Here is a 976,745-nt window from a genome sequence, read left to right as displayed (position 1 = left end):
CAAATACTTTTTGACCACGCCCATAAAATAACATAGTTTTAACTGTGTCACACTCGAAACAGGGTGGGGAAATCGGGCAGAATAATAGTTATTTAAAAATATATATAATAATATATGGTGAATTTAAAATTTGAATATAAAAATATATAGTGAATTTGAGCATATTTATTAGAAAACGTAATTGCAACATTTACTTTAGAAGAACTATAAGAACAATGCTTGACGAAAGCATGATGATTAAGGCAAAAATATTAAAATCTGCATCAGCCGCATACAAACTGCTTATGATGAGGATCTCCAGCGCTATCTTCGTGGGTACGGTTCTTTATCCTTCGCTTGGCATCGAATACAGTTGTTCAAAATTTTTGTCATCAGAATATTTTAGAAAACAAGAGCCACCCATCTCATAATTGACAGGTACAATGAAACGTCTTTCTCAATTGTAGACAAATGAGACCAGAATTCTACTTTTCCATTCTAAAAGAGCACGAGACAGTTCGCTCATTAGCAGAGTTGGTAGAATCTCTGTCCTTCCAACACGGGGTGGAAAGAAGTTGAGTTGGAGTGCTGTCGATGAGGTGAAGAATTTTTTTGGGCCTTTTTCACAACGTGGCAAGGTTTTTAAGCAAGGTTTTTTTCTCCCGGAAACTTGGGTTTTTTCGTCCAGCAAACATAAAATCGACCACAAACACAATTTACCGAGCAATATGGCCTTACTGGCTGATGCTCCTAAATTCCTATTAGAACAACAAGAAAATGTATCGCCACCTGTCGGCCAATTGTAAAAAATATAAAATATGTACTTTTTCTAGAATGTATTTTATTCTCTTTCTCTCTGTCTCTAATACAGTTGCGATTAAAGTGAAAGTGGAGGTTTTTTGCCCATAGTTATCTTCCTGTTGCAATGTTTGTCACGTGTTAATAATACTCCAAAAGTCCAACATTATTTCAAAGAATACTTTATGCACAGAACTTGACATCTCAGTATCATTTCAATTATCTTTCTAAAACAAATGACTTATGCAACACAAGTAAAATACGAAAAGAATCACACTTAATAGTACAAAGCACAGGTGGCTGTTGTTTAGAAATTAAAAGAACTACTTCAGTAAATTAGCTGTAATATTTTAAATTAACTCTAACTTTCTTTTGCTTATTTATTTTTACAAGAAATAAGAAGTCAATGAAATTAGATTTAAAAAAAGAAAACATATATCAACCAAAAATAAAACCCTACACCAGTCTCTAGAGTTACATTCAATACAGTGACTAGTTGAGTCATATTGCAGATATATACATTTAACAGGCACGATTGGTAGGGACAAAGATAGCTCATCTTCTTCTTTTTTCTTTTTAATCTGAGCACAAAGTCCGAATAAAAATAGAAGTGTACATAAGTGTGACTAGATGGAGCTAAAGTCATATAGAACGAATTCATAAACTTGGATAAAGTACATTATGTATATAAATAAGCATAAATAAATGAAATAAATAAAATATAAACTCTAAAGAATTCTTTCAAGGTATATTGGCCGGTACTTTGTGCTCGCAGAATCGTGATCATACCATCAAAGCCGTAAATAAGAAGGAAAGACCAAATTGTTTTCCCTTCCCCCTTCTAATAAATTCAGTCTTTTTCCCCACCCCTTCCATCTTTTAGAACTCCTTATTTATTCACTAACTTGTAGGGTACATAAATTTATTAATCTTTAAAGTCCTTAAACATATGTGAGATCTTAAACTCCTCTTTCTTATCTGTTGATTATTAATAAGCAAAACACTGCTTAAAGTGTAATGTAGAAGGCAGCTTAGCAGCAATAAAGTGAGTATTTCTTTGTTTTTCTTTTGTCTTTACATTACACTTAGTTGCACGGATCCACCACACAGTTATTGTGCACCGAAACCCAATGCCAAACTTTGGCAATCTTTTTCAAAAAAATACCAGCCTAATCGAGGTAATTGATGCTCTGGACATTAATTTTGTGAGGCAGAAATTGTGAGAATAGCAAAATAAGGACAGAATCGATCCAAGATTGTAGCAATGGACTGTCTCTTTCATGTGGATGGTTGGTAAGCTATTAACTTCACTGTCATTTTAGCAATATTGGGTTACTGATAATGTTGATAACTTTGTAAAATATTTGTTGATAGAAAATTCTAGAATCATTACAGAATATTAGATGCAGTCCGGTAACTCTATGTTATTGAACTGATTTATGCAACAGATTCAAGAGAACTTCCGCGATGGTTGATTGGTTGTTGTAGGGTTTTAAGCGCATCAGCAACATTGCAAAAAAGACCCATAAAAATTCCTCGCGTCATTGATGGGATATGAACTCAAAGTCTTTTCTACCCGGTGGGGGAAGGTGATTATGCCAATTGTGACTTCCGCGATACGTTTTATCCCAGGAGGAACCGGATCCATTAAAATTAAGATGTACGGCACTTTTTAAACAAAGCTGGATGGCTCAGCAAAACTTCCAAGGTGAGTTGATCGTACTCCACTAGACTTCTATTTGTAGTAAAAGACTTTTAACAAGGGTTGTGAATGAACTCAAAAAATCCTTTATGTCATATCATTCGCAACAGGCTTGTGGTTACTTTGTTTAGTATAAGTATCAAGGCAGTACTTTAATACAGTCTAAAAATTACTTCCATATATGGTCTGTTTTCGTGCTTCAGGATGAAAAACCCAGAGTTCCGCGAGAGAAAAAAAATGCGCAATATTTGACAAACTGACACATTTGAATTTGACACACCACTAGCTGATGTCAAACTTGAAAAGAAAATGGGAGGACCCAGGGCATTGTGTACAAGACCGTAAGATTTTTTAATTTTGTTTTTATTTTTAGGGAACTTAAAAATAAACTTTGATCATGCTATCCATGTAGGCTCTAACCATAGAATGCCCTCGTGGGTAGGAGTTGGTGGAAAAGACCTGAGTTCGAATCCCGTTAATTACGAGAGGAAATTTTATGGGCATTTTTTCACAACGTAGCTGAGCTAGTCGGTCTCAAGCAAGGGTAGCACGTTTTTTTCCCCAGAAACTCGGATTTTCCTTCTGGCAAAGAGCAAATCGATCACAAAACACATGCAATTTAAACCCTACAATCACAAATCATAGTCATACACCGTTTTTTTTTTTTTTACCTAACAATTACCATGGACCAATACCTATTAGAATATATAAATTGAGGTTTCGAACATATGCATGATCTGGGGACAGTTAATCGGGAGTGAAAAAAAAATTGAGATATATAATGAGAGATTTAGAACAGAAAAGAAAGAAAGAAAGAAAGAAACTTAAAGAGAATATTAGATAACATGGATAGAAATAAATACATTTATTTTTATACTTTGTACAAAAAAAAAACTGTCATATTAGAGCTACCCGAGAACAAACTCATCTGCCCATGTGTATTTTGTCCATAAATTGTGTGAATTCTCTGGTCGGTTTGCCTACTGTACCCATGTTTTGCTGGACAAAAAAGCCGACTTTCGTGGGGCGGGGATCTTGCTATTCATGCCTGAGACCGACTAAACTCCACGGAGTGAAAAAAGCCCATAAAAGTTCTTGCGTTATTAATGGGATTCGAACTCGGGCCCCGTCCATCTGGTATGAGGAGGACGGCGATTTTTACCACTGCGCTACCGAGCCGAATTTATACTTGGTACAGCCACCAATTGGGTAGAACAGCTGCACGGTTAACAAAGGGTCGGGCAATTTTTTAGGGGTGTACGGATTCGATTTGACAGCCTGCACAACTATGACCACGTACGCTACTCCAGAGTCCAGCCCAGGCTCCTGAAAATTGAGATTCTGACGTATATACAACAGCTTTCGAGCATGTAAAGACGGTTGTCCAAAATTCGCAATCATCCACATGAATGAGACAAACAGGTAATATTTACATCGAAGAGTCAAAAGAAGAAACGCGCTGTATTTCGTGCCAGTATAAATAAAGTGCTGAAGTGTGATTGGGGATTATATTTCTCCCCGTCTTCTCTCGTACTCTCGACGCCACCTCGTTCTTAAAAGATTTATTTATTTTTTTTTTTTCGACGTAGTCCTCCGTAATCACAGTTCTGAGTCAGTGAAGGAGAAAGGAGGAGGAAGCAAATGCGAGCACACAAAACACACACAGACATGACACTGCTAGTTCAGTCGACGGTGGACTAGAGGATGGCGAGGTGGGGCTAGTGCTGCTGCTGTTTTTTTTTTTTTTCCTTTTTTTTTTAAACCTTCTGACGGACGATCATCACAATGATGTGCGGAACAACATTGCTTTTCGCGTATTTGTTCATTTTTTTTTTAAACCTCGTTGATTTCTGCTTGACTCTGGATTTTGATGGCACTTTATTCTGTGGCGGAATGACTTCACTTACCCCTCAAACGTCACCAGTGGATTTTAAGGAGTGGAAGAGTATAAATCCGCCACGATCAGTCGGCCTGAAATAAAAAGAAAAAGATATCAGATGCTGTAATTCGGAGGAATTTACACATGAAACCATTTGTGGCTATTTGAGGATCTGTTCGAACACGTCTGAACATGTTTACAACTCATGACGTAATATTACGCGCATGCGCATGCTTGTTTACGCCATGTTTTTCGAACAAATCTCCTATTCACTCACTTATTAGAACATTAAAAAGCTAATAAAGGTTTTATGAGCTAAATAGAGCCAAATAAAAAGCTAAATAAAGCTGGAATGAAAGTTTACCTGCGGCCACTACCAAAACAAGGGCAGGAAGAATGCGGTTAGTATCACTAGTGACGTCATTGGCAGCAGAAAGGTGGCAGCATCTTTGTCATCATCTCTCTGAACTAAAATGAGAAATGGGGGTTATAGTAAATCGAATATTTAACAGAATTTAACAGTCAAATATCTACGGTAGTGTAACAAGAGTTCTGTACGCTCTTATTTCAAAAACAAAATCCGCAACAGCTGTTTGATATCAGTATCGATGAAAGTTAAGAAAGATCCTTCGAGCAAGAAATACATTTACTTCTGGCATGAAAAATTTACAAACTTCGACGTCTGTGTGAAGATAGGAGATCCACGCAAGTGGAAAAGTCCAAAAGGGACTTCAGAAGACTCATTTCTCACAAAAAAATATATTAATATATTTTTATTTTCACAAGACTTGCTAACAGTAATCCACCAAAATTTCTAATCTTGCTGGCATAAAAAATATCTGATTATTTAACTCCAACACACAAAAGGAATCTAAAACCCAATTAAAATAAACCTAAAGTTGACTTTATTCTACGTTATACGGGTTTTGTTTCAAATCTATAATCTGGTTTGAAGTCAAACCAACTTCAATAAAATATTCATTGGATTTAAAAATACTGGATACGAATTTGTTTGCCATCTTAATAAAATCTAGATAATCCAAAAGGTGATGATGCCGGTTAATTTTGTGTTTGTACAGTTTAATAACTTTGTAAGAAATAATATTGTTCTTTCATCTGAGATAGTGTGCCCAAATTCTTTTTAAAAATCCACGACTCTTTTCAAACGGGATCTCAAGTTAATCAATGACCCTCCCCCTCATAAATTCTCTCTACTACCTAGCTCATAGACTTTCATTTTCTTCATTTCTTTCCTAGATACCATTCTTCCGCCATTCCGCTCCATGGATACCATTTTTCCGAAATGGCATCTGTATTATTGGATCTAGAGATGACAATACCTGTCCTCACACAGCTCTTCCAATACTTTTAGAGGAAGAGAACAGCTTGTATGGAATGGTCAGCTAGATCTCCAGATCTCAGTTCAATAGAGCAGTGGTTCCCTAACTACTGAGATCTACGGACCCAAAAATCAAAACAAGTTCACGGACCTCTTCAAATAAGTATAAGTATTTAAGATAGTTGTTGGGGGCTCCAGGGTTCCCCCCATTAGCCGCTTTTATACTTCTCGGGGTGAGGCTTGCGCCATAACCGGTAACATACGTGTGTAATTTTGTGCTCTGTTCTGCTGTTAAGTTGTGTGACTGGCGCCTGGCATTTTACCAAAAGTTGAACAGCTGCACAGTTAACAATTTTTGAGGGGTGAACGGATTCGATTTGACAACCTGCACACCTATGACCACGTACGCTACTCCAGAGTCCAGCCCAGGCCCCTATTCGTAGCAAGTACTAGCATAAAAGTAAGAAAGTCAGTGAGTAAGGGAAATAATCATGAAAAAAAATTGAGATTCTGACGTATATACAGAAGAAGAAGAAGAACTCTTTATTATATACAGAAAACACATCGCTGTATAACTCCCTTCACGGCTACAAGCCAGGGGTTTACATAAAAGAAATCACACAACATAATAAACAAAAAATATAAAAAAAAGCATTATGAAAGGTTTGAACACTGGGATGATGGATTCAAGGCAGTGATGAATAGGTCTCCGGGAGCAGGTTCTAATGTCCTCTGACGTGGTCCTGGGAAGGAAGTCGACCGAGTATTTTCTGCCTATATTCCTTGTCGACTGCGAGTTTGTAGAGGTCGCCATCCAAGGACTATATGTCTTGCAGCATTTGCACGGGTAGGAACCGATCAGTTAGCTTTAACCGGTTTGGAATGGCCTGTAGGATTGGATTAGTCCTAAAGCTTGGGACCGGGATCCTCCATCCGCAGTTAGCCCAGAAATCTGGTACCGAAATAATGCCGACCATCATTTTGATGGCAAAGACGGGTCTTCTCTCGTCAATGATGGCAGGAAGACGTCTCATGTTGAGAACTGCCGCCATCTGGGTGGTCCTTGGTGTAGGGGAAAGCCGACATGTCCGTAAGGCCCACTTCAGTAGCCAGAATTCCCTCGCGAAAATCCGTCTAAGACGGGTCGTAGCAGTTAAAATACAGACTTCAGCGCCATAGAGTATGACCGGATAAACACATGTCTTAATATATCTGCACCCAACAGCCTGGTCATGGACGTGCATTAGTTGTTGTTTAATCATCCACCGGAGTCGATAGAACTTTATTTGCAAGTGGTCTATATGTGGTAGAAAGGAGAGCTTTTGATCAAAACTAACGCCCAGATCTGTATGTTGTTGCACGGCAGAAATCGCGCATCCTCTTAAAATGGGTTGTACTATTGTTGGGCTCCGTTTGAGAGAGAAAGTCAACTGTTTGAATTTCTCAGGATTGATTTAAAGTCCGAAACCGGAGTGGAAGGCCTTAAGGTTCCGGATGTTCTGAAGGATTAAGGTATTGATGTATTCAGCAGTATCTCCAGGGCTGATGGGAGTAGACAGTTTTATGTCATCGGCAAAGGTGAGGATGTCAGTTTGGCCTGTCACAAATGGCACGAGAACAGCTGAGAACAAGATTCCGGACAGGACCCCGCCTTGTGGGACTCCAGCTGTAATAATCCTGGTATAGCGCAGATTGCCATCGCGAACAATAATGGTCCTGTTCTCCAGCATTGTCTGAATAAACCAGAGCATTTCTCCACCAATGAGGTAATACTCACGTAGTTGCCTTGCCAATGTGTGAACGGATACGGAATCAAATGCTGCCTGGACGTCGATATACGTAAGGGTGATTTCCTAACGGTGCTCAAATACCTCGAGGATCTTGGTAGTGGTGGTGACTAGATTTGTAGCAGTGGATCTTGACCGGATAGCATAGTGAGTGAATCAATGGCGTCCTCTGATTGGATTCTATGGAAGGGCTTCCCCTTATTTATGGTATCCTCTAGGTGAAGTTTTATGACCTCCCTCTTGTTCCGAATAAAAAGCGCCCTAGCTCGGGAATACGCAGTTCTGTCCGAGGGTGAGCCGGAGTTTTTCCACTTTTTGTGCAAATTCTGTTTAACGTAGAAACTTTCAGAGACTTTTGGATTCCACCAGGCCTTTGAATGCTCTGTGATGGTTAGTTTCTTCGTTGCAGCATAGAGAGAAACAGGGGTTGTCCATCTTGTCATCAGGTCAATCCCGAGTTCAGGATCGCATTCCTCAAGGACATCCCATGGGATTGCTTGAGCCGCATAAACACACTTTTCAGGATTAAGGTATTTGGGCGCTGTAATTTTTTTGGTTGTGACTTTCCTTTTTCCAGAAGTGTTGGGCATTTCTATTTGCACAGAGAGAATGATGAGGTTATGATCAGACTGTATGTTGCTTGTAGGGTTTTGATTAGCCACACTATATACGTATATAGTGTTTATATAATATTAGCCACACTATATACGTAGATACTATATCCGTATGACGTATATAGTAACAGGATCAGCAAACAGAAGAAGCGCCTCAAGGACCTTCCTGTCTTGTTTGAAGAAAGAGTCCAAATATCATGGACCAAATTTCACCCCATTAAACTCCATTAATAGGGAAAGATACTTCATTAACAAATACACTGAGTGATCACTGAATTATGACCACCCCTATGAAAACTGAATGCGACCAGTTGACTACGTGAGGTACGAGAATGCGGAGTTAGTCGACCTACGTAGCATAGATAAAATGTCAGTGGCTCAGAAAGTAGTACAATTCCGAGCGTGATGGGTAAAAGGAAGGATTTATCGGACTTTGATAAAGGACAGAATGTGAGTGCTCGACGAGCTGGTGCCTCGATTTCCCAAACGGCTGAACTGGCGGGGTGTTCGAGAGCCGCCGTAGTTAAAGTGTACCAGGACTGGGGTCAAAATGGTCAAACAACGACCCGATGGCAAATCTACAAAGGTCAGCGAATGATAAGGTCATCAGCATATGCAATCATGGTGATTGCTTCAAATCTTCTGTTAAGCCAAGAGTCAAAATCAGGATTCCAACACAGGGACCCAATATTGACCCCTGTGGACATCCTCATGAAACATTCCTGGAGACTTGTAAAGATCCACTCTTGATGTTTATGGAACGATGTGAGAAATAGCTTGATTATATAAAGATTATATATTGCTCTTGAAGCTTCTGCCTCCCGGAACCTCTCCACGGCACTTTGCCACCAAAGGGTGTCAAAGGCCTCTTTGAAGTACACAAAGAGGCCAAGCAAATATTTAGTTGTAGTCTCCGCCTGTCTTGCTAGAAGAGAAGTAATTGCATCCTCCGTACCCTTCCCACGTGTAAATCCATATTGCACCGGAGAGAGAAGCCTTTTATTGGTGTAAGCAATCAAATCACTTCCAGCAATAACCTCAAATGCCTTGCCCAGAACGGGGAGCAAGGCAATAGGCCTGCAAGAGGACGGATCAGACTCTGGCTTCTCTGGTTTTTTTAGCAAGATCTTCAAATTAGCAATCTTCCATGCCCTAGAAAAACGCCCTGCAAAAGACAAGAGTTAAACAAAGCAAAGATAACAGCAGGAATAATCTTCCAAACTCGTTTAATCACACTTGACCCCTTAAAATATCAAAAAAACTTTACGAACCCCTATATATAATTTATGCATATGTTATATGCATGTATATGTATATATGGTCGACCACCATTTCGCGAACCCCCCTGGAACTGATCCGCGGACCCCAGTTTGGGAAAACTCTACCATAGAGACTGCAAGGCACATTTTCGTTTTCAGCAAGAGGAATCGATCTCATGCCTGAACCGCTTCCAATGGAAATGACATGCCTCTTTAGGATATGTTTTCATGGATTATGGCGGACCATTTCTGGCTAGTCATCAACTCACTTGCATAATTCTCAAATTCCAGGTCGAAATTTGTTCAGTTTTTTGTACACTGCAATCTTTGAAATTTCTCCACCCAAATGCAGTGAACGCATACTTTGAGGTCGAAATAAAGTGTTAATATTGCAGATCCTAAGGAGACTCTGAAATATCCCCGAGTACAAGGGATTACAAGCCATCGGGGAAGTTCTGTTAAAGTCAGACGTAGGAGTGTGTGATGGAGAAAAGCGACATTCGCATGTTTTTGGATTAAAAGCAACTCCCAGTAATTTAACTTTTTTCAGGGACTTTTTATTTCTTCACAATTTTCTGTTTCTGATTGAGTGTGACCATGTTGTATCCATGAGTGTGTAAATAGTACTGTTGTGGTGTGAGGTGTATGACACGATCTATAATTATTATACTGGACTGCGCAATATCGGTTTACGATATACGGAAATTGTTAAGCGCGAGACTGTCCTCTTTACCATTAAAGATTTGCATAAGGAAGGGCACGGCATGGTCATTCTCAGTCTCTATTGTAAATTGTAGAAAATTGGAACGTCCTTTGAGATAAACTAAAAATGCTGTTTCGTTCCTCTAGGAGAGAATGGTGAATATAATTTATGTATCTCTTCCATAGGAAACGAAGAATTAGGGGAGGGGATGTCAAGTTCAAAAGTTTCCAAGACTAAATTGTCACTCTCTGGACTAGCTGGCAAATCGACATCTAATCCACAGATTTGATTATAATTAATGTCTTCGTAAATAAAAATAGAATTAAACTTAATCCTTCACATATATCTCTTATTGTAAATTTTGTTTTTTAATTAAAGTAGCGTCCATTTCGGAACGTTGTTTTATGCAATCAGTTACGTGGCCGATAGATTACAACTGCTCAACAAAATGAACAGAACAAAATGTTTTTCATGACTATTTTATTGTGAACAGTGTCGACAAAGGCGAATATTTGATAAAATAGACATTCAGGCATGCAAATTCCAAGTATCCAATAGAAATAAATCTACCACATTACACAACGCACATTATGCAAATTATTCATGCCTATAAAAACACGGATTGTTCCACATGTGGTTATACTTATAATGTATACGCTAATTGATCATTGAATTATGACCACCCCTATGAAAACTGGATGAGGCCCGTTGACCACGTGAGGTACGAGAGTGCGCAGTTAGTCGACCTACGTAGCATAGATAAAGTGTCAGTGGCTCAGTAAGTAGTAAAATTCCGAGCATGATGGATAAAAGGAAGGATTTATCGGACTTTGATAAAGGACAGATTGTGGGTGCTCTACGAGCTGGTACCTCGATTTCCCAAACGGCTGAACTGGTGGGGTGTTCGGGAGCCGGCGTAGTTAATGTGTATCTGGACTGGCGTCAAAATGGTCAAACAACGACCCGATGGCAAAACTGCAAATGTTAGTGAAAGGTTGATGTTAGAGGTCAGCGCCGGGTCGGAAGACTCGTACATGGGAACAGGCGTAGCACTGTTGAAGACTTGACTACTCAACACAACATGGGCCAACCCGGAACAATATCTGATATGACCATGCATCGCACGCTCGTATGTATGGGCTATACCAGCAGACAACGCCTACGGTATCCTCTCCTAACCAAGGTTCATCGGCGTAAAATACTCGCCTGGTGCAATGAGCATGCAAGTTGTACGTTAGAAGACTGGAAGAGGGTGTTCTGGTTGGATGAGTCACGTTATTTACTTCACAACGTGGATGGTCGTGTATGAATTTGGCTTCAACAACATGAGGCCCTTGATCCATCATGCATGGTATCAAAAGTGCAGTCCGGTGAAGGCAGTTATATGGTATGGGGCATGTTTCATTGGCAGGAACTTGGACCCCTGGTGCATGTGGAAAAACGTATCTGTGGTCTCCGCTATCGTCAACTGCTTGCTGACTGTGTACATCCCGCTATGTTACACTTTTTCCTGAATGGCGATGGTGTTTTCCAAGATGACAATGGGCCGAACCATCGGGCACTTTTTGTGCAGGAATGGTTTGAGGACACAGTTCTAACTTCCAACATATCGATTGGCCTCCGAACTCCCCCGATATCAATCCCATAGAGCACCTTGTGGAACACTGTGGAAAGGCAAATCAGGTGTATGGATACACTAATCACCTCCATACCTGCATTGTTGACCTACGAAGCATTAGGTAGGTGGTCATAATTCAATGATCACTCAGTGTATAAATACATATAATTAAATATATTAATGTATAGTAGAAATTGTATGTATTAGTTATATATATATAACTAAGTGCACCCGGCGTAACATACGCCATCTTTCTGACACAATTCTTGTTTATATAATTGTACAGCAGTCACCTGTGGGATACATGCGTATGTCTCTATTTGCAGGCGGTTCCCTGTCTTCTCCAACAAATATTGTGGCAATACATCGGTAGCTTTCAGGTGTATGTTGCTTTTCTTCGGTCCAAAAACGTTAATACAAAAATTAATAAAGAATGCCCGGTATGGTGGTCATCGAAGTGAATCGCGTCAAAAGGTGCTGGCAACAATTAGGAGTTGTTGGAAAATTTGAGCAGCATACCTGAGCGTTTTATATATATAGATTGGTTTCGATGTAAAGTCCGATAATTTTGTATATTTATCAATCACTAGATGGCAGCACTAGGTTTCCAAACTAGTCAAGAGAATCGCAGCCGTTTTGTACTTCAATTGTAATCATCCCATTCTCAAGGCTTGGTGGAACATTTATAAAAACATTGTAGGTAAAAGACTACTTTAAAATACTACGCCTACAGAACTGTACTTCGCTTAAAGTGGGGGCAAGGGGGTAAAATGTTTAATACATAAAATTTCTTCAAAAATAATTTTAAGTGTACAAGAACGATCAAATTGAATATTTCGAATAAAGAGTTGAACTAGAAGTTCGAGAAATGGTTCTTATTTAGTATTTTTCTGATCTCTCTCTCGTTACTTGAAACCATGTCGAATGGAAGAAAAGACATACCCCTAAGTGCGTTTATTTACTTCGAAAAAAAAAAAGTGGAAAAACTGTAGCGCAAAAAGCTGTACTCTTTCCGAACCTTAGGGGAATGTTAGAATTCCGTGGTGATCAGACGCGCCTCTTCGGGGACCACACCTGACGGCTGCCGATTACCCTCCATTATCTTGGCAGTGCAGTTTCCCCTCCCAGAACGTCCGCAAGTTGATGTTATTTATGGAATATCCAAAGTTATAGAAAAAAAAAAGAAAAAAAGACGAAGCTGTCATTCCCGGACCGTAGCTTCGGCTCGGTTGTCATGGTTACCGCTCTCTCCCTATATTCTCGAGCCTTTATTAAATTTCGGCACGTGGGTTTTGAATTTCGAGTTTGCCTTTCTCACTCCGAGACATAATAATAATATTCTGGGAATATTCCCACGGAAGGAACATCTGAGATTGCTTCATTTTCGGGCCAATGTGTTCGGGCCGGAATAGTTGTTTGTGCACTTCTTTCCGCTATATTTCGACCTTTGATACGAAAATGCTTCGTAGCTGTTTTACCATCCGATATATATCGGAATTCGGCACCAACCCCTTTAAAAAAAGCAATATTCTCCACCAAGTATTTCGTGTGATCGGTTGTAGTACACAATCGCGTTTATTTGACATCGAATATCGCTTTGGATTTTACTTATCTGACAAACGCTAGTCCCAAGATTAGTGGATTTAGAAAGAGAAGCGATGTCTCTGCATGTTTCTGTTTTTTTTTTTTTTAAGTTGCGCAGTCGTTCAGATAAAAAAAAATATTGAGGTCACTTAGCTATAGTCCCCAATTCATTTCATGTTTTTCTTATTTTAATTCTTTATTTATGTACGTAAATTGAATAGAAAAAACCAGCATGTGTACCCTGTACACACGCTGTTTTATTTTATGTGAAAACATCCTTAGGAAACGCACAATTCCATAGTAGACGACGAAAGAAAATCAAAACCGTTTAAAATTTTAAAATCGAATAATTAGAACCAAAGATATGACGATGTAACGTTTTATGCTCACGCCCGTTATTTACGCTACCGAAACAACGTTAGTGACTGAGTTAGCGTCATCTAGGAAGTGACGTCATTTGCGTATTTTCCGTATCGCATTTTCGTTACCAATCGGTTTTACATCCGTCAAAATTTAGCGGGTGCCTCCAAAGATGTTTTCACATAAAAAAAAATGCTAAAATACTTTTAAAAATTCACCAATGTGTACATTTCAAAAAAACAATTGGTGTACATATTGCGAAAAAAATAGTGTGTATTTGTCTTCAGTATTTTATCATTTTTATGAAAAAAAGATTTAACGCCTTATTAATTATGATTAATAAAACTTCATTATATTCAATTATTTAATTTTTTAGTAGAAAACTTAAATTTCTTCAGACACTTATATAATTTAAGCGAACATCACAGAAAAATAACTTTTTCCTCGTAAAAGGAAATTTCCTCACCAGGGTACATTTTCTAGCATTTATTAAATTATGTAATTAATTTAAAAAAAATACCCAAAGAAACGAATAATTATATACTTATATTTTACAAGAAAGTTATTCAATTAAGTGTTTTAACGATATTAAACAGTTTTTAATTTTTAAAAAAATATATATTTATTTTTTATTTTTATTGAGTATTGGCATACAGTAAATTATGAGGGGTGGTTATTTAATTCACAGACTGGTGCAAGATTTTATGTTCACCGCATGAAGTTTCCATAACTGCCTTGGAGATGCTCTCTCTGATCACTACTAAGCAGATTCTGTGTGGGCATGCCAGTACTTGTTGAGTTAGTGTTGCGTGAAGAGTTTTTTAGTCGCGTGTCACTGACAATCGTTTTGAAGCAAGTATCATGTTGGACATACAGACTGAATAGCGATATGTGATTCGTTATTGTGTCAGATGGGGCTTGAATGCACTGGAAATAGTTAAAGAGATGAATGAAGCATATGGTAAGGAGTGTCTTGGTAGGACGGCCATATTCCGGCGTGAAGAAGTTTCTCCATCAAAACAATGGTGGGCCCATACGGCTAATATTGTGCTGGCAGTGATAACCGCCATAGGCGTCGACGTTCTGCCACATCCCCCCTTATTCTCCGGACTTATCCCCATGTGATTTCTTTCTGTTTCCACGTCTGAAGAAAGCTCTGAAAGGCAAGCGTTTCGCGTCCAACACAACGATGTTCGCTGAGCCACAACGGAAGCACTTCGCAGTCTTTCGAAAAATGGCTTGCAAGAAATATTTAATGCGTGGATAAGGACGGTAGCGAAAGTGTGTAAAGTTCAAGGGAGAGTATTTCGAGAAGCAAAAATTCACAGAAGATTCAGATGATGACAATTAAGATAAAATCTTGCACCAGTTCGCGATTTAAATGATCACCCCTCGTACAATAATAATAATATAATGTATATCATTATTATTTACTTCGATATCTATGCAAATGCATAAACTCTAAATACACATGGGGTGAACTCCACTACTGTTCATAACGCTGTAGCGAAGTTTATCCGTGTAAAGTTATGGATTTATTTTTATATTTTTTTATTATTTATAGCCAGCAGGATTTAAACAAGTCCAAAGTCAACTCTAACAGAGTCTTCTTTAGTTTAAAAAAATATAATAGATGCAATTGTGTAGATACTCAGAGCTGAAATCGCTTTACTACAAGTTACCTCGGTATTGCACTATTTTTAGATAAATGGGAGATTGATTTTTTTTCCGCAAATTTGTTTAAAAGTAGTACAATACCTACGTAACTCGTGATAAAAGCGAAGCTTTTAAATAAATATTCTGTGTATATTCCGGAGCAACCAATACAGGAGTTTATAAGATACAATACCTTATGTAGTAGTCACGTGGGTTTGAACCACGGTTATTCCAAGTACGTGTACTTATGCACCCTAGCGCCTAACCGAGCAATGGTTTATTGTTCTGCAAAAGTGTTCTGCCTTTAGCGTTAAGACCGTTGCATTTTCTTGGAATTTTAAATCCTTCCCATCCACAACAAAGAATATCGTGGTTTATTTCTAAAAGTTACGATCAGGACAGTCAACCGAAAATTTGGGATTTTCGCATTTGCAGCAATAAAACGTAATGCGGAATAGCAGAAGTCACTCTCAATGACAGTCTCAAAGGTCGCTGACGAAATTATCTCATTAATCATTTTCTCTATCGCTCCTTCTTCTTCCTCCGCATAATCGCCAATACTTTATGCCACTAATGGGTGCCTTGGCGAAAGTTGGTCCCATTTACTGAACTCTGCCTAACTTCGATAAGACCTTATGGTCGTTCTTATCCTTCAAAGGAGATGCACCTTGAACCTTGACGCTTAACACTGTCCATTACAGACACTCTGATAGCTCTTGAACACACACCAACAGCGAAATTTCCTTCTATAGACGATAAAGCATCCAACTTCTCTACAGGAAACATTTAGAAGACGAAATATCAGCCTCTCTCTCTCTCTCTCTCATCAGCTCTAACCAGTGACCTAAAACATATGCTCGGATAGTGCACGCACGCATTCAATCCCCGACTACTAGTGCGACATGACGGTGCCTTTTCGCCTGAAAATATTGAACTTCGAACCATTCTCGAAAACTTTTAGTGGCTCGTGAAGAACATCGCTAACACGCCCGCTTTCACTTTGCGACGCCGAACACGGCCGTTGCAGCATAGCACGTACCTCTTGATGGCAAACAGAATAACCCCCGGTATCTGCCATTTGCACATGTGCCGTACTTTGACCCTCGATGAATCGCGCTCCTAGAGAGAGAGAGAGAGAGAGAGAGAGAGAGAGAGAATTTCGTTCCGGCATTTTGGTTATAAATCGAGATGACGTCACCGAAGTCGGGTTAATTCGCGCCCGAGAAGTCGATCCGAAAGCTGGCGAGGGTGAAGGACGGGAGGAGGGGTTGCCGGTATTAAAGAAGAAGGCGATACTGCATCTGGTTTTTCCGTACCGCACTTTCGCTTCCGCCAGACCCTCCGATAAAGTGAAGACGTTACGGTCGACCGTGTGGAAAATCAGTTGAAGTCGAAAGCAAAGGCAGTACTTAGATCCGGGCTTTCGGTGTAAAGTACGTTAAAGTGCACGCGCCCGCGAGTCCCAGCGTTTCTTTTAGCTCGCAATCCAATTGACGACCACCGTTTAGCGGTGGCAGGTCTCCAGTGTTTTAGCTTCTGCGATCGACAGACGTCCGCTTCGGTGCGTCTCGCTGCAATATTCTCCTCGCCAATGTTAGCTTCATCTACCCTCCCCCCACTGTCCTCCTTCCCCTGACTTCGCTACACCGATGTCGTTCCAACGCGGGGTGGTTGCGTTGATATGATAGCGGTGGTTTTTCCCTCGAGGTGTGCCGAAAATGAACGCATCAAACGAAGGAATGTTGTCTTCCGGACTCCGGTGGTTTGGATGTGTCGTTATCGTCATCCATCTTCGCCTCAACGCTCTTATCAGTCCTTCGCCGGAAAGGGGTTATTGGGTCAATATTAGTGTCGATGTCGACGTGTGCTTTAAATCACAAATAATTCGACGATTTGCAGAGCAATCGGAAATTGAACTTAAACTCTTCGCACGGGGTAGCTCGTGCCAGGGTTTCAGGATTTCAGTGTCTCTCTCTCTCTCTCTCTCCTTTTTATTTGTCTATTTTGCTCTTCGTTTCTTAATTTTTTCAAGGGATCACCTGGAGTGAGGAGTGGTTGCTGGGCTAAGTCCCTCCTAAAGAGATTCGATCAAACCAAAAGCTCAATAATTATTTGTTGTTACACCCAAAGAAAAAGCCTGTGTGTGTACATGACATATTTTTCCATTTCTCATTCGCTGAGATCTTTTTCTTCATCTCTTTCTTTCTATTTGTGTTTCTTCTCCAGCCCTTTTCCCTCTCTCTTCCCCCCCCCCCGTTGATTCCTTTTTTCTTCGTCTTTTATTTCGTTCTCTCATTTCTCCATATTCTCTTTTTCTTTCTTCAATAATAATCTTCCCTTCCCATCTGTCTTTCTCCCTATTTCTTAATATTTCTTTCTCTCTTTTCATATCGAATAACCAAAATTATAGGAGAAACAATACACCGATATTAAAACAACAGCATCCTTTAGCGAAACCTTACAAAAAAGGAAGGCCCCGGGTACTAAGCGATTACAAGCGACCTCTATATTGTGTGTGCAAAGCAAATACAGTAGTTTTATTTTAGTTTTAAATATAGTTTCTTCATTTAGTTGTATGGCGTAACTTATTGCACTACAAGAGGTAGGCAGAGTTCCAGAAGGGAAATTCAGCTTTCTTTTTGTTGTGAATAGTACTAACCAAGTTAATTGAGCCGCTTGGTTACCCTTGTGGCACTGCTTCTGCCTCCCCGTGGCGCGACCAGAAACCTGGAAAGAAAAGTTCTTTCTAGGAACAAAAGAAGTAAAATGATCTCCCTTATAGGACTTAGGATCCTAACATGACTATTCATGAGATAGAACACTAACTCATGCGGTGCTAAAAGCCAAAAATTGACACTGTTAAAAGAAGAGCTGCAATGCGCCATGTATTGCACTCTACTCAAGAACAGTCTCTAGGTAGTCTCTCGCCTTTTAAAATTCAGAAATACCTAGAAAATCTAATAGAATCGCCAAAACAACCCAGCGTCTTAGATCTGGCGACTCAGGTCTCAGGCGAACGGTAATCACAACGGCTCCAAAACAAAAGTCACATCCTTTGGTGGATTATCCATCACTGTTTCCCCCTTATGCTACTCTAAACACCTCTATGGGTGTGACAGCTGAGTGCGATCTCATAAATCTCTCAGAAGAAGAGTTGAAAAATAAATTACAAGACCAGGGAATTGTGCATGTAAAGCGCATATATACTAAATTATATAGCTTTAGTTGCTTTAGTTCCAACTCGGAACATAATCCTGATATTTGACAGCCTCAAATCTCCAACATCCATCAAAGCAGGGTATCTCAATTGTCAAATAAAACTGTACATTCCTTATCCAACACGCTGTTTTAAATGCTAAAAATTTGACCATTCCCAAAACGTATGCTTAGGTTTAGCTATTTGTTCTGATTACAGTTCACGCGAGCACATTCACTCGGACTGTAAAGCAAAGCAGCTCAAATTGCAAATGCCCACACACTGTCTACTCCAGAAATTGTCCCCTCTGGAAAAAGGAAAAATAAAAAAAAAAAAAAAAAACCATTCAACAGATCAAAGCCATCACATACTAAGAAGCCAAAAATCGGTACAGGCTCAATTTAACATCCCAACCCACTTTCCCTCAAGTAATTCAAAAGCCAGCTCCAGTAACCACTACACTGCAAAGAACAATAACGACTGGTACTCAAACAGAAGTAACATTTCCTCCCAAACAGATTCATGTCAGACTGGGCTCGGTCAATTTTGGAAAGTGTGTCCTTACCTTGTAAAACATCTAAGACAAACAAGGCCGTTAACACACCAATCACTGTTCCGTATACTGATAATTACCCAAAATACTGAAAGTGATGATGCTACTAAAACTGACTGAACAGGCATGGAAATGGAAGGAAACACTGCACCTCTTCCCAGAGGAAGAGATGGAGACAGGAAGAACTTCCCAAACTTCCCGAAAAGAAACTCTGCTCACCAAAGCCAACAGCCCATCGGACAGATCTGACATTAATGCAATTTTCGATTTTCTAAAACAGATAAAATTCTATGACAGAGAATAATGCTTTAATCCGCCATATCTCACTTTCAATAACACCTGTTATCTCCTACCATTGTTTGGTGCATAATGGCCTTCACCTGCCATTGCGCAGTAAAACCTCCAACAACAACATTAAAAAACTGAAAAATCCGAAAACTGTCTATAGTTATTGCATAATCATAACAGGTCTCGCCAGTTGCAGTCTCCTACAACACTCCGTTCATTGTTTTAAACGGCCAGTTGAACCAGAACAGAAGAGCAGATTCCGAAGATTGTAGAGACAACAAATAAAGAGTGTTTATCACCCCTTTACACTCTCGCAATCCCATTCAAGTGTCAGTAAAGCGGACATTCTACGGCACATTCGGCTAATGCAGGTCTGATGACCACCGCCGTAATGTTCACTTGCCCGTATTGCTGAGAATCTGCACGCGTTCTCCTACCTACGCCAGTGACAGATTCACACAGTGTCCGCTGATTATCCCCACGCGTGTCTTACACTCAGAATCTTTGAAAGTCTGCAAGACATTGCGCAACATCGATCTCCCCGGGGACCACCCACCGCACATTACCAGAAGTGGCAAAACCTTAAAAAATACGGCAGCCGATGAGTGAGAGGAGCAATCCCATCCTCCCACGGGTATCAGGAAAATATTATACATCATCCGACTGCCCTCTGCAAATAACATGGCGAATACGTGTAGAAAGGCATTGTTGGTGGTCGTTTTAAGATATTGAAAATTAATGGGTCAATGAATTCCACCATGTTCAGATATCTAAATATGTGCTCTAAAGATGAAACAGAAACATTTATAAAACAAAAAATTTGATAGATTTTTCTCAAATATAAGAATTTAGTACCGGTGCGGTGGACCAATTATAATAGTTGAATAATGAATCCCAACTTTCCGAAAATATTCTTTCAGTGTTTCCAGTTGGAATGGCAAACAAAAGAACCAGATAACTATTCAACTCCGCTGTTAAAATACAAATTTGTTTGGAAGTGGTGGCGGGGAATGATCACAGACCATAAAAAGATCTCTTAAACCACCATTATTCCTCTCTTTTAAAATTAAAATAATTCTTCTAAAATTTAATTTTTAAGCAAAGAAATCTGGTTCTCGTGACATTGAGAGCTCTGGTATAACCAAAAAGTATGTAATTAAAATATTTGTTTGTAAATAGTGCAATTACAGGGAAATTTGTTCTATTTCTATTTTATTTCTCTTTGCTGTTTGCACATATGTTGTTGTTACATCTACCAGATGCCTTTTTTTGAGATTGGGCGTTTTCATCCTAAAATTAAAACTGTTGTGCCTCTCAGCTTTTAAATAAATGACATAATTATCTTTTAGATGACGCCGTTTGTTTTAAATTAGTGCAACACTATGGCAGCATTGTGAAGGCAAAGTTTGAACTGTGGTAAGTGATAATACATTTGCATTAACATTTCGTGGGATCACACAAATAGTACAGTAAACTATTTAATATAGATTGAGAAATGCCAGATTTTAAACTTTTCTGGATTTCAGAGAGATATCACCTTCCTGGGCGGCACAGTTGGTAGAATCGCCGTACTCCTCATATTGGATGGAAAAAGGTTGAGTTCGAGTCCCATCGATGATGGGAGGAATTTTAATGGATCTTTTTCACAACGTTGTTGAGTTAGTCGGTCTCAGGCGAGGGTAGCATGGTCTCTTCTCCCAGAAACTCGAGTTTTTCGTCCAGCAAACAGAAAATCGACCTCAGAACACAAGCAATTTACAGACAATATACACCGAGCAATATGGCCTTAGCCGCTGATGCTCCTAAAACCCTACAACAACATACTTCAACTTCGAAAACTGATTTCGTATACCGCATGGAAGCAAGCTTACATTTTACAACTGTTTTGTCTGCATGCTCTCCTGGAAACTACTTGCAATCTAATGAGAGAACATTTAGTCCTGAAACAAGCTGTCATAACAATCTCATCTTTTAAACAAATAGACAAAATCTTTGGAGATGCTATCTGTTTGAAAGCAGTGCAATATCGGGACAACTGGAATAAACTTACAGATAAACAGATTTTGTATCTCTCAAGATTGAAAGATAAATATGAGATAGATAAAATAATAAAAACATAAAGATATCTGAGTGAATGACAGAAGATTGGACAGAGAGAGAATATCGAATCCACCGAATATTTATTTAAAGCTTCCTTCGCAGAACAGAAAAGAAAACTCGAGCACGAAGATGGTAAGAAAATTGTAAAAGACAGTAAGAAAAGCAATGAGTTTGTACGTGTTGCTGGAAGTGGGAATGCGGGGAAAGCTGTGAGCCGCTGCAAGTAGAAATATCAGAGAAAAATCGATGCCAAGAGTAGTTGGAGAGGGAAAGACAGAAATTAAAGTTGCTCTATTATTAGCAATAAAAGAAGATGAGGATAACAACGGTGATCCCATTAACAGAGGGACACCAATAAAAACGGTCGAAAGATAGGTACGTCTAGTCGTAAAGCGCATCGGAACAAAGCGTGACACCCCAGACAGTTGCCATTCGAACATAACAGTTTACTGAAGTCCGTCTTAGTTATTTCCATCACAAGTTTCCATATGAAGTAAGCCTGGAAGTTTGTTTCCTACAAGACATCCGTAAGAAGTTCACAATGAATTTTGTTTTTGTGTTGCTGTAAGTATACGTGTCCGCACACTCTGATTTTTCTTCGTGAGTTTTTGAACTTCTTCCAGAAGATCAATGAATGAATCCGGATCGAAGTTTTATAAAATAAACTAATTATTTCTGTATAACTACTTTTCTGTCTTCAACAAATAATTTGGACAGCTTATTAAATGAATTACAGAGATTTATATACTATTAGAAAACTCAGATTTCAATTTATTCCTTAAAATGAATTTCAAAAGATAAAAACTAATTATTTCAACAATAGAATACTAGATGGCGCTTGCAATTAGTTCAACAAAAGAATATTAGATGGCGTTTGCAATTAGTTCATCGAAAGAATACTAGATGGCGGTTGTCATCAAAATGGCTGAGTTTTTTTGCTTCTTCTCTTTGTTCAGTACTTTTATCTCTAAAATGAAGGTGTTTAAAATATCTTTTAAGTATTTTTCTTCGTTATTTTCACAATTTGCATATATTATCACTAACTTTCTGAAGCTTTTTTTCCTTTAAATATTTTCTGGCAACATATTTAATTTTCTATTTATGACAACATTAATAGTGAGCAGCAGTAATTCAAAGTACAAGGGACCATTTCTTTCTATTAATTATAGGCACTACTTTAGGAGAAAGAAAAAAGAATGTTGTATAACATTAGCGCCTGTTCGAGGCTGGCAAATTTAATTATCATAATTTACAATTAATTTAAGTTTTATTACTTAATAATTAATAAAAAAAGGACTTCGTGCCCGACATTGTATTTACAACTATTTAATGGACGTCTAGGCAAACATTTTTATTAAAATAAAAGGATAAATATGGGAATTTTCAACTATTTTATTAAAATCACAACTGCAACTTTCGAAATGGAAAACTAGATTTCAATTTTTAAGGATAAAATATTTAAATTGTACTCACCCGTGGATGCAGTGTGTACATCTGTAAAAGATAAAAACAAATTTCAGTTACGTGTGTTAAAAGAACTTTTTAATTCTAAGAAAAGTTTCTGCAAAGTTTTATTTTCTTCTAGAATAAGTATTATGCAATTTCCAGTAACCCCCTTCAAGTCTCTTCTTCCCCACCCCCTGCTTTGCATGAGCTGATCAGTTTTTTGCGCGAAAGGTTCATCGTTTCACTTGGCCGGCTCGAGAACTGAGTGTCACGAGGTCTCAATGCTCGCCCAAGTTCGTACTCACAAAGAAGTTTTGTGCCGATTTCGGTAATGATAGTCTTTGGTTTTTAGCATACAATCTCCAACTCGTTCTGCTTCACTTCTTTCCGTTATTACTGTCTGGCGAATTCCTTTTTTTTTTTTTTTTTTTTTAAATAGAAACCTCAACAGTGATTTCTCTTGAAAACTGGATGCGTTATCCGAAAAAACTGATGGTATTATCAAAAGCTTCCTGCTAGAAAGGTATGTTATGTTATGCAAGGCGCATGGGATCTAAACGTTTTCCCCATTGGCTGAACTGTCGACATTACTTGAAGAACACCAGGCCTTGGATTGTTAAACAAGGACGCCATTTGCATCTCAATGAAGGAAAAAAAGAAAAGGAAAACCGAAAGAAAATCGTCTGTTTACATAGAAAATTCGTCTAGGATGCATTTGTCCCTGTTGAAAGTGGGTTTCAATGATTTAAACAGCATTTAAATCACTAGCATCGATTATTTATTAAAAAAATGTTTATTTATTCAATTCTGTATTGTTTACAAGTATTATTTATTATAATAAAATAAAAAATTATAAATAATAATAAAATAAATAGGAATAATAAATAAACAAAGTCCTTCCCATTTCATCCATCCATTCACTCCTAAAGTCTGTCCAGTTCTTCCTTGAATTTATTTAAGCTATCCACTTCCACAACAACAGATGGAAGTCTGTTAAAAAAATCAACTAACCGCTGACAAAAGCAAATTTCCGCACATCTATTCTACAACTGTCTTTCCTCAACTTGAATTTATTAATGATAAATCTGATCAAGACGAAGAATGCCATTAGCATTAAGCATGCTCACACTATTCAAGGCCTTATACATCTCAATTAGATCACCTCACAGGTGCCTAGTCTCCAAACATTGCAATTTGCAGAACTTAAGCCTTTCTTCCTAAAAATAACTCTTTGTTCCATTTGCCGATCTTGTTGCCCTTCTCTGCACTCGTTCTAGCAACTCTACATCCTTAAAATGAGGCCTCCAGACCTGTACGCAGTACTCAAGGCGTGGCCTGACTACCAGAAATTACAATCGATCGCTATGCTGTTTGTGAAACGATCTTTAAATTTACTTTGTTCAATTCATTATGTTAAAAATACGCAATGTTAAATGACTGAAAATTTAAAGGCGTATTTTTGAAACTATTAGATAGAAGGTATGGCAGTCCATTAATAAATCTAGTTCGTATAATCGAAAACAGGAAAAATATATTCGCTATTTTTCGTTTCCATTTGTAGAGATTTGTAAATTGGATCTCTTCTTCGCAGCTTCGTTTCACCGTACTGAAGACGTCTTCAAGATACCGACCGGCGGCAGAATGCGACATTCCTCACACAAAAACAAATACAGAAAGAACTACCATGTTTAACCAATCTCCCACTGACAGGGCGGATGAGAAATGATGCTAGTAGGACCATTTGTTAAACCCTCTGGCTGTGAAAGGAATCAACAACACAACGAAAAAAAAACAGCCGTCTGGCACCTGCCATGGACATTTTGGGTCCCAATGCGCTTTCCTTGCTGGATTCGTTCTTTCCTGCGCGAGATTTGATCCCATGCGTATCTCGAAAGAGATTACTCTATCATTAAGCACTAAATGATCTGCTTTTTTTTCTTTTTTGAATTTTCTTTCCTCGAGTTCTAAATACTGGTTAGCCTTTTCCTCGTGAGACAATTCAAGTTACGAGAAGATCGCTAATATATCCATGGGGGATTCGATTCGGGGATCCATGGATATACTGGATTTAGTATACGATTTTTTAAGGAATATTAGACACGTAGTAAATTGGTTTTTTAACACAAAAAAACAGACTATTTTTTTTTTCAGCATTTAAATCATTTTGTACAAAATGTACAAAAACATATCAGAAATGGAAATTATTAAATAAGAAACAAAGCAGATAACTTCGGCTTTATTACAATATTGCTCTAAAGAAAAGGGCGTACACTTTTAGTTTTTGAACTTTTCTTTACGAAGTTTTATTTTCTCAAATTAAAAATCTAAAAAATAAGCATAATAATAGCTCGTTTATTATTCTCGTTTTAATTTCCGGCCGCCATCTTGAAACAAAATGGCGTCACTCCAATTATGTATCATCCCTCTTCCTTACAAACTCATGTTTGAAGTCCGTTAAAACCCAAATGAGCAACACATATGAGGGGGCAACTAGGGGCAAAAATATAAACAGTTCTTAAATACAATAATTCTCGTTAAAATCAAACTTATAAAGAACAAAAAGTGTTAACTGAATGTTAACTACAGCAGAACTCCATTCGGTTCTCTTAATACTACAATTAACTATTTTCATTTATTTTTTTACACTTAACTGCAAAAAAATGTCATTAATCAAGCGTATTTTAATGATTATAAAGTCTTTAAATATAATATTCTTCCTTGTTAAACTTTGTTTTCATTATCGATCGTTGTTTAATAAGGGCCATAGGTGAAAATTGTGAAAAAAATATATTTTTTGGTCGAGAGAGGCTGCTCTGAATTAGTTAGTATGGTATTTTTTGTAATAGGGTTTCTTATTTATCCACTTCGGGGAATTAGAAAGCCAATTGCTTTACTTTAACAGAGAATCGTTTCTTTCCAAAAAGACTCGCAGCAATAATTAAGAGCTCTCGCTAGTGTATGCAGATTCCTTTATTTTGAAGAGGGCTTCATTATTTCATTGGCTAATTAGAATTAACCGGTGGCATTAAGACAGTTTTATAGGTAAACTGTCCGTACAGCTAAGTCGATTCTCATTGTGGCCTCCGCGACCCATTTATTAAGCGATCAATGGAAAATAACTGTTAGCTCATTGTGTTGGCAGAAAAGGTTGCAAGCATTTGAGTGGAGACCGCATTTTATCAGTTTAAATTAGTGGCACGTAAATATTGCTCTTGTCAAAATGGAAGCAAAAACACAGAAATTCTTTTACAAAGAGACGGCCAAATTGCTATTTTCAGTGGTCAAAAGGCAAAAGGCTGTTATTTTTATGTGTCATTCCAAACAAAGGCGCATCTCTACCAGAAGAAAGACCCACCCAAGGCTGCTTTTTTCCCCCTTTCTATTTGTTGGCAAGGAAATAAGTCAAATCACTTTTTGTGTGCCTTGCAAGAGATATTCTCAAGGAAATGACTTCCTTTCTTTCTTTTATGGCTATTATTAGATCGATTTTGATTTTTGCGAAGTAGTCAAGCAAGTCGGTAGCATTTCTTGTAAAGCTTATCGACCATGCAAAATGATAAGGACCCACAGTCTATCGTGTACATAGATAAAGGTCGGATACAGCTAAAATGGAGGCTTTGGATCGTCTCTGTTCATTATGGAAAATGGAGAGAGAGAGAGAGAGAGAGAGAGAGAGAGAGAGAGAGAGAGATAGCGGAGGCTGTTTGAAATCAACAGTCATATCCATTTAAGGATGTAAGCATCCACACTTACTTGAAGAATCAATGGAAAGGGCAGATGAACTATTCTTTCTGTCAGATGATTTGGAAATTAAGTACGGATTTTGGATTTTTGAAAAATTCTTTTAAAATTGGAGAGTTTCGTTTCAGCTATCTTCATAAATAAGATAGCTGATTGAAGGAATGAATATATTTTTCAAGATACACAAAGAGGGTGGGGGTTGACGTACAACTATTCTCACAACACGAACAATGTCTGCTGATGAAAAGCAGCGGTGAAATCTGATTCGTCAGGTATAAATCACTTCATACTCTTCATCGATGTTTTCCATTTTGGGAGGATGGAAATTTGAAGCGTGAAGATCATCCCAAAAAATCTTGGAATCTATCGATTTACTAACTTATCGAAATACTTGATAGATGGAGCTATCGCTCAAAAATTATTTTCTTACGATAATATTATTAAATCGAATTAGTGCTTTGATCCTAAAATGCTCAAACCCGCCCCTCATTAGGTGGCGTTAAACGACTATGTGGATGCAGAGAAGTGATACAAGTGGGGTAGATTTGCGTGATCGCGGGTCCAAAATCCGACCACGTTTATGCCAGATAAGTAAAAAAGCTGCAAACTTTACCCTTCTTTTAAATACCGAGATAAACCTCTCAAGAAATCCGTGATTCTGAGGGTGGTGGATCCTCTGGAGAGCTGAATCAGCAGGTCGTATAGTTACGGTCCAGCTGAGTCATTTTCCCCGCATCACGCTCTTCAAATCAGTTGTGTGTTTACTTCAAACTTTCTTCCCGTTGCTTGTCACCATGGTAACGGCAGCCTCACAAATTGACATTGAGGAAGAACAGAAAAGCCTGCAGAAACTTCGTGTCCGGGAGGAGCATTAGGGAATTTTAAACAGATTTTATTTTAGAGGCTTCGTTCTTAAGTGCGAAGAGATGCCGAAGCCGGTTTCTGAGCACCAACTCGAGTGGAAAAAAAATCGTAATTTATTTATTGCCAGACTTAAAAGTTTGGAACTTTGTATTAACTTGAAACACCACTAGCAATTAGTAATGCCTTGGATTTTGTGTTAACAGACCTTCTTACGGCCATTGGATTTATTTCTGCTCCTTTAAGATTCGGGTATGGAATTTTAAATGTCTGGAATTCGCGAATACATGCAAAGCAATACAAAAGAATTCGATATTTCAGGTTATCTTTCCTTCTGGAAACACATTCTAATAAGCTAAAACTGATAATCAGCAAAGCTGCTCAATTTGCCTTGTAACTTCCAAACCCAGAGATTTCAAGGGCCAGGAAATTCTGCTAGAGTTGTACTGTTAATTTCTTTTAGACTTAACTTTATAAAGTTTGAGAAGTTGTAAGATTTTGATAGCAGTCTCTGATATAATTGAAATTGTGCTATAACGTACGAATGCCTTCATCATCATTTCCTTCTTCTTCATAATATCCTTCATAAATTCTCCTGAATTTTCATCGTCATCAATTATCATTATTGTAAATAATTTTTACTACCTTCTCTTCATCATCAGCTTCAACTTCTTCATTATATTTATCATCCTCCTTCTCATTTATCCTCTTCATTACATCCAAAATTCTGCTCTTCATCATCATTATATACAGCGTCATTCTTCTCTTTATCATCAGCTTCAACTTCTTCATGATATTTAGCAGCCTTCGTTCTCATTCCTCTTCATTATATTCAGCGTCCTCTTCTTCATCGTCATATTCAGCAACTTCTCTTATCCATTCTCTTCATCATATTCAGCATTCTTCTCTTCATTTTCATGTTGAGATCCTACCTTCATCATATTCAGCATTCTTCTCTTCATTTTCATGTTGAGATCCTCTCTTCATCTTCATAATCAGAATCTTCTCTTCATATTCACATTCAGCATCTTCTTTTCATCTTCATATAACTGGATCGCCGTGATCTTAATCACATTTAGGATATCCTACGTCGTGGCATAGACTTATATTCCAAGTGTAGTGCCGAAAGAGTGTCACAGGGATGCTGGTCCAATTTAACTTGTTTCCCACAGTGTTTGGAAATTGGAGCTGCAGATCTCTACTCCGAAGATGTCCATACACAACGTCCCACAGTTGAATAGGATTGGTAACTGAAGTGGCGAACAGTAGGCAGAACTCATGTTCCTGGAACCTGTTCTATACAGTTCCGGCCTTTTGACGTGACGATCCTGTTGGAAGAAGCTATTCGTAGAAGTGCATACTGCAGCCATGAAAGGATGAGTCTGGTCGGAAACAATCTTCCCAATTCTCCATGGTATCAAGGGACCTAGTGGGCACCACGAAAACACTCTCCACACCATTAAACGGCCATCAACAGCCTGTATTGTTGACTTCTGGCAGGACGGACCCATGGACTCATGCGATTTTCATTACATGTCAACGAGCTGTGTCAACCACAGGATTGCCGTTGGCTCTATGCTATTTGGTTATAGGACCACTCTCGATGCACCAGAGAAAATGTGAAAACTCTGACAAGGTTACAGTATCCGAACTACTCATGCCAGTGCGTCTTGCGCTGACTAACCTGCCACGTTCAGAGTCACTTAAATCTTTCGCGTTGCTTATTCTCGCATCGAATTGCACACATTCAGCATCTGCCCACTTGCTTTATATCGCAAGGTATGAACACGCGATGCTATTACTGAAAGAGAGAGCTCTATTTCAGGAAAAGAGTAGGTGTTTCTAATAAGGTGTCCCCTCAGTGTATTAACCAGTGGCGAGGATCCTTCAGTTCCAGTTCAAGCGACTTGTTCTTTGCGTTAGGATTAAAGAAACACAAATTAATTGCAGAAGAGGCCCTACACAAATTCCATCCCTCTTTTAAACAATTTCTTGTAAAGCAATCTACTTCGAAACAACCCTTCACGTCATTTGTGAATTCTACACCAAGTTGACGTGTACTAGAATCTATCTATATATGCACGTCTAGAAATAGAGAGAGAGTCTTGTGGAATGTGATGAGGAAGCAAAGACAACTCGCTCGTTAAACTCTTATACTTTAGAAGATCGTTGTGTGAGCTTATGAAAGTATTGGCGTCAGAAGACAAAGGAATCGGAGTGGCTTATTCAAAGCAGCAGACAAACGACTCTACGAAATCTACGGCTTTACGAAGAGGGATTTCTTTAGGAGGACTGAATCAGCAAATCGGATACTTTCTTCGCTAACCGAGTCATTTTCCTTACATCACACTCTTCAAGGAAGTGAGGTGGTTTGTGTTTACTCCAGAGTTCTTCTCCGCTCCGTTACCATGGTGACTCGCGGAAATTGACGTGCGGTAAGAGCGTGGCCACCACAGACGGAGTTCCACATTTGTAGAGAAAATATGCCGTAGGACTCTGCTGCACGCATTCTGTCCAACTTTATTTAATCGTGCGATTTCTACAATATAGACATGAGTTGCATAGTTTCGTTTCTGTAGTTGGACCAGCCAAACGAGGCCTCGCAGAACGAGAATGTATTTTATTCGCGATTTTCGAACTCCCATTTTGAATTGAATCGAGATATAAATTCATTCTACTGATAGCACCATCCGAGGACGAATTTTAAAATTACGGATTGGATCCTCTAAAAATGGAATGGACTTAGTGGTTATTTTAAACCGCTCGAAAAGATCTTTGGACTACCATGGCCGACTCCAGTGATCCAACGTGAGCGACATCCAATATCCAATAGAAGGTAGATTTATTGTCCTGCATCGACAAAGAAAAGTAATGCAACTTGTCAGAAACACATAAAAGAGATTTGCAATAGTCTTATTAAACTAGCGGCAAAGACTGACTCAGGGAAGGAGATGAGGTTATCTTCTTCTTTTTTTTTTTCTTTTGGTAAGTGAAAATCTTCAGAGAACAAAATTTTAAAGTGAGCTTGATCGATTATCGAACAGAAGGGAAACTGCACACCGAGTTAGATATTCTGTCAGCGCAAAAGTCGGCTGCTAGCCCTGGTGCATTAATATATCTGCCAAGAAGGTATCACTTCTGAATGATGGGAAATCACCATAAACAACAAAAAGGTTCTTTGACAGTAAAATTTTCAGATAAGTGTGAAAATATCGCAGTAAAAATATCGCTGGGGCCTAAGAAAATGAAATCCGTTTAGCATAAATACATAGCATCGTATTAATATGATAAAAGCCAAAAGAAGATGAAACATATTCAACGATGAAACATTGATTGGTTAGCGCATGCGCATTTCATGATTCGCTGTCCATTGTTGGATGTCCATTGCTGGCTGTTTAATGTCCGTTGCTAGCTGTGTAATGTCCATTGTTGGCTATTTAATGTCTATTGTTGGATATTTAATGTCCACTGTTGGATGTCCATTGTTGGCTATTTAATGTTCATTGTTGGATGTCCATTGATGGCTATTTAATGTTCATTGTTGGATGTTTAATGTCCACTGTTGGATGTCCATTGTTGGATGTTTAATGTCCACTGTTGGATGTCCATTGTTGGATGTTTAATGTCTACTGTTGGGTGTTTAATGTTCATTATTGGATGTTTAATACCCATTTTCGGCTATTTAATGCCTACAGTTGGATGTTTAATGTTCGTTGTTAGCTATTTAATGTCCATTGTTGGATTTTTAATGTCTATTGTTGGATGACCATCGTTGAATTATTTAATAAGTATTGTTGAGACATTCAGTTTCATTTGCTTCTGAGATAAACACTGCCCACGTAACAATAGACACTGCGATTAATTTTGCGCAGTCATGTAATGACATTTTAGACTTAATGTAACAAGATGATAAACAAATTTCGAAAGATTAATGTTCATTTAATAGAGCAGGTTAAGTAGACGCGTTGTAAACAATAAGCTGGCGGTCACTTTGAAAAGAAGTTTGTCTTCTGACATTTCCAGCACAACGAGCAACAGTTTGTGCGGGGATTTTGTCATTTAATGGGATTAAAATAGACTATGCCACTAAGTAGAACTCGCAGACCCTTGTGTAAATAAAAGAGAAAAATGAAAGAAATTGAACAAAGATGAAAGCGCTCGATACGTCACTGGATGAACATGGGTATGCAATAAATGCGAGGGAATAATCGGACAAAAGGAGATAGAAAATGCATGCGGTAAGAAAGAAAGAAGAGCAGAAATGTAAAACTGACTGAAGCCTCCCACAGAGACTGGCTCAAGGTGACTCCAAGGGTTAATGAAACGCTGTTAATCCCTGGAGGTAGGAATCCGCTATTAAAGGAGCGACCCTCATTAGGTACTCCATCTGCTTTTGAAATCGGAAGATGTAAAAACGCGCTGCAGTTTGTTCGTCGACTCTTTATTTGCTCAATGATGCGCTGTTTGTGTATTACCACTTTGATTAGCTGTTCTGCGAGTCACGTGACACTAGTTGGGGTTCTTCGACGAAGCAGATTGTAATTGCTGAGCCATGCTGTAAGGTTGCTTTTGCCATTGCAAAACTACTTTGATTGAGGTTGAAAAGAAACAGACGGTATAACAGAGAGAGAGAGAGAGAGAGAGAGAGAGAGAGAGAGAGAGACGGAGGTGGAAAGAGAGATGAACGGAAATACTGAATAATAGAGAGAAATCAATGAAGAAAATTACGAAGAAAGAAAATAAGAAAGAAAATTACGAAGAAAGAAAATAAGAAAGAAAATTACGAAGAAAGAAAGAAGCAAAAAAGTCAAAAAGAAAGAACCAAGAAAGTCAGAAGAACGATAAACTGAAACAGCGAGAGAGAGAGAGAGGAATAATAATAATAAAGAAGAAAGAAAGAGAAAAAAATAAAGTAGAATAAGAGAGAAGAAATAATAAAATATCATAGAAAGAGAAACAAGAAAAATGAGAGAGAGAAGAAAGAAATAAAGTTGGAAAGTGAGAAAAAAATCAGAAAGAACTATAAACTGAAACAAAGAGATTGAATAACAGAGGAGGGAAAGAGAAAGAGAATATAACAGAAGAACAAAGAGAGAAAAAATGATAGAATATCAGGGAAAGAGAAACAAGAAAATTTGAGAGAGAGCGAGAGAGAGATTAGACTAATAAAGACAGCAGAAATGAACAAATGGAGTGAGTGAAAGTAAAAGAGAGAGGGAGGGGAAGAAATAAAGAAAGTCAGAAAGTGAGAAAGAATTGAAGAAGTGAAGGAAGACAGTGAGGAAAAAAGAAAGGAAGAAAATCAGAAAGGGAAAGAAGGGAAGAAATAAAGGAAGAAAATGAGAAAGAACGATAAACTAAAGAAAGAGATAGAATAACAAAGGAGGGAGGAGAGAGAGAGAGAGAGAATGAACGAAAATGAGCAGGAAAGGAGAGATAATAGAATGTTATCTATAGAATTATAGAATTAGAGATATTATAGAATATATTATAAAATAGGAGAGGAGAGATAATAGAATATCAGAAAAAAAGAGGGAAAAAAAAGAAAGAAACAAATAAAATGAGTGAAAGTACAAGAGAGAGAGAGAGAATTATAGAGGCAAATTAAAGAAATAGAGACAGAATAACAGAGTGAAAAAGAATAACACACCAAAGATGATGATGATGAGAGAGAGAGAGAGAGAGAGAGAGAGAGAGAGAAGAAAGTAAGAGAAGGAATGTGTGTGTGGGTGATATTAAGAATTAAACGGACGACTGAGAGTAGCAGATAGGTTGAGAGAAGTAGCCAACAGCGGAATGAAAGCGAATTAATGTGTAAAAACTTTGAGGAGTTGGGCGCAAAAAACCCGCTCATGAAATCGCAGACACGAATGTATTCGAGCTTAATGCGCCCCTAAAATTTCACGATTGGCTGTAATTGGAGCCGAGTTCGCCTCACGGCCTAATCCCGCTGTTCAGTGTAAAATTTCGGCCAGTAAACGCGCGGTCGTTGCATCGCTGATTTGCATGAATGGCATTCTCGTATTCAAATTGACTGGCAAGTCGCCTCCGTCTCCTCAAGTGCGTGCGAAATAAGGAGCAATCAACCGTGAAACTTAGAAGGCTCCACTAAGTGACCCACAAATGAATGCCCCACTTGGGCAGGCCCTTCGAGCGTGCAATATGCAAAAACACACTGCGCCGAAGTGCGAAGAGGAAATGGGCAAAGATGCTGCCTTTCTCACGCCAAAATGCCAATAATACACGCAACAAATTCTCGGGAGCCCCGCGTGTCTCTTTTTCACCTTCTTTGCTTCGAATTTGCATTTCTTAGGACGTGTAAGTCTATAGCTATGCCTTTTAAACTAATGCTACTGACTGGGTAAACAGCGTTTAATGTCCACTCAGCGACAGCAGCGCCCTCTAGATTAAACAACGAAATAAAAATGACAAATATTAAAAATGCGCTGTAAGAAGTGGGACGAAGCGCCCTCTAGATTACAGAACGAAATAAAAATGACAAACATTAAAATGCCTTGTAAGAACTGGAATGAAGCGCCATCTAGATTACAAAAGGGAAAAAAAAATTGACAAATATTAAAAATGCGTTGTAAGAACTGGAACGAAGCGCCCTCTAGATTACAAAAGAAAAGAGAAATTCACAAATATAAAAAATGGATTGTAAGAACTGGAAACTGAAACAAAGCGCCCTCTAAATTACAAAAGGAAATAAAAATTGACAAATATGAAGAATGCGTGGTAAGAACTGGAACGAAAGCAATTATTTTTTACTGTTTGTTTTAATTATAATTAAATCGATCGAATGGATACGGATAACTTAAATTATATCCAAATAATTACATAAAATGGGATTATACGATTATACATTATTCTGTAGGAGTTACGTGTATAAGTCGGGGAAATTTTCACGTGACGGTATCATGGTAATGATATTCGCTTCGTGGTAATGGAAATAAGCAGAAACTGGAGAATTTGGAGGCTGCAAAAACCTTTTCTATGTACCAATCTACTCGATTTCCAGAGAAAACAAATGTACCAATTTCTCTAAGCCAAGTAGCGCCCCCTATCGCGATCGATAGCACATTAAACGTTAACAAGAAAAGAAAGGAAAAATGAGTAAGGACAAGAATGGTAGGGGGCACGACAAAAGGGGGAATGAAACGATGGTTAGCGTGCTCATAACACTGGTGAATAGCTCAGGGAACAAAGGGAAAACTTTGCAGGTATTTTCCTCATCAATTTTCAGCTTTATTGAACTTCCCTTGACATTTGCCGAGCGAATGATCCAAAAAATAATGTCTGGCATGTGTGTTGTTCGTCTTTACCACTTGTAAACCCTCTCCCCCTCCTCCCCCTACCATCCAACGGTCTCCCGTCGACCTCGTGATGCGCAGAAGTGTCACTGATGCAAAAAAAAGAAAAAAAAGAAAGAAGGAGAAAGGGAGAAAGATTTTCTGGCAGACGGAGAAGACCTCTTATTGTCTCTGGCTGTAAGATTCCTCCAAAGATTTCAGTTATTCCTGATCCGAGCTGCCAAAATGGAAGACAAACAGCAGAGCATCGAGGGGTTTAGGGTTCTTTAATAGCGGCCGTAAGTGGCATCGGCGTTGTTGTAAATGTCGCCTTTATGTAGCTCCGGCGCCGTAGATGGCTACGAAACCAGTGGCTTCAGCTAAGATCTATGACTATGAGGTGCGGCAAAGGTCGTCCGAGCGCTACCCTCCGGCATCTTTCTTTCTTTCCCCCCTCCCCACCTCATCCAAGAGTGGTGTTCGCTGTGGAGTCTCGCAAGCTAAAAAAAAAAGAACGAATGGGGTAGGGAGGTTGCTTTTGCCGGGCACTTCGGCTTTGTCATTAGATACAATTTTCTCTCGAACACACCGGCGAGGTTCGTACGCTAAGCAGGACGGAGGAAATAAATGATGTCGCTTCGCGCGCTGCTTTATGGCTCTCTGGGCCAAATTCGGTTACAGGTGAAGTAATGGCGGCCCTGCCACGAAACTCCGATTTTTTATGAGGAACTTCTATTGGAAGCATGAAATTCAAATGGTTAAGACAAAGGATTTTTAATTTTTATCTCTCTCTCTCTCCTTTCCGCCCCTATAGCATAGTGGCTGGTTGTTTTGACTGAAGTATCTGAAGAGAAGGCTCTTCACACTCTTGATTTGGATTTTAGAAAGACATTTGACCCAATCCCCACCCTACTCTGAAAGGTTACTGTATAAAGTTGGAACACGTTGGGGAATTGCTGAAAGGATTCTAAGATGAATCGCAGGATGGCTACAAGGCAGAGGGTTGTTATTAATGGATATTCTTGAGATGCAGGTAACGTTCAGAAGTGGAATTCCCCAAGGATCGGTTCTGGGACAAATGCTGTTTCTGAATTTTCTTAAATAACATCGAGGAAAGGATAAAGGGCGTGATGGCAAAATTTTCTGATGATATGCAAGAACCGGTCTTTCAGAAAAACTTAGACATCTTCAAGGACGGTGAGAAAGTTGCGGTTATGTTTTAATGCAGCAAAATATAAGACCTTACGCCTGAGTAATAATAACTACAAAATAATTTATACGCTTACCTGGATTCATTTAAAAACAGCAAAGGAAGAAAGGGATTTAGGGATTACAATACAGTCAGACAGGAAATTCTCCGAGCAGTGTAAGACAGACAGAAAGGAAGGCCCATGGCGTTCTATCGATGATTTATCGGACAATATCCTTGTAGAGATAGGGGGGGGGGGGGTCATAATACCACTGTATAATTCTGAGACCACATTTGAATACTGTGCCCAGGTATGGAGACCGCAACTAAAAAAGAAATCGAGTTTCTTGAAGGGGGATATAATGCTAATAACAGTGTATAATGTCGCATAATTGTTGTTTCCTTCATGTCTGTTCTTCAATTCATTTCCCTCTATCCCCTACAGAAAAATTCTCATATCCGAATTCCGTCAACGTCTTATTCCTGACAAACTTCTTCTAACTTCACAATTTTCCTTCTACCACTCGCATTGTGGGCTGTTTTGTAGAAATCCTTTAATCCCACTAAACTCTCTTAATGTCGCTGATGGCGTTGCTAAGTAAAAGTTTCACCAGTAGTGCGTGGTTTTTTTAATCACACTGCCAACGTAATTTCGCAGAATCTTTCACAAATTTCGATCAACAGTACGTACACCCAGCGTTTATTTATGGAACAAATATTTACATAATTCTCGTCTGCATCGTCAACATTCGGGTATTTTTCTCTGCAGAGGCGTCTGGGTTCCAGTTTTAATTGTAGCCATCCTAACTCCCTTTTTATTTATCCCTTCTCTCTTTCTCTATTCGCTTTCTTTTCTCATTCTCTTTCCCCTCCTTATCTGTTCCTCTCTCTTGATCGTATTGCTTCCTTTAGTTCCTGCAGGCATGGACGGCATCCCTAATAGCCAGAGCGCAAATAAACACCAACGTTAATTGCGCTCCTAAATTAGAAAGATTAACGTTTCGTATTCATCCCTTCTCGTGCCTTTGCCTATTCCACTACAAAACACCAGACCCGAAGATAACATTTACAGATTTGCTCGGTTCTTACCATCCTGGCCATATTGCCATAATTACGGTATTTTGCTGAAGGTGATGCCGGTAATTAAATGAAGTCTGCCTCCTTGTCTGTTTCCTCTCACCGCTGAAACGCATCACCACACCCCATCTACGAGGAACTCGATACTGTTCTTAGTGGGCAGAACATCCACGAGGCTCTAGCGTGAGTTTATTGTTTGAATTTTGCCAAGTAGATTACAAAACAGAGAAATTTAATTAAACTCAGAGTCAGAATCACGCTCCTGCCAAAAAAAAAAAAAAAAGTGTTTACGATGCGCATCCGAAAGATTAAAAAATAATAAACAGTCCAGTAACGCATCATTACGATGTTAAATAATTATCGACATGGTGTATAAACATAAGCTGACCAGAAACTCAAGATTGGCTATAAAATCCAGGAATGGTTTGATAGTCGTTGGTATGGTAACATAGTGGAATATCTTCGTTTGTAAGTTTATTTGTCAAATATCTTTACTTACAGTGGCTTTCAAGAAGGTAGATGCTCTGAAAACGCTGTTTATATTGACAGAGTTAACTTTGTAAACGGCGTCATTAAGTTTGGGAGTATATAAACGGATTACAAAATTCACTGAATGCTTCAGTGACATTAATATGAACCAAATAAGACGAACCGTCGGTAGCAGTCTCCCTCTCTATTGGAGTCAAAGACACATGTTGTCTCTCAATAGGGAGGAAATAAACAAGGTTGTTTACCGAAAACAGGCAACTTTAGAATCAGTTACGTAATACGAGGTAGCAAATTATTGCTGAATCTTTTCTAAGCGAAGAGCAGAAAAAGCAGAAATTCTACAGCGAATTGTGTGAAAAGCGAAGATCTAACTTTCCCCCCACCCCCACTGGATTTCACACTTCGCAATAAACACAACCAAAGAGTCGCAAGAGAACAGAACTCCGAAACAAATCGGTCACTTTATTATTCTCTCACTATCTCTACGAGAGCTGTTCAAAAAGTATTGGTAACGTGACCGTCTGTAGGCGTTCGTGAACAGGAATCATGTTCACGCTGCACATAAAAGAAGACAGGATGGATGCGCAGAAAGAGTTTCAAAAGGGCAAGAGAGTTTTAGTGTTTCTTAGGAGCATCAGACTATGGCCCAATTGCTTTGTACATTCTATCTGTAAAATGAGTGTGTTATGTGATCGATTTTCTGTTTGCTGGATGAAAAACCCGAGTTTCCGGATATTTCGTCCAGCAAACAGAAAATCGACCACAGAAAAATCCATGCTACCCTCGCCTGAGACCGACTAACTCAGCCAAGTTATGAAAAAAGTCCATAAAAATTCCTAACATCATCGACGAGACTCTAACTCAGGTCTTTTCCACCCGGTGTGGGGAGGATGACGATTGTATCAACTCATGAAGGGCACGAGAATTGGGAAAGTTGTTTCACTGGACAGAGAAGTGTAAGTGCGTAATGCAGGTGCTCTGGGCTACGATTCTTAAGCATGATTAACATCCTTGGATGGAAACTGAAATCATACGGAACTGCAGATAGAAAAGTGTCTCCGTTTTCTCAATATAGCGCCAGCCATGTTATATGATATGCACTGTGAAGGCATTACTACAGTAGTGATAATGAAAAATACTGAAGCACACCCATGGCAGGATTCCTTGAGACTTTTATTTGTTCCATAAGATAAATGAGTTCGATTAAGATATGAAATAGGAAATAAATTGCAAAAGTCGCAGAAAAGGCATCAGATATTCTGGTGAGGCAGTGTACGTTTATAAAGTAATCCCGCTCTCTGTTGAGCAGATCGTGCAACACCACACCGCGAATAAACGCAAGGTAGAGTTAGGCAAGTGTTTACTAAACAGCAAAATATATACTAAGCTAAACAGTATTTAAAACTGTAGAATGTTCCCTGTGTGTATTTCTACCTGCAGGTGCAGTAGGGGCAGGTCTTTCTAAAACTCACTTGATGTCCCGAAGAAACTAAGTGATCGGATACCCGAGATGGTAGAGTCGGAGAGGGACAGTCCAAGATGTAAGCAAACAAGATATCTGTCCAAAGTGCTTTATCTCCCTCGGGGGAAACTCTATCCAAGATTGGGCTCAACGGAAGCATGTATGTGATCGTAGGAGAGCACCAAGTGTAATTCTGAAAGGGGCTTCTCCAAGGCATCTATTTCAATATCAGCTCTCTGCCCCTGTATTACGGCGTTCTCCACATTACTTAGACGTAATGCGGATAATTGGAAATTTCTATGACTTATCCCTTAGATAGATAGAAAGTTTTATTAACGTCTATAATTTGCTGTTTGTAATTGTACATCTTAATCGAGGGATATTCGAAAATCTTTAATTTTTGTCAATTTTTCTAACGAAATTATGTGGGCAAATGTGAAAATCGATACGGCGTTCTGTTATACAATATGAGCCAGATGACAGAAGGTATACACTTACTAGCCGTCGTCAAGTTCATTCCGCAGATGAGAGTGAATCTTCGTCCCCGACATTAATATACCCTTTCATTATGGGAAGTTGTCACGCGATCGCAACCGTAATGCTTGTCGGTCAGGAAATGCTCGAGAACTGTCTGTATATTATAAGATGGCCCCCGGGAGATGCTTAATGATAATCTTGCGTTTAGTTGATGACCTGTTTGTGGCCATTTCGGCAGAGACCATCGCAGAGAACTTGTTTATTTGTGTGTTCCGAATATCCTCGCTCTCGGGAATGCTAAAAATGAATAAGAGAGAGAGAGAGAGAGAGAGAGAGAGAGAGAGAGAGAGAGAGAGAGAGAGAGAGAGAGAGAGAAGAGAATAAACAGAACATGAATTCAGATTGTGATAAAAGCATAGATGGAGAAAAAGTTGTAAAGAGAAATGAATGTATAGGTAAAAGTGAAGAAAATATAGAATGATATCATGAAAAATAGGAGAGATGAGAGAGGGAGAAAGAGGTAGATTGATAAAACGATAAAAGAACAGAAAATTACAGTCGTATTATCAGACAGATAGATAGAGAGAGAAAGATGAATGCACGGAGAATTATCAAAAGAAAGAATTAGTGACTTAATTCTGCCTTTATATATATGCTGGGTGTCTCAAAAATATTGGTACAAACGTTTAAGAGAGGTAGGTAACATCTAAAGGAATGTAAATCGTATAGGATCCTATAACCGAAAACGTCACCGTAAGTCGGTACACGGCGCTGTTCATCAGTTTGCGAGAGGGAAAATTTCTGGTTTACTCATTCAAGCAGTAGTCGCCGCACGAAGAGCATGCATCGATATACGAACTGTGAGCTGGGACATGCACCTAGTGTATGGATTAGCAGAGGGCCCACACGGTGTGCACTCTCATGCGGCACAACATCGCTTCGCAATAAATGTGTGGGCAGGTATGGTCGGTGACTGCTTAGTCGGCCCATACCTGTTACCATCCCGCATGAACTCCACTAAATATCGGATCTTTCTTGAACAAGTTCTACCAGGGTTACTTGACGATGTTCCAGCAAATGTGAGATGCAACATTTGGTTTCAACATGACGGGGCGCCTGCCCATTATGGAAGGTGTGTTCGTGACCATTTGAACAGGCGTTTTGGGCGTCGATGGGTTGGCCGTGGTGGACCTGTTGCCTGGCAACCACGCTCACCTGATTTATCGAGACTTGATTTATTTCTGTGGGGGGGCCCTCAAATCTATCGTGTGAGGTATGAGGTATATTGAGGGTCTAGCGGCTCCTGGGATTTCTCCCATCTCCGCGAATGTTCTATGTATCAGTGACAGTACCCTGTCAAAGCCAGAGATTTAGAAGTGTGTGGGTCACGAGTAGTGTTATATGTTGTGCCCATTGTTTATCCGGCTTATTGGCCGCCAGGCCCCTAATGGGACCCGACGTTGCCCATACCTCGCCACGTGGAGGCTAGCCGGGTGTTACCATTGAGTCAATTGTACTCTGGCAGGTCCTGCCACTTACTTTCCTGGGATTTTAGTGGCTAGGACCTAAAATAAAATTGGAACGACCGCGGTTGATTTTAATTCACTTACATTAAAGAGCTAATATGGGGTTTGACGCTGAAGGCCTGTTTCTGAAGTGCCTAAAAGGTTGGCCGAAATTTTTTTGGTGTATTTTAAATTTGGACGTGTAGGGCTATACACTGTGCAAGAGAAAGTGCTGGGAGGGGAGAGTGAAGGCTGGGGGCTGAAATAGGAAGAAGAGGGTCGATAGGGTAGGTGACCCCCAATTATTCAGTGAGGCATGCCCATGCCCCACCAGAGGGAAGGAATGGTGTGGCAGGGAAGAGAGGAGACAGCAAGCCGTCACCTCCCTCCCCTGCCGGGTGTGGGAGTAAAAGAATTGCACTGCACAAGAGAGTGCAGAGCCTTGAGCCAATATGGCTCCGCTGAGGCAGCAACTTGGAGTTTCTCTGTCTTCGTCGGTCTTCTCTGTCATTGGTAGCGTTTGGTATCCAGATTTGTCCTCAGCTATGAACACTGGTCAGGTCCGTTTTTAGTCTGTTATCAATGGCTGTGGTTCTCTTCATCATGGGAAGATCCGCATCTCCATGGGGTTATTCTTGCGATCGCTGGTTTTAGATGATTAGTAGTGAGCAGGTTCCTGAGGGAGGTTCTCCTTGAATCCTCTCCACGCGTGTTCTGTGTCTCTTTTTATTTATTTATTTATTTTATTTTATTATTTTTTATTTTTATCTTCTGTAGATGGCTATCAGTGTTTTACGCCTACCAAATAGTTTTTGGGCATATTCCTTTAGCTCCCTGTATTCCTCTAGTGAGTCCAATAGATGTGATTCCAAGTTCTTGGGGAGGTAGTGTATTGCAGTGATCAGTCTGCACCTGAGGTCCTCATAATGGGTGCAATCATACATAATGTGCTCCCAGCACTCAAGCTCCCCACAGGCACAGCTCGGATCCACCTCAATCCCCAGCGCTGCCAGCTTGGCTTTAAAGGACCCGTGACCAGTCAATAAATAGGTGGTGTATAAGCCAGGTTGAAACCAAGTTGGGGGACTGGGGTACATCCTGTCGATGTTCGGAATGAATTTCCTGGTGATATTTCCCTTATTTGAGTTGGCCCAGCGCTCCTGCCAAACTTGCATCAGGTGTTTTTGCAGTCTTGTCTTTTCATTTTTTTGTGGTGCATTAACGTCCACAGTATAGCCATGGTATGTACAAGGTATTCCTTTCTCTATGTGGTAGTTCATTCCCCTACGCGTGATCTCTAAGTCAAGGGGGAGAGCTCCGGCTAAGACCTGCAGTGCGTGGGTACTGGTTGTCCTACAAGCACGTGTAACTGTCAGTAGGATGGTTCTTTGCGTTGCATCAAGGATGCGTCGGTTTCCTACAGTTGCTGTTTTGGGAAACCATATTGCTGAGGCGTAAGTGATGATGGGTAGGAAGGTTGTTTTATAAAACAATGACAGGGTGCGTTGGTTTAACCCCCAGTCCCGCCTGGCGATCCTAGCCACCAATCCAGAGTATCTTTTAATTTTGGCTCTGATATACGTTAGATGGTGTTTAAAGGTAAGATTACCATCCAGTATAACCCCTAAATATTTTAACTGGGTCACTAATTTTATTGTGGTAGGACCCACCTTTATTTGTGGCGGTCTACGTATATCAAGCTTGCCTTTTAGCAGGATGGAGGACGTCTTTGTTGTTGATATCGTCAATCGCCTGTGGAGACGGAAATGGATCTCATCTGCGCTGCTGCTACTGTCAAAGAAACTCCAGGTGCGTTCGACCGTGTCCGCCAATCCATGCTGCGTCGGTGTCACGTATGCATCGCGTCTCATGGTGGAACCTTCGAGCATCTGTTGTAACATCATGAAATGCATCCATCTCGTACTCAATTGTTAATATTATGTCAAATAAATGTTTGCCACTAATTACTGTGTTGTGTCATTTCTGCTTCTTGTGCCTTTGCTACTACTTTCCCGTGACGTTTCCGGTTATGGGTTCCTATGCGATTCACATTCCTTTAGATGTTACCTACCCCTCCCTAAACGTTTGTACCAATATTTTTGAGACACCCTGTATATATATATATATATATATATATATATAGAGAGAGAGAGAGAGAGAGAGAGAGATAATGAACAAATAGGGAGAGAGAGAGAGAGAGAGAGAGAAAGATAATGAACAAACAGGGAGAGAGAAAGTAGAGGCCCAGAGAAACATAGAAAAAACAAGAGAAAGAGGGGGAGAAAAGAAAGCGAGAGAGAAAAACAAATCTAGATAGAGGAAGAGAGAGAGACAGAGGGTTGTTATTTGTTATTTAGGAGCATTAGCAACTAAGGCCATATTGCTCCGGGATATGCGGTGGTCGTTCCCTGACCTTTCCGCGTCCTCCGTATTTGGTGGTGATGGGCTCGAACCACGGTCTAATCAAGAAGCGTGTGCTACGCACTGCTGCTCCTTCCCACCTGGCTACGGAGGCGCCTGAGACAGAGGGAGAAAAAAGTCAGACAGAAGGAGAGAGAGAGAGTGACACACCACACACAGATGGAAAGAAAGAGAAAGATGGAGTGATATTGAAAAAGAGAGAAACTGAAAAAGAAAGATAGTGTTAGATTTAAAAAGAGAGAAACAGAAAGAACAAATAAATATATATATATATATATATATATATATATATATATATAGAGAGAGAGAGAGAGAGAGAGAGAGAGAGAGAGAGAGAAATAGAAGACAACAAAGAGGGAAAAAAGAAATATAAAAATAAAAAATAGAGATGAACAAAACAAAGAAATAGAAATAAAGAGCAACAAAAAAAGACAGTAAGAAAAAATGGAAGAAATAGAAAGATATGGAGAGGCAAAGAGATTGACTGATTGAAAGCGATAAAAGGGAAAAGCAAACTTAGCAAGTTAAGAAGGAGAGAAAAACAGAGAGAGAGAGAGAGAGGGACAAATACAGAAGATGAAAAGAATGCAAAATAGATGGGAAGAAAGAGGAAAAGAAAGGTTGAAAGAGGAGGGAGAGGAGTACGATAGGAGAAGAAAGAAGGTGGAAGTAGAGAGAGAGAGAGAGAGAGAGAGAGAGAGAGAGAGAGAGGAACGACAGAATGTGAGAGGGATAAAGAGGGAGAGAAAGACAAAGAGAACAGACAGGATATCGATAATGAATACAGACACGAAAAAGATTAGACTGAGGGAATTGATCAAGAAAACAGAAGAAGAGGAGAGAGAGAGAGAGAGAGAGAGAGAGAGAGAGAGAGAGAGAGAGAGAGAGAGAGAGAGAGGATTAATAAAGGTAAACAGAGAATGCGAGCAGCGCACTTCTTCAGTTATTCCAATCAGGTATCTGTATTGGAATTGCGCTTATGTTAGGCAGTTCCGTATGTTTGCGAGGTTCGAATGAGCAGCCGGATAGACAGACAGGCAGATTTAGTGAACGCCGGGGCTCGCGTGCAAGATTTACCGCAGTAGGCAGATTTAGTGAATAGTTAGGGCCCAACTTCGGCAGCGAACTTACTCCGAACACACGGCGTATCTCACTTTCTTCTTCTCTGAGCCATCAAAAAAAAAAAAGGAGTTGGGGGGGGGGAAGGACCGGCGCACGTAGAACGTCATTGCTTTAGGCTCGCACGTGGAAGGTTTCGTTCGGTCCAGATTTACGTGTGCCGCTCACGAAAGCAAAGCGGGGGAAGTCAGAGAAAGTTAAAATTTCATTCGACAAGCGACGGAAGGTTCTTAACCGTATAAAAACACGAAGAAGTGCGTTCGGGTTTCTTCGAAAGACAGAAGAAAAAATTGCCGCCGCACACAACCAACCGGCAACGAGAAGAAGTTACTGTTTTCTTTACGTGTATTCACTAAGAAAACCGATAGAAAGATGGCCCTCTCGGTTAAAAGAAAGCGTCTCGCAACGTCGGAATGACTCCGGATTTATTACGCATGTATGGGGGCGCCGCACTCAAGAAAGACAGTGAAAGGAACCAGGAACGCATTCTCCCGCTCCGCATGCAAACATTCAGCCCCGAACACATTTCCGAATCACGATTTCAAATGAACTGATGCACTTTCCCCGGCGCACTCATTTCTTTATTCTGTCTTTCCTTGGTTACTCCCCATTCGAAATATACAAATGCTGGACTATTTTTCTTGGCGGAAGCTCCTGGTTTTCCATTTCTCCAATTAATATCCTATTACAAAGCGATTTGTTCAACGATTTTTGTTTCTTACGATGTAAATCAATATTTCTCCGATAGATGGCAGCACCACTTCAACTATTTCTACCAATGAATGCGTACGAAGTCATTCAAAAAAAGTTTATACAATGTACGGATGATTACACTCACTAGCAAAAAAATTAGATACCTTTTGCAATTGGCTTCAGGATGATTAAACGTGTGGTATGCAAATGCAAGTTGTCGCATGGTATCAAGTAAATACTGTACGCTTGCATGGACTTATTAGTCGGGTCATGGAGTAGATAAGGGACCTTTCTGATTTTCAGGAACCACGAGAAAGTTCAGCTGGAGCCATAACTGCGAAAACCAAAGAAATCACTGGCATATCGAAAGGAACCATCTCAAAAGATGGTTGCTAGCAACATCTCTCAATGAGTGGAAGCCAAAGGAGAGTGAAGAAATGCGGAAGAAAGTTGGTAATCCAAGAATGAGACCATGGGAATTTAAAGACAATTGTGGGCAGAATAGAAGGTCCAATGTGCAGAATGTGACTAGCTTAGTATGATGAGTATTGACATTTTTTGACACCCATGGTAAGTTGAAAGTATAGTCGAAACCTGATGAAGCCAAGCATCCAGACTATCTCCTGTCCGCCACTCAAACGGCAGGTGGTGGTCTCACGGTATGGAGTATGTTCTGTTGGTATGGACTGGTCCGCTCGTACCTTTAAAAGGTCTTATGATCTTCAATGAATATCCTTCTGTCATATTGGATCAACTTCACCCTGCAATGCGTCATTTTTGTCCGAATTGCGATGGATTCTTTAGACAACAACGCAACTATTCACCGTGCAAAAATTTCATCTGAATGGTTCGAGGAACATTCCCAAGTTCTCAAGCATCTATCCTGGTCGCGCTACCCTCCAGCTCTGAATCCAATTGAAAATGTCTGGGATATGGTCGAAAAGGAAGTTAAGCTTCGCAGTTCTCTACCGATCGCAATGGAGCAGCTGACAAATGTCTTGATGGAAGATGGTCAATTGTAGAGGTAGACCTCTTCAAACACCTAGTGGAATCCATCCCACGATATCTTCTCTAATTCAGGCAAAAGGTGGCCCCGCAAATTGATAAGCGTTTCTAAATTATTGGCCAGTGAGTGTACATTTTATATGACATTTCTTTTTATTAATTTAAAAGAATAAATTCAAATAAAAAAATACAAATACAAAATAATTAAAATACAAATTCAAAATAATAAATAAAATAAAAATAAAACTAATGTTAAACCAATGACAAACACTACAAAGGCGTAACTGCGTTTATTCTTACCTCTATTCCAAATATACAGGGTTTCCCAAAAAGACTCTCCAGTTTTCGAGACATATATGGTGCGCCATGCTGAAAGTGCCTCACCTAAAAGGAGTGCATGCTTTCAGCTCAAAATAAGTGGAGTGACAGATAGTGTAGACAAGAAATTATCAGGTTTTGGTATTAGTTCAGCAGCGTTTACTTAAGAAAATGCGGGGCACATCAATACGAAATATGGTCTCTGCGAGCAGAGATACAGAAGACAAAGGTAGTGGTGGGAATTCTAGAAGATGGCGAAAATCATCTTGGTGGACATTGAGCTATGCTTCCACTCGTGCTGTGAGTTGAGAAACGGTGGTAAGGGTCTTAGAGGTGGAGGTCAGCGAACCTGCAGATAAAGGAATTACATCAATGTCATGGTGTTGCTTGTGGACCCAGAGGTTCCCCTCGTGTCCAATATGAGATGCTTTGTGCAGGTCCATCGATCCCCCTGTTCTTCGATACTAAAACCCAGCAACGTGTCGAAGTATCTTTCTGTAACCGTTGTTGCCAACAATACCCAACCATTCGGGCGTTATCACCCACAAAGTGGCAATATGCCGTGTTGATCATCTATCTTCTGACAACTCAATGATCCCCCTTGAAAATCCGTTAGCTGTGCACATCATTTTATACGCATTAATGACATTGCACACTGTTAGACTGTCACTCGCTCACCGTTTTGTTTTCCTGCTAACGTTTACATTATTGGACGGTCTACTATGGGGATTAGGTTGACGTACTAATCATTTACGTCCATATACATCACAGCCATTTACGTCCATATACATCACAGTTATAAACCCAAATTTTCAGTTAAAATCCGTCCATTTTTTAGGTGGGGCAATTACAGTGACAAGCAGTGTATTTTCCAAAATACATATATCAGATTTCTCTCATTTAGTAGGCCTGAGCGACTGTACTACCCCCTGGTGGCATCTTCATGAAAACCCTACTGACCTACACAGCAGAATAGCGTGCTTCTTACTGAAACAATTTTACCAAACTGTTAGCACTCTTCCAGTTCAGAATGAATTTCAAATAAAATCCAAGTTCAGAATGAATTTCAAATAAAATCCAAGTTCAGAAACTTGCACGCAGTTCTGCAATAAATGAACCAATTAACAAGTTGGGTCTGTCCAACGAGACAAAAAAAGCTAAATTACATTACGTAATTTGTGAACAGCCCCTAATATATAAATTAACTGTAAAAAGATATATTATACGGTGTCATTAACGTTATATCACCAATTTAGTTATACAAAATAATATAAAATTATATAATTAATTATTTATAAATACACAATTAATTATTTATAAATAAGGAACATATTTTAATTTATAAACAACCAGAATATAAACAGAAAAAAAAACAAAAAACGCTCATCATTTTTATCTTCACCGAGAGATGGTGCTAGTGTCTCTAATACAGCAAAGGCTGCCACACTACCAGCAAGGAATATAAAATCCGAATGAATTTAGCTTTAAAGGCGTGGATGAAGACAGTGGATCCGACATTAAAATTCTCAGGAAAGTCGAAGACAGGATGGAAAGAGATGTTGGAAGAACTGACGACATATCCGAGCTTTCGAGAGAGCTATTACGTTCGAAAGGGCGAACGGAACACGTGTTTCTAACGACGACTCTCCACACGTTTACGATTTTGTCCGAGTTCTGAGTGCTTTATACATACTCATTACGCGTATTAGGCACCACTTTATGGGGGAACCACGTGTACAGGATGGCCACCGAGGACCTTCATAAACATAAACCTACTGTCGCTAAGTGATCCATAAATAAACATCCAAATATGTCCTTGTAATCTCGTTAAACTGCTTTTTTCGAGATTAAGTTTATTATTGGTGATATTTGAAACTAATCCTGCATTCTTACCTTATCCTTCAGAAATATCAGTTGGTGGGTTTAGTGAAAAAAATATTATTAGGTGTATTTATTGCCCACTTTATTAGGACCATGGAGATTTGGAAAGGAAGTTATATGCAAGCTATAAAAAATAGGAATCTAATAAAGTGGCCAGGCAGTGTACGTCCCTAAACACACATGACTTTTGGATTGGACCTTATAAGAGGGGGGCAGTCGGCAAGTATTTAGAAAGTAGCTACATAGAGACGATGAAATTTCCAGCAAAGTTTCAAATCCTTAACTCAAATATTTATAGGTGGTGGTGAGTACTTATCGGCCCCTCGTATAGCGAGACTGCTTCTGTGGGCACATTTAAAGATACACACACACCGGCCAAAAAAAAAAAAAAAGAATTGAAGGAAGAGGACCTTGTTGCCAAATAGTTCTCTCCAGCATATCCCGCCCACATTCTCAATAGGAATGAGATTAGGAGAATGTGGAGGCCAGGGAAGATGGTAGAAATTCTTGTCATGTTCTCATAACCATTCTTGCACGATGCGCTGTTGTACAGCCATCCACAAAGTATCCATCACCTTCGGGATAAAGGTGTAACATTGCAGGGATCAGTATATTTTATAAACAATTCAGGTACTCCCTGGATGACATTGAACTTTCCACCGGTATCAACAGACCCAATCCATGCCAACGAAACATTCTCCATTCTACAGATGCCTGGGTTGTCTTAACAAGGCAAGCAGGGACCATCGCTTCTTGAGGTTTTAGCCACAATCTCTACTACCATCAGCGCAAAACAAAATGTATTGTGATTCGTCTGATCACATGGCTTTCTTCTACTGTAGAGCCTGTCTTTCACTTTCCAATCACGACGTTCTCAGCACTACTGCAAGCAGATTTTTCTGTTTCTCTTTGAAACAAGTGGCTTCCAAATAGTGAATTCCCGAGCATGGTAGGTTGAAATGGGACAGTTCTGGATTTGGTTGAATTCAGATGTTATTTGCTGCACATTGGATGTCCTATTTTTCCTACGGTACTCCTTAGGTACAATGGCTTCGCTGTTGAAGTATTTTTTTCTGCCACATTTATGCCTTTGAGATGTGGAACAACCGCCTTCTTTCCAGCCATTAAAAACCTTTGAGATGATGCTTTTAAGAAACCAGATATGCCTTTCGTTTCTTGAATTGTGACTACTGCTAAAAGTGCACCTACAATTAGACCTTTTTGAAAGTTTGATAAATCAAGTGTTTCCCGTTCTAGCTTCAGATTACTGTAATCGAACAGCCTATGAAGTCTTTAAACTCAACGAGACAATACCCTCTATCAAAGTTTTCCCTGTATCTATTCGGGTTCCCTCGTAGGTAGCACAGTTGGTAGGACCTGGTGGTAAAGACCTGAGTTCGAGTCCCTTCGATGAAATGAGGAATTTTTATGGGCCTTTTTCACTACTTGGCTGAGTTACTCGGTCTCAGGCGAGGGTAGCATGGTTTTTTTCCCTCCTGGCAACTCGAGTTTTTCATCCAGCAAACAGAAAATCGACCTCAGCACACAATGTGCACGAAGCAATATGGACATAGTCGCTGATGCTCCTAAAACCCTACAACAACATCTATTCACATTTCGTCTGTCTGTGACTATCTTAATACAAAGGCTCGTCTTTTTTTGGCCAGTGTGTGTAAATGTCGTGTGAATACAATGAAGTGCACCGGTCAGTCAAAATTTAAAGACCGGTCAGTCAGGTTTTCACCTTTTCACCTGTAGCTTCTCATACGAGTGGCCTGGATATGGGAAAAGCATACCAAAGGAACCTCGTGAGGTACAGAAATGATGAAGGAAACAACGGAAACAAAACGGTACAGAGGGACTTTATTCAAAAATGGCAACATAGCACTGGCTGCCATGATACAGATGCATCACTGCCAAAGATGGAACAAAGGGAAGAGGTGGTCCTCAGTAGGAGATATGGCCAACCCTAATGTCGATACAGGCTTTGAACCGCCTGTCCATACTTAGAACAATATTGTTGATGAGTTCTTGCGGTGACATCGTCCATTCCTCTGTCAGCTCCATCTTCAGCTGGTGAACATTTTCTGGTGGGTGTGAACGTGCCGCTATGCTTCTCCCCACATGTGTTCGATGGGATTTAGATCGGTAGAACTGGCAGGCCAATCCATATAAACAACGTATTCACTTTCCAAAAGCATATCAATAGCTGCAGTGCGATGGGGTGTGGCGTTATCATCCATAAACACGAACTCGGGGCCAATGGCACCTCGGAGCAGACACACATGGGGAAGGATTACCTCAGTACAGTAGCGTGCACCGGTTACAGTACTGCCTTCCAGTATCTGGAGTTGTGTACGTCCATCCAAGATAACGCCTCCCCAGACGAGAACACCTCTACCGCCATATCGATCCCTTTCAGTGATGTTTGCGGGGTGATACCGTGTGCCAACCTCTCACCAGGTTAGCTGACATCCAAAATCGCTGCTCAGACTGAATCTACTCTCATCAATAAAGAGTACCTTAAGTAAAGATTTTGTTGTTGTAACCTTTAGAAATAGTGTTGGTTCTTAAGTTTTGCACACCAGTGTATTATCAATTCGTTGAATAATTCGTTCTTTTATTAATAACAATAGAACTTTATTAATAAAACTGCAGTAGCACTGGATCCAGGAGATATTCAACAAATGAAAACCAAAGTACCATTCCGAGTTCACTTTTAAAGATCTAATATCAAGAAAAATCAATCGTTTCTCTCAGATGCTCACCCATTATGCGGCTAAAGTCCAATCGTTTCTTTCGGCTGTAAATTTACTCCAGCCGACTGCGTACAAGAAAGAAGAAAGAAAGAAAGATCGAGACTCTAAGCTATCATTACAATTTTTATATGCTTAAAATTACAGCATCGAAAATGGTTTCTAAGAAAACGAATTGTCTAAAGCAGTTAAAGAAAGGATCGACGAGTCTTTGATAATTTGTTGGCTCTCTAATAAACTATTTTATGTGCCTCTTCCAAGCGCAACTTCTTGAGCTTTTAAAGTCTAAGGGATTGTGTTTAAGTACTTCTCCGATAAGATACTAAAATACGATCAGAGTATGAAAGAAAACTTAATAAACCAGCGCCATCTGGCGTTCCGCGCTGTTGAAAATTAATATGCCTTTTATGAAATAACTGTAAATGTTCAGCTCCACGGAAATTTTTGTGGCAAAAACCTGACATATACGCTCGATTAACAAACACGATATGTTCATAACACATTAAACTGTTACTGGGTTTACAAGTAATCTATGATGGCCTCTTATCTCCTCCATCTTCCAAACAGCCCACGAGAAAAACATGACCATAAAACTAATGTAATACTCGGGTTACGGCAGAGCGCATTTATCGCCGAAACAAATCTATTTTAATTGCCTACTCAAAACCCCCTTTATTACCACCAGGGGGCGCATTTGTAACCCTTCTGCCTTGCCCGGTACACATAAAAGACGTTACATAAAAGAACGATACGTCAAAATCCTTCTTAGTATTTATGTGGAAAAGTAAATGAGGGCACAGTGGAGGGGAAAAAAAGTTTAAGTTATATTCCGGTAGATGGCACTGTGCATTGACTTCAAATACGCATTAGTGTTGTTCCCACAAATGTACTAGTTAGCATTTCTGCTCAGTTTGGCAGATTTTGGGTCTGAATAAAATTACTTTTTTTTTTTTTTTTTTTGTTTTTGTATGTGTGTGTTGGAATAAAATTACTCTTTCGGTTTTCAGTGTGTTTTTATTTTTTTTTTCTTTGCTATTTCTTTAAATGATGTGTATGTTGACGTCAGCGTCTTTCGAACAGCAGCCAGCCATACCACATTAACCGTCCCAGCTAATGTCGACAGAGTTTAAGTAGAAATAGATATACTCTTTTTATCTGCTTCAGAAAGTAATTTTCCTCGAAATGGCTAGCGTTGAAGAAGTAAGAGAACTGTAGAGAAATTAGAAGTAAGTTAGGAAATCGTGTAGACTACACTGGATAGAAAAAAATATAAGAACATTACCGATAATATTTTGTCAGCAAAAATTCTCTTTTTTTCCATTTTATTCACAAACATAGATTATATTTGAAACAACGAAGCTTTCGTTTATATAAAATTTAACAGGATTCAAACTTATTTTGAATTAAAATCATTCAAATGTGACTTTATAATAATTTCTTTTAATTTCCAATAATTTCTTTCTAATAATTTCTTTTTAATAAATTTTATTCGCAATTTACTCATAGTCATAGCATTTATGTGAGTATTTAAATATTAAGATTGAAAATTACGCTTTATTTTTGCAGAAACTGTTTATAAGTATAATGTATGCACTACCTAGCCATTTTATTAGGACCCCGATGATTTGGGCTATATGCAGCAATCTATGCAAATATACTGCTCGTCGTTGAAATTTCTCCATCTATAAAGAATGGACAGCTTATCTGAAAATTTTAATGTTGAGTTGTGACATATATGGACGTAAACTGTTAGTATGTCAAGCTGATTGGAGCAGTAGGACGTCCACGAAAGTTGTGTCTGTAATATATCAACGTAAGTACTGTCAATGAAAGTCAGTAATGATATGTAATTGTAACTGCACAATAGGCACTCAGATATGTCGCTAGGAATCTTATAGCATCAGAAGGGGTCAGAAGAAGAGGATCGACAGCTCTACTGATGAGTAACAGGAGGCTCTTGCGGTAGCACAGTTGTTGGACTCACCGTTCTCTCCCCCACCTGGTGAAAGAGGCCTCTGTTCGAATCATGTCGGTGTTGTGAGGAATTCTTTTCGGTCTTTCACAACGTGGCCGAGTTAGTCGGTCTCAGACGAGGTCAGCATTATTTCCCAATCGCGAACATTCGTGTTTTTTATCTAGTAAACTAGCAAACCGACCACAGAACACAGGCAATTTACAGAAATAATATAGCCTAAGTCGGTGATGCTCCTAAAATCCTACAACAACAACGTAGTGACAGGAAGTAGACGTCATAATCTGGTCGATTATGATTTCAACATTCAGCATTCCTTAACGCCATTCCTGTCTGCACCTCTAACGCTATTTCATCATCATCAGTCTTTGCAGTAAGACAGCTGCTTGGAGACACTAATGTCTGTCACTCCAATTATTTTGAACTCAAAGTATGTGCTCCTTTTAGTTGGGACAATTTAAATGACAAACAATGTTTATGTAAATCGAAGAGGTCGCATGGTGTGTAGTGTGTACAGGAAAGTAATACAAAGCTGTGTTACCCGACTAATACGTAAATCAGTTTATCAGCAATGGGGAACGAACAGGATCCCGGGAACTTACAAGAGATGCGATTGATCTGCTTACGCCACTCCATGAATTGACGACAATCTTCTACATAAATTGCCCAATATACCTCTTGTTACTTTTCAATACTTTGTTCACTTCATGCCACATCGTGTCAGAGCAGTGATACAGACCAACGATGGTCCAACACTCCATTAGCTCATCATGGTCCTAAGCATCTCCCACTGTATTCTGCCATTCTAGCTATTTATGTATCCACAAAGATAAAACTGAGCAATGCATTTGAATAAAAATCGCATCCAGTATGTTTTTAATTACATTTTAATTGCAATATAATCACTGAGGTGACAGATCACTAATTTAGTCGAAGAAAGAAAGTCGGAGAAATAATAATCCAGAAGGCTGTATAGATAAGAAAATCAACAAATGACCATACACAGCCCTACCATTAATATCCGGGCACCCCTTCATGCATGGGGAAACAGGTCCGATGCATGCAGCACATCACAGAACCTCTATTAATATGCACACTGGGCTTCGAACAGATAATTGCATAAGTGGGCATGCAAGATGACACGTTCAACAGAATTACGTCAACAGTTCAACAGAATTGATCACCTCAACAAATACTAAACACCGACTAACATGGTGTAAGGAGTGCGAATCGTGGACCGTAGAGCAGTGGAAAACAGTCCTATGGACAGACGAGTCGAGGTTCGCACTCTACCAATCTGATGGCTGTTCCTGGATATGGCGAATGCCAGGGGAACAGTTCCTTCCTGATTGTATCTTCCCAACAATGAAGTTTGGTGGAGGCAGTGTCATGGTATGGGGCTCCTTTCATGGCTTGGCTTGGGCCCATTAGTCGTTATCGACGAAACTATGAACGCAGTGCAATACCAGGACAGCCTGGACAATTATGCACTTCCAACATTACGGCAATACTTCGATTATCAGCAAGACAACGTGGCCTTGCCATACTGCTCGGGTCGTAACAGAGTGATATGAGGACATGGGTATGGAAAAGTTGGATTGGCCAGTCCAGAGTGGTAATCTGAACCCTATCAAGCATCTTTGGGATGTATTGGATCGTCGGGTAAGTGCACGTCGAGATCGCCCAAAGAACAAGGCCGAACTGGTGGGTGCGTTAAAGGCCGAGTGGAGGAACATATCACCTGACATTTATAAAAAGCTGGTTGAAAGCATGGGGCGAAGATGGAAGGCCTTCATAAAAGCAAAAGGTTTCAGCACAAAATATTATATGACACAATAAAAGCTCTTTTTTTTGGTCCAAAGGAAGGTTTTCGGATATTAATGATAGGGCAGTGTAGATTCAGTATAAGATTATACACCTACACGTTTTCTTATCAAAATAAAATAATTTCAGACGTTGAGAGCCTGATTAACCTTATTAACACTTGAGAAGGAAAATCTCTCTCCAAGACACTCTTTATTAATTACATTTTGTTTACGTTTCTCTGCTGTCAACAACCTCAGAGTTCAAATATCGCACGTCACATTCCAAAACTCTGTTTGACAAAAGCTCCGCCCTCCAATCTTATGAGACTCCATCCACGTTCTACGCGAGCTCTTTATATTCTCTGGCGTCCGTCAGCATCTTGATGATTCTTTTTATTCCTGCCACCGTTTCGTTCACCTATAATAAGGACCGGAGTATAGCGCTTGTGACAGCAGAAAGAAACAGCCCTGTTTTTTTTATCCTTTTGATAGACAAGCACAAAATATGCAAAATAATACACAGAAATCCCCAGTTTTGTATTTCAGTAATAAGGTTTGGTTTCCGCTTCACGACAAAACAATTTCGGTAAGCTACGACCAGAAGGGCGATTCCGTAAACCGAACCCCGATGCAGTGATTTCCTGTTGAAGCTGAATTTGCGTTTTCGCTAATCCCATCTTCCAAGCCAGATGATTAGAAATATGGCAATTTCTTTAAAAGTGCTCCTATTTTATTTAAACTCTGTACACACTGCATCCTAAAGGGATCACTGTTTATTTTGGACAATCCAGTGGAAAATTGAAATCGATTCGACTAGAGGGTTGGCTTTTATAAAGAAGTCTTTGATCTCCGAATCCAGAAGAAATAATACAAGGGCAAGTCAAAGTGGGCCGGGACGAATGGTTGGGAAAACTATTACATTTATTTAACAAGAATTTCTAAGGAAGGATAATGGAGCCAATTTTCCGCTTCTTTTGACATGGCGAATAATGGAGCCTATTTAAATCTAACTTCAAGCTAGTGGATTGAGGGGATGATGGATAGAAAACTGTCCCCATCCCACTGTATCACCGCGCTGCTCTTGTTAGCTTGCGCCTGTTAACTGAGTTATACGTCTTTCAATTTTCGAAGTTCTCCAAACGCTTGGGAGTTGCTAGGCGACTGAAGAGTATGATGATTATTCAACGCTTCGCATCTGAATCTGTTTGAATCTCACTGGTCTTTAGTACAATATGAGACATCGCAATATTTTGAAGAATTATCCCCTTCAATACCCGAACTGCATGCTTTCGACAATGGTCTTGTCCAAATTAATTACCATCTGATCGTAATAGTAATGACGATCTGCAAATTCAACAAGAAGGATCCTTTGTGGTCAAAGATTAGCATCAGCGAAACTTTAAGCTACCAGTGCAAACCTCATCTTTTCTAGTGACGGAGAAAGTACATCAACCCACATCTTGGCACTCGGATTTGATGCGTATAATCATTGGTGACACCACTGGACATCATGAAGTCACCACTGTTTATACCTATCAAATGTTAACCATATTTCTTGTAATGGCGTTGGTCTATGACAAGAAACTCGATTGACCCACGACTAGACAAAGGTGGTTTACGAAATCGACGAGGAAATATCTGATATAAAAAAAAAACGGCCCTCTTATGGAATCTCCCTATTCTCCTTATTTGGCTCAATCTGACTTCTTTCTATTGCTACCAATTCCTACTAAAAGTTTACCAAAACAAACATTTCGCATCTCTAAGAAGACGCTCAGAAGTGTAAGAAGAGGATAACTGAGCTCTTTTAATTTTTATTATTTTAAAAGGAAATCCAAACTTATTCGCCACATGCACTCTCTCTAAAAAGACATAACACAGACATAAAAAAACAGGTCGCAATACCCGAAGCTAACAGACATTTAAGGGTTAAATTTAGTTCAACCCCAGTCTGAAGAGGCGACACCATTTATGACAAACTTCCGGTAAATGAACGCTTGCCAAAAAAGAAGTTTGGGTAGAAATAAAAATAAGTCTTTTTACTTAAAATATTAACAACATTTTCAATTTGTACGCAAAGATGTTTACACATAAAATAAAAAGATAAACGCAATTTATTGCTTCTCATCTCAAGCATGACTGACTCCAAGAGGGAATTAGGTTGGAACAGTTTTAAACCGTGAATACTTAAAGAAATTAAAGAAAAGAAAAACTATCTTTTATCATTCTCTATTTTCTAAAATCTGATTAAGTTTTTACAACATCAATCAGAGGAGTAAACAACATATTTTATTTAATATGCCTTCTGAGTGGAAGTAAACGCATATTGATAATTTAGAAAGGAAAATACTTTTTTTGAATAAGAAATAACTGGAATATTGTGATCTCTGTATTAATAAATAAAGATAAATTATCAATTTATCTTTTTAAAAGTCTGGGAGACCAATCAGGAATGTGGCTTGTTAAAAAAACAAGACTGGTAGTATTTAAATGTCGATAAAGAGTTGGAAATCTGTCTTCACTTACCATGCAGACTTTAATCAATTTTTTCCTAAATCTTCGAGATTTCGAGATGATGCAAACCGCATAATCGACCACAGAACCGCTAGAAAATCAAACTGCGCCAAATAACGTACAGTTGATGGCGTTGCGATATGAAAAAGATGTAAATAAAAGAATGTCCAGAGGCAACCTGTTGCTTACAAGTTTCCATTTACAAATCTCCCCTTACGAAGGCTTATTTACATCCCTTTCGGCTCATATTTGCATAAATATTTGCATTTAATCGGGTATCTATAGTTGGATGATATATAGGCAGGCATATGAATGCCACAGATGTCGATAACGTGGAAGTTATACTGCCACAGTTTTTCCTCTCATTGATTGCTTTGATTCATGGCTGTCACATGACCGCAGTCAGCTGCTATCGGAAGAGGCTGACTTTTCTTTTTTCTTTCGGAAAACAAACAAACTATCTAATTAAATCCGGATACTTAGCTTTTTTTTATTGCAAAGATAAATTATCCAACCGAGACAAATTTTCCTTATTTTTTCTTTGGATTTCAGTTTGTATACATTAGCTTATCAAAAGGTAAGGGAGCGTGCTTTTGTGGAGATCACGCTTGCGTATTATACACTAAGGTAATGAATGCATCCTTTAGGTTGCTGTATCTTTAATGTGTCTCGTGCCGGTTTGGCTTGAAAGGACTATAACTCCTCCATGTCTCTCAAGCATTCCAGGGAGGTTTGACTTCATGAGTAGGTGGAAAAGTTTAAAAGTGGTAGAACAGGAATAGTCGACGGAAACCGATGGGGTCATCCAACACGTTCTGAACCACGTTTGATCAGTTCATTCACTCGTATTTTGAGCGATTTCTTTCCAACTTGATGTTCTTTGCCAACGTTTTACTGGCTGGCAAAGATAGAAAAGTTTTACTGGGTTTCCTTCAGCTCAACCCTTTCCCTTTTCTCCTTTTCAATCAATACTTACACAGTCACTTGCGTAGTTTCAGACTCTCTCTCTCTCTCTCTCTCTCGGTCTGTCTGTCTCGCTATCTTTCTCACCTTTCCTCTTCAATCAGAAAGGAAACACCATTATTTTGATTCTCTTTCTTAGCAGTTTTTTTTTTTTTTCATTTCTAATCTGTCTGCCGTTTTTTCTCATTATATTCCCTTTCTCTCTCGCATTATTTCTTTGTCAGTCTTTCTGCACCTTTTTCTCTCTCTCTCTCTCTGAATATGGCAACCTTTTATCTCCTGTTTTTTCTCTCTCTCTCTCTCGTTCTCTTTCTCTCTCTCTTCCTCTCTATTTGATTTTCTATCCCCCATCTCTCTCTGCATATGGCAGCCTTTTCTCTTCTTGTTTTTCTGTCTCTTCCACTCTATTTGTTTTTCTTACTTTCTCTCTCTCTCTCTCTCTCTCTCTCTGAATATGGCAACCTGTTATCTCCTTGTTTCTCTCTCTCTCTTTCTATCTATTTGTTTTTCTATTCCCCATCTCTCTCTCTCTCTGAATATGGCAACATTTTCTCTGCTTGTTTTTCTCTCTCTTCCACTCTATTTGTTTTTTTTCTTCCTTTCTCTCTCGCTCATGTGTCTGTCTTTCTTTCTACCTCTCTTAGTTTGTCTATATTGCTCTGTCCGCGTATCTATCTACTTCTATCTCTGCAGACCTATCCGATCTAATTCTCTTTCTATTTAATTCTTTAATCCACGTAATTCTATCTCTATCTAATTTTATTAATCTAGGTAATTCTATCTCTATCTGTAATTTTGTTCCTGTATAATATTTCTTTCTTTCTCTCTCTTACTGTCTATCCGTATTCCTCTTTCTCCTTCTGAGACTATCTTTGTTTATATCTCTCTCTCTCTCTCTCTCTCTCTCTCTCTCTCTCTCTCTCTCTCTCTCTCTCTCTCTCTAAAGATTGATAACGCCTAATTGCTCACTTCACAGATTACGAACTGTGGTGGTAGAAGGTTAGGTCATGACTAAATCAGCTTTAAGCAATGGACTTTGGTCCCTTCTTTAAAATTTCAATACTTTTAATTGGCAATTAAATCTCCAAGATCACTTAAAGACGATTGGATGAGCATCTGATACTTCACGCTGCGATTCCCATTCAGAATAATAATAAACCAGTAATAGGGGATTTCTTCCACCCTTTTTTTTACTTTTGATTTTCTGTGTGCATCTTCGATTTACAAGTGGATTACAAAGAATAAAGAAACATCGCTGGGTGAAAAATAGAAAATTTCTTGAGTAAAATTAACTCACTACAAGTGGGAAGCTGAAAACAGAATTTGCAGTGAAAATAACTCAGAAAAAGGAAAGAAAAAATTGTAACAGGTAGCTGACGAAAAGGTGACAGCTCTATAGCTTACATTTTCATCTCGCAAAATATTTATGCTTTTTAGATAGAATGGAATCGGCCTGCGTGTATAGAAACTGTCTAGATAAGCAAGAAAAAGATGTAGAAGGAAAGCAACAGAAGAGAGAAGATTGAGAACCAGATCGGACCAGGTGGCGCCTTTCAATGTTGACTATGATAAAGCTTCTGAACTTTTTTTAATATAAAAGGGGATCCCTGTTGTAGGAAGTATAACGCGAGGGTAGGGACAGTGTCAGGTTTTCTAAGCATGAGTTTATCAAACACGAACAGATATATAGATAGCGAGAGAGAGAGAAAGATTCTAAACGAAATAATTTTGAAATGAGAAAGGTTCCATCTTACTGTTTCCCTTTGTTAGCACCAGGTGGAGCTTTCTCTTTCACACTGTACATTGATACGCAGTATGGGCCCTAACTGTACAATCTGTAACTCGTTTTTTTTTTTTAAAAAAGACTACATGATAATAAAAGAATGGATAGAGAATGAAAGACCGGTAAAGATGCAAGGCAGATAGAATGAAAGATGAATATAAGACAGAAAGAAAGAGAGAGGGAATGCTTGCTTGTATAGTATGTATGTCGCACACAAGTCATTTTCCCTTCTTTGGATTTACACACGAAGATCAGATGGAATACGAAGAAAGCATCTCGCCACCAATAGGTCCGGGTTCAGAGAGAGAGAGGAAGATTGAATTTCTTTCCTCTTTCATTTCTTTATTCCAACAGAAGACGCAATAAATCTCCGGCGGCGAGGTTCAGAGTTTTTTGGTGAGGAATTCGTAGGACTGTGTGCGTAGAGAAGTGGAATTTGTAATAGTGCTGTCTGTCTCCCTGCAGAGAAAAACCCCCCTCACAAACGTTGCCCCCACACACGACTTCCCCCTCCAGAAGTCATTGGGCATCTTATGGTTTCAACGTGGAGAGTTATTGCGCCGAAGGAATGAGAGATAGAGAGAAGGAGGGAGAAAAGAAAATAAAAGAATTGGCTGGCGTAGCCTTGACGCTTTATCGTACCTCTAACACCAATCTAAGCTGCTCTTGGTCCCTCCAGGGAAGCGAGATTCTGATTACGGCCCGCACTGAATAACAGGACCAAATCTTCCAAAGGATAGCCTGTTGGCCCGTTCCGCATATAATCAAAGCCAGAGAATAGGACATAAACATTAATATCGATCGGGGATGTGTATATCCGGGAGGTGGAGTACGGACTGAATTCAAATAGTACATTATGGATTTCGTGAGGGATTTACCACGAGAAGTAAGAGAGTGTTTTGTTTCACTTTGAGTTTTTTTTTACTTGTTGAAAAGCCTTGACGTTATGGACGAGAGAAGGAAGACGGATAGTAGAAGCATGATCGAGTTTTTTTTTTTTTTTTTTTCATTTATTATTCTTGCGATGCAAAACCAGACTCGAAAGAGAAAATGTATGTCCCTTTAAAAAGAAAAGTGCGCTGTATTTACCATTCTTTTCTGTGTCCATTGGGCGCTCGCGCGGCTTTGTATTCAAAGGAAACGCGCACATATTCAGGTGAACGCAGGTATCGATGGTCACCAGTGAATAAAATGAACGGCAGATTTGTCGGAAATTTTATGCATCCGAAACCGTAGATGAGATGCGGAGGTTGTGAAATTTGCGCAAAAACAAAACGCGACCAGCTTAAAGAAAAATTTGTTAGTAAGCAGATTTCGACCAGGCTGCTAAAGTTTGTGAAAAAAAAAAAAAAAAGAGGGAGTGAAGTAAAGAAGAAAATAGCGGGCGGTGAAAACGAATCACTGCGTGAGATGAATTAAGGATGGAAGTAAAAAGGGAGAAAGGAAACGGATGGAAAAAACTGCAAATAGTTAATTGAGTGAGTTGGAAATAGTTTCGGTTGTTCAAAGAGAACGAAACTATAAACATTAAATAATTTCTGAGAGAGAGTCGGATGCAAAGAGACAGAGGTACATAGACAGACCAGAAAGAAGAGAGAAAGATGGAAAAAAGGAAAAAAATTAAAAGAAATGAAACGAGAGAGAAAAAATAGAAAGAGAGAAAAAGAGAAATTAAAGAGAGAAAAAAGACATGCATATAAACGGAGAAACAGAAAAAAAGAGAAGGAAAAGTGAAAAATGTGAAGTCCATTGTATTTGGCCCAGGGCCAGTAAGCTGGGCAGAGTTGGATAGTAAAAAACAAAAAGACCTTTTTCTTTTCTTCTTCTTTTTGCGAATACAGCAAAATTCAAAGTTTCCATACATCATCTGGTCATTCAATAATACTTAAAAAGGAAAAAGAAGGAAAACAATATTAAAATGCTGTTTTCAGGTAGTAGTATTTCATCAGTCTATCATCCGAAACTATTTTAACTGAATAACATTCGAGAAGGCCAGTTCCTCATCGTTATCGATAATAGACAAACAACTATTTGAACCTTCCATTAAAATAGTTCTTTGGTTGGTTGATTGAGGCTCTTCATTTGTTTGTTTATAAGTCGATTTGCTTGCTGTTGCGCGGTCTGAAAATAACGTAATAACTAAAGGAAAAAACCATACAACCTTCAATCAGCCTACAACAGCTCCGGTTGAAGAGGCGTTTAATAATTCCTCTAGCCTCTGACGGGATTCGAACCCAGATGAATCCTGTACCGTCACGAACTTAGGGAACAGAGGAGAATATTACTCGTTATAAAATGAGGACGGATGAAATGAGATGGTAATCCTCGTAGACAATCACTCGGAGAAACAGAAGGAAACAGGCAACGTTTGCAAAACATAAAATGCCATCATTATAAGAAAGGCCAACTTTTTTTTTGTCAGCCGTGTCCATAAATTTCGTAGTTGTCATTCTTTTCAAGTGACTCTCAACGACCCTCAGGTTAACTCTGCGTCGGAATGCTGCACCATCTGTTGCCTGGACATCCTCGCTCTCCTGCCCTCCCCGAATCTCGACCTCTACTTTCTTTTTTTTTCCTTCAAAAAGGGGATGGAAGAGACAATAATACCGCCAGTAATGCGTTGTCTTTAGCAGTAGATGTCGGCTTCTGTTGCAGACGAGCTCGGCATCTGCCCGGTGTGCCCGGAATTTTTTGAAGATGCGGCGAAAAATACTTTATTGGAGTCGATATCCAGCTGTTCGGAGCTGAGTGAGATGGTTGATGGCCGCTCAAGTCGTTATGCAGAGATTATTTTAATAGCCCATTTCACAAAGTAATCATTTTCGGCAGATATTAAAAATGTGTTTTTGAACTCGCTGCCAGGAGGGAGGCGACACGACAAATGGAAAGGAAGCGCATCTATCACAAATCTCTGCAGAAAAGAAGAAGAAAAACTGGAACGGAATAAAAGAACGATATCAGTTCTTTTTCGAATCGAAAAGCGATTTTAACTCACCTACAAATGTGAGTTGGAATATTTTTCCTGCGAGCCTCAATTAATAAACCTACACTGAGTGGCCACTTTATTAGGTAGACTCACCCGTTCCTTAAAATGAAGTGATCATTCTCTAACAGCGTCATGCTCTGGGGATGCTGTACGTGTGCAATTCAGTGCGAAAATGGACAAGGCGAAAGATTTAATTGACTTTCAAAGTAGCATGGTAGTCGGAGCCAGAGGTGCAGGTATATTATCTCGGAAACTGCAACCCTTCTGGGGGTTTCATGTACATGCTGAGTCTCGCATGTATCGAGATTGGTTCGATAACCAAATGCAACCAGCCAGCTAGATCTTGTGATCAGAAACAGCTCGTTGACGCAAGAGGCCAACGGAGGCTGGCATGGCTTGTGCAGGATATCAGAAAGACTAGAGTCAGTCAGATAACAATCCACTACAATATCGGTAACTAAAGAGGCCTTCAGAACGCGCGCAACTCGCCATGGATGGAGTATTAGAGTTGATTGCCATGGATGGAGTATTAGAGTTGATGACAGAACCAGGTTCTGCTTTTGTCAGCAAAAAAACAAGAAGGTATGGTTACAGTTGGCTCAACAGTAAAGCATCAGAAATCGTTGCTTGGTTCTCAGGAATCCATGTTACTGCCGCATCACGATGATGCGAAGACCAGAATATGGAAACAGCATGAATCAAAGACTCATCCTGTCAGTGTTCAACAATGTAGGCTAGTAATGGTAGTGTAGGGATGTGGGGAATGTTTTTGTGATGAACGATGGACTCTTTGATACCAGTGAAGTAACATTTGGATGCCATAACTTATTTGGAAATTATTTTCGACCAGGCGCATGCTTTCACGGCTTAAGTGAATCTATTTATGAATTGATTCTTCCAACTGGCTCTTCAACCATCTCACAAGGCAAGAATTGTATAGAACTGATTCTAGAACATGTGAGCGAATTCAGCCTTCTGCAGTGGCTTCCCCAGTCACCGGATCACAATCCAGCTTATTGGACGAGGTGGAACGACCTCTTAGACGAGAGGATATGTAACCATGCAACTCACAAGAACTGTGAGTTGAGTCAATATGAGTCAATATGGACCAGCACACACTTTCGACACCTCGTTAATTCCATGTCACGAAGAATCCAGTCCGTTATTATGACAAAACAGATACCTACTCGCTTTTAGGTAGGTGTATCTAACAGCGTCCGCAGCCTAGTGGTCAAGAGCGGGAGTTCAGTAGCACACACTCTTTGAATAGATCGGGGTTCAAGCACCTCACTGCTAAATGTGGTCGATCTGTCAACCCACCCTGGACCAGCATGGTAGATTATGGTCCATTTCCCTCAAATGAATCGTTGAGGGGGCTTTCATCCTATAGTGAATTGAATGGCTGCAATTTACCTTTTTACCTTTATTTAATAAAGTTTCCACTTTGTGTGTAAGTCGAGATAGATAACATCGGTGAAGTAACTGATTCTTTCCCATGGTTTCCTGGGTGAGGTTCCTACCCGTGCAGTAGGGCAACAGTGGGGGTGACCCTTGTATCAAAGCACACGGTGTCAAGAGTCTATAATCACTGAATTCCAGTCATAACAAAGTAAACCGAGACAAGTTACGAAACGATTAGGATGATGAGCTGCCCTCCCAGAATAAGGGAATTCTTTTTCAAGGGAATCAGTTACCAATAATCAGAAACGGAATACTTGTTTCCCTCTCAAATAACATTAAGAAATTGCAATTTCCCAACCATCTGCAAACAGAAAACGGTCTCCAAGCTGTGGACAAACAAACACTTGGATTTATAACGACATCCAACTACATTATGTACATCACAATGCATTGTAGTACATCTTCGAGGAAAAAATGCCTCAAGAGGGCATTTTACGTGATGGTCAGTTGGTACGTTAATACCAACCATCGTGCGTAGGAGCATGCAACTCTTGCACAATAAAAAGCAACCAATTGGAGATTCACGTCTTACCTCAAATAGTCCTAGTAAATAACATATTTAAGCTTTCGTGTGTATAAATATTTAAATGATGCAGCGATTTTTAAAATATTCACGCACTTTGCCCATTTGGCTAATTTAATACTCAGAAACAACTACGTAATACTAAAAGTAAACAATACATCATGTTGCTTTAACGACACTATTTTAATAAGTTATGAACACAAAAGCGTTGAAACATGCTCATCTTCCTTTATTTAAACGTAGCCACTTTAATAAAAGAGTACCTCAGTTGTCTCACAACTCCAGGGGTAAATAGTGCTCCAGTATCTAGAAATTAATGTTGACTATGAGCATAAGCATTTTTATATTTGCTAACTGTTCAATATTATTCTTATTATTTCTTCCTTTTTTTTTAATTACTGCACAAAAATGCTGTTGGGGTAGGTCATTGTCTTTCATATTAACGAGCTGTGCGTGCGTGCGTGTGTGTTTTACGTTATTTTTACTCTTCGTAAACAGCTGGAGTTGTCTTTGCCAACTTTTCTGGGAAGTGATTTGTAGAGCACTTCCGTATTTTGAACTTCTGAGATGGTTTCGACTTATTTTTCTTCTTTCTTTTTGTCCCTTTCGCGTGTCTATATGTGCGGTTGACACCTGATATTCTCAGTTTGCTTTCATTTTCACTGTGTATTCGATTTATATCGAATCCCTTGAAAAGAAGAGTGTGCCACGAATTTCCGTCATTGAGTTTGGAATTTCCTTCTCCTCTGTATACAACCAAATATATCTGCTTATTATTTTTCAACAATTATTTACCTACAAGATTCAAGGTTTGAAACAGGTTCCAGTTGATGGAAAAATCAATAATCTAAGACTTCACTTTTGAGTCAGGTTGCACTGTTGTTTCCAGCAATGGCTACATCAGAGATACTGAAAAATGTGGAACACCAGGAGGTGGATAGAGCTCTTACACATACGATACGACTTTCACTATACAGTGAAATGTACAGTTTCCCTATATATTCCTTGTTTAGAAACATCAAAGAAATTTCTTGTAAAATAATTACTTGGAAGATCCTTGAGACCGGCTATAAAGAAGAAAAAAAAAAAAATCCCCGAGTGTGATAAATATCACTACTATTTTAACATTAAATAATGATACCAAAACTATATATACTTATAGTATAATTTTAAATATAATTATATGTATACGTAAGCTTATAAAGTTACACTATATACCCAAGATTATATAGTATAATATATATTAATAATAATTAATAATAATAATAATAAACATAAACTTAGACGGTATACCTAAAAGAATAGGTATAAAATTATACTACAGTTTATACGTAATTATACTAAGAATAATTGTGGTATTCCTATTCTTGGTACAATTAATAATTCTACTAGGAATAATTACGAAGATTTAAACTGTTAAATGTTGTTTAATGTATTAATAAAATAATAAAATTTAATAAGTAATCGTGTTTGAGTATTCAGAAGATCATACTTTTCCATAGTAACAAATATTACAGTATAATACTGATTTTATTTTAGTATTATATTGTTATTATCATTTAAAGCATTTACGATTTATTGTTATTATTACCTCTGAAAATGTTCATGCATGCATAATTTTATTAAATAAACAATATTTTTTAAATAAATCCATAGTTTTCAAATTTCTCTTACTTTTATTTCTACGCCGAATAAAAATCCCTTTGAAAAACTGAATAAAAATTTTCACTAAACATTTTTTTAAATTAAAAATTCTTATTTTCTCAATTTTAAATTAATAAATTATATCGTATTACAGCTATATGTTACGTTTAGTAAAAAAATGTAACAGAATAAATATATCATGAAATAAATAATGAAAACAGTCGGTTAATTAAAAATTAAAAAGTAGTAAGTTCCCTAATTAAAAATTAAAAAGTTCCCTAATTTTTTTTGGGTTCCCTAATTTTTAATCTACGTTTAACTATAAAGATAATCCGTTAATTTTAAAATTATTTTTTCTTTCAGAACCTATAGACATTCAAATACACCAGTATATTTAAAGCAGTTAACTCTTTAATAAAAAAACACGAATAAAAAAATATATAACTTTTGTTGTTTCTGTGAAATGGTTCATTCACGTTGATTTATTAAGCAAATTTATTTTGAGTTTATTTTTTCCTGTACTCCATTTTTCGTGAATAAAGTACTGTTTACAACTTATAATGGGGGATCTCTCATAAAAAATAACGTCTTCCGGATACAGCTTATCTGTAGAGTGCTATTAATAATACTTAAACGAGGTCCTTCCAAGTTACACTGTTTATTTGGGTTCCCTATTTTTTTTTTTTTTTTAATTCCTTATTACTACCCTTCGAGCCCCAAGATCGGCCATTGTATATTATAGTTTGTTTTACACAAATTAATTTACTTCTCTCTCTAATGCCTAAAATATACAGCCATAAATAACCTCAATAGTTAAGTACTGATCACCTAGCAACCCGCGTGCTCAGGAGTACGTTAACACTTTCCACCGCCCGGAAATAAAAAAGAATTGCGCCCGTTAGTTAAATTTAGTTGTTTGCTCAGAGTCATTTAGATAATGCTAGCAAAAACCTATACAGCCAAAGCTGCTACAAACAACACGGTTAATTCTTTTAACTTTAGAGAAATTTTAATTACAGTTTTGCAAGCTAGATGTATTGCTCCCGAGGTTATAGGATACTAGAAAAAAACGATAAAAAAGATGCATGAAGGGAGTATGTTTAAATAAAAAAATATATTCATTAATTAAGCATTTTTTCTATGTTATGTTACACCAACAATCTTGTGCTCTTAATTATTCAGAGATAAATAACCAAATTACAGAAGATTATACACTTCGTTTTTTGTTTGAAAACAAAAACTAGTCTCGAACAACTAAATTGAAAGGGTTTTCGCATAAAAATACGCAAAACATACATTAATCCAGTCTGTTTATTTATTTTTGCCCAAACATACATTAATCCAATCTGTTTATTTAATTTTGCGCAATAATCCAATCTGTTTATTTATGCGCAAACGTTCTGTTTATATTTACTTATTTCTATTTCTATTGTGTTTATGCACTTACCCTTCTTGTTTTCCTACTTACCGAACTCAAAACAACTACTCTTTTGAATGACTATTGTGCTTAATTTTAATAATGTTAATAGGTATTTTAAAAAGAGAAAGGTGGCTTAAAACACTAGTTATATTTAATAAGAAATTTTAAATTTAGTTCCAATTTCTTAATATTTATTTATTATTTAATAAATGCTTATTAACTATATAAGAATATTCATATTTAATATTTAATTTTAACGAGGTAACTGAAAGTATTGGTGCCCTGTTTGACTTACAATTTGTTTTAGCATTTAAACTTCGGCCAATTGACTTAACAAAATTAGATTTTTGCAAGTTATTCTCCTGAGGCTATGGGATACTAGGAAAGAAAAGGATGCATGCAGGGAGTGTATTTTTTAAAAACAGTATTTATTAATTAAGCATTTTTTTCTATAATTTCTGTCATATTACACCGATAATATTGTGCTCTAAGTTATTCAGGGTTAAATAACTAAATTACAAAAGATTATACAATTCATTTTTTCAATAAAAACAAAAACTAGGTCTCATAAGCTAAATTGAAATGGCTTTTATATAAAAATGTGCAAAATATAGCAACCGGTTTTAAGTATATAAAAAGCAAAAAGGTGGTTTAAATCACTAGTCATATTTAATAAGTAAATTTGAAATTTCCTTTAAATTTCTTACTATTTATTTATTATTTAATAAATGCTTACTAACTGTATAAAATATTTATATTTAATATTTTAATTTTAACTATAACTGAAAGTAATTGCGCAGTTTGACTTATAATTTGTTTTAACAATTAAACTTCGGTCAAGTGAATTATTAATTCAATCAACAAAATTGCGCGCATTTTATTCAAACTAATAACGCGTTCAATAAATTTCGAAGTACAGTACGTCACTAGTCAATCGCTGTTAAAAGTTTGCACTTCTGATTTTGCTAACCATTGTCGAAGAGAATTTTTCCAGCACATTGAAAGAGCTGAAAGTTGTCTCTACCTAAGGTACACTGGTGTAACTGTGTGACCTTTCTGGTACTTTACTCTGCACGGAGAAACACGGGACAGGAAATTAATTGAGCAACTGTACTGAACTGACTGGAAGAATTAGATTTGCCGCCTCATTTTTCTACACCTAGTGTAATGGCTTGCTAGACAATGTGGAAATTTTGTTAGCAAGTGAGTAAATGTTTTGGGCCGTTCATCGAGGCTTTCTCGCCATCCCCTTATTTCTTCCCCCCTTTTCATTGCTTTTCTTTTCAGCAGAGTACAATAAATCAAATTATTTCTTGTTTAAGTGGTGTTAGTTGCAATAAAAACTTTGTTTCTAGCTACTTCCTTATATACAGAATGATTAAAAGAAGAACGGTGGTTTCAAATTGACTTCAAAGAGAGAAAAAGATCGAAATCATTATCCACACTAGTTAACAATCTTGTTCGGTGTAACAGAAATGAAATTTAATTTCAAACTCTTTTAATAACATTATTTGATAGAAAGCCCAGTTGCTTCCGAGCTCCATCTAGCGGATGTTCGGAACTCTGTAGAGTTCAGAACATCCGCTTTTGGTAGAGCGGATTGCATTTTAAAGCAGAGGATTTTTTGTTATATTAAAATCGAAATTAAAATAAATATTAATTTTTTTGGAATTCTGCTCTTTTATTACAATTAAAAAAAAAGAACTTCAAATGAATGTGTTTGTTAAGGTTATAAAGAACGTTTTCATGGCTATGCATCCGTAATTAGTAACCTGTATTTTTGCAATATTAGCTAGTGCATACTTCCAAAGATTGCTAAAGTAACTTCAAAATGCCTTCATTGGACTCTACTTTATAGTTGTCAAATCAATTTATGCCCAAGGAAATATCTCACAAGGGACCGTAAAAGAGAGCAAGAAATTAAAATTAGATTGTTGCTAGTTTTAAAATAACGCTGCATCCTTAGGAAAATGTAATCATCTTTGGAGTTAAATCGATATTCTTCACAATGAACTCGGGCTCTTATTTTTATTTACACCCCACACATCGGTTATAGAGGACTCAAGGGAACCTCATAACTTATGGCTTTTGAGGATCAACCGGAGCTTTCTCTATTCATCTCATTACTGTGGTTAAGAGTTTGTAGCCTCTGGTAAGTATATTCCCTCTCCTGAGGGCCAGGGCAGTCCTTCAGTAATGTGCAGAGAAAAGGTGGCTGCTAAGATTAGTCTTGTCTGCATTCTTCACCCCCCTCTAATCTTTGCGTCCATGGAAACCCCAATTCTTACCGCTTCTTAGGTTTCTAGATCCAACTTGCACACATAATGGATGATAAAGTGGTACCTTTTTTTTTTTATATAATTTCACAACGCTTCGGTGCCTCATCGTTAGGTACACCAAAGGAGAACGCCGGGCGCACGTGTTTAGAAATAACTGGTGATTGCAGGGAAGGAGAGTGAATAGAAAATGAGGTGATGCTATCGTTTGAGACAGTCATCAGATTATAGAGGGCAGAAAGCACAATAATTGGATGGCTTTCGCTAACTACCGTCGAAGGAACTGGTCAAGGAAGAGGCGTGTCTTATTTTCTGTCAAGTCGAGGCTGATATCAAGTCTCTACATATCCCCCGAACTCATCAGCCAACCACCCACACATGGTACTTTATTTTAAATTACTTCGAATTGTGCTCCTTTCGATGTTTTTCAAAGATCATCGAAATTACTAGTGCATTTACTGTAACCATGACAGTAAACGAGCGAGATTGGTAAATAACATTTTTATGAAACAATAATTATATGATTTAAATATAATTTATTAATCTTACATAATACTATATTTTTCTTCTCAAATATCGTCTTTTCTTGTTATAAATGTTTTCTCGATTTTTATTTGTACACCATACCGAATAAATTATTCATTTTTTTATTAAAAGAGGCCGATTTCTAATAAATGGCTTCATAATTTATAGCAAATTTTATTTGTTTTTATAAGAATTTTTAAGTGTTTAATAATAAACATCAGCGTACCAAAAGTATTTGAACACCATCATGTGTGTAAAACGACAGAAAATTAATAAGCTGTTCGCCTAAATTTGGTCCCAGTGACAGTTCATCGTGGAATAATTTGCACCAGTTCCGTGTAATAATACGTTCCCCCATAAAACATTCAGGAATTTGCGTGCATTCTTCCTCCAGAGCATGCTAGTTGAACGGTAGAAGAGGGGCGGCGTAGAAGAGTCGTGATGTAAAATTTCAGTGGAACCCAAAGAGGTATTCATTCGGATTCAGGTCTGGATATTAGGCCAGCCAAGAAAATCGTTAGAATTCGTTTCTCCTCAAACCGGGTATTTATATTGCTCGCTGTTATATGGAATGGAGCGTTGTCGTGATGGAACATGAAAGGATCCATCTCCACAGAACTGCTAGAGTGTGGTGCCAATTGTCCAATTCAGTATTGATAATTTTTATACTATAACTAATGATTCGAGTCTAAACCATGAGAAGCTACCAATCCAGCCTAACCTCGCTTCCTCCTTCTTTTCTCCAGAATTCATTTCTCCAGACCCACACGCAACCTGAGGACTGTGAAAGCAAATTGAATGATTTGAGGAGAAATGAATTCTAACGATTCTTGGTTAGCCTAATATCCGGACCTGAATCCGAAGAATTCAGGTCCGGATACCTTTTTGGGTTCCACTGAAATTTTACATCACGAATCGGAAAGTATCTATTTCCGCTGTTCATGGTCCAAAAATATGGGACTGATACCATTGCGAACGACATCTGGCTTTCGTTGATGTGGTGTGGGGTTTGTGAACAGCAGCTCAGCGATAAAAACCCATGCCATTCAACTCCTTGATCAAAGACGCACTTTAAGGACATCTGGGGCTGCAAAGTGACTCTTTCCAAGGATGGCACTCGGCTCGGTTTCACCACTTTCTCTCTCTCTCTCTCTTTTTTTTTTTTTTTTTTTTTTTTTTTTTTTTCTACCCGAACGTTTGTACACACCCACATCGTCTTCATTCTTCCATCTTTCAAGTGTTATCACTGTGTGATGAGAAACACGTTTGTTGTGAAATTATAGGGAAATGTGGCAAGTTGTATGTTGTTACAGTATATTGCCAGCCATCAGAAGGAATGGAACAACATATAAAGTATTTAGATAAATTATATGAATTAGTTGGCTCTTGTAATGTAGTGGTTGCCTTGGATTCTAATGCTTGTTCTCCATTGTGGGGTAGTGATGTATCCAATGAAAGAGGAGTGATGCTGGAGGAATTCATTGCTGCCTCAGGTATGGAGGTGTTAAATGTGACAGGACATGCTCCTACTTATTCCACGGTACATGGACAGTCATATATTGATTTAACTTTGGCGTCTACCTCTATTGTGGATAATATTAGAAATTGGAAAGTGATAGAACATCATACTACTAGTGATCATAATAGCATCTCTTTCTCCTGTGTTATAAATGATTCAGTGAGAATATTGAATGATATTGATAGATTTATGGATAAAACTGCAAGGTGGCCCAAGTTTGAGCAGGTGTTTTTGAGTAGAATTAATGAAATAAATTGGGTGGGCCTGACATCAAATGATTATGTTAAACAATTAACTGTTATTTTAAATGATGCATGTTCTAGTAGTATGAAGAAAAGGTATAAGGTTAATAGGCCAGTATTCTGGTGGAGTACTGAATTATCTGAAAAAAGGAGAGAGACTTTTCGTTTAAGAAGAAAGTTCCAGGCTGTAAGAAGAATTGGAGATTTAGATTTGTGTGAGGTGTATAAAAATATGTATAAAGCTTGTCGTAAAGAATATGTTACAGCTATCTGTAAAGCTAAACAGAATAAGTGGAGGGAATATGTGAGCAAACAAGGATCTAGGGATCCATGGAATTCTATTTTTAAATTATTAACTAATAAAAGAAGCCTATCGGAAATAATGAGCACTATTGGCAATGAAAATAGTCAAACTTTAACTTGGGAAGAATCAGTGAACAGGATATTGGACGATCTCTTTCCAGATGAAAATGAAGAAGTCAGTGAATTAGAAATAGATGGTCAAAATATTGTTGTGACACCAGAAGAACAGTTTACGTTAGAAGAGTTGACAACGGCCATGGGCCAGGCGAAGGATGGTAAATCGCCGGGCCTAGATAAAATAGAAGTTTTGGTTATGAAAAGATCTTTTCAAATGGCTCCAGAATTATATTTAAATCTGTATAATCGATGCTTAGAAGAGGGTGCCTTTCCGGATGAGTGGAAGAAAGCACAGATAAAATTACTTATAAAAGGAATAGATCGTATGCTTAATGAAACTAGTACATATCGTCCAATTGCCCTCCTCTCTGTTTTGGGCAAGATATATGAAAGACTATGTATGAACCGTCTTATGATGAGGTATGATTCAAGAAATATGTCATCACAAAACCAATATGGTTTTAAGAAAGACTCATCAACTGAAGATGCGGTATATAGATTGCTTCAAGCGGTGGAGGACAGTGAGGAACGGTATTGTTTGGGTGTATTTATTGATTTTAAGGGTGCTTTTGACCACTTATGCTGGGGAGGCATCATGTCTAGAATTAAAGAAGTATGTACAACAAAATTATATAATGTATTTAGAAGCTACTTTTCCAATAGGGAAGTAGTAGTTAAAACAAGATATACAGAGATAACTAGGAAAGTTAATAAAGGATGTCCACAAGGCTCGGTGATTGGCCCCTTTGCGTGGAACATGGTCTTTGATGAATATTTAAATGAAGAAATGCCTGGTGTCACAAAGATAGCTTATGCTGACGATCTGGTAGTGATGGTTCAGGGAAATTCCAGATCTTCCATAGAAAGCAAAGCAGAAGAAGCTTTGAGAACATTAGAAATATGGACAAGGAAACATAAATTGCAGGTCTCAAAGGAAAAGACGGTTCAGATGTTGCTCAAGGGAAGACTAAGCATGAATAGAGCTCCTACTGTACGGCTGATGGGGAGTGCCGTTCGATATGCACAAGTAACAAAATATTTAGGCTTAATGATTGAAGAACGTTTGTTCTTTACAGAACACGTTAAGTATTTAAAAGTTAAAATTAAAACCTTATATGCCAAGCTCCGGAGGGTGATTAGAAGAGATTGGGGTATAAAAGGTAGAGGCCTCAATCTGTTATATGATTGTTTATTTTCACCTATAATGTGTTATGCTGCCGGGGCTTGGGTTCATAGGATTGGGAATAAGGTTATTCAAAAACACCTAGTACAAGCACAAAGATTTGCATTACTAGGGATTACTCGGGCATGTCGGACGGTGTCCACAGAGGCCTTGCAGGTAATATCAGGTAGGTTGCCAGTCCAGTATGTAGTATTAATAGCTGGAGTTGGATATCTTACTAAGCGAAACATCAGGAAGACAATAGTAAGAATAAGAACTTGTCCAGAACCAGGAAAAATTTATACAAGAGCAGATGTTAAAAATGAAAAGAACAGAGTTTTAGAAGAAGTTAAAATTAGATGGCAAATGGAATGGGAAACATCTGAAAAAGGACGACAGACCTTTATGTTTTTGCCGAGAATTAATATAATTGATGTTAAAAGAAAGTTGTGGCAACAGTTTGGTCTTTGTTCTACGTTTTTGTTAACTGGACATGGATTGGCATTAAGACTCTTTCAGCTTGGACTTAAAGAAAATGGGTTGTGTAAATGTGGAGAGCTTGAAACATCTGAGCATGTTATGCTTGACTGCAATTATTATGTTGACTTGAGAATGGAATTGGAACTATCAATTGGCTATCTGGAGAAAGAGAGACTCCATGTTATGTTCACTGATAAAAGGTTATTTACTTATTTTAATAAGTACGTTTCGGAAGTCTTTAAAAGAAGATTTAGATTGCTGGGTAGTAGAGGCACGCCTCCAAGTGGCAGGGATGTCAACTCATCCAATTAGGATCAATGGATAGAAAATCAAAGTTGATTATCCTTGCATGAGGCTAAGTGGCCAGATAGGAATTGTTTATTGTTCGGTTATTATTTATTTATTTATTAACAAAATTGAATTCTAAAAGTTAGGAAAAATCCCATTCTCTGACATTACCGCGGATAGGCTACGGCCTCGGTAGCGGATTCGGCGAATGGAGGTTAAAATGTATTCTTCCATCTTTTCACCACATCGGCCATGGTCCAATTTGGAGATTGAATGATTATTATGATGGCATCCATCGATTAAACCTCTTTATAATCCATAAGGGCCTTCCCACGACTTATTAAATCAGACGGATTTCGAACTTTACGAGTTCTTTTCTTTCGAGCTCTAACTACAACGATAAATCCGGCATTTGCATAACGCGACTTATCTTGTACCTAACTACAAGTACCACTACGGGAGAATTCTCTTTCTAACTGTAGAGGGGTTGTAAAGGTCTTAAATGTTTAAAATAAGTACAGAGCAGTTAATTCCAATGCATATTTTTCTTCATAAATGATGTCCGACAGGGTTGTGGCCCAGATCGGTAATTCAGAAACGCGTTGTTTTTGCGAGATAGTAGAGGTTGGTTAATTTTCGTTTCCAACCTCGTTCCATTTTAACATTACGATCATTTCTTTGAATCTGACAGCAGGGATAACCACCGAATGGAAATTGGACTGTTAAGAGAAGCAAATGACCCAGATGGCAATTTGTCTCCCGTTATTTGGAGAATTTGTAAAAGTGTCAGCCGCTGTTTCTCCTTCCGCGTGTGGTGTTATACTTAGGGCGTATCCGTTTTTATGGTAAGCCATTATTTTGTGGTTTCCTCTAGAGGTACTACCTCATTATATTGTGGTCGAATTAGTGTAGAGAAAGGTGAGATAATCCTGTAAAAGCAGGCAATGAGGGCTCATGAATTTGGCTTTCCCAAGTAATGATAGGTTAATGCTCTGATGGTACTTTTACTCTCTCTCTATCGAAATTACTTTCCTTTATTAGTAGTACATAGCGATTCAAAATACACGCAGAAATAGAATAAAATTAAAATACATTTTTCCACTTCGTACAGTCCGACTTATCCAGTTTACTTCGGATTATCGAGACTTCTCTGTACTGTGTATGCGTATTCTTGTTAAATTTGTAAGCTGAGTTGGCCTTTCATTAGCACACCTACCTAATACTTCGCGGGGCGCGTCTTTTTCTTGGCATGGACTTTACAAGGTGCTGCAGGGTGTCTTGTGATAGTACCATCCATGAGTTGCACAATGTGTCCAGAAATGCCTTCACATTGTCAGATTGGTGGTCGTGACATTGAATGTCCTTTTCCAGTAAGTTCTAAACATTTTTAATTGAGTTGAGTTTGGATGATTTGGGCGGCCATGTGAGGACGGAGAATTCATTTAAGAATTTATTTCAGGATTCGTTTATTGTCAGAATTCATTTCAGGAACATTATGAAACTAGTAAACAAACTGCCGGACCTTGTGGAATGTCGCGTTGTCTTCTTGACAGATGCCACGGTTGTCTAGATATACTGTCATAATTAAGCGGTGTAGTTGGTCGGCGACGATAGAAAGTAGGCGTTCCTATTGAACTGTTGATTAACGAAGGTCAGAGGACCTAGGGATGCCACGAAAACAGTCCTCAAACCATAACACCACCTTCTACAGCCTGCCGAACGACAATGGTGCATCCAGGTGCTATGGCCTCATTTTTCTTTCTCCAAACGCAGATGCGTCCATCATCGTGAAAGAGTTGTAAAGGATCCATCAGACCAGGCGACAGATTTCTGCATATCGGTGGTTCAATGTTGGGCTGACGTGTCCATGCAAGGGGCAGTTTCTTTTGTCTGTCTCTCAGTGAGCATGGGTACCCCTGACGGCCATCGACTACTATAGCCTACAGGAGCTAATGTTCGGCGCATAGTCTACGTGGATATTAGTGTTGCTACTCCTACATTGTATTGGGTGGTTAGCTGGCCACTGTGCTGCGTCGCTGATGCATTACAAGATGAGACACACAGCACTCACTACCGGCGTCGATCAGAAATGGCTGTCCAACGTGTGACCTCTGCTTGTGTTGTTCGTTGAACCAGTCATAGTAGACCCACCACAGAACGAGACCACTTAACCAAGTTGGTTGTTATCGAGATACTGGCACCTGCTTGTGTTACTTCTACAATCATTCTTCCTCGCAGGCAGTCAAAAACTGATCGCCACGTGTGTGCGAACTACAATATTATATCAGTCGTTCCTGACTTGGGGCCTTCACCAGCATTACGGACCAGTGCTAATTCAAAGCCAACTCAGTGTATATGTGTGTGAAACAGCAATCAGTGCCATCTGACGACCGGTGATTAAAAGAATTGAGGCATCCTTCGAATGTCGGTACTCACTTAACACCATAATAATAGAAGACTAAAATAGAGTTCAACTATTTTAGGATTGTCGAAATAAATGTTTTTATATTTGGATGCAATTGTATATTTGCATCAGAAAAAATTATCAAATGTTATGAAACTTCTCTCATTTCGCAAAGCTTAGAAAACCTCAGTATAGTAAAAGACAGAGTGAAATACAGACAGACAGAAATGAGATTCGGCACGAATATAACGAAAAGATAAAAAGAAAAATAAAAGCGTGTAAAATGACAGATTCACGTGCGATACATTAGCACAGAAAGGAAATGGGGACACATAAAGTAGAGATTTAGTAGTCACAGGAGGAAAGATAAAAATGTGATTCCCATGTTCGTCCTCGTTTCTGAGACACGTCTCCACTTTTATGAACTTGTCTGAATTAAAAATACCCAAATTCCAAATTAACGCGCTAAGTTTATTCGCTTAACAAGCCTGTAAGGTAATTTTATAATACTCCATACCTGCATTATCAAATCCCCAAATACCCTCTCCTTCCCTGTACATTAATAAGCCAGACTGACTATAAAACGATATAGCCACACCCATCTCTCTCTCCCTCTGTCTCTCTCCATTCGGCTTCCTGCCAAGGGTACCTTATCTTTGTTGCTGTAGCTAGAAATAGCTGCGGGGGTGTTGAGAACAGCGTGTGCGTGTTTAAGCAAAACTTTCAAGTTCTCGATCTCTTGCCGTCCCTTCTTAAACCAGCGGGGGTGGAGAATTTCAACCTTCCCAGAGTTAATGTATCCGATTAAAGAAATTGCACTTTATGAGAGTGTGGGTCTGTCCATGATGATCGGATAAAAATGAATTATCTGCGTGGAAAGGAGCTTATCACTTTGTGGCATCTTTGGTATTAAGCGATGTCTAAGGTGAGGTAAATATTAGGGCCAAGGTGGATATTAAAGAATACGTAGAGGTTCGCTTTCGGGAAAAGGAGTGACCTAACTAACCGAGTGACACATTTTACGAGTCCAGTCACAAACCAGGTCTGAGTTTAAGTCTGACATTAATTTGTATAGCGTATTATGGATGACAATCTGCTTTTGAGTTGCCTAGTTTGGCACATTTCCAGTTTACAAACCAACACAGTCTCGTCCATAGATATTCTTCTATTGACGAGGTTCCTGACTCTTTGTGCTTTTTTTATTTTAATTTTTAAAGCTTGTTAGTTGTGTTTTTCATTTATTAGAATATTCGAGGGTTATGAGGTGTTCGTTTTATCCTTTTCATTTTTCGTGTTACTTGGCTTTGTGCAAATTTAAATTCAGGTTAATTTTTTTGTTTCATCTTTTATTGAAATCAATAGTTCTTTTGTTAAAAAATAGAACATATAGTTCTTATACATTTAATATATATAATAAATATACATTTAATTAAGCATCGAATCATCTCATTGGTTGATTTTGCTATTGTTCAAAATCCATCTCCCAAACAAAAAATGAAAGGCTAAATTATTTTGCGAGATTTATAGAGCCAGAAATCGGTTTGTTCAAAGACTAAAATTCAATATGGTGTGTCGACGTTTTCATGGCAGTAAATAAAAAGGCGTACCATTCTTTATAGGATTTAGTAAAATAGTTTAAATGAGATTTATTAGAAAATAAATCTGGGAAAATTGGACCGCATACTTTCTGACTTTAATGTGACTAATGCAGTAAGGAGACCAAACTTGAATAGGATATATAGCAAGACGATGACGAAATAATAATAAAACCTAAGTCACTAATTTCTAAGGTTCTTTTAAGAGGACCAGTCCCTGTAAGAATTCGCAGGCAAACTTAAGGTCCATGCACTCAGAAATTGTCGATCCAGGAGGGTAAATTTTGACTAATAATTAGCGAGAACTACAGAGCCCACCCAGGAACTGTCAGGTGGACATGTGTAGTCTTATGTAGGGCAGCCCTTAAACGTTAGTTCAACACCACCATGGTGCCCTGTGATGATACAGAACTCTGAGTTCTGTAAAATGTTGTTTCTGGCTACTTTGCTATCAGCGAACTAAGGAAGTGTCATTTAAAATATGCCAAACAACAGCGGGCCCAAGGAATAGCCCCTGAGGAACACCTCTATTTAATTGAAAGGGGTAGGGAGCAACGCTACTCATACAGCTACGAATGGTTTTAGGCAGCACAAATGCCTTTCCAGTTTAATGTTTATTAGGATTCATGCAACTGCTTGACCTCCCACTGATGTGGTGCCAATTAGCACTCCATATGGTAAGTAGAATAATTTACATATTTGGTAAATATTCATCTTGTAATAATCTGGATAATCACTTGCTGTTTATAATAAAGATTTTTTTCGGACACCCTGTACTTTTACCCTCAAAGATATAAAAACAATTAGTTAATGAGCATTTAAACAAACACTTCGTTGTGGTTGTGAATATTCATTATTAAATTAGAAATTGTTTGAAGATATTTATTATTAAAGATGTGCTGCTGCTGTTATTAAATTCCTAAACCAACTTATTCGGTATTTGCATATCATTACAGATTCTAACAAGTCTCAGATGGATGTCTTCCGTTCCTTGCATCCTTATGCCTATAATAAGTTTCTAAAGACTTAAAACTCTCATAATAAAAGATTTATTCCATGCCGCTTTGAACTTTGTGTTACCATTGTGTTTATAATTTGAAATATAACTCTACCGTTTTTTATTTTTCCTTTTGGACTTAGTGTACATAATGTCACGAGTCTCTCTTTCTCCCAATCCCATGTTTCAAAGTTAAGCCATTCGCGAGCAAGTCAGACTGGCGTTATTCCGTTCTGATGATGCAACCACTTTATTTCATCTCCCTCTAATTCGCTTAAGATTCAGCACGGTTTGGTCATGATTGAAGTACGCTGAGGGCCCACAGTGAGCTTAATCGCATTACAGAAGATTAAGATGAAAATCTCGAACATGCAGGGTGGTGGAAAGATCCGCTACTCATATGCAAAATAGCTCAGTTACATATTACTTGCCTCCTGCTGCATCGCCTCTCGGTTCCTATAATTAAATGTTCGTTTAGATATTCTTGGGTTAATTACTGTATCTAAGTAGGTGTGAAACTATAGACTAGCTACAACGTGGTCCAAATAATTATCCTCATAAGACCGTTATAGAAACTCATGGCTCAAAGAACAGAAGCAATTTGGAGAAATTACGCAGAGACCAAAGTCACATATCACAATCTACAGAAAATCAAAGAGGAACAATACTCTCGTTGCCAAGACAACCAAACTAAGTCAAGAGAAGAGTAGTTGGGAACGGATTTTGACAAGAAAGATGTAGAATGGAATAAGCAACATTTAAGCGCATTGAACTCAATAGTTTAAATCCCTAGCGAATAAATATCCGCAATACCGGTAGTTTATAAACGCTAAGGATATCCGAAGCGTTTATAAATTACCAAATTATATAAAACTTATGTATTTCACGTCACTTCATGGTTCTGCATTTATGTTGATAGAAGAAGTTATAGAAGTTCATTTTATTTCATTTTTTAAAGAGGAAATGTGATTGGGATGTCCAAGTTAATTTCATAGTTTTAATGACATATTGAAATAATACATTTAAAAAATAATAATAAATACAAAATGCAAATACAAATTTGCATCTGATCAAATCAGAGTGATAAAATAGCAACTATGGGACGTAGTAAAGATATCAAATGGGAATGATTTGTAGGAGATCGTGCGTTGGGTGCTTCCCTATCGGAAATTACACATCTTTTCGGTTGTTCACGTCCTACTGTGGTTAAGATGTACAAATAATGGTGTCGAACAGGTCACACCACCTCCTGCTGACAGACCTCTAAAAGATTACTCAAGATGGATGTTCGTGGTAAGGAAGGGTGCAGCGCATGGTACAGGTTCAAACGTCAGGTCACTGTGCGACAGTTGACATCGCAATACAATATGGATAATGTAAGAACAAGTCCCAAATGACGATGTGCCACTCACTCAGACGTAGTATGGGGTTCTATAGCAGACGACCCAAGAGACACCCTCTCTTCATCGCTGATCGTCGTCGACGGCGAATGCTGCGCTGTTAACAACGCGCTGGTTGGATACTGGAGGACTGGAAACGAGTGTACTGGTCGGATGAGCCCAAATACCTGATGCAACACGCCGATGGAAGCCATCTTGTGTGGTGCAAGCAACAAGAGTCCATGGACCCATCGTGCACGGTGCCCACATCCAGGATGGTAGCGGTAGTACGTGGCATGTTTTGCTTGCAATAAGTAGAACCACTGGTGCATATGGACCAACGTTTCACTGGTGAGATCTACCGTCAGCTCTTAGGAGACCATGTGGGCTCTGCTGCCATGTTGCATTGTTTTCTTGGATCTTCCAGAAACGGGACCTTCCAAGATGATAATGCGCCGTGTCATCGGGCCTGCACTGTGCACTAGTGGTTCGAGGAAGACTGAAGATATCGCCCATCTTGATTGGCCTCCAAATTCGCCTGATCTAAAGCCAAGCGAGCAACTGCGGGATGTTTTGGAAGGAGAAGTGAAGCGTATGGACAAGTAGCCTTCATCAATTCCGACACTATGGAAAACCTTACATGCAGCATGGCTGCAGATTCCTACGGACTCTAGATGTCTCCACTAGATGCCTGAAGCCATCTAGTGGAGTCAGTGCCTAGGCGAACAGCGGCTGTTATCCGTGCGAATGGTGGTGGTATTAGTAAGTTGGTCATAATTCAGTGATCAATGAATGTATATTATAATTTTAAATTTCTTTCTTTAGAGAGCGATCTGTTCTTGCAAACTTCAATGGTTATACAATGGTTACGCTATAGCACTTTCTTGAGCTGGTGACCACTATAACGTCAATTAAGAACACTTCAAAGAGAGATTGAAAGTGCCCAACATGAAGAAATGTATGCTTAAAATCTATGGTTAATCTCTATCATAAATAGCGACTTACTAAGCGACACAAACAACAGATTAATATCTCATTGCATTCTCCTTTTTAAAAAATACTTTAATATGTAGAATGTTCTCAATAAATCTTAAAATATTTATTTGCATATTTTATTTTACAAATATACCTGAATTAAGTTGATGATGTTTTTATATGCAGTGAACTCGTTAAAATCCAGTACCTCAGGGACTGGGAGGAGTCAGATTTTAAAGAGGTATACCTGGTGCTTGAGCAGTTCTTGAGCAGCTCATTTCAATGAATATTAAGCACTAACAACTGAACTTATTTACATCTGTAAACATTCAAATGCATGCCTAATATTAGTATCAGAGAAAATATCAACGAATTTTGTATTGGAGTTTAAAAAATGAACTGTTCTTCTTAAGGAATAATTAGGTCGCTGCAATTTTTAACAATTTAAGAGGCTTTCTGATTTTATTATTGCAGAAATTCAATCAGTTTCTCATGCAAATATCGGAAAGCTTTATTTTGGTCCCCATAATGACTATAGCAGAGAGAAAAACAACAGGCATTTCAAGGTCGCTCGCTAAACTTTCTGTTCCATAGCGATAGTCCTGAATGTTTAACTCTTCTTCTAATAATCGAGAACTCTTATACCACGAATTGCAGAGATACTTTGAAACTAAATGATATCAGTAAAACTACTGACTCCCAAATTTCCAGGGGCAGTCTATGGATTTGGCTCTCAGTCTGGGAAACTTTTTGTCCCCAATTATTAGATTGTGGTCCTGGAAAGGCGACTCATTAAAAACCAAATCATCACCTACTTGATATTACTCTCTTTCCAGTTCGGTGCTCTGCACGTTACAAGGGGTTCTCTCCAAATGATTAACGATGGCATTTGCTTTAGAGCCAGCTGGATTTAAACCTTCATTAATGCAATAGTCTTAATGCTCACAGCAGAACAAACTGCCTTCATAACGAGTTACACTGGTATGGCACATTTACATTTACCTCTAATGTCGCTAAAGGTTAATAGGCCATTTAGCCACTGCATCATCTTTTAAAGAAATGGCATATTAATCTTTAGAGATGTTATTTATTCGGAAGCAGTACAGTATTATGGCAACTCGTTGTGAGGACAAAGTTTGCTGTACTGCGAGAATTACAACCATTTAAATTCTATTAAGAGCTTCTAACTCCATTTAATTTTATAATTTAATTAATATTATTATAATATGACTAAATTTTTACTTTTGGGGCAAATAGCACGAACTTTCTTCATGCCCCATTGAGCTAAGGAGACCGGATTAAAACTGCACTAGAAGGAGCATTCTTTGTAAAAATAAAAGAAAAATATTATTTACTTTTCACCAGTGCCTTTGTCTCTTCAAATATTTTTTTCTCTCATATACAATTCTTTTGCAATTTCAATAAATCTTCCCCCACTGCCTCTCTGTGACTCTCTCTGCTCGAATCTCCCTCTTTTATCCACCTCTTACTAAACTCGGTCCATTAAAGCATCACTAACCGGTTCTTGCTGGTCCGTAAATCAGGGCGCGCGACATTTCTGAAGTGATTTTCGGGAAACTCCCCAACTTTCAGGGTTAAGCCTGCTGTGCATAACACGAGCCATTTCACCAAATGTCCTATCGGGTTTATATGATCATCTGGGGTGGCAGATGTGACAGGCTGAGCATATAACTGTCAGCTAGTGGTGATGGTATGTCATAGAACTGGCTTTACTCCTTGAGATATGGGCCATATATGACAGGAGAGTGGTGCTATCGAAGTCTTTTGTACCTAACTTCTGACCTAACGTAGAGGGTAAAAAAAAAAAAAAAAAGGACAAAGATGGAAATGGGTGATAGAAGAAAAATTGGATTAACTGTTTTGGTATTTTTAAAGGAAGTGGGACTAAAAAAAAAAGGGGGGGAGGAGTCGCAATTTATTTTATTTGTTTAACTTATGCGCGTCTGTAGGTTATGAAGCTCGTGCGAGTAGTTTCCCTAATACACAGACCCATCAGGAATGAACGGTGCCATCGCTACTCAAGATGTAAAGTGACCATACGGCTGGAAAAGAGTGTTCACAATAAAACTGAAGGGCGAAAACAAAATCTCCAAGAAATGATAGTTTATAGTCGTTTTTCTAAATGGGACTATTTTTAACACGACATAAATCCAAGGGAACTTTGCTGGAAAGTCTACTTAGAATTGCCTTAGATAAATTCAACTTTTAACTTTTCGAATAAACTTTGAACTCATTTCCAGCGACATCTTCATCCCCATAAGTCTCTAGGATGCTGCATCTGCTGCTGCACGAATAAAAGAGTACTTTATTCCCGAACCACCAAGAAAGAGTAAAGAGTAAATACTGGATTTTTCTTCAAAAAATCCAGTAGTTTTATTAATTTTACAGGTTGTTGAAATAAATACAAACAAGCCTTCGTCAATTATTTACAACTTTTTATCCCAAAATGAGACGAATGATTTATTTGTCTATAAAAATCGACTGGATTTTTAAAGAAAAATAATTAGGTGAAAAAGAAATCATAGAGGCAAGAAAATACGATGAATTTATTTTTTTTTAAAAAGCAACGTAGATTTATTCCATCGCTATACCAGATGCATTGAATTACAAATTTGTCCAACCATATTCAAGTTATCTTTCTTTACTTATCCAAAATTTCTTTCACATTCGCTGCCGTCTATCGTTTCAGTATTTGGCGAGAGAAAATCTTCTCGCTTCTCTCTCTCAGAGGATCCATTAGTCGTGGTATGGCCAAAAACACAGAGCAGAAATAAGCGTGAATGAAAGTTTCGTCTATAATTAAGTCTCCGTGAAAATTAAACGAATTATTTTTTTTTCCCCTCCCGGGTCTTTTGTCTTCTTTTTCTACGCTCTGAAATGCACGCGTCTCATGCATGTAAGGGTACGTGGGTGGCATCGCAAATACCCTTTGAGCCAGCAAAGATTTTTCGAAGGAAATGGGAAAAGAGCAACGCAGACAAGGGTGAGAAGTATTAATTAGGAAATTTGCAGAATTAGAAGGCGTCTCGAAGCGACGCGGTTTTTTCACCAGGGAGACTTAATACGTCCATGGGTGTAGTCAGAATCAAGTGTTCGTAATGACATCGAGAATGGCCTCATTATAATGGTCCATTTACTCGAAGCACATTATGATGCGCGCATATCATAACTCTACTCGTTTCATTATTATACACAAAAAAAAAGCTGGGTTCCAAAGCTGGTTTTTCTCTCAAGTACATTGTTTGTTCGGTTACTCTATTGTAAAGCAATCATTGGAATGAATTATGAGATTTTAAATATACGAGATCTGATAAAATCATCTTTTACTACTCTACAGCTGTACTCACACTGAGCATTTTCTATCTCTCTCAACTATTATAAAGTGACGTCAAACTGGTCACCAGCTCAAGCAAGCGCTGCATGACTAGCCACATAGCTGTGATTTTTTAAGAGCACTTCGCGCTAAATAAATAAGAGATACATAAGAAAGAATTTAAAAAGTATATAGCCTCAGGAAATTAAAAGATATCTGCAAGACTATCTTGTAATTTCATCGAAGTTGATAATGAAGTGCTCTTTAATTCTCACTCAGAACAAATTTACCATTAAAAAAGGGTTGCCTCGGTATTGCACTACTTTCAAACATTCGTCAAAAAAGCTGTTCGATTTACTAAATAAAGATACGTTTTTATATTATTTATACCTTTTAAAATATATTTTTTATTTTTTCACTTACTATCTGTTACAATTATATAATTAATTTTCTCAAGTTCGGGTATTTAAGCAATCGAAAACACATATTCGATTTCAATTCTCTAGAAGGTATTTAAGACATTACAAGTAACATTAGATGCTATCAACAATGTCTTTTCTCCTTCTCAAATGATGATTGGAATGAGAAGATTAGTCTTGGCACCTTACATCAGATACTATCAGTGATTCTTAAGAAATGCTACAAAGGATATTATGAGTTATTACCTTAAAATAACAGCGTAACATTAGCCATTAAGAATAATAATCTACCATATCAGCTTCGCGTTCGGAAATGTCGATATGATTGCCAATATTAAGCGAATGCGTTGTGATAAGAACACTGGAATAAGTTATAATGGCGTCTTAATGTGATGGAACCCTCTTTTTCTTCACTCATAAAACACATTTCATAGATTCTAATCTTCATTTTATATAATTATATTCTTAATTAAAGCAAAACTTCCATTCTGTGAATGTCTCTGCTTGAATAATATCCCGAGCTCGCTTAATTAACTATAAATGTCGGCTTTTAGAAGCAAGAAGGAAAAAAATATCAGATTTGCGTTGTCTTATCTTATTTATAAGTGATTTCAATGAAATCTTGTAATCGTTGATTATATTATACACCATCTAGAAGGAAGAAAAACCAAAACAAACCAATAAAATGAAAAAAATAAATAAAATCATTAAAATAAAGTTATTGTAATAAATATAGTTTTTAGGGAGAGAAGAGAGTATAAATCCAATCTACAGATCTCAGTCTCATTAAAAATATAGTATGGTATGCAGTGCTCAGTGCGCTACCTCATCACTAGAAGTTATGCAATAGTCTTACCACTCATAGAAAAGTTGGGCAGATGAGCTGAGAAGTGGCAACTGAAGTTTAACATTGACAAATGCAAAGTACTGCATATAGGTAGAAGAGGAACGTACCAACTGTCTGGTACTACATTTAGGATGGTAAAAAATGAAAAAGATCTGGGAGTGATTGTGCAGTCAGATATGAAGTTTTCTGAGCAATGCAGACAGGCTGCAAGAGCTGGTTTTTTTTTTGATTTGGTAGTTGTTGGCGCATCGGCTTCTGTGGCCATATTGCACCTCCCAAGGTTTTTTCAGTACTTTGATCCAAGCCCGAGGCGGGAATCGAACCCGCGACCTTTGGGTTGCCGGGCAGGTACTTTACCCACTCGGCTAGCTCGGTCGGCTGCAAGAGCTGGTCATGGGGTTTTGTCAATGATATACGGGAATTTTTCTAGCAGGGAAAAAGGAAGTGATTATCCCTTTGTATAAGGCAATTGTCAGGCCAGGCCTTGAGTACTGCGTACAGGTCTGGAGGTTTCATTTTAGGAATGATGTAGAGATGATGGAACGAGTATAGAGAAGGGCAACAAGATTGGCGAAGGGAAAACGAAGGGGTCCTCTTACTAAGAAAGGCTTAAGTTCTGAAAATTGCAGCGTCTGGAGACTAAGCATCTGCGAGGTGATCTGATTGAGGTGTACAAGGCCTTGAATGGGTTGAGCAGGTTCAGTTCTGATGGGATTCTTCTTCTTGATCAGATTACGAACCTCAGGGACATAAATTCAAATTGAGGAAAGACACTTGTAGATTAGATGTGCTCAAGTTTGCCTTTAGCCAGCGGGTGGTTAATTGCTGGAACAAACTTCCATCTGTCGTTGTAGAAGTTGATAGCTTAAATGAATTTAAGGAGGAACTGGACAAACGTTTAGAGGAAATGGTTGTGTGAAATGTTTTTTTTTTTTTTTGGATCACATGCCTCTAATGCTACAGCAGAACAAACTTTGCCTTCGTAACGCGTTCCCTTGGTTTTGCACCACGTTCAATAAATGGCATCGCCGAAATGCCCTCTGAACGAAAGTAGAAAAAGAGGGGAAAAAAAAAAAAAACAGACAGATCTTTTTTTTTTTAAATGAAAGAAAGTAGTAGTAGAAAGAGCGCATTTGAAAATAATGCAATACCAAGGCAACTCGTGAAAGCAGGGTTTGTTCTGTTTGAGCACATTAACTTGACAGTTAAAAAACCTAAAACGAATTTTCTTCAGAAATCATTAATATTTTTCTCTGTACAGACAAAAAAGATAGAAGAAAAAATATATATAACCATCTTTTCTTCCTTAGTTACTTACAGATGTAAAATGTGAAAACACTATATAAAAGAGAAGAGTCACAAGTGGTTGTTTATTGAAAACAAGGTATTTTAGAGGGATCGTTGGCCTCATAATCTAGCTGAGTCATAAGATACAGTAGATAAGAAAGATATAAGAATCAGAATAAGAATTTCAATAGGAGGAGAACAACAAAGTCATAAAAACAGTAATAGAAAAGAGAAGGATAGAATATTAAAATACGTGGAATTTTCGTAATGGGGAAAGGTATCGCAAAGGACAAAGTCAAGTGGAAATAATGCTATTTTATGGTAGTGTGAGTGTTCAGAGAAACAGAAATCGAAAAAAAAAAAAATTGAAAGAAACCAATCGAAAGAATTCAAACTTTTCTGCATCTGTAAATAGGTACGGTAGCTATACCGATTCTGCAAATGTTTCTTTCTCTTCAGCGTAATGACGTTGGTATTGAATTTTTGGGGTGCTGTGAAGGCTGTTTCTAATAAGGTATCTAAAGCGAATAATTGGATTCGCTAAAAATGTCAAAGCGACTCGTCAAAAGTTGATCACGGAATCTTAATTTTGGAAAATTTCGAGCCATTAATGAAATTAAAAAAAGAAAACAGCGAAGTATTACAGTTAGAAAGCTTCTATTTTAGAAACGTACGAAAAACATTAAAATGACTTAAGCAAATCGACTTTTGTTTTTGACCCCCCCCTCCTCCTTCACTTTTGCCTTCTTCCGCATTCGCCCTTGCGCTTTAATCAAAGATTTAAAAAAAAAAAAAAAAAGAAACAAAACAACGGACGCTCATTTCAGACGCGATCTAATTAAATGTCCTCTCTTTGAACGTAAGAAAAACTTCTACCGGCGAAGCAAAGGGCAGTCACAGAGCGAATTAGGTAAGAAAACAAAACAAAAAAGAAAAAAATTTCTAATTAATGCCGCCATATAAAGACTCAGTCGTTAGAGCATTACATCTGTAGAGACCTTAGGAGGTTAATAAGAGAAAAGGGAAGGAAAGTAGCCTGGTGCCGTTAAACATTAGCTGCCACTCTTATGAACAACACGTATTTAAGGTTAAAGTCTAGAAGAATAATTCCATCCCTTATTAATATACCGTACAAAACACTAATGATATTAAAGATTTTGTAAAGTAGCCGGCCCGAGATAGCGACATCTAACTGAAAATATTTGCACTAGATGAGTTTTAGGGAATAAATCTTCGAACAACCGGTACTTTCCACTTTAGTGGTTAAGGATTAAGTCGGATTTAGAGCTACGATTACTATTATTATTTTGTAAAGGGAAAAATCCTGTCGATGCTGTCACTTCTAAATCGCCTCGTAATGGATGGACTGTAAGTCATCGTATCATTTATCACCTTCTTCATCATTATTCTGTAACATCCGACCATCCAGTAGTTTTATGACATCATCACCGGCATTTCTTATACCCTTTGCTTGAGGGTAACGTATCCTTTCGAAGCACGTATCGGCCACTCTCTGTCCATTCATTTTTCTCGTACGTGGGGCTTCATATTTCTTAGCTTTTATACTCTTCTCCAATCAGTCTACCATGTAACGCAAGTTCCTTATTCTTTGTACAAACAGCTGCTACCTCATCATCCCACCAAGGCATGTCCTAGCTAACTTTCGGCACAAATTTACACTCTCCTCCACACATCTAAAACATATGTCTTGAAGAAAATTGCTCACTTATCTTTGAACGTTAGTTCGAGCTCAGTAAACGCTTAAGCCTGCGATTTTATAAATACGAACTTGTTCTGGTTTCCAGCTAAAAAATAACGTTTACTCTCGATATATCAGATAAAGTTCTATTGGTTGAAATATATCACATTATAAATACACTAACCTACCAGAAGTCGTGGATACCCTTTAAAGTAGTGTAATATAAAAAAATGGCATCGATAAAAGGTTAATCTGCCATTAACCTAAAAGATGTATTTGAAAGTAGTGCAATACCGAGGAAACTCGTTGTGAAGACATTTTTTTATGCACTGAGAGAGCACACACCATTACTTTATGGCACTTTTAGATTATTTATAGCTTGCTGATGATGTGTCCAGATTTCCTGGACGTTATTAACCTCTTCTATACATTATTCATACTTTCTCGTTAGAACTGTATCCTGGTCCATTTATGAATGATTGTATTCACCAACCAGTAAGCAGCTGACAGTTCCGACATAGAAAATCAGGACATTACACGCATTACGAGGAAGACAAAGTGTTTTGTTACCATAACAACAACAACGCGTAGCAATCAAGGTCTACAAAGAAAAAGTGGGAAAAAATCCGATAGACCAAAGGAAGGAGAAATGGGAAGAAAATGTCTCATACGTAAAGGCATGATTGAAAGGATCTAGTAAGTGCAGAAACTGAGGCACCCGCACTAATGAAGTCAATAAAACAGCGTTCTCTGCTTGAGCATATTACTTGCGAAAACCAAAACGTCAAATCGATTCTAACAACCCCAAACACACACAAAAATTTCCCGTCGGGATGGAAGCAGTTAGGCAATGCACCCTAAACAGTAAGAGGGCAACAGGCAGCCGATTCAGCTAAAACATTCGCCCTTTCCTTCTTTTTATATCCCCTAAAGGAACATTGTTTCGAAAAGCCACATATGAATAAAAAAAATATAAATAAAAAAAGGAAAATTCGCAGCTAATTAACATACCTAATCATTACTGCTCATTTTTACTTCAAGATGGAAAACAATAAAATTTTTTAATCTCAAGCTTTTTTCTTTTAGAATCGGAGAAATTCGTGCTTGTTCTTTTCAAAGCAGTCCATTTTTTTTAATCATGCAGTAAAAAAATAAAATAAAAATTATTCTCGTGAGCTATGAATGATTTCATCAAGTTCCCACGCCTTCCAGCAAAAATCACCTCGAGATCCGGAAGTGAGTATCAGCGCATGCGCCAAAAAAAATGCTAATTTTCAAATACGAAACACAGTGAACTGTACCATTAAATCTGACGTTCTTAATATAGAAAAATAAATATATTTTTATATTAAAATGTATTGAAAAATTAATATCTAGTTGCCCTATCTTTCCATCCCATTTAAAATACTATTCAAACATTACTAATTCCATTAAAATGATGAATATGGCTGGTGCATTCTTCCTTTATTTCTTATTAAAGATAAGGAAAAAACTCCTTCACTCTGAAATTTAGAGAATGTTCTTGTTCTCGTAAAAGTTCTCTGTGACCCATTAATTTTCTAGAACAGTCTTGAGAAAGAATTCACAAGCGCTAAAACCATCTTCGCTAGAAAAAAAAGGCAAAAACCAGTTTCTTTTTTAATGTACGACTGCAATCTTAAAAATAAAGAAGTCGTAATATTTCTATACAGGTAACATCATTCATCACTTTTCAGTGAAAGGTATAAAGTCCCGGATTCTTTTCCCTCACAACGCCCAATAATATTTTTTCTCTCTTTCTTTGGGAAAATCCGATAAATGGGGTTATATTCATGTGGATTTTCCTTTTGTTCAATCATTCAATTGTGGAGGTTTCAGTTTTTTTTACTATCCATAAAACATTCTTCGACAGAAAGTTCAGATACAGTATCGTTGTTAAAGAGGATGTGGGTAGAATTATTTTTATATGATTTAATAAATATACAGAAGGAAATAATAATAATAATATTGATTTACACTTGAAAATATCGACTTTTTTCGATCATCGAAAAGAGAAAACTTCAAAAAATGCATTTTTCTGATTCGTTGGTCATAACAACAAAAGTACACTGGTCAAAACAATTAATGGATCACTGCACAATCGATCGTATCGATAATCGATATTCATGGTGGGTCTAATGAGCACAATTCATGAATTGACGTGCAGATGTAAATTACGAAGTCCTCCAACAAATATAGACCTACAATACGAAAAGTGAGGCGTGGATGGTTTCAAATACTTGGCCATGCCACCGATTTTTGAACTAATTTTTCCGGGTGGGTGGGATTTGCTGATACCTCGTAAGGAGGTTCTTATGTTTTCTTTACTTTATGGTCAGTTCTTTCTCATTTTTTTTTTTTTTTTTTTTTGTTTACGGCTAAAGCGAGTGATTTTCAGAACCAGAGGTGGAATTTGAGGTTCCATCAGACTGTGTGATAAGAAATATTACTCATGGTATGATGAGGAGAATGGCAATTGATGATATTCAGGGCATAACCCCGATGGGAAGGGAAAAGTATGTGGTTTTAATTGCAACATTAAAACTAGTGATATGTTTCTAAAGGGTTTTCTACTTCAGGATAAAACTGGACGTGAGCATGGTTGAGAATGCTTGGAAAGTTTTAGCGATCGAAAGATATCCGTTAGAGAGTCCAGGTGTTTTTCGAAGCAGAAAATGTGGGGGTGCGCCATTCCCAATGTGAGGATAGCTGTCAATGTCTTAATATTTTCTAGGACGTTTAAGATACAATCTAGTCAAGTGATCAGCAGCTTGATTAGGTATTTTATAAGTGGACGACTTCGGTTTTTTGGGATTAATTTTGCTAGCCCACAAGCAGAACAAGTACCCAAGTCAGTTACTATTTCACGCGAGTCGTAGGATCTTGGGGGCTGGTCATTTACATAAGTTGGTCAAATATGGTCAGCAGTTGTACTGGGTTCTTCTAAATTATTTGCAAGGGATACAACTTTGACTGCCAAGATGGAATGGGTGTACCATTGCTTTTTAAAATGTGTTTGCTAATAGCAACACCTAGGCAGGAAACTACTGAGGTGGGGCTGCCTTCGTACACATTCTTCACTGGTTTAGTGGACGTATTTGTTTGTACGTGTGTTCGTCATGTTTAACCACCTCATGGTAGGAACCTGATGTAGTATTACAGTTTGAACTGTGTGTTGCATTTTTTGTTTCTTTCGTTCAAGCAGAGAAGCTTTCCCCTCAGGTAAGTTTAAAATCATAGGTTAAATTTAATTCACGGCGAGAAAGTTAAATTGATTAATTATTTAATATTAAAATTTAAAAATAGTAAATCTGTCGTGAAGGAACGTTGAACCTTGTAATGAAAGATTTAGTAACTTGTAAATCTTGTTCTACGCAAATGATTTGACTTGTGTTTTTTGCGTGGGGTGTTCTGCTTCTTCCCATGGAGTTCGGTGAAAAATTCGAAGAAATCAAATTATTATCTAGGAAGGTTTGGTGGATGTCGTGCTTGCAAAAACTCATAAACAACCCCGATCTCTCCTGCTTTGGATGATATAGTACCTTCCAACTGGAAGGAGGTAATTTGAATAAATTCAAGTAAAACTAGACAAACCAGTATCGAGGGGTGGACAGGTGATATGGGAGTTACTGATTTTTTTTTTCTTTTTGTCTGATGATTTATAAGCTTGCTTTCTTGCATCATTTCGCCTTACTAATACTAAATTATCAAGCAAAAGCGCAGATAATTCTACACAACAACCATTACTGCGATTATTTCAGTAAAGAAACTGAAAATGTCATCTCAGAGTGGATTTTTCTGTTACTTGCAGAGTCATCAGGAGATTGTAGGCGCGACAGTCACAACGCCAAGTTTCGGTATAGCTTGGTGTGTCAGTCTGATTAGCAGGTTGGGGAATCTGCATCAAGAAACCCAGGCCACGCTGCTGCGAAGTGTTGAACCTTGTAATGAAAGATTTAGTAACTTGTAAATCTTGTTCTACGCAAATGATTTGACTTGTGTTTTTTGCGTGGGGTGTTCTGCTTCTTCCCATTATACACCGCCCGCATAGACACGAACTTTATTCCAGATCTACGATGTGTGTTCCCATGAATATCCGACATCATAGAGCTGGGTCCAACTGCACCCAGATAAAGAGATGACATACTGCTAACATCATGGTCTTCCCTGGGCTGGTAGCATAGGCGAAGAGTTCGTTTGATGGACGATAAGGCTCAACCTTCATAGGGCATAACTGCTCAACAGTTGGTGGAAGATAAAAAGTCGTCCATAGAATTGACATACCTACACCCCGGGCGCTTCCGTAGCCAGGTGGGCAGGAGCAGCAGTGCGTAGCACACGCTTCTTGATTAGACCGGGGTTCGAGCCCGTGACCACCAAATACGGAGGATGCGGAAAGGTCATTTATCCGGAGTAATATGGCCTTAGTTGCTAATGCTCCTAAAAACCAAATAACAACAACCTACACCCAGACCTGAATCACATCTAGCGCGTCTGAGATACCCTAGAAAGACGAATTAAGATGGAAATAGCAGTTATACAAGAGTGGCGATTGATTTTACAGTTTGATACCTTCATTTCATCAATGAATCTGAGATGCAAAACATGTCAGCTTAAATTAATTAATTCCAGAATAAATTCTTGAATTTATTCTGGCGGTTTAAAGTTGCAATTCGTGCATATGCTGCCCACAACGGTGTTCCTGAAAGCTTACAGTACTTTGATTCTGATGTTATATTAAAGCTGCGATTGTTATTAGCTCTGAGTAGCTTTGAACGGTTTCGACACCTGATCGGAAATTAGCTTCAACAACACCGTAATGCATGTACACTGAAAGGACAGAATTCATGGGATACCTGGTTCCTGGGCAACTCGGTGCTGTCACCCCTCTCGCTAGTGGACGGACCCACAGCTTGGCAGGTATATAAGTACACTTCATTCACGTAGACGGTAATTCGATGTCGTAAAGATAAACGTCGTGAATTAACCGACTTTGAATGAGGGATGACCCGATGCATGGGTCATTCTATCGAGGAGGTGGTGCAGAAATTGCACTATCCGCGGTGGATAGTATCAAGAGTGTATCGGGAATACGCCATTTCCGGAATAACAACTTATCGTGGATACCCCTGTGGTGGGGAGAATGCTGGTGGATGAACGTGGCCGTCGACGTCTGTCTCGCATTGTTTCAGCCAACCTGTGGCACAAATTTGTGATTTGTGCCGACAGTGGCACAAATCACAAATCAAGGAGGGAGGTGCTAGAAACGTCTCCACCAAGACCATCAGATGATCATTAGCCGCACTAGATTATGGGAGCCGCCGACCCACACGAGTCCCATTGCTAACACAACGATACAGGACTATACGCCTCGGGCGAAAGAACATCGGCACTGGACCTTGGATGTTTGGAGACGGGTCGCCTGGTCTGATGAGTCCCGTTTCCAGTTATTTCAAATGGACAGGAGGGTGCGTATCTGGCAGAAACCGCACGAAGCTATGCACCCGTGATGTCAACAAGGAACTATTCAAGCAGGTGGACGGTCGGTAATGGTCTGGGACGTGTTCAACTGGCACACATTGGGACCTCTGACACGTCTAGATGCATCTCTGAACCGTCCAGATTACGTGTCCATCCTTGTAGACCATCTGCATCCTTTCATGGCCATCGTGCACCCACAGGGCAGAGGACTCTTCCAGCAGGACAATGCGCTTCCCCAGAGAGCCGTAATGATAGGACATGGTTCGAAGAGCATCCTGCAGGTTTTACCACCATGAAATGGCCTCCCCGTTTACCGGACATGAACCCTATGGAGCGTGTTTGGGGTGCTATGAATCCTCCACCCAGGAATGCTACGGAATTATGGACAGCGGTGCAGCAAGCATGGATGGAAATACCTGTGGAACGCTTTCGTGAACTACTGGACTCAATGCCTCGATATGTGACTGCCTTAATCCGGGCAAAATGTGGGCCTACCGGTTACTGTGTAGGTATCCCATGATTTCTGTTCACTCAGTGTACGTTTACATGTTGTGATCCACTGTTTTGACCAATTTATAAGTGAATCTTTAGTTTCGCAATATTTATCGTTAAAACATCTTTTCTTTGAGTTTTATTAGAATGTTTTCAGTTAGAACAGTGAAGAGAAATATTGAAATGTCTAAGAGTGGAGATAATTTTATACAGTAAAAGAAAGTTTGCATTATTTCTGTTTCTGATTGCATTTCGTAACTCTTTGTTTAACATAAGTGCTATTTACTTAGGAACAACAACACCTATCTTTCTTTCCGTTAAGGAAGCAAACTATTCTTTGCATAATTGCCAGGGGTTCCCACCTTCTGTGAATCTCCTGACACCATTCCTTTATAGAATTTGAGCCAACAACTTAATGATCAGTAATCTTTGGCATCACACGGCTAATTATATCCAGAGGAGTTCATTATTTGCGAACAGTCCGTCCCCTATTGTCCAACCAAATTAGATCTATTAGTAGTTAACTTGCAGAGACAGTGTGGGCCGACAACACCGAACGAATCAATTACATGGCGACAGCATTCCTGTTGTGGATAGTAGAAAGCATTGATTCTTTCTTTTTTTCCCTTTATCTTAGAATTTTGGAAGTTCGAAGAAAATAGGTTGATCAACAAAGAAACCAGTATTTTCTTATTGACACTGATCGAATAACTGCCATTGCAATTTAATCGGAAGAGCGCAAAGATTGACTCTTATAGGCGAACATCTTGAAGGAGAGCATTTTAAACTCTATTTGACAACAGTTGCGAATAGCGCAGTCTAGTGAGCAAATGCGTAACTATTTTTCTCCATTTTTCGACCATTGGTATTGTACTCTCTGCTTTTAATGATATTCATTATAAAAGTGGTGTCTGGAGGGGAAGAGAGATGCTCTCTTTCCAGACAACCTCACACTCTTGGAGAATTCAGGATTTCTATTCTACTAGTTGTCAATAATTCACGTGGTCATCGATATACGTCACCTGTCTGTAGCGGAAGTATCAACACCGTTCCTCACCCCATGTTTTCATTTATGATGGATTCTAGACTCTTCTCAATGAATGCTTTTCGTTGATCTGCAGTATAAGATCAAGATATATCATTCCTTCACATTTCATGATAACACAGCTTTTCGTAAACTCCCGATTTGGGTCTGAAAGCATTTTCGATCTTATTTCAAACCAATGCAGGGATAAACGTGTGTGTATTTCTCGAACAAATGTTCTACTATCGATATGTCTTTTAGATGGCAAACAATTACTAAGTTTCACTTTCATCCGGTAGGCGTCGCTGTTAGGGACAAATCGATTTCCGGTAGGATGGCTTTCAAGAGTCTTAAAAATCGACGGTTAAGTGGATGATAAAATACTATCTTCTATTCTCTAAATTATCTTATCTATCTGTATTAAGAATGGGATATTCATGTATACGCTGAGACCATTTTTATTTCGTGGTTTGAAAAGAAATATGGCATTTTAAAGTTCTTAAAAACTACGCAACTAAAATATAGAGGAATAAAGTCAGCAAAAGGGCATCTTTTAAAAGCAAAGTTTGTGACTGGCGAGTAGCCAGAGAGAGAGAAAAGCAAACTACATAAACCTAAGTTTCTATTAAGTTTCCTACAGTGTAGACATCCATTATAAGGCTGTTATTTTTCTTAAAGCTAAGAAAAAGAAAGATCTCCATCATATAACACGAAAGAGAAACAGCAAACATTAGCTTTTAGAGCTATCAGCATTGTTCAAACAATACCTTCTGAGAGGGCTGGTAATTCTATTTTTTTTCTATTTGTTTTTGAACACCAGGTCTCCGAAACATTACAAGGGTCATCAACGTTTGTATGTAGAACATCCCATTTATTATTTTTTTACTGTTCGTTGACTTTTCTTATTATTCTCTAAGCAAAGGCTTTAACCAAGTTGCAATAACAGGACTAAAATAATTATTTAAGTGAAAAGGAATACAATAACATGTCATGTAACAGCTATAAAACACTGACGCTTCATGGCCATAGATGCCTTGGCGCTTAACATATAAACACAACCAACCAACAACATCCATTTTGAAGATGAGGAGGTGTACTAGCCACCTTCACCACGAATTGCCTTGGCATTGCACTAATTCAAATATCACTCAAGATGGAAGGGTCAACTTCTGGAATTGATCTATTCGAATCCCGTGTACCATGATCGAGGGAAAAAGAAAAACAAACAGGAAATGACAGCTAATGGGGAGTCACACCAATGAAAAACTTTCTAACTTTATTTAAAGAAAAATAACAATAAAAAAATGAATTGAGCAAAAGTCAACATCATTGGGATCTGTAATTAATCCGAACTCTTTTTCCTCTTTATTGACAAGGACAGTTATACCATCGTTGAGGAATGCTAATTAATGAGACCAGGAGACAATATTGAACAATAAACAGACACCGGGATTGAGATGCTTGATATCAGTGAGACGGGATCATAGGACAACTGATTTCTAATTATACAAGTCATTATATCAAGCGGCAATTAGAGGATTCAATTATTGAACAGCGTATTCCGTGTTTCGTAACACCTTCCTGCGTTGATCACCTTATCACTTCGCTGACGCTTTAATTAGCTGCTGTCATCTTTGATCTCGACATTTTCAGAACGTAACTGAGCATCTGGTTGATGACGTCAGTCATCTCCTCTACAAGCCGACTCCTGCAGGCCTCCTTTCTCCAGGAAATTTCTTATTGTTGAAACAGCACTGTGCTAATTAGGAGCCGTTTGTTGTCTTAATAGATTATGAATAAATGTTTTTAAAATTCCAATCTCTCTCTCTGACGTAACATCTTCCTGTCTTCTGTGTCGATTTATTTTTTAGCTTAATACTAGCTTCTCTTGTATGTGGATATGTATATACACATGTATGTTTTGATTAAATTCCCATATCACAGCTTGGGCCATCTGTGGGCCATATTCATTATTTCGAATATTTTCATTTCGTGTTAGTTTTAATTTAATAAACAATTGTGCTGAAGATAAAACAATCAGATATTGTTTAAATTTATTAATTAAATTAAATTATTGAATAAATTTAATTAAAAAAATTAATTTTAACAATTTTTATATTCAAGCACAACCCAATAAATGTGGTTCATTGGAGTTTTATATTAACTTTAATTTTTAAGATGAAGTTTAAATGAGTTATATTTTACTTCTAATTGAATTTATTTCCACTGTATTTCCTCCTTTCTGTACATTCTCTTTATTCTCGCTTTATGCAGTGTCCTTTTCTCTGAATGATAGTTTATTTCTCTCCTCCCCCTCCTTTCTCTCGCTGTTCACGCATTTTACTTATATCTTTGGAATTAACGTATTATTTTCAGCGATTTTTTCCCCTGAATTCTGAAGTGTATAACATAAGAAGAGAAGCATTTCTAAAGTTCAAATATTTATTGCCTCTTTTGTTCCTTGAGATGGCATAAAAAAGAGAGCAACACAAATATTACTCAAAATAACGAGCTGATGGAATTTTAAGCGAATAATAACAAATGAAAAAAAAAATAAATAAATAAAACTTTGATAGGCTTGGACAGAAGAAATTCCATAAATTTTGTGAAAGAAAGTTTACAAATTTCAATTTTATCTCTCTCTTTCTCCCCCCCCCCCCCCTTTACTTCTCTCTCTTTTTCCTTTCCTTCCTCTCTGTTCCTCTGTCTTCCTCTCTTTGACTCCCATCGTGTTTTGTTTTCTTTTTTTCTCTTTCTCTCTCACTTCCCTCTAGTCTTTGCCTGGGTCTCTATCGGGAATTTTTTTCCCCTTAAATTTGACCACACTGAATTTACCAAATATTACCAAACTTCGACATTCCAGGGAGGCAGTTTATTTCGGTCATCGACAAAAAGCGGACCAAATTAAAAAATCTTTTGGTCTACTTTTTGCTAATGGTTTGAATCGAACAAATACAAACCATTAACAAAAAGTAGACCACAATATTTTTTTGATATTTGGTCTGCTTTTCGTGTTTTATTTTTTTTCTGTTCCATTTACATGTGAAAATTACACCATCGTTACTTTCGTTTCCTCCCTCAGTGTCTCATGTACCGCAAACAGATAACCTCAGAAAAAAGAAATTTCCCTTTATTTTTCTGTATTTCTTCATTCTTTCTGTCTGCCTCTCCCCCCTCCCCTTCGCCAACTTTCATTTTTCGCTGTCTCCTCTCTCTTTCGTTCTCACTATTTCTCTCTTTTCTTTCCTCTTCTCGCTCTCTTCCTTCTTTTATTTCTTGTCTATTTATTCCTCTCTTCTTTATCACTCTTTTCCTTTTCTTTCTTCTGCTCTTTCTTTCCTCCTTTTCTTTCTCTCTTCCTTCTTTCTTCTCTTTCTCTCCCACTGCCCCTTCTTTCCTTTCTTTTTCGACTGCCCTCTTTCTCTCTCTTTTCTTTCCTTCCTCCCTTCACTCGCCTTTTCTTTCTCTTTCATCCCTTTTCGCCCTCTGCTCTCTATTTCGTTACTTTTTTTTCCTCTCTTCCCTCTTTTCTTCTCGCACACTTCCTTCTTTTCTATTCCTCTTTCTTCTCTGTTCCTCTTTCTTTTCTTTCTTCTCTCTCTCTCTCTCTTTCTCCCATTGCCCCTTCCTTCTTTCGATTACTATCTTTTCCTTCATTTCTCACTCTTTTTCGCTCTCCTTCTCCATTCTTTCTCTCCTCTTCCTTCTCTCTTTTTGTTTATCTCCCTTTCACTCTTTTCCCGCCAGTTTTTGTCCCTTTCTCGTTCGCTCTTCATCACCATATTTCTACCTCTTCTCTCTTGTATTTGCGTTCTCTCCTCTCTTGTTTTCCTTTATTTTATACCTTTCTTCCGTTTGTTTTATTTTGAATTTTGGTTGTATTCTCACTCTTTTCGCTTTCATATTTTTCTTTCCTTGTTTCGTTTCATTCCATCTTTTTATCTGCATATGCGCTCTTTCCGTTTTGCTGCCCACGCATTTATCCCCCTCCCCCACCTTTCTAAATTGCTTACGTTTCAGAGATGTACAATCTACTTCTGGCTTTCATTGATTACGCCTGGAAAATTTCTTTCTATTTGGTTTGTTGGTGTAAGGATTGTTTACATGTTTCATCATCAATAGTCCGTAGCTGAAGAAAGCGCAATGATATCTTGCGCGTGGCAATCATCGCCGTTCTCTGTCTGATCCTCCTCAACAACTATCTCAGCCATCCTCTTTCTCTGTTCGTGGCTGGATTAGAGGAGGCTTCGCACGAAAAGGTTGCTTCATCGAAGGATCTACAGAAACACGCAGACTTCTGGACAGAAGCAGCACGTATAAAACTATTTTGCCGCTCTTTTCTCTCTACTGTTCTTTCCTTCTTCAATAGCATTCCTTCGCTCTAAGGTACGGTAAACAGTTAGAAAGTAGTCAAGAAAAAGATTACGTGCTGTATAATCTGCTACGATTTGAACTTGGCGAGTTTTCTATTATGTGCGACTCGTGCTGAGGAAAGTTGGATGACGAAGAGATTTTCGTTTAATTCCGGGAGGTTTACAAGGCGATGTCAATCTAGTTGCGCCGGGAGCCGCTAGAAGTTAAAAAAAAAAAAAAAATCCTCTTTTATTCAGTTTGGAAGTGCTGGAGGAATATTGGATCTATAAAAACGAAGTGATCTGTATTTCCTGTTGGGATTTGAAGATCAAATTTGTGAAAATTTTAGAATTTAGTAGCAGACGAGATGGGTAATTGCGTCTTGAGGGAAAAAATTGCGCATGCGCATTCAACAACAACAAAAGAATTCAACAAAAAATTATTTTGTGTCCACTTCACAATTAGTTTTCGAAAGTCCCCAAAAAATTGACGTCATTTCCTATATTCAGAAGTTTTATGATGATGACGTCATTTTTTACATTCAGCTTTTATGATGAGAACTTTATGATGATGCCATTCAGAAGCTTTTACGATGATAAGCTTTACAATGATATCATTTCGTACAATCCGAAGCTTTTATGATGATAAGTAGTTGTTTTTCTATACGTAATTTCCTACATTTAGAAGCTTTTATGACGATAACTTTACAATGATGTCATTTCCTACATTCAGAAACCTCACGATGACGTAATTTCCTGCAATCAAGAGCTTTTATGATAAGCTTTACGATGACGTCATTTCATACATTCAGTAGCATTTAGTTGTTTTTCTATACATTTAGAAGCTTTATGACAATAAGCTTTACAATGATGTCATTTCCTACATTCAGAAGCTTTACGATGACGTAATTTCCTGCATTCAGAAGGTTTTATGATGATAAGCTTTATTATGACGTCATTTCCTACACTCAGAAGCTTTACGATTACATCATTTCATACATTCAGTAGTAGTTGTTTTTCTATACGTAATTTTCTACTTTTAGAAGCTTTTATGACGATAGCTTTACAATGATGTCATTTCCTACGTTCAGAAGCCTTACGATGACGTAATTTCCTGCATTCAGAGGATTTTATGATGATAAGCTTTACGATGACGTAATTTCCTACATTCAGAAGCTTTACGATGACGTAATTTCCTGCATTCAGAAGGCTTTATGATGACGTCATTTCCTACATTTAGAAGCTTTTATGATGATAAGCTATACAATGATGTCATTTCCTACATTTAGAAGATTTACCACGACGCCATTTCCTACACCGTATCATCAACAACGGAAATACAATATCATTTCCGCAATATGACATCACCTGAAGATCGCTGATACAGATACGTAGTGTGCTAGAATCGCATAATTTAAATTGATGAAATTTCATATAAGGTGTTTCTAATTAAGTTTAATTTATTAATGAACAATGCTAATAAATATTTTTTATTGGAATAATTGGAATAATAATTATAAATAAAAGTTGTTGTATTAGGAATTTTTCTCATCTACTTAACGTATTAATAAAGTTTGAAACACATCAGGATATTGGTAGAACTTGGTTGTGATTTTTCCGCTTTCACGTTATCAGATTTTTTAATCTTGTTAGATGCTGTTAAAATATGGACTTTTATTCTAATAATTATATATTTATTTATCCTTCTTAATTACATCCTTTATCCTTAGAATACTGGACGGGCAACAAATTTAGAGTTTTTCTAAGTTTTTAACTCACGAAATGTAGTACATTTTGATGACTGAATCCAAATGCGAAGTCAGATGATTGACTAGAATCCACAGAATTAGACAGAAATGGAGGATGCGCTTATTGCAATTTTTAATGAAATTATTACAAAGGTGTTCATCACTAACATGTGGGAAGAAGTCTAAACAGGAAAGATTAAGTAGATATGTTTCCAGTTCCAAAGGATTTAACACTCTTTCAAAATGTTCATCTTTCAGTAACTTTCTGAGTTGAGAACCGACGGATACATCTTTTGGTTTTAAATCACCAATGCGTGGAAACCTCAGTTTTAAATATTGAAAATTATCTCCATTTCTGTACATAGCTTTTAGGAAATTCTTCATTAGACTTAAATTTATGTAAAGGGGTGGTAAAAATATTGTTCGATCAACTATTGGCTTATATATGACATTCTTCTTTCCAGGGAATTCATGGGAAGAGTGGATAATCTTAGTTTCATAATGAAACTAGTCTCACAAAAAAAGCAATAATATTACAGACCTAACAGAATCTCGATAACCTTGAAATTCTCCGCAGATGTGCCACTTGTGTTCATTGTACTGTACTTTTCTCAAGAGAAGTTCCATGTTCTCATAGAATTCTTTCATGTGGACAGCATGACCGATTGGTGTATATAGATGTATGTTTCCATTGTAGAGCAGCACAGCTTTTAGACTTATTTCGAAGAGACGATGAAAAGCCTCCATTCTTTTGGTTTGTGCTCTCTTCCAAGAGCATTAAGCAATCCATCAACATCATAATAGTAGTAAAGTGAGTCTTCCATAGCAAAATATGAAGACAGCTCTCTTTTGTCCTTTACAAAATACAGATATAGTTGTATCTTTTTGCAGTAAATTCCATTCCTTCAACCTAATTCTCAAAAGCTCTGCTTGTACCTTATACTTAAATCACGCAAAATATCGTTTAATTCACTTTGAGTTATAAAAGATGAGGGTTGTTTGGGCCTGGCATTCGTATTCTGATTCAAAACCAGCGTGGACTGTTCCCATAAGGACATCTGTGTTTCCCCCTTATAATGACCAAGATACTGAAGAGATGAACAGCGATCTAGAAAATTCCTGACTCCAGAACTTTCCAAACAGCAGTCCATGTGCATATACTGTATATCTGAATAAATGTCTCACGCATGTATATACTACTTTTCAACTGTATGTAGATCCTGTAGTAATTTCAAATTCATTTAAGTTTGAAAATTACAGAATAGTTGAAATTATAGTAGATTTTTGGTAAAATATTTTATTACATGGATGTGAGATTTGGACCTTAATTGAAAGATAAAAAATAAACTACTGGCCTTTGAGATGGATTTTTGGCGAAAGTCGGCAAGGAAGACTAGGACTGAAAAAGTTAGAAATGACGTGATAAGGAACATAATGAATGTCCAAAAAACCATCATTAATAAAAAAAGAGGAGAAAAGATTCGAGTGGCGCGGTAAGGAAAATTAAAGTATGAAATGCCTTGCGAAATGAGGGGGGCCATACATTAGAAATCGGCTGTAAAATACACCAGTTCCACTATATTTGTACCGAAAAAAATTTTGTTTCACTGTAATTCAGCGTAATTGAAGTTTGTAATATCAACATTTAACTGCATACCTCATCTAAAATCATTCATAAATTTATTTTAATGAAGAAACTCGGCCATCTCTAAAATCAGCATCACGTAGATGTTGCAGCGCATTCAGTGTCCTCCTAAAAAGCAACAGGTTTTTCGGCAAGGTGGGTAATAATTCGCTAAACGGAAACCAATATCCTTATAGGTATTGAAAAAATAACTTAGGGCTTAATTCTCATAAAAAAACATTGACCAAATTCGAAAAAAAAACCAAGGGAGACCAGTGGAAGGTTCATAAAGCACAAGCCAAAAGAAGAAAAGAGGAAAAGAAATAAGGAACGAAAGAAAAAAAGAAGTATTTTATGGTTCCAAAGTAAGGCGAGTGCGTCATTAATCTCTACCTATCAATTGGTCATGAGTCATAAAAAAGCTATCACTTGGAATTCTTAATCGAAGTTCCATCACCAGAGCGAAAAGAGGAACTTAAGTAAGAAAAAGATGGAGAGAGAGAGAGAGAGAGAGAGAGAGATCGTTATTGAACCATCCCTATTTTCAGGGGAGTGTTTTCGCTGCAAATTCACGAGCTCTGCACACAAATAACATCCAATAACAAGCAATTTTTAAGGAGAACTTATTCATGGTTAAAGTGGATGCGGTGCGTTCAAATATTTGTTAACATAATACAATCATCTATCACTGCCCGGCCCTAACTTCACGATGTTCCGCAAAAGGCAAATTACTGATAATTAATTACCCTACAAAATCTAGTGGGTGATAGGCCGGAAGTTGATCTTCAAGAAGCGTTCTTAAACGAAGCGAGGATCAAACACTGGGAAGACATATTAATACAGGTTTTCTAATGAATTCCAATCGTTTTGGGTGAAAAATGACACCAGTTTCAGCCCCAGTTTCTACACACACAGAAGCACCACCACGATCATTATTCGGAGTTATCGGGGGGGGGGGGGTAAGGGGATGGACGTTACCATAGCAACGTGATTGATAGTTCCGGTATCATCAGAAAGTTGTCTTCTATGCAGACAACTCATATACATAATGGTGGACAGAGACAAATGTTCGCGACTTTTACCGTTAACATCAACTCTTGGTCAGTTCCTTTCTTAGTCATATTTCTCCCTTTGTCTGTCTTTCTGGAGAATCTATTTTGTTCTTTGTTCAATTATTTTTCATACAATTCCTGAAAATTGTTTATTTATCCCTGATAAACAAGTAAACATAGTTAAATTCTTACTAAGGTACACCGAGGGGGAAAAATATTAGCAGTTCGCACAGCACGCATGCGCTTTCAGGCACTATTAGTCTCGTTTAGCAGCGAGAATAAGAAAAAGTTGCACAGGGAGTACCCAGCATGTGTTAAACCTAATTTATTTTGTATTAATGATTCATATTCTGTTATTACAGTTATATTTATTTCGTTGTACGTCTACGTTGCATTTTTAGCCACCACGAAGGAAATTAACGTTCACTCGTTGCTCTTCCATTCTCTGACATCTATTGGCTTTAACGAGGTGATGCGCAGTCGCGCAAATGACGCTGCCTGTCCCTTCTAAAAATAGAAGGTGAAGCAGTCGCGTCTAATTGCTTTTTTCCTGACGGACCATCGTATTTTTTGTTTTAAATTTACTTAAGACACGTTAAAGACTAATGTTGCGTTGGACTTCAGGAAGAAATTATGGTAGTTAGACTGCGACACTGTGATCAAGGAAGGTATTTATTTATCGCTGATCGAGATGTTTTTCCAGGATTATTAGCATAACCCTAGATGACGTAGCCATCGATCAACAAGATCTAAGAAGTGCGGCAGTTAATATTGATGACCAAAGTCGCAAAACTTCGACAGTTTATGTCTGAAGGAACTCCAAAAACTGGAGATGGCAAGTAGTTCCTTAATCCTTTATCTCTACGGGGTGTCGTGCAAAATGCCTTCAATGACGCGAACCAGCCAAACGACGCGTGAGACGGTGCGGAACATCCAGAAATGATTTCCGGCAATTATAAGACGATCACAATGACGGAAGAACGAGAATAGAAACAGAGGAGGAGAGAGAGAAGGATAACAAATAGGAGAGAATGTCTGTGAGAGTCAGATTGGATTGTTTTGTCCATCGCGATGGCCACTGAGGCCGAGAGGCATCAGTTTTATATTGTAACTGTGTTGTCTTGCTGGATGAAATCTCACCAAAAAAACTTACACTCCTGCTTGAAACTGATTACGTCATCAGCACAAACTATCTTAATAATTACCTCGCGTTCTTTGTAGGATTCGAACTGGGATCGTTTTTGAGAGGAAAGTTCCATAGCCACTATACTGCCACAGAGTGCTCTGTACATTGATGTACATAAGCGGGTGTGTGTGTGCTTGAGAGAGAGAAGAAAATAAAAAAAAAGAGAGAAAAACTGCAGAAATTTACAAAGGGAAAATAAATAGAGAGGGAGAACAAATAGAAAAAACACGAAGAAATAGGATAGGGAAAAAATAAATTGAGAAGAAGATAGAAAGGATGAGAGAGAGAGAGAGAGAGAGAGAGAGAGAGAGAGAGAGAGAGAGAGAGTAGGGGAAGTGAGTCACAAAGATGAAGAAAGAGTGGAAGAAAGAGATACAGGCAAAAAGAGAGAGAGAGAGAGAGAGAGAGAGAGAGTAGGGGAAGTGAGTCACAAAGATGAAGAAAGAGTGGAAGAAAGAGATACAGGCAAAAAGAGAGAGAGAGAGAGAGAGAGAGAGAGAGAGAGAGAGAGAGAGAGAGAGAGAGAGGGTGTGATAGAGATCAAGAGAAAACAACTGAAAGAGGAGAAGTAGAGAAAGAGAAGAAAGAAAGGGGAATGATATAGAGAAAAGAATAAACTGAAAGAAAGAGAAATTGACAGAGAGAAAGAATTAGGGATTAGGAGAAAGAGAGGGAGGAAGAAAAATTGAAACAACACAAGCAGAGAGGGATAAGAAAGAAAGAGCAAAAGTAAAGAAAAAAGAATAAACAGAAAGAAAGAAAGAGGGGAAGTTAGATAGAAAAGAATAAACAAAGGAGTAGGAGGGAGAGAGACACACACAAAGAGCGAAAGATAGAATAAGAGAGAGAAACAGGCAAAGCGGGAAAGCGAAAGAATAAATTGAAGCAGAGAGAGAGAGAGAGAGAGAGAGAGAGCCAAAAAGCGAAAGATAGAATAAGAGAGAAATACAGTACAGACAAAGTGAGAGAGAGGAAGACATTGAAGAACGAGAGAGAGAGAGAGAGAGAGAGAGAGAGAGAGAGAGAGAGAGAGAGCAGAAAATAATAAACAGAAAGAGAAAATGAGGGGGAAAAGAATAAACAGAAAGGAAGAGAAATCGAGAGAGAGAGAGAGAGATATTAAAGTGAAAATGTGAGAGGCGTAGAAATGACAAACAAAAAAGGCAAATAAAACAAAGCTTATCTATTATTCTGTTATGAAATATTATAAAGAGACACTTTATTTGCCCACTACTGTACATAATCGTTGGCTACCACGCGCTGTCCAGTTATTTGTTCTCGTATATCTACTTCGACCCGACCACCCTCTAAACGGTTATTAATGCCGCCAATTTCCATTAATCACCCGTTCGTCATCCGGAATTCGTTACAAGGAACACTACTCCGGCCCTGACACTGATATGAGTGGCTGCCTTCGAATGATGTATTTCGAAGCGCATTTATAATCATTATTGAAATTATACGATGCCGTGGCATAAAGAAAGCGCAATTATTGAAACGGTCATTAATAATTGCGAATTCCAGCTATCGCTCTCTCGCTCTCTCTCTCTCTCTCTCTCTCTCTCTCTCTCTCTGAGCCACCATTTTCCTACAAATTATTGTATACCTTGACCAAAATAAGCTCCAAATTCGTATATTTAGACACGCGAACTTCAGTTTTCCTGATGCATTTTCAATTTTCTTTCGAAAGACATTTTGATAGATGAAGGCAGGGGGTGACACCAGGCATATTTACTCAAGAAAACAAAAACCGCCACGTTGACTTCAGAAATGAAGTCGAAGTGCCGAAATACTAATGAACAGCGAAGCATCTTTGCGGCCTCCATTGGATGATGTTTGGAGGTGTCAAAGAATCCAAATTCCTACTGGAGGTATCTCGAAATATATAAAAGATATTTGTTTTGGGTAGTTAAGGATTTCACTTTCCACATTATTTATTTTGCGCGCTACTTTAGTTCCATCACTGTCCGAGTTGCAAATGATATTTTCCACTTCGATTCCCAGCTCTAATCTTCAGGTTCGAAACTCCCAATTAATTTCTGTCCATTTGCATGTTATCTATTCGTTTTATTATTAAATTGTGGATAGCAGCTTCAAGCGAATTACTATCATCTTACAATACAGTTTGCCATATTTCAAGATGGAATCTACTACAGTTTAATGTAACAAAAACAGCTCCCAAATTTCCACAGGTCTATAAACCATAGGTTGATCCCTACTGATGGAGAGAGAGAGAGAGAGAGAGAGAGAGAGAGAGAGAGAGAGAGAGAGAGAGAGAGAGAGAGAGAGAGAGAGAGAGAGAGAGAAGGATGGTTCCTAAACCTTTGTTTTCGATGCAAAGGAAGCAATATTTGTATCCCTAATACTACGTCAAGATGAATTAGAAATGGTGGTTAATTCACTAAAGAGGATGCTCTTTAGTGAATTAACCATGACAGAATGCTTTAGAAATATCCAGAGAAATTGTTTCAAGACTTTCCACGAAATCTATCCACAGATTATTAACATATGTCAAGATACTAGTTGATCGGTAGTGATGGAATCCGTATGGTCCAATGAATCCGTAATGATCATTGACCAGATGGAAGGTGTAGAGATAGAGTTGGCGATTGATAAATTTCTCCATTACTTTGGAAGAGTAGAGGCAAATACAATTGGAAGGTTGGAATTTGTCACCCTTTTAAAGAATTTACTGGATAAAAACGAAGTTCCAAGCAGAAGGATAAACACCAGTAGAATAAAAGGAGTTAATTCTGAAGCATATATCAAGGAGTTAAGAAAAAATGAGAAATAACATTAGTGTTGAAATACAGAGAGAGAGAAACGAACGATGGAGTCAAGACTGAAAACCATTGATATTGAATAAAGATAAAATATCCAGAATGACAGAAGTAGAAATGCAAAAGATAAACAGATAAAAAGAAAATTCTAGAGAGAGAGAGAGAGAGAGAGAGAGAGAGAGAGAGAGAGAGAGAGAGAGAGAGAGAGAGAGAGGTGGTAAGACATAATAGCCTAATCAATCACTTCAAAATACACCTGGAGGGCGAATGACTTTCCAAAGCACGTGATAGTAGAAATAAGGAAGGCTGAATCTGGTCACATATTTCAGGATCGTCATTTCCGGCTCCGGACATGGAAGGGGCCACCCGGCGCATGTTCGTAGCATTCGTAGTCATATATATTCGAAACGCTATAAAAGTCACAGCGTGCGACGTTCCTCCCTTGTGATTTACGACCGCAATCTATGGTCACAAGCATAATGTCCAAGGCAAGCCATCTCTGGCCATTACACTTACAAAGGTGGTTTAAAAAAAAGTTGCCTTTGCACCTCAGAGTGGCGCACCCTGGATAGCAACCATACTTTCGATGCTGCGCTGTAATGAGGCATAATCAAACATGGGTTTATTGGGTGCTTCGTATACCGCTTCGTCTCCATTACAGTAATGGCGTTTGGGTGCCAGAGCACACGATGAAGAATAACATTCTGCAAACTCCTCTTTCTCTTATTACGATTAGGTCAAAGGTTCGAGAATAGTTCTTTGATTAACAATGATATGGTGTGAGTTTATTTTTATATTAATGAAGTCCAGAATTTCAATATTCAACGAAATCTCAAAAACTTCCTTTTTAATGGGATTTGGCGAGAATTTATCATCAATAATAAGATTTCAAACATTGAATGTTGGAATGTAGATCAATCAAGAGAATATAAAATGCATCCTCCTTAATTGCTAGATCTCAGTAGTACTTACGACTCAATTCTAGTTTCCATCGGTGTTGAACTCGGACTAGAGCCCACCATAAATAGCAGCCATTAGCAATCCACTGCAGGATGGAAGCCTCCTCAGCGATTCAAGTTGAGGGAAAATGGACCATAATCTGCCAAGCTGGTCCAGTGCGGGTTAGCAGATCGACCATATTTAGCACTGAGGGGCTTGAACCCCGGTCTATTCAAAGAGCGTGTGCAACTGCACTCCCGCTCCTGACCACGCCGCTATGGAGGCCTTCATAACCATTTTAAACTCCATCACAAGATTTCCCTCCCATTATTTAGAATTATTAAATAAGAAATCTCAGTTAAAAATGATTACTATATTTAGCTAGCTTGTTTTTATCTTTGTTACTATTTTATGTTAAAAAAATTTAAAATTGAAAAGATCGTTCCTAAACCACCCACCAATAAAGCATCCCTGAAATACAAATCCGCAGATGTCCTCTTTTTTTCCAGCATTAATCACACGTGACAAACTATCAATAAAGCTATTGATCTTACCAGAAAATACGACATTGTACTTTAAGTCACTTGCTTGAAAAATGCGTGAAATTTGCCATAACTTTTTCCTTCATTCTATTTATCTTCTCTTTTCTCAATTTTATCTTTTGAATATGTAATGAAATAGCATCGCTACCCACGGGAGGCTGGCAGGAAATTGGAAAAGCCAGGGATGCTAGAGGCAGTCGGGATAGGAGAGAGAGAGAAGCGTTTGTTTTGAAGCTCCCCATTATTGATGGCTGTATGAAGTTATTGATTATGTTCACCCTTCTTGCATACATACTTCACATCGTACATTAAACAAGGCAGGGGGGGGGCAAACTCGAGAATAGGAAAGAGTCAGTCATGGAGAAGCAAATGATAACAAAAAGTATAAAACGAGATTTAAATATTTTATTAACTCATTCATGTGGGTATTTATAACCTACAAAGATTCCATGTGATATTAAGAACTATAAAAGAAATTGATAAGTTTATTTTCCATTATTGTCTACAAGCTAGGGAACTCTTTTCTTTTAATAAAAACTTGGAGAAAATGTTACTATCTTTATCTTCTCTAAAGCTCAACCGAAACATGATACAAATGAAAGAATGAAAAATGAACGGTTGTGAAGTCAGACTTTTAAATGCATTTCCTTCGAGTTAAAGAAAAAACGAACATCTTGGTGATACAAAGCTCCCTCCAGAGATGTGAACTTTCCAAATCCAAACTGAGTAACTTTAATAGTGGCAACGGGATCAGCTTAGACTTTTATCCGGATGGTGATGAATTAAGAGAGCTTTTCCCTGTGGCATCGGGTCTACACTGACCACCGAACACCTGCATCTGCTTCCAGACCAAGCAGTTAGCATGAAGCAATTGCATCTTCCTCACGGTTGCTGTTTCTGGTAGCCTTGTTTTGAAGAATTGAGCGACTATTGCATCAATCATAGCTGAAGAGAAACGTCTGCAGCGAGCTGTACAAGGTGCAGCCATGGAGACCCCCCTCCAAAATGCTTCTGTCTTCTTGACAAATTCATTCATCAGGGACTCGCAACCAGCTGGCACATGCGCTTTTCTTCGCACAGACGTCACTGCGAGTGCCCACCGCTTTCGAGAAACCAGATAAGAAAATGGATTTTTAAAAAAGGATGCCACAATTCTAAAAACACATTAAACACCACGCGATACTCGTGATGGATGATAGAGGGATGGGAAGAGCGAGAGAGAGAGAATGGTCACTCCCTTATAGGCGAACAGACCGATACAGAGAGGTGCGCATACTTAGATATCCATCGATGCCTGCCTACGAAAGATAACAGGATACTCTAGACAGATAGATTATCTCTCTCTGTCTATCCATCTGTCTATGTATTCGAAACTGATAGTCATGCTTGTTGGGTAAAAGGAATACTATTTCTTTTTATTAACTGCGTAATTTCAAATAAGATAACTGTCGAGATTTAGATCATCGTATTATTTTCTCAAGGTCTATCCATCAATGGATTTGTCGAAACCATAAGCAATAGTTCCAAATTAGGACTATTTTATATCGAACAAAACTGCCTCAGAACTCATTGCAAGAAAGAGAACATACAGTATTCACGAAGTAATGGATTATTGGCCCTTGATTTCTGAAAAATACTCTTTGCTACATTGCTGAAGGTCCTTAAAGCAACTGTGGAAAGCAAATTTGGAGAGGATAATTTGATGAATACAGAGCATCTTATAAAACACTGATTTATTTTATTATTTATGCCATTAACTGCAATGACAAAGATCTCTTAGAGCACTCCACCTTCACAACGCGTTATCTTGAACCTGCATTACTTCAAACAGCACTTCTCCGTTAAAATAACGGTTATTTGAGGTAGTGCAATACCTGAGGTCCTCTAAAAACTCCTAGAAGTACTCGCAACCTTTTAACTGTAAAACAGATAAAAAAAATACACGTGATTGCCGCAATTATCACGTACCAATATCAACCAACAGCGCCACCTACCGGGCATTTTCTTAAGCTTAAGTTTTCAGTGGAGATAAGAATGCTTAATTACAATGAAGTCAAATAAGCCTATTTTTCCCCGCGCAATTTTAGCAGACTGCACTCATGCGTGTTTAGCAGAGTCGCGAGTTTTCAGAACTGTACGCTTTACAACCAGATACTTACCGGTAATCTCCAACTCGGTAGAACTCCGAGAGAGAGAGAGAGAGATGCGGAATTCACTTGGTGTGCTTCATGAATCGTATGAAAGATGGCGCTGAAATGCGTAAATAATTAACACCATTAGCGGTCGTAATGTGGGTTGGTAATTAGCGGATGCTGAAGCTATAGCAGAGCGAGTAATTAGACATGCATTATGAATACGAGGTGCTTGGGGTACAGGAAGTCATAGGGAGCTTGCACGATTGTATTGGCAGCCTCTGTAACCCCCTACTCTCAGTGGATTACTGAAATGAATAGGATTAAAGACTTAGGATAACTCAGTTCGCAATAAAGACTTTTTTTTTCTTTTTCTTTTTTCCTCTCTTAGAGAATTAACAACTCCCATTGATCAACAACAAAACATTTGACAACCGTAGCCAACATCCGAACTCTGCCTGGATTAACTATCATCAGGGTTTTAATATCGGCGCACAGATTATATCCAATTAAGATGCATTTATTGAAATCTGGATTTGATCTTCAGGAACAGTAAGAGAACTTTAATTAAAACAGTTATTGGAAGGTGTTGAGGCTTGAACATCTCTTAGAGTTTCCATCGAATAAGCACTCGCGAATTTGGACTTTATATGTTCAGTTTTGCAAGCTGCTTTGTTTAACGATGAGCTACAATTATCGTACTATTTTCTGCAGTATATTAATAGTCTGAGGAGTTTGCTAGTTAAATCCTTGAGAAAATGAAGAGAAGTACATTACCCATTATGTACTTTTATGGTGGCTGTTCCGTGCCTCAGTTTACAAAATGCACAGGGAGAAGGCAGTGTGGGTTTTATTGCTGCAATAGAAAATTTTATAGAGGGAAAAATCGCTTGTCGAGTGTGTAGTTTGGAGCATTAAATAAATAGGATGATGGCGCAATGAAAGTTGTATGGAGGGCAAGTTTTGGTGCGAGACAGGGAGAATGTGAAAAAGAAATAAAGAAACGTAGAAGATAGAAAAAAAATCAAGGTAGAAAAATAATAGAAAGGAAAACAATGTGTTGGAATGAGGACGTTAGAAATTTCTGTTTAATAGATGATTAAAGATAATATGAAATGGAAAGTTAAGATGAAAAAAGTAAAGTAAGAGAAACAAATAACATAGAATGATAGAAAAGAGAATTCCTTCTCTTTTAAAAATACATTAATAGAAGACAGAATAAAAATAATGAAAGGAGTGTGAGAAAGTAAAGATAAAGGAGACAAAGGATGAGAGATATAGGAAAGAAGAAGATGGAAAATAACGTAGGGAGAGTGACATTGGGACGGGATGAAAATAAAAGAAAAAGGAGGAAAATGCAAAGTGAATGACATAGAAACAAGGAGAAAGAAAAGAGAGAGGAAAGAAGAGAAGAAAAAGAGATAGGATAAGAGAAACAGCGAGAGAAGATGGAAAATAACGTAGTGTGATCGAGAAACGTGATAGAAAAAGACTAAGAGAAAGAGAGATTGAAAATAACGCTGAGTGACATAGATGAGAAGAGAACAAAAAAGAGAAAGAGAGAGAAAAGAAAAGTAGAAATAGCAGAAAGAAAGACAAAGAGCAAGAGAAAGAGTTGGAAATGCAGAATAAGAGAGAAAGAAAAGCAACAGAGAGGTAAAATATAGAGGGAGGGGGTAAGAATATAGAGCTAAATGCTCAGTGAATATGGCAGAGTAATAAAGAAAAAGATAAAATAAATAATAAAAACAAAACATGGAGAAAACCATTAAATATATCAAAAGAACAGAAAGGAGAAGGGGGGTGAAATACGGAGATTGGGAAAGTGTGCGTGAATTTTTTAAATAAGTTCAAAGGAAGAATACACCTCGTATTAAGTACCCTTTGCCTTTATCTGAGCTAGTACATGCTAAATAGATTACTACAAGCTCTTAAAATTCAGTAGATGCTATTTTAGTGTACACTGCAGCTATTAATAATTATAAACGCGAGTAGATAGGAGACTTCAATAAAACAACGTCATATTTTATATTCGTAAGCGATATTTATGGCCGCGAGCTTATTCCCCGGTGTCCTAAGTGCACCACCTCTGTTAACATTGTAAAAGCCATGAAAAGTTTATCAGCTTTATGGACTATAAGAGGAGAGAACTGAGAATGTCTTCGGAGTGTTCACTTCCTCGACGTTTGTTTATTACAAGCCAGCAACCCAAATGTATCCATTAGAGGTTCTCATAATGGTCTTTGGCCACGAATCCCTGAGACGCACGAAAATGATCATTTATTCCCATAAGGAAGTGACATGCCGCAAGGGGGCAGTAACGGCAATAAGCGGTTTCCTATGGCTTCGTTCGCTACCAGTCACTACACGCTGAACATATCTGGGAGCATCTTAGACCATATCTACAGCAGAGCCGCAAAGCTGGACCAGATTTTTCAACCGTATGGTCCAGTGGCTTGGAAGTGGCTCTTTGGGATGATTGTATCTGCGCAACTAACGGCATAATGAAACAAAAAAGGCCGCAAAAACTTGCGATGGCATTGCTGGTCATTCTCATCTCTCTCGCTACGTCACACATCATCAGCTTCCCTCCAAGCGGCCGGCTATAACGGCGGAAGCATTGTCAGCACACTAAATTACGCGCATCAAGAATTTGCTGATCAAAATGTCAAGAAAGACCTCTACAGTCCCTCTTTTCTTGCTTTTAACTTTGTGTGCACCTTTTTTCCTTTAGAAAGAAAATGTGGTTGTTAGTTTTGGCGATAATTTCGAACCTGAAATTACTGTTGAGCGGAGTAAGATAGAATTGTCTGGAGGGTCATTAGTCACTGAAGAGTATTGTAAGACACTCTTCTTAGAATACTCTTCAGCGTGAAGCTATATAAGCAACCAAGTATGAATTGACACGAATGATTAAACAGAAATGTGATAAATACCAACTCGGAAAATTACATCTCCAGAAATAGAAGAAACCATGGTAACGAACTCCACATCCATGGTAACGAACTATTTCCCTTAAAAAACAAGCGGAGAGTGAGAGAAACAGTTCCACGACTTAAGACAATGAACAACATTGAACAACACAGCCTTGAACAAATGCAGAAAACAGCCAGCTTGAACAACACAAAAATTTGAACACCACTACACGCGAGCGACTTAGGATGCGCAGTGACACTGTAGAGTGAAGTAGTCGTGCAGGCCAACTTCCACGTGATCCCTTGCTCTCCTCTCTCTCTCTAACTTAATTATCAAACATTGTAAATAAACCTTTAGGCTTATCAAACGATGAACAACACTCATCGATCGAAGATTACAAAATAACATCATGCATTCTAAAGGACCATAGACGCCCATTGACACCAATCTCCCATCAGAGGATTCATTAGTGTCATATTAAAGAGAAAAGAACAAAAGAATGCAAAGCAATTCCCTCTTTCCAACGTCAATTACAAACTATTCAAACTCTATGGAGATTTCCTTCTCATACATATTACAACATCACTTCTAAACAAAAATGAGCCTTCTCTATCTTCACTAATTACAAAAGGTGTTAAATAGTAGCTTACTTATATTACCTTTCGCTCTATTTCTCCACGTGCACCTTGCCTTTCACGGCAGCAGCGTCTCATAATAGACAGACCGCCGAGCAATATTAGCCGGCACAGCGACAATTTGATTGTCATGATTACGTCAAACATACAGCAGGTTACGCCCCGGTGGTTTATTAGAAACACAGTGTTCGTGCGAAGACCACCGTCAAATGGACGCACAGAAAACTATATTTACTCGTCATTAACGCTCTTAATAACGACAGCGCGCGCGGATATGTGACGAGCGACCGATTAGAAAGGGTTGTAGATAACAAATGACCCCCTTTGTTACCGCAAAGAGGCAACATTGTGCGTTTCCACTTACAGCCTGGAGTGTAGATAGAAAGCGAAAACAAACGCTGAACAGCGAATTAAGTTTAGAAAATCACAATGCGAGCGTCGGTAGCGAACGAGGTTTAAGGATGTCGCCATTGGGAATCGGGATGGAATAGTGGCTATCCGGCCGTGTTCTGAAGCTCGACAGAGAAGCCAATCTCCAGGGGATAAGCATCTCGTAGTGTTATAATGAGAAACAAACCCAACTTTGCACGCTGTTACGCAGAAGAGAAAATGAGTAGAAATGGTAGAACGTTGGACGCACATTTGTCATTTGAGATAATACGCAGTTATCAGATGCTTCCAGGTGAGCAAATTTAATTGGTAGTTTAGAAATTATAATCCTATCTGTTCTCTCAGTTCACGGTGAACAATACGTAGATTTAAAGGGCTTATTGGCAATTTGTAGGTTTCGTTACAAGGGATGACAAGGATACAGTTGGAAATCTCCTTTGCTGTTGAGAATATCGTATAGTGGAGTGTTCTGCTGGATGGCCATTTTATCAGTACGAGCATTCTATTGATGCAGAATGGCTTCTCGTCTTCCACTGGAATGCATCCTTGGCTAAAGCTTTTAAGGAGAAAAAATGAATTAATGAGAGGAATTGGTTGGCATTGTAGAATTTTCCATGTGGAGAGTCTCGAATGGTATTTTTAGATAGGAGAGAAAGACAGAAAGATAGCAGACTTAGAACAGTATTTCATACGAAATGATAAAGAATGAAAAAGATCAGGTTTTTTTCTCGTCTTTTACAAGAAAGCTTATTTTAAAAGAGAGTGGTATTAAATCTTTACGATCATCACTGGTTTCTGCTAACGTTCACATCCTGCTAAAACCATTGACATGCATCAGAAGTGAGAGTGGAGCATAGTCGTTTTCCCCTACCGTGATGCCATTAATCTTTCCTCTTCTCTCTCTTGTCAAATACATTAGTCTTTCTGATCGATAAACTATAGGAAATCTCCCCATTTTACACACACACACACACACACACACACACACACACACACACACACACACACACACACACACACACACACACACACACACACACACACACACACACACTCTCTCTCTCTCTCTCTCTGGCTACCCTTAGTTTCTATCCTTTATACTGATTTTCACTTTAGCTTAGAGTTTGCGTAATTTCATGCATGATTTGGCTTGAAAAAGATTCCTGTATTTGGGCATCGGCTATTTACTTTTACTACATGCCGGTAATTTAGATTCTCGTCCATTAAATAAAAATAAACCACGTGTGTACCCTGTACTCACAAAAGATGTTTTATTTTATGTGAAAACATCTTTGACGAAAATCAAAACCATTAAAATTTTTAAAATCGATCAGCCAGAATCGAAGTTATGAACGATGTAACGTTCTTGCTCACGCCCGCTACTTACTCTACCGAGTCAACGTTAATGACTGAGTTAACGTCATTTAGAGCAATCACACTTTTTCTAATCACTCAGAATTTCTCCCATATATGTATTATGTCTGTAAATTTCGTGTGCTCTCTGGTCGATTTGCCTATTTTGCTGGACAAAAAAGAGGAAAGCCTTGCCATCTACGCCTGAGAGCGACTAACTCAGCCACGGAGTGAAAAAAGCCCATAAAAGTTCCTCGCGTCATCAGTGGGATTCGAACCCGGGCCGTTTCCATCCGGTGTGGGGAGAACGGTGAGGATACCACTGTGCTACCAACGCAGACAGTTAGCGTCATTTGCTTCAATTCCGTCTCGCGTTTTCGTTACCAATCGGTTTTACTTCAGTACGAAATATTTAGTAGGTACAGCCAAAGATGTTTTCACATCAAATCTCTCTCTCTCGTTCAAATGCACCATCTTCTGTTCAGATTATTTCTTTAATACGCAATAAATACTTCCTCTTTTTTAATCTCTTGAAAATACTGAGGATATAAATTACAGACTGCATCTAATGTCTATCGTATGCTTGGATATCTTTAGAAGCATCATTATCATCATCATCAGCCATTTTAAATCCACTGCAGGATGAAGGCCTCTCCAGCGATTTTCCGGTTCCTTCTGTTTTGAGCACTGGCCATCCATTTACTACCCACAAACTCATGAATTTCATCTATCCATCTCGGCCTTTGTCTTCCAGGTTTTCTTCTAACTCCTCTTGGATACCATTCTGTTATTTTCTTAGTCCATCTGTCATCATGTCTTCGAGCTATGTGTCCTGCCCAAGACCATTTTAGTTCTTTAGTTTTGATAAGAATGTCCTTTACTTGAGTTGCAACTCTTCAATGATTCTAGGCTTTCTTCGGAGCACAGTTGTCAAAAGACTTGCAACTCTTCAATGATTCTAGGCCTTCTTCGGAGCACAGCTGTCTTGATGTCACGCATGTAAAGTTGTGTTACATCCAAACTTGTAAATCTACTTGACTGGAAGTTGGAAGTCCAATCATTCTGTAACAATTGTTGTAGTAGGGTTTTTAGTGGCATCAGCGACTAAAGCCATATTGCTCCTTGTATATAGTCTATAAATTATGTATGTTCTGTGGTGGATTTTCTGCTTGCTGGACGAAAAACGCGAGTTTCTGGGAGGAAAAACCAACCATGCTGTCCTCGCCTGAGACCAACTACTCAGCAACTGAAAAAGGCCCATAAAAATTTATCACATCATCGACGGGACTCGAACTCAAGTCTTTTCCACCCGGTGTGGGGAGGACGGTGATTCTACCAACTATGATACCCATGAGGGCGTAATTGATTAAGCGACAAAACATAATTCAATGTAACGTTCCTTTGTTCTCATGAAGAGTGCTCTGGTCGCTGATCTTTGTCGAGCAGGTTGAATTCTTGAATTTTGAGATTATCTATGGAAGATGATTGGCTACTAGTATACTATTCGTTAAACATCAATGAAAATGCCAAATTTTTTCGATCAATTTGTTTACACTATGTGAACTTCGCCATTCATCTTTCCGATGGGTTACTATAGCGTAGAACACGGCTCAAAGAGAATTGGTTGGATCCCTTCGATAGAAAACCTGTACAACAACAACGAGTCACATAAATCCACGAAAATGCTGAATCAAATGAACAGGAAGAAGTTGTTTGAAAGTGAAAGCAGAGAATCGGATGGCTGTGGTCGATAAAGAAACTGAGAGAGAGAGAGAGAGAGAGAGAGAGAAAACGTGGCCTATATATAGCCCCGAAATGAAATGAGTATAATCTACTTTTTCCGCCAAGACATAAACCCATTAATATATTAATGTCCTTGAAGCAGCGAAGAAAACAGTAGTCAGTGAGGCATGGAGTGTAGATGGCGCAACGATCCTTGCCAGAGAGTGTCATTTAAAGATGATGTATTATATTTGCAGCTTCCCAACAATACACAAGATAGATGATAGAGGAAAAGCAGATACTGATATCAATATCGATTACCGTGGCTTGCATTCTTGTCTGCGACATTTTACCGCTAGATGGCACCTTCATCACCACCGCGATCAATCAACCGCCGTAATATTCGATTTATGAACGTTGATTCCGAGCTTCGCTTTTCTTCGCCAGATAAAACGACGATCGATAAGAAAATCACCTGTTCGGAGTGGGTGGATCGGACATTATAGGTGCCCGAGGGCTTTCCCTCTCGGGAGATTTCTTTCTCTTAAGTGGGAAGGGAGGCGGGGCCCCCTTTCTGCAGATAAGCAAATATTTCTTCGTTTCTTTTCAGTTAAAATTTAAGGAGATACTTCGCCAAATGAACTTCGCCTATCTTCGCTCAGTATGTTCGCAACTTCTCGGAGCAGCCATAAAAATTGTCACTTTTTTCTCAATGCGTTTCCGCTGTACATATTCAGTGTTTTATCTGTTTTTCCTCTTCGTATGTTTTTCAGGCAAAACTGACGACTCACTCACTCACTTTATCTGTCACTCACGATGCTCTCGGTTGTTCTCTCTCTCTCCTTACAATCTTTGCCACTCTTTCTTCCCCTCCCTCCTTTCCTCTCTCTATTCGTATTTTGCTTTTCTGCCTTCCTGTTTTTGTTTTCCAGGTTCCTGTTTCTTCTCTCTCTCCATCTATCTACCAGTTTTTCTTTCTTTCTTTATCTACCAGTTTTTTTGCTCTATCTTTTTCTCATGTTTTTCTTTTGTTTCCTCTCTTTCTCTCAAGTATCCACCTATTTACTCTATATATCTATCAGTTCCTCCTTTCTCTCCATCAGTTCTCCCCCTCTCTCTCTCTCTCTCTACCAGTTTTTCTTTCTTTCTTTATCTACCAGTTTTTCTTTCTTTCTTTATCTACCAGTTTTTTTCGCTCTATCTTTTTCTCATGTTTTTCTTTTGTTTCCTCTCTTTTTCTCAAGTATCCACCTGTTTATTCTACCTATCTATCAGTTCCTCCTTTCTCTCTATCAGTTCCCCCTCTCTGTTCACCTTCATGTTTATTTCCCCCTCTCTCTCTGTATAACTTCCTGTTTATTCTCCTCTCTCTGTATAACTTCCTGTTTATTCTCCTCTCTCTAGAACTTCCTTTTTATCCTCCACTCTATATATAACTTCCTTTTTATCCTCTCTCTAGAATTTCCTGTTTATCCTCAACTTTAATATATAACTTCCTTTTATCTTCTCTCTATAATTTCCTGTTTATCCTTAACTTTAATATATATAACTTCCTTTTATCCTCTCTCTAGAACTTCCTGTATATCTCCCCTCGCTCCCTGTAACTTCCCGTTTATTCTCCTTTTTATATAACTTCCTGTTTGTCCTCTCTCCAACTTCCTGTTTATCTTCTCTCTGTGTATCCACCAGTCAGTTTCTCTTGGCTCTCTCTCTCTATTGTTGTTTCCTCTCTCTTTCATTCCCTCTGTTTCTTCCTATCATCTAACGCTCTCTATTTTCTTTTCCATATTCGCTCTCTCCATCTTCCTTTCATCTTGTCTTTTCTTTATCTAGCTTCCATATATCCTTTCTCTCTTTTTTTTACCACTGTCCTCCAATGAGTGAGGGTGATAAGAGAAGAAAGAGTGAGAGAAAAGAGGAAAACAGACACAGAGAGAAAGAGAATCGGTAAACTAGCAAATTCGCATAATCCTTGTTAATTCAACTGAGTTGTTAGGTTTAGTACCAAGACAGCTGAGTCGATGAGGCTAATTAGGATTGTTCTTTTGTTGAATGGAACTACTGGTTAGGAACTGCACGTGTCTACTCAGCTTGAAAAATTCCTCAATGTTCAAGTATGGAGACTTCATCTAAAAAAAAAAAAAGACATTGGGCTTCTTGAACGGGTCCAAAGACGGGCAACTCGAATGGTGAGATCGTCAGAAGGACGACCATATTAGGAAAGACTCCGACTATGTGGGCTACAGACCTTGGCAACCAGGGACCTTAGAGGTAACCTGGTTGAGGTTTGTAAGGGAAAGAGGTTTAAAGTAGATTGTAGGACGTTTTCTTTTAGCCAACGAGTCGTTGGTCGCTGGAACAAGTTCCCCTTGCAGGTAGTTGAGGCTGACAGTTTGAAGAAACTCAAAGGTCAACTGGATAGTTATCTATGTGAAGAGGGAAACAAATAATTTGCATTTTCTTATCTGCTTGGTTTTTTTTCAGTCTGAAATACATTCTATCTATCTCTCTTCATAACATCAAATAGCAAATTCGGGGGAAAAAATCCCATCTTATATTAGCAAATAAAATTCGCAATTTTGCTTTCTAATATACATACTGTGTTCCCAAAAGTATGGGGGACATTAATGAATGCGTTCATTACGAAATGTGGAAAAAATCTCGATAGTCCTGCAAAAATAAATTGAAAATTTCCTTTGTACCAAACTCTTCTAAAAATAACTGCAAAGAAATGGCGAAACCAAACTTACCATTCTCAAGAAGCACATAAAACTCCACGCGGACCAAATGCGGACTTCATTTTCTTTTATGCTTCGAGTGATGGATATGTCTCCTTTGTCGCTGTAGCCCAGGAGAGTATTTGAATTTATGTAAATGAAAAATTTGCTCAATGGACCATTAAAAGGAATACGGCAAGGCAAGCCACTAGCAAATCATTACAAAGCCGGCAGCAGACGAAATGCTCATTGCGGAAGCTTATTTTTATTGGTCGACGACCTATTCGTGTACAACCGGCAATCACCGATGTGTTTGGTAGGTTATTAGTGCGGTATCTAAATTCCACGCACACAACTTTCCTCTCGAGTCTCGCGTCCTGATTTCAACGCCTGTTATGCATGCCTTCCATTGTTAGCGTGCGCCGGTCCTGGCCGTTCACGCGATCAGCGAACTATTTTTGAATGAAACATACAATTCTAATAGCTTTCTAACCAATCGGCGCATGTGCTTGAAAGGAATCCATTCGATTTGTCCATCAGCGCGTATTTGGATTTTTTTCCCTTTTTTCCATTTATCGCAGTTGAATGCAATCGGATGGCTTAAATATAACCCAATTTGACTTTCTAATATCCTCTATCGCTCTTGTACCAAAGAACCCATTAACATACTTTGTTCTAAATTTAGGGTCAGCAGGTAGACTCTTAGACACCAAAAAAAAAAAAAAGAAAGATGCAGAATTTAAAATTCTTTTCTATCGATAAGATATTGTATACACAATAATGTTTGTTAATAATTAACAAAATTTTCAAATAAAAGGTCCCAAGGATGAACCGTGTGGGACATCCTGCTTGAAAGAGGACAACGTTTTAATATTAACAAAACATTCTATTAATATATATATATATATCGACGTTTCGGGCACTGGAAAGACAAAGCATAGATAGCCCATATATGATGATTTTGAAGAAAATATATGAGAGCGCTACCTCCTTTATTAGACTAGACAAAGACAGTAGCCAATTTAAAATTGAGGAGTTCGACAAGGAGACATAATGTCTCCGAAGTTATTTACTGTTGCTCTTGAAGAAGCTTTCAGAAGATTGGACTGGTCCCAGAAAGGAGTCAATGGGAATGGACAATACCTAAACCATTTACGATTTGCAGATGCCATTGTGATCATAAGCCATGATCCCTAAGAATTAGAGGAAAATCTTAACCAGTTATGCAGACTTAGTAAGGATTTCGGATTAAAGATGAATCGGGTTAAAACAGAGTAAGGATGAACAAGTATGCCACAGAAAGAGATATAATCATTGAAGGAGCAGAAAAAAGGTGGATTCATGTACTTATCTGGGAAGTCAGGAGAATAATAAATTTCGATGGATAGCTTTCAGGAAATATAGTCACATATTGGGGAGCAATATCCCAATTTTTCTGAAATGTAAAATAATGAACCAATGTATACTTTCCAACATGACTTATGGAAGTGAAACTTGGGCACTCACCAAAAGAATAGAAGAGAAGCTAAAAACTACAAATGAAGAATGGAAAGAGGATAAAAAGAGAAACACATGGATCAGGCAGCAAACTCAAGTAAAAGACATTCTTATCAAAACTAAAGAACTGAAATGGACTTGAGCAGGACACATAGCTCGAAGAGACTGACAGATGGACTAAGAAAATAACAGAATGGTACCCAAGAGGAGCTAAAAGAAAACCTGAAGGACAACAACGGAGATAGACAGATGAAATTCATGAGTTTGTGGGTAGTAAATGGATGGCCATTGCACAAAACAGAAGGGCAGGAAAGTTGCTGAAGAGGCCTTCATCCTGCAGCATATTGAAAACAGCTGATGATACTGAAAACAAGATGCAAAATTATTTCCAGAAGCATTGAATTCCTTGATAAATTTTAAATCTGAAGGTTGAAGAAAGTGTATTTTGAAGGGCCTGTGAAGAACCAGGATGCTTTCAAAAGGATGACCATATTTAGTTACTCTACTTTTCACTTTAGTATCGCTTTTTGAAGTTTTTATATTGTATTTCTGCATTTTAAATTCTTGTTAACCTGAAGAAGGAATATATTACTCCCGATACGTAGTCTGACATGAATAGGGATGAGATTTACGGACTAACTACGTTATTGAAAAGGGAAATATCATGTTTATTCATGTTTTATGTTCTGTGTATTGTTCCTTACAAGGACATCCGTATATTGAATAAGCTGATGTAAAGAAAAATAGCACAGGTTGATCCACTGGTGATAACTACCCCATTATCCAGGATCGGTCGACCTTAATTACCCAAAGTAAGGCTGCCTCTAAAATCCACAATGAATATCCTGTTGATAACGAAGGTATGCAAATTCGCACTCGTAAAATGCCGAAGTCTTCATTCTTTCGCTGTGTCACAGTTAACGTGCACTGACAAAAGGGACTTCCTTTTCGGAAATGAAGGTAAAAGCGAATCCGCTATTGCTCGAGCACTCGCACAAACTCATATTCACGAGGGTATTGTAGCGTTGATAAAGTTCCCCGAAAACTCTTCTGTGGTCCGCTGATTTTCGTTAAGTGCGGTCCGAAAGATGCATTCAGAGGGGGCCCATGAATAATTCATAAACACACTATGACAAAGTATGAAGTTAGTCCGAGTTGATGTTACCCTTCGACACCGATGATGTAACGGATAAGCTCATGAATATTGAATTGGTTCCTGCGCGGATGTTTCCTAACCCACGTGCGTTTTCTTTTCTTCCTGTTGCCATCTTCAGTTTCCGTTATTCCTGACACCGTGAGTCGTTGCAAACCTCACTTTGATCGTTACTTGGGAAATATGCCTAAGGAGGCGTTTCCAAAGACGTGAAAAGATGGAATGTGTTAACTGAAGTGAGAGAAAACGATGAACACAAAGCGGCAAAGTTGCCTTTAGGTGGGGTGTAATCGTGTAAGAATACGGTGGTAACAGGGCGGTAAGTGAGGTTACGAAATTCGCGAGGAGTTCATATTTTAATACATGAACAACGCCACTGTTCTATTTGGTCTGAGACCTGTGATTTATCCAAGAAAGTTTCTCGGGACCTAATGGATAATTGTGTTCCTGATTTTGATTAGTGAACGACGCAAACTGCTTTCTCAGAAGCTTAACAACAAATTACCTATGACTTGCTCGTTAAGAAACCTCTGTTTTTCTTAAACTTTTAAAAGAAAACTTAATCTAAAAGTTTTATATTAAATTTTGCTCATTTGGTATCCTAAATTCAAAACGATTGTTTAAAATCCATTCACAGAGACCTGGAATTACAAGTACGCTTTAATACAAAGATTTTTCATAGTAAAAAGTGCAGTTACTCTATAACTTCTCCACAGATCAAATAATATTCTGAACCAGTAAGACGGCCTATTGAAAAGAATGGTAATAAATAGCTAAAAATAAGTTCCTTTTTTAAATGATTCTTGTTTCAGTTCTTTTGAGAAATTCCTCTTGAATCGATGGTAAGACCCTTATAAATTTCATCTTGGTGATAACCTCCATCAAAAAATGTATTGATTCCAAATGTCCAAAGGAGGAACCATGGAGGATATCACACAGATGTAGAATAACAGTTAAAAAAAAGCAACTGTTATTAAAAATGCACTGTGTTTTCCTGTCCACAATATGGATATAGAAATATTTTATTGACAGAAATTCCAGGATCTGTGGAACATTGTGGAAAACCACCGATGACACCTTTATTATGATGTTTGGCTAACAGTTGGATCCTCTTTGGCAATAACGACACGTTCCTCTTTTCAGCGAACTACTGTAAATTACATTCCATCAATAACTTGTCATTCATCACTCAAAGAAGCACCTAATTAATAAAGATCTTGTGATAGTTACCAAGCTTTCCAAGTTCCAAAATATCCCAAAATGGTTCTGCAATACTGAGGTCGGTACTTTGAGCCAAAGTTGAAGAGCAGAAACATTTTTACCAAGGGCTACTCTACCTCGATGTCTGCGGTACAGCAAGGAGCCACTAACATTATACGTTAATTTAAATACAATTATTTTGGAGCTGCTACCGATTCTTAATTTTTTTATAAATAATTAACCAAGATCCTTCGCCAATTACTGAGATTCGCAAAACAGAATCCAGACACTGGTACGAGGCGTATAAAGTCCATAAAAATGCAATATAAGAACCAGCTGGAGCGACCAATATAAAATAAAATCCCCACATTCATAAGAAGACCATCTCCTTCTATTTCTCGCTTGATCCTTACAACAGAGCGAGCCTAAGATAAGGTTAATCTTAGGTCGTAATATCCCTAAAATATTTTATGGCCATATTTATATCCTAAAGCGTTTTCGTTTTATGGAAAATTTAATATCTTTTATGACTCTTATCAAATATTTCTGGACTATCCAAACACGTTCCGAGCCCAAACGGTAGCACGAGTATTAATAGAGTTATTTATAAACTCGCGCTATCCTGTGTGGTGACGTCACTTCCTGAAAATCGAGTGGCAGGATTTGGTCTCTTTCACTAGCTCGGGCATCTCTTTTCATTGTTCCCATAAATAGGGTGAGGCGCAACTGGATGGTATCCATGGAAACGCACGCGCGTGGTGGATGTTGTTTGTGTCTTTCTCGAGCACATAATTGTCCTCTTATACATTTTATTTCTTTTCTTTTGAGAAGTGTGTAGTTATTTCCATTGGGTTTTCCATTCTTTTACTTCTTTTCAAAGACATTCACTCCACTGCTTGTTGATGTTTCTCTTTCACTCTTAGCCTATTGAAGTGCTTTGAGTTTGTGTGGTTATAGAAACAGAATACGTTACACGTACTTGATTCCCTATCTAATTAGTGCGTGCAGTATCCTCAGTTCAGTACCTCAGTTCAGTACCAGTGAATGGCGTATTTCGTATAGTTTACAGAACAACACCCAATAGGTAAATCTATTTCTGTGAGGTTGTTGGAGTATAAAACTGTGCCCACCATCTTTTCTATGTATCCTATGAAGCGACTTCAAATGATGAATTCAAAAGCTTTTTTCCAGAAAAGGAGGTGGGAGATCAATGGTTTGATATACATATTTATGGTGTCCTATCAATGATTTATCTAGAAATATCCTGTACAGATAGGGTGGTCATAATCCCACTGTATAATGCAATTATAAGACCACACTTGGAATACGGTGTCCAAGTATGGAGACCTAATCTGAAAAAGACATTATGCTTCTTGAAAGGGTCCAAAGACGGACAACTGGAATGATGAGATCGGCAAAAGAGGATTTGTACGAGGAAAGATTTCGATTATATGGACTAGAGAGCTTGGCTACCAAACACCTTAGAGGGACCTGCATGAGGTTTATAAGGCTCTGATAGAGAGAGAGAGAGATTAATAAAATGGATGAAGGCAGAATTGTCATTGTTATAAAGAATTCCAGAACTAGGAACATAAATTCAAATCACAGGATAAGAGATTTAGATTGGATTGCAGGAAGTTTTCTTTTAGACAGCGAGTCGTTGATCGCTGGACCAGGTTTACCTTCACGGGTAATTGAGACTTACATTTGAAGAAATTCACAGGTCAACTGGATAGTTACCTACGTGAGGAGGGAAACGCATAATTTATATTTGCTTATCTATTTGTTTTTTGGCGGGTGAGGCAAAAGCCTGTGGCTTCATTCCATTTGATGAACAATGACTTCATATCAGTTTTATATATACCCCCCCCCCCATACATCGTTTCACAATTCACCACTAGAAACACTGACTGTTTGGTTGGTTACTAGGTAACGCAAACATAGAGACATAGATGCGCCTTAGCATTCTATGTATAACAACCGGTAGATGTACAAAAACATAGATATTAGTTTATGTTTCGAAGAGACAGCCCAGAAAGTTTATTACAAACTATCTGGTGCGAGTATGTCATGTTTTTGCCATCTGATGCAATTAATGATTCATTCTCTCGCAACTTCCTCTCCCAATCATCGCAGCAACGAGGCAAATGGAAAACAACTTTTTCGAACGACAAACATTTAACTTAAGCAATACCTGTCACCCATCTATCGCTTATTTTTCTGCAACCACTCGCTAACGGCATATCATATTAAATGGATTAATTAAGATACCTTACTTCATTTTGTTTGATAGAGACAAGAAGAAGGCGAGTGTAGATGTCAACATGATTTGTACGCTTTATTATTTATCTCTGCCGAGGGAAAGCGAGATCTCCAAACAAGGAACAACCAGCAGCGTCCATAATTTACGAGGGAAGTACGAGAAACGCTGAATCCCGAGCAGATTGCCAGTAATCAACTTATTAAAAGTGATGTTTGGTATTTAATAGATGAGGTACATAAGAGAGAGACGCCAATAGTAATAAATAAGGGATGATAAAGAACATCGGACGAAAATAAGTCAAGATGGGCACTAATTATTAACGAGGGAACATTTGGATAATTGACAAAGATTATAAATAACGAGCGCCTATAGGAAAACAACCAGCAAGTGATCGCTAATTAACTGAGAAAATTTTGGATAAAGATTTTATTGACTCCTGCTTATAAGTGAATATCGTACATCTGAGAAAACAGAATGATTGATCTCTAATGCCAAACCCTTCCTATTATTCAAATAACTATCATATGTTGGTCAAAGTACTCAAAATCCATTACACATGACCATAAAAATCGTCAGTTTAAACTAATGTAACTTCTTCAGCTATCCTTCCAATTGTTTGGTCCCTACTCCACCCCCTTCCTGAAAAGAAGGTTATACGTATTCGTCTTGACATTGCCGATTGACTATTTGCTTATTTATTTTGGTAAACCTCGATTATCAAGGTCTAGCCTATTCCAGCTCTAGTTGGAAGTGGCTAGAACCCAACATGCTGTAGATACCTTCAAAAAATGCCAAATTGGATCATATTAGGCCCAACACGTTAGAAGATGTTCGGAGAGTTGGTTCTCCTTTATTTTTTTACTAGCCATTTATATGGCTAGTAAAAAAATAAAAGAAATCTGTTTATTCGACAAGAAGGGCACAGAGAGAGAATACCAGAACACCATCGTACAGTCACACGAGCTTGAACCACAGCCAACTGAAACGCGTGTACCACTGTACCCTCGTGCTTGAACACTTGGTTATGACGGTCATTAGCACGATGAGTGCCAAGATTTCAGTAAGGTTCACGACAAAAAGACCACTGTGAAGTCATCGGGTGGTGGGAAGTGTCATACCCACGAGATCCAAGGACGTCGACAAAGAGTGCTAGCCTCTTCTCGTCGCTATGGTAATATAAGGAATGTTTTTTTAGAACATGAGTTTTTCCATTATATCAATTCAAGTAATTTATTTTAAGTTGCGCATTTGTTTGTTCTTAACCGACTGAAAACAAACTTATAAACCGATTCAATCAACAAAAGACTTAAAAAAAACCCCGATTTATACAAAATTCGTGCGCCAAAGTAATTTTACATAAAAGGGTCTTTCGGAATAAATTGATTCGGGAAATGTTTGTCTTTTTTACGGGTTTTTTTTTTTTTTGCCCACTGCACCACAAACAAATATCAAAAAACTTCCGATGCATCCCTCTACATAGTCAGGTCTTCAGTCAAAAGATAGATGTAGAAGAAAATCTCGAAGTTGCGCATTTTATGACATGCTTTAATATCTCCCAGAACAAATGCCAAAGAAAAATTGCTGGGCTTATCAAAATTTGAAAGTTTTGGCAACGTTCAGAGAAACCATAAAAGTGGTTATACTTCACTACGTTCGATGGAATTTCTTGCCAATGAAGTATTGTAGGTGGGCTGGTTTTATAGGATGCGAACAAGATTAATACAAATAGTAATCAAATAGGTAATCTTTCAAATGGATGCACTAGGGGGATGGAATCCACTCATAAATCAACCGATTACCAACTCCCTCAAGTTAAGCAGTCCTGGCTCTTTTAAAAAAGAAAAAAAAATATTATTCTATTGGAAGTTAGAAGTAAGATTATGTTTATGATAAAAAAAAAAAAACGCAATGGGTCCCCTCTCTCATCTGTTACAATTAGGGAAGTATTCTCCAGAGGATTATTGATGTCTTTATAGCCCATAGGATCACATACACTGAGTCAAAACATTATGACCACTCCTGTCTCCACAAGTAAAAGGATCCCACAGAGCCTATGAGTGACGTCACCGACTGACACATCGTGTATAGTGATGGCACGGGTAGAGCCTATCAGTTAGTCAATACGAAGCCCGTGCAATGGGGAAAGGAAAAGACTTGATGGAGTTTAAACGGGGAATGACTTGCGGTGCTAGAAAGGCAGGGTCAGCATCTTTAGCAACCGCAGGATTTGGTCTGAAGAGGGACACACAACTACCCAATGTGCTGGGATGGGCAGACTGTCACTGGTTGACAGTCGAAGTGAACTGCGGTTGGCACGTGCTGTGCTAGTTAACAGATGATTCATGATCACTCAATTAACGGAAGAATACAACCAGGGCATACAGAGGAACTTTTCCGAGCACACCATCCAGCGAACGCTCTTGGGAATAGAAATTCAGAGTAGACGAACTGTTCATGTACCCATGTTGACCGACCATTACCAATGCTGCCTGCAGTGGGCACGGGAGCATTGGACCAATCGGCTCTCTTTCGACTGGAAGAGAGCCGATTGGTCCGATGAATCAAGGTTCCAACGCCATCAGGCCAATGGATGGGTGCGTATTCGACGGCGAGCAGCTGCAACTAGTGGCACCGATTTCATGGTTTTGAGGATGTTTTCATTGGATATCACTGGGTCCCTCATCCCCACCTCATCATCGCCAGATCCAAACGGGGCATTGTTTCGGACCAAGTGCTCTACGTGGTAACTGTTTATCTAGATGGCACGGGACTCTTTCAACAAGGTAACGCCCTGTGTCACAAAGCCAGCATTGTGTGCTTCCATGGCCGCCTTTCGCGTGCTTCCATGGCCGCCTGTGCCTCACCCCGTTGACGAATTCCAGGACATCCTTCTCTCCAGCTGGTCCAGGATACTTGAAGACATATTCCACGGTCTTATGGAACCAATTCTACTTCGGATGCAAAGTGGTTATCTCGGCGAAAGGCCGTCTAACAGGCTATTAGCTAGGTGGTCATAATGTTTTCAACCATGAGTGTATCACACTCGACACATGCCGAAGGACAGTATGTACACTATATGCTCAAAAGTATTCGGGTCCTTCTCCAACTGTGAATGTACAGATGATATATCACTAGTGTTGGAGGGTTGTACATGGTCTTGATCTAACGACACCTTAGATCATTAGCTCAGATACAAAAAACAATTTTGGGACTCATTCTTAGCGAAAAATAATCTCTTTTTCTTAATGGAAAAAAAAAATGAATTCATCAAACTCGTATTAGAAAACCCAGAAAAGAACTCAATGCATCCATTTACATTCTCTTCAACAAGATCCAAGTATTAACATTTAATCTCTATCTTCCACCAATAGGCATACAAACATACAGTCTTATTTACCCCATTACTCTCTCTCTCTCTCTCTCTCTCTCTGCCATTCGGTTCTAAAACACAAACTTGACGAGAGAGTGAAAGGGACAAGAAAACAGATCAGCGAGGTCGCCAAAGAACGCTGTCACATGGCACAGCTAGTCCCATTGTTGATAAAGTGGTCTTCGCTTGAGACGGTAAAGTGTTGGTGTAGTAGTTAGCATCGATTTTTCCTTCGGTACGCACGCACACACACACGCACAAGACTGGTTGGTGGAGATAAGTGAATTAAAATACATCACAAATTCTGTGTTCTTTCATTCCGCTGCCAGTCTATGGTAAAATGTGATCCGTTCGTTCTAATTTTGAGGCTAAAAGCGTTACGGGGTGGTTTGGTAATCTTGCGATGTTGACAGAAATGACAACGCAAGAAAAAAAAATCGAGAGAGACAGACAGACCTTAACCCCTTGTTGCAAAATATAATAATGCGCTCTGTTTAGAATGCGACATCTTCGCTCATTTTTTTCCCCCTCAACCCTTTTTCTCTTCCATGATTACATTTTTCCGAGCTGCCACACAAGATAGGAAAGCCAAGGAAAAATAATTTATCCTAATGATCCAGTGAAAAATTCTGTTAGAATAAGAATTAAGAATCATCCAAAACAGGAATTCTTATTGTGATTAACTTGTTTCCACATAAGAAAAACGAAGCAATTTTAATGTTGATGTTTCCAAAGATTCTCACCAGATGTCCTCCTCAGATTAATGCAAATAATATATTTAAAAATAGCACCAATTTATTACAAAGTAATTTGTATTTCAGCGGCTAAATCGAGCAGCTTACTTCGTATTTCCAAAGTATTGTTAATGGTTTATTATTACGCACGAAAAAGTAATCCCTTAGATGACAATAGCAAAACAAACACAATGACGTCATCGCATTGATCTGACACACCACTGAACTGAAGTATTTAAGCCGATAAGATGAAACGTCCGATTTAATAACTCTTTAAAGAGAATTCTTTTTTATTTATATATATATATATATATATTTACCTACTTATATCGCTTTTGCGTATAAATATTCTTAGATAAGAGTCTCAGAATTTCTTATCGGGGAAAACGATAGTTTAATCTCTTAAAATGGTTAGGAATGCATTAGGGAAAGAAAAGCAATCTCCAGAGAGACAATAATCCGATCTGTAGAAAATAACGAAGGATTTTTCATTACTTCTTTAAAACTCTTCAAGATGGATTAAAAAGCAACTGATATTGCTCCTAAATACAAGTAAATATCTGTTAAATAAGGTCTTATTTGTGAAGATATATTCGTATAAATAAATTATATACGGATGAGAAATTTGGCTATTTTTAAGAGTTTATTACTATCTTACAATTTTTTTGTCTTTAATATGAATGTCTCTTGATGTCCCAATACTTTTGGAAACATAGTGTATATGTATATTTATATACTCACAGACTGGGGACTTTATTAGGACAATGGAAGTTTGGGCTAGATGCAACAATCTATACAAAAATATGATCATGCCAAGAATTCTGCAAATAATACACCCTGGATATGGGACACGTTAAGGAAGACAGAAATCCCGTGCCCTCAACAGAAAAATATTGCTGCATTGGTTCCAGGAAAGCAGAGAATGGACTCAGGACTAGAAGCATGTCATGGCTTCCTTGCACCATATAGCTAATAATAATAATGTGATTCAGTAGGTCTCGATTTATGCTTTTCAGAACTGAGAAGAGTGAACGTATGGAAGAAATATATGAAAGAAAGGCTTGAGGAACACGAGGTAGACTTCAAGCCCCTTCACCTGTACAGCTCAATAAGCGGATCTCAATCTTACTGAGCACCTATTGAGATCCAAAAATTGAATACAGTTTTGTGACACGAATGATCCAATATGCAACGTATCACTTTTTGACACCATGTTGATTCCACAGCATGCTATTAGCTCAGTGTCCTAATAAAATAGTCAGGTTTTATTTTATTTTGCTCCCCTTTAAATTTTATTTGAGTTACAAACGTTCGCATCCTTTATTTTCAACTTTCTCCATCATTTGTACTAATCTAATTCCTAAAGCGCAGACAGACAGAAAAATCATTTCTCCTCGCTGAACTTCCACGTACTTTGTTAAACTTATTAACTCATATTAGAATCCCAAAGCGGACATATATGCGTGGCTGGTGATGTTTATCTTCAAGTACCATTTTTATGGTATTTAAGGAAGTAAAGAGTTGTAGTTACTATATATATTGATTAGCGAAGCTTTACTTCTCTAGCAGAAGCAGAAACGTTAGAAAAATCACCGCTGTGTGGCATTTGCAGAAGCTGCAACGATTTGTTGGTTGCAAGAGGGTAGCTGCTGTTGGCCTGTTGTTATTGAGAAAACGCCCTCTGGGGAGATTTTCAACGGAACACGTTTTAAATCTCTGAACTGTCGTAGAGAAACTGAGTGGGGCTCTTGTGGCCTGAGGGAAAGAAATCACTTTTAATAAGATTTTGTGAGACTTGCTTCCTCGACTTTTCAAGGGTGACATTGTCTTAAATTGCTTCTTCTTTTCTTTTCGACTTAACTTGCATTTCACAAAGAATGATTACACCAATAGAATTATTAGTTCCAAAAGGAGTAAAACCAAAAAATTCAGCATTTTGTTGCTTTCATTAGATTGCTTGATTTATTCATCGGGTAAACAATATTGAGTTAATTTTAAAATCAGCAAATTCATTGCAATGGAAATAGCAAACTAAATATTTTAAGCATATGATTACAAAATTGAATTCACTGGCGAATAAAAAGGAAATTAATATCAGTACAAGTGAATGGTTAGAAATGAAATTAGGGTAGATGCATATGCACAATTACTGACTGTAAATAATTTGAAATATTAATGCACGAGAACGATTGTTGGCAAAAAAGCGAAAAAAAAATTGATGCACGAGCGTGAGTATTGTCAAAAAAAAAAAAAAAAGAGAAAAGAAATATACCTCTATGCACGAGCACGATTGTTGGCAAAAACAAGTGAAATGAACCTTGATGCACGAGCACGATTGTTGGCAAAAACAAGTGAAATGAACCTTAATGCACGAGCACGATTGTTGGCAAAAAAAAGTTAAATGAACCTTGATGCACGAGCACGATTGTTGGCAAAAAAAAAGTAAAATGTACCTCGATGCACGAGCACGTTTGTTGGCAAAAACAAGTGAAATGTACCTTGAAGAACAAGCACGATTGTTGGCAAAAAAAAATATGTAAATGTAATAAGAATACTGAAACTCACTTGTCAAATTCTTTTATTAAGATATCGACTTTATTCTTTTCGCAAACACAAAGGGCTACCAATAGATAATGTACCTTTTATTAAAACTGAAAACCGAGACGTTTAAAAATATCAAAAAAAAAAAAATTCTGAAAAGGATTTTAAACATCTATTCTTTGAAATTGGCCAACAAATTAGTGTTTTTTTCTTGAACTCCTTCCTTTCACTATTTTCTATTGGATAGAAAATTATGAACTGTACATTTATACCAGTATTAACTAACCGAAAGTCATTCTTAAACTGCCAGTAAATCAAAATTTTTCCATCTTTTTAGATTTTTAATCACTTCTACTGAGTTCTTAATATATTTTCCAAATTGCATAATTAGAAAGGTATTATACGCGAATGACATTGTAAAAATGAGAAATAAGTTCGTAATTCATCTCGGTGTTGGAAAATAAGTCAAAGTAACTGTTATGCAACTCTATTCACTTTAAAATAAGGACGTTTAAGTTGGAGGAAAGCAATTAGCAAACTGCGACATTCCTTTTAAGAAACATTAAAAAACTTAATCCCTAATTAGCGAGAACATTAGTATGTAAAGAGAAATGGAAGCTAATATTTAAAAGGTGACTAAAGAAAAGAAAAATAGACAAACCCTATTATTCATCTTCGCAGAGCTCTTTGGCAGGAAAGAATGACAATTACAGCGAAAGCTCTCTCTCTCTCTCTCTCTCTCTCTCTCTTATTCGTGAGCTGTTTATTATTGCACCTTTATAAATGGGAGTACCGCTACCAACATTTCAATCATTCATATATAATAACGAGTTTCGGTGGTCCCTTCAATCATTCCTATTTAATGAACCACTTGACATGATTGATTGGAAATGGGATATTAGGATGGCGATAGGCTGTTCTATATAATCTATATCCTAGAAAGGTGGAGCCTTACTCTCCCGTAGCAGTACAAACTATAACAGGAAGTATAAAGAGGGAACTATAACCCCCTCATAAATACAAATTTATGTAAATTCTGAGATCGAACGATGTTTAAAGTTAATTATCCCTTCTATGCGCCTCTTAGTTTAATATTATTAAATATTTTAAATCAAAATAAATTAATTTACATTTAATTCACCGAAATTATTTAATATTTGCAATAGATTGGCAATTTGGATCCTTCGAAAATCATCGGCCTGGTACTCAGTACATTTCTACAATACAGTATGATTTCACCAGTAGATGTGCTGGAGTCTGTGATCGACCTGTCTTTGATATTTTGTGATTAACTGATTAAAAATCAGTTAATTTAAGATGAGTTGATTTAAAAATTAAATCTAAAAAAAGTTTATGATATTATTATATTTAAAAATTAAATACCATAAACTCAAGATTTTTAAAAAAGTTTATGAAAGTTTATGATTTAAAAATTGTTTATGAACAGTTTGATTTTAGAAATTAAATTTAAAAAATGTTTATGACATTAACCAGATAAGTTAATTTGAAAATGAATTCATTCTGATCATGATTTGCGTACATGATTTATCTTTGCAGACGCAAAACTCGAAGCCAATATATCCTGATCAAACGATATATTGGTTTCTCATCTCTTTTCTCTGCTATAATATATTATTTTTCAAAAATAAATGTTTCCTTCGTTTTTATTACCCGTTATGGCAAATTTATACACCACTTTAAAAATTACAGTGGACTAAAGAACATTAATCCTTGCGCCCTAAACCGAATCGGATTGCAGTTGGTTGGATAGGCGCCAACCAATTCTCTTCAAAGTACTCAAATTCAGATTATTATGAATTAACAACAACAAAAAATCATTTTATGTGCTTTTATCAACGCTTGGTGTAAGATAGACGTGTTCCCATTTTTCTCTACTGATAATGTGGATAAAGTATTTAAGATTTAAGAAGTTAGATTTATGGTCAGTGAGATTAAAGAAATCTTAAATTCTTATTTAATAAATTTAATAGTAACTAAACTGCAAAATTGAATTAATACTGGATTTTATATCTATTTTCGCGTTATGAATCTCGATACACAATATTTATCATTTTTGTACAGTTATTTCTATGGCGAAATATGGACCATTTGCACAGTTTCGATAATCATCAGAAAAAATTCAAAAATTATGTCTATGAGGGATGATCAAAAAGTTCTGAAAACAAGGCACATAAAATATATTGAAAAATATTTTGAGAGCTTTATGTCCTATAAAATAACATAAAAATTGTATGTCAATGTCCTGTGAGAGTTTCTAAAACTGAATTTTTTATGCTGGTAGGCGGAAGAAGAATTGAATATCCAGCAATTTGGGCATCGTTCACTAATCAAATTTTTGGCCAAAGAGGGCAGAAATGCTAAATAAATGCATGAAAGAATGATGGGGTAATATTATCCAGTTATGTTACAGTTGCAAGATGATCAGGAGAGATCAAAAGAGGATGCGGGTCGGCTGAAGATGGTCCAAGTTCTGCTCGACCATCGGAAGAAATCAAATCTGAGAAAGTTGTCATCGTTGAAGAAAAAGTAATTTAGAAAACAGAAGAAATAGTGTCTGAACTTGAAAAAGCACTTAACATTTTCCATGGAAGCATTTTAATAATAATACATGATCATTTGGGAATGTCTATGTACAAGATGGGTTCCCAGAAACCTTTCCATTCACGACAAACATCAGGATTGGAATCATCAAAAGAAAATTTTAAATTAATTCTTGCTAATCCACATTGATTTTTGTCCCGTTTGGTGACTGGTGAGGAAACTTAGCTACATTTTTATGATCCAAATTAGAAAGCATGCAGCAGAAGCACAAGGGATTTCCAACCCTGAAAAAAGTATCGAACCCAACCATCAGTTGGAAAAGTGTTGGCCTCAGTTTTCTGAGACCCGAAAGGATTGTTGTTAATTCATTACTTCGCACCTGGAACTACAATAACAGAGAAATATTATGCCAGCCTTATGCCAAAGTTAAAAGCGTTGAGAGAAAAAAAAAGAGGAAAGTTGGGTCATCGGGCAGTTTAGTTTCTCCATGACAATACAACAAGCCCGGGTTGCATAGGCTAAATTCAAGAATGTGGATTGAAACAATTAAACTAGCCCCCGTACAGCTATATCTGGTCATAAGTGACTGTTATTTGTTCATAACTTTCATCTTCACCCGGACTTGATGAAGATGAGACGTGACTTAAGGAATCAAACCAGACTTCCACAGCTGCTATTAGATCTTTGTGGAAGTCTGGTTTGATGCACAACCGGAAAATTTTGACATTGAAAAAACAATAATTTTTTACGAATGCCTTTTAAATTTCGTTCTCATAAACTTTTGACCACCCCCTCGTATTTTGACGTATAATGCTATAAAAAGAGGGTAAAGTTGGTTAACTTACCCGGTATGTAGGCAATTCGTTCGTGCATTTTGTACTTCGTTCCAGGCAGTGAAATAACGCAATCAAAGAATGTTAGTCCTTCGTCTTCCAGTTCTTTTATCAGTACATTAGCTGTCACCAGCACCCTATAGACCTTATCATCATCATCGTTGTCATCATCATCACCATCGTCATCATCCTTTTTAGTATTTCCCCCATTGTCACTATTGTTTCCATTTTCCCCATTACCATTGTTCTTTCCATTGTCATCACCATTTTCATCCTCATCATCATCATCATCATCATTGCTATTCTGACCATTGTCTTGGGCATTCTTGGAGGATTTTTTATTATTTTTCTCTTCATTATTTCCATTACCATCATCATCATCCTCTTCTTCATCATCGTCGTCATTATTATTGTCTTCTTCATCTTTGTCCTCGTCGTCATCATCATCATCATCATCATCATCAAAAGTGATCACCTCGACCTCTTTAATTAAGCTCGGGTCAACCTCACTTGGGCCCATTCGATAGAGTTCCATCTGTGGATGGGGATAGATACCATCCGCTTCGCAGGATAAATTTAAGACGTTTTCGTTCTCTTTTGTGAAGGAGAAGGAAATACTTCGGGCAGGAGCTGAAAAAGAAATTTCGTTATAGTTAATTATAAATTTATGATAAATATTAAAAAAATCTAAACTCCTACGTAGAGAGTAAAGCCTGAAAACACATAGTAACTTATATTCTTCCTGTTTCGTGATAATTGTTACTGGAAAAATTTTTTAATATATATTTAAAAGATTTTTAAGAAAATTTTTCAATTTTTCTAGCCAATTAATTTTTTCTAAGCATTGACTCAAACACCAAGAAGTTAAATGTATTTTAAAATTATAGTTGAAACCACAACGATCTTAGGGATCTTCTAAGAACCACATGTTTCCCAGCAGATCAATAAAGGTCAGGGTTGGGAATGACTGTCATGCGCAGTGAAGCCCTCGCTGTAATGCAATCGAAAAATGTCGATTTCAGAACTAATATTATTCTTGATCGTATGCGTGTCAAAATCCCATAATTCCTTTCGTTCCATTTGTAGAATTCGTGTTAGATTCAAATCTCCAGCACGATCGCAGTAAAAGAAAAAAAACGTTTCTTTTTAATTTCATTCTGTAAGCGGGAAAATATTATTTTTTTTTTTTTCGCTGCATTCCTTAAACCTCGAGCTTGGGTAAAGGAAAGCGATCACGTGCTTCGCGCCTGTAAAACATGCCCTTTCGTTGTCAGTCAAGCTGCAACAGCTGGTATATTGGCAGAGGGATATCTTCCTTCTGGTATGCGAGTCCCCCCCCTCCCACACCTCCCGAAATACCCCTTCCTTCCGTTATTTTACAGTCCCATACCTTTTAGAGTACAGACGGCGCCACTGTTTGCTCTGATGGCAACTTCAGGCCGGGAGAGCTTTAAGTGGATGGAATCTAATTAGCAGTACTTCAATAATAGAGGACGGGGTGTTTATTCAGGGTTCATTTCACCCTCGGTGACATGGGATTTGTGTCAATTTTCGGCCTGTTTGCACGGAAATATGGGCAATTAATAAAGTTCGGCAAGTCTAAAATTAAATTTATAAATATTAATCGAAAACTCGTAAAATTTTGGCCTCGAAAATAATTTAGTTAAGAGAAATGTCGACAGATGGCGCGGTGTTTGCAATCATTAATTAGTAGTGGGAAATGTGCGAGAAAAAAAGCTTATATGGCAAAAAAAAAAACAGTTCAACTCCAAGAATTTCAACAGATGATAAAAATGCGAATTATCAGTTAATACTGAGGGTGAATAATATTGGGGGCGAATGGGGGGGTTTAGAATACCCTCCCTCCAAAGAAATGTTTTAATCAAAAGGCCTGAAGCGACAAATATGTCGTGCGTAGATTAGAGCTGATTGCCCTTTTCTCTGGCACTCACTTAAAAAGTGAAAGTCACTCAGATCCCAAAGCAATTAAAGAATATGCTACATTGCTCTCTCTCTCTCTCTCTCTCGTGACTGAATATATAAAACCCTCCGCAACACGCAATTGGGGAAATGCTTTACTCTCTAACAGGTATCTACTTGAGATAGTAAAGTGGGCAATAGCCTGTCTTATGTAAAGAAGTCTCGTTTGCATACACGCAAGGGTGCTTTGCAGTTGAACAAAAGAAAAGTAAAGGTCAGTGGAGAAAGATTAAGAAAAGAGACGGAATGCGTAGAGAAAGAAACAATAATAGGTTGTCTAGAAATATATGGGGAGAGAGAGAGAGAGAGAGAGAGAGAGAGAGAGAGAGAGAGAGAGAGAACAAGTGGGATAAAGAATTCTGTGAATAAAGAATTTTATTATTATAAGAAGTTAGGGATAGAATTAAAAACGAGAAAGAGGGAAAGCAGTACAAAAATGGGAGGAAGAGTGAAAGAAAAAAAAAAGGTAGAAAAATAAGCGAACGAAGGAAAGGGAGAGAATGAGCCAAGGTAACGGGAGAGAGAGAATGAAAGAGACAAGTGGGATAAGGAGGAAGGGATAGAATTAAAGACGGAAAGACAGAGAGAAAGATGCACAAGAGCGACAGTAACAGTAAAAAAAAGATGTAGAATGAATGAGCGAATGGAGAGAGAAAAAACAAACAAACGAAGGAAACAGAGAGAGAGAGAGAGAGAGAGAGAGAGAGAGAGAGAGAGAGAGAGAGAGAGAGAGAGATAATTAATGATAACGAATGGAGGAATGAGAGAAAGACAGAAATGATCAACGAAGGAAGGAAAGAAAAGATAAAGGGAGGGAATTGGGTCAGAGGAAGGAAAGTAAAGAAGAAAAGGCAGAGAGAGAGTGAAAGTGGGATAAGAAGTAGGAGGTAGAATTTAAGACAGAAGGAAAGAGAGAAAACAATGGGAGTGACAAAAGAAATATGCAGATGAAAAATAAATTAAAGAAAGAATGGACGAAGTAAAGATAAACGAATAAAAGAAACTGGGATGGGAATGAAAGAGAGAATGAACGATGAAAAGTGAGAGATAGAGAATGATAGAAAGATAGAGATAGGAAATGAACGTAAGATTCAGAGAGAGAGAGAGAGGAAATGAATGAGAGAGAAAGAGAGCAAATGAACGTAAGAGAGAGAGAGAGAGGAAACGAACGTAGGGATGAAAGAGAGAGGAAATGAACGTAGGAGTAAGAGAGAGAGAGAGAGAGAGAGAGAGAGAGAGAGAGAGAAAGAGAGGAAACAAACGTAGGAATGAGAGAGAGAAATAGGAAATGTAGGAATGAGAAAGAGAAATAGGAAATGTAAGGAGGTAGTAGTAGTAGTGGCATGTAATGCAAGAAAGCAAGTGTATGAGCTTATGCAGCATCAGCCAAAAAAAAAAAAAAAAAAAAAAAAAAAATCACACCATTCCCTCCAAATGCCTGTCCAGTTCCTCCTTAAATTTATTTAACCTATTAACTTCCACAACGACAGATGGAAGTTTGTTCCAGCAATTAACCACCCGCTGGCTAAAGGCAAATTTCCGCACATCTATTCTACATCTGTCTTTTCTTAATTTGAATTTATGCCCCCTTAGGTTCGTAATCTGAACAAGTGGAAGGATCCCATCAGAATTCAGCGTGCTCAACCCATTCAAGGCCTTATACACCTCAATCAGATCATCGCGCAGGTGCCTAGTCTCCAGCCACTGCAATTTGCAGAACTTAAGCCTCTCTTGGTAAGAGGATCCCTTCATTCTCCTCACCAATCTTGTTGCCCTTCTCTGTACACGCTCAAGTAAATCTACATCCTTCCTAAAATGAGCCCTCCAGACCTGTACGCAGTACTCAAGGCGCGGTCTGACCATTGCCTTATACAGAGGGACAATCAACAAACTTCCTGTATATCATTAACAACACCCCATGCCTTGGCAGCCTGTCTGCATTGCTCAGAAAACTTCATATCTGCCTGCACAATTACTCCCAGGTCTTTTTCATTTTCTACCACCTTAAGTGTAGTACCACACAGTTTATTTATTTATTTATTTATTTATTTATTAAATCTGTTTATTGATCTGCCGTAGAGCCACCCCCTGGACAGCAGGAAGCTAGGGGGGGGTGATATTTACATACAAAGGTTAAGACAGGCACATGTGTCCGGCGGTTACATGGGGCACATGTATGTTTAACCCGAAAGGTATAGAACTTAGTGTTTATTATTTTACATAATTGAAAGAATTAAAGGATATTATTTTCTCAAAAGTGCTATAAATTACAAAAACATGAGAGAAATGTACAAAATATAGTGAAAGTTGGTACGTTTCTCTGGGGTTACTTCTACTCATATGCAGTACTTTGCATTTGTCAAGATTAAACTTCAGTTGCCGCTTCTTAGCCCATCTCCCCAAATTATCTAGATCCTGTTGCAGTAGCACACTGCCATTACTGTCATTAACAACCCTGCCAACCTTTGTATCATTTGCAAACTTCGACACTAAGCCTGATATACCTTCATCAATATCATTGATAAATATACAAAACAACAGTGGACCCAACACCGAACCCTGTGGGACTCCATTAATAACATTAGGTGAGAGAGAGATGGAAATAATGAAAGAATGAAAGAAAGGTAGAGGAAGGAAGGAAGACAGATAATGAAGAGAAAAATGAAAGAAAGGGTGAGTGACTGAGTTAGTAGAGAGAATGAAGAAAAAAACGAGAGTGACCGAGTCAGAGAGAGAGAATGAAAATGAACAACGGAAACTGAGGAAATGAACGAAGGAAAAGAGAGTTGAGGCAGAAGAAAAGCGCTAGATGCTATCGGGGTTTGTTCTTCTCCTTTGCAGTCCCAAATGCACTATTTGGAACAATAACTTTTGATAAAAATATTTGCCCCTGCATGTCGTTAAGCGGTACAGGCTAATCCACACAACGTATCGTTTTGGCAATTCTTCTGCGAGCAGAATAAAAGAGAGAGAGAGAGAGAGAGAGAGAGAGAGAGAGAGAGAGAAGAAAAAAGGAATGAACAATCATATCGAAATAAAGTGCAGTAACAGAAAGAGCAAATGTTACCATTTGGCGGAAGCATGTCTAAACGTGGCCACTACATATTTTTATTAGGGCCGCATGATGTGATAGCGGAGCTGGGCGCCCCATCGGAAAAGCAATAAAAAGCGCGCTTTAAATTCTGTTGCCGCTCCGCCGTTGTTTCCGTATTCGCGTCAGGGAACAGACACACTCCGAACTTTTTCTCTTCGTCCGCCATTTGAGGCTACACGCAACAACGAATGTCATGCCACTGTTTTACGCTCGCTTCCTACGCTTATCTTATTATCACTATTTTCCAATCCAACCACGTCACGTCTGCCCTATCCAACTCCCCCACCAGAGTTTCAGGCCCTTCTTTAAACCATCTTGTTTCTGTAACAATTTTTTCACCGAAAATTTTCTACTTTTTGTCCATATTTGCTTTAATTAATTTCTCTTTTGAAAGAATTCGAGATTAGGCTTAACTAAGCCTAAAAAAATGTTCTGTTTATCTTCTTATGATTTATTTCGTTATCACAACGGTTATCCTCAACCTAACACCAAAAAGCCATTCCTTTATTCTTTTTTTCGACTCTCTTCCATTTTCCCAATATCCGTTCATCAGTCCTCTTCGGTTCATAGCTGTTCTCACACCCTCTATCCACATCCTTCTTGGTCTCCTTTCTTTTTCCTTCTCCGTGGTCTATTTATACGAGGGGATGATCATTTAATTCGCGGTCTGGTGCAGATCTTATCTTGATTGTCATCATCTGAATCTTCTGTGGATTTCTCCTTCTCGAAATACTCTCCCTTGAACTTCATACACTATCGCCACTGTCCTACTAGCGCAATAAATGCTTTCTGCAAGCGATTTTTCGAAAGACTAAGAAGTGCTTCTGTTGTGGCTCTGCGAGCATTGTTGTGTCGGACGCGAAACGCTTGCCTTTCAGAGCTTTCTTCAGACGTGGAAACAGGAAGAAATCACACGGGGATAAGTCCGGTGAATAAGGGGGATGTGGAAAGAACTCGGCATCTATGGCAGTGATCATTACCTGCACAATATTAGTCGTATGGGGCCTGGCATTGTCTTCATGGAGAAACCACTTCACACTGGAAAGTTCAGTCACACCGGAATATGGCTGTCCTGGCAGGACACATCACCACAACTTCATTAATCTCTTTAACTGATTCCGATGCATTTAAGCCCCGTCTGACACAATAACGAATCACATATCGCTGTTCAATCTGTACGTCCGACATGATATTTGCTCCAAAACGATTGTCAGTGACACGGGGCCAAAAACTCTCCATGCAACACTGGTTTGACAAGTACGGACAGGCACACAAAGTCTGTTCAATAGCGATCAGGGAGAGCGCCTCTAGCGGCAGTTATGGAAAGTTCGCGAGCATAAAATCCGCAAATTAAATGATCATCCCTTGTACAAAAATGCAATCATTAATCGCGAGTCACGTTGACATGAACAAGTCAACTCAAATGCGTGTGCTACTGCTCTCACTCGGCTATGGCAGGCTTATTTACAGATTCCAACTTTTAAAATTAAGCTTAAACAAATTTAATAAATTCACACGTTCAAAATGAGGCGTCACTAGATCTATTGAATAACCCTTATGGCTAGCACAATGATTAAGATCATTGTTTTACCTTCGATACAAGTCCAATTGACGTGAAGGAAGTTTTATTGCCTTTTTTTTACACCACAACTCAATAAGTCAGTCTGGGACAAGCGTTGCATGTTTTTTTGATCCTGCAAAAGAGACAAACTAACCGCAGAACACGCAATTTGCAGTTATTGGCACCTTATTGCCTTAATTTGCAATACAAATGCTAAGCTTACGTGATGGAGTTTCGCTTTCAAAGTGAACAAAGCCTTTTGATAGATTGCTGCTTTCAAAATTAGCCTACAGAATTGATTCTCACTTGAACACCACGTGAGATGGCCTGAGTTCAGGTCCCGTTGACACAGAAGGAAGTTTTATCGGGTTTTATTACTTGAATTTTCGAGAAACTCAAGTTTTTTTTTTTTTTTTTTCATTCCAAAACAAACTGACCACAGAATACATACAATTTTTAAACATACACCGATGAGCCAAAACATTGACCAGGAAGTCGTTATGCAAATCAAAGCAACTGCAGGTGAACTATGGCGCGTGCGCGGGTCGGGACACGGTATAAAACACCTGATACTGAGCTCCGTTAATCAGTGCTACTCTTGTTCTTCAAATGGGAAAGGCAGCGGACTTAAGCGAGTTTGACAAAGCCAACATTGTACTCATCGATGTTCGAGGTGAGCGAAAGCTCTCCCGGATGGTACGTGGCAACAGACGGGCGACTGTGGAGAAACTTGCCGACCAGGCTAGCTAGGTGGCTAAAGTGCCGGCCTGACAACCCAAAGGTCGTGGATTCGAATCCTGCCTGATCAAAGTAAAATGTAAAAATTTTAGGAAGTGCATATGGCTACAGAAGCCCATGCGCCGAAAACTAAAAAAAAAAAAAAAAAAAAAACTCGTTGATGGTAATTGGAATGCTGGTGACGGGAGTCATAATGTGTCATAACACAGTACATCGAACCCTGCTGAATGTGGGGCTGCGTAGCCGCAGGCCGCTTCGAGTGGCCGGTTCGAGCCAGTTACCACCAAATACTGAGGATGCGGAAAGGTCAGGGAATGACCACCGCATATCCTGGAGCAATATGGCCTTAGTTGCTAATGCTGCTAAAAACCAAATAATAACAAGCTTCGAGTGGCTATGCTAACCACAGTTTACCGGCGACAGCGCCTACAATGGGCACGCAAGAATGGAAACTGGACCTTGATTGATTGTAAGAAGGTTGTCTGGGCCGATGAATCACATTTCCTGTTACACCATGTGGACGGCCGGGTACGTGTGCGTCGTTTACCTGGGGAAGCGATAGCGCCTGGATGCACCATGGGACGAAAACAGCCGGTCGTGGCTGTGTCATGCTTTGGGCAATGTTCTGCTGGGATACCCTGGGTCCAGTCATCCACTCTGACGTCTACCACCCACCTAAACATCATTGCTGACCAGGTACACCCTTTCATGGCAACAGTCTTCCTCTCTGGCGATGCGTCTTTCAGCAGGATAATGCGCCATGCCACACTGCCCGGACTGTTCGAGACTGGTTCGCGGAAAAATAGGAAGACTTCCAGGTATTGCCCTGGCCTCCAAATTCCCCAGACATCAATCCCATCGAGCATCTGTGGTTTGTGTTGGAACAGCAACTCCGATCTGCGGCATATCACAGCTCTACAAATCTTGTAGAGCGTTTTGGCTGCACGTGGAGGACCAATATCATATTAGGTAAGTGGTCATAATATTTTGGCTCATCGGTGTATAATATATTGACATCTCACCTTAGTTGCCTCATTCAAATTCTTAAATAGTCCAAGATTAATTGCGATTGAATAGTAGGCTTAACTAAGCCTAATTAATCACAGAATTCTCTTTAACAAGCAATAAAATGTCCTACTACTAAAGAATTGAACATCTCGATACGTTGTAAGTAAAGAGAAAGAGCAAACTCAATTTCCTGTCCATATTTTTCTTGAAAATATCTAATTAATTCGCCAACTTTGTTATTTTACAATTAAGGGTGATATCCATCGCATTTAAAATTCCCCAAAGATTTCCAAGTAGCCTGAAGAATATTCGCAGCTCTTTAGTCAAAGCCAGTGTTTATAGAACAGAATCGTGTGTGGAGTTTAGAAAAGAACTTGCAGACTACACGGAATCAAGAGCGATGATTTTCATGGCAAGACAAACATTTACAGTTGATTCTGGCTGTCATCAATATTGTATGCGTAGCCTGTTGCATTGTTGTAAACTTCTCTTGGAAGTTACAAGAGCGCTTTTCCCCTCCTCAGATTCTTGTCATTCTGTCATATCTATAAAGGATGCTGGAGGTTAATTAATGTTGAAAGCAACTAGCCCGCAGAAACTCGTGGGAAAATCTAATTGAATACAGTAGAAGAGCAATTGCGCGACAGGCTCATTATTTCTGTTAATTAAACCATGTCAAGAAGAAGTTTCCAAAATATCCTCCGCGATGTTCGTTTGTTTGTTCAGTCCATACACTCTTAATGCAAGATTCGCTCCGAGTTGACAAGACACAATGGTTTGCACGACGAGATTGAAAAGGCTGATATCAGCCAGGGAAATTGAGAATATAATAGACAGTGATAATAGGGCTCATCTGAAGAACGGGGGCTCTTTATTTAGGTGAAAAGCACGCTTTTCCTTCCATATTTTTTTTCACAACAGTCCACTCCAACGAAAATATATAACTTTTTTGTGGACATTATCGATATGGAAGAATTTCGAGGAGGCTCTTACAACCAGGATCTCTTCAGGCCCATGGTCGGTTGACCAATTTTTTTTCTACTTATTTTGGGATTAGAGATACCCAAAATGCGTAGATGCATTTGAAGATTTAGGGATTTATCTCCGAGCTGGCTTGCATGCTTTCCCGCTCAGAACCTCAAACATACGTACACTGTTATAAAAAGTATCAGGACACCAAGAGATATTCGTAAAATTTAAAAACAAACTATACTCTATCCTTTAATATATGGGGCTGAGAGTTGTCCACTACCAGAAGAAACTCTTCGCCTACACTGCCAGCATATAGTGGACATAGCGTTATTATTATGCGGTTCCCGTGGTTTCCCACAAATCCGCGTTAAGTACTCTGTGATGCTGCACAACATTGCAAAGTCAGTCCATGTGAATAACATGGATTGTGTGAGTAGTGTTGTTTGACTGGCCTCTTCTTTACTGGGAGACAATATCACCAGGAAGGAGCCTCCCAGCATCTGTCCACTGGCACGAGGAGACGGGTCAGGGAGTAGAAAAACATCTAATGGGACGTCCCCGCTCTTCTAGGAGTGAGAGTGGAGAGGGGCCAAGAAAAAGCAGAGAAGAGACAGGAAAGTGGGAGATAGGGAAGACAGTAGGGGACAGCAGAGTGTAAGGCATCCCTCAGGCGAAAGGAGAGTGCTAGATGCAGTTGGGGGGGAGGTCTGGAAAAGGTCTGTGGGTAGGGAGAAGAGAACAGGTAAAGTTCAAATTAAAGAGTCAGAGATCGCCACAATGGCTATCTGACAGCTCCAGCATAACAATTGTTCATAAGTTGCAGAATCTTATCTCTATACCAGCATGTAGTCAGAGATCTGTTTCTTACGATGTGGAGGTCATGAGTCGTCATCCCCATACCAGCAACCTGCCTGCATCGAATTGACGGTGTGTCTGTGCGTACACAGGATTGTTTCGGGTTCCTCTTTTGCGCCATCCGACAAGAATTCGATCGCAGGCTGATTGTACCATTCCTTGTCAGTCCAATCACGACGTTCAAGAGTCCAGATTCTTCTGGCCTTATAATGTCGAGGACTTAATAGAACATGTACCATAAGTCTTCTCACATAAAGTCTATCTGCGCAAAATACTTCTCAAATTGGGTTGGCAGCCATGTTGCCATCGCTTCTGCAAAGCGTCAGTGTAGCTGGAGTACAGTTCAGGCGTCGAGAAAGAGATAGGTAAAGAGAAAAATTTATTTATATCTGATGATGAATGAAATAATTTGTTCAAAAACTGTTTTTTGAAAGAAGGCGAACTTTGTCACTTACCGTACACAGTCATGATATCTTCCGCATAATCTTGACCTTCCAAAGATGCCACCTGACACGTGTACTTCCCGCTGAGCTTCGTAGTTGGGCGGAGAATATTCAGGGCACGAAATCTGGTGTAGTTGTCCGATGGGGTGACTGAAAAGTTCCAGTCGATGCGCCCTTCAAGTTTTTGGGACACATGTCGAACGTTGACTTCTGTTATCCACTGATAGATGGGTTTGGGATCGTCATCAAGAAACCACTTTACTACTAATCGATCGTCTTTGTCCGAATATTCGTATTCACAGTCCAACACTACCGAATCCACTGTTCCATTTTCCACCCACCTAGGCACTGTGAGACGGGTTATTTCGATAGCTTCGTATCCTATGAAAGAAAGAAGATAAAAATCCATTTATTATTCTTTTAAAACATCTGGAAGTTCTAATTGATGTTTTTATGGATTCATTAGGATGATTTTGCATCGGGTATTAAGCAGATGTAAACGCGTAATGTATCATCATCTGCTAAGTACATAGATTAGTACATTTGAAGTATGAATATGTATAAGGGCGAATATTTTTTGTTTTCTTTTTAAACCTCCTATCAAAAAAGAAGATGGCGCTCGTTACGATCTAGTATCCACGCCAGCTGCAGCTTGACATAACTAATCAGAAAACATGGGTTTTCTTTCACTTCATATCATTAATCTTTGGATAATCTTTAAGTTTTAAAAAAAGATAATTGCAGCACACTTGTAAGAGAAATTGTTTAAATTGCCTAGATGGGAAGAAAGTATTAGTTGTACGAAGACAATGCAGATAATGACTTAGGCGTTTCTTCATTTTTGGAATAGCAAAGTACACTAATTGGATAAAAGTTATCATTAAACATCACTTTGGAAAACAAGAGATCATTTGATGAAGAAAGAAACAAACGGAAGTCATTCTGAGGGATGTCCCTTATACTTTTCAGAGGGTAGTGTACTTTGAATGTTCTCGTTGTGTTTTCTCTTTCATTCATTCGACAGATTTATTTATTTGGATGGTGGACAGATTAACGAGCTGTGAATTTTTTTAAATCTTTCCATAAAAACCCAGTAGATAATATATTACGATTCTGGTAATAAAATTATAGCATTTCTGAAGGCACCACGCTTAATTTATTCCCAAATTTTCCACTAGGGGCGCTGGAAAGTTAAAAGTCTGCAATAATTTGGAAATAAATTAACTACGATGATTGGAAATTTTGATATTCAGCCTTTCATCTGACTTGGGAACTTGGCTAGACTCATTACCAGCTTTTACAAGAGTTTCTCCAAGGGGACACCTTGAGCGCTCTCTATTCTAACATTACAGCTACTGCGGCAGAGGGGTGGCGTGAATGGGAGTGGGAAATCATTCCCGAATATTACGGACGATAAGAAGATTCTTTTATGAGGTCTTCTGCGTTATGCAACAGCGGTAAGAAAGATTTAGATCATCGAGAAAGACGTAACTTTGCTGTTCGCAGATAGCATGTAGTGATAAAGTATTCCTACGCGATAGTTTTATTTCGTGGTTTACAGAACTTTTTTTTTTTTTAAGACAGAAATATAAAATTCGCGACCATAAGGAAAAAATTAAAGAGTAGAAATAATTAAAAGTTTAAATTACTTAAAATAGTATTCTATTTTAAGTCAAATATTATTTAAGTGAAAAATAGAATGCGTTGCTAAAAGAGTCTGGGAACCCCTGGAATTTTGAAAAAGTGAACCATGAAGGACACCTACGTGTCACCAATAGGTGTAAGAGCGAGTAAAATAAGAAGTTATTGAAATATAGGAGATGGGTCGAGACTTTGAGTCTGGTGATTTCCATTGGGTAGTGACAATGAGATTCTATATTAACAATCAATCAATTAATGCCACTTCAAAAAAAAAAGGATTGTGAACACACTGAAGAAAAGAACGAATCAGATCGGACCCTTGCAGAATGGGTGTGCAAAAGTCTTAGCAACACAGATTCTGCGGATGAATTGAACAGGTACTTCACCTTCGATATTTACATCGAAAGACTTTTGATGGTAAGCAGAAACTACGCAGGTGAATTTGGGAAGCATAAAATTAGCGATATTGAAATTACAGAAGATTGTTTATTAGAAAACCTTTTGAGGATAATTCTAAGTTGTTGTTGTAGGGTTTTAGGAGCATCAGTGACTAAGGCCGTATTGCTCCGTGTATACTGTCTGTAAGTTGTGTGTGTTCTATGTCAATTTTTTTTGATGGACAAAAATCCCGAGGGAAGAACTATGCTACCTTCGCCTCAGACCGACTAACTCAGCCACGTTGTGAAAAAAGGCAATAAAAAATCCTCACGTCATCGACCGGTTTTGAACTCTGGTCTTTTCCACCACCCGGTGTGGGGAGGACGGCAATTCTAACAACTGTGCTACCCACAAGAGCGTTTCAGCATGACAGTGCACCATACCTTACTGCAGAGCCTATAGTAGGTTGGTGTAAAGGAACTGGCATGCAAAAACTGTGTCAACCTACCTAAAGCTCTGACCTTAACTCCCATTGGAACAGCTTTTGGATGAGCTTCAGTGTCTGTTTCGGACCATATCAACACCCGCAATCATTATCTGAATAGACAGATGTGTTGAAGGAGGAATAGACCAAACAAAATACCGTTATCAAAAATGAACTCTTAGAAGGGGACACAGTTTCCAAATCCATGGTAACGGATCATTTCATTTTCTGCCCAGAAAGGCAACGTTGGTTGATTGAAGAGATCTGCGAATCGTAAATTTTCTCATTCTAATGAGAATAGTCAGATTTACATTGAACAGCTTCTCTTTGACTTTGCCCACAATAGAAGAAATGGATGGTGGAATAAATCGTATCATTATTCAAAAAGGATGCATATACGTAGTTGGATCCTTCTCAATAAATTACATTATATTGATATAAACTAATAGCAGCGGATTTCTACCGAATCCTCTATTTTCCGTACCATTACTCCTCAAAAGAGTATTTAGTATCTGAAATAAATTTTCCAGTATTCTGTGTGGAGACCAGTGGGAATCAGAGAAGATTTGAGAAATGTTCTTTTGGTACCAACAAAGCTCAAATATCATCCTTTATGTATCGGAATGTTTGAAACATAGCTTGGAAGAGTCTGCTTCTGTTGATGTAGGTATTATAGATTTTTGAGTTCAAAATATTTTGGCGCACGTTTTCTGTATTCATTGGTGATGGGGGAAAGTTAAGACGGGACGGTTTAAAAAAATTTCCAAAGATCACATAGCATGGTATCATAGGTAAAATGAGGCACGCGCATCTTATAACAACAAAAAAAACGTACATCTCCAATAACAGGAAAATCAGTAAGCTGTAACTTAACCGGCGAAAGCTGTGTGGTGTAGCAAAGAAATTGGAGACTAACTGGGGGATGGTGGAGGGGGATTGAGAGGGAAAGTAGCTCTTTCGAAGGATAGTTGGTTGAATAAATGTTTGGCTGATATCGCAAACAAGGTCAGACAGCGGAAGAGTGATTTGAACTGCATGAAATATTCCGTGTGTCTGGGGAATGGGCAGATGATTGACACAAGAGCCCGCTGAAATTTGATCATTGAAAAGTAGCGAAGCCTTTAAAGGAGGAGGAGGAGGAGGAGGAGGGGAGGAAATCGAGTAGAGATCAAACGATATTCTTCGGTTGAAATTTTACGTTTGAAAAATCATCAATAATAATCATTTGACATTAAAGCGGATTTCGAAGTAGAGGAATCTTAGAGACCGCGCTTCTGAGCAGACATTGCCAGAATATGCCATTTCTAACTGCTTTTATTTAACAACTGTCTGAGATTTATTTTAGCCATTCTTTCTTTTTTTTGTTTTGTTTTTTCGTATTCGAAAAGAAGTTTAGACATTTGATTTTTTTAACAGAAATGACAATTGCCTGTTCTTTGTTAACCTACGTTTATAAACGTATCGGCTAGTTTCTCCTTGAAGCGGAAAATGATGTATCTATCACAAAATATGGCAACCAATCCATTTCCGGAAATATATTTTTTCTCTCTTCTGATGCGTCACTTCGTCCCCCTCCCCCGCTTTTCGTAATCGCAACGCAGGCGAACTGGTCCCACGCAAGGGGTCGATCAGCTGCCCCACAAGACACACGTGTGCGCGCGTTTCTCCCAATAGATTTTTTTTCCCCGATCATTGGAGGCAGTAAAAGTCTGAGAGAACTAAATCAATGGTTTAAGTTTTTTGCTCTCTTTTGTTTTTTATTTTATTTTATTTCTTGTTTATCGTTATTTTTCCATAAGAAATTTATCTGCTGGGAAACCTCCAACTATTAAACGCTAGAGATATCGATTAAAACTCATGCGCGAATACCCCGTACTCATACATCACCGATATTTTGAATTTTCCCATGTTCAATGAGACCCCATGGGTGCAATTTCTTTAGGGAAGAAAAGAAGTGGATTTTTCTAAGAAAATAGAGTAATGCGCGTACTTTCTAAGTTTCTGAAGTTTCTTTTTACTAGCGGGATTTCACGGAAGATTTTCCACACGCCTGTTTTGACCATATTCTAAAATGCAGGCAAGTGAGTCAATATACACCAAGTGGCCACTTTATTAGATACATTTACCTAACCTCGAGCGGATCTTCCCCCTCCACCAGCTCTCAGAACAGCTTGGATTCACCATTGTATGAATTCAACGAAGTGGTTTAAGTTGACTCAAATGCTTCCCATAATTGTTGCAAATTGGATAGCTGCGGATCTTTTCCGAATTCGTTCCACTTCATCTCACGGGTGCTCAATTGCATTGAGATCTGGTAATTGAGGAAGATACCGCAGTAGGCTGAATTCATTCTCATTTTCCTGGAATCAATTGCGACTGTTGTACGGGATTGTTGTTATTTGTCCGACTGCAGCCTTTCTGTTACTCTAAGCTTTGTCAATCTCTGTTGTTCTCTGTCATCAATGAGCTGTTTTCATACACAAAATCGCCGTTGGCTGGATGTTATTTGGCTACTGGACCAATCTCGATGCACCCGAGACACATTCTTCTGTGAAAACTCCAGCAGGATTGCATTGTCCGAGATACTCATGACAGCGCTTCTGGGGGTTAACTGCTGTGCCACATTCAAACTCACCTATGCTTTCGCCTTGTTCCCCACTCACTTGCCCACCTGCTTTATATCGCATGGTACGAAACGTAATGCTGTTACCAAAGAAGTTCTCTATTTCATGAAGCATTATGACCTATGTCCACCACTACCGTCGCAAAACCTCGAGGCATGGACTCTAACGTTTCTGAATCTTGCAGGAAGTATGTTGTACTACGTCGCCTGGATTGTGTATAGATCTGCGATAGTTGGTGGTGGAGGATGCAAACGCCGCATCTGTAAATCAACATCATCCCGGTGATGTTCTCTGTGGATTCATATCCGGCGAATTTGGGGCCAAGGTGACACCTGAAAGACACTTTCACGTTCAGCGACCACTTTCAAACAATACCGGGGACGTGGCAGGCGCATAATCTTGTTGGAAAAAACTTGTGCTATCCGGGAAGATAACCGCAATGAAGGAGTATACCTGATCAGCCACAATGGATAAAAACCAAACTATTATATTAGACAACCCGAATATTTAAATTCATGTGCCCTGCTGCGTGTCTTACATCTGTTAGACACGCAGCACGGCACATGCGTGTCTTACATATGTTAATTGAGTGTGTTCTATGGTCGATTTGTCTGTTTTGCTGGAAGAAAATCCCCAGTTTGTTGGGGGACCTTGATATCTACGCCTGAGACCGACTAACTCAGCCACAGAGTGAAAAAAGCCCATTATCGAACTCGGGCCTTTTCCACCCGGTGTGAGGAGGACAGTGACAATACTACTTTGCTATCTGCGCAGAGCAGCCACAATGGATAAATAATTTTAGACATTCAGAATTCAATGTAAATGCTGAGGGCTCCAAGCGATTCCCAGAAAAACAGTCTCCTATTAAGACTCTTCCGCCAACTGACGGTTTCTGTTGGACCAGGACATCGGAGTGTTTCTTCTCCACAGTTTGTCTTCATACCCCGCGTCTACCATCCAAACTACATAGCAGTAAATATGATTCATGGAACAGGAAATTTTTTTACAGTCGTCCAATGATGCTGTTCAGATGCAAATTTTAGGCATCGTTGACGATGGGTAACCCTAAGCAAGGGTACCTTGACCGGGAGGAGGGTTTCTTTGGATCGTGGCTTTGGAAACACCGCTGGTTGTCCTCTGGTTAAAGTCCATGGTCATAGTGGGTGGGTGGGTGTGTTTGTTAGGCAGTGCTGATGGTTTCCATTAAACTGCACTTACTGCCACTGTGGAGATGCGAGACTCAGCAAAGCCAGATGAGTGCTAGTTGTATTGGATGAAGTCCATGGTCACACGTTTCGTTGTTTTCCGCCTATCGGCTCGCACAAGGCGGAACAGCCTATATTCATCGCAACCATCGATGAGGCGGTAGGCGTCTGCTGTTTTTGGTCACTGGTATGGTATTAGGACAATACCATTGACCCTCAATCGAAGGTATCTGCATTATCTTTCTTGGAATATCCGAATAGCAACAATCATGGACCATCCTCTATTGAAGTTGCTGAGATCTCATGGCAAATTAATGAGTACATTTGTGTAGATTGCACAAAACCTTCTAAGACAGTGTTTATAGTTCATTCATCTACGTGCAATGCAATGTAACAAAAATTGAGAATATTTACTAACTTCAGAATTAGAAGATTCGCCTCCACAAAAAGTGTCTGCCATCTGTCCGTGTATCCGAGAAAGGTATCGTAGTTTTAACTTTAATCTTTGAACTGCTGGCGGTTGTCATCGTATCAGAAAATTGTCACTCCAGGCGCATAAATTCTCTTTGATTAACTTCCTACACCGACAAACAGTAGTCAGTCTCTTACAACAAGCGTAGGAACCAATTTTAGAAAGCTAGTTACAATTAACTTTAACAAAAGAACGCCTCCCACCTTTGGCCAACCCCTCTAAAAGGTGATAGAAACTGCATCTTAATGAAGTTAGAGTTATTCACTAGGAAAATGAGCTTTTCTAATCAATCCTCCTTTCATCCATAGACCAACCCCTCACGGTAACACCATCTGTCATTAAACCGAAAGTGTCCACCGACCAGGGGACTTGGCAGTGACTGAGTGCGCAGTGAAATGATAATTACCTGTGTTAAAGTAGCCGACGACATCGCCTCCATGTGTCATAACCACCTCAAGGGTGAAGCGAAGATAACTAAGAGAAAATAGACGCCGAAGGATTGCAGCCCTCGTGATGGAAACCGTGTCGAAATCGGATTATAAAGCGACACCTTCTCGTAGTTCAAACGTCCGACGTAGGCTTACGGAATATGCGATTGCGCGGAGAATCGGATTCTTCAACTCCCAGAGGACACGTCCCAATCTGGACTCAATTAACAGAGATTCCGAATTGGCTGTGGTGACCTGTTACCCACAATGCTCTACGCAGGCATCTTTCTAAGCCTTGAACAGCAGGAATATTCCTTCGGAATATCTTCGTTCCCAACGTTTTAAGTTAATTAGATTCTCAAGACAAACCCCGATGCGAAATTAAGGTCACACGTCTCAACCGAAAAGATTACGCCTATGTCTTCGAGAACAAAAAAAAATTGGCTGCACTTTTTATTAAGCTTCTCCAAGAAGAAAAAAGTTAAGATTTATGTTTCTCCATTGTAAGAGAATGTTTAAAGGGAGGTTTTAAGTGAAGCTATCTTGTAAAATTCTCCTCCTTACCCGTGTTTTTCTCCTAGAGAACAAGTCGAAAGTCGGCCGGCATGTTCTATTACCTCCCCTTATTCTACCTTCTCGTCGCAAGAAGTGTAATAGGATTGGCCGATTTTTTTTCCCCTTCTTTCATCTCTCTTCCGGCTTTCATTCTTTGATATATTTTTTTTGGACTTACTACATTATTGCTGGCGTTGTCATCAATATCCCCCTGGTGGGGCTACCCTGGTTAAACTGTGAGGTTATGCTAAGAATCAATAGCCAACAGAAATTTCTCCTTCAATCCTAGCAAATCAATAATGTGATTGGGCCAAATCGATACAAGACGTTTAGGAGAAATGACGGCTTATGGTTGCTATGTTATATCACCATCGCACAGACCGCGAGAAGCTCAAGATAAAAAAAAAAAAAGGTATAGTAAGAGGGAGAAAAAATTCATCGGCCGACTAGAAGCTCTACCTAGGGAGGGATTTCCGAATTACATTCTTACTCTTTGACGTGTAAAAAAATAGAAAAAGAAACTCACCTCATTTCAGATGCGCACAATTGACATTTTTAAGGTTTAGTGGAGCATAATTGCTTTCGTGTGTCGCCATCTCACGGTCAGGAGTGGAAGTTATAAGGGTTGTAAATAAACAGAGGGTAATTGATGTTAATTAGATAATAATTAGGTCGTTAGAGAGTGTGCAAATTAAATTACACCTTCAGGAGAGGATTAAAAAACCCTGATGTACGAGAATGTGTCAATAAACGGGGAAATTTTGAATAAAGTTTCAAAGTTATATCCAATGGAGATTGCAGGACTTTCAAATGGTTCTCTGGCCAGTAGGATTTAAAGTGCTTACATCAGGAGTTCTTAACCCTGGTCCTTAACCCTTAGGGTGTCCATGGATAGCTTCAGGTACGTAAACCAAGCAGAAAAAAATTAAATAATTGTAAAATTTATGGTTAATTGGTTAAATTACAATTAACCATAATTTAATGGTTAATTGATCAGTGGCAGATCTTCAGGTTTAATGAAAACTGTGCCTCGGATATTTTTTTAATATGTTCTAAGTATATTAATTTTATTTCTATGCACCAGCTACTTCTTTTTTGGTATAAATTACATCACAGTGCACGTTCTGTGATGTAATCCAGAATTGAAATATCCTCAAGTCTTCCAAATGGTGAAAAGTTTCTTTCCCAAGCAGAACTTCGACTGGAGGCCATCAAGGTACCCTGTGCACAGATTGAGCCCTTGTGATGCTTGGTAGGACATCTGGTTTTGCTGCTTTAGTGAAGAAGCTCCACACGAAATCGTGAGTCATTGCTTGTACATACACATGAACTGCCACCAAAAACACTGGCATCAACAATCCCGAAAGAGCCATGTCTATTGCCGTGAGCCTTCGACTTTGTTAGAGCCAGGGTCTTGAATCATCGCTTTTTCCAAGAGATTTTGTCAAGAAATGGAAGCAGAATGTAAAGTTCTTTTCGACTATACTGAAATTCGCTGGCTTTTCTAAGGACAAGATTTGAGTCTGAGTATTGTCACTGGAGACAACCAACTTAGGCCATATTACGCTGTATTTAATATCTGTAAATTGTGTGTATTCTGTGGTCAGTTTGCTGGACAAAAAACGTGAGTTTCCGGGATCAAAAATCATGGTACCCTCCCCTGATCATAAAGTGTTTCATCTTTTAAAAAGATGTCCAATAACCTTACACCAAGTCCATCTGTTTGAAAGAAGCGTTATACCGGAGAAATTTGTTGCAGTCACAGCGTTCTGCTGTGAGAACTAAGAGCATTGCATTATGGGAGCTGTTTAAATTCTGTTGACCGTAGAAAAAAAGGACAACACAGCCATGCAAACTTCTTATAAATGAATAAATCTTATCTTTATTCGAGAACCACTAGATTACTCTGTTTCTGATCAGCTTAGAAGCTTTTTAATTCCATCAAAATAAAAATAGCAATGGTAGAAAGACATTTCGGTTCCCCTGACTGGTGTTTCACTAATATCGCCGACTCTCTGGATTCTAAACAACGGAAACGATCAGCATATGGTTTTCACATCTTAATGGAGGTGCCGGCCTCGTTTTCTCCACAGAAATGCCTAAGGATAGTGCAAGAAATCGAATCCAACAAGGCAAGGCGCTCTACCTGCTAAGAAATATCACATTGTCATCGAAAGTAATAATAAAGTTACAAATAGCCACGTCAAGTTGTAACTCACAACTGCAAGCATCTATCCTATACTCGACAATTCATTTTCCCCCTTTCTAGCTACCATTTAGGACATACCTCTATTGCACGTGCCATCTATCAGCCAGTAGGAGTCGGCAGTAGCGTTATCTGACTATGTCACTATCATTAAGGACTTCTATGGCTATGAAGTTCGGCAGTTTGAGAAGTTTACGGGTGGAATTTACGACTCTAACCCACCCTACAGTGATAATAAATACATTGACGGGACTCCAATAAATCAACACCGATAACCCAGCAGATCTTAAAGAATGCCGCCGCATCAAACCTACCTTCGTGATCACTTCCCATCTGTCTTTGCTGCTATTGGAAAATGCTCGAGAGTTTTGTAATTAAAGGCAGTAGCAGGTCCAGAAGGGTTTAATAGAAAGGGTGTTTTTGCAAAGAAGACAGAGTCCAATAATTTAATAGAGCCATATTGCTGGTCGCAACATAGACTATAACATTGACTTCGATATTTATTGCATTGCTCATGTTTAACGACCAATCTGGTGGTTTTGATATTATCACGATCCTTGTATTCTCCACCCTCCATTTTCCAATAGCTTGTATGGAACCAATGTACAAGGAGTGGAAAAATAATGGTACCACGTGATATGAGGTATTTATGAACATGCAGTGATGATAAATTGTTGGTGCACTTTTAGCAGGAGCATCGGTGACTAAGTCTGCTGATTTGTTTAATGTATCCAGAGTAACTGTCTGCATTCACCAAATATGGAAACACAAAGTCCAATTGGACGAATTATGGCAGAAAATCGAAGCTGACTGAAACAGACCGCCGGAGGATTGCAGCCCGAAAACATTAAAACTACTGTCTGAAAAATAACTGCAGAACTCAATGTGTCTCATCAAGACAGTTTCTAGCAAAACAGTTTGGGTAGAACTTCATTAAGCTGAATTTATGGCAGGCCAGCTACTGCCAAGCCACTCTTACTAATGGTAATGTTAGAAAGGGGGCGCAGTGGTGTAGGGAGTACAAAAACAGAACACTTGATGATTGGAAACATGATATTATCAGGCAAATCATCATTCAGACGTTTTCCACCAGCAGGGAGAGTTTACGCTTGGCGAATGCCAAAGGAATTGCATCATCCTGACTGTCTTGTTCCAACCGTAAAAATATAGAGGAGGATCAACAATGGTTTGGGCATCAATATCTTGGTATTCTTTAGATGCTATCATCATCCTGAACTGGCGAATGACTGTCACTAATTACTTTGATATTCTAAATGACCAGATCAACCCATGGTGAGAACATTATTTCCCACAAACGATGCCATGTTCCAAAATGATAATCCTCCAATACACACACAGCCAGACGTATCCAATCTTGGTTTGAGGAGCAGGAAACTGAGGCTAAGCATCTCTCGGGAGAGACTTAAACGTTACTGAGCCGCTGTGGGCATATTTGGGAGAAGCAGATTTCCTCTATCTTCATCACTCAAGGAGGTTCAAACGTTCCACCATGAAGAATGGTCCAATGTTCTTCTTAAGACAGTTCAAGATTTGTTTGAATCTATTCACGTAGAATATAAACTGCTTTAAGCGCAAAGGGTGTGGCCCAGCACCATTAGTGCATATCTGTAACTCTTATTCACATTATTTTTATAATCATTTCAACTTGCATGCAATTGCTCATTAATTTTAAAATTAAGAGGAATATTTTATATTTTATTACCGCTTAACACTAAAAATAACATTTCCAAATTATCGATAATAAATACAAGGAACTTAAACACACATGTCCTAAATTTTTGTCAGAAAATGAGACGAACTTTATGCACACTGCCCTATTAATATCTAGACACCCATCCTCTGAGAGTTAATCACGTCCTACCCAAACACAAGATGCCAATTAGGACACATGTGTCAGCACTAGTACAGAGGTGTGCAGGACGCTGTATGATATGGGTTACCACGGTCGTGCAGTCGTCCAAGCCATTAATCACTTCAACAAATGGTAGAAGCCGTCTAGCTTGGTGTTAGGCAGCCGTTCTTGGACTATAAACCAATGGAAATCTGTAGTTTGGAGTGACATGACACGCTACTTGGTCTACCAGTCTGACGCTTGTGCCAATATGTGGCTAATGCCTGGAGTAAGCTACTTGTCGGACTGTATCGTCACGACAGTGAAGTTTCCCGGAGGCAGCGTGGTCTGGGGCTATATTTCTTGGATTAGCCTGGGACCATGGGTTGTTTTGCAGGTCGAGGAAGGCGCATATCTGCATCAGCAGGATATTAATTAATCAATCTTAAAAAGCCATATTTAAAAATTTGACCTATTGGCGACATACACTCTCTATCAGTTACATACCTCAATTCCTTCCATGATATTGATATTATATGGTAGTGCGCTCCCCTAGCAGCACTTATTATCCAACTGTATTTCAAAAGTTAGATATTTTAATGTGAAAACTCTTTCAGTTGTGAAAACGTTTTGAGATTACATATTCAGAATTGATGCTGCCCTCTACCATTGCATCACTGAAATAATAATAAAAAAAAGGTATTAAATAATCATAATTCTCCTGGATCAGAGCAATTGAGAACAGATTTATAGGCGAACTTTTTAGTAGTTATAAGAGGAATGTGGCTAGGCAGTCCTCAACTCGCGTGATCCAACGTTAGCAGCTGATCTTGTAGAGCTCTTTTGATATCTCCACCTCCACAGCTTCTTGATATCCGAAAAGGGAAAAGAAGAAGAAGAAGAAAAAAACACATTTGACAGATGTTTGACGGAGCAAGTTCTGTTCGAGAGCCAGTAAGTTATCGATCTTAGTGGCAGCTCGGTGTCACGAGGTATGTACACCCTTCACCCACCAATGACATCAGTTGTTCAGCGTGTGGCGGCCTGTCCCTTTCTTGGAAATGAAAAGAACGACATTCTTGACATTGGTCAGATGGAAAGCATCGTTTGATTCCTTAGCAACGACACAGTGACCTGGCTGGACGGCTATTGCATGGAAATTAGAGGTCTCGAAAGAAAGAAAGAAGAAGAGAGAGAAAGTCAGACAGAAAGAAGTAGATAGATAGCCAAGTGAGCTTACAGATTAAGAAAGAAAAAAAGGGAACGAAATGTGGATAGAGAGAATAAGAAAGAAACAAAGATAAAAATACAGACAAGTGGAGATGTAGAGAGAGAGAGTGAAACAACGCGAAAAATAAAATAAAATAGAATTGACAGGATAAGAAAGAAAGAAAATGATAGATACAGAATAAGAAAAAAAATATAGATAATCGGATAAAGAGAAAAAGATGGATTAATCGGATTGGGGAACAAATAAAGACAAATTTTTAAAAAAATTGAAAGGATAGATGGGTAGACAAAATAAAAAAAGCAGGTAGAGAATGATTGAATAAAAAGAAAAAAAGAAGACACGAGTGGAAATAGAAAGAAATAAAGACAGACAAATCTAATGGTTGCGTGAAAAGTAGTGGACACGTAGTAGTTATAGGAAAAACAATTCATTGAAATATCTTTGATACTAATAATTGAAAGCTATCTGCAGATTGGTGCTGGATATCCGCAACTGACCTCCCCATGACTCGAAAGACATTGGGGAGAGCATCCGCCCTTGAAGGGTTTCTCTGCTTTGGGAAAGAGATTCAAGTCGCAGGGATTCATGTCGAGGGATTGCGAATGCTGGAATGCTTCCCAAATGTACCAATAGAGAAGGTCCCGTGTAATTTGGCCATTGGAGATGTAAGGTATAGTGTCTCCTTTCTCAGTGGCTATTCCATCATTGCAAGTTCATAAAGATTTTTTTTATGAAACCCCAAACACGAAACTAATTAGAACCTATAATACTTCTTACTGTGAAGGTTTAGAAAACTGAAGATACTTTTTGACATTGAAGTTCTATATTTTCTTGAAGTTGGACGATAAATGGATGCTGACTGACTGTGGAACGTGTTCGCGCTAGTCTGGAAGCGAGGGTGGGAGATTATAGAAGCCAATTCAGAAGAACAGTGCCCATGGAATTATCTGTAGAAAAGATATGTCTCTGAGACAGAGTGGAGACTTTGTAAGAGATGGATCATTAGTTAATCTGACTACCCTCTTTGGAATGAGGTAGTATCTTTTTCACTTCAAGGGCACCACCCCAGATGTGGGAGCAATGTTCCATGGTAGGGAAAAATTTAGATTTGTACAGAGCTGTTTAGAAAAAAAGTGACGCCCAGAGTGAAAAAGAAATCGCAGTTTTTTCTTATGCAAAGGAAGCAACACTTGTGATGTGCTTATGCCAAGAGCGATTAGAAGTCAGGGTAATCCCTAATAGAGATGCATGATCTTGTCTATAGATCTGAGTCATTGAATATAAGCATAGGGACAGCAGACTCCTTTTTGCGAGATATAAGACAGGACTGAGTTTTAGAAAGATTGAAATTAACTAAGTTATCTTTGACCCACTGGAGTACCTGGAGATCGGAATTTAAAGAGTTAATGGTGGATATTCGAGAAGATGAAGCTAATTATGAGAAACCACGAGCTTGCGATCATGAGCACCACTAAGGTGTCCTTGAACATGCAAGTTGCTTCTGGATCAGCCCGAGCCTAGCGTACCAATATAATAAAGTCTCCATTACTTTACGCACAGTCCTCGCAGAGAAAAGACAGATTAAGAAAAGAAAAAATGTGACGAGGAAAGTTAATCGGTATAAGAAAATGAGCGAGAGAGAGAAAGGAGGGTGGTAGTACTTTGCCAGGTGCACGAAACTGCTCATTTTTCAAAAACCACTGGTGTCCTTGCAATGGTCTACCAGATGGCTCCATTTATTACAATGTAACAGACGTGTTGGTGTCAACACAGAGATTCTCGCTTAGTTGATCGTTCGGACAACTCGCCAGATTGTGTCTTTGCTGCCGCAATATCTTTTTAAAACGGAATTTCGTCGTTAGTTCCTTAAGCGACTGGAAGAGAGCCAACCTGTGTACATTCCTCCCGAGTACATTCTTGTAACATAGTTTTACCTGCAGTACTTTAACACATCCTTAATGATACTGTAGTAACAATTCTGCTCAAAAATCCAAGTATAAGTACGTGTTCTGAAGTACTGATTTTAGAACACGTCCTTATACTGGAAGTAGAAAAAAAATCCGAAGACATCCTGAATGGTAAAATCGAATCTCAAATCTACTGTTGCAGCAGTGTACTACTTTAAAACCTTAACAAACATCGGAAGTCTCAATCAAAGTCTCATCAATTTGACTCTACCGAGTAAATAACGCCCTTATGTCCATTAAGATTCTCCCCCTTCCCCACCATCTTAAGGGTACTGCACGATTCATCCATCCTTGTCTTCCTTCCTTCGACAGTGAAGCCTCATCCTACCGTAATTGTTCATGAATACCACGTAAAAGGTGAAATTTTAACGTCAAGCTTCTCCTCGGTCCCCCTTCGACCCTCCCTCTGAACATTACCGTCGAACGAAGGGCACTTAGATAATGAAAGTACAAGGGCGAGATAAAGATGGGAGTTGAGAGAAGTACGGAGTTACAAATAGGCGGAGAGAACGTTGGGCGAGGTAGTTATAAAGCCTTCGAAGAAGGGGGGAGGGGGGTTGATAGATGGGAGGCGGTACGACGTCCAGCGGAGCGGGAAGGCGCCAAACTACGTAAATTCCAGCACACCTCGTCCATCGGGTCACATCACCTGATTCTTCTCGTAGAATTCGCAATTAAATTTATTTTAACGAGTTGAGGAGGTATGGAAGAGGGGGGGGGCGGATGCTGACTTAATGGATCGGCAATCAGCGTAGTGTGGAGGGGGGGAGTCATGTTCCCCTATTTGTATTAAAAGCTTTCTTGGAAACCATCTTTTCCCTTTTTTTTTTTTTTAAAGAAATTTGCTGTTTTTTTTAACCCCGACACCAGTTTGTGGATTAAAGATGATAGAACGTGCTCGTGCTACTAGTTTCGGCTTGACACGGAAGAAATAAATAAATAAAAAAAAAAAAGACAAAGCGACTGTCGGCAGAAGTTGGTCGGAAGAGATTTTTCATGGAGATTGGTGGCAGCCTATCGGAGGACACTACCTATTGGCTAACTGGGATGACCTACATCAGTCCACAGGATTACAGGGATGTTACATTCCAGCTACTAAGGTGGGTATTGATAGGGTGCGTTCTGCTGTTAATGCGGTGTGCCCACTTATTTATTTCCCACTGGACATTATTGTCGTGTATGGATGAGACTCATTTCGCGCGTGCCTTACGTCTGCATCTTTCTCCTCTCATCTTTCTCTACTACGAGTTATAACACCGTTTTTAATCTATTATAATTTCTTTTTTCATTCTTTGCAGTTTTCTATTGATCTCTCTCTCTAGACATGGTATATATTGGACATACACTGCTCATCAGAATATTAGACTAGGTCCACTGCATGCATATTATCGTACCCAGCATAGAATCTGTGTTGGTTTCATTCGGCGCTGTTTGAGTGATGAACAAAAGCTGCTCAGATTGTAAGCGAGCAAAGAGCTGATTTAGCTGTTGTAGATGATCTCCATTTGCTTAATTCGATCATAAACAGATGACAAGTCGTGGTGTTTCGAATATGATCCATAAACAAAGAGACGAAGCATGGAATGACGATCAACATGCTCTCTAACAAACAAAAAACTTCGTTTTCAAAAATCAGAAACCAGGGTGATGTTCACATTACTTAATAGCAAGGGAATCCTCTCTTGTCCATTTGGACAAGAGAGGATTGCGGAGTGTCGTGAAGCCTTAGATTGCAACTTAAATACGTACATGGGTACCTCTCAACCAGCATTAAAGATGTCCGTGATTTTACGCAGTCTTTCCCTCTGACCTATTTACTTAGATTCAGAAAAATAAATCCATTTAATGTCTTCTTCCTACGTACGTTCTGCTTGTCTGCCTCTGTTTTGCCAGTCGATATCTATTCGCAACGTTCCCTTGCCTTTGTGTGCACTAATGCACGGGCAAATATTGAACACAGAAATTGATTATGAAGCTAAATTTCTATATCCCCAACGTGTTGTGTTCGCATAAATAACGGTTCACCATTATAGCCGGCTTCTATTGTCGCACATACTCTGTAGCGACATTAGGCCAACCTGCTAACCCTCCCACCGCGGAAGTAGGAGGAACAACGTCAGTCATTCCTTTTCTATTTAAGGGTGTTACCTGTCTGCACGCGAGCATTCACAATGGCTGTTGAAACTTTTCCTTTCACGGAAGCAAGATGTGGCATGTTGGCTTCCATTTGGATATATCTTTTATTTTTTTGTTCACTAGATCCTACTTTAATGAGACTCGCTGGCAGACAATAGATTTACTGTACCGTTATCTGTTCGCCTCATTCTCTTAATCCAATAATCCCTTTCAGCCACCTTTAATCTTCTCTGAAGTGAATTATCCCGATTCTAACTAATCTTCCGTCACAGTTTTGATCCACGTGATTTAATTATTTTATCTTACATTGGTTTAAGGCAATTCTTCTTAATTAGAAGATATGAAATCATCGGTTTTAATTACCGATCTGTTAAAAATTTTTAATCTATTAATTACCAGTCTTTAAAAATATAAATTTCTATTAACAGTGGGGATTAACGTTAAAAAAAATCAGCTTGTGTAGCCTGTACGCACGAAAGATGTTTTATTTTATGTGAAAACATCCTTGGGTTGGACGATGTTAAAAAATTTTAGGGATGAAAAGAATTATTACCGATTGGTAACGAAATTGAGAGACGGAAATGACGCAAATGACGTCACTTTCTTTAGGAAACTAATGAATGAAGCTAATGAAAATCAAAATCGGTTAAATTTTTAACTTCGAACAGCTAGAACCGAAGTTATGAACGATGTAACGCTACTTACACTACCGAATCAACGTTAGTGACTGAGTTAGCGTCATTTAGGATGTGACGTCATTTCCGTCTCGCATTTTCGTTACCAATCAGTTTTACTTCAGTCCCAAAAATTTAGTATGTGGGTGAGTCATAATTATGTATACATACTTTAACAATTCATAATTCATGAATTAATGAACAATTTGCATTATTTATTCATTTATTTATTTATTATTTTTTTTTTTACAGATTAAACCCATAGAAATGACCGAGATTAAGTTTTGATAAGAGAAAGGCTCCCGAAGTTTTACAGTATAGTTTTGAACCACCCTGCATATTTAAGCGAAATAAATGTAACGGGTTGCGTACTGCGCCCCCTGGCGTTACTCGCAAACAGAAATATCACGGGCGCTCGCATCCCTTTCATGATATGGGCACAAGCGTAGAAAAATGAAACATATATCAGCACAGATTCTAATATTTTCTATTCCTCCATACAAATGGATATTTGATGCTACCAGCTCACAGCGCGTTGTTTGTAAAACAGACCCGTAATTTCGTTTTCATTGCGCTGTCTGGCGATCACTAGTGTACCTTAAGATACGTCTGTATAGGGCAGAGTTTCTTCGGGATACATTTCGATAAAGGAGCTGACATTGGAAGGAGAGAGAGAGAGAGGGGGAGGCGGCTTTCGCATTCTTCCTTATAGAAGAAGCTTTTGATGCGACACCCTTGCCTCGTGCCTTTGCTACACTTAAATATTAATGCACGCGGATTGGAGGATTGCATACAAATAAAGGCCAGAGTGTACCAACAATTTCCCCAAGTTCTGTATAATTCTTAATTCAGTTCAATGGCGTACCTGGGAAGGGCTTGGACAGAAAAGAAAACACGACTCTCTTGCTGTATCAGCGACATATTATTTATAACAGACTAAACAATGTATCAGGGACAGGTTAGGATAACAAAATATTAAAGAAACTTAAAATATACAGAAAGTGAACAACAGCGCCATCTGCCATGAATCAGTCCCTCAGAGGCAACGTTGCGTGGGTAGTTTGAAAAATAAATGGACGTTATGTCTCTTAGCTATTTTCGGAAGATATATATTCGCTCGGGAAGTACTTCGGCGTCCACTGGTGTACAAAATATGAACTAATAATGATATTTATATCATTATTTTTCGTCATTTTTTTTTTTTTTTTAACTTAAAGCTCTTCTCGTTTTCATTTAAATTATCGATTCATATTAATATCGAAAAATACATTAATAGTGTAAACTGATTTTCTGAAAATTTGTCTGAGTAGCTTTGAAGTGAATGGAAAAATCAGAGACATTAAGCAAAAATATAATTTATTTTGTCCTTTTTTTTTTTTTTTAAATATACAAATAAACATTCCTTGTATATTATACAAGTTAAGAAATGAGTGCATCACATCAAAGCTGACTCTATTATTTTTTGGTCTCACATTTGTAAAAACAAAGGCGCCCCAGACAACCTCCTACCCTGTTCCTTGTACAGGTATTTCTAAAAAAATTATAAACATCAGTCAGATTTTCAACAGATTTTTCTCGGCGATTCTATAGATAACTAAAATTTAGAACGATGGAACTATTCTGGTTGGATTTGTTGTTCTTCTTCTGACTGGTTTTATCCCACAGTAGCCAATGATCCTAGATAGCATCTGCGTCGATACATGGGTGAACTCCAATACTAATAACTGCGGCCTTACCATGGAATAATGACCTCACTGAAACTTTTCTTATGGATCTTTTGTACCACATGACCCAGCACTTATGAACTCTTTCCATTTTCCTAAGACGGAAGGCATGCAGCGTTGGAGCACTCTATTCTCAAATAAATTAGTAGGGTAGCTGACTGTATAAGACTTTATTAGCGAATTGAGTCCATCTTGCAAATCAGTTATATCATGCGTTTTTCTCGTATATTTCGATTTTAGTTATTGACATGCTGGCAGTAATTATGGAATCAAGGTTGACATGTAACCATGTCATGTGATTCTCTGACTTAAATGTATATTGCCTTTGCACAGTCTCAATGTAAATGAAGGTAGTGTTTCTAATATTTTGGCCGGGCAGTGTACTACTAAATTTTTAGATTTATGTTACATGCCATGGGGAAGAATGAAAGTTTTTAAAATTACCGGAATTGTGATCCTAGCGTCAACAAATCATCTTATCTCTTTCATATTAGGCAGTCTGCTCCAAGTGTTCTCCCATTACATTGAAAATCCTGGAGCCTGCGTCAATATATGGTGAACTCTACTATAGTTATCTCTAAAGACATTCCACGATCACATACGACTCTGACTATGGGAGTGCTACAGGAGGAGATGGAAATCTAAAGGAGACATGTCTGGATTCTATGGCATGTTCCAGGGTTTCTCACCACGGAGTATAATATGAAATGATATCCCACAAATGAAACTGATTCACAGCGTTTAGGTGAAACTAAAAACTCGGTGTTGCATTTGAAATACCCCTCACTTCGCCTTTAATTAAATTAGAATTATTTTAATATATAATCAGATAATAAAAATATAGAGATAATTAAACAATTTATTTAGATAGACTGGTATATAGAAACCGAAGACAGGCGGAAGCCATCTATCTATTTTCTTTAGTCAGCCCATCTGTGTATAAATAGTAAAGAGATATTTTTTGTGTATTTTATTTATTTTTTCTCCCCTCTCCCATGACTGTCTCCAGTCTGTCTGTCTATCTGTCTGCATCTCCTTTTTTTTTTTATTTCGTCCACGAAAACCAACACTTCATTTGTCACCCAGACTTAGCAAAAAGGAACCTGCAATCACTCAGTCGCTAACTCAGTCAGAGCAAATGAAGTTATCAAACAGGCATAAGACTACCATTCACTTGGAGGAATTCTTTCCGTTTGATGTAACCCCATCTTCGACGCTATTTTGCACCCACCAGCTTTCTTCTGTCGACATAAAACGTGTGTGTCTGTGCTCAGGTGCCTGCAGACTTATGGCACGTATAAAAACACCTCCAAGACCACCCCATTCTTGTCTGGAGTACCGTAAATCACGAGCAGACGGTTAATGGGCCCGCGCTTCAACAACACACACACCTCGTTTTCAACAACTGGATAAAGAGGCTGTGGAACGGGTCGGTACAAAGCTCATCTGTATAATTTCTGAGACTACCCCATAAAGAAGGAAGAAACGACTTGCATTCTCTAACTATCATTGTGTACAACAGCGATGGTCAAACACACACAGACACAAAGCAAGAAAATTAAGAGGCAAAACCTGCATTAAATACCTTTACAATAAATAAAATTGCGTAAAGTTAGCTGCTGTCATCTGGTATGATAGTCTAATGATTAAAAATCTGCTCTTCATTTTTATATTAAAGCCTTTTTTATGAATAGGTGTATAAGTGAAGTCTTCTTACGGATATTAATAAATGAAATTTCTAAAATAAACGAAATAAAATTATTTTATTTAGTTTTCACCTTTACTGTATATAAATTATTAGTAATTATATTAATTTCTAATAAACACAGGTAAAATAATATTAATAAATTAACGTCATATATGTGTTCCTGCAATTATTTATATTTTTAAAAATAAATAAACGTGGGTTAATCTATTAACTTTGAGTTTTCTTTATCAAAATTTTAAAGAACACATTTATTTAAATTTATTTTTAAACAGTGCATTTGAATTAAGATTTTTTTTTTTAAATATACGTACTTGGACCACTCCTTTAAATAAACATATGTAAAATACATTAATTAAACACTCTCTAACGCCATTTACTAAAAAAAAAATCTTTTCAAAACAACTAGATTTATTCTTTTACAGTATGCGAATTCGATATTCTTTCAATAAATGTAGATATATTTCCAGCGTCTTCAACTGCACAGTTAAAGTAAATGCTATCGCAACGCCATCTACATTTTTTGTTGATAATTTTTTTTTAAAATTAAATATATTAATCCTGTGGTTAAATTAAAATTTGATCTACAACTTACGAAATACTTAATTTTATAATTAAAAATTTATTTTTATTATCAATTTAAGTATTTCTTTTACAGTATACAAATTCGATATTTTTTCAATTAATGTAGAAATTATATTTCTAAAGTCCTCAACCGCACAGTTAAAGCAAATGCTATCGCAACGCCATCTGCATTTGTTTATAAAATATATTTCATTAAATAAATACATTAACCTTTTGCTATAAATTAAACTTGATCTACAAATTATGAAATACTTAAATTTGATAATAAAAATTTGTATTTTTATTATCGAATTATATATATATTTTTTGCAGTATGAGAATTTGATATTCTTGCAATAAATAACACACATATAGAAATTATATTTCTAAGATCTAGTTAAAGCAAATGCTATCGCAGCGCCATCTTCATTTTTGTTGATAAAATAATTTTTAATAAATAAATATATTAATTCTGCTACAAATTAAAATTTGATCTCCAAATTACGAAATACTTAATTTGAAAATAAAAAAATTGTATTTTTATTATCAAATTAATTTTTTTACAGTATGCGAATTTGATCTTCTTTCAATAAATAAGGCACATGTAGAATAGAAATTGTATTTTCAACATCTTCAACCGCACGGTTAAAGCAAATGCTATCGCAGCGCCATCTGCATTTTTTGTTGATAAAATAATTTTCATTAAATAAATATATTAACCCTCTGGTATAAATTTAAATTTGATCTACTAATTACAAAACACTAAATTCGATAATAAAAATTTTATTAAATAAAATTTATTATCGAAAACAAATACACGAGTTTCTTTGAAAAATAAAATTCCATTAAATAAATTCACTATCGACGCTTGCGCATTCTTTTCAATAAATGATCCCAAACTTATTTCCATAAAATAAATACACTAACGCCATCTGAGTGTTAGTAATCGAACTTCTTTATGTGTGTTCGTGTGGCGAGGTTAAGCTATCTTTAACTTGGTGAAATTCTTCAAAGCTTTGAAAAATAAACAAGAAACGACACTGAGCACGTACATCAATATTTCATGCGCTGGGTTATGCTTCGATTTTTATGATCCGCTCATACGAAACGAGACTGCAAGTGGGTTTCACTTTCGTCGTGACGTGTCAAAATTAATTTAACAGCCAAGTAAATTCAATATGTGTCCTATCTGTTGACACGGTCACAGAGTCAGTAATATTATTAGGAGGAAAAGCGGGCGTGTTCGCAAGGTCATATCTATGGCTGAAGAGAGAGAGAGAGATGAAAGTCACATGACGCTGCTGTAGATTCAGTCTAGAGACAGGAAATGACGTGTCCCAGCTACAGGAGATACGCTCTACTGATAGACTATCTGAAGTAATTAATTTGGCCAACGGAAAAAGCTGCTCCAATGGATATGGAGTAGCGACGAGCAGAAAGAAAACCCCTAACCGTCAATTCTTTGAGATAAAATACTTGAACTTGACATTACTCCTGAGGAAATCTTTCTCCAGCCTTCTTCCACATCAGCGCTCCTGCGGTGATATAGAACATTTGAATTTGTTCATGGCAGATACTAATGTACATGGTATTCCGAATAAATCTTATTTATTTAAATAATGTATAACTTTTGAATGGATATGGGAAACTATTCGATGGTTTTCGCCATCATAAAGATTAATTCTGAAAGTTTGTTTTACTGTTTCGTATTGCATACAGTAAAAGGACGAGGACCATGATGGCTGTTAACCAAAATGGCGACAAGAAAAAACGCAGCATGTTTTAGAACATAATGTATTTTCTCTTGTGCTAGACTCACAGTTGCTAGGACTTTGGAGATTCTAGACACAGCTTCTGGGATAGAGATATCCCAATGATAGAGATATTTTTTTGAACACCCTGTATATATTTTTAATATTTTCTGCTTATTTTATGAATTATGAATGGTTTTTTAAAGAAACAGCCTTTAATTAACAACAAAATTAAACAATCCTAGCCTTCGGTAGTTTAAACTTCAACGTCTAACTTCTAGAAGTAAGATTGCTATAAAGATGTTCTAACGCTCCCTACTGTTAAATGAAATTTGAAGAATAGTAACCGGGCCGGGGATAGGCAAGAGTGAATTCCAGGCGAAAGGCTTTCTTTAACGAGTTACTTAACAACTACTAGCGGCAGTTGTTTGTTACTGTTGTCTGCTCTAAGTGGCCACTCAATCAACGCGAACAACATAATACGACATTACACAACGGTACATAGACACCACTTCACTGACTGTCATTATCTTGTAGCCAAGTGGTCAAATGCGAGGGTACAGCAACACACGCGTTCGATTTAGCCTCGATCATAGCCCACGTGACTGTTAAATATGGTGATTTTCTTGTATTCTCTCCATATTGTAACCTGGAGGAACCTTGCTATCCGCACCAGAGACAGACTAATCCAGCCACGTTGGTGGGAGGACATAAAAGTTCCTCCCGTCATTAACAGGAATCGAATTCACGTTTGCTTATCCGAATTATAAATAAATAAATGCCCACGTTGCATTAGTGCATTGTTGTCAGCAAATTAACATTTAGTTAGTGGATTCAGATGACGTTTTGACTGTTTACGCATCGAGGATATTGCTTACGTCATATATGACGTAAATATGTCACCATCAGCTTATCAGCGCAGACTAAATACAGAAATTTCAGTTAATAATAGTCAAAGATTTACGCATCATTGAAAAATAGAAAGCTTTTAGACATAAGCATTAAGCCTAACTCGTGACAGTCTTACTTATTTTTTTCTTTTTTGGCTGTTTACTATTTCAGAGAAATACGGCGCAATTTCCTGTTCTGCGTTCGAACCCCCACTGAGTAATGCAAACTTTGGAGGCCACATTTGGTGTAATAAATCGATGAATCTCACCGCAGTGATTTAATTCTAGTTATGCGGACATTCGCACACAACCCCAAATCCCAAGCATGCAGTTCAACGAGCAACTATTGGATAATTGCCACATTCTTATTCAATTAACACAGCTCTAAATCACAATAACGAACAATGGCAAACGCCACGACAGTCCAAGCTCCCTTCTGATTTCGTTCTGTCGTTTCTCCCTGGAATTGGTCGTCTGCAAGAATTCGACAAGTCTCCGGGTGTTGCAACGAGAATGGCTTAATGCATGCCTCGTGTCACTCTTATTCCCCTGCCCTCGAGACGCTTTAATTATTAACAATTACCGATCTTTAGTAGCTAACAAGCTCGGCAACACAAAGGAATCGTGGGTCACCTTTAGAAAGAGAGATTGCTGCGCATGCGTGCAGGTTGACACTCGCTTAATAGACGAAATCTACATTTAAATGCGAAAAAAGTTGGCAAATGTCGTCCAGCAAATGGCGTCCAAATTAAAAAAAAACAACAACAAAAAACTAACCGAAAACAGACACGCACTTCCGGTATATCCAATTTTCGTGTTATAAGGGTTAAACTGAAGAAAACAAACTTAATTTTGTAAAATAAAGTCTGGAAATTTAGCGGCTTCATTTAATGAGATGATAAACGAAGGAAGAATGGAAGAGGGGACGTCCAGAAAAGATGCATTAGCAGCAAGAGAAAGCATCCAACATTAATGCATTCCATTTGTCTGCATCACCACCTCATGTCTACAGCTCGTAACTCTGTTTCCCCCCACAGCAAGCTACTAGTTCCTCCTTTACGGCTTCCTCAATCACCATCCTTCCTCCATTCTCCTTCCCCCATCCCTGTTTCCGGCAATGTTCAGCAACGAGCTGAAAGTGTAATGTTGTTAGTCGACAGATGTTTTTCGGAAAACCTTTTTTGGCGACCAACTTAACTGAGATACGCAAGCGGTCTGTTGGAAGACAAGATCAATTTCCTTTACGAATTGGTGAGATGCAAAGAGGATTGTGAAGATGGAGATGCAGGAGCGTGCGACGCTGACACCTGGCTAAAAGAGAGGAATTACCGGCAGAAGCTACTTTCATCGTTGGGGATGTTTGCCCTGACATTTCGGATAGCGACATGCTCCGATTGTGGAGGGCTTACAGTTGTGGCTGTCACAGGATTTCGAGCGGTATCTCGTCTGGGAGAAACTATATTTGACGTCGAGTGCACCGCTTGCACTGAGAGCAGAGGATTAACTTAGCAAAGTAGGCTGCTACTTAGCCACTTTAGAATGCACGAAAGTAGGTTAAGAGTATGCGAAACCCTCAGCACTCTCGTTAGATTTTATTTTGTCTGTTAACATCTCTTTAGCGACCACTCATTTCTTTTTCATCTTTGCCTTCATCCGAAATTTTTTCCCTTTCAAATATTTTCAGATCTCTTTAGGATTTTGAACTACATCGGTATTGACGTAGCAAGTTCGGTATGTTGTTGCATCCCTCTGTGCAGATTTCGAAATCACGTGACCAGGCTGTTAAAATGAGGTCTGTGGATAAGTGAAGAGTCAGCAAACCTTTGTATAATTGTCACACACGGGCTTATCGTGGGTTTGCTGTCTGTTGGCTAACTCTGTATTCAAAATACCTGTTTATTTCTTGGACTCTTAAGATCGTTGGAATAGTCTCCCCAACAGGTCCAGTTTTTCTGTGTGGATGTACAGAAAAAATCGTAACTATCTCTGGGTTAAAATACTGTATATATAGAAAACGCTGAACATATTTCACACTGTGTGACAAGCTTCCAAATGGTAAGAGATGGCTTAAAAGTGTTCCTCGCAACCAATTTCCAAACATTCCTTTACTCAAGGCTCCAAATTTTCCGACTTGCAGCCAGGAAATACCCCCAAATGTTCTCCTTCAGACACGATATCGTAAGGACTGAAAAGTTCGATAGCACTTTCTGTTTCAGTAGAATACGTTTAGGAATAACTCCTAGAGTGATGCAGTGAATTGAACAGACAGTAGTATAGGGTCACAGTGCGGATTCTCCAGGATTTGGAGAATTTGCAGTGTAGAATTGGAGCAGATGTATTTGCATACTATAAGAAAATAATGTTAGCATCTTTCGAACAAAAAAACCATGTTACAATTGAGAACCATAGTAACAATTGAGAACCACAGCATCTTTTGAACCAAAGAACCAGGATAAACTAAACCATGTTAAAATTACAATAAATTCCTTCCATCTTTTTAAGGCTAAATTTGATCTATATTATCATAATCTGCTCGAGAAATTTCCATAATAAGTTTACGTTTTCCTTTGAAAGTTTTATCGTGACAAATAGTTCACTATAACGGAACCAGATCTCTACCTAGAAACGGTGTCATGAACTATTGACAAAGAAAGGGGAGAGGGAGCGGATATCCTTATTTTCCAATACTAACAATGCACGACGTACAAGTAGAATTCCAAAGAAAGAAGGGCCACAGCTTAAGGATCAGTTCCTGATTAGAAAATATTTGATCTCATTGTTCGACCAACATCCCATCAATAACGAGCAGTCATTAAATGGATCTTGGCAGGACGAGGCCAACCTTGCAAGCAAAAATATTTCATAGCGGATGGCAAGCGGTATATTGTGTTACATCATTCAGCCGATACGGCCCCAATCGCCGCAAATTGAGTGGTCCACCGATCATTTTAATCGGTCTTTCAATAGCACACGGTCTACGCCTTGTTGCACACCACGAGATTCAACTCGTGCCTCCCTCTAGTGAGCAAATGATTGAATGAATGATGGGTGCTGGGGAGAAGGGAAAAAGCTGGGCTGGCAAAAGAGTTGACCGGTGATGGATTGAGCGGCCACGTGTTTCGGACTGTCATCTGTCATCGCCACTGTCATTTTGACCGAGGATCTCAATACGTCACGTGACAGGCGTATACTAAACGAAAATAACGTGCTTCTATTCGATTCACTCAACCATTCCGTTTTCTCTCGTTAAGTTTTCCTCCTCCCCTTTTTTATTTTGTCTAGTTTGAACATGACTTTTACAGCTGTTAGATAATCAGGGAATTTATAATAATTCCGCTTCGGCAATCTTAAATTCTGTCCTTTTATTTGAGACATGCGCAAACTTATATTCATCTCAGATAATGCGCTTTTTTTAATAAAAAAAAAACAAAACAAAACAAAAAAAAAAAAAAAAACAGTTTCAATTTTAGGCTTAACTAAGCCTAAATGTCTTTTACACGTATTAAACGAGCAGATTTTTTTTTGTTTAAAAACGAACAAACGAGAATGAGCTTATGCATATAATTGGATTATGTTAATGAATTAATAGACAGTACACTCTTATACCACGCGATGGATCAAGTAATTTATTACCGAAATGATACAATTTTAAAAGAATTGAACCACCTCAATGTTTGACACAAACTATTATGACTACGTTTCGGGAATTCATTGCTTCCCGTCTTCATGCCTTATAGGGGATAAAATATTGTTTGAGGAGTGGTACTACAAATTTGGTACTTTTCCACCCTACCCCTTAACCGGACCAAGAGACTCCACGCCCAGATTACGTTAATAAGCTCTTCCAACGAATTTAGAGAGTACCTCTAGGGATTTTTCATAAATTAAGGTTCATTTATGTATTAATTAATGAGTTAATTAAATTATAAACAAAAGCGCAATAATTATACGACAATTGTACATGTAAAGGAGTATAGTATAATTAGAATACATTATATTGCAAATAAATCAAATATACTTATCAAATTGAAAACTTAAGTACCACTCCTCAAACAATGTTTTATCCCCCCCATGGGTATGAACACGGGAAATAGTGAATTCCCAAAACTTAGCCATAATGATTTGTTTGATATTGAAGTGGTTCAATTCCTTTAAAATTGTATAATAAATTAATTAATCTACCACGTGATATTATAGTGTAGTGTCTGTACTATTCATTAACATAATAATGCACAATCACATAGACTCCCTCTTTTACCCTTGATATATCTTTGGAATATTTCAAAACTTCATTCATTCTAAAATCTCAATTGTAGGCTTAGCTATGCCTAAATGTCTTTTTATTATATTCAACACATACAAAGTAATATTTTTTTATTGAAAAGGGAATAAACACGAGCAGGTAGCGCCACATTATATAAAAATATCTTAATTTACCTTTTTTGCATATTATTTTCCGTGTTCAGAGTTCAAAGACTGAACTGTACAAATTGTTTTGAATATTCTTCAAATATTAGATTTGTTAATCCTTTCTGGTTTCGTGGATATTAGGAAAGTGAAGCAGCCGTTGTTATGGCAGCCATTCTAAACTTTCTCAGATCAGCTTATGTTATTATTTTAATTTTCGTTTTTATTTAATTTTGTTAACTTTATTATTTTCCTTTCAGATACCCACCAAGACTTTATTAAAATTCTCGAGATTCCATTCAGTCTATTAGAATTTCCTTTGGATGAAAAACATAAAAGTTTTCTTAAGAGTAGCGAAGGATAACAGCAAAGGTGTTGTGTGCAATACAGAAAGAAGAAATAATGAAAAAAAAAAAAAAAAAAACAGGTGCGTATTCATTTTAATTAAGATTCTCAGTAGTAATGCGAAACTTAGTACAAATCACCATACATCATTTAATAAAGAAGAATCTGGTTGAATTATATTATTATTTCTAGTGTTGTTCATTAAGGACCGGTCACCAAGATATCCGAATCTCCAGTCAAGCACTGTTAGCGCCACCTGGATAATAAGGGCTATTGTTGACATTATCAAAAGTAGTCCATGAAAGAACTAAGTGAAAATAAGAGTTAAAATGAACGTAAACTTATTTTTTTATTTCTTAAAAGGAAAATTAATTTATAAATTGCGGACAAAACAACAAAAAAAAAAAAAAAAAAGTCTTGGCCTCCATATATATTTTATTCCATTATATTGTTTTAAACAGGTTAGTTTATGCATGTAGTGCGGTAGATTTTTTTAAACTAATTGAATTTTCTTTTTCTGTGATTAAGAGAATCAAAAAGTAAATCACTAATTATCTTGCTACTAATTAATTATTAACTGACTAATATATAAAAAATAATTGTTTTTCACTTCACTGAAAATATCTAACTCCATTCCTGTTCGAGCTGTTGATTATAATTTATAATCGATAGAGCGTGAAATGCAAGACATAGTTCAAGCTTTGGGAGTTGATAAATTAAACAATCGTTGTACACCTCCAACACTTTCCTAATGCAGTTTATTTATTTCTTCCTGGATTTTTAATAACAATTTAAATATAACACGTGTTTTACATTTATGATGTGATTAATATAATTAGCAAATAGTAATAATTCATGATTTATGTATTTAGTAAGATATGCGCGAACCAGAACATTTCGTTTCTGGGCATCTGCCATATTGTCCATTCGAATTTTGACTACCTCAGCAAACATAATTCAAACAATAATAATAACTATAGAAAATACATCCCCAAGGAGCCCTGAGTGTCCTTGACCACATGTCAATGATGCCACCCGGCCTCAGAAACGATCTAACACATCACCGCGGGATGCAAGGTGATCACCCAGACTGAGTACACTCATAGACGCATCAGGTAGCCAGAATAATACATCAGAAGCTAGCAAGGAAATACCAGTTGGTCGAAGAAAGTGTACTGTACTACAAGTACGAACCCCAGGCAGTACTAGAGACCCCAACCCACAAGCTGTACTGGAACCGCGCCATAATAACGGATAGGACAATCTCGCCCAACAGACCGGACATAACCCTTGTGGACAAGAAGGAAAGGCTACCTATCTGATTGACGTAGCGGTACACAACACCGGCAACCTACAGAAAACCCAAGGGGAAAAAATCAGGAAGTACATCAACCTAAGACAGGAGATCAAAGAGATGTGGTATATGCAACAAGTAACGACCATCCCGATTATCGTGTCAACCACAGGTATGGTGTCAAAGACCCTACATAACAGCCTAGCAGCAATAGGCCTGCCAGAGAACACGTACGCGGAACTCCAGAAAGTCGCAATCCTGAACACCTGTAGGGTAGTCAGAGAGTTCCTCGATCAACAGTAACGCTAGACATAACAACAACCAACCTGTGTACATGGTAGTAATACCCGTCACGAGGTGGAAACCCCAATAAGGGAGAAATAATATAATAATAATGGGCGCGATTAGCCCTGTGGCTATGACGCCCGACCGACAATATCACGGACTCGGGTTCAAATCCCACCGTGAAGAAAAAAAAAAAAAAATTTCAGTTTGTGGAAAAATTGCAAAAGTCGCTTCACCAGACATACCTTCTCCAAGGTCGAAGTGATAGGTAAGGAAGAGAGTGGTGTCATCTGGTGTCGTTCCCATAACTACCACCTCCAGCGAATACCAAACTAAAGATAAAACAGGTTCACCTCCATATCTAGATGAAGATTGGAAGTAGAAATATTGAACATACTGCATCGAGTGTGGCGCAGGATAAAGCCATTCGCGTTCAGTCCTTAGGCAGAGGAGTGGGCTCGAAAAGTGGGTAGCACAGTTGGTAGAATTGTTATCCTCCCCACACTGGGTGGAAAAGACCTGAGTTCGAGTCCCATCGATGGCAGGAGGAATTTTTATGGGCTTTTTCAAAACATGGCCAAGTTAGTCGGCCTCAGTCGAGGGTAGCATGTTTTTTTTCTTCAGAAACTAGGGTTTTTCGTCCAGCAAACCGAAAATCGACATCGGAACACATGCACTTTACAAATACTATATAGGGAGCAATATGGCCATAGTTGATGATGCTCCTAAAACCCTACTATAACAACAATCAACCACCCATGAACTTGGTACTTGTCACGGGGTAGAAAAATCCCCACAAAGGAGAAAACGTTTGTATAATAAACTTTGACGTTAAATTTCCTTTTAGCGACATGGTGCGCAGGTATATCAAGAATTGGGAATTGGTGAAATGACCTCTGATTGATGAAATAATAACTCTGACATTAATTAGTGATAGAAAATCAAAGATAGCAGTAATCAAATTAAACCTACTCACTCCCATAGGAAGCTAGAATGACTTGGAAGTTATAAGTTATTAATTGCAGCACTCTGAACAAATAATAACATTATTAAAGTCTTAATTAATTGCAAATGAATAGACAATGAAATGTTCTGGTTTAAATATTAAATCTAAAAACATAATGCAATGAATAATTTCAATATTTGGAAATAAATTTCCAGCATTTAGGAAGTGTGTACAAATTTAGTATAGTACTACTAACACACAATGGTTATAAATTCACGAAGCTTTTCATAATCACGTTTACTTCCATTGCTATTTTCCAGAGCATTCTCAATTTTTTTCTTCTGATCATTCCCCCCTCACACCACCCTTTACTGGGCTATCTCTTGTAAATGTCTGTGATGATGAATAAGTTGGACAGTTTGGAAATGTGATGGAACGGCTCCTTAAATTAATTAATTTTGGATTCTTGTGCTGTACGACGATCCTTTTTTTTCTTTTCCACGTTTAATTCGGGTGTCATTGGAACCAAATTTTGTTAGAATTGCTATTATTATTAGTGAACAAAGCCTGCTCACTAATAATAATAGCGATATTTTCATTATATTGTATTTTGTTTTTATAATTTATTAAAATTCAATCTTTTGAACAGTTATGAAAAATAATCTTGACCACAAGATTTAATTTCTTAAATTTCCTCTGTAAGATGTTATCCAACTGTTGCATTAACATAATGGTGTCGGAGTTCACAGAAGAACAACCTTTGCCTTTATAACGAGTTGCCAATGGTATTGTACTACTCTTAAACAAATCTTTAAAATTAATTTGGGTACCCAAAAGTTTTTTTTATTACCAGAATGTCTCCGATTTTTAAAAAGGTGTCCACGAAATGATCACTCGTAAGGACTGATGTATGTATGTGTACTTGAGACTTTTCTTTTTTTTTCATAGAGTCGATAGGAACAGGCAATCAACTTCTCCAAAAGCGTTCGCTGCGCCACCCTTGCCAACCGGAAAGAAATTATTTCTTTTGTGGTTCAGATGGTAAACAACTTCGGCCATCAAGAGCAGAAAAAACTTTGCGTTCAGAACGAGTTGCAGCGGTTTTGTACTATTTTTAAACGTATGTTTCTTCAACTAGTGGACAGATTAGCATTTTTGATATTATTCTCCAAAAGGTTTTTTCCTGTTTTTTTAGCCAGTATTGTTTAATAGAAGTGCAATATCGCTGCAACTCGTTGTGGAGACTTAAGTTTGTTATGCTGGAGCATTGAATAAACTAAGCAGGCATGGCATATGTTTATTTTTCATATTCTTTACGTTGAAGTCATTTTGTCCACAGGTTGACAGTCAAAATGGTAACCCCTGGCTGCTATTTATTGGTGTTACACTACTTTCAAACAAATGGCTTCGTCAAAAGGTTAACTTGTCATTTACTTAAAATATTTATAACATTCTCTTGTCTCTCTTTCTCTCTTTCTTGCCTGCAAATTTACTTTCTTGGACTTCTTCAGATTTTGAGCATTTTTATCCCTAAATTAAAACAGGCATAGCAGTGCCTCTTATTTTAAACAGTAATTTAACCTTTTGATGATTCCATTTGTGGAAGGTAATGCAATTCCAAGGAAACTCTAGAAGCAAAGTTTTTGCTATGGAAAAAAAACGTACCATTTAATTAACTACGAAGACCATTTTACCATTCTATTAACTACGAAAGTTTGAGTTGTGTTGGCTACAAAATACAAGGACTAGGGGTCATTTGTCCTAATTTCACAAGTATTTAGAAGAGCTTAAATCATTTATTCACTTATAAGGAATACACATACTGTATGTTTTCAGACTTTAAAGTAAAATATATTGAAAAAAATTCTTTTTTTTTTTTCTCAGATTCAAATGTATTTTAGTATTTTCAGTACTATATTTTACAAAATACTAAGAAAGAGAGCTAATTTAAAGCGGGTAAAATGCACTTGTTTCTAAAGAGCTGAATTCCAAGCGCTCACACCATCACTGGGGGACAACATTATCTCTAGATTTCTTGATAAACAACGCAAAGAAGGCGTTATTGATGAGGCTATTTCAAATGACATATTTTACTTTAAAATCTGAAAATATACCATGTGTGTTCATCATAAATGAATATACGATGTAATTCTTTTTAAAATGTTTTAATTTATGGTTATTTTCAGTGTATTAAAGGAACTAAAATTTAAAAAACAAACATCCACTGATTTTTTTACAGGATTTTACTGTACACAAATAAAAAATAAGAAGTGTTCGTCCATGAATACTTTCAGCGCATTGCATAATGTAGATTTTTTGTACTACGGCTGGCAAAATTTTCAAGCAGACACTATTAAGTTAATTACAAAACGAATCAGCCTCACTAGAATTACCAACTCATAACTAAAAATACACCAGACAATGGTTATAACATACCACAATATTTTAATTTTTTTTCAAATGTAAAACAAACACAAATAAATAAACAATGTTAATCATCATCATCGTCAGGGGTTTTCAATCCACCGCAGGATGAAGACCTCTCCTGCAACTTTCGAGTTTCTTCTGTTTTGTGCAATGGCCATCCATTTACAACCCATGAACTGGTGAATTTCATCTGTCCATCTCCGTTGTTGTCTTCCAGGTTTTCCTTTAGCTCCTCTTGGGTATCATTCTATTATTTTCTTAGTCCATCTGTCGTCATGTCTTCGAGCTATGTGTTCTGACCAAGACCATTTCAGTTCTTTATTTTTGATAAGAATGTCCTTTACTTGAGTTTGCCGCCTAATCCATGTGTTTCTCTTCTTATCTAACAGTCTGATTCCCAATATAATTAGTTCCATTCTTCGCTGTGTAGTTCTCAGCTTCTCTTCCCTTCTTTTGGTGAGTGCCCAAGTTTCACTTCCATGACTCATGGTGGTTAGTATACATTGGTTGATTATTTTACATTTCAGACAAATTGGGATATTGCTCTTCAGTATGTGACTATATTTCCTGAATGCTGTCCAACCGAAATTTATTCTTCTCTTGACTTCCAGCTATTTATCATTATTACAGCTGATGACTTGTCCCAGATAAGTATATGAATCCACCTTTTAAATTACTGCTCCTTCACTGATTATATCACTTTCTATGGCATACTTGTTCATCATTACTTTTGTTTTAGCCATATTCATCTTTAGTCCGAAATCCTTGCTAGCTGTGCATAACTGATTCAGATTTTCCTCTAATTCTTTGGGATCGTGGCTTATGACCACAATGTCATCTGCAAATCGTAAATGGTTTAGGTACTCTCCATTCACATTGACTCCTTTCTGCGACCAGTCTAATCTTCTGAAAGCTTCCTCAAGGGCAACAGTAAACAACTTCGGAGATATTGTCTCTCCTTGTCGAACTCTCAATTTTAAATTCGCTACTGTCTTTGTCTAGTCTAATAAAGGAGGTAGCACTCTCATATATTTTCTTCAAAATCATAATATATGGGGTATCTATGCCTTGTCTTTCCAGTGCTCGAAACATTGCCTTATGCTGTATGGAGTCAAATGCCTTTTCATAATCCACAAATGCCAGGCATAATGGTGTTTTATATTCATTTGCTTTCTCCATTAGCTGTGATATTACGTGAAGGTGATCCATAGTTGAGAATCCTGTCCTAAAGCCAGCTTGCTCTTTCGGTTGATTCTCATCAAGTATTCTTTCTAATCTGTTAGTAATGACCCTTGTAAACAACTTGTAGATGTGAGACAACCAGCTAATTGGTCTATAATTTTCAATTTCGGATTTATCTCCTTCCTTGTGCAGCAAAATTATGATTGCATTATTCCACTCCTTAGGTGACACGCCTTTCCTAATGTATTTTGTGAAGGACCTTGCCAGTTTCTGTGTCATGTGGCTTCCTCCCAATTTTAACAACTCTAGAGTAACTTCATCTTCAGCCGGAGCGTTCTAATTTTTCATTTTCTTCAACGCATATTGGGTGTGTGTTGCTGATTTGTAATACATCTTCCCCACTGCTGGCTTTTTGTTAATATAAAGCTTTTTCCATTATTTTTCAAAATTTTGAATATTTCATTAATTTTTCAAATGTTTTATAATTGATTTATTAAAATTTGCAGAAATTAGAGCTAAGCAATATTGCGTCTAGAAAAAAAAAACCGAACATTGATTTTACTTCAATTAGTTTGGTTTGATTTCGGTTTTTATGGCGCAAGGGCAACTAAAGCGATGATGCGCCAAGTCCACTTCAATTAGTAATACTATTAGTTAATTATTAACCAATCAAATTAAAAATTCCACGTACATGTTTTAGACTTTCTTTGAAATCATTATTTATTACACTTTTTATATGATAATTAACCACAAAAATCGTGATGATCAAGAGCTAATTTAAATCATCTTTTCTTTCAATAGAACTCATTGTAATATTCTGTTAATACTATTATATATTTTATGCAAATTTCTCTACTCCGTTCATTCTTTTTTATACTCTACTAGAAGTATAGTTTTTGTCTCGTTTAGCCTGCCTGCCTGCTTCCAATTTTACGCCATCCATTTGTTTTTCTTGTTCTCGATTATCGTAATGTTATTGATGAAAGTTTTGATAAAAATACTAATTTTCCATGCATCGGTGAAATTATCGTGTCCTTGGAAAGAGAGAGAGAGAGAGAGAGAAGCAAAGAGAAAAAAAAAGACATACAATGAGACGGGTCTTTATTGGTATTATGAATAATCTCCAGCTATTGATGTGCAACGCATCTGAAAGACACCATCCTAATTATGTTATTCTTAACGTGTAACAATAACAAAATTCTTTGTGCATTAGATTTAATTAATGTTCATATTCATCATTTCTTCTTCGAGCTGCAAAACGTTTTCTTTTTTCTTTTTTTTTTTAATTCATGAAAATATTCTTTGTGTATATTTATGGAAATTTCAGGTTTTATATGATTATATTAACACAGTTTCTCAGGAGAAATCCAAATTTCTTTTAATGGGATTTCTGTAGAGGTTTCGTGTTAAAAATAACAATAGCAGGACAGCCAAGAAAAGTGCACTACTCTGTCAAAATATTAGCGATTGTAACTAATAGATCCACTATCCTGGGCAGCATAATTTTGATATTCAAAAATGACCCATCATTACATACGCGAGATTTATGATAATGTTTTCTTTCTATACATTAAAATAATTTTCCTCCTAGTGAGTTTTATTCAGGATAAACCTTTGCGGTAAAACAAGCTTCTGATTTAGCGTGGTCATGCTAGAAAAACCTCGTGCACGTGCTTTGTTTATCTAGCATGACCATCCGGTACCATTATTGATTTCCATATGTAACGTATATATGTATTCATAACTGAGAAAGAGACGCACACAGTGTTGAAAAATTCTGTATTTTCTTTTATCAAAAGAAGAGAGCGCAGCGTTAATTGCATTGCATTAAGAAAGCCAGTTGCAAAAATTGCAACTGGCTTTCTTAATGCAATGGCCTAATGCTGTCAGCAGTACAAACTTTGCCTTTGCAATGAGTTGCACTGCTATTGTACAACTTAAAGATCTTAATCTGCCACTGCCACTTATTTGAAGGATGAGGCAATGACCAAATAGCAGATTAACCTTTTGGCGATGTAAGACCATCTCTAAAAGGTTCATCTGCCTATAGCGCTATCCATTACTAGTTTCAAAGAAATCTGTTTAAAAGCAGTGCAATACCAGGGGCAACTCATCGTGTAGGCAAAGACTTTTCTGATTAGCATTAACTCAGCAATTTCAATCCTGCTGGTTGCAAATAAAATATGAGAGAACTGGATAGTCCTAATTTCATGTAATTTCAAAAATGTCGAATAGTATTGGCTATATTAATTTATAATTATTAAATTATTATCCAAATATCTGTAGCTTTTCTACAAAAGCTATACCTTATTCAAAAAGAAGAGATAGTACGAATAAACAAAAACACAAAACAATTCTGTCTATAATCCGACAACACCACATATGTCAGAGATATTTATTACTAGATATTTGAACATAACTATTATCATTAACCGGAATCAGCAGTCACGTGATTCGAACAATGGTCAACTCAAATGTGCATACTAGTGTTTATTTATTTATTATTATTTATTTTTTTTTCGAAGGGTATTAAGAAGCACCATAGCGCGGACCTGGTGGTATAGTACTTTGCCACTGTACAAAACTATAATGAATTATTATTAAAAATATAAAAAATACAAAATATTTTTAAAAAATGATTTTTTTTTCGTTATATTGTTTTTCCACAATCAGGTAGAAGTCTCTTTAAATTTAATTTATAATTTATCGAAGTATGATAAACTGGAAACTAAGCGACGAAAAGGATTTACATTTTAAAAAAAATTAATTATTTCGCAAATAAATACTAACACAATCATGCCAGACTAGAAACTTTCGATTTTCTGTGGCTCGTCCTAGCTATCCAGCAGACAAGATCTCCAAAGTATCGCTGTGCGCATGAGTGGATTATTTGCTGTAGGAATACAATGGGAGCCAATTTTAAAGTGGCACGTCGATTCTTCCTTCTTTACAAATACGCCTGTATAACATTTAATCATGTATAATGTCGGTTATAAATACGCAACAAATTCCATTCAATAATTAAAGAAAATAAATAAACAAACAGAAATAAAGAAACAAACAGTAATAAAGAAAATAAATATAAATCAGTAATAAATAAAGCGTTGCTTTTATTTGGTTTTTAGGCGCATTAGCAACTAAGGCTATATTGCTCCGGGGATATGCGGTGGTCATTCCCTGACCTTTCCGCATCCTCTGTGTTTGGTGGTGACGGGATCGAACCCCGGTCTAATCAAGAAGCGTGTGTTACGCACTGCTGCTCCTTCCCACCTGGCCACGGAGGCGCCGAAACGCTGATTAGCTTATGGTTGAAAATACAATAATTCCAAATTTAAAAATTCTAAATAAAGGCTCTAATTTTCGAAACTCTACAGCCGGCCCTGGTTATATCTGCGGCCGTTAGAACGCTCATTGTCCACAGTCAAAGATCATTTCACCTAAACTGCATCAGCCGGTAACGCGAAAAAATATACTGAATGCGAGTTTCAACTCAGTGCGAAAATTCGAACTATTTGCTTCCTCCAAAACACTACAAAAGAGTCATTTTGATCAATCAGTTCCAGGTAACAGGCACATACAAAAGGCCCGTTCTATTTCCTGTTTTACTCTGAACCTTGCCTTCCTGCCAATCGAATGTTTTCCGACAATAGCATTTTAAGTAGCTGAAACGTATATCTGACATCGACTTCAGATCTTCCGTTAGAGGTCATTTCCAAAGGCAAGTCTAGTCCACAATCGTATTGAGCTTTCAATGGACAGTCCAGTTGATTTTATAATACTTGGCAGCGAATTCATTGCCATAGATACTTTGATACTTTTAGAAAACATCAAAATACTCATTAGCTAGAAAAAAAGATATCAGACTAAGATGATACAGAATAGATGGGAGGATCAAACATCGGTGTATTTCTGAAAAGAACGTTTCAGAAGTACACCAATGAAGATTCTGAAGGAAATCCACATTTGAATTTCCCATTCTCCGATAGATAGCATTGTATATCCTCACTACCAATAACGAATGTAAGCCAAGTTTATTAAAAGGGGAGAAATGAAAGAAACAGTAGTTGTATGGGATGTTCGCTCTTCAGTACACGTGTTTACCTGTGCAGGCTGTACGATTGCTGCTGTGTCGCGTCTTCTCCCCCTACAATCGTTGAGTTATTATTTATTTTTCTTTAGATAAAATCGGTTTATGTTTCAGAAGTACACCGATGACATTTTTAGACTAAACCGAGGACGGGGAACAACTTTCCCATTGAGAAAAAAGTGGTTGATTAGGCATATTTCAATTTTAGAAATTGTAAAATGTAAACGAGACACCCCTTGCCTTTAAATTTTAAACTATTGATATGTAAAATATATAAGTTTTTTTGTTTTTTTTTTATAATATAAACATATTATCTCACTCTTTGTGGGATTACATGGAACTAAATCTCAAGACCACTCTTCATCTGGATATTCTTGTTTTGATAAAAATATATCTTTTGGACAACACAATTTTAATTCAATTGTTTTATCCGTTAATAATTCTTAAGATTTCTTTGCACCTCGTAGACAATCTTTGACTCATTTATCGTATAAAAATGCCTTTTGTAATAGAACAATAATAGAGTTACGTTGATCATGTTGCAACAAGAAGGATATCCGCATTTGAATTTCCCATTCTCCAATAGATAGCATTGTATATCCCCACCACCAACAACAACAAACTTTTTTTTGTTTCTTTTTTGGCAGTGGACTGCACACATCCTTTTCACTACAACCAGAACCGTAACTTTGCATGTCGACGGAGGTTGGGGAAGAGATTAGGCGTTGTTCACGAACGCTACTTTCTATGTGGTGACCTTACTTGACCGCCATTCGCCGATGACCACATACAAAAGATTTATCGAGTGTGTCCACGCTGGAATGTGTAGAGTTCTCGTAAATCCACGCCTGGGACTTTTATCACCTGAAGCGGAACGCACTGATCGCAACGCAACCTGGCGGTGGTTCGGTTAACCAGAGGAGAAACACTGTCGTCGTTGTAGTCATTTAAAAGAAGGGGGGACGAGTTCCTGTTTATCGTGCCCCCTAACAAATCAAGGGCGTTAAGTGTGGAGAATCCGAGTGGGAAGGCAAACAGACAACTTAACGAATGGCAGGTCCCTGATGCGACGACACAGATGACGCGTAATTTCCTTAACGAGTTAAGAAGGGGTGCTGTGAACAGCATTTGACCCCCGTCGCTTACTTGAACAAAGAAGGTCAGCAGATGGGGTAATTTCACAGAAGGCGATGCTTGGAGAAAGTCACGTGTCTTAAGAACAATCGATGTGTCAAGAGCACTTTAGCCGTTGGCTAGTCCGGACCAGTAATTTGAGTGGAACGCCAAGCGGTAATATGCTGCAGTCAGCAACCATGCGGAGCACGTAGTCTCACTCGAAATCAGAACGATGCAACCGCGGGTGAGAGAGAGAAAGAGGGAGAGAGAGAGAGGGATGCAAGCAAAATCATGCGACCAAGGTAAACGCTGCAGTTTTTTTTTTTGTAAACCATTTGATGACGAATTACACTCAAAACCAAATCACGTGATTCGGTTCTGCAGAGAGGTCCCATTTTGTGAGCTTTCTCCCCCTATCTGCAGTATTATAACCCGTGTGACCCCGCTGTGCTACAATTATACACTTCAGAACTGAGCATGCGTAATTCTAGAGAGTGTAGTATTGAGCACACGCTCTAGACATACGCATCGACTTGCCAACTTCAAAGAGGATCTGCAAGCATCGGATGACTGTTGCCTCAGTGTAAACAGATCCCCGGAGAGAAAGAGAAGAGCTGTCAGAAGGGCTGATAAACGAAAATGTCGACCAAGAGTGCACCCGGATGTCATTGTATGTGAGTTTGTTCTGTTCAAGAGAAAATCCATCGCTCTTACTCACGCATACAAACTATTGCTGAACTTCACTTCACTAATAATATCTTCAATAAATAATATTTAGATGCGACTTCAGCAATGCTTTGATTTTCAGAGCAGGAAGGTCTCGATTGACATCCCTACATTCGTGGTAAACATCGACGTTAATAGAAATATATATTCCTATATATGAATTGTTATAAACTGCAGTTTCGTTCTAGGACAACTGATCAGTGTTTCTTGAATAAAAATCTCGAAAACCTCCCCGAATAACGTCCTAAAACTGATAATTATACGAACGCGCTTAAATTTACTATAAACATATTCTCATGCTTTTCAACAGGAGCTGTAATAATTATCAGCATTGAAGCCTAAATGCGCTGTGAACCTCGATCCCCCTATGTCACTGTTTTTACACTGGAAACTGTGATGGTTATCTATTTCGGTTCCTTTATATAAAAACTTGTAAATAAAAATCAATCCAAAACATCCTTTTAATAAAAAAGAAACGGTTTTTTTAAAACGAAAACTATTCGGTCTCTTTAAAATAATAAGAAGAAAGATAAGCGAAGAAGGCACTCTATGGCAGACACTGCAATGACCTCCAAGGCTACATAAATAAGATGGCTTCCAATGCTTGGCTCACGAACGGGAAGCTCTTCCCCTAGACCGAAGGATTCATGCTCGCAATTCAAGACCAGGAACTACAGGAAATACATCGTCAAGGACCCCGGAGTGACAGATGACACATGTGTCATCTGTGCGCCTCCGTAGCCAGGTGGGAAGGAGCAGCAGTGCATAGCACACGCTTCTTGATTAGACCGGGGTTCGAGCCCGTCACCACCAAATACGGAGAATGCGGAAAGGTCAGGGAATGACCACCGCATATCCCGGAGCAATATGGCCTTAGTTGCTAATGCTCCTAAAAACCAAATAACAAACATAACAATGTGTCATCTGTCACTTTTCTGGGCCACCTCTCCGCCCGAAAGAATCCAGCATCTCATCGCGGGATGCAGGGTGATCACTCAGAGAAGAATACACTTATAGATATGACTAAGCTCGTCAAGATAACTTGACTAAGCTCGTCAACATCAGAAGCGCGCAAAATTACTAGATGATCAAAGAAAGTCAACCGTATTACAAGTATGGCCCCAGCCCGTACTAGAAGCCCCTACTCGCAAACTAAACTGGAACCATGCCATCATAATGGACAAGACAGTCCCGCACAACAGACCACAAATAATCCTCATCAACAAGAAGGAAAAGACTACCTCCCTGATCAACATGACGTTGCCCAATATCAGCAACCTCCAGAAGACATGCGAGGAAAAGATCAGGAAGTCAAGGAAATGGAAAGGAAGTACTCCAGACAGGAAGTCTACGCTCATCGTGTTAACCACCGGCATGGTTCCAAAGAGCCTCCATAAGAACCTAGCAGCAATAGGCCTTCAACAGAACACTTACGTGGATCTCCAGAAAACCGCAGTCCTTGAAAAACTGTATGATAGTGAGTTCCTTGACCAACAATAATAGTAATAATAGTCAACGAACTATCACATGAACTTAGTACCAGTACCCGTCATGGGGGGGGGGGTGAAAAAAAACCCTAAAAAAAAAAAAGAAAAGTTTTATAATAATAAAAGTAATGGACCAAACTGTTTTTGTAAGAATTTGGGGTTTTTGTTATAGGATAAAATTTGCGCGCTTGGCAATTTCAACAATACGTCAGTTCTCCAATTGTTACCCGGGCCATTAGAACGCGGCACGTGTCCTCAGCACACAAAATGTCAGTTTCCTTGTTACCATTTTGTTTGGGTTTTTTTTTTTATTTCTTTTTGTTATAACGAAGTTTCGTCTGGAGTCTGGTTGTTATCTTTAATTTAAACTAGTCTAGGAAGACTAATTTACTCATCATGCAATACGTATATACACTAGTGTTCCAAAAGTTAAGTTACAACCACATTATTATATAAGACTAAAATATGTTGTATCTTATAGGCTAAAATGTGCCTTAGAAGATTTTTCCTTAAATTTACTTGAGATTCCGGGCCAAGAGGAATCAGACTGAAGATATAGATAAATGAAGTCTTTTTTCTCTCCATTACATAAAGAGCATTAATGGTTAATATTAAAAAAGTACGTCATTGAAATACAGGTATATATTTTCCATGCATTACTGTGACGTATATGGACGTAAACGACCATATACAACCGGATATCTAGTTTATAAGCTAATTTTAAATTATCGTTTAATTATGTTTTATTTTTCAAGGCAAAGTGAATGTTAACGTTCAAAAGATCATTGCCCTAATTTTATCTGGTGAAGTCTTGAAAGAAAACGGCCAGCCATTAAAGAGGTTCCCGTTTTTGACATCTTCCAACCGAGCCAAAATTATACGCATATTTTCCCGTCAACTTTACATAGTTTTCACACAACTGGGATCTACCTTTTGAACTCCTTCCACTTTTGGCCATTCGTCTATGTCATTTTGAAGCATTATAGTTTCCCCTAACTCGCAATAGGCGGAGCTGTTCGATTGTTGTACCCTTCAAAGTGAAACACGTTCATTACGCGTGCTGAAATCGACAAGCATGGCTTGTTACGTCAAAGTGCGTGCCATTGCGAGCCCAAACGACAAATGAACAATCTTTTGCTCCTTATGGCAGAAGACAGAGAGAGAGAAAATAAGGAAAAAAATTGCGGGGTTATTTATCACAATTACACTTTAGGAGGGGTTTGTCACGTTCGCCATCCTGAAGTTATGGGACGCGAAATGCCTTAATTGCGGTCAAGAGGTGGTCACACGGGCAGAAAGAAAAGTCGACAAAAAATTATTTATGGAAAAAGGTGGCCAATTATTTTCTTAAACTTTTTTAAAGAAACTGAAAAAGGGGATGCTTGACGTTCAATGAGAAATTGTTAAACGCCATCTTCTGAAGATGACTTCGGTACAAACAAAAAAAAAAAAAAAAATTTAAACGTGCCAAACGATGTAAGAAAGAAATGCGAAGGAGTGAAGAACAGCAGCGCCATCTTTTGGGAAAAGAGAACAAAAGTTCTCTTCGCTTGAAAAGTCTACGAATGGCTTTGACACACACAGTTGGAAAAGTCCGCAAATGGCTGTGACATAAACAGTCTCAGTAACTGAATAACAAACATTAGTCACTCCAATCTCTCGCTCTCTCTCTCTCTCTTGGAATGTGTTCTGAACCCATGCTGCGTGACAGTAGGTTCCCCATTCAATAAATACAGCAGATGAGTGCATTCCAGAGTGCTTACAGCAAGCAGAACTGCTGTTCAACTCATTAATAGCGCAAGTGTTGTTACAAAAGGTACATTTGTAAGGCCATGTTACAAGAATGGATACATAATCCCTCCCCTGGCTGCAATCGTTCTATCCGTGGCATGCAGGGATGCCACTGGACACTGCTGATGCCATATACAGCTCAAAGACAGATGGTAAAAGAAGGAATTCAAACGTTTAAGTCAAATAATTGATCATTTGCAAGATCCATTGACTTTTAAATCAACACGACTTAAGAATTAAAATTTTTTAACTAAATTAAACGATTAAAATAAATTTAGATTTTGAAGTTTATAACATTTAAATTTTAGTATCTGTTTTTATTTTTATATTTGTTTTAATTCTTGCAATTTTCAAGTATAGTTTTTTAAAATCGGTACTCCGTTTTTTTTTCTATTCAAAGATTAGCTCTCTTTATTGTTAGAGGAAAAAAACATTATCCTTATTATTTAAAAAATAGCACCATGATTGTTTAGAAAAATCTCACTCTTGATTATTTAAAGAATAGAGCTCTTGATTGTTTAAAAAAATCGGTATTACTTAAAGATTTGCATACTTGAATATTTAAATTGTATCCGTTAAAAAGTATCCGTTTTTATTTATTTGTTATTTTAATCCTTGAAATTTTAAAGATAATTTTTAAAAATCTTTATTGTTTAAAAACGCAGCATTTTAAAATCATTTTAGATTTTAAATAAAAACAGTTATAATTTTAAGATTTTGAACCGCCCTTAATATGATACAAAATTGCAAATATTCAAATCATGACTTTATCCGTTAAAAAAGTATCCCTTTATATTTTTAATTTTTTTTTTTCTTGCAATTGTCCAGTATAATTTTGTTTAAAAATCGGTACTCTTTATTATTCAAAGATTAGCTCTCTTTATGTTTGAAAAAAAATTCTGATTAGTTTTTTTAGAAAATAATCAGATAACTTTGATTGTTTAGAAAAATCACAATCTTGATTATTTAAAGAAAAGAAAAATCGCAATCTTAATTATTTAAAAAATCGCCACCTTGATTAATTTATAGAATAGAGCTCTTTATTGTTTTAAAAAACGGTATTAAAGACTTGCATCCTTGGTTATTTAAAAAATTCTGTACTCGTTATTTTTTAAAAAATGTATACTCTATGATGATTTAAAAATCTTTATTGTTTAAAAATACAGTATCTTAAAATCATTTAGATTTTAAATAAAAACAGTTATAATTTTGAAGAGACCTTAATAAAATTTAAAATATTAAAATCATGAGTTTAAATCAAAAATTATCCGAGAAAGATTTTTTATGAGAATTTTAAAAAAATTAAATTATAAAAAATATTTTGTCTTAAGCCTTTTGTAAAATGCAGACAACGTCGAGTTTTTAATAATTCAAAGTTGAACTTAAAATCAAAAACAGTTTTGCAAATTCAAAAATATTGTTTTTTTGGTGCAAAAAAAAGTGTAAATCGAGACTCTTCAGGCCACATGATCTTTTTCCGCTGTTGTACAGTCCAGCCTAGGCATTGGTGATACCACTTCAGTTGAATCTTCGATTTTTTTACAGAAAGTATTGGCTCCATATAGACACACAACCACCAAATTCGAGATTCTTCAACTCCGATCTCATGGTTCGTTGAAAATGAGTCTTTATTTGCCTAAATTGAATTTTTCAATCATTTGTTGTACGATGGACCTTCTATTCTGACGTACAATTCGCTATAATTCCTGCGATCTCATGCCTGGAGTATTGACTTCCTGTCGCATTTCTTCCTTTTAGAGCTGCATTCTCCTTTAGTCTTCCACTCACTGTGTACTTTTGAGATGGTTGCTTCCGACACACCAATGATTTTCTTTGTTTTCTCAATTATGGCTCCTGCTAAACGTGCTCCAACAATAACATCTTTGTGAAAACCGAAAACATCACCTGTCTTCCCTATGATCGAATCGACCCAAGAAGCACCAGGAAAGCCTACTGCATTTATTTGATTCCAAGGAATTATGATCATACCATGTGGTAACTTATATTTACATACCGTATGTTTAATTATCTTTGACTCCAATTGCAAAATGTTTCAAATATTTTACCTAGTGGATGTAGCTTCTTGAAGAGCTTCAACAAATGTAAGAATTCAATTTTAAATTAAAGTTCATTCATTTATGGAATGAATGTACCATTTCCATCCTCATTTTCTGAGTATTTATCTAATAAAACCATTGACTTTATCATATTGGATCACCATTTCTGTTTTGTGCACATGGGAAACAGCCAAAGAAAAAGGTCTATATTCAAATAACCAATTTACCAAAGATTTTCTATCTCTAAGGCACGTGAACCGCATTCGAATGAGGGTTGCCAATGCTTATTCTTCCTCATGCACTCATCGTACAATCCTGTGTGGCGATGAACAGGCTCTAGTCCCATCACACGCGAATTCAAATGGCAGGATAAGAGATGGCAGCGTATGATCGGATATACAGGAACACATTTGAATACATTAACCCATCAAACAAAAGCCAAGCTATTCACTCCAGAGAATTTTTGGCCGGATGTGGAGAACGTTTAGAGTTTCACTGGGTTCCAAATAATCACGAGCGTTATCAAGATGAAAGCTTGGGATTTTTATAAACGACATTTGTGAACTTTATCATAATTTTCAGCTAAACTTAAAGTGACAGAACGTCAAAATATATCTGCAAATTATTCATCAAGGGAATATTCGTTCTGTATATGCATAATCACTGGTGAAGGGGGACGTATCATATTTTATTCGAATTCCTTTTTTTGCCATTTCCCATCCCATTCAATAGAATTATCTTAATGTTCTCATCTTCCGTTATGGGAATTAAGGAAAATATGTGCGTTAGCAAATCATTGAGAAAAAACAAAAAGCTGTTTGTATCAGATTTATTCGGTCTTTGTTCCCAAACTACACAAATGCCTCGATAAACAGATTTCAAATTTATATATAAAAAAAAATGGTTGACTTTTCTAGCTCTATCTTTTTGTTTCTGTGACTGGAAAAATTTAAACCGCGTAGTAAATACAATAGCCAGAATGCTGAGAGCATTCTGACTATTGTATTCACAGACTTTTCCTTAACTGCAAGTTGTCTTGATATTGCATTACTTCCAGATAAATGGCATTGCTAAAAAGTTAATTCCATGTATTTAAATGACTTCACCCTATGATGCAATTCCCTGCCTAAACATTGGCAAAGAAATTTTTTCATCTTGGAATAAAACAAGTTGGTTAATGTATGTAGGCACTACATTTCAGGCGCATTAAACTCATCTAGGTGGTAGATGAGAGTCATCTACCACCTAGTGTTGCCGAAGACACTGTTCGCAATAAAATAGGAGTCCCGTCTTAGCCTACAAACAGATTCTAGACGTTATTTCAACTGGAGGCAACTAGGAATACGGTACCATCCCTCCAACATCAGAGAAAGGGACACACGGTGGAGGAGGTGTTCTCATATGGGGCGGAATAATGATCAACGGCCGCATCCCTCTTCGTATTTTTGATAAGGGTATTGTGATTGCGCAGAGATACCGAGAACAGATCCTGGAACCCTATGTGCCACGTTTGGCCCAGATTTTCTTTTCATGCACGACAACGCCACTGTACGTAGAACTCAAATGGTGGAGGAACATCTTGAAACTGAAGATATTCAACGACTGCCGCGGCCAGCACGATCACCAGACTTAAATCTGTTCGAACATGTGTGGGATGCGCCTTTGGACGTCGCATTGCACACTGGCAGACAACTTCTCGGTCACTTGTGAGCTAAGGTGTGCGGTGGTGGAAGAATGGGATTTGTTGACACAGGTCTTATAGACAAGCACACATATCGAGAATGGTTCACCGCTCTCAGTGCTGTTTAGCCGTTGGAGGGGGGTCATACGTCGTATTGATGTCATGTGATTATATTTTTGAGCATCTTGTATCCCTTTTGTAACGTGATTTTTTTTTGGTAATTCTTATACAACTCCTACAAATGTCTCTTATATTTGTCTTGAAGTTTCTTACTGTCTCTTCATTTCATCGTTATTCTATGGTATGCCACCAGACCAAATTTTGGATATGGCGTACACATTGTAAGAATATACCCAGATCCTTGATATAACGTGGCCTTGACGATGCCTTTCCCCCATATACGCTAGTCGGACTCCCTCCAGTCACTATCTGACCGAGTAGAGCCAGCGAGATTATATACTAGCTGATCCGGAAGCCTACTACAGAGTTACCAATAGGTTCAGTCCCGTGGACTATCTAGTGGCCAGCCTGCGAACACCATTTTAGAACTGTACCCTCGAAATGTAAGGAACATTGGATCTCACCATGATGATGTCCATCATAACTTCAAAAGACATCAATCTTACGGTATGATGTAAAAGATGGGATGGGGGGGGGGTTCGTTTGCCGGAGCTTTTCTCTGGTGACTAAAAATGGATTCCACCACTTCAAACCTCCAGTAAGTAATGTGATGGAATTGCACCAGTTGATGAGCGTCATCTATCACCTAGTATTGCCTGGTAACATAGAGGGGTGGCATTCCTCCGTGTGGTGTGGGCGCCACACCTCGACGCTTGCTGACGTTGGTTTACACATGGGTAGTCACCTCCAGTATGCTAGGTGTTGTATTTGAGGACTTGCACATGGGAATTATACTCAGAGCTACTAACAGCCCTACCATCATGAAGGTGAAAGCAGTGGATTTGGCTGTCACAGAACGATCCGACTTCGCCGAAAATTGGTCAATTTGACTTGAATGTCGCTTGAATACAATTCGATCAGCGTTCTAGACTCCCAGATAGCAAGTCCAGCTTGACATATCTGAGAGATTGTCTGTAACAGCCTCAAGGATCAAGTAACACTTCAAGAGCGAAGCGCTCGTACTGTAAGGAGGACTGTACGGAAAAATGGGCCACCCAGTGTCAGCAAATAACGTTATAATTCGACCAAACCCAGAATTGACCTATTTCAAGCCGCACCATGAGCAGGGAATTGAAGAAATTGTGTGCTGCCAGTCGCTTCCTATTCGGAAGCCACTTGTTTCAGAGAAAAACAGAAAAATCCGCTTTGAATGGTGCCGAGAATGCCGTTATTGGACAGTGGAACAATAGCTGAAAGTCATCTAGTCAGACGAATCACAATACATTTGGTTTTGCACTGATGGTAGGCAGAGAGTGGGGCAAGAACCTAACCAAGCGATGAACTTTGTTAACACAACCCAAACATCAGGAGATGGTATCATGGTATGGGTAATTGTTTGTTGCCACAGACTGGGTCAGTTGTTACCAGTGGAAGGTTGACTGTCATCCAGGGAGTACCTGAATCCCGAAGATGATGGCTACTGTATGAATAACAGTGCAACAGCGCATCGTGCCAGAATCGAGAAGAATGGTTATGAGAACATGACACGGATTTTCCCTGGTTCTCCTGATCACAATCCTATTGAAAATTTGTAAGATATGCAAGAGAGAGAGAGAGAGAGAGAGAGAGAGAGAGAGAGAGAGAGAGAGAGAGAGAGAGCTATTTGGCAACGAAGTCGTGATAATTTATTGGAAGAACGGTTATGAATTAGGCCAAACTCACTAAAACACATTGTAGTATCCATGCCGCTCCGCACACTTTTTGTTATTCATAGGTGGCCAGATTCGATACTGAATAATGTTTGCATTTTTTTTGGCCAGTGTGTGTAGAAGGCTTTGTTCTGATCTCTTAGAAAGCTATTTACATTTCATTCTTTGTTCCTCTATAGCCCCCAAATTTCAGAATGACAATTAATGAATATCCAGTGATTTGTTTTCATATGTAGTCTATCAAAAGAGTTCCTTTGTATTCCAAAATATGAAGGCCATAATCTTCCCGACGGAGAGACAAGTCCTGAATTGTTTAGGTGGTAACCGTGGTATTTCCATTGCATCGATTTCTGTTTTGTTTCTGCATTCCAGTGATGAATTCACTTTTCATCACTGGATGCATCGTGCATCCATAAAACTAAATTTTCCTTGGAAATTTGAGCCCTGCACTGAAGAAGTGTGAGAATCCTTCACACTCAGCTGGAACTGACCTGTGATATGTCTAAGAATGTTGACATTTCTTCAGAAACGGTGCAGGGCTCAGATTGGTCAGTAAAAAATTTACGCATGTTGCAGATCCACGGGGTTTCTTTCAAGAATTTTAACTGGTAACATCACTCCAATATTAAATCTCTTCTATTCTTTTGCACTTTACTGTATTGAGCTGGACCTGCCCAAATAAGATACTGATTTATGAGAGTATGATGAAACTACATTTTTAGTATTTTGTTTCTGCATTATACAGAAACATTGATTTTTTTTTTCTCAATACTTAATCGTATACTCCTGATGACGTCCACAATTATTTTTTTTGATATCGAGCTGGAGAATTTTGTCTTCAGTTAATAAATCATCAGTTTCTGAGAAATAAGGTTCAAATAAACATTTTGATATATATTTTCTCTGAAATGCGAATAATAAATCTCTCTTTCTATTTTGTTATTTATATGCAAAACCTCTTTCCTGAAATGTTTTAAACAAGAAGATAAATGGCTAAGTGAAGGATAAGTCTGGTTACGATCTATCGTAGAATATAAATATAGCATTTCTTAAACTTTACCCTCCCTAGGAAAAGTTTCTTCTTTTTTCCTCCAAGAGGCATTTCTTGATAGATGTAATAAACCAAATTCTCTTTGTAGGAACAAAATGCATTCTAATATATTCCACTGTATGATTATTGAAGAATTTGAGTATTAAAATAGCTAAAAAAAACATAAAACATTGACGCATGCGCCTTGAAGGCATACACTCCATTATATTACTGAAGGAAGATCCTCCATGAGCTAAAAATTCTATTAACATCAAACTTTGCTCTTTTCAGATGCTCTATAAGAAGAGGGTCGAAAAAAATGGTTTTTCTCCAAGAAAATGGAAGCAATAAAGAAAATATATGGAACCCTGCTGGCAACTTTCAAAATGCAATATAACACAATAGTCGCTTAGCACGCAAGTTGGATTTTTAAAGAAAGAGGCAGAAAGATGTAGAATCGGAAAATATTCCACACTCTTCTTTTTTATTTATTTTTATTCTTGATTTTGCACCTTTTCTTGAACTGCGAATATCTTACAAAGTGGCAGAGCGAGATTTAATTCAGATATTTTGGGGACTGACTTACTTTTCCAAGGGATTCCGTAAAAATCAATTTTATTCTCCCCCGGGACTTGTTAAAAGGCCCGAGAAAAGTGAGAAAAAATGACCCAACATTGATCATTAATGATAGTTTCAGATACAACCACACACACACATATACACTTCCTTCCCAAAAGTATCCGGACAGACCTGCTTTCTTAGTTCCGTTGGATCGTTTTGGATAAACTAGTAACTCAGACCAGTATATAAGGAAGGGGTACGAGCCCCACAAGTCAGTCCTTGTCATTGCACGTAGGACCAAATTCGCCAATTTCTCATGATATTGCCAGGACCTTTGGTGGTTGTTTTCGTGGAATCATGACTCCAATGTGTGCCTTAACATTTTGAACAAGTCTATGCACCCCCTTTATGTGGCAGTACTTTGGTACAGACCCAAGTCTGTTTCTACAGGATAATGCCACGTTCTATTCCAGAATGGTTCACGGACATGGATGCAAGAGTGTTAGAACTGTCTTGCGAAAACAAGTTTTGAGAATAAATCCACAAACCATCAGCGACTGAAACCATCCATGATAGCATATGCCAATGTCGACAGGATATTTGAAAGGGTGCTGTAATCCCTCAAGAACAGTATCGTATACAACTTCAACGAACGTTGTTATAAGATGGAACTACACTTCAAGTAAGACCTGGAGTCCCAATGCTCTTGTAAGAACTGTTTCCTGGTCTCGTGGCTTCAAGGATTAGTAAGTTTCCATGCCCTGCAAGCAGTACTAATCTGTCCTTGCTTGATAAATGGGAGCTCCAGAAAGGAATATGTTTCACACATGGTCCTCAATGATATTCGTGAGACCATTCAGCAGTCCTAGAGTGCCGAATAAGGTCATTCGCATGGAATGTGTTTTTAAATACTAAAGAGGTCACATGGAACACGCTGTTAGTCGTGGACATCAATGAGCTGTACACAAAGGCAGCATGGACGGTAATGCTAAATAATATGTCCACTACTGTACATAACTACGGTCTACTATTAGTCACCCCTGTCTCTCTCTGTCGCCTGTCCATTTGATAGATGCCAGAAGGTTGCAAGGTTAGGTTAGCGTGCCATTACTAATTTTATATTAATGATGGAGACTGTTTCGACTGCGTGTGAGTCTTTCTGTGTACACACACTTCTGGAGAGTTTCAGTGAACGCATTCCTTAATCTTATATCGATCGCTCTATAAAATTCTTGTCCAACTCACTAAAGAAATCTTGTAGAAAATGCAGCAATTTGGAAGACGGAGCTTCTTAAACAGAACTCATTGATTATATGAGTAAATCCTCCCCTTCTCCAAGGAAATATCTTTGAAACTTTACCCCGAAGGAAAATATACACACTGAATTTTTAATGGCACACGCGCTGAAAGATTGTAAGGATCTGTAATTTCATCGGAGTGGAATGATTTCATTTTCATTCCAACAAGGTCTTGTGTAAACACAGCGTTGGCATAATTTTCGAATATCACGTAGATTTACGTTTTCTTAGTTACCTTAAAGACACCAAGAGAAAAGTTTTCGCAGAATCTGACAGATGCCTGTATACCTTCTATGCTGTAGTGAGAACTGGGCTCTATTTTTCTGTCTATAAGAGTATTGACATAACCATAGAAAGATTTTGAAACTGAAGTATACATTTTATTAAAAATAAAAATTTCCCAGTTATCCAACTCTCTGAGAAGCCATTAAAATTTTGTTACATTTCTAAAAGGGCTTTTCAGTAGCAACATGAAGCTTATTTTTACAACAGTATGGCAGTTACAGTCCCTAAAAATAATCTCTGATCCACTGTACCACTCGATCTCAAACATGCATGGGGGGAGCCATCTTTCATTTCAATGGAAGTTCTTTCATCATATTACTATGCTCAAATGCTTTTTAGGAACTATAAAAACATTTTTGTGACCAGTCTTTTTCCAGAAAACGCTTTTTTCCCTAAATACATCTCTCAGAGCATCCGCAGCACGCACCTATACTTCTCTCTATCCAAAGCAACAACTTTCCCATTTATATACGCTTAAGAATCAGCTGCACAACTCTCCTGTCTCCTTTTGTATGAGACACATTCTGAGTAATTTCGGCTAATGAGTGCATGTAGATGATGTTGCCATTACTTTGTGAACAACCCCTTTTTAAATTTCCATCTATACAGTATGAGAATAAACGGAAATGAAACAAAAGGATATATAGTTACAATTAGGATCTATTTGCTGGAAAAACTAGCTGAACACATGCCACATAAGGTAGGGAGTGTCTGAATACGTATCGAATTGTAAAATAAGGCAATTACAATGGAAGTAAATTAACAAAGGGTTAGAGAGCAGTTTATCTACAGGATTGAATAAATAGGAGCAATTGTAGAAACAAATGTCTGAAAATAAAAGAAGCAAATTAACGGAAAGATGTATATCGTGGAAATTATTATGGAGAGAGGTATGGTAGCTTTCTTGAGCAGTGTCGTCTACTTTGATAATTAATTCCATTGAAGGTGATTACGTGCAGCTTTGGAGGCGAGAAGTAGGCAGCGATGAGATGTGAAAGAAAATCCAATTAAAATATATTATAAGGATTTAACGTAGACAGCCTTTGATAAAATCTGCGATGCTACAGTAAACAGCGTCTTTCCCTCCTCTCCACGATTGATCCTAAATATGGAAACACTTCGTTATTAATTTCAAAGAAAACCCTCGCATGCAATAATAGTTGGTTCGAAGTAAACGCAATATATTTTATAATATTCGCGAGATTCTCTTTTGATGCGCTACGCGTAGGAACAGAGAGAGTATGAGTGGGTCCATACATCATCGAGGATGGTGGCTACCAAGGCACACGCAATCACATCATACGCTGTGTCAACAGTTGCACAATAATATTTTAAACTCACGCAACAATTTTCCCCGGGCGAACATTATGATGCCACTTGAGCGCAGCCACAATAATTCTAACAGCCACCGCGGTAATTATCTGTTGCGGGCGCGTTGTTGTGGTAACGCACGTGGAAAATATATGTCGATTTAACAATTGAAAAATAAATTAAAAAAAAAAAATACTAAAACAGCCTTTTAACTTATGATTTAATGAGATTTCGGTGCCAGATAAATGGATTCGGCAGACCGTTTGTGGTAATGAGATGATCAAGAATTATTTCAGAGATGCGTATTGACAGGAAGGAACGATGGAATGCTTGAGAGATATGAAACAGAAAAATAGGTAATGCTGTTGCTAGTTGTTGTTCTACTGTTACTTACTCTTAAGATCCATTGTTATTGCTTTTATTTTTAAAATGGATATTGTTGATGTTCTGTTGTTGCGATGTTTATTATTTTCTTCCTATTATTATGGCAGTTTCCAATTATTAGGGCGATTGTGTTGTTTTTTTGTTGCTGTGACGATTTTAGTATTTTTTTTTTTTTTTTAATTGTTACGTCGCTTATGTTTTTCTATTGTTATGAAGAGTTTGTTGCTTCATATTAACGATTTTACTGTTTTTCTGTTGCTATGGTGATTTCATTCTCCTCAGTCATATAATTGTTGATGCGTAATTGTCATTACTTTTATTGTTATAACAGATGTTACTGTTGTTCAGTTGTTTATTAATTTGCTCCTATTATTGATAGTTTATTGTTGGTTTTTTTTTTTTTTTTTTTGATATTAGTACGATTTCGTTGTTCTATTGTTATGGCGATTTTATTCTTTATATATAAATATATATTATTACGTAATACTTGTGAACGTGCTGTCCTTGTGAAGAGATGTGTGTGTGTGTGTGTGTGTGTGTGTGTGTGTGTGTGTGTGTGTGTGTGTATATATATATATATATATATATATAATTCAATTACAGAAAAAAAAAAATGGAAAGCGCCTGAAATATAAGGCACTGAGTACATTATTAACTCAATTGTTATGACGATTTCATTGTTTCGTTTTTAGACATTTTTTTTAATTGTTAGGATTCTTTTGTTGTTTTTTAATTGTTAGTACTCCTTTTTCAACTGTTAGGCGTCTTTTGTTGGTTTTTTCAATTGTTAAGATTATTTTGTTTATTTAATTGTTAGTACTCTTTTTTCAATTGTTAGGACCCTTTTTGTTTTTTTCAACTGTTAGGCATCTTTTGTTGGTTTTATTCAATTGTTTGGATTCTTTTGTTGGTTGCTTCAATTGTTAGGACTCTTTTGTTATTTTTTTTTCAATCGTTAGGACTCTTTTTTAATTGTAAGTTCTTTTTTCAATTGTTAGGACCTTTTTTGTTGTTTTTCAGTTGTTAGAACTCGTTTTTGTTTTTTCAATTGTTAGGATTCTTTTGTTGTTTTTTAATTGTTACGACTCTTTTGTTGTTTTTTAATTGTTACGACTCTTGTTATTTTTTTTTTCAAAAGGACCCTTTTTTGTTGTTTTTCGACTGTTAGAACTGTTTTTTTTTTTTCAATTGTTAGGATTCTTTTGTTGTTTCTTCAATTATTAGAATTCTATTGTTGCTTTTTCAATTGTAGTACTCCTTTTTGTTTTTACAATTTGTTAATTGTAAAAACAAAAAGGACTTGTAAAATTGTAAAAACTTTCCTGTTATTAGGTTTCGGTATGTTAACAGCCCTCTTCTATTGTTTTTCGACTGTTAGGACTTTTTTTTGTTTTTACATTGTTAATACTTTTTTTTATTTTTAGAACTGTTTTGTTGTTTTTTCAATTGTTAGGACTCTTCTATTGTTTTTCTATGAAGATTTTGTTGCGACTCTTTAGTTGTTTATCTATGACGATTTTGACCAGCATTTTGTTTTATATTGTAAGGATTTTTATCATTTTTTCTGTTGTTACAATAGAAAATTGATTTAATTAATTTTCAATTGTTATCGTTCTGTGTACATTTTAAAAACAACAGAATACAAGTTAAGGGCAAAGGCTTCTTATATTTCGGTCTGGTGTTTCATGCCTTATTTAAAGCGGTTTTAATTGTGTAATAATACACAATTTAAACAAATAGCGATTGGCTTTCCCATGGGATCAGTGTCTTTCCTTTAGCATAATGCAATTCTGAGGCAAGTTGTGGCGAAAAGTCTCAATAATATGACACGGATACACTGAGTAGAAATATAGTTTGCCCACTGCTATACACAAAATATTTTTTAAATCTACATAGTTCCGGAACATTGTTTTATGACAGTGCACCTGTAAAGGATACTTCCCTGCATATGTGCTCAATAAATATAATGTTCATAACCTCTCTTTCAGCCGTATATGAATAAAAAGCCCGAAGTCCGACTTTTGTAACTCTGTCTTTTATGTCATCCATAAAAGTGACTTTTAATACTTTAATTAATTAGAATATAGAGTTTTCTTTTTTCCTTTTTTTTTTTTTTTTGCTATATCCATTAATCTTCTTTAGATGGAAAAGTTTAATCCTCCAGTACAGTAATTGGAGACGTTAGAAGCAATTCTATCCCTCATGCGTACTTTTAAGCCCTTTTTTTTATCTTTGATTTCTATTCGATCATGTGTTTGCTGAATTCTTTTACGCAGCTGGAAAACTTAAGTAGAGAAGATGATTATAAATTCCGAAGTTGCTAGGCAGGAAATTTAAATTTTTAATAGCTCACTGCGCTGTTAACGATCTACTTCTTTTTTTTTTACATCCGTTAAACAGTAATTTTTCTAACTATTTTTCAAAAAGCCTGAATTTTTCGGATATTCAGTCAACTGAGTGTGTTGGAAGCCATCAGAAAAAAAAAAAATAAATGAAAAAAAAAAAAAAAAAAGGAACTTGCAAATGGTTTCAGGTTTCTCCTTAAGCAAAAATGAAAATCGAGCTCCCAGAATACTGAAGACAAAGCGACCTCTAGTGATTAAATCAAGTAACATTATCAATCAATTCCATCTCTATATTTTGGGGTCTTCAGCGAAAACTTTCGGGCCAAATTCGGCCCACATTTTCTTCAGAATACAAAATAAACAAGAAGAGCCACAGCTGGCCCGGAAGTCGTGGTTTTAATGTTCTTTTTTTAACGGTTAAGAATGATGAATGAACGATAGAGCCATAGACAAGGCGTACTCTCGTTCATCCGCAGCACTCTAGAGACTCCTCGAAACATTATTCACTCGTGCTAATGGAATACCCTTACTAAGACAGTTCTGAGTAAATCTAGGTTACAGTCTACCTAACTACATGACAATCATCGGTGAGGGAATTTAAAAAAAAATAAAAAAAAACACCGTAAGCTATTTTTGATTCACTCTAAGTAAGTTAAATAGAGTCTTTCCCACAGAGGTCTAATTCGCAATCTAATTTAAGTATATAATTAGGAAACCAAATTTTGCGAGTCTGGTGAAAGTCAAATGGCTAGTAATTAATAAAAATCAAGTTTCTTTTGTTGGCTTTTCCTTGTAAATGATTTAAGGTGAAAAGCAATTAATTACGCGAAGCGTCAAGTGAAAGAATATATGGAGAAGTGCTAATGGATCTGGCAATTCAAACACGGATACAGTTGTCGACGTTGAAGGTGTGGCCTCGTACATTGTACGGAGGGGAACTTGAGTGAGTGAAAAGAAAATATATTTTAAATTTCCGATAATCAATTTCGCTTTCCTGTTATTAGGTTTCGGCATGTTAACAGCCCTCTTTTTTGTGGTAATTAATGAATAATCGAAGACGTTTTATGATGCTTGAAAAATCTAGCAAAGAAAATACAGAATCTCCTTGCAAGAAGAAAAAAAAAATGGACGCAAAAAGCCAAAAAGGTTTTTAAAATAGAACGTGAATATGAAATAAAACATTAAAAAATTACAACAGTTTAAATGTGAATTGAGTTTTATCACTTAGATTAGAAGGATCGATGGGTCGGGCATATGAAAGATAGCTTATCTGTCCAGCATGCCTAAAATATACGCTATCCTACCAAAAGTATTCGCGCACCTCTTCCATTGATCTTTGGACTTGTGGTAGATTCCTTTGGATTGGAGAAGTGCCAATGCGTAAAAGCGGTTCTAAGGGCGAAGCTGGTAACTACAGATCCTCTTAGAGGCAGTGATTAAGAGTGCAGTCCAGGGACATTTAGATAAACCTGGCATTCTGAATAGCACACAGCACGGTTTTGTTAAGGGAAATCATGCTTAACTAGCTTAGCAGGCTATTTTGATATAATTACGCATGAGCTGGATGTAGGGAGCAATTTCGACATAGTTTATTTGGATTTTAGCAAAGCATTTTACTCGGTCCCTCATGAGAGGTTACTTTATAAGCTTGAGCAGGTTGGGATTACTGGTAAGATTCTAAGATGGATTGTTTGGTGGCTGTAGAGCAGAAGGTAGAGGGTTGGGATTAATGGATATTCTTCAGATTGGTGTAACGTCAGGAGTGGAGTTCCCCAAGGATCGGTTCTTGGACGCCTGTTGTTTCTTATTTTCATAAATGAAATCGACAATGGATAGAAGGTGTGGTGTCAAAATTTGCAGACGATGTAAAGATTGGTAGAGTTGTTAATGATCAGTGCCCCTTCAGAATGATTTGAAAAGACTTCAGAGATGGTCAGAGAAGTGGCAGCTATGTTTTAATGTAGCTAAATACACTTGGAGAATAGTAACCCACAAATAAATTATACCCTTGGTGAGGTTGAATTAAAGACAATGGAGGAGAAAAGAGATCTGTCAGTTAGAATATGGACAGACATGAAGTTTTCTGAACAGTGTATACATGCAGCCAGGAAAGTCCACGTTGTCCTGTAGAGATAGGAATGTCATAATTTCACTGTATAAGGCGACTGTAAGACCAGATTTACAATACTGTGTTCAAGTATGCAGAAGTCATCTGAAAAAAGACATCGAGCTACTTGAAATGGTCCAAAGATGGCCAATTGGAATGGTGAGATCAGTAAAAGGATGACTATATGAGGAAAGAATCCAATTATGTGGGCTACAGAGCTTGGCAACCAGACACTTCAGAGGTGGCCTGATTGTGGTTTACAACGCTCTTGAGAGATTAGTAAAATGAATGAAGGTGGGATATTCACTGTTATCGAGAATTCCAGAACTAGGAATGCGCGTAGAATAAAAGGTGTTTTATGTTTCGTCGCATTTTAAAACAAGTGATTTTATTGAGTAGTGAATTTATATCGAATTTTGTTTCGGAGTAGGGGAAAGTGCAACAGAAATACAAGAAATGTTAAAAAGAACTTTCGGAGAAGTTGATATGTGTCGTTCAAAAACTTTTCAGTGATTCGCGAAGTTTAAAGAGGAGTGGATTATCTGTTGAAGGAGATCCATGCTCTGGCTACACCTTGAACCTCTGAAACAAATTACTCGTGTTGGTGGGGCGCCTCCGTAGCCAGGTGGGAAGGAGCAGCAGTGCGTAGCACACGCTTCTTGATTAGACCGGGGTTCGAGCCCGTCACCACCAAATACGGAGGATGCGGAAAGGTCAGGGAATGACCACCGCACCGGAGCAATATGGCCTTAGTTGCTAATGCTCCTAAAAACCAAATAACAACAACAACTCGTGTTGGTGATCTGATCAGTAGTGATTGATGTTTAGCTATCTACAAAGTTACACTTTATTTCTTCGGTCATTACTGATGACGAATCGTGGGTGTACTCATAGCCATACTCCACGAAAATGGCTATGACCAGGAAATAAAGGCCCAGTGCTCTCAATAGAAGACTCCATCTTATCCAGGGCCCAGAAAAGCAATTGCGTCTCCAGAATAGAGTGCATCCCAAGAAATTCTTGAATGGACAGCGTCCAATGAATAGGGGCGTTGTCATGATGTAGATGCCAATTCCTGTAGCTCAACTTTCCAGCCGTATTCTCTGAACAGCATTACGCAATTCCCATAGAACTGTTTTGTAGTATTTCTGGTTTACTGTTCGACCATGTGGACCAAATTGATAATGAACAATTTCCTGTAAGTCAAAAAATACGATAAGCATGATCGAGATTGTCTTGCTTTTTTCTGGCCTTGAGAAAAAAAAAAGAAGCCTTCCATTGTTGCCGGTCATAGTCATATGATTCCCCATAAGAAATCCGAATACAATTATGTCCAATACAAATGTGTCTCATAAGAAAGACATATCCCATAAGAAATACCAATTTTACTTTAAAATTTGCTGACAATTAAGACATCGGTCATTCCTGTGTCAGATCACGAACACGAGTGATTGAGTTATTGGTTTTTGAAGTTGAAAGGAAACCAGAGCCAGGATCATCTTCAATAGATAAGTGGCCATCTTTAAACTTTGCGAATCACCAAAAAATTTTCCAACGCACACACAACCTTTTCGAAAGTTGCTGCGCTGAACAGAATCGTTGCTCAGTAAAATCAGTCATTTTAAAATACGACGAAATATAATACGCCCGCTAATTCTAAATGACTGTAGGTAAATGGGTGGTTCATGCAGTCTATATTTAGACTAATCACCGAACACGCTGTGACAAGTTGTAACTCGCCAAAGCGCCTCAATTTCAAGTTACAAAGTGGGTCTCCGAAATCCTGGAAAGTCGGGTGTTTCATCCAGCAAACAGAAAAATCGACCTCAGAACACACACAATTTACAGACAATATACACGGAGCAATATGGCCTTAGTTGCTAATGCTCCTACAACAACAATATCCGTCTCTGAACTTTTTAAACTACACCCAGTATAATTTCAACTGGTGTTAGAATTTGAACTACAACTTGAATCTTCGAAATTCTGGGCGGAGGGTTCTGTGTCCCAGATCCCTTGTAATTAAAGTATCTCAAGCAAATAGATATGTGTTGCTCTTTCGACAGATATTTATTTCATCTTTCTTTTCATTCAATGGTGTCATCTGTATCATCGACAAACTCAAAAACAAACAAACAAAAAAATTACTTCTAAAACAGACTATCTTCTTATCTGTACAAGCAGGCTGGTATCAATAGTAAACACTACATCGATTACTCACTACCATTTTCAGCTGCTGCAATGCACCATTAATCTTTAAATAGGGTTTATCTACTTTGCTTCCTGAAAACGATCCTAAAATTAGAAACTGCGGAAAACATCGCTCAAAAAGAATAAAGCGGAAAGTTAAGCAATAAAAACGAGGAGTTGGGTCGGGCAGAAGAGATGGTAATCTATTTGATGTCAGATTTATCTTAGAATTGAATTTTTTATTCATTCTGTTGTCGACATCTTTTTACTCGGTATTAAATTTATAGGGAAGATGAGATCCAATTGCTTATTTAAGTAAGGATCAATGGCAGGAAACGAAATATATCCGGAAAGATGGGTTTCGAACAAAAACAACATTTTTCCATGGAAAAGAAGAAGGTTTAAGAGAGTCCTTTTCGTATTCCATGTAAGGTTTGGAGTGGCATATCAGTCTTCGGCATTCTCTCGAAGAAATAAAGACATCGTTCCTTTGTGTGCAACAGTTAGCGATAAAAATTAAATCTGTTTTTCATCCCGAAAAGCCACGTCATTCCCAATGGACTCGTGTCCGTTAATATCTTCATTTTACCGCGTATTCGTCTGAATGTTTAATGAAAAGATTCTTATCGAATGAATTAAGCAAGCGTGTAGTTGCATGTTTATTAAGGCATAATCCTTCTCGGATACTGTGACTTGACTCGCTAATTTATTCTGTTATTGGAGAAAGGCCAGTATTTTGCCACCCTAACAAAAGTAACTGCACTTAAAAATTCTGGCGCATTTCCAAGTAAACGCTAATAACTTCTTTTTTTTTTATGATTAGACCAACATACCCACATTATGACAACGGATAATTAATGAGGGGCTTTTTTGTCGATTTTTCGATTGCCGAATATTTTGAGTGCAGTAAATGGAGCGGGTTTAATACAAAATGGTTAGGCACTAATGGTTTTAGAACATTCAGATTAGTTGACTTGTGTACACATACCTTGTCTTATCCCTTTTATTCCTACGTCAATGTCTTGTGGAGTTTCTGAAATTTAATTTTTGTGTTGGTGGATGGAAGAATATTCAGCAAATCTAGTATCCATTAGTAATCAAATTTTGTGCCAAAGAGGACAGAAATCCATGAAAGAATGACTGCGGAAGTATCATCCAGTTATGCCACTGTTGCAAAGAGAGTCGGAAGAGTTCCCAAGAGGCCGGGAGGCAACTGAGGGTGATCCAAAGTTTGGTCAGCCATCTGAAGCAATCAATTTTGAAAAAAAATGCAACCGTTGAAGGAAAGTTTTAGGAAACTGAAGAATTAAAGTGTCTAATCTTGAAAAAAGGACATTTTCTATGGAATTATTTTAATAATAATACACTACCATTTGGGAATGTTCGAAAATTGTGCAAGATGGGTTCCCAGAAACCTTTCCATTCAACAACAAACATCAGAGGATGAAATCATCAAAAGAGAATTTAAAATTGATTCTTGCTGTTACAGGTGGATTTTTATCCCTTCCAGTTTGGTGACTGGTGATGGAACTTGGCAGCATTTTTAGGATCCAAATTACAAAGCATGCAGCGGACGTACAAGGGATCTCCAACCCCCAAAAAAGTTTTTAACCTAACCATCCGCTGGAAAAGTGTTGGCCACAGTTTTCTGGGACACAAAAGGTTTGTTGTTCAATGATTACCCTGCACCTAAAACTACAGTAAGAGGAGAATAAATGCCCAACCCGAAGATTTTTTGAAGGACTAAAATCTTTGCAGATTAAATATAATAAGTGTTGAATATAGTATTATTTTCAAAACTTGCTATATTAAATATAGTACATGTTGAAAAGGTGGTGAGTGTGCTTTTGTACACTTGGGAAACAATCATAGGGGGTGAGAGATAACGCGTCAAATCCGAAATGTGTTCGATGTGCAACACGTACAGACCACGTAGGCAATGTCTGCGAGGTGGCACAGTGGTTACAATCACAGTCTTTCCTATACCAGATTGGAAAACGCTCGGGTTCGAATCTTGTCAATGACGTGAGGAAGCTTTATAAACTTTACATTCAGTAGCTGAGTTAGTCGGTCCCGGGGGAAGATACCAAGGTTCGCCCCTCCTCCGGAAATTCGGGGTTTCCGTCCAGCAAACCAACTAGAGAACACACGCAATTCCTGAACATAATACACTTGGATTAATGATGTTATTCTGAATACAAAAGCTATATGTGGGCGGGCATTATATTGCTAAAGCACAACATTTTGGGTGGAGCGTAAAAAGGACATAAGCCCTGGTCTTAGGATAGTCGCAACATAATGTCTTGCCCTCAATGTGTCACCATAATCATCAGAGGAGAACCGCTACTTCTCTCCCTCTCTCTCTGCACCACTTCAGACACTGTCATAAGTCAGGGTTCTTGTAAAATCTCTCTACAAGAAGATTTTATAAGATAACGATGTTTAGTTTCTAATATTTTTGTCAGGCAATGTAGAAGAAAGTATTTGGCAAAGAGTAGGCAGTCATGAACCGTTACTTTGGAATTTTCGCATCATTTTTTTGAACTTCGTCTGTCAAATAACGTCTAGGAGGTCCAAACATGTAAAAATCAGAATATCGTGGTGTCATCATTAATAAAGCGTCCCCTGCAAAGTAAATTCGTTATTGTTTATTGCGTACAATATTATCAATGGCGACAATCAACAGTAGTGTCCCTAACGAGGCGAGGTTTGGATTTCTTTTTGTTATCTCTGTTCAGATGGCTTCGAATTAATGTTCCTTGAAGTGTTTGGAATTCTTTTTCGCCTTTCTTTAGAACAATTTTCGAAATCGGAGCAACACTTCAACACAAATCATGATTAATGATGGCTTTCAATTGCACCTTACACCAGACCATTGATTAGGGTCTTTGCACAGTTATTCGGGGTATTCACCAAAAAACAACTCCGAAAAGGATTTTATTAATGGGCGAAATGATCAACAGAAATACATTAAAGGCGATTCTACTAATTAATTCCATCACGGTTGTATTTATTTGTCCAAATTATCGAGAATTCTATGAAATGGGATGACGTAAGATGGAGTTTAGAGGCAGGGTTCTCTCTCTCTCTCTCGCTCGGCACGTGGCTGCTACTCAATTTTTGAATGTTTGATAGACTGCCGGAAATTAAATTCTACGGCTAGTGTCAAACAAATCAATAGAGCGGACGGTTTTATATAGTAAGGTGTCATGTAAATTACTATGATCCTGTTATAGCTCAGTAATGGAAAACTCAGATTCATACATTTGGTAGCGCGATTTTCTGACATCCGAGCCAAGTGGAATGGAAGTCTTACCGAATCAACCCGACAGATGAAATTTTTCTTTGACAGGCTATATCAAAAATCTTTTAAAGCATTAACTCAAATCCTTCAACACTCTCTTATCCAACAGCGACATCTGTTGGCAACGTCTTAACTCGTATATAATACAATGGAAATCAACTTTTTGCCCGTGAGTTTTCATCCCGGTTTTTACATATCATGGAATGGTGTCATTAAACATTATTGAGAAGGAATTTTAAGTGATATGGCTTTGTGGTGACACGTTTTGGATGAAAATAAATCAAGGCTGCTGAACTGAGTAATATTAGTCTGTTATTGAGCAAAGACTTGTTGATTGGTGGGTTGTGGACATCCTTCAACTCCATCCACGAATTATTTAATAGCCAGAGAGATAACAGACGAGGAGATAGAAAGAGAAGGAGAGAAACAGATATATCGATTAATTGATGCACATAAATGCACAATAAAAATCAGATGTACATTTGTTGTTTACCCTTCGTGTTCAACAACAAATAACGCATTTAAAAGTATTTTGGTATTATAAAGGCAAAAGGCGCGCACGGCAGGGATGTTTCCACACTGTTAATGGGTTTGCATATGGAACTGGGGGGTGTTCAGACAAAAGTAATTAATAAGTTCAACGACTTTGTTTGCGATCAGCATCACGTTAACTACCGTAACTCCTCACCTACTTTGCGGCCACCAACACGCAACGTATGATTATTATTGGTTCCATGATTGGATAATTAATCAGATTACGGCATGCTTGATATCTTTACGGAATACGCTCGGGTTCAGCAGCGGCGCACTCACGGATGAATAGGAATTTATAAATATCTACTGCTCGACTCACCGCAGCTTGGAGGGGGTTGTTCCCGTTGGTGGAAGAGACCTGCTCTGATTGTTTGGGTTGCTTTCCCGGTAGACCTTTGCGGTCACCCACTGGCAAAGACTGTTTATTGCTTTTTATATCTTCGAGATTTCGCGGTGGGAGTTGAAGGAATTCGGGAGCGAGAAGAAACATTCAACAGGTAAGGTAATTTGTTTGATTAGTATAGTTTATGGGTGTATATGAGATATGGGTAGATGAAATCTCTTTCCTTTGATGGTAGTTTTCAGCTTGAGAAAGAGGGAAGAAGTCTTTTGGTGCTAGATCTGGAGAGTAGGATGGATGGTTGATCTGTATAGTGTCATGTTTCTTCAGAAATATCTTCCCAACAAGTGCACAATATGGGACATTGTCGTGCAACAACCAGCTGCCTTTCTCTCGAAACTGCGGCTTCACTTGGGAAGTGCGCAACAATAGTCTTTGAAGCACCTGCACATAGAACCCGGCATTTATTCTCTTTCCTTCAGGTAAAATTCCTTGTGGATCACACCCTGTTTATCAAAAAACGTAATCAGCATCGTCTTAATCCTGGACTTCAGCAAACGAAACTTTTTGGGCCTCGGTGAAGACTTTGAAGTCCACTGCATGCTCTGATGCTTCGTTTCTGTGTCGTACTGAAACACCCACCACTCCTCCAATGACAATACAGTCGAGGGAATTAGGATTGTCCTCACAAGTCTGGATAAAGTCTTTGTATGATAACACCCTTCGTTGCCTCAGCTCATCCGTGAGGCTGTGCGGCACAAATTTTGCACAGACCTTCCTTTTCCCCAAATTTCCATGCAAAATTTGATAAATCGTCTCCTTATTCATATTCAACTCACCAGCCCTCATTCTGAGGGCCAAAAGACGATCTCTTGCCACATTTTCCCGAACTTTTGCAACTCTCTTCTCATTTTAAGAGGTTGGCAGACACCTCTTTCTTGGATCATCACGAAAATCCTCATGTCTGTCTTTTAACAGCTTATGCCATTCAAATACATCTGGTACGATTTAAAGGTTCAAGGAAATAAAGATGAAAAACAGAAACTTGGATGGGAAGAAAGGATAATTTTCGAATTGAATCTGAAAAATAAACAAAGAGAGAATGGGGAGCACGCATTGAATTAATTCTTACAAACTGATATATTTAAAAGCTCATAATCCATTGGTTTGTACCCCTCATCTTAAAGGCTAGTCAGTAGTCATGACAACGGCACGAAACACTTCTCGAAGTTCAACGCAAACTTAAGAACATTTATGATTCTTTGAATTAAACTTTTCAGTTTCACTCGCAATTCAGGTAAGTTTTAAATGGCAAAGGAACCAGTGACGTTGAGAGTAAGTGGAGCCATCTAGAGAATGTTCATCATGGCCGCATTACAAACAACACAGTTTCAGGGACACTCCAGTTATACAACTCCCTGGAAATGCAACTAAGGATTATATGGCACTATGGAGCGGAAACTTTCCAAACAATTTCTCTATGAAAATCGAAACTAGCATGGGCCTTCTCTTTCCTTGTTTACTGCCATGGAATCGGAAGAACCAACCAACCAACCAACCAACCAAAGAAATATATTTATCGATTAGTTTAAAAAAGCAAAAATCGTTATTCGGAGAAGACCAAAGTTAATTGTGATCCACAAAACCCCAACCCAAAGACCCAAAGAGCCCGGGACTTGTTAACTTCCACTAAGACCACTTCAAGATACCCGGTTGTCATAACAACCGCACGGGAGCTTTGATGTTGAATTCGATAGATGGAAATTTGCTTTGAGATATGCACCAGCAGAGAAGCGCTGGAATGGTACTTAATCTCTATAACCTTTGGAGGATCAAAAGTTATTACTTCACCTTCGAACAGGCAGAATAAAAGGCATCGATCTTAAAAAAAAAAAACAGGTGGTTTAATGAGAATAGGGAAAATACCATATGGTGTTTGTTCACAGCCCCTTTTTTTTTTTTTTTTTTTTAACTTGGGCGAGCATCGTTACCTGTGGTAGATAATTTGGTAAGGGCAGGCATGCGCCATTCTACGTTATTACAGGAAGTGAAGTTGGGGGTGTTAGTCGTGAACAATAAAGCTCACGGACCGCTGTTCGCTGACCGTGAAAAACGAACATCTGGTTTTAAAGCCAATTCTTCGACCACCTGGCTGTATTGCGTGATGAAGCGAAAAAGAGAGAAAGAAATATTTCGTTAAGGCGATAGACTGCTCTTATACTAAAGCAATTATACGCATTTAGATTTCCCCAATGATTCCAACCGTCAAAAATAATTTCTGTTTGTACGCAACCGTTCGAAATAAAAATTTAAGTTTCTATAAGAACACGCATAAACCTTCGTAGTGTAATGCAAGCCCCAGAAAGAGGCTTTAGAACTGGTGGTCGAAGTGAACAATACGTGCCATTTATGGCACGCCAAGCTGTTGTTTATGGTACAGCGGACCTTGCGAAGTGTTTTTTGGATTTTAAAAAACTTGTTTACATTTTTAATAATTCTGCTAAAAGTATATTTAATTGTTTTCTAGGATAAAATTATGTTAAGTCTCTTAACAAAGCTACTCATTAGCATTTTAGACAGCTTTGTCTTTTTTAAAAATGCAAATGAAAGGAAACAGTTTCTTTTCATCTTTATCTGTACAATTACACACAGAGGGCCATTTTCATTAAAGTTTTAAATCATGTAGTATACGTAAGTACAAACACTCTAAAATCTTTTTAGATTTTAGAGTTTTAAAAAAATCTTTTCTTATGTAGTCTTCGCAGGCAGAATTAAAATTCGGCCCACGAAACTATATGAAACCTGAAATATTGGTTCACTTCTAAGCCAGGTTGTTTCTTGCATAATGTCAGCTGCAAACCCTAAAAAGAATACATGTATTATTTTTCATGGTTCCTACTTTTGTATTCTATGCTTTTTTTCAGCTATGTCAGGTAGTGTACTCTTTTTCCATCTTTGAATTAAATTAAAATCGCTAATTCTCCTGAAAATTTCAAGATGAATCTTTTACAATGAGTGGCGGATCTTCCCACTTTGAGGGGGAAATAAAATAACATAAAACCGATTATAATATAAAGATTTATAAATGATTATTGTAGTAGAGCATTCGGGTGGGTTGGTATCCTTTGCCTTCCTCTCTAATTCCGCTGCTACTTCCACTATTTTTAAGTTTTCTCGAAGGATTTTCCTAGTTCCCAACATGGACACGAAGGCACCTTTCTTTATTTTAATAAGTGACAGTGCAACATTTCCAAAGCATTAAAAGATTTTGAGAAACTTTTAAGACAACACTTGTAATATCGTGTTCAAGTGTGGAAAATTTCTAGATCGGGCTTTAAAAAAAAGACATTGAACTTCTTGAAAGGGCAGCGCTTTGTATCCTTTCACATGAGCAAAAATATCAAATCTCTGGTGCCAGTATGCTGGCACCAGAGCTTGAAAAGTTGGCACCTTAGAGGGGATTTCATTGGGGGTGCATAAGGCTCTGAGAGCTGAAAGTAAAACGAATGAAGGCGGAATTTTCACTGTTTTAAATTGTTTCCTTTGTTAAATTATATTTAAAGCAACCAAACCATCCATGAATAGCATTAAAGGCTTTTTTTTTTCGTTCACACTTTCGCCAAATACTTTTGCATTTATAACTTCATTAATAATAGTGATGAGTTCATTAAATCATCAAAACATTTTTGGTATTTTTTAAATTGTTTTTGAATATATTTGATTGAAATTAACATTATTTATAACATTTATTTATGACAATTTTGAGAAATTCTCAATAAATATACAAATAATAGTAATTTAGCAGCAATATGATTCGATGTGTGCTATCACGGATCGTGCTGTTCACGTGATAGACGAGTGGCAGAACAACTTTTGTACTCTCTTCTTTATTCTGTAGATCAAGTATCCCTATACTGGTCCATACATTACATTTAATATCATCCTGTTTACGTGCATCTGTTTTTAAAATATTAATCAGATGATTAATTTTTTTTTACATTAATACCAAAAAAACTTTGAATTTTAGAACGAGTACTACACAAAAAATATTATTCGTATATAAATTATTATATGTTTTTAGGCAATTTTTTTTTGTAATAAAATTAATAAACAGCGTCTTTGCTATTTAAAAACAAAAATTCTGTTCATGAAATCTTCCAAAAGCGCATGGCTAGACACGTCACGCACAGCAAAAAAAATTCAAAACACTTTTTTTGTAATAAAAATAATAAACAGCAGCTTTACTAGTGAAAAACAAAAAATCTGTTCATGAAATCTCCCAGAAGCACGCAGATAGTGACGTCACTCACAACAAAAAAAAAAAAATTCAAAACACTTTTTTTTGTAATTTGCTAAACAGCAGCTTTGCTAGTGAAAGACAAAAAATCGTTCATGAAGCATACACAGGCACAACAACAAAAAAAAAAAAAAATTCAAAACACTAGGAATCTACATCCGGTATATGGAATTTTACTGGTAAAAATCATATATGAAAAATAAAGGTGTTTTTCTATTATTTTAAAATAAAATTGTTTTATCGAAAATATTTTTAGATTTAGTTGTTTAAATAACAGACTTGTTTAAATAACAAACTTTTTTAGATAAATAATAACACTAGATTGTGAACTTCAATATTTTTAATTCTTCGACAACGCTATTTTATCCAGCCATTGAGTTTTTCTGTTAACTGTCCATCACTTTTTACTAAGCGCAATATCTTTTTTCTATATTTCATTTTTTATTAGGAAAACTTTAACAAAGTCATACCAAGCCGACATTGAGATCGAAACCCAGAAGGGCTCTGGAGGTAATGAGATAGAGCTATAAATAACACACCAAAAAAAATTATAATTCCACATCTTGACATATTATTAATCATATTTTCTAAATGACAGATTTAATCGACTCGAAGGCATAGCCATGCATTTACGTTTTTGAAACTTTCGCTGCGAAGGGCTGAATTATTATTCTCTCAATACCTTCCCCCGTACCCTTGGGGGGTCTGGTTTCATAGCGTTGCGCTGACACGAACAGTATCCCGGCTCTCACATCTATTACACGCTATAAATAAGATCTTGATATACTTTCCTGCATAAATTACCCGCGTGTATATGCTTATGAAAGGCCCGGGCACTCTCCAAGAAGGCTGTTCATCCGGGGAATTGCTTTTTCGTCCGACAATAAAAGGAATCGCTAACAGCACTTGAATATCTCCCACGCTGTCGAAGTTCCAAAGAGGGCAGAACAAGAGGGGGTAGTTCGTCATCCGGTCTAACGTTGATAAATAACCAGACGAAAAAATATTTTATCCAAAATGTGCTTAGACATTGGACGTTTTTGTAGGGGCAATCGGTGAAGTGCGCAGAAATTTGATTGGGCACGGAGTAATTTAATTAAGGTAAAGTTCCCTTAAATGAAAAAATCCCCACCAGATTTCAGGAGTAGGGGGTATAACACCCCCCGATAACCTGCTGACTTCTGAAAGCAAGCATGTTCTCTATATACAAGTATATTCAAATACCATGCGATTTTTTTGTCATATTTGGGCTGAAATTTCTGAATTTGACGTTAAAATTGGGCGAGGTATTACCTTTCAGTAAATTTAAAACGTCATCGGTGTACTTCTTAAATTTTAGAAACTTCTGAAATTCCAGAAACGTCATCGGTGTGCTTCTGAAATTTTAGAAACTTCTGAAATTCCAGAAACGTCATCGGTGTACTTCTGCAACGAACTAAACAGATTTTATTTATTTAGTTCGTTGTAGAAGTACGCGCAGTTGGTTTGCTTATTTATTTTTCTTGAAATAAAAAAAAATAATAATAAATATCGCCTACTTACATCTTTCGGATTACATATACATGTACCGCCAACCAGTCTGAAGCATAATCTACTTATTCATTGCCTACAATGCATACTGGATAAAAATACAAGCATTTATAATGGTTGAATTCCGCGCGCATATAATTAAACACCTAAAATATAAACTTATTATATTATACTAAAGATAAAAGTAAGCAATACTTGAAATTTTAAAATAAATAAAATTAGAATAAAGCAGACGATTTATGTCTCGAGCATCATACAAATTGCAATAATGCGTCTTAAGCGTTCAAGCATGAAAATGATCAAAATCATTTCCAACAATAAAGATGGAGATGAACTGAAAAGCAAACGTGAGCTTAACAATGGATACGCAGCAGAAGAAACAAAATGTCACTTTCTAAAAACAATTGAGAGATGAACGCGAGCATCTGATAACAATGGAAAATGGCAGACGAAAAATAATGAGCGTGAAAACCGAAACAATTAAAACGTGTTAGAAATTTATGTGCAGTATTTAAAAAGGCTACTTTTATGGTGCTACTTTATTTGAATGATGTACAAACTTTAAGTGCAAATAAACCAGGAAAAATTTACAACAAACAAAAATTATACAAGAATATATTTAATGCGAATCGTCTGAATTACTTATTTTAAAGAAAAAAAAAATGATTGACTAAAGCTTCTAGATATTGAATTGTTTTAATTCAGTGAAATCATGGTTCAAGCATACATTCAGACTTACAGTTAGGTGTGTTTTGCAACCCGCCTCCATTGCTAGGACTGTTATTGTGAAGTTTTTATCTGGGAACTCCAATCTTATCTACAAATGTAGACTTACTTAAGCTCAAATTTAAAATCTGTCTAATGAAACTGCTTTTTTCTCAATGGAAAAGTTTCTCCCCGTCCTCGGTTTAGTCTAGAAAAGTCATCCATTTTGAAAATATTAATTTTCAAAATTTAAAAATATTAATTTTTATTAATGTCAATTTTCATAAAATTTGCAATAGAAAAACAAAAAAAATTCCTATTAATTCAGAAGTGTTTCTCATATCTCTTCAGAATATTGACCACCGTGTAGCGTGTGCTCTCTCGAATAATAATTTTGTCAGACCTCTTTCCAACTTGGTTTGTTGAGATGCTTTGAGTAGTTCCAGTTTGTATAACAGCGCTCATTGATTTCGGAAGCAGAAATATTGGCAAAACACTCCAATTTGATGCGTAGAAATTGTTGTCCCATGGAAAAACAAATTGTGAATTTACGTGTCACATAGACGAGAGATGAGTTCATAAATCCAAGTACGTTGTGCCTCGTCAAAGCCAAGGTACTTCTGAATTCACGAGGACTTATGTCAGGGTACCCGAGGACCCTAGAAAATGAACATATTTTGGCATACGCACTCATTATAAGAACATTTGTTTTTGCTACTCGTTTCTAGCTGATCATTGACTTTCCTACACAGAAAACTTTAAGATTCTTTGGACCGCTTCTTCCTTCTCACTATTTGGGATGATAGCGTATTTTAATGAACAAATAGCAAATTTTAAGCTTACAACTCCTTCAATGGTAATTTCGATGGCGGAACAAGTCAGCCAGCTGTCTCTTTGTGTAGTTAATAAATCAGACAAGATTCCTTTCGTCTGTGCTTCAATAATAAATTATACTATAATCTCAAAAGTATTGGGGGCACTACTGCTAATAGCAGTATGCAAATGTCCTTGGCATTTTCATTAAGAATTTTTAATGATCCCCGAAGTGTTTCTATAATCTAGGACATTAGTCAGTTTCTTACGATCTGGCTGCTCAAGGATGGAGGGAGAGTTTCTTAATTTTCGTATCAACGACTATAAACAGAATCGATTAGCTGTTGCTTAGAAATTAAGTAAACACATCTGGAAGCAGATGTTGACATCGGCTTCAAGAAAAACCGATTTTTTCTGTTGTTTGTTTTAAGATTTACTAGCGACTTCAGTAATGTTGTCATTGATGCAGAGATTCTGAGCACATAATCAGCACTCCAAACAGTGGATCCCTCGGCAACCCGTGTGGCGCTATGGGAACGGCACGAGGTCTCTTGAGTGACAGTCAATAGACGGCTGGATTTAATTAATCAAGTTTGCTTTTCAAATAAGACAACACGCGGAAAAGGAAAAATAAAAAGAGCTGGTATTTGTTGTGATGGGCATCCAGCAGATTCATACCCTGCTAGATCTCAAGTGATTCCGATAACCTCATTTTTTTTCTCTTTGTATTAAGCTTAATGCCAGAAACTGCATAGCCCATGTAAATATACACACACTGGCCAAAAAAATACGAACCTTTATTCAGTATCAAATCGAGCTGCCTTTGTTTCGAATAATAGCAAGTGTCCGACATGATGGATTCAATAAGGTGTTTTAGTCTAAATATCGCGCAGCTACGACAAAGTTGGACATCGCTGCCGAATAGCTCTCTCCAGAATATCCCACACATTCTCAATAGGGTTAAGATCAGATGAATGTGAAGGCCAAGGAAGATGGTGGAAATTCTTATCATGTTCTCTGATCCATTCTTGCACGATTCTTCCACGATGTGCTGTTGCATTGTCATATAGATAACTTTAGATAACTAGAATTTTAGATAACTTAATCACTGTATGCAATACAAGATTTGCACTGCCTGGTCACTTTATTAGGATCATGTAGGGTTAGAGTATGCTCAATAGTCTATGCCAAAATATATAAATGAAGACGGTCACGTGGTGTGTGATGTGTTCACGAAAGCGCCATAAAGTCGTGTGACCCAACTAGTGTCCAAATAAATTCACCTTTGGAAGTCTGTACGATGTACAGACTTCCAAAGAGGTGATATCGTTGGTGAGCGTTTAACAGATACTACATTTTTAATCTATTAGCTTCTAATCTAGTTCACCTTAAAGAAGCCATTATGGCTTCATTAATGTTAACCATGCAAAAGAACGTGATATTACCGACCCCTTAAATGGCATGATGACAGATGCCTAGTGCAGTGAAATTATCTTTAGCGGCAGTAGCGGAGTGCACTCGTGTATCGATGCAGACAGTGTCCAAGGTCTTCAGTCAATGGCTACTGTGAAACAAAATCAAAACTAGAAAAATAAATCCAGCCAGCAAAAGTTAATCTGAGACTACAGAATTTTTCTCTAACATTTTTACAGGGTAGTGTATATCCTTTTATGTCTCTTCTAGAAAAGATGTAAACCAATTTTCTCTGCCCAAAACAAAGCTTTAGTAAGCGGTAAATTCTTTGTTTCAAATACATGAGAAAAAAAAAAAAAAAAGGAAAGAAGAGAGACTTAACTTCTCCGAAACTATTTAGGACAGCGAAGTTTGTACAAATGTGATAAAGCGTGGTACCCGAAGAGGAGATAACACAAGTAGTCATTGAGGGAAAAGGGAAAGAAACAAGTCAATGTCAGGCTTTAGCAGATACGAAGAAAGTAGGGTACTGCTGCAGCGATAACCTTGGACTGCTCATTTTTTGTTAGACATCGATAGCTTGGCAATTACTACAATATGTCTTCGAGAAATTGTTTATTGGTGTGTGAGAGTAAATGTTTTTTTTAACGCAGAAAGCAATAAAGTCCCAATAAGGTTTTTTCTATTTTGATAACTCCAACAGTACAAAACTTCTTAGCAAAGGCAGATAATACAAGATTTAGGACACGTAATGTATACCATTGGCAAAATTTATTTGAATGTCTGAAAGCTGATAAAATTGAAACAAATAAACATTGAAATAAACACATAATGAAATAAACAAACATTGAAACAACCAAACATTGAAATAAACATACAATGAAGCAAACCAGCATTTAAATAAACAAACATTGAAACAATCAAACATTGAAATAAACACACAATGAAACAAACAAACATAATAAACAAACAAACATTGAAATAAACACACAATGAAACAAACATTTAAATAAACAAACATGAAACAACCAAACATTTAAAAAACCAAAGAAACATTGCAACTAACAAACAATCGAAACAAAGTTTAAAATTGGAATACACATTTTGAATGAAATAAACCAAACCTCTTCTTACAATACCCAATTAAGATAAAGTTTATTAAACTAACAATCGGTTTATTAAACTAAATGTAATTATTTTATTAATAAAAGAAAAAATGAAAAAGTTTTTAAGTAAAGTATAATTTTAATTATTATTACAAGGTAGTTATTTAGAACATATTTATATATAAATGAACAAGAAACAAAAGTTCAATGAAATATCTAAAATTGTATTTTCTTTTTAAAACTATCTTGTTCCTCGAAACTAATGTTTCCATTATCTTTTGTTCACCCATCTAGTTTATAATAAAACAAACATAGCTTATGTGCGTGTCTGAAGATCATTAATTCATGGTTTTATGGCAAGAGAAGGTGTTTACTGGATACATAGAATTTTTAATGGGCTTAGCATACAATAAATATAAAGGATACAGAAATAATAATAAAGATATATGATTAGACTAGAGATGAAGCTACTGGATGGAGTTTGTTTCAATAATTATAATATGTCCGTTAGATTCAAAGAAACGCAAAACTGTCTTGTCTATCTCTACAGTGACGTGATGCACGTCTTTGTATTCTTCACACCACTTGTAAACTGGAGTTTGCTCCAAGAATGTATTTCCTTTAACTTTGCGTGAGATGAAAACTCTGGCAGAACACTCCGTTGATATGGGAGTATTTATCGTGCGCACTCACGTTTACCATACACTTTACATAATCTGCTTTGTACGAGATCGAGTACGTATACTATATTGGCAAAAATAACTGGAGACCTGCATGTTTCAACGACAGCTTTCCAACGTTGGTTCCATGAACTAATTACGATGGATTGTGCTCCAGGCAAGTCGATGCTGGGCATTGCGTGCTTTTTTCAGTGTGCTGCAGGTTCTTCTGCAAAATTTGATGCCATGCAGTTTACTACGTATCGTTCTTATACTGATACCAGTTCCAGTGGCCTCCTTGATCTCCTGGTTGGCAGTACTCAAAAAAGTTTCTCCAAGTTTCTGTGGCTTTTCTAGGTTGTATTTGTACCATGACGTTTCCATTTGGCGATTACATCAGCCACTGTTGATCTAGGGTGTGCAGCTTCCTAATCAAAATTTATTAATTAAAATAAATTCAATTATTTTATTAATTAAATGAAAATATTTAAAATTTATAAATAAAACGGTGTCTTAATTATAATTACAGCTTTATGAGTAAATATTTTTTGCTTAAGATATCCACTAAAATTAATAAAAAGAGAGGGGAGACGGGTGGAAGTTATATTGTCTTTCACTTCAACTCATCACTCCTTTCTCATCCTTTCAGTTAATGTTTCCAGATACGGTAAGGTTGAACAGTTTTCTGTATTTACTTATGTACTTCGAAAAAAAATATATCAATAATGAATTTAGAATCCCATTTAATACCATAATATGGATTATCTAAAATAAAGAGGACTTTAAAGGCAGGGTAAAATGCTACAGGTTTCTGTGCATTCTTCAAGTCAGTAACATCTTTAATTGCGTTGTTTACCTAACATTAACCAGTTTAATGAGATGTTTGAAGTGGCAAGAGAACACTCAACCTATTAAGTCGACTTTTCATTGACAGAGACTGATCCATTTAATAGGTAAAAACCATCAGGAAATATGCACGTCAAATGCAAACGTAATTGCTGATTAAGTTTCCTTTTGGAGTACTGCATCCAGATCAACTAATTAATAGCGGTTGTCAAGGCAACTGGAAACATATTCAGAAAGTTTGGATAGGATGTAACTTGGCAAACTAAAAGACCAATGTTTTAATTGATTTGCAGAATGACAGTAGCATCTTTCGTAGCATTTTATCTGACAGCAGCTACTGCTATTAAAGTATAAATGAAGACAGCTTCTTAAACTCCAGTCTGGAAAATCGTAAGAAATCTTTCTTCTCGACAGCTCCATGATTTTGACTCTCCTTCGTTAAGATGTGTAAGTTAATATATTAAGGCTATCCCAATGGATTTTATTTTCTCAGTTTTGTTTACTATATTTCTTTTATGCTACTGTTTTTTAAATACATTTTTATACGAAGATTCTTCCCTATTCAAAAGATAGTTTTTGTCGATTATAACCTGGATTAAGAGCTTTGAATAAAGATTCATGGAAGACTGAAAGTGTGCATCTACGGAAGTTGCTTCGCTACTGAATGAACAGGTGTTTTACTACACCTGCTAAACTGCCTCGAGGCGTTGGATACCCCCTTCCGTGTACAACCTCCATAAAAAAACCGGAACACTCGACTTCTCTCAGCGTTCTATGGAATTCTAACAAGGCTTGCGTGTGTTGTTGTTAAAGGAATTAATGCGATCTCTCTCTAATTAAGATCCCAATTAGCATGCTAATCACTTAATTTGCTTAAACGGCCATTTTTTGTAGAGGAAATGGCGTGTTCGTGTTCTGATCGCAAATAATAATTCTCGAAGATCCAACAGATACAACTTGCTCGTTGAGTCCTGTGGTCATTAATACGATAATCTTGCCCGTAATCCGATTACTAACAGACAAATTCTGTTTGCTTACAAAGAAAAACTGTCGAGTTTTAGGGGATACTGATCAATTTTTGAAGTCAAATCGTAGTTGGAAAGAGTGAAATTTTTCTACATTTAAGAAATTCCTTAAATTTAATTACATAAGTTTTAAATGTTGCTGTGAGGTGAGGCTGTCTAAAGAAATGTGGAAGAAAGAAAAATAAATCAGAATTACTTTACTCAGGGTCTTTTATTTATGTTTCCTTGTAAATTACCCCTTCATTCAAGCCACACAATGCAAGTGATCCAATTCATCCACTGTTATATAGTGAAGTGGATCAGTGATATATTACATTTAAGCTTTTTTCCCTTTCTCGCAGCAGAATATATGAGGTGTACATGTGTTCAGTTATTTGGCGTACAACAATGTACATTTTTGTATTTTTTTTTTTATAATTTATAGCTTAGATAATCTAATACGTTTCTTCCCTTCTATCCATTTGGCATTATATTCTGTTTGTTTTGTCTATTGTATTCTGTTTCCATTTAAAGTTGAATCTTTATATCCATAAATGAAAATAGAAGTGAAGAGATAAAGAGGGAAGAAAAGAGACATTAAAAGAAGAGGAGAAGAAATGGAAGAAAGGACAGCAGCACTCCAGCCTATAGGGAGCTATTGTAGTTTAGCATAATGGGGTTGATCAATAACTCTATAACGCACCTACTGCCATCAAAAGAACGAATTTTGGATTAGAAGTAGATGTCATTCGAAAAGTAAAATATGGAGAATTTTATTCACATTTCTATCCATTTATTGAGAACAGTTAGATATATATACTTAGAAGTTTTGGAATGCGGTTGGCTGCATGGAGGTTGATTCACCATAAAGACTGCTTTAAAAGTGTGTTTCGGTGGATATTAATGGATGGATGCTTACAAAGCAATGAACGGATGTTTGCAATATAGTATGCCATCGTTAGGGGCTTAGAGGGGAACAGGTATCCTGTGTGTTATCAGACACTCAGCCTAAAACACTGATGGATCCAATATCTCTCTATTACAGAAGATTTAGGAGAAGTCCGGTTGGCCTGCCTCCCTAAAATCCACTCATGCACACCTTCTCGATGGTAAGCCCTGTTACGTCACTTAGGTGGCAACGAACGTGTAGAGTGGTTCTCTTCAAGACGCCTGGTCAGCGTGAAGAGGAAAAGACCAAACCCTCCAGCAATGAGAGCACAACAATACAAATGGCCCTCAGTCCCCAGCAGCTTTCACTCTCCCTCTTACGGCAGCGAGAGGATCAGAGTGGAAGCAGAGGGTGCTAAGAATCTCTGGGTACGACTAGGCTGCCATGCACGGAAATTGAACTTGGCCTGTTATAACGTACGATCACTCATCGGTGAAGACAGGATATTAGAGCTGGAAAAGGAATTAGAAAATGTGAATTGGAATATCATCGGTTTGGCTGAAACAAGAAGAAGAAATGAATCACTTATAAGTTTATCAAGTGGAAATCTGCTGTACACCAATGGAAACAGTGAAAGGAGTGAAGGTGGAGTTGGGTTTCTGGTCCATAAAGATTTTAAAAACAACATTTTGGAATTCAAAAGTACATCACCAAGGGTGTCAAGACTAACTCAAGATTTCTAAGAGGTACAAGCTAAAGATTATAATGATTTATGCACCAACACCGAGCCATGATGATGAAGAGGTTGAAGAAATGTACACTGAAATTGAGAGTCTTCTAGATGAGCAGAAAACCCACTACACTATTATTATGGGGGACTTCAATGCTAAGGTTGGAAAAAGGCAAAACAGCGCAGAAAGAGGAACTATAGGAAATTTTGGAATTGGTGAAAGAAATGAAAGAGGTGAAAAAAGAGGTGAAAGACTTGTGGAATTTGCAGAATCTCAAGGAATGTCAGTAATGAACACTTTTTTCAAGAAAAGGGTGAACAGAAAGTGGACATGGAAGAGTCCAAATGGATTAACAACTAATGAAATCGACTTCATCCTCACTAACAGAAGATATATTGTGACTGATGTTACCGTCCTGAATAAGGTAAATGTTGGAAGTGATCACAGAATGGTAAGATGTACATTTGATATAGATGTAGGAAAGGAAAGGAAAAAACTGACTCGAGTAAATAATACAAAGGTCTTTGAGATAACAGAAGAGGAGAAAAAGCAGTATGTACTGGAACTTAAGAACAAGTATGAGCTTCTGCAGACTGCTGAGGACCAAGATATCGACGAGAAATATTACAACTTTTTGAAAGTGATAAAGCCCAAGAAACCTATAGGGAAACAGAAATCCAAAGAAGAAAAAATTAGTCAAGAAACACTTGTCATGATGAACCAAAGACGACAAATGAAGAGCAAGAAAAACACTGACAGGGAGAAAATTGAGTATACTGAGTTATGCAAAGCCATTAGAAAGAGACTCAGAGAGGACATAAGAAGATTTAACACAAGAAAAGTAGAACAAGCGTTAAGGGAAAACAAAGGATTTAAATCAGCAGCCATGAGCAGTAATACAGAAAGACAAATGATACTGAAACTGAAGAATAGCGATGGTGTACTTATAAACAGCAGAGAAGGCATAATTCAAATAGCAGAAGACTACTATAGAGAATTATACAAGGAGCGAGGGAATGATGCCAGCAGTGGGGAAGATGGATTGCAAATTAGCAACACATACGACATACCCGATATTCTTCCTGATGAGGTAGAACATGCATTGAAGAAAATGAAGAATCGGAAAGCCCCGGGGAAGATTAAGTTACTGTAGAGTTGTTAAAATTGGGAGGAAGACACATAACACAAAAACTGGCAAGGCTCTTCACAAAGTGCATTAGAAAAGGTGCGATGCCTAAGCAGTGGAATAATGCAATCATAGTTTTGCTGTATAAGAAAGGAGATAAATCAGAAATTGGAAATTATAGACCAGTTAGCTTGTTATCCCACATCTACAAGTTGTTCACAAGGGTCATTACTAACAGATTAGAAAGAATACTTGATGAGAATCAACCGAAAGAGCAAGCTGGCTTTAGGACAGGATTCTCAACTATGGATCACCTTCACGTAATATCACAGCTAATGGAGAAAGCAAATGAATATAAAACACCATTATGCCTGGCATTTGTGGATTATGAAAAGGCATTTGACTCCATACAGCATAAGGCAATGTTTCGGGCACTGGAAAGACAAGGCATAGATACTCCATATATTATGATTTTGAAGAAAATATATGAGAGTGCTACATCCTTTATTAGACTAGACAAAGACAGTAGCAAATTTAAAATCGAGAAAGGAGTTCGACAAGGAGACACAATATCTCCGAAGCTGTTTACTGCTGCCCTTGAGGAAGCTTTCAGAAGATTAGACTGGTCGCAGAAAGGAGTCAATGTGAACGGAGAGTACCTAAACCATTTACGATTTGCAGATGATATTGTGGTCATAAGCCACGATCCCAAAGAATTAGAGGAAAATCTTAATCAGTTATGCACAGTTAGTAAGGATTTTGGACTAAAGATGAATATGGCTAAAACAAAAGTAATGATGAACAAGTATGCCACGGAAAGGGAAATAATGATTGAAGGAGCAGTAATTGAAAAGGTGGAGTCATATACATATCTGGGACAAGTTATTAGCTGTAATAATGATAAATGGCTGGAAGTCAAGAGAAGAATAAATTTTGGATGGATAGCATTCAAGAAATATAGTCACATACTGAAGAGCAATATCCCAGTTTGTCTGAAACGTAAAATAATGAATCAATGTATACTCCCCACCATGACTTATGGAAGTGAAACTTGGGCACTCACCAAAAGAATGGAAGAGAAGCTAAGAACTACACAGCGAAGAATGGAACGAATTATATTAGGAATCGGACTGTTAGATAAGAAGAGAAACACATGGATTAGGCAGCAAACTCAAGTAAAGGACATTCTTATCAAAACTAAAGAACTAAAATGGTCTTGGGCAGGACACATAGCTCGAAGACATGATGACAGATGGACTAAGAAAATAACAGAATGGTACCCAAGAGGAGCTAGAAGAAAACCTGGAAGACAAAGGCGGAGATGGATAGATGAAATTCATGAGTTTTTGAGTAGTAAATGGATGGCCAGTGCTCAAAACAGAAGGAACTGGAAAGTTGCTGGAGAGGCCTTCATCCTGCAGTGGATTGAAAATGGCTGATGATGATGATGATGATGCCATCGTTTATTATAACATAAATATTTTAAAAAGTCATTGTCATATTATAACGCTTGAATGATTTATATTTTCATAAATTTAAAATGGACAACGATGTACGATCATTTTATATAAAAAAAACTTAATTTCGTACAAAGTTTTTCTTTCATTATCCAATGAAGCGATCTTTAACTGCTTGCAAAAATCGATTTTTGTAACTCCCTGTGGTCGCTTCTTACTTGATGTTTTCAAAATCCATTAAATAGATGGGGGGGGGGTGAAGTGGGGTCCTTAAAGCGACCATTTATAAACAAGCTGACGATTAACGTAGTTGTAATGTTATTTGCTTATAAATGTTATCTTAAACAAAATGTCTAAAACAAATTTTCATTTAATTATAACAATTTTTTCTACTTTCAAAAAATAACAATTATATTTTTATTATTACATAATAAAAACTTACAGAAAACAATCTTTCTTATATAAGAACTATCAAAAAACAAGGTACAAAGTGATTTAAAATGTTCATGATATTAAAAAAACTGAACAACAGTTATAAACATTTATTACTTGGCTAAACATTGAAAATATAGAAGAACGAAAGCTGGCATATGTGAATTCACTAGAGAATGTAAGAAGGTCAAGGATTAAATTTTACAAGAACCCACCTGCTGTTTTATTTTCTTTTTTGTTATTCAACCTTATTTTCAACCAAGGACTTCGATATACCCAGTAGTAAACAACATTAAGCCGCCTTTATACTAAAAAAAAAAAAAAGAAACAAAAGTCTACAGGGTAAAATAAAAATCGAACGGATGCAGAAGAAAAAAAAATGTGGAAAAATCTCCCAATGTACTTTTGACATCAGTATTATTTCGGAACCACTTTTTTCCTCTTATTTCTTAAAGCTTCGCTGTGATCCTCATATCTCCAGCACACAAGGGACAAAGTGCTGTGGATAGAAAAAAGAAGGGAATGTGGAAAGACTCACTTTATTATAGCTCTTGAAACTTCCATTGCGTTTCTTATTGTGGAATACTTTGGGGAGAATGTCTTAAAGAAAAAAGATAAAAAAATTCTGTAGTGGTAGTTTAAAGAATATGAAGAAGAAATAATATCTCGTGTAGATATTTAATTACTGCGCAAAACACATTTCTCATTTTTTTAAAAACCAAAAATAGCAGCCCAAATTCCCTCTTGAGCGATGAAAAAATCATTTAGAGACAGCATTATTTTAAAGTCATAAATATTATTAAATACGCTTATCTTTCAAGTCAAATACTCAAATAATCATAATAATAAATAAATAAGTGTGGATGTACTTAAACGGTAAAACAAAACTATACTTGCATGTTTAGATATCTAGCAATTTATTATTTAATACACATGATGCTTAAAAAGCGCATTAAATGTGAAACATCTTTCGGGGGAAAAAAGTCACGAGAGAGAAATCGACTGCGCGCGAGCTCATTGTTGTTCATTTCATCTTTGAAATGCGCACTATCAGACATGCGCAGTGTTGTATATTGTCGTTTCTTTTTCATCAAATTTTCGCTTCATTTCCATTCACTTAGATGTTTTAAATTTATCAAATAATGCACTTTGGGCGGGCAATTTGCTCTAAGATTGTATAAATCTTGTATTAAAATATTCTGCTGCTTAAAACCGCGGGAGATGTGTTTATTGATTGTGGGAATGGGCAATAAATCATGCTGACACACGTCATGCGTCAACCGCAGAAGAGAAAAATAATTTCTACTTATAGCCACAAATGAATAAAGAAGAAACATTTAAGTGGGAGGGGGTGAAGGAGGAAGTAGAGTTGAAGTTTCTTTTTCTGTAATATATTATACGAAACTAAACTTGAATTCGGAGTAACTGCTAAAAAAAATATATATGTATGTCTAGACTAGAAAGTTCTGGTTATTCTTTATTGAATTATGCGTTAAGATACTATTCGATAAAAATCCGATTAACTGGATTCGATAAAAATCACAGTGTGATTTTTATCGGAGTTTTATCGAATGAGAAAAACGGATGATTGAAATAGCTTGATGGTACATCTTTTGCCTTTTTAGTTATTTCAAATCCTAATAATATAAAACGTATATCTTCTTCAAATGTATTTAGGTCTGTATATAAAGAAAATTATATATATATATATATATATATATAGAAAAATAGGAACTGCTAATTTCTACAAAAATCGTAGAAATTATCAGGGAAGGCAGAGAAGATTCTGGGAGGAAAATCTGCTCCCCCCCTCCTGGTTAAATATCGTTATTGGGGCAAGGAGGTAAAAACAGCACAAAGCATTATCAAGATCAGTTCAAAGGGCTGTAAAGAATGTCATACATTGAATGCTTTTGCATGCGCGTGCACTCCCCTTATAGTTCTAAACAGGTTCTTAGATTAAAAAGCAAACTAACCATTTACAACATCCCTTATCAACTCGCTGAAATGGTGTATGGTTTTCAACACGGCCACGATCTGATAAAAGAATTGCTTCCAGCTAAAAGCTGTCGACTCAGTGTGTGTTATGTCTGTGTGCTCCTTGTCCTTGGCATATGTTTGTCGTGTGTCTGTTGCTCTTCATGGCACCCCTCTTCCAAAAAAAAGACTTTTTCGTTTCATGTTGTCTTTAATTAGATGGAAATACACTGTGAATTACATCTTCTAAAGCATGCAACGCAAGAGGTGTTTTCTTTTTATTATGAAATCTTTCATTTATGGGTTCACCTTTGATAGGATATTTTAAGAATTGAGCTTTTCTTTTTTGCAGTTTTAAGCTGCAAAAGAAATAATTTTTAATTAAGCCTGAGAAGGACATTGTGAAGGACGTGGGTGTATTACTACATACGATTTAATAAAACACACTTTACCACTTGATATATTTAATTAGTTTATTAGCGTGCAAGGATAAATTAATATAATTAGACCCAGACAAGATACAGAAATCCGCCTTTGGGATTTTGGGTTTAGAAGAAGATTATCACTTGATCATAAGAGGAAAACGTACAGGAGAGTGTCACTACCCATAGGAAAGAGAGAGTATACCGAGAGAAATTTTTAGATTTCAATAATCCCAAAAATATATATATTTTTTTAATTTTTTATTATTTAAGAATATTATTTTTATTTATTTGTTTTTCAAATATATGTAGGCTGAAATATTTAAGGATAATTTTTGGAATTTAAAGAGTTTCTAATAAGAGAGAGAAAAAAAAACTCAAATTAGATATTAGTCTTGATATCTACTCGAATCCATGAGGTTATTATATAAGGATGACTTCCTTTTTTGGAAGGTAATTCGGATTAAGCAGAACTGGGATTATGGTGACTGTTGTTCTTTTGAATAAATAAATGTTTTCATCCCGAAAAGAGACAAACTGATCACATATGTGATCGATTTACAGAGAGGATATATTGATACCGGAATGAGTTGCTTTGAATGGTCTGGAGGTTAACCCTAGGAAATGCAGCTCTATTTCCTTTGCAGCTTCGAGGAAAACTAAGGCTTTAGTTAATCAATTTTACATCAAGGTGATGCCGATTTACAGAGTTGACGAAGTTAAAGATCTGAGAGTTACTTTTACTGCTGGACGTGGGTTTGACAAACATGTTAGAAATATATTAAACCAAGCGAAAAAAAACAAATTGGCTTCATTAAACGACAGACGTAAAGATTTCAAGATCCTGAGTTCTCTGTGCTCCTATTCAAAACAACTGTACCCCTATACTGGAGTTTGCTTCTCCTATATGGAACCCACACTATGCATACTTGATACAGCAAATAGAATCGCTCCAGATGAAATTTATCCACTGTCTTTCCAGACGTAACCCCATGTTTTACCACAGAATCTTCTACCGGAATCTCTGTTCCTACTTCAATCTTCAGTCTTTGGAAACTCGGAGAACTGTTCTTGATCTCAAACTGTTGTACCATATCTTCGCTGGTTCAACCTACCTGCTGGATCCTCTATGCCATATTGATCTTCACGCTCCAGCGGTGGCTACTAGACAGAAGACCACATTCAACATCAGGAACTCCTTCTTCAAAAGAGCATTGGCACTCCTAAACAAGTTTGACTTGGATATGTCTGTGAACAAGAAACAGTTTCGCAGAACTATTTGCAGTAGGTTGATTGGTTGACGGATGAGTTCTAGGTTAATGATGTCCTCATTAATTCTTGTGTATGTGATGATGTCTCCTGCAGCTACCTACTCCTTGCGATTTTCTTAATGGCACTGGACTTGACGTCATAAATACCTTTTTCATTTCCATGAATTAGACTTTTCCCGTTTTAAGAACTCTCATTGCACAAAGTGTGTTTATTTTTATGTTTTGTACAATCTTTGTTTTGTTATATCTTTCTCGCCCTGTTATACACTTTAACTGGGCGCATGCCTGTTGTGTATATTACATGTTAAAAAATAAACGAAAAGAAAATGGCCTTAGTTGCCTTGGGGCTTATCTGAAAACAATCTAACTCAAAAAAGTTACTGAAAAACAGTTTATGCCAACCAAAGTTTTTTTAAAGGTTTTTCTTAATTAATTTTCTAGTTTCAAAAGTAGAAAGTTTCAATTTTCGATTTTACTCAAAACCGGATCCAAAAAAATTGAAAAAATATTTTTAAAAAAATTATTGAACTCACTCATCCTAATTCTGCATTTTGTAACAATTTTAAACAATGAGGGGAAAACATAAATTTAAGGAGAAAAATGAACTAACATATTCTTTTAAGTTATTGATATTAAAAACTCACAAACCGTTTTAGAAAATGGAAACTGCTCCATGTGTCCTGGATGTCAAAAAAGAAAAAAAAATCATTAAAGCAAAAATTTCTCATTTTTCATTACTTTGAAAGCGTTCAATTTTTCCTTGCTGAACTTAACAATTTTCTCAATTTGTCTTAATAAAAAAATATATAAAAAAAAAAATATTTCACATAAGAAAAGAACATTCTAGTCATCTAGATTACGAAAGCCTGATGGTTGGGAGAAAGCCAAAACGAAGATCACTGAAATAGTTGTAAGGTGAAGCATGGCCAGACGACCCTGCCTAAAAATAGGTGAACAGATAAACAGATTAAACGAGGATGAACTCTCTCGGGAATGAAGGCGTCAGCTAGCGGCAAAATGCGAGGCTTCGCCCCCATTAGATGAGCAGTTCCGAATCTTTGATGGACGCAAAAAAAGAAATAAATAAGCAAAAAATACTTCCGCGTGTCGTTACGTTTCATAAAGTACGACAGAGACGCTTGTGTTTCGCTACAGTCGCAAGATCCGCATACACGGGGCCGACACAAAATGAAAGGTTTGTTTGGAGATCGATCGTTCCTTGCTCTTAGGATTTCCATTAGTTTGTTTATTTTAGGAAAGTGTTTTAAGCTCTCCTGATAATACGAAAAGCATGCGGAAAGGTGCGCTGTTTACAAACAGTATCCCCCATGCTCTTATTGGAACCGACGACTTGCATATTTTTCATATTTTACATTCCCACTTCTTTCAATTTCATCAGCACTTTTTCTTTTATAAAAAACTGCTGATGAAACTGGAAAAAAATAGTCACTTCGTTATATATATAAATATATATACACTATTGCACAAAAATTAAGGTATGACTGACAAAAGTGCCTCTGAAGATTGGAATGAATTCTTATAGTGATCTTAGGCGAAGGGAGTACACCCCACCACCCATTCCATTTTTTTGACCAGAATATCGAAATCAGCCTGAGTCTGATGATTTGGTATTTGTACGGCGACAGGTCAGGAGTGCAGGCTGGGTGTTGCAGCGCCCTCCGTCCATATTGTGCTATTTGAGCTTGAATGTCAAAGGTTGTGCGGGGCAATCCCATATTATATATTAAGCTATTCGGGTATTTTGTGTAAGATGTGTTAGTTTCCCACGGATATCTATTCAATTTATTTTCCAGATATCCTTGGGAAACTAAAGCATCTTCAAAATTTGACCGAGAGCACTATGCTTCATTGTTTTGTTCTAAAGATGGACATTGAGTGCGCTACCATGGAAAATCCAGGCTCAGTATAGGTCTGCTTCCTTAAAAGAAGAATGTTACCATCATCTTCCTTGCGAATATTTTTGTTGTTGAAGTTCTTTCATTTCTGAATCCATTTGGTGCTATCGCTATGATCCAGAAAATGTTCCTGTCATCCACTTTCCAATAATGAAATCATTTCTGAAATGTAGTGTGGATTATAAAAACACTTAAGTAAGCTTAATGATCCGTCGCAACTCCTGAATGGGCCATCTTTCAAATATTCCGTCTCATATGGAGATATTAAATGACAAATGTTCTCTGGCTGATCGACTCCTGTACTAAAAATTTGAATCACTGCACGCTGGGTACATTTAGACGTGTCCACATTGTTAACAGCACACAAACGACAGCTACCATTTTCGATTCGCATTGAGTATCCAACGCCTAAACTTATGTATGCACATATATAAGCTTATACACGCATTATACGTAATTAAATTTATATACATCGTAAATATATTGACTTATACACACTATACAAAAATAATTAATTTTATATATTCCGCCATAAATATATTTCTATTCGATCAAAGGTCTTAACAGTCTACCCTTCGCTGCAGCAATAAGCTTCTGTGCGCATTAATACACTTGGGACTAGGTGAATAGCATGCTTCCATAGATTCAACATAGTCTTCCGTGCGCATTAATACATTTTGAACTGGGTAAGTAGCATGCTTCCATAGACTCAACATAAATAGTCTTCTGGGCGCATTAATACAATTGGGACTACGTGAATCTGTGCGCATTAATACAATTGGGCTAGGCCATGCGCATTAAAACATTTCGAAACAGAACTCTTCTATAGATTCAATGCTCACCCAACATACTATCGTGATGTTAAGCTCAAGTTATAAAAAAAAAGAGGTGGATATTTAAATAAATTAAAATCCATTTATAAAATATTAAAAAAAAAATAAAATCCATAAAATAATAAAATATATATTAATTTTCAAGCTATTTTATATAAATAATTTAAAATATAGTTTTCTATAAAATTTTACAAACGTTTCATACGTGTTCACTCTTAGAAATAAAATTATTTCTAATTTTTTTAGATTCTGAATTGATTCTCCTAAAAAAAATCTAGATTTTTTTAGGGGAATCATTTACCAAATTATTTTAATCAATTTCGAATTTCCGGAAGGAAAACTCCACAAGTGAAACTAAAATTAATTCTGCGAGCAATCTGTTGAGTTACACTGTTGTTGAAGTGAATTATTATCTATAATCGTTATTGTTCTCTTATCGTTAAAAAAAAGAAAGAAAAAACATTAAAACTTCGCTAGTTTCCTTTCCATCGTTGAAAGAAATAGGAATGAAGGCGCAATAAACGTTATTCTTTGTGTAGTATCTGGGGGATCGGAGTTTTTATCCTTCATTTATGAAGAATGGACACTGATAGCAGGAGTCATCAATATCTTTCATCAATCCCCCCTTCTCTCTTCCCCCACCGCCTTGGTTCTTCCTCTGTGAACACAATTCGTCGCTCTCGATCAGTGCTCGAAGCTGTAATTAAATTATTTCTTCACACCGGAATAAACGGATTTTCCCTTCCCAATTCATCTTTGCTTCGTTCGTTCGTTCTATCGGTCCAGGCATGCATGCTCGCACAACATCGTTAATAACTTATTAGCAATGTTGTTTGCTTTTTATGTAGATAAAACTCAGTCACACTGCGAATACACGAATTTCAAATTATGAAGAATTATTTTAACTCCCCCTTCCCCCAAGTCAGTAGCGCTGGAATTTTCATCTCTTCTCGGATATAAATTCTTTTTTTTTTTTTTTTTTAATTCGGCTTATTTTTAGTTGCCGGTCCCTGTGTTCCTAAAAATGCGATAGTAGTAGCTTGATAAAAGAATTTGTACAATTCGTTTATTGGGGCATGCGCGAGAGAGATTGTCATTAATTCTTTTTGTTAGTCCTCCCTCCCCCCGGTATTCTTATCTATCGCCCACATAACGGTCGATTATTAAATTTGTGCTTTGTTTAATTTCGTTGCGTTATTATTTACAAGTGATTACTTAGTAGCAAGTGGAATTGTGTCCAAAATGCCTCTTCCTGTTCTTCTCTTCTCTTGCGACAACAGTGCTTGTGCAAGGTGGAATTTGCCTCGCGCAAATTAATTACAGCACGGTTTATCGATCATTTGTAGGGTGTTCAACTCGGTAATTGGTTTGCAGGCATCATTATGGCTTTTTCTTCGCTTCTTTCCTCTATCTTCCTCGCTTATCTTTCTTGCCTCCTTCTATTCCTTCAAAAAATTCGTATATTCATATAATCCCCCCCCCTCACATCATCTTTATTTGTTTCATCTTCTCTGATTTTTGCTCACTATCCGTTTCTAAAATGCATCCGTTCCCTTTCTTTTTTTTTCTTTTACTCGCTTTCCCTATGCACTCTTTCTTCATCATCTTTTGACTGCTCCGTTTTCTTTCATTCTTCTTTTCCACTTTTTTTTCGATATCATCTCTCCCCCCCACATTGTTTTAGAGATACTTTTGGTTCATCAACTGCTTTGACAAAAGTTCAACTCTCTCTGTTTTTCGAACCCTTTTTTTTTTCTTTCGTTCTCTCTCTTTCTCTCCCGCTCCCTCTCTCTCCCCCTCCTTTTATCTCTGTTTATCTGTCTCAGTTTCTCGCTCCTCACTCGCTGGTCTTTCTTGCTGTATTTCTCTAGTTAGCTAGTTCGTTGTATTAGGGACTTTTGGCTCATCAACTGTTTTAGCAATAGTTAATTCTCTCACTTTGTTTTCTCTCTTTCTTTTCGTCCTTTTTCACTCTCTTTCTATCTCCCTATCTATTTCTCTCTTCGATCTTTTTCTCTTTTTTCTCACTTTCATCTTTCGTTTTCTCTCTCTTCGATTTATTCTCTCTCTTTCATCTTTCGTTTTCTTTCTCCTTTTTCTTTCCGTCCTTTTCACTCTCTCTCTCTCTCTCTCTCTCTCTCTCTCTCTCTCTCTCTCTCTCTCTCTCTCTCTCTCTCTCTCTCCCCTCCTTTCATCTCTGTCTGTCTCAGTTTCTCATCCCTCACTCGCTGTTCTTCCTGTTTTTCCTCTGATTGGATAGTTCATATGTTCTGGAGAGTTTTGGCTCATCGACTGTTTTAGCAATGTTCATTCTCTTTCATCTTTCGTTTTCTCTCTCTCTTTCTTTCCGTCCTTTATCACTCTCTTTCCATCTATCTCTCTGTCCATCTTTTTCTCTCTTTGTTTTTCGATATTTTTCTCTCTCTTTCGTTCAGTCTCGGCGTCTCTCTCTCTTCCCTCCTTTATCTCTTTCTCTTTTTTCTTTCTCTCGCTTTTTATTGTATCCTCTGTCTTCGATATTTCTTTCTGTTTCTCCACCTCCCCCTCTAGCGCACAAATTCTTTGCAGCAGTGTTCATAAAACTGAATTGGTTTCGAATAGAGTCCTTTCCAGCGACTCCGTTCGAAACCAGAAAGCAGCCACTCACGATGACACTTCCTCCCTCAACCCTCATTTTTGTCACAGTACTTTGCAATAAGCAGCATTCTTCGGACAATCGGTAAACACACTGGTCGCAGTTTGGCCTGACAAGTCCATAGTTTGATCCATCGTTCTATAAGAACTCTTTCCATGATCCACGACAGGTCACCACCTCAAGCGATGTTTGTTATTCCTTATGAACTACAGCTCTTAATTAATAGAAGCCATGACTGCAATTCTTCCTCAACACTTTTAAAACTGCTAAGTATGGGGAAAAAAAATTTATAAAAAAGGAGATACAATTCACTTTAATCATAACTGATAAACACCAAAGGAAAGTATTCAACTTTTTATATCAGGAAGTCGACAGGAACCAAGATCTTTTTTTTTTAAGAAATTCACGACATGCCTCATCCAATGTAAACAGAAGTTGTTCGAACATTCTGAACACTCCGTTGCAATTTTTCAATTGAGACGTAGCCAGTCAACACCAGACAAGTTCCAGAAACCTGTAACTAATGAGCCGAGGGCCCTTTTAAATATAAACACTAAAAACATGCAAATTTCTCTGCGCAGTTTCCTAATTACTCCCGACTAAAAATAGCAGATTCTGAAAGTGGAGGATGGGTTATAGGTATGTAGCAGAGACAATACTTGCAATGGAGGGAGAGATATTTTGAAAAAATGCCACGCCATTACAAGCCCACTTCATAGATGCCACATGGAAAGTTCAACCGAGACAAACGAGAAAGTAATTAGGTAATGATATTGCAATTTTTGGTGAGCGCATGCGTCAAATTTGATGTGCGCATGCGTAATAAACTCTCGTCGGTTCCCTTATTTGAAGAATGCAAGCAAAGCTATTTCGGTTCCTCATTTAGCGATTCTTGAAAAAAAGAAGAAAAAAAAAAAGTCAAAACAGTTTACAAAACTTCCTTTGCAGCTAAAAGTGTTTTTAAGAAATTTTTGAGAAGTCAATTAAGTACGCGTAGCCTTGAAACGCTTCAGAAGCGATAAGTAGTTTCGGAGAGGTTTAGTAGAGATGTTAAGTGCTGGATTAAAGTGACCTTCTCTTCATTCTCTCTCTCTCTCTCTCTCTCTCTCTTGTGGCAGCGGGGAAATTTATTTAACCTTGAGTCCGTAGCTACACTATTAACTTCCACCTCAGCTGTAAACAAAACGTTGCATTAATTGTGTACAGTGAACTTAACAGCTGTGCCATTTTTTATCTTCTTCTTTATAATTAGCAAGATTGTTTATTACTGCTTTATTTAGGATTTTTAAAAACTATACTTGACGTTTTAAGTATGTCCTTTCACTCTTCTATATTTCTCCACTTTATAAACGTCAGAAAGAGTTATTCTACAGTGTCTTTGGAATAGTTTCTCTGCTCAAAATGGAGTCTGCAGAAGTACAGTACTCCAAGAAATGGAGATTAGAGAGTTATTTAGAAAATTATTTGGAACACAGCATAAAAACATAACTGGTTGCTCAAAAATCCTTGCCATCCAATTAGCTCAAAAATTGTGCAATATCAAAATTACAAGTATCTTAAATTACTAAAATTTTTCGATACTATGTATATCAAACTGTGGTGTCTTAACTAACAGTTAGAAATTTTAGTTAAATTAATAACAATGTTAATAATTTCTATTGAAAAAATGTTAAATTTTAACTTCCAGTGATAACTTTAATTTTAATTTTTTTTACTCAAAAATATAATTCGAAAAAGCGTACGCCGAGCGAATTAATTTTTTATTAACTTGATTTCAAAATACTTGGCGCATGCGCCGCATCCATTGATCTTAACATTGTACGCTAATATACACTTTATGGCGCACTTTTATTATTTATTTGTACATCTGATTTATTTTCGAAATGTTAACTAAGCAACTTTTAATTAAGTTATGATAATCATAAATGCTATTCTCCTCCAATTGTCAACCCCCCCCTCCTGCCCCAATAAAACGATGGAACCGCTCAAAAATTCCAGCTGCTGTAAATTCGGACTAGACTACATTGTTTTTGTTTGTGTATTGATTAAAGGCTTTGCTTTCTAAGATCTTATAAATAAATAAATACTCTTCTCGTCTTGCAACCATTCAAAAATATTTCTAGATCCCTAGGGATTTTCTAATCCCAAGTTTCACTCTAACTCAGATACCATCTTTTGTTTTATTATTATTTTTTTTCAGTACTGTGTTTTGATAATTGTTAAAAAATCAAATTAAATAGATAAATAAAAATAAATGGAAATAAAAGGTATATAAAATTTATGTATATTTAATTTAGTTTGATAAGCTCAAGAATTTGTTTTTAAAATTCTTAATAAAAATGAAAACGAATATAAGAAACAAATCTTAGGCTTAGGTACTATATTTTATTCCTTTTCATTTTCATGTGTTTTGGTAAGTGTTATAAAATCAAACTAAATTAATTAATAAATAAAACCAAAGTAAGGTGTATATTTAAAAATGCTTAAATTGATAAGCTCCAGAAATATTTTTAAAATTCTTAAGAAAAATTAAAAAGAATATAAAAAACCAAATTTCACCCTAAACGTTAGGTACTATCTTTTATTTATTTATTAATTTTCAGTAATGTGTTTTGGTAATTGTTATAAAATCAAAATAAATAAAACGAAAATAGAAATGAAAGGTATATAAAATTTATGTTTATTAAAAAATGCTTTATTTAAATTGATAATCTCAAGAAATATTTTAAAAATTCTTAAGAAAAATTAAAAGGAATATAAGAAACCAATTTCACCCTTGGTTTCACCCTAAATCTTAGGTACCATCTTTTATTTTATTTTATTTTTTTTTCAGTAGTGTGTTTGTAAGTCTTATAAAATCAAAATAAATAAAAAAATAAAACAAAAATCGAAATAAAAGGTATATAAAATTTATCTATATTTTAAAAATACTTAATTTAGTTAGTTAAGCTTAAGAAATTTTTAAAAAAATTCTTTAAAAAAAAGAAATGGAATATAAGAAATCAAATTTTAATAATTCTTATATTAGGGTTGACCAAAATGGACATTGTTTTGTTTCCTATTTAGCATAAAAATTTACATTGATAGAACGAAAAAGAATGTAGCTATTAGTGCTGAACTCTTTGAATGGAACAGTCTGAAACGTACGTCACATCAACGCAGGTGTATTCAGGAATGTCATCATCGTAGACAACAAATCATTTCTCAACAGGACGATCTTTAGGGGGAGCTCTTCTTTATCCATGGGCGCTTGCATCAGGGATGCTAGCCTGCTAATGTACAAGAAAGATGGGGAAAACGTAGATGGGGGGGGGGGGTTGGCAAATGGGTCATTATTTAAACTGTTCTTTCCGCTAGCGTAGCCGAGGCTGATAAATGTTCTTGTAACTTGGATGTTGGGTACTTTTCTTTGCCTTTTGGATTTGGGCATTAGTCACTGCGAATTTTTTCCCTTTTATTTATTTTTTTTTTATCTTTTCAGTTACTTTCTTTCTAGCAAGTGGCGCTTCTGATTCTACCATATTAAATAACGGCTACGCTAGCCTTTGATGGTAAATGATAGGAGTATTTTATTTCATTATTCCTACTACATAATTTAGCCGTTAGAGAGAGTGAGGGAAAATTAAATAAATGAACAGGGAGACATGAACCATATGTTGTTTTTGTTGGCACTACTTTGCGTATAGATAAAAGGGAAGAACAAAAGAGGTAAAGTGAAAAATGGATGAGTGATAGGGTACCACGAACACGCACTTTAAAATGACTCTATATATTATATTAATGGCAGGGAAAGGTTATCCTAATGGGAGAAAGAGAAATTGAAACCGAGGCGATATCCGTGTCTCCCATATTTATTGCACGAAACAAAAGGAGAAAAATGAAACGTATAGACCAGACGGACAGACAGAAACGAATAAAAAAAAAAAAAAAAGATTGTAAGATATGTGCCGATAGGCGGAACTAGATCAAAGATAGATAGAGAGAATAGAAATATGATAAGCACGACACGTTAAACAGATTAGTAGGAGAGAAAACAGGTAGATAGAATAACAATGGAAAGAAAGAAACAAAGAGATAACTGGTAATGATAAATAAGAGCGAGAGATTCTTCATGAACAGAACATTCAGAGGAGATGGGGTGGAGTTGGGTGAGATACCGTAAGATGTAACCCGAACGACGAGGGATAATTGTATGCCAGAATTCTGATTCGTTCATTCCATTCTTCAGTATACTAATAGTGTTTTATTTTATTATATTTAATATGGAATGTGGAAAAGTTGATAGTATAAATATCATGCAGATCTTCTGAATGGAAGCGTTTTTCCATGGGATAATTGGCTCTTAAGTGCCAACTTGGATACGGCTGTTAGTTTATTGCCATCATCCTCTAAGGAATATTATATTGAATTATGCTTTAATTAATATAATTAATGCGATTTAATAAAGTGTTCTAGGAATAAAATGACTATTAATTGAATAAAACGTTCCTTTATTTGCACTTTTATATTTTTATCAGTACAATATCACACTTTCTGTTGTTATTTAAGCTTTTTGAAATAATAATTATATTCGTTAAATGTGTGAGAACAGTGGATACGTGGTTCTACAGTTTGGAAGAAGTCCATAAAGTTCGATTGCCAACGCAGATCGGGAGAATTCCCTTAAAAAGATTATATTTTAACTTGTGGCTTTAGTTATCCGAACTGAAGTGGAGGTGTAGGATCTTTTCCCCCCATAAAAAATTTTCAAATAACGTACCTAAAGGAAGTGTTTTCCAAATCCTCACCACCTGCAATGTATTGGACATCCGTCAGGTAAGCTTTGTGAGACTGGGACATGCCTATCATTTGGGAGAGGGGAGGGGAGGGGTTAGGGACGGGACTGCTGTACAGTAATATGGGTTAACCTACTGACACAATATTTGGTTTAAAGGACTAGAAGACTGTTCTAAAAACAGTTCTGAAATTTTGAAAAGGATTGATAAGGCTGTAGAGGGAGACTAGATGACTGCCAAATCTGAACTGATTCTTAAACTGTCTCAGGGACAAACAAAACATACCCTGAAACTTTGGTGTCGATCTGACTTTTCCTCAAAATTTTACGGAAATGAATTGACGAATTCTATTCGTTCGATTTGAATGGAAAATTGGATGGTAAGATCCAAAAGATCCAAATATAAGATTTCACAAAAATCTGTCCATCGTGAGTCCAGTTGTTATTACAGCCATACCAAAAAAAAAAAAAAAAAAAAAAAAAAACTGATTGCCACTGCATAATGTTTAAAAAACTTCATATGACATTGTAGATAGGCTGAAAGTTATTTACACCACATATAAGGATGATATCAGAGAGGAGCATGAATATTGCAGAGGACTTATGAAGACAATATAAAACAGAAGAATTTGTATGAATTGTATGATTTGTATTGAATGATTTTCCACAAAATCTTTTTCTATACCGCAAATACCTAAAAAGAAATCAGAAACCTGCTCTGTTATAAGACGGTACTGGAAGATTCACTCTGACATCAATATTGAGAACATGGACGTACAATCCAAACTTTAAAATGCATTAAATCTCACACACCGATAGTATTCATAGACTGTGTTGTCTGAATATAACTAGAGAGAGAGAGAGAGAGAGAGAGAGAGAGAGAGCAAAAAAAAAAAATTAAGCTCCCAGTCCAATGGTAAAAATCCATCTGCTGCTCTTCTTGCAAAGGATACTGTCCTTTCTAATGTGGGCAGAATTGTAAATAAATCAACTGGTATCTTTTGGAGTGATGACAAAGAAAATATTTCGTTATCAATAGCCAATCTCGATTACCATCCAAAAAAGTTCTATTGTTCTAGAGCTGTTAAGCAATGCCACTAAGATATCACCAAACTTAGGACATTTAGTAAAGACTAGTATGCTAAAATGGAAGCAATTGTCCGAAAATATTTATGAGCTTAAGCAGCAAGAAGTGCAAAAAGGAGTCTTTCTCTTTTCTATGATATTCTTGCAGATTTATGCTCTTATACCAGCGAATAGCTATCTAGATGTGAAAAAAGCAGTTATAGATTTTTAGTAAGAGGAATTTTTGTACAGGCCATTCATGCAAAACAGGAACAAAAAGAATATCGACCAACTAAGAATAAAAGGGAAAAAAATAATGTATTATCTTATAAGAGTGCCTTCATTTACCGTTAGGGGGCGCTATGGTGAATGTGAATATTATTTACGTTTTCGACATTGCTGCATTGCAGCATTTGCGTTTTGCATACAGATGGCTATTTTTAATAATTTCAAATTTTACCATCCCTCAATATGAAAGGAAACACGCTCACTGGCCAAAGAATTAGAAACATTTATTCAATGTGTAGTAGGGCCACCCTTTGCCTGAATTAAGCCCAGTGATGTCGTGTATTGGATTGCACTAGGTGTCTGAGGGAGTCAAGTCCCAGATTTGACCATTATTCCATCAGGATAATTGTCAGCTACTTTATTGTTTTCAATAGAGAGCTGAGAAGCCGAGCTGGTCTTTCCAGCATATCCCAGGCATTCTCAATTGGTGTCAGATCTGGGGAATTAGGCTGGCAGGGTAGATGTTGGAAATCCTGGAAGTGATCCTCGAATTATTCAGATGATTTTTACACGGTAGATCGTTTTGAAAGACTCCATTGCAATGAGCGTAAAAATGAAGTACTGCAGGGCTAATTTGGTTCACTAAGACAGAAAGATGTTCTTTGGAGGTAACACGACCTTCTAACGGTATGAACGGAACCAGTCTCTACCAAAGTAACATACCCAATATCATGATATAGCTCCAGCTGCTTGAGGGTGGTGGATATGAACGCCACACATTCACCTTACAATTGGTGCAGAAGAGTGTAAATCGAGACTCGTCTGACCATATGATTTTTTTTTTTCACTGTTCCACAGTCCAGCTTGGCGTTGAAGGCACCACTCCATTCCGAATTTTTCAATTTTTAACAGAAAGAAGTGAACTTTGTATATGCACACGACTGCCAAATTCCAGATTATTCAACTTCCACCACACAGTTCTATCGGGGGTGAATCTTTCTTTGTCTAAATTGAATTTTTGAAACTCGATTGATTTTAAACGGAGCTTCTATTCTGACACATTCGCTTTCAACTCCTGTGGTCTCATTCATGGAATTTCGACTTTGTGCTGAATCTCTTCGTTTCAAGGCTCAATTCTCCTTTTGTCTTCCACTCAGTTGTGGCTCCTGCTAAACGTGCTCTAACAATAACACTTTATGAAGATCGGAAAGATCCCCATGATCGATCAACTAAAAAGACACAGGAAAGCGTACAGTATTTATCTATCCCAAAGAACTTTTGATCCTCCCATGTGACAAATTACATTTGCATACCGTAAGTTTAATTATCTGTTGACACCAATTGCAAAATGTTTCTAATTTTTTGGTCAGTGAGTGGACATGTGGTGTTTCTTATGTAGCCTTACGTATTTGCCCAGTGAGTGTAAATAGCAAATAAATATTAAATCTACCAATAATAGCAGCTTAATTGAGTCACCTTATACAGGATTATCCAATTAAAATGCAACGCAGCTTGTAATACAACAAAATTTCATTAAAAAACGAATATAGAATGTGATGGAAACTTTTTAGTGAGCGAAGAATGTGCCTATCAGTAGGACGAAGTCTCAATATTTTGGATCAATTCTCTTGGCGTTTCAAAAACGATTTGGTTGCAAATTAATAAACACATTCTTGGAGAAAAACCCATTTAACGCACCGCACTAATAAATGCTGTGTTGTTCCCTCAACTACAACTTTTATCGCAATGAAACTGTCTTCTGCTACTTGTCAGAAACTATCTGCCACCCTATCCGCGCACTCTGTTGCCATAGTACCTCGGTGTAAACTTGGAAAAGAAAAAGAAAGTGCTGTCGAATGACTTTTGCCCCTCTATAGGTAAAATTAGGAAATAAAATCACACTTTAATCAACTATCAAACCATTTGTTAGATTTTTGATCGACAAAAAATAACCAGGATGTATCTCCTGGCAAATACAGGCTGTAATCCCCATAAATTTTTGAAAGCTGGGGAAATGTATTTCGGAGGAGGAAGAGGAGCATTTTTTAAATTTTCATCATTGTATGTCTGACTTGTTCGCACTTACCACAGAGAGAGAGAGAGAGAGAGAGAGAGAGAGAGAGAGAGAGCTGAATAAAACGAAGATGTCTCAATGCTAGCCATATAATTGCTTTGCATTCTCACGCTGTGTTCAATCTCCCCAGACGTTTCTTCGCGAGGCTTTTCTGTTTCTGACGTATAGTTCAGGGTAGCGTTCGCTAATTAAGAAAATCCTTAGAAGACCCGATAAAAAGCTGAAATTTTCTAAGACGTCAAGCCACTTACAGAAGTCGCAAGGAAACGCTCTTAATTTTTCTCCTCTAAAATAATTAGCCGGCATTAAGAGTGCGAGTTACACGTAGTTAAAATTCATTGATTCTTCGGCACGCTTCGCTGCGTGCCACTATCATGTGAGAATAATTAACATATCATGAAGGTCTGTCTGCCACGTGCCACCGATGAAGAACAAAACGATTTCAACTCTCTCTGAAGTTACTTTTTCCTGATAATTCCAGTTCCCCAGAAAGTAACAAGTCGTTGACCGATAAAAAAAAAGTCTCCATTGCAACTTGAGCTTAGAAATTAAGTTCAGAACCTAATCAATCGTCCCGAATCCTTGATGGAGTTAAGGCCAAGAAGCTGCGAACTGTGTCTTCTGGCAAGATTTCCGCTTTCAGCACTTAATGACATCGATTTGGAGGTATTAAGAGCTGGGAAAAACTCTAAATTTTCTAAATATCGAAGGAAATTTGCATAAAACTGGTGATGAGTTTCTATGGAAACTAAAAGCACACGTTATTAGTTTTCCTGTAAACAAAGTTTATTTATAGATATGCAGATGTCAATATTAATGGTAGAACGGTATTCAGAATTCAACCCTGATCTTGCACCTTCTGATTTTCACATGTCCCTATCGATCCGCACTTAAATGCTAACCTTCACCAATTTGTTAATAATCCTACCAAGTACTGTACTTGCCTATAGCATGTTATAAAGATATTGGCTAAAAGGGATTATCGGGATAACGGGTTAAACATCTTTTGGACAAGACACGGTGTATGAAAAAGTGCTTTTACTGGGCCATGGCTGTTTATGGACCACTCCATACGAATATCTACGAATTTCTCTGAGGAGGGTCTCGTAGTCTATAGACAAGTGGACTGTGAACAATCGTACAAGAAATTGCACAGACGTTAATTACGTCACGAGCTGTAGAAGTAGACCGTAAAGCGCTTATTATGTATTTTGGCTGGTACGATTATCTCAATGTCTCGTTCTTGTATCGTAGAGTCACGCAATCTCCCAATAAAGTGATATCCGGATGACAAGTGTAAACACTGCCTTATTGCATCAAGAAGCATTTGCATCCAAAGAAATCCTTCGAAGGATAAAGAAAAATGGTGTTCTGTCACGCTACATCTTTGTTATTATGGGGCACAGACAAGTGCGAGCATTTTTGCAACAGTTAGAAGGTAAGCTTGCATGTTCGTAATAATCCGGAGTGTTGCGATTTCCTGGTGATTGTGTGGGATGGTGGACGAGCGCGATTAGAGAAGGGGTGGCTTATTGTGAAGACATCCACGAGGGAAATGATAATAGGGTTGCTTTTCAATGAGGAAGCGGATAGATGATATGAAACAATGGAAAAATAGGTTAGCGACACGTTGGTGTAGCTTTGTAGGTGGAATACACACACACAGACGAAGGGAAATGATCGGGCTTAATGCTGTTGTGTGTGATTTGAATAGGACAAGGGGGGCCTATTGTTTGCGTTTAATCAATGTGATACAACGCCCCTTGAACAACGTAGTGGTACAGTTATAGGTGTGGTCTACTAAACTTTATAAGGTGTAGAGGGAAAAGAACAAGAAACAGGAGATGGCAAATTAAGAGTTTAATTATATTAATTAATTAGTGATTTCCAACGTCATTAATGTGGAAGAGGGATGGCCGAGTTTGGTGAACCACAGGGTCAGAAGATAGACTTCGAGGGTTGGGAACCTCATTTTTTGTTAAGAGAAATTTACTTATTTTGATAATGTATTTTGCAAATTTAGGAATTTTAATCTCAAAGATTAAAACGATCATGTTAATACGATCAAAACAAAATCAGTAGTTTTGTTTTGATCGTATTAACATGATTGAGAGACAGAGAAACAATATGTATGGGAGAGAGGGTGACAAAGAAAGAAAGTAGAAGGAAAAAGAGAGAGGAGATGGCAGACAGGTTGAGAAAGAAAGAGAAAGAGATAAAAAAAGAAAGAGGGAGAGATAAATAGTGGAAGAAAGAAACCGAGAGAGAGAGACAGCTGGAGAAAGAAGGAGAGGGAGGGAAGGGAAAGATAGCAAAAGAAAGATAAAGGGAGGAGAGATACACAGAGAAAGAGAGAGCGAAAGAGAGGGAGAGATAGATAGATAGAGAAAGAAAGAGAAGGGGAGGGAGAGGTAGACAAAGAAAGGTAGAAAGAAAGAGATAGAGGGAGAAATATATGGAAAGAGATAGTAGGAAGAAATGGATAAAAAAAGAAAGAAAGAGGAATGGAGGGTGAGATAAATAGTGTGAAAAAGAAAGCGAGAGAGGGAGAGACAGATGGAGAAAAGAGGATAGAAGGGGAAGATAGCAAAAGAAAGAGAGGAAGAAAAGATAGACAGAAAAAGAGTGCAAAAGGAGAGGAACAGGAGATACGCAGAGAAAGAGTGCAAAAGAAAGAAAGAAAAGAGGAGAGAGAGAGAGAGAGAGAGAGAGACAGAGAGAAACGATAGACAGAGAAAGAAAGACAGTTGGGGAAGAAGAAGTAGATAAAGAAAGAAAGAGATAGAGGGAGGGAAAGATAGACAATGGAAGAAAGAAATAAAGAGAGACAGAGAAACAAAAAATGAAAGATAAAAAAGAGAGGGAGGGAGAGATAGATAATGAAAGAAAGAAATAGACAGAGAAAGAAAGATATGAATAGAAACAGAGAGAGAAGAAAGGGGAGGAAAGATAGTGAAAGAAAGAGGAGAAAGAAGTAAAGAAAGAAAGAGAGAGAGAGAGGGAGAGAAGAAAAAACATAGAAAAAAAAAAAAGAAAGGAGGAAGTGAAATGGCCGCACCACACACATTCAGCCACAGTCCATTCCGTGCTAATTTTTCTCTTCCTCTTTCTTACTTGTTAGCAGCCGCTAAACAACGCACGTGAAGGCCAGTGTGCGTTGCCGTGTTAGGGGGTGTAAATTATTCACTCGCTTTGCGCTTCATGCGGCGACAGTGTCGCCTGTCAGCGACTGAAGAAATGCCGTCACCCGTCCGTCTGTTGGAATTAGTCGATAACGTCGCAATAACGACATGCGCGTCACGTGGGTCCACCACCGGCAACACCGCTTATCAACACTGCCTTACACGAGATCGTGAACTTGCGCGGTGGTCACGCGGTTACGCATTCAACGCGCGCCATCCATTCACGGACACGTGAACGGGGTGCATGGCTGAGGCGGTAATGACACTTCGCTAACTACCGCTTCGGCTGCAGTCGGGAGCAGACGACGTCAACTGAAAGGATCACTCATTTATACACCCATCCACGCGTTTTCCCAATTCCTCACCCACTCCCCCGCTTTTACACACTTTTTTGCATAATTTGCGTTATTGGACGCTCACTTCTTCCATCAACCTCCTTGCATTGTGAAAAAAACTTGCTCTTCCCTTTAAACCTGGTTTAACATTCCAGTTTCCTCGTGTGCGGATTTCCCCATCTTCACCTTAAACCTGCAATTCTTTCTGTCATGAATAATAATCTAGGATGGGATGTAACGTGTCAGGACATGTTTCATCAGGCTATAACCAGTGACTATAGAAGCCATGTAATGGAATCAATCCATTGCCTTCTCCCATACTTGGTATCTGATAAGTTCCTCAATTTCATATACACAGCAGAGATTTCCCCAATTTCCATATAGTGCACATGATGGTTTCACCAATGGCTACCCGAGAGAGAGAGAGAGAGAGAGAGAGAGAGAGATTTCGCTAATCTCTGTTAGCCTACATGAGACATTTTTTCCCGAATTCTAAATGTGATTTATGGCGGATTTCTCAAATTCTACTTGATATATTTCCTCAGTTCTGTGCAGGCTATATTATAAATTTCCTCAATTCTGTGTAGGCTATATAGATTTCTAGGTGTTGTTCTCACTGAGGAGACAAACTGTATCAAAAACGTGACACTGGGAGAACCAATAGCTGGCCACAATACCAGAAAATGAACCCGCATCTAAATAAACTTGTATAGTTAAAAGTAAAGGCGATAGATTCAAGTTTAAGAGATGGTGGGGGGGGGGAGTATTAACTGGAGCAACTACTACTCCCAGTATGATGCAGTGCATAAATACGTTGTGGGAATTATTCAAGGGATTTATCTTCGCAGCTAGAAATGTATTCATACCAGTGGCCAGATGCCAAAATGGATGAGAGGCGTGAGTTTGACTGAGCATGGAAACAAAGAACAGAAGCAGAGAAACATGATTGATTTGATTTGGTAGTTGTTGGCGCATCGGCTTCTGTGGCCATATTGCACCTCCCAAGGTTTTTTTTTGCAGTACTTTGATCCAAGCCCGAGGCGAGAATCGAACCCGCGACCTTTGGGTTGCGGGGTAGGTACTTTACCCACTTGGCTAGCCCGGTCGGCCCCACAGAGAAACGAAGGAACCATGAGCATTATAAGAGAAGGTGTAACAAATCCACCTACTGGATAATAAAAGGGGCCAAATCTGAATTCTAGAACGAAGAAAGAGAAAATCCAATAGATCCCTTAATTGGATGCAGTGGAAGGTCCATAGAAAACTTATCAGTAATGGCTGATGAGTTGAACAGATACTTCTTAACGATATTTGCAGTCGAAAGCAAGCTCGAATCTCTAAGGAGTGTTAAGGATTGCTGTAAAATGAGTGATAATGATCTCAGACAAGCTTCTCTTACTACTGAGATTAAAGCAGGACAAGGCGCCAAGCGAAGATGCCATATGTTGAGTAGTAACTAAAGAGGCTGCATATGAGTGGATAAAACTATTGGGAATGTTGATGAGAGAGTCGATAAATTCTGGAAAGAATCCCTTGGACTGAAGAGTCCAAGGGCTAATGTCTCCCTTAGGATTTTTCTTTGGCCCGTGGTGCCAAAGAGGAGGTCGGTAACTATAGGTCATTGAGTTTGACTTCTGTGGTAGGGAAGATCATGGAGCCTATGTTTAAGGATGTCCTTCAGGACCATCTCGACAAGAATGGCATCTTGAACCTTGAAGAGATTCCAGCATGGTTCATTAAGGTCGTGCCTGAAGAATGTGATAAATTGCTTTAATGTAGTCATTAAGTATTTGGGTGTAGGTAACGATTTTGAAAAAATATAGATATAGACTTTAGTAAAGCTGTTGATACTGTCCCTCATGGATGGCTTCAATTTAACTAGAAGTAGTTGGAGTTAAGGGTAATATTCTGCAGTGGATTGCAGGCCGGCTAAAAAACAAGAGATAGAGGGTTGTCATAAATGTTCAGTCCTCAGGGTGAAAAGTATGACAAGTGGAGTCCCTTAGGGATCATTGTTGGGTCCTTCTATTTCTAATTTTCATAAATCAGTTTGACGAGGATATCCAAGAAAAGTTGTTAAAGTTTTCTGATGATTAGTTAACTATCCAAGCTAGGTCTTGTTGCTTCAAAAAGACTTGGACTTCAAAAAGGCTTTGGGGATCACAAATTCTGGAGTCACGTAAATGCTAGGGGTGGGGGGGCGGAGGCTGAAGCTAAAAGTGGTTTAAGATTAAAAATAGACTTAGGTCTATTTTTAGTCTTAAACCACTAATTCAATCTGACAGAAAAGTTCCATGCAAGGTAGAAAGAAAACAAGGTACTTCACTAAGTATTTTTAGAGCTCTCCCTCCCTCCCTGTAAAACCCCTTAATGAAGCTAAGAAAAAACTTATTTCAAGCAATCAAATGAATTTTTTGACCTTTCAGTAACCTGCCTGCGAATCAACGTCAGTCCAATATCGTATGATAAATAGTGGATGCCGTATTCGATTGACAAATACAAGTCAGAATCTTTCTTTTTCTTTCTCTCCATTTCCTGTCACACACGGATAATCCAGAGGAAGTCTTGGCTGAAAATAATTTCCGACATGCTATGTATTATTCAGAGGCTGAACAGGAGCTGCTTGATGTAGCGCTGCCAATGAAAGGAAGATAGATCACTACAAACATGTAAAGATAAGGTAGAAGAGACAGAAAAAAGAAAAACTTTTTTTTTCTGCTTCTTAACACTATAATTATGGCAGAGCATTGGTAAACACAAGAAAAATCTTAAATGCGATGCTCTTTTGTCATAGGAATAAAAAAAATGCATCGCTAAAACAGCACCTATTTTTAACGCATGCGCAGTAAAAGGATCATTTGAAACGTGTGAAAATTGGACAATTTTCATGTTAATGCGCTGCAAGACTGGAGTTGGTTAAAATTAAAGGTAAAGTACGATGGGTTTATGAATAAGTGAAAACTCTCGACCCAGTTGGTGGATGGGAAGAACTGGGGTGTTTGTGCTCTGTAGAAGTTTGCTGAATTCTCTCAAGTACTCTTGGCAGATGCTCAAACTTGCGGTTCACCAGCACATCGATCAACCCCTGGAAGAGCCATCTAATGTAAAAATCTCATTCCCCCCCCTCCCCCAGATGTTTTGCTGCACAAGAAACTCAGAGTGTTTCAACGGATATTTGTTTATTCGCTCTCTAGCTTTTACTTCTTCCATGGCAAATTATATCTGGTAAAACGAGATTAAAATACACAGAGGGTAGACAAGTTGCGTAGGGGGAAAAAATCTACATTTATAGATTTTCCCCAGTTAAAGGCAGGCGGATTTTAATCTTGCATAGGGACGAGATTAAATGGATGACAAAAGAACATCGTCCACCAGACTTCCCCCTTTTATTTCCTAACAAACTAATCAAGAAGAGCATCTTATTGACCCGGATAGAAGAAGGAGAATAATAAAGGCAAAATATTTTTAAGGAAATAGAAAGGGTAGAGTGGACATAATGGGGTTGTTCTCATGCAAAAGGATTCCTATTTACAAAGAATTTCGCTTCACTGCATCTCTAGTAGGGTCTGTTTTGTCATTCTATTTGAACTGTGGAATACCATTGGTGCGTAGGAATGAGCAGCTTTTGTGCAACTCCATTGAGCAAGAGTGAGTGAGCCCTTACAGATTTGAATAAGGACACCATGCTTAATGCTGAATTTTTATAGTAATTTTAAGGAATCTCTTGCATTTGAGCTTTATTATTCGTTCTGATCTTATTTTCAGGTACGTTATCATATACATACAATAAGCGCCTTTGTCTTCACTCTCCGTATGTCCGTCCGCATGTAACAACACGACTTCAAGGACATAGATTTTCATGAAATTTTATATTTCGCTATTTTAGAAATGTTTGTTAAGCTTTTCTAAATGTCAGTAAAATCGGACAAAAAATCTTGAAATTATTATTTATTTTTTCATACATTATGCTTAAGCTATCCATGTACCGTATATTGTAGCTGGAGCACTGGATGTTACGTTTGTTGCCTTGCGCTGATTGGAGGAATGAAATGGAAAATATTGTTGGTTTACGCAAATAAAGTCGTTACTTTTTTTTGGAAGCGCTCTTTTGTTTTCAGTTTACTAAATATATAAATCATGAGTTACTACTGTTTCTTATTATAGTAATCATAGCAGGAAAGTGAAATGCGTGTTTCTATTATTATTTAAACCAAGGTAGAAATAAGTAAAGCACATTACGAAAGTGTTGACAACCTACTACAATCTGAGGTATATGTTAGTATTTGTTTAATTTATTAAATCATAGAATGCGTTGCATTAACACGTGCTGTGATCACAAAGTAAAGTATTACAAAAAAATATTAAAGATGTGTAAACAATTAAGCCTTTTATATAGTATTATTTAATCAAACAGTAATTAATTAGTAGGAAAGTAATTAGTTTACTTTTCGCTTCTGTTAATCACAATAAAAGAAAAAAAAATGATTTAATGAAAAAGTATCAAACGCGCCTGAAATGCAACGCACTGCATACATTACCCAACTTGTTAATGACTATGAACCGGATAGTATTAGGTCTTCCTTGAATTTATTGAAACTATCAACATCCACAATGATATATGGAAGTTTGTTCCAACAATCAACTACCCTTTGGCTAAAGGCAAATTTCCGCACATCCATTCTGCAACCGCCTTTCCTCAATTTTAATTTGTCTCCTCAGGCGAGTAATCTCAGCAAGAGGAAGAATTCCATCAGCATTGAGCTTGCTGAAACCATTCAAGGCCTTGTACACCTCAGTCATAGCACCTCGCAGGTGCCTCGTTTCCAGACTTGTGCAATTTGCAGAACTTAAGCCTTTCTTAACACCAACCCTTTGTTCCTCACCAATCTTGTTGCCCTTCTCTGCACTCGTCCCAACAATTCTACATTATTTCTAAAATGAGGTTCCAGACCTGTACGCAGTACTCAAGTTGTGGCCTGACCATTATTGTCATTAACAACCCTGCCAACATTTGTACCATCTGCAAACTTGAGCATTAAGTCTGATATACTTTCATCAATATTATTGATAAATACAGAAAAAAAAAAAAAAAAAGACAATGGGCCCAACAGCGAACCCTGGGGGACTCCACTTATAAAATTTGTTCACGAAGAGCAGTGTCCATTGATTACCACTCTTTATCCTCCCGCTCAACCATCCTTTTATCCATTACACAATCTTGAATTTTAAATGTCCTTTTTTTATTCTATTACTGATATAAACCCATGAAATTATAATTTTACATATATTTAAAGCACCTGCTTTACGCAGACGCACGTCCGTTCGTCTGTCCGTCCTCATGTAACAACGTCACTGTCAGTGGACGGATTTTCAAGCGTATTTTATATTTGGATGCTTTAGAAAATTTGATGAGCTAGCAGAATTTTCTTAAAATTGGACCAATAGAAATTCATTTTTTTTCCATAAAATTTCGTTTTCTCACTCAATATGAATGGAAGTAGCTTAGTGATATTTTGGCAACATTTCGTTCGAAGGGGTTAGGATGAATTCTGATTCTCTACCACCCCCTCCTCCTCCTTCCCTACAGAAATCTATATTACTTTCAGAATACGAGAAGGGCTCTAATGAAACTCCAAGCCAGTACTGAAGCCATAATGAAAAATCCTTTATCTGAGCGCTGTTATATTGGCTGCCATTAGTTGTCTATAACGTAGTATAAAAAAAAAAATAAATAAAATAAAATAAAGGTAGAAAGAAAGAAATTTTTAAGCTTTAAAATCTCAACTTTAGAGACTTTTAGCTTTAATTTTATTAAAAATATTTAAAAAAAAATCTCTTGGAAAATAGAATTGTTCTCCACTGAAGAAGAAGAAGAGAAAGGGGGGGGGGAGAACAAAACTAACTTTCTCGAAGTATTTTCGAACTTAATGACACACGTGAAGTAAAACTCTCGACCCCAGACGCCCTGCGAGGAAGTGGCAGCGTATTCCGGAGTTAGCCCCGAAGTTGCGCAGCGTCTGAAATCCCTTTTGAAGTCCGTTTAAATTCAAATAGAATTGTTCCGTAATAACGAACGAAGAATTGTGTTCCGCCAATTATTTACGGTTAGTGCAAAAGAGTGTTCCGGAATCTCAATGAGTTTCCAAGTCTCGGAGCAAAAAGAAAGAGAGAAAGAAGCGGCAACATCGCGCGCGCACAAAAAGAAAGAGCCGAATCCGATGGCGTCCTAAACTTTCGCGAAAGTAATTTGTTCTCCGTAATGTCGCCAGTTTCATGGTTCAATCGTGACAGGAAAGCGCATTTCCTCTCGGTTAATCTGAGCCCCCCCCTCCCCTGTCCTCGTCCCTTCTCGGCGGTATATTCCCTCCCCCCTCCCTCCCTCTTCCCTGGGAGAATTTCCGTCGACTTTTCACCAAACAGACCGTAATGATTTTTGCGGCTATTGTCCCACCTGGGTTCGGACGGGATGCCCTACACGGAGGAGAACGCAAGCCGGAAACGACATCAGTGGACTAGGAGGGATGCGGTGCATGACGAATGGACTCGCGTGAGGGTCGTGGAATTGGCCGTAGCCGCGATGCCGATCTTGGGAAGAGAGAAAGAAAAAGTTAAGCGAACGCCTCCGTTTTAAAGTTGGTCTGAAATTGAGCGGAGCCCCGAGTTTATGTTGTTGTTGGCCGACACTCGAATTCGTTACTGTCGCCCCCGCTGATTAACCCGGAAGGGATTTGGTGGCAGCAATCGACAGCCGGATGAATGGCGCTCTTTAATCATCCAAACAAACTCGCTTCACCCCGGTTTCTTTGTGTGCGTTTCCTCTTTTGGAGTTTGCAATTGGATCTTTATAAACAAAAAGGGACTCCCCCCCCTGTCTTCGGGCCACCACCTCCTCTCACCCATCAAAAATCTATTTCACCCGATTTTTTTCCTTTTGTGTTTCTCAGTTTGTACATCTTTCCACCTCTTTCTAGTTTCATTTTCTCATTCTAAACACACGCACATTTGGTCTCTCTCTCTCTCTTTTATTTTTCTCTATTCTCTGCTTTCTGTCTCTCCCGCTTCACTTCCCACTCTTTCACTGTAATCTGGCTTTCATTCTATTCTGTCTTTCTTTCCATTCTCTCTCTCTCTCTCACTATGTTCCTATTCTCTCTCTCTCTGTGCATTTCTCACTATTTCGATTCTTTCTCTCTCTCTCTCATTATGATCTATCTTTCTTCTCTCTTTCTATTTGCATTCTCCCTCAATCTGTCAGCCTTTCCTTCTTCCCTCCGCTCTCTCTCTCTCTCTCTTTGTTTCGCGTTTTTTCCATTCCCTCATTTCGGTTCTGTCTTTATTTACATTCTCTCTCATTTCGTTCTGTTTTTCTCTCTTTTTCCCTTTCTATTTCTCTCTTTTCCCTTTCTATTTCTCTCATTTGTTCAGAATTTCTCTCTCTATTAATCTCTCTTTTTTTCTCTATTAATTTGTTTCTTTCTCTCTTTCTCTCTCTATTAATCTGTTTCTCTCTCTCTCTCTCTCTCTATTAATCTGTTTCTCTCTCTCTCTCTATTAATCTTTCTTTCTCTCTCTCTATTAATCTGTTTTTCTCTATTAATTTCTCTCTCTCTCTCTCTATTAATTTCTCTTTCTCTCTCTCTCTCTCTATTAATCTGTTTTTCTCTCTATTAATTTCCCTTCTCTCTCTCTCTCTCTCTCTCTCTCTCTCTCTCTCTCTCTCTCTCTATTAATCTGTTTTTCTCTCTATTAATTTCCCTCTCTCTCTCTCTCTCTATTAATTTCTCTTTCTCTCTCTCTATTAATCTGTTTCTCTCTATTAATTTCTCTTTCTCTCTCTCACTATTAATCTGTTTCTCTCTATTAATTTCGCTTTCTCTCTCTCTATTAATCTGTTTTTCTCTATTAATTTCTCTCTCTCTCTCTCTATTAATTTCTCTTTCTCTCTCTCTATTAATTTCTCTCTCTCTCTCTCTATTAATTTCTCTTTCTCTCTCTCTCTCTCTATTAATCTGTTTTTCTCTCTATTAATTTCCCTTTCTCTCTCTCTCTCTCTCTCTCTCTCTCTCTCTCTCTCTCTCTATTAATCTGTTTTTCTCTCTATTAATTTCCCTCTCTCTCTCTCTCTCTATTAATTTCTCTTTCTCTCTCTCTATTAATCTGTTTCTCTCTATTAATTTCTCTTTCTCTCTCTCTCTCTCTCTCTCTCTATTAATCTGTTTTTCTCTCTATTAATTTCCCTTTCTCTCTCTCTCTCTCTCTCTCTCTATTAATCTGTTTTTCTCTCTTTCTATTAATCTCTCTTTCTCTCTCTATTAATTTGTTTCTCTCTCTCTCTCTCTCTCTTAATCTGTTTCTCTCTATTAATTTCTCTTTCTCTCTCTCACTATTAATCTGTTTCTCTCTATTAATTTCGCTTTCTCTCTCTCTATTAATCTGTTTTTCTCTATTAATTTCTCTCTCTCTCTCTCTATTAATTTCTCTTTCTCTCTCTCTATTAATCTGTTTTTCTCTATTAATTTCTCTCTCTCTCTCTCTATTAATTTCTCTTTCTCTCTCTCTCTCTCTATTAATCTGTTTTTCTCTCTATTAATTTCCCTTTCTCTCTCTCTCTCTCTCTCTCTCTCTCTCTCTCTCTCTCTCTATTAATCTGTTTTTCTCTCTATTAATTTCCCTCTCTCTCTCTCTCTCTATTAATTTCTCTTTCTCTCTCTCTATTAATCTGTTTCTCTCTATTAATTTCTCTTTCTCTCTCTCTCTCTCTCTCTCTCTATTAATCTGTTTTTCTCTCTATTAATTTCCCTTTCTCTCTCTCTCTCTCTCTCTCTCTATTAATCTGTTTTTCTCTCTATTAATTTCCCTTTCTCTCTCTCTCTCTCTCTCTCTATTAATCTGTTTTTCTCTCTATTAATTTCCCTTTCTCTCTCTCTCTCTCTCTCTCTCTCTCTCTATTAATCTGTTTTTCTCTCTATTAATTTCCCTCTCTCTCTCTCTCTCTATTAATTTCTCTTTCTCTCTCTCTATTAATCTGTTTCTCTCTATTAATTTCTCTTTCTCTCTCTCTCTCTCTATTAATCTGTTTTTCTCTCTATTAATTTCCCTTTCTCTCTCTCTCTCTCTCTCTCTCTCTCTATTAATCTGTTTTTCTTTCTCTCTCTCTCTCTCTATTAATCTGTTTCGTTATCTCTTTCTCTCTCTATTAATCTGTTTCTCTCTCTATATATATATATTAATCTGTTTCTCTCTCTCTATTAATCTCCCTCTCTATTAATCTGTTTCACCCTCTCTCTCAATTAATGTTTCCCCTCCTTTCTCTCACTCTCGATCTCTATCAATCTGTTTCACCTCCCCCCCCCTCTCTCTCTCTCTCTCTCTCTCTCTCTCTATTAATCTGTTTCGCCCTCTTTCTATCTATTAATCCGTTTCGCTCTCTCTCTCTCTATCTATTAATCTGTTTTGCCCTTTTTCTCTCTCTCTCTCGATCTCTATTAATCTGTTTCGCCCTCTTTTTCTCTCTATCACTCTCTCTCTCTATTAATCTGTTTCGCTCTCTGTCTCTCTCTATCTATTAATCTGTTTCGCCCCCCCATTCTCCCTTCTCTCTATTATGTGTTTCTCTCTCTCTGTATATTTTGTATGCAATAAAGAGTTCTTCTAATCTGTTTCGTCCTCTCTCGCTCTCTCTCTCATTGTATTCTAGCTTTCTCTCTATCCTCTCGCTCTTTCTCTCTTTTTCTAGTGGCCATCTCATTTTGTGGGACAAAATGTTGGAAATATCTGATGCAATTGTATATATTTGTTTCTGATTGGGTCAAAGCATATCTTCTGTGGCAGCGATTTGAAAGCAGACAAGCAGCACCACGTTCACGAGTCCTGTATAAGAATACTTGCTGAGCATACACGGACTGTTTAAAGCTAACAATTCTGCATTAAAACTACATTTATTCTATGAATTTCTTTTTTACCAAACAAACTGAATGGAAAACAGAAATAACAATTGCCCAATTTCTATTTGTTCTATTTTAATGAAATTTGGGATGACTACAAATCCTTCTAAATGAGCCAAATTTAAAATTTCACGAAAAGCCGTCAGCTAAGAGTCGTATTGTATGTTGTTACATGCGGACGGACAGACAGACAGACCGACATTGTGAATACAATAGGCATATACGCTAACTGAATTGAAGACTTAAGAAGACTTTTTACCAAACAAATTGTATGTAAAACAGAAATGGCAATTGCCCAATTTCTATTTGTCCTATTTTAATGAAATTTGAGATGACTACAAATCCTTCTAAATGAGCCAAATTTAAAATTTCACGAAAAGCCGTATCTCTAAGAGTCGAATTGTTACATGCGGACGGACAGACAGACAGACCGACATTGTGAATACAATAGGCATATACGCTAACTGAATTGAAGACTTAGGTAATCGGTGTTTGCACAATCAAAGTTCTTTCTTTCGTGAAAAAAAATAAAGAAAATAGAAAAGGAAAGAAACTTGAGAATGACGTAGGCCTCAGTATTGAATAAAACGATGAGAAAAACGCGAATAATAATGTAAAGCGTTTCTGTATTGCTGGCAACGTTCTGGCAAAGATTCTTGCATCGCTTATATTTAGAGATGTTCCAGCTGTCATCGGATGACACGTTGCTTTTGGAAACTTTAAAAATGTGACTCTTGTATTACACACGAAGAGCGTTGGCAGCATTCTTACTACAGCATTACAGGCAGAGATGAAAGGGAAGATAAGGGAAGAGAATAATAGAACAGGGAGAAATAATAGACAGAAGAAAAGAGAAACATGTAAAGAGATAAAGACGGTCTTTATGTCTGTTACAATCATTTTGTTACGAGCTCTTTATATGGGGGTAAAAAATCACAGAGAGGAAGACAGTTCTACATACCTATAAAGAGAGAAAGAGAAATGAAAATATAAGAAGATTAAAAGACAGGCTGAAAGAAAGAGAGCGAGACAGAAAAAGGAGGAGGAGGAGGAGTAGAGGGAAATAAAGAAGGGCAGAGAGAAAGAAAGGAAAGCACAAAGTGGGAAAAACAATGTGAAAGAAAAAGGCTGGGGAGAGAAAGAGAGAGATACACAAGAGGAAGGGAGCTAGAGACTCAGAGAGACAGATGAAACGAGAGATTGAGGGAAAGAAAGGAAGAAATTGAGGCATAAAAAGAAAAACGAAGAAATAAAAATGGAAAGTGGAGAGAGAGAGAGAGAGAGAGAGAGAGAGAGAGAGAGAGAGAGAGAGAGAGAGAGAGAGAGAAATGCTAATATAAAGAGAAGCAGAGAAAAAGAAAGTGCACAAGTAGAAAAAAAGGAGAGAGAAAATAGAAGAAAAGAGGAAGATACAAGAATCCTTAGATGGATTGCAGAATAGCTGCAGGGAAGGAAGCAGAGGGTTATGATTAATGGATATTATCCAGATTGGGCTAATGCAAGAAGCGGAGTCCCCCAAGGATCGGTTCTTGGACCACTGTTGTTTTTGATTTTCTTCAATGACATCCACGAAGGGATAGAGGGCGTTATGTCAAAATTTTCAGATGATGCAATGTTTGGTAGAGTCGTTAATGATTAGCCCCAAATCGCTCCTTCAGGATGATTTGAACAGACTTCAGAGATGGTCAGAGAAGTTGTACCTGTGTTTTTAATGCTGTTAAATGCAAGATCTTACACTTGGGGAATAGCAACCCCAAAATAACTTATACACTTGGTGGGGTTCAATTAAAAACAGTAGAGGAAGAAAGATCTGCGAGTAACGATACCAGCAGATATGAAGTTTACTGAGCAGTGTACACAGATGCCCAGGAAAGCCCATGGTGTCCTATTGATGATTTACACAATATCTTACAGAAATAAGGAGGTCATAATCCTTCAGTACAAGGCAATTGTATTTGGAATGCTGTGTACAAATATGGAGAATTCGTCTGAAAAAAAGACATTGAGCTTCTTAAAAGGGTCCGAAGACAGGCAACTGGGATAGTAAGATCGGCAAAATGGCACCTGGATTGCGAGAAATGTTTAAACAGCGAGTTGTTAATTATCGTAATGAGTTACCTCCATGGGAAGTTGAACTGACAGCTTGGGCAAATTCGAAACCCAAATAGGTGCTTCGCTAATTGTTTTGTTTGATTGTTTGGCCAATTATTATTTGGGCTTTGAGAAAAGAAAAGAAACGTAAGAAAGAAAGAAAAATAAGGAGAAAGAAGCATGTAATTATACAGAGAGGAGGCAAACGAGAAGGAAAAGGATGAAAGCGAGAGATTTAGTGAGCCTGAAATAAGGTTAAAAACTGACATAGTTGAGAAGCTCTCCAAATCCAGCAATTCCCAAAGCGACCAGTTGTGACGTCACTTCCTATTCTGTGCATGCCTTCCTTCGTCCGAACTGTGGCGAGCAAAAAGGTACAAATGCGACGATTATACCGCGTGAAGGCCACCACAGGTTTACCTTCTGTCGTTCTCGCTTCCAAACGGCGTTTGAACCCTGGAGAGTTACTGTTCGAGTCGCGAGGTTTTCTTAAATATTACTTTCGTGATAAGACTGTCTTCTCCCTCACCCCCACCCCCCTTGTCGCTGCTTGAATATGAACGGATCACGTTTGGCTGAATAAACAACAAATTCACCTTTCCACACGACGGCCAATTGTTCGCTACTATTCCTGGAAGTAGGTTTATGAAACAAGAATATCTTCGTTGCTATGGTTACTGCATCATCACTGTCCTCAGGAAATTACTTCTTTTGCGTGACCAAGCGCTTGCGGCTTTTTTAATACACTTTTTTCGAGCAAAAACCAGCGTTGTGCAGCATCTTAATATGTTTCTGTTTTCTCCTCTGAAGAAAACGTATTGCATTTGTAGAAACCGTGGATGAATCATGTCTTTATTCAGAGGAAGTTTTAAAAAAAACACACCGGAAACCTTTTGCCAAATTACCACTTCGAAATTGTTTCTAAATTTAATAATAATAAAAAAAAGAAGTCTTTTTTCGACACCAGATGGCAGTTCGTTCTAAGCTCCTTTTTTTCGCGTACTTAAATTTAACTTTACCATTTTCATTGTATTTTTTAATAGATAGGTCCTAATTTTTTTTAAAAATAGATAGGGCCTAGTTTTTTTTAAATAGATAGGGCCTAATTAAAAAGTGTATTAAGGGTGAGTTTGAAATAATCTTCGATTACTCTTACGCCCTCTTGCGTGACGAGTACCCCAAAAAATGTTCACATCTGGCATGGTGGAACCGTGCCAGATAACCTCGACACCAGCGTGACCAGATGAATTGGGATCCGACTACAGAAGGGTGGGACACAAATTTGCAACCTATTATTTAATGATTAGAGGTCCTCTGACGAGTGTACACTCCTCAAAAAACAAATCCGTCTTCGTTATATTTTCAGCCAATTACAGTCATTTAGCGATGTCTGCTTTAGAGCATGCGTGTGACGTCATCGCTGCCAAAGTAATATCCGGACTGTTATTTTAGTTTATTTAAAGTGCTTGTTTTTGTTGTGCCTCTTTATAAATGTATATTTTATACGTTCCACGAAACGTACACTAATTATGCAAAATATTAGACAACTGACGATGTCATATATCACCGAATGAATGTAATATAGTGTTTTAAGAAGGCCGCGAGGTGGCGCAACATTACTGTGATTTAATGCACGTGAAAGTGTAAGCGAAAACTAGTGATTTAGGTTTATCACTATAGTGTTTTTGATATACGAGGATCAAAAATGAAATCACTGAAATTTATATCCGACAATAGAAATATCCAAGATATTGAAGTTGGTAAATCTTCCTGTGTTTTGTAATATTGCTGTAGTCGCTGCAAGGGAGAGGCTAATATGAAACAAAAATCATAAATCATTGAATAAAGTATTAACTTTTGTGTTTCTCATCTTTTGTTTTTTTCTCTTTTTGTCACTTAAGTATTATTAATGCTCTTTTGCGTTCTTCGGAAATTAAATCGTACGTTTTCTTTTGTAAAGTAAAAACATATTTTAGAAGATCAAGATGAATCCCATTCAGAAGATTTTATTTGAGGTTATAAAAACGTATTTCTGACACAAATTGTCTAAAAAGATGGCGTTTTCTCAAACTTATTCTTAGTAAATAAATTAAAAGTATATTTAGTATTATCGCGTAGTGTTATTTATCTTGTATTATGTTTAGTTTTATTAGAACTCAGAGTCCTGGGAAAGTAAAAGATGCAATACAGTTTCTGGTATGAATTATTTACTTTAGTAAACAATCAGTTATTGGATTAATTGAAAACAATCCAATAACGGATTGTCCTACTGAAAGATACCATCGCTATTTGGAATCAACAGAGTCATTGATGGATGTTCTCAATCCACAGTAGCGATTACATAGTTCACAGCTATTCGAGGGCCCAGAGACTTCCAACGAAGCATTTCCAAAATTATGACTTCGCCGACATGCTGAACCATGCATGTCGTGTTCTTTTGTGGCTCCAAACGAAAAAGGTATTAACCACGAAGCTTTCTGGAAACGGGGTTTTCCTTTCTTCAGCGTTTGTCTGAAGAAGGGATAGTGCTGTTTCCCAAAAGTTTTGGATTCATTAGTTCTCTTTTAATATTATTACCAGCCATAGTGGGCCTTTTGCGGATGCCTTCTCTTGTCTTTTCCGTACCCAGTGTCTACCGTCAACATGATACAAAAGGAAACAAAAGGCCAGTAAACCTGACCTGATGAATGGTTGAACTGTTAGGAACTTCCTGAAGAATTGCAGTTATCGCTGATGTCGAGTTAGACTGGGGGGGGGGACAAGGGATGTCGGCCTGGCTAGATTCTAACAATTGTGGTATATCCGTTTCATTGGCCAACAAAAAAATCGTGTGAACTGTCTAGAATTGTGTTCTCAGATGGGCTCTTCCATCATTGGCCTATTGGATGCAGCAAGCATTCTTAGCTATAGATTATAAGTCCTTCTTTATACACTCACTGGCGAAAGAATTAGAAATGTCTATTCACTGTCTAATAGGACGCCTTTTGCCCGAATAACAGTACGTACACGTCATGACACGGATTCCACTACGTATATGAGGGAGTCTAACTCTAGATTTGACCATTCCTTCATCAGGATATTTGTCAGCTGCTGAACTGTCTTCGGTAGAGAGCTGCGAAGCCGAACAGTTCTGTCCAACGTATCTCAGGCATTCTCTGTTCCATTCAGAATTGAAGAAGTAGGCAGCCAGACTAGATATGGGAAATCTTGAGAATGTTCTCGAATTGTTCAGATAATATTCTTGCATGGTGGATAGGTTCATTGTCGTCTTGAAATAATCCATCGTAATCCGGTTAAAAAATTGAATAGAGCGAAGTTGGTCCGAAACGATAATAAACATATTCATTGGACCCAATCCGTACCAACAGAACATACTCCACGCGATTATACTATCTCCAGCCGCTTGAGAAGTGGACACGAGATAGTCTGGATGCACGGGAGATTGAGATCGTGTAAATCGAGACTCCTCAGACCTCATGATTTTTTCCCATAGTCCAGTCTTGGCGTTAGCGGCTCCACTCGAATGGAATCTTTCGATTTTTTACAGAAAGAAGTGGCTTTCGCATAGGTACACGATTACCAAATCCCAGATTATCAAACTCTCGTTGCGTAGTTCGGTTGGAAATGGGTCTTTCTTTGCCTAAATTGAATTTTCCAGTGATTTGCTGAATGGACCTTCTGTTGTAACGCACAATTTGCTTTAAATTACCGCTGGCTCATTCTTGGAGTACTGAATTTCTTCCTCAATACTTTTCTCAGTTAGACTCCTGCAAAACATGCTCCAATAATAACACCATTCTGAAAATTGGAAAGATCATCTGTGTTCTCCATGTCCGGATCAACTAAAACACCCTCAGGAAAACGTACAGTATTTATCTGTACGCTTTCCTGGGGCTTTTTATCAAGGAGCTTATGATCATACCATGTGAAAACTCAAATTTGCATACTGTACGTTTAATTATCTGTTGACGTAAATTGCAAACGTCCATAATTTTTGGTCAGTGAGTGTTCTTGTACTATAGTTCATGAAAGTGTAAGCACTGTACATATTTGTACAAACTCTTTATTGTCAACAGGGAGGTTTTAAAACTTCAGAAGTATTTATAAAAGTGGTATTCCGTGGAAGACTTTTTATCCTAAATTTTCTATGCCCTTCCCAGCCTAACAAATGAAAGAAGTCGCTGGTCGTAAGCCAACTCACGTGCAGCCAGTGAGTGAGGTCGAGAGTGCTGTATATATTTAGAACTGTCTACGTCTGCAGCAAACTCCAAGTCTGTATTGGAGTCTGAAGTCATCTCATCTTGAGTACATCAGAATTCCTTCAAGTTGATTTTCCTCGTTGCGAATAGAAAACCAAATATTGTAAAAAACAGCATTTAATTTAGCTGAGGAGAATAAGATAATGGAAGTCAAGCAAAAAATGTAGGACAGGATAAAAATATTGAGTATTAAGCGGAATTCATAACAAGGACAATTTATCTCTCAACCCAACTAGTGTAACTCCTATCACTTTGGAATTATTGCGCAAACTTTATCGCTGTATTCCCCTAAGATGCGATGATAATTTAGTTTGCTTTTAATCCGAATATGTCGGTTGACCTACTTATCAAGGCAACTGGGACAGACCATTCGAGGGAGTGAAAGAAAAATAAAAATTTAATGCTGCTATGACTAAAGATAGTAAGCAACCTAAAAGTTTAGTTTATCGGCAATAAATACAGAATTTTACTAAGCTAGAATATTTCTATAATTCTCTCTCTCTCTCCCTCCCCCAAGCCATTATTTAAAGAGTAGAAATATCTCGATATTATAGATAAAAGTTCACTTCCAGTAGCCAAACAAAATTCCATCTAACCAAATTTAACCACTCTTCAAGCCTAACTGATCTTACGAGATTAGTGCAATGAAATGCGTTCTGATAATTAAATCTATGACTTTTTTTTTTCTTTCTGGATAAAAGAGTTTCACTAAAAGGATGTGCTCACATACAACATAACCTTTTAAACACACACACACACACATACATACACACACACACACAAAAAATCGCCTGTTTGGGAAGGAAGCCAAACATAAGTATAGATAAGTTGCAATTACCTTTTTTTTTATTTTGTGTTTTTGCTTGCATTATAATAGCTATTATTTAATGTCAGCAACGGTTAAGAAGACAGGTTCTATCGTAGCGACATCTAGGGAGATCTTCTGATGGAAGATCTTCTGATAAAATGTGCTTTGGTGCGGTTGTGGTATGTAGGAGTAAAGGCAGCTAAATATACATGAATGCTATTGAGACCTTGATGTTGATACTTTTAAGAAGCATAATTAGCAATAGCATCAATTTTTTTTAAAATATATTTGATAATTATGTTAAAAACTACAAGGTTTAACAAATTAAGTTCCAGGACTGAATCATTGCATGTCCAAGTATGTAAGACCACGAGGGACAATAGAGGTATCTCTTATTCCGGGAGTAACTGAAGCTATGAGGGTCAATAAAAACAGTTATGATGTCAAATATTTTTAATACCATATTATTAATCAAATTGACAACACTATAACTTGTAAGTGGCCATCTGTAAAAATAGGGTTACTGATGCTTATCAACTTCCGCTGTTTCTACATAGAAACTTAATGAGCAAATTCAACTCCTATTATATATTTAACAAACCCAGTACCACTACACTTCTCAAGTGTAGTGGTACTGATCTTATTTAGATCTGCAAAGTTTTGTCTTCGTATTGTCCCTAGAGATCATCCACTATCTGATGAAAGAGCCCCGAAACAGGCTGTCATAGCAGTCTCATCTTTTAAAGAAATGGAAATGGCCAGATAACCTTTTGTAGAAGCCATCTTTTTGAAAATGGGGAGTTTGTTCAAAGATCCGACAGATTATAATAATAATATGCAAAAGTAAGCGTAATGTGGTATGATATACATAGGCGAGACGAGCAGAAGATTCGAAACGCGCATAGATAAATACAACAAATTCTTTGGTGTTCAACCAAAGAATCCGAATTGGCAGAGTACACGCTGGAGTTTGCTCAGGCATATAGGGATAATCTTTGCATGGATGAGGAAGAGAACTGAAAAAGACAAATAAAAGAAGCTTTTAACATCAAGAAATTTAGCCATTTTCTTTAGACAGAAAAAAGGAGAAAAACATAGGGGGAATTACGAAATGAGCTTTTCAACAGTAAAATCAGTGAGGGTTTAATGGACAGTAGAGGAGTACCAGAGAATGCTAGACGCTAGATTGAAAACCATTTGTGCAACTGATTTGGTTCTTTTGAAGCCAAAAATGGTCTGTTCTGATCGTTAACCTCTTCCTTTCCTACCTTTAAATCAACAGCAAATTTTGGAAAATTCCCTATGCTCCCTCATACATGTCATTAAAGAAATAAGAAATGGAAGTGGCCCCAACACTGATCCTGGTGGATCTCATTTTGTACACTGATCCACTCCGAAATAAGTCCATTTATGGTTTCTTTTGTAACAGTATCCTTGGTAATTAATCAGTCCAACGTACAATAAGTGATCACTTTATTTGATATACCTACCTAATAGCGATACGAGTGGGATCAGAAACAATTAGGCCAGATGAGAAAGATCAGAAACACTGAAAAATTGTAGATATTAATGATTTAAGTATCCTGTGAATAATTTTTAATGTTTATTTTAATTTTTGTACCTGTGCAGGATTATAGTGGTCTTGTCACTCGGTTGGAGAAATCTGAGTTCGAGCCCATCGATGAATTTTTAAAGCATCTTCAATTAGAGCTGTAGTTAGCCTATCTCAAGTGAAAGGAGCAAGGGTGCCCAGTGAGTTATTCCAGGGTTTTTTTAACCGGCACAAATCGGTTGAACAAGTTGCTGATGCTCAATGATATTAAAATTGTTAATTAAGACCTTTGTAATTGCAAAATATATATATATATATATATATATTTACAAATACTTTTAGGGATCATGTCAAAATCTCTTTTCGATAAATAAAGGTTCCGCAAAAGTCATTCTATGCTTTTCAAAAATACTGATTTGCCTCCAGAACTGCTTTATAACTTCATTATCTCCTACTTCAGTTCTTCTTTAAAGAGCAGTGTAAAGAAATTTGAGGGTATCAGTCGCCTGACACCCTCAAAATTCTTATACACATACCTTCGTTAATTTTATTAACTGCTTCACGCATATCAACCTCAGGCCAAGCCTCAAGGTCAGGCCAATCTTTCTAATATCATTTTTACCATCTTTAATCTGTAAATAAAACACTACGTTAGGCCAAATCTAAATTAGAATTTAAATTTGCAAACTTACATAGATATTGAGGCTGCGTTTGATTCTGTGAATGTCCCTTCTCTTTTGTGGCTTTGAAAATCATACTATAGCAAGAGGTTTTTGCGACTTGACACCGGAGGAAGAAGCTATTGGAGGGCTGTTACCGCTGAAGTACCACAGGGAGGGGTATCCTCTCTCTGGATTGTTGTTCACGGTAATTATTGCCCCACTTGTGCGAAATAACCAAAAAATCATCTACGCAGATGAACTTAAGATTCTTACCCCAATCGGGACTCATTCCCAACCTCATCACGATCACTAACCGCATTAATAATAGTCTTCCTACAGCACTTTGGCTTGACGATCAATCCCGGGAAGACCAAGATAATGATGTTCTCTCTGAAGACTAATCCTTCTGTGATTGCTCCCACTTTTGGAAACACTCAAATCCCTGTTGTTACTTCACATTCTGACTTAGGCGTAATCTTTGACCTTAAACTCCGTTTCAATACGCAGCTAGATAAACTCGCCTCACGGGCTTCGAGTCTTCGTTGGATAATAAAACAAAATCTGTTGCACATTAAAGATCCCAAAATAATCAGGAAATACATCAGAACGATTATCTATCCACCATTACTGTACGCATCCAAAGTCTGGGCCTCAGCCACCCAAACGACTAAAAAGCCTCTCATTGCATCTGAATATTGGGTACTCAAATGGGCCAATTGGAAATCCAATTGGCCTATTTGAGTAGACTAGCTAGAACAAGAGCATTAACAAATGCAATGGGGATTCCCTGTCTCTCCGAGATTATTGATTCCCGGAGGTTGGTCATCACAGTGAAAATGGTTGCTGGACTTATCTCCGAGCCATCCGTTTGGGATACATGCTGCTGGAGAATCCCTATCTCTGCCTTGCGGACTGCTCCTAGACTGGCTGCCCGGAATTCGAGACTCTTCCTGACAGATGGATTCTTCCCTTTTCAGATGCTCTCCAAGGTCTACAAACTTGATGCTGATCTCAACAAATTCGCATGTGATAAAAGATATAGAAAGAAGGTGCTTTCCATGCAATGACATCAGTTGACTGAGGTTTTTTTTTTTTTTTCCTACTTCACTTTGTATGTCTTGGCATTGTTGACCCCTGGCCTGTGTGCCGTGACGGGTCGGTTGAAACATTAAGTTCTCTGTAACCATCTTTTCTTTTTCTTTTCTTAAGTTGCAATAAAGATTTTCTCTTTCAAAAGATATCTGTCTCTCAAGAAAGACCCGAGTTCGGATACCGTGAATGACGCGAGTGATTTTTATGGGTCTATTTTACAATGTGGCTGAGTTAGTCGGTCTCAGGCGAGGGTAGTATAGTCTTTTTCCCGAAACTTGGGATTTTCGTCCAGAAAACAGCAATTCGACCACAGAATACACGCAAATTGCAGACACATAATATCTAGAGCAATATGGCCTAAGTTGCTGATGCGCCTATAACAACCAACCACCCATCATCAAGTGCAATACCTTACATTTAGAAGCATTAAAAATTGTAATTTTCGTTTCTCAAACCATATGTTCAACTGATCTAAATCATTTCAAAGCAAAATATCCTGGTTCCAGCAGTTAACCACCTTTTCTAAATTTAAATGATCAGTAAACTTTGATATCTTCCTCTGCACTCCATTTTCAATATCATTAAATAAGATGAGAAACAGAAGTGACCCATATTGATCCTTTTTATCCATTTGCTTCGATACCCCACCCTAAGGAGTTCATTTATGAATTCTCTGGCATCTTTTACACTGCCCTTAATCCAAAGAAGGATTCTTTCCAGTACTACTAATATATTTCTAGTACAGTTTTGCGGGAAACCGTATCAAAAGCTTTATTGGAGTCAGTCATGGTAAATAATGTCAGAATTGTTTCTTGCATCCAAATGTTTTTTGACTTCGTCATAATAATTAACTAGATTGGTCAGGCAAGACGAATCCATGCTATGATCCTTTAAGAACACCATTCCTGTCGAGATGGTTTCTGTATTGTATCAGAGACTCCATCGTGTGTTTTGTAGCTCCTTTGTGAATCGGGGAGGCTAACGTTTCTCCAGTTAAGAGGGTGGGATCTTCTCGGAGTCTAATGATGATCTCATTAAAATCCTCAATGTAATAGTTGATAACACCTTGCATTTTCCTGTTATTCCTGTTATATATTTTTTAATATAACAGGAATATTACTCTTCATCTTTATCAATGCTCTTGATCGCTTTTCAAATAAGCAAACATTCGTATTTCGTCAATCATACGAAAGATTTTGGAATTACCTTTCTGTGCAATTTTAATAATAAACATCTGGTTAAAACTTTATAAATGGCATCGAAACTAATAAATAATGGAAACTTAACCAGTGCGTTCTGGATATTCTGACAATAGATTGACAGAATATCCAGAATGAATGGTACTGAATTAGTAGAAATAGATGGAAGGTGGAGACACACATAGAGGAAATGAGTATTGCAAGACAAAAAGGGGAAAGAGCGATAGCTTAGAACAACATATAGTCGTCCTCAAATTGAAAACATAATAGACCTGGTGGACGCAAGGCGAAAAGAGACCGGGACTGCTTCTAGTTGGCTATTACTTAGTATTGCTTAAGAGAGGAGTATTTCTTATCGAGTGTGGTCGCTGCTTGCCAAGGCCATCAGAGTGATGAGTCTGGACGTTAAATACTTTCGCAACTGCCCCACCATTACTAATCTTACTGTGTTATTGGTTTTATGAAGGGAGAAGTGGTAATTATGGCTGGAAAGACCTCCGAGACTTGTGAGCAACGATCACTGGCTCAGTACACCTCTCCGAAGAAAACTTTTGTTCACTGCGTGCAGTTTACGAACCCATAGTGCTATTAGGGAAGGATACGGATGGGGGGGGGGACAGGAAAAGACAGGAAGAAAGAAAAAATGGAAAAGAGAGATAAGGCAGAAAAAGAATACAAAGACTAGGAGAAGTAAGGAGGAAAGAAACAGATAAAAAGAAAGGGGAAACAGGAGAATATGAATATCAGTAATTTCGTTTTGTATCAGAGTTTTTTCCCAAAGATTTCTACTTGCCTCACGTTGTAGATTTATTGAGGAAGCTAACAAAACACGGATTTGGAGGTTTCTTTTACAAATTATTGAACTTGCTGAACTCGTAGAATCTTACATCAGTTAATGGTTGTGCGCAGATCAAGTATGTTCTACCTTTTGCTATGTACAAATTGGCAGAGGTCAGCGTACAAGGGTTCGAATCCCGTCAGTGACTCGAGGAATTTTTTTTGGACTTTTATCACAACATGGCTAAGTTAGTCGGTTTCATGTGAGGGTTGCATGCCTTTTATCTCCCTGACACTTGGATTTTGGTCCAACAAAGAGGCAAATCGACCATAGAATACACAAAATTTACAGACACAATATACTGTCGCCTTATTTTTCATAGCTGTCTGTTGTACATAACTGGTCCCTCATCAGATAGCAGATGGTTTCTAGTGACAACACGCATAAACAACTGTTCTGTATTTCGCCTATATACGAGAACGGTTTTCAAAATTGTAATACAGCTAAATCTACCTGTTGAAAGTTGTGCAATATCAGAGCAACTCTTTACAAAGGCAAGTTTGTTCTACGAATTAAGACCATTGCATTATCCATGCAGTTTAAATCCTGTTTCTGGCAAAAACAAACGAAAGAATATTTGCTTTATTTAAAACAATTGTTTCGAATGAGATAAAACGTTACACATGGTGTAATAATAAGTTCTGAAACACGGAAAATTCTGAAAAAAAAAGCAGGGAGAAGGCGCGAATGATTAGTGCATTTTGTAAGCACGTCTCTACCTCCCTCTTTCTCTCTCTTCAGATATTATGCCTACAATATGGTACTTAATCAAATTTCTATTGCTACATTTACCGTGGCCAAAACTGAATGGAGGCTTTACAGTTTAATTAGTTACAACTTAATTTACACAACATAGTGGAGCAGCTCGGTTGCTCTGTTTAGGAACAACAGCTGAGTACGCGCCTAACAAAAGCCATGCTGAGATTGTAGCAGTAAATAGAACATAGGATGGGAATCTCTACTGGCTAACGTAATTAACAATCTGTATTATTTCCCGAGGCACTGAAGTTCATAATCAATATCCACTACCTGCTGAGCATGGCCGTGTTTATAACACATACATCACTTTAAACATAAGTTTTTATTTCTCCGGATTTTCAGAGTAATGCAAATTGTACAGCAGCGCAAAACTCGCATAAAAATCAACCTGGGTGGGTGGGGGGAGGGGGTGCTTTGGACTTTGGCATCGAGCAACTTTTGGCACCGGTTCAACTAGGTGATTGTAATACAATCTTCTCAGCAAGTCTACCATGGTACTTTGTCCTCTTTTTGAATAAGTAGGGTTGATTTTTTATTCGTTTTCTCTAGAAGTAAAAATCTTACATATTCTCTTTACAGTTCTTGTTTTGTAGGTATGTAAACATAGATTTACAACGCTCTATCCGGCCACATTTCTTATTGGAAATTCAAATCAAGCGTGCTCTGCTGATTCGGAAACTTCTTTAAAACTGGTTGGAATATTTGGATCGACGTAATAAATCCTGCGTTTTGTATAAAATTTTATAAAGTCAGTCTTTATTAACAGACTCGAAGTTGTTTTTAATGTCATAATAAGACGTAGGCACAGAAAGAAAGAAAATAAAAGAATATGATTATAGACGAACACAAACTGGATCCTTGTTTTCTCATATACGATCTCCCATATGGATAATTATCCATCGTAAAGATATTGTCTGTCTATCGCACTATTTCGACACATAACTGGATTGAAATATTTGAATAATAAATTGTCAGAGTAAAAAAAAAAAATAAATTTTTGATTAATAAAGAAAAAAAATTATGTACTTTATAAGTACACCTTTCAGGATCTAATAAGGTTTGATGGTAATGCTGGCAGTGTTAATCACACGGATAGCATTACCAACAAGCATTGTGCGTCTACTCTTTTTAAGTAGTTCAATACCGAGACAATTAGTTATGAATGCGGGGAAGTTTCTGTATGGAAAGTTTCTTGGTATCCTTAGAGGCATCCATCTAACCTTCCAAGTCTAGGGGTTAGGAGTTCCTTGTGTGAACGTTTACATAATCTGTCCTGCATTTCGGAGGGGGGATGGAGGATTTAAATAAGTTTTATTCCATTGAGGTAAAGTATTTAAATGGTAATTATCCGATTGAAGTTTAATATGTAAACAAAAGTAATGCAGAGAAGCATCCTCTACAGGGAATGTTATTCCTCTAAAAAAATTTTCTACCTATGACATTTTAATATTCTAATGTTTTCATTACGAGATTTGTAAAATTCTTTGTTATTAATATAAAACAGACACGTACAAATGTTATTTCGAAATTTGTATTAGTTTATAGTAATATACAAAAACGGCAGTTCACAGATCATGCCATTACTCCACTTTACGTTATTATTATATGATTTGCAAGCATCCGATCATCTAAGCTCTTATTACGATATATTTTAAATGTAATAAAAGAGAAAATAATATTTTTAAACGTTTTTTATTTAATTACATTTTGAGAGTGTCAAATTTATGTCATACAAAGGGTTAGATTTAAGCTTAACTCATATTAAACGTAAAATTATTGCAAAAAATATTTTTTCCCTTTATTTAAGTCTGAGAGTCAGCAGCAAAAAAAAAAAAAAAAAAAAAGGAAAAAAACGCGAAGATGCAGCAACGCGCCACTTCTAAGAAATAAAGCATCTCGGCTTGATTATATACATTAAAATAGTGATGAATGCCAGATGCCAAGCTACCCTTAAATTTCCGTAAACTGGGCTTGAAAAAATATAGGAAAGCACGGATGGTGAATTCTCACAGTCAACTTGTTTTTGTAGCTGTGGGTACACAATTAAAGAAATAAACCGTCCTTTTTTGTTTGTTTTTGTTGTAATTACATCGGATTGCAGTGGCAAACCTTCTTTAGGAATTCTGCTTTAATGCATAAAAAATTGAGTTTCCTCTCTCCTTTTCACTTTTGTAAATTAAATTGGAAAGACAGAAGAAACATAAGAAAATCCAGTGGAACAGCAAATTATTCATACAATCCAGCGCTTCTACAAATGTTAGTTCCAGAAAAAAGACTTTGGTTAGCACAAAGTATTATTTTCTGAAACAAATCTGAATATTATAAGTCAGTGATGAACTTCCAATCAGATATATCTCAATTATTAATAACATTTCGCTTGAGTTTCACGCTCTACTTCGAACTCACTTTTCAGGCGTTATTTTTGATCAAGCAAAGGCCACCAATTTGGTTCATCCACTTGACCGTAACTTTCGTTGTCATAGCAACTATTTTGAATAGGCAATTGCATATTAACTGGTTTCAATCATTGAATGAAAGTGGTATGCATATCTCAATGCTTCCAACTACTCTTTGGATTAAACTATATTGATGCTTTTTGCAGATGCATCTGCAATGTTTTCAATTAATTTGCTTAAAATTTAAGGTTCTCTTAGAAGCAGAAGTTGAGATTCTTTGAAAAAAAACTTTGTAAGTAGAAATAGCCAGAAATCGCCATCGGTATAAATTGCACGGAAGGTTTGGGCACCTCATTAAAAACAAAAATGATTTTTATATCCGTTATTACTTCGAAGGCATCTAAGAAACTTCAGTTGTTCACTGCCATTACCCTCCAGACAGCCACGTTTCTTCCTCCACCTTCTGGTTTCAAAAAATATTCGCTTTATCTCTGCCTTTATTTGTACCAGTCAGCTTGGTGGAATCCTATTGGTCGCCCATAAGATAACGTTAGCATTACAGATCTAATGCTTCTGTTCCTTATAGGAACGCAATTTTAAAGTAGCGAAATCTTCGAAAAGTCCATTCATCCGAATAAGAACAATTGTGATTTGTCCAGACGCGAGAAGTGACTATGAGATACCGTAGAATAATCAGGACTGTCAGAGAACAGCATTACGAGATCCATTATCATTGTCTAAATTGATGCAATATATTTTTGCACTTCACAGAATAGAAGAGTCGATAGTAATGGGTAAGAGTTGTGACGTCAACTTTTTTCTTAATCTTCTCTTAGAAAATGTGTTGATCTCGAGATGAGATGGGGAGATAAGTGTGGCTCTTTGTTTGCAGTGTTATTTCTCTTCTATTTTCGAAATCCCCCGATGCTCTCAACACTTTCAGCAAGTTAAGCCATCTCTCTTGCACTCTCCAAGCTTCACTAATCTCTAAAAAAGATATTTTAGACAGAATAATCCCGGAAAAACTGGATTCCACTGATAGAACGTGTGAGACATTAAACGACAAAGATGTGGATAAGCAGATAGAGATGTCCTTGTCACACAGAGAAAGGGCTCTCTTGAATTGGAACAGTGAATACCATATTGCAACTTGAAGAAGAGCCCGATAGAGACCAAATACGGATTAGTTTATATTGATTATTTAAGACCTGAACTGTTTGAGGTCACAGCTTATCTTTAATTGGTATGTCTGTGCTCCCATATCTGAAACCTTTTATTCTTTTCCCTGTTTTAAAATACAAGTGTGCAATTTTGTTAAACTTTACAGTTTTGGACTCCTTAATATAATTCAGTAAATGATTTTATTAAAAAAACAAAACAAAAACAGGATTAGTGTTATTTAATTTCTCCTTAGGATGCTGTTCTAAAAAATAAGTGGCCGAAGTAAAATAAGTTGAATTTGTAAAACAAATAAAACCTGTTTTTCCTATGATTTTCTTCTTTCGTACGTTTTCATTATTCTTGATAAAATAATTTAATTATTTATGAAAAAATTAACTAGGTATATTAAAATTTAATCTTAATTAACAGCAAATAAAAATAGAAGTGCCTATGGAACATTATTTATATATCAATTTTATTTAATATTTATAAGTGATTTTTATTTTTTTAAATTTAATTCTGATGAATGAAAGTTAAAAACAAGTTATAATAAAATTGCTTTTTATTATACAATAAATAAAATAAAATATAATATAATACATTTTTTATTATAAGAAGCAGTTTATTGTAGTTCCATGATTATTGTAACTAGTAATTAAAAATTAATATAAAAACAAGATCATTGAAACGATAGTTATAAATTTTGGTGGTTCTTTGTATTTTATGAAACTTAAGGTGTCTTAAAAATTTTTGTTGAATTTTATCTTTTATTTCAAAAAAAATTTGTATGTACACTAAAATACTATAGTGCTTTTTCTTCTTTATATTTTTTTTAAAAAAGAGAAGTGTTTTTTTTTAAATTGCGGAAAAAGACGAGCACAAAAAAAAAGAGTCAAGTTTTCAAATTTCTAACTCTGTAAATAGCTTATAAACGAGAAAGAAAAGAAATGACTGTACCACGTGATAAAGGCGCGCGCTGAGTCAAGAATGGTAGCACGCGATCACGCATTTCAGAAACAAGTCAATTTTGGTAATAGGAAGCCGATATAAATAAATAAAAAAAAAATGGAAGAAATAAACATGCTATTTTACCAAAATAAAATTTTAAAAAATTGGAAGAAACGAACATGTTATTTCACAATAAAAGAGAGGAAGAAATAAACATGTTATTTTACCAAAAATAAAATAAAAAAGGAAGAAATAAACATTTTTTTTTTACCAAAAAAAATTGGAAGATAAATAAACATTATTTTACCAAAAAAATGAAGAAATAAAAATATCATTTTACCAATAAATGGTGGAAAAAATAAATTGACCATTTAAAAAATGTTACATCACCAGTTACATCATACGTAGAGGGAGAATAAAATGGTGAACGAATAATTAAGAAGAGGAGAATTAAAATTGACGTGAAGGCCTAATCATTCCCATTCATCACTGCATAATGACGGCCTACTTAATTCTCGGGACTCATTTCCTCTTTACTATAATTAGACCGGTTCATAAATGGTTATACCTACATCTTAGGATCCATCGCCTCACTTTTTCTACATTTTGTTGCTGGCCCGAAATATGGTATTAGAAAGATGGTGATTTGTCTTGTTATACAAACCGATAAAAAATAAATGAGCTAGATAAGAAAAGCGGAAGACACACCTTAAAGCTGCCTAACTGTGTGGGAAAAATAAAAAAAAAGAACAGATTGTGGCAAACTTTATTAAAATCGTAAAAGTTTAGCAACGGATTAAGAGGACAGATTACTGACACAAAGTTTTTCTTTTCTTGCTACTTTAGGGCATTACAACTAACATTAAGGCCACTTTTATCAGTCTGAAAGTTTTTTTTTTTTTTCTGTTTAACGAATTTCTAAAAGATTAATTGATTTGGTAATTATGACGTAGCAAATATTAGGAATTAAGATAAATTGAAGAGTTTTTTTGTGTTAAGAGCATTAAATTGTTTTTTTTTTACCTTTCAGTGACCTCTGTAAGAAAATCAAGTACAACTTTTAAATGCCATTAAGGAATTAACAGAAGGATGGTGTTTTTAGTGTCTCTACCCATGATCCTTTGCGAACGAAAACCATATTCGTGATCAACGAGATGTGACAATCGGACCAAATAGTTTACTTCATCGGATGATAATAATTAAAGGGTCAGCTTAAAGCACGTGCAAAAATAAAAGGAAAAAAAAAAGAAGAAAAAATAAAGCAACAATCAAAAGTCAGGTTTGTAAGTTCGTCAAGAGGCTTACGGATAAAGACATGCACTTACTTTCCAGTGTAACGAGTAGGAGAAGGACCCAGGACGCCCACATGGTGAGTGCCATCTTGCTCTGGCCTATCCTATACATAACAGAACAGGGATTCGACAGAGAGCGTGCCACGTTATCTCCCTAGGCGAGCACTAACTCTACCACGCTGCTAAGCAGGTCTCTTGGTCACAAACTGACGGCCTCAGTACTCCGCCTTCCCACCTGGCCTTGTGACAAACGCTGAGTGGCGCGCCTGTGCAGACACCTGCGCTCCCAGCATCCTATGCGTACCACCCCGTCACTCCAGCTGGCGATCAGCAACACACGTGCACCAACGCCCTCCGTGCGGATACTCCACCGGCTCGCGCGCAGACGACGATACCTTTCTCACTCCAGATGGGAAGCCGGAAGACGACTCTGCAATCGCTGACCTGTTGAATTTTTTTTTCGTTTTTCTTTTTCTTTCCGCGAAATCCTCTTCACCTCACTTCCGGATTTAAGAGGCTGCACCGACTCGACTTTCTTAGTCTCACCCCAACGAACGCCAGCGTTTCACTGTACGCTCCAGTTGTAAGACTATTTTCGTGGTCGTGGAAAATTGGTGGTTGGGGACTCGCAGCGACCTCTAGTGGATATTCGTGTCGTGCTCGTCTTTTTCTCCGAAGCAAGACTTCAAATGGCCAACAGATGACGCTTATTGGCGTGCCCTCCTGCACGCACGTGACCACAGCAACTCTCTCCGTACAACTTCCGCTCGCGTCTTCCTCTTTGCATCAGCCGCGACTCCAATTCAGTGGCAATCGACGGCCGTTGCTACGAAAGCCCCACCTAGCGGAGGACGAAAGAGACAGGAGTACTTGGCGACCGTGGCTTGCATTTGCTAAGCGACTGTGGTACGGGGTGGACGGCTGCCTCTATTCCTGCATAACGTCAGACGCGCAGCCGATTCGCACACATCTTTCATCCTCCTGTATGTCCTGGCTTCGTGTATAGTACTATGTCACCTGACAACGCATTGATATAGGATATTAGCACCACCTGTGTGATCGAGTGAAAATCGTATGCAAAAATTCGTCTTTCCCTCTCCGTGTGAACTTATATTTTGTGGTTTTTACTATGTCCCAGTGAACCCTTGGCAATCATGATACCTGAAGGCCATAAGCGATCAAATAACCTTGCTATCACCACAAGAGTCAGCCAGATGATGGGCAGGACCCACTATTTTTGGCTATCGTCGAATCTTTCTAGAGTTACAAGTGTTATAGCGTTCCTTTTATTCAGTTTGACACCTGGAGTGAAAGGTAAGCCCTGTTATTTTTCTCATCTAACGACGAAAATATTAACCAAACGAAACCTTTTCATTGTTATAAAAATGCAGACGTAAAATTATTTTCGTACGACGAATTATTAAAGCTTTGGATCGTGACGCAACAATGCACATTTCTCGTGAGGCCAGATAATCTTGCACGTGTCAATAATGCAATAAACATTAATATTGACAGAGGCGCGAGATCCACGATGAAATTCCAATGGCAACAATAGAGCGCGTGAAATCTACATTCAACTTTTCAACGTGTCGATGACGTCACAGGTGATTGTACGTAGTGCTGTGGCTGAGGTTATGGAACATTAGGTTGCATAACTCATCTCTGATTAAGAGAAAAGAAATTCTAGTTGAAATAAGAGAAACACTGATAGTGTCTTTTTTTTTTCTTTTTTAATTTTAATGCTTTTATTTTCGGAAAATTTCTACAGATTTTTGTGCCTTTATTTAGTAATTATTCTGCTGTTTTTTCTAATCTCATTTGAAGGAATAATGACAACCAAAAAAAAATTAATAAAAATAGATAATCTCCTTGATTAAAAAAAAAATATTTTCCGCACGCATTCTCCAATGCGTGCTGTATTTAAAGTTTATTAATCTTCTCTTCCCCCACCTCCTCCCAGAGTAGAATCTCACTTTGCAAACACGACCAACCCGGAATATTCCGTGTTGCAAAGAATCATAAAGTGGTCGTTTATTTATTTTTTTTTCTCCTTTTTTTTTTCCGGAAGTCGCCTATCAGCTGTTTTGTTTCCAAAACCGTACTCCGTAGTGGTTATTTGCAGACAGAGAAACATCACTTTCCCAGCGTTCTATAAATACTCGTGCTCACGCAGTGGTATAGCAAAGAGCATTCGTGGCTTAGTCTTAAAACGTGGAGTGGAGAGGTAGCTAAGAAAAAAAAAATCATAAGTGATGGCATAAATGGCTGTATCGCGGGCTTAATTCAATGACGTAATTGCACGTGACTGGTTCTGTATAAAAGCTAAAATTGTCCATTTTTTTCTTCGGGTTTTTATAGATCTTTAATTACTCTTTTTTTAATTTCATATTTTTTGGGCAATGTGGGGTTAATTTGGTTGGGTTTAGGGCTCTAACTGTTTCATCATCTCCATAAAAGCCTGAAGGAGAGAGGAGAAAAAGAAAATGTGGGAAAAATCGCTCTTTTTATGCATATTTTAGCTTTTCTTTTGCTGTGTGTGGATAAGTGTACATTTGGGCATTTTTTTTATTGGTTTTTACATCTTCTGGCGCCCGGTTTTGATGAGGTTTACTCTGTACCATAATATTTCCATCTGTTCTTTTTATATGCTGAAGAAAAGTCGACAAAAGAGAATGCATAAGACAGAATTCAATGGTTAAAAAAGGAAACGTGAGAATTTTTTTTCAGAAGTTAATTTACGGAAGCCGTAAAGCGACATCCTGTTTACCACAAAATTCTAGATTAAATGGTGCGAATCACTCCGACTACATCTTCTCGAGAGAGATTGTTACAAGTCTCCAATGCTATCGGTTTCTGTGATCTAGAAATCTCTGGACAATGTAGGCTATTGAAGACGTCAGAAAAGCTATCAAAGTACATCCGAATCAGTTTAAAGAGAGTAAAGTAAAATCTCCCATTTTCCATCACCAACACTATCTCTGGGACCATTAGAAACTCAAGAGATTTGCTTTTGTTCAAATTCTCTCTATCAACACATCCTTTTCTGTTTCATCCAATAGCTTTTTATCGCACGGACAGACAGACTATTGGAAAAAGGGTGAAGAGTTTCCAGTGGTAATCAACCGATGGAAAAAAAAAATCGTCCCCTTTTTGGTGATTAGTAAAATCGGCAAGGTCATCAAAAAACAATTGAAGGGCAACCTCTCCCCCTTCGTCCCCCTTTTACAGAGCATCTTAATGTATCCGGTATTGATCATAACGCAGTTTTCATGAGCCAAATAACAACCCTTTGTGACAAAATCGCCTTAATTAAACGTGGCGAGCTACTTCAAGAACCCGCAAATCGATAGCGCAAGCATTTGGGTGCAATTAGGGAAAGTTTCTGCATGCCTCTGTAATAGGGGGTTCGTCTCAGGAGCATGAGGCTGTTTCTTCTATCTGGGTACTTAGATACTGATATAGTCTGTAACAAGTATAATTTACCATTGATACGCGTATCTTTCGCTTTCAAGAAGCATCCGGATGGATGCTGATCTAGTTCATCTTCAACTTCCGGCAATATGGATTTGGAAACAGAAGAAAAACGTCACGAGTGGAAAATTAATGTTGTTTTAGAATATGGGCTGGGAGAAAAAAAGTTAAGATGAAAGAGCTTTAGATGAATATAATATTTGTACATAAAAATATTCGGATAGATAATCAGCATCTAGATGCCATATACTTAAAGATGCGCAAAGACCATCAAATCAAAAATAAAAAGAAAAGAAAAATTAGTTTCATTGACTCATTAAAAGTCAATAAAACTAATAGCAAAAAGATCGTTATGTGTATATAAACGCACGCACATGTACACTGCTCTATGAAACTTTATAGGACACTTTTAATTATGAAAAAAAACATTCATTTAAAGAAATTAACAGCCTGTTGACCACAATTGACTTTCTATTAATTGTTGGTAGAACGCTAATGGTATTGTGCTCCACCCCTTTAAGTCATCCATGAGCTCCACTAATGAAGAGGACCATCTTGGCCTTTCCTTAATTCGAATTCTTCCCAGAAATGGTCAATTGGGTTGCGATTGGTTTTCCCTGCTGGCCGCTGCAATGTTCCGATATTATTCTCTTTGTGGCATTCGGCAATTACTTTTCGTCTGCTCATCTTCGCATTTGAAATGAATGCCGGGAGATCCACTGATTATCTTTTATAGACGAAAAGATTCCTAGTCATGCACAATTTTCTGCAATCAGTGGGTTGTCCCATAACTTTTGGTTAAAACGGTGATTGAAAAATCGAAATTTAATTACACAAATTGGTTATAAACAGATCAATACTTTTTACCAATATAATGCAATATATGCATTTATATAAATTAATTTGGAAATGTAATTATCGATGCATTTGAATATATAATCAAATAGATCAATAGAAACCTAATTATGTACACAGAAAGAAATATAGCAGACAAAAATTGAACTTGATAAACGAATTCGTATTTACTAGTTAATGGAGATAAGAGGATGGTTGATAATTTCCAAAACTAATCTTTTTAGATAAATAACCACTAAACTGTTATTCCCGCGATACATACTAATCTATAATAAAAATTCGACCGATATATCATTGCAATGAATCTATTCCAACAACAATGGTTTGGACATCTTTTTCTCGATCTGAGAGCGTACAAAACCAATAATGGTAAGCCTTAGTGGTTTACAAAACATTAGTTCGATATTATCGATTGTTTCTTCTTTATCTTTAAAAAGAAACCGAAGACAACGCAGATCTCAATGAACAAATAACGACTGAAATACTTAAAAGGGAAAATAAAAAATAACAGGTAACAAATCACAGTTCCTTAGTGATAATATTCACATGTGGCTCTTGATACCAACTCGCGAGTACTATTGAGCTTATTTGCAACATTTTATCAACTTCTGGGGATAACTGAAAGAAGAGGGTGGGGGAGGATCTGTTGAGGGAAGCTGAGTTGAGTCAAACAGGCAGTTAAAATGCAATCTGCGCAGTCCGTAGAAGGAAAGATGGAGCGAGATGAGCTCGACCACCTCCGTCCTTCCCATTTCATCCACCGGCAACTGCTAACTGTGGCTTTGGCATTCAGGCGCGTTCTTTTGGACTGGCGGACGTGCAGCGGTCGCTCCGATAGTGGGCCGTTACACGTTTTCCCCCAAGGGCCGTACTTTCTCTCGTCTGTCCCGTAACGGCACACAAAAAGAAAAAAACTCTCCCGTTTTCATCGTCTTATCTAGAGAACGGCTTGGGGGAAACCCCAGCGCCTCTCCCCGTCGGCCCTTATTCCATTTTCAGATCAGTTGACGAGGTCATTTGGTGTCACGTGTTTCCTCTTTGTCGAGGACGTCGGTGAGCGATATTGGCTGCAAGTGCGGCTCTTGGCACCCGCAGATGGACGAGTAAATGCATTAAGTTGACCCATCAGAGGTCGTCATGCAACAGTCCACGTTCAATCGCGTTAAATAAGAAGCAAGTAAATGGAAAGTTCCAATTGGCTGATGCCTCCACGATGTTAACGCTCGCAATTGAAATTGGTGTTAGCGCTCAATGGGCGGCCTGTTTCTGTGCCGTGAATCATCCGAGTAACGTAATAAGCGAACAATTAACTAAGACTGGGTCACCATCCTTGACTTATTGAGTCAGTGTCTTCGAAGAAGTAAGACGTTAAAAAATAATAAGGAGGTCTCCGTTTGAGACTAATTTCGAAACTACTAAGAATAAAGAAGTCTTGTATAATTTCTCTGTCTTCTTCACAATACGGACGACTCCATTACTTCAACTTTCTCTTTTACGTTTCATTCGTTCTCTTCTTTCTTTCCTTCGTCTGTTTTAATTTCTTCTATTTTTACTTCTGATTTTCATCTATTCCTTTCTTTCTGTTACTTTCCTTCCGTTTATTCTTTTCTTTCAACCTTCTGCTTTTAGTTTAATCTGTCTGTCTTTCAGTTTTATTCCTATTTTCCTTTCTTTCTTTCTTTCAGCTTTATTTATTATTTATTTGTACAACTTTCTTCCTTTATTTACAACTTTATTTCTATTTTATTCCTTTTTTTTTTCTTTTCCTATCTGCTACGCTGTATTTTATAATCACCTCTTAGATACTACTGTACAATTAACATCCTAAAAAACCACTTTTCTATTTCAATTTTACTCATTCTTTCTTTCAAGACACTTTCTATTGCTCTGTTACTCTTTCTTTCTTCCTTTCTGACACTTTCTGCTACTATATCACTCATTCTTTCTTTCACGACACTTTCAGTTGCTCTGTTACTCATTCTTTCTGACACTTTCTGTTACTCTATCACTCATTCTTTCTTCATGGCTCTTTCTCTGTTTCCCTTTCTTTCTGATACTTTCTACTGATATATTATTCTATCTTTCTTTTCTAAAACTTTCGTTTTGTTTTGGACTTTTTGTTGCTTTTTATTTTACCATTTTTCAGTATTTTCTCTTTTATCCTTTTCTTTCTATCTGACACTTTCTATGTATTTTGCTTTCTCACATTCCGCTGCTTTATATTTTGTTTTGCGTAGCTCTTTCTATCTTGCTGTTTAACTTTATACCTTTCTCTTTTAATCCTCTCTGCTGCTCACTATTCCTTTTTATATCTGTTTTACTATTCTTTTCTCTTATAATTTTTTTCCTCTCTTCTTTCTCTTCCTTTTTTTCGCACGGCTTTCGTTTCTACTTTGAGATATCTTTATCACATTTTTGCTTCACCTCTTCCTTTCTCTTTAGCCCCTTTTTTTCCTCTTCACTCCACTTGAGTTATCTTATTCTTCTTCAGTCATTTTTCCTCTTGCATCCTCATCACACTTCCTACAAAATTTCTACTGGGATTACTTTATGCCTCGTTCTATTTTACCACTTGAACGTATCCTAATGGATGACTGCGTGCTCTTACGCATAACACAGTCTTAAAGTATTTGCAAATTTAATTTATCAAAGAAATAGAAACTCATCTATTTGCTTTCGCTGACATCAAATAGTTATTACAGGACATATACAACAGAGAAGTTCGTTTATTAGTGTCCTGGAAGGAATATCCAAACCACTCTTCTCTAAAATACCACAAATCATATTGCTGCACTAACAATTGCAATTAATTCAGTTTCCTTAGCATTGCTGGACTGGAGATAGATATATTCTCGTTCCGAGACACCAGAAACTGTCCTCTCGAGCCATGGAAGGACAGTAAAGTCATTAATGAAATCTTCTAACAACACTCTGGGTTACAAATCTCATGAACTGCTATTTAGAGGTCTTATTGCACATAATCTTGCGTTAAGCTGTTTTCCTTCAGGGCCTTAAAGGGAAAACGCAGTAGAGGTATGTCCATATGTGCCAGCGTTGGTGTCATCCATCTTTAGAAAAGACTGTCGGTTGTTTTCCACTCACGTGCCCCACGCTTCGATTTATTTAGCACTTATTTGGGCATCCGGTCCGTAAATAGAAGAAAATCGTGACCATCTTCAATTATGTTGGGGGAGTAAGTGAAAAAGTTGATGATAAACAGAGCGAGCGAAAAGAAATTAGTTTTGGAAGGCGAAGGATTTTGAATGAAATATCACAAAATGCGATAATCGTGACGTTGATAAATAGACAGAAGGACAGACGGATGCGCAGGATTGACAGAGAAAATAAAAGTCGCGAATGATGGAAAATTAAATTAATAAGATGGCTGGTGGACAACTTTCTTAATACAAGCCATAACATGCAAAAGCTCCATATAAAACTGTCATATTGTGTACTTGGATTGACAACGAGACCTATATGGACCGCTTATAGAACCACTTATTATTAAAAGCTTATTTTTATAACAAAATAGAAAGAAAAAGTCAAAAAAACATAACAGAAGGAATTAGGGTGGTCACACCGTGAAAGACAATATAACTTTGTAATGGTAGGTGCCCTTTATTATTGGTACAATACCGAGACAACTCGTGGGAAAAGGGAGAGCATTTGGAGGATGTAGAGGAAGGCATCCCCCAATAAACAGTGGAGGCGCGAACGGTCCACCAGGCGAAGGATAGGAGGACCCCAGGAGAGAACCCCCAGGGATGGGGATGCGAAATTACCAAAGCGTTTAAGGCGAATGGGGAACCATCTAAGAACGTATTCCTTCACTGTTTTTACGTACACTTTCTTTCTTTCTTCTAATGTCTATCGTTTTATTTTGCACTTTTTAAAAATTTTTCTTTCTGTTTTTTTCTCTTTATGCTATTTTTTTGCTTTTCCTTTCTATTATTCGATTTTTTTATATACTTTTGTTTACTTAGCAACAAGACTCATTCCAGAGTTTTCTTTATTTCTTCAATGGTACTTTCTGTCTTTATATTTTATTATTTCTTCCTACTACTTTTCTTTTTATATTTCAATCTTTTTTCTGCTGGTTTCTATATTTTTACTTCAATCTTTCCTTCTTTCTGCTATTGTCTGCCTTTCTATTTTATCCTTCTTTCGTTCTACTGTTTTCTGTTTTACTTTCGGCTTCTATTTTATTTTTGGCAACAAGAATCACACCTCAGAAAGAAAGAAAAATGTAGTGAACTACGTTTTTTTTCTTTCTGAGGTGTGATAAAAGCCAATATAAGAAAAAAAAAAAGTGAGCTACAGTTTATTTTCTTTCTTTCCTTCTTCTACTTTGTTCTTTCTTTCTGACACGTTCAAATTTACTCTTTCTTTCTTTCTATTTTATTCCTTCTTTGTTCTACTTTCTGTTTTGTTATTCCATTCAACTTTTTATATATTTTTTCTACTTTTAATCTATATCCCTGTCTTTCTATCTTTCTCTTTTTCGAGTTTGTTTTGTTGGAAAGGTAATCTTACTGGTTTTTACCACCTCTTTCTTTCTTTCTGCTACTTTCTATTTTTAGAACTTCTAAAGAAACTTATACATACCAGCGAATTGCCCTAGGATGAATTTCCTTTAAAAACTTCACCAATTGGAAGAGAAATAATATTAATACTTCAAGAAAACTGTGGTAAACAGAAAACAATAGGAGAAAAGTAAATAAAAGACAGATAGAAGCACAATTCATTTGAAATCTGGTTCGTCGAAAGAAAAGGATCATTGAAGGCTACTTTCAGCACTATTCACTTCAAATAAATGTAAAGTGCTCTGCACATATTACTATAAACAAAATATTGAGTGTATATCGTTTCGGTTATTTTAATATACATACGTGCACCCCTTTTTGAATTCCCCTTTATGATATAAAAATAACACATCTTATGGGTCTAACATAAAATGGCGTTGGTGGACAAAATACGTTTCTTGCAGAGTAAAACTCCTAAGATGTTAGTTTATACATATTTAAGAACAATTTTGGAGTGTATAGACGAAAAAAAAATAGAAAACATGTAAGAGAAAATACGTATGAGAGAAATCCTTTGAGGAAAAGCATATAAAATAATACTCGAACAATAAGAGATCAAAAGAACACGTGAAAGAAGATTTGGAAATGAAATAAAAGTACGAAGAGCATCATATAAGGACCCTCCCCCATCAAAAAAAAAAAAAAAAGTGAAGAGAATGGAGTAGAGGGAAAACTTGGAAGGTAAACAAAAACTATCTTAAGAAAGAGATTTAACAAAAATAGGGCTTGTATAAAATAGAGAAAAAGTCATCGCACGTCGACTAAGGTGATAGATGAATTGGCGGTTTGGGAAGGAGAAAGGCGTATCCCTTATCCTAATGCACAGGGGACACATCTACAAAAAGAGGTGATTTACTTTTGATGCAAAAGATACCCAGATGATCTACATGTTATTTATTATGGAGAATGTGAAAGCTATATATTCACATTGCACGTGATCTAAATAAACATTTTATAACTAAAACCGGCGATATTTTGTCACTCTGTGGGCGGAACACTCTCCAAGAAATTCTACACCAGATTGCACGCGCTTATAAAGCACCTTTTGGATCCATTCTACGCATATTGTTATTAGTATTGCGCGGTGTATATCAATAGTGTTCACGTAACTCGCACGTTTTCGCCTGAAAGCGGGGCTGCTTAAGATTGACCGATTGCACGGCCCTTGCAGAACACTGTAAGAATAAGATAATGGTGGTACACAAAATATACTGTTTTTTTAGCTGACTTTTTTTTGCTACTCCAAAGCATCAACTCCCAGATTTTTCTGAAATTCGCGCAGAGTCCTCTGAGATTAAAAAATTGATAAGCAAAATTTGAATTTAGCATTTTGGATGCTTTTTCTTAAATACGAAATTGTATTAAAACAAAATAATGGTGATTTTTAAAATACAAAGAAATGTATTTATTTATTTTTTTTTAATTAAAAATAAAATATGGTTTTTATACCGTTTTCATTTTGCTACTCCAAAAAGCATAAATTTCCAGATTTTTCTTTAATTCCATTAGCAAATTGACAAGCAAAATTCGAAATTAGCATTTCGAACGCTTTTTCTTAAATATAGAATTATATTAAAACAAAATAACAGTGTTTTCTAAAATATAAAGTAATTTATTAATTTTTTTAATTAAAAATAAAATATAGTTTTTATACTGTTTCTTTCTTTCCTTTTTTTTTTCGAAATATACTGTTTTTTTTCGTTTGTAGAATTTTTTTCTACTCCAAATCATAAACTCCCAGACTTTTCTGGGAGTTTATGATTTGGAGTAGAACAAAATTTTAAATTAGCATTTCGACTGCTTTTTCTTAAATATAGAATTGTATTAAAACAAAATAATTGTTTTTTTTTATATAAAGAAATTCCTTTATTTTTTAATTAAAAATAAAACATGGTTTTATACTGTTTTTTTTGTCTCGAAATATACTGTTTTTTGTTGACTTTTTTGCTACTCCAAAGGACCTTCCAGACTTTTCAGGAATTCTCCAGCGCTCTCTGAGATTAACAAATTAATAAAACAAAATTTTAAACTAGTATTTCGACTGCTTTTCTGAAATATGAAATAGAATTAAAACAAAATAATGGTATTTCTTTTAAATATAAATAAATTTATTTTTTAATTAAAAATAAAATATGGTTTTTATACTGTTTTTTTCGGTGACTTTTTTTGCTACTACAAAGCATCAACTCACAGATTTTCCCCTAATTCCTCAACGCCCCCTGAGATTAACAAATTGATAAACAAAATTAAATGCTTTTTTTTAAATACAGGATTATATTTAAAAAAAAAAATGGTTCTTTTTTTTAATATAAAGAAATTTATTTAATTTTTTTTAGAAAATTAAAAATATGGTTTTTATTATACCTAAAACTCTGAAGATGAATGGTTAATCACGTGATAATCATGCGACTGCCTAAGTGGAGAGATTTATAGTACTGCACAAATTATATAACTTGAAACGTTTTTATTTGAATATGTGTGACATAGTTTGCGTAATTCTAAAAATTCTTTGAAATTTAAAGTATTTTGGTGAGGGGCACATCACAGGCTTTTTGTTTCGTTTATAAAATTTAATGAAACTCCATCTAGTAGGAGTCTAGTAATTATATGCTGACGGACATGATGAAGACAATAGGCGCTTTATGCAAATATGTCTAAATACAAGTGGGTCATCGTTAAAAAAAAGTCAATTTGACAAAATGGTTTTCTGATGAATATCGTTAAAACAATTAGTGATGGAAACTATAAACTCTGGAATGTTTTTCACTTATTGTAAATCGCCGAGTCCCTTCCACCACTTTGTTGCAATACATGCAAGATCCCAAAATATATTTCTTACGATGAATAATACAGATTTCAGCAGTTTAGTTTTGAAGTACACTATCTTTAAACTTCGCATTGTGTTCCAAAATAAATACCGAATAAAGAAATAGTTTTTATTCTCAATATATATATATATCTTTGCAGTTTTTTTTATGCCTTATGCCATCATTTCTACAGCTCACGTGAGCGGAAAGATTCTATTAACTTTACAAAACTTACCCGTGCAGATGTAGCCATTATGTGGAAAAACTCTAGTGCTTCAATATCTTAACCAATTGTTATTCTGGAGATTGGTTACTCCAAGCCATTTATTTCAAGAAGTTTTTTCTCGAAATGTGCCTCATAAGAACACTGGATCCATCACCTAAATTTTAGCTTTTATATATACGGCTCGTATCAAAAAAATATAATATTAACTTGGGTCAGCTAAGAGCAACTGTTGATAACCTCACAAGGATGGATATAGGAGCAGATAGCGACATATGACCACTGTATGTAGCAAATATCAGTATTCTTTGTGTGAGCTAACAGATGCTCTTCTTCCACAGTTAATGCCCAAAGTGGCTGAAATAGCTGTTTCATATTTTATATCCTACAAATTAAATTTCCCCTCAAGTATCTTTTTCTCTCTGCCTTTACTATGAGAATAAATCCCAGAGAGAATAATGCAGTTGCGAGGCTCGGTTTATTAAACTCATTCCCCCACCCACCCACCCACTTCCAAACTAGTTCACGATGCTGGAATGAGCTTATGCCTTTCGGGATTTTGTACTTTGTAAATATAATTACGAAACACAAACAAGAATAATTATATCAGATGAGTAGTTTTTTAATTCACAAAAAGGAGTCTAATGCGAACAATAAACTTCTTTAAATATGGAAACCATTGTGTCGAAAAACGTAGTTTTAAATAGAAAATCGAATTTTATTTCGATAGTAGTTTAAGGTGTTCGGATGCCAATGTTTCTCTCTTTATTATTTCTGTCTGATATATTTCTATTTATTTCCGAAATATCTAAAGCACAAAATAAGTGTGGAAGAAATGGTATGGGATACGGTCTGTTCGCATGGACTGAGTCCGCTCATACCATTAAAGGTCGTGTTACCTTCTATGGATATCATTCCATCGTATCGGACCAACTCATCCTGAAATGTTTCATTTTCACTCAGACTGCGATGGATTCTTTCAAGACGACAACGCAGTTATCTACCTTGCAAAGCTTGTATCTGTATGGTTCGAAGATCATTCCCAAGGTTTCCAATTATATATACCCTGGCCACCTAATTCTCCAGATCTGAATTCAACTGAGAATGTGTAGGATATGTTGGAAAGGGTAGTTCTGCTTCGGAGTTCTCTACTGATCACAATAAAGATAAATATCCTGATGGAAGAATGGTTAAATGTTGAGCTAGACTTCCTCACGCGCCTAGTGGAATCCAGACCATTGCTAATTCAGGCAAAACGTGGCCCTACTAGATATATAATAAAGGTTTGTAAATTTTTAGCCACTGAATGTACCACTATGTAGCAGTGCTTGAGTAGAAAGAGAAAATTTATTCATTTATTCAAGAATTTCCATCTAGTAAACCTTTCATTTCAGTACACTGCTGTACCATAGTATCTCTGATTCAGTTTGATTTTCTTTTATTGCTTTGCTTTTTTTTTTTTTTGTAGATACAGATAGATGTTGAAAATGGGATACGATTAACAGTTACTATCTTGCGGTCGCCTAATTTTCATTTACTTTGTGTGTAGGATAATGAGCACAACCAATGCCAATCTGGCCTCTAATTACCAATTAGGTAATTAGAGCCCAGAGTGGGAAGGAACGCGCTTTATCTCTTATCCTTAAATAGAAATAAATAAATAAATACGCCCATTATGTGTTCTGTGGTATGCCAACTATGCCGAAGAGCTCCAAATATGTATCTTAAAATGTTAATATGCTATTTAGAAATAAATTATGGAAATTGCATTAAACAGAAGAAGAATTCTTCGGTGCGAAAGATATTACATTAGACATCAGTGTTTATTATTTTTATTGTAGAACTTATATTCAGCGAATTATTAAATCGCAGGTGAGGGTGGCAAGGTTTTTATAGACATACAGCGCAATATGGCATAAGTTTTTGTACTCTTGGAACGTTGCAACAACCAACCAGGAGAGAAATTGATAAATATCGATAGGAATCATAATCGAAATGAAAGTAATTTCTATGGAAGCTGTCCCTGGAAATGCCTTTTTGTTCCCCTCAGTAACTGGCCAAGAATTACGAAAAGATTCACGCCACACTGATAATAATTTAGAAATGACTTGAAGTGTTAATAAGTCGACGTTCATATCAACTTCTCTTAAATCTAAATTATAACAAATATAGCCCATGATGACAGACACACGGAAACGGTTTTTAGAATATCAGCTTGTCTATTTGGAAACGATTTTCTGTTTGGTATCATCATATGTGACACCGTTTTCCTCAGGCAAATTTAAATAGCAACATTGAGTATAGAGAACATGCATTTTTTGCTCCTTCATCTTTTTATTCTTCTCCTTAGAGAGCTGAAAGAACAATAAACAATAAGAAGGCAATCATAACAGATGGCAAACATTGATCGCTCGCCACCGTGGTTTGGTAACTTCAGCTATTCTAAATCACTGGCTTACTGAGGGTAAATGTTCTTAGTGGGAACAGTTCGTAATTTACTTGAGGTTTTGTTTGTTAAAGGTTTATGCACGGCTTTGAGCGACTGTTCGGAACGGACGAATGTAATACCGAATAACTTCTCACGAGAAGAAAAATGCATCTTGACAATGAAAATGATTTCCTCTCTCCTCACTATGTAGAAGACTTTTCATTACTGATGCAATGTAAGTCAATCGCCGATTAGAGTAATGTAGAGAAATTAGACAGTTATTTCTATATTTATTTCCATTGTATTTCTTGGTTGATCTCCTTCTTGAAATAGTGTAGAATAAAAATAGGAGCTGCCTTTTGCTATTTAAAAGAGTTTAAAGAATTCCGACAATCACTGAGAAAAATAGGGGACTGTATGATTATTCTGTGTTGGACTCATACAGTACACCAATAAGAAGTTACACCTGGGGAACAGCAACCCCAAACTAACTTATACACTTGGTGGAGTTGAACTAAAGCTGGTAGTGGAGGAAAGGGACTTGGGTGTTAGGATACGATCAGATATGAAGTTCTCCTAGCATTGTAGACAGGTTGCAAGGAAGGCCCATGGTGTCCTATCGATGATTTATCGAACATTTGCTAGTAGAGATAAGGATGTCATAATCCCATAATCCCTGGACCATCGTGGCCGATTATGGTCCATTTCCCTCAGCATGAATTGTTGAGGAGGCTTCCGTCCTGCAGTGGGTTGATAATGACTGCAGTTTATCTTATTTTATTTAATCCCATTAAGGCCACACTTGGAATTCTGTGTTCAGGTATGGAGACCCCACCTAAAGAAAGACATTGTGCTTCTTGAAAGGGTCCAGAGACGGGTAACTCGCATGGTGAGGTTGTCAAAAGGGCGTCCATATGAGGAAAGACTTTGAATATGTGGGTTGCAGAGCTTGGAAACTAGACACCTTAGAGGAGACTTGATTGAGGTGTTTAAGGCTCTGAGAGGCATCAATAAAATGAACGAGGACGAAATTTTCAAGATTATAAATGATGCTAAAACTAGGAGACATAAATTCAAGTTATGGGGGGGAGACGTTTAGACTGGATTACATGAAGTTTTATTTTAGCTAGCGAGTTATAAATTGCTGGAATAAGTTATCTACGTGAGTGGGTGAGGCTGACAGTTTGGGGAAACTGAAAGGTCAGCTGGATAGTTACCTACGGGAGGAGGGAAACACATAGGTTGTCTATTTCCTTTTCTTTTATTATTTATTGATTATTTATTTTATTTAATTTTCTAAATTATTATTTATTATTATTTTTTTGGCTGGTGCAGCATAAGCCTTGGGCTTCCTTGCACCATTACTAATGCTACTTCAGCTTTCAGGTGAATTATCAAGATCCAGCCTGGGAAACCCAGATCGACCAACAGTCCCTCCTTAGAAGTAAGAATTTTTAGAGGGCTGAACGAGAAAAGCAAAATTTTGTTTTAAATCATAAGGCAAATTGTTCATTTGCCTTATGATTTTCTGAATTCCTGAAGTAGAAATTACACAAAATATTTAAACCAATTTCCCACCAAAGACATAGGTTTAAGTCTCTCATCTAATTTCTACTTCAGGGACTCAACCCCTCATTTAAAATTGCTGAAATATAAAGCAGAGTTAAGTGCATAATTTTTGAAAATAAATGAGTATTCGTACCATGTAATGTCCTTCATAGACTATATTCTCAATGTTTACTTCATAATAATAATTAAAAAAAATACTCTTTCGTTTTGGTAAAGCAACTAAGGCTGTGAGGCATCAGAGTGACTGCGTGTATTCTATTGATCCGTTTTACTGGATCGAAAACCTCAATTTGAACCCACACTATGCGGGTGGTTAATGAAAAAGATAAATAACCATGATTTGTCAATGTTTAATTCTTCTAACTGTCTCTCTCTCTCATCTCCAAGGTGGAGAGAGAGAGACCACTGTTTACAGATCCGAATATGTGCAATTTATCTTTACGTTTGTAGAGCTATAACTATTACATTTCGAAAGCTCTATAAATAATAATTCTTTCTGGATGGTAAAAACTTCTAAGAAAGATCTTGTGAGTCTCTGAAAGAGAGAAAGAGAACATTATACGACTAGTCTTCTGATCTACAACGCAAAAACATTGAAGAATACACAATACTGGTAGCTTTTGTCAGCTTACAGGATTACGGCGAAAATTTTTCAGTCTCTCTTTCTGCTATGAAATCCTATCATTGTCTTCTAAGAGATGCGACCTTTTCCAGCAACTTTAGGAGATCAAGAACTGGTCCATTTTGCAACACTTTTAGTAATTCGCGTAGGAATTTTGAAAATACCAAAATCGTGTTGTTGTTTTATATCAGTTCGCTTCAGCTGCGAAGACTTAGAGAAGTTTTCTGTTTGATACGAAGTTATTTACAGCTTGTAAGCCTGACAACAGTGGTATATTTTCCCATGTTACCCGCTTGTATGGTTTGGTGCTTTTGCGAGTGTAGAGGATTGGATGAAAAATAAGTTGCTCCTTCTTTATGGAATATTGAGATGAAGTTTATATCATGCCATTTAAGCGAATATTGAATATTTCACGAATCCCACTTTAACTCAAAGTGTTATATTTCTTCGTAATGGCATTCGACTGTGCTGCGAGTTTTTATAAAGTAGAATATATTTAAGAAAGAAATTTAAAAAAATAATACATATTTGTTAGTATAGTTACCTAGTGAAAGAAAGCCATGGAGCTTTGCTGCACTGCTCCCCCCAACCGCCAAAGAGCAAGTATATAAGAAAATATACATTATACACTTCCCTTCCTCGTGTAGGTAACTGTTCAGTTGACCTTTGAAGTTCTTCAAACTGTCAGCTCCAACAACTTGGGAAGGCAACTTGTTCCAGCAATCAACGACTCGATGGCTAAAAGAAAACTTCCTACAATCTAATCTAAACATCTTCCCCTGGAATTTGAACTTATGGCCCCTATTTTTAGAATCCCTTATAGCAGTGAAAATTTCGCCTTCATTCATTTTACTAACCCCTCTTAGAGCTTTATAAACCTCAATCAGGTCTCCACTGAGGTGTTGGGTTGCCAAGCTCTGTAGTCCACATAATCGAAATATTTCCTCCTACTGTTGCTCCTTTGTGGACCTCACCATGCGAATTGCCCATCTTTGGATCCTTACAAGAAGCTTTAGATCCTTACAAGATGAGTTATCCATACCCAGACACAGTATTCCAAATGTAGTCTTAAAATTGCCTTATACAGTGATATTATGACCTCCCTATCTCTATCCTCTACAGGATAATGTTCGATAAAACATCAATAGAACACCATGAGCTTCATATCTGCCCTTATCGGAACTCCCAGAACCTTTTCTTCCTTTACTATTTTTAATTGAACCCCGCCAAATGTGTAATATATTTTTTGGGTGCTCTTCCTCAAATGCAAGACCTTGCATGTTACTTTTCTAACCATTCCTGAAGGAGCGCTGCTTGGCACTGATCATTTACGACTTTCCCAATCCTTACGCCCTCTGCAAATTTTGACATCATCCCTTCAACGATGTCGTTTATGAAAATCAGAAACAACAGTGGTCCAAGAACTGATCCTTAGGAGGCGGGTTACACTTCTGATGTTACATCAATCGGATGAATATTCATTAATCACAACCCTCTACCTTATGCCCTGCTGCCATCCTGCAATCCACCTTAGATTCTTTCCAGTTAATCCCAACATTTTCCAACTTATACAGTAACCTCTGATGAAAGAAATTTTAAAAGAAAAAAAAAATTGCCAATTGTAATTTGTTAACTTTTTAATCATCTACATCTTCCACTATCTTTTCCATTAAGATGACATCCTTCGGCCTAGTTCCATCTATAAGATGAAGATCTATGCTTAGAAAGAGAAAAAAAAAAGATCAGTATCTGGAAAGCATCGCTCCCCTAACTTTCTTAATAATGTCTTGTCTTATAGCATATCCTTACTGAACTGAGAAGATGTTTATAGTCATCTTACCCGCTGCCAGCTCACTAAAAGAGCAATTCTTTAGAGGAATCTGCTTCTAAATGGGTCTGCGTCTAAACGCACGTCACTCTGGGCTTCGTGGAGAAGAGTAAATGTGAGATTAAGGTGAACTGAGTAAGAGCCAGACAGCAAAACGGTTATGGATTAATAAATGTGGCTTCCATGCACTTCTGTCATAACGGTGGGATTTGATAGTTCAGAGATCATCTGGCTTTTCTGTTGTTTATGTTTGTTTCGCAACAAACTACTTTGTCTTTTAATCACACAAGACAAGGGGCTTTTTAGGTAACCCATTAAAAGCGTACAGCTTCTACGATGGGGTAGTACTTTTCTTTCCAAAATGGACGTTATTTTTGTATGAATTCTCTCTTTTTATCTTTGATATTAACAAATGTATTTGGGCGATGAAAGAACATCTTACTACATTTAGTTTTATTAGGATGTTTCATCTAAATGCTCAGATCCTTCTTCAGATAACTGATGGCATAAATTTCATTTACTATTAAAGTTTTATTAGTTTGATCTTGCTTAAAGGGAGAATATAAACACACTTCAGCAACGCCATCTTCCTAAACTATCTGAATTTCTCTTAAAGAATGGGATAAACCACGTTTCTTTCATTCAGTTGTTTAAATTAGCAAAGAATTTAATACGATAAATCTATTCATATTTTTTTTCCGTTTCGTTTATGACTTATTCTATCGTTTTTTCATGTGATGTGCTTGTTTTGATCGCGTTTGGAATTGTACAGACCTGTCTGCAGACCTTCAAGCTAAATAGAATCCGATCAGCAGGGGTTGGCATTATTCCAAGCTTTCCTTCGCGTTACGTTGTACTAAAAACAAATTCTAGACATTACGAAGACGTTGCATAACAAAAGGTGGAATTCTACTGAATTAAAATAGGTGTATAGACGTAACCGTACTTTGCAAGTCTTTAAACAGTGGCAGACACCGTCTTGCCAGAATCTTCTGGAAACACCGATACGTGAATAGTTTGTCCTTGCCCAATGATTTTTCCTGAATATTCAATAAACACAGGCATTTTTATTTAATTTTAATTTTGTATTTAGATTAGGTGTTTTAAACTCAAGTGTATTTTGGAAGCTCTAATATTTCATTCTGTTCTGCAGACCGCTTCCATTCTACAAGCTAACTAACTGCTATTGCTATTACATTACACTGTCCTACCAAAAATATTCGGACACCCCCTCCAGTTAGTGTCAATGGTATACAGAAACTTTGCTAGCAGGGATAAGTTGATCATCCCTTTGTATAAGATCGTGGTTAGGCCGCATCTTGAGTATGTATACAAGTCTGGAGGTCTCACTTTAGGAAGGATGTAGATCTGCTGGAATTGGTGCAGAGAAGAGCATCCAGACTGATGAAGGGAACAAAAGGGTGCTTTTACCTATAAAGGCAAAATATTACCACTCGATAAATGAAAAGGGAGTAATATTGTCTTTCAGGCTTAGTAGAGTAGCAACCTTTTAAATTTTAGAAACCGCTGTGGTTCTAATATTTTTGAAAAGGAAGTTTACATGGAACAGAATAATCACTATTATATAACTAAGTCAAACAATTACTTTCGGTGATCCCTTCTTAAGTGACTAAGATATTTGCATACAGACATCTGTGGCATTATTTCAACCTTCCCTTACAAACTCCTCTCAAAATACGATACTCACTGTATGTGTGTGTGTGACAGGAGAATGGAATTAAATTCCAGAGCTTTCCTCTTATTTTTATTTTTATCTATTTATCCTAGGGCCCTGTACCCGCTTTATGTTCATGTATATTTGTACTCTTACCACATTTTAGAGATGCCTTCTCTATTTCTTTCGACTAGTCTTTCAGCGGGGTTAATGTCATTTGCAGAGTTCCTGCGACTTATCTTTCTCCTTTTAATGGATTGATCCCTTCACTTCCATCCACTGGTGCTGACAGCATCTTTTCTAAGACAAACGTCAAAGATTTGTTGCGGCTCCATTTTTAACCGAACAGAACTTCGAAGGAAAGTTAGTCCATTAAAATCTTTACCTGTTGCTGACTAGAAATTGTGGAGAAATAAAATGATATACAGAAAAGTAAATTATCATCTTACGCTCTCGGCTACCATTAATAAATGAATAATGAAAAGCATGTAAGTACTTTATTAATAATTATAAACTGCTTTAAAGTAAAAAAAATAAAAGATGTCTGTATATATTTGCGTGTTTTTTATTTATTTTTTTTAAAGCTATATATTTCTACTCCGGTTTTTCAATTAATATTAATCAGTCTATTTTTTTAATAATAGTAATCTTAGAATTAATAAAAAATATTATTAAATTAGAAATCCAACTGTCTTACAAATAAGAAGTAGACGAATACATTTACATTTTATAATTATAAAAAACAAAATCTTTTAATTACATATTCCAATAATAATTAAATATTCAAATTAAGAAATTTCAAACTTTTTTTATATGAAATAATCGCTTTGGAATAAAATTATAATTTGCGCTTTAAGTAAATGTTGTTTATCATCTAAGATTAATTTACAAATATCTAATGTGCAAAATGAAATAATATTACAGGAATGAAAAAAATAATTCTATTTACGATAATTAGGATTATCTTTATTTTAGGATACTAGGATTATCATTTTTTCCTCTTCAAATCCGGAGACAACGTTTAATATCCTGTATTTGAAAAACGAAAAAGAAACCTCGATATAACTGTGCAGTTAGATAGGAAATTTTCTGAGCAATGTCATCTTTAAAATGTTAATCTATCCACTAGCTTAAAAACAAGCGTATTTGAAAGCAGTGCAATACCAGGGTAACTCGATGACGCATTATAAAAATCGAGAATATTCCGAGGACAGATATTAACGCTTTATTATGATAATTCTAAAAATTTAGCAATCTTTAGCTTATCGAATGGAAAAATATATTCATTTTCTTCTCAGAGAAATAGTGATAGGAAATAGTCCATTCAATTTCGGAAACAGAGAGACATAAGAAGTAGAAATGATTAAAATATAGGAAATAGAAATCCCTTAATGAATCCAATAGATACGACAAAGATTCTTCAAAAAAATTTATGGTATACCCTAAAAGAATAAAAACAAATAGTGTTGTTAGGAAAATACATTTTCAAATGATCTGCAGAAATGTTTTCATGTTACTCTAAAGCAATCTAAGAAAGTGGTTTCCGAATTGACAGTACTTTAAGACACATCTGTGGAAATGATTATAGAGGAAGATATAAAATGCTTTCCTGTTTCCAAATATTCCTGGTAAATATCTGTCTTTCGTGAGAGTTATATGAGCGTCTAGTTTAAACAATAATTTGAGAACGAATAAGATAAGACACTTTCAGAAATGGTTGAATATTCTCCTGTATTAGTGATTCCCAGCGTAAGTGCCATAACACCTTGGTTACCTAAAGCCTGTCACAGTTATAAGTGAGATCGATTAGCAAAGAATAAAATAAAATAAATAAATTCCGTTTGTACATCGTAAATCGGTATTACTACTCATTAGCAGTTCAAATTGAACATATTTTGAATATATGCCTGACTTTATTGAACAGCCCTCGTGGATAGCGCAGTTGGTTGGATCACCGTCCTCCACAGCGGGTGGAAAGGACGTCAGTTCGAATCCTGTCGAATACGTGAGGAATTTTATGGGCCACTTTTCACAACGTGGCTGAGTTAGTCTGTCTCAGGCGATAGTAGCATGGTTTTTACTCCCGGAAACTCGAGTTTTTCGTCCAGAAAACAGAAAATCTACCTCAGAACACACGCAATTTACAGACAAACACCAAGCAATATGGCCTTAGTCGCTGATGCTCCTAAAACCCATCTGCCACAACGACCTTGAATATGGATAATAAAGAGCTAAAGTGGAAGTAACTCGATCTATTGCAGCCTCTAAATTTAGAATTATGGAAAGAATTTCCAGTTAATTGAATTTAGTCTTTTTTTTTTTTTTCATTCTTTTACCGAATACTTTCTGTATAAGATGGTCAGATGGTCAGTGACCTCGTCTTTCAGGCATTCGTTTATTTGTGCAATATTTTTCTAAATGGACTTCTGATGATCTCTGCTTTTCAAAGGTATACGAGATCACCATTGTTCGCTTAATCATCTCTTATGATATATGATTCTGTTTTCCTCCCTATTCAATATTTTTAGGGCGTATTTTTGGTGTCTATTTACTCCAGGCTATGGTATAATGGACTTAGAACATCTTTCGGTGTTTATAACGGTCGGACCTGAAACTAAATCAATACTATAAATATTTGAGCGCTCAGCTATCAGCTATCAAGCGATGTTTGTTGAAATTTTTAGCAGCCTGGGATCAATGACTCAGTGAATGTTTTAACGTGGAGCGATCAAATGATACCCGATGAATAGTTTAACACTTTGGGGTGATGCGAAACAACATTTGCATATTAAAGGATTTACTAATCGAACAGAACTCATCCAGTATGCGTGCTAATCATGATTATATAGTGCTGATTGCAATACTCTTTGATTGACCTCTTCAGTGTCTTCTTATTAATTCTCAACACTTCTTTGGGAATTAAAACTGGTGTCAGTAATACTAATAACATTAAAGTTGTCCTGAATTATATTTATTACCATATAGTTTGACGTACTGACATCTTAACTTTAAATCCTGATATATATTTTTAATTTAAAAATATTTTAACTATTCTTTTAAATTAAAAATTGATATTTACGTGTTTATCATTTTGAAATGTCAGTTTATTTATAAATGAAAACTATTTTCTAATTGAATTTTTCTATGGGATATTTCTATGAGAAAAAGCTCTCTTGTCTACGTATGAGAATACCGAATTCCTGAACTAGTGTTCTGTTTCTTTCCTTCGCTTTCCAAGGATGCTTGGATTAGTTAATTGCAATAACCAGTCTTGTTTCATGTGAGAAAAACCTAAGTTAATAGCAGATGTTTTCTTTAATGAAGTGTGCTTCAAACGCCAATATTCAGTACGTTCTTATTCCTTTAAGTGGTAAGAATATGAAGAAATTTCATTAGGAAATGTAAGAGTTTAGTGAATTCTCAGGAGGCTGGAATTATTCTTAGAAGGTTGCAGTTATTTGCACAATTCCTGCGTAATTAAAAGAAGCCATAAGCCATCATTACCCTCAGTAGACCTAGACAACTATAAACTTAAACTTTTGCAATTTGATCACTATAAAAATCAATTTATAAATAATTCACCCATTGCCTGAGACCGACTAACTCGGCCACGTTGTGAAAAAACCCATAAAAATTCCTGGAGTTATAGACGGAATTCGAACCCGAGCCTTTCCACTCGGCTTGGGGTGGACGGTGTTTATACGCACTGTGGGCTACAAAGTATTTTAAGATTTTTTTTTATTAAGTATTGGAAAATTTAGAGCAAAAATATAGAATTTATTAACACTAACAACTATACTGATTTTTCATTAGAATGTCCTCCACAAGATTTTATCACTGCCTTACATAAAAGCTCTATCGGATTTAAGTTAAGCGATTGGGCTGGCCACAACATAATTTGCAACACCCCTGTTGTTATTTGCTAGAAAGTGTCCCTCCACAGCTTAGACCTGTGCTTCGAGTAGTTGTTTTTTAATATAAAATTTCTTCCAGAGTCCAGAGGATATTGCTTTATGTTCAAGAATGTTTTTATAGCTTCTTTTCTTAAAATTCCTTCAATTCTGATGATATCACCCACTCCAGAAAAACAGAAACAACCCAGATCATGATGGAACCATCACCGTGCTTTACTGTAGACACTACAAGAATGGCACCATTTCTTCTCCAGTTGATCGTCTCACATAAACTCTTCGCTTGCATCCAAATATTTCAAATTTGGTTTATCCGTCCATAGTACGTTTTTCTACTCTTCAGATGTCCAATGTTGATGGCTCTTAATCCAAGCCAACCGTTTCTTTAGACTTTCTGGCTTTAACAAAGGTTCCAGACCGGTACACGACCACGAAATCCATCTTGTTTAAGACAAAGTTTTACAGCGGATGTTGACATGGGAGTTTCTCTGTTCCTATTGAACTCAGCTCGATTTCAGGTGCAGTAAGTCGTCGACTGCGTTTAGAAATCAGTGTTATGGTCTTATCTTGAGCTTCTTTCCGCTGTTACGCGCGGTTGTCCTGATAATGGTTTCTCCTTTAAACTTCCAGTCTCCATGAAACATCAAATGGTAGTTTGTACTCTTTTAAATGAAACAGCTAGTTTTCTGCCAATACTTCTCATGGAATAACTTTCTTTGTACAGAGTTATAATAGGGCTTCTTTTTTTTAATAACCCAGTTCCTTATTTCTTGCCATGTTTATCACGAAACTGAAAATTAATAAAAATGCAATGCGATTCCAACCTTTTAGGCTGGAGCGTATCTTTATTACGGTTATAATTTTTTCCCAAAAGGATGGTTTAATTGACGAAAATAGATTTATCTTAATTTTCGTTTCAAGATCTCGCCTTATTCCAGACAATAGACTAATCAGACACAGCAAATTTAGCTCATATTAAGAACGGTTTCCAAAACCGAGTTAAAATAATAGTGGCAGCTGTACTTCGATACTTTAATTTTATCTTTGGAAAGGAATACAGCAACACTTGTAATTGCTTATCAGATAATTCCGTGATAAAGTAATTAGAGTTATTTTGAGAGACTAATCAAAAGTTTGTAAAGCCATTTCAATTAATACTAGAGCCATTGTTTTACTTCTTACTGCGTGTGATTAATAATTTGGAGCTACAGTATTTTGTAACATATTAATTCCCTGGTCTTACCTGAGGAAAGTCGTTAAATGAAAGGCAAGATGGTCTCGAATCATTATTATTAAAATCGCTGCATCCGGTAGAAAGAAGATTGAGGTTATATACTGCTACTCGAGAGTTGAAACGTTCGTTTCTCGACATTTTATATAGGATTAGATTACGTTGGATTGTTTTAAGATTACATATCAGGTTCTGCTTATTGCATAACTGTTATTTAGACACTTCTGTCAGTTCTTTTCTTTTATATATGTTATTTTTGGTTTAGAGTTTTAGGAGCATCAGTGACTAAGTCCATCTTGCGTATGTTCTGAGGTCGATTTTCTGGATGAAAAATCAGAGTTTCCGGGAGAAAAAACCATGCTATCCTCGCCTGAGACAGACTAACTCAGCCACTTTGTGAAAAAGACTCATAAAAATACCTCCCATCCTCAACAAAATTCGAACTGAGGTCTTTTCAAGTTCCTCTCCAGGTGTTTCCTAACATGTGGGCCCTACTTTCAAGGATCGATTCAGTATCAGAAAAACAATGAAAAAAGTTTATATAAACATATACCCGAAATCACTTTGTTTTTGAGTTACAGCCCTTTTTGTGTTCCAAACATTATCCGGTAAAAAACACCTGTTGTTCTTGTGCTAGTCAAACCACATTACAACAGCGTAGATTGGTAGGCAAGCATAAAAGTTGATTATATTCCAGTGTGCATAGTCTGAATTTATTTTGAAACGGCATGTTACTGATCCTAATCGGATTTTGTTACCGTCAGAGCGGTTTCTTATTCAAACCGATAAATGACAGACACGCATCTAATATATGGACTTCCCAAGGGTAACGCGCTCACTTCGTTCCATATTTAAAGATTACAAGACCTTACCGAAGATGATTTCCCACTACGAGAAGTTTTTTGTACTTTGTTCCTACAACAGTGTGCTCAAGATTCTCTTTCTAGTCTTCGTATTATTTTCTGATGAGGCTGGCTTCACAAGAAAGGCGATATCAATTTTCACAGCACTAATGACTTAGGCAGATGAGAATCAGCAAGCCATCGTCCAGTCAAGGAACCAACGCGTAACTACTAAATATAGTAATGTCCTTGATCTTATCTTTGTCTTCTGACCTTATGTGGTTATCCAGGAGTATAAACAGAAAATTTATTATTTATGCTATGAAATTATGGCCCGCATCGTATGAAACACCTCGCTGGCCATACTTTGTTCTATTATGCATGTCATTTCCTGAAAAATAAGATCTACAGAAATTAAGTCCATTTAACAAGTCTCTTCTCACCGTTTAGCTCTCAACTCAACAACGCTTGGGCTAATAAAAAAAACCCACGTAGTTCATGCATGGTGCTCTCCCCCCACCCTACAACTTCAGTTGCCAGGTGTGCACATCCCTTGATCAAACCTTCCGCACCGGTGTACTGGACCTGCAAGAGGCGGGGGAAGCTTAGCACGAACAACACATTCACTAGACCTTAACCTCTATTAACTTTGCCATGCATGTATACATTTCCATGGTGTCTACTTGTGGGGCCACTTGAAGGGCACATTGAAGTGTACTTTGCGATGACGCCGATGTTTACTTATCTAGCGAAGCAAATTTAGATAAAATGTGGTATTGTACATTCCACCACATGTATTCTGATTCCAAGGTCATAAACTTTGTACCGCCATAGAGGAAAAACGAGTTTGATGATCTATATTAGACTTTTGTGTTATCAGCTGTAATTCCTTTATGAAGTTTTTTTATGGAGTTATTCCATAATAACTTCTTTCTAAATCATAAGGAAGATTATGGTTTTAAAATCGATTCTCATTCATCATCAGCTGCATCAATTTCACCTGCAATCAAAACATCCATCTCCAGTGTACCCTGTCGAGAAGCAAACCGTCTTTTGTGTAGAAGAAGAAAGAAGCTAAGTAAAATGTTTTGACTTTCGGTCGGTTGAGAAATCCATCAATCAGTCACTTTTCTTCAAATGCCTATCAATGTTACAGCCCAGCAACTGCGCCAACCCGACCCCAAGTTGCGGTCTATAGTGATCGAGTCACTAAAGATTCGTAAAGAACGCTATTTCCATGTCTCGCACCCCCTCCGTCATGATATTAGCGTTGCATGGATGATTTATGGACTTATGAACAAGAAGGAAAAAAGATGGAAAAAGGGAGGAAACCCTGAAGCCACTTCAGTTCCACAGCTGATGAACTTCGCATTCCAACTTCTGCCTGCTTCCTAGTAAACCTCTTATAATCCCTCGTTTGCTGGCTCTTTATGTTCGATAAAAAAAGCGCCTTCCTATATCTGATTAAAGAAAGGAATTGGAGGAGAAAGTTTTCTTGAGAGACAGAATTTTGCGATGTCACTAGATCGCATAAGCTATAAACTCCTCTGCACACATACAAAGCTATAATGTCACTTTGTTGGACATCTATAAAATATGGAGACTCACGCACTTCCTCACGTTTTCCCTCACTAAAAGAGTAGTTTACTCACTTATGATTTGTTTACTCTGTAGTCTTTACGATGTACGAGCATCTGAGATATGCCATCAAGGAGGAGGGGACTCAATTAAGGTGAAAATTGCGTTCAGTGGAACTTTTATGTATGACATTACGCGTAATGCCAAATTTCATGGGTCTTTGTTGCATTACGTCTTAGGATGACTTAGAAATTCATGCAAGTTAACAAAATCAAATACGAAAACGATCTTTCTTTACAGTTTTCATAAGTCAGCAGTATTTTGGTAGCATCCGAATAAAATAGTTTGTTTTGTTGGACTTTATGCTCAAATTAGAAAATTATGAAGTCTTTATTACTTTTGATATTAAAAGTTTTCATTTAAAAGTATTTTAAAACATTTTTAATACTTATTTTCATCCTTACAATATAGCTAGTGTCCAGGCCCGGGTTCGAATCCCATCAATGACACTAGCTATGAACTTTTATGGGATTTTTCCACTAGGTGGGTGAGTTAGTCGGTCTGAGGCGAGGTTTCTTTCCTCCGGAAACTCAGGTTTTTCGTGCAGCAAAACAATTAAACCGACCAGAGAACACACGCACGCAATTTACAGACATACAAGTAGATTCAGTAATTCTCAGCTGGCCCAAATATGAGGGTTGCAGATAGTTTTTCTCTTTTTTGATTACCTTATAATTAAGTTAGATAAAAAATTATAAAAAAGAATCGAGTAGGATATGATGAATTTAATCTAAGATTCCCCTTTCATAAACTTATTTCGCAGTCTATCACACATACTTTGAATTTTTCTTACATGCCTTTCTGACAGATATTTTTTCCATATGAAAATTATTTTAAAGATGTATTTTTATGGTGTTATCAAACGTTTTAAAAACAGTTGCCAAGTTTCCTCTAACTTCGCAATATTCAATCCATCTAGATTGCTATAATTTTCAAAGAAATTTCATGAATTGCCAACAGCTTAAAAACACAACTTTAAAACGGAAATCAGAAGAAAAGGTTAAAGTTTAGAACATGACCCTTACCCATGGAGCTTTGCGACAGCAAATGATGAATACCGTTTTACAAGTGAATAGAGCAGGCAGGAATACAATAGACAGACCGGGACTTAGTTTCATTTATAGTAAGAGTTTGCTTAACAGACTTTCATTTCTATTAGTGAAAAAAACGTCAGGGTAGTTACGCCACAAAATTCTGGACGTATTTTGTGGCGAAAGTAACCTGACTGAAGTAAAATCGATTGGTAACGAAAATGCGAGACGGAAATTATGTCACTTCCTAAATGACGCTAACTCAGTCACTAACGTTGATTCGGTAGAGTAAATAGCAGGCGTGAGCATGAAACGTTACATCGTTTATACTAAATGTTTCCGAATGAAGTAAAACCGATTGGGGACGGAAATGACGTCACTTCCTTAATGACGCTAACTCAGTCACTAACGTTGATTCGGTAAAGTAAGTAGCAGGCGTGACCATAAAACGTTACAACCTTCATAACTTCGGTTCTAGCTGTCTGATTTTAAAAATTTAAACTGTTTTGATTTTCGTCAAAAATGTTTTCACATAAAATAAAACACCTTTCGTGCATACAGGGGGTACACGCGGTTTTTTTTTGAATTTTTTTATTTATGTCATTCAAATAATCGATTATATTATTTGAATGATATAATCGAAGCCGGTGCATAAACCTATCGCGTTCGTGCTGTCTTAGGCTCATTTTCTAATGAATTTTCATGAGGGTTTTCCACTTAAATGAATTCCTAGCAGGGAGAGAGAAAATTAACGACGTTGCGCAAGTGCTACCGGCTTGTTTTTGACTTTCCACATTGACTCGAGTGAGGTCTCTTACTTTAACCAGGTCTTTACTTAGGACGTCTGCCACTAAACAAAGAAGTAATAATGGTGTTCATCAACTGTTTTTACCGCTCCCTTGCAAGTTGATTGTGAAAATCACTGAGCCATGTATCTAGTCGCGACGAACACCCATAGGAAGGTCATTGTTGGCTGTCCTCGTGATCTGCTTCGCACCATTACTTCTAAACGACCTCCTGCACCTCTCTAATTGCTCCTTTTGTTACCAGTTACAAAACACCTGTGCGCTTTGTAACCAAGTCTGCTAACAAGACGGTTAAGCTACATTCGTAAAGTGCAACGCAATTAGTCGGTGCAAGGTGGACACACAACGGTCATTGCATTTATTTAATGAATGCAAACGAAGGGATTGCCAAATATTGAGAATTACAGCAATAAGCAAAAGCTTGTCGCGCGTTGAATAGTCAAAAGTGATCAACCTCTTTCTCTCTCTCTCTCTCTTATGTACTTTCGAGGCTGAAGAGTCCTCAGGAAAGCGGACAGAATTTCTGTAAAAATCTGCCTTTAGTACAACCTGCTAGTTAATTTAATTACTTTGATTTTAAAGGTTCATGCATCAGTAAGTTTACAGCGTAAGATAATGATGTTTGCACCACGGTATCGGTTACCTTGTATTTAATGTCGATGAAACACGTACAGGTGGCGCTGTTTTTCTTTCATGCCATTCCTTTTCATCCAGTTCCATTGACTTTACAGTAAGTTTAAAGGGTGTTTTTTTTATTATTTATTAATTTATTTTCGTGTCTTAATGACAATAGAAATTTTAGGTTAAAAAATACTTTTAATTTACTTACTTTTTTTCTTCTTTTAATTCCCTGTAGTCATTAAACGGCTAAAGATGGTATTTCCATTCTGGACAGAAATGAATATCTCCCGGAAGTAGTATTTCACTTCCGGAAACATAAGAATAAATTGAATATTGAAAATCACGTGTCTATTTAGGTCATATTGCTCCGTGTATATTGTCTGTGAATACGTTCTGTGGTCGATTTTCAGTTTGCTGGACCAAAAATCAGAGTTTCCGGGAGAAAAAACCATGCTATCCTCGCCTGAGACCGCCTAACTCAGTCACGTTGTGAAAAAGGCCATAAAAATTCCTCGCCTCATCGATGGGACTCGAATTCAGTTCTTTTTCCAGCAGTGATGGCATTTGTTGGGTGCAGGCAGGCAGGCAGGCAGGAGAGGAGGTGCTGCAACTCCCATTATTGCTACATCTTCAGTCTCCCGAAGAAACAATGTTGATGACCTGCGTTTATCGTCATCTCAAGAAGGAGACTGTAGGGTGTAATCAATCATGCTCAATAAATACAGCGAAAACCCGACTGCTTTGTTTGACAGCTTCCATAGGGCTTCCATTGAGAGATTTCTTCACCCAGAAGAATTGCATTTCGGTAATTCTGGAAAAGATTAAGTCTGCTAACGTCAAGGACAACACAACAATTATAATGAAATCGGAGGTGGAATGGAAGGGTACATTTCTTTTTGGATCTAAGCGAATAAGGCTATCAACAACAATTTCAAAAGATGAATAATATACACTCAGTATATTATCCTACACTCAGTATATTATCCAAGGAAGTGGGACGCTGTATTGGAAAAATAGTAAAAACGAGATGAAAGGGACAGAGAAATTCCGGATCATAACGCGAAAAACTCTATTACACCAGGAGAGAGTGGAAATCTGGTAGATGGAGAGGTCTCCATTGGGGAACCTTTGTTCTGGAGTTGTGGGAGGACAGTAGTGGCGTGTCGAAATGGTGGATGGAAGGTGCCGTTGACGAGTTCCCCCAACAGATGGCAAAAACAGAAACACTCGGTATTTCCGTGGGAAAAGGGTCCCAGAAAGAGAGGATAATGTGCGAATTGAGAAAATAGAGCTAGAAAATGAAAGGAAAGAAAAGTAAAAATTAAATAAATTATAAGAAGGTTTTGTTGGCCAAGATGTTGCAGAAGGAGGAGTTATAGAAAGGAACAGAGTTTCAGGGAAAAAAAACAGAAAAAAAAGAGAAGTGATTTGAGGATCGGGGGTCGAGAGAGTCCAGGTGTGCAGTATAGAGTGGTGGAGACAAGATAAAGAGTAAAGCTTTAGTGAAAAATCGCACAAGCCGCGAATGCGCGCTGTGCCCGGAAGAAGGGAAAAGTAAAGTTCACCAAGAAAACTTGTCACATGATCGACGATGTCCAAATGTATCCATCGTGCTAAGAGAGAAAGAAAGAAGATTTTCTACAATGAGGAGGAACAGAAAGAGATACTTTTGGCGAAATCAGTTATACCTTTTGACTGGACAAAAGTAAGTCTCTAAGTAGAGATGCTGATTAAGTTATCATCCCTAATGGTTCATACAAGTCTATAGAGTAGGGTTGTCCATTAGAAGTAAGGGGTGATTGATTTAGCTGACGTGAAGTTAGGGTTAATTTTACTTGCGAGAGAATGTGAAAGATGAAAGAGTAGAAAGAGAGCAAACAGAGTTTCTGTGAGATACAGGCATTAGTATTATATTTGTGCATATACTGTAATGATTAACTGTAATTCTGATGTGCTAAACAAAAATAATAAACTTATTGTAATTGGGAAAGGGAATTTTTTTCTAGGTGTCAGTTGCAGATACTGAGATTCTTTAAATCTAGTCATGTATAAATAAAAAGTATGATGATTTATATAATTTCTCCGGAAAGGAGAGATTAGAGGATGGTTCTGGTTGTTAACTACGCTTCCTACTTTTAAATCATCAGCAAACTTTTACAACTTCTTCTGCACTCTCTCATCAATGTCATTAAGGAAAATAAAAAAAAAAAAAAAAACAGAAGTGGCCACCACTGATCCCTGAAAGGACTCCACTTGCTATACTGGGCCACACTGAGGTATGCCATTTATGACTACTCTCTGTCTGAATCTTTTGCCCATTTCTTGATCCAACGAAGGATCTTGCCATTAATCGCAATTTGTTCCAGTTTATATAATAGCCCTTTCGTGGCGAACCATATAAAAAGCTTTACTGAAGTCAAGGTAAATAATCTAAAAGTTGTTTCCAACGGTTTTATAACGTTCTCGTAATAATTAATTAGATTAGTTAGACAAGACTCCTTAACCGTATTGCATTTTTAACCACAAAGTCCATGATGTTTCCCATTAAAGTCAAACTCACAGGTCTGTAGTTGTCCATCGTATATTGCGCATCCCCCTTTGTGGATTGGAGGAGACGTTAGCCCTTCTCCTGTCCAGATGGATCTGCTGGAAGTATTATCATGATCTCATTAACATCCCCAACAGGATGATGCATCCACAGGCACCTTTTGTTTTGTATAATAGTGTATATACTACCCTTCGAACCTTACTTTCGCTCAGATTCAGTAGTTTTCCCATAGATTCTTCTCCGAGATTGATATACCATTTAATTTCCAGCAGTCCAAGTCCTTGTCTCTATTCCCCTGTGGTTTAAACAACCGTTCAACCGTAAAGATCGCTGCAAAGTACCTATTAAACTCGTCAGTCACTTCTGTTGGGCTTTCTATAACTTTCTACTTCGATCAAGTAAGGAGGCCAATTTGATTCCCTCTCTTTGTTTTCGTGTTCGAGTAGGAAAAGAACTCCTTGTCTCCATTTTTTCCCTCTTTTATAGCGATTTCTCGAATCCAGCTTTGGCCTATCCTACCCCATCAGAGAATTTGCTACATGTACATTTATAATATTCTTATAAACCATCATTTCATATTACCAATGACATTGATATCAGTGATTCACCTTATTGCCGATTATTGATATCTGTTCTGAGTTATCGGTAATATTATTAAAACTGTTCACGTTATAGGAAGTCAGGTGACTTAACTTCTCTAAATTATTAAGTTTAGCTTGCTAAAAGATTTGATGTTGTCGCTATTTGTCCACAATGCTGAAATTATTAATGTTACCAATCTGAACAAACAGCGACTTCAAATCTTCAAGATTCGGGCACTCTGTTAGTTGTGCGAGCGTATGAATCCACGAGCTTTTCCATGATTATGTTTACTTTTAATTCTGCTTTCTAGAGATTTCACAAAATGTTTTTCATCTTACCTTCGTTCTTTTTCATTTCTTGATTATCTCTTGTAAATGCCTGTGATGATAAGTAGTTTTTTGGACTGTTGAGATATTGTAATGGAACCGTTCCTAGAATTAATTTTGAATGCTTATAATATACGACGATTCTTTTTTTTTGTTTTCTTTTTTCAATCAAATTCAGGCGTCCTTCGCGCTATTTGAGATGGCCAAAAATGATTTTCACCCAACTGTGACAATGTGATATTTATAAATAAAATGGTAACCTATCTTGCTAGGACCATTCCAGAATTTTATTTCATCGTTATCAGAATGGCAGTGATGATTTTATGGCAGTGGTGATTTGTATACAGGATTTGTTTGGATTAGAAGTGTCAGTAAATATATTTTTAAATCATTTATTATTTTAAATGCAACAATTTCTTTATATATCCCCTTCAAAGTACTCTCCAGCCGCTCCTATGTAGCGCTCCATTCACTATTTCCACAATCTAAAGCAGCAGTAGAATCTTCAGAAGATAGCGCCTTTAATTGCTGCATTTTGTTCTTCAGAAATTCTGCTAAGTCCTCAAATTGTTTTCCTCTGAGGTGGATTTTAATTTTCGGGAACAGAAAAAAAGTGCACGGCGCCAGATCTGAAGAATAAAGCTGGTACTCCAATGTTGTGATTTTGTTTTTCGTTAAAATTGTTGTTACTCTTTCTTTGTATCTGGAAAATGTATTCCTCCTTGCGGCCTCCGCAGAGATTTGATCATTTTGCCGTTCACGGGACAAGTAAGTGTATTCCAGGGTTCCCAGGGTTGTTCAAAAGAGGCAGGCGTTTGATGTACGTAGTACAAACTTGGGTAGTACTACTGAGGTTGAAAGGATGTTGTGTCACAGTTTCCATTGAATGTCCACATCGGATTTGGAATATTTTGTCCTGTACGGAAAGTTCCACTGGAAATTTTATAGCTGCCCTTGGTGTGTGGAGAAGGGTATAGGACTAACGTGGCAGATGGATGATGAAAATATTGTGATTGCGTGGTGTAATATAATAAGCTGATATATGTTTCTGCAATGCACAGGCCGCAAAGGTGCTGTAGCTTCAATGATGCGAATGCGAAGGCTGGTACATAAGATGGTGCGGTAATATTTTTAATTCCTTTTGCTGTTGTGATTATCTGTAGGTGATTGTGCGATGGCCAGTTTCGGAAGTTGGTGTCGTGGTTATTCATGGCTTTCATGGCCACGTCTTCTGAGTATTTTCATTTCAGATTTGTCAGGATATCGCCAATGTTCTTTATTCCTGCGCAATTCCAGGCGGGGAAAAGGAGATGGCGATTGGTTGCTGGATCCGTCATCTTATTATATAGCAGTGGCGCAAGACCATAACAAGAAGTGATGTTCCATTAAGCATATGATAGGATTAGCATTCTGGTGGCTACTGAAAGATAATCCATGGTGGTAGAATACAATCGCTTCATTTGTAGTGTCTTCAAAAGGTAATCGGTACTGTAATTTTGTCCTTAAGGGAGACCTGCTGCCAACCCCCGTGAGCGAGCAGTTGCCAGAGTTTGGAATTCTAGTCGGTTTTGTTCTAAGAAAAGCTCGGAAGATTCTTGTATTTGATGCAGGAAATGTGTGAGTGGGATTAATATTTTGAGGTTCTTAGCCGCACTGGATTAGATCTTAGCCTTTACCCCTTGGCCCACTTAGAAGGACATGTAACCTACCGATGACGTAGTGAATATGTTTTGTTATATATATTCAGTGATCACTGAATTGTGACCATTCTATTCATAATGGCCTATCAGCACAGCTCGCAGAACAAAAAGCCGAACAGCTTCATATAGAGCAGTAGTAATTTTTATCTGGTCGTGCAAGTCGAAGTGATAAAGTAGGAGTTATGGGCGATACTTAACAAAGATATCACGGAGTTTCAAAAGGGCATCATTTGTGGGAGCTCGTGCGTCGGGTGCTTTCATATCGGAAACGGCACATCTTGTCGGTTGCTCACGGCCCATTGCAGTTAAAGTGTAAAAAGAATGGTGTCAAATGGTTCAAACCACATCCCGCTAACAGAACTGAAAAAGGATTACGCAAGGTGGATGTTCATGGTGAGCAAAAGGTGCAATGCGTTGTTCCGGCTAAACGGCAGTTAACTGAGTGACAGTTCACTTCACAATAAAATACAGAGAATGCAAGAACAGTATCCGAAATGAAAATGCGCCACACAATCAAGCGTATGGGGTTCCATAGCAGACAATCTAAGAGATACCCACTCTCCACCGCGGATCATTGTCGACGGTGAATCCTTTGCTGTCAACAACACGCTGGTTGAACGCTAGTGGACTAAAACGAGTGTGCTGGTCGAACAAGTCCAAATACCTGGTGCAACGAGCCGGTGGACGCTTTCGTCTGTGGCTCAAGCAACACGAGTCCATGGCTCCACTATCCAGGAGGTGGATGCCTAATATGTTGCATGTTTTTTTGGCGAGACTAGGACTCCTGGTGCGTATGGACCAATTTTTCACTCGCCAGGTCTACTCGCAGCTCTTAAGAGACCGTGTGCACTCTGCTATATAGCATTTTTTTTACCGGAGAGTAACAGGATCTTCCAAGACGATAAAGCGCCGTGTCATCGGGCCCGCACTGCGCACAAGTGGTTCGAAGAACACAGTGAAGATATCATCCATCTTGATTGGCTTCCAAATTCACCTGCAATCCAACTGAATACCTGTGGGATGTTTTTTAACGGAAGTGAGCCGTCAGGACACGCAACCGTCATCTATTCTGACACTGTGAAAAGCCTTGCAGGCAGCATGTCTGCAGTTCCCTACGGACGCCTTCAGACATCCAGTGGAGCCTAGGTGAATGGCAGCTGTTATCCGAGCGAATGGTGGCCCAACACGATATTAGGTAGGTGGCCCAATTCAGTGATTACTGAACTCAGGTGAAGTTGCACCACATAATAGCATTTTTTGCTTCTCCAACTAATCCATAGCAAACATCACTTGCTGATCTTTGCAGCAAAGCAAACTTTCAAGGTTTCAACCCTTTAGGTTGGTAAACCAGTTTTATGCACTAATTAATGTGACATCAACTAATCTAGATGTAAAATAAGAGCACGTGAGTTATGTGAGTACATCTATTACCAGATGGTACTACACAGGTCATAAAAGTAGATTTTAGAACAGACATCCACCAACCAAACAATATACCCTTAAAGAAGTACCATTAAATCTGGATCTATATAAATCATTTGCTCTCAAGTGAACAGCGAAAATCAGTTCCGAGATGCTGATTTATTTTTAACTTTTACTCTTTATTTGCACAGCAGAAAAAATGTACTCAGAATACGAAACGTTCTCCAATGCATGTCCGTTTGTATTTCTATGCATGTCTGTTTGTATCTGCACGCCACATATATATCTTTCCCTACTTTATATGTATTTTTGAAAATGTTTATTGCATGCTGAATATTTGTCATTTTTTCCCCTGTAATGCCTTGTACCAGTTCAGTGTATCAACTGAGGAAAAAACACACAACAAATCTTGCGTGTTATGTCATTTTGATTCTATTTCTTACGCCTTTTGACCATATATTCTTGACGCCTATTTCCGTTCAAGAAGTAATAACGAAACCAGAAACAACAAACATCTTTTGTGTCCTGTCACTATTTACAAACTGGAGATACAGTAAGACAGCTAATGTTAAGAAGATTTATCATTCAAATGAAAGTTAAAAAAGTTCTACGACAAGCTAGCGTGACATGCCCTTACTTTATTCTTCCCTTTGGGCGTGTTTTGGTTGCTTAGTAACAAATACTCAAATAAGCTAAGGGAAAACGATAATGAAACAGTTTTTCCTCTACCATGTAGCGAGCGAAGAGCTCTTACTTCACCCTTGTTTGTAAAATACAACATCGGTATTCTAACAGTTAATGAATAATTAATTATACGACTTTATTATTAGTTGGTGGTTATTTTGTCACCAGATGTCACTTACGACGAGACGCTATGCTTATGAAAAATGATAACAGCTCAAAAGAGCTACGTAATCATATAACGAGTAAAAATACAAACAAAAAAGGAAAAAATCAACATTCAGAAAGAAAAAATGTATCATCAAAACTGACATATGTAGAAGAAAAAAAATTGGTTTATAACTGAAATCCAGGAGAGATTAAGCGATTATATCACTAGTCGCATGTATTAAACACTGGTTATATACGTCTCTTAGATTAAAAGGTGTCTAAATAAATTTGCATTTAATTACAACAATTTAAAATTGTTAATTTATAATTTATAATAATATTTAATAAATAAATGTTTACATCGAATTCCTTAATTGAATTTAAGGATGCACATATTTTTATTAAAATAATCACATAATAAAGCAGTATGGGTAATTAAAAAAGTTATTTAAATTTCAGTACGTTCAACGTTTCGGTCGTCTTCAATTTTTTCTTAAATTACTTAATTTTTTTCATTTTAGGTAATCATTAGAAGTTAAACATAAATAAATAGTTAATTTTTATTAATTAACTACTAATTAATTCACTAATAATATATAAAAGTAATTATTCAATGCACACACCTCGCAACATAATATTCACTCACTTTTTGTTAATTTTTTTTTGTCTTAAGAGATACATAAATAAGTAAAGTATGAGTGATTGAAAAAATAAACAAATCGTAATAATAATTTATTTATTTTTTTTAATGAAAACCCCAAACACAACGTGTTAGAACCTGTAATACTTAGTACCGCATGTGAGTTGAAGATTGAGAAGATGAGAGAAGATAAAGAAGATACTTGTTGACTTGAACTTCTGTAGATTGTAAGGTTCAGGAAATACGCATGAAGGAAGGTGCCAGAAAACGGAAGTTCATGGAATAAATGAGGAAGAAGGGAAGTTGGTTGGTGAGTAAAAGGGTGAAGAGTGAAGGAAATGAAGAGTGGAGATAATTTGCCAGAGACGGATCGGATCATTGATTAACCTTTTGAATGGAACCTTGAAGCCTGATAGAGGTTTTGGAGGCACATCCCCAGATGTGGGAACAATATTCCATGGTAGAGCGGGCACCTCTTTTGAAGAAAATTAACGCCGAGAGTGAAAGGGAATACCCACTTTTTTTTTAGAAAAAGCAACATTTGTGATGTGCTTATGCCAAGAGAGAGAGAGAGAGAGTATCATCCAAGATGAGCATAGGAGCAGAAGAATCCTTTTTGCAAGATATAAGACAGGACTGAGTTTTAGAAGGATTGAAATCAACTAAGTTATCTTTGCCCTCCCTGGAGAATTACCTGGAGATCGGCGTTTAAGGAATTGGTAGCTGATATTCGAGAAGTTTAAGCTGTTTGAGCAGGGCGAGGTTTTTCAAACTAGAAGGTGGAATGCAATGTGGTATCATCAGCAAAACTATGGATAGGATTTCCGGTCAATGGAAGAAGGTCATTAATATACAAGAGTAAAAGAGTGGGAGAAAGAAATGAACCTTGGGGGACATCAGCATTAGTGGAGAAGTTAGAAGACAGAGCCATCCACTATCACCCTCAGCAGAGCGATCAGAGAGAAAACTCGATATCCAATTCAAAACTTAGTCTCCAATCCATATGCTAGAACCTTATTTAGGAGACTTTTATGCCAAACACGATCAAAAGACGTTGAAGTATCATGCGCAACTGCTTGAGTTTCACAAAACTTTTCCATCGAATTTTTCCATAGATGGGCATAAGACAGTATGTCATCGGTGGATCGAAACTGGTGGAATCAGTATTGGTGATCATTGATCAGATGGAAGTTTTCAAGATAGTTTATGGGATGGCTGTTAGTGGATTTCTCCATTACTTGAGAGAGAGAGAGAGAGAGAGAGAGAGAGAGAGAGAGAGAGAGAGAGAGAGAGAGAGAGAGAGAGAGGTATGTGGAATGGGACAATAATTGGATCGGAGAACTTTGTCATCCTCTTTAGGAACTGGCTGGATATGAAGCAAATTTCCAAGCAGAAGAAAAATCATCAGTGGAATAAAAAAGTATAAAAAAGACGACACAGAACAGGAGTAAGCTCAGGAGCACAGGCTTTCAGAAAAAGTTGGCATCAGGACTGTAAAAATTCTTCTGACACCCTTTTGACAGAAGGAAGGCATTGAGTGGAGTGTGATTGAGTGGAATGTTAATACAAGAGTTAGAAGAAAAGTAGGATATCAGCAGGTGGGCTTTATTTTTAGCTGGACAGGATCATACTCAGCTACAGTTGCGAGCAAAGGATTTGGCTGTTACAGAATGAATGGGATTCATTGAATTCGGCCACTTGACTCAAGATCTACCTGAATATCAGTTCCATAAGCGTTTTAGAATCGCAGGTAGGCTAAGCCAGCTCTATTCTCCCATACGTGAGAGAATGTCTGCAATGAGTGTCAAGGACCAAATTAGTAAACTGATAACAAAAAGGAGCTCTTCAAAAAAGAAACCAGTTTTGAGTGCACAGTGAACTGAGAAATTTTATTTTCTGCGCATCCATCTGGATTATGCCACACATTTGTGACATGATCAGACTTTGAGAGTTAGAATAATAAAATAGATTAAAAGATTTTTATTGGTAGCTTTCCTTTTTTCGATGTAACCAAACAGTGAGTTCTAAAAATTAAACATGAAGAAACTTTATTAAGTTACAAAGGTATCTCTGCAGCCACGAAGCATACTTGGGAGAGAAAGAGAGAATCTCTAAGAGATGAGCTTTATTAAGGTAAGAAAGTATTGATTTACGAGATGCTTTGTTATCAGAAACGAGATTAACTGATAAATAGAAAATATCGTTATCTTATAAGTAGTTTATTAACACCTGATTACAAATTATCTGTTAAGTCGTTTCATTTTCGGATAAAAAACAGGCAGAAAAAGGAAAGTAGACGTACAGAACCTGGATAAGATGGTAGACTTCAATTTTATTTTCTTATCTTGATTAGATTATGAAATAATGATTTATTTTTCTGTCTAAAATGTTTCGAAAGAAAGAAATTTGCTTCAGAAGTTGAAATCGGTCGCATTTTCTTTATTTCATAGATGTGTAATACAATAAACTAATTACACTTTAATAGTTTTTCTCCATAAATTATGCATAATCGAACTTACCTTAAAAGAGAGAGAGAGATGCGCTAAAGAATTCCTTCAGTAACCCAAATTACATCTGCCAGAATAATTGCCTTCAGTGTTATTCATTTGTAAATATTTACAGTCGCATCACTATGGCAACGAGTCTTTCTGTCTTTCTCTCTCTAACTTAATGAACCCATTCCGCTAGAAGAGAATCTACAGAATTGGATACATTAGCTAAATCAAGTAAATAACCATCAGTTTGGACGCATTAGGAAAACGCTCAGTGTAATATTAACTAACTAATAGATTCAAATGAAGATTAATAAAAACAAAGTCGGCTTCCCGGTGCCACTGGTGTAACCAAATAATAAACCCCGCTATTTCCATTTAACGAATGAAATTGCTTTAGTTGGTAATGCTGTCCCCTAGTTACCACCAGTGTGCGGAATTATTGGCATTCACGTGACAGATTTATCGAGATTTTATAACAACGGGCTTTCGAACTGTGTATGTGTCGCTACAATCCTGTTAAGAATTTCTTTATCAGTTTTGTGTAACAGCTTTTTATCGCGAGATATTATTTCTTTATAGATGTTAAAGAATAAAATGTTTTTTCCTTTTTTTTTTTTGTTAAGAAACTTCGGTCTTTTTTTTTTTTTTTTTACCTTCTGTGGGGTGTTTTTGCTCGCTACTTATTTCTTTAACTTTCGGTACAAGTGTCGTATCTTCACCTCCAGCTATCTCTCCACTTCCTTATTCCGGTTGGCAGAGAATAGGAAGGGTGTCAGGGAAGGAATCAGTGAGCAAAGTTTTGTCTTCGTGTCATCCGATAGAGCCTTAAGAATTGTGTTGAATTTCTCAGATTTCCCACTATTTAGCTACGAGATGTCTCCCAGCCACTGCCAACATTCCTTAAGGATTTCGTTACCTTTAACTCAACCCAAATAGAAAGAGAGAGAGAGAGAGAGAGAAGAATGTAATAAAAAAACGACAGATGTAAGAGAACGACACAAGGGACTCTCGGGATAATGTTTCTTTTTGGAGTATCTTACTACTTCTTATATTGAGTGTTCTTTTGGAATCTAACTGAACAAATTACCACCAATACCATCATGGATGTATCAATATTCTTTCTAAATTTTAGTTTGATGAAGAGTCGTGTAGAAGTGGACAGATGGGTAAAATCAGGAAGAGAGATTAAACAAGATACATAATTATGAACCCATATCCAGTCCAATTCTGATGCATTCTCCATAGAGATCCATCCACAATTTCAGCCAGTTATTATTCACGAGAATTCTCACAGAGTCATCTGCATATTTCGAAAAATCCACCTCCTCCGAAGATGCCTGAATCGGACACTGAATTCCTTTAGGAGCATCGTCTCTTAGCAAGAAAGAAGAAGAAGAAAAAATATCTGTCATCCATAAGTCTGTTTTTTTTCCATTCGCCTGTTTTTAGCTCCCTCGCGGACATGCAAGAACCACATGCTAAACGCTACGTACCGCACACTGTGTCAGCAAGGATCTTCTCCGTGGATGCGATCCGTCTTTTACAGTAATGGATTCAGAATTCGCTGTGACTTAGGACTTCCGTTCGCTCTATCACTTGTGCACTCGTCCCTTTAGTTTGTCGATCGAAAACTGCTCACAAATAGCTCGCGAAACGACCTACGCTGTGGAGAGAGAGAGAGACAGAGAGAGAGAGTTTTTCGTGAATCTGCAGAGCTTCACTAGGAGGCTGTTTAACCAAGTGAAAACGCATCTCTTTCCGATGATACGAAGTGACGTTCTCCAACCGGCAATGCGGCTCGACATATTACCACACACCATGCGAGACTCCTCTTGGAGGAAAAGCCAAAAATGAGAGATTAATATTAGAATTAGCTTTGCAAACCGAACCATTGTCTCTTGGAATTGTTTCCGGTTGGATTGAGAAGATGGCGCATTACCAACGAAATACCCATCACACAAGTAGCGCTAATAAAGGGGTAAAAAGGGAAAAATTTTGTCTTCAACTGTATCGAAGACATCCGTTTGAATAGGGTGCTCTACGGTTGTCAATAGCGACAGCTTAAATTCTCTCTTAAAGGGAAAGAATTGTCGATATCTTAGGTGTGAAGAAGTTTGCCTTATTTCCATTGCTGCTTTGATTTCTTTTTCGATTATTTATCCACTTTAGCGGGTTCGTTGAAATTGGTGACCTCTGGCAGAATCACAAATAAACCTGCCAAGTATTTAGCGAGCTATTCCCCCCCCCCCCTAAAGGGTGGAAGGGGAAGGGGGTAGACGAAGCAACACGCACTGTCAGAGCGTTTTCCAAACGACTTACCTAAATCCATACGAAATCACTCCATTTGAAGTTTTGATTTTTGTGTAGAAGCTGAAGATCGCTTCTGGGTGGAGTGTGGTTAGCACTCTGCCATCATTCTTCCTCTTTCTTTCTTTTCAATTTTCTTATCGATATTATCTTACTTTTGGGTTCTTTCAAAAAACAATTTAGTTTTTTCTTCCTAGATCTCGTAGAAGAGCGCAGATAGACGCAATGACTCTTCGGAGAACTCCCCATTACCATCTTCCCTCCCTTCCTCCCCCTCTCGGTTTCCTAATAAGATTATTAAATTGCTATTTTGTCGTGGGGTTTCTTGTAATTTTCGAGCGGTAACACTTCACCGGCTTCGCGATATTTTTGCTTATTCAGCAGCCAATGCCACCGAACTTAGCCACTAATGCTCTTGTGGTCACATGACACCCCGTTGATACCCCGCATGCAGTGCGACCAATGAACGGAGTGCAAAGCTAATAAGCCACGGGCGTAAATTGCAAATAATGACGAAAAATATTCGTAAACCGAAAGGTATTGCAATTGGGGATCTCTGGACGATATTTGAAGTTATATCGCACCGAGGTTTTTGAATTAGAAATTATTAAGCGAAGAAGTCGTTTGAGTTTTTGAGCTAATTTTGCAATCTGAGCGCTTATCGCGTTCTAATTTATTGCTAAAATATTTTAACTAATTCGCTTATGGAAGAAATTTGTAAACTGCAAAGTTAAAGTAGAAAATAATTTCGAATTTTAATTTTCTGGTGTCGCTTTCCACGAAGTTTCTCGGGGCTTATTTAACTTTGGAGAAAAAGAAAGCGCGTCGAGTTTTAATGCGTCTCACGAGAAATATTGTACATTAAAATTGTCGCTTATTTTATTCTCTCTCTTATCTCGTGCTTCTCTTCTGTTTTCTTTCATTCGTGTACGTTCATTTTTTTTCTATCCCTCGCAGTGTTTCTTTAATTCCTGGATTGCACGAAGTTGCATCAATCTGGTGTATATGAATTCCTGCTATTGCAAACCTTTAGTGTATCATACTGTAAATGGTAAATTTAGTGAATTTGGTGGTTCTTGATGAACCTTGTCGAACAGACCATCCTCCATTCATTTTGCAGTTGATATTCTACTTTTTCGTGATGATGCCTCCTAAAAAGCACTAATTGGATTGAAGATTGGGAAAGACATCTTGTTCACATTGGATTTAAGTTTTTGTAGATGGTAATTTTAGGAAAATGCAGATGGAGATGGGTTGTTTAAGCTGTTAAAGCTAGTGATACATTTGTACCATCGATGGGTTTCTGGAGAAACTGCACGTAAATTCGGCCTGGATAGTAAGGAAGTTGGTTTGAAAAACAAAGATGAAATGCTTGATCAACCATCTGATCTCTGTATAATATGGGCTTCATATAATTACTGAAATAATTTTCAAAATAGCCTTGGAACAAATAATGGCTCTTCCGTATAGCAAAGCCTAGTTTTATTAAAACATGCTGTCTTCAAGCGTAAAGAGAAAAAAAAAATTAAGTGGATGGATAAGTTACGAGAGCAGCTTTCTTGGAATACTCTAGAGTGAAGAATGGAGGTCATGTGATTAAGAAAGAATGGAGTAGAAAACCTACATTTGAAAAGTTTTCTACGAACTTAATGAAAGAGAATAAAAATTAAAAAAAAAAACTAAAATTATGTAGCCGAACAAACCCAACAGACCCACAAACAACTTCTTTGTGAAGAAGTGGCGAACTTCGTATCGTTAACTTGATAAAGAAACTGGCGGAACGCAGTCTCAAAAGACGCCATTTTTCTCTAAGTCGTGTGACTTCCGGTGCTGTGATTTTGCTATTGTGGAAATGTTCGGATGCAAAAGTCCTTCATCATCTTATTGTTTCATAATTTTTTGCTGTTCATTGTTAGCAAGTTAGGAACGAAAAGGGGGAATACTTGGTACTCACCAAACACGAAACCACTGAAAAAAGAGGAATTCAGCATCTCCAAGGCGTAATGGACCCACCTTTTGCGGTGTCTCCGTTATAATGGTACAGAATAGCTGGAAAGGAAACAAAGGACTCATTACTCCCATTCACCTTCCCTCCTCCTCCCCCCCTTTCTCAATCCCCTCACGCCAACCTCCTGGCCATTAGCACCGGTCGGCAGATGACGTCGGCTCTTGGATGCCGTTTCATTTTGTTCTATGACAAGAAGCGGTAATCATGTCTTACCCACAAACAATGATAGATAGATGGACAGATAGTGAGATAGGCGTAGAAGAAAACTGCTAATATCATCAACGCATAATAAGGTCCTTATTGGCTAACCAGATGCTTTCACCATCGGTGAATGGATGTGCCTAATATTGTCTATGCAATTTTTCTCTTTTCTATCCATCGAAGGCCAGCGCTATGAAATTCCAGAGTTGCTGAAGAGAAAGAGTTCTCTCCAACCTAAAAAAAAAAAGAAAAAACCTCGAGCTTAATATTAAATTCGGCACAACAAAGGAGACGCGTTTGGCCGCCACTTATTTACGAGGACAAAATACCTCCCTACATATAGACCCTCTCTTCTATCTTCTTACAGTAATAATAAAGAGTTCATTATCTTCTGCGCTTCAAGATATTTGGGTGGTAATACCGCACGCCATTTGCATGCGCAAATATTTATTCATAAATACTGCAGTCAACGCTGGATCATGCACATGAGTAACCTTTGAAGTTATCAAGTGTGGTCATTCTTAATATTATAGCCAGCATTTCATCCCGTTTTCAAAGGCCACGTAATTTTTTTTCTTATCTTTAATGAGCAGACCGATTTCTTTAAAAGTTTATGTATAATATAACTGTAAAAGTGAATCTTCGTTAAATCTAAAGGAGTTATGCATACCCTACCTAGGAAAAATATTCGGACAAGCACCAAAAGATATAAGAGGATGTTTAATGGTTTCCTTTTATTATTAACTCTCCTGATATCATTTCCATGGACTAACTCCTCCTATTGGACTTAGTATAATATAATGTCTTAGATTATACTAAGTGCAGATAGAAGAAGGAACTCCGATGATAAATGCATTCTTAAAAATGGACTTGAGAAGCAAGAAGAGTCCCTCAGCAGGAATCAGTGCTCGGATCTCTTTTTTTCCAAAGTTTAGAGCTACCAAATTTCAAGGTGTTGAGGAACAGAAACCCACTAGTAGTTTATAGACTGTGGGGAGGGAATTAAAGGATGTTCAGGATGACAAAGAGTGGAAGATTGAACAGAGAAAGACATGAAGTATAAACAGGCAACGAGAAGATCTTGTGCGTTAAGCGCCAAAGCAACTAAGGCTATGATGCCTCAGTATCTGTAAATTGCATTTATTCTGTGGTCGATTTGTTTGGTCAATAAACAATTCGTTCTCTATGAGGAATTCGAACTCTGGCCTTTTCCGTTAGGGAGAAGTCGGTGAATATATTCACTGTGTTGTCCGCGAGGGTCATCAAGAAGAGCACTTGGTGCTCTTCTTGATGACCAAGATGATTGATGATTTTTCTTGAAATTCCTCCATATCAAACGATGGTGAGACCACACTTGGAGTATTATTGCAAGTCTGAAGGCCGCATCTGAAGAAAGATATAGAACTTCTAGATAACGTGCGAAGAAAGGTCACTAGGTTGATGAAGAGCGTTAAGCATTACCCTTATGAGGAACGGCTTCAAAGATGCATTCTTCAGAGTTTAAGGGGATGGGGCGGATTTGATTGAAGTGTATAAGATCCTGAGAAGGATCTTAAATTTTACTGACAGGTAGGCAAAATTTAAGGAAGAATTGGATAGGCACTAAGGAGGATGGCTGAATTGCGCGATCTTTTCTTTTTATACGTATTACGTCTGTTTGTGACCACAGTCATCTTAACGCCGGCATCAACGCCACATAATACCCCCTGGTGGTGACTTTGAAGACTCTTTTGTTGCATAACTGTCTCTGCATCGCCTCCATCTGCGAAATACGAGGACGTTGGAGTAAGAACTTTAATCGCAGCCATTTTTTACAGAGTGATAGGAAAATGAATATTTAGTACATTTACGGTTGTGAAAGTGTTCATTGCTGTACCACGTGGTTCATTTAACTGAACAAATGCAAAAGCATCAGGAGGAGACGAAATGTTTGGATACTTAAGTGTAATGAGTTTTATCTGCAGCTCTCCTTCATCTTCAGCATTTACGTTTTTCCTTCGAGGCTCGATGCAATAACTGCCATAAGCTGAAACCACGCATTGAGATAACGGAGACCTTTAAAAAGGTAAGTTCGTCCCCACGAGGGATTCCTAACCATTATATCCACGCGGTCGAAGAGAATGCACACCAGGTGTGACCATACACACCTAATCATTCTCTGTCAGATCAAATGGCAGCCCCGCCCCTTCCGTGATAAAGGTATTGTCTCTTTGCCAAAAAAAAAAAACAGAAAACAAAAACGTTTCAAAATGTGCAAAATGTGACAGAGAAAGACAGATGGAGGAAGAAACGGGAATACTATTGAGCATTATAATTGGTGCTTGGGGAGACATGAGGTGTCTCCGAGAAGATAATACGTCTCAAGTAAACGTAGAAGTGTCTTTGGGAATTGAGATAACATTTTTTCAGATTTTTGCTGTCGTTCCTACTGGGACGCGGAGCACAGATAAGAATTGCGCCATTTCTTCTCGTGTGTGTATACTGCCGGTCATAAATTTTGTTGGCCTACCTTGTAGCAAAAGAAGATTCAACAATAATTTTAACTTTAATTACACCGCATGCGAACTGTACCTTAAATTATCCCAGATAGCGTGCCCTAAAAGAGAGCCCAGGCCAATAACTTAACTTAGTTGTTATTATTTCCTTACGATTGTTTTCCTCCATAATCGGAAAACAATCAATCTGTAAACAGCCGATTATTAAACAATCAATATAAAAATACTAATTATATAAATAATCAATCAATGTATAAACAATTATTCTATAATTAATCAGTCAGTATATAAGCAATTATTCTATAAACAAAAAATCTAGAAAAATTTACAAACAATTATTCTATAAACAATCATTCTGTTAACAATCATTCTGTTAACAACATACAGTATAAACAATCATTCTGTTAACAACATACAGTATAAACAATCATTCTGTTAACAATATATAAACAATAAATCTATACCCAATGTAGTCTGAGCTTGCTCTGGTTCTGTGTCGCCTTTTTATACTTTATATCCCGCTTAAGTTTTTCCTTCGACTTGGAAATTTGCTCATATTCAGCTAGTTCATAAAAAGAGTGGCCAACCCATTCCAATTATTACTCAATTGCGCCTGCCGTTACTCCTTTCAAAATAATGGAGCAATCCTTCAACAACTAACTCTTAAACTATCTCGAAACTTTCCATCTGATCTGTGATCACCAATATGGATTCAGGTGGTGTCAGTCCAATGGGTTTATGTTACTCGTCTTTGGACAAATTCGATGGAAAAGTTTGGTGAAACTCAAGTTGTTGAGTTTCACCAAATTCTCAATCTCAAGTTGTTAAGGAGTCCAGCTTTACCAAACTCAACTACTTGACATTCCTAAGGATTTTGATGGAGTTTAGTATAAAGGTCTTGTGAACAGGTTCCCTCCCATCTTATGGATTTCCTGCTGTTTTTTTTTTTTTTTTTTTTGCAGTTGAGTACCCCACTCTCTCTCTCTCTCTCCCTCTCTCTCTCTGACCGCTCACTGAGGTCAAACGAAGGGAATGGTAGATGGGTCTCTAATGCTGATGTTCCCCAAGATTCAGTTCTTCTGTCAGGGAAAATTTTCAGGCTTCAGAAGAGCAGTGCCCATGGAACTGTTCTTCTGAATTGAGTCCTGTCTTATTTCTTACAAAAAAGAGTCCATCTTCAACGACACTGAGATTTCTAGACAAGGTCACATTCTCTACTACCAATTACCCTAACATCCAGTCTTTTTTGGAATCTGTCTGACTGCTTCACAAATATTGCTTAATCCTCATCCAGGAACCTGGGTTTTCGCTTTCGTTCTGGGCGTTACTTTTCTTCTAAACAGCCACTCACTTTGTACAAATCTCAAATACGCCTTACAATGGAATATTGTTCACATATCTGGGGTAGTATCCTCCAAACCTCTCTGTTTTCTTGACCTTTGTAAGAGATTTTCTCTTACAAAGATATTTCCTATAGATACTTCCACGGGCACTGTTCTTCTGAATTGGAATCTGAACTTCCCTCACTCTTTTTCTAAACGAGTAGGAACATTTGTCTCGATCAGTCAGCACCCAGCCAGAGAAAATGCCTGAGTTCGAATACCATAAATAGAACTTATTCTATGGGTCTATTTTACGATGTGGCTGAGTTGGTCGGTCTCAGGAGAGGGTTGTCGGTTTTTTCTGCTTAATTATTGTATAGAAACTAATAACAGACAATGCAGCGAAGAATTATGAATTTTTTAACTCATTTATAAGAGAAGGTTTGACAACATCCATTGGGCAGCATCCATTGATCATCTGACTGGACCACATTTTTTAATGAATCTCCAGAGTCCATCTTCAGATTTTCCAATCCTTTCTTTTGCAGATGTTGAAGACTGAGGTTTAAAACAGAGGAATGGCCCCACACAGGTGTCGCTTATGCGTATTCTGTCAGTTCAATCAATGACGTCATTCCAGTTCGGAACTTATTCTGGAACAATCCAACGTAGCCTATTAGATTTAATAATAAGACTTTGAAGGACCACCTGGTACATTTATAACTGTACCGTGGGTTGCCACAAATACCGGTATTATGTAAATAAACGGGTGACGCAAGAAATAGTTTTATGAAGTCCACCGGGACCCATCAATTCGTAATGTAATCTCTTAAATTATATTTAAATGGATCGAAGCAATTAAATTGTTCCGCCAACGAGAATCTACGAGCCATTTTAATAGAGGCCCGTGTTGAGCGTAAGGCGTTTTAAATTATTGAAAGGGAAATGGTCTGAGCGCGGCGCGAATGGACAGAAAATGAAACAACTGACAAAGAAATGATAGATGTGTTGTGCAGTGGTTGTGTGATTGCAATCTCACGTACGCAAAATTAGGTGCTCAACGCAGGAAAATATGATGTATGCGTCTCACCTCGCGGGTTTCCAGAAATTATCCATTCCGTTACATCTCTTCCTCATTCGCAATATGAAAAACTATTTCCATATTGCTTCTACTTTTACTTATTAAAGGATTACTCGTATCCATTTTCTGCTGATTGCCAATCTTACTGATCGAGTAGATGTCGCTTTTCACACGTCACGCTCCATGCGCGCGCGCACGCGCTGTAACAATGAAAAAAAAAAAAAACACGATTGCGTGCAAACAATGTTGATTTCATACGAAGCCATCTTTTGTAATCTTGTAATTTTTGCACGTATCACATTTTCGTCTGCTGAGCCGCCATTTTTTTTTTTTTTTTAAGGTTAAGTTCGAGTAACTCATTCCGACTTGTCACACGTAAAAGTTCTCGTTCACTTCTCTTCCCCTTCCTACACCACCCTCCTCAAAAGTTGTGCGACATTTTTTTTTATTTTAAAATATTCTTCACTCATTTTTTTTTTAAGTTTTTCTATTTTCCCAAACGAGCTTTTCGTTTTATTTATTTTTTAAGTAATTCGATAATAAAGGGAAGGTTTAATGATCTTCTGGATATAAGAACAAAAAACTTTTGCAATTTGTAGTGCAACATCGATGATTCACACCTTAATCACTGTTTCCATTTATACTCAATGTTGGCTGATGGTATGTCATTTCCCTTTGAAAATTGGAAAATTCTAAGACTGCTTTTTTGGCAACTAGTAACGTCCCAGATACCATCCACTACTCTATAAATAAGTGTCTGGAAGTTTGGTTCGCGATGTCTTCGCACTACGTCTGTAAGAAAAGCCTACGGATTGTCAGGTGTGCACCAACGCAAAATGTAAAAAAAAAATTGTAAATACGCATGTCTTGATAAAATAAGAAGGGCCAGGTGAAAATCTAAATCGAATGTGTCCAATATCGTTGTAAAATTGGCCATTTATAACTTATAAAAATGGCTATACCAATCTTTGAAATTGATTGTTCTTAATCGATAAAAACTGCTAACTGCAATCTCTAAAAAATGGGATACCCTAAATATTGACTCACCAAAATCTTGGAGAAATTGGCTATTCTAAACTATTAAACAATTAGTTAATGTACGCAGCGCGTTAAGTATCAGGTGCCCGATCTCCTCTTCTTAAATTAACTGATTTGTTTCTTTTTTCATTTTCTGTGATTAATAGAAGTTAAAAGTAACTTTCTATCAATCAATTACTAAGATTAGAACTTTATAGCACACTTTATAAAATTATAGGCTCATGTTCTCTAAACTTAGCTGTTCAGTTTAATTACAATTGTATAATATTTATTACTCTCCTCCCGTATACTATTTTTTAAGTCTCTTATATATATATATATATATATAACTATCTTAAAAAGTGACACGTCTGTGAATTTCTTTCTTACGTACAAATTGTGTCGAAAAAAAGAAAGAAATAATAATTGCCGAATTTTTATTTGTCCGATTTTTAATTAAATTTGGAAAGGTTTGACAAATATTTTTAAAGGCCCGAATATAATATTTCCCGAAAATCCGTCTACTGGGAGTCGAGTTGTTACATGTGGACGGACAGAAGGACATGGTGAAGATAATAAGCGCGTATGTATACGAGGTGTAGCAACAAAGTTTCCGGATTGAAGCAGTAAAAAGAACAGAAAGTGGAGGAGACCAAAAATCGTTTTATTTTTAGTCAAAGTAACCACCACCACCTGATTGAATGCGCTTATTACATCGTTCTAAAAGTTTCTGAAAAGTTTTAGAGACGTCCAAAGTGATGATGGTCAGTTCGGCGGTTACGTTTTTCTTTATGTCATCAATGTCCTGAAATCTCTTTCCTTTGAGGGCAGTTTTCACTTTTGGAAAGAGGAAGAAGTTGGTTGGTGCTAGATCGGGAGAGTAGGGTAGATGGTTAAAGGACCATGTTTCGTCAGGTCTTTACAACAAGTGCGGAATGGGCGGAGACATTGCCGTGCAACAAGAACCAGCTGCCTTTCTCTCGAAATTTCGAAGTCTTTGAAATCTTTGAAGCACCTGTACATAGAATGCAGCATTGAGTCTCTCCCCTCATTTCGCGTGCAAATTCCTTGGGAATCACTCCCTGTTTGTGTCGAAAAACATGATTAGCATTGTCTTGATCCTGGACTTTTGTACACAAAACGTTTTGGGCTTCGGTGATGACTTTGATGTGCATACTCTTACGCTTCGTCTCTGAGTCATACTGAAACACTCAACACTCATCGTCAATGACAATACAGTCGAGGAAATTACAATTGTCTTGACAAGTCTGAATGAAGTTTTTGCATGATGGTACTTTTCTTTACTTCTTCTGCCCATCCGGGCAGCTGTGCGACACAAATTTTGCACACATCTTCCTTTTCCCCAAATCTTCATGCAGATTTTGACGAATCGTCTGGTTATTCATATCAACCATCATTCTGAAGGTCAAACGACGATCTCTTGTCACAGTATCCTGAACAATTGGAACTCTGTCATCATATCGAGAGGTTGGCGAACACCCACTTCTTGGGTCATCACGAACATCCTCACATCCGTCTCTGAACCTCTTATACCATTCAAAAAACACTGAATACAACTTAATGTTATCACCATAAACAGTTTTTTACACTTCAAGCGTGTATTTTGCAGTTTATGCCAGTTTAAAGCAAAATTTGACACTCGTTCGTTGCTCCCTTGCAAAATTCTGATACGAATCGTTAACGCTACTAACCAAACTGGTTATTACTTGCAACCTTTCAACCTACTGGACAATCTCTTTACCACCACCATATTGGAGAAACTTTGAATTAAATCATACCACTTCCGTTTATTTTCAAAGTCATCGAACACGACCTCAACAGCATAATTTTGGGAACTTTATTGCCACACCTCGTATACATGTATAAAAATACACAGAATATAGCACCTTATCAAAAGTATCAGGCAACGTATTTTTATTTCTAACGTAATAGTACAGAAATTGCTGATGAATATGAATCCAGACTTAAAAAAAAACTGTTGGTGACAATTCATTCTAATTACCGATATAAAAACTTTGACGAGGCACTCAAGGATGTAATTACTGATTTAAGGATACTAAGAGAAGAAGAGAGAAACAGTTTTGTTAAAAATATTTTTAGAAGAATGTTAAGAAGGAAAAATAAAAGCGAACAATTTGTTTATGCGTCTTTTCCCCCTCAAATGTTTGCTTAAGGAAACAAACACCATTCTTAATTCTACAGAGGAGACAGGTGCTTGCGTTCTCTCTATTCCATCTTTCTCAGGAATAAGTAGGATGTTTAATAAAATGTCTTAGCTATAATAAATGTTTGTTCTGGAAAAATAACAATACGTCATCTCGGGGTAAATATGATATTAGACACAGATGGTTAGATCGTATTGCTGGCTCGCTGTGAACTGGGCTCGTGCTTCTCTTCTGCACAAGAAATTGTGAGGTGATATTCGAAGATGAGAATTCTCTGGGAAAATGCGATCGATTGGAGTATCTTTAATGACAAGGAGGTCATGTTATTATCTTTGTTTTCTGAATGTTAGAAGGCTTGCAAAGAGCGCTGTAGGCAAAAGTAATTAAAAGTTAGCAGAATATCAAATGTATAATATTCGTCATTCTCAATGAGAAACGCCAGATAGCGATGATTGGATGGAATTTTCTTTGAAAAGATTCTACTTAAGAAAACTTTTCTGTTTACTAATGATTATCCGGTTTATGTGTGCTGCTTTTGAAAGAAAAGAAGGAAGCAGAGAGGAGAAATTAATAGTCCTATTAATTTATTAAATTGATTTTAAGAAAATCGATGAAATACCGGAAAAAAATTTAAATTTAATTAATATTTCATTTATTAAGTGTCTATAGAAATCGTTTAAATTATAGCTTTGTGTTTTTTTAATTAATTTTATATTTGTAATAAGTTATACTAGTTTTTTTTTATGAAGCAAACCGAACTGTGATTTAAACGATTTTTATTGAACCGTGTCTTTTCAATCGAAGGATAAACTGAACCTAAGAAAGCGAAGAAGGGAAAAAAAATGTTTTTATAGCAACCACCTGGTGACCTTGACCTCCTTTCTTCTCAGCATAAAGCACATCTGTTGTCTGAGGGGTGTTCCCCCTTTTCCCAAGACAACGTGAACTGCCAGCACACAGAGGGGAGTTGAACTCTGGATTTAGTGTTATTAGTGTGCCAAGTACGTTTAGAGAAGAGATGAAAAATCAGGACAGCGAATGTACGGTTCTTATATTAAATTGCGTATAAATCTTACATTTGAGCGAGTTTGTTTCAAAAGAGATTCTGTCTAAAAAGAAGACATTTTATGGTAAGTTCTTAGAAAAAAAAGGTTCGTTATATGTAAAGTTCATTGTAAGAGAATTTCTTTCTAAAGGCATCCACTAAATTTTATCTGTACAGGTGATCAAAAATCAAGAGGAGACAGGAGACAAAAGAAATAAAATACCCAACAGACAGATCAAGAGAAGCACAAGATAAAAATAAAGAGAAGATGGATAAAGAGAGGAACGAGATAAAAATCAGAAGAAGAGAAAAAGAGAGAGGATGAATAAGAAAAGTCGAGATGGAAAGATATGATAAAAAATCAAGAGAAGTGTAAAGGGAAGGAGTGCGATAGAAACTCACAATGCTCTTGAAGAAGACAAGCGAAATAAACTATCAAGAGAATGATAAAATGAAATAAAAATAAAGAGAAGAGAATAGGAGACTCTCGAGATTAAAATTATGAGAATTAAAAATCGAAATATGATGAAACAATCTAGAGGAGAAAATGTGGTGGAAAAATCAAAAGGAGATAAATTAAATTAAAGAAAAAGGATGAAAAATCGAGATAAACATTAAGAGAAGGAAAAGAAGTAGTTAAAAATTAAGAGGAGACAACGGAGATAAAATACCAAAAGGATAAAAGTGATATGAAATATCAAGAGATCTGCAAAAATAAAATAAAAAAAAATAGAAGGAAGAAAAGAGAAACGAGAAAAAAATTTTAAGAATCAAAAATCAAAGTATGAAGAAAAATCAAGAAAAGGACACGAATGAGGTACTACTAATAGCAGTAGTAATGGATATGATGCAAGAAAGCAAGCTTATAAGGCATCAGCCGAATAATAAAAAAATTCCCAACATCACCTGTCCATGCCCTCCAATAATTTATCTAATTCTCCCTTAAATTTATTCAAACTACCCGCTTTCACAACAACAGATGCAATTTTGTGCCAAAGATCCGGTGGCTGGCTGAAGAGAAATTTCCGCACATCTACCCTGCAACCATTCTTCTTCAGTTTGCATTTATGCCCACTCGTGTGTGTAATCTCAATAAGAGGAAGAATGCTATCAGCATTTAACTTACTCAATCCATTCAAAGCCTTAAACATCTCAATTGGATCACCTCACTGGTGACTAGTCTTCACACGCTGCAATTAGCAGAACTGAAGCCTTTCTTACTAAGAGCACTCCTTCGTACACTTCGCCAATCTGGTTACCCTTCTCTGCACCCGTTCCAGTAGAACTCCATGAGTTGTCCTGACAGCATCTCTACGCTGCTCAGAGAATTTAATGTTTGACTGTACAGTTACTGTACTACAAGGTCTTTTTTCGTTTTCCACTATTTTGAGCGTAGTACCAAACAGTTGACAAGTCACTCTAGGATTACTGGTACCCAAGTTCAGTATCTTTGCATTTGTCATTGTTAAACTTCAACTGCCATTTCTCAGACCATCCGCCTAATTTTTTTTAGATCTTGCTGCAGTACCTTACCCTGATTACCGTCATTAACCACCCTACCAACTATCATCTGCAAACTTGGACATTAAACCTGATATAACTTCATCAATATTATCGATAAATACTGAAAACAACAATGGGATCAGAACCGAACCCTTGAGACCCCACTAATAGCATTAGTCCACGAAGAGCAATGTCTATCGATTACCACTATCTGTCTATTCCCAATGAACCATCCCAACTTGCCCTTAGTGCCATACCACTCCAATTTGTACAGCAGTCTTTCATATACAACAGTATCTAAAAATTTGCTGAAATCTAAGTATACGATATCAAAATTATTTTTACATCAAGTTCCTTTGTTACCGCATCATGGTATCCAGTCAGTTTGGTTAGACAAGATTGCCCCTTAACAAATCCATGCTGTGACTGCAGTATAATTGCATTCCTGTCCAGATGGTCCTACCTTACTTCTTTAACCATTGACTCCATTATGTTCCCCTGGACCAGACTGTCTGTAATTATTCACGCCATCTTTTGTGTTCCCCTTTGCGAATCGGGGTAAATCAGAGAAGAAATCAGGAAGGAAATAAACAAACTAAGAGAAGTGAAAATCTCGCTTAAATGAAAATTTAAATTTAATAAATATTAAGGTAGAGAATTTGTCTTCAGTGGAGAAATGCAATTGAGATAAACCAATTCCTTTTCATATTCATAAAATGCAACATTGGGCGATGGCAGAAATTTCTTGGATATTATATCGTGCAAAATGGCATAGAATATTAATAATTTTAATGAATGCCCTACTTACTGTGATGTTTGCATAAGAGACTAATGCGCAACACCCCAGAACGCAGTGGTAGAAACATTGAGGGATATAAATTATTAATGAGCCCAGCACTAAATCTTTGAATATACATTATCGAAAAACTATTGCAATCAAGATAATAAACTAGTTTCCCCTTTAGGTTATAAATTATTCAAGGAATGTTTTAATGGTAAAGAATACAAAAAAAAAAAAGAACTGTTGGTCAAAAACTGTAAGATGCAGACTTGATTTAATTTCATGGAATATGTTCATAAAAAAATTATTAATGTTGCTTAGCATCTTTTTTATTTGGTTTCGCAAAATGACAGAGAAAGGCAATTTCTTTCTCTGATTATGCTAAAATATTCAACAGAAAACCTGTTTATGTATAAAAATAATCAGTGGAAATTATTAGCCAAATTTTAATTCGTATTCCAGATCATTTTGGATTGAAAAGTAACGCGATTGCGCAGATACATATTTAGGGTTAGTTCAGAGAAGTTCACAAGATAAAGAGAATACTAAGAAATACCGTATTTAGCAAACTCTATCACTCAAAGCACGTGTATTTATGCACCCTCTAGCTTGACCACTCGGCTACAACGGCCTAAAATTCTATAGAAACAGTACGCCACAACAAACTTGCATCTTTAGCGAGGTGAATCCACTTTGTTCATCGGTGAGGTAGACGATCAATCGGTACTTCTTCACTCGATAGGAAATAATGTGGGTCTGTCAGCACCTCTCAATCCCAGGTCTTTAGCTATTGTTTAACATTCCGATATGGGACATTTTCTTAAAATACGTGACTTGACCACTATCAGAATCGATTTATAGATAACGACCACTGAACAGACCCACACTTTTCACGTGATTTATATACAGTGGACATATAGTATTGATTGTCAAGTGGCACTGGGTGCCACTTGACAATCAATTCCCCCCCTAACTCTGTGTAGAATCACAAATTCTGTAAACACTAGTGTTTTAGTGTTAGGTTGTATTGGTGTATTTTTCCTCCGGCATTTAATCGCGTGGCCTACAGTGGACACCACTTGGCCGTCCACCTTAGTGACTGAGTTAGCGTCAATTAGGAAGTGACTCAAATGCCGTTATTTCCGTCTCGCATTTTCGTTACCAATAGGTTTTACTCAGTCCGAAAATTTATTAGATGCAGCCAAAGATATTTTTCCATCAAAAATGATGGAATTTTTTTATTGAAAGAGTCGCGCAGGACGATAATTAAAGTGTTGGAGAGAGAAAGGGGGGGTAAAGATAAAAAGGGCGGATGACAGGAAGGTTATCCTGGAAATTCGAAGTTAAAAGAATAGAGGGGCATATGTGTGGAGGGTAGCTTCCACAGGGCAAGAGCAGTAATATACAATGGTTAGTCTAACAATGAATAGTCTATACTACAGCCGCACATAACGGGAGTTCATTCGCGCAACCATACAGGGAATTTCTGAAATGATCTTTATATCAGAAGTTCTCTATTATTTAATCTGATTTATATTTGTTTAAAATAGCTACCAGATATAATAACAAACTTCACTTATATTAAATCTCATTTATAAGAAACTTGTTATGATTAAAAGAAATCTAACCCCCTAAAGATCTTTAAGCCGATTATTTGTAACCTCTTCATTCAAGCTACACATAAAAATTGCTCCAGTACGTATCCTACTGGATACCATGGCAACGAGATGCAAATTATGCCATACGCACAATTATTTAGAATAACAAGAGATGGAAACTTAACCTTTTGTTTTTTTTTTTTGGCATTTTGGTGTTTGTTTGGTGCAGCTTCCCAGGTGGAAAGAAGAAAGTTATGCACAGTTCACGATTTTAACTAATGATTCCAAACAATTAAGAAAATTATCTTTCCGCAATTCTGATTGGCACTTAACTCAGTAAATTGCACATCCTTAGGATGCAGATATGTCCGGTAGTAGAATCAAAGTGCTGTTTCAGTAGTCAAATTATGTGAAGCGAATAATTGAATTTTAACGTTAGCCTACAGAGCAAAAGATATTGTAATGATGCATAAATTATCAGCATTGGTGCGAGAGAAATGGGATGATGAACTTTAATATAAGAAGAAGAGAAAAGAAATCAAAATAAGAATTGTCATTTTAAAGATTAGGGACGATTACAAACACCATCCAGCTGAGATATAATCAACTCAGCCATGCAAAAAACAGACATCGAAATAATAGAGAACTGTCTCTCTTCAAAAGGGATAATTATTTTTGCAAGTAGATATTGCATAAAGAATTATATCAGAAAAAATTAGAAATTGGCTTCGCTGAACTGTCGATGTACTTTGGAAGTTTAAAAAAAGAAAATAATTTTTTTTCCTGCTTATATACACTTCCTATAATTGCTATATATAACTGCTAAGTAGCACTTATAAGAGGTAGTAAAGATATTACAGGGTTTCAAAAGGGGTGTGATTGTGGAAACTCGTACGTTGGGTGCTCCCATGTCAGAAAGGCACGTCTTGTCAATTGCTACGGCCCATTGTGGTTAAGGTGATCAAAGAATGGTATCGAACAGATCAAACCACTTCCTGCCGACAGAACTGTCAAGGAATACGCGAGGTGGATGTTCATAGTAAGCGAAGGGTGCAGCGTGTTGCACGAGCTCTATGGTAGGTCACTGTGCGCCAGTGGACATCGCAATACAATAGTGAACAAGAACAATATCCCAAATGACGACACTGCCATACTCAGACGCATGGGATTCCACAACGGACGAACCAAGGAACACCCTCTCCTCACCGTTGATCGTCGACAGCGAATGCTGCTGTGTCAACAACTCAGGTTGTACACTGGAGGACTGCAAACGAGTTTGCTGGTCGGATCAGTCCAAATACATGGTGAAACTCTCCGATGAATGCCTTCCTGTGTGACGCAAGCAACAAGAGTCCATAGAGCCATCGTGCATGATGTTCACTAGGTCTACTAGGTAGCATCGGATGCTTAATATGAGTCATGTTTTGCTGATAAGGACTAGAATCCCTGGTGCGTATGAACCAACGTTTCACTGGCGAAGTCATACCTGCAGTTCTTAGGAGACTATATGTACCGTACCATATTGCAGTTTTTCCTGGAGGGGAAGGGATCTTCGAAGACGATAGACGGCCCTCGCTGTGCAGAAGTGGTTCGAGGAACGCGATGAAGATATCACCCATCTTGATTGGTCTCCAAATTTGCCTGACCTCAGTACAACTGAACACTTGTGGGATGTTTTGGAACTGGAAGTGAGGCGTATGAAGACGCAACCCGTCATCTATTCCGACATTGTGGAAAGCCCTCCAGGCAGCATGGCTGCAGATCCCTACGGACATCTTCAGACATCTAGTGGAGTGAATACCTAGGTGAATAGAAGCTGTTATCCGTGCGATCATAGGCGGTCATAATTTAGTGATCACTCAGTGTATAATATTCCTTATATTTCAAGTGGTGGAATAGTAGTAGCAGTGGCATATGATGCAAGAAAGCAAGTGTATGAGCTTATGCAGCATCAGCCAAAAAAAAAAAAAAAAAAAAATCACACCATTCTCTCCAAATGCCTGTCCAGTTCCTCCTTAAATTTATTCAACCTATCAACTTCCACAACGACAGATGGAAGTTTGTTCCAGCAATTAACCATCAGCTGGCTAAAGGCAAATTTCCGCACACCTATTCTACATCTGTCCTTTCTTAATTTGAATTTATGCCCCCTTAGGTTCGTAATCTGAACAAGTGGAAGGATCCCATCAGAATTCAGCGTGCTCAACCCATTCAAGGCCTTATACACCTCAATCAGATCACCGCGCAGGTGCCTAGTCTCCAGCCACTGCAATTTGCAGAACTTAAGCCTCTCTTGGTAAGAGGATCCCTTCATTCCCCTCACCAATCTTGTTGCCCTTCTCTGTACACGCTCAAGTAAATCTACATCCTTCCTAAAATGAGGCCTCCAGACCTGTACGCAGTACTCAAGGCGTGGCCTGACCATTGCCTTATACAGAGGGACAATCACCTCCTTCTCCCTGCTAGCAAAATTCCTATATATCATTGACAAAACCCCATGACCTGCCCTGGCAGCCTGTCTGCATTGCTCATTTTTTACTCAGCATCCCTAGTTGGGATGCTGAGTACAAAAGTCTGGAGTCAGAAATTTTCGAAATCTTATTGTGGTTAATTTTCTGCCTATTCTACCTACACTATGAATACAGCAAAACAGAATATATAAAGCAAACCTCCGAGGACAGGTCAGTAAGTCGGAGTTATAAAAGGTGTATCAACGTAGTAGTTGTTACATTTTACACTTAATAGCCAAAATATTAGGAACAACTATCTAGTAAGGCCAACTTCTGCTCGAATTTGAGACCATGCAATTGTGGAATGGATTCCGTTAGGTGTCTGAGGGAATCTAGCTTCAGATTTGACCGTTCTTCTATCAGGATATTTGTTAACTGCTGTATTGTGATCGGTAGAGAACTATGATGTCGAACTGCTCTTTCCAACATATCCAAGATATTCTCAATTTGAGTCAGATCTGAAGAGTTTGGCGTAAAGGTAGAAGCTGGAAATCTTCGGAACGTTCCTAGAACCTGGAAATTGATCGTGGTAACTGGCTAGATGTGATTTATACGGACCTGTCTAGAGCGTTTGACATAGTTTATCAAAATCTGTTAAAACTTAAATGACTACGGCATTTGTAGTCACTTTTGGATTGGTTATATGGTTGTGTTACAGATCGTTTATATCAGATAATTTTTAATGGAAATACATCGCGCGAATTATCCTTTCCTACAGGCGTTGCCCAAGAATCATCTTTAGGGCATCTTCTTTTCAACGTGTATGTCAACGATCTGACAAATATCCCTAGAACAGAAGGTATAAATCTTTTATTATTTGCTGATGACATTAAACTTTATAAATCTTTAAACTTACTTGCTGACTGCATTAAACTCCAGGCCTTTCTGGAATCCTTTTATCGTTGGACTACACTTAACAATCTACGAATAAATATCGATAAATGCAAACTTGCCCTTACAAACATTCTTTCAAGAAAGTCATTCAGTTTGGTTACAGCGTAGAACTTTAAGGGTTATTAATCACCAGTGAAATATGTGATCTAAGTGTTATATTTTCGAAAACTATTCCTTCTCATCTCACATAGACTACAGTTTCCAAACAGGTTAACATGAGACTTGGTTTCATAAAGCGTTATTCTTTCTCTTTCGGCAATACTGATTTTATCAGAACTTTATACACCACTCTGGTGCTTCCTATTCGAATTTCTGCAAGGTGGATAGTCTTGAAAAAATCCGCCGCAATCCGGGTAAAAATGGAAGTTATAGAGTGAAGTTGGTCCGATACGACAAAAAGGTATTCCTTGCAGGTAACACGACCCTATAACAGTATGATCGGAACCAGTCCGTACCAACAGAACATATTCCGTACCATAATAACATTAGTCCACAAAGAGCAGTGCCCATTGATAACTACTCTTTGTCTTCTTCCACTTAACCATCCCTTTTTCCATAGCAGTAACTTACCCTTAGTGCCATACTGCTCCAGTTTGTACATCAGTCTATTATGTGCAATATTATCAAAAGCTTTCCTGAAATCCAATTGTATGATATCAAAATTGTTTTTTTTTTTTTTTTTTTGCATCCAGTTCCTTGATACTGCATCATAGTAAACTACCATATTGGCTGTACAAGACCGCGCCTTAATAAATCCATGCTGTGACTGCAGTATAATTTGCATTCCTGTCCAGATGGTCCTGCATTACTTCTTTAACCAGTGACTCCATTATTTTCCCTGGAACAGATGTTTATTTCGCCAGTCTGTAATCACTCATGTTGCCTTTTGATCCCCATTTTATGAATTTGGAATACATTCGTACATTTCCAGTGCATAGGGACCTCCCCTGAATCCAAGGATGCTCTTGTAATTATGGCTAAGGGTTTGCTTGCCTCCTTTGCTGCCTCCCTTAATATAATTAGATAGATTCCATCCACCCCAGGTGCCCTTTTTTATGGCCATCCTCAACATTCTCTATTTCTGGCATTTCCTTCCTTGAAGAATTCTTCATATATGAATGTAGATGCAAAATACCTATTCAATTTGTTAGAAACCTGAGCAGGGTCATCAATAGTTAACTCATAGGCATCAAGTGGCCCAATGCGATTCAAACCCTTCTTCTACTGTTAATGTAAATATAAAAGTATTTGCTGTTTTGTCTTTGCATTTTTTTCCAGAGACTTCTCATAATCTGCCTTAGCTTGCCTAACCTCCTTTATTACAGACTAATTTATATCTACCATAGGCTTGTGTATCACCTGATAATTTATATGCATCCCTGCTCTTTTTTTCTCTGCCACGTGTCTCAATAACTCATCTGACATCCATTTAGGTCTAAGCCTTAAACAGTATTTCTTTGTTGGTATGAAAAGCCTAGTAGCTTCTTTGATTACTTCCTTTGAATACTTCCCATTTAGAATTTGCTGTTGGTAACGTCATGAGTTGGTCCCACTGCACACAATTTAAAATCTGTCTGAGACTTTTGTAGCCATCGTTACGAAAGCAAAAGCCTTCCCCTTTACCTTTGACAGTAGATATGTCTTTAATTAAATTCCATATTAGTACACTGTGATCGCTGCCACCCAGTGGGAAATAAATATAACTTAATTAGATATAATAGCATAACTTAATAGATATTATATATATAATATAACTTAATAGATATTATATATATAACTTAAAATTATGAAAAGTAGAGGACTTTTCTCCTTCTGTTTTTTGATTGAAACCATTTAATCTTCGTAGTAAATGGAACAGTCTGAAAGCTCACAGCATAACGAAGAGCGTTTCTCAAAGCAGAATTAAAAATGCAATAATCGCCAGTTTATTCATATCATTTATGGCAGTTATTTCGTGATTTAAATTAATTTCAGCATTTAAGAAAAACTAAATGATGCTTTCTTGCTGGCTCATTCCAATAACAAAATTTACATATTTCAACTTTTTATCCTTTTTTTTGGCAAGTTTCGTAATGGTTTTCCAGCTACTTGTTTTTAAAATTAAATTAAATATTTCTTACTTTAGTTTTATTTTCACCAAAACGAAATAACGTCCTTGCTATAATATTAAAACTTATTTCTATGCTCACGTAATAAGTATAAAACAACCTTAAGATTAAGTTTCACGAAATGGACACTACATGGCGCTGTCAACAGGAAGTATTGAAATGGATATACTGTTCGGATTTTATTAAACCTGTTCTTTTTACGATGCTCCTTTGTTTTCTTCATTATAGAGAAACTCAAGCGCCCCCTGTGGTTATGTAATTCCACCTATAAATAGTCTTGGTATTAAGGTTGATGCTTCAATCCTATTGTAAAATATGAATATCACAGAACTAAGCTGTTATTAAAGAATAAAAAGAACTCTGTAATAATCTTCTCTATTCTTATTTACTTCGTGCATTAAACTGAACTTTTTTTAACTTAAAACACAAAAAAAAAATAACCTTAAAAGATCACCATTCATTTTCACAGCTCATGAATAAGCAATAATACCAGAAAGACGAAAAGTCTTTGGAGGAATAAACGAACAAAGCAGTCAAAAAGAAGTGCGAATAATCTTGCGGAAAAGCATAGACCATTTCCTTCTTCCCACTTTCTTTTTTTTTTTTTTTTTTTCCTTGCTGGCTCTGTACTGTATTAAGTCGTGCGCCTGTTATGAATCCTTTATAATTTGAACCTCTTTTGTTACTCTTTGGAAATATGGATTTTGAGTTTACTTTTGCCACCATTTTTGATTAAGTTTGTTTTCATTGACCATTTTGCATTCAAAATTTATGAAATAAAAAAAAAAATCCCTTTCACGTTTAATTTTCATAGATTTTATAAAAACGATTTTATGGTTTACAATTAATTTTAATTAAAAAAATATTTCTTATTATTTTACTTTGATATCTAGTAAACCAAAGTATAATAATACACCTTTTTCTTGGTTTTATAAATGAGTGAACAGTGTTTAGCTAATTCAACTGATCACATGATTGTTACGTCATATGACATTTGTGACTTAATATAAACACCGGAACTTCCTTAATTTTATCATTTCTTTTTAAAAGATACAGAAAAATGCAAATTTTTCTACAAAAATCGCGCAGTTCACCATTTTGAACGAAATTGTAGGGAAAGTTACGTTTAATGACCTCTAGACTTCATCTTTCAAGAAAGTTTTATTACAACGGCTGGTTAAACAATGTTTTAATTAAATTTATAATTAAACTCTTGTTGCAGTTAACGCCATCCTTCTTGCTATTTTCCACATTACACTTCGTTGTCTTCCCTATTAGTGAGACATTTTATTATTTTCTTCCTTCTGTAATTTAATCAATGTAATAAAAGCGAGTGGAAATGTGATTTTAAAAAAATGTTATCAAATTAAATTATTTATTTGTTCAATATTTATGTGTTTGTCTAGCCATTCAGTATTTGTCTGTCTAGCAATCTATCCATGCTGTTCAAAGCAATTAGGAAATATCTTTATTATTCCTTCTAATTTTAATTTGATGTTCATTAAGTGGAAGTATAATTATACACCTTTTTCGTGACTTTTGCTGCAGAATGAAGATTCTGCAGCAAGAGTGATGGTTTTTTTTTTATTAGAATATCTGAAATTAGTCAGGGTAAGTTGATTTAGCATTATGACAATGCTCCTTCCCACACAACTACTTCGGCTAGAAAATTTTGAGATTTAATTTTGGGAAGGAAGAGTATTTATCCAACTTATATTATCATTCTCTCTCTCTTTCTCCACGCACACACGATTTATGGGCATGAAAACAATTAAGGAAACCGCAGAGCATGAATTATTGTCTGAGAAAGAAGTTACTCTATCCCAGTCATTCTCTGATAGTGTAGGTAAACACTGTTTGTCCATATTTCTGTGGTGTGTCCAAGTCCATGTCTATTTTTTCTTTCTTCTTCTTCTTCTTCTTATAGCTGTGTACACAACTGCGCTGCCAACCAAAGGGGTTTTCCCCCATTTTATCCATCTTGCAGATCCCTTTTTACTGGGTGTACACACACACATATATGTACTTTTTTGTGTGTGTGTGTGCATGCACTCAGTCGCAAATTCAGTTCCATTTGTTGCAGCCATATTTCTCTTAGAAACGGAAGCAAACACATTACTGCCAAATCCGGCCATTATGTTAACAACGGCTCTCTTCATGACGACACTCATATTTATTTTTACAGACAAGACGAACGGGGGGAGGGTAGTGGAATAGGTTTATAAAGTGCACGTTCGTCACTTGGATCTAGTCCATAAAGAGTGCACGAGGACGAAATCGACACAATCAAAGATGTGTTCTGGCACTGTCTGTGGCCCACATACCAAATGGCAGCCCTATAAATAAGACATTGTGTCTAGTGTCAAGGCTTTGTAAACAGGCAGCTCTACTACGATAGTTAATGGAAGCTCATAGGGATAGTTTATCTATTGGTAGAGTTTTCCCTTTGCCTTTGCCATTTTTGCGGTTTAAGTTTTACGTTAAAAAAAAAAAAAACTTTCAGTTTTTTTTTCGCTCTTCTTTGAACTATTTTCCCCATGAATGCCAACTTCAGTTTTCTTCTCTATTTTTTTCCACCTTTATTAACTAAACGAAAATTCTTTTTAGGATATTTCTAACTGAAAAAGTTTGACTTAAACTTCACCCCTATATGCCTTGGTATTGAACTACTTTTAAAATGACGTCAAAGGAGTTGTGCCATTTATTAAAAGATGGATCAGGGATGAGGTAATTTGAGTAATTAACAGGGTCGCTCAGGGTAATTACCCTGAGCGACCCTGAAGTAACTTGAGTCATCGAGTCACTTCAGGGCCGCACCCAGGCAGGCTTTATATAATACAGTACATATATTAGATTGTAAAATAATCACTTTGTCGGCCTGCAAATTATAAATGAGTGAGCATTTATTTTATTAATACAATGCCAGAAAAATCCCAATATATGTTTTGTTTTCTTCATTCGAATTAAGAAACAATTTTATATCTTTGCACTTCTACTCTCACTTGGATTGAAGTTGCAACTATCAAAATAAATAAATTTTTCTTTTTTATATTGTGGGACGACCACGTAAAGTCAGAGGATGGAGAGGATCAGGAATTCTGTATTACTATATATAGACTACTGTATTCTGCTTAGGACTACATTTGAAAATCCTCAGGATAAATCATATTCAAAATTCGATCCTAGCCAAATTGAGTTTGATTTTTTTCGTAGATTTTGACACGTGGGAAGATTTATGTAATTTTCTCTAGTTATTATTTTGTTATAACTATATTATAATATTTGTTATAATATAACAAATTTATAATATTTATAATATTTGTTTTGATTGTAACGCATATATCGGTTGATATCAGTACAAAGACATTTAAGTGGCTACAGATCTGCTCAATGACTCGAGTCATTATATTTTTTATAACTAGAATCAGTCATTCAAAGATTCGATCTTTTGTTTGCATATGCCCTTACTCCTCCCCCCCCATTCTCCTAAAAATGACAGCGGAGAAAGGGGAGCTTAATAAATGGCAGCTTAATCTTTTGCCGAATTAATTTGCTTAAAAGTAATTCAATACTAAGACAACTCGTTGTGAAGGCAAAATTCTGCTGTATGCATTAAGATCATTTCATTATTAGACAGATTAAATAAATAAATATCATAATAATAAAATAAATAACAATAGTGCATTTTCTTTTCATAGCCTGGGTTGGCCACATAGGGTCAGAGGAGTTTTAAGATAAAAAAAAAAAAATACTGCCGTATTTTAAGCTGACGTGGACTCGGACTACGTTTACTGAAACGCGTGTGCTACTGTACTTGCGTGTTTAACTCGGTCCTCTTAACAATTTTGAAAAGACTAAAATAGCATTGGCTATTTTACAATTTCGAAGACCAGTTTTCAGTTTCTTTCTTTCTTTTTTTTTTATACATATTTTTGTGTTAATGAATTTTTTGTCCTTTTAAGCTTTCAGTTTTCCACATACTACCATACGAAAAATATTAGAGACACAGTTAACAGTCCTCAGTTAGTGGCTAAGGCACTACCATTCCTCTTTGGTATTGACTTAAATAGTCCAGTGTGCCGAGCGATCTCTCTAGTGCAATTTTCTTCTAAGGGCGAGTGCTAGCACCGCAGCAACGTCGCTGCTACCTCTGCCAGCGACGTACTGCTCTCCTCTTCTAATCGCTTGGTCACTAGTTGACACCCGGTCGGCCTCCCAGTGGCTGGGTATGGTAACGTCGGGTCCCACCAGGGGCCCGGCGGCTAACAGACCTGATAAACGATGGGCACAACACACTACATATTGCGTGATCCATACACTTTTAAAATCTCTGGCTTTGACAGGGTACTGTCGCTCGATACACAGAACAAACGCGGAGATGGGAGACCCTCAACATACCTATACCGCTCCTGCCTCAAAGTGGCGGGGTCAGTAACCTGAGAGAACCAAGTCCCTTTTCCAGGGTTAAAAGGAGCAACCATGGATTGCGATACATATCCACCACTAGAGCCAACAGGCTCTCAAACAATAGAGCATGACCTCTCTCCACCCAAAAGAATGAAAACGGATTTGAACATATCAGAACTACCACCCTTTCTGATAAATCATTCCTTGTCATTGTACCTTCCACCTAACAATATCTGCAAGAATCAGAACAAATACCACCACTACCCTTCTGTCTCCTTGGCAACTTTAATGCACCTCATCCACCACGGGATTCTGCCCACCTAGATAATAGGTGACCTTGATAGAAAAGCTACCTATTAGACCAGCTAAACCTAACTTTACTAAACATTGGGGATAATACTTGTACCCAACTTCCTACGGGAACTCTGTCAGCGATTGACTTATCAATCTGTTTCCCCCATATTGTTTCCTTTTATGGAGTGGGCAGTTTTAAATGATCCGCACAATAGTGATCATTTTCCGATTATATGTGGCATTCAAGCGCTACAAACCCCGTACCCTGATCATCGGGTAAAATGGAGATTCTCCAAAGCAAATTGTGTAAAGTATTCAGCCTACATTTCCATTGATAGCCAAGTGATTAGACTATGTCCCATTGATGACATCACTGAGCACACCACCGAGCAAATACTGGCAGCGGCTTTCGAAGCAACACCACAGTTATCTGCATTTAAATACAAAAACCTTAAACACTGGTGGAGCGAAGCTTGTACCAAAGCCAAAAAGGAGAAAAATAAAGCCTGGAACCTGATCTGTAAGTGTCCAACTGCCAACAACCTAATTCTACATAAAAGGTTTAAAGCAAAAGCACGAAAAATTAGAAGAAAAGCCAGAAAACATCAATGGATACAATTCGCCTCCATTAACACAAAAGAAACTAGCAGCCGACTAATTTGAAAAAAAAAAAAAAATAATAATAATAAATAAACAACAACTAAATGGTAATTATCTATCGATTTCTGCCCCAATCTTAACTAGGAATGGACAAGAAATATCTTCTCCTCAAGAAATAGTTATCGTCCATGTAGAGACTTTCTCTCAAACATCTGCCACCTCAGCTTATGACACTTCTTTTCTACAAATCAAAGCCTTAACAGAAAGATGCAAGGTAAACTTCCAAACTGCCCAATCTATTGCCCTAAAATGAACCATTTAATCTATTTGAACTCCAAATAGCATTAAACAGATCACCTAACAGCGCTACTGGACCCGATGGAATCTTTAATGTAAGGTTCAAACATCTGAACAGTACAGCTTTGAATTTACTGTTAATATTCTTTAACCGGACCTTTCTTGAAGATACATAATCCTCTTCCTGGCACCACTCCATTATTTTAGCCTTTTCCAAACTAGGAAAGGACCAATCTTCCTCACTAGCTGCCTAAATAAAATTGTAGAAAGAATGATACACAAGCCACTTACCTGGGTTCTTGAAAGTAAAACACTGATGAACATTTGGATTTCGACCAAATAGATCCATTTTGGATCTCATGGCATGGTGAAAACAGAGATTAACATCTGTAATGCTTAGAACAAAAATGAACACCTTGTAACGGTTAGTCTTGTATTGAAAAGGCTTTTGACAATACCTGTAGATATGGCATTTTGCGAAAACTTTATTCCCTAGATTTACCAAAATTTGTTCAAAAGTTTCTTCAACACAAAACCTTTCAAGTCCGTTGCCAACTTTCTCGCTTTTGTACTCAGGAAGAAGGTTTTTTTGACAATCTACTTCAAGAGGCCAATGTAGATGAGCCACCCTGGTCCGTAAATCCCCCTCTCTGTGATACCTATTTTCAGAATGAGGAAAGAAATCCCTCGCAGATGAGGTATTAAGCAATTGCATATTTACTGCATAGATTGCTCATAATCAAGTAGGAACCATCATTATGGAATTCTAGCTTCAGCAAACAGAGAAAAGAAGTTGTTCTAGGAAAATTAAGCAGAGAACATATCCACTCAACCCATAGTTTTCTTCTCATGGCAGGACAACCCACCTATGCATGCATTGTCCATCACTATTTGCTCATTTACATGAACTGTTTACGTTCCTTAAGCAAATATGCGTATATAAATTCCTCTGATAGATCAAATAGAATTGCAGTATAGGAACAGGCACATTTTGGCCTCATTTGCTCTTGTGACCTTAAACATTCATACATTAATCATATTTAAGTATGGATGTGGTAATTCATAACTTAAACACTCCAAAGATCTCAGAGATCCCCCAAAATCTAGTCATCAAAAAATTATTCGGAGTAGCTTTTGCCATACTAAAATTACGTTGCTTGCATACACAGGATGCCCAATCCTATAAAATTACGAAAACATTGGACATTTTTAAATAATTTTTAAAATTAATTTTACAACATTTTCTTCACGAAAATAATTTTAATTTTAAACCGTTTTCTTCTATCTTTTCTGCCCTTTTCAATGCGTCTGTCAACGGATTTGCTTGTCTTATATTACAGCTGTCAAGGGACCTTCTACTGAAATACTTTACTCTCCGGCCCAATCTTACCAACAACAATGAGCACGCGCGAATTAAAATCCCCTATGTTTCTGTGCGGCTAAGTCACACCCTTTCGATTAACATAAGCGGAATATTGATGAGCCTTGCGACTAACCTGGGTAGTAAATTTAGCAACATTTTTGTAAAACAATGCGTGAGCTTTAGACAAAAGATTATGGGAAAGGGTTTTGTTAGACAGAACAGGGCGTCGAGGTATTAAATCCTGATTGATTCCCTCAGAACGCAGCTGGGAGTTATTTCTTAAGATATTCTCTCGAAGATGTCCTTGGTTTCTGGGATGTGTTGGAGGCAACGAGTATCTCCAGAGAACCAATGTTGCCTTTAACATGCATTTCTAAATTGATGACATTTGCTTAAAATTACATTTATTGTTTACTTCTAGATGAAAGTGGGTTACAGTTTCGCACGAAAGTGTAACCCAATTTACATATACTTAAATTTCGAAGTTAACGGTAAAAAAAACAAGGAGATTGGAGTATTAAACGATGGTTCCGATAATGACCACTAGACAACGCCACTGAACTGAGTCTGACGTCATCGGACTGTGATTTCTATAGATTTGTGTAGAGGGCGTGGACTAATAATTGTCCATAGAGTTTCTACCTCAAAAAAGAAGAAAATGTTAGCTGAAGTGGGAAAACCAATCCGCTGCTAAACTAAAAAATACTTTAGCTATCACGGTACCAACTTCATTACACGAGAAACGTGGCCTCTTTCGAAAAACAAAGTGGGGGGAACTCAGTTTGTGGTGCATTGCGATATTCCAATGGTAGCTTTGATAGCCGATGTCGTAGGACCGCTCGTAATTAACCCACTTTCTAAATTAGTGCTGGGTTCAATGAACAGTCATATACCGTGGAGGGTAAAGGGCTCCCTTACAAACAATACTGTTAACGGCCAGAGTTGAAAATAGTTGGCATAGGTACAAAAATGTTCCAAGTGTCGAACACCGCGCACCTTTAACTCGAAGCCAAAATTTGAAGGTCGCGAGTTTTTAATTCTTATATTTATGAATGTCTTCCTTGTCTTCCTGGTATTTGGGCATCCATATACAGGAGGGAACAAAAAAAGAAAAAAAAATGGCAAATATTTGGTTTAGTTAACAAAACTTTGAATAATTTTTTGCCCTCTACTTAAATACAGAATTTTAGATACATAGAGAAATGAAGTGACAGACGCTAGAGGACGCTGAAGTCCATAATGGAATGCTTAGATAAAACTTAGAAAACTTTACCCTAGACTTGACTAATGGAAAACTTGGACTTCGAAGAATTTATGACAATCATGACCAGATGTCGCTATTGCGCAATTTATCTTGTAAATGGCGCGAATCCTTTGAAGAATTCTATTGTTGACAAGTCCCCATAGCAACCGTCATAAGTGTCGCGATATAATTGTAGAATTCACGGAACCGTTGAAGCGAAGTGGAACAACCTCAGACGGCAAAGAAAGAATATTTATTCGGAAACAATATTATGGACTGTCGTGGTCAAACAGAGCGTGTTGGTTTGTCAGACCAAGTGCGGCACGGGGCTCCCCTCTGTATAGTTTCCACTTGCTCGCTTCACACGACAGTGTATCAAATCGATCAAGTTATCCAACAGTTCCTTTGGGATCTGTCGCCATTCTGTTTGCAGAGTGTGTTCCAGCTGCTGGACAAGTTGCAGTGGAATCATGGCACCAAGTCCTGACTTTTTCTGATGGCTGTATCCTAAGCAAATAATGTTATTGGCATTTATGGCTTCCTATGGCGCTAACAATCGTACATACAACTAACAACTTGAATGCAATGGACTCGATGAAAATGAGGAATTGTTTATTTCCAACCTCGAATATCTATTAAATATTCTGAAGGTAAAAACTGGTTCTGGTCGGGTTTGTTGTTTCAGCTATTCAAACATTTTGTTAATAAATCAACAAAGCAAAGATTTATATTGTAAATTTAAGTAATTTCTAAGTACTGTAATTTCTTCAAGATCACCCTCAATTGCAGCTACAGAAATCTCTCTGTCCTTCTCTAAAGATAAAAATTCAGAAATAAAATTAAAGAAACACGTAAAAACTTTAAGGTGGCGCTGGTACACTGATGAGGGATACGTCACATACATGTGACACTTGCTATCCAATGATAGATAATTAATAAATACATCACGATGATAGATTACTCTAGCCAGGATTACGTATAGTCTACTCTTAACTTTAACAATATTTAAATTGAACAAACTTTCGCAACGAGTTGCCCTGGTATTGCATCACTTTCAAACACATATCTCTAAAAAGGAGATATCTGCCATTTATTTAAAAGATGAGAGAGCGATTAAATGGCAGATTAATGCTTTGGGGATATATTTCCATCGAGTCTACATATAGAATATTTGATGTTTACTGTCTTTTTATGAATTATATTAATTGCGATGGACTCATTGACTAAATTGTCAATGTGCATTGAAATGATAGACACAGAACTGATATTCTTTATTTATGTCAATCTTTCATTATTGTTTTAATTTTCTTTGCTCATAACAACAGATTCTGTAATAAAAAAAAATATTAACTCTAATAACCCCTGAGGGGAGGATACTGGATATCCTGATGCCAACTTCCTCCTCGCTAATAATTTATCTAATATTTTAACACCTCAGCCATATTCCTGACCGTGCAGAGAACTCTGCTTACTTATATATACTTTACAATGTGTATATCTTTGAAAATAAATATTTATTTATTTCTAAACAAATATGTTTAAAAGTAGTGCAATACCAGGGCAACTTGTTATGAATGAAATGTTTTTTCTACTATGAACCACTGGGTGGCAATAAAAAAATATATTATTAACAGAGAGGATGGGTTCTCTTAGCTACATCTAATTTTAACAAGGCCATAATTAACTATTTTGTTTTATAAATTTTATAATTAATAATTACTGTCCAAAAGTCTAGCTTTTATATAAAAGCTGAAAACTTTTGGACAATACTTTTCCTGATTTTTTTTTTAATATATAAAAATAGCTAAGCTATAGTGGTTTATAATAAATCAGTCGCTTAATGTTTATTTGATTTTATAAACTAAAAGATAAGCGCACTCCTTATATGAAATATTGATATCCTGCTCTCCTTTGGCTAAAATACGTATAAGGATACCAGTACAGATTAGAGACAACGATACATTGAACACCTCACAGCCCGAGATAACTTGATGCTGATCCAAAGCCAACCCAATGGAGATTCTTCTTCTTCTTCTTCCAGTCACATAGCTCCCTGAGGAGCTGTTGTGGCCTCCAACTGCATCGATCATGTGTTCTACGAGCGGCATCGCAAAGTGTCATGCCAAGAAGTTCACTGATCCCATCCTTCCACCTAGTTGCAGGTCTTCCTCTGCACCTCTTCCCCTCGATTTTTCCTTCCATTATATTCTTCAACAAAAAGTTTTCCCTTCTTACTATATGACCAAAAAACTTGAGTTTTCTTTTTGTTGATGCTATGAAGAAGAATTTTAGGCCTGCCAATTTTATTCAATACCCACTCATTTGTTCTTCGATCCAAGTAAAAAATACGCAGTATTCTCCTGTAACACCACATTTCAAATGCCTCAATTTTCTTCGTGTCAATTCTTTTCAGATTCCATCCTTCACATCCATAAGCGGCAACTGGAAAAAAATAACGAATCAATGATTCTCAGTTTCGTCTTTAGGGGCAGATCATGATTCCTCCATAGTTTTATCAGATCAGCGACCAACGTTTTAGCAATTGCCTATTGTCTCTTTACATCGTTTGAGCGGTCGCTATTTTTATTTATTCTTGACCCTAAGTAATCAAATTCATCAACTTCTTCGATATCTTGCCCATTAACCTTTACTTTAGTGGAACCGAGATTATCACCAATCACCATAATTTTAGTTTTACACACACATTCAGAAACAATCCTTTTTTCTTACTTGCTTCACATACTCTCCTAAAAGTTTCTTTAAGATGGTCCTTAGAATTACAAATTAGCGCAATATCATCTGCATAACGAAGGTTGTTTATCTTCAGTCCTCCAATCTTTATTCCAGTCTCTAAATCTTCTAAAGCTTCACGCATTATATCTTCGGCACAAAGATTAAAAAGGGGAGGTGACAAAATACAGCCCTGCCTGACACCGTTACCTATTGTGAAAAAGTCCGTGTTTCCCTTGTTCGTTCCACGGCTCCTTCCTGTTCCTGGTACAGTAGCTTAATCGGCTGAATTATGTTGATTGGGAAACCTATAATAGTCATCGTTTCCATAGTTTTTTTTATGTTGAACACAATCAAATGCTTTTGTATAATCTATAAAACACAAAACGATTGGAACATTGAATTCATTGCATTTTTCAATAATCAGTCGTAGGCTTAAGATCTGATCTCTGGTTCCTCTACCCCTTCTGAAACCTACTTACTCTTCTGGCATTTATTCTTCAAGTTTTCTTGAGGTTCTGTTCAATATGATTTTAAGAAGAATCTTGCTAGCGTGAGAAATTAGGCTAATAGTCCTGCAATTTGAGCAAATTTTCAGATCTTTTTTGATAAGGGGATGAAAATTAATTTCTTCCATCTGATGGCCACCGTCCCGTTTCCCAAATTTGTACAATCATTTTATGAAAAAACTCGGCGCCCTTCACACTCGTAGCTTTAATCGCTGAAGATGATATTATGTAATATGTTCACTGATAAACCTGCTTTCTCAACCTTTTTTTTATAAAGCGTTCATCTGTGATTCATTCAATAGAGCTGTATTTACAAGATGTGCGATTGACCATTTTACAGAAATGCTTGAGTATGTAAGATTCGTTATGAAGGATGTTTCGTTAGCCTGATTACATTTTGATTAACTCTTTCACTAGACTTAAGCAGCTTAAATATCTAACAATTCGCATCTCTTCCTGCTTCCACACTGTTCCTTACTTCCGTCATTTAAAAACGTTGTCAAACCCATTACCGGAACTTTATCCGTGCTGAAAAAATTGACAGTAGGTGCTGAAACACGTTCAGAGCTTCCTGGTTCTTAGTATTTATGAAATAAGATTACATTGAAATGCTTATTGATTCTGCTTTGTTACGTTTTTGTTGTGCTGGAACTGTTAAACAGAGAGAAAGAGAAGATAAGACTGAGAAGAGATAAGATAATGGGAGAAGAACGTGTTGTCTCTGTGTCTGTGACTAAAGGGCAACATTCGCAGGAGCAAACGCTAAAGTGACCTCTGTCGCCTTTCCGCATGACACGAATAAAGATTGCAAAAGGCAGGGGAAGTCGTGTCATTTCGACGTTTGACGGAAGCAAGCGGTACTCCTAGCGGTTTCTTTTCGTGGTTACTGACGGAAGAGTGGCCGTAGGACAATGCCCCTTATCCGACGGTAAACGCGGCACACTCCTCACTTAATGGGTGCCTCTTATTGCTGCCTCCCTCGTAAAACACGTCCGTTACTAAGCAATCGCTTTTTCTGCCTCCCACTGGGAATCTCCTCAAGAAAGGCGAGTTCGCTCTGAAGGCTGCGGAACACTTATTAATGGATCGATGATGTCTTATCTTCTTGGAAACCCCCTCCTTTTGAGCATCCTCTGCCATTTTGCACCCTCTCATCAGACCCACTTTGCCTGCACGTGGAAAGATGGCTTCTGGAAACCACAGTTCGCTTTTGACCTCAATGTCCATAGTTCTAACTCAGATGGATGTAGGAAGAATTTTCTTAACTCCCAAGCGCATTTACAATCCATTTAAGATCTTTACAAGTCTGCTTCGTTTAAAGATAACCCGTATCTATTAATAAACAGACAAAGTTTGAATTTATTTAATCGGCAAACTGTTTGGATAAAGTACACATTCGATAAATGTATCCGAATAGGAAACTTTGTTGTCAAGCAGGTGATATCCATGGCCTTGTGCAAATAGAAATGTTTTACTTTGACAAATGTCTCGTGCGCGAACTTTGAAAGTGGACCACCTCATCCAACGAACGGCATGAATCAAAGCAACGAATGTCGATATGGCAGTCCCTAGGTGATCTTAAGCCTGTGATCACAGTTTGTATATTTGAGACAGTTTCACCTCTTGGGAACACACCAGCAGCATCTTACGTCTGCATTGCAGTAGAATAACGGTGTTACAGTTTACTTAAAATTCTCTCTCTCTCTCTCTCTCTCTGTTTATCTATTCCTCTCTCTTTATTTCTCTACCTCTTATCTCTCTTCCTTGGTTATCTATTTCTCCTTATTTTTCTTAAGATCTATCCGTGTATTAAAAATCATTCTGTGTTCTGACGGATAAACATAGACTAAGCGGCCAATTTATTAGGTGCACCTACCCTTTTAATGAAATGGAATGCTCTTTGTAACAGCATCAGGTGTAGGTACACCATGCGATATAAAGGTGGGTAGATAAGCAGGGATATAGGATATGTGTAGTTCAGTGTAAGAATAGACAGGACGAAAGATTTAGGAATTTTCGTGCAGTCGCATCCCTTCGTAGCTACAGTGTATCCATCTACTAATAGGATTTTCCAACAGGATCCTCGCATCACAAGGCTGGAATTGTACATGGTTCCAGGAACATAGAATGAGTTCTGTGCACTGAACATTGGATTGAGATCTGGTAACTAGATCTCAATCCAATTGAACTTGTATGAGATAAAGGGAAAAAAAAAGAACTGTTCGTAGTGATTTTAAACTGTTTAATTTTCAGAAAAGTGATTAAAGCAACATGGAACAGCATTCCTGTGACATGCTTTGGACATCTTGTTGGGTCCATGCCACGAATCCAGGCTATTTTGAGGGCTAAAGGGAGAATTACTCACTATCAGGTAGGTGCACCTAACCAAGTGGTCACTAAATGCACGGTACACCATGCGATATAAAGGAAATGAGATAGAGGCAAAAATCTTTTTTTTATTTTTCAATTTCATTCCCCTGAACTTCAAAACACTTGTTCCATTTCCTTGGCAACGAGGAAATAACAAACAAATAAAATTCTTTGTCCTGTCCATCAAAGAACGCAGAAACAGACTTTAGTTCATTATCATCAGGATGTCCATGTAGGTTTTTTTTGGGGGTGTCGAAACAGGAAATAGTCCTTGGGGATCAGATCCGGACCTGTAAGGTGGATTGGTAAGTTGTGTAAAGTCAGTCTCTCAAAGCAGCAGTAACAGCAAGTGACCTGTGCACTGGCGCGTTGTCCGAAGAAGCAGCATAGCACACCTCTGGAAAGTTTTTCACGGCGTTTTTCTTTTATGACATCCCTTAAGTTGTACAGTAGGGATGCATATGATTCCCCAGTGACTGTGCTTGTGTTCCAAGTAGTGAATGTACAAAATTCCCTCAGCATACCAAAAAATGGTGACCATAATCTTTCCAGCTGAAGGTTATCCGAAATTTTTTGGGTGGTAGAAACCTTGTGCTTCCATTGCATCGATTCTTACTTGGTTTCAGGATCGCAGTGATGAACCCATATTTCATCACCCGTAACAATTCTGGCGATGAAAGTTTCAGGATCCCTTCCATAAAGCTCTAAATTCTCCTCACAACACGTTACTCTGAATTGCTTCTGCACAGGTGTCAGAAATCTAGGGACCCACATTGCCCTGATTTTAGTCATCCCTAAATGTTCATGGAAGATGGTTATAACTGTTCCCTCAGATGTCACATTCCCTAGAGATTGGGACACGTTTAAACGTCTGCCATTCAGCACAAAGGTTTCCACAGTTTGATGCATTTCTCGAGTGATCCCTGTAACAGGCCTTCCTGGACGTGGATCATTTTCGATGGACTCTCTATCCCACTTGAATTGTTTTGACCAAAATTTCACCCGGTACTCTGAAGGTGCACTGTTGCCACACGCCATTCTGTTAACCTGAAGAAGGAAAGATAGTATTCATTTCAATAAAGATGCTCATTTACATGCAATTTATCCATCTATATCTCTGTTAATCTAATCTCTCTCTCTCTTGCTCATTCACTCACTTTCTCATCATAGTTTTGCGTCATATTTATAAAATGTGATATTCACAAAAGTGAAAACATAAAATCGTTAAAAAACTGTTCTGTTGTCATCAGAGATTTAAATTTTCATTAGAAATACAAGAATAGGTGAAAGCTGAAATTAATTTATCTTTCTGAGTATTCGAGGGACCAGTGGCATTCCATTCTCTTTGCATCCCAAGAAATTTTGATTCTAAATCTTAAGAGTGAAGCTAATGACTGCTGGCGGTTTTTGCAATCTTACTTTGGTAACTATGGGAACAATAACGTTCGAGAGGGGGAAAAAATTGCGTTCTTTCTGCTCTCCTTTTCAAACAAAAAAGAAAAACTGTTTGGGTATGAAAGTGGGGAAGGAGACGAGAGAATTAAATTGCACCAAGAGATTATGAAGATTATCAATGAGGTGCGTGTTTTTGCACGCGGTACAGCCCTCAGCTTGTCATCTTGACACCTTCCCAAAAGACAAAAAAGCAAAGATCGTTAAAAAGTCCACCCGGAGACTTTAAAATACTCGCAACGTGTTCATTTTTCTCGCTGCCAAAGAATTTTAGAGTTTTAACGAGATGGAGACAAAATAAATGGGAGAAAAAGAAAGTGTTGGGTGTCGATAATGTATTGAAACGGTAATACAATCAGAATAAACACGTAGTTTTTAGGCGAAATGATGACTGGACAGAAATAGGAAGCAAAAATCCCTACAACACAACCCGCTAAGCAAAGTGACGTTCATTATATACACTTTGACAGTTTAAAATTTCCAATGACAGTGCACTGAAAGGATGGTTCACATTGGGGAAGGCTTACAGAAGTCGTAAGAGAATATCGGAAGCGCAAGATCCCAATGAGAAGAGGAAGAACAAAAGAGATGTCTGCGCCAGTTATGGCAGGAATAGAAAAAAGGATAGGAAGATGCAGACAGTAGAAGAAAGAGTAAAAGAAACAAGAAAAATCAAACCAAAGAAGAGCGCGAAATGCAAACAGGGTGATATTGTTTATTGTTGTTGATTTTTCAACAAGGGGATGATTCTTCGGTATATCGTGTACTACAGTTTGTATTCGCATATTTGTCAAGCTTTTGGCCATGAAGTAGTACACTGTGGTAGGAAAAATATGGACGACTTGGCCCCGATGGACTGCCATCTGAGGCCTCGATTTGAACCCAGTAAAAGCATTGTGAAATAAATAAAAGACAAGAAAGCAAGAAGCGTAGAAGAGCTCATCAATGGAAGCTAGCATCACTTTTTTCAAAGGAAAACCATTCTCTTGGAAGAATGGAATGATATATTCAGGTATATAGAGGTTTGAAAATGTTCTCAACGGCTACATCATTATGATTGGGGCTCTAACTCCGTAACGGATACTGGTACCAAGTGCAAAAGGTGGTCAATTTATTGTTATTATATACCATCATGCTCTTTTTCTGTACAGTCTCACTGGTTAAAAAAAAAATTATAAACCTTTTATTCAATATCTAGCAGGACTACTTCTTGCCCAAATTACAGCCGGTATACGTCCTGGCATGGATTACAGGTCTCTGAGGGAGTCTGGCTGAAAATATGAGCATTTTTCCATGAGGAAATTTGTCTCCTGGTGTATAGTGATCAGCAAAGAACTGCGGGGCCGAACTGCCCTTTCAGCATATCTCAGGCATTCGCAATTGGGTTCAGATATGGAGGGTTCGGCGGTCGGAGTAGATGTTTGAAATCTTGAGAACGTTCCTCGGACCATTCAGATACAATTTCTACATGGCGGTATAGTTGCGTTATCGTCTTAAAAGGATCCATTGCAATCCGGGTAAAAATGAAGCAATACAAGGAAAAGTTGGTCCAATACGACAGAACAAAATTCATCGGAGGTGTAGGATAATATGTTCCGTTGATACCTCCAACGGCCGTTTGAGTGGTGGATAGGAGACAGTACAGGGGTTCATGAGATTCATGAAACTTCCACCCTACCATTTTTGCAAAAAAAGGACCACGTGATCTTTCTCTTTCACAGTCCAGCGTTGGAGGGACCACTCCAGTCGAATATTTCGATGTTATTCAGAAAGACGTGACTTTCTTATATGTATACGACTCCAAAATCCCAGATTCTTCAACTTCTGCCGGATGGTTCAGTTGGAAATGGGTCTTTCTTTGTCTAACTTGAATCTTTCGGTAATTTTCTACACATTAGACCTATTGCGAAGCACAATTCACTTTGAATTTCTTCGGTCTCGTTCTTCGGGTACCGATTTTCTGCCACATTTTGTCTTCACTCATTTTATACATTTGAGATTGTTGGTTTGACACGTCAGTGAATTCCTTTGTTTTTCCAATTGCGTCTCCGGCTAAATGTGTCCAAAGAATAACACCTTCCTGAAAATCGGAAAGATCACTTATCTTCTATAACTAGATCGGCTAAGAAGCCCATGAAATCATACGGTATTTATCGGACCAAGGAACCTGTAATCATAGCATGTTCCAATTATGTTTGCGTACCTCATCTTTAATTATCTGTTGATAACAATTCCAAAACGTTTCTAATTTTCTGGCCAGTGAGTGTGTATATATAATGTGAACCCGATATGTGCGATCTTTGCATAACTTTCCTATCGATTCAGTTCATTTCACATGGGTGGAAGGGGTGGTAGTCTGCGCATAGCGTTGCCGTCCAAACCGTAGGAGAGAGGGATCAGAGGAATCAGTTGTTTGTCAACAGCTAATGCCGTGTTTCAAACCAAAGGAGATAACCAATTTCAGCTGTTATGTTTTCTTTTTATCCTAACACTTTTGGCAACGCAGTGTATATGACACAATCCTTCTTTGAATCGGCAGAATCCCTCTTCTCAATTTCAACTTACCTTTACGTCTTTATCAGCAGTGACTAGACTTACAGAATATACGTTTCATCCAGGAGGGTGCATCTAATACACGATGTGTGTATATTCTCACACTGTAGTTAAATTAATTTTGGATTGCACCTTTTTCTTCTTTTAGTAAGGCAAGAAGCCCAATCTTCAAATTTAACAGCATTGCCATCTCTGGAGAAAGTGGATTTCTTTGAGGTGCTTCTGAGCGCGTGGCCAGAATTTCTTTTTAATTAAGTATGACTAAAATCAGTGAACATTTTCGAGGGATCGGGAAGAACAGACGCGGCGTTGTTTACGTTTTTAAATACCGATTTATTATTCATTTATTTTGTCGAGGATTTTTTCCTCTTCCTTGTTTATTCTTGTCCATCACAGCAATGATCACAGGAATTTTAGATTGTTAGCAACCATCCCTTTTCTTATTTGCTTCTTTTCTTTTCGCTTGTCTGCTCTGTAGTGAAGTTCTTCCTTCGCTTAAATAATGCATCTTCTATCGAGTTCTATCTCCGAGTAAGATTCGTCTTATGAAGACGGATTTGGTCGTTGCTATGGATATTTTATGGAGCTGCGTGCACTCTTCCAGGCGTGAAAAAAATTCGGCGTGGCGCATATGTTAGTTAAGAAGTTGGACTTTTTTTTTCTTTCTCTGAGTAAGATTCACCGTTGCCAGAAAACATCATTTCTTCTTTCGTTTTCTCTCTTTCTGGGCCCATTTCTGCCCTTTAACTTTCCATCTTTCTTTCTCTCTTTCGTCTGTTTGTTTCTCTCTCTCTCTTTTTCAAGCTTGTTTTCAGATTTAATTTTTCTCCCTTTTCCTTATTCTGTTGATTTTTCTCTTTTGATTATTTCAAGTTCCTTTCCTTTTTTTTTCTATTTCTATTTCGTCTCGCTTTCGTTTTTTTTTGGAAGTTATTTCCATTTTAAACTCTCTTTTTCTTCTTGTTAGTAAAAAGAGGAAACAAAGCACAACCTGCCTTCCCTCTACATTCGAAGTAACAGGACGGTACCGAAGTCTGCCTACCGAAGGTTCGAGCATGCAGTACGTCATAAACACACAACTTGGGCTTTCATCCAGCTGGCCCTTATAAGAGTGATTATAGAGTGTTTAAATGTACGTAGCATTCTGGGAAGTCATTCTGAATATATAAAAAAGCAAGGCCTGACCCTTTCTGTGATCACGATCTCGTTGCCTGCTCCTTGAGCAATATAAAATTTCGCTTATAAATAACACAGCAGCAAAACTTAAAGAAACCTTCTCTTTCCTTTTAATTTACCTTTTCCCTTTTTTCGCTTGCATTCCGTATTTCGATTTTACCTTGTTTTCTCCAGATATTTTTTTTCTCTTCCCATTTCTCTTTCTTTCTCACTTTACACTTCTGTTATCTCTGGAAAGGTTCTAAGATGGATTTCTGGGTGATTGCAGGGCAGAAGAAAGAGGGTTGTGATTAATGAATATTCTTCACATTGGTGTAACATCAGGAGTGGAGTCCCCCAAATATTCGGTTCTTGGACCACTGCTGTTTCTGATTTTCATAAATGACATTGACGAAGAGATAGAAGGCGCGATGTCAAAATTTGCAGAAGACGTAAAGATTGGTAGAGTCGTTATTGATCATTGCCAAGCAAGGCTCTTTCAGGATGACTTGAACAGACTTCAGAAAAGTGACGCTGTATTTTAATGCAAGAAAAATGCAAGATCTTATACTTGTGAAATAGCAATCCCAAAAGAAATTATCCACTTGGTGGGGTTGAATTAAAAACAGTGCTGGCAGATATGAAGTTTTGTGGACAGTGTAAACAGGCAGCCAAGAAAACTGATGGTGTCCTATCGATGATTTATCAAACGCTATCCTGTAGAGATAGTGGAGGTCATAGTCCAACTGTACACGACAATTGTAAGACCACGTTTGGAATGCTGTGTTCAAGTATGGAAACCTCATCCGACAAATTGGAGCAGAATGGTATTAAGGGTAAGTTGCTACAATGGATAAAAGGATGGTTAAGTGCCAGAAGACAGAGGGTGGTAATCAATGGGTGCTGCTCTTCTTGGACTAATGTTATTAGTCGAGTCCCACAGGGTTCGGTGTTAGGTCCACTGTTGTTTTGTAATTGATGAAGGTATATCAGGCTTAATGTCGAAGTTTGCAGATGATACAAAGGTTGGCAGGGTTGTTAATGACAGTAATGGCAGTGTGCTACTGCAACAGGATCTAGATAATTTGGGCAGATGGGCTAAGAAGTGGCAACTGAAGTTTAACCTTGACAAATGCAAAGTACTATTACTTTTACTTTTAAGCTCATATGGGTAAAAGTAACCCCAGAGAAACGTACCAACTGTGTGGTACTACATTTAAGGTGGTAGAAAATGAAAAAGACCTGGGAGTAATTGTGCAGGCAGATATGAAGTTTTCTGAGCAATGCAGAAGTTCTCTGAGCAATGCAGACAGGCTGCCAGGGCAGGTCATGGGGTTTTGTCAATGATATATAGGAATTTTGCTAGCAGGGAAAAGGAGGTGATTATCCCTCTGTATAAGGCAATGGTCAGGCCACGGCTTAAGTACTGCGTACAGGTCTGGAGGCCTCATTTTAGGAAGGATGTAGATTTACTTGAGCGTGTACAGAGAAGGGCAACAAGATTGGTGAGGGGAATGAAGGGATCCTCTTACCAAGAGAGGCTTAAGTTCTGCAAATTGCAGTGGCTGGAGACTAGGCACCTGCGCGGTGATCTGATTGAGGTGTATAAGGCCTTGAATGGGTTGAGCACGCTGAATTCTGATGGGATCCTTCCACTTGTTCAGATTACGAATCTAAGGGGGCATAAATTCAAATTAAGAAAAGACAGATGTAGAATAGATGTGCGGAAAGTTGCCTTTAGCCAGCGGGTGGTTAATTGCTGGAACAAACTTCCATCTGTCGTTGTGGAAGTTGATAGGTTGAATAAATTTAAGGAGGAACTGGACAGGCATTTGGAGGGAATGGTGTGATTTTTTTTTTTTTTTTTGTTTTGGCTGATGCTGCATAAGCTCATACATTTTCTTTCTTGCATCACATGCCACTACTACTACTACTACTACTACTACTACTACTACTAAAACACATTGAGCTTCTTGAAATGGTCCAAAGATGGGCATTCCCATGTTGATTTCGGAAAAAGGGCGACCATATTAGGAAAGATTCAGTATATGGGGGCAGCAGGCTTGGCAACCAGGCGCTTCAGAGAGGGGGTTAATAAAATGAATGAAGACGGAATTTGCACTTTTAAACAATTCCAGAAGTAGGGACCATGAATTCAAATTACGGAGGAAGAGGTTTACACTAGATTTCAGGAAGTCTTCTTTTAGCCAGCGAGTTGTTGATCGCTGGAACAAGTTTCCTTCGCAGGTCGTTGAGGCTGGCGGTTCAGAGGTCAACTGGATAGTTGCCTATGTGAAAAAGGAAGTAAATAATTTGTATTTTCTTATTTGCTCGTTTTTTTTTTTTTCGACCAGTGCATCAAAAGTCTGTGGCTTCTTTGCACAATATACTACATATATTCATTATATTAGATACAAGCTCAATATCTACACAGTAGACTGTTAGCTGTATTTTCCTGTTTTATCTCTCTCTCTCTCTCTCTCTCTCTCTCTCTCTCTCTCTCTCTCTCTCTCTCTCTCTCTCTCTCTCTATCCATTCACTTTTTGCCATATTTTTTTTCCTGTTTTCTGATAAATTTCGTCTATATATATCTCTCTATTCCTTTATCCTATACTCTCCGGATTTTCCCCCTCCTTTCATCTCCTCTTTCCTCCTTCATTCTCTTTCTCTTCATCCTCTCCTGCCTTTAATTTACAATCGTATATTTCTTTCCGTTTCCGAGAGAAGCTGTTTAGCAACAGGTTGGTAGCCATAGAGAGATTCATCGAGTCCTCAGTTACCTGTTGAATTGCGCTTAGAGTACAATAAAAACGTTTATGGACCCTAACGTGGACAAACGCTTCAATTTCTCGACGAGAATGGCTTTTTCCTCTTGACCCATAATCTAATACAGCGCTTCGGGCATCCCACACTCGTTAACCATTTAAAGTTTGTAACGACTGTGTCTATTAACTTCGGAGCGCCCAACTGACAACAGTTCCGTTACACAGTTCCGATGTATCGTGACTGAAATTCTTAACGTTAGTGGATTGCCCTTCGAGGGTGTCGTGTTATTGGGGTTCCCACTGCATTATGCGAATGTCGAATGCGTTGTTTGTGTCCCCCTTCCCTTAGATATTGCCTCGTTAAGTGAGCAAAAGGAGCACGTGGCTGCGATCGATAAGGCGCGCATTGTCACTGGATTCCTTAGCTTGAACCGAAGCCAAATTCGTTTTATTCGAAGTCCAACTTTTCTTTTTTTTTTCGTTAGCAATTTTAATTTTCAATGCCTGTCTCAGCCAAAATTGATTATTCTTTAAATTGTCATCGCAAAAAGCGCTTCCATTAGCTTTTATTATAAAACTGGCCCAAGAAACACTTCGCCTTCATTAACGGTGTATTCTAAGAAGTTACTTTTAACAGTTCGGCCGATAAACCCCTAAAAATAACGAAGACTACTTAAGCCAGGACATTGTTATGCACTTATTTCGAAAGTCAGCTGACCTTATGTGTGTGCGTGTGTGTTGGCGCATTTTTGTCGGCGAACAATCGGAGGTTGTGTACGAGGTAAGTGCATTATGCTGTTGTAGTTCGTTTTTGCGAAGACGTTTTCCGTATTTCGATAAGTGTATGTTTGCTTATCGGATGCTGCATATTAACCCCACCCGAGAGCAACTAAATCTCCTGTTTGTTCTTCGGATAAAAGAAGAGTGTAATTAATATCATCTTAAGATATTCGTCATTTCATTCCTCGATTTATTTCAAGGTTCAAATTTCCAAAAGTAAGCGTCTCCAAGAGCAGGTCCTGTCTTGGAGACGCATTAGTTCACATCCCATTCTGGTGAAGTTCTTTGCTGGACGACAGAGGGCGCTCACTCTTCAGTAATCATCAGTCGTGTGTGGTTATTATTATTATTATTATTATTATTATTATTATTATTTATTTTTTATTTTTATTTTGGCATATTAAGCCAATCACTGATCAGCTTCCTTGGGACACTTTTATAAAACAGACTTATTTCCCAAGTAAATGTATAGGAATGGAGAGAGAGAGAGAGAGAGAGAGAGAGAGAGAGAGAGAGAGAGAGAGAGAGAGAGAGAGAGAGGTTAAAACTAAAGGAAACTGACCTTTCTGTGTTTGCTTCTTTTATAGAATGATGTTTTGTTTACTTCTTCAGAGACAAAGCAAAAGAAAAGGGAGGAAGGGAAAGGAGGAGAGGAGAGGAGAAGACAGAAAGAGAGAGAGAGAGAGGAGGGGGGATGATGGTAGAGAGATAATGAAGTAGCAAAGTGTAAGAGTAACAAGAATAAAAATAAAATGAGAGAGATAAAGAAAGACAAAGGAGAAGGGAGAGAAGAAGATCGAAGAGAGAGAGAGAGAGAGTGGAGGAGATGAGAAATAATGCAGAAGGAGGAGAAACAGAGGATATCAGAAGAAGGTGGTGGTGGTGGTGTAGAGGTTTAGGCACAAGGGCAACTGAGGCCAAAATGTATCTATCAGAAGAAGGAGAAACAAAGGATATCAGAAGAGAAAAAGGAGGAGAGGAAGAAAAAGGAGAAGACAGGAAGAGAGGAAAGGGATGTTAGAGAGATAATGAAGTGGCAGTCGCATAAATAAAACGAGACAGAGAGAGAGAGAGAGACAATGGAGGAGATGAGAAATAGATAGAGGAGGAGAAAAAGAGGGTATCAGAAGAGAAAAAAGAAAAGGGAGGAAGGGAAAGGAAGAGAGAAGATAGAAAGAGAGAGAGAGGAAGGGGATGATGGTAGAGAGATAATGAAGTGGCAAAGTGTAATAAGAGTAACAAGAACAAAAATGAAACTAGAGAGACAGAGACGAAGAGAAACATAAAGACAAAGGAGAAGGGAGAGAAGAAGATCCAAGAAAAGACACAGCAGAAGGGAGGGAAGAAGATCGAAGAGAGAGAGAGAGTGGAGGAAATGAGAAATAGATACAGAAGGAGGAGAAACAGGGGATATCAGAGGAGAAAAAAGTAAAGGGAGGAAGGAAAATGAGGAGAATAGAAGAGAGAATAGAGAGAGAGAGAGAAAAAGAGGGATGATAGAGAAATAATGAAGTGGCAAAGTGCAAGGGTAACAGGAACAAAAATAAAACGAGAGAGAGGGACGAAAAGAGATAGAGAAAAGGAGAAGGTCGAAGGAGAGAGAGGGAGACAATGGAGGAGAAATAAATACAGGAGAAGAAACAGTGGGTATTATTGGAGAAAAATAAAAGGGAGGAAGGAAAAAGGAGGAGAAAACATAAAGAGAGAAATGCAGAGGAGAAGGGAAAGAAGAAGATCGGAGGAGAGAGAGAGAGAGAATGGAGAAGATGAGAAATAAATGTAGAAGGAGGAGAAACAGTGGGTAATAGAGAAGAAAAAAGAAATGGGAGGAAGGGAAAGAAGGAGAGGAGAAGATAGATAAAGAGAGGAGGGATGATTAGACTGGAAATTTTCTCCTTCGTCAGCCACTGTGTTACGTTTTTAACAAAAAATATTTCCTTCTTCTTCCGCTGATATTTTTTCTTACGTTCCCTCGCTCAGGAAATTCTTCTAATACCCACGATCGTCTTCCACGAATTTCCTGATCCTCCTTCGCATTGGCACGAGAGAGGAGAATCCCTCCTCGCAACTTCGGCCTACTTTTAAGTCTTTGTTAGCGTGGACGTCTCGAGATTGTAACCGAATATACTTATGCGCTTCATCGAACCGCCAGAGGGCGCACCTAATGCGCCAATATGCCCAATATGGAAATTAGAACGAGACGCGATGTCAACTTTTGACAGCTCCGCGGCCACTTTGTAGCGGTCGTCTAATAACCCGCACTGCATTTAGTGCGAGTGCGAGTGGGGGGAGAGGGGAGGAGAGGAGAGGGGGGAAGGGGTTTGTTTGTATTTCCGCTCGTTTTGTTGCGTGTTTTCTCGTAATATCGCGGCGAGGGATTCTCGTTTCTGCTCTCCCCTTTGTCTGGGGAAGGGGTTTAATATTTTGAAGAAAGCCGTCCCCGTAACAGGGGGATCCGATCGAGGGAAGATGGATGGCGGCATCGCACTGTTTGCCGTAAACTTCTTAACGGCGAGATGTCATCGAGATAAGGCGAATGAAACTAAAGCCGATCTGAAGAAAGTTTGGCGTGCAAAGAGAATGGGTTGAAAGTAGAAGTAGGGGACGTGCACTCGGCAGAGGGTGAACCCAACTGGACGGACACGTGCTCGCCGTTTATGCCAACCCTCGCAGTTATTTTTAGCGGCAAAGGCATTGTCGTGGATCGTAGAAAAATGATTTGAAATAAATGCCTCCCCTCACACTGCACACAGAGATGGTGAAACGAGAATGTCTTCTCATTCCTTCCTTGTATCACCTCTCTCTCTCTCTCTCTCTCTCTCTCTCTCCCCCTCCCCCCCCCCCCTCCTTCCGTACAATAGCCATGACAAAAGTTGAAACGTTAAACCTAGGGAACAAGGAAACGACAGCAACGCTCTCCCTATTTCTTTCGCTCTATCACTTCTGAATCATTCTTTCTTTCTCATGAACTTTATAATTTTCGTTCTTATTCTCTCTACTTCATCTTTTACCCTTCCCATTCCGTCTCTCACTTTCCCATTAATAAATTCATTCTCTGTCCTTTCTCAATTGCCTCTCTCTCTTTTTCATTTTTGAATGAGAAAGAGAGAAAATTAAAGAATTTTCTCTCTTTCTCATTCTCTCTCTCTCTCTCTCTCCTTTATCAATTGTCTCTCTTTCTCATTTATTCATTCTCCCCTCTCTCTCTCTCTCTCTCTCTCCTTTATCAATTGTCTCTCTTTCTCATTCATTCATTCTCCCCTCTCTCTCTCTCTCTCTCTCTCTCTCTGTCTCTGTCATATTTCAATTGTCTTTCTTTCTCATTCATTCATTCTCTCTCTCTCTCTCTCCGTTCTTAACTGTCTCTCTCTTTCCCATTCATTCGTTCTCTTTCCTTTCCCAATTGTTTCTCTTCCTCATTCATCCATTCTCTCTTTCTCATTTATCCATTCTCTGTTTTTCGCATTAATTCACTCTCTCTCCTTTCTCAATTCTCTCTTTCTCATTCATTCATTCTCTCTCTACCATTGTTTCTCTCCTTTATCTTCTCTCTCTCTGTGTCTTTAGGCTCTCCTTTATACTCTCTCTTTCATCCTCTTTCACTTTTTTCCTTCTCTCTCTCTCTCTTCCTGTCACTCCTATAGCCTTTGCTTCATTCCGTCCCTATTTTTCTCTATTTGCTTTTTTTCCCCATCCTCCTTTCTTTCTTGTTTTTCTTCCTCATTATCCCCTCTTTCTCCGTGTTCATTTATTAATCTCTCCATTGTTGGCTCGTTCTTTCTCTCTATCTTTCATTCATTCTCATTTCTCCCACTCATCTTTCGTTCTTTATTTTCGCTTTCGTTCCCTGTCTCTCTTCCTCACTCCATCCTTCATTGTCTCTTTTTCTCCCTCATTCTCTCTCTCTCTCTCTGCTATGAGGATGTGCTAATCTGTAGTAAGTGCCACACGAGACAATTCTGCCCCTCTTTTTAACGACTACACCTGTCATGTGACTTTCATGTGTGCGCGCGCGTGTCTTCCATCCCATAGGTATCTGAGACAGCTTTGATTAATGGGACCAACGAGTGTAACTCTGTGGTAAGTCCATTGGCAAAGTACTTACAAGAAACGTTCGCCAGATCAATAGATAAGATAGACACATCGAAGAAGTTACAAGAACACTGAGGGAAGACAAGATGAGGTCGTGTTGAAACACCTTTTTTCACTTTATCACTTTAATATGATCCCTACAAACATCGTTATACAGGTGGCGCTTCGGTTGAAGATTACGAGCGAGACCCACAGAAAATTGCCTCGAAAAGGGGATTAACGGCAGAAAAACCCCGAAAGTCCGAGCTCTGTTTTTTTAAAATAATTAATTAAAATCAACAACCCCCAAGAAATTTTAAATTATAACAGAATTAAGCATTCATAATTTATACAAAGGGACAGGGCATGCGCAGTACCTACTTTGAAATGCCCAACTACCTATTTCCCTCTTCCATTGATCGCAAAAGTACTCTACGCAACCCCCCCCCAACTTTCTCCCTGGCACTCATTCATCGACAGGTGGTGTTGGTGTTTCCCACACGATCGGCTACCCCGTGGAGTGTACCCTGAACAGTGTGCGTGAGAACCCCACTACAAACACGTCCATAATTAGCGCTACCTTAGGGGTGTGCTCTTCCTGTTTACGCTCTACTGAGAAGAGGTAAGTTCGGGGAGCAGCTGCGAGCTTTGACCTCACAAGGGTACACACCGACTTCAGAATAGCGATACAAGCGACTGGGGGATGCCGTTTGCACGTGGTCGGGGTTCCCCAGACTGGAACGGCGATGGCCTCAATTCCTTTTTTTAGCCCCTTTATTTTCTTTAGGGACCGTAAAACCAAATGCAGCTGAATGAGAGAGGGGGGGGGGGTTAGTGATAATCAGGTTGGTCACTTAATTATGATCGCGTAGAAAGGTTAGAGATCAAATGCGCAATATGCTTGCGCAGGAACAATAACAGGGGGGGCTTGACCCAAAAGTCTTTCAACACGGTGCACGCGCAAATTTTCCTGGTTCTCGTACTCTCCAGCTTTCCACTCCACTACAAAAAAAAAACCTCGTTCCCAATGCCTTAAGATTAATCACTTTGAGTGTGTGGCTCGCATTTTCCTCCCGCTAAGCCTTTATCTACATCGTTTGGTTTTGCGTTTACGTTTGGAATATAATCGCGCTTTGTATGTTTTATCTTCTGTCGGCTGAAACGTGTCGTGAGGATCCCATCAACAGAAGAGAGAGAGAGAAAAAATTCACAAGAAAAGTATTTAAGATCAAGCGAAAATTAAATTAAGAAGGAGGAATTATATACTTTAATCTTTGTTTTACTTTCGTCTGCCACCTTCATTACAGATGAAATCTGTGGTATATGCGCAGATAATTAGCTCTTTCTCTCATTCCCTCTCTGTTTGCTTTAAGTTAATAGATTTTTATAATTATTACAAGCGCTGCTTTGGACCGAGTTAAAGAAAATGATTTCTCTTCCTTTTAACATTAGCGGCTTTTTATTGGCCGCGAGTCCGTTACCAAAGTGGGTACACGGCGATATTTTTTCCCCAACCCCATTATACGGCTATGGAATGTGTCGGTACTTTCATTTTTATAATGTGCCACGTTCACAGCTTGCGTGTTTTTAATTTTTCCCTATTAATAAACCGTCATTCCCAAGAGGGGGCCCCCAAATGAAAGAATCAACGCATCTTTCAGCGCACAAACTCATTCTATTTATCACTTGAAATATTGCCAAAATACAGAAATCTTTTATCCTAACCGAGGCTTAAACAAACTTCAAACAATCCTCTGTCTATCGCTTTTCTACACTGCGTTGGAAAAAGTATAGGGCTATTTTCATAATAAAATCCTTCCGTTTTATCTACGGATGCCTGGAGACTAAGGGATGTTTGAAAACAGAGATCATGCGGAAGTGAGCGCCTCCTGAGCAACTCCTATATATAAAAAGACGTATGACGTCTCTTCCTACACAAGAAATCCGTCATGTGTGCGTCTCCGAGAAGGGGACAAGTTCAGAGCAAGTAGTAAAACCCACTAGAATGGGACTTCGATGTCGGTGGAAGGAAGTGTTGGATGGGAGCCAAATACTGTCTGGGGCCGCTGACTTGGCGCGTGTTTCGCAAGAGTATACCACTCCAGTCGGATCCTCATCACCTCCATAAAAGCAGAAGGCCTTGCTGCTGCGACCAAAAATTACTCTTCTCTTCGGCAGTTTCTTTGAAGTGAGCGAAAGCTGATTCAGTGTTATCCAGGGGCTTTTTATACGCTCGTGGATCATAGGGGGGTACGAATAGAGATTTAAAAGAGTGATGTCACGTTCCTCGGACTTCAAAAACTGGAGAAGCGTTTGTAGGAGTGCGAAAAGCTACTCTCCTGAGAGAGGAGAGTGTGTGTGCACCAGCGAGATTCATTCTCTGCTACTTTACTCTGAGTTTTAAAATACTGTTAGTGACTTTTCTCTTCTGTGTTCTTAGAAACCCGATTCTGTAGACCCCCCCCTTCCTCCTATGTAAACACGACCATCCCCGTGCGTTAATTTGTTCAACTTTACTGTTGCCAATTCTATGAGAGCACATATTGCTGTCTCAGAGAGACTCCTAAAGACTCCTAAAGTTGTAGTTAATATTGTCAAGCAATTTCCTGCTGTCTGCTCTTATTACACGTATTAACATAATGCATTCTGGTCCAAGCTTCACGTTAAGCAGTGGTAAAAAAAAAAAGAAAGAAAGAAAGAATAAAAAAACAGACAAAAATGTTTCAGTTCATTATTTGCTCTGCGGGAAATTCTACCTGATTTTATGGAATATTTAATGGACTTTTTATTAGTTTGTTTGCATAATTACCAAACTTCTTTTCGCATTCTGGAAAAAGGAAAGGTACGATCATTTTATCATGTGGAAATTTGTTTTTCTTTATTTCAGTTCTAGTCGTTCTTTCTTTACTAATGTTTACATATTTATGGGCATCATTTTTCTTTCGACATCTTCTAATTGTACTTTGTTTTTCTCTTATTCACTATTCGATAAAATTATTAGATTCTTTCTCTGTATCCTCTGGATGCTTGGTGACTTAATGTTTTTATCTGTGCTACCGTCAAATTTAATTACATTCGCACAAACCTATCTCTGTCTCTCTTTCTTTCATTCTATTTCAAGCAGCCCTCCATTTCTACACAGATGATGGGTGAGTTGCACACATAGAATAAATAAAATAAAAAAAAAATAAGAGGAGGAGAGGAAGAAGATAAATAAGCTGGGTAGAGGAGGAATACGAATTAGATAGGAAGGAGAAATGGGAATAAGACGAGGGAAGAAAGAGGAGAAATATGATAAGATGGGGAGAGGGAGAAGTGGAATAAGATGAGGAGGAGAAATTGGAATAAGATGGGGAGAAAGAGAGGGGAGGGAAGGTGAAAAGACGGAAGGAGGAGAGAGAGGCTGGACAGATAACATATTTAAATTGTTCTACACTCATTGACGTGCATATTACTCAAATGGATCCATTTTAAGTCACAATTTTCTTTACGCTATCTCAGCGACTTTTCTGTCAATTCGTTGTAAAAACATTCGCGATGTTACTCCACTACAGTTAATATTTTCTACAGTTCGCTTTCTTGTAGTAGGAAAAGTAGTTCTCTCGTACTTTCGTTTGATTTTGTTCACTTCACGTTTGTATTTGACAGCCCATCTGTCTTGTTGTTCACAGCACGAATATCGCAATCTCATCAAGTTGTTTTCACTATGCCAAATGCTCTTTACTTTTTAATGTCTGGACCATGGCTAAACAGAGAATCCGAGGCATTCGGAGACCATTCTCGATGGCCTCAGTTTAATTCCAGGAAGTCATTATTAAATCAGAACCGTTAGAATCCTTAATGAATAATATATTTTTTTTCACATAAAACCTTGATGGAAAGAGAGAATTAGGCCCTAAACTATATACTTTCAATGTGCTGGCAGATCTGTAATAAAACCAAACAAGCCAACCTTCATAGCGAAACCCGAAGACCCTTTTACCAGTCAATGTGTCCTCCATGTTTATCAATAGTGTTGCAGTCGGTGTGTGAAGTTGCGAAGAAAATGCTCCAGTATTTCCTCCGGGTTTCTTTGAGTTAACACCAGAGATAAAAATCACGTGAAGGCAGGTAGCAATGGAAGCCACGCCTGTCCTTTGCTGTACATCTCAGAGTAGCAGTTAGAAACCACCCTGTTGTCAAGCATTTCATCCAGCAATTCCAGGATCACTTCCGCGGTATTCGATTACCAAAATATTCTGCAAACCTTTCTCTACAGAATGACAATATTGTTGGTACGGAAAATTCGAAGCTTGAGAAGCTGCAAAGGAAAGAAATAGTACGATGTTCCGAATATAGGATATATAATTCGGATTGGCTTCTGAATCCTTAGGCTGTTTCGGGTGGACGAGACCCTGAGTCCGAGTCCTGTTGATGAAAGGAGGAATTTCATGGTCCTTTTTCACAACGTGGCCGAGTTAGTCGGTCTCAGGCGAGGATAGCATGGTTTTTCTCCAGGAAATAAGGTTTTTCATCCTGCTAAACAGAAAATCAACCTCAGAACACACGCAATGTGGATATAATGCACATGGATAAATAAGACAGCCATTGGGTGTCCCTAATTATGACAGTTTTGTAAAAGATGTGGAAAATTTAGGAGGGGAAGGAAATTTGATGCTCAAACTTTTCCTTTCTGCTTAACCAGAAATGTTTCTCAGCTATTAATCTTTAACAAACACTGAAATATATGAAATATATCGGTGTTGATAGCAATTTCATCTAGCTATCACGGATGAAGAAATAAAGAGGAATTTTTGCGTGTGAGGGTAAATAAAAAGATGAAATATGTTCTCACGTTTCGTAGTATGATAAACATACCTCACGCTTTCCACTCTACATCACATTAGGGAAGGTCATTAAGAATTACTTGCATGTATATTAGAATTTGCCCAACCTGATTCTTGTATCGGCATCTCGTGGAGTAAAGCTTGGAAGCTGTTTTTATTTACTTTTTGTGGTTCTTTCTGATAGTATAAATCAAACTCGCTGGCTTTTCAGAACGCCTCATTCGATGAGTGATTTCGGTAATTTTATCGACCATCTGGTTAATCATGTCGTTGGCTGAGTGATTAATGTTACGGCTGAAGAACTTTTTTTTTTCTTAATGGATAGGTGGGTGAGGGGCGGAAGTTGCTGCCAAATAAGAAACTTTATAAACATAGTTTACGCATCTCTTGCCTTACTGATTTTGCACTAAATCCTTGCAAAGACGTACGTACCTGGAAATGGGACTGAACGGAGAATTACTTTCTATTCAGGATCACGATAATAAATTTGTTCGTAAGTAGCCTGTTTCAGTCCCAGGATCAATAAGATGAATTTGGAAAGCATCTGAGTAGTTTTATAAGCTTTGGGTGAACAGGTTTTATAAAATCAAATGAAGGTGTACGATGAAGAAAAGATGTGACATGTAAGCCATTGTTCGGTCCCCTAATCCGCGTGTAGTTTATATACTAATTAATCCTATGAGGATTACAAATGTTCACCAAATCCCGGCGTAACAGCAATGTTTTTTAATAAACTTTCCTAGAAAGTTTCATAATGGACATTTTTTTGTTCATTTGATCCCTTATACATCCTATAAGTAACACCTGCTTGTACAGAATACCTCTTTGTATAGAAGTGAACAACAAAAATGATCGCAACAATTAACTATTTTGAAAGTCCTCATTTAAAAAAGAAAAAAATATATATATAATAATTTTTACATAATTTTATAACATAATTTATAATAAGCAGTCTCTTTTCACACGCATCCGACGATTCGTCCCAAGAGATTCTCCCTGGATCCTGTTGCAGCAGCATACTATCATTACTGTCATTAACAACCCTGCCAACCTTTGCATCATCTGCAAACTTGGAGATATACCTTCATCAATATCATTGATAAATAGAGAAAACAACCATGGGCCCAGCACCGAACCCTGGGGGACTTTGCTAATGACAATTAGTCCACGAAGAGCCGTATCCATTGATTACCACTTTCTGCAATCTCCCACACAACCATCCATTTATCCATTGTAGCAACTTGCCCTTAATGTCACACTGCACCAATTTGTACAGTAGTCTTCCATGTGCAACAGTATCAAAGCTTTCCTGAAATCCAAGTACATGATATCAAAATTATTTTTTTGCATCCAGTTCCTTTATATTTAATAAGATTGGTCAGACAAGACTTCCCACTTAATAAACCCAGGAACAGAAGTTAAACTGACAGTTCTGTATTTAGTTGTGTCACCCTTTGTGAATTGGGGATACATTTGCACATCTGCAGTCCGTGGGAACCTCCCCTGAGCCCAAGGATGCTCTCATAATTATGGCTATGCAATATATACAAAACCCAGTACATGCAAGTATATCGGGGTCTTGCTTTCGTGGTTTTATTAGTGACATCCATTAAGCAGAAAATTTAATTTTAGATTAAAAATTCATAAGACTTTATTTAAATGGCTTTTTCCATTGCATCACTGTGTAAGTGATGCAATGGAAAAAGCATGGATGTAAGTGCTATGGCAAAAGTAAATTTTTTTCTCATTTAGTATGTTAGTTTGTATTTCTCTTTTTCTTTTCTTTTTTTTTACTGGCTATTCCTTTTGATATATACCCAACATACATCATCTCATTTTGATAAAGTAGAAAAGAAATGAGGAAAAGAAAAATGAAGCCTACAAATAAAGTCAAATGAGCATTGTGGGAATAATCATGCAATGTAGAAGAAATTTTGGATGCAGAGGCTGAAATTGATCTTGCCCAGAAATACGTGACAGTACTGTGTAAATATATTAAGGATGCTGACTTGAATTTTATTGATGTCAAAAAAGAATGTGAGGGGCACCTACCTGTGTAAAAGAGAGAGAGAAAGAATAAAAAAAAAAAAAAGGAAAAAGAGATGTTGCTATTGCATAACAAAGATCTTTCAAAGACATTATTGGAATTAAAATATTACGTTTTTTTTCCAATGGAATAAACAAAAGAAAATTAATAGACCTTTTAGTTCAGAAACTAAACTAAAAATATTGTTAAGTTTTACTTTATTTATTATTTTTGCATATTAATAGAAAGCTAGGATAGTTTATACGTATTATGCTGATTTTGAGAAAGAAGAGTTGCACAGTTTTGCTGTAACGCCATTCTATTTAGAACTTGATGAGTCAAAGGACAAATTCGCTAATGATGCTATCCATGTCACGTGACTAGACGTCATGATGTTAACGCGACGCATGACATCATACGGAAAGGTTCAAAGTATTTACAAACGGAAGTAAGGGGGGGTGAACGAGTTGATAAAATAAATAGAAAACAGGGACCCAGATTCTTAGATAACGATGACATAAAATAACGAATTTTGAGAGAGATTTATTTTAATACTATTATTATGACAATTATCAATTTTATTTATAAATACTATTATATTATGGGATCAAAAATTAAACACCAATCGTTTTCTTATATATTTTTCAACAATGGCGCCTGCGCTGTGAGTGGATAATACGTCATAATTCACTGACATTTAATATTTTTCTGACATTTCGATTTTACTAAGTTTCTGGTCACTTCTGGTTTCCTTTCTTTATATCAACTCTCTATGATCAGGTATCACAGGGAAGCCCTTCTTTTTTAATGAGTGTGTCTTAACATGGAAGAAAATACGTTTTTATTGGAGACGCGAGTCTAAAGGAAAGAGAGTGCAGATAATTTTTTTTAATTTATCCAAAATCATTTATGCATTATGTAATCCAGACGTACACCTTTTCAAAGACTGTCAATAAACTGGCGTCAAGTTTCGTCTTCCAGATTTCTTCTTTCCATCTTCTTTATATCTTCGTGGAATCGCTTACTCTTTTCCTTACTGACGAAACCAAGATTATAAGAATAAAGAAGAGCATATTAGCAAAGATTCTTTCATAATTGGCATCTTTCTTGTTCCCTAAAGAAATTGTGAATCCAATTTTGGCTTTTGGAAACGAATCAAATCTTAGTTTTTATCATTCCTTCAAATTTATCTTTTGAAGACAACTTTCTTATCTGTGGCTCAACGAGTATACTTTCTTAACTGTGCGTTTTGCTATCCCATTTACTTATGTCTCAACTATATCTTTCTTTTTATTTTATCAATAAGTTTAAAATCTTCATATGTTTCTGTACTGTGGTTATTATACATAATAAGATATTAATATACACTCACTAAGCAAATAATTAGAAAACTTTATATTCAGTAGAACACCTTTTGCCCAAATTACAGCATGCATACTTCGTGGCATGGATTCTACTAAGTGTCTGAGGAATTCTATCTCCAGATTTGACCATTCTTCCATCAAGATATTTGTCGGCTGCTGTATTTGTGGTCAGTAGAGAAGTGCGAAGCAGAACTGCCCTTTCTAACGTATCCTACACATTCTCAAGTGCATTAAGAAACTAGGTGTTGGAAATCTTTGGGATGTTTCTTGAACCAGTCAGATACAATTTTTGTACAGTGGATAACTGCTTTGTCGTTGTGAAAGAATCCATTGCAATCCGGGTGAAAATGAAGAATTTCAGGATGAGTTGGTTCGATACGAAATAAAGATAATACGACCTTCTAACGGTATCAGCGGACTCAGTCCGTGCTAACATGGACTGCCGCATTTCTTTCTTTTAGAGCTGGATTCTCATTTTATCTTCAACTCAGACTATATTTTTTATCTGATGCCAAGGAACTTGTAATCGTACCGAGTAAAAATTGCATTCTGTACATTTAATTATCTGTTAAGGCTAATTACAAAAAAAGGTTCTAATTTTGTGACCAGTGAGTGTATATTATATTGCTAATACTAATTATTACTAAATTAATAATTAATTAATTATTATAAATAATACAAAGATTTTCTGTAGCCCATGTTCAAGGCTATTAACAGGCTGGCTTAAATGTAATCATAAATCGATGCATTTTTAAAGTAGAGTATCTGGTTTTTCTGGGAAACCATGTATGAAGTAGAGTATCCCAACATAACATATCTTCTGCTCTAAGGCCGATTTATAATGATAACACAATTCCAGTGCCAAAGCCACCAGAAACTTATGGACTTGACTCTGATTCAGGATCGGAAAAGGAATCTCCAGAAGATGCAGAACCCAGAACCAGTACAGATACAGATTTTTCAACTCTTGATGCTGCAAAGCCTCATCAAATTACTCGGGCAGAATTTAACGATTTATACAGAGATTTGGACCTCTCCAAAATCAAGGTTCTATTTCTAGTATCACGGCTTCAGCAGTGGAATCACGGAAACTTTATACTAGGACATGTTGGGCAGACAAATTGTATAATAGAAAACCCCTAATATTCGTAAAATCGTACAAATGATAAGTTATTGCGATTTCCTCTTGTAGAGGATCAGGGGCTCATATTTGGTGAGTGGAATAAGGAGTGGAATAATGCAATCATAGTTTTGCTGTATAAGAAAGGAGATAAATCAGAAATTGGAAATTATATACCAATTAGCTTGTTATCCCACATCTACAAGTTGTTCACAAGGGTCATTACTAGCAGATTAGAAAGAATACTTGATGAGAATCAACCGAAAGAGTAAGCTGGCTTTGGGACAGGATTCTCAACTATGGATTACCTTCACGTAATATCGCGGCTAATGGAGAAAGAAAATTAATATAAAACACCATTTTGAAAAGGCATTTGACTCCATACAGCATAAGGCAATGTCCGTGCACTGGAAAGACAAGGCATAGATACCCCATATATTATGATTTTGAAGAAAATATATGAGAACGCTACCTCCTTTATTAGACTAGACAAAGACAGTAGGAAATTTAAAATTGAGAAAGGAGTTCGACAAGGAGACACAATATCTCCGAAGTTGTTTACTGCTGCCCTTGAGGAAGCTTTCCGAAGATTGGACTGGTCGCAGAAAGAAGTCAATGTGAATGGAGTGTACCTAAACCATTTACGATTTGCAGATGACATTGTGGTCATAAGCCACGATCCCAAAGAATTAGAGGAAAATCTTAATCAGTTATGCACAGCTAGTAAGGATTTTGGACTAAAGATGAATATGGCTAAAACAAAAGTAATGATGAACAAGTATGCCACGGAAAGGGACATAACAAGTTATTAGCTGTAATAATGATAATGGCTGGAAGTCAAGAGAAGAATAAATTTTGGATGGATAGGATTCAGGAAATATAGTCACATACTGAGGAGCAATATCCCAATTTGTCTGAAACGTAAAATAATGAACCAATGTATACTCACCACCATGACTTATGGAAGTGAAACTTGGGCACTCACCAAAAGAATGGAAGAGAAGCTGAGAATTACACAGCGAAGAATGGAACGAATTATATTGGGAATCAGACTGTTAGATAAGAAGAGAAACACATGGATTAATCAACAAACTCAAGTAAAGGACATTCTTATCAAAACTAAAGAACTAAAATGGTGTTGAGCAGGACACATAGCTCGAAGACATGATGACAGATGGATTAAGGAAATAACAGAATGGTACCCAAGAGGAGCTAGAAGAAAACCTGGAAGACAACGGCGGAGATGGATAGGTGAAATTGATGAGTTTGTGGGTTGTAAATGGATGGCCCTTGCACAAAATAGAAGGAACTGGAAAGTTGCTGGAGAGGACTTCATCCTTCAGTGGGTTGAAAATGGCTGATGGTGATGATTTGGTGAGTATGGGCTTGGCGCACCCAGGATCCTGAGCTGGATATCATCATTCTTCTCTTTCTTGATGATTCCCTTCCAGTTCTGACTCTTGTTTCTCTCTCAGGGGTAATTCAAATTTTTGTGGCTGGTGCAGCAAAAGCCTCGGGCTTCCTTGCACCATATGGCTAATAATAATAATAATAATAATCTGCGACCACATTTTGAATTAAATTTTTTTAATCAAAAGATTTGATTTTTAATGAAATAAAAAATAAAATATTAAATAAAATATATAGGATATTAAGAAATGTTATTGAAATATTATATTTTATTTTTTTATATTTCAGAATTTAATTAGAAAAAATTAATTCAAAATGAGGACAGATCCTCTACAAGAGAAAATCTCAATAACTTATCATTTGTCCGATTTTACGAATATTAGCGGGTCTCGATTACGCAAGTTGTCTGTCCAATATGTCGCAGCCCAATCATTTGAAAAGACTGTTAAGCTATCTTTTTATAGGAAGAGGCAAACTAATATAACAACCTATTACTCCATGGATGGTGCTTAGGTTTATTGTAACGATGTCTGAAATTAATGAAAGAGTTACAACTGGAGCACGTCCTCGAGCAGTGGACGCTTTTCGTTGATTCATCCAAGGTCAGTTCGAATGCAGTTTTACTGCACAATGGAAATATGTATCCATCTATACCATTGGCACATGCAGTTCACATGAACGAAACGTACGAGAACGTACAGGTTCTTTTGCAAAAAAAAATATGCTATCAAGAATACAAATGGAATATCTGTAGTGATCTAAAAGTGGTAGCTTTGCTAACTGGGTTGCAAAGGTGGATATACTAAATACTGCTGCTTTTTATGCGAGTGGGACAACCGAGCGAAGGATTGCCACTACATGGTAAAAAAATGGCCAGACCGTTCAAAAACTACACCAGGCCAGAAAAATGTAGCACATCCTCCTTTGGGGGATAAGTCAAAAATCGATTTACCTCCATTGCACATCAAGCCAGGTTTAATAAAAAAAATATTAGTGAAGGCAATGGACAAAAAAGGAGAAGGATTTTCCTGTTTGATGCAAAAGTTTCCTCTAATCAGCGAAGCCAAGATAAATTTTTGTACTTCCTTTTGAATTTTGTACGTCCTCAAACCAAACTACTATTCCTAGATGAGCAATTCACTTAAAAAAATTAAATGCTCAGAAATAAAAGCCTGGAAGGCTAAAAAGTTCCGTCTGCCGGAACTTTTTAGGCAATAAGAAATCACAAGATTACAGTGAAATTGTGGATGAGCTAATTTTAGCGTACAGAGAGTTGGGATGCAACATGTCATTAAAGCTTAATTTCCGACATTCCCATTTAGACTTTTTTCCTGAAAACTTGGGAGCGGTCTCCAGTGAACACGGTGAAAGTCTTCACCAAGATATTTCTCAAATGGAAAAAAAAAAAAAATACCAGAGAAAATGGAGTCCAAATATGTTAGCAGACTAGGGTTGGAATCTCGTACGGGAGACACCAATGGACGACTATAAAAGGCAAAATAGGACAAAATAAGTGTTTTGTTATCAGATAAACATTTTTGTAAATAGAATAAAATTAATAGACCCATTGTTCAATATTTAATACTGTATGTAGCATTTTATTAAAATATATTAAATCTTTTTTTTTTACTAGAAACTTAATTTTTGACTTTAATCCCTTCTCCCTTAAAATTGATGGGTGTTACAGCAATATAGTTGCCATATTTGAATCCAGCAACGTCAAATCTACCATTACACACACTGTTTTATTATTTGATAATATTAAAAAGAAATTCTAGGTTTTTTTGAAGCCACTGTTATGCCAAGGTTGGTACTCGTCGTTGCTCGTTACTCAAATATGAAAAATTTAAAGCTGAACAAAAAAGATTCTACAGCAGTTGTATTCCCACCACTGATTAAAAAATAACTACAAGAGTTCTGAATTATTCCAGTAGGATGAACAACCTTTGTGCACCAAAATAAACATCGCCATAGTGCTATACATTGGCTAGCAGACATCATCACATAGGAAATCTATAAATTAGAACAAAACCAATCTGTACATGGCATCACAGTTGGCTTTAGTTCCTCAAAGAGAAAGATTAGAATTAGTTCGGTTCTCTGCAACGGGTGTCTCCAACAAAATCGATAAACCATTTGGAGCATTGCTTGTATTTATAGACTAACGTTTCCAAATATGTAGCATAAACAAAGTACTCCTTTATCAAGCTACATTCGAAGCATTGCTATCGATAGCAGTTCCTATTTATTAGCCAAAGGTAACAAACGTGTTTTTCTTTCTGCAAGCTCCATTTACCAGGTCAATGCAATGTAATGGAAAGATAACTTTTAAAGCACATGTTTCTACTAGAAAGGAAGCCATGTGAAAGTCAGCATTGCCGGATAATCAATTACTGTCGCGAAAGTTCGCTTTCTCTAAACTTAAAATGTATTTCTTACTCTTGTGCTACTATTTTAAGAATTATCAATTTTATATATAAATAGTATTATATTATGGGATAAAAAATTATACACCAATCGTTTTCTTATATAAAAGTAATTCTATAAATTGTTGGACAATAGCGCATGCGCTATAATTAGATAATACGTCATAATTCATTGAAAGTTAGCATTGCATATGCGCAGTGAGTTAATAATACGTCATTCAGTGAAGGTTAATACCGCAGAAAACGGATTTATTATTTTATTTTAAAATTTTAAGTTTAAAAGCACACAAAAACATGCATAATGAAAAATGGTTTCTAATGAAAAAACTAAAATAAAATAATTTTTTTTTTTTTTTTTTTGTTACTATGTGACTTTATGAATTCATTGCACATGTTTAATTTCACATTTGTGATTTCGTATTCCTCACTTGTATTTTTAAAGACGGCAGTATTTAAACTCTCTGGCGAACACAATAATTATAATCCTCAGAGAATTAACTCAGAAAATTTAATTCTCAGAATGAATTTCGCCCTTACCTTGGTATTGCACAACTTTTAAATAAATAGCAGGTGCGGCAATGAGTTATGTATAAGAGCACTAGAATCCCCAAAAAGTGAAATAATCCTTTCAGAAGTTTATTAACACATTGCCATCAATAGAGAACTAAAAATTCCATAGTGCGCCTTAGTGTCCTAAATCCCCAACTGATCGAAACGCGACACTGAGCAGGTGATCTCCAGACCACCTGCTGACAGAGCGATAATCCAAGAAGGCAAGACATGGTCTTGCCTTCTTGAGTTATCTTCACATGGTCAGAGCTTTTAAATATATGACAAATTAAATTTTTGGAGACGTTATTTATTTAAAAGTAGAGCAATACCAAGGCAACTCTTGGACAGTTCAAATCCTACTGCCCTGAAAGAACAAGAAAGTCCTTCTTGTTCAATGGAATTAGCTGTTATGTAGTTTTAGAATACACGTAAATTTCAAAATTTTAAGCTCGAATTAACGAGGCACGGATTATCGGGACACTGCTGCGCTAATGTTTTTATTTGAAATACTTAAACGAAATGCTCAGTTTGATTTAAAAAAAAAAATCATGGTGGTTATTAGACTTACACGAGAACGAGTGACGAGTGCTTGAGTTGACCATGGTACAAGCCCGCGTGACTGCTAAATACAGTGCCGTTCTTGTATTATCTCTTTATTGTAAACTTCCCTGAGCTTATGTGGCCACCTGGGAGTATAAAAAGATTTATTATTATTTTTTTATCATTTGTAATAGTAAGAAGAAAGAAAATATTGAGTTTACAAAGCGACTTTAAAGCTCTTAATCTTCCTATAAGTTCCGGACCTGACGTTTGTTTAGTAATATGTGAAGCAATTATAATTAAAGTGTATCTTCCGTCGCATTGTGCTGTCTTCCTGTTTCTTTATTGCCGCTCTCGACAATACCCAAATAGACCAGGTGGGAGGGTGGTAACGGAAGAAGGTCTGCCGTGCACGCGCTGCTTCTCTAACAGTCCGGATCGGCTGGATGATACTCCAGCCACCCCCATATTCGACGGAAATAGAGTTTTGCCTGCACCACCACCACCCAGTTTCAGCGGGACGGAAAAGTGAAGGTCGAGTGTAGCTAACGGTAAACAGACAGAGAGACAGAGAGCGAGAGAGAGAGAGAGAGAGGATGACATTGTTATGGCAAGCAGCCAACCATGGTTTGTGCATCGGGACCCTCCCTGTGGTAATTAGCCATGCTATAACAAGACCGTGGTTCCTGTGTAGTGTAGATTTTTTCTCCATCTTTTTTTTTCCCTTCTTTCTTCTTATTTTGTGATTTTTTCTTATATTTCTATTTCTTTTTTTTTTTTTTTTTTTTTTCAAAAGTTGAATGTTGGCAGCAACACAGGCGCTCACACTGGTGGTCTGCTAGTTGTCATGAGGGTGCTTTGGTGGATGTTGGCATAATGTGTACCGGTTGCCAGGGGTAACGGGCCGCTTGCCAAACACGTGTCTTTTGGGAGCGGCTGATAACTGTTACACAAGAGAGGTATTATATGGGGATAGTTTACTGCCTCCAAGTCACCGTGATTTAGATAATCGGTGCTTCGTAATAAGTTTATTGTAGAAAGAAAGAAGAAAGAAAAGAAAATCACAAAAAAACGATGCATTATTCATGAATTTGGGGTTTCCCACTTATATAGAAGCAGTAATAAGAGAGAAGTGTTCCTTGCATATTTATTCGACCCTAAAAAAAAACATAGTTGGTCAGCAGATAGATAGATGGTATCAGAGACCTTTGTTGTACGCAAATGCAGTTTACTTTAATCACGGCCAAATACCAATATCTTCACACATAGTACAATGCAATAAAAAAAAATATATTTTTATACTCCAGTATAGTGCCTCACCGGTGCTAGAAGCATTTACAATTTGATCGTGACTTTTAGACATAAAAATAAAACTTCTGGGGCAGCGTAGTGTGCGGACAAGAGCTCACAGGGATGGCGCAAGGATAGCCCTCCTATTTGTTCTCTTTCACAAAGCGTTTCAGATCGGCATCTAGGTCTTCCGCTTCCTGAGGCATTTGAGCAGGCAGGAATTTGTCTACAATATGGAGGCGATCTAGATTTGACATAAGGGACGTCGAGGCCCTTAGGGTGTAAAATGGATCCTCCAGTGGCATAAATCCCAGATGTCTGGGAACTAATATGTTTACTGTGATGTAAGTCTTTTCCTGTATATTTTATGGTGTATCCTGGTACACTGTAGGTTCTGACTTGAGGTGGCAGTTGGTGCTTGAAGTTCAGCCATTTCAGAATCCAGTGTTCATCTACAAAGAGAGATCGTAGGGTTGTAGGGGCAGCAGAAGCCCAAATTTTCCAGGCATGCAACAGTACTGGGTGAATCATCCTGTAAATATATTTGAGTGTCGTTTCCCGATCTCTGACATGAAGCAGATGTTGCTTTGCAGTCCATTTCAGCTGACTAAATCTTCGATGAATGAACTGCAATTGGGCAACAAGTTAAATTGAGGATCAAATATTATTCCCAGTTCCTTGTATTCAGTCACTTGAGGAATGCCAACGCTGTTAAGAGATGGTTGTATCTGTGAAGGTTGTTTTTTGAGGGAGTAAACTATTACGGCAGATTTGGCATGATTGATAGTCAGAAACTTCTCTGATTACCTCTCACAGTTCTGGAGAATTGCGCCAGGTAACCAGAGAAGCTGCTGAGAACTTTGTTTATTATTATTATTAGCGCAGTGAACAGATGTCCAGAGACAACCCCTCCCTGGGGAACGCCAGCAGTGACACGGCAAAAGAATGACTGGCATTTAGCAGAGAGGTGTATAACTCTGGAGGTCAGGATCACTCCTGACCTCCAGTCACTTTTAGAAGTGACTGGAGGAATTTCAGAAAATTTCCTTTAACCTGAAATGAAATAGGAGGTTTATACTTAACACTGATTTAAAGCAAAATAAAAATATATAATAAATATTAACTGCTAGTTAACAATGGGTCTTGCATTTTTTGTAGTAGCGTACAGATTTGATTGAGTAGCCAATGCACGCTACCTCAGGATCTCTTTCTCCATGTAGAGCTCCCGAATAAAGTTAATAAAACTTTATTTAGACGTTGAACCATTATACTTGTGGTGTACAGTAAATTTCTTTATGTAGTACATGGTATAAAATATCTCTGTTCCTTATTTACAGTTCTCTCGTGAAGTGGTACCTTATAAAGTTCGCATCGATTAAAGTCCTTATAAATAGACTGCAGTTTGTAGCAGACTGAGATGATACCAAACATGTCCGCTGAATCAAAGTCATAGTTATAGATTGGTAAATAAATTACCCTCGATCTGTATGGATCAGCTTCTTAATCCGCTTGTACGTAACTGGAGATTAATTATGAATGTTTGACTTTTCTTCGTCATTGTCATTATTCACGAACTTCGAGAGAGAGAGAGAGAGAGAGAGAGAGAGAGAGAGAGAGAGAGAGAGAGAGAGAGAGAGACGCGCACTTTTAGAAGATGCCTTGTATAATAAATGAATCTAAGAGAAATTCCTATCGACTATCGGATTTCTTCTTCGATTACTACCGGAGATTTTGGTAATTGGGTTTGTGGAGGGATGAGGATGGAGATCAAAGATCGAAGAGGATGAAAACATTACGAGTGTAACTAATATCTTACCATTTCTTTCCGCTGGGCGAGTGTATTTTGTATACATTTTATCCTTTGCTTCTTTAGCGAGTGGATTTTTACTTATTTAAGTTCTACTTTTCTTATCCCTTCCAAGTTCCACTCTATTAGCACAACACAAAGGTCATTTTCGTAGCGCGTGCAATTGCCGGTATAGCGCTTGAACGGGAAAACGCTACCTATCCTCATGACCTCCAGGCTAGGAATTGTTCTGACCTCGAGTATCTGAAAGCTGCATGCCCGCCAATGTTTGTCGAAGTGCGGAGAGTGGAATGAAACTATTGTACTGTTTCCGTTCTCTGAAACCACCAAGCTATGAATAGGAATAAGCGCTGCTAGCTTTCGCTTACAGTTATAGGGCGTACGTGCCATCATCCATATTATTTATTGACGACTACGTTTGCCTGTATCGCCTTTAAAATAACAAACACATGTGCAAGTACATTCACACGCGCATAAGCCTATTCAATAATTGGCGAAGGGCAAAAAAACATTCTTTCAGTCTGCTTTTACGATTTTAATTCTTAGGATGACTGGTAACGTAGCAAGCACAAATACCCCAAAAGCCTGAGTATCCTTATGTCAAGCAACTTATTCACAATAATTTAATCTACTTAATGGTGTATTTGGTTAGTTTAAATTTATCGAGAAATTCAAGAAGAAAATAGATTATGGAGAAAAATTTAGTTATAATTGTTTGATGCGGTTTTTATTCAATTGGCTATAATTCATATTCACTGCAATAGCAATCACGTGATTTGGTAACTGCTATGATCACGTGACTATCGTGGAATGGATTGATACGTCATAATTAATTTAAGCCTTCTCTAGTGAGTTCCTAAAACAAGCTAAGTTTCCATAAGTGCTTAATTAAGATATTTCTCGAACGTAAAACCTGAATATCACAAGCTGAAATTTATTTAAGTAGTATGCGTAACTATTCATTGCATTTCTGTAATTTCTTAACCTTTAATAATATTTTTAATGGAATCCTACGTAGCCACTCTATTTGATCTACTGATTAATTGCAAAGGTGTTCTCTTTTAATCCCTTGATGCTTGATGTACTGCATTCACTGTAAAATTATTTTTTTTAATTTTATTTTACAAAAGTGTGCATCCTCTTTCCTGTCAGTACTCTGACAATAAATACTGATCGGCATATTGCAAACTGTTCGTTTTTAAGGATGCATTGAAACTGTTTACCAGAAAAATTTGCATTTAGCAGTTTATTAAAACTAAGATATAGCTGGCACCAACATTACATATTTGTTTACAGGTGTTATTCATCTGCTGTATATGCGCATGCGCGGAACATATCGACTCCTGGTGAGGAAAAGGAAAAAAATATTTTAAAAACAAAATTTAAAAAATAATAATAATACTAAAATATGCTTGAGGAATTTTTATAAAATTATAACTAACGAAAATAATTTATTTTAAAATAAATATTTTTTATTTACAGAGTCGTTGCCTTACAAAAGCAAAAATATTAAAATATTTTTAAAATAATCCGCAATGAAATTATCCACATTTCAAAGACGCGTACCTAAATTTATTTTCCATCGACTTTTTTTTAAAAAAGTAAAATTATTTAAATATATAAAAAGTAAATTACTTCAGTAGTTAACATTCAATGAACTAAGTACTTAAATAAGTGAAAGTTTCAAATACTTGTAGTCGTAACTATGATGGAATTTTAACGGTTTACTAAAATTTAAAAATAGCAATGTTAAATTGTTTAATTTTATTTTAAAAATTCGATAAAGTGATTAAATTATAATTTTTCGAAACGTAAATTCTACGATTAGGTCTTATTTTTAATTATTAAATATAATTTTAATACCGGAAACGTGAACAGAATTTAGATTATTAAATTGTACGAAAATTTTTTAACTGTATAAATGGATGCCGAGGAATTTACATAGGTTATAAAGTTCCTAGTTATTTTTTAAATAAAAACCGTTAAACGAAACATCAGAAATAAGAAATTTTTACAGAGTCAGCCATATGATGTTCAAGTAGCTTTTTTTAGGACAAAAAAGGAAATAAAGGATATAGATGGTGGTGAACATTAATTAGAATCTCTGGTTCACCATCTAGAAAATAAGTCCATTTTTCAGGCTTCGTTTTACGGTTATTTTAAATAGCTGTGGTGGACCTGATAACCCTCTACTTCCTGTGATATAACATTTTACATCTTAGTGTATACATTAAAGAAAAACTTCTGCTTACAAATTTATCCTTATTCTTATCCTCGAGCGTTCAGACCTTCAAATATTAGAGCATGAAGATACAGTAATGGCCAGGGTTATTTAGAAGGAGACTTAATAGAGATTATAAAGATTAAGGAGCAGTAGTTTTAATTGAGATTATGAAGATAATAAGCGTTTTTGTTTATCGCTATCTCTGGTAAATTCCGTCTTTTAATGTATTCGATTTGACCCCATTTCCCGTCGGAGGTAACGTAGAATGGATTTTTAATAATTCCCGAAAATTATGATTTTGGTGTTCACCGTAGCGTAAAGTTGTACTTGGTTATAAAAGCAGGGGACGGAATGTATTAAATGACGGAAATGAACTTTAGAGGATTAAACTCCAACATTTCTTCCCTGGCTGTCGCTTTGATGTTCGCGTAGGACCCTTTTGTCGTTGCAAAAGGCGTCGCGTTCAAACACCGTGAATGAAAAGTCTCATTAGCAGCTCTGATATCCATTACTGGCTATTGATTAGCCATTTTTCTTGGAAATAGTTTAAACCCGTCTTAGCGTTTTCTTCTATAGGATTACGCCGAAGCCCAACTGTGTGATGATAATGGCAACTTTGGCTAGAAGCTTGTACGATTTTAATTGCTGTATTGGTTTAAGCGCCAAGTTTTTAATAATACCCTTAATTTGTAACCCTTTGGATGGATATTCTCAGCATGCATTTGACACCTCTATTCCCCATTGTTGTCTTCCTCCTTTTCAAAGTCGATGGTCGGTTCGACAAGTCAGATGGAGCGTGACGATGAGACAACCGAATAGTGTTGGGATTAAAATGGCTTAATGATTTAGGGAAGCAAACTTATTCTGCATTTGACAAAAAATAAAGAAGTAAAAAACTCTCACATTATTCTCATCTTTAAAAAAGTGCCTATTCTGTTCTTCCTTGAATTTTGCCTAACTCTCCGCCTCTGCTACGCTCTTGTAGGCAGCTTATTGTAATAGTCCACAACACAACATGCCTTACCTGTCGCCAAAAAGTAGCTATCCAATTTTGCTTTGTATTTTACCAAACCCTCTCACCTCAATTACCGTGGCTGGCAATTTATTCCAATGATCAATTCCAATTTATTCCAATAACGTGTGCTAGGGTAAACTTAATGAGATCTAGCTTTTTGTTTCTCTCAAAAATTTTATATTTTGGATTCCAAATCCTTCTTTCTCCTATTAGTGAAAATATACCTCCGTCTTCATTTTACCGATTCCATTCAGGGCCTTATATATGCTATGAAGTCCCCCTAAGATGTATAGCTACCATGCTTTGCAGTCCGCACCGTCCAAGGCATTGGTGATCAATTGATTGTTGATCGACGTCCATTCTCTATGCGGACATTGATCACCATCTGGTTGCTCTTGTTTGAATCTTTTTTTTGAAGCGCTACGTATTTTTACAAGTGTACTCTCTAGACCTGTTCATTATCCTAAATGCGATCTTACCAGCAGTTTATACGAAGGGATGATGATATCCTTTTTCTCTACTTACGAAAGTCCAATATATCATAGGCAGGACACCATGCGAATTCCTCCACCTGTTTACATTGCATGGAAAGTTTTATGGCTGACTGAATAGTAACCCTAAATTTATCTCATCCTGAACCACTTTTAACGGTTCAACCATTTGTGCAACCGATCTAAGTCATTTTGAAGCAAAATTATCTGGTTAACCATTGACTCTATGATTTGAGATCTGAGTTAGGATTATCGTATCGTTTGGTTATTTTATAATTATTTTCACAACGAGTCGCCTTGATATTGTACTACATTACTTTCAAACAAATAAGATTACCAAAATATTAATCTGCGATTTATTTAAAATCTCATCTCAGATAATGGCTAAATAGCAGATTAACCTTTCGGTGATATAATGACATCAACAAAAGGTGATTTTCTGCCAGTTATTGCCATTTGAAACAAATCTGTTTGAAAGTAATGTTATATCTGGGTAATGGTTAGAAACGACAATTTGGCATTTAGATTAATGCATTAACTAAAAATAAATGTGTTGCATTTTTAAATAGTTAAAATTTAATTATTAACTACTCAGTCTAGTTAATAATTAACTAGACTGGTCAGGCAAACTTCCCCATCACGAACTCGAGCTGTGATCTATTAAGGATAGCTTTCCTGTCGTGGAATGCTGTTCTTAGTCAGAGACTCCATGATTTTACCCGCCTCTGAAATTAAACTCACTGGCCTATAGTTACCCATCATATCTTTCGTTTGTGGACTGGGTAGATATTTGTGCTTATCCAGTTCAAGGGAACTGCTTGGAGTCTAATGACGATCCCATAACTCCACTCCTGGAGCCTTACCTTTGCTCAGCATCAGAGTTTCCCCATAGATCCTTCTCCAATTGATATATCACTTAATTTACACCAGTCTGAGTCCTTGTCTCTATTCCCTCTTGGTTCAAACGGTCTTTAAATTTTCTGCCATTTCTGCTGGTCTTTAACATTCCCGACTTCCTTAATATCTTTTTCAATTGTACACAATTAGCATCACTGAACAGACGAACTTTCATTAAAAATACTGGACTCAAGAGTGTCTCGTTCGACTTTTGATTAATCATTGCAATTCTCTTCAGAAATCATTGCGTTTTAAGCTATCACGATAATTTTCATTATCGTAAAGATATAGCCAGTAACTTTGCAATAAACACTCTAACAATTCTGGAAAGAAAGTGCTACTTTTTTAATCCCTCAAGCCTTTGCATTTTCTCTACTCTCGTAACAAGAATAAAAAAAAATATATATATATGCAGCAGTAAACTGCGCGAGAGAAAAATCCAACTCTATCATTTTTCATCATTAATGTACATCTTGGTAACCTGTGTAAATGCTCTTGCCAGCTCTGAGCGTGCCTTCGAGCAACATGGTACCTCCTCTGAATCACTTTGGATTAATAGAAGATGGCAGGCTGTCATGTCGCTGTGTCGTACGCTGTCTTCTTCCTCCACTTAACAACCCAACGCGAAATGGCATTTGGGAAACCGAAGATTCTGCCAAGAAACAATTATTCATATTAGACCTTATCCAGGATGGTAATGAGCGTCTTTTGTATTTGCATATTGCCTGTTTATTCGAGTTGAAAGCGAACGATAATTTTTATAATACGCTATTTTTAGCGTTTCTTATTAAGGGGGCGAATCGGTGCTGATGGAAATTATGGATGTTTCCCTCCTTTTTAGTTTACCTTTTTCACTTACAGAATAACAAACGACAAAGAAAGAAAGAAAAAAAAAAAGAATAGAAATAAGAAAGGAATGCAAGATGGGTATTTAAGTAAATTAAACACCAATCAGTAAATGGCAACTTTAGTTTTCTGAGCCTGAAGATATAATTATAAGTGGTTATTGTCATCAATTTTAAATTATTGGCTCATTAAAGACAGCTGTACTAGAAGCTAGAGGTTCCGGAATTTAATCCTTAGGCCTGCAACTCGTTAAACCGTAGTCATCATTGGAGCTGACTGATGTGACTTCTTTTATTATCCTAGGGCCCAACTCAGTTGTTTAATCTCAGGTTTCACTTTTGGTTTTACGGAACTTCGCTCTCTCTCTCTCTCTCTCTCTCTCTCTCTCTCTCTCTCTCTCTCTCTCTCTCTCGATTGTCCACCTATCCAAAGATTTAATTAGGTAGATGATAAAAAAAAGAAGATTGAGACTAACTTTACTAGACAAAATGTAAAATAGTTAAGGGTATATATTAAATACCTATCTCGATTGGGTATTTTTTCATCTGCAGGTCCACAATAATTTCTGAAAAACAGCATACTCGAACAAGGATAATAAATTCACAAGGAAAATAATGAACGAACAGTGAGGCAACATGAAATTCTTTGTTTTACTGAACACAATTCTAACTATAAATAGAATTTTTTCAAAAAGCCTGTTGGAAACCTGCTGTCCCTAGATCGGTTGTAATTTAGGTGGCATAACAGGTTCAAAGATAGAGAAACCAACAAAGAACATGATCCGATCCCAGGACGTTCTCCAGCATCAATTATTGATAGGACTATTGATGCAGCATCTTTCGTTTTATTCATCAAAGATAGGTCTTAAGTATTCGTATTGGGGGCGCACAAACCATTGAAAGAATATTGAGGAATGGCATGTGTTTGTTACCGTTGGTACCTTCGACTCCTTACAGTTCTGGTATTACAATTATTGAATTGCAATCCTGAATCCAAACAACAAATTTCGCGGTGGAAGCATAGCACATCTCCACTTCTAAAGAAGGCAGTTCGTGAAATCTGTGGAAGTCTGTCGAGCTGAAAGTCGTTGACTTCTGTGAAGTACAGTAGGTGGAAAAAAGGGGCAAGTTTAGTGAAACTGTATGGGGGCTATGGAATGACCACAGAATCTCAATCAAACAACCTTTTATATTTTTAAATTTAGTTTCAATCTTTCTTCGATTATAAAACTTTTTATTCACTAACACAATGAGAAGTAATCATTGGCTGCAACATTTGCCAAGAAGGACCAGATGACATTACAAATCTTTACGCTCCATCGTGGTAATAGGTTAATCTGACTCTCACAACCATCTTGAACTAATCTACGAAAATAAAGCAAAAACAAAAAGGCCGACAAGCACATCTAGTAGATGAGAACTTTTCAGATAGTAGACTGAGCAGATTACACCATGGGCGTGCAATTATAGACGCCTACAGAGATAGAAAGTGGAAATTTATGCGGTGGTTACTATCTTCTTTCTACAGTGGCGAGACGAACGAGGAACATATTTTAAGCCCCGACTACCTCAACACTCCATGTCTACACTAATGAATGCAACGGATCACGTTTAAAATCGCCTAACACGACATCAAAGTGCACTGTTTGGCAATTCCAGCCATCATCATGTACGCTCCTACGATCTCCACTATACATTTTAATTACCACTCTAACCGTTATGTGTAGCACAGTCGCGCAATGATCATGAGGCTTCAAATTACCCGAAACTGCAATTAGCGAACGTGTTGAATGGCTGAATATATTCCTTTCGTTGTTAATTATCACCGGGCTCCATATTTCTCCAAGGAAAGTCCACTTTTATTTCAATAATTATCTCACGACACATTGCAAAAGTCTCACAATTGTAATCCTGTCAGATGGATGGATATCCGTTGAAATGTGGGGTTGGAATGTCGATTATGGCTGTTCCTGCCACATCTGGCATAAAAGTTTGCAATCCTCATTTAACTTTCCTATTGCGTGCATTGTATGAATGTGTACGTATAGAACACAAAACATGTATGAATACACAGTAGGTACATGACATAAAATATGTTAATTTGTAAAATTATTTGCATAATCAAATTTCTGAAAAATTTATATACATTCAGAAAATGTATTTATTGCGTTTACCGTATTTTTAAATTAATGACATCTACACTAAAATTTATTTAAGAGGGCTGTTTGAAAAGTAAGGTTCCGACGTTTTTATGAATAACCATTTAATAAAGGATTAATGAAACGACAATATAAATGAAGGCAAGTTAGTGAACTGCTTTTCCACATAGTCATCCATCACATTCAGGTCCCTTCTCAGGCGTAGTCTCCCCTACAAAACATCACTTAATAGTATGAAAATATGTGGTACTGTCTTATATTTCTGAATGGAGACGCTGTGTTACCTTGGTTAATAGTGACAAGGCTTAGTTTTATGCTCATTTGATCCGCTACCTTACTTTTCGAACAGCCCTGATATTAAATTGAAGATGAAAAGTAAGCAAAGTTTTGGTTGTACAAATAATGACTTATATAGAGTTGTTGGCATATTTTTTCAACTCTCAGTGAAGGCAAACGATGCGCTACTGACTGTACATCGAATGAGAATTGAAGACATTTTGTGAAAATGACCCATAAAAATTCCTCTCGTCATCGATGGGACTCGAACTTAGGTCTTTTCTACCTGGTGTGGGGTTACTAAAGGAACTTGAAGCTGACATAATCATGTGACGTCACAGGGTTATGCGTGCTGTTATGAGGGATTTTGAATCTGTTCGAGACATGGCAAGGGAAGGACCAGGTCTTCGGGTTGTCCATCGTCTATACAATACTATAAATTCATCCCCCCCCACAAGATTTTCTAACGGACATCACGTGATATTTAACAGCCATGGCAATAGCATGTGCCACACTGCCCACTCCAGTTTCTCAGTATTCCAATGTCATTATTAAATAATGAGTTTCCAAAAAAAAAAAAAAAACTTTGGGGAACTTATACAGGACTAACTTATGGTAACCCAGTTGCTTATAGGCACTCGGTGGTTCACCTAACGTCTTGCAGAGAAAATCCACTTTATTTTTCCTCGTTATACCGAAATTTAGAAATTTTAAAAAACTATTTCTTCTTCTAATCTATACTTCAGGCGTTGATGTACGTTGGGGAAGATCAAAATTCAACCTTTTATCTAGGAGTTCTAATTGTGAATTTGATAACTGGTGAGAAGATGGATCGATGACGTTAGGATACGAATTACTTTGTATACAATTTATCGATTGTCCTGATACGGAACGCGAATGGGGTTGGACACCATGCATGTTACCATTTTGTCTATAGACCTGGAATTTTTGATAATACTGTACTTTATATCACGTGGTACGAACATATGATTCTGTTACAGAAGGTTCCATTTCATGGAAAGGTGGGTGTATCTAATAAAGTGGCCACTTACTGTAGCATACAATCACCATGATAACATTTGTGCTTATAAAATACGTTTCTATACATCACACAACAATAAATATCCGGACGCCCTTCCGCTTTGATAGTTGACCACGTCCCACCCAAGCACTACGTGTCAGAAATAATTCTGAATATGCTCGTAGGCCTTCGAAGAGTACGATTATGAATTCAAGATGCCGTAATCGACGGAGTTAACGGACTTCTGGTACGGAATGATAATAAGGTCCAACATAAGCAATCGATCTGTATGCAATGTTTCAACGGCACTGAAGAGCGATAGGTCGACGATTGATGATGAGATCTGCGAATGGAAACGGACTGGTGTTGAAACTCTCACGAAATGATCCAGGAAATCTCTAAAGATGACAGAGCGTGACAGGAGAGACTTGCAAAGATTCATCCGCTCAGAACGCAGGTCGACGTTGTCGCAGCACTCACAGGCCCTGAGTGAGACGATTGGGACACATGCCAGAACCAGTACAGTGGTGCCCATAAATATGTATAATGTGGATTGCCACGGCCTGCAGTCGTCTACAGGTCTTGCTGGAGTGTGGTGGATACCTGAAGAAAGCTATTTGCCGGACTGTATCTTTCTGACAATAAAGTTTAGCGGAGGTAGTGTGATGGATGGTGCTGGTTTTTAATGGTTTGGCCTGAGACTATTGGTTGTTTAGGACAAAACCATGAATCCTGAGGTCTATCTAGAGGTATTGGACACTACATTAATATTGCTTAGTGCGAGTTATACTAATGTTTCGATATAGCGACATTTTTAAATATGTGGTTAAGGATAAAATAAACTAAATAATTTTCTCCCTTCGTTGCGCAGTAATAAATCAAAAATATCAAATCGTGCTGCGTTTTATTCCATATTTATCTGCATATAATAATTAACTTAAGCAATAACTTCAGTGTTAACGGCGCCAATTTGCATATAACCATATACCTAACTATCTACTCAAACCGCAATTTGGGGGAAATTATCCGAAAATCTAATTAACTGCCTTAGTAAATGCTCATTAAATACAGGTCCATAATGTATTTCATCACTCTAATTCATCTCTGGACAATAATAGAGACTTGGTGTGGTGAATTTTGGGTATAATTGTTGTCATAAAAGACCCTCTGTTTGTTTTTCCCCAGTTTAATGTAAAATAAAGGCCTCATCCGCAATAAAAGAGGGAACAATGATTCCCTCTTGTGGCCCTCATAGCTGACACCCGAATGTGGTTGAATTCAGATTCCTGATTATACCTTTTGTTATTTTTCCCATCCCATCGATGGTGATAACTTATTGAATCCTAGTATTTATTAATTTCAACTTTGCATTTTTATTTCGATAGGAAACAACACCAAATGGCAGATCACACCATGAATATAACTGGATCCAGTGAACGTTTATTTCATAACTTCCGCGACCAAAAATGTTGGACATCAGTGTATCCATGGTTTTTCTTTACCGTTTCACATCGTCGTACATAGCAGCGTCAAGTCGAGGGGAAGGGGGTTGCGTGCATCAGTCTTTCACAATTAATCCCATCCCAATCATTTGCCAATTACCATTAATCCGTCCATTGACCCTGGAGACATGCCGAATCACGTGACATAGATTACGAGAAGTACGACAAAGCTTCGAGACCATCACTAACGTTCTTTTCAGAAAGGGGTCCCGTGACATTCCAGCGACAACCTAAGTCGCGTGCTGTCTTCCCGAAATTGACCGACTGGACACTTTCATCGTATAGCGGCGAGAGAAGACTGTCAGGGCACTTGTCAACAAACCTGCCCTAATGCTTCCCCCTCTACCCTTAATCACATGGCCATTTGTACATCCAGATCTTCCTCCCTGTCGTCTACCTATCAATTCACTTTCCCATCTTTATCCTTTCATTCATTCGTCCCCCCTTCTTTGAGGTGTCAACGAGACTTCAAGCCGCGAGAACATACGTCTGTTATCTGCGAGACAGCACTTGAGTAAACTGAATGAACGAATGTGAAGGAAGAGAAAGAAATATTTGAAAAGGGGGTGAAAGGAGAGAACGAGTGATGTAACACATTATTATTGAAATAAGTTCTTATTCGAGTTAAATGTGTTCTGATTTACGTCGCTTGTGTGGCAGAGATCAAAACATATACTGAACTTTTTCCGAAACTTCGAAGGACACAATTTTTATAATTTCAAGTCACCACCTACTTTTGTATTACTCCCCCCACCCCTTATATATAGCTTTTTAATTAATGATTATTAATTAAATGCACTTTGAAAAGTGCAACGTAACTGTAGTGGGACGTCGATTTTCTGAACTGTACATTGACAAGTTCCAATAAATATTCATTTGTTCAGAAGCAGATTTTTAAATTAACCCCCTCTTTTTCTTTTAATTTTAAATAACAAACAGTGTTCGCATTATCGTGATAAGCATAATCGATTGATTGGTAGTTACCAACTGCTAATCATTCGAATGATATAATGGAATGAAATAATTTGATTTTATCATTCGATTAAAATAATGTAATGATTTTTCATAATCGAATGAAATAATCGAGCGATTTGATATAACCTCTCGATTGTGCTCATCACTACTAAATACAATCGAATGATTTTCTATAATCGAATGAATTGTCATAATCAAATCATCCCCATAATGAAATGAATTGTCACAATCGAATGGTTTCCATAATTGAATGATTCCTTCGAATGATATGAGTATAATCGAAGTAATTAAAATATTTAATGATTTTTATAATCTAAATCAGGGGTGGGCAACCTTTATAAATTGAGGGTCAAATAAAATGCCCGTGAGGTACACGCGAGCCAAATTTATTATTATTCTTTATTTTTTATTTTTGGCCGTCTACGATTTTTAGGATTATTTTTGAGATTATTAAAATGTTGAAATAATTGTCATAAACAGTTTTATTGTTTATTTTAATATTGATATACACTATTTATAATTAATTTTATTAATAAGAAAATCTAAATACGAATTCAAGATAAAATTATAAAAAAAAAGAATTATAGAAACAAAATACAATTACAATTCCAGTAATAAAAAGTGAAATATGTATCTTATTTTCAAATATTTAATGACAGATTTGATACTGTTTATTTTTATCAGTGATTCGTTATTTGTTAAGGTAATGGGCAGAGTATTTTCTAAATTTATGTCAGAAATTCTCATATATATATATATACACTGAGTGATCACTGAATTATGACCACATACCTATAGTCATAATTCCTCCTTTTGCCTGAGGGCAAAGGTATTCCTTTTGCCCTCAGCACAGTAGCTATCCGACGTGGCATTGATTCAACAAGCTGTGTGTAATGCGGTCAGCAATGCAGGTATGGAGGTGATTGGTGTATCCAGACGCCTGATATGCCTTTCCATAGTGTCCCACAAGTGCTCTATGGGATTGATATCGAGGGATTTCGGAGGTCAGTCGATATGCTGGAAGTCAGAACTGTGTTCCTCAAACCATTCCTGAACAATACGTGCCCGATGGCTCGGCGCAATGTCGTCTTCGAATATACTATCGCCATTCGGAAAAAAGTGTAACATAGCGGCGTGTACACAGTCAGCAAGCAGTTGACGATAGAGGAGACCAGTGATACGTTGTTCCACATGCACCAGGGGTCCAGGTTCCTGCCATTGAAACATGCCCCACACCATACAACCGCCTCCACCGGCCTGCACTTTTGATACCATGCATAATGGATGAAGAGCCTCATGTTGTTCACGCCAAATCCGTACACGACCATCCAAGGTGTGGAGTAAATAATGTGACTCATCCGACCAGCACACCTTCTTCCAGTCTTCTAACGTCCAACTTCCATACGCTTTGTACCAAGCTAGTCTTTTACGCCGATGAACCTTGGTTAGGAGAGGATGCCGTAGGGGTCATCTGCTGGTATAGCCCATGCGTGGGACATATGGTCGTGCCAGATATTGTTCCAGGTTGGCGCACGTTGTATTGAGTAGTCAACTCTTCAACAGTGCTGCGCCTGTACGAGTCGTCGGACCCGGCGCTCACCTCTAACATCAACCTTTCGCTAACCTTTGCAGTTTTGCCGTCGGGTCGTTATTTGACTATTTTGACGCCAGTCATGGTACACTTTAACAACGGTGGCTATCGAACACCCCACTAGTTCAGCCGTTTGGGTAATCGAGGCACCAGCTCGTCAAGCACCCACAATCTGCCCTTTATCGAAGTCCTATAAATCCTTCCTTTTATCCATCACGCTCGGAATTTTACCACCACTGAATCCCCTCACACCTTATTTGTGCTACGTAGGTCGAATAACTCCGTACTCTTTTACCTCACGTGGTCACCGGGTGGCATTCAGTTTTCATAGAACTGGTCATAATTCACTGATCACTCAGTGTATATTGAAAACGACCGCGGGCCAGAGTTGACCCGCGAGCTGGAGTTGCCCACCCCAACATTTCCATTTATGTTTAGCGCAATCAGAATTCTGAACATCAGCGAACTTGTACGTCATCAGTATCACAGTACTACATTAAACGCCTTTTTGTTAACTTTAAATATGGAAACGAGACGTGTAAAGAGAAAAAGACAGAACGAGGAAGAATATTAAAGAGGAATCAGAAAGAAAAAAAATTAAGAAGTAGCAGAAAATATAATTTAAGAGGGAACAGAAAAAAAAATAATAAAAAATAAAATAAAACGAACAGAGAGAGAGAGAGAGAGAGAGAGAGAGAGAGAGAGAATGAGAATGATTCTAATCAAGTCCAGAGACATTCATTGCCGTGGGCAGATTGATGTTGGAGGGAAACGTATTACGACAAAAGCCCATTCACGGGACAGCGAGCATGCAACTCACACACTTTGTTTCTCTGCACATTCGTATGCCTTCGACTCTGGGCGCAGTGATTTGCGAACGTCTGTTTACGTTTGTTCTTACGTACACCAAATTAGAAGCATTAGTCCCAGGCTGATGGCAGCCAATCGCATTGCAAACATGAATTTAACTGCATGTGAGAATTCCGTGCTCAGCTAACAGCCCGAACCCCCCTTGATGATCGACATGCAGTTAAACTAACGATTGTCATTTCTAGTTAAATACTTGTCTTGTTTGCTTGTCAGTCAAAGCATCCATCAATTCTAAGCCCCTCCGTGTACATGCCAGCATTCCTTTAAAACGTGGAACAGTCCACTTGCCATAATATTACGTCATTTTTGACGTATTGGAATATTGCACTTTAATAGTCCTGAATACTGAATTCTCTATTCGTATTATTAAAAAGAAATTTAAATTGTTCCCTACCAAAATAATTTTTGGATATTATATATAATATAATCCTGCCTTTTTAAATTGAAGTGTTTATTAAAAAAAAAAAATATATATATATATATATATATATGTTTTGTTTTCTAAGATGGAGCATATGACGAAATATAACATTGTGCTGTCATGTTTTAGACGAATTTTTGGGAACTTACTTTTCCTTTTTTTTTTTTTTTTTAATTATTGAAAACAGGGAAGTTTAAAGAAATTAATAAAGGTTGTCATGCATAATGAAAATAATAATAAAATGAAAAACAAATAAATAAACAAACAAATAAAAGCAACTGGCATTAAGAGCAAGTTGCTGCTATGGATAAAAGGTTGGTTGAGTGGGAGACGGCAGACAGTGCATATCAATGGACACTGCTCTTCGTGGGCTGTTATTGGTGGAGTCCTCCAGGGTTCGGTGTTGGGCCCATTATTGCTTTCTGTATTTATTAATGATATTGACGAAGGTATATCTGGCTTAATGTCCAAGGTTGGAAGGGTTGTTAATGGTAGTTGATTGCTGGAGCAGATTTCCATCTGTTTTTGTGGAAGTTGATAGCTTAAATAAATTCAAGGAGGAACTGGACAAAGTATTGGACGGAATAGATAGGTGAAATGGAAAGGGTTTTTTTTTTTTTTTTGTGGTTGACAAGTTTGTATAAACTTGCTTATCTTGCATTATATGCCTCTGCTAATGTGAAAAAAAAAAGGTAAAAAACAAACTTTTCATTATAAAGCGATTAATTATAATATTTTTTATAAAAACATTTGAAAAATGATAAATTCATTTAATTTCCCACTTATGAAATGCATAGCTATTTTACCACCTTTTAATTTTCTCAAAGATAGCCATAGAAATGATTTTGTTAGCTAAAATGGAAAAGAAAAGCGTTAATTGCAAAGAAGAGTCAGAAAGAAAGAGAAAATATAGAAAGAAGAGAAGAAAATGGTAGAACGAAGAAGAACATTAAACAGACAAGGGAAGCAAAACAGAAAGAAAAAAGAACAGCGAAATGTCTTCCAGGGGCAGATTTAAATGATGTCCCAGGATAGCAACTATCTTTTAACATTATTGTTAAACGCATAATATCCAGGCTTGCTGCTAATACAAAAGAACTAGATCGTGTGACTGAGAAGTGATATTTGAGGTTCAATATCGATAAATGCAGCGTACTGAATTTGGGCAGCAATAATCCCAGAATAATACCAACTGTGTGGTGCAACACTGAGGGTAGTGTAGAACGAAAGAGACCTGGGGATAATTGCAGTCGGGTATGAAGTTCTGGGAGCATGCAAATCACTGTTAGGACCTCCCATGGGATTTTTAGCCAATGTAATTTTGTCAGCAGGGATAAGGAGGTGATTGTCCCGTTCTATAAGGCAATGGTTAGGCTACGTCTTGAGTACTGCATACAGGTCTGGAAGTTTCATTTTAGGAAGGACGTGGATCTGTTAGAACTAAATGCAGAGAAAGGTAACGAGATTGGTAAGGGGAACCAAAGGGTACCCCTACGAGAAAAGACTTAAATTCTGCAAATTGAGGCGTATGGAGATTGGGCTCCTGCAAAGGTTGATGATTGTTGTAGGGTTTTAGACGCATCAGCAACTTAAAGTCATATTGGGCCGTATACAATATGTTTGTAAATTGCACGTGTTCTATTATTATTATTATTATTAAAAAAAAATTAATAATAATAATAAAATAAACCATAAAAATTCGTCGCGTTGTTGACGGAATTTGAACTCAAGTCTTTTCCATCTGGTGTGGGATGGACGGTGATTATATCACCTGTGCTATCTCCGAGGGGCCAAGAGTTCCGTGGCGAAGCGATCTAAGTGCGTTTTCCAAAGAGTTAAACAAACTAAATTAAACAAACTTCAGCTTTACAAGCAGAAAGTGAAGTCAGGAAAGAAAGTCACCTCATTTTTATTTTCGTTTTCACTAACCCAAATAACCTGACACACCTTGGCCACGTGGCATTACTCCTGCCTTCCTACTCAGGTTACCGCGGAGCCGGTAACCTGAGTAGAAAAATCAACCCTCAGGGCCAAAAGGAGTATAAAATGGACTTCATAACATTTCCACCAAAATATTAGAGCCAGCACCTCTAATCTGGAAACCAAAGACAAAAAAGACTATGAGACTTCTCAACCGAAAAGGATAAAAAAGGAGTCTCTTTCATCAGATGTTCCATCCTTCTTGATAATTCATTCGCTGGGAACTCAACTTTTAAGTAAACTTTCACCATTTCTCATACAGAAAAGTATAGAGGTAATTGCTGTCTTGCCAAAATGGTTAAAAGACTAGGCTCTAGGGACTTTCGCAGAAACATCTAATTCAAGACATTCAGAACAGTTATTAAAAGACAACATTTTCTGGACTTTCTGTTACATCACTCTTCAAGCCACCCTAAACATTTCCAAGGGAGTGATAACGGAATGGGGTTCAACTCTCTCAGACAGAGAAATGGTACAAGAGCTGAGAGACCAACCAGTTGTACAGGCATAATGCATTATGACCAAAAAATATGACAATCTTATTCCTACGGATCATCGTACTCACTTTCTGCACCCCATTTCTACCATAAATAGTTAAAACAGATGTAGAGGATGTTTGTTATGCCGAATCAGCCCGCATATACCATATCCAATCAGGTGTTATAAATTCTAAAAATATGGCCATTCGCAAGTAACATGTGCCGAAGTGGCGCCATTTGTCTCCACTGTGGATCCAAAGAACATAACCAAACAGACTGTACCGTTAAGTCCACTGTCTGTCCAAATTTCAAAGGAAATCATCTGGCCTTCTCTTAAGGCGTGTGAATTATGGAAACTTGGTACAAAATACAAAGTAGAAAACAAAGTAACATATCCTGAAGCGTGTGTGTGTGTGTGGTATGGGTGTTTAATTGCGCAAAAGCTGCTGAGGCTATAGTGCGCCTATATCCTGAAGCAAGGAAAAAAAATCCTCCGAAGCATGCCTGCACGATCGTATGCAGCTACTCAAAAGCTATAGAATAGCCTGTAGCCAAACAGATGTCTCAGTTTCCCCGAATGTTTCTATTGCTACGTGGCCAGATCGATACTCTCTTCCACTAAGCCAGTTATTTCTCAAACACAGTTCATGAGAAAACAAACACCCCGATAACTATAGCACCAGACAAAGAGCCGTATTACAAGAACCGACTAAAACAAAGCACAGCACACTGTCATAATCACATTCCACTAATATGGAAATAGACGATCAAAAATGGTACAATACTGATGTTCCACGCAGAAGATGACATAGATGATGTCCACCCGTCTTCACAAAAAAAGAACAAACAAAAACATAACCCGATATACAGTAACTTCCTCTAAAAAATAATCTGATCAAACAAAAACACCAGCCACAACTAAGTAATGCAGACAACGGAACTTCTGAGGATTGTGCAGCAACAGAGACAAACTAGAAGATTTAATAAAACAATTTCATCCTGTAGATGTATGCCTTCAAGAAGCTTATCTAAACACCCAAGTATTTACCACGTTTCTGAATTACACCATTCATAGACACGCAGAAATACAGAGTTACCATTTCGGAGAGATGCTATTCGATTAGATGAATAACCGTTCCAGACCTGTACCTCTTTGGACTTAAAGTGATCACAATAACAATGCGTATTGGCACTACCATAGAGGTAGTGCCAGTACGCATTGTTATTGTGATCACTTTAACCCTGGTTTCTATATATATTCCACCAAATTTTTCATGACCAAGTGCTGATCTTGATCATATAGTAGCTCAACTTAGACCACCACTTTGTATCTTGGGAGGTCTGATTGGCCATTATCTGTTATGGGGACCTCCTTATATAAATACGTGGTCGTTTAAGAGAATCATTGCTGGATGGTTACCAATTTACACTGCTAAACACAGGATCACGTACCTACATCCATTACCCAACAGGTATTACCTTTTCTCTGGACCTGTCAATATGCTCTCACTCTATCTTACCCAGTATTGAGTGATCCACACAACAGTGATCACTTCCCTATTATCTGTAAATTCCAAACGCAATTAACCTCACAAGTCGCATTATCTGGAACTTTCGAAAGCAGGTTGGAGTAATTACAAAAAATTTGTCCAATTTGATGATCAGTTAATTTTGTCCAAATCCATTGATCAAGGAAAAGATCCCTCTTTGCCAAATAAGTATAGGCCAATCTCGCTTACTAGCTGCTTAGGCAAGACTAGAAAAAATGCTACATCGAAGGCTCATATAGATTTTAGAATCACAAAACATCATGAGTAATCATCAGTATTGTTTCAGAAAGAAGAGATCGCTTTAAATGTCTACATTAGAGCTGAAGCCAACATTCGAAGTGCGTTGGTAAATAGCAACCAACAAACAGAAGAGTATAGGAATGCACTATCCGATAGATAGGGTACTCCTACTTATTATTCTTTGTCTGGCTTACCTAGCATGATAAAAGAGAGACAGGTGCTGGATTTAAGATGTCCACGCCCGACCTCGGACTCAAAAATAGACGTCAAAATGAACGATATCACGAATTCACATTGGACACCTGAGATGACTTCTCTTCCAGTCTGTTTTGCAGTAGGGAAACTAGTGGATAGTTCCTGAGGCAGTTTTATTTTATTTATTTTTTGATAACGAATAAGAACTATGTATATACTGTACAAACGATGTATTCTTAAGAGGGTCATTGACGAAAATTGGATGGATGGAACAGCCAGTCATGACTTTTGCAACTTCATATATGCAAGTACGCCTCTATTTTTCGAGCGTAATATTCCTTCTTAAATTAATGTCAAGACGAGAAAGTTTTATGGCCTACGTTCGAGCAGGTAGCGTGTTTATTTTGAAAAGCGTTTTCCAAAGTTAGAAAGTTTGAAAACTTGCATACGGCAGTATACTGTGCGTGTGTGAGGTATCCGTGGTTTCTATATATATCTTGTGCTGTCCAATCTCTCGACTGAAGTGTAAACAAGAATCATTAATGATTATTTTATGTTGGGTGGATGGAAACATTTACAGGGAGAAGGCAAAACTGTCGCAATCGGGAGGTTTATACATCTCATAGATTCTAGTCCCCTCATATATCACACTTCGACGACTTCCAGAAATCCAAGATGATAGCTTTGAGAATTACCCGCAGTTGGTGATCTAGGTTTTCGCTTATTATTTGGTAAACTAGAAACCACTAAAGAAGATCACAAACTGTTCGCGAAATTAGCAATGCTTATTACTAAACAGAGAGACAGAGAGAGAGATCATGGAAAAAGAAACATAAAAAAATATTAAAGAAAAGTGGTTCTCAGCCTGTCATAACATAGCACTCAGAATCAACACAGTTGATATCTGTCTAATGCGATATGGTATTTGTTTAAAGGACAAGATAATACGATTCTTGGACCATAAAAATGGAATTTTTTTCCAGTTTTACCTTCATAATACACTGCCCTACCATTAATATCCGGACACCTGCTTTTAGACAAAAAAAGAGCTTTTATTGTGTCATTTAATATTTTGTGTTGAAACGTTTTGCTTTTATGACGGCCTTCAATCTTCGCGGTATGCTCTCAACCAGTTTTTATAACTGTCAGGTGATTGTTCCTCCACTCGGCCTTTAACGCAGCCACCAGTTCGGTTTTGTTCTTTGGGCGATCTCGACGTGCACGTACCCGTCGATGCAATAGATCCCAAAGATGCTCGATAAGGTTCAGATCATTACTTTGGGCTGACCAATCCAACTTTTCCACACCCATGTCCTCAATCCACTCTGTTTCGACCCGAGCAATATGGCATGCGCGTTGTCTTGCTGATACAGGTATGGCATTGCCATAATGCTGGAAGTGTATAATTGTCCACGGTTTTCCTGGTATTGCACAGCATTCATGGTTTTAATGATAACGACTAATAGGACCAAGCCAAACCATGAAAGCAGCCCCATACCATGACACTGCCTCCACCGAACTTCATTGTTGGGAGGATACAACCAGGAAGGAACTGTTCCCCTGGCATTCGCCACCCCCAGGAACGGCCATCAGACTGGTAGAGTGCGAACCTCGACTCGTCTGCCCATAGGACTGTTTTCCACTACTCTACAGTCCAGGATTCGCGCTACTTACAACATATTAATTGGCGTCTAGCATTTGTTGAGGTGATCAATTCTGTTGAACTTGTCATCTTGCATGCCCACTTTTGAAATAGTCTGTTCGAAGCCCAGTGTGCATTTTTATAGCAGGTTCTGTGACGTGTTGCATGCATAGGACCTATTTTTCCCTCCATAGAGCGGTGTCCGGACATTAATGGTAGGGCAGTGTATATCCAAACTATTTATATCTTCTATCCAAAGAAACATAGTTAGGTGCATTATTGACATTCTATTAATTAAAAATATCAGAGCGTTTTAAAGACATTTTTGCTCCACTACCTTTTAAAACACGTTTTAAAAGCGATTTTACTACATCCCGAACAGATCAAAAAGTGAGCATCGCAAATAAAAGCTTTTAACAAAGATTATCTTCGCAACCCCGTATAGGTTTATCAGTCTCAGTTCTAGTAAAATAAAATAAATAAATAAATGCATTCTCTGTGCTGATCACGCTGTAAGAGGGCACTACGGTTATTAAGAAATTGAAAACACTTTAAAACAAATTTCCTTTTTAACAAAGGAAATTTTTCCCCCTCGCAATGCTATCAGTCTCATGGAGGGCACTTCCACTTTCACAACGTGTTTCCATGGTATTGAACTATGTCACCTAAACAACTGAAGTCTCTAAAAATACATATTGGAAAGCTACGAGGGGTGATCGTTTAATTCGCAGACTGGTGCAAGATCTTATCTTAATTGTCATCATCTGAATCTTCTGTGAATTTCTCCTTCTTCAAATACTCTCCTTTGAACTTTACACACTTTGACACCGTCCTACCCACTCATTAAATGCTTCTTGCAAATCATTTTTCGAAAGACTACGAAGTGCTTTCGTTGAGGTTCTGCAAGCATCGTTCTGTTGAATGCTAAACGCTTGCCTTTCGGAGCTTTCTTCAGACTTGGAAAGAGGAAGAAATCACAAGGGGGCTAAGTCAGGTGAATAAGAGGGATATGGCAGAACCTCGGCTCCTATGACAGTTATCACTGCCAGCACAATATTAACCTGGCATTGATCTGATGGAGAAACCATTCACACCGGAATATGTGAACGAACGTTCCTTCCAGAGCCGGGGGTGGCTCCGTTTTGGACTGGCTGTCTGTTGTGTCCTGTCTAGACATGGCTTGCGGTCACGGCTGTTCCAGTTGGGGTTAGCGACCTCAGACCCCTGCTCATGCGGAGAGTCAGAAACAGGCCTTCATATTGTGCTTGAGTGTCCAAACTATGCAGACCTCCCAGTGAGGCTAGAGGCAGGGATGCTCGTCCTCTCATAGTTCACGGTAGTGGAGTTGTGTTCAGACCTAGTTATATTTGACAGATTTGTCAAATTTGTTAAAACTGTCTTTGGGGTAGATAATCGCTGGATAGGGCGACCTACCTCCTCGTTGTTGGGACGGTAACTCGTGGTGGGGGTGGGGACGCCGTCTTCACCGCGAGGCCGTTCTCTCTAATACTGTCTTTGTGATTTAGAGAACTTGTGTTTCACTAACTTTGTTATAAGAATTATACAACTAACCTATTAAGCAGAGTGTGGATTCAAGTCAAGAGTTGAAAACTAGATGCATATGTGTGGGAGTCCAGGTGGCATCTAGGATAGAGGCTCCTTCAGATGACACCGGAATATTCTCAAGACACTCATTACCATCCGCTTCATTCATCTCTTTAACTGTTTCCGATACATTTAAGCCCCCTCTGGCACAATAACGAATCACATATAGCTGTTCAGTCTGTATGTCCGACATGCTACTTGCTTCAAAACGATCGTCAGTGACACGCGGCTAAAATCTCTTCACGCAATACTATCTCGACAAGTACTGGAATGCGCACACAGAGTCTCACTAGCGATCAGGGAGAGCGCCTCTACTGGCAGTTATGGAAAGTTCCAGGGGTAACTTTGCACCAGTAAGCGAATTAAACGATCACCCTTCTTATATATATAAGTAACAGCAAGGGAAAACCCCTACATTCATAACGAGTTGCCTCAGTATTGCACTATTAGAAATGAACTCAATAACAGATGTAATGAAACGTATTTTCGTAACATTTAATGCAATCTGAAGTGCATTATTACGAAACGTTTGACTACTTTTTCAATAATTTTTAAATTAATTAAACAAGACAAAATTAATTAATTAAAATGTATTTAAAGTTCAACGAAATAATTTTTCTTGTTTTGTAGAAGTTTATTTTTGAACTTAAAACACGCACACTTTGAGACAACCTAATACTTTTAATTTATTAAAAATTAATATCGCAATCAGTAACTGTTAAACTATCCACTAAATCGATCCTCGATGTTTGGTCTTTATGAACCTCTTTCAGTTAAGAAAATTTACCTTAACCTTCACGAAAAAAAAAGGAGAAAAAAAAAAGGAAAAAAAAAAAAACCCTCTTTTTTTTTTCTTCTTCTTTTTCTTCCTTATTCTACGAGATTAGAGAGAAAGTAAGTTAATAACACAAAAAGACGATCGGAACTGCATCGCCCCATACACAAATCTGTTGCCGGAAGGGCCAAGTGTAAGGAGGGATTAGTGGGTGGCACGTGAAGCAACAAAACCTTGCATCTAGCTGTCTGTCGATGTATCCTGCGGGAAATCAGCGCTTTCGGGTTATTGATTCCGAGCAACTGCGTGCTGTCATTACGTCAGCTGCTTCGGATACCCGGGAAAACGAACGGGTGTGGTGTCTTCCTCCTCTATGTCTTACATTTGCTGCACTCTCTCTAATAGAGTCTTGAGGAAGTGACGTCATCGCATTTGGATGTAAGAAGAACACCGAATTATGATCATGAAACACATCTGAAGAAGGTTATTTAGGATACGCTCGAAACTTCGGAAGAAGTTATCAAATTTGACCAACGTTTGAATTGGTCTTTCGCTTTCTCTTTCCCCCATCCCCCTTTTACTTCCGTTAGCTTAATTTACTCATTCCTGTTGTTACTCTGCTAATTAACTCTTCATCCCTTGAGGATGTGGACCTTTCTCTGGAGATCGAAACTTAGGAACGAAGGTGGAGTTGCAAAGCTATCCTGTCATTATCTCTTACCCATTGGCCTATCGACCAATGCATTGTAGCTATTGGTAGATGTATCAGTTGAACTAGCACTGGATTATCTGATCGGTACCTGGCAAAACGAAATCGTTTTCTGAAGAACACTAAACCTCTACTTTATGGAGTGTCTGTGGCTCTTACAAGAAAACATTCATTAATCGGCTAATGAAGAGATTCGTTTATTTGCCATTAAGTTATTACTTGAGGTCTAGCGATTAGCAGTTATCGGCTGGCAAAGGAGCATTGGAGAATGGAAGGTGACACCCATCGGTGGCCATGTAACATTTGACTGCAGTAACTAAGATCAGTCAAATGTACACTGGAGAAAAAAAGTTAGGTGTAATCGAGTTTTTACGCACTTAGCTTTTGTAAATCGAACTAACATTCTGCATATATAACAACTGATTCAAATGACAAGAAGTACATATGTTGATGTCGTTCTGATATATGCAAATACAAATTTGTATGTATGGTAAAAAACCTCAGCGAACGGCAGCCATTTCGAGAGTGCGCGAGTACTCAGCACTATAAGAGTAACATTTCATGGTTCGGTGTCACAGAGATCTGTATGAGTGACTCGTTGTGGTAGAGAGAAAGGGAGGAGGGTAATTTATGGCTTCAGTTCCAGAGGGGTATATAACAATAGACATATTCCGAAGAATGAGGGCGACTGTGGATTACAAAAGAGATGACACATATCCAGCTCTAACTACTAAAAGACTAAGGAGGATAGCAGGACAGCAACATCTCAAACTCGTAAATTTCGCGTCCCAGTTAAGGAATGTTTCTCTAGAAGAGTGTTCTTCAATACCAACAAACGACTGTGATAACTCATTAACAGTGTGAAAATCCCTTTTGAGTATTTCTTGGCTCTCAGGAAGGTTTAGTGGTTTCTCCATTTGTCACGCGTTTGAAGGAATTTCTAAAGGTCTCTTCAATCGGGCTCCAGTTAGCCGATCTCAGGTAGAGGGAGTAGGTTTATCCCATAATTTATCCCTAGTTTTTCAGCTCGAACAACATGCAAGGCCAGTGAACTTGCACCTGTACAGACAATATACACTATCGAAATATGGTCTAAGTTGCTGATGCTCTTAAAAACTACCACCACCACCAAGTAATTATGAGTTAATTTACATATGAGGTGTGGCTACAAGGCTCCATGAATGATAGCAGCACCTTATCGTGGTCATTCCTGGAACTCTCTATCCACATCTTGTATTTCAGGAATGAAATGCTTTACCATTTGTTAACACATGCTATAGTTCACTCTAAAATCTCAAAGATAGCAGAAGCAAGGAATCAAACCATATATTCATCTACTAATACTTGTGATGCTATCCTTTTATAGCTGATTCACCTTTGAATTGCGTGGATTAGATTTCCAGCTCCTGCTAAAATCGAAAACCACTTTCCGTAGGGATGGAAGGAATTTTATGGGGTACTTTTCACAACGTGATCAAGTTGGTAATCTCGAGGGATAGTTCCGCAATTCCTCAGTTTCTTTTAGCTGTTTCTCCAGTGAGTTCGTCAAGGGTAATTTTGCGATTTACTCTCATTGTCCGTTTCGACTCTCGACATGCTATGAGGGCATTAATGGTTACCTGGTTTAGAATCAATGTTCATTTGTTTATTTATTTAGATGGTAGCAGTTCCATTCTTTATGCAAAAGTATTAATTGCAGTACTCAAAAGACATTGAAGGGATCCAGATAAAATATTAATTAAGGAGGAGTTGTTTATAGAAGAAGCGCACCACTTGATGAATCCTATCTTTCTGTATGCTCGAAGCGTGATATTATTTACGTGTGTTTGAAAAAGCAATTGTAGGTGAAGGTTACACCCAACTCTTTGGTTTGCGTAACTCCATTTAATGGGACATAATTAATATTATAATTAAAGTAACTGATGGCCTTCCTAGGGTTGGAAAAGGTCAGAGTTTTAAAACTGTTTTTGACCGTCCAATTACTACAAAGCTGTGAAGTATTTTGAAGCAAGTGGCATTGATCCTGGTTATGATAGTACTTTACCATTGATCCTGGTAATGACAGGATCAATATCTTTATATTATCGGCTTAAAATAAGGTTCAAATACCGTACGGGAAAGTAATTTTGGCGAGGTTGTTGACGTATATATTAAATAAAAAGGGTCCCAGCACGATCCTTGAGGAATACCTGTAATGGATGTAAATTCTTTTGAGCAGTGGTCTGTAATCTTTATTTGGTAGTTTCTTCTAGAGTTAACCAGTCAATTTGTCTGAAACATAAAATAATGAACCAATGTATACTAATCACCATGACGTATGGAAGTGAAACTTGACACTCACCAAAATAATGGAAGAGAAGCTGAAATCCACACAGCGAAGAACATAACGAATTATATCAGGAATTAGACTGTTGGATAAAAAGAGAAACACATGGATTAGGCAGCAAACTCAAGTAAAGGACGTTCTTATGAAAACTAAAGAACTGAAATGGACTTGGACAGGACACATAACTCTAAGACATGACGACAGATGGACTAAGAAAATAACAGAATGGTTCCCAAGAGGAGCTAAAAGAAAACCTGGAAGACAACAACGGAGATGGACAGATGAAATTCAAGAGTTCGTGGACAGTAAATGGATGGTCATTGCACAAAACAGAAGGAACCGAAAAGTTGCTGGAGAGGCCTTCATCCTGCAGTGGATTGAGAATGACTGGTGATGATGATGAACCAGTCTAATAAGGGAGATGTAATTCCGTATTATTGTAATTTGTGCCTTAGTAGCGTATGATCAATGAAATCGAAAGCCCATGAAAGATCGATGTAAATGACATCAACGCAGTTCCCCTTCAACCTCTGTGGTAACGAACTGCCAGAAAGAAACCAAGTTGGTCACCACCAAGTGAAAACCGTGCAGATCTGGTGATAGAATGGGGTTAATATACAACGATAATTTTGTTTTGAACGATGGACTCAAATATCTTAGTTATAATGTTTATAAGCGTGATAGGATTCTAGTTTGAAACTTGAAACTTAGAACCTTTTTTTATAGATGGGGTAACAAATGCCCTTAAGATGACTGGAATATTTAGCTTCCTTTAATGATTTATTGAAAAAAATAAGCCAAAGTTGAGCTAAGGGAGCAGAAACATCTCTTCCAAAAGATACAAAGGATTTGGTCTGGACCCCCTGGAATGATCATTTTTTAAATTCGATAATACGTTTGAAATGTCGCGTTGTTGATGTAACCACTGGCTACTTGAGAACAGGTCGAGAATGTGATGTCCTCTGGTGGGCAAATACACCTATTGGACTAGCGCGTTACTGTTCTTAATTTCCATCATCAGATTCAAATTTGTATCTTTGTGTAACACTGGGTGAGCTAATTCCGGGACATTAAAATCTCCCAGTAATGTGATGGCGTCCGAAGACTTTAATGTAGAATTTAATTGATCTAGGTTTTTACCCAACTCCCTCAATAAATTAGTATTTACCAGGTAGGAAGGTAAATCAAAATGAACAGAATGATGCATCTTTTTAATTTAACTTCGATCTATGAACCTTCGAAATTATCGAATAGGCCATAGTTAACTGCACGAATGACATTATGCCAGATAACGGTGATACCACCTCCCCTGCCTATACGATTCTTACTAAGGGTGCAAAAGTAGGGAACTGCTCCATCGCATGTTCCTCTTGATCTGGTGAAGTTGAGATTTCGTTATCTGATGAAGAATCTCTCCAATCTGGTAAGTTTTAATCCACACCCTGCGGGTTCGAGTCATTATATCGGCAGTCAGGGTATTTATATCTGAGTTTCGCTGATTCTGAGAGTTTTCTGAAATGTTTTATCTGACTACAAGATTCGCAGATTATGGCATAGCATTGAGAACAAATTATCGTGTAGTCTGATTCTTTCAAGCAAACTGCATGTGTTTTAGATGGGGCCATTGCAAGTCAGAAACAAAAGTGAACCGAGATCTAAGTGGAATTGGAAGAAAAGAAAAGTCTTCAAATCAAATCAAAATTGATCTTAAAAATCAAACAAAATAGGTACATTCTTCTAGGAACATAAGGTTACGGTCCATAGTAATGTTGGACTTCACAGCTAGTAGAGAAAGGTGCCAATCTGATGATATCATAAACATTGAAAACCTAATAGAACAAAATAACTATGCAAGTTAACTTATCTGAGCTGATGGACAGAGGATCGCCAAGATCAAACACGAAAACTGTAATAAAGCAAGTAGATCACAATTAGTACAAAACTTAAGAAAAAGATGGCGAACATTCGCAGGCAAAAACATTACTTTGGCAGTTCAAGGTAGCAAAGACGAAGCGATCAAACTCAGAGCCACCTCAGGTTTCGATGAATTCGCGTTACCTTCTGCCTTCCACTGGCATATAGTATTTCCACCAGTTGGTTTTGGGCTTTATCCTTTCTATCTGGCGAGTAGATCAAGGTCCTTTTCTCACCCATTCTGTTCTATCTATTTGTCACTGAGTGCACATGCTTTTTGTATTCTACTTGCATCTGCCATTAACCATTACTTAACGTGGATGAGACTTCTCGAAATATGTTGAGGGTAGTGTACATGGTTGTTGCATTCGTCCATTATACATTACCCTCCAACATGTTTTGGGACGTCTCACCCATTTCACTAAAATCTACATGTTTGCCCAGTTAAAGTGTTCTCGTACTAAACAGAAACGGAATATAGATTGCTCTTTTGTCAGCGGTACCACAGTGGTTGTACTCCATGGAAGTTGAGGGGAAATTCTCGTCGTTTTTCGTCCATCAACACGCAAACCGACTGTGGAATAGACCATAGACAAGGCGTACGCTTTCGTGAGATGCAAGCTGGACCCAGTTGTGATTCGAGTGAAAGGAGATTCGCCTCTCTTCCCTCAGATCCATCAATCTATTCAAGTTTCTCATCTCAGTTATAATTAGCGCTGTGTAATTACATTTCTGATGATATCAAAAATACATTGCATGCCTGAAGTTCGTGACCCAGAGTAATAGCTGTAATCTGGCGAAAGTGTTGAGTAGTGTCAGTAAGTGGGCGGGTGGCACGCATCGTTTTATCCTGAGGAACATTCTAATGCAAATATTGTCCAGTTAATATTTCTAAATGTTAGCGGCACGCATATTCTGCGAAAAAAGGATATTTTAAATTTCGCCTCTCATAATTTTCCCAGTCAGTGCATTTTGTATTAATGCATATCGCATCAGCTAAATGGAACTTGACGTAATTATTGCATAATGATCTAATTAAAGCCGCTTCAAGAGCAATAAGTCTTAAGAGTGTTATTAACCGTAATGATGGTATTCCAGGAAATAATTTCATAGAATGTTTTCCTAATGTGCGTACTACATTCTTGCTGCATCTAAAATTACAGGATGCCTTAGCGAGCATTTTCTCACACACTCCAACTTCTCTGAGTGTGCAGATTTAAATACTCGATCTCTCCCTCCCTCCCTCCCTCCATTCCTGTATGTAAATGATGTTTGGTTATGAACCCGAAGAAATTAATATTCAGAAATCCGGCTCTCTTTCTGCCTCTAATTAGACTCCTATATTTTCCTTTTAGAATTTTCTGTTTTCGCCTTCTTAGTTTTTATCTTTCTCTTTTCTTCTCCTATTACCTGATGCTTTCTTTGTTTATTTTTGTGGTTTTCTCATTCAGTGAATTTTCTTTTTCAAATTTTTACTGCATGCTCGGATATTTTCATCCCAAAATATCTGCCTCATGGTCTTAGTTACCCAGTCCAATGCAACCCTATTTGTTATTTTATTTTTGTCTCTGTAGCTCGTACTGAAGCTGCTCCTCTCCTTTTGGCCATCTAATTTTCTTCCGAGTGCAAAACCTACTTTACCACGATAATTTATATGCATCAGTGAGAAAACGTTATTTAATATTTAAACACTGTCATGTATAAACGGAAATCACAGAAACATTTCTTAAACTACTTTGAGATTCTTTTGAATATAAACAAAATATAATTCAAAAACCTTCTTCCTTGCATATTATATGGACTGAATTCGTTCTCTTCTAGCTGAGCTTGAAGAATCAGTTAATCCTTGGCTAGGAGAGATTCAAAATACCCATGAATACACGAAAAGGCTTGCAACTTTACACAAAATACGCACAATCACGGTATACTAAACAATATGGCGAACTGTGGCCACAGATGCCGATGCGCCTAATAAATCCCCAAACAAACCAACCACTCCCCTTAACATAGACTTTCTCAGATTACTTTTATCACGAGCATAATAAATACAGAGTGGTGGCGGTCAGCTAGATTTGCATCTAGCATCCCATACAATAATATAAAAAAAATTTATTTTATTATTGGTTTATGAAAATGTAAGGTTTTGTTCCTAGACAGCCTACAGGTAATGAAGGTATAATACAAATTAAGAAGAATTACACATCCATTCCAGTTTGAAGCCATATATATACTGAGTTGCCACTATATTACACCAACCTGAAAACAAGATGTCCTTCCTCTTTAGCTCAAAACAGCCTGGCTTTTTTGGAGCATGGATTCGACAAGGTGTGGGAAGCGTGCCACAGGAATAATGGTTCATGATGACTCAGTTGCTTCTTCCCACATTTGTTGTTAATTGGTAATAGTATTCGCCATATAATGCAAGAAAGCCACAGATTTTACTGCACTAGCAAAAAAAAAAAAAATAAATAAAAAAAGTAGATAAGAAAATACAGTACAAATAATATGGTTCCTTCCTCACAAAGGTCCAGTCCACCTATCCAGTCGACCTTTTAATTTATTCAAACTGTCAGCCTCAACTACCTGCGAGGGTGACTTGGGCCAGTAATCAACGACTCGCTTATGGTCCTAGCTCTGGAATTATTTATAACACTGAAAATCCCACCTTCATTAATTTTCCTAATCTTTCTCAGAGCCTTATAAACCTCAATAAAGTCACCTCTGAGGTTGCCAAGATCTGTAGCCCACATAATAGGAGTCTTTCCTCGTAAGGTCGTCCTTTTGCCGATCTCACCATGCAAGTCATCCGACTTTGGACCCTATCAAGAAGCTCAATTTCTTTTTTTTCAGATGAGGTCTTCGTACTTGATCACAGTGTTCCAATATGGTTCTTACAATCGCCTTATACAATGGGATTATGGCCTCCATATCTCTACAGGATAACGTTCGATAAATCATCAATAGGGCATCATCGGTTTTCCTGGCTGCTTCTTTACACTGCTCAGAAAACTTCCTATCTGCCCGTATCGTAACTCACAGATCTCTTTCTTCGTCCACTATTTTTAATTCAACCCCACCAAGTGTATAATTTATTTCGGAGCCTTTCCCAAGTGTAAGACCTTGCATTTTGCTGCCACTTTTTTGTCCATCATTTGAAGCCTATAGAAGTTATTCTAAAAGCGCGCTAATGGCACTGATCCTCAACCACTCTCCCAAATCTTCATATCATCACGCCTTCAATCTCTTCGTCGAAACCAGTTATGAAAATTAGAAATAACAGCGGTTCCAGAACCGATGCTTGGAAACCACACTTCTAACGTTAGACCAACAGAAAAGTAGCTTTTATTCAGAGCCCTCTGTCTCCTGCCCCATAGCCAGCCAACCTCTCATAAGGGACTGAGTCAAATGCTTTGCTAAAATCCAAATAAAAATGTCAAAATTATTTCCTGCATCCAGCTCAAGAGTCAAAACAGCTAACCAAGTTAGTTAAACATTATTTTCCGTTGGCAAAACAGTGCTGTGCATCCAGATAGAAATATGCAGAATGATATTTCTTTCTAAATAATGTTTTATGCTCTTCATCATTACCTCCGTGAATTTCCCCTACCACTGAAGGCAGAGTGACCTGTCTGTTATTACCTGCTTCACTCGTAGAGACAGCTTTATGTACTGGCGATACATTGGCAATTCTCGATCCAAAGAAATCTTTCCAACGATGCCCTTATAACTAACTTTAATGCACTCTTGCCTCCTTCAAGATTATTGAGTACATGCCATCAACCATGGAAGCCTTACTTGCCCTTAGTCTCGAAAATTCTAATAAATTGTTAGAATCTGTATTAATTTCAATATCGCTAATTATACGGGTAGGACATTTGGTAGAATCATCTCCCTGACCACACCGGGTGGAAAAGATTGAGTGTTTCGAATCCCATCGATAGCATGAAGAATTTGGGCTTTTTTCTGAAATTAGCCGAGTTAGTCGGTCTCAGGCGAGGGTAGGGTAGTTTTTTCATCCAGACAATCGACCACAGAAGACATGCAATTCACAGACAATATATACTACGCAACATCGCCTTAGTCGCTGTTGCACCTAAAACCCTATAGCAAACAAGCTAATTTCATAGTGCCTGGCCTCAGTTGCCCAACCTCTCCTCGCTATGAAGGGTCTTTCATTTGTAAAGATAGATTCGAAGTATCTGTTTAATTCATCTGGATCATTCAAGGACCACACCCATTATGCAAGAGTCCGATCTGATTAGTTTTCTTTTCCTTTGTATTCAAATAGATAAAAAACTCAGCCCTTGCCAACCTAACCTTTTTCGATTACTGATAAACTTGTAGCTATTAAGGACTCACTACTTTTCATTGCTCTGCATACTTTCCATGCCATCTCTTTGGGATGCCTATTGAAATCTAATCGAATCCATATCATGCAAGACTGCTGCTATCATTTCCCAGCAAAAGATAAGATAAAAATTATGTCTGGTAATCCAGAAGGAACTGGGTTCCTTCCCCCAAAAGAAAGTTCCAAAGAAAATTTTCCCCTAAAAAAAATTTCGACGGACGACATTATGTTGGCTTCAATAATTTAGAATAATTTAGTTTCAGGACGGATAGAACTGGATACAAAAAATTTAATTTCAGTAGGATCATTCTGTGGGAAGGTCATTGTGTCCCCTACCCCCACCTTGTACTATAGTAGCAGGCAGACAAAGAGTTACACACAAGAAGGCTTTTTCAAAATTCCATTACAAATGGTTTCGAGCCGTAGGGTTAAATAAAAAAAACAAAACAATGGAAGTTAATGTAAATCTAATTAAGCTTTTTCTTATTATCTGTCTCTCTTTCTCTGTCGTTCTTGTCTTTCTGATTTCGATTTATTTGGAGGGGAAGTCAGCATCCTGAAAAAATGGGTATCTTTTAGCAAGATGGAGTCAGTGAACTTGTGCTAAAATCATATCAATTAAAAGTGCTTAAGATAAAAATATAAGACAAAAAATGAGGATTCCAAATGAATAATTCATCGCCATATAACGGGATCTAACAATGCATGCCATTTTTTTTTTTTTTTTGTTAATTTTTAAATCTATCTTTCTTTCTCTCTCTCCTTACAATGACTGTAAATTTAATTTCGCTTTACTTTTGCTTTCTGATCATTAATAAATAATTATGAATGTAGTGCCAGGAATTAAATTTGATGAATTAAACGAAAAACGACACTGATAGATGGAAGGAATAAAATTAACAGTCTTTAATAAGCTTTCCCAGTGACTAAAAGAATACAAGCAACAAGACCCTAACGATAAATTGGATGAGGGTAATAAATGATAAATGGAGAAATGGAAGGCAAAAGAGACCCAAAAATGGATCGAAAATAATATGATGATGAATTTTTCTTGTTCGCAGTCTCTTGGGGCAGACAATTTTCGTATATTAGTTCGACCTCGGGGAATTAAGCACAATCACTTGTTAAAGGAACACTCTTAGCCTTTCTACTAAAAAGCTGCGTACATTTTACCTTATATCCATGAAAATCTTAGCAACCTTTGTAGGAAGAAATTAGTTGAATCCAGCTAATTTCCATGACAAACTATGTACAAAATTAAATTACGTCATAGATGACGTCTTTGCCAATTTCTGCTTATTAACATTCGATCATTCAATTTTAATCAGAAATTGTAATTAGAATAAACAAAAGCAGTAATTACTAAAAAATGCAGAAAAATAAGAATTTAAATTATAATAAATACGTTAATAAATAAATCATAGCGATCTTTATAGGAAATAATTAGTTGAATCCATAAATTATCTATGGAATTCAATACATTATAGTGACGTCTTTGACAATTTCACGCATGCTTATTAACATTCGATCATTCGATTTTAATCAGAAATTGTAATTAGAATAAACAAAAGCAATAATTGCTTAAAAATACAAAAGTAAGAATTTAAATGATAATAAATACAGTAATAAATAAATCTTAGCGACCTCTATAGGAAGAAATTAGCTGAATCCATAACAAATTATATACAGAATTCAATACGTCATAGCGACGTGTTTGCCAATTTCACACACGCGCATTACATGTTTATGTCGATTTTTATCAGATATTGTAATTAGAATAAACAAAACCAGTAATTACTAAAAAATGCAAAAGTAAGAATTTAAATGGTAATAAATAAATCTTATTGACCTCAAAAGGAAGAAATTATCTGAATCCATAAGAAATTATCTACAGAATTCAATACGTCATAGTGACGTCTTTGGAAATTTCACGCATGCGCATGCTTATTAGATGTTTATTCACGCATACTTATTAACATTCGATCATTCGATTTTAATCAGATATTGTAATTAGAATAAACAAAAGCAATAATTACTTAAAAATGCAAAAGTAAATGGTAATAAATGTGGTAATAAATAAATCTTAGCGACCTCTATAGGAAGAAATCTGCTGAATCAATATAACAAATTAACTGATTACGTCATAGTGACGTATTTGGTAATTTCATGCATGCGCTTGCATATTACACGTTTAAGTCGATTTCATTCATTTGATTTTAATCAGAAATTGTAATTAGAATAAAAAAAAAAGCAAAAATACAAAAGTATGAATTTAAATGGTAATAAATGCGATAGTAAATAAATCTTAGCGACCTCTAAAGACAGAAATTAGCTGAATCCATAAAAAATTATCCACAGAATTCAATACGTCATAGTGACGTGTTTGCCAATTTCAGGCAGCGCATTACACGTTTATGTCGATTCGATTCATTTGATTTTAACCAGAAATTGTAATTAGAATAAAGAAAAGCAGTAATTACTTTAAAATGCAAAAGTAAGAATTTAAATGGTAATAAATGCGACTTACATTTCCGGTTTAGAAAATAACTGTACCATTTATTCTATCGCATCGGATTTAATTCGCTAAAAGCGTCTTTTCCCTGGACACCAAAGAAAAATTTTCTCTCTCTTGAATCTTTAAACATAGCTTTTATTTTAATTTAAATGGTTTCTTTTGTGTCTCGTTGGAACTTTGCAGTTAAAAGGGAGGGGCAGACACGCACCAGTAATGCCTTAGGTAAGAAAATGTTTTTAATGTGGAAAACTTTCTGACGAAACAATAAAAATGTTAAATTGTGAAACGAAAGTTTTAATAATTCATTTAAGTCGTGTTTATAATTTGCAATGGGATTCAAATTGCTTTCAAAAAATTGATGACGCAATAGAATCGACGCATCAGTTTGCACGCAGGTCTGCTTAAGGTTTAAATGCCCAATGGTAATAATGTCATTGTCATGATCATATATAAACATTCTTTTCATATTCCTGTATCAAAAATACCGTCTTCGACTTGACCTACGTATATCCGGCTACCAACGTCACCATCTTGGAAAAAAACTGAACACCCACCTGATTATATTCGATATAAAGAAGCCAGAGCGCGGTTCATTCGATTGAAACGTCAAGCTCACTATGACATGGTGCGATCACATTTAAAGAAAGGAAGCAGAATATATAACAAGAAAAGGCGTACGGATATAATGCCCGAGTACATCTTCTCAGAATGGACCCAAGCCACCTTTGGAACTCCTCTGGCAGAAAATCAAGTTGAAAGTGAAGTCAACACAGAGAAAATCCGCGAAGCAATTAGCAAACTGAAGACAGAGGTCTATGCTGAACTGTCTCAAATCAGTATCACTAGAGATGACATTAAAGCCGCTGTGAATAGCCTCAAGAATAAAGCCACAATTGGGCCTGATAAATTCCCGCTCTTCATGATTAAGATCAGCAGTGTATACATCATAGATCTGCTCCTTCACATTTTCCACAAAATTTTAAGTGAAAACCACTTTCCGAAGATATGGAATACATATTTCGTTAAACCTGTTCCCAAAAATAACAATCCTAAGTCCGCCAAAGACTACAGGCCTATTGCAATTGGATGTTCGTTTCAAAAAATATTTGAGAAATCCATTTTAAATACCATCAACCATCACTGCTTCGGGCATAGACCGGAGTACCTTCATTCAGTGATCCCACAAAGATCTACTACCACCAATCTCATGGAGACTCTATTCCGAATCCAACACTCCCTTAACTTCAGACAGCAATTAGACATTGTCTTCTTAGACGTTGCATCCGCTTTCGACAGTATATCCGTCTCGGCTATTACTATCATCTTGGAGGAATATTTCCATATAACTGGGCACGTATTAGCTATAATAACGAGTTCTTTGAGGGAGAGACACATCACTGCCATAAATGGAACTTCCAAAGAGACCTTCCAAGTCAACAGGGGAGTCCCACAAGGTGGTGTCCTCTCTGCTACTCTCTTCGCAACAGCACTGCATCCCTTCCTGACCCAAAATCAAAAGCAATTTGTCGTATATGCAGACGACTTGAAATATTTCGTCACTTCGAATGACCAAAACACATCTTTACAATGCAACAACGAAGCAAACTCCAAAATCGCCGAGTTGCAAGAATACCTTAATTGCATGGGGCTCCGACTAAATGAACACAAGACAGCACAAATGGTTTTCACCAACAAGGTATTTAAAAACCACATATCAATACGCGTAAATGGCAGTGTGGTCAAAAAGGTCAGGACACATATTGATCTTGGTCTGAAATGGGACGAAAACCTAAACTTCACACCCCATTTCAGACATGTAAAGAAGAAAACTTACGCAGCGCTATGGACCTCCAGACAAGAACTAGTAGGTATCAGGAACCCTGACCTTGTTAAACAATATATTTTAAGATGCGTCATTCCCATCCCTCTCTACGCATCTCAGATTTGGTCTTCTGCCCCAGATGCTACCATCAAGGCTTTCCTCGGTTTAGAGTACTGGATGCTGAGATGGTTAAACAGGATCACTACGCAGCCATTTACAATCTCAAGAACCATTTTATATGCCAACTTGGATGTCACGCCTTGGTCTCACATTATTGTCACCAAGAACATCCTCACTCTTGCAAAACTACTGACCGGGAGAGTCGACTCGCCGAAAACTGACCACCTGCTGACTCGGCTCCGCATGACGCAAAGGTTGGAGAATAGAACAACATCCCTTCCAATCAGTAGCGCGCTCACACAGCTGGAAAGCCTTCGGCGATTTTTTCCTTTGAACACCATTAAGATGTTCAACGATCTACAAGCAGACCCAGAAAGGCTTTGCGCAGAGAAGAGGTACAGGACCGAAGTGTTTCAAAAGGCATTACTCCATCTATAAATGTTGAGTGATGCCGACTGAGGGAAACAAAAGAGAATGCAGGAAATGAAGAACGAACTGGTCGGGACTGTTTTTGCTCCTGATATGTTTATATTGGACGTCTTCTCTTTCTGTGAACTCGATGTAAATAGTGCTGTAGATGTGAACATTCTCTAATTCCTTGAAAAATTGTAAATTATGCTTGTGCTCTCTTTCTATCTGCCTGTCATGTAAAATAAGCCAATGATGTATAAAATATAATTAATTAGACAATGTATGATTTAGAAAATGTATAATTTAGACATTGTATAATTTATAAAGACTGATTTGTATAAATTATAAATAGATAATTATGTATATAACGTATATTTGTATATATGAATGTGCACCCCCTGGTTAATAGCTGTAAGCGGGTGTCTCTTAGGAGAAAATAAAGATAATAATAATAATAATAATAATAAAATCTTCCTGCACAGCTACGGGAAAGGTCATCACCTCTATACCGACAAGCACGGATGACGATTTCATCTGTTTTTTTCCGCGCCTTTCCTCTGAATCTACCAAAATTTACTCTTCACTTCATCTCTGTGTGTAAGGCGGCTCTTTGAGACCCAACTTCGCTTCTTTGCGTGCACCACGCTGCCGAGATTCTACTACCGCGTTCGGGTCGAATGCTGTCCGCATGTACGGTCCGCTTGCTAAGGAAACAAACTCGCCCACGGGCGTGAAACGAAAATGCAACGGAAACGACTGCTGTAGACCCCTTTCCCCCCACCTCTCTTTCTCATACACCTTCGTCCCGACTGGGGTAGGGGTTAATGTGACACGCTAGTTTAGCAGGCCATGCTTTTGACGGCAGCGTTGGCAGGTGTTAGCGCGTCATTTCTGAACACACGACGGAAAGGGGAGGGGGAGGGTGGATAGTGGGGATGAGGAAATGTCTCGTGCTGAAATACGGAAGCTTAGGCAATAAGTACAAACCGCTAAAGACTGCCTTGTTGGGAGGAAAGGAAAGGATAAGAAGAAAAAGAGGAAATTATCCCATTAGCAATCACCTCCCCTCATTTTGAAAAGTGAAGAGGGGATATGAAAGGAAGGAAAATGAAGGTCGTTTTGTTTGATGCAATTTAAAATGTAAAACGAGTTGCCTTGAAGACTGGTTCTGGGTGGAAAAACAATCTTTCAATTTTCACCTCATGGGACTCGAATAGTAACAGCAATTACGTGCCACATTACTTTCGGTTTTCTTAATAGCGTTATTAGAAGAAGGAAATGGTGTTTAAGTAAATTTTTGTTTTATAGTTAAATAAATAAGGAATATAAGATAAGAAATTAAAATAGTTAACTTAAAGAATATAAATAATTATTTATTAAATAATAAAAAGGTAGTAGTAATATCCATTCTTAAAATTAATTCTTGTTTACAACCATGTTCAAGACAACATGAGTGGGAATATATATTATATAACCAAAAGTAATTGGACACTTCCCTCCGAGAATATTGTGAATAGAAGTTTCTTACGAATGCCTCACGCATACCGATATAAATTCCGTGGAGGCAGCGCAAATGTAGCCAGTGTAAATCTTGGATGGTAACTTACGGATTTCTTGTATTTGTTTGCCACATCAATAACCTTTTCGTGTACGCACAGTTGAATCATCTGAAATTTAGTGTGGTGAACATCATTCAAAGTTGGAGAACTGTAGGTGATCCCTCATCAAAAAAATCACCTGGTCAGTCCTCTACAGAAAGCATTACCGAGGGAATCGAAGACCTACATAATTTTGAGTTCAGTGATAAGGCAACTGTGCATAAGCTCGATATTAAGTTCACCAATTCAATACAGCGTTTAGAGTGGTATCGCATTCTCGTTCATGGACTGGACAACAGAAAGCAGGTGCTGTGGAGTTTAGTTATACTCTGTTTCGTTCTGATGGACGTGTTTGGATGCGAAGAATTAGTATTAGTATTAGCCATACAGTGCAAGAAAGCTACAGCCTCAACTACCTGCAGAGGCAACTTCTACCAGTAATCAGCGGCTCGCTGGCTAAAAGAAAACTTCCTATAACCTATAATACAATCTATCCTGTCAGATTGTATCATTTAGTCCATGAAGGTTGGTGCAGGACATCTAATGGTATAGGAATTTTACATATGCTTCGGACTTGATTCGTTGGTGGTGCTGTAGTGCCTGAAACCATGAAGTCCATGGCCTACTACGACGTTTTGGACATTCATGCGCTACTCATACTGAGGCAATACTACGGAAATGGGCTTTGTCGGTATAAACACGAGACCACTACATATAATACGTCGAGGATCACACATGATTGCTTTATGGACAATGACATCGAAAAGTGGACTGGCCGTATCAAAGCTTTGACCACAACCACATCAAACACCTATAAGACAAACTGGAATGCTCGATTAGACTATGCCCAAAACAGCTTTCTTCCAAACTTGCTCACTGCCTTTGCAGGAGCAATAGCAAATTCCGGGCAACACCTACCAAAGTTGGTAGGAAGTATGCCGAGAAGAGTTGGCTGTCATAGAAGCCAAAGGTGGCCGGACTATGTATTAGGTTTTTGAATTAAAAGATCTTTTTTTTTGCAACTACTGGTGTGCTCGAATAAGTTTGGTCATATAGCGTATGTAAACAAACAGAATTTTCAGTGAAACACGTACTGTATTTACCTTTCCCATTAGCTCAATGACAAGAATCAATATACAATATTCTTGATACATTGTGCTTGACTTTGGCCGCTTTATAGGAGATATGCCGAATATTTTGGGAATGGACGGAGAGAGAGAGAAAAATGCCTTTAATGTTTAGAACTCAAATACCGCCCTCGTTTGCGTTCTAAACACTAAATGCATTTAAAATCAAGGTCCTTGCTTTACAATTATGATTTCTACTTTAACACCGATTTATTAATGTCCTGCAGTCATTAATAAAATAACACTTGGTCATAAGATGGCTTTTTTCTCTTCTGTTTTTCTTTGATATCTATGTATGCTGCCTTCAGCTAAAGGAACTATAATTACAGCCATAGCGTGTTCACCTCTCATTCCGAAAGGTTCCTTTGCTTCGATTTCCGTTACCAAAATTGCTACCCTCTCGCTGTTCAGACCAGACTAATACTCTAATAGAGTTCACGGTGAAGGGTACATGCTCTGATGTAGAGTTGAAATAATGAAGCAGAATTGCAGTTGGCATTAATCTACAGATGGCTTACCCCGTATTATTCCTTGTTTAGGATTCTTCACCAGGAACACAAGCCATTAAACGTAGAAACCTTTCTCCCGTGAAGAAGCCCTGGTAACGAACTTTTTTTTTATTCTTCAGGCGCCTGTTATTTATCCACTTCCTTCTTTTCATTTTATGCTAACGTCTTATTTTGCTAATTTCCTCTTCGTATTTGAGATTTTGTTTTTATTTTTACCTCCAGGATCTCCGGAATTTTTCCCTCTTTCCGAACAACTACTTAGAGGCGAGATTAAGATGAAACTTATTTTAACAAAACCCTTGGAGAAGCAATTTTTTTTAAATTTAAAGTGCGTAGTACAATGTCGCATCAACTCTTGGTGAAGAGTTGCTGCGGATATTGCAGAAAAAGCATGCCACTGATCTAGATCAAGGGTTACGGTCATAATCACCAGGTGATTATACTATGATTCTACTACTGCTGGAAAACGTTCGAGTAGACTTTAGAAGAATGGTACTTAGTTCTCTCATCGAATGCTATCAACCAGGTGTTCAGAGAGATCTCACGAACACTGGTATTAGTACAAGGATGATAAGCAGGGAGCTGCACTGTGTCTGTTTTTATGATTGTGATGTCTGATTTTTGAAATCAAACATCGGAAACAATGAACAACGTCCTCTTGTTGGTGTACAACCCATTTGTCCCTGGAAGACGTTCAATAGCTGCGTTATGGAGTAACGAGTCAAGGAACAATGTCTTCTGATGGAATAGCCATATCGGTGTCTGGCGGATGGCAGGAGAACGCTATTCACCAGAGTGTGCCATCCTAGCTATGAAGTTTGGCTGAGGTGCTGTCAAGGTCTTGTGTTGTTCCTCGTGGTTTGGACTTAGACCATTGGTCGTCGATCCTCGAAAAATGAATTTCATGCTGTACATGAAAAATTCTACTCTTGTTACACTCTGGCAGTAATATGGGGAGGACCTTTTTCTGCTTTGGTTCGAGAATGTACTGTCATACTTTACTGTCTGTAATGACCTGATTTGAAAACAGCTTTGTGAAAGCTTCATTTGCCTCTCCAGAGCACCGAATTTGACCTCTACATTCCTTGGATGGAGTGCAAAGTCAGCTTAGGACCGCAACACGCTCACAAACAGCAGCAGAATTGATCTCTTTGTGGAAGAAACAACGGACCTAAAGTCACTTCCAGTTATCAAAAATTGGTTTGCATCTAACGACAAGACTACAGAGGGTAGTTAAAGCTAAATAGAATAAAATAGAATCTTTAATTACAGCATGATATACATAAAATTAGTCCCGTCACGGCATGGTGGTGCCAGGAGTTTACAAAACATATTTACAAAAGAGATACACATGAGAAAAAACACAAAGTCACATCAGATTACTGGAAGGCAACAAAGCACAGTTTTACATTTTCAGTTCGACGAGGATTCCCTTCCTGTCTAGGAGGTCCCCGTCGATGGCTTGCAGTGAGGGCAGCATTTGCTTTGGCAGGAATCTGCCGGTTAGGGTTTGCTAGCAGCTGTGCTGAAGACCGGAGATAAGGGGGAGGAATGCGCCAAGAGCAGTGATCCCAGAAGTTCGGCTCTGTAATTTTACCGGTGGCCATCTTGATGGTGAACAGCAGCCTTCTTTCTCAGATGTAGGATCGGAGCCTGCGTAGTTGAAGGGCTTCTGCTAACTGCATTGATTTGAGAGCTGAGAGAAGGTGGAGTTTGCTGTTAGCCCATTTTAGAAGCCAGAATTCGGCAGAGAATATTCTTTTAACGTTGGATTCGGCAGCCGAGGCCCATATCTCTGAAGCATACAGTATTGTGGGATAAAGGATTGATACGATGTATCTTTTTACCAGTTGTGGAGCGGCTGTTGTTTGGCGACCCAGCGTAGTGAATTCAGCCTCGACTGTATGAGGCTTACGTGATCATTGAAAGATAGTTTGGAGTCGAAAATGACCTCCAGATCTTTGTGCGTTTGAACACTTGGAACTGAGGAGCCGTTAAGCACAGGCTCCAACGTTGATGGGCTGCCCTTTAGTGAATAAATTATTTGTGCCGATGTGGTCCAACGTTATTAAATATTGCATCAATAAAAGATTCTTTGAAACACGCAGGTGTACAGATGCTTTTGGTGATGTAGTGTACGTCATTCGCTTGTATAAGCTGACGTAATAAGCAATTGCAAAACGGTGACTCTGAAAATCATTATAGGAGTTACTGTTGATCAACTGGTTAATTGAAAATACGCTGTGAACTTTTTTTATCCTTTAAGGAAAGGCTGAAAATGTTAAATTTAAATACGCTCTTCGATTATGCAAATGTACCAAGCCAAGCGACGTTTGTTGATATGTGAAAAAATTAGGATATCAGTGGGAAAAAACACATAAGAGTATGACAGAATTTATAACGCTTCATCTCTAACATCCGAGCAAAATTTCCAGCTTCCACACACCAACCATTAGCATTCCTCTTCCATTTGTCGACAGCGGGAGCAGAGGGAGAAATGGGAAATAGTTTGGATAGATGTGAAAATGCTGTCACCACGACTTCAATCAAAATATTGCTCCGCTATCCCAAGTGCGCGTTCAAGCGTCCTCATTTCGCAGTACGGCTGTTTTACCGTATATCCAGATCACATAAGACAGGAGCTCCCCCATTCTGGGGTCATTTGTTGCTTTGCAGTTCGCTCCACAAGGGAGGGAAAAAAATTCTCATGATGCGTAAGGAAAGGGATGTTTCTCCATCCTCATCACTTTACTCCCGGAAGACGAATTTCTCTTTTGAGAAATGGAAAACGGTCTTCTACGCTTCCTGGATTAGTTGCCTTAACTCAAAGCAGGTAGGGTAAAAAAAAAAAAAAAAAGGAGAGAGGGAGGTGTTAGCGAGTACCGTATCTCGACATCACCGGACGCAGGCTTTCCGTCAAATTTTCTCGGCGCTATATCGTCTTCTGATCGCTGTGGTTCTATCGCTGGTAGCTCGCTTTTGTCTTACGTTGAGGAGCTTCGCTAAACATTAGCTCTCGATCTTCAGCTTCACTTTGTTGCCTAGTGATGTAGCGAGGATTTTCATAGTAACGAAGGAGGAATCAGAAGAGCCCTGCTTTTCTAGATCCCTCGGAATATTGGCATATTTCTCTCCTCGCGTTGGGAATTTAGCGGTTAGAGTGGAGCTTTTGCTGTGGATATCACATCCATATACAACAGGTTCCGCAAAGAAAAGAAGAAGAAAAAAATAGGCACTAGTCTAACAGTTTGGAAAAAAAGCGTTTTTTTTTTTTCACCGGCCCTTTTTTTTCCCCTTTACTTCCAGTTCGCTCTCTGTGATGAAATGATCTTGTAGGCGACTTTTAGAATTCAGTAGATGGATTCATTGCTTCTGCTAGCCGGGGTTAACAACGGGCGGAAATCTTAGTTGAAAGCAAGAGATATTCTACGGAAGCCGATATGTGCAAAACTGTATTTACAACTAGAGTGTTCTTTTCAAAATACCCGGATAAAATCTGAAGTAGTAATAAAGGTTAGTTACAGATTCAGCTCAACACGTGATATATATTTTATTTCCTTGTCTGCGATCCCTACTTCTTCTAAAATTCAGTTCAAATGTATCTTGGTAGGTGTAATTTGCTCGCGCGTGTAAAAGGGGAATTGATTGCGATTAAAAAAAAAAAAAAAACATTGGGAGTCAGCAGTGTTAAAAATATACGGCGAGGAAGACATTATTGGAGAGTGGAAAGCGAGTTCTTTGACCTAACTGTGCAATGAAACATTTGGGAAAAATCGGTAGACGGATAAAGCGAGTCAAAAGTCACCAGTGGTATTAGCCGTTGATTAAAACCTATCCAGTTTTCGAATTTTGTCTCTCCTTTTCACTCAAATTGTTTACTTCTTTATTATAACAAATAAAATTATTAGAAAAGGCGATCCCAGATTGAGAGGGGCTAAAAAATAATAATAAATAGTCAGCTAAGCTCTAAAAACAAAAATCCTCAAGCAACCAGCTCCCTCTGTTGACAACATCGTGTGTTCAAACACAACGGCAAATTTGAAGTTAAAAAGAAAAATGTTTTTAAATTTCCTACTTCTCATTGAGGATTAAAAAAGTATTGTCTTTAATCCTAAGACTCGTAGCATTCTATTATCTGTTATGCCTTTGATGTATTTATGTCATTTAGTGTATTATAGACCTTGTTTGTCTCTGAGCACATCGTAAGAGATTACTTTTTTTTTTCGTGTCATTCGGGTCAAAAAACAACAAAAAAAAAAAAAAGGAAGTGAAACCCATTTGCCAATGAAAAAGCAAAATGATCATCCTGTGTAGTTCTAGCTGGCAACAGCGTCTAGAATATATAAAAAAAAGCTATCGTTTGAATTCAGCTATCAATTAATGGGGTCTCGCTAATCACATTTTGGAAAAATCTGTTAAAACATTCTCTGAAAGTTGAGAACCATCTCTGCCATTTTTTTTAATACTCTTTATAAAAACTTCGAAAAAGGGATAATTACCTTGTTTTTCGAGTCTAAATGGTTTCTAGATTGAAAACTAAAAATTAAAATCTAAACTGATGTATGAGGTAACTGTAGAATGGCTAGAATGATTTTTTTTTTTTTAATGATTGTCGGACACTGATAATTATTGAAGCAGCTGTTTCACCTAGAAAAGAAGAGAGAATGAATAATGAACGATGTAGAATATTAGGATATAATTTTCTGCGTTCAGTTTGGCCTATTAGTGAGATAGAATTAAATATCGTACCATCACACCAACTTGAACAAGTTTTTAAAATGGGTAATGTAAAAGTGAACGAAAACATTTTCTTCCACACGATTTAAATTGTTTAATAAATCCTTTCTCTTCAACTGAGTTAATTATAGTACTAATATTAATACTGTTAATGATTCTAGGCAGTGAAAATAAAACCAAATTATATATGATATTTATTACGAGGGTTTTATTTAAATTAGATTTCTTTGCACGAAGCGCTGCCATGATTATAATAAATAAACCACCAGCTTAATGATCTGATACAATTTATGGGTTGTTATTTCTGGAAAGAATTCTTTAAATTGCTCTGAGATAAACGTTAAAATTATTCTTTTACGTGTAAGCAAAAAAAAAATGAGGTAGAGAAAATAAATATCGAGTGTTTAAAGTGTTCATTTCAAATTCTACTGCACGCGCTCGAGTTGTTTTGCACGTGCAAAACACGTTTTCATAAATGAAGTGTTTCTGGTCTCCATAGTGACACGAGCCAAGTCCTTCCTACCTCATTGCGTCATCATTACGTGTTTGAAGAATAAAAGACCGTGACCAATCTTAATAGAGTGAAATCGACCTGAACTAATATAGGTAGAGTCTTTCGAAATTATTATTTTATTTTTTGAGTCATTAGTGAAGTGCTCGTTTATTGACTTTTTATTTTTATTTTTGTCAAGCTCCTGGAGCTTGACAAGAAAACAGCTTGACTTATTATTTTTTTTTTATTAATTACTTTTGTTAATTACTTGTTTATCTGCAGTCAGTCCGAATTAGAGTGCGTTTAATCAAGGTTTTTGATGTGAAAATATCTTTGGGGCACTTACAAAATTTTTCGGACTTAAGTAATACCAATTGGTAACTAAAATGCCAGACGGAAATGACGCAAAAGGCGTCACTTCCTAAATGACGCTAATTCAGTCACTAACGTTGATTCGGTAGAGTAAGTAGCGGGCGTGAGTATAAAACGTTACATCGTTCATAATTTCGGTTTTAGCTGTTCGATTTTAAAAATTTAAACGGTTTTGATTTTCGTCACAGGTGTTTTCACATAAAATTAAATATCTTTCACGCGCACAGAATGCGCACGCGGTTTTTTTTTTTTCTCGGAAAAAAAAACACTCATTTTAAAATGCAACGAAACATCGTTGCACAGATGCTATGTGTCGTTCAAAGACTTTTCAGAAGATTTAAACGATTTTTCGTGCTCGTGATCTGGTTAGGTTGATGGACATTTAACTATCAGCAAAGTTGCTAGTGATTTGACATTTCTTAAGGAATACATCACTCAATTTTAGCACATGATTTGGGAATGCGACGCATTTCAACCAATTTTGTGTCTGGCATCAGCACGGAGGGTCACACTGAGGAACCGTTCAGAGATGTATCTAGACGTACCACAGGTCCCAGCGAGTTCTTTAAATCAGGATTTTCATCAGGTTAGGTTCTTACATCATTACTAGTGAAGAATAGCGGGTATGACCATACCGCGAAAACAAAGGCCCATTCCTCTTAGAGGAGGACTCCGTCCTCTCCAAGCCATAAAAATGAAAAGAAAATCTCGATCAGATATGAACACCATGCTTATCGTATTTTTTAAACTCATTAGATATTGTTCATTATGAATTTGTTTCCATGGTCAAAACATGAACCAGTTTTGATATTCCTGGACTGTTTCATGTTTTGAAACAGTCCAGGAATATTAAAAAATAATTCTACGGCAATTGCGCAAAGCTGTTCAAAGAAAACGCCGGAAAGTGGGTTTCAGGGAACTGGCCCATGCATCATGACAACGCCCATTCACGCTAGGTGCTTTCCATTTCAGAATATCTTGCAAAGCACTCCATCACTGTGGCCTCTCATCCGCCATACTCACTTGATTTATCTCCCTGCGATTTTTTTTTTTTTTTGGTACCCAAGTTCCCCCAGATGACGTGAGGAATTTCTATGTTCCTTTTTCACAACGTGGCTGAGGTAGTCGATCTCACGCATGGTTTTTTCCTCCGGGAAACTCGGGCTTTTCATCCAGCAAACAGAAACTGATGCTCCTAAAAAAAAAAACAAACTCAACAACATCCACATCTCACATGATTTCCATCCCCATATCACTATGTGTTAAAGACATGACTGAACTAGTAACAGTTTCATCTTTTTATTAAATAAATAAATGTATAATATATACTTTTTCTAATTATTTCATAGTGACAGCCAATTTACTAACTATAAATTGTGCTTCTCTACTTCCAGTACATGAAAATACTTCCATACATCTTTTACAAAATGTTTTTATTAATGCAAGTTAATTTGCACAAAACTCATCGACTTGTTCCTTATTTGCATATTTTCCTTAGAAGTTCTGCAATGAAACTTGGTTATTACGTTTTTTTATCCTCGAAAAAACGTAAAAATATTTGTATATTTTACATTAAGTTATTTTACGGTTAGCGTTACTCGGCGAACTGAGGTAAAATGTGATGTGATGTAATTAAAAACAGTCTTCAAATGATAACATCCTCTTATGGAAATATTCGCATCGATTTGTCAACTTAAAAAATAAATAAATAAAAATTTAAAGACTAAAACGAATATCATGAAGTCTCAGCTTGCTAGTATAAAAGGCTGATTATTTCCCCCTAGCGGAAATTTACTGAACTATTATGTTAAAAGCTGATTATTTCCCCCTAGCGGAAATTTACTGAACTATTATGCTAAAAGCTGATTATTGCCACCTGGTGGTAATTTACAGAACTATTTTATCTGATTCTTCAAAACATTGAAAAGTAGCCGGTTTTCTTGAAAAATGTAAATAACTTTATAAATAAATAAATAAAAAAAAAACATTAGTTTATGGTAACACTAAAGACTTTTTCAACTGGAGTTGTAGTTAGTCGATCTTATTACCAACTTGATGGTAAAAGATCGGCTGATGAATAATATTTATGTTATTCACTGATATTTGGCAGTAGTTAACATCATTATTAGCAGTTAGTAGATGAATAATTATTTTCAAATATAAATATGTTTAATTTCAACAAACGCAAATTGCTTGTTCAATAAATCTCTTAGTTTACGTTTTTTTTAAATGTATTTTAAGCACAGATTGAACTGCACTCATTCCTAAGCTTAATCCTAGTTCTGACAGATAAGTTAGTAATTTCTAAGGCTTATCTCTTGATCCCATAAGCAAATACTTAACTAGTTCCTGTATTTCCACAGAAGTCCTATATTCACCATTTAAATCTTAATCAATTGTCAGCTACATGTTCGGAAGCTGTCAAAGGGCACATTAATCCTTTGATTACGAAATCAAGTTTTGCAATAGCAACGCTCAAAGTTAGAGGAGAATGCAAAACTCTGATGAGATATTTGTATGTAGAATATTAGACGAAATTAGCACTTACGATTGTAATCTGCAGAAGAGAAGTTTTGTAGCTATGGCGGTTAATACACGCAGAGCAGTTATATGTTACTTTCCATCAAATGTAATTTCCCCAGAGAAGTTGTTATTGGGCTTTAATTTGCACATCTGTGTGCATGTTCCAGTTATTAGAGATACAAAATGTTGGATGTATAGTTGAGTTGCGCATCAGTCCCTGCAAATTGCGAACAGTTCTAATTTTCATACGACACTTATCTGTTTATGGTATTGCTGATAGAAACTGCACTGGATGAAGGATACGGTAAGATATGGTTAACCATATCGAGATGCTCTATATATCCACAATGCTCAGTTTGTAAATAGAGGGAAATTTTTAAGGGACTCTGTTCAGTTAAAACAAACAATTTATTCTTTAACTACTGGTGGCTAAAGAGGCTTTACATCCCATCATTACCTTGCTAAGACTTCCTATATAAATGTGAGTTAAGACAAGGCCATATTCATCCCTAGTTAATTTCCGGTGTGGATTGGCTTCCAAACTATCTGGTCGATTGTGATGAGCTGCAACGTCAACAACATTAAATATTCACAGATAGGGGTTGTGTTCTCGTCTCCCGAGTTCTTTAATACACTGTGGATAATTGATAAGAGTTAGTCTCGAAATCGGGATGAAATGCCGTATAAAACATATCCACGCCTGTTGGGTATTGTATCGATATTTGTTTTTGTGTGGGGGTGAACACAACATGCAAAATGAGGACCCTGAAAAACCAAAATATCTACATATAGACTTCACAAATTTAGTGAGCATTTTCGCATTCTGTTTGGTACGATTATCAAACTACAAATATTTATCTTCGTGTATTTACATGGTTACCATGGGCTTAAAGTGTTTATGGACTGGTCCTGAATGCTTAAAAATATTTTCCCAACTGACATAGTGCTTGCTTAGATTGTATTCAGTCTCAGCGAAGAAATAGCACATTAATTTTCTCTTTTAAAGGTAGATTATTTTGTCTAACTAATTATTATAATTATTTTTGAAATAATATAGTTAGGGAAGGAGGCTTCGTGGTTGTTTTCCATTAAGGTTATTATTATAGTGAAACCACTTACACCACGTGAAAATTAATAATATAGTTTATTCGGCTCTTCGCCTACATTTACTGTACATTAAGGTGACGTTTCGGGTATCTTACCGATACCCAACATCAGACCAAGCTGTAGGGGGGACCTATAAATTAACTGCTGGTAGTACTTCTTGCCTGTATGAGCATCTGATTCTGTCAGCAGGTAAGAATTTAATCTCGTTGTAATTATCTTAGATTTCCTGTTTTCTATTGCATTTCCAAACTTAAAATTTAATACTTTAGAACCATAATTTGTAGATTGTAATTGTAATATTCTAAAATATTCAAATTTGTTACTCTTTCTATTTTTCTGTCCCCCACAACGGTTTGTTCTTGATGATGGGTATCGGTAAGATACCCGAAACGTCACCTTAATGTACAGTAATGTAGGCGAACTGCCTAATAAATTATATTATTAATTTCACGTGGTTTAAGAGTGGTTTTAATATAATAATAACCTTATTTTTGGAGGATTAAGCTATTTTCAGATTAAATATACTAATTTTACTGAATAAAACAACAAAACAGAATTTTGTAGCTATCAAAATTAATTAAGGTGTATTTTAGAAATTTCAATTTTAAAATAAATTACAGAATTAAGAATAGTTTTTTTATTTAATATATTACTAAAATAAAATTATTTATAAATAGACAATGTTTAAAAAAATATATAAATGGGGATAACAGGATGTTTTATAATCTTTATTTGCGTACTCCTCTATATGGAATATTTGAAATCTTTAAATCTAAACCAAAGTTTATGCTTCTTTAGCGGTAATACGATATCCATTAAACTAATGAGATTCGGAAATTTTAACTGTCTCTAGGAGTGACAGAACCCATATTTATTATTTCTGGAGGTAACATGAAGAAATCACTTTGTGGGAAGCCCATTTCGACTTATGACAGTTAACTTTTGACTTATTTTCATAAATATATCGTTCGCATAATATCCAAGAAACAAATTAATTTTTCAATGGAAACTCCACATTGTTCTGAAGTTAAAAACAAAATCATTTCTCCTATAGTTTTAAACCATGAAACAATTCTTTTCATTTTTAAAAACTCGCAATTATTATTTCACAAAGGAGATATATCGTCCAATTTATTATGTCCTAAGAGAAGAGTTGCGTTCAATTTATTATGAATTTTGAGGCTTCTTTTTGTTGCGCTTTAAAAAAATATTGGAGATTATAACGAAAAAAGCATTTTTATGTTCTTGAAAAATCTTTACTTGTTTCCTTAATAATTTAGCAATAGTCTCAACTTCCAAGATTACTGTTTGTCTTTCTGAGTATTGGAATACCTTTATCGCTAGAGAGAGAGAGAGAGAGAGAGAGAAATTTTTATTGTGCCGTGAAATATTTCATCTCTAACTGTTTTCAAAACTCCATCGCTCTTGTCCTGGGTTCAACAGAAGCTCCTTCATTGTTGAAGGAGTGTGTTACGTTTAATTAGTTTGTGAAGCTAAGAAAACAGGAAAGAAAAGCCATTATGACTTAGATATTAAAGGCGATACTTTTTTTTTTTTCTCTTCTCCCTCTGGCTGGAACATTATATGTCATTTAAAAGGAATCCTATCAATGTCATACTCTCAAGAAGCTTATTGACATTTAATATCCAGGTCGTTGTAATTGTGAATATAATTTTTGAGATTTTTTTAAAAATCTTGTCATTTATTAATTAAAACGGCTGATCATTTGAAATCTCATAATTTAAAGAAGGGTTTGAATTATAAAATCGATATTAATGTATATTAAAAATTACGAATAGGCGTAGATAAATACTGAATAAACTAATCGTTTAAAAGTTTAATTAGAAAATATAGGTCTTCTTTTATTAAAGAGAATTTACGTTTATTCCATCAAATTTCCTTCATTATTTGAAATATATGATATTTAAGTTAAAAATTTGTTTTTTTTTTAAACAAACCTTGGAATTTTTATTGAGTAGTGCGATGCTGAGGAAACTCGTCGTGAAGGCGAAATGTGTTTCTTATAGGAGATTCATGCTGTTTACTGAAAATACATTTATTTTTGTTGCTTTTCGAATGAAATTCGCGGTTTGCATTGATACTGTCATTGTGGACGAGGAAAGGAAGGGGAGGGTTGCCAATCATCCTGATTTACAGATGTAAATTCGTCCTTGCTTCAATGGTTAATATAAAATAAACAATAAACAGTCAATTGAGCAAGTGTTTACAATTTTTTTTTAGAATTCTTCTAGATTGAGCTCATTCCAAATGTGTTTATTCTAAGATTCGTTCTCATCCAACTCTTGAGTGCCTCAACTTTGAGTTGACGCATGCGTTTGAATGTCGTAAGCTTTATTTCTGTAGTTCTCAGAATGGTTTTCTTGTGGGGATCCCAGCAATCTAGTAAGTGTGTTAAGTGTATTGATAGTAAGTTATACAGTGGGCGTACTTTTTGGGCGCGTTAACATATATGCATCAAGTGCCAACTATCCTTTCTTTCCTTCTCTTCTGAACAATCAATATACCTGTAGAAGCTTTTATTATTATACTAAAATTTTACTATTTTTATTACTGATATAAGCTGTTAATTTTGCATTTTACCGATTCTTAGAGATAACTTTAATGCTTAGTATCTTATTATAACTCCCATAATAAGATCCCATTCTTCCACCAGCGTAGGAACCAAGGATCCTCTGCGCATTACATACTCCTATCAAAAGCATGAAGAGGGGTATGGCCATTGATCATTATTTTACTCCACACGAGAACACCCCTCCCCCTTCTGTGCCAATTTCTCTGATCTTGGAGGGATGGTACCTCATTTCTCGTTCTGTTTGTGGACTAAAACGGGACTCCTATTTTATTGTGAACAGTGTTCGCAATAAAATATTTATGAAAAACATTTTGTTCTGTTAATTTTGTTGAGCAGTGTATTTATCAATGATAACAAACTCCTGTTGCACTCAATTTATTGTAGGTAGGGGGATAAAAAAAAGGAAGAATCAGTCTTTGTCTAAAATAAAAAAAAAAAGGTGGCTCGAAATCATTATCGTATAAAAGTCAAATATTCGAAAAGAACAGAAAGAAAGAAACAAGATTGAATGGTTATTTTTTATTGAATCTGTCTACATGCGTAAAAAGCGCTTATTCAGTCTTCCTTAGAGGAAATATGAAATGTTCTCTGTAATGGAAACATTCGCTATAAATAAAAAAAAAATCATTAGCCAATAAAAAACATGCTTCCGATCACAGATGATTCCAATTGAAACAGTTGTAGAACCAATTAGAGGAGACATCTAGCCAATGATCGCTTTCTCCATGCTGTTTCATCTCTTGTTTAGTGCGAGACATGATATATCACTCCGCGCCCAAGTCATGTCACGAGAAATGGTACTCTATTTCTCTGTTGATCAAATCTCACGTTAGTGGTGAAATAACAAAACATCTGAACGCCATACGTAATTGGGTATTTGTGTAAGTGCTCCGTTCTCTTAGTAGCAGCGTTCCTTTATTATTTGTAACAGCATCACGAGCCGGAGGAATTTACCCTGGAAAAGAAACGGTACTATTTGATCTCTCATGAAGAAAGAACTAACGCCGAGTTACTGGCCTACTACCAATATCCGTAGTTTTAGGGTAACACGAGTGCAAAGGTCATTATTGTCGAACTTTGAAGCTCTAAATTAGCCGAAGATTGATTGTTAGAAGCTGGTTAACACGGTTTTTGTAATCCAATATGCTGGGGTTACCATGGTTACTGCTCATAGTATGGAGCATGATTTCTAGATTCCTGAACTTTCAATTAGCCCATGACTGATTTCGAAGAAGCAACGTAATAGTAGCTAAACAACACTCGACAAATTATCGATCTATATTTCTCAAGCTTTTGCCATTTTAAATTATAAATAATCATATTCAAAAATAAGAAAGGTTTCTAAATAAATTTTATAATTACAATTTATTTTTAAAATTTTTAAATAGTTTTAAGAATTTTTAAATGATTTTATAATAAAAATTAACGTTATTATTATATTAATGCCACTCTTATGCCACGTGAAATTAATATTTGGCAATTCACCTAAATTACGATACATTAAGGTGACGTTTCGGGTATCTTGCCGATGCCCGTCATCAGATCATGCTATTAGGGAACAGAAAATAGCGGGTCAGCAGGTAAGAACTTAATCTCTTTGTATTTACCTTAGATTTCCTGTTGCAACCGCAATTCAAAACTTCAAAATTTTAGAAAGGCCGTTTTGGTGGTATCGACTGAGATATGTAACAAGTAGTCTTCTCTATTGAAGAAGCATTACTTATTCGAGATATAAATGAGTGTGAGTAAAATGGATATGGCTCCTTTTTCTTTCTTTTGGCAAAAAATTTGGTCACCAATTATCCTTCTTTTCGCTAACGCTTAAGCTTTTTTCCAATTTTTAGGATCCTGTAAGTTAATGAGCATCATATCCCTACATATATATATATATAATGGCCTAAAACGGCCGTATCTGGTTTTTCTGGCTGCCCACACAGGGATGTATGCGTGGGCATCCAGATCTGACCTGGAACTGACCATGATTATGAGTAATGAATGTGGTTCACCTCAAAAAAAAAAAAAAAAAAAAAAAGAAATGGTTCTTCGATTTCCTTTCTTTTGAGGTAAACTTTGGTCTCCTACTATCCTTCTTCTTTCGGATAACTTTTAAAGCTTTTCTCTAATTTTTAGGAGGAAATGATGCTGATGCATTAACTTATACACCGATGAACCAAAACATTATGACCACCTACCTAATATGATGTTGGTCCTCCATGTGCAGCCGAAACAGCTCGTACCCTGCGAGGCATGGACGTTACAAGATTCTTAAATGTGTCTTGTGGTATCTGGTACCAACACGTAACCAGCAGATCCTTTAACGCCTGTAAGGTCCGTGGTTAAGACGCAGCAAATAGGAATTCCTGTTCCACCACAAACCACAGATGCTCGATGGGATTGATGTCTGGGGAATTTGGAGGCCAGGGCAATACCTGGAAGTCTTCTTCATGTTCTGCGAACCAGTCTCGAACAATCCGAGCGGTGTGGCATGGCGCATTATCCTGCTGAACGATGGCACCGCCAGAGGGGAAGACCGTTGCCATGAAAGGGTGTACCTGGTCAGCAATGATGTTAAAAAAAAACAAACTATTATTTTTGGCCACCCGAATAATTAAATTCATCTGCCGTGCACATTGTGTATTATGTCCGTAAATTGCGTGTGTTCTCTGGTCGATTTGCCTGTTTTGCTGGACGAAAAACCCGAGTTGCCGGGGGGGGGGAGACCTTGTTATCTACGCATGAGGCCGACTAATTCAGCCACGGAGTGAAAAAAGCCCATTAAAGTTCCTCGCGTTACCGACGGGATTCGAACCCGGGCCTTTTCCACCCGGTGTGGGGATGACGGTGACGCTGCCATTGTGCTACCTGGACAGATTGCAGTAATGTTTAGGTAGTGTACAGTGTATTTAGTGTCAAGCGGCACCAGGGGTTCCCCCCATCTCAGCGTTATTTTCATTGTAGGTGTGCCAGTTCACTGGAAAGGCCAGAGGTTTAAAAGTGTACGGATATTGTATACGTATAGTGTTATGTACTATTGTTCTTCTGGCTGTTTAGCCGCTGGACTCTTGCTGAGGACCAACGTTGTCCGCCCTCAGCTCCGTGGAGGCAGGCCAGGTATGCCAGCATTATAATTATGTACTCTGGCGGGTCCTGCCACCTAATTTCCAGAGATTTCAGTGGCTAGGCTTAAAAAAAAAATGATGTTTAGGTAGGTGGTAGACGTCAGAGTGCCTGGCACATGGATGACTGGACCCAGGGTATCCCAGCAGAACATCGCCCAAAGCATGACGCCACCGGCTTATTTTTGCCCTATGGTGCATCCAGGCGCTATCACCTCCCCAGATAAACAACGCACGTATCCGCCCGTCCACATGGTGCAACAGGAAACGTGATTCATCGGACCAGACGACCTTCTTCCAATCACTCAAGGTCCAGTTTCGATGCTCGCCTGCCCGTTGTAGGGTCTGCGCGGTAGCACAGTGGTGTCGTCACCGTCCTCCCCACACCGGGTGGAAAAGGCTCGGGTTCGAATCCCGTCGATGACACGAGGAACTTTAGTGGGCTTTTTTCACTCCGTGGCTGAGTTTGTCGGTCTCAGGCGTAGATAGCGGGGTTTTTTCGTCCAGCAAAACAGGCAAATCGACCAGAGAACACACGCAATTTACAGACAAAAGTACATATGTGGGCATATATTAGAAATAATGGGTGGCCCTAATATAATAGTTTGAGTTTTTTGCCCATTGTAGGCACTGTTACCAGTGAACCGTGGTTAGCATGGGCACTCGCTGCGACTTGTGGCTACGCAGCCCCATTTTCAGCAGGGTTCGATGTACTGTATGTTGTCACACATTACTCCCGTCATCAGCATTCCAATTACCGGCGAGTTGCGCCATAGTCGCCCTTCTGTTGCCACGTACCATCTGGGAGAGCCTTCGTGGACCTCGAGCATCGATGAACCGTGATCGTCGAACACCTCGCAGGCGGTTTGTGGTTTTTCCCTCCTCGGACCACTTTCGGTAGGCACTAACCACGGCTGACCGTGAGCATCACACTAGCCGTGCCGTTTCGAATATGCTCTGACCCAGTCGTCTCGCCATTACAATTTGGCCTTTGTCAAACTCAAGTCAGCTGCCTTTCCCATCTGAAGAACAAGAGTAACACTGATTAACGGAGCTCAGTATCAGGCGTGTTTTTTATGCCGTGTCCCGACTCGCGCACGCCCTGTAGTTCACCTGCAGTTTCTTCGATTTGCATAACCACTCTCTGGTCATGTTGTTTTGGCTCATCTGTGTATGACATTAAATTCTTCAGAAGTCTGAGGCTTTTTAGCACTAAATCCTACACGTATAAAATCAGATATTAATTAAAATCACTTTGAGAATATTTTAATTTCCCACATGACACATAAGACTGAAATTTTTTGATTAAGCTTAAAGATTAAGATTAAGGATGTACTGATTAAGATTCCAGAATTAATATTTAAGATTATGTCTTATAGGTTTGCCAGAAGGGCATGCGTCGTTGAATAGACATTACTGAAATTAAATTGAAGAGGACACTTGTTATGTCTCTTTACATTGTTACAATAAATGATTGAACAATCCTGACTTGATGCTACCTCAAGAACTATAGAACCATAGAACTTCCTCGCCTTGCGACTTCCTTGGTTTTTGCGAAGCTTAGAAGTGATCTGGCAGGAATCGAATCCAGCCAGACCTTAACCCGAAGGTAGCAGCTATCTTAGAATGGAGCCAGCAGCAATCCAAATACTTTTGTCTTTGGATTGCTGCTGGCTTCATTCTAAGACAGACGTTATGAGACAAACAGGGATAAAACAAAAATGTGTACAAGGATCCAAACAGTTGCTGATTAACTTGAGAACTAAAGCAAACGAATTTGAATTGTATTCCGTGGTAATCGACCACAGGAAATATCCTGCTCCCTCGAAAGATCCATGTGAAGTACTACGCGCTAAGTCTTGTTCTTAAGTCCAACTCAGAGATATACCGTTAAACACATTTCTAACGAAGTTGTAGTCCTTTTACTATCTTAGTTGCTGTCTTATCATCAAGTAAACAGACGAATCCTGTAATCCTATAACATTATATTGCATATGGTTAACGTAATCCATTTTAATATTTAAGATTACTTGTCTATTCACTTAGAATACATTAGTCACTCAGTTCGGTATACATTCTCTAATAAAGGCCAACCGCTGGTTGAGGAGAAGATGGACTTTGGCTTCTGTTTCTCGTCTTATCTCTTGTTTCGTTTACCATCTATCAGAGGCCTTTTTGATATCTTCTGGTACATTAGGAGAATGACTGTTGCGAGCGTGAGAATAAATTTCTTCCCCCTCCATACCCTCTATTCTGAAAAAAAAAAAGAGGAAAAGATTCTTCTTCAATTGATTCCAAATACGGGTATTGTCTGCATTCGAAAATGGCTTGGGTATTCTACATTAGAATGGGTTCGAATTTTCGTCATTGGATCCTATAACAACTGCTTGGCTTCGTAGCGATTTGATGGTGGTGAATTAATGATTTCCTCTCTCTCTCTCTCTCTCTCTCTCTCTCTCTCTCTCTCTCTCTCTCTCTCTCTTTTCTAGCCGCAAGGTTCGTACGTAAAGTGTGAATCGCAGGCAATTAATCTTTGGGTTCATTAAGACAGTTTACGACGAGGGATGCCCACGATTCGTGTCTTTTCTGACGGCAAGATGCAAGAAACCCTCTTCCTAATGAGCGCGTTCATGTTTTGCCACTAAAAAGAAGAGAAGGAAAAAAAGTAAATAAACGAAAGAGAAAGGAGTTTTGTTGTTGAGGATTTTTTATCGTAAATATAGTTTTGTTTTTTTTTAATTATTTGTATTCTTTGGGAATATTTTACAAACAGATATTGTTTCCAATATATGTAAGTTAACCACAAACTTACCTAAGACATTTCTTTCTTTGTGCTCTCTAGTTTTTATAAAAAAGAGAAAAGGTTTTTCGGATTATTTTATTTTGGAAAATTATTCTGAAAAAACATTTTGCAAACATACTTTTTTTTTACTTCTGCGTATACTGATTACAGATTATTAGTTGGAGTTTTGGACCTTTTGAATAAAAATCGAAAGTTTCAATAAAAATAGGAATTCATTTAAATTAAATTATAATAATTATAATATTAATATAAAATTACAATTATCTATTATCTAAAATATGAAATTAATATAATGATAAATAAATCTTGTATTTATTGTACGATTATTATTGATTTTATTATTATTTTTTTTTTTAATTTTAGAGGATTAAATTTTAATTTCACATAACTTAAAATGTCAGTTAAACTATTTTAAATTTTTTTATTGTAAATACCGTTTAATACTATAGGATTGCAGGAGCAATTTCATCCAAAGAGAATGACTGTTACATTGTGAAAAAATCTCCTTCACTGTTTAGAGTCCTTAGTCTTTGAACTAAAAACTCTAAATCCATTCCAGTCCCATAAAACCAGTAAAGAAAACCTAACATTCCATAAAATCGCTAAAAAATAAAACTAATATAACTTAATCCATTATAAATTAATCGCCATTGAAATCTAATTAACAAGATCACCATTCGATACCCAACCTGACCCAAATAGGCGGAACTTCGGGGTGCCTATTCCTTCCACCCATAAAGAACAACTGGACAGAGAATAAAGTGGACTACACTATACACTCAGAAACCTCCCAATCTGATCCTCAGGACGTCTGCAAACATTCCAGATATGATCTTTAAGCACTCCTATTATAAACAACAATAACTGTTCTTCCTCCTAAATGGAAATGGAAACTAAAAAGAAAAAAAAAAGGTACCTGGGTCAAGGTATTCTTAGAGATTCTCGTACTGCTTGTTGAGTATCTTATTAATGGCTTGCATACAACCTTAAACTGCCCAGTCTTCTAAACCGAAACATCCCAATGTAGTTAGGTTCCTGCTTACTCTAAAAAATGAAGATTACATGATTGGCCTTTCCAGCAGCAATGGTACTGAAGAAAGTAGAGGTTAAAGAAATCCATCTTAAATGGAGAATTCAACTCCTCCTAAATAAGTTAATTAGCATCTTGATCTCTTGGTATACCAACCTAAAATTGGCTGAACAGTTATTTTAACAGTGCCATAAATACACCTTAATTTCAAACCAAAATAAAATTTGGTTTTAATGATTTCCTTCTTCCAACTGAGCATCAGATAATGCACAGCAAGCATCTTCCATCCTCCCTTTTCTCCTTTGATATGTCTGCAAGTTTGCAATAAGGACACCTATTAACCCCTTTGTCTACCATTGAATAATGGTGTCAGCTGACCTCAGATTCCCTTGCTTAATTTCAATTTTGACATCCTCTGCCATTCCGACAGATCTCCACTTTGCTACTCTTCATAGATTGCGAAGCGAGTTCAAAGTTCATCCGTTTTATAATCATGGGCTTCGTCTAACTGTGCGCTACTGTCTAGAGTGGTGGTTCCCTAAATTGCGTACTGTGGCCTATTTAGAATGCCACAAGCGTCTTAAATGGTTGCCACGAGATTAGGAAAACGTCGAGGTATGAGGGGAATCTACAAATCCAATTTGAAGAGCAGACTTGGCTTAAAATACTGGCGTACTTTGATGTCACTTAAGAGTTCGATATTACTAGATTGTTTTGTTTTTTCTTCAAATTAATATTAGTTATGTTTATTAAAGACTTTTTGCACTGTTCAAGTTCTCGCACGTGTCTCTCAGAGACATTTTGATTAAACTCGTAAGAATTACTAAAATTAATCAGAGGTTAAGTCCAAAAATACGCGAAGAAATTCTTTAGGGATTAGGAAATTATATAGAATAGATTAAACTCACAGATAAATAGAATGAATAGAAAGAGAATTACTTTTAGGAGAAATTTTAACGCTTCCAGCAGTTGAAAATTAAAGTAATGGTGCCTCAGTGTGAGGATTTTTTTATTAAAGTAAATACCTGCGAGATTCCTCTGAATTTTGAACAACAACAGATGGATTAACTGCTTAAGATGAGCAGGAACTGCCCTAACGGATCGCAGAAAACTAGACAAAGAATTTAAGTGTAGAATTAATATACCAGTCCACTCTTCGTTCATTTATTTAGACGTAGGCTTAAACACTGCCACATTCTGTTTTTAAACTACACCTTCGCAGCTGACAACTTTAAAAAAAAAATAAATAAATAAGGTCATTTTGTTGAAGGAATTACAACAAGATTTATGATGGGTGACTCAGCCACTTTTAAAACAGCAATTTGTTTCCAGAAATATTTTAAGTTAGAAAAAAAGTTAAAATTAATTTTTTTTTTTTTTGGAAATGTGTCGGAGGATATTTTTTGTCACCGTGTGTATCTTCGGTGAAAAATGACCCGTACTAAGGCCCCGGCTTCGTAAAACACGAACTCTACTATTCGGAATCGGAAACTCATTTTGTTTCTCGTCAGGAACGCCATAGGGATGAGTTTTTAGTGCATCATCTGCGACTATGAAAGCTAAAGTTTAAATTGAATTCATAAGACAGGCGGATGGACTTGGAAATATTATATTCGCTTAGTAATTACATTTAGCTCTACCAAGACACACACACGTGCTTGGGTATTGGAAACGAAATTAGAAGTAAGAGGAATAACGTTTTCTTAAAAGAAATCCTTAGCCAAGGGAAGCTGCAAAGCGTCTCTTATGATATTTATTGTATTTGCGAAAATATGATTCGATAAGGCATGTTTAAGAGTATTGAGTTTAAGAAGTCCCAGACGGCTATTCGTAAAAGAAGGATGTATCATCTCAGAAGATTCTATAAAGATCTTTGCTAAAGATGTCTTATGGAAATATTAAATTTCACGCGTTCGCTGCAGGACTTTTCGTATTGGGGAAGGAATTACTTAAGAAAATATGGCAACGTTATCTGTTGGGGGTGCTGACTTTCCGAAAATAATGATGAAGAAATAGAAAATTAGAATCAAAGAAGAGGGAAAAAAATTACGACGCAAGGATGGGCAACTTAGTAGGGAGAAAGAGAGAGAGAGAGAGAGAATTAAAAGAAGAAAAGGTACATAACTGTTTTCTCAAAGAAAAAAATAGCGTGGAAAGAAGCAGACTGAACAGAGTGAAAGATAGTGCGAGAAAGGGAAAGAAAATGAATGAGAGAAAGAGAGAAACAAAAAAGAAGGAAAGAGCGACAATGAGAGAAAGTGAAAGAACGGAAGCGAAGCAAGAGGGTTCTATAAAAACAGAGGGAAAAGGAGATAAGGGAAAGAGGATAAAATAAAATGTAGCAAAAAAGGAAAAAAGAATTTAAATGCCCAAACCGAATTTTGAGGAACCAATTAAAAGAATTTAAACATTATATGAAGACTGAATTTAATAAATCGCGTTGTTCCTCAATTGAAGCAAAAGTGGAAGTGGGCAAAATATTTGTGGAAGATATTCCACTTTTAGTATTTGACAATTAGCAACTCGAGATATGGCAGAAGCAAAGAAAGATTACAATTTTTCGAATAAATGTCCTCCTACTTCTCTTAACATTTTTTACCAAGTTATTATAAATACGCTTCAGACGTTGCCAACGTAATCTCGTGTCCCACTTTAATAAAGCTAATTTAAGATTCTACACTTTTCTTTATTTTGCGCACTGACTCATCTGAGCTCAGCTAACGCATTTTTATTTTTCAATTAATGGCAGGCCGGAATAACCTGAAAGTTAATAAAAACATCTTACCAGTGAAGCTTCTTTTTGTTTCAAAATTTAAATGAAATAAAAAAAAAATCAAATAAAAGATGAGGGAGAAACGTAAATAAAGAAAGAACCTAACAGATTAAGTGAGACATCTCCTGAATGGAAACATTCCATTCCTTTAGAATCAATCCTGTTTGTGCATTGTCACTTCTGCCTGCCAGCAGTTGACCACGTTTTAGAGAAACTCCATAAATTCGAAAAGAGTGTTCAGGCTGGCCAGATCGTTCGTTCTCTCCACACGCACACATCCGGGGATGTCCAAAACAGCAATGCGCTCCCTCATCAACCGTAAACCTTCCTTTGGCACTTTCCATTTGGTGGAGGAAGAGGTCCAGAAATAAATGTTGGCCTTATCATGTAGCGAGCCAGAGACGGAGATTCAGTACAAAGTGACCTCCGTGAGCCCGAGTGATCAGGGTCTCGGCGGTTCGCTAAAGAGGACGCATGATTGGCAAGACTTGTCGTGCTCGGCTGAAATATGACTGTGTCTGCACCAATGCTTTCTTCTTGCTGCTGCTCTGGTAACCGTTGCTAGGGATGCGTGAAAGACGGGGGATCCACGTGGCAACAGATGCATTGTGTTTTCTTCTGAATACGTTTGTGTGTATGTCCGAAGCCTTGTTAGGGTCCATGAAGGTAATAGAGTGAAGCAGTCTCCTCCCACGTTTCATGTTGTGTTCTGCTTGTGTGTGTGTGTGTGTGTGTGTGTGTGCGTGGACTGTTGAAAAACACGGGGGCCATATATTCTTTTACTAGATTTCGTTCTCTTGGCGCGTGCTATTGTGCATCACTGAACGTTGGACTAGCGTTTTTACTTCCTGTTTGTTACCGGAAAGGCAGTGACGGAGGGAAAGGGTGGTGATGGTGTTGGGGGTGGGGGGAGAATGTCTTGCATGTGTGTATTTTACAGCTGCGTAAATGACGGACAGAGAACTTCTAGCAAAGTTTCAAAACAGCTGATAAGAATTGGTTGTTTAAGAGATGTGATTTATGTTTGTGAGTTTGGAAGGTGTCTCTAGAAACTTTGGAGGGAAAGAGGAAATGAAGAGTGGAAGAATAAGAATGGACCAACAAAAACAAAATTCTTCTGCGTACACCAATCGTGCATTCTCTTTGTACATGGAGTTCCTTTCATCTGTCGCTTTATTCATTCATAGGATTTAGAGAGGAAGAATTGTATTAATTGAGAGCCCTGATGGGCAATTTGACCGTTTTTCAAGATAAAAATAACTGTAAAACTGAGAAAAAAATGATAATCATGTCTGTACACACTGAGCGTTCTAAAGCTCGATTTGGCTGTTTTGTGGAGAGAGCATCGAAGACCTTACAAGCTCCGTCTGGGGCAGATCAATAATAATATATTCTCTTTATTAAACTAAAAAAAATAAACAGAAATTTAGGTAAATCTAAACAAAGAAGTTTAGAATTGCTTTCAAAAATATCTTTTAATACCTTTAACGGGTGTTCCATGCTGTCAAAACGAAGTAGAAATTTCCCCTCAAAATTTGATACAGCGAGTCCACTGCCATTGTTGGAAGCACTCCTGGATCATCCCTCCTCACTATTTTTTTTTTTTTTTCTGATGCTTTTCAGCAGGTACTGCGACATCCCAAAACTTTGATTTATAATAGCTAAAACTGTATCACGCTTCCAACTATTTAAAGCTTCCAATATACAAAGTCTTCCATTTCCAAACTATATGAAGTTTCCAAGTTCCAACCCACTTAAATTTCCAAACTTTCTTCCAGTTATATAAGCTTTTAACCTTCCTGCCACATTAAGCTTCCATACTTTCAACTATATAAACGGCTTCTAGTCTAAGCTTCTGATTTTCCTACTGAATTATACCTCAAGGAAACTACTTCGAGATGACAGCAATAAGCAACTGAATTTTTAAAACTTTTCTCCTGAACCTTTGCGGTTTAGAAAAAAAAAAAAAAAAAAAGACAAAAGAAAAGGCACATAAGTAAATTCGAAATAAAGAAACAAATAATAGGGAAGAGAGATTCGCCATTGTCGAAAAATTGAGAAAAAACTGGGCGAATCGTATCTGTAAAATTACCTGCGTTCTGAAGGTCGGTTTGACCATTCTAAAGAATGCAAAACCATCGTTTTGCGGGTTACTTACCGAGAAACCTTCATATGGGGCCAAGTAATTCACTACCCAGGGTAGGTAGGTGCACGAAAAAATAAAACAAAATAAGAAAAAAATTAAAAGGATGAAGAATAAAACAATTGGTAGACGAAAGAATGGTGTAAGAAAGAAGAGAGGATCCATACACGTGCATCTTTGCCATTAGAATGCATATTACAAGTGGTAGATACGATAAAAGTTTGTAGTGTGTTATTTTGTTGTTCTGCCTTCAACAACACTCACTCCTGTTCTGCGAGTAATCAGACTGTTCAGTGCTTACTCGCATTTGCCACCGAATTAGTTTCTGCCGACACCTAATCAATTGCTTTCAATGTTTTGTATAAACGTTTTTATTTTTCGCAGCCTCTCTCCTTATTTTTCCCTTTGGGCAAGTGACCTAAGAGTGGTTTTTGTTTGTTTAAGATGTGAGAATGAAGAGGGGGAAGAGTGAAACAAAAAAAAATGTCTTCAGAAACTTTTTGTCTTCCCCCTTTACTTCGTAACATGGTTCGCAGATAGCCTAATTACTATGGCAAAAATATCGACCCTTGATCATTTGGTTTTTCCTTCGTTGTTGATGAGACACTCAGGACAGTGAATCATACATTATAAATGTGGGGGGAAAAATTAAAAGGCTAATATTTATACCCAATAGAAGTGTCCATTGCGCATATGTATATTTTTTATTGAAGTTAATTACATCGCCCGAAACCTGAATAAAATAATAAAAAATCATCTTAAAGAATCATCTGTTATTCATTCTTCAGGTAACATCCGGTAAAGGTCATATATATGACATTTAATGAGCTTAAATGGACAATCACTAATGTGCTTATCGGTTGAAGGTCATATATATGACCTTTAATGATCTTACCTGGACAACTACTGATGTGCTGATCATTTGAAGGTCATCTATATGACCATTAAATACCTGAATAATGATTGATGTGCTGATCGTTTGAAGGTCATATATATGACGTTTAATGACCTTATCTGGATAACTACTGATGTGCTGATCGTTTGAAGGGCATATATATGACCTTACTGGAAAATGACTGATGTGCTGATCATTTTAAGGTCATATATAATGGAGGCCTCCGTAGCCGAGTGGGCAGGAGCGGGAGTGCAGTAGCACACGCTCTTTGAGTAGACCGGGGTTCAAGCCCCTGACTGCTGAATACGGTCGATCTGCCAACCCGCACTGGACCAGCGTGGCAGATTATGGTCCATTTCCCTCAGCATGAATTGTTGAGGAGGCTTCCACCCTGCAGTGGGTTGATAATGGCTGCACTTTACTTTTTTTTTTTTATATGACCTTACTGGATGTACTGATCGTTTGAAGGTCATATATATGACCTTACTGGATAATGACTGATATTCTGTTCGTTTGAAGGTCATAAATATGACCTTACTGGATAATGACTGATATTCTGTTCGTTTGAAGGTCATATATAGGATCTTATCTGGATAACTACTGATGTGCTGATCGTTTGAAGGGCATATATATGACCTTACTGGACAATGGCTGATTTGCTGATCGCTTGAAGGTCATATATATGACCTTACTGGATAATGACTGATATTCTGTTCGTTTGAAGGTCGTACATATGACCCTACTGGATAATGACTATATTCTGTTCGTTTGAAGGTCATATATATGATCTTATCTGGATAACTACTGATATTCTGTTCATTTGAAGGATATATATATATGATCTTATCTGGATAACTACTGATGTGCTGATCGTTTGAAGGGAATATATATGACCTTACTGGACAATGACTGATGTGCTGATCGTTTGAAGAGAATATATATGACCTTACTGGACAATGACTGATGTGCTGTTCATTTGAAGGTCATATATATCACCTTACTGGACAGTGACTGGTGTGCTGACAGTATGACGGTCATATCTGGATAACTACTGATATTCTGTTCGTTTGAAGGTTATATATGATCTTATCTGGATACTTACTGATGTGTTGATCGTTTGAAGAGAATATATATGACCTTACTGGACAATGACTGATGTGCTGTTCATTTGAAAGTCATATACTGGACAGTATCATCTTACTGGACAGTGACTGGTTTGCTGACAGTATGAAGGTCATATATATGACCTTACTGGACAATTACTGATGTGCTGATCGTTTGATGGTCATCCACATGACTTAATTGACCTTACGCGGACAATGAATAATGCGCTTGTCATTTGAAGGTCATCAGTGAGTATGGTTTTTATTAGTACAACATGAAATTAGGTCAGTAATCACACTTGTACGGATATAATATAAAACGGCGCTATGGACTAAGTTGCTGATGTCCGGGCAATGAATAAATGATTTACTGCTCATTTTAAAGTAATCAAAGTGACCTTCAAATGCCCTTTTCGGGACAACTAATTAATGTAATGTAAAAAATAAATATCCTTCATCTTAAGCAATTTATAGGCGCCTGAAATTTGTATAAATAACAAAATTTTGAAGAACGTTCTCTTAAAAGAATGCAAAAGAAGCCGAAGGTACCTCTTTTAATGCTCAATTCATTCTCGTGCCGGTAATCCATTTTCCCTCTCCTAAGGATCTAACGTTCGATGTTGGAATGAGTAATCCTAAGTGAAAAATCATCAGTTGAAATATCGGTTCGTATTGAAAAGGACACGCAGTATAAAAGAAAAACCTATTTCCTCATACGTTAGGTCTGCCAAGAGTTTCCGTCATCTTGCTATTGATTGAAAGTAGAGAAGCATATATGGTAATGGCTAGTCTATGTAGTGTTAGGAAGGACGGGGCCCTGCGTCGGCAATGAAAAGGTATTTCTTGAAAAGTAGTGAATTTTTGATATGACAGCCAACATCAGAAAAAGAGTAGCACTGGCAGCTTTATTGCAAGCATTCTACGTGCGCTTTCCACCCGAAAGATTTGGCATTTTCTTCTCCTTTCTATTCTTTTACAGCTGCTCCAGACCTGGCGAAGTCGACTTTTGTTGCTTTCGTTCGATATTTTTATTTATTTATTTATTTTCATCGGTAGCTGTCTCCTTCTATTAATTATGCTTCAGAGTCAATCAACGTTTTAATAAATATTTAAGAGCGCTCCTGTAAAATAGCACTCTGCAACCACATCAATTTTGCTCACGGTAAATTGAACACAACTGGAACGAAGAGTACATCTCACAGTCAATTAGATAGGCCTAATGATATTAGAATAAGCCTGGCATTAGCTATCGGGGACTACAATGGATTCTTATCATCTGCGCGAGCACTCACGCGATTTCGTATTTGGCAGAGAGTAAAATTAACAACACTGCGTACTCCCGAACCATTCATTTTGCAAAAGGGTATGGTAAAAGGGCATCGGTTCGCGACTTCTGCTCTGAAAGGTAGGCGATGAACTGCATCCTCTCTTTTAAATCACCGCGTGGGATTGCAGAGGGTATTTAATTTCTCATTGAGTTCGGGAAGATGCGTGGTAACAGCTGGCCCACACCACTTATCTATTAAGGTGACGAGGCTAGATCTTCCGGTTAGATACTTCAAGCGCGATGTTTAGTGAAGATGATCAGCCGAGGCTGTTATTATATTTAATGGGTGCTTTCTAAATTGACTCGACACAATCCAAATTCAATGGCGGGGAGGAAAACTTTTACTCTTGTACGTTGCTTATTAATTTTTCATAATCGTGTCTTCTTATACTGCACTAATGTCGACGTTTCGGATCAACTTTTGGATGTCTTTTATCAAGACGGAGGATAAGTAAAAAAGAATACATAAATAGTGGAATATATAATTATGAATGTGTCTTAAAAATACATTATTCATTAAAGGATAAATGCGTAATCTTTTTTTATGTAATATTTATCTTTTCTTTTATTTTCTTTTCCTTAGTTTTATCTTGATAACGTATTCACCAAGTCGGATACGAAACGTTGGTATTAGAACAATATTATTTCGTATACTGAACTGAGTTTTGATTTTCTTAAAAGACATCGATGAAGGGATGGAGGGGGTGATTTCTAAATTTGCAGATGATGCAAAGATTGGTAGAATAGTTAATGATCACCTCCAAAGTGAGCTTCTTCACAGTGACCTAGTTACACTTCGGGTATGGTAAGAAAAGTGGCAGCCATGCTTTAATTCATCAAAGTGTAAGGTATTGCACCTGGGGAATAGTGACCCCAAAATAATTTAAAAACTTGGTGTCGGTGGAGTTGAACTAAAGCCAGTAGTGGAGGAAAGGGAAGATTTGAATGTTACAATACGGTCAGACATGAAATTCTCTGAACATTGTAAACAGGTTGCAAGGAAGGCCCATGGTGTCCTATCGATGATCTATCGAACATTTGCTAGTAGAGATAAGGACGTCATAATTCCATCATATAAGGCTATTGTTAGACCACACTTGGAATACTGTATTCAAGTATGGAGACTACACCTAAAAAGAGACATCGATCTTCTTGAAAGGGTCTAGGGACGGGTAACTCACCTGGTGAGATCGGCAAAAGGGCGTCCTTATGAAGAAAGACTTCGAATATGTGGGTTGCAGAGCTTGGAAACTAGGCACCTTGGAGGATACTTAATTGAGGTGTTTAAGGCTCTGAGAGGCAAAAGTAAAATGAATGAGGACGAAATTTTCAAGATTATAAATGATTCTAAAACAAGGGACCATAATTTCAAGTTGCGGGGGGGAAGATGTTTAGACAGGATTGCAGGAAGTTTTATTTTAGTCAGCGAGTTATAAATTACTGGAATAAGTTGCCTACATGGGTGGATACTTAATTGAGAAAATTCAAAGGTCAGCTGGAGAATTACCTATGGTAGGAGGGAAACGCATAAGTTGTCTATTTCCATTTCAATTATTAATTATGTATTGTATTTAAATAAATAAATAATTTTTTTCTGTTTATACTCCGGGACGACCAAACGGTCAGAGGAGTTTACAAGATACACAGAATACAAGAAGCAGTACCGTATTCAGCAGTCACGGGCTTGAACCCCGGTCACTCAAGGCACGTGTACTTATGCACCCGCGCGACTGACCACTTGGCTACGGCGGCCTTATTATTCTTATTTTACTCTTTCTTCCTTTTTATTTATTTATTTATTTTTTTTTTTTTTGGCTATTCCAGCATAAGCCTTAGGCTTCCTTACAACATGTGCCCAGTCTGCATGTGTAGCACAGTGGTATCGTCACCGTCCTGCCCACACCGGGTGGAAAAGGCCCAGGTTCGAATCCCGTCGATGACGCGAAGAATTTTAGTGGGCTTTTTTCACTCCGTGGCTGAGTTAGTCGGTCTCAGGCGTAGATAGCAAGGGTTTTTCCCTCAGAAACTGAGGCTTTTTCGTCCAGCAAAACAGGCAAATCGACCAGAGAACACACGCAATTTACAGACACGAATACGGGTTAATGTAATCATTTACGGGTAACCCTAATATAGTCATTTGATTTTTTTTTTTTTACAACATATGCCCATTACTAATACTTCCTAGATTATCTAGGACTTAGTTGATGTGGGAGTGTAAAAATGTACCTTGACGCTGATGTTGCAACCCAGCTCCTTGAAGTTTCACAATATATTTTCAACTATTTTCTTGTAGTCTGGATCCTTGCTGTTCCCTAAAAGGTTCTCAACAACAGACCTGAACCCAATCTATGAGCCGACCGGGCTAGCCGAGTGGGTAAAGTACCTGCCCAGCAACCCAAAGGTCGCGGGTTCGATTCTCGCCTCGGGCTTGGATCAAAGTACTGCAAAAACCTTGGGAGGTGCAATATGGCCACAGAAGCCGATGCGCCAACAACTAAAAAATAAAAATCAAAAAAACCCAATCTATGCATGCGTTTCATAGCTCCTTTAAAATCTCGGTCCCTCATCAGTTTGTGAATTTGAGGTCCAAAGCATTTTTTTCACAAATCCTCTAATATTTTGTCTTTGCTTGAAGACTATGTAACTTCCACAAATATATATATATATAAAATAAGTTCGGATTGTTAAAACACTTGCGTGAAGGCATTTCACGCATTTTTAAGCACGTTTGATAAGATAACCTCAAAAATAAACAGCTTAAACTGATAAACAGTGCTCCATGGAGCTCATTGGTTAAGAAACGAATGACTAAAGGCAGTGTTATCAACATGTGAAGATTTAGTTTACAAATTCCCAGCATTTGCTCCTAACTTAATGCATTCAATAATACAACTCACGACATCAACTTAAGTGATTTTTGAATAAAACAGCACGTGGCAAAAAAAAAAAAAATAAATAAATAAAAGAATAACATTTCTGAAATCAGAGTATTAACAGAAAATGAAACAATGCGTGACCTTCAAATAACCTTACCGAACTCATTGTTTAAGGCGATTTAAAAACAGCTATTAGTTTACAAACATCGAAAACCGTGCAGAGTGGTGTATTATTGTTTTTAAAAGCATTAGGATTCCACAGATGAAATAATGTTGCATCTACTCATTAAGTTTTAATTGAGTGGACTGAGGTTCGAGTACACGTGACTGCTGCGTACGGGGATCCTATGTTGCCATCCCGGACTATAAACAGAACATTTATTTATTTAAAAAAATAATTTAATTTAAAAAAAAAGTGTAGTCCATTTTATTTATTTAAATAGATGAACTACGAAACGATATTTTGTGGTCCAAATCATTTGAAGGTCATTTATTGTCTATTTCAATCATTCATTGTTTAAGGTGGGTCATCTGAAGGTCATCATTGTTTTCATTTCATCCATATTTAGAGGGAATGGTTGTGTGAATTTTTTTGGCTGATGCTTCATAAGCTCATACGCTTGCTTTCTTGCATCATATGCCTCTATTACTATTACATTCATTGTGTAAGGTTATTTGAAGGTCACACATTGTTTCATTTTCTGTTAATATTCTAACGCTGCCAATTACCACTGCTTGGAACGTGTCTATTTCAGCATTCATTGTTTAAGGTTGGTCATCTGAAGATCATTTTATTTCATCCATTCATTGTGTAAGGTCATTTGAAGGTCAAACATTGTTCCATTTTCTGTTAATGTTCTAACACTGCCAGTTTCCTGGGCCTAACGTTTGCTAGCGCAGTGTACGTTAATTCTCACTAAATCAAGCTGATTTTTTGCCAGTCCTGACACTTCGCAATTACAAAATATATTTAATTCATCCATCTTAACAGGATGCAGGACGATCGAAAGAACAGCAGAAGCAAAGGAAATACATGGTGGCTGATAAACCTCACGTTCAAAATCACACCCTCCAAGCACGCAACAAAGTGCGCTGACTTAATAGCACGATCGTATACTAGACACTCCGTGTCAGCTTCAAAACACGCAGCCCATCTTAGCTTGTGTGAGTTAACCTGCGAGTGACCGGTTGGGAGGTGATTGTTTGTAGGGAGGGAGGGGTGGATGAGCGAAGAGGGAGTTGTTCTTGATCTCGCAGAGACGGGCAAAAGTTGTTGATTGGGTGTTGCAGCGGAGACCAGGTAATTAAAAGGATGAATGAAAAGCTCGAAGTAGGATCAAAAGGATCAGTGATATAATGACTTTTTCCTAGTTGTGAAGTAAAGTTCTGGACAGATATAATTGAGGCTCAAAACAGGCACCCACCTTTTCATTGATTGTTGGTTTCATTGTACTCAGCAAAGTACGAAATCGATCCCGATAGGCTGTTTGTCTTAATGATCTTTTGATAAGGTGATGGTGCTGGGTGGTATTGGGATTTGTTCTTTGTGTTTCGAGACTACTTGCCAAGCTGTTCACGTCTGCGTTTTTTTCTTTTTTTGCCCTCTTCTGTCTTTTCATCATTTTATTGTTATAGACACACACAAATCGATCTTTTCGTTATTTGCAGTTCCCCCAAGATCTCTCTACCTTCAATTTGAGTGCTAGACAGTCAATCAATAAAATATTATTCTTTCTTTCTATTTCGGAGTGCACTGAATTACAGTTATTTGAAGGTAACTGTACCATATTTATACTGTAATACGGACTTTCCTCTGTCGGTTTTTGTTATTTGGATTCAATAAAATAAAGACAGATCCGATGATAAATTCACTGACAACAAATTGTAAGCTAAATGTACGCCAATAATGTTTTTTTTTGCTGTTTTAGCGGGCTTCAAGAGAAATGGTAAATCAAAAATAGCTGTAGAGTACCTTATAGTAGGCATCTGAACGTGTAATTGCTATTGTTTTTATTTAGGTGATCCGAGTATAAGGACTGCATTATTTATCGACCTTATCCTCTTACTCTAATACTTCCTATAAAAATGTTAAAAATCTATTGCGAAAGACTGAAAATCCATAGCTTAAGCTTTATTCGGTTTTTTTAATGTACTGCTCTCTCTCTCTCTCTCTCTCTCTCTCTTTCTGCAAATAACCTCATTAACTGCAGTGTTCTCAAGACTGCCTGCAGCTCATTTTGTACGAAAAAAAATTATGAATAATTAAGAAAAAATAAATGAAAATTTCAAGTTGTTTACTAATCAATGAAGTTAATTTTTGTTAACTACGTTTGATTACTAAAGTATAAAAAAATGGAATGCTGTTTATTATAGTCAGAAAGCTTTTTATTTTAAATATAATGCAACAGCGTAAAATGAAACTGGCATCGTTGCAAATTATCTGCTCGATCTCTCAGTGCTTTTATTCCATTCCCCTCCCCTTCCCCCTTGTTTTTTTAAATAAATAAATCTATCGGTAATGCCGCTTTTTCTAAAATAACTGAGAGTTTTTATACTCTGATTCAGTGCGATCATTTGAAATGAGAACGGATAATTTAGAGAAAAAAGAGTGCTAGAGACAAGAAATTTACAAGAAACATTTGTTATTCTGGGAATGGTGTTGCCATCTGTCGACAACCGATAAAAACTACATTACCAGTATCGTTTAAAGATACTCAACTTGATTTTTGAAAATAATTTCGAACAAATATGTGATATGGAAGCTGGTGAAAATGTTCGGGCAATGTGAATGTTGTGAGTCGTGTTCGCATTTAGACCGTTGTGACTGAGGAAGGTTTAGCACAGATCAGGGTGAGCTTGGCAACAAATCCACATAAGTCACTATGAAGGCTTACACAACAAAACGGAATATCATTCGCCAGTTGTCATACAGCAATGAGGAAATTAAAACTTTTGCCAACGGGCTGTGAAGAACAAAGCCATTGGTGTGGACTGGACGAAGACCCCAAGATGATACCACTGGACTTTCTTCTCCGAGAAAGCTAGATTTCAAGCTTTCTCGGAGAAACTCTCTGTGAAGATTAGAGCTTGGCAATGACCCCCACGGGTGGGGATGGTTGAACACACCGTTTGGTCATTGACCGCGATCGCTTTCTATGTCCGTAGTGTTTACAGCTCAAGAATTGCCGACGATGTAAAACAAGACAAACCTTCCTCCTGATCTTTAAAAATTACTGAATTTTCAAAATCTCCAGAGATATTGCAGTTTAGCGTAGCCCAAATGGGATCTCTTCATTGGTATATGGTTCACATGGAACTTTCTGTAGAATTATTCCAACTTACGAAAGCCATTGTGTTTGATAACTTATGTCAGTGTAGTGTATACTCACAAAAAGTATACGTAACATAGATTATATTTGCTCAGAGCAGTCGTTTCTTATTGGAAGTAAAGAATATTTTATAAGAAACGAGTCTCGTAAACCTCTTTGTTGTCACAAGGGCAGAATTATCCACGTAGAAAATCTGCCCATGGGAATCGTCTAGGCGTTGTTCGGGTGTCATAAACAAGATCTGGGTCAAACATGTTCTTGAAATAGGCGATTACCACACCGAGACATAAACAACTAGGGAGGATAAATAAAAATAAGATGCTTCTCTTGTAGAGTAAGTGGTAATCCTCAGCAAGGAAAAGAGGTAGGGAAGGGGAGACTGCTGAATAAGTTGTGAAAGAAGTGGAGAGTTACAGAACACAACGTGGGTCTTTACTGTCCTTTGCCGTTAGAAGACAGCCTATGGAAAACCTATCAAGTATTCGAATTAAAAGCTAATTCGAATATTTCATGAAGTGGGCAACTGTACTCACAAGTTCACACGCTGGTGCAAAATCTTCTACCCCAACACTGACCTCATTCAAACTATAATCTGTATAGGAATAGATAGAAGTATCTGTTCCCATTTCATAAACGGCCTTGGTAGCATATAAAGGATCGCAGCGCCCTCACAGGCATCAGGCGGAACTAGTCTCTTCCAGTTGATTGTCTCGATCTCAAACACTTAAAAGTACGGTCTGTTTATATACTCGTATCATCTATTTATACACTGCCCTGCCAAAATATTAGAGAACTGGCTGTGTACTGAAAAATAGCCAGATTATATCCAGTATCTTTTATAGTCCCCTCGGCACAGTCCTCAGATTTAAATCCAGTGGAGACTAGCAACACCTTGTGGCATCATGCCAAAGAGGACGTCTGCTTACGAAGTCATCGTTAACTGGATGTTCTGATTTTATGGCAAGTTACCAATGAAATAAATCTATTAAGTGACCTTCACAAACAACAGTTTTTAAGCATTTTTTAGTTCCGCGTAACATTGTCATCTCATCCATCTCTTTCTTTGAGCTCTTTTTTATTAGGAGATATTCTTATTATCCCGTGAAGGATTTATACTCAATAAAAACCCGTTTCTTTGTATTAATGGAGTTAGGCTTAATGCACTTCTATCTATCATGGGCTTAAAGAACGTCAAAGCAGAATCCAGTAATCATTTCTAATAGTAAGTGGGCTATCGTGTCTACTACATCTTCCAAAAATAAATGTTCCAAGCGATATGTCTAATGGCTCCTTTAACCAAACATTCTAAACTTGAAGAGTCTCCTACAGTTATCGTAATTCCTTTCTAATCAGCGTGAAACTGAAAAGCAGAGAGCATCTGTTATTCCCTCATAGGAAGTTTCTGTTTAGACAGAGAGATCTGCATGCATATTGGACATTTTCGCTTTCATCCATGATCGCTCGGACTTGTGGCAGACAAATATTTACTTGTCTTGGACAACTTCACGCTCTTGTTCTCATTCCCAAAGTGCAGAAAGATAGGAGTTCAATTCTTCCGCGTGAAAAATATAGTTTATTGGGAATTCTACCAATCCAGTAGATTGGTGATACCTCGGGAAGTTCTGTATATTGAATATTCCATTAGTTGAAAGGTTTCTCTAAGCGCCCAAGGTATCAATTCTATTGTATATACACTATGTTACCAAAAGTATTGGTTTGTGTAGAGGATTTGGAAGTTAGGGATGTCATTTACATTTAGAATTCTCCCGAAATCGATTTTTGATTTTTTTTTAACACAAGGAGGTGGGACATCCATTTCTCATAAAGTATAAAGACACCCTCATTCATCTAACAGACTGTCTGTTCTCAGTAAGCGCCAGAACACTTTTCCTGGCCATCACTATAAGCTACAAAGACTCAATGACAACAAAACTTTTGTCAGTTCTTAACGTAATGGGGAGTTCGTCTTTAACCTGACCACGACCGCTTTTAGGTATCTCCGAGGTCGAACAAGAGTGGCGAGAGATTGTTACTAGTCTTCCTGGTAATGGAGGTTTGCCGCAGAACCCGACAGAGTGCGTGTCTTTTAGACCCTTCGAATGAACGCTAGATTAAGTTTCGATTGGTGCTAAACCTTCCCCACAGTCCGCAGAATGTAACGGTTGGGGATAATGCAATTTTGCACCAACAGCGCTCATCCACGCTCTGCACCGTTGTCAAAAAGTTTTCTTAAGGTCTAGACAGGCGATATGTAAGATCAAAGAATTGGATTAAGTAAAAGGATTTGGATGTCCATTCTTATGTACTCGGAGATACTCTTCTGGCAGGTGTACGTGTGTGATTCATGGCGATTTTACGAGGGTATGGGATTAGCAGAAAACGGATTTGATAATCAGTAGAAGTCTATGATTAATATTTCTCTTATGTGTTTGCAAGTGCAGAATTAAAACAGTGATATTTTAATATTAAAGCAGGGTTATAATACAAATATTTTACCACTCGAGACTAGCGACACCAATCTGTACTTATTGGTACACAGGCGTGGCTACACGACAGCACAAATGCAATTTTACACTAAATAAACACGTAGAGTAAATAGTCGACAAATGCCAAACCAACTCTGCCCTTTGGTGATGTTGGATTGATCCACAGTATCGCAAGGCCTTACCTCTATTATTTAGAAATAAAATAGAAATTTTTATTTTGTAAATACACTTATGAGTCACAATACTATGACCACCCCTGTTTCCAAGAGTGGACGCATCCCACATTTCTTAGGAGTCAAGTCACCGACCGGCGCAGCATATATAGCGAAGATGCAGCTAGTGCCTGCCAGTTCATCAGTACGAAGACGGTGCAATGGTGAAAGGAAATGACTAATTGGGAATGATTTGCTGTACTAGGAAGGCCGGGGGTTAGCATCTCAGCAACTACAGGCGTCATCGGCTCTTCGAAGACCGTCGTAGCGAAGGTGTGGCGGGAATGGTTCGAAGACACACACACAACCACCTAAAGTGTTGGAACAGGGAGGCCACTGCTGGTTGACAATCTAGGTGAACGGCGGTTGGCATGTGCCTGTCCGGAACAACAGATGACTGACGATCCCACATTTAATGGCAGACTACAACCAGGAAGCACAGAAAAACGTTTCCGATCACATCATCCAGCGGACGGGCTTGTGGATAGGCCTATGGAGTAAGTGACCTGTTCATGTGCTTATGTTGACCGACTTTTGGGAGCACTGTTTCTGGACATTGGATGACTGGAAAAGAGTCGCCTGGTTCGATGAATCAAGGTTTCATCTCCATCATTCCGTGGAACGGATGCACATTCGAAGGCAAGCAGGTGAGCAGATGCAACCAGATTGCACAGATTGACGAAAATAGGCCAGAGGCGGCGGTGGTATCATCATCCATGGTTTGGATGATGTTTTCATGGACATCACTGGGTCCCCTAATTCCTAGCCTCACCACGAGAGCCTACTTCGGCATTATTTCAGACAAAGTTTTGCCCTAAATGGTGACCATGTATCCAGATGACGCTGGACTCTTTCAACAAGATAACGCCCCGTATTACAAGGTACACATTATGCACGAATAGTTCGAGGATCATGTTCAAGAATTTCGTGTGACCCCTGGCCATCAAATTGCCCCAATATCCCATCGAACATTTGTAGGATGCGATGGATCGCAGCATTCGCCGGTGCCTTTGCTTCGTTGCCGAAATCGGGACGTCCTTCTCTTCAGCCAGTCTAGGATACGTGGGGACACCTTCCACGGTCTCGTGGAGAAAGCTGGGTGAAAGCGGTTATCACGACGAAAGGCAGATCATAATGTTTTGACTAATGAGTCTATATAATATATATTTTTTGTATTTATTTATTAGGCAAATCGGAAACCTTTAAGCAAACAGAGGTTTGAGCTATAAACAACAAACAATGTTTCCAATCACTAAATTCGCGTAATCCGACTAACGCTGAAATCGGTTCAGTGGGGCTCACTCAGGTCTTCCAAAGAGGTAAAATTATCGGTGTCCTTTTACACTTGTCGAGTGCCCCCAAGACTAAATTCACAAATTCTTTGAAAGAAAGAAAGAATTCTCTAATTTATGGATCAATTGGAAAATCTAATTTCTACTAGGGCCATTACACCCTCCAGTCGAACCAGGAATCTTTGCCCTTCACAATGCCTTTAGAAGCAATTTTTAAAACAGTTTGGAGATCTCAATACATTTTATTTAACCGCGTATCACTCCACTTGACATTGAATACATTGTCCGAATACTTTTGATCGGGTAGTGCATACATTCGCCTCGTTTATAAATGCATTTGTATTCGTTTTGTTTTCCTCCTTACCGAGAAGTAATTAGAAACGGAAACCGAGCATTTGTAGTGATAACCACTACAGTGAATATTCCGAATTTCTTTCCAAAGAGTGGGAACAAACCATCCTGGTAATGTTTGCCTTTCTCTATAATTAGCATACAGCTAACCGCAGAAAGCTAAGTAAATTCTGCGTTCTTTAATGTTCCGAATCTGCGTCAGGCGATTCCGAACCGAGCAAAGATATACGGAATTACTCGATCGATCTTAAAAGCTAAAGTACCATTTTCTAAGTTTTCTCTTTTCTTTTCTTTCTTGGAATATTTTTGTGATTAAAAGAGACAAATTCCAGCATGCATAGATCATCACCATTGCGTAGAATTACTGGACTAATCCCCGAGTGTATTTGAGGGCAACTGAATCTTTAAAATAAAGGGTGCACCGAGTAAATGAACTCATGCACACAGGTCGTTATTCTTCATTATTGGATTAAAGCCTCTTTGGATGTCACGCAGGTGTAAACCTCTTTTCTCTCTTTCACTGTCCGCTGCCTCCCCGTCATCCATCGTGCAATTACAGGGGCCGCACTGATAGCGACGAACAAGTCGGGATTAGCAACTATTACAACCGATTTTTACTACACTTCATTTTTTCATTTGTTGAAAATCATAAAGCGTTAATAAGAGGTGGTATTCTTTGGAACGACGATTCTTTTAAGCCTTTGTTTCGATTACTTTTCGAAATCCCTTAAGGTCCTCACCCCCCTGCCCACCCCAATCCTTTCTTTCGTCGCTTAGCTCGCTCTACTAAAGAAATTATGGCATTGGTAAGGTGACAACAACAACAACACTTGCTAGTAAAGATCCTTCTGTTGCCACAACAAACTTTTCAAAGTGGCTCATTTGAATTACTCTCGAAGCCAAAAATGAACTAAAAGCAACCTTTCTAAGGATTAATATCTGTTAAAAAGCGGTGTTTAATTTCATCAACAGAAAATTATGTTTTTTTTTTAAATTGAAAAATAATTAAAATAATAAAAACAACAACACTTGCTAGTAAAGATCCTTCATTTGCCATGGTTACCACAACAAACTTTTAAAAGTGGCCCATTTGAATCTCTAGAAGCCAAAAATGAATGAAAAGCAACTGTTTGAAGGATTAATATCTGTTAAAAAGTGGTGTTTAATTTCAGAAACAGAAAATTATATTTTTTTAATTGAAAAATAATTAAAATTCTTAAAATAATTAAAAACTCCACCCACCCCATCCTTTCTTTCGTCGTTTAGCTCGCTCTGCTAAAGAAATTATGGCATTGGTAAGATGACAACAACAACAACACTGGTTAGTCAAGACCTGTTGCTATGGTTACCACAACAAACTTTACAAATTGGCTCACTCGAATTACTCTCGAAGCCAAAAATGAACGAAAAGCAACATTTCGAAGGCAATCTCAGTTCAAAACTGGTGTTTGATTTCATCAACAGGAAATTATAATTTTTTCAAAATTAAAAAATAATTAAGATTTTTATTATGAATATTATAAAACATTCAAGTATATTATATAATAATTTTAAATTTATCTCTTTTAATAATACGCTATTAAATTTTATTGTCTTCAAAGCGCTGTTTCTTTTACATCGCATGCTGATTCGTTGGTTACTCACTAGATGGCAGTTTAGTGGAATGCAATCTCAGGTTTCTTCCTAACAAAAAATACAATTGCGAAACAAGAGTCCATAAAAATGATTCTCCTTATAAAGAAAAACGTAGAAAAATAATCCGATTTGGTCACTAGAGAGAGAGGGGGAATTATTTTGAAGAACATTTTTATAGTCGGTAGGAACAAAGAAAAAAGTACACCGAAATGTGTTCGTTGATACAAACCTCAAAAACACATGAAAATCCTTTCAAGCCCTATTTCCTTAACATATTCAAAAACCAAGAGGTCACTGAAAAGTTTATAGCTTTCAGTTTCTTTCATCTTCTCGTCGATGTGTTTGCATACCTTTCATTTCAGCGTGCACAACTGTAAACAGCTTTGGCTATTTCCAACGCCAAATGTGACTGCCTTTGATAGAAAACAAGGCCGGTTCATCCCATCAAGATTTCTTTACAAAGCAAGAAAGGTAGAAGTGCCTACAAAACAAAGGATTTTTATAACAAGTACTTTAGATTTTTTGTGGCATAGTGCATTGTTTTATTGCTGGTTGTTAGAAAAGAGATTCTTAATTGCCTTTCTTTCTCAACTTTTTCAGATGGACGGAGGAGAGGTTTTTCTTAGATACTTTATCAAATAAAAAAAAACATAAATAGTAAAATAAAATGAAATTTGAATAAATGATAATGGAATAGTCTGTAGTATATGAGTCAGAGTTCAATTATAGGTTCGAATTTTGGGGTTGTAGCGGGAGATGCCTTTTCGATTCACTTTGGCAAAGTTATTTACCATTAAAACTGAGCTTTGAGAAGTAAAGTTGGCCTTTAGCAGTGTGCACTGATTCACTTCAAATAAAACATAACCTTTTCTGTATAAAAAGCGCTTTTGGAGAGTTGGTAATAGGAGTTCCTTAGGATCCAACCAATGTCTGTTCCGAATGATGTTTACATACAACACCTACTTCTCCTCCCAAATCGTAATACGTTCTAGAAACAGCGAATGAGTTTACAATGCCTTGAATGACGAACAGATGGAGATTCGTTTTCCAGTTTGTTATTTGTAAATTCATATGGAACCCAAAAAGCTTCTTGGTTGATTTCAAGTGTAGAAACCCAGGTTTTTCATCCAGCAAAACAACAACTTTTTGTATTCACCTAAGTTCGGTTGCATTTCACTTTTTAATCCGCTCGTGTTGTGTCTAAACAATCCAGTGTCCTGCATCGTGCATGTATCTACCTAACCAAACCTGGAAAATAATAAAAAAAAATTCTCGAACCTTCCACTAATGGAACTAGATACGTTTAAGTATTTAGGAAGCATGCGTGGCGATGCTATTTTCGTAGTCTAATATTGTACATATATTTTATTAATATTGACTCTCCAAAGTCTCCATAGTTGCTGCCTATGGCGATGCCAGTAAATATTGAAAGAGCAAGTGTTTTCAACCGCACCACTAAACGTCTATCCCAACCTCATATTTCATCCAGAAGAGATGTACTTACAACTCATACAGCCCATAGATGTCTTTGGAAAAGGTTATTTTAGGAGAATATCGGCAAAAATATACCCAATACGAAAACACGAATCTTGCTTTTCCCTGTTTATGAATAACAATTGATTGCTAACAGAATTTTTTTTTTGTTTGTTTGAAATAACAGAATTGTCTTATTGACAATTTTGTTAGCAGCAAAAACTCAGCAGAACAGGCAGTACAAAATACAGAAAAATTTACGTACAATATAAAATAACGGAATGAAAAAAAATTAGCACGAAATATCATTTCATAACTTAAACCAAAATTGGTGATATTTCTCTATCAAGGTGTAATTTGGATTTAAAAAAAAATATATATAAATGAAATGGCCAGTTTTCTTGGAAATCTAAAAATGTTTGTCTCTGAGCAATTTTTTTTGTTAGTTGTTGACGCATCGACTTCTGTGGCTATAATGCACCTTCCAAAGTTTTTGCATTTTACTCCGATCCAAACCCGAGGCGGGATTCGAACCCGCGACCTGGTATGCACTTTACCTACCTGGTTAGCCCGGTCGGCAACTCTGAACAATGGCCAGTTTTTTGGAAATCTAATATGTTTGTCTCTGAAAAATGACCAGTTCTCTTGGCTATCTAAAAATGATTGTATCTTAACAATGGCCAGTTTTCTTGGCAATCTAAAATGTTTGTCCCTGATCAATGACCAGTTCTCTTGGCAATCTAAGAATTTTTGTCTCTTAACAATGGCCAGTTCTTTTGGCAATCTAAAAATGATTGTCTCTTAGAAATGGCAGTTCTCTTGGCAATCTAAAAATTATTGTCTCTGAACAATGGCCAGTTCTCTTGACAATCTAAAAATGATTGTATCTTAACAATGGCCAGTTTTCTTTGCAATCCAAAATGTTTGTCCCTGAACAATGACCAGTTCTTTTGGCAATCTAAGAATGTTTGTCTCTTAACAATGGCCAGTTCCTTTGGAAATCTGAAAATTATTGTCTCTTAGCAATGGCCAGTTCTCTTGGCAATCAAAATATGATTGTATCTTAACAATGACCAGTTCTCTTGGCAATGTAAGAATGCTTGTCTCTCAACAATGGCCAGTTTTCTTGGCAATCTAAAATGTTTGTCCCTGAAAAATGACCAGTTCTCTTGGCAATCTAAGAATGTTTGTCTCTTAGCAATGGCCAGTCTCTTGGCAGTTCAAAAATTATTGCCTCTTAACAGCGGCTCCTTCCTCGTCTCTTAAATTTTCTTGATTTTTTCTTGATAATTCTTCTTTCGACACAACAGACATCAATACCACTGGGAGTAGTTTATTCTATTGATCATGAGACAGCTTTAGATAATTGCTTAGGACATTGGCCAGTTCTCTATTTATTCCAACTTTCTCAATAGTCACGCTTAAAAATCGAATCTCTTGACATAAAAATTTCAGTTCTCCATACAGTGTTCTTGATAATGATCAATTTCGCTCCACGTTCTACTAGCAGAACCAATTATTTTGACAATTTCTCTTGAATTTTGCAGTTCTACTGACTCTTAACAGAAAATAACAAGAATTCTCTACTTTTTTTGTCAATTAACAAGGGAACGGATTTGAATTTTCCTATATTATACATCAGAGTTTATTCTCTGCTGAATATCTGAAACACTTCAACAGTGTTAAGAATTCTTTAAGAAATTCTTAAGTTGTTTGTTTCTGCCTTGATTCGAATTTTTTTTCCCCATCTGTTCACATTAGGATGTAACCTTATCCGGCGTGTCTTAATTGTGTTCGGAATTTTTAACTTTGAAAAAGACGCAGAGCCCTCTATCGTTAGAAGTGGGCGTACTTAATCATGATCGACAACAAGTTAGTTTTACAGAGAGAAGAAAAATCAGAGAATTTCTTGCAAAACTCCTCCATCTCCGCTCGCATCGCCGTTGTAATTAGAAGCACGTCCGCCGCAACGAACGGCACAGTATTCAACTCAGACGCGCCATTTTTCTAGCTTTATTATTGGCTTCTTAGTAGTCTAACCCATCCACCGAGGTAGTGCATTATCAACCTTTTGTAATTGCAGTTACTCAGAGGGTCTCTGACACATGCTTAACGCGCTGGTCGGGTGTTTGTTCTGCCACTCGTAATGCGCACCTGTCAGGATCTGCGTAACGTCGAACTCCCTCCCCGTCTACCCCGAATTATTGGCGTTTTATGTATGCTAAGTCTTCCAGTGGAGTACCACGATATTTGCAACATTATCAGCCCAGTCACGACTCAACGTTCACCATTAGCGTATATCGTTCACCCCCCCCTCACACTGAGTACCAAAGAAAAAAAAAAACATTCGAACTACTGTACTTCAACATCTTTGATTGCCTTAAGTCTCCGAAGACATTTGTTTCAAGAAAAGCTTAAGTCAAAGAATGGTGGAAGAAGAACCTTAAGAATTAGACATTGTGAATATCATCACTGCAGCTATTAAATACCCTCAAGTTAAAAAAATAAAATGAAGGATCATTTAGAAGCGGTATTTTTTTTTTTTTAATTTTTTGTTGATGTTTGATGTTCATTACTGAGGCTCGCTTCTGGTGAGGCTCTCGAGCCGATGAAATCGGCCAGCACGAAGTGTGCTATCCATTGTTCGTTGTTACACTCGGAGGTAATATTCCTCGGGCCTCGATTATCACTCTTTACAGCACTGCCTTAACAGCAATCGACGGGTGGGTTTTAATGGTTGGCAGGAGAGAGCAGGAAGTGTGGTTGGGACTCCAGTTCTCCGAGGAACGATTAGAGCCCGTTGCTAAGGCCGTCATATGAACCGTTACGTGTTGCTCTAGTGATGCATTTCTGATAGGGGTGTGGTTTATTGCCGCGCTCTCCATCGTGGCTTGTTCCTTGCATTTTTCTTAGGCGGAGATGGGAGTTTTTTTTTTTGTTTTGTTTTTTGGTTGCTTCGATGAAAAACATCCTCTCCGACACGCAAAAGACAAAGGCAGGTGTTGGGTAATACACTAAAACTGCTTTTTCTATGGGCATCGAGTAATTTCTACAGGCTGGTCGATATTTTAGAGAAAAAGAAACTGCTTTCTAGAAAAAAATAAATAAATGCAGCTGGCTCTTCGCGACTTAAATATTGGTTTCATTGAAATTGGTAGGAATCTGGATTCTCTCGCTGTCCCCCTCTTGAAAAAGACAGGGCTGTGCTCAAAGTAGTGGCACCACTACTATGCGCACAACAAAGGTGACTACAACGCTTGCCTTTCGCAGATGTTTCTCAACTTAGCCTTAAAGACACCTTAGGGATGGTCAAGATTGCCAAAATTACATCGCACTAAGTTCCTTAACGATTGGAGTTTGTTAGTATTGTGTAAGTTTGCTATCTTAAGAAAAAGAAGCCATAGAAACTTCCTTAGGACGATCCACCCACTTATGGATCAGGTATGTTGATAACTGGAGCTCAAATATGCGATTTTAGGGTCATTTAAGGATGGGTCCCAAAATTGTGGGTGCTGCGGCTCTTCTGCTTTGCCACTCTAAACGGTAACTTGCGACGGTAAAAATGGACAAGCGACGTTACCTAATCGATTTTTTAAGGTAATATGATAGTTATCTTGAAGTCTTGCACAAAGCAGGATGCTGTTTCTTGTAATCCAGTTTGATCTGTCCTTCGCTAAGCTTCGAAAGCTTGCAGTGTGTGTTCGTTTTTTAATCAGACAATGGAAAGCACATGCTTTGTTTTAAATGCGAATTTGAAAGAAAACTTCACACCCTCGCTGTTGACTTTCCCTTGAGTACAACGCAAATGACATACTGGTACACACCAGACCAATTAACACTTGCTTCGGTTAAGATGCTGTTACCATCACATTACTGGAAGACAAAATCGAATTTTTATGCAACCAAAGAAAAGCTTTCATTAGCATCAGTTGAGCGGCATTGAAACCACGCGCGTATTTTAGTCGCACTTCGTGGACACAAAGGATCTTACAAAATGGAACTGACATCTGTCCGTATCACTTAGGGGCAACCACCTTGGCACCGACAAATTTAACCCCATCGCATTTACACCTGAGAATTCTCATCAGTTTCTTAAAGGAGTTCATGAAAAGTGTGGATTAATGAGCAAAGAAGTTCGAATTTTTTGTAAAATGGGTCCTGCAGAATTTCTAATCAAAGTTGTATAACTCCATATTCATTAAAAGTGCCAACAGACGTCTTGTTTACAGGAAACTCTATAGAAATACAGGTTTTCATTTGATCCTATTTGTTCTTAACGCTACATCCACCTCTAAGAAATGTCCAGGTAGCTGGATCTCTGGTTGTTGACATAAAAGTCCTTTTCAATTATACATCAATGATAAAAAAGATTGCTCGCTTTGAAGGTGTTCCTTCTTTTTTCATTTCGAAAGGAATTGAAGCGGAAATACACCCACGACGTACTTTCATTTCGATAAATAAACAGAGACCATCCACCTTATTAAAAGGATAACGCGGGGGGGGGGAATGTCACAGCTAATTCAATCGTAGCATCAACTACGAAACGTGTAACGTAGTTCATAATTATTGAGGCAAGAGCACCCTCCGATATCTTTCTAATAATTTGCATTACTCGATTATGGCGCCCCCTAGACGATGTTTGACAACTAAATTCCGGGGCAGAAACTCCAAATGATAGACGATCAACAAGTTAAAAGATTCTGCCGGGAGTATAACCGTCATTTGGTCAATTAATCCCCAACTTCTTAACTTGTCGTCACCTACACGTGCCAGCGTCTGTTCTTCCGTTTAGAACCCGCTGTTTGTTGCCGGTGTACATGGCGAGGGGATATTTATGAGGCGGTGGAATATGCGTACCACATTTGCTTTCGCGTTCGGCTTTGCGAAATTCTCGTCCATCGTGGTATAAAGAGACCACACACTGCGCGTGTTCTATTGAGCGATGGACAGTTAGCTTCTGCTACACAGCCTTAGACAAGTGCACACCATCCCCTGATGATTACAACACTAGACTCCTTCGATGACATTCAGCTATGTCCTTATTCTCTCCCTGTCACTAACAGGCCTCATATCCCTACTTGGAAGTCAATTATTACGTAGTTTCACAGGAAACAGGACGCTGATTGATGAGGGGGGGGCCTCGGCCATCTTTTCTTATTTTATATTATTTTATTTTTTTTATTTTTATAAACGACAGGAAGTCTACTAGTTCTAGAGAAAATTGTTTCAACATGCTAGAGGTGTTGAAATTTATTTTTTTCTTAATAAAAGCTCTAATGACTCTTTATGTGCATACAGCGGAAGATTAAAGCAGCTACGTCACTCCTAGGCCACTTTAGGGAAGATTATTTTACTTTTTTTTATTTATCTTTTTATGCCATTTTACCATGCTATACAGTCGTCTGTATTATGTAAGTTATATTTGCTGTATATTCGATTAAATAAGGAGCATTTTTAGAATTTTTTTCTTAATATCGTAATGAGAGGTTAATGTAAGTTTATTCTGTCTAAACGTTTTTTTTTTTAATCTGTTCTATTATGTATAGCTCTCTGATCCATTGTTAAAAAGTAACGAATTACATCAAAAACACTTTGCTTAAAAGTGATGGATTCCATTAAAAGCATTTTCATTGTTGAACAGAAATCGATATATTAGGGAGATTATTGTTGTAAACATTGTCTTCTGTGGAATTTTCTTTAGAAAATTCAGAAGACATTAGAAGTGCAGTAACACGTGAAAGAGTTCAGTATTGAAAACATATTGATTTTAAGTGATGTTTAAAAATTGATGTTTCAAATTTTTTCAACATTGAAAAGAAATTTATACGCGAAAGAATTTTCTAAAGAAATTTATACGCGAAAGAATTTTCATTGTTGAAAAGAAATTCAAAACGCGAAAGAATTTTCATTGTTGAAAACAAATTGACAACCGAGACTTTTCATTGTTGATAAGAAATTCACAACGCAAAAGAATTTTTATTGTTGGAGAGAAATAGACAACACAAAAGAAGTTTCTTTGTTGAAACGAAATTTAAAACGCGAAAGAATTTTCATTGTTGAAGAGAAATCGACAACGCGTAAGAACATTGTTGAAGAGAAATTCACGACGCGAAAGAATTTTCATTTTCATTTTGAAGAGAAATCGACTACGCGAAAGGATTTTCATTGTTGAAAACAAATTCAAAACGAGAGACTTTTCATTGTTGATAAGAAATTGACAACGCGAAAGAATTTTCATTGTTGAAGAGAAATTGACAACGCGAAAGAATTTTTATTGTTGAAGAGAAATTGAAAATGCGAAAGAATTTTCATTGTTGAAGAGATTGACAATGTGAAAGAATTTTCATTGTTGAAGATTGAACAATGAAAATTCTCTCACAACGCGAGAGAATTTTCATTGTTGAAGAGAATCACAACGCGAAAGAATTTTAGAATTTTCATTTTCATTGTTGAAGGAATCACAACGCGAACGAATTTTAGAATTTTCATTGTTGAAGAGAAATTGACTACGCGAAAAGATTTTCATCGTTGAAAACAAATTCACAACGCGAAAAAATTTCATTGTCGCAGATCTTTCGCGTATCAATTTGAAAGAAATTCACACGCGGAAAAAATTTCACTTCTGAAGGTAAAATTTAAGTCATGGACAAAGCAATAATTTTTCTAAGGGTGGGTAAAGAAGATTGAGGGGATACCTACGTTATGGAAGCGAATGTCTGGCTGCTCGATAATCTATTAAAATGTATAATGCACCGTAAAAAGTGATGTTTCTAAAATGGAGGACTATGAACGTCTGTTTATGCCGAAATTTTGTTTCCGAAAAGAACACAACTTATCAATATTTTTAATTGTCGAAAAGAAATGACTACCTTTCGAAGGTTGTCCATTGTTGAAAGGGAACTGTTCGTCTGCGTTCGAATTTTCATGGTTGATAAGAGACTGACACATGAGGGAATTCTCACTGCCGACAACAAAGTGACAGTCGGAAGAATTTTCATTGTTTAGAAGAACGTGACAGCGTACAATGAATTTCCATTGTTGAAAAGAAATTGTCACTTATGATGAATTTGTGTTGTCGAAAAGAAAACCAACAACTTCTGAAGAATTTTCATTGTTGAAAAGAAATCGATCAACTTCACCAGATGAATTTCCATTGTCGAAAAAAGAAACCCACACGGGCCGGCGTTGAAAAGAAATGAAGACAATACGAAAAATCGGAGTGTTCTAACGAAATCGACACCATTTGATGAATTCTTTGTTGCAAGGATCAATATATGCTCCTAACGGTCAAATAAGAGCCAAAGGATTTCATAGCGCAGTAAAAATCAATTAGCAGGGTATTATCGTTCAAAAAGAAGAAATTTAAAGAACTTTCCTTTTTATACAAACCAATTTCCGCAGAAGAAATATCGTAAACTTCTGTAATCGAATGAGTCGTCTGCTGCTAATTTCCATTATTTTCTTTTTTATTTTTTCCCCCACTGCGGATTTATATTCGGTTTCTAATCGGTTATTCGGCTAAATGGGTGGGTGTAAATGGTAGGATCTTTCGCGAAACTTACTCAATATTATTTGGTGTCTATTTTGGTTGACGCGAGCGCCCCCTGCCTTTTCCTACTCTAACCATAACAACAATCTTAAAAAGGAATGTACAAGTTTATCCAGAGTGTGAAATATAAAAGGAAAAAAACCTCAAATTTCTAGGCTCCCTATCAGTGTCGACAGGGTTGCCAAGATATCTAATTCTAACCAATCATAAATAAGTATGAGAATCATTTTTCAGAGTATATAGAGAGTCATTCTCCGGGGAACGCAGTGCACGACTTGATAGGACTATTTGTCAAAACCTGTTAACTTTAACAATGACTTCCACCGCAGACTTCCCCTGCATCACTGCTTCGGACTTAAACAGAGAACAGGGACTAAGTTGGAACGCTATATTTCTACGTTTGCCTCTTTTCTTTTCTTTTTCTTTTTCTTCAAGAAAAAGACAAGAAGTTCGAAGATGACACTATCTGTTACCATTGTCACTTCCAATGTTGGACACACTCCACTCTCTTGGTGTGTGTGTACTCTGGAGATTTCCTAACAGATTACGGTTGTCGCTGTGGATCGAAAAGGGGTTACAAATAGGGTTTGCTATAACACAGTTGAATGGGAGCTACACAAGTCGCGTCTTAGAGCAGATATTATCGTCTGTGATTTTTTGTTATGCGGATTTAGATGAAGTGGGATGTTGGATAACAGCTAGTTCTTAGCTTCGTGAACACCCCCTGCTCAAGCGCCATTAATTTTTTTATTTGTTGTTATTTTTTCGTAAATCCGTTCATTTTTCACTCGCTCAGCATCTATGTACACTACGCTGACAAAAGTTACTGACGCCTCATGTCCTTAATAGTCTCTACACCTATTCTATTCAGCTAAACCAAACGTTTTTATGTGTTCCGAGATAGATTTTCTGTTGTTGGATGAAAAACCCATGCTGCCCTCGCCTGAGACCGACTAACTCAGCCATGTTGTGATAAAGGCCCATAAAAATTCCTTCCGTCATTAGTAAGGGATGACAGAAACTAGTTAGTTTGGCTCGTCAAAGAGGAGTGATGGTCTTTCTCTTGGAACTAGCAAAGGGTTGAGTGAAGGTTAGCTGATCATCCCAAACCATCCCAAAATCTTCATGATGTTGAACTCTGTTAATGGGGTGGTCATCCAGGAGGAAAGTGACATTGATCTTCTGTCTTTTTTTTGTTTTTAATGTTTTTTTTACGCCGACTTGGTCAATTGAGTTCCAAGCCAATGGTTTTGTGATATGCATTCAGGTTCGAGATCTATACAGAAACATTCTTGGAGGATTCCAAAGTACTTCGAACATCTCGTGTTGTGGCAAACGTCTTCAGGTCATCTGCATAGGAAATGAAGTCCTTATGCGGAAATAGGAAAGGATAATGAATCATGGGCGGCTGCAGAAAGAACCAAATGTTTTTTTTTTTTTACCATGCATCATCTCGCCAAAAATCATCCATTTGCTGTTCAAAGTTGATGTGTAATTAGAGAGATGATGCATGATATTGTAAACATCGGGCAACTCTTCATGATTGAGTTACTCTGACCTGATCATTAATTTGGCCAACTATTGTTGACCGTGGCGAACTCCAAGACATAAACTCCTTTTACAAGAGTTTATGGAACACTGCACACTGTGTGACCAAAAGTATTTGAACACTTCTCCACAAATATTGTTTGCTATAACAAAAGAGTAGTGCGCATGAGTATCGGTTGATGCATATAAATTTTATGGGTCTACCTATGCTGAAGCAGTACGTTAGAAGCAGAGGTGGGTTGTGGATTGTGATTTTCAATATGGTTTGGAGCTTAAGTGCCACATCTGTAATCTGTGTGATGGTATGAAACTGTTTCACCAGGTTCGAACGTGATCTCTTGGTGGCAGTAGTTTAAACCATGAAGTCCATGGATGTTCCTTGGACTTTTTGGACTAGTATGCGCCACCTACGATACTATGGTAGCTAGACCTGTCTGTATCAGGATGACAGCAATGCTCCATGTCATGCAGAGAGGGTCATACAGGGTTTGAGCACAATGACGTCAAAAAATGGAATCGGCCACGTCGATTGACTGCTTAGTAGAAAGTACGCCGAGGAAGGTTGGGCTATTGGATAGCCACAGGTAGCTCTTCTATATTTAGGAGTTTTAGCTAAAAGCTGGTTTGTTTATTTTTTGCAACGGTCTCTGTGTGTGTACTGTTACTTTTGGTCATGTGGTGTATATTAAACTTAATTTTCTTATTGTATGTTGATTAATATTGCGTGCAAATAAAAGAAGTATAAGAGGGTACGATCTATTATTTCTATCAATGTGTACAATACATTTTTGCGTATTGAATAGTACACATCTCTGCGCATGCGCGCAGGACTTTCAGCAAAATACAATCAAAAATCGTTGGAATTTCCATCGTTCAAATCAATATTAATACAACGCGGCCATTCTTTATTCGTGCTAACAAATAATCGGTAATGGCTCGGAATTTATTGGGAAATTAACCAAAACGAATTTAAGAAAATTAATGAGTCATAGCTGGGAAATATTTTACTGCGAAATAAGAGAAGATTTAAAGAAAAGAAAATGCGGCGGGCCATTATCGTGTGGCCATTACTAATGCGAACTGAAATCGGGTACGAACTAAGTGGGTAGGCAATGACCATTTATCGAGACGATAAAGTGTCGCTACGACTCATCTGTTCGTTGTATTATGATCACGCCATAACTATCTAAAACGCATTAAATTTTCTCCTTCAGTTACGCCTTTTGGAAAATGGCGCTCGGATTTTCTCCTTTGCTGTCGATGAAATGTTAACATTTTTGACTTTTATGCAGCAGAAACGAATTCTTCGAGGTTATTTATACAAATTAAACAAACCCGGGTTTGCATTATTATTTTTATAAAGCAAAGTTAACAATCTATTTATTCTCTCTCTCTCTCTCTTTTAAATTCCGTTTTTATATTTTTCAACATTAATCATAGAAGATTTGAAAATTTGAATGCCATCCGAGTGTTTTAATATAAAGGATTTGTAAAGAGGATAAATAATTCTAATAAATGTCCATTAAATACTTTTAATCCTTACAGAAAGAAAACAAACATAGTCTTTACAACGAGTTGCCTCGGCATTACACTATTTTTTTAGTTATCAAGTTTCTCAACAAAGAAGGAAATGGGCCAAAATCCATTCACGAAAGGATGGTGGCTGTGTAGCAACGGTGCATCTTCAGAGTACCAAATGAAATTCTGGTGAAAACAGTCCATCGAAGGTGACCCACTTCAAAGAAGGCCTCTGACTGTGACCACTCCAGAAATGTGCCAAGCTGTGGAAACCCTTGCGCTGAATGACAGTCGTTTAAAGGTGTCTCATATCTGAGAGAACATATATAACCATCCTCCATGAACATTTAGGGATGACTAAGGTCGGTGCATGGTGGGTCCCAAGATTTCTGGCCCCTGTGCAGAAGCAATTCAGAGTATGTTGCTGTGAGGCGAATTTAGAGCTTTATGGAAGGGATCCTCAAACTTTCATCCCAAGTATTATTAAGGGTGATGAAAGATGGGTTCATCACTGGGATCTTGAGACTAAGCAAGAATCAATGCAATGGAAGCACAAGGGTTGTCTCCCACCCAAAAATTTCGGACACAACCTTCAGCTGGTAAGATTATGGCCACTATTTTTTGGGATGCTGAGGGAATTTTGTATATTCACTACTTGAAACCCAAGCAGACACCCACTGGGGAGCCATATGGATCCCTACTGTCTAACCCAAGGGATCTCATAAAGGAAAAACGCCGTGGAACTTTCCAGAGGTGTGTTGTTTCTTTAGGACAGCTCACCAATGCACAAGTCACATGCTGTTGCTGCTGCTGCTTTGAGATACTGTGACTTGACAGAACTTGCCCACCCACCAGTGACTATTTCCTGTTTCGACATCTCAAGAAAAATGTACGTGAACGTCTTTGCTGATGATAATGAACTGAAGTCTGCTGTTTCTGCATTCTTTGAGAGACAGGACAAAGAATTTTATTTGTCTGGTATTTCCTCATTGCCAACAAAATGGATGAAGTGTATTGAAGTTCAGTGGAATTACACTGAAAAATATAAATAAGATTTTTGCTTCTATCTTATTTGTTCGCTGTTGTCCCTCTAGTTACAGTGGCAACGCTTGGGCTTAAGCTCTTTAGAAACAATTACATATGTCACAGCAATGGTTCGAGTTTTTACTTAAAAAAATAGAAGAATAAAACCCCCGTTTTCTTTATTATTATGGAAAGGAAACACAGTTCTTGAAGGAAATTGGCCTTCCATAGCCTTTTCTCCACTGTGGATGGCCAAGCAATCGACTAATAACAGAAAGAGTCCATTTTAATGCCAATTCGAAAACTGTATTTAAAATTAAAGCATGGTCCATTTATCTTTTTTTTTACCATCCTACGAAGAAGTTAAATTGCAAAATAGAAAATAAAATAATAGAATAAACAGAAGTAATCGTATAACAATTAAAGATATTAGTACGAAGATTAAAATCACTTTGTTTCTAATCCTGGGAAATATTTCTGCCATTATCACTTAGATTTAAAAGGATAACAAAAAAAAAGAGATGTAGCAATCTTCGTATACATAAAAAAAGTAAGCACGCAAACCCTCTCTTGAAGAGATAACTAATTAATTATCGGCGTACACGTTACGCTAATTGAAGTATTAAATGTGTGGCATCTAGAAACGCTCAATGAATCTCTTTAATGTTCAACGCGCCGATTTTTATCTCCCAAAATTTCTTTAGAAAACAAACAAAAAAAAAAAAAAAGATCTTCTTCCAGCACATCATCGTTGCTAATATTCATCAGTGAGAGAGTCTTCCTCTTTAGTTTTCTTTCTTAAGATTTCAACGACTCTCCCAGGGCTAATTTCTTTTGATTCGTATGCCGGCGCTGCTTCTTTGCAGTCATAGCAACAAAGAAAAAGGCGGAGTGAAGGGGAGCAGATCCGAAAGATCTTATGATTAAAGGGCGAGCGCTAAATGATTATTATATTAATTTATTGGTCACGCTGATGGTTATTAGCGTCGTGTTCTTAGCCATTTTCTTTGAAGAAAACAACTTAAGGAACTTCTGCTGGTCGCGCGACCCGACACTTATATCCAATAAGAAAACGGATATTTCAGTGCGCGCGCTCCGAAAACCTCCGTGACATATCTTCTAACGCCTCTTCCGTAATGGAGACACCTCCAACGAGATTAGAGTACACAGAGTAGTCAACGTTATTGCAGTACATAATTAGGGGAATGCAGCTCGAGTTAAACAACCCGGTAACTGGGCAACGAGTATGGAACAGTCCAGAGATTAAATAAGGGATGCAACATCCGATCGACTTTCATATTTTTAGATACTAAATCCCCCAATCAGTGTTGCCATAGAGTTCACTCTTTAACGATTATAAATATCTTGGCAACAGCTGTTTTTCTTTCGTAACAAATCGAGATTCTTATTTTTTAATACACTAATTGGGCACTTTATTGGGGACACCTGATTTCTCTGAAAAGGAGCGCTTGTTCAATAAAATAATCACGCGTTCGTACTATGAGATATAAAGTATGTACCGAAGTCTTAAGAACTTTGAGGGTTGCATGGTAGTTCTCCATAAGAGTAGAGTGGTTTCGAGACTTGTCACACGTTTGGAAAGGTTTGGGTATTGAGGCCTGTTGATGATTAGAGAATTTTTGAAGGTCTCTTCAATCGGGATTGTAGTCAGCCAGTTTAAGGCAGAGGGAATAAGGTTTCTCCCATGAGCCATTTCGAAATTTTCAACTCTCACAACATGCAAATCCACCACTTGAAAGTACACTTCCATAGACATAATACACCACTTAGCGATATGATCTTTGTCACTGATATCGTTGAAAACGAGTTTTCACGTATCTCGTGTCTCGCGTGTACGAGGTCCAATAACCAAATAATATTCAACCAACAGTGACTCTCTTTGTTGAAAACATCTCATTGATGTGAAAGGCCAAAGGAGGCTGATAAAGACTTGGGAAGGGTAACAGAAAGTTTACAGTTAGTCCAATAATAACCTGTACAACAGTGGTAACCAAAGAGTTTCAGAAGGCGTAACTCGTCTTACCTTTCAGGATCGCAATCGAAGTCAGTTGCGCTGTTCCATCCTGGTCATCGAAAACAAGAAGGTATAATTACAGTGGGCTCACGAATGCAGCACTGGGGGAAATTAGAAAAATGTTGCTTGCTCTGTCCATGAGTCTGTGGGAGCCCATCCTGATATACATCAACAACACAAGTTGGTAGTGGCAGTGTAATGATGTTGGGAGTATTTTCGTGTTGCATATTGGGCCTCTTGATACTAGTGAAGAAACATTTGGATACCAAAGTTTATCTGGAAATTGCTTTCGACTATCTCTTTCCCTTCATGGATGCAATGCATCCATCTGGGGTTCTTCTAACAGGATAATGAACTATACAGAACTGTCCATCAACAGTGAATTTAGCCTGCTGCGATAGCTTCTCCAATCATCAAATCCCAATTCAGCTGAGCACCAATGGATGACGTAAATGAGCTCTTCAGAGTAGAGAACTTTAGCCATCCAATTGCAACAACTGTTGGAATCCTTTGAGTCAACACTAATTGCTCATGCCTTTCGAAGGTGATTAGCACCAGAGGAGGTGCCAATCTGCAAAAGCATCGTTTTAGACTTTTTGAAAAATTTCTGAATTTAAAGCCTTTTCAGAAAATGTCCTCACAAACACGTTCATGAAACCTGTACAAAGGCATCTCAAACATAAAATGCGCTCTCATCTCTTTAACCATCCTGACGCCGATGTCTCCACTTATGTAAATGAATTTCCTTTTACGACCCTTCATTTTCCACCCGAACGCTGTTAGAAGACCTACGCGTCTTTATAAAAGAAGCCAATGAAAAGTTGAGGCATTTCTAACTCGTTTGTAAGTCACGACATCAAGGTCGTGAGAAATGCTCCCGTTCATTTCCAGCGACCACTGGGGGACACTGGAGGGAAAGGACAAGGAAAAACCATAACGGGGATACTTAATGTAGTTCATCGGCTTGATAACAAAATATCAGCTGCTGTCTGTGATCTGAATTCCCCCGCGAGAACTTGATGGACGTTCATTACGAGAACAAGCTACTGACACCGCAGCGCGTCGCCATAGAAACGAATAGGGGGGGGGGGGAAGCTTGGAAGATAAAAAATAATAGACAGAGAGGGAGAGTACGAGTTTGACTAGCGACCATTTTATCTGTATCATAGATCCAAAAGGATGGTGACACTAGATGGCACTGATAGTAGCGATTCTGGTAGCCGTGACAAATAAGGCATCTGGGACACCCCGGTGGTCCCATCAGTATATATCATACCTGGTCGTTACTCTTGATGTCTCCTCGTTCTTTCTTGTGCACGACGAGAGAGGGAGAGAGAGAGAGAAAGTCGCCGATTTCTGTCAGCCTTTTGCACTTCGCTATCTGAGTGGGATTTGATGTTCAATTCCTCAACATGGTTTAACATCAGCTGAATTTTATGGGTCCATTTTCAACTCCTTCTGTTTCACTTCTCTGAAATGTGTTTGTGGGATTCTCCTTGCGATTTCTGTTGCATGTATAATTGACAACTCCTCTTGTAGGGCACTTTCTTCGAGACTTTTGCAAGAGAGCGCACTTTTATCCGATTTATTTCCCTGCATTAGGGTTACTCAATAAAGAACGAATTTCTCCAACTAATTCATTTCATTATTTTCTGTAATTAAAATTTATTGCGATAAAAAAGGTGTATTTGAATAAACTTTTTAAAAATAAAGGAAGTTTTTATTTCGTTTTTTCAGATTCTTTAATGTAACGGCAAATATTATTTCAGGTTAATGAAATAAGGTAATGTTTATTTCTCTGGAGGCCCCGAGGACAGCAATTTGTTACATTTCTGAGTTGGTAGGGTGGCTAATTCCGTTAAGCAGCTGTTCTCGTTCAAAGGAGATTAGATAATTAAGGTAACTTACTGGCTGATGTGCGGCCAAACAACCTGCGTCTTTCATAATAAAGGTCTGGACCTTAGAGGGGCTTAGACTGGGTTGGAATATTTATAATATAGTTTAATGGGTGATGACTTAATCTGAAGGATCGGTTCTGCACGTAGGAGATTAGGGATGAGGAACAGAGTGCTGTGAAGGAGTTTGAGGCCCTTCCCAAGAAAATGGTAGGAATGTTGGGTTGGATTGGAGGCAGGTGATAACCCAGTCAATGGTTCCAGTTTTGTCCTCTGTCGTTTATTCTGAAGGAAGGTAGGTAGGTCATGAAGACCTGAATTCTAGCATCATAAAGATTAATAATTACATGAGTGGCTTTAAAGGTTTCAGTATCATATCATATCAGTGGGTCGTGTGTCGAGAAAAGGGGTTTATAAAGATGGGTGCTACCCTTCCTCCACACGGAATTATACCATTAGATTTAGAAGTGTAGCTCACAGGGTTTCAATGGACGTCGATGAATCTCTTATGTTTGAGCCAAGTTTCTGTTAAGCAGATGATCTCATACTCTGCATCAAGAATAATAGAATGAAGTGTATGGAGTTCGCTATTTATGCTCAAGCTCAATTAATGTGCTTTTTTTGCGTTTAATCCCACAAAAGTTTATGGATCTATCATTTTTATTGAAACAGTGCATGGATTTGGTGCGAAACGTTTTCATATTTGAAATTGCAGATGATGGCATTCATGGAGTTTACATGTTTTAGTTGTTGTTATTGGGTTTTAAGAGCACCGGCGACTAAGGCCATGTTGCTCCGTTTATAAATTGCTGTGTTCTGAGGTCGATTTTCTGTTTGCTGACGAAAACCCCGAATTTCCTGGAGAAAAAACCATGCTACCCTCGTCTGAGACCGACTAATTTAGCCAGGTTACGCAAAAGCCATTAAAAATTCCTCCCATCATCGACGGGACTCGAACACAGGTCTTTTCCATTCGGTGTGGGGGAGGACAGCTATCCTACCAACTGTGCTACCCACGAGGGCTACTTGTTTTAGTAAAGTGATGTGTCCTCTCATTCTTACGGACGGTCAAATGTTTTCAACAGTTTCCAGATTGGTGAGTTTCAGATTAGTAATAGCACGGTCACCTATTTGCCAGACACCTTCTCCCGATTTATTTTTTATAGGATTTGGCAAAATATCTATTCCACCGTCTGTATCTATTCTATCATCAATGAATTGAAACGAACAATTGGGGCCTTGGGTCCTCGCATGTAGAACAATGGTTATAACGGCCCCTCCCACACCACATGGATATTTAATTTGTTTTTTAAGTTTAACACACCTTGAGACCATGAGTCAGGTTACGTCTTCTCTTTGAAGATGTTGAGATAGATTGTACCTTCAGGAGTTGGTCTGCTGCTATCAGTAGTTCCAGCGTACCTTGCAGGATACAAATTACAACATAACATTCCTTCCACCCTCCTGAAATGTCACTCCAATGCATGGGGAGTTAGCAGCTTATTTTTTATTATCAGATTCTCGATTTGACATCTATATGACGCTAGAATAGTTATTAGTCAGACTATATGATTCTTTTCCATCTCCCAGTGTCAATCCTGGTGAGCGTTGGCCAATTAAGACTAGCGTTATTAACTTATAATCGTAAACATACGATACAAAAGACTATTTTATCTAAGTTCTCTCAAAAACAGATGCAATGCCACATCGCACGATGGTATGCTTGGATTAATAATAACTATTTTGTTGATCTAACGATCAGCTTTCTTATTTTAAGGTAACAGATGAGAAAACAGCGCTTCTAAAGTTCTCCTTCAGAAGAAACTTTTACGTATCTGTTAGTCTGTTGTTGATAGAAATAATAAGCATTCCTTTTCTCTCTGAGAGTTTTTATTTACTTCTTAACAAGAACTCTCTTTATATTTGTAGATGTTTGAATTGTCTCTCTCTGTCTTTTTTTTTTTTCGAAGTTCGCATTTGGAGAAGATTCTGAAAAGCGGAAAATCAAAAACTTCCCCCTTTTTTTTACCCTGATGAGTTGTAACAACGAACCTCTTCTGTCACCTGCTATTAAGATCGACCACAGGGTCCTCTAGTAGAAAGAAACTGGCTGCTGGGGTGAAATTCATTCACCATTTAAGTCGGTAGAGAATTCGCTGATGAGATGCCGCTCTTTAACAAGAAAACCTTCTGCTTGGCTGCCATCTACGATTTGCATCTTATTCAAGCTTTTTGTGTAACGGCCGTAAGCAGTACTGCATCCAAAGAAAATCCTTCCCTCAACGTGTTTCACAAGCCTTCCCCCTCTTCTGTTCCATCCCCGCATCCTAGTTTATTCTCAAGAAATGATTTTGTGTTTCTTGTGACTCACTTTGCTCTCATAATCGAGCTTCACCTTCTTTTTCTCAGCAAAGGCTAATTTCTCGCAACACGACATTAACGAGGTTCGTTGAACGTTTGACACTTTTTGAATACCCCAGGGTGCTTTTTATGGTATGGCGAAGAGCGCTGTTTCTTTTGGATAAATGTTATAGCAAAATCTTCCATGATGTAAAAGATGGTTGAAAAAAAACGCTATTTTATTATTTTGATATTTCCCTACCTTCGTACTTAAACTATTAGTGATAATCTTAGAAAAAAACGTCATAATAAATTTAAAATTACTAACTATTAATTGTAATATCTGGCGCAACCCCGATATCAATAATTCAGTAAGCAGGGAAATAAATGGTGTATTAAATCCCGGTATACATTTCCAACTGCGTTCTTGAAGAAGAGAGGGCCAATCAGTTGATTGGTGAAACTCCCCATACGATTTTGAAAGTATTGTTCAGAAATGGTGGATGGTTTTTGTAGGCGTTGCCATCTACACTCAGGAAAGATTCCGTTGGATTGGAAAAGTGCCAATGTATCGCCAATACATAAAGGCGGTTCTAACAGTGAAGTGGGAAATTACCGGCCGGTCAGACTAACTTAAGTAGTAGGGAAAATCATGGAGGCAATGATCAAGTGTAGAATTCAGGATCATTTAGATAGAAATGGAATTGTGAAGGATATTTACAAAACCATGCTGTGTTATCCTTCACAATGGAATTGTGAAGGATAACACAGCATGGTTTTGTAAAGGGAAAATCATGTTTAACAAATCTGGTTAGTTATTGTAACAGGGTCACTCGTCAGCTGGATTTAGAGAATCATTTCGACGTTGTTTATTTGGATTTCAGCAAAGCATTTGACTCAGTCCCGCATGAGCGGTTGCTTTATAAGCTGGAACAGGTTGGAATCGTTAGATGGTAGCAGGAAGGCTTTAGGACAGGAGGTAGAGGGTTGTGATAAATGGTTATTCTTTAGATTGGGTTATTGTAAAAAGTGAAATTCCCCAAGGATCAATATTGGGACCATTCTTCTTGATTTTCTTAAATGACATCGATGAAGGGATGGAGGGCGTGATGTCTAAATTTGCAGATAACGTAAAGATCACCCCTTATACACAGCCGACCTGCTAGAAGGCCGACTGGCCTTCTAGCCGGTCGGCTGTGTATTAAGGGATGAAAGAAAACACTTGCTACTTCAATAAACGGATTTAATAAAGATCAATAGAGTAGTTAATGATCACCGCTAAGTAGAGCTTCTTCAGAGTGACCTAGATAGACTTCAAGGATGGTCAGAAAAATGGCAGATATGCTTTAATCCAGCAAAGTGCAAGGTTTTACCCTTGGGGAACAGCACCCCCAAAATAACTTATACACTTGGTGGAGTTGAACTAAAGCCGGTTGCGGAGGAAAGGGACTTGAGAGTTAGGATACGGTCAAACATGAAGTTCTCCGAGCATTGTAGACACGTTGCAAGGAAGGCTCATGGTGTCCTATTGATGATTTATCAAACATTTTCTAGTAGAAATAAGGACCTCAAAATCCCATTATAAACTGAGTGCTGAATTATGACCACCTACCTAATACTTCGTAGGTCCTCCTTTTCCCCTCAGTACAGCAGCTATCCGACGTGACATTGATTCAACAAGATGTCGGAAGCGTTTGGGAGGTAAGACCAACCAAGCTGTGTGTAATGCGGCAAACAATGCAGGTATGGAGGTGATTGGTGTATCCAGGCGCCTTTCCATAGTGTCACATAAGGGCTTTATGGGATTGATATCGAGGGAATTCGGAGGCCAATCGATATGCTGGAAGTCAGAACTGTGTTCCTCAAACCATTCTTGCACAACAAGTACCCGATGGCTCGGCGCATTGTCCTCTTGGAAGACATCTTTGCCATTCGAAAAAGTGTAATATAGCGGTGTGTACACAGTCAGCAAGCAGTTGACGTTAGCGGAGACCACTGATACGTTGTTCCACATGCACTAGAGATCCAAGTTCCTGTCAGTGAAACATGCCCTACACCATACAACCAGTCTGCACTTTTGATACCCTGCATGATGGATCAAGAGACTCATGTTGTTGACGCCAAATCCGTACACCACCATCCACGGTGTGGAGTAAATAACGTGACTCATCCGATCAGCACACCTTCTTCCAGTCTTCTAACGTCCAATTGCATGCTCTTTGCACCTAGCGAGCCTTTTACGCCGATGAACCTTGGTTAGAGGAGGATGCCGTAGGGGTCGTCTGCTGGTTTTTTTTTTTTTTTTTTTTTTGATTTGGTAGTTGTTGGCGCATCGGCTTCTGTGGCCATATTGCACCTCTCAAGGTTTTTGCAGTACTTTGATCCAAGCCCGAGGCGGGAATCGAACCCGCGACCTTTGGGTTGCCGGGCAGGTACTTTACCCACTCGGCTAGCCCGGTCGGCTTCGTCTGCTGGTATAGCCCATATGCGCGAGCGTGCGACGCATGGTCATGCCAGATAGTGTTCCGGGTTGGCCCATGTTGTATTGGGTAGTCAACTCTTGAACAGTGCTGCGCCTATTCGCCTGTATGAGTCGTCGGACCCGGCGCTCACCTCTAACATCAACCTTTCACTGACCTTTGCCGCTTTGCCGTCGGGTCGTTGTTTGACCATTTTGAAGCCAGTCTTAGTACACTTTAACTATGGCGGCTCTTGAACACCCCACCAGTTCAGCCGTTCGGGAAATCGAGGCACAAGCTCGTCTCGCACCCACAATCTGTCCTTTATCAAAGTCCGATAAATCCTTCCTTTTACCCATCACGCTCGGAATTTTACTGCCTACTGAACCACTGGCACCTTATCTATGCTACGTAGCTCGGCTAACTGCGCACCCTCGTACCTCACTTGGTCAACGGGCCGCATTAACCTTTCATAAGGGTGGTCATAATTCAGTGATCACTCAGTGTATAAGATATTGTTAGACCACACTTGGAATACTGTGTTCTAGTGCGAAGATCGCACCTAAAAAAGACACCGAACTTTTTGAAAGGGTCCAAAGACGGGTCACTCGCCTGGTGAGTTCGGCAAAAGGGCGTTCGTATGAGGAAAGACTTCAAATATGTGGGTTGCAGAGATTGGAAACTAGACACCTTAGAGGAGATTTGATTGAGGTGTTTAAGGCTCTGAGAGACAATAGTAAAATGAACTAGGGGCCATAATTTAAAGTTAAGGGGAGATATTTTGACTGGATTGCAGGAAGTTTTATTCTAGCCAGCGAGTTATAAATTACTGGAATAAGTTACCGACATGGGTGGTTGAGGCTGACAGTTTGGGGAAATTCAAAGGTCAGCTGGATAGTTAACTACGGGAAGAGCGAAATTCATAGTTTCGTATTTCCTTTTCTTTTATTATTTATGAATTATTTATTTTATTTGATTTTTTATATTATTATTATTTTTTCGCTGGTGCAGCATAAGCCTTAGGCTTCCTTGCACCATATGGCCATTACTAATATTAATCTATGTGGTTTTGTAAAAATTAAACACGGGGTATTAATATAAAAGAAATGAGCGCTTTTATTTTGGGTTGCCCGTATTTTGAAGATTCACTACATTCAAAGGTTATCACGATGCTTTTGAAAGGTTAGTGCATTTTAACTTAATGAATCGTTTAAATATCGGTTGAGAAATTTGAAGATAATAACTTTTAAACTTTATTACATAACTTCGATAAAGAGAAATTGCAGAAAAAAAATTGTTTTTCAAAAACTACTTATTTTTAACAGGAAAGGATTAGAATTTCGGCTGTAAACTAAACTTATAATTAGACTTCTGTTTTATTTAATATAGTACAAATTCCTACTCGTCATTTTGTCAGGTATTTACACCATATGGATATAAACAAACTATCGCAATCTCTCTTTCTCTTTTAAAGACGAGCAATTTATTTTCTCTCGAAATTAAAGTTTTCACGAATTGGTCTACGAGAAATGGAATATAGATCGAAAATTCCTCAAATTTATTCGAGCATAAAATCAATAACATTCCAGGTTTATATGAAAGCTGTAATAGGTATATCGAGGATGTTTGCGTAGATGTGACCTTTAACCACCCCCGGTCTATCATCCTGATGAAATGAAAACATCCATCGATTGCACTGTTTGTTGGTCCCCTTTGAAAATCTGACGTTAATTAGTCATAGAAAGGTTGGATTGTAGAGAGATACGCGAGGAATTTTATTTCGGATACGATAAACATTTTCCTGATGGCTCTGTGGGATTTAACCATCAACAGAGCCATTAAATTGATATCTTGTAGATGATAGAATTATTTATTTTTGTTCAAAACATATCATGGTTTCACGTGATAAGAACAATAGTGTGTGACACAATATAAGGGTCCCAAGACATTTCGAATGGTGAGACACGAAAGGTGGGTCTCAAGTCACTTCGAATATCAGAGCTCACAGATGTCAGGAATCTTTTTTCACGAGTCTACAGCAGTAAGCCGGGCCAAATATTTCAACAACATAAATCCAAAGCTTGAATTTATGCAGCTTAGTTCGATTGAGGGTAGAAGCGCCCAGTTGCGTCCGCGAGAGGGTGCTTGTCTCCCTCAAGAGCTTTTTTTCTGAGTGAGCATGGAAGAACATTTATTAGTCCTTTTAGATAATCCGATTCAGATAGATTTCACATCTGTAGCCTATTCCCCCCAACCTTTTCTATAGAACCTTGCCAAAAGTATACGAAACTCTTTAGGGGTGTTCATTTATTTTGCCAAGGCACTGTATAAAACACCATTCTCACCTTTATTAAAAGCCATCCATCTCGAAAGATTTTCGAAGGGAGTTTAATTTACTTCGAGAATAAATATTCTTGAAGTTTTCAACAGGGTCGTAAGATTTGCAAAGACCATAAAGAATTCATTATCATAAAACATCCCTCCCCCCTCCTTTACTATGTTAAGACGGTAAGGAATGTTTACATTTATTAGTAATGCATATTTATTAAACAAAGGGATATTAGAATTGTAATTTTCTATGTCTCTTTATTACCTCTTCTTGGTTATGGCCCGCCGTTTATTTCATAGCCAGATCTCATCATTTATTAATAATCATACAGGCCATATGAAGCTAATTTACCCGAAGCACTAGTAATCTCATTATCAGGTAATTTCATAACTAATTAAAAATATGTTACTGTTTTGAACATTTAGCTCCAGTTCAATCTCACTGGCGTAGGAGGGTACGCTTTGGCTCCACTGCTCTGAAATTGATGCCATAAATTCTAGTGCAGCATCTGATTCACAAGAGCATCTTTCGGAAGCGCGCGTGCCAACATTATTTATTTATCTTTCTCTCGAAAAATTCATTTAGTAATAAATAACTCACCAAGATTCTGTTTAAGTATATTTGGGAAGCTAAATACAGAGAGGTTATTCATAAACTCCGATCTTTCTTGCCACTCTTATAAAAAGTGTTATGGATAGTTTTTCACTAATTAATCTTTGCTTCTAATGGTTACCTTAGTCAATGAACTCGGGTATAAATGAAGTTTTAATAAGATGGTAAAAAAAGGAAGACATGCTGCGGGTGTTTACTCTTTAGGATTTATTCCACTTTGATCATTACCCTACGGTATTTTTCCAGAGATGATGAAAGTCTGCAGATAAATATTAAAAATCCTTTGATTGCTTACTTCGTTGTTTTTGTATAATTAAAACTTAATATATCTTAAATTATATTAGGTTTTAATTATATGTACACTAATGTGCAAAACTTAAGGACCAGTCAGGTTTTAACCTGTAGTTTCTCATAGGAGTGGCCTGGATATGGAAAAAGCATACCGAAGGAACCTCGTGAGGTACAGAAATGATTAAGGAAACAACAACGGAAACAAAACAGTACAGAGGGACTTTATTCAAAAATGGCAACATAGCACCGGCTGCCATGATACAGATGCATCACTGCCAAAGATGGAACAAAGGGAAGAGGTGATCATCAGTAGGAGATATGGCCATCCCTAATGTCGATGCAGGCTTTGCACCGCCTCTCCATACTTACAACAATGTTGTTAAGTTCTTCCGGTAACATCGTCCATTCTCTGTCAGCGCCATCTTCAGCTGGTGAACATTTTCTGGTGAGTGTGAACGTGCCGCTAGGCGTCTCCACAGAGCGTCCCATATGTGTTCGATGGGATTTAGATCGGTGGAACGGCCAGGCCAATCCATACGAACAATGTCTTCACTTTCCAAAAGCATATCAGCAGCAACAGTGCGATGGTATGTGGCGTTATCATCCACAAACACGAACTCGGGGCCAAGGCAGCTGGGAATAGACGCACATGGGGAAGGATTACCTCAGTACAGTAGCATGCACCGGTTACAGTACCGCCTTCCAGTATCTGATGTGTACGTCCATCCAAGATAACGCCACCCCAGACGAGAACACCCGACCGCCATATCGATCCCTTTCACTGATGTTTGCGGAGTGATACCGTGTGCCAACTTCTCGCCAGATTGATTGACGCCCAGAATCACTGCTGAGAGTGAATCTACTCTCATCAGTAAAGAGTACCTTACCCCATTGCGCTGCTGTCCAGCCCTTGTGTTCGATGCACCACTATAAACGGTGTCTCCGATGGGCAGGTGTTAAGGGGACACAGCGTACTGGCCGTCGGGCAAACAGTCCACCTTTGTGGAGTCACCTGGCCACAGTAAACTGCGATATCCTGCGTCCTGTGCAATTGGTTTGCAATGGAACCCGCTGTCTGCTATCGGTCCCTCTTGGCCTGTAGGAGTATATAGCGGTCATCATTGGGCGTTGGTTTTCGTGGACGACCACAACAGGACTGGTCCTTTGTATAGCTGTCGTTCTGAAGGCCTACCACGCACGAGAGACGATGCTATGGGCGGTACCGAACTCTTAAGTCACACTACTCGCACTTCGACCTTCGTCGAGCTGCCCAATTATTGGACCCCGGGTAAAGTCATCCAAATGTTGTCTACTGGCCATTTCGTTGTCTGTAGCACTGTATGAAACCAATCGAACGTCTGTAACAATCGTGCTCACCATTCGGTAATTTGCACATAACTGCTGAACTGTTGATTTTATCTGCTTATGTGAGCCCTCTCATCACGATTCAAATTTTTGAATTTGCATGCAACCAGTTTTCTACTGAACGGCCTCAGTTATGCAAATCTCCACAGGCTGTTTCGTTTGAATTTGTGGTTGTAACCTTTAGAAATATTGTTGGTGCTTAAGTTTTGCACACCAGTGTAGGAAGTGGAGGCCCTCAAGGATCAGCGCTCAGACAGCTTCTGTTTCGTGTATTAATTACATTGATCAGGGAGTGCAAACGAAATTGTCAAAGTTGATGGTTGATTTAAAGGTTGGAAGGGTGGTTAACGACTAGAACTAGTCGTTAAGGTTATTTTGCTTCAGAATGACTTGGAATTAGTTGTACAAATGGTCTGAAAAATGGCAGCTGAAGTTTAATGTTCCTAAATGTAAAGGTTTGCAACTGGGGGACAGAATTTCAAGAGTTACTTACATGTAGGGGGAGGCATGGAATTAAAAGTTGTCTAGTAGGAGTAAACAGGCAGCTAGGAAGGCAGATGGTGAATACACCATGTGCCTTCCTACAACTAACACCAGCACATTGTAAGTGGAATCTTTTAGGTTATGTTTCAGCAGGATAATACTTCTCGTGAAGCCTGGTTTGAGTGGAATATGAGGTTTCAGAATTGACCTCTCTGTCCAGTTTCTTAAGAAAAATCCAAAGCTTTAAGGATGAGCTGAAACACTGGAGCAAGTTCATTACAACCTAGATTAGCTTCTGCGAAAGCAACAGCATTGAAGGAGGAATGGCTGCGAAGTGATTCCAAGTCTTCCATAAAATATCATTGCAAGGACTTGTGCTTAACTGTATGGGGATGAAAAATTACCTTTTGTTATAAAATTTCTATTTGGAAAATAAAGGAAGGATAATAGAGGGATTTGCAGAAGTTCGCCCTTGTCCCCAAGTCTGTTACCCCTCGCTATGCCACTGAATGTCGTCATTTAAAGAAAAAGTGGACAATCACCACAGTGGATCGTCCTTCCCACAACGTGTGGAAAAGTCATGGGTTCGAATCGCTTTGATTAGTATTGGAGTTAATTATAGAATAAGTTAGTCGCCGATGCTCCTAAAACCCAAAACAACAATGCTAACTAGTCTGTGCTTTCAGGTTAGCTGTTGGAGTAACAGTAGTATTAGGATTCGATCTTTTAGGCGGAAGGGGGAGCTGATGCTCAGATTTCGGTGGCATTGAGAATCATGAGATGAATCTGGGATTTAACTAGAATAATAGGTCACGAATGTGAAGGTATTGCGGATAGTTCATTTCAGGTGGCGCATCTTGTGCTATGAATCCAGTGGCAGATATTTTCAGAAAAAACTGACAGCATTGGCATTTTCGAAGTGCTAAGATAAGATTAGGTCGATGATTTAAGGAAATAGGAGTTGACTTCGTTAGATGAACGTGTGTCCGAATGTGGCAAGTTAGTTTGCTAGTTCAGGTAATTGATAGTCAGAGAAATACCGTTACGGTTGTTGGATGGCTTATTTGGAGTTTGGATTGCACCATCATCGATACGCCAGAGTACGTTTTTCCTATTTTCTGTAATTAGAACCATCAGGGGTATAAAAAGACTGGGGGGGGGGGACCCTCTCTGTGCCGAAACTAGGAAAGAAAGAGTGAAAGGTAAGATGAGAACGAAAGTTAGAGAGTGAAGCAGATTGAAAGAGAAAGTGAAGAAGACTGAGAGAGAATAAGAATTAAAGAAAAATCAGAGAGAGAGAGAAAATGTGGTTATGGGTTAAATGCTAGAACAGTATTCACAATGTTTTCTTCATTTCAGGCGGATCATTGATTTCTGAACATGAACTTGAGGTCGTTCGCTGTACTTTTGAAAATTTCAGTTTGTTGACGTTCTTTATTTATCCGATTGTTTACTTCTCAGAGAATTTAAGAAGTTTCTTCGTTTCGCCACTAGCCTACTCGAGGAACAAGGCTTTCCACTTCGCATCTTCTCACCATCGGCCGTGTAGAGACTCCCCCCTCATGACAAGCCAGAGAGAGACAAGAAATAAAAGGAGGGTTGTTAACATAGTTCTTCATTTACAGCGTGGTTTAAGTTCCTTCCACACACCCAGGACTGCTGCGTTTCACTCTGCCGAAGTGCGCAGCTCTAAGTGGACGTTACTGTAGCTTAATTAAATTCTCGAGAAGGATGGAATTTCGTCTCAGTTTCATGGCGGCATCTATCTTTTTAGGATGTTTGGCGCGATGTAAAGATACTGATTCAGAACGAATTTGTTGCCTGTTTCTTCGCTAAAACACCTCATAATAAAACTCACTTAAATTCGCAGTTGTTCTTTGAAGTCCATTAAAACAGTGCATCCTGCTGAACCCGTGGCCATTCTAGATAACTAATCTGCCCGTGTACTAGAGACGAGGATTAGCTGCATTCTCCTGTAAATGTCGCTACCCTGCACTGCTGCGCTGCCATACCTAAACGGCGTTAATGGGTTTATATAGCGGTTGAACCCAAGAACAGTGCGAAAGGCGAAACTTCATTATCAGCATGCGCCACACAAAGTTTGTGGCTGAATCCGCCCATCGAAAGTAATATTTTCAAATTGCATTTTCTTAGATTTTCGGAAGTTTTAGATGGATCCATTAATTCTGTTCAAAAGTAAACAGCGATGCCCTTTAGGAGCTGGAAGCGAGAAGATATCTCCTTGTTTTTAGCAAAGACCATTTATCCGCACTGTATATTTTTATGCCTTCGCTAGACTTTGAAAGGATTATAGAAAACATGTAAATGTGGATATCATAAAATGCGCAAAATACATTGGTGGAGATTAATTTATTTAGATATTCAAGTGCGTGTTTACAAACTTTGTCTCCAAAGGGCTGCTTTCTTAAGTGGAAACAGAGAAAATCTTCTATTCATTAATAGGGAAATAAACTACAAATTTTTACTCCTTCACTAATTCATTACTCTTTCTGGAAGGTGGGATACGCATCACCGATTTCGGGTTTGCATCGCTTGATCCAGATCAAAGGATTCGGACCCAGACCTGTCTAAAGGAACTGGTTTGCAGCGAAAGCACTTTACTGTATCAAGCTATGGGTCTTTCTCACAACGTTGAGATCGCCTGAGACCGACTAACTCGCCTGAGTTAATCGGTCTCAAGCGAGGGCAGCATGGTTTTTGATCCAGAAAACTCGGGTATTTCATCCAGCAAACAGATAATTACCTGTAGAACACACGCAATTTAAAGACAGTATACACGGAGCAACATGGCCTTAGTCGCCGATGCTCCTAAAACCCAAAACAACAACTGCTAGACGAAAAAACATGGGATTCCTGGAGAAAAACCTTGCTGTCCTCTCCTGAGACCGACTAACTCAAAGGACGATAAAAATTCCCGTTATTGATGCGATTCGAAGCCAGACCTTTACTCCATAATGTGGAGTTGGAAGTGATTTTAACCTGTGTGTGCTATCTTACCTTATCTATCTTCCATGCGAGGACGTGAAAATGCTGATGGGACCAGAAAAAAAGGCCCTCGTCGGTAGTAAAGTTGGTAAAAACGCCCTCCTCCCCTCATTGGGTGGAAAAGACCTGAGTTCAAATCCCGTTGATTGGAGGAATTTTTATGGGCCTTTTACACAAACGTGGTTGAGTTGGTCGGTCTCGGGCGAGGATAACATTGTTTTTCATCCTGCAAACAGAAATCTACCTCAGAACACACACACAGTTTACAGACAAAATACATGGAGCAAAATGGCCTTGGTTGCCATTGCCCCTGAAAAATCCAACAACAACCAACTAAAAGAAAGTTCGACTATATCGTGGATACCAGGAAATCAAAAGCAGTTCCTCCGCCTCATGAAAGGCGTATATCCAGACGTTTTTTTAAATACCGAAGTCATTGGTCCTGGTCATTCAAGGGATTAAAATGTCTATAATAGACTCCTCACGAGTATTCCAGAAATTATTTTCCAGAGATGCTCTAATGACTTTCAGCAACGCTGACTATATTGCATTAATGCAAAAGGACACTATCTTGAAAGATAAAAATCCCAATTCGTAATTTTTTGGTATCCTAACCTGCAACAAGCGTATGTCATTTTGTTTGGCTGTATAGGTAGCTAAACCACTCTTCTTTAAGGGGCAGGAGTCTTGTCCCTTTTTTCATTCGTATTCGTAGAGATCAAGTAGCCTGTCCATGATGTTTGGCGATAGGTCTTTTGCATTGTGTAGCTAGAAGTTGCTGTCTCAAACATTTCTAATACCATGTGACAATTTCTAGTCTGAACCTTGACATTGGGTCATTAATAATACTTAATGGAGGATTAGACGAAGCTGTAGAATGTTGGTCAACGATTGGGTAGTTTTATAAACCGTTTTGTACTGGGTGTAGCTATTACGATAGCTTCTTACTAACTCCTCGATCTATGTTTAGTTTCAAAGGATCAGAGCAGACGTTAAGTTTCAGTTCATCCATCATATCCCGTTGCATCTTTGATTTTTTTTTCTTATTTTCCTGACAACAACATCCTCACTAACGTACACTCGTATTCGCAGTGCACACGTAACCCACTGCGTACTAATTACAACCCTGGTCGTGGGCCGACATGAGAATCAGGCAGACGGTTTACATACTAATAGAGCGAAACGAGCGATGGGTGTTTGTACGAAGCGCTTGCCAACTCTCTTCCACAAGATGGGAACTCGTGACGGTATTTCAAAGTTAGGTTAATATCGCGTCCTTTATAATCATCCCTTTGATTCTCTCCACCAGTTTGCAACCTAAGAACGTATTTCGAGTAGTTACCCGGTGGCTCCGTCTGTTGTTATTGCCATAGTTTAAATTACATGCACAGACGGACGTTGGCTAATGAACTAAACTTGGCCTTAAATGCTTTTCTGCTCTCTGAAGACTGCTTCCAACTACTGTTCAGACTGTTGCTTAATAATTTTCTTCAAAAGGAAAAGTAGAAGACGCCTCCCTTCAATTAAGTTCGCAACTATCTTTGCCGAAGTCGTTTTTAACCTTTTTTTTTTCCTTTCTAGCGTGGCTTCTGTTTCAGCAGTGAATGGTCTTTTCAATTTCCTTGCATTCTTTGTTCTTTTACTTTCCTTAATTTCTCCTTTTATATTCTTGATTTTCTTGCTCCTCGTGTTATCTTTTTCCCTCTCATTACGTAATACAGCTCAATACGGTCTCTCCCATACTCTTTATTAAACAGTTAACATCAGCCGATATAAAAATAATTGCTCCTGTGAGTAGCACAGTTAGTAGGATTTTCCTTGTGGAAAAGACCTCAGTTCGAATCCAGTCAATGATGAGAGGAAGGTTTATGGGTATTTTTCACAATGTAGGTGAGGTAGTCGGTCTTACGAGAGAGTAGTATGGTTTTTCCTCCCAGAAACTGGGGTTTTTCATCCAGCAAACATAAAATCCACCTCAGAACACACACAATTTACAAACAATATACATGGAGCAATATGGCCTTAGTCGCTGATGGTCCTAAAACTTTACTACAACCAACCTATAAAAGTAATCAATGTACAAAACACCCGAGTTTTCGGGAGTAAAAAACCATGCTACCTTCATTTGAGACCGACTAACTCAGTCACGTTGTGAAAAGGCCCGTAAAATTCCTCACTTCATCGTCGGGACTCCAACTCAGGTCTTGTTCAACCGAAGTGGGGACGACGGTGAACCTACCAACTGTGTCACCCACGAGGGCACAACAAAACGCTGTATCATCAGTTGAAACCATTAACGAAAAACCCAAGATTAATAAGATTGCACCACAAACTGTTTTTTGAGATCACAGTTATACACATTATTAAAATCTTATTTATATTTAATTAATTTATTGTATTTGTATTTAAACTTTTATGTCCTACTTCTTTTAATGCGTCAAATTTCTTAATTCATATTTTCACCTTAATCTTAATAGAGCAGAAGTATATAACACACTTTATTACTGATTTTATCATTTATTTTATTATATATTATTTTATGTAATATGTTTATTGCATCACTTGTTGCTCTGTAAGAAGTGGTGCAACAACATCGGCAATTTATGGGCATCCTCTGGTGAAAGCTATTTCACTAGTAAGGGAAACAATAAATTTATTTAATAATAATAGCCTAAAATCAAAATCGACCATCATTCAAGATCAAAATTAATAAAATTTCGCCAAAATATTTATTAACACAACAATTAGATATTAAAAGATCTTATTTGTATTTAAATAATTAATTTTTTTTATATTTAAATTTACGTTTTACTTATTTTAATTATTAATTTCATTATATTGAATTCATAACAAATAACACACGTTATTTGCGATAATTCAAACTGAGGCGAAACTCAAGATCAAAGAATCAAAACCATCAAAATGTGGGGTCAAAATTATTAATGGATTTCTCCGAAAATGTTCTAAACGACAATTATGTATAAGCAGTCTTGTTTGCATTTAAATAATCAATTTTATTTATGTTTAAACTTATATTTTGCCCTCGTGGTAGCACAGTTGGTAGGATCGCCGTCCTCCTCACATTGGGTGGAAAACACCTGAGTTCGAATTCCCTCGATGACGTGAGGCATTCTTATGGGCCTTTTTCACAACATGGCTGAGTTAGTCAGTCTGGGGCGAGGGTAGCATGGTTTTTTCTCCCGGAAACTCGGGTGTTTCGTCTATCAACCGGGAAATCGACCTCAGTACACACTCCATTTACAGACAATATACATTGAATAACATGGCCTTAGACCCCCAATAACTTATGTTTTACTTTTCAAATATCAAATTATGTTATATTAATATATATTAATGATAATGAATCAAAATTTTAGCAGAGTACACGCAACCAACACAAGTTACTGATCTTGTCATTAATTTATTTAATTAAAGTATTCACTTCTCATGAAAACACAACTGCGAAAATAAAGCATCGAAAGTGGGCGCTAGTTGATTTCCTTCAAAAACCTATTACAATATTCAGCTGAGTCCCTTTCCCATTCACCTTATTAAAACCATTAACATCGCCCAAATCAAAATTATTAACAATAATCAAAATCATCAACCAAAAAAAAAAAATCCTGAAATCATTCGTCAACCAAAAGGTAATGTCAAAATGGTCACCCAAAATGTAAAACGAAAAATCAAAAGCCTCAACCTAAACCTAAAATCCTGAAATCAGTCTTCAACCAAAGCCGAAAATCATGAAATCAGTCATCGACAAAGGGCAAAAATCAAAATTGTCAACCAAAACCTACAATCCTGAATCAGTTTTCAACCAAAACCTAGTCCTGAAAACAGTCATCAACAAAACCCTAAAATCCTGAAATCATTTGTCAACCCAAACCTAAAGGTCAAAATCGTCAACCAAAACCAAAAGTCAAAATCGGCAACCAAAATTCAAAATTGTCAACCGAAACCTAAAATTATGAAATCAGTCGTAAACCAAAACCTAAAATCCTGAAGTCAGTCGTGAACCAAAACTTAAAATCCTGAAATTAGTCGTCAACCAAAACGTAAAGTCAAAATCGTCAAACAAAATCCTGAAATCAGTTGTCAACCAAAACCCAAAATCCTGAAATCAGTCGTCAACCAAAACCAAAAATAAACATCTTAAACTAAAAATCAAAATCGCCAACCAAAACCTAAAATCCTGAAATCATTTGTCAACCCAAACCTAAAGGTCAAAATCGTCAACCAAAACCAAAAGTCAAAATCGGCAACCAAAATTCAAAATTGTCAACCGAAACCTAAAATTATGAAATCAGTCGTAAACCAAAACCTAAAATCCTGAAGTCAGTCGTGAACCAAAACTTAAAATCCTGAAGTCAACCAAAACGTAAAGTCAAAATCGTCAAACAAAATCCTGAAATCAGTTGTCAACCAAAACCCAAAATCCTGAAATCAGTCGTCAACCAAAACCAAAAATAAACATCTTAAACTAAAAATCAAAATCGCCAACCAAAACCTAAAATCCTGAAATCATTTGTCAACCCAAACCTAAAAGTCAAAATCTTCAACCAAAACCAAAGGCCAAAATCTTCAACCAAAACCAAAAGTAAAAATCGGCAACCGAAACCTAAAATTATGAAGTCAGTCGTCAACCAAAACGTAAATCAAAATCGTCAACCAAAACGTTACGTCCTAAAATCAGTCGTCAACCAAAACCTATAGTCAAAATCTTCAACAAAAACCAAAAATCAACATCTTAAACCAAAACTAAAAATCAAAATCGCTAACCAAACCTAAAATCAAAATTGTCAACCAAATGAATTAAAATCAATAATCAAAATTAATAAAGATTTTCATTAAAAAACTACTCACTGGAATGACAAATATATGAAAAAAAAACATCCTATTTATATTTAAATAATTAATTATATTTAAACTTGTATTTTATATATTTTAACAAATTCATTTTATTATCTTTAATTTATCTTTCAAATCATAACACACCCAAAATTATTTCATCATTCGGGTATTTAATAAAATCGGACAGTTTGAACTTCGGAACAAAATTCGAAGTGAAAATAAATGTTGGAAACGTGTTCTTGAGAAAAGTGTAAATAATAGCAAAATGGTTGAAGTGTGTTACTTTGATGCGTGTCGTATTGAAGAGAAGTGAATGACCCTCGCATTTAGTAACCAAGAAAAACTCCAGAGAAGTTAGCGTATGAAAGAATGAGTCTTCGATATTCTGGAGAGCCACGTACCGTTAAAACTAAGACGAAATATGTCGACGAGCATTTTGCCGTAATGCGGGGCCCTCTTAACACGAAGAAATCCTTCGAGTTATTTCGGTGGCAATGTCATTATGCGATGGCCTTTATCAAAGCTGAGAACTGAAGAAAAATGAGGTTGATAATTTATTCCACACCGGTTCTCACAAAAGTAAATTATTTCTGCACTCCGCAAGTTTATTGATGACTCCGATCGCTTGTACGACTTTCCTTTGATGTAATCGGCTGACTTTTAATGGGCCCCTTTCATTCGGTCCCAGGTCGTAGTATTGCCGCTTTTGCTAGTTCATTATCTGCGATTAAAATGAGTCTAACGAAGCTCCATTAGTTTGTTACGTACGCTCGGGTGTTCTAATGCCGTCTTTGTTCGCTCCCCTCGCAAACTGCTGTCAAGTGTTAAGTACGGCATTCCTTTTGCGTTCAAAGAAAACCATGTGGCCCCCATTAAGGTGCTCCAAAACTCCAATGTTTCTCCAGGTTAACGTAGTAGAGCAGCAATTGGAGTGAATGAGAACGCTTGATGTTGAATTCCACAACCATTCCCCCACTTTTCGACAGTTCTCATGTATTTGGCTTTTCTTAGATTTCTGTTTTGTTTTTGTTTTTTTTTATGTAGTATGCATCATGCCTGTACTTATGATGCTCATCAACTCAAGGCAGCTACATTTCCGCTTTCATTATTAATAATAGTAATATTTCTTAAATATTTTCAGAATATACCGTATTTTTTAGACCATAAGACGCACTTTTTTGCAGATCAGACTATGTTATTGTTTAGCATACCCGATGCAGCCCTTCGCTTTTATATGGCTCACTAGAGCTTATCTGTTATTGCCAAGTAGAAGCTCTATAAAATCTTACTTCTAGAAACTTTAACTCTTTAAGAAATACTGAATTAGCAACGCTCTTGATGGCACTGAAAACGATGAACTATTTGAAGAAAACGAAAAGTTCAGACCATAACATCGGCAATGACATGTGTCACTATACCGATATTTTTAAACTGAACGAATTTTGGGAAAAATAAAATATTTTTTCCCTAAAATTCGCCTTTTAAACCCTGGCTACGTCTTATAGTTAGTTAAATACGGTATATGTTTTTTATTTTATTTTAATGAAAGTAAAATTGCCAGTGAACACATTCCAATTAATAGATTAATAGACAACATTTATTTAAAATGTAGTGGTAAGTTAATATTTTAAAATTGTTTTATTAAACTTAGTAAAAATCAATAACAGTCTATTAAATATTAACTTCCGTTTAATTTTAATATGATATTTTATGAATAATTAAAAGTACACATAAATTATGATAATTATTTATGACGTTATTAAGTACACCTTTAATTTGCTTATATATTTATCATTTTAATTGGTTGTCGAGAGTATTGTGCTTTGGTTTCGAGAGTATGATGCCTTTGGTTTCGAGAGTATGATGCCTTTGGTTTCGAGAATACAAGAGTATTTAGTGTTTTCAGTAAAAGATGAAAGATGTGTAATAAGCTCGCATTTGCAAAACAAATTGAAAACATTTCCAATCGGTTTTATACTTTTTAAAAATCAAGAAAATTGTATACTTCATAATAAAGAAGCATATTCATAATAAAGTAACAAAACATAATAAAGTTAATTTTATTTTGAATTTCTGCAAATTTCAGAGCTAAATACCACTAGACGACATAAACCTGTACAGATAAGCTTTTTTTTTTTTTTTTTTTTTTTGTACATGGAAGATAAAATTTTTGATGGAATCGTAATCTTTAAGTTAGGGGAAGAAGTTATTTATAGTTGACACATTATCCAGAGACTACCACAAAAAAAAAAAAGACATTCCTATTTTGTGTTTTGTATGAAGTCCTATCAGCTATCACGATGTTCCCATATATATTCTACTCACTGCAGCAACTTGTAGTTGCTTCCAGTAAAACGTCTTTAAAATTGGCGTCAATACATCTCCCCTAAAATCCTCCAACCAAAAGTGATGTATCGAACAACGCAGTCTATTTCTAAAATCCCTCAGTGATAGATAGAGTATATTGCCCGGTGGCTAACACAGTCCAGATTTCGATAAATGATTGTCCATCACAGTTTCTAAGTCAGGTGCGAAAGCTCTCACACCGTGACCTAGATTTGTTTTAGTGGAAATTCTTCTAGAAGGCAAAATAAAAGTGACCGGAATGCAAGAGATAGCTCAGTCGTGCAGAACATAATATTTGTACTTCAAGAAGGTTTACAGTTATACTCGAAACGTTAACTGATGATGACAGTTCGGATGTTTTGTAAATCCATTTGGTTCGTGAGAAGAGACTTAATCAGCCATGCAGTGAATACTGGATGGTTAGAATTAAAGATAAGTTAGCTTTTTCGAAGGTGCAGAGCAAATCGTTTATTGGAAAAATAAAATATTTGAAGGGGAATTTTTTTATTTTACAAAGGTTTTCCCTTCAAAGCTTGTCCCCTGATGATGTGAGAGTGTCCTGATGTTTCCACCACTTCTAGAAGCATGTACCAGGGCCGAGTTCCACTGTCAGATTCTGTTAGACGGTTGAACTGCCACCAAATCTTCGTACTTGCAGCTTCATTTTGAGTTTGGGGAAGATAGCAAAAGAAAAAACTCATTTGGAGCAAGGTCAGATGAACCTGGGGCTGAGGTACTGCAGGAATATATTTTAAGCTGAAAATTTTAGAATGGAGAGTGCGGTATTTGCAAGGACATTGTCATGGTGGAGAAACTATTCACTATTTTCAAAGAGCTGGTGTGGTTTTCTCCTAAGTTCTTTCTCTCAGGTCTGAAAATTCATATTGAATGACAAGCAGAAGGTCGAAATTCTAGCAACATTGTTTTCGCTTTTCTCCGAACCCATTGCTCTTATTTTAGAAGGGGCGAGTTTGATGACCTCCACTGGTGAGACTGGAATTTCGTTTCAGGTCGTAGCCGCACATTTATGTTTTCTCATCAGTACCAATGCAGTTCATGAAATAGGATCCACTTCCAGTCTTCTTATTTAGCTGTTGCCCAATTCTTGATAGTCAACTTTTCTGTTAACACTCAATGTACGTCAAGGTTTTATATCAAAATTGCCTGCATGACGCAAAGGAGATCAGTAATTTTTCGGACAGTTAGGCTCCAATCAGAAGGAATATTTCACTACACTTGAGCAAACATTCTACCGTTGCCTTAAAACCTTGCCCTGGACTTCTCGAATATCCCCCATGAATTCGTTTAATGTCGATCTCTAGGCAATTCTCCAATGGAGCGAAGACAACAGCAAACACCAATCCTTCTGAAACTCAGTTCTCATTTCTCACAGAAAGGAGTCCACTGCTCCAATGTCCACCTTAAAACCTAGATTTCTAGATAACATCATTTAACTTCTAATGTGTCTTGGCATAAACACATCACAAATTAATCATAAACACATCACACATCGACGTTACTTTTCTAGACAGCTACCCACTCTACAAACCTCAAAATCTGCACCATGAAATAACGTTCCAACATTTGCGGCTATTCCCCAAAAATCGCTTTCAACTACTAAGACTTTTAAAAAGAGGGTTGTCAAGTTAATTAATGACCAATCTCTTACAAAATCTCTCCACCCTCTGTCTCATAGATGTTCTGTTTCTGCTGATGCATTTTCTGTAGATACTTCCATGGGCACTGTTCTTCTGAAATGACTGCTGTAATTCTCCCAATCTCTTCCAAACCAGTCAGCATCCATTCAATGTCCAACTCTAAACTCACAGAACCAACTTTTTCACTACTTTGTTTGTCATTTTTACTCCTGTTTTCTGGAAAATCCTTCCTTCACACTGGTTTTAGGACTAATCAAGCAACTGATAAGAGTTCGCCAATAGGTATATGGATCACGCTACAGATTTCCAGAATTTGAAGTCGCGGCAACACTTTTAGCATCCTTTATGAGCTTTATGTTTGTTTTTTTATGTATTTTCAAGAATTTATTAAGAAGCTACTAGTCATTTCGTAGATATTCTGCCTAGTAATGATTAAAACAGTAGCAAAAGAGAATCTCTAAATTACTTTCAACTTTAAGTATTACGAGAGTGGTCTGCTCTTTCCTAATGGTCTACACAGTTTGATGGTTGAGAGGCCACTGGAGGTTCGAGTTAAACTTGGAGGAAAGTGGTTTCCAAAGCCATTATTGAAGAAATCACAGTAGCAGAAGAGAAGCCAGCGGTAATGCGCATGTCAGCTACAGTTGTGGGAGGGGGGAAGATTCCTTTCATGCTAAGACCACCACGAAGCCTTGGTGCACTGTCTGTATGATGCAGTGTAGTGCAGCAGTTGACTGGGTAATTTCTGAGTGAACGCCGCCTTGTGGCGAGTTTTTGAACTTTTTTTTTTACAATTTCCTTTGATGCAGTTCGGAATTAAACCTCTCTCCACATATTTTGTTTCTCCAACAGAACACACTTTTATTTTTATCAATCACGAGTGTGGGTTCTTAAAGTACAGCATTATTAATTAAGACGATTTATGTTTTAAGTTTATCTTCTAATTAAGATAAACCCTTTGGTCACTTGAATTGGTGGTTGGTTTCTTTCCATTTTTAAGGAAGTGATTCGAAAGAAACCATAAAGACCGCCACAAGCTACAAAGGTCATTAAAGATTCCATTTAAAAGCGAGCAAAAAAAAAAAAATGATGATTACTCGTCTTCTCTGGAAAACGTAAGACTGGAGAAGTGGGAATCGCTCTTCTTAATCTTTTCTTGCAGCCTAGGATTAGTGGAGTAGTTCTGTCTGCTTGCTCAATAATGAAACTGGATCCATATAACAAGCAGCACACCGCATTCTCTTCCACCCACCCTCCGTCTTTCTCTCTCTTTCTCAACACTTTGCGAGCCAGTAGCTCGCCCCGTTTCTTCTACCTGATAATTGCCTGGCGCTAGCGATCGTCCTATGGGAAGTGCACTACAATAATTCAAGGCAGACCAAGCGAACAGTGCTGGAGCCACATATATACGTCGTGTAGGGGAAAACAAAGGCGCGCTCCAAGTTGGACATCTCTTCGGACGAACAATCAAATCTCTTTGTTGTAGGCTGGCCGCATTTGAACGTAAAATTCCCTTTGCTGGGAGTCTATGCGAAATTTCGGGGTATCTTTATTAACCAGGCAAAAAGATCTTTTGATTTTTTTTCTTTTGTTTCCTTTTTAGAGACTCGATTTATCGATCTGATTTCGTAAATTGGCACCTGTTATTATCTTCAATCTTGGCAGACACGCGCAGTTTCGTATTTTATATTGTCCATTAACAACTCCCTAGGAACTTTTAAAAATAAATAAACAATAATTTTATTTCTGGCTGGTTGGGATGAATTTAGACTTTTATTTCCTTTCGTTTATTACAATAGGGAAGAAACTGCTATTGAGAGCTACTGAGGTTAGTCAATTCCGAAGTGGTTTGCAAGTTGAAGAACAGTCTGTCCATCTGGAAGAGCCTTATGGGGTTCTTTGGAGTAAACGGACTTTGATACATCGATTGAATGTAAGATGAGTTTAGATAGCAAGGTGATGTTAGTCTTCTCTTTTAGTCAAAATTACACTGGTTTGATTTTGAGATTCACTCCGATGATTGAGAATGGGACTCCGAGCTTGTGCTTTTCAGACCATCTTAAAATCTAATATTCTGTGGTAGAGAACTAGATTTTGAAGCAGATTTCTGGTTTATTTATTTTTAGTTACGTAAAAGTAGCTTTATATCTGAAGAGGTCAAATCGAAATGGGTTCCAGAAACCAAATAACATACCGCTTGAGAAAACAGGACGCCCAGCCCAAAACCAAAGCTCAAGGATGTACTAGATAAGAATTAACCATAACTTTCAGCTCCCAGGAAGCCACATTTCATGCTAAAGGTGTGTCGTTAACAAACAAAGGGGTTAAATGAATGGGTTAGCAACATGAGGTATTGATAACCTCAGTAATAAATTATCAATCCCTCCTAAAGATCTGCAGATTCCTTATTAACAAATGTACCTATTTGGTATCAATTGACATCTTTCCAGTCCTTCGATATAAACTATCTTTACACACTCAGTGGATACATTATTAGAAACAGCGCATTAATATTGTGTATGATCTTCATGAATGTTATGTTAGGTCACGATACAGGGTCTGCATGGATCAAGGAAATAGGAAAAGGTCACCATCATGCTCCTAAAGTATGACCTTTATGATGCTGCCTCTGTGCAGACACTATCTCTCTCTCTCTAGAAGTGGTCATCACTGGAGGTGACTTAGTGAAGAAAGTCACCACGAAAAGATGCATGTGATCAGCAACTATGCATATGTACGTTCTACCATCCAAAGCGTTCCCCCCCCCCTAAAATTTAGTCACTGATGGATGAGAATTCACTTTGATAACACTCTTCTTTCCATTAACCCCAGACTCTTAATAAAGTGATTCATTCCGAAGTATAGTTCCGTATTATGGTGAATATGAACTATAACTCGATATATATAATTTAGACAAAAATCTGGAACTATAACTCGCTATATCGAAATCTGGAACTGCAATTTGATATATCGAAATCTAGACAAAAATCTGGAACTATAACTCGATATATTGAAATCTGGAACTACGACTGTATATATCGAAATCTGGAACTACAACTCGATATATTAAAATCTGGAACTCGATATCTCGGAATCTGGAACTCGATATCTCGGAATCTGGAACTAAACTCGATACGTCGAAATCCGAAACTATAACTGGGATATATCGAAATCTGGAACTACAACTCTATATATCGGAATCTATACAAAAATCTGGAACTATAACTCGATATATCGAAATCTAGGACTAAAAATCTGATAATGTAAATCGATATATCGCAATTTAGGACTAAAAATCTGGAACTATAACTCGATATATCGAAATCTGGAACTATAACTCGATACATTGAAATCTGGAACTATAACTCGATACATTGAAATCTGGAACTATAACTCGATACATTGAAATCTGGAACTATAACTGCGATATATCGAAATCTGGAACTATAACTCGATACTCGTCCTAACTGCAACTCGATATATCGGAATCTATACAAAAATCTGGAAATATAACTCGATATATCAAAATTTAGGACAAAAAATCTGGAACTATAACTCGATATATCGAAATTTAGGACAAAAAATCTGGACCTATAACTCGATATATCGAAACCTGGAACTATAACTGCGATATATCGAAATATGGAACTATAACTCGATATTATTATTTTTATAATAATAATAATAATAATAATAATAATAATATCGAGTTGTAGTCATTTGTTTATTATTATTATTATTATTATTATTATTAGCTATATGGTGCATATCGGAATCTATACAAAAATCTGGAACTATAACACGATATATCGAAATCTAGGACTAAAAATATGGTACTATAAATCGATATATCGAAATTTAGGACTAAAAATCTGGAACTATAACTCGATATATCGAAATCTGGAACTACAACTCGATATATTGAAATCTGGAACTACAACTCGATAATCTGGATAATCTCGAAATCTGTAACAAAAAATCTGGAACGATAACTTTATATATCGAAATCGGAACTATAATTCGACTATGTACCTCTAGGAAAATCGTTCCTTAGCGTGTATTTCGAACTTACAGATGAACTTCTTGTGCGTAAGTTATCATTCTTAACTTTTGTACGAGTTTCAAGTTTCGTTGGTTTTTACAGATAAAAACTGAAACTCTTTCTTTCTTTCAAACGTCAAATGAAGCTCAGCAAAACTTACTTCCTTACAGATTAAAAGATATTACGAATATTTTATTAATCGCTTTTCTATTTAAAAAAAAAGAACATTTGGAATATAAAATTTTCATGTCTGAACTCACATTGAGTAGCAGTATATTCAGAAGCACGGTATTATAATTGAAACATCAGCAATAAATCATTCACTGCTCGACTCTATTTAAATACCCATTCAGATCCCTCATAGAACATATATTTTCCAATATCTAAGTCGTTATGGAACGGTTTTATTGCTATAGTACATTAAAACGCACTCACCGAACGAATCCAAAGCTTATCAACAGTAAAGCAAACCACATTCATCAAATTGTGACTCGCGTTGATAAAAGACTGGAGGAGCTAATTATTGTAAATCCCCCTCCAATGAGTTTTACACTATTTTGCACCCCGTCGCCCATTGTAACAAACGCTTAACTTATAACAATGACATCGACAGTTAGATTAATTACAACGGACTGTGACGTCACAATTGGGGGAAATTCGAAGCCATTTATTTTTGCCGATTAGGGCCACAATGCGTACTTTCCCCCTCATGAAATATCATAAGGGTATCTAATTTTGCCGATTTCATTTATAACCCTTTATCTCGCTGCCTCTTTCTTCTCAGAACATTGTTTGTCGGACCATTAGGAGAGAAAGATTAAGTTTAAGGAAGACATAAACGAGCCTAGGCTTATTCAACAGAAGATGAGAAGAGATTTATCTTTCCAAACTGTTCTTGTGCGCGTAATAAACAAAGCCATTGAAAAGCGAAACTAGAAGCCCACAGTTTATGCGCATATATTAAAGATCAGTCACTTATCATACGAGTGGACTTCGATAATTTGATGATCGTTCATTCTTTCCATCTTTGTTTCTTATCTGAAATTTTATTCCCGTGTATTTATAATGGCCGGTTTATTTATTTATTTTTATTTTCTTTGGCTTTCTTCTTACTTTAATTAATTTTGAATTATTAGTTCCTGATGAGGATATTCCTTTTGCTGTGCATAGAGCAAAACAACTCTTTGATCGCATAATCAGACCACGTTTAAAGTCCACACAGTTTTTACCTTACATTCTGAGCTAGAAAGTACTATCGTATTATATGCTCATCATGGATTTATTCCACCCTAGATAGAATATAGATTTACCTAAAAATTTGCAACATAAGTGTAATGTATATGGACGTAAACGATTATCATGTTACGCGGAATTATATATAGCTGACGAAGTTTGAAAGCTGTCGGATCATCAGAAGCCCGATGGTCAACGCTATTGGCAGCAATGGATATAAGAAGGTACTCGGACACGTTATCAGGGCTTTAGTGGTACTAGCAGAACATAAGGATGGCAGGATTGACATATCAACCGACTAGTTTCAGATCTGGCAATCCACCAGATTTCCCATATTGTAATATCATTCATGTCTGCTCCCGAGTGGTAAACGTGGTTAGGAGATAGCCGACTGCGTGAAGTGGGATTGCATTCTTTCTGCTCGTTGCCTCCTCTGCCTCTGACGCCATCTCATCGTCGTCAGCGTTTTCAGCAGTGCAGGAGAGAGCTACTTAGGGACAAGAATGGTATCGTGTTGTCTTTAGTGAACGAATCACATTTCTGTAAGGGATCCAGTGACGCGGCGCCTTTGGAGAAAGGCCAAGGATTCAGAAAACGCAGCCAGTATCAGGGCGCTGTACAACGGACCAAAATCTGGAATCTTTGTGCTCAGAAACATTATAGAATGTTTCAATGAGAGGCTCTTTTTTTGCGATAATACCACCCGAACCTATTCGAAACTCTTCTTTTGGAATTGACTTCAACATCTGCTTCACATTATTTTCAGTGTCTTTAGTAGGGACAAATATTTGTCCGTTGACGATTGATTTGCTTTTGCTTTTTAAAACAAAAGATCATTCGGAGCCTAATCTGCATTGTATGAAGTCAGGAATTACCGCTTTTGATTAAAAGCTAGCCTACAAAAAGCGGGTTTGAGCTGGAGTATTGTAATGGTGAAGAATCAATAATTAGGTGACATAACAATTGGTTCCAGAGAAATAAATGATAATTGTCTTCGCTTTAAATAGGGTGGGATTGGTGCCTCACAATAACATTACTCTTCTAATTAGAGTATGGTAACTTCTCTTAATTCTGGAGGAGAATATTTCACCCTACATCACTTCCTACTGGCGTTCTTTTCTTCCAAAACCAACAACCTGTTCTCCAGTCTTCTCAATAGGCAGATGATAAACACATTATGAGAACATCAAACTTCTCCCACAGTTTTATGACGCCAGAAAAAAAGTATTCCCGAGTCCATAGAGAAAAGTGATAAATGTTTCTATCTGTTTTCGCTAAAACTGTATTCTCCAGAGAAGGATTTTATGAGATAATGCACTGCGCATGCTCAATTTGTTTGAGAAAAGTTAGCTAAGAAAAACGAGAGAGATTGCTTCTTTCTCATGAGCTTATATTAGTTTGTGTACCCGGGTTTATGATCCTCTCTTTTGGAACATAATGTCTCTTTGCGTTGCCATGGTGCTGAAGTGGGATCTGGGGTGTTAGCAACAGTGTAAGAAATGACTGCAGGTTTTAGCTCATCATGGGTACGCGTTTTTTCTTTTGATGTCTTAGAAAACATGTTAGGCAAAATGTATACTCCAATAATGGGGTTAATCTAAGGCTAACAAGTAAGATTACAATAGGTGACTTCATAAATACGTTGTCAATAGACTTCTTTTGTGCACCTAACAAGCTTTACACGTTTTCCATCTGAAAAGAGCTGTTGTCTCCCTCATAAAAAGAAATTTTAAGCACTAAACTTTGATTAAATAATAAAAACAAACAAGAGTGGGTAGTCAGGGAAACAAACCCATCTGATTGTGTTTCGACTTGTTATTTTATAAATTTGATTTATTGTAAGTTTGATCTAATCTTTCTCGAGGCTGGTGAACTTTGAATCTTTGCAAATAATGAATAAAATTAATGTTAATATTTCCTTGGGATTTCTCTATGGCTTTCAAAGAGGAAACTCATTTGCAATTAAATATTTTTATACTCGAAGTTCTTTTTATTCATCGCTTGTGAGATGCAACTCGTGAGCTGGTCTAGCTAAACTCCGCGTCTCCAGAGACGATGCGTTCTTTCTGTAAATCCCAGGAGTAAATTCTGGTGATTTCTAGATTGGGTATCCTTGTACCAAGGAAAATGCCATCTCTTGAGAGATGGGTTTTCATTAACACATCTTGTGATCAAGGAATTGCATTAGAGAGATGTTTACTACACTGGGATAAAGAAAGGAACTGAAGATTGTCTTGATCTTAAGGTGTTAGCGTTCTTAATACTGTCTTAAATGCTGCCTTTCTGCGTTATCATCTGTAGACAAGTTATTGTAAACAATTAGAAATAGTTCCAAAACGTGCCACCATGGGGCTGTATAAAACAAGAAGAAATAGTTCCAAAACGCAACATTATGGTAAAATTGGCGCTGTTCTCGACTATACAGCGATTAAAGATGTTGACTATACCGGTATAAAGAAAGGAACCGAAGATTATCCTGATCTTAAGATATTAGCGTTCTTAACAGTTCTTAAATTCTTTTAAATGCTGTATATTTTCTGCGTTTCATCTGAAGACAAATTATTGTAAACAATTAGAAATAGTTCCAAAATGTGACACCATGGCGCTGTACAAAGCAAGAAGAAATAGTTTCAAAAAGTGACACGATGGCGCTGTATAAAACAAGAAGAAATACTTCCAAAAAGTGACACCATGGCGCTGTATAAAACAAGAAGAAATAGTTACAAAAAACGACACCATGGCGCTTTATAAAACAAGAAGAAATAGTTCCAAAAAGTGACACCATGGCGCTTTATAAAACAAGAAGAAATAGTTCCAAAAATCGACACCATGATGAAATTGGCATTGTTCTCGGCTGTACAGCGTTTATTGAGATTACAACTGTTATATATGTCTATTCGGATTACAATCTGAATGGAGATTGGTTCATTCAAAATTTCATCTCTGCTCCTACTGTTTCCCATCTACTGCTGTCCAAGTGTCCCGGTTTAATTATAACCACCCTGAATATAATGCCCTAAGATGTACGTTTCTGTGTCGTTGCCAAGCAACTGGCGGGCAGCATTGTTTACTTATTGGAAACGTAATAATAGTATGCTACCTAATTAATTCCAATACAAATGCTTATAGTACGCCTGGTGAAAGGTGACGTCAGTATTCCTTATGTGGTCAAAGTTGATCACTTACAATTGGTTGGGAAGGGCGCGTTGCTTATGGTCAAAAATGTGTACAATCAAAATGCATTCAATAAACAGAATCATTTAAAAATAGATAAAAAATATTGTTTAATTTAGAAAATAAAATTATTTTAAATCCTTTTAACTGTTTGAACTATATGAGATCTGTCCTTATTGCGAACTACTCGCTGTTGGGTAGGTGTACCTAATAAAGTGGTCACTCAGTGTATAAGATCAAGTGTCTGTCTTCCCTTCTTAGATGGGGGATTGCAAATACAGAAAGCTGAATTTGAATAAATCGATAACTATTACTAAATATGCATCGAAATAATTCTCTGTTTATGAAGCTAATATTTTCATATTTTGATTTGTTTCAGGGAGTGAAGCCACGGTGATCGGAATTGTAGGGGAGGCTGCCGAACTTCCCTGTAATGTCGACGTATCGTCGTGTGGTGATGTGTATTTCCTTTCGTGGACGAAAAACATGTCGAGCGAATTTAAGCGATTGTACCTGTACAGTGATACCGTAGAGCGACCTCTGCAGGAGTTAGCCAATCCAGACAGAGCCGATTTCATCATCAAAGAGTCGTCAGCGTACCTGCGTATTTCACCGCTTAGGATGGAAGACGAAGGCGATTACAAGTGTGACGTCACGTACTTGCATGGAAGGTGTCCTTCTCTGTCTTACGCGACATTAATCACTCACGGTGAGTTTCTTTTTTTTTTTTCTCTTTCTCTCTCTCTCTCTCTCTCCCTTATTTCATCTTTCGTTATTTTGCTTTCTTAGTAGTATTATCACACGAAGTTCCGTTATGACGTAAAAGATATTCCGACCGCCTACGACAAAAGTCAAGCTTCTCGGCTAAATGGGAAATATGAGAAACTTTGCTAGATTTTTCTGCGTACTTTCTTATGAAAAATGAGGTTAGAGGATTTGGATCTACACATTCTGGAAATTCATTCCGATGACGTTACACTCAGATAAAGAGAGGGTATTAGACAATCTAGTTTAATCGATCAGAGATTGGCCAATGGGAAAGTGGAAAATTCTTTCACATGAGTGGCTGCTATTACTGATATGACAACCAATCACCCGATTATTGTCGATTGACTGGCTCACCCATATAAAAGTACTAACATCGCTCGATGCGTTCCTGTAGAACCTGGGGGGGAGGGTCGTACTACATACTAGTTCACTTTTCCTCTGGAAATCTTTCTCTCTTCCATGTATGACCATTTCTTCTACGAATGGTATCGATCTGTTCGACACACTTAACTATAATCGATTGAGGATTGTTTAATATCTTGGGTATACCTTTAAGTGTCGACGTCCATCTTGTAGGAAAGAGCCTACTAGAAGCCATTCAATGCCATGATTCGATCTATTTGGCTCAACTACAATAAAAAGTAAATAAAACTATTATTTTATATAAAATATGAAACTAATTTTATAAAACGATTTGAAAATTGAAATATTGATCTATTTTAACTACGTTTTCCACATATTTTTTCAAATATAATTATAAAAATAGAAAATTATCAAGACACCTGTTTTTGTTATATAAGTTTAAATAGACTGAAGTGGTGTATTAATAGCTTTTATGTCCGATTGTTGCCATGGAAATGAAACTTTTCTCTCCAAAAAAGAGGAAACTTTTGAAAGGTCTACGAGCAATCTTCCAGTGAATAAATATATTACAATCTTTTAAAAGTATGCTAAAATTTCTTAACTTTCATTTTTTTTTTTTTTTTTACCATTCAAAACTGCCTTTAAATATCTGTCTCGCCTTTAATATTCCATCTTCTTCCATTTAGCAGTTGAGCTATCGGGATCATATCCGGCATCCTCTAACATGATAAGAGCGGGGTGTGTGCTAATTCATTCACAATGCATAATAACCTTTTCGCCAGTGCTGCCTATAACTTGACTAGAGCGAAGGCAGAGAGAAATATAAAGGGAATCGATACGAATTCTCCACTTGGCGATAAGAAAGTCGAAGGAGAAATGGGGGACCAGATTATTGACTGCTGTATTGGCAGAAGAAGGAAAAAAAAAACCAAGCATCTATTGTGTTTAGCATTTTGCTAATGGTTCCCATGTCTCTGCTTTTCTTTTTCTCTTACGTCGGAATCTAACATGTTGCAAATCGAAGTTACAGAGAAATCTGTTGCGACAGCAGCGACACCTCTGTTCTTTGTAGAACTATTCTGGATTTTCTACGATTAGAATAATTTAGAGTCTGAAAACAAAGCTAAAGGAACAAACATTAAATTTGTTGTTGTGTAAGCTGTTTTACTTTTTTTTTAAATAAAGAATTTCAAATTACAATCTGGTACGGCGTGGAAAAATCTAATTCAATCACAAATACTTTCTCAACGTTAAAAAAATCAATCCAATTATTTGGTTTGATTTTTTTAATATAATTTTTAAACAAACGATTTTAAATAGAATTAGTTAAACCTATATTTGTTTTCGGAACTCTAAATTAAAAAAAAAAAAGATATCACTGTTTACCCCTGTCATTTATTGGTATAAAATGCCGGGGTTATTCTACTGCAGTAGTTGTGACCGGTATTGAATGTTTTGTCTTGATGTTCTGAAAGTTTCTTTTCGGGATGCATAATTGGAAGGTTTACCGAAATTTTAAACGTAATGGGCTGAGCAGCAGTTTTTATGACCTCCAACTGAAGGAATTCATTTTAATTCTCAAACTAGATCTACCAAAAACTCTTCTTTTTTTTGTCCAGACAACAGAAAGTCGACCACAGAACACACACACAGTTTACAGACAGTATTCCTAAAACCCCACTACAACAACTACAACGAAGCGTACTTTTATATTACGCATAGTGTGCGTGGTATTATGAGCATGTCACCTGAAATTGGGAATCCAACTGAACCTGGACTCCCAGTTTTAGGTAACTTGGCTCCATGGTTCAGACATAGCTTCCAGTTCGGGACATGAGGATATCTTGGGGTTTCTTCAGGTGCTAGAATATCATGGAGGTACCAACCGTACATCAAAAATGTCTGTGAGGTGTTCCCTTTACTGTTAACTGCTGTACTGTGGAACTGTTCAGGTTTAAGAAAAAGTTAACTTCTCATTTTGAATCTTTATTGTGGACAAACACGTGTCAATTGGATCTTTGGAGATCATCGCAACCTTATGCTGGGACTTTATAGTGTCAGATACGTTCGTGGCATTGCATTTATGGACATTACACTGAGAACAAATTGGCCATCTACAAGGGAATCCCAGATAATTCTACATCAACATTGTTCAATGGTACAGCATTGTCAATATGTTGCGGGGTTGCCGGGACAGCTAGCTGGGACCGCTTAGTACAATAAATAAATAATAAAATAAAATAATAATGTCAGTGAGTCTCAGGCAAGCAGAATCATGTTAAAGTTAGAGAGCAAGGTTTATGCACTCGATACCTTTCATAAACAAGATGAATCTTTCGGTCTAATTTCGCTCCTGTAGAAGGACCATTGATGTTAGGATTTCAAGCTATACTTCTGAACTCTAAGATGCCTCTGACCGTCGGTCTCTTCTCACCAAACTGATGCACTTTCTACACAACAGATGTCAAGAGTTCCAAGTTCGCCCTATATAAGGAATCTTCAAGAATTAGGTCTGAAGGCTGAACCTGGACTCCAGTTTCGGGTAACTTGGCTGTGTGTTTTAAACACAGCCTCCATTTCAGGACGTACTCTGTCAAAAACTGATATCAGTGGACTGTAGATATCAATCAAAAGGTTGAACAGTGCCAATGAGTTGAAGGCGCATCAGCGATTTTGGGTGCATTTCACTACTGTGCATTGTCTGTAGAAGTCAGTGTGTTCACAGGCTGATTTACCTGTGGCGAGGGCCCAAAGTCGCGGAATAACTCATAGGGAGAAAACCTTCTTTCTCCCCATGAGATCAACTTCGGTAACTACAGCCGATTGAAAAACGCTTTAGAAATTTTTCCAAGTCAGCGACGGGGCTCAAACTCAGCCCTTTCCAAACTAGTGGCAAGTGGTGAAACCACTACACCGTCACTTTAATTGTGAGTCCAGGTTTATCAATAAAGGTTTTGTTAAGACAACGGAAAAATTTAATGCTGAAATTCGAAAGAAAATTTTCTCTTAAGATTTTTATTTTATTTTAGGGAGACATAAGTTTTTACAGGCAGGTGAACTTGAACAAATTAAACGTTAACTTGAAATTTAACTTCTTCTTCTAGCAAAAAGGGAGTTCAAAGAGAGACATTCATTCTATTTATCTAATATTCAGTATAGCCAAATTAACCCAACGAAACAAGAATGGAAACGATGGAGAAGGCAGAAGCATCCTTCTGATGACGGGGCAACAAACTCTAAATAGAACGAATCCGTGACTCGAAAAACAACATCCTGATAACAATGTTGCATAGAGCACCAAGAACACTATTGCTACTCCTTCCATTGACTACGCTCGTTCGTTTAGCTAGCATCTACAGACATGTGGCAGCCAATTGATCGGTTCCATGTGCGCATGCCATGCCGAGACATCAGTAAATGACAGGGTAAATTGGATCTGTTGTTTTCCGACATTGATGATTGCAAGCGTTACAAGAGTTTAATTTCTCAAAATGAATCGTGCATCGATACATAAAGAGTTAAGGTATCAATCACCGTTTCCGCTGATCTGAACCATTCGTTATAATGCGGACGGTAAGCGGAAATGGGAAAGAGACGGGTTGCTCTCTCTTTGCTTAGCTGATAATCAATTCGTTTTGCTATGAGCGAGCTGCTCGCAGAGTCTAGGATTTACTAACTAGAGAACAGATATCGCGAGCCATTTCTCACTGAAGTTTACTTTGCACGAGATCTCGGAGTTCACCTGTTTCGATTGAATGCACCGGAATGCAGATGTCCGTTAAATTTCTATGAAGATTCTATGCAAATTTCGACCTTTTGTTAAACCTTTGGCACGAATGAACGTTAAAATTTAAACACTTTCTTGGCATATTTCAGGAATAATAACAACACGCCCAAACTAAGTTCAAGCATGAATATTAAGAATTGGAATGTGTAAGCTGCAAAGACCATTTCAGGTGGATTTTCATTGAGTTTAATTAAAGTCAAAAGCATGATGTAAAGAGAATACGTATTTCAATTAAAACAGCTGTCCTCGTACGCATGATATTTCTCCTTGGTGGTGTCTCTTAGCAGCAGAGTGGTAAGATATCGCAGAGAGAGAGAGAGAGATTGAGGATAAAAGCATTTATTCCGTATGGATAAAGTAAAAGAAAAATATCCAAAACGAAATGCGATTTCACTGTAGCGAAAACGAACAGCTGGACTTTAAGAGAGGCATGATTGTTAACGCTGTTGCTATTTATACTTCATCTATTTATTTTTCAACGTTATTTTTACAATCGTTGTTTCATTGGTAATCTTAGACTATGTAGAGATTATGATTTACGCGAGAATGTTTCTTATAAAGGTATTATTGACTTCCAAGCATTAATCTTATGCATGAAAAGAAAAAAAAAAAAAAAATACGGCCTACTTCTAATCTTAATGGGTCGGTTGTTATAGCTACTACATTAATTTCCTAGGAATATTGGTGCGCCTAAACGTATTGAAGGAGAAAAAAGTTAAAATATGACCACACTTATATATGACACTTTCTCACGACACCTGCCTACCACCAACGGCTGTAAGACACTCCAATCTCGTTATCCTTTTTTCTAGTTACGTGTCGTGTGCATAAGACAGGTGTGTCACATATCATCGCTACAGGAATGGCTAGATCAGTCATGTGTTAAGGCGGATGTCGTAAAAAGAAAGGTGACAGGAAGTATAACCGTATGGCAGGGAAAGGGAAGGTTGATTGGTTATTTATGAGAGTGATAACGAATACAGATACACGCATTTTTGAAAATTGAGCTTCTTATAAATGGTGACCAGGTGATGCTTACAACGGTTTCTTAAAGTATTCTTGTTTGTTTAGTTTTTTTTCTTAAATTACAAAAGTTATGGCGAAATTGAGCACAATTAACGATAATCAAAGGGGTTTTTGCACAAAATATTCACCTGTTTAAGTAGTTTAACCGAATTTACTTAAGTTATCTGCATTGAAGGATTTAATTCTATTAACAATTTTAAGGTTCTTAAATAAATTCTTAAATATTATAAAACAACAAATACATTTAAAAATGTATTTCTAATATAAAAATATATATCAGTCAAACATAACATTTATATATAGTATTCTAATATTTTTTTACAATGCATATATGTTCATAATATTTTATTTATTAAGGGAAAAAGTTGTTTATTTTTCAAAGTTTTTTTTTTTAATTATCAAAAGAAACTTCAGAATATTATCAGTGTACAAACTTATTTCTAACTCGAGAGCTCCGCTTATATAAAAGAATTTTTTTTTTTTTTTTTGAAAAATTAACTTTTAGAGAGAATTCTCGTTGACCGAGATTATGGGAGGTGGCTGTACAATGAAATAGCACTGATAAGCAAATAAGATAATATGAAAAAGGCAACAACACTTACCAGCTACTCCACAATTGAATTACAAAGTGTCGCTTTAATTAGAATCCGAATTGAGCGCCGGAAGTGGCTATTAGGAGCTTTTAAACTTTTTTTTAAAAAATCTGTTATTTGGTTAATTAACAGCATTACTTGAAATTTTGGCTTGATCCTTAGTAGTTAGGTATGTAAAGCACGCATGAATTTAATAAGGGCTTATCTGGCCTTTAGTTAATTAAGAACTCAAGTGTCCGGGAATGTTTTTTTTTTTTTTTTTCCCCTCTGACTTGTTGCCATGGTTACGATGCTGGTTGTTTTACATTTTAGAAACAATCTCGGGATTAAGGCCTTTCGCTAAGAAATTTAACTTAACACAATAATAAAAAAAAATGGTATTCGATACGAGTGTAGTCTTTCTCTCTCTCTTACACAATATTCAAAAATAGAAAGGTGATTCAAAACGCTACATGTGACTAACATCCTTTCATACGTTTTTTGTCCAAAAATGACAAAAAAATCTATCAATTTTTTGTTTATTTTTGGACAAAAGAAAAACAAAAACTCCTTTTTTGTAATGCATTTCGTCTTATTATATTCTGTGCTCTGCACATAATCAACCATTTTCTTAAGAATTTTTACGCATATTTATTTAATGGTATTCATAAAATATCAATTTTCATTTAACTTGCAAGCATTTTTTAATATCAAAATTTTAAAAGACGTTGTAATGTTTGCAATAGTAATAAATACGTATTTAAAAGCATTATTCCTTTTATTATATACATTTCACGGGTTTTTAAAATTCCTTTCTATCGTTCTATTATATTTTACACTTACTGGTTACACCATTCACTTCTTTCGTTATTTATATACAATATTGCGAGTTTCTGGTGCCTTGGAGATTTTCCATGTTGGTTTAATCTTGTAAACAATACGCCATCTTTAATAGATAGATTATCAGCGCCACTTGCGGACAGTTTTGAAACCTTCTAAATAATAAATGTTTCTATATTAAAATTAAAATAAAATAACCATTTTTAAACACCATAAATGTGTGTGAAACAAAAGAAAAATACTTTATTAAAAATCTTTAGTATACCTATTTGTATTATTAGTTTCTGGTAATTTCAGATGCTTCTCATCTAATTTTTTAAAATTCTTTTCGTATATCATTTTGTAATAAGAATCATCCAAAGATTTTCTGAAAATGTAGTTTCCAAGTAACTCCAAGGATTATAATTCCAACTGTTTCGTAATTCTTGGGCTTCCATCTCGGCCACTCCTGCAATCATCCCTTCTAGAAAACTTTTAAAAACTTCGTCAATCCCCTTATAACAAGACCGATTAATAACGCGCTGGGATAGAAAGGGGAAAATCCTCAGCTCACCTCATCTCCGAAGCGCTATCGTGTGTGTGTGTGTCTCACAATCCAAACTCTCTTCGCGTCGTGTTGGCAGTCAATTATTGGCTATTGATTACTTCCCACACACATAAAGGCTTAAGCGTGTGTGTGTTTCCAAGTTGCAACAATATTTCCTGCATCCCGAGGAATTATGATAGTGAAGTTCAACACTACCCCGTTTAATTTTCAACCCACTGAAAAAAACAATGGAGGGATAAAATAGAGGGAGTAGATGGTCTCGCACCACTGATCTTCAGTAATTTCTCGTTTGTCTTCTCTGCTTTAACGTCATTTAAAAGCAATATAGGGAAAGGGAAAAGTGATGGATAGCATTCCTTAGTGGATATGGTGTAATCAATCAATCATCTCGCAGATACCTGTTTCACCCACGAACAATGGCTAGCACCTTATGGAAGTTAAGGGAAAATTCTTCGCAAGTCGAAGGGCTTGAAAATTTAATTAGATTTAGCCACAAGAAAAAGGAAATGATGGGAAATGAAGGCCCCTGCTGTATTTTGGAGTGAGAGATTAACCTCACAATAGGCGATGTCTGGCATAGATTCACAAAGAAACAGTCTTTAATGCAGTGATGTATACGGGAAGATATCTTCATGAAAAAACTGTGTCACTATTAATTATCTCAATCTTTGGTTGAATTTTTTGAGATATCCACTGGCCTAAACAACTTAGTGTCGCTTAAAGTTTGAACTTCTTTTGTCCAAAAACTGATAACACGTCATATATGTAGTGTCATCCAAAAGGATGATCTATATACCGCACACCACATAAGTTTGAGGACTTTTCAGACTTGCGCAGTGAAACAGTTGATCACCAATCAGTTCTGGGATCAGCAGGAATACCCATGATGCATGAATCTCGATGAAGTTGTAGGAAATGGCGTCCACAAACAAGAACGAGTTGTACTTGTCAGATATTGTGCCTTGGTTAGACCTACGTTTGTTAAGGCAGAAACATCGGTAAAGTTGCTGTAAGTGGTTTACATAATTTCAATTTGTCGTTAATACTGTTATCAATCTCAGGGCTATTTCAAAATGGCCAATATTCAACAATCGCAGAAATGTTTAAATTGGTTAAAGGACAAAATTATTCAGCTAGGTAGCAATGCAATTCCACTTCATCGCATTTTGAACCAATCAGCTGAACTTCCATCATGAAATTTCATAATCGGAAATTTTACTGAAATATAGGATGGTATTGCTTATTTTCATCATTATTAAGGCAGATACGTGGTTTTATAGATCAATCAAGAAATTTCGTTTACGTTGATGAAACCTGGATCGATGAAAATGATGGAAAATTTATACAGAGGCATGTTGATAATAGTGTACACCTACGCAGTAGAAAATATCGATAGGAATAGGCTGTTTGATTTTATATCCGAAGGAAGTGAAGATTGTTGAAATAAATCTCTATATTTTACAATCCTCACTATATTCATCCTTTAACTCATTGTAAGTTAACAATCTTTGTAACCCATCACGTTGCAATGATAATAATAAATCATTAAATATTATAATATGTAGAATGCTATAGAATATTTATAATTCTGTATTTCCTGTTTCTTTATTCTATAACTGATAGACTGCTGTTCAGGAGCGAAGTTTTTAAATAATTGTAAATAGGTCCTTTGTAAATATAAGGAAGGGGGACCATGTAAATAGGGCTCACCTTTAGCTCTCAAAACAGACTGGATTTTATTTTTTTTTTTTGGCACGGACGTAGCGTAGTGTTTCTATTTCTATTATTTTCTGGTAATTTCAAATTCTTGTCATCTAAAACATTTTTAGATGCCAAGAATTTGACGTCAAAATAGCATCCGTATAGATGATTCTGGTCTATGTTTACCCAATTATTCGTGCAGTTTTTGCAAATTGGATTGTTGAGGACATCTGTTCTGAAGAGAGGTTGCCGTAGAGGCTGAATTCGTTCTTCTGTTCCTGAACTAGTTGTGACCTTCTGACATGGCCATTATCCTGTTGGAAGAATCCATTCGTAGAGAGATGCACTGCAGATATAAAGGGATGCTCTTGGTCGGAATAAATTTCCAAATAACCTGTGGCGTCGCAATGTTGCTACACTTGCATCAAGGACCTAATGGACACCATTAAAACACTCCCCACACCTTTACACCGCCATCACCATCCTACATTGTTGACAGCTGACAGGATGGGTCCACGGACTCATGTTGTTTTCGCCATACTACTCTGGTCCTCTATCGGTGTGAAAGAGTAGGAATCAGGATTCACTAGACAGGTATCATTTTATGAACACTGCAGTTTCCAGTGTTAGTGTTACTGATCCCACTGTAACCACGCCACTAGTGAAGAAATCTTAGCCCACACAACAGGAGAGTAACCTCCACCACTGACTGGTGGAGGTTTACCCCGGTGTGGGCTAAGGTCTTATAAATTTGTTATGTATTAAATAGTGATGGGTCTTGTATGTATATAGGACTCAGTGAAAATTGTACTGTAGATGAGTTAAACAGAAGTCAACCAGAATGGTAACTATGGACTAAACTAGATAGCGCTGACTAGAGTCGTATGATATGATTGTTTCTTTTCTTTTTTTTTATAACACCTGATTGGTTGTTGCTGATGTTTTAATGTTGTATGACTTTATGTTATGTGAAGAGCAATAGATAGTAGTGGCGAAACTCCTCGTGATGGGGACGATAACTCATGGTGGGGTTCCACAGTGCCGAGACGACACCGCGTGACATATTAAGCCAACGTGCCAACTTCCCCTGCGACTGGCCGACTTCAAGTTGTCCAATGGCCAGCCATTTCAAGGAATCATCTGAACGGCGATAACTTGCCATTCTGAGTACTGGAGATGTGGCTGTCCCACTGAACAAGCCAAAAAACGGGAATGAAGTGATATGGTCTCAATCCGTACTTTTATATGCATGAATAATTTGCATATTGTGCTGCTCTGTAAGATGGTAAATCTATTTCTATCGTATACTCGGGATTTGCATTCTAGGAAGCCTATTATATTAAATATTCGTCTTCGGCGATACTTCACAATAAAATATTCAGGAAAAACATTTTGTCCACCAGTGTACTTATTATAAACTCTAGCTTAATCAGCGGTTATTTTGGCTTAGACTGGGAAATAATTCCTTTATTTCCCTGCCTGCGTTTGATATCTAAAGTGCCTATTAAAGTTTAACTTCGCACCAAAAGTACTCCTAAAGATTATTTTCTGATATAAAGGCTAATTGAAAGAATTTATGATCAATTTAGTAAAACGCGTGATGTTTTATTAAGCCGAAACTATAAAAATAAATAAATAAAAACAGTTATCTAGCTTTTAGTGGAATTCTAAGTAACTAAGTAACGAAATAACTAAGCGAGTTTCTTCCTGTTAATATTTATTGGCTGGAGGTAGTTTGAATTTATTTTAGATATTCCCAGAGAGGGTGGGTACATTGGTATATTTCCACCCCTCAAGAAATTAATATATTTTACTATTATCATTTCAGATTATTACAGACACCCTACTTTAATGTTATCCACTTTAAGATACCCTCAAAGAATAAAAGGGCATGAGACTTTGTTCTGTAATATAAAATAGTCCATTTTTGTATGTATGTGCAATAATAAATACATTATTATAGCAGCGTATTAATATGTTATAATAAATAAATTAATATAGAATGATCAGTACCTTTTCATAACACGCAGTCTGACGAAAACGCATTGGGCTTTCAAATTGCAAGACAACCACAACGAGTTGCCTTACACTGCATAATAATAAGTATAACTTCTCCAAAAAGAAAAATATAATGCTAATTATTAATTACATTACACTTCTACGCCAATTAGCCAAAAAGTTGAAACCTTTATTCAGTATCCAGTTGATTTAGAATGATTAAAGATGGGCGTGATTCAATCACAAAATCGGAGGTCCTGGAGCTCCAACCAGTGTGTGACCTCAGAAGCCATAAAAACTGCTTCTGTAATCGTGCGAGAAGATCATCGTAATAACAGTAATTCAACTGGCAGAGGTATTGTAAACATCAGTAGGAAGCAGGCACGGTATTCTCCATGACCATTTGCGTATGGCAATTTCGTGCACGCTGGATTCCAAGCCTACTCACAACTGAGCAACAGCAAGTTCGCATGGAGGCTACTGTTTAAAATAATTATCAGGTTTTCTGCTTGAAAGTTGTCAGTCTTTTTCAGCTGAAAAATTCTATAATTTCTTCAAATGCAGTAATTATTTCGCGTCCAGTTATTTTTGTGGTACCCACCATCTAATAAAGAATTGTAGTGCATTAATCACTTTACTTGCTTTTGGTTATCGTGGTATATATTCATCAGTAAGTCATTTTCAATTTCTCTTTAATTCGGATTTAGTATTTGCAGTAATTTATCTAATGGCGAAATTGTTGTTTGTTTTATTTTTTAAAAGTATAAATTTGAATTTATGCCCCCTTAGTTTGTAATTTGAGCAAGCGGAAGAATCCCATCAGAATTCATTGTGCTCAACCTATTTAAGGCCTTGTACACCTCAATCACATCACATCGCAGGTGCCAGTCTCCAGCCGCTGCAATTTGCAGAACTTAATCATTTCTTGGTAAGAGGACCCCTTCGTTCCCCTCACCAATCTTCTTGCTCTTCTCAGTACGATTATGAATTCAAGATACTGAGATTGATGGAGTTAACAGACTAGCGTGGAACGATAATTGGGTGCCACATAAGCAATCGGTCTGTACGTTACACTTCAACGGCACTGAGAAACCTTGGATCGAGAGGACTGTTTCTGAAACCGTCACGAAATGACACGGAAAACTTCCGAAGCTGACAAAATGTGACAGATAAGCCCGGCAAAGAATCATCCGCTTGATCGCAGGTCAATGTTGTCGCAGCGCACACAGATTCTCAGTGAGACAATTGGTACACATGTCAGCATCAATACAGTGCGCAGGACACTGAATTATATCGGTTACCACGGTCGTTCAAAAGCCACTAATCATCCCGACTAATTCCAGACTCCATTTAAATTGATATAAGTCCAGCCGTTCTTGGACTAGAACAATGGAAAGCTGTGCTTTGGAACGAAGAGTCACGGTAGATGGTTTGTCAGTCTGACGGTCATACCTAGAGTAAAATACTTGCCAGACTGCAACGTCTGACGGAGTAATCTTGATGGTCTTGGTCTGTTTTTAATGGTTTGGCCTGTGACCATTGGTTAATTTGGACAAAACCACGAATTCTGAGGTCTATCTGGACATTCTGGACAGTAATTAGTTGCCCACATTGTAATCGCGGAAGGTCCAAACGTGTAAAGAAAACGCTCCATGTCATACGTCTAACTTTGTGACGGACTGGTTTCAGATTATGAGAGTCAAAAAGTTGGGTTAACGAGCCCAAAGTCGCCTGACTTCACTCGTATCGAGAACCTTTGAGATAAATAAGATCATCGGGTGCGTCTGAAGAGAGACTGCTCAAAACACAAAATGGCTAAAGGTATCAGCAGACAATATTAGTTTTCCTGTAAATAAAGGTTTCTTGTAGATATGCAGGTGACCGGATATTAATAGTACGACAGTGTATTTGGAATTAGGCAAGACCGAAGTTTATTTTTTTTTGCTTCATTCATAATGCTTTATATGAGTGGAATCAGGGTGTATAATATTATTCATGTGATAGTTTGTAAATTGTTGAATAATGTTATAAACTGTATATTGAATTGCACTGCACATAATCAGCGCGCAAGTTTATATTGTTTTATCCAACTACATAAAACCAAATAATGTTATTCGATTATCATCTCTAACGTCTCTAAACTTTCTGGAATACGTAACTAGCATTCCTCAAGTAATTTATCATTGGTACTTCCTTATATGATCCGTTAATCCTGCTTATTAAATTACGATGAAACGTATTCTATGCGTTCTCATTTGAGAAAGCACCTTATAATTCATCATTAAGATTAATAAGAGTAAATATTGCCATTCCTTTTTTTTAATAACTTCCACGCTATCAGATACATTCTCTCTCTAAACTATTTATCATCCACCAATTCCTCATTCGTCCCCATCTTTGAGTAGTCTAAAAATACAAGACTTAACACCCGAAATTTATCATTCTTAAGGACATTTTTCTTCTTTTAAAGAGACGCAGTTTTCCTGGGGTCATGACAAAGAAACGAAGCCTTTACTGCGTCCCTATCAACCCCCACCCGTGTCCGCCCCAAGGCGAAACAAAGATTAGGTACTTCCATATGTATATCTATCTGAATTCGATCCATCATGTCGGCCCTGTTGTTTCGTCATGATTTCTCTTTACTAACAAAATTCGCTCGCGACATGTATAACGCGTAATTCGCCGGCCCCGAAATATTACAAGCGACTGTCTACTGATAGGAAATATTACAAATCGATGGTAGCCCCTAAACAAAAAGATTATTTTTATTTTTCCCATTTTTTTTTTCCCTCTTGCATCCAGTTTGCACTAAGGCTTTATCAGACAGGGTCGAAACAAAGCTATGATCGATCTGCTAAAATAATTCAGGTGAACCTTTTATTCGCTTCAGACGCTTGTCATTTTGGTCCCAGATAAATTATGTTATTCCTTATTATTTTTGACGGTACTGATAACGAAGTTTTTAGGATTTCACAGAATGCGATTATTATTTTTTTTTAGGGAGGAGAAGTGTTGGTAGTATGGTTGGAATATTGGTTTAATGCTTTGCGAAAATATTTCAAATGAAAATACCAGAGGGGAAAAAAAAAGAGAGTTGGTGTTGAACTAAAGAGAGGAATTGGGAGTAGGAAGATGGTGGTCCGTTTGTTATCCACGGATAATCCAAATGTTCAAAGAAACCATCGAAAATTTTCAAGCTGGAAAGAATGTAGATTGCATCGCTTTGTTATTGGAAAATGTTTGGTGTGAGGTGTTCTCTGACAAGGAGGACATGGAATTATAATAAATGGTATATTTGAATGATTACGCTTTTCAGAATATCCTACCAGGAAACCGTCATGAGAGTGGAAGATTATAGAACAGGAGGAGTCTTTGCATGACGTGCAGTTGGTGATAGACAGTGGTAACGTGTAGCGAGACATTCCTTTCCCATATTGTGCCAGACCAAGGTGTTCCAGGTGTGGGAGTTATCGAAAATAGCTTAACAGGCACAAGCAGCGTGAATTGAGTTTAGGTCCAGAGAATGACAGAGAGAGAGAGAGAGAGAGAGAGAGAGAGAGAGAGAGAGAGAGAGAGAGAGAGAGAGAGAGAGAGAGATCGATAGGTGGATAAGCTGACAGATACTCACAAAGGAAGAAACAAAGAGAATTGAACAAATGAAGGAAAATCCAATAACTATTTAGAAAGATATATGTATAGGTAGAAGGGAAATGCACAAAAGCATAATTAAATAAAACCGAATTAGAAATGCAGAAAGAGAGGGAAGAAGAAGAAGAAGACAAAGCGATATTGATAACAGCTGATTTCTTAGCAACCATTGTCTAGATTTCTCACGTGAAAGTCTTCACCACGTTAATAATAAGTTGCCTCATTGTTACACCACTCTACGTGAAAAAGGTAGAACCAGTCTGACAACTGTTTCAATTGTATCGCTGTCTTGATGTTTCGTACAAATTTTTAAAACAAAATACAACTATGAGACTAATCAGCTGTTTCCTACTTTTGCACTTACGCAAGCTAGAAGACTGAATAATTAATACAGTTGGTTACAAAGGGAAGAGAAGAAAATGAAACATATTTCTGGATGAACAGAAAAGAGATGTGGAGTAGTAGTAGTAGTTAATCGTACGTACACTGTGCTGCCACTTTTTAGGTACACCTACCTAGTAGCGTGTTGAGCCACCTTTAGCCTTCAAAACAGCCTGAATTCGTCCCTGTGTGGATTGAACAAGATGCTGAAAACGTTGTGCAGGAATGGAGTACCATGCAGACATGAGTGTGTCACGCAGTTCTTTAAGATTCGACGGAGGTGTAGGCCTGCAGCGAACAGCCCTTTCCAGCTCATCCCAAAGATGTTCAATAGAATTGAGAATTGCGGACTGTGCGAGCCAGTGCAGCAAAGAAAAGTCAAGTTATTGTCATGTTCCTGGAACCATTCCATAGGGATTCGGGCTTTGTGCACCGGGGCATTATCCTGCTGGAAGTAACCATCTGACCGAGGATAAACTGCCAACGTGAACGGATGCACTTGGTCAGCAACGATGTTTAGCTACGATGTAGCATTCAGACGTGAATCTATGGGTATCAATGGACCCAACGTGTGCCAAGAAAACATTCCCTATACCATAACACTGCCCCCACCACCTTACATAGTAGTCGTCAGATATGACGGGTCCATGGATTTATGTTGTTTTCGCCAAATTCTGAGCCTTCCATCAACATGATGCACCAGGAACTTCGACTCGTCAGACCAAGCAACTGTTTTCCAATCCTCGATAGTCCAGTTCCGGTGTTGCTGTGCCCACAGGAGGCGTTCTCTCTTGTTCTTCATTGATAACAAAGGTACGCGATGTGGCCATCGAATGCTGTAGACCATTGTGCGACTTGTGGTCCGTTTCGATATTTTGTTCTGCGCACGAAGGTTGTATTCGGACGTGATGCGCGACATTGTGGCCAGTCTGTTTGCTTGCACAATTGTAGCCATCCTCCTCTGACCTCTCTCATCAACAAGCGATTTTCTTCCACAGGAGTTCCGTCGAGAGGATGTTTTCTGTTGGTTGCACCATTCTCGATACACCCTTGAAACTGTGGTGAGTGAAAAGTTCAGGAGAACTGCCGTTTCAGAGATGCTTTGTCCAGCACGTCTTGCACCTACTACCATGCCACGTTCAAAGTCCGTTGGATCACTACTTTTCCCCATTCTTGCTACGGTTTGTACGCTTAACTGATACTAGAACGGTTGTTCTGCTGCATTTATATCCACAACAGTGGTCATGGGACTTGCAACGTTGTGGGACAAACCAGAAACATCTTAACTCTGGCAAAGCTACTAACGGAGAGAATAGATTCGCCGAAAGTGAGAAACGTGATCACTCGCCCCCGGATGATACGACCGAGAATAAAGAGGGAAGAACCAAGTCTCAAGTGCCAACTGACTCAATTGGACTCTCTGGGGAGATTTTTCCCAGCAAATACTGTGAATTATTTCAATAATTTAAATATTGATGCAGAGAAACTATGTACAGACAAAATGTATAGGACAGAAATCTTTGGTAATGTGTATCGGCAAGTATAAATATAATAAGACTAATTTAATAATTTATATAATAATATTTAGCATTTAACAACCATTTGCAATTAATTAAACCAACTTAACAATTAATTCATTAACCACATATTCTGTGTTTTTGCATATCCAAATTTTGTAAATAAGTTCATGTAAACATGCTTGTAAATACTATAATGTAACCACACCCTCTAGCCACGTGCTGTCTATGGGTGTCTCGTAAGAGAAATAAACAGATATTAATAATAATAAAATTTGTGTGCACAGCAGGGGTTCGAGCCCGTCACCACCAAATACGGAGGATGCGGAAAAGTCAAGGGAATGACCACCGCATATTCCCGGAGCAATATGGCCTTAGTTGCTAATTCTCCTAAAAACAAAAACAACAACAGCACAGCAGGGGTGTACCTAATAAAGTGGCAGCACAGTGTACATCTACACATTTACTACTTAATCGAAGTTAACCTGCCAGTAATGAAGGATTATAATATTGCTAGCATCATAACATTGCCGAGAGCAGTGAGGTTATTTGTGAATTTTTGGTTGAGGTAGGATATTTGCTCAGTCTTTTATAATGGTGAATAAATCCTTCACTCTTCACTGGATCATTTACTGTGCAACGAAAACTGAGCAGGGTTCTTCCTTTTAACTTCTTGTAGAAGCCCCACTAGATTACCTGGTATGTTTGATGGATAACACATGTGCCATGTTTCTTCTGTCTGACATGTAGAAGTTATAAATGGCGTGATGGTAATCTTCCAGCAATCCTCTTGAAAACAAGCTTAATCGCATCACAAGAGCAGTTCCATTATGTATCTTAAATTAGTTTCCTAAACAAAGAGAAAAACTGATCCAGGCATAGACTTAGAGGGACATTGAAATCTGTTGATCGAATGTCCAGAGTGAAGGGATTAACGCGAACCAGAATGCTACTGAATGCTTTGACATTCAACAAGGGTTATCATATCCAGTGTTGCAAGTCCCAACTGAAAAAAAAAAAAAAAAAAAAAAAGAGGTTCAAGATGCTTGAACCTCACTAGATATAACTTCTGTCCAAAATTTTCGTTGGCGCATAGTTTCTTAATTTTATTAGTTACTAAGCTTTGAAGCACATAACTTCAGTTTGTCGGTAGTTGCTAGAACACAGAAATTCTTTATAAGCTAACCGAAAAATACTAAACAGATATCTTGATTTTTCCATTAATAGAAACGAATTTTTATTAAAATATTTTATACTGAAACAAAGCGGCATCATTTATTATATATTTCTGCCATAATTTCTGTTATCAAGAAGATTTTTTGTGCATTTATACCTATCTTATCTCTCCGAGTTAAAACTAAAACAAGCCACGTCTTTGTTCACAAAAACTCCCCCTAGCGACATTAAAAAATATATATGCATTTGGTATGACGTCACAGTCTTGGTAACACGTCACAGACAAGTTCGTGACAAGTTTGAAAATGTAGGATTATTCTTAGAGCATCTAATGTTTACTTTATATTTTATTGTTTTTTTTTTTTTTTTTAATAATTAAAACCTCCCCGCTGTGGTTTTAATGCGGAGGTACGCTTACATTTCCTTTAAATAATGAAATATAATAAATAAAAGATTAAATAAACGAAGTAGTGAATAATGTAATTTTAATGATATCTTAATTGGTTCTTGCTCATCCGTGTTTAAAAGTATTATTTTTTTTTTTTATAAATTAAGCAACATCACATAACGCTGAGACAAAAAAAAAGATAATTTAGATCATCTAAAACACTATTTCATAAAAAAAATGTTAATTTAATATTTAAATTAGAGTTCGAGAAAATAAACAGGGAAAGGTGTCTTAATAAATTATTTGCATTACTAATAAGTTTTCAAAAAAAAAATTTCGAGCAAATTTAGTAAATTAAAAAGTTAATTTATGAAACATTTTAAAAATTTACAAAGCGTGTGTCTTTAGAAATAACGTTTTTATCATTTTTTTGCGTATATTTCTAGAGCAAAAGAACTCTCATGATATGTAAATAATTGTATACAAACTTCCTTTGATCTATTCTGTATTTAACGTAGTGAATGCTTCTAGGCTTCAGAAAGATCAACAAACAGCATTTTTCAAAAGTCGCATCTAGGCAGAGAGTGTTGAGTGTGATGCCATGTTAAGTACCCTGCCCCATCATTGATACCTGAATATCTACAAATAATTTTTATTTACAGGAAAAATAATAAGTCTGCTTGGAACATTCTACACCATTTTTTTTTTTTGTAAATATCTACAGATATTCTCCATTTGACCTTTAGAGTAGCAATCAGTTCACTTCTGTTTTTGCGATCTCTTCTCACACGCACCCGACCATTCAGTTCATCCCAGAGATTCTCTGTAGGACTGAGGTCAGAGTTCTGAACTGGGCAGTCCAACTTCTCGACTCTCATAACGTCAAACCAGTCCTTCACTGAGCGAGCAGTATGACATGGAGCATTGTTCCGCTGATACATGTATGGGCCTTCCCCAACATGCTGCCACAACGTAGTTAACTTATTGTCCAGGATATTTAGATAGACCTCAGCATTCATGGATTTGTAAAATAACCAATGGTCCCTGGTCAAATCATGAAAAATAGCCCCAGACCATCAAACTGACTCTACTAGACTTCATTGTCGAGACGATGCACTCCGACGATGCACGATCTTAAGACTGGCAGTCCATGTACCATGACTCTTCATTCCAATGAGAAGCTTTCCATTGGTCTACTCCAAGAACGGTGGGCCTTACGCCAACCTAAACGGCGCCTAGGAATAGTCGGGATGATTAATGACTTGTGGACTGCAGCACGATCGTGATGACCTTATGATGTAGCATCCTGTGCACTATACTGGTGCTGAAATGTGTTTCAGTCATCTCATTGACGCCCTCGTGGGTAGAGCAGATCGTATAATCGCCATTCTCCTCACACGGGCTGATAAAATCTGAGTTCGAATTTTCGTAAATGACATGAGGAATTTTTATGAGCCTTTTCACACTGTAGCTGAGTTAATCGGTCTTAGGAGAGAGTCGCATATTTCTTTTTTTGTTTCCGGAAACTCGGATTTTTCTTTCAGTAAACAGAAAATCGACCACAGAACACACGCAATTTTTGGACATATCATATACGGCGCAATATGGCCTGAGTTGCTGATGTGCCTAAAACTGAACAACCGGAATTCCCCCTAGTTTTTCCAGTGGGTAAAACCTTGCTAGCATCTACGCCTGAGACTGACTAACTCAGCCAGGGAATGAAAAAAGCCCATAAAAATTCCTTGCGTCATCGATGGGATTCGAACTCCAGCCTTTTCTACCCGGCGTGGAAAGGATGGTGACGATACCACAGTGGTATCGCCACCATCTGGTTGAGGGTTCGAGCTTCAACACACCACTTTGGCCACACTTCGACAAGATGGGTGCTACTGGGTCGCTCGGCTAGGATCAACCCATAAGAAGTTTTTTGAACAACAACCATCACTAACATTTTTGCAGATCCTTGGAGAAGATCCTAATGAGAAAGGACTGTTTACCTCCCCAAATCGTATAGGAATATATCATAACATAAAATAGTTATTACACTAAAGTTAGTATTTCATATTAACCACGAGAAAGACACAATATGGCCCTAGCAGCCGTTGTGTCGTTAAATTCTACAACAATAACTAGACTGCTCTGATCCCTGATGAGATACCATGAAAAACATAAGATCTGCCTGTAATAGACTACTCTGTCCTATCAAAAGTAATGGGACATATGTAGTTCCGACCACAGCATGGCATTTATTCAGGAACTCAATTATAAATTTAAACTGCTAAAATATTAATAATAAAATTAGAACACAACACGCATTTATTCTCAGGAGAGAAAGATAAGTTGCTTGCTGGTAGCGTTTTACGAGCTGAAAGAGATATTCATTGGTGCATTGCAAAGGCTGATGTTTGCCACTGTAGAGATTTTACTGCTGTTTATTGCTAGTGGTGGACTGATATTCAGAAGTCTCGAGCTGGATACATTGAAGTTTATATCCGAGTTATTAGACGATGAAGTGTTTATCTAAGCTTTTTTGAAGATTGTGTTTCTGACAGTGGTTTTGAAGTGCCGTACCATTCTGTCGCGGATTATGCTATCTTTTTTGATAGATGAGTGGTCTCTATTGGCGCAATCTTTTGAAAAAAATCACTGCTCTTCAAAGAAAATTATTATTAAAAAATCTAACAGGCGTCTTCAGGCAGTCGGAGGATTGGGTAGTGAAAATAATAATTTGGTAAACGTGCGGTCATAGCTATGAGCTCAGAAGGGAGCTTTATCTCTCTCTCTCTCTCTCTCTCTCTAAAGACCAGAACTGTAGTTATCTAAATCGATCCGAAACAGGTCAAACAACGTTGTACTAGAAGTTTTCCAAGTAAAAGATGTTTAGATACTGGCACCTGAAAGCTCTAGTCAATTCGGTACCGTTCTCTAAATCCAGAAGTTAATGGGATAGAACCGATGGCATTCCTCGCGAGTTAACTGCTTTTCGAAGGGTCCGAATCGCAATTAAATTCATCTACTAGAATTAGGTATTCAAAGCAATGACAATAAAACCGATACTCGCTGGAAATCGATAATTTCACAGGTCCAATAGTCATTTTAAGTGCTCAAAGTTAAACGAATATACGTAGTCCTCCAAAATGCATTGGGACACAGTAATGAATGCTGATTTACAGTTTAAGAAAAGCAAAGTTGATATACTCGAATTTTATGACTCTCATATTTCAAGGAAGGGGCAACTTCGTATCCAGAAGTAACCAGGTATGCCATATTCTCCTCCAACCTCTGTGTTATTGAAAGCTGTGTAGCACGAGGCAGTCACAGTGAAATTGTGACTTCACTGTGGCTGCAATGAAGTCCTCAGGAAACCATTCCTAGAGTTACGCTACCCATATGAGTAGCACAGTGAATATAAACACCGTCTTTCCGGGTGGAAAAGGCCTAGTTCGAATCCCATCAATTTCGGGAGGAATTTTTATGGGAATCTTTTTTTCCTCCAGCGTGGCCGAATTAGTAGGTCTCATTTAATTTGGCATTTAACAAACACCTAACCTTACCTCGAGGTACGTCCCTCTGACATGTGGACTACGTAGCAAGATTCATCACTCCACATTACCCTCTGCCAATTCTGAAAAGGCCTTAGGACCTCGGCAATAACAAACACCAGTAACCCTTTTAATAATATGTACACTATGTCACCAAAAGTAAAAAAACCCGCACACGTTTTTAGTTCGTTTCACAGTAATTTAAATGAATTCAATGTTCATCAATGACAAAATATTCTCTAAATTTCTGAGCTATAAAATTCTATTAGTGTTGGGAAGAACACAGTTATTGAGGATGTTAAATTATCCCTTCTTTTTCAAGGTTCCATTCACAAACACGATCACTCCAACGCCATATACTACTAAGAGCAGAACCGAACTATCAATCTGATTGTTCGGTGCAAGACAACATTGCACCCTTCACTGTGCATTAACTTTCGTGTTGAAAGAGTTAGAGGTGGTCTGTAAAGAGTATGCGCAGAGACTACTGCTCCTGTATCTTTTGAACATTGTTTTTCCACCAGAAACAGACCAGCTGTTCGGAGATCTCTTGCCACAATAAGCAATGTCTGTGTTCTGTGTCTTTTGGCATGGTCATTTGTCTTACACTTGTATATTCGCGCAAGTGGAAGGCTAAGGCCTTCGGAATATTGAGGAATTCAGAAGTCCCTTATATGATAAACTATTCTGTGACATTCCATTAGCTATCTATCCAAATTCTCTGTTTTTTCATGGGTGGTTCAGCAACCATTACTATACACTGCAGTGATTTGTAAGCTGGGCAATGATGTCTTTGCAAGTTCTATCACCATATATTTCAACCATCAATACTTTCTAGGAGTCATTAACAGTTTTCTTCGAATTTTGGAAAAAATTCCAGAAAAATAAAATTAGATTCTGTAAATATTCAAATTTAGATTCTGTAAAATGTTATTTCATTCTGACTAGTTGACATAATGGTAATTCCGTTCAACATTCAAATGACTAATTGACCGATATTTGGTTTCCTTAAAATAAAAGAGATGGTAGCGAATAAAATGAAGACAAATTATCTAATAAATTACATTGGTACTTAACAGCGCATTTGCTGTTAGAAGCCAATAGCGATATGCTGGAATTGAGGTACAATTTGTTCCATTTATGAATACACACTCTCGCTTCCATCAATAAGTGTTTACTATAAGCGACTTATCTGAAGGCACCCCTTTCCGACAGGTCGTATCTAATTTAGTCTGATTGTATGGCATTCTGAACCTCCGATTATCCACCTTCACGTAACCTTCCATGCTCGGATGAATCCCGAATAGCTTTCCACTTCCTTCCTTTACAACAAGCAGTTTCTGAATTCCATTAACGACATGGTTATTAAATTGTCTTATTGCATAAATTTCATCCTCCTTAGCGTCTTGCGGTGTGACGTCATTGGTTCGCAACCTGGACTGTTCGATAGAATTGCAGCTCCTGGCTTACAGGAATTTCTGAAGGATTTTAATGAATGTAAGCGATTTGAATCAGTTTGGGGACTGTAATAATAGAACACTGAAAGCGGACGTTTCGATTTGGGTCGCATAGTCCTAGTTATGAGAAAATCCAATATAAGCTGTCAAAGGAATCCTTATATTACAATCGTGGACGATCAGAAAACGAAAATAACAAAAATGAAAACAAAAATATTTTCATCCCGCAAGAGGACAAATCGAATATGGAGCGAACACGGACTTATAAACAAAAATATATTTTGTTTATCGCCATAATTTAAATAATTGTAACTAATTATTAACTTGGCATAAACAATTTGGTGGTCTATACTGAGGTTCCATGGTGGCAAATGTGCACTAAATGGAGGATGTTTCTGTGTCTTCCCAGACATCTTTTTAACTGACCTTAATCAGATTGGCCTGTGTAAAATTCTTACCATGAAGCTGGGTGTTCCTTATGTCAGTTTTCTCGGTCAACTTGCACTTGTTGCTGAGGCGCAAGCGATTCTAAGTTTCAGCATGCAGTTCCGAGTAAATATTGACATCAAGTTCTTTAAAGTTTAATAGTAAAAGACTACGATGGTCGAAGAAAACGGTTACCATAACTTGTTCTCGTGAAATCTAGGGTGATATTGTTTTACTCTTGGAGACCAGGAAACTTTCCGCTGCAATCTTGAAAGATGAGGATTCGTATATTTTCAGGATTTAGGATTTTCAGGAAATTCAGGATTTTATATGTGAGAGTGGATACCATCATACTGTGGCAAACTATGGTTTCCATTTCAGACAGAATGGAAGAGAGGACTTTTATGGAAAGGGCCCATGAAAAATTACACGACTGTAACAAAGAGCAAACCAAAGGAAGGTCTGTTTTAAAGACTTACTTTTATGGACTATTTGTTACAACATGGTCCATTAGTCGCTCTCGAGCTAGGATTCTATGGTTTTTCTTAGTGAAAATCAAGATTTTTCATCCCATAAAATAAGCAACCCGAGCTTAAGAGAGAAAATAGTTTACACACACGAGCTGCTTGTCTTACTCCTCATTAAAATCATGACAACCTTTAAAAATAACAGGTAAACAACGGAAACAAGGAATAATTCAAGAAAGAAAGAAAGATAGACAGAAAGATCGACAAAGAAATTGCTCAAAATGCAGAGGCATAGAAAGAAAAATTACAAAGTCAGAGATAGAAAGAGACGGAAGAAAACCTCAAATTTATGGGCAGCTTTGCATATATTCATTGCAGCAGCAGTAGACCGTTTTCTTTTCTATTTTATTCTTATCTCTCTCTCTCTCTCTCTGGTTTTCAATATTTATTAGATAAATCAAACATCGGTCTAACGAAAAATGTGATGAATATGACTGCGAAAGTATATACATTTTTTTTTGCTCTTTTTTAAACTCGTAAATTGAATCTCACGCTTTACAAATTCGTATTGCTATCGACGAAAAATTCGTACCCCTCCGTGTCTGTCTGTCTGTACAGGAATTCCGACTTTTTCCGCTTCGTGTACGATCAAAGAAGCTTATCAAATAGTTTTACTAAAGATGCGATCACGAGTTTGCCGATGGCGATGAATCCGGAAGAGACCTGGTACATTTTTTTTTTCTCCACTGTCATCAGTGTCATAAAAGAAAGCTAGAGAGAGAGAGAGAGAGAGAGAGAGAGAGAGGCAAGTAGGAATATGCTGGTGCCGATATCACAACACCTATCAAATGATAGCGCCATTAATATGTGGTTCTGAGGGAAGCTGATAGTAAATGGATTTCTAGAGCTGTCTGAATCATAAGACTTCTCAACCTAGAGGGGAAATTCGATGTTTATAACCTTGAATTTTCTATTGCTTGGCTTTAGAGTTAACGCATTTTTATACGAAAAAAAAAAAAAGAATAAATAATAATAAATAAAAAATCACTTGCCAGATAGCGAATATTTCCAAATATAGATTTTCATGAAGTTTAATGTTCATTACTGCTTTTTCATTGCTTAAATAGTCCAACCTTTCATTTAAGTTTTATTATTTTAACTTTTATTATTTTCAGATCTTTTTAAGATTGAAAAAAATAATAATGGTGAAATTTAATACTAAGATATTAAATTCATTATTACTCTGGATTTTTAATAAATTAAGGCGGTCTACAAATTCTAAGGTTTAGACATCAATTACGCATTAACTGGAATCGAATGACAGTTAAAAGAATTCTGAATTTTATACGCATGCGCATTTACTAGTTTTATGTTAAACATTAATAGTGAAAAATTTAAATCGCACAAATTTTGAAATATTATAAAAAGGCTATAAAAACTAAATATATTAAGTATTATTTTTTAAATTTTATATAATTGAATTTTAAAAAAAATAATGCGGATTTCATTTAAGAGATTTTTATAGGGGCTTAGGCAAATATGCCACTCAGTAGTTATGATAATGGTTATATTTAAAATTTTCAAGCAAATAGTAATTTATTTTTTTTTTTTGTTTCAAAATTGGTATCAAAATTTTAAAATAAAAAAATTATGAAAACTTAAAAATAAAAATAAAAATCTATAAAAAATTCAAAATATAAAAATTCTATAAAATTCGAAAAAAAATTAAAAATATGAAACTTGGAATATAAAAAAAAATTAAATAGTATAAAAATCTAAAAAATTTAGAAATACGAAACTTAAAAATATAAAAAAATCTATAAAATTTTAAAAATATCAAAATTTGAAAATCTAAAAAGAAAAACAATAGAAATTTAAAGAATATCAAAATCTATAAAAATTTAAAATATATCAAAATATTTCAAGAATGAAACCGTCTGAAATGTAGAAAACGTCTTAGAAATAAGAGGTGGACCTGGGTTCTTTTCAGTTGGACACCATTAGCATTAGCATCAGTAGAAGCATTTGATGCAAGAAAGCAAGCTTATGCAGCATCAGCCAAAAAAAAAAAAAAAAAAAACCCACTTTCACTTCACCCCTCTGTTCGTTCAAAATACCTGTCCAGCTGAGCCTTAAACTTATTTAGGCTATCAACCTCCACCACAAGGGATGGCAGTCTGTTCCACCAACCAACCACCCGCTGGCTAAAGGCAAATTTCCGCACGTCTATCCTACATCTGTCTTTCCTCAATTTGAATTTATGCCCTCTCAGGTGATTTTTCTGAGCTAGAGGAAGAATCCCATCAGCATTGAGCATGCTTAAACCATTCAAGGCTTTATACACCTCTATCAGATCACCTCGCTGGTGCCTAGTCTCCAGACACTGTAATTTGCAAAACTTAAGCCTTTCTTCGTAAGAGTACCCCTTTGTTCCATTCACTAATCTTGTTGCCCTTCTCTGTACTCATTCCAGCAGCTCTACATCCTTCTTGAAATGAGGCCTCCAGACCTGTATACAGTACTCTAGGTGTGGCCTGACCATTGCCTTATACAATGGAATAATCACCTCCTTATCCCTGCTGGAAAAATTCCTGTATATCATTGACAATACTCCATGAGCTACTCTTGCAGCCCGTCTGCACTACTCAGAGAACTTCATATCTGCCTGCACAATCACCCCCAAGTCCCTTTCATTCTCTACCACTGTCAGTGTAGTACGACAGAGTTGATACGTTGCTCTGGGGTTGCTGTTTCCCATGTGTAGTACTTTACATTTGTCAATGTTAAACTTCATTTGCCACCTCTCAGCCCATCTGCTCAACCTTTCCAGATCCTGTTGCAGCAGCATAGTGTCAGTAGTGTCCTTGACAACCCTGCCAACCTTTGTATCATCTGCAAACTTGGACATTAAGCTTGATATACCATCATCAATATCATTTATAAATACAGAAAACAACAATGGACCCAACGCTGAGCCCTGAGGGACTCCACTAATAACATCAGTCCACGATGAGCAGTGTCCATTGATTACCACTCTCTGTCTTCTCCCCCTCAACCACCCCTTTATCCATAGCAGCAATTTGCCTCCAATGTCACACTGCTCCAATTTGTGTAGCAGTCTTCCATGTGCAACAGTATCAAAAGCCTTTCTAAGATCCAAGTATATAATATCAAAGTTATTCCCTGCATCCAGTTCTTTTGTGACTGCATCATAGTATCCAATCAAGTTGGTCAGGCAAGACTTCCCCTTAACAAAACCATGCTGTGTCTGAGCTATAACTGAAGTCTTGTCTAAATGATCCTGCAGTGCTTCTTTAACCAGTGCCTCCATTACTTTTCCTGGAACAGAAGTTAAGCTCACAGGTCTATAATTACTTGTTTCAGCCTTTGATCCTCCTTTGTGAATTGGGGTCACATTTGCACATTTCCAGTCCATGGGTACCTCCCCTGAGTCCAAGGAAGCTCTCATAACTATGGCTAAGGGTTTGCTTACTTCCTTTGCTGCCTCCTTTAATATAACTGGAGAGATCCCATCCACCCCGGGTGCCTTTCTTGTGTTTATCTTCAACAGTTTCTCCTCCACTTTACTCCCAGTTATTTCAAGATTCTGTAGCTTACTGCTAGAGTTGAATACACCTCTGGCATTCCCCTTGCTGAATAACTCCTCATGTGTGAATGTCGATGCAAAATATTCATTTAGTTTGTTAGCTACCTGAGCAGGATCATCAACAGTTGACCCATCAATATCAAGTGGACCAATCTGATTCATCTCCTTCCTTCTAGAGTTTACATAAGTAAAGAACTCTTTGCTGTTTTTCTTTGCATCCCTTGCCAAGGATTTCTCGTAATCTGCCTTCGCCTGCCTAACCTCCTTTGTAACTTGGTTGCATATCAACTTGTATCTATCATAGGCTTCTGTGTCACGTGATAATTTGTATGTATCCCATGCATTTTTCTTCTCTGCCATATGCCTCATTAGTTCATCTGACATCCATTTTGGCCTAAACCTTGAAAAATATTTCTTAGTTGGTATGTAAAGCCTAGTAGATTCCAAGATAAGTTCTTTGAATGCTTCCCATTTTGAATTTGCTGTTGGTAACAGCAAATTCAAAATCATCAAATTCAAACATCATCAGTTGGTCCCACTGTATAGAATTTAAATACTGTCTCAGTCCATCGTAGTCGCCTTTACGGAAGCAATAACCCTTCCCTTTACCCCTAATGGTAGTTACCTCTTTCAGTAAATCCCACTTCAGCACACTGTGATCACTGCCACCTAGTGGTTCATTGTAGTATAAATACGAAGCATGTAGTATAAATACGAAGCATGTAGTATAAATACGAATCTTTATATATACAGTGAAACTTCCCTTTAACGGACAGCCATGGGGAACGAAAATGTGTCCGTTAGAGAGAAGTGTCCGCTAACAAGAAGTCTGAGGGAGAAAAAAAAAAAGAAAGAAAGAAAAATCGTTAAACGTTTAATGTAAAAATAAATTAAAATATATACAGATTTTGAACAATATTTTTGTAAATAATATACAATTACATACACAAGAGATAAAGAAAAATCGTTAAACGTTTAATGTAAAATTAAATTAAATTATATACAGATTTTGCACAATATTGTAGTAAATAATATACATACAATTGTGCTATGCATATTATGACTTTATCTTAAGAAAAATACATACAGTAATCACTTATTTTCTTCTGCACCTTCTTCCGGCTGATAATTTTGTTTTCAACATTTGTTTGGAGTGAAGAAACCATCGAAAGTCCTTCAGTATCTTCTTCAGCGGCGAAAAAAACATTTTTAAACGATTGATTTGTATGAGCGCTTCTTCTATTTTCATCGGTGGTTCGTCGTTAATATGATCTTCGACAGAATGATCCTCTTCCATTTCTTCATCCTCATGAGGAACTTCTTGAAAAATATCGATGATAATGTCGTTGATATTTAGAGCACCATCTTCTGTAGTGAGGTTTGAGTCTATATCTTTGTAGCCAGGTCACTTGTAGCGGAAGTATCGTACATTATCAATAGATGTTGAAGTTCTTGTTCTTCTTGGTGCTCCACATTGCTGTTCACAACTTCAATTTTTGCGTTTTAGAAGCCAGTCTTTACAAAACAATTCACGACAGTTTGTTTTCTAATTGCGTTTACTGAAGAGGAAATCCATTGAATCGCATCTAGGATGCTGATTTTCTTTGCAAGGTCACCCGCACATGTTACATCGTTCGTGTTTGCAATGAGATGTCTTAAAACACGTTTTCTGTAGTGAAGTTTAAAATTTTTTATTATCCCTTGATCCAAGGGCTGACACTCTGCAGATGTGTTTGGTGGCAGAAAAACGATTTGAATGATGGACAATTCAATGTGCGGGTGAGATGCAGCATTATCCATGAAAAGAATAATTTTTCTGTTTTGACGAATCATGTTTTGGTTAAAGTGACTTATCCATTCGCTCATGATATCTCGTGTCATCCACGCTTTTTTATTAGACTTCCAGTCAACATCCAAAAGATTCAACTTTATGCCCTTGAAACAACGAGGATTTTGTGGGTTTCCTATAACAAGAGGTTGTTCAAAGTCTCCCAGCATATTTGTACACAATAGTACAGTGAAGCGTTCCTTAGAAATTTTTCCGCCCTGGCACTTTTCGTTTTTTAGACTCATTGTTTTTTCTGGAAGAGCTTTAAAAAACAACCCGGTTTCGTCACAGTTGTAAATATCCTTAGCTTAAAAATCACGACATAAATCTTCCAATTTGACGGTTCACTCTGTCACAACCCCAATATCAACAGATCCACCTTCACCACTTACGGTTTTCCAAGAAATTTTATGCCGAGTTTTGAACTTGTCTAGCCATCCCACAGAAGCTTTGAACTCATTTACTCCCATGGATTTCGCAACCTCCAAAGCCTTTTCCCTAATAATAGGGCCATTAATGGGAATTTTTTTAGCACGTGCGCGACAAATTTGAAGTCCAACAGTTTTCGGGAATTAATTTTGAACCTGATCATTTACGTGTTGCCAAAATTGTTTGAGCAGTTCATTTTTTTTCTTTAGGATGTCGCTTACCTGCGTCTTGCCGATTTTGAATTTTACAGCGAGATTGCGAACACTATTTTTTTGCCGATCATACGCATTAATGAGTTCGACTATCTTTTAAAGTTAAATGTTTACGAGAAGACATTGTGCACTTCATACGACACTGAACAAAACTGAAAACTGAAACTGAAAAGACGAAAGGCCGACAAAATCCCCCCCTCCCTGCATACACCGAATTCATCAGAAGTTTTACACGTGCCTTAAAATTCTTGAAAAAGGGTTTAGAACCGCGACGTAAACCTTGATAAAATTCAGAGAATCGGAAATAGAAAATAAACACACGATTGAGGCCGATATTTAAACAATTTATCATTTAGGTGTAACATTTACTAAAAATATTTTTGACTATAATCGGCTTAACTCACAAACAGGGTCACCAGTCGTCGCCGAGTGGTCACTCTAGGGTGCATAAATACGCATGCCTTGCGAAACCGGGGTTCAAGCCCTTTAAACACGGTGCTGTTTCTTGTATTCTTGTGAACTCCTCTTCGGTTGTCCCGAAGTATAAACAGAAAATTAATTTTTATTTAAATACTCTGACACGTCAGAGGGTGCAGTATGCAGAATTAACCCTTAAGGGGTCTGTACGTCCGATTTCCCACACTTCTGTCACGGTAGATCTCATTAGTAAAATTTTTATAAAATATTTACAATAAAATTAAGATTAATTGTTTATTATATTATTCTTAATAAAAAAATCGAAAGTAGCTTTGGTTAGATGAACTAGGTTCCAGACAGAGGAACTAAAATTGGAACTGACTCCTCAATTGGAGCTGGTAGTTTCGGAACTACACATTTCTGATGGGTTTTATTTGTGTTTTCAGATCGGGATGCTGAAATATTGAACAAATATTTTTTATACTGTATCTGAGTTAGTCGATATCGGCCGAAATGATAGGTTATTATCTTACAAAACTCGAATTGTTTTTCTTTACCAAAATTTAAAAAAAAAACGCGTGTTTAGTGTAGTTGTCTCTCTAACGAAGAATCATTTTAATTATTATCATTATTATCTTATTAAAGCAGTTATAATGTAAACAAATTAAGAAAAAGAATTTTTTATCACCCACTTTTTATGAGCACATATAATTGCGATTCGTTAAGGTTTTTACGGGCATCACGCGAGTCTAAACAACACGCAAATGCAAAGCCACGCAAGTCCGAAATGTATGCATAAAGGGATGGGAAAATTATTTAAAAAAGATACACACGTAAAATTCAAATAAGCAAAAAAAAAAATTAAAATGTAACACACCAAAACGGATTAATCTGTTCCACCAGTAATTCAAGTTTTGAATAAGAGTTCAAAGGTCACACGAGATTCTTAACTTTCTCGAGATCAATTTCTTTGTGGATGGCTCTGTCAGACGTGTACGTCTTTGTAAAATCTTTAGCATGCAAGTTCACTTCATGAGCTTTTATTCTGCTCTTTCTTAGACGTAGGTAAGTCAAAAGGTAGCGAAGAAATGAGGGGGGGAAAACCAGAAGTTCCAGGAACCACTAAATAATGCACGAATATCCATTTTATTTATATTTCCTTGAAGGAATGCCTCACGCAAAGTAAAGCAGCGTGTGTAGTCACCATTAAGAAAGATAGATAGAGAAAGTGAACCGAGCCCGTGCACACGAATGCCTTTGTTCATAGGGCTGTTACAACCGATATAAAAGGCTATTTATTTATTTATTTTTTACTGTATATAATGAAACGTTTCAGGTCAATTAGGGATGATTTCTGTTATGAGTGGAAAAGTAATCACGTGTCTAATATTTTATGATTCGTAGGATTACAAATGTAGAAATATTGTTATTGTGAAGGAGAAAAAAATCAAATAAAACAGTCCATTTTTGTTTGCACGCTTTAATACACAGAACACATAAACACGAAAGATAGCGTAGAGGGCAGCACTGTCGAATGTGGTACACAATTGCTGCAATCAATCTACTTCGTGCCAGAATAATCACAACATGATACATTAGTTCGTTATCGCTTACAGAACAACGGAAGTTCTCCATAGGAGAAGGTCATTAGTTAATGGCGAAAACTGTGGCAATGTGGTAATGATCTAGAGGGACAGAAAGAATAAAAAAAAAGGCTACGGAACTTTATAGAAATTTTTGCATTGTTTATCGAAAACTCAAACCGAAATGATTGTTTTGAAGGAAAGAAAGAGCAAAGATCCGCTCGCTAGTTTTACCTTTATGGAAAGACCAAAAGGAAGTAGAATAAAGCTGAGATGGTTTGTGTGTGTGTGTGTGTGTGCGGGGGGGGATAGAATAGGAGAATACAAAGATGAGAACTAACAGTTATGTGGCTATTCATAGGTCAATTGAATTTTCCCCTAGGGGGAACTTTATTCCCTCTCTTTGAAACCCGAAGTGGAAGCTAAACAATTGATTCAACTTCTCCAAAAAAGGACTAGAATTATACGATGGCAACCATTAATGCCAAAGGATCGTCTATGGTATGTGGACAACGTACCCGATCAGTTTCTATTCATAATAACACTTTACTTTGCTGACTACGAGCGTGTTGCCTTGAGATTTTTAATAAATGAATGTCAAAGTAGTGAATTATGTCTTTATAGGTACTGTGGATGCATTTTAGGCTTCATAAAAACGGTTCAGTAAGCCTCATTGTAGGCTGCCGGATGCATATCGAGGAGGCAGGAGCGGGCTTTCTAAATGTACTGCCACTAAATTAATTCTAGCTTTTGAAGTTTACCGCCTCTTCCATCTCTTTCGTATTAAGTCTATACGAATATCTTTATTACGTTTTTTATTTTTTTTTTCTTATTAATCTTGGCTGTCTCAGCAGCTGAAGTAATCACAAGTACAAAACGAAGTCATTTTAATGTAGATAGAACTAATCTAAACTCATTAAAATAACGTTTAGATAAACGTACAATTTAAAGGAAGCTGACATAAATTCATAAAAATAAAAATTCATAATTTTCGAAGGCAGACCGGTCATTTCAGCTAATCAAACTTTTACACTACGTTTCGAGTTCTCTGTGAGACTCGCTTCGGGCAAATGGGGAACTTAATTAAGCAAAATAAAATTATATAACTATGTTTATTTCTTTCAAATTATTCCCTCATTAGCTCTAAGAGTAGTCCCACAAAGGATCTTAAACGTACCTTAAAAAATTAAAATCTCTATTTAATCCAAAGCTTTTGTAATCACAGAAGAATTTAAAAGTACCAAAATTACTTTATGAAGGGGAAATTCGAAAAATTATAGACATAAAAAATGGTTAGAATAAAAATTAATCACTCAAGTCAGTTGTAATATTCGAAATACGTGTCTTAGCTCTCCCCATTTTCACATTTGATCATAGAACCCTTTTGAAGGATAAGAGGATGGTTCTAGTAGTTTCCAACAATATTCTTAACTTTATTCCTTAGTTTATACGTACAGAGGTAGAAAAAATAATAGAAACACCTGATATAAGTTACAGGTATGCATTAATATGACGTTCGGCCACCCTTTTCTTTTAAAACAGCTTGTATTTTTCGTGGAATAGATTCAGATAAATCTTGAATTGCTTAAGAGGAATATTGGACCATTCTTCATGGAGGAACCTTTCAAGATCCTTGAGTAAGGAAGATGGAGGGAAATCAGCGTCTCTGCTCTCTCCTCTCCAATATGCCCACAATGTTTGTACCATAGGACGAACCCAGTCACTCAGAATATCAAGGTAATTGTGACAGTAATTCGCCCGTTTAGCGTGATGATCACATGACCTAAAGAATACTAAGATATTGTCTCCCAGCCATTGCTGATCCTCCTCCATGTTTGACGGTTGGCACAAGAGAGTAGGAATGATGCGCTTCCTTTGGCATTCGCCGAAGGTAAACTCTTCCTGATGTTGAAAAAAGTGTGAACGATGATTCATCTTATGGTATCTTTCTAAATAACCATCAACTTTTAGCGTCTGTCCTTTCCAGTGCTACTTCCACTTTCACATCAGGTGCTTCCATTATTCTGTCCACCTCCTCTATGTATACCTTCAACCGGTGTTACTGGATCAAGGTGTACCCTGAAAGCATTGTCATAGCAGTCTTTTCGGATGTGAAGCAAAGTCGTCGCAGGTCACTCGTTATGTTTCCATATGGAAACATAAACGCAAAGGCAGACATTGACAACAGATGGCGGGCTTTGTTGTAAGTGTAAGTAATTAGTTATTTAAAAGGACCACAGTCGCACCTTTGCAATGGGCTTTTGTAACAAATGGAATCGCCACACTTGAGAACTCAAAAGCTAACACAGTTAAGTATAACATACCTTCGCGTTACACAACAGCGTTCTACATCCATCTGTTATGATTAATTCAGTTTTAATCAAACCTTACTTGCGTCGGTTGTTAGCAGGAATTTCAGTGTTCACTTTACAAGCAGTTCGTTTGGACAGATAACAACCACCATGTGCCTTTGTCACGTGACTGTTATCGTCCCCACTGCTGTACTACGGTCATTCTTTGTTGTAATGAATCGATACGACATTAGACAACATGTTTTCTCCCTTGTTTTGCTTTACTTTATATTTAATTTGAGCTTCCCTACGCTGCCTTGCCAAAAGTTTAGGTACCTCGTGCAATTATTGGTGAATTTCATCGCTTGGTTCCACACATGCGTGAACAGTGTTACGTGATCAGGTAGTTTAATGTACACCTAAATGGAAAGGGAATAATTAAACATTTTCTATAAATGGTATCAGCTCTCTTTCAACTTCAGGTAGAAGAAAAACCAAAATTTCTATTAGATAACAAAAAAGGAGTTATATTACTCATTAGCTTCACAGTTAGTTGTCTTGGCCTTGCACTACTTCAAACAGCACTTCCCTATTCAGCAGGAAAGTAGTGCTATTCGAAGAAAAGGCCAAGACAACTCGTTGTGAGGAAGTGAGCAGTTCATTTCAATAGGAAATTCTAAAGTAGTGCAATACCAAGGCAACTTGTGATTACTGTTATTGTAGGATTTTAAGCACATCAGCAACTTAGGCCATATTTTGCTGCATATACGAGCAATATGTCTGTAAATTGCGCTTGTTTTCTGTTTTTTTTTCAGTTTTCCATCCATCAAACAGCAAAAAAGGCTCATAAAAATGTTTGTTTCGTTAGCAGTTTTCTCCACAAAGCCAAGGAGATTTGTTGTTGTTATTAACACTGCTAAAGTATAACTCTATTAACTGTAAGATACGTTGTATAATATTTCAGCTTATTTTAGCGAGCATGCGTAGTTCGTATTTCACTTCCATTCAACGGGATCTTCATCAAGCGCGAGAGAATTTTCAAAATCATTCCTTCCTGTATTATTAAATAATCCAGCGCAGAGTTCATCCCTTCGTGAGGAAGAATTTGCGAGACTTGAGGGGAGAAGTACAAGCTCCAGATGATTCTTGAAATCAACCAGAAGTTTCGCATTACGTGAATTGGAGCGTCCTATTTAACAGGGCCGGGCTTTGCCGTAGATCTTAATGTTGGCTGTCTTTGTTGTACGTCACGTGCGCGCGCCGATGCCTTCTTAGTTAAATTCTCCCACGAGGCAAAAGAGCTACCTGAAAATTCCAACACTGCGAAGCAGAAAATAGTGAAGGTCGAAAAGTAATTTTAAGAGACAAATTCTTGAGAAACTTTTTCATGTAAAAGTCTGGTTCGAGTTTATCGCTTTTAGAATTATTATTCGCAAGGAAATCTGAGATTTCTCACGATTTCCGAAATCTTAAATGATAAATACCTTATTTCTTAGTGTACTTTTGATGTTTCCGGGTATTAGAACGAAGTACATAAAAAGATTTCGATGGAAATCGAAAAGTTCAAAAGTTTGGAGGAAATAAACTGGGAACTTGCCAGATGAAGAAAATAAAATACAACCATCGCTACATCATCAATCTATCTGCTTTTATTTCGAACCTCATTTGGCTTTTCTGCTTTAAAATTTGCTTTCTTGGAACAATCCCATTTTTTAAATTCTGTTCTGTCATTTATTTTGAGTAGTGATGCATCCGGTCAGATGTCAGGACCTAGGATTCTTTGAAATTGATACAAAAAAAAGTAATATAATTGATTATTAAAGTTAAATACATAAAAAAGTTGTCTACTTATTGAATTTGCCGAGGAACAAAATTGTTCATCGTGAACTCATTCTTCAAGACAAAGTCTCAACGAAAATGGACGTGGAAGAGTCCTCTTGGAAATACTAGCGAAATTGATTTCATACTGAAAAACTAAAACGATATTCACTGACTGCTCAGTCTTGAACCATTTTAATATTCGAAGCGACGACCATCGGTTATTGAGAGTACAAATCAAAATTGATTGCAAAAAATAACGAAATTGGTCAAGTCAACTGGAGAAGATCGACGCTTACCAACTATTGCCAGTTGCCTACAAGATTTTCACAACGATAATTTCAATAAGAATAAGCACAACCCAAGGAAAAAGTAGGTTTCAGAAGCGGCTTTAGTTCGATGGATCACATCCAAAGAGTGCAGTAAGTTATAGACCGGCACAATGAATACAACCTTCCATTATGTATAGTCTTCATCGACTATGAAAAAGCATTCGACTCGGTCACAAAACAAGCATTAATCAATGTCTTAATCATCCAAGGTGTAAACAGAGCTTACATCAATATTCTCCAATATGAAACTGCGATTGCATTAATAAAAAAAAAAAGGTAAACTGCAGCCATTATCAACCCACTGCAGGATGGAAACCTCCTCAACAATTCATGTTGAGGGAAATGGACCATAATCTGCCGCGCTGATCCAGTGCGGGTTGACAGATCGACCGACCGTATTTAGCAGTCAGGGGCTTGAACGTGACATCATGATGGAAATTGGACGGCGCATAAAATTGGGATGGCAAGCATTTTGTAAGATTGACATAGTCTTCAAGACAAATGTCCTAACATATGGTTGTTAAACATGAATACTGTATGCCAAAGGTTTACAAAGACTGAGGGTCACATAAAGAAGTATGGAGCGCCGAATTTTAAACAATCAAAAGAGACCTAAAAAAATGTGCATGGATTCGCCAACAAACCAAGGTGTGTGCCATCATTGAAAGAACAAAGCGCTTAAAATGGAAATGGGCAGGTCACATATCAAGAAGAACTGACGATAGATGGTCCAAACGAATTTTGGAATGGATACCGCTTGACTCAAACGCCCAATAAAAAAGACCAAAGATGAGGTGAATCGACGAAATTGTGAAATTCGCTGGTGTATAATGGTAACAGAAAGCACAAGACCGCAGTTGCTGGAAAGGTGTTTAGGAGGCCTTTATCCTGCAGTGGATCAACTTTTCGTATATATTTATAAGGTGTTACCTGATCAGATAGTTATGATCTGAACTTCCAATAAACAATGTGGTATTGCTTATTGAAAATCGCCTCAGCAGATACCAAAGCTCTTCGAACTATATCTTTTAGCATAACTACACAACCGAACTTCACCACTCAAGTAACTAAGTTTATTAATTCGTTTAGGCCAAATTGTATCAGTTTATCTTTCAAATGGATTAATATTTCAAGTGGTAAAATGTTCATTGAATATTATTATTTAATTAGAAAAAAAATTAGATTAAAAAATCGGACTTCAAACAATTAAAAATATTTTTACAATTTTTTTTGCAAATTTTCTAAAATAACTAGAACGTTCGAATTACAGTATTTTTTATATTAATTTTAATATAATAATTCGCTTAAGGAAAATTAATAAATTTAATTTTTTAAAATTAAACAGCAAAAATGCTACGTAACAAAAAAACATTAATAGAACGCAATTTATGTATTTTTAAAATGAATCAGTTTATGTTAGTATCCAATTTAAAAAAAGTTCTACAATCACACTTTGTTTTTTTGAATTCTACCCCTGAGATTGTTTCTAAAATTTTCTTCAAACATTAATGCGATTTGTTTGCAACTTTTGTTTAAAAAATCCGAGCATGGGATAAGAAATAGCTTTGGAGAAACTGAAGGTAGCATCTGCGTGTACAATATGGAATGGGTATCTTCATAATACATTACAATGTCCAAGTACAATTCACCTGTATCAAGAGGAGCAATACTGTAAGCTTCAATGCTGACAGTATCCATTATCTCCTTACGTGAAACGCGAATAGCAGCGTCTTGTGCATAATTCTACTCATCCTCTGTTAGCCCATCTTCGGAATCCTTGTTATTTATCTAGCTCGTAAGCATATGCACGTGATAAATCAATATTTCAACTGCTCCAACTTATTGTATTTAATATTCGGACTGCTACCGCAGCGAACACAACCCCATAAGAAATATCTGGTGAGTGCTGAGTTTTTCATAAATTGAAAAAAAAAACAAACACAACGATAGGGCTCTTCACATCACTACATTTCGTGTGTTTTCAGTTTCTTATTTATTTAGGATAGAAGTTTCGAAAGAAATGAAAGCTCATTGGACAGAGAATACTCTGCATTGTAAGATTGTATAGACCATTCCCTGTTTTTTTTCTAAAGCACGTTTTCGCTAGCAGCTCTTGTAGATGGAAAAGAAGGAACAAGCACTCTTTCTGACTAGTTGAAATACAGAAAAAACATCAAGAAGCAAAGAAGGGGGGGGATTGGGTTCATTTAAAAGAATCTCGGTATCTTTGTTACTTTAAGAAGAGTGAAACACATTTGTATTGCTTTTAAAATCCATCCCATCGGATCTTTTTTTGTGTTTATTAGGGACAGAAGGTGTCCATATTAAGTGAAATAATGAAAATAAGAATTTAGCTGGGCTAAGATACAAGCGTCTAAGAAAAATGTATTTTCACAGTTCTAATTATGAAGGTAAATAAATAAATTATGACCACATGGTCACATGAATATTCCTTATTAGGAATAAATTGGCAGATATGTAGAAGCAGATCCATATTGGAGGTGCTAAAGAGGTGACACGAATCACCTCTTTGGCATTAAGAGATGAGGACAAGTTTAATTTCTGTGGTTAAGAGGTGAGAACATGGTTTCTTGAAGGACAACCCTTACGTTATCAATCTTGTTAATCACTGCGTCAAGGCTAGAAAGCGGTTGAATGTAAGGACGAACCTAGGCATCATACATTTAGACTTTAGTCAAGCCTTTGATATACCTTGGTGGGAGGTTATTATAAACTGGATCAATTAGGATTATAGGGGAAGACCATGGGCTTGCTGAAGGACAGAAGACAGATTGTAGCACAATCGAATACATTGCCATGCAGTATAAACAGGCGGCTAGGCAGGCATATGGTACCCTTTCTATGATTTATAAGATCTTTGTATGTAGGAAGAAGGACGTCATTGTCCTGTATAGGACAATATTGAGACCACATTTAGAATATTGTGTTCATGTCAGGAAACTGCTCCTAATATAGAGCAACCAAGATCGTAAGGAGCTCTTATCAATGTCCGACGAGATTCGAATCCAGGTCTCTCCAGATGAGTGAGAAGTGGTAAAACCATTATACGATTGTTATCTAATATTCGATATAAGAGCCCTTTGATGAATCAGTGACGAATAACTTTTGGGAAATTGAAATATAGATATTTTTAAGGCGAAATAGAACCAAATTTCTGAAGAGAATGTTTCATTCGGAGAATTTCAACAATATTTAAAACTCGGCATTCATCTGAGAGTTTCCATCAATAGGATAGACAGGGAAGGGGCCGGAAATATTGGCTTTCTACGATGTTAAGGAATTTTATCGAGTACAGAAATATGCGGCTGTAATTCAAGCCATGTTTGAAATGTTTTTATAAAAGACAAGGAGTATGACACTATTAAAATTATGAAATTGTGTAGATATGTAATGACAAATTCCTTTAGTTCAATTGTACAGGGATTGAGTTTTGGTGAGGCGAAATTTACCTTCGCTTCATTTGAAATACTCCTAGAATCAATGCCTTCTAAAAATAACGCTATTTGGGCATCATCTATCGATGAAATACTTTATCTCATTTGATTATTAATGCCCAGTTTTCTCTTATTTATATCTTATTTACTTTTGAGTCCGTGTACTTAAAACTTTTCAATAGAAGAGTCTTTTCATTCCAATTTTATTTAAGGCTAAAACTTTTCAATAGAAGAGTCGTTTCATTCCAATTTTATTTAAGGTTAAAGCTTTGTCGGCATTTGCGGGCGATTTCAACTCTAGACATGTCCCTTTGTTTCTGCGAAGCCATCGCAGAAATCACGAGATTATTTAATATCCTGGAAAGGTTCTTCTCCTTGCTCTCTTTTTTTTTCGAAATAAATATTTAAGCGATTCATTTTGGAAACATGATACATTTATCAAGAAATTTGCTTACAGATGCTCATTACAAGAGATTTGTTCCGCTACTTACAGATGAAGCTATTCCGACTAACCCCTCTTACTACGTACAGCTGCTAACGGCTTTGTAATTCGAGCTTGGCAACCCGTTCTATTTCTCGAGAGACAGACTACTGCTGATTAACTTTTACATCTTAAGTAAAATAAGTCGTTTATATTGTTTTCCAAATGCACAGCAATAGCGAGTTCTAGGTAAGCAGTTCAGTTACAAACATGTGCTCAGGTATTGGACTTTGTCTTGGAGCGTATCTATTGTTTAAATGGAGGAAAATGGAGAGAAAAGGCAAAATGATCAGCCTGCAATGTAGAAATGGATGAGAGAGAGAGAGAGAGAGAGAGAGAGAGAGAGAGAGAGAGAGAGAGAGAGAGAGAGAGAGAGAGAGAGAGAGACCCTACTGGGGCGTTTCTCTTTGTATCCGTCAGGCCCACTGGTTGAAGTCCATGGAACCTTCAATGTGTGTACCCTGCATTGTGGTTATGGAATTGCCCCTTGCACCTTCCAACAGGGAAACTCTTCATATCACAATGTAAGGAATGTGATCGAATGGTTTGACAAGAACAACATCAGACTATTGCAGTGGCCAGCACAAGGCATCTAACTCAACCTAAGTGAATGGCTTTGAAATTAAATGAAACCGGAGAAGTGGAGTAAGACACCTTACTTTGCTCCACTTCTGCGGTTGGAGCTCACGGATGGTTGAGAACGAGGAATGTACAATTCCACCATCTTTTATGAGACTGAACTTTTATATAACTTGAATCTTTTACCATGTATAAATTTGGATAAAAAGTTTTTCCTCCTGTCATACTGAAAACAAATTATAAAAATTCCCCGTTGTATTTATTTAACTGGTAATTCCATTTTATGGGAGAATTTCAAGGTCCTTACCCACTCCTCTTTCGCACCACCTTTGTGGAAAATAATATATCTGTAGTTCTTACAGCACGCCTAATACTGTGCAATTTTGGGATGTTTTTATGCAATCAAAACTTTATTTAGTTCTGAATATTGGGAGAAACGGCGCTGATGCACAAAGTGACGTCACTGAGACATATGGTTCATAACAAATTTACAGCGGAGGTTAAGTGTACAATGTGTCAACAACCGCATTCCAGTACTAGGCGTGGGCGTGGTATTACCCTTCTTAAGGTGAAAAATATGTTGGAAATGTTGTAACTTCCTGTCGTCTGGCAGATATGGGCGAAATTAGTTCTGTATATACGAGATTTAACGTATCACCATTACCAAAAATTGGTTGTTGTTAACCGTTCCTTTCTTAAAGGATACGATGGTTTAGGATAAAAGGTTTACATACCTCTGATCTGCAGTAGCTCTCAAAACAGTGACAAACGCTCCTCCGAGAAAAATGCTTCCTTGACGTAGTAAAGCATATTACACCGTTGTCTTTGGTGCCTTGCTGAGCAGATGCTATGGAGAACGAGGGTTGCCTGTTACCTAAATGCGTGAGTTGTAAGCGTTCACTTCCTTATTTAGTGATAAATGGACTTATATCGTCCAAAACACGTTAAGCAATCGGTTCCCGTTCTGCTCAATGTTCTGAAAGGTCCACCCAGTGAATGCCTCCTTACTTCGGTAACTTTTTAATTCTAAGATTAAAAAAAACTATTGCATTACTGTCACCCGGAAAGTTATTTCATCAATCCATGTGTATCGCTTTAAATTCCTGGGGGTCTTGTTCTTGAGGTTCTTACTTTTTGACGCATATCTTCCTTTTAGAGCTTTGTTCTCCTTTCTTCTTCCACTCACTGGACACACCAATGCCTTGGACACAAGGATTTTCATTACGTGCTCCAATGATAACACTTTCTAAATATGGAAAGATCACCTATCTTCCCCGTGACCGATAGACTAAGAAGCCCCAACAAGAAAGCATACAGTATTTATCTGATACCCAGGAACTTGTGATCATACCTTATGACAACGTAGATTGGCGGACAAAAAAACTGCATCACCTTAAAAAAGGAACGTTTGTAGTGAAACGTATAAGATATTGTTTGATTACAGTCATTTTGTTTGTCACAAAAGCAAATATATTACGTCAGATAACGCTTATATTGCATCAGACAGTAATTGCAAGGTATTGCATCAGCCATTCAATAAATAAGGCGTTGGAAGGATATACACGCTCATTAGCATCCTGTTTTGCAGTGGTGTAAGCATGGCTCCATATGTTCAGTTGGCACCAAGAAAAAAAGTGTAGCTCTTGCTCTATCCCCAGGAAGGGCTTTCTACGCGTGCTATCACTGATAAAAATAGGCTGCCCCAAATCAAGTATCCCGGGTGCTGAAATTAAAGCGTGAAACCGGTGATGTGAAGAGAAGACCTGGATTGGGCAATAAGAGAGTGACTAGGCCTTCCTAAAATCGATATTTGAAAGTGCTATGCCTTCGTAATTGCCATGCTAGTGTTCTGATCTAAAACTGGACTTTGAGATGGCCTCTAGTGTTGAAACAAGTGCACAAACCATCCAAAGGCGGCATATAGTCTGCATGCCTTATCGGGCCCAAAAAGAAGCCTTTGTTGACCCAACAAATGAGGAAGAAGCGACTTTCTTGGGCTAACAGGCATGTTTCATGGACAAAAGAGCAATGGGACACCGTCATCTTTTCTGACGAATCGAAATTCAACCTGCATGTAGACATGTATGTAGACATGTATAGTATCTTATGTAGGACGGCACCTGAACGAAAGTTCAACTCCGTCTTTGTACACTGTGATGGTTACAGAGCACTGAAACAGGCCAGAAATGTGTGTAACGTTATGTTCGTGCAGTGTGTGTGTTGTTGTGTTGTTTCTGGCCGTTTTGTCACCAGGCAGGCGATCACCTGGAAAGCCTGCCCAGTGTCCGTCTACACCACGGGGAGGTAGGCCACAACTGCGCATGTACCATGGCCAACCTCAACAATCACGTACTGAATGTCCAAAGAGGGTTTGGAGCCATTCAAAAGAACCCCGTGCCAGCAAGCCGGCAACAGCGCACACACACACACACACACACACACACACACACACACACACACACACACACACACACACACACACACACACACACACACACACACACACACACACACACACACACACACACACATTCCCAGGAGACAGGACAGCAGAAGACGAAGAAATAAGGATGAGAATAGCATAAAGTAAAAAAAATAAATAAATAAAATAAAAAAAAATAAAAATAATAATAATAATAAAAAAAATATATATATATATATAGAAAATATATGTATTAAAAAAAAAAAAAGTAAAATAAAATCTTTATCCATTTCTTGCCCACATCTGTATGCAGTGCTGCCCAAAGTGGTCCACAAAGAGAAAGGGTGTATTGTCAAACAGAAGTAGTAATGTCATTCAATCATGATCGGCAGGAACAAATTCTAGATATAATTCTGAATTCTGTTAAACTGGAGTGGTGTCAGAAGTCTCTGGTAGATGACGGTATCACTGAGCAGAGGTTTAGTTGAAGAGAGTCTTGATAAAGGATGACTCAGAGAAGTGCAGCATCTGTTAAAATCTTTGCGTGTTCTTGAAAGCCACAGCAATTCTGTATATGACGTCATCAGGACGATGAGGCAGCGCACAGTTGTAGTATGATTTATGATGTGTTTTCAGTTTAATTTCATAAATTAACATTGAAGTTGAGAGCCTTCCTGCGATTAAAAGCAGCATTGCAGAAAGTTTGAAGGGCCTGGAAATTGTTGACAGAAATGAGTATCTTCTCACCTCCGGGACACAAGTTTGGTACTGTTGCCTTAAGAGCCGATCTTAGATCCTCGTAAATGGAGCATTCAAAAAGTACGTGAGGAGAATCTTCCGGTAGCCCACATCGACAGGAGACTGTATTGGAAAGTCTGAATTGGTAGAGTTTTGCGTTAAGCGAACCATGCCCAGTTAGTATGTAGGAGGTAAACAGTGAGGGTGAAAACCATTTTCTGGTTGCTGATGATGAGAGTAGTGCAGTTACGTTGGGAACGAAGTTTTTGGTGATAGCTCCTTTTTCGGCAGAATTCCATCTATTCTGCAGGTGTTCACTAACAAATTCCAGCATCTGGTTCGCTCAGTTTTGGGATCAGTCTGACGGTTAACAATGATTCCCTGAAATTCCGTAGAAATACCTTTGCGGATGTAAAAGCAAAGCCCTCTAAACACAACATGCAAGTCAAGTGGTATGGTGCCTGCAAGAGTCTGTAAAGCTGGAGTTGATACTGTTCGGCAAACGTGAAGTAGGCTGAGGAGAAAGCAACGTTGAATAGTGGATAACTTGGTTTGTACTGTTTTGAGTGCAGTACGTCTAAACCAAAGGCTGGCAGCGTAGGTTGTAATTGGAATTATGGCAGCATTATAAAATAGATGTAGGGTTTTAGTGTTCAGTCCCCAGTCTTGTCTAGTAATTTGGAGCAGCATTGCGGTAAAACTCTTAACTTTGACGGACAGATGTTGAATATGCTCAGTAAAGGAAAAGCGGTCGTCGATGATGACTCCTAAAAATTTGGTGCTTCGGACAAGTGGAAGTGATTTCTTGTCAAGTTTTACAACTGGTGGTCTGCAATAGTCTAATTTGTGTTTAAAAATCATGATCTTCGATTTTGTTGGGGATAATTTTAATTTGTTCTTAGAGGACCAGGACGATAGTTCAAAGAGTACTTTATTGGCATAGAGTTCTAATTCAGATCTTGAGTTTCCATTCACTAAAATGATAATGTCATCTGCATACGCAAGTTGTTGCACATTTTGAAATTCAGTCATCCTAAGCAGCCAATCATCGAGAAATAGGTTCCAAATCAAGGGACCCAAAATTGATCCTTGGGGGCAACCACGGGAGACAGATCTGTTAATCTTCGTGCTTTTAGTGATGACGGTGACGGTGCGATCAGCAAAGTAGTTTCTAACAAGTTTATAAAGCTGAAGAGAGCAGTGATTGGAACGGAGTCTACTATGCACTTTCCCACCATAAAGTATCAAAAGCGCCCTCAAAATCGATAAAGATTGCTATAACGTACTTGGAAGTGGAGCAGTCAATGAGGTGGTGGAGTTCTAATAAGGCGTCTTCGCATCCAAGCCCTTGCCTAAATCCGTATTGAAGAGAGGATGTGGAGCTTGTGGCTCCCTGCAGTGTGGTTATTTTATTGGCAATTAATCTCTCTAACACTTTTCCCAGGTGAGAGAGCAAGGCTATGGGTCGGTAGGATCTGGCATTATCTAGTGGCTTACCAGGTTTATGTAAAATCTTAAGAATGGCGTGTTTCCATGGTTTGGGAAACGTTCCAGTATTTAAGCAGTTGTTGAATAATTTAAGCAGAACTTTGGGCCTTAGGTCATAAGAGTGTTTGATATTGTCAATCAGGTCATCGCCAGGACATTTGTTTGACTGAATTTTATTCAAGATTGAAGTAAGTTCTTCTGCAGTGAATGGACTTGTTTCTTCTAAAGGAAGGTATTTTTGGTTTAAATCACGAATAGATAGATGGTGTGAAGTGTCAATAGTGAGATCATCGTTAGACAGCAGTTGATCCAAGATGGCATTTATGGAGTCTGTTAGTGTAATAGTTTCCATACTGTTGGAGGTAATGGAGTTAAAAATGTCACCCAAGATCATTTTATTTTTAGCAATTTTATAGATGACGCCCCAAGGATTATTATTCCCAGACGTACCGACAAAATTGTGCCAGGATTGCAATTTGCTTTCATAAATCAATTTTACGTATTTTCATTTGAGAGTTTTGTATTCTTCATGTAATCTGTTGACTTCTTCTTGAGGCCAAGTACGCCGTTTACGCTGAAAATTTCTTCTGGCTTTATGTTCAAGTTTCCGAGTAGAGGATAGTTCGTTATTCCACCAAGGTGTGCAGTTAGTTTTTAGTTTCTTTTTATGCGTAGATTTCTGAATTGCAGTGATGATAATGTTTTGAATCTGCAGTGCTAGTTGTTCGGTGGTAAGAGATTTATGGCTCGGATGGGAAGCGATATGTCAGAAGACGAAAATCGGAGGCATACCATCTTGACTGTATAACACCGACTATAAAGTTCCCCGCCGATCAGATGGTCTGGGGATGCATACCAAGCAAAGGGGTAGGACGAATTAAGTTTATTAACAGAACGGTGAATGCAGAAACCTTCACTGCTATCTTGGAGGTGTGCCTGAAACCCGTTATTAGGGATCACCACACAGATGTCCAAAACTACATTGTTCAACAGGACTTGCCACACAGCAAAATTGGTAATTTTATGCTATTTAGATTTAATGATGAGTTCGTCGAGATGATGTTGCTGAGTTAGATTTAATGACGATTTTTAAGCCTTGTCTCATATGGCTTAAATAATACTTACACCAATGTTTTCCCTCGTTTTCCTCCCTTAAGGTGCAATAATACCTTAGAAATGCCGGCATTACAGTGTTGGACTGGCCCGGATTTGAACTCTATTGAAAATTGCTAGTACATAATGTCGTCTAAAATTGCTCAGAAGAAGCCAACAAGTAAGATTCAGCTGCAGGAGAGCATTATAAAGGTGTGGTACCACGAAATTCGGCAACCGTTTATCCAGAAGTTGATTAACTCTATGCCAGATCGTTGCAAGGTTGTAATTGCAGCTCGAGGAGGAACAACAAAATATTGAGGATTTACTTTGCTGATTTACAGTACATGACGTTACGCTAACTTGTCGACAAGTTAACATTACGTTAACTTATCATTTCAGTTTGCAAACGTAAATTAAATAAAATGTATGTTTGGTTGTCATGATTGCCATTTGCATGATTTCTCATATCGCCATTAATTAGGCAATTTCCATTTGGGAAGATATTTAAGGCAATTAGGTATATCAGGTGGAGTGTTTTTATTGGATTTCATTCACAGGGATATATATCCCATCTAACATTTCTGCAACACACAATGCAGCGCAAAACACATTATTTGCAAAATTCACAAGTGATGCACTCTTTTTTGCCTGCCACTGTAGTAGTAGTAGTAGTAGCAGTGGCATTTGATGCAAGAAAGCAAGTGTATGAGCTTATGCAGCATCAGCCAAAAAAAAAAAAAAAAAAATCACACCATTCCCTCCAAATGCCTGTCCAGTTCCTCCTTAAATTTATTCAACCTATCAACTTCCACAACGACAGATGGAAGTTTGTTCCAGCAATTAACCACCCGCTGGCTAAAGGCAAATTTCCGCACATCTATTCTACATCTGCCCTTTCTTAATTTGAATTTATGCCCCCTTAGGTTCGTAATCTGAACAAGTGGAAGGATCCCATCAGAATTCAGCGTGCTCAACCCATTCAAGGCCTTATACACCTCAATCAGATCACCGCGCAGGTGCCTAGTCTCAAACCACTGCAATTTGTAGAACTTAAGCCTCTCTTGGTAAGAGGATCCCTTCATTCCCCTCACCAATCTTGTTGCCCTTCTCTGTACACGCTCAAGTAAATCTACATCCTTCCTAAAATGAGGCCTCCAGACCTGTACGCAGTACTCAAGGCGTGGCCTGACCATTGCCTTATACAGAAGGATAATCACCTCCTTTTCCCTGCTTGCAAAATTCCTATATATCATTGACAAAACCCCATGACCTGCCCTGGCAGCCTGTCTGCATTGCTCAGAAAACTTCATATCTGACTGCACAATTACTCCCAGGTCTTTTTCATTTTCTACCACCTTAAGTGTAGTACCACACAGTTGGTACGTTTCTCTGGGGTTACTTCTACCCATATGCAGTACTTTGCATTTGTCAAGGTTAAACTTCAGTTGCCACTTCTTAGCCCATCTGCCCAAATTATCTAGATCCTGTTGCAGTAGCACACTGCCATTACTGTCATTAACAACCCTGCCAACTTTGTATCATCTGTATAATTCCATGATGTACATTTAATTATCGGTTAACGACAGTTGCATAAAGTTTCTAATTTTTTGACCAGTGAGTATAGACGCGTCCAGTTCACCAATCTGCTCTTTAACAGCAAGCAAAACTGCGGTAGATGTCCATGGTTTGTCGAGCATCCTGTTTCATCGAGCGCATTAACTAGTCGGAGTAATCCAGACGCTGATGTAAAGCAACTGTCACAGACTCAAAATTCTTGTAGTACGAGTTAGATGTAATGGAAGACTTAACAAAACTCTTACGGTACAGTTACTTATGAGCACAAACGGTCCCTTATAATAACGAAATCCTAGGTTTATGTTGCAACTAACTTGGGCTTCAAACGTCAGTCATCAAGTTTCCCAAATCTTATACCATTAATAAAAATTGCTTCTTAGGAAATTTTAAGTGTAATAACCTCAGAGATTATCCATATATAATTTACAAAAGTACGCAATGTATGGTAAAAGAGAACTCTACAGTTCACCGGTATCGTATCAACTCCATTTTATGCAGCAAAGAGGAAAAAATAAATAAAACTTCACCTTATTTGGAAAACAATAAAAAGATTTTCAGATAAAAAGGAATTGTTGAAAGCATACCAAGAATAAAGATTCTTATGAATAGCTGTGACAGTTGATGGGGGGATATTAAAGGGAGGGAACCGCTGATGGTTTGAAGGATCGCTGCCATACAAAAGAGCAAGCTTTCAAAGGCAGCTTTTACCTTTCCCACGATTTCGTACAATGTGGCTTTTCACTTAGTTCCAATATTCGTTATTTGAAGAAAGAAACGAGTAGTGGAGACACGCGATCCCCCTCCATCGTCGATTCTTCGGATGTCATCACAAATACATTGTTTTCCAAATGTCACAAATGCATCCTGAATTCAATTTTTTATTTGTGAGCAGCGTACAAATATTTATGGACAATTTATTATAAGATCGTAAAACACAAAGACTATGGAGCTGTACACATACTAAAATTGTGAAGACATCGGAAGACGATTTTTGGTGATTGAACTAATTACTGAGATTGTGACGTCGTTAAATAATAAAAAAATTTTAATTCAGTCTTGTTATTGAAATTTTCAAGGTTTCTTTTCTTATGTGGCATTTTTTTTATTTTATTTTATTTTTTATTCTGAAGCTTTTCAAGGAGTAAAACAGAAACGCTGAAATATTAGCAAAAATGTTTGGTTATAGATAAAGTAGTGGTAATTATTTGAAGCAAATGAACTAAATTTCAGCCATGCCACTTCTGTGTAATGCACTACTCAACAAAATTAACAGAACACGTAGAAAACGTGGAGTAACTGGTGTTGCTTGCGATGAAGCCGTACAAACTTTGGTATGGTGGTGTACATTAGAATAAAGATTTTTGGAAAGATACAACTTTTTTGGGAGGATACAAACAAGAAGGAACTATTCCCCTGACATTCGCCACACCCAGGAACGGCCATCAGACTGGTAAAGTGTGAACCTTGACTCGTCTGTCCATTGGACTGTTTCCCACTGCTCTACAGTCCAGGATTCGCACTGCTTACACCATGTTAATTGGCGTCTAACATTTGTTGAGGTGATCAATTCTGTTGAAATGTGTCTAATTACTTGTCCCAGTCCTCCGCAACCGGACCGAGAAACTCCACTCCAGTATCAAGAACAGGCATGAAGACCCTCGTGGGTAGCAAAGTTCGTAGAATTGCCTCCTCCTCACCGGGTGGAAAAGACCCGTCTTCGATGACATGAGGAATTTTTACGGCCTTTTTTCACAACGTGGTTGAGTTAGTCGGTCTCGAGCGAGAGCAGCATAGTTTTTCCTCCTGTAAACTGGAGTTTTTCATCCAGCAAACAGAAAATCGACCTCAGAATACACGCTTACAGACAATATAGGCCTTAATTACTCATGCTTCAAGGCTCTACTACAACAACAACAAACCTGAAGAGGGGAAACAGTGAGTTCTCTAAACGTAGCTATAAATTGCTTAAGTGGTTGGCACTGAGGTGGTTGAATCATTTAAATGGTTGAAATCATAGCATAATAGTGTTGTACATCATTATGTGTTAACTTAAGCTTCAGTGCATGCAAATAAATAAAAGGCGTATTTATTTTTATTCAGATATTTAAATTGCTAAACTTATTTAATAAATAATTAGCATACATTCAAGTTTATTTAATCATATAGCATATCACTGAAGATATATTAATGAACGAAATGGAATAAATCTTACGAAAACTCCAATTGCAGTTTGTTAATTACCAAACTGCAATCATTTCAACTCATCGAAAGGGGGATTTTACTCAGTGGTCTAGGAACTCATTGCTTTCAACGCCCGAAATGTTTCTTTTTTATTTAATATTCTGCCAATTGAAGATAATGGAAGGCGAAGAAAGTACAATTGAACGCAGCCATCATTGAGGCAACAGCTGAGAAGCGAGGTAATAAGAATTGATAAAAATCATTATTTCAAAAGAATGAAATCACAATAAGACTGATGGTTGTGAAAAGGAATCAATAGTTGAAGTAGCGTATTTAATGAAAACCTTTGGAAATATCACATAATTAATTCAGCCCCTGGCAACTGTATATCTTTTGCAATAGCACAAAGCGACATTGGCTAAAGAAAAAGTAATTGATCATCTTAATGCCCACTCTTTGGCATCATTCTTTTAAACATTTTTTCGATAAGAATTTTCCATTAAGAGCAAAACCTTAACTGTGAGGAAACATTTTGTGAAAATTAGTTTCACAGAGTGCACGAGGCCACATTATCGCTACCACTCTACCTTTTTTTGTAGTGGTGTATTCGTTTGAAGTTTTGTGAGTCATGAAATTAACCGGTGGAATTCCACTTTTCTTTCTTGTTTTTCGATGAAATGGACGAACCTTTTGGACAAATTTTATCTATTGGCCTTCTCTCTTGGGTGGTTGATGTTCTGGTTTTCTTAATAGCAGGAATTAAAAACATTATCCTCAGAAGAATCCATGATGGCAGATAACGTTAGCAATTTCAGCGCTTAGACTAAATGCCGAAGGTTCTTTTGTTTTTCCTCCGTCGGCAGGTAGCGTTCCATGAGTGCACGAGAGGCGCAACCTTATTTCCAGACCAATTATGACATACCAAAGTGGGACAACTATTTCACTTATGACTTAGTACCGCGTGGTGCTGTAAGATGCCGTAAATAGTTGCCTTTGTGTGTGTGTGTGTGTGTGTGTGTGTGTGTGTGGTGTACGTATGTGTGTGGGTGGGGGGAGAGAGAGAGAGAGAGGTGGTGTGTGAAAGAGCGAGAGCGAAAGAGAGAGAGAAGGACACACAATACAATTTATTAATAGTTTGCTATTATTTCTGCTTCATCATTACCTTGCTGTTTTGCATGGCTTCGGATTATAAACAAACGAGTTTTATCATTCAAATCTTTTATTTACCACGAGTCTGTACCAAGGACATAAAGAAAGTTTACTTAACATAGAGAAGAGTAATTTTACATTACAAATTTAACGAGCATTTTGTTGGATTCTAACGTTTTGATAAAGTTCATATTGGTCCCATTAGAGTAGGGACCCAATCCAACCCAGTTAATCTGACCAGCAATAAAAGTATTTTCTAAATTAGAAATCTGGTGAGCGTGGTGTATAAAAATACACTACGCTCACCAGAGAAGAACTAATACCATCATATCTCAAGGACTCTATTTTTATTGCAGATTATTTGATCAGGACAAAAAGCATTTTAACGAACTAGAAGTTTGAAAATCCTTCACGAAAGTTTGTAAACATTTTTTGGATAAACAACTATAAACTCTTGATTATTACAAAGCTGCCAAAATCTCTATTGAGAAATATCTCTAAAAATACTCTTCCTTCATTTTCTATTTATACTTTTATCCGTATAGCTTTGGACCCGTTAGTGATGGACGTATTCAAGATATTTCTACCATGGAGAAACGTTACCAAAGAAAGTGGATGTCCAGTATGCTGGCAGATTATTGCTGGACGTTGATCAGAGAGGCTATATCTTTACACCATTTATTGTAATCCTTGCTAAAAGTTTCATTAAAAATTCCAACAAGCGTAACCTGCATTCCTCTCTAAATCCGTGGATGCTGGGCAGTATCTGAATTAAAATTGGATCCAGTTCGGGATCTAAAAATCTTAAACTCGTGGCTTTCTTTTCGATACAAAGATCTGATCTAATTTCAGAAACAGATTAAAAAAAATGCCCCTGTGCAGGTATAGGAGGCAATATTTATTGGCAGTAGGAGAGCGTGAAACATATTTATTTGCAGTGTATTGTGACCCGCAACTCCTGCGATTAATAGAAAACAAGTTAGACGTGCCCGAATAGAAATAATGTGTAATATTGTTGCTTTCGAGAAATTCTCATTTAAAGTGCGTATAAAACATTAGGAGTTTGGAGATTGCTTGCGGCGTTTTAGCAGCGTCTTATAACTCATCCGCCGACCGGGATGTTCGTCTCACGTGAGGAGCCCATCTGTTTGTTCCTGATAAAAAGTGCGCGTGCGGAGTGTGGTGGGCTGATGATACGGAGAAATATTTCGCGTTGCGTCGGGTCTCCCCCCCCCCAACCGCTAACAATCATTATCCGGCCAATGTTCGGTTATGTGCGAAAACCCTTCAATTGGCACCCCGGCGGTTGCGTGTTGTTGTTGTGAGCCGGTTATAGGGGGGGAGGGGTTGTTCGTTTTGAAAACACGCCACCGCTGCCGCTCTCTATTAACTGACGTAAGAAGGGTTTTACGAACAAAAGGCAAAATCGCACAAAACAAAGTTCGGGGATCTCGTGCGTCCGTGTGTTTTCACTGAACGTACGCCTTAAAGTGAGTTGGTGCGCGCATGCATTATTTTATTGGTCGATGCAATTACATTGCTCAATTGAATCCCCACACGTGTACTCACTCATACGTTGCACTGGGCCAAATTGAGAGAACGGCCACTTCTCTCTCTCTCTCTCTCTCTCTCTCTCTACTTCTGTGTTTGACGCTCTATCTCTATATCTCATTCTCTGTGTCTATCTGTGTATCTCAGTCTCTCTATCTACTAGTTTATATAGTCTCCTTTTCTTGTCTACATATCATTATTTCTCTTTGTCTCCTTCTCTGTTTCTTCCTCTCTTTTCTTCTTTTCTCTTTCTCTCCTTATTCTCTGTTCTCTCTTTCTTCTTTTCTCCTCTGTTTCCTTCCCTTTTTCCTCTCTTTTGTTCTCTTTCTCTCCTCTTTCTCATCTTTATTCTATTTCTCTCTGTTCTTCTCTTTATATTCTTTCTCCTTTCTCTTCTTTCTCCTCTCTTTTCTCTCACCCTGTATATGAATCTCTTCCTCCTCTTTCTCTCTCTCATCTTACTCTGTCTTTCCCTTTTTTCTCTTTCTCTCTCTTTCTATCTTATTCTCTTTCTCCCTCTTTCCGCCTTATTTTCTTTCTCCCTTCTTATTTTGTCCCTTCACTCTGTTTTCTTCTTACTCTATGTCTCTCTCTCTCTCTACTTGTTCTCTCTCTCTCTTTATTTCCTCTCTCCTTACTTTCTTTCTTCTGTCTGTTTTCTTCTTTTTTTCTTTCTCTCTCTCTCTCTCTCTCTCTCTCTCTCTCTCTCTCTCTCTCTCTCTCTCTCGCTCTCTCTCTCTCTCTGTTTCTGTTTCGTTCTCGCTTTTCTTCTATCTCTATCCCATTCTCTTTTTCTTTTCTCTCTCTATCTCATTATCTATTTCTTTTCTCTTTCTATCACATTTTCTTTTTCTTCTCTCACTCTATCGTTTTCTTTTTCTTCTATCATCTCTCCCATTCTTTTTTTCTTCTATCATCTCTCTCATTCTCTTTATCTTTCTCTCCTATTCTCTTTCTCTTTAGGTCTCGTTCTTTCTTTTCTTCTATCTTTCTCTTTATCGTACTCGTTTTTTCTTCTATCTCTGTCATTCTCTCTCTCTGTATTTTTTCTCTTCTCTCTGTTTTCTTCCTTTTCTTTCTCTTTCTGTATATATATCCCCCTCTCTTTCTCTTCCCCCATCTGTGTATCTCTCTCCTCCCTTCCTTTTCTCTCTCTTTCTGTATATATATATAAGGTGATATGTAATAGAGCCACAGAAAAGGTTCGACAGGCAAAGGCAGTTTATGAGAAATCACTAGCAAACAGAGCAAAGAGGGGGGATAAAGAATTCTTCACATATATAAATGCCAAGAAGAGCAGGACAAACCAGATCGGACCTTTACGTAAGGGAAAGGGGATAGTATTAAATACACCAGCTGCCGTTGCAGATGAACTCAACAGTTATTTTGCATCGATATTTACAAATGAAAAGCCTTTTGTGGCAATGGGAAATTGTGGGAGCGAAGTTAAAAAATATGTAATTAATGATATTGAAATTTCGCAAGATTATTTAATGAAAAAACTTTCGAGCCTACAGACCAGTAAGGCTCCTGGAGTTGATGGAATATACCCCATAATCTTAAGAGAGGCGGCAAGCGAGTGCATTGAACCATTGAGGCTAATTATGCGAGCATCACTAGACTCTGGGGAGATTCCCTTGAATTGGAAAAGTGCAAATGTATCTCCCATACATAAGGGTGGCTCTAAAAGTGAAGTTGGAAATTATCGACCTGTCAGTCTGACTTCAGTAGTAGGGAAAATCATGGAGGCAATGATCAAGGGTGGAATTCAGGATCATTTGGATCGAATTGAAATTCTCAATGATACTCAGCATGGTTTTGTAAATGGAAAATCATGTTTAACAAATCTGGTTCGCTATTTCGAAAGGGTCACTCACGAGCTGGATTTAGGGAATAATTTCGACATTGTTTATTTAGATTTCAGCAAAGCTTTTGACTCAGTCCCACATGAGCGGTTGCTTTATAAGCTGGAACAGGTTGGAATCACTGGGAAAATCCTTAGATGGATAGAAGGATGGCTTCAGGGCAGGAGGCAGAGGGTTGTGATAAATGGCTATTCCTCAGATTGGGTTGGTGTAAGAAGTGGGGTTCCCCAAGGATCAGTATCAGGACCACTGTTGTTTTTAATTTTCATAAACGACATTGATGAAGGGATAGAGGGCGTGATGTCTAAATTTGCAGATGATGTTAAAATTGGTAGAGTAGTTAATGATCATTGTCAAGCTGAGCTTCTTCAGAGAGACCTAGATAGACTGCAGGAATGGTCAGAAAAATGGCAGCTATGCTTTAATCCAACAAAGTGTAAGGTATTACACCTGGGAAACAGTAATCCCAAAAAAACTTATTCACTTGGTGGAGTTGAACTAAACCCAGTACTGGAGGAAAGGGACTTGGGTGTTACGATACGGTCAGACATGAAATTCTCTGAGCATTGTAAACAGGTTGCAAGGAAGGCCCATGGTGTCCTATGGTTGATCTATCGAACTTTTGCAAGTAGAGATAGGGACGTGATAATCCCATTATATAAGGCTTATGTTAGACCACACTTGGAATACTGTGTTCAAGTATGGAGACCGCACCTAAAGAAAGACATCGAGCTTCTTGAAAGGGTGCAAAGACGGGTAACTCGCCTGGTGAGATCGGCAAAAGGGCGTCCTTATGAAGAAAGACTTCGAATATGTGGGTTGCAGAGTTTGGAAACTAGAAACCTTAGAGGAGATTTGATTGAGGTGTTTAAGGCTCTGAGAGGCATCAGTAAAATGAATGAGGATGAAATTTTCAAGATTATAAATGATGCTAGAACTAGGGGACATAAATTCAAGTTACGCGGGGAAATGTTTAGATTGGACTGCAGGAAGTTTTATTTTAGCCAGCGAGTTATAAATTACTGGAATAAGTTGCCTTCATGGGTGGTAGAGGCCGACAGTTTGGGGAAATTCAAAGGTCATCTGGATAGTACTTTCGGGTAAGGGAAGCGCATAGGATGATAGGTTTAATTTCCTTTTTTTTATTAATTATTATTATTTAGTTATTTATTTTATTTTATTTATTTTTTGTTTTTATCATTGTTTTGTTCGGATATTTTTTTTTATTGGCTGGTGCAGCATAAGCCATAGGCTTTCTTGCACCATGAGGCCGTTACTAATACTAATGCTAATAGTAATCCCCCCTCTTTCTCTTTCCCCATCTCTGTATCTCTCTCCTCTCATCCTCTCTTCTCTGTGTATTTTATCTATCCTCTCTTTTCTTCCTTTTCTCTCTCTTTCTGTATATATATATATATATATATATATATATATATATATATATATATCGCTTCACTTTCTCTTCTTTCCATCTCTCTCTCTCTCTCTCTCTCTCTCTCTCTCTCTCTCTCTCTCTCTCTCCCCGGTTATTAGCATTCACCTTTGGTCCCCAGCAGCGATGCCTCCTTTTATCATTAGGATGATGTGACAAATTGGTGCGTGCATAATTATCGTGTAGCGGCACAATTAGTGTTCAGAAAATCTCCTGCTAAGAAACAAATCGCGAACATTCTTACAAAAACACCTCGAAAATGTTGGATCCGTTGTAAGAAAACGAAGCGGGGTTGGTTGGTTGTAAGCATCGGTCGGAAGTTTGATCTGCGGGAAATAAAGATGCCATTTCCGCCATCTAATAAGGTTTGACGCGTTACATTTAAGAAAGTGGAAATGAGGAGAAAATGTGACGTGTAAGCTGAACACTCAACAAATTGAAAAAACGACTGGAACTTAATTGAAAAGAAACACTATCGCTTTGGAGATGGAACGGTTCTTAGTAATTTCGGACAAAAAACAGCAGCCCCATCTGGTGTCCTAATTGAAATTAATCGCTAACTGAAGGTTAAAATCATCATTGCGGTTGCATATTTGACCTCTGTCTTCGATTATCGCGCGCACAAAAGATTCTGTTCGTGTCGGACACATTTATGTTCAAGCCAGCGCCACCTGGTATCACAAGCGACTAACTGTTTTATCATAAAATAAAAATAATAAAAAAATAGGCCAATATTACTGAAATATTTGCGATGCTCAATCTTTTTATAAAAAAAAAAAAAAACTAAACAAACCAGAAGTATTCGCTACCAAACAACATCATCATTTATTTTATATTTTTGCGTCACGAGCTTTTTTTTTGACGAACTTTTTCGAGACTATTTATTTATGCAATTACATGTTTGTAATTTTGGAAAACAAAAAATCTTTTCTTTAAGATCCAAAAGACAGAGAGACTTCGAAAAAAAAAAAAAAAGAATTCTTCTTGAGAGATTAAACAAACATTGTTTATTCTTAATTTGTCCTTAATAACATAAAAAAACAAACAAACATAAAGAATGAAATGATCGCGTTACAATTATATGTTTTTCAGCTGACAAAGGAGCTAATTAACATCCTGATCACATTCGAAAAGATGCACAATCCATAACGAATGCCTGGTAATTACCATTTCAAATCCTCCAAATTACCACCATCCAAATGCCAATAGTATTACCCCACTAGGTTTCTGGATTTAATAATCTTTAGAAATAGATTAAAGATGGGATTTTATTAATCCCTTATTACAAACCTTCGATCATTCTTAACAAGAAATTGCAGTTTCACTTGGCTACAAACAAAATCAGAAAACATCTTTTCGTGCTCTAAAATGTAAACAGAGCCCCAAAATAAGATATTCGAAACTGTTTTAGCTTCATGAAGGGTAGACAACACGCGCGAGACAGGCATATCGGGGTAAACTGTACGAGACAAGCTTGCAGCTTACTCTTGCTGTTCAAGTTCTTAATAAAACTGTCACAGCCATGCGGATACTACCCTATCACTTGCCCGGATGTATATATATTCTTTTTATATACTTTTTTTTTTTTTCTCCTGGAGAGAAACGAATTTAACATACAGGCTTACCTAGCATTTTATTAAACATTCCAAACACACTCTTAACCATAAATGAGATTTCGCGTTCGCCTTTTGTTCATTTTCCATCGCGACGCTTGTAGGAGACAGAGAAGAGAAAAGTGTTAACAGTGTATGTTAACAGAATTTAATCCGGATAGCAACTGGAATTTTATAAGTTATTTATTTTGTAAACACAGTTATTAATAAATAAAATTTGAACGAACAAATGGCGTTATACTACGTGAAAGAAATGTTAGATGGATTCAAAAGAAAATGTTTATTCACTATTTCAGATACCCTTAAGAGAATATTAGAAGTAAAGAGTTGAAATGCGAGTAAGTGAGTTGTTGTAGAGTACATTTGAGCTTCTTTAATATATTTATACCTTCTTTTTATCTTGAAAGAGAGAGTATATTGGCTTTTACATATGTATCTATTTTTTTTTGTTTTTCGAGTCTTGCAAACTCAACAAATACTGTCATTTTAGTAATAAATAATAATTGTCGCATTTCTATTGGTCTGATTTTAATGAAATTTGGAATAGCTCAACAAATACATTTAAAAGGTCCATATATAAAATTTTATGAAATTCCGCCTATTTTGAGTTGTTACATGCGGACGGACGGACAGGGTTAAAAAAAAATAGGCGCATTATACATATATGCTAATGCGTCTAAAACATTAAAATCCTTGCCTGACAACCATACATGGACATCAGTTTTTGTACTATGATGGGAAAATCTCTACAACACACATCGGACTGCCAACAGACCTTTTGGTATTCGAATCCAAGGGCGACTAACTTGCTAAGTGAACTGAACATGACAGTAGACAATGTTGCCCAGTCACCAAAGCAACTCCTTCCATCCTGGCATGTCCATCTTCCAACTTGTGACTTTTCCTCCAAGATGTGGGCGAAAGCTAACAGACCAACAGCAGCTATTTGCGCCACATCAAGCACAGGATGGTTGCACCTTCACTAAAGCGGCTAAAAAATTGGACTGATAAATTTACAGCATCGCTGGAAAAAGTACTTTGAGTTACAAGGAGTTCACTTAACATCGTGCAGAACCTCTAGGTTAGGCTAGAAACTTAACCAACCTTCATGTTTTAAAATTGCAAGAATTTTGAGATTAAAATTTTGTGATGCAGAAAGATATTTGCGCAAACTTATCAATTATAATCGTGTAAAAGATTCTAAAATATTCTATAGAAACATCTGAGTAACCCCAGCAATGTGCAGGGAATGATTACTTGTATACAAACAGTTTCCCACAAGGGGTTTAGCGATCTTCTATGGCTTCCTTATAGTTTCTTCCCTGAAGAAAGTAGTCGCATTCCGAATGAAGAAATTATAACATCCCTTAACGAGACACGTTGATTCAACAGCGTATACATTAGAGAAACTTTCCGAAATCAGTTAAGACATGCCATCGGGATTCTACCAAGAATTCCTCATGGTTTACATTCACTATTGTTAAGATTAAATGGTTTCAGAGTGGATACGCCGATATATCACTCACCGTGTGAAGACAACACTTATCTTCAAGCTGTCTTGAAGAATTCCCTAGATGCGTCGATTTTTGTAAGATAACTTTCTTGTCTGAGTACCAGACTCGCCTTGCCACGATGCTAATTCAACATGCTAGAATCTCATTAATAGCTATGTATACAACGAAATAGGCTCAGCTTACTTTCTCGGAAAATGGTTTACGCATGGCTTGTCAGATAACAGACCTGTACCCCGGAGTATTTAACCACTTGGGATCCGACATGTTCCTCGGATAGCGTAACAATATGACAACTCTATCGACCATCTTTTAGCGAAAGATTCACTTACTAAGAATGCTCCAATGACCGTATTTTAACAAACATTTCTAAATACTCTATTTTCTTATCAACAAAGAATAATTTCTTGATGTTCATTTCCCTTAGTTTTTTTTTTCTTTTTCTAAGATGTCTTTGAAGAAACTTAACACAAGGTGATGTTAATGGGTGTCAACATATGAGCCCCTTCTTGTTTGGTACGCTATGCTTCATTTCTCCTGTCATTTACAATTAATGACAGCTATCATTACTCTTGTTGTAGGGTTGTAGCGAGTTTTTTTTTTTTAGGTCTTAATTCTGACTTCGATTACTCCAGGCAAGGCAGAGAATCTCTGGGTGTAGTAAAGTATTCGTGGATGTTGTAACACTGCCCAAATAAATAATGGAATAAAAGTTAATCACCTGAGGATGTTGTATCTTTTTGCTGTATCCATTTATGGTCTAAGAGTTAACGATTAGCCAAGTTTACTCTATTGAATATTGCCATGTTACGGTTAGTTTTTTTTTTTTTAGTCCCCTGATTTCCATTAAACAACAAAAAAGGCAGTTTTTATCTCGCTTTTTCTAAACCTTAATTGATCAGTAGACAGTTTTGCTTTGGTTACATGTTTTTTAGATGTAATTAGCCTACCATAATAGTCCTAAATTGCAACTGCATGTAGAAAATGACTACCTTAATGATTTGACATTAAAAACGACTTACACTTTAACACGTTTTTTGTCTCTTTTCTTTTAGCTCGACCAAATGCTCCTGTGATTGAGAAAGACGGAAAACCAGTTCATAATGGTTCCGTAGTTGGTCCCTTCTATGAAGGAACTACTCTTACTTTAGATTGCGAATCATCGGGAGGGAAGCCCGCTCCAGAAGTAACGTGGTGGAAGAATGCTAAAAATTTACCATCGGATTCGGAAGCGACCCCCGAAAAGAATGGAGCATCAACTGTAACATCCACTTTGAGTGTGGAGCTGGACAGAGATGATCTCGGAGCAACAATAGAGTGTCATGCTGACAACGATGCCATAGACGACCCCTATGTGTCCTGGGTAGAATTAGATCTGCACGGTAAGTTAATAGATTACTTTGCGACATTGTAAATAGTTTATTTTTATACGCTCTTCTAGCAGATTTCTCAATGATGATAGACTAGAGAATTCCTGGACAGTGGTAGATCAATGAATACTATTATCCTAGCCTGAGGCAGACTAACTCAGCCACGTTGTGAAAAAGGCCCATAAAAATTCCTCTCGTCATCGACAGGACTCGAACTCAGGTCTTTTCCAACTAGATGTGGAGAGGACGGCGATTCTACCAATTGTGCTACTCTCGAGGCGTACAGGAGGTGCTCACATCCTGGAATAACCAATTCTCTAATATTTTAGAGGGTATTATATTAGAATTACTTACAACTTGGGTATCTCTCATACCTACAATAATTAACTGATGATAGTAGAGAGCTTAAAGAAACGTTTTATCTGAAATATAACAAATAAAGAGAATGTCATTTGCGTAATGTAACATCCAATTTCTAACAGCCTTAACATAATTAAGAGAAAGTGGATTATTTACAGAAGCAACAAAAGGCGCTAGCGATATTATAAACATCTGCAATATTTAAGCGTCGAATTGAGTTTAAGTTTATTTCATTTCGCTCTCTTGCAATTGCACGACAGTTGTGTTTTGGGTTTCGAGTCATTATAATAGCCCACTTGCATCGAAGCACTTATAAACTAGGCAGCACCGACCTCGTACTTCCTATTGAGTGACTTAGTGTGTAATTAATGTTATTATATTTCGATTTGGAGTACAAACACTGCAGCCAGGCTCATTAGTCTCAACTGCACCATTGCTTTCCACAATTAAATGAAGATATTTTACTTTAATGGACGATACACAACCGGCGAAATGAAATGATTAACTTCCAGTCCAAAGGTTCGCCTTGCAAGCGATCGCCACACCGTTTTCAACTGACTTAAATGATGTCCACCGAAATTACTATCGCTTGGGTATGTTCGTAGAAAAGAAAACAAGTGAGAGAGAGGGGAAAAAGTTAGTGATTTTTCCAGAAAGTGCATTTTAGTGACAGCCAATATCATAAATTAGAACCTCGAAGCGAATTAGAATAATATGAGCGAATAATCGGTCACTTCCATGTATCGCACGAAACATGTATTAACCTCTGGTTGCATGCTGTGATAGCAACATCTGTTGCCTCTTTTTCGATGCAAACTGATAACTGCCCCTGTTCAATATAATTGTTTTTCTCCACTTTAGTGTGCAAGAGAGAGAGGGGATTTTTGTTTCGAAGCAAACACGAAATTTGCGAATATAAAATTATGTTCGTTACTTTCTGAAAATAAAAGTTGTTTATTATTTTTTTTTTAATTTCTAACTTAATCCTAGGCAAACAGCGTTGTTATTCAGGCTTGCGAAAAGGAAAATATCTTTAAAGTAATGGAAAAGTTGAGCTGAACGATGTGATTATAAATGGAGGAAGTAAAGTGTATTAAAAACTTAACTGACAGGAATTATAGCAGATAAGTACAGCAGTGGGCAAAAAATTGTGAGAGCAACAAAACTTTAAAGGTATGTTATTCAGACCAACGGCGATATACACACACGATCATTAATTGCTCTACCGACCTTGATATCATCATCCAATTTTGAAATCACGTCCACTATCCCTTCATCGATGCGAGAATAATATCACTTAAAGAGAATAGTTATTCCAAGAAATTGAATTGATTAAACATTTGAGTTTATTTTTAAACTTACGCTTAATCAAGAAACTGGCATTTTGAAATTTACATTTTGAACCAAGAGAAAACATGTTATTCAAGTTACATTTAGAATCAAGAAAAAAGACGTTATTCGACTTACATTTTGACTCAGGAAACTGAAATTTTGAAACTTATATTTTGAAACAAGAAATTGAAATTTTGAAACTTCATCTTGAATAAATGAGACTTAAATTTTGAAACTCACACTTTTATACTCACATTTTGAATCAAGAAAAAACACAAACTGTGAATCAAACGGACAGATCAGGAAAGTTATATTTTGAATCAGAAAAGAAATTAAATTATGTTTTGAATCTTATATTTCGAATCAAGAAAGCGACTTATTTAGAAACATTTTAAATAAACCTTATATATCAAGAAAACTACTTTTGAATCAAGAAAAAAATATATTCTTAAACTTACATTTTATAAAATGTACAGATCAATAAAGTTATATTTTGAATTAGGAAAGAAACATATTTTCCATTAAAAATACAAATCACGTAACTTATATCTTAGATCTTACAATCTTAATTGAAAAAGAAATATTTCGAAACATCTTGAATCAACCTTATAAATTAAGAAACTTTCATTCTGAATCAGAAAAGAAACAAATTTAAAATTTATCTTGTCTGTAATTTTTTTTTCTTCTTCTTAGTTCATATATTTCTAAAGAAACCTAGTATTTTTAATGCAGCCTGAGTTTGTTCTGTTCAAGTATTTCTATTTAACGCACTTGAACTGGTAGCTGTCTAAAGTTTCCACAATATGGGCTGATTGACTGAAGAATAAGAGAAGTTGGAGTGAGCAAACACCGTTACTGGCAAGGCATGTTGATTTGATTCTTTGTGTAGCGTCTCTGTTCAAAGGGAGTATCGGTGGGACTTTATCTGTATTAGGGCTTATTGTTTCTGTTCTTAGTTTACTGCATGCAATTCGCTCTTGGCTCAGTAGTTCGTTGTATTCCATCGTTTAAATCTGTGAAAGTTCAACGAACAACGCAACACAAGTTTTATTAAAGGTTTTGAAAAGTTCAACAACAAAAAAAAAATAGTATCTTAGCCTTTTTACTTGTAGTCTGCAGTAGGTGGCCCATGACTGCTATTGAGTCACAAACACTGTAATGCATACTGGATTGTGAGATACCGAGCTTGCATCAGAAAGACAGAGCTCTGAGTGAGCCCTGTTGGAATCATCTGCTTGGAGATTTTCTTTAAAAGATATTTTGCAGAAATTAAGTACGGCGTCTTCTGCTCTCAACAATCTCTCCAAAGCTAGATGTTAGTCAAACGTTGTTCTCTTCTGAATGTAGAATTTCCATGCGTGTTGAAGGTGAAGTTATTCTACACTCTCCCACAAAATATTAGAGAACGTATCTAATACTGCAGCATGTAGTTTCCTCTCAAGAAGCATGATAATTTGAAGATTAAATGCCTCGCGCCCATTTAATCTTCGAATGATAATAGGTATATACAGGGTGTTTTAAAAGTGATGGTCAATAATTTAAAGGTGAACTGTACAGACTACAATATGCAAAAAAAATAAAGCCTAGTAAACATGGGTCGTTAAGTGAATCGTTTTCGAGCTATTGCACATTTCTAGTTGGGATCCACCACTGACAAGGTGGACTGTACAGAGTTGGAATCCATCACTGACTTGTTTGTTTAAGTTAGGTTAGTTTATGCTCATTCTCTCTCCCTTTCCCCTTTCTCAATGCTCTGAGTCGTAGCAGGCATACTTGTACTTGTCAAAGGATAGTCAACATGGAAAGAGGTTACAGCAACGAAGAGTATACGGACATGCACTTCATGTATGGTAAAGCCAACGGAAGTGCCCTTGAGGCTGCAAGTTTGTACCAAGAAGCATTTCCCTGCTGAAGGCAGCCCAACAGGCGCACATTCATCAGGGTACATCAACGCTTTAGAGAACATGGGCGCTTCGCACATGGAGTACGAGCAGGTAGGCCCAGAAGCATAACACCCGACGTTGAGGAAAGGGTGTTAGAAAATAGAGCCAAATCCAGGAATTTCGACAATGAGGGTTGCTCTGCAAGAGCGTGTACTGAATCATAGCAGTGTGTGGCGAATTTTACATCGCCAGTTACTGTACCCCTACCATATCCAACGTGTACAAGGTCTCAACAATACAGACTACCTTCCTAGAGTGCTCCCATAGCCAGTGGCGGATCTTAACAGAAAATGTGCATTATCTCCAAAACGGTTCATTTGAGGCCCAATGTTCACTTGGACTTTTTTTGCCTATTTTAGTTTTACTTTTCACCTTTAAATTATTGACCATCATTTTTGAAACACCCTGCATGTAGCAGACCAAGAGATTCCTACCCTTCAAATAAAGTAATCACTGATACCTAAAATCCTATTGTAACAACGCTAATCCTTTTGCAACGTATACCGTCTTTCGTTGGGTACAAGCTGAATCCAGAAAAGTTGATATATATCGTCTTCTGGCCTAGAGCACAATCCGATGTCAGCCCAGCATATTCTCTGTTCCAAGGATATTTATTATATTAGGGTCTTCCGTAAATGATTACATATACGTATTATGTCTGTAAATTGCGTGTGTTCTCTGGTCGATTTGCCTGTTTGTTGAACGAAAAATTCCCAATTTCTGGGGAAGGGGGAACCTTTCTATCTACGCCTGATCACGAAATCAGCCACGGAGTAAAAAAAGCCCATTAAAGTTCCTTGGGTCATCGACGGGATTCGAACTCTGGCCTTTCCCACCCTGTGTGGAGCGGATGGTGACGATACCATTGTGCTACCCGCACAGACAGTAAAAGCCGGATACCTAGGAACGTATCCATACTGATTGCAATGCCGAATCATCACGATGTCCAAACTGTAATTGCAACCAGTCTTTTCTAAATCCTGTGAGCGATGGAAGTTGGAGAAAAAAAATCCAGAAATACAAAGTAGAGAACAAAGTCTCATACCCCAAAGCGAGAAAACATCTGCTACAAAACATGCCTAAATGTACATATGCTGAAGCATCTCAAATATACCCTGCAGGTTCATCTCAATATTAGCTTATACAGAATTATTCAAAAAAACTTCCCATTTCATCCACCCATTCGCTACATCAATTTCCCCAAAAGTGTCAGTTTCCGAATGGGCTCCATCACTGCTATCATTTGCATCTCAATCAACAAAACAACAAACTGTAGACTGGACGAACAGTATTCCAATCTCCATACTGCCACCTACTGCTCAATCAGCTGCAATCACATCATATCAATCGGAAAATCCAGTTTATGTTAAAAAGAAATCATCTGATACCAGAGTGAAGGATATTGCAGAGAATAATACTTATGGTGAACCCATTGTCCATGTGTCCATGTCATTCTTATGCAGAAGATGACATGGACACATATCCATTCTTCCCAAAAAAAGGACAAAATAAGAATTGTCCGTCACAAGCAGAGCATCTCTGAAAAACAGACAGATTGGCCTTCTAATTCTAAACTACACACTGAACAACATAGTTCAACGGAATTGCAGAGGCTTTCGCAGCAACGTACACTGGTGTGCAAAATTTAAGGACCAGTCAGGTTTTCACCTGTAGCTTCTCATAGGAGTGGCCTGGATATGGGTGCAAACCAAAAAAAAAAAAAACCTCGTGAGGTACAGAAATGATGAAGGAAACAACACCGACACAACAACGGAAACAAAACGGTACAGACGGACTTTATTCAAAAATGGCAACATAGCACTGGCTGCCATGATACAGATGCATCACTGCCAAAGATGGAACAAAGGGAAGAGGTGGTCCTCAGTAGAAGATATGGCCACCCCTAATGTCGATGCAGGCTTTGCACCGCCTGTCCATACTTAGAACAATGTTGTTGATAAGTTCTTGCGGTAACATCGTCCATTCCTCTGTCAGCGCCATCTTCAGCTGGTGAACATTTTCTGGTGGGTGTGGACGTGCCTCTAGGCGTCTCCCCAGAGCGTCCCATACGTGTTCGATTGGATTTATATCTGTGAAACGGACAGGCCAATCCATACGAACAATGTCCTCACTTTCCAAAAGCATATCTACAGCTGCAGTGCGATGGGGTGTGGCGTTATCATCCATAAACACGAACTCGGGGCCAATGGCACCTGGGAACAGACGAACATGGGGAAGAATTACCTCAGTACAGTAACGTGCACCGGTTACAGTACCGCTTTACAGTATCTGGAGTTGTGTACGTTATCTTGCCATCCAAGATAACGCCCTCCCAGACACCTCGACCGCCATATCGATCTCTTTTATTGACGTTTGCGGGGGGGGGGGGATACCGTGTCCCAACCTTTGGCCAGATTAGCTGACGTCCAGAATTGATGCTGAGAGTGAATCTACTCTCATCAGTAAAGAGTACCATAAGTAAAGATTTTGTGATTGTGACCTTTAGAAATAGTGTTGGTCCTTAAGTTTTGCACACCAGTGTAGATGTGCAAAACGCCACGGCTTCTAAGGAGGTCTCTTACAAAACGTGCTCATGGAGGAGTGGACATAATCATTGACTCAAGTGTTCCTTGTAAGAAAATTGCTCTCCAGACCTCCTTAGAAGCCGTGGTGGCTCAAATGACTCGCATTGCTTTAACGCTTGTTTCGATTTATCTTCTACCCATATATGATTCAGGAACTGGAAAAGCTTGTTTTGCAATTACCGTCTCCCGTCTGCTTATTAGGTGTCCTAAATGGACACCATCCATTACGAGGATCTCCCTTCTCAGATAGACGTGGTGAGCTCATTGAAATGTTACTAGACAGACAGACAGAATTTAATGTTATTGAACACTGGCTTATCCACTTTATCATTTATTTTTCCTACCGGATCAATCTCTGCAATAGATCTCTCGATATGCTCTCCTATCCTTTTCCCAAGTGTCGAATGGGCAACACTTGACAATCCTTTCAATAGCGATACTATCTAGTAATATGCAGAATTCAATCCACCCATTCCAAAACAGCTGATACACAAACGGAATGGAAATTTTCAAAAAAGACTGGACAAAATATAAAAAGCATGTCTCTTTTGGTGATCACATCATTGAGTCTTCTTTTATCGATACCGTATATAACAGCACAGATGCAACAACCACATCCCACAGTCTCACCTAAGAAACTGCCGGCATATCAATCGCTGGTGGAACAAAGATTATAACGTGTAAAGAGAAAAAATACAGCATGGAACCTATTCAGCAAATACCCCATCACTCTAACTTTATTAATTATAAGAGACTTATTGCCAAAGCATGATGCATCTGGCCAAAGGCTAAAACAGGACTCTTGGATAAATTTCGCTTCATCAATCAACAAAGATGAAGCGAATTTTATCCAAGAGTCTTTTTTAGCCTTTCGCCAGATGTATCAGACGTTCCGAGAGGCGTTTTCAATTTCCAGCAGAGATTACAAAAGCCTTAGTAACTGTGTTCTTGAATTGTTCTTCTCATATCACATATCAACAATCATTCCACAAAATTAAAGCCGAAGCTGAGAAATCCAAATTAAGCTCCATCGCCACCTGCCCTTTACCTTGTATCCAATCATTCACACTACCTGAACTGAAAGAATCCAAAAATGCCTCCAGAAACAGCGCCCCTGGCCCTGATGGAATTTACTATATAATGCTTAAACATCTAGATGAGTTATCTTTATCCTCACTACTAAACTTTTACAATCGGATCTTTTCCGAACATACATTCTCCAGTTCCTAGCAACATTACCATATAACAGCTATACCTAAACCAGGAAAGGATCATTCGACTCCTGTAGACCGATATCGCTAACCAGCTGCTTGAGTAAAATTTTGTAAAAAAAATGGTGCACCATCGATTAACATTGTATCTTGAGTCCAGAAACATAATCAACAATAATCAGTTCAGCTTTCAGAAGAACAGATCATCGTTAGATCTCATGATAAAGGCAGAATCAAACATAAGAAGCTCATTTATCAGAAATCAACATTTCGTTATGGTATGTCTTGATAAAGAGAAAGCTTTGGCGCTATGGAATCCTAAGGGATCTCCGTTCTATTGATATGAGATACCATTTACCATATTTTATTCAAAACTTCCTTCGGAAGAGATCTTTCCAAGTTTAATACCGGCAGGATCATTCATAATATCATCAGAGATCTTAGATATTCGGATCCTCACCATACAATCCTTTGTTAAAGCTCATAAGACATGCTCTGATACGTATTCATAAGAATCAACCAACTGTTGTCTTCATTAAATCCCAGTTGTATTCCAGGAAATGAGTGCGCTACTAAACCATGGCAGTGAATTACTTTTTAGGTTTAAGGGAATGGGAGGGGTTGTCTGAAGAGCTGCTAATAACGCAATGAATAGATGGAGACAACGAATACTTTACTGAGCTCGTAAAGGAGAAGTTACTGAAGGAACTTTGTCGCTATGGGCAATAATATAAAAGAGGTTACGTTGCTGATAGGCTTAATGAACAATCATGGATGTGGACGATGACCTCACTAAGAAATTATATGAAAGAAATGTCACCAAAACAACTAATAAAGAGCCAACCAACGTATGGGAGAACACAATGGAGTTAGGCAACGAAAACATTAATTTATTTATGGAAATATTAATTTTTGTTTATCGAAAACCACTACAAAAATCTGATCCTCTGTTTCTTTGATGTGATGACAATTTCAATGTTCCAGATTGCGGATAAATACAGCAGTGGACAAAAAATTGCAACACTATCAAAACTTTGACCAACGGTTTCTTTAATAGAAGCCTATTTATTCGACATCACTGGTGTCTAAATTTCAGATGATAATTATCCGCATGCGATAAAGATCATGATAAAAAAGGATCGTTGTCCCAAGAAAATGATTTAACAACTGAGTTTATTTTTAAACCATATTTAATAAGGAAACTTACATTTAGAATCGAGAAATAAACTTACATTTTGAAACTTACCTTTTTAATCAAAAAAGACCATTTTGAATCAGACTTACAAATCGTAAAACTCACAATTTAAGATAAAAAAAATTCAATTAAATTCATTGCATTTCTAGAAGTTGTTACTTCAGATCTTTCCAAAGAAATTAATGCTACTTGAGTGTGTCCTTTGAATGAATTCTGTTAAACACTTGACCTGGTGGCTGCCTAAAGTTTCCACAATGCCGACTGATTGGCTAGGAATAAGTGAATTTGCAGTGTTGATTTGATCCTTTGTGCACCATCTCTGTTAAAGGTGAGGAGGGGTAGACAGTTATCGGAGGGACTTTATTTGCATTACGGTTTATTGTTTCTATTTTTAGCTTGGTGCATGCACTTCACTCTTGGCTTTTGTTGATAATTTATTGTCTTATATGTATTTCATAACAGTTAAATCGCTGAAAGGCTGACGACTGGTTTTATTAAAGGTTTAGAAAACTTATTTTTAGTCTGCACCAGGTCAATCACTCATTGCTGATAATGTGTCCTACAAAAAGTGTATAGTGGATTGTGAACTACTGAGATGGACTTGAGAGAAGCAGAATCTCTCTCTCTCTTCCCTGTGGTATCCCTTTAATGACTCTACTGTAGATCGTCTTAGAGACCTCTGGTAGCACATGAGAACGCGTCACAGGCTATTGAATTTGCCTAAGATATACAGCTGTCGAAATGATCGTTTTTCCAATACATTGCTAGATTAGTGTACATTGTGTACATTGAAAAGCGGCCAAGCGTTTGCCATACATTTCGTTTTTGAAGCAGATCATCCCATCGGATGAAACGTGTCCAGCTTCTGCAGCTTCAAGACTACAGGGATCCATCAAATAGATGACTTACAGGCCCACAACCACTGGTTTCCTTCCGATCTGAGGTGGATGCCTCACAATCCACGAAATGACTGAAAAAATATAAATTTGTTTACTCTATTGTTATTCAACATATTATTTTCTCAATGTTCTTTGATTTATTTACTTCTCACAGAAGTTACTGATAAAGTGTGTTGCTTAAATTTTAGATTCAGTTGTGGCCGAAGAACTTGCTGATACAGCGACTGCTCTCGAACCCAGACAGTCCTAATAAGTTAAAACATGGCAATGACGCGCTGTTCAAGTTTAAAGATGTCTGGATAGTAGGAAATAATGGAATGAATGGGCGGAGACAGCGGATACTTTACAGAGCTCGTAAAGGAAGAGTTACCGAAGAATCAGTGTCGCTGTGGATGACAGTATGAAGGGTTTCAGTCATTGATAGACTTAATGAACAATTACGAATGCGGACGAAGAGCTTCCTAAGAAATTATATGAAAGAAATGTCACCAAAACCACTAATAAAGATGGTTAGCTTATTGTAGAAATAACAAATGGACTTTGAAAGAATACAGAAAGCTTGGAGAAACAGGAATAGTTCCTGACAAAACTAATGATCTTCGCTACCAAATGGCTCTATTTTTATGTACAAGGAGCGTAATTTACTTCCTTTTGAGGAAAAGCAAAATTCTGTTTTATTCTTCAACCAACTCTTAATCTGCCAATGGATCTTTCCTATTTGTTGCTCTCTCTCATGAATATTTTATTAATTCATACTCTAATTGGGCAATCTGTATATCGTATGGTAAAATTCCGCTAGAGGGAGCCGTAATTCTCTATTCAAGAATTAGTAAAATCTCTTTCAGGAAATGCTTTAATATGCAACTGCATAAATGGATACAGTAATAAGGTAAGCTGTAAGAAGATCGATTTTCTTCCAAATGTAATATGACCATCTTTTCAAACAGCATATTAGATCAACTAATGAGTTTTTTCCTTATGGAGTAGTTCTATATTCCTGTAAATCCCCTAATTTTTATCCCCTCTTCCTTCCCGATATTACCTAAGTACCATTTTGACAAAAACAAATAAACATTGCGAATGCTTGTACTAAGACTCTTTTTGGTGTTTTTATTTCAAATAGGTAATGAGGCTCACGCAAAAGCGCGTACTCCAGACATGTTGATATTAAATGAAACAGATGAAATCACTTTGTAATGCGCTGTTAGGTGTTTAGTCCAAGCACGAACATTGGTCTTGGGAAAACGGTGGCAATTATGTAGATTTTATGAAAACAAAAACGCAAAAGAAAAACAGTAAATGTGTATAGAAAAGCATAATTGTAAGCAGCTGAGTTTGGAATATGTCTAGCCAGCCTACGAACAAGATATTTATGAAACTAAGATCCCCCATTCCATTTCTTTAAAATTAATGTGCGAAACCACCACCTGAATTTATTTTCTGAGATTTTTCCATTATGAACAAAAGTCAGGTAGAATGAGAATACTTTTAAAAGTTATAGAATTAATTTCCAAGTTCTTTTTATACTTCTTTTCAGTTTATCACTCAAGCATCTCTATTTATAGAAATTTTTTTAAAAAAATCTTACAGTGGGACCTTCGAATCTTCAGGTAAAGGGACCAACAACTCCAGTGATAGCGGGAGATCCAGTTTACCTAACCTGCATCATAGATGGTGCTAAACCAGCCGCGAATGCCACCTGGTACAATAGATCAGAAGTTCTACAAATCGAGCCTCACATCCACATAGAATTAGCAAAAGATGGTACTTATCGAACAGTTAACGAAGTTGAAGTCATCGTTTCGCGTCATGACCACCAAGGGACGTACTTCTGCAAGGGAACCAATCCCGTCCTCCAAAATAAAGGAGATGCTCCACTCCTAAAGTCCATTGACCTTCACGTCCAATGTAAGTTTAACATTAGTGAGTCAACTTCTTTAATGTATTTTAATAAATTAATTTAATTATAAAAAGAATTTAACCAGTTGATTTTAAATACTTTTTACTTTGTTTTTGATTGATAAAATTAAGCTTTATATTTATTTTTAATTACTAGTTATATAATTTAATAATTTTATTAATTTTAATTAAAAGTAACCAAATTGCCGAATCTTTTAAAATGAAAAAAACAAAAAATTTTTAAATGCACTGAAATTTAAAGTACAACACATTTATAGTCTCAATATCTGAATAATTATTGCATATCTTAATTAATTCTGATGTTCTAGTTTCTTGTTAAAATGTTTAAAAGAAATATATACTTCTTAAATATTTTTATTTATTATTTCTTTAATTTTTTGACATTTCTGTATTTTGTTTTATTATTGAGACCCTACTAAACAATATAACAATATTATAATTTCAAAAATAATACGAAGTCAAGTATTTTTTCCACTGTTTGTCTGTTTTCTACTTGTGTGCATTTGGGTGATTTAGAATCCGAGATAGAAGACAGGAAAAGTGAATCTGCCGCCATCTAATTGATTGTGCGCGAGGATTTCCGAGACATTTGTATGTGTTTCGCTATTTGGAATGTTAATGGATCAGGTAACGGGTCTGCGACTTAATGAGAAGATGTCAATAAGAATTGAGAAGGTGATACATTAAGAGAGCCAAGATTAGGCTTAGGATAGCTGTTACCGTCACTGGACAGTTATCGTGGAAATAGATCTGCACTGCAAAATTCCAGCATGCTTTTAGGCCATTTGCAATATATCAGACAAGCTTTCATCCTTGAAGGATCCTAGAATAGAACCAAAGCCGAGAGAGTAAATACTTTTGCTCATTACAAACAGCTATCAACTACCGTTTTATTATGGCAGAAGTAGCTCATACATATAGTATTTGGAAAGAGGACGTACGCACATCAATTTTGGTGTTTTTTAATAGCAGATTTGCTTTTTGATTTATCCTGTGAATTCTGCAGCTTCCACGAGGCCGAAAGTAACATTGCAGGTCTTCAATTCGTTCTTGTTTCTGAGAACATCATTTGTTTACCATTTTTACCTTTACTCAGATCAGCAGAATAACTCGTGGCAGGCCATTTGTCTGGATGAAATGTTACCACTAATGGCTTAGCCTCTACTTAATTCTTTGTCCTTTTTCCGTAATTCTGAGTGCTCTTTTATTCAATTACTGAATATAGTGAACAGTCTTTTGGAAACTGTTGTTGAGGTTTCTTAATGTTAGGCTTAACCACTTGATGTTTACGTCAAAGCATCCATTACATTAAAACTATATTCTTTCTTCTTATTTATGACTAGATGGTGTTTATGTAACTTCACAGAAGAGAAGAAAAAGAATTTTCTGTCTTAATAAAATTTCACAATAAAGAAACTGAAACCCAAAACCACTTAGGCTTAGTTAAGCCTAACTGCAGAGTCAGACAACACTTCAGTTTGCGTTGTTATTGACCTAACGATGAAATTTCTCACGATTTTTTGAAAAAAATAGAATTTTTCTAACTGCTTTAAAAACACAACTATCCAATACGATATTTAAATACACTAAACGTCAACAGTATATGCGAGCAAAACGACACATAAGCAGAACACAGTTATTATGTTTATTGCTTAGTTTCATGGTTTGATGAGTGTACTTGTAAAGTTCCACAGAACATGGACTTCTCTGGGCAAATAGCCACAAAGTACAAAGGCAGCTGCACACAGCAGGATAAGCATAATTACAACAATTGCTAAGGAGTCTGCAATAATCCCAGCGCTTCGCAGGTATCTATAGATAGCCGCAGCCCTTTCTGATTGTGTAATCAGTGATCTCGTTCCCTTGAGTGTATTGTCCACGTATGGGAATTAATTTCCAAGTTGATGCCAACTACTTAAGGGTTCATCTTATAGTGATACTTTGTCCCTTTCGAAATTAGTGAATGGAAGAAGATTGATTTCCCCTCTTTCTCTCTCTCTCTCGCTCTTTCTCTCTCTCACTTTCGTTTTGATGTTTTCCATGCTTTGTCACCATGGAAACATGTGAGACTACCACATTCTGCGCGTGCCTGTCTCAATTATATATTGCGTATAGCAAATATTTGTATTGGCATCAATGGAATTCCATCTCATATATATTTGCGGCTTAATAAGCCAGATATCCCATTGTAATGGCCGATTTGCCTTGCTGCCAGAGGCAGGTCGATATACGTAACAAAGCCAAGTCCATATCGGCAACTCATCGTCTAAGTTTAAGACTGAAATAACCTGGCGCTATTACCCCGCTGTTCCTTTATTCATCCCAATTATCTGGCCCGTGATGCCATAACTTTTGTCGATAGCTATCAATGTAAGTACTCAAGAACGATATTGAAGTTTCTTTACAAGCGTTTTTCTAATCCTTCCATGACTAAATTAATTAAGTATCCAACAGCGCAGATAAAACCCCGGAATTATTGCCTAGTAAATCTTCCGTAAGAAGTGATGTTTTTTTTTTTTTTAACTCTTTCTTATCTTAAAGCCTTTTCTTTTTCTTCGAGTTCTGATCTTTTTCTATTCTCGTTCAAACAACATTAAAATAAGAAGGAAAAAAGAAATAAGATGAACGATTATTTTTATTACGCTAAGAAATCTTCATTATTGATGCTTATTATTAACCGTGTTGAGGTGTTTTCAACACTAATAGGGTCGCTTTGTTACCTTTAGCATAGCGTCTTCAAAAAATACCACGGATTCTTTTATTTTTTTATCGTTTTACCATTTCTTTTTAATCTCAAAAATAATGACAGGCCTTAAAAGTAACAAAAAGGAAGAAAGAAAAAAAAGTTTACTCTACTTTATCTGCGCATCACTAGATAATGGGGGTCGTCCTAAGAAGACACCTCGCGAAGATGTAATTTTTAAGACATCTGCGATGGATGGATTGTCTTGTATTTCAAGTTGTCCAGAGCTCATAGATTCGAAGATGGTCTGGGATGTCTGCGAAGGTTTCCTTTGAAAAATTGTGTGCTGACATGCGATATCGCTTCAGCTCGCGAGCCCATTAAAGCAGTATTTGCAACTCGATTCTGACAGCGCGTTTAATTCTTGCCTCGCCTTTCTCCATTTCCGATTCATTGATACAACTTCAATAAATACTTTCAAAGGCTCCCCACAATTAAAATCCGCAGGCATGTTCCGTTTCCCAGCTGGGGGCTTCATTGTACAGCAAATTAGACTATTTACTTGCTAAAGAGGCCAAAAGCTTACAAAAACCTCTTTTTATCATGCAAATAGTCTTAATTTGATAGCGATGAAGTTCCCACCGGGGGATTAAAATGCATACATTGTTTTAATTACACCGGTCTTAATGGTATTTCTAAGGCGCACAAACGCTTCTAAAAAGGTCGACGAGCCTCCTTGTTATGGCTTTAACGTTGCAAACCCAACACATACGAACTGCAGTCGAGAATAAAATAACGCTGAAAGAAATTGGTCTCTATGGGAACGGGATGCTGTAGAGCTCCGGTGCAGTAAGAGGCAGAAGAAGCAAAAAAATTGAGTTCAATTGCTATTGTTGGGTTATCGAGAAACTTACTGATTGCTCTAATTTATTGATTATGCAGTATATCTAATCAATCATCATCCGATGTATATATTTATAACTTCATGCAGTACGGGTTATCCAATAAAAAATTAAATCAGAGCACCCAAAATGGGGGGGGGAGGACTTAATATATATTTATAACGTTCACTGGACATAATAATGCTAATAAATATAATTAAGTTAAGTAATTTCAACTGTAGTGTTCTGTTAAACTTATAACTTAAAAGTTAAGTAAATAATATATATTTAAAATTTTATACATATACATTATACATTTTAAATATATATTTAAAATAATATACTTTATATATACTGTATTTATTAAAACAAAAACAAATTATTATATAAAACATTTTATTTAATTTTTCAATATACTTGGATTATTATTTGTGAAAATAATCGCATATAACTGATAAAACTTAAATTTCACCTTATTAAATTTAATTTTAAAACTGCTTGTAACGTAAAGTAGCTTAAAATCTTAAAAAAAATGTAAAAAGTTAGTAAATTGATGGACATAATCGGGAGGATTATAGAAAATCATTCGATTATTTCAAATATACAAATCATTCGATCATTTCAAATATACAAATCATTCGATTATTTCAATTATAGTTAATTATTCGATTATTTCAATTATAGATTCAATTATTCGATTATTTCAATTATAGGTTCAATTGTAGATTTAGTTATTGAAATAATTATTTAAATTATTCGTTCAATTGTAGATTTAGTTATTGAAATAATTATTTAAATTATTCGTTCAATTGTAGATTTAGTTATTGAAATAATTATTTAAATTATTCGTTCAATTATTGAAATAATTATTCGATTATTTCAATTATGCCCATATCATTCGAATGCTTCATTCTATTATGAAAAAGCATTCGATTTTTCATAATCAGAATTATTCGATTATGAAAATCATTCGAATCTGACAAATTTATTGGATTATGGGAACTCATTGAATTATTTCATTCGATTTTCGACCATTTTATTCGATTATGGGAATCACTGGATTGTGAAGAATAATTCGAATATAAAAATCATTCGATTATGAAAATCATTCTACTTATAGAAACCATTCTATTGTGAAAAATCATTCTATTATGGAAATTATTCAATTTTCACAAATCATTCTACTTATAGAAATCATTCGATTGTGACAAATAATTCGATTATATCATTCGAATGATTACTAATCCTTCGATTTTGTCCATCACTATTAATAAGAAGGATTATTACACCCGCCGTTTGTATTTATGAACTGCAATATAGCGCAAAAAAAAAAAAAAAAGGTAAAACAATAACACGTGAAATGGAGTACACTGTTTTGAACATAACTGGGAATGTTATTAATTCAGTTTTTGCGAGGGTACTGTTCTTGATATGTTCGGAAACCGATTCTGCACACGGTTCACTCGGCCGAAACGTACAATTAATAAAATACTTTTTTAGTTCATTACCATGTCACCGAAAGTACACACACACGATTGTAGCGTGTCTTCTTACTTCTTGGTTACTAACTCTAGAAAATAAAGTAGATGTAAGAATTTTTTTAAGAATAAATGGTTCGTTAAAATCATTTCCGGTTTGTTTGAGAAAGAAGAATTTCGGGAAACGTTCTTAAATTAAGCCGGCGACATCGTGACACATGCGAAATGACTGTCAAGAAAACGAGAGTATACGATTTCGCTTCGTTTGAGAATTTTTTTTCGCTCGAAAAGAGGACCAAATTGACTATTTTACTTTAATAATTGCAAATTGATTGTTTGTAGCCATGCGCGAGACAGCAGCGCGATGTCACGTGAATTGAAGTGAAAGAAACGCAGTTGCACGTGACAATTTATTGTTATTATCGTCTATTTATTGTTAATAATTTTTTTAGGCAGGGGAGATGACGTCATTGACTGCCTAATATCGCTTAATTGCCAGTTTATTGTTTGCACGCGCGGATGGTGTTAAAGTGTTTCGCGCCAATTATTCAAGTGCGCGAAAGCATTTTCAGTCAGTTTCACTTCGCACGTGACCAGTCTAGCATCAGTTACTATTTCATTAACCGCGCCATGTTGGCGCAATTTTACTATTAAAGATTAATGGGTTCGAAATGGAAAGTTCGTTGTGGAAGAAGGAAATTTTATAACATTTTGAGAATTTTGGCATTTTTAAGGTTCTAGAGAAGGTTAAGATAATAAGGAATGGGAAGGAAGAAGCCATTGTTCACGATAAATATGACTGCCTCTCTTCTTTTTATAGGTTAGGACCATAAACGGATGGGAGTTAGTCCAATATTTAAAAGTAAAATGTAAATCCAGTTTTGTTTGCGTAATTTTAATTAATTATATGCACTAACACGTATGACTGCTTCTCTGAGCAAAGCTTTGATAATAACAATAAAAAAGGTATCTTCACTTATTCGTTCGCTTGTAAATTTTCTTGAAAGATTTTGCTGTAGCGTGCAGCTCGCACTGATATTAAGCCCCATGTGGAAATATAGTTATTGGATTCTTTTAGCATTCCCGTTCTTTCATTGACACCTGCTTACTAAAACAGCATTGGGAATCGATGGGTTGTTGTTCGCGCCAACTCTATGCATGTAACATCGACGCACCTGCGCAGTTCGTCCCTACAAAAGGGCATGGTGCCCAAGTAATTATTCAAATGATCTATTTCGATATCTTGCGTTGAATAGATCAATCATTCCACTGCAAAATAGGGGAAAGAAACGCTGTACGTCGAAGTGTCTTTGTGAAATATTTTCTGTTGAAAGATGCGGTTAGGAGCAGTTTGTAATGTTTCTGCTGCTCCAAAACTACTAAAATATTGACCCATTTAAAGCATTGCATTAAAATTTTTTTTCGTTAGGTACCTCAACGAATTCTTTGCATTAAACATTTGCACGACAAGAATTCAATGTCGTAGATATTGCTTCGGTTATAACGAACTTCGGGTATTAATGTATAGATTTTGAGCTCTTATGATCCTTTTTGAGCTCTTCCTATAGTGTTTCCCACTATAAATTGCGATATAGCAGGAAAAACTCATACGTCTAAGTGTTCAAATAGATGTGACATCCGTCTGTCTGCAATTCTAGAAATGTGTTGGGTACACTGAGATTATACAGATCTTACCATCTTTAATTCATTTGTAGAAGATTTCTCTAAGCGCTTTATGCCTTCAGTTCTGGTAGACAGTTCACATTATAAAACTTTCTTTATTTAGTCACGTGTTCCCAAAGGCTCATCTTTGGGCCCTTTTATGAATATTTATGAATAACCAGTGTCATTTTTTGATTCTTTCAATAATGTGTCCATTTGGTTTATATTTTTAAAAGTCAGAAGTTTTTAGCAAACGAATAAAGTTCCTATTGTTTTTATCATGTGTGCCCTTCCGTCCGCATGTATTAGTTTGACTCCCAGTGGATGGATTTTCACGAAATCTTACATTTGGGTATCTTAGAACGATTTTTCGAGCTTGCCAAATTTGATTAAAATTTAACCAATAGAAATCCCGTAATTATTGTAGCTGAAACATTGGATGCGTTGTGTATATTACCGTTAGCTGATTGGAGGAATGAACGGGCAAAATGGCGGATGCGCAGAAACGAAATGTTCCGGTTCTCGTTGGCGCATGAAAATCGGTTTTTTTTTGTTATCAGTTTACTAAATGCATAAATAGTGAATAATTACTATTTGCTTATTATATTAATCACAGAATAACTGAAATACATGTTATAATTCAATTTTTATTAAAATTGAAGAAGAAATAAGTAAAGTACATGACAAAAATGCTGACAGTATACTACGATCTGAGGTACTGTTGGCATTTGGTTAATCATTATTATTTTTTAAAATTTTTAAATCGCAGAGCGTGAAATATGTGTTTCATTTCGCATTCTGTGAAATAAAATACATATTTCCTCTTTTGTTATCCGTTAAGCGAAGCTTCAAGTTATTCAAAATTTTAAGAACCCATTCATTAAATCTTAATTGAATATATTGCTTTCTTTTCTAGATCCACCTGTTGTGATTGTCCAACCTGCCGGAGGTATAATTGTTAATGAATCTGATAATGCCATCATCTATTGTACTTATGAAGCGAATCCATTCAACATCACCCAGGTTCGGTGGTTTAGTGGAGATGAGGAGTTGGAAGTGCCAACAGAAGGTAAATACGAACAAAGCAATCAAGGATATCCTACCCTAACCATCAAAAGTATTAATAGAGAGGATAGAGGGATGTACTCCTGCGCCCTGAAGAATGCTATTGAATGGGGAAATGCAACGAACGAAGTCGAAATTAACGTTTTATGTAAGTATAAAATGTTCTTAATTGTAAATAGGAATATTTAAATTAGCGACACGGATTTTAGACTTAGTTTTTTAACCAGACAACAGATGGCGCAACTAACTCAACAAGTAAAATGCCGCTGTATAAATTACAATATTTTAAAAATACTTCACGAGGTGTTTGAAATGTTCTTTAAAAAAATCTAAATTATATAGAGATATAAAATATATTTTTTTAAAAAATGTAATTCGATATGCTTCAGCCAGTTTTTATATACGTTATATCTTATAGTAAAACCGCATTTTTTTAATCTTTGAATTCTGCGTTTATTCTTTTAAACTCCACTTTTATTTCTTTTTTTTTTTTCGAAGATAGAATTATATTTCTCATTTCAAAATCTGTCAGAGAGATATTTAAAAACGATAAGTCTCTTCTTGTCAAAAACCAAATGATAAATATTAATGAAAAGAGAAAAAAAATGTTAAAAATGCACCCAGGTTTTACAATCTTTGCCTTTCTGCTAATGAGGTTTCCTGCAAAAGCCCAAAAACATGTTTTATTTTCTGAGATAAATTTTGCAGGTATGTAGATTTGCAGTAACACACATTAAGGTTTTGATAATTATATTCATGCGAGAGTAACAAAATAAAGAAATAGTAGGAAAGAGAGAGTCCATATTGTACATCCAATTCCTATATGTAATTGGAAAGCTACAAAATCGATTTTTTGGGAAGACCCATTTGGATTGCTGAAGTGTTTATGCATTTTAGAGTTTTAGTTAAAGAAGTGGAATAATATTTCCATATATTTTTCTCTCTTTCTCTCTCTAGCTCGTTATTTTATTTTTTCTTTCTCTCGCAAAGAACACACCGCCTTGGCGAATTACATTGAAACCAGCTAGCTAGATGCCTGGCAAGAAGCGCCATTAACTCTATCTCTTGTAATGAATTCGGCTTGTTTGCCATGAAAAATGACCCCGTCTCCTGAAGTTCTGTTTCCCTTAGCAACCATCGTGAACGTAGTTATGGACTACATTTTTCGTGGAAGTTGTTTATTGGGAAACCAACGCTAAAGACAAAATAATAACAGTTATAGAGAGGTTTTCCTCAGCTGAGAAATAGCTAATTTTCTCAGACTCTGCAAGAATGACTGATAGTATTCCATCCAGTGTTGAGTTAGCATGGTAGTAGTTAAGAAAATTTGGCCTTTGGAAAGTTGCGTGCAATTTTATTTTTATATCTTTGTTAAAGTAACTGTGTATGTTTAAGTGAATGTCAAATCTAGATGGGCAAATAACCGAAGTGGTTAAATTACATCTTCAAAAAAAAAATAAAAAGGTACACCGGTTGTAATAAATATTTCTAACATACTCGGCGAATATCTCATTTCGAAAACTACCTGATTTATTGCAAAATTATCTCAAAATATTCTTTCTTCAGCACCAGTTGAAAATTGAACTTGCAAATTAGGTACGTGGAAGGAAATGTTTGCCTCAGGGACATTGATTTGTGTTTTGCTTTTGCTTGAAAGAATGCGTTTCGATCACATTCCAAGTATTAATAGAGAGAGAGTATTTCATATTTACTTCGTTGCAATCATGTAGCTTTAGCATAGGGGTGGAACAATAAAATGCACAAAACAGTTCTCAGCCACTTGCTAATATAACAAGGGAAGTGTGCCTAAATTAGGCATATGGTGCCATGAGTAATAAGTTTTAGTGTTCGATTTATTTATTAATTTATTAGGCACATTAATAGCGAGCAGAACTCCCTTTAACCTTCATAACAGCCTAGGTTCGTACTCTGTTGTTATTTGGCTGGCCGCAGCCTTTTGCACAAGTCTTGCCATGTTCTATTAGCCTCTCTCATCAACGAACTGTTTCAAACCACAGGATTGCCATTGTCTAGATGTTATTTGATTAGTGGCATAGTATAGTATTTAGGCTCAGGCGCCACCGGTGGTTTCCTACATCTTGATTATCGGACCAATCTCGATACACCCAAGACACAGTCATACGCGAAAACCCCAATAGCAATGCAGGTTTCGAGATATTCATGTTGGCGCCAGACATATCAACGTCTAGAGCAACTACCATGCCGCGGGCAATGTTTCGTCTTGTCCATTCCCGGGCTGACCTGCACACATACAGCATTCATCTGTTTGCCGACCAGCTTGATGAATGTATAAATGTACCTAATAAAAAGTTACCACTGAGTGTATAACACTTACTAGGACGAAATGATCGTTATTTTTAAGATCAGAATTGCCGTTCAAGGATGAATGTAGTCAGTGGAGACTTCTTGTCTAGCGAGAGCTTCAGAGATATTATTCTATATCTGTCCACTGTGCGAACAAGTCCTGGGTTCGATTCCCATCTAAATTCGAGAAAGTTTAATGGACTGTTTCACTGTGGGCCAGTTCGTTGCTCTCAAAACAACAAGGCCACTGACTGGATGTGTCACTTCTGGTCATTGGTTCAAAATTAAGAATGGCAAAGTCATCAAGACTTGGCTTGCAATTATTCACCCCAGTGTTCTGAATATGTTTCATTCATCTGACGATAGACGGCACTAGTAAGACAACGAGAATTTTACGGACTGCATCGCTATAATGAAATAGACCAAATAGTACTCCAAGTCGATCGCGGCACATCTTTATATTCTCTGACTCAACTTGCTTGACACTATCACTAGAATCCCATTTTCTTTTCTGTTTTATCTGCAATTTGGAATGTAGGTCATCTCTCTTCTACATAGCTTTTATCCCTCAGGTCGTCAGAAAATCGGCTCATTGTCTTTCTCCTCTTTACAAAGAAGCTCTTTTTTCCCTTTTCCCCCTTCTAAATAAATGAGGTTATGGTACGGATAGAAGAAGGCAGAATTCAGCACCATACTTGGAGGTTTTCTACAGGCCAATACCGTCGAGATGAATATAATAGTGCTGAAAGCCAGCAGATATTCAAAGCAGGCCATTATTATACATTATAAAGGCAGGAGAAAGTGCCTTTTGATGTATCTTCACACCGTAACTATAGATGTTGTTATGGAAACGCCTGAGTGTTGTAACAATGACTGTCTACAACGAGGGTAGCTGTTGAAGTATTGGTGTGACACAGGTAATGTGCGAATATAATAAATGCTGCCCATTATGGAGACCCCAAAGGTTGCCACAAGGAGGAATCAGTGCAAACATCCGATATTTAGTAAGGACGAGTAACTAATCAAATAAAACGTCCATTAAAATGTACCAACAACACCGCGCCAGAAGTAATTGTCTCGAAGCTAGCTTAAAATGGAGATGTTGAAGTTTAACGCACGAAATCTTTATTTCTTTTTACATGAAAACCTCTAAAGAGATTCTACATTTCACGCAGTTCTATTCTGAACACGGGCAACCGTTTATCATCAACAGATTTATATGACTGATTGCGATCCACAGCCTCTTCCTCCAGCTTACGACTATCATCAGAGAGGAAACATCTGAGACGATTGTTGGATAATAGTACACTTCCAGGTCACTTTATTTGGACCGTTGGTTAAAACCCGAGTCGCAATGATAAAGTTTTAATTTAGGGGTCACACTTTTGCCTCAAGTGGGCCAGTGGTATTATTCCACAGGATGGTTCTAGTATCTCATCTGGTTTAATCCAGATTTTCTCTCTCTCATCGGCGCCGAAAAGAGTAAATCGATACTTATCGAACCACATGGCTTTCCATGAGTCCTCCTGTTGACAGAGGAGAACAGATCTCAATGGCACGTCTTCATTGGAATTGGATAAGTTGAAATGTTTGTGACAAGGCTTGAGATCCGTATTTCGTACTGTGCAATGTTTCCTTCTTTCTCCATGAGGGTCTGTCAGAACTCCTGTCTGGAGATATCAGGCGTATCATTCCCCCTCGTTATGAGTTGGGACAAGGGTAGTGAGGTTCCTAGAGCTGTGATTAATTTTGAGGCCGATTGAGTTTAATTAGGCTTAAAATTTGGCTAATAGTTGAGTATTCTGTCCAGTTTTTGTGGGAAGTTGCTTTATACAGTTCTTCTCATGGTTTGGGTACTGATATTTTGTAATGCTCCCGCGTTAAATTACAAGTGCCATCGTTTGACGATGATGATAGTCCTTGAACAGCGTACTGAAAATCATGCCATTTTGAAAGAACATGAGATCCACTTCCTTTTCCCTTGAATTGATATGGACCTTGGCCTGGTCAAACAACTTTATACCTTTTTCCTGTGCACATTACACACAGTATAACGTCTTCCATTTGTATATTTTTACAATGATTGTTGCATACAGCACAGACCATCACGGTCCTAACAAAGTGGTCTGTGTGCTTTGCTCACCGTACAGGTTGATCTGTAACTATTCTTTTCTTTTTAAATGTACACGCTGCCTAAAAGTTTGGAATCGCAGCATATAACAACAGTTTTCGTTTATTTATTTATTTTTTAAATTAGTTATGATAACTTAATGTAAACAAAAAGATACAGAAAAAATATTGAAATTATCAATAAACAACTTGAAATGATTAATATTGACAACACTATTGATTCTTCATTAAAATATCCTCCCTCCACGAGATTTTATCACTGCTTTACACAGACGTGGCATTCTGGCTATTAATTTTATAATATTGTCTTGACTAACATTACAAGCGATCTGCAAGGCTTCCCATAAATTTTGTGAAGACTTCGCGGACTTGACGGTCTAGATGATCCCATAAAAGCTCTTTTGTGTTTAAGTCAGGCGATTGGTGTGATTTTCAATATCCTCCTTTTGTTTAGTTGCTAGACAGTCCCTGTACAGCTTCGAGTCATTGTCTTGTTGTAATGTAAACTTTCTCCACAAGGTCGAAGTCCAGAGGATATTGTATCATGTTCAAGAATGTTTTTATAACCTTATTTTCTTACATCCACCAATTCTGACGATGTCACTCACTCCAGAAAAACAGAAGCAATCCCAGTTCATGATGGAACCACCACGGTGCTTGACTGTAGGCATTAAACAATGTGGCACCATTTTTTCTTCAGTTGTTCGTCTCATATAAACTCTACGTTTGGATCGAAAAATTTAAAATTTAAATTCATCCGTCCACAGTATATTTTGCAGCTCTTCAATTGTACAATGTTGGTGACTCTCAGTCCACCAACATTGTACACCGTTCCTTTCGATTTTCTAGTTTTATTAAGAGTTTTCGAACCGCAACACAACCACAACCACGAAGCTCTGCTTATTTAAGACGAAGTTTTACAGTGGATGTTGACACGGGAGTTTCTCCATTCCTAGTGAACTCAGCTCGGATTTCAGCTGCAGTAAGTCATCGATTGCGTTTAGAAGTCAGTAGTCTTATCAAAAGGTCTTATCTTGTGCTTTCGTTGTTACGTGCGGTAGTCCTGATCGTGGTTTGTCCTTTAAAATGCTGGTCTCCTTAAATCGTCGAGTGGTAATCTGTACTCCTTTAAATGAAACACCTAGTTTTTTTACCAATACTTCTCATCGAATAACTTTCTTTATACAGAGTTATAATTCTTTTCAGCACTCCGTTCCTGGTTTCTTGCTATTATTATCACCAAACACACAAAACTTACACCAAACATTCTTTCTGAATGACTGGTGTTCGATTTTTGAGTTACAGCCCTTACTCCTCAATTTATATTATTGAAAAACACTCTAGAATAATCTACAATCTTCTACAATATGATCATCTTCAATATTGCAACAGTAATCCCAATTTCTAGAATATTCTGGAATCATCTACAAAATTCAAGAATCTTCTACAATGTTCTATTCTAGATATATTTTAAATATTATTTAAGTATTTGGTTTTTATACTTAATAGAAAATATTTTGATAAATATTGGTAACCAAGCTAGTCTTATTTTAATAAAAACTTAGAAAAATGAAACGTGATTCCAAACTTTTAGGGGAGTATACACATACCATGTTGTTAATGTAAACGAAAACACCAGCATTTTTTTTAATTTCAAAAATCCATTTCTTACCGCTTTGATCTGATAACATCTTTTCCACTAGACCCTCTGGCAAAAACATTATAGATAGAAAGTTCTAATTCTTCACCCTCCCCGTACAAACTAGCATAGATTCGATCATCAACCTCTAAGATGCCATTCTATTAGTTCTCATTACCGGACCCATCTGCATGGAAAGTGTGTATCCAACCAAATGCGAACCTCAATAGAATATTTTAGCGAGTAGTCATATGTTTTCCCTTGCTGAATATACACTTGCATTCGTTGTATTGTGGAAGATGTAGAATCCAATTAGATATATTAACAGCAATCCGCTTTTACCTTATTGTGGCGATATTTCCAGTGGTTTGGTCATGTCGTGGAAGATGTTCCATATTCAACAAAATCAGTTAATCACAAATATCTTTCAAAGCTAAACAATACCAATCTAATATATGCTCTCAAACCATATAATATCGTAAAACCATCACTTGATCTTAACAAAGAATGTGCAATCATATTAGCCACGTTTAACGATTTCAGTTTTGTTTTTAACAATTACAATTTCATCCGAAAATGTCAAAACATCTTTACATTTGACTACAATTGCAACTGGCGAAGGATAAGAGCCCACGCTGTTCATGTATGAATATAATTTTAGTCGTACAATCAGCGCTCTGTTCTTTCACAAACTTCCATTCATATTCTTGTTAATCATCAGAGCCAAAGAGCTCTCTGAGATGATTAAATAGAAATCTGAAAGCATTGTGATTGTGGCACGGAGTTAGATTCCATAAATCTTTCAAATAAATATTAAATGTTCTGGCAATAAAATTAGTCTTCTACCCGGATGGTTCTTGGCATTATAATCACACCAGTATTGTAAAGGTAGGAGAAAAATCAATTACGTTTATGACGGAAGTTAAAAATTCATGAGATACGCAAAATTGAGAAATGACTTAAAAAAAACATTGAAGTAGTGTTATAACATCTAAATCAACACAATATATTAACATTTAATGTATTTAACTTTAATTAAATAATTATAATAAAGAAACTGCTTTAAAAATTAAAAAAAATTCTAATAATAATAATGTTAGTATAATTCTATTTTTATACACCAATTAAAGATTCATTTGTAACTAGTATTCCCTTTTATAGAAAGGTCATGTGGCATCTGAAGGTCGTCAGAGTTTGGTACAATCTGAATACTTTTATAGAAAGGTCATGTGGTATCTGAAGGTCGTAAGAATTTGGTACATAATTGGTACATTCTGAATAGTGCGATGTAAGTGCCGCATGGTGGCAAAAATGTGAACTATATTATGCCACACAATGAACCAGATATTTATCGTAGTATTCAGCAGAATAGAATCTAGGTTTGCTAATATTAATTATTTATTTTATTTCAAATATATAAGAATTATTTTGATTATAATGAATTGAAGAGTTTTGATTATGTTGTAAATATAAATGTTTAAGAGGAGCGTGCTTGTCGTTGTAATGATGTAAGGATGAAAGAAAAAAATCTCATAATGTCTCGGGAGATGTACCAAAAAATAACTACAGGTTGTCTCATCTAAAGAACCATGCTATTATGTAAGAAGATATATCAGACTAATGACTTAGCTCAAATTACTTTGTCTAGTACCGCTGCTAAGGTTCTTAATATAAATTTAATGCTACTTGCAAAAAATATTTGATCATAAATGCAATAACACTTTAGTTCACAATGGAGTAGTGGAAGAGAAAGGACGAACATAAAGGGACCGCCATTGTAAGCAGGTTCCTTCTCTCTAATCACCGTTTTCATAGCAAGCGGCATGTGGCAAGTGAAATTAAGTGAGCTAACGTAATATAATTTATTAAATGTGCATTCTTACCCCTCTCGGACCCTGCACCAAACAAACGAATCCCATAAACAGAGTAATTAATCCGCCAAGAAAACTTGTTCAACATGTACCTTCTATTTTCATTTCTTCATATGGTTTGATGGCTTTTTGTGACACGCTCTTCTATAACACCTTCGTAACGATAATTATAATTACATCTAAATGCGTTTTAATGGCTAACAGACGCACATTTGGTAACGGTAATACTTTTTCGCTGTTTTTGTTTGTTTAACTTTGATGAAGATGCGACAACGCGTGTAATTAAGAGTTAAGCAATTTTTAATCCAGTTTTACCATTCATAGGGAGTGCAGGGATTGTTGAGGCTTATCCTAGACTTAAAGTCATTAAACAGAGTCGGATTAATTCTTTTTTTTTTCCTGGAATTCAAATGACTTTACTTAGTCTTAAAAGAAAAATCCAAAAAAAAAAAAAAAAAAGACGTTAGTCAGTGAAGGGAATGCATAACAATCAGGGAAAATGAATGTCGCTTACGTTGGAGAATGTCTCCTACGTAAGCGACATTCTTTTTCCACGTAATATCTTCAAAAAAATATGATACTCTTACAGGATATATGGAAAGATTCTGCGAAAATAACTGACAAAGACGTACGTGTACCTCTATTCTACACAGACAGACTGACTGCACATTATCAAATTTATTTATCGTATGGCTGCGCATGCGGAGATGTACAGATGTGCTATGTACCAGCGAAAGACCTCATTCCTTTATGCTCACGAAATCGTTGCCATCTAAAATATACTGTTTCCTTTTATATACCCATGTCATGTGGTTAATATCAGAAGCGTATTTATGCCAGTTCTGCCACTACTTTTTAAACAGCCCTCGTACTAACTATAGATGCACAGTGTATAAATCCTTTTGATAAAGCAGGTCTAGAAATCTCTGCTACAATCGAAGTTAATATACTCTGTTCTTCATTAAAATTGATCCACATAAAGGAGTGCACGATCTAAGCTGAAAGTAAGTGAGGTGACAGATATTAGCATAGCCAAGAAATGATTAAGTTTGGTATTTACTCATGAAAACTCGACACACGTAGTATGAAGTATGGCTTCCACGATCAGCAAAACAAGCCGCCACACGTCGGAGTAAAGAGTCTAGAAGGTAACAAATGTCACCTTGGTGAACATTAAACCATAATTCTTCTGAGTGGGAGCTGAGAGGCAGCGATCAATGAATGCCTATATGATGCGAACATGCTAATTTGGTCTTCATGGTCACCAAATTGGTCGCCGATCGAACACATTTGAGATACAATGAGATGTTTGGGATGGAGCACAGAAAGCAGAAGCATTGGTCTTAGAACTGTTTCAACATAATGTTTTACTGTCCACATGCCATCAATAACGACCAAAGGTGAACGGCCATTGTAAGTAATGGCATCCTATATCATTATTCTCGGCGTGGGCTCAATATGGTGCTGATGCATGCTGGATTACATCTCTCCCGGTGTGTTTCCAGCCCATATGGTCCTTCACTGGGTCCTAAACAGAAACGTTGCTTGTCACTGAAGCCGAATGATATTGATATTGTCCCTAAGCAGCCCTCTCCCTGCATCAGGAGAGATGATGGCGACGATATTATGGCGTCAGGAGCAGATGAAGAGAATGTAGCCCCACTTTTCGCAGTCCTCCTAATCGTGCTCCCCGACATAGAGAGGAACGGTGTTGTGAAGTCTATCAGAGATCTGTATCCTGTCGCTAGTCAGCATATCCGTCGATCCTGCCATTCTAACTTCCTTCTGATGCCACCACGTATCTTCTTTTCATGGATTCTGAGATATGGCAACGTATCTCAATATCTTCTCGTACCCATTATTGCTAACGCTATTCAACCGTTAGAGCATCACACCCAATTGATCCGACTCCTTTTTTAAGACAATAAGTTGTTTATGAAGTCGCTTTACGTGTAGGAAACGCCTTGCATTCTTTTAGACGATCATTCCACTCTCAGTTTTATTTGCCTGCTATCATTTTTATAGTGCCTTCAGATTCTTAAGCCAGATCGGTAAGACACGCGTAATCGGACGTTTACTGCTCAGATCATCTTGATGTGCTAATCGTTTACGTCCATATATGTTTACAGCCATGCATGTGAACTTTTCAGCAAATCTATCCTTTCTTTCTAAGTGAGGCTGTTACAATTACGAGAGATGTACTTCAGTTTAGAATACTGGATACTGAAATGATTTAAAAAGATGTATGTTGAGTTTGCTTTCAAGATTTAACAAATCATCTGTTTTTTTTTTTTTTTTTTTTCCAACAGCAGAAGATATATTAATCTCGAAGGAAACCTAAGTGGCGACTAGTTATTGAATGCCAAAGACACGAGTTCGAATTCCATCAATGATACAAGAGGAAATTTTATGGGTCCTTTGCACAAGATGACTAAGTTAGTTGGTCTCAGCAAGGGCCGCATGGTTTTTTCTCCCATATACTCGGGTTTTTCGTCTAGCAAACCTTAAATCGACCACATAACACACGCAACATACTGAAAATATACACGGAGCAATATGGTCTAAGCTGCTGATGTGCTTAACACCCTACAACAATCAACCAAAAATCCAACCAACCAGGGCAAATTATGATGACGCTTGCAAGACATCTTATAGCCAATATTATGGCTTAAAATTTACGAATTCTAGTTTCCTATTGAGGATGGTAGACAGTAAAGCTGGCTGGATCCTACCTCAACTTTCAAGTGTATAAAGGGATCATTTGTATTCTCACATTGCCTGCATTATTGCAACACTTTTACAGACAAAGGAATAAATAATAATAATCATAATTATTATTCAATAAGCCAGTTAGCTTTTATGAAGATGTATAATTTTGTAAATGGGCTGAAAAAAATAATTGGGAACATATAATTAATCGACATATAAACAGAGAAAAAAAATCAAGTAATAAGATGCTTTTAAATAATAAAAAAAGAAAAAAAAAAATCCCTCCACTCTTGGCACGATAGATTTACGAAGTTAAGAATACCTCTATCTCTACCTATCTATCTTTCTTTCTTTCCCCCAAGCAACAAAAAATCCATTTAGAAATGAGATGCAACTGGTGTAAACATACTTCTCATCCTCCCAGGAGATCACGAGCAGGGATGAATAAAAAAAAAGCGTGCAATACCATTTTCACTGTGTGAAAGTGTAAATGTTTTTTTGTATAAATTTGAAGATTAGCGCCATCTCTCACTGATAAAAACATCAAAGAATAGTAATTTTCTTATTTAAATAAATCTAATGCCTTCTAATCGATTAAAATCAAATAAGAAAAACAGCCTTTGAAGTATTGTAATATGGTAGATTGAGGCGATACAGCACAAAGAGAATCTTCAACACGAGAGAGAGAGAGAGAGAGAGAGAGAGAGAGAGAGAGAGAGAGACGAACAAAAACAAATGAGGCTCCACATTTCGTGTGATCTATAGTGTAGTTTGACTAGCAGCACCGGGAGTTCCTCCCAACTCCGCGATTGGTATTTTGATATACAGTACTCTTCAAAGAAGGGAAATCTTGTTTTGCATCGAGAACGGCCAGAGGCCATCCAGAATACGACTTTGAATGCTATCAAATGTGGCCTTTATTCAATATTTAACTAGGTAAATGCGGCCTTTATTCAATATTTAACTAGTGATCAACTTCTGCCGAATTATAGACCATGCACATCATGGCATGGACCCCCCCCCCCTCTAGGTGTCTGAATGATCTACCTCCCGAATTGACCATTTTCCCATCAGGGTATTTGTCAACTGCTGTATTGTGGTGGTAGAGTACTGCGACATTGAACTTTCCTTTCCAACATATTCCAGACATTCTCTTGGATTCAGATCTGGAGAATTAGGCTGCCAGAATAAATGTTGGAAATCTTGAGAATGTTCCTCGAACCATTCAGATAAAATTTTTGCACGGTGGACAGCTGCGTTATCGTCTTGAAAGAATCCATCGAAATGCGGTAAAAATGAAGCACTTAAGGTGGAGTTGTTCCAGTACGACAGAAAGATATTCATTGAAGGTAAAACGACCATCTAGCGTATGAATTGATCCATTTCGTACCAATAGAAAAACACCTTTCTGAAAATCGGAGACCGCATCGGACCCATATTGCAACTTATATTTGCATAGCGTAAGTTTAAATATCGGTCGAAGCCAATTGTAAAGGTTTTTCATTTTTCTGCTAGTGACTTACATTCACAGGAGGATTACGTTGAAGGCAACCATTAAACGTTATTGGTAAATTTACAATAACCTTTTTTGTCGATGTAATGGACATTCAATCTCAGATCTGGAAAATCTCTTCACGATTTTGTTTGTGTTGAAGAATAATGGCCGTAGTCACTCTACTAGCCTAGAAAGCATCTTGTTGATGAACAACAAACGATACAATAACAAAAAAAAAAAAATATGATTCACCGTTGACAATGTCCTGCTTCTTGATTCTCAGTTTTAAAATATTAATTATTAGCCACATTTCTCGTTCCCATAAGGGTGAGGTTAATTCTTAGCTTTAACTTGGATATATCAGAGGATTTAAGCCCTCTAAAAATAAAACACAATAAGGACTCAAGGACTTCGCGCTTAGCACAGTACTTACAGTCGTTGTTCTTTCCTTCCATCTCCTGTGTCCTTCGAGCTCCACTCCGGTCCCCTATCGGCAGATACTATTCTATTTAGTAGTTTCCATATCTGGTGGGAAAATCATGATGCCCATTTCAGAAGAAATATGCGATGCTGTAAACATTACAGGCTTAATTATTCTCACAATTAAGTTATGCACTCAGTGATCACTGAATCATGACCACCCTCAGATGCATGGGGTTTCCACAGCAGTCGACCTAAGAGACACCCTCTCCTCACCGCACATCGTCGTCTACAGCGAATGCCGTGGTGTCAGCAACACGCTGGTTGGACACTGGAAGACTGGAAACGAGTTTGCTCGTCGAATGTGTCCAAATACCTGGTGTAACACCCCGAAGGACTCCTTGGTGCATAGTGCTCACTGCCCAAGCAGGCGGCGGTGGTTGCTTAATATGGGGCTTGTTTTTCTGATAAGACATAGCGGTGTTACCCATGTGAACGGTGACCCCAACACAGTATTAGGTAGGTGGTCATAATTCAGTGATCACTCAGTGTAAATTTCTTGAGCAATTTCGAGAGATTGTCTTTTCGGTCACAAAGCATTTAGTATGAGTTTCCCTTAATTTAAGTTAAGGTTAAGTTTTCTGTACCTTTTTTCACAACGTGCAAAAGGCCCATAACAACTTATTGAGTTAGTAGTCAGTCTCGGTCGAGGACAGCATGATTTTCTCTCTCGAAAACTCGGAATTTTTGTTCAGATGCTCCTAAAACCCTACAGCAACAACAACAACCTTATTTTAATATGATACTTTTTTTTTTAAATTTATTCTATTAATTTAATAATTGTTGTAGTGTTTATGAACAAGTTGGTTTTTCTTTAATTGTTTTTAATTTTCACAAATATACGTTCACTGGTCACTTTATTAGATTCACCTACTTTTTCACGAAATGGAGCATTTCTTCTGTAGTAGTATCACGCATATTTGTGTTATTCAATACAAAGAAGGTAAGCAGATGCATAAGGATTATGTTGATGGTTGATTGTGAGAACGGACAAGACAAAGATTTAAGTTGCTTGAATGTCTAATAGCAGTCGCGACATTATGCACTGGCATGAATATTGTTGTTGCTTTTGTTTAGGAGCATCAGCGATTAAGACCATGTTGCTCTGTGTTCATTGTCTGTAGATTGCGTGTGTTTTGAGGTCGAATTTCTGTTTGCTGGAAGAAAAACCTGAGTTTCCGGGAGGGAAAAACTACGATACCCTTGCCCGAGACCGACTAACTCTGCCTTGTTGTGAAAAAGGTCCATAAAAATTCCTCTCCTCATCGACAGGACTCGAAATCAGCTCTTTTCCATCCGGTGTGGTGTGGACGGAGATCCTACCAACTGTGCTACCCACGAGGGCCATGAGTATTGTCTGAAACAATTTGTTGTTGAGAGAGGACAATGGAGGCTAACAAGACGTGTGCAGGGTAACAGAAATGCTACAGTCAGTCAAATAACACCCCGGTACAAGAGTGGTAACGAAAGGGAAATTTCAGAAGGTACAACTCGTCATATCTTTTCACGGATGGATCAAACCGGATTCCACTCCCGGTTTGATAGTCAAAATATATGACAGTACAGTTACAAGGGCTCAGGAATATCAACGTTGGACAGTAGAGGATTTGAAAAACGTTGCATAGTCTGAGGAATATGGGTTATTTCTGTTTTATGTTGGTGGGAGGAGCAGAAATGGAGAAACTTGCATGAATCCATGTCGCAACCCACCGGGAGTCATCAGTGCAGGATGATGGTGGCCGTGTAATTGTGTGGGAATGCTTTTATTCTGCACATGGGTCACTTGATGCCAGTGGAGCAACATTTGAGGGCTATTATCCGGAAATTATTTCTAACAAGACACATGCCTTCATGGCGTCAATGTATGCATCTGCGAATGGGATCTTCCAACAGATTATTATGCCACATCACAAGGCCAGAAGTGAACAACCTGTTCCTCCACATTCACTAAAGTTCAAAATAGTTGAGAACTTAGAGAATGGGATGGAAGGAGCTGATCGTAGTAGAGATCCCAACCATCCAATTCTTAAAAATTGTAGGAGACAGCTGAGTCAGGATGGACCATCATCCGTAGGACACTTTTCCATACTTCGTTGAGTACATTTCAGGAAGAATACAGGCTCTTCTGAGGACTAAAGCGGGTCCTATTGGCTACTAGGTAGGTGTACCTAATAAAGTGGCCAATTGATATACTGAAAGAGTGTGCTTTCAAGAATTGGTTTTCTTGTAAAAAATAAAGAACAACTTATTAATAATTAATGTTATTATATTTAAATAGTTTTTAATTTTAGTTAACCTAAATATTTATGAGACTAAATTAACCGCTTGACTTTTAACCACAGTCTCTCTTTTCCTTTGTAGATCCGCCTACAGTGAAAGCGACAATTTCTCCTGTGCCAGTGGAAGAAGGGAACAGCGTGTCGCTCTTCTGTGACATCGACGAAGGCAATCCTCAGAACCTACTGAGGGTTCGGTGGTTTCAAGACGACGATCTAATGAACGAAACTACGGAGAAGGAGATCGTGTGGCTCGATGTGACCAGAAACATCACCGGAAACTATTCCTGCGAGGGAGAGAACGCAGCAGGATGGGGAGAACGGTCGGAGCTTAAGAAACTGATTGTTAATTGTAAGTGGAAGCTCTCTTGACAGCACTCAAGAGTTTTCTGTCGTTTAAACACTTGGGATGGTAAGATGGGAAACACGAAATGAGGAACAGAAAGTGAGAGGAATAATTACATGGGGACAGAAGGAAGAATGATACACGTAAAGCGACAGCGAATGAATAAACACCAACTAAAAACAGATTCAATTAGAGAGAGAAAGAGACTAAACCGATATATAGATAGAGCGAGAGACTAGATAAACAGATGCATAGATGTGGAGAGAGAGAAACAGACAATCAACCAATATAAAAACATAGCGATAGAGAGAGAGAGAGAGAGAGAGAGAGAGAGAGAGAGAGAGAGCAAGGAAGATAGGGTAAATAAATTGATACATAGATATGGAGAATGAAAATGAGAGATAATAAACTGATACATAGAGAGAGAGAAAAAGAGATTAAACCAATACATAGACAGAGAGAGAAAGAGAGAATAAATCGATACATAGACAGAAATAGAGAGAAAGAGAGAATACATCGATACATAGACAGAAATAGAGCGAAAGAGTAAAACGATACATAGACATAGAAAGACAGATAGAAAGAGAGAATATAGTGATACGTAGACAGATAGAGAGAGAGAAAGAGAGATTAAACCGATACACAAACAGACAGACAAAGAGAGAGTGCGAGAGAGAGAGAGAGATTAAACCGATACAGAGAGAGAGAGAGAGATTAAACGAATACATGGACAGACATGCAGAGAGAGAGAGAGAGAGAGAAAGAGAGATTAAACCGATACGTAGACTGAGAGAGAGAGAGAGAGAGAGAGAGAGAGAGAGAGAGAGAGAGAGAGAGAGAGAGAGAGATTAAATCGATACAGAGAGAGAGAGAGAGATTAAACGAATACATGGACAGACATGCAGAGAGAGAGAGAGAGAGAGAGAGATAATAAACTGATACATAGAGAGAGAAATAAAGAGAGATTAAACCGATACATAGAGAGACAGACGACAGACAGAGAGAAAGAGAGACAGAGAATAAACTGATAAATAGAGAGAGAGAAAGAGAGAATAAATCGATACATAGACAAAGAGAGAAAGAAAGAGACTAAATAAACCGATGGAGAGAGAGAATAAACATACATAGACAGAAAGAGAGAGAGAGAGAGAATAAAGTGATATGTAGTTTAAATTGTTACTTAGACGAGAGAGAGAGAAAGAGACAGAAAAACTGAATAAACCGATACATAGAAAGAGAGAATGTACATAGACATAGAGAGCAAGAGGGTAGAATCAAATTAGAATCTTGATGAAGGTATACAAAAAGGGTTTACTCAATGTAGCCAACTAAATGGACTCCCCAGACAACGAACGCATTATCAATCCTACAAAGAAAAAAAAATTAAAGTTCGCCTTCAGCTTTTCACTCGCTTTCGCGCATAGCGCCCTCTGGCCCTTTTCCACTCTTTAATGAAACCGCATTAATGAAATAGAAGTTCCCAAAAAGCTCGAGGCGTCATATGGTACACGAGTTGTTGGCTAACTCCATGATTGTTCCATTGAAACTAAGGACTTATTTTGTGGCAGGCAAGCGAGTCGATATCTTATCTTTTATACTTCCACTTTCATTCGCTCCACTTCAGTTTCTACTGAATATCAATAGAAACAAGTCCCGGGATAATTTCTGCGAACAAAAGCTTCATTTTAGCTTAAAAAAAAGAAAGAAAAAAAAAAAAACATTCCCCAAAAGGCTTACATCAAAAAAAGTACACGTGGAACGGTACAAAGCACCGAGTATGGTAAATTTGTTCAAGAGATGCTATGGTTCAATCGATGCCGAGTCAGCTGTTTGGTATTTAGATCAAAGCGATTGACGAATAGCCCGAAAAACATTGAACACCCTTCCGAAACACCCAACGCAAAAGCAATTCATCGTCTGCGTTATCGTACCTCAGCACCACCTATCGGTAGCTTTAGGCAAATAATAAATGCGAGAAAATAATGAACATTTCAGTTTTTAAATTTTTCTTGCTTTCTTTTAACCCTGGAAGCAAGGTTTGTTTACGACACTTCCTCCCAGAATCCTTAGGTGGGTCTATTACCTTAGGGGAAGGTGTTTTTGTTTTGCTTGTTAGCATGATTTATTATCCACGTTTGGGCGCACAACGCGGGCATTTTCATAAATATCGTGGAGTAGAAGTAGACAGTTTTATATTCTTCCCAGGGAGAAGTGCTAAAATATGGATATGAGAACTCTGTGCGATAGGGCCGGCTTCAATTATCTTGAGGATTAAGTAGGCGAGCGTTAACGGCAGTGGAAAAACAAAGGAACGAAACGCATTAGACAGAGAGTGAGCGGGAGAAAAATGGGTGGAAAAAATATTAATTCCTCCAGTAGATATTACAAAGAGATTAAAGAGTGGTTGAGAAAGTATTGAGTTATTTGAAACCCTTACTCAATTACGCTGGACATTGGCTAAGAGAGAAAAATTAATGATCGCAGCAAGAGCTTTTACTAATAGTAGTTAGATCTGGTTAGTATTCTGATATCGTAGTGGATTTATGGCTTTTTGTACTTTGGCAAATTTGTACAAGTGGCATCTACCACTTGGATGCTTGCCATCTCGCTCATTATTGGTCACCCTCTCCCTCATAACTGCAAGAATGGAAATCTGAACAGATGTCCGACCACTCTGATATTTTTCTAATCTAATAGCGAGAATCAACTATTAAAATTATTGCTTTGTATGTAAATTCAGTCAGTAATCCACAGCTTTAAATGTACACTGTGTCATCAAAAGTGTTGGGACACCATTCACATTCTTTGATATTTCAGCGAGCGAAATGAAATGTCAAAGGATCCGAAGTTCCACGGATCCTTTGGCATTGGATCAAAATTTTTTGGACTTCATATTTGCAAACTCTGACGTCGTGGTACAATTTACTATTATAAACCTATTAAATTTGTGTTACCAGTTATAAATAGTTAATGAAGACGCTATTATAACACCACAGAATTTTGTGTTTATTGAAATGGGGAAGCCTAGGGGTTGCACCAATTGGGGATGATGATATAAACTTGATCCTGGAAATTTCTCAAATTACGCTATTTCGATGAGTTCCCATGACTTACAAATGAATCAAATGACTGTATTTTAAATTATTAATAATTTTATTTCATCCCGATTTTATTTCACTTTTAATAAATTTTATTTAATTTAAAAAATTATAAATTTTATAATTTATCTATATTAACTCAATTTATATTAATACATTTATGAATTTTAATTAATTATTAATAATGCTTTTAATTAATATAAATTTCATGAATATTAAATTTATAATTTTTATAATTTAAGAAAAAAATATATATTTTATTTTTAATAAATTTTCTATGCTATTATATCCAGTGATAACCACATTCTCTTGGTTGTCTAAAAATTATGAAATATAAATGAATACGTTACTAAAATGATTTTCATTTCATTGGACTTAAAGAAGTTTAAAATTAATTCAGTTAAAAGTATTAATTCTGTGAAGCAATAAATTGCAGATAATATAAATACTATATATATATATTTTTTTTAATTCGGTTTCATTTAGAGAATTAAATTCGAGCTTTCTTTAAATGACCGAAGTTCTGTTTCAGTTGAATGAAAATTTCGTAGCCGAAATTATGTCGATAAAAGAAATTCAACTCATAAATAAAATTAATTCATAAATAATACAATATAATAAAAAAACGGTTCACAGTGGTGAACCATGCTCGATATAAGGGTGTCTATAAAATTCTGTGGCAACAAATCTCATTATTTCACCAGCGCAGACCTGAACTCACCAAGTGATTGAGGATTTGGCTGCCGGCATGCAATGCGACGTCCAAGGGCGTCCCTCACATGTTCGAGAGGATATAAGTCTGGCGATTGTGCTTGCCATGGCAGTCGTTGGATATCTTCAGTTTCAAGATATTCCTCCACCACTTCAGCTCTATGTGCAGTGGCGTTGTCGTGGATGAAAAGAAAGTCTGGGCCAACCGCACTCCTAAAAAGTCGCACATACGGTTCGAAGATCTGTTCTCGGTAATTCTGCGCAGTTACAGTATCCCTATCCCAAATACGAAGAGGAACGGCAGTTGATCATTATTCCGATCCACACGAGAACACCGCAAGTGTCCCTTTCTCTGATGTTGGAGAGTGATGGTACTGGATTCCTGCAGAAGAAATAATGACTTGAATCTGTTTGTAGGCTAAAACGGGACTCATCAGAGAAATGGCACTGTACCCTATTTGTCAGGGCTCCAAGTCACTACTCAAGGCACTAGTTTCGACGAGCTCTGTGGTGGTTTCGGGTTAATGCGATACAAACCACTGGCTTCCTTGCGTAGACACTACTTGAATTGAGCCTTCTTAACACAATCCGGTTGGAAATATTTCTGCCCATGGCCGCAGCAACCTCAAGAGACAGCTCATGACAGGCTATCTTAGATATCTTGCTGTGAGAGCTAGATAGCGGTTTGTTCTGGTTGACGTAGCCCTCGGGCGACCTTGGCCAGCTTTTCTTATAATGGTTCCTGTCTCCTGACACCTAGTGACACATTAAGCCAACCTGCCACATCAGCCTGCGCCTGGCCGGCTTCAAGTCGTCCAATGGCCTGCCATCTCAAAGAATCATCTAAACAACGATGAGTTGCCATCCTGAGTACTGGAAATGTGGCTATACCACTGAACAAGCCAAAGAAGGGGAATGAAGTGATATGGTCGCAACCCGTTTTTATAGGTATGAATAATTTGCATAATGTGGGACTCTGTAAGGTGGTAGAACGATTTCTATTGGACACTGGGAATTTGCATGCCAGGATGCCTATTATATCAAATATTCGCCTTCGGTGACATTATTCGCAATAAAATCATCAAAAACATTTTTTTATGTTAATTTTGTCGAGCAGTGTATTTGTAGGTCAGCCAATATTTTCTGTGATTATTTTCTATAGAAAGCAACTGCTTAAAGTTTCAAGAAATGCAATTAAATTTTCAGTATTTCCAATGTAGAAGTGTTGTTTCTTGAAGCACTTGAACATTAAAGCGAAATCCTTGTATGTATTAACCTATAATAACTTTTTTCTTTAGATTAATTGTCATGTAAGACCAGTGTTGATTCTCTTCTATAGAAACACTACTGAACACAACTTAACTTGCATATAAGATGACAATTTATTTATTTGTTTTTCAATCTCTAGTTCTTCCTGGGCCTGCTGAAGTTATTCTACTCAGCGACTTACCGGAGAAAGGAGAGGAAACAGTTTTGCACTGTGATGTCGATGATCTTGGCCAACCTCCAGCAGAAAGTTACAGGTGGGAACAAGACGGAGAAACCCAGTTCATAGGGGGCGATAATTATACCACAGAACCTGTAAGACTGTCCACTAAAGGGAACTACTCCTGTGCAGCTTTCAATAGTGTCGGCATGGGCCCCAGAGGGTATTTTTATCTTTCTCCAAGAGGTGAGTAAAATAGAGACTTATTTTCCTAACAAAGTTTCTAAAAGTTAATGATCTGTAAATAGTTGAAGAAGATGGAACTCTTGAGATGAAACTGATTTTGTTACCGTACACTTTTTACCATATTTAGTACGTGTACAACAACGATCGTTTTCCTTGTTGCCACTCAGTCATCCACCCACAAGCACTCTAATCAAAGTCTAACTCCCCTCAACTGCTCCTCCAAAATCCCAAGAGCTTTGAACCATCACTAAATTAACAATCTCCTGACTACGAAGACTTCATTTTTTTTCTGTTTGCCCAACGAAACAAAAGCCATCGTACTATAAGGAAAATGTCATCGACCCATCATCCAGGGCCCAATACAATCTCTCTAGGGATCATCCCCGTGTGTAACGCTGTGGTCTTTAGCTGCTAAGCAACAGTATAAACAACTTCTGCAAACTTCAGTCCCTAACCACAGGGCGAAGTGTGTTTAAAGTCCCCGAAGGTACACGAGAAAGTGATATAGGTATAATGGCAGGGAAGAGAGCTTTAATGTTAGGCCTTTAGCTACTGTTGATTGAAAAAGAGTGTAAATGTGTCCACCATCCTCATGCTGTCTCCGGATAAGTACGAAAGGTGTGGTGACAAACAGCTCGCGAGTACGACTGGCGCTATAAATTGTCGATCTGTTGTGCACATCACGTTGTACCTCTCCCTCGGATGCAGTGAACGTTTCAGTGTAGATGGCAATTCTTCGTTCTCTCTTTGGATGAGATAAACACACACACATACCCATGTGGAATTAAGCTACACAGTATGCTGGACGGCAGTTTCGTTTTGTGCACCAGAAATATAAAACTGATAAAAAATTTTCATATTTTGAACATCAATAAAAGAAGTTTTCTGAGCTTTTCGGTTTATTTCAAAATTTTCATCCCGATGTGCTTTATCTTAAAATGTATTGTACACGTTTTACCGTGGAAAATAAATTCTATAGAGCTTTAAACAAATACCATGATTTTTTGAAGTGCACAGTTCTCTCTGCAGATTGTCCACATTAAAGTCAAATGGTGGATATCGAGAGGTGTCAAATTAAAATGCTTCAATCGTGCTTTTCCATGCTCCAGTCACTTAGATTTGTTTGCATAACTTTAGAAAATACTCATATGAACTTTTTTTGTATTACTTTCATAATTGGAACTACTCCCAAGTGGTAACTTTCTCATTCGTCTTGTATGAATCCCTTGTGACATTTGCTTATGGGATTATATGAAGAAGCGTCTCTACAAGTTGTTTTTTTTTTACCTGTTTTTTGCATAATTACATTCGGAAGAGAATCAGTGCCATTTCAAATGACTTAGCAAGAGCGAGAGATGTTATGTATGAGGAAACATCAACGCCTAACTACATTTCGCAGCCCAAATACATCTTCGTCTTATCTTCTCATCACGTGAGGCCTTTGTGTGTGTGGCTGTTAATTGGTGGAGGTAAAGTTAGCTTATTGCTATATTCTACTTCTCATAATTAGATCCTGTTCTAATCGACAAAGTCAGTTAAAAAGTAGATTAGCAGAAATTCGCCAGGGAAATTACTAATGGAACAGGACTGGCCATTTTCTATTCTAGGTCATTGGACACGCAGATTATCTACCGTCATACCACTCTTGCGACACGCGAATAACTGTGGAACCAAAACTGAAACTGATGCATTTTTTTTTCTCCATTATTACTATCAACACACTCTTTCCCCTTGTGGATAACACAGTTGGTATAATCAAGGTCCTTCCCACACCAGGTGGAAAAGACACTAGTTTGAATCCAGTCAAGGACGAAAGGAATTTTTATGGACCATTTTCACAACGTGGCTGATTTAGTCGATCTCAGGTGAGGCTGAACAGTTTCTTTAATGACCAGCTATTTCTTTGATGGTACTTGTAAGACCACACGATCATTTTTTATTCTGTTTCTTATATTCTGTACATTGCATAAGAGTAAACAAATAGTTTTATTGGCATTTTAAGTCGTCCTGATTTTTGAATCACAATGTATAATCGAGGTTCTGTATAAATGCTGTTCCAGTGAAGTAAGAGTGTCTGTCTATAGCGTAGGAGTCGAGAGCCCAAAGATTGAGGAACATTTCAAGCGTCTAGGATTTTGAGAATTTGGCATCCGTACGTGGTTGGATCAGTCATCAGGATTCAGGGCCATCTCTAGAAGAACAGTATCTTCAATAGATCCCAGCATGGATTCGTGAAGGAAGCTCATGCCTCACCAGTCTGGTTTATTATTATTATTATTTTTTGTTCATATCCTACAGTTTCATAATGATAGACATTACTAATTTGAATTCTGTGGCTGATTGTGTCCTTGCACCAATCTCTCATCTAAGAGCACAGAAGATCTTTGTAGGAGCAACTGAAGCCTTTTTAATATTAATCTTCATTTGTTTTAAAACTGGACACATATCTTCTCTCCGAATGCATTAAAATAATAGTAATTACATAAGTTAACGAGTGTGATTATATTAGAACACGACTTTAAACATCAACCATCTCTGTTCACTCTCCCCATTATAACCATGCGCATTTCCTCAATAAAGTCGGCTTCATTAAAACTCCTTAATGATTTTTTTCGCAGTTTAGTAATTATTGATTATCATAACACAAAATTTTAATAATGGAAAACGGCCCCTATTTGAACAAAGGCTCAAAATAATCTTATTATTAGAGATCGAGCCCTTTTTCTTGTGTCCTCTGATTTCGACTATAGTAAGGGCTAGTTGTGATAAAATATTGCTTTGCTATCTCCACCCCCTCAATTTTTACGCTCTACTAAACTCACTCCGTTATCGTGGAGCCATCAGCAAAGCATCTAATGTCACATCCAGATGCTATTGGTGGTTAATCATCTTGGTTACTTCTCTAGCGCGTTGCGAGTTCATTAGAGGGACAACATTAATATCCTAATTTGTTGTGATTCTAAGGCAGTATACAAGGTAAATAAGCATGCTTCTCATTAACGGGCTCTGCCGACTTTGTGGCATCGTCAACATTTTACTGTTATTGGCTACACACTCTCATGCCTTATTGAGATGAGATGAGAGAGAGAGAGAGAGAGAGAGAGAGAGAGAGAAAGAGAGAGAGAGAGAGAGAGAGAGAGAGAGAGAGAGAGAAGGAAGAGGATAATGTATGTGACGACCAACGTTCGCTCCCTTTCGCCCTACATCACCTAAACTGAGAGAAATCACCATTCTGGAGAGTGCAGTGAAAGTAATTCTTGAGAGGAGGCTGGAAAGATACTGCATTGATTAATCTACTTGTTTATTTTAAATTAGTTTGGAATAATGATTTCGTTGGTATGCCATCATATTACTGATCCGATAGAATAATTGAAGGATATTATGTAGAAAATTATGAAAATTGGAAAGCAGTTCACCATTGCCTTGTAATTTGAATCTCTAAAATATTTCGAAGCCTCCAATATACGGGAAATCAGAACAGAAGATGGAGCAATGCTTGATACTATAATACGATGTCATGAACACAAGAGTGTGCACGATGAACCACTTCGTGGTCGACCTGCTATCGATGGACAATAAATGCAATTTCTGGCTTATAAGTTCGAGTGAGGGCCAGACTTAGCCTCACATATTGTTGAAGCACGTAGATTGAACGCCAGACTTACTTTAAAATTCTAAAAGAGCAATTCATTGAGTGAATAAAAAATTATTTGGAGGAGGAAGAGGAGGGATTCACTCTACACGGAAGAATTCCGAATTCTTCCTGTTATCAAAAATTGGTTCACTCCCAGCCAAGGACAACATGTTATTAAACATTGTGTCAATAAAAGTTTCTTTGAAACGTTCTGGTGTCCTCTTACTTTTATCAATATACTGCATATGGAATTTTGATCGCTTCAGCACCAAGAGAAATGATTATGGAACTTTTATGAAACGTCCATGGAAATCTGTGGACTGATTTCTGTGGTTCAGAAATCAGTTCAGGAATCTCGATTACTGATGGAAGAAATGTTACACTCCATCGTGGATCCTGCAGTAATTGGGAATCTACCCCATTATACTAAGAAAAACATTCCAATAAAGTTTTAACTTCCTCTAAATATTTTGTTGTTGTTGTGGTAAGGTTTAGGAGCATCAGAAGCTAAGGCCATATTGCTCGGTGTATATTGTCTATAAATTACGTGTGTTCTGTGGTCGATTTTCTGTTTGCTGGATGAAGAACTCCAGTTTCCAGGAGAAAAAAACCATGCTACCCCTCACTTGAGACCGACTAACTCGGCTAAGTTTGGGAAAAGCCCCTTAAAAATTCCTCACGTTATCCATGGGAGTCGAATTCAGGTCTTTTCCACTCGGTGTGGGGTGGGCAGCGATTCTACCAACTGTGCTACCCCCGAAAGCAAGTGTTTTGTTTCTTCGCCTGATAATCTGTTTTAAAAACTCTGATAATAGTGTCAGCTATCAAAAATACCTTTTATTGTTTAAATTATAACTTTGTACGATACTTATACTTTTGTTATGTTTCTGATTGTTTCATGTTGCAATCTGACACAGCACGGACTTTAATGGCATTTTCAAACTGCTTGGAATCATTTACTAAATATTTGAAACAGGGGAAATGAATAAATGATAGCTTAAAGTATACTGCCTGGTAAAGTGATTAAATCAATTAAGTTATGAAATGGAGAACATTAATATTCACGCCTGCAGTGTTAAAATTGATTTAGAATGTATCATCACTCCTACAGATACCATTACTGGAAGGTCTTCAATTAACCAGATGCCTTGAGTGCCATTAAATTAGATTCTAAAGGAAGATAAATAAAGCACCATCAATACATCGCATAAAACTGTGATTACAACTTAAAACTAAGACCTTTTAAACCAAACTTTTGTTATAAGTCTTCGCAATCTTTGCCTAATGAATTTCTTATCAACATAAAGGCTGCAAAAGACGTCATAAATATTTGAGAATACAAAATACATCTTTTGTTGACTCCAAAACTCGCCTTATTCGTAAAAGACGATTCTCATTGCCAGAATCTTCATCGATAAAAATCTTAAAAATTTCGTCTTGAATACGGAAATTAAAATATCCTTTTAACCACCAAGGACTCTCTCTCACTATCTTAAGAATTTTTCCAAATGCATTCTCCCTGCTATCGATGCAGATAACTTCGATTCATATGCAAATTCCATTATATCTCAAATCTGCTTAATACCCACTGATTAAATCATTAAGACGACTTGAATTATAAAGATTATGCTGGACTTTCCACTTCCGGGAAGCAATGCATTCTCCATTGGCCAGGGAAATGAATCTTCTGCCAGAGATCTGTATTTTTTATTTTATTTTTTTCGAGTCTCTTGTCTCCAAGACAGAAATGGTATTTCTTTTCTTAATTACTTCTTCAACATTTTATATTTAACTGCGCATCAGGAGAGGATTAATACCCCCATTCCCTCCCTCCTTTTTCCATTTCTTTTATTTTTTTCCCCTCATACGTATTGGTAATTCAGTTAGTGGCTCCCTCTGATGCATTTTTAGGGGTTAAAGCAGAACGAAAGAACTTTTTTTCCCTTCTTTAACTCCTTCGTGACGATTGGAAAAAGATTATGCAAATTGGTGAAAAGTTCTGTAAGGATACTTCAGACTAATCAGTAACAACTTGGGTATTTCTTTACGTACTTGATTAAAATTGGAAATTTTCCAAGAAGAAATGAGGTTTATATATTATTTCTTGGAAATAGCTTTTTCTTAAGAAAATTGTATTTCTGGTGAATATCATACCAGTCATAAATATCTAATATCCTGTTAAGCATTTGTCCATCACATCCTTTTAAATAAAAATTTAAAATATATTAACCATCGAGCTATTCCTAAATGCCATTAATGTATGTAGCATTTTAACAGGATTATAAGATCGTTGGAAAACCTCTTGGTATCTGTAAATCAATTATGTATTAGGACGAAATTAAAAACAGATAATGCACTTAATTCTGTAGCTCTCCAAATTTCCCAAGGATCATTTCTATACTGCTCTATGTGCTGCCATCTAGTGGATTTCATTTGAAACTTGTAAGCCAATCAAAGGTACCACATTGTTTATTTTAAAATAAATAATAGCCAATTAACCAATCATTTTCTTCTTAGATGCTGTAAATTGATATTATGTTATCGTGAAAGTTTCTCTTTTTTTTGTACACTGCCCTGTCAAAATATTAGAGATTCAGATACTCGCATATATAGACACTTATGGGGAGTCTAAATGGTATAATCTATTGCTTAGTAATGAGTTATCCATCGATGGTGTGTACCCGAGGTAACTATGGAAACAGAGAACGTTAAGTCACTAGGAACGGAGTGTTTGTTTCATTCTAAAAGCACTAATATTTTAGGAGCAGTACAGCATTTATTAGTGCGGTGTGTAATATGGGTTTTGTCGAAAATAGCGGTGCAGTCTATTAATGGGCTCCAATCAGTGTCCAAGCACAAGGCAAGCCGAAAGAAGAAGATAGTATTCCACAATCGGGACCGGTGACTTCTTTGTTTGATGAAATACAAAAAACATTACCGTATAGATAAAATCACGATGCAATTCAGTGCTGGACTGGAAGTACCCATATTAACCAACGCTACACCCTGGGTGCTAAGGGAATCAATGCATTGTTTCACTCCATTAACCACTATGTGTCCACTTCGATGGGCATCGTTCCCGCTTTCCTATATGCTCTTCTGAACCCAGTTCAACCTGCATAATTGTCCTCATGACTATCACAATCGTTCAGATGGCTGCTGCATACATTGCAGAAAAGGTCTGAGTACGGTTCCATCTATATCGTAGGAGTTAGTTGATTTCGGCCAAGGCGATGGTCTCATACTTTTAATATTTTGATAAGGCAGTATGGTTTATTAAGCAATAATCTTTATTATTGAGACTTCTTTATTAATGAAACGTCTTTATTAAGCAACAATAAAGACGTTTCACGTGAGCGGGTAGCTAATATCAGGGAAGAGAGCCTAAAAAACTTCAAGGGTTGTGTTAGGGTTGTTAAATATACAAGAACAGTAAATCTTAATTGTTTATACAGTAACGTTAGAAGTGTCGTCAATAAAATGAGCGAATTCGAACTGCTGGTTAAAACAAGTAACGCGGACATAATAGGGCTTACAGAGACGTGGTGCCACCCGGAAATTGGGGATGATGAGTTTCAGTACGGCTTGTATAATGTATTTAGGAAGGATAGAGTAGATAGAAGGGGTGATGGGGTAATGCTTCTTATCAGAAGCAGCCTGAGTGCGACGATAGCTTTCCCGGATTCAGACATTTCACATGCTAGTATAGAGTCTGTATGGTGTGAGATAGTTGGAAACAAAGGTACAATGCGAGTAGGAGTAATCTATAGACCAGGTGATTGTGAAGACTATGACAAAAGCCTCTACATGCAAATGGAATGGGCAAGTAAGCGTCAATGTCTTATTATGGGTGATTTCAATTTGCCTCTAATTGATTGGAGTAAATGGGAAGGAAACTCGACATGGGGAACAAAATTTTTAAATCAACTAGATGACTGTTATTTGTATCAACATGTCAGGGAAAGTACTAGAGAAAAGAATATCCTAGACCTCATCATCACACATGAATCAGATGACATAACAGGGCTGACTGTAGAGGAACCAGTAGCAGGAAGTGATCATGGAGTTCTACGGTGGATGATGACGAGAGAGGTAGCAGAAGTAAAAGGCAAAGGAATGGGTTTTAATTTCAGAAAAGGAAATTATGATGCCTTAAGGTACTACATGGCCTCTATTAACTGGGTAGATATCGCGCAGAGAATGAATACAATTGAATTGTGGTACGCTTTTAAAACATTAATCACAGATGCCTTGAATGCGTATATACCATTAAAAAAATACTCCACGAGAAGGGTTCCAAGTTGGATGAATAGTGAAGTTGCCACATTACTTGAGCAGAAAAAGGTGGCATGGAAAAGTTACAGAGCAATAAAAAGTACTGAAGCCTATAACAGCTACAAGGTGATGTGTAATAGAGCCACAGAAAAGGTTCGACAGGCAAAGGCAGTTTATGAGAAATCACTAGCAAACAGAGCAAAGAGGGGGGATAAAGAATTCTTCACATATATAAATGCCAAGAAGAGCAGGACAAACCAGATCGGACCTTTACGTAAGGGAAAGGGGATAGTAATAAATACACCAGATGCCGTTGCAGATGAACTCAACAGTTATTTTGCATCGATATTTACAAATGAAAAGCCTTTTGTGGCAATGGGAAATTGTGGGAGCGAAGTTAAAAAATATGTAATTAATGATATTGAAATTTCGCAAGATTATTTAATGAAAAAACTTTCGAGCCTACAGACCAGTAAGGCTCCTGGAGTTGATGGAATATACCCTATAATCTTGAGAGAGGCGGCAAGCGAGTGCATTGAACCACTGAGGCTGGTTATGCGAGCATCACTAGACTCTGGGGAGATTCCCTTGGATTGGAAAAGTGCAAATGTATCTCCCATACATAAGGGTGGCTCTAAAAGTGAAGTGGGAAATTATCGACCTGTCAGTCTGACTTCAGTAGTAGGGAAAATCATGGAGGCAATGATCAAGGGTGGAATTCAGGATCATTTGGATCGAATTGAAATTCTCAAGGATACTCAGCATGGTTTTGTAAAGGGAAAATCATGTTTAACAAATCTGGTTCGCTATTTCGAAAGGGTCACTCACGAGCTGGATTTAGGGAATAATTTCGACATTGTTTATTTAGATTTCAGCAAAGCTTTTGACTCAGTCCCACATGAGCGGTTGCTTTATAAGCTAGAACAGGTTGGAATCACTGGGAAAATCCTTAGATGGATAGAAGGATGGCTTCAGGGCAGGAGGCAGAGGGTTGTGATAAATGGCTATTCCTCAGATTGGGTTGATGTAAGAAGTGGGGTTCCCCAAGGATCAGTATTAGGACCACTGTTGTTTTTAATTTTCATAAACGACATTGATGAAGGGATAGAGGGCGTGATGTCTAAATTTGCAGATGATGTTAAAATTGGTAGAGTAGTTAATGATCACTGTCAAGCTGAGCTTCTTCAGAGAGACCTAGATAGACTTCAAGAATGGTCAGAAAAATGGCAGCTGTGCTTTAATCCAACAAAGTGTAAGGTATTACACCTGGGAAACAGTAATCCCAAAATAACTTATTCACTTGGTGGAGTTCAACTAAACCCAGTACTGGAGGAAAGGGACTTGGGTGTTACGATACGGTCAGACATGAAATTCTCTGAGCATTGTAAACAGGTTGCAAGGAAGGCCCATGGTGTCCTATCGATGATCTATCGAACTTTTGCAAGTAGAGATAGGGACGTGATAATCCCATTATATAAGGCTTATGTTAGACCACACTTGGAATACTGTGTTCAAGTATGGAGACCGCACCTAAAGAAAGACATCGAGCTTCTTGAAAGGGTGCAAAGAAGGGTAACTCGCCTGGTGAGATCGGCAAAAGGGCGTCCTTATGAAGAAAGACTTCGAATATGTGGGTTGCAGAGTTTGGAAACTAGACACCTTAGAGGAGATTTGATTGAGGTGTTTAAGGCTCTGAGAGGCATCAGTAAAATGAATGAGGACAAAATTTTCAAGATTATAAATGATGCTAGAACTAGGGGACATAAATTCAAGTTACGGGGGGAAATGTTTAGATTGGACTGCAGGAAGTTTTATTTTAGCCAGCGAGTTATAAATTACTGGAATAAGTTGCCTTCATGGGTGGTAGAGGCCGACAGTTTGGGGAAATTCAAAGGTCATCTGGATAGTACTTTCGGGTAAGGGAAGCGCATAGGATGATAGGATTAATTTCCTTTTTATTTATTTTTTATTTCATTTTATTATTTTTATTTATTTATTAATTATTATTATTTATTTATTTATTTAATTTTTGTTTATATCATTGTTTTGTTCGGATTTTTTTTTTTTTTTTTTTTTTTTTTGGCTGGTGCAGCATAAGCCATAGGCTTTCTTGCACCATACGGCCGTTACTAATACTAATACTAATCGCAACCTCAATCTGTCCACATCCATTAATTGCTGGAAAGGACGTGTACAGTAAGTAGACAAATTATTAGGTAACGTGTCTCTAAAGTTGGCTCTTATAATTTTCATAATTAGTGTATCTTTGTTAATTTTGGAGAGTAGGGTTAGGATAACTTATTACAATCTCTTTAATTAGCGTTCAGAGACACATTTCAAGCACCCCTACCGCTAAATCTAACGACAGTAGTAACTCGATGATGCTAATTATCTTGTGCAAATCCTAATGGACTAAAGCTACACTTTCGTATCTTCCTCTAGCACCTCCAATGTTCATCGAAGACCTACCGGATCGGCATGGCGCCGCCAGGGATACTCCATTCATCAGTGTCAGCTGCAGGGTGGAGTGCGATCCTCTATGTGACATTGAGTGGCTGAAGGATGGCGAAAGTATCATGGACTCCGACCTGTACATTATCAGAACTACGACACTTCCGGAAGATGTGCTTAACAACAGGTTCATTTCCGTTATTAGTGTGCTGCAGTGGAACATGACCGCGTGGCCCGACAGAATCCTGAGACGCGACAAGGACAACGCTAACTACACGTGCGCCAGTACAGACAATGAAGTGGGGGATGGAGTTGCGAGCAGCATGTTCTTTCAGGTCGAATGTAAGTGTTGCAATCTGTGTTTCATTTCAGGCGGAAGTCGGTAGTTTGGTAGTTTAGCGAACTTAACAAAGACATTAAACTGCTCACTCGCAGATAGCTTTGTGCCAGTTGAGTGAGTGGCCATGGCATGTCGCTCTTCTTTCGTTTCTGTCTGAGAGCTTCTAATTACTCTGCAGATAGTAATTATACCCTGCATTATACTCCGCAGATAATGTGGACTATCTCTTTCATTCTCGGCCTCTCTCTGTCTTTCCATGCTTTCACTTTTTAACCTCTTCTGTATCTGTTTGCGCTCTCTCTGTCTGCCTCTCTCTCTCTCTTCCTACCTCCTCTCTTATTCAAGTTCCTTTTTTCTTTTTCCCTTTAAATTTACCGTCTGTCGTCTGCATTTTTATGATTTTATTCTTTCTTTCTTTCTACTGTTTGCTGCAGCATTCTTGTTAGGGTTCTACACACAGCTTCTCATTTAAATTTGGTATCCTTTGGTATTAAACTATCGAATTCGTTTTCTTTTGTTGACCTCTATAATGAGAGGTTTACTGATGGCACATCAACTTTCAAAAAGCAGTACCTTCTGTTATGTTAAGATGGATAGGAGCATGGTCGTACAATGATTGAAAGTGGAAATTAGTTCCAACATCCTGGAATGACACAACGTCCTGAAGCAGTTGGTGTCTGTCACAAGTTAACTTGGATTGTTGTTTCCCCAGAGGTTTCTGAATCCCGTTGAAAAGCCATTACAGTATTTATCTTTTTGTCTGAAATGTTCTACCAATTGCCATGAATTACAAAATTTATCGCACCAAAGTAGATCAATGAATCATATTATGAAATGTCCCAGATATCTATTATATATAGATATATTTTTTTTATCCACATCCAGTAGCAAACAGATTGTAAATCAATTGAACCCTACAACTACACAGTAAAAACAAAATTTTGTAAAAGGATAACAATTTGTATCAAAAATTAAGTTGAAATATTTTTTTAGAAAGTTGGAAAATACTCTTTATTAACAATTTAGAACATAAAACTAGAAAGCACAATCGGAGATAAGAAAAGTGTTATTTTAAAATTAAACCCACAATAAAAATTATATTGCTGTTAAAAATGTAACTTAATTGCTGTAATTTCACATTACAGTATTTCGATACGCTTATATGCACTTACTTTTATACGTGCATACTCTTGTATGCAATTATAAGAGTAATTCTCAGGCTACCAGCAAATTTATGCAACCAGCAACTGAGCTTCTACCGTATAATCTCAGAATATTTGATAGTATCTTCTAAGCTATATAAACTGTTTGTATCATGAAAGTATAATCCCGGCTACAGCGATCAAAAAAATTAGAAGCATTTTATTATTATCTATTTAAAATTAGAAATCTCTATCTATTAGGGTCATCTGTTGCCCGAGTTACAGCCCATACACGTCATGACATAGATTCCACTAGGTGTCTGCGAAGCCGAACTATCATTTCCAACATACTCAAGACATCCTCATTTAGATTCAGATCTGGAGAATTCACCGGCAAAAGAATATGTTGAAAATCTCTGGAATGCTCCTCGAACCGTTCAGATGTAGTTTTTGCACGGTAGATAGTTGCGTTCGTCTTGAAAGAATCCATTGGAGTCCTATTAAAAACGAAGCACTGTAGGGTAAAGTTGGTCCAATACGATAGAAAGATATTTATTGAACGAAACACGACCTACTGACCTAACGTTATGGGGCTGACCCAATCCATTCTAACGGAACATATCCCATACGTTTAGATCGCCACTTGTCCGATCTAAATTAGATTAAGGGTCCCAAGTGTACGTATCGGCTAGAAACAGCGTACTACGATGGCTAAATCCAGTTAACGATCGAGCCATCCACATTAGTACTGGAGCATTTAGAACGTCCCCTGTCCAGAGATTATACGTCGAAGTAGGCGAGCCACCAGTATTGCTCAGACGAAAGCAATTGTCTTTAAAATATACTTTTAAACTGAAATACCTGGAGACAGCCCTACATGGACATCCCGTTTTTGAATCTGCGCGGGTAGCACAGTGGTATCGGTATCGTCACCGTCCTCCCCACACCGGGTGGAAAAGGCCTGGGTTCGAATCCCGTCGATGACGCGAGGAACTTTAATGGGCTTTTTTCACTCCGTGGCTGAGTTAGTTGGTCTCAGGCGTAGCTAGCAAGGTTTTTCTCCCCAGTAACTGGGGTTTTTTCGTCCAGCAAAACAGGCAAATCGACCATAGAACATACGCAATTTACAGACACAAATACGGGTTAATGTATTTAATTACGGGCAACCCTAAAATAATAAATAATAATAAAAAATCCCGTTTTTGAGCCACTATGGGAAACTCTCTACAACACTCATCAAACTTCAAACTATCCCTTTGGTATCCGTGTCCAAGAGCTGCTCAGAGAGTTTAAAATTACGGTAGAGAATAATGCCCAGTCACCAAGGCAACTACTTACACCCTGACATGATCCCATACCATCATGCGACTTCTCTATTAAAAATTGGATAAAGCCATAATTGCATCTGCTGTCTACCAACAACTCTATGCTGCCCACCGAGTCGAATACTCTGACTTCTTGCTTGTCTTCACTCAAGGCTCGAAATCAGAATTATCTATCGGATCTGCTGCTATCTTTCCAGAAAACACTATATCTGAGAAGATTCCACATGCACGAAGCATATACACGGCTGAGCTGTATGCTTTAGAGTTAGCCTTGAATCACATTAAAACCCACAATTACCAAAGGTATATGGTGTATACTGACTCTTTAAGTATGCTACAGGGTTTATCGGGAATGAAGTATGATCTTCATCCGTTCCTGTCCCGGATCCATTAGATGTTGCATTCTCTTTCAGACTATTTTTATTCAATGTTCGTTTCTGCTGGATGCCAAGCCACATTGGGATAAGGGGTAATGAATTGGCGGACGCTCCGACCGGAACCCCAGAACGGTTGTAGCCTGTTAGTCCCTTATACAGACTACAGGCAGGTAATACACTCAAAATTACTCTCCCAATGGCAAAAATCTTGGTACGGACAAGTTACGAACAAGCTATAATCCAACACTGGCAGTCTGGTCTGCGCAAGAATCAAAGAGAGGAAGCTGTTATAGCTCACCTCCAGATACAACATAGTCATCTGACATATTCCCCTTAATAATCTAATTTCTCTTCTTTGCACCCGTTCTAGCAGCTCTACATTCTTCGTAAAACGTGTATAAATAGGAATGAACAAACCATCCGGACAGCGCTGGAGGAGAATTATAGCCAACCTCAAAATACTGTAGGTAATGTGCAATGTCATTCAGCAATTCCTTTATCTCTGAAGGTACCTTCGCGGATTTATTCGATCTTTTTGTAGGAGCAAAATTGTATTAGCAGATAGACAGAGTTCTGGTGCACTGGACGACAGTGTTAAGGTGCTCTAAGAAATTCTTTGCAAAGAAGTAATCGGGATGATAAAAAAACAGCTGCCCCAGATTTACTTTCTGTGAATTTCTGGCACTTTAGTTAAAAAAAAAATCACGTCAGAGACTGAAAAAAGACTTGATGGCCTCATCATGCATTTGCAGCAGCGAACGTTACGAACTATGACAAATTCCTCTTTTCTTCATCCTTTTGACGTCTTGATAAGTGTGGAAATTCGTGGATTTGTCAGTCCTCGGTGAAGGAATATTTATGTCCCATTGGGTGTCACACTCACTTGCCCATTCTTTGCACAGCTAAGAAAAGATTCGTAAATTTTCCCTGTTTAAGTTATGTAAATGTATATCCATCCATGTATCTATATATATCGGCCACAGGAGCCATTACACACACCCAGAACGATGGTCACATTTATCAATTGCTGAAATACCCACTATTTTTGGTTTGGCTCCAAGCCAACTTTTCACAACGCACCAAATTAACACCTCGTGGGATCTATTTGGCGAATTTCTTAAACATTAACATAAACTTGTATTTTATGAATACATGTGCATGTCCACTTCACTGTTATTTGCCATTTTTCTCTGTTTAATTTATCTTTTTCTTCATTCTCTCTTTCATAATATGTCCCTATTGCTCCCAATACTTTATCCTTTTTCGGCATTTAAGCATGCATTCTGTCTATCTCTTTCTGTCAATTTTTATGGATCGAATTATATAAAATCTGGTATGTATTTGGATCGTTAAAGATTTATGACTAATGTTTGATATCGATTTAGCCATCCATAACTACTCCCGATGTGGTTGTACTGTTCAGAAAGCTTCAAGGATGAGAATAGAAAACCATGAACGTGCAAAAGTAAAGCATGTAATCATGACTTGGACTTTCGTTTAATCCACTTTAATTAAAGTCAACTGTTTCAGAATTTTTAAACTAATCCACCTCTAATTAACTTTCCTAAGTTATTAATACAAACTTTTTCTAGTTAAGAAGAAGAAAAAGCTTCATAGAAGATTGCTCCCTGCCACTTATTTTAAAAGTAATTACCTATAGGTGAGTTACCAACGAGGTGTTTCTTAGAGAAAAGTTTTGTTTTTCTTTTCTTTCTTTTTTTTTTTTTTTTCATAAATCACCACGTAGCGTGTGAATATTCTAGTTTCCGGTACTTGACAGGGGCAAAGAAAAAAAAATGAAGCAACCATGTTAGCTATTAAAACGTTAGAAAATGCTAATTATAAGTAATAAGGGAAAATCATTTTTAAGAGTTCGTACCACTTGAATGTTATATAGTCTGAAGGCTAAACGTCTTGAGATTGAAGAACACCCGCCCCTGCTTTAATTAAAGACCTGTAACAATGAATATGGAATTTTGATCACCTGTGGACTTGGGAAGCTATATGAACGATGTTGCGTATCTCGAGTTCATTAACTGCACTATTAAAATATATAAAAAAAGCACATGCATATAAATAGAAAAAAATATTGGCGCGTGTTTTATATTAAAATCTTTAGAGGGCGTTGAGAATAGTACGTGAATTAGCAACGGTTGCTAACAACAAATTAAAATTTGCACTATTCTATTATACGTTTGAAAATAATTTTATTATTTTGCATTGTTTATATCAATATAATAAAATATTATTTATATAGTAATTTTGATACGATGTTACGTATCTCGAGTTTATTAACTTCACTATTAAAACATTTAAAAAGCACATGCATATAAAAAGAAAATATATTAGCGCGTGTTTTATATTAAAATCTTTAGAGGACGTTGAGAATACGCCCTCTATCGCCATTCGTGGATTAGCAACCGTTGCTAACAACAAATTAAAAGTTGCACTATTATAAATTGATAATTTTATTATTTTGTCTCGTTTATATCAAAATAATAAAAATATTATTTATATAGTAATTTTAATACAATGTTGCATATCTCAAGTTTATTAATTGCACTATTAAAGTATATAAAAAAGGACATGCATACAAAAAAAAAAAAAAAATATATATATATATATATATATATATTAGAGCGTGTTTTATATTAAAATCTTTAGAGGGCGCTGAGTACGCCCTCTATCGCTGTTTTCGTAGATTAGCAACCGTTGCTAACAACAAATTAAAAGTTGCATTATTAAACATGTAAAATGAATAATTTTATTATTTTGTCTTGTGTATATCAAAATAATAAAATTTTATTTATATAATAATTTTGTAAGTTTATTTCAATTTTAATATTTGTGATTTATATTGTGCTTGATGTTTAATTCTATAAAGTATATTTAAAATTTTCAAAGCGTTTACATTTTTGTTTAATAATTTACGTTAACTTATCACCAATGATTAATGAGAGCATTAAATACCCATAATTCATTGCGCTTAGATGAAATTAGGCTTAAGTCAACTACTCAGAAGTAATGATTGGATTATTATTTAATTGGGAAACATTCAATTTCCTGTTGGCGTGCCAAAATTGAGGCTACATTTCGCAGAAAGGACAATTATTCATTCATAAATACGTGATTCAAAGAATCATTAATTTCCATCTTGAACGATTTGTTTTTCTGTCAACTAATTACATTACTTTATTATTTTCTGATGGTCAGTAATATTCGTGTATGCTGGAATTTTCAACAGTGTAGAAGATTGAGGAGGGGTTTCTTTGCTTATATCTATTAATTAGAATAATAACACATCCTGAGCTGTACCTTCTGTGGAAAGAGAGCAGAAATTTCCAGAAAGTTTCGAGAACTCTTGAATGATTAATTCTACTTCTAATTAATAGTGTAATTTTGAGCTTCTAACTTAAAATGTGTGATCAACTTGACACTTTAGGATAATATTTTGGAGGACGAAAGCTTTAATGTAACTCTATTAGGGTTTAAAGAGGGAGAAAATCTTGGCTGATTAGACCAAAAAGCAACGAAGTATAATCTGGGAGGAAGTTGCAGCCATGATGATTTATCATTTTCGCAGCAGAGAATCAATAATCCAAGGTGTCCAGCGGTGAGGATACATATTGCCTAGGATATCAGTTGGCTGTCTTTTATCGCAGCCTCGTAGTTTACAAAATTTGGCGGAAGTCAGTTTTTTTTTTGGCAATTTTTTGTCATAAAATCCCGAGGAAAACATAGCATCCTATCTTAAAAAAGTCCGAAGAAACAGGTATGTTGTTATTTTTTGTGCTAGTAAACAGAAAGTGTGTATATATAGCGTATGTCGATTATTTTTTTTCACATTATTAGAAAAATTAAATTTTATAATGATATTTCTCAGTATTCGAAAGTCATAACTGTTTTTGTAATATCCTTTATACAGTGTCTCTGAAAACTATGAATGTTCTAAGGTTGGTTTGTCCGTTTAGCGAGATTAATTTTGTGAAAAGTCAAAATACAGGATTTCGTCGTAACTTCTTTTAAGTACAGTTTTGCAGCTCCCATATTCCTCTTCCCCATTCCTTTGAAATGCTCTGCGTTTAAATCAATCTACAAGCTACCAATTAGTATTCAAGAGTGATCAAATCTCTAAAGTACATTCCTTCAATTAGATTTTCAAATTCATTTTTCAATAAATAATACATTTTCTAACTTAATGCAATGAGACATAAAGGCAAGCATACATGTATAGATACACCTTAGCGTTTTATATGTTATATACATGCAAAACTTAGTGCATTTTTTCTCACTGTTTTAATAAATAAATAAATATATTTTTTTTAATAGATGAACCAGAAGATGTGCAGGTATCGGTTACACAGATTGACGTTGTGGAAGGAGACGTTCCAGAAACAGTTACATGTTCTGCATCGTCCTGGCCTCTTGGTTCGTTTACATGGAGACACGGGGATACCGTTGTATCTCGTGGTGAAGCCCTGTTCCTAAATTTTAGCATGGGCCGCGAAAAAGCCGGCATTTATAAGTGTGTGGTGGTGAATAAACTAGGTCAGGGGGAAGCAGAGACGAATATCAATGTTCTGTGTAGGTAATCGACAAAAAACAATGTTGAATTTTATTATTTACATATTTTTCCTTTTAATAGTTTACTTTAGAACCACAAATTCTAGAAGCGCGTGCGGATAATTAATTAAAATCCATTTAATTAATTCATTAATTAAACAAGTACTGCAAATTAAACGGAAGAGCCGAGTTAAAGAAATTCTCTTTAAGCGTGAAGTTTGATTAAAAGATAGGATGAAATGAAGAGAACTGTTCGAACAATACAAACAACTCTAGAGCCTTAAAACGACTTCATGACATGTACAGCTGATCTTCAAATTATTAGGAACCCCGAGATCGTTTCATCAAAATTGCTATTAGTTGCAATTGACCCTGGTGTCGTATATTTATTTTGACTGTAGATTAAACTCGTCTGAATCTCCCCGTAAAGAGAGAAATTACTTTGAAAAGTTAAAAGTTATCCCCCCACCTAACAGTTCAATGGGTAACACCATTTGCCTTGTAATTGTATTGGAGGCGATTATCGGATAATTAAAATATTTTAATTTGAGGAGAAAATCTTTCAAGTTATTATCGAATAATTTTTATCGCCCTTTAGAATTAACTAGATGCTAAAAGGATTAACTACTGGGTTCGTTAATTAATGCCACATCAGCAATCAATGAAAAAGTGATCGATATAGCAACTGAGCACTCGGTTTGTAATTAAAATCAACGTTCGTGGAGGGTGTGCTTTCTAACAGCCTTTTTTTTTTTTTTTGTTTTTTTCGAAACAAATCGTGCTAAAATTGACCTTCAGGTTTAACAATACGCAACAACTATTTATTATTATTACAATTACTGATTATAGTTTTCAATTATTATCATCAGTTGCTAGTGGAAAGTTTGAGCCATTTGGTTTTAAAATTAATTTGTTTTCAGGAGTGAATCATTCATTTGACGCAAGATGTCGCCACATATACCTACTTCAATATTTAATAATTTAACACATTTATGTTCTACTGATATTTAAATAATCTTAATGGAATATGTGATCATGTTTGATTATTAATTTTTATTTATCAGTGAGAGAGGAAGTTTCTCTGAAAACCTGCAGTGAAAATTCTAATGGATGAAGAGTTATTCTAAACAGATTTTAAGAGGAAAAATATGATAAAATACATTTGTTTACAATCACTTTGATGCTATCATTTAAATTTATTTATTTTTTTTTTTTTTATTATTAAGCAAATAAAAATGTTTTATTTTGATTGCTAATGGCAACAAGGAGAAAAAGAGCTATGCTTGACTACTCAATAGTCTAATGGTTACATATTTAAGCGCCTCTTTATTATTGTTTATTATAGGCTAGAGAAAATGTCAATGACATTTGGAATGTAGATATTCTAATGAATGTATTCATATGAATATTTATATTTATATAATTTATATGATGATTCTATTGCACTGCCGCGTGCGAAGTTGTACGTAAATTTTGTCATTTATAAAATCAGTAAACTCCTGAAAATTGGGCACCTTCGAAGATTGAGAAGTACCAGAATTTAAGATTTTCGGATTTTATAGAGTGGTTGGGCAGTTTTAGAGGATTATATTTCCATAAATATTATGCTAAACTCATTTAAGACTTTAAACATTTATAATGATTATATTTGCCTTTAATCAATTTTTGGTCAGCAGGATTTAAACTGCTTACATTAGTCTTAATTCTCACAGAAGAACAAGCTTGCTTTTGTAACGAGTTTTCCTAGTATTGCACTACTTGCAATCGATGAGCTTTAGCTATATTACAACTCTGATGGTAGTTCACATAGAACAATTTCTTTACAAATCTTTTGTCTGCTAATGAGAGACCAGTCAGTACTAAAACAGGCTGTCGTAGCTGTCTCATCTTTTAAGTAAATATCCAGTTAACCTTTTGGAGAGTAGATTTTAAACAATTCTGAATTGTAGAGTGCTGGATTTTTACAAAGTTTATATTTCGTATGAGATAACATAAGACAAAAAAAAAACAACCTTCCCTCCTGAGATCAGCTAAACTGCATCCTCAGTTTAAGAGATCCTTTAAGAATTCCCGCTGTCTCCGATGGGATCCAACCCCAGACCCCCTTGATGATGTGCAGCTGCTGTTTACAAGTATTTGGCCTGTCCGAACCATCTGGAGGTTCCTCCAGATGAGGATAATCGAGAACTGGACTGCAGACTGCATCTAATTGCTCTTGGGTATAGATGACATCTTTGCGATGAGGTAATGGATCTTCTGGACTCATCGTCCGTCTAAAAGAATTGTGCTGTCATTATTGCACTCTGTTGTCTTCCACAGACCGATCTATTTAAAACCACTCACCGTTGTATCATAAAATTTGCACTTGCGCACACTTTCCCATTTTCATTTGCATCAGTTACTCGCTATATACAGAATTCACTCGATTGGAGAGGTCTGCATTTAGTAATTGTCGACGAATAGAAGAATTTCTAAAGCGGCCTTCGAAAATAATAAATACTACACAATTTTATTTTGATTTACAAAGAGTAAGAGTACATACATGACCATTACTAACTTTATTTATCCGTTATTTGAGTAATGCAATTCTATAATCAGTTTTCATATTTTTGGTGCAACAAAGGGGAACATGGACATGATTTAAGAATCATAAGTTTTCTTCGGTAGAGGAAAGGGGGAGTTACAAGACAAACGAGCCTAAGAGCATGCCATGATTCTAATATTACATTCTTCCCGTCTTTCTGCTGAGAAATGATATACGGCTTGTGCTAGCCGCTAATTCGTTAAGTTCATACAGGTTGTTTTCCCCCGGCAGTACTTCCCAGCTGTGTTGTTCTTCATTTCGTTTTAATTTGCTGTTAATTCTTTCCTAATAAATTTCATTATACCGTGATATGCCTCATCTTACGCGTCGTCCTATTCTTTATCCTATTTCTACCTACTTTCAGGGCCACCTGTTCGCATTAACCGGTCTATGATGGAGTTTTCAATTAAGTTCTTAACGACCATGTTTTCTTTCTTTCCTTAGCGAACTTGTTCAAAAGTCTATCGTCCAGATGAAAATGATTGCTTATCTAATTAACGCGTCGGCGATGTCAATATGCCATTTGTTTCTTGCTGAATCCTTTCATACAGTCCCTGTTGAATGCTACTGATAGAAATAATATATTCGCTAACAGATAGTTCTGTTTTAAGCATCAAGTTAGGACATTAATTCGATACTATACCTTGGCAAAATGTGATTGTTGGGATTAAGTACCAAGGATGCTAACAAGTTGTTAAGAATTCGATGGTGAATTCTTAACACCACTTGAAGAACATGTGGTGCGTATGATATTTTATGGAGAAGATGTGAATGGTGAGAATAGAAGATTGGGGAGTTTTGAATTGGGGATGTGGAGTTGGAGAATAGAAAAGATAAGATTGGTTGATAAAGTGGAAATGAGGTTTCGAAGAAGAGTTGACGAGGAGAAGTGTTTTATGGAAGTAATTTTGACCCCCTCCTACAATTAATCTTGTACCTGAAAAACAAATGTCATCTATAATCCACTACTTGATCAAATAAACTTATTTTAAGGTATATTTGTTGTCCTACCGATCAGAGAGTTACTGAAAGATAAACCTTTTGAAAGAGTGTTAAATTCTTTAGAACTGGAAGTTTGGATATCCTTCAAGAAAGTTTGAGAAATTTTTTGGACAATAACAGAGTAGACAACTACCAAAATCATGAATGAAAATTGATATTTCCAATGAGAAAAAAAATCTAAATCTTTATAACAAAATGATTCCTTCTTGTGGCACGCTTACACTGTGGTAACACTGATTTTGATACGTCTGGATAAGCAATTCTGCTGGAAACTAGGAGAACAAGAGAAATTTTGGCGACTGACTTAGAAAAAGAAAGTAACATATTTTTATCAATTTATTTTGTATAAAAGGATTCATGTGGATCCTTCTAATAGGCAGGTTGGAAAGCACAGACGGAGTCATGTTGTAACACCTTTAATCCAGATAAGGTTATTTATTATGTTTTTTTTTAACATACCTACTTATTGAACCCTATGCTTTTCCAGGATCATGAATTAGTTGAGGGTTGGGAAGCGAGAAAAAAATTACGAGCGCAGAAACCAGGTGAAAGGAACAGAAATGAAGATCATCACTTTGAAAGTTGTTAAAGCCAAATGCTATTTTAGTATCATGGACTGGTTGAGGGTTGCGAAGCCAGAAGCAGCTCATTTACACAGGAAAGGAAAGTTAATGAAGGTAGTTTCCTTTTCCATGTAGGGGACTCGGAATCCGATGCACCGAATTGTTACATACACGAATTGTCTTGCAAAAAATTTACGTGATTCCAAACTGAACACATCTACTGTATAAATCGCAATGCTTATATTTGGCATATCTACTATCTTGACTAACATTTCAAGATGGTGGAAATGTTACTGTTTTGTTTTCTTTAAAGTTCTAGGGAGTAACTTCCGTTGCCTTTCTCCTTATATCTTCACGGTCACCTTTAAAACCCAGCGGCACCTGATTTAATTTCTTTCTTTTGAGAATCTTTGCTCCCAGCAGTGAGAAAAAGAGATTTTCTTATTAAAGCAGGTGTGTGCTGATAATACGCTGTTTTCTCTCTAAGATAAACCCGAGTACACTGTCTTCAAAAGTGCCAAAGGGGACGATGAGACAACTCTAGTATGTGAAGTACAAGCAAATCCAGCTATCGTGAACTTCTCTTGGCTCCGGGACAACAAAACTTAGATGACGAGTTTCAAACTGACGACACGAGGTCTTTTCACACTCCCTGAAAATTCTGGGAAAATTCTACACATGCAGCGTAGAGAATGAAGCCGATGAATCGAACGTGTCGTGTGAAGGCCTCCGTCATTTTTAATCACCAGTTTAGATCACTATTTAAGTGCATACATCAATGTTAAAAACAAATTGCAACAAATTCTATAGAATTAATGATTAATAGTGCATTTTTCATGTTTCTTGAGTGCCACGATCTTTTGACTTTGTTTAATGTAAACTGTGTAATTTGTAATTAGTTGTAAAAATATTTGAACCAAATTGATGGTGGATAATTATGTGCTTATCTGCATGCTTAAAGAAGAAGAGTTGTGGGGATTATTTAAAGTATGATTATAAATGCAGGTTTATTTGACCCCAGAAACAGTGTTAAGTGGGGTATCACGTGACAGTGTACCTGATCGATCAGTGTTTTTGATTACACATTAAGCAGCAAATTAAAATAAATTTCTTCAGAAATGACCTACTTATTTTAATGGAAAAAAGATGTCGTTCACGACATATATTATGCTACCAAATATTAGGACGCTAATGACTACGCATGTGCATCAAAAGGGATTCCACGGATGACTGAAAGTTCTGGACGTGACTGACTGATGTTGGGAAAATAATATGGCACTATGGCACAATAACCAAAAATATTGGTTATAATCACCTTCTCCTTACACCGACTGGAAAAGGCCAGGATTCGAATCCAGTTAATGACGCGAGAGATTGTTATGGACTTTTTTTTTTTCACTCCGTGTCTAGGAATTAGTGGGTCTCACGCATGGATCGCAAGGTTTCCCCGTCCCCTCCAAAACTAGTTTTTTTCGTCCAGCAAAACAGGCAAACCGAGCCCTGGTTGGTATGATCCCCGTTCTCCCCACACTGAGTATAAAAGACCTGAGTTCAAGTCCTGTCGATGACGTGAGGAATTTTATTGGCCTTTTTCAAAATGTGGCTGAGTTAGTCGGACTCACCGAAGGTAGCATGCATTTTTCCTGGAAACTCGGGTTTTTCGTCCATCAAACAGAAAATTGACTTCAAAACACACGCAATTTGCAGACAATATACACGGAGCAATATGACCAGTTGCTGATGCTCCTAAAATTCTATTACAACAACAACAACAGGTAAATCTACCACAGAATACACGCAATATACAGATATAATATACAAGGATAGACGAGATAATTTTCTGGTGGTCCTAATATGGCATTTTAACTTTACTTCATCCCTACAACTCCAAACCTTTGTCCCAAACTCCATTTCGCTTGATCTCCCTTTGTTAGCATCTCCCACCTGCTTCCATAACTCTATTCCACACTGTTCCATACTTCCACACTATTCTATACTTACAGGAAAGGACAAATCATTAAATATCTTCTTCTTCCAGTCACACAGTTCTCTGAGGAGCTGTTCTGGCCACCAACAAAGTCCCCCAACTGTATCGATCATATGCTATACGAGCGACATCTCAAAATGTCACACCCAAAAGTTCACTGATCCCATCCTTCCACCTGGTTGCAGATTTTCCTTTAACAGCAGTTTTTGGAGTTTTGTTTTGTTTTGTTATGGTCTCTGTGGCATCAGATAATGTGGTAGTATGTCATTGCCTACCACATGGCCGATTTTGAAAGGGGTCGGCCTTAATCACAGGAAGAGTCATCATGCATCCCACAAGATGCTCTTGAAGAGAAAAGGTGACTACAGCAGAGTCCAACTAAATACAGCTGCTTCAAAATTACTTAACATCAATGGGTCTTGATGCTAACCCGATCAAATCAGTCCACCTAGTAGTGACCAGAAAAAGAAAGAAAAATGACATTGATATCCGAATAGGGGACATACTACTCAAGAAGGTTTCCTCCCACACAGATATTGGCCTCCCTTAGGACGAAGGGTTCTCTTTTGGTCGGCACTTTTACACTATGAAGACCCAGACATACGTGGGCAATTAGGCAGGAGCTAGTGGGTGTAAGGGACCCCATCCTAATGACACATTACATCAAAAGATGCCTCTTTCCGGTCCCACCCTATGCTTCTGTTATTTGGTCCTCAGCTCCTCAAGCACAGCTCAGCAGATTCCATGGACTCGAATATTGGATCCTGAGGTAGGTTAACTGTCTAGCTGGACGACCATACCAACCTCGTCCTAACCCCATGGAAAATACAGGTCACAACCCCAAATGCCCAGCTGCTGTCAAAACTTATTGCAGAAAAGATAAACCCCCCCATCGATTTCAAACATCATAAGCTACCCAAACGTGAAGAAACGGGAACGCAATCACGTGGGATCTTCACTGTGGCCTTCTGTCAGTTGGTAGGATCACCGTTCTCCCCACACCGGGAGGAAAATACCTGAGTTCAAGTCCCGTCAATGAAGCTAGGAATTTTTATTGGCCTTTTTCACAATGTGGCTGAGTTAGTGGGTTTCAGGCGAGGGTAGCATGGTTTTTTATCCTGGAAATTTGGGTTTATCGTTCAACAAACTGGAAATCGACCTCAGAATACACACAATTTACAGACAAGACAATATACACTGAGCAATATGGCCTTAGTCGCTGATGCTCCTAAAACCCTATTACACCGACAACAGCTATCAAATAGATGTAGAGGAAGTCCAGAAAGAATCATATCTTTTGTCATCCCCCCTCCCCGAGATGTATATGCTATAGTAAGGTAGAACTCACTATTCTGCAGGCTCTGATATTTCTAGCAGGGCGTTTCAACAAAGAAAATAACTTAGCATTTTTTAAATTATTTATTTTTATTTAGAGAGGTTGTCATTAAAAACAGTTCACTGATAATGCTTTGTTTTCTTTCGTAGATAAACCCGAGTGTACTGTTTTCGAAAGCCCCAATGGAGACGATGCGACAACTCTAGTATGCGAGGTGGACTCAAATCCATCTAGTGTGAACTTCACTTGGCTTCGAGACAATGAAACCTTAGACGAAGAATTTGAGATTGATGACACGAGAAGCCTTTTTACTCTCCCAGAAAACTCCATCGAATATTATGGGGTGTACACCTGCATCGCAGAGAATGAAGTTGGTGAATCGTCACCTTGTTATATAGAAGTCACCGGCTTGCGTAAGTACAATTTTATTGAATTATTATGTGATTGGCATTATCGATACAAAGGTGATCAGATTGAACTTCACGAACATATATATCAGTGACACTTAATAGATGCTAGCGTATATCGATACTAATAAATTGAATATTGAAAATAAGAAATTGGACCGAATGAAAAGTAACAGATATCAATGGAGAATCTAAAATTCGAGTTACGAGAAGTTATGATAGTTATCAGAATTATGAGGAGGAGTTAGGATACATACAATTTTTCAGATGGAAATCGGCGTGGAACCCAGTTAATTTGTGAGCAGTTTGATTTCATGGAGATGTAGTTTCAAATCGGTTATATAGTTTGTCGTTTGTTATATAGTAATTTCTTTCTTTATTTTCATCAAGAAAATAAAGAAATAAATGAAATGTAGGTGAAATATGTCGTTTTACATTCTACTTATACTATTTTGGCCAGCGTGAAGTAAAGTTATTAGTAAAATTAATAGTTGATATTGAGTTATTTTTTAATAGTGAATCGTCGAGTTTGATGTGAAAGATGGGATAAAAATGCAGCTGAGGAGAAAATAAAAATGGCAAAATCGAGATGAATATATAATGGTCTTCGGAGAGAATGAAGCATTCTTACATTAGGAGGATGGACGGTCCGGACGATAGAAGACGGTGTAGGAAAAATGTGAGTCAGCAGAGTTGTCACTAAGGTGATACATTGTCCAGTTAAAACATTAAGACTACTCCCATGTTTCAGGAATCTGCTATATTTTTTTCCGTCTGGTGACACGCGTGTTGCGTCCAGAACCGGCAAGTGTGATACTGCAGGCTTATGGCATGTGATCCATACGAAGTACTTGATCGACATCGACAAGGGACGTGATCTAAAGGACTTCGATCTAACGAAGCAGTGATCGAAAAGGATATGATTTGTCTGGTTGGCTGAAGGGTTGCAGCATACTGCGAATCTTACGAGCTTTTTGAGGAGTGCTGTAATCGAGTTGTTCCAAGAGTGTTTTATTATTATTATTATTATTATTATTATTATTATTATTATTATTATGTCTAAGGTGGCACCTAGACTTCCGTCTATCTCCACCTGATAAAGTTGACTTTGTGCAGAACCTCTGCAAAATAGACCTGTATGGAAGGTCTCTTCGCCATCAGGGAGAAGCTGTCACCTGCACAGCCGCTCCCCGTTGGCGAATAGACCCTAATGGCCGCCCATATTCACTTGGTGCTGGGCCTGGTCTTCTATTTTAAGTGCCTCATGCACAAAAATCCTGCACCTACCGGAAGTAGTGCTATACCGGTGGGTGCCAGCAATCCCGCTCCCAGGCTGCCCACACCTGTGTTCCAAGAGTGGATGGACAGTGGACAAAGCAGTAGTTGCTGGGCCAATGGCGGGCACCTATACTTCATCGATGTCTTGGTGAACGTGGGCTGTTCCGCCTTGTGAGAGCCGATAGAGAAAACGGTGGAAAGGCTGACATAGTGGCATAGTGTTTAGGGTAAGGCGCCGACTGTGGTCTCCCACAACTGCATCAGCTGTACTCTTGTGGTGTACAGGACTCTGCAAATGCCAGAAATGTGTGTACCATGTTGTATGTGTATAGTATTGTGTTGAGTTCTGTTGTTTCTCTGGCTTCTTGGCCGCAGGGTCCCTAATGGGACCTTACGTTGCCTGCCACCACCACAGGGAGGTGAGACAGGCTGCCCATCATACTCTGGCTGGCCTCTGTCAGGAAGCCACCCAGAGGCAGCAAAAAAAAAATGCTGAAGAGAGTTCACAGGGAATAAGAGAGGAGGTCAGACTGTGGGGTGAAAGAAAATTGGATTAATAGTGAAGACAGTCCAACGTGGATTTAGGCGAAGTAGGGGTAGGGAAGGGGATTAAAAGTCGCAGGAGCAGGTGCCCCTGTGTGTTGATCTAGCACCCAGTTGAGTGACAGCAGCGATCCTGTACCCTAAATTGGGTGCCAGCATGAATCCTACCCATAAAGGGTTTGAAGTATTGTTTCTGTAGCACATGTTTACATTTATCCTACCCCCCAAAGGGATAGCAGAGAGTGGAGAGTATTCTGGACTGTTCTAGCAGCGGTGAGCTTGGCACCCCTTGTGGCGAAGACAGCCTGGGCAATTCGAGTGAACCCAATATATTTATCTCCGTCATTTAGTAGATCTTGCTCTTAATTGCGGGGAGTTCATCGGATTACTGTAAACAGTTGTAACCGGAGATTTTCATAGCAGGGGCACTCACTCATACATAACGTGGGCTCAGGACTCCTCATCTTCACAGTGGCAAAAGGGATGTGATTCGATATCCATAGAGTTGAGTTTTTGCTGGAATGGTCCGTGTTCTGTTAATAAAAAGGTTCCTTGTAATCTAGGTAAGTACCAGGGAGGATGCTTGGGAAAGGTGAAGATGACTGAGGGGAAGAACTTCTTTGTTTTCTCCTTTGTGGGTTGAATTCCAGGATTCTTGCCATAGGCGCTGCAAGTGATCTGAGATTCGTCTTTTTTCTGTTTGTGGTCGCTTTTCAGGTCCAGTTGGAGATTAAGTAGCTGTGTAGGTACGCCTTTTTTCAGACGATGGAAAAGGCCTCTTTTGGCAAATTCAAGGTATAGCAGCATACCCTGCGATGACTTGGAGCGCAGGGGTGCTGACAGTGCGGCACGCGCTGGTTACCGATAGAAGCATAAATCGCTGTATGGAGTCCAGTTTGCGTTTGTTTCACTCCAGTGCAACTTTGGTGCACCAGACTGAAGCACCGTAACTTACAATCGGAACAAAATCTGCTTTGTAAATTAAGAAGGGGGCTTTGTGTGTTAGGCCCCAATCTGCTCTACTGATTCTTCTAATCATAGCTGCATATTTCTGTATCTTAATTGCTAGATATTTCAAGTGAGGATGGAAGGTTAGCTTGGTGTCAGTGCAGAGGCCTAGGTATTTAACTTCCTCATAGAGGCGAATTGGAATATTATTAATCTTCATAACTGGTGATCTGCGTATCTGGAGTTTCCCCTTCAATAAAAGGCTGACAGTAGACTTTAACCAGGTGACAACCAGCGGTGTTTCCAAGACCTCGATCCAACGAATCCTGCTCGGTATGGACCGCTAGAGTAGACACCCGATTAAGGTACTTATAGCGAACGACGTCTAAAGTTTCCATCTGAATGTTTTCGTTCGACCACTGACGACTATAAAACGTTGCCCTTTTCCAATGTGTTATGTTTCCTGCTATGTCCATAAGACATAGCAGACTGAGGGGAAGAACGTTGCCTGCTATGTCCATAAGACATAGCAGACTGAGGAGAAGAACGTTGCCTGCTATGTCCATAAGACATAGCAGGCAACGTAATGTAGATGAAGGGTACGGCTACACATTGCAGGGACGAATCAATTCGATTCCCTGTTCCAACAGAAACAGGCAAGTGGCGGCAGTGTTTTGGTGTGGGGTACTCTTGAAGCCCTCATACCTTTAGATTGCACTCTGAATGAATGCTAAAAAGTACCTAGTCTACATTGGTAGTACAGTGGCTATGATCACCATTCATCCCACACAAGGTGAAAAAGGTCAGTGGTTGAATCCCATCAGTTTCGCTAGGAACGTTTATGGGTTTCTTTCACTCCGTGGCTGAATTAGTCAGTCTCAGAAACGACAAATGAGACAAGGGCAAATGATTTAGTTCTTGATCCTGATGTGACAGTTTTATCCATTGTAGCTAATCAGGTACACCCCTCCAAGGTGACTATCTTCCCAGATGGGACAGGTGTCTTTTAACAGGATAATGCGTCCAGACACGTTACTGATATTGTTCGAGAGTTGTTGAGCGAACACGAAAGTGACTATGCAGTGTCTTAAGCACTAAAAAGAAAAAAAGAAGTACTAATTGTGCAAGTTTGCTATGAACTGAGTCCTTGTTATTTGTTATTAATTTGTGCAATTTATTATTAACTTGATTTCATCATTTGCTAAAGGATATTTATATTGAGTTTTTAATGGTATGTTAATATTAATTGAAATCTTTCCATTAGATGGTAAAAAATGAAGGAATTAACATTTTTAATGAGTTCTTTTTTTTTTCAATAAATGGTAACTCCCTATGTTATTTTACAAATGCATTTTTATTACTCTTTAAACATAAACCCAAGAATCACTTAAGAAACTAAATAACTATTAATGTAATCGAAAAGGCTTATGGATCACCGGAGATGCGAATGCATCAGCTATTTTAACTAACCGTGCTGGCAGCCCGCATCGATCTGATCTAAAACGCGCTCTAATATAAATATCTTAAATATTAAATCGAAAATAAATTTTCAATTCATTGATTTTCACAATTGAATGATAACGCCAGACTTGTAAATTGTCACGAGACTTTCACGAGGACTTTAAAAGCGACAGAGTACCTACTTGGTTGCAAAATGTGACACAGCAGCAATTTAGAATCCTTCACAAGTTTGCCACACTGGAAACAGTGTGTATAAACGCTTCATTAAGTTCCTTTGATTTCACAACAAATTGAGTTACCGCAACCCTGATTACTCTTCAAATTGCTTGAAATTTGGTTTGCGATCTTCGATTGATAAATATATACAACATAAATTAATGTTTCTAACTAAACTCATCAAGTATGATTATCCACTTTTGGCTGGGATGGAATTCAACGGTCTTTAAGTCAGAATATGATGTAACTACGATTTCAAAGCTTTCCTGTTTAGAACAAATCACAGAGCTTAATATCATTAATTACACGCTTGCCACTACCAATTATTTTAACATTGATGAGTTTAATGAAGTTCTACAAATTCCTGACCAAATTAAAGCGATTAATTGTGCATTGACCTAATTTTAGTTTAAATCAAACTTATTCCACTGTTCTAATTTAGTCAGTTGTTAACCTATCTGTGTTATTTTTAACTTTAATTAAGAGAAAATTTAAGAATTTTGTTAATTATTATTCTATATTAAATTTTCTGTTAGAGTTAATACATGAGGACTGTTCATTAAAGGATGATCATAATTTGCTCTTTTAGCTGAGCTGCGCGATTTAAGATCAAGCCAAGCTGCATCACATAGCAACTGCACAGTTGACTCGTGGCCATTGAGCATTCCAGAAACATCCAGAAAAGTAACAATGAACATGACACGGGAGGAAACATCATGCTGCTCCCAAATTTTGCTTTTAAGCGAATTGTGCGTCAGGATAAAAGGTCCAGTGTGCTGCGAATGACTTGAAAATCCAAATTAAGCAAAGGAAGACCCATTTCAGGCCCCAAATAAGCTGCAGGAATTGAAGAATCTCGTATTTGGTAGCCTATACAAAAACCACCTCTTTCTGTAAAAAAAATCGAATGATTCGACTGTAGTGGTGCTGCCACTCCAGGAGTAGACTGTGGAACATTAGAAAAGGATCGTAGGGTGAAAGTGTGATGTAAACATAATGAAGCCATGCATCCAGACTGTCTCCTGTCCACCATTCAAGCAGCTGAATTTCGTATCATGGCATGAGATATGTTCTGTTGGTAGGGACTAAGTTCCATCATACCGCTTGAATGTTGCGTTATCTTCAATGGATATCGTATCGGACCAACTTCGCCCAGCCATGCTTAATTTTTAGGTGGATTTCGATGGATTTTTATAAGAAAACAACGCAACTATCCACCGTCCAAAAATTGTATCTGAATGGTTACATTCCAAGATATTCAACATCTACCCTGGTCACCTATTTTTTCATATCTGAATACAGCTGAGCTGAGAATGTGTGGGATATTTTGAAAAGGGCAGTTCGGATTCGCAGTTCTCTACCGAACACAATACAGTAACTAATAAATCTCTTACTGGATGAATGGTCAAATGGTGTTATGCTGGAATAGATTTAGATCAAGACTCCCTCAGACTCCTTAGTATAATCTTTGCCACGATTATGAATTGGTTTAATTCCGTTTAAAAATCGGTTTAAGTTTGGAACGGAATTTTATAGGCTAAATTCTAGGAGTAAGTGAAGTTTGTTTATTCAAGTTGGTTACAACCGTCAGATTCATTACTGCCGCCAAGTTCGTAACGTCGAACAAATAACAAAATCAATGACGTCACGTTGACGTCAGTATGGGTTTAAAACCGTGGTGCTGTTCTATTTCTGTATTCAAAGTGATTTTAAAGAATAAATTATATTAGCATTGCAGTGATGTCTCTTGAGAACCGGCAATAATTATTTCTTTTTTATTTTCCGTCTTCATGTAAAAAACATATTCCAATCACTGAATTTTCATGAAATTTTATTTTTAGACCTTTTGGAAAGATTTACATGTTATTCCCAAATATTATTAAAATCGGATCAATAGAAATTCAATAATTATTATTTCTTTCTCCATCCGTCAGTCTGTCTGTCTGCATGTAATAATCCAAATCCCAATGGATAGATTTTCATTAAATTTTATATTTGGGTCTTTTAGAACAACGTATCGCGTCTTCATCAATTTCATTAAAACAGAACTAGTAGTAATCAGCAATTATTATTTATTTATTTATTTATTTTTCATACATATCACATAGGCTACCCATATATTGTATATTACAGCCAAAGCACTGCATATTGCTTCAATTCGCTTTAGAGCTTGTCTTCTAAAGAGCACTATAAACGGATCTGCAAATTTTACATTTAAAATCGCTGATTTTATAGGCTTTATATAAATATTTGTCATATAGAATCAGAAATTTGATTTTCCGATTTCATAAAATAGGTTTATTCTTAAAAGAAAATACGAGGTCACAGTAATCACCAAAGTTTACAAAAAGAGAAAGAAAGAAAGAAAAAGAAGAGAAACAAAACCCTCGTTTACCAGAATTCTTTTACAGGATTTGAAAAAGTCGTACCAAAACCACGTAATTCACAGATCTAATCTAAGATTGTTATTCGGGATCAAAATAAAATCGTTCATTCCTCCATTCGTTGCGTCTGCAAAATATCTTCATGAATAGAAATCCCATAAATTTCTGTAATCTTATTCAGCCCCAGGGTGTTTTGAATTAATTTAAAGTATTTCGTAAAGTGAATATGTCCTTGAGCGGACAACTAAACGTATGCAAAGCGATTTGCTGTTATCACCAAGTTGCCTATTTGCATTTAGCCTCACCATCATTCTGGCAACATATTTTATTTATAGAAAGAAAACTGCGCCCGTCTGATTGTGACCAATAAAAATAGGATAGCAGAAATATTTCGAGAAAATTGATCTGACCGTGTCTATTAGACTTTTCCTTTTGATTTTTCTAATTAAAAACTTCCTGTTGTCGTGGCAACCGACTCAGTGATTTTCTGATAACGCTCCAGCTCTTGACTGTTAGACCGAATCACAGTGACAAGAACTCGTTATTCGGAGTTTCCGATGAACTGAATGCGTGTTCCCAGTTTCGATGTATCTGTCACTGTAGCACCATGCTCCTGATGCTGTCACTTTCTCTCTCTCTCTCTCTCCTGCTATTTTTGCTATCTTCTCACTCTCTATACGTTTTCTTTTTTTCTCTATCTCTGCCCGGTTCTTTCTCTCTCTGTTTCTTTTTCTTTCCTTCTCCTTTTCTTTGTTTCTCTTTCGCTCTTGTAACACCGCATTTGGATAATGTGTTCAATTATGGAAACCTCATCTGAAAAAAGACATCGAGCTTCTTGAAAGGATCCAAAGATGGGCGACGCGTATGGTGAGGTCAGAAGAAGGACAACCATATGAGGAAAGACCAATTATGTGGATTACAAAGCTTGGCAACCAGGTACCTTAGAGGGGACCTAATTGAGGCGTATAAGGCTCTGAGAGAGAGGTTAGCAAAATGTCTGAAGGCAGAATTTTCACTGTTCTAAAGAATTCCAGCACTAGGGGCCATAAATTCGAATAAAAGGGGTTGAGGTTTAGATTAGATTGTAGGAACTTTTCAGCCAGCGAGTCGATGATTGCTGAAACAAGTTGCCCTCGCAGGTAGTTGAGGCTGGCAGTTTGAATAAATTCAAAGGTCAAATGGATTACCTGTGGGAGGAGGGAACCGTAGAATTTGTATTTTCTTATCTACGTGGCTTTTTTTTTTCTAGTGCAGCCAAAGCCTGTGGCTTCCTTGCACTATAAGTCGAATACTATTATTATTACTATTACTCTCTCTCTCTCACTAGAACTTTATTGGCTTCAGGTTTCTGCGTTGCGTTTTACTCCTATTTTATATTTCAATTTCAGCCTATTTTATTTTTAGCACATACTTTTTCTGTTTGTTTCTAAGCAAAGAGAGAGAGAGGAAAATCGAAGTTCAGGGAAAAAGAAAAGGGAGAGTGCGAAAGCAGAAGTTTCTCCACCGCCTTCGTGCATAATCTGAGCGAGCCCGTGGAGCAGCAAACTGTGCTTCGTCTTACCTGCTGCTGGAAATTCCTTGTTAAATCATCTGCAAAACTTGGCTTCCTCAATCAAGTGTACCAAAGCTTAAGGAAATGCAGCGCGCGTCACTCTTCGTCACGAAGAGGAAAACCGCTAACGTCCAAGTGTAAATCACGAGGAGGGGAAGCGGGAAGTATGCGCTGCTGATGACGGATGATTTCCGACGGAAGTGATTGTACTTTTAGCTCGGATGCTGTGCGTTTAGTTGGTTATTCCTCGGAGATTTTTCCCCGTTTAGCGAGAGGATTTTCCTCACCTCATTTGGCCGCAGTTTCCAAGAATTCGTTAGTAAGACTTCGTTCTGGCGGTCTCAGTTTTAATGCAAAGTAGAGGGATTGGCTTTCTTCACCTCGCCAAGTTTAGTTTGTAAAGGAGAAGAGGCTGAAAGTAAGCCATATGCCAAAGTTCCAATTGACCACAGTTCCCCTGGGAAATGTGGCAAACGTCAGGTGTCTATGCCTCGAGGGTCTACTGCGAGGACAATCCGTAGGTTCAATCCGTCTTCGAGCGTCTTCATCGATGGATTCACAGAGACTATCAGTTTGATGCGGGAGATATCATTTTCCAAGGTACATCTGCGCCTTTATTTCTCTTCATAAAACTGTGTGGTGGATTTAAATCTGACTTTGGAGCACATTCTACTGATCCTCTGCTACGGGTTGGAATCTATTGTCCGTGAATGTCTCCTATCTTAACTGCTTATCACATCTTGCAAGGTTCATTCTGGTTAGCTTCCAAGTCTGTAAATCTATTGTATTAATCTCTAATCATGGTAAAATAAGAATGGACAAAGATACCTGTGCCACACATACTTCATTAATCTCTGAGATCTTTGTTCTTGGTTTTGGATTAATCGGTGCACTCGCCATAGACCAGCATCTTAACCTTTGTTTTATAGTATTAGTAATTATATTGGTTGAATGATGGAAGGAAGCAGACTTATTGTGCATCTACCACAAAAAGGTGAAAAAAGAAGGAAAAAATTTCTATTCCTTGTTATCTTCCCCTCCTCCAAAAAAGTCTATTCAATTCCGCTTTGAACTTTACCAAGTTCTCCGCCTCGACCCTCGGTCCTCTCCTGATCCTTCTCCTCTAGTTCATTCTACTGAGTCCCTTCAAAAGTATAGTGTTCAAGCATTGCATTCTATGTAATGCTTGAACATCCATTTACAAATGAAGTTTAGTAGAATATTCCTATAAAGTTTGATTATCAAAAAAATGTTTTGGGATACAGCAGAGAAAGTTATAAGATCAGAATCCAAATGGATAAATAAAAATTTCAATCTAACTGCAATTCCAAAGTAATTATAAAGCTCATCAAAAAGTGGTAAACACATTTGCCTTTGATTTCTACTAAAATTAAAGGATAAGCTTTGATTTTATTTACAAGATTAATTTAAAAAATTAAAAAAATTTAATTTAAATTATTTAAAAAGTCAGCCAATCTTATTCATATTTATTAATGGATGGATGCGTTTTAATTTTCTTTTCATATTGGAGTATAGATTTCAAATAGCATTGCCTCTTACCATATTGTTATATAAAATGATGATTTTAAATGCGAACCCAGGAAAATGTGAATAACTTCGAGTAAAAAAGTACTAGAAACATGAAATTTACAAGTAACATTCTTTACTCCGGATATAGTGTCGCCATCTGTGGGAAACCTGTAAAACAGAAAACGCGTATACGTACTAAATGAACATAGCGTTCAATATAGTGGAAGTGGTGGAATATTAGTTCAAAGCAGTCATTTAAAATTATTAAACTTAATTTATGTACAAAATCTGTGAGAACACTGGGAATGTGGATTCAACATCATTTCCAACATCACTCCCAACACGCTGCAGGCAGTGTTTTCGACCATCTTCAACATTTTTTTGTGATGAATTAAGTAACGTCAGAGAATAAAGACTGTTACTTGTAAATTTCGTGTCTCTAGCACTCTTTTAATTGAAGTTATTAACATTTTATTCAGTATGTATACCAGTATGAATTGATAATAGAAGAATAAGTATGTAATATGTACTTTTTTTTCTAAATTTTTTTTTGCAGGATGACTAAATTTATTTTTTTCTTTTCCAGCTAATCAATGGGTTCCTGATTTCACGGACAAAAACGTCCTCATCATAGCGGCAGCCATTGGTGGAGTAGCCATCCTGTTCGTTCTCATCATAATTATCGTCATCATCATTATGAGGAGGCGACGTCTTCGTAGTAAGCAAACATCCCTTGAACCTTCTTGGGGGTGGGTTAGGAGATGGGAAGTGAAATGGACTTCTCCAGTTGACGAAAAGTTAATTCAGTTGACCACAGAATCCGTCAAAGTGATTAAGCACTACGCATTGCCAAATAAATCACTCCCTGACTAAATTAATGTGTACAACAGATGCGCGTGCCCTTAAGCAACCCGATAGAGATGTCAATGTCAAGTTCGTGCATGCAGTACTGACAGGTTGGCCATAGGTAATAAAACACCCCGAGCAACTCTAACAGCAGACTGCACTACCAACTACGCATTTCTACGGTCAGCACATTTACCGGTATTTAGAGGGGCGCATGGGGGGGGGAAAGATCTCGTCGAGCCTCCAGACTTGGAAATTTGAGAGGCCCAGAGGCAGGTGCTTCCAACTAGGATTAGATGAATTTGAGTAACTTCGTCATTTAGCCTTTTCACTCCTCCCTCTTCTCCAACCGATATGCTGCTTCTGGGATCTTACCTTTCTCCCTTCTTCATATATGTCATACACTTCACCGATTTCCTCACCAATGGGCCCCGGTTGGTAATGTATTTATAACACCAATCTGAAGAAGTTATCGGTTAATTACGGGAAGTGGAGTCGACCTGCGGAAACCTGCGTGACTTGAGTCAACTTGCGAATGCAGCGAGACGTGATCAGAATCAGGCAAATGTTTGGATTACAACAAATAACTGAGCTGCCTTCACTCTTCCGGTTTAAATGGAAGGAAAATACTCGCGCCTAACATATTAAAGTAGGATATCTGCGCAGTAAACAAGGTCAAATGCTCTTTGAAAAGGTCAGAGCCACCTTGTACATCCCTACAAAAAAAAAAAAAAAAAAAAAAAAGCACAGACATTAACCCAAGCTGGATTGCTACTAATTCAGCAGCAATTTAGACATTTATGCTTTCTTTATTAAACATTTCTTTTCTTAAATAAATAGTTAATTATTCTACATCGAAATTAAATTTTTTTATTGAATTGTGCAGGTCGCATTTGGTATTAGTATAAATTAGAACTTTCCTGCCCGCATACATCCTTACTTGAAAGAAGAAGAGAAAGGTAAATAAAATTAGAAACAACACTCGTCTATCCAATCTTTTTCTAATTGAATGAATCGAAAATATTAATTAGCGTGTCTGTATATCTTAGTAAAGACGTAAAAGTTTGAAAAATAACATATAGAATAGCAGTAAACAATATCTTTTTATAATTATTTATTGTTTGTTTTTATTAAATGCTATTAATATTAATATTAATACTATTTACTTTACGTTTTGGAAAGTTAAAAATTGCATTTTGTTATTGACTAACGAGTTCAGTTTTCACTGAGCGAAGTTATAAGGCATACACTGCCACCTGAAGTCAGATTATGGAACCACTATTATATTTTAAAAATTATAAAAATGTTAATTAAAAGAATATTTTATTATTAAATAATCCGATTTTGAATATTTAGTGGTTTTAAGACCAGAGGATGATTATGACTATCTTTATTTATAAACTTTATGTTAATTCTAATTAAGATATTTTCAAATAAATAAGATTTTAACGTCTCAACATTTTAGTTTGTTCTGTCTGGAAATCGAAAGTCCTAGACATAAAAATCAAACAGCTTTATTCTCCTCAGAAAAAGATTTTAATTAGAATTTTACGAAAACTATTAAATACAAAGCGTCTGTGCAATATCTCAGCGGTGTGCGAATTATCAAATAGCGATTGTAATATTAAAATTTTTATATAAAAATAACGTTTTATAAAATTTTGCCCATCACGTGGTGATTGTTGGATGAACTTCAAACTTCTTTAGCCTGTTTCAAAATTCTTGTGTATGTTGTTTGGTTGTGGTATAAAGACAATGTTTGCGCAATCCCTTTAAAGTTATACATGAGCTTAACGACTTTGTTAACCATGTTTAGCTTATAGCAGAGTCTACAAGGCAGGAGATATGAAAAGCCAATTAAATTATAATTTAATTTGTCTCTTACTTTTTTGAATTAGTAAATTATTCTTAAAGAGGAACTATCTAATAAAGACATAATACTCAATAATAAATTAATTGGGGTTACCTCAAATTAGCAAAATAAGCTTTTGCTCATTTTTAAAAAGATATTAAAAAGTAATTTATAAGAAGTTAAAAAAGAAATAACACCCGAACCGCAATAGGTCCCAGAAGTTGCCATTTCATCCCCTCGAAGAGAGATGACACGAAGATGAAATGAACCATCATTCCTCACTACCTCCGGTCATTCTTGGACACGTCGAGGTGATTGTTCCCATATTCTACAGTTTCGCTTGTTTTCAGCGTCATTCAGGTGAAAGTGCATATTCAGAGCACAGAAATGGGTTACTTCTTTGTAGGTATCCACCCTCCATCAAAATTTGGACTTCATATACCTGATTATAGGTAACGGTGCCATACATACGGGGTGTTACTTCCGATCACTATCTCTTATCATCGAATTTTTCCATTCCATCAAGAAGAGTAGCAAGCATGAAAACCAGAAAGAACCAACCACAAAACCGTTTTCTCCGCTAAGTTTATTCAGAAGGAAGTAATCCTTAGTAAGCTTGAATCAATAAACTGGAACTCCATCTGTAAACTGCAACCTCCTCAAGCAGTTGATTGCATCGTAGATCGCCTCAGGACCATCGCTTGAGCAGGAGTAGGAAGAAAGATGAAAATATGTTGATGGACCAGACCTTAGCTCTCCAGCCAAATGAAAACTTATTTCAATGACAAGCAAAAATCCTGTCGAAAATGGCAAACACAAATCCAAAATTCTATTCCTCATTCAAAAAGTAATGAGCTGTTTTCAACAGATTTAGAGGACAAGCATATCACAAGGTAATCTGTGAGAAACTTGCACGATCAAAGAGAATTTGTAACAACCCTGACTGTTCTAAAGCCATCTAGCATTTGCTCCCAATCTCGATAGGAAGATTATGACAAAAAGTCTCGAGCTTTCGTTGATAACTGGGGTGATAAGCATGTTATAGCTGCTACCATTCTTGTGAAACAGCTCGACAAGCAATGCACGAACCATAGTGGCTTCTGAACATCCAAACCTTTTACATTTTCTTTTATGCCATCTGTGCTAGACAATGTCATGTATGCTGTACATAGTTTTGCATTTCTCTCACAACCATTCCCTACTGGAAGTTTAGGCACGTACTTGTCTCGCCAATAATCTTCATTATCTGAGCAAAACGATTCCAAATCTCGCATTCTCCGATTATCTAATTCTTAGGTTGTCTGTTTCCTTTTCTCTTATTTATTAATTATTATTTTTATTTTTATTTTCTTCTTCTTATTATTATTTTATTTGTTTTTTTAATAAACACTATATTAAAAATATCATGGATCAACTAAAATGTCTTTCTCTCTTCTCTTCTTTCTTTTTTCTCTTCTTCCTTTTCTTTCTATCTCTCTCCTCTTTTCTCTCTCTCTCTCTCTCTCTCTGTCTCCATCCATTTATCTGAGTGTTCTTATCATCTCTCTTCATTTCTTTCTTCCTTTTATCCATGAATTTTTGGAGACTCAACCACTCTGGCCATGCTGCATCTCTATCCTCCTCGGTGCATCCCATTTCTTCGTATCTTCCCACCGTCCTGTCCCCCTCCCCCGTTTTCTATTCTCTTCTATCGGTCCATCCATGCCGGTGTCTAATAACGCGCTTTGAATAGCGATAATGTATTGCGGGGATCAAACTATTAGTTTGGTATTTGGCCATGTGTAGTGTTACCAGTGACATCTTCGTATTACTGGGCCACTTCTGCCAGATTACGAGTTAATAACAAATTACTGGATGCCACCAAATCACTGTCACGCCATATATCACTATTATAATTATTATAATACGGATCATACGTTTAACTGTGTACCTTAAGGGATTAATTAAATACCTGACAATATCTGCCCCTGTGTTTAATCTTCATCGGTCTTATTTCAAAGCAAGATTCTTATATGCGATATTCCAGAGGGCGCAATTAATCTCGTCCCGGTTGATTCTTAACGCAAGAGAAGCTGGATTCTGATAATGGCATAATCTATGTGTTTATCCAATTATTCACTGCGCGTCAACAACTCATGCAGAACCTAAGTTAATTTGAATTATGTGACCTCTATTAACTTCACTAACACACTTAAATTAGCAGAATGTTTCATCTTAAACAGTAAGTCAGTGTTCATTTAGAGGGTCGGCTCTTTTAAGCCTTGCTCTGCTTGGAAGTTAATGTAGGCGAAATTGAAGGTGTTTAAAATTATCCCCACACGATTGAACATCACAAGTGACTACTTTCTCTCTCTCTCCTACTCTGATGAATTGTTTCTTATGTTTTTTCATGGCTTTCAGTCTGGATTCTTTTCATAACTCTTTTACGAGTATTTTACCATTGTATTATACACTGGTGTGCAAAACTTAAGGACCAACACTATTTCTAAAGGTAACAACAAAATCTTTACTTAAGGTACTCTTTATTGATGAGAGTAGATTCAGTCTCAGCAGCGATTCTATACGTCAGCTAATCTGGTGAGAGGTTGGCACACGGTATCACCCCGCAAACATCACTGAAAGGGATCGATATGGCGGTCGAGGTGTTCTCGTCTGGGAAGGCGTTATCTTGGATGGATGTACACAACTCCAGATACTGGAAGGCGGTACTGTAACCGGTACACCCTACTGTACTGAGGTAATCCTTCCCCATGTGCGTCTGTTCCGAGGTGCCATTGGTCCCGAGTTCGTGTTTATGGATGATAACGCCACACCCCATCGCACTGCAGCTTTGATATGCTTTTGGAAAGTGAGAACATTGTTCGTATGGATTGGCCTGCCTGTTCCATCGATCTAAATCCCATCGAACACATATGAGACGCTCTGGAGAGACGCCTAGCGGCATGTCCACATCCACCAGAAAATGTTCACCAGCTGAAGATTGCGCTGACAGAAGAATGAACGATGTTACCGCAAGAACTTATCAACAACATTGTTCTAAGTATGGACAGACGGTGCAAAGCCTGCATCGACATTAGGGGTGGCCATATCTCCTACTGAGGACCACCTCTTCCTTTTGTTCCATCTTTGGAAGTGATGCATCTGTATTATGGCAGCCAGTGCTATGTTGCCATTTTTGAATAACGTCTCTCTGTACTGTTTTTTTTTTTCGTTATTGTGTCAGTGTTGTTTCCTTCATCATTTCTGTACTTCACGAGGTTCCTCTGGTATGCTTTTCCCATATCCAGGCCACTCCTATGAGAATCTACAAATGAAAACCTGACTGGTCCTTAAATTTTGCACGCTAGTGTAGTACGGTATTATGCCCACATGCTTTATTACTATTTAAATAAACATTTAATATATCTCTTATTTGTTGATAAGAGATGGTTCTTCAATTAAAATATATTTAGCGCTTTTAAAAATTATTTTTGAAAAATTAAAAATATCTGCTTTAGTATTTTAAGCATGAGTCCACTTCTTCACTTACATGCACCCAATGGCAAAAAAAAAAAAAAAAAAAAAAAAAATTAGAAACCCTTTGCAATTGGCATCAAGAGATAATTAAACGTATGGCATACAAATAAGTTGTCCTATAGTATCGTCACACGTTCCTTTTATCAGATAAGTACTGTACACTTTCCTGGAAAGGGTACAGTATTTATCTCCCTAGTGGATCTGGTCATGGAGAAAACAGATGATCTTGCCAATTTTTGAAAAGGTTTTATTGTCGGAGCACGTTTAGCGGCAGCGGCAGCCACAATTGAGCAAACACAGGAGGTCAATGTTGTGTCGAAAGCAACCATCTGAAAAGTATTCAATGATTGGAAGATCCATTGTATGGTTTTCCAATCATTGTATATTTATTGACAGTATTTTTGACCACGTCACGACTTGTACGGGCTTTTAATTCGGGCAAAAGGTAGATCTGCTAGTGGAAGCTTTTGAGAGAAGTTTGCAACTCTCGAAGGAAGAAGTGGGGCTGAAAGTTGGTATTCCAAGAACGAGAACGCAAGAATTTAAAGTGAATTGTGCGTCAGAATAGAAGATTCAAATGACTGAAAATTTAAATATTTGCAAAAGTTAAAGACCAATTTCCAACCGAACTATGCAATGGGAGTTGAAGTCTGGGATTTGGTGTCGTGTGCCTATCGAACACTATTTCTTTCTTAGATAGTATGAATCAGAGCTGTAATACTCAATACGTTCTACGTTGATAATAATGTTTGTAAAATAATAAGAGGAGTTTACCTCAATATAGTACGCAGAACACTTCCGTATGATACCCTCCAAAAATTAAAAATTCCGTATGATACCCTCCATTAATTTTTGGAGGGTATCATACGGAAGTGCTCTACGTACTATATTGAGGTAAAGTCCTCTTATTATTTTACAACTATTTCTTTCTGTAAAAAAATGAAAATATTCAACTGCAGTGGCCACCAACGCCAATACCGGACTGTGGAACAGTTGAAAAGATCATGCGGTCTCATAAGTTTCGACTTACAGTTTTTAGCACCAATGGTAGAGTGAAGCTCATGAAGACATGAATCCAGACTGTTTCCTGTGCACCACTCGAGCAGCTGGAAGAGGTATCATGATATGGGGGTATGTTCTGTTGGTACGGAATGGGTCCACTCATACCATTGAAACGTTGAGTTACCTCCAATGAATATTATTATACCATTGCACCACTTTTATCCCGCAACCCTTCATTTTTACACGGATTATGCTGGATCCTTTCAAGACTACAATGCATCTATCCACCGCAAAAATTCTATCCGAATGGTTCGAGGAACATTCATTCAGCCCCTCCTCTGGCCGCCTAATAATCCAGTTCTGAATCCAATTGTTAATGTCTGAGATAAGATGGGAAGAGCAGATCGGCTTTTCTCTATCCTCTAGAATACAGCATCTGACAAAATATCGTTATGGAAGGATTGTCAAATCTGGAACTAGACTGCAGCTTTGACAATTTTTTCGACAGGATATATAAAAAATAGCCTTGCTAGTGAATAAAGGTTTCTAATTTTTTGACAAGCGAGTGTGTATATTCCTGATTTAAAAATTCTTTTCGGTTGTTGTTGATTGTTCTAACTTTAATGAAACGACACCCTTTTGTAATAATATAACCTTTTGTAATAGTACCTTCTGTAATAGCATTAATATTATGCTGCTCTGATGAAGGGATTTTGTAATGCATTTCGCAACGTTAATTTCTTTGAATGTTCAAACATATTCTGCTGAGCTTCTGCAGTCATGGACGAGAATCAGAAGGAAATGACCAAATCCACAGTTCGATTTATAGTCAGAGATGTGGCCTGTTATGTTCGTTCACGAATTCCGGCCACACACACACAGCTGAGTCCGTGTGGGGTCACCAAAACAGAAACCAGCTTACTATTTGAATTCTGTCAGTACGTTACCTGTCTCCCTTGTTAAAACTGCCCGTTTCCGCTCGACCGATGCTTGCTTCGCTGTGCGCGCGCGCGCACGCTTAGGGTCCTGGATGTCGTTTTGCTTCTTTTGCAGTAGACAAAGGAAGGTAGCCGAAGTTGCGGTCGGCATGAAACCCAACGGAACGATGCAGTGGGCCGTACATTAGCAAGGCAACTGTTTCCGGTCAAGTGGACTCTCTCTCCGTGTCTGTCTGTTAAGACCTCCGACTGAAGCAGGTCACGCTCGTCCTCCCCCTACCTATACATACTTCGAATTTGCCCGTGAGCGTTGATTCTGGCCATAAAGACAGGAAACTTCACATCTCTACTGTCACATAAAGACGTTGCCGGGAGCGAATATATGGCAGAGGAACTTACGAATTTTTGAAGCCTCTTTACGAAAAATTCTATTCCCCAAACCAGCTGGGGTGTATAGCTCACGGATGAGGTAACTTTTGTTCTGTTCCACTACATGACTCTTATGCTGCCATTACCTTCCGGTAAGTTGGTCTTCAGGCGACAACAGGAGGAAGTCGTTAGGCCCGAAGGAAATTGAAGTGCATCTGTTCTCGCTGTTAGAGAACTCCGTGGAGCATTTTTAGAAACCTTTGATTAAGTGTTTTTGATGTCTTAACAAAAAAATAAGTCCGAACTTCTCACTAAATCAAATACCAAACCTCTTTACCATCCCTTTTGTTGTAAACAGAAGTCCGTTTTTTTAAGTTCACTTTTGTTCCACTCATTAAACTTCAAAAGATAATCTCTTCGCTATCACTTCTTCGTTGCTAAATTATTTCGACACCTATTTTCAATGATTCAAAGAATAATTAATTTATTTGTCTTTTCTTGAATGCATTAAGAAATGCCTTGTTTGAAGCTGTTACTGCTGTCTTCATTTTTAAGATTTTCCTTTTTCTCTATAAAGAAATAGTGAGCAATAGAAGATTAGTATTACAGAGGGGGACAGCTGGCTCTCTCTTCCCTAAGGAGTCGTGTTTTTTAAATACTGTACTTTATACTCCTTGGATCTGTGTTTACTAGTCAGGACTCTAATGAACAAGTTGTGATCTGTATGAGATGGCTAATAAGTCCTGATTGTGAGTGCGCCCAGATAATTTGGCCCTTTGTATTAAACAGTGAACATAGTACGTTGATTATCACCAGCTGAGCTAGAATATTTTCACAATGATCGCCATCTTGCGAATGATAAACACAAAATACAGTGTCAGAAAATAAGCTGGTTTTTTGGGTACTCGATTTACATGGTCAGATAGGTTGTGCTCCCGAATATTTGATTCTTTTTTCCTTTTTATTTCAAAATATATTCGTTTGCTACTTAGCTGTTTAACCACCAATATGTAGTAGTAGTGCTTAAATTAGATATCATTATCGTAATTACAAAACATTATCAGTCATGCGAATTCATACGCTAAGAATAATTTAAGTTTGGTTTCTGTCTTTTTAAGATTCGTTCATCTTCTTTTAACTGACACTTTATATCCCTGTGTGTGTGTGTGTGTGTGTGTGTGTGTGTGTGTGCGCGCGCGCGCGCGCGCGCTAAACGCTAAGAAAACTAAGCTATGAGTTATCAGTACATTGCTGGACAAAAGGCGAGTTTGGGACATGAAAAATCCACGCATCCCTCTCCTGAGACCGACTAACTCAGCCACATTGTGAAAAAAGTCCATAAAAATTCCCGATCATGGAAGGATTCGACCCATGACATTTTTCATCCAGTGTGAGGAGGACAATGATTACATCACCTGGAGGATTCCAGGCGAAGCAAGTGGAGAAATCAATTTTTAATATTGTACTCTTTTATATGATCGTTATATCGCTGTCATAAAATTTAAGGACATTTTTAAGCACTTGTAATCGTTTAAAATTCTGCATCTCACATTACACTTTAAAGTAAATTTGAAAAATCTAATATATACTAATAAGAACTGTGTTAGAGAACAATACATCTACTTAAAATAATTACTTATACAGCATGTATTCTACTTCGATTATGTTATATCAGTTTTATCATATAATTAAAAGTCTTTACAGTTAGTACAGTCGATGCTCCTGCTGCTATTTATCTGTGACTTTTCTTTAGTTTCAGGAGAATATTACCTCCTTCGAGAGTTCTGCAAACCTTTTGAGTAACGCGGCACATTCTAGCGGTAAGACACGTCCGATCTTACCTATAATCCTATAATACCTAGATGGGATAATGTTATATTAGAGATTTCTTGTGTTACATTTACTCCATGGACGAAAATGTAAAGTAACTTGCACAATGTGTATGTATAAGGATTAAGTTGCTTTAATTATCTTCAAGGAAACGGTAATAGTAGATTGTGCCATCCTTACCATTGAAATTACCTGGTTTGAATATTTTGTCTCAAGATTTACTTCCTGCTCCTTCGAGTTTTGTTTTCCAATTAACCTTATATATATAGGTATTATCGGTTCTACTTAATTTGAAACTATTTAATTGGATAGAATTATGCCCTTTTCTATTTTTGCTTTTAATTATTTCGCCAACTCTATTAATTCTTTAATATTTTGGTAAGTATAACCTGATTATTTTCCCCCAATCCACAGCCTCAACCAAGCCGAATAGAGAAGTTGGACACAAGTAAGTTTATTTTTTTGTTTTCGAATTCTTATTCGGATACAATAAAATTTCTGGTTTCTGGAAATACAGTACCAATATATTTTTCTGATTCTAAAATTATAATTGTTTTTTTTCGAAATATATAAACAAAATTTTAGATGCACAAAAATGTTTTAAGATAAATCTAACTACTACAGAGTTTTGAAAGAAAAATGCGTTACAAAAATAAAAAATGCTGACTGTATGAAGATTCTTGAAAATGTATTGTATCCAATTTTGTTTATACACTTTTCCATTACGCATGTCTGTCTTGCATCTGCTTCTAAATGCAAATTACTTCTATGCACGTATTTGTGTAATTTTGTTATCATTATTCACTTTGTAAACCACAACTTTTGTTTTATGTCATATATTTTACTGTATAGTCAGAATTTAGAATGCTATGCATTTCATTTTTTCTTTTTTATATATTTTTACATTTTACAATGATTTGACGCACGCTTGTTAATTATACTGATAATAAAAAGGTGTATCAATATCGTTTTGATTTTAAATGCATAATAGCAATTAAAATCAAGTAATTTATTTACTAATTGATTAATTTATTATTTTTAAAGGCTGCTTTATATATTTATTCATTTGCAATGCATTTTAAGTAATTAACAAGCATGATACGAATGCTAATGACCTGAAGTACATCACGATTTATGGCCCGAAGAGCATCACATTTTATGGCCTGAAGCCATAAATTTACACTTGAAGTAGTAATTTTGTTTGTAGATGTTATTTTAAATTCAAAACGGTTAATTAAAATATTCATACTATAGAATGTTATTCGCATAATGTGTTACGATAATTTTAAACGTAACTCTATATTTATTTATTTTAATTTAAAAAAAGAGACATAAAAATGAAATATTCGAAAATAAGTGAATTTATACAACGGAATATTGTTTTCTATTTTACAATAACAGTAATTTAAATACAAAAAAATATAAAAAGCTTAAATTATTCATAACATTTTTAATCTATGGATAAATAAAAAAGTGTAGTTTGAATCGAAAATTAAGTCAAATAATGTATGAGCAGAGACTTGAATATTCTAGCTGAGAACTTTTACATCACCATCTGTAAAGGCAGAGAAGCCATTTTTTTTTAATCTCTCAACTTTGGCTTGATTGTTCTGTGTCGCGCTCTGGTGATTCGCGATTATCATAATAATGTGATTATTAATACGCGACAGGTTCATCAATCAATATGTGCTTTAATCATAAATTAACTAGGAGGAAACACTTGCAACCTCTCTTTGCTTTGGTGTTTGGTGTTCAGGCATGATATGATAAGGAAGATATTAACAAATCTAATTAGAAAAGCAAAACGAGTTTAGAAAACATCGCGAGCGATATTAAATTACAGTCGGCCCCTCCCTCAGAAACAGTAAATGTCCATTAATATTGAATGAATCGACTCGATATGTTTTTATCGATAACGCAAACGCACACCCATATATGAGATTGAGATAACTGCATTTCAATAGATGAACGGGGGAGGGGGATGAGAAAGAGAGAGAGAGAAGGGTGTAGGATGGGGGGTTGCTTGCTTCCTTGAGATATGGGTCAGGCAAATGTCATCAATCTTTGTGATGTTCCCTCGTGTCTAGTATGTACCCTTAAAAAGGTATATGGTAATTTAATATATATATACGCGGTAGTAGCTTGATGGAAACTGTAACATTTTTACACTGTCATCTAGTGACATACAGCTTTGCTTTTACGATGTCCCTAAGATGGGGGATTAATTTCTGAAGCTTTTAGAATAGAAGGCATCGATTCTCAATTTGAAATCCACCATGTAATCTTCTTGCAAGTAGATTGACTGCATTGATCAATATTAAGATAGTGATTCGTGTGCTGCGCACTGGAAGGCATAGGGGTGGAACATAAAAATCGACTTACGCAGGAATGTTAACGCTAGGGTTGGTCTTTCGCTTTGGAGACAAACGAGAATTATGACACTTTGGGATGGAAGAGACGGCAGTGGGCTGTTTTTATCTCGTATTCTTTCAATATCACTTTTTCATTTTGGGAGAACATGAATTTGTAAACGGACAGCAAAGAAATAAATAAATCGAATAGATTGAAAGTGTGTTGCCGATTTAGATGTTGTGGTTATGTATGGTGGAGATCTACTTAGCATAGTTTTATAAAATAATTTAGAAGAGACCAGAAACTGCACATAACGTTGTTGAAATATTGAAATTTACTTATTAAAATTCTAATCTAGAGTGTGTATTGGAAAATATGCTAAGGAAGTGTCTGACAAATGGTCTACTGGAGTTTGGTTACTGCATCATAACCACTTATGTCATTTCGGATATATGACAATTTTTTGGACCAAGAGTAACACACGCCTGTGGCACCTCATCCTCAGTATTCTTCAGGAGATCCGAATAATTCGGCAATGACAGCATGGAATATCCAGTAAATGAATCTAAACTGCTAACAGTATAGTGTTTAGGGACGGGCGCCACCGATGGTTTCCCACAACAGCCCCATTTGTACTAATGCGAAGCAAACAGAATTACCACAAGTGTGTGTTGGTGTTGTTTTGGGTTAAAGTAGTGTTATGTTCTGTTGTTCTTCTGGCTTTTGGCCGTAGGGCCCCCTAATGGGACTCTACATTGCCGCCACCACCACCACTAAGGCTGCTTAGATTGTTCTAAGCAGCCTTGAAATTTTTGAAAAAAAAAATGATGAAATACAAAAATCACATAGAAATGGGAATTTTCATATACAAAATCATATAGAAAATATGCTCGCATTACAGAATAAATGGAAATTTATTAAATATTATTACAGCATCGATTAAATGTGTTTTGAATTGCGTTTAACCATCCACAGAACTGAGTCTGTTCATTCGCAACCAATCATATTTTCTCCACTCTTTCAGTTTATTTGTAAGATTAAAATATTTTCTATAAATGATCGTTATTGAGCTTTAAAACACTGTCTAGTTCTTTGCAAGATCTCCATGCCAGTAAGGCGCATGATTTAATCTAATTGACTTTAAAATATATCAGCATTACACACCATGTTCGGATATTAATCAACTCTTCCTCCCGCTTCATATTTTCCTTCTGCCATCTGGCTTCTCTTTGCTGCCTGATAGGGGTGGGTTGAAGGGGAATGTTGGCACACCATTACACACAGCCTTCACAAGTCCCCGGAGGGCATTTTCGTGCGCTAGGAGTCGCATTTCAAAGATATCCGTTACAAGAGCAATGAAGCCCAGCATGCAGTGCTGCAAATCTGAGTGCGATTACGCAAGTCAGAAGCAGTGCACCGTTGATAAATACGACTAATGTTATTTAGTCTTTGGGATGAGCTCCTTACATTACGAAACTGGGTTTAATATTGCTAAATGAAAGAGATGCTTGGCGTGTTTCAAGTGTTTAAGTCACTAAATTAGAAAATCAAGCTCTGACAATCCAAATATCTTCTGCTATCAGACCACAAGCATTTCTAATGATTAGTGAGGTATTTTCTATGATGATTCCGGCAATTTTCTTTTTATTTTTTTTCTTCTTTTAATGTTTCTTTTAGGCACTGCTTTGCTAAGGTTTGGGAATTAAATAGAACGCGAAAATATCTCCGAAATTAACGGAGAAAATGAGCTGAAGGTGAGAACAGGATAATTGAGTCAATTATAAGATGCGCACAAGTAATTGGTAATCTTTGTTTGTCTCAAATTAATAAAGAGGTTTGTGAAAGTATTTCCTATCGCAACCTTTAGTTAGAATATTTTCCGGTAACCACAACTCATAATTAGAGTCAGTAATCATCTTATTAATTTTATATCACCAAATATAAGTCAAAGAGCGTTTTAATTATTTAAAAAAAATATGTGCTTCATTTCCTGTTACTGGTATGAATATAAACTAGCCTAATTGAAAATTTGAGATAAAAACAAGCAATAACCCGGATATAAATATTATACATTCACTGACTAAAATATTAGAAACATTTTGAAATTGATTTCAACAGATAATTAAACGTAAGGTATGCAAATAGAAGTTGTGGCATGGTGTATTTTGGAAGGTGCCACCGGTGGTTTCCCACATCTGCGCCTTAGTACTTTGTGAAGAAGTACAGAATCTCTGTAAAAGCCAGAAAAAGTGTAATGTCTGTTGTTGTGTCTCTGGGTTCTTAGCCACAGGGCCACTAGTGGAACCCTGCGTTGCCCGCCACACCACTGGGAGGTGAGCCAGGTTGCCCATAATACTCTGGCTGGCCTCCGCCTGGGTCGTCTGAGCCTCCTGACAGAGATCAAGTTAAAAAAGAAGAAAGAAAGCGAGGAGGATAGCTAAAGAGAGGAAGTTAAAGTGGAAAAGAAGAAAAAAAAAAAAAGGAATCGTCCAGATGCGACAAGTTCCCTGGTATCAGCAAGGTGTTATTATTGGAGCACGTTTACTAGGAGCCACAACTGAGAAACCAACGAAAACCGCTGGCGTGTCGAAAGCAACCATCTTAAATGTATTCATCTTCCAATGAGTGGAAGATGAAAGGCAAATGCAGCTCTAAAACAAAGAAAGATAGCAGGAAGTGAGATTCGGTACTCCAAGAACGAGACCACAGGAATTTGAAGCGAATTGTGCATCAGAATAGAAGTGTGCAGAAAGTGACTGAAAATTTCAATTTAGACAAAGATATATCCATTTCCAATCGAACTATGCAGCGAGAGTTGAAGGATCTGCGATTTTGTAGTGCCCATATGAAAACCACTTCTTTCTGAAAAATACCTAAAGATTCTACTGGAGTGGTGCCATTCCAATTTTGCTAACAGGGAAAAGGAGGTGATTGTCCCTCTGTATAAGGCAATGGTTGTCAGTGTGTGTATATCTAAAGAATCGAACGTTCCCATATGGTAGCAACTCTTTCTGAATATATATATATAATAGGTAGCCGTTAAATAATGTACGGAAATGAATTTACCATATACAACATTTTTTCTCGTAATGTGGACAAAAAAATTGTAAATCAAGAGCGCCTTCAGAGCTAGATGGACGATACACATATTAACCAGGACGCATGATGGAAGATAAATGGAATGGGACTACTTGACGTACTACGCTCGGTGTCTCTCGTATTTCAGCCATTTGAAGAGGAGTCGTGAACGGCGACAGTGGTCACTAGAGAAGTAGGAATGCGTAATTTAATAATGGTGACTCTTAATGCAGACAATGTCCCTTAAATTAGAATTTAAATAATAGCTAGTTTTTCAGTAAATTAATGTTAAATAATAAATGACTTCCCCAATGAGTCCTATGCAAACACCATTCGGTTTTTGCATAGGACTCATTGGGGAAGTCATTTATTTTGTAATTGATATACAATATTTATGTGGATGAAAAAAAAAACTTTGTACATATGTTATCAAATACATCTTATTCAAAAGTTAGTTTTGATAAAAAAAAAAAGTTCTCAGCTGGATTGTTTAAAAATATTTCTACGTTACTTCTGTTTTTCCTCGCAAAAGCTATTGCATTTGAATTTCATTTATCAATATGCAGTTCTAAACTGGAAATGGAAATAGAAAAGATATCACTTCGTTTATCTCGAGCGCGTTTGATAAAAAGCGGGGCCTTCTAGTTGCATTTTTTTTTCTTCTTTTGTATTGTTGAAATACACAAAAAGTAATTGTTGAAGGGAAGGATTGTATTTTGTGTGGAAGGCAAAGTAATTGTTGAAGCAGCAGGCATTCTACACACCAACTAAAAATGATATCCCGATAAAATGCGACCTGGGATTGTTTAATCTTCTCCGTTTTTCTAAATTCTAAGCAATTTCTAAGTGTCTTAAAAATGATTGAAAGAACAAATAACTAAAGGTGTTGGAATTTTTTTATTTTTTATTTTATTTGAGGCTAAACGTGATGTGCTTCAGTAATGTCAAACATCGCTTAGCATGAAAATGAAAATGGAAAATGTTTGTCTTGTCTGTCATAGCTTGGAAGTTCCGGTTAATCAACCCTCTGTGAATAAACCCACATATAATGCCCCTCCTCAAGCGAATGGAAGTCCCACTTTAAAAGGATGTACAGGTTAGTGGGATTAATTTATTTTATCATTAGCGATCGCCATTATTAAAATATTTTTAATTCCTAAGTGCTATCGGAATTTTTTTCATAATGGATGGTGCTGCCCTCTTACAGCAAAAATTAAAATTTCATATCAAAATGCTTTTTTAATTTATTTATTCTATATTCAGTAATATAACTTTTTTTGAAGTTTAATGTATTATATTATTTCTTTCGCTTTTTTTGTGTTTTGAAATATTAATAAGAAAAAATGATGTATTGCTGTAAACTTTAAGAAAGACTGCATGGTATATATTTATCCATTCACCGTTGTGCGTGCAATTTTTTATTTCTTTCGCTTTCGGTGCCATTGTAATTTTCCGGTTTCTGTTTGCAGAATCTGATGCGAATATTTTTCTTGTCTTTCTTCTAAGATTAGACCAAAGGAATATCAGTAAATCTTGTCGATCAGAAAACCGGCATCTTTTAATTTATAATCCTGCAGAGCTGGAAACGAACACTGAGTAGAAAACTTGCACATGTTTCCTTTACGTATCTAGGACAAACAAATTAATCGTTCCTTTGCATTTTTTTTCATCTTCTCAGGCGCACATCCTTTTACATTTCCTTGTTTATTTTTCGTGCCGGATACCAGTAATGACATCTAGTGAGAAGAGCAGGAAACAGTTCGCAATTTCTAAAATAAAGTTTTTGTATCCGATATCTTGTTAAATAGTCTTACCACTCTTTTTTTTTTTTTTTTTACCCCTCCCTTTATTTCATTCTTACTCTATTTTTTCTAGGGGACAAAAAAAACTTTGTTTCTTTTCTCGACGTAATCAGATAGCTCAGCCACAGTGCGAATGGTGTGGTTCGATCTTTGTAACTCGTAAATCTCTTCCGTTTTCTCTTTAATGGTTTGGTCCAAGATTTAGGTTTGTATAGACTTTACTGAGAGTCAAATAGAAATTCGAGAAAAACTATTGAAAAAGAAAACTGAAATCGAATTCGTTATTTCTTTAGAGATAAAAGACTGAGAAACAATTGAAAGCTAAATGTGTTTTTGCTATTCTGAGCAAGAGTCTTTAACGGACTACAGCAGTGCCACCTACTTTCTTAGAAAAGAACCACTATAGGACCTAGTCTTTGAGATTTAAATGGCAGGATTTCTCTTTTATATATATACATATATATAAACAATTTCTGTTTAGCTGTTATAAGTCTTCGTTTGCACTTTTGGGCAATTAAAAATGTATCCCTTGCTGTTGCCCTCATGTGGAAGTCTCCACGATTAATACAATTAAAAATAATAATAAAAGGAACAATTTAGTTGCTATACAGCCTCTAAATTTCCACTATTGAGTATTAATGTTGTCTAATTTTCTCATATAGAGTTTCCTTTCCTTCTTTAATGGGGAAAAATTAAAGCGAAGTCGAAGACTTCTCATTTCTTAGATTAGATTTCTCATTCTTTACACTAATCTTAAAGATTCGTTTTTTGATGTTCGATTACAGTTGACGAGTTACTCTTTTAACCGCCATGAAAAGTGCGTCGTTTTAAATAGGATTTGTGTAATATCCTTAGAAAAAGAAACAGAAAATTGCATGCAGTTAAGCTGGAAAGAGTACACCGTGCAGAAAAATTCGCTGCATGAATGAATTGTTAAAAAATCTACTAATCTGGAATTGTTTTGTAATACTAAGTTTCTCTAAGCTTACTGTTGTAATGCAAAGTTCTTTGTTTCTTCTTATTTTTGATTTTGCATATGAACAAAGTTACTGATACCTTTTTAAACTAACGCCTTATTTATCTATTATCGCTGTCTGGCTTTATCTGTTTACTTCTCTTTCTCTCTGATTATCTGTTATACATCTATCTACATTAGGAATAGAAAGACAGCGAGAGAGAGAGAGAGACGTACTAAACGAAAGCGTAAACACATTGTATGCTGTATACAACCTACGTTTCCAAAGGTCTAGGATTTACATGAAAGTACTGACGTTTGTTTCCTTCAAATAAGTCTCCATTGATACTCTACTGCTAACATTTCTGAAGTTCATTAGAGCAGTTCTAGACACATTCTAAACGATAAGTCCTTCGGTGCTGTTTGAACAGTGATAACAAACAAACCAGATCGCTAGACAGATCTGCTGAATATATACATCGCTGTGTGCGGCGGTTCATTAGGAGGAACCACTTTTCTGATGCTCTTAACTTAGGACCCCAACTGTAAACAACCTATACTGTGTTCTTTTCATCACGAAAATGAATATAGAATGTAAATATGCGAGTAGATAATAAAGTTACTCGATCCTAAGTTGGAATCAACAGGTTATCATTTTCAATTGCCTTTTCACACAGTTTGAAGCAAAATTTAATTAATCCGTTGTTTGTCCATTGGCCCACGTGCCAAGCGATTGTGACTGAGCGATCAGTGCTTTCATTGCAATCTCCTACAAGCGAATTATAATTAGTTTACGTCCATGTCGTTAAGAAATCTGTTTATTTAATAACAGCCCTTGTTACAAAAGTACTTGTACAGAGCAAGAAAGGAAAGCCACCTATAACCTTTCGCTTGGTCACACCAGGCACTGCTCCAGCCTCATTGTGACGGGGCCGGAAACCTTGGCAGTAAAGTTAAGCTGAAAGGGGAAAATATGGACTATACCAATACTGGCTCTCGGGGGATCAATGTCCCATTGCATTCTAGGGAGCAGAAGATCACAATCCTTCCTGTGCTAAAAGACAAAAGAAGGATACCCTTCTAGAATATCTGGCCACACAATACATTCCTTGACTGACCACCCAGTCAATAGGCTCACTCCTTTTCTGATCCAGAAATGTTTATAAAATGCTGCTGGCTCATCGAAAATGATTCACCGACTAAAATCAGTTGATCTGCTTGTTGAAACAAAACAAACAACACAAGCACTCTGATCAATTGTTTAAACGGAAAACACTTGGAGGAACTCCCATAGAAGTGTCCCTTTAAACTACTCAAAAGGAGTTTAAAGAGAATGGGACCTTCTACATGGATCTGACGAAGAAATTAAACTGGAACTCTCAGATCAAAACGTTTATTAGGTCAAGAGAATCCTAATTAAAAGGGATGGCTCATGACTTCCAACCAGAAACATCATAATAACGTTCAACTTGCCAAATCCACCTACTTCTGTAAGGGCCGGATGTCTGAACTATCATGTCCTACCATGTATACCGAACCCTATCAGATGCTTCAAATGTCAGAAAGTTGGGAATTCACAGGCAGCATGTCGAGGGACTGTAGTATGTGCTTTGCGTGGGTCTAATGATCATATCCATACTGAATGCTCTGCATAGTCTTTCAGTGCTCAAACTATAGAGGCAATCATTGCCTATTCCAAAGACTGTAAACATGGAAAAGAGAAAAAAAAAATGATTCAGAAGTACAAAACTGAGCATAAAGCTACCTATCTCGAAGCAAAGAAATAAATATCACCAATTGCATTAACATGCAGATATGCAGTAACTGTCCAACAGTACAAACAAATAACTGCTATTACCACCACTACCACTTCATTCATTTATTCATTTATTAATTACACACAATATAGTCTCAACATTATGTACATAAAAGTATATACATGATTTATATACAAGATATATTTACATATAATTATATGCTCTGACAAACATTAAACTCTCGTGTGTGTGTGCAAGTGTGTTCTTATTCAGGGTAGCTCCCAGGCATAAGCCCAAATCTACCTTGAGAACTTGGGAATATGTAGTCTTTACAAAGCAGTCCTGAAAAAGTATGTTAAATTACCTGAGTCTGATTGTACTGTAGTGCAATTCGCACTTGAAATCCCGCACCCACTGGAGGTAGTGCAATACCAGTGAGTGCCAGCAATCCCGCGCCCCGGGTTGCCCATACCAGGAAGCCAGCAGGGAAAAAAAAAAAAAACATATAATAAAACAACAATAATATTCAATAGTCTGGATGGCACAACTATAAACTTCAAAAATCACAGTTCAACTGAATATTTCCTCAGTTGCTGTTTCACATGCACTGGAACCTCCAAAACCAATAACGGTACTATCCAGCAAATCTCCAACTTTACGCCATGGATAATAGAACCTTTAGACCACCAGACCCGACGCAATGAACCACTGCGACTCAAACTGTTACAGTTCCTCCTAGCATCTATATAGCTGGAGATCGTTATCTGTGCTCCATCACTAAAGTCATTCTCAACGCCAACTTCCTATCAAGCCATCAACACACTATTTACAATTCCGCCAGACACGTATTCCACTTCGCAGCCAACGACAAATAAAGAAGATGAACCCGTTATCCATGATCATATGGATACATATGAAAAAGGAGTCTTAGAGGAACTGATCTTAGAAAAAAATATGCTGAGGAAGAGATGGATGTTCGTCCATTTTTCCCAAAAAAAAAAATAAATAAATAAAAAAAGCCTAAACGATACAAGCAGACCATCATTCGCAAAAAAAGATAGATACAAATACGATACCAATATAATGAGTACACCAATACAGTGGAATTGTCGAGGTTTCCGCAATAACTTGATCGATAGATATCATCCGGTAGGTGTCAGCCTCAAGAAACTAACCTAACTCCATCAGTAAACAAAGAGCAGTGAACTGTACCTTACCTACAGACAGACCGATTTCCTTCCAGTGGAGCACATGCCTGAGGAGCCATTTTAATCGACTCCAGAATTCCGTGTAAACGCCTCCAACAGCAGTCACAGTACGAGTCTCAGTCCAGTTTACATTCTCACTGGTCTCACTTTACCTTCTCCAAATCAGGAGTATGCATATGTAGATCTTCAAACGTTAATAACTCAGCTACCATCCTCCAATCAGATCAAGATTAGACTTGGAGCCCACGTGTACAGCTCGAGTAGACCCAAGTGTTATCAAATGGCTTGACTCCATACACGAGAGTGCCTTAAGAATTTCTCTAGGTGCATACAGCACATTGCCTGTACAAAGCATTTAGGCGGAGGCCATGAGCCTTCACTATATCTCCGGAGACAAATGCTATTGTTAAACTATGCCATTAAAATCCGAAGCCTTCCTCATCATCTTACCTCAATCCACAGTGGGAGACCCTCTACAGAAACAAATATACAGTAAATAAAAAATGAAGCCTAAGCTTTGACAACATACATGAGGATAATAGCATAACAAATCCACCATGGCACACTTTCACTCCTAACTGTGACACTTATTTTCAACGGTTGGTTAAAAGCTCTCTGATAAATGTCAACATAAAGCAGATGCGTGCAGCCTAGTCATCACAGTTCTCTGAATATCGTCAAACATATACAGATGGCTCTAAAACAGATACCCAAGTGGGTGTTGCAGTGGTCCATCCAAACAAGCTTGTCCATCGATTCTAAAAGATTTTGAACTTTAAAATATTAATTCTGGAACTTATGTGAAAAAGGTCATATACAGTATAATTGTGTGTTTAAAGTATGCTTAAAAAGTGTTTGATTTTAATTATCATCATAACTTTGTTCAGCTATTGGCTAATTTATAGTTAGTTGCTAAGCACCTTTTCTGTTGATGTAACTGAACCAAACCCAACCTCCCTGCTGATTTTGCTTGCATGTTTTATACTTTGTTGGACAGTGGTTACGTTCAAGAGAGCCGACGACATCAGGAGAAGAAGACAAATCAGAGGTAAGGATTCAATGACACTGTTTGCTAAAAATATGATGAGGAAATAGATTTTCAGTGAATGTAAGAAGTACTCGCTTATTTACTTTTACCTTAGAAATGTTTTGATAATAACATATCGACTGAAAAACCCTGTTGTGCCATACTGAGTGGATTATAAATCGATTTGCCATTTCTTTCAGCTTTTCGACTTTCAAATTTTGTGTGCTTTTATTATGTGAGCGACATTTTATCAATATCATCTTAGTAATTACTTTGCACGATCTTATCTTGGAAATAAGTGAATATTCGTAAGATAGTTTTCCTGTTTTAGTAATATTGCGATGTGGAAATTAGAATTAATATTCCCATATTGAAGGAGGGATGTAAATATTCGAGTGTATTTTTTTCTTTTCATCCCTTCGTTTTTCTTAGAAATAAAACATCTTATCTATACTAATTTATAGTTTATTCTTATCATCTATTATTTAAAAGGTTTAAAAGAATTCAATATTCTTAATTTTAAATATCGTTTAAATTTGTTTTATACATATTTAAATTAGTAAGATACATTTTGTTTATAAGTGTACTTAATTCGTTATGTATTCTTTATGTTTAATTTTTTTTCTTTGCTTTCGAATTTGTGATGTTTCAGAAATTTTGAATTTTCATCTCTACCAGCCGTGTACAATTCCTTTTTGAAAATTCTCTTTATTGTGAAATGCAGATAATATCAGCCATCTTGTCGATGTCATAAGAAGACCAATCAATCAATTTTCTTTGTCTGAACGTGACAGAAGTACTAAAAAAAAAAAAATCGTGTTGCGATAAATATTGTTTGTTTTCCCTCTTCTACAAATATGGCCTCCAATCTCCACTTTATAAGTACTGTATTTAGAACTGGTAACTGCTGTGTATACCAGTGGCGTAACCTGACGGTATGCATCATCTGACACCCTTTGAAGTAAAAAAATATTATTTTAATAATAAATTTATTTATTAAGATAAAAAAATAATAATAATTAAAATAAAATAAAACAAATAAATGTGAACTAAATAAACAGCGATTAGAAGTACGCTGCTAATTAATTAAGATAAACATCGAAAGAAAAATAATTAAAGAATAGTTTATTCAGATATTTACAAAAAGCTAACGAGGTTCTAAAACTCAAAACTTAGTTTTGTCTTAGAAACATTTTACTTTGGATAACTTTGATTTATAAATGGAAGCGAACATTAATCATTTCTAGCTGGTGTCAAAAAGTTTGTAACAAAACAGCATATACGCATGAAAGTTGCTTTTACTGAACCCTCTTGTGTTTGCAACAATAAAGTAAAAAAAACAGTTAAGGTGTCCCCAGTGTGGTACACACCTGTCATGTTTATGAAGATGGATATTTCAGTGACCTTTCTCTTTTCTTCCCTAGATGCAAGCAGCCCGTCTAAGCCTATTTCGCAATCAGGAGACAACCTTTATCAAAACGTTCCACCATCAGGTAGGAAACAAAACGGCCCCCCAACGAATGAACCGGAAAGCAGTGCCATGTACGAAAATATGCCCTTTCATCAGCAGGGGGTAAGTCATTCAAAAACAATCTTGTATGCTTTCCTTTCGAACTTTTCAAGAGCATGTTTTCTAGCTACAGTTCTAACTGCCTTTTGCATGAGTAATGTTGCATCTCTAAAATAGAAAATAATCGTTATGAATTGTCTCTTTTCTTTTATTTTCAAGTAGCTTTTCTCCTTCAAATTGATCTTCGAAAACTATTAGTTTTCAAACAAAAAAAAAAAGCTTGTTGGCTTCTTTGCTATTTCAGCAACCCAATCATCCATTTTCCGGGTCCAGAATACGCAAATCTCTCCCTCCAGATTTTGTTCATGAATACGAAAATATCCCTCGATACAAACAGGACTATGGACCGTCTGGAGACTGCAGCATTACCGGGAACAACGCGAAGGTACCTTCTTTTCCTAGAACTTTTAAAGGTTCCCAAAAAACAGGAAATCAAGCGAATGGTAAAACACCACCGCACTGGATAGAAAGACCAAGGACAGAGTTAATGAATGCAGATCAGCTTTACCTCAGAAATCAAGAAATGGAAGAACTAACAACAACGAGAGAAAGAAACAGAAAACATTCGGGATCTAGAGACAGACATCCCAGGACCTGCGATAACAGTGGACACGCTGAAAATGGAGCTAGCCTTAAGGTTGGTGCTGTCATTATTTCTTTAAATAACTTTCAATTCTTTCGTAGCGCATACAAATACACTGTTGCTACCGAAGAAGCTGGTAATGGCCTCGTGATGAGATTTGTGGAAGTTCTGTATCCTGTGATAGAACTTCCGCAAAGTAGGGATACTGAAAATTTCTGTGGTGTAGTGCTGTTCGAATCGGCTACTTGTTTAACATTACTACGAGGCCACGGCCGGCAATCATAAATCAAACCAATTCACTTCTATCTTTACTTTACAGTTGGGATGACAATGATATATATTAATAGATTAGATATATATCGATTTTATTTATGTGTTATATCGAAACAAATATCGATATTTGGCATCAGGCATATCGGAGATTTGCCACCTCACTGGTCCATTTTTACATATTTTAGGTGCATATAACGCTTCGGCTAGTGGGAATATTTCTTTAAAACTTTTATCTTACAAATATTCATTGAAAAGAAAAGCTTTAACAATATCATTTAAAAACATAACTAGTGCAATACTCGGGTAGCTCGTTGTGAAGGTGGTTAGTGCTGTTGAATTGAAAAAGCGTACTTTTAGCTATATCTACGTAGGGGTCAGTAAAATGTAGGTTCTTAATGATCAAAATGGACTTATTTAAATATGCTTCAGGCAGAATTTGAATTTAAGAGATATTTTTACCTAAAGGATGAATATAATAATAATATCGATATGAAATTTTCGATGTATCATATGAACGATATATTTAACTTCTTTTTTTGCCATCCCTATACAACAGTAAGTCTGAAAGCCTTATCTAGTTTGGAAATTCTCAAGCAGTATACAATATACAGGTAGTTCTCGACTTTACGACTTAATCCGTTCCTAGCGCGCGCTCGTAAAGCGAAAACTCGTAAAGCGAGAATTATTTTCCATAGACATAAGGTTAAAAATAGGGGTTACGTTCTCAACAATGAAATTAGTTAGCTGATTAGTTTATGTTTAAACAATGATTGATTTATCCAAATTAATGAAAACGTAGACTGTAAAATCAAGCAAATTATTATAATAAAGAAATTATTTACGACTTACAAATGTTAAAGAATGTTTATTCTTCATCATCATCATTGACTAAATTCTCACTCGTTGATCACTCATTATTGGCTCGGCACTCGGTTTGTTGCACAAGGAGTTTTCTTCAGAAATGCTTCAAGAGGCGTTTATTCCAAGATAATCTTCTCTTTTAATTATAAATTTCACGATTGCATGCATAATCATTTTTTAACGGCACACACAAATTGCAACTAACACGATTCGCGTGGAGTAACAAGTTTACGAAGCTTAGAAAAAGGGAATTAAGAGAAAATTCTGAAAATTTATTTATGTTTTGTATACGATTGAAGATTTCAGTAAAGAGGAAACACATTTCACCATAATAACGTAAAAAAAAAAAAAAACAATTCCAGCTATCGGTATTTTCGCAAATGCAAGAAGATCGAGTTTACTACCCGTTTATAATTGCTTGCAGTAACAGAAAAGCCCAATAAACCGGAAAGTGCAAATTGTTATTGTTTTATGGTCGTGACCTCCAGAAACGTGCTTTAGAAAGAAATAAAAAAAACGTTTAAAATTGATTCTTATAACGGAACATATGATAACGATGAAAGTGTAGTGCATTTTAATGATTTGATGGTAACTAATAAAATTTACAAACCATGCTGACGACCTTAAAAATGACATTTTAGAGAGATAAAAAGCATAGTTATACAGCGAAATTTTCAACTTCCGAGATCTTGAAACGAATTACCTAAAAAACAATGTGTTATTGGGTTCACATTACGGTATTTTCACGATATGATGGTGTCTCTGGAACTGAGACACCATCGTAAAGCGGGGTACACTGTATTGTATAGCTACGCACGTGGTGTGGAATGCGGTAATATCAATGTTTGACATTCATTTTTTTGCAATTAATATTCATATCTTCGATTTTGTTGATACTTTGGAAAAAAAAACTCGTAAACCCTGGAACTCGTAAGGCGTAAACTCGTAAAACGACAACTGCCTGTACTTTTAAGAATCGGTACTTCAACAGCAGGTATCCTCCAGTGTAAGCGAGGTACATTAATGACAAAATATTTAGCTTCACCAAGAATGCACCGCATATAAGAGGTGTGGCAATAAAATTCTCGGATTGGTACAATAAAAATAACACAAATTAAAGGAGCTCAAACTGGTTTTATTTTTATTCGAAATAATTACCACTTGATTGAATGCAGTTATTATATCGTTATAAAAGTTCCTGAAAAGAGTCAGCGAAGGCGTCCAAAGAGATGATGTGAAGGTGGTTAGTGCTTTATGTACTCAGCATCCCGAAATATCCCTCCTTTGTGGGTAATTTCCACCTTAGGAAAGAAGAAGTCCACTGGTGCTAGACCGGAAGAATAGGGTGGATGGTTGATCTGCAAAATGCCACGTTTCATCAGGAATGTCTTTCACAACAAGTGCAGAATAGGCGGCCTTTCTCTCGAAATTGCAGCCTCACTCGGGAAATGGCTTCAATATAGTCTTTGAAGCACCTGTATGTAGAACGCAGCATTAACGCTTCCACTTCAGGAGCAAATTCCCTGTGGATCACACCCTATTTGTCGAAAAACACGTCTCAATCAGCATCGTCTCGATCTTGAACTTCTGTAAACGAAATCTTTTGGGCCTTCGTGCTGATTTTGAGGTCCACTCCATGCTCTGACGCTTCGTCTCTAGGTCATACTGAAACACCCAACAGTAATCTCCAGTGACAATACAGTTGAGGACATTAGGATTGTCTTGAAAAGTCTGGATGAAGACATTGCATGATGACACTCTTCGTTGCTTCTGCTTATCGGTGAGGGTGTGCGGCACAAATTTTGCAAAGACGTTCCTTTTACCTGAATCTTCAGGCAGAATTTGACGAGTCATCTCCTTATTCATATCCAACTCATCAGCCATCATCTGAGGGTCAAACGACGATCTCTTGCTACAAGTTACTGAACATTTACAACTCTGTCCTCATTTCTAAAGGTCGATGGACACCCACTAATTTCATTAAAATCGCATAAATGGAAATCGGGCAATCAATATTTATTTTTTCCGTGCACGCTTCCCGTGTATAGTTATACAAGATTGGTGAGTTCGTGTGGCAGGTGAGAGATAGAGATCTTTTTTTTTTTTAAAAGAGTGTATTGGAGAAGAGTAATAAATATTATACAAATTAAACTGTACTGCTAAGTATAGGGAACATAAACTACAGAGTTTTATTAACTATTCTGTAAAGCTATAATCTTAGTATTTAATTGATAAGACGATAACTATATTTACTTTTCACTTTAGTTAATCACATTAAAAGAAAAAAATCAATTAATTAAAAATGTATATATAGAACTCGCTGAAATTTAACGCACTGCATACATTATCAAGATTGTTATTTAATAACAATATTTGTATAATCACAATGAAGAATTTTTAGTGTCCTTTTTTTCTTTTAGTATTTTGCTTAATAGATAATTAGAATTTCTCTCACACTTAAAATAGTTATGAGCCGGGAAAATCACCTATAGGGAGTGGACAAAATAATGGAAACACCTATGATAAGAGTTACAGGTATGCGCTAATATTGTTGGGCCACCAACATTTGCTTTTAAAGCAGCTGGCATTCTACGTGGAATAGATTATGATAAATAAAAGGAATATTTGACCTTTTTTCATGGAGGAATGTTTCCAGCTCCTGGAGTGATGAAAGTAGAGGAAATCTGCTTCTTCCAAATATGCCCACATTGGCTCAATAATGTGTGTAAGTCTGCTGACTGTAAGCCATGGGAAATGCTTAGTCCCAGTTTCATGCTCCTCGAATCAAGTTTGGACACATTTACTTGTGTCTATTGGAGCATTTTCTTCATGTATCCTTTTATATATCATCTGTAAATTAACGTCTTTCATCTACAGTACTACCTGATCGAAACAAGAAAAAAAAACTTATCATTGCATATTACATAAATACGTGCACAGCCATTACAAAAACTACTAGTTTCATATCAAGTATTTCCATTATTTTCTCAACCCTCCCTGTATGCTCTATATTAAAATTAAATTAATATATTACTAGGGGGCTTCCTCCCGCTCTCTGTGCTCGCTTCTTTTGATAAAAAAAAAATACTTGCAGAAGCTTTCGACACTGTGTGTGTCTCTTCCTCAGCTATGAATACATAAATATATTACATTTGAAAATCAAGAATGGTACCGAGTGGTCAAATGAGACCACTCGGTACCATTGAACTCGAAAAAAGCGTGTGCACGGGGTTTATCTAGCACGACCACGCTAAAACAGAAGCTTGTTTTACCACAGTAAAAGCTTCTGTTACGTATTTCCACGTAACCCGCGTCCCTCTTCTCCCATTGGCTGAATAAATATCACTAGGAGGTAAATTATTTTAATGTATAGAAAATATTAAATTGCAAGTACAAGAATTGGTCGTTGGTCGTCGCCACTCGTCTATCACGTGCACATAACGGTCCACGATAACTCACATTGAGCCATATTGTGTTAAATCAGTTTTATTTGTGTTGGGATTTTCTTTTATTTTATTGGGAATTTCTCAACATTTTTTATAAATTTTAATTGAACCTTAATGTTATTTTCCAAAAACAAAATTTGAAAGGACACCGTGTCCTGAGGTAATGCTAGCCACAATATGTCCAGTAGTGCCCTCACATTATCAGGTGGATGGTCATGGCATCAAATAATCCTAAACATGTTTAAATGAGTTGATATGGGGTGAGTTTGGTGGTCATAGGAAGACGGAGAATTCATTGTCACGTTTCTGAAACCAGTTAGCATAGCAGCCTCCGGGCCTTGTGTCATGGTGCATTGTCTTCTTGATGTACGTCAGTGTTATCTGAATACGTTGTCATCATGAAGGGGAGTAAGTCGTAAGTGACGATAGAAAGGTAGGCGTTCCCATCGAACAATTGATTGACGGTAACAGAGGGCCCAGGGCATGCCACGAAAACAGTCCCCCAAACCATAAAACGACCACCTCTAGCCTGTCGAACACCAACAATACCATGGCCTCACGTTGCTTCCTCGAAATGAGGATACGACCATCAGCATGATAAAGATGGAAACGAGATTCATCAAACCAAGCAATAGATTTCCACCTGTCGGTGGTCCAGCGTTGATGCAGACGTCCCCATGGAAGGCACAGTTTCTTGTTTCGCAATCAGCATGGATACCAGGGACGGCCGTCGACTGCCATCTCCTGTACTAGATGATGTCCGTGGCATAATCCATGCGGGTATTGGCCTTGCTATTGCTTTGTGATGGGCGGTTATCTGGGCCACTATGCTGCATCGCTGCTGTGTTACGAAACGAGACACACAACACTCACCATGAGCTTAGACCACACGTGGCTGTCACACGTGTGCCCTTTGGTTGGTTGTTCGATCGCTGTTTAGCCAGTCACGGTATATTCGTGATTCCATAGAACGGGAAACTTGACCTTGTTGGCTGTTGTGAAGAAACTGACACCTGCACACCTTGTGCCCACAATCATTCCACGTTAGAAATCGGAAAGATCGCGACGCGAACAGCTTCTTCCTCGCAAACATTGAAAAACTGTTCGCCACATGTACGAACCACACTCTTACATCATCTACAGTCTATTATCTACAATGTCTCCAACTTTGAGCCTTGACCAGCACCACATGTCATTCCATTTCTACATAATGGGGCATTGCTAATGCAAAAACAACTCTGTGTGTGCGTGTGTGTTTTCTTGTCTTTGGAACGTATCTTTCGCACAGCACATGCCTTACTCAATTTAATACATATAAAGGTTGTTGTAGAATTTGAGGAGCATCAGTGACTAAGGCCATATTGCTCCGTGTATATTGTCTGTGTTCTGTGGTATTTTTTCTTTGCTGGACAAAAAAGCTGAGTTTCTGAGAAAATAAAACCATGCTGCCCTTGCCCGAGACCGACTAACTCGGCCACGTTGTGAAAAAGACCCATTAAAATTCTCCCTGTCATCTACAGGACTCGAACTGTTGTCTTTTCCATGTGGGGAGAACTGCAATCGTACCAACTGTGCTCCCCACGAGGGCGTACAGAGGCTAACCAGCGCCATTGCTCGTTACATTTCTATAATGAGGACTTCTTTAAACTGGAACAAAATCTAATTTTTCTACCAAAGAGTATAAAAACTAAACAAACAACCAAATCTTAAATATAACTCTCTTAGGCGCCTGACCACGAGCAATATTTGTCTTCTTGTTGTGCCAGCCCTGGCTGAAAGAAACTTTAGCTTGTGACTTTTTAATACTAGGATTGTACAACTAAATTAATAAAGAAGCAAAAACCGAATATAGAAGAATTTAAACATACAGGCGAATCAAACAATTTAATTAGGAACGCAAGCTGGTATATTGGTGTGTTTCCGCTTGTTTGTCGGCCGAAAAATGCAGACACCGACGGAGTATATTTGTATCTGATAGGAGATGTGTGTTAATTAGATATTAAGTTGGAGTGCTGTTCACAGCGGCGAATTTATTTTAGTTATAAATGAACCGCTGTAGATGACATACAAAGATACACGCACGCACGCACGCACACACACACACGCCAGTAATGTATGGTGTCATTCTAGGCTGATATTTATTATAAAAGGCAACCTCTTATTGCATGCCAGACAAATGTAATCGATATCTGTGCTAAAAGGATTCTCGGTGTTTTGTTCTTGTGAATAATTAAAATTCTATTTGGATTAGGTTATTTCGTCGGTAGCATTAATATACAGCGCAAGCTGTTAAAATTATCGCACATATTCATCTAGAATAATTTATTTGTTTATTTATTTATTTTTTTGCTCTTAAATCTTCTACGAATTAGATCCAAATTAACTTATGCATTCTGAGTGCTTCTATGGAAAGACTGAAGGTTGCGATCCCATGAATTTGAGGAGACGAAACATTTTGAAAGGTGAAAAACAAAATTGTAAGTTTTGTTTTTAATCTTGCAGTATAGAAACCCAACTTTGAAAGGCTGCAAATTAACTGGTTTATTAACATTCGTTATTTCCCCCTTTAGGTTATGACATTGGTTTCTGCTGTTTCATCTGTTTATGAGTAATTATGCAGCCCGATTATACAATAGATTATTCTAAATATCGGCATTCGCACCTTGAATGCATCAGATAGTTAGAGGCTTATGTTTCGGTAAGTTGGCTAATTTCTGTTAGCAAATATTATTAAATCTATCTCATTAAGCATTGAGCGCTGTTAATAACACTAACCAAAAAGAAAAAAAAAAGTCATACCTCCGCAATGAAAATACACTGTTCTACCTTAATATCCGGACACCTGCCTTTAGACAAAAAAAAGAGCTTTTATTGTGTCATTTAATATTTTGTGCTGAAACCTTTTGCTTTTATGACGACCTTCAATCTTCGCAGCATAATCTCAACCAGTTTTCTATAAATGTCAGGTGATATGTTCCTCCACTCGGCGTTATTCTTTGGCCGATCTCGATTTGCACGTATCCGACGATCCAATACATCCCAAAGATGCTTAATAGGGTTCACATCAGTTCTCTGGGCTGGCCAATTCAATTCTTCCACATCCATTTTTCTCAAACCACTCTGTTATGACCCGAGCAGTATGGCATGGCGCTTTATCTTGCTGATACAGATATGGGCCTTCCCCGAAGTTGGAACAATCATGCATTTCCACAATGTTGGAAGTGCATGATTGTTCAGGCTCTCCTGGTATTGCATAGCATTCATGGTTTTGTCAATAAAGACTAATGGGCTCAAGCCAAACCATGAAAGGAGCCCCATACCATGACACTCACTCAACCAAACTTCATTGTTGGGAGGATACAGTCAGGAAGGAACTGGTCCCCTGGCATTCGCCCTACCCAGGAACGGCCACCAGACTGGTAGAGTGCGGACCTAAACTCGTCTGTCCATAGGACTGTTTCCCGCTGCTGTACAGTCCAGGATTCGCGCTCTTTACACCATGTTAATTAGCATCTAGCATTTGTTGAGGTGATCAATTCTGTTGAACGTGTCATCTGGCATGTCCACCTTTGCTATTGTCTGTTCTAAGTCCAGTGTGCATACTGAAAGCAAGTTCTCTGACGTGTTGCATGTATAGAACCTGTTTCCCCATCCATGAAGGGCTGTCCGGATATTAATGGTAAGGCAGTGTATATGATTATGGAGGAAATGAACGCGCCGATACCGAAAATCGTCATAAAAAAGTCTTTATCACGTCTAAAAGATGTACCAACGTTTAATTTCAAAATAAAGGGATAGGTATGTATAATTCAAGTTTTTAATACAAGTGTAAAAAAAAATTACACGTTCTTTATAACTCATTTAACTTCGGAAAAAAATATCATAAATCATAGCGAAATAGTTATATTTCAATAATATATAATCATCATACCTGTAATCGGTCTTAAAAATGGTCTGAAAAAACCGCTCTCCTTGTTCATTACTCACATCTCCCAGATTTTCGGAGAAAAATTTGAGATGAGAATGGAGAAAATGAATTTTCAACGACATTCAACAGCCCATGTTTTTCTAGCACTCGAGTAAAGTAGACACCAACGTTTCTTCTTTCCTATTATCCAAAAGACAATGTACTACTGCTTTAAATGATCGCCAAGATTCAACCTCTTTTAACTGGGTTTCAAACAGATCGTCTTCTAGGAGTTTCTTAATTTAGTCCTACAAAAATCCTTCCTTAAATTTGGCATATGTCAAATTAGCCTTCTCAAGTATGCAAATTCGTTACCTTCTTTATCAAATCCGCCCCTTCACGAAATTTTTCGCCAACCCAAGTTTGACGTGCAGGGGTGGAAGAAGAACCTTGTTTGATTGCCCTAAAGAAATATATTTTGCATTATATTATCCTGGTATGAACTCGTCCAAATGTTGCACAACATAATGTTCTTTTGTCGTATTGAACAATAACAAATCAATCAACTACACTGCCACCTGGATGTAAGACAAACATTTTTTCGTTTTATTGTTTCTGGTTTTGCGTATTTATTTCAACTTGGTCACCATTTATTAGTTTCGTAATGCTAGTTTTCATTTTAATGCCAAGGGCTAATTTTACAGATGGGCAATGTCCAAATCGATATGTTTTTAATTAGTCATTTTTTTTTTCTTAAATTGGATTAACCATCCGACACACACGTATATACAGCGGGTGCATATAAAGTGGAACAAGTTGGAACTTCTTATGAGAGAAAGCATTAGCCTGCACTTAGCTGCAGTCCCTACATTCTTTTGCTTGCCAAATTTGTCCAGATAAAAGGGTGTTATTAATTACCCACTAACTCAGTAATTAGAACATTTTTTCTTACCTTAATGGCTTTTTGATACTTGTGAAATATTATCCTTTTTTCTATAAAGTAAATTTTGTGTAATGAATAAAACTGATATTGGTTTTCGTCATTAGCTTTCCATTGGAAATTCTACTGATAGGGGAAAAAAAACCCTACAATAATAATAATTTTATTTTCGATAAATACGCATTATGTATAGGAATGATTTCATACACCCTTTTTATATCAAAATAAAACAATTTCAAATAAAAAAAAAAAACATTGGCTTAAAAAAATTTATTTACATAGTTTTATTGGTTCATATTTAGTATGAGCCATGTAACGTTTTATGCTCATGCCCGCTACTCGCTCTACCAAATCAACGTTAGTGACTGAGTTAGCGTCATTTAGGAAGTGACGTCATTTCCGTTTCACATTTTCGTGACAAATTGGTTTTGTTGATTGTGATTCTTGATGTTTTCCCATCAATCAAGAATTAACAATCAATGCATTAGCGTCATTTATGAAGTGACGTAATTTTGCGTCATTTCCGCTTCATATTTTCGTGACAAATTGGTTTTACTTCAGTCCGAAATTTAGTAGGTGCCAGCAAAGATGCTTTCACATAAAAAAACAACACAAAAAATTCTTTTCCATATGACTTAAAAGTAACTTTAAATAACACAACTGAGTAATTTTTTCTTTCTTTTTCTAACAGCGTTACATTAAAATTACAAGTATAAATGAAAATGAACCAGTTTTTACCAAATCTCTCCTAATATTAAATAAACAAGTAGAATTCTTTTATATCTAACTCCTGCAGCAATTTGTTTGCAAAAAAGGTATCAATATTATTTTTGTTTACATCTCTTGTACATACGTCCATAAAATATCTTTTCATTTTAGTCTTATCCAACTTAATATTCATAAGTTTATGGTGTCATGTAATTTTTTTTTATAATTCCAGTATATTGTTTTTCAAAAAAGAATAAGAACTAACATCTACTAATTAGATTTCATCTAAATTCAACAACATCCAGTTTTCATTCTCTGACATAAATATTTAGCTAATCTAATTTGAATTGTCTCAGCTATATCATCTATAGAGAACTGATAAGAGAGAAAAGAAAGAAAGAAAACAAAAACGCATATTCAAGAACCGGTCTACTAATTGATTTATCCATTTATCTCCCAGCTCATTCTCCAACACTGTGTACTGAGATAAACAGAGTAGATGATGCCGCTGGATACAGAATGAGACTTTTTTAGATGCACACCACAAGGCCGTTTCATTGTGACAGCAGTAGAATTTATATAATTATATATTCACATCAGGGCGAATAAAAATGCGCCGGAGGTAACACAGTTGGTAGAATCCTCACCCGTCCCAGCTGGAAAAGACCTGAGTTCCAGTCCTGTCGATGAAAGGAGGAGGAGGAGTTCTTATGGGACTTTTTCACAACGTAGCCGAGTTAGTCGGTCTCACACAAGGATAGCATGGTTTTCCTCCCGGACACGGGCTTTTTTCCCAGAAAACAGAAAATCGACCACAGAACACACGCAATTTACAGACAGCATACACGAATCAATATGGCCTTAGTCGCTGATGCTCCTAAAAACTCTACTACAGCGAATAAAAATAAATCAATTTTTAAATAATTAATCGTAGCCAGATTTATATGAGTTTTGATATTTAAATCTGTTGAACAGCTTTTAATTTAACTGGTTTGAGTTTAACTGTATTTAAATTTGTCATTTTCCTTGAATACGGCTACAACACCACTCCAGGTATTGCGCAACGTGTTCTTTCATGCAAGGCGCTGTAATTTTGAAGGTGCCAAACTTTAAAATAGCATTTATATAAGAAGTATAAAAATAACTAGGTCGCGCCGTGGACTTTGGATAACTATGTTTATTCCAGATAATTTAAAAACTACAGTAGTTCTATCATCTCTTTACCATTATTAACTGCATATAAGTAAAGTTTTTCGAATTTCCAAGCTTGTTTTGTTTATATATATATATATATATATATATATATATATATATATGTGTGTGTGTGTGTCCATCACATGAAATAAGTCTATACTAATTTGTGTTGAAGTTACTCCCAGTCTCGTATTAGGTTTTAACGAATTAACCACCTTTTTTTAGGAAAAAACAAGATATGTATAGTGAGGAGGCTCTCAATGTAAGGATATACCAGTAGTGGTACTCGAAGTTCATATGTTATAACAACAGCTTAGTCAATGAAGAGTGTTATGGCAGATCTGCTCAGTTGAATGATGACCTGCTGGCATGCTTGAAGTAGATCTTACTATAACTGCTGTAGAGCTTACCCATACATTTAATTAGATCCATTCAAAGATTTACATTACTATCACTTTGGAAGGATAAGGATACTACCAGAGCGTTCCCGAAAGTTAAGCGGAATCGTGCCAAGAAGAAACGTTGCTATGTAGCATACAAAAGTGATTCCACCTTTTAAGTATACGGAAGAAAATCATCACTGAGTGTACTTGGTTAATGCTGTTTATTTCTTAAGCTGAAAATATTTATTTTCAGAACATCCACCATATTGTCCATTCATTCATCTAATCATCGCATAGCAACAAACATAATATCCAGAGCTTCAGTTGTGTCCTCGCGGTAGTGAAGTGGTTATAATCATTGTCCTCCCAATGCCAGGGAAAAAGGGTATGCGGAGATGCAGGAAGGTCTGGGTTCGAATCTCATCAATGACGATAGGAATTTTTATAAGGAGAAAGAAACTCCGGCGGGGGGACACTATAGCCTCCTTTCCATCCACAGAGTATTTCATAAATTCTCCTTCTTTATAATGGAAACTCGGAGATTAGGCTGTAAACCATTGTAAATATTTATTTAAACAAGAAAAGTTGTTCAAAAAAGCAAAAAAATGGAAAATACAATTGACAAATAAAAATTAAACAAGAACTCGTTATGTAATATCAGAGAAAACAAGGAACGTTTTTGTAGAGAAATAATTTCTCTTAAAGATCAAGATCTGTCTAGTGAATTAAAAAACCGCCAACTATAAAATAAAAGCTTCCTCTTTTTTAAAATTCCTTTAAAGTTCTGGATCTTTTTTGGTTTAAATGATAAAAGGTAAATTAAGCATGCCGTTGTTAGATAAAAATAGTTGTTTCGGTCAAAACGACGCAGATAAAAATAAATAAATAAATGAAAAATAAATCTCAGTGTTTATTTTAATGTTTAAAAACTACTTAATGTTTTAATGCTTAAAATTTATATAAAGCGAACAGCATTCCAAACATCGTAAATATATTTAAACGGGATTTGATGATTACATTTATCTGTTTTGGTATCAATTGAATAGAAAAAGTTAAAACTATTTTTTATTTATTTTATTAATTTCTTCTGTTGCTTCAGATTCCAAACTGCAAAGGCTTTCAGACTTCAAGCTCTGTGAACACATCTAAAATTATAAATGTAAAAAAAATTATTAAATTAGCAATATTATTTTTTAATTTCAATAATTTCAATAGCTTTTAATTATATAATGGTGATTGATACAACAAAAAACACTTAAACACTAACATTTGAAATGTTTCAGTAATCTTTCCCCGTACATTTAAATAAATAAAATTATTTAAATTTAAATAATTATTGTTGAAATCTAAAAATTTCAAACAAACAGATTCATATAGGGCAGTTAAAGGATTAAAAAAAAAAGATTGGGTGGCCAATGAAAGAAAACAGACTGGACAATGTTAAGATTGAATTGTATGCTATGCATTTTGAATTTCTGTAACTTGCCTTTCATTTTATCTTTAACTATACAAGTGGTATGACTTTTAACTTATATAGGACTAGTTACTGCGCGGTTGCTCTGTAGCTTTTAATTAAAATGTGAACAAATATTTCTCTGGCAATTACTGCTTTTGAATAACGAGACATTGTAAATGATTTATCTGGCTTTAGATAACATTTTAACATATAGTAGAATGCCCTGTTTGCCCTTAAATGTCACATAGTTGACGATGGTGTTGAATAGACTTTCTTGAAGTCTTTTGAATGATTTTAATGCTAACATGAACTGCATGGTGTGTTGATGCATGTGTGCATGTGATCTTGCAGAATTTGAGCTGTTCAACTAACCCACCAGGAGTAATATATGCTGATTTAGCGTTGCCAAACAAAGGCCCTAAACCTGTGGCGCGGAAAGATACACCAACAGAATACGCCACATTAAAGTTCAACAGAGAAGCGGAGAGAGCTCGAGGATGTAAGTATACCTTATCCAAGGCAAGTAGCTTTGTTTTTTTTGTTATCGAATCTGTTTTCAATTTAAATTACACGTTTATGCATTATATTATATTCATCGAAAATCTTAAAATGCTACCATCTATGTTTAAAATGAAATTTAGGATAAATTGAGTTAACATCAAATGAAATAGTTCAGGCTTAAAATTCAGAAAAGTTCTGAATTTTAATATATGAAAATTAGTGATATGTGTACATAATTTTCGCTTTGGTTGGTAGAATATTTTGAAAACATGATTTTGTACGCAAATATTTAACTGTATTACTTGTTTCGTATCTTTCGATTTTACAATTAATATATACAATTAATTTCGGTTTTTCGTGTAATATTAAGCAAAAATCTAAGAGTTTGAAATCAAATTAATCTTTACTGATATTTTAAAAGTTATTATTTTACATAAAATTTACCTAATATTAAGAAAATACAGTAAAATTAAATTATCTAAAGCAGTTAAAATTTAAAGAACAGATGAAAAAGCAATATTTAAAATTTTAAATTGTGATCAAGTTATTTCCAATATTAATTGGGCACTTTATTACATTTCTGCTATATCAAGTGTTTATTAAATACGTGTTAAAGTCAAATATTATTCAAAATTTAACTAGTGCGCTTACTTTTTATATGAAAAACAGGCGGTTCCAAATGAAATCAAATAAAATGAAAATGGTACACATTTCTGTGACTCGATTTCATATTTTTCTTTATTGGAATAATTTATAGCATAGAGCGGTAATTTAACCTTATTGACTTTATTAAATACATGTAACTAGAATTTAAATTAAAATAAAACATTACACAATAAATTAAACAAACATAACACAAATTCACAAACTTAAGGAACATCAAAAAGAAACTCCAAACATTATTTATGCGTATTTTTTTTTCCATTTCATGATAGCGACATCATTATAACCATCATTATCGGCCATTTTCAATAAACTGCAGGATGAAGGCCTCTCTGGCAACTTTCTAATTCCTTCTGTCTTGTGCAATGGCCATCTATTTACTGCCCACGAACTCTTGAATTTAATCTGTCCATCTCCATTGTTGTCTTCCAGGTTTCCTTTTAGTTCATCTTGGGTACTATTCTGTTATTTGCTTAGTCATTCTCTCATCATGTGTTCGAGCTATGTGTCCTGCCCGAGTCCATTTCAATTCTTTAGTTTTGATAAGAACGTACTTTAGTTGAGTTTTCTGCCTAATCCATATGTTTCTCTTCTTATCTAACAGTCTGATTCCCAATATAATTCGTTCCATTCTTCGCTGTGTAGTTCTCAGCTTCTCTTCCATTCTTTTGGTGAGTGCCCAAGTTTCACTGGTTACATTGGCTCATTATTTACAAGTATACATTGGTTCATTATTTTATGTTTCAGACAAATTGGGATATTGCTCCTCTGTATGTGAATATATTTCCTGAATGATATCCATCCGCGATTTATTCTTCTCTTGACTTCCAGACATTTATCATTATTACAGCTAATGACTTGTCCCAGATAAGTATATGAATCCACCTTTTCAATTACTGCTCTTTCAATGATTATATCCCTTTCTATGGCATACTTGTTCATCATTACTTTTGTTTTAGCCATATTCATCTTTAGTCCGAAATCCTTACTAACTCTGCATAACTGATTCAGATTTTCCTCTAATTTTTTTGGATTCGTGGCTTATGACCACAATGTCATCTGCAAATCGTAAATGGTTTAGGTATTCTCCTTTCACATTGACCCCTTTCTGCGACCACTTTAATATTCTGAAAGCTTCCTCGAGGGCAGCAGTAAACACAATACCTTCGACACAATATCTTCGGAGATATTGTGTCGCCTTGTCGAACTTCTTTCTCAATTTTAAATTTGCTACTGTCTTTGTCTAGTCAAATAAAGGAGGTAGCGTTCTCATATATTTTCTTCAAAATCATAATATATGGGGTATCTATGCCTTGTCTTTCCAGTGCCCGAAACATTGCCTTATGCTGTATGGAGTCAAATGCCTTTTCATAATCCACAAATGCCAGGCATAATGGTGTTTTATATTCATTTGCTTTCTCCATTAGCTGTGATATTACATGAAGGTGATGCATAGTTGAGAATCCTGTCCTAAAGCCAGGTTGCTCTTTCGGTTGATTCTCATCAAGTATTCTTTCTAATCTGTTAGTAATGACCCTTGTGAACAACTTGTAGATGTGGGATAACAAGCTAATTGGTCTATAATTTCCAATTTCTGATTTATCTCCTTTCTTATGCAGCAAAACTATGATTTCATCATTTCACTCCTTAGGGGTCACCGCCTTTCCTAACGTATTTTGTGAAGTCTTTCCAGTTTCTGCGTCATGTCTTTTCCTCCTAATTTTAACAACACTATAGTATAGGTATGTATAGATAACAACTCTACAATATATAGATAATTTTAAAAACTCTGCAGTATGATAGCGACACCTGATGACAAAAATTAAGGGCATCTCTATAAATAAATCTAAATAAATAAATGAAATCATTATGAAGTTATTATTCAATGAACTGTTGCCATATTCTACTTAAATAATCATAATGCAAAGTTTTACTTTAAGCAAGGATTTTATTGTCAGTAGGAAAATAACTTGAATCAAAAGTGAAAACACCAATCTACATTTTTCTATTATTTTCATTCGCATTAAAAGCGGTTTAGTGGTGAACAAACATGAAAATTAAGTTGTTTTATTTTAACACGTCAAAGACTTGTTAATTATCCGTTTTCATTCTTTTTTTTCCCTTTCGTATCGCTGCAAATTCAAATACTTATTATTACCGGCTTAAGGAGAAAAAATGACTGACTGCACATATTAAATAAAACTTTACATAAAAATAAAAACAGAAAGTGGACACTTAATATGATTACATAAATGAAGAGGCATTTGCATGTCACTTGTGGTTACACCATATTTGCCACCATAAAAATTTCCAGAAGTTAGTAAACAAATTATGAGCCGTGTATAGCATTACTGTTTATAAACTAATAAATATTCTCAGTCGACTACTTAAAGAAATAAGGGCGGTGATTTCATAAGTGAATGAAAGAGCCAGATATTATCCAAGAAAGTAAGCGTGAAGCTTAAGTGTATACTTTTGCAAGATAAATATTACTGCTCTGTAATTTTACTCAGTGAGGCGTGAAATAAAATATTACTCACCGCCTATCTCTGTGTCGAACATTAGAAATGTGCTATTGGGTTGACTGAGATCCTTTTACAGTAATTTACCCTTAATGGCATCCCTGTCTAGTCATCAAAATCTTTTTTGTGGGGGAGGAGGGGGAGGGGTTCCTATTCACCGTGTCTTATCTTCTAACACTTATAAGTTAAGTTGGAGTAATTAGCAGGGCCTATGTAATTAGGGCTAAATGTGCTTGTACACGAAGAAGAGAACGTTTAAAGTGTAATTAAGGAGAAAGAGGTGCCCCTAATTATTCTCCTGGCAAAATTGCGCATTGTTGACATAAATACAAATGGGATTATTAAAGATGCGAACTGAGAAGCTACTATAGAAGATAAAGTAATATCATTGGGAAGAATTGGGACAATTAAAAGCTACAACGTAACTAGACGAAAGGCAGGGCTCTGTCATTTCAATGAGCAGCGATCGGTAAGAAGGACTTTGCGCGCTACGTTTCGTAGAATGTTTGTTAGTATCTACTGCTTCTCCTGGACTAATGTGTGGCTAGAGCGTCATGCTTAGGCACTTTAACACCACTTAGCTGATTGGAAAATTTCCCACTGCATTCTTGAAGATTTCTCGTCTTGACTCTTTTTAGCTTCGCACTAATTCAAGTTGCGGATTACTTCCTTTCTGAATGGTGTTAATTAAGGTGGAGTTGTTTTATCTACCCACTAAAATCCTAAAATCTTCCGCAGTATGTTCTAGGTTTTAAGATAATGGATTTTGGTGTCGTTAGTAGTACAGCTATTAATCTAGAAGACTTTTGAGAGATATCTTAGAAATGGCTGAGAGGCTGAAGTTTTTCTTTACGTTTTGTGTGCAAACCTTGGTCGTTTGCTGAAGTGCACCTAATGGTGCTAAACGAAGTGATCCACGAGGAAACTTTGTGGAAACTGAAATTAATTGAGAGTCTAAGAACTCAACAAGTTTACGTCTAAGTTTTAGGAAGGTAAAAGAGAGAAATGGAGGTGTACAAAAGCAAAAAAAAAAACAAAAAAAGAAAGATTTATCAAAACGCGAAAATTCTCAGATTAATTTACTTTTTTCATTCAGAGAATACCGCGTCCTTTTAAATTAAAAGTTAGTTTTGTCGATGCTCTTATTCCATAAGTTGAATTTGAATCGATGGGCTATATCTGTGAAAATGTTCAGAAAATTATTCTAAAACATGAAAAACCACTAATTTTGTATACCAACCACAATGGGCTCGCGAAAACTTTCTTCGTTGGCAACAGGATTTAGTCTCAACCTATCCAATGCCAGGAACACATGTGCCCCCCCTCCACATCCATAGTACCACAGCCCTGGAGAAATCCCTAAAAATGCCAATGCTCCATAGCTCAATCTTTCAGAAAAGATTCACTGCCACTGTAAATATGCTCATAAGACGTATTTCAGCTTCTGGTCTGTGGGACGGTGTTCACTGGGGATTCTATCCTGTACTCGTCGGTCGACTCCTTCCCTAGCCACCAATAGAAACAGCCTGCACATGGCTGATAGATTTTCCCCGGGAAAATGCTGAAAGTTGCACAATCATCTGAGGTGGACCCTTATAAATTCGTGATGTTTTTATGCTCTAATAAGAGTCAGCTCTGCAAACTCAGTCAAATTCTAAACATTGAAACAAAATATACCCTGTTAAGGGTATATCTTATTTCAATTTTCTTAACTGATTGTGTATTAATTCACTTTATACTAATGCTATTAACCCTATACGGTTAGGATACTGGATATCTCTATGTCAGCTTCTTTCTTGCTATTTAATTTATGTATTATGTCAATTCCTTGGCTATTTAACCGCGCATGCAGGGGACTTTGCCTTCATAACAGGTTTTCAGAAATTTTTCGTGAGCAGTAACGTTGTAATTTGGATGACCCCTATCTTGCAAAACAACATGAATACTTTCATTTAATATGATATTTCTTCGAGCAATCAGTGCAGGTAAATCGTTTTCCTAAAAGAATGTTACCTCGAGTAGGTTCTCGTAGGTAGCACAGTTAGTATAATCATCGTCCTTCCCACACTGGCTGGAAGAGACCCGAGTTTTAACCCTTCAATGATGCAAGGAGGTTTCGGCCTTTTTCACAACGGGACTGAGTTAGCCGGTATCATGCGAGGAGCAGTGGTTTTTTCTCCCGGAAACTCGTGTTTTTCGTCCAGCGAACAGCAAATCGACATCGACCACATGCAATTTAGAGACATTATATATACTGCGCAATATGGTCTAGGTCGCTGATGTGCCTTAAAACTCCACAACAACCAACTAATGAGCTTCCGAATCTCGTATATACATGAAATACATTCAAATATCACTAATGGTACTCCAACGTTCATAGGAAACTGTTGCTCATGCCGACGTTGAACGATTCCAAGAGGATTTTCCTCTGCCGACGGGAGCTGATTATGAAAATTTACGATATCAGCACTGGTGAACTGCACCCCATCGTAAAGAGAAACGACGAAATGAAGTGAGAGCCAACACACCGCTGCATGAGTCACTACTGACAAACACAATGCGTGCTGGAAAATCGTTCAATCAAAGGATCTAGACACACTAGGTGCGGACTCAGGTGTTTTCCCTGAATGAGGAAGAGGATCAGACCGTTTGCTTTGACTTAAAGAAAATCACATCTCTTTAGGGGGTGAGGCTGAATCCCAGTAGCAACTCCCTGATGACCCAGACTTTTGATCAAAACCCATTTTAGCTAAGGTACTTGGGCGCCCCTGACAAATTCGGCGTCAGAGACGCATGTAATACATTTTATCTAAGTTGACGATCAATGACCTCAAACCTTTTTCTGTTAGACACCATCGTTCTGGAAATCAGGGACCAATCCATTGTGTTTTTCTAGGACTGGAGAAGCGATATTAGCATTAGCATTAGTTGAGGCATATGATGCAAGAAAGCAAGCTTATAGAGCACCAGCAAAAAAAACCCCTTCCCATTTCACTCATCCGGTCACTCCAAATGTTTGTCTAGTTCAGCCTTAAATTTATTTAAGCTATCAACTTCCACAACACATCTATTCTTCAACAGTCTTTTCCCAGTTTGAGTCAATGCCCTCTCAGGTTCTTAATCTCAGCAAGAGGAAGCATCCCATCAGCACTGAGCCTGCTCAAACCATTCAAGGCCTTATGCACCTCAATCAGATCACCTCTAAGGTGTCTAGTCTCCAGATGCTGCAACTTACAGAATTTAAGCCTCTCTTGGTAAGAGAACCCCTTTGTTCCTCTCACCAATCTTGTTGCCCTACTCTGTACTCGTTCTAGCAACTCTACATCCTTCCTAAAATGAGGCCTCCAGACCTCTTCGCAGTACTCAAGTTGTGACCTAACCATTGCCTTTTACAATGATATAATCACCTCCTTGTCTCTGCTAGCGAAATTCCAATATATCATTGATATGACCTTCTCTGGCAACCCGTCTACACTGCTCAGAGAACTTCATATCCGATTGCATAATTACTCCCAGGTTTCTCATTCTCCACCTCTCTGAGTGTAGTACCACACACTTGGTACGTTTCTCTTGGGTTACTTCTACCCATATGCAGTACTTTGCATTTGTCAATGTTAAACTTCAGTTGCCACTTCTCAGCCCATCTACCTAACTTTTCTAGATCCTGTTGCAGTAGCATACGGTCTTTACTATCATTAACAACCCTGCCAACGTTTGTATCATCTGCAAATTTGGACATTAAACCTTATATACCTTCATCGATATCGTTAATAAATACACTAAACAGCAATGGGCCCAGAACCGAACCCTGGGGGACTCCACTAATAACATTAGTCCACGTAGAGCGGTGTCCATTTATTACAACTCTCAGCCGTCTCCCACTCAACCATCCCTTTATCCATTGCAGCAAAATGCCCTTAATGCCAAACCTCTCCAATTTGTACAGCAGTCTTCCATGTGCAACAGTATCAAAAGCTTTCCTGAAATCCAAGTATATGATATCAAAATTAATTTTTTGCATCCAGTTTCTTTGTGGCCACATCGTAGTGTCCAATGAAATTGGTCAGACAAGACTGCCCCTTAAGAAACCCATGCTGTGTCTTAACTATTACTGTAGTCTTGTCTAGGCGATCCTGCACCACTTCTTTAACCAGTGACTTTATTATTTTCCCCGAACATAATTAAACTAACAGATCTATAATTATTTGCGTCACCCTTTGAACTCTCTTTGTGAATTATGAATTGGTGATACATTTGCACACCTCCAGTCCATGGGGACCTCCCCTGAGTCCAAGGAAGCTCTCATAATTATGGCTAAAGGTTTGCTTACTTCTTCGCTGCCTCCTTTGATATAACTGAATAGATTCCATCTGCCCCAGGTGCCTTTTTTACGTTTAACTTCAAAAATTTCTCCTGCACTTTGCTCTCTGTTATTACAAAATCATTTGGCTCCCTAACAGAATTTAGTAAACTTCTGTCCTCCCCTTCCTTACAGAATTCCTCATGTGCGAATGTAGATGCAAAATACTCATTGAGTTCGGCAGCTATCTGAGAATGATCATCTACAGTCAAACCATTGATATCAAGTGGACCAATCTGATTCATCCCCATCCTTTTAGACTTTATATAAGTAAAGAAGTCTTTGTTGTTTTTCTTTGCATCCTTTGCTAAAGATTTCTCGTAATCTGCCTTCGCTGGTGTAATCTCCTTTGTGACTTGATTACAGACAAGCTTATATCTGCCATAGGCTTCTGAGTCACCTGCTAATTTATATGCATCCCACGCATTTTTCTTCTCTACCACGAGCGTCCTTAGTCCACCTGACATCCATTTAGGCCTAAATCTTGAACAGCATTTCTTAGTTGGTATGAAAAGCCTAGTAGCTTCCAAGATTAATTCCCTGAAGGCCTCCCATTTAGAATTTACTGTTTTGAACATCATCAGTTGATCCCACTGTATAGGATTTAAAAAAAAAAAAAACTGGCTGAGACCCCTGTAGACCCCTTTACGAAAACAAAAACCCTTCCCTCTACCCTCGATGGTAGTTACATCTTTAAGTAAATCTCACATCAGTAGACTATGATCACTGTCACTTAGTGGTTCCTTATCTGCAGAATCCTGACATGTTGAAGACTAAATGCACAAGGCATAATAAATTATATGTTGGAATTAACTGTATAATATTGGTGTAAATACACCTTAGTTTACACATAAATTTAACTACATAAGTAGTGTAACGGCATCGTTTGAGTTTATCTCATATTGTGGGTGTCTTCACAACGAGATACCAGGTATTACACTACTTCGAATAAATAACGCTTCTCTAGTAGATGAGACTACTGTTATTTATTCTTAGTGGGCACCACCACCCAGACGCGTGCCTCACTCATCGGTGTGCGGTCAGATACCCTGTAATGCAAACATGCCATCACGGTTGCGAAGTTAATTCCACAATATGAGAGATGCCAAATGGTGAAGATAATGAAAATATGTTGAAGACTAAATGCACAAAGCATAATATATGCACAAGGCATAACCGTGATGGCATGTCTGCATTCCAGGGTACCTGCCCGCCCACCGATGAGTGAGCCAACAAGCTCCGAAACGCGTGCAGCTACTGCCTGCATCTACTTTTAACCTTTTATTCTGTGAATCACCCCAAGCTAGCAGTTTTCCGACCCACCTAACACTGCCTCGATAGAATCGGCAAATATTTTTGTACCCTTTCTATTTAAGTGCATCCCATCCCTGTAGAAGCAGTCTCTCCTGTTAACAAACATAGACCACGACGAAAAAAATTTCACCCCATGAGCCTTGCACAATCTCTCCAGGGCCGAATTGATCGACAAGGCTCTCATCATATACTCCCTCCTATCGTGTCTGAGCATAATTGCAAACACTTTCAAATTCAACCCTAGCTCGCGACTTTTATTCATCATTGACCTGTACTCGTTAATTAAATCTGCAGATCTCTTACTCTTAAGGTCATTAGTGCCAACGTGTACAACATTATCACCTGTTGTGCCCTTAAAAGATGATATCTGCTCTACAACGTCATTAACTTTTGCCACTGGCAGACATACCTTTGGTCCTGTTCCACCTATCCTTCTTGCATAGTATATTCCACGTCTACCTGACAAAAGAGTCACCAACAATAACTAGTTCCTTTGGGACCAGCGCATTCTGTCTTGGAGATTGCCGCTGTGTTGCCTGATGCACAGGAGTCAGCTCTGGCATTGAGTTAGGTAGCTGAGAGCTTGATGGGCACATCTTATCTTATTAATTTCCTCTAGGGCATCTACCCTACTCCTCAAACTGTCATAGACGCCCATCAGAACGCCGAGTTGGCGCCTAATTTCCTCACAGTCTCTGCACCTAGCACACACAAAGACATTCTCCTTGGCTAGATCATGTCCTGTTTTAGAAATGTCCTCAAATATTTCACATTTCGCGCATTCTTTTAGACTGTGGTGCGTTGGAGAATCGTCCCCTTCGGTTCTCCCCCGAGCAACAGCACTCTGGCTACTCTGTGAGCGTTACTTTGCTGCTTTAGTCCGGGTCATGATTCCGTTTAAGTACAATTTAATTGCCAATGAAATTTAATAATATTAATAAATTCTACTGATTAATTGATAATACTATACTACGCTAACAGATTTCTAATACAGTGCTACGTGTTTCGCTATCTAGTTTTACGTTAAACCTTTCGCTATCTAGATCAGGATATACGTTGTATCGTCTAACAATGGCGGCAAGTTACGAACGGTAACTTGCCGCCATTACGGACACTAAGTATTAACTTTCAAAATCTCTTTCTCTAAATTAAAAATAAACCAAGGAGCTTGACTAGGACTATAAGCTAGTTATAGAAAATAATTTAAAGTGCTGCAGCCGTCTGTGCTACAGCCATCTTCCCCTATAATACCATCTCTATTTCACTTCTCCCTGATAAATACAGCTGAATTATGTGCCATTAAGTTTACTCTAGAAAATATTCTTCATCTGTCTATCCAAAAAAGTGTAATATATACAGACTCGCAGGGTGCACTTTTAGCCTTGCAAAATTCCTCCTCACCAATGCATCCTGTAATAAAAACCATAAAAACTCGGCTGATGCATATCCATGATAACCATCAAGTAGTCGTCCTTTGCTGGTTCCCAGGCCACACTGGGATATCACGGAATGAAAAAGCGGATTATGCAGCCAAACATTCATCCAACATAGCATCTCTGGACTACAGATCCAATATAAGAAGTATATATAAGGAACAATAGTCGCTTTTAGGCAAGCTGAACTGCATAACAAGCTCCTTCAAATAAAATCTGAACCACAGTTATGGGCTTCCAGTTTCCGTGTAAACAGAAAGGAAGAAGTCATTCCATCCAGAACACGAATCAGTTACAGTCAGCTAACCCATTTTTTTCTTCTCATAGGAAAGAATTCTCCACAGTGTACCACCGCAACTCTCTTCTCACAATCATGCACATTCTTGTTGAATGTACATTATACACTCATGCCCGAAAAGCCTCATTCAGTTTTCCACGAAATCTTAAAGAACCTTTGATAATTCGTCATATCATAGGTAATGATGCAAATCTTCTGGAATTTTTCTGCTTCCAAAACCGGATACATCTATATGATCCTTTCTACTGTTCTTACAGTCTCCATATGTGACCTCCATCTCGTTGATAGGCGCAATATGGTCTAAGTAGCCCTTTCTCCAGAAATAACAATACCAATACCTCATGAAGCTAAAATAGAACTGGATAGCTTATCAAAACATTTCTGAAATGCTGACATCGCTTCTCTAGAAGAGTATTGCATGTGATACTTTTCTGTATGAGATGTATCCATTCACTTTAAGGAAGAGAAATCATCAGAAAACTAAAGAAATTTCCTAAAATTGAATAAGAAGGAAAACAGACGGAATAGGAAGATAATTAAAATGAAGAGAAGAAGGGAAAAGACAGGAACGAAAGAGGAGAGCATACAGGGGAGACTATCCGAAATGTATTGACTCTGTTGCACAAAACTAGGTACTGTACCTCCTCCCCTCTCTGAGAAAACAAAAAGCATCGTTGCTAGTAAGTTTGTTGCAATGTTATCCTTCAGTGCTCAGATGTAAAAATCTCGACACGTTCTAGAGGGAGTTAGTTTTACGATATTACTGACCAGTTTATGCCTCTCTTGTGACACAATGTGGAATATTAGTGTTGTTCCACTAATGACTCTGATTAGTGTAGTCCATTTTATGACTGTGTTTACTGCTCTCCTTATTTTTCTTCATAGTGTGTAGTTGGCCATTACTTATGTATGGCAAAGAAAGAACAGTTTTTATAAGGACAGTCATTTTAAACACTTTCTTTCGCATACAGCCTTTCAACGTGCATATTCGATTAGTGAAAAGAACTCTGAAATAAATAACTATTCCATTAAAAGTCTGGCGAATAACCTAATTTAGTTTTTCCCCATTGAATAATGCATTGTGTATACTGCCCGTCCAAAATTCTGGAAACATAAATTGAACACTTACCATCGATGCATTACTAATTATTTTCTCTCAGTCACACTAAGATAAGAGAGATTCCTTAAACTTTATTTTTAAAATTAACTTAAGTAACTTCGACCATTAACAAACATGACTTTCTTAATTTTCAACAGCGACTCATTAAGCCCTCTCTAATTACTTTTCTCTATCTAAATATCTCCAAAACGTTTTTACACCAATCATTTCAATCTAGTAGCCCACATCACTTAGAACAGCTTGTTCGGATTGAAGAACAACGACTCTTCTGATTTAACTTCTTTTGATGAACGAAAGAATTCATCAAAGCTTTAGTACTAGCGCTAATCTGGTTCATCAAGCGCATAAGCGCGTGTGATTTTATTGCCCCTCTAACTATAAAAACACGTATAATCTCAGTTCCAGCCTTCCATGGAAGATCGTAACTAAAGGACAATGCCCTGTAGGCAATGAACGAGGGAATCGCGCTAAATATTTAATGCCACCCAAGAAAATTACAGGACTGAACACAGTGGAGATTGCTTTGTTTTTCTTTTCTTTATTGGCAATGAAAATACACTGAAAGTCCCAACTGTTCTTACGGTTGGTACACTTTGATCCTGGATAAAGGAGTGTTGGTTTCTAGCTATGAATTATAATCTTTAACATCTTCTAACACTACTTAAATATATTAATTAGTTTAGAGCAGGTTTTCAAAATAGGTTTCATGAGAGCTTGGTGACTACGTGAGATTTGGAAGATTTGCAACAGAGTTTTTTGGGAAATCTCAGATCTGCAAAAGGATTCTGAAGTCAAATAAAAGTTTGCAAAAAACCCTGTTTTAGTAAATAAACCGTATAGAACATCGGTGTAATCTTAAAATATTTATTACTTGAAGAATATTTGATTATTAAATTATTTAAGAGTTTCTAATAAGTGCATAGTTTATTATAGTACCATTATTGAAGAGTATTTGTTGGTGATTATTTCCCTTTTTTTGAATTTTAACATTATTAAAAATTACGTGTGTTTTTATTGTGTTGTTTTTATTGTTTTTAATAGCCCTACAGGCCGGACAACAGTGACGATATTCTCTACGCTGACCTCTACGACGATGTTAAGGCAGGCAAAGTTCCAGATCCCAGGATGAAACCTCCTTTGCCACCAAAAGGCATAGGGAAAAAACCAAAGGAACCGCCACTGCCACCTAAAAAGAAGAAAGGAGCGTCATCTGGTGCCACGACAGAATACTAATCAGTGAGAATTGTTAAGTGTCGTACAAGATGGCCTCTACGAACTTTTCAAAAAAAAAAAAAAAAAAAAAGCATTTTCAAGAGCGCTGGTCGATCGAAGATATCGTCCCCTGCTTTGTGAGCGTCGTCTATTGTGATTCTTTCTCTGTGCGGCACGAAAACACAATAAATACACACACAGATGCACACACACGTACATTTACTAACTGAACTTTAATCTCTTAGCACTAAAGAGTCATACAGAAAGATTTGCTGCTATGAGAATATGGTGATCGGCAAAAAAAAAAAAAAAGAAAAGAAAAGAAATTGCTATCAGAATGCGAGCTTAAGGTCTTATGTTTTTTTCCTAGAAATGTTGTCATTGCATCACTTGCTGCTTGGTAATGATAGGACCATTTTCCCCCCCACTTTCATCAATGATCAACCCACCAATTCATTTTTCCAGCATCAGTATCCCAATGCATCCAGCGCTGATTCACCGATAAAGAGAAAACCAGAGAAAGAGATAATGTATCACATGATGTTGATACATCTGCTTCGCATATCACCAAAGCCTATTCTATTTAGACTATCACTGACAGGGTCATTTTGCCATCTAATATAGAAGAGAGAGAGAGAGAAAGAGAGAGAGGGCTTGATCGAAAAGATAAGAAACACCCAATGAAAATACCGATGGGTTTCATGCGCTCAGTATTTGGTTTATGAATTGTTAGAATTCGATAACAACCTTGTGGTGCCTTTCAAAAGGGGGGATTTTATGTTAGTCCCTTTTATGGCATCTACAGAGAAAATAAATGGATGAGTTGTAAACTTTGTTTCAAAATCTCTCTACTGTGATGGAGATATAAATATATAATATATAAATTCTATTTAAAAACCTGGTTTGTGTTTCCTGAAGATTCTAATCCTAATATATCTGAAATTGAATTTTATTAGATTTATTTGTATACAAAAACTCCGTAAACTTGTTATTAAAGTCATTTTTATTTAAAGAAATCAATACTTACAACATTTACTGGTGGAATTATGTCTTACTTTAGAAGAAAATCCCAATGGAAAAGATCGGCAGAAGAGACAGAGATTCAATCGACTATTTTTAGTGTGATGAATGCAGATTAAAATGCAAAGTAACAGTGGAAATACTGTATATGGATATTTTAACATGTAAAGAATAGAGATTAGATGCGAAAAGAACACTTCAAACAAAGTGGCATATCTTTTATATGGACAATGACGTTTTTAAATCTAAAAGTTTCTGACTCTTTGCATTATTGCTCATGTCTCCTAGAAATGTTTATAATAAAACTGAATTTCTATCTGCTGTAAAAAAATAACAGAAAACATTGTGTATAAATCTACAAGTGGATTTTGAGAGTTTGTTCCAGAAGTGGTTTGCTATGGAATTTATCGGCGATTTTAATTATTTCCTTTCGAATGGATTATGTTCAATGATTCTTCTAAGAATTAACGAAGTCAGCACAGATCCCTTGAGCCAAATAGTCAACCCAACTGTTTATGTGTTCAATCTACCTACCAGTGTTCACATTTCTAATTATCGGACGTAATTATTGGCTCTAAACCAATGCAATCGGATATGAATTTCTTTAGAGTGTAATCTATTTTGCAATCAGTCAACTGTTTCAAATTTTAAAGTCTTCAATATTTCTTACTGCGTATAGATGTTCAAGACATGTGTGGATTCAGACTTTTCTCTATTGTAAGTAAAAATCAATAACTTTTTTTTAAATCAATGATGCCTTTTGTCCTAATCGAATAATACACATTTAATAAAATAAAATCCAAAAATACTGAATAAACAGTAGCTGAACCGTCCTTGGAGTTCAGATAGATTGATATTCGAATAAAGAATCCCACAATACAGAAGAGCATTTTGATTTTACTCGGTGAAATATATATTTTTAAGCTTTGGTCTCATCGTCACAAGCGATCATGCCTCTGCTACGTCCCCTTGTCTGTTGTGGCGTTCCTACGATCAGGGATTGTTTGTAGTGTGTCATCCTAACCACAGCTCCCGCTGGTGGTGACAGGTTGGCCAGGTTGCGGGTCTTCCTGACTCTGACGTCACAATAAAGAATTTGACGATACGTTGGTGTTGTAATTATTTTCTTTCGGGTTGTAATACAAAACATGTTCACTTTAAGCGTGCATTGGTGGTCGAAATCCTCCGATGTGATTTGTTCAATAAGAAATTATAATGGATTTCAGCCAATTACATAAAATCACTTATTTATTGGTTAAATTTAGCTGAACATATGTTTGTAATGTCTCTTACATAATACAATCGAAAGGTAACACTCGCTTACATTTGTATTGGATTACTTCAAGTAATCAGTGTGCTTCTCGAATGAAACAGAAGTGGAGGGACTTAGGGAAGTGCTGTTTATATGAATAGGGAAGGTCTTCTACATCGCGTAGAGTTGCTTTGATATTGTAGTACGTCAACACCTAAGAATATTTCTCTGTTTCTAATCGTTTGGTCATTTGAAGTAGTGCAATACCAAGACAACTCTTTGTACAGTTTTATAGCGTTCTGTGAATAGTTATAATGTTTATGTTTATACGTTACCAAGGACGAAGCCTTTCCAAGTGTATCCTATTTACTTTTCTTGTATTTACGTAGCCATGCAGCTAGAGATGGACATAATTGAATGATTATTAATCGAGATGGGTTTTACTAATCGATATAATTTAATGATCAATAGTTACTAATAGTCACTGGAATAATACGAGGGGCGTTCAATAAATTATCTACCTACCTATGAAGGAAACGAGATAGAGACAAAAATTGGATTTTATTTTTCAGTGTAATTCCCCTGAACTTGTTCCATTTTGTTGGCAATGAGGAAATTCCAGACAAATAAAATTGTTTATCCTGTTCATCAAAGAACGCAGAAACAGCAGACATTATTTCATTATCATCAGCAAAGCGACGTACACGTAAGTCTTTCTTGAGGTGTCGAAAGAGGAAATAGTCACTCACTGGGAGGCCAGATCCAGACTGTAAGATAGATGGATAAGTGCTGTAAAGTCCCTATCTCTCAAAGCAGTGCAACAACAGCATGTGATCATCTGTGCACTGGTGCATTGTCCTGAAGAAGCAGCACACCTCTGGAAAGTTTTTCGAGGCGTTTTTCCTTTATGACATCACCTTTACGTCATATTCGTGTTCTTTCTTATGGTGGAAAGACTGCAATGATCTACTAATAAAAGAATAACCCAAACATTGATTACTTATTTCTGTACTGTAATCCCAAAATACTAAACCTACTTGGCTTGAAGTTTAACTGACTGTTAATTCTTATTTGGCCTTTAAATGTATACAGATCTACAGAGTAATAATTTTTTAATAGTAACGTGTTCGACTGCTTCTATATTTAAAACAAATGCATCTGTTAAGCTATTGACAGTCGGGGTTTACTGCTGGCACCATTTTTTAAAACACCAGTAGAAATATTTATCTTTAAACAACAACGATTTTAATATAATGATATCATGAAAACATTTATTATAAACTACGTTTTGGAAGTTTTAGTATTAGTATTGGCAAAATTATGTAAGCAATTTTAAATGTCATCAGCCAAAAAAGAAAAAAATTATAATCCTGATAAAGACCAATGTAAACTTCGCTCATTTAACCTCCATCCTTCGTTAAATTCAAATAACTCCACAGAACTCGGCAGGAATTTATTCCAATAGTCAACAAATCTTTGAGTAAAAGACATTTAATGCCTTTTTAACCCTTCTTCAGTTAAAAAATATAAAGTAATGTCTACACACAATCATTAAAAAATATATTAATCAATTTCCATGCAAAAATACCAGACAGTTCCAATTTCTTTGGACTTAAGATATTTTACTAATGACCGTGGGTGCAGCAGAGCTGGAAGGTGCTGACGTAATGTCTGGCTAGGATGGATAATAATGTATAACCCAGACGAGGTAGTCTGTAAAAGTATCAGATTGCCAATTTACTATAATGACATCATCTTTAAATAATACATTAAAAGGTATGTGGCAAAATAAATGACTCAAATCTAGTCAAACGAGGGTGCTGTCCTGTGAGTTATGAAAATCAGGATTTATTTTGTCTCTAAATATAGTAAGAAAGAAGAAGAAACTGAAAATCTACACTAACGTTTCGAGGGGGCAAGTCCCCTCTTCAAAGTGGAAACTGGTTTTATTGTAGTTTTGTAAAAGGGGTTCAGATTTATGCCTGTGGAATGCCAATGTAGACGATCAGTTTCTTTTCTCTTTCTGTATTCAGATGAGAATAAATACTAATTTTTACACTCCACACTGCGAAGGTGTTCATCTGATTTGAGTTCTGACGTCATTTTGTTCCTTAACTTAGCGCATTATGTCCTTAGTTGTCAATGTGCCATAAGACACCAACTAACCAATCATCTTGTTCCTGGAGTTGGTATTTCCAGTTTCAGTGTTTTTTTAGGTCCATAAGTCTGTCCACACGTAGTCTGTCCATAAGTCTGTCCACACTCGACTCCTAGCGGATGGATTTTCATGTAATTTTATATTTCGATCCATTGGAAAGATTTGTCAGTCACCTCAAATTTTATTAAAATCAAACCAATAGAAATTGGCCATTTTTTTTCCAAAAAAAGTTTGACTTATAAATGTATAAATGAAAGTATATTTTGGATATTTCGCCATTACTCGTTAAGTTTTAGAATGAACTGGGAATTCGACAAAACCCTAATTACCGCCCTACAGAAATCTATATTAGTTTTGATGTACGAACATTAAGAAAATATGGAAGCCACTGCCATTCAATTCAACTCTACAGAAAATATTTAATTAATATACACAAAAGAGCTATTCGGCTTTTGCATTGTTCCTGGCCACCGAAATGCTTTGTTTCCATAAGCCATGGCCATGCTGTAGCTTCTTGAAAAGATAACACTTGGAAAAAAAGATAATTGATGCTGGAACACTGTTCTGAAAACCTTCAATCGTGTAGCCAATCTCTACCCAATCAAAATTTAACTCATAGAAATGCCAACGAGATTTAGCTATCGGAAATGTTATTAATTCTATTAATAATTTTAATTGGAATGCAGGTTTAAATAAATTTGCATTTTTAGCTGAAACAGTCAATTGATATCAATAATTAAAATGCGAAACAAACAGAAGTGAAATTAATAAAATCTTATTATTCAGGCAGGATTGGTACAATTTTTCCAGGATGACTGGAATAATGACTTCTATACATACCCGGAGCAATATGGCCTTAGTTGCTAATGCTCCTAAAAACCAAATAACATAACATCTATACATATTTACAACTTCCATGTTACTGGAGACCTATGAGTAGTATCTTGGGATGAAATTTGTATTAATGTACAGGAGGGTGTGTCTTAATGTTTCACTTCAAAGCGACTTTAGTGATCACTGCCATAGGTGCCGAGGTTCTGCCGCATCCCCCTTATTCACCGGACTTAGTCCTGTGTGATTTCTTTCTGTTTCCAAGTTTGATGAAAGCTCTGAAAGGCAAGCGTTTCGCGTCGGACACAACGATTCTCGCAGAGGCACAACAGAAGCACTTCGCCATCTTTCAAAAAATGGCTTGCAAGCATTTAATGCGTGGGTAAGTCGGGTTATAAAGTGTATAAAGTTCAATGGAGAGTATTTCGAGAAGGAGAAATCCACAAAAGATTCAGATGATGACAGTTAAGATAAGAAATGGGTTATTGTTGGAGCACGTTTAGCAGGATCCACAACTGAGAAAATTGGAATAGAAGACGAAAGGAGGATGCAGCTCTAGAAAGAAGAAATGAGGCAGAAAGTCGGTACTGCAAGAACAAGACAGCAGGAATTTAAAGCGAATTGTATGGTCAGAATTGAAGATCCAGCATAACATTCGAGCATAAAAGTTGTTGCTTTTTATCCCTCCTTTTTTTTGTTATAAATTATGAATTGAATTATTGCTATTTGCCAGTGTGCCAAAAATGTAATCCACTGTATTAACTTCTTAATTTCGCATTAGAGTTTATTACATCTTGCTTCTTTATATTATATATATTTTATTTATTCCATATTTGGAATTCATTTGATTATTTCAGACAATATTGCTACGAAATGAAGAGGGAATATTACAAATGCATTTAGACCCTATCTTGCTGAATCGAAACAGCGAAAGTAAAAAAAAATAAATTTGAATGTAGGTCTAATCATTTTCTTCCCAAAGCTTTATTCATTTTCCCCTAGTGCAAGATAAAGTCAATAATTTGAATGTATTGTATAATTCCATAAAAAGACGTATTCAGCTACAAGAAATTCCCATTTTTATAATTTGTATTGGTTTATTAAATTATAAATATTACAAGAAGAGAACACAGCAGAGCCACTGGAAGCAGTAACTAAAGCAAATTTAATAAGTTTTAATACGACGAGAAGCTTTCAGGGTGACGAACCCCTTCCTCAGCAAGAAAGGTACATACATACAGAAATGCAAACATAACTATGGAAACCAGTGCCACAGGCCCATTCTCTTTTATAAATAATACCCTTCGTACCGAAAAAAATTCTTGCAATATCCAGGAGAGGAAGAATTAGTCAAACTCTAGGCGATTTGCTTTGCCCTATATTCCTCTACAAATCTTTTGGCTCTTGTGGGTGGCACAGTTGATAGGATCGCCGTCCTCCTCACACCGGGTGGAAAAGACCTGAGTTTGAAGAAGGGAGAAATTTTTATGGGCCATTTTCACAACGTGGCTGAGTTAGTCAGTCTCAGGCAAGGGTAACATGGTTTTTTCTCCGGGAAACTCGGGGTTTTCGCCCAGCAAACAGAAAATCAACTTCAGAATACGTAATACGCAATTTACAGACAATATACAAGGAGCAATATGGCTTTAGGCCTCTACAAGTTCCTCTAACGTTCAGATATTAGAGATCGAACTACGTCTTTACAGTGAATCTTAATCACTTGCAAAGTTCTGTTCTCAAGGCACTTACCTTCTGCTTTGGAAATAAGAAATGTCTGGGACATAACAGAGGGTGGAAATTTCAGATTTCTGCATCTTCTACTTTCTGTTGACTCATTTTATAAGAATACTGAAAATAGTAATTGTATTGATGAAGGTCTAAGTTCGTAGATGACAGGAATCAAGGTACACTATTGCAAAAAGAAGTATAAAAAATTGACATTTAGATTTAACATTGGTAATTGCAAGTTACTGCATATGGGTAATAACACCAGAGAAATAAATTAAATGGGTATTAGCGCACTCCAGGTGGTGGAGAACGAAAGACCTAGGAGTAATTGTACAGTCCAACATGAAGTTCTTTGAGTAGGGCAGTGGGCTGCAAGAAAGGCTCATGGAGTTCTGTAAATGATATACAGTAACTTTGCCAGAAAGGAGAAGGAGGTGATTATCCCATTGTATAAGGCAATGGTTAGGCCACGTCTTGAGTACTGCATGCAGATCTGTAAGCCCGATTTTAAGACGGATATTTATCTGTTGGAAAAAGTACAGAGAAGAGAAACAAGATTAGTCAAGGACACAAAAGGGTACTCTTATCATGAAGCAGTTCAGTTTTGCAAATTGAACCCTGGGAAACTAGGCACCTGCGAGAAGACCTCATCGAAGTGTTTCAAAGTTTAATTGAATTTAGTAAATTAAATGTTGATGGTATTTCTTCCTGAAAAACACACATACGGAGGCATAAACTCAAACTGAAAAATGATTGCTGAAGGACAGATGCGTGGAAATTTGCTTTAAAGCTAGAGAGTGATTAATTGTTAGAACAAACTTTCATCTAACCTTGAGGTGGATAATTTCAATAAAATTAAGGTTTCTATCTTAATGTATACAAGGTGATTCACTACCAGTGCGACAAACTTGCAGGAGGTGTAGGGGGCACAAAGACGAATCGGAATCACATAGCATTGCAGGGTCCGAAATGCCTTCGTCATGCGGTAGAGGACGTTGAACGGGAGGTCGCGTGAACAGCGATCCTGCTGGAGGTCAGCATTTGCGAACCGTTTCTGTTGAAGAAACCAAGTAGCAAAAGTCCTCCGGAGTGGATAATCCTCAGGCTCCAATGACTGGACGCGTTGCAGATGGTATGAACTCATTTGGTTTGTTGACAGTATCCTCCATACAGTGGATTGGGAAATACCCAATTGTTGGCCTATCGCTCGAGTACTCGTACTCGGATTGCCTTAAGCAAGACGTAGGACATCCTCCTCCTCATTGTCTGGCGTCCTCGTCGTTCGCTGTATATTTTATGCATTAAGTTTGAAACTATATATATATAGTAAAGTATATATTTTAGTGTGAGCTGCAAAATCATCGCAGATTTTCGGATCCACTCCTTTAGCTCGGCGTTACTCGAGATCCTCATCTTTCCCGACGAACGATATTAATCAGGAAGAGATAGATTTAAGCTGTAGGGATATTGGTGTACTCCAAGAAAAAAAAATCGCGTGTGTACTTGTACGCACGAAAGATGTTTTATGTGAAAACATCTTTGACGACACCTACTAAATTTCGAACAGCTAGAACTGAAATCATGAAAGATGTAATTTATGCTCACGCCCGCTACTTGCTCTACTGAATCAATGTTAGTGATAAATAGGATACACACGCCCGCTGCTTACTCTACCGAATCAACATTTGGAAAAGGTTAGGCCAATAGTCTAATTACCCATTTGATTGTAGCCATTTGTTGAATAGTATGATTGCGACAGTACAATACAAGTATTTGTACTGTTACAATCATACTATCATGTTACTATTATGTTGGATCATGCTAGTCTGCCATGCTTTGTCACAAATTACACCTGCAGCGCTAACGAGATGTGCAAGAAACGACAGTATCCACTATCGAAACTATGACTTGGCTCAGTATCTCAACGAGTACAAGGGCCAGATGGTAACGCTGCACATTTCATTTCGCAATGAGGAAACAGAGATACTGTCAGAGATGAATTATTACAAGATCTAAGATGACAATGAAGAGCCCATTCCAGATCGTAAATTGTATGAATCGGACTTGGACATTGGCAAAACGATTGAAATATGTAAGACAATGTGTCAAGACAACGACGACGGTGATCCTGACAAAGCATGCGGTAATGACCTGCATAGCCTTGTAATGCGTCTGCGAGAACATCCCTTTCGAAACTTTTACATTCATCCAAACAGCGAGATGAATGAGGATCTGAACCTCGCCACGCTCAACCAACTCAGAGATTCTACTCGTGCATGTAATTTGGAGTCTGTTATTTCCCACTCGCGAACCGATTCAAATATTCTTCACCGGCCCAGCTGGTTGCGGAAAAACGTTTATGATTCGTTTCTTGATGGAAATATACAACTGCTTCAGCAATACAGACGGGTACTGTAACGCCTACACTGTGCTGCCACTTTATTAGGTACACTTTATTAAGCCTCCTTTAGCCTTCAAAATAGCCTGAATTCGTCTATGCATGGATTGAACAAGATGCTGAAAACGTTGTGCAGGAATGGAGTACCATGCAGACATGATTGTGCTACGCATTTCTTTAAGATTCGACGGGGGTGTAGGCCTGCAGCGAACAGCCCTTTCCAGCTCATCCCAAAGATGTTCAATAGGATTGAGATCCGTGGACTGAACGGCCACTGCAGCAAAGAAAAGTTATTGTCATGTTCCTGGAACCATTCCATAGTGATTCGGGCTTTGTGCATCGGCGCATTATCCTGGTGGAAGTAACCATCTGGCTGAGGATAAACTGTCAACATGAACGGATGCACTTGGTCAGCAACGATGTTTAGGTACGATGTGGCGTGAATATATGGGTATCAATGGATTCAACGTGTGCCAAGAAAACATTCCCCACACCATAACACTGCCCCCACCACCTTGCACAGTAGTTGTCAGACATGACGGGTCCATGGATTCATATTGTTTTCGCCAAATTGTGAGCCTTCCATCAACATGATGCACGAGGAACTTCGACTCGTCAGACCAATCAGCTGTTTTCCAATCCTCGATAGTCCAGTGCTGGTGTTGCTGTACCCACATGAGGCGTGCTCCCTTATTCTTCATTGATAACAAAGGTACGCGATGTGGCCGTCGGCTGTTGTAGCCCATTTGCGACAAAGTGCGACTAGTGGTCCGTTGCGATATTTTGTTCTGCGCACCAAGGTTGTATTCGACGTGATGTGAGACATTGTGGCACGTCTGTTTGCTTGCACAGTTCTAGCCATCCTCCTCTGACCTCTCTCATCAACAAGCGATATTCTTCCACAGGAGTGCCGTTGAGAGGATGTTTTCTGTTCGTTGCACCATTCTCGATACACCCTTGAAACTGTGGTGCGTGAAAAGTTTAGGAGAACTGCCGTTTCAGAGATGCTTTGTCCAGTACGTCTTGCAACTACTACTATGCCACGTTCGAAGTCCGTTAGATCACTCCTTTTCCCCATTCTTGCTACGGTTTGTACGCTTAACTGATACTAGAGAGGTTGTTCTTCTGCATTTATATCCACAACTGTGGTCATGCGACTTGCAACGGTCTGGGACAAACCATTTGTGTGCACAGCAGGGGTATACCTAATAAAGTGGCAGCACAGTGTATATTACATGCGCTTCAACTAGTAAGGTTGAGGCGCATGTAATGTAGTGGTCTTCGATATGCTCTGAGCTGGTTTATGCCAGCTCTGAACACATCCAAGATCACTGCCCTCAAGATATCCATTTCTCTGGTTATCAAAAGGTTTCTGCCACCGGTGGTAATGGTTAGCCCAAAGTCACTTAAGTGGTATGCCCCGAATCATAAACGTTTTTCCCCCAACAAGCTGGTTTGTTGAGCTCCAAGGTCGTTTCCCATGATCCTTTGCGCGATCTCCTCTCCCTACTACGTTTTTTCTTTGTTATTAAACGAAATTACGTCAAATGCGCCATTTCCGCGTCGCAAAATCGTGACAAATTGATTTTACTACCATCCGAAATTTAGTAGGTAGCCGTCAAGGATGTTTACACATAAAAAACATGTCTAAAGTAGTTTTTCCAACTAGCTGTAATAACGTGAATAAAAGCATGCAGCATTCCAAGTCCTCATAGCTGAGACCGACTAACTCTGCCACAATGTATGCGTGGCTGAGTGTAGTATAATTTTGTCGCATTGTTCTCCAGGTAACTGTGATTTTACCTCCCGTAAACCGATTACAGAGAACACATAGTTTACATACATAACAGTCTTTTACAGACTGAAACCTAAATGCAATGAGCGAAATAAGCCAAAATACGAATTCCCTTAAGCTACAGGTTTTGAAGGAGGACCTACCTCTTTATAATTTGAATATAAGATGTAATTCGAAATGATTGTTAAATGAGACACAGTTATCCTTGATTTTTAAACATTGTAAATTGACTTTATTCTGAAAAAGAATCTAATTTCCCTTAAGCTACAGGTTTTGAAGGAGGACCTACCTCTTTATAATTTGAATATAAGATGTAATTCGAAATGATTGTTAAATGAGACACAGTTATCCTTGATTTTTAAACATTGTAAATTGACTTTATTCTGAAAAAGAATCTAATTTCCCAGATTCTCGCATGTTGCTTGGTATTGACATTCACTGAGAAAGATCAATGCGTTAGTCGATTAAGAATAAACTTTGAGCAGTGTACGAAGATTCCTCTGAGATATATATGTATAATGGATGAAAAGGTTCTTGTCATTTGTAGAATTATAACGTTCTGTGGGGATATAAATAATTTATAAAATTAGCTGGTACCCTACAAAGTTACCGAATTGCTTATGGCGATTTAGATATTTTATGTAAGGTATTTGCATATTGGAAAGTAGCGAAATATCTCGCGGTATATAATTTATTCCATGACAATATTATTAAAAATTAATGGAGTTATTCCTCAGTAAAATTATGATTCACTCAATTATAATTAGAAGTGGTGGAGGGTTTATATTTTTCACAATTTAACGTTTTTTTGTGGTAAGTCAGATGCACGAAAATCAAGGTATGTGACGTCTCTCAATATTCTACTTTCACACTAATAAACAAGGAAAACAATTTCGTTTATAACTCCTTCTTTCATCATCCCATTAAGATATTAATGTAGCGCTGTTTCGAAGCAATTTATTCAACACTAATTTGCATGTTAATGACTTTTTGTACTTCTTAATTATCCTCACAAGTTTCAATTAAAGAATTAATTAATGTTTTATAAATGAAGGTCTTTTATTTGTTTAAATATGTGAAATAAATTGCTGTCAAAATGTCACTTAAAAAATAATATAAAACCGGAAGTACAGAAAATTACTCACAGGACATTATTTAAAACTGCAATAATTTACATAAGTAGCTGTTACGAATGGATTCAATCTGTAATAATATATATAAAAAAAAAAGATTTCCCTTTTCTTTGAACTTTTTGATGTGCTTGGAAGAAGAATAACGATAAATAATTTCAAGTTCATCAGGACGGCGATGTAAGACTAGAGAAGTTAAAAAAAATACAATTCTAAACAGACAGCTACGCTATTTCAGTGAGGGTCAGTTGGGTTATTTAGAATTTACACTCGGGAAAGCAGCTGTCCGAAAGCTGTCAATAACTTCTGAATTACTTGTGTTCTATATTGGTTGGCTAGTATTTCGGGATGAAAATCTCAAGTCATTCGAAAGGGAAAACTATACAACCTTTGCCCGAGGCCAACTAACTCGGCCAAGGTGTGAATAAAGTTAATAAGAGTTTATCTTGTCATGACAAAAAATATTTTTCATCTTTGACATGTGCTGGGAACCAGATTGTCTATTAGGCTGGATACACCAAGCATTTATGACATTCTCGTTGTTGTTATTGTAGGGTTCTAGGCGCGTCAGTAACTTAGGCCATATGTCTGGGATCGATTTTCTGTTTTCTGAACGAAAACCCATGTTTTCGGGACTATAAACCATGCTGCCCTCGCCTGAGATGGACTCAGCCACGTTGTGAAAAAGGCCCATAAAAATTCCTCCTTTCATTGACTGGATTCAAACCCAGGTCTTTTCCACCCGATGTTGGCAGGTCGGTGAGTAAATCAATTATGCTATTCGCGAGGGCTATGAAATTCTCTATCCGCACTCTATACACTGTCCTTCCAGAAGTGTATTATCACTTCTATCTAAGGTTACAAACGATGCGAACCGGGCATATGCAGATATGGAAGTGATAGAGATAGCAGCAGTCGCTAATAGGAGTTTAGAATTCAAAAGAGTGATTTTAGGTTCTGCATCACTAATTTGTTTTCATGGCACACAGACCGTTTGAACTTGTAAAAGACAGTGACCAAAGTCTGGAAGAGAATTATGAGAAAAGACGATAAAATAACTAAACCACGATGCGGTAGTCCAAGGAAATTATCAGATGGAAATCGACTATCCTGATATCCTTACAAAACCTGACGGTATTCCACAAAGGGCTCTCTTTCCTCATGGGCTTACCCCTTCATGCCGAGGGCATCAGAAGGTAAAGGGCATCAAATGCATACATTTTATTTTGTGTTGTGTTTTATTCAACACACACACACACACACGATATAATAACATTTTATTTTGCGATTTGTACTAACCTTAGTAAAGGAGCCTCACTGATTCTAAGTACTTGGAGCTCACTACGGTATAAACTCATCACTGGTGATGTCAAGGGGACCCTCTCCATGGTTGCATGCACTGTGCTTAGAAGGCTGCACAATTTCATCTTTTGGTTTTCGTGACAGAGAGTTACAAGTCCTATGTAATACCAACGGACATACCTAAAAGAGGTACTTCACAGTACCACTTCCTGCAAGTGGTACTGTGAAGCAGCACCTATCACTGCACAATGTTCAAACCTTGATAGAGCTCGGGTGGGGAGGAAATCCGAAGGTACTACTTTCCATAGTGAATCGGCTCAACAATAGAAGAAGAATCATGGTGCAGATCTGATTTCCCATAGTGAATCGGCTCAACAATAGAAGAAGAATCATGGTGCAGATCTGATTTTCCATAGTGAATCGGCTCAACAATAGAAGAAGAATCATGGTGCAGATCTGATTTTTATGGTTCGGCCTGAGTCCACTGCTCGTAGTGTCGAAAACTTTCAATGTCACATAGCGTATTGACACTGTGGACAACTCCTAAGAATCTTTATCAATTCTATAGAGCTGGACATCTCATGTTCATATGTTACTACTCTATTCTTTAAAGCCAGGCTTTTTAAGTAGTTATTAAATGAAACTACTGATACTTGTTTACACATCATGTTTTATGAGAAAGGACACTTTAGTTCATTCATTTTGTACCTTAGGTCGGAGATTGTAAAGAATTTTGTTGATCATCCCCAACCCAGAAAGCCTTTTTCTCATTGGTGATCAAAAATAGATATTGAAAATCTCGGGGTCCTACCAGACTCCTGATTTAAAAACAATAGAATATTTTTGGGAGAAGCTGCAGCACTCGATGAGGTCAAACTAATTTTACCCACGTTGACTGCTGCGATGAACACTGCATTATTAAATGAAAGGTGTCACACTAAGCCCCATCTAGTTCCTCAAAAGCCTTCCACAAAGGATCAATGCCGTTATTTAGGCCAAATATGTGCCAAAATAACATTGCATTAATTTCATTAATAAAAACCCATTTTCTTCAAAATTAAGTGTATCCCAATACTTTTGAAAGACAGTGTACATTACGAATAGCCTGCATAAATAAATATATGAAAATTATAGAATTAGAGTTAGTTTTTTATTTATTTATGCGGTTATTATTTAATGCAAATTATTAACATCTGTTATTGATAGAGAAAAATGTTAGCTGAAAGACTACAGCAATTTCAAATTAAAAGAGTTGCAGTTCATAGTTCCTTTATTTTTAATCGATTACTGTAGAACTCACCATCTGAAGACTGTTCTTTCATATTCACGTTAGGGGAATTTCAAAATGCTCCAGTACCTTCTTTTAAAAGATGACACTCTCACTGGACTTTAAAATGTTAATGATCTTATCACACTTTTAATTATTATTCGTATCCAAAGGTTTATTTTAATAAAATTAATATTTTTAATTCAGAAATAAGAAAGGAAAAGGAAGAAATAATGTTTATCAGCGCTAGAGGAGAACAATACTTTAGATAATATTTTAAATTAATGTATGATTGCTGAAATATCACCATTCTTTTTGATTAACTGTCCCGAAGAATTCAAATTTATGTTGAAGATTGTTAAAATGAAAATTTCTTAATTAATTGACGTTTATTTAGAAAGGGATATTTAAAAGTCTCTTAAAGAACTCAGCTTAAGTAATGTCCCATCCAATGAATATTAATGAGTACATTTTAAATCTAATATCTCAGATTGCTGCTTTGTGTGGTTTATTTATGATCCGTAGTTAAACAGGCAAATACATCTCAAGAGAACACTATGAACTAGGTCAAATTTGCATTTAAAGTTTGTACATCTGGTGCAGAACAGATGGAAACTTCATATAATTTAATTAATTACATCGATTTTAATTATAGGGTTAAATTTATTAGAACATTAGCTAGTGAATACGGGATCACAAGTTCCCATGAAGAAATTTATTCTCCACGAAAATCGCAACGTTGGAAAGCATTTTGTAGTCTAGATAATGATGATTATAGTGCCCCCTGTACTTCAGAAAATTTTGAGGACAATTTTCTGAAATAAAGGAGGCGCCATTTTTTAAAAAAATTATATGAAGACCTTTTCAACATTTTGGATAATTTTAAGATATATAAATTGAAAAAATAAATAAATAACAATGAAGAAAAGCAAATGTCACGTTATTATCACTGTGAAAAATTATACTTTTTTAAAACTACAAATATAATGCTTCAGTTTTCATTAAAACAATAATACTTATAGTATCGATGTCCAGTAAATCAGGAAGTTTATTAGAAAATATCTTAGAAAAGATGTTTTGTTAAGATTCATCTTAATTTTAATCCCTGTTTATAAGAGCACCTCAGACAAAATAAGCATAAATAATAATACATTTTTATAATTAACACGAAACTTAAATATTTTAAAAATAATATCCAGTATTTTTAAACTGGAACTTGAAAAGTGGCTGAAACCTGAAGAACATAACAGGGAAATTAATTTTCTCATCAGGTACTTTAAACATATAAGTTTTTTTGCTACTTATTCGTTTTTTTATGAGGCCAACGATTCAGGAGTGAAGAAAAACCATCGTCCAAGATTACTTGACCCAAATATTCTTGTAAGTAAAATGCCATGTCCCTAGAAATTTAAATCTTGGTTGTGAATAGTTTTCTTGTTAAAGTTGTCACCAAGATACGAACTTGATTTTTCCTTTGAATTCACCGAGTTTTTCCATATAACTGTCAAACTTGGAGAATGTCAGTGTGATCAAAGCGTAAAGAAAAAAAGAAAGAAAGAATTGACATTCTTCTCTCTTTCTTTTTTATCATTTTCGCCATATAGTGATCACGGCGATTTCTTTGTCTATCGAATCCACTCCTCCAATGTGCAAGTATTTGATTTACGTGAGAAGAACACACCCCGAAAGTTATATATTTGAATAGACACTTCTTGCTGAGCTTTCTTTTACAATATCACTGCCACGAACACTACTTTTAGATGTAGATATTGCATAACAAAGTGATCGTTCTGTTGCTGTGAACAAACTCAGCTTTCTAACCTAAAGGAATAACCCGGTTTTTTGCTTTTTTCCCCCTTTTCTATTGTTGTTGTTGTTGTTTGTTATTTGGTTTTTAGGAGCATTAGCAACTAAGGCCATATTGCTCCGGGATATGCGGTGGTCATTCCCTGACCTTTCCGCATCCTCCGTATTTGGTGGTGATGGGCTCGAACCCCGGTCTAATCAAGAAGCGTGTGCTATGCACTGCTGCTCCTTCCCACCTGGCTACGGAGGCGCCCCCCTTTTCTATGGAGCAAAAACTTTGAAGGGTGGAGTTTGCTACCATTTTTGTGTATTTTAATATCTTATATTCATATCAAATAAATTCCTTTATATTATGCAAATATACATTAATAATAATAGTTAAACTTTATTACCTTTTCAGGTTTAAGTTTTTATAAATTATTTTTATTTCCTTTAAATGAAATAAATTAAGCTTTAAACAGCATTCGTTCAAATAAATATAATTATAATAAAATAAAATACAGAAAATCAATTTTTAGACTACACCTATGGTATTTTTTGATAAATAGTAACATAAGCATGCTAATATATTATAAAATATTTAAAAACAGTTTTAATACTAGTTATCTTTAAGAGAAAATATAAAACTACCTAATAGTACTGCAAGAATAGATCATTCCTAGATATCTAAGTATTTATTTAAAATTAAATGCTTCTTTTAAAGAAGTAAGACCACATACATTGCATATTATATACCAGTCATTTGAACTGGTGAATGACTCTATTTGAACGAAACAATTGTATAGCTTATATTATAATGTGTCCCACAAAATATAAAGGATAACGTAATTCACCAATGCGTTTGATTCATGCGCATACTTGTTATCCATTCTCAACTTGGAGTTCATGATGATTGTTACTATCAAATAAAACACCTCAATAGCACTGGCAAAGATCACCACAATCAATATCATCACAAAAAGTGGGATCCAACTGCAAGTACATAAAATAAATTACCAAGTCATACATCCCTACAGCCGTGTCCAAGTCCTAACCCTGCTGCAAACATTATATTGCCACTCATACGGTTTTAGCTTTCAATTCTGGCCTCTGGTCAAAGGGGTCAGCATCTATCTGTTTTATAAAGGAAATAGCCATAATCATAACATAAATTGCAACTGCCTCATAAACGAAAATACGTACTGACAAGGTTCTTTGTATGTATGTGGGGAGCCTTAACACCACTGCACCAGCTAGAATGCTCACCCCAGTTGCATATACTGTATTAGCAAGAATTTCCATTTGTGATATTTACAGATGCAAATTTTATCAATAACAACTTTTAACTCTAGCGAAGTAGAACGTATCAGACATTTTTTGCAAGAAAGAAAAGTACATGTATTAGTATTATGGCCATATGGTGCAAGGAAGCCTAAGGCTTATGCTGCACCAACCAAACAAAAAAAAAGTAGTAAGATAATAATAATTTAAGTAAAGATAATAATAATAGTAAGATAATTCAGCAGTGATTATTCATGCATTAAGAATTTGCAGATAAAGGAACCACTGGGTGACAGTGATCACAATGTACTGATGTGAGAATTACTTAAAGATGTAACTACCATCAGGGGCAAAGGGAAGGCTTTTGCTTTCGTAAAGGTGACTACAGAGGTGTCAGACAGTTTTTAAATTCTGTACAATGGGATCAACTGATGATGTGACCAACGTTGAATTCTAAATGGAAAGCCTTCAGGGACTTAATTTTGGAGGCTACTAGGCTTTTCATCCCAACTAAGAAATACTGTTCAAGGTTTAGGCCTAAATGGATGTCAGATGAATTAATAAGGCTCGTGGCAGAGAAGAAAAATGTGTGGAATGCATATAAAGTATCAGGTGACACAAAAGCCTATGGCAAGTATAAACTACTCTGTAATCAAGTCACAAAGGAGGTTAGGCAGACGAAGGCAGATTACGAGAAATCCATGGCAAGGGATGCAAAGAAAAACAGCAAAGACTTCTTTATTTATGTAAACTCTAGAAGAAAGGGGATGAATCAGATTGGACCACTTAACATAGATGGGTTGACTATTGATGATCATGCTCAGGTAGCTGATAAACTGAATAAGTATTTCGCATCTACATTCACACATGAGGAGTTATTCAATGAGGGGAGTGCCAGAAGTTTATCAAACTCTAACAGGGAGCTACGTGAAGTTAAACATAAGGAAGGCACCTGGAGTGGACGAGATCTATCCAGTTATATTAAAGAAGGCAGCAAAGGAATTATGCAAACCCCTAGCCATAATTATGAGAGCTTCCTTGGACTCAGGGAAGGTTCCCATGGACTGGAGGTGTGCAAATGTATCACCAATTCACAATTCACAAAGGGGGTTCAAAGGGTGACGCAAATAATTATAGACCCGTTATTTTGACTTCTGTTCCAGGTAAAATAATGGAGTCACTGGTTAAAGATACATTGCAGGATCATCAAGACAAGACTGCAGCAATAATTCAGACACAGCATGGGTTTATTAAAGGAAGGTCTTGTCTGATCAATTTGAAAGGAACTGAATGTCAAAAATAATTTTGATATCATATGTTTGGATTTCAGAAAAACTGTTGATACTGTTGCACATGAAAGACTGCTGTACAAATTGGAGCAGAATGGTATTAAGGGGATGTTGCTACATTGGATAAATGGGCGGTTGAGTGGGAGACTACAGAGAGTGGTAATCAATGGACACTGCTCTTCGTGGACAAATGTTATTAGTGGACTTCGCCAGGGTTCGGTGCTAGGCCCATTGTTATTTTGTGTATTCATCAATGATATTGATGAAGGTATATCAGGATTAATGACGTCCAAGTTTGCGGATGATACAAAGGTTGGCAGGGTTGTTAACGACAGTAAAGACAGTATGCTACTCGAACTGGATCTAGATAAGTTGGGCAAATAGGCTGAGAAGTGGCAACTGAAGTTTAACATTGACAAATGCAAAGTACTGCTTATGGATAGCAATAACCTAAGAGAAACGTACCAACTGTGTTGTACTACACGTAAGGTGGTAGAAAATGAAAAAGACCTGGGAGTAATTGTGCAGTCAGATATGAAATTTTCTGAGCAAAGCAGACAGGCTGCTAGGGCAGGTCATGGGGTTTTGTCAATGATATATAGGAAGTGAAAAGTGTAAAAGACCTGGGGGTAATTGTGCAGTCGAATATGAAGTTCGCTGATCAGTGCAGACGGGCTGCGAGGGCAGGTCATGAAGTCTTGTCAATGATATATAGGAATTTTGCTAGCAGGAACAGGGAGGTGATTATCCCTTTGTACAAGGCAATAGTCAGGCCACACCTAGAGTACTGTGTACAGGTCTGGAGGCCTCATTTTAGAAGGATGTAGAGTTGCTAGAACGAGTACAAAGAAGGGCAACAAGATTGGTGAGGGGAACAAAGGGGTACTCTTACCAAGAGAGGCTTAAATTCTGCAAATTGTAGCACCTGGATAGTAGGCACCTGCGAGGCGATTTAAGTGAGGTGTATAAAGCTTTGAATGGGTTGAGCAAGCGGGATGCTGATGGGATTCTTCCTCTGGCTCAGATTAAGGACCTGAGGTGGGGCATAGATTGAGGAAAGACAGTTGTAGAATGGATGTGCGGAAATTTGTCTTTAGCCAGCTGGTGGTTGATTGGTGGAACAGACTTCCATCTTTTATTGTGGAAGTTGATAGCCTTTATAAATTTAGGGCTGAGCTGGACAGGCATTTGGAAAGAATGGAGGGGTGAAATGGGAGGTTTTTTTTTTTTGCTGATGCTGCATAAGCTTGCTTTCTTACATCGTCTTGCTTTCTCTTGCTTTCTTGCATCTTTCTTGCTTTCTCTACTACTACTACTATTAATAATAATAATAATCATAATAAATAAAATAAAATAAATAATTAATAAAATAAAAAGAAATAGACAAGCTATGCGTTTCCCACCTCCAGTAGCTAACTATCCATCTGACCTCTGAATTTCCCCAAACTGTCAGCCTCAACCACCAATGTAGGTAACTTATTCCAGTAATTTATAACTCGCTGGCTAAAATAAAACTTCCTGCAATCCAGTCTAAACATCTCCCTCCATAACTTGAATTTATCGCTCTTAGTGCTAGAATTATTTATAGTGACAATTTGGCCCTCATTCATTTTCCTTTTGCCTTTCAGAGCCTTAAACACCCCAATCAAGTCTCCTGTAAGGTGCCTAGTTTCCAGGTTGTGCAACACCCACACATATTCCGAGTCTTTCCTCATATGGACGCCCTTTTGCCCAACTTACCAGGCGAGTTACCCGTCTTTGGACCATTTCAAGAAACATAATGTCTATTTTAGGTGCGGTCTCCATACTTGAACACAGTATTCCAATTGTGGTCTAAGAATAACCTTATATAATGGGATTAAGATGTCCTTAACTAGCAATAGCTCAATAAATCATTGAGAGGACACCATAGGCCTTCCGTACAACCTGTCTACAATGCTCGGAGAACTTCATGTCTGACCGTATCGTAACTCCCAAGTCCCTTTCTTCCACTACTGTCTTCAGTTCAACTCCGCAAAGTGTATAAGTTATTTTTGGGTTGCTGTTCCCGACGTGTGAGACCTTGCATTTTGCTGAATTAAAGCTTAGCTGACATTTTACTGACCATCCTTGAAGTCTATCTAAGTCACTCTGAAAACGTTCTGCTTGGCGGTGATCATTCAACTATTCTGCCGATCTTTAGATCAGCTGCAAATTTAGACATCACGCCCTTCATCCCTTCATCGATGTCATTTAAGAAAATCGAAACAACAGTGGTCGACCCTCGTGGGTAGCAGTTAGTATGATCGCCGTTCTCTCCAAACCGGGTGGAAAAGACCTCAGTTCGAATCCCGCCGATGACGAGAGGAATTTTTATGGATCTTTTTCAAAACGTGGTTGAATTAATCGGTCTTTTTTTTTCTTCCCTGAAACTCTGATTTTTCGTATAGCAAACAGAAAATCGACTGCAGGAAACAAGAAATTTACCAACAATACATATCGGGCAGCATGGCCTTAGTCGCCAATGCTCCTAAAACCCCAATAACAACAGTGGTCCCAATATTAGACATCACGTCCTTTATCCCTTCATCGATGTCATTTAAAAAAATCAAAAACAACAGTGGTCAGCACTCGTGGGTAGCACAGTTGGTAGGGTCGCCGCGCTCTCCACTCCGGCTGGAAAAGACCTGAGTCCTTGAGGAACCCCACTTCTTCCATTAACCCGATATGAAAAATAATCTGAGGAATTTATCGCAACCTCTGCCTCCTTCCCTGAAGCCATCCTGCTATCCATCTAACGATTTTCCCTATGGTTCCAACCTTTTCCAGCTTATAAAGTAACAGCTCATGTGGGACTGAGTTAAATGCTTTGCTTAAATCTAAATAAACAATGTTGAAATTATTCCCGAAATCAAGTTCATGAGTAACCTTGTCAAAACAGCTAACCAGATTTGTTAATCTTTATTTTCCGTTTACAAAACCATGCTGCGTATTCTTCAGAATTCCTTTTCTATTTAAATGATCCTTAATTTCACTCTTGATCATTGCCTCCATGATTTTCCCTACTACTGAAGTTAGACTGACCTCTCGGTAATTTGCCCTACACTCTTAGAACCGCCTTTATGTATTGGCAATGCATTAGCACTTTTACAATTCAGCTGTTGGACTTGCCGTTTCATGGCCATAGTCACATTTGCGCAATAAAAACCGAAACTAAATCAAACCAAACAATCGAACTCAATCTCTTCTGAGTCCAGTGATGCCCTCATTAAAGGTTCAATGAACTCACTTGCCGCCTCTCTTAAAATTATAGGGAATACATACCATAAACCCCAGGAGCCATACTCGCCTGTAGGCTCGAAAGGTTTTTCATTAAATAATCATGGGAAATTTCAGTGTCACTAATTACATATTTTTCAACTTCGCTTCCATATTTTCTCATTGACGTGAAGGGCTTTTCTTCTGTAAATATCGATGCAAAGTAACTGTTGAGTTCATCTGCAACTTCAACTGGGGTATCTAATATTATCCCACATCCATTACATAAAGGTCCAATCTGGTTTGTTCTTTTCTGCTTTGCATTTATATATGTGAAGAATTCCTTATTCCACCCCACTTGTTTGCCAGTAATTTCTCATAATCTGCCTTTGCCAGCCTAACCTTTTCTGTGGCACTATTACAGATCAATTTGTAGCTGTTATAGGCTTCAGTACTTTTTATTGTTCTATAACTTTTCCATGCTGTCTTTTTCTGCCCAAGTAATTTGGCAACTTCATTATTAATCCAACTTGGAATCCTCCTCGTGGAGTGTTTTTTAAATGTTATATAAGCATTCAAGGCTTCTGTGATTAATGTTTCAAAGGTATACCATAATTCAATTGTATTCGGTCTCTATGCGATATGTACCCATTTAGTAGAAGCCATGTAGCACCTGAAGCCGTTGTAATTTCCTTTTCTGAAATTAAAACCCATTTCTTTGCCTTTTACTGCTGCTACCTCTCTCATCATCATCCACCGTAGAACTCCGTGATCACTTCCTGCTACTGGTTCCTCTACTGTCAGCCCTGTTATGTCATCTGGTTCATGGATGATGATGAGATCTAGAGTATTATTTTCCCTAATACTTTCCCTGACATGTTGATACAAATAGCAATCATCTAATGGATTAAAAAATTTTGTTCCCCATGTGGAGTTTCCCTCCCATTTGCTCCAATCAATTAGAGGCAAATTGTCATCACCCAATGGACTTAATTGCCCATTCCATTTGCATATAGAGATTCTCATCATAATCTTCACAATCACCTGGCCTCTAGATTACTCTCACTCTCATAATACCTTTGCTTCCAACTATCTCACACCATACAGATTCTATACTAGCATTCGAAACATCTGAATCCGAGAAAGCTTTCGTCGCTCACAGGCTGCTTTTGATAAGAAGCATGACCCCACCTTCCCTATCCTTCCTAAATACATTACACATACCGAACTTTAACTCATCATCCCCTATCTCAGGGTGGCACCACGTTTCAGTAACCCCTATTATGTAAGCGTTACGTGTCCTAACCAGCAGTTCGAATTCACTAATTTTATTGACACCACTTCTGACATTACTGTAATTACTGTATAAACAATTAAGACTTCCCTGGCATTTGCTACCTCTCATTTGACCGTTTCTGCCCTTAGAACATCTTGCTAATATGATCTGTTGCAGTAAAAAACAAGAACTCATGAGATATACGCAAGGGCTTTGACCAATATCATCAGATATGTTGACCAATATCATCAGATATTAGTCAAAGCCCTTGTCCCTCCAAACTAGCGGTTTCCCTGAACTCTTAAGGTATCCTCAATAATACTAGCAAAACCCTTGCATCACCTTTATTTAAATGTATCCCGTCTCTACAAATGGTTCAATACACTCCCTCGTGCTCTCTCTCAAAACTACAGGGTATATGCCATTCACTCCGGGAGCCTTACTTGCCTTTATGCTTAAACGTTTTTCTAATAACGAATCATCTGCAATTAGGGCATCACTAATTTCATATGGCTCAGCCTCAATCGTACAGCCGCTTCTCAGCATAAATCCATGCAAAGTATCTATTCAATTCATACCAACTACGAACAACTCTGTGCTGCCCACCGAATCGAATACTCTGACTTCTTCCCTGTCTTTACTCATGGCTCGAAATCAGAGTTATCTGTCGGATCTGCTGCTATCTTCCCAGGTAACATCTGGGAGGATTCCCCACGAATGCAGCATATACACAGATGAGTTGTATGCTATAGAGATATCCTTGGATCACATTAAAACCCGTAATTACGAAAGCTGTATGGTGTATACTGGAAATGAATTATGATCTTCACTCATCCCTGACCCGAATTCAGCAGACTCATTCACAGTGTTCATTCCACATTCGTTTCTGCTGGATTGCAAGCCACATTTGGATCAATAGGAATGAACTGGCGGACACTGCAGCCAGATCACTAGAACCCAAGAGTAGTCGTAGGCTGTTAGTCCCTTATACAGACTACAGGCAGGTAATACACTCGAAATTACTCTCCCATTGGCAACAATCTTGGCGTGGGCAGGTCCTGACCAAGCTGTATCAGTTAAAGCTTGTAATCCAACGCTGTCAGTCTAGTCTGCGCAGGAACCGCAGGGAGGAAGTTGTTCTTGATCGCCTCCGCATAGGACATGGTTATCTGAAATGTTTTTTAGCTGAGGACAGATGACTTTCCTACGTGTGAGGAATGTGCCATTTTTTAAACTGAAGTCATATTTTATGCGAGTGTCCACGTTATAGACATGAACACGTTTTATATTTTAACGTTTTACTCATCTGACTGAGCCTTATACCTTCAGTTAGATTTATCTAACAACGACAATGTGTCAGCTGTTTATATATTTTTAAAATCAATAAACCTTTTCTCTTGTGTATAAATGTAACTTTATACTTTTTTTACACATTTACATAACTTATACATTTCGAAATAGTGACCTAATTAGTTAAGTCATCGAATTTTTTATTGTTATCTGTCATCTTTTGTGGGTTTTGGGTTATTATAGCCCTAGTTGCTGATGTCCCAATAAAACTCAAATCAAATCAAAATCCTCTGTGTTTTTTTAGCTTTGACTTATTATACTGTATAATGTATTGCATCAATCGAATTGCCTGGTTTGAATTCAACTTGGCTACTGGACTGTAAGTTTTCTGCAGAGTAGTGAGTTATCACCCTGTATAGTAGTAATCTTTTTAATAGTTTTACTAGGATTGGTAAAAGTGCCATTGGCCTGTAGGAACTTGGCTCCATCAGCGGTTTTTCCGGATTTTTCACAATGACGCTAAGATTTGCCTGATTGCATGTGTCAGGGAATATTCCTATTGTTTTCTAGTAAGTGGTCTGTGTAGTGGTCAGGTCATTTATTTATCTTGGTCCTACCAATTGCTGCTTTTAGTTCATCTAAGATGAAAGGTAGTTCTGTGCTGTTTATCGCTATATAAGTCTTTTTTCAAGACAGATTTATACCTGTTCAGACGTTAAGGCCTGGCTACCGATTTTGGATAGAATGATGTGGACAGGATTTTGGAGAGGACGAGGTGTGTTGTTTACGCTATCCTCTGAAGAATGGGTTGGAGTACCGTCAGTCATAACTGAAGAATTAACGATGTCGCCTCTTGGCGGTGACGATCCGGAATATCATGTCCCTAGAGTTAGCATTGCCGAAGTACCACTGCCTGCTAGGATTCTTTTTTCTTTTTTTAAATCATGGCTGTGTAAGTGTTTCTTATGGACTGTTCGCTGGACATGAACTTTTATTGGCTATGGAAGTCGACGGTCGTTACGGGTACCCTGCTCAGCGCGAGACACAGGAAACTGAGCCTTGATGGGCACATCAGCACCAACACTGGACCACCGACATGTGTAAATCTGTCGCCTGATAAATATCGTTTCCAACTCTATTTGGCCTAGCCGCATTTGGAGAAAGCAACATGAAACCATGCCACCTGGATGCACTATTAGTGCTTGGCAGGCTGGTGGCTGTGGTTATGGTTTGGTGACTATTTTCATGGCCTACCTTGGGTCCTTTCATTACCATTGATGAACGGATCGATGGAAACACTTACTTTTCTCTCGCTGCCTCCAAACTATACCCATTCATAATGATAGTGTATCCATACAACACCAGAATCTGTCAACAAGCCAACGCGCCATGCCACAAGGCTGGGCACGTTGATAACTGGTTTAAGGAATATGACAATGAATTCTTCGTCCTCCATGCCCACCCAACTCTTCCAATTTCAACAGGCATTTGGGCCTACTGACAAAACTTCGAATGTTTTTTTTCCTACTTTTTCCTATTGAAAAAGGATGTTAGAAGCTACGACCATCCACCTGATAATGTGTGGGCATTACTGGACACATTGTGCAAGGCATGGGTCGCACTATAGCAGCACATCCTACAACACTTTGTGTAGTCCATGCCAAAACATGTACCGGCTGTATGATGGGCAAAATATGTACCCATGGGGTATGAGGTGGGTATTTCTAATGAAAGACTAACTCAGTGTACATAATAGCCAATGGTATGACGAACTGTACATATAGGCGAAGTATCAAAAGGTTCGTACCCTGACTTAGATAAAACATCAGTAGGAAGATGCTGTTCTTAATATAAGTTGTCTACATATTCAATAACTAACATGTGAAATTTCATTCAAGTAGGTGATCGTACACCAGATATGGAGCCCGGAATCTGAGGAAGGACGCTATGGTTGACAAATTGGAGTATCGAGCAGTAATCAAGTTCCTGCATTTGTAGAGCAAGAAAGCTCAGGAAATTGGCGAAGAAATGAAAGCTGTGTATGGGCAGAATTTTCCAACCTATAACACTATAAAAACGTGGAAACGGGAGTTCCAGTGCGGATGTACAAGTGTCTTTGACGAGCCAAGAGAAGGAAGGCCATCAACATCCACAGACTGTTGCAAACGTTGAGAAACTGGTGCTGAGTGACAATTCATTTCATCGCAAATGCAGTGGAAATTAGTTATGGGTCTGCCCACAGCATTTCACATGACAAAAAAAAAAAAAAAACTATTACATTACGCCACATGAATACTGTATTTAAATTCATATGCCGTGCTGTGTGTCTTATGTCTGTTAATTGCGTGTGTTCCCTGGTCGATTTATCTGTTTTGCTGGACGAAAAACTCCAGTTTCTGGGGAGAAAACTTTGCTATCTACGCCTGAGACGGACTAACTCAGCCACGGAGTCAAAAAAAGCCTATTAAAGTTCCTCGCGTCATCGACGGGATTCGAAACCGGGCCTTTTCCACCCGGTGTGGGGAGGACTGTGACGATACCACTGTGCTACATGCGCAGACAGCATTTTACATGACCATCTGCACATGTCTATCGTCTCCGCAGGACGGGTTCCAAGATTGCTGACGCCTTTGCAGAAGAAATGTCGAATGCAATGTTCTCGCCAACTGTTGGATTTGTGTAATGCGGATGTTCAAAACTTTTTTGATCGGTTGGTGTCAAATGACGAATGCTGGATGTACCAGTATGATCCGGAGACTAAAGACAGGTCAAAGCAGTGGAAGCACACCTCCTTCTCCCAAAAAAAGGCAAAGATCACTCCATCTGAGAAGAAGGTGATGTTGTCCGTGGTTTGAGACAGAAAATAGGTTATCCTGACAGATAATCTACTCGTGGTTCCACACTTATCGGAGAATACTACAGAATTCTCTTGAAAAAGTTACGCGATGCTTTTAAGGTGAAAAGGTGTGGAATGTTAACCAAAGGTGTCCGTCTTCTGTCAGACAATGCACCGGCTCACACGGCCGTTGCCACCACCAACTTTGTTGCCCATTGCGGCTGTGAAGCACCCAACCTATTCATCTGGCCTAGCACCGTCAGACTTCTTCTTGTCTCGAGAAATGAAGAAACCATTGCGTGGACGCCGCTTTGGTTCGTCTCAGGAGGTCATCAATGAAGTGGAATCGTGGCCTCAGGCAAAAAGTGCGGATTTCTATAAAAAAGACATTAAACAACTGATCCATAGATGGGAGAAAGACATGGAGAGTACATAGAAAAGGATTAAAGTTCCCGTTAAGTTTCACCTTTCTAGGGCTATAAGGGTACGAAGTTTTTGATACCCCCTCGTATGCACAAGTTATCCTCCTGCAGTATAGATGCTATTGAATAGCATTTAATTAATTTTTTTTTATTTTTAATTAATATTTCGATTACATTACTTTAGTGTGCCTTCTGTCGTTTAAAATAAGGGCTGCCATTTTGAAATTGTATCTATGTGCTATTTCAAGAATACAATATTTTTCAAGGCGACTGCTTCGTTCTAGAGAACGAAGCGATTTGTTCTCGAGACTGATAGCTTTTTTGATTTCCACAGTGGAGACGGGGTTTGGGTAAAAAAGTATCCACGTCTACGCACCACATTTTAAACTTTAGTATCACCCTTGAACTGTTCTGTTTTAACTTGGCCCAGATGCATGAAAGTCATTAGGTTCAAGATCGGGCTGCAAGGTGGATCTCGAAGTCATATTTTTGATTCATCGATTCGTAGCCTAGCTAATGAAGGATAGAATAAAATATATTATTTAGGAAATAAATTAATTAAACACATTTTGCAATATAATGGCTTCAGATTGACAGTAAATCAGCGAATTTGCGCCCCTCAAATTTTGGCACCCTGTGCGGCCGCACCGCTCGATCGTCCCTGAAGCCGGCCCTGCTGAAGTCTGTTCAAATCGTCCACTACTTGGCAGTGATCATTAACGACTCTACCAATCTTCACGCCACCTGCAAATTTTGACATCACGCCTTCTTGATGTCATTTATGAAAATGAGAAACAACAATGGTCCAAAAAGCAATCCTTGAGGTATCCTACTCCTGTTGTTAAAGAATATCCATTAATCACAACCCGCTGCCTTCTGCACTGCAGCCACCACCCAGAAGGCAGTTCATCTTAGAATCTTTCCAGCACTTGTTCAAGCATATACAGTAACCTCTCACGAGTGACCGAGTCAAATGCTTTGCTAAAATCCAAATGAAGTATGTCGAAATTGCATCCCTGGATTGCACCCTTAATCAATACATCTAAGATATTTTCCTACCACTGGAGTCAGACTAATCGGTTAATTTGGTTAATAAATAACTAAAAAGCGCATGTTAAAAACACGCATAATAGGTATGCATATTCATAACAATAAACTTTATTTATTGATATACCCGAGTAGTAGCTAATAGTTCATTCAACTTGTACAAATTCCAATTGCCCCTTGTTAAATAAATCTTCTCGAAGTAGGCACAGCATTAAATTTCTTTCCGCATCTTTGTCAAAAAGCTTTTCCAATCATCTTTACAACCGAACTACTGTATATATATATATATACAAATATATATGTAAAAATAAAAGTTCAATGACCTATTAGAAAGATTGGTAAGTACAGGAAAGAGTTGAAGCACCTCTTTCACCGAATTAATCCTTTTTTATAGCCATCCACATAATTAGTATTGCTAAAAACACCAAATACCCAAATGATATATAGTGACACTGTCAACAGCTATTTTATTATTCCAAACACGAAAGTTTAACAAATATCCAAAAGTGCTTTCTGTAGGGAAATATGAGTCAATGTAATTTCCTAACCGTTTCGATTTTAATCTATATTAATTTTTCTGAAAAGCATTTCCCAAAAATAAATATCTAATTCAATGTTTTTGTTGTTTTATCTAAAATGTACTACTCGATAATAATTTATAATATTTATTATTAATGTCAAAATTAAAATTAATCTTCAAAGCGTTTAATTTTTTTAGAGAGAAAATAAACACCATTATTTGAAGAGATCAGTCATAAAGATAAACACATAACAAAAGCTCTTGATCTATTATTCGAGAATTCTTGAAAATGAAAATTTTTGTGGAACGATTCCAAAGTGTTCTTAACTTGAAAAATGACTACTCGCCAAAGCACGTTTTTTTACGTAAATCCAATGATTATTATTACCTTTTGTGAGAGAGTGGATAAAGAGTGTTTTAAACACTTCAAGCTAAAAATGGATGTTTCTAGGAAGGTCTACCGTTCCAACTTCCTGATTAAAACGCAGGCTGATAATGTAGTTTGCGAAGATAAACTGCTCACTGTCACATGATAGGTATAAATTATGCATGCTCATTATTTCCCATTTATCTGTTCCAAGAAGAATTCGAATTCATCAACTCACGAGCTGCTGAAGACAATGTCAAATACAATGAATCAAAGCCGATAAACTTATAGAAAGTGATTGGTTAGTCAGAAGCTTCAATTTATACACAGCTTGGAGAACGAAGGGATGCATAAATTATAGTGTAGTGCCTCCAGTCCAGGAATTATTCAAAAGACAAAATTCTATTTAGTGAAGAACGCGGGCCAAACATTTTTAATTTATGTATTTCGAGAGGAGATTGTGAGATTTTGTTTCGCTGAAACACAATCTCCTCTTTACCAGCTCATTGACGGGATTGGCACCTTTGAAGATTGAGAGGGTGCTGGATTTTAGAGAGATGGTGTATCTAGTGGTTGAGTAGTTTTACAGGAGTGCATTTCAATTAACGTTAAACGCGAATAATTGAGCAAGTTTCTTCTGTGAACATTTATAATGGTTGTCTAAAATAATACAGTGCTGAGACGAGCTACTCAGCACTGTATTATTTCAACATATAGCGTTAGTCGTAGTACAACTTTGAAAACTGATTTTGTATACCGCATGGCAGCTCACATCAAACAACTTCTTTATAACTCATTTACAACTTTGGCAAAGGATGCAAAGAAAAACAGCAAAGAGTTCTTTACGTATGTAAATTCTAGAAGGAAAGGGATGAATCAGATTGGTCCACTTGATATCAATGGTTCAACTGTTGATGATCCTGCTCAGGTAGCTAATAAACTAAATGAATATTTTGCATCTACATTCACACATGAGGAATTATTCAGGGAGGGGAATGCCAGAGGTGAATTAAACTCTGGCAGTAAGCTAGATAATCTTGTAATAACTGAGAGTAAAGTGGAGGAGAAATTGTTGAAGACAAACTTAAAAAAGGCACCTGGGATGGATGGAATAATTCCAGTTATATTAAAGGAGGCAACAAAGGAAGTAAGCAAACCCTTAGCCATAATTATGAGACCTTCCTTGGACTCAGGGGGAGGTACCCATAGACTGGAGATGTGCAAATGTGACCTCAATTCACAAAGGAGGATCAAAGGAAGACACAGGTAATTATAGACCTGTTAGTTTAACTTCTGTTCCAGGAAAATTAATGGAGGCACTGGTTAAAGAAGCACTGCAGGATCATCTAGACAAGACTTCAGTTATAGCTCGGACACAGCATGGGTTTGTTAAGGGGAAGTCTTGTCTGACCAATCAAATTGGTCAGACAAGGTCACAAAGGAACTGGATGCAAACAATAACTTTGATATCATATATTTGGATCTTAGAAAGGTTTTTGATACTGTTCCACATGGAAGACTGCTGTGCAAATCGGAGTAGTGTGGCTTTGGAGGCAAATTGCTGCTATGGATAAAGGGATGGTTGAGTGGGAGAAGACAGAGAGTGGTAATCAATGGACACTGCTCTTTGTGGACTAATATTATTAGTGGAGTCCCCCAGGGTTCAGTGTTGGGTCCATTGTTGTTTTCTGTATTCATTAACGATATATTAATAATAATGATATTAATACATTATTATTAATATATCTACACATTATTATTAATATATCTATAATATAACTATACATTAATAATAATGTGTAGCTATCTGTCAAAGGAGTTCACTCTCCTGATTAAGGCATCCACTTATCCAGGAGGTGACATAGAAGCTGTTCTTGGAATCTACCGAATTGCTGGTTTGTCGATCTCTGTGTGTGCCGTTTATTTCCCTAAACCGGTTTCTGAGGATTCTGTCCTTAATCTGACAGCATGGCTGTCGTCCACAATCAATCATCGGCAAAAGCTCATCATCCTCGGAGACTTTAACCTTCCACTGCCAGTCACAAAGAAGCTCCTAGATACACTGTCATTGAACATGTCGGAAATGGGCATTGGTCTTATTATGTTCCTCCCTCACATGGCGATGCCACCCTGCAGCGCATCTTCTCAAACTGTTTAGTAAAGGAAATCCTGACCATAACTGAGAACTTCCTCCCGTCCGATCACGTTCCGATTGCTATGATGATATCTCTGCAGGCACCTAAGGATGAACGTACACAAGTACAAACTACAAACACTGTCAGGAGAGTATACAATCCAAAATACATCAACATTGGAAAAGTTACTACCCTTTTCCAACTTTACCCAAAGAACATACTGGCTGAGCTTAACATAAATGAGGCTGCCTACTGGCTGAGCTTAACATAAATGAGGCTGCCTATTGGCTTTCGAGATGGATGGAATTCATTGCAAGGTCTGCAATGTCCATAACTTGCATCCTTAGTCCCCACTCAAAGCCATGGTGGAATGAACTCCTGACTAAGGCCTTTAGAGAAAAACAGGCAGCCATGCCTCCTACAAGAAGTCGCCTTCACGAGAGTCATACGCGAAATTTTCCAAAGCAAGGATGGATTTCCAGAAGAGTAAACAATTTGCTATTGACAATTTCATGAACGGGCAGCTATCCAGGGGAAAACGTGTGTGGTCTACAAGTCATACTTTCACCCCTCTATCTTTAGATGTCCAGGAATGTTGTGAGCATGTGCTGCGTTTTAAGCGAGATCACCGTGTGTCCGAAGCATATCCTTGGAACGAAGCGTTTAACGTTTCTTCACCTTCTAGTAATACAGAAATTTCCGAAGAACAGCTAATAATAAATTCACTACCTAACAAGTCCACCATAGGAATTGACGCAATACCTCTTTTTTTAGTCGAAAAATTGTTTCTTATTTCATCAGCAAAGAGCTCACTCAACTCTACAACAAAGTACTCAAATTTGCACAAGTGCCTTCAAGCTGGTTATCATACAGGGTCGTGGCAGTTCCGAAGAAGCCTCGTGCGAATAGACCGGCTGACTTCAGGCCAATATCAATTGCCTCTCCCTTCCTGAAATGACTCGAGAAGTGCATCTATAATGATATAGCACTCTCAATCTTTGCGCATAGGCCAGAACATACCCATTACACCATGCCTAATAGATCTACTGTAACCTGCCTACAGTCCTTATCACAGAAAATACTTCACGCCTGGAATGACAACGAAGATCTTCACGCCATTTTTCTGGACATGAAATCTGCTTTTGACTCAGTCCAAATAACACCCCTTCTTGCCTTACTTGAGAGATTCTACGGGATATCCGAAAATATGCTCGAGATCCTCAATAATTTACTATGTAGGAGAATGCTTCACTTCAAAGGGGATGGCATTGCAGTCACTAAATGCGTCGAAGTAGGGATCCCACAAGGTGGTTCTCTCTCAGCCTTGCTATTTGCAGCAATATGCGTTCCACTAATGGATCAAATTCCAGCTTTCCTACCGTATGCTGATGATATTGTTTGCTACTTGCCATGCAAACGCCATGTTGGTGATTCACAAGAAAGACAAATCTCCTCTGAATCTGTAAACAGCTACCTAACCTAAATACATTCTGTAAGTATGCCAAATTTTTTGGCCTGTCAGTCAATCCAGAGAAGTTAAACTATCTCATCTTTACGCCAAGTCGGATCACTTCTACTGATACTGAATCTTCCCTACTTCCGGAAATTGGCAGGAAACGTCCTGACTCCCACAGACAGTGTCAAATTCCTAGGAGTAATCCTTGATGCCAACCTCACCTATAAAAAACAAATCCAAGCTCAGTATTCCAAAGCCCTGAGAGCGTTCTGGGGAATGAAAATTGATCTGTGCAAAACGCACAGTAAGAAAATAATCAAGAAGTACCTCGCAACTTACTTCTGTAGTGTACTCTCCTATGCCGTGGAAGTTTGGTCGTCGGCACCACCCACCAGCCTCAGGAAACTATGGGGCCTCGAATTCTGGGTGCTGAAGTGGGCCAACTTGTGGTCGCACCAGATCTACACAACATCTAAATCTACTCTCTGCTGCAACCTGCAATATACGCCCATGGTTCACAGAGCCCATGTGCTAAAAATAAAGTCATTCCTTTATCTGTGCTCAGCTAAGCAGGATCACAACATCATCATCTGGAACACGGTTGGTTGGCGTATGCCAGGCAGACATCTCCGTAGTACCCCCCGCTTTATGCTCAAGGCTCTAGCGGTTACAGAATTTCAAGAGACACTTCCCTAATGTGACTCTGGACACTCTCAACTCGCTCAACATCGACATCGACCTGTGGTCTATAGACAACGCATATTGCGATGGCATCTTGTCCTATCTTGCTGTTTGTAAAGGACATTTATGTAAGTGCCGATCTTAGTTAGTTAACCGATATCATTTCATGTTCTGCTCAACTTGTAGTTCTTTTTCGCTGTAATTACTACTTCATTTTTACGCTTTGATTATCATCTTTGTTTTTATCTATTTATTATTATTTAGTTATTATTATTATTTTTTCTATTATAAAACAAAATCACTTGTATAAACAACGAATTGTAAGATTCCTTGGCTTTCTGTCTAAGGAATCACTATTGTTTACAATTTATGTTAATAAAGAATCTTATTATTATTATATTGATGATGGTATATCAAGCATAATGTCCAAGTTTGCAGACGATATGAAGGTCGGCAGGTTTGTTAATGACACTAATGACAGTACGCTGCTCCAACAGGATCTGGAAAAGTTGAGCAGATGGGTTGAGAGGTGGCAAATGAAGTTTAACATTGACAAATGGAAAAAAACTGCATACGGGAAGCAATAACCCAGAGTAACGTATCAACTGTGTGGTACCACACTGACAGTGGTAGAGAATGAAAAGGACCTGGGAGTAATTGTGCAGGCATACATGAAGTTTTCTGAGCAGTGCAGACAATCTGCAAGAGTAGCACATGGTGTCTTGTCAATGATACACAGGATTTTTTCTAGAAGGGATAAGGAGGTGATAATCCCCTTGTATAAGGCAATGGTCGGGCCACACCTTGAGTACTGTATACAGGTCTGGTCTGGAGGCCTCCTTTTAAGAAGGATGTAGAGCTGTTGGAATGAGTACGGAGAAGGGAAACAAGATTAGTGAATGGAACAAAGTGTTGCTCTTACGAAGAAAGGCTTAAGTTATGCAAATTACAATGTCTGGAGACTAGGCACCTGCGAGGTGATCTGATTGAGGTGTATAAAGTCTTGAATGGTTTGAGCATGTTCAATGCCGATGGGATTCTTCCTCTTGCTCAGAATAATCTCCTGAGAGGGCATAAATTCAAATGGAAGAAGGAAAGTTGTAGGATGGACGTGTGGAAGTTTGCCTTTAGCCAGCGGGTGATTGATTGCTGGAACAAACTTCCATCTGTCGTTGTAGAAGTTGATAGCTTAAATAGATTCAAGGCAGAACTAGACAAACCTTTGGAGGGAGTGGATGGGTGAAATGAGAAGGGTGTGTGTTTTTTATTATTTATTTATTTTTTTTTTGACTGATGCTATATAAGCTTGCTTCCTTGCCTCATGTGCCTTTGCTAATGCTAATGCCTCTATTGTTCTGCGTATTTAAAATAAATAAATTATATTAGAGTTACCTTAGAATAACCTCATTCACCCTTGTTATTATGTATAAAAATTGAGTGCGTTCTGTGGACGGTTTGCCTGTTTTTCAGGACGAAAATTTAGAGTTACCGGGAAATAAAAACCTAGCTATCCTCACCAGAGGCCGAAAAACTCAGCCACAATGTGTACAATGACCATAAAAGTTACTCGCTCATTGGCGGGATTGGAATCCGGACCTTATGCATCTGATGTGGGGAGGGTGGTGATTATAATCATTGTGTCACACACATTTCGCTGCTATCTGATGAGGGACTAGTTAAAAGAAATGGCTGAAACAGGCTTTCAGCCTGAAGAATATCTAAAGTCACTGGACGAATATCTAAAGTCTTCTTTAATCAAGGTAGTAGCTCTGGGAAGAGGGGGGACATGGGTTTCTGCGTGAGCTATTTAGATTTTGTACCCCTCTCAACGCGCAAATAGGCCCGAGAATACACACTTCTGTAGACACAAAAATGCCTACAGAAATGAGCAATAGCTTCGGTACCGTTTAGCAACGGTATCAACAACACCCACAGTATCAAAAATACCCATAAATCCCTTTTACAATACCCACGTTAATATGGGTATTTTAAAAGGCATTTATATTAGAATTGATATATTGTAAACAAAAAGAGTTCCACGGCTTCGCATGATTTCTTCGTAATGTCTCTCTGTGGCAGAGAAACCCCAAAATTAGAATGAGAGAAAGGATGAAGATTGGGTCGAAAGATAACTAGTAAGTCCTCAACGGTAGTCCAATCGGAGAGAGAGAGAGAGTCGAGGCAAGACTGATATTCCGCTTCTGTGTTGTGCGCTGTCACAGGATGAATCAATAACTTTTAAAAGCATCACATCATTTGAAAACATTCAATATTGACAGACTGGAACACCCGACGAAAAAGCATTTAGAAAGGGAAGAGAGCGTAAAGAAGATCCTTGTGGGATCCCGTGTGATAAAATAAAAGCAACTGTAACATTATCTTCGACAGCAATAAATGATGATTATTTAAGAACCTGGTCAAGTAGTTTCATGTATGGATATGCGTTTTTCTAATGGGTGGCACCCTGAGCGTCAGTTCATATCCTCCTTGTATCTCTGTGGTTGAACAGTACCACTGTAAAAGGACTAGAAATGAGTAGTGTATGTTTGTTTTCTGTTGTTATGTTCTGGCTTCTTGGTTACCCAGTAGCATCGATCACCTGGACAGATGATTCTGGGTACTCGCCCACACCACGGAAGGTGGATCAGTCCCAATGGAGCTCGCACTGTCTCAAGTCGAGACTCTGACCCACCTGATGTTGTCAAAAGATGGACCAGATCCTTCTGTGGACCCACTCCAGAGGAGGGAGAAAAAGTTTCCGTGGTGTTATATATAAATAAATAAATAAATAATAATAGTAATAATAAATAAATAAATAATAATAGTAATAATAAATAAATAAATAATAATAGTAATAATAAATAAATAAATAATAATAGTAATAATAAGTAAATAAATAATAATAGATTAGGGGACTTCGTCCCCTGCTCGCTTTGTTCGTCCGCCCCCGCGCACGCTTTTCTACGTAAAATGTAGAGCCATATGGAGTTAAGTAAAATCTTTTCTACGTAAAAGACACACCTGTGTAAACGTACTGATTGATATCTAATCAGGAAATTACCTATGTAATTATTTACCTGTGTCTTTGTAGTGCGCGGCATTCTCAAGGTCGAATAAATGATCAAGAATTCCTAGCGGCAGCTGCCCCAGCTGATTATGGGGTCGTATTCACATCTCGGATTGCACGCAAGGATGGAGGCGTCGCAATATTTTACAAGAAATCCGCTTTCAAGCTATTGGATAATAAATCCAGTAACTCCCCTAACTATGAAGCAATCCTCGTTACGTTAGGATACAACTTCGTGACGTTTGACATCTGTGTGGTGTATATACCTCCAACGCCTTCACAGCAAATCATCCTTGAAGTTTCCAACCGGATAATCAATCAGCTGCATCCCACAGCTTCTCACTTAGTTTGTGGTGATTTCAATTTACTTCCTCAGCTATCTAATCTGAAAAAGGATCTTCTGGCACATTTGAGATGTGCTGATCTACAACTTATTAATGAAGCTCCAACCAGGGGGAAGAACCTCTTAGATCTAGTTCTTGCCTCTATCCCTTGCACCCGTGACTACATTGCAGAAACGTCATTTGACTCTGATCATATCCCAATACATGTGACTGCACATCTGCCAGCCCCCAAATTAGAAGCCAGAAGGACAACAAAAAAGGTTGACATCACTAGCCCCAACTTACTTGATGTAGAAAAGTGCATCAGAGCCGCCTCTCTCATTCCCTGGGTGGCCTTAGAGACTTGTGACCCAGAGCTAGCTGTGAACATTCTCACAAACTGGATCAACACGGTTGCCAAATATGCTGCCTCTAAAAAAATCACAATCAGTCCATATACAAGACTTTGGTGGAATTCAAAACTCAAAATGAGTTTCCAGCTGAAGCTACAGCTCCATCGCACATGGAAACAGTCGCAAAATGTCAATGATCGCATCGTTTATTCAAGGGCACGGGCTCAATTTAATCGCCTGAAATCTGAGGCAATCAAATTATACGTTAACCGTGATCTGGCTAAAGGAAAAATTCCATACAAGAAAGTGAACCTTCATTTTCCTTTGCAACTTGATCCTGAATTGTGGCTCGATTTCGTCACAAGATTTAATCGTAATCCTATGCCAAACTCAGATCTGGCTCTACTAACAGAGCCCACCCAGCAAGAAGTGTTGAACACCATTCAGATCACAAAACAACAGCTGATCGTCGCCATCAATTCTCTACCTGCCTCGTCAACCACTGGTGATGATGGAGTTCCCCAATTCATGCTCAAATGCCTAAGTCCGTACATTATTCAGCCACTTTTAATTATCTTCAACCAGTTACTCTCGAACCAGCTTTTCCAGCAATGGAAAAACTATCTCATCAAACCTTTAGCCAAAGTTCAGTCGCCATCGAAACCTAAACACTTCCGACCCATCTCCAACTCCTCCAGCCTGCTGAAGCTTCTGGAGAAGACATTACTCTTCATCCTCACCAAGCAGATCTTGCCTAGTAATCCAGCCCAAATTCACTACTCCCTTCCAAACAGATCAACGATCACCAATCTGCTAGCCACCACGAATACTATCTTGTCAGCATTCGAGAAAAGGCACGAACTAGCTGTTACTTACTTAGACATTGAGGCTGCATTTGATGCCATCCAAGTAAACCAACTACTTACTCTCCTGGAATGCCACTTCCAGATCACACGGAACATATTATGCTTTCTCTCTTCTCTTCTGAATAACAGAGTTATAAAGCTTCATACAGGAGATCGCATCCTTACTAGATCCGTCAGCGCAGGAGTCCCACAAGGAGGGGTCTTTTCCGGCCTTCTGTTCTCATCTATTATCTTCCCACTGGTTGCACATTCTCGATGTCTACTGAGCTATGCGGATGATATCAAGATACTCACTCCCATAATCCCTGGTCAAGACATTGATCTGGTAAAAACGGAAATTAACAACACTCTCACTGCAGTCACATCTTACCTCTGCCAGTTTGGGCTCAAGATCAATCCTGCTAAGTCCGAATTCATGGTGTATTCATTGAAGCAAACTCCTTCTCTCCAACCTTCGGTCGGCAACACCCTCATCCCAATTGTGTCCAGCCATCGTGATCTCGGCGTTGTATTCGACTCCAAACTTCGATTCAACGCCTACATAGACATGCTCCTCATACGTGCTTCAAGACTCCGGTGGATAGCAAAACAGCATCTCCTTCATATCAGAGATAAAAAGACAACCGTGAGGTACATAAGAACACCTTTACTCTATGCTGCTGAAATTTGGGCGTCAGCGGCACCGTCAATAAAGAAACCACTCTTTGCCACAGAATTCTGGCTCCTAAAGTGGGCCAACAGGAAGCACAACCTTCCAGCTCTGATTCGTATCACGCAGCGTGCCAACTCTCTCGGGATTCGACGGCTTCCCACCTTAGTCGACGACCAACGCCTCCTAGCAAAAGTCAAGATGATAACAGGCATCATTGCAACACCTTCATTCTGGGATACCTGTGGCTGGAGGATCCCCCCTGCTGCCCTTAGGGCCAATCCCGAGCTCTACTCGCATTCAGCACGACTCCATCTCTCGGACAGGTTCCTCCCTCAGCAGATGCTCAAGCAAACTCAGGTACTTGACGTCGACCTTAACAAATTCGCTGTTGACCGGACTTACCGGAAAAAAAAATATGACTAGTAGGACTAATCAGCAATGACTGATGTGTACCTTGCATCTGTTCCTGTCTGATTGAGCTGGTGCTCTTATCTCGATGTTAGGTCAGCTCAATCAAATTTAACTCTCATAAGGCGTTCTCTCCTTTGTATCAAAATATGTTTTCATTTGTAAAATTACCTTTTTTTTGTAAATAATTGTTCGATTTTCCCGGACGTTTCGGGAGGCTGTAAAAATGTAAACCCCTGGCTTTTTGGCCGTGAAGGGCATTAAAGATTCTCTCTCTCTCTCTCTCTCTCTCTCTCTCTAAATATCACTAGATAATTATTTACCTGCGTTCACTTAGGAAAAGGCCTTTTGATTTGGGTTCCATAACGCATGAGGAATATAGTTGCATTCGAAAGAGTAGAACTAAAATATTTACAAACTATAGAAATAGTAAAAATATTTACAAATGACTAAACTATTACAAATATACAATATTCATTAATATACAAAAAAAGGTTACAATGGAACATACAATGTTAGATAGTGAAGCACGTGCATGAGGACAGTGAATGTTATGGAGGCAGTTGTCAATAATTAATTGCATTTGTAGTGATGCAACTGCCTCGCCCTCTTCCCATTGGCTCGAATAAATATCACTAAGAAGAAAACTTTTTTAATGTATAGAAAAATAAATAAATAAATAATAATAATAATTGGTATAGACAAATGCAAAACCCACGGATTGCACCAAGGAAAATTAGTCAACCGAAATAATAGCTACAGACTGGTAAAGGGATAGAAGCCATGGCAGAGAGAGAGGGGCCTACAAATAGTTGGGGGATGATGCAGGCTCAGCAGTTACAGCACAAGGAAATTAAGGACTGTCTGACCGAAAAATACAATCGGAGACTCAGACGCCTGCTGAAAGCAAAGCTGAACGGAGGGAACACAGTTAGAGCCATAAACCCCTATGCAGTTCCAGTGCTAACATACTCCTTCAGGGTCGTAGATTGGATTAACACCGAGCTGGAGGATATCATGAGAAAGACAAGGACAATGATAACCAAGAGCCGCACCTGCCGTGGAGAGACTGACAATTGCCCGGAAAGAAGGAGGAAGGGGCCTGATAGACCTCATTGAGCAACAGAAGACAGCGATTGCTAACCTGAAGGATTACGTCCAGAAACACACAGCAGCACTCCAGCAGGCCATATGGAAGATAGACAAGTGATATACCCCACCCAACCTAAGCGAGGAGTCCCCCCTAACATGAAGCACAAACGAAGCTAGAAAGATGAGCAGAGAAGACACTCCATGGCAGACACTACAATGATCTTCATCAAGATCACATAGATGACACATGTCGACGATGCCACCTGACCTCAGAAACGATCCAACGCATCACCGGGGGGTGCAAGGTGATCACCCAGACTAAGTACAACGACCAGGTAGCCAGGATAATATATCAGAAGCTAAGCTAGCAAGGAAATACCAGTTGATAGAAGAAAGTGTACCATACTATAAGTACGCACCCTAGGCAGTACTAGAGACCCCAAGCCACAAGCTGTACTGGGACCGCGTCATAATAACGGATAAGACAATCCCGCACAACAGACCGGACATAATCCTTGTAGACAAGAAAGACAAGACTAACCTACCTGATTGACATAGCGGAACTCATCACTGGTAACCTGCAGAAAACCCATGGGTAAAAAATCAGAAAGTACACGTACCTAAGACAGGAAATCAAAGAGATGTGGCATATGCAACAAGTAACGACCATCCCAATTATCGTGTCAACACAAGTATGGTGCCAAAGACCCTACATAACAGCCTAGTAGCAATAGGTCTCCCAGCGAACGCCTACAAGGAACTCCAGAATGTAGCAATCCTGAACATCTGTGGGATTGTCAGAGAGTTCCTTGACTAACAGCAACACCAGACATAACAACAACCAACCTGTGTACTTGGTAGCAATACCCGTCACGAGGTGGAGCCCCCAATCATGGAGAAATAATGTAAGAGCAATAATAATAATAATAAATAAAACATTATACTTCACATTCGTAGATCCTATAACAGTTAAACTCCTTTATCATTAGACTACCTTATCATTAATAAGGTAGTCTAATGTATATAAAGATAACAGATCGTCGTTCCCAAACTGAGAAATTTAATAAGAAAGGATACGTCAGGAATAGTTATATTGGAAAATAAAATATAACAAATCAAATAAATTGAACAAAGTGGATTGTTAAAAATATGGGGGAGATTAAATTAAGGAGAGGGCTAATCGAAGGGAAGGGGGAGAGTCGTGAGAATTACTGCACGAAATTTCTACCAACAGATGGATAAACTCTCAACTACAAGTACCGTAAACAAATGTAAAGGTCTAAAATGGGTAGCAGAGCCGTCAGTAAATAGGCGTGAAAAAGGGTTGCTCCAGAACAACAATAGAAAGGTGAGCCGGATTAGTCAGAGCATCCCTTTGATCAGAGACTCCGGGAGACAAACAGGAAGATGCGAAGGGTAGATGCGAAGTAGTAACGGGTCTGTAGCAGTATCGAAGACCAGCCCATAAATTCCTAAGAGACTCAGTTGATGCCCTATCCAGTCTAGACAACTGCCCACTGAGAAACGAAAGGCCCTACCAAAAGATCCTGTTCAGTATCAGAAGTGTCTAATTAACATGATATTCACTTGTAAATTATCGGACTCTAAAGAAGGGTTAGGAATCATAAGAGGGACATTACAACATACATAATAAGAGATATGTACTTTAAAATATGTGTAATTAAGATAAGGTTCCCTAGATGAAGGTAAAGAGAGAGAGATTCATAGATATGGAAAATTTTCTTGAGTAACGTAAAGTAAGGTAGCAGTTTTGGAAGTGGGATAATTCAGAGAGATTATATAGAAGAGTGTTATATATATATATATGTGATACACCGAACTGTCATAAGCTGACAAGCCAGAAATAAGGTTTTTAGCATAATTTAGAGATTGAGATAAATATTGATTTAAAAGATGAATGCTAATGCATTTGAAAAGATAAATAATCTAATTAGAAAGAGATTACCCTTAATGTTGCTAACAGAGAAATCTTATTTTTAAAAAGGGAAGATTGGAATGTGACAGACAAGCCTGATCTATTAGAATAAAAAGAAATGATTTACTCAGAGAATGTTTTATTAAGTAATGTATAAAAAGAGTGGCATAAGAAAGAAAGATGTTGTTAGCCTTGTAATATAATGGAAGAAGTTGTACAAGAATATAACTAAACTTAACCAATCATTTTATGTTTGTACAGTAATAGAACAATACCAATTATAATATGTACTGGATCATTGAACTATTTCATTTATGTAAATATATGTAATAAAATCTTGTGTATATTTTAAACGAAGTCTTTGTTTAGTCATTTTGAACATACAGCCAAACCCAATGCAGGAACATAATAATATAGAAACCCCTTTGAACCTGAAAACTCCTGATAGACATACGAGTCAGATTGCAAAGTACCTTTATTAGGTAAGAATAAATATAAGGGAGGATATATAAAAAAGGGGTTAAAATAAATATAATGTAAGGAATAAAGGCAAATATAAAATATAATAAAATATAAAATAATTATAAAGTAAAGAAGAGAAAAAAACCTTCCCCCTCCACAGTACAAATAAACTGATGGCTTAAGTTATACTGCGCCATATAAGTAACTTGAGCTTGTAAAGTGCAATGTTGTATATCGCAAGTTAGATCAAAGTCAATCCAAATGTATGCAGTTCAGTTCAACTTCAAAGTCAAAACATTAATGAAAATGGCATCCCAAGATATAACTGGTCCCCAACACACAATGTGCACGACCTCCAACCAGGGAATGTTACTCCCTGTTAATTAGCTACAGCAGCCAAAGGAGTAATGCTCGCAGTAGAACAAACTTCGTGTTCATAACGAGTTGCACTGGTATTCCACTACTTTCAAATAAAGGACATCTCGAAAAGTAGATATTTGCCATTTATTAAATATCTACATTAGTCAATTTTTTTTTTCTAACATTAAATATTTTTTTTTCCTTTTCTCTGATTAATAGAAGTGAAAAGTAATTAATGTTATCTCCATATCCATAAAAATTACATGGAATAAAGAACTAATAATTGCCGAATTTCTATTTTTCCGATTTTAATGAAATTTGGAATAACCCGCCAAATATATGTAAGTGGCTTAAGTATAAAATTTAACGAAAATCCGTCCACTGAGAGTCGAGTTGTTACTTGAGGACGGTCGGACGGATGGAAGAATACGGAGAACACAATAGGCGCATATTGCGATCAAACCAATACCACCACAACCTTTATCATTACCAGTATGTGTAAAGTGGACTGATTTATGCATCCAGATAACAATTATTCTTAGTGAATTCAAACTTATGGTGTGAAAGGAACCTGATTGAGCAGGGATGAAAAGTTTTGAAAATCCATCTGCGAAAACACCGGCTTTTCTAAGGGATCAATTTATCGCAGTATTAGACTCGTCAACAAGCATGGAATCCTAGGAGATCTGATTAATTTCTGTGGCTATCCCCAAAAGGGTTTATAATTAGAATTTTGAATTAGCTTAGCCTCGAGACAGAATGGAGATAATTAGTGTATTGTAGATAAATAATACTCTTGACTAAAATTCTCAGCCAAGCGAATAGCATTTTTTGATACATCGTGAAAAAGTTCTTGCAACATATGTGTTGTTTTTACTCTTGGGTCGAAAAACAAAACTTAAGTGATACTCGATAAATATAGTCTCATAAAGGAAGCTAACACCAGGGAGACAATTATTAAACCACATACAATAGTATAATACCACAAAGCACGATTATTAACAACCTCCAGGGGCTTAGTCTGTGCAACATACGATAATTTCATTTCATCACAACTGGAGGATAGTATAATGTTTGGCAATCTGCCAATTGTGTATATTATAATTGCCTTCATGATTGGGTAGATTCCACTCAATTATAATTTATTTATGAAAAAATACTCAGCATGTGAAGAGCTTCTAGCCATTTCCTATTGAGTTGTTTTCGGCTCATCAGATTATTCTTTACAAAGTTTACTTGCTTTTTTGTTGTTTTCTGCAATATAACACAACATAGTTACTTCAAATTATAAATAAAATATATATTTACTACCTCAGAGTCATAAACGAATATCATGATACTAGCTGGAATCCTTTCCTGGGTATTTATCTAAACAGATAAATATAAAGTATTCCAATACAATGTGTAAAGTGACTGTCACCACACATCAAAGGTGGGATTGGGTTGTTTACAAAAAATGCCTAGATGCGCATATTCTGTGGTTGGTTTTGGAGTCTTTCAGGATGAAAAACCGGCCTTCCAGGAAAAAAAAATAAATAATTCTCACTCAAGGCGCCTAATTCGATCAAGATTTGGAAAAAGTCCATAAAATTCATCCATCATTAAGTATTTCTCAAGTTTTCTCTGTAGAGAAGGAAAAAATCAATCGAAAAATCAACTGCTGCATTCTACATGTAGAAGTTTATTTTTCGTTCTACAACAGAGATGAGTAGATCTTGTGCGACGTAAGTAGTAGTAGTAGTAGTAGTAGTGGCATGTGATGCAAGAAAGCAAGTGTATGAGCTTATGCAGCATCAGCCAAAAAAAAAAAAAAAATCACACCATTCCCTCCAAATTGCCTGTCCAGTTCCTCTTTAAATTTATTCAACCTATCAACTTCCACAACGACAGATGGAAGTTTGTTCCAGCAATTAAACACCCGTTGGACAATGGAAAATTTCCGTACATCTATTCTACATCTGTCTTTCCTCAATTCGAATTTATGCCCCTTTAGGTTTGTAATCAGAACAAGTGGAAGGATCCCATCAGAATTCAGCGTGCTCAACCCATTCAAGGCCTTATATACCTCAATCAGATCACCGCGCAGGTGCCTAGTCTCCAGCTGCTGCAATTTGCAGAACTTAAGCCTCTCTTGGTAAGAGGATCCCTTCATTCCCCTCACCAATCTTGTTGCCCTTCTCTGTACACGCTCAAGCAAATCTACATCTTTCCTAAAATGAGGCCTCCACACCTGTACGCAGTACTCAAGGCGTGGCCTGACCATTGCCTTATACAGAGGGATAATCACCTCCTTTTCCCTGCTAGCAAAATTCCTATATATCATTGACAAAACCCCATGACCTGCCCTGGCAGTCTGTCTGCATTGCTCAGAAAACTTCATATCTGACTGCACAATTACTCCCAGGTCTTTTTCATTTTCTACCACCTTAAGTGTAGTACCACACTCTGGGGTTATTTCTACCCATATGCAGTACTTTGCATTTGTCAAGGTTAAACGTCTGTTGCCACTTCTCAGTTCATCTGCCCAAATTATCTAGATCCTGTTGCAGTAACACACTGCAATTGCTGTCATTAACAACCCTGCCAACTTTTGTATCATCTGAAAACTTCGACATTAAGCCTGATATACCTTCCTAAATATCATTGATAAATATAATAAAACAACAGTGGACCCAACATCGAACCCTGTGGGACACCACTAATAACATTAGTCCACGAGGAGCAGCACCCATTGATTACCACCCTCTGTCTTCTCCCACTCAACCATCCTTTTATCCATTGTAGCAACTTACCCTTAATACCATTCTGCTCCAATTCGTACAATAGTCTTCCATGCGCAACAGTGACAAAAGCTTTCCTGAAATCCAAATATATGATATCAAAATTATTTTTTGCATCCAGTTCCTTTGTAACCACATCATAATATTCTATCAAATTTGCCAGACAAGACTTTCGCTTAACAAACCCATGCTGTGTCTGAATTATTGCTGCAGTCTTGTCTAGATGATCCTGCAATGCATCTTTAACCAGCGACTCCATTATTTTACCCGGAACAGAAGTTAAACTAACTGGTCTGTAATTACTCGTGTCACCCTTCGATCCCCCTTTGTGAATTGGGGATACATTTGCACATCTCCAGTCCGTGGGGACCTCCCTTGAGTCCAAGGATGCTCTCATAATTATGGCTAAGGGTTTGCTTAGTTTCCTTGCAACCTCCTTTAATATAACTGGATAGATCCCATCCACCCCAGGTGCCTTTCTTATGTTTAACTTCAACAATTTCTCCTCTACTTTGCTCTCAGTTATTACAAAATCATTAAGTATCCTCCTACAATTTGATAACCTTCTGCCATTTTCAAACCTTAATAATTCCTCATGTGTGAATGTACATGCAAAATTCTCGTTGAGTTTGTTTGCTATCTGAGCAGGATCATCAACAGTCGAACCATCGATGTCAAGTGGACCAATCAGATTCATCCCCTTCCTTTTAGAGTTTATATAAGTAAAGAAATAAATCCTTGCTGTTTTTCTTAGCATCTTTTGCCAAAGATTTCTCGTAATCTGCCTTCGCCTGCCTAACCTCCTTTGTGACCTGATTACAGACTAGCTTATATCTGCCATAGGCTTCTGAGTCGCTTGATAATTTATATGCATCCCATACATTTTTCTTCTCTGTAATGAGCCTCATTAGTCCATTTGATAATTTATATGCATCCCATGCAATTTTATTCTCTGTCACGAGTCTCATTACTTCATTTGATAACCATTTAGGCCTAAACCTTGAACAATATTTCTTAGTTGGTATGAAACTTTTTAGTAGCATCCACTGTTAATTCCTTGAATGCTTACCACTTAGAATTTGCTGTTGGTAACATCGTCAGTTGATCCCACTGTACAGAATTTAAAAACTGTCGGAGACCACTGTACTCACCTTTACGGAAGCAAAAACCCTTTCCTTTACCCCTGATGGTAATTAAATCTTTAAGTAAATCCCACATCAGTACACTGTGATCACTGCCACCTAGTGGTTCCTTTATCTGCAAATTCTTAATACACGAATGATCACTGCTGATAACCAGATCAAGAGTATTACTTTCTCTGGTTGCCTCTCGAACATGTTGCTGTAGAAAACAATCCTCCAATAAATTCACAAATGTCATGCTAGCGTGCGAGTGACCAACCCACAAGTTCCAGTCAATATCTGGAAAGTTAAAATCCCCCGTTATAAGACATTCCGATTTACTAGCCCACTCTATTTCTCTGTACAATTGTTCATTGTACTCATTCGAGTCATTAGGCCTATAACACACTCCTACTCTTATTTTTGCTTTCGCAGTGCTTATGTCACACCAAACAGACTCAACAGTGCACTGTTCATCTGTATCAACTGGATGCACTTCTTTTGATTTTTTGTTTTTCTTAATTAACAGCATAACACATCCTCCATTCCTATCCTGTCTGTCCTTTCTATACACATTGTACTCCCCAAATTCCAGTTCTGCATTCCTTATATCTGTGTGACACCACGTCTCTTCTATCCCAACAATATCCGCCTTTGATGTCTTGACCAACACTTCAAATTCTTCAAATTTATTTGCTATACTTCTATCATTGGTATAAATGTACCTAACCTTATTATTAGTTACCCTAACACATCCATATACTCATCTGTTTCACGATGACTGCCACCAGTCCCAGAAACCCCTAGTACCCCTCGCTCCAGGTCGCTACTTATTCTAATAGAAGTTGTGCAAGAATCACCTTCACCTCTGCCTGCGGCTACTTTTAACCTTTTAGTCTGTGAATCCCTCCCCAAGCTAGCAGTTTTCCGACCCACCTAACACTGCCTCGATAGCATCAGCAAATATTCTTGCACCCTTTCTATTTAAGTGTATCCCATCCCTGTAGAAGCAGTCTCTCCTGTTAACAAGCACAGACCAGGCTGAAAAAAATTTTACCCCTTGAGCCTTGCACAATCTTTCCAGGGCCGAATTGATCGACAAGGCTCTCATCATATACTCCCTCCTATCGTGTCTCGGCAGAATTGCAGACACTTTCAAATTTAACCCTAATTCACGACTTTTTTGCAACATTGACCTGTATTTGTTAAGTAAATCTGCAGATCTCCTACTCTTAATGTCATTGGTGCCAACGTGTACAACAATATCACCTTTTGTGCCCTTAAAAGATGATATATGCTTTACAACGTCATCAACTTTTGCCACTGGCAGACATACCTTTGGTCCTGTTCCACCTATCCTTCTTGCATAGTATATTCCCCGTCTACCTGACAAAAGAGTCTCCAACAATAACTAGTTCCATTGGGACCAGCGCATTCTGCCTTGGAGATTGCCGCTGTGTTGCCTGATGTTCAGGAGTGAGCTCTGGCGTTGAATTGGGCAGCTGAGAGCTTGACGGGCCTCTCATATTAATTTCTTCGAGGGCATCTACCCTACACCTCAAGTTCTCATAGACGCCAAGTAGAACGCTGAGTTGATGCCTAATTTCTAGACACTTTCTGCACCTGGCACACACAAAGACGTCGTCCCTGGCTAGATCATGTTCTGCTCCAGAGAGTTCAAACATTTCACAAGTTGCACATTTTTTTAGGCTGCAATGCGTTGGAGAATCGTCCCCCTCAGTTTTCCCCCGAGTCACAGCACTCCTGCCACTTTTTGCCCCTTGCTTCGCTGCTCTAGTCTGGAGCATGATATTTTAAATTAATAAGATCAATAAATTTAATTAATTAATTATCAATACTACGCTATCAAATAGAATCCTAAATGCAGTGATGCGTATTGCGCTATATAATTATACGTTAGAGCTACCTAGTTAACACAATTAAAAATTTGAATTCCCTACCACTCTCTATACAAAAACAATGGCTGCAAGATTCGAACGAAATAACGGTTTTACGTATATGAAGTAGTAATCTACAAAAACTCTTTATCTAAATTAAAAATAAAAATAACCAGCGTAATTATAACTATAAGACTACGTATATAGTACAATATAAAATAACAATTAGGTAAATAAAAAGGCAAACACTTATCGCTTTTTCGGATTCTGTAATTCCCAGCTCTAATTTTTAAAGAGAGTCAGCGCCCTCTTCTGCCCAGGTTGCTCCACATGTTGATGGAACTAGAACCTGGAGTCAAAAATGACTCTAAGGTCACAATTAGATTGAATGCTCTTTATGGTCGTTTCTGCAGACTGCATTAGATTGGGTATATTTCGAGAATATGACTTCTCCAGATTCGGTTGAAATTATGGATAGATTGAAAGGTTGCAGGTTCTACAAAACCAGCTGATTTTTGATGTCTAAGCAATTGAATGTTAGTGGATTACCGCCAGTATAGCGTCGAAAACGGGGTCAATGATGAGAGCTTTGTGAGAGTCGATCTGCCAAGACAGTATCGTGGATTTGAGGTGATTGAATGTGAAGAAATTGAATAGGTATCAGAGGGAGGACGGTTTTCTGGGGTTTCTTGAGGAAACCGGATGCAGAAGGAATTGTTCTAATGAATACGCTTAAGCTTTATTGGATGAATTGACGGATTAGGTCATCACCAGTTGTCGCAGGAGGTGAAAGCGTATTCACTGCTGTTTGAGCAGATGTTTACAAATGCAAACATTATCGACAAAGTGAAGAAGGTTGAAGGAAATGATCATGGCAAGAGAATCTATGCGACCAAGGCACTATTCTATGTGAAGGTAAGTTATAAGAGGCCCTTCCTTTCTTAAGAGAAACCATATTTTTCGGTGTCGCAACAGATTTCAATCAATTGAGGCTTTTTAACTTGAAAATGCGATCTACTCGCAAGAGCTCTAGAGAGTTTTATTCTTCCTAGATGATCCATTGAGTAGAGTTAGTAGGCCCAGTAGTTTTAGATGCAGCATATAAAGTACTGTATATACAGTATAATGTATAATGTCTGTACGAATATATTTAAATAATTTCTAAAACATTTTGTAATTGCACTAGGAGGTGAACCATGTGCTTTTCGTCCCCAAAGGGCATTGTCCACCAACCAATGTAAAACCCCTTGTATTGTGGCTGTGAAGTGTATATTATATATAAACTGAAAGGAGAGAATTTATGAGATACCTAGTTCCTGGGCAACGAGACGCTGTCACCCTTCTCGCTAGGGCGCCTCCGTAGCCAGGTGGGCAGGAGCAGCAGTGCGTAGCACACGCTTCTTGATTAGCCCGGGGTTCGAGCCCGTGACCACCAAATACGGAGGATGCGGAAAGGTCAGGGAATTACCACCGCATATCCTCGGAGCAGCCTTAGTTGCTAATGCTCCTAAAAACCAAATAACAAACAATTTCCTTCTCGCTAGTGGATGAACCCACCGCTTGGCAGGTATAGAGATACACTGCATTCATGTAGACGGTAATTCTATGTCAGTATGTATAAACATCGTGAGTTAACCGACTTTGAAAGAGGGATGATAGTGGTGATAGTGGCAGATTTTACCACCATGGAATGGCCTCACCGGTGAACGATGAGGCCATTCCATGGTGGTAAAATCTGCGGAATGCTCTTCGAACCATATTCTAGTCACCACAGCTCTGTGTGGGAGCCGCTGACCCACCTGAGTCCCATTCCTAACACCACGACACAGGACTCGATGCCTCAACTGGGCGAAAGAATATCGGCACAGGACCTTGGACGATTGGTGACGGGTCTCCTGGTCAAATGAGTTCCTTTTTCAGTTATTTCGAGCGAACGGGTAGGTGCGTATCTGGCGGAAACCGCATGGAGCCATGCACCCGTCATGTCAACAAGAAACTGTTCAGGCAGGTGGACGGTCGGTAATAGCCTGGGGCGTGTTGAACTGGCACACGTTGGGACCTCTGGTATGTCTAGACGCATCTCCGAACGGTCCAGGTTACGTGTCCATCCTTGCAGACCAACTGCATCCCTTCATGGTCATCGTGCACCCACAAGGCGATGGACTCTTCCAGCAAGACACTGCGACTCCCACACAGAGCTGTGGTAACTAGAACATGGTTTGAAGAGCATTCCGCAGATTTTACCACCATGGAATGGCCTCACCGTTCACCGGACATGAACCCTGTGGAGCATCTTTGGGATGCTGTGGAAAGGTTAGTTCGAGTTTTGGATCCTCCACCCAGTAGGATGGAGTAGGATCCTCCATCCTACTGGGTGAAGGAATGTGATATAAATATGGACAGCGGTGCAGCAAACATAGATGGAAATACTTGTGGAACACTTTATTGAACTATTGGACACAAAGCCTCGCCGTGTGACTGCTCATATCCGGGAGAAAGGTGGATCTACCGGTTACTAGGTAGGTATTCCATGATTTCTGTCCACTCAGTGTATATATATACACATCAATTTTGTGTACAATAAAGAATAAGATTATATATATATAATCTGCTAATGAAATAAACCTATCTGGTGAGATCTGCACCTGATGCTAGGTCGCAATCAACGCGATTACTTCATCGAATAGCTGAGTCCATCCATTTGCAACGATCCGGGAAATGGAAATTCGGGACTGTGATCTTTCTTGTGCCAAACTTCACTGATGCATTAAAATAAATTTCGGGACGTTAAAAGTGAAAAGAATCGGATCACGTTGAAATAGATGAACTAATTTGTCTTGGGGCCCTCTGGGAACCGATGCAAACACCAGATTAAAATGATTGCTTCATCCGGAAGGTTAGTATTTAGTGAGATGGAGGCGAAGAATCGTGCGAGAAACCGATTATGATGCTGAAGGAGAGGGAAGTATCAAAGTCCCCACAAATAATTCGAGTATCTTACAAGATACTCGAATTATGTATCGATAATTCATAAGTAATTCGAGTATCTTGTAAGTATCTTACAAGATACTCGAATTATAATAATTCGAATATCAAAACAAGATACTCGGTTTTGCAAATTTTGAATCGCTCTGCTTTTATTCAGTACTGAGTTAGACAAACCCTCTCACTGATCGAGCTTGATTTCTTTGAAATATTGTCCAATTCGGTCTACTCACTGGACTTTATCTCTGCCAACTTTTGCTTGTTCCCACAACTTCGATGATCACCTACCAGGATCATTCGCCATTGAGCTTAGTCAAAATTATATCCAAATATGGCTTCAGTCTGTGTCTTCTAAAGGTGGATCGAAGAATGTAACTCGTGTGTTGACCTCCTCGTGTGAATGCGCTTCAAAATTAAAGTGATTTTATATTTCGCTTAATTTTTATTCCGGTAGAGGGAAGCAGCTGTATCAGAAATATCTTTTAAGGATAGATGGCTGAATATTCGTTGAGTGAAGCAGTGGACCATTTGCATTTCTGAAGTAGTTCTTGTTTGAAAGAATATGCCAAAATTTAAAATGTAAATACGTTCCTCGATATGTATTTGGAAGATTGCTAAGGGATTTGGGGAAGGAAAAGTAAGCCCAGTAACAAACAAACATAGAATTAATAATATCTCGAAGGCCAAGAAGATCATTGAATCAAATCTCAAGACAGAAATGGAATATCTTAATGTACTTCCAAAGGGTTTCAGAGCACTCTGTCTGAGCTATGAGTTAATCCCGATGGATAATGGGAAAAATCGTTATTGTCATTGCATGAGAAGTTAGGAAAAAAGCTTTAGTCACCGACAGTGGCAATGTCATCGTATAGTGAAACTATGCAAACATCGCCATCAACTTTAGAATCCGTAATTTGGCATACTCGAATATTTTCTTCGTGTACAACGGGCATCGCTTATGAACAGGTTAACTGACAAAAGAAATCCACAGAAAGAACCACCGAAACCCATTCCACTACGTCCAAAAATATGCATTTATTCAAGGTATTCTGCTTACCAATCCTCCTTCAGTGCCAAATAACAATGATTCATAATTGTACTGGAGATGGTGACGTAATTCTGCCCGTAAAGCCAGTGGACTGCTCTGTGATGATGGTGAAGGCCGAAAGTCGGGAAAGGCTGCTATAAGACTGTAGTTCGTCCACTGCCACGCTGGTCCAGTGCTGGTTTGCAGATCGACCGTATTTAGCAGTCAGGGGCACCGATTCAATTAATGGGATGTTTTGGAATGGGATGTGAGGCGTATGGACACGCAATCGTTATCTGTTCGGACAGTATGGAAAACCTTGCAGGAAGAATCCAAGGACGTCTTTCGACATCTACTGGAGTTAATGCCTAGGCGAATAGTGGCTGTTTATTATCCGCGCGAACGGTGGCCCAACATGGTATTAAGTAGGTGATCATAATTCAGTAATTACTGAATTTACATCCATATAGTGGTGGCGGTGATGGTGGTGGGCATACAGACTTTACCTATTAGGATGCCCAAGATAGAGGGTGCGACTTCATGAGAATGATCTTTGGGTGTGATTTTATTATTGTTATTTTTTATCAATGGTAAATTCGTGACGAATGTCAGAGTCACTTGGATTACAGAAGGATTTGTTTAAGCAAAAAAAGTCCACCCGATAACTAAAGATTTTTATTGCTGCATATTAGTTGTCGTTGTGGCATGAGATGAAGTTGAAGAATGCGCCATGAGCATTCCTCGCAAAAGTTTGTCTATGTGATGAAACCGGCGATCATCTTACTAACATAGGCATTTGTGGAATGTTAATTCATTGGACCATTTGGGTGGTAAGCAAATAAGGTGGAGGGCAGAAGGCCAAGTTTTCTAGGAGCATCGAAAAGTTAAATAAACAATAAATTCAAAAATAGACAATGGATGATGGTAGTTTTATTATTATAATCCATACTGGAATCATATCTAAAGGGAGTTTACTAGAACTAGTGTATATAAATTTAGTGAACGGATAAAAGGAAAATTAAAAGATTTAGAGAAGACCAAATTTTTATCATGGGCGGTTTGAAGCAAGATTTCTGTGATGCACCACATTTCTTTGAAGAAGTACGTAAAGGTAAGGTAGTGGGCCCCTTCTTTGCATTTTTCTACTAAATATGTACGTTGTTAGTCTTTCTTTCTCTCTGTAAAAAATCCACCCCCTTCTCCCTGGAAGCGCTTTGTATTAGCATCGAAAAGACAAATAAATTGAAAAAGAAAGAAGTTGATGGCATTTTTATTACGAAACTGAGCACTGTGGTATAAAATTAGAAAACCATCATCAGATGAAACTGATTTTCTTGAAATCGTATTCAAAATCTTTTGTTTTTTGAGGATGGTCCCGTCTTGAAGTAGCGGTCACTTCGCTGACAAAATAACAAAGAAATTTGCAGAAGTTTGGTATCCACATAAGTTGTTCTCTCGTATGGAGAACTTGCATCTCCCCAGCAGAGGGCGGGATCAAATAGTTTCAGACAGTGATGTACATCCCCCGAGCAGCTCAAATCAGTCATCTGGGAAATACAAATGACGTTCCAGAGTAGCATTAAGGAATGCCGATGTCAGTAACATCTGGTGTCGTCATCAGCAAACAAACAAAAAAGCAAAAGCAAGTATGCTCTGCCGCCTGTTATAAAACAGCTGGGACGGATCATGCGCATAATGCATGAGTGAATAATGTGGCACGGACAGATGTTTCTTATTCGTCTCGCCGAGCGGAAGTTGTCTCCCGAAGGGGCAAAAGTATTCTGAATTTAAATAGAAATTGGGTTTTAATATACTTAAGGAAATGTAAATGCAGTTTAGGGGACTGACTTAGGGGAGGGGGAAACAAAAGAGGATGAACAAATAAAAAAAAGAATTCCGAGACACTACGAATATGTTATTTGGAGTTTCTATGGGCTTTTATTGAGTTAAAAGTGGTTATGGGTTAGTCACTGACTTCGTAATACCAGCTAACTTCAAAATACACTGCCCTGTAAAAATATTAGTAACTGATTTTTCTCTAATCTTTTGCACTTATCGGACATCCGATATTCGAGCGCTTCCTATCGACTTCAAATAGAATAGTCCACCACTTATTCACGGTATATATTTCGATTGGGTTCGGTAGATTAACCTCCGTAGCAGAGAAGGTCACGAAGAATCAATGTGTGTCAAGGAACCTACAAGAACTGATGTATTGTAAATAAATAATTTTGTACAACTCTGTTGTATTCTGATGCCCATGGAGGTGACACGTGTATCGATGTAGACTGTGTCAAGAGTCTATAATCAACGGCTTTGGTTAGATAAACTATAAGCAGGAAGTAGGTCAGAGGTAGGCCTGATGTAACTAAAAATGGACGACTGAACACTACGTGAAACCACAGAAACCTTTCATCTGGGTTCCTCTATCTTTCATTTCTTGCATCGTGTTCCCTATCTGCGACACTACCAGCTAAAGAATGGTGCATGGATGGTTCCCAGAGCAGCCTGCACACATTCAACATCTTTGATTCCCACAGCCAGGTGGTCAAGCGCGAGGGTACAGAAGCACACTCGTTTAAGTGGTTCAACCTTACATGACTACTAAATACGGTAATGTGCTTATATTGTCTCTGTCTTGTGAATTCTGGTCATATGTAGTTATGATATAGCAGATACTGCACGCTTTGTAGAGTCAGTGTGAATAATTAAAGATAATTTTACCACTGAAGGAAGAAGGACTGGATATTTACTGCAGCCTCTAATATTTTGTTAAAGGAGTGTAGTAATACTCCTTTAATAGTTACTATATAAAGATGTTACTTTAAATATATAAAAGTATTTATTAACTCCTTAGATTTGTTGGCAGTGGTTCAGTCCAGAATATGCAATTCGAATAACTTGATACACGTTTAGTATTCAAAATTAATTATCCAAGAGAAAATTTTTCCTTTCACAATGGTTATTTGCTGGAAGGGGCCATCCAAATAAATCGGACAGTGGCAGTACTTCCGGGCCCCTCCTTTATATCGGCTTGTTTTCTTTATTCAAACAAAAGGCAGAAGGAGGCATTTGCAATAGTTCTTTGCTTTCAACTTTTTTCCTCTTCAATTTCGGAAATTTTTATGGAACTTTAGGCCCGTTTTCATGGAAAACGCTGGCGGTAGTCCAAATTGCCGTGTCATCATCAAATAATAAAGGGTCCAAGAAGAGAAAGTTTCTTTTATCACATTTCAAAAAGTAAGTTCTCTTTATATGAATCGGCTTTTTCTTCTGTCAAGAAGACTACTGGAATTTCAACTGGCTTCGCTATTGTTTTTAGCACAATAAAGTTGTTCGGATAACAAATTATCGCTTCTCTCTTCTGGAACTATTAACTACAGCGTCTTAATCCTCAAGACCGAGGGCCCCTTGCCATGTTCACAGGATGAAATCAAATGATATATGAAACCACTGTAATTGAGTAACCAGAACTGCTTTGCTTTGGAAGTTATTGGCATGGATGAAGAATATGGGCAAGGAGCGCATACCAATACAATTAGAATACAATCAAATAAATAATGGGGCATTTGAAGACGATATTCACGTCTTTAGATTTCCAATATTTTTGTTATTAGTGTTTACAAATTCTTCAATTGAGGCTGGTGACTTTCACGAGAGAACATCAGGAGTTGTTCATCCACTTGAATCTTCATAAAAAGGTTGTCAGAAATTTACTGGTGCCTGTAAAACCGGAAGTATGGAGTATGCATATTAATATGATTTTTTTATATGTTCCATCAGCCTCTCTATTTGTTTTCTTTTTTCTTTCCTTATTCCATTCCATGAACCCTTTAATTCATTCTTTCTTTACTGTATTCTATTCTTCTTACACCTAGTAATTCTTTCTTTTTCCCGTTATCCCTTCACAGTCTTTCATTCTTCATCCTATATGTCTTTCGTTCTTTCTTTATTTTCCTTTCTTTTTCGATTTGTGCCATTTTAATTCTTTCTATCTTCCCTCTCTCCTTCATTCTAGTTTTCATTCATTCATTCATCCTTTCTTACATTCTATTCCTCTTTCATTAATTGTTTCTTTATTCATCCCAGGCTTTCATTCTTCCTTTCTTCACCCCATATGTCTTTCGTTTTTATTTTATTTCTTTCCCTTTTCAATTTCTGACTCTTTTATTATTTCCTTCCACGTTTTTTTCGATTTCTGCTTTTTCCATTCTTTGCTTCCTCGCTTTTGCATTCTGTCTCTTATCTCTCTATTTTCCATTTCTACCATTGTTTCTTTCATCCCTCTCCTTTCCATTTCTGTCTTTCTTTCTTCCTTCTCTTTTCAATTTCTATGTTTCTTTCATTGTTCACCTCTTCTCATACCCTTTATTCTCTTTCTCTCTCAATTTTTAATTTCTCTCTCTTCACTAGACAGTTAAGCTACCCGCATGCGCTAAAATCACTTAAATTACGAAGGCTAATATTGTCTGGCATTAATCTTATTTTTCATTACTGTCTGCAAATAGAAATTGCCAAATTTTCTCTTCATATTCACGAAAAAACTACATTTAGCCTACCAATAAAAACATAAACAATTAATCGTATTACCTATATCGCTCGGTTGTTAAAAAAATAGTACCAAAAAATCTAATTAAACATCACGTGGTGATGGGTAGTTAAAAAGTTATTGCATCGGTTCTTCTTTTGTTCCCTCGCTTGCGAACAGATTTTTTTTTTTTTTTTTTTGCAATTAGCGCAACATTATTAAACTTGGCCAGAAAATCAAATTAATTGTTCTATTATGATTTTAATTGCTTACTTCGATAAGCACCGAGTTCTTGCATGCATTCCGTTACTCCTAGTAATTAAACTCGCTTTTGGTTAATGAGTCTCGACTCTTATTGCTAGTCTATTGAAGTTGGTTGATATTAATTTCACTTCAGCGTAACGTAAAACAGCACTCAATAAAATAACTGAAAAAGAGGAATACCAGAGAGGAATAACTATCTGAATAACACGAACCATGAAAATCTATATTGTTAACCTCTGATAATCATTATATCAATGAAAAACAGGTGTACTAAATATCTCAGAGTTATTTAGTTTTTTTTTTAAATTAAGAGCTCTTTTCTATTATATTATTATTATTATTTATTTTATTTTTGATGATTTTTTTATCTTTTTTTCTATAACGCACTAAATATGGTTATTCTGTGTCAGTTTATATGATATCAGACGTGACCTTATTTGCCTACTCTAAAAATGCTCTCATAGACCTCAAAGATCAATGGGTCGAGAAGTATTTTGTATTATTTTTATGTCAGCCATCCTGGAGATTTTAAAACAATTTGTTTTTATATTTATAAATGAATACCGAGCTAATTACAGTTACTAAAAAAATTGCATAAAAATGCACACTGATGTTTCCTTGGCCCACCTCTTGCTTTGATGACTGCTGCTCGTCTTCGTTGTTAAAGTTGTTAGCTACGTAACAACTTTAGTTCCTTAACCTGTTCAGTTATGTCTATAGCTCTCTCACAACATAACATCTCCCTAAATTTAATCTATTTTTAAATATTAAGACCTTAATGGCAGATCCACCCATTAAGGTCTTAAAACATCTAGAGGCACGCGTCAATAAGCTCGTCCACACATGGTTTCGAGAAAAGAAAATCTCTACTGCAACTCAGCAACTTCATGTTACCGGTTGCCAACTACCACAGTTTTACGGATCACGAAAAATCCATAAGCCAGGTGTTCCTCTCAGACCTATAGTGTCCTGCTGCAATGCACCCGCGTATGAGTTGTCCAAGTATAGTGCGCACCTCCTCTCGCCTCTTGTAGAGAATACCACACACATCGTCAAAAATAGCGGCGAGTTCATCCGCCTCATAAGACCTCTCCATCCCTGACAGCACCGTTATGGCATCATTTGATGTAGTGTCATTATTTACATCAATCTCTGTCGAACAGGATGTACACTGCACCAGGAGGTTCCTTGAGAATGACTTGAACCTTTCAACCAGAACATCACTATCGACCGATGACATCTGCACCGCCCTCAACCTATGCTTGTCAAGCAGCATCTTCACCTTCGAGTGTTCCGTATACCAGCAAGTACATGGCACCGCTATGGGTGCCCCTGTCAGTTCCGTCGTAGCCAACATCGCCCGCCATGGAAGATCTGGAAGAACAGATATTCCTGAACTCACCTGTGCCTATTACAACATGGTGGACGATATTTTCACCGTCATCCCACGTGGCTCTGAGACAGCATTACTTGAATATCTCAATTCCCTGCCTGAATTCATATAGTTTACTCTAGAGTTAGAGGTTAACGGGTCACTCCCATTCCCGGATGTCCTAGTACAACGCGTAGGCCCACGTCCGGAGACCTCGGTATACCGTAAACCTATGTGGTGCGGTCAGTTTACAAACTACAGATCCGGCCATGCACCCAGCCATCTCAACAGCACTGCCGCACTCTATTCTCCAGAGCTTGGAGCCATTCCAGCACTGATGCAACTAGACGCAGCGAGATTTCCCATGGGAGGACGGACTTAATCAACTGTGGCTATCCAACTCACGTTGTGGACAGGTGCCTTTTGCAAGCACAGGAGCTCACAGTCCACCCAAGAACCCCGAACCAGGACAATACACCAACCGCCTACGTTCCCTACTATCCAGGTGTGTCAGGACTGATCTCAAAAATCCTCAAAGAATACCGCATAAAATGCGTACAGTTGCCGTGCACAAGTCTACGTTCTCTCGTCTCCAGTGTAAAGACTCCTGTCACACATCTCTTACGCAGCAATGTAATATACCGCATAACCTGCAGAGACTGTGACAGTTTCTACATAGGCGAGACATCACGACGTCTTCAAGACCGCCTTACCGAACATGACAGAGCAATCCACCTTGCTGAAATCGAGCAGTCTGCAGTCGCTGAGCACTTTTGGACTACCCACCACGATCTCAATCCAAAACGTGACTACGAAATATTAGACAGCAATTCATTGTTTTTTAATCCTCACACGGCATAAAGCTTCTCTCTTAAATTTAGTTTAGCTGATAGTTAAATATTCCATTGCATTAGTATATTAATGGCTGAACAATGCACACAATCTAACTTCTTCGCTTTTTCGTTATACAGTAGGCTATTTAAAATAAATACAGTTTATAAATTCCATGTTATATATTATGATACAACAAACAGAATTTAAAGAAACCCTAAAATATTTTTATCAAATAAAGTTTAAAACATCATTAATTACAATTCAATCAATAAGCAATGACAATTTTGTCTTTCAAGCAGATCTTCTCAGGCTGCAGAATCACTCATGAGTGGAAAGGATAACATTATTGCTTCTATAATGGTAGATGCTAGATCGTCACCATGGCAATAATGCTATCCTTCTTGTAATTTTTTGCACCCAAAAATTACTATTTCTTTAGGCCGAGAAAAGGGATGGCTTCCTTAAAATTCAAAAAAAAGAAGAGATTTTGACACTTACACTGGCAGTCCACATTCCTTTGTGTTTGTGGTACGTGTCTAGTAATTAACGCTCCGAGGAGTCGGTACCCGAGTACCGGGATAAAAAATGATGCAACTCTCTCCTGAGACCAACTAACTCAGCCACTCTGAAAAAAGTCGGTGAGGTGATTATATTCACTGCACTTTCCGAGAGGGCAGGACTATCTAAGTTTCTACATTTCTGTTTTAAATCCCATTACTTATGTCCCTTATTTAGTTGTCCTCCTTAAAAATTAAATCATTTCTCTTTTAGGTGTCAGGTGTGCAGAATATTTCAAGAAGAGACATCAGCTATTTCCAGAAAGTAAAAATATTGATGGCCATTATAAACAGTTCTCTGTCAATAAGACTAGAACTGGTTTTTCTTCTAGTAACAGCTGATATCATCTTCTGTTGGCCAAGTGCGTCTTTCTGGAGGAACAACCTTGCTGTCTCTCGAATGAGACAGATTTTCTTCTTCTCTGACTGAAAATATCCTTCAAAGTATTCTTACATCCCCGGCAGACAACAGAATTTTCATCATTCATAGTAATCGAAGCCAGGTGTGCTGTGTGAGAAAGCAGAGATATTGTCCACAATGCTTCCCAAAGTGATTACACACCATGGCCATCTTGTCAGTTATCGAGTTACTGTCTCTTTTTGACAGTTATTCAACTCACTCCGCAATCTCATGGCATCTCAAAACCATTGAGAGTTACTAATATTCAAGTTCCATACGCTTATGTATATGAGAGACTCACAATAGGCTTCTCTGTTTTTTTTTTTTTTTTTAATATGACTTCCGGTTTAACATTACAATGAAAACTGATGGCATATTATTGTGTGATTCGCAATATGCGTTATATTAAAATGCAATTTGATTTTATGAGGTCATCTGAGGTTATAGAATGGCTTAGTTCTTTAAAATGAGTTATTTGAAATTTTAAGCTGTTGTTGTAGGATTTGTAGGCGCATCAAATCTAAATTGCGTATGTTCTATGGTCAATTTTCTGTTTTTTGCTGGACGAAACTCCACGATCCTATAGATCGTGACCCTCCATGGTCTGTCATGCATTCTTGCGACAACTATTTCCACCAATGCGAGAAATACTTTAACAGACATTAATATAAATTACCAATCTACATTTTATGTCTAAATTATTATTAAAAAGCTGGCATATTTAAATAAATAAATAATAAATGAACTTCCTGTTTATATTTTGGTACAACCGCACGGTCAGAGGAGTTCACGAAATAGAGAGGACAAGGAATTGCACCGTATTTAGCAGACACGGGCTTGAAAGCCCGTCATTCAAGTCACGTGTACCTTTATGCACCCTCCCGGCTGAGAACCTGACTATGGCGGCCATGAAGCTTATTTTTTTTTTTTTAATCTAACATCGCATATATTCTTCGGTGGTGCCTGATATGACCACGACAGGAAGTCAGAAATTAAGTGTAAATCAACATTACGCAATAAACTTAAGATAATTGAAAATATAAAAATTAAAATATAAGTAATGTCAAATTTAAATGCGTGCCAAAATATTATATCTCTATTAAGACAGATTTTGAAATATTTTATTTAAACAAGACACCGTTTATTTTTGAAATGTCTCAACTTTTTTTACTTAATTTTATCGAAATTCATTTTGCAAAATTATTTAAAATAGCGAGGACATTTAAACTTAATTCTTAGAATAATTGTTTAAAATTCATCATTAAATGATTAACAAAAAATTGTCAGAATGCACATAAGGAATTTCTTGCAAATTCCAGCCTGACGGTTCTCAACCAACAACACCATTTACCCACGTTCGGCAATACTCAATTGGAGGCAACGATTGACGTAACTCTGACCACAAGATCACTAGCTGGATATATAAATAACTGGAATGTCCAGGACTCGTGGGCAACATCGGATTACGGGGATCTGACATTTCAAATAAATCGATCACTAACACGCCTTCCTATACCATGCCAAATGCTACAAAGATATGTAGTGCACAAAGCTCACTGGGACCGCTACCTGGAGGCGCTGGCTACCTCCCTACTCCAGCTTCAAACAGAAAATCCCAGCTTTACAGATCCTGACTCCCACCAACGAGCACTCACCAGAATAATAACCATGGCCTGCGAAGCAAGCATAAAGAGGAACAAACCCACTCCAGGTGCGGTCCGCTGGTGGTGTCCAGAGCTACAAACCCTGGGCCAGGATGTAAACACCAAAAGAAAACAATTTCAAAGAGCTCGCAGATCCTGGCTTACAAACGGGATTGATGCCCTTAGAAAACAGTACAAGGGGGGGGGGGGAGGAATGCTTACACAGCCATGATAAGGAAAAGAAAACGCCAATCCTGGGAACACTTGGTCTCCACATTAGGTAACACCATAAAGTCACCACAAATAAACTCCTCAGAGGGGAGGTCATCCCATCAACCAAGCCCCTCAGGGCAATATTACAACCATATGGCAACAATCAATGAATTATTCATTATATGCATATTTATTATGAAGCATATTATATGCTTGATACAATCTTCCAGCCGCCCAAAGCACCTTCTACTGACTTCCAACTCCAACTATGCACCACAAATGACTCTTATACAACTCAATAGTCCGAACCTCCCTTCGCCAATGAGGAACTTACCGCTGCAGCCCACAAAATAAGAAACAAAGTCACCTGGTTTAGATCTGTTAGAACCAGAGATCGTCCCAAGCATTGTTGGAAAATTCGGCTAACAGAGCCCTCAATAAGCTACAGGACTGGGTCCATCAAAATAAACTACTTGTATCTCCCACGAAGACCAGCTCCATCTTCCTTAGGGGAAACTTTAACTTAGGACGCCGCCACAAATCAAAGTTCAGGGGAGAACCATCAAACTCTCTACTTCGGAATTGTCCTAAACAGGAATCTCTCTTTCTCCCCCCCCCCCACCTGGACCATATAAGCAGCAAAATACGAAACTACATGGCCTTGGTTGCCTGTGTCTCAAGGCGCGACTGGGCCTCAAACGTCGAACCCTGGCCCTATTTTATAAGGCGATATTTCTCCCTATAATCACATATGCTTCTGGAATCTGGCTTCACAAGGCAACAACGTTGGTTAATAGAAGAAAGCTTGAAACCATTCAATGAGCTATCCCCCTCACCATAATACGAGCCAGCTGCAGTTAGAGCACACGCCTTGCATGTCCTTGCTGGCTTGCTACCGCTCGATCTGCAGGTCAACAGATGTGGGATCCTTTACAACTGTTCCAGAGGGCAATCTATTTTCGCTCTAGGCTACACAATGACCTAGAAAATAATATAAATGCAGGAAAACTGCGTCTGATCACCCACCTGCAGCAGATTTATAAAACCAGATGGGCAAATTCAACAAAGGGAGATATCACCCGTAAGTGAAGTTCATACCAAACATAAGACATAGTTTACCCCAAATCACCACCATGGCTTTCCCCCAACCTCCATGCCACGTTCCTACTGCAGCCACGATTCCATAAAAAGCAAGCTCACTGACCTTGGAATCATAGAGGACCCATTATGCCAATGTGGATTGACAGAAATGGAAGATTAGAAGAAGTGGAAAGAGATGCAAAGAAAACTGACATGGGATGCTGACCTGTTGCCTCGTTGAGTATAAAAACTGCACAGGTTGTTCAACTGCAGTAATATGAAACCAGAATCAGAAAAACAGGTGATTTATCAGACTTTGAAAATGGTCTTATCGTAGGTGCACGTTTATCAGGAGCTATGATTCAAGAAACGAAAAACAGCTTGTTTCTCAAAAGCGTCCATCTCAAAGATTTTTAATGACTGGATGAAAAGCAAGCGGTTCTCAAAGGCGTAGACGTGGCAGAAAAACAATACTTCGAGAGCGAAGCCGTCGTACTCTAAGCAGGGCTGTACTGAAAAATAGGACATTCGGTATGCTGAAAATAACATCTAAGTTCATCGAAGTCCACATCTGCTTGTTTCAGAGCAAACCAGAAAAATCAACTTGCAGTGGTGTCGAGAACGTCGTTGTACGGGGGTGGGGAGCAGCTTTTCGTATTTGATATGATTTATTGGGCCTCTAGTTTGTGTCCTATTCCTGTTGTAAGGCTAATCATAGGGTATTTGGCATTAACTGGAGAGACGGTAGGTGGATTTTGGCTCTAGGCACACTCCTGGGGACTCAAATTAAGATATTTTACATATTTCTATCCCAAAGTTTGTTACAGCTTGCAGAGACTTAAGTAGTCTAGGTGTTTCAGCTCAGCAGTTCAATATTGTATCCTGGACGCTGTTTAAGAATTTTTCAGAAAGTACAGGCTCTAGAAAAACAACTTGGATATCAATGAAGATGTTTTGTGGAAGTGCCATTCAAAAACTGGACTGGTACCACACGATAAGTTGCAAGCTGTATAAGCTTGCCTTCTTGCATCGTGTGCCTCTACTGATTCTAATGCTAACTGTAACAAGCAAGGAGTAGAAATATGTATTATCACAATTTGAATAATGGTTTGATGAAATTGAGATAAAGCATTTTTTTACTGCTCGCTTGGGCGTACCTCGAGCCCAAAATCCACCATTGGTCTCCACAGGAAATACCTAACCAAAGTGTCTATCATGTGATTATACTTCTCAGCTGTAAAGCTGAGAAGTTGAAAAGAAATACACACAGTAGCCAAAAAAAAAAAAAAAAAAAAAAACCGACCATTATTCAGTATCAAATCGGGCCATCAAACAACGGCAAGTGCGCTGTGTATTATGGATTCTTTAAGTTGTTTTAGTGCATTCTGGGCAGGACATATAGCTCGAAGACATGATAATAGATGGACTAAGAAAATAATAGAATGGTACCCAAAAAGAGTTAAAATAAAACCTGGAAGACAACAACGGAGATGGACAGATGAAATTCATGAGTTTATAGGTAGTAAATGGATGGCCATTGCACAAAATAGAAGGAACTGGAAAGTTGCTGGAGAGGCCTTCATCCTGCAGTGGATTGAAAATGGCTGATGATGATGAGTGCGTTTGTTTAACTATAACAATGCTTCCAGCAAAATATAGTGGAGCTGCGACAAAGTTGAAGGAAGTTTAAGATTCTTGACTTGTCCACAAGGATCATTGAAGTTAATTTTACGAAGGATATTAGATGCTCCATAAGTTCCAGTGATTACTTTGGCTAGAAGGGTGATGTCAGCAATAACTCAGAATAGTGCACAGAGATCTCAGATGAAAGTATTCACACAGCGATTCATAGTACACTGAGTGACAAAATAGAGGATTACGGAACATAAGATAACGGACGAAATTTTTTGGACTGCTTCAATTTTGTTAATTGAAGTCTTGGTGTGAGGATTCCAGATTGGTGAGCAGAATTGTTTTATAAAGGATAACTGCATATCTGTAGTTTTTGAACTTGTAGGTGTTCCTTTTGATAAATCCCAGTGTTTTGAATGCTTTGCTTGTGACTAGATTCAAACATTAAAGTGGTATGTCTTATCAGTTCAGTTTCGCGAACGGAACTGATATTTGGAAGATGACGAAGCTTATCGACTATGGGGATGAATCTCCTTCAAAGTAGTCTTCTTAATACTACACTACCCTACCATTAATATCGGATACCTGCCTTTAGACAAAAAACGCGCTTTTATTGTGTCATTTAATATTTTGTGCTGAAACCTTTTGCTTGCTTTTATGACGGCCTTCAATCTTCGCGGAATACTCTCAACCAGCTTTTTATAAATGTCAGGTGATATGTTCCTCCACTCGGCCTTTAACGCAGCCACCAGTTCGGCATTGTTCTTTGGGCGAACTCGACGTGCAAGTACCCGACGATCCAATACATCCCAAAGATGCTCGATAGGGTTCAGATTAGCAATACATCCCAAAGATGCTCGATAGGGTTCAGATTAGGACTCTGGGCTGGCCACTCCAACTTTTTCACACCCATGTCCTCAAACCACTCTGTTACGACCCGTGCAGTATGGCATGGCTTGCTAATAGAGGAATGGGCCTTCCTTGAAGTATTGCCATAATGTTGGAAATGCATAATTGTCCAGGCTGTCCTGATATTGCACAGCATTTATGGTTTTGTCAATAACGACTGATGGGCCCAAGCCAAGCCATGAAAGGAGCCCCATACCATGACACTAACTCCACCAAACTTCATTGTTGGGACGATACAATCAGGAAGGAACTGTTTCCCTGGCATTCGCCACACTGGAAGAATGGCAGAATGCGAACTTCTGCTCGTTTGTCCATAGGACTGTTTTCCCCTGCTCTACAGTCCAGAATTCGCGCTCCTTACACCATCTTAATCAGCGTCTAGTATTTGTTGAGGTGATCAATTCTGTTGAACGGTTGAGGTAATTCTGTTGAACGTGTTATCTTGCCTGCCCACTTTTACAATTGTCTCTTCGAAGCCTACTGTGGATGTTTACAGCAGGTTCTGTGACGTGTTGTATGCATAGGACCTGTTTCCACATCCATGGAGGGGTGTCAGAATATTAATGCAGTCTGCAATTTCTTGAAGTATTGTTCGTAGATATATTTTAGAAATGCTGATAGTTCCTACGCTTTTCTTTCTGGATGATAGTCATACACCAATGATTAATCAACAGTAATGATGGAAGAAACAAAGTATGGGTCAGCAGCCAGATTGATGGATCCTGACAAAAAAGAACGCGCAGCCCTCTATAGTCATCAATGAGTCGCAAGAACCAAGCTCGCATTCTCTTGTCTTTCTCGCATCGCATAAAGTTTGTTGAAGATATTCTTTAAAATTGATTGACATGTCTCATAAGAAATACTAGTTTCACTGGCAGCTTCGTGGACAGTTAAACGTCAATCAGACGTGATCAGACATCACGAACAATAACGATCAAATCACTAGTTTTCGGAATTGAAGGGCAGCCAGAGCGAGGATCATCATCAAAGGACAAACGGCCCTCTTTAAACTTCGGAACCACTGAAATGATTCCGAACAATACGTTGCATCTTCAGCATGCATCAAACTCTCTAATTTGAAACAAAATCTGATTCAAATTCATTGCTAATAATAACTGACTGCAGACAAACGGGTGGTTATTGTTTTATTATATCTAGACGAACCGCGGAACATGTTGCGACAAGTCGAAACTCGCTGCGATGCCGTAATTTCAAGATTCAGGCCCCGAACTTTTTGATCAAACCTCGTATTTATTGAGTTAAAACTCCACAATAATTATAACCTTTCGACGTAGAATCGATGAAGCATCTACTGCCATCAAAAACAAGTATATATTATGAAATCATTTGGCAAATTTTATTTATTCACAATAATTGATTTTCCCTCCCGAAAAATTATAAGAAGTAGACACCCATTTTTTTTTTTAATCTGCATTTCCGAAGAAAAGTTTCGTATGAAATGAAAGTTTATTACAGATATTGAAATTCCACTCAGATTACTCTCTCGCACCAGTCTTCTCTGTTCTTTTTTTGCTTCAGTGCCAACCTCTTCACGCTATATTTTTTTCTTTTACGGTTTCTACATTCAACAACTCTCTTACAGTTCATACTTCCAATGACTAATGTTTCTGTAGTGTTTATAGCTTCTTTGCTTACTTCCTGCTTTCAATATTTACATTTTATTCTGGACAGCAGCCAAGATCTTCGTGTAGTTTTTTTTTTCCCTTCTCCCTTTCTGCTGGGATTTTTGATCATTTGTCAGCTTTCTTTGAATTTTTAGATCTTGATTTGAGCTTTCCTATCAGTATTTTTGGCAGCGTTCCAAGTAGGATCCTTAGCAGAAATTTCATAACCATAAAATTGTTTCACTTAGTCTGTTTGCATGACGAAATACGATGTAATAAGTTGAGCACCAGTTTATTTTGCTTTTCAATTCCCTTTTATGGATGACTATGTAAACATTGGAACAACGCATGAATTGGTCGATTCTACCAGTAAATGCAGGGGCAGATACTTCATGTTGTATATCAGGCGGAAGAAGAGCTGTCTTGCGGTTTTATTAATCAAACATGAAGATGGATTAATTTTCAATTGTCTTTCTCGCATCGCATGACGTTTGTTGAAGATATTCTTCGAAATTTATCTATTTGAACAGAAGCCGTTTATAACATAATTCCTGAAACTTTCTAGCTTTTTAATTTTATCTCTCACGTTCGAAATTAACGAATATTTACTTGTAGAGTAATGAAATTTTGAATATCCGACTCTCTTTTCGGAAAGATAATTAAAACTGTGTAGTTAATATACGAGACTGTAGAATTTTTAACTTTTGTTCAATGTTCATCGAAGTATTAATGGATGTTTGCATTTCTCGAGAGTTCAGTTTGAGTTTAATTTTCCTAACTAGAGAATAAAGATGATGGAATAATTAAATGTTCTGAAGGTAGATATGTGACTACAGGTCCCCCCGAAGCTATCCAAACTACATTTTTAAAACTCTTCGTGTTAATACACCACTCTGTTAAAAAGTATCTGCATACGTTGTATGACACAATTATGAACAAAGTTGAGATGTTGTTTGTGATCAATCAACTTGCTGAATTAAATGACTTCGTGTATGAGTACATAGCTGGCAGGAAAGAGACAAAACAAAGGTATTTTGACACTGAAAAATATTTTTTGACTTTGAGAAGATCATTAAAGATACAAGAGGAAAAAGGTTAGATGAAAGAGAGGACGTTGAGATATTCTCCAGCAATCGTGGAGAGTTTTGCGAATAAGAGCCATCATCGTGATCCAATAAAATTGGTCATCCAATTTTAAGGCGGTACCATGAAATGGAAGCTTAATTTTCTTACGAAGCTCTGTCATGTAATGTGTTTATAAATGATAAAGAAGGGAAATATGAACTAATCTGGTAGACGTTGATGAAATTTATGGTTGTAAAAATTTCATAGATAATGGATTTCTCCATTCTTTTAGGAAGGTGAAATTAAGGGTAGTAGGATGATAATTGGGCTACAGAATTTGCTGCTCCTCAATATGAAGTTTACTAAGCAGTATAGACGGGCTGCCTAGGATAGTTCATGGCCTCGAGAGCCAAGCGAGTTTCTCTCTGCGACATACAGAGTTCTCTTTCCAAGCGATGTAGTTTTGTTTCTATTCTAGTGGCATTTTCTCTTTTGTTTACCTTAAGTGGTTGTGTGCTTAAAGGTTTAAAGTAAGAACCCAGAAAGAAAATCCACCTTTCTTTTTAACTTATCTAATAATAAACTCTACTAACTTCAACAACCTCTTGGTCACTGGTGGCACCGCTCCTGCCTCCATGCAGCGGGGCCAGTAACCTGGGAGGAAAACCAATCCTCAGTGCTAAATGGAGCAGAAATTGACACAAATGAATATCCTCGTTTAGAGTCGAAGAGCTTTCAACAACGTGACTAAAAACTTTAAACAAAGAGACTAAAAAAGAACACAAGCAAACAGGCATCTCCAGCATTTCTGATATTGCATTCTGTCAGCATAACCTATGAGCAAGCTCTCCCCTTTCATCATTCAGAGATGCCTCGAAAATGAAGGAGGTTCACCGAAAATGGTGAAACATTTCCAATGAGGAGGAGATTTACTAATAGAAATCTCTCACTCAAAACACTCTAAGATACTATTACGGCTCACTTCTTTAAGTAGAATTCCAATTCAAGGCACCCTACATAACACACTGACTTCTTCCAAGGGAGTGATCACTCATTGGGACAGGATATATTAAATGCTTCTGAAGAAGAAATCGTACAGGAACTAAAAGACCAAAACGTCACCCAAGCAAAAAGAATCATGATCAGAAAAGACAGCAGCTTAGTTCCTACCCGGAACATAATCTTAACTTTCAGTACATCAACCCTACCAACTTCTATCAAAACCGGTTACTTAAACTGCTCAGTTCAGTCATTTATCTCAAATTCCCTAAGGTGTTATTAAAGTCAGAAATTTGGCCACTCCCCGAGAGCATGCAGTGGAAATGCAACTTTTCCAAATTTTGGGTGCAAAACTCATACAAACAGAATGCAAGGCACCAACACCGCAGTATCCTAATTGCAGGGGCAACCACACAACTTATTCTAAACGTTGTGAACTCAGAACTCAGGAAAATTACAAAAACATAAAATTGAAAATAAAGTTTTTTATAAAGAAGCAAGAAAACCGAACTTAGTAGACCAAAGCAATAATACACCACTCACAATTTCATTCCAAAGTCCTCCGCAAAGTGAAGTAGTAGAGAAATTGCAAAAGCCAGATCCTGTTGAGGTGAATCAATCACACCCAACGACCATGGATACAAATGATACGACCAGTCAAGAAGAACTACTTGAATTACATCCAAATGATGATATGGAATATAGCAATGTCTCAAGCCACCTCACTTTTCTCAGAAAAGAAAAAAATCAGAACTCATAAAAGGCAGACAGACTCACCTTCCGCTTACAAAAGGAAATAATCGAAAACATCATACAATGGAACTGCAGAAGTTTACACAGCAATTGACGATATCTATGAACAAATTTATCGCTCCAATCCTACTGTCATGTGCTTAAAAGAAACGAATCTAACATCTTAAGTCTCCCCTTCAATCAAAAATTCGGTTATCTTCAGGCAAGATAGATGCGAAACTAATAATATTCATGGAGGAGTAGCCATGCTCTTGAACTCAAGGACGTGTGAAATGGAATGAGTCTTCTATTTATACCATCACCGAACATATCGGAACGCAGATATTAACAGCCGCCATCCCACAGTCCTAATTAAGAAACCGTAGGTATACCAATCACTTGTGGAACAACGATTGTAACAAACTGAAAAGAGAAAAAAACGCACTGGAACATCTTCTGCAAATATCCAACCATTGCCAACCTTATTAACTACAAGAGTCTGAGAGCCAAATCACGTTACATGCGGCTAAAGGCTAAAAGGGACACTTGGATAAAAATTTGCCTCATCAGTCAACAAAGTTATTAATTCCAGGATAGTCTAGAAAAAATCTTAAGTTACCTTCATCTATTCTTAATTGTAATGGAAAAGAGATCTCTAATCCTGTGGAGATTGCAAATTCCTTAAGAAGAACTGCCTTCTCTGAAGTTTTCGTCTCAGCAGAATATCAGCTGTTAATTCAGAAAATTAAAGCCGAAGCTGAGAACTACAAACTAAGCTTCAAAGCTACCTGTCATTTATCCTATAACCAACCACTCACGCTATCTGAACTGTAAGAATCCATAAATAAACAGCGCTGCTGGCCATGACGCAATTTACAACGTAATGCTTCAACATCCAGATCAAAAATCTTTATCCTCACAGTTAAACTTCTACAATCGGATTTTTACTGAATATCTATTACCCAGTCATTGGCGATATTCCTATGTAATAGCTATCCTTAAATCAGAAAAGATCATTAGATTCCTAATAACTATAGACCGATTTCTCTAAAGAGCTGCCTGAGTAAAACTTTGGAAAAATGTTCCACCGTTGACTCACCTGGTACCTCGAGTTCCCGAAACATAATCAGTTTGACTTTTGGAATAACAGATCTTCTTTATAATTCATGGTAAAAGCTGAATCAAACATAAGAAATTCATTTGTCATAAATCATCTCATTATGGTATGTCTCGATATAGAAAGCTTTTGATACCATATGGCGCTGTAGCATCCTAAGAAATCACTATTCTGTTGATATCGGTGGTTTACCGCACTTTATCCAAAACTTCCTTCGACGCAGGTCATTCCAAAGTCGATACCGGCAGGTTTGTCTTAAACATACATTATAAGAAAGCATTCCACAAGGCTCCGTTCTCAGCACCACTTTATTTGCAATAAGAATAAACAATATCACAAACAGCATTCCAAAAACTGTCGAATCATATCTCTATGCTGATGATCTTACCATACCTGTCATTCCCAGAATATGAGCTACATTGAGAGGCATCTTCAAATATCAATAAAAAACATTAAACTATGGAGGGCAGAAAATGGATACAATCAAATCACAAATCTACGGCCATACATTTCTGCGATAAGCTCGAGATTCATCTTGAAACCGAGTTCAAGATTAATCTTGGCCGATTCTTCGAATCGTGAACATATTCGTCTCCTAGGGCAAATTTTGAAAAGATCCAAGAGCACGTCTGCGAACTCTTTTCATTAAGACAACATCTTAATGTACTCGAGTCATCTCTAGTATATCGTGGGGTGCAGATCGTTTAACCCTATTTCCATTTATATAGGTCCCTAATTAGATCTCGGCTATGGAGCACCTATTTATGACTCTGCTAGGGAGATTACGTTAGCATGTCTTGCCCCTATCCAACACTCTGCTCTTAGGATTTCCCTAAGTGCATATAGAAATCTCCAGTTCAAAGTCTGTAGGCTGAGGCCCACGAACCTTCACTAAGTATCAGAAGAAAGTTATTACTGATGAACTACTCAGTTAAAAGTAGACATCTCCCCAATCAAACTACACTATTTTGCCGCTACTACATTATCCACAATGGACATGGCTATGAAAACAAACTTAGAACAATTCGGCCTACTGGTATCAGATTACAGAACCTAACAGAATACTGAAATATTCATTTTCATAATATCCTCAGAGACCTGGGAGATTGGGATCTCCCGTGGATTACCTTCACTCTTTCTCGCGATGATTACAGTACTTTGAACAAAGGAGAAAAATACTATACAGAATACTAACATCAAACAACTACCTCTTGCTGATACGCAAAATTATTCCCACTTTAATAGTCTGAAAAATAAAGTAGATGCAACTGTTGTCTTCCCTATTACAACAGTTTCTATTTCAATTAATATCAATCAATAAAAGCAAGAAGGGATAAGGAGGTTGTATAAGAGAATGGTTCGGTTACATCTTGATTACTTCATGTAGATCTGGAAGCCTCGGTTTAAGAAGGATGTGGATCCATTGAAACGGGTGCAGAGAAGAGCAACGAGATTAGCGACGGGAAACAAGAGGATGCTTTTACCAAGGAATGCTTCAGTTCTGCAAATTGCAGCGTCTGGAAACTAGTCACCTGAGAAGAGACTTGATTGAAGTGTTTAAGACTTTAAATGGATTGAATAAAATAAATATTGACGCTATCCTTACTCTTGCTCAGTCAACACACACGAGGGGACACAAATTTAAATTGAGCAGGGGTGGTTGCAGAGTGGATGTCCGGAAAGATTCTTTCAGCCAGAGAGTAGTTGATTGTTGGAAAAAACTTCCATCTGGTGTTGTGGAAGGGTAGTTTGAATAAATTTAAGGAAGAATTAGAAAAAATATTAGAGGAGTTGAACAGGTAATATGGGAAGTTTTTTTTTAGCTAATACTGTATAATTTTTTCCTCGCTTTATTCACCACTAATAATACTACTATTGTTTAGGGCAATGAAATGCATCTGTCATCTGTCAATCATATGAATTGTGATGAGAAATGGACAGCATTTTAATTATGTGTTGGAAGAGAACAGAGGAACATTTTATGGAGAAAATTACCTTTTTATAGCATGCCAAGAATCCATATACAGTAGATCATAATAAGCTCAATGGATTTAACCGTCATATTTTATCTTGTGCTACTTGTGTGTCTTATTTATTTATATTTGAATGCATTGTCTAACTTGAGGAAGTGTTACTCAAAAACCGATGGGGTCTGACCAATTTGGAAATAAAATGGTAGTGAGGACCAATGTCACCACACCTACTTTTCTTTGTTACCGAAGTGGACGAATAGCAGTGGGTCTGATGATACTGACCCTCACTACTCGATTCATGGCGAATGCAAAATGAGATTGGTAATGTCCAAGTAGCCTAAACACGGGTGATGGTAACAGTAATTCAGGTGTAGTCATCCATTGATCCAACTGGTAGGGCCCGCTTCAAGTTATAACAAACAAACAAATATTCATTTATTGCAAATACAGCAAGCCCATCACAGCACATGGCTAGGGGCAGGTAAAAATACAACGGGAATGACATAAAATAATCGAGTATATGTACATAGCAGATTTTATATAGATATTAACAATGCCTAGGAATTTTAATTATGAATTTAAAAATTGCAGAACAGTTATGAATTTTAAAAAAATTGCAGAACAGGACATTTGGCTTTCAGTTGCAATTACTGGGTTGGATTATTTTTTTTCATTTTATCGGAGATCTGACTCCTGTAGGCTTCAGAGTTGATTAACCTGTTGCAATCAATGTTGTGATGATTTATGAGGTGAAGAGATGCATTGGGGAACATTCTGTCCATTTGTTTGAGCCTGGAGAGGTTGGATTTGAATTGCTGGTTTCTTGAATTTTCCCTGTTGGAGATAGCTATTATATTGGCTAAGTTTCGTGAATCGCATGCAGAGGTGATTAACTTTGCAAGAAGCATGACTCCAGACTCGTTGATCATCTGTTGCAGAGGCTTTGTTTTTAGGTTTTTATAAAGCTGTTGCCTGGATATTGTATGGGGAAAACGAAGCTTACTATTGAGCCATCTAAGAACCCAATACTCTAGGGCAAGGAATTTCTTGACGGTTACTTGACGACCACCAGACCAGATTTCGGAAGCATAGGACAGAATGGGAAAGATGCATCTTTGAACATGCTTAATGACTGTTTTTCTGTCTTGAATCGCTGCTGTTTCTTGTTTGATTAACCATTTTGCTTTTTGAATTTTTTGAGCAACATATAAATAGTGGGCATTAAAGGAGAGATTTTTATCAAAAACAACTCCAAGGTCTTTGTGAGCGTAAACATTTGGGATTGGGACATCTGCAATTTTTATTTCTATGTGGTTGGGTTGTTTCTGAAGGGAATACGTAATTTGAGCAGATTTGCTTGCATTTATATTCAGATTGAGATCTTTCAGGTACTCGATGATTTCACAAATCTGTGAATTCGCATCATTGATAACTTTGCGAATATCATCACTGGCTTTGGAGATTATAAATAACTTTAAATCATCGGCATATGCCAGTAGATTTGGATTTTCTTGTAGAAGTGGTTGAAGAGATGCTGAAAATATAGTACTGGAGAGAACGGCTCCTTGGGGAATGCCTGTTGAGGTTGTGACGAGAATATTGTCAGTACTAGTGGGGAAGAGGAGAAGTCTGCGATTTAGGCTGTATTGAAGATAGGAAATAATCATTGTGTCAACGAGAAAATGATTTTTTAGTATTTGAAAAGCTTTTTTGAGATCTATGTTGTCGAAAGCACCTTTGATGTCAAAATAAAATACATCGCATTGTGCCTTATCTTGAAACGCAGTTTGGATGCGTACAATGGTGTCAGCTAGGCTTGTTGTTGTGGAGCGCCCTCTAGGACCAAAATGCATATTGACAGGCGCATTAGCGAAGATTGCATGTTGAAGATATGGGAGCATGATTTTTTCAATAATTTTAGTAATTATTGACGAAACAGCAATTGGTCGATGGCCGGGATGGTTATTTCTGCAAGCTTTTTTAGGAATCAGCGTAATCCTGAAAGTTTTCCACTGTCTTGGAAGGAATGGCTGGCAGATGCACCTGGAAATTATATGCACTAACGAATCAATAATAAGGTATAAGGTATAAGGTATGTTAGTGTCTAACGGCTGCTGGGATTTCTCCCATCTCCGCGGGTGTACATTGTATCGGGGCCAGAGATTTGAAGTGTGTGGGAGTCATGTGCTGTATATTGTGTTGTGCCCTTTGTTCCTCCGGTCTATTAGCCGCCGAGCCCCTAGTGGGACACGACGTTACCACACCATGCCACGGGGAGGCTGACCGGGTGTACCACTGTAGCTAGAGTACTCTGGCGGGTCCTGCCACCTACTTTCCTGGGATTTCAGTGGCTAGGACCAGATTTGAGAATAAGATGATCGCTGTTTCTTGAGCAACGGTTGTAATTTTAACAGAGCGTAGGGTTGTTCGCTGATAACTTGTTCTAGGGCCAAATAGGTCGGGCAATAATTTTGATGTATTTAGATTTAGACCTGTGGGGCATGCGTGTGTGTGTATATATAAATATAAATATATATATATATACACACACACACGCACACACATATATATACAAATTTGTATATATATATGTGTGTTTCTATTTAATTGGCATTTAAATTTTAATGAATTATTATTCATATAATTATATTTTTTAAATTAATTTAGAGTTTCCGTTGCAATATACTGTATTTTATTCTTGTTACCTTTCTCTTCCCTCCCTGTTAGATTTGAATTTAGGTTTAATTTTGTTTTTTCGCTCTTGTCTTGCCGTACTGCTGGCATTATTTTATTTTATTATTCTAATTTATGACTATGTTTCAAGCATCATGTAGAGGAATGTGCTTTTTGCTGCCTTTGATGTGTGCTATATCCTCCTTTTTATTTTTATTAAGTAATATTTTTTATTTTTTTTTTTCCAACAATATTTAAATATAATTACAAATTTGTATATATATATATGTATATATAAATATACATATATATATATACAAACTAAATAAAAAAAAAAAAAAAAAAAAACGTTGTGCAAGAGAAAAGTAAGGGAGGAAGGCAGAAGACTGGAGGGTAGGAAACAGAAGAAAGGGGCCAATATAGGGAAGATGGCCCCTGATGACAGTGTGGCATGCCCAGTGCCTCACCAGAGAGAGGAGTGGGGTGGCGGGTGGACGAAAACCACCACCCCACAAAAAAAAAAAAAAAAAAATCATTCTGTAAGAGAAAAATAGGGGGGGGGGTTAGTAAAAGAACGGATGGCAGGAAACAGAAGAAAGAAGCCGAGGAAAAAAAAAAAAAAAAAAAAAAAAATGAGAGAGAGATATACCCCGCAAGTTCAGGGTAGGTACAGCTAGCACGGCCAGTCAGTTGGAGCCGACAACTTGCTGGAAATCCAGCAGTGTGAGTGCTGCTATGGTGGATGGGTTATGTTCAGTAAGGTCTAGTTCAGGTGCCGTTATTGGGACTCCATTTTGTGAGTCTGTGTCGCATCCAGACTGAAGGCTGGTCCAGTAGTCAATATTTGGTATTTGGTATTTGGTATGTTGAGGGTCTAGCGGCTCCTGGGATTTCTCCCATCTCCGCGGTGTTCTCTGTATCGAGTGACAGTACCCTGTCAAGCCAGAGATTTAAAGTGTGTGGATCGTGTATAGTGTAGTCTGTTGTGCCCATTGTTCATCTGGCTTATTGGCCATCGGGCCCCTGATGGGACCCGACGTTGCCCATACCGCGCCACGTGGAGGCTAGCCAGGTGTTACCAATAAGGAATCAGTACTCTGGCAGGTCCTGCCACCTACTTTCCTCAGATTTCAATGGCTAGGACCTATAAAAAAAAAAAAAAAAAAAAAAAAAATTGCTTTAATCGCTGTTAGTGCTTTGTTTGGTCATAGAGATTTGCCTTAAGAGCGAGAATGGATTGTACGCTGGATGAGTTTTATTTTTTATTTATTTTTTTTTTTCTTTTTGGCCGGAAAGGGTCGGGCAAGCAATTTTGGTGTAGTTATAATTTTGACATGTGGGGCTGTGCGCTGTGAAGGTAGACAGATTTAGGTGGGGAGAAGGAAGGCTGGAGTGTAGAAAAGGAAGAAAGGGACCGATAGAGGAGGTGGACCCCAAATGTTCAGTGGGCATGCCCATGCCACACCAGAGGGAAAGTGGGTTTTGCAGGGAGAGGGGGAGACAGGGTGTTCCCCCCCCACCGGGAAAAGGAGATAAAGCAGGCCCGGAAAGGTGTCGGATCTGGGTCGCCATTGTTTCAGGGTGGTGGGAGTGCTCTTTGCCTCGCGAAGAGATTTTGAGCGAAAAGCGTGAAAGCCTTATAGTTTTCTTCTTCCTGCAGCACTATGTCCTCCTGATTTCTAAGGATGGAGCATAGTTTGGTAAACAGCAGGCCACGGAGGTCTTCATATATATTACATTCATAGAGCAGGTGCTCCCAAGTTTCTTCTTGTCCGCATCTACACTGCGCTATGTCCGAGATTCCAAAATCGTGTAGCTTCTTCCTGAAGGAGCCATGCCCTGTCATCAGGTAAGTGGTATGAAGTCCAGGAGAGTACCAGGTCGGGGAGATAGGGTAAACACGTCCAATGTCTGGTATGAAGCTTCTAGTTATGCGGCCTTTAGTGGAGTCATTCCATCGATTCTGCCACACTGTTCTCATGTGGTCTGTAAGACGTCCTTTTTCCTGTGGTCTAGTCAGAGTTGGGTCCGTAGTGTATCCCAAATGTGTGATTACCCTTCCTTTGGCGTGTTGGTGCAGCAGCCCACGGCCGACAATCTCCAAGTCCAGAGGGAGACATCCCGCAAGGACCTGGAGAGCATGGGTGCTCACCGTGCAGCATGCTCTGGTTGTTGTGAGGAGAATTATTCGATGGATGGTTTCCAATTTCCTCCTGTTAACAGCAGTGCTTGCCTTAGCGTACCAAGCTCCCGCTGCATAAGCCAGTGCCGGGATGAAGAATGCCTTGTAGAGGATGGCGAGTGCCCTCTTCTTCAGACCCCAGTCTCTGCGTGTAACTCTAGCGAATAGGCCGGAATATTTCCTGAATTTTACTCTGAGGTAACTAAGATGCGGTGTGAAGTTGAGGTGTCTATCGAGGATAACGCCAAGATACTTGACTTCTGTTTGGAGTTTAATGGTTGTTCCATTTATCTTGATCTGGGGAGGCCTCCTGGGATCAAGGGAGCCCTTGAGGAGTATTGAATGTGTTTTTTCCGGTGAGATGTTCAGTAGATTCCCATTTGCCCATCCTTGCAGAACGGAAATGGCATGATTTGCATGGGTCTCCAGCTGTGTCCTGCTATTAGCCTGCAGCATCAGTATAAGATCATCAGCGTATGCCTGCGTTCTTATATTAGGGATTTCCATATTGAGGAACTCATCCAGCACAAGAGTCCACAGAAGGGGCCCCAGAACTGATCCCTGGGGGCAGCCTCTGTGGACCTGCCTGGAGAGAGTGGCAAAGGGAGCAGTCACTGTAATCCTTCTGTCATCCAAGTATGATCTAAGGCAGCAGAAAAGGTTGCCTGGAATTTGGGCGCGCCGAAGTCTGGCCAGGATTCCGGGCCACCAGAGAGAATCAAAAGCGCCAGCAAAGTCTATTGATATGAGGAGAAAATACTTCATGTCACAGTTTTTTGCTGCCTCAATTATGTTTTCCAGAGCGTCTGCCGCTGAGCGTCCTCTTCTGAAGCCGAACTGGTTCGGCGACATCATGTTCGCTTCCTGGAAGTGAGTCTCTAATCTATGTTATAGAAGCCGCTCAAAAAGTTTGCTCAAGGTAGAAAGCAAAGCTATGGGTCTGTACGATGTTGGCTTATCCTGGGGTTTGGTTGGATTCTTAAGTATAAGTCTTATTCTTGCTGTTTTCCACTTATTAGGGTAATAGCCTTCTGAAAGACAGCGATTGAAGAGATTTAGAATGATGTCTGGTATCTTCTCTACTGCCTTTTTGAGCATCTCTGGTTCAATCATGTCGTCACCAGGGGCTTTCCTGTTTTTAATGTTTGCTGCTGCTATGCTCAGCTCCATGATTGTAAAGGGGGTCTCAACTGCCGTGGTACAATAAGAGGAGTTTTCTTCATAGAGTTTTCTCTGTTCCTCAGTCTGGGGTTCAGTTTGAGGTAGGAAGATGTGGTCTAATATGTTGTCAATTGATGATTTCCAGGTTCTGGTATAACTTCCCGGTGCAGTTTCGGTGGCTGTAACCACTTCCCCTCTTGGGAGCTTGTTAGCGACAACTCTATAAACAATTCCCCATGGGTCAGCATTGCCATTTGCACTGACCAGAGTTTCCCATGTTTCTTTTTTCTTCTGCTTAATCTTGGCCGTGTAGTTATTTCTTGCCTCGCGATACCTCTGCCTTAACTCATCCACCTCCGCCTGTGGCCAGGTTCTGCGTGCTCGTTGGAATGCTTTTCGGGCTCTGTTTGCTCTGTGTCTGAGGTCAGTTAGTTCTGGTGACCACCAGGGAACAGCTCTGGGGGCCGGGTGTTTCTTTTTTATGGCTATGTCCGCTGCGTCCGTGATTAATTTTGTCACCTGCTGCTGGAGGTCATTTAAGTTTTGGCCTTCAGTACGGATGTTTTCTGCTCCCATCATCATCGTCCGTTCGAAGAGATCCCAGTCGGCTTTGGGAATGGCATACCTTGGCGAGAGAAATCTGACGATCTCTCTTGGAATTAGGGTTCGGTGCAGACTGAGGGTTATAACCCTATGATCAGATGTGGTCCAATGGTCCTGTACCTCCCAGGGGGTGAGGTGTCCTGCTATTGTGCGGCTTGCAAGGGTAAGATCAATGTTTGCTTCCCACATTGTACTTGAAAACGTGGGAAGTTGATTTGGTAGGTTCAGGATAGTAAAGTTACTGCTTGCTATGCACTCCTCCAGTCGCTGTCCATTGTGTGTACCTCTCCTATCTGGCGTCTCACTATGCCAGGCCGGGGACCTGCAATTTGCATCCATTCCAATAATAATTTTGGCACTCGGAAGCTGGCGCTGTAGGGTTTGCAGATACGTTGTGATGGGAAGAATGTCCTCTCCCGGTCTGGCATATACCGAAGAGACGTAAAATTCCCCCAGTGATGAGGCAATGTGGGCACATACTGCCCAGTTTGTGCAAAGGTCGGTTATTTTTGTAACCGTGAGGTCTGGGTTACAAACCACAACAGCCGCCCAAGGAGTGTCTCCTTCCACTTGGACAATCTTGAACTTTAGAGGGTAACCTCTTACTCCTTTATTATGTGTATACGGCTCCTGGAGTATGAGCACGTCCAGGTTTTTTTCATTAGATTTCTTAACTAGCTGAGCAGCAACTGCCTTAGAACGCTGTGCATTATGTTGTGCAATTTTTATCCCGAAGTGATTGTATTGTTTTGGATTACTCCCCATAATTAATCCGTAGCTGTTGTGTACTCCTTGCTTTATTGTATGTTGGGCAGGCGCTATCCCTTATAGAGTGGTCATGTGGCAGCTTCAGGGACTTGCAGTTGATGCAGACCGGGGCTTCTGCTTTGTTTGGACAGTCTTTATATTCGTGACCATCTTTGGCACAGTGGCCACATGTAGAGTGCGTTTGCCTGCAGGTGTGTGTCGTGTGGCCAAAACGACAACATCTGAAGCATTTGGGGACAGCCACATACTCCTTGTAGCGGTGACTGCCCCAATTTACATATACCCTTTTCTGTTGCTTTATGGATTTCCAGGCAACTGTGGACAGCTCCAGGACCCAGTTGACAGCTCCCCCAGTCCTGGCCCTGGTCTTGAACCTCGGTGTGATGTGCTGCTCTGGCGTTCCGTCCCGTTGCAATTCATTGAGATTTTTCCTGTAGATTTCTTGGACTAACTCTTCAGTGGTGATATTATTATCTAGGTCATGTATCATTATGCAGGGCCCTTTTTCCCTAGGCGGTTCGGCAAGCAGCCCCAGCGAGTATATTTTGGAGTTTTTTAGTATCCCCTGTATGTCTTGTTCTGTTTCAGTTTGAATGATCACGCCAACATTTCTCGTTTTCCTGATGGATCTTATTTTTGTGTGTTTAAAGTCGTCCTTCAGATTGTCCATGACGGTCTGTTTAACTGCTTCACTGGACTTGTGTGTTTCCGGTGCTGCTGGTTTCAAAACTACCAGGTGGGGTCTGGTTAGCAGGGTTTTCTTCTGCCCCGTTTTGGGGCGTCCTGTGTCCGTATTCACACTTGTGATATTTATGTTGTTCCTCAGCGCCTGTGAGTATGTGGGAACGCGCTGTGGCATTTGGTTCGTTCCACTGATTTGGAGGACCTCTAGCTTGGCTTGGGCAATCTCCTTTTCAAGTTGCGTCTGGACTAATATCGTCTCCATCTTCATCCAGATGGAGACTATCTCTGCCCTAAGGACCGCTGAAACCCTGTTTGTTTGTTCCTTGAATAGGCTCTCTAGTGCCGTTCGCAGGGCAAGGGACTGTTCCAGGGCCGTGCCCGGCGGTAGTGTCGGATCTAACGAGGTGCCCTGCGGTTTGTCCGGGGGTTTCTCCCCGATGTTGTGTGCCTGTATCACAGGTTGTTCAGCAGGATCCTTATTCTCGCTTTTAGAGCGAGTCACTCTTTCCATATTTGGTGTCACATATTTTTTGTGTTTTCCTTTGGCTGTAGTGGAGCCAGATTGTGCGAAGTCAATGTCCTCACTTTCTATAATTTCAAAGTTTTCGTTGTTTGCCATCTGTGGCTGCGATGCTCTTGATTTTCCTGCTTTTTCATCCGTTTCCGTTGTCTTCGGATTAACGAGATTGGAACGATTTATGGAAATCATTTTCTTTGGTCTAAATGTACCGGTAGTCTTAATTTCTTTTAATTTCGCCAGAATAAGTAGAGCCGCACTATAGCTTTGCTGCCTGGAATTTTACTTTCTATTTTCAGGAAGGTGAGTCGTTTCCTATTTTGCCACAGGTCAAACTCCGGGCAGGGATTAACTCAGAGAGTGCCTGAACTTTTGACTGAGTGAGCACTTCCAGGAAAGCGTTGAGGGTGGGGAGATTACCCACAACTTAGTGTCCTCGGGCAATGAATGGCGTTGTTCGTTCAAGAGGGAAATGTGGACATTTTAGTTCTTCTATGTATAATTATTACCAGAAAAGCAAAATCAAAAGTCACAAAACTGTTGGGACACGATCAGTGCCTTGTTTAGAAACACACAGGGTCACCCTCCCCAGTCAAGAGTACACTTCAACCGCGGTGACAGAGAAATATGTAGTTTGCCACCCTCTCCAGCGCTAGAACAATGCCGCCATGGTGAGCTGACACATTGTTACCAGCGTTGAATCGAAAACGAGTTGAAATGTACTAAATAACCCAATAAAAGAGAAACAGATCTCACCGCTGTGATCCACTGATGAATATTATCCCTTGGGTACACAATTTGGATAACTGGCTTAATTTAAAACACATATTCCGAACACAATTTTGCGGAGCGGCGTACAGCACGTCCGAACTGTATGGCAGCCATATTGGCGATCCCCCCAGTAGTCAATAATGTATACGCTGGACAATCTAATAATAAAACCAGGGATGCCGTCAGGGCCTTCACTACTATCAGGGCGTATTTGGTTAACTGCACGCTGAACTGTATTCTTGTTCACAAGTTGGTTAATTAGCAGGGCTTGATCCGGAGACACATCATGTTGCACTTTGTCTGCTTGTTCATAGGAATTAAATGCTATAAATCTGTTTTGTATACCTTCAGTGAAAATGTCAGATCTGCTTGTTTCCATATTGCATCTTATCCATTCAGAAACTAGATCGTGCTGTAAGGTAGCTGTTGTTTTTGTAGAAAGTGCTCTTTTATTGTGCTTTAGTGTGGACATAACATAATTTTTGTATGACTGAATTTTTTTGAGTTGAAACAGTGCTCTGCTCTTTTTATATTTTATGTGTGCTGATGAAGTGCCGTATTTCTTTCACTGTCTGTGGTATTTTTGCTTACTTTTAAAGTAAGGTTTCAGGTGGGATTTGAACCAAGGTTTGGAGTGAGAAGACATTCTAACAAGTTTGGATGCCGACTCTGTTTTCAATTGATTCAGCCATTTTATAAGAAGAAAGGTGGCGTCCTGTATAGGAATATTTTTGAGAGAATCCCATGGGTAGTATTTTAAGAGCTGCAAAAGCTTTTCTTTCTGAAGGAATTTAATTGATGATATTCTTTTAGTGATTTCCAGAGGGGGGCGAGGATTCCCACAGCAAATTGTTGCTTGTGGTTCTATACTTTTGTGGTCAGATTTAAATGTAATGTTCGTACTAAGTTTTTCATGCAGTGGAAAGTTAGAGTATAGAAGATCAAGCGCTTGATTACCTCTTGTAACAGGGACATTGATTTTTTTAGCTCCTAGAACTAAAAATGAGTCGGACAGCAGCTTCATTTGTAGATTATATTTGGGCAGGGGAAGGTTAAAGTTGCCCATTATAATGATGTTAGTTTGAGGCTTAAGAACAGTAGTGATCCAAGTTATTACTTCATTAATGATGTCATCAGTAGGTCCAGGCGGAATATAAATATTATAAATTTGAAGCGGAGAATCCTGAACTTGGATTAGTAGGGAAATTCCTTCAAAGTTGAAAGTATTAGAGTTGTATGTGTTCAAAACTTTAAAATTGGATTTTACAATTATTGCTGTCCCATCACCTCTACGATTAATTCTTGATGTCAGGAATGACGTGTAGCTGAGATTCTTCGGCAGTAGGAAACATCTTGTAAAGATTCCTGCATCCACGTTTCAACTAAACATATGATGTCATGCGATTCTTCAACCATTAATGAAATAAGCGTAGACAGTTTATTTTTTATGCTTCTTACATTTTGAAGAAAAATGCTGAGATGGACATTTGTGTTAGAAGGATGTTTGCAAACAGATGTATTAGGTGGCAAGTTAAATGATGGATTAGGATGAGAATTAGGAATATTATTCTCTAGCTATGCAGAGAATTCAGCAGATTGCGAATTAGTTGGTACCTTTTCACTAGAGTTGTTGACCGATCCTCCAATAGCTCCATAAATGGCATGACGAGTAGACCATTTAGCCAGATATCAGGATTTAGATATTGTTGTATGTCACAATCCTTTAGCTCAATTCTAAATGATGAATATGTGGGATGTTTCGTTCTTATTTTGAACGCTCTACCTGGAATTTCTAGTTCTAATAGTAGCCGGTCTGCTGGGAAGTAGTATTGGGGTCTAGCCTGCTAACAAAAATGTTACTACTTCTAGGCGTCGAACTATTTCTGTTTCTAATTTTAATACAGGACTGCATATTTCTTGTTCCTGTTATGCTTGCATATCTGTTGTTTCTGTGGGGAAACTTAAAACCTGGGGAGTTTGTAGGCAAGCCATTATGGGAAGGCACTTCAGGATATTGCTCAGAGCGATCATTTTGACAGTGCACATACAGATTGCTCGGTTTTTGTTGATTGCTAATAGTGGTAGATATCGGTTGTCTGCCTGTGTCAACGCGTTGCGAGGAAGCACGATTGTAGGTTACAAACTTTTCATGATAGCATACGTGCCTGCTATTTGAAACTGTACTTCATGAAACCAATCCAAAAAATAACCAAAAGTCGAAGGGATTATAGGTAAATTTTAGTTGGACTCCCTCTAGATTTTCGAAGAGGCGATCACTTAAACGATCACTATTTCGGTCACCGAGCAGGCTACCTACATGCAGTAATTAAACACAGATCCATGGTTACAAATCTTCTGGGATCAAAACAGCCCTCAATAAAAATTATCAGTTAGACATAATTTTCTTCGATATAACATCAGCCTGTGATAAAATTGCCATTCCTGCCATTCTGATAAACATCCCAGAGAAGCACTTCAGCATCATAGAAACAATTCTTGCTTATCCCGTTATACTTAACAATCCCCTACCTCCTGAATAGGGGTAGCCCTTCAAGATGGAGTCCTTCCAGCTACTTAGGACTCCCTTGCCTTTTTTTTCATCACTTTGTGAATTTCATCCAATGCGGATGACTTAAAAATGTTCCTTCCTATAATGGCGAATATGCCACTTGTCAATCATATGAATTGTGATGGGAAATGGATAGCATTTTAATTGTGTGTTCGAATGTATGCCAGGTTTGGGTATGCCACTCAGCAACTCAAAACACTTGCTCTTTACTTCCAGATGATTGATTTTTCCCTCAATGCCTCCAAAATAGCTCGAATTACCTTCACATGCAAAACACCACAAATAGTCTCTTTGAATGAGCAAAATAAATGAACAACATTAACAAAATAAAGCACCACGAATTCTGGAAATTGTTTGGGTCGACCGTTTCTCTTATATCCAACACTTCTTGAGCTCAACGAAACCCTTCCAACCACGTAGAGAGCGAAACAAGATCTTGGTGGAATCCACGATCCAAGAATGGTAAAGAAAGATATTTTTAGCCATGCTTAATGCTTCTCCATCTGCTCATCAGTTACCATATATCTGAAAACGTATTCAAGTGACGGCTAGTGGATCAACGGAATCCCAAGCAAATCTGAAATCACCTCGAGGAGTGTCCTTTATGCCAATCTTGATTGGAAGCCACAGAGTTAAAGAATATTCTTATGCAGGCAAGACCATTTACAGAGAGAATCGACTCACCGAATCACTCTATTATTCTTTCCCGATCACGAAGGACGAAATCAAGAAGGGGGGGGGATCTCATTGCTCACCTGAATTTTAACCTAGATATAACTTTCTGCCTACGTAGAATATTCCTGAGCTAATACAATGGACATAATTTTGACCTTGACTTCAAGATACTTTCTTTGAATTATGTTTTCAAATTTTCTAATTTAAAATATCATTCTTTACCTATTCGTGCTTCTGCTGTTCGATGGAAAGAATCCTGTAATATCCATTACTTGTAACAACTCCTTGCAGGCAGATCTACTTTATAAATAAATGGAAAAATCGTAAACAGTATGCCTGAAAGCATTCCCCCTTGGAGGCACAGCAGATTAGACGTCATTTTTAAGAAGACAACAGGACTGAAAAAACACTAATGAATCTTTTATAATATTAAAATAGGGGTCGCATAGGAATTGAATAATATTTACAGAATCGAAAGCGGAGCCAATGCTGTAAACTTACTTTCTTAATAAATTGCGCTCTTAGTGTGTATTATATTTTTGTGTATTTGTACTATATAAAACAAATTAAAAAGGATGAAAACATTGTCTGATAATAATCTTAGTTTTGGATTGTTATCTTATTTAAACCAAAGTTTGCTTTTAAAAATAATTTTGTCTGCTATTAACTGCATTCTTCATAAATCATGCAAAAGTTGTTTTCGTAGTGGCAGGCTCTACTGTTGTTTTGCTTCTGAGGAAATTCCGCCGAAAGAATAAATGAAAAATCGAAACTGCCATTGAGGTGAAAGAAAAAAAAAAGACACTTTTTTTTTTATGAAAAAACATGCCGATCTGTGAAGTTAAAAAACCACACGCTATTCGGATCTAAACACCCCAACTGGGTGATAACCTTTGCACTTAAAGGAGACAATAATTGTACCGAAGGTGATCAAAAACGTGAGCATCCTTTAAGGAAACTCGTCTTGTAAAGTCTAATGATAAAAGTCTCGGAAGAAAATGATTTCCGACTAAGTTTTTTATTATTTATTTTTTTTCTCAATTTGTGTTTAATGCCCCTCGTCACCGAATCCGCCCGTGTGGAAGGGAAACAGGGAAAGAAAGAAAGAAAGAAAAAAAAATAAAACGTTAATTAATGACTTTCTTGCGTAGTCAGCAAGATGCAAAGGAAAGAAGCGGTTCTGTACATTGGCTGTCAACCCTGGCAACAAATAATGAAGACATCGTCTGGTGATTACACACTAATTTCGCGTTTTTGTTTCCTTTGCTGGGAAAGGAGGGGGAGCACACATTAATGAGGGAGGTAAAATTATCGTGGCTTTAATGAGCATCATTAAACACTAGAACCGGAAGAGTTTTTTGTGTCGCTGCCAAAATGCCATTCTTTTATGTCGAATAAAATTTTTAAACGTCACAAGACCTTTGTGTCGTTCAGAAATATTCCAACGTAGCAAAGATGGCGGATGAAGATTGCCAAGTTTGCATTGTGGAAGGATTTAGGACGGGAAGGTCGGAGGTTAAAACGAACTTGAATTTATTCTCAAAGATTTTCCAGTTATTGAAAATTCAATTAATTGAAGGGGAGAATTATTTTACCCAGTCTGATCGTTTAATTCGCGGAATGGCAGCGCCACCGTACAACCCCTAAAGTTTTGACAAATTGCCGGTAGATGACAGGAGAATATATATACAAGAATAGGGTTCTGGCGGGTAGCACCATGGATACAATCACGGTCCTGCACGCAACAGGTGGAAAGGACTGAGTTCCAATCCTATTAATGACTTTCTAGGCCTTTTTCATACGGCGCCTGAGTTGATCTCAGGCAAGGATCGCAAAGTTATTTCCTTTGGACTGCGATAGAAATAGAAGTTTACAGACAGCTAGAAGCAAAATGCAATTTTTAAAGTGGTTGAGGTGCATAATAAGTCCAGAATTGATGACTGCCAAATTGTGTCCTGGACAGCCGAGGACTTTTGTCACTCCAGAGCAAATTGCGAAGGCCCAGGGGCTGGATAAAGACATAATGACAGGAGAATCATATTCCGCCAGCTAAGTAGCATCTCAGCTGCTATTTATAAGCATAAGATTGTCAATCTCATAGAGCAGTACTCAAGCAAATCTTAGAAAGCACCTTAACGTTTCACGATCCTTTTATGCAACTCAGCCAAGGGGTTTGAGAGGCAAGAAAACGTTCGCGCTTATTGCATATAACTTAAGGCCTCTTTTTAACTACTGGACAAAATATCATAACTTAAAACTGTGTCAGTGTATTCTGGACCCTCCTGCAATCTACTAGCAGTTCGTAGAAACCTGAGTGGTTGTACAGTGGTGCTATCATTCCGCTAATTAAATGATCAGCCTGAGCAATTGGTAATTTTACTCTCAGCGAACGTTGAAAGGTTTGTTTTATTTATGTTCAGGATCTCGACGCATTGATATTTAAAGTTATCTACAAGAATGACGGTTCTCAGCGACAGTGTAGTGATTTTGTCACTTGTCACTCGTTTGGAGAGGCTTTGGGTGAAATCCCATCACTAACCGGAGGATTTTCAAAATCCTCTTCAAAGACTGCTTTTGCGGCTTGCAAAGGCCTCGGCCCGTAAAAACCCCCTTCTCTCCAAGTATCTTTTCGAGATGGGAGACTTTTTCCACACCATGATCCAACTAGCTGGTTCCACGCAGGATAGGAGGAGTCTACAAGACAGAGTACAGAAGAACATTACCGTATTTGGAGGTCACGTGGGCTAGAACATCAACTCAAAGTTAATCGCGTGTTGAGCTGTATCAGATATTGTTGATTCACCAGGTGTACAAGAACAATATTCATTCAATGCTTCATCTATGACGTGTCACTCGATAACGCTTCACTGATTAGGCAATAATAAAATGTGGATAATTTATGAATGATAATTCCTCACAGTCTTCGGCAACACAATTTCCATATTCAAAGTTAAATATTTGTCCATTAACATTATCAAAATCAGTTACCTTCATTAATATCGTATAAACAAGTTTGTGGCAAATTTAATTCAACAAATTTTGAATTCTGTGATAAATTATTAATATCAAAACAACAGATAGTAGCAAAATCGCATCTACTGCAGCTGAATCGTATTCGCTGTTAAATATCTCTTGGATTTATTGAATAATCCTGTTTTTTCCCAATATTAATGTGGAAGTTTCCTTTCTCCAATCGTTTTGTCCCTTTTGAAATTCCTTTTGGAGTTTAAGGGACGAACAAACCCCAGGTGTCCTCTTTCTATTACGTAATTAATAAGAAAATTTAAGTGCTAAAGAACACTTCCTTACAAATGCTTTTTTGTTTCTCACGAATCCCACTATCACAGTCCATCCTTTCTTCAGTAATGTTCTCTCCTTTGTGAAGCCATATGATCCTTTCTAATCATATATTTTATTTCATATTAAGTATTTCTCTGCATTCTTCTCAGTACAATCTTCAAATCCCGAAAGCATCTTAACATTCTTAGTGTGGTATCCTCTACAGATTTCAATTATAAACAAAGCGTTGGACATGTTCTGGTAAATTGCTTACAAGGTATTTCCCATTGTAAGATTTTGTAAACATCATTAATATTGATTTTGTCTGACATACAGGGTTGAGACATTTTTCACTGGTACCGTGAACTATTTCTATAATTTTTTTCTGTGGAAAAAGAGAGGGAAGGAGTGTCTGTGATCCGATAGCCTTTAGTTTTATGAATAATTTAGCTGGTAATTAGAGGGGCAATCTTTGCACAGTCGTTTATTTACAATTTCTGGAATAGCCTTGGATTAGTTTTTGTTCCAGGAGTGTCTCCAGTATATAAAATGAAGAGGAAACATGATGACAAAAGAGTTCCTTTTTTTCATCTGGTAACGATAACAGTTGCTGATAAAACTTACAAAACAGAGATGCACGGAAACGTTAAAAGGGTTAATTGCGTTTGCGAATGTATTTAACTTTATTAAAATTTCGAAGAGAGAGAGATGTTATTCTCCTATCGAATTGCTGATAACGGTGTGGTTACAACTACGATTACTCTTTCGACAAAAAACAGAAGGAAAAAAAGGAACAGAGAGAGAAATAGGGAAAAAATTACGAAAATCAAAAAAGCAGAGAAGAAAAATTAATGCAGTAGAGAGAAACAAAAATCGTGACATTAATAATGGGGAATACTGAACGTTAAATAGTCAAAAAGTAGTGATACATAAAATGTATGTATAATATGAGATATTATATCTCTAAAGATTTATTGAGTAAACATAAATCCATTGGGATCTATAACAAAAGTCAGTTATCTCGTTAAAAATGTCCCCCATCCACTGTCCTGTAATTAATAGCCGGTCAACCCTCTGTTGATAAGGGAGTCCTGTAAAGACCCGGCCCTTCGGCAAGGTCAATGTTGTCGCAGCACAGAACCGCAGCCAATGAGATGATTGGGGCATATGTAGGCACCAGTACAGTGCACAAGACGCTGCGTAATATAGGTTACAACGGTCGTTTAGCCATCCACAAAAAAACTAATCAACCCGATTAAGGCCAGACGCCGTCTAGTTTGGTGTAAGGCGCAAGACCGTAGATCAATGCAAAGCTGTGTTATGGAGTCACGAGTTACGATACAGGGTCTACAACTGTTATGGTCGTGCCTGGGTATGGCAGACACTCCGAGAAAGCTACTTCTTGAACTATCATCCCGACAATGAAATTTGGCTGAGGCAGCATGATGGCCTGGAGCTGATTTGGCCTGGAATCATTGGCTGTTTTGGACAAAGCCATGGATGCTAACGTATATCTAGAGACTTCCTGGACAATAATGATATCATGGACATTACTTGCGTTGTGGCATTATGTTGGGGAAGGCCCATGCCAGTATCAAGAGGACAACGCTCCATAGCACACTGCTTGCGTTGTAATGGACTAGTTTAAGGATATGAGAGTCGAGAAGTTGAACTGTCCAGCCTAGAACCCTCCCCTCAATTCTAGAGAGAACCTCTGGTATGAATTGGATCATCGGGTACTTGTGAGGAGAGATCGCCCAAAACAACAGAGATGAACTGGTCGCCATTTTGAAGGCTGAATGAAGAAAAATATCGGAGGACGTTTACAACAAACTGGTGGAGAGTTTTCCATGGGAGTAGAAGCTGTCATGTAGGCTAAAAGTTTCATTACACATTATTAGCTTCCCTGTAAATAAAGGTTATTTGTAGAAATGCAAAGTATCTAGATATTAATGGTAGGACAGTGCATATATAAGTTGTATTTTTTCGATAATTCATCATACAGTGGCACAGATGTCAATTTTGTGGTGAGGCGTATGCCTGGAACTGGTTTAAATAAACAGTTATTTGTACTGATCTTCTCCCACAAATCTGACAGCGTTCTAAGTTTATTACTTTAAGGTTTTCGCAGGGAATTCACATTGAAAAAAAGTACACAGATATGGAGATTTTGGAGGATATTCGTAGAGTGGTCCCAAGAAGATCTATAACAAGAAATGTGTGTTCTATGACGAGAAATGTTTCAGTTGTCTTTAGCTTGGTGCACACAACTTCCAATTCATGTGCGTTTCACCTTTCTTACGAAAGCATAATTACAGAGTTGTACAAGTCGATATGGATCATTTTCTCAAATTGCATGGATCATTATGGATCATTTTCTCAAATTGCATGGATCATTATGGATCATTTTCTCAGTTTGCTCATGGACAATATCACGCGAGAAACTTTTATGGGCTGTTTTCACTTCATGGCTGAGTCAGTCGGTCTCAGAAAAAAAAGTATCATAAATAAAAATATAAAACACATACATTTAAATTGAAAGGTATTAAAAATATAACTCAAGAAAATTGCAACAACTCTTTTACACCACGTCATCGTCCAAGAGTGGTCCCATAGACCAAGAAAAAAAAAAGTAGCGATACATTTCAAGGTTTTCTGACAACTAACTAATACAAAAGAGAGAAGTACCGTAGAGGAGAGGGAAGCACGAGGGACTACAAACTCCTGCATAAAATGGATAAACAAAAATGTAAAGATTTGTGTCTATCAGGCCCATACCCGGTAACCGAGCGGTCCGGAACCACCTAGCAGAAGGCCTCTATGAAATAAGCTGCTCATATCAAATGGGAAAATAAAGCAGTTTATTTGCCAGTAGGAACCAACAGCCGATGTGATTAACCAGTCACTCTTAAGGTCTCTGAAGGGGGGAACTAGCAGGCCCGTGCATTAGTGTATCATAAATGCTTCTTTGCGAATTTTGTTTCTTGTAAGGCAATAGCTCATCCATTACTTGTACCTAGAATAGATCTCCCAATAGATTTTCTTATAATATTTTTAATATTTTAGAGAAATTCGCTCGCTGTTTATCTTACTTTCGGTACTCCATTGAAGGATGATCAGCTGTGGTATTCTGCAACATCTGTTTACTCAAACAGCAAAGAGCAGTGACACAAGACATTCTCGAGCGAGCCTACGGTTCAAAAATACCGTCTATAATGAAAAAAGAGGCTTTATAAATTGTTGGTAAATGGATTTGACCTGTAGATTCAGTCAGATATGAAAGGAGAAGCCATAAAAACATCTACAACGAATCATTCCATTTGGTCTGACAAATATCGCTAGTTACGTTTCAAGAAATACTTAAAGAAAGAAAGATAGAAGATGGTAGTAATGTTGTAGATTTTTGCTATATTAATGGCAAAACCCAGAAAAACAAGCAAACCAGAAAACACAGATCAAGTCGATCTACAGGCTAATAATAAATAAATTACTGGAACCAGAGCTAATTTTATAAATGAGTAATAATGATTCAGGTATTCTCCTCATAATGAGATTTCATGTAAAAACCTAAGGACCAGTACAACAGCATCGTATTTAGCAGTCACATGAGTTAGAACCACGATCAGCTCAAACAGATACTGCTGTACCCTTTTATTTATTGAATAAAATATATCCTTCTAATAACTGAATTTGCTCCATCTAAAAAGAATGAACAAATTCACCTGAAAACGTGTTGATATAAGTGTTATATACACTCAGTGATCGCTGAATTATGGCCACTTACCTAATACCATGTTGGGCTACCGCTTGCATGGATAACATCCGCTATTCTCTTAGGCATTTAATCCACTTGATGTCTGAAAACGTCCGTAGGTATCTGCAGCCATGCTGTCTTCAAGGCTTTCCACAGTGTCAGTATAGATGACGATCACGTGTCCATACGCCTTATTTTCCGTTCCAAAATATCCCTTAAGTGTTCAATTGGATTGAGGTCAGGCGAATATGGAGGCCAACCAAGATGGGTGATATCTTCACTGAGTTCCTCGAACTACTCGTGGACAGTGCGGGCCCGATGACAAGACTCATTATCGCCTTGGAAGAAACCGTTTTTATCCGCAAAAGAATAAAACATGACAGGGTGCACATGGTCTACTAAGAGCTGCAATAGACCTCACAGTGAAACGTTGGTCTATAACACTAGGGGATTCTAGCTCTTGCCAGCAAAACATGCCCCATATTAAGTAACCACCGCCACTTGCTTGGATAGTGGGCACGGTGCATGATTGGTCCATGGACTCATGTTGCTTACGCCACACACGAAGGCGTCCATCGGCGTGTTGCTCCGGGTATTTGGACTCATCCAACCAGCACACTCCTTTCCAATCCTTCAGTGTCCAGTCAGCGTGTTGTTGACATCACAGCATTCGCGGTCAACGATAACCAGCGGTGAGGAGAGAGTGTCTGCCTCGTCATTGGGGATATTGTTCTTGCATTCCCCGTATTGTATGACGATGTCAAGCGTCGCACAGTGATCTGTCTGTCGTTGAGCCCGCACAAAGTAATCCTTTACAGTTCTGTCGACGGGAAGTGGTTGGATCCGTTCGACAGCGTTCTTTGTACACAGTGAGCCGTGAGCAAAGCAACGTACAAGACGTTCCGTTTCCGATATGGAAGCATCCGGCGCACGAGCTCCCACAATCATGTCCTTTTGAAACTCCGTGATATCTTTACTACGCCCCTAACTGCTACTTTATCACTCTGACTTGCCCGACCAGATGCAAATTACCACTGCTCTAGCGTAAGAAGCTATTCGGCTTTTTATACTTCGAGCTATGTGGCATAGTCCATTACGGGTGGGGTGGTCATAATTCAGTGATCACTGAGTGTATATGTACGTAAACGATTAGTGTGGCAAGCTAAGCACAGTAAAACGTCCAACAGCGGGTCTGTTCCTGTGCTGAAGTAGGAGTCTGAGTTATTTAAATTTTAAAGAGTGATTTAAATTAAAATTTCTGGTAAATCCATCCATTCTTTCCAGGTGGAGCAATTTCTATGAGAAGTAGTGTACTCTTAGTAATAGTGAGTCCTAATTTGTCACATGCTTTCCCCTGCACGACTAATTTCATAAAGGTTGGAGTTACAAGATGGACTTGGAAGAAATCCTGTCTTAATGTACCGAATACTTCAACAGTTCACCGATTACGTACACCATCACTCCAAACTTCAGACACCACTGCAAACACAAATGCTTATAATCCTACTTGCATTACTGAAATGGGTTTTCGCTACTCTTCCCTAAAACTTTGAAATCAAAACGATAAGGGAATACTGTGGTAACCCAGCTGATTTCTTAAGTGCAATTGTGATCCAGCTTTAAAAGTTAGAAAGCGTGAGGAAGTGGAATAGGTTTTCGATCAAAGAAAAGTGCAAGTTGTAACTGGAAACTATTGAGGTGGATTACTGAAGAGATGTCTGCACTTTGTTTCAACCATAAAGTTTTAAAGACCTTGAGTGGATACTGAGAGGAGGACTTACAAAAGAATTGGCCAAAATTCTCCTCAGAAACTCCTGACCATAAGGGATAAATACCCCTCATTATTGTGATAGAAATCGCCCGGACATGTATTCATCCTTCAACCACCTCCTGACAATTCCTATATTTTAGGTGACCCTATTAATTATTTCTTATTTTAAATGCCAAAATTGTTTTCGATTAAAATGGCGGACAATTGAACCGAATTTGACATGCGCAAGATAAATGAGCAGACGATCAAGCTGACATCGACATCACCAGATAATCACGTGATGTATGCTATCAGTTCCCCACTAATTACCATGTCTAAAAGGAAGAGATACTTGTCGCCACTAACGACACCTGTGGAGCAGTTTGCGACTTAATTTAGAATTATCAGGAGACTAATTTGCATTTTTATTCGCGAAGTAAAATACTTCACGAAGTCACAAAATTATAATCATACTGGAACGGCCTATCTTTTAATTCACAGACAAAAGAGTTTGGTTTCGAAATTTAAATATTTAGTACGATAAAGCTTCTTTCTATAACTTTATTATTTTTAACCCTGATACTTATCTGAAATTATTGCATCTCGCAACGTATGCTCATTGGTCATAATTATCATACGATAATGGATTGTATATACGCGCACTAATTTATAAAGCGCTGGTATTTTCTTTACCTAATCATTAAGGTATAACTCGCCAGCCGTTTTAGACACGTACATATTGTTATATTTATTGATTAGCACACAAATGAGTATTTTTCTGATAAAATATTACCCATAATTCATACTATTTTAGTTTTCTCATCGCCGATGTCCAGCTAAACGTGGATAATGGATGATAATCAAGTTTCTAAAAAAATGAATCGCCTTTTCTTTCGCTAAAAGAAAGAGGGAAAGAAAAAAGGAGATTAATAAATTAGAGAACGTGCCTCAATCCATCATTGCATCCTAAATCTTTCGTAACTGGCTTTTTGACAAATATTCTCTACTAGATGGCGCTTGTGGCAGCAATTAATATGACAACTGGAGCTTCATTTTTCTCGAATATCTTCGGCAGTTTTGGAATTTTCCACGCTTTTACCTTTCTCCATTATTCTCTCTCGCTTTTTTTCTTACCCCCCTTTTTCCCCATAAACAGCTGACGTTCGTAGTTCCCACCTTATTACGATGTGAGAGTGAATTCGGCCCATTTGTTTTCCTCATATGTACTGCGTGTCGAAAACAGAAGGGAATGTTCCCATGGGGGTTGGATATGCGTATATTCTTTATGCAAAGAGACTTATGAATTATTTTTTCTCTCACTTGTGTGGTATTTGGTTAAGTGTATCGCAGTACTATGTTTATTCACATTTAGCCAACACGCACTCACGCAAAAAAATAAATACAATTACATTCGAATCAGAGAATAATAAAAAAAAAAAAACACACACACACACGATTTATTTACTTGGAAATTCCTGAATAAATAACGTACCTCAATGTAGACTTTGTTTTACTATAAGAAGGGTAGGGGAAATCTTGAAGGATTGAAAACTTGTGCCGCAAAGCGCATTATGCAAGAGTGAGGCATTGAAGCAAATATAGAGTGACAGAAAAGTGTAGAAATGGGATCTAGAACTTCCATTCGTTAAGGAGAAAATGGATCCGGACAAGCTAATGGACACAGATATATTTAGACGAAATTTGAAAGTAATTTACAACACGTCTACCAATCAATTTATTAATTGGGGATAAAATATAAACAAATAATAGGTTTATCGATCCTTTTTGCATCATTAGGGTTCAACTAAAGAAAAGATATTGCTGAGGAAGCTGGTTGTGTATTTTCTGTTTGAGCAAAGCTTTTCGGGATCAATTTGTAGATCATGGTAGAGGGCTATTGTGTTAGTAGGGAACACGCAGGAGATGCAGGCCAGGTACTTCAGTGTGCTATGGTAGTTGGTCGCCGCATTATGCTGACTTCTTATCTTCCTACTGCTTACGATGACATCATACATGTTTGGAGAATCAAGTATTTCTGATCTGGAAATTGTGAACGGTTTCGGTGAGCATGAACCAGATGAAGTCTTGATGCATGAGAACACAAGTTTTGAAGATCTGAAGGTGGTGGAACATACTTCAAACTAAAATAATAAGCGTTATTTTATAAAGAATAAAGAAATAAACGTGCTTACTAGATATACTACATACACTATCTCAGGCTTAAAATCAGACTTAGTTAACTGTCAAGTACAATTAATATTACAAAACAAAGTTATGAATGCCTGTAAATATTTACAATAACGTGAAAATGTGATATCGAGAGAGAGAGAGAGAGGCAGGGGAAGCATTATCTTACAGTTTTCTGATATTAAATCCTCTTATCCTCTTTGGTTGGGTTGTGTCTAGACAAAGGCTTTTAAATAAGCGGATTTGCTAGTTGGCACAATACGTGACCGTCTGCTACTCTCTCTTCTGGGGAGGTCTGGGTTCTAGTCCGTCGAAAATAGGAAGAATTTCTAAAGTCATCTTCAATTGGAGCCTAAGTTAGCCGGGCTCACATGGTGGGAGTACGATTTTCCCATGGTAGTTGTCCCTGGAAATATTCACGAGGGGGAGTGGGTTTCAGTGAGCGCAACACTCAAATCCGCCTGAGATACAAGCTAGAATGGTCAATTTTTTGTGTTCTAGATACAAATGCGGAAGGAAATGAGAACCCACCACTTCAGGTCTGTCTAATGTCCCTTGTCAGTCAGAGCGCTTGGTCATCAATCAGAGGATTTGTGATCCTCTATACCATAGAGAGCGTGTAAGAAGGAGGAATCAACAGATTTAATAGTAGCAAGATATAGTACGTTATGCTATATTATTCTGGATAAAGGTGAACCTCTCTTTTCTTAAGGAGTTACCTCCAGCCATTCCTTAAGACAGTATTTCTTCGACTTAACAGAACTTGTTATGCTACGTGAGGTCAGAATCGTCATGGAGATTTATTGATAAGGCTAAAATTGCTGCACATCGACATTCAGCTAGCAATAAGCCACTTGCCACTGTGTAAGGTATCGTCCTCTGTGGTTGATTTCAGATCTTACTAATGATGTCTCAGATGAACTACCTGGTTAGTTCTGGCATTTGTTTCTTACATGGACGCGTTGAATCCATAATTACAAAAGCGTTGTGTGACTCTTCCAGCCGCTGATTTTTCTCAAAGCGACCAGGGAACTGCGAAATGAGCTTGAGTGTATATTGTGTTCATGAAGAGAATAAGCTGATTGTTATTGCCATAAATAACCTGAAGCGTAAAACGAAATGAAATCACAAAAATTCAAATACGACCTCCCATTTTCTCCATCCACTCTTAAACAACACTTAACAGTATCTCTTAAACACAGAAAGTGAACTTCTCTAGGATAATTTATATTTGCTTTAAGGGACATCTTCAGAGACGACTTCTCAGTATAAGTAAAAGACAATGCTCTTATTTATTTCCGTCTTTTAATTCACAGGAGAAGGCTACTGCCCCAGGGAAAAATGTTACATTTCTTCCATCGTGAATTGTAAGTAGAGGGAAAGTGATGGATAAAAGTTTTACCTTGATTTCATCGAATATTGCGAAACTATTTCCAGAAGATGATTTCATCTATTTTAAAACCAAAAGTCCTGTTATTGGTAACATTTCATAATTTCAGCGTAAGTTGCAGCTCTCAAATTGATAATTATGTACGTGATATACACCAGTGTTCAAAAGTTTATCAGCAAATTAAATTTCATCAAATCACTTCCTGAAATATGCATAACACAAATTCTGAAATATAGAGAAGAAAAGTTGATTGCTCTAGCCATTTCTGGTTATTAGGTGCATGAGTAGATGGGTCCGTGCCAGCGATCCGCTTGAGAAGCCAGGTTTTCGCTATAAAAGGTCTCTTGAAGTTAGGATTGACCTCAGATGTACAAACCTCTGAATCATAGAGGATCGTTGAATACATACTTCAGGTCTTTTTCAGGCGGAAAAGACCTGAGTCCAAATGTTGTCAACGACGCGCTGAATTTTTATGGGCCTTTTTTCACAACATGGTTGAATTAGTCGATCTAAGATGACGATAGGAAGGTTTTCCCTCCTGGAAACTCGAGTTTATCGTCCAGAAAATAGCAAATCGACCAGAGAACACGCATAATTTACAAACGAATTATATACGGCGCAATATGGTCTAAGCTCTTGATGAACCTAAAGCCTTACAACAACAACAATCCATCATGACTTTAATGTACCCGCCTGTCAATTGGTTCTTTCAACAGGATAATGCACCATCACAAGATCAAAATTGTACAAAGTTGGTTCCTGGAATATGAGAGCGAATATAGCCTATTCAGGGTAGCTTTTTGGCTAATAGATCTTAAACCATATTGGGCTAGTATCAGATTACCTGTGGAATGAGATGGAAGCGATCTCACCAGGGTAAAGCAAGCACCCAAGTTTCATTAACTGTCGGAAGCAATTGAGTCAGAATGAACTCCCTGTGGCATTCTTTTGGGTTGGACATTAGAATTGTCCAACCCATTAAGCGAAACGATACATTTGCAAGTAAAAATGAACTAATTTACTTTCAGAATAGACACCACTGCACATGCTGCTAGCGCACTAATCTCTGTCAAGTATTCATATATACAAGCTGTGCCAAACCTACCATAATTTTGATGCTTTTAATCTGCTTGTAATAATGGGTTTGGGTTGTGTAGCTAATCGGCGGATCTGTAGATTGAAAGTTGGTTGATTTAAATGGGTACATTCGTGAAAATACAATTCACCCTTCGATAGTGGTCTTCAGAGCAACTCGCTGCTCATGTGTGCCGTGCTGCAAGAACTATCGGTTTTATTTACGCAGCTCCAGTCTGACCTATTCAAGATTACCCAAGCACTACAAATGTAACGTCCTTAGTTTTCCGGAGATTCACGGCAGAACGTTAAATTTCCGCACTAGATGGACGCTTGTAGTGCGCGGGTGCAGTTCTCTTCACCGATAACTTCCGGAATGACCTGTCGTAGAATGCGAACGGACATATTGATACAGGATCATTTACATCTCTCACTGCCTGTCTCCGAAGCAGTACCCGGCACAGAGGCGTGTGGGCCTTTTCGGAATCCGGTGTGCCTGACAATTCATGTGAAGCGCACGTGGACGATGGTAATATTGAAAACGGTCTCGTCATCAGCTCACAGACCATGGTAGAATAGTCCCAGGACCAAAGTCACGTTCTCAAGTTCTTCAAAAAGCTAATGGACAACTTCATTTTGAAGTTCGCTCCCTTTTCATGTGGAAAACTATTTTTTTTTCTTTTCGATTTCATTTTGAGCGTGGCAAATTTGAAAGTTTTAGACTTTTTATTCCATTTGCTAAGTTCTGAGTGATTGCTAATGTCATTCGAAATCAAAAAGTTCTGAAAAACATTCATAGGAGGGAAAATGTTCATAAGAAGGTTTTGTTTGTAAAGAAGTTTAATAAAACATTTGAATAACAAAATTCTTCTTATTATTTATTTTTCTTAATAATTTATTCAAATAAATCACTATGAAATGTTTATTTAGGCACCTTTTTCCCCCTTCTAATATTGTTTTTATAAGAGAAATCGCGAGTACTTAATGCGCATTGAAAAATTACGAATTCGATGATAAATTAATATCTGTTTGAAGTTTTTTCTTTTTTTGAAATTTGTGTACAACACTACCAAAAATAACTTACATATTTTTGTGTAGACTATTGCATATGGCCCAAACCTGCACGGTCCTAATAGATTGGATGGGTAGTGTAGGATTGCAAATAGGACGTAGCAATAAACTAAATATAGAAAAATCTATGATCACAAAGCTTTCCGGAAATCACGTCCTTTCTTTCTGATCCTCATTTAAATAGGGATTTTCACAGGAGGGGGGGGGGGAATGTTGATAAAATCGAAAATCTTACATATAAATCTTAAAGTCAGTCTAATCAACCATTATTTATTTTCAGCAAAAATTTGATATTTCGTAGTCTAGACATGATTATTATAAAAGAGAGACATGGAGTCTAGACAATCTCATATTTCAGTTTTAATCTTTGTATTTTTTATTCTTTTTATAAGTCAAGTAGGATTTCTTAAGGGGAAGGTTACGCGCACACATACCCCTAATAATAATAAAAAAAAGTGATCGCGGCTATTTGTTAATTATGCACCAGTGAGGCTGAGCTCTTCAAAGATGAAAGGAAATAAACTGTTGGAAGAAATACAACACATCATGATATGTGAAGGGGAATCGAAGGGTGACACGAGTAATTATAGACCTGTTAGTTTGACTTCTGTTCCGGGTAAAATAATGGAATCACTGGATAAAGATGCATTTGAGGTTTATCTGGACAAGACAGCAGTAATCATTCAGACACAGCATGGGTTTGTTAAGTCCTGTCTGACCAGTTTAACTGGATACTATGACGTGATCACGAAGGAACTGGATGCAAAAAATAATTTTGAAATCATATACTTGGATTTCAAGAAAGCTTTTGACACTGTTGCGCATGGAAGACTACTGTGCAAATTGGAGCAGAATGGCATTAAGGGTAAATTGCTACAATGGATAAAAGAGTGGTTGAGTGCGAGAAGACAGAGAGTGGTAATCAATGGACCGTGCTCTTCGTGGACTGATGTTATTAGTGGAGTTCCACGGTGTTCGGTGTTGGGCCTATTGTTGTTTTGTTTATTTATCAATGATATTGATGAAGGCTTAGTGTCGAAATTTACAGATGATACAAAAGTTGGCAGGGTTGGTAATGACAGAATGCTGCTGCAACAGGATCTGGAAAAGTTGGGTAGATGGGCTGAGAAGTGGCAACTGAAGTGTAACATTGGCAAATGCAAAGTACTGCATATGGGTAGAAGTAACCCCAGAGAAATGTACCAACTGGGTGGTGTTACACTCAAGATAGTGGAGAATGAAAGAGACCTGGGGGTAATTGTGCAGTCAGATTTGAAGTTTTCTGAGCAGTGCAGACAGGCTGTCAGAGTAGCTCATAGAGTTTTGTCAATGATATACAGGAATTTTGCGAGCAGGGATAAGGAGGTAATTATTCCCTTTTATAAGGCAATGGTCAGGCCACACCTTGAGTACTGCGTACAGGTCTGGAAGCCTCATTTTAGGAAGAATGTAGAGTTGATAGAACGAGTACAGAGAAGGGCAACAGGACTGGTGAGGAGAACAAAGGGGTACTCTTACGAAGAAAGGCTTAAGTTCTACAAATTGTAGCTATGGAGATTAGGCAACTGCGAGGGGATCTGATTGAGATTTACAAGGCCTTGAATGGATTGAGCAGGCTCAATGCTTATGGGTTTCTTCTTCGTGCTCAGATTGCAAACCTGAGGGGGGCATAGGTTCAAACTGAGAAAAGACAGTTGTAGAATAGATGTTCGGAAGTTTGCCTTTAACCAGTGGGTAGTTGATTGCTGGAACAAACTTCCATCTGTTGTTGTGGAAGTTGATGGCTTAAATAAATTCAAGGCAAAACTAGACAAACATTTGGCAAGAAAGGAATAGTGAAATGGGAAGGTTTTTTTTTGTTTTTTTTTGGCTGATGCTGTATAAGCTTGCTTTCTTGCAGCATGTGCCTCTACTAATGCTAATACTAAAATATATGCAGATAAAATCGTTCTCCGGTAGCCCTTATATGACAATTTTTTAACCATGACTGGGCTCGTCTACTAGTTGATTACTGAGAATTTGGGTTCCAGGCTTTACAGAGTTTTGTACAGATGAGTGGTGTTTCACTCGTCTGTACAAAATTCTGTAAAGATCCTCAGTTTGAGACCTCAGCAAGAATTAGGTAGGTAAAGAAGTTAACGCTATCAGAATCTGGAGGAGGGATCAAATTTGGGGCTTCGCCATTAATTCTAGCAGAATTACAATCATCTTGAAGGAATATATTTTGGCTCCTGACTGGTTTGTGGGAAATTACATTGTCGTTTGAGGTGCCATTCTGAGTATAATTTCCGCTAGAAAATTTAGGATTAGCGGTATATCAAATGCAGTTCGTAATGTCAACATATCATGTTCGTTGTCTTGATTTTTCGTCACAAGCGACAACCATGCATCAGTCGAACCAGTATTTGCCTGAGAGCATTCACTTGGATAAATTGACATCTGTAGCTAGAGGTAAACTCAGCTTGGGAGAGGAAGCAGATCAGATATTTTACAATCATCTCAAACCAACGCATTTATCGAACGCAAACCTTGTTTAACGTCGCCTGGATGGATGGATGTGTGATGTCAGTTTTCACCGAATGGGCACAAAAGGTTACTTTACATACATGACATCTATGTATGATTCCATCCTGTTGTTGCAGACAGACTGGGTAAACAGATTGTTGCAAGATGATCTGTTACTGTGACATAAATTATGATGTCTTTTTGGAATAAATCTTTAATATCGTGTCGCTTATTTATTTTGCAGCGTTATCTGAGTATCTATTGTATTCGTGTAGAGAGAGGAGATATTCTTAACACACACTATACACTCACCGGCCAAAAAATAACAACCCTTTATTCAGATGAACGTTGTGGCACGGATCACATTAGGTGTCTGAGGCTGTTCACCTTCAGATTTGACCGTTCTTTCATCAATATTGCCCTCGTGGGTAGCACAGTTGGTAGGATCGTCGTCCTTCCCTACACCGAGTGAAAAAGACCTGAGTTCGAGTCCCGCGCCAATTACAGAAGGAATTTTTATAGGCCTTTTCAGAACGTGGCTGTTTTAATCGGTCTCAGGCAAGGGTAGCATGGTTTTTGATCCCGGGAACTCAAATCTTTCGTCCAGAAACAGGCAAATCGACCACAGAACACACCAAGTTACACGCATTATATATACGACACAATAAGTGCAAAATCGTTGTGCGCCTTATAAGACCATTTTCTTAAATTGTATTACAGCTTTCGAAACAGTATGTAACTGTCTTACAACATATCTTTCTTCATGTGATTTTATTTATTTATTTTTCTGATAACCAAAGAACTCATCAACAAAGCAACAGAATCAAGAAACTTAAAAAATAATAAAAGTAATTATTTGCAATATTATAGTATACTATATTTGTTTAATTTTTGAGGATTTTTTTTTAAATTCTACCTTATAAATGTAAGGATTTAGATTTATTTCTAATCGTTTCACCTCAATGATTCTTCACTTTTTACTTAATTATCAGTAGCAATCACAGTTAGCTCTACACAGTATGCGAAGAAGGAGATTAATTTCAACTCATCAAGTCAATTTAAAAAGTACATTACAGAATCTTACTTGATCAAAGCCTAATCCCCTTCCCTCTTCTTCTTATCGTATACTCTTATTTCAAATTACTTGACTATTTAAGATTTCGGCACAGCTTGCATTTTATTGCTATCCCTAAAGGAAGCACACTTAATTGATGGTAATCAGTTCTCCAAAAAACTAAATTGAATCCAAATGTCTCATTTCTTGATTATAGGTTTAACCGGATGCTAATAACTCAAAGATGAAGTTATCAGCTTCATTTAGTAAAGTTTAAACTTCCAATGAAGTTAATTTTCGTTTTTAAAGACACGAAACACAACGTTGTGTTATAAAATGATATTATTTCCACTTCCCTCCAAGTCAGATATGGATTAGTTCAGGGGTACATGCAATGGGATTACATATTTCCTCAAATTCCACTTTTTTTGATTTCCTGATGGAAATCCTCCATCCAACCCGTATTGTGCAATTAAGTTACGAAGTTGAATAATTAAAAGGTACATTACGTTTTAATTATTCAATACAGGGTGTAAAGAAGGGTTTTGGAAAGAACTGAGAGAAGTAATGGAAGAAATACCAAGCTCTAGAGAAATATTTTTGATGGGAGCCCTGAACTCAAGAGTTGGACAGGCTGTTGACAGTAAAGTTGTAGGAAGATTTGGAAAAATGAAAAGAACGACAATGGAGAGAGATTAATTGAATTATGTGAACAGCTCAAACTTAAGATTGGTAATACTTTTTTTCCACCACCGAGAGATACATAAGATTATACATGGATACAAGAAACAAGGAAACTGAAATCTATGATAGACTTCGTAATTTTTAAACAGCAAAGTACAATCCAGGTTTAAAATATTAGAGTCCAAAGAGATGCAAATTGTGCGCCTGATCACAGGTCAGAACAAATTGCTGAAATTACATAGGAATCTTTGTTTTAAACTCAATTGCAAAACTTTTTAGTGGGATACTGCAAACTAAACTAGAGAAAGAAATAAGGATTTCGGAGGAGCAGTGTGGATTCACAGCTGGACGGTCCTGCATTCACCATCTATTTACAGTCAAGCAGATTCTAGGAAAATGCCCAGCTACTGGACAGGATATAGGATTAGTGTCTATTGACTTGGAAAGAGCTTATGATAAAATCTCAAGAAAGATGCTGTGGAGCGCCGTGGAAAAAATATCAATACGACAAGTACTGATCGATATAATTAGAAAAAATAGCACTTCTGCATTAAAATTGGGGCAAAAATATCAAGGGAATTCAAAACATCAAAGACATTCAAGTTTTACCTGGAAGTGACTCTGAACGCTTGGTCCCAAAGATGCAGACCAATGGGATTATATGTGGCTCAAAACATCTACTTTTCAAATCTTCTGTTTACAGATGGCCAGGTACTGATTGTGCAGGATGAGGAGGATGCTGACTATATATGCAAAGCTATTGGAACAATATGAAGAATGGACTTTGACAATAAATTTCAATAAGACGGAATATATGAATTCAACAGGGGACATTTTGAGTGTAAATAGAGCCCAGTTAAAGAATGTGAAGCAGTTTAAATATCTAGGAGCTATTGTGCAGATGGATGGTTCGTTTGAAGATGAGATTAACAGAAGAATTAATATTAGAGTTGTAAAACAAATGGCACAACTATTTTTATGAAACTATCCAAATAATAGAGTTAAAATTAAAAATTCATAAAATATATAAAAATAACTTTAAACTATTACCACGTAAATTGAAAAAAATTAAGGAAAAATTCTAATATAAACCGTTATAAACGGAATACGCCTATAATTATTCAAAATGAGATCAAACAAATAATTCTTTTTGAAAATCGCTGTTGATGGTCTTCCTCCACGTCAACTAAGAAATTTTTTGTTTGTGCGCTTCCGTCACATTGTAATTTAATTTCTCCAATCAGATGGTTTGAAAAGAAGCATAATAACCGGTGCTCCAACCAAAAAATACGGTACATGAATAGCATATGTAATATAAATAATAATTGCCGAATTTCTACTGGTCCGATTTTAATGAAATTTTGGGTGGATTACCAAATCTTTCTAAAAGGCCTAAAATAATATAAAATTTTATGAAAATATATTATCGGGGAATCCAGTTATTACATGCTGACGGACAAAGAAATACTAATTGTAGGATTTCTATTGGCTCAATTTTAATGAAATTTGGAATTTCTCTAACATTTTTTTCTAAAATGCCTAAATATAATTTTTCATGAAAATCTATTGATTGGGAGTCGAGTTATTACACGTGAACGGACTGACCGACTTAGAAATAATGATTGTCGGTTGGCTCAATTCTAATAAAATTTGGGGTTAACTACACATTTGTAGCCCACAAAATAAAAACAAATCATGAAAAAGTGGTACAATAAAACTCCAGTTATTACATGAGGACGAAAAAAAAAATAAATAATAATAATAATAATTGCCAGCTTTTTGTTGGTTGTGGTACGAAGGTAGTGGAATGCAGACATTGGGATCACTGCCGAATAAAATGAATTTTGTTTCGTTGAGAATAGAAAAGATAAAAAGATCATTTGGATCAATATAACCTTTCTTTCTGAAAAGACAACTTTTCAGCAACCTTCCTCTCTATTACACCTTATTAAATTAACAGACTTTTCGTGTAAATTAAGAACATAAACTGAAAACAACAGAAAAATCCTTGGAGATGAGTGCGGAGTTATTGAAATTCCTGTAGAAATCTCCTAACAGAGAAAAAACGCACCCGAGTTCAGTAACTACAAGGTCTGTTCAACAAAATATCCGGATTACGCTTGTTGTTCAATATTCAAGCAACAGAGCACGCTGTGACAAATCATAACAACAAGCCTAAGCCTAATCCTACTTGTACAATTTTTTTGGCGAAACGTGAAATTTCTCGAGTTCAGCAACCCCCATACCATCTCATATGGCTCTAGGTAACAAGAAAGAATAATACGAGACTCAAATTTCGAGACTCAAGCTGAGAAGAGCTGGGAAAATCTTTGGGCTAAGTGCATCTCCTCAGAAACACATCATTTCGAAGGGTATCAACATGCCCACTGATAATATGCTTATTTTCACTATATCGTAACAGCCTGGATTCTTCTTTATTCGCAACTGCTTAAGGTGCTTATTATCTTTACCGTATTCAATCTCTCTGAGTCCTCATCTAACAACTAAACTTCAAATTGATAGATTTTCGTGAAATTTTATATTTCGCCTTTGCTGAAAGATTTCTAAAGCCACTCCAGGTTTCAATAAAATAAATCGAACCAACAGAAATTTTGTAAAATTGTTTTCGTAAAATTTTAAGTCATCCCTATTAAAAATAGAAGTTTGGACATTGTCGGATAACGAAAGAAGCAGAAAAACACCGAATTAGTACTAGCATTAGAATTATAATGGCTAAATGATACAAGAAAACGGGCTATTTCTGCATCTGTCAACAACAAAAAAAGAAGAGTCTTTTATTCATACCTTCCCCATAGCCAAACAGTGCATATCCAATTCCGCTTTGGTCCTTACCAAACTGTCAACCTCGCCCATACTGGCAAGCCATTAATTCCAATGACGTACTTCACGTTGCCTGAAAGTAAACTTTTGAGATCCAATTTTCTGCTACTCCCCAGAATTTTATGTTTGTGCCCTCTAGTTCGTATTTCTCCTACCAGTTATCCTACGAGTTCTCTCTCTCTCTCTCTTACCAGTTCTCCTGTGAGTTTTTCTTTCTTCTACAAGTGAAAATATACCCCTCTCCTTCATTTTCTGATTTCCTTCAGGGCCTTATATACTTCTACTTGCCTATAAGATGTTTACTTGCCAATATTTCAGTCTGCACCTCGGAAAGTAGAAGGCACAGCAGCAAGAAGGGCTCAAAATAAAGCATAGGGAATATTTCATCGTCACCCCACCACAGATAATCTATTAGGCTTCAAACGTGAGTGTGCCTAAAGCGCCTTACGTCAGACGTCAGAATCAAAAGGAATATTGGGTCCAATTTACATCTTCCTTCACAAGGGCTGTCAATCCCAAAGTCATCTTGGACAAAGTCCGGAAAATGAAGGGCAAATACACATCACACCAGTCATCGATCCTAGAACATAATGGATGTACAATTACATGCCTAACTGCGATTCCAAACAAAGAAGGGGACAGATTTGCTTTAGGGGACAGATTTGCTAAGGTGTCTTCAGAAACTTCGTAACCCCCAGAGTTCGTGGCCCTCAAAAGAAAATCAGGAAAACAGCAAATGCAGCTGTGTTCAAACTGATTCGAAGCTTATAACCAGCCTTTTGCACAGTGGGAGCTCAAAGGGGTTGAAAATCTTTCATCAGAATCCACGGATCTTTTGCTCTGACTCTGTAATAGAATCCATCTTGAAGCGGAGTTCCGGACTCATGGCATTCAGCAATCGTCCTTGACTTCAGGACACCATGAAAGGATCCAAAAAATACAGAAAAATAACCGTCCTATTTCTCTGACCAGCTGTCTATATAATATCCTGGAAAATCTTTGTACAGGATCGATTGGCTCGTTCACTGTACGAATTTAAAAAAAAATAATAATCTTGGAATAGGATGTCAGTTATCGAAGCCCTGCAAATGCACAATGCCCGACCATCAAAACTAAAAACTCTTCTGGTTTTTCAGTGTGGGAACTATATTTGGTTAATCCTTTAATATTCTTCATTCATCCAAAGATGAGTCTTAATACTTTTGCAATCTAGTGTATCAGAAACGATTCCCATTAGCAGAAACTTTTCTTGCAACAAATGAATCTAAATTGAAACACATAATGTTTGTCGGGTTTCCAAGGATTTTCATCTTATATGAGGCAGAGAAGTCCCATCTGGTGCGCACGAAGTAATAAGCATTATCACTTATAACGCCATGTCTTAATGTGTAGTAAGTAGAAAACCTCGCCAACAAATGCACATTGATAGCGTTTCTTATTGTTCTTACGCCAGCAAATGGAAGTTAACAACAGCGACAAACATCCCAAAGTACAAAATGAGACGGGTACTATATCTTGGGCCTCATTCGAGTTCCCTAATAACGCACCCATATATAGAGCGCCCTCTAATTAAAGAAATAAATTATTTAGTATTAAATGACACAAAGAAATTGTATGAGGAGAAGAGAAATAGTGCACCATCAGCAGGTTGGAAGACCATTTATTCGGGACCAGGAGAAACCATTTAAAGTACGGCATGTCGTAAAATATGGCTTTAGGGTTAGTAATGGTAACTGCAAGCAAGTAGATTCAGTGATGCGGTTCGAATTATAATGAATGCCAGCAGAAAGTCGATATGAAATTTAGCTGGAGCAAACTGCTGACGTCCGCACCCTTACATAATAACGAACGCCACCACTGTATTGATAAATAATCAGTCACCACGCATATGATCCTCTGTTTACATGTGTGCTCAAAACTACCCTTTTCAAAGTTTCTAGTTTCCCCAAAACTCACCAGGTGGCCTCTCAGTGTGAATTAATCACGCTTCGTTAGGTGAGAAATTATTTTAGCATTAAGATGTTTATGTTTAAGTGGATTTATTTGATATTTTCATCACTAATTAAATGATATGAAAGATCGTTTAAGGATTCTGCTTGAAGAAATCCATTGAAGATGTCATTAATTAAGACGTAGAGTATTAACAAGACACAAGAATTCAATTTTTGTAGCAGTTAATCCTGAGAAGCTTCCTTCCAAAGCGTAAGAAGCAATATCTAAATATACGAGGGGTGGTCATTTAATTCGCGAACTGGTGCAAATTCTTATTTTAATTCTCACCATCTGAATCTTCTGTGGATTTCTCCTTCTCGAAATATTCTCCTTTGAACTTTACACACTCTCACCACCGTCCTACCCAAGCATTAAATGCTTCTTGCAAGCCAATTTTAGAAAGACTGCGAAGTGCTCCTGTTGTGTTGGACGCGAAAAGCTTGACTTTCAGAGCTTTCTTCAGACATGGAAACAGGAAGAACTCACATGGGGCTAAGTCCGGTGAATAATGGGGATATGGCAGAACCTCGGCACCTATGACTGCCTGCACAATATTAGCAGTATGGTGCCTGGCATTGTCTTGATGGAGAAACACCTTCACACCGGAAAATTCAGTCACACCGGAATATGGCCCTCCTACCAAGACGCTCATTACCATACGCTCTATTCATTTCGTTAGCTCCTTCCGATGCATTTAAGCCCGTCTGACACCATAACGAATCGCATATCGCTGTTCAATCTGTATGTCCGACATGATACTTGCTTCAAAACGATCGTCAGTGACACGCGGCTAAAAAAAACTCTTCACGCAACACTAGCTCAACAAGTCCTGGCATGCACACACAGAGTCTGCTCAGTAGTGATCAGGGAGAGCGCCTCCAGCGACAGTTATGGAAAACGGTAAACATAAAATCTTGCATCAGTCCGCGAATTAAATGATCACCCTTTCGTATCTTTCAATTTATAAGGAAAGGAGAATTTACAAATAATCAACTTATAATAAATAAAATAATGTTTTAAAAACATGTCAGATATATTGATCAAAAACAGGAAATCATTATGATTTTCAACACTTTATTTTGCTTTTCAAATATACAATAGAATTTTAAATAATATAATAAATAATAATAATAAGTAGCATTAATTATAAATAATTGTTATATAAACAAATTATAATTAATATTTATAAATAATTATAATATATTAATTTTATTAAAATAATTAATTAATAAATTAGAAAAATAAATTCTAATATTACTCTTAAAAAGAGAAATTTTATAACATAATTAGATTATAATAATTATAAATTATGCTTCTCCTGTTTTTACTATGCTATAAAAGAACCCCTGAATTAAATCTTTTTTTCTTTTTTTTTAATTAAAGTATGCAATTCCGATCTAAATGACCATTTTCGGAAAAGAAAACGATGGGAAAAATTCTATTATTCTCAAACTATACAATTAAGTTAACCAATTATTCTTTCTTTACCGAGCAACTCTTGTAGTCTTCATTTCCATAATATTAATGATCTGCAGCAAGTCATTATAGTGTGCCCATAATCTATAGATGACAATATCATCTCACTTCACCGACAACATCTGGTTCTCTAAATGAACAGCCACATGGGAATGATAGATCTACAACAAGTTATACAAGCTAATTAATTTCCTATCATTACGAATGAATGCGTTATCCGTGTGACATAGATGTATCGTTGCCAAAGCCCCTACAAGAGCAATCATGTCATGGTGATCCAAATATACTTTTAGGCAGTATCTGTTGCTAAGCAGCAAACATATTGTTTAACAAATGAGGAGAATTAACTGATGTTGCAAATAAGGAATGAAAACCAACAATTTGGATAAATAACTAATGGAGAGTGAAGAACAATAAAAGATCGTGGAAACCTACGTATTTGAGTTCATACAATTGACTTAATCGATAATATTCTGAAAGGAAATAACAATCGTTTATTCCCAAAGTGATGTAACTAACTGGAAATTGCAAGCCTACAGAATTTAATCTCTTATTCATTCATTCAATATCCGTGTTAAAATTTATGTAATGCATGTAGTGTTTACATTTTTATTATTTGCTGAGACTTTTGTTTCCATATTATTGGAATCTTGCCTTTGCGTTATTATTTTTTTTTAATTTTTCTATTTTGTTATTGAATACATCGGCGTAGCTTATTTAAGGTCATTAAAATAAATTCAATCCTCTGATTTTAAGGGACTACAACTAATTTTAGCAAGTGCAGTTCGTAGATGTTTGGTGTCGCCATCTTATGGTAAAAAAAGTTAAATTTAAGAGTGCTTAGGATGTGCGGCATTAATTAAAATAAATATTAATATTTAAAATAAATTAAATACAAATGATTAAAATAAATATTAATATTTAAAATAAATTAAATACAAATGATTAAAATAAATTAAATACAAATGATTAAAATAAATTAAATACAAATGATTAAAATAAATATTAATATTTAAACTAAATTAAATACAAATGATTAAAATAAATATTTAAAATAAATTAAATGCAAATGATTAAAATAAATAAAATAAAATAATTAAATGCAAATGATTAAAATAAATAAAATAAAATAATTAAATGCAAATGATTAAAATAAATAAAATAAAATAATTAAATGCAAATGATTAAAATAAATGAAATAAAATAATTAAATGCAAATGATTAAAATAAATAAAATAAAATAAAATAATTAAAATAAATATTAATATATAAAATATGAACATTTAAAATAATTTAAATACAAATAATTAAAATAAATTAAATGCAAAGAAAATAAATGTTTTTTTGAGTTGCTACAATTTTTCGGAATATCCAAATATATCCAATAACAAGAAATATTAGAACAAATCGTTCATATTAGTTTAATTTATATGTGATATTATATAGTGCATTTTTAAATATATATTTTAAATAAGTTTATAAAGTATATATTCAATTTTTAAAGATTTCTCAAATATCCATATTTATAATTGTATTAATTTATTATAAACTGAAAAAAATTAATGAAAATTTCTTTCAATTTATATCCTTTCAGTTTAACTAGCGTTGGTTATTGAAAAAGCATGAAATTGCAAAATCTAGGTTTTTTTATAATTTATATAATTTAAAAAATCATTTTAAGTATTGTTTCAGTTTATAAATTATTTTAAAGCCTTAAATAACGAATCTATTAAACATATTCACTTTACCTTTATATTAATGAAAACAGAAAAGGATTGCAAAAATATTTTATTATTTAGTAAAATCAGCAATGGGTGCATGAAAACGTATTTCTCTGAAACACAAATTTCCCCAAACAAAACATTTCCAAGATATCGAGTATTTACAGTAATTATTTATTTACAATAACATCAAACAGTTAATATTTATGTTTTATCATATTCAGCATACATACAGAAACTATTAGCAGTTCCAAAGGAAGCGTATTAGGAATACGCTTCCTTTGGAACTGCTTCTCAATGTAAACCCCGGTTTACAATGAGAAGCAGTGGAGCATAAACCAAACATCACCAACTGCAATCCGCAATCTGGCCTTACGTGGTTCAACGCGGTAATTGATCCATAAAGCGGCTCCACGCAGTGACGAATCGCGCTGAACCATTTCCAATATATGGGTGGATGCCTGGAGAACATCTGCTGGTGGAGTGTATTGTGCTAACAATTCAGAATTCGGAGGAGTTGGGTGTGATTTTCAAGGTCTAGGTTCCGGGATGTGCTGAGTACTATTAATAGCACTCCAACCTTAACATTTTGGACAATCCTCATGCTCTCTAAGGTGTGGTAGCTCTTTGTTACAGATATATATTTGTACTGTATAGCTATTTATCTGCATGCATCCGTTGTTGATTACTTTCACTTGGGTTAGTATAAAAGTTGCTTTAACTGAAAAACAAAATAGTAATAAATTTATCTGTAAGAAGCATAGAAATGCGAATGTGATAAACATCCCTTATATACCCAAATAATGCAATAAAATCTATTTTAAAAATAAATCGTACTTTTGAAAGAGAGAACCGCTTAACATTGTTCCCAGGATGTTAAGTTTCCCATTGGTTTTGACGTAGTATATTTATTCAGTTTGTATTTGGTTTTACTCAACTTGGTGTTCTGTTTACAATAAAAAGAAACGTGGATTTTTGCAAGACAACATTAGTGCTGATTATTTATTCCCATCGCCTTTATGTCGAATGTTTCCTGTAGGAATTGGAACTTATCTCGAGGCATGTTTTAGCTGCTATTCAAAATGCTTTTATAGAAGGATATTACTTCTTTTATGCGCTCGCTAAATTTGATATGTGTGAAATAAAAGGGAACTTTTCCTCTCATATGATTTTTTTTGCGAAGCTGATTCCATTTTCCCTATGGGATGTTACAGTGTTGATTTTATGGACTGAATTATTCTTTGTTAATGTAAACAAAAGGCAGACATGAAGTATTAGCTGCAGGCGAATAAGCTCAAATGATGTGGTATCTTTGTTGAATGGCATAGATTTAAAATCATTACTGCTATCGAGCTACGTTTAATCGAGGAAGCAAAAACCAAAAAAACCAAACAAGAGGAAGTGCAAACATTCACTAGTAAGAAAGATAAACATCTCTATTTCGAAGAGACCTATAAAGTGTCGGAAAGTTCGTTCTATAAGCAACAATTTCATCTGACAGCTACCAGAGATAAATATTTGAATAAATCAACCAGGAAAATTGAGGCCAATCGATTGCTATTAACTTTAAGTAACATCATACCACAGCCAGTTAATTAAATGATCCTGATCGTTCGTAAACCTATTGGAATTGGCATCGTCACATCGAACAGGGACGTGCTATAGCGAGAAGTCTGGAAGCAGGCCAAACATTAAGTGTTAATTAGGAAGACGACTTCAGGGTGTGGTCAAAAGCTTTTGACACTGGAGATTTAAAAGAAGCTGAGACTTCTTTTGGAAAAATGGAAAATAACGGGTTTAATTTTTCCAATAAATCTGGGCTGTTGCACGGGGCATGTCATGGAAATTTATAACATTACTAATGACATTGTGATGAAATTTCAAACCAAAGGGATTCGTCTCACTAGTTGGTTCGATTTCAACCAAACTTTACATACCTTAGGATCTCACAAAGTTTCTCCCAGATTTCAGTCGTTAAATCTTTCTTTTCCAATTTCAACTGTTTTGCGTTTAGGTTTGTTTACTTTCCTACCATGTTTACCCCCATCATTCAAATTGTTCTGCCTGAAAGGAGGGTATGCTTTGAGTTCGAAATAAATGGAGTGACCGATATCAGTGTAGGCAATAAATAAGTTTTGTGTAAGAAGGCAGTATTACTTCCATATGAGTTTCAGTTATGTATACAAATTTTCATGTAAATTGTCCATTCTTTCTAGTTGGGACAATTTGAACAAGCAGCAGTTTATTAAGATATATTTCCATTAGTTCACAGAAAAAGTTTTATACCTAGCTTTCACTAAATACCAGCAGCTAGAACAGATACCATATTCAAAAGCGAGTTGTCTCCCTGATCAGAAGCAGAAATATCCAGCACATCTCGCCCTTGTGGATAGCACAGTTGGTAGAATCACCGTCCTCCCCACACCGGATGGAAAAGACCTGAGCTCGAGTCCCATCGATGATGTGAGTAATTTTTATGGATATTTTTCACAACCTGGCTGAGTTAGTTGGTCTCAGGCGAGGGGTAACATGGTTTTTTCTCCGGAAACTCGGATTTTTCTTCCAGTAAACAGAAAACCGACCTCAGAACCCACGCAATTTACAGAAAATATACACGGAGCAATATGGCCTTAGTCGCTGATGCTCCTAAAACCTTACTATAACAACCTGTACATCTCATCTTATCTCTTTTGTCAAACTGAAACTTTCCATATCCTCTGATTTTCCTAAAACTGGAATCTTTACCAATTACACCTAGAAGAAGATATAGTGTGCATAGTGCGCATTGTGTTAGGGGAAATGTGCCTCCGGTGGTTCCTCACATCTGCGCCATATAAACTCTGTGAAGACAAACAGTATCACTGTGAAAGCCAGAAAGTGTTATGTGTTGTAAATGAAGTATTGTGTTGGGTGTCCTGGCTTTTGGCCGCAGGACCCCTGGAGGGACCCCATGTTGCCCGCACACACCACTAGGAGGTAGCCATGCTGCCCATAATTGTTTGACTAGTCTCCTCCAGGTCGCCTGAGCTTCCAGGAAAAAGAAGTTAGAAGAAGATATATATATACTTCAAAGTCATAAACTACACTACACGACAATGTTAACAGAACAAAATGTATTTCATGAATATTTTACTGTGAACAGTGTCGCCGAAGGCGGACATTTGATATAATAGACATCCTGACATACAAATTCCTAGTGTCCAATAGAAATCGATCTACCATCTTACAGAGCTGCAGATTATGAATATTACTCATGCCTATAAACACACGGGTTGCAACCACATCCCTTCATTCCCGTTTTTTTTTTTTTTTTTTTTTGGCTTGCTCAGTGGGAACAACCCTATCTCTAGTACTCAGAATGGCAAGTCATCGTCGTTTAGATGATTCTTTGAGATGGCGGGCCGTTCGACGACTTGAAGCCGGGCAGTCGCAGGCGGAGGTGGTATGGTCGCTTAATGTGTCACGCAGTGTCATCTCGGCACTATGGAAGCAGTTTCAGGAGGCAGGAACCATTACAATAGGAGTTGGCCAAGTTCTCCCGAGGTTATGTCAATCAGAACAGACCGCTTTCTGGCTCTAACTGCAAGACGGACCCCTACGATGTTATCCCTTGAGGTTACTGCGGCCACAGGTGAAATCTTTTCCAACTGGACTGTGTTAAGAAGGCTCAATTCAAGTGGACTCTGCGCAAGGAAGCCAGTGGTCTGTATCCCATTAACCCAAACTGCTGCAGTTGTTGTCGTAGTAGGGTGTTAGGAGCATCAGCAATTAAGACCATACTGCTCCGCGTAATTTCAGTAAATTTCATGTGTTCTGTGGTCGATTTTTCTGTTCGCTGAACGAAAAACCAAAGTTTCCGGGAGAAAAAATCATACTACCCTCACCTACGATCGATTAACTCAGCCATGTTGTGACAAAGTCTCATAAAAATTCCTCTCCTCATCGAGGGGATTCGAACTCAAGTCTTTAACACCAGGTGTAAGGAGGACGGCAATCCTACCGACTGTGCTACTGCGAGGGCAACTGCCGCAGAGTTCATCGAAACTGGTGCCATGAACATGTGATTAGGAGCCCTGACAAATAGAGTACCGTTCTGTTCTCTGATGAGTCGCGTTTTAGCCTGAAAACAGATTCTAGACGTTATTTCCTTTACAGACAACGAAGAATGCGGTGCCATCCTTCCAATATCAGAGAAAGGGACTGTTATCGTGGTCACGGTGTTCTTGTGTGGCACTTAATAACGATCAACGGCATTATCCTCTTCATATTTTTTATAGGGATACTGTAACTGCGCAGAGGTACCGAGAACAGTTCCTCGAACCCTACATACGACTTTTTAGGAGTGCGGTTGACCCAAATTTTCTTTTCTTGCACAACAACCCACTGCACGAAAGGTTCCAGTGGTGGAGGAATATCTTGAAACTGAAGATATCCAACGACAGCCGTGGCCAGCACGATCAGAAGAATTAAATCCGATCTAACATGTCTGGGACGCCCTTGGACGTCGAATTGCACGCCGACAGCCAACACCTCAGTCATTAGTGAGAAAAGGTCTGTGCTTGTGGAAGAATAGGGTTTGCTGTAGAAGAATCTTGTAGACACCCTTATATTCAACACGGTTCACCACTGTTAGGCCTGTTTAGCCGTTGGAGGGGTCCATACGTCATATGACTAATTTTCGAGCATCTTGTATCGATTTCTTTAACGTGACATTATTTGGTAATTCTTATACAACCTCTAAAAATGTCCCTTATATCTGTCCGAAGTTTCTCGCTGTCTCTTCATTTTATCATTGTTATATGGTAACCCCAAATCAAATTTTGTCCCGCTTCATCGCAAGCTGCACGAGTTACACCACGTTTTCTGCTTGTTCTGTTAATTTTGTCGAGTAGTGTATAATATCAAATCTCCCTCGATATAAAAACAGAATGGAGCCAATGGGCATCTACTGACACATCTTCAAAATCTAACTAAAAACAACTCAGAGAATTCTATAATCACTAGAAAATTCAATAAATATGAGTCACCCTTTGCAAATGTTAAAACAGCTCCCATCTGAAAGTTGCCCATCGTGATCTATATATATTGTAGAAGAAATATAAGGATACCTTGCTAAAGGCACCCTCCTGATAAAGTTATATCCACATAACAAGGCATAACTTTGTAAGACATCTTACCAAGAGCTTTTTCTCTCTAGAAAGCAAGCGCCATTAACCAATAATACTACAAGAATTGATGGCGGCATGTAAATCCCGCTCTACATCAGAATTCATCTAAGCGACTAAAAGCGACTGCTTAAAGACTTCTAGAAATGCTCGAAGAAGCAAAATCCCATAGACATCCAACATCATTCACAACTTCCTTAACTTTGGCATATCATATTGAAAAGGACACAACCAATTTTAAGCAGATTTTAATTCCCATGTAGATGAAACATTTTCCCAATTCTGCATAATTCTTTAGTCCTTAATAGCTGCATAATGTCAACGCTCAGCTCCATATAACTGACATTGTTCGATAACTTCTCTGCATTGTCAACGTGCTTTCATGATCTCCTAGAACTAACTGCTAATTTCCTTTCTTTCTTTCTTTTTTTTTCTGTTGAGTTTGTCTGGAACATGATAGGATGGCAACTTAGCGCCATGACTCAACCAGTCAAAAAACCATAGCGGTTCTAAAGAAACAGTTAACCAAGTCAAGGTGACTTTCCTCAAGAGTACATCGATGCCAGAGGAGGTCATATTTCTAACAGGCGTATGAAACACGATCATCTTCTCTTAACCTGATGTGTTGATGATTTTTGTTGTAAACTTCGAATAGAAGACCAAGATGAGATAGATCAATCTACACAATTAGGGTCGAGCAATTTTTATGACACTGAGAGTATGCGAAATATAAATAGATATTTTTAAACCGACCGTTGAAATGTATTTTTTTTAATATAAATAAAAAAACAAATTTTTATGCCAGCGTCACACACATACGCACACAGCAGTATCCTCTGTAAACCTCAGTAAACAGTTCTGCTTTCTTATATCCTTGAGCATATTTGACCTTAAATCTCTTTCGCTTCCATCGCCTTGTTTCTCTATCCTTAATTTTTTTTTTTTTTTTTTTTTTTTTGGCCTTCCCTTTTAAAAGGTTCTCCGACCACTTATTAAAATAAACTGGATCGATTGTGATAATGAACACGAATTAATATTTTAATAATCGACTAAAACTAAATACACGAAAGAAGGTAGTAGTGGCATGTGATGCAAGAAAGCAAGTGTATGAGCTTATGCAGCATCAGCCAAAAAAATAAAAATAATAAAAAATTACAAAACAATCCCCTCTAAATATTTGTCCAGTTCTTCCATAAATTGATTTAACCTATCAACTTCCACAACGACAGATGGAAGTTTGTTCCAGCAATTAACCACCCGCTGGCTACAGGCAAATTTCCGCACATCTATTCTACATCTGTCCTTCCTCAATTTCAATTTATGCCCCCTTAGGTTCGTAATCTGAACAAGTGGAAGAATCCCATCAGAATTCAGCGTGCTCAACCCATTCAAGGCCTTATACACCTCAATCAGATCATCTCGCAGGTGCCTAGTCTCCAGCTGCTGCAATTTGCAGAACTTAAGCCTCTCCTGGTAAGAGGATCCCTTCATTCCCCTCACCAATCTTGTTACCCTTCTCTGTACACGCTCAAGCAAATCTACATCCTTCCTAAAATGAGGCCTCCAGACCTGCACACAGTACTCAAGGCGTGGCCTGACCATTGCCTTATACAGAGGGATAATCACCTCATTTTCCCTGCTAACAAAATCCCTGTATATCATTGGCAACACCTCATGACCTGCCCAGGCAGCCTGTCTGCATTGCTCAGAAAACTCCATATCTGACTGCACAATTACTCCCACGTCTTTTTCATTTTCTACCTCCTTAAGTTTAGTACCACCCATTTGGTACGTTTCTCTGGGCTTACTTCTACCCATATGCAGTACTTTGCATTTGTCAATGTTAAACTTCAGTTGCCACTTATCAGCCCATCTTCACAAATTTTCTAGATCCTGTTGCAGTAGTACACTACGATTACTCTCATTAACAACCCTGCCAACCTTTGTATCATCTGCAAACTTCGACACTAAGCCTGATATACCTTCATCAATATCATTCATAAATATACAAAACAACAGTGGACCCAACACCGAACCCTGAGGACTCCACTAATAACATTGGTCCACGAAGAGCAGCACCCATTGATTACCACCCTGTGTCTTCTCCCACTCAACCCCCGTTTTATCCATTGTAGCAACTTACCCTTAATACCATTCTGCTCCAATTTGTACAATAGTCTTCCATGCGCAACAGTGTCAAAAGCTTTCCTGAAATCCAAATGTATGATATCAAAATTATTTTTCGCATCCAGTTCCTTTGTAACCACATCAATTTGTCAGACAAGACTTTCCCTTAACAAACCAATGCTGTGTCTGAATTATTGCTGCACTCTTGTCTAGATGATCCTGCAATGCATCTTTAACCAGTGACTCCATAATGTTACCGGGAACAGAAGTTAAACTAACTGGTCTGTAATTACTCGTGTCACCCTTCGAACCCCCTTTGTGAATTGGGGATACATTTGCACATCTCCAGTCTGTGGGTCCTTTGACTCAGGGTACCCCTGAGTCCAAGGACGCTCCCATAATTATGGCTAAGGGTTTGCTTACTTCCTTTGCCGTCTCCTTTAATATTACTGGATAGATCCCATCCACCCCAGGTGGCTTTCTTATGTTTAACTTCAACAATTTCTCCTCCACTTTGCTCTCAGTTATTACAAAATCATTAAGCACCCTATTACAATTTGATAACCTTGTGGCATTTTCAAACCTTAATAACTGCTCATGTGTGAATGTAGATGCAAAATACTCGTTGAGTTTGTTTGCTATCTGAGCAGGATCATCAACAGTCGAACCATCGATATCAAGTGGACCACGAAAACCACTCTAAAAACCATTGCATCTGATGAGTACTGGCTTCTTCGGTGGGTCCTCTTCAAGCATAAACTGCCACCACTCATACATACTTCAGATATCATCCAACTTCTTAACTATAGAAAAGTCTTCAAACGGATATTTGACCTCCGCTTGCTTGTGTCAATTAAAATGATAGCGGGTGAAGTCAATACGCCAAATTTTTGGCAGATGTGCAATTGGAGGATCCCCCCAAAACCCTTAAGAGCCCTCCCCTCTCTGCAGTCTGTGGCGTGGAGGCTCAGAATAGGGGATAGATTCCTGCCCATGGAGATGCTCCACAACGTCCAGGAGATAGATGTGGACTACAAAAAGTTCATAAAGGACAAATCGTACAGAAGACGCATCATCAGGGACCAGCTTTCGTCTTCAACCGAGTGACTGCCATCGTCTTTTCATGTGTATTCATTTCCCATGTTAATATCAATTTTAAATGTAAAATATGTAATTATACGTTTTATGTCCTATATATGTTTTATGTAATTTTACCTGTATTAGTTATTTAATGTGAAACCCCTAGCATTGTCGCTGTTGTGGGTAATATTGCATCAGGCAATCATGTATCCAATCACTGCCTGCAATAAAAGATATTTATATAAGTAAAGAAATCCTTGCTGTTTTGCTTTGCAACCTTTTCCAAAGATTTCTCATAATCTGCCTTCGCCCCGCCTGCCTAACCTCCTCTGTGATTTGATTACAGACTAGCTTATATACAGGGTGATTCACTACCAGTGCGACAAACTTGCAGGCGGTGTAGGGGGCACAAAGACGAATCGGAATCACATAGCATTGCAGGATTCGAAATGCCTTCGTCATGCGGTAGAGGACGTTGAACGGGAGGTCGCGTGAACAGCGATCCCGCTGGAAGTCAGCATTTGCGAACCGGTTCCCGAGGCAGTAGGATGGACGAGTATTCAAACGTTGAACTGGCCGACATGCACCTCGCGTATGGAGCTGCGGACTGTAACGGGCGCGCCGCTCTGCGCTTGTACCAGGAACGTTTCCCGCACAGGCGTGTTCCTCATCATACGATTTTCGCACGTGTGCACAGAAGGTTACGTGAGACTGGTTGTTTCACGAGACGTACCATGAATCGAGAGCGAACGACGAGGATTCCAGACAATGAGGAGAATGTCCTACGTCTTGCAGAAGGCAATCCTAGTACGAGTACTGGAGCGATAGGCCAACGATTGGGTATTTCCCAATCCACTGTATGTAGGATACTGTCAACAAACCAAATGAGTTCATACCATCTGCAACGCGTCCAATCATTGGAGCCTGCGGATTATCCACTCCGGAGGACTTTTGCTACTTGGTTTCTTCAACAGAAACGGTTCGCAAATGCTGACTTCCAGCGGGATCGCTGTTCACGCTACCTTCCGTTCAACGTCCTCTACCGCATGACGAAGGCATTTCGGACCCTGCAATGCTATGTGATTCCGATTCGTCTTTGTGCCCCTACACCTCCTGCAAGTTTGTCGCACTGGTAGTGAATCACCCTGTATATCATATATATATATATCATAAGCTTCTGTGTCGCCTGATTATTTATATGCATCCCATGCATTTTTCTTCTCTGCCACGAGTCTCATTAGTTCATTTTACAACCATTTAGGCCTAAACCTTGAACAATATTTCTTAATAGGTATGAAACTTTTAGTAGCATCCACGATTAATTCCTTGAATGCTTCCCACTTAGAATTTACTGTTGGTAACATCGTCAGTTGATCCCCCTGTTCAGAATTTAAAAACTGTCGGAGAGCACTGTCCTCACCTTTACGGAAGCAAAAACCCTTTCCTTTACCCCTGATGGTAATTAAATTGTTAAGTAAATCCCACATCAGTACACTGTGATCACTGCCACCTAGTGGTTCCTTTATCTTCAAATTCTTAATACACGAATGATCACTGCTGATAACCAGATCAAGAGTATTACCCTCCAGAGAGGGTTGCCTCCCGAACATGCTGCTGCAGAAAACAATCATCCAATAAATCCACAAAAGTCTGACTAGTGTGTGAGTGCCCAACCCACAAGTTCCAGTCAATATCTGGGAAGTTAAAATCCCTCATTATAAGACATTCCGGTTTACTAGCCCACTCTATTTCTCTGTCCAATTGTTCATTGTACTCATTCGAGTCATTAGGCCTATAACACACTCCTACTCTAATTTTTGCTTTCGCAGTGCTTATGTCACACCAAACTGACTCAACAATGCACTGTTCATCTATATCAACTGGATGCACTTCTTTTGATTTTATGTTTTTCTTAATTAACTGCATAACACCTCCTCCATTCCTATCCTGTCTATCCTTTCTGTACACTTTGTACTCCCCAAATTCCAGTTCTGCATTCCTTATATCTGCGTGACACCACGTCTCTGCTATCCCAACAATAACCGCCTTTCATGTTTTGACCAACACTTCAAATTCATAAAATTTATTTACTATACTTCTAGTATTGGTATACATGCAAGTATACATGTACCTGTTCTTATTATTAGTTACCCTAACACATCCCATATACCCACCTGTTTCACGATGACTGCCATCCGTCCCTGAAACCCCAAACGCCCCTCGCCCCATGCCGCTGCTTATCCTAATATATTGCAAGAATCGCCTTCACCTCTGCCTGCAGCTACTTTTAACCTTTTAGTCTGTGAATCCCTCCCCAAGCTATGAGTTTTCCGACCCATCTAACACTGCCCCGATAGCATCAGCAAATATTCTTGCACCCTTTCTATTTAAGTGTATCCCATCCCTGTAGAAGCAGTCTCTCCTGTGAACAAGCACAGACCACGCTGAAAAAAATTTTTACCCCTTGAGCCTTGCACATTTCCTCCAGGGCCGAATTGATTGACGAGGCTCTCATCATGTACTCGCTCCTATCGTGTCTGGGCAGAATTGCAGACACTTCCAAATTTAACCCTAATTCACGACTTTTTTGCAACATTGACCTGTACTTGTTAAGTAAATCTGCAGATCTCCTACTCTTAATGACATTGGTGTCAACGTGTACAACAACATCACCTTTTGTGCCCTTAAAAGATGATATATGCTTTGCAACATCATCAACCTTTGCCCCTGGCAGACATACCCTGGTCCTGTTCCATCTATCCTTTTTACACAATATATTCCCCGTCTCCCTGACAATAGAGTCACCGACGATAACTAACTCCTGTGGGACCAGCGCATTCTGCCTTGGAGATTTCCGCTGTGTTGCCTGATGCCCAGGAGTGAGCTCTGGCGTTGAGTTGGGCAGCTGAGAGTTTGACGGGCCCCCTATATTAATTTCTTCGAGGGCATCTACCCTAAACCTCAAGCTTTCATAGACGCCCATCAGAACGCTGAGCTGACGCTTAATTTCTAGACACTCTCTGCACCTGGCACACACAAAGACCTCCTTGGCTAGATCATGTTCCGTTCCAGAGAGTTTGCCAAAAAATACCACCGTTCCATGGTGGTATTTTTCGGCAAACATTTCACAAGTTGCACATTTTTTAGGCTGTGGTGCGTTGGAGAATCGCCCCCCCTCAGTTCTCCCTCGAGTCACAGCACTCCTGCCACTTTGTGCCCGTTACCTTTCTGCTCTAGTCTGGGGCATGATATTTTAAATTAATAAGATCAATAAATTTAATCAATTAATTGTCAATACTACGCTATCTAATAGAATCCTAAATGCAGGGATGCGAATTATGTTATATAATTATACGTTAGATCTGCCTATTTACCACAATTAAAAATTTCAATTCCCTACCAATCTATACAAAAACAATGGCTGCAAGATTCAAACGAAATAACGGTTTTACGTATATTAAGTAGTAATCTACAAAAACTCTTATCTAAATTAAAAATAAAAATAACACCAGCGTATCTAGAACTATATGGCTACTTATAAAGTTCAATATAAAATAACAATTAGGTAAATAAAATGACAAACACATCGCTTTTTCGAAGCCTGTAATTCACAGCTGTAATTTTTAAAGAGAGTCAGAGCCCTCTTTAAAGGTAGAAGAGACTTCCTCTTCTCTCTTTGTAGGAACTCCTAACTGAACAATAGTAGTAGTAGTAGTAGTAGTGGCATGTGATGCAAGAAAGCAAATGTATGCGCTTATGCAGCATCAGCAAAAAAAAAAAAAAAAAAATCACACCATTCCCTCCAAATGCCTGTCCAGTTCCTCCTTAAATTTATTCAACCTATCAACTTCCACAACGACAGATGGAAGTTTGTTCCAGCAGTTAACCACCCGCTGGCTAAAGGCAAATTTCCGCACATCTATTCTGCATCTGTCTTTTCTTAATTTGAATTTATGCCCCCTTAGGTTCGTAATCTGAACAAGTGGAAGGATCCCATCAGAATTCAGCGTGCTCAACCCATTCAAGGCCTTATATACCTCAATCAGATCACCGCGCAGGTGCCTAGTCTCCAGCCACTGCAATTTGCAGAACTTAAGCCTCTCTTGGTAAGAGGATCCCTTCATTCCCCTCACCAATCTTGTTGCCCTTCTCTGTACACGCTCAAGTAAATCTACATCCTTCCTAAAATGAGGCCTCCAGACCTCTACGCAGTACTCAAGGCGTGGCCTGACCATTGCCTTATACAGAGGGATAATCACCTCCTTTTCCCTGCTAGCAAAATTCCTATATATCATTGACAAAACCCCATGACCTGCCCTGGCAGCCTGTCTGCATTGCTCAGAGAACTTCATATCTGACTGCACAATTACTCCCAGGTCTTTTTTATTTTCTTCCACCTTAAGTGTAGTACCACACAGTTGGTACGTTTCTCTGGGGTTACTTCTACCCATATGCAGTACTTTGCATTTGTCAAGGTTAAACTTCAGTTGCCACTTCTTAGCCCATCTGCCCAAATTATCTAGATCCTGTTGCAGTAGCAAACTGCCATTACTGTCATTAACAACCCTGCCAACCTTTGTATCATCTGCAAACTTCGACATTAAGCCTAATATACCTTCATCAATATCATTGATAAATATACAAAACAACAGTGGACCTAACACCGAACCCTGTGGGACTCCACTAATAACATTAGTCCAAGAGGAGCAGCACCCATTGATTACCACCCTCTGTCTTCTCGCACTTAACCATCCTTTTATCCATTGTAGCAACTTACCCTTAATACCATTCTGCTCCAATTTGTACAATAGTCTTCCATGCGCAACAGTGTCAAAAGCTTTCCTGAAATCCAAATATATGATATCAAAATTATTTTTTGCATCCAGTTCCTTTGTAACCACATCATAATATCCTATCAAATTTGTCAGACAAGACTTTCCCTTAACAAACCCATGCTTGTCTGAATTATTGCTGCAGTCTTGTCTAGATGATCCTGCAATGCATCTTTAACCAGCGACTCCATTATTTTACCCGGAACAGAAGTTAAACTAACTGGTCTGTAATTACTCGTGTCACCCTTCGATCCCCCTTTGTGAATTTGGGATACATTTGCACATCTCCAGTCCGTGGGAACCTCCCCTGAGTCCAAGGATGCTCTCATAATTATGGCTAAGGGTTTGCTTAGTTGCTTTGCCGCCTCCTTTAATATAACTGGATAGATCCCATCCACCCCAGGTGCTTTTCTTACGTTTAACTTCAACAATTTCTCTTCCACTTTGCTCTCAGTTATTACAAGATCATTAAGCACCCTGCTACAATTTGATAACCTTCTGCCATTTTCAAACCTTAATAAATCCTCATGTGTGAATGTAGATGCAAAATACTCATTCAGTTTGTTTGCTATCTGAGCAGGATCATCAACAGTCGAACCATCGATGTCAAGTGGACCAATCAGATTCATCCCCTTCCTTTTAGAGTTTATATAAGTAAAGAAATCCTTGCTGTTTTTCTTAGCATCTTTTGCCAAGGATTTCTCGTAATCTGCCTTCGCCTGCCGAACCTCCTTTGTGACCTGATTACAGACTAGCTTATATCTGCCATAGGCTTCTGAGTCGCTTGATAATTTATATGCATCCCATGCATTTTTCTTCTCTGTTACGAGTCTCATTAGTTCATTTGACAACCATTTAGGCCTAAACCTTGAACAATATTTCTTAATAGGTATGAAACTTTTAGTAGCTTCCAAGATTAATTCCTTGAATGGTTCCCACTTAGAATTTACTGTTGGTAACATCGTCAGTTGATCCCACTGTACAGAATTTAAAAACTGTCGGAGACCACTGTACTCGCCTTTACGGAAGCAAAAACCCTTTCCTTTACCCCTGATGGTAATTAAATCTTTAAGTAAATCCCACGTCAGTACACTGTGATCACTGCCACCTAGTGGTTCTTTTATCTCCAAATTCCTAATACATGAATGATCACTGCTGATAACCAGATCAAGAGTATTACTTTCTCTGGTTGCCTCTCGAACATGCTGCTGCAGAAAACAATCATCCAATAAATCCACAAAAGTCTGACTAGTGTGTGAGTGCCCAACCCACAAGTTCCAGTCAATATCTGGGAAGTTAAAATCCCCCATTATAAGACATTCCGATTTACTAGCCCACTCTATTTCTCTGTACAATTGTTCATTGTACTCATTCAAGTCATTAGGCCTATAACACACTCCTACTCTAATTTTTGCTTTCGCAGTGCTTATGTCACACCAAACTGACTCAACAATGCACTGTTCATCTATATCAACTGGATGCACTTCTTTTGATTTTATGTTTTTCTTTATTAACAGCATAACACCTCCTCCCTTCCTATCCTGTCTATCCTTTCTGTACACATTGTACTCCCCAAATTCCAGTTCGGCATTCCTTATATCTGTGTGACACCACGTCTCTGCTATCCCAACAATATCCGCCTTTGATGTCTTGACCAACACTTCAAATTCATCAAATTTATTTACTATACTTCTAGCATTGGTATACATGCAAGTATACATGCACCTATTCCTATTCCCAGCCACTCTAACACATCCCATATACCCACCTGTTTCACGATGACTGACATCCGTCCCTGAAACCCCCAACACCCCTCGCTCCAGGTCGCTACTTATTCTAATAGAAGTTGTGCAAGAATCACCTTCACCTCTGCCTACGGCTACTGTTAAACTATTAGTCCTTGTATCCCCCCAAGCTATCAGTTTTCCGACCCACCTAACACTGCCTCGATAGCATCAGCAAATATTCTTGCACCCTTTCTATTTAAGTGTATCCCATCCCTGTAGAAGCAATCTCTCCTGAGCTATAAATTCTTATAATATAAGAATTTATAGCTCTCTAACTTGCTTACAAAGATACATTTCCATGGTTTTTGTTAAATTCGGTGGATTTTCTATAGAAAAACTGACTGAGATTTGAAAATGTCTCGAAAATATTCGGAAAAAATTAGAATAAATATGTGTACGTACCTGATACGTCTTTAAAACCTGGCAGTATTTGATATCATTTATAATTCAGCTTCATGCTCTAATAACCTGTTCGTAAACACTACGTAATATATGTAGATGCTGGTACGTTGATGGTAAAGCAGATTAGGGGATTAGTAGGAGGTCTCAACTTAACATCAGAGACAGGTTAAAATGATGGATTATGAACATTATTGACTTCATTGTACATATGATGACCTAAATTAATTACATCCGATGACCCATTCATTGTATGTACAATGAAAAGTGACGTTCAAGAGGTAAAGAGCCATGAAACAGTTCCTGCGTGGATATTTTGGTATAATTTAAGCTATCTATTAACTTTGAACTAAAACATTGTCCACTAAGTTCAAGAAAGGTCAAAGTTTTAACTAAGCATTTAATAAACTAATTCGAATATTATATTGAATGAATTCTCCTCAGTTTGTAGAACTGAGGAGGATTTATTCGATATAATATTCGAATTATAAAACAAGCTATATAAAAGTTGTATAAAAATTATGTAAAATAAATCAGTTTTCATACCTATTAAATTAACGAAAACAGCTGCTAGCGCCATCTAGTTAAAGCTATCTGAACTATTCAACTTTTTTTTTTTTTTTTTTTTTTGGAAAAAATCAAAATAACTTAGCCGTTTGTTTTTAAAGTCAAGAAAATAAGCTTCTTGGTTTTAATATTAAAGGGTCGATGTTTCTTTAATGTATTAGGTAATGCATTCCGCATATGGTTTGAGTTAGAATAATATCGCTGTTGGTTTCATATAGATTCCACCGAATCCCTGAAAAATTCCACAAAAAAAGTTCGTTGGCGACAAAAGCACTCTGTATGTTATGGGCGCATTTGGTAATCTTTATATTATAGCGTAAGAAGAGAAGCCTTCACGTATTAAGTTCCTCTGGAGTAGATTATACTTCTTATCGAGAGATAGATAGAGTCGGCATATATTTCTCTGGAGGTCAGGGATTAAGGGACTGGAAAACGTTATTGCTATTCCTTTTTCAAAATAACGTATCCTAACTTAATGTAAGGTACATTTGAGTCCCTGAGGAAATATATGTACGATGGAAAAATCTATGCTGATACAGACTGTGTAAAAAAAAAAAAGAGAGAGCTCACAGAAGAGGGTGGAAAGCAATAAAATCACACACAAGACATACGTCGGGTGTGCTTTATTACATTAATGTAGTCTACCAAGTATTAGATTTTTTTTTCAAACAAAATACGTCAATAATACATTTTTAAATATTTAAATTCGAAGGAATTTAAATAGTTCCAGATTATGACACTAGGTGGCAGCATGTTTCACTTGGAATCTCATATACCAGTGATGGCGAACCTTTCTGAAGAGTGGGTCAATTATTTTTATTTCTTTTTTAAATACTAGCCCGTGAGTCATAAGTTAGTGGTCTCAATTAGAAAGGGGGGGGGGGGGTAAAAAGGATGCCAATTATTTGGAAACAACCAACAATTTGTTAAGAGATCAAGTTGATAGTTGAATCTTTTTGGTTCTCACTTTTGAAATAATCCAAAAAAGGTTTTAGTTTCCTTTTTCATTTATAACTTTAACTTTTGCAAGTGAAGAGCTAAAAAAGCTTGATTTGATACCTTGTACTGCACCAGGTATTGCCTCTGCACAAAGTATTTGAATGAGCAAGGAATAAAAGAAAACACCTTTATTTTGAAATATTCTTCATTAATAATTAACTCATAATTTGAAATATTCTTCATTAATAATTAACATAATTACACATACAGTATGTGTAATAAAGTTGATAAAAGTATATTTAATGCGAAATTTGTTGTTGCTTACTTTCAGACAGTTTCTTAATATTAGGTACATACTTCGTGTTCATTACTTTAATACATTTTGCAGTCAATTCATTTCCAAGTTTATTCCTGTTGGAAGATTTAACAAAATTCATTGAGGAAAGCAATTTTTCACATGAATATGTGGACCCGAACATTGTGAGAAGAGCGTTAGCCAGTTTCCTCATACGTGTAAAATTGTTCGGTAAAGAATACCATGCGTTTAATATAATATTTTCAACTTTTAGTGTGAGATCTTCATTAGGCCTATTTGCATTACTTTCTGAAATTTTTCCTTCTACTTCGAAAATCAAGTTTTCAAATTTATTTTTCCACACTATGCTGCTTTGGAATTCAATTAATTCCATTTCTAAGTTAGTGATACCTAGCCACATAAAATCGTTTAGCTGCATTGTATCGTACTCTGCTTTATGTGGGCATAAAATAAAGCGAAATGTATTTTCCAAACTTTTAAATTGATTATATCTCTCATGGAAAGCTTGTTTTATTTCTTGCAAAATGGTTAAATATTTTTTAATTGCATTTTCTTGAATGTCAAGAATATTTTCAAAATCTTTAGTGTTTTGAAAATGTTTTTGTAATTGAGGAAAATATTTCATGGTGCTCATTTCCAAATCTTTAGTAAAGATGTCAAGTTTTTTTCATAAATATTTTGATATTTTCAAACATCATTAATGCAATTTGTCCATGTCCCTGAAGTTTTTAATTCAGTTCATTGAAATGCTGAATGATATCACATAAGAACATTAAATCATTTAGCCAATTTATATTTGAAAGTTCGTCATAACTATTCTTTTTTTCATTCAAAAAGAGCTTTATTTCGTCTAATAAAATGACAAACCGATTAAGAACTTGCTGCCATCGAACATTGTTGTATGTCAAAATTCCAGAATATTGGAACTCAATTTCCTCTAATAATTGTGCAAATTCTCGCTTATTAAGACCTTTTGCGTTTATAAAGTTAATAACTTTAATTACAACTAGCATTAGATTAGAAAATGTTTTTAAACCTTGCTTCGCACATAGAACTTGCTAGTGTATTACACAATGAAATTCTATCAGAGAATGTCAAATATTTTGCTTAAGCTGCTGAATAAAACCAATGTTTTTTCCCACCATATTGGGAGCACCGTCTGTTACAGAAACAATTTTTTGTAGGTCAATTTCCATTTTTTTAAATGCATTATCAAATTCTTTAAAAAGATCAAGACCGGTACACCTTCCTTTCAATGTTATTAGTTTTATTAACTCTTCTTTCATTATATTGCCTGCATTATATCGAGCAAAAACTGCGAGTTGTGCATAACCATTTACATCAGTACTCTCATCTAAAGCAATCGAATACATTTCTACAGACTTTAAGTCGTTATGTATTTGAGAAGAAATATTTCTTTCTAATTCTATTACTCTATCTTTAATAGTATTGCGACTTATTGGTAACTCATTTATACGCTTTATAATCGAGTCTTTTTTTTTTAAATCTGAAAACAGTAGAACTACATTCTAAAAATGCTTGTTTTACAAACTCCTGAAAGAGGTTTCCAATGGCGAGCAATGCAATGGGCTCCTTGAAAACTAGCAGCTGTAATGTTATTTTTCAGAGTCAAAAAAGTTTTTAAAACACTTGTTTGTGAATCATTCTGTTTATTTTTATTTATTTTTTTTATAAATCTGACATTACATATTTATATTTTATAATTGTTTAATATTTTCGATTATCTTTTCTCTCTGTTCTAATTAAAAAAAGTAGGCCAATATTACAATAAACGCGTGCGCGTGGGTTACTTACAAAGCCTTCGTGGGTCAGTATCTGACCCACGTGTCATAGGTTCGCCACCACAGTCATATACTGTACTAGCCGGAACAGAAAATTCTTTTATTACAGATTTTATTATTATTATATTATTTTATTTCATTATATTATTATTATTATTATTATTATTATTATTATTATTATTATTATTATTATTATTATTAATAATAATAATATTATTATTATTATTATTAATAATAATATTATTATTTTTTTTTTTTTTTTTTTTTACAATACAATACAATTTTATTTATCAAGAGAATTCGTTTACAATAAATGAACTTGTTAAGAAAAGTAAATTTCTTGACAACAAGTTGTAGTTCTTCCTTTACAAGTTTTGTACAAATTTGTTATCTTACAGAAAAGACTATGAAGTCACTACACATAGTATATTCCACACTGTAAACAGAGGTAGTTTATCTGCATATCAATTCTAATCTACTGTGTCATTGAGTATCAAGAATTTTCTTATTAGGAATTTTAATTTGGAGATGGGATAACTTCTCCTGAGCCTGAAATCAATGCTAGCCAACAAGTTGTTTATTACATTCATTGTGTGCCTATCTCCAAATCTATTTAGTATCCTAGGGTGAGGCAAAGTAATTGCTTTTGGGTTCCTTAAATTATGTGAGACATTTCTTTGCAGATTCGACTCTTCAAAAATAGTGTTAAGATTTTTTAAGAATAGATTTAACTTCAGTTTTTGAACTGGATACAATATTTTATGTTTCAACAAAAATTGCCTTCTCTTATTCAGGTCATTCCAAGAGTTTGTCCCCATTAAAAGTTTCAGAATCCTATTCATTAAGTTTTCTATTGCCCTTATTTCTGTTTTATTTGCTCGTGCCCATATATTTACTAAATAATTGAGTTGGGAGTCCACTAATGCATAATATAAGGTTACTTTTGTTCTAAGATTTAACTTATTATTAATGTAGTAGAAAAAGTACACATAAAATCTCATTTTTTTGTACAAGTTTGTTATATGCATTATCCAACTTAGACTGTAGTCGATCCATAACCCAAGGTAACAATGATTTGAGACTTCTTCCACAGTTAGACATTCGCAATTCTGGAAATTCTGTTCATGTAGGCAATCATGTTTGTGCAATTTGATAGAGGGTTGAATGTCCAAGGTTTGATGAGGAGGCCTTATTACCAAAAATTTAGTTTTTTCAAAGCTGAGTGCTAATTTATTATCGTGCAGCCAAGATTGTAAATGTATTGCATCCTGTTGTAAATCATTTGCCATTTTTGTTAGGTCCTTTCCTATTGTATATAAGATTATATCATCTGCATAAATTTTTATAAAGGAGTTCTTAATTACTTCGAATATGTCATTTATATAGATGTTGAACATGATTGGCCCAGCATGAGTGCCCTGAGGTACTCCTCTCTTTACATTATAAGATTTCCCCTTTGTATTTTCTACTTCTACTGTTATTTTTCTCTTGGTTAAATAATTTGCTAGTAGTTGATTGAGTCTTCCCCTTATTCCATATTTCAGTAATTTCTGTTGCAATATTGGGATATCTATTAGGTCATATGCTTTGGTCAAATCTATAAATAAAATCAATATGAAGTTATTGTTGTTTAAATGTAAGTTTAGAGAGTCTATTAAGTTCTCTAATAATGTCTGTGTGCTCTTGCCCTTCTGATATGAGAATAGAGAGCTGTTTAACAGTCCATATTGATGTAAATATTTGCTTATATGGGAAAATATATAATTTTCTATTATCTTATTTAAAACTGACTGTATTGTTATTGGTCTGTAGTTGCAAAAGTCATCTGGTGGTCCCTTTTTATATATAGGAATTATCTTAAATGACAGTAAGTTTGTAGGATAGCTTCCCGACTCTAACATCCGTGCTATTAGCTCTACCAAGAGAAAAGAGAACTGTTCTTTGTTTCTCTTTACTTCGGTTACTGTAATACAGTCCAGTCCATAAGATTTCTTGTTCTTTAATTGTTCTATAATTTTAAGAATCTCAGTATAATGTGGAGCTAAGACTACACAAGAGTTCATTATCTGAGGAAGCCTATCTTGTTGAGTAAAGGAATTTTGGCAATAATGTATTAAATATTATTATTAATAATAATAATAATAATAATAATAATAATATTATTATTATTATCATCAAACCTTGGACATTCAACCCTCTATCAAATTGCACAAACATGATTGCCTACATGAACAGAATTTCCAGAATTGCGAATGTCTAACTGTGGAAGAAGTCTCAAATCATTGTTACCTTGGGTTATGGATCGACTACAGTCTAAGTTGGATAATGCATATAACAAACTTGTACAAAAAAATGAGATTTTATGTGTACTTTTTCTACTACATTAAGAATAAGTTAAATTTTAGAACAAAAGTAACCTTATATTATGCATTAGTGGACTCCCAACTCAATTATTTAGTAAATATATGGGCACGAGCAAATAAAACAGACATAAGGGCAATAGACAACTTAATAAATAGGATTCTGAAACTTTTAATGGGGACAAACTCTTGGAATGACCTGAATAAGAGAAGGCAATTTTTGTTGAAACATAAAATACTGTATCCAGTTCAAAAACTGAAGTTAAATCTATTCTTAAAAAATCTTAACACTATTTTTGAAGAGTCGAATCTGCAAAGAAATGTCTCACATAATTTAAGGAACCCAAAAGCAATTACTTTGCCTCACCCTAGGATACTAAATAGATTTGGAGACAGGCACACAATGAATGTAATAAACAACTTGTTGGCTAGCATTGATTTCAGGCTCAGGAGAAGTTATCCCATCTCCAAATTAAAATTCCTAATAAGAAAATTCTTGATACTCAATGACACAGTAGATTAGAATTGATATGCAGATAAACTACCTCTGTTTACAGTGTGGAATATACTATGTGTAGTGACTTCATAGTCTTCTGTAAGATAACAAATTTGTACAAAACTTGTAAAGGAATAACTACAACTTGTTGTCAAGAAATTTACTTTTCTTAACAAGTTCATTTATTGTAAAAGAATTCTCTTGATAAATAAAATTGTATTGTATTGTATTGTATTGTATTATTATTATATTATTTTATTTCATTATATTATTATTATTATTATTATATTATTTTATTTCATTATATTATTATTATTATTATTATATTATTTTATTTCATTATATTATTATTATTATTATATTATTTTATTTCATTATATTATTATTATTATTATTATATTATTTTATTTCATTATATTATTATTATTATTATTATATTATTTTATTTCATTATATCATTATTATTATTATTATATTATTTTATTTCATTATATTATTATTATTATTATTATATTATTTTATTTCATTATATCATTATTATTATTATTATATTATTTTATTTCATTATATTATTATTATTATTATTATTATTATTATTATTATTATTTCTCCCTAATATGGGGTTCCACCTCGTACCAAGCAGTGGCGGATTTCCGCACAGGCGCACGAGGCGCGCGCCTGGGGCCTCTTAAATAGAGGGGGCCTCAAATCTCAGGTCTCAAAAAAAAAAATAAAATTGTTTCATTTTTAATTTTTACACTCATCATTATTACCGTTACTGAATAAAACTATAATTTAATATGAGAAGTTAGTAAACTCTTATGCGAATATCCCTACATATTATATGAAATATCTATGCGAACTAAGTGAATCTGAAGTAGAATACGTATTATCATTAATGCTTAGTTGTGCCATTTTTTTATTTAAACATTAGTTAAAATATGTATGAAAGAATTGCGCAACCAAAATGATTAAAACCGCAACACGAAATCTAGAGCGCGTGCTATAGTAAAAACGTGCGCGTAGAATGTACACTGTATTGAAAATATTTAGAGGGGGGGAGCCGCAAAATTGAATTGCGCCTGGGGCCTCTCAAGTGCTAAATCCGCTACTGCTACCAAGTACCTAACGATGGTTGTTGTTATGTTTATTATTATTATTATTATTATTATTATTATTATTATTATTATTCCTCTTACATTATTTCTTCCTGATTGGGGGTTCCACCTCGCGACGGGTATTGCTACCAAGTACACGAGGTTGTTGTTGTTATATCTGGTGTTACTGTGGGTCGAGGAACTCTCTGACTATCCTACAGGTGTTCAGGATTGCGACTTTCTGGAGTTCCTTGTAGGTGTTCGCTGGGAGACTTATTGCTGCTAGGCTGTTATGTAGGGTCTTTGATACAATACCTGTGGTTGACACGATGATCGGGATGGTCGTTACTTGTTGCATATGCCACATCACTTTGATCTCCTGTCTTAGGTTCGTGTACTTCTTGATTTTTTTCCCCATGGGTTTTCTGCAGATTGCGAGTGTTGGGTACCGCTATGTCAATCACATAGGTAGCCTTGTCCTTCTTGTCCTGTATTGTTCTATCCGTTATTATGGCGCGGTCCCAGTACTTGTGGGTTGGGGTCTCTAGTACTTTTTTTTTTTTTTTTATGAAAACCCCAAACATGAGGTATTAGAATTTATAGTACTTAGCACTGTGCTTGGGTTGGAGATTGAGAAGTTGAAAGAAGATATTTGTTGACATTAGACTTGAACTTCTGTAGACTGTAATTTTTAGGAAATACGTATGAAGGAAGGTTGTTCCAGAAAACGGCAGTTGAATGAATAAAAGAGGAAGATAAAAAGTTGGTTCTGTGAGTTTGAAGTTGGACAGCAAATGGATGTTAGCTGGTGGCAGCACATGTTCGGACGGTTTTGAAACAGAGAGCGGGAATTATAGAAGCCAATTCAGAAGAACAGTGCCCATGGAAGTATCTGTACAAAAGGCATGCAGCAGAAATAGTACGTCTATGAGACAGCGAGTGGAGAGACTCTGTTAGAGATTAATCATTAATTAACTTAACTGCCCTCTTCTGAATGGAATCAAGAGGCCTGAGAGAGGTTTTTTTGAGAGAGGTTCCCACCTTTCTCAAGAGGCCTGAGAGAGGTGGGAACAATATTCCATGGTAAGGCGGATTTGCGATTTGTACAGAGTGAGGAGCTATTTGGAAGAAAAGTAACGCCGAGAGCGAAAGAGAAAACCAAGTTTTTTAGATGCAGAAGAAGCAATATTTGTAATTTGCTTGTGCCAAGAGAGATTATAAGTCAGTGTAATCCCAAAAGAGATATATCATTTTGCCAAGAAATCGGAATGTCATAAAGATAAGCATAGGAGCAGAAGAATCCTTTTTGCGTGATATAAGACAAGACTGAGTTTTAGAAGGATTGAAATCAATTAAGTTGTCTTTGCCGCACTGGAGAATAACCTGGAGATCAGCATGTAAGGAATTGGTAGCGGATATTCGAGAAGTTGAAGCTGATTGAGCAGGACAAGGTTTCTCAAAATGGAAAGTGGGATGCAATGTGCTATCATCTGAAAAACTATGGATAGGATTTCCAGTCAATGGAAGAAGGTCGTTAATATACAAGAGGAAAATAGTGGAGGAAAGAACTGAATATTGGGGGACACCGGCATTAGTGGAGAAGTTAGAAGACAGAGAACCATCTACCATCACCCTCAGTGAGCGTTCAGAGAAAAAACTGGATAACCAATTACTAAAAACAGTTGGCAACCATAAGATGGAAGCTTGTTTAAAAGTCTTTTATGCAAAACAATCGAAAGCCTTTGAGATGTGAAAAGCAACTGCTTGTGTTTCAACGAACTGTTCCATTGAATTTGTTCATAAATGGGTAACATAAGCCAGAATATCACCAATGGATCGACACTGACGGAATCCATACTGGAGATCGTTGATCAGACGGAAGGTTTCTAGGTAGTTTAAGAGTTGGCGGTTAATTGATTTCTCCATTACTTTAGAAAGAGTAGAAGTAATTTCAATGGGACAATAATTGGATGGGAGGGATATGTAACCATTTTTAGGAACTGCTGGATATGAGAAAATTTTCAAGCAGAAGGAAAAACACCTTTGGAATAAGAAAGTGAAAAAAGGCGGCAAAAAACAGGAGTGAGTTCAGGAGCACAGGTTTTGAGAACAGGTGGAGAAATACCATTGGGACCTGGAGCTTTCTTAGCATCAAGATTCGTCAAAATCCTTCTGACATCCTTTTGACGGAAGACCACAGGAGGCATTGAATGCAGCGTGTTGGAAATGGTGGGAGGTGTTTTACCAATATCAATTAATACACGAGTTGGAGGAAAAATGGGATGCTAGCAGGTCAGCTTTATCCTTGGCTGAAGTGACAACAGAACCATCCGGTTTTGACAGATGTAGGAGCAGAGGTGGGCAAAAGTTGCTGCCAATAGCTTTGGCAAGAGACCAGACTGCGTGGGATTCGTACTTGTAGTACGGCACACTTTCTTCGACCAACTGGTATTTCCTTGCTAGTTCTGGAGTAGTTGCTGTAAGTGCTTCTCAGTTCCCACGTAGAGCTTGATGTCATCCATGTACATCAGGTGGGTGAGGGTTTACCGGTTCTTCCTTCCTTCTTTGAGATTATATCCATGCTTCTGATGCATTATCCTGGCTACCTGGTCGTGTCTACAAGTGTACTCAGTCTGGGTGATCACCTTGCATCCCGCGGCGATGTGCTCGATCGTTTCTGAGGCCAAGTGGCATCGTCAACATGTGTCATCGAACACTCCGGGCTCCTTGGCGATGTATTTTCTGTAGTTTCTGGTATTGATTACCTGGTCTTGGACGGTTAGCATGAATCCTTCAGTCTCAGGGAAGAGAGTCCCGCTCGTGAGCCATGCATTGGAAGCAATTTTATCTATGTGATCTTGATTGAGATCATTGTAGCGTCTGTCATGCCATTGAATGTCTTCTCTGCCCATCTTTCTAGCTTCGTTTGTGCATCCTGGTTGTGGGGGGGGCCTCCTCGGTTAGGTTGAGTGGGGTATATCACTTGTATATCTTCTCTATGGCCTGCTGGAGTGCTGCTGTTGCTGCTGTGTGTTTCTGGAAGTAATCCTTCAGGTTAACTGTCGCTGTCTTCTGTTGCTCAATGAGGTCTATCAGGCCCCTTCCTCCTTATTTCCGGGCAATTGTCAGTCTCTCCACGGCAAATTTCAGGTAGTGCTGGCTGATCTTGGTCATGATTGTCCTTGTCTTTCTCATGATATCCTCCAGCTCGGTGTTAGTCCAATTTATGACCCCGAAGGAGTATATTAGCACTGGGACTGAATAGGTGTTTATGGATTTAACTGTGTTTCCTCCGTTCAGCTTTGCTTTCAGCAGGCTTGTGAGTCTCAGGTGGTATTTTTCGGTCAGGCAGTCCTTAATTTCCTTGTGCTGTAACTGCTGAGCCTGCATCATCCCCAAGTATTTGTAGGCCTCTCCCTTTGCCATGGCTTCGATCTCTTTACCAATCTGCAGCTAATAGTTTCGGTTGACTAATTTTCCCTGGTGCAATACATGGGTCTTGCATTTGTCTAGACCAAATTCCATTCTAATATGTTGCTGAATTCTTCAGTGATCTGGAGTAGTTGCTGTAGGTGCTTCTCAGTTCCCGCGTAGACCTTGATGTCATCCATGTACATCAGGTGGGTGAGGGTTTACCGGTTCTTCCTTCCTTTTTTGAGATTATATCCGTACTTGCTACTGTTGAGCATGGTAGATAGCAGGTTAAATGCTAGACAGAACCAAAATGGGCTCAGGGCATCTCCCTGAAAGATTCCTCTCCTGATGGGGATTGGCCTGGTTGTGATGTTTTCGACCTTAATGGTGGTACTCCATTTCGCCATCGTTTCTCCTAGGAAGTTTGTCACTATCGGATTGACTTTGTAGATGTTCAGCGCCTCTATTAGCCAGCTATGAGGCACGGAGTAGAAAGCATTGCGGTAATCGTTATAGGCTGTGTACATGTTGCGGAGTTCCTTGTAGACTTGCTCCATAACCGCAGCATCTATGGTTAATTGCTCCTTGCATCCTTTGCTCAGCCCCTCGCATCCTTTCTGCTGTTCGGCCATTATGTTCTGGCTCTCCAGGTGGTCTGATATCTTCCTGGTTATGCAGCTGGTCAGGATCTTGTACATTGCTGGGAGGTGGGTGATTGGCCTATATTTCACCGGGTTTCTTGTATCTTCGTCTTTAGGCTTCAGATATGTGATTCCTTGAGTGAGAAACTTCGGGATTGTCTCTGGGTGCCTTATCATTCGGGCAAACCTCTCTGCCAGGTGCTTGTGTGTGCAAGTGAGCTTCTTGTACCAGTAGTTATGGACGTTATCTATTCCTGGAGTTCGCCAGTTGTGAGAGTTCTTGATCGTCTATTTTATTTCTTCTTCCCGAATCTCCCACCCTCTCATTTCTTGTACGTCCTTGGTTTTCTTGCATTCTAGTTATATCCAGAGAGCTCGACTGTTATGTCTTACTTCCTTGCCCCATATGTTTCCCCAGAACTCCTTAATTGTTTTCTGCTCGTATGGTCCGTTCCCATCTTTCCCGTGTTCTCCGAGACCCCTGTAGAAGCCTCTTTGGTGCTCATCGAAGATTCGGTTTGTTTATTTTCCACTGGGAGCTCTCTTTGTATCGGCGTAGTCTCTTGCTGAATGCAAGGAGGTTCTGCTTCAATGTCAAAGTACTCTCCTATTCTCTTTCCCCCAGAAACTGGGATTTTTTCGTCCAGCAAAACAGGCAACTCGACCAGAGAACACACGCAATTTACAGTCATAATACATATATGGATATATGTAAGAGATTACGGGTGGCCCTAAAATAATAATTTGAATTTGAATTTGAATTGGTGGACGCTGTCTTCCCCCAGAAACTGGGTTTTTTCGTCTAGCAAACAGATAAATCGACCATAGAACATATGCAATTAACAGACATAAGACACAGCACGGCAGATGAATTTAATTATTTGGGTGGCCTAAATATAATAGTTTTTTGTTGTTTTTTTTGTGGACGCTGTTTCTCTTGAGGATGCTCTTCACTTTTCCAATTAATTTCTTGCTCCTATTGCCCCGTTGGTAGTGGGTCAATTAGCCTACCTTGACTCTTAATTCTTCCATATTCTGCTAGTCTTCTTTCCCAAGCTGGCGGTTCCTTCTGTTTTCGGTTCTTCTGCTGCTGCTGGTCTCTCGTTTCTCTTCCATTAACCCTCGTGGCTGCTACCGCAGCACAATACACGGCTGTGTGGATGGCTTCCAGTGTTCCACCATTGCTGTCGAGGTAATGCGCTATTATGTGCCGATTGAGGTGGCCTGTGACTCTCCACAAGGTTCTATTCGGCCTCTGCTTCTGTATCATGTAAGTCTTTGTGGGGTCCATTCCCTCAAATTTTGTTAAGGCCTTCTTCCACTCGTCCTCTATTCTGGATATCATGACCTCGTCTCTTTCCACTTCAGCTGCTGGGGTTGTATTTCTTCTTGTTCTTCCTCCTCTGGTTGGTTGGTGGTATGTTGTTCCCCTCTGGTTCCGTATTCTTTATCCTTTGTAGTTGATCGCTCATGTCCTGCTTGATTTTTTCCAAGATTGCAGGAACTATCATGTTCTTCTTGACGATGGTCCTTCTCTGGCCCGCTATTCGCTGTTCGGTGACCTGAATATCCGGGAATCGTTCCAACCACTTGGTATGTAGTCTTGTCCAGTAAGTTGTCATATCGGTCTCCAGCTTAGTTATTTCGTAGTATGCTTGCATGATGTACGTATTCATTTCGATGCTTCAATTCATGCGTTGGTGTTTTCTCCCTTCCTGGGTGGTCATTAGCGCAGTTGCGCAGGAAGCATTTCCAGTTGGTGGGGCTGGATGGTCTTGCCCTTTTCTTGTGGTAGCCATACGGGGGGCAGAGCCACTTGCTCCAGTCTTCCTCGGGAGGCTGTCTCGAGACACCTGATATTTCGAACCGACCCCTGTGCCTAAGGGAACACGAGTGACTTTATCCTGCGTCACACTCGATGCAGTATGATTAGTATTTCTCTGCAACATCATCCATCTATGGATGGTGGACCTGTTTAGCTTCGGCTTATGTCCAGTGATAGTTCTCGGGAATTATGCCTAAGGAACCCGAAATATACAAACATGGACAGCATACAACAATCAGTACAATCACTTAAGCAAATTCCTTCTTAGAATAATATATACCAGAATTAACACAAAATTAGATAATTTAATTGGAAATACATAATTTGGATTTCGAACAGGTGTTGGAACAACCGAAGCTATTTTCACACCGTCCAAATTGCCGTGAAGACATACTGTATAAAATGAATATTCCACTCTTCTTCTGCTTTATGGACTATGAGAAGTCATTCGACAAAATCAGAAATGAAAAATTAATTGAAATATTACATAACGCAGGACTGAACTCCAGAAATACGAGTCATAAAAGATGTTTAAGAATCAAAAAACCAAAGAAATGGAAATATAGAACTGGTCAAGAACTTTTGCTACTTAGGAAATGCATTCTACTCAGACAACATTCAAGCTAAAGGAATCAGATCACGTATACAACATGCAAAGCAACAATTCAGTCAGATGAGAAAAATCCTTTGGGAGGATAAGCTGAATTTGGAATTAAGGCTTGGGGGCATAACAAAACAATATTGGATGTATTTCAGATGTGGTGCCTAAGAAGAGTCATAAGAATAAAACGGACACGATTTAGAGGCGAAAATTGGAATAACGTGGGCACACCTGAGTGGAGAGAAATATGAAATACCACAATTTGCACTGGAGGATAAGATATTGGGATCGAGAAGAGAAGGTGTGAAGAAGGAAATCAAAAAAAGAAGTAGAAGATTACATAATTCATTTAATATTAATTCCTTATTTAAATGATAGAAAACTGGCTGTGAATATCGAAGGAACAAATCGAGGGAAACATAGAATTTGTAAGATGTAAAATCGTACAAATATAATATTTTGTGGAAGAGGGAGATTTATTTAAAGTAAAACTTATAATATGGCAATATGGGGGAGCGGAACATTACACGTCAAGAATATTACTAAGATCACTGCCAAGGGATTAAATTAGACAACGTCTATACAAGGGGAGCGGTAAGAGAAAAGCTATTAGCAACCTAGGGACACTTCGACTCTCAGCTCACACAGGCAAACCAGAACAATAGAAACTAGTAGCAACTGCTATTAGTAGAAGGGTCAACTCTGGTAAACAATAGCGCGGTGGACCATGTGTTGAGACACCTGAAGAGGATAATAAGGTGGTAAAAACGGAACAAATGCTGGGAATTAGATTTAAGTCTGTCTGGCTGGCAGTGATGTCAAGTTTTATAGATCGTGGGAAATTATTCTCCTACAGTATAACTATAAGCGGCTGACTTCAAAGGTACAGACAGCCTGAGAAATTTTACAAACTTCTTAAAATAAGAAGTTAGATCGAGCAATAAGGAATCAGCTTGAGAAAATAAAACGGGCAAATAAGAAGAGAGTGGAAGTTGATAAAATGAGTAAGATTGGTTAAACTAAAAACTAGGGCGAATTTGACATATGTAGGCGGTACAGAAATTGAGATGTACAAAAAGCGAGATAAGTAAAAAATGAGTTAGTCAGAACCCCGAGTTGAGTTATGTGGGTGTTTATGGAAATGAGTTAGGGGAGACACAGTTGAAGTTTTATTTTTTGTGTTAGAAAATGTGAGTGAAAGTCTGGACACAGAGTTGAGAATTTGGGAGTGTTTTGCGAAGATCAGTTAGTGACAGATCCCCGAGTTGAGTTATGTAGGTGTTTAGGAAAATGGGTTAGTGGGATTCTAAGTTGAGTTTTTGTTGGTGCTAGGGAAAATGAAATAGTCAGCGGACACAGCAGTCGAGATTTTCGTCGAGATAAGTAAAATGAGTTAGTAACACGGACAGTTGAGGGTTCTGTTGTGATAAGAAATATGTGTCAGTTAACAGTTGAGTGTTTGGTCGTGGTGGGAAAAGAGAGGGTAGCGCCCCGGGAAGTTTTCTTCTTGAAAAAGTTCTTAATAGGTGGACGGAAAAACGAGGGTAGCACCCTATGAGTTTTTCCTTGTGGTAAGTTTTAATAAAGTGGAGTGGAGAAGGGGTTAGTGTGAGATGCCCTATGAGTTTTCCTTGTGATAGGTTTTAAGAAGGTGGAGAGAAAGGGAGCGAAATCCGCAGAATCAGTAGCTCGAGAGAAAGGAGCGAAAATGCGAAATTAGTAGCTCGAGGAGAAGGAAGGAAGCAGCGAATGGATGGTAGCCCGAATAAGGTGGAGAAAGAACGCCAGTCCCAGTGCAGCAAAGAGTTCCTAAAAATCATCTGTAGCAAATTCAGGTGTAGCTGATGAAAGAGATCCCCAGAAGGTACCCTGAGAGCCAGGAAAGCTTGGAACCTCCCCGTAAAGGAAAGAAAAAAGATAGAAGTAGGTGAGATATTATTTTAAGTACTGTAAGTTAAAAAGGACTGTGAGTGAAACAGTATGGTGATTAATTAATGAAAACAGAGATAGCACTAGAAGTAAATTGATAGATAAATTATCTCTTAAGTAAATTATATATATACTAACAGAGTTAATTAATTAATTCAAAAAGGTTATTGTAAAATGCAAGAGAAACGAAGGATAAGTAATAGATTAAATTGTTGTTCAAATGATTATAATATGTTAGAAGGATACTTGAACTATATAAAAAAAACTTTGAATGTTTTAAGGACAGATAATTGAATCCTATGAGAAGTTTTGATTATGTTTTAAGGATAGGTAATTGAATATAGTGTTTGTATTAATGAAGAATTGTTGGTCCAACTGAAAGACTAATAACAAATAGAGACTTTAGGAAAGTTAAAATTGGTCTTCAGTGTATTGTAACAGAATGGCGAGAACATAGAGTATAATGATGAAAATAGCATATTGATTGTTAATATAAGAATAATATATGCAAGGTATCCTTGACTTAACGTTGTATGCATATTACATGTATTTTTATTCAATTGTATATTTTGTTGTATATATATATATATATGTAAATAAACTTTGTTGTTTATTAATTTGTGAGTTTGTTATTCCTGAACACTCAGCCTTTCCGAAGGGAATTATAAATAATAGAGAAGTTCCCACGAATCTGGAATTCTCCTAGGAAGTAAAGTCAGATGCGTAAGTGGGGGAAATAAGAATAAAGTGGATAAACACATAATAGGGAACAAAACAAACGAAATAAGAACAATAAAACAATAACTAAAAATATATAAATCATCATCATTCATTTCACCCCCCACAAATTGAAAGCATAAAACCTTACATGTACATATTTGGGTGTTATGGTTTTGCTTCCAAACTACAGTGAGTATTTTCTACATAATGCCACTCAAACATTCTATTCAAATAAATAACTGGAAATAGGCAACATGGGACGTCATTACTTTGCGCAGTGATAATTCTGGAGGTCATTTGTGACCTCATGGTATCCAGGCTTGCTTTTATTTCCTACATCTCAAACTAGAATGGCCTTGGAGTTCACCTTATGCCACTGCGCGTCGATAAAATTTATGTTTCTGACCTCTTTTATAGTCTGAAAGGTCTCGGCAAATTGGTGTTTAGAATAGCGTACAGCGATTGTAAAACAGAATGGCTTTGCAGGACAAAGTTTCAGTTAAAATTCACAGATTTTTATGTACACATGATTCACGGAGGAATGCACGTATAGGCACGTAGAAGTGAGGAGACAGAGAGAGAGAGAGAGGTGGTCATTGAACAAAAGGTCTATAGTTATATAGATAGATAGTAATAAAAAGAATAAACTAACGAAGGACATATAATAACAGTTTAATGTAGTATTTTTACTTATCTAACAAAATATAAGACATCAATATATTGGCAAAATACCGTTTTTACTCCCTTAAACTGCTTATCTTACTCTGAAATGTAATGGCTTAATGAGGAGTTGTTGTTGTTGGGTTTTAGGAGCATCAGCGACTAAAGCCATATTGCTCCGTGTATACTGTATATAAATTGTGCGTGTTCTGTGGTCGATTTTCTGTTTGCTGGTTGAAAAACTCGAGTTTCTGGGGAAGGGGTAAAACTGTAAGATACCAAATCTTACGTACAGAATAAAATCTTTATAAAAACTTTAGAAATTAGTTTTATTAACTAACAGATTCTTGTCGCAAGTTAAATATGGTAATATCGCGTAAGAAAAATAAATAAAATTATTCCGCGAATAGATAGGTTCATGAGGGGTAAGAAATAAAGGCAGGGTTCGAGCCATTAGCCATTAACTTCCGTTATACGCGGGGGATAAACGAAGAAAACTACTTTAAAGCACAGACGAATTAAGATTTATGCGGGGTCGAACTTAGAAGTGAAAGTTACTTCAAACAGGATACCGTCAGGCGCAAACAGGAAGTGGTTTCTTGACCAGCATTTAAGTTTCCTTAAATAGATGCTGTGGTCACTAGACGTGAGTTACGTGTTTTTAAAACGTTACAGAGCCAAGGCGTTAGATGAGAGGGGGGGGGGGCTTTTATTTGGGATAATCGGCAAACATCAAAGGGCACGCCGTATGGGAGCAGATCTGGTAGAATAGTAAAAGGGGGAGTATCGAAACACATGTTTCTGGGCAGGCTGAGTAAGGGTCTTCTACGAATGAAAGGAGAAGAAATCCGAAAATGAGTATAAGATTGGAGGGAGTCACTGGTAACAGGCGTGGCAAACTTGGGAGTAAGATGTGGGAGGAGTAGGAACAAAAAGAGATTGAAGGGGTTGGAGAGACACACAGAGTTGAGTTTTTTGTTGGTGTTAGTGAAAATGGTTTAGTGTAAGACAAAGTTGAGATATTTGTCGGTGTTTGTGAATATGAGTTAGTCAGGAAGACAAAGTTGAGAAATTTGTCGGTGTTAGTAAATATGAGTTAGTAAAAGAGACAAAGTTGAGATTTTTGTCGGTGTTAGTAAAATATGAGTTAGTCAGAAGGACAAAGTTGAGATTTTTGTCGGTGTTAGTAAATATGAGTTAGTCAGGAACACAGAGTTGAGTTTTTGGTCGGTGTTTGTGTAAATGAGTTAGTCAGGGACACAAAGTTGAGATTTTTGTCGGTGTTAGTGAAAATGAGTTAGTAGGCACAGAGCTGAGTTTTGTAGGAGTTAGTTAAAATGAGTTATTGTTAGGAGTTAGCAGAAAGTAAGGGTGCCGAAATGGAGAAGCTAGAGGAAGGACGTAAAGTAAGATAACGAGGAAGAAATAAGGAGCCTTCGTGAATCGAAGGAAGCAGCCTTGTGGAGCTGAAAGCAGGAGCCTTGGTGAGCCCTGAAGAAGCAGCTACTCCGACCTGATGAAAATAATTCATTCTTAAGAAATATAGGTACCCGAGACCCAAGAAGGAATCCAGTAACTTATGTCGAACTCCCCCAGTGATTGTGAGATGCGACCCAGATGGAAAAGATCCACTACTCGCTTAGAGAAGGATGAAGGATGTACCGTGAAGTCTGCCAAGTTATCTAAGTAAGTGATTAGTTTACTTAAATACTCTCCCCTCACACAAAGACTATAGACACCCGATAACCAATTTATCAGAACTTTTGATTAAACACTGTGAGATATGTATAAGAAGTACTATATTGTAATGAATAAGTTAGTGAACGGTATGAACTGAAGGACATTAGCCAGGGCAAGTCAATACATATAAATAAATTTTAGAAGGGAATAGATATATATAAAATTTTTGAAGTGATTGATACCTGTTAATAATTGGTTAAATAAGTGAATGACTAAGTATGGATTTTGGAAGGGGATAGAGGGAATAGATGGATGTCAGTAACCCTCAAATGTGCAAGTAGTTAATTATAGAAAATTGATAGTGGTGTAATTAACTAGATTAGAGAAGGTTATAGGCTATAATCTGTTAGGAAACAGAGTAATGATTTATACTGAAATTAAGAGTATAGGAGCTTTATCAATTTGGAGTAGGAATTGTTTTGTAATGAAAGAAGAATGTTAACAGATTCTTTTAAAAGTCAATTGAACTGAGGAGTAAGGAAGTAGAAACATTATTATTTTGTTAGTTTAAAAGAGGGGAGATTTGATTATGATATACGTAAAAGAGATAACCCTACTTGATTATACTCAATAGGCAAATATACCTTTGCTCATATACATTCAGTTCTAAGTAGGTGAAATTAAATTTATTTGGTCATGTGTTTAATAAATTTCTTTTGTGTTGATGTATCTTTGTAAATATGTACAATAAACTATTTTTATCCAATATGTGTGTAGTTTTTGTTGTTCTGAATGCCAGCTTATCTGAAGGGGAATAAAGTATATATATATATATACCAAGAGTAGTTCCCTGAACCTGAAATTTTCTGAGTATATACTAGTCAGGTGCGCAAGTGGGGAGTTTATTTTAAAGGGGAATTAACCAAAAAGGATAGATAAATTTATAATTAAAATATTGTCAAGCCAAATAGGAGACGGATAATATATAAAAAAAGAAAACATAATATATATAGAAAAAAAAAAACCCACAAAACCATTGAGACCGACTAACTCAGTCACGTTGTGGAAAAGACCCATAAAAATTACTGATATCATCCACGGTATTCGAATTCGTGTCTTTTCCACCCGGGATGGAGGAGGACTGCAATTCTACCAACTGTGCTACCCACACGTGCTAATTACGAGTGTAAGTTTTTATCATTAATTAATTTTCCAACAGTGATGTCGCGCAACATAATTGTCCTCAAAGGTCGAGTACACGCGTTAGAATTGACCACTGCATATAGTTCTTGTTAAAATTATTAGTTTTAAACTAGTCAGACCTATGTGGTCTTGCCAGAATATAAACAGAAGTGTATTTATTATACTAAAAGCAGTAACATTTAGCAAACACTTCCCAAGAACTATTCGTTCTATTTGAGCAATAATATTTACTCTGCGACATGCCTTTCATTTTAATCCACTCTAACAATTTTAAATGGGCTTTTATTCTAATTCATTTTGATTGGATTAATTATTTTGAACGGGCAAGAGATATTAGAGTTCACTTCATTAAATTTATGGGATGCTAAAAGTGAAACTTATTAAGGATTGGTAACTGATATTGTAGAACGAGTTCCTGGAGATTTTCCTGTAGAACTTAATCCTCAGAGAATTCACGATGATCAACAAACAGCCGTTGCAACTTGATCTCCCTTTTCTCTTTTAATTGTTCAACAATGTTTCTCTCGTTTCAGCATCTGAAATTCAGAAAATTATTTTAATTGTGCTAATTATGCGACGAGATGTTCATTAGTGATTTTACATAGTTTCTAATTTCGTAATGTAATACTGAGTATCCAATAGATTTAAACAGCTCGTATTTAAGTACAAATAGCATCCATAAGTATGTTTTTAAAGGAAACAATATGAAAGATATTAGACAATATTTTAATTAAATGTTTTAAAGAACGTCTGACAAATTAAATGGAAGAGAAAGAGCATCGGAAAGTTTCCACAAGTATTTTATAATTATCTGCTGATTTCGCTTATTCAAAATTAGTGCCATCTTGCTTCGATAGATGGCAGCACATAATAGATTGAGAAATAGTTGAATTCATGAAATGTAATGTACGTCATTTCCGGTGACGTCAATTTTTCTATCACGATGTTTTTTTCGCAGTGAATGGGCTTAAAATATTTAAAAAAATAATTTTTAAAAAATATCAAATCCCCCTTCGGGCTTGGATGAGAGTAGAATATGCAAAAACTTTGTGAGGTGCAATATGGCCACAGAAGGGGATGCACTAACGAAAAAAAACTCATTAATTAAAGTTTACTGTTTAAAAAATCTCATCATTCGTCTTCTGTTTGATTTGAACTACTTATAATCAATTTTGTTTTGATAAAGTTTCTTTCTCTTTGTATCCTAATACCATCTAAGTAATATCCCCGCCACACACACTCACACAAAAGCTATCTGTTGTGAGCAGTGCAATGCCAGGACAACTCGTTTTAAAAGCTTTTGTTTTGCTTAAGAAAGACTTATTTATATATACAGGAAAAATACTGTATATATAAATTTCAGCAAATTTTTCTTTCCGAACATTTGAATACCTGCACGCGATAGGCGCTTTGCATAGGGATCCCTTTCCTTATTTCTTTCACTCCTACTACTTGGAGTGGTTGTTCTCATCCCCTAAATCCCCTTTCCTCACCCTGGGTGTTCCCTACCTCACTTTCGCCTCGTGGCTCACCCAACTGCTATCTTTTAACTCGCACCACTGAACCAGGATGGGCATCCACTGCTCCCCCTCTGTTCTCCCACCCTCTTCCAATCTCTCCATTATTCCTACCTCTTCTGCATGCTTTGCTACCCCAGGGTTCGCCCCGCCCGCCAAAGCTAACCTTCCGTACTGCCCGGCCCACCTCCTCGTGGCGCTGGATGGTAAACTAGAGGTTTTTGTGTTTCATCACAGGCCCCCACTAGACTAAGAGGCCGGATGAACAAAAGAATAACACAACACTCACGAACGCACTCTAACCTGGCCTTTATAGCGTGTGTATTTATTACAGAGTTAAACGCTGAATTGGGGGAACTCCCGGAGCCTCATTACAAATAACACTATACTTTCTTTTTCAACCAAAATATTATATTCCGCCCTTCTAGCCTTTATATTAATGCGCACCACAGGCGTAACCCCTGCGACAATCAGCTAGGAACAAATAAACTAATTAGTTTGAAGTGCAGTACATTGGGGACACTCTTCGGACACAGCTTAAACACCAGTTTCGAATCCCGACTCAACTGGTCTCCTCAGAGCGCGTCACAAAGGTCGAGTAGATGGATCGCTTCGACAACGGATTAAACACAACTCTGCTCTTTCAAAGGCTGCTAGCCAAATTGCAAACTCCACAACTCTATTGTAATTCATCAGGGGAACCGAAATGTGTAGACAATCACTAATCTCTTAATTACTTTCGTCACCAGTAGCACATTTGTAGCCACGAAGTTGAGAAAGGTTTGCTGTACACGTAAATTCCTTGCCACAATTAAATGGACGGTGAGGTGTGGTTGCCACCTGCCTGTTGTAGCTGTGAGCTGTCCTAGGGGTTCGGTAGAGAAGCAAAGTGACTTTATGATGTGTGTGTATGTGTCCAGTAAATTACAACGCTACCGGGGAACGTGATTTAAATACACAAGGAAGCAGTTCTGAAAGCCTGCTTAGAAAATGAGCGAATGAGTATCGCATATGTGCATTATTAATGGTTACTTTTCATGGGACAAGTGCACAAATGTATGGAACTTTGCTGCGATTATCTGGCACTCTGTATGCGATGTGTTGCTTCGGGTACTAACGAGAAATTGTTTTCTACGGGGGGAAAGTACTTCGGATAATTTATGAAAGGTAGGTTGGACACTTCCTCTCCCCCAGCGCCTCAAACAACAAGCATACTTTGTAATGACAATCGATTCCAGTATCATCTTAATTGCAAAAAAAGACTTATGAAAACAAGCAGATTAATTAATAATCTGTCCAAAGCTACGTTCTACAATCAACAGCTTTTAATCTGAAGCTTAAAAGTTTGGAAATAATCCTGTCTTGTAATAAATCTTTATCTCTTTGAGAAGTCATTTTAAATCTTAATGTGAAGATATAACACATAGATGGAAAAAGAAAGAATAATAACTTAATTATACTCAATTTAGTAAATTAAAAGAACTGATTACTTACTCCTTTTTTTCCCACCATTGTTTTAATATTCTTGACATTTAGATTTGGTATTGACTTCTTAAACAGGTACAGCTTGTTAAAATATTACGGATTATTTCCAAAGATTTAAATTTAATATCTGCTAGTAAAGTTGCGATTTCTAACTACTATAATGTAATCTGTATTTTTAAATTGCAAATTTCACAAATTACCAAAAGATCGAGCTACAGGAAGTCTAAGATCTAGTTCTGAGGGCCGGAAAAATTATTAAAATCCATGGACCTTTTTCATTTAGGAAGCACCTGGAAAATGAATGCTGCATTACTTGGAAGCTTCTTCTGCATCCAGGAGCTTAAAAATCTTGAAACCTCTGCCTGCGACAAAACTCATAGTTCAAAAGAAGCGAAAAATATGATAACAGTGAATAGTGGTGTCCAATGTTAATTAGATAGAGTAAAATGACTAAAATCACACATTGGAAGCCATCTTGATTCAAGATGGTGGATCAACTAGACAGAGGATAACTAGCAAGAAGGTTGATTAGACAGGTGCCTTTTTTTCTCTGAACAATGTTAGTTCATCAAATCATTAAAATGGTGTGCTTAATAAATTATATATCGAAATAATATAATTAAAAATAAAATTTGAATAAAATAGTTAAGTATATTTTTATAAAATAGGGAAAATGAAAATAAATTAAAAAATTCTATTAGTAAAAAAGAATCAATTTGGCATTATCAGTGGAAATACCACATCCATAGACAAAAATCAAATTAACAAAGTACCATTTTCCTTGACTCTTATACAACAAAATCATTGTTTAATTCATTTCTTTGACTCTTATACAACAAAATCGTTGTTTAAATTCATTTCTTTGACTCTTATACAACAAAATCGTTGTTTAATTCATTTCTTTGACTCTTATACAACAAAATCGTTGTTTAATTCCTTTCTTTGACTCTTATACAACAAAATTTTTGTTTAATTTCTTCGTTTGACTCTTATACAACAAAATTGTTGTTTAATGCCTTCCTTTGACATTTATACAACAAAATTCTTGTTTAATTCCTTTCTTTGACCCTTATACAACAAAATTGTTGTTTAATACCTTTCCTTGACTCTTTTATAACAAAATTCTTGTTTAATTCCTTTCTTTGACACTTATACAACAAAATTGTTGTTTAATTCCTTTCCTTGACTCTTATACAACAAAATTCTTGTTTAATTCCTTTCCTTGACTCTTATACAACAAAATTCTTGTTTAATTCCTTTCCTTGACTCTTATACAACAAAATCAAGATGAAAGTTAAGTTTTATCTACTTTTTTTTTTACCCTTATACAACAAAATTGCTGTTTAATACCTTTCCTTGACTCTTTTACAACAAAATTCTTGTTTAATTCCTTTCTTTGACACTTATACAACAAAATTGTTGTTTAATTCCTTTCCTTGACTCTTATACAACAAAATCAAGATGAAAGTTAAGTTTCATCTACTTTTTTCCCCCCTTTATACTGTAAAAAAGGAAAATAAAATTCGTGCTTCTTCCTCTGCATTCTTAATCCATTTTAAGTTAAAAGAAACGACAAGCAGAGTCAAACTGCTCGCTGCATCTAGTGATGATAAATATTTCATTACACGTTTTGAAGCGACTAATGCGTGTTCCTAGTTCCGCCCCTCGTGCGTGACATGTTGTCACGCGCTAAGCGCGACAGCGGATATGATTCTCATAAAAGAGCCACCATTTTGTTTTTTTTTAAAAATACATTTTTATATTTTATGTCCTCTCTACACTTTAAGTTACTGAGATGCTCCTAGATATGTTTTTAATTTTCTTTACAAACGCAAATAATGTTTATTAATTTAACTTTTTTTTAATATTAAATCTTAAAAGTTTGGATGACTGTCGAGACAGGAATTATTAACTATGCAATTATTTGATAAATAAAATTTATGAGATTGATTATTTATAAATAAATGATAGCGTTGTTAATTTAGACCATTTGCCCGGGTATTTATCATTCTTATCCTCAGAACACCTCAGGAATTCTAATATGTTCATCATAAATATTCTAGTCCATTAAAATATTTACTCACATTCCGAACTACATTTTTTTTTACTAGAAAGTAAAATTAAAAAAAAAAAAAATGTCAAACGTGGGGAATAAGTTTTCTCCAGCAAAAAGGAGGAAAGTTGAACGTGGTCGTGGATGCCTTTTCGGATAATTATTATTGCAAGAAGAATTCACACCCCTTTTTTTATAAGGAGTTAGTAATGTGTTTGGAGTATGAGCTTTTATTTTTTATTGTGTACCAAATAAATTTAAAAAAAGCAAATGTGGAAGCAACGTTATACTATAAAGGTTAATGAAAATAAGATACATTACGATCAATATTCTATCCTTTATTGTGAGTGTGCGAACAATGTCTCTGCTTTGTGTGAATTTGAATGTCTCGACCATCTACTTTATATGCCTTATTTTCTAAGTACTCCTAGTTTGTTGTGTTCGGATAATTAGCGAAATTCGTTCTAATTATTCCTCTCATTAGCCACGAGTCGATAATTACTGAACTTTCCACTATAGTTGAAAATTTCCGCATCTTCTGAATTTCGTAAGTGAGTTAAGACCGCTGCATTCTCTTTTAGCCAAAGATAATTCTTATTTGTTGTAATTAAAAGTCATTAAAATGATCAAATTTATTTTTAATTGGTTGAAAGCTGCTATTGTTCACCAGAATACAATTTGCCCTCAAAAGGCTTCTTTCCTATTCAATAAAGCCTTCCCAATTCTTTCCTTTATATTTATAAAGAAAAAGAAACCTTATGAAAAACCTGCACGACTTTCACTTCTTACTAGTTTTGATACTTTTCTAATTTATTTTAATTGCAGATCATGAAAATAGTACGATACAAATAATTTTCGAAGAAACCTTTCTGATAATTAAGATATTAATGAAGGTGAAAGCAGTTAATAAATGTTTGGTTTATTAAAGGAGGCATTTCTTTTAGATATTTTATATAAAAAATGGTTTGTTTCCATTTTTATAATTTACTTTGAGTTAAAAAAAAATTAAAACCACGAAATCAAGAATTTTAAATCATTTACCAAACCCAATTCCAAATTAGTTTCTTGGCCTTCCACTAGATAGCGCCACCCATCTGATCTCAGAATAAATTGATAGATATCTGCAAAAATAGGTTTCCTTTTGCTTTCTAGCGGTTTTAATTAGGCAAAGCGTATAATTGATTTTAGTAAATGAATTTAAAGTAATATAGTTTTATGAAAACTTCAGTTTAATAATTTTCTTCATTAAGATCATCACGTGGGATTTTTTTTTTTTTTTTTTTTTTCACGATTCTTCGATTTTTTGGAACAGCATGAAGAGCAAATGTTTTCAAAACCTAATGGTAAGGAAGGATTGATTTATTTCATAGGAATTCAATATAATTAATTAACTCCACAGAATTATTTCTGCGTATAAAGGTGCGTACATGATTAAGTCAATAACCGTTGACATATATGACTGATGGTCCTCGCCAGACAGAGATAATATTTAAAGCAAACAGTGATTTTAATCTGCCCAAGGCAGATTTATCCCAATTAAAAGCCATTAAAATGATTAAATTTAATTTTAATTGAAGGTATTGCAATGGTCTGAATAGATTAATTGCTAACATGCATCCAACAATAACTGGCCAAAAAATTAGAAACCTTTATTCAATATCTACTCGGGCCACCTTTTCCCGAATTACAGTCCATACACGCCGTGGCATGGATTCCTTCAGGTATCTTAGGAAGTCTATCATAAGATTCAAATCTTATGATAGACTTCCTAATTCCTTCCTTCTTATGATAGACAAACCTTATGATTGACCATTCTTTTATCAGGATATTTGTCAGCTTCTGAATTGTGGTTAGTAGAGAATTGCAAAGCTAAACTGCTGAATATGTGCCAGACGTTCTCAACTGTATTTTGATATAGAGAATTAGGACGCCAGGACAGATGTTGGAAATCACTGGAATGTTCCTGGAATCATTCAGATGTAATTTTGCATGGTAGATAGCTGCGTTATCGCCTTGATAGAATCCATTGAAATCTGGATAAAAATGAAGCATAGCAGGGTGAAGTTGGTCCGATATGACAGAACTACATTCATTATACGAGGGGTTTCCGAAAAGTAAGGTAACCCATTTTGTCTCTCGATGATGTTTAATAATAAGAAGTTGAAATTACACACCATGAAATAAGTGAACGTGTACTACTTCTCCACAAAGGCGCCAATTTTATTTATGCACTTGCCCCAACGATGGATCAGTTTATCAATACCAGTACTGAAGAAGTCCGTGCCCACACGGAGTAACCAACGTCTCACCGCCTGATGAACTTCCTCATTCGGGGTGAAATGCTTTCCTGAAAGGTGTTTTTTCAGAGGGCCGAACAAATTGAAGTCTGAAGGCGCTAAGTTTGGGCTGTCTGGACTATAGAGGGGGATGTGACAGAGTTTCCCAACGATTACAGCGCAACCACTCACGAGTGGTGTGGAGCTGCGTTGTCGTGCAACAAAATCGTACCGCTTGTCAGCAGTCCTGGTCATTTGCGTCGAATGTTAGCTTTCAGTTTTTCCAACGTTGCACAGTAAAGCTATGCATTGATTTTTCCACCCTTCGGCAAGAAATCCACCAATAGAATGCCGTGGCGATCCCAGAACATTGTGGCCATGATGGCCTTTTCGGAAACCCGGAGGGGTTTCCGAAAAGTAAGGTAACACATTTTTTTTCTAAATAATGGTGAAAGGGAATGAGATAAAACACGGTGGACAGATAGACCCGTAATACGTTCAAAAAGACCCCAGTGTTCCAGTACTGTCGCCTCACAGCAGATTCCAGTTGCAAAATGGCGGCTACCGTGCAATGTGGTCCGAAACAGGTATTCATGAAGTTATTCGCTTTTTGCAAGCAAAAGGGTCTTCACCAAATGATCACCGAGAACTGGTTGCTGTGTATGGCGAAAAGGTGATGACAAAGAAGCAGGTGTGTTTTGGTGCAATGAATTTAAAGCGGGCCGTGTTGACATTAAAGATCGAAGCGGGGGAGGGGAATTTCGTTGTTATCCCGTAACAGAAAATCTAATAGCCTTCAAACGTGCCGCGCAAAAGCACGTTGCATTTAGACGTCAGAGTCAAAAGGAATTTTGGATCCACTTCACAACTTACATCAACCAGTCGGCGTCACTAAAGCTTGTCTGGGACAATGTCCAGAAAATGAAGGACAGATACGCATCACCCACTACATCGATCCCAGAACATAATGGATGCGCAATTGCAGACCGAACTGCAATTTCCAACACTCTAGGGGAGACATTTGCTAAAGTGTCTGCCGAAACATCTTGTCCCACTGAGTTTCTGGCCCTCTAATGAAAAGCTGAAAAGTAGAATTTTAAGTTACCTTCAAATAACTGGGGGGCATATAACCAGCCTTTCACAGAATGGGAATTGAAAGCGGCACTATCTTTATCCCAGGCGAGTACTGTTGGGCTGGATGACATTCATTATGAGATGATCAAACATCATTCATTGGAATCTATGGATCGCTTGCTCTGTTTGTTGAACAGAATCTATCTTGAAGACCACATTTTGGACTGCTTGGGAAAGGCAATTGTAACTTTAAAAAAAATATATAATCTTAGTATTAGGGGTCATCTGGCCTTTTTTATTAAACATTTTTACTGAGCCGCCCATTCCAAATTTGTATGGGGTCTGTTCTCTCTCTCTCGACCTTTTTGCCAAGAAGAAGTCCCCCAAGGACTCCGTCATTTATACTAAGTGTTACACTTTTTGCTATAAAGTTAATTCTATTACCAAACAATTTCCTCCAAATGTAAACAGGCCCTCTTTTTTGATTATTTTAGCATATTTTCTCAGTCATGCAAAATCAAGATTATCGAAAGACAATTGCAGCACGCCATTGACCAAGTTAACCCTTGGGCAATGGCCAATGGTTTCAGGTTCTCATTTAAGAAGACCGTTTGGTCCACCTTTTTCGCAAACGGAACCTTCACCCTGCACGAGAATTAAAGCTCGGTCAAACAATTATTCCAATAGCACCCGAGAAAAAATTCCTTGGACTTGTGTTCCATAGTAAATTGACATTCTTTCCACATATCCGTCAACTGAGACTGAATCTCCTCCGTGCCACCTCATCTGGGAAGCAGACCACTGCACTTTACTCCGTCTCTATCGCGCACTAATCCGATCTAAAATAGACTGTGTCCCAAGTGTACGCATCTGCCAGAAAAAGCGTACTGCGATGGCTAGACGCAGTTCATCTCCAAGCCATTTGTATTGCTACAGGAGCATTCCGAACATCATCTGTCCAGAGTTTATTCGTCGAAGCAACTGAACCACCTCTTTCGCTTCGACGAACGGAATTGTCGCTAAAATATACCTTTAAAATGAAATCTCTGCCAGATCACTCAATGTGAACATTCGTTTTCGAGCCACGATGGGAAAATCTATATAATACTCGTCAGACTGACAACCACCCCTTTGGTTTTCGCATCCAAGAGCTGCTCAGACAGCTTAATATCACAGTAGGCAATGTTGCCCCGTCACCAAGGCACCCCCTTCAACCCTGGCATGCTCACATTCCACCATGCGACTTCTCCATTCATAACGGGGTCAAAGCCGGCACTTCACCGTCTGTCTACTTACAACTCTATGCTTTCCATCGATCTGCTTTCTCTTATTTCCTGCCTATCTTCACTGATGGCTCGAAATTGGAATCATTCGTGTGATTCGTTGCAGTCTTCCCATACAATACGTTATCTGAGAAGATTCCCCACGAGTGTGGTATATACACTGCAGAGTTGTATGCTAAAGAGGTAGTCTTGGACCACATTAAAACTGATAATTATCAAAAGTGTATGGTATACACAGATTCTTTAAAACATTACAGCCCCAATCAACGATGAGATATAATCTTCATCCAGTCCTTTCCAGGGTTCAGCAGAAATTATACTCTTTTCATGAATCTTGATTCAAAATCCGGTTCTGCTGGATCATTGCATCAGAGGTAATGATCCGGCAAATTCCGGAGCCAGTTTATCACAATCTCAGAAGAGTCGTAGCCTGTTAGTGTTCTCTATAAACTACAGGCATATAATACACTCCAAATTATTCTCCCAGTGGCAACAATCTTGGCATAGGTAGGTCACGAACAAACACTATTAGGTAAAGCCTGTAATCAAACACTGGCAGTCTGGTCTGCGCAGGAATCGTAGAGAGGAAGTTGTTCTAGCTCGCTTCCGCATAGGACACAGTCATCTTACGCACTCATTATTCTTGCTGAGGGCAGATAAAACATTTTAACCATTCGTCATATTTTAATTGAGTGTCCACATTATAGACACGAACGTGCTTTGTATTTTACCGCTTTTAGTCACATGACTGAGCCTTATACACTCAGTCAGATTTTAGCCAACAACGACCACGTGTCAGCCGTTATTATTATTATCTTTTCCCTCCAAGTGATATTTATTCAGCCAATGGGATAAGTGGGATGCGGGTTACGTGTAACAAATACTAAAATACGTAACAGAAACTTTTACTGTGGTAAAACAAGCTTCTGTTTTATTGTGATCATGCTAGAAAAACCTCGTGCACGCGCGTTGTTTATCTAGCAGGACCACGCGGTACCATTCTTGATTTCCATATGTAACGTATTTATGTATTCATAGATGAGGAACAGACACACACAGTGTCGAAATCTTCTGTAAGTATTTTATTTTATTTTATCAACAGTAGCAAGCGCAGCGAGAAGGGGGCGAAACCCCCTAGTTATTATTATTATTATTGTTATTATTATTATTATAAATCTGTTTATTTCACAAAAAGAAACCACCCCGAGACCGCAAAGTGCCAGGAGGGTGGTAATTACACAGCAGGGTTCGAGGTACTACGGGTAGTGGGTTACATATTCTGAACACGTAGTCTCATCTCGAAATATTATGTACCCATTTAATATTTAATACACTGTGCTGCCACTTTATTAGGTACACCTACCTAGCAGCGTCTTGAGCCTCCTTTAGCCATCAAAACAGCCTGAATTCGACCCTGCATGAATTGAACAAGATGCTGAAAACGTTGTGCAGAAATGAAGTACCATGCAGACATGAGTGTGTCACTCAGTTCCTTGAGATTCGACGGAGGTGTAGGCCTGCAGCGAACAGCCCTTTCCAGCTCATCCCAAAGATGTTCAATATCAGAATTGAGATCCGTGTACTGAGCGGGCCACTGCAGCAAAGAAAAGTCATTGTCATGTTCTTGGAACCGTTCCATAGTGATTCGGGCTTTGTGTACCGGCGCATTATCCTGCTGGAAGTAATCTTTTGACTGAGGATAAACTGTCAACATGAACGGATGCACTTGGTCAGCAACGATGTTTAGGTACGATGTAGCATTCAGACGGGAATCTATGGTTATCAATGGACCCAACGTGTGTCAAGAAAACATTCCCCACACCATAACACTGCCCCCACCACCTTGCACAGTAGTCGTCAGACATGACGGGTACATGGATTCATGTTGTTTTCGCCAAATTCTGAGCCTTCCATCAATATGATGCACCAGGAACTTCGATTCGTCAGACCAAGCAACTGTTTTCCAATCCTCGATAGTCCAGTGCTGGTGTTGCTGTGCCCACAGGAGGCGTGCTCTCTTGTTCTTCATTGATAACAAAGGTACGCGATGTGGCCATCGGCTGTTGTAGCCCATTCGCAACAAAGTGCGACTAGTGATCCGTTGTGATATTTTGTTCTGCGCATAAAGGCTGTATTCTGATGTGATGTGCGACATTGTGGCCCGTCTGTTCGCTTGCACAATTCTAGCCATCCTCCTCTGACCTCTTTCATCAACAAGCGATTTTCTTCCACAGGAGTGCCGTTTAGAGTATGTTTTCTGTTCGTTGCACCATTCTCGATACACCCTTGAAACTGTGGTACGTTAAAAGTTCAGGAGAACTGCCGTTTCAGAGATGCTTTGTCCAGCACGTCTTGCACCTACTACCAATGGGAAACATGCTTTGTAAAAAGGATAGGTGGAATAGGACCAGGGTATGTCTGCCAGGGGCAAAGGTTGATGACGTTGTAGAGCGGATATCATCTTTTAAGGGCACAAAAGGTGATATAGTTGTACACGTTGGCACTAATGATATTAAGAGTAGGAGACCGGCGGAACTACTTAGCAAGTACAGGTCACTGTTGAAAAAAAGCCTTGAATTAGGGTTGAAATTGAGAGTGTCTGCAATTCTGCCCAGACACGATAGGAGGGAGTATATGATGAGAGCCTTGTCGATCAATTCGGCCCTGGAGGGATTGTGCAAGGCTCAAGGGGTAGAATTTTTTTCAGCCTGGACTGTACTTGTTAACAGGAGAGATTGCTTCTACAGGGATGGGATACACTTAAATAGAAAGGGTGCAAGAATTTTTGCTGATGCTGTCGAGGCAGTGTTAGGTGGGTCGGAAAACTGCTAGTTGGGGGAGATACAAGGACTAATAGATTAACAGTAGCCACTGGCAGAGGTGGAAGTGATTCTTGCACTGCTTCTATTGAAATGAGCAGAAGCCTGAAAAACAAGATGCAGGATATTTCAGAGACTGCTGGTAGTCATTGCGGTACAAGTAAACACATGGGTTGTGTTAGGGTAGCTAAGAATAGAAACAGGTGCATGTATACCTGCGTGTACACCAATGCTAGGAGTTTGGTAAATAAATTTGATGAATTTGAGGTATTGCTCAAAACATCAAAGGCAGATATTGTTGGGATATCAGAGACGTGGTGTCACACAGATATAAGGAATGCGGAACTGGAATTTGGGGAATACAATGTGTATAGAAAGGATAGACAGGATAGGAGGGGAGGAGGGGTTATGCTATTAATTAAGAAACACATAAAGTCCAAGGAAGTGAAGCCAGTCGACATCGATGGACAGGGCAGTGTCGAGTCAGTTTGGTGTGACATAAGCATAGGGAAATCAAAATTGAGAGTAGGAGTGTGCTATAGGCCTAATGACTCTGATGAGTATAATAAGATATTGTACAGGGAAATAGAGTGGGCCAGTAAATCAGAGAGTCTTATAATGGGCGATTTTAATTTCCCAGATATTGACTGGAATTTGTGGGTTGGTCACTCGCACACTAGCAAGGCTTTTGTGGATTTATTGGATGATTGTTTTCTACATCAGCATGTTCGTGAGGCAACAAGAGGGAGCAATACTCATGATCTGATTATCAGTAGTGATTCTTCATGCATTAAGAATCTGCAGATAAATGAACCACTAGGTGGCAGTGATCACAGTGTGTTGAAGTGGGATTTACTCAAGGAGGTAACTACCATCAGAGGTAAAGGGAAGGGTTTTTGTTTTCGTAAAGGCGACTATGATGGTCTGAGACAGTATTTAAATTCTATACAGTGGGACCAACTGATGATGTTACCAACAGCAAACTCAAAATGGGAAGCATTCAAGGAACTAATCTTGGAGGCTACCAGGCTTTACATACCAACTAAGAAATATTGTTCAAGGTTCAGGCCTAAATGGTTGTCAGATGAACTAATGAGACATGTGGCAGAGAAGAAAAATGCATGGGATACATACAAATTAATGGGTGACATGGAAGCCTATGATAGATATAAGTTGGTCTGTAACCAAGTCACAAAGGAGATTAGGCAGGCAAAGGCAGACTACGAAAAATCCTTGGCAAAGGATGCAAAGAAAAACAGAAAAGAGTTCTTTACATATTTGAACTCGAGAAGGAAAGGAATGAATCAGATTGGTCCACTGGGTATTGATGGTTCAACAGTTGAGGATCCTGCTCAGATGGCTAACAATCTAAACGAGTATTTTGCATCTACATTCACGCATGAGGAGTTATTCAGGAAGGAGAATGATGTAGGTAAAGTAAACATTGACAGTGAGCTGGATGATTTTGTAATAACTGAGAGGAAAGTGGAGGAGAGATTGTTGAGGATAAACATAAAAAAGGCACCTGGGGTGGATGGGATCTATCCAGTTATATTAAAGGAGGCAGCAAAGGAAGTATGCAAACCCCTAGCCATAATTATGAGAGCTTCTTTGGAGTCAGGGGAGGTACCCATAGACTGGAGATGTGCAAATGTAACCCCAATTCACAAAGGAGGATCAAAGGCTGACACAAGTAATTATAGACCTGTTAGTTTAACTTCTGTTCCAGGTAAATTAATGGAGGCACTGGTTAAAGAAGCACTGCAGGATCATCTAGACAAGAATTCAGTTATAGCTCAGACACAGCATGGTTTTGTTAAGGGCAGGTCTTGCCTGACCAATTTGATTGGATACTATGATGTAGTCACAAAAGAACTGGATGCAAGGAATAACTTTGATATTATATATTTGGATCTTAGAAAGGCTTTTGATACTGTTGCACATGGAAGACTGCTGCACAAATTGGAGCAGTGTGGTATTGGACGCAAATTGCTGCTATGGATAAGGGGATGGTTGAGTGGCAGAAGACAGAGAGTGGTAATCAATGGACACTGCTCAACGTGGACTAATGTTATTAGTGGAGTTCCTCAAGGTTCAGTGTTGGGTCCGTTGTTGTTTTCGGTGTTTATGAATGATATTGATGATGGTATATCAAGTTTAATGTCCAAGTTTGCAGATGATACAAAGGTTGGCAGGGTCGTTAAGGACACTACTGATGCTATACTGCTGCAACAGGATCTGGAAAGGTTGAACAGATGGGCTGAGAGGTGGCAAATGAAGTTTAACATTGACAAATGTAAAGTACTACATATGGGAAACAGTAACCCCAGAGCAACGTATCAACTCTGCGGTACTACACTGACAGTGGTGGAGAATGAAAAGGACCTGGGGGTAATTGTGCAGGCAGATATGAAGTTCTCTGAGCAGTGCAGACGAGCTGCAAGAGTAGCTCATGGTGTCTTGTCAATGATATACAGGAATTTTTCTAGCAGGGATAAGGAGGTGATTATTCCCTTGTATAAGGCAATGGTTAGGCCACATCTTGAGTACTGTATACAGGTCTGGAGGCCTCATTTCAAGAAGGATGTAGAGCTGCTGGAACGGGTACAGAGAAGGGCAACAAGATTAGTGTATGGAACAAAGGGTTGCTCTTACGAAGAAAGGCTTAAGTTTTGCAAATTACAGAGTCTGGAGACTAGGCACCGGCGAGGTGATCTTATAGAGGTGTATAAGGCTTTGAATGGTTTGAGCATGCTCAATGCCAATGGGATTCTTCATCTTGCTCAGAATAATCACCTCAGAGGGCATAAATTCAAATTGAGGAAGGACGGATGTCGGATAGATGTGCGGAAATTTGCCTTTGGCCAGCGGGTGGTTGGTTGGTGGAACCGACTTCCATCACTTGTTGTTGAAGTTGATAGCCTAAACAAATTTAAAGCTCAACTGGACAGGTATTTCGAACGAACGGAGGGGTGAAATGGGAGTGGTTTTTTTTTTTTTTTTTTTTTTTGGCTGATGCTGAATAAGCTTGCTTTCTTGCATCATATGCCTCTACTAATGCTAATGCTAATGCTAATGCACGTTCGAAGTCCGTTAGATCACTCCTTTTCCCCATTCTTGCTACGGTTTGTACGCTTAACTGATACTAGAAAGGTTGTTCTGCTGCATTTATATTCACAACTGTGGTCATGTGACTTGCAAAGTTGTGGGACAAACCATTTGTGTGCACAGTAGGGGTGTACCTAATAAAATGGCAGCACAGTGCATATATTTACACTTAATAATCCTGTATATACACTGCCCTACCATTAATATCCGGACACCTGTCTTTAGACGAAAAAAGATCTTTTATTGTGTTATTTAATATTTTGTGCTGAAACCTTTTGCTTTTATGAAAGCCTACAATGTTCGCGGCATACTCCCAACAAGCTCAGGTGATATGTTCCTCCACTCGGCCTTTGACGCAGTCACCAGTTCGGCCTTGTTCTTTGGGCGATCTCGACGTACACGTATCCTACGATCCAATACATCCCAAAGACGCTCGATAGGGTTCAGATCAATACTCTGGGCTAGCCAATCCAATTTTTCCACACCCATCTCTTCAAACCACTCTGTTTCGACCCAAGCAGTATAGCATTGCGCGTTGTTTTGCTGATACAGGTATGGGCCTTTCCTAAAGTATTGCCATAATGCTGGAAGTGAATAATTGTCCAGGCTGTTCTGGTATTGCACAGCATTCACAGTTTTGTCGATGACTAATGGGCCCAAGCGAAACCATGAAAGGAGCCCTATACCATGACAATGCCTCCACCAAACGTCATTGTTAGGAGGTTAGAATCAGGAAGGAACTGTTCCCCTCGCCTTCGCCACACTCAAGAACGGCTATCAGACTGGTAGAGTGGGAACCTCCACTCGTCTGTCCATAGGATTGTTTTCCACTGCTCTATAGTCCAAGATTCGCGCTCCTTACAACATGTTAATTGGCGTCTAGCATTTGTTGAGGTGATCAATGACTTGTGAACAGCTGCACGACCTTTGTAATCCATATCATGGAGTGTCCTTCGTATTGTACTAGTGCTGACATTAGTCCCAATAATCTCACAGAGGGTTTATGTGACTTGAGACAATGGCAAATTATGATTTGCGCGCACAGTTCTTCGCAGAATTATCTGGTTGTTGTTGTTGTTATTTGGTTTTTAGGAACATTAGCAACTAAACCCATATTGCTCCGCAATTCTTTTGTCCAGTTCTGTTAGTTTTCGGGGTTTACCAGGCTGTTTTTTGGCAGATTCAATCCCATTCCTCTGCCATTTGCATATGACGTCACTAACCGTTGATCTAGGGATCTCCAGAATGACTGCTATGTCTCGTACAGAACGCTTGCTTATGTGGCATCCTACTATCTTTCCACGTTGGAAGTCTGTTAATTCTGTTGAACTTGTCGTCTTGCGTGACCACTTTTGCAATTGTCTGTTCGAAGCCCAGTGTGCATATTTATAGCAGGTTCTGTGACGTGTTCCATGCATAGGACCTGTTTCCCCATTCATGGAGGGGTGTCCGGATATTAATGGTAGGGCAGTGTACATTATATAAATCATATATTTACAAATCAGGGCTTCCATGTATAAATTATATACAGTTATAGAACTGTATATAACTTACAGTTATATGTAGTTATAGAACTGTTAGTGTTATATATACAAATATATATATATATTATATATATATATATATATTATATATATATATATATATATTATATATATATTTTTTTTTTTTTTTTAAGTAGAAAGTTCACTTATGTTACATGAAACAGTTTCGTTTAGTCTCAACTCTTTGGTATGTTGGCACATTATAGTTGATTCATATTTCGGTAAGTCTATAAGAATTCAGGAAGATCTCTTTCCAATATGTTGCATCCTCACTGAGTTTTTAACTCTCAAAAATATTTAACTCTCTGAAGAGAATTAAATATTTTGGATGTATTTGATGGGAAGAATATTCTTAAGTTACCAAGATTGTTGAGGATTGGACGATGTGGGAGATTTAATCTTCCGTAATGTCTAGCACTGGCACACGGTTTGGTTAGACCATTATCCAGGCCTGGCGCATTCAATCTGCCTATGAGCATTTGTGTGAGAGTGTGTATATTCCTCTTGATTGTCCGCTGCATCTAGGGTATGATGCTAAGGTTTGAATAGAGGATAGTCCTTGAGATAGTAAAAGAGTGGCCAGCAATTCTGTTAAGCCACCTCAAGAGCCAGTACTCGATCCCGAGGACGGACTTATAATGTGAGTCCGAAGCTGAGAACCATATTCGAGAAGCATACATTGGAATCGGAAGGACACACTTTAAAATGTACTTGGTCGCTAGATGAGGGTCCCTAATTACTACAAGTTCCTGCCTAATAGCCCATAAAGCAGCGTATATTTTTGTCTTCATGTGAGAGAAGTGTTGAGCTAAGGTGAGTCTGTCGTCCCATTTAAGACCCAGGTCCAGGTGAGAGTACACTTTTGCTACACTAGACTCGTCCAAAAAGATCGAGATGTCATTTTTTTTTTTTGCTTTTAATTATTTAAAGTCTTTAGACATTTTGAGTCTTATTTAAAAATATATCTTTTATATGATTGTACTTTATCATTATACCATTTGACATAGTTACCTAACTTTTAGGTCACTGAAATATTTTAACTAATCTTTTCCATGACTTGGTTTTGGCGCAGTCCTAATGCGAGGACTGGAGATTCACGCCGCATTTTCACAGGAGATTCAAGTCACATTTTCACCCTACCAATGGTCCAAAAAGGGTGAATGGAGAGTCGTCAGACCACACGATATTTTTCCAGTGGTCCACAGTCCAGTCTTGGCGTTGGCGGCAGTCAAATCTTTCGATTTTTTACAGAAATAAGTGGCTATCGTACATCATATGACTACTAAATCCAAGATTCAACTTCCGCCGCGCAATTCGATTGAGAATAGTTCTTTCTTTGCCTAAATTGAATTTTTCGGTAATTTTCAGTACACTGCACTCTTTATTATAATGCACAGCTCTTTTTAAATTTCTACCTTCTCGTTCTTTATGGGCTGATAAATGGCCCTAACAATGTCTTTCTAAAAATCCGAAAGATCAGCTGTCTTCCCAATGGATGGGTGGACTAAGAAGCCCCAAGAAGGCGTATAGTACTCCTCTGATACCACAGAACTTGTGATCAACCTCAAAACGTTTCTATTTGTTTAGCCAATGAATGCATTATGACTGCCAGTGTAGATGTTACTAATCATAACACCTCACCCGAAGGAAAAAAATACCATTGCCTATAAACGATAATAGAACCTAATCAATTTTTAACGTTCAATAATATAAAATTTAAATACAAGTGTAAAAAAGGGGCTGTGTCACAGTCCTTGATTTCATAAACATTTCATTTACAAATACGAGTATCAGTATCTTTCTTACAACTCCAGCATCAAAAAATTCAGATAATTTTGATACTTGAGTTGTAAGAAAGATACTGATACAGTTAAAGACTCTGAAACATGCTTAAGACTTTCTTGTGGACAGTTCACTAGACAAAAACAAGTGGGTGCTGTCATCTTCAAGAAATATCAGAACCTTTTCTTCTTTGTTTTGAACTATGAGGCCAATTATGAACCATTTTTTTATAAAAAGGAAACATGTATTTTTAATATTTACAATAATCTTCAGAAGGTCTCTGGCTTTCAGAGACATTCTGAAGATTACTTTGGAATGTCTCTGAAAGCCAGAAGAAGACACTTCAGTGATTTGGAGTTCACTGACAATAGAATCTATCAGAATTATGGAGTGTAGTAGTTGTATCTTATTTGTGGATTTGCCATGTTTTATGTATTTCAGAATGGTCATTTAATCGGTTATTTATTAGTTAATATTGCTTTCATACAACTGATCTCACTCGCATTAAAATCTTTAAATTACAGCAACAATTTGTAAATATCAAGCTCTTCTGGACCTAATAGTAAATCTCTACATGTTTCATAATTGTTGCTGTTTAAAATATTACTGGCTAGGTAACCTGAGACATGCCAGTGCATTTTAATCATAAATATCGATATCCTCACTTTACCTGGTCGATTCTGACTCTTTCACTTTGTATGTGAGACTTACTGGACCACCAGCATCGTCGTGAACCAATTAATGAAAAGTCTCAGTACGGTTGGAGAGGTCAATAAGAACAGAATCATCATCATCATCTTCGCAATTGGATAATGCACTTTGTTTATTCATTGTATGCACAGTTTGTCTTTATCCTTCATAGCTGTTATTTGCTTCCTTAAACAATTCAGCAAATCAGAGAAGAATCCTGGCTTATTAGCAATGTTCAAAATAAAACGCTTCGGGGTTTTTCTTCTTGGTAAATTGAGCATCCTTCTCAATAACTCATAAGTACTTGGGCTTTGAAGGAAAACATTAAGAGCAAAAGCCTTCTCTATGACTGTCCACCTTCTGCCTTTCAAACTGAATGCAAATGACCGAGTTTGGGATAAAAGGAATGCATATTGTGCTGCAGTAAGGCTATCCTTAACCCTGTTGAGCAACAAATTTTTATTCTGCTGAAATTTCAGAACTTTCTAGATGATTAATACTCTTTCTGGATGATTAATATGTGCAGGAATGGCATATTTATAGAACTGACCATTTTGGAAGGGAAGAGTAAACTCCCCAACCGAACCATGTCATCTGTAAATTTAAATTATTTAATTATTCGATAAACTATTACTTCGATTAATATTAATGCACTGTTCATATTAATTAATGTAATGCGTTTGGAATTACTTATTAATTAGCTATTCAGTAGTTTTTTTATTTCATAAACATTCCATTAAATATTTCCTGGTTCTATCAATTATGATAAATTGCCTGAAATGGTCCTTCGGAAATCGGTACAATCGCACTCTAGATTTATTACATTAGAAACACTTCTTGTTCATCATGACAAATACACAAATATTTATAATAATAATAACCAAAAAATGCAATGAAAAATTAACTTGATACGCTCAACGAATACTAATCTTTTCAAATACAGCAGTGGTTCCCAAACTTTTTTTCCCTTGGCCACACCTGAATGAAAATTTGCTCGCACCACACCGAATTTTTTATTGATAAGAAATACCTTCAAAAACAAAAAATCAACTCCCAGCAGTGCTTCACTCGAAATGCAGGCCATTTCCTCCTCACAATCTAATGTCAGATCTCAACACTTGGAATTCGCAAAGGGATCTCTACCCCAGTCGAATTTTTCTGTAGACAACGATGGGAAGTACTGATCAGTCTTTTCTACCAGTGTTGCAAGATGTTCCTTTTTTAATGCAGTTAGTTTGGCTGTAGTCGGTCGTGAGGATATTGTCATCGCGGCCTTGCATACTGGCGCTGAGCACATTCAACTGGGAAAAGATATCGGCCAAATATGCCCGCTTTGCACACCAGTCATTCTCATCCAGATGGTGGTACAATGGGCTCCCGTATCGTTCCAAAAATGCTATTAACTCGTTCTTCAGTTCCAAAACCCGATTAAAACTTTTCCGCGAGAGCCCAGCAAACCTTGGTGTGCAGAATTAGGCACTGGTGTTCTGATTCAATGTCTTTGCAGAGTTAAGTTTATATCCGCGCCTTTAGTGGTTTTGCTTTGATGAAGTTCACAATGCGCACAGCCTGATCCAGAACCAACTTCAAATCAGCTACAAGAGTCTTGATGACTAATGCTTCTCTGTGTAAGAAACAGTGAGTTGATATTACATCTGGTTTTTCTGTTTGAGTGACACCAAGCCTCTCACATTTCTTATCATAGATGCGGCTCCATCTGTACAAATTCCAATACAAGAATCCTATGAAATCTCAACCTTTTCCAAATACTCAGACAAGGTTTGGAAAATATCATGTCCTCTGTTATGTTTTTCAAGTTCCTTGGAACATAAAAACCGTGTGATTATTTCATCATTGTAAATGAATCTGATATAGGCAAGCAGCTGTGCTTTTCCACTAATGACGCCCGATTGATCAACTTTTATGGAAAATTTAAAATTATTCATACTTTCGGAAAAACACTTCTCCATATTAGCTGACATATCAACCATTCTTCTGTGAATTGAATTATCAGACAAAGGAATTTTCATAACTTCTCGCCCAGCATCATCACAGCACCGTTTGGGAACCACAGAAATACAGTAACAACTTTATTAGCAATGGACGTGAGCGTTAGTATTCTGTGGGTTTTCATGAGCGCGTTAGTTTAAGGGTCTTGAACTGGTGGTACTGAGAGTAATTGAGAGAGTGGACACTGTTCTGTGATTATGCCTATCTTGTTTTTAAGGGGGGGGGGTAGGTTTTAGGGGTGAATCGCGAAAGGCAGTGAGTTGACTCCACGAGAACCTATGGTACTTGGAGGAGGAACCATAAGAACTGATAGTAGTAGGACCAATATCCGTAATGGCGATTGGCACATATCAGTGACAACTGAGACTGCTCTTCAGAAGAAGTATCAGTTGCTTTATCACGGTAGCGCAACGGAGAGGGGGATACAAATCTGAAAACAAACAGTATTCATTATAAGTGAATAAATGGTTTTTCTCTTTTAAATCATGTCTTTAAGTTCTGATTATTTTGTTTTTTATTTATTCATTTAAATTAAACACATTAAGGTAATGCATTCCAGTCACAATGTGTTGCCTTATACACTGCTGTACAAAATTTAAGGACCAGTCAGGTTTTCACCTGTAGTGTCTCATAGGAATGGCCTGGCTATGCGAAAAGCATACCAAAGGAACGTCGTGAGGTACAGAAATGATGAAGGAAACAACACCGACACAACAACGGAAACAAAATGGTACAGAGGGACTTTATTCAAACATGGCAACATAGCACTGGCTGCCATGATACAGATGCATCACTGCCGAAGATGGAACAAAGGGAAGAGGTGGTCCTCAGTGGGAGATATGGCCACCCCTAATGTCGATGCAAGCTTTTCACTACCTGTCCATACTTAGAACAATGTTGTTGATAACTTCTTACGGTAACATCGTCCATTCCTCTGTCAGCGCCATCTTCAGCTGGTGAACATTTTCTGGTGGGTGTGGACGTGCCGCTAGGCGTCTCCCCAGAGCGTCCCATATGTGTTCGATGGGATTTAGATCGACGGAACGGGCAGGTCAATCCATACGAACAATGTCCTCACTTTCCAAAAGCATATCAACAGCTGCAGTGCGATGGGGTGTGGCGTTATCATGCATAAACCCGAACTCGGGGCGAATGGCACATCGGAACAGACGCACATGGGGAACGATTACCTCAGTACAGTAGCGTGCACCGGTTACAGTACCGCTTTCCACTATCTGGAGTTGTGTACGTCCATCCAAGATAATGCCTCCCCAGACGAGAACACCTTGACCGCTATATCGATCCCTTTCAGTAATGTTTGCGGGGTGATACCGTGTGCCAACCTCTCGCCAGATTAGCTGACGTCTAGAATCGCTGCTGAGACTGAATCTACTCTCATCAGTAAAGCGTACCTTGTAACCTTTAGAAATAGTGTTGGTCCTTACGTTTTGCATACCAGTGTACTTCTTCATAATATCATCAAAATATCGGAACATAATTTCAACAGTATATTAAAAAAAAAAAAAAAACTGATAATAACTATTTCTAGGTAACATTTAAAATAATTAATTAAAATTAATAATTAAAATAATTAATAAGAGACAACCTATGCGTTTCCCTCTTCCCGTAGGTGATTATCCAACTGACCTTTGAATTTCTCGAAACCGTCAACCTCTACCAGGCATAAGTTACCTATATGAGTGGTAGAGGCTGACAGTTTGGGGAAATTCAAAGGTGAGCTGGATAATTACCTACGGAAGAAAGGAAACGCGTAGGTTGTCTATTTCCTTTTCTCTCTCTATTTTTTTTTTTTAATTTCTTCTTATTATTATTTTGTGGGCATTACTAATACTAAAATCTTAACTCAATGGACAGGGTCTTGGTGACCTTACTTAAGCTGTTTTAATTGTATTAAAACGTTTGGGAATCCAATAAAGGGGTGCAAATTAAAATGGTCAATTAACTCCAGGATATAATTCAGTGGAGATAATTGCCGTAATCTCTTCCGAAAGTTTAAAGTACCTGTGCGCTGTATTCGATCCCCTCTTGGTATGTTCGAATTTTGGACTGCGGAAGAAGAAATAGTCCAGACATTGTTTTCTGTGATATTTATTTGTTTGAACTTTTCAAAGAGGAAACGTTTTTATTCTGGTGTTGACTAGTCGATAGCGATGCTTCGTCTAAATCCTATTCACTCTTCAATTCTGACTTAAACAAATAAACACCATCGATATAGACAGTGGTCCCTTGGCAACTGGCTGAAAGATGTTTTGTTTATGTCAGGTTAAAGTTAGAATGAACAGAGTTTAGCTGAATGGAAAAGAACCTTTTTTTGCCTTGAGGACATAATTATATTATTTCCACATCGGGTCAAATGTAATGAATATTAAATGTAAAAATTGAGGGTACATATATTTTCACGCACCATTTAGTTAACTCTTGCTGTGTTATTGCTATTAACTATTGATGCGTTAGAAAAATTAAATAGTCACTAACATGCTAGACTACTTGTCAGGACAGACGTTTAAGTAAAGCTGCAGTCCTTAGTGTAGTTATGAAGGATGTGCCATGGGAAACAGAGGCAAGCCTTCATGAGAAACGTATCCTCTGTGACAATAGTGGTTTAGCCAATTGTCACTCGTTTGGAAAGATCTGCATTCGAATCCCATCTGCAGGAATCCTTAAAATGCCACTCTTCAATCACAGCTGTAGTTAGCCGATCTGAGAAGGAGGGAGTAGAAGTTTTCTCGGGTCATTTCGTTTTCACAACAAACGAAATTTGTTAATATCATTAATAAATATTGAAAAAAAGTGTGGATGCCAATCCCCGAATGTGCGTGTGCTAAGACAAAAGCAACTAAGGAAGAATTATTAGATTCTGGGAAGATCTTGGACTGGAGAGATCTTGGAGAGGTGGTGCCAAAGAGGAGGAAAGTAACTTTAGGCCAGCGAGTTTTACTTCTGTGGTGGAGCAGACCATGGAGTCTCTGGTTAAAGTTGCAATTAGAGATCATCTAGACAACAATGGTACCATGTTTACTAGTTCTAAATGGGTTCGGTAACAATTGAATGAAGGTAACAATTTCGAATTATATATCTAGACTTATAGCTTTTGATATCATCCATCTAGAAGTCTGTTAACTAGAACGAATTGGATTTTCTGTAAAATCCTAAATTGGATCGCCGGCTGGTTAAAAGGACCTGTTCCACCTACGCTTTTTGCGTTCTCTAGTATTTTGGTAGGTGAGTGTATAAGCTACTTGAAAATGAAGCCATTTTGTTTTTAATTTCCAAGAATTAGGGTCTAATTTCGATCAAAGTAAATTTTTGCAGAGAATAGTGTCTTTTTTTTTTTTACGAGGAGTGTACATATCAATTAAATGTTGTATATTTTAAAACATTTTGTTTCTGAGACGAAAACAGTAACGTATTTAATCTATTTTTGTGAAAATAAACACTAAAAAGGTTCTTTTTGAAAAGAAAAAAAGTATAGAAATCGAGGTACGTCAGAAATCATTAAATGAAGTGGCATCGGTGGTTGAAAAAGAGTACTGGGAAAAAAAGTTTCACTTTGCCTTTTGCTGCAACTTATTTTAGGAGTGAAAAAAGACATTTTCTCTGTCTGTCATGGAAATAGATTCTTGTTGGAAATATCGCGTGATTGCTCTAAACCCGTTTTTCGTTATCAACCGCAGAAATGAAAGAAGTGAAGCAAGCGTGGTAAACTTACAAACTTTATCTGGCGGTGCTACTGTGAGCCATGTTTATGAACTTTGCTTTACAGTGATCTTGTAAGTTTTGTATCGGCTAAATCGGTTTTACTTCTTACAAGAAAGAAATCTCATCTCGCAAATTTACCTCAAATAGAGTCGAGAGTTAGGAAAGAAAGAAAGAATCAAAAAAATAGACTACAAGTAATTTTGGTTTGAAATAAGAGTAAAAGGGGGAGTCCGCGTAAGGCCTTTTATGATGAATTGTCGACAGGCGAAATGTAGCCTGCAGACACAAACGACATTGTGTGGAGTTATAAACCTTTCGTTATTTTTTAATATCTCATATCTCTGAAAGAAGCCGCAGGAAGACATCTTTGCTTATGAGCTAAAGTGTAGCTGCAGGATACGTGAAATGCAGTAAGAGAACACTGCAGGAATTGTACCAGAATAAGAACAGAAACAACGCTATGACAGGTTCAGACAAGTTATTGTTTATATGGGAACTAACGATTGGCGACTTGCCAATCTCACAAACCGATCAGAGCTTTAATGTTACTTTCGATGTTGGATTCATTTTCACTTCTAATGAATTGATTTATTTATATATATATATGAAATTGGCTCAACTCCAGAACGTGGGTACATACGAGTCACTGCATTACGGGCATGGCCGAATTCGAGACGGATTCAAGCAAAAGAACTGTGGGTTTTTTAATAGCTTTCATTTTTGGTTATTAAAAAAAGTTAGGTTAGTTTAAGTTACTAATTCGGGACGGATTCAAGCAAAAGAAGGCACGCCCGCAAAGTGGTACCGTGTTCTTGAGTATAACCATGAAATATTTCAACGTTATATCCCAAAAATGAGACTGCTTATTTGTTTCCAGATTAACAAATTTATGATAATAGATTTCTTAATCTGTGTAATCTATCTAGTAGATAATTTCGGGAGATTTTATCTAAGTTAAAAATTTTCCCAGATTTTTTTTTCTATAAGTTAAAAAAAAAAAAATTAAACAGGTTTCATTTATTGATTGGAAAACACTGCATTATTTAAACTTGATTTTATTACTAAAATATTGTAACGGTATTAATGTAAAAATATAATAATGAAACAATAAAATTAATAGTGGAACAAAGTTAGAAATAAATAAAAACAAAACTTGGAAAACGCACTATTTATTAAATTTGAATTTGCACTTTAAAATTATCCTAGAAGCCTTAAGAAGAGCTCCTTTAATTGAAAATATTTGAGACTGATGGATACTCTACTCGAATCTGCATTGACATGGGCCTCACACATTCATTTGTTTCTACCTTTCCACCAAAGATCGTTAGCAAGCCATCAGGATGCAGTAATGTACTTCAGTTTACTTCCCTCCCTCCTGAGGGCACTGAGGATGATCCTGAGATGAAATACAGGACATTTTAGTCAACTTATATCTCGGTATCCACATTCCAGATATTGCTTACCATAAAGAAATGCCAGATCCCTTAAGAACTACTACCGACAGGTTTTTTCTTTTTCTTTTGGAATTAATCTTTAAGATCTGATGTTCTGATCTTCTTATTACTGCGTCTGTTTTAGCATCTGCCTGTGAATATTCATTCGGGTTTCCAGAGATGTTCGCTGCAGGAAAGATACACTAAAACGGATATCCCATATCTGAAAACGGGTACGTATTTCCGCTAACGATGCATTGGACCAACCTAGAAAACGCCCTGAGCAATGTGCGGAAAGTGTCCACCAGAATACTGCTTGATCCAACTTCTATCAGTGCTACGAGTAATCAGTGAGCATATTAAACTTCAAGGTGACAGGCGGGGCGTTGCCTCCGTCGCACGTATTCTCGCCAACGGCGGCGTGTTGACAGGGCTTGACAAGAAAGGACCGACTCTGGGTGTCACGCGCTGTTGCGACTTCCTTCTCTTTTACCCGCACCGAGGGTGGGCTTTAACCACGTAACACGTGGAAGGAATGAAGGCAGTCTGTTTTCTTAAGGTAAAATGCTGGGTAATATAATGAATGAATGTCCACGACTAGCGCATTTTTCACAACACCAGCGTTAATAAGATGCAATACATGTATATTTGTTAAATACAAACGTTAATTGAGAGATCTGATGGTATTTTTGCCTGTTATTTGATGGAACTGAATTCAAACCAAAATAATATGACGGAATTATTTTAACGTTCCGACTGCACCTTTACAATTCTTCATCAGATTGATAAAGGCCAATTTTATATATATCGTTTGTCAATTACTATGATGTCACTGCTCCATTGATCACGTGTTTCATTGTTAAGTAACCGTATCAGTACATCGCAAGAAATCGAAGTCATCTAACCGCATGTAGGTAGTAAAAAGCTGTTAATTATATTATATTTATTTTTTAGGAAAATTTAATAATCGTTTAAGTATTTATAAATATAATATAAACAGTATTTTATAGACACAGAATTTTTTTCAAATAATATATAAAATAAAATAACGTCCATTTTATGACAAATAAACATGGGCAACGAACTGATTTATACCCTCTTCCATCAAGTGAACCACCAAATAGAATCAAGCAGCTCATTTATAGGAATTTCTTCTTTTAATGTACCACGAAGAAAATGTTGAATCAATAGAGAATACATTAAATCTATTTTTTTTTTTTTTTTTTACAATTTTGAGAAATAATTAGTTCGCCAATTTAGCGAATCCCAGTCTTTAATTAATCTAAATTTTAAGTGAAGTAAATGAACATAAAACAATTAAATAAAGTCATTTGTAATCGCTCTACCTTGCACTAATTTAACGAGTGACCTATCTACCATCTTTAAGTTTCTCTTCTTCAGTCTGCCTAAGTGATTTCATCATTGAATGTTCAAATAAAACTAAAAAGTAATTTGTAGAAATGTGTGCAAATTTCAATTCAATCGATAAACTTCGCACTTAGCCGCGCGATAACTGAATTTGAAATTTTTACGCACGGTCTAATGCTTCCAATAAACAGATATTGAACTCAATGCATAATTTAAAACTTTTAAGCATAATTAATAATAAAAATCATGCCTTTAATCTCATGATGTTATGTCCAATGTCCAAACCACTTCATACCAATGAAATGGTTTGGACATTGGTTGGCTAACACGGCTTACCGTTTCTTGCACATTCACACACCTTGTGATCGTTTCGATTTACGTCTTTCTTGCATAGACTGTTTCATCTAGCCAAAGTCTCCATGGTCTCAATAAAGTGAGCGGTGTGTACTCATGTCATCGGCCCTCTCAGTGACTTCTACCTAATTTCCTTGTATAGTAGAGAAGACCAGGACATCGCTACAACAATTGCCTGTATCCAAGCAGTTCTAGAAGCACTCCCAAAGAGTAAAATTATCTTGGGTGTGGACGTTAACTGCCACTCCCCACCCTGGTATATCAACACTGCTGATGACTCTTGGAAGATTTACTGGCCACAACTCCATTTATTATGCTGAAAAGACCTAATAAACTTCCTAACTACTCCAGTACCCTGTGAGAACCCACCTTCGACAGAAGAATTGCAACAAGATCTATCTCTAGCAGAGTGGCACGTGGACCACAGGGTAATATCATCAACCGATACGCACTTATCCAGGCCAATTAGTACTTATTTGCTAGTTCAGTCATCTTCCCAGAAGCTAAATTAATAACAAGAATAACTACTCGTGCCTGCAACCAGTCGATTCGGAGGAAGAAGTTTAAGCCAACTACCGTCCCGTGGTGGGCCCCTGAGCTTGAGCGTCTCCATCACTCCGTTCACACCAAGAGAAAAGCTTTCCAACGCACTCGCTCGCCGTGGCCCCTCAGTGAGATCAATGCTTTTCGTGAAGAATACTGAAGTGTCAGAAATAACCACACCTCATATATCTGCTAACCCCGATCTTACTAAGAAATATTAATCTACTTTTTGGTGGAGCAACTTTGCTCCACTGAACTGGGTCAGAAGAACATCATAACCCAACCCTGCACTTCATAAACCCTACGCTTACGATAATCCGCCTAGAAAAGATTTAATGATGTTATAAACACCTGCATGCGATCAATGATCAACAGAGTAGTTGCTACTAATGGATAACTACTCTTGCTGTCTTGATCTCATTAAGAAAACGAAACTGTCCCTTAATATTAGTTTCGTTTTAAAGATTACTTAAAAGGCCATCAGGGACTGCAACTATGCTGAGGTTCTGAATTTAGTGTCTTCGTAATTCTCGGTTATAAAAGTATAATTAACGAGGAATTTTCGTTAATAAAATATCCCTTGATCACAAGGAAGGCTAGTAGATCACCAATGATAATTTAAAGGTCAAACTCTTAACATATTTGTAAAACTTGTGAAGGCTCATTAACTCTCCGGGATCAGATTCTTACTTTGCTAACGAGTTTTCTTTCAACACGTTATTGACGTCAATTTTTGGAAAGGAATGTAGTAGCTATTCATGCTTGGATCATTCTGGAGAGATGCTCAAGAGGATTTTGGATATAGCTATATTAAAGAATGTGAAGATCTTCACGACACTCTTTTTAAATAAATTCCTTTTATTTTAAATACCTTCATGACCTCTCTTATTCAAAGTTAAACTTTTCAAAACAGTTTTTTTGATAAGGATTTATGTCCTTCTGTCATTGTCAAAATGTGCGTAATGTCTATATGACTCAGTTAAAAGATTCTTAATTACAAATGAGGTATTTTGAGAGCTTTTAAAAACCTAAATAATGAAATTCTTGAATCAAACATATAATTATTGGTTATCTGGTGAAGTGTCTTTCCTCCCAGTTGTCACAGTCCACATCAGAGCATTACTGCAAATATAATAACCATTAGTGTTCAAATATTGATAAAGCTATTATGATCGATTGTTTGATAGAATTCTCCACTGTAAATGATAGCTGAACCCTTGCATGTGTATCTGTTTGTGATCAGACTGATATACTTTCTGAAAGCGAAAGGCTGCTCCTACTTGGTCACACTTAGCTTCAAATGTATCATATACTCCTTCAGAACTGATTTTAAGCTCACCTGATCATCGTGATATTACATCTTTAAAATATCTCTGTTTAGAAGCTTAGTTTACTAAAGGAAAGTGACCCCTAGTGAGTCAAAACCTTTTATCAACATCCTCCACTTATATTGGAGAATGTAGCAGCAGAGAAAGCTGAAAGTGAAGCTTTCGAAGATGGAACTAAAGTCAACACGCCTGGAGACTTTGAGTCCAGTCCTCAACTGTTTTCACAGCATGAACTCAATGATATGGCAAGAGATTTCAATTTAACAAAGGAATCTGTAGAACTCCTTGTTTCTTCTAGACTTAAGTCAAAAAATCTAGCACATGGGTTGGTTTTCTCATAGTACAGACTCAGAGAACGAGATCTGTTCTCCTACTTCTCTGAGGGCGATTTTATGGTTTTTTGCAGTAATATAAATGACTTAATGAACAATTGAGGAATTAGTTGCAATTCTACACAGTGGAGACTTTTTATTGCCCCATCAAAGAGGAGTCTCGAAGGTGCGTTGCTCTACAATGGAAATAAATATGGGTTATTTCTAGTAGTTCACTCTGTGCATTTGAAAGAAACATATGCGAACGTTAAGAAGTTGTTGAAATATTAAGTATGAAGAACCTGGTTGATTGGCATATGCCTTTAAAGTAATGGGCATATTAACTGGACCGCAATCTGGCTACACGAAAATGCCTTGCTTTTTATGAGACTGGGATAGTCAGGTAAGGAGTAAGCACTGGGATGTTAAAGGCTGACCAAAGAGGAGCAGTTTGTTGCCTGGATCAAAAAATGGTTCATAAATAACTGATGGACCCCAAAACTGTCCTTCTTCCACCCTTGCACATCAAACTGGGTTTGATGAAACAGTTTGTGACAGTTTTACTTCAGGAAGGTCCCTGCTTCAACTACATTTGTACTAAATTCTCATCGATCGCCCAAGAGAAGCTAAAACAAGGTATTTTTGTTGGATCTGAAATTCACAAACTGATGAGAGGCCGAGATTTTGAGGAAACTATGAATAAAAGAGAAAAGAAGACATGGATTGGCTTCAGATCTGTTGTTGAGAACTTCTTTAGGAATAACAAGAATCCAGACTTCAAGAATATAGTTGAAAATATGATGGCAATCTTCAAGAAGCTGGGCAGCAATGTCAAGGTACATTTTTTACACTCCCATCGACTACATCCTAGAAAATCTAGGAAGCGTTAGTGAGGAAGAGGGTGAGAGGTTTCACCAGGACATTAAAGACACAGAGATGAGGTACCAGGGGAGGCGAAATATCAACATGATGGCTGACTAATGGTGAAGAGGGACTAGAAAGTAGAAGGATCTGCAAGAAAATGAAAGGAACGAACATTTAACCCATCCTAGATCAAGTATGTAGAATTTAAATTACTATATAAATTAAATACGCAATAATATATTAAACTTCTTCCCATGGAAGATATATTTTATTAATGAACTTCATTTACTTTTGTATAATATAATTTGAAAAGAAAATTAATATAAATTCTATTTCCCATCGTCTTCATTAAACAACAACCAGCGCCTAAAACTAATCAACTCTTGGTAGAGGTAAAAAATTAAGTCATTATTTATGGCGTTTACAGAATATAGATTGCATTACATTTATTAATATGTAATAATGATGTATCGTTTCGCTATCATTGGTGCCTGCTAGCGTTTCGACACTTTTCAACTTAATAACCCTACGCGGCGATATGAATTTTATGAGGGTGGTGCACGTTAATTTGTCTGTTTCTTATCGATTCTATGATTGGTCTTTAATATTTATGGATTTCCTTGCTGACGCTCCTTGAACTGAGCGACATGCACAGGCACAGCTATTGATTTCGTCGCAAAGCCTCCAAATAACATTTACATCATTTAACAAATGTATTCATTGATTTATCGGAGTAATTTCTTGAGGATGCTTTTGCTCTCTCTCTTATGAGGTATCTTTTATCGCATTATTTAACTACGAACTTCCTCTCAGCGCGTAGATAATTACTCGTAAATTTCGTGCTCGTGGAATAATCGGACCTAACCTTACCTGCACCTCTAGGGCAGTCGATTTATTTTACATTGGGGTGGTTTATCTCAGTAAACCCAGATTGTTAGTGTATTTTCTGGCTCTTTCTGTAGCTTTGTACATTTAAGCGATCATTTCCCATGATACCCGTTTGGCAGGGTGGTCGAGATGGCAACAGCCCTGTACTTTGATGTTAAATGACGACCATATTTCGTACATCTACGGAACACCACTCTTGTTTCCGACTCCACGAAGCTCGCTCTCCTTGCTTCCACCATGTCTAATGGTATACTGACTTTCACTTACGGATTCCCCATCTTGGCCCTCTGTTTCCTCCAGAGGGAGCCATTATCGCGTTATAATCTAATTTTACAGAGAGGGAGAAAGAAATTGATAGCACACCAAGGAAAACAGAGGGAATTAAGGAGATAAGGTTTCCTGATTTACTAAGACGTGCGAGGAATGGAAGGCCTGGCAAAGAGCGCTGTAACCAGAGGATGGCAAAAGGGGACGGAATAAATTTTACAGATCTTAATGCTTCCAGTCGTGTTGTTAATCTCAAGAATGTTGGTGTCATGTAGCTAGGGAAGCCCTTAGAGCAATATTTGCTTCTACTGTTTCACAAACTGGAGGGGGGTGGGGGAACTCTTGGCAATCTAGCATCACATAAAAGATAGAAATCCGATTTGGGCAAATATCCAAGAAGAAAGGCAATGCGTTTTGAGGGAAATCAGTCCCTGCTACATTACTTTGTCCATTATTGTTAGAAGCATGGAAATGAAGTAAGGGATTTTACTTATCTGTCTTCACTCACGCGCTTTGTTAATGGCAAAATGTTTCTCCCTTTGTGTATTTAGACCAATTTAGTAAAAAGGACCATGCCTGTGTACCATTAAAAGACGCTGGGGCAATAAGGCGCTCCTATTATTACTCTTTGCTTGACAAAATCCCTTTCGTTTACTTCTCTAAGCTTTGAGTTTCACGGAACTGTTCCTCGCTATGAACGTTTTTGAGGGCACTAAATATTTTGACTGTTTTTTCTACAAGTTGAGATTAGTGTCATAGTAAATTGTTATCTGTACATGTACCTGTGGTATTAATGTTTTTTCTTTTAATTAATGTTTATATTAATGTTTTTTTTTCTTTTAATTCTTTTCAAACCTTCAAGAGGCACAAATTTTCCATTTTACTACGTCTTGGGGAAAGATCACGATTGTAGCTAATGGCAGAGCCTTTTTGGGAGAAGAAGGGAGCTTCTTTGAAAGCTGATCTGATTTATTCATTTGCAAGTTGCATTAGGAGGACATTTTCCGAAATTTTAAACTTTTTATGAACGGCTAAACTATAGACAATTATCTCCACAAGTTCTTCAACAACGGCACATAAGGATAAACTGCCAGTTTCATTCAATGACCCAGTTTATTTTCGATCCAACTGAGTTCTCGGTTACTGACGAAGCACTTGGCAGTGTCAATATTAGAGCTTGTTCTTATTCTTGGATTCTTGGTACATCTGTTACTCAGAACTTAATGAATTAGCCCCCGTAGGTAGAATCACCGTCCACCCTACACCGGATGGAAAAGACATGAGTTCGAGTCCCGTCGATGATGTGACGAATTCACAACATGGCTGAGTTAGTCGGTCTCAGAAAATCGAACCAAAAAACCAGAGAACACACGCGGTATACAGACAGTATACACAGAATATGGCTTTAGTCGTTGATGCTCCTAAAACTCCACGAAACGTAGAGCAGCAAGCCATGAATGTTCTCGGAAGCTCTGCAGCTCACATGCTTTTTGATGTCAGAAACAAACGCACATCGTCGACTGGCATGGGGAAAACACCCCAAACCTGGACTGCGGATCAACCGAAATCAAACTTTTAGAGAGAAGAGCTAAACTACACGCTCTTCCAATCGAAGATGGATGTTGGAATTTGAAACTGATTTAAGTGATTTTGAAGAAAAATGTCATGGTTCTGGTCGTTAACCATCTTTTTATTTTTAAAACATCAGCGATGCTTTAATGGTAAAAAGATAAATTGAAGAAGATTTCATAACTGCCTCCCCCATAAACGTCATTAATGAAGATGAGAAACAGAATTGGTTCCATTACGGATCCCTGAGGAATGTCCATTTATGATTATTCATTGTATTTTATCTTTCATCCAGCCCTTGGTCCAACGAACGATCTTACTACTAAACCCAACTTGTTCCAGTTTATAAGCCATCATGTGTAACTGTATAAAAAGCGTCACTAAAGTCAAGATATGTAATGGTAAAGTTGTTTAATGCACCGACTATTTTATGATGTTTTCGTAATAATCAACTACACCGGTCAGGCATGGCCTTCCTTCATCTGATTGATGCTGTGAGCCATTATGGATGCCATTCTTATCGAAGTGGTCCTGTACCATATTCCATGATCTTTCCCATTGTTGATGTCAAACTGATTGGTCTACAGTTGCTCATCACGCCTTTTGCATATTCTCGGTGGTTTGGGGAGACGTCAGCGTTTCTAACTTCCCCTGGGATTTCCATGACTTAAATTCTATCAATTAAAGGACCTGTCTGATTACTCTCTTCTTTTTTTATGTTTACTTACGAAAAGAACCCTTTGTCTCTATTTCTGACTTTTTTTTGCTAGTGATATCTCGTATTCAGCTTTCGTGACTTACTCCATCAGTGGTTTTGTTACATTTACCCTTATAACAGTCATATAAATCAGTGTCCGTCGATAGCCTTAACCGTCCCACACTTCTTTTCTTTTCTCAATTTCCCTTATCCTCATGTAATCCGCTTGGACATTTTCCTTTTGCTAAACTTCTCCACTAAACTTCCAAGAAAAATTGAATATGTCTGATAATAAACTTAGATCCAACAGCTTATAGTTGTCTCTTCAGTAAATAGAGCCCAAGAATACCTCAATCCACTCCCCTCTCTTTGAAATTGAAGTCCATCCCCTTTTCCTTTGCCCATAGAAATCTCTGTGGACATTATCCGTTTTATGACGTTGTGGTCACCACCTCCAATTGGTTCCTGCCTCTCAAATATATTGGAATAATATATCAATCATCCAGGAAGCTCAAACATCTGTTTCTCTCCCATGGCATATTGCCAGTCCACTATTTAAAGTCGATAATAGGCATGTTGGTGTTGCAAATGATGAGGCAATTACACTTAGCTGTCCTTTCGGTTTGAATAAGGAGAATTTTATAATACTTATCAGACGCGTTTTGGTCGGCGATATACCCCAACTATCATCTTGCAGCACACAGATCCATCCGAACTTGATATAATGAGCATAATGAAATTCTTTGTCCCCAGTCTTTAGATGGCACCGTGTCTCATTCATTCATATTAGAAAAAATCTCATTAAGCAGCTTGCAAAACGGTTGACACTTACAAAATTGAGTTGACACCGCCGAAAATTGAGTTGACACCGCCGAAAATTGAGTGATTGTACGGTGGTGCTGTCATTCTGCGAATTAAATTACCAGTTTAATAGGTATAATACAATGTATATTCAATACAAATATTCCAAAGTATAATAAAATGATATTCTTTCTAAAATAACTTATACGCTACAATATTTATTATAGCAAATGCTAAACTCCATAATGCGTACAAACAGAAAGCAAGTTGATTCTTTATGGATAGCATGTGCCAAGTTGCATCAGCCATGGTTAAAAAACAAAAATGTCTATTTGTCGATAACATGTTCTATCGTTATATAAATAGTGTGCATTAATACGCTCGTTATATAGGATTTTTCGTTATGGCCCATTGGGGAAATAACGGACTTTCACTTTATGTTGGGAATCTGCAGATGCAAAACTTGCTATTTCCATACTCCATTTATAGGTCTGAATATTACGATGGAAACCGGGCACTTTCTCGTCTTTTGTAATTTATAGAAGCTGCTATACAGTTTCATTATTTTTTCCCCCTTTTTCAACAAACAAAAACTTCTGCGAAAATGTTCCATCGACCGTCCCAAAGTGGTTTGAGTAGATCGATGTGTCCTTTTCCATACGAGTGGCCGCATAAAACACAATGTCGTCATTTGGAACCATCAACATCACTCCTCTGCAAATATTTATATCCAATAAACCCTAAAGTACCATCCGACAGAACGACATCCCCCAGAAACGCGTGTACACAGCCCCGTTTTGAAAAGCGGCAGACAACGAATAGGGGAAGTTAAAAATGCCTTCCACCCAGACATCTTTATCAGCATTTGTCTTTGGAAGAAAATCTTATCTTCCATTTCTTCGAAATGCCGCCTGCGCTGAGGCTCTGGATATTATTATAGGGGCTCTGGAAGGAAGCGAATAAGATCAAGGTAGTGTTTTCTGGGTTTAATATCATGCTTTTGGTGTTGGTTGCAGTTTCCGTGGATACTTTAACCTCCGTCTCTTTGATCGTAGGTCACTTGGTTAGGTAAGTGCGTATTAAGGCAGTACCCGGGAACGCAGTTCACACGAGTGAATGGAGCAAAGCGATTGGTCGTTATCTCCAAGAGTGCTATTTGCATTACTGATGGTAATAACTTAGTCAAGCGAATGATTTCTCATTTAAAGTGCACATTAAATTGACAAACAAATACCCGAATCCTCTCTCTCTCTTTCTCTGTGTCACACACACAGACATGTACGCACTATAAAATTTTTGTCCACTTTCACTGGAGACGTTTTCATAAAAACTTTGAAACTAATAATTTCTAATAGGAAGCTGGTTGTATTGTGCTCTACTCCTCCTTTAAGCATTAGTGAACTTCACCAATGAAGGGTTTATGCTGGTCTTGTCGTATCTGCCTTAAAATTCATCCCAAAGATGTCCAGTTAGGTTGAGGTCGGCCCTTTGTGCTGGTCATTGCAATATTCCGATATTATTATCTTCAAACTAAACGTTCACATATGTTGTGAGATGGCGCTGTGTCCTGTTGGAAGGTACAGGGACCACTTCAATAAAACTACCACAGTGTAGGACACACAAAATTGTTCATAATATTAATATAGCATGGAACATTCATGGTTCCATACCTTACGATCAGTGGAACTAATAATAATAAATCATCTTTTCTGAGAACGGTTTTTCTATATTCAAATTCATTTTAAAGATCCCCGGAATCTATATAGAGCCATTTTGGCACAGTTAAAACCGATTCACGTCGTCGTACGGATTCCATCAGGTGTCTGAGGGACTCTAGCTCCAGATTTGGCAATTCTTCCATCAGAATATTGGTCAGCTGCTGGGTTGTGCTTGGTAGAGAACTGTGATTCGAACTCCCCTTTCCAACATATCACAGACATTCTTAATTGGATTCAGATCTGTAGAATTAGGCTGCCAGGGTAGATGTTGGAATCTTAGGAACGTCCCTCGAGTTATTCAGGTACAATTTTTGCTTGGTGGATGGTTATGTTGTCATCTTGAAAGAATCCATCATAATGCGGGTAAAAATATTCGATAAAAATATTATCAAAAATTGCTTGCAGAATGAAGTTGGTTCAGTACGATAGAAAGATCCAGACCCAGTACTTTCCAACAGAACGTATCCCATACCATAACACCTCCAGCCCATTGAGTGGTGGACACGACAGTCTGGATGCATGGCTTCGTGGGGTTCGTGCAACACTTTCACCCTATCATTGGTGTAAAAAAGTATAAATCGAGACTCACCAGACCAGGTTATCTTTTTCCACAGTTACACCGTCCAGTCTTGTCGTTGGTGGAACCACTTCAGTCAAATCTTTCGATTTTTTGAGAACTAAATGGCTTTCGTATAGGCACATGTTAACCAGATCCAAGGCTCTTGAATTCCCAATGGGTCTTCCTTTGCCTAAATTGAATTTTTCAGTCATTTTCTGCACACTGAACCTGCTGATCTGATGCCCAATTATTCATTTGTTTTCTCAAATGGGGCTCCTGCTAAACATGATCCAACAATAACACCTTTCTGAAAATGAAAAAGAGTACCTGTCTTCCTCATTCATATCATGTGACAACTGACATTTGCATAACCTAATTATATTTAATCATTGACTCCAATTACAAAATTTTTCTAATTTTTTGGCATTGAGTGCACTTAGACGTTAAGGTGTTTTTTGGGAGCAGTTTTCTAAGTAGGATTTAGAACATGCTTCAGCACGACAACACTCCCACTCATTCGCTACCTTTGTGGAAATTTTTTTAATCAAAGGTATACAGCAGAAACTTTTGAAGAAGTGACAGCGGCAACCAAGCAGACAGTATTTCTAAACAGACTTTCCGTTGCTATGCCAGACAGTTATACTTTTCCACCATTGACAAAATATCCAATAGAGAATTTCGAAAGTTGCCAGATGCATTCTAGTTACAGCTGGTGGGTTTCATTTTTAGTGTTATTCAGATTACAATTATTCTGGACACGAAAACAGGCCAGATGGACAGCACCATGATAAATTATACATGAAAACATAATAACCATCGAGAGTAGAGCCCAACCGTTTGCTTCAAATTAATGCAATCTTAATAACCACAATTTGGAAACAACGTTAAAAATGTAGGCAATGGTGCATCATTTAGCTGTAATCGTAATGAATTCAGGTTGCGTTTTCTACCCAGCCATACTTATCCAGTTATTCTGAAGGAATATGTGAGTCATTAGTTTCGTACCAGAACAGATAACCCGTGCCAGCACAGAGCTTGTCACCGACCTTCGATTTAACGCTCAGTTCTCACCACGTGCATCTTTTCTACGTTAGATACTTTTATCGCAGTCGTGAGCAAAATAACATGTTTTATAGCTTGATTATACATCAGAGACAAAACTGTCTTTACACGAATGTTTAGCAAGTAATTGATCTACAGAAATAACCCTGACAAAAACGCTTTATAGAGATAGTTATAGAAAACAATAGTGTTTACTACGTAACCAATGCCCACGTACAGTAGCAACATGGAAATGATTGGTCTTGGTAGAAGAAAAAGGCCCTCCACTGTCTATTGGAGGAATGGTAGTTGCTGGGGATAGTAAATCGATTGTAGTAAAAACATTCCTGTGTACAGGTGTTGGAATAGTTAATCAATAGCTTAGATCGTTGGGAGGAAGTTACCTATCGCCATGACAAAGGTACTGTAACACGTGCATTGATTTCTGTTTGCTTGTTTGCGTGAAGAAAGGGTTGTTTTGCTTTTTTTTGTGTCTTTGTTTATTGTTTGTAGTTGCTAGAGGTTTACTTTGAATTATACACTGCCTACTTGCTCTCCCTTTCCAGTCTGGGTAATAAAGGGTTGAACCATGATGACAGATGATATATAGTCAGATTTAATGCGCGCATTACGTTAATCTATTAAGATTATTTGTGAACTTTAATGAGATTGCTGTTTTATTGACAGGGTTACGCTAAGCCTGACATGTTTCATCCCGTATTTTAATTTTAGCACTAATATCTTTGGACAGTTGAACATACGCTCCACCACCAGGACAATTAACCAGCTCACAAAGAACTTTCTGTAAGAGAGTTTTGGAGAAAATATGAAGCTTGGCTTTAGTACTTATAAAAATTACTCTCATTGCTTTACTTTTTCTTCTCGTGTCTTAGAGCGTAAGATAAAGACTATGTTCTCAATGCTCTCTAGAAGAGGAACTTATTCTTTTGATATAACTCGTGTCTATTGACAAATGCTTTTCACATAAAGAAAACTACTATGTTTTGTGGGTATGCCACTTGGCGGTATTCAGAGAAGTGGTATGCACACAAAGAACCTATATTCAAGAAACTCGGTTAGGACGTAATGCTGTTTTGAAGTGTATACTAAAGAGATAATGCTAAGTCCATTTTTCTCCGTACTTAATAAGAAGGAGAAAATATTTCTTAGAGTATGTAAGTTCCGAATTTTTATTGGAAAGAAAAAACGCTTCTTTTCATCCATCGTTTTGCTACCTATTCATCTTGGACAGCTCCATTCTCCTCTTCGCCTCAACCGACAGAACGAATTTAAGTCAAAAATCGCCTTCATCCCAAGAAACACACCACCAGTCATATCTAATCAATACACTCACCTTCCCGTTTTCAAAGTAGGCCTCCGAGCGATTTATCAAGGACCGAACCCACCCCATCTCCCCCTTAGCTTCGTCTTGACTGCTTTTTTTTTTTTTTCTTTTTTTGCTTCTACCGAAGTTGAATTTGTCATAAAATGTCTTAGCGTTATTTCTTGGCGAAGATAAATCCTTTGAAGAAGTCAATCTATCACACTTGTAGAACGCAGCATGCATTGTTGTGAACTTTGCTTCTGCTATCGAAACGTCTGCTTTTGCTTCTTAGATCTTGTGGTAAAAGTGCCTGATGCTTTTGTATGTCATCTTCTTATCTATCTACAAGATAGAGAAAAAAATGAATGCTTCCATCCCACTAGAATCACAAAGAAACAAGAAAATTTCTTTATGAAAATGGATATACGGATGTATACATATAGGATGTACACATCTTTGTCCGTTAGATCTCCCCAGCTATTTATTTATCTGTCTCTTTGTCTATCTTCTTACTCCTCCTTCTGTCCTTCATATATTTTTCTAAGCTATCTATTTATATATCTCTCTAGTGCATTTATTTGTCTTCCTGTCACATTGCCCTTTTAAACGTTTCTAATAGAATGCATGGCCAAAACCCCTTCTTAAAAAAGTATGCCATTCGCCAGATAAACAGAATATTATTATAGATATTTAGATAACCTTAGTATATAGAAATTTCAAATGTCTTTCATCTTCATTCTCACGAGTTTACGTTCTAGTTACGGTCCCATTACAGCAGAACCCTGAAGCAGTGATGATATGACTAATTCTAGACCCCAAGAATGAGTAATTCGGCCTTCAGGAACTGAGCAATTTTTATGGATAAGACGTCAGATATAAAGCTTCATTTGGACTTCTCTCACTGTTTTCTGCATCTCAAAGTTCTGAAGCATGGTCATTAAACGTTTTCTATAATGTAATGGATATAGATAAAATAAACACGGAATTATGGTTCAAAAGCATGCAGAAAACTTGCAGAATAACTGTGGTGATCCAACAAGAATATCATAGAGATCACAGCTCCAAGAACTAGTCGAAAATAGCTATCCTGTCAAATACAAAACTGCAATAACTGCAATAAGAATATCAGTCCGGACTGCTGCTGGAAAAGTTATGATAACTGTTTTCTTCGACCACCATGACCTTTTGCTGTTAGACGCTGAAGAATCTGATACCAATATTAACTCGAAACTTTGAACCGCCTGCGTCTCAGCATTGCACGTGTAGTTTTTAAGCGAAGCATACATTATTATATACTGTAAAACATAATGTTTATAGCGAAGTGATTTTAATCACGTGATTCTATTCTGCACTATCACCTAACAGCAAATTATGAAACTATTTTTCCAAGTTTCCTTTGCATAGTTGGGCCCACCATGACAAATTCTGGCATATTTCGTCATAATTATTTTCCTCGGAGTTAAAATACATTGCTTCTCCAATGAACTGATTTCTCTGCAAAGAGGGTAGGATATAAGCGGGTTCAGTTTAATTTCGCCTGCACTGTATTTGCAGTTATCCTATGAAACAAATCTAAAATTCGGTCCAACGTTGGGTGCTCTTAGAGAGCTTCCATATTACATCTGATTCGGATCAGCGAATTTGCAATTCCAAAATGCTTCCTGCTTCAGGAAATTGCAGCTTGGTACTAAAGGTATATGACTCTTGACCGGAACAAATCCCTTGTTTTCGAGAAAGTCAATATTTAATTTGTATTTTGTAGACTATTGAGTAGAGTGAACTGTTATCCTTGAGGATCAATGAACTTTATAAAGCCATCAAATTATAGCAATACCTGTAGTTCCTCATTGTATAAGAAACATATGTCTAATAAAACTTCGATTTTACGTTTGGATGGAACAGAAACGTAAATTTGAGGACAGTTCTGTTCAAAAATAAAATCGAAGTCAAAATTTACAACATCTTTTTTTAAGACTGCGTGCAATTCGAAATAAACACGATTAAAAATTATTTTGTATTTGGTTAATTAAAAGAAATGAGTGGGCACAATTTGAAGTGAAATTAAAATTTTTCTTCCGATAACTATCTCGTTTTATGATAATAATAATCGTAAGATTGTTGGAGACTTATAAACAGATGGAAAAAAGATAATAAAAAAGGAATATTTGATTGATTATAACGGTGCAACAACTGACTTAAACCTTCAATTTAACCCCCCAGGATCGAAGAATCAGGATGGATTCAGTAATTACTGCATCTGCCACATCGTGAGCCGGAATCGATTATTTTTTTCCCTGTTAAATGGATTAAGTTGTCGCTATTTTAATCTTTCTAATCTTTTTTCTTCCTTCAATTTGAATGAATTATTTTGGGGAAAAAAATAAAAAAAAATTCGAGTCCCCAACTACGCGATCTGATGGTTGGAGAATAAATAATCTCATCGTTACAATAATTACCACTAAAAGGACGCTGTCAGTGAAGCAAACTAATTTTGTAATGTATTTTTTATTTTATTTTTGTATTTTGTTTCTGTGTCTGGCACAGAAACAAAATACCTCTCGCGATATCATTGTCAGGATGCAACAAGCGAAGAGGGAACGATGGGAATTAGGATTGTCTCATGAAGTTTATTCCAAGAAGCAGCCAAATGTACAATTATAATTTTTTTTTAAGTATTTGAAGGAGAAAATTTAAATTGAGGCAATGCTGATAATTGCATTTAGCTCGGGAGAAGTAAATGAATAAAAAAATAACTCTCCATTGAAGAGAAAAAAATGGCTGGAAAAGTTCTTGGAGAAAATGATTCATTTTCTCTCTAAACGGCAAAAGTTGTCTTCCTCATTTTAAGTGAAATATTTACGAAATTATAATAATGCCAACTAATACAATTTTCTTCTTTCCCTTAAATGTATTCAATCGTATATCTAATTATTTGTTTAAGAAAAAAATAATAATAATAAATGTATTGTAATCACAAGAAATTCTTCCATGATAAACGAATTTTTTTCAATTAATATACATTTATATTGCAATTTGCGTATGTATTCGATACTTCAGTATACTTTGTAGTCTTTTTCTTTACAAAATACAGTTTTTCTTCGTGATAGAGAGATCGAAAGGGAGGACAGAAAGAAGGGTAGAGGGCGACAAGGTGAGAGAGAAAGAAGGATAAAAGGAGACAGAAAATGATCGAGAGGCAAGATGAAGTTAGACAGAGAGAGAGAGGGGGGAAAGAGAGAGGGGAAAAGAGAGAGAGAGAGAGAGAGAGAGAGAGAGAGAGAGAGAGAGAGAGAGAGAGAGAGAGAGAGAGAGAGAGAGAGGAATGGATACACAGAGACAGAGAGAGAAATATGGATAGATAGAGACAGAGGGAGAATGAGAGATAAAATAAGAACAAGAAGGATAGAGAGAATTGAGATAGACAAAGATAGAGAGACAAGGTAGAGAAAAGAAGGATAGAGGGGGAGAGAGAGAAAAAGCAAGGAGGATAGACAGAGAGAAGAGGATAGATAGAGACAGAGGGAGAATGAGAGATACATTAAGGATAAGAATGGTGGAGGGAATTGAGATAGACAAAGATAGAGAGACACGGTAGAGAAAATAGACAGAAAGAGATAGAGAGAAAGAAAAGAAGGATGGAGAAAGTGATGGAAAGAGAAAAAGAGAAGAGAAAGAGAGGACAGTGAGCCAGAGAGAGAAAGAGAAGGATGAAGAGACAAAGGGAAATAGAAGAAAGCTAGAGATAAGATACAGAAAGATAGTAGGATGGAGACAAGATAGAGAAAGGTAGAAAAATAGAGAGAGAGACAAAGGGAGAGAAAAATTATACATATATATATAAGCCGACCGGGCTAGCCAGGTGGGTAAAGTGCCTGCCTGGCAACCCAAAGGTCGTGGGTTCGAATCCCGCCTCGGGCTTGGATCAAAGTACTGCAAAAACCTTGGGAGGTGCACTATGGCCACAGAAGCCGATGCGCCAACAACTACAAAAAAAAAAAACAAACAAAAAAAAAAACATATATATAGAGAGAGAGAGAAGGAGAGAGAAAAATGATAGGGGACAGAACAGCGAAAGGATGGTAGAGAGGGAGATTATCTAATTGATTGCAAAAACATTCAAACTTATGGAATAGTGATTTAGAAACAGAAAATAGTGATTTGGACATAGAAAGGAGATGGAGTGGTGTAGTAAATGTTATGCATCAGTGTTCTTTAACGCCATTGGCCCTATATTCCAATTTCTCCACACAAAAAAAATATTCATGGCTCATTGTTAATTTAGCGCTGTTTTATCGAATGCCGTAAACAAATGAAAAGTAAACTTCTCGGGTGGTTGTCCAATACCTTCAGTCTGACTGCTAATCTCTACTGACGTCCTGCACCCACGAGTATCACTCTCTCCCTTCCGTTTTTCCCCCACAAATTTCAATTACCAGCTGCCATCCCTTAAAGTCAGTCTCTCTTAATTAGTTATTTTAATTTTAAACGAAGCGTTGCAGCCAAGTTTTTCTATTTTATCCTGTTTTTCTAAGCCGCTAGTAGTAAACACGTCTTCAGTGTGCCGTGTTATTTGCTCAGTTGAATACGAAAGAAAGAGAGGGGGAAAGGAATGGGGGGAAGAGAGACAACCCCTCGATGATGGCGCAGTACCCTTGCCATTACCGGATACGGTGCGATGGCGTTTTTTCTTGTGGAAAAAATGAATGTTTAATAGCCCTCCTCCATCCTTTCTTATCCTAATCCTCTGATATTTGCATTGCCCTGCATGTCTGCAGACACCCGGTTCCTTATAACAGATAGGGTTATGCCTCTCCATAGACTGCATCTTCCTAAAAGATCTAATTCAGTAGTTTTTTTTTCCTTCCCTTCCCCTCCATCCGGGCTTTATAATCGTGCCTCCACACATCCCGAGTGCCATTTTGCAAATGCAGGGCGAAGAAAGAAAAACCATCAAGTATCACGTATTGAGCCGGTCCTCGGGCACTTATATGGATATATTCTATCACAAGTAAGGGAATTATGTTATATATTACCTCGCTTATCTGAGCCCTGTGACAACTCCATTACCATTAGGGTAGGATAGTGGAGGTACAGGAGGTGTGTTCCCATAAACTATAATTTCCTATTCTTGTTTTACTACCCTTGTTCTTCCAGAAAATGATACAGAAAATGCACCGAGAAGAATTTTTATTACGCGGAAATATATTATTATTAAAGTAGACCAATTAGGGATGTTGGATATGACGCTGTGTATATCAGAGATTTCTTTTTCGTCATCAAGTTAGTTCTTTTAGTGTTTTACTAAGGCAAACGCGAACGCGTGGGCTATAAGAAGACTTAAAGAGCAAGATAGGATTTATCGGAAGGCAGTTTCATAAAACACACTGATTAGTGGGAGTGTTCCAGACTCATGCAATGTCGTTATCTTGGACTGACTTCGTAATGGAGAGATGACGTCAGTATTCAGTTTATAGCATCTTTGGAATTTTTTTTTTTTTGATATGTCTATCTAATTCATTTAAAGATTAATCAATAAGAAAAGTGGAAAGTCGGTTAAGAGTAGAATATCAAAATAATTTATTCTTTCCCAGTTTATATTTATATTATTGATACGAAAACATCTCAGGCGGTGCGTACTAATTTTTCTGACTGAAGTTAAACCGATTTGTAACGAAAATGCGACACGGAAATGAAGCAAATGACCTCACTTCATAAATGACTATAACTCAGTCACTAACGTAGATTTGGTAGTGTAAGTAGCAGGCCTGAGCATAAAACGTTACATCGTTCATGCTAAATATTTCGGACTGAAGTAAAACGATTGGTAACGAAAATGTGAGACGGAAATTACACAAATGACATCACTTCCTAAATGGCGTTAATGATGCTAACTCAGTCATTAACGTTGATTCTGTACAGTAAGTAGTGGGCATGGGTATAAAACGTTACATCGCTCATAACTTCGGCTCTAGCTGTTTGAGTTTAAAAATTTAAACCGTTTTGAGTTTTGTCAATGTTTTCACATAAAATTAAAGGTCTTTTGTGAGTACAGGGTACACAAGCGCCTTTTTTTAATTTAAATAATTTGTCACAACGCATCTGGCATATGTGGAGAGAGAAATTATCTTTGGATGTGATTATGTTATTGCTTATCGAATTGGCATGTAAGGTACAGTATATTGATGTCATGCGGCACCAGGGGTTTCCCCCATCTCTGCGTTGCTTTCATTGTGGATGTACCAGTTTGCTGGGAATGCCAGAGGTTTAAAATTGTGTGGGTATTGTACATACTGTACTTAATGTCGTGTACCGTTGTTCATCTGGTCATTTAGCCACTGGACCCCCTTCGCCCCGTGGAGGCAGACCAGGAACCTAGCAGACTTAGTTACTCTGGCAGGTCCTGCCGCTTAGTTTCCTGAGATTTCGGCGGCTAGGACCTAAAAAAAGAAAAAAAATTCATAATATGTATGTGTATATACACATGTATGTACTAATTTTGCATACGACATTCGTTGTTGCTTATCGAATTGGTTATTTTGAGTGTTGTTGGTTATTTTGATAAGGTTATTTTGAGTGTTGCTAAATTTAGTGTGTGGGGAGTTCGCGTTGTATATAGATAGAGTAGGAGGGGAGACAGAAGACTGGGAGAGTAAAGATAGAAGTATGGGAGCGATAGAGCAGTTGCCCCCAGTTGGTCAGTGAGTCATACCTATGCCTCACCAGAGAGGAAAGGGGGGTTTGGCGGGGGAGACAAGGTGTGTCCTCCCCCTCCGTGGTAGGGTTGGAAAGGAATCAAGTCAGGTGCTCGATTCTGATCACCAACAAGGCTTGATGGTAGCGAAGCTGCATGGTTCAGGTCCGTGTGGCCCTTTTGTGGATTCAGGGTTCAGTCAGTCACAAAGCTGTAGACCATGTCCTTTTATTCTCGTTGGAGGTATGGAATTTGTTGTGGGAATAGTAGCTTGTCCCATTTTATATTGTCGTTGTGTTGCTTGTTCCATTCTTAGTTTCCTTTTGTTACATTTTCCTCCTCTACCGTTTTGGTCTGCGGGTCTTTCTGCATTTGTCACTTCATTTAGTTTCCAGTTGTGTTGTTATTTGCTTGTTGGGCTAGTGTGGCTCGGCGTCTGTTAAACAGTTTCTGTGCAAATTCAGTGAATGCCATATATGGTTCTTTTTCGTCCAGGATGAATTTCTCCTGGTCCTTGGGTGAATGTTGTAGTCTTATCACCAGCTGGCAGCGAATGTCGTCGTATTGGTGGCAGTCAAACATTAGGTGCGACCAAGTTTCTGGATCGCCACAAGTACAATTTGGATTTTCAATTATTCCCAGAGTTGTTAGTTTGGCGTTTAAGGCACCATGTCCTGTGAGTAGATATGTCATAAACAGACCAGGTGTGTACCAGGTTGGTAATTTAGGTTGGAATCTATCTATATTTGGAAAGAACTTTTGTTATCCGACCTTTGATGGAGACATCCCATCGTGCCTGCCACGCCTGCAGCAAGTGGGTCTGGAGTCTTCTTTTTTCCGCAATACGGTTATTTCTTGGATCTCCGTTGAAGTCAAGGTGTGTACAAGCATTGCCTTTAGCGAGCTCGTGGAGAATGCCTCTCCTCTACGTCTAAGGGGAGAGTTCCAGCGATGACTTGCAGAGCGTGTGTGCTCACTGTGCTGCAGGCGCGAGTAGCATGATTCTATGTATGGAATCAAGTATTCTTAGGTTTGCAGTTTTTCTGGCCTTTTTGTTAGGCCCCAGCTGCGTATGTTGCGATTGGTAAGAAGGCTGCTTTATAATAAAACATCATCGTTCTCTGTTTCAGTCCCCAGTCTCTTCGAGCAATTCTGTTTAATAAGGCAGTGCAGTTTCTTATTTTTCTTCTTACGTAGTTTAGGTGCGGTTTGAAGGATAAGCGGGTATCCAAGATGACGCCCAGGTATTTGAGCTCTGTGCTGAGCCTTATTGTTCTGGTACCAATTTTAATTTGGGGTTGTCTGCGGGTGTTCAGTGTTCTCTTTAAGAGTATGGAGTTGATCTTCGCCAGTGAGATTTGTAGTAAATGATGTGTAGCCCAGTCTTGGAGAATTTGCACAGCGCGGTTTGCCATTATTTCCAGTTGTGCCCTGGAGACAGCTTCTATTGTCAGGATGAGGTCGTCCGCGAAGGCTTGTGAGCGAACCCCTGTCAGATCCTTGTTTAGAAACTGGTCCATCAGGAGATTCCACAGTTTTGGTCCAAGTACTGACCCCTGTGGGCACCCTCTGATATTTTTCTTTCTAATTATTTGTAGGGAGATTTAATCTTGATTTCTCTGTCGGTCAGATATTTTTTAAGCACATTGAAGAGATTGCAAAGAACCCCTGCCTCCCGGAGCCGGCCCAGGAAGCTCGGCCACCATAGGGTGTTGAACGCCCCGGCAAAATCAATTGAGATAGCTAGTACGTATTTTTTCTCAGATTCTTGTGCTTGGCAATTAGGCTTTGGAGTGCATCAACTGTGGATCGACCTGGTTTGAATCCGTACTGGTTTGGTGAGGGAAGGTTTGCCTGTTGGTAGTGATGTTTTATTCTGGATAACAGTAATGGTTCAAAAAGTTTACTTAGTACTTTGGGTAGTGTGATCGGTCTGTAGGAAGATGGCTGTTCTGGTGGTTTGTTTGGATTCTTAATTATGAGTTTAATGTTGGTCATTTTCCAATCTTGCGGGTATGTTCCCACTGTCAGGCATAGGTTCAAAAATTGTAGCAAGAGTTTCGGTTCTATTTCTACGACTTTTTTGATTATTTCCGGCTCCAGGAGGTCAGGACCCCGTCATTTTTTCGCCGCTATACGTGAAACCGCCAGGATGAGCTCATCTGTAGTGAATTTCGGTTCTGCATTATCTGTTCTGTGCTTATCATTTTCCCTGCAGGTCTGGATCTGCTCCTCCGTTTTTGGGTCTTTGTGGGAATGAAAGGTGACATCTAGTATATTGTTTATTGATGCCTTCCACGAGCAAGTTTCTTCTCCTTGGGGCGTGACAGTGGTTGTAAGCACTTCACCTCTGTGGAGCTTTTTTGTGACAACCTTGTACACAACACCCCAGAGGTCAGTGTTCCCCGAATTTTCTGCTAGTCTCGTCCAGGTTTCCTTTTTATTTTTTCTTATGAGAGCAGTATAAGCATTTTGTGCCTCTCTATACAGGTTTTTCAGCGCGTCCACCTCCCAGTCAGGTCAAGTTCTTCTTGCCTTTTGGAAGTTTGTCTTTTTGGTCTGGACGTCCTTGCGAAGCTGTTGAAGTTCTTGGTTCCACCAAGGTACAGCACCAGGTTTGGGCCGCCTCCGTTTGATTGATGTGTTTGCAACCACTGTTATAATTTCGGTGATGGTATTCTGAGTTCGGCAGGGTTGCCAGCCGTTTTGATTTCTTGCATCTTTCTGTTTTTGTTGTGTGTGAGGGTTTTCTGGAACAGGTCTTAGTTTGCAGTTTGCAACGCATAGCGTTGGGGCATTCTTTCTGCTGGCGATTGCGATTTAGGTTCCTGTTGGGGACCTATAGTCTGAAGTGGTCCAGGCATCCTGGACGATCCGATTTGTGATATTTCCTGCTATGTTGGAGTCTTACCACTAGACCTGAATGTAATCTTCAAAGGATGAAGTGGCGCTGACTGAAAATTCTCAATCGTTCTCAGCTCTACAACAGTTCTGCTCTGCTGTTTTCACCAAAAGAAAGCAACTCATCAAGTTTATCAACATATCAACGACAAGGAACCAACCCAACACCTGCAATGTCTATCGATATTTCTTAAAACTGATATCGCTGCCATCTACTTTTTTATTTTATTTTATTTAAGCTGGTACCCTAGTTTGGGCAGCTGTGGACACAGAATTAGCTAACAAGAATGTCCGCCAATGGTTTTCTCCCAGCCTAACAACATCGTATATATTTACTGGGCACGGCTGGCCACTCCTGGCCATTGGTATAGCACTACCTCCAGTGGGTGCGGTTTTCGTTCTTCCTAGGACAGAAAAAGACTGCTGTCTTCTGGTTCCTGTACCACAATTAATACTTCTGATTAGTTGCGTGATGTGATTTGCGGTGTGAACATGTTACATGTTCATTACACTTATAACATTGTAATTAACACGATTATATGTATATGTTTCGAGTGGCAAGAGAGAGACATCTATTGTAGCCTCCTAACGGAGGTTGCAAAAAGTTGGCAGCTGGTTTGGTTTATTGAGGACTGCAATAGATGAGTTCGTAATAAATTCCTCCAGTCTCTGGCCATTCCTAGTACCTTGCCTGTCGGGGGTATGGCTGTGCCAGGCTGGGGATCTACAATTTACATCCACTCTGATGATAATTCTTTCTCCTTTTAGTAAGTTGGTAGCATGTTGGAGGTATCTGGTGGCTGTGGTGATGTCTTCAGCAGGTCTGCAGTATAGCGAGATTATGTAGAGGGCATCTAGTACGGTGATAATTTGAGCACAGGCCACCCAGTCCGTGCACAGTTGGGAGACTTTGGTTGCAGTGATGTCGGGATTTCTAATTAGGATTGCAGCCCATGGGGGTGGTACCATCTGCTTGTATTAGTTTGTAGTTGAGGGGATACCCTCTGACTAGTTTGGAGTGGGTATACGGCTCTTGTAATATGATTGCATCTGCATTAATTTCATCGGCCTTGAGCCTGAGTTGGTCGGCTACGGCCCTTGCCCGTTGTGCATTCAGTTGGATGAATTTGATTTTTGTGGTATTATAGTGGTTATGGTGTGCTGCCATAATTGATTCTGGCTTGGTTTAAACTCTTGTTTTTGACGTAAATAGGACATGAGTGTGAAGCGTCCAACTTCTGACTCTTACAGTTGGCACATGTTTGTTTCTCATCTTTCTTTTGGCAGTCCTTGTAGTAATGGCCTTTTTCGGCGCAGTGACCACAGGTTGGGGTGTTTTGGCTACAAGTGTGGGTAATGTGGCCAAACTTGCAGCATCTATAACATTTTGGACTACTATATGTTCTTGACGGGACACTGTCCCACGAGTGACTCTACTACCGGACTTATGACTACACGACGACTGATGCAGCCTCACTGCCATGTAGCCAAATGGCGATCTCTACCAGCTCCTTTGCCTGGTACCTTTTTTTTCCTATCCCTGGCAGGGGGGTGGAGGAGATGGTCTTCCTGTTTCCTCCCTCCCCTACCACCCCATATATTTCACCTGGTGAGGCATGGGCATGCCTTACTGACCATCTGGGGTTGCCTTTCCTATCAACCCCATACTTCTGTCTTTCCCCCCAGTCTTCAGTCTCTTCCCCCTACTCTGACTAATACTTCAGCTTAAACCCCACATAACTAATCAAAATTAACGATTTCTAAATTGAAAACTGAATCATATCAACCTCTCCTGGCTTTTCTAAACTTAAGTGTCCCCGTTTTTTTTTTTTTTTTTTTTTTTTAAGGTCCTAGCCACCGAAATCTCAGGAAATTAGGTGGCAGGACCTGCCAGCGTGCATATAAGCTACTGGGTTCCTGGTCTGCCTCCACGGGGCGTAAGTGGGGCAACGTTGGGCCCCAATTGGGGTTTAGCGGCTAAACGACCAGAAGAACAACGGTACATGACATTAAACGATCCAAGACCCACACACTTTTAAATCTCTGGCATTTACAGCGTACTGTAACACATCACAATGTAAACTACGCGGTGATGGGGGAAACCCCTGGTGCCGCTTGACCCTAAACACACTTACACTTACACTTACACTATATGTTCTTGGACACCTTTCCGGGCCTGCTTTATCTCGTTTTCCCGGTGGGGGGGACACCCCTGTCTTCCCCTCTCCCTGCAAAACCCACTTTCCCTCTGGTGTGGCATGGGCATGCCCACTGAACATTTGGGGCCACCTCCTCTATCGGTCCCTTTCTTCCTTTTCTACCCTCCAGCCTTCCTTCTCCCCACCCAAATCTGTCTACCTTCACAGCGCACAGCCCCACATGTCAAAATTGTAACTACACCAAAATTGCTTGACCGACCCTTTTCGGCCAAAAAAAAAATAAATAAAACTCATCCAGCGTACAATCCATTCTCGCTCTTAAGGCAAATCTCTATGACCAAACAAAGCACTAACAGCGATTAAAGCAATGCCTTTTTTTTTTTTTTTTTAATAGGTCCTAGCCATTGAAATCTGAGGAAAGTAGGTGGCAGGACCTGCCAGAGAACTGATTCCTTATTGGTAACACCTGGCTAGCCTCCACGTGGCGCGGTATGGGCAACGTTGGGTCCCATCAGGGGCCCGATGGCCAATAAGCCAGATGAACAATGGGCACAACAGACTACACTATACACGATCCACACACTTTAAATCTCTGGCTTGACAGGGTACTGTCACTCAATACAGAGAACACCGCGGAGATGGGAGAAATCCCAGGAACCGCTAGACCCTCTACATACCAAATACCAAATACCAAATATGTTCTTGGAATCTATGGCTGCTCCAGTTGATGAAGATCCGCGTTTGCTCTGCCACGCTGTGGGGCTGAGCTTGACAACCCTTGTGTTTCCTGTTGTTGGTTTGATAGAGAATCTAGGCATTATTTGCTCTTTGATGTCGGTTTCCGGCAGGGATCTCTATAGGTTCCTGGCTTATATTTCTGAGGCTAGGTTTTCTGGTGTCATACTGGCATCCTGGCCAGAGATTTTTATGGAGAGTCCTTTCCTTTTTGGTTCCTCCGCTTTTAACCCTATGTTTGTTATCTTCGGGTTGGTTATTATTTGGGTAACTTCCTCTTTGGTTTCGGTCTCCACGACTATACCCGGGTTCCTGGTTTTCCTTATTGTTTTAATTCTTGTTGACTTTAAATGATTAGCTAGTTCCTGTATGAATTGTGTCTTGATACTTTCGCTGGAGGTATTATCATCTGTGGTAAGCGGTCTCAGGACAACAATGTTGGAGGTAGGTAGCAGGGTTTTCCTTAAGGCTGGTTGGCATTTTATTTGTGGATTTTCTGTTGTATTTGGTTATTTCCTCAGCATTTCCACGTATGTAGGCGCACGCTGTAGCATTTTGTTTGCCCCACACTCCATGTAGGCTTTAAGTTTAGCCGTAGCTTTTTCGCTGTCGAGATAGGTTTCTGTCAGTAACGCTTCTAATTTATTAAATATGGTAACGATCTGGGACCGAACTCCACTCGATACTCTATTGGAGTGGTCTTTAAATATAGTTTCTAGTGCCGTTTTGAGGTACACCGTTTTTGCCTGTAGCGTACCTTCTGGTAGGATGGGGTCCAACAGTTCATCCTGTGGTCTTTCCTCTGATTTACCAGAATTTTGTAAAAGTTTGTCTATTTGAGAATCTTTTTCTTCCAGTTTTGCCTTGAGGCGTTCATTCTCCATAATTACATTAGATAGAATCTGTTCCATGGCAGACCAGATGTTTTGGATATCTGTGGTTACTTGCTTGGTGAGTCTACCACCATCGGATGTAATGCCAGATAGAGCTGACCTGAGAGAAAAAAACTTGCTGCATGTGGACACCAACAACAGGATTCGTCAAAGATTGACTGTAACTTCAGACAAAGCCTCCGTAGAAACAATATCCTGATCCACTGGAGGAAGTGGAGGAATCTTCTCCTTAGAGCATGACATCGGATCAAGCCTAGAAGTGTGTATCCTGGTTTCTTTACTTATAGCACTTATTCTATTAATAGAGTCTCTATCCTCATCAACTTGAGAGGAAGAAGGCAAAGTAGGAAAAGTATCCAACGACTCATTCGGTCGATCCCAATTCATTATGGTCTTAAAGATGATTTTAATTTTATATGAATTTTGAGATGTTTTGTAGATTTTTAGCCCAATTCTATGGAAATTAGGCTTAGCGATCAGAGAATCTTGTGGAAAGTTACATTAGAGTAAGACATGGAAATGTAATTTTAAGGGTAAGTGTAATGGCCATAGAATACTAACAGATCTGTAAATCGCTAAAGAGCTTTGATAACCTCAATATTTGTGCACAAAATATTCTCTGTCTTTTCCAATAACAGCTGTAGCACATTTCGGCTGACTCTTTCAATATACTTTACTGTATGTTAGAGAAATTCCTCTGGGTTATCAGCATCAATCCGCTGCCTCTGGTAAACTTGTGATACGTGTGTCACAAATACTACACTGTGAGTGGTCCTGCGAGAAAGTCTGACAGCGTTCGTCTTTCCAAAGCACTAACATGAAGTCAACTCATGTTAACCTTTCAATATTAAAAACAAAAAATCAAAGACAAAAGCCATTATACGACGCATGTCACGATAAGAATACAAGTGGAGGGATAATGCTTGCTTATCACTTCCTGTGGGAGAATAGGAAATTGCAGAAGATATACAAAATTTACTGTTTATGTGTTTTACATGAAATACGTTTATAAAATAGTGATATTTAAAATAATGTGCGTTGTATAACTATAAATATCCGGACACCCCCTTCACGAATATTGTATATCGTGCCAGAGGTTTTCTACTGAACATATATGTTGATGAATGAATCAGTATAGCTGTCTCAATTCTGCTTGTAAAGCAGCAGGACGTTAGAAGCTAGTGTGCATTATGAATATCAACTAATGGGTGAAGGCAACGCTTTCTGCACGCATCTGCGACTCGCCTGAACCTCCTGCCTCCCAAATCCACTATGGCAGATATTCAAAGATGGAAGATCGTAGTTAATACCTCAACGACAGAAAGGAGATGGTTTTGACTAACTCCCAACCTCAATGTTTGTGCCTTACACATGCCGTTCCCGGAAAGCATCATAGAGCAGGTTCAATAGGCCACATTGGTCACTCCGAAAACCAGCCGTAGGAAGCTGAATAGACTTGTGTTCAATGGTAGCTGCTCGCAAGCCTAATATTACTGTCACAAATGCGAAACGACGTTTGGATTGGTGTCGTTCCGAACATTTGTGCATTTCGATTCTCGCTACACAATGTGTCATTCGAAATGCTTGGGTGGGAGTATTGTCTAGAAAGCGCTTTCTGTTGGAATGTACTCTGGACCATGAAATTTGTTGGAGGTGGTTGGTTGGTATGGAGCTAGTTCATCTGGTTCGAACTTGGTCCTTTGGTAATACTGCCTGAAACCATGAAGTCCAAGAACCATATGGACAATTGTACGTTATCTATGCTGTGGCAATATTTCGAAACAGGGTTCCTGCGTCATACAGGGAGGATCATACAAGAGGTGACCTGGCTATCTTAGATCTCGAATATCAATCCCACTGAACAGCCAATGGATGAATTAGAGCAGCAGATTAAGCTGAGGTGAAAACGTTCTATTGCCTTTTATGTCTGGAAAATTTCACTCGAAATTTGCCAGAGTAACTACCACTAGTTACTCTAGTGTAGTTACTAGTTACCACTAGTAACTATGTTATGTGGTAGTTACTAGTTACCACTAGTAACTACCACATAACATATACTACCACTAGATAACCAACTATGCCGACCGGGCTAGCCGCGTGGGTAAAGTACCTGCCCGGCAACCCAAAGGTCGCGGGTTCGATTCTCGCCTCGGGCTTGGATCAAAGTACTGCAAAAACCTTGGGAAGGTGCAATATGGCCACAGAAGCCGATGCGCCAACAACTACCAAATCAAAAAAAAAAAAATAATAAATAAATAAAATAACCAACTATATATGTTATGCTTGAAATTACCTGTACAGTATTGAGATAGATGGTAGGGTTTCCAGGAAAGCTAGCTGGGACTGCATAAGGGCTAGTCTACAGACTATGACATCAGAAAGTTAGACTGACCTGCTCACAGCCTATATCTCACCCTATTGCGCCCAAAACAGCCTTCTTCCCAACTGGCTCAGACAACTGTTTGATGGAGAAAGAAGGCGAATTCCGCTAGGCAATCCTTAGTTGGTTGCAAAATGCTCAGCAAAGTTTAAACTATCGTGCAGGCGCTGCCTGAGCGAGTATGACAGTGGTTGTAATCACCGTCCTCCATAAACTAGCTGGAAAGTGCCAGGGTTCGAATTCAGTCAATGACACAAGGAATTTTATGGGCATTTTCACTCCGTGCTGAGTTAGTTGGTCTCCGGCGTAGAGAGCAAAGTTTTTGTCCAGGAAAGACGGTTTGTTTCGCCCAGAAAAGAAAGCCAAATCGACTAACACGTAGTCATAAATCCATTCTAAAAAGAGTGAAGTCAAAATTCTTGAACAGTTTATTACTAGTCGGATGATCGAATTAGTGTTTATATTTAAAAATTAAATATAAACACAAAAATGTTATCGATGTTTTATTTTTTTTAGGTTTTTATTTTGCTTTGTATAAAAATTTTATATGTATATTTTAGATGATTTTCTCTTCACTTATTCAAATTTCTTTCCAATAGTCTATCTTCTTGCAATTCTATGTCTTTCACAGCATCGCTGATGTATTCCATATGCAGATGGTGCTTTCTGTATTTCCCTTATTTTTAGGTTTTCATCAGAATTTCATACTCCATCAGAGTCGAATATACTGATTTACCATTCATCTCCTCTACTTTCTACTGCTGACTATGTTATATTTATTTATTTATTTCCATAAATTGTAAATTTCTTCTTTATTTGTACACTATGACCTTAGGAACAGCATTTTAAAACTTTTCTTCGACAAGAAAGCTGAGTGAGATTGTACAGAATCAATCCTCTTCCTGCTGTATATTTGCAGTATGAAAGAAGTGAATGGCATTTCAGCAAACAAGTTCGATGAAGTTGGAATCCAAAGCCAATACATACAGATTATTCCGGATGAAAGAATGCACATATGTGCACATATGAACAGAGAAAGGAGAGCACGGATGCGAACTCAAGGACTGTGCAAAGAGAGAAACAGATTTCTTTTTAAGTTACAAGCAAGAATATTTGCAGAAAGAAGGTAAATTCTTTACAATGCCTTTAATCAGTTCACAAACCTGGACGTCGATACCAAAATGCTAAATTTAACGATATCTATATATTTCTTTAGGCAGAACACCGTCTACCGGTGCAAGTTTGAGCTAATTTCCCGGCTGACGGATGATCACCGCTCTTATTGTAGGACGCCTGAATGCACGCGCGCACGGTTTCTCCACTAAGTGTAGTCCCCCAGGAGTTCAGAGTAGAGGCGATCGAAATACGAAATGTTTTGCCGGTCAGGTGTTCCGTTCATTTGCTGCCCAAATTCCCTGTGGTCGAGTGTACAACGTCAGACAGCAATCTCGTTAGGCTTAAGATTAATGCGGCACGATCTTTGCTGACTGGCATTTTTAACAGGAATTTACTCCACGGGATGGAGAATTATGAAATAAGGTGGAATATCGGACACCTTCCTCTATTGCAATATTGTTTTCTTTGGGGGGGGGAAGCTCTTTTTTTTTTACACGGAAAAAAACTGCTTCTGGTCTTTTATACGTGGATCTTAAATTATTGTTAGTTGGTACATATATATTTTTATATCTGTAGAAATGTTTTAAAAACGCTTTCTTGATTGTGCTCATTTTTGTGATGACTACAATCAAGAATTGTCTAAGAAACTATATTACTTTAGTATCATGGTAGAAGAGTGAAAAGACAATGTACTTTTTGATATTAGACGCCCTCGCACAGTTGGTATAATCACCATCCTCCTCACACCAGTCCGAAAAGACCAGAGTTCGAATCCCATCAATGACGCGAGGAATTTTTATGGGACTCTTTCACAACGAAGCTGAGTTAGTTGGTCCCACGAGAGGGCAGCATGGTTTTATCTCCCAGAAAGTCGGATCTTGTGTCCAGCAAACATTCAAATCGACTACAGAACAAAAGCTGTCCTCCAGACTTGAATATAATATACCAAACGTGCCCTATCGATCGTCTTGTATACAGAGATAATAACATATTCTCCCTATTAATAAAGGTCCTATAAATTAGGGACAGATTACCATGCTGGTCCTTAATTTATAGGCTGCCTGTTTATACGGAATGAAAAATTAATATCAGATTGAATCGTAACAGCTAAGTTTCTTTTGTCCTGAACCACTTCCAGCTCCTCTCGCCCAGAAGAGCTGGGAAGTGGTTCAGGACAAAAGGAAGTGGTCCAGGACTTCGATGACCCTCAGATTTCTATTCCTAGAAATCTGAGGGTCATAGAAGGATTCAAATCAGCTAGATTAACTTTGTCCCACTGGAGAATTATCTAGAGATCAGAATTTAAGGAAATGGTAGTGATTATTCGAGAAGTGGTGGCTCTTTGTGCAGGGTAAGGTTTCTCAAACTTGACTGCCGAATGCAATGTGCTGTCATCAGCAAAACTATGGAGAGAATTTTCAGTCAAGTCAATGATAGAAGGTCATTAATATACAATAAGAAAATAGTGGGAGAAAGAACGGAAACTTGGGGAACACGAGCATTATTGGAGAAGTTAGAACGACAGACAGCCATCTATCCGCACCTGCAGTGAGCGGTCAGAGAGACACCTGGATATACAATTATAAAAAAAAAAAAAACAGTTGGAAAACCGTAACATGTAAGCTTATTCAGGAGTCCTCTGTGCCAAACACGATCCAAACCATTTGAAATTTCAAGAGCAACTCCTTGAGTTTCACCTAAATTTTTCGTTGAATTTGTCCATAGGTGGTAATGTAAGCCAGTATATCACCACTGGATCGACAGTGACAGAATCCACACTGGCGATCATTGATCAGATGGAAGGTTTCTAGATAGTTTAGGAGTTAGCAGTTAATAAATTTATCTATTACTTTAGAAAGAATAGAAATGAGTACAATGGGACGATAATTGGATGGGAGGGATTTGTCACCCTTTTTAGGAACTGGCTGGATATGAGCAAATTTCCAAGCAGAAGGGAAAACACCGGTGGGATAAGAAAGTGCATTAGTAAGCTCAGGGGCACAGATTTTGAGAACAAGTGGAGAAATACCATCAGGACCTGGCGCTATCTTGGTATTAAGACTGCTCAAAATTCTTCTGACATCCTTTTGACGGAAGCCCATGGGATTCATCGAATGTAGTGAACTGGGAATATAGGTACAGGTTGGCCAGAATGCCTGATTACCATTCGGACAAGAAGCAAGTTTTATACTCTTAGCTCTTTCAAAATCTAGTTCGGAATGATTAACAACTACTTTTCAATTGCTGCGAGCTTTCGTGTATCCAGAAAATGAAACTGAATGAAAAGGCAACTGAGATATGCAACATTCTTGTCTCAAACAGCTTTGGCACATTTATTGGAAACCCAAGGTTTAGATAAAGGACCAGATTTTAAGGTGAAGTGTGGAATAAAGGATTTCATCGCTACAAGAATAAAAATTATAATATTAGGGCCCTCCCCGTAAATGATTACATCTACCCATTTATTTATTTTGTCTGTAAATTGCGTGTGTTCTCTGATCGATTTGCCTGTTTGATGGACCTTCCTATGTACGCCTGAGACCGACTAACTCAACCGCGGAGTAAAAAAAAGCACACTAAAGTTCTTTGCGTTACCCAGGCCTTTTCCACCCGGTGTGGAGAGGATGGTGACGATACCACTGTGCTATCCGCGCAGACTGCCTAAGAGAATAATTTCACCGACACGATCTGAGCAAATGTTAAAGTCAAAAGATTTCAAACAGCAGTCCAACCTCGAAAAGAAGAAAAGAAATCTCGCAGTTCATCCCATTTTGCATTCTTGTAATGCCAAACAACGCGATGTTGGGAAAGGCCAAGAGAGAGGGGCTCCATTGAAGAAGAGACCGTCACCAAGTTGTGATCTGAAGTGCCTAGAGAAGCACTCACCTCGACCTTCTAATTAAAAGGGTCGTTTGATAAAAAAAAATCAAGTGTGTTGGCTGTATGGTTAGGATTGTCTGGTATTATTGTATGTACATGAACAATCGGTGGAAGGTCATTAGTAATTGTAAAAGCCTCAGCATCTCGATCAGGTGGGTTCGTGTGACTGGAAAATTTAAGCCAGGTGAAGTTGAGCACATTAAAATCACCAATGAAAATTACCACACTGTTAGGAAAGTTGGACTGGCGAAAGTCAAGTTAGTTTCGAAGAGATGAAGTCAAAGAGTTCCAAGCGATTAGAAGAGTTGGGAAAACGATAGAGGCAGCAGATGAATTTGATAGTATGTGGTTGAGAGATTTTATATCAGAGAAGATCGAAAAGAGGACATTCCAAATTACTGAGTCTCTGATAGGGAATATCAAAGCGGACATATGCACAAGTACATATGTCCGCTTTGATATTACAAAATTTGATATTTGAAATCGTACAACGAATATTCAGGACAACTGAGATGAGCAGTGGTTGAATTAACCGATGATTGGAATTATGTTAGAAAACGTATGTGTGGTTTGTTAGACTGTAAGTGGAAATGGACATCATTGAGTTTGGAACTGAGTCCCCGTATATTTGTAAAATGAAAAAAAGAAGTGTTTTGGAGGTTTAGATCTTTTCGCAGATAAGTTTGTTTTTTTAGTTTGACAATTCATGATGCATTCAATAAGAAAAGGTGGAGGGGTCATGTTCTATAAGTAATGAGTTTTTGGACATTATTATTATTATTCTTATATTATTTCTTCCTGATTAGGGGTTCCACCTCTTGACGGGTATTGTTCTAAGTACACAGGGTGGTTGTTGTTATGTCTGGTGTTACTGTTGGTCGAGAGGAACTCTTTGACTATCCTACAGGTGTTCAGGATTGCGACTTTCTGGAGTTCCTTGTAGGTATTCGCTGGGAGACCTATTGCTGCTAGGCTGTTATGTAGGTCTTTGGCACCATACCTGTGGTTGACTCGATGGTCGGGATGGTCGTTACTTATTGCATATGCCACATTTCCTTGATCTCCTGTCTTAGGTTCGTGTACTTCCTGATTTTGTCCCCATGGATTTTCTGCAGGATGCCAGTGTTGGGTACCGCTATGTACGTGGTCCCAGTACAGCTTGTGGATTGGAATCTTTAATACTGCCTGGGGTTGTATCTGTAGTACGGTATACTTTCTTCGATCAACTGGTATTTCCTTGCTAGCTTCTGATGTATTATCCTGGCTACCTGGGCTTGTCTATGAGTACACTCAGTCTGGGTGATCATCTGGCATCCCGCGGTGATGTGTTGGATCGTTTCCGCGGTCAGGTGGCATCGTCGACATGTGTCATCAAACACTCCGAGCTCCTTGGTAATGTATTTTCTATAGTTCCTGGTGTTGATTACCTGGTCTTGGATAGTGAGCATGAATCCTTCAGTCTCGGGGAAGAGTGTCCCGCTCGTGAGCCATGCATTGGAAGCAGTTTTATCTACGTGATCTTGATGGAGATCATTGTAGTGTCTGCCATGGAGTCTTCTCAGCCCATCTTTCTAGCTTCGTTTGTGCCTTCTGGTTGGAGGGGACTCCTCGCGTAGATTGGGTTAGTAATCGCTGTCTTCTGTTGCTCAATGAGGTCTTCTTACCGCGCAATTATCCGTCTCTCCCCGTCTGATTTCGGGTGGTGTTGGCGGTTCTTGGTCATCATTGTCCTTGTCGTTCTCATGATATCCTCTAGTTCGGTGTTAGACCAATCTATGACCCGGAAGAAGTATGTTAGCACTGGGACTACGCAGGTGTTTATGCTTTAACTGTGTTCCTTCCATTCAGCTTTGTTTTCAGCAGGCTTCTGAGGCTCTGATTGTATTTTTCGGTCAGGCAGTTCTTAATTTCCTTGTGCTGTAACTACTTAGTCTGCATCATCCCCAAGTATTTTTCTGTCAGGCAGTCCTTAATTTCCTTGTGCTGTAACTGCTTACTCTGCATCATCCCCAAGTATTTGTAGGCCTCTCCCTCTGGCTTCGATCTCTTTACCAGTGTGCAAACCAAATTGGGATATTAGGGTCTCCTGTAAATGATCTACCCATGTATTTATTTTGTCTGTAAATTGCATGTGTTCTCTGATCGATTTGTCTGTTTGCTGGACGAAAAAAAAACAGTGTCTGCGGAAAAAAACCTTGATATCTACACCTGAGACCGATTAACTCAGCCACGGAGTGAATATATCCGACTAAAGTTCCTCACGTCATAGACATGATTCGAACCCGTGCCTTTTCTACCTGTTGGATGGAGGACGGTGACGATACCACCGTGCTACACACGAAGACTTTATCAGTGTGCAGCTGGTAGTTTCGGTTGACTTATTTTCCCTGACGCAATCCGTGTGTCTTGCATTTGCCTAGACCAAATTCCATCCTAATATCATTGATGAATTCTTTAGTGATCTGGAGTAGTTGCTGAAGGTGCTTCTCGGTTCCCGCGTAGAGCTTGATGTCATCCGTACATCAGGTGGGTGGGGATGTACAGGTTATTATTATTATTATTATTATTTCACAGAAGGAAACCACCCCGAGACGGCAAAGTACTAGGAGAGTGCAAATTACATAGCAGGGTACGAGATACTACAGACAATGGGTTACATATACTGAGCACGTAGTCTCTTCCCGAAAGAGTGTATATATTTGATATTTATGTACGCACGGCAAGGATATTCTCTTTTCCTCAAAACTAGTAACCTCAAAAGACATCATACTACATGATGGAAGAGTTGGGAAGGAGATTGCAGGAACTTTGCTTTGGAGAAGAAACATGAGTTCCGCCACTTTAAGCCTCCACTAAGCAAAGTCGTGATATTTCATAGGTTGGTGAGAGTCGTCTACCACCCAGCTTTGCCTGGTAACACAATGGAGTGACAATCCTCCGTGTAGTGTAGATGTCACACTTGACCCGTGCTTATGTTGGTTCGCATCTGGGTGGTCACTTCCAGTATATTCGGTGCCGTATTTTAGAACTTGGACATGGGAAGGTGCTTATACCCAGGGTTACTAACAGTCCCCATCCGTTCTAGCACCTTTTAGTCATTCAGCAAATTGAACGAAGCTCAGATTTTATCCCATTTCCCATTTTATTGGAAATCATACCAACATAGAAGAACTCTTCACATAATTAAAGTGTACTGGCATATACGCATGTATATAATTCAATTGTTATAAGACACGAAATAAACTATGAACTGACATGATTTAGCCTCAGTAGCCCTTGTGCCATTAAACTTAACACCAACGACAACAACAACTAACACCATCGTGAAAGTGGAAGTAGAGAAATTGGTTGTTATAGAACGACCGGACTTCGCAGAAATTCATTCCACTTGACTTGAATGTAACCTGAATATTAGTTCCATCAGCGTTTTAGACTCCCAGGTAGCAAGCCCAGCTTGACATACCTGAGAGACTCTGTGACAGCTTCAAGGACCAAGTGGAGTAAGTTTATAAGAGAATGGTTATTAAGTAATCTGACTGACCTCTTAAAAGGCAGGTTTTTGGATCTCACTTCAGAGATCCTAAAATATTGGATACAATATTTCATGATAGGGCGTATTTAGAGTTGTGTAGTCTCTAGTTATTTAGAGAAAACAACTTAAGCCGAGAGCGAAAAAGAAAACCCAGTGCAGAAGAAACAACGTTAAAGATTTCATTTCCTTTCTTTTGGCACCGATTATTCATAGTTTCCTTCTCCCCCACAAAAAATTAGCCAAAGTTCTATTAATCTTCACTGGGTTATCTTCTCCTCACTCTAAACAAGATGTGTTTATTTAGTTGCAAAATATATTCAAGACATACGGAAATGTGCTGGCACCGCTAAGCTGTGTTGAAATTCGAAGCATCCTGGCGCAAACATTTGTCCACTTCCGCTTAAAACGAGGAGGGAAGAAAAAAGTCTCATAAACATAGCGGAAATGGAGTGCTGTACTTCCGTTTGGTCACCTTACTTCCGACCGGGGTTGTATAGTAGAGCGAGGGTTACCAATTTCTCGAGTGTTTGGACTATAGGAGGAAAAAAAAAGTGTATTCGATGTCTTCTGAAATGAGAGAGCGAATTTAGATGGGCTCACTGCACGCTAGGAAAAGATAGGGTTGTCAGTGTGGTGTCAAGAACACATTAAGGGCCATCCATTTAGCTAAGACGCCAGACTTTGTTTATTGCTCTTCTGAAGCAATTTTATGACTTCGGGTTGTTTCCGTAGCCTTTTGGAGAGCCGAGTTTACTTTGATGCACTTCTCCATTACTGGTAAGTTGTTTGGTATTTTTTTTATCTGTCTTTATGTCGATGGTTTTAATCTGCTTGGTGTCAGTAGAGGTCTGAAGCAATTTTGCCCTTAGGTTATCGAATTGGAAATGTAAAAGTTTCTTCAAGTCATCACATCTTCTTACGTTGAGTACAGATAATAATAAAAAGTATACAAATAAGTTTTCATAGTAACTTAAGTGCATGTAATATATGCTTAGCACACAGCAGTATATTGCACGACATTTAACAGACTTCATAAAACGCTTTGGATCCTAATTGCTGCATTGGTTTGTGTTTTGTATACTGCATCTGAGTGTTAAGTAAGATTAAATGGAGTCCCATCTCGCGCGAGTGCTTTTAAGGAATGTTTATGCTGCTTTCTGTATTTTATTTACTTAAGCAGCTATATTCCTGTTAAAGATGCTTATTATCCTTACGATCATTTTATATTTTTACGAAACAATCAACTGTTATTAACATTATTATCGAACTGGAAAAACAGAAAGGAAAATCAATCATTTCTGTGTGACATTGATATGTTTGCAGGTAGAACGCTTGTATAGAATTAAAATTAGATAAATATAAAGTAATAAAACGAAATACAGTATATTAAAAGTATGACACGTATCCTCTGTATATAAATCCCATTTATTGGATTTTAAAAATTAAAAAAGAAATCCGACACGCGTACAAACACAAACTGGACTCTGCAACCAGTTTCATTGATATTGCATACTTCCACGAGATAACTTTAACTTTGAAAACTGCTTTTGTATACCGCATGGTAGTTCACATTGAACAATTTTACAACCATTTTGTCTGTGTGTTGTCAATAGCTATCTGCTATCTGAAGAGAGACTTCAGTTAACTTGAAACAGGCTATCACAGTAGTCTTACCTTTTCATACAAAGTTATAGAGACTATTAAGGTCTTATAATAATTTAATTAATATATTATTTTTCGCTTACACCATACTCCTTTTGCAAGCGAGCAAAAAACGTAAAATGAGTAGCATCGCTTAAAAGATAAGATTAATAATTAACTCCAGCTTCGATGATAATACTAATTTTTTTCGACATTCGATTCTCGCTAATAATAATACCATTGCACCAGATTCTTCTAAGCGAAAAAAAAGTAGACTATCTCTCTCTTGCTCAATAAAATTTTAATCAACTCTGCTTTCTTGGAATTCAAAAAAATCCCAGAAACCAATTTGATGGTACTGGTTACAGGGCTTTTTGATGGCAAAGGAAATTAAAATTTTCTTAGCATCAAAGACGAAGCAAATACATTAACATATTTATTATTATTTTTCTACATTCACCATTTTTATTTGCTTACTTTTTTCTACCATTTTTCTACCACACATTTACATAGAGAATATTCGTAATAATCATTTTTTTTATATTTTGCAAAGAGGCCGAAAGTTTTTATATCTTAGGACAAACAAGCAACAAAATACTGTACAACGTCTGACTTAGCTTTAAACTTATCATCCCCCCAAAAAAATGGTGGATATTGATTGGAAGAAATTTCGTTCACTTTGCTTTAATACTAACTATTAAAAAAGTTACTGGTATTTCTTTAGGACTTTTTTTCTGCTTAAAATTGAATGCACTAGCCATATAAAAATTTGAATAAACATTGCCATGATGCACATTGTCTCAGTCCTTGATAAAAATATTAAATCCTCTTTCTCTTCCAGGACAGTTAAAGAGCATCGTAATGACTAAAAAATCAAATGAATTTCTAAATATGGTAAACACTAAAGTTGTCGAGTTTATTTATTAAAAGAGTTATTATCCAATTTTCTCTTTTATATAAGAGTTATTATTGTACACCTAATAATAAAACATGTAATAAATTCATTTAACGGTAAACCAGTGATTTTACCAGTTCCTTAAATTTTATGTTCATTAATTTTTTTGTAAATGGTTGGGAAAACTGAGAATTCTGTCTAGTACAAACGTTAGGGGAAGAAAGTATCAACTACCTTTACTATCAAAAATAAGAAAAATCCAGAAAAAACGATATGGGAAGAAAAAGGAGCAATTAGAATACATATTAACCAAGCCGGTAACAGAAAACATAAGAACCCAGAACAGAAATCCCCAAGGACTGGAGAAACCGCTGATGTCTCCCCAGTCCACCAAGGATACCAGAAACGTGATTCACAACTGTAAACCAGTGAGTTTGACTCAGGTTATGGAAAATATCATGGACCTTGCTGTGAGAGATCGTGGAATCTGTGATTAAGAATATGATACACAAAACCATCTCTATAGGAACCGTATGGTTAATGGATCGAAGAATCGTTTCATAGAGGGGAAGTTATGTCTGGCCAACATAGTTAATTCTCATGACGAAGTTATAAATCAGCTGGATGCAAGGTAGAACCTTGCAAAAGTCTATTATAGAAACTGGAAAAAACTGTGATTAGTGGTAAGATTCTTCGTTGATAAAAGACTGATTAAAAGACCTTGAGGAATGTCCATTTACTACTTAGATGGACATTCCTCAAGGATCTTACCAGTCCTTTTTCAACGAGAAATGTCCATTTACGTAGTAAATGGACATTTCTCGAACGAATCTTTAATTCAAAGCCTTGAGGAATAAATAACCCTTTCAACTTGCTTTTCCTATTCTATAAAATAACCATTATTGTTTTCAAATTTAAAAACAGCTCAGTGAATTTTATTGTACAGCCAGATAATCTAATTCTTAAAAAAATAGTAAAAAATGTGCGCAATTATTTACTTCCTTTTGGCATCCAATGATACCTTGGCATTATTGTGAAAATTATTTTTCTTAACTTCCACTTCATTCTCCTTATTTTGATGAAATTATTTCTCGCCTAGCTGACTGTAATGATATCTGACACAGATCCTACAAGAAACCGTATTTTAGTGTGGTTCGATATTGAAACTCGGCTGCGAACATTTTTTTTTTTCCATCCGTAGCCGCTTCTCCGAAATAGATCGGAAAAGCAAAGTGGGCCGACAATAATGTCTCTCTATTTTTATGTTACCCTTTCAACAGGAGCACATTAGCGTTAGTGGAAAGAAAGAAAAACCAATTAGGAATGCGACATTACACCCTACGTCAATTAGATCTGCAACGAAAGATGGGGTGGGGGAGGAGGGAAAGAAAAGAGTGGAAGGGAAATGTAGTATCAATAAAAAGGAACGAGCTCTCTCCAGTGATCCGACTTGAACTACATTTAATGCGACACAATGGTGGTTATTTTAAACAATAATTGTAGTCGGAGAATTATGCGTCAATTGAAACTCAGATCTAATTGGAAGTGCTTGATCCCAGATCCTAAGAGGCAATGACGAGTGTCAATGAAGCGAGAGAAGAGGAAAGAGGAAGAGAAGAAGAAAAAACAAAGCTTAGATGATCCAACTCATCAAGAGGGTTCCATTGATAACGATAATTATAGCAATAGGAATTTTCCTCGTCTGAAATCTTTTCTGAAAATGAGGGCCCCGTTCTCTCCTTAATTTATTACTAGGGCTCCTAATCAACAGTTATCACAACGTGATTATTAACAACCAGGCATAATAAGTTTACCCAGGCGACTCTGCATCCTCTCAAGCGTGTAGTTTAGCATTCAGAGAAAATTGCAATTGAAATCGTTCTAATACTTGCAAAGCTAAACGTTTATCAGAGTCGAAATTAATTTAAAATTTTTCTAGACCGTTATTTATTAGAGGAAGGTTCTAGATTGGAAGTAGCTACAGTTGGAATTAAGATGATGATCGATCCACGCATTGTTCGAAAGCCTCAGAAAATAGAATTCAAAAATAATATTTTACGGTCGTTTCTATGGCAATAGGAATTGTTACACAATGCTCTTTAAAGAGTGAAGACAGTTTTTGACATTGATAAACAATTTGAAACTCTCTTTTATCAAGAATGAGCACATTCCGAACAAAATGGAGATGTTAATAAACTTAATATTGTACCGAAAGCCATATTTCAAACGATACAAATGCCCTCTTTCTTCCGAACAAGGTCTCTGTGACACATAAAGTTCGTAAAGAAAGTCGAGCACACAAGGAGAGTCATAAAAGGAAGTGCTTTTTCTCATTCTGGGACCGAAGTAGTGCGATTCTCTACTATCTTGTAATCTGTGTTTATTTCCTTGATGTAATACCAACAACTCGCCCCCCCTGTGTTTGTGTTGGGCCCTATTCACAATGGCGAGGAGGCTCTGTTTCTCTCAATGAAGGAGAACGATGGTGGTGCGTGGGATGTATTGATCCAGAGAGGGAAAAGGAACAAGAAGACAGTGAATAGGGACGGAAAGAGTGATGTAAAATAGAAGGAAAATGAAAGAGAAGAATTTTCTTGTTTTGCTTTCTTCTTGCTTGGTATATATAAAGCAAAAACATGGAAAGAAATCGAGAAAAACAAGTGGAGAGTTAAAAGTTCAGCTGTTTTCCATTCGATTTCTTTTCATGTACTTCCCACCATTTCTCTACAAACAGACAGAATATTCAAGGATGATATTTTTGAAACCTTTTCACACTGCAGTATCGACATACCTTTGAGATTGCTTCCTTCCTGTAGCTGCTTCATTTTGTTTCTTTCTGTTAACTTCCTCTTTTGTGCGCGCAATCGACGATGTCTCATGAAGTGGGCGAACTCCAGTAGAATGGTCATAAAAAATTACGGGACAAGCGCAAAAACGCGAATATTTTATTTTAATTTTTTTAAATACACCCAGTAACATACCCCTCCGTATCGGCGAGGGATATGTTACCGTAATGATCGCGAAAAGATCACGGACTCAACGTACCCTTTTAATGAATTTCATATCATAGTGAACCTTTACCGAAATCTGTTTCAAAATGAAATGAAATTTAAAGACATTCTTCATTTGCCCATTCCCGTACAATAATATAAATGGTTAGCGAGCAGTAAATTCGGTTGTTGACACTCGAGTCAAGTGAAGAGAATTTCGGAGAAGTACGGTCGTTCTGCGATACAACAGAAACCCCTGTTTTCACCTTCACGTTGGTGGGACTGTAGTAACCCTGGGTATAAGCCTCATATACAGGTCCTAAAATAAGGCACCTAATATACTGGTAGTGACCACCCAGGTGTAAACCAACATAAGAGGGTGTCAAGGCATGGCGCCCACACTACAAAAAATGTCGCTCCTCAGTGTTACCAGGAAATGTTAGGTGGTAGCTGACTCTGTTTGTCTTTCTGACTAGTTCCCCTATTTCTCTTTTTGAGACTTTCCTATATTTCTATTTCTGACCCTTTCCTCTATTTCTCTTTTTGAGACTTTCCTCTATTTCTCTTTTTGACTCTTCCCTCTTTTTTCTCTTTTTCTTTCTGACTCTTTCCTCTATTTCTCTTTCTAACTCTTTCCTCTATTTGTATTTCTTACTCTTTGCTCTATTTCTCTTTCTAACTCTTTGCTCTATTTCTCTTTCTGACGCTTTCCTCTATTTCTCTTTCTGATTCTTTCCTCTATTTCTCTCTTTCTCTTTCTGACTCTTTCCTCTATTTCTCTTTTTGAGACTTTCCTCTATTTCTCTTTCTGACTCTTTCCTCTATTTCTCTTTCTTACTCTTTCCTCTATTTCTCTTTTTGAGACTTTCCTCTATTTCTCTTTTTGACTCTTCCCTCTTTTTTCTCTTTTTCTTTCTGACTCTTTCCTCTATTTCTCTTTCTAACTCTTTCCTCTATTTGTATTTCTTACTCTTTGCTCTATTTCTCTTTCTAACTCTTTGCTCTATTTCTCTTTCTGACGCTTTCCTCTATTTCTCTTTCTGATTCTTTCCTCTATTTCTCTCTTTCTCTTTCTGACTCTTTCCTCTATTTCTCTTTTTGAGACTTTCCTCTATTTCTCTTTCTGACTCTTTCCTCTATTTCTCTTTCTTACTCTTTCCTCTATTTCTCTTTTTTGCCACTTTCATCTATTTCTCTTTCTGACTCTTTCCTCTATCTCTTTCTGACTCTTCCCTCTTTTTTTCTCTTTTTCTTTCTGACTCTTTTTTGCTCTATCTCTCTTTCTGACGTTTTCCTCTATTTCTCTTTCTGATTCTTTCCTCTATTTCTCTCTTTCTCTTTCTGACTCTTTCCTCTGTTTCTCTCTTGCTATTTCTTTCTCTCGTTAAAAAATTATCTTTCACTTTCTCTCTCTCTCTCTCTCTCTCTCTCTCACACACACACACACACACACACACACACACACACACACACACACACACACACACACACACACACACACACACACACAATGTTTGTCCCACTGTCTTTCTCTATTTTAATTTTTTTCAGTTATTTTCTATCTTAATTTTTATCTATCTTTCTCTTTCTATATTTATCATTATTTTCTAATATTTTATCTATTTCTCTGTGCCCTCTTGAGTAGCACAATTGGTAGGATCAACAGGATGGAAAAGACTCCATCCAGTTCGAGTCCCGTTGATGAGGTCAGGAATTATGGGCCATTTGCACAACGTGGCTGAGTTAGTCGGTCTCATGCGAGGGTTGCATGGTTTTTTTTTCTCCCAGAAACTCGAGTTCTTCTTCAAGTAAACAGAAAATCGACAACAGAACACTCAATTTAGAGACATAATATATACGGAGCAATATGGCCCTAGTTGCTGATGCTCCTTTAACAACAACAACAACAGCTTTTTGTTTCTCTCAATTTCTATCTATCTGTCTTTTTCTCAATTTTTATCCGTCTGCTCACTTTCTGTGTTTCTCTGTCTTTCTTTTTATTTCTATTAATTTGTATCTGCTTTTATCTATTTATCTTTCTTTTTCTCAAAGTTTTATCTATCTGTTCCTCTCTATTTCTTTCTTTAGCAATTTTTATCTCTCTCTCTCTCTTTTTCATCGGTCTCTCTCTCTCTCTCTCTGGTTAGCTCGATCGTTCTATTCCACTTTATTGCGCACTATCAGTGGCAGTGGGCAAATAAGCATCTTCGACCAGGTGTAACTCAAAAGTAGTGTCTATTTTTCCCTGCAGAGGGAGTGCCACATTTTGGAACTCAATTCTAGTCACGAGTTGTAAAATTGTGTGAAAAGAGAGGAAAGTGCCATAATTGCGAGGCTTATAATTACACAGACAAGGTTCATTTCCTAAAATTATCCACGCTATATTTAAAGCTCAGATGTGGCGAACGTCCAGAAGCATGGAAATATCTTCTAATTATGCTCGGATGGTGGAAATTGTCTTGCATACTTAAACAATGTTATTATGGCAGCAATGCTTAGAGGGATTCCTCCGGTAGAATTCTAGTTGGCTCTCTTAACTTACCATTAGAACGTTTCTTAATTTATGTTATGCGCAGCCTTCGACAATTCTTCACCGCGTGTGTGTGCGCGCGCATTTACTCCCCGTGTCCATCACCCCTTATCTACTATATACGAGCTTAAGGTTACCATTACTCCTACCTAGGTTGTTCCTAGGTCGTTTATACTAGCTAGTTGCTTAATTTTGGGATTTTTTTCTTTTTTGCATATTAAGCTAATTTCCTCATATTTAACTGTGGTGCGTGCTCTTAACACACGGGGTAACTGAGTCCATATTTGTATGTGAGTCAGCAACGTGTCAATGACGAGCCAGCAGACTAATAGGTACTCTCTTTCTCTCTCTCATGCACAGCACACACAGACTCTGTTTCTATTTCGGAAAGCAAATGAGACAGAAAGACAGATTATATGAATAAAATATTACTCACGGATGAGAGGATATAGATTCGGGAAGATGAGAGAGAGTCATCTTCCGAGCTGTGATCTTTATTTAGATTGATGTGTTTTTCCTTTGAATAATCCGAAAACATGAAGATTTTCAAAAATTCGTTCTTAATTTGGAATTAAGATTAATATCAACATTAGGGTACAGTTGAGAGCCAAGATAAACATGACCGAGGAGGGAAAGAGGAAGTAATAGTTGGAGTGACAGAACTACAGTGAGAAAGACAATTTTGTCCTACCTGCTATGCACCACCAACGTTGCTTTTTCATCTTTTAATGCATCGTATACGATTGACCGATTTTACGAAGTTCAAATTGGTGACACGCATCCAGTGATTAAGGATTTTTAAAATTTCCTAAATGTCTAACTTCGATTTATTCTATTCTGGAGAAATGGCTTGAGAAGAAGTCGCTTCAAGAGGCAAGTTGGGCATCTAACCAGGCTTCCTCATCTGGCGTCTAACCAGGCTTCTACGAAGATCAGAGTTGATGTTTCTGAACAAATAATAGTCATTTAGGGACAGCTGTGTGGGGATGGTTTATTTTTTCAAATCCACCAACTTGCGTTTAACTTTGGCATAAGGTTGACATAATGTTCCCCTGTTTTTTGGGGGTTTTTAGATGCAAGGTAATCTATTAGAAATAATCCTTTTATATCCTAGAAAACTATGGCTAATATTTTCCAGCTGATGGTTCTAGACTTGTTTGAGATCTCGTGTGTTTCCACAGCATATTTTCTAATTTGAATTATAAAAACATAGCCAAGGTTCATCACCAGTCACCAAACGGGATCAAAATACATTTGGATTAGTAAGAATTAATTTTAATTCTCTTTTGATGACTTCATCCTCTGATGTTTGTCATCAATGGAAAGATTTCTGGAAACCCACCTTGCACTAACTTTGGAAATTCCCAAATGCATGCATTATTGTTAAAATGATTCTATAGGAAATGTTTAAACACTTTTTTTCTCCTTTTGAAGTTCAGGAACTTTAATTCTTCTATTTTCTAAAATTCAGTTTTTCAATTATGATAATTTTGTCCGAACTGATTGCTTTATATGGCTGATCAGAACTTGAATCATCAGATTCATTCATATGAACTAGAATATTGATATGGCCGATCTTGAAACAGCAACATAACTTGGTGATAATACTCCAGATTTTCTTTCGTGCATTTCTTTAAGCATTTCTGCCTTCGTTTTCAAGAATCTAAATAAATTCTTTAATAAAATATAAACGCAAGTATTCCTGAATTGGTATTGAGATCTTAAAGATTTTCGACGAATTATTTTCACAATTTCCCAAATAACTGCAAACGAAAATGACACTTTAATCGCAAAAGAAACATTTAAAATCGCCCCTTCATTCACTGTAGCTTCATATTTAAAAAAAAAAAAAACTACAAACGTTTCCATTATTTGTAATCCATAATATTAAAAAGAAATTTGAAGAGCGTCGTTTTCTATTGAAAAGGTGACACGGTAGTTTCTGACTTGTTCCTTGTGTGAAGCGATCATATTTCTTAGTACGTTCTGTAATTCTCTACTGAAAATCTAGAAGAAAAGAAAAAAAAACGAAAGAAAAACATACGGATAATCGAGCTCCAACATTTAAAGGATTTTCTAAAATCAATTCATTCCGCTTTGATGCGTTTGAAGTGGAGAAAGGAAAGAAGCAGAGAGAGAGAGAAAGAGAGAGAGGGATTCACTTGTGTTGTATGGGTGCGCGCTGGGGGAGGAAAAGAGGGAGAGATGAAGACATCATTTGCAGGAAAGAAAGAGAGGCAGCATCCCTGACAGCATCATTTCTAGCTCAATAGAGAAAAATAACTGAGAGCGAAATAAATTGAAGATGCATTTCTAAACAAAATGCACCATCATCCTTTAACAAAGTGCACTTCAGGAAAATCATTTTCGCAGCTGAAACGTGTGAGTAGGTTTCAGTGTGAAAATATCTTGTAGCTAGAGAAAGAGACAGAGAAGGGGAGAGAGAGCGAGCTCACTGATGTATCCAGTAAAAAGACGAGAAAACTCGGTGGAAAAAAAAATGCCAATTGCTAACTCTTTGTGTCTAAGCAACGTCTTCACTTTTCCACTCCAGTCCCTGTGTTCTTGAAGAGAAACAATCAACTGGGGAACTGTATCCGTTTATATAATGTGGCAACGCTCTTTGCCACTGTTTCCAAACCAACCAAACCAAAATAGGAGCTTCAGCCGCGGTAACAAAAACAAACGCTCTCACACTTAGGTGGGATACTTAGCTTTGAAGACCATCTAAATCAGACAGAGCTAAAGTAGAACACTTATGGTTAGGAGATGGCATCCCAAGTCAGTTTCCTTAAAGTTGGGCAATGTGGATGACGTGATTTATAGATGTAGTTATAGTGGAAGTTTCGCTTTGCGTATAGTTGGTGATATGAGCAGCCCTGTACGGCTGTCCCACCATGGATTCATTCTATAAACAGTACGGATGACATGGAAGCAAAAGAGATAATTGGTCTGCAGTATATTGGATGTCTTGAATTCGCTGATATCTGTCTTTTCATTACTGAATTCCTCAGTAAATATCATACCGGTTGTATACTCCTCTTTTTAGAAAAGATGGAACAGGACTTCATCAATTTCGATAGAAGAATGGTATATGTTTGATAAAACATAAAACTTATAGCAGTATTTGCATGATAAGGTATCATGCAGAAAGGATGGGAATATATGACATTTAATATCGATTTCTGAGACAGAGACATCCGAAAGATTGCAAGTTGCATATTTTGAAATGCATGACTACATAACCCTATAAATACGATTCAGTTACCAATTAACCTTGCATTGAAAGCTTTTTATTTCTATAAATATAAATAAACAATATTTGAAAAATCATTTAAAAAGATTCCCTCACTTTATTACCATGGTTTCCATGGGATGGGGGTAGGTTATTACCATGTAAGTTCAATTCCTCTGTCAACTTTTAATTTTAAACAAAATCACTCCCACGAAGATCATCTACAATATTTATATCGCAGTGCCATTCATTACAACAAATCTGTCCATAGAACTTATTTAATTATTTATTTATTTATTTATATTCAAGTCGTAAATTAGTATTAGTATTATAAGAACTAAATTATTATTACAAATTTGTATTATTTTTTGCATCTGCCAAAAATAAGAAAAAAATTTCTATCATTCACCGTAATTCCTCTTTGCACTTTACAGACCTCTCCACCTATACCACTTTGGCCCACAATTCATACTAATGGTTGACACAACATTTCATGAGATCCAGCCTTCTGCTACATCACAGTATTTTCTATTTGTGCTCCCTGGTTTTTCTCTCATTTACTAGTCAAAATCCATACTCATTCCTTTCAGGGTCTTATATACGTCTGCCAGGTCCTCCCCCCCCCCCTAAGATTGGTTGACATGCTTTACAGTCCGTACCTTTTAAGCCATTGTTCATATGGGCATCGAGAGGAATGCCTTTGGTTCATTCTTCGCTGTGAAGAAAAGGGCTACCTAAATGCGACCAAAGTTATCGTCGTATAGCAGCCAATATTTTGTATCCTCCCTGTAGCAGAGTTCCAACCTATGAAATTGTCAACTTAAACAAGGCAAAGGAATGACATTTTCCATGTGTTTTAAAGTTCATGACAGTCAAAAATTATTTTTTCATTGAAACTGTCTAAAAAGATCATTTATTTAGTGTTAATACCGAAGGAAAGGTGCAAATGGGTGCAATGTATTCTCTTTTTATTTATATATATATTTATTTACCTCTTTACTTGCCTGCCTACCTACCTTCCATTTCTAGGTGTGTTTCTTTTTTGATCAAGTTAACGTCTGTTTATAAACATCAAAAGTGACTGCACTGCTCATTGGTTGATGGAAAAGGGATGCTGCGAACATTATCTCCGACTCACTGGGCTTTACTAAATGTACTAAACTGGAAAAAGAGAGATATATTTCCATTTACTAGTTAGGAATCGCTCGTGTTAGCCCATTCTTTTTACTGTGTACTTTAAAGAAACCATTTATTTTGGGACAGGTTCTATTTCATGGAGAAAAGTTCCATTTTTATTAAACAATTCATATTTAAAGAGTAAAAGCAGCTGATTCCATACCGCAATCTTTTTTTTTTCTTAATTTAAATAATTATGAACTAAAATTTATTTTCATTTCAATCTCCAATAAATAATCTCCATAAAATTTATACAGGTGTATAGAATTATTAAAGTAATACAATTTCTTTTGGTAAATGTATTAGAAAGAAACTTATTTTATTAATATTAATTTTATATTATTTTAAATTAAAAATACTGCTATTCGTATTGTAAATTGTGACCAGTTTATCGTTAAAAAATAACTTTTAAATAATTTACAATACAGCACATTGAACAATCTGTTCAAACAGCGCCCTCTCTCGAATATTTTAAAGAAAAAATCTGATTTTATATTCTTCGATTTTATAAAGTTCAATTTTAAATGTCTCTTCGAACTGTTGTGAACAAATAGAGATATCGAACGTAAGTATATTAGAAATTTGTAGATAATGCTATTTGAAGTTTTATGTATAAGAATATGGTCACTAGAGAATACTCTGAAAATCACGTTTGTTTATATCGATCTACATAAAAGGCTTCGTATGAATATTAAGTATTAAGGACGTAATTTATTTTTATTTTATTTTTTTCAGTGATGTGTTTTCTCTGCATGTATTTGAGTCGACATACAAATCTCTCTTCAGGTAGACATTGGGTATTAGGAGACAGAAACAGGATTACGTTGAGAGTTTAGGCAGCAAAAAATATCCAATAAATTTATCATGTTATTTGTGCGCATCGGCCATGTACGATGTGATGGGTTGAGAGGATTTGGAGCTATTTTATTTTGCCATTAGGATACAAGATTTACGATTGAGTCGTGCACAGGATAAACGGTTCGCGTTTACTGGTTAGCCATTATCCATAAGAGCATTTTATGATCTGGAAGGAAAGCACACGAAGGGGAAAATATTACGTGGAGATGTAGAGAAAGCGGTTAAATATTTAGGGGAAAATTCATCGAAATTTCCAGACACCCGTATTCAATTACAGATAATAATTTGATTAATTAAATCAAGTGTGTATCCGTGATCTTATTAGAGTAAAACAAAAAAAAAAGTATGGGTGTGAAATCTGTTCATAGATAGAGAGAGAAAACATCAGGGTATGCCATTGCTAGTCTTGAGCGTAGGTTTGAACTGCATTGAGCATCTTTAGAATAACCTGGAGAATGCTGTCCGTCAATCAATACCACAACCATGTTGGGATAGCGAACTGTTACATTGGCTGATGGTAGAAATAATTTAATCACCACGTTGTTTTCCCTTTCACGAGAATGCTTGTTTTTTATTAAGCAAAAAAGAGGCAAGTCACTCGTAGAAAACATTCAATACATTTACTTCTGTACAAGAAATACAAATTTGCTATTTATTTTTAATGAGATACCAAAGGCCGTTTCGATCGTTATTGCTAGCTCATCTCTCATCAGTAAGCGACTAATCACTCCATTGTTACATTATTATCAGAAGACAACTCAATGGCAATTTAAATATCAAAACGAGAGATGTCAAATTGTATTAGAATAAGTTACCAGTTCTGGAATAGGGATGTCACAAGATACTTAGAGATGTGGTTTATCGGCAGGGGATGTGAAAAGGTTCCTATAAACATACTTGTATGTTAAAAAAGTCTTTATTTTCAGGATATTAACCATTAATCACAAAACTGCTTAAAATTATTGGTGGCCACAACAGCTCCTCAGGGAGCTGTGTGACTGGAAAAAGAAGAAGATGACGCCGAAATCAGTGCGAGTAAACAATGGCAGAAGAAGATTTTGGAAAACCACAAATTTTGAAGAGCGAAAAGTGCAAGTATCTCCTGCTAAAGTGCCAGAAATCTGTAACGTGTAAATGTTTCAAGAATGCGGAAGACATTACATGAGCAGATTATACTGATTTCATAGTTTTCCTGCACAAGAATTATTACCAAAACGATACGAATAAAATCAGCAACTTTTGTCAGTGGCTCATTTCGTAATGTTCACGTGATTTTCAGTTTGTCAGCCATGTTCTGGTTATGATGAATCATATTTTACAATAAATGGAATTCCCACTTCTCGAAACACTTGAGTCGAGAAAACCTCTAGATGAAGGTCAATGCTTATTATCAACGTACTTTTTCCTTTCATGTTTCGTATGGCGTTCTTCGGAACAATGCCTTTATTTTTTACTAGCAAGGCTTTCAGGAATGGCTAATCTATATTTTCTGTGGATCACTTTGCGAGAATTAGTGGAAGACAGTTCGTGCAAATCGGCAGAGGATGTGGTTTGTGTACGACGAAAATTTCGTGATGTTTCTGACCTTTTGAATACGGCGTACAGTAACTAATTTATTGGTCTGAATGGTTCTGTTCGATGGTCATTACGGTCATCTAATCACCTTTGTACGCCAGTGAAAACATGAGAACAGGAAATGAGACGGCAAAGCTTAAGCAAATGTAAACAGATTCAGTCATTGCCCGGCCACTTTATTAGGGTCAGGGAAATTTTGGACTCTACAATCCTTAGATTATTACATAAAGTCCCAAAAAAATTGACATTTTGACTACTGGAGAGGTCGGATGGATGTGGCATGCTCAGAAGAATTCGAAAAACCACAGTTACAAGACATAGTACTGAAATTAATTCATTGAAAAAGAGGAGCAGACTGGATCTCACGGACATCCAAAGAGTTTTTTTTTTTGTTTTTTTTATTATGTAAACCCCAAACACGAGAGGTATTAGAACCTATAGTACTTAATACCGTACTTGGGTTGGAGGTTGAGAAGATGAGAGAAGATATTTGTTGATATTGGACTTGAACTTCTGTGGACTGTAATTTTCAAGAAATACGTATGAAGGAAGGTTGTTCCAGAAAACGGCAGTTGAATGAATAAACGAGGAAGATGGAAAGTTGGTTCTGTGAGTTTGAATTTGGACAGTAAATGGATGTTGCCTGGTGGCGGCACGTGTTCGGACTGTTTTGAAAGAGAGAGCGGGAATTATAGAAGCCAATTCAGAAGAACAGTGCCCATGGAAGTATCTGTAGAAAAGGCATGCAACAGAAACAGTACGTCTATGAGACAGCGAATGGCGAGACTCTGTTAGAGAGGAGTCATTAATTAACCTAACTGCCCTCTTCTGAATGGAATCAAGAAGCCTGAGAGAGGTTTTGAGGCACCACCCCAGATGTGGGAACAATATTCCATGTCTGAGCGGATTTGCGATTTATATAGAGTGAGCAGCTGTTTGGAAGAAAAGTAACGCCGAGAGCGAAAGAGAAAACCAAGTTTTTTAGATGCAGATGGAGCAATATTTGTAATGTGCTTGTGCCAAGAGAGAGTAGAAATCAGGGTAATCCCCAAAAGAGATATAACATCTTGCCTAGAAATCGGAGTGTCACCAAAGATAAGCATTGGTGCAGAAGGCGCCTCCGTAGCCAGGTGGGCAGGAGCAGCAGTGCATAGCACACGCTTCTTGATTAGACCGGGGTTCGAGCCCGTCACCACCAAATACGGAGGATGCGGAAAGGTCAGGGAATGACCACCGCATATCCCCGGAGCAATATGGCCTTAGTTGCTAATGCTCCTAAAAACCAAATAACAACAACAACATAGGAGTAGAAGAATCCTTTTTGCAAGATATAAGACAAGACTGAGTTTTAAAGGATCGAAATCAACTAAGTTGTCTCTGCCCCACTGGAGAATTACCTGCAGATCCGCATTTAGGGAATTTGTTAGCAGATTTTCGAGAAGTTGAAGCTGATTGAGCAGGGCAAGGTTTCTCAAAATGGAAAGTGGAATACAATGTGCTATCATCGGCAAAACTATGGATAGGATTTCCAGTCAATGGGAGAAGGTCATTAATATACAAGAGGAAAAGAGTGGGGGAAAGAACTAAACCTTGGGGGACACCGGCATTAGTGGAGAAGTTAGAAGACAGAGAGCCATAGAGCAGAGAGGTAAGGTTGTCAGTGATTGTTTATCAGGTGCTACAGTAGAGAGGACGGCTGTACTTATTGAATGCAAAGACTAGTTTCATTCGAGTGTAACAAATGGAAAACACCGAATGGAATCGAAAATGTAAGGTGGTGTAATCTCCGCCAAACAATGGAACAATTAGCCTCTGGATTTAATGTGGGACTTCGCAAAGTTCCTGTACCGTGAGAAGAATCCTAGAAAGAATGCACTGCGGGAGTAGGTGGTGGGCATGGAAGCCACTGATCTCAGACAACTACCGGAAAATGCAGCTGTGTTGGTGTCGGGAAGCAAAGGATGGACGAATTAATAGTACGAGGTACTGGAACTATCCTTTTGTTTAGTTTACCAATAGCAAAAAAAAAAAAAAAACTGCCATATTAGGAGCATTCAAGAACTAACTTATATGCCCATGTGTATTATGTTCATAAATTGAGTTGCGTTCGTTCTAGGGTCGTTCCACTCGGTGAGGGAAGGACAGTAGTTATAATTAGTGCTATCCGCACAGACCCTGTGCAGAAGGTCTAGGCTGCTGTACTGTAATTACTGCAATACTGTACTGAACTGTAACAGTACAGTTCAGTTCTCGGTCCAATGATCCCTTGGCGGAAGCCACGAACTCAAGAGTGTAACCGAATTTTGTTCACATCAGATACATCCGGCAGTGTTGCACGTTCAATTCTATGGATAGGAGTACTTTCTAAATGACAATTCAGCCATCCATTGGCCAAATTTGTATTGAAGATTTCAAGCATCTGCCCTAGCCAGCACAATCCTCAGATTTTAATTCCATTGATCACAAGTGGAGTAAACTGAAAAGACGAGTATGTTAGCAAAACAATCATCTAATCACATCAATGTAGGGGTGACAGACATTTTGTAAGATGAATGCTCAAATGAATCCTCGTGTCGATTTCCAACACCTTTTTTTGACTAGATGTCACATCGCATCAGAACAATGAAACGGGCCAGCGGTGGTCCAAGATGTTAATATCAAACAATTCTAAAGCAGTGGAAATTGTGTGAGTTCCTGAACTTTTGAACATCAGTGTATTCTAGCACATAATGTATGATGATCAGTATATATAAACGCCATAAAATTTAGCTGGTTATTTTGGCACTCAGCATACGAAACTTTCCTGAAACTAAATATAAAACCAAGAAATTCTTTGAGAGCAGTGTTTTGTGGGGGGGGGGGAGTTTTTTATTTTCTTTCTTTACTTTATATTATATTTTCTTTTATTCCTTACATTATTTTTATTTTAACCCCCTTTTTCTATATCCTCCCTTATATTTATTATTACCTAATAAAGGTACTTTACAATTCCCCACTTTGCAATCTGACTCGTATGTCTATCAGGAGCTTTCAGGTTCTAAGGGGTTTCTATATTATTATGTTCCTCCATTGGTTTTGGCTGTATGTTCAAAATGACTAAACAAAGACTTCGTTTAAAATATACACAAGGTTTTATTACATAAATGAAATATTTCAATGATCCAGTACATATTATAATTGGTATTGTTCTATTACCTTACAAGCATAAAATGGTTGGTTAAGTTTAGTTATATTCTTGTACAACTTCTTCCATTATATCACAAGGTTAGTAACATTCTTATTCCACTCTTTTTATACATTACTTAGCAAAACATTCTCTGAGTAAATCATTTCTTTTTATTCTAATAAATCAGGCTTGTCTCTCACATTCCAATCTTCCCTTTTTAACAATTAAATTTCTCTGTTTCCAACATTAAGGGTAATCTCTTTCTAATTAGATTATTTATCCTTTCTAATACATTAGCATTCACCATTTTAAATATGGCGCCTCCGTAGCCAGGTGGGAAGGAGCAGCAGTGCGTAGCACATGCTTCTTGATTAAACCGGGGTTCGAGCCCGTCACCACCAGATGCGGAAAGGTCAGGGAATGACCACCGCATGACCCGGAGCAATATGGCCTTAGTTGCTAATGCTCCTTAAAAAAAAAAAAAAAACCTTTTAAATCAATATAAATAAATAATTTTTTTTTCTGTTTATACTCCGGCACGACAGTAGAGTTTACAATAAATTGTCAATACAAATACTTATCGTATTTAGTAGTCACGGGCTTGAACCCCGGTCCCCTCAAGGAACACGTGCTATGCACTCTCGCTCCTGACCACTGGGCTACGTCAGGCCTGTTTATCTCAATCCCTAAGTTATGCTAACAACATTACTTCTGACTTGTCAGCTTATGACAGTTCAGTGTATCACATATATATATAACACTCTTTCTATAATCCCTCTGAATTATCCCACTTCCAAAACTGTTACCTTACTTTAAGTTACCGAAGAAAATGTTCTACATCTATGAATCTCCCTCTCTTTACCTTTATCTAGGGAACCTTATCTTAATTACACATTTTTTTAAAGTACATATCTCTTATTATGTATGTTGTAACGTCCCTCTTATGATTCCTAACCCTTCTTTAGAGTCCTATAATTTACAAGTGAATACTCAAGTTAATTAGACACTTACTTCTGATACTGAACAGGATCTTTTGGTAGGGCCTTCCATTTCTCAATGGGCTCTAGTCTATGTCTGGATAGGGCATCACTGAGTCTCTTAGGAATTTATGGGCTGGTCTTCGATACTGCTACTTAGCCTTCGGTTCAGCTATTCTGACGGGCTCGGGTCTACAACTTTACCTTCTCAGCTCACTCATCTGCGCATTGGCCTTTATCACTGCCTTCAGATGACGGACTACAGTTATTTCTCTCCTTACACAACATTCATTTGCACACTGGCCACTTTCACTGCCTTCCGATTACGGACTAGACTTATTTCTCTCCACTATATTTCTTCTATCACCTACCATATGACCAACTACTCGACTGTTCTCTTCTATCATGAAACATATCTAACCTTTCTTAACTTACTGACTGCACTTATACTTATTAAACCTACACAACTTACTACTCCATCTTAACTTTGTCAGAACTTTCTCAACTGGCTGACAGGACAGGCCAGGACTCTTGGCTACTCGCGCTCTCTTTTTGTTCTCCGAATTTGTGTACCGCCTTTTTTTTGTTAGCCCACCTTCGCTCAGAAATGTAACCACTCGTACTTCAATATTTAAATTTACATCCCGACTATTCGCTAGTGTGGGTTTCCCATGCTGTCTCCATCCCCGCTAGATCCAACCTCCCATTTTAATATCAGTATTACTTTTCCAGGCCGTCTGCTCTTTTTGAAGTCGGCCGACCACTTCCACAGACACCTCTTTCTACTTCGCACTTACCTAAATTTCTGCGGAACAAGCTTTTGCAGACAACCAGTCGCTAGCCCTATTGTTTTGGACACGGTATTAGTCGTGTACTTACTTCCTGTTTGTCTCCCGGAGTCTCTGATCAAAGGGATGCTCCGACTAATCCGGCTCGCCTTTCTATTGTTGTTCTCCAGCGACCCTGCTACCCGTTTTAGACCTTTAGATTCGTTTACGGTACTTGTAGCTGAGTGTTTATTCATCTGTTGGTAGAAATTTTTGCGCAGTAATTCCCACGACTCTCCCTTCCCTTCGATTAGCCCTCTCCTTAATTTAATCTCCCCCCCCCTTTTTAACGATCCACTTTATTCAATTTATTTGATTTGTTATATTTTATTTTACAATATAACTATTCCTGACGTATCCTTTCTTATTAAATTTCTCAGTTTGGGAACGACGATCTGTTATCTTTATATACAATTTCCTTTTAAGATTTTATATCTTAGAGTTTTACATAATTCAATACAGATATTAATGAGACACCTATTGTTTTTGAAGGAGTCTTATAAAGAAATATTTTCATCAATGTCCCTGACAATTTTTAGGCAACTAACGCTCTTTTTCCCTTAATTTCGATATTTTTGGTTCAGAAAAGGCATTTGTCACGACTACTCTGCACGGTTCACGCATTTAAATAATTAAAACGTGTCTAGAAATGATTTCTATTCAAAGATGGATAATTTTTCTGTTACAATCGGCTTTGATGCGCAAGTGTTACAATCGGATTAAGACTTTACGCTTTCGAAGAGATGAAAAAAAAACAGGCGATTGTTAAATATCAAGTCACATTGAAAGGCATTCATGGCAGAAGTTTCGTAATAAAAAGAAGTAGCCAGAATATTGTGAACATCTTGAAGCAACTTAAGATCTCGTACGAAACTAAAATCTTGAGAGGGAAAAAAAAAATGCTGCCATCTGCCGAACCTAATCCGATCTTGTGTTTTGCCTCTTCCACTGCGAGCGCACTTTTCAGTTACTTTCGAAAGAAACGGTTATATCGAAATATCGAGGCAGTCGCACGGAGAGAGAGAGAGAGAGAGCGAGCGCGCAAGAATCTTCTGTCATAAGAGCTTTTCCTCTTTTTTTGTAGTTCAGGCGGACGCAGGCATTCCTGGTATGTCACCGAGAGGGGAAGTCGCCATTGAGAAAAGGCGGGAGAAATTCTCTGAAGGAATGTCTTATTGAAAGTGGGACAAAAAATACAGGGAACATTTCTCCGAAAGAATTTAAGGGTTACTTCTGTCGTATTTTCACCTAGAATATTCACCGTATTGTATGACCTGTGGAGCACGTGAGAAGATGTTCCGAGACCACCGAAGAAAAAGGAACAAAGCTCTCTTTTTTATGGTGTAGCTTAGGATGCAAAGGTCTGGATCAAGAGGTATTTTCATTTATCTTAATTCACTTGGGAATACGATTCTTAAAGAGTTTGATAAAGTTCTTAGAAAGTGCAAGGAAGAATGAAGCAATCTCTTAAAAAAGAAGTGTTCTCTCTTTCTTTCGAAAGTCTTGATAATAAGGATTTTGATCTTCCCCCTCTTACGTCTTCCGTACTACCCCTAATTCCATCTCACCATCTTTCTAGGCATTATTCATTCTTTTGGATCTCAAGTTCTAGTTCCAAGTTATTATTATTATTAATATAATTTTATTTCCGCATCAGTGGGCACCCCTAGAACAGCCTGGTTCAGCTAGAAGGGTGTACATTATGCAAATTACAGTTGATTGCATTGATTGGAATTGCAAGAGATCAAAACAGATTGAAAATACAGAACAAAATAAAAATCAATAAATAAAATAATAAAATAAATAAATAACAAACAATAAAAACCCCAACGGTGAATCCAGGGAAGCCTTTGCAGGGTTTGCTAAGGACAGACGAATTATCAACATATACACTGTCCAATCCAAACATTATGACCGCCAACGTAATAGATTGTATGGCCTCCTCTTGCTACCAGTACCACCGCCACACGGCAAGGCATGGGTTTGATAAGGCTTCTGAAGATTGCAGGAGGTATATTGTACCATGTTGCCACGACTTCATTCCGTAGATTGCCATAGTCCGTGGTGAAGGATCTAAACACGGGATCTGTCGATCCACGTAATCCCAGAGATGTACTGTGGAATTCATATCCGGCGAATTTGGCCACCAAGATAGTTCCTGGAAGTCACTTTCGTGTTCGGCTAGCTACTATCGAATAACACCAGCAAAGTGGCAGGGAGTATTATCCTTCAGGAACATACCTATGCCATCCTGGAAGACTCACCATAAAGGGGTATACTTGATCAGCCCCAATGGAGAGGTAGTTTTTAGCATTCAGAAACATCCCCCATATAAAAAAAAAACTGCTACCACCTGCCTGTATCTGTTGGACCAGGACATCGGAGTGATTCCTCTCCGCAGTTTGTTGCCATACCCTCTATCTGCCGTCCACACGGTATAACAGGAAACATGATTCATCGGAAAAAGCAATTTTTCCTGGTTGTCAATATTCCAACGACACCAGTCAGATGCAAACTTTAGGCATCGTTGGCGATCGATGGCCAAAAGCATGGGTACCTTGACGGAGCGCCTACTCCAGAGGTCCATACGGAGTAGAGTTCGTTGGATCGTGGTCTTGGAAACACCGGTGGTCATCTCCTGGTTAGAGTACATCGTTAGCCATTCAACCGTTTTCCATCTATCGACTTGCACAAGGAGGAACGTTCACCACGAGTATTGATTAGGCGTGAGAGCCCGCCATTGGCCTGGCGACTTTTGCTCTATCCATTATCTCTCTAATCTTGGAACACCTTAAGTACAGTACTTCGCAAACAGCCCACGAGACTCGGTTTCCATTAGACAGCACCCAACAGTCATCCCTTTTCCGATGCTTGTCAGATCACATCCCTTGTCCAAGTGCTTATGGAATAGTTACTCGTGGCTCGATTTCTAGCATCCATCGATTGGAAGACGGGATTTTGATTATTGCGAAGTAAAAATTAAAAACTTATAGTTATGGATTCATCGACGTTTGGAATCTAAAATCTGTTGTTAGAGATCTACTTAGAGTTACTGTATCGCATGTCACAAATGAAGAATTTTATTCTACTTTTAATTGTATTTGAAAATGTATACTTGTTTTTGTGTTTGTTTCTTAATTTTTGAGCACTGGTGTATGTTACTAACTATTTTGAGCTATAAAGCGATCGAATTAATGAAACCGTGTTTGAAGGAAGAATTAGAATGATTACTGGTATACAAAGTGAGACATTTCTCAAGAAATTGAAAAGGAGAAGCAACTCCAAAAATTTAACCCAAAGAAAACGTACCAACGTGACTTTAGAATAGTGGGATAGAGTCGAGGAAGAATGACTTTCAGAAATACCCAGTTCTTGTTTCGAATGAGTGATTCGGGTTTTCTTGTACACAGAACGTCAGCTTGTGTTGTTATTCCTCAATTTTTTCTTAATTCATGTAATGAAGTTCTCCTAATGGCATGGTACTGAGAGCTATTCTTTCTTGCAATTAGGATAAAATAAATTAAAACCCATCATCATTAAATGAAACCATGAGCGTTTTTCATTTTAATTATCCCTTTAGGAAAGTTTCGTATTAAAACAGAAACGGGGGAAGGGGGTTTTAGAGGGAAAAGACCATTAGAAAAAAAAAAAAAAGAGATTGCAACAATTAAAAGAGTTTCACGTAGAACTTACCCATAAATTACAGCGATTCTATGAACAGCTAAAAAGGACGTCGCCTTCAAAGTTTCCCCCCGATACCAGTATTGCACTAATTTTGTGGGGCACAATGGCATCCTTAATGTGTCTAGGTAAACCCATAATGTGGAATATATTGTCTAGATGCGATTATAATTACAAAAAAAGTTTATTAGCAGCAACTAGGTGGCGCTTCGTATTATAATCCAATTAAGAATGGAGAAAATGAAGTTTTGGATATCCACTCTTGTTTTTTTTTTCAACCTTTCAGTTATTCTTTACTAGCTGCACACCGTTACGTGCTTTCCCCGCAGGAGATAATAATGAACGCCATAAGGGCCGTAAAAATCCCCATCCAACTTAGCACGCATTTTGCAAAACTTCTAGTAAATATTTTATGGCTAATTTTATATTTTATTTTTCGCTTGCGCGAAAAATTTATAATTACGTAGCATTTTTGGCATTGTTTATGCTTTAGTACATTGTTTTACGATTAAGTTTTGACTATCCGGGTGTTCCTAAATGTCCCGAAGACATCTGTTTCTCTACGAGAAACTTTAGAGTGGTAGTAAAGCCACAGCTGGGCTTTAAAACAACCAGACTTCGACAAAAACAGCTTTGGAAACAACAACAATAATAAATAAAACAAAAAAAGATCAAACCCCAACGAGTAAACTCCAGAAATTGTTCATTTTTATGGGCCTGTTTTGTCAGATACACACACACAAAATGGCTTTAGTCCGACATAGAGATGCATATCTTTAAAAGGGCGAACGTTCAGATCGAGATATAAGTAAAAGATGGGAAGCATTTTATTATACGCATTTCTTGGAGAGATATGACTCCAGATCTTTGATATGTGCTGACGTCTTTGATGAAATGAAAACTTTGTATCAGCAAAGACAGTTCGGTGGCTGCAATAGCTATATTGTGGGTCCACTCAAAATGCGAATGCAATTTTCTGATGGAAATTTCTCGTGAATGTACTGTAGTATTGCAAAATGTTTCAAGCACCCCAGAGAATCGATAAATTATAATTTAGGGACATATAGAATAATTTACTTGAGCAGAATTTCCTTATTTAAAATATTTGTCTCTTATATTTCTTTCACGAGATGGTTCTACAAATTTATTTAAATATATGTGGACTGAGCCAGAGTAATTGGTTTGCTTGAGCGCTTTTTAATGAAAAGTATTTAGTGTAGCCTTCGTAACCCTCATTAGATGTCGCTGGAGAGGGGTGCAAGGTCCTTATAATAATATATTATTTTTAAATCAATAAAGAATAATATGTAACCATCAACATCGTTTAGGATACATCTTAAAGTAATGTTTAATCCTTTTCAACATTTTACCAGTCATTGGGATGGCACTTTTAACCACCAGAGAGTGCCGCTCATGCGTGTCCAACACCTTAACCCTACTTGACTTCGTCTGGCTGAGTGATATGTACAGAAGAGCACAAAGCGACCTCCTTAAACAAATTTTGCCAATTAGTATGGATTTCAAGGAGCTTAGGGTATTTTTATTTGTTTATTTTCTGTAAGATCTGAATGTATCCCGTGGAGCTCAGTTAATGAAAATCAGCTGACTTTGGCTATTGTATCCAGAAGTTTACCAGTTATATTTTGGCTATCCTCTAGGCGACCAATATAAAACACAGATCCTACATGTTATTTGTACCGCCTGAACGAATGGATTGACTAGTTCAACAAAAGGAAATAGTCAGTGACGTTTGCCATACCCATGATATGTAGAAAGCCCAAATACCACGATGGTGATTGTTATTGAAATGTGAATATAACAGAATTATCAGTGAAGATGAAGCACAAGTTTGTTTATCCGAACATAGATTCAGAGATGGGGCCAATCTCTCACGATGACAATAAGCCAGTTCTGGTACTACCTCCATGGACTCAATTTTGAAAAACAAAATGTAATATGTGATTGGCGAATTGCTGAGAGCTTCAGCCGATCCTGAGTATACACCTGACGAAAAGACATCGGAGCCGGAGCTATTTACCAATTAAATGACCTCGTTAGAAATCTAACTTTCGCCTCAAAAAGAAAACAGAAACCATTGGTTAAGAACTTCAAAGTGTCTCACTATCGAAAAAAGAAAGTATATGGCCACATTCTTTACAGTGAACAGTCTGCTCTGCTGCTGATTCTTCATCCACTCCATAGAATGAAATCTGAAAGCTGTTCTGTTGCACAAAGAAACTTAAAGCAATCTATTCCCATTGCTCCCTCTGTTCATCTAAAGGAGACATATTATAACACGAAGACATTACTGGAAGCAATTCATTCCAGCACTTATCAATGAAATATCTGCGGTGTCCTCAAAGTCGTTGGTATATTAATGTTTATGTAAGGAAGCGTCAAAATATTGTTCTTATGCATACAGGACAGCCAGTCTACAGCAAATCATTATATCACACGATTTGAATTTGGAGAAGATGATTACATTATGTTTGTGATGGTTTGGACACATGAAAAGAGTCACCTTGGACAGATTACCAAGAAAAATGTCGTTATTGATGGTAGATGAAAATGGGCAAGAAAAGGCCGAGAAGAAGACCTAGGAAGAAATAGAGAGATCAGATTAGAGAAGGTGTGGGAACAAAGGGAATTGAGTGAAAGAGAATGACAGAAGACAAGATCTGGGAAGACAGAGAAAGATGTTAGGCTTTGACTCACCTGACCCAACCTTAGGCTTTGACTCACCTACCCAACCTTAGGTTGGACCAGTGATGAAGGCGAAGATGAAGAGGATTTCATTAATTAAGTGAGAAAATTCCAAAGATCAGTGTGGAAAAAGTGAAAGAAGAAAACTTTATGAAGCCTCAAATCAGAGAGCTTCTCCAAGATGACAGCTATAAATATTGCTACATGTACAATCATGAATGTTTATTCATGATTGTACAATCAGAAATTCTCTCTCTCTCACTGTCTTGTTAGCAGGCTTATTATCCTCTTCGTTCATTTAAGAAAAAAAAAAGAGCTTACATTAAATTGTAGGATCGAACTATAATACGGTCTGAACTAAAATATATATATTAAGAAAAAATTGGATTATTAAATCAAAACTGAAACTGGTTTAAACCCAACATTCTTCAGGTAACGCCACAACTTACATTTTCCATAATACTGGCGTACGGAAATTGTTTTTATTTTTCTGCATTTATTATTTTTTGTCCACGCTATTATCACAGAAGAAATATGGAGCCGTCAAAATGTGCAATACTGCATTTTGTCTACATCAAACAATTTAGCTCACACGTTTCTCTAGTCTGCGAGTTACATCAATTTAAATTTAATCGCTCGAACTGAATAACAGGTGGAAGTCATAAAAGCCATATTTCCTCTTTAACAGAACCTAATATATTCGGTACTATCATTTCCAAAGAAGACATCATTACCGGAGTACATTTAGCTACGTCATGTTGATAGTAGACAACAACGTGTCACTAGCAACAGGACAACTGTTCAATCATCGCAGGATTTCATCGGTGTTGCAAACAGCGGGAAGCGGAAAGACGACAAAACGATAGAATGATTACGGGCTCCCTTGAGAACATTAAACTTTCTCCTACCCACAGCCTTATGACAGGTTGCTGCGTTTCACACAGTTACTGCGAGCCCACCAGATCCACTGAACCAATGCACAATGCTTATTCCTTCGCCCATCTGTCATCTGGTCACGTGATGTGTTTGCTTGAGCAACGGCGAGAGGCCGAGGACCATGCAAATAAAAACAAATCGATGTTTTTATAGGCGACTCGATGGGGCATGGATTTGACAGAGATGGAGACACTTTGACACTTTCTATACACACAGACGCACCTGATTGTGCATCTACGTGGATCACGTTTGATTTTGTTTACATCTCGCTGAGCAGAGTTCGATTCTTATTGAAATTGGTTAACATGTCGAGTACTCTGCTTCGGAAGTTTTCATAAAATTTCCATTATAAAATTATTTAACTCCACGATATTTCAACTCTTGGCTTTCATCAATTATTTTGATTTGCAATTAAATTTAAATCGTTCTGGAACTGTAGGGAACATCGTTTGATGTGCAATATAATATTCAGCGTTTCAAATCTTCGTATTTTTTGTGCGATGGGCAGTAGCAGACAAAAAAAAATTCAACACCTGTATATGCTTAAAAAATGTTCAGATAGTTACCTAAAATTAATGATTCATCAGAAGGTGGTATTCTCTCTATTTTTAAAAGATTACCGCTATATAAATATAGTACATCCTCCTGTATAAATTTTGCTGTTGCTCATTATCTCTAATACAAGAGAAGAAAAATATAGTTATTACACTGCTCGTCATTGAAATTTCTCCATTTAGAAAAATGAGGTGGATCATTGGGATTGTGAAGCTGGATAGTACAGGAAGGTATTCCGAAACGTCTCCGGGCTCTGGTGGCATCGGAAGAAGTCCGAAATGGGTGGATTGACGGAACGTCGAATAGCGACAGGAAATAGATCTGTTAGTAAAACATACCAGAATTATGATATTAAAAATCTTGAGGATCTGTCAGTAGAGCCACAAGATTTCTAATATCGTAACGCTATCCCTGTCTGTGCCAGTGTCGAGGAGCACGATTATCAGACTACAGTGAGGAGTCGGCCTGAATTCTCGCCATCCGTTTGCCTTGTCTGCCGCTGACTCCATCTCATCATCATCAGCGTCTGCAGTGCTGTAGGGAAGGAGCCACTTAGGGAAAAATTGGTTTCTTATCGTCTTTAGTGACGATTTTTTTTAATGAAAACCCCAAGCAGGGGAGGTATTAGAACCGTGCATAAGTTGAATTAAGTGTCTGTATAGGATCCAGAGACGGACGTGTATATATGCCTTAAGAGAAGGTAGGGACTGAAGCAATCTAGCTACGTCAGGGGACGGCATACTATGTCAATATCTAGAATCATGGTATTGGAAGCAATCAGTTGCAATAGCTGTTTACTTCTGGTCGTTATTGGTGGTACGATGAAGGGACATGACGTTGAAGCCATTCTAAGATCAGTGCTCCTGCCCTTTTTACGCTCCAGTGCTCCTCCCAAAAGCTATTTTACAGCAGGACAGTCCTCGCGGACATACTGCTCTCAAATCTCGAAAGTTTGTGATGTGATGTGGATATGTTTCCTTGGTCTGCATGTTTATTAGCCAGTCCAACTTTTCGGACATCAGATTCCAACGAACGTAAATTTACCATAGTGATCATCTACCTTCTTCCCAGTAAACAAATTCCCTCAGATGTACATAAAGTAACTTTAAGCATTCTAAAGGCATTTCAAGCTCTTAGATGGTCATTCACTCATCGTGTTGTTTGTCTCCTAACATTTATCAACTTCACATTCCTACATGAGGAAGCGGTAAGAGATACGTTATTGGGCCTTCCACTGTACCCATCAGCTTAATGCTAATCGTTTACAATTATGCATGCAAATATTAAAGTAAATCCTTCCATTCTTTTTGGGACGATTTCAATTATGAGCAGTATTATTACTTAACAAGAACGATTATCCATCATTAGAATTTGATATTAGATTATTTCCGAGAAATCAGTGGTATTTCTATGAAGAGACCATATAAATTATGTAGCCCATAACCATAACCTAATTTTATAGATCAAAGAGCATTACACTTTAATGTAGCACCTATTCTGTATGCTGTTATCAGCATCTTCCATCGTTTTGAGCAGACAAAATGACTCATCATAGTTTCCGAGTGGTCAAATACGAGGGTACCTTTATAGTTGTTGTTAAAAAAAAATATTGTTGGGATGTTAAGAGCATGGGTTGAAAGTATTCTTAGATCATTCCATATCAGTGATATGGAATACAGCAGTCTAACCGACTGTGAATGTTTGCCCATACTTAGAATGATCTTTCAACTGTAAAGATAGTCGCAAACTACCTATTTAGTTCAACAGTCACAACTGCTGGATTTCTCTAGAATTTTTCTCATTCAATGAAGAAAGGGCATGTGCCATTCACTCTCAACTCTTTTACACAAATATCTCAACTGCTTTTGACAAGGCCTCATAGGAATTGCTAATTTGGAAACTTGGGTTTTATGGAATTCAAATTCCTGCATTATCTTGGATCAGAAACTACCTTTCCTAGCGTGTGCATAAAGTAATCGCCAACCAAGCTTATTCTGATCCGTTCACTCCCATAATGTTTAATTTTCAACGTTTTCATCATCGGTCAAACAATATTAGCATTCTTAATCAAAATGATACCATATTTGCAGACGATATCAAAATCTACTCCATTATGAATGAAAAGCTTGATCATCAACCAATACAAAAAAAACTTTGGACAAATTCTCCATTTACACTGAACTCAATGGGCTAATGATTAAACTAACAATATTTCAATATATCTCATTCTTCTCCCTAGGGTGATCACATTGAGAAACTATCCAGAAACTTCGCAGTTATAAACAAGTGCGATCCAGTCTTCAATATTGGAACTATTTTCTCATGATGGACTTTTTGATACGCTTGTGCAATAAGTTATTAGGAAGGCCTTTAACTGTTTGCTTTATCAAGAACATTTGAATGTAAAGACTACTTCATCACAGTCATAGCCTACATGACGTCTATGATACCAAATCCTTGAATATGCCAATTCTGTATTTGTAGTGAAAACAAGCGCCTTGTCTAGTGGCCATTGGTTTTACTAGAATTTTATTATTACTTTTATATGGTTTTAGTTTTTCTCCATGCCGGTATGCTTCTATTACTAAGCTGATCTGCTTGCTCGAGTCATGGTTATGTGGAAAATCTAATGACCCAAATCAAAAATAAGCATCGTTCGAACAGGCTTTTGTTACCACGATTAAGCTGTATTATTTCATCAATCCTCAGCCAGTTCAAATCGTTTCATGCCGTTGTTAGTCATCTACTTTTTAATCCGTCAAGACTTACTAGGCCTTACTATCGACAAATTAACAGCGTTCTTTTGTGACGCAAAAGGTTTATGGATTACTATAGACTCTGCTCTTTTCTGGAGTGAAAAAGTACGCTCATTACTCTGATTTCGACATAACCCCCATTTTCGATTGTCTTTCTTGAGATTACTTAGCAGTTTCAGAAACTTTTCAATGAATATGCTTAGGAACAATTTACTCACCAGCATGGTCTGAAATTCACCTTTCTAAGTCTCATTTTATCTTCGTATCATCCAGCTAATTTCTCCCAAATTCTCTTAACAGTACACAACCTTCCGGGTTTATAATCACCCTCTCTTAGCTATATCATGCCGTCTTGTGCAACCGATGTGTTTCTAAGTAAGAATATAGACACAAAACATCAATAATCCCTCAACAACTCCTTTCCATTTCCAATTATAGTTAACCGCCGTAGAATGTGTGGTTATTAAGACTCATTTATAAGGAATTTAAAGCTACAGTAGAACGTCTAGCATCTGTAGTGAATCAATAATAATGGCTTATTGACTACTACCACTAATAATACATACTTAATTATAGAACAGCTTAATTATAATTATATTACACAAATAACGTAGGTATATAATTTAACCAATTAGTTCATCGAAATGGCTGGCTAATTGTAATTAGAGAAATCTGCATTTATAGAAGCCAGTAACCGCTTAAATTAAATACGTGGGGGTTCCATTTAGTTCTAACAGCGTTTAGTTCATAAATAGCAAATGCCATCGCTGGTTAGATGAATTTATGAAATAAAAACAAGAAATAAATTAAGTTTGTATTACGAAATTTGCTTATTTAAAGATAATTATTTATAAATATTAAATTTATAAGAAATTTAAAGACATTTATAAATATTAGATTAATTAATAAGGAATTTAAAAACAATTATTTATAAATATTAAATTGATAAGAAATTTAAAGATAATTATTTATAAAAGTAAAATAAATTTCTACCACCAGAGGGCTGGAGATATTAGCCTGATTAAAATTGACAAACTCGTTGATTGGCTTAAGTCCAATGACGTCACGATGACATAATTCTTGCAGTTCTGGGAAGTTATGTAACATGGATTGAAGTTTGAGTAACTCTGTTGGGGTTGGTAACAGTTGACGCTGGAGAAACAGCTGTCGTATGTATAATTAATAGTTCATGGGATTTTTTTGGTCATGGGAACTATGTCTGCCTCTGTCTACCAGGGCTATTAAAACATCATTTTAAACTTCTGGCAAACTTTTCATTTACTTGAGTTTCCATTTCGGGTTTTTCAACATTAATTCATCTGTCATGTCTTTTTAATTAAATGATAAAGAACAAAATGTTCTTGGGAATGAAACGATCGTGTGAATTTAAAGGTAAAATTACTATCAGTATTGTAAAAACTAGGTCACGTTATTAAAATGTCAGATTTAATAAGTAGTATTTTTTAGGATTGCGGTTAATTATAAACACCACCACACTTCTGCTTGATGAAGGTTAAAATAGAATAAAATAAAATTAAACGCGTATTCAGGAGTTATTCGATGATATCACGAAGTGTTAAACAACACCTTGATGTTTGTCGAGAGATGTTTTCGTGTAGTTGCATCCCATACGTAAAAGAGGAGGAGAAATGACCTAGTTGTTTGTCCTTGCGTCTATCTTTATGATCATGGTAAAAACGCTGCTAGTAATGGTGTCAATGTGGATATCCCACGTGATTTTTGAGGCTGATTAAAAAGTTCCGTTAGCTGTTTTGTAATGTTTGTTTAGAATCACTGAATATGTAGACTACATGCCTGAAGATAGAAAATATGACTTTAGATGTATGCCACAAATTTGCCATTATATTTACACTGCTGTCCAAAAGTTAAGGTGTAATCATAAAATCAGGAATGTAAAGGAAAATACAGTATGTACTTGTTGGAATTCTGTGATGTCTTTTGTAGAAGAGTGTTATTTTAATGAATATAAGTAGATCTCTTCTTTTTTTTTCCCCTGACAATGGACATTGAACATTTTTTTGAGTCTTCTCAAGAAATTGAAGAAACTTTTATAAATGAAAGAGAAAATGTTTATCAACAGAAATAGAGCTTGCAGATTAAATAAATTAACCATTGATTCAGAAAAAAGCTGATGTATATTGGCTATAGTGTAGCAACCAGTCTCCTGTCATGTCAGTCCTGTCCCAAATAGTCCAGCCTCACAGGTGTTTCAAGAACTAAGTCGCTACACTTTTAAACAATCAAGGTCTCTCTCCTCCTGATATTGTTATGACCTTAAATTTACGCTCTTTACAAGTTTAAAACTCTGGCGTCATCAGCTTGCGAATGTCCTACAATAGCCACCCATCATTCAGAAATTTCAAGATGTATTTTCGTAGACTACAAAGCAGTAGTCTTCGAAAAGACGAAGCCAAATCAGAATGAGTACAATTTTATTCTCTATGAACTATGCCGCATGGATTACAGTCAAACAACTTCATACTCTAGAGCAGAACAGTAGTAATTTGCATCTGATCATGCAATTCAAAGTGATAAAGCAGCAGTTATGGACATAGTATAAAGATATCAGGTAGTGTCAAAAAGGGCGTGGTTGTAGGAGCTCGAGCATCAAGTGCTTTCATATCGGTAACGGCAGGTCTTGTCGATTTCTCACGGCCCACTGCGGTTAAGGTGTACGAAGAATGGTATCCAACGGCTCACACCACTTCCCGCTGACAGAATTGTAAAGGATTACCCAAGGTGGAATTTTGTGGTGAGCGAAAGGTGCAGCGAGTTGTACAAGAACAACGGCAGGTCACTGTGCGACATTTGACATTACAATACAATATGGGGGGTGCAAGAAACGACCCAACAACAGACGGTTCCACAACAGATAACCCAAGAGACAGCCTCTCCTCAACTCTGATCAACGTCGACGGCAAATGCTGGTGTCAACAACACGTTGGTTGGACACTGGAGGACTGAATCAAGTGTGCCAGTCGAATGAGGCCAAATGTCTGATGCAACAAGCCGAATGACGCCTTCTGGTGCAGCATAACCAACATGAGTCCATCATGCATTGAAAATTCGACTTGACATTAGTTTCAAATTAAAATTCATGAAATTTCTTCAGAAAATTTTACTCTCTTAAGATAAACATCCAGGTTGTTGGCTGTGGTACGGAGCATGTTTCGCTGGCAAGAATTAGAACCCCTGGTGCATATGGACCAACGTTTCAGTGGTGAGATCTACCGTCAGCTTTTAGAAGACCATGTGCATCCTGCCATGTTGAATTTTTTTCCTGGAGAGAAATGGAATCTCCCAAGACGATAGTGCATTGGGCCAGCACTGTTCACGAGTATTTTGAGGAACACAGTAAAGATATCAGCCATCTTGATTAGCCTCCAACTTCTCCTGACATCAATTCAACTGAACATATGCGAGATGTTTTGGAACTGGAAGTGAGGCATATCACAACTGGATTTATTCGGAAACTGTGAAAGCCTTGCAGGCAGCATGGCTGCAGATCCCTATGGACATCTTCAGACATCTAGTGGAGACAAAGCCTAGGAGAACAGCGACTGTTATGAGTGCGAACGGTGACTCAACACGGTATTAAGTAGATGGTCATAATTCAGTGTATATATCTAAATAAATGTAATTTGCAAAAAATATATAATTTATATGATCTTTATTTAAAATGTAATATATTTTTTAATAATATAATCCAGGATATCTTAAGAAATAATTTGTCTTTTCATACAAAATGAACGACTAAATAAATTGCTACATTAATTTTATTGTTTTCTGTCTTCTTTTATTTACATCTCCTAAGGTGTCTTTGTTTACTTCTCTTATCTATGTTTTATTAACTATCTATGTCTTCCTTTAACTGCTCCCCTATATCACCAAAGCCCTTTGATCTCTTTCTTTCACTCCGTCGGAATAGATTCAGTTTACTTTCGACTCATATATGAGCAAAAATAATTAACTCGTGACATATTAAATACATCATGCATTGAAAATTCGACTTGAAATTAAAATTCATGAAATTTCTCCAGAAAATTTTACTCTCTTACGATAAACAGAATATAGAACGAACAAAACATAAAAAGAACGAATAGATTGAAGAACTAAATCCACTGTTTTCTTCATTATCTTCAGATAGCGCGTGTTTAATTTCGATAGCTAATAGAAGAATGTTTTCTAAGAATAGAACTAAGCTAAGAAACCACTTTCTTTGACATAAATAAATCCTCTCTCTCTTTAGCTACAAATAAAGGATGCCATCAGAAAGGTTACACTTCAAGGGAAGTGTGAATGCGCGTGGGAGAAATTCGGAGAGGATAAAAAATTATAAGAAAAGACTGAGAAGAAAAGGACATCCCAATTCCACTTTAAGAATGCATCGTATTTTCGGTATATATCTTCTGACACCTTCCTTGTACGAGCTTACTGTACTCTGGAGGTTAGCTGGTAACATGGCATCTCCACTTCACGCATGTGACGCCTCCTGCCTCCTTATACGCTGCCTTTATTCATCCAGCCAAGTGTGTCTCCTCCATTTGGCGCTCTGCCAGTTCCGTATCTGTGTGTGTGCGTGTGCGTGTGTGTGTGTGAGAGAGAGAGAGAGAGAGCGGTCAGTCCAACCTGTTTAGTGGATAGCGTGTAAAACTGGACACATTTTCTCGGTTGCCAAAGAACCTCCTCGGATGTCTCGCTGGTCAATATGGCTATCGATAGGAAGTGTGAGAACATTCCCACAACTGCCAAGTAGAAGATATTGAGCCCACAATACGTCCACGATTTTTTAGCAAAATCAATGGTGTTGGCAAGGAAGGCGCACTAGGAAACAAGGTAATAGCTATCACAATAGGCAATTTGATATCTGCTTGCTTGAAGCCATGAATCATCCTTATAACAGGGTAAACAGAGGGGAAGATGGGAGTACTGACACGACACCAAGAAGCTCCAACGTTCTCGTGTTACCGTGAGGAAGCAATTTTGTCTTTTGGCAAAATGAATATCACATATGAGGATTTAAGTGGCACACACACACACACACACAGAAATGTAGACGGAAAAGCGAAAAATGCAATAGAGGGCAGCCAAGAAGAATGTGTGATATGGAAGAAAAGAGGCAGAATGTTCAAAGACTCAACATAAAATCTTGTTGAACAATCAAAAGCACTTTGTTAATTCCGACATTAAAATGGACTAACTAATACTACTGCCAGTTTAACAAAGTAAAAGCTATAAATTTCAAACACCATATTTGTTTTTAAGAGAATAATCAAGTTTGCTTAATCCAGAAAAGAATTCACTCAAAATCGGCACGGTTTTGAACTGGATCTCATTTATCGAATTCGATTGCTTTTCAATCAACACCTCTACTAGAAGCCAAAGAACCTTAGCGATTAATCCACTTAATCTCTAAGAGGATTAAGTATATTAAGCGGATTAAACGTTCTTCAAATATGACGACCTCCAATAGAGCTGAAGCCATCTTTTCCCAAATATATTACAACTTGGTGATTTCATTTCCTTTCTCTGCCTCCAGATCTACGTAAATAGATTGCTAAGAAGCAAGAAAGGGTGCTTTCACCACGACAAAAAAATTCTATAACACATGTCCCCCGAGGTCCGAAGTCCTGTTCGAACTCTTACGATAGACATCAACATCGCTGGACACAGGACTTGCGGCTAAAGCCTAAAGAAAGTAGCTCTCGCCTCGACACTTTCCGATTACAAATCTTTTCCAATCACTCCTGTAAAAAGCTTTCTTGTCACGTCTTCCTTTTATATTTCGAATTTGCAGTGGAAGTTTTCCCGGCAATGAAGGGAGTTATATATCCTAAAGGATGCAAGTTACCAAGGGATTGTTTAGCTAGAGCTACCTCCGATTTACCTTCAAGACGTGGGGTATTGTGTACGAGGGAGAGTTAGTGAATTGCAAATATTTTAAGTATTACCGTACGGTGGCTTGGTTGCTGATTTATTTTCGCTGAAATACACGCACAGATGAAGTCATTCGCATTCAAAATTGTACTTCGGTCTTCTATGAATGTCCTGGTTCGTGTTGGCTTTCCGCTCCATTAGATGAATGGAAAAAACTGCTGAGCGAAGACATACAAATCACGTAGTACCCATAAGGAACTCGCTGGTGACATTTGTAGGCTTCTTGTGTACTTTTATAAGGAAAGAAATAATAATAAAAGCTTGTGAAGTTTTGATAACCGCTTGAAATAAAACAAGGGGTAGATGAAGAAGGAAATTGTGTGGTGGGGGGGGGGGAAGAATGGTAATGGAAGATTTCTTTTCTCTTTATGCAAAAGAAAAGCTGTAATATGAGTTCAAAGAACTTGAGGAATAATGCAAATTTTACATTTATCACCTTTCATCACTTACATGTCATGAAAATGGAAACAATACTCATAAAGGATGAATTACTGTACTTGCCACATGTGATATTTCTTTTGGTGAAAAACAAGAGAGAGTTAAAAGGCCAAGAAAAAATATTTTTGAGTTATATTAGATATAATATTATTTTGGAAGTTTAAAGTCAAGTGTAAAATCTGCGTCTTTCAAATTCCTGAAATGAAGAATTCGTAAAAGCTTGAAATAATCTTAAGAAGAGCTTCATTAACAACCCGGCAGAGGGTGCTCACTTACTTTGCCCTTTCTGTGTTGACTTTTCAAGGCACTTATTTTTATTGAGACATCTCTTATTGTATTAAAGTCGGAGATCTCTATTTCTTGGACCTTAATTTGTTTACAATTGCCTTAGGATTTTTCGTTCGTCATCTTGGAACATTGCCTATGGCTGAAAAATTCGAATATATCGCTGACTAAATTCTTGAAACTTCCAGATATTAGCAAACAGAAGAAGAATGATATTTTTCCTGTTTGTTGGATACCGTAATTGTAGAGCTCATTAATTATTAATACTACTCTAAATAGGATTAGTTCGAATGCATCTTCTTAGTTTCAGGTAGGATTTTCAAACAAAATACTTCGCTAGCTGGATGTCAACTCGTATTTAAGACTGAAATTTTATTCTGAACATTGGTAGAGAATTTTAATGCGAACACTGTATTTTTTAATTATTTATTTATTTTTGATTTTGTAAGCTACCTTGAAGCTTAAGCCAAAGAAATGATTTCAGGTTAGAAGGGCTAGCTTGTCCTTTCTTTTGATTTTTATGGCCAGGATTTAAACTAACGCTGTTTAACAAACTTACCCTTAAAAACAAGTTACGCTGGCACTGTACTACTTTCAAGCATTGTTAAGATTTATTCGGACAATTGCAGTCTATTTTAAATTTACCTTAACAACGAGTTGTCTTGGGATTGCACTAGTTTCGAGAAAATCTTTACTATTTTTTTCTGGAAAAATCTTTTCTGAATGTTTTTTTTTTAATAAATTTCTTATTCCATAGCTCTTAAGTCTTGTAATTGTTGAGCGCTTACCGAAGAATCTAAGATTATCGAAGAATGAATTCTTTTAATTTTGTTCACTTATGTACAACTACAGGGTCTATTGATTTTTCCATTTTTGTCTTCCGAACGCATTTCTGCCTTCTTTTCCATCATACAAGTAAGTTCATTTGCAAATATAATTTCTTCCTTCTAGTTGTACCTTAAAAAAATTTTTGATTCGAACAACGTTCTTCTTGTTAATGTGTTATGAATAAAAGCTTTAATAAAAGCAACGCTAGGCATTCATTCTTTTCATCGATGAATAAAACGAACCGGATGAAAAAGGCTAATTTTTGCCCAAGTAAATATTTAAACGAAGAGAGAATTCGTATTTAAGAATCGCTCTCCCATTTATACTACCCATTATTTTCTCGATAAATAACCAAAATATTAAAAAATAAATAAATTTCAGACAGATGAAAGTCTGATATAAAAAAAAAGCGTAAAAATACATAAACTGACATTCGGAAAGAACTGAAGAAAAATAATACGCTTTTCATTAACGGTTAACATTTACCCTAACGCGAGGCATATTTTTTTGAAGGTTGATAAAAAAAAAAAACCGGAGAACCCAGAGGAAAATAATCAATAATTATTTTGTCTCTAACCATACAAATAACTATTAAATAAATTTTAATATTTATTTGCATTTAATAATTTAATATTCGTATTTAATAACTTAATAGTTTTTTTAGTAATAATAACTATTAAATGAAATATTAATTAAAAAACCTTTCATTTTTCCTAAGATGGTGCTTCTAACAACTGTAAAAGCTCACAGATGTTGCAAGAATTTCTAAGAGTCAAAAATCATGGATGCGCCATTTGAAGAATTCAGTAAGAGTGGTGAGGGAAGGTTAAGAAATTAAAAGAAAATTGACAGACTCTTAGAAGGATCTCATCTAAATTATATTGCACATTTTTTTTGTTCTAGCAAGTGTTTTTCTTTTTCTTATTTTCAATTAATTAGGAAGGAAACATATTTCGTGACAGTTAAGAAATAGCGGTAGAGTGGGCGAGAGATGAAAACCATTTAGGTTGCGTATCTTTGTATGAAGACTAATGACAGAAAATCCAAAAAAAAAGAAGGTAAAAATAAAAAGAAAGAATAAAAAAAATGCTAGCGTGATAAGACCTACAGAATGCGACGCCGCTTTGAAACCTCAGTTACTAACTGAGGGTTTGGTTTGTCATTTATGCTAGATGTACTCCTTGCACATCATTAATCTTCGATGCCTAAGAAAGGGATTGTGCAGCGCTAGTTTTCGGTTGCTGTAATATGTTTTTAAGCAAAGTCTCTCTCTCTCTCTCTCTCTCTCTCTCTCTCTCTGTAGAATCTTGTAATAAAAGTAGGATGATGTTTGAGGCGTTAGTTATTTAGAGGGGTTGATAAAAAGAGCAGTATAAAAAAGGTTAACTCATTTTTTGGTTGTCCGATGGCGTCAACAAGTGTCTGACAAACTGTTAATTGGAAGCGTGTTAGATGGGAAAAAATTAAATTTGTCAGCGTTATCAGAAATTCTAATAAAGTATATTAAAAATTAAGGATAACAAGATGAGCGAATAAAAATATATAAATATTTTGTTGCGTGCGCTTATATTTATTTTAAACTCTTATATAAAACGTTAGCTATTAACAGGGGAATATTTTTAAAGCCTTATGTCAAAGCTAAAAGACGCAATTTGTGGGGAAAAATACGAGAATTTTAGATCATTAAGTTTTGCTTCTCCATGACAATGCACCTGCGCACAAAGCCAGGGTTGCAGGCGAAAATTCACGAATGTGGATTTGAATAAATAAACCAGTCCACGTACAGATCAGATTTGATCCCAATTACTATTATTTGTAGAAACGTCAGGTCCATCTAGGTGGAACTCATTAAAATGATGGTGACTGATGCATCTTCAGTTTGATGCTCAAACTGAACTTCAGGGTAGATTGATTGAAAAGTAAAAAATAAAACAAACTTAGAATTTTGTACCTATGTGCTTTATATTCTCTTCTCAGAAAATTTTGACCACTCCTCTTATATACGATATACCTATAAAACATATAAAATGTACTGACAGAAAAAAAGTTAAGGTATTGTAGAATTTGCACTCATACTAAATACATTTTTTTCCAACCCTCAAAAAATGTGCGGAAGATTATATAAATCCCTCAAAGACAACCCTCACGTATCTGGAAGGAAACAAGGGGTCCGCGAACCACGGATGAGATTGTCTCTGTTCTAAAACGTACAATTTATATACGCCTGTCAGAGGCGTAGACAGATATTTTACTGGAGGGGATAAAAGTATAAATATATTTTTTACGAGTTTGGAGGGGGATTTATCCCTTGATCCCCTTCTTCCTCCCACTTCCTCATTCATATGATCGAAGTCCTCTGTTTCCACTTGACATCCTCTAGTAGTTCATGGTGCTGGTTCCTGATACCTACAGAGCTCCATCTCCTCGTGCTGGAAGTTCTGTTCTAGGCAGCTCCTTGTGGTACAAGCTTTTCTCAGCAGAGTTACCTGGTGCCTGCAGACTCTGAGATGTAGCTTCTTGAAGACTTCTTTGAGGACTTCCTTATGCAGCGTCTGCTGAAAGCAGTTCTTTATGCTGCTGCTGAGATAAAAAGATGTAGATCTAGGCACACCCCAGCGATGGAAGATTCTGTTTTTTATTGGAATGGTTTGTCATGGCCATCTTAACCGATGAGTCCGTGGACTTTGAAATGGGCTGACAATTATTGATAACTAGACTTGGATACTTTAACCTGGACTTTGGATGTTTTTTATATTCATATATTTTTGGATTACCTTAATATATCTAATACAGTGTCGTCTTGAAGGGTCTTTCCCACCTTGAAATTGGGCACAAACAGGGAAAGGAGTATATTGAAAACATTTATGTAAATTATCTGTATACTAGACAGCTGCTAAATATACAACTATGTTGCCAAACTTTTCCAGGTGATCGCCTATTACAATAAATAAATAATAATAATATATCCTCCTTGATTATGACCACACTATAACTATAAAAGTTGCGATATCTTGTTAAGTAGGCATTTTACAAGTATATTAGTTCTTTGTAGCTATTTTGGCTCAGCATCTAGTTTGATCACAGTGCACTAATTCAGTTGGTATGTTATATCGTATAAATATGTGGTATTTATCCGATATTATGTCCATATCTGGTGGAAAAGACCTGAGTTCGAGTCCCTTCGATGTCGGGAGGAATTTGTTACGCCCCTCTTTCACAACGTGGCCGAGTTAGTCGGTCTCAGGAGAGGATAGAATAGTTTTTTCTCCCAGAAACTCTGGCAGTAAACAGAAAATCGACCATAGAACACAAGCAATTTACAGACAATATGCACGGAGCAATATGGTCTCAGTCGCTGATGCTCCTAAAACTCCACTAGAACAACAGAAGTTATTAAATTCGTACAAGTGTGCCCAGATATAATGAATATTACACCTCTTAAAGTATAAGACAGAATACGATACGTATCACTTATAGATTGCTTAGTAGATCATATTATACTGATTTTGTTTCCCCAAAAGGACCAATTTGTAAATTTACCAATTTATTACGAATTAATTATTCGGTTTTAAAAACATAATGAATAACCCAATCGTTCTAAGATAGAATTCAAATGCTTGGTAAGTATTGATAATGCCAAAGTAACTCCATGACCGTTACAATTGAGATTTGTCTGACTTTAGTACACAATTTTATGTCGTTGGCAGCATCTTTAATTCCCTGTTTCACTGTCAGGGGTGCTTTTGTGACATCAGTAAGGGAGGAGAAAACTAATGGATATTTCTCTAAGTAACCGGCCAGAGAGATTGATGATGGGCCATCGTATATCTGTCAAAATATGACGCGTTGATCTCCGAATTATATGCTGCAAAACCACTGGCGTTTCTTTACGAGCATCGTACATGCACCCTATGTGAAGTGAGAGTGTTTCACTGCAGGTTTTCTTTATCTGCACAATATTAAATACACATTTCTTTGAGACCAGATTGACTGGCTCAAGATGTCCTCTTGTGAAACTTTTCTCTCTCTCATTTTTAAATTTAAAAGGTCCATTTATCCCCACTGCTTTGGAATTATTTCATTTCCACCTAAAATATGTTTCCTAAAGATTTTCAAACCTCCAATGAATCATAAATTACATAGAGTCTGCTTTAAGTGGTCTTTATATGATTATTACTTGGATAATTATATTCCTTTTGTTCTAGTGTCATGCCAAGCATGTAGATTATTTTATTTTCTTATATTTATTTGGTGGTAAGCTTGAATAATTAATGACAAGGAAAAAAGGAAGATTTATTGTTTTAACCCAAAGAAATGAAACGCACTATATCATATATAGTAGTCTTTATGATCTTTTTTATGAGTGGAGGCATGCTAACTCGTGGACCATATGCTCCATATCGATTCAGATTGATCGCTAGAATCAACCCACCATATTTTTAACAAAAGGCAGTGATCATTGTTTTCGTCTTGCTAGGTTGCAGCACGCGATCGAAACATTTCATAAATATATAAATAAATCGGAGATAGAGTATAAAAAGCGCCATGTGTTTATTTATTTATATTGATCTGATCTAAACAAAGAAAAATCCACAAATCCTTCAAAATCTGTTCAATGACTATTGAAAATCCAAATAATTGGACAGCACTATGCATAGTGGTTCTAAACGTATTTCAGAACTCATTTGTTTCTTTTATTTTTTGGATTTTAGATAAATTATTGCAAGAGTTGTTATTGTATCCAGAGCAACAGGCTAAGAGTAAGCCTAATTTCAGAAACTAATTTATTAATTTATTTTTGTCGTTGTTATGATGAATCCAATCTCACGAGAGTTGCATGTGATACTGTTAAAAATAAATAATAAATAAAATATGTTATCGAAAAAGGTGCTGCGCAGAAATTACTAGAAACTTATCTCACCATTCATGTGTTAATGATTATATGCAGTATTCATTACTTGTCTCATCCATATATAAAAGTCTGGAGAGTTATCTGTCCGATATGTTTCCTTCTACTGTATACAGTAGAGTAGAATATTTTGGCCAGTACATTCCAGAATTCATACTTCCATTTTGAAATTTTAATACGTTTTTGGTCTACGTGTTTAAATTCTTCTTTGTAGTGTTCAGAGGTAGAGCTGTGTCCAAAGATATGTGGAGAGTCACAGAGAAATATAAACACTTCATTTCTGGAAATTTTCCATATACATTTCTGATAATGCTGGACAGACGCTTGGTCACAAACTCATTTTTATAAAAAGAAATTCATACTTCACTTCACAACTCTTTACTTTCATACCTAACTTCCATTATTCGTTTTAATTTTCATTCCCACAACCCCTTCATTTACTCAGTCCCTTAAACCTGCATAGCCCATCCGATTATTCAAATTTTCGAAATTCATCTTTTCGCCACTCAATCCTACCCTCAACCGCTTATCTTCAATTCACTGGATTTTTATTTCCAGTCTGAATCCACAACCATCCCAATTCACGAATGGATATTCTCTTTAACTGTACATTAAATGTTACTTGGTTACAATCATGTTCTTTGAACACCTCACTGGTCCATGGCACCTGAAGGCTATCTAGCCTGTCTAGTTTACTTTTGATGTTGTCTTAGCTAGGGGAGAATTGTCACGTTCCTATGGATTTTTTAAAGGGTCATGTGGGACTATGGTCTGAAGTGAAAGATAAATAGGAAATATGAAGAAAGTTAGACAATTCTGAACAATTTTGAGACAGGACCAGCATTAGTTGCTTTTGAACGGTTGCTTTAAAAAGAGTTCTTTAAGGAAGGGCCATGTCTCTCTGTGTTTATTGCAGCTTTGTTAATTTTATTATTTTTAATACAGTAGAATCTTGGTTATTGAAAAAAATAGGAACCAGTGCTATTTCGATAGTCCATTTGTTTTGGATAATTAGCGATCCAAAAGGCATTAAATACTTTGCCAGAATTACCATGCCAAATCAAAATAATAGTGTCGATGGAAGCATCTAGAGAAAAGGCATGCAGCAGAAACTGAAGTGTGTGAGACAGAGAGGGGAGAGGCTTCGTAAGAGAACGTTCATTAATTAATCTGAGAGCCCTCTTTTTAATGGAGTCTAGAAGCTTGAGAAAGGTTTGGGGAACACCACTACCCTAGATGTACGAACAATGTTCCACGGTAGAGCGAACTGGAGAGAGATTTGTACAGAGTTGTTTAGAAGAAAAACAACTAAGTTGTCTTCGCCCTATTGGACTGGAATTAGTGGTGAATATTCGAGAAGATGAAGCTGTTTGTGCAGAGCAAGGTTTCTCAAACTGGAAGGTGGAATGTAGTGTGCTATCATCTGCTAAACTGTGGATAGGATTTCCAGTCAGTGGAAGAAAATAATCAACAAACAGGAAGAACAGAGTGGGAGAAAATTTGAACCTTAGGGAACAACAATATTAGTTGAGAAGTTAAAAGACAGAAAGTTATCTGCCATTACCAGAGCAATGAGCTGTCAGAAATTGGCTATTTAGTAGCAAAAAGCAGAAGATATTCTATAACATCCAAATGCTTTGAAATGTGAAAAACAACTGCTGCTTTTCATCAAAATCTTCCATCGAATTCGTTGGAAGATGAGTAATATAAGACAAAATATCACTAAAGGATCGACACTAAAGGAATACGCATTGGCGATCATTGATCAGACGGAAAGTTTCGGGATAGTTTGGTGAAAAGCCACGAGAGGCACTGGTGGAATATATTTGGCATAATAGGAAGCGACTTACCAAGTTCTTCTTAACAAGGGTTAGGTCAAATGCTAATGAATTAATTTTATCTGTCTTTATCTCCTCTGTTCGCTAATCTTGTCGGGTAGAACAACAGGCTCTGAAATTTTCAATGCACTTAATGGTTATTTCCTGAAACACAGTATTGAATAGAAGAAATGTGTTGGGATATGCACAGACGGTGCCGCAAGCATGACTCGACTTCGTTCAGGAGTTGTTGCAAAAGTGAAAGACGTTGGACACCCAGACATCTTGTTTACTTATTGTATTATACATCGTGAGCAACTTGTGGCGAAAAGATTATCTCCACAACTGCATGAAGTACTCTCTGATGTAATTAAAATTGTAAACGAAATTCGCCACAATTCTCGAATATTTGAGGCACTTTGTGAAGAAATGGGCTCTCAGCATACTCATGTTCTTCTTCACGCTGAGGTGAGATGGCTGTCGAGGGGAAAGTACTAACCCGATTGTTCGACCTGCGCCAAGAAGTCAAGTTATTCTTCCAGCAGCAAAATAATTCGAGGTTCCATGATCTCTTGTCCGACAATGATTGGCTAGCCAAGCTTGCATACCTGGCAGATATTTTTTCTCTGTTAAACGAGCTGAACAGGTCCTTGCAAGGACAGCTTACGGACGTGTTCACACTGCGAGGCAAAATAGATGCATTTCAAAGGAAGATATTGCTGTGGCAAACGCGGTTGGTTGAAGAAGATCTGCAAATATTCCCAAATTTTGATGATTATATGAAACAGGAGGATGTAAACCGACAGGTAATATCACTGATTCTTTTTGTCGTTATTACCCAAAGGAAGAGGACCCCAGACACGGAAATACGTGGATAATAGATCCATTTTCGGCGAAAATCGAGGATAGTAATTTGAACATGAAAGAAAAAGAAAGCATAATCGATCTATCATCCGACGACAGTCTCAAAGGTAAATTCCACTCGTCCCTAACAAGATCTCATATTTGGCTTTCCGTAAAAAGTGAGCACCGAGTGCTGAGTGAAAAGGCCATCAAAATTTTAATTCCATTCGCAACTACATATATGTGTGAAAAGACATTTTCATCAGTTGCGGCAACTAAAAACAAGTACCGCTGTCGGCTAGAAATACAAACGACTCGCCGTGTTGCAGTAACGTCATTGGAGCCAAGAATCCAACGGCTTATTTCAAACAACCAACAACAAATGTCACACTGATTATTTTGCTATAATTAATCCTTTCATCATATCATCAGCCATTTTCAATCCACTGCGGGATGAAGGCCTCTCCAGCAACTTTCCAGTTCCTTCTGTTTTGTGCAATGGCCATCCATTTACTACCCACAAACTCATCACTTTCATCTATCCATCTCCGCCCTTGTCTTCCAGGTTTTCTTCTAGCTCCTCTTGGGTACCATTCTGTTATTTTCTTAGTCCATCTGTCATCATGTCTTCGAGCTATGTATCCTGCCCAAGACCATTTTAGTTCTTTAGTTTTGATAAGAATGTCCTTTACTTGAGTTTGCTGCCTAATCCATGTATTTCTCTTCTTATCTAACAGTCTGATTCCCAATATAATTCGTTCCATTCTTCGCTGTGTAGTTCTCAGCTTCTTTTCCATTCTTTTGGTGAGTGCCCAAGTTTCACATCCATAAGTCATGGTGGGGAGTATACATTGTTTCATTATTTTACGTGTCAGACAAACTGGGATATTGCTCTTCAGTATGTGACTATATTTCTTGAATGCTATCCATCCAAAATTTATTATTCTCTTGACTTCCAGCCATTTATCATTATTACAGCTAATAACTTGTCCCAGATAAGTATATGACTCCACCTTTTCAATTACTGCTCCTTCAATCATTATTTCCCTTTCAGTGGCATTCTTGTTCATTATTACTTTTGTTTTAGCCATATTCATCTTTAGTCCAAAATCCTTACTAACTGTGCATAACTGATTAAGATTTTCCTCTAATTCTTTGGGATCGTGGCTTATGACCACAATGTCATCTGCAAATCGTAAATGGTTTAGGTACTCTCCGTTCACATTGACTCCTTCTGCGACCAGTCTAATCTTCTGAAAGCTTCCTCAAGGGTAGCAGTAAACAGCTTCGGAGATATTGTGTCTCCTTGTCGAACTCCTTTCTCGATTTTAAATTTCCTACTGTCTTTGTCTAGTCTAATAAAGGAGGTAGCGTTCTCATATATTTTCTTCAAAATCATAATATATGGGATATCTGTGCCTTGTCATTCCAGTGCCCGAAACATTGCCTTATGCTGTATGGAGTCAAATGCCTTTTCATAGTCCAAAAATGCCAGGCATAATGGTGTTTTATATTCATTTGCTTTCGACATTAGCTGTGATATTACGTGAAGGTGATCCATAGTTGAGAATCCTGTCCTAAAGCCAGCTTTCTCTTTCGGTTGATTCTCATCAGGTATTCTTTCTAATCTGTTAGTAATGACCCTTGTGAACAACTTTTAGATGTGGGATAACAAGCTAATTGGTCTATAATTTCCAATTTCTGATTTATCTCCTTTCTTATGCAGCAAGACTAGACAAAGACATTCATAACATGTAAGAGTTTAGTGGTCCGTGAGGTCCGAAAGGTTGGCGACCGCGGTAATAGGCATCCTGGCATGCAAATTCTGAGTATCCAATAGAAATCGATCTATCACCTTACAGAGCCTCACATTATGCAAATTATTCATTCCTATTAAAACACAGGTTGCGACGATATCACTTCATTATCGTTTTTTGGCTTTCTCAATGGTTGGCCGTATCTTCAGTAATCAGGATGGCAAGCCATCGTCGTTTAGATGATTTTCTGAGATGGCAGGCCGCTGGATGACTTGAAGCGGGACAGTTTTCAGGCGGAGGTGGCACGTTGGCTTAATGTGTCACTCACTGTCGTCTCGGCGCTACAGAAGCAGTTTCAGAAGATAGGAACTATTACAAGAAGAGCTGGCAAAGATCGCCCTAGGGCTACATCAATCAGATCAGACCGCTATCTGGCTCTAACAGCAAGAGACAGTTGATGAACCATTTCATCAACTGTCTCTTGAAGTTGCTGCGGCCACAGGTGAAAACATTTCGGACCGGACTTTGTTAAGAAACCTCAGTTCAAGTTGACTCTACTCTACCATCCCACCAACATCAGAGAAAGGGACACTTACAGTGGAAGCGGCGTTCTCGTGAGGGGCGGAATAATGATCAGCTGCCGCACCCCTACATTTTTTTTGTTATCGTGGGGGCTTCCTTATATCCGACTTTTTAGGGGTGCGATTGGCCCAGATTTTCTTTTTCATACTCGACAGCGCCTGCACAAAGAGCTGAAGTGGGGAGGAATATTTTGAAACTGAAAGTATCCAACGACTTCCGTGGCCAGCACGATCAGCAGACTTAAATCCAATCGAACATGTGTGGGATGCCTTTAGGCGTCGTACTGTAAGCCGACTGCCAACTGCTCTGTCACTTGGTGAGCTAAGTGACCTGCGCTGATGGAAACTGATGAAAGAATGGGATTTGTTGCCTCAGTATCTTCTAGACACCCTTATATCGAGCTTGGCTTACCGCAGTCAGGCCAGTTTAGCAGTTGTATGGGACTACACGTTGTACTGATGTCATGTGACCATATTTTTGAGCACCTTGTATCGACTTCTGTAATGTGACCTTTTTTGGTAATTCTTATAGAACCCCTATATATGTTCCTTATACTTGTCCGAAATCTTTCGCTGTCTCCTCATTTATTGTCATTCTATGGTACACCATCATATCAAATTTTGTCCTACTTCATCGCAAGCTGCACGATTTACTCTACATTTTCTACGTGTTCTGTTATATTTTTTTGAGCAGTGAAGAAATAAAAAAATAAGATACAATATAATACCAAACATTCCTTCTTCATATAGTACCAACCCCACTCATATGTCTAAAATCTTTAATGAAAAAATTAAAACATTTAGAAATTGACTACTATATAAATCTTTATTTGCAGTAATTTATGTAATGGTGAATTTGATTCAAAGTTTTGTGCATCATCATATCAACGTGATTTGGACTTCTTTCATCCATTCATAACATGTAAAAATGCTACTTTTATTATATTCATGTGATAGTTTTGTTTCTTACAAACCAGTTAACTATTAAAGAGATCAATTTCTTTGAATAAATAAGTGGAAAAGAAAAAAGAGAAAACATCTCGTATATTTATATATTTGTAATATTTATCTTCATACAATTTATTATTAATAATGATATTTTAATTCATTTAATAGTAATATTTATTGATTTGATTCAACGCTATTTTAGGGAAATATCAGTTTATTTATTTTATAACTCCAACAACCATTAGATTACTCTTTGAGCGTAATGCATTACCAGCCATATTTATCTCTCCGATTAGTCGACTTTTGATATTTTATCCGAGTATTAGAGGTGATATCGTTAATACTCAAATAGACATTGTGAGTAAGAGCTCGGATTACAGAGAATTAAGTGCACCACGATAATTCATTCTGAGCCGACAGTGTTGTAAGTAATCTGGCCTCATCTCTTTCCAGCTAAGTTGGATAGGAACGAGTTGGTGGTACGAGCAGGGAGGGAAGGCGAAAATGTTGGGAAAAAAGGTCCTCGCAATACGTACATCCGCTTCCTCTACTATGCAACTGCTTCATTCGTTGCTCCACTGGATAATAACTTTACTGCGAAGTCTCCACGATAGTCTGACATATAAAAACCCTTGCAGGAAATTAAAGAACGAAAAATGTTTGAACTGTTCAGGCGAACAAGGAAATGGTGTGGTGTACGGTTTCTATTATCTGCACTTTGAGAAGGGAAATATTGGACTTTTGACATGCGAGGATATGAGAAAATCTACCAATGAACTTTTCAAGCAAAAATTGGTATTACGATAAGAATGAGATAATTACACTCAATAAAACTAATACCACAAAAGAAACTTAACGGAAATAAAAACTGAACTCTTAGTGAGGTCATAGAAAACAAGAAGATTGTCCTAAAAGAAAGAAGCTTAGTATAAAAGACGAAAAACTACAGAAAGAACATTAAACTTCTTTCAGTTTGTCTTGAATGATTCTGAAATTATAGGGACATGCGCAGAACTAAAAGAGTTGAACTGTGATCACTGAACTTTCTCTTCCATGACGTCATTATTACGTAATAATTTCATTTGTAGCTTTGTTTTGAAGTAGAAATAAAAGAAAGGTGTATAGATAAATTTGTATTTAATCTGTACTAACCAAAAAAAAATATAAATTAAAAAATAAATAAATTTTAATTTTATATTTAAAATTGTTTTAATAATAAATTATCATAAAAATAAGTGTAACAGTGCTTTATTTTTTTATTTTAAATATTTTTTAAAGCATCAGAAAGAGTGACCAAACATTAAAAGTCACGTGAACACATCATGGTCAACATCGCAAAGACAATATAGTATGTAACGCATCATAAAGACATTGACTAGTAAATGTGTGACTTGTTTCAAAGCCCTTAGGCGCGTGGCTATTCACCATTTGCATAAAGGCGCCTTCTTAATTCGAATAAATGGTTTTAATCTTTTATTTAGTCAATGTCATTACAGAACGGTGACTGGAGTCACTTTTTGGTGAAGATATCGACCAAGTCGGATCAGTGAATCGATTCCTTTTGCCAGTTCGTGATATAAAGAGATATCTCGAGAAGTTAGGAAATTCAACACCAGGGGGTAGCGCAGTCATTTGCATCGGTGAGTATACATAATTAGTACCTTGGAACAATAAGCACCTGTTGTTCGCTATAAGGATCGTAAAAGATGAAATATTGATGCCGTTTCGGGTTGGTAATACAATGCGGAAAATTGCAATCAGTCTCTCATCATTCATCTTGACAGCTGTCATTTGGACATCCGAGAACATACTGTAGACGGCATTAGCTGAGGCAGTAATCACCCGAAATGCTTTGAATACGTGTTATTCTGATTTAGTTGCTGTGGATATTACAGAAAATATTAGAAATTTTAGGTGAAACTTGGTTTAAACTGCTTCACTTTTATGGTGTGTGTTTTGTAGAAGTAAATCATATTTATTAGATTAAATATTAATACTTGTATGAGACTTCTTTCATTTTAAAAAACAAGCGCTTGATTCATGAGTCTCTGAGTCAGTCTGATTAAAACAAATACCCGTATGATGCTAAAATATTTAGCAGATAAAAAAATAATAAATGAATAAAAAATAAATATTTTTTTTTACATCGAAATACACAGTATGCCCTCAAAAGTATACGGACATTAACACTTAAAAAAAAAATGTTTTTAGCTTCAGGAGCTGTCAAAGCTAGGCCTACAAGAACCTATTGGGAATTTTCTACCAATTTGCGATATCAGGCAGCTGATATTTTGCACATCTCTACCTTTAAAGTAGCCTCCAACTGTACAGCGAAAAGGGGTGTTCTAGGCAGGACCGTGAAATATTGTAGGACACAAGTGCGTGGTCAGTTTGGGGAATCCTATCTTTTGTTATAAGTAATATAGTGGATAGGGTTGATTTGTTAGGTGGTGCCCGTGCCATGAAGTGCGGTTTCCCACAAAACCGCAGTAGTGGTACTGTGGAGATGCAAGACTCTGCAAAGCCAGATGAACGTGAATTATGTCGTTGTTATGTGTTGGTTTGTTGTTAATTTGGTCACTTAGTTATTGGAAGGCTCTCTCACCATGGATTCAGTCTTCCAGCATCCGTCGTTGAGGAGCTGGAAGACTGAAAGTAGTGGGGTTAGTGGGAGAGTTGGAGTAACAGATGAAGTTAGGGAAGTCAGCTAGACGAACAGAAGTAAGGAAACCATTAGTGGGGTGGAACTGTGGAGAAGGGTATGGGGTAAGGATACCTAGTGAAGTAAAGAAGATAGCTAAGGGAGATTTGAGAACCAACGGAAATAATGGCCAGCACGACCCTCCCATAAGGGGGGTAAAAGGAGGACTTGAAACTAGTCCGTGTTGAATTCCACGCTGTAAGAGGTCACAGTCGTGGTGTTATTAATGCAGAAATAGTTTCTAATTTGCTTCTATGAGTGTCCAGTTCGAGTGTTTCAAGAAGAGGTGGTGTTGCAGCTCCAAGAAGACGTCTGCATCACTAGAATAAACTGATGACATAGTTCAGAAGGGCTGTAAAGGTTTCTTTACTGATAACCAGAAGATGAGAGGGTTCTGTTGATATTGGAAATTGCTGGATATGAGGAGCTGTTGCTGTAGGTCTAGGTACATTAGACAGTTGGACATGAGACGAGTCCAGTCCTCCTTGCCCCCGCATCGGCAAGGAGGACTGGACTCGTCAGGCCTGTTTCCTAGAGTTTGGCGCTAATGGAGCCACAGACGATGATCAGGTATGTAGTTTCAAGGTTAGGTATGAACAAAGTCATGGTTCATTTAGAAAGGTATCTAATGTCTAGAAAGGATTTCTTGGTAATCATTCCTTTGGATTCCTTGGTTCATCTGGTGTACCAGAGCGGGTTAAATTCCTCCCAGGATGTCTTCCTCTCCACCTTGTTGTTCTGGTCTATTTTTGATGCATTTCATACGAGTTCTGTTTGTTTGTTTTTTCTGACATAGTGGGAAAGACTTTGAAAGGAAACAAAGTGAGATGCATCACTATATTATCTTCAGTGCTCAAGTTGAAGGATGGTGAGATGGCAGGGCATGATAAAGACCGATGTCATTAAGAGAGAAGGAAATTGGAGTGAAATCAACGGCGGAGAGAAGTACACGGACAATGCATGGTGGCGAGGCTTCATACATCGACCCGTGGAATAGCGGAACGAAGATAGATGATGATGGTTATGATGCTAAAGTTGAGATTGTGCGACATATCTCTGGTAAATCGTTGGAGGAAAACAAGCTGGATCTGATTCAATTTCTTGAAACCGGTAATTTTGTTCGTCCTCCTGAACCAAACTAAGGCCCGCATAGCCCACAATAGGGAGAAAGACTGTTCTTTGCATTAGACAGGGAACAATCCCCCTGGAGGTCCCAGTCGGTTTTGGTGACCTAGACCACGTAATAGCGTAACGCTGTAACGGGTACTGGTACCACGTGCACAGGGTGGTTGTTCTTTTGTAAAGGGAAAATCAGGTTTAACTAATCTGGTCGGCTATTTTGATAGGATCATTCAAGAGCTGAACTTTGGGAATAATTTCGACATTGTTTATTTGGATTCCAGCAAAGAATTTGACTCAATCCTACATGAGCAGTTACTTTATAAGCTGTAACAGATTGGAATCACAGGGAAAACCCTTAGATGGATAGCACTATGCTTCAGGGCAGAAGGCAAGGGGGTTGCGATAAATGGTTATTCCTCAGATTGGGTTGATGTAAGAAGTGGGGTTCCCCCAGGGATCAGTATTAGGACCACTGTTGTTTTTGATTATCTTAAATGACAACGATAAATGGATAGAGGGCGTGAGGTCTAAATTTGAAGATGATGTAAAGATTGGTAGAGTAGTTAACGATCACAGACAAGCAAAGCTTCTTCAGAGTGACCTAGGTAGACTTCAGAGATTGTCTGAAAAATGGCAGGTATGCTTTCATCCAGCGAAGTGTAAGGTATTGCACAACCTGGGGAACGGTAACCCCAAAATAACTTATACACTTGGCGGCGTTGAACTAAAGCCGGTTGTGGAGGAAAGAGACTTGGGTGTCATGATACGGTCAAACATGAAGTTCTCTGAGCACTGTATACAGGTTGCAAGGAAGGCCCATGGTGTCCTATCGATGATGTATCTAATTGCTAGTAGAGATAAGTATGTCATAATCCCATTGTATTAGGCTATTGTTAGACCACACTTGCAATACTGTGTTCAGGTATGGAGGCTGCACCTAAAGAAAGACATTGTTCTTCTTGAAAGGATCCAGAGACGGATAACTCGCCTGGTGAGATCGGCAAAAACGAGTCCATATGAACAAAGACGTTGAATATGTGAGTTGCAGAGCTTGGAAACAAGACACCTTAGAGGAGACTTGATTGAGGTGTTTAAGGCGCTCTGAGAGGCATCAGTAAAATGAATGAGGACGAAATTTTCACGGTTATAAATGATGCTAGAACTAGGAGCCATCATTGCAAGTTAGACTTTTTTAGACTAAATTTAAGTTTTTTAGACTGGATTGCAGGAAGTTTTATTTTAGCCAGCGAGTTATAAATTACTAGAATAAGTTATTTACATGGGTGGTAGAGGCTGACAGTTTGGGGAAATTCAAAGGTCGGCTGGATAATTACCTACGGGAGAAGGGAAATAATATTTATTAATTATTATATATATATTTTTTCTTATTATTCTTATGATTTTATTTTTGCTATTTTATTATTATTTTTTTATTTTATTTTATTTTATTATTATTATTATTATTATTATTATTATTATTATTAAAGAAGCAAATGGAAGACCTGAAGACAGAAGTAGACGATATGAAGAAATCGATTTCATTTGTCTCAGATTCCTTTGACAAGATACAAAAAAGGCATAAGTAAACGGCAGGACTTCAACGCTGCAATCAACAAAAGAATTGTGGATCTGGAAGCTTCATTCAAGCAAAATGAGGACAATTCCAACCTACTTAACTTAAGGATTGACTCGATAGAACAGCAATTACTAGCAAATAATGTAGAAATAGTAGGATTAACTGGACTAGCGGGCCAAGATCTAGAGCAACTAGGACTTGCATAATACAGCAACTAGGACTTGCATTGAAGCTACAGCACAACAAAGAAATAGAACACTATTACATACCTAACAATAAGAAAATAAATAACAAGCCTACACTAATTGTAAAATTAGTGTAAAATTATTAAGAGAAGATCCAGAAAACACATTCATGATTTGTGCTATCTATAGGCCACAAGCAGATTCTATAAACAGCTTTCTAATATAATTAGATAACACAATTCTGCAATGGGATGACATACAGGCTGATAAGACCATACTAGTAGGAGATTTTAATATTAATTTACTTACTAATGAAACTGATAATGGGATACTGAAATGCTCTGCAATCTTAAACAATTATGGATTTGAACATACCTTATTTGGAAAACTAGGCAACAAAGGATGGAGGGAGATAGAACAGTAAGCTCTTGTTTAGATCACCTTATAACAAATATAAAGTTGAAGTATACTAATTCTTACATATTATTAAATCAACTTTCAGATCACAGCACATGTATACTAATAGTGGATATGTACTGAAAACAACATCCATGTGAAGATATAAAATTAACAAATGTTACGAAGAAAAATTATTTATCAACAGGGAAACTGAAACAGAACATTGAAAGCATGTTAATACAAGAGCAAGCATCTTACACAACAGATGTAAATGTCTTTTGAAATAAGATAATACAAATGATAAACAATTCGAGGTTTAATACAGAGAGAAAAGTAAATCACTCAGCTTGCAACATTAATTCTAGGAGTAGCAGGATTAAGCTTAAGAAACCTTGGATGACTAACGAAATAGAAGAATTAATGGTACAAAGAGACACATACTTCAGGCAGTATAGAAATTGTCCAACAAAGATAGAACATTATCACAATTATAAAACATTCAGAAATAAATTGACAGGTATAATAAGAAAACAAAAAAAAAAAAAAAACACTTATTAGAATCAACTTTTTATGGATAAGCAGATAACTCAAAAGGATAAATGGAACATTATAAATAACCTGCTAGTACAAGGAAGAAAAAAATCAAGGGGAAATCAAATTAAAACACTATTAGAGAAACTTTCTGGTACAAACAAACAATATGAGGCTGCAAGTAGGTTTGCCAAAGCTGTATTAGATCTCAACAGATATGATATACACAATTGCCAACATCCCTTTACTCAACAAGATAGCCTTCCTCAGATAGTGAACTCTTGTGTAGTCTTAACTCCACAATACACTGAGATCCTTAAGATTATAGAACAGTTGAAGAACAAGAAATCTTATGGACTGGACTGTATTACAGTAGCCGAAGTAAAGAGGAACAAAGAACAGTTCTCTGTTCTCCTGGTTCAGCTTATAGCACGGATGTTAGAGTCGGGAACCTATCCTACAAACTTGCTTTCGTTTAAGATAATTCCTATATATAAAAAGGGACCGCCTGATGACTTTTACAATTATAGACCAATAACAATACAGTCAGTTATAAATAAGATAATAGAAAATTATATATTTTCCCATATAAGCAAATATTTACATCAATATGGACTGTTAAACAAATCTCTATTCTCATATCAGAAGGGCAAGAGCACACAGACATTATTAGGGAACTTAGTAGACTCTCTAAACTTACATTTAAACAACAATAACATCATAATGATTTTATTTATAGATTTTACCAAAGCATATGACTTAATTGATATCCCAATCTTGAAATAGAAATTACAGAAATATGGAATAAGGGGAAGAACCAATCAACTCTTAGCATCTTATTTAACCAAAAGAAAAATAATAGTTGAAGTAGAAAATACAAAGGGAAAATCATATAATATAAAGAGAAGAGTACCCCCATGGCACTCATGCAGGACCAATCATGTTCAACATCTATATAAATGACATATTCGAAGTAATAAAGAACTCCGTTATATTATCTATGCAGATAATATAATCTTATATACAATTGGAAAGAACCTGACAAAAAGGGCTAAAGATTTACAGCAGGATGTAATCCATTTACAAAATTGGTTGCATGATAATAAATTAGCACTCAGCTTTGAAAAAACAAAATTCTTGGTAATTAGACCTCCTCATCAAATCGTGGACATACATCCGTCTATTTTTGAAAAGCTGAATCGGCAAAGAAATGTCTCACATAATTTAAGGAACCCAAAAGCAATTGTTCTACCCAAATCTATTTAGTACCTAGGGTACTAAATAGATTTGGAAATAGGCACACAATGAATGTAATAAACAGCATGTTGGCTAGTGTTGATTTCAAGCTCAGGAGAAGTTACCCCATCTCCAAATTAAAATTCCTAATAAGAAAATTTTTGATACACAATGATATAGTAGATTAGAATAGATATGCAGAAAATTACTATCTCTGTTTGCAGTGTGTAATGTACTATGTGTTGTGACATCATTGTCTTTTCTCTAAGATAACAAATTGTATGCAAAAACTATTGTAAATGAAGAATTACAACTTGTTGTCAAGAAATTTACTTTTCTTAACAAGTTCATTTATTGTAAACAAATTCTCTTGATAAAATAAAATTGTATTGTATTATTATTATTATTACTATTGCTCCCTGATTGGGGGTTCCACCTCATGACGGGTATTGCTACCAAGTACACAGGGTGGTTATTGTTATGTCTGGTGTTACTGTTGGTCGAGGAACTCTCTGACTGTCCTACAGGTGTTCACGATTGCGACTTTCTGGAGTTCCTTGTAGGTGTTCTCTGGGAGACCTATTGCTGCTAGGCTGTTATGTAGGGTCTCTGGCACCATACCTGTGGTTGACACGATGACCGGGATGGTCGTTACTTGTTGCATATTCCACATTTCTTTAATCTCCTGTTTTAGGTTCGTGTACTTCCTGATTTTCTCCCCATGGGTTTTCTGCACGTTGCCAGTGTTGGGTACCGCTATGTCAATCAGATATGTAGCCTTTTCCTTCTTGTCCACAAGGGTTATGTCCGGTCTGTTGTGCGGAATTGTCTTATCCGTTATTATAGCGTGGTCCCAGTACAGTTTGTGGATTGGGGTCTCTAGTACTGCCTAGGGTTCGTACTTGTAGTACGGTACACTTTCTTCGACACTTTATTATTATTATTTATTTTATTTTATTTTTTTGACTGGTGCAGCATTAGCCATAGGCTTCCTTGCAGCATTAGCCATAGGCTTCCTTGCAGCATTAGCCATAGGCTTCCTTGCAGCATTA

General features: G+C 37.5%; 4 protein-coding genes across 7 annotated transcripts; 2 read left to right on the top strand and 2 right to left on the bottom strand.

The window, feature by feature from the left end:
- Nucleotides 1-3,333: 3,333 nt before the first annotated feature.
- Nucleotides 3,334-282,888, bottom strand: LOC150077960 (uncharacterized). Its single transcript, XM_090385461.1, has 6 exons — nucleotides 282,564-282,888; nucleotides 149,986-150,354; nucleotides 139,335-139,952; nucleotides 22,889-22,909; nucleotides 4,723-4,826; nucleotides 3,334-4,450 (listed from the first exon to the last, which is right to left on the bottom strand). The coding sequence occupies exons 1-5, from the start codon at nucleotides 282,640-282,642 to the stop codon at nucleotides 4,732-4,734; spliced, it is 1,182 nt and encodes a 393-aa protein (XP_090241587.1). The 5' UTR covers nucleotides 282,643-282,888; the 3' UTR covers nucleotides 3,334-4,450; nucleotides 4,723-4,731.
- Nucleotides 282,889-283,143: 255 nt separating this feature from the next.
- On the top strand, nucleotides 283,144-707,693 carry LOC150077959 (hemicentin-1-like). Of its 4 annotated transcripts, XM_090385457.1 has the most exons (18): nucleotides 283,144-283,844; nucleotides 517,182-517,511; nucleotides 578,114-578,440; nucleotides 589,544-589,861; nucleotides 597,494-597,790; nucleotides 612,653-612,919; nucleotides 618,131-618,394; nucleotides 628,746-629,096; nucleotides 636,268-636,522; nucleotides 644,123-644,386; nucleotides 654,879-655,010; nucleotides 665,060-665,093; nucleotides 671,077-671,171; nucleotides 676,795-676,845; nucleotides 678,249-678,397; nucleotides 678,639-679,031; nucleotides 692,497-692,644; nucleotides 705,398-705,542. In XM_090385457.1, exons 1-18 carry the CDS (start codon nucleotides 283,685-283,687, stop codon nucleotides 705,418-705,420), a joined length of 3,858 nt encoding a protein of 1,285 aa, XP_090241583.1. In that variant the 5' UTR covers nucleotides 283,144-283,684; the 3' UTR covers nucleotides 705,421-705,542. The 4 variants fall into 4 exon arrangements, with proteins under 4 accessions (XP_090241583.1, XP_090241584.1, XP_090241586.1 ...); XM_090385458.1 differs by lacking the exon at nucleotides 676,795-676,845 and having other exon boundaries at nucleotides 283,146-283,844; XM_090385460.1 differs by lacking the exons at nucleotides 678,639-679,031; nucleotides 692,497-692,644 and having other exon boundaries at nucleotides 283,154-283,844; nucleotides 705,398-707,693.
- A 57,612-nt stretch (nucleotides 707,694-765,305) lies between these two features.
- On the top strand, nucleotides 765,306-765,698 carry LOC150077958 (uncharacterized). Its single transcript, XM_090384416.1, has one exon. It carries the CDS (start codon nucleotides 765,306-765,308, stop codon nucleotides 765,696-765,698), a length of 393 nt encoding a protein of 130 aa, XP_090240542.1.
- A 159,418-nt stretch (nucleotides 765,699-925,116) lies between these two features.
- On the bottom strand, nucleotides 925,117-931,392 carry LOC150077957 (uncharacterized). The gene is made up of 3 exons (XM_090384415.1): nucleotides 931,386-931,392; nucleotides 925,454-925,569; nucleotides 925,117-925,242 (listed from the first exon to the last, which is right to left on the bottom strand). The coding sequence occupies exons 1-3, from the start codon at nucleotides 931,390-931,392 to the stop codon at nucleotides 925,117-925,119; spliced, it is 249 nt and encodes an 82-aa protein (XP_090240541.1).
- Between the last annotated feature and the right edge of the window lie 45,353 nt (nucleotides 931,393-976,745).

This window comes from Mastigoproctus giganteus, chromosome 11, assembly GCF_048544385.1.
Source record: "Mastigoproctus giganteus isolate SK-2022 chromosome 11, ASM4854438v1, whole genome shotgun sequence".
Classification (NCBI taxonomy): Eukaryota; Metazoa; Arthropoda; class Arachnida; order Uropygi; family Thelyphonidae; genus Mastigoproctus; species Mastigoproctus giganteus.
Note: the sequence above shows the minus strand (reverse complement) of the source record. Positions and strands in the feature narration are given on the sequence as shown.

Coding starts and splice junctions, on each gene's coding strand:
- LOC150077960 (XM_090385461.1), bottom strand. CDS start 282,642: ATGTATAGGATAGGCCAGAGCAAGATGGCACTCACCATGTGGGCGTCC. Junction 139,953..149,985: donor AGATATCATGACTGTGTACG/GTAAGTGACAAA, acceptor TTTCTTTTTCAG/CTCCTGCCCGAAGTATTTCC. Junction 4,827..22,888: donor TGTACACACTGCATCCACGG/GTGAGTACAATT, acceptor TTCTCATTTTAG/TTCAGAGAGATGATGACAAA.
- LOC150077959 (XM_090385457.1), top strand. CDS start 283,685: ATGATACCTGAAGGCCATAAGCGATCAAATAACCTTGCTATCACCACA. Junction 597,791..612,652: donor AGTCGAAATTAACGTTTTAT/GTAAGTATAAAA, acceptor TTTCCTTTGTAG/ATCCGCCTACAGTGAAAGCG. Junction 679,032..692,496: donor AAAATGGAGCTAGCCTTAAG/GTTGGTGCTGTC, acceptor GTGATCTTGCAG/AATTTGAGCTGTTCAACTAA.
- LOC150077958 (XM_090384416.1), top strand. CDS start 765,306: ATGGCATCATTTGATGTAGTGTCATTATTTACATCAATCTCTGTCGAA.
- LOC150077957 (XM_090384415.1), bottom strand. Junction 925,243..925,453: donor GAAAGTCTCAAAAAGAGAAA/TAGAGGAAAGAG, acceptor AAATACAAATAG/AGGAAAGAGTTAGAAAGAGA.